The 1,032,427-nt window shown below is 38.2% G+C and overlaps 101 protein-coding genes, 8 long non-coding RNA genes, 4 other non-coding genes and 2 pseudogenes across 219 annotated transcripts; 56 read left to right on the forward strand and 59 right to left on the reverse strand.

The window, feature by feature from the left end:
• Positions 1–6,625: 6,625 nt before the first annotated feature.
• On the reverse strand, positions 6,626–9,398 carry LOC147643384 (uncharacterized). Its single transcript, XR_015272200.1, has 2 exons — positions 9,240–9,398; positions 6,626–7,271 (listed from the first exon to the last, which is right to left on the reverse strand). It is a non-coding gene; the product is annotated as an uncharacterized LOC147643384 (long non-coding RNA).
• Positions 9,399–23,743: 14,345 nt separating this feature from the next.
• LOC110187270 (putative multidrug resistance-associated protein lethal(2)03659) lies at positions 23,744–28,516 on the forward strand. The gene is given in 8 exon segments (XM_020956657.2): positions 23,744–23,969; positions 24,212–24,460; positions 24,553–24,706; positions 24,769–26,439; positions 26,441–26,517; positions 26,578–27,787; positions 27,843–28,259; positions 28,323–28,516. Coding segments are annotated over 8 exon segments (3,882 nt in total). The 5' UTR covers positions 23,744–23,901; the 3' UTR covers positions 28,359–28,516.
• Positions 28,517–28,640: 124 nt separating this feature from the next.
• Nthl1 (Nth-like DNA glycosylase 1) lies at positions 28,641–30,229 on the forward strand. The gene is made up of 3 exons (XM_020956658.2): positions 28,641–28,846; positions 28,904–29,395; positions 29,462–30,229. Exons 1-3 carry the CDS (start codon positions 28,736–28,738, stop codon positions 30,044–30,046), a joined length of 1,188 nt encoding a protein of 395 aa, XP_020812317.2. The 5' UTR covers positions 28,641–28,735; the 3' UTR covers positions 30,047–30,229.
• A 214-nt stretch (positions 30,230–30,443) lies between these two features.
• On the forward strand, positions 30,444–31,566 carry RPA2 (Replication protein A2). Its single transcript, XM_020956666.2, has 4 exons — positions 30,444–30,585; positions 30,646–30,707; positions 30,768–31,348; positions 31,417–31,566. The coding sequence occupies exons 1-4, from the start codon at positions 30,573–30,575 to the stop codon at positions 31,493–31,495; spliced, it is 735 nt and encodes a 244-aa protein (XP_020812325.2). The 5' UTR covers positions 30,444–30,572; the 3' UTR covers positions 31,496–31,566.
• Positions 31,567–32,494: 928 nt separating this feature from the next.
• Positions 32,495–36,576, forward strand: Mtp (microsomal triacylglycerol transfer protein). The gene is made up of 6 exons (XM_020956651.2): positions 32,495–32,776; positions 33,589–34,388; positions 34,446–35,379; positions 35,440–35,980; positions 36,048–36,215; positions 36,287–36,576. The coding sequence occupies exons 1-6, from the start codon at positions 32,704–32,706 to the stop codon at positions 36,438–36,440; spliced, it is 2,670 nt and encodes an 889-aa protein (XP_020812310.2). The 5' UTR covers positions 32,495–32,703; the 3' UTR covers positions 36,441–36,576.
• A 1,502-nt stretch (positions 36,577–38,078) lies between these two features.
• On the forward strand, positions 38,079–87,403 carry sky (GTPase-activating protein skywalker). 37 transcript variants are annotated; one of them, XM_086834948.1, is made up of 12 exons: positions 38,079–38,279; positions 40,170–40,414; positions 57,136–57,688; positions 74,601–74,803; positions 74,864–75,068; positions 81,030–81,154; positions 81,229–81,557; positions 81,627–81,798; positions 82,129–82,158; positions 84,389–84,547; positions 84,609–84,829; positions 84,900–87,403. In XM_086834948.1, exons 3-12 carry the CDS (start codon positions 57,538–57,540, stop codon positions 85,039–85,041), a joined length of 1,737 nt encoding a protein of 578 aa, XP_086691074.1. In that variant the 5' UTR covers positions 38,079–38,279; positions 40,170–40,414; positions 57,136–57,537; the 3' UTR covers positions 85,042–87,403. The 37 variants fall into 37 exon arrangements, with proteins under 37 accessions (XP_086691074.1, XP_086691057.1, XP_086691069.1 ...); XM_086834931.1 differs by lacking the exon at positions 82,129–82,158 and adding an exon at positions 83,138–83,224; XM_086834943.1 differs by lacking the exon at positions 82,129–82,158 and adding an exon at positions 83,641–83,697.
• A 5-nt stretch (positions 87,404–87,408) lies between these two features.
• LOC110187266 (UPAR/Ly6 domain-containing protein bero) lies at positions 87,409–89,246 on the reverse strand. Its single transcript, XM_020956654.2, has 3 exons — positions 88,797–89,246; positions 88,103–88,261; positions 87,409–88,039 (listed from the first exon to the last, which is right to left on the reverse strand). The coding sequence occupies exons 1-3, from the start codon at positions 88,873–88,875 to the stop codon at positions 87,810–87,812; spliced, it is 468 nt and encodes a 155-aa protein (XP_020812313.2). The 5' UTR covers positions 88,876–89,246; the 3' UTR covers positions 87,409–87,809.
• Positions 89,247–89,468: 222 nt separating this feature from the next.
• Positions 89,469–92,824, reverse strand: LOC110187274 (UPAR/Ly6 domain-containing protein bero). The gene is made up of 3 exons (XM_020956662.2): positions 91,911–92,824; positions 91,568–91,741; positions 89,469–89,989 (listed from the first exon to the last, which is right to left on the reverse strand). The coding sequence occupies exons 1-3, from the start codon at positions 91,960–91,962 to the stop codon at positions 89,778–89,780; spliced, it is 438 nt and encodes a 145-aa protein (XP_020812321.2). The 5' UTR covers positions 91,963–92,824; the 3' UTR covers positions 89,469–89,777.
• A 173-nt stretch (positions 92,825–92,997) lies between these two features.
• On the reverse strand, positions 92,998–96,520 carry LOC110187273 (UPAR/Ly6 domain-containing protein bero-like). The gene is made up of 3 exons (XM_020956661.2): positions 95,722–96,520; positions 95,486–95,662; positions 92,998–93,375 (listed from the first exon to the last, which is right to left on the reverse strand). Exons 1-3 carry the CDS (start codon positions 95,780–95,782, stop codon positions 93,167–93,169), a joined length of 447 nt encoding a protein of 148 aa, XP_020812320.2. The 5' UTR covers positions 95,783–96,520; the 3' UTR covers positions 92,998–93,166.
• Positions 96,521–98,130: 1,610 nt separating this feature from the next.
• Positions 98,131–100,407, reverse strand: LOC110187269 (UPAR/Ly6 domain-containing protein bero). Its single transcript, XM_020956656.2, has 3 exons — positions 100,240–100,407; positions 99,416–99,592; positions 98,131–98,499 (listed from the first exon to the last, which is right to left on the reverse strand). The coding sequence occupies exons 1-3, from the start codon at positions 100,298–100,300 to the stop codon at positions 98,291–98,293; spliced, it is 447 nt and encodes a 148-aa protein (XP_020812315.2). The 5' UTR covers positions 100,301–100,407; the 3' UTR covers positions 98,131–98,290.
• Positions 100,408–102,981: 2,574 nt separating this feature from the next.
• On the forward strand, positions 102,982–103,888 carry LOC110187267 (uncharacterized). The gene has a single exon (XM_020956655.2). It carries the CDS (start codon positions 102,982–102,984, stop codon positions 103,720–103,722), a length of 741 nt encoding a protein of 246 aa, XP_020812314.2. The 3' UTR covers positions 103,723–103,888.
• twit (target of wit) lies at positions 103,743–110,256 on the reverse strand. The gene is made up of 3 exons (XM_086834964.1): positions 109,609–110,256; positions 104,544–104,759; positions 103,743–104,424 (listed from the first exon to the last, which is right to left on the reverse strand). The coding sequence occupies exons 1-3, from the start codon at positions 109,676–109,678 to the stop codon at positions 104,207–104,209; spliced, it is 504 nt and encodes a 167-aa protein (XP_086691090.1). The 5' UTR covers positions 109,679–110,256; the 3' UTR covers positions 103,743–104,206.
• A 2,484-nt stretch (positions 110,257–112,740) lies between these two features.
• Positions 112,741–113,816, reverse strand: LOC110187279 (uncharacterized). The gene has a single exon (XM_020956667.2). It carries the CDS (start codon positions 113,722–113,724, stop codon positions 112,900–112,902), a length of 825 nt encoding a protein of 274 aa, XP_020812326.2. The 5' UTR covers positions 113,725–113,816; the 3' UTR covers positions 112,741–112,899.
• Positions 113,817–113,932: 116 nt separating this feature from the next.
• LOC110187276 (UPAR/Ly6 domain-containing protein twit) lies at positions 113,933–125,211 on the reverse strand. The gene is made up of 3 exons (XM_020956665.2): positions 124,585–125,211; positions 119,005–119,190; positions 113,933–114,559 (listed from the first exon to the last, which is right to left on the reverse strand). Exons 1-3 carry the CDS (start codon positions 124,652–124,654, stop codon positions 114,339–114,341), a joined length of 477 nt encoding a protein of 158 aa, XP_020812324.1. The 5' UTR covers positions 124,655–125,211; the 3' UTR covers positions 113,933–114,338.
• A 2,842-nt stretch (positions 125,212–128,053) lies between these two features.
• Oseg5 (intraflagellar transport protein Oseg5) lies at positions 128,054–130,877 on the forward strand. Its single transcript, XM_020956672.2, has 6 exons — positions 128,054–128,270; positions 128,344–128,800; positions 128,876–129,103; positions 129,168–129,547; positions 129,611–130,138; positions 130,195–130,877. The coding sequence occupies exons 1-6, from the start codon at positions 128,134–128,136 to the stop codon at positions 130,793–130,795; spliced, it is 2,331 nt and encodes a 776-aa protein (XP_020812331.2). The 5' UTR covers positions 128,054–128,133; the 3' UTR covers positions 130,796–130,877.
• On the reverse strand, positions 130,805–132,494 carry LOC110187275 (glyoxylate reductase/hydroxypyruvate reductase). Of its 2 annotated transcripts, none has more exons than XM_020956663.2 (5): positions 132,370–132,494; positions 131,811–132,232; positions 131,416–131,753; positions 131,232–131,357; positions 130,805–131,008 (listed from the first exon to the last, which is right to left on the reverse strand). In XM_020956663.2, the coding sequence occupies exons 2-5, from the start codon at positions 132,209–132,211 to the stop codon at positions 130,890–130,892; spliced, it is 984 nt and encodes a 327-aa protein (XP_020812322.2). In that variant the 5' UTR covers positions 132,212–132,232; positions 132,370–132,494; the 3' UTR covers positions 130,805–130,889. The 2 variants fall into 2 exon arrangements, with proteins under 2 accessions (XP_020812322.2, XP_020812323.2); XM_020956664.2 differs by having other exon boundaries at positions 131,811–132,245; positions 132,370–132,422.
• A 175-nt stretch (positions 132,495–132,669) lies between these two features.
• Positions 132,670–153,278, reverse strand: LOC110187272 (glyoxylate reductase/hydroxypyruvate reductase). The gene is made up of 4 exons (XM_020956660.2): positions 152,772–153,278; positions 133,185–133,516; positions 133,001–133,126; positions 132,670–132,936 (listed from the first exon to the last, which is right to left on the reverse strand). The coding sequence occupies exons 1-4, from the start codon at positions 153,176–153,178 to the stop codon at positions 132,818–132,820; spliced, it is 984 nt and encodes a 327-aa protein (XP_020812319.2). The 5' UTR covers positions 153,179–153,278; the 3' UTR covers positions 132,670–132,817.
• A 431-nt stretch (positions 153,279–153,709) lies between these two features.
• On the reverse strand, positions 153,710–158,053 carry LOC110187265 (glyoxylate reductase/hydroxypyruvate reductase). Of its 7 annotated transcripts, none has more exons than XM_086834985.1 (6): positions 157,398–158,053; positions 156,649–156,773; positions 154,824–155,252; positions 154,420–154,757; positions 154,222–154,347; positions 153,710–153,943 (listed from the first exon to the last, which is right to left on the reverse strand). In XM_086834985.1, the coding sequence occupies exons 3-6, from the start codon at positions 155,219–155,221 to the stop codon at positions 153,825–153,827; spliced, it is 981 nt and encodes a 326-aa protein (XP_086691111.1). In that variant the 5' UTR covers positions 155,222–155,252; positions 156,649–156,773; positions 157,398–158,053; the 3' UTR covers positions 153,710–153,824. The 7 variants fall into 7 exon arrangements, with proteins under 7 accessions (XP_086691111.1, XP_086691110.1, XP_086691109.1 ...); XM_086834984.1 differs by lacking the exons at positions 156,649–156,773; positions 157,398–158,053 and adding exons at positions 155,410–155,520; positions 156,415–156,560 and having other exon boundaries at positions 154,824–155,243; XM_086834983.1 differs by lacking the exons at positions 156,649–156,773; positions 157,398–158,053 and adding exons at positions 155,410–155,520; positions 156,509–156,559 and having other exon boundaries at positions 154,824–155,243.
• On the forward strand, positions 153,806–154,418 carry LOC147643385 (uncharacterized). The gene is made up of 2 exons (XR_015272174.1): positions 153,806–154,038; positions 154,103–154,418. It is a non-coding gene; the product is annotated as an uncharacterized LOC147643385 (long non-coding RNA).
• Positions 158,054–161,073: 3,020 nt separating the features above from the next.
• LOC110187280 (uncharacterized) lies at positions 161,074–164,025 on the forward strand. Its single transcript, XM_086834982.1, has 6 exons — positions 161,074–161,614; positions 161,666–162,927; positions 162,987–163,156; positions 163,217–163,305; positions 163,372–163,683; positions 163,750–164,025. Exons 2-6 carry the CDS (start codon positions 162,206–162,208, stop codon positions 163,921–163,923), a joined length of 1,467 nt encoding a protein of 488 aa, XP_086691108.1. The 5' UTR covers positions 161,074–161,614; positions 161,666–162,205; the 3' UTR covers positions 163,924–164,025.
• On the reverse strand, positions 163,994–187,178 carry LOC110187281 (protein FAM107B). 4 transcript variants are annotated; one of them, XM_020956669.2, is made up of 4 exons: positions 171,689–171,856; positions 171,087–171,198; positions 165,046–165,250; positions 163,994–164,982 (listed from the first exon to the last, which is right to left on the reverse strand). In XM_020956669.2, exons 2-4 carry the CDS (start codon positions 171,145–171,147, stop codon positions 164,703–164,705), a joined length of 546 nt encoding a protein of 181 aa, XP_020812328.2. In that variant the 5' UTR covers positions 171,148–171,198; positions 171,689–171,856; the 3' UTR covers positions 163,994–164,702. The 4 variants fall into 4 exon arrangements, with proteins under 4 accessions (XP_020812328.2, XP_086691117.1, XP_020812329.2 ...); XM_086834991.1 differs by having other exon boundaries at positions 171,087–171,343; positions 171,689–171,829; XM_020956670.2 differs by lacking the exons at positions 171,087–171,198; positions 171,689–171,856 and adding an exon at positions 185,640–187,178.
• LOC147643386 (uncharacterized) lies at positions 167,492–168,616 on the reverse strand. Its single transcript, XR_015272173.1, has 2 exons — positions 168,350–168,616; positions 167,492–168,271 (listed from the first exon to the last, which is right to left on the reverse strand). It is a non-coding gene; the product is annotated as an uncharacterized LOC147643386 (long non-coding RNA).
• On the forward strand, positions 187,130–197,567 carry vari (MAGUK p55 subfamily member vari). 18 transcript variants are annotated; one of them, XM_086834965.1, is made up of 10 exons: positions 187,130–187,624; positions 188,579–188,676; positions 193,335–193,487; positions 194,388–194,822; positions 195,421–195,519; positions 195,583–195,744; positions 195,807–196,017; positions 196,159–196,490; positions 196,559–196,633; positions 196,802–197,567. In XM_086834965.1, exons 1-10 carry the CDS (start codon positions 187,519–187,521, stop codon positions 196,976–196,978), a joined length of 1,848 nt encoding a protein of 615 aa, XP_086691091.1. In that variant the 5' UTR covers positions 187,130–187,518; the 3' UTR covers positions 196,979–197,567. The 18 variants fall into 18 exon arrangements, with proteins under 18 accessions (XP_086691091.1, XP_020809285.1, XP_086691092.1 ...); XM_020953626.2 differs by having other exon boundaries at positions 187,133–187,624; positions 194,388–194,885; XM_086834966.1 differs by lacking the exon at positions 196,559–196,633 and having other exon boundaries at positions 187,169–187,624; positions 194,388–194,885.
• A 1,278-nt stretch (positions 197,568–198,845) lies between these two features.
• Pomp (proteasome maturation protein) lies at positions 198,846–199,719 on the reverse strand. The gene is made up of 3 exons (XM_020953624.2): positions 199,673–199,719; positions 199,344–199,612; positions 198,846–199,119 (listed from the first exon to the last, which is right to left on the reverse strand). The coding sequence occupies exons 1-3, from the start codon at positions 199,673–199,675 to the stop codon at positions 198,981–198,983; spliced, it is 411 nt and encodes a 136-aa protein (XP_020809283.1). The 5' UTR covers positions 199,676–199,719; the 3' UTR covers positions 198,846–198,980.
• A 7,490-nt stretch (positions 199,720–207,209) lies between these two features.
• Positions 207,210–222,936, reverse strand: cad (caudal type homeobox). Its single transcript, XM_020953589.2, has 2 exons — positions 221,748–222,936; positions 207,210–208,443 (listed from the first exon to the last, which is right to left on the reverse strand). Exons 1-2 carry the CDS (start codon positions 222,529–222,531, stop codon positions 207,962–207,964), a joined length of 1,266 nt encoding a protein of 421 aa, XP_020809248.2. The 5' UTR covers positions 222,532–222,936; the 3' UTR covers positions 207,210–207,961.
• A 3,729-nt stretch (positions 222,937–226,665) lies between these two features.
• dia (diaphanous related formin 1) lies at positions 226,666–237,084 on the reverse strand. 4 transcript variants are annotated; one of them, XM_086834992.1, is made up of 6 exons: positions 236,518–237,084; positions 235,245–236,409; positions 234,343–234,659; positions 228,738–230,696; positions 228,148–228,678; positions 226,666–228,071 (listed from the first exon to the last, which is right to left on the reverse strand). In XM_086834992.1, the coding sequence occupies exons 2-6, from the start codon at positions 235,343–235,345 to the stop codon at positions 227,599–227,601; spliced, it is 3,381 nt and encodes a 1,126-aa protein (XP_086691118.1). In that variant the 5' UTR covers positions 235,346–236,409; positions 236,518–237,084; the 3' UTR covers positions 226,666–227,598. The 4 variants fall into 4 exon arrangements, with proteins under 4 accessions (XP_086691118.1, XP_086691119.1, XP_020809316.1 ...); XM_086834993.1 differs by lacking the exon at positions 235,245–236,409 and having other exon boundaries at positions 236,858–236,999; XM_020953657.2 differs by lacking the exon at positions 235,245–236,409 and having other exon boundaries at positions 236,518–236,824.
• On the forward strand, positions 236,785–240,598 carry Rhau (ATP-dependent RNA helicase Rhau). 3 transcript variants are annotated; one of them, XM_086834995.1, is made up of 7 exons: positions 236,785–236,801; positions 237,325–239,239; positions 239,298–239,690; positions 239,746–239,859; positions 239,912–240,184; positions 240,239–240,367; positions 240,426–240,598. In XM_086834995.1, exons 2-7 carry the CDS (start codon positions 237,414–237,416, stop codon positions 240,502–240,504), a joined length of 2,814 nt encoding a protein of 937 aa, XP_086691121.1. In that variant the 5' UTR covers positions 236,785–236,801; positions 237,325–237,413; the 3' UTR covers positions 240,505–240,598. The 3 variants fall into 3 exon arrangements, 2 of the variants coding, with proteins under 2 accessions (XP_086691121.1, XP_020809318.2); XR_015272175.1 differs by lacking the exon at positions 236,785–236,801 and having other exon boundaries at positions 237,104–239,239; positions 239,925–240,184; XM_020953659.2 differs by lacking the exon at positions 236,785–236,801 and having other exon boundaries at positions 237,104–239,239.
• On the reverse strand, positions 240,507–242,738 carry Ns4 (Nucleostemin 4). Of its 2 annotated transcripts, XM_086834997.1 has the most exons (5): positions 242,518–242,737; positions 242,092–242,420; positions 240,801–241,992; positions 240,610–240,742; positions 240,507–240,550 (listed from the first exon to the last, which is right to left on the reverse strand). In XM_086834997.1, the coding sequence occupies exons 1-4, from the start codon at positions 242,594–242,596 to the stop codon at positions 240,615–240,617; spliced, it is 1,728 nt and encodes a 575-aa protein (XP_086691123.1). In that variant the 5' UTR covers positions 242,597–242,737; the 3' UTR covers positions 240,507–240,550; positions 240,610–240,614. The 2 variants fall into 2 exon arrangements, with proteins under 2 accessions (XP_086691123.1, XP_020809321.2); XM_020953662.2 differs by having other exon boundaries at positions 240,507–240,742; positions 242,518–242,738.
• Positions 242,739–243,698: 960 nt separating this feature from the next.
• Amacr (Alpha-methylacyl-CoA racemase) lies at positions 243,699–245,272 on the forward strand. Its single transcript, XM_020953642.2, has 2 exons — positions 243,699–243,938; positions 244,060–245,272. The coding sequence occupies exons 1-2, from the start codon at positions 243,831–243,833 to the stop codon at positions 245,068–245,070; spliced, it is 1,119 nt and encodes a 372-aa protein (XP_020809301.2). The 5' UTR covers positions 243,699–243,830; the 3' UTR covers positions 245,071–245,272.
• Fs(2)Ket (Importin subunit beta Fs(2)Ket) lies at positions 245,254–253,559 on the reverse strand. Of its 2 annotated transcripts, none has more exons than XM_086834996.1 (7): positions 253,307–253,559; positions 252,954–253,155; positions 251,988–252,229; positions 250,883–251,911; positions 249,402–250,808; positions 246,815–246,961; positions 245,254–246,677 (listed from the first exon to the last, which is right to left on the reverse strand). In XM_086834996.1, the coding sequence occupies exons 2-5, from the start codon at positions 253,009–253,011 to the stop codon at positions 249,483–249,485; spliced, it is 2,655 nt and encodes an 884-aa protein (XP_086691122.1). In that variant the 5' UTR covers positions 253,012–253,155; positions 253,307–253,559; the 3' UTR covers positions 245,254–246,677; positions 246,815–246,961; positions 249,402–249,482. The 2 variants fall into 2 exon arrangements, with proteins under 2 accessions (XP_086691122.1, XP_020809300.1); XM_020953641.2 differs by having other exon boundaries at positions 246,815–249,132.
• Positions 253,560–253,739: 180 nt separating this feature from the next.
• Positions 253,740–257,847, forward strand: TM9SF2 (transmembrane 9 superfamily protein member 2). The gene is made up of 5 exons (XM_020953618.2): positions 253,740–254,184; positions 255,075–255,269; positions 255,433–256,415; positions 256,491–256,650; positions 256,714–257,847. The coding sequence occupies exons 1-5, from the start codon at positions 254,050–254,052 to the stop codon at positions 257,215–257,217; spliced, it is 1,977 nt and encodes a 658-aa protein (XP_020809277.2). The 5' UTR covers positions 253,740–254,049; the 3' UTR covers positions 257,218–257,847.
• CarT (Carcinine transporter) lies at positions 257,524–261,134 on the forward strand. The gene is made up of 7 exons (XM_020953611.2): positions 257,524–258,112; positions 258,170–258,394; positions 258,628–258,813; positions 258,967–259,225; positions 259,274–259,865; positions 259,923–260,321; positions 260,382–261,134. Exons 1-7 carry the CDS (start codon positions 258,020–258,022, stop codon positions 260,653–260,655), a joined length of 2,028 nt encoding a protein of 675 aa, XP_020809270.2. The 5' UTR covers positions 257,524–258,019; the 3' UTR covers positions 260,656–261,134.
• A 305-nt stretch (positions 261,135–261,439) lies between these two features.
• On the forward strand, positions 261,440–263,426 carry LOC110184972 (uncharacterized). Its single transcript, XM_020953623.2, is given in 4 exon segments — positions 261,440–262,024; positions 262,026–262,086; positions 262,144–262,844; positions 262,900–263,426. Coding segments are annotated over 4 exon segments (1,326 nt in total). The 5' UTR covers positions 261,440–261,517; the 3' UTR covers positions 262,957–263,426.
• Positions 263,427–277,053: 13,627 nt separating this feature from the next.
• On the forward strand, positions 277,054–315,703 carry Hr38 (Hormone receptor-like in 38). 2 transcript variants are annotated; one of them, XM_086835002.1, is made up of 5 exons: positions 277,054–278,091; positions 308,535–308,875; positions 309,531–310,691; positions 310,812–311,892; positions 312,004–315,703. In XM_086835002.1, the coding sequence occupies exons 2-5, from the start codon at positions 308,855–308,857 to the stop codon at positions 312,258–312,260; spliced, it is 2,520 nt and encodes an 839-aa protein (XP_086691128.1). In that variant the 5' UTR covers positions 277,054–278,091; positions 308,535–308,854; the 3' UTR covers positions 312,261–315,703. The 2 variants fall into 2 exon arrangements, with proteins under 2 accessions (XP_086691128.1, XP_086691127.1); XM_086835001.1 differs by having other exon boundaries at positions 277,101–278,682.
• LOC110184949 (uncharacterized) lies at positions 315,634–317,035 on the reverse strand. The gene has a single exon (XM_020953597.2). The coding sequence runs from the start codon at positions 316,791–316,793 to the stop codon at positions 315,969–315,971; it is 825 nt and encodes a 274-aa protein (XP_020809256.1). The 5' UTR covers positions 316,794–317,035; the 3' UTR covers positions 315,634–315,968.
• On the reverse strand, positions 316,982–319,644 carry IKKepsilon (I-kappaB kinase epsilon). Its single transcript, XM_020953604.2, has 5 exons — positions 319,434–319,644; positions 318,062–319,368; positions 317,925–318,000; positions 317,741–317,865; positions 316,982–317,681 (listed from the first exon to the last, which is right to left on the reverse strand). Exons 1-5 carry the CDS (start codon positions 319,515–319,517, stop codon positions 317,099–317,101), a joined length of 2,175 nt encoding a protein of 724 aa, XP_020809263.2. The 5' UTR covers positions 319,518–319,644; the 3' UTR covers positions 316,982–317,098.
• A 122-nt stretch (positions 319,645–319,766) lies between these two features.
• Positions 319,767–340,260, forward strand: LOC110184992 (uncharacterized). 3 transcript variants are annotated; one of them, XM_020953643.2, is made up of 6 exons: positions 319,767–319,899; positions 319,954–320,198; positions 320,290–320,922; positions 335,018–335,214; positions 335,279–337,263; positions 338,318–340,260. In XM_020953643.2, exons 2-6 carry the CDS (start codon positions 320,146–320,148, stop codon positions 339,770–339,772), a joined length of 4,323 nt encoding a protein of 1,440 aa, XP_020809302.2. In that variant the 5' UTR covers positions 319,767–319,899; positions 319,954–320,145; the 3' UTR covers positions 339,773–340,260. The 3 variants fall into 3 exon arrangements, with proteins under 3 accessions (XP_020809302.2, XP_086691125.1, XP_086691126.1); XM_086834999.1 differs by lacking the exons at positions 319,767–319,899; positions 319,954–320,198; positions 320,290–320,922 and adding exons at positions 329,955–330,240; positions 334,772–334,938; XM_086835000.1 differs by lacking the exons at positions 319,767–319,899; positions 319,954–320,198; positions 320,290–320,922 and adding an exon at positions 333,136–334,938.
• Positions 340,206–372,864, reverse strand: LOC110184993 (eEF1A lysine and N-terminal methyltransferase homolog). Its single transcript, XM_020953644.2, has 8 exons — positions 372,685–372,864; positions 372,467–372,589; positions 372,033–372,269; positions 371,765–371,972; positions 371,093–371,711; positions 370,847–371,039; positions 370,643–370,782; positions 340,206–340,714 (listed from the first exon to the last, which is right to left on the reverse strand). The coding sequence occupies exons 1-8, from the start codon at positions 372,774–372,776 to the stop codon at positions 340,305–340,307; spliced, it is 2,022 nt and encodes a 673-aa protein (XP_020809303.1). The 5' UTR covers positions 372,777–372,864; the 3' UTR covers positions 340,206–340,304.
• A 10-nt stretch (positions 372,865–372,874) lies between these two features.
• LOC110184994 (putative ribosome production factor 1) lies at positions 372,875–374,526 on the forward strand. Its single transcript, XM_020953645.2, has one exon. The coding sequence runs from the start codon at positions 372,968–372,970 to the stop codon at positions 374,159–374,161; it is 1,194 nt and encodes a 397-aa protein (XP_020809304.1). The 5' UTR covers positions 372,875–372,967; the 3' UTR covers positions 374,162–374,526.
• Positions 374,220–375,677, reverse strand: Pex19 (peroxisomal biogenesis factor 19). Its single transcript, XM_020953647.2, has 5 exons — positions 375,520–375,677; positions 375,303–375,420; positions 374,914–375,217; positions 374,686–374,849; positions 374,220–374,624 (listed from the first exon to the last, which is right to left on the reverse strand). The coding sequence occupies exons 1-5, from the start codon at positions 375,566–375,568 to the stop codon at positions 374,378–374,380; spliced, it is 882 nt and encodes a 293-aa protein (XP_020809306.1). The 5' UTR covers positions 375,569–375,677; the 3' UTR covers positions 374,220–374,377.
• A 7,820-nt stretch (positions 375,678–383,497) lies between these two features.
• On the forward strand, positions 383,498–387,015 carry prd (paired). Its single transcript, XM_086834894.1, has 3 exons — positions 383,498–383,669; positions 383,807–384,360; positions 384,914–387,015. Exons 2-3 carry the CDS (start codon positions 384,294–384,296, stop codon positions 386,707–386,709), a joined length of 1,863 nt encoding a protein of 620 aa, XP_086691020.1. The 5' UTR covers positions 383,498–383,669; positions 383,807–384,293; the 3' UTR covers positions 386,710–387,015.
• Positions 387,016–392,658: 5,643 nt separating this feature from the next.
• LOC110185001 (uncharacterized) lies at positions 392,659–393,656 on the reverse strand. The gene has a single exon (XM_020953654.2). The coding sequence runs from the start codon at positions 393,634–393,636 to the stop codon at positions 392,782–392,784; it is 855 nt and encodes a 284-aa protein (XP_020809313.2). The 5' UTR covers positions 393,637–393,656; the 3' UTR covers positions 392,659–392,781.
• Positions 393,657–396,746: 3,090 nt separating this feature from the next.
• On the forward strand, positions 396,747–400,488 carry firl (firelighter). The gene is made up of 6 exons (XM_020953619.2): positions 396,747–397,067; positions 398,516–398,619; positions 399,257–399,410; positions 399,477–399,631; positions 399,688–400,048; positions 400,107–400,488. The coding sequence occupies exons 2-6, from the start codon at positions 398,597–398,599 to the stop codon at positions 400,368–400,370; spliced, it is 957 nt and encodes a 318-aa protein (XP_020809278.2). The 5' UTR covers positions 396,747–397,067; positions 398,516–398,596; the 3' UTR covers positions 400,371–400,488.
• Positions 400,489–402,075: 1,587 nt separating this feature from the next.
• Positions 402,076–407,256, forward strand: Rab3-GAP (Rab3 GTPase activating protein). Its single transcript, XM_020953648.2, has 8 exons — positions 402,076–402,174; positions 402,239–402,554; positions 402,614–404,398; positions 404,459–404,675; positions 404,729–404,856; positions 404,912–406,037; positions 406,199–406,396; positions 406,455–407,256. The coding sequence occupies exons 1-8, from the start codon at positions 402,099–402,101 to the stop codon at positions 406,629–406,631; spliced, it is 4,023 nt and encodes a 1,340-aa protein (XP_020809307.2). The 5' UTR covers positions 402,076–402,098; the 3' UTR covers positions 406,632–407,256.
• Positions 407,146–407,635, reverse strand: LOC110184999 (WD repeat-containing protein on Y chromosome). Its single transcript, XM_020953653.2, has one exon. The coding sequence runs from the start codon at positions 407,633–407,635 to the stop codon at positions 407,345–407,347; it is 291 nt and encodes a 96-aa protein (XP_020809312.2). The 3' UTR covers positions 407,146–407,344.
• Positions 407,636–408,134: 499 nt separating this feature from the next.
• On the reverse strand, positions 408,135–409,881 carry RpL7-like (Ribosomal protein L7-like). Its single transcript, XM_020953652.2, has 3 exons — positions 409,109–409,881; positions 408,396–409,044; positions 408,135–408,333 (listed from the first exon to the last, which is right to left on the reverse strand). Exons 1-3 carry the CDS (start codon positions 409,117–409,119, stop codon positions 408,220–408,222), a joined length of 774 nt encoding a protein of 257 aa, XP_020809311.2. The 5' UTR covers positions 409,120–409,881; the 3' UTR covers positions 408,135–408,219.
• JhI-21 (Juvenile hormone Inducible-21) lies at positions 409,406–414,192 on the forward strand. Of its 3 annotated transcripts, none has more exons than XM_020953651.2 (8): positions 409,406–409,542; positions 410,323–410,584; positions 411,296–411,491; positions 411,719–411,821; positions 411,890–412,157; positions 412,630–412,954; positions 413,031–413,155; positions 413,242–414,192. In XM_020953651.2, the coding sequence occupies exons 2-8, from the start codon at positions 410,379–410,381 to the stop codon at positions 413,513–413,515; spliced, it is 1,497 nt and encodes a 498-aa protein (XP_020809310.1). In that variant the 5' UTR covers positions 409,406–409,542; positions 410,323–410,378; the 3' UTR covers positions 413,516–414,192. The 3 variants fall into 3 exon arrangements, with proteins under 3 accessions (XP_020809310.1, XP_020809308.1, XP_020809309.1); XM_020953649.2 differs by lacking the exon at positions 409,406–409,542 and adding an exon at positions 409,614–409,798; XM_020953650.2 differs by lacking the exon at positions 409,406–409,542 and adding an exon at positions 409,948–410,181.
• On the reverse strand, positions 413,739–430,159 carry PLCXD (Phosphatidylinositol-specific phospholipase C X domain containing). Of its 3 annotated transcripts, XM_086835004.1 has the most exons (6): positions 429,402–430,159; positions 428,931–429,322; positions 427,654–428,016; positions 415,004–416,156; positions 414,672–414,945; positions 413,739–414,611 (listed from the first exon to the last, which is right to left on the reverse strand). In XM_086835004.1, the coding sequence occupies exons 4-6, from the start codon at positions 415,905–415,907 to the stop codon at positions 414,362–414,364; spliced, it is 1,428 nt and encodes a 475-aa protein (XP_086691130.1). In that variant the 5' UTR covers positions 415,908–416,156; positions 427,654–428,016; positions 428,931–429,322; positions 429,402–430,159; the 3' UTR covers positions 413,739–414,361. The 3 variants fall into 3 exon arrangements, with proteins under 3 accessions (XP_086691130.1, XP_086691129.1, XP_086691131.1); XM_086835003.1 differs by lacking the exon at positions 429,402–430,159 and having other exon boundaries at positions 415,004–416,096; positions 428,931–429,235; XM_086835005.1 differs by lacking the exon at positions 429,402–430,159 and having other exon boundaries at positions 415,004–415,697; positions 428,931–429,107.
• LOC147643387 (uncharacterized) lies at positions 415,989–416,503 on the forward strand. 2 transcript variants are annotated; one of them, XR_015272176.1, is made up of 2 exons: positions 415,989–416,174; positions 416,250–416,503. It is a non-coding gene; the product is annotated as an uncharacterized LOC147643387 (long non-coding RNA). The 2 variants fall into 2 exon arrangements; XR_015272177.1 differs by having other exon boundaries at positions 416,114–416,174; positions 416,230–416,503.
• Positions 418,462–422,608, forward strand: Plzf (Promyelocytic leukemia zinc finger). Its single transcript, XM_020953601.2, has 2 exons — positions 418,462–419,593; positions 419,659–422,608. The coding sequence occupies exons 1-2, from the start codon at positions 419,078–419,080 to the stop codon at positions 420,571–420,573; spliced, it is 1,431 nt and encodes a 476-aa protein (XP_020809260.2). The 5' UTR covers positions 418,462–419,077; the 3' UTR covers positions 420,574–422,608.
• On the forward strand, positions 421,829–422,608 carry LOC110180503 (uncharacterized). The gene has a single exon (XM_020948180.2). It carries the CDS (start codon positions 421,966–421,968, stop codon positions 422,170–422,172), a length of 207 nt encoding a protein of 68 aa, XP_020803839.2. The 5' UTR covers positions 421,829–421,965; the 3' UTR covers positions 422,173–422,608.
• Positions 425,471–428,068, forward strand: LOC110184969 (uncharacterized). The gene is made up of 3 exons (XM_020953617.2): positions 425,471–426,150; positions 426,906–427,611; positions 427,679–428,068. The coding sequence occupies exons 1-3, from the start codon at positions 425,498–425,500 to the stop codon at positions 428,009–428,011; spliced, it is 1,692 nt and encodes a 563-aa protein (XP_020809276.2). The 5' UTR covers positions 425,471–425,497; the 3' UTR covers positions 428,012–428,068.
• LOC110184950 (endoplasmic reticulum lectin 1) lies at positions 429,614–431,781 on the forward strand. The gene is made up of 4 exons (XM_020953598.2): positions 429,614–429,922; positions 429,978–430,092; positions 430,156–430,982; positions 431,037–431,781. Exons 1-4 carry the CDS (start codon positions 429,779–429,781, stop codon positions 431,532–431,534), a joined length of 1,584 nt encoding a protein of 527 aa, XP_020809257.2. The 5' UTR covers positions 429,614–429,778; the 3' UTR covers positions 431,535–431,781.
• A 136-nt stretch (positions 431,782–431,917) lies between these two features.
• On the forward strand, positions 431,918–434,498 carry Tom70 (translocase of outer membrane 70). Its single transcript, XM_020953637.2, has 3 exons — positions 431,918–432,078; positions 432,287–433,323; positions 433,417–434,498. The coding sequence occupies exons 2-3, from the start codon at positions 432,327–432,329 to the stop codon at positions 434,208–434,210; spliced, it is 1,791 nt and encodes a 596-aa protein (XP_020809296.1). The 5' UTR covers positions 431,918–432,078; positions 432,287–432,326; the 3' UTR covers positions 434,211–434,498.
• Positions 433,529–436,533, reverse strand: LOC110184986 (dietary and metabolic glutamate transporter). The gene is made up of 3 exons (XM_020953638.2): positions 436,224–436,533; positions 435,363–436,162; positions 433,529–435,311 (listed from the first exon to the last, which is right to left on the reverse strand). Exons 1-3 carry the CDS (start codon positions 436,264–436,266, stop codon positions 434,496–434,498), a joined length of 1,659 nt encoding a protein of 552 aa, XP_020809297.2. The 5' UTR covers positions 436,267–436,533; the 3' UTR covers positions 433,529–434,495.
• Positions 436,534–436,696: 163 nt separating this feature from the next.
• Positions 436,697–443,564, reverse strand: dmGlut (Dietary and metabolic glutamate transporter). Its single transcript, XM_020953639.2, has 5 exons — positions 443,047–443,564; positions 438,690–438,868; positions 438,180–438,626; positions 437,491–438,114; positions 436,697–437,430 (listed from the first exon to the last, which is right to left on the reverse strand). The coding sequence occupies exons 1-5, from the start codon at positions 443,084–443,086 to the stop codon at positions 437,227–437,229; spliced, it is 1,494 nt and encodes a 497-aa protein (XP_020809298.1). The 5' UTR covers positions 443,087–443,564; the 3' UTR covers positions 436,697–437,226.
• A 7,477-nt stretch (positions 443,565–451,041) lies between these two features.
• Positions 451,042–457,815, forward strand: Wdr81 (WD repeat domain 81). Its single transcript, XM_020953609.2, is given in 4 exon segments — positions 451,042–453,865; positions 453,867–455,340; positions 455,397–456,987; positions 457,045–457,815. Coding segments are annotated over 4 exon segments (5,910 nt in total). The 5' UTR covers positions 451,042–451,255; the 3' UTR covers positions 457,280–457,815.
• On the reverse strand, positions 457,705–459,820 carry LOC110184968 (uncharacterized). The gene is made up of 2 exons (XR_015272178.1): positions 459,620–459,820; positions 457,705–458,991 (listed from the first exon to the last, which is right to left on the reverse strand). It is a non-coding gene; the product is annotated as an uncharacterized LOC110184968 (long non-coding RNA).
• A 5,015-nt stretch (positions 459,821–464,835) lies between these two features.
• On the reverse strand, positions 464,836–466,309 carry Rh5 (Rhodopsin 5). The gene is made up of 3 exons (XM_020953663.2): positions 465,988–466,309; positions 465,585–465,931; positions 464,836–465,523 (listed from the first exon to the last, which is right to left on the reverse strand). Exons 1-3 carry the CDS (start codon positions 466,224–466,226, stop codon positions 464,958–464,960), a joined length of 1,152 nt encoding a protein of 383 aa, XP_020809322.2. The 5' UTR covers positions 466,227–466,309; the 3' UTR covers positions 464,836–464,957.
• A 178-nt stretch (positions 466,310–466,487) lies between these two features.
• Positions 466,488–468,100, forward strand: LOC110184967 (uncharacterized). Its single transcript, XM_086835007.1, has one exon. It carries the CDS (start codon positions 466,682–466,684, stop codon positions 467,843–467,845), a length of 1,164 nt encoding a protein of 387 aa, XP_086691133.1. The 5' UTR covers positions 466,488–466,681; the 3' UTR covers positions 467,846–468,100.
• A 3,563-nt stretch (positions 468,101–471,663) lies between these two features.
• Positions 471,664–474,579, forward strand: Hacd1 (3-hydroxyacyl-CoA dehydratase 1). Its single transcript, XM_020953591.2, has one exon. It carries the CDS (start codon positions 473,655–473,657, stop codon positions 474,387–474,389), a length of 735 nt encoding a protein of 244 aa, XP_020809250.1. The 5' UTR covers positions 471,664–473,654; the 3' UTR covers positions 474,390–474,579.
• On the reverse strand, positions 474,569–476,180 carry Nfs1 (Nfs1 cysteine desulfurase). The gene is made up of 2 exons (XM_020953590.2): positions 475,993–476,180; positions 474,569–475,927 (listed from the first exon to the last, which is right to left on the reverse strand). Exons 1-2 carry the CDS (start codon positions 476,114–476,116, stop codon positions 474,669–474,671), a joined length of 1,383 nt encoding a protein of 460 aa, XP_020809249.1. The 5' UTR covers positions 476,117–476,180; the 3' UTR covers positions 474,569–474,668.
• Positions 476,181–476,885: 705 nt separating this feature from the next.
• LOC110184981 (FHIP family protein GE18198) lies at positions 476,886–483,009 on the reverse strand. 4 transcript variants are annotated; one of them, XM_020953632.2, is made up of 7 exons: positions 482,738–483,009; positions 481,666–482,571; positions 481,209–481,605; positions 479,440–480,451; positions 478,804–479,379; positions 478,175–478,213; positions 476,886–477,883 (listed from the first exon to the last, which is right to left on the reverse strand). In XM_020953632.2, the coding sequence occupies exons 2-7, from the start codon at positions 482,346–482,348 to the stop codon at positions 477,417–477,419; spliced, it is 3,174 nt and encodes a 1,057-aa protein (XP_020809291.2). In that variant the 5' UTR covers positions 482,349–482,571; positions 482,738–483,009; the 3' UTR covers positions 476,886–477,416. The 4 variants fall into 4 exon arrangements, with proteins under 4 accessions (XP_020809291.2, XP_020809290.2, XP_086691134.1 ...); XM_020953631.2 differs by having other exon boundaries at positions 479,440–480,475; positions 482,738–482,987; XM_086835008.1 differs by lacking the exon at positions 478,175–478,213 and having other exon boundaries at positions 482,738–482,987.
• Positions 483,010–483,425: 416 nt separating this feature from the next.
• Positions 483,426–510,310, reverse strand: PAPLA1 (Phosphatidic Acid Phospholipase A1). 2 transcript variants are annotated; one of them, XM_086835009.1, is made up of 9 exons: positions 509,915–510,310; positions 486,150–489,895; positions 485,971–486,085; positions 485,432–485,911; positions 484,949–485,367; positions 484,352–484,885; positions 484,042–484,286; positions 483,826–483,963; positions 483,426–483,709 (listed from the first exon to the last, which is right to left on the reverse strand). In XM_086835009.1, exons 1-9 carry the CDS (start codon positions 510,135–510,137, stop codon positions 483,619–483,621), a joined length of 5,991 nt encoding a protein of 1,996 aa, XP_086691135.1. In that variant the 5' UTR covers positions 510,138–510,310; the 3' UTR covers positions 483,426–483,618. The 2 variants fall into 2 exon arrangements, with proteins under 2 accessions (XP_086691135.1, XP_020809295.2); XM_020953636.2 differs by having other exon boundaries at positions 483,674–483,963.
• LOC110184982 (uncharacterized) lies at positions 495,209–509,687 on the forward strand. 2 transcript variants are annotated; one of them, XM_086835011.1, is made up of 9 exons: positions 495,209–495,341; positions 503,308–504,456; positions 504,523–504,740; positions 504,832–504,984; positions 505,762–505,891; positions 507,966–508,163; positions 508,458–508,872; positions 508,931–509,093; positions 509,151–509,687. In XM_086835011.1, the coding sequence occupies exons 2-9, from the start codon at positions 503,361–503,363 to the stop codon at positions 509,616–509,618; spliced, it is 2,841 nt and encodes a 946-aa protein (XP_086691137.1). In that variant the 5' UTR covers positions 495,209–495,341; positions 503,308–503,360; the 3' UTR covers positions 509,619–509,687. The 2 variants fall into 2 exon arrangements, with proteins under 2 accessions (XP_086691137.1, XP_086691136.1); XM_086835010.1 differs by lacking the exon at positions 495,209–495,341 and adding an exon at positions 498,596–499,106.
• On the forward strand, positions 510,066–512,323 carry Rbsn-5 (Rabenosyn-5). The gene is made up of 4 exons (XM_086835012.1): positions 510,066–510,388; positions 510,456–511,281; positions 511,338–511,945; positions 512,007–512,323. Exons 2-4 carry the CDS (start codon positions 510,615–510,617, stop codon positions 512,262–512,264), a joined length of 1,533 nt encoding a protein of 510 aa, XP_086691138.1. The 5' UTR covers positions 510,066–510,388; positions 510,456–510,614; the 3' UTR covers positions 512,265–512,323.
• Acbp1 (Acyl-CoA binding protein 1) lies at positions 512,314–512,890 on the reverse strand. Its single transcript, XM_020953600.2, has 3 exons — positions 512,817–512,890; positions 512,635–512,749; positions 512,314–512,573 (listed from the first exon to the last, which is right to left on the reverse strand). Exons 1-3 carry the CDS (start codon positions 512,829–512,831, stop codon positions 512,431–512,433), a joined length of 273 nt encoding a protein of 90 aa, XP_020809259.1. The 5' UTR covers positions 512,832–512,890; the 3' UTR covers positions 512,314–512,430.
• A 685-nt stretch (positions 512,891–513,575) lies between these two features.
• Piezo (piezo type mechanosensitive ion channel component) lies at positions 513,576–546,496 on the forward strand. 10 transcript variants are annotated; one of them, XM_086835013.1, is made up of 30 exons: positions 513,576–514,227; positions 528,231–528,460; positions 528,655–528,919; positions 528,989–529,287; positions 529,367–529,493; positions 529,585–529,704; positions 529,809–529,971; positions 531,147–531,374; positions 532,253–532,309; positions 532,870–533,103; positions 533,164–533,361; positions 533,425–534,603; positions 534,660–535,152; positions 535,221–536,025; positions 536,085–536,242; positions 538,074–538,139; positions 538,409–538,554; positions 539,289–539,681; positions 539,749–539,825; positions 540,254–540,511; positions 541,121–541,156; positions 541,444–541,611; positions 542,287–542,425; positions 542,485–542,846; positions 542,907–543,056; positions 543,124–543,268; positions 543,336–544,269; positions 544,332–544,860; positions 544,921–545,062; positions 545,121–546,496. In XM_086835013.1, the coding sequence occupies exons 2-30, from the start codon at positions 528,397–528,399 to the stop codon at positions 545,307–545,309; spliced, it is 8,124 nt and encodes a 2,707-aa protein (XP_086691139.1). In that variant the 5' UTR covers positions 513,576–514,227; positions 528,231–528,396; the 3' UTR covers positions 545,310–546,496. The 10 variants fall into 10 exon arrangements, with proteins under 10 accessions (XP_086691139.1, XP_086691140.1, XP_086691142.1 ...); XM_086835014.1 differs by lacking the exon at positions 541,444–541,611; XM_086835016.1 differs by lacking the exon at positions 540,254–540,511.
• On the forward strand, positions 536,423–537,709 carry LOC147643388 (uncharacterized; annotated as a pseudogene). Its single transcript, XR_015272159.1, has 2 exons — positions 536,423–537,108; positions 537,167–537,709. The product of XR_015272159.1 is annotated as an uncharacterized LOC147643388 (transcript).
• LOC147643389 (uncharacterized) lies at positions 538,677–539,274 on the forward strand. The gene has a single exon (XM_086835024.1). The coding sequence runs from the start codon at positions 538,782–538,784 to the stop codon at positions 539,202–539,204; it is 423 nt and encodes a 140-aa protein (XP_086691150.1). The 5' UTR covers positions 538,677–538,781; the 3' UTR covers positions 539,205–539,274.
• Positions 546,480–546,969, reverse strand: LOC110184980 (uncharacterized). The gene has a single exon (XM_020953630.2). It carries the CDS (start codon positions 546,967–546,969, stop codon positions 546,592–546,594), a length of 378 nt encoding a protein of 125 aa, XP_020809289.2. The 3' UTR covers positions 546,480–546,591.
• LOC110184979 (putative phosphorylase b kinase regulatory subunit beta) lies at positions 546,480–553,481 on the reverse strand. Its single transcript, XM_086835023.1, is given in 12 exon segments — positions 546,480–547,682; positions 547,744–548,016; positions 548,077–548,693; positions 548,755–548,982; positions 548,984–549,328; positions 549,384–549,488; positions 550,931–550,957; positions 551,514–552,062; positions 552,130–552,477; positions 552,540–552,892; positions 553,124–553,275; positions 553,341–553,481. Coding segments are annotated over 12 exon segments (3,309 nt in total). The 5' UTR covers positions 553,361–553,481; the 3' UTR covers positions 546,480–547,390.
• Positions 553,482–553,731: 250 nt separating this feature from the next.
• On the forward strand, positions 553,732–555,767 carry Eogt (EGF-domain O-GlcNAc transferase). Its single transcript, XM_020953610.2, has 3 exons — positions 553,732–554,976; positions 555,031–555,242; positions 555,297–555,767. Exons 1-3 carry the CDS (start codon positions 553,990–553,992, stop codon positions 555,685–555,687), a joined length of 1,590 nt encoding a protein of 529 aa, XP_020809269.2. The 5' UTR covers positions 553,732–553,989; the 3' UTR covers positions 555,688–555,767.
• Positions 555,768–555,952: 185 nt separating this feature from the next.
• Positions 555,953–557,721, forward strand: PIG-Wa (Phosphatidylinositol glycan anchor biosynthesis class W a). The gene is made up of 3 exons (XM_020948176.2): positions 555,953–556,087; positions 556,148–556,914; positions 556,967–557,721. The coding sequence occupies exons 2-3, from the start codon at positions 556,158–556,160 to the stop codon at positions 557,590–557,592; spliced, it is 1,383 nt and encodes a 460-aa protein (XP_020803835.2). The 5' UTR covers positions 555,953–556,087; positions 556,148–556,157; the 3' UTR covers positions 557,593–557,721.
• LOC110180497 (uncharacterized) lies at positions 557,686–558,808 on the reverse strand. Its single transcript, XM_020948177.2, has 2 exons — positions 558,471–558,808; positions 557,686–558,376 (listed from the first exon to the last, which is right to left on the reverse strand). Exons 1-2 carry the CDS (start codon positions 558,664–558,666, stop codon positions 557,751–557,753), a joined length of 822 nt encoding a protein of 273 aa, XP_020803836.2. The 5' UTR covers positions 558,667–558,808; the 3' UTR covers positions 557,686–557,750.
• Positions 558,809–563,462: 4,654 nt separating this feature from the next.
• On the forward strand, positions 563,463–566,217 carry LOC147643390 (uncharacterized). Its single transcript, XM_086835026.1, has one exon. The coding sequence runs from the start codon at positions 565,676–565,678 to the stop codon at positions 565,994–565,996; it is 321 nt and encodes a 106-aa protein (XP_086691152.1). The 5' UTR covers positions 563,463–565,675; the 3' UTR covers positions 565,997–566,217.
• Positions 566,218–577,970: 11,753 nt separating this feature from the next.
• Positions 577,971–590,584, forward strand: VGlut (Vesicular glutamate transporter). 4 transcript variants are annotated; one of them, XM_086835028.1, is made up of 9 exons: positions 577,971–578,084; positions 578,828–579,054; positions 580,005–580,404; positions 583,181–583,511; positions 584,639–584,875; positions 585,417–586,067; positions 586,135–586,320; positions 586,409–586,624; positions 586,733–590,584. In XM_086835028.1, the coding sequence occupies exons 3-9, from the start codon at positions 580,355–580,357 to the stop codon at positions 586,970–586,972; spliced, it is 1,911 nt and encodes a 636-aa protein (XP_086691154.1). In that variant the 5' UTR covers positions 577,971–578,084; positions 578,828–579,054; positions 580,005–580,354; the 3' UTR covers positions 586,973–590,584. The 4 variants fall into 4 exon arrangements, with proteins under 4 accessions (XP_086691154.1, XP_086691156.1, XP_086691157.1 ...); XM_086835030.1 differs by having other exon boundaries at positions 578,023–578,215; XM_086835031.1 differs by having other exon boundaries at positions 578,030–578,191.
• On the reverse strand, positions 590,575–595,934 carry LOC110184988 (phospholipase A1 member A). 2 transcript variants are annotated; one of them, XM_020953640.2, is made up of 4 exons: positions 595,397–595,934; positions 591,332–592,072; positions 591,104–591,272; positions 590,575–591,035 (listed from the first exon to the last, which is right to left on the reverse strand). In XM_020953640.2, exons 1-4 carry the CDS (start codon positions 595,488–595,490, stop codon positions 590,930–590,932), a joined length of 1,110 nt encoding a protein of 369 aa, XP_020809299.2. In that variant the 5' UTR covers positions 595,491–595,934; the 3' UTR covers positions 590,575–590,929. The 2 variants fall into 2 exon arrangements, with proteins under 2 accessions (XP_020809299.2, XP_086691158.1); XM_086835032.1 differs by lacking the exon at positions 595,397–595,934 and adding an exon at positions 592,414–592,638.
• A 1,266-nt stretch (positions 595,935–597,200) lies between these two features.
• Positions 597,201–598,769, reverse strand: LOC110184966 (inactive pancreatic lipase-related protein 1). The gene is made up of 3 exons (XM_020953613.2): positions 598,523–598,769; positions 597,703–598,464; positions 597,201–597,634 (listed from the first exon to the last, which is right to left on the reverse strand). Exons 1-3 carry the CDS (start codon positions 598,762–598,764, stop codon positions 597,514–597,516), a joined length of 1,125 nt encoding a protein of 374 aa, XP_020809272.2. The 5' UTR covers positions 598,765–598,769; the 3' UTR covers positions 597,201–597,513.
• A 431-nt stretch (positions 598,770–599,200) lies between these two features.
• Positions 599,201–601,763, reverse strand: LOC110184964 (pancreatic triacylglycerol lipase). Its single transcript, XM_020953612.2, has 3 exons — positions 600,619–601,763; positions 600,437–600,548; positions 599,201–600,358 (listed from the first exon to the last, which is right to left on the reverse strand). Exons 1-3 carry the CDS (start codon positions 600,647–600,649, stop codon positions 599,329–599,331), a joined length of 1,173 nt encoding a protein of 390 aa, XP_020809271.2. The 5' UTR covers positions 600,650–601,763; the 3' UTR covers positions 599,201–599,328.
• A 599-nt stretch (positions 601,764–602,362) lies between these two features.
• On the forward strand, positions 602,363–604,558 carry LOC110184958 (glycerate kinase). The gene is made up of 2 exons (XM_020953606.2): positions 602,363–603,583; positions 603,644–604,558. The coding sequence occupies exons 1-2, from the start codon at positions 602,447–602,449 to the stop codon at positions 603,971–603,973; spliced, it is 1,467 nt and encodes a 488-aa protein (XP_020809265.2). The 5' UTR covers positions 602,363–602,446; the 3' UTR covers positions 603,974–604,558.
• A 723-nt stretch (positions 604,559–605,281) lies between these two features.
• Positions 605,282–647,910, forward strand: dpp (decapentaplegic morphogen). Of its 3 annotated transcripts, none has more exons than XM_086835034.1 (3): positions 605,282–611,554; positions 642,103–643,002; positions 645,043–647,910. In XM_086835034.1, the coding sequence occupies exons 2-3, from the start codon at positions 642,117–642,119 to the stop codon at positions 645,963–645,965; spliced, it is 1,809 nt and encodes a 602-aa protein (XP_086691160.1). In that variant the 5' UTR covers positions 605,282–611,554; positions 642,103–642,116; the 3' UTR covers positions 645,966–647,910. The 3 variants fall into 3 exon arrangements, with proteins under 3 accessions (XP_086691160.1, XP_086691159.1, XP_086691161.1); XM_086835033.1 differs by lacking the exon at positions 605,282–611,554 and adding an exon at positions 611,690–639,105; XM_086835035.1 differs by lacking the exon at positions 605,282–611,554 and adding an exon at positions 641,374–641,926.
• Positions 647,505–647,602, reverse strand: TRNAY-GUA (transfer RNA tyrosine (anticodon GUA)). Its single transcript has 2 exons — positions 647,566–647,602; positions 647,505–647,540 (listed from the first exon to the last, which is right to left on the reverse strand). It is a non-coding gene; the product is annotated as a tRNA-Tyr (tRNA).
• Positions 647,724–647,821, reverse strand: TRNAY-GUA (transfer RNA tyrosine (anticodon GUA)). The gene is made up of 2 exons: positions 647,785–647,821; positions 647,724–647,759 (listed from the first exon to the last, which is right to left on the reverse strand). It is a non-coding gene; the product is annotated as a tRNA-Tyr (tRNA).
• Positions 647,911–647,923: 13 nt separating the features above from the next.
• TRNAY-GUA (transfer RNA tyrosine (anticodon GUA)) lies at positions 647,924–648,045 on the reverse strand. The gene is made up of 2 exons: positions 648,009–648,045; positions 647,924–647,959 (listed from the first exon to the last, which is right to left on the reverse strand). It is a non-coding gene; the product is annotated as a tRNA-Tyr (tRNA).
• A 3,233-nt stretch (positions 648,046–651,278) lies between these two features.
• On the forward strand, positions 651,279–651,373 carry TRNAY-GUA (transfer RNA tyrosine (anticodon GUA)). The gene is made up of 2 exons: positions 651,279–651,315; positions 651,338–651,373. It is a non-coding gene; the product is annotated as a tRNA-Tyr (tRNA).
• A 53,290-nt stretch (positions 651,374–704,663) lies between these two features.
• On the reverse strand, positions 704,664–707,506 carry Slh (sec1 family domain containing Slh). Its single transcript, XM_020949040.2, has 5 exons — positions 706,980–707,506; positions 706,744–706,903; positions 705,993–706,681; positions 705,224–705,933; positions 704,664–705,164 (listed from the first exon to the last, which is right to left on the reverse strand). Exons 1-5 carry the CDS (start codon positions 707,005–707,007, stop codon positions 704,826–704,828), a joined length of 1,926 nt encoding a protein of 641 aa, XP_020804699.2. The 5' UTR covers positions 707,008–707,506; the 3' UTR covers positions 704,664–704,825.
• Positions 707,297–713,839, forward strand: oaf (BRICHOS-like domain-containing protein out at first). 2 transcript variants are annotated; one of them, XM_086835038.1, is made up of 4 exons: positions 707,297–707,431; positions 709,903–710,016; positions 710,099–710,417; positions 711,248–713,839. In XM_086835038.1, exons 1-4 carry the CDS (start codon positions 707,399–707,401, stop codon positions 711,541–711,543), a joined length of 762 nt encoding a protein of 253 aa, XP_086691164.1. In that variant the 5' UTR covers positions 707,297–707,398; the 3' UTR covers positions 711,544–713,839. The 2 variants fall into 2 exon arrangements, with proteins under 2 accessions (XP_086691164.1, XP_086691163.1); XM_086835037.1 differs by lacking the exon at positions 707,297–707,431 and adding an exon at positions 707,519–707,954.
• Positions 713,840–777,942: 64,103 nt separating this feature from the next.
• Positions 777,943–779,536, reverse strand: LOC110184923 (WD repeat-containing protein 82). The gene is made up of 2 exons (XM_020953569.2): positions 779,240–779,536; positions 777,943–778,988 (listed from the first exon to the last, which is right to left on the reverse strand). Exons 1-2 carry the CDS (start codon positions 779,492–779,494, stop codon positions 778,041–778,043), a joined length of 1,203 nt encoding a protein of 400 aa, XP_020809228.2. The 5' UTR covers positions 779,495–779,536; the 3' UTR covers positions 777,943–778,040.
• Positions 779,537–793,030: 13,494 nt separating this feature from the next.
• On the reverse strand, positions 793,031–795,230 carry Cyp309a1 (Cytochrome P450 309a1). Its single transcript, XM_020953548.2, has 6 exons — positions 794,746–795,230; positions 794,337–794,688; positions 793,856–794,275; positions 793,674–793,797; positions 793,325–793,588; positions 793,031–793,193 (listed from the first exon to the last, which is right to left on the reverse strand). The coding sequence occupies exons 1-6, from the start codon at positions 794,943–794,945 to the stop codon at positions 793,033–793,035; spliced, it is 1,521 nt and encodes a 506-aa protein (XP_020809207.2). The 5' UTR covers positions 794,946–795,230; the 3' UTR covers positions 793,031–793,032.
• A 212-nt stretch (positions 795,231–795,442) lies between these two features.
• Cyp309a2 (Cytochrome P450 309a2) lies at positions 795,443–798,420 on the reverse strand. The gene is made up of 5 exons (XM_086835040.1): positions 797,159–798,420; positions 796,755–797,106; positions 796,097–796,703; positions 795,742–796,005; positions 795,443–795,667 (listed from the first exon to the last, which is right to left on the reverse strand). Exons 1-5 carry the CDS (start codon positions 797,338–797,340, stop codon positions 795,504–795,506), a joined length of 1,569 nt encoding a protein of 522 aa, XP_086691166.1. The 5' UTR covers positions 797,341–798,420; the 3' UTR covers positions 795,443–795,503.
• Rad1 (Radiation insensitive 1) lies at positions 797,695–798,667 on the reverse strand. The gene is made up of 2 exons (XM_020953552.2): positions 798,533–798,667; positions 797,695–798,463 (listed from the first exon to the last, which is right to left on the reverse strand). Exons 1-2 carry the CDS (start codon positions 798,629–798,631, stop codon positions 797,744–797,746), a joined length of 819 nt encoding a protein of 272 aa, XP_020809211.2. The 5' UTR covers positions 798,632–798,667; the 3' UTR covers positions 797,695–797,743.
• Positions 798,633–799,336, reverse strand: Sws1 (SWIM domain containing Srs2 interacting protein 1). Its single transcript, XM_020953553.2, has 2 exons — positions 799,119–799,336; positions 798,633–799,057 (listed from the first exon to the last, which is right to left on the reverse strand). Exons 1-2 carry the CDS (start codon positions 799,219–799,221, stop codon positions 798,633–798,635), a joined length of 528 nt encoding a protein of 175 aa, XP_020809212.1. The 5' UTR covers positions 799,222–799,336.
• Positions 799,337–802,261: 2,925 nt separating this feature from the next.
• On the reverse strand, positions 802,262–804,195 carry insv (insensitive). The gene is made up of 2 exons (XM_020953535.2): positions 803,657–804,195; positions 802,262–803,591 (listed from the first exon to the last, which is right to left on the reverse strand). The coding sequence occupies exons 1-2, from the start codon at positions 803,663–803,665 to the stop codon at positions 802,446–802,448; spliced, it is 1,155 nt and encodes a 384-aa protein (XP_020809194.2). The 5' UTR covers positions 803,666–804,195; the 3' UTR covers positions 802,262–802,445.
• Positions 804,196–805,203: 1,008 nt separating this feature from the next.
• Elba2 (Early boundary activity 2) lies at positions 805,204–806,921 on the forward strand. Its single transcript, XM_020953501.2, has one exon. The coding sequence runs from the start codon at positions 805,573–805,575 to the stop codon at positions 806,719–806,721; it is 1,149 nt and encodes a 382-aa protein (XP_020809160.1). The 5' UTR covers positions 805,204–805,572; the 3' UTR covers positions 806,722–806,921.
• Positions 806,922–807,053: 132 nt separating this feature from the next.
• ND-B17.2 (NADH dehydrogenase (ubiquinone) B17.2 subunit) lies at positions 807,054–807,945 on the reverse strand. Its single transcript, XM_020953503.2, has 5 exons — positions 807,839–807,945; positions 807,682–807,777; positions 807,445–807,622; positions 807,293–807,377; positions 807,054–807,236 (listed from the first exon to the last, which is right to left on the reverse strand). Exons 2-5 carry the CDS (start codon positions 807,774–807,776, stop codon positions 807,166–807,168), a joined length of 429 nt encoding a protein of 142 aa, XP_020809162.1. The 5' UTR covers position 807,777; positions 807,839–807,945; the 3' UTR covers positions 807,054–807,165.
• Positions 807,946–808,586: 641 nt separating this feature from the next.
• On the forward strand, positions 808,587–809,478 carry Arpc5 (Actin-related protein 2/3 complex, subunit 5). Its single transcript, XM_020953558.2, has 2 exons — positions 808,587–808,930; positions 808,994–809,478. Exons 1-2 carry the CDS (start codon positions 808,718–808,720, stop codon positions 809,234–809,236), a joined length of 456 nt encoding a protein of 151 aa, XP_020809217.1. The 5' UTR covers positions 808,587–808,717; the 3' UTR covers positions 809,237–809,478.
• Positions 809,479–809,754: 276 nt separating this feature from the next.
• Drp1 (dynamin related protein 1) lies at positions 809,755–813,885 on the reverse strand. Its single transcript, XM_020953557.2, has 8 exons — positions 813,617–813,885; positions 812,482–812,626; positions 811,761–812,425; positions 811,183–811,634; positions 810,802–811,123; positions 810,517–810,739; positions 810,241–810,452; positions 809,755–810,169 (listed from the first exon to the last, which is right to left on the reverse strand). Exons 1-8 carry the CDS (start codon positions 813,716–813,718, stop codon positions 810,113–810,115), a joined length of 2,178 nt encoding a protein of 725 aa, XP_020809216.2. The 5' UTR covers positions 813,719–813,885; the 3' UTR covers positions 809,755–810,112.
• Positions 813,886–822,460: 8,575 nt separating this feature from the next.
• LOC147643391 (uncharacterized) lies at positions 822,461–823,559 on the forward strand. Its single transcript, XM_086835041.1, has 2 exons — positions 822,461–822,560; positions 822,621–823,559. The coding sequence occupies exons 1-2, from the start codon at positions 822,491–822,493 to the stop codon at positions 823,076–823,078; spliced, it is 528 nt and encodes a 175-aa protein (XP_086691167.1). The 5' UTR covers positions 822,461–822,490; the 3' UTR covers positions 823,079–823,559.
• A 4,460-nt stretch (positions 823,560–828,019) lies between these two features.
• LOC147643392 (uncharacterized) lies at positions 828,020–830,564 on the reverse strand. Its single transcript, XR_015272179.1, has 2 exons — positions 830,361–830,564; positions 828,020–828,438 (listed from the first exon to the last, which is right to left on the reverse strand). It is a non-coding gene; the product is annotated as an uncharacterized LOC147643392 (long non-coding RNA).
• Positions 830,565–832,636: 2,072 nt separating this feature from the next.
• On the reverse strand, positions 832,637–833,901 carry LOC110184909 (microfibril-associated glycoprotein 4-like). Its single transcript, XM_020953555.2, has 3 exons — positions 833,738–833,901; positions 833,060–833,674; positions 832,637–832,991 (listed from the first exon to the last, which is right to left on the reverse strand). Exons 1-3 carry the CDS (start codon positions 833,866–833,868, stop codon positions 832,865–832,867), a joined length of 873 nt encoding a protein of 290 aa, XP_020809214.2. The 5' UTR covers positions 833,869–833,901; the 3' UTR covers positions 832,637–832,864.
• Positions 833,902–845,730: 11,829 nt separating this feature from the next.
• LOC110184925 (uncharacterized) lies at positions 845,731–847,098 on the forward strand. 2 transcript variants are annotated; one of them, XM_020953572.2, is made up of 3 exons: positions 845,897–846,355; positions 846,456–846,698; positions 846,837–847,098. In XM_020953572.2, the coding sequence occupies exons 1-3, from the start codon at positions 846,203–846,205 to the stop codon at positions 846,957–846,959; spliced, it is 519 nt and encodes a 172-aa protein (XP_020809231.2). In that variant the 5' UTR covers positions 845,897–846,202; the 3' UTR covers positions 846,960–847,098. The 2 variants fall into 2 exon arrangements, with proteins under 2 accessions (XP_020809230.2, XP_020809231.2); XM_020953571.2 differs by having other exon boundaries at positions 845,731–846,355; positions 846,456–847,098.
• A 32,618-nt stretch (positions 847,099–879,716) lies between these two features.
• LOC147643393 (uncharacterized) lies at positions 879,717–880,636 on the reverse strand. The gene is made up of 3 exons (XR_015272180.1): positions 880,508–880,636; positions 880,386–880,442; positions 879,717–880,277 (listed from the first exon to the last, which is right to left on the reverse strand). It is a non-coding gene; the product is annotated as an uncharacterized LOC147643393 (long non-coding RNA).
• A 1,178-nt stretch (positions 880,637–881,814) lies between these two features.
• Positions 881,815–900,717, forward strand: Or23a (Odorant receptor 23a). Of its 2 annotated transcripts, XM_086835042.1 has the most exons (4): positions 898,567–898,680; positions 898,750–899,081; positions 899,296–900,108; positions 900,161–900,717. In XM_086835042.1, exons 3-4 carry the CDS (start codon positions 899,390–899,392, stop codon positions 900,597–900,599), a joined length of 1,158 nt encoding a protein of 385 aa, XP_086691168.1. In that variant the 5' UTR covers positions 898,567–898,680; positions 898,750–899,081; positions 899,296–899,389; the 3' UTR covers positions 900,600–900,717. The 2 variants fall into 2 exon arrangements, with proteins under 2 accessions (XP_020809189.1, XP_086691168.1); XM_020953530.2 differs by lacking the exons at positions 898,567–898,680; positions 898,750–899,081 and adding an exon at positions 881,815–882,296.
• Positions 892,577–893,539, reverse strand: LOC110184888 (casein kinase I). The gene has a single exon (XM_020953534.2). It carries the CDS (start codon positions 893,537–893,539, stop codon positions 892,577–892,579), a length of 963 nt encoding a protein of 320 aa, XP_020809193.2.
• On the reverse strand, positions 894,017–898,486 carry LOC110184920 (uncharacterized). Its single transcript, XM_020953565.2, has 4 exons — positions 898,187–898,486; positions 894,276–898,124; positions 894,172–894,217; positions 894,017–894,113 (listed from the first exon to the last, which is right to left on the reverse strand). Exons 1-2 carry the CDS (start codon positions 898,347–898,349, stop codon positions 894,277–894,279), a joined length of 4,011 nt encoding a protein of 1,336 aa, XP_020809224.2. The 5' UTR covers positions 898,350–898,486; the 3' UTR covers positions 894,017–894,113; positions 894,172–894,217; position 894,276.
• Positions 900,161–901,447, forward strand: LOC110184910 (putative proteasome subunit beta type-2). The gene is made up of 2 exons (XM_020953556.2): positions 900,161–900,815; positions 900,878–901,447. The coding sequence occupies exons 1-2, from the start codon at positions 900,719–900,721 to the stop codon at positions 901,420–901,422; spliced, it is 642 nt and encodes a 213-aa protein (XP_020809215.1). The 5' UTR covers positions 900,161–900,718; the 3' UTR covers positions 901,423–901,447.
• A 3,391-nt stretch (positions 901,448–904,838) lies between these two features.
• LOC110184929 (proteasome subunit beta type-6 pseudogene) lies at positions 904,839–905,764 on the forward strand (annotated as a pseudogene).
• A 4,382-nt stretch (positions 905,765–910,146) lies between these two features.
• On the forward strand, positions 910,147–911,365 carry Trf4 (TBP-related factor 4). 2 transcript variants are annotated; one of them, XM_086835043.1, is made up of 2 exons: positions 910,147–910,312; positions 910,358–911,350. In XM_086835043.1, the coding sequence occupies exons 1-2, from the start codon at positions 910,266–910,268 to the stop codon at positions 911,319–911,321; spliced, it is 1,011 nt and encodes a 336-aa protein (XP_086691169.1). In that variant the 5' UTR covers positions 910,147–910,265; the 3' UTR covers positions 911,322–911,350. The 2 variants fall into 2 exon arrangements, with proteins under 2 accessions (XP_086691169.1, XP_086691170.1); XM_086835044.1 differs by having other exon boundaries at positions 910,151–910,312; positions 910,367–911,365.
• Positions 911,366–914,592: 3,227 nt separating this feature from the next.
• Positions 914,593–915,750, forward strand: LOC110184883 (gustatory receptor-like 43a). The gene is made up of 2 exons (XM_086834891.1): positions 914,593–915,513; positions 915,571–915,750. Exons 1-2 carry the CDS (start codon positions 914,593–914,595, stop codon positions 915,748–915,750), a joined length of 1,101 nt encoding a protein of 366 aa, XP_086691017.1.
• Positions 915,751–916,183: 433 nt separating this feature from the next.
• Positions 916,184–918,465, forward strand: Gr23a (Gustatory receptor 23a). Its single transcript, XM_020953577.2, has 3 exons — positions 916,184–917,059; positions 918,167–918,325; positions 918,382–918,465. The coding sequence occupies exons 1-3, from the start codon at positions 916,184–916,186 to the stop codon at positions 918,463–918,465; spliced, it is 1,119 nt and encodes a 372-aa protein (XP_020809236.2).
• A 38,288-nt stretch (positions 918,466–956,753) lies between these two features.
• Positions 956,754–997,804, forward strand: Tmtc1 (Transmembrane O-mannosyltransferase targeting cadherins 1). Its single transcript, XM_086835048.1, has 8 exons — positions 956,754–957,014; positions 980,718–980,843; positions 987,342–987,879; positions 987,930–988,779; positions 989,492–989,606; positions 996,647–997,127; positions 997,187–997,271; positions 997,343–997,804. The coding sequence occupies exons 1-8, from the start codon at positions 956,986–956,988 to the stop codon at positions 997,681–997,683; spliced, it is 2,565 nt and encodes an 854-aa protein (XP_086691174.1). The 5' UTR covers positions 956,754–956,985; the 3' UTR covers positions 997,684–997,804.
• Trf5 (TBP-related factor 5) lies at positions 969,228–974,780 on the reverse strand. 4 transcript variants are annotated; one of them, XM_086835045.1, is made up of 4 exons: positions 970,459–974,780; positions 970,111–970,397; positions 969,402–970,050; positions 969,228–969,326 (listed from the first exon to the last, which is right to left on the reverse strand). In XM_086835045.1, exons 1-3 carry the CDS (start codon positions 970,543–970,545, stop codon positions 969,411–969,413), a joined length of 1,014 nt encoding a protein of 337 aa, XP_086691171.1. In that variant the 5' UTR covers positions 970,546–974,780; the 3' UTR covers positions 969,228–969,326; positions 969,402–969,410. The 4 variants fall into 4 exon arrangements, with proteins under 4 accessions (XP_086691171.1, XP_086691172.1, XP_020809229.2 ...); XM_086835046.1 differs by lacking the exon at positions 969,228–969,326 and having other exon boundaries at positions 969,328–970,050; positions 970,111–970,388; XM_020953570.2 differs by lacking the exon at positions 969,228–969,326 and having other exon boundaries at positions 969,328–970,050.
• An 11,728-nt stretch (positions 997,805–1,009,532) lies between the features above and the next one.
• LOC147643394 (uncharacterized) lies at positions 1,009,533–1,010,863 on the reverse strand. Its single transcript, XR_015272160.1, has 2 exons — positions 1,010,624–1,010,863; positions 1,009,533–1,009,769 (listed from the first exon to the last, which is right to left on the reverse strand). It is a non-coding gene; the product is annotated as an uncharacterized LOC147643394 (long non-coding RNA).
• A 2,751-nt stretch (positions 1,010,864–1,013,614) lies between these two features.
• LOC110184916 (ATP-binding cassette sub-family G member 1) lies at positions 1,013,615–1,026,001 on the forward strand. The gene is given in 12 exon segments (XM_020953561.2): positions 1,013,615–1,013,892; positions 1,021,634–1,021,888; positions 1,022,987–1,023,183; positions 1,023,185–1,023,277; positions 1,023,339–1,023,484; positions 1,023,585–1,023,823; positions 1,024,257–1,024,564; positions 1,024,639–1,024,807; positions 1,024,866–1,024,966; positions 1,025,029–1,025,184; positions 1,025,249–1,025,457; positions 1,025,527–1,026,001. Coding segments are annotated over 11 exon segments (1,845 nt in total). The 5' UTR covers positions 1,013,615–1,013,892; positions 1,021,634–1,021,800; the 3' UTR covers positions 1,025,666–1,026,001.
• The last annotated feature ends 6,426 nt before the right edge of the window (positions 1,026,002–1,032,427 follow it).

Here is a 1,032,427-nt window from a genome sequence, read left to right on the forward strand (position 1 = left end):
GAGGGAAACTTATTACAACTTGAGTGTCTGGCAGCTGGAGGGAGGGGGAAAGACTTGTGTCCTTCCGACTTTTTGGGCTGAGGAAGCAGCTAGCTTCTCTTTGATTTCCACCCAGCATCAAGCTTTAATTTTAGGCAAGAGGCTAATTCTCGGAAAATTGGATTTGGCCAGTAGCAGAGTGGCAGGGAAATCGATTCAGCCTCCCCAACGAAATTGAAAATGAAAGAGCAAATTTTTAACAAGCGCCCATTCTGAATTCCCTTTAAAGCGCCGCAACGAAAACTTCCATAAATTACAAATTTCCAGCGATCCTGAAAGTTGGTCACAAGGTGCACAAAATCATTTTTACCATACAATTTTTTGCCTTTCGGGTCTGCGTTCTTTTTTCCCTCAAATATTTGTCACACACTTGACTCGGCCCCTCCTTTGCCCTGGCGTAGTCCCGAAAGAGGACCGAGAGAAAAAAGTGTTTTATAAACCTTCAATTACTGTCAATTTATTGACAACATGTCGCCGCAACTTCCTCTCCACTCAAAACCTTCAGGCGGAAAACCAGAAAGAAAGGACACGCCGGAGCAGGAGGAGCAAGAAGACAAAAGGGCTATGACCGAAATTTGTTTGCCAGCCTTGGGCAGAAAATATGACGAAGACGATTTTGGCCCGCCTTTATACTTTATTTTATTTTTCTGCTGCCATAGCTGCTGCTCATGCTGCTCCTCCTGTTATCCTTGTTTTTTGTTTGAGTCCGTGTGAGAAATGTGAACAATTTACAATAGAAATTGCTGTGTGTGCATTTGGCTGACTCGTCGTATACGCAATCAGCGCGCGATTGCTAAAAGCATTGAAGGCAACAACATCGCCGCGCGGAATCTTTTGCCGCCAGGTGATATGGAGATATAGCACAGACGTTGCTTTGTGCCAATAAAATATAGATATATAACGAACAAGGTGTACTCTAAGATATATTTAACAAAAGAAACAATTTATGAGACATTGTAGATACTTTAATACAAAATATTTTCACAATCAATCGGTTTTTAGCCATATTTATTACCCTAAATTGTTGAAACCAAGTATAAGCATTAAATAAAATTGTATGTTTACAAATGAAACTTTCTGAAATTAAACATAAGTTTAAAATATATCTTGTTTATACAATATCTGCTACAGAGTGGGCTCTCTTTCTTTTAAATTTCCTAAAAAGTTGCATCAATCCGATATCATTTAATTATAAACCTCATATTAATACCCATATACCCTGCTATTCTTAGAGCACTTGGGTAAAAGTAAAACAAATGTTATATTTTACATTTCAATTGTTTTTTATGATTGCGCCCAAAGTGCACACGTACATCGCTTGACAATTCTCGATGGTTGTCTCCGATGTTTGCCGCTGATGCTGATGCTCCTCCTTCTCCTCCTTCTGCTGCTGCTCATGTTGTCGGCTGTCAATTTGGCTGCCGTGCGTGTAAATTGCACAGCAGCTGCTCGATTGACAATCTCTGTCCAAGTGTGTGTGTTCCATCAGCGTTCCGCTTGATTTTATGGGGCATTGCGTCGAAATTGAAAGTGAAAAATGCCTTTCAGGTGCTTAAGTGATGAAGTGCCAATTGCCTTTGCCTTTACCCCTGATTGCGAGTTTGAGTATTTTTCGCCTGTTTCCATATTGATTTCCTGTAAATTATTATTTTTTTCTACTACCCCACCTTTTCCTCCCCACCTCTCCCTCTTCGTCGGTTTTGGTTTCCTGTTTGTTTCGCTGTCGAAAAATTTGCGTGCATGTTGCCCAAAAAAGTAGGCAACAAAATTTTATGGTACCGAGGATATGTGGGTTAGGCATGAAATGGTACGGTAAATATTTATCAGGATATATTTAAATGCTTAAAGATAGAAATAGAACTAAAGAGGTATTTATTAAGTATGTTCAGAGTTTAATAGGTATCGATTAATATTAGTTATGTATGTATATTTTTATGCAACTTGCTTTATGTTACGTTTATAGCAAAGAGCAAAGTTCGTGTGTACTGAGAAAAACTAGAATTTAATATTTTATTGTAATGATTTGTAAATTTTTATAATGAAATACTATTATAATTTCACATATGTACTTATTTTAAGTCAAGATAACATTCTTTGAAGTTTAAAAAATTATTTCCCCACGGTAATTTGTCAGCCCGTTAAACCAACACTTTCATTATGAGCATAACTCACTTATGCCACTCAAATCAGCGGCATAAAAATGCAAATTAAATTCCTAAAGGTTGGGCTAACGCTCGAAGAAGCGTTGGTGAAATGTAAACATTATCCTGCCGGCAATCATAAGATATTGCAACGGGAGAATAGCAGCCCAACTCCCTAATGTACAGTTACGTCTTCAGAGCCAACTACTAAATTAAGGACGCAAGGCCATAAAGCAGCGGCCCACAAAAGATGAAGAAGCTGGCGAGTAGGAAAGGAAAAACAGCACTGGCAACAAACAATTTTACAACTTTAGGCTCGCGCTTACATAAAAATAAATTTCTTATTTACATAAAGAAACTTTTAGGTTGCCAAACAACAAAATAATAAAAAAAAAAATATACAAGGAAGAGAAACAGAAAAAACTGAAATCAAAATAAAAACCGCAAGGAAAATTCCTTTCGTCTCTTCTCTGGGCTCTGAGGTGGCAACAAACATTAAGAGCATCAACATTTGCATATTCCGTATATTTGGCTTTTGCCTTAATTTGTTTGCACATATAAGCAAACACACGCTCGCAATTTTCACAAAGTGACTTTGCATGTTTAACAGCTCAGCGGGATAAGGATCTGTTGAAAACTTTCGCTGAATTTTAGTTTAGATCAAACAATAAATTGAAGGCAAATATTTGTAAATGTTTAAAATTTGACCTTAATGATTTCATTATCTTCAAGAGTTTAGAGTACATTTAATGAATGGTAGGAGTTTGAGAATTTACGAGTTCTTTTATTTATTAAATCTTCAGAAAATTCTACATATTAAATCATCAGATAATACTATTTCGTAGAATATTAATTCTATATTTATTGATTATATTTATTTTAGGGAATTTTTTAATTATATAGATTATAGTAAAGAAATTACAATGAGCTGAAAATCTTACCCCCATTTACCAGAAAGTGCCTTTCAATATAAAAATATTATTATATTCCACTATATATTGCACTTTCTGACTTCTGACACTATTATTTCTTCAAATAAATAACTTAGAATACATAAATAAATTAGGCCATTAGTCACAAGTTATCAAGTTATAAAAAGGTATTAACTTATTTGTTTAATATAACAAAGACGACTGCCAAAAATTAAGAAATACCTTTAATTTAAAGCTTTAAAATAGGTAAACTAGAACTAAATGGAAAACTTTTATTTGACACTCATGGAATATGTGTCATTTTGATTTAACATTTCTTATATAATTCTTTATAAAATAACCCTAAATAAAATAACTAATTTAACACCTTTTAACATAGTAAGCAAAAAACACATAGATATATATTCTATTCTATTATCATTCACCATAATTAATCAATTAATAATACATCTCTTATCGTGAGTAAAAATTTCAGCCACAAAACTGTCATGTTTTCGAAAACAATTACTCGAATTTAGAGCTTTCAGCAGCACAATTTATCTATCCCCTGATAGTTCCGCTCTAAATAAATATAAAAACACCAAAATTTTTAGTAAATTTATGAGAAATGAAATCGCTGGTAGATTGGGACTAACCAAGCATTAGCGTTAACGATGCATTCCCAGACTGAATATATATATACATATATATCTGTGTGTGGTCCTGCGTGGGTGTAAAGTGGAGTGTGTGTGTTAGCCAATGCCAAATCCCAGTGCAGCATTTGGCCCAGAGCTGGTTTTGTTGATTTGCTTACGCTGCCAGACGCAGACAAAAGTAAATTTAGACAGGCCGCCGGGTCTAGGGGGAGACGCTCTTTTTTCACAGTCATTTGGGCACATAACAATCTTCCTTTTTTGGGTATTTTTTTGCAGGGCCTAACGTAGTGCCCATAAATATTCTGGCATTGTTTTGCTTTATTATTTTTATTGTTATTGTTTCCCCTTCCAGGCTGCTGCTGCTGGTGGTGCTACTGCCTCTTCACAATTTATGTTGATTATTTTTATGGCGCGGTCGCTTGGTGGCCAGTATTTCAGTATTCAGTCGTATCAAAAACAGGAAACTAAAGCCCGGCAATATGTCAATATATATGGCAGCATAGAGACTCCTGGCCTTTGTTTGGTTTGTGTTTAACGTTTAACATGACAAATGGCCACGTCGCCGCTCCCCCCTTCCTGGCTTAACGCTTGTGTTGTCAATGAATACGGCAATTTATGCCCATACATATTTAAAAAGGACAAACAATACAAAGCACATAGAGAGTGCGATAAAAACATAGCCGGAAAAAGGTTTTTTTGCCAAAAATGTTTAGAAAGAGAGTCAGACACCAGATGGGACGAAAAGTTCAATAAAACCATATGTTGGATTTTATGGATTTTTCTAATAACCAAAAGAAGAACAAACTACCATTTCATTTTACCTTCAAAATAACTTCTCTCTCAGCAAATTTAACAAAGAATCTCCAGCTTGAACTAGAACTCTTTCTACGAAATATTCCTTTCCTTTGCTTCATCTTAATTTAATTAACAAAAGTTATAATCAATTCTCACTCGTCTCTGAAACTAATGAATTCCTTGACTGTCAGTGACATAAATTCTGCGTTACATTTCTCTATATATAGACTATATAAAAAGGCACAGACATTCGCGACATCCGGCAAGATGACACATTAACAGGCATCCGCACACAATTTTGAGGCTCAACTCGGTCCCACAAACACGAGGAGTGGGAATGGGCAAAGCAACTAGGAATGTGGGTGATGGCAACACGGTTGGCTGCATACCAACTTTTCCGTCTAAGCCAGAACCTGCAAAGTGGCTTTAAGCCACCAGTCAAGCTCAAAAACCCAACCCTCCTCATCGTGAGACCTCAAAACTCGTTGGTTCTTTTGGCCTCGATGCTGATTCTTTGTGTCTTGTGTTTGGATTTTTGCCTTTTGCTATTTTAGTAGCTGGCTATTAATATTTCACTTCATCCTGCACGTCCCGTATCCCCAGACAGACAGAGAGAGTCCTTGATATTTGTTTGTTTGGTTGTTAGCTCCTCGGTTCCTTGCCTGGGTGACGCCCTTTTTATTGTTGTCGTCATCGTTGTCGTCGTCGTCGTCGTCGTCCTCGGTGCCATTAATACGCTTAACATGGGTAACATGATAAGCTAACAAGTGTGTTTGTCTAGGTTTTGACTTGACTTGATTTTGATGTGGTTTTGCTTTCACCCCGTAAAGCCTTATTGGCCTTGACTTGGTTTCCTTTCAAGCGGTTTCTTTAGGATTACCTTGATCTGGATTCGCACTCATCTGGTGTTATAGAAAGAAATTAGAAAGTGGAAATTATATGAAAAATAAGATTAATATTTTTAAGCATAAAGTTCTAAATTTAAACATACGCAAATGACATTAGCAAGTATTTTCTAACATACACCCGCCACTTTTGGGAAATTTATTGTGTAATACAATCCACACTAAATTCCATTCAATTTATTCCTTTATTTGTTGTGTGTGGTTTTTTTTTCAATCGCAGTGTCCTAAATTAATTGCAGTTCATTATAACGATTGCAAGCCCAAACCAGACCAGACCGCACATGGAAAATCAATTAAAAGCGGCGTTATATAACAAAACATTTGCACAGCCACCGCAAATCGCAGCCGCAGAAATTTAACACAAAAGCGTTTTTGGAAATTTGTCCACCAAACACCAAATCGGCAGACAAAACAAACCAACGCGCAAATCCAACGCGAATCGTGTCAATATTGGCCATTTTTGTGGGTCTATCAAGTGCTACTCAGGTATTATAATTTATTAAATCAGAAAATTAAATCTAGACCTGCCAATGTTGCTAATAAAATACAATTTTGTATGTTTACAGAAGGATTTGCACTTGTTTGTCTTGAGGTAATATGCATATTATAAATATCTACAAGTATATATTGGAATAATCCTTTCTTGTGCAGGTACAAAAGTGGAATAAGGATTATCCCCAGACGCAGACACATGGCAAACAAATGCAAGGACAAAACCGAGCAAACAAAATGAACAAAAAGTGCAAACAATGAAAGTAAGGGACAAATTTGCATTTGATGCGCGTTTTACACAGGATTTTCAGGACCTTGGCATGAAAGAAAAAAATAACAAAAATATAAAAATAAAATAAAAACACCCAACGATATACATAAAATATATTGAATGCAGGGACTACACATGCATCTGGAGCTCATAAAAATTTCATTCAATATAAATGTTTATGGATGACAGCAAGGCGATTGTTTATAAACCTTTAAAAGTCACTATGGGTTTTTAAATAAAAATGTTTTTTTCTATTTTAAAAAAATATTTTGAGAAGGGAACTCTTTAATGAAATACAAAAGCCTCAAAGGTTGAATAAAAGTAAAAGTTTATAAATAAAAGTATATAAAATCAAAGGAGCTATCAACTAATAAATAAAAAAATCAATAGGAAAAACCGAATAACTATACAACTATTAACATTGTGACATTCAATTTATTTACTTCTTATATACATTTTATTCTTTACACACTTTTCTTTAAGCACCAACTAATTTCCAAAACTTTAACTTGAAAATTCAGTTTAACTTTTGCTCTTTCTCCTGCAGAGAATCGCTTAGTTGCAGTCCAATTTAGTACCCCTCGGAAAATACTTTGGCAAACATTCGTCTCATCAGGGGGAAAAGGAATGATTTCCGCAGCTGTGGCTCATCCCACTGATGCTGGCGGCATTCGTCAGCAGATGCAAGGACACCTGAGACTGACACACTTTCACTTTAAGCCAGTTGTAAAAGCGAGAAATTCACAGGATTAAGAGCCGTAATCCAACGCCTACCGGGGGCCAACCTCCCCCTCTGTTTTGCACCCCAAAACGGCTTCTCCTCTTGCTGCGATCCTGTTCCTGTTCCTGCTGGATCCTTGCAACCATAACCACCAACCCAACAGTCCACTTGTGCATCGGAGCGTTTTGCCAGCGACTTAACAACATTTTGCATTCTGCCCACTGTCATCAGCCGTTGTTCACTTGCCCCCGCCGCTTTTCACCGCCTCTGAATTTTCTCACACTCGGAAAAATGGTGTGTCCTTTAACTAAAAAATATATATTTTGAAAATAAATAAGTTCTGTAAATAATGGTAATGGTAATGGGTTAGTAATTTAAGTATCTAAAGGCAAGCTGTCATTTGAAATATTGTTAGTTCAATGTTTGATATGAAAGTACTTTAAATAAATTAAATAAATATATTACATAAAATTTAATTATGTTATTATATATGAATAAACAAAATCAAGTCCTTAGTGTTATTCTCTAACTGATATGCCTATATTTATAATTTCCAATTTCCAATTTCCATTTTTCGTTAAGAGCAATAATTTTGTTTGATACAAAATTCCTTTCCTAAAAATAAGTGATTTTTGATGCCTTAAATATTATATTTTTCTTGTTGTAAATTATTTTACACGCTATAAATTTTAATAGAATAAAATAATATGTAACCATTAATAATATTTTTATTCTCAAAGTGCATTCGAGGCTTTCCCGCTGCAACTACGAGTGCACAACGGCTGTCGTTGTTTCCGTTTCCATCGCCAGGGAGAGGCACATTTTGCGTAATCTTGTTAGATAATTACCGTGTAGGGACTCTGCGGTTTTCCCATCGGTGTGAGCCATCCTCTCTGCTTCGTGTGCGAGTGTGTGTGTGTGTGAGTGTGTCTCGGCCAGGTTGGTAGGCCATTTCAATTGCCACCCCGAAAACCCTCCCCCTTCGTTGCTGCCAATCGGTTTCAGATACTTGGACAATCCGACCCAGTTTTCCGGGTACCATTTTGAGTGTCTCTGGCAGGGAGGGAAATTGGAAAAGACAATCGAAGATTTTCTCGGACAATCAGGTTTTGGGGTTTAGGATTCATGAAATTATGGTTGTCCTTAATAAGGAGAGTATACAATGTAACGCAACAATTTGTTTGCAACTCAAACTTTAAAAGAGTACCATGTCAAATTTAATAAAAATAATAATAATGTAATACATTTAAGTATTAAAATGTAATAACTTTTATATAATAAAAAGAATCACAATTACAAAATTGTGTAATTTAAAAACCAGGAAATTATCTTTTACCAGTAATTTTTTATTTGTATAAAATATGCTTATATTTTAAACTGAATTTCAATTTAAAAGTTCAAATTGATTTTCCATTATTAAACTAACAAAAAATACCATAAGCAGGCTTCATAATTTATTTAAAAGCGACAACACTAAAAATCAATTTAATACCTTAAATTCCGGATATTATTTTCTAGCCGGATATCCTCGTACAATAAAACTCACCATCAATTTAAGAGCTCTTACGCATACTTAATAGGCTTTCTAATTTAAAACCACAATTTTTGTTGCTTTTTAACATTCAATTTAAATTCAAATTTTGTGAAATCACTAAAACCAATTATGAGCGCAGTGTCCAAAGCCAATAATCACCGATTTATTGCAACAATTCGACTAACAACTAATTTATTTATTAAGCCAAATAGATGGGCCTATTTTCCGAAAGGTAAAAGTGAACAGGTGAAGCGGTAAAAAAATGAGTTTTGCATTAATTTATGCATGCTCAGTGAGCAAAAGAAATGACAAAGTTGGGTAGGAGAGAAGGAAATTGGACGATTTTATGATTGAATTTCATTTCTGCTCTATCGATTGGAAATCAATTATCACAATTGTGTTGCACAAAAAAATAAACGCACTGAAATGCAAATTGAAAAAAGAAACATTCAGTGGGGGGTCACGCACTTAATTTGTTCATTGTTTTTCCTCAGGCAAACGTTTTCCTCCTCTCCTTCCTTTTTTTTGCTGATCAGCCTTTGGTTCATTGACCAGTTTTACTTTTCGTATTTGCAATTTACATAATACAAATTGCAATTATCTTTAATGCGCTTAAGTTGGGACTTTTGCCTGTGGCCAATTTTAAATGTTCTAATTGATTTTTTGGCTTATGTTGCAAGGCCTGTTTGGGTTGGTTTATTTTTTAAATTTTTCAATTTTTAATTTAGTTTATATACATTTAATTAGATTTTGAATATATTTTCAATAGCTTACCTTATTTTGAAATCAACGGTCCCAGTTTTGTGCCTCAATTATAAAAATAACAACAGCCAGGCCAAAGTACAAATGAAAACAAAAAAATATAAGCATTTTAATGGACTCTAATTTTGATGATTTCTATAGAGCTGCCTACTTTAATACTTAAAATATATATTAAGTACTTATGTAATTAAATTGAAATACTAAATAAAACCTAATAGCTTAGTTTTTTTTATTTTGATTTAAGTAAAACAAGGTTCTCTAGTTTAAATATCAAATTAATTTGCAGCAGCTAAGCTTGTGTTCTTCTTAGGCATTTATTTATTTTCAATTAACCTAACTTTATTTCATTTAAAACTTCAACAAGTCATTTGAAATTTTCCAAATTTGCTTACATTTACAATTTTAATAGTTTTTCAATTTTTCATTGAATTTGTATGACTTGTAGCAGTCGCCTCCCCTCCATTTTCTAGTCCAACTTTTACTGACGAACAACTCTCGCAGGAAGTGCTGGCAGGACGATGGATGCGAGCTGTTGGATGACGCCATTCTGGGCGCATAAATATTTTAGATTTTCCACGTCAGACTTTGTTGCTGTCACAGAAACTATGAAGGCAGTTAGGGAGGGGGATAGGGGGAGCAGCTGCATTTTCCGAGAGCCTATCCCGGCAAGCTGTTCGTCCAACTGGCGCTGGATTGTTAGCAGTTCCCCAGCCTCATAGCTCAGTGTGTGTGTGTGTGTGTGTGTGCGGTGAGTATCTGTGTCCTTTCTGCCTAGTTGGCCAACTTGGCAGCAGGCAACTGCAATGTTGACGCTGCTGTTGCAACGGCAATGCGGTGCTTGAGAGAAAAAATATGCAAACTGCGGGCTGATGTACTGGAGAAAAATAATTATGAATCACCTAAGAATAACTCATTAAATGCAAATTGAATATAAATTACTTACCAAACTAATTTATTTCAATATTACATATAGTAAAGCTTCAAAAATCTTTATATTTTCCTCTCTCTACTCCACTGTTCCCCCTTAACTTTATTTCATAAATGGTTATTGTTGCTACACGATCCTTCGAGCCTCCTGCAATATGCTGAAAGGGGGGTTCCCTGGTATTAATTTGTTGCCTGCACCAAAAGTGCTTAATAAATATTTTAATTACGAAGAAGCTGGCTCGGGTCAAAGCCGGATGTCCTGATAGCCTGACATGCATGCCCCGATGCGGTAGATCAGATGCCAGTGCCAGTGCAGGTCTTGAGGTCCTGTGGGGGGGGGCCAAAGGAGATTGAGAGGACATATTGCAGCCTCTCAGACTAATGATACATACGTGGCACGCACTCACAAGGGCCACAATATGGCTTTGATATATGTATAAATAATATAAGGTGAAGATGAAAGTCGAGAGGATAATTTAAAAGAAAATTAAAAGAAATTGTACTTTATGTTTTAAAGGATTGATAAATATAAGAAATTGTTTAAAGAGTTGAAATAAATGTTCTTTAGTTCCTTTAGTTATTCTACACACTTCTGCTATTTCTTATTATTGTTATTAATATTAAATACCCTGCATAAATCGTATATTAATAATGTGTTTTGATTAAAATATATACTTTGAAAACATTATTCTCTTTTTATTGTATTCCCCAAAATGTTTATATTATTTATATTTTGAAATAAAATTATTGGAGGGGTATTTTATTAGACTTTCTTTTGTATTTAAAGAATTTATTTCTTAATAAAGCAATAATAAAAACCAAAGACAGACCGACAAAGTTGTTATATCCTTTTAGTTTACTAATGAAGATCGAATGAGGATCGAATCTAAAATCGATCATAGCCAAAGCTTAAAATATTTGCATTCTTTGAATTTATATTTATAGATATTTATACCCTTGCAGGGTATTATAATTTCAGTCAGAAGTTTGCAACGCAGTGAAGGAGGCACCTCCGACTATATAAAGTATATATATTCTTGATCAGGATCAACAGCCGAGTCGATCTAGCCATGTCCGTCTGTCCGTCTGTCCGTCTGTCCGTCTGTCCGTCTGTCCGTCTGTCCTTCTGTCCGTCTGTCCGTCTGTCCGTCTGTCCGTCTGTCCGTTTCTACGCAAACTAGTCTCTCAGTTTTGAAGCTATCTGAATGAAACTTTGTAGTTAGCCTTCTATATACTCTCACTCGTATATATGTCGGAACGGGCCGGATCGGACGACTATATCATATAGCTGCCATAGGAATGATCGTAAAATTTTTACAAAACAATTTTTAACTTTTTAGTTTTCAATAGAATTGGATCAAATTAGTAAAGCCATTTTACTATATCTACAATTTTGTTAAATTTTATGAAATCGGACCAATATATCATATAGCTCCCATAGAACGATGAAAAAAAATACAATTAAATTTACAACTTTTTTAGTTTTCAGCTGATTTTCATCAAATTTGAGGTATAGCCATTTTATATTAGTCTTAAATTTTTTGTCAAATTTTATGAAAATCGAACGACTATATCTTATAGGTGCCATACAAACGATTTGTTTGCTGTAGAGGAAAAATGCAAATCTGTGAATGTAAAACTGCAAATATAATATGTATAGGTGAATGAAATGAAAGCAGGTATTATTATTCATTGTTTTTTAACACAAATATATATAATTTATATTGTATGGATTCCTATTCATAGAATTCGATCTTGCAAGCGTAATAAAATTCTGCGTTCTTTGAAGTTATATTTATATTATGTTTTATACCACAAATATAATTTTTAAAAATCTCATAACTAAGGCAAAAAAGGCATTAATTTTGATTCGGAAAGCTTTCCGATGTTAGTTTTTATTAGGTTAATAAATCTGCATACTCCTAATAAAGATTAAAAAAAATTAAATTTTTTTACAACTTTTTTAGCCAATTTTAAAAGTAAAATCTCTTAAAAATTTAGAAAAAAATTTTAAAATTTTATTTTTCCCCCAGACATGGCAAGATCGATATAGCTTTCAATGCTGATCAAGAATATATATGATTTATGGGGTCGGAAATGATTCCTTTACCAAGTTTTGAGCTTCTGACTGAAATCAAAATATCCTGCAGGGTTGAAAATATACATCTTCATTCTTATTTTAATCATATAATTTGCAAAACCCAAACTTTCAACAGATTAAGCAAAATTCCGCGATAATTCTTGGCCAAACGATTAAATCTAAAACTAAAGCTGAAAGCTTGTAGCCAGGTGGCAAAATTGAGCAAAGTTCAAGTTGAGTCGAAAATTGCATAAACTCATTTGTATAATGCACACGCTTCGCCATCCGAAAAACCAACTGAACCCCCTCACTCGCCACCGGGCTCAGCCCCCAGATTTCCTCAGTTTTCCCCCGCTTTTCCTCGGTCTTTATGTGTGACCCGCTCATCTGCATACATATATGCAACGATGCAGGGGGGAGGGGGAGGCGATGAAAACTATGACTCGAAAATGTGACCTGCTGGATGCGTAGCTGGGAAAATGTCTGGGAAAATGGGAAAATCTGAGGGAAAAACGGGCTGGTGCGGGGCGGCACTTGGGGGCATGGCCTTGGGCGACATTTAGCACTCGCCACGTAGCGCGGCCACGCCCACCCACTTTGGCCAGCCCTGGAAAAACTTAGCTTGGAACATGGCGGAGCTTAACTGTGACACATTTTACACATAATTTTCAACACCTAAATCCGCAAGTTAGTGCCAACCATCAGATTTTGCACACGTTAACGCAAACATAAAGCGCCGGATTTTGGATTTTCAACTGTGCCGTGCCAGCAAAAGAGGTGCAGCAGCAAGGATTCTCTGCCGGACCAAGGTGTGTTTCCCCTTTTTAAAGCCACCAGCCCACAGCCACGAATAAAAAATGGGCCATGAAATGCACAACTTTTGTGCATGCGAAAACAAAGGAAAAGTGGGGAAAATGTTCTACGTGAAAGTGGCCTGGTCTTAGCTGAAAAATTCAGACTTCATGTTCAAAAACTTTGACCAGACAGGAGTGTGCTAGTCCTTTGAAAAGGTCAAAGGAGCTCATGAAAGCACTTAGACTGGACACATTTAAGGGGAGTGCATTTTTAAATAAAGTTTGAAAAATTATTGTAATACAAAAAATAATTATCCTAGGGGATCCTTAAAATAAATTTAGATATTAGGTATGAATTGCAATCATTTTAAACCATTTTTTAACAAACTATAGTTAAATATTCCAACAAATAAGAAAGCAACAGTTGAGAAAGATAGTCTATGTGATAAAGGATAGGATAGGGTATAGGATATTGTAAAATAATGATATAGCGTTACTGTTTTTTATGGAATTTAAGAAATATTTAAAATCTTAAATAACTTACATTATCATTTCGACTGAAATTTAGATAAGAACCTAATTTTAGTAAGGTAGTGTTGCTTAAATATACTTAAGGTTTAACTTCGTTCTACGCTTCTTAATACCCTAACGACCCCGAAGGCCTTAATTTATTTACATTATAAATAATCTGAACACAAAAAGCAAAACCACATTCCACCGGTAAAATGTAGAATAATGCTACATAAATCTAAAAAAATTTTATGCTGCACATAATACATTTACACATTACACCATCATACCGACAGAACCCAATCCCTTTCGTCCCCTTCTTGCTCATATTATGATTTATCAACATGGAAACAGAGGGCTTTTGTAAATGCTGAACACATCTGGCTATATGATTTACATATCAAGCCGACCGTCAACTCGATTGTTGGTTCTCTTGAAGTTGTTGACCGTCCATCACGTGACGTGGCCTGTTTGTTTTAAGCAAAAGTTTACATTTACAATGCCTTACATTGGCGCTGGCAAGGAGCGAAAGATAAACTGCCAGATGAGTCCTGCGCCCGGCGACGGAGGAAATGAATGAAACCTCCTGTAACTTGAAGCGGAAATTAATAAAAACACAAAAAAATGTTGCCCAGCAAGCTGGGCAAAATAACATTTCAGAAAACAAAACAAAACAGAACATAAAAAAAAAAGACAAAGGAGAATTAATATGCAACATTTTAAGGTGGCATATGTTGCATGTAAATGCAAATTTGTTTGAGGAGTGCAAAAAATAAATATCTAATGTAGGGATGCCTTTAAAATTAAGCCTTTGCTTCTTACTTTGTATTTTTGTTAAATTTAATAAGAAAGAAAGTTTATTTCGAAAAGCCAATGTACATATATACCCTAGAAGTTACTCGATCATAACTAAGGCAAATATGTGTCGTTTTCAATTAATTATTTAATGGGGTCCATGGCTATAAGGGATTTAATTGAAAAGTAAATACATTGCATTGGTCGGATTATATTTTTAGGGTGGAAGGGAAATCACTATCACTACCACTATCACTAGAGATGTAAACACTGGGAAGGCCACGGACTGAATGAGGCCGGTGCGACGGGAGTGCCTGTATTTATAGTCGCGAGCAAAGAGAACAGAGAAAGTGAGAGCGGGAGAGAAAGAGAGAGAGCTCCAGAGAAAGGCAGAGAAAGTGCTATCTCTTGGGATACACAGAGAGAGAAAGATATACCGAAAATAGGTAGAGAGGGAGAAAGAAAGACCCAGAGAAATTATTAGAAAGAGAATGCTGCTTTAAATCAAGATGGCTTTACGTTTAAAAACAAACAATAATGCTAATGCTTATGCTTTTAATAATTCAAAAACTATACTATTTATTCTACAATCCCAATGTATTCTTTACATATATCCTTTAGAATAATTTATATAAAGTAACTTAAGCTAATCAAGGCATGTTCGTGATTTGGCATAAATAAACGATGCAAAACCATTCCCAACCGCAATATTTTGCCAATCAATTGCCGCCCCCAGAAGGCCGGAAAAACCCAGCAAAGCACTTTTCCCAACCCAACTACAAGCTGTTTATACATATTTACAAAAATAACTGGAAACTTGAGCTCGCAGCCTTCCTAACCCGAACTCTGACCTCCGAGAAAAACGGGTCGAGTTGGCGGCTTTGGTTGGCATAAAGATAAAATGCCCCCAAGGAATCGGGCAACAGTTTGTAAAAGTTTTCAATAAGCTTCGGTATATCGACGGCAGTTTGTAGATGCGCAGCGGAAATGCATAAACATTTATAAGAATTTCCTTTGAAAACATGTTAAACATAATTTCATGGCCCAGGGAGACGTTAGCCCAAGGATGAGTAGAGCTGTGACGGGGGAAGGAAAATGTAACAAGTGAAATCAATTGAAGTTACTTGTAAATGAATTTCAAGTTTTCCGGATACAAGTTTACTTAATTTGTATAATGCAGTAATTCTGAGGAAAAGTTGATCAACGGCTGGCAAAAATGTCAAATTGAAATATGGAAAGGAAGGCACAATATTGATTTGCTGAAAAGTATTTAAGTTTTCACAAGTTTATTGTTAGAGGAAAAGTTGTATGTTGATTATTGGGAAAATTTCAAGGTAAATTGTAATAACCAAAGGTATTTACAAGCAAGTATTTCTGATTAAGTCTGGCTCTTCTGTAAGTATTTGACTAATTATAAAAAGGCCAGCTCATGCTCATAATTAGGACTCTTCTGCATTTTTCCAATCATTAAAAATGTACATATAAATTCTCCACCATTTAAAGTTAATTCGTTTGTATTTATTCAACCATCAAGTGGTGTATTCTCCGTGGCCCGGAAAATCCTGCAAACGAATGCTCATCCCCTAGAGGATTTCCCATGCCTAATGTCGCCATAACTCAATGGGAACCTATTGAATCACAGCAAATTAACATGCATATATTGGAGGGAGGCAATGGAAGGATGAGAGGATGCTCGTGTCGAGCCCACAAGGACACATGTCGCCCCATGGCATTCCGCTGGACCCCCTCGAAATCCCATTCCATCCCAGCGTCAAATGAAACAGAACAGAACAGGACGAGATGGGATGGGACTCTTGCGCCGCTCGGCATACAAAATAAGCACAAACAAATTCGATAACAAATGGTTCGGAATCGAAACAACAACAAAGGATATATATAATATATTTATAAAGAAGGAGGAAGGACAGCGAACAAAAAAAAATAAAGACGAGCGAAGGACGCTGGCGCATTTAGGAACAAATGACATATTGTCAGGGACAGCATACAGAGAGCACAACATATGGTTTAGTCCCGATGTGACTTTCTGTTTCTTCTGCTGTTTGTTTTTGCTTAACGTAAATATAAAATTTATTATCCAGCGAAGCGCATAAATTAGCCAAACAAGAAATCAGTAGCAGACGCAAATTGAGACCAAAAACCCCAACTTCTCCCACTCAATATTTCCAACACAGATCAACTTGATGATGATAACAAATGAAATCAAATGAGTGGAATGCTGGATATGCCATACTCATACCCAATGGAAGACAGCAAAAGACAAGCACAAGCATCATCAATTGTGGAGAGTTCAATTTGTGACTTCACAATTAAATTAATGAACTAGTGCACATGTGAAACTTAATTTCGAAAAATATAAAACAATTCAAATGGAATTTTGGTAAAGCTTTAAAGAAGGAAAATAAAATATGGGTAGTGTTAAGCTTTTATAACAATACAAATAATCAAAGACTTAAACTCTTTAAAATTCGATTCTTTTTAATGAAAAAAAATTAAAGGCTCCTTTGGAATTTCTTTGAAAGCAAAAATTGTGCATAATTTAATTTTTTGACAGAAACAAATTATTAGTAGAGAATAAAACCTTTAAAAATTGCTTATGAAACTTAAACTTTTATTTTGACAAGCAAAGATTAATTACCTCTTCTAAATATTCTATTTTTTTAAAACAAATTTTGTAAAAGAACATCAATTCATTTAACAATAAACATTTGAACTAAAATATAAATTTTTGAAATATAAACATTTATTAAAACAAACAACACTTTTTTACCCTCCCAAAAAATTATTTTGGAATACAAAATTCATTAATACTAAAGAGAATATATATTTATAAAATTTTACATTATTTTCTATCCAATATAAAATAAATATTTTCCTAAAGTCCCAATGACCCATTATGCATTGCATTTAAATGTATTTACTGTACCAACTCCTTCTTAAACAATAAACCCATTTGGTTAACGCCATAATAATATTCACTGTGATGATTTCTGCCCAAAGCAGGTTTTAATCATAGCCTTAAATAAATATTAAATATCCAAACCAAATGGGCCTTTGAGGCATTATATTATATTAGGTTCACACTTAACCATAAACAGGCTAATTAGTTGTCTTGCGCTTGACACACACAAGTGTTAATTTTCCCAAAAACAAAGCACATACACACTACACACTTATACACTACTCTCACTCACTCACATTCAGCTAATTAACACATTTTCGCAGTTTTCACAGTTTTCGCAGCCACTCACCCAGGCAGTTTTCTGTTTCGCAGCAAGACCGCAACCTGGAAGCTTCATGGCTTTCGATGTGTTCTAGCCATAACTTCTGCGGCCCAAAGTCGCTATGAAGGCTAAGGGCTCCGACTCGTGCTATATGCAAAAGTCCTTTCAAAGAAAAGGGGGAAAAAAAATATGGGATGCAGATTTTACAGCAAAATCCATGGCAACATGACCAGCAGGCAGCAGCGGTAACGAAAAGTTTTTGGCAAAACCAAGCCGAAACTTTCAAGATTCACAACTGCAACACTTGCAGTGTGTTGATAGAGCTGGCAGTTACACTGGAAGAAAATATAATTAACACAGGGATTTTATTAAAAACTAGAAGAGTGTATTTAGTTGAAAAATTTATGGATTAATTGATTATAGAAGAGTAGAGAAGAGTATCTTTATTAGGATATATACATTAATTTAGCTATCTGATAATTGAATATACTTATATAATTAATTTTCTTAGGCTTTAAATGACATTTTTTCCTGTGCTTTTAACTAATCTCCCATACACACACACTCTGCATACACACGCTTACCCAGGCCATTGTGCATATCCTGCATATCCTGCCTGTTTACCAAATGAGTTTTGTCCTAGTTTGTTTAATGCCTTGGGTCGCAAAATTTATGACGACAGTCGAGGGCGAGGGCGGTATCTCGTATCTATCCGGAGAGTTTCTTGGTGTAATGGACAGATAACTGTTGCCTAATTGTTCTGACATTCATATGAGTCCAATGAGGTTGCTCGGGGGATAGTTTCAAAAGTAACTTGCCATTTAATTCCTTCTCGATTCGTGTCATTTAATTTTATTGTTATTATTTTAAGGGTTCTGTATAAATTTTATTTTAAATAAATTTAATTTAGGTTATTTTGTCTAAATGCAATGTAGTTTAGAATGATTTATGATCTTGAAGAATTATAAAGAATTTTATCAACTTGATAAACTTATTAATATTATCCAGGTAATGCTCTATTTTTACCAACATATCACCAAGGACTTCTTCTTCTCAATCTAAATTCCTAATACATATATTCTAAAAACTATACATGTTTTCTTAACATAAAAAACCATATATTCCCCCATATATATTTTTGGGACTTCAATAACAATTAATTGACTGACAGACATGCCGCTGAGCTCGCATTTAATTTGGATTGATAATTTAAATGAGTGCACCTGTTGCCCGGCCAACGGGACCATACACACATACATACATCAAAATGATGTCGGCGAAAATATTTCAGGCCATACGTAGCATAAATTCCGTTTCATTTAGCTCTTAATTTAATTTATTTGTCACATTCTGCATGCACCATGGGTGCCGCAAAACAAGCGCGGGAGGTAATTGAAGGTGGCACAATTATTGAAAGCCGCACGTAAATTAACCCCAAAACGTTGTCGTGCATGAAATGCCAAAAATTTAACTAAAATTATGCACCTTTGTGCATGGCAGAGCCGGAAAAATGGTAGACAAGCTGGGGGGAAAAATAAAACCCAACGAAATGAGCGGCCTTTGAATTGGGGGGGACTCCCCAACTCCCCATCCAAACCTCTCTTTTTTTAACATAAAACGCTGATTGCAGCAACATCCTTCCCTCGTTTTTCCCCCAGCGAGAACGTGACTGAGTTTACACGCAAATAAATACAAATCGCAGTAAGAGCAACTGCAGCAGCAAGGAAAATATATGAATTCTCGGCTCTATGGGGTTAAGCAGCTGAACAAAAGTTAACACAAAAAACCCAAAGGAGTAAAAGTGCTGGGAAATACAAATATGAAATGTGGCCACCGAAACAAAAATGCAATTTATTTGCCAGCCCACACAAAAATATTCGTTAAAAATAAATAAAGTTCAAGGTAGTAAAACATTACGACTATTAGGTACCCAGGTTTAAGATCTTTCTAAAATTGTGGTTAGGAATTAATAGAGAAATTATTACCATTACTTGTTATATAGTAAATAAGGATTCATAAAATAATAAGGAATATAAAATATTATATACCCCTTGTACCCTTCAATTACCTGGCATAAAATTTAATAAAATAGAAAAAAATATAAAACAAAAAAATACAAACTTTATCGCAACATCAGTGGCCGCCAGGTGGCGCTACTTGGCGAGCTGCAAAACGGAACCGGAAACGCTGCTGACAGCAAAGCCTGTTTGGTATGAAGGGTAGACACAGCTGCCATTGCGTTATCTGCATTTTGTTGATTCCACTTTCCCGTCCTCATCCGCATCCTGTTCCTCTCTATCTCCGCATTATGCATGAAAAATTCTCTCCATATATTTTGTCATGTTTTGTCTTGAGGGCGCAAGGTGCAATAAGTCGGTATTACTCAAAGAAAAAATATATTACAGGCTAAAAAATTGCAGAAGAGGCTGTAGATTAAATCAAATGATTCTAAGAAAGGAAATCTTCTCTATGGAAAACTGACTTAATATCAGGAAAGTAAATCAATATTTCATATTTAAATGTAAAGAAGTTTTGTAATAAACGGATAAATAACAGATTTTTAATCAAACAATTTGATTAACAAATAATAGAGCTTATATTTATTTTATGAATTTATATTTAATCTTGTTTCTATAGCAAAATCATTTTTGAAAGAATGTATCTGTTAAAAGTTTTGTAATAAACGGATAAATAACAGATTTTTAATCAAACAATTTGATTAACAAATAATAGAGCTTATATTTATTTTATGAATTTATATTTAATCTTGTTTCTATAGCAAAATCATTTTTGAAAGAATGTATCTGTTAAAAGAAAGAAAAAACCAATAATAACTTTAGATATATAGCAAATAAACTGTTTCTTTTTATGTACTTGTAATTAATATCTTGAGTACTAAACCCTTAACCCCAACTGAAGTAGATATATCCCTTAAAGGGTTCCTAACTAAATGGAATGAATAGCCATTTACATTTATTGGCGTGAATGTCCAAACCCTTTGCGCTGGGATCATGGGTCATTAGGTGCCGCCAATGGAGAGCACTCAAAGGCAAAATCACAGAAAAGCTAATGCTAAGGCCAAAGCCATTCCAAGGTCAAAAGTCCAGCATTAGTGAAAGCTAATTAATCACAGTCGATGGGCTTACATTTATGGCAGACATGCCAGGGGACCCACACACATATGCAAATGTCACATTAGCCTTATACTTTAATTAATTTCTAATCCCCGCTCATCGAATTGCGACTGCAATTAATGCTTGTATAGGACTGCCAAGGATTACCAAGATATAGCCATTTGCTCCTCACATTTATCAAACATTGCACACACACACACAACTGACTGAAGGATATCAATTTGTACATGTGAGCGTTAAGTGCGGAATTGGCCCAGCCATCAACTATGAATTAGACATATGAAATTTAATCGTCAAGATGTTGATATGGGTTGGGGGAAAGGGTTTGATAATTAAGCCCAAAGCTCAGCAGTGAGGGAGGGATTATCCCATGTATATCCCTAATAAACAAACCACAGGATTTGAACATTTTGTGTAATGAACTATTTGGAAATATTTGTAATTCAAGTTTGCGGTAAGGCAAAGCGTTTAAGGGTCTAATAATTGTGGGTTTCGGTTTGAGGCTATTACAGGAAATTGAGCATAAAACTATTAATAGATGTGTAAGAAATTAATTACTATATTTTATTTCTACATCCATGTCTTATTCACAATAAAAATTTATTGTATTTAAAGTCTCTAATCTGTATTTAAATTCAGTCCATCAAACCTGTGGCTTTGTATACAATTTCTAACTCAACTTATGTTCAACTTGTATGTCCTTGAGCCATCTCTAACTCCTCCTTTTGTTTAACTCCCTAATTTGTGTTTAAGAAATTGTCAGGATTTCAAGCATAATAAATTATTTATTGCCTGGAGGCCAAGATAGATCCTGTATAGATAAATGTGCAAAATGTGTTAACAAACTGCCACGCCCACCGATTCCAAGCACTTTGATTTGTGCGTAGACCAATTTATCTGCCACAGAAGTTGAGTGCCACGCCCCCCAAAAAGCCACCAACGTCGTCTTCGTCGTAGTCATCGTAAAGCATGCCAAAGCAAGGCAAGGCACTTTACACTCAAATTGTGTTAATTTGCATATTGGAAACTTTTGCCTAATTGAACATAATGCCACTTAATTAAAGTTAAGACAAGTTTTTGACGGTAAAATGGTTTTTGCCTCAAGGGGGAGAGGAAGGTTTGCATCTTAGCAACTAAAAGTATGCCCAACATTTATGGCAGTTTGTTGTTCAAATTTACGGCAATTAGTTTAATATGAGCAGATTATGAGGGACGCACACAGGACGTAATGAAATCCGTTTTCGGTTCTGGGAAATTAATTTTTGCGGGTATCCAGGCCAGGCCCCCACCCCCATATAAACACGAACACTCAGATATATGGAAATCAATTAGCACTTTGAATGTCCTGGCCTTAAAATGCTTAATTGCCCCGTTAGCTAAGTGTACATTTGTTAAATATTTATTAACATAAATATTTGGAAATAAAATAGGATTTCCCTCGAAGGCAATTAAATTGAACCAAGGAATAGGATTAATGTCTGTTTGAGATTCGGAATTAAATGTATAAGGAATTCATATTAAATAAATAATTATAGGAATAGTTAATTTGAAGGGTTTTGTATACATTATATTATTCCATTATTTTAATTAAAAATATATTAAAATATATTTTACAAAAATATAAGAAGTAGTTAAAATGTTAAATAAAGAAGAAGGAGAAGAGCAAAGATAGCTGTGATCTATTTTTAACCCTTGCAGGGTATTTAAATTTTATTTAAAAATGTATATATCAGTATAATATATATATATATTCTTGATCCGCATCAATAGCCGTGTCGATCGAGCCATGTTTATATGTCCGTCTGTCGATTTTATGCAAACTGGCCTCTGATACTCCCTCTCTCTCGCGCACTCTCTCCCTCTCTCTCTTAAACTCAATATTTTTCAGTGCGTGTATCTCCCCCTCTGTTATTCTCTAGAGATAGCTTTTACTCTCTCGCTCTCACTTTCTCTGTTCTCTTGACTCGGGGACTATAAATAGAGGGCACAAGCGGCGCGCTGGCCTTAGTCTGTCCGTGGCCCCCCACCTGTTAACATCTCTAGTGAAAGTGATTGTGATTACCCTTCGATCCCAAAAACATGACGTGGCCAATGCAATACATCTGGATAACCAGGAGGATGATCACATCGATGATACCGTGAAAAGCCTAATTGAGGTCAGCTCTACACTGAAGGAAGATAAGCAAAGACGTGTCTCCTCCACTGCGGTAAGTCTTAATCATGATAATTATATCATGTACATATAATTGCTAGGAGGTATTAGGCCTAGGTCTCAAATGAGCTGAGCCAGCTTTTCATTCCTTTTCCAATTAATTCCCTTATTGCCATGGTTCACTTAATTTTAATTTAAAGTGATACAGTATATTGTTTTGAGGATGTCCAAAAATGTATACTCAAAATTAAATTAATTATATATAATTCACGAAGGTTAATTACCTACTCTTACGATACTTTCTGAACCTTACTTTGGTGCAACTTTTGCTACATTATTATACATTTATAGGGTTTTTTAAATAAAATAAGTTAAATTTACAATAACCTAAATCGAACTTAGAATTCATGAAATAATTACCTTTTCTTTCATCTATTTTATAAAATCTTTCATAATTCCGCATAACCGCTTGTCGTTTCAAAAAGAAAATATTGACATTAATCTAATTTTAGATTTTCCGTAGTATTATCTTTATTTATTTCTTATCTATCCATAATAAAAGTAATTACAAACTCTTGTGAAATAAGGAACATTTAAAAAATAATATATTATAATAACAATTAATGTTATATTATATATATTATAATAATATTATTTTCATATAAAACGTTTGCTTTACTTAACCGTTGACCCTGACAGATAATAGTATTATAATTAATCTCGAAATAACAGGTTTCCCTTTGCTGGCAACATAAACTAATAAGATTATCTTTAAGATAAGCTACGTCATTCGGGTGAGAAAAGTTCCGCGACTTTTATCACTTAAGGTGAGGCACTTAAAATTGGATCAGATCAAGTTGAAAAGCGGAACCCAACGGATGCTTTTATCCGTTATCAAATATAAGTTTTTTTCTATTTAATTAAGTGATTAAGTGAAATTCATTAAGGCTAAATAATTTCATAAAAGTGCCATTTATGCAGGAAAACGCTTCTATACTCATTGTAATAATTAATGATACAAATTAAATAATAATTAAATCATGCAGGCTAATAAATTGCCACAAAATCCTCGCGAATCGGCGGGAATATTTTCCTCCCTGATGTTTTGGTAAGTTTCGAATAAATTAAACATTTTTCTAATAAATGAATGTTTTCTTCTTATTTGAAAACATTACATGGTAGTTATCCAAAAAAAATGAAACTGTTATCAGTAGATAGGTGAAGCTGAAAGATCACGTCTGTCACTTATCTTTATCATGTTTGGAGAAACAATTACAGTACAGAACGTTGATGCTCAGCTTTTATCAAAATGTTTATATTTATTTAAATTCTCTATAATTTTCTTCACAGCTTTGCCCTGCCCATTCTCTTTAAGGGCAGAAAGAAAACCCTGGAGCCCACGGATCTCTATCAGGCTCTGAAAGGACACAAAGCTGATAGTTTGGGTGATAAGTTTTTCGAAACCTGGCAGGCTGAAGTCAAGTCCTGTCATAATAATCCCAAAAAGGAACCAAGCATTATAAAGGTTATCCTTAGAGTATTTGGTTGGCAATTATTGATATCAGGCTTGGTTATTGCTATACTGGAATTGGGAACGAGGTGAGTTAAAAAATTTAATATATATAATATTTGCATGATTTTTGCATGCCTTAGAATAATATATGTAAATGAATACATTTATTTTTTAATAGAGGTACCTTTCCCCTTCTGTTGGGTGCTTTAATAGCCGAGTTCACAGCTAATGGCAATGGCGATGGAGTCAAGGCTCAAATCTATGGGATAACCTTGATCTTGACTACTTTAGCAGGAGTTGTTTTACTCCATCCTTTTATGATGGGAATGATGGTGAGTTTAATTATTAATATTGTATTTAAAAAAAAACCTAACTAATGTATTGTAACTCATAGCACCTGGCCATGAAAATGAGAGTGGCTGTAAGTACAGCGATTTATAGAAAAGCTCTCCGGTTGAGTCGCACTGCTCTGGGAGATACAACCACGGGTCAGGTGGTTAATCTTTTGTCCAACGATTTAGGACGCTTTGATCGTGCCTTAATTCACTTCCACTTCCTGTGGCTGGGACCTCTGGAACTGCTCATATCCGCATATTTCCTCTACCAACACATTGGAGTAGCATCGCTTTATGGCATTGGAATTTTACTACTCTATCTGCCAGTTCAAACCTATCTAAGTCGACTCACTTCCAAACTAAGATTGCAAACGGCACTGAGAACTGATCAACGTGTAAGAATGATGAATGAGATTATATCTGGCATACAGGTGATAAAAATGTACACCTGGGAGAAGCCATTCGGAAGGCTGATTGGACAGCTTCGCCGTAGTGAAATGAGCTCCATTCGCAAGGTGAACTATATCAGGGGAACGCTTCTCTCCTTTGAAATTACTCTGGGAAGAATTGCGATATTTGTGAGCCTCCTGGGATTCGTCCTAATGGGTGGAGAATTGACAGCGGAAAGAGCCTTCTCGGTGACAGCTTTCTACAATATCCTGCGGCGTACGGTGAGCAAATTCTTTCCCAGTGGCATGTCACAATTCGCAGAGATGCTTGTTACCTTGAGGAGAATTAAGGCATTTATGATGCGAGATGAAGCTGGTATTCCTTCTCTTGAGGGTGCCAAGAAAACCAAACTTCTCAATAAAGATATTGAACCTCTAGTGGAATTGGAATCCTTTCAAGCACGTTGGAATCGAGAGCACACGGAACCCATATTGGATAATGTAAATCTCCGTCTGAAGCCTCCGCAATTGGTGGCAGTCATAGGACCCGTGGGCTCTGGTAAATCCAGCCTTATACAGGCCATTCTGGGAGAACTTCCTGCAGAATCTGGAAAGCTGAATGTGAGAGGAATACTATCCTATGCCTCCCAGGAACCCTGGCTCTTCAATGCCTCCGTTCGTGATAACATTCTCTTTGGCTTGCCCATGGATAAGCATCGCTATCATAATGTTATACGAAAATGTGCCCTGGAACGAGACTTTGAACTGCTTCAAGGAGATCGCACTTTGGTGGGCGAACGAGGTGCCTCTCTCTCTGGAGGTCAAAGAGCTAGAATCAGTCTGGCTAGAGCCGTATATCGCCAGGCGGATATATATTTACTCGATGATCCCCTGAGTGCCGTGGATACCCATGTCGGTCGTCATCTATTCGAGGAATGTATGCGAGGTTTCCTTCGAGATAAACTAGTGATCTTGGTCACCCACCAACTACAATTCTTGGAACATGCCGATCTCATAGTGATTATGGATAAGGGAAAAGTCACAGCTGTTGGGACCTATGAGGAGATGCTCAAAAGTGGTCAGAACTTTGCCCAATTGCTGGCTCACCAAACCCATGAGGAAAACGAAGATTTTGTACAGGAACAGGATGAAAGTAAAGGAGATAAATCCAATTACTCACGACAAAGCAGCCGGCAGAGCCGAGTTAGTGTGGACTCTATGGATTCTGGCAAGGATTCTATTATCGAGGATGAGAGAAAACCAGTGCAGGAGGCTCGTTCCACGGGGAAAATTGGCCTAAGCATGTATGGAAAATATTTCTCGGCAGGGTCTGGTTGGTTCTCTAGTGATCTTGGTGGCATTCTTTTGCCTGGGCACTCAACTTTTGGCCTCTGGTGGAGATTACTTCTTGTCCTACTGGTAGGTACGACATTTTTCTAGTTTATTTCTAATTAAATTTTAAGTATATTATTGTTTCAGGGTAAAGAACAATAACTCATCTTCATCGTTGGACATTTATATCTTCAGTGGCATCAATATAGCCCTGGTGATCTTTGCTCTTCTGCGAACCCTTTTATTCTTCAGCATGGCCATGCATTCCTCAACTCAGTTGCATAATTCAATGTTCCATGGCATTTCCCGAACGGCCCTCTATTTCTTTCATTCGAATCCTTCGGGAAGGATACTAAATCGTTTTGCCATGGACCTGGGACAAGTGGATGAAGTCCTGCCCGCTGTAATGCTAGATTGCATTCAAATATTCTTAACAATCAGTGGCGTTATATGTGTACTTTGCATCACAAATCCTTGGTATTTGATCAACACAACGACAATGTTTGTGGCATTTCATTTCCTGCGGAAATTCTATCTGAGCACCTCGAGGGATGTGAAGAGATTGGAGGCGGTGGCCAGATCCCCGATGTACTCTCACTTCAGCGCCACTTTGAATGGATTACCCACAATCAGAGCCTTGGGTGCTCAGGAGCTGCTTACCAAGGAATATGATAATTACCAGGATCTGCATAGCTCTGGATATTACACCTTTCTCTCCACAAGTCGAGCTTTCGGTTACTATTTGGATCTATTCTGCGTGGCCTATGTGATATCAGTGACTCTGACAAGTTATTTTAACCCACCGCTGGATAATCCTGGACAAATTGGATTGGCCATCACTCAGGCCATGTCCATGACTGGCACTGTACAGTGGGGAATGCGTCAATCGGCGGAATTGGAAAACTCCATGACATCTGTGGAAAGAGTCCTGGAATATAAGGATCTTGAGTCAGAGGGAGAATTTGAATCTCCAGCGGATAAAAAACCACCGAAAGAGTGGCCTCAAAAGGGAGAAATTAAAGCGGATGAACTCAGCTTGAGATATAATCCAGATCCCAAAACGGATAATGTGCTGAGATCCCTTAAGTTTGTGATCCAACCTTGTGAGAAAGTGGGAATTGTGGGTAGAACGGGAGCAGGCAAATCCTCTCTTATAAATGCCCTATTTAGACTCTCCTATAATGATGGATCCATGGTGATAGATAATAAAGATATAGCTGCAATCAGTCTGCATGATCTGCGAAGCAAGATTTCCATTATACCCCAGGAACCAGTACTGTTTTCTGGTACTATGCGCTATAATCTCGATCCCTTTGAACAGTATTCCGATGACAAGTTGTGGGAGGCCCTTGAGGAGGTAAGCATTGCATAATTATTATATTTAAAATTTAACTAAAATTAACTTCCTTCAGGTTCACCTCAAAGAGGAAGTCTCCGAGCTGCCCACAGGTCTTCAGAGCATGATTTCCGAAGGTGGGGCTAACTATAGTGTTGGTCAGAGGCAGTTGGTCTGCCTGGCCCGTGCCATTCTTAGAGAGAACCGCATACTAGTGATGGATGAAGCCACGGCAAATGTGGATCCCCAAACGGATGCCTTGATACAGTCCACCATTCGAAGGAAGTTCAGGGATTGCACTGTTCTGACCATTGCCCATAGGTTAAATACGATTATAGATTCGGATAAGGTAATGGTTCTAGATGCGGGAAATCTGGTGGAGTTTGGCACTCCCTATGAACTCCTCACGCAGTCCAAGCGACAGATCTTTTATGGAATGGTAATGGAGACGGGACGAGCCAGTTTTGAGCATCTCTTGAAGATAGCTCAACAGGTGGGTCTATTAAAGTTATTTAATTTTTTATATAATAATCTTTATATATTTATTATTTTACAGGTAAACGAGACTAAGTCGCGCAACAAATCGGAGTAATCAAAAAAAGACTTTGAAACGTTATGCCAGAAACATTGAACTACTTTATTTTAATTTCTATATGAAAGACCATATTAATGAAACCAATTTAAATATGCAAATGTATATCAACAAATATTATTAAGTTTTAAAGAATAATAAAAAGGTTTTAACAAGTACATTCATTTTATTAAATTTCCATATATGAATGAACAAATACTGGCCACATTTGATTTTCGCGCTTGAAAAATACAAACATGTCCGCCGATTAAGGATACCACATATCGATAGCCGTAAACATATGGTCATCGTTATTGCGTTATCGATTGTCCACACTGTTTGTAAACAAATTTCTAAATGCGCATGCAAATTGTTAAAGTCACAGAAAATAAGTAAATATGGCCAGAAATGTTAAGAAATTAAGCTTGGCCAACAAATTGGCTAAACGGGGCGATGTCATAAAGCCCACAGAAATAATTGGTAGGCAGAATCGAGCTGATAATGTGCGGGTAAGTTGTAAAATATTCACACAATTGCTTCTAGTTAACACTTTTATAACTTTTAAGGATATTGAAGATCTAGTGGGGACTTCGGGTTCCAGTAATTCGATTTACTTCTCACCCCTACAAACCCGTAAACAGCGGGAAACCGTAAAGAATATTAATATTAAATCGGAACCCTTAATCCCAACACGAGTTCTGCCCAAAAGGATTAAAAATGAGGAACAGGATCAGTTGCAGTCCAAAATATTAATAGGTTCCGCCATGGTAGTTAAGTGCAAGGTGGTGCCGGATGCTTTGAACTCCCCCATAAGGATTGATCGGATCAAAAAGGAATTACAAACAGAATTCAAAGAGGAGCCTAGGCAAGAGATTTTAGAAAATATCAAAAAAGAAGTTGATCACCAAGAGCAGCCACATATGTTCCTTGGAGTGGAGGGTCCTCATCCCCTGTGGCTTATCCACCTGGAAAATATTCGCATTATGCGAAATCGTTTGCCAGCACCTGTGGACACCATGGGTTGCCATCGCTGTGCGGATCCCAAGGCAGACGCAAAGGTATACTGTCTATCCTTGAAATATAATCAAATTCAGACTCATCCATAAAGTTTTTTTGTTTTGCAGACCCAACGCTTCCAGAACTTGGTGGCCCTAATGCTGTCCAGTCAAACCAAGGATCAAACCACTTTCGAAGCCATGAATCGCCTCAAGGAACGAACTCTCACCACTTTCAGTATAAAGGAAATGCCAGTGACGGAACTGGAAAGTCTCTTGCATCCTGTATCCTTTTACAAGAACAAAGCCAAGTACCTCAAACAAACCGTAGAGATTCTCATAGATAAATACGATTCCGACATACCAGACAATCCCAAGGAGCTCATAGCTCTTCCAGGAGTTGGACCGAAAATGGCTCACATCTGCATGGCGGTCGCTTGGAATAAAGTCACGGGCATCGGAGTGGATGTCCATGTTCACCGCCTCACGAACCGTTTGGGTTGGGTCCCAGAACCAACCAAGGAGCCGGAACAAACCAGGATCGGGTTGGAGAACTGGCTGCCCCACAGCCTCTGGGCGGAGGTGAATCATCTATTTGTGGGATTTGGTCAAACCATTTGCACTCCCCTGAAACCCAACTGTGGCGAATGCTTAAACAAGGATATCTGTCCATCGGCCTTTAAGGAAACTAAAGCCAAGAAAAGCAAAGAGTGATCAATGGAAGGGATAAATTAAAGAACTATATTTTGAATACAAGAAAAAGCTGGAAACTGTCCTAATATTTAAACAATACGATAAAACTCAGGAGTAAAATATTTCAAAAGAGGCTAGAAGCCAAAATTTAATTTAAGAAATAATTTTTAAGACCGAAAAATACAAATACAAGAATGGAACAAATGTAGTTTTGTTTACAAAAACAAATATTCCAATGGGAAATAATGCAAACATAAAAACCCAAGGTTTAACAAGCTGAACTATGGAAACTACTAATATCTTAATCTTAAATATCTAATTAATATATTAATATTAACTTTTAATTTAATAATTTTTATAAAATGTTCAATTGTTAAAAATATGGTATATATTAAAATACCAAAAAACATAAAAGTAGCTTGGTACTTATCTCCATTCAGAATACGGTCATACCAGCAATAAATATTTGGCGCGTTTTGTTGTTTATTCGCAGCATCTTGTGAAATTAACTTTTTATTCCATTCCTAAATAACAAACAGCTTGCAAAATGAATGATTCATGTAAGTAATTAGTATATATATTGCCGAATCATGAAACCCACAATTAATATTTATTTTTAGTTGGAGATTTCAATGCCACACAAACGGCGCCGGCTGGGGCCGCCAGCAACCAAAAAGGAGAGGTGCGTAAATAAACAAATAAGCTAAATAAACCCACAACTAACAATGTTTATCATGATTAGGGTATTGTGCCGCTATTGATTAAGCAGATTGTAGATGCCCCCGAGGGCAATATCGAAATGTTCGGCATGCACTACGCCATGGCCTTTGTGGTCGCCATTGTGCGTAATGTGGAGACTTCGTCGACAAAGATTACATACACCCTGGAGGATCACAGCGGCCGGATCGATGCCCACTACTGGCTGGAGGAAGGCGACGCCATCAATGCACCCGAGGTGATGGTCAATAACTATGTGAAGGTGTACGGCACCACAAGGTCACAGGCGGGCCAGAAAACGCTAATGGTGTTCAAATTGCTCCCCGTGCTGGATCCCAACGAGGTAACCACTCACCTGCTGGAGACTCTGAATGCCCGTTACAAGGCGGAGGATTACCAGAGCAAGGGTGGCGCTGCTGGAGCAGCTTCCTCGGGCTCTGGCTCCATGGCCGACTTCACCGCATCGCAAAGCAATGCCATTGTCAGTGGGCTGGATCCCAAGCAACAGGCCGTCTTCCAGGCCATCAAGAGCAACGTGTCCGAGGAAGGAATCGGTCGCAAGGAGCTCAAGGCCAAGTTTTCGCACATCAGTGATTCCGAGTTAACGTAAGTCGCATATTTAAACGAAATTATCCGATTTTATATAATATAAACTAATTCTTTATTCCTTTTAGAAACATTCTGGATTTCATGATTTCCGAGGGACACATTTACTCCAGCATTGATGCAGACCACTTTATTTGCACCATGTAAATCGAATATTACGCCCAAAACAAATGTAATTCTTAAATGCTTATTAAATTTATTAGATTTATAAACAAGTACAAGTACTTCAAGACCATTTATTTTTGGTTTAATTAACCAAATTATTACAAAAGTGGGAACTTTGTAAGATATTATTTTAATACCCTTGCAGGGTATTAGAATTTTAGTCTGAAGCTTGTAACACTGTGAAGGAATCATTTCCGACCCTATAAATCATATATATATCCTGATCAGCATCAACAGCCGAGTCGATCTAGCTATGTCTGACTAAAATTAAATTTTTTCCAAAATTTTATAAAGGGTTACGTCGTTCAAATTGGAACCTCTAAAATTGGCAAAAATTTTAATTTCTTTAAATTATAAATTGAGTATGCAGATTTATTAACCTAATAAAAATTAACATAGGAAAGGTTTCGAAATTAAAATTAATGAATTTTTGGCGTAGTTATGGGTTAATTTTAACTTAGATATTTTTGGAAAAATGTTCAATTCTTTCAAAGATTTAGAAGCTATCTGAATGAAAATTTGCAGTTAGTCTTTTATTAGCACTCACTATTATATATGAAGTTCCGAACCGGATCGAATGACTATATCATATAGCTGCCATAGAAATGATCGGAAAATTTGTATAAAAAAATGTATAACTTTTCCAGTTTTCAACATATTTTCATAAAATTTGAGATATAGTCAATTTTTATCATTTCTGATTAAATTTTACCAAAATCGGACCTCTATATATCTATATATTATAAAACTATAACCAAATTTCTCAAAAAAATGCAAAATGCGTCCATGTCAACATAGATGAAAATTTGCTGAAAACGGCGTTCAAAATTTTTGTTGTATGAACTTCCCAAGCTTTTCAATAGCACCTATATGATATAGTAGTCTAAAGATAGCGTCAATTACTTTTTAAACTTAAGTTTCATATGTTTTTAACCCAATTTTAATTTATTTAATATCTAGTATTTTTGTTCTCCAGCACGCGTTAGTACCTTTTTGTACTCTTCCCTCGCTTTCTCTCTATTGTGCCCACAGTTTCGTTTCTCATTTCGCGGCATTTCTGTTTTACTCCTCCGCCTGAAATATCAATCTGAAGCCGGCTTAACAACAGTCTTATCAATGAATTAATTTAAGTTCCTCGTCTAAGTTGAGATTAATCATATCGAACAAAAGCAGTAGCAACAACAACAACAATGGCTAACAAACATAGAAACAACAAAGAAATGCACTCTCTGCTTCTTCTCGCCGTCTTATTGGGATTTTTGGGTGAGTTTTAGTAATAGTAATATCTAATGTTTAATTGAATAAATGCGGCATTTGGCACATTCAAGGCACGTAGAAAGTAAGTAAAGTAACTGAAGTTGAATGAACTATTTGTTGCTGTGTTTATACACACACGTACACGATAAACAACAACATTGGCATTGCCGCTCCCACACATACACATAGACACGACACAAAACAAATCAGAAGAACTTAACTGACACACTTTCCCATTGGACCAGCTGATTTCGAACAGTGGGGTAGATAGTTAAAACAATGTGCTAATCATTTGAAGGTCAAGGTTAATTTCTTATATTTTTCAGGGTCTTGTAAAAAACAATTTAATAACTTTAAATAAACGTAATTCTAAAATTTAAATATTTAAATTAAATAATAGCAAAAAATGATTAAATTTTAAATACACAATATATACACAATATCAATATAGATAGATTTATTTTCTAATTTCCTAAATATTCCCAAGTCACAAATTTATTTTATCAGTAATAACAAATAGAAAATATCCCAAATACTTAGAACTATTTACCTAAATCATCCCATGCTGCGTGCATCTTATCTGCACCACAGCTGCTTGAACATTTAATATTTGATGATTTTCTTTCAAATCCGGCGATAACGCCACCCACTGTGCAGGGCCACTCGGTAGATAACCTCGATCCCAGGCCAGGCTAAAAATTGTGGAATGAAATGAGCAACGTGCTGCGTCTTCTGCTTCTTTCCGGGTGAAAGTTATAGCAATTCGATTTACTAACGACGTGTCCCATTCTTTCTTCTTGTCCCAATCTTTTTATCAGCGGATGGAAGTGCTCTATTGGTTCCCCCAAAAAGTCAACAGTTCTTTAAGCTGCAAAGTGAAGTTAGTCTGGAGGAACTGGGACAGAGATCGAGTTCATCTAAAACTACTTACAAATTCGAGACGGATCTTGAGATCAATTCTGTTTGGAGTCGGGACAATGATCAATTACTGGAGATTTTCATCAGCGAGAGTCGCGTGGCTGCCGCAGGGAAGGATCGTTCCATCAGCAAAATCCCCGACAGACCCTTCTACATTAGTCTGGTTGAAGGGCAGCCTCATAAAGTCATTGCTCATACATCAAAGGATCAATCTCTGCTTAATTTGGAGCGTGGTATCGCTTCCCTTCTTCAGTTAAATTTGGATGCTTCCCAAGAAGAGGAGCTGGATGTCTCTGGACTGTGTCGTGTTTCCTACAATGTAAAATCCTCAACGAGAGTGGAAAAGACCAAGAGAGATTGTGCTTTGTGGGATCTCAGGGTCACCTATCATCCAGAAGAAGCTTTCGGTGTCAGTCAGCAGTCTCAGGAGCAAGTCTCCTATCAACTCTCCTCAGAGGGATCACTTCTTAAAGCGGAATCTGTGGAAACCCATCGTCTTAGCTTGGCCGCTAAGCCGGATGTGGGAAGCGTGGTCAAGAGTGTTCTCATCCTACAACAGAGCGGCCTGGGATCTAGCGATGTCAAGCAGCTGGAACAGGACAGTTTAGAGTCGGCCATCGAGAGTCTGCTGGAATGGTATCGTGTATTTGAGCTAGAATCTGATGTAGATGGCATTATAAGCGAGTTGAAGGAGCAAACTGTAAGCAAGATTCGTCTTTTCTTGACAAGATTTACAACTTTTCTTAATTTTCTGCAGCTTGAGGATCAACTGAAGGCTTCTCTGGATGAACTGCAGTCTGAGGACGTTGGAAAATCATCGCTAGCCTTGGCTTTTGTCAAACTCATACCATTGGCTCGGATTACCAGTCAGGAACGTTTCGCTGCTTTGCTTAAAGAGCACACCAAGCTCCTACCCCAATTGGTGGATCTTTTGGGAGCTGTTCAGACCTTTGATGCCCACAACGCTACCTTCGGGTTCCTGTACAAGGAGGGGGATACATCCAACGAACAATTGGAGCTGTTGGAAAAGTATCTACAATCCCTAGCTGTGGCCACGCACCCAGAGAGGAAAATCATTGAACATTTATATGGATTACTCCAACTGGAAGCTGTTAATAAGAAGCAAGCTAAACTGAGGGATAGCATTGTACAGACTATAGCCACATTGACACGCCAAAGTGGCTTCGATACGAATGATCTATTGCTGCAGCAAGTGAGGGAATATCTCCTGCAAGGCGTCACCTCCAAGGAGCCCACATTGTATATTAGGGCTCTGCAAAATCTCCAGGATCCCACCACCATTGAATCCCTGCTGGAACAGGCCCAGAGTCGTGATGAACCCAGCATATCGGTGGCTGCCTTGCAGGCACTCAAATCCTTCCCCGTTGGCAACTTGAATTCCTCGCATCGTCAGCAGTTTGAGGGAATTTTCTATCAGCGAAAACGGCGATTCGATAGCTCTGCTCGTACCTTGGCCTTGGATGTTATCCTATCGCTGAGGCCCAGTAAGGAGCAGCTGGGCCATCTCCTCGATTATTTGGCCTCCAATGATCGTCAGTTTGAGATCAAAACCTATGTCCTGCAGAAGTTAAGAATGCTAGCCGAGAAGTGTCTCAGGTTTAGGGCGTTATTCGAAACGGAACTGGCCAAGAGGAGTCGTGTGAACAACTACAATGTGCTGGGACAGAAGGGTAAGTTATGAAGAATGTTTGCTTTTCTAAAATGTAATTTTCCTGATAAACATTTCCTAGGTCTCACCACCGTGCTCACCCGTCAGCTTTCCCTAGCGCCCGCCTTTAACGAATCTCTGTTGAGTACCCAGGAGGTTTACCAGGGTATTCTTAAGCGTGGTTCTGTGGAGTTCCTGCTCCATGCGGGACGTTCACAGGCTAGCACCTTTAAATTGGGCATTTATACCGCCGGCTTGGGTTCACTGGTGGGCGATGGCGATGCTGACGATGGCAATGATGCAATCCCAGCGGATGATGAGCTGGGCGGCGAGGAAACCATTACTGCTGGCATGGAAATCAGTGTGCAGGGCTCTCAGCTGCGGCCTTTGATCTTCTTTAATGGCCAAACGGAGCTCATGGGTCATGTGTGGGGAGGAACCGCTTCCGATACGACTCCTGCCTATCAGGCCACCACTTTGGCGCAGGATCACGAGCGATACATCATTCTGGCATCGGGAGCCACGCTTCACTGGCGAGTCCTGGGAGCCAGGAGTGTGGATCTCAATGGCAAAGTGGGTTTCAGCTTGTGGAATCGGAATGCCCAGACGGAGATTCAGCAAAAGTGAGTTCCGGAGTCTTCAATTTAACATTATTTATATTTTATTTATATATTTCTTGTTATTTCTCAGCACGGGCAGCGCTTTGTTGGGTCATGTGGCCGTTGGCTTCACCTATGCCAAGTTGGTCCAGGACTTTAGCCTTATCCATGAACCAAAATTAAGTCTGCAGGCAGATTTGGACTTTTATAGTGGCATTAAGCTCTGCATGCAGTTGCAGCGACCCGAGCAGCTTCTAGAGTGAGTTTTTTTTTTTTTTTTGAATATATATCTCTTACATCTTAATCAATAATACTTATATCTCCTCACAGACAAACCAGCATTCGATCCGTTTTCCTACAGTCTGTGGATCGACCTTATGCCAAACATGTGAGCTCCAAGCTCTCGCACAAAACTCCGGGCTGCACTTTTGCCCTTAATCAGAAAAACAACGAAATGTGCAACATTATTTTTAATGACAATTAAGAGATTCCGAGATTTGCAAAAACGCTTCCTTGATACTAAACCTTTAAACGAAATGTAAACTCAGAGATTAAGACTCAATCTAGATGTTAAACTTAAACGAACAAAAAACAATCTAATTTTGTAATATAAATTAAAATCTTTTGATTTATCATTGGGAAAGGGGATATCAAAAATTAGATATCTAAATCTGGCGGAAATTCGTAAAAATTTTAATTTAAAATCGAACAAAGCTCACTTCCGTTTTTATGGAAGCTATATTTTATAGTCAAGCGATTTTTACATAATTTAATCCGAAATAAATTTGAAAGAAGGCTTCATTTCTTATCAGATGAAATTTTTTTAAAAACCTCGAAGCTATCATTTTTGTTGTAGTAATATCATGTACGTAAGATTTTCGTCTAATTAAAACCAAAATTCTGAAATAATACAAAATGGTTACATACGAATTAAATTTAAATATGTTGAAAATTGAAAAAGTTTTGATTGTGTTAACTAATTGGTCGTTGTATTAATTTTTTGAAAGTTCTCATGACTTATAAGTATATAATATAATCTTCCGATTTTCATAAAATTAAAACCGAAATTCTAGAAAAATACAAAATGGCTATATATCAAATTATGTGAAAATCTGTTAAAAATGAGAAAGTGTATAATAACGATCTAGAAATTAGTACAATTAAGTTCTATATATAGTAGTCCAATTTAAAAACAAATTAATAAGAAATTCCAGAAAAAATACAAAATGTGTATATATCAAATTTTGTATAAGTCTGATGAAATTTGAAAATGGTTATATTAACGATCGAGAAATTAATACAATTATTAATTTCTATAGCAGTTTTATGATATAGAAGTCCGATTTTTTAAAAATCTAAAACGAAATTCCAGAAAAAATACAAAATGTGTATATATCAAATTATGTAAAATTCTGATGAAATTTGAAAAAGTTATATTAACAATATAGAAATTAATGCAATTATTAATTTCTATAGTGTTTTATGATATAGAAGTCCGATTTTTTTAAAATTTAAAACGAAATTCAAGAAAAAATACAAAATGTGTATATATAAAATTATGTAAAAATCTGTTGAAAATGGAAAAAGTTATACTATTCTAATTTTTCGATCGTCTCTATGGCACAAATATGCTATAGTTCTTCGATCCGGCCCGTTTCGACTTTTATAATATCTAGAAATCTGAGAAAAATTATATTAAAATAATACAAAATTACATAGCATCTGGGCACTCAGTCTGGCAACCTTCTATATTGGTATATTTGTATATATTCACGATTTGGTATTAGTAGTATTTCCTTAAAATGGTCTCACTCTCCGTTAAGCGGTCTGTTGATGCTTTTTACTTCCTACATGATGTATCTGTAAAGGAGTAAAATGTTATCTAGACGTGTAACATGTTAAATAACAGCTTCGTGGCTTAGAGTGCCCAGAAAGAAAATATAAAAAATAATATATAAAATATGATATATTTTCAACAACCAACACCGACCCGACACCGGACTGTTAACGAGAGAGTGCTCTGTTAACTAAAATCCACCCGTCAGCCAACGAGAGAGAATTCTGTTAACGACAGCAGGTCTGTTAATTAATTTTACTTCCTATACATGTAAGCGTGTAAAATGTTATATAGATGTGTAAAATGTTCAATAACATCTTCTGAATTCAGAGTGACCAAAAATAAATTTAAATTAAATCTGGCAAGAAACATATTAATATTTTGATATTCAAAAACTGTCACTCTAAAATTGGAAGTAAATAACAAAATAAAACAAAGTAATAAATTGCAATAAAGTGTCAATTGGAATGTAAAGTGAAAAAATACGTATACGAAAAACATTAAAGCAGAAAGTTTAAAACAAAAACTACCGAAAACAATAATTAGGCCACCAAATGCTGCTCATTTTTGCTTGGTGTTTAGAAAAGAAGGCCCGTCTCACACACACACCATCGAAGTCGCCCAAAATAGATACTCTAATTTATCTAATTTAAAGCAAGTGCTAAAATGCGACTATTAAACTGTTTACATGCGAGTAAATCAATATTTGTGTCAACAATTGAGTGTTAAATCAATGTGCTAAGCGAATAACTAAAGAAATTTAAGCATTTTGTTGTTGTACACAACATTTTTCTACACACACACACAGGCAAACAATTGGAGTGCGAGTGAGAGAGAAAGAGAGCGGGAGAGTGTTGTTTGTTGTTGCGCTATGCGACGTGTTCCGCTTATTTTCTAAATTTGTACGTGTATGTGTTGGTGTGTGCGGGAATTTCTGTTGCGTGAAGTTGCAATAAAAGAAACCACGTGTAAAAGAGTTTTGAAATTTAACAAAATAATTACAAGTACGGATAAGAATAAAACTCCGTAAAACCCCTATGTTTCTTAAGTTATTGCCCGGTAATTCGATTGAAAAATAAACCCAACAGTAGCTGTCAAAGTGCGCTTAAATTCGGTTTCTGTTTTGCCAACAAATTTAAAGTCATTACCCGAGTATTTTAACATAAATTAACCGGCAAAATTAGCATTTGTATTTATCATTATCGCACCCATACATTGACATTTAAGAAAGAGCGATAAAAGAAAGGGTGAAAAGAGAGACCTACGATCATAGCCCAAAATATGTGGCTCTCTTTTAATTTCAGAGAGGTCTCTTTGAATTACGACATGATTAATAATGGTTAAATATAGGGAAAAAATTAATTAAAATACTTCACTAAAACGATATTTAAAAACATTATTTAAATAATACAAATGGAACCATTTTTCATATATTCCTTATTGACTAGGTTTAGGCCAAATAATTATTTTTGTTAACTGGACTGTGAGAGGGTCTCTTTTTTCCCACACACACTTGCGCACTTGCTGCTCTCTCCCAGTTTCCTCCCATCTCACACTTCAAATAACGGTAATACGCGTCATAGCTTATATTTTATTATTAGAATTTGCCAAGTTTACAGCTTCAACTTTTCTTAAAAATATCTTGAATATTTAATAATTTTACTATTAAATGAAGACTTGTTCGATCTGTCGTCTCAGTCCGCAACGAACCTTAAGTTCTCCCTGGTTTGACATCGAACATCGAACTCAAGACTTTGTACAATGGGCAAGCAATCATATAAACTGGCCAAAATTCATTTCAATTGTTTAAAATGGCTTTTTCTATTTAAAAGGTTTAAATTTACATTTTTAACAGAAACATATCCAAATTAGGAGATGGGGTAGCGGTATTTAAAATACAAAGTTCTTTAAGCTACTAATTAATATCACAAAAAGTGACTGCTGGCTCCCATAGTTCGAACCTTCAAACAAGTTCGTCGAACAAATTCTCTCTTGGCTTTTGAGAGCTTTTGTGGCTTGAAGAAACCTATAAATACGAGTGCAGGTGCTCATTCGAAAAAAATATTGTCTCCAAAAGTTTGTGGCACACTCCGCGCTTCTCGTGTCTTCGGTTCCCTAAAAAAAACAATAAATAAGTAACCAAAAATATGGATAAAATTAAAATTACTTGCAAAATATTTAATTAAATTTGGATAACTTAAATAACTAGAAACTTTGCTGTTTCGCTCGCGCTCTGTGCTTGCGTGTGCGTGCGTGTGTGTGCCTGTGTGTGTAAAGGCCAAAAAGCCCCCTCCTTGCCCCGCGCCACGCCCCCTGTGGCGGGCAGCAGAATAAATTGGTTGCAAACACAACAACAACAAAGTATCCTCCTTTTAGAATTTACCTGTGAAAGTGAAAACGTGACAACACGATAAAAACGAACGAGCCAAGCAAAACAAAAAACGAGTGCATAAAAAAAACACACACACACAACGAAGCAAACGAATACGAAGAGGAGCAGGAGCAGAAGGCAAGGAAGAAGAACAAGTGCAGCGACAAAATAAAGAAGAAAAAAAAAACAAATAATCAACGAAGGAAGTGCTTGAAAAACAAGAACAAAACAACAGAAACTAAATTGACAGGTAAGAAAAAAGAAAACCCAACCTTCCCTCTTTCCCTGTTTATCTCTTTCCCTTTGATTGCACTTTTTCGTGTGTTATCTTTTGCCTCATGTTTTCAATGATTCACTCTTTATTTTTTCTATTGATAACTTTTCGCAATTCACGACGACTAAAGGTTCGATCGACTGATGAAAAATTACCATGATTCATTCTGACCATAAATTGTATTTAAATTCTGTGAGACTTGCTTTTGGTTTCATAAAATCCAGTTGGATTTTATAAGCCCTAAAATGTCTCTATTTTTTCCTTTTGTTGGTTTCATGTGCCTTTTTATACGTAACTGATAAGATAGACGACCATTCTAACCTTGCACAATTTATGACGGTAGCAAACCATGTTTTTTTCGGGTTGATAATGGTCTGAAAAAGATTTTTAAAATGTTAAAACCCTATTTTTTATATGGGGCTCTAAATTAATGCTGAGAATGAAGAGCAGAGACCTTTATTCATTTGTGATATTTGCAAAGGGATTATGTCTTACACATTTATTTGTGTTCTAAATTCGTATTTTACTTTGTTTGAATGGGGTTTAAATATAATTTATTTTGTTTTCTGAGTGAGAATTTAGTTTAACTTATTTAGTATAGTACTCTATAGTTTCTCGATTATAAAGTACAAGGGAATCTTTCTACAAATTGTGATTTTTTTCCCATAATTCCCCGAATCCAAATTTAGATAAATGTTTTATGTCTTTGTGTGACTCACTGATAGGTAAAACCCAACTTTTCATGGGTTTGTCAAGATACAATTTTGAAATTGGGTTACTTCATCGCTACACATTTATTAATTATGAGTTCAAACATTTGTTTTGGCGATAAATATAACGATTAAGAACCCTATAAATTACCTAATCTATAGCTTTGAAGCCTTGCTAGCGCTGAACTTGGACAAAAAAGACCAGCAAACATTTGCGAAAAAAATGTGAACCTCTGAGCGGACTCCTTATCTTATCTCTGGAAAAGATTGCCCTAGAAATAACTCACTTGAAGCAGAATATAGAAAATATATATATTTATGTTACCTTTAACAAAGTTGAGTATTTATCTAAATACATTTGACTGGCAACGGACAAATTGTATTTGGGTAAACTGTCTGTCAGCCGGCAAAGTCCAATCGCTCGCTCACGTGAGTTTGACCGATACAAAACGACTTTTCAAATTTGCCTCACAAAATCATAAGAGCAAAAAAAAAGACAGTCGTGCAATTTACAGATCCGGCAGGCTAGAGTAAAATAAAAAAAAATACAAAAAACCAAAGCCGACAGACTCGGATTGAGACTCCGACTGGAATCGGAATCAATCGATGTCAATAAGTCAACGTCGCTTTGCATTCGGTCTCACATCCATTTCAACCGTCCATCTATCCATTTGTCCATATATCGCATATTCAGAGATTTGTGTACGTGCCTGGGCGACGACAACGTGATTTGCCCGGTGATTCACATCGATTATTATTATTATTACCCCACTGCAACTGTCCAGTTCTCTGTCTCTCTATAAGTCTACCAGTCTCGAGTTGAGTCTGTGTCAGTCAGTCGGTCATTCAGTTCAATGAACTCTGAACGGAAGGGCCTGAACTTTATCCAAGAGTAAACCAGCGAACTAACCCATTTTTTAAGGTGACTATAGAAAAATCAATACTTTTTCGTATTAACCCAAAACCCGCCCTGGAAAATCGCTTTGTTGCTGCTGCTACTGCCGTTGTTTTGTATTTATTTTTGAGACCACGAGAATGTTGCACAAGTTGCTCGTTGGTCATAAATCTGGTTGGGGTTTTTGTCATGGGACCTGGTTTTATGTTAAATTACCAGAAAAATTAATTGTTGTCCTCTTTTGGGGGTGATTGTGTTAAGCTAGGTTATATTAAATTGTTACTAAAGGCCATCTGTCAAGGTGGGATTTCATAGAGGCAAATGAGAAGGTGCTGATATAATAATAATAAATAAATACTAAATAAGAACATGATCCTTTTTAAACTGACTCACATTCCAGTCTAATTTTGGCACATATTCGCTTTCTATCCATGTGATATCTTTAATGGTACATGATCACCTGATGGCTGAATATATCTGCGTGAAAATTTCACACATCGGTCTGTTCCAGTTTTATTACGAGACCCTCGCGAAATGCAGGAAACCCACACGCTCGTAAATCCTAATCAAATTTATTAAATCAAGTACTGGCCGCGCGATGTGTTAATGATAGAGGACAGAGAAGCGAAACAAATATACGCCCACCAGATGGATTTCCTACACTACAAACAAACAAGCAAACTGGCGAGCATAAAAAATGAGAGACTAAAATAACATTAAATATAAAACTTGGGGGAGCACATGAAAGCAATTTAAGCGATATGAACGAGAGCTCCATATATAATATATATAAATCCTATATAGAAAGCAGGCATATATATATATATACATATGTCCGAGATAGCGAACAATCAATTTGTGCCCGACTTTGGGATATAACTTTGTCGCTTGCTGGCTCATTCGGCAATTGTGCGGCATTAATTTGTGCAAGTAATTTCATTGAGCTATTGCAGCGCCAAAAGCGAAATATTTAACAGATTTATCTGTATCTGTATCTGAAAGTCGACTCGAGTTGGACTAAACATTTTCCTACATTTTCCCCTCCATTGATTAAATAACCTTGATTTCAACTGACATCGTGTTGCCGTGCTGTTAACGTTATCCGTGCTTTGATATGTTGTCTGGATAAGCTGTAAATCAATATATAACCAGATCTGGTCTATAACGTTATCAAACGTTAACGTTGTATCAGGTAGGAAGTGTTGGTAGTATAAGCTTATTTAATTGAATGGTTTGATAGTTAATTGTGGGACAAGGTATATGTTTATTAAACGAAAATAAGTTGCGATTTTTTGCTTTTATTTATTCTTGATCGTGCATTTAGATAAAGTTAGAGATCTTTTTGAAAATGCATATAATATTCTGCATTTTCTAGTTCATGGTTCCCAATTGAGTGGGCTTAATGTGCAAGCTGTTCATGAATCCCTAGTGAATTTGATTTATATTTATGTAAACATTATTTTTAATTGTGCTTATCCGCTGCTTTTTCAGTGGGTGGTCACTTTACCAGGCTGATAACAAACCCTAGTTAGTCTCTAGAGGCAGAATGCATTTGTGGCAATTTATCCGTTGCGACAATAATTTCCATACTTGAGCCTCAATGATGATCATGCCCCCAAAGAGACGTTCTCATTGTCACTCTTCATTGAGATAAAGTTCAATTCGTACAAAAGCTATATAGTTAAGGGGTCTCTTTGCTCGAAAACATCCGGCTTCAGTCTTTTGTATCTGAATCTGCGGCAAAAACCAGTAAGGGAACACAGGAAAAAAGAACTAAATACAAATCAGGATCAATTTAAAGTGGTTTTAGATGAAAGAAAATTAATACCTAGATTATAAGTGGGTAAATATATCTATGGTTTGTAAAATTATTATGATCATTGATGTACTTTCTAAGTTTCGTAAGTTTTATAAACTATTATCAGCAGAATGAGAATAATTCATTAATTAATTATTCATTTTTGATATCACCATTATAAGATCATATCTTATTCCTAATTCCTGATTAAAAGGACTTTGATCTTGAATTTCTTTCTGTGCAAAAGAACAACTCGACTTGACAATGGGCCGCTTAGTTTTCTTTCTTATTTTGTTTTCGCCCATTGTGCCTTGTGCATATCATATAGGCGTTTATTTTATTATACACATTTGAATAAAGTGAATTACGGTTGAGACCAGAAGAGCAGAAAACAACAACGACAGAAAAGAATAAAAGTAAAGAACAGAAAAAGGTCCCAGACGCCAGGTTCAGCAATGTGTGCTGAACTCCGGCCGCCCGCCGACGCTTAATTGAATTGAAAACTGAAAAATGAAAATACAAAATGTGAAAAGTGAACTCAAACCGGACTGAACCGAAAACAAAAACAGCGGAATTCAAGTAGTGCGATTTGCGAAAAGAATTTCTTGAGCTCTGCTTTTTGTTTATTTATTTATTATTTTTTTAGCCTCCCAGAGTTGCTTTCTGTTTTGCTTGCATATTTTATATGCCTGTTGTTTATTATTTTTCCCTGGCTAATTTCGAAGCTTTCGATTATTGTTGAGTGATTCAATTATTTGGTTCTGCTCTTGTTGTGATAATTCAATTTATATCTGCGTGGGTCGAGATTTTATTTAATTAATAATTTGTATTTCGTTTGCTGTGATGTGCATGCAAATTGTGATGCTTTTACCGGAAGTGTCTGTCATGGTCACTAATTATTCAGCATTTGCTTTGCTTTCCTTTTGCTAAATGAAGCTTAATTAAATTCCCACAGTAGTTAGGTACAACAATTTTATATGTGCTATTTATGGAACAGAGAAAACAACAGTTAATTGGGCTTACTTTTTTTATGTTTAAAGATATGAGCATATGGTTATAATTATATGACACAAGTTAAATAATTTATATAGGGATTTGAGGGGAGTTTTGGCAGGAAAAGGTTGTATAGTTCTTATAACCATAGTTTAAAGATTCAAAAGAAAGCCAATTTCTCTGTCTGACACCCGTTTTTTAAAGCCATGACTAAGAACCACTTTATATTTAATGAATTCCTAGTAAACCATTTTAAAGCAAATGCCCTTATAATGATCTTAACATTGTTGTGTGAAAAAATATAATAATTCCAACATCAAATTAACATAGAATTATAATGGAAACTCGATCCATGGTTAAGAACCATCGACTTGATTCCACCAAAGTTCATTGGAAACTTTGCGAATTAAACAAAAATATTCCATTACACAGTTGCAATTGACGTAAATATCTTGCAGCACCAAAAGCCAAGCTTTTGTTCATTTTGCGTGTCTGTGAAATTAACAAGTCTTTGTCTGCCTACGCATATATATAGTATATCGTATATAGTATAGTATATAGCATATTTTCTATATTTCGAACATTTTTGGCGAACGTGATCGCACAATAAGAAGGCGGTATTAGGCGGTTAAGAAAGTTAGCGAATCACGAAACACGCCCACCCAGCTGCAAAAGTCAAAGACTTTGCCGAATTGTTAACTCGTGCCTAACCTAAAATGGTATTGTATAATAAGCGATACCGAATTACACAAAATATACAGAGGCAACAGACATGGGCACTGGCACGCAAAAATAACGAACACGCTATAAATATTTAGAAACAAGCCTCCCATTGTTTACAAAAGGCGAGTAACGAAAACAAAAACCAAAGCTAAAGCAAAAAAAGCGAATCGCTGCGAAAAGCACGTGATGTTTTTTTTTTTGGTATCGAAACGAATCGAATTGAATCGAATTAAAACGAAAAGGCTAACTGAAACTGAAACTGAAACTCGGCTCTCGAATATCATATGAAGTTCGCTGGAATGCCGAGAGAGAGACGCTGTACTGACTCACACATCGCGGGCTCTTTACACATTTTGGCAGAGTTTTGCAAAAATATGCCATATGTAGGTACTCCTCTATATATGTACATATGTATATATGAGTAAAAAATACATTATGATGCCATGATGATGGCATCGAACCGGTTCCCCCGCAAGCCGGCCAGCGAAATATTCATTATCGATGAATGCACATCGCTGATGAATATACAGTAGATATCGGTTTAAATGTTTCAGTTTAGTAACAGTATTATAATTAACAAGAAAGGAACTTAAATTCGGGTTTTTGAAATTAATTTTATTCTTGTAGAGAAAATCTGTCAAAACTAGGTCAAAAATGCATTAATTTGCAATCGGAAAGCTGTTCTGTGCTAGTTATTAATAGGTTAATTAAACTGCATACCCTAATTACATTTTTACAATATTACAATTTTTGTCAATTTTTCAAAGTGTCAACAATGTAAAAATCTGTTACAAAAATTTGAAAAAATTTCCAAAAATTTTTTTTCTTTTCCTAGATAGGTCAAAAGGTTCTCCTGTTGATGCTGATCAAGAATATATATGACTTATAGGGTCGGAAATGACTCCTTCATAGCGTTTTATGCTTCTGACTGAAATTATAATACCCTGAAAGGGTATAAATATTTCGTATCTATGATCTATGATGATCCGATTCTTTTTCTTCTTTTAAAAGAAACGAGGAAAGAAAATAACTTAGGAAAGCCGAAGCTAATGTACCCTTGCAGTTTGCAAATGAATTATAGGATCGTATCGAAAATTTATCATACATAAACTCAACATATTCGTATTCTTTGAAGCTATATTTATTGATATTTTTTTATGACCATTTTTCTTTAAAATAGAGTTAAAAAAGTTCATAACTTAGTCAAAAGAGCAAAGAATTTAAATCGGAAAGCTGTTTTAAGCTAGTTTTGATTAGGTTAATAAATCTGCATACTCCATTAAAAATTAAAAAAATAAAAATTATTGTAATGTTTTTGACAGTTTTTCACTCCTATAAAATTTCTAAAATTTTGAAAAAATTTAATTTAAGCCAAACATAGCCAGATCGATTCGGTTTTTGATGCTGATCAAGAATATATATGATTTATGGGGTCGGAAATGACTCCTTTACAACGTTACAAGCTTCTGACTAACCTTATAATACCCTAAAAGGGCACACATTTATTTTAAAAATTATATATGAGTTAAAGTTTAGTCTTAAATAATTTCTACTGTAAGCTAAAAAAAGGCGATTGGCTAGCCTAGTGGGAGGAGTATGATCTGGTCACACGCTCTGAGGTTGGTTAGATTTACAATCCAACCAATGTCAGCGACTTTAACTACATATTTACTATTTTTAGTCAGCAGTCTCGACTTCGCCGCGACTGACACAGTCCCCAGTTCGAATTGTTATCAGTAATACTCCGAAACAAAATGCTCTTTCTCGCAAAAAGAAGAAAAATCAAAATAAAATACTACGCTGCCGCTTATCATCGGGTTTTTTGGTACAAGCCAACTGATTTTTTAATGCTTCTCACATTGCCCGTATCTTATCGGACAGAAAATATAAATATTGTGCGTATTATGCATAATTTTATGCCGTCAACGCGTGTTCTAAGTCACAATTTATGTCGCACGCCCAAAACATTTGACATAATGGATTTGCTTTTGGTATTTCTCATGCCACTGATTTGTATGATAAAATAGGTAATAATTAATATATAATGTATGTATATTTTAAAGTATTTTTAGGATTTATTGGTCATTTTAAAAATGTAGAAAAGATTTATCTCATTCCCTTTTAATTGGTGGGAATTTTTTGGTTTAGTAATTACAACTAAGCCACAACTCTGCTATTATTTTTCTAATAGCAGTTATTAATATGTCACCTTATCAAGTCCACGTTTTCAAGGATTTTATAGATTGCTTAATCTAATAGCGTATACAAAATAATCTAATTCCCACGAATAGGCTAAAGAGACTTCTAAAATTAGCAAGAATATAAGTCAAATATTTCAATTATAGTTTTGCAAAATTTATGAGGCATGGAACATATTGTTTATTTAAACAACTTGAAGTTTCCTCTTTGGCTGTGTTGCAATTCGCCAAGTGTAAACAAAATCCACCGCCTGCTGTGTTCCATGTTTTATTATTATTATTATTTCTTTTTTTTCTTGGCCCAAGGGATGTGGGACAGGGCGTAAGAATTTACATTACTTTGTTATATAACAAAACAGCAGTATTCCTCCAGCGATTTGGCATCGTTTTAGGGACCATTAGGAGGCGACATATGGAGAGGGATGTTCATATACATTAAATTGTCCATGTAATTAGCCATAATTCCGAGTGCAACGACTACTGAGAGGCTGTGTGTGATGTCTTCATAAAAGTTTCATTGACCAGACACCCGAAATGCGAACATTACCTAATGATGGCCATATAGAAAGCAGTTTACATGCATATTAAGTGTCGAATAGTGGCAAATTAGCCACAAAAAGCCTTAGCTTTAGCGATATATATATCTATATAATTTAACGAAATAATGCCATATGGTGGGGATCGAATGCTCTGAGTGTTGTGTAATTATTTTGGGTTTTATGGATATTTGAGCGGGCCAACGTGTCGTATGAGTAATATCTCAACATCATACGCCGTGTTGTCCAAACATTAGAATGGAAAAAAATGGTAGAGTCAAAGCCAAGTATGGCAATCATATGGCACCACCTATAATGTAAACACTTGTGGTAGTTCTCCGTATGATTCACGTGGCTCCATTTCACCAGGCCATAACATTCTCGACATATTGGGGGGGAGGAAAAAAATACTGCTTTGCCTACATTTTTCCTTTTGCCCATTTTCCTGCTGCATGCTCGCTTTTCTGGGCTGCATTGTGAACTTATTTTCTTTTTCTTTTTCTTTTTCCCTTTTTTTTTTGTGCCAGCCAAGCAAAAGAAAACTGGCCAAGCAAATATGTTGGAAATGCGCTCTTACATAACACACATTCGCTGTAAGTTTTTTTTGTGGCCCCTTTGGGGAGTTGCTTTTTGCGGTAGTATTGGGTGGCCAAAAAAAAAGAAGGAGGAACCAAGAGCCAAAGCTTTTGGTGCCTCCAAGTGGCTCCCAGTTACGATTCAGCCTTTGTTTGGCGACTCCAGGGACGATGCTGGGTTATGTGCGAGGTTTGCCTCAGTTGTAGTTGAAATTTCAAGTGATTTGGCAATATTTAATTGATTTAATAAAGATTTTTTGTAAAGCGACTTTCAGATTTATTTAGAAACTTCCTTAAACAGTCTTTTACATATGGATAATATTGTTAAAAATGTATAATTTCCATTAAAATTGTTGACACATACTTTTTAAAAGGTTCTTATATCATATTAACCCTAATAATTAAATTAACTAAAATAAAATAAAGATTTTTTATTAAGTGACTTTTAGATTTATTTAGAAAATTTCTTAATATTGTTAAAAGTATATAATTTCCACTGAAATTGCTGATCCATACCTTTGAAAAGGTTCTTATATCATATCAACACTAATAATAAATCAAGTCTTTAGTACAATGACATTTTTAAAGTGTTTTATGAAGGCTCCTTCCAACTATTTAATATTTAAAGCCTTGTATCTTTAAGGCTATTAATTTCAACTTTATTTGCTTTCATGTCTATATATGTTTCTATCTTATCTCAATCATCTTTCAACTCATCTCTTACCCTATATAATATATATATATCCCCCATTCCGTGTGACTTTTCAAGTAACTCTCGGACACTCGCCACAAAAGCTGATGTCGTATCTCTTAGATTTTTTTTTGTGTTTTCCTGGCATTTGTCGGCAGTGGCTTTTCCTTGTGTCTAGGCCAAGTCAAGTTGGTTTTGTTTTTTTTTTGCAGTTCAGGCTCATATTCAGTTTCAGATTCAGATCCAGAGGCCTGGCCAAATGCCCATATATATACATATATATAAGTAACATAGCCCAGGGCCCGTTTCACGTGATTTTTCTTACACATATCTCTGGCGTTTTGTGCTCATGTGCAATGATTATGAAATAAAATGCAGCCACAGCCACAGCTACCGTTGCAGTTGCAGTTGCTGCTGGTGCAGCACTTTTTTTTATCTCGGGTTCAGTGACCCTCCAGTGAGCTCGATTGTTGTGCTTGTTTGTGGCAAGTGCACTGTACAGGTTTTCCTTTGTTGCCAAAATAATACAAAAAAAAAAACAAAAACTAGAGAGATAAAGCGAAAAAATCAGCAAAGAGAGAGAGAGACCCATAAAACCTTGCGTGTATGGCATTTTCCAGCCGTCACGATGTCTGCCGCCAAAAAAGGGGGGAACCAAAAAATACAAAAAATAAGAAAAAATAATAATAATAAAAATATATGTACAGAAAGGCATTCAAGAGGCGGCAAGGAGAGATACTGAAATCAGGTCAACAGCTCGGGGCCCCGTTTTAATTGTTCGTGCTGTCTGACAAATTTCAGTTTCAGTTTCAGTGGCTGTCCTTGCGGCAAGTTGAAGTTGATTTCCTTGCCAATCCATCCGCTCTTGGCCTGGGTTGGCCTCCTCCTTCTCCTCCTCGTCTGTCCTCCATGTCCTTTGCTTGCCCTCTGCTCTTCTCCGACCCCTAAATAAGCTTAAATTGATTCGATTACACTGGGGAAAATAAAGGGGTAGCAAAGTAACATCTAAAATATGTTTTTAAAACTTAGTTTTATAGATAATTATGTATCATAATCTTATAAAATGTAATTGTTTTTAAGTTGTATTATAGTTTACTTAGAAATTTTTCCAGAAAATATTATATTTTCACAAAATCCCTTGCTTCAATTCTGATATTAAATAATACATATTTTCTTTAGATATATTTTGATGCCTTTTGGCTTGTCACAGCTTTGGAAATTGCTCAATTTTGCATCGCAGATGAAACGACTTTTTAATTGGTTTACTTTTTCGATTACTTTAGTTTATTGAATTTATTGTTGCTTAAAATTGGTTTTACAAGTTTAAAATATTTTAATATTTCTATAAGGATTAGATTAAAAGTCTGTTATAACTAAATTGAAGAGTCCTGGTTTCTCTATTGTCCTGGTTGCCTGCCTTCCTTACCGTTTGCTCATGCGTGCGTTTCATTCATTCATTCATTGATTTCCAGCTCTAGGACCTCCTCTCTCTCTCTCCTTGCTGGGGCTTTTCCCCAGGACTCCAGGACTCTATTTAGCTCTCTCTCCCACTCTCTCCTCTCTCTCTTTGTGCTCCCAATCCTGTTCCGTTTGCTCATTCCCTGGGTTTTGGGTACACACCCTGTTTGAGTCGGCACTACGCAATTTTATCCTTGTTGTTATTTTTTGGTCTGCTGCTGACGCAAAGTGTCCTGTCACACCCACACACACACACAAAAAAAAGCTAAATAAATACACCAATACGTAGATAGATTTACATGTACAACACACACCCCCACAATGAGCTTTGTGTTGTCCTACATTTTCTGTACTTTAAGGACTTGTTTGAACCAAGCATAATTTCAATTCCCTTTCTAGACTCTTCTCTTTTTTGTTCTTTAAGTATTAAGGGTATTACGATTTATTGATGTAATAGAAGTTTTGAACATATATAATAAATATGTTTATTTATTAATTTAAAACATTTTTAAAGGAAAGAAAGAAAATAATATTAATTCTTATAATATTATAATTAAAACCAAGAGAATCCCAAATTCGACTGAGTTATCTAGCTTTTCAGCTAAAATTGACACAGTTTTCATTGGTAGGAAATGGGTTTTGAAAGGACTTTTGGGGTGGCGCAAGGCGAAAAGTAGGATCTGGCCTAAGTCAATGCACTTTCAAGGCACTTTCCGAGGATTTTTCATGTGGAATGCTGACAGCTGCTTGGCCTAGTTAGAAAGCGTTTTCGCATGGCTTCGAAGGGTTCCTCAGGTATGGCTTAAATGTCGTCCTGTGCCAAAACCACCTCTCTCTCATATCGTATGCAAATTCCTTTCAAGTGGGTGAGGTCCCTTGGCGGGTTTTCCTTCCCTCTCGCATATTTTTGGGCCCCCCAAACACAGTCGACCTAGTTATTTTCAAAGCTGTCATTTATTTAGACGCTAATTAATTTGAGAATAAATGGAACTTTGATAACTATTTCTAGTTAGGCAGGGGAAAATAATTAAGGCTTACCTTGGAGAGTATAATAGAAATGTTAAATGTTGGAACTAATTGGAGAAAATAGTATAAAATAGTACAAAGTATTACAGAAATGTTAAAAAGTTGACATGAAACTTGATATTAGAAATTTTATATTCGGTTCTATGAAAATGATTATTAATCTCCCAATTTTGATATTATAAATATCTTATTTTATTGTACATACCTTTAATTATATAAAAAGTTAGTGAGACATTTAGTCAAACCTTTTTGCAAGCCAGTAAATATTTTCTATTTTTGTTATGATTTCAATGTCAAATATATCATAATATTTTTCTGTATAACATTTAATCTCCCTCTAATTAAGCCGTAGAAGTGTGAAAAAGGACTTAAATCCACTTATGGTTTAATTAACTTAATTATTTTCATTATCTTTTCCGCCTCCTCTTTCAAGGAGTTTCTATTGTTAACCACTTTATTTTCTAACAATCTAACAAGGTTTCTCGGTCGCTTATCAAGCAGGGATTAACTTTTGTTTTCCTCTTTCTTGTCAGAATGAACAGAAAACACGAACTAAAACATTTACACAGCTAGCTTGAAGCTAATAACTTTTGGTGAACTTTGGCGTAGTGGAAAATTACTTGGAAACCTCAAAAGTTTTTCCCTCTTCGCTAACTGACGCAAATTGCACCGAGAATAAACGTGTCGAGAGTCGGATTGAATTGGATCGAATTGAGTCCCGATTTGACCCCTACAATAGTTGCACTTGCGTCACCAAATAACCCATCACCCACGTAATAGTTTCGGCATTACATAGGGTCTCTCTTAACCCATGGTCCCCAGTGATTAGCACTTAAAAAGCTAACCAACTGACTTAAGTAAATTCTTGGGTAATTTTGGGTATTTTTCTTGACTATTTTTGGACTCTAATTGAGTTGTTTTGGTTTCACTTTTTTGGCTGACAATTGCCAGCGGCTAATGTCGTGTTTAATTTGGGAAATTAGTTAATGGAATGAGGAATATAATAGAGTGCAATGTATTACAAGATTTTAACTATCTAATTTATGAGTTAAAAAATCGTTTCTTACTTGATCATTATTGAGGAAAGAAGTTCGATTTTTCGATTTGAAAATGTTTTAGTACCTTTTTAAGTATTTAATGTTTTCATTTAACTTATGCCACACACTGTAGCTATAAAAACTTGTTAATTTTTCGGCTTATTTTGACCTCCGGCCTGTCAATATTTTTTTTTTGTGCAATTTTCCTTCGATTTTTCCAGCCAGCTTCTTTTGGGTTGACATTTCGCGACACTGGACATGACATCTTGTTGGCTCATTAGCATAAACGTTTTAATTAGCTGTTTGTTTGGTCCCCGAGAACGTTAATCGATTCGATGCTGTGCTAAAACATTATGTTTTCTTTGGGCCTAAGCCAAGTTTAGTTGTAGTCATTGTAAACTGTCCAATTGAATTCAATTGAGTGGCGTTCTGTTTGATTTCATTAGCGCAAATTGGATGCATTAGAACATTTAGATAACGTTCTCTCAAGTCCGGAGGCAGTGAAACTTGCAAAAAAACAAACAAGTAAGCAAACGAACAACTCGAATGCAGTGTAAACGATTGTTAATAACTTTATATACATGTCTGAACGATACCTCCTCCTCTGCTGACGACGTAACCTGAGGCACCTTGAAATAAACTAGACGTAGCATAATATTGACATACATATGAAAATTGCACATTACCAATATTGCAACGAAACGCAGTGAATCGCCACAACCTGAGCCGAGTTGAGTTGAAATGAGTTAAGTAAAGTAAAGTTGACTTGACTGGAGTGAAGTGAAGTGATATGAAATGGAATTGTTTGGCCAATTAACTTGGCTTTAAGTGCGACCGATATTTGTTCTGAGGGGGGAAAGGGGTGGTGCTGAAAGAGGCTATTCAAGTAGGTGGAAATTATTCAAGGAAAAAGTGCTTTTCAATAAATAATAATGTGGATTAATTTGAGGAACATTGATTGGTCTGCTTTGACCTGAAATGGTATGGGTTAATGGGGGTGTTTCTATGGGGTTTTGAGTTAGAAGATTATTTTTTATATGCAGTAATATAATTATAACAAGAATGGAAGCTAACTTTGGCATGCCGAAGTTTGTCTACCCTTGCAAATTGAAATTCGATTACTTGGAATTAGTACAATATAAATTATATATATTTATGTTAAAAAACAATAAAGTAATGCCTGCTTTCATTTCATTCACCTATTCAATTTATATTTACAGCTTTACATTCTCCGTTTTTTCATTTTCCTCTGTTTTTAACGAATATTTCCATGACAGCTATATGATATAGTAGTCCGATTTCCATAAAATTTTACATAAAAATCTAGATTAATATGTAATGGCTATAGATCAAATTTGATGAAAATCTGTTATAAACTGGGAAAGTTGTTGTTCTTTTTCTTAAAATTTTCCGATCGTTCCTATGGCAGCTATATATATGTATATATATAGTCAACCGATTCGCCATGCTCCGACTTATGTACTTGTAAAATTATAGAGAAGAATAACTCCATAGTTTCATTGAAATAGCTTAAATTTTTTTCAATACAAATTTGTCACATTTGTGCATATGATTCCCAACTTGTTCTAACATCCCCGGAACGAAGTGACTGCTGCCGACCAAGTCTCAGAAATGTGTTGTGTTACAAAAGTTGCAAGTCATTCTTTATTAGTGTTCATAGTTAGTAACTGATCATACATACTTACTGGTCATAAATACTTAGTGATCATAGTTACTTAATTTTCATTGATAATAAATGATCATAGTTACTTACTGGTCATAGATACTTACTGTTCAGAGTTAATTACTGATCATAGTTAATTACTGGTCATCGATACTTACTGTTCAGAGTTACTTAATGATCATAGATACTTGCTGTTCATAGTTAATCATCAGTACATATGATTCCCAACTTGTTCTAACATCCCCGGAACGAAGTGACTGCTGCCGACCAAGTCTCAGAAATGTGTTGTGTTACAAAAGTTGCAAGTCATTTTTTATTAGTGTTCATAGTTAGTAACTGATCATACATACTTACTGGTCATAAATACTTACTGATCATAGTTACTTAATTTTCATTGATAATAAATGATCATAGTGACTTACTGGTCATAGATACTTACTGTTCAGAGTTAATTACTGATCATAGTTAATTACTGGTCATCGATACTTACTGTTCATAGTTAATCATCATAACATATGATTCTCAACTGGTTTTAACATCCCCGGAACGAAGTGACTTCTGCCGGCCAAGTCCCAGACATGTGTTGTGTTACAAAAGTTGCAAGTCATTGTTTATTAGTGTTCATAGTTAGTAACTGATCATACATACTTACTTATCATAGTTGCTCACTGCTCATAGTTACTTACTGATCATAGTAACTTACGGTTAAAAGATACTTGCTGATCCTCTACATTTAACAACCGTTTCTCTGACAAATGTAAAGTATTTCTATTTTACGCTTACACTTAATACATAAGTTGATAGTGCCTTCTTTTGATCCCGAATTTCCTTAATTTTATTTTTATTTATTCTCATCTTTCTGTTTTCAGTTAATAACCACACATTCCTTTATTAATTATAAATCACTTTAGTCAAAAACTTGTCTTATCTAGTGTTGGCCAAACACAGTTTGCTTTGAAAGTGCCATAGATACAACTTGTCTGGGCCACAAATCCGATTGACGGCACCTGTTCTCCTCCTCCCCCTTCTCCTCCTCCTCATCTCACTCTCTCTGTATCTTTGGCCAGGTAAAAAGTCCGACACCTTCTATCGGACAGCCAATCAAGCAAACGCAGCGATCTATCAGACCTGTCCGTCTCTCATTCCGACCCTCCTCTTTAAGGCCCCCTTTAAAGCCTCCTGAAATGTGGTTCTAGCTGCAGTTGACAGGCTGAAATCATTAAGATTGTCAAAAGGAAAATGTGAAATAAAAACACAAGTAAAAATAATAGAAGTGTCTGCCGGTTGTTTCTGCTTTGTTTGGGTTTACGATGCGTGCCCGGAATATATTTTGGAAAATTTGCAATTCAATTTAGTTTATTTTTTTTTATTTAGTAGTCTCTCTGTTTCTTCTGTCAACTTTGAAGCTCCATTTGGCATGCGAATTGTGACGAAAACAGAACAAAATATGTGAGTAATTCTTGTTGGAAGGGGAAAATGTAGGAAAGAAAAACCACTTTAGATAAATAGCAGGTTTGTCAGAAAGCGTGAATAAGGGAGTGTTTGGTGTAGAGCGAGGAATAAAGAATTTGAATATTAAGTATACGCCGCGTGTGGCTAAGCTTGATTAGGCTAAATGAGTTACTTGGCTTAAGGTGATTATAAAGAATGGAAGAATGGTCTTTTAAGGTAGAAGGAATTAATTAATTTGTCTTGCTAGTTTCTACATTTTACTTTTTTTTAAGGGCTTATACACTTCATTAAAATTACATTCTAACCACTCAAACCCCCTTTCTTTAAGAAATCAACTCTGGTTTGGCATTTAAATGATTGTTAAATATTTCTATTTGATTTATTTCAACGAAAAAACTTTTTATGAACTTTTAAATAAATTGTTTATCCACTTTTTTGTATATTATAAGTGCGATTGTTTATGGCCGAGTGAAATATTTGCGCCGGTTTATTATTTTTCGATTTCTGTTTGGTTTAATTAGAAATCAAACCGGCTGCTGTTGTTGGTAATCACAAATACCCTCAAAAATACGTTGCCAAATCACAGACCTATATATGCGTGCGATTTTATATATATACAAATATATATATTATAAATCTGTCCAGGTTTTTATAGCTGGGCCGCAATTTAATGAACGAACCAAGTATTTTTTTTATGGGGCAATGGCGCCTTTGGCATTATCTACAAAACAATTTTGAATGGGTCATGTCATTGAACTGATTTGGATACGGATTCAAAGGATTGCTTTCCATATGCCTAATGCTTTAGCTGCTATCTTGATTGATTGACTCGCTGCCGAGTTGTTTGTTTGTTCCTGTTGAAAACAATTCAAAATAATAATAAACAAACTTACTTACCCTCCGGTTTTTATCTCATTGCAGACTTGAAAGAGCCGCCATATTCCTCGATTTGATTTGATCACACAGCTATGCCCTTGCAGTGTTCGTGCTAAATCGTTTACTATAATGAATTCCGCGCGGCATCATCGTATTGGAGTGTTTCTGTCTCCATAAGTTGGCCAACCAGCCACGAGGTCACACTAAATCTAAACAATAAGATAACCAAGAAAACGCAATTTGAACAAGGCTCGCAAATTGAATCCCACACAACGGAAACGGAAGGCAACGCTCTGCAAAATAAAAGTCATCTAGTCAAACGGAAACATCGAAGGAAACGCATCATCATCAACACAACAGCTGCCCCAAAATCCGAACCTAAACCCAGATCAAAACTTGACAACCGGAAAGGGATCCCAAGGAGTGACCGCAAAGCTGGCTAAGAAGATGCCATACCATCGTGGAGGAGATGCCTCCTCGCAGGCCGACAAGTTGAGCGGCATCGTGGAGGAGAGTGACCTCTATGAGGGATTTGCTCCACACGTGGAGACATCGGGAATCAAGACCCTTGACTTTTACAATCTACCAAAGCCCACTGGTGAGCGCATAATTTATTTATACTATTAGATTTATGGGAGGTAAAATAATGTTAAATATTTAAGGAGTTTAATATTAGCTATTAAGACAGGTGTGTTAAGGTTATTTTTTAAGGAAAATGAGTAAGCTGAATGAATGGTTTATTATGAGGAATGGTTAGTTTAAGTTCTGTTAAATAGTTTTATTGATTTGTGAGTCATTTATTTGTTAGAAAAAGTCATTCCTGATTATAGGTCAAGTCTACTGATTTAATCCTCATAAAACAAGATGTGATTATTATGCCAAAACAAACTTATGAGTATATATTTTAATATTCCGTAGTTGGGAATTTTATATGCAACCTCAGAATCTTATAACGGATTAATATATATTCATTCTGTATTATTCTCTACATAATATTTAAACTCTATAAACCCGTTGAAAAGGTGTTTAAAATTCCTTATTATCCTCTCCAAGTTCTTTTCTTATTCTGTTTATAATTTTTCTGTGAAATATATAAATCAGAATTGAAACAAATAAACAAAATAAATTTCAACAAGTAGAGAATCTCATAAATATACTGTAAAAAAGCAAATACCTGCAAACAAGAGTAATTAAAATGAAATGATCAGCAGGAGTAAGTTGGATCGAAAAATAAAAAAGTGAAATCTCTTTTGCGTTAATGAGTTTTCACGTGAAAGATCAGATGATCATAGCAAATGCTTCATTCATTGTGTGGGAAATTTTAATTTATGCATTATTTGTTTGCTTTTTATTTTTGTATGTATTTCGTTTCGTACAAAATACATTAATCAATGGAACAGTCCGAAAAACGGTCGAGTACCAAAAGTAAACACTAAAATAAATTAATTATAGGTATTTTGAAAATAATCAAGGCGTTACGCCTTGCCATTCTGACCCCCGTCTGTGCAAAAACAAGCTTCTAGTATATTTCTCACTGGATATATTGTTCTGTGACTGCTGTATATATAATATATATACATTTTGTTGGGCTATTACTGCACGCAACCGTGAAATGAAATAAAATAAAAATATTTGTATTTATTTAAGAAAAACCCCGACAGCAACTGCCTGTCAAATTAATGCAACGGCAAAGTGTAAACATTGCCACAGCAGCAAAATTTTTCGTATTTAAATTCGATTTGGACACGCAAATGCAATGGTTAAAAAAAGCTGATATTGATTTTCTGTTGTTATCACACATTTTTTTATGCTAAAAAATATATATGTGTGTTTTACTTGATTTTACACCCGTTTAATGCTGTAATATGTGATTTTATCGAGTGTGCCACTTCTCTTTATGTATTGTTTGTATATTTTTTCGGTTCATTCGAAAATGGAACTCTTTATTATTTTGTTTATTTACATTAAAAGTGCAAATTGCAATTTACATACGAGTTTTACAACGTATTTTCCATTAATTTTCGGTGAGCATTTACAGAATTTCCATTTCGGGGAACTTAAATTGCGCCTTAGTAAAGGAGTACATATAATGAAAATTAGAGAAAAACCAGAAAAATATACCCTTGTAGCTTGAAATTCAATTAAAGGAATGAATCGGAAATTTATCATAGCTAACCTTAAAATATTGGGATTTGAATTTATATTTATAGATATATTTATATTTACATGACAATTTATATGACAATTTGTTTCACAAATCACAGGTTTAAAAAATGCATAACTAAGCCAAAAAAGCTTTAATTTTAATTGAGAAAACTTTCCCATTTTAGTTTTTAGTAGGTTTATAAATCTGCATACAAGAAATACAAAACTTAAGAAATGCATTTTTTGTCAATTTTTTGACAACTTTTTACGATGTGACCCCTTATAAAATATTGAAAAAAATTTCGAGTAATTGTTTTCAATCCGACACGTCTAGATCAACGCAGTTTTTAATGCTGATCAAGAATACAAATGATTTATAGGGTCGAAAATTACTCCTTCGCTGGGTTTTAAGCTTCTAAATGAAATTATGATACCCTGCAAAAGTATATAAATATAGAAGCAAATCTAATCCAGATTTCTTGGCTAAAAAAACCTCTGCCAATTTTAAATTGCGTCTTATGATTGGAATAAATTGGCTGTGCAAATGGCCAAATGGCAAATTCGATTTATTTCAATGTGGCATTAAAAGCAATTGCATTCTATAGCATTTCATTATTGATTTGGAGCCGCCAGAGGTACGGTATAATTTTTCCCAAATCGATTATACAAAGTGTGATAATTTTAATGCATTTTTACTTTGATATATCCAACTTTACTAGCCGCTCTCGCTGTCTGTCAGAATGCCAAAAGCCGAAAGCCACTAAATGTTATTTCGATTCCAAAAGGCAATCGGGGAAATGCAATTCAATCGAAACATTAGTGCATCAACACCCACACACTGATGACATTGGCCTTGATTTTGATTTACAAAATAATGAGTCTTGTGGGGGAAAATCCATTAAATGCATTTGGATAAAACCCATGTCTATATATAGGAGTCATCTCTTGAATCTTTTCGGGTTTTCCCCTCGCAAAAAAATATATAGTTTCAATATTATACTATATTCCATTTATAAGTACTGAATATTCCTTTAACATTATGAATTTAGAGTATAAAATTCTTCTGGTGTTGTGGAAACACACAAACAAATAAAAACATTCACGTTTTTATGGCACTTGGCTAGCGGCCAATTAAATTGTTTAAAAATAAATGCAATTTTTTCATCACTCTCTCGTGCTTGTGGCTATTTCGCCATGATTTTATTTTATATATTTTTTTCGTGTGTAATATTTTGCGTTTTGATAAAAGTTATTTGATTTGAATCAGCTGCTGATCATGTGATTAAATTTTATGAAAATTTATGATGAACATTTTCGATGTTTCTTAAATTTTTATGGTGGAATTTAACATTATGTTTTCAACTCTAGAACGTATCATTTAAGGGGAATAATAAACCAAATTCTATATAAATACTACAAGTCAGTAAATAATGTACTATGTATTATTTGTCACAGGCAAAACCAGATTTCGGTAAACAAAAATAAAGATTAAATTGTCTTAATCAAAGCCTGCCTCAGATATTAATTAACCTAATCATTTTGAACCCCTAATAATAATAATTTAATATTTAAGTATACATTTTTGGGGAATTTTCTGTGTCATAGAACTGGCCACGTGCCATCCTAAAAACAGATATTATATATTCGAATATTAAAATAGCAAGCAAAAATTCGAATCTTTATGGTTTAAAATCGAGAATTTATTTGTTGTTAGCAATAACAACATTTTTGCTTACGCAAGCAAATGGAAACAGAATATTTTCCCCTCATTTTCTTTTTTTGTTATTTTTTCCGTTGACGTGCAGCGAACCCAAATGAGAGAAAAACAATAATTTTGTTTTGCTATTTAATGCCAAATTATGTATTGGCAAAAAATAAAACTGAACAAGAAATACATTCAAGAAAAAATAATGAAGGGGGAATAAATTTTCATTCAAGAGAATTTTTTTATGATCCACTTGTACGATTGGAAAAAAGTGTTTTCTTTAAAAAAAAATCAAAAGAATTTTATTTATTTCGAATACAAAATTTTCCACTGATCAGTCGATCTTTAGCTATAAATATATGTATGATTTCTACCGATACCCCCAATATTGGATGCTTTAATTTGGTGGGGCACACGACCCTCACCCGCATTTCTTTTCTGACTTTTCCTCACGTGCCTCGGAAAGTGTGCGAAAAGTGTGCCCCCGAATGAATCTCTAAAATGCTGTAACTGACTTAAACTGGTTTTTGCTTTATTTTATTTTCTGATTTATTTATGTTTGGCATTTTGCTTTGGTTTTCTGTTTTGGCTTCTGCCTTTATTTTTAGTTAATTTCTATTTAATTTGTTTTCAAGAGGGTTGGGTTATTTGATGGGATTGCAATTTGCAAAATCTATTATATAAGTCACGAATTTGCATATTTTATAGTCTGTGAATTTTTTAATTCTGTTCTTTATAAATATATATTTTTGATATATAAATCATTGGGTTTTTTTTCTGTTGTATTTTTTGTATTTTCATTTCCTTTGACCGCTTTGACCGCTGTCTCAAGAATGAAAGTAAAATTTATAAATACATTTTATAAGAAAAATCCCCTCTGAAAGTTTTCTGGGAGTTAAAATGCCTCTGGATCAAGGTTTCTTAATAAAAGTTTATTCGTGTTTAATTAGATTAACACTATTATGAATTATTAAAATATTTTTAAAAGCTTTTTGTGGCATCATAGTTTTCGCTTTTATATATTTATTGTAGTGTGAAAATTAGGTCAGAAATATTTGACATATGGCTTCCTTTGCATAATATTTTATATTTTACATGTATTTATATATTTTCCTGAAATATTTAAAATTTAATTCAGTGCTTAAAGGGTATTCTGATCCCTTTTTTTTAATTTATTATGTGAGTTCAGGAGATCAAATCCAAAAAAACCACACACAACACGCCCACTTGTCGTTAGTCTTTTGATCTTTGAGGGCATAAAACAATCAACAGCTTTGGCCTGTTGAATATCTCAGAGATTTGGATGATGAACGAGGAGAAGCTGAGTGAAAGGGCGGTGGATTTATTTATAATTGGCACTGTTTGTTTGTCCGCCAGTATATATCTTTATCACGATACTTTGCGTGTCGACTGATCGTGTATATATCTCTCTTTCACTGAGTTCTTGATTCCAATTAGGAGCGGAAGGTCTTTCAGCGAACATGGAATATAATTATGAAAAAATACCAAACCGTAAATCAAAGGAAATATGTTTAAAATTAATTTCAGGGATGAAAATGTAGCAAAAAGCAAAGTGATTTTTTTTAGTAAACAAAATGCTAACAGGAATATATGTAATGTATATTGTTTCTATTACTATAGGTTGATTTCTGAAAGTATTTTGTAAATTATTGTACTGATATATAACTTACATCTGATAAATATAATTTCCTTGTGCATTTTAGTCACTGAATTTACTTGCTTATCATTTCTATATATTTATATATAAATTCTGTAATTGCATTATAAATTACAAGGAATCTTACTTGTGTTCAAGTTGAACGTAATGTTTAATTATATAAAAAATCCATCAAACTTATGAATGACTTTGATTCATTTAGCTTTAAGTGTAACCATCAATCGATAAATTGAGCTGAAAGGAAATATTTAACTTGATTTAATTTCTAATTGAATTTCCTGTAACCTATTCTCATTTGTTTTGTTGCTTTTGCTCTTTTGGCCTCTCTGTCAACAGCGGCGCCTACAATAAGACTTATAAATATATATATCGTATAATGTGTGCAGATATATAGTTTTATGTACATACACATATCTTTCTAGGTGCGTTTGTGTTTGAGGTCACTGAGCATTAGAAGAAGCTTTTCTTTGGCAATATTTGCGTTAATGTTTTGTTTACATGCTCTTTGATTTTTTCAAATGCCTAAACATGATAAAGTTTAAAAATATCAAATACAAAGAAACCAGATGCTTAGATCATATCGATTTTTATATACACTTGTGAAGAATTGTTCTTCTTAAATTTTTTAATATATCAATTAACAATATTTATATAATGCAATATTTATATTTACAATATAAATAAATGTTACCATCGTCTTGCAAAAAGTACTATACCCTCTGTTAGAGTATGCCGCTAAAATAAACAAAAAAAAAAATGAGAGAAAATTCTTAAAATAAAGTCACACAAAAAAGCTAAAGATATATGCCGGCCGAAAAAGCTTCCTCTCTCATTTTGTTGCTCTCAGTTTTTCTCTGCCGGCGATAACAATGTTTGCATTTCTCACTGTTTTAGATAACAGAGCGAATTGTTGGGGCATCACCCAGCCATTATTATATTTTCCTCCTCTCCGTTTTTTTACATGCTTTTGCTTTTTCCTTTTGGCCATAAAACTTTATTTATTCCCCTTTCCTTGTTTTTTTTTTTCTTTTAGCTGTAAATTACAACTTAGGTGCTGTGCACTCATTGTTCGTTTTATATATATATATCATTTTTAACACATATTAGACAGCTTTTAAAATTACAACGGCCAAAAAGATAAATGAAACTGGTGATAAACGGTTTCACAGTTAAAAATTAATATGCATTTCGAATTTATGCTTTAAGTATTGTTAGGTTTACTTAATAGTATTTTTTGTTAGCTGTTAATTATTTTTCTAAAATATATTTATTTGTACTTGTACTTCATAATATATAAGATGATCTTTAAGATATTAACAACCAGCGTTTGCTTAGATTTTTTTTTAGGATGGTTTAATTAGGTTTTAACTATAATTCGATGACTAACTCTGGCATAGATATTTTACCTAAAAATTTTCTGGAATTAGGATATTATATTCTTAATATTATTTTTAATCATAACTGATTTTGATTAAGAATATATCCACTATTCTATTTATATAGACTTATTTAAACTTCCTTTTCTCTTATGGCTTCCACACATTTTGAGCTGCCAGAAAGTATGCTCTAAAAATTTCAATGAACTGGCCACTACTGTTGACGGTACAGGGCATTGCTTATGAATGGCTGCGACTGTGGCACAGTAGTGGTGCTTTAATGTTTGGAAAGGTTATGCCTAGAATTTGATTCTTAAATTAATGATAACGTTCAGCACAAAGTGGGAATTAAGATGATGTGACTTTAAACCATACATTAATGGAAAATTTTGTATTGAAAATAATTACCTTCTTGAAGTATAATTCATATTTTAAAGTTGAACTTTAGAAAGTTTTTTTAGTTTCAAATTTCCTAGGATTTCCCTAGGCCCTTCTAATACATTTACCCTTGCAATCGCAGGTGTCATGGTCCATTTTCTTCGCTTCCAGTTCACTTGTCTTCTTCAAATGCGACACTTTTGATTCACACATTGATGATCGGTGTTGTTTAGCCGATCGACGATTTAATAACCACAAATCCGTGATCACATGATGACGACAATGGCAATGGAAATGAAAACAACAAAGTTGCCCTGCACTAAACACTTGATGGCTCATTTCAATATCGATTAAAATCGCGTCAGATGGATGATTTCACTGCAAATCGGTTGTTGTTATAACTATTTTCATTTAAATGTGCAATTAATGGCTGACTGAGTAGGGTGTTAATAGTTTTCAAGAATATTTTCCAACTGAAAATATATATATATATATTTATATTTTTGTTGGAGACGCGCCCCCTTAAAAATATTTCCTGAAGTTGAACGAACTTTTGAGAGCTGAAATAACAATACAAATCAGCAAAAACCTTTATTCGATATTATGCGAAGAGCTTTTAATTAGATAGCTTTTTGTTTCATTTTCGATTAAACAAAAGAGCTTTTATAGAAAATTGTTGTGTCCCCAATTGTAGCCTGTGTTCACCTGTCTTTTCCCCGGTTTCTCACTCTCACCATTTTCTCATTTTCTCCGGAGAGAGATAGCGAGAGTCACAGAGCGAGAGAGAGATAAACTGCTTGGATCGCTGGCGACTTCTCAACTTTAATCTCAGTATAATTCCAACCCTCGGGCCCGGTGGTTGTCGCCTGTCTCTCGCCCGATCCGTCCCAGTTTTAGTATATATATATATATATTTATTTATATATGCCCAAAAGTTGTCAACTGTCAAATCACGAAAAGAAATAAAGAGGAGAAGGCGAAAAACATACACAAGCCCCAAAAAACGCAAAAGAAAATCGAGAAAACAAACGAGCGGTGATCAATTGGAATATACTTTTCGAAACAAGTCGCGTGTCAATGTAATTACTTTAAATGTTTGCAAAGTGCGTGTATATATACCGATATAGGAGCAAACAGGCACAGAAAAAATACAAGATTGTTTTTAAACCAAGATCAATAATAAATATTTAAATGGTTTAATTGTTTAATATGTTTAAATATTGATTTGGTTCATTGAGTATTTAATGTCAAAGTTCACGTATTCAGAACTGACTTGAAAGATAATTATTTAATTTTTCTAATAATATTTATTTGATCTTGTTATCACATACTTTTTGTTTCTGTGTTGATGTTTGGCAGCCTCCAAAAAAAATGCATTCAAACTGCACATTAAAAGCAAAATCGACATTTTAAATCACGGCTCGTTAATTATCACGCCTAGCTGCCAAACTTAAAAATAAACAACAAAAAATCTAGCCATGTTTTGTAGTTGAGAAAATACAACAAATGCAACAAAAATGAAACGATTATAATATATAAATATTGTGTGTGTGTGTGTGTGTGTGTGTACATAGTCTCGTGCGTTGCGTTCAATGGTCAGTCACTCGATCAGTCAGTTAGTCAATGCTATATAGCTTATGACTGTGCGTTGCGTATACGCCATGTAGGCGAAAAAGAAAAATCATTAAAAATGCCTTGTAGTAATGGAAACTGATGGAAATAAAAAAATATGTAGAATGAACTGCGAATTATTCATATAAACAATACGTTTTGTTTACATTGATTTTTCTAGAGCAGCAACAATCAAAACTGAATGAATTGTGAAGGTTTTTTTCCTCACCATCTTAATTAAATGCAAAATTATGCCCATAATAAAAGAAACGTGCAGTATTTAATAAAACACACAGTACAAAACAACAAAAAAAAGGAGGAGAAATAATGACACTCAATTGAATAAATAATTAATTTCGAAATCAATACACTTAAGTGCAAATATGCGAAACCAGTTTCTGGTTCATCTTTCAACAACAAAATCTGGGGGTGAAATAATTTTGTTCTGTGCCAGGCTCAAAGAGGTGCAAATAGCAGCTACTATCATCGGTTTGCAGTTAACATGGCTATAACTTAATTAATTTCCCCAATATTGACACGGTGCAGGCTCGTGGTTCGAAACGAATCACAGTGAATCCGATATTCAGAGCCCTCCCACTTATGCCGGTTATTATACGATCCCCTGCGAATGCCAATTAATAACCATTTGCGAATCCCTCCCCCTGAGGAAGCGAGAATGATGCGGAGTTCGCGCCCAAAGGTCGCCCGTCATGTGCCTCGTCCCTCGAAACGAAATTCGGTTCAAAAATATATGACAGAGGCGGCAGAATGCGATGCTAATTGACAAATATCAAGCTCACGATCGATCGATCGATCGATCGATATATTTATAGCTCGTGCTAAACAATCTGAACAATCTGAATGCAGCAGCGCCTCGTTGACTCGTGCCTTTGCCATCTCTTCAAACTTAATTGATATGAATAATTTGCTTGGGGGAAGAAGGCGTCTAATTTGGTCATATATATCTTACTCATATGCTCTGATCATTGATCACTTATTTGCTAATATTATTTGTTATAATTCTGATTTCATCAAACTCAATAAATGCAAATTAATTCGAGGTACTTTGAGTAATAAAATTTATTCAAATTATTAACTGAAAGGTTGAAATGTAATTTGCAAGTCTCAATGTAATTTGCATTTTAATTTCCAGGAATATAAAAAAATATATAAATATATTTATTTATGCGTAATAATCATTCTCATTTCTTACTAATTCATATATTATATTAAATTTTGAACTGTAGGTTTTTATATAAATTGTTTTGATACTTTATTGTTAACTATATTTTGATAAATATAATATCTCCTTTGGGTTGTATATAGCATATGCTTTAAACTGCTCAAAATATAGTTTAGGGCCTTTAAAATGTTTTATAGAATTCCCTAAATGACTCACTCATTTATGACTCACTTAATTTCAATTAAAATTCAAAGTACAGCTCTTTGAATTATCAGTCTCGAATTCATGTCGCCGCCTTTCACTTTGAGCAACATTTTTTGCAGACACTTTTCCGCCATTTTCATAGACCTTGGTCTCAGGTGGCTTCCTATTCCCATTCTGGCCCAAATCTTATTTCACCCAATGACGCCTTTTCTGCCCCAAATGCAATTAAGCCTAAAAATGCTGACAATTTGGAAGCAAATGAACAAGAAAATAAAATGAAAAAAACCGACACAAGGAGGGCACTCGTCGGCAATAAAAAAATTAATCTGCAGTTTGCCAAAATGAAGAACAACAACAAAGTCTGACACAAAAAAAAGGTTGTCAAATTAAATTTAGCTGCAGCCGGCAATTGTTTTTCCTACATCCCCAACCAACGGGGCTGCCTCGGTTGGCAAGCAAAAGCGGTGACAATGTCGTCAGAGGGGAAAATGTAATAAATTGCATTTGCAATTTACAATTTGCATTTGTTGCTGTTGCTGTTCGCTGCAGCTAACCTTTCGCTCTAACCCCTTCGGCAGATATTTCTTCGTGATTCCGACTAATTGTATTCTTTCCGCCAGCTATAAATTGCACATTAGATCATGTCACAATTATTTCAGTCTGCAAAATAAACAAGGTGTGGTTCGCTCACTGATATTAAACTAAAGATATCTTGTAGGATTAGGAAGAAGCTTTTCACTCTCCCATCTTGGATCGCATAATAATTTGATCAATTCTTAAGAATTAATAATTCATGAGAAGCGTGTCTATATGTGAGGTGGTTGGGGTGGCCAGTGTCAGAAATTCGTGTTAATTGTATAAGTGAAAACTCACGAGTTCTCTTATAAACTACGTCAATTACTGTTTGAAATTAATCAAAATAGTTAATTGACAAGTCCTGTGTGTGTGTGTGTGTGTACGGGTGTATAAATATTATTATTATAATAGCTACACCCTGATCGTAAAGATATCGGTGCAAAGTTTATCTGTAATTACTTTATAGCCTCTTGAGTGTTACCAATTAACTGCCAATTTTGGAAGACTGGTTTATGAAACTCTTGATTTCCAAAGACTTTTATATATATAGAGATGAATAATGTGAATAATAAGGTGAATGAGACTCATATTATGACTGTTCCCTTGGCAGTATCTATATCTTTATATCTGTTTCCTAAGGTGTTATGGGGCAACACTTAAGTGTCGCCATGAATTTTGGGTTCTGTCCCATAAATATACCACAAAACAACATTTTCTATAAAATCCGATACAGCCAAGTCAAAGATAATTGCTATTTTGGTTTATTTTGTTTTTGGGTTTTCCTTAGATTTTTGAACATTTCGGTTAATTAATCATTGGCTCGGTGACTCGACATGTGTGAGTTTCGTCGCGAAAAGCGTTTTTCCCAATGGCCAACAGCCACGCGTTGTTTATTTTGACTATTTTTATATATACCTAAATATATATATATATATATATATTTCTGGTATAAACAAATGGCTGACTTAACTTGATTTTATTTCGCCTGACGAAACATGTGAGAAAAATCAATTTGTGAAGACGCTAAAAAAAGATCAAACCCACGAAAAGTGTGTTGAAATTGCGTCGAAATGTGTGTGGGGAGGAAGGAAGCATCACGTGAGGTGTTTGATGTATGTACTATATTGAATTTTCAATTTTCTTGTTTGAGAAATCGGGTCTCTGGGTCGTTTGATGTATGTAAATGATCGTAATTGAAGGGGTGAACTTGTTAAGGGGGTACAAAAATTAGCAGCTTATTGTTAGTTGATTTTCTAAGAATATTTTCGATCTTAAAATAAATAAATATTTTATATAGGGGTAATACCCATGGAAGGTATTCACATTTTAGTCAGAAGCTTGTAACTATGTGAAGGAATTATTTACGACCCTATAAATCAGATATATTCTTGATCAGCATCAATAACCGAGTTGATCTAGCTATGCTAGACTTAAATTTTTAAACTGAGTATGCAGATTTATTACCCTAATAAAAACTAACATAGTAACGCTTTCCGCATTAAAATTAATGTTTTTTTTTTGCTTAGTTATGAGTTTTTAAACTTTGATTTGTCGAAAAAATTGTCATTAAAATATCTTTTAAAAGAATATAAATTTTTAAGCTTTATTATATTCGATCAACAATGCGATCCTATAATTTCATTGAAAACTGCTTCGACTTCCCAAATTGTTTTTAAATACCACAACTATGAGGTATTAATGAAATATTTTACTACGCTTTTGGTAGTACTTAAATTCTGTGGAAAATGTTTATTTTATTTATTTTGCTTGCCCACAAAAGTGCTTTCGCAATTTTTCCGCTCTCGTTTACCTGTTCAAAATGTAAAAGAAATTCCACATACTGAGATTTTCCCCCATAAATTTGATTTTGTGTTACCGCAAGGCAGAAAATTTTCCCAACCGAATTTTTACTCGGGAAAATGCTCATAAATTAAATAAGTTACGTATACGCAGCGTTGCCAAAGAGAATTCTTTAAGCAAACGGCAGAAATTCTTGCCTGGGATTTTCCAAGCATATTTTCGCCATCGCTTACGAAATTTTCCCCACAAAAGGCTATTTATAAAAGCATTTACACTGCATTTGGCGCTTTTCTTTACCCATTTTCTTTCTCCCCCCTCAGCGAAAGAGAGATAGATAGAGAGAGAAAGAGGGAACAACAGAAAACAGCTGTTTGCTCTGTGGCGCCGATAGGAGAATGCACAAACAAACAAAAATCACAAAAGAAAGGGAAATAAAGAAAACAGAAATAAATCACAAAATATAATAGAGAAGAGCAGAGACCCCGTAAAAAAAAGCTCTAGAAAATAAAGCTTGCACGCGCCAGGTTTCGATCGCTCTCTTTCTCTGTGTGTATTTGTTTTATTTTTATTTTTCATTTACGGATAGAAGCTTTCATTGAGAAGGCAGGGAATGAAACCGGCCTGTCCGCCGGAAAATATCTGAGAACCCCGAACGCATCCGAACGCTCCGCACGTAGGCCTGTCTCTGAAAAGTATCTGGTAGTATTACGATCTTAGGGCACACTTCCCGAGATATATATACATATGTGCATATGCTCTTAATGATTCCTTTCAACCCTCGTTGAAAGTATTGAAATTAATTTCGAAACATCCCGCAGAGAGTGAGAGTCAGTCGTCGCAAATATATCGAAAAATGTGAACAGAAAATTTAAATGTGCTGCAAATTAAATTCAAGTGCTGTCGGCATCGCTGCTCGGGCGACAGCGAATTGCAGATCGCAATAAATTAAAACAATAAAAGGCAGCACCCAGTATATACATACATATAAAAAAAACACAAAAATTAAGAAAGCAAACGGCGAAAAACGAAACAATAAAAAATAAAATAAAAAGAGAGACTGAAATCTACATAAATGATGTCGTTGTTGCTGCGGCTGTTGACAAACAGCGCGAAAAGTTCTTGGTGCCAAAAAAGCAAGTGAACAACAAACAAGAAACAAATTGAAACAAGGTGATAATAATAATAAAATTAAATAAATAAATAAATACAATAAGTAGTGATCAACTTTAACAAAACAAAACAAAACTAAACTGTGAAAAATGGTTGGCAAAGTCTTGGGCATTAAAGACTTGGAGCAGTTCAGCAGCCGGCGGAGCAGTGTCTACGTCGATCCCGAGTGTGACAAGTTCTTTGAGCTGCCGCTCTTCATTGCGGCCAGCTCCAACGACATCACCACCAAGTGCCAGTGTTTCCAGTTCAGTCCAGGTAATAACACACATTCGATGCCAAAGTCCACATGGTAAAAGTCACAGATACAAATAAAAACAGCGATAAAAATAACACAAACCCAAAAAAATCTAATGTTAATAGTTCAAAACCAGTGGGCAAAATTGTAGAGAAATTGTATATTAGCTTACTAAAAAGTCAGTTAAGTGATTTAAGCAAATAAATAAGGGTTAAGGCTGATCTATATATGTTTTTCAGATCATTTTGTATAGAAACTAGGTATAGAAAATGTTCTCTATATGAAAATATATTAATTCCTGACCATTATTTTTTAAGTGAAGCCACAGATTTTATACTTGTAAACCTTAAATTTTCTGTGGAATATACATATATTACACTCATATGTCTTTGAAACTCATATAAATAAAGTCAGCAAAAGTTTTATGAAACCATTACAATTATTATTTCCCTCAAAATTTGATAATTAACCTAGACCTAGATTCTGAAATGTTTATGTTTTCCTATATTTATAATTCAAATACATTTCTGTTTATTGAAATGGTTTGTTCTCTGGTAACAACCTTGTATAAAAATATTCTTTTGCCTTGGGATTTCCTTGTTTACCCAAAATTCACTTAAACTGCTTAACACATTTAGCACTAATTAAAATGCAGAGCCATAAACTGTGTGTGAGAAAACAGTAAAAATAAAATCAATCAGTTGCGGGAATAAAAGCATTTTGATATTTTCCCAAAAATATTCCCAAGTGAAGTTTGGAAAACAATGAATGATATCTTTCTGGGTGGTGTGAGTGTGTATTATCGTGTGTTAAGGCGATAAAAGTTTCCGCTCCAAGATAAACTCAAATCAGATTTCGCTCTCTATACAAATAATTGCTAATTTAATGGCATTACGTTTTGTGCTCCTAATCGGATTGCACAATTTTAATGGTGCCTAAGCGCATTTTAAAATATGCGACTAAATCACCAATTAAAATGAGTGCTGCTTTGTTGAGTACTTGTTACAGGACTTGGATTATGTCATAATAACCCAATTATGAAGCACTTTCTGTGTGTGTGAGTGCGGTATATGGTTTTGTAAAAAAAAAACAAATGAAATTGATTGCTTCGAGAGGAAAATTACTGCATCGGTTGCAAATGGAATGTTTAGTATATCGATGACGATCTTATTTCCATGTTGGTCATTGGAAAAATGCAAAAATAAAACCAAGGGGGATGCTGTGTATGAGAGATGGGAATGTAAATGGGGATTAATTACCTCCCCAGGCCACAGAGCTTTACTACAATTATTCCAGTTTTTTATTATTATTGCATTTGCTGCAATGAAACTCTATAGTTCGCCATATCTTATCGCTCTCGCTGCGATTTGATAGTTTGCATTACCCACAGTTTATGGTACTAAATGCCATTTGGCTAAACGATTCTCGTTTTGTGACATCCTAAACATTTTTTAAGTCATATTAAAGCGAGTGTGCAAATAAATCAAAAGGCTCTACAACTTAGTATTTGTGATTTGCTTGGTCGATATTTGATAATGGCGCTCCATGATTTCCCAACTTATCAGTCACAGGCGATGATAAGGATAGGGAGGGGGGCAATGCAAAAAAAAAAAAAAAAATCGATCAGCTGTCGCTGCCTGTAATGAGACATGTCCGCACTGCAATCAATTACCCCCACGCCGATAGAGCTAATCAATAATGGCAGCCCCCGATGGGGTTCAATGTGGCATTGGGAATGGGAATTGGGTGTGGAAATGGGATTGGGATTCGGACTGGGCAAGGGGTTTGTCCTACATACGCAATTGACCAGCTGACCGGGTGAGAGATAGGGAATCTACGGTTGTCACCTAATTGACACATCTACTACAAAATAATGTCCAGGGGGTACTACTGATCTTAAGTATGTATATCTCGTAGTGTTTTAGTTGGAAATAAATCAGTTCAATACAGTAGGTGCTTTCAGGAATATTAATTATTTACTAGAATAGAATAGCTAGTTTAAAATTTAATAAAGTTCTGAAAAGTAATTTCACAGTTAATTACATTTTAAGCAACATACTCTTAATAACTTATTTATCAATACAATTTAGTATATGTACTCAAGACTTAATAAACTAATTTATGGCCTCGAATAGCTAACTTTTCAGACTACTTAAATTGTTAATTACAAAAAAATGTAATATCAGCACTTAAGTGATAGATAATTTCACCTCCACTTTATATACTTTTATTCCAAATCAGCTATCAAATACATATAGAGATAACATGTATATAACCTTTTTTGGTATAATAATATTCAGCATTTTCCTATGAATTCATAAAGCTTTTCATTGATAAACGAAGTTTTGGCTTTTCTGATATGGCTATTGCTTTCCAAGGAAATTTAACTATGGAATATATTATTTCAAGTTAATTTATAAAACAAAAATACTGTCAATGGTTTAATGTTTCATTTTAATAAAGTTTCAAGCGTTAGCAGAGGTTAGAATAAATATTTCCTTCGCTTTCGTCACAAACTAAATATAAATTGTTGTATTTTATCAATACTTTACTTATCAGATGCACTTTCTCAAGTATTTTATTTTGACCACTTGTCGTATGAGTAATTCCGCTGCCTTACACATGAAATTTAACTACTTATCGGTGGTGCACACAAGTATTTTTTGTTATATCTTGAGCTGTTGGGCTAGCCCCACCTGCCAAAGCGACTTTGATGATAGTGGAGAAGGCTCCTTTGCACTCCCATTTGAATGGGTCTAGAGCGGCGACGGTAGTGGTGATGATAACCTCAAGAACCCCCTCCATTATTATTATTATTATTAGCCGTAACAATAACAATCGTGTCATATGATTGCCACAGCTGAAGTGCCCCTGAATTCCAACAAAAAATAAACGGCAGCCTCGAGTACTCGAAAAAGCGGCTACTGACTTTGTTTTTGGTCTCTTTGGATTTTCATTTAACGATGATCCAGGTTTTGTTATTGACCTAACCTAAGTGGGATTAGCTTGCAGTCTAATCGAATGGGAAAAATAAATAACTTTAGCCGTGCAATTAGGTAGGTTTATCAACTGTTTAGGGTTAAAAATGATAGCTAGGGTTCTAAATTTAATTTTAAACGCTAAAAAGAATAATTACCTGAGCTCAAATTACTTTAAATTAAATGATTAGAGTAATTACAGAACAATAAGTTGATTAATTCATTGCATTATCTATACAAAATTAACACCACAATAAAAAAAATATTTGTATTTAATGATTAAACATTTAAAATCAAACAAACAAAACCATTAGTATTAATTTAAGCAATAAAAATATTAATAAATATACATTGTTTTTCGAGTATTAGTCATCTTTTATGACAAAGTTTCACTTTTATCTCTCTGGGGAATCCTTCCCTTTAATCATAACTATTAACTAATCGATCAACTATCTTTATTTGTGTTTGTAGGCAAAGAGCCGGCACTGCGCTCCTATACCGAAATCCAACAGCTGCTGCAGCAGGGCAAGAAACGTGACGTTAAGAATATACTCAGGGAGAACTCGTGGCCAATAAACTCCCCAATCCGATCCCAGCTATGGCCAATGCTATGTGGCCAACACCAGACCAAGGAGCACATGCTCGATGGCTTCTACTGGGAGATGGTTCATCAGGTAAGTAGCGATTTATTATATATTTTATTTGAAATTAATAAAATATTTCTTCATTTTAAGGTCTTTGGCACCACGGAGTTGTCGGAGAAGCCCATTATGCTGCCCGCCTTTGTGGATGCCACACATTGTTTGCCGTATCACCTGACCAGCACCGGCAGAGCCGTGGCCGATCGCATCGTGAATGTCCTGGGCTACGATTGCCCCGATATTACCTACAGTCCAGTATTGTATCCCATTACATCGATACTATTGCATTTCATGTCGGGTAAGTTGAATACACCATATACCATATACCGTATACCACTCCAACTTGCACACGTGAATGTCAATATTTGATCAAGTCATTTTTTATCGCCTCAACAAAGCACACAATATAAGTGGCACAATTTGTAAGGTAGTCGATCGGTCGGTCCTCCCTCTCGTTTCTATATACGATTCGTATATATATAAACGTAGATTCTCGACGCGTATCGCAGTTGGTTGCAAATTGATGTATCGTGATTTTCTGGCTAATTGATTTGGCCAACATGCAATGAGCCACAAAATAATTTAAAATGTAAATCTTGTTACTCCCTTGTACGGTGGGTACAGTAAGGAACGTTATTGAAGGGCAGTCAAGAAGTTTGGGAATATTTCGTAAAGTATTAAATGAGTGTGGAAAAAGGGAGATATCTAAAAATTATAATTTCTATTTTAGAACTTTATTATATCAGCAAAATATAATCTATAATGCTTATAATTTTATTTTCCACTAAAATATATATATTTTTATCTAAAATATTACAAGATTATCTGGAAATCGGAATATAAATTAACTTAAATCTATTTTAAATGAATTTCTTTTGCTAGCATAAAATATTTTCTCTTAATCTTGCTTTATTATAAGCACTTTATTAGTAATTTTAAGAATTAGTAACAACAAACGGAAATGTATTTTAGGGCTATACTTTTCTCCTTGTTTGTTATGACTGGCACTGTATCGCAATGTACTTGACCATAGTCAAATGATCAACGTCTAACTGTCTGCTTTAGTTCCGCATTTGTTGTTGTTTTCGAAACACTTTTTTCTCGTACTACTTTATTATCAGCTAATCATTATTTTATTATTGCTGTTGTTGTTGTTGTTGTTGCGGGCGGCGACATAATAACACAAACTCAAATATTAAACCTATATAATATAGATTATTTACTTGGAATTTGGTTTCATCTAGTCAGGTGTGGATTCAGTAAAGATCCCCCCTCGTTTCCGTCGCCTTTATCAATGATTGAGAAGGGAGGGAAAATTTCTGAATACGAAATGAGCAAAATTCGAAATGAAAATATTGATGTGTATATAAACAAAAATAAAAAAAAAACCTTCACAACAGATCCATTTCGGAAGTTCATCATGGGAATCGTCTCAGGCTTAACCTCAGATTAAATTGACAGCTGGTCATGTGCCCGACCCCCGTAGATAACCCCATCCTGTCATTGTCTGATAATTATTATCTTTTGTAATCTAATCAATCGCAGATGCGGAACACCAGACTACAGAATTCATTTATAGATCTATCGATCTGGTTTTAAGACTATTTCTCAAAAGAATATTATCTCATGTTTATTATCTCGATTTTGTTTGCAATTGGAATATTTATATTTATAGCGCTAATGCGCCTTATTAGTGGGAGCTAGCTGATAAGTCGGATTTTTTTTTTTTTATATTTTGATGAGGAGGTCAGACAGACAGAGAGCAGTCATTCCGAAGGTTTGTTTACACTGTGCGAAAACGGTTGTCCTCCATATGCCAGCGTCGTCTGTGTCTAGCAGATAGGGAAAATGTAATACCGGGCAAGTTCTCAACGAAATTTCGTTTGATTTTACAGATCTTCATGAATTAAAATTAATATAGGATCTTACTTTAATTGGAAAAGGGCTTCGTTTCTGTAATTGTTTATTCTTAATCCAAACAAATATATTTATTTATTGGGTTTACTTTTTCTGTTGTAAATAAAATTTAAACGCTTCGGTGGAAACACTCAAAAATAACCATACATCTGAAGATTGATGGGCACTCGAAATAAAACAATGTGAAAACAAAAAAGGAAGCTAACGTTTGTATGGCAGCTATGTATATGATATAGTCGTCCGATTTTCATAAAATTGTCCATAAAATTCTAGATTAATATAAAATAGATGTATATTAAATTTTACGAAAATCTGTTCAAAACTGGACAAGTTATAATATATATATTTTTTTTAATATTTTCCGATCGTTTCTATGGCAGCTATATATATGTATATATACATAGTCCACCGATTCGGCATGCTCCGATTTATATACGAAGTAAAATTATATTCAAGAATATCTCCATAGTTTCAATCAAATAGCTTGCATGCTCTTAAATTTTTTTCTAAAACAAATCTCTTTATTCTGCGCATATAATTCCCAACTGGTTCTAACATCCCCGGAACGAAGTAACTTCTGCCGGCCAAGTCCCAGACATGTGTTGTTGTACAAAAGTTGCAAGTCATTGTTTATTAGTGTTCAAAGTTAGTAAGTGATCATACATACTTACTGGTCATAGGTACTTACTGATCATAGTTACTTAATGTTCCTAAATACTTGCTGTGCATAGTTAATCATCATAACATATGATTCCCAACTAGTTTTAACATCCACGGAACGAAGTGACTTCTGCCGGCCAAGTTTCAGACATGTGTTGTTGTACAAAAGTTGCAAGTCATTGTTTATTAGTGTTCAAAGTTAGTTAGTGATTAAACATACTTACTTATCATAGTTACTTACTTGTCATAGATACTTTCTGCTCATAGTTACTTAATGTTCACTGATAATTACTGATCATATTTACTTACTGGTTTTAGATACTTACTGATCTTCTACATTTAACAACCGTTTCTATGGAAGTTATATTATATAGAATTCCGATTTTCTTAAAACTAAAAACAAATTTCTATAATAATAGAAGATAGCTTTTAGATAAAAATATGCTTAAAATATGTTATAATACCCTCAAGGGTATAAAATGAGTGACCGCCTTTCAATCAACGCATTTCAATATTAATAATATTTACGCTGATTTTCGTACTGTTGCATTTTCAAGTTCAAGAGACGAGTCGCTCATAATAAACAAATGTTTAAAGTGATATAGATAGCACCATATGCATATGTCTTTCTGTCTGACTGTCGGCACTTTGCTGTTGACGTCATTGCGATTCGATTCGATTTTGATTCGTCTTCTTTTTTGCAATTTGCAAATTTTGCCTTTACCCACTTAAAGTAAACAGAAGAAAAGACAACGAACAGAAAAAATAAGGAGAAGATTTCAAGGCTTCTCCCTTCTTTGCATTCATTTGGATTCTAAGTTTACTACTGACACACTTTTCTTTTAAACAGATCTATAATCTTGTAACAGAAACAGTAGAAACAATAAATTAAAAATGATGTATTAGGCAAAGGTATTGATTTATTTAGACCAATAAAATTAGGATCTCGGAATATGAGAATTGTATTGTAAATCATATTACATATCATTCTAACCTTCATATAATTGTATTTTGGTCTTATAATTCCATTTGTTTATATTTTTTTGTGGAATTTTGAAATGTTTGGCTTTGATTTCGCTTTCTGGTCGGTTAATAATAGCAACACGTGAGCATAAAATTCACATAAAACTTAGACAGAAGACAAAGCAAATGCGCACATATGTGTACTCTACATTTATGGCTTTGTTTGCCAATTCTATTCAGCTGAGTTCTCAGTCTGTTCTGGGTTCTAGATTCTCCATTCTTTTATTGTTTGTGTTCTTTAGAGCCCTGCCCAAAACATTGTCTCATATATAGTACATAGCATTGTGCATATTTGTTTTGCACGATTGTTTTATATGTTATATATGGAGTGGCTGGATCTCCGGGTATCATCATCATCATCATATCAAATACGAGTAGTATGTCGTAGTTGTTGGTAATTCTGGGCACGCACGATTCGGATTAAAGTATATGGAATATTTGCCAGTACTTGGCTTTAATGGCCCCGTTGGCTCTGACGTCAGTCTTGAGTCAGGTAGGGAGTGAATGAAATTTGTGAATATATACATATATCCCCAGTCAATTTGCATTCCTCGGTGCCCTTTTACATTTATATTCATGAACCAAGTAAACAAACGAAAGGAGAGGGAGCGAAAGGTTTCAAGGTTTTCTCTGGGTATTTAGGGAACTTTGCTTTACTTACAAAAAGTTTCTGTTTTAGCACAGAGAGAAAACAGGGTTACAAAATAAATATTAATCTGCATTACAAAGTCCTGTCAATTTTCAATTGAGCAATTTTCTCTGTTATCAAAATTTGTCAAGTGTTTTTGTATATTTTTACCACTTTTGCTTTGGCTCTGAGAAATATTTGCATTGTTTATGTTTGAGTTTGTTGAGCTAATTAAAGCAGAGCAGCAAATGAATTCCAGTTCAGCATCTCTTCTATCTGGTCTGGAGGTGTGTTTAGATTATCTTTTTCGCTATTTTTGGATGGTTTATATCTCATAAATAACTCGACACGTGCTTGCTGACGTCGTACTTGACTTAAAAAGTGCGCCGTCTCATTAGCAAATCAACCTATCCTCAATTTAAATATAGAGCAACCTTATCGCTCGATTTCAGCCAAGTAGTTGTAGTAGTTTCTCTTGCCAGCTCGCCAGCACTTTAATTGCCTAATTAGTGGCACTGCAGTTGTGTTCTTTGATTAATTTCAATTGGAAATTGTTTACTTCTGCCCGCCGACTGATAATGATGATGATGATGGGTCATTAAAATTTGAGCTGAATGTGTGCAGATTATTGCAATTGCAATGGCAAATTTCCATATATTAACGTCATGTGTTTATAAATAGCGCCGTAAGCTAGCTAGCTTAAGGAGGCCCTTAAATATTTAATAAACTTATCAAATGTTTGCCAGCCAGGCGTCGTTCCGCAACAGATAAAAATAAAGTTCAACCCACTATATAGAATGCATGTACTCCAGACTCTGCTCCGATCCCTTGATAATCGAGAGCAGGCCCGGGAGAAGCTAAGTGGAACCGCCTTTGGCCGGAGTAATCCACTGATAAGCCGGCAAAATCCGCTGATAACGCTCTTTTGTTTATTCCTCGGCATTTGAAAGTAATTAAACTTTGTAATGCAGCGAATCAATTGAGGGGATTTAAGGCGGGAAGAAAGGGAGTTCACATCGGTTCAGTATCTAAATTAAATTTTGAGACCCCCGCTAATCCTGGGACTTGACTGATTGCTAATTGATCGATAAGTTACAATTACATTTTAAATGCCTGACAAATTTTTACCACTTTTTCGGTTGATTTTTAATCAGACTTTGCGAGTTGTGCTAATGAATCGCTCACGACAGTCAAGAAAATAACTCGAGCACAACGCTGGGAGAATATTTTTAGAGCAGCTTGATACACTCGGAGAGAATAGAGGTTTAAAATGAGAATATTTATTAATATTATGTTCTATACAAGCAAAAATAATTGTGATTACTGTAGGTAGGCTCCTTAATTATATGATTTCTTATCTATATTTAACTAGAATATATATCTTCTACATTTTTCCTTTGAGTGTATCTACGACATTGCATAATTTGATCTAATTTCAAAATCAAATAATCAAAACGAACGCACATCTCGCAAGCTCGTTGATAAAATTGTGCCAGCTAATTATGGAAAATTGAAGAGGGATGTGGCAGGGGCTGGGGGGAAATGGCATGTGGAAAATGGCAAAGGCGATGACGCTGGTCAAAGTGCATTATAAAACCAACGACCGACTGATTCTCAACGCATTCTAGATTCAATTTGCGCTGCGTCATTGCGGTAATGCCACTACTTGCTTCCACCACAAATGCCATCGAGATGCTAGTGCTAGTTGCTAATTCAGTTCCATAGTTCCATAGTTCTAAATTTAAATTAGTAGCGGATATGGGTTTGCGGGGGACTGCATAAATTGTGGCTAAGGTTAGGCCTGTTATTAAATAGATAATTGTTGGAAAAACTGACTGCCATACGATCTTACACTTACAACAACTGGCCAACGGGGCGTATTAAATATCAAATATTACGTATACGACGTGTGGGATATTTGATTATATCTAATGAGCAGTAAATAAACAAAAGAAGGGGATTAAGAACATTTAAATATTTATCAGTCAGTTTTGGAAACTAATATTTAATTTACTCTTTTAACTTTTGCAGAGGAGGAGGCGTATGTGTGCCTGGCCGGTCTGGTGGGCAGCAAGGAGAAGGTATTCATCAATCAAACCAAACTACAGCACGAGGTCACCTGGAAGACGGTGATGCAGATAGCCAAAAAGCACACGGTGAGTAGTCTATCATGCCCCATCAATCATTTCATTTATTAATTAACAAAATGAAATGTTTCTTTTCCCTGCAGAAAAGTGCAACTTCGTATTTCCAACGTATTTGCCCGGGCCTGAAGCTGGAGCGTGTCTTCATGGACTGGTGCTGGTGGATTCTAGCCGGTCTTCCCTTCCAGCATCTGGTGCGGATCATGGACTGCTATTTCCACGAGGGCATCAAGGTCCTGTATCGCGTGGCCCTCGTCATACTCAATCTGTTTCACAAGGAGTGTCAGTCGAACAACGAATGGAGTCCGGATAATATTAAAAATGACATTGGCAATGCGTTGATTAAGTTCTGCAAGAAGATACCAGTGTCGCCGGCGAAGTTGCTCCATGCCGCCTTTAGTATTAGGGGACTGAGGTGAGCTATTCATTCAGCTAAGAGTCGAGGAAATGTAACTAATTCTGATTTTATATTTGCTTTCCACAGTACCCAGTATATTTCTAGAATATTTATCAAGACTGAAATGCTACTAAAAAGCCGTTCCGTGCTCACCAGCGGTTCGAAGCAATTAATCAAATCGCGTTCAAGTGATAATCTGCCCACTAGTCAGTCGCAGGTCAACATTCAGATGATGTCGCACACCCTGACCATCCGAGAGGTATGCAAACCCCCATTTTTCGACACACACCCTAAACCCCAACACCACCATCACACTGAATAAACATAATACATAATACAGAGATTTTAGAAATATACAAAAAAGACAAACAGAAACCGAGCTAGGCATATTCCGTTCGTTCAATTTACACAGCACAGCACAGCACTTAAAACAAACAATGAAACACCTCGTCTAATGGTAATCTCTGATTTATTTTTTATTCGTTTTCTGTTTATGTTCCTCTCTCACAACAACTTCTCTTCGACAACTTTTGAAACAACAAAACAACGCACCCAAATAAAAAACAAATATCAAAACCAAAAAAACCAGAAGCTGCACTCCGAGAGCTGTCGCAATTTGGTATGAGGCTAGAAAAAGAATTATACAATCAAAAATTATTATCCTAAAGACAATACTGTGATAATGCTGCTGATGTTCGATTGATTCTGCTTGTTATGTTCTTGGTTTTCCTTTTGAAATTTATTAACTTTCTCCCTCGAGTCGATTGAGAGTTTGTTTTGCGGGCAAGAAAAGAGCGCTTGAATGAATGTATCGCATGATAAATTAGGGAAATTATTAATTATAATTCAAAAACACATGATTGTGTGTGTATATAGCTTTGGAAATAACTGAAATAAAGTTCAATAATTCGAGAAATTCAGTTAATTCCCAAATATTCCCCTGATTCGACTCGATTTTGTGTTCGTTCGTTCTGCTGCCACTTGACTTTTGCGTTGTGTTTATGTTTTTTCTTTTGTTTCGCTGAATGATCTAACTTCTTGCTGAATTTCTTATTCGTTCCTCGTTACTTGTCAATCAAAGCGAAAGCACAGCCTCAACACAATAACCACATTTATAAAATATAACCACACAATATAATACAGCTTCTTTTAATATTCATTTCTTTTGCTTTTCCGTTGTAATAAAAGGCCAAATATATACTCACATACAAAAAATACTTACATAAACAAAACAGAAACCAAACCAAAAATTAATCCTGAAATGTGCAATTATTGCTCCTCTTATATGAAAAATCAACATATATCTATAAATAAAATGTTATTTTCTATTTTTCTTGTACCTTTTTTTGCTGCCTTGGCAACGAATGAATGAATATTAACAATAAACCATACCAAATAATAAATAATTGCAAAACGAACAAAATCAATATAAATTTGCGTACGCTTGATCAATGTAAACATATATTTTCGATACATCGATGAAAAATGCATATCCGCGGGTTCATATTGGGTGCCATAACTGTTAAATATTCCATCCATCAACATCATGATTATATGTATAAATCATAAATATATATATTATAAATATATATATATAGGGCGAAAAGTCGCCCGGTCATAGAGCCATCGCGATGGGCGTTTATCCCATACACAATCTGAAAAGTCAAGCTTGTAAGAACGAAGATGTAAGTGAAAAGTCAAAGTCAAAATCAAAAAACAAACTCCACTTCAATATTCGACACCAACTGAGAACACACTTTAAAATCGTATTATAAATATATACATACATTCTATATCCCAAATATTTATCAATGCTTTTGGCTCACATTCCATTCAAGCCACAAAAACTGCATGAATTGCTAGAAATTCAAACAGAATTGATTTCGATTCTTAGTTTCTAATTGATTTTTACCTTTTATGAGTTGCCAGTCAGTTTATTTTATATTCATCGTATATATATTGTTTCTTTAAAATAGGTCAAGAGGAGGGCATAAGAATATATATAGGAGATCGTTCTCATTTGTGTCCCCCTCAACTCTCATCCGCCATTATTGCATATAATTTGTTTTGCTATATATCACATCTATATATCTTTTCATAGCATTTTGGTTTGCCGGGCACAAAGAATTTCATAAAAACCTGGACGGATAGACAATTTGTAAGCATTGCATTGCATATTGACAAACCCTCCAAAAACAACCTGTTTTTTAATCCCATAAATATTCCATTTGTCATTATATATCCCATCCATCCATTACATTTGTTTCATAGAAGAAAGCGAATGAAATTCCTTTTCCCTCATTCAAAATTTCAATCTGTTTTTCCATTCCGTATGCCATTGTAGGCAAAGTCCTCCTGTGTCTCCCGTCCTGCAGTTGTCATTTAATGTTAGTTATTTTCCCGATAGTTCATCTGTGAAGAATTCATTTGGCAGAGAATCAAAAAATTCATAAAAAACCAGCTTACAGTTTGACAGCCAGTTTAACAAGCATTGCTGCTGTCGCGCCTGCGCCGCTGCTACTGCTGCTGCCTACAGTTCGACCTGAACTGTGCCGTAGTTTACTTTTGTTTTTTTGTTGTAGTTTTTTAGTCATCATCGAGCGTTGTGTTGTATTTGTTTATTAACCCTGGCTTTTAGTTGTTTACCTTTTTGACTTGTTGACCCTTTTAGCTCATGTTCTTTTCACTCTACTCTCTACCCAATGCCAACTTATGTATTTTGTTCTGTCATTTGGCTAATTGCTACCCCTTTTTTCAAATACGTTACTCGTAGTTGTAGCCAAGTTAATGCCTCTAATATTGTTTAATATCAGTTGTTAATAATGCTTCTTGTACGCTCTTTCCATTAGCTATTCACGCTGTGGTCCTGGCTGCCCGTGAGGATAACAATGTACCAACCGGTGCTGCTGTATACCACGGAGGAGCATGGCTGCTCCCTGACCACCTTCTACGTCCGGGTGGAGCAGCATGAGCCCACGCTGCTCATGATCAAGACGTGCAATAATGAGGTGAGTGTAATGAGAACCATGTCCCATATCCAATTAATTAATATTTATCTTCATTTTTTAGGTATTTGGCGCCTATTGCTCCTCGCGCTGGTTTGAAAGGAATGTCAAAGATGACAAGGGCCAGCGACAGGCCTACTTTGGCACCGGCGAAACATTTTTGTTCTCTTTGTATCCGGAGCGAGCCAAATATCCCTGGGTGGGCATTGAGGGCGACAAGGATCTGGGCCACAGTTCCGAGCTGTTTATGGCGGCCGACTCCAAGATGATCACCATTGGTGGCGGGTATGTTTAAAAGATTGTACCCTATATAACGTACTTATTGGTTTAATTGTTTATCAATTATTATTTTTAGCGAGGGTCAGGCCATCTGGATGGATGAGAATATAAGATTTGGCAAGACGGACAGCTGCAAGACCTTCAATAATCCGCCCCTGTGTCCGTCGGGAGATTTCGAGATCCGTGTACTGGAGGTCTATGGCTTTGTGGGCATCTAAAACTCCTTTTTCAGTCTGACCGAGATATTGCCCGCCGATGATCAAGTGCTCGCTCAGCCAAGCGCCAAATTGTTCGACCTTCCCCCCCGCGTTTCCTATATATATACCCAACTCAAGAACCTGCAGATTGCTTTCGTTTCCGCCTCAATGGGCGGATGCCGAGGATGATATAAACCGAGATGAGAAAATGTGTAAACATTTATAAAAGCTTATTTATAAATATATGTATCGAAAGTGTGGCCAAGCAGCAAGCTTGTTAAGTGTTAAATGTTAATGAAAAAAAAAAAAACAGAAAACAAAACAAAAATGGAAAACAAAAATTATATATTATATAATGGAAATACTCTGTGAGTTCATATGTTTCAAAACGCAAAGCTTTGAAATTACAATACACTAGTTGTTATATAACCCCTTTACATATACTATATATATATATACTATACAAGCATATATGCATAATGAATTATATTATAAAAGTGTATATCTAAATGTAAATCATGTATTTCTAAAGCAGCAAAGAAAAACAAAATATTCCTTAAAGAAAAAAACGAAAGCAGAAAACACAACAAACACCAGAAAACTTTTGGGCTGCAAAATTCATTATTATTATTATTATTATTGTTTATTAGCGTTGTAATATTTCATTTAGTTTAAAACTATATGTATGTATTTTTTCTTTCTGTAAACCAAATTTACTGACTTGACTGAATTCGTTATTAATGTTATTAATATTATTATTATTGCTATGTGTATAGAAGAAAGTGTAACTTGTGTAAATTGGATTGAAAACAAAACAAAACAAAAACTGGAATGTTTCAAAAAGTTGTCTCCCAATCAGTTGGTCGCAAAACAAAATATATATAGAGATAAAGCAAAAAACCAAACATCTTTCGATTAGTTTAGCGCTGTTGCCGACCATGATATATGCTCAGAAGATACTACAGATATATGTACTATATAGTTTATAGCCCACAAAATGATACAAAACAATAACTATCCGAGTTTGTAGTCACTTTGCAAAGTGCCGAGTTAGGAAATGTGGGGAAAGTGGGAAATGAGCGCCCCTCACCCCCCATGTGCAATTGATCTCAAAACGAAAAACGAATGATGAAATGTATTACAAGTTGAAGGCTACATAAACAACAAACAAAAACGGGAGAACAATCAATATAAATATCTTAAGATTCCATTCCAACGAAATTTTCTTTTTTGCTCACTCACACCTCCACAACAAAAAAATTTTTGCACCTCTTTTCTAGTCAATTTTTATGTTTAAATGAAAAAGCAAGAACATGGCGTGTTTCCGTTCATTCCGCTTCATCTCCACCACATCCCCACTTGGCCTTTGAGTGACTGCAGATTCGGATAGTTTATTGAGATCGTTGCACTACTCAAGCGAATTGTTAATGGAATTCAAAGAACGACAACGAAAATTTTAGGAGAAGGAGCCGCCGGCACAGATTGCAGGAAAGAGCACTCCACAACATAATTGCGGAGCTGGTACTCCACAAAATCCCGCACCCGAAGATCAAACAAATCCCTGAAATTATTATAAATGTTACACCTGCAATCTGTGGCCGTGAGAGCAGCAGTGGAACGGCAAACTAAATATGATAAATAATAGCCTTTAGGTTTTAAACAAAACTCTCTGTGTTGTTGTTACTATGATTCAATGTATATGTGCAGCATTATATATATATAAATATATAGTATATGGCATACGAAATAATCGAACCCCAATTAACAAAAGTTGATCCATATAAAAAAAGCCAAGGCAAAGCGAAAATAATTGAGTAAAAGCAAATCTGTTTGTTATTTGTTTCAGAGTGTGTGATTTATGATGAATCGTAAGAGAATAATAAGTTTTACTGTATTTTTGGTTGACTAATTCGTACACGCTGATTGAATTGATAATATGAATAATTGTTGATAGAGCTTAAGTTGTCGGAAAGTGCTGCTGGGAGAGAGACAGGATTGTGTTTTTGAGGAGAGACTCCCTCGGGGCACTGGCCAACATAGACAGTATTTGGTAAAGCAAAAAACAAACAAAACAAAAAAAAAACTGTTGAGAAAAAGTAATATCTTTTGTACATAAATTGTTTTCTATCTGAATTGTTCTCAATGTGTAGTTTAAACACCGATATCTTGATACAAAATATCCATATATATTTATATTTGAATGTTATTTATGTGTAGCCCAGCAAGTGACATGAATATAATCCGCAGCTAAGATGATATATCCCCACATACAATAATTTACACAAGCAACTGGAAATATATGCAAAAATCGAAATGTGTTTCTGAAGATCAACAACAACAAGTATATATATTGAGTATGATTAACTGCTAAGTGAAACAGCAACAGTGTGTGTTATTTTTATTTTTATTTAATTTATGCATATTTTGTAATTCATAAATTCTAATTACAATACACACACACACCGACATAGACACACAGGCAGATAAATAATAGGAGACGAGAAAATTTATTCAGTAAATAAATTATATTAAAATCAAACAAGAATAATTATATTATTATTATAAAGATATATGTATGTTAAATCATTTTAGTGGATGTATAAAAAAACCAACGGAAACAAAATCAAATAAAATGAAAATTAAAAAAAATATATAAATAACGTCTCTAACAAGTCCTTAAAGTGGTTAGTTTTGTATATAGGATTCATGAGTTTTCTGTTTTTCAATACTTTAAAGTTTATATCGGGTAATAGGATACATCGAAATGAAGTGAGAGTATTCTTTGTTCGTTAGTTGACAAGTAATTCAAGCAAACCAAATGTGGCAAGAGCTGCATATAAGGACAGAGGAACAGAGATGCCCCTTGGTGCTGCATTGCACAGATCTGTGTTGCATAGTGTACATCCCAGGAAGGTCAGGAACGGCACCACGGGATCCGGCTGTTCGTCACAATTCATCCCAGCCGGCGAGGAGTCACCATAGTAGCAGGAACGACGCACGAAACGTGATTCTCCAGGACCTACACAAGGATATAGAGGAATTGTGTGAGTTTTATAGCATATTTTATGGTTTATATACTCACCCCCCTCATGGTACTTGGTGAGGCAGGTGGGCTCCGTTCCTGGGGACCGCAAGTCCGCCACCACTTCGCAGTCCGTTGTGGCTATGTCATCGCTAGCGAATTGCTCCCCACACCCGGGATTATTGACGGAATCGCATTCGTAGCAGGTAATGGCCCGCGCTGGGTGATGACGACATGCGTAAATATGTGTGTCAACCAGAGAGCACAGAAAAAAATAAATGATAATAAACAATGGTTTATATACATATTTTATTCATGAGTTAATTTTTGTTATAATGTCTGATGAAAAATACACATATTTTTAGAGGTTTAAATCAAAATTAACAAATAAGCAAAATGTATGTTGCAAGCAATTTGATTAATTCATTTCGTTCGTTATTAAGTTTATATTTTCAAGAATTTAATTTTCTAAATGTATGCCGCTTAGAAAGTCTAAATCATAAGTATATACAACTTTTAGCCGATTTCAAGCAAAACAAAAGAATATATTTAACCATTTGGACTTATTGCAAAGCCATGCGGAAACAAGTTTAGTTAAAAGACCAGTTTTTAGTCAACTGATAAGAATACAAACTAAGAAGCTGTAGTTTGTTAGTAGCTTTAAAAAAGAATACCTTTAATAATCATAAAAAAACGTTCTTTATTTTTTGTGCGAATGAGAGATGAGTTCGTGGAGGCGAATGTGGAATCTCACCTGAGCTGGCCAGCGTGACGAGCAAATAGAGACAGACAAGAGCACGTAGGGGCAGCATCGCAATCACCATAGTCGCCATCGCACGCCCCCGAAAACAGTTGATCCCACTGTCCGATGGGGTATACTGATGCTGAGTCAATCGCTATAGAGATACGTCTACGGGAGCACACAGATGTTGTCTTCGCACAGCTAACGAACCGATTGTAATCACATGATCGAGATATAGAGAGGGGCCAGAGCTATATAGCCACGATCCGACCACCGACTCGAAGCGTTGCACACACGCGACTGAACCGAAACTGAACAGAACTGAGACTGAAGCGAAACTAAACTGAACTGAACTGAACTGTGCGAACGAACAATCACATTCAGAATGTGAATTTGATTTTCAAAACAACGCAAAGATTTTCCATGTCTCCTTCGTGAGCGTTCGTCTTGGTTCGCATTGGCATTTTCCTGACTAAACTACCTACCCTGTGTGTTGACATTGTGGTAAGCAAGGAGGAGGTGTAGGTGTTTCCAAGATATATAGACAGGCTTGCCCTTCCCTATATCCATATATCCATAGCCATAGCCACAGCCATAGTTGGGAGCCATTTATTTCAAATGATGTCAGCAGGCATTCAGGCAAAAGTTCATTAGTGGCATTTCGTACAAATAAACAATTTGGCATTCTGTGTAAAATTAGTTTTTATTAGTTTTCTATTCGGATCGCGTTTGTGTTTTGTTTGCCAGCTTTTCGGCTCATGTCCGCTAATATTGCTCATACGCCCTGTTTGCCCCCTGATTGACCATTAGCACACAGTGGAGCAGATTCGCGTCTAATTAGTCCTAAATGGCTGGGTGGTGCTACTACATGTGATACATTTGCTTGGGAAATTCTAGAAAATCTATCTAAATTGAACTAAGCTTTGGGTGTGTGTGTGTGTGTGTGTCTGGTGTGGTTTGCCTTTTATTTTGCATTTTCTTTGATCCATCTCATCAGAGGAGTTGTGTAGCCAAGAGAAACAATAGAATACTGGAGAAGATTTTCCGATGTAGTGCATCCGCTGCATTGCAATAGTTCTCATTGTCGCACACATGACAGGTGGCATTCTGGACGGCGATCAGTGTGGGATCCATCCGGCATCCTACATCGGTGGCATTTGTCTCACCGAAATAGCATCCTCTGACGATCTTCCGTACGCCATTTTCTACGGAAAATAAATATTGTGTTAGTCTACTTTCGGGCAGTTGTAATATAAATAAACCTATATTTTATACGCTCGAATTTAATGGTTTTATATGTATCTGAAAGAATGATATCAACGACAATCTACGGAATATTTGAATATTTTTGAAATAAGGCCACAGCTGTTTTGTATACGCAGGAATATAATGCATAGTTTGTTTTGCTAATTATTAAATTTATTTTTTTATGATGTGCGTCACAAATCATTTGGGATTAAGTAGCTACGGATTGCTAAGAAAGATGTCTCCCCAAGGATGTAAAAGTTGTCTGAAGAATTCATGTTTTCAGGGTCTTAAAATTTTAGTGAGAAGTGTGAAAGGCAGTTAAGAACTCATTTCCGGTCCCATATTTCATATATATCGTTGATCTAGGGGTTACATCGTTAAAATTGTCAAAAGATAATAAAAAATTACATTTTTATAGTGTTAAAACTGAGTAATAAGGTTTGTTAGCTTTAGCAAAACTAACACAGAAAAGTTTTCAGAATTAAATTAATGAATTTTTTGGTTAGTTATGATAGTTAATTACATCTTCGAAATTGTCAAAAATTGCTAACATATTTAATTATTTACATATTAAATATTTAAATACTGGTCTCTTAATTAAAGGTAACACAAACATTAATTGTTTGATTGTTATGATCGATTGCACGTCGCTCCCTCTCTATCTCTAAGCCTCTGAATTTCTATTCCCCTGGGTCTCTCCCTCTCACTCTCTTTGTGTATCTCTAGGGGAACCACTTTCCCTCTATCTGTCTATGCTCCTCTCTAGAGATAACTCTTACTCTCTCGCTCTCACTTTCTCTGCTCTCGCTACCCGGCGACTATAAATACAGGTACTCCCGTCGGACCGGCCTCATTCTGTCCGTGGGGAAGCTGCTGTTAACATCTCAAGTGATAGTGAAGGTGATAGTGGAAGTGACAGTGGAAGTGATAGTAATGTTGATAGTGATTTGGCTTCGACGTGACCAATGCAAAATATCTGTATAACCAGGAAGAAGCTGATGATACCAGCTAAAGCCCACGTCATCAAAAATGTAACTCTGGACTGGAAGGAACCATTGCCCTCTACTCTGGTAAGTTCAGTCATGATAATTATACTATTTATATACATACATACATACATACATACACAGATTGTATATTGTTTTCCAAATTGCCATGGACCCCATTAATTACGTTTTAATTTATAGTCATACTTAAAACGTATAACAGTTAACAGCCTAACTTAAATATAAATTCTCTTACTTTGAAAACTGACCCTGACTTTTCCGTCAGCTTTCCCACATTGAAAGTGTCATTTCCGACCCTATAAGCCATATATATTCTTAATCAGCATCGAAAGCTGAGTCGAATTAGACATGTTTGGAGGAATACAACAATTGATACAAGTTTAATTTTATGATGAGTATGCAGACTATTAAAATCAAATACAGCTTAATTTTTAGTCCTATTGAAAGTTTAATAATAGTAAATTTCATCTTATTATTCGGATATAGTTTTTGTTGTAAATAGTAATTAAAGTCCCTGCATAAACTCACCCTTGAAGACCCGCTTTAAACAGGCCGTGGCATTCGGACTACTCAGATCGTTCTCCAGAAACCGCGGTGGGGCTATGAAGGCACAGTCGTATTTGAAATGATTCTCCACTTCGAAGTCCTCGCCACAACTTGCCTCGTAGACGGATTCGCAGGCGTAGCACTTGATGCCGTAAGCTAATGGCATTGGGGAGATGAAAAGATCAGAGATGCCTCTTATTTATGGCAGAAATGAGATCAGACAGGGGACAGCAGACAGCAGAAAATGTTCAAAAAAACACAAAAAAAAAAAACAAAACACAAAACAAAATACCAAAATCCAAATACAAACAGAACAAAAACAAACCTGAGGCCAGCAGCGAGATGAGCGCGCCAAACAAAAGGAAATACTGCCGCATTGTTTTGAAAATTGTGAAATTTTGTTTTTCCAGCTACCAAAGTTTATGCGGATTTTGGGATTTTCTTAATTTGATGGTTTTATTAAAAATAATTAAAGCCAAGAGGTTCTATATAACCCTGCTCATTCGTCGTCACTCGGCACGTCAATTGAAGCGATCTACACGCTATTTAAATATAAAACACACGCTCGCATACGTATGTATATCCGAAAATTCAAATGTATATCTTCAAAATAAATAAATATATATTTTATTTCCTTTCAAATGGCTTTTACATATTTTGTTTGGCCCAAGCACGTAGGGAAATTAAATGTAAACACGCGTCTTTTCGATTCACACAGTTTTGCGGTTAAAATTTTCCCCGAGTTATTTTCAGTTTTTCTTTTTCGGTTTCTAAATTGTTTGTGGCGGTTTTTCCGGCTATAGTGTTGGAGCCGTCAGTCAGTCGACGGCCGCAAACGAAATCGAACTAAAAGAATGCCAAAAGCATTTTCCAAATTCAACTCCTTGGCACTTTTCTCTTTTTCCGTTCGGCTCTCTTTTATATTTTTTTTTTTGTTGTGCGATGCGGTGAGGGAAAACTTTATGGCCATTTCGCCTGGCGTCATCGCTCAGCGTTTTAATTTGTCTAATTTTAATGAACATTTTGTGTTTTCCTTTTTTTTTTCTTCTTTGGTTTTTTCCCATTACCCCGGAACAGGAGTGCTTCTAAAGGGGGTCTCGTGGGAGGTGGAAAACTAGGAGTGTGCGAGGAAAATCACAGAGAGAACTCTTCAGGTTTTTCTGCCAGTTCTATTATCGTCAGGCCAAGAGAGTTCCAAAAGTTAAGCAACGAAAAAGAGAACCTCGCCGCAGATTGAGCATTGGAAAATAGATTTCTTGTGGGTGAGGAAAATTCGATAAGTGTGGCCAGGCACGCACAGGTTTTTCACTTTCCGCTGACAATGATATGGGAGCGTCGCAAAGAAACCAACAGTTAATTAAATGAACACTCATAAAATCCCCCTCTTAAGTGGTCGATCAAGGAAATGGCTATTTCAAATAAATAAAATGATTTTATTGCGAAAAAAAGACACGACAGGTGGTGTACAACAATTAACAGAGATTCAAAAGTGACTAAAGCAGATAGATCCTTTAAAGCAGAAAGCTCATAACAACTACGATGTTGACGAAGGTTTACAATGTCATATCAGGAATTAATCCCTTAGGCCAACAGACGGGCAACGCCGAAGAAAAGCAGGATGGCTCCTGCCACGGGGGCCAAGGAGGTGGATCCGTTGCACTCGTCCTTGGTGCAGACATCGCAGCCCAGCTGCTTGGCAAAGGACAGCGAGGGATCGTCCTGGCAACCGACCTGGGTGTTGCTAACATCTCCAAAGTAGCAGCTTCTAATGATCTGAGGATGCTTGGGCACTGGAAGGATAGGAAAAAACCATTAAAACTTATATTTAATAAGTTAAATTAAGTATTATAGGTATATTATTTTATAAGCCTTCGAATTGCTTTTAAATTGTATACAACTGTGTTGCAGCTATAAAATATTAATCACTTATTACATACAAAGTCAAAAGGTAAACTATCAAATTGCAGTTACAACCTTATACTAATCCAAAGCTTATTATAAATTTAAACTTTAAACTTGTTTTCTTTATTTAACTTTTAAAAATAACATTTTAATTTTATAAATATTTTCCACTGTTCGTTTTTCTATACAACTCAATTTTACATTCTATTGTAATATGTACATATATGTGTTTTTCCCTTTAATTATTGCCAAATGACCTTGATCATTGATTAGGCAATTAAATGAAAGCCTAATTATCTGTTCTAGCAATGGCAGAAAACGATTTAACTGTAATTAGTCAGGCTTTAAACAAGTAATAATAATCGGTAAGGAAAATTCAAATAGCTAGCTCTTCAATAGTGAAATCATACTGAAATCATAGTTCTATTTTTATAGACTTGCATACAACAATGAAAAATAATATATTTCTATTGATCAAACTCAATTAATTGAGCTTCTCAGAAAAACTCAATAAAACTATATACCAGTACTACTAAATTATTATTTTTAATAAAAGTCACAAAAATTTTCGCTTGTTAAGACCCATTTCTTTTCAAATTTGTTCCACCCACACTTCCATAATTAATAATTATTCATGCCCATATAGAGCACTTTTTCTCGGCTTCCTCATATAATTAATATCTGGAACATCGTTCAAGTACAGGTCAAAATAGCTGTGACTAATTTGTGGGATGACTATTTGTCAGTGAGTTAATTACAGCTGCCACTCCTTTGGTCGCCCCTGTCTGAGTTCTGAGTTTTTCGCAATGAGAAGCGAGGCGTATCTCGAATGTTAATGCAATTAAGAAACAATTGTCGGTGGCGATGTTTTGCGGTCACCGAGCATAAATACTCCTCCGATCCCCCAGAGAAATCCATGAGAAACTGCTGGCATTAATTATTCAGAAAACAATCGAGAACTATAGTACACCCAGAGAATATTTATGCACGACACTCGCTGGGCAATCAAACAAATTGCCTGAAAATGTTAAACAAATAACTCAAATACTTCTGATATTCATATCCATTGTCCCCGATGAATTTATAATGGAGCGAACGGATTGCTTAAGGGACAGGGCTTAATCTCCCCTGGGTTGCCTCCGTTCATATACTATATTTATCATGAATTTATTGTAAACGAAAAAGGGAGAGTGGTACTTGGACAGAGAGATTGCGATTGTAATAAAAGACTGACACGGACTTTGAAGACATGGTAAACACACAGATTAACCTTATCTCTGACTTTACAAAACAATTCACTTCCTTTATAGATCAGGCACATGTGATGCCTATAATCTGTAGGTAATACATATAATATATATCAAACTGGAAGGCATCCAATATTTCTCATGGATTTTGAGCATTTCTAAATATACTTCACGGTAATGTGCTATGCTTTGATGTTCTCCTTGATATTTGGTTTGTTTTTAAAACATTAATATTTTTGTTTAATTTTACAAAGAAATTTAAAAAAGCTAATGAAGTATTTAATGTATTGTAATATTTTTAAATGTAATTCATTTTTATATATTAATATTCTATTGATTTGTTGCCTGTTTAAAAATTTATTAACTAGAAAAATATATAAATGTTGTAAAAACTGCTTTATATATTAACTTAAAATTATCTTCAATAACATTTGAGTACTTTTTTCTTAAAATTTTCTTTAAAACTTCACTTGGGGTTTATAAACAGACTACCTTTTTCTTTCATCTTATAAAAACCTTTTCTTCAACTTCAAAAGTGAAAATGTAAGCCGGAAAGACTTAGTGAAAGTTATTTTTGGAAAACTGTTGAACCCTTTGCTTGCCCTAAAATCATACTATTATTATGATTTCAAGCCTCCGTCTTGTGTCTGATTAAAATTAATCAAGCTAATTGGTCAACTGAGCATTCTTTTGGATATGCGTGGGCAATCGATTTATGGCGATGAGATCACGATCTTGATCTCGGACTTACCCGTGTCCAAGACCTTCTTCAGGCAACCGGTGGCATTGCGAACGGGGAAGAAGTTCTGCAGGAATCGTGGTGGGGCAATCTTGGAGCAATCCAGCAGATAGCTACTATCCTTCTCGAACTTCTCGCCGCACTTCGGGTTCGTGATCGAATCACATTGATAGCACTTGATGGCATACCCTAAAAAAGCGAGGATCTGTTGACTCTGGAAATTAGGGGATTTCCGGGAAAATGCATACCCGTGCAGGCCAGAGTGGCCAGGACGGTGAGGCCCAGGAAAAGCTTCACATTCGACACCATTTTCACTTGTGTTGTGTTTGAGAAATTTTTCGAGAATACTATTTCGGGTAGACCTTGATGGCACGGCGACTGGCGAGCGTTTGTGGGCAGCCGGCTCTGAAAAAATGCCAGAAAGCGTCCAGCCCATTGTCCACAGTATCTCACTCGGATTTTCCACTCGAAATTGCACTCAGAGTAAAGCTCAAGCTCATTTGTGACAGCTCACTTGGAGCGGTTTCTCGTATGTACGTTGCGTGTTTGAATTCTGTTTTTATTCGAATTTGTATAGAAGCTGGCGCAATGTTTTGGTTTTTATTTACTTATTTTTGCTCCCATCGTTTGACACACATAAACACACAACACGTATTTTTGTACATAAATATCAAGAATTTTTGCCGACTTGTTTGGGGTGATGTCAGCCGTTTTTGGCTCGTTATTCATTTTCATTTCGCTCTCGGCACTCCGAAGAAGACAATTCCGTCGCACCCAAAGAAATACGTTGCTTTATTTTAATAATAATTTGCTTTTTTGGAGAATTATGTAAGCCCTTTTTTTAATGCTTGAGTATTTTTTGGTATGTGAAATTGCCGACGACGTCATCGTTTTTGGTTTGGCGTTCTGAGTGTCTCTTGAAACCAGTTGGCAATTGTGTTTCGCCTTTTTGCCTTTGGCGATTCTAATGCGCAGTTTGAAAACAAACTCGTATATATTTATTTCTCCACTCTCATTGTTGTGCAAATCACAACAATTAACAACACCTGGCTGCTGTCACCCTACGATGATCGTTCGACAAAATGGGGGCCCTTTGAAGGGTCCCCTATCTACTATGTTAAGCAAAGATGCTTAGTTCCTACTATTATTTCATTGGTATTTAATATCTATAGATTAAGGTACTGAAAACATGCTTTAGTATAATAAAATATATAGGAGTCAACAAAAATAAATAAGAACCGAGTTAAGCTCATTAACTTTTTAAGATTCTGTATTATACTATAGTATAAAATTATACTACAATTTATAGGAGCCTTAAAATTATATAAAGCTAAAATAAGATAAGTATTAAATGTAGCTTAAATTCATATAACTAAATTAAACTTAAGCTAATCCTATAGACGCAACCCATTGATTATGAAGAAGACCCAAGTTGGGCTCATTAACATTTTCAAATTCTATATTTCTTAATGATTTCTTAATTATTTCCCCCTTGAATTTGTACATTCAATTAGCTCCCCCATATATGGTCAGCATGCATTTCAACGCCCAGTTTGAATTGTTTTATTTATTGAAGCCTGAGAGTATTGGCTTTCCTAATCTCGCCAGCACATGGACGGACACTCGGTTAAGTGGCTTTCCCACAAATTTCTATTTTCTTCAATTAAGTAATTTTTCAAATTATGCTAAATGAGTTTGGGTTAATTGAGCCGGCGCAGACGGACAGGGAAGCGGGGGCGTGGTATTCCCCCCGGATGCTATATACCATCCCAAGTTTCCTCAGATCGGATCTGGGGACCCCGAGTTTCTTGAACCCTGATGAACTGCATTTAACACTTTGTAAACTCGAATCCGAAGGGTTGAAGAAATGCTGGAACTGGAACTTGACTTGCAGATGAAATTGAACTCAATTATATGTGATTAAGCAGGCAGACAGAAACATAAATCCCACTTCCCGCCTCGGAAGAGGGGCATTCGAGGAGACCTTTTGTCTGAACATACACAATTTTCGGTTGACCATGTGGGTGCACATACTAATTAGTTCCCAGGTGTTTCACACTTTACACTCACCAGGTAAATCATTTCTGTCTCTGAGTCATTGAACCTGCGTTTGAAATTTTATTATTATTTTAGAACTTCAAGTGAGCTGTTTTCTCTAAATATTTTTCAAGGGCTGTCATGAATTTCTAGATTAAGAAATATTACTGGAAACATTACTCACAGCGGTATTGATGACTTACAAAGGGTTGGGAGGAAATTACAAATAACGTAAATAAATAATTTACGGAAAGTTACTTATTTTTTACAAGGAAATCAATAGAGAACTAATTGCAAATAACCAGGAAAAATGTGTTAGAAATATTTAAACAAAATAGTTTTATTTTAAAGTTATAACCCAAATGATTCATATTGAAAAATATATATTTTAAATACTAAAACGAACTAAAACTAAAACTATTAAGGTAAATTGTCTCTAACAAATAAGTTTAAAAAGCAAAATTTAATCTCTGTCTCCATAAAAATCAAAATTCTCAAAGCTAACATATAACTATTAAAGGACTAATTTTTCACAATATTCTATCCCTCATAATATAATTCAGAATTGCTATATAATTATTATAATAATTAAAATCCCTTTTTACAAATAAAAACCACAATTTCTTTTTGGCATGTTGCTTGGGATGAACTTGTATCCTTCTTTTTATTACAAATTTAAATGTAAACAGAATTTAACCAACTAATTATCCTTGAGCGTCGTAAATGGAAATGGAAAATGCTACAAGAAGTATAGGGTATTACGAGCTAATTAGTTAAGATCTATGCCAGCAGGCGGGCGACGCCGAAGAAGAGCAGGATGGCTCCTGCCACGGGGGCCAAGGATGACGATCCATTGCACTCGTCCTTGGTGCACACATCGCAGCCCAGCTGCTTGACGAAGGGCAGCGAGGGATCCGACTGGCAGCCACTCTGGACGTTGTTAATGTCGCCAAAGTAGCAGGTCCTCACGATCTGCGGGTGTCCAGCCACTGTTAAAATTAGAAAATATATAAATTAGTATTAATATTAAATAAAGAAAACGGAGATGAGCAACTGGGCAAACAGCTTTCGCTGGCGGCAATATCTAAATGAACCGATTGTTCCCCTAAAGCCGGGCACTTGTTAATTGTTTACTTTATTTATTTTTTTATTTATTTTTTATGACTCCACTGTACCCAATTGCTCTGGTAAACAGTGGATAACAATTGGATCCACCCAGCGGTTAAAAAGCAAAAACCCGAAAGGCGGCAAATTACAGCTGTCTGTATTTAGTGATCTCATCTTTGAAATTGAAATTCATTTTCACAACAAATCCGTCAATTGATCTGTTGCCATAAATTAATTTCAAAACTGTGAAGCTTAATTTAATGATCATAATATTTATAAGAAATTAATCAAGACACAACGTCTTGGAAATTTAAATAAATATGTAAATTTTGTGTGCGAGTGAAAAGATTAGATTGTGGGATTCAAACTCACTTTCGTCACCGCTATTATTATTTTCTAACCAACCGGAATTAAGCTGCTACTTTGATGTAATTACGCGAAAATAAGTCGCAAAGAAACGTGATGAGAAATATTCACGCATGACATCAGAGTTTGAATACATAACCCATTTCCTGCGATGATCTCAGGGGTCGTCTGGTTTTTTGCAGGGTCTGAATTTTGACATATACATATGTATAGGGATAAAAGGGTAACCAAAGTCGAATTTTTTATAGTCTTAGTGTCATATTGTTTGTAAAATAATTGCTAACGAAAATGTCATTATCCAAGGTCTAAATATTTCAGCTTTTCAAGTTTCTATGTAATTCAATAGAAAAAAGGATTGTTATCGGAATTTTGTTTTGTTATCCCACTTTCTGTATATTTTTTTTAAAGGTGTACTAGGTTCTAAGGTCTTACCACTCTCAAGGGTCTTCTTCATACATCCAGTGGCGTTCCGTAGGGGGAAGAAGTTCTGCAGGTAGCGAGGGGGTCCAATTCGGGAACAATCGATCAGCAGATTGTCATCAGCCTCGAATTTCAGACCGCATTTTGGGGATGTGAGAGATTCGCATTGATAGCACTTGATGGCATAAGCTGTGGGGAAAAAACGGTATTATTGATTTTAAAAAATATTTAAAAATATAAAAACACATATACTTTTAAGTTTTCTTTTTCGTAAAGAAACAAACGTATAACTTAAAAGTTGTGATTATCGTTAGTTGAGTATATTTTTAATCCCTGCTCAAAGAATCAGAATATTATTTAATATATTATATGAGTATTTAAATTATTCTAAAGTAAATTATCGATTTGTTTTGTATAGTTTGTGAGTGAATTTTGAGTTTTAAATATACTTTTTTTTTTAATATAAGGTACACTTTAATCCTTTTGCTTTAAAATTTAAAATTAAATAAGCAAAAATAGAATAGTAATTAAAAAAACATCCATATTTTGTATTATATGTAAGGATCAACTAGACTGTAGAAAAAGACTGAAGGTCATTTAGAAAATTAAGTATCAGAAACTTTATTCACTTTGTTTAAAAATGTCCTTAAAATCTAACCGATCTAAAAGTATCGTGAAAATTTGTATTTCAAAATCAAGAAGGTCCTTTATCCCTATATTTAAGGGGGTATAATCACATTGAAAAATTAAAAATAATGATCTCAAATGTCTTTATCCTTGAACTCCTTAAAATACAACGTTTTGCCATTCGGAAAACACTTTCTAATGCAACGCACCCGAACAGGCCAGACTGATCATAACGGCCACGGCCAAACTGCATTTTAGAGCGGACACCATCTTGATTAGCACTTGGTTTTTTACAGATTAACTTTTCGAATATTAAAGATTGCTTAAGTTCAGAGGCACGAATATGAACCGCCGTCAACGAAGTCTGGTGCACGTCTGAATGCCTCGAGCACTGCGAGTTGAGGCAACAGCCGCCGCAGTGCCTCCATTTCCGAAAAAACATAAAAAACAAACTCAAAATGTTTCAGACTCAAAATCTGCTGCCCGTCTTGGTTGGTTTTGAGTGAAAATTGTGGCTCGATGTAGATGCAGGCTTAGGTTATCGGTTTATATATAAATTGTTGTATTTATTGTTGTGTTTTTGGGGTTAGAAAACCGGTTCTAACAGAGTGGGCTTGTCTATTTTGAAGTGTTGTTCGGACTGCGGTTCAAGTTGATCATTTAATGGGGCTTTTCATATGCATGCAGTTTGTATTTGTGGGATACACAAAATAGTTGTGTTTTTTAAATACCCTTGTAGGGTATTATAATTTCATTTCGAAGCTTGCAATACAGTGAAGGTGTTATTTCCGATCCTATAAATAATATATGATCAAGAAAGATCATCATTTACATCTGCTAGCCTTGCTTGAAGATATCAAAATTAACAGGAAAGATTTTTAAAATGGGATCAATGTATATTTGGCTTTGTTATGATCGATTGCACTTCTCTCTATCTCTATGTCTCTAGGTCTCACTCTCCCTCTCCCTCTCTGTTTCTCAAGAGATAGCTCTTTCTTTCATTTCTCTAGAGCTCTCTCTTTCTCTCCCGCTCTCACTTTCTCTGTTCTCTTTGCTCTGAGACTATAAATACAGGCACATCCAAAGCGCTGACCTCATTCTGTTTGCAGCATCCCCAACGTTAACATCGTTAGTGATAGTGGTGTGATAGTGATTAACAATGCAATACATCTTGATAATCAGAAGATCACCTCTACTGCGGTAAGTCTTAACCATAATATTTATACCTTGTATATTGATTATAAGGGATCAGGCCTATGTGAGGTATCAGGCCTATGTCCTGAACATCTATGTTTGCTATGCGTTAATTTTCCAATTAATTCATTTCTGGCCATGGACCTCAATACTTAATTTTAATTTAAAGTGAAACTTTAAACAAATACGCAAAGTATATAAAAGCCTAACTTAATTATAAACTATTCATGATAAAAAGTAAAAACTAGCACAGAACAGCTTTCCGAATTAAAATAATTGCTTTTTTGGCTTAGCCAAAAAATTAGCATATAAAAATATCGACTAATGTCCTTAGAATACATAAATTTAGGTCAAACCCATGATTCTATGGCAAAGTACCAGGGTATACACAATTCGCCTTCCCGATGTTAGCTCCCTTTCATGTTTTTTTCATTAGATAGATAGTTAGTATTTGTTAGATAAAAAACTACAATTGTAGAATAACGTTTTAAATTGATGAATGATTATTTTTATTTTACAAGTTCTCTGACAAATGTTTTAGCTGTTATTTCAAAACTTAAAGCATACTTGACAGTATATAAATATTTTGCCTATTCAATTTTAAAATTATTCAATGTTTTTCATTCTTTGATTATTTATAAATAATCAAAATACTTTTTATTAGTACACATTTCTCCGCAATAGAAAATACCTGGAAGTTACTCAAACAGAGGAATATCACTTTGAAGTGAAGATGTCATCTGTGAGTCAGTAACAGATATATTAACACTGAGACTCTAAAGTGTTGTTTACAATGTCAACAAAAATCATTTCTAAGTGACAGAATTTACTTGCTAAAAAGCGTTTGAAGGCAGTATATGTTCCCCCCTGGAAATGCACTCAAATTGAGTGCCTTTTTTCCATCTATTACTCAAGTTCTGGCAGCCCAAAAGTATGTCATCGAATTTAGAACGAATTTACGAGGATGTGAGACCGACAAATTTGATTCGATTTTGTCTTATCTCATTGAGCACGATCGAAACTTAATGAGGCAGAGGGATGTGAGACACTAATCAACAAGGACGTCAAATAATTTGCATAAATTTAATTAGAAGGGGCCAGCTGCTCGGTGGCCGTCCGTCAGAGATGTCTAAAGATGGGGCCAGCAAGGAGCAAGGCAATGGCAACGACAACGACAGGATATCCTATCGTGAGGGTTGCATTGTCACGCATGTAGGTCGCCTAATTGGATTCAACTTCTATGGCTATCCGAGTGTCGGTCCGGATTAGTGTGACAAGTGGCTAAGCACACACTCGGAGAGGGGATGGACACACCCTAAAAGAGCCTTCATTTCCATGTCGATTTGGTGGCTTACTACTTGTGGGGTTTGATGGATTATTGTGATTCACGAGGCAATATAAATTCCGCACTCAAAAGAAACTATAATATCTAATCTATTTTAGAAAAGGAATTAAAAGGATGGCAACCGTAAATTATAATGGTTATGGTTATCAAACATCCCCCCAGTCCAAGACGTATATACCCTTAACTTTTGTCCAATTGCTGATAAGGTCAAAATTATTTTAAATAAAAATAAATATCAATATAAAAATTTCAATGATGACGTACAGATGTACACTGTGCATTGCCTATAGCTTTTTCTCTACAATTTTCATGAGAGTGCTTTGTGGTACAGACGTTGCTGATAAGCTTAGATTGCTGATAATTCAACTGCTGGAATAATAATCCATAATTCAGTGCCATTTCAACCCGCGAGATGCTAAGTAAAATTGTTACAATTTCGCTGCTGTTCTTACCGGCAATTGTCGCCCTGGGAACTCAGGTGGTCAGCTACGACAATAGGCGAATGTTGGATCTGATCGAGAATCTCAATGGCAGCGTCTCCGAGCAGATGTCTCTGGTGGCAGCCACTTGGGGAAAACTGAAAGTCGACTATCCGAGGGATGTGGGCAAAATCGAAGCCTTGCAGGAGACACTACAACATGTGATTTGTAAGCCGGCGAGGAATGTGACTTTGCAACACAACCTGCAGGCTCATCTCATCAGGGAAAATATACGGGAACATTTGGAGGTTTTAAATACCACGGCACTATTCCAGGAGGCCTTGGAGGCCGAGGAACATGACCAAGGCAAATGGCAGATGGCGATTGGGAGGCATTCGCAGAGACTGCATTGCCTTTACAAGCCAGTACAACTGGAAAGGATCCTGCAGAAGGTCCTGCGTAAGATCTATAATTTACAGAGCGTCAGCAAATTGGCTGCCCTGTTTTTCCAGCTATATATTTCGGGTAATCGGGAGTCGTATCTGACAATGATACACGCCGAATTAATGCTCTATGAACGCTACAAAATCATTGGCAAACAGAGTGTGGAGTTTAACGGCTATATGGCCAAGCTTTGGCAGAGTTTCCAGTTAGATGACTTTTATTCCGGGCTGGATCAAGACACCAATCAACGCCTCGTGAATGCCATAATTGAGCTGCTAAAATACCTTTAATTCAATAGAAATTATAAGCCTTAATCAGTTGTGTAATCTTTATTCGGTGCATCTGTTCGAGTGCCTTTAAGTACCTTGATTTGAGTTTGTCCAGCAACTGTATTCATTTTACATATAGGTGAATGTGTGTGTTCTTTACATAAAAATATTATGTTGTACATATAGACTATTAGTGAGTATTTACTGTGCTTTGGGCTGAGTTAATGCCCTACTGGTATTTTTTCTTAATTGGAATTTAGGGGATTACTTTTTAGGGGCTTTGAGCTTTAGGGCAAATCGGAAACCAACTTATAAGTCTGAATTTAAGCTTAATGAGTGTGGGGGCACTAGTGGCCGGGAACTAAACCTAAGTTAAACCGAGGACTAAACATAAATCGTTAATCAGCAACAGCTCAGTCCCCTTTCTCAGGGGACCGGGCAAAATATCACGTTCCAACAAAAATACAATTCAGAGATGCGTCCAAGTGGTAGGCTCTAATGCCACTTAGTTGGCCAACTGTTGGACTAAGGCCAACATGGGCAGGAGCAGGGCGAACTCCATAAGTGAGGCACCCATATAAGCTCCGTTGCAGCGATCGGTGAGGCAATCCTCGCAGAATATCCGCCGCACATTCTTCTCCGGACTGGTGATGTTGCACAGCTCCACGGGATCTGATTTGTTGGTATAGTAGCAGAAGCGCTTCGTAATTAGCTTGCCCTTATCTGAAAATTAAATAAATATATTACTTGGGAGTTTTACATAAACATATATCTATCTATCTTGAAGATTGAGTCTTTTAATTTATAAAATCTAGTTTTTTTAAGAAAGGTTTGGAACTCACACTCTTCCACAGTTTTGCGGCACACAGGCCGCTCGTGATCGGAGTGAATGGTGCTGTTGCAGCTCCTCAGTAGATTGATGTTCCTCTCCTTGATCAAATCCGTAGGAATGTTGTCCTCCTGGAAAGTCACATCGCAGAAGTCCTCCGATCCAATGGTGTCCGAGCTGCAATGCCAGCATTCCAAATGCTGCCGCTGATGATGCTGCTCATTTACAGCTGCGAAAAAAAGACATACATTTATATAAGATATATTTATAGGTAAAAAATAATGCCATCAGTAGAGCAAACTTTGACCTCTCATGGGGTCACCGGTCAAATATTTGGCAGGCAAGCAAAAAAAAAACAAACTTTGTTTGCCGACCAAAAATAACTGGGGGATGACACAGTTTTCATTCGACATTTCGGGCTCTCTCCCCCAAGCCAAGGTTTTCCTAGCCCAGGGGTTGACATCATCAGAGTTTTCATGTGCCGCCCACAGAGAAAATGTGAAAATGCGAGAATGGAGAATGCGTGGCCAGTCGATGTGGCGCCACAGTCGAATTTTATTACGTATACGCCACCAAGACCGTACTCTTAAAATTCTGGGTAATTTGTTGCAAACATTTGGATGGGAGGTCCATTAACGTTTCAAACGAAAAAGGTTTGCATTAAAATCACATCACCAACACTTAATGGGGCTATTAAAATTATAATCTGCATGACATTTTTAATTATCTTAGATTTTAATCTTAATGAGAGGGAAATATATTGTAAATTAAACTTAATGTTAATTAATTACTAACTGAGAAGTAATTAAAGTAGTATAGGTAAAAGTAAAAGTAAGTTAGAAATGTTTTTAAACTGAAATTCATTTTAAAAGATTTTTTTTCCCAGTATTCAATTGAAATAGCTATGATATGTTTCGGATTTTGGCAAATCTTTTACGTAAACATATTTCCTCTCGATTAAATGGCATAGTTAATGTCTCGCTGTCTGATTGATCTTTTGCAATAAATTTCCCATTTTTAGTATCACTTAAAGCTATGTTTACTTCCACTTTTCTTCGTTTTGGATTCATTTAGTTAATTAGTATTGAGTTTACTTATAAATTCAACTTATTCATAACTTTATATTTATAGCGTTAAACTCTTTCCAATCGTTGTTTATTTTTCTATCGAATTTTAATTTGTTATTCTTGTGCTCACCGCAATCGTTTCACACTTCTAATTTAATTTTCGCACCCCAAGCATAAGAATTGTAAACTATTTATAGAATCGAACAAATGATTTAATTAGTGCGAGAGCTAGTTGATTGTAAGTTGAATGTGATGGGGAATTCTATGGCCGCGAAGCTTTCCTAATTGGGTTGATGGTGATAAGGTTGCGTGATTTGGCCTGACAGTGAATCAAGATCGCCGGCTGTGTCCTTGGCGCAATTTTGCATGTCCTGGCAGTGGAAACGTGCCAAAGGATGGCCGTTGGGACTCGCCTTGTTTGCCTTCTGCCACAGGAAAAGGTAAACATTCCACAAGACCCCCCGTTCCACATTGAAGACAAACAATCCTGGAAAGGGGTTCCGTTCCATTCCGAAACGAGGAGTGGTGGCTGTCAAATATTGACTGTAACACACTTTATACTTCTTTTCCGCGAAGCTTCTCTGCTAAATTATATTATTACGCCAGAGCTGGCGATATTACGTATACGTTTTAAAGCCTCCCAATGCCGTGGCCTTGGCATGTCAACGGCTTGGAGTCCTCCTAAGGATGGCTTGTGGGTTGGCTCACATGGACTGGACATATATGCAAAAAACCCACCTTAGACCGTTTGTTTATTCATTTTCCCATCTTTGTTGGGTCCTTTATTCTGGCATTTCAAGAACAATTTCAGGTAATTGACGAAGACGCGAATACTTGCTTTTTATAGTGTGAGTAATTGATTGTTTTCCTTTTTTTATTTTCGGTTCTAACACTTAAAAGATATGTGTGTTTATCATTTTAAAAATACTTTCCTTTTTATGAGTGAAAAAAAAGGTATTCTTTAATAATTCAAAAGAATTAAAAATTCAAACAGAAAGTTATTAAAAATCTCATTCCAGAAATGAAATGGGTATATAGATTCAATAGCCAGTTTGGAAAATTTAAAGGATTTAGGCTTTCTATTGGTTGTAAGTTTAAAGTTTATTATAATTGATTAATGCACAAGCTTGTATTTAAATCAAGTCATTCATCATTTAACTGTGTTTTTTGTTTATTCCAATTAATTATTTGCATAATATTGTTTGATTTTATTTACCAGTTGTTTGGCATACATTAAAGCATACATTGAAAATATTTGTATTTTCGAATCAAATGAATTTTTCAAAGCTGTAAATAATGTAATAATGTAATAAAAGTATTTAATTAGTTTTCTTTCTTTGGTTACCTTTTTTTGATCATCGCTTTAAAGTTCTGTGCAATTTTTACAAGTGTAATTTATGGACACACCAAGGTCGTGGCCGGAGGGTTTTATAACGCCCGCGCTTGGCATTCCGGAGGAGCTATTCGCTGAGGTCACGCACATGGTGAGACTTGGTATGGCTTCCCTCTAGAGGGTCTGGCTACAAATTGAAAGCTGAGACTTACTTGGAGGAAGTTGCACTCCACTTGCTTCTTGTTACTTGTTTTTGTTTCTGTTGTTTATTTGAAACTTGCAACCCCTGTGTAAAAAGCAGCCCCCTCGGTTAAGAATGTATGAATAACAAATATAATACGATACGGATCGGATGTGTGTCAGGGCAATCTCCGCTTCCTGAATGGAAGAGCGACCCCAAACCCTATTTATACTCATTATCAGTTTGTGGAAATTACGCAATTGATGCCATTGAACAGGAGCGGCAGGAGCGGATGAGAACTAACCCCCGAAGAGGGCAAACCAGACTCTGACATAGTTTCCATACATCCAAAACCAGGGGTTGTCACATCCAGGACCATGGGGAGAGTGCTGGGATGCGGGTATCAGATGCCGAAGACAGCGGGAAACTGGAGCAGACGACATCCTGGCGCCACTCTGACATGCGCAGTCTCCGCCAGGATACGGCGTAAATCCAGATTGATGCCCAAAGCAAAAACAAAGCAATTAGATAATTGCAGGATACCCAAGCGGGCTAATTGAGAGCAACAGGGAAGCTCTATATAGAATGACCCAATCACAGTCCTCCATCCAACTGCATCATCATCATCATCATATAATCATCATTAAAAGCGTTTCAGAAATATTCAGCAGAGCGGACTGCATTTTACATTCTGTTTGGGAAATCGTGTGAACCGCACCGGAATGGTTGTGGAAACAAATATTGAAATGTCTGGCAGTCGGTCGAATATTTGTATTTATAAGGCGTGCAGGTTGCCAATCAGGGAAAAGCGTGAAAATCACCGAAATGCGAATGCATGTGTATAAATATAGGTGAATTTCGCGATGTTCATCAAAGAAGCAATGACCCACGAATTTTCTTTACACAAACAGAAAAATATATATAATAAGGAAGAATGTCGAAAGACATCGTAAATAGGGAATAAATGGTAATAATTAAGAAAAGGTTTTATGTTAATATTTTGTAGTCAGCCTAATATATATCTTAATTTATCAATTCTGCAACTAGTTCATTACAATAGGAAGGAAAAATAAATGCATTTTTGAATGGTTAATATATCTTCATATCTCTTAAAGCAAATACAATTGACAGACATTCTTCAATAACTCAATTCTCTACAATGTAAGTAATATTTAAAATAGATTTCTTAACATTCTAATTATAAAGTACTTCCACCAATGCCCAATACTTTTTTACTTCTTAATTAAAATCCATTTCCAAATTATAACAAAAGAAAATACCAAAAGTTACTGAATTAACCGTAATCATATGAATAAAAACCATCATATTTTTAAATTTTTTAGCAACATCTTCAATAATAAATCATAATTCTCTGATAAACAACATTCAATTGTCTTTACTCTATCCACACGTGTTTCCCCTACAAAATAAACAAATGAGCACTTTCTATATTTAAGCCTCACATCGGCCCCATTAATGTTTCATTATATTCCGGCCCCCTCATTCGATATTAATTTGTTTACGACAAATAAAACCAACATTCACCTTCATCATTTTGAGTGCTGAACAAAGTGTCGTCCATAAATCCTAAATTTTGACTCACTAATAACATAGGAATTATGTGCCAAGAACATTTAATGTTTTCCACCTGAAACTCTTTTTAGTTGTAAGGCATTTCCCGGCTAATATAAGAATAATTTTGAGAATATTTCTATTTTTTTCATAAACACCGCAAGGGAAACTCGTAAAATCTCTAGCGGGAACTACATAAACAAAATGTTCAGCAAAACGGGGAAACAGATTTCATTCATGGACTTTGAGTAGAAAAACCATCACACCTCAAAAACTTAATGCGGATCAGTGACCTTGAGGGGGTGGATGGAATTACAGGTGCACAGAAAGAAATTAGAGTCATTGATCATTTGATATTTACAGGGAAAATGTTTTAATTATTATTATTATTAGTACTGTATTTTATAAGAGGGAGAGCCTTAGAAATCGCTATTTATGAAAGCAAAGTTGTAAGTGTTAATAAGACTGATATTTCTTATTTATTTTTGAAGATTTTATTATTTGAAAACTATTAAAAATCTCTAATTATTTAATTTAATGTCACCTTATATTGAAAGTGAATTAAATATAGCTGCTGCCTTAAGCAGTTCTTATTCCTTTAACGTTATATCTTTAATACAAAGACACATGTTTTAAAATCTTTTTAGAAATCATAGGTCATATGTTTAGAGCACTTTCTAGGAAGTAAATATTGTTCAGAGGGTACCTTAATTTTTATTCACCAATGTTAAGAAATATCTATAGATATTAAAATCAACACACGAGGAACATTGTTAATAGTTCATAAAATCTGATATATTTTTCGGTGTATTTTTTTGCATAAACTATGCGAAAAATATGCCTCGCTCGTTGGGCTTTATGTTTACCAACTTATTGGGGAGCGTGTTGCCGATCGCCTTAGAGCTACCTGATAAATCCAGCTCACCTGTGATGTGCCAGGCATTGGCCAGCAGGAATACACCGGCTAGGAGGGCCTTCATCGGAATGGCTGACATGGCTGCCTTGGAATGTTTTATTTTTCGCTCGGAATCCTTGTGCGAGATGCGGACTGCGACTGAGTGGCGCCTGGCTGGTGGTAGTGGTGATTGCGCTGTATCCTTCGGAGGAGGCCAAAAGGGTTCGTTGTGGGATTCGGAATCGAAAATCGCTTCGAGAGCTGCGCGCGATGCAAACGGTTGCTCGGCCGAGGAACGACTGTGCCTGTGGCCAGTGCCGACCGAGGCTTCTTCGCCAGAGTGCCAATGTTCTGGAAAAAAAATAGTACTGAAAAATTCTCAACTGAACGCCAGGGCAGCGACGCCGCGCAGATGCTGCTGCCTCTGTCGGCAGAGCAGTTGCTTCCTGGGGAAGCCCCTGCCTTTTCCCTTTTTAGTTTTATATTTTTGTTTTCCTTTGCGAATCCTTCGAAGAGCCGGCAGACAGGCAGCCAGACGACACACGCATTCGGTGTGCTCTTGTTTTTAGTAGCAGCTTACCCTTTTTTTTCCTGATTTCTTTGAGGGCGCGACCGCCTGAGCACAATGCAGTTTAATTGATGACGTTGCCTTTTGGCAGAGACTGTGTGTTGTCATAACTAGGAAAACAGATATCCCATAAAGATAAATGGGAAAGGATGTCAATTATATTTGGGGAAGCAATTGAAAGATTACTGAAACTGAAGGAAGGTGGAATGAGGTTTACTATATAAATTACTCTTGCCTTGAGCCTTATAAGAAATGATATAATTTTTATCCTATAATTAAAACAATTGTCAAGCCTAAGAAAATAATAAATTAAATACCTATAAACCCTCAAGCTCCCCCTTATTCATTGCAGATGACAAATATGTGATTACAATATATTAAATTTCATGCCTTAAAACCACTTTTTCCACCCCCAACTTGGCTTAAAAACTGGTTTAGGACTTAGAGCGATATTTAACACCCTCTGCAAACTGAACCATAAAGTGTATATTTGTTTGATAAGCAATATATATATATATAATAAGATATTTCTATATATAAGTCTCAATGTTGACATGCCCTGAATTCGATATTCCCATTAAAGCTTTAGTAAACCTTTAAGCTTTTAAAATATAATAATAACAGTATAAATGTGCACTTTATACTTGATATATTATATGACAGAGAGCTGGTTTCAGTATGTATTTAAATAATAAAATAACATTAAAACAATTGCAGTAAAAGTTTATAATTATTAATAAAATAACTTTGAAGACCTTTAAGATATTTTATTTCCAACGTTTACGATGTAGTTACGGTGTTCGAGTTTAGTAACTTTAAGGGTGGGGGATTAGCTTCTGTAAATATTCAAATATTTAAAATATATTTTTATATATATATTTATATATTATTTAAACATTTTTTTTTGTTATTTCCTAGCCTACAGATACGTTTTAATTCCAAAGTTAAATTCAATTAATTTAAGCATGGTCACCCCAAAAGCAAGTGGTTGCAAACTTGGATAAGTCATGGCATTCGCTGCTCAAAAAAAAAGCTTTCTTGCAACACATCTTTTCAACTTTACAGGGAATGCTAAAAGAATCCCAATAACCAGTATAAATATATAGAAAATGTGAGATACTTCACAGCTTCGAGCAGCTAACAACACTCTTAAGGCGATATAAATCAGCTAAAGAGACCTTTAACCACTTCCCAGCCATTAGGCAACGACGTATCTATATCTGGGATCTGCGACTACTAAACGCATTCAAAGTGATTCACATCACCACCGTGCGGTGTCACAGAAAATGATTCATGAGCTCCATGGAATTGGCCAAATTTGGCAACACTCTTACCAAATTGGCGACACACGCACCTGGCAGACATACGATTTCATATGCAAATCTTGACACTAATCTGCCGCATTAGTGGCTCCTCCCAGTAGCCAAAATAAATTCGACAAAGCGTGAAATATCGATTGGCAGATCGGGCCGAGAATAGCCGGGGTTATAGCCATACTGACTTCGATGTTTGCGCATGCGCAGCCAACAGCTGCCCTCCGGGGCGTATGCGTAATATTCGATTGTCGATTCTCGGCTCAGTTTTTTTTTTTTCCCCGGCCTGCCTCATGATAAATGGCCAGTTTTATTGGAAACTCTGTACGACATTTTCGCTGGCCAACAACTACTACGACTTAACAAAAAAAAAAATTAAATAAAAATCAACTAAAAACCAAAACGAATAAAAGCCGTGCGACAAGTTTAAATGGCCAAAACGTTTTATTCGCATTACTTGCGGGCTTAGTTGCCACCCATTTTTTTTTTTTGGTTATTTTACCATATATTTTCATTTCTTTTGCTTGATTTTTTTATTTGGTTTGGATTTTCGCAAGTGTTTTCCTTTTTTATGACAGCCTTCGCTTTTCGTGCCATGTGACAAATTTTATTTATACACACCGTCGATTTTATGCGATTTTAATTAAAGCATAATGGAATTATCACGCTACCAGGCGGCACCCAAACTAAACCAATTTATCAATCCCAGTCTTCCTCCTCCTACGCTCAATTAACAACAAAGGGGTCAGAAGTCATCCGGAGTTGGATTTAAAGAATATTCTCTGGAGATTCCAAATTTGCGTGGTTGGCAATTAGCAGAATTTCGCCAATTGAATGAGGGACTGAACTCATTTCCGCTTCGAGGCGGTGACTGACTGAATCTTGTAGATATATGTACATATATAATAATATTTTATAATAGTAAGGAAACCAAATGCATCACAGTCGGCGGCAATGTCAAGCGCAGTGATGTGAGACAATTACTTTTGATTTGCTTGGCAGAAATGTGTTTTTAATGTGGGCCTCATCGGGTAGGAGGAGAGCTCCAGGGGGTTGCCTATTTTAGTGGATTTTTTTTTTGTAAGATAATAAAAGTGGCATTAAAGTGCATGATTCTTCATAGATTAGATCATCCTTTGGAATATGTAATGGCTTTATTTAGCTATTCTGGTTGTAAGTATATGATCCAAATAAGTTAATAGCTTTCGGAACTTAATTTCCTTTCCTGTCTTATTATAAATTTATGGTTTTCGTTGTGTTCTCTTCACAAAGATTTAGGGATTCATTTATTAGAAAAACTTTATTTTGGATTTCTGTTTAAATGGAGAGTCGAAATGCTGTCTGGATCAGAAGATATAAAATTTTCGAAAAATTCTCCTCCCTAGGCTCCGCAAACTGATTAATTTTTAGTATAATATCCGCTCCTAAATAAGTATGTATCTACATGTAGGCGGCCATGGGGACACAGTGTACCTTGTGTATCTTGAAGGGCACATTGTGATGGCGCTCGTCTAGAGTGATCAGGATGCAGTTGAGAAGCTGCTTCAGCTTGCGCATCCTCAGGACATACGGAGCTGTCTCGCAGTCGTTGAACACGGGCTTTCCCTGCGCCTGACAGTGGAACATGAAAAAGGCACCCCCGGAGGCGTATTCCGGGATATAGCCAAAGGCCAATGCCTGATCCCTGAGCTGTAGGATTCCGGTCTGCAGATGATGGGCAAAGAAGACACTGAGGGCGGAGCCGAGGCTCTTGGTTTTGTTGTACAGCTTGCCGCAACTGAACTTCTCGATGTCCAGCCAAAAGGGCTGGCCATCCAAAGAGCAGGAGGTGCCGAGATTCTCCAGCGTCAACTCACCGCCCGATCCCAAATCCTTGCGCTGTCTGCCAGCTAAGCTGACATCATGGTAGTCCTGTCCATTCACCATGATCCTGTCCAGCAGCTGCGTGTCCCAGCAGTCCAACGAATGAAAGCTGCCGGCACAACAAGCCATCACGCAGCAGGCCAATGTCCTGCCAGGAGCCGAACACAGGGGATTTTGATCCTTTTTCACCGAATCCACCTGCCGTACATTGCCAAAGAGTGACCACAGCCGGTTGGGTATCTCCACCTGGTAACGCTCGTTCCTCTTTTTTTGCCGCCCCTCGTCATTGTGGTCCAACAGACGACTCCACTGCGGCACAGGATCGAGGCGATGACGCCGGCTCGAGGAGGTGGTGGCCACTCCAGGATCGGGATTGGACTTCTTCTTGGGGGCCATTAACATTTTTTTTTAAGATTTGGGAAAGGGAGTGGGAGTGTCAGGTGTTTCAACGCCAAGGTGATATGAAGGGATATCAAATTTGACTTTGACTTTGTTGATTTTAAAAATACTATTAAATATCTAGTTACAACACTAATACAAACATTCCGTGAACCAAAATTATTTATCCCTTACCACATACCTATTTTAATTCCAATAAAAACACAACCCATTTACCATCTAATTACGATTTATTTATTTATGTAAGAGGCAGCGGCCAAAAGCCGTGCCATTTCAATTACAAATACATAATAAAGATATTACAAAGATGTAAAATTACAACAAAGTTAAGTGTGTGATTGAGTGTTGAATGATGGGTGTGTGTGGAGTTGTGACTACAAATAACTGATTGTTTTCTTGTTTCTTGTGAGGGAGACCATTCTGTTGGGTCCTGGATGATGGCGATGGAACTCCGATCCCTTCGCTTGTGATTTGTGCTTGTTCATTCGTGGGGGCAAAGTGACTAAAAACTCGTTGAAGAAATCCAGTTAAGTCCGGGGAGGGCTAAGCACTGAGAGGTGCTTTAACTTCAGCTAGCAGTCCCGTAATTAAGTCCGGGCCGGTTCCGGATCCGTGGCTCATTTGCATGTCTGCTGCCGGAATGCTGCCACCAGAAGGGGCAGGAGTAGCAGCACGGCCCAAGGAGTGGCTCCTCCGGCTCCATTGCATCCATCCGTGGTGCAGGTGCGGCAGTAGACGGTCTTGATGTAGGACGAGGTCTGGTCATTGGCACACTTATCCGCCGGATCGTCCATGTCCTCGTAAAAGCAGGAGCGCGAAATTACTCGCTTGCCGTAAACTGTAAGTACAAAGCAGTTTAATATATTTAAATTTAACCATTTTAATTAAGGTCTACTCTGTGTTGTGTGAGCGCGCATTAAATTTAATTTATGTGTACGTGCCGGCGTGGGCATTGCTTGCTTGTCTCTTGGAAGCCATGAAAATATCTCAGAAATGACATTTGCAATGTCTGCAAGGCATAGAAATAAAGCCAACCATGTGGTCATGATCTGGGGGTATAAGCCCGGACTGATGGATAGCTCTCTGGTGCTGAGTTAATTTAATGTGAGTTGCCTTAAGAGTATAATGTTGGTTTACTCCCATGCATTTTAGTTTTTAATATTCTTTAAACTTGTAGATCCTTTTAAATTATATACAAAAATAATACCAAGATATACCCATAAAGTCCCTACAACCTTTAGACAAATCCTTTTTAAAGTTCTATGTTAATTTCAGCCAAAAAAAACCAATCCTAATCGCACCCACGGATCTATGTGAACGAAAGAAAGTAATTTGAGTAGGACTCGGTCTGACCTCTCCACCAACGAACAACGGGTTCAAGGCGGGCTATATCTATATAGACCCGGCTATATGCCACAAAATGAGGCCTGTGAAACGCACACGATTTGCCGAAAACGAACGAGCTCGAAACTCGGCGAAACGAGAGACAATTTGCAATCGGACAGCAAATGAAAACCAGAAAGAGCAAATCGCACAACAAAAAAATACTAATAAAAAATAAATAAATAAATAAGTAAACACACACACAACAAATTGCGTGAATAGCCGCTCAGAGGTTGAGTGTGCGTATTGGCAAATAGAACAAAAAACTGACAAACTGGTAAAAACATTTCCAATGGAATACACGGCAAAATTCGAACTTTAAGAGCCAGCTCGAAATGGTCAACGCTAACCATATTCGTGATTGGCTTCGATTGGCTCAGACGGTGGACAGTGGGCCTAATAAAATTGTTGACAATTGTCGCCTTATCACGGCCGTCGCATCAAACAAGGCTCAGAATGCAGCAACCACTCGGAATGTGTGTGTGTGTGTGTTGTGTGTGTGTCTCCCATTGCCACATTGCGCATACGCCGCGTGCTCCGCTCGCAAAAGTTGGTTGAGTGCCACGAAAACGCAACGAAAAATGCCGTTCGGACATTGTCTACCGCACACACAGTGTAATAAATTTAAATTTTAATTAATTTAATTATTTATGGCTCGTTATGTATGTTTAAAACGACAAAAAAATGCTGAAACAAACATGGCAAATCAAAACAAAATAGAAAAGAGAGTTGGAGAGGTTGCCTAGAGTCGAAGTTATTATACTCTGGGAAATTTGTTATATGTACTATATACCATTTGGGATTCAATTAAAAATAATACTGTTGATATATGAAGGAACAGAAAATGGAACATACTCATTAATTAATTTATTTTTAGCTAAAGAGATCTCTGCGGATTTATTTTCATTCAAAACAAGGCAGAGACCTCTAGATTTTTTTAGATTTTGTATTTATTTCATATTCAAATTTACATATTGATATGAAATATAACTTATTCTGAATAAATCTTGTTAATAAATAATAAAGTTCTTTAAACACTTTCAGTAAGTATTTATTTATTTAAACTCTACCAATCATAATTATCTTATTCATTGGTAGTCTAACTTCATGTTTTTATTACTTAAAATATATAGCTTGTTATTATTTACTCTTTAGTATTTTATTTATAAGGAGCTCAATTAAATTTAATTTCCAGTGACTTGTTGAGCAAAACATATAAATCAAACATTGACGATATAAACTCTCCCTTTTGGCTCGACACGTCCCGAGAGAAAATATTGGATTGGAATAAGCTGTTAGCAGTCGACCAAAATGGTCTTAGGCCGGCTTTCAGCTTTTTGGGGCTTGAACATTGGTTGCGAAAATATTTGTTGCCAAAGTCACTAGTAAAAACCAACAGCCTGCGGCTAATTGCTTGGCTTCACATTTGGGCTCCGGAGTGCCCCCGGTCTCGTCCGGTGGCAGAATTATGGAATACATTTTTAATTTGACATTTTGCCAAAAAGTCAGCCACTCGTCTAAGCCCAGCTGAGCTTCATAGGCAATTAATTTAACGGCATATAAATTGATCGGTGCACTCGCACATGGCAACAACAAGTTGCATCGCCTAGTTGCATTTTTCTCAGACACATTCTGCTGCCGCGTTTTCCGCCGATTTTCCTCGCGACCCCTAATTGAGCGCTTCACGCTGTGCAACAACTTAATTAATTTATATGTATTTTGTGTATATTTTTTCCATAGCCGCTCGATCTCGTATATTATGTATTTTGCGCATTACAAGCGCTGCTCATGTAGCTGGGCTTAGGCCCCAAACATTCGCAGATACGCAGAGATATGGAGACCCAGAGACGACAGAGCCTCGGATTTCATTTGAGAGTCTGCAATTGCAATTTTAATTGCCAACTGCCAAGGCGCAAGTCTTGCAAATATTCGCCAAGCCAATTTGTAGACGCATGATTGCAAAAATTTAATGGTGTTCATTAATTGGTCATAAAAAAGAAAAAAATACTTAAATGCGGATCGGAAATCCCTGCCCGCCGTATGCCTAGCAGAATCGGAGGCAACTTAAAGCTTACAAAAAATAATAATAAGTTAAATTAGAGCAAGAAAAGATTAATTTATAATTATCGAAATGATTTATTAAACGAAAAACGTATTTAAAATAAGGCTGTTATTAATTTAACTTAAAAAAAACCAAAGAAATATATAAAAAAAGTATTAGTACTTATTAAAATTAATGCATTTTTGGCTTAGTTATTTTGACTTTTAATTAAATAAATATCGATCAACTATTACGAATATTTTAAGCGTAGTTGTGATCGATTTTCGATTCGATCCTATAAGTCAATTTTAAGCTGTATGAGTATATAAACTTTGGCTTCATAGCTAGTTTCCTTTCTTGTTTTTATTTAAGAGATATTCATTTAAATCAAACTTTGAATTACATTTTATATTTAATAGCTTATGCTTCAAAATGACTCCCTTGTGTTATTAACCATAAATTAACAATATGTCACAAATTGCACTTAAAATAATAGCAACCTACCATTTTATGGCTTTGTGCCCTTATTCAGCTCGCAATAAAGCCTTTGCTGGTAGAATTACATAATTTAAAGTCAACAACAACTATTTTCAATGCATTGTTTAGCCATCAATGGCCTACATAATGAGGCCCAAAGCCGTAGTCGAGTCGTCTGCCGGCTGATTGGCATAAATTTATGCGCGGCTGTCGTGCAAAGTGAATTTAGATCGAAATGTGGCGACACGGAACGCTTGGCAAATTGGCCAAAAAAAACATATACAAAAAAAAAGGCGTAAAGTTTGATTTTCTTTTGTTTGTGATTGAATGCAAATGCACAAATCGCCACAACAATAAAACCGGCCATAAACCAGACAGGCGACAAGTTAAATCGGACTTGAGATCGTCGAATAAAAAAGTAAAACAACCTATATCACTCATACGCCCCGTTTGCCAGCTCTCTCTCTTCATAAATTTGCTGTAAATTAGCGGCACATGCAACTCGGCTCAGCGGGCCAAAATGTCGCCACTTGTTGTTGCTGTTGTTGTTGCCCCGCCTTACACCCCACCAGCCACGCCCCTTTTGCCGCCCAGCAGCTGCACTTTTTGTTTGCTGTGTTTGGTTGTGTTTGCTGCACTTGTTTGGACTTTGTCAGGGCAATAAATTTCAATCTCGTTTGACTTAAAGCCACAGCCGGGTGTGAGTCTTGTCGATCGTCTGATCTGATCTCTTGGCTTTTTAAGCTACATAGTGTGGATGTACACTTGAAGAAAATTAAGGATAATTTAAAGAAAATAATGTTAAGTAATAAATAAATATATTTCTTGAGTGTTTTCATACAAATACGTGAACTGCAAAGATTATTTCATACTTTTTTTAATAGGATAAGCGTATAAGGCAATCCAAATTTTACAACATTAATATAATTATTGAATACCAGAAATAGAATTAAAAATAAAGCATTTATAAAAGCTGTTTTCTTGTATTTTTAAAATATTTTTGTTCTGCTTCTTAAATTATTCTAAGCTCCAAATAATATCTGAAACACAGCATATTTTAAATTAATTAGATTCAAACATCTACTATGTTTCAGAAGACTTTTTCTGGGACTTTAACAACAAAAATTTAGCATATTCATATTTTTAAATATTTTGTAAAATTTACTTCCAATTTTATTTCTATTTTTCCCCAGTGTAACCTATCCAAAGACCTCACAAGCACTACATAACAATGCAACTGCAACGGGTGCACAATTATTCATGTGTGGCATTATTTTGACTTTTTTGTTTGAAGTGCACTGCCACTGCCACTGCTGGGTGATGTGTATGTGTGTGGGGTTTTGGCTACATGGCTTAAAGATATGTATGGTCTTTGATCTCACCTTCCTGCACCAGTTTCTTGCAGACTGGCCGAGCATTCACCGATTTCACGCCCACCGAATAGGTGCAGTTCACGTAGCTCCAGTAGCGCTGTTGCTCCGAAATGCCATCCGGCTGGAAGGGATCGTTGCAGAATTCGCCATTGGATACATCCGTGGAGCAGCGCCAGCAACGCAGCACAGCAGAAGCTAAAAAATATGGTAATTAGGTGTTATTAATTAAGGATTATTAAATAAATAAAACGGGAACAATTGGAGAAATGTAAATGTGGCTTTTCCCCATTCTAAACCTATTCTGTTGCTCTCAAAAAAACTTCCCGTTTTCCTGGGAACCGAAGCTGGTCAAGAGCATAATAAAGTAACTAAGTAATTATTGCTTTTCAAATCCATAACTGATCCGCTAATGAATCGAAGCTCAACCGAAATGGCCATCATTTCCTGCTATGTGTGTGCATTGCCTTTTGGCGGATATCTTTGAAATACTGCTCAGAGCCGCCACTAATTTGAGTCCAGAAGCTGAGTCTCGGCCGGACCAGAGTTATTTATGGGACAGCCTATGGGGCAACTGCCTTATAAAAGTGTCAAAAAGTTCGGCTAAGGCTGGTTTATGCGTGCGATTAGCCAGGCCCGGACTTGTGTGTAAATAATTATTTGATTAAACGGAGCCAGCAATTGTGACAGCACAGAAAAAAAAGAATGGGATCTTAATACAATAATGATAATGAAAATATTTTTTAAATATATATATGGTTCTTTGAAATACCCAATAATATTCGTTGTGTCTTTTACACCTATTTAGAAATAGTTTTTAGATAGAGACTCTTTAAGGGATAAAAACTCTTTGCTTTTTCTATATAAATATGCCATTAAGATGCCTCAAAAAACATTTTATTTTTATTGCTATTTTTAAATTCATTTGACAACATTTACTTCCTTCTAGAAGTGAAACATTCCCAATTAATATTCTTCGGTGTGTGACTACGGGAACACTTGAGTGATGATGATGACCACGGCCAAGATGATGGCGACCATAAAACAAGTTTTCGGCTGGCCAATTTAAACGTCAAACGCTAACGTTCGGGTTAAATGCACTTAGCCAACACGTTGAGGTGCGTTTAAACGAAAGCCTAGATAAGTGGCGGGAAAAAGGCGGGAGAAGTGTGCCAGCCAAACGCATTGGTAGAAGCCGAAAACTGAAGCTGGAGCTGAAACCAAAACTTAAACCGCAAACGTGTTTTCGGCCAAGCGACCGCATTTGGCCATAAACAAGCGGCATAAACATTGCAATTTGCGTTCGATTCGCATTCGCATTCGTTTTTCGCATTGGCAGCAAACGTTGCCAAACGTTTGGCAATTGAGAGCCGAAAAAGTGCCGCGAAAAGCGTATGCGAAACTGAGATGGAAATTATAATCATTTACAATATATTGAAATTAATTGACAGTTGAATTGTCAGATCGTTTGCTGAATTGTTTATTTGCGCGTCCGCTCGCCGTCGGTGGCAGTTTACTAATGGTAATGACTGTAATTCCGCTGCAACTCGTGGAAAATTGATATTGTGCCTTGCATTATGCCAACTGTTGTGGCAGCCGCAACTGCCTCCCAAACATGGCCAAAACGCATTCGAGTTCGAGTACGATTCCGATTCCCATTCTGAATCGGTTTTTTTTTTTTATTTTGGCTTCAGATTCGGTTTCGGATTTGGGGTCTGCTAAGTGCGTAAGTATTTGTTGGACGAGATGTTTTCGCCAATAGTTTTGGTCATTGGAATTTCGGCTTTAATCATCGCGAGGAACGGGGGTCCCGGGAAACAACAAGAAAATATAATCTGGCTTGAAAAATAGATCTTAAGTTTCCAGACAGGCAAACTGTTTTTTATGCCAATATAAATTGCATAATAGTAATAATATTAAAACTTTAAATCAATGAGAGTCATTTAATTTATAGAAAATATTTGTCAATGTGTAAAATATATATAAATCTTTAATTTATAATATATTTGTATGTAAATTTTACAACTTTAGAACCTTATAATCTGTCTAATTAAACAATTTATATTTAAAATCTTCAATTTCTTGCATAGGAAATTTTTCCCTTATGTTATTGGCTCTTATTTAAATGCTAAAATCTTGTATATTATTTATTGCAGCATTAAGAAATTATAATGTAATTGAATGTATTTCTAAAAATATCACACTTTTATCTATCTTATATGAGACTCCTTCTATTATTTAAATTATTTAAAGAATATATTCTGGTTAAGCCTAACACCATAAAAAATATTTCTACAGCCGTTCTGTATATTTATATATTTTCTTTATTTACAATTTTATTTCCTTGGTATTTTTTTTTTCATTTCCATTCTGCATATTCCCTAGAAAACTCAACCCTTAAATGCATATTCAAATACAGCATACACGGCCCACAGGCCCACAACTAATGTCAGTAAACTTGTGAAAATGACAGCTAGGCCTATAAAGTCGCTGGAGTTTATTGCCCTCGGCATTTGTAACTGCAGTACATATACCATATATGTACATATATTCAACTGAAAGTCAGAGTCCCCAACAATGGGGCACAGAGTTTCCCATACATTCACACACACCCATCGGGGTTCACATGCAATTTTTCCATTAAGCCGCAAAACTTGAGGCAGGCCGCAAGTTGGACTTGCAACATATTTCGATCTCACCCCCTGGAAATTCATAACCCTACGACTTTGCCCCATAAGAAACGTGTTGATTACCAGCCCCAACTTTCTTCTTTACTGTTTTTCCCCCTCTGAAAACTCTCATAAAATGGGGCTCCATATCAGTAACTCCCCATTAAGCTCCTTGCAAAAAACTTACGAGTGTGTGAGGAGTTTCTGTGAAACGGGGGGCTAAGTTTTGTGACCCGAAAAAAAAACACAAATGCATTGAAGGTTCAATGGAAAGTTTGACTGACATGCCATCAAAGTTCATTCAACTGAGCGAAAATGCCAAATGCTAAATTGAGCTCCTCGAACGTTTATCAAAATTGCAGCGCAATTGGCCCGAATGCCTAGGTAATTAGGTATATTGAAATGCATCGAGAAATCGCTGGAATGTAAAGGGAAGGGCTACAGGGAGTGTCTCCGATAGATTGCGCCTTTATTGTACATATTTGTGCATTATTCAATGTGTGTTTTTCTATAACAAATGACCTTAAATAGAGATTTCATCAATATGAAACATGATTTACGTGATTTTGAAATAGTTTATTGCTTCACTTATTCTTATACAGTTTTTTATATATATTCTTAATAAACATATCAACAAAAAAAGGAAGCTATCTTCGGGATCGAAATTTCTATGCCCTTTCAGAGAAAAATTTATCATAGTTCAGTCAAAAATGTATAAAGTTAAATTTGGTAACCATTCCTAGTTTTTATTAGGTTAATAAATTTAGAATTTTAGAAAATTAAAATTTTTAACAATTTTAACGATGTTTTATGTTTTATTGCAAAAATTTTGGGAAAATATTTTTCAACTGGAAAACAACTCGGCTGTTAATGCTGATCAAGAATATATATGATTTATAGGGTTAGAAATTATTCTTTCACTGCGTTACATGCTTCTGCCTAAACTTATAATACCCTTAAAAAGTAGAAAAATATTCAAAAATACTATACATGTCCATAAACTGTAAATGTGACTATAAATAACAACACATTGGGTAATAAAAGAGCACGAAACCCCTTCAGGAATTCTATATAATTTTATACATTATGCCTGGCGTTATTTCCGTCCACCCACAAATAATTTTAGATAAGTTTTTAGTTTAGAAAATATAGAAAAAATTCATAGCCTGTTTTTCGTTTAGATATAGATTATTATACAATACAAAATTGGTTAAAATCTCTGCTTATGAACCTTGAAATCAATAATTTCCTTGGCACTATATATGATTTTCTATACAAACGTTTACATTAATCGGATTTTGCATTGTCATGGGGGTGGGTGTGTTCTCTCAGGGATTTCGAATCCAGTCTAGTTTCCATATTCAAGATGACTGCATTTTATGCCCCAGTAAATTGCAGTGAATTAGTAAGAAGCTGAATGATTTAATTAGGCTTGGCCCAGTGGCAGAATTATTAATTAAGACGATCTCCGCAACTGACAATTAAGATAAGTGGAAGGTTAAGGCTGGATATGCCTCATCGGGGAACTGACAATCAGATGAGCTGTTTTGCGAATACCAGAAATAATAATGTTAAACCTAAGATTTAAATGACTAGGGTTTATTACAAGCTGAGTCACTTTTTATGGGGACTGTCGTGGTCAGTTGGTGGCATTAAGTTTATGCCACTCAAAGCTGTCATTTGTTGCGACTACTCCTGGCCACGCCCACGTAGCATAAACACAAATAAACTTTTAGTTGATGACAAGACCAGATATGTGGCACGCTTTTCCAAGGAAAATTTGAAAAGTGCTTGAGTAATGACTTGAACAAAATATATATAATCGGGTTTATAACCACTCTTACATAATGAAGACATTCCCAACAATAAAATGATAAAATAGTTGCATGTTTTTGCAAATCTCACGAATATGTCACACCCTTTTTTAATGTTCCAAATATAATCTAATTAGTGCCAAGCATTTTTCATTTTTCGTCATTTTCTCCGTAATTTTAAGGTTGTGAAAATATTTTTGTTCTCATTGTATTCGAACGTCAGGCGATTGAAGTAAAAATAAACACAAACGAGCTGGGGCACAACCAAAAAAAAAAATATATATATCGGGCAAGTGCATAAATATCAATAAATCATGGAAAATGAAGCTGTTGGCGAACGCTTGCCAGATTTTTCATTTTTCTTCTCTCCTGAATTTCAGGTATTTCAAGTGGATTTCAGATGTCAAGCGAATTGCTCTGATAATGCAAAAAAAATTGTAAAGAAAATGTTAACGAAGTGCAGACAGATGGCCATGCAACTCAAGAGGCTTATCAATGAGGTCAATTGATTGTGGTCTGTAATTACAAGTAATTATTGCAATCCATGGAAGCAAAAAACAGGCGGAATTTAAGGCAACAAAATTATAATTAAGTTTTAATTTATGGACCATTAAATTTGTCTTAGTTAAATGTTAGCATTCAAACTTAAAGCAATACAAATTTTAGTTTTCTTTCTTTCTTTTTTTAAGGTAAGTTTTATACTTCAATTAGTTTATTTAGAGAACTTTTATTAATACATTTGTCAGCTTTTAGACACTTTTTTATTTTAAATTACTTTATTATTTTTAAAATATTTTACCCACTATATATTATTCGTCACGTTTTCCTTTAAATTTTCTTAGTTTTTCTTAAACGTTTTTTGCACTCTTGCAACAGCTGTCAATTACTTTAATCTGACTGAGTTTTCCCCCTTATTTTCCGCTTACATGAACCCTTTTGACTTGGTTCACTGAACCCTTGGCTTGGCATTTTGTTGCACATTTAAATGGAAAATCACGCACCCACGCACTTGAGCAAAGTCCGTGCGCTCCCTTCACTTAATTAGCTGCGATTTCATGGGGTGCTCAGGTGCACAAAAGGTGGAAAAGTACTCGGAGCCAGAGACCCACCTGTATTAAGCAGCATCAGCAGGGAGAATAAGCCCAGCAAAAGGCAGCCTGTTGAACCGTAGGACCTCATGGCTTTAAATATTATTATTTTTTTCTTAAAATATTTATAAATTTATTTATTTATAAATTTCACTGCACACTGCACTGCACTTTAAAGTAGGGATATTGGTATTTCACGTTGCCTTGTGAAATATTACCAAAAAATATACAGATAAATACACTCGATTTTCCGAACACGCATGCGACCCGTTGACAAACTGACAGCGAACTGAAACAGAAACAGAAACTGAATTGCCGCGAACTGAAGCTGAGAACTGAACACTGAACACTGAACACTGAGCAATGAGTACTGAAAACTACGCGACAGTTGAACCAATAACAAAACGAACCCAACCCCATGGCATTCGTGTGAGATCGTTGAAAGCCAAAACGATTGAAAGAGGGCTTTCAACGGAAAGAATAATACCGCCATTGGCGGGGGCTATTTTAGCTTTTCGGTTTTCGGATTCGGATTGGGTTGGAGTGGATTTGTGGCGGAACGAAGTTCGGGTTGAGTTTGGCGTTTACGTTTACATTTACGAGCTCCGCAGCTCCACAGCTCCGCGATGTGGCTGCACTTTTAATGGTGGCCGCAAAACACTTGCAGTTTCAATGGCAGCACAGTGGCACACGGAATAATATAGGTTTAAAGATATTAGGTACTTTCTGTATATTAAATGCTATATTATAAATTAATCTTAATAACTTTAAGCAAAGTTATACGAAACAAGAAGGGAAACTAACCTTCGAGATGCCAAAGTAATTATGGCCTTACAGTTTGGAATTGTAAGTAAGTTTTAAAAATTCGCATTTTTAATTGGATATTTATGGATATTTTTGTATGACAAAGGTTTCGATAAATCAAAGTTTTATAAGCTCATAACTAAGACAAAAATGCATTAATTTTAATTCGGAAAACGTTCCTATGCTAGTTTTTATTAGGTTAATAAATCTCAATTTTAACTTATAGAAATTTCCAAAATTTGTCGATTTTTGAAAATTTTAATGATGTAACCCCTTATCGTTTTTTGAAAAAATATATATGATTTATAGGGTCGAAAATGACTCCTTCACTGTGTTACCAGCTTCATAAAATAATAATACCCAGCAAGGGAATAAAATAAATAAAACAAAATTATTTAAAAGAGAAGTTGTTAAAGGTAATTTTAAGACATTAATAAATACCCATAATTATACAAAAAATTAAGTATGGCATTCAATATAAAATATTTAGATATTAAGCTCCCAGGACCCACTGTCCCACATCGATTTGTTCTTTATTTTTCGCACCATTTGACGCTTAATGGGAGAGCCACCGCCACCGTCAGAGTTGGTTGCAGTCGTCAAAAGCATCGCCGTCACTCAGACAGTTTCAATTGGATATTGACTTCGATTTGGCCATCAGAGTGTCGCCAGTCTAATCAAGTGCAATGCTCTGATAAGGAAATGCAATGCTGCAATGCTGAGGGGCGAAAATGTGCCACACAAAAATGTTGCAAATCCATAATTGTGAGCTGGATTTATGTGTGTTTTATGACAGCGAGCAGGGAGTGCGTTTAAATTTAATAAAGTTTGTTTTGCATTCGGTTTCAGACGTTAAAAACATAAAGTTTTTATGACAGACTGTGGTAAGTTTTTTCGATTTTACTACAGTAGAAGATAAAAGATGTTCCCTAAAGTTTGTTCATCAAGGAAAGATACTAATTGAAAGTATATATGTATAATAAATAAAGTTAAACTTATTTAACGCTTAGAATATCTATATATTTTTTTTTTATTTATTGCAATATTTATAGCTCTTGACATTTATAGAAATTGTCTGAAACTTTTATTCTACTTTTCTAAGCATTGATTTGATCAAAAGCACCAATTATATTCGTAGTCCCAGTTCAATGGCCAGACGAATAATCGGCCAATCACTTTGGTATGAAATTATCTTCCCCAAACTCCTAACTATTCCACGATTGTCCCAAAAGAAAAACCTTTTACTCGTACACAAATAAGGAAAATCCAAAAAGCCAATGTACTTGGAAACATGAGAAATGAGTTGGGCTAGTTCGTGGAACATTGAAATGTGTCACTTCTGTCAAGAAAATCCAATAAACTACGCCTCCAAGACAATAAACCAAACAAGACAATTGTGGGGGATGATAAGACAGAACCACGTAGATTTCCACTATATAGATTGATTGTTCTATTGGGTATGGAAAGCCAAGGAAAATCGGACAGCCATTGACGTGTGAGTTTCCCTGCGGGGTGCCATGATTAGTACAATTTTTACCGATTTATTGATGAAATACCTTCTCTGGGTGCAAACAAATTAGAAAATAATTGAAGCCTGTTTCAGAAATCGATTAGTTTGTTGAGGAACTTATGTTGGTCATTATGCTGAAAGCCATTTAGTAGAGTGGAGCTGCAATTAAATGGAAACGGAAGTAATTAATACAGAGGGAAGTTTAATAATTAAGTGGAATTGTGGGTAATTGTCAGAAAGTTTTTATATTAATCAGCGTAAGATTTGCCCTTCATGTTCGAATCTGATCTCGTCACGTTTAAGCCTTTCCGTCGGCCAAAAAAATCTTGTTTGTCTAAACAATTCGCATCTGCGTCTCAGTCGCTGACAATGATTACGGCAAATTGCTGGTGAAAACGGTTTCGCTTGCTTGACTAAATAATAAACCTTAATTATAGGCTAGCCTACTAACTTAACTCAATGCGACTCCCAAAAAAATAGAGTGCCTTTGATCTCAGACAATTTGCTTATAGAGTTGATTACAACAGCGGAAACGAAGTTAGGCAATTAAGAAATTAAAAACTTGTAATAAGATCGCACAAAGTAAGGGAAGATATAAGGTTAAGCAGAAAAAATATTTGAAGTGTTTTATTAAAGAGTATAATTATAAAAAAGAATACATTTATAATATACTTAATTTGGGTTTTAAAGAAACTGTTTTTGTATAATAAAAATCTTCTGAATGCCGAAATTTTATAGTAAAAAAGTCAATATCAAAACCAACGATATAAAGATGTTTTTGCTTAGCAAAAATATCAGATCCTAGTATTATATTATATTATATATTATGCATGGTTTTAAAATATGATAAAATCGTGTGTATTTTTTTACAAAACGAATAAATCAATCAGAGCTCAATAATATTTGAGATACGACACACAATATTCGTTTCATCCTTTACCACAACCGCGAATACCAATCCCGCCACTTACGATATTAAGATCAGTGTGGTAAGATTACTTTTTATAGCAACTATAAAAAGACTCTGGAGAAATTGTATACAATTGCTAAGATCTAGCGAATATTTCCACCGAACTTGAATATCGTAACACAATGTGTACTCCCTATATCACAACCACTTGTTACGATAAAAAACCCCTTCAAAACCATGGCAACTTGCATAAATTTAAACCAAAATAAAACTAGGTCCCCTTGACAACCAATTGCTTGGCCAAAACAAAGGAAATATTTTTGTTTTCATAAAAATTATAGTCGCCATGAAGCTACGAACGCGGCTCTGCAAAAAGAGTTCCCTAAAAGCCAGCGAGACGGGAGATGAAGGTAGCCAAAGAAGTTCAAATTATCCACTGAGTTGCGTGGATTGGAGCAGCAATGAGGAGATATATTTTGTGAGGTATCACCATCCATTATTAATAATTTACCTTTAATATTAATTGTGTTTTTAATATATTCATACCTCCCTGCAGTGATGATCATCAGATTTTCAAGTGGAGCGATGTAACCCGTGACTCGGTGGAGGTAGCCAAGTTGCCGGATGACTTTGTGCCCACGGACCTCCACTGGCTCCTGCTCGGTGGACGGAGCAGTGGCGGTGGCAAAGGAAGCGATACCTTGCTAGTGTGCAGTAATGATGGTCGTTTCGTGATTCTCAATAAGAGTGCCCGCGTGGAGCGAAGTATCTCGGCCCATGGGGCAGCTATTAGTTCGGGACGATGGAGTCCTGATGGTGCCGGCTTACTAACTGCCGGCGAGGATGGCGTGATCAAGATCTGGTCAAGATCCGGTATGCTACGCTCCACGGTGGTGCAAAACGAGGAGGCCATACGCTGCGCTCGTTGGGCCCCGAACTCTACCTCGATTGTGTTCTGCCAGGGAGGACATGTGTCCATCAAACCTTTGGCGGCTAATAGTAAGCTTATTAGGGTGAGATATATTTACAGATTTTCATTATTTAATTAGGAATTCATTTATTTAATTACTTTATTTCATATCCAATAGTGGCGTGCGCATGACGGGCTGGTCCTCTCACTTAGTTGGTCTGCCCAGTCCAATGTGATAGCCTCCGGTGGTGAGGACTTTCGCTTCAAGATCTGGGATGCCCAGGGTGCCAATCTTTTTACCAGTGCCGCCGAGGAGTTTGCCATCACAAGTGTGGCCTTTAATCCCGAGAAGGATTACCTGCTGGTGGGCACTTTTAATCTGCTGAAGCTGTGTCACAGCTCTGGAGTGAGTCCTAGTCCTACTTCCTTCCTCATGTATAATTAAAGTAATTATTTAATTACAATTTCAGTGGTCCTACAACAGTGCCCGCTTTACAGCCCCCAGTGTGGGCTCGTTTTTCAGCTTGTCCTGGTCAGCGGACGGCACTCAGGTGGCTTGTGGCACCTCCACAGGTCAGCTTATAGTGGCCTATGCCATCGAGCAGCAGTTGATCTCCAGGAATTTAAAGGCAACTAGCAATAGTAGGAAATCAATTGCCCTGAAGGACATTGCCAATGGTACCCAGGATGTCCTGGATTTTCCACAGCGCGTAATTAATTTCGGTCTAGGCTATGGACACCTGGTAGTGGCCACCACCCATCAAATACACATCTACAATGAGAAGTATATCAATACACCGATTATAGTCGATGGAAGGAATGATACCAGGGTTATTGAGGTGGGCAAGAAGTGAGTATAAGCTTATATTTTATCTAAAAGATACTCCCTCTTGAACATTATGCTTACTTACAGATACTTTATGATATTGGATGCCTCATCTATATGGGTGTATACCTACACGGGTCGCCTTCATTTAAATCCTCGTTATCCTGGCTCCCAGGCGCAGATTCCCTTGCTCACCTGGCGCTCCCTTTCCCTGGGTCTCGATGTCCTTGCCATTCGTGACAATTCGGATCCCACTCTGTTGCATTTATTCGATCTTATACCAGGAGCTTCGCGGCAGTATGATCCGCATTCGCTGAGAGCCAAGCAGCCGCTGGCAGAGATTGCAGCCTGTCGAGCAGGCACACCGGATGATCAGTTTGTGGCTTTTATAGATTCCAATAGGGAACTATTCGTTAGTGAGTCCCGCAATCTTACCGGGGAGCGAACCGACGAGATATACAAGATTGGAACACAGCTCACAGCAATTAAATGGGCCAGTGAGACGAATATTCTGGTGGGAGTGCACGATTCCTGCTACAGCATTTGGTATTGTCCCGGAGAAGGAGCCTCCGATCCCACAATCATTGCCCTCACCACAATTACCTTGGACACGGCGTAAGTTTCTTATAATTTATATGAACTCATCCCTAAACTCTTCCTATTTTTTGTAGGGAGTTCGGTAAACAGATTGCCATCGAGAGCTTCGAGGATGCAGTGATCACATTTCGCTGTGCTGGTGCCCTGCTACCCGTCAATGTGAACATCCATTGCGAGGTCCTGCATCGCGCTCTCCTCGAGGGCCAGTGGCCACAGGCGCTGAAGATCTGCCGGCTGGCACAGCATGCCAGCTTGTGGGCCACCTTGGCAGCGGTGGCCACCAGGAAGCACCAGCTGCAGATTAGCGAGGAGGCCTATGCTGCCGCCCTGCAAATCGACAAGGTGAGCTACCTGCAGCACCTGAAGACACTGACGCCCTCGAGTGCCGAGCAGATGGCAGAGAATTCGCTGATGCTGGGAAGGATGCTGGAGGCGGAGACAATCCTACTGCATGGCCGAAAGATTCAGCAGGCTGTGGGTCTCTCCCTCAGGATGCACAACTGGCGGAGAGCTCTGGAGATTGCTCAGAAACATCGAGTGGAGGAACCGGATCTAATGCAGCGAGTGCTCCAAGAGAGGATCAAGTATCTGAAGGCGTTGCAAAGGGAGGAATGGGATCCAGTATACTTACCGCATGTGGTAAAAGAAGATACAAATAGTAGTCCCAGTGAATAGAAACGAGTATTTGTATGGGTCTTAATAGAATTTTATTTAAATTTGAAATCGGTATCAACATAATACTATACATTTTCCTTAATTTTGCTTGCAATTAATAAGCGGGTGACAACATGGGTTCTCCAGCCAATCCTCGGAGGACGTTATGGGCAGCCAAGGAAGCAGCATCGATGCGAGTTCTCTTCGTAGCATAGCCCACATGAGGAGTGACCACTGTTGGGGCATAGAACATGAGAAATTATTCAAACACTTTAAGATAATGGGACTTAAAAGATAACAGGCAAAGGTGTCGTCTGGTTGTCAAGAAAGTCAACGAGAGATTGCAGCTGTTATACTTATTGCCCTTCAAAAAATATTTCATTAAGAAAGAATTTAAAAACTGCTCACAAAAAATACAAAGCTTCTAAAGATTAAATTAAGATTTAAGGTAACTCACCAACATTATCCAAAGCCAATAGCTTGTCTGTCGACCTCAACGGTTCTGGATCCATTACATCCAAGCCTGCGGCAAAGATTCGGTTTGATTTCAAAGCCTCATAAAGATCATCCTGGTTGACAATTTCTATGGAACAATCATAACAAATTAAATATATAATAAATTCGAATAATTAACAACTTACTTCCTCTAGCAATATTGACCAGCACAGCAGTTTCCTTCATTTTATTAAAGGCTTTGGCATCAAACAAGCCCTGCGTTTCCTGGGTTAGAGGAGATGCAATGACCAGGAAGTCACTTTCCTTCAGCAAAGTATCGAAATCCACCTTCTTGGCATTGAATTTTTCTTCTATATCCAGACTAACACGATTTCTAGTGGTATATAGAACACGATCGATATCGAATCCAGACAAACGCTTGGCGATAGTCTGACCAATGCCTCCGAAGCCATAGAAACCCACGGTGGAGTCTCGAATATCTTGTCCCAAAAGCCAATTAAGGTGATAGTTCTCCCAGGTGTCACTAAAAATTTCGAGTTGTATAAATAAAGAAATTAAATATTATACGATTCCCACTTACCTGTCGATCTTCCTTCGCCCCTCCTGGAATCTCCGGGAGGCAGCAATGAGTAAACCCACTGCCAGATCAGCCACCGCCACAGTTAGCATGGCGGGAGTACTCCCAAGGGGTATTCCCCGCTTTTTCAGCTCCGGCACATCCACATTATTGATCCCAGAGGACATCGTAGATACGGCTTTAAATTGTGGACCAGCAGCATCCAAAACCTCGGCATTTAGAAGATCTCGACCTCCCCAAACAGCGGCATGACAGCCCCTGATCTTCTCCAGAACTTCGATACGGTTATTGGGCGGTTCACTTGTCACCTGTAGGATTTCGCACTTGTCCCTCAGGATATCGATTCCCTCCGGCGGAACATCGGTGTGTGCGATGAGTACCTTATAGGGCTTAATTGTCGACATTTTCCAAGGGCTTTATGTGAACTGAAGAGAAAACCTATTTGATAATTGAATAATGACTACAAGTGTTCCGCAGCTTTTCTCTTTAGTTGTCAAAATGTATTAAAGAGCGTGGTATGAAAGCTTTTTAGCTCTTAAAAAAGATACGAAATATATATTACCCTCAGTATTCCACAGACTTTTCAGCTCCGCGTTTCTGTAACGACTGAAAAACTTTTAGCATTGGTAACTCGCATTTATAGAGTGCCAGATATCTCTCACACTTATCACCTGGAAAAAGCTGACTACAGATTACCTTTCAGAGAGCCTTCATAAACAAAACTGTGTGAATAAATACATATAATAAAATTAGGGAAAGGGTAAACAAAATGTAACTACACATTAATCATTTTTTAAGATTTAAAAATGAGTATGCAGAATTATTAACCTAATAAAAACTAATAAATGATTTTTTGGCCGAGTTTTTAGATTTTTAAAACTGTGATTTATTGATGAAATTGTCTTATGTGCATATATTTTTAATTTTAAAATTTTTTTATACAATCCATTTGTAAAAATTTTATTTCATAATAGTTTTAAAAAATATGTATGCTTTCTTTTGAAATAAAATCAGAAGGCAGGCTTTATCATGGGCTTTCCCTCCATGGCATTAAGAATGTTGTTGGCAGCCAAGAGACTCATCTCAATGGTGGTCTTCATGGTCTGCGTACCCATATGGGGTAGGACAACTAAGAGATAAATAAGGTATATATTAAACTATATAAAAAATATAAAATGAAGATCATAACTCACCGCAATTAGGCAGTTTAAGGAGTGGGTTGTCCGCTGGCAGTGGTTCAGGAGTGGTAACATCCAAGCCGGCAGCAAATATCTTTCCACTGGTCAGGGCCTCATGCAGATCCGGTTGATTAACGAGTCCTTTAAAATTATAAATAAAATATTTCTTAAATTCTATTAAGTTACCATTAATACCCACCGCCCCTTGCTACATTGACAAACACGGAGGACTTCTTCATCTGGGAAAAGGCCTGAGCATTAAACTTTTCCCTTGTTTCGTTGGTGAGTGGAGCAGCCACCACCAGGAAATCGCTTTCCTTTAGCAGGGTTTCAAAGGACACGTGCTGTGCCTTGAAGTCTCCATCGTTTTCCTTTCGGGTTCTGGTATGGTAAAGGATCTTGGATACATCCCAGCACTGCAAGCGCTTGGCAATTGCCTGACTAATACCTCCAAAACCAAAGAAACCTATCACAGAGTCTCGGATCTCCTGACCCATCATCCAGTTAATCTGCTCTGTTCTCCATTGGGATCTGTAAGTGCCATAGGAATAATTATACATGTTACATTTTAATTACTTTTGATTAAATTACAAACAGAAGAAAGATTTTCATTTCAAATTTTCGAAAATTCATCACACCGATATTGACTTATTTATAGGACAAATAATTCGAAAAATCAAAGTTTAAAACATGCATAACTCTGTCAAAAATGCATTAAATTCTTTTTATGCATTAATTTCTTTCCTATGCTAGTTTTTTGAAAAAATCGAAAGAATTTTTTTTCAACCAGACATAGCTAGATCGATTCAGCTGTTGATTCTGATCATTAATATATATCATTTATGGGGTCGGAAATGACTCCTTCACAGTTTTGCAGGCTTCTGACTAATCTTATAGTACCATTTATTGACTCTTTACTTATGTATATTTTATATGAAAATTTGAATAGAAATCAAATTTCAAAATCTCATACCTAAGCCAAAAAAGTGTTAATTTCAATTCGGATAGCTTCCCTAGGCTGTGATCTTTTATGGTAATAAATCTGCATACTCAGTTATTCAATTTAAAATGTATATAATAAATAAAAATAATAACGCCCTTCTTTGAGTCTTCATTAAGTATTTTTTATAAGGTATTTTTTAATAGAAATCTAATTTTAAAAATCTCATAACTAAGCCAAAAATGCTTTAATTTCAATTCGAAAAGCTGCGCCATGTTGGGATTTATTATGGTAATAAATATGCATACTCAGTTATTCAATTTAAAATGTATATAATAAATAAAAAATAATAACACCCTTCTTTGGGTCTTTATTAAGTATTTTTTATAAGGTATTTTTTAATAGAAATCTAATTTTAAAAATCTCATAACTAAGCCAAAAATGCTTTAATTTCAATTCGGAAACCTCTCCTATGCTAGGTTTTACTAGGGCAACAAAACTGCATACTCAATTTAAAATGTTAGAAAAACAAAACAATTATCGTCAATTTTTGACAAAATCGGAAAAATTGGCAAAATTTTTTTTCAACCAGACATAGCTAGATCGATTCAGCTGTTGATTCTGATCAAGAATATATATCATATTTGGGGTCGGAAATGACTCCTTCACAGTTTTACAGGCTTCTGACTAATCTTATAGTACCATTTATTGAGTTTTTATTTATGTATCTATATATATAAAAATGCTCTGTTCGTGTCTACATCCTTCATAGACTTGAAATGTTCTGAACCGTTTAAGCCCAAATTTTTACACAACATGCGTTGAGGTTCCAGCTCTGTTATTGTCTACTTTTGATCTTTATAGCTTATCTGCGGTTGCGAATATATCAATTTTATTAGCGTTTCCCCGTGCCCCTACTGCTGCGCCCTCTACAGGCAGCCAGCTGAATCAAAGCATTTCCTGTCAAACATTCAAAACATATTGAAAGAAGAAACTTGAAAAGTTCTGAACCGTTTAAGCCCAAATTTTTAGAGAACATGCGTTGAGGTTCCAGCTCGGTTATTGTCTACTTTTGATTTTGATAGCTTATCTGCATTTGCGAATATATCACTTTTTTTTCGCGTTTCCCCGTGCCCCTACTGTTGCGCCCTCTACATGCAGCCATCTGAATCAAAGCATTTCCTGTCAAACATTCAAAACATATTGAAAGAAGAAATTGGAGATACAAATTTTATTTTTTTGTTCAGGTTCAGTAAGAAACGAAGTCATGCCACCAAAGAAGTCGAGATTGGGTCGTCGTATTCGCAATACAGAGGCAAAAAGACGTAAGATTACGAATATGACTGACGAAGAACGGGCCTCCATCCGAGAGACGCGGCTGCGCGATGAACTTTTACTCATACAGGTTAATGGTTCGGAGGACCGATTGCAATCATATATTGAAATGTCGTCAGTTGTTTCATCAGTACATTGTCGATATGTATGCAAAAATTGAAACAACGTTTGCTGTTCCTCCGATTGAATCAGAAGAAACTTCGGTCCGAGGAAAATATCCATTTGCGGGATGCTGTGATGAATGACCGTAATACAACCAACGTTGGAAAGCTCACGATTTTGCCATCCTCATACATAGGTAGTCCACGCCAAATGCATGAATATGCTCAAGATGCCATGGCATATGTTCGTTGCTACGGCCGTCCAGACTTATTTATCACCTTCAAATGCAATCCAGCTTGGGACGAGATAGTACAGCTGTTATTTCCTGGACAATCGTATAGGGATAGGCATGACATCACAGCCCGTGTTTTCAGACAAAAGCTCAAGTCACTGATGGATTTTATTGTGAAACATGGAGTTTTTGGATCTGTGCGGTGCTGGATGTATTCAGTAGAATGGCAGAAGAGAGGATTGCCGCATGCGCACATACTGATTTGGCTGTATGATAAAATTACTCCAGACGAAATCGACGATGTTATATGCGCTGAGATTCCACGGGCCGAGGTTGATACGGATTTCCATGAAGTTGTCATCAAGAACATGATCCATGGCCCATGTGGTACCCTCAACCCATGTTCACCATGCATGGTAGACGGGAAGCGATATCCTCGAGCATTTACAGCCAACACCGTAACAGGGGACGAAGGATATCCTCTGTATAGGAGACGTTCAACTGAAGATTGGGGGACTTCGGCAAATTTAAACATGAGAATTGGTGATATTGAGGTAGACAATCGTTGGGTTGTTCCATACTCACCACTATTGTCAAAATCATACAAAGCGCACATCAACGTAGAATATTGCAATTCCGTGAAATCGATTAAATATATCTGCAAGTACGTGAATAAAGGCAGCGATATGGCAGTTTTTGGTGTTCAGGCAGAAAATGGTGACAGCAATGCAGTACGAGTTGTCGATGAAATATTTCAATACCAGGCTGGAAGATACATAAGCAGCAACGAGGCTGCATGGAGAATTTTTTCGTTCCACATTCATGAACGCTATCCAGCTTTAGTTCACTTGGCAGTCCATTTGGAGAATGGTCAACGTGTCTATTTCACAGAAAGAAATGTACAAGAAAGAGTCCTGAATCCGCCAGCGACAACTCTGACTGCCTTCTTCACCTTATGCCAGGAAGATGATTTTGCCAGAACCTTGATGTATTCAGAAGGGCACTCTTAACCACAATATGCCACAGAGAAACGTGGCAGGGTACAGCTAGTAATAAATAAAAATAATAACACCCTTCTTTGAGTCTTTATTAAGTATTTTTTATAAGGTATTTTTTAATAGAAATCTAATTTTAAAAATCTCATAACTAAGCCAAAAATGCTTTAATTTCAATTCGAAAAGCTGCCCCATGTTGGGATTTATTATGGTAATAAATCCGCATACTCAGTTATTTAATTTAAAATGTATATAATAAATAAAAATAATAACACCCTTCTTTGAGTCTTTATTAAGTATTTTTTATAAGGAATTTTTTAATAGAAATCTAATTTTAAAAATCTCATAACTAAGCCAAAAATGCTTTAATTTCAATTCGAAAAGCTGCCCCATGTTGGGATTTATTATGGTAATAAATCTGCATACTCAGTTATTCAATTTAAAATGTATATAATAAATAAAAATAATAACACCTTTCTTTGAGTCTTTATTAAGTATTTTTTATAAGGAATTTTTTAATAGAAATCTAATTTTAAAAATCTCATAACTAAGCCAAAAATGCTTTAATTTCAATTCGAAAAGCTGCCCCATGTTGGGATTTATTATGGTAATAAATCTGCATACTCAGTTATTCAATTTAAAATGTATATAATAAATAAAAATAATAACACCCTTCTTTGAGTCTTTATTAAGTATTTTTTATAAGGAATTTTTTAATAGAAATCTAATTTTAAAAATCTCATAACTAAGCCAAAAATGCTTTAATTTCAATTCGGAAACCTTTCCTATGCTAGTTTTTATTAGGGCAACAAAACTGCATACTCAATTTAAAATGTTAGAAAATCACAATTTTTGTCAATTTTTGACAATTTTAATGATGTAACCCCTTATCGTTTTTTGCAAAAATCGGAAAAATTGGCAAAATTTTTTTTTCAACCAGACATAGCTAGATCGATTCAGCTGTTGATTCTGATCAAGAATATATATCATTTATGGGGTCGGAAATGACTCCTTCACAGTTTTACAGGCTTCTGACTAATCTTATAGTACCATTTATTGACTCTTTACTTATGTATATTTTATATGAAAATTTGAATAGAAATCAAATTTCAAAATCTCATAGCTAAGCCAAAAAAGTGTTAATTTCAATTCGGATAGCTTCCCTAGGTTGTGATCTTTTATGGTAATAAATCTGCATACTCAGTTATTCAATTTAAAATGTATATAATAAATAAAAAATAATAACACCCTTCTTTGGGTCTTTATTAAGTATTTTTTATAAGGTATTTTTTAATAGAAATCTAATTTTAAAAATCTCATAACTAAGCCAAAAATGCTTTAATTTCAATTCGAAAACCTTTCCTATGCTAGTTTTTATTAGGGCAACAAAACTGCATACTCAATTTAAAATATTAGTAAATCACAATTTTTGTCAATTTTTGACAATTTTAATGATGATTAATGATTTTTTGCAAAAATCGGAAAAATTGGCAAAATTTTTTTTTCAACCAGACATAGCTAGAAATATTCAGCTGTCGATTCTGATCAAGAATATATATCATTTATGGGGTCGGAAATGACTCCTTCATAGTTTTACAGGCTTCTGACTAATTTTATAGTACCATTTATTGAGTCTTTATTTATGTATATTTTATATGAAAATTTGAATAGAAATCAAATTTCAAAATCTCGTAGCTAAGCCAAAAAAGTGTTAATTTCAATTCGGATAGCTTCCCTAGGTTGTGGTCTATTATGGTAATAAATCTGCATACTCGGTTATTCAATTTAAAATGTATATAATAAATAAAAAATAATAACACCCTTCTTAGAGTCTTTATTAAGTATTTTTTATAAGGAATTTTTTAATAGAAATCTAATTTTAAAAATCTCATAACTAAGCCAAAAATGCTTTAATTTCAATTCGAAAAGCTGCCCCATGTTGGGATTTATTATGGTAATAAATCTGCATACTCAGTTATTGAATTTAAAATGTATATAATAAATAAAAATAATAACACCCTTCTTTGAGTCTTTATTAAGTATTTTTTATAAGGTATTTTTTAATAGAAATCTAATTTTAAAAATCTCATAACTAAGCCAAAAATGCTTTAATTTCAATTCGAAAAGCTGCCCCATGTTGGGATTTATTATGGTAATAAATCTGCATACTCAGTTATTCAATTTAAAATGTATATAATAAATAAAAATAATAACACCTTTCTTTGAGTCTTTATTAAGTATTTTTTATAAGGAATTTTTTAATAGAAATCTAATTTTAAAAATCTCATAACTAAGCCAAAAATGCTTTAATTTCAATTCGAAAAGCTGCCCCATGTTGGGATTTATTATGGTAATAAATCTGCATACTCAGTTATTCAATTTAAAATGAATATAATAAATAAAAATAATAACACCCTTCTTAGAGTCTTTATTAAGTATTTTTTATAAGGTATTTTTTAATAGAAATCTAATTTTAAAAATCTCATAACTAAGCCAAAAATGCTTTAATTTCAATTCGAAAACCTTCCCTATGCTAGTTTTTATTAGGGCAACAAAACTGCATACTCAATTTAAAATGTTAGAAAATCACAATTTTTGTCAATTTTTGACAATTTTAATGATGTAACCCCTTATCGTTTTTTGCAAAAATCGGAAAAATTGGCAAAATTTTTTTTTCAACCAGACATAGCTAGATCGATTCAGCTGTTGATTCTGATCAAGAATATATATCATTTATGGGGTCGGAAATGACTCCTTCACAGTTTTACAGGCTTCTGACTAATCTTATAGTACCATTTATTGACTCTTTACTTATGTATATTTTATATGAAAATTTGAATAGAAATCAAATTTCAAAATCTCATAGCTAAGCCAAAAAAGTGTTAATTTCAATTCGGATAGCTTCCCTAGGTTGTGATCTTTTATGGTAATAAATCTGCATACTCAGTTATTCAATTTAAAATGTATATAATAAATAAAAATAATAACACCCTTCTTTGGGTCTTTATGAAGTATTTTTTATAAGGAATTTTTTAATAGAAATCTAATTTTAAAAATCTCATAACTAAGCCAAAAATGCTTTAATTTCAATTCGAAAACCTTCCCTATGCTAGTTTTTATTAGGGCAACAAAACTGCATACTCAATTTAAAATGTTAGTAAATCACAATTTTTGTCAATTTTTGACAATTTTAATGATGTAACCCCTTATCGTTTTTTGCAAAAATCGGAAAAATTGGCAAAATTTTTTTTTCAACCAGACATAGCTAGAAATATTCAGCTGTCGATTCTGATCAAGAATATATATCATTTATGGGGTCGGAAATGACTCCTTCACAGTTTTACAGGCTTCTGACTAATCTTATAGTACCATTTATTGACTCTTTACTTATGTATATTTTATATGAAAATTTGAATAGAAATCAAATTTCAAAATCTCATAGCTAAGCCAAAAAAGTGTTAATTTCAATTCGGATAGCTTCCCTAGGTTGTGGTCTATTATGGTAATAAATCTGCATACTCGGTTATTCAATTTAAAATGTATATAATAAATAAAAAATAATAACACCCTTCTTAGAGTCTTTATTAAGTATTTTTTATAAGGAATTTTTTAATAGAAATCTAATTTTAAAAATCTCATAACTAAGCCAAAAATGCTTTAATTTCAATTCGAAAAGCTGCCCCATGTTGGGATTTATTATGGTAATAAATCTGCATACTCAGTTATTGAATTTAAAATATATATAATAAATAAAAATAATAACATCCTTCTTTCAGTCTTTATTAAGTATTTTTTATAAGGTATTTTTTAATAGAAATCTAATTTTAAAAATCTCATAACTAAGCCAAAAATGCTTTAATTTCAATTCGAAAAGCTGCCCCATGTTGGGATTTATTATGGTAATAAATCTGCATACTCAGTTATTCAATTTAAAATGTATATAATAAATAAAAATAATAACACCTTTCTTTGAGTCTTTATTAAGTATTTTTTATAAGGAATTTTTTAATAGAAATCTAATTTTAAAAATCTCATAACTAAGCCAAAAATGCTTTAATTTCAATTCGAAAAGCTGCCCCATGTTGGGATTTATTATGGTAATAAATCTGCATACTCAGTTATTCAATTTAAAATGTATATAATAAATAAAAATAATAACACCCTTCTTTGAGTCTTTATTAAGTATTTTTTATAAGGAATTTTTTAATAGAAATCTAATTTTAAAAATCTCATAACTAAGCCAAAAATGCTTTAATTTCAATTCGAAAAGCTGCCCCATGTTGGGATTTATTATGGTAATAAATCTGCATACTCAGTTATTCAATTTAAAATGTATATAATAAATAAAAAATAATAACACCCTTCTTTGAGTCTTTATTAAGTATTTTTTATAAGGAATTTTTTAATAGAAATCTAATTTTAAAAATCTCATAACTAAGCCAAAAATGCTTTAATTTCAATTCGAAAAGCTGCCCCATGTTGGGATTTATTATGGTAATAAATCTGCATACTCAGTTATTCAATTTAAAATGTATATAATAAATAAAAAATAATAACACCCTTCCTTGGGTCTTTATTAAGTATTTTTTATAAGGAATTTTTTAATAGAAATCTAATTTTAAAAATCTCATAACTAAGCCAAAAATGCTTTAATTTCAATTCGAAAAGCTGCCCCATGTTGGGATTTATTATGGTAATAAATCTGCATACTCAGTTATTCAATTTAAAATGTATATAATAAATAAAAAATAATAACACCCTTCCTTGAGTCTTTATTAAGCATTTTTTATAAGGAATTTTTTATTAGAAATCTAATTTTAAAAATCTCATAACTAAGCCAAAAATGCTTTAATTTCAATTCGAAAACCTTTCCTATGCTAGTTTTTATTAGGGCAACAAAACTGCATACTCAATTTAAAATGTTAGAAAATCACAATTTTTGTCAATTTTTGACAATTTTAATGATGTAACCCCTTATCGTTTTTTGCAAAAATCGGAAAAATTGGCAAAATTTTTTTTTCAACCAGACATAGCTAGATCGATTCAGCTGTTGATTCTGATCAAGAATATATATCATTTATGGGGTCGGAAATGACTCCTTCACAGTTTTACAGGCTTCTGACTAATCTTATACTACCATTTATTGACTCTTTACTTATGTATATTTTATATGAAAATTTGAATAGAAATCAAATTTCAAAATCTCATAGCTAAGCCAAAAAAGTGTTAATTTCAATTCGGATAGCTTCCCTAGGTTGTGATCTTTTATGGTAATAAATCTGCATACTCAGTTATTCAATTTAAAATGTATATAATAAATAAAAATAATAACACCTTTCTTTGGGTCTTTATTAAGTATTTTTTATAAGGTATTTTTTAATAGAAATCTAATTTTAAAAATCTCATAACTAAGCCAAAAATGCTTTAATTTCAATTCGAAAAGCTGCCCCATGTTGGGATTTATTATGGTAATAAATCTGCATACTCAGTTATTCAATTTAAAATGTATATAATAAATAAAAAATAATAACACCCTTCTTTGGGTCTTTATGAAGTATTTTTTATAAGGAATTTTTTAATAGAAATCTAATTTTAAAAATCTCATAACTAAGCCAAAAATGCTTTAATTTCAATTCGAAAAGCTGCCCCATGTTGGGATTTATTATGGTAATAAATCTGCATACTCAGTTATTCAATTTAAAATGTATATAATAAATAAAAATAATAACACCCTTCTTTGAGTCTTTATTAAGTATTTTTTATAAGGAATTTTTTAATAGAAATCTAATTTTAAAAATCTCATAACTAAGCCAAAAATGCTTTAATTTCAATTGGAAAACCTTTCCTATGCTAGTTTTTATTAGGGCAACAAAACTGCATACTCAATTTAAAATGTTAGAAAATCACAATTTTTGTCAATTTTTGACAATTTTAATGATGTAACCCCTTATCGTTTTTTGCAAAAATCGGAAAAATTGGCAAAATTTTTTTTTCAACCAGACATAGCTAGATCGATTCAGCTGTTGATTCTGATCAAGAATATATATCATTTATGGGGTCGGAAATGACTCCTTCACAGTTTTACAGGCTTCTGACTAATCTTATACTACCATTTATTGACTCTTTATTTATGTATATTTTATATGAAAATTTGAATAGAAATCAAATTTCAAAATCTCATAGCTAAGCCAAAAAAGTGTTAATTTCAATTCGGATAGCTTCCCTAGGTTGTGATCTTTTATGGTAATAAATCTGCATACTCAGTTATTCAATTTAAAATGTATATAATAAATAAAAATAATAACACCCTTCTTTGGGTCTTTATTAAGTATTTTTTATAAGGAATTTTTTAATAGAAATCTAATTTTAAAAATCTCATAACTAAGCCAAAAATGCTTTAATTTCAATTCGAAAACCTTTCCTATGCTAGTTTTTATTAGGGCAACAAAACTGCATACTCAATTTAAAATGTTAGAAAATCACAATTTTTGTCAATTTTTGACAATTTTAATGATGTAACCCCTTATCGTTTTTTGCAAAAATCGGAAAAATTGGCAAAATTTTTTTTTCAACCAGACATAGCTAGAAATATTCAGCTGTCGATTCTGATCAAGAATATATATCATTTATGGGGTCGGAAATGACTCCTTCACAGTTTTACAGGCTTCTGACTAATCTTATAGTACCATTTATTGACTCTTTATTTATGTATATTTTATATGAAAATTTGAATAGAAATCAAATTTCAAAATCTCATAGCTAAGCCAAAAAAGTGTTAATTTCAATTCGGATAGCTTCCCTAGGTTGTGATCTTTTATGGTAATAAATCTGCATACTCAGTTATTCAATTTAAAATGTATATAATAAATAAAAAATAATAACACCCTTCTTTGAGTCTTTATTAAGTATTTTTTATAAGGTATTTTTTAATAGAAATCTAATTTTAAAAATCTCATAACTAAGCCAAAAATGCTTTAATTTCAATTCGAAAAGCTGCCCCATGTTGGGATTTATTATGGTAATAAATCTGCATACTCAGTTATTCAATTTAAAATGTATATAATAAATAAAAATAATAACACCCTTCTTTGAGTCTTTATTAAGTATTTTTTATAAGGTATTTTTTAATAGAAATCTAATTTTAAAAATCTCATAACTAAGCCAAAAATGCTTTAATTTCAATTCGAAAAGCTGCCCCATGTTGGGATTTATTATGGTAATAAATCTGCATACTCAGTTATTCAATTTAAAATGTATATAATAAATAAAAATAATAACACCCTTCTTTGAGTCTTTATTAAGTATTTTTTATAAGGAATTTTTTAATAGAAATCTAATTTTAAAAATCTCATAACTAAGCCAAAAATGCTTTAATTTCAATTCGGAAACCTTTCCTATGCTAGTTTTTATTAGGGCAACAAAACTGCATACTCAATTTAAAATGTTAGAAAATCACAATTTTTGTCAATTTTTGACAATTTTAATGATGTAACCCCTTATCGTTTTTTGCAAAAATCGGAAAAATTGGCAAAATTTTTTTTTCAACCAGACATAGCTAGATCGATTCAGCTGTTGATTCTGATCAAGAATATATATCATTTATGGGGTCGGAAATGACTCCTTCACAGTTTTACAGGCTTCTGACTAATCTTATAGTACCATTTATTGACTCTTTACTTATGTATATTTTATATGAAAATTTGAATAGAAATCAAATTTCAAAATCTCATAGCTAAGCCAAAAAAGTGTTAATTTCAATTCGGATAGCTTCCCTAGGTTGTGATCTTTTATGGTAATAAATCTGCATACTCAGTTATTCAATTTAAAATGTATATAATAAATAAAAATAATAACACCCTTCTTTGGGTCTTTATTAAGTATTTTTTATAAGGTATTTTTTAATAGAAATCTAATTTTAAAAATCTCATAACTAAGCCAAAAATGCTTTAATTTCAATTCGAAAAGCTGCCCCATGTTGGGATTTATTATGGTAATAAATCTGCATACTCAGTTATTCAATTTAAAATGTATATAATAAATAAAAATAATAACACCCTTCTTTGAGTCTTTATTAAGTATTTTTTATAAGGAATTTTTTAATAGAAATCTAATTTTAAAAATCTCATAACTAAGCCAAAAATGCTTTAATTTCAATTCGGAAACCTTTCCTATGCTAGTTTTTATTAGGGCAACAAAACTGCATACTCAATTTAAAATGTTAGAAAATCACAATTTTTGTCAATTTTTGACAATTTTAATGATGTAACCCCTTATCGTTTTTTGCAAAAATCGGAAAAATTGGCAAAATTTTTTTTTCAACCAGACATAGCTAGATCGATTCAGCTGTTGATTCTGATCAAGAATATATATCATTTATGGGGTCGGAAATGACTCCTTCACAGTTTTACAGGCTTCTGACTAATCTTATACTACCATTTATTGACTCTTTATTTATGTATATTTTATATGAAAATTTGAATAGAAATCAAATTTCAAAATCTCATAGCTAAGCCAAAAAAGTGTTCATTTCAATTCGGATAGCTTCCCTAGGTTGTGATCTTTTATGGTAATAAATCTGCATACTCAGTTATTCAATTTAAAATGTATATAATAAATAAAAATAATAACACCCTTCTTTGGGTCTTTATTAAGTATTTTTTATAAGGTATTTTTTAATAGAAATCTAATTTTAAAAATCTCATAACTAAGCCAAAAATGCTTTAATTTCAATTCGAAAAGCTGCCCCATGTTGGGATTTATTATGGTAATAAATCTGCATACTCAGTTATTCAATTTAAAATGTATATAATAAATAAAAATAATAACACCCTTCTTTGAGTCTTTATTAAGTATTTTTTATAAGGTATTTTTTAATAGAAATCTAATTTTAAAAATCTCATAACTAAGCCAAAAATGCTTTAATTTCAATTCGAAAAGCTGCCCCATGTTGGGATTTATTATGGTAATAAATCTGCATACTCAGTTATTCAATTTAAAATGTATATAATAAATAAAAATAATAACACCCTTCTTTGAGTCTTTATTAAGTATTTTTTATAAGGTATTTTTTAATAGAAATCTAATTTTAAAAATCTCATAACTAAGCCAAAAATGCTTTAATTTCAATTCGAAAAGCTGCCCCATGTTGGGATTTATTATGGTAATAAATCTGCATACTCAGTTATTCAATTTAAAATGTATATAATAAATAAAAATAATAACACCCTTCTTTGAGTCTTTATTAAGTATTTTTTATAAGGAATTTTTTAATAGAAATCTAATTTTAAAAATCTCATAACTAAGCCAAAAATGCTTTAATTTCAATTCGGAAACCTTTCCTATGCTAGTTTTTATTAGGGCAACAAAACTGCATACTCAATTTAAAATGTTAGAAAATCACAATTTTTGTCAATTTTTGACAATTTTAATGATGTAACCCCTTATCGTTTTTTGCAAAAATCGGAAAAATTGGCAAAATTTTTTTTCAACCAGACATAGCTAGATCGATTCAGCTGTTGATTCTGATCAAGAATATATATCATTTATGGGGTCGGAAATGACTCCTTCACAGTTTTACAGGCTTCTGACTAATCTAATAGTACCATTTATTGACTCTTTATTTATGTATATTTTATATGAAAATTTGAATAGAAATCAAATTTCAAAATCTCATAGCTAAGCCAAAAAAGTGTTAATTTCAATTCGGATAGCTTCCCTAGGTTGTGATCTTTTATGGTAATAAATCTGCATACTCAGTTATTCAATTTAAAATGTATATAATAAATAAAAATAATAACACCCTTCTTTGGGTCTTTATTAAGTATTTTTTATAAGGAATTTTTTAATAGAAATCTAATTTTAAAAATCTCATAACTAAGCCAAAAATGCTTTAATTTCAATTCGGAAACCTTTCCTATGCTAGTTTTTATTAGGGCAACAAAACTGCATACTCAATTTAAAATGTTAGAAAATCACAATTTTTGTCAATTTTTGACAATTTTAATGATGTAACCCCTTATCGTTTTTTGCAAAAATCGGAAAAATTGGCAAAATTTTTTTTTCAACCAGACATAGCTAGATCGATTCAGCTGTTGATTCTGATCAAGAATATATATCATTTATGGGGTCGGAAATGACTCCTTCACAGTTTTACAGGCTTCTGACTAATCTTATACTACCATTTATTGACTCTTTATTTATGTATATTTTATATGAAAATTTGAATAGAAATCAAATTTCAAAATCTCATAGCTAAGCCAAAAAAGTGTTAATTTCAATTCGGATAGCTTCCCTAGGTTGTGATCTTTTATGGTAATAAATCTGCATACTCAGTTATTCAATTTAAAATGTATATAATAAATAAAAAATAATAACACCCTTCTTTGAGTCTTTATTAAGTATTTTTTATAAGGAATTTTTTAATAGAAATCTAATTTTAAAAATCTCATAACTAAGCCAAAAATGCTTTAATTTCAATTCGAAAAGCTGCCCCATGTTGGGATTTATTATGGTAATAAATCTGCATACTCAGTTATTCAATTTAAAATGTATATAATAAATAAAAATAATAACACCCTTCTTTGAGTCTTTATTAAGTATTTTTTATAAGGTATTTTTTAATAGAAATCTAATTTTAAAAATCTCATAACTAAGCCAAAAATGCTTTAATTTCAATTCGAAAAGCTGCCCCATGTTGGGATTTATTATGGTAATAAATCTGCATACTCAGTTATTCAATTTAAAATGTATATAATAAATAAAAATAATAACACCTTTCTTTGAGTCTTTATTAAGTATTTTTTATAAGGAATTTTTTAATAGAAATCTAATTTTAAAAATCTCATAACTAAGCCAAAAATGCTTTAATTTCAATTCGAAAAGCTGCCCCATGTTGGGATTTATTATGGTAATAAATCTGCATACTCAGTTATTCAATTTAAAATGTATATAATAAATAAAAATAATAACACCCTTCTTTGAGTCTTTATTAAGTATTTTTTATAAGGAATTTTTTAATAGAAATCTAATTTTAAAAATCTCATAACTAAGCCAAAAATGCTTTAATTTCAATTCGAAAAGCTGCCCCATGTTGGGATTTATTATGGTAATAAATCTGCATACTCAGTTATTCAATTTAAAATGTATATAATAAATAAAAAATAATAACACCCTTCCTTGGGTCTTTATTAAGTATTTTTTATAAGGAATTTTTTAATAGAAATGTAATTTTAAAAATCTCATAACTAAGCCAAAAATGCTTTAATTTCAATTCGAAAAGCTGCCCCATGTTGGGATTTATTATGGTAATAAATCTGCATACTCAGTTATTCAATTTAAAATGTATATAATAAATAAAAATAATAACACCCTTCTTTGGGTCTTTATTAAGTATTTTTTATAAGGAATTTTTTAATAGAAATCTAATTTTAAAAATCTCATAACTAAGCCAAAAATGCTTTAATTTCAATTCGAAAAGCTGCCCCATGTTGGGATTTATTATGGTAATAAATCTGCATACTCAGTTATTCAATTTAAAATGTATATAATAAATAAAAATAATAACACCCTTCTTTGAGTCTTTATTAAGTATTTTTTATAAGGAATTTTTTAATAGAAATCTAATTTTAAAAATCTCATAACTAAGCCAAAAATGCTTTAATTTCAATTCGGAAACCTTTCCTATGCTAGTTTTTATTAGGGCAACAAAACTGCATACTCAATTTAAAATGTTAAAAAATCACAATTTTTGTCAATTTTTTACAATTTTAATGATGTAACCCCTTATCGTTTTTTGCAAAAATCGGAAAAATTGGCAAAATTTTTTTTTCAACCAGACATAGCTAGATCGATTCAGCTGTTGATTCTGATCAAGAATATATATCATTTATGGGGTCGGAAATGACTCCTTCACAGTTTTACAGGCTTCTGACTAATCTTATACTACCATTTATTGACTCTTTACTTATGTATATTTTATATGAAAATTTGAATAGAAATCAAATTTCAAAATCTCATAGCTAAGCCAAAAAAGTGTTAATTTCAATTCGGATAGCTTCCCTAGGTTGTGATCTTTTATGGTAATAAATCTGCATACTCAGTTATTCAATTTAAAATGTATATAATAAATAAAAATAATAACACCCTTCTTTGGGTCTTTATTAAGTATTTTTTATAAGGTATTTTTTAATAGAAATCTAATTTTAAAAATCTCATAACTAAGCCAAAAATGCTTTAATTTCAATTCGAAAAGCTGCCCCATGTTGGGATTTATTATGGTAATAAATCTGCATACTCAGTTATTCAATTTAAAATGTATATAATAAATAAAAATAATAACACCCTTCTTTGAGTCTTTATTAAGTATTTTTTATAAGGAATTTTTTAATAGAAATCTAATTTTAAAAATCTCATAACTAAGCCAAAAATGCTTTAATTTCAATTCGGAAACCTTTCCTATGCTAGTTTTTATTAGGGCAACAAAACTGCATACTCAATTTAAAATGTTAGAAAATCACAATTTTTGTCAATTTTTGACAATTTTAATGATGTAACCCCTTATCGTTTTTTGCAAAAATCGGAAAAATTGGCAAAATTTTTTTTTCAACCAGACATAGCTAGATCGATTCAGCTGTTGATTCTGATCAAGAATATATATCATTTATGGGGTCGGAAATGACTCCTTCACAGTTTTACAGGCTTCTGACTAATCTTATAGTACCATTTATTGACTCTTTATTTATGTATATTTTATATGAAAATTTGAATAGAAATCAAATTTCAAAATCTCATAGCTAAGCCAAAAAAGTGTTAATTTCAATTCGGATAGCTTCCCTAGGTTGTGATCTTTTATGGTAATAAATCTGCATACTCAGTTATTCAATTTAAAATGTATATAATAAATAAAAAATAATAACACCCTTCTTTGGGTCTTTATTAAGTATTTTTTATAAGGTATTTTTTAATAGAAATCTAATTTTAAAAATCTCATAACTAAGCCAAAAATGCTTTAATTTCAATTCGAAAAGCTGCCCCATGTTGGGATTTATTATGGTAATAAATCTGCATACTCAGTTATTCAATTTAAAATGTATATAATAAATAAAAATAATAACACCCTTCTTTGAGTCTTTATTAAGTATTTTTTATAAGGAATTTTTTAATAGAAATCTAATTTTAAAAATCTCATAACTAAGCCAAAAATGCTTTAATTTCAATTCGAAAAGCTTGCCCCATGTTGGGATTTATTATGGTAATAAATCTGCATACTCAGTTATTCAATTTAAAATGTATATAATAAATAAAAATAATAACACCTTTCTTTGAGTCTTTATTAAGTATTTTTTATAAGGAATTTTTTAATAGAAATCTAATTTTAAAAATCTCATAACTAAGCCAAAAATGCTTTAATTTCAATTCGAAAAGCTGCCCCATGTTGGGATTTATTATGGTAATAAATCTGCATACTCAGTTATTCAATTTAAAATGTATATAATAAATAAAAATAATAACACCCTTCTTAGAGTCTTTATTAAGTATTTTTTATAAGGAATTTTTTAATAGAAATCTAATTTAAAAAATCTCATAACTAAGCCAAAAATGCTTTAATTTCAATTCGAAAAGCTGCCCCATGTTGGGATTTATTATGGTAATAAATCTGCATACTCAGTTATTCAATTTAAAATGTATATAATAAATAAAAAATAATAACACCCTTCTTTGGGTCTTTATTAAGTATTTTTTATAAGGAATTTTTTAATAGAAATCTAATTTTAAAAATCTCATAACTAAGCCAAAAATGCTTTAATTTCAATTCGAAAAGCTGCCCCATGTTAGGATTTATTATGGTAATAAATCTGCATACTCAGTTATTCAATTTAAAATGTATATAATAAATAAAAATAATAACACCCTTCTTTGGGTCTTTATTAAGTATTTTTTATAAGGAATTTTTTAATAGAAATCTAATTTTAAAAATCTCATAACTAAGCCAAAAATGCTTTAATTTCAATTCGAAAAGCTGCCCCATGTTGGGATTTATTATGGTAATAAATCTGCATACTCAGTTATTCAATTTAAAATGTATATAATAAATAAAAAATAATAACACCCTTCTTTGAGTCTTTATTAAGTATTTTTTATAAGGAATTTTTTAATAGAAATCTAATTTTAAAAATCTCATAACTAAGCCAAAAATGCTTTAATTTCAATTCGGAAACCTTTCCTATGCTAGTTTTTATTAGGGCAACAAAACTGCATACTCAATTTAAAATGTTAGAAAATCACAATTTTTGTCAATTTTTGACAATTTTAATGATGTAACCCCTTATCGTTTTTTGCAAAAATCGGAAAAATTGGCAAAATTTTTTTTTCAACCAGACATAGCTAGATCGATTCAGCTGTTGATTCTGATCAAGAATATATATCATTTATGGGGTCGGAAATGACTCCTTCACAGTTTTACAGGCTTCTGACTAATCTTATAGTACCATTTATTGACTCTTTACTTATGTATATTTTATATGAAAATTTGAATAGAAATCAAATTTCAAAATCTCATAGCTAAGCCAAAAAAGTGTTAATTTCAATTCGGATAGCTTCCCTAGGTTGTGATCTTTTATGGTAATAAATCTGCATACTCAGTTATTCAATTTAAAATGTATATAATAAATAAAAAATAATAACACCCTTCCTTGGGTCTTTATTAAGTATTTTTTATAAGGTATTTTTTAATAGAAATCTAATTTTAAAAATCTCATAACTAAGCCAAAAATGCTTTAATTTCAATTCGAAAAGCTGCCCCATGTTGGGATTTATTATGGTAATAAATCTGCATACTCAGTTATTCAATTTAAAATGTATATAATAAATAAAAATAATAACACCCTTCTTTGAGTCTTTATTAAGTATTTTTTATAAGGAATTTTTTAATAGAAATCTAATTTTAAAAATCTCATAACTAAGCCAAAAATGCTTTAATTTCAATTCGGAAACCTTTCCTATGCTAGTTTTTATTAGGGCAACAAAACTGCATACTCAATTTAAAATGTTAGAAAATCACAATTTTTGTCAATTTTTGACAATTTTAATGATATAACCCCTTATCGTTTTTTGCAAAAATCGGAAAAATTGGCTAATTTTTTTTTTCAACCAGACATAGCTAGATCGATTCAGCTGTTGATTCTGATCAAGAATATATATCATTTATGGGGTCGGAAATGACTCCTTCACAGTTTTACAGGCTTCTGACTAATCTTATAGTACCATTTATTGGCTCTTTACTTATGTATATTTTATATGAAAATTTGAATAGAAATCAAATTTCAAAATCTCTTAGCTAAGCCAAAAAAGTGTTAATTTCAATTCGGATAGCTTCCCTAGGTTGTGATCTATTATGGTAATAAATCTGCATACTCAGTTATTCAATTTAAAATGTATATAATTAATAAAAATAATAACACCCTTCTTTGCGTCTTTATTAAGTATTTTTTATAAGGAATTTTTTATTAGAAATCTAATTTTAAAAATCTCATAAGTAAGCCAAAAATGCTTTAATTTCAATTCGGAAACCTCTCCTATGCTAGGTTTTATTAGGGCAACAAAACTGCATACTCAATTTAAAATGTTAAAAAATCACAATTTTTGTCAATTTTTGACAATTTTGTAACCCCTTATTGTTTTTTGCAAAAATCGGAAAAATGGGCAAAATTTTTTTTAGATCGATTCAGCTGTTGATTCTGATCAAGAATATATATCCTTTATGGGGTAGGAAATGACTCCTTCACAGTTTTACAGGCTTCTGACTAATCTTATAGTACCATTTATTGACTCTTTACTTATGTATATTTCATATAAGCCAAAAAAGTGTTAATTTCAATTCGAAAAGCTGCCCCATGTTGAGATTTATTATAGTAATAAATCTCTTTATTCAGTATTAAATTTAAAAAAAAAAAGAAAATTTGTGTAAATTTTTTACAAAAATCGAACAGATTTTATTTAAATGCTTTCAACCATACAATTCTAGATCGACGATAGATGAGTTATTGACTAAAATTTTTGTACCCGCAAAGGTACACTAAAAGGGTATTCAAATGTCTGGCTCACAGACATCTTCCGCGTTAAAAAAGCTTTCTATATAAAAAGCTTATTTCCAGCTGTTAGCCATACTCAGCTGTTGGTTCTTACCTCTCGATTTCGGTACGCCCAGCATGGAAATGACGTCCGGCTGCAATCATCAAACCAATGGCCAGATCAGCCACGGAATTCTTCACCACACCCGGAGTGTGTCCCAAGGGGATTTGTCGTTGTTTAAACTCCGGCACATCCACATAATCAATGCCCGATGACATGGTGCTAACGCATCTCAACTGGGGTCCAGCTGCATCCAGAATGCCGGCATTCAGGGGCTGATAGTGAGCCCAAAAGATGGCATCGACACCGGGTACCTTCTTCAGGATCTCCTCCCGCGACGGCGGCACACTCTGGCACACAATGGTCTCCGCTCCGCGGGATCTGAGGAGCTCCAGTGCGGGTGTGGGAACATTTGGATGCGAGACGAGCACCTTGAAGGCAGTGGATGCAACGCGGGACATGATAACAAAAAAAACACAATGAACTATCAGCCGTCGGTTATAGCGCCAAACTGTGGAAATTTCCCAGCCCCACAAAAAATTCTCAAGCTTTCGTTGGGGGTTGCTCTTATTCTCAGTCTCTTAGATTCCCATTTTACTCTTAAGCTTTCCGATTTCGTTCTCAATTTGGCATACGAAATTGTAGCAGCAAGCTTTAATTATTTCCTAGTTTTGTTGTTATCATACACTTTAGTGGGGTATTTCGATTTTTTAAACAGGGTTTGTTTCAATAATAAATAACATAGGGAATAATATTTGCACAGTCATCAGTCCAATTCAATAGCACTTACAGACAGTGTTTCAAGAAGATCTCAACTTAATATAATTATAATTTAATTAAAAAGTATATATTCAGATTGCCTGTAACTGCTTAATAATAATTAATAATGCTATAATGCATACCAGTTAGTATAAGAACTTAAATTCCATTCCCTTGAAATAACCTTTTTCTTATTTAAATAAAGCAATTTGTGCCAGCTTTTGAAAGTGTTAGTTTATAATTATTATTTTTATTTTCACATCTACAACAATGCCAAGGCCACTTGGAATGCATTTCACACTTCACTGGCTGGCCCTGGATTTCCATTTAAGTCTGATTTAAATTTTCTTAGTAGGCGGGCGACAACATGGGCTCACCGACCAAACCACGGAGCACATTGTGGGCAGCAATGGTGGCCATTTCGGCACGGGTTCGCTTTGTGGCAGACCCAATATGTGGCAGGACAACTATAAAAAATCAAAGATATATCACAGGGTTAATGGTGGTTAACTAAACTTAACAAAACACAAGATAAAACTTAAAAATTCAACCTTTAAAAGTGGTAAATAACAATGCTTTGTAACCTTCAAAAAACCTTAGTTAAATCTCACCGAAAATACTTTTAGACAATGTCAACCTACTCCAAGCAGATAAGAGGGAATCACAAAACTGATAACAAGGCCAGAAATACAAGCATTTCCTCGACTGATATCAATAAACCCAATTTTGTTTTGATTCTGCTTACCAACATTGTCCAGTGTCAGCAGCTTGTCCTTGGGCGACAAAGGCTCCGGATCCACAACATCCAGGCCGGCGGAGAAGATACGGTTTGATTTCAGAGCCTCATAAAGGTCATCCTGGTTGATAATTTCTACGAAAGAAAGAAAATAATAAATATTTTATAAATATTTTATATGGCTTAATAAAGCAAAAGATAACTTACTGCCCCTGCCAATGTTGACCAGCACAGCAGTCTGCTTCATCTTGTTGAAGGCGGTGGCATTGAACACACCCTGAGTGTCCTTGGTCAGGGGAGAGGCAATCACAATGAAGTCACTTTCCGCCAGCAGAGTATCAAAGTCCACCTTCTTGGCATTGAACTCCTCCTCGATTTCTTTGTGAACCCTTCGGCGGGTGGTGTACAGGACACGATCAATATCAAAGCCGGACAGGCGCTTGGCAATAGCCTGACCAATGCCTCCGAAGCCATAGAAACCCACAGTGGAGTCACGAATATCCTGGCCCAAAAGCCAATTCAAATGGTAGTTCTCCCACTGATCACTGGAAAAAAGAATGAAATTATTATTATAGAAAAAACTTCTTGATAGGAATCTTTAAAGCACTCACTTGTCGATCTTCTTGCGTCCCTCGTGGAAGCGACGACCGGCGGCAATGAGGAGACCCACGGCCAGATCAGCCACCGCTGTGTTCAGTACAGTGGGAGTGTGTCCCAGCGGAATCTTGCGCTTCTTCAGCTCAGGGACATCCACAAAATCAATGCCCGCCGACATGGTGGAGATGGATTTCAACTGGGGACCGGCAGCATCCAAAGCCTCGGCATTGAGGCGTTCATGACCGCCCCAGAAAACACCATCGACTCCCTGGATTTTACGCAAAAGCTCAGCCCTGTCGATGGGTAGGCTCTGCACTTGAATGATCTCACAGTTCTCCTTCAGGATATCGATGCCCTCCTGGGGAACCTCGGGATGGGTAACCAGGACCTTGAAAGCCTTGCCACTGGACATGGTGCGATTCTGCTTCTGATTCCTGCTGGCCCTGCCAAAGACGTCAGCATTACTACCAGCTATGAGCAAGGCCACGATCAGTGGGAACAAAAGCCGAGAAATCGATCCCATATCTCGAGAACTATATATTTTGGTTGCGATCGAAGTCGAGTTTGGCGAGCGACTGAGCTTAGAAGCGGCATACGCACCCGGCTTTTAAGAGCGACGAAGAAGAGGACAGAAAGCCGCTGCGACTGCTGCGACCCACGACTGTGGCAGATAAACCAATGAACCTGTTTAGTAGCATCTCTATCTCTTTTCTGTACAATAAAAATATATATAGAAATATTTCCCAAGCCTTTGATCTGCTGAGTTCTCTTCTACTTCACGTCGTATAAGACTCTTAACTCGTTTTGAGAACTTTGTGAAGTTGCGCGACATAAAGGAGTAAGCCAAGTTATTTTTGTTACTTATATTAACCAATCTGTCACTAAAAATAACATTTAAAAATAAAGGCAATTTAAAATAAGAAATGGTAATTAAGTTCAGGAAGGCAACGTTTTTAAACCCTTGCAGTTTGCAATCGAATTATTGGATCGTATAGAATATCGATCATAATTTAGCTTAAAATTATAGTTACCATTTAATATAAATTATTTAAATTAAAAACAGAAAATATGTTTATTTGATCAGTTTACAAAATTAATAATAATATACATAAACTTTGTTTAAAAATTAAAAATTCATATGACAATATTTGCAGAGCAAATACGATATTTATATAGACAAATATTTAATATAAAAAAATATTATTGCAGACAAAATCTTTAAAAAATCATTGCTTAAAGAAATATGTTTTATTTTCTGACAAACCAAAATGTTTGGCGATTGAATATTATTTTTTAGAACAACAAAACAGTAATGGTTATCTGACCAACATTGTCCCATTAGTCGCCCAAAGTCAAAAGGGTTATATATGGTCACTATCTCAGCACTTGAGTCCACCCCACAAGATTTATGGCGAAATTCCGATAAGCAAACCTTCTAGATATGTTCACATCTAATCATTTGTCCACGACTCTCGCTGCTCATTCAACATTTTTGACAATTTGATGCTTTTTTGCATTGTTTATTGGAGGGGAATGGAAAAAACCCACACTCGAATTTCGCTGCTAATTACAAATTGTTCTCAATGTCATATAAAAACAACTAACACTCTTCGGAACTCTCTTCAAAAGTTGTAGTTTACAACTGTCTCTAACAAAAGAGAATCTATTAGTTTTTTTAAATAATATTTATACGATTTACACTATAAAATTTGTACTCTGCCACCAAACTCGCACAGCGAAGGGAACGAACTGAAATGTTTTTCCGGGGGGTAAGCTTTTTCAAGTACTCGGGATCGATTCTCTTAATATATTTTCTCTTTTATTTTTTTTCACTCTTACCGTGAGATCTAGAAAATAGAATACTTTTCTGCTCTGTGCTTGCCGCACGACTGAATAAACGGAGCCCAAAGCCTAAACCTTTATATAGAGTCACCGTCATATCGGCCAATAAAATTATCAGTTTACTAAAAAAAAAAGAGTTAATTGAGCGATAATTTTTAATGAAACACTTTTTAGAGGTATTTGGAAAGTCATTAAAAAGTAGTAGATTTTTATGTCAAATTATTTAAAAACCTTCCAATTGTTGTACTAAATATTATTTTCATAAAGTAATTATTATGTTTACATTTCTTTAAATGATGAAACTGTTTTAGAGATTCATCTGGAAAATTATCATCGACATCGGCTTATCAATAAATCAAAGGGCAATTTATAGTTATGAATAATAATACAATATAAATGTGCGTATACTTAATATTTTGAAATTAAATTAGAATATTACTTATAATAATACCTATGTGTTTATACTTCATTTTATTATAATAATTATTATATTATTAAACGGCATAAATAATTTTAGGTATCTCTTTAACAAATAATGCAATATATATTTATTTGTATGATAAATATTAATTAAGGTTTTATTAACCGAATTTAAAAGATATAAAAGTCTTAAAGAATATTAGTGCTTTAATTTATATACATATGTATTATATTTTACACCAAATAAAAATTCACTATAAATAAACGGTAAGTAATCCTTATTATAAAGCGAATTATTGTTAAATTGTTTATATTTTAATACTAACCGGAATACCAGTGCTATCACCTCTATTTATCGCGATCAATGGTTCTCTGTCTGATTAGACATTGCGCCCCTCACTTGCGGGCTTCTTCCATCAACACAGAGCTCTCTTTCTTCGTCTCTCTATCACTGTCGTTCTGGCTCCAGTTCCCCAATCGTGCTCTCTCACTCTCTAGCTGCTTATCTCGCCGCATTGTGTCATTGCTTCTTATCGGAGCGAGCGAAACAGAATCGGAACTCTTCGCTGGGAGTGAGCAGTTGGGAACTATGTGCGCCTGCTCGAAATACCAGTTGGGGACTTTTCCCATGCGAGTGGTGTGCGATTTCCAATTGGAATGGGCACCATTTGGTTAGCCGGAGGCAGTGGAGCCGTGGAGCCCTGGAATCGTGGAGCCATTGGAGCCATTGGAGCCACTGGAGACAGTGCCCGGGACAGCACAGCACTATTTTGTAGTTTTCGTACATAATGCCGTTTTTTGTGAGCGGATCTGCTCAAATTTTGTCCGCAAAGCAGCAGGAGCTCAGCACTGGCCAACGCACACTCACCCGTCCCCCATTCGGAGTGTGTTTTCTTATTTTTGTTGCTGTGTGAAAGCAACGGCAAGAACCGTTCGCGTTGGCGTTAGCGTCGAAGGCAGTGGTGCCCGCTTGGAGTTTATACTGCCAACTCAATGTAATAAATAAAATATAAATTAATTAAATATATACTCATGTATATGTACATATTGGTTTCCCTTGCTAGGAAAGCAGAGTATTAGGAAAATAAATAAATATATTGGCACATATTGCGTATACGTAATTTTTTAAAACCAATTAGCCAAATCAAGCTTAGTAAATAAATGTAATAAATGTTTGAACTGAAAATAGGTAATTAAATCCCAATTCACTTTTAAAAATAGCATCTTGGCAAATAAATAAATATATGGCACACATTGCGTATACGTCATTTTTTTTAAATCAATCAGGTTAATAAACAAGCTTTGTAAATAAATGTAATTTTAAACTAAGAAATAATTAAAATTAATATTTAGTTAAATATCTAGTCAATTTGGAAAACAGAGTCTTGAAAAATAAATAAATATATGGCACATATTGCGTATACGTAATTTTTTTAAATCAACCAGATAAATCAACAAGATTATTAAATAAATGTTATTTTGAACTAAAAAATACGTAATTAAATTTGTTGTCAATTTGCAAGACAGAGTCTTGATAACAGAGAAATATATTGCACAAATTGCGTATACGTAATTTTTTTAATTAATATAAATTAGGGTAATTAATGTAATTCTGATATGAAAAAAAGGTAATCTTATTAGCTATTTTCTTTACTATCAACACTAACATTCACTGCTGTTGATGTTGTTCCCTATAATTCAGCAGCTGTTCCATGAGGCTGTTGCTGCTGGATGTTGCTGCATTTAGTGTTTTGTTGTTTAGGGCGTCAAAAAGTGCTTGCTTTGCACCATGCCCCCCGATGCTCCACCTCGCTCCCACCCTCTATGCGGTAGAATTTGGCTAGACAGTGCACTTTGCCTAATTGAAAAATGGGAAGCGAAGGATGGAAATAAAACCAACAACGTATTGTGGCGCTCCGCGTGATGCGAGGGTGGATTTTTTCGTTGTCGTGACGCCGACTGCGCGCTGCCTCGCTGCGTCGTGTGTGTGTGTTTTTTCTTCTTTTTTCTTTGGCTTTGTTCTGTTGCCTTGTGGTGATTTTCTTGCAAGCTCCAGCGACGTCAAAGGGGGGCGTCTGTGTATTGTCTGTTTTCAATTCATGCTTTCCTGTTACGAAAACACGATGCGTCATTTTGACTGACGTAACCGGGAGACAGCTGTCTATCAGTTGGGTCCGCCACGATGTTATCGTTATCGTTGTCGTGGTGTCGGCCGCTGGTCGTTGGGGCCTCGTCATTTACCGTTACGTCCGCGGCCGCCGGCATTGCCAGCGCTAAACTGCGGTTTGGCGAACAAGCAATCAGCAATTGATGATAGCAGACAGCAGCTAAAATACATCCAGAGAGCCACACAATACGGAAGTGGAGGCAGGAGAGACACCGAGAGAAAGATAGGCGGACGGCGAGTAACGGTGCCCATGTAACTGCGATGAAAGCAGCTGGAGCTCCGTCAAGTGGCCACAGCCGCCCCCCGATCTCGACGGGACTGCAGCATGCTATTTAACCCTATAAAGTAACATAGAATTTAAGTATTATTAATATTTATTTGTTTTGGTTTGGTTTTTCTTTACTAAGATAAAGTACCAATCTCTTGTACACTTTTAAACCAAATCTTAATTAATTTAAATTTCCAAAGCATTTTGATAATCAAAAATACATAGAAAAATATAACGCACTTAATGACATCGACACCTAAAACTAAACCTATTTCTTCCCCTAACAAATCTAAGCGGGTTAAAGTCGAATGTCAAGGTCAAGTCGCTGGCCTCATCTAAGCAGCAGCATCCGACTCCAAGAGCAACAGTAAGCAGCAGAAAGCTGAAAATAAAACATATCTTTTCTCCATCCTGCTTGCGGCGCATTCTGCTTGCTTCATATTCGGCGACAGAGCAGCGGGAATAGCAAATGGCGGCCGAGCGAGCGACAAAGCTGCAAAGCGATGTGAAGAAAATCCCACGGCACTCCGCGCAGGCGCCTTCAGACACCACCCAACTCCACCGCAAAAGACGGGAAGTAGGGGACGAGAGCCATAGACGGAGAGGGCACAAAAAAAAAGGTGGACGAGCGTCACCGATTTTTATGGTGTAGGCTCCCTAAAATCGACGCGCAACATTGAGGCAGGTCCCTCTACGCGATACATTGGAACAGGCGGCCAGAGTTGGCCAGCAAGAAGCGGGCCAGCGAAAGCAGACGGTGCCTACAACACATAACCGACAGAGCCGGAGAGCGGGAGAGGGAGCTTCCAGTGAGCTTCAGTGGGGGCGAGAGGCAGCTCCAGTGGCGCGAGAGCCCCAGTAAGCTCCAGTGTGTGAGAGAGCCTCTGCAAGCCCCCACTGGTGTGAGTGAAAGAGTATGACTGTGGGAGCTCCACCACATGAGCGGTGGAGTGAACTACAGTGCGAGAGCGTGGGAGTTGATGGTGCATACATATACACACATATGCATTAATACATACATATATTTCCACTAGTCGTCTCGTGGCTTGCACACCCTTTAATTAAGATATAGTAGAGTAGACCCGTTTTATGTTTGTTTACACTTGCAAAGAAACAATAATAACAAAGCTATACAGAAAGAAATCGTTGATAAATGATTTCGATTTTCTACATACGAATAAAAACTGTTAAATATTTTTTTAATATTTCGAAATTCACAAATTGAATAAAGGCCAAAGCTAATAATAATTTATAAACGTAATAATTTGTATTGAAAAATAACGTACCAAACATATCTCTCTTAGAATTATAATTATTTAGACACAGCTATTAAATAATTAGTAACGGTGTTATTTAAAGTCGATTTGGGTTAATATAAACACCAATCTTCTCGCAGCCCTCTTACAGTAAGGCCGATATTTCTACCGAAAATTAAATATGAAGATGGTTATTCAGTTTTTGACGTTCCTTCTAGTAGTGTATACTACGGTGGGATTAAAAGATCGTAAGTAGGAAATATTCTAGATACCATTCATTAGTAAAATATTTATATCTATTATTGTTTTAGCCGTTTGTGGATTTCCACCCTATGAAAACGGGCATTGTTATGCTTTAATACCTAGTTATTCTTATATTGAAAGTATCAACAAATGTAGCCCTTGGACTTATTATGGCTGTGGTAACGCCATTAATATTTTTATCAGCAAAGAAGATTGCGAGGAAAAGTGCGTGGAGTAATTTTTGTCTTCTAACTTGTTTCAAATATTTTACAACTAAAGACTTTGCATCAATTTAAAGAATTGTTTTCATTTGAATAAACGACAATTTATATACACTACAATTACTAAAATATCATCTTTCAGGTGGAACCTTATTCGAATGTCCATATTAACAGCTAATAGAAAAAATTAATTATTTAGACACAGTTAAAAAAATATTAGCTATGGTATTATTTAAAATGGACTTGGATTAATAGAAATAACAATCGCTGGAAAGCACCTGTAAGCTAAGGTCGACATCTCTTTCCAAAAATACTGTCAATATGAAGACATTTAACAAATTTTGGGCGCTTCTTCTACTAGTGTGTACTGCAGTGGGGTTAAAAGATCGTAAGTGGGATATATTTTGGAAAATAAAAGATATATTTTTGTACTTTTTAGCCATTTGTGGACTTCAACCTTATCAGCAGGGGATTGGATTATTTCAAAATAATTATGTTCGATTTTCTTATAATGCAATCACCAAGGAATGCAATGATTGGATTTATGGAGGATACAGGGCCAACGCTAATATCTTTCACACCAAAGAAGAGTGCAAGGCCAAGTGTTATGAGTAATTTAATTTCTTTGCGTAAAATGATTTGTGGTTTCCTTCTAATATATTACAACATAAGAAAGTATATTCCGGTATAAAATAATAGCCTAACCCTATGTAAATACCAAATATTTCATTTTTCCGAATTTAAATTAATGCTTTATTGACTAATTTATTAGATTTTTAAACTTTAATTTGCAGAAAAAAATTGTAACATCAAAATCTCTATAAATATCGATTTAAAGTATACGAATACGAATCGATTTCATTTATATTTCTTTATGGTTTTCTAGTCAGAACAATAGCAACTATACACATTAGTGTCAGTACTCCCAACTCATTAATTTAACTTGGTCGAAATTAGTAACAGAAAAAACACTATCAACATGAAATCATCCGTGGAATCTTCACGTTCGAAGATAAATCTATTGGAACCAAAGACTTATACCATGACTGAGTATCTGGAGAAGATCAACGCCCTGTTCCCGCTGCCGACGAAGCCGGATCATATGTGCCACGATGAGTTCATTAAGCAACTGCTCGCTCCCTACGTCCTCGAGAAGAAGAAGGAGGAGCAGGGCGCAATGTTTGTGGAAGAGTCGAGTACCTCCGAGGTGGATTCGGAGACAGCATTCCGGGCCAAGATGTACAAAACCAATGTGGCACCGCGTGCCAGAGGTACGACGCTTAGCACCATTCAGCAATCGATTCTCAGCGAGGAGCAGCGCAACTCTGCCGTCTTAACGCAACAGAAGTTCCAAGTGCGATTCGCCAACCTGATCTCCGACTTCCGCAATGTTTGCATCATCTATCAGCTGCTGCAGCTCCAAGAGATCCTGAATGTTATGAGAGAGTACCCACCGGCTGGCACAAATCCCAATGACACCATCTTTGTGTGGTCCTATCAGAACACCTTGAAGCGCTTCGAACAGCAAACGACCACCGTTTATGTGGACATTCTGGAGAAGAATAGAACAGAAGCTACACTCGATGACCTCAAGTTCTATGTAGATTTGGGTGAACTTATCAATCTGATACAGGCCCTGTTGAATGATATCATTGCGGATAGAAATCTGTGCGAGGAAAATGCATTCATGGATCTTCTTATGTGAGTTTTTATTGCCAAAGATTTTTAATTACTTGAGAGTTTCTTCCAAATTTCTTTAGGGACACCCAAGTGGACATTGATAATGTAATTGCCGTTCCCTATGAAACCATTATGGCCGAACATGACTCCTTGAAGGAGGAGAATGCTAAGAAGAAAATTATTGGCATCCAAAATCCTCGATTAGTGGCCAAAGAGCGTGCACTTAAAAAGGAGCGACATCAGATCGATTGTAAGTGCTTTGATTATTTACATATACTAATAATACTATATAATTTTTGTATTAAAATAGATTTGAGCCCCATAGAGACTCGCTATAAGGTTAATTGGACCTATGATACTGTAGAGCAGGGACAATATAAAGATTTTCTGCGCTGTAAGGTTTGTATTTATACAAAGATAACCAGTTACTCCCAACTCCAAGTTCTCTATCTTATTTATTTAAAGGTACTCACCGATGAGCTGGATAAAATTGCCGAGCAGACAGCCAAGGACTCGGCGGTGTGGAAGAGCTGTCAAACGAAGTATGTGAATATGATCGAACAATACAAGAGCCGCATCAATGCAGTGCAGGAGGCCTTCGACGAGGATATGGAAACTGCCGAGAATATGCTACAGGCCACCGTCAATAAAGTGACCAAGTGCAAGGAGGATCTCAAGGCGCAAATGGATCAGGTCGAGATATTCCGCATGAAAATCAAAGAGGTTCGCGATAAGATTGCCATGGAGGCGGAGAAGGAACGTGCCCGTTTGTCAGCCGTGAGTTGCATTTAGAAAAATTCTATTAAATGAGTTGCTTTCTAAGAACCAATTTGACAATTGCAGGCCCGACCCTCGAAGAGAGCATCCCAAATATTGGCCAAACAGAAACTACTCGCTAAGGAGGCCAAATTGCAGGCAAAGCGGGACCTTCTTAAGGCCAAAAAGGAGGCTAAGGCACTGGCCAAACAGGAGAGGGCCTTGGAAAAGGCCAGAGAAGAAGCCAAGGATGAAGATTGATTCCTCAACACTTTGCACATTGAATACGTTTACGTAACTCTGTAGTTATATATACATATATAAAATGAAGTAAAGTAAAAAGTATTTATTCGGTTTCGATAACTCTTTGCCTACAATAAAATTTATTAATTCCAGAAACTAAATTTGTATATAGATATATGTTGTATATAGTTCTGTAATCTGTTCAAATTTCTTTGCTTTGACATAAAATAGTTGTTTTCAATATATATATATATAGATCCAATATCTTTCTTCCATGTTCTGTCTGTCTGTCTCTCTGTCTTACTCTCTAACACATTGCCCTGTTTACAGCATTATATCTCGGTCACTCTATTTTAGGGATATACATATAGATAACTACACTAGATTCATAATATTCCTTAATGTTTCGTTTCTCTTTGTTTTGTTTGTGGAAGAACGGGGGTCCGCCGTTTAGAAATTAAAACTTTATACACATGGTTTGTTTTTTGCTTTTTTACACAACAGAAAAATTAATTAAACTGTAACTTAGATTAGTAACTAGAACTAACGAACTAAACAGGTAAAATGGCTTAGTCTAGAAGTTAAACGTTAAACTATAATAACCAACTAGTTTTGCATAATATCAAAATGAAAACCGCTCACGAGTTATTAACACATAAAACACATATAGCTCCACCTCCACGCACACATAATTTGGTTTTAGGTCTTCTTAATAAAATTAAACATTTAACATTAATCAAGCTGAGGGACTGGGGCATCATCCATCCAGGTATCCGAGGAGCTATAGCTATAGCTTCCTAATTATTGGCATGCGCCGTGCGCAGCTTGGCTCGTACATTCAGATACTCGGGATTCACATACTGCCGCTCCTCGGCATCCTCCTGATCCTGCTTCTGGGCCGCCGCCTCATGCTTTTGCGCCCGCTCCATAATCACACGACCCAGCTCTCCTTTCAGGCCCGGAATGCCGCCAACTATTTCCGTATCCGGTGAGTGCTGCTCGGCGGCCGCATGTCGCTCCTTTTGCTTGTCGTAGGCCCGTTGCAGTTCCGACTTTTGGTTAAGCACGCTTTTCCCACTAAAATAAAGGTAGAGGATATTAGATTATTTTATCCTTAAGGAATATTAGTATAAGACTCACATTCTGGCATTAAACTTGAGCTCTCGATGCAACTCCTTGCGATCGGTATTTTCCATGCAGGGATTAATGAGCTTCTTGGGCAAGATGAGGCCATCTTGGTCCGTCTGAACACCGGTGGGCGTGGCCGGTGCGGAGCTGGTCATGGACATCATGGTCGTTCCAGTTGCGTTCTCAACCTCTGCCGGACTCTGCCTGAATGCCGTATCTGAAAGATAGATGCGAAGAGTTCAGCGATAAGTGAATGGATTTCGCATTCTATGGCATAACACTGTTACAAAATTGACGATTAACTAATTCCACTAATTTAATTTCAGGAAAAAAGAAAACGTGATTAACATTATGTTTGAGTAAAACCTTTAACAGGTGTTTTAAAGTGTCTAATTTGATGTGATTTTAATGAGATTAATCTTCTTGGATTTACTTCATTCAAATCATATTCTTTTCAGTGCATCTCTACTGGGATGTCCCCTTCGGTCGACTGTGCCAAAGTTTAATTGGCACTTGGCCTTCCCCTCACAAATCAGTTCGGGCCTTAAACACCCAACAATGCACACAACAACGTCGACCGACGACCAAAAGCACCAAGAAAATCCAACAAAAGACGTCTAAAGCTTCGCGTCGCGTTGTTCTCTTGGTCGTTTATTAAGGTTAAATATTTCTTCTCATTCATGTCATTGTCAATTTGTTATTACAAAAAAAAAAAATAAAATAAGAAGAAACAACAGCTGTAAAACCGTAAAAAAAAACTTTATGAGAGGCAGAAAAGAACTCGATTCAAGTCAGCGGTAAAGTTTTTTTTCTTTTTCTTGTTCTGGTTTCTTCGGGGCTCTGCTGTTCTTTTTGTAAATTTTTTACTGAACCGTCACCGGCGAACTTCTTTTGTTCACCCATCATATTAACCCACATCTTGCAGCGGACTAGTTAGTCGCTCGAAGCCCAAAACCTAAACTAGATTAATAGGCGATGATAAGGGACAGAGCAGAAATAAATACAAAAAAAAGAGAAATAGCGCTGAAAGGGCAATGACATGGCTGAAATGGCTACAAAGAGTTCAGAGGATAGAATTTGTGGCAGAAATTACAAACTGGCAGTGGAGGCGATGCATTAGGGAACATTGCCAACATTTAAATTACATCTGAAAATTGAGGAAAATTTGAATACTTAAAAGCATTTTTTAGAAAATGTAACTAGATTTTAAAGTTAAGTTTAAACCAAAGTTAATTTGCTTAGTTGTAATAATTTTTATGCAAAAGTTAATCCTAATTAAACGCTTTCAGTTCAAGAACCTTAAACCAATTGAAGAAAAAAGTAGGACATTGATTTTTCAGAGACTGAAAACGAATTAAAAACTTGAGTAGGCAGAATAAATACACTTATACCTCGAAAAGTGGAGCAGTTAAGGTAATAAACGTTAAGTAAATTCAAACAATGAGTCAGAAATTTAAGTAGAAAGTGGAACAGAATTATATTATTTATTTTAAAAGGTTTTTTTTTTAAATACACAGACATTAAAATAATAATAATAATTGTAAGCAAAGAAAATCATTGACAAAAAACTAGTTCACACGAGTCTGCATATTTCATCTTCTTCAAGAGGGTTAAACAACCTTAATTGCCAACTCCACTCAGAGTTCGCGGTCGACAATCAATCAATCAATTTCATCAGAGTCATTTCAGACAATTCCAGCAAATTATGGTCTGTTGATTCAATGGAAAAAGGCATCCAAACATCCAAGAAATCTCTGGTTTGGCCGACTCTAATGGCCATGAAAAGCATTGGAAACCTTTAACAAACATTTTGTTGTAGGCCCCCGGGCAAAATAGTGACGAAACCAGTTTTATTATCAGCCACTAGCTGCATTATGCTAATCATCAGATATGCCATGTTTGATGTCCCATGTCCCATATGTGGCACAATCGGAAATCGCATGCAAATCCGTATTGATTGATTTAAACTTCTTCGATTTCAAATGAAAATTTGCATTCGCCGCTGCAAACGCTGGCTGCCTGCACTCGTAATTTGCATTTACATTTTCAGCGATGTCTGGTCTCGGGTGATTTTTCAAAAAAAGTTTTGCTTGGATTGACCCAATGCAACCATGAAGGGTAATGGAGGAAATCCTAGGGGCAAAACTGATTGAAATGGAAGTTTAAAATACCCTGGGGTACTTAAAATTTTATATTATACTAGCTGTACCCTGCCACGTTTCTCTGTGGCATATTATGGTTAAGAGGGCACTTCTGAATACATCAAGGTTCTGGCAAAATCATCTTCCTGGCATAAGGTGAAGAAGGCAGTCAGAGTTGTCGCTGGCCGATTCAGGACTCTTTCTTGCACATTTTTTTCTGTGAAATAGACACGTTGACCATTCTCCAAATGGACTGCCACGTTTCTCTGTGGCATATTGTGGTTGAACGCATAAGAAATAAGTCAAACAAAAAATAATCATTTTCAAATTAATTTAATTCTGTAATACTTGTTGGTATACAATATTCTTTGTTTCTCCATTCTCCGCGTAAATATAAAGACTTTTTGGTTTTCCGACTCGTGAACACGCAACATATAATTGTCCGTGTGAAAAACAATCTTCATCCAAATCCAGACCACACAACTCCAGAGATTGACCTTGAGCTTTATTTATGGTCATTGCAAACGCCAAACGAATGGGAAACTGCAATCTCTTGAACTGCAACGGTGTATCTGTCGGGATCATAGGAATCCTAGGAATGAGGACATCTTCACCTTTGAAAGGACCAGTTATGATCGTTGCTTCTACTATGTTGTTCATCAATTTCTTGACTGCGAGTCGCGTACCGTTGCAGAGTTTCGGCTGATTTATATTCCGGAGCATGTAATCGGCACACCTATTTTTAATTTCAATATGTGTGGTGGCATTCCAGGCAGATCAAGTGAGTTTAGAAATTCGGTAGGGTAATTAACTGCTTCCTCTGCTTCCACAACGGTATCTATCGACTTATATGTAATTTCGTCAGTTTCTATGCTTTTTTGGATTACATGATTGAGCTGGTAGACATCTTTGTTCTTGGCAGCGAGAATCGCTCGTCCACTGAGCCAATCGTGATTCCTATAATTTATTCGGATATTGGGGAACACTTTTTGGATAAGTTCTTCCTTCGATGTAACTAAATTACAGAAATTCCCGGGCAATACTATTTTTCTCGACGTCTCATTGACTGGCAGCTTTCCGTTCCCAATGTCCAGTAGCTGTCGTGAGAATACGTCGGCTGAGTCATTGTTCTGTAACTGGACACGCATATTCGTCTTCAACTGTAATGTACGTACATGTTTCCACAATATAGAATATTTCAGGCAAGCATTTATCTCGTCAGCTGGTGTCGATCGGGAAATCACAGGCAACGTTTGTCTGAAATCCCCTGCGAGCAATATTAACGCGTTCCCATGCATTGCTCTCAGCCGCTCAGTCTCTCGGAAGGAGGCCCGTTCTTCGTCAGTCATATTCGTAATCTTACGTCTTTTTGCTTCTGTATTGCGAATACAACGACCCAATCTCGACTTTTTTGGTGGCATGACTTCGTTTCTTACTGAACCTGAACAAAAAATAAAATTTTTATCTTTAATTTCTTCTTTCAATATGTTTTTAATGTTTGACAGGAAATGCTTTGATTTGCCTGTAGAGGGCGCAGTAGTAGGGGCACGGGGAAACGCTAAAAAAATAGATATATTCGCAACCGCAGATAAGCTATCAACATCAAAAGTAGTCAATAACCGAGGTGGAACCTCAACGCATGTTCTCTAAAAATTTGGGCTTAAACGGTTCAGAACTTTTCAACTTTCTTCTTTCAATATGTTTTGAATGTTTGACAGGAAATGCTTTGATTCAGCTGGCTGCCTGTAGATGGCGCAGCAGTAGGGGCACTTGGAAACGCTAAAAAAATAGATATATTCGCAACCGCAGATAAGCTATCAACATCAAAAGTAGTCAATAACCGAGCTGGAACCTCAACGCATGTTGTGTAAAAATTTGGGCTTAAACGGTTCAGAACTTTTCGAGTCTATGAAGGATGTAGACACGAACAGAGCATTTTTATATATATAGAAGATAAACTAGATAAATGTCGTAAATTTACTCATTTTTTATATTTTTGCAGGATATTATACTCTTATTCAGAAGCTTCTAAATATGTGAAGTAGTCATTTCCGACCCTATAAATCATATACATTCTTGATCAGCATCAAAAACTGAATCGATCTAGCCATGACCGGCTTACATTTAATTTTTTCAAATTGTTTAGATTTTTACAAAAATCGATAAAATTTTCTAAAATTGGTAAAAATTTCAAATTTCTATAATTGTAAATGGAGTATTCAGATTTATTATCATAGTAAAAACTAGCATAGGAACGATTTCCGATTTGAAATTAATGCGTATTTGGTTTAGTTACAAGTTTTTAAAACTTTTATTTGTCGAAAAATGGTCATATAAAAATATAAATAAATATTGATTCTAAGAATGCAAAAATTTATAGCTTAGCTATGATCGATATTCGATTCGAAGCTGTGTTTTCACAAACTGCAAGGTATAATATCTATACAATTTAGGATATAGTAAGATCTTTCTATTTAATATATATTTTTATTATATTAACTCCCAGCACATGGGTAATATTCCCTGTCTCATTGGTAATATTTATTTAATTAATTAACCAAAGGAAAGTCTAAATTGTTAGTTTCCATTTCTTCTTCTTTAAGTAAGTAGAGAATACCCAGGGTATTTCCCATCCATTCCAGACAAGGCTTCACCTCACTTATGGTGTGGTGGTGTCCAACAAGTTTTCACTTGCGCAATCGAGTGGTTCGACTGGCCAGACCCCCGCCTTAACACCCTTTTGCCAGTCTCTGGACAGGCCATGTGGGTTAATGAGCACTGCACATGTGTTTTAAAGAGAGGGGGAGGAGGGAGGATTCGGGTGTGAAATTAACTCAAATGAAATAAATGGTGGCGACTCCATAAGGGAGCCCAAACCCACTCCAAGCGGACTAATTATATGCAATTTGTTTTCACTCCGAATGACCGGAGGCGACCCAGTCTAAGGCCCGTAAATCAAGACAAACATTGGAGTGCATTGTGTGTACACACAATTTATGATATGTAGTAGAAGAGCTCTGAATTATTATTAACAAGTACTTGTCTCGTTTGGGGGGCTCTGCGGTCGCCAGAAAGAAAGTTTTCCAAGTCCATCCTATGCAACCGGGTTAAGGGACCAACAAGCCATGACAGAGCACCAGTTAAATGCAAACCATTGTCATGGCGGGGTTAACTAGCTCAAAAGACAACAATATTTATTCACAATAAGCAGCGGAAAATTTTCTGACTGTCTTGCCTTTGGAATGGGAAAGAGTTCATGATTATACCAATTTTATTAAAAAGCAAATTAAGCAAATTAATAGGGCTCCAAATTTAATTTCTCTCTCTAAGTCAAAGACAGGTTTATTTAATTAAGAGTTTTTAGTAAAAGACAACTTCAATTAACAAAATGTTTTACTCCATGGCTTAATGGTTAAATCTCTTGAATTTGATTAATTTGATTTGATTAATTAAGATATAAATACAAATAAATAAATAAAGAGATGTAACACAGTAAATTACAATCACTTTAATCACATTTGAGACATTTTCACAGTTTATAGATTTTATTTTGTTAGGTTTAAGTTTCTCTAACGAATCTCTTCACGTAAATTCATCCCAATCAACATTAAAACCCTCAAACAAACCTTCGAGTCTTTTCAACCTTATCAACCTTATATGTGATGGCATTTGATATGTGACTTGGTTGAATTTTCTACACTTTTACCCGTACTTAATCATTTTATACCATCGCTGAAAGCCATCTATGTGGAAAGCCGAAAAAAACAAAAAGAAATAACCACGATTTCACTAACTTTTGTCTGCCTACAAACAACAAGAAGGCTGTATGAATAGAGCGATGAATAAGTGAACGAATGTGTGAATGAGTGAATAACTAAGCAAATGAATTATTCACTAGACTTCTTGACTCACTTTCAAAGACGGACATGCGGTTCATGATGCTGCTGGAGATATTCGACGAGGGACGCTGCATTTTGGCTATATTTCCACCTCTTTTATGGTCAACTTGCACTTTTTGTATACACTTCAAAATTTTAATTTAAAAGTTAGGGATTTTTGGGGAAATTAAGGAATTTTGGAAGATTTTTATATAAGTTGTTAGGTAGCGAAAAACAAACGATTGTCGCTGGGTTTTCAATATTTCTTTCGGGTTAAATTCGATGTAATTCCTGTTTACAGTTCAGATGAAATTTTGCACATGGAATAATTTTGGTTTTATGTGTTTTTTGGTAGGCAAATAATAGTTTATAGATTTTTTAAGTGAAAGTCAAACTAAATGCATCCGTCCTGATAGTAAGCACCATAATACTCCTGCCCGAAAAATCGGGCAACCATATAAATTCGATTCCATTTGGCTTGCTTCCATGCATATAATATTTGTTAATATTCGTATGCTTGTTCCTTTTCCGATGGGGTCTGAATACGAATTGAAATCCCATGTCTTTACTTTTCAACTATACTGTAAAGAGGTCTTTGAAATTTTGTTTGGAGAAACAATCAATTGTTTTAATTACTGTTTAAAATAAATGATTATTATTGAAATGAGTTCTCTCAATCAGCTGTTTTTTGCTGCTGGTTTATGGGTGCTATTTCTGTTAGTGGGACTTTCGCTTTCCACGACGTTCTTATCAACGCGACAAACGGCTCAAAACTGTGAGCTGAGAAGGAAAATGTTGGTAACCAGACCCCTCAATCGATTGCTGCTGCTGCTGCTGCTGCTGCTGCAAGTTTGTGCAGTGCAACGCCAACACGTAACGCGTTTGGCTTGCTGCTATTTTAGGCTTCCTCATTTGCAGCAGCTAACCAAAACGGGGTATGGGACTTTTCCATTGAGGGGGTTGTGGGTTGGGGGATGCAGTTTTCCCTGCCGCCGGACGGGCTTATGCAAGCCGAGCAAACGACCAAACAAACAACTGACCCAGATACGTACTTTAGCCACGAACAGAACGAAACTGCTTAGAACGAGAAGAAAAACAAAGGTATAGCCAGAGGCAAACTAAAGCCAAAATGGATTAAATCCTTCAGAAAGTGAAAGCTCTTTGTTCTCAATCAAAATCAGGACCTAACCCTTAGGAGTCACATTCAACAGAATATTTTGTGGATGAAAACTAAGGTAATCGAAGCTGACATATTAGTTTTGGGTTTTATTTTTACTATTGTAGATCAAAATAAATTTACAAAAGGAGACTTTAAACACTTGAATAGAATTGCTGCAAATTTTATATATCTTTGCAGGGTATTATATTTTGAGTCACAAGCTTAAAAAGTAGTAAAGAACTCATTTCCGACCCTATAAATCATATATCTGGCTATGTTTGGATAAAACTTAATTTTTTCAAAATTTTCCCCAAGTTAGTTTTCCTCTCTTGTTGAAAGTTTAATTGATATAAATGTAAAGTTTTTCATATATCAAACAGAATAGTATATACACCTGCGATACCCTTTTCTGGTGGCGCATTATGAGTCAAGCCAGGACAAGGATGTTGCATGTTGCGCGTGGCAGCTGGCAGCTGGCTGACATCAGTAGGTGGTAGCCTTGACCCGACGCTCCTGCCTGTCTGCAGAAAATAAAGGACATCCCACACGTGTGCAGAATGACAAAGCAGGTAGGGAGGTAGGTGCCACAGCATCCTGCTCCTGCAAGAGGAGCTTTTCCGGAAGCTCCGAACTGGGAGCTCTCTCCGCTCGCCTCTCTTTCTTTCCTTTTTCTCGTTGGGAGAATTTCGGAGGAGCATCGGCACAGCCTCCTCCTGGGGAAGAAATCGGAAAATCGACAGGACTAGCTTGGGGTTTGCCCCTCAGCTTCCTTTTCCTGACCGCCTGGTGCTAATTGGCTCCATGGAGAAAATGGCCGCTCCACACATAACACAAACATAGCGGGGAAGCCATTGCAGCATTTTCCCGCATTTTCCGGCCGCCCCCCTTTTTGTAAGACGCCAGCCCAAGACATGGACCAACTTCTTAGCCGGCAAAGCAAAGTACAAAAATGGGAAAGACCACCGAAAAAAAAACAAGAAATCCACGAAGAACAACAGGGGAAGTTTCAGCCACTCCAGTATTTCTCCAGCCGACGAAAAAGGGGCGGTTTCCCGGTGGGTGTGGTTAGCAGGGGAGTGGTTACCAGTGGGTTGGCTCTTCCCACACAAAGGGCCACAAAGGGGCGGAACAGGGAGCCCGCCATTGAGCAACTCTAACTCAAATACTCCGCCTCAAATCAACCGGCGAGCAGGAAAAGACGATGGCTGCCACTCTAGACAGGAGCAACAGGAGTCACCAAAACAGGAGCTATGACGACAACAGGCAACAGGATTAGACAGAGACAGGAGGCGTAGAGGGAGAGGGGGTTCAGTGGAGGCGATGACAGCAGGACAATATAAATGCGCGCGGGTACACATTGGGTGAGAAAGCTATCAAGATACACAAAGAATAATTAAATACAATTAAGGGAACAAAAAATATTAATTTTTATATTTATTTATATTCATTTTTCATTATTTGAATAAATAAAATTATACAAATAATTTATTATATATTTATTAAAAGCAGTTTACACACAAATTTGACTTGCGAGTAACAAATTTCTCTGCCTGGCCTTTGCTCACACAAATAGATAGTGTAAATGTTCTTGTGGCGTTCAAGGACCCTCGGCATATCATCTGGGCACCAAGGATTTAAATTTATTATAACAGCCCTCTTTTTTTAACCAATTATGCAAATTATTTCTTTACTCTAAAAAAAATTCCTCTAATTTATTTTCAAAGATCTCAGAATTAATGTTTTATTGACTAAAAATAATTTGCATAAAAATATATATATTACAACAAAATGTATTCATTTTTTCTAAGTGCATTTCAGCTTTCCTTTGTGCCTTGAAAGCTTTTTTACAAAACCCAGCAGCAAGCTCTGCAATTTCACCTATCTCTGTCTCGCCGATACCCGCCTCTTTCTGTGACGTCAGAATTGAACCCCTGGGGAACCCTCGTGCCCTCTCTGTCACACGCGCAGTGGGTTTTTGTGCGAAAAACATCAATAAATAGATTTCCCTGATTTTTCAACAGGATAGCAGCAAAAAGCAGCAGCAGCAGCAGAAGTCACGACAGAACAACAATTGCTATTCTTTTAACAACAGCAACATAAACCTAAAAACCTCCCCCTAATTCACCCGCCCCCCCACCACACCTAAGCACTCTGTCATAAAAGCTTCTGTCAGTGTATATTTCTAGTGGATGGGGGAAGGGAAAGGGGGGTTGGCCCGCTCGTCAGGTGTTTTTCTCTGAGTGCTTTTATGGCTAGTTATGGGTTAATTTACAGGCGACGAAATCAGCTGTGCGTGTAGTCAGGGGTTAAGAGGTTGTTTTGCTAATTTCTAGCTTACCAAAAAAAAAAATATATATATATATAAATGTATATATTTAGAAAAGAAAAAGGAAATATATAGAACACCGTGGGGTTGGTTTCGTTTTCTATCTATTTGTTTACCACAAAAGTGAGTGTGCCTATGTCTGGTGTAAATATTTACTTAACAAGGCCAAAAATAACAGAAATAGAAACGAGCAAAGGAAGACACAGTTCAAAAAATAAACCAGCAATCGAATCTCGTGTTATGGCTAAAAGCAAAATAGTGTCTTTTGCCTTTTAAGCAAAAAGTTCCTTACATTTTGATTCAAATTTAAATGTGTCGATAAAAAATATTTCAACTCTTTTTTTTTTGGGGCATCAAATGTTTGGACACTTTTCCATTGGGCTAACTGTGACAAGTTTTTCCTACTACTTGGCAGTTTTCCTTTTGTGTGAAAACTTTGGTGGTCAAAACTTGTGTGGACCAAGTTTTTATGGTAATGAAATAGGGGGAAAAAATAAAAATAATGCTTCTTTGGATTTGAAAGATATTAAAGCTGTGGTTATTTAAAAAAAAAAAAAATTAAGAATTAATTTAATCATAACTAAAGATAAAAAATATATATGATATATAGGGTCGTAAATGACTCCTTAACATTGTTACAAGCTTCTGAGTGAAATGAATATAACCTGCAAGGGTATAAAAACATTTACTTTCTAATACATTCAAACTAAATATGTCTATAAGAACGTTTTCTATTAATTTTTCTTAAATTTTAAATAATCTTTCCTAAGTAATTAGATTGCCAGCTGTACGTGTTCAATAGCTTTTCATTTTCCTGCTAACAATTATGTCACGGAGAGCCTAATTACCAATTGTCTTTTGGTTCCAGCTAAATAAACCCACCCAAAAGCAGCCCCACTTATTGTCTATTCCTGCCCCTTGTTGTAGGCGCGTGTTAGTCATAGAAATTTTATATTTACTATTTATTTGTGTTTGCCACATTGAGCTGTGTTTGCCGGCAACAAGCCACACGCAAGGCTATCCCTATTAGCTACACTGGTAAAAGTGTTCCTTAAATTTTGATTAATGGGCTATTACTTCATTATATTTCAACAATAATGGGTTTAAATAAATGTAAGCTGATGTAATTATAAAATTTATATGTTGTTTAACAAATACAACTTGTAATTTTTACCTGTGCAGCTTTTTTTCTTTGAAATAGTTTTCTTTCAACATTTGCCTCTATCAAAGTTGTAGTTTTTTCCTTTTGCCTCTTTTAATTTTAATGGCGTGTCAGAATTTATTGGCCACGTTTAGTCGGCCGTTTGTGCCCCACGCCCATCGCTAATTATCCGGCAGGTGAGTCATGGAATTAGCTAATCTGCCACGCCTCCTCCCCGACTTTACATTACATATATATAAATATATATGTTTAGTTTTTGTGGTCAATCAACCCAGCGGGAGATGCAACCACAGGAAGTCGTCCAAGTGGTCAAGTCAAAAGCATTCGGCAATGTAAGTCAGTCATTTTCATTCCCCACCTGCAAAGTGGCTTACCGGCTTTCACTCAATCCCTCCACCTCCTCCCTCCACCTCCTCCTCCTCCTCAGTAGCACCGCCAACTGTCCGCTTCAGTCACTCATTCAGTCATTCATTCATTCGCAAGTCGCAGCCACTAATTTTCCGCGTCGACATCGTTCGTCGTCTCTTGTACGCGCTTTTAATAACAATTTTCAGTTTAATTTGTGGCATTTTTTTCACTTTTTTTTAATGTTTTTTTATATATATATTTTGGCTAAGCGGCTTGACAAGCAAAAAACCGGTCAAAAGTCCAGTCAAAGTCCACTAAATAGAGTCCGAAAACAGTTTGCATTGCGCAATGGTTGAGCCTCTGTAAATAAAACCTGGGAACGGGACACTAAATGTTTACTGGGAATTAGCGTGGGGAAACTGACGGAGAAAAACTCCATGAAAAAAACCTCCCTGAAAACTGACCTTTCCCGGGAACTAGCTCCCAGAAAACACTTTAGCCCCAAACAGAGAGTGAGTGAACGATTCCTAGAAGTTGGAACCCAGGCAGAAAATGCATTTCTAAAACTGAACAAAAATTTGTTTTATAAACAAAACTAAAAACTCAGCATTCACACATGTGGCATTCCGAATTCAACATTCCGCATAAACAATAACACAAACAATTTGCTCCACACCACAGAACTGAATTTTTGTACAATAAACAGAAAAATTTTGTTTTTGCCTCGGAGTCAGAAACGTTTTATAGTTCAAAAAAGAAATAAATATAAATGAGGGTTCGACTGCAAGATACCTTATATAATTTTGTAAAGTTATTCTTGACAATTGTTATTTTCCAATAAGCTAAAATATATTGATTATTTTTGGATCTGAGGTATTTTTAAAAACTAAACAAATAATAAACTAACTTTGAAGACTATAAACCTTTAATTTCCATTATTTATTATTATTAATCTTATATTTCTGGTCTTCCCAAAACAACATCACATATTATTCTATATAATATAACACTCTTATATTTCATTTCTGGTTTAATTCCAAATAAAACAATACTGCATAAGTAAAATTAATCCAAATTGAACCCATAATATCTACACTCTCCCAAATGCAATACACACACTTTGACCCCAAGATCATAGGGTATAAATATATAAAAAAGAGGGGCACTGAGCTGAGTGAGTCCATTAAAAGAATTTCGTAATCGAAATCCCGCATCGAGCTAATCAAGCCAAAAAAAACAACAAATTCTGAAGCATAGCCATGCGGGTGCAAAACGCTTATCAGTCGGAATAATAATAATAATAATAATAATAGCTGGGACACTCGGCAACAACAAAACACAGATGAAATAAATTTAATAAACATTTTTATGATTGCTATTTGCTTTCAGTTGTTTGTTGGTTTTATGGAAATTTGTTACTTTTTGATGTGGTTAAGTAATCTCAAGTTATTTTAAGGAGATAAACGCGCTTAAATTTGGGCAAATATTTGACCATGAATGAAAAAGCAGACGTCAGTGCCTTGATAAAAGCTTCTTAGCTTATCTGTAGAATTAAAAAAAAAAAGAAATCATAAACGATAATATCCATTTCTATTCCACTTGTTTTGGAAACTATAAAAAACAATTGTAATGTGGCCAAGAGTTTAAAACTTTGCCTGTACTTTGTTTATAGAAATCATTACATTTTATGCAGTCATTTAAGTTCGAATAACGCAACTTTATATGGTGTATTTTATTGATACTAAATAGGGGCCTCATAAAAATGTATAGTTTATGAGGCCTTAAGAAATTTGTATATAGTAGAACAAGGCGTGTGTGTTTTTTAAGGGAAATGTTTTTAATAGCTTTTATTTCAGATATTTACTCAGCTGTTTATGTATTATATATAAGCTAATCCCATTTCTTTAAAAGAAAAATGCTTATTTATTTGATTTAACTTTGCTTTTAAGAATGAACAGAAATTTATATTCCTCCCCTTTTAAAACTATAAATAATTCTATAACTCAATCACTGAATAAGCATCTTTAAATAGCCCAAGTATCTCACTCTGCTGGCTGATTTCATTCTTCAAGTATTTTTTTTCCAACCAAAAATCAAATCCCAAAACGAATACAATTATGGCTGCATTTATGACATAATTTGAGGGCCATTAAATACGAATGCCACCGGCTGCCGTTTTATCAAAATAGGTCATAAATGCGATTAGTTAATATTCAAAAGAGACAATGCAACCCCACCTTCTTTGAATATATTCATATAAATATATTCCAGCGGCGACTTAACAAGAAATTGACTTTAAATCATAATGCGTGTAAGTGAGCCTTACAACAAAATGGACTTGACGAATCAAACAAAAAAAAAACCACTAACAACAAACATCAAATTAGCCAATCAAAGAGAAAAAAAAACGCATTTCACGCGCTCGCAGACAGTAATAATCATTTCGAAAAGGTAAGAAAACAAAGTTTAAACAATTTTATGTAAGCCGCGAGACGCTGAAGAAATTGCAGCACTTAACAAATAAAACACAGATTGCAGCCGGCTTGAAATAAAAAACAATTAAAAGCTCTAAACACGCATTTGAACCTTTCACTCTTTTATTTTCACATCGCTTATCTTCCATGACGGAGCGAAAAATATATTTGCCTAGCTTCAGAGCTCGCAAAAACTTAAATTGAAACTTATATTGTTTGATAAATCCATGAAGACATCAACAAAAACAAATCAATCAGTTGCGGAAACGGAACCAAATGTGAGAAGCAAATGAAATCAAATGGAACCAATCAAAGGAAAGTAAAGCTAATTTGGCATAAGCAAATTTAATCAAAAAATATTTATAGGGGGGAGGAAGCAGTGTTTTAAATGGTAAGGTAAGTTATAAGATAATATAAATTTATAAAATGTAAATTAAGTATATAATAAATAAAACTCTTTATATTTTACGATTTATTTTATATAGGTTTGAGTGTGTCACGAAAGAAAATAATAAAATAATCTTAGTAATTAATACTCCAAAATTAACGTAATACAAATTACCCTATAAAAATCATTTGTCATCGGAAATAGTAATATTTTATTGACCACAATTTAATATTTTTCCCATGAATCATTAAATTTCCCTTTGGAATTTAACCTCATAAACAGTGACGTCATCCAGACAGGAATTACAAAGAAATGGGGTTTATTTATTGTTCATATTTCTCATTTCTTACATTTTACTCTTTTCCCAAACATTAGTTATTTATTTTTATTTATTGCTTGTGACTGTTGCTTCTCTTTTCTTTTTTTTTGTAACAATTTTCTCGCTCTTAAGCAACTTTTTAGGTCTCGCATGCAACAAGTTCCTCACATTGAAATATCAAAAACGTTCACAGGAAACCATCAAAATGTGCAGCGCGAAGTCGAAAGTCTATATCTTTTGTGTCGCTCTCAATTTTCTCAGTATCTTATTCTCTTTTACTTTTTTATTTCTGAGGGGGGTTGTGTTTTGTTATTACCCTCTAGTGCTCTCTGCTCTGTGCTCTCTGCTCTTTTCCCAGCTCTTTTCAATGTTTCCCCAACATAGAGAGACCTCGCGTCATTGCACTTCGTATGGGGAACATGGGGGAGGTAACACTCCCCAATGGGTGGTGGTGGTTTCAAGGGGTGCAAAATAGACATAAAAAACATTTAAATGTGTGAGGGGGTAGAAATAAACGAAATCCAGAAAATTATTGATGGTGGCTGGGGAGCATGGAAATTATTTGCAGCTGTTAATGCAATTATCACCCCATCCAAGGTTGACTCTCTGTGATGAATTGCAGTCAACTGCGTCAATTACGTTCTGTTAGATAATTGCATTTTCCCCATCAATGAACAAGTGTTAATATAAATGCACTTCAAATACAGATAGTCGATTTTAAAAATATAAACAATTTTTAAAGCAAGGAAAGTAACTTCGGGATGCAATTGAATTATAGAAACAAATCGGAAATCAATCATAACTAAGCTTAAAATATTATAATCTTAAAATTAAAATTAATGGATTATATATATATGACAATTTTTTAACAAATTAAAGTTTCAAAAACTATATTCAAAAATTATTTTAATGTAACCCCTTATCAAGAATATAAATGATATATGAGCTCCTTTACATTATTAGAAGTATCTGACTAAAATTATAATAAAATTATAATAGAATTAAAGGACTAATTTCTTCATAATACCTCAAATAACCTCTAGGCACCTGTTCACTTGTTTTTTAAGGCGACTTTAGCATTAAACTTGTAACTTGAAACAACGTTAATTGGCTAACCCAGAAAATCAGCAATGGGTGACCATAGAGATCCGACCTTGAAGATAGCCCCTCCAGTACATCATCAAAGCCAACTTGTGGTGTAACCAATTTCCATAATTTTTTAATGCGATTGAGCACAGTGTGATTGTGACTGTGACTGTGACTATGACTGCTACCGGTGACTTCGAACAATGATGAGGAAAAATACGAGGAAGATGGAGAAAAACAAGACCATTCGACGACGGGCTGCGCGGTTGAAAAGTCAAAGTCAAATGCAACACATAATACAATAAAACAATAAAGCTACAAGAAAATAACAACAACAGCAAACGACGATGACGGACGAACAATAATCGCAGAAAGGAAAACAAGTTTTCACTTTTATATATATATATAATTTTGTTTTTGTTTTTGTTTATAGTTACTCAGGTTTCCAAACGCGATTCAATTGCACTATGTTGTTGTGTTGCTTGTTGCTTTTGTTGGTTGTCGCTTGGGCAAATTGTGGCCATAATGATGAATTGCATAAGCCGGAATTGTAGTTGCAATCAGTGACTACAACCGCCACAGTTGCTCATCCGCTTTTGGTCAATACAGTCCAACTTGGCAAAGACCAATCAGTTTGAAGATCGTATATTTGATCAACAATACTTTCTAAGAATATATTTAAATAAAATAATAATTATGTTTCATAACTAAGCCCAATATACTTTGGAAACTAACTTTCAAAGCTCTTTAAAATATAAGAGATAAGGTTTCCTAACCCTATATAATTTTCTTAATACCTTTTAGGATCTAAACTTTAAAGATTCCTATAATATCTTTAATATGATTCAATTTAGACTAATGGTGGCTCCAATAAGCCAAGTTAGCCTGTGATTGACACTCTTATTGATCGGGCCAAAAACCTGTTCCCCACTCTCCATATCTTTCTCTGCAGATCTGATCAGGAGTTGGGATATCTTTTGGAGGAGCTGGAGCCTGCTTATCGAACTCGCGAATTTCGCGCATTTGAAAATCTCCACACAAAATAAGCATGGCCATATAAGGAGTCGCCTGGCAACCCAAAACAAACCAACAAAACATTCAAACAAATGACTATTTTCAGCAACAAAAAGTGCGATGATTACGTATCAAGCACATGGCCTCCGCCGCCCCTCCTTATTTGCACCCTGCTCATTGTACAATTATATATGGCCCCTCCCCTGATAGTCAAAAAAAAAAGAAAACAACAACTTTTTCATTCATTCACCCAGCGCCTACATTATTACCTATACAAAGATGGATCCATGCACTGATCCATTACGTTGGTTTTGTTCAAGACTTGCACCCTAGGAAAGTAAACATTGGTCACCTTAAGTAAATAGTTATAAGAATGTTCATATATGAACACTAATTAACGATGAAGTACGTAAACTGGAAGGTAAGCTTAGGGTTTACCTTTAAATGGGTTATCATCTATAGTGAAATAATACATATATGTATATATCACATTATTATCTTGAAACTTTATTAGATATTTATGTTTACTTGTAGTCTATAAAATATATTATGATGTTATCCATTTTGACAGGGATATATGTATGTACATTTTATGTCACATCTTTATTTCTAGATATATATTTTACTTCAATGACTGAAGTTGCTTTTATACGACTTCTTTTATTCTAGGTACATATATGTTTTTAACTCATGAATTGTACAAACAATAATAGTTTATTCTCAATATAGTAAAATACTTGAAATATTTTATGTAGAGTATAGTATGATCGGCTTTAACCCATTTCCTTTCTATTCTTTTTCACTTTGATTGCTCGGCTATGTGGCCTTGCTGCCTATTTTTTGTATCGTTTTTTTTTTTTTTGTAAATCTAATCCGAATGGGAAGCGTTTACCAGAAATGGAAGTGTTTTTTTCAATTGGCATTTACATATGCTATGTAGTTGACCTAATCGTAATTTCAGCAAACAAATGTAAGGCGCAATTTGGAGCACAAGCACAAATAAAATAAAAACAATTAAAACAATTAAGCTTATACAAAGGCGATAAATTAGAAGCTCTTATGTTTTTTGCAGAGATTGTGCATGGCAATGAATTAAATGTATTTTTATTGTGTAGTACACCCGTTTTGATTGCCATATCAGTGAGATGTTTTTTTTGCGCTGAAATTTAAAATTCTTTCGGCAGACATCTGTGCAAATTTTAAATATTAAACATCTGCTTCATTTTTAGGATTTACTGAACATGCAAAAATGCTCACATTTTGAGTGGTCCATCAATCAAGCTAAGATTAATAGTATGCAATCGCGGTTAATATTTTTTTCGGGGTTTATTTTTTTTTTTGTGTCTGAGCTCATCAGTGACAATTTATCAATCATTAACCCAACCCAAATGGGCAGCCATGTGACGAGGATGGAGGGTTAATAACTCGAAGAGGACAAAAAATAACCACTAATTAGAAATTTATAGATAAAAATCAAGTGAAATATGAAACATGTGGAAATACAAGTGCACAGAAAACAATTTAAGGGGGATTGGAATTTGAATTTAGTATAATTTATAAAGAGTTTTAAGAGTATATTTTGAAAATATGTGGAATTTGTTTTATTTGCATAATATTTAATGGGAATATCGTTATAATTTGTACAATGCTTGAGAGAAAGTTTTAATAATACTTTAATTTATTTTATAATTCTATTATTATTTGAAGGTTTAAACTTGTTATTCTTTCTGTGTATTCTCCACTTAAACATATGAGTGAAGCAAACCCGAAAAACATGCCAGGGTGTGAGGGAGAAAGAGAGTAACGGAGGCCCGAAAAAGGGCTCTGGATCCCCAGCTCCATCCCCATTCCCCACCACTTTCGAAGAGAGTGAGAGAGAGAGAGCCAGTGGGCATGCTAATCACGCACACAGCGATACGAACAAAACAAAAACAAAGGCAAACAGAACGGGAAACACACACACAACAGGCAGCGAAACAAAAACCCCAATTCGAATTCGGCCTGCTGAAGTTTCCTCGGCGCCTGTTCAAATAAGTTTCAAATTTTGACAAATAAAACCATGGTTTTGTAATTTACGATTTACGAGCGTACGCTATTTTCATAATGATTGAGCTGGAGTCGTTCAGTTGAGTGGAGTGTTTGCAGTTAGGTCTCGTTTCCCACAGGGGAACGAACATGGGAAAAGGACCTCTATACATATTCGGTTCTCCTTTCCATATTTGTTCTTCTTCTCTGTCTGTCCCACAGCTTCCAGAGGTCGTGCAATAAAACGGGATTATGTACGAGTGTTTTTGGTGTCTACTGTTTTGTTTGTGTATACACCGATACAGTGGAGACTCCACCAGAAAGAAAGCTTGTTATAATCTGCAGGAATCTAGATCGGCATTAACAGCTGAGTCGATCTAGGTATGTCTGGTTGATAAACACTTTTTCGAAATTTGTTCAATTTAAAAAAAAGAAACAAAATTAGGGGTTACATCATTAGAATTGTCAAAAATTGGTAAATTAAAAATTTTCTAAAATTTAAAATGGATTATAGATTTATTTACCTAATAAAAACTAGCATAGGAAAGCTTTGCGAATTAGTTATGTGTTTTTTAAACTTTGTTTTGCTGAATACAAATTAACAAAATTGCTCAATACCTTATCATATTGCAAGGCTCCCCAAATCTTCAAATTAATAATAAAAACCCCAATTTTGATCGACCGAGATTACACTGTAGTTAGGGGACCCTTTTTTAACCAGTTGCTAAGGGGCCAAGGGGTTGGTTACTTTGGGTGCAAGCTTGTTGCAGGGGATGGAGACATGGCAGCATTTTGTTGGCTGTTGGTTGGGGCCTAAAGAAGCTGCAACGACGGACGGAATGTGTCTAGACGTTTGATTACCGGGCAGACGCAAACGCAAACGCAGACGCAGATGCCGCGAGGTCGCGGCACAGTGGACTTGAGGCGACATTTAAGCGTGGCTCTCTAATCGTAATTGCCCTCGATTCTTTATGCCTCTTTATTGGTTTTTTGGGCTTGGCTTCACTAAAGCTGACATAAAGTGTTTGCTTATCAGCGCCTGCTTCGGTTTCAGACGGTCATGTCTTCGTCATCTTGTCATCGATGACATAGTGGTGTGAAGCAGATAATGGGATAAGTGCGAAAATGGCTGGGTAATTAGGCTGGGAATTTATGGCCACGGGTTCGATAGAGATTAGGAAATACCAAGAGCCCAATTATTACGTCCTGGGAGTGGTGGCAGTTCGGTCTATATATTTATAATTAATTGTTAATAAAAATCACTAGTACAAAGTCTTCTTAAGTCTTAAGAAAAGTTCTTAAACTGCAACTAAGAACCCCTTTAGAAGTAAATATCTGGCTACTAATCATTTAATATCCTATATCCGGTTTATGTCTAGTAGAAATGGAATTACCACAAAAGAAGGATCGATTGTCTGTAGCGAATCCGGTTTTACGGATCACGTCATCAATCCGGTTATGAAACCAGGTTCTTCTGGCTTGAATGCCTAATTCGCATTCCTGAATTCGCCACATGCCATTTGAGTTTTAGGTTCTCGATTCTCAAGGTAACCCGATGCAACCCCCGATTCCCGTGGCAGGAAAGAAGGCACGTAATCTTGTTCAGGGTTGTTGGCAATCGGAATCTGGCCCTTTTTCTACCTGACTTACTTTCGACATTAGCGCTTATTATTGAAATCGTTTTATATATTTTTTTTCCTCTTTTCGTCACAGTGCATTAATCAGCATTGTGTTACTTACTACCCCTTTGTTTTAATAACGCGCATTTCAAATAGTATATTTCACCATGGATTATATTATATATAAATTTCTCAATTTATCATATGTACATTTGCACTTACGCTTTTTTCACGCTTTAATGTCTTAAGTTGATTATACTATCAGATAATATACTTTTTTCTAAAGTTCCTTAAATCATTTAAATTAAAGTATTGATAAGGCCTGAAATTAATTTATTAAAAACCATTGTGCACTATTGCCTATTAAGAATATTAAAGGATTTTACGCAATATATCCTGTGACAACCACTGTTCCCCCGTAAAAATCAAGGACTCCTCGGGCTGTCTGAGTGAACTGTCGATGGCTCTGAGTTTTTTCAACTAAATTTTTACGGGTTACTTTTTTTGCCAAAGGTCAAATCAAAGCGAATGAGCCTTTGAAACGGGGGCCTTGACTTTTGCACTTTTGCCAAATGTTTGCAGGAGGACATTGAGCAAAAAAAAAAAGCAAACGAAGGACACATGCCAGAGGAGAGGCAGTAAATAATGTTCAAAATCGGAAACTCACCACGAATGCCTCAAGTGTCGTCCTGCTCGGATGGCCTGTGCGGCAGGGGTGGGGGTAGATAAACTGGAATTTCTGCCTCTCGGTGTTTTGATTTTTTCTTGTCTCTCTGTATTCCTCTCTCTCTCTCTCTCGCTCAGCTGCTTCTGCTTCTATGTTGTTGTTGCTTTGTTTTTGTTTATATGTGTAATCCTTTTGTTTCTATGCCTTTTGGCGCGCAATTTTCTTGTTGTTATTGTTGTTTCGCTAGTTTGCAATGCAATTTTTTAACACACACGCGAGACCGTTTTGTTATTGTTGCGTTGTGATTGCGGTTATGTTGTTATTTCTTTTGCAATTTTGTATTTTCCAATTTGCATTTCACGTTTTTGTTTTGTTTTTGTTGGTTTCGCAGCAGCTTCGACGACTTTGACTTTGTTGCCACACTCACGCCACACACACAGACACGCAATCGCCAAGGCACACACACGGACACGAGGAAACCCGAAAACAACAACAAAACAATTGCGAGGAAGCTGCTGGCGTCTTTTCTTTACTTTGTTGTTGTTTATTTTTGCGATTTTCTCAAGACTGCAATGCCGATTTTACTGTCTAGATTTATGGCCTTTTTACAGTCTTAATTGCAATTTCTTTTTGCATTCGAACGGAAGCTGTGATTGTCCTAAGAGGAAATCATAACAGTTTGTTTACAAAATCAATCGTCCAGCATTTCGGGTTATTTTCCGCGCCGAATTCCCGTTTATTTTCGTTTTTGATTTGATTTGCTTAAAGAAACTTAACTTCTTTTAATTATAATACTTTTTGGAATAACATTACACTTTTCAAAAGTTATTAATCAACGAGCGGTTTGCAACGCGAGCGGCGTTCGGACCGGAGTTTTCAGAGATTTGTTGTTTCTTTTCGACTGAGCTCTTGCACTCGTATTTATAGGTTTCTTCAGCTGCCGATAAGCCAAAATATCAATATATCGATAGGTATTTTGGTATTTTTTATATTTATCTTTTGGTCACTCTACTTCCGACTGGTCACACAAACTTAAGAGAGTTAACAGAATTTTGCGGGAGAATTTAAAAAAATGAGAAGTTACAGAATTTCGCGGGTGAAATGTAAAAGAGAGTTCAGAAAATGAACTGGAGCACTGAAGGTTACTATGAATATATAATGTAAATTCAAAACTTGATTTCAATGAGTGTTTTTAATAAAACATTAAGTATAGGAATGTAATAAGTTCGTTGTATTTACTATAGTTTCTACATTACGTTGGCCTAATTAATTGTCTGTCGGATGCAAGGCTGCACACATTTCCGGCAAATTAATCTTATTAAAAAATTTTAAAGTTACTTGATTTTGTGTCTGTTGATGCTTTTAGTGTGACCGCCACACGAGCAATTTAAAAATATTGTGCTAGTGGCGCCACGATAACCGATAGAAAATATATAAAAATCGATACACGCTCATTTAAAATTACACCTGCTAAAAGCTTTTTCGAAATTGGAGACTGAGCTTTGATTTTGGCAGCATGCAACAAAAGCGGGTTTTCAGTTAGAGACTCTCCCATAAACAAGACGGTTTCTTGTTTTCTCCATCGCTGACGCTTTTTTCTCCCCCACATTTGTTTTTGTTGTTTGCGTGGCTTTATCGTGTGTTTATAATAATAATAACAACAAGTGATTATTAGAATTACGGAGAGCATAACATAAACATATGCTTGGAAGCAAAGTGATTTTCAGTTTCTGCGAATAAAAGCAGTTCCTTGTTTTCGATTTATCTGAGTTTGGGGTTAATATTTTTTGGCCACCTCCCAGTTCCCAGTGTTTGTTACATATACCCCGCCCCCCCGTTCGGCTATCCCCACTGTCCTCCTTTTATCCTTGGCGCCACAATGGTGCGGTGGAGCGCTCGGTCGCGACGTCAAGCGCGCCAGGATAAAGTGGAGCTATTGGCCAGCAACAACAAAGTGAGCGGCGAGGACGATACATCCGATAATGGTGAGTGGCAGGGGAGTTTGCAAAAAACAAAAGTGGGGTATTATAAAGTAGAGCAGTGATGTGCGGAGTATATGTACATATTTAAATATATAAATATATATAAAACACAGAACTAGATGGATAATGCCACAATTCAAATAAGTTGTAGTTTTGACTTCTTTATTTTGATACTCTTTCACGGTATTATAATGTCAGTCAGAAGCTTGCTACAATATGAAAAAGTCTTTTTCTAATTATTTTAATTTTTTTTTTTCAAAAATCGTTAAAATTTTTTTTAAATATTTAGTTTTTTATTTCTAAATTGAGTATGCAGATTTATTACCCTAATAAAAATTAACATAAAATTGGTTTCCGAAATCAAATTAATGAATTTTTGGCTTAGTTATGAGACTTTTAAACTTTAAAAATTAAAATAATTGTGCCATTAAAATATACATAAATATAACTTAAAATAATAGAAATATTTTAAGTTAGTTAATTTTGTTATCCTATTTTATTCCGTAATTCATTTGCAAACTATAAGAGTATATAAACTTCTGTGTCTTTCTTGTTTTAATAATCGGCTTAGTGACCAAAAGCAAAGAGAGCTCAAACAATAAAATTGTTATTTAAATTTTTTGCTGCGTTTGGTAAAACCTGTTTGCATTAAATATAGTCTCTTCGTTTCAAATGTGCTGGCAAAAATCACCTCAAACTTGTTTTAAACTTAACTGTGAGATAAATAAAAACTATTGCACAAATCAAGAAACGTCAAATAGACAATTTAGATAAGTATTTAGAAGTTCTGATGGACTTTATATATTTAACGACTTAATTGATTTAGTTTGGTAAAACTTATATATCTAAAAGGCAGAGCTCACAATTAAGCTGTTAAAACGATTGTCATTTTGTCTATTTGCGGATTACTTTTTTACGAGTGTCCTTATCTTAAACACAATTTCCACCTTTTTCCAGCCGCTTTCCGGAACTCAACGGACCTGACCGACCATGATGAAATTTTCTTGAAGGGATTACTGCGGAGCAATCCCAATACGCCGCACAAGGAACTGATGGTAAGTAGACCAGAACACATGAACGTAAAAGTCGTGGCGAAAAAAATAATATAGAAGCTGGCTGCTACAATTTCTGACCCACTTATGCCTCCCTCGAGCATCTGTTCAATACGAGAAAATTGCGCATATGTACGATTTTCCACATTTCCACGTTTTCCATTCGCACTCGCACACACTAAGGCGCAATCTGTGTTTACTTTATTGATGGCATTGCATGCTGATTTTCGTTCTAGATAGAATTTTCCGGGCGTGTGCTTTCCTTATTACATCATTTTCCTTGGCCCCCTCACAAAGTAATCACTTACCAGTCGAACTCAAACCCTTCTTGGTGGCTAAAAATAATCTAATTCAAGCCACAAATCCGTTCTAAGAGACTCTCTAGGTTAAAGCCTCAATTGTTTTTCCTCTCTTTTGTCTTTTTTAATGGCTATTATTATGGCTAATGTTTTTTGCTTTCACACTTGTGTATTTTTCGCACTAAACTTGACCTCCTTTGGTCTTGGCAGATGAGTTTGGATTTTATGCAGATGGTGAGGAGGAGATTATTTATTAGATCATCGTGATATAATCGCTTGACCTGCAAAAGATTTTCTTTTCTTTGACGCCTCTTTCGAGTTTTCTTACATGAAAGTTTTGTGGCTTAAGCAAATAGTAAATAATTGTGTGTTGTTTATGCGGCAAACACGCAAAGAGACTATAAAAACAATGAGAAATGGTTTTCTTACTTTCAAGACGAATTTTATATTCTCTTTAATAATTAAGCCCACTAAAGGATCAATCAGTTTTAATAGTTAAAATCAAATGCTGATGGAGAATAAATTTCCTTGATATAATATATCAAATTTCTATTATGTTTAAAGTTTGGTATTATTTTATACATTTTTACATTTACATTTATTTGATGTAATTCAAAAACCTCTTTTATTTATAAGCTCAAAACTGGCATACAACTTACTCAACTTCACATTATTACCACCATTATAGCCTTAAGTAAAGTTTGCTAAAACAAAACAACAATCCAAGACCGCAAATATAATGGAAAGCGACATCGCGTGACGCGGATAATTAGAATCCAACATTTTCCGAGGAATTTTCCTGGGCAGGTTGGATTCGATTGTTGGTTTTTATGCTGCGGTCGGTCGTCACGACGCCAGTTGAGAAAGGCAGTGAAAGTAATTAAAACCACGAGTCACGAGATAAGAAAATATGAAATGTCACTTACCATTTTCATTTCAAATTACAATTCCTCCTCTGACACTCCCCCAATTTATATGTAGATTACATAAAATAGGTCTCAACTCTTTGACATCAACGCCCCGGAGAAGAAGTCGCGTTTTGCCTTTCTGTGTGTGAACAAGAAAACCGGTTTTGAAAACATTTTTCAACATAAAATACAAATAACACATGCCAGTCCCAACGACGCTTTTAATGTTACCTGAGTTCAGTTTGAAAACGATGCAACAAAAAGCGCTTAACTTGTTGGCCTACTAATGCAGGTAAGAGAGCCGCAAGCTAAGAGCTTTGCTGGGAGCAAGAAAATGTTTGAGTTGGCTTTGAGATGCTGTTAAGATCAGCATAGTTGTTGGTAGGAATGTACAGAAATGTTACATAAAGATCTTAACAATTGGTAATTATAGTTATCTGCAAACATGATATAAAACCTAAAGAATATAAATAATATAGAAGCTTTAAATGAACAATGTAATTAATAAATTATTATAATTACAGATTGTAAACTAAAAATTTTTATATTGGCTTTAAAAACTGTTAAGAACATCAAATATGTGCAGAAATTTTATAAACAATTGGTATTTATATTTTTGAATATATATGCTGTAAAATCTAAGGAAGATAAATAATATACAAGCTGTAAATTAGGAAACATAATTTTTGACTGGCAATTAAATTATTTTTACAGAAATTTCTTCATGTTATTGTCACCTTATTTTAATTTTCTTTTACTTAAAATGCTCACTGCACAACCTCTGAATATTATTGCAGAAATACTGCATTTATTCCTTATTAATAAAGAACTCTAAATAAGTACAAATAAAATAATGGTTTTTATCATTAAGGTTTTTCTTTCTCTGTAAATAAATAACATTTCTTTTACAGTGTTGACCCCTGTTAGCTCAAGTTTGCATTTAAGCCACTGTTATAAGTCACTTAACAGTGCTGCGTACAGTTGTAACATGCCCCGCTCTGAGCTTTTTACACATACACATACACACACACCCCAAGCAACTCGTTCAAACACACGGCAAGCTAGCAAGCGAGAGAGACAGAGCGATGGCTAGCCCTCGATTCGAGAGCTTGTGAGTCAGATTCAGTTTTTAGTTTTCGTTTCACTTACTTTCGAGCAGTGTTAAGGTGAGGTTGGTTGGGTCTGAAAATTCCGGTTTCAAGCGCGCGTTACGGTCTATTGTGGCTCATTTGAATGAGTGAGCATTGAATTGCTGCTGTATTAGTGCTAGTGAGCTTGTGTGTGCGTGAGCAAGAGCGTGGCTTAAACGGGGCGGCATATGCAACAGTTAGTTCTCTCTGACTCTGGGCTCTCCCTATTTTCCGCTCTCGGTAAACATTTATTAAATTAAATGCAACAAATTTCATATAAAAACGTGAAAAGCAGGTGCTAAAACTGCAGATCAATAAACGCAAGTGAAAAACGGCTAAAATTGGAGCAGTTATTATTGTGTTATGTGTGTGTTACTGCCTTGGTTACCTCTATTCCGGGAGCTTTGCCGAGCTTAAACTGATGACGTAGTTGCCAAGAATTGTTTTACCTCGCCGCTCCCTCACCCCACATTGTGTAACCTGGCCAACAACAGACTTGGCCATGTTTTGGCATTTCCAAAAGAAAAACCCAAAACTCCACACTATTCAAAAAAAAAAAAAAACGCTCTAAAGAAACACTAATACTAATCAGCCAAGAGAGAGACTCTCCCGAACTCACACACACAGACACACAGCTAGCCGCTCTTTTGGCTTTAACTGTTCACTCGCTTTTTGGGAGTGGCTCCCCAAAAAAAAAAATTTTTTTTAAATAATATATAAACATATAAAAAGGCATAATAGCAACTGTAAATCCAATTAAATAAAGACACAATTGCTTGCAGACAGCCATAAAAACAAATTAAGTGAGCAGTTTTCAAATAAAAACACATGTTACTTAATATTAAATGTGAAATAATAAAAAAAAAGTTTAAATACCTCAAAAAACAAGAAAAACTGAATAAATATAATAGATAACAAAAGAAAAAATAAGCTTAAAAAACTTCAAATTGGGCATTAAATATATTAAATTCACAACCAATTTGTTAATATTCACGTATTTAAGGTTGAATTTCCCCAAAAACTTGTATCAACCTTCACAAAATATAAAAAATAACAAGTAATACAACGCATTCCGTTGTTGTTTACCTGTTTCTCTTATTTTGTGTGTGAGTGCGTCTAATTAACAGTTTGCCTAATTAGTAAGCACCTGCTGCTACATTATTTTTTAAAAATTATACTTGACATGACGAAAACAATTTTGTCGAGTGGAGGTGAAAGCCCTTAGCTGTCGCCAAGCCATCGAGAAAAAAAGTATCAATTCCAATTGTGGGTGTGTGCAAAAAGCTAAAGGAAAAATAAATAAATAAAAAAAAGGGTGGAGATAATCGCCTCGCGTGGGGCTTCTTCGCTCTTTTTTTCACACGGAAGAATTGCTATGATATGCTAAGAACTGAACGGAAATGCGATGCTTTTGCAGAATAAAAAATAAATATCAATAAATACACAAGTCAGCAAATGTCTCGATTACACAGGATTACTCATTAAGAAAATGGGGAGTCGTTGAAATAATAAAGATATTGCAATAAAGGGAATAAATATTAAAAAAAAAGGTTGAGAGGAAGTGAGCAATAGAAATATTAATCTAACAAGAAAACAAGAAGCTAAATATAGTGAGAAACTTATCAGTAACTTGAAACTTTTTGTGCTATCTTCATGGTTAAACATAAAATTCCCAACATTCCATTACGTTTTCAGCAAGATAAACTTCTAGAAATCTTTCCCAGACTATAGTTCTTATAAGAAGATACTCTTTTCTGAACTTATCAAATGCTCTGGAGATAGTGGTTTCCCATCAATTTGCAGAGAGCGAAAGAGAAATGCCATTCCGTCCCACGTGAATGCACATAAATATTGCATGAGGTTGACTCACAGATGAGTTTTCCATTGTCGTGGGTGGAAAGAATACACTTTATAAACTTAAGAAAAGAAAAAATCATAATACACAGACAATAAAGAATGCCGGAAGATGAAATTATGTGCAATTAAAGCAGAAAATTCACTTTCCATGCGACCCAAATTCAAATGGCAAAGCGACCCAATTTTTGACCTAAGACTCCAAATATTTCCTTGTCTTTTTTTTGGTTTGAGCAACAGTCCCAGAGGTCAAGAGGGGGTTAAGTGGTAGTGAGAGGTTGGAGGCTGCCCGAAAAAGCCCGAACCAATTAACGCACTCACTCAATTAAGACCGGGAGGCATCATAACTTGACCTAGGGCAGGCACGCCCCAGACAAAGACCAGCATTTAATTAGCCGCACATGACACACTCACTCTTCATTCGTGGTTTAATTTCTTCTTATTTTTGTTATTATTTTTGTTTTTTGCAGCTTAACCCCACGGAGCCACAGCCAGTGCCCCTCTTCCTGCCCGCTCATCTGAACAATAAGCCGATCTGCGACGACATCATCCGCAAGTTCTCACCATCGAGGCGTCTGGAGTCCCGAGAGCTTGCCAAGCTTCTCGCCCAGCCACATTTTCGTGTAAGTAATCAAAGGAATATAAACTTAATTAAATTAAATCAAAAATATATGTATGCAAGTTCAGAAGAAACCATAAAATCAATATGTACAACATGTTTCTGCAGATTGCAAAATGTGTTATCAACAATGCGTAAGGAAAGGAAAGCTTCACTTTGTTTTCCCATTGAGATACTGAATATAATTCCAAAGAAATAATAATATAAATTAATCCAAAAATAAATAAATAACAATTATACATAAATCTCAAAGTTAAAAAAAAAAACACCAACATCTACGAAGCTACCTAAAAAGGTTTTAAGTCATATTTCTTATTTTTCATTATTCATTTTATAAAAATCGGACCACTTTATTATATAGTTGGTATAGAAAATATCGTTATATGAAGAGGAAAATCCAAAATATCAGAAACATCTATAAAGCTATCAAAGAAGATCCCATCAAGTCAGCTCATTTTCCAAATTATAATATTATTTAAATATTGAAACTAAGTGCTAAATAAATTTATCAAACTTTATTCATTTTTTAAGAACACACATTTATTTATCACAATTACTTTAAAATTGTTAATTTGCTGATGGAGAATTTTGAATCAAAAGCTTTTAAAGATGTTTACCATTTCCTGGCAACCTCCATTTATCGTCTCTTTGAAACCATAAAGATCTTAAAAAAGCAAACGTAACTAAACTTTAGGCTGATTATGTAGACACATTTGAATAAACAGGAAGTGATACCTTCCATATTATTGTATAAATAGAATAAATAAATGCTTTCCTATAAGCTCACTATGATATATCCATTTCATATATACATACAAATACAGTTGACCTAATATATATATCTTCATATTTCCATTAATTTTTTGTATACAAATTTATTAAAAAATAACTATTTAATTTTCAGGCCCTTTTGCGTGCCCATGATGAGATAGGACAGCTTTACGAGCAACGTCTGAAAGCTGCCGGCGGCTCCACCACCCAACTAGAGATCGCCAGTCAACGACAATCCGGTGGCTATCTATATACCGAGGACATTCTCAGCACCAAGATGCCAGTGGAGACCATCAAGATGGTGGGCCTGCGTCGGGATCCCAGCAAACCGCTGGGACTGACCGTCGAGCTGGATGAGTACAAGCAACTGGTGGTGGCCCGAATCCTCGCCGGCGGTGTTATTGATAAGCAGAGCATGCTGCATGTTGGTGATGTCATCCTGGAGGTGAATGGCACTCCCGTGCGGAGTCCCGATGAGCTGCAAGTGGAGGTGTCGCGGGCCAAGGAGAATCTCACCTTGAAGATTGGACCCAATGTCGATGAGGAGATCAAGAGCGGTCGCTATACTGTGAGTGGGGGTCAGGTAAAACAGAATGGCATCGCGGGTCTCGAGACGGGCAAGAAACTAACGGTAAGTTTGATGTTTGTTTATGTTTTTTTATGGGAAGAATTGGGACAAATTCTTCCGGGAAAGATTTGCTGCTTGCTTGCATGATTACTGATTACTGATTATAATTATAATTTACTAGTTTTATGTTTGTAGATGAGCTTCATGAAAATTCAAATAATGAAATTATTGTTTATTAAAATATAGCTAAAACTAATCTAGACAAGTTTCTTTATCTATATGCTTGTTATGCCAAAGTTTTTATTATGAGTACCTTTTTATCTCATTTTCTTTTGAAAAATTTATTTACATTTAAATATGAAACAATTAGCAAGTTAAATTTATATATTTTATTATGTATCTTCATTTATTTGAGAGGCTTATACATCCTCCAACTACCTCAAAACATTTAATAATATTGAATAATAGTTGATCTCAGACCAAATTACCGTCAAAATTCTCAAATCACTTGCAACTAAGTAAGTAAATCTTGGTTTTGGCAATCATAATTATCTTTAAACTATTAATTAATTTAATAATTAACTTTATTTGTTAACAGTGTTATATGCGTGCCCTGTTCACATACAATCCCTCGGAGGATACCTTACTGCCCTGCAGGGACATTGGCTTGCCCTTCAAATCAGGCGACATTTTGCAAGTGAGTTTAATAAAATATTTTAACACATTAATTCTACAAATAATTATTTATTTTTTAATACAGATCATCAATGTCAAAGATCCCAATTGGTGGCAGGCCAAGAATATAACCGCAGAGTCTGATAAAATCGGTCTAATTCCATCCCAAGAGCTCGAGGAGCGACGCAAAGCCTTTGTGGCCCCGGAGGCGGATTATGTGCACAAAATTGGCATTTGTGGCACAAGGGTGAGTTCATTTTTTATTCCTTTAAATATTTTTAAATTTATTATTTATTCCTTTCGAAATAGATCTCGAAAAGGAAGCGGAAGACCATGTACAGATCGGTTGCAAATTGCGAATTCGACAAGGCGGAACTGTTGCTCTACGAGGAGGTCACCCGGATGCCGCCATTCCGCAGGAAAACCCTGGTTCTCATTGGAGTTTCCGGTGTTGGCCGGCGAACGCTCAAAAATCGACTTATCAATAGCGATGTGGACAAGTTCGGAGCTGTTATTCCTCGTAAGTTGTTCAAAAGAATGAAACTAACTTTGGGCAGCCAAAGTTTGTATAACTTTTCATTTTACAATTGAATTATAGGATTGTTTCGAATATCCTTATAAATTATATCACATATTTATGATTTTACTTCAACTACTCTAGATACCAGTCGTCCTAAACGAGCCTTGGAGGAAAATGGCGTAAGCTATTGGTTCATGGACCGCGAAGAGATGGAGGAGGCGGTTAAACAGAATGAGTTCTTGGAGTATGGCGAGCACAATGGCAACCTTTATGGCACCCACTTGCAGTCCATCAAGGATGTTATCAATAGCGGAAGGATGTGTATTCTGGACTGTGCACCGAATGCCTTGAAGATCCTGCACAACAGCCAGGAACTGATGCCATTTGTCATATTCGTTGCAGCACCGGGAATGGAGCAGCTCAAGACTATCTATGCGGATCGAAGGGCCACCGGCTCCAATAGGAATTTATCAGTATGTTTTTGTTTTAGCTAGATCCCCTAGAAGGCACTCCTCTAATCCAAGCACATGTATATCCACAGTTTGATCGCCAGAGTTCCATAAGATTCAGCTCCAGACGTGCCCGTACGCTCGAGTCCCTAGCATCGCTCTATGAGGTAAAGTTTTCTGGAGACCCTTTCTAAAATGTAAAATTTACATTGAAAATGTGATGATCTCACTCATCCGCTTGCTGCACTTAGGCAACCCTTGTAGCCCTTGTAGATATCTGCCTGAATACCCAAACATTGCTTAACACATTCGATTTGTATGATTCGTTTCAACAGGATGATGACCTGGTGGCCACCGTCGAGGAGAGCAGCTTTGTTCAGCGCAAATACGAGAAGTACTTTGACATGGTCATCGTCAACGAGGACTTTGATGAAACGTTCCGTCAGGTGGTGGAAACCCTCGACCAGATGAGCCACGAGGAGCAGTGGGTGCCCGTCAATTGGATCTACTAGAAAATCAAGAGAGAATACACTGCTGCAAAATCTACGAATAAGCTTTCACAATTTCGCCTTTTTGCATATAGACAAAGAATATATACATGGAAAATCTATCAAATAATCAAAGGAATATCTCAGTAATCGAAGCTACAGAATCCCAGCACTATGCAGAAGAAATACAAGAAGCACTACCAGAATCAGTATATTGTTAATAACAAATGCTGACATTTTCCCTCTTGAAATGTAATCAATTTATGTAATGTATATATGCAATTTTTGTTGTATAATTTAAAATGTGTGCCCTCCGTTTGCGATTATTCAGTTTTTCCCCCTTAAGTCTAAGCCTATTTTTACGAAACGAATTCGTCCATTTGGCAATCTCTTATTGTTTATTTATATACAAAAACAATCTACGTTTATGTGTCGATGCATATCTATTTTCAGTTTTATAATCTTAACGAATCTCCTCAGTACAACAATCCTTTCTGCCAATAAATATTTCATATAGTTTTTAGATTTGTTTACCGAACCTAGTTAAAATATTGACGTGTATTAAAAAAATGAAGATATAAATAAAAGTATGAATAAATTTGGCTCAAAGAAATTACATTTATTTTATGAATATGTGTGTTTAATGCCAAATTTCGATTTAATTGTTGTAGGGTTTAAATCAGAATATATATCTATCAAAAAAATGAAGTTATTAATATATTGAGCCTATAGAAGCTATAAAATAAAATACACAAGAATGGAGACTAACTTCGGAAAACCCCAGATATCAGATATCAGTCATAACTTATTTTAAAATATTCGCATTTTTTAAATCATTATGTATCGAGATTTAAATATGACATTCTTTTCGACAAATCAAAGTTTAAACAAATCTTAACATAGTCAAAAAGGCATCAGGACTTTTTTTAAATAAGTAAGGTAAATTTACCTAAAAAAGTAAAAGTACCTATGACCAGTAAGTAAGTATGATCAGTAAGTATCTATAACCAGTAAGTATGTATGATCACTTGCTAACTTTGAACACTTATAAACAATGACTTGCAACTTTTGTAACACAACACATGCCTGAGACTTGGCCGGCAGAAGGTACTTCGTTCCGGGGACGTTTGAACTAGTTGGGAATCATAAGTTCACGTGCGCGAGATTTGTTTTGAAACAACAGTAAGCTTTTTTAAAAGAATAACTATGGAGTTATTCTTTTCTATAATTTTACTACTATGTAAGTCGAAGCATGGCGAATCGGTGGACTAAATATATATATATATATATATCTGACATAGGAACGATCGGACGATTTATAGAACTATGATCAGTAATTAACTATGGTCAGTTATTAACTATTATCAGTATCAATAAACATTAAGTAAATATGACCAGTAAGTACCTATGACCAGTAAGTATGTATGATCAGTTTCTAATTTTAAATAGTTTAAAAAAATCATAACTTACCCAAAAAGGCATTAATTTTAAGTCTATGCTAGTTTTTATCAGGGTAATAAATCTGCTTTTAAAGTTTAAAACAAATTTGGCAATTTTTGACAATTTTGAAAAAAAAATAAAAAATTGCCAAAAAATGTTTTTCAACCGGACATGGCTAGATCGACTCGTTTTTTAGATGATGATTAAGAATATAGATTTATTTATAGATTTATAGGGTCGGAAATGACCCCTTCACATAATTACAAGCTTCTGACTGAAATTAAAATACCCAACAAGGGTATACAAATCTAATTTCTAGAATCATGAAAAATGGCAATGATAAGAGTATATGAACCTATCTTGAAAAATATACAAAAAGTCTATATTTATGAATCTTCCCCAGTACAACAAACTATCACAATGGAATTTTAAAATATTAAATATTAATGTGTATTGGTTCAATGTTAAGCTGTTTTATTATTTGTTTAGCCAGGCCCCGAAATACAATTTATTTACTGAATGTGAGTTTGTATAATGCCAAGCATTTTTAATCAAAATATGTGTAATAGGGAGCAGATGCACTAAATTAGGACGTATAAATGCCAAGGGACTTCTCAACCACGGCATGTGGCTGGCGCATTTGCTCATTGTATTCGGGAAGATTCATAAAGTCCTCAAAGCCGATGGTGTCGCAGCGTCCAGTCAAAACATCGTCCATTAGATTGCTAAGGTGTAGAAGATCACAACAAAGTAGTTGGTTAAAAGGGTTATCAAGAAAGCAGGCCAAACGCCACAAGCTTCCACTGAGAAAGACTGTTGGATGTTGGTATCGGAAAATGTAATAATACGACTACAATGTGTTACTGAATTAATGATCATTTAAAGAATTGATTGAAAATACCCATTCCTGCCCGAGTACCGCACACAAAGTTTCTAGATCACCACTTACCTCGAGGTAAGGAAGGGCAGACGACCAATTTGACGGGCGGCGAAGCGTTCCATGCCCATCTTCAGGGGAACTCCCAGGCCCTCACGGTTACGCAGCATCTGCATGTCCAGATTGTATTGATGTTCGTTGTAGGTCAGCTCCGAGTCGCGCAGACGATGAACATGAGCCAGTTGGTTAAAACAATTGGCCTCCGTGGGCATGCCCACTCTGCCGGCAGCACTCAGCACGGCCACCTCCACGGGCTTCACTTTCAGCGATGATTGCTCGTTCTGTGTTGAATAAGGAACTTTTTTATCATCTCGCCTAACTGCTTTACACGTTTAACTTACCATTTTTTTGATAATTTCAAAGATTTGTGAATATTTAACAGAATATCGAATGATTTACAAAATTTCTTGTTGAATGACAAACAAATTTCAGCAACAGTGTGACCAGCCGTCAAATTGTTTTGGACTTAAGCGCTAGTACGAAGAACTGTTATAAGAGTCAAAATTTGGTTGTAGAAATGGGTGCAGCTGTTATAAGCTATTGTCAAATGGGGTAAGTGTCTATGATAAAGGAAGGTATGGAACTAAATAAAAACGTTTTATTTAATTTCTTAGTGCATATTTATTACTCTTAGTTAAATTTAGTGATTAGCCCAATATGAAAATAGGATTTTCAGTAAAATTAAGAGCTAGCATAAATATGATCGGAAATTAATTTTGACCAGTAAGTATCTATGACCAGTAAAAAACTATGATCAGTAAGTAACTATGATAAGTAAGTAACAATGATCAGTATATAACTCTGAACAGAAAGTATCTATGACAAGTAACTATCTATGACCAGCAAGTATGAATGATCAGTTACTAACTTTGAACACTAATAAACAATGACTTGCAACTTTTGTAACACACCACTTTTCTGAGACCTGGCCGGCAGAAGTCACTTCGTTCCGGGGATGTTAGAACCATTTGAGAATCATATGATATGATGATTAACTATGAACAGTAAGTACCTATGACCAGTAATTAACTATGACCAGTACGTAACTCTAAAACCTAAGTATCTATGACCAGTAATTAACTCTGATCAGTAAGTATCAATGAACAATAAGTAACTTTGACCAGGAAGTATCTATGAGCACTATGTATCAATGACCAGTAAGTATCTATGAACACTAATGAACAATGACTTGCAACTTTTGTAACACAACACATTCCTAAGACTTGGCCGGCAGAAGGTACTTCGTTCCGGGGACGTTAGAACAAGTTGAGAATCATATGTTATGATGAATAACTATGCACAGCAAGTATTTATGAACATTAAGTAACTCTGAACAGTAAGTATCTATAACCAGTTAGTAAATATGATCAGTAATTATCAGTGAACATTAAGTAACTCTGAGCAGTAAGTATCTATGATAAGTAAGTAACTTTGAACACTAATAAACAATGACTTCCAACTTTTGTAACACAACACTTTTCTGAGACCTGGTTGGCAGCAGTCACTTCGTTCCGGGGATGTTAGAACTAGTTGGGAATCATAAGTTCGCGTGCGCGAGATTAGTTTTGGAACAAGAGCAAAGCTATTTCAATGAAACTATGGAGTTATTCTTTTATATAATTTTACTAGTATATAAGTCGAAACATAGCGAATCGGTGGACTATATATATACATATATATAGCTGACATAGGAAGGATCGGAACATTTTAAGAAAAAAAAAACATAACTATTACAGTTTTCAACTGATTTGTATCAAATTTGATATATAGTCATTATATATTAATCTTAATTTGTGTTAAATTTTATGAAAATCGGACTACTATATCATATAGGTGCCATACAAACGATTGTTAAAAATATAGGAAAACGCAAAAGCAGGCATTACTTTAATGTTTTTCAACATAATAATAGATATAATATACATTGTACTAATTCCTAGTGATCGAATTTCAATCTGCAAGGGTATACAAACTTCCTTTCTTGTTAAAATTATAAAAATATGTTTGGTAAAAAATTAATAAAACAGTAATACAGAGAAAAATTGTTTGTTACTTATAATTTTCAGAAGTGTTCGTTTAAAAATTTTTTAATTTCATTTTCTGATTTGTTTACTATTATAAAACAAACACGTAAGACTTTACGAATTTAAATTAAGTATTTTATGGCTTAGTTTATGATACATTTTAAATTTCAAATGCAAAGTGCAAATTTTAATTGAATTTTTAAAATGGGCTTCCTTTCTTGTTTCTTTCTAATTTAGTAAATACAAAACACATATGTAAAGGCATATTGTATTAAGAAATTAAAATAAATGCTTTACATATAAAACATTAAAAAGAAGTTTCTTTTCTTGGGCGTCACTTTCGAAGGGGGAAAACCTTGTGTCTGCCTGGCTTTTGGGTCGACGTAAATTTGTTTTATTAACGCGTTTAGCACATTTGGTCAAGTGACGAACCTGAGTGCTGTGATTAATTACACCCTCGCCTGGCCAGCAACGGATGGAGTAGATGTATCTCAAGTCCGAGCTCTAATCAATTCGATCAACAAATCGAACCGAAGAAAAAAGAAAAAAAAACAACAGGCTCCAAGCGTTGTTTTCCCCTTTTTTGCGCCCACACCTTTTAGCGGCTTTTATGATCTTGTGCTCCACAGAGCAGCGATTCATTTGCATCCAGTGACAAAACACACGACAGAGTTTAATTAGTGCATGGTCACTAATAAACATTTGGGTGCTTCAGTGTGTTAATCAAACGCCCGCAACAATAGACGCAAACTGTCTACGGTCCGATCCGATTTGAACTTGAAACCGAAAGGCAGACAAATATTAAACAAAAGTAAATAAATAAAAAATAAAATAATAAATAAAAAAAACAAAAAAGCCGGATGGAAATATAGCTTTGCAGCTATATGATTTAATTATTTACAATTTCAGTAAATATTTATGTTGGGCTTTATAAATTATCAAATCAAAAGAATAATTATACATTTTAATTTATGATATGCAGTCAGTCTTCTGCTTTATGCTGTGCAAATTCCAATGTCTTAAAAATTACAATTTAGATATGTACATATTTATAATGATTAGGCTTCAATATATCTTATGGATTCAATTATTGGTAATAAATGTGTAATTATTATTCATAAAATAAATGCCTTTTTCATTATCATAAATTATTATGGACTTTAAAGCATATAACATTAGTTTCAATTTTATTTTAAATGAATGAACACTATTATTAGAAATCGCAATTAGATAATGGAAATTAAATTTATAGAGAGTCTAATAATTTTAGTCATATTTACAGCGTCTAGTTGATAGAAGAAAATGTTTCGATTATAGGATTTGATTTAGTAAATTGAGATGAGTGAGTCATTAAAACTTTAGAAACATATTTTTTAATATTTACTGTGGCCACTCCCTTTCTCCTTTTTTGTCTTCAAAAATCTTTCATCGATTGATTTATGGCATCTATACTTTCCGTTTAACAACCGCCGACCAATTAATACATAGTAGACGAGTCTGTGGCGAATCAACCCATTTACCAAGTCGAATATAAATGTGTATATATATGGGTATATGAATGCCCAATCGAAAGAGTCAACTATGTATGGTCGGATGGAGATCTCAGGGCGAGAAGTTCGAAATGTAAAAGTCAAATAAAAATATAACGTCCAAGAATTAACATTTTTTCACAGCAATAAATGCATAAAAGTCAAAGATGTGTACACAAAAAAAAGTAAGGAGGGAACACATAGGCGTTACTGGAGGGGTCTTATGAGATCAGGGTATTCTTTTTTTTAAGGCAGCTTGATTGGTCGACTATTCTCCATGGCTTTTTACACAAATAAACACTTTAAACAATAATCGTTTAGTAGATAACTTTAGAAATATATGTTAAATTTAGAGATCCCTTTGAAAGAAACCTCTTATATTAACTTCTAGATTTTTTAATATATTTTAAAATAATTGTAATATGGTTTTTGATTGATTCTTGATAAAAGTAAGACAAATAACTTTTTCCTTATATTATTGTATCTTTACCTTATAGTATTTAAAGATAGCTTTCCTATGCGTGTATGTTTTAATCTCTCAGTGTACAAGTACACTCTTTTATGTATGACATATATAGTATAAAATTTATAATCTTTTCCAGCCCATCTCCGCTGGATGCTGCACATCGTCTTTGGCCATTGTCATCGCTAATAGAGACATACGGCATCCACTGGGAATTGGAATTGATCTCGGATCGAGATCGCTGGCAGAATCAGGCTTCGTTAACATCAGAGAAACGGAAAAAGTTTCGTTACTTTTCTTGGCAGCCATAAACTTTTATGGCATCCAGTCGGAGCGGAAGACTAGGACAATGGATCTGGTATGGGGGGGATCAGGGATCAGGGATCAGGGTTCTGGGATCTGGGAGCAGCTGTAAGCAGCAGTCGAGTCGAGATGATTGGGCATTATGCCGGACCAGAGTCCGGGTTATTCGGTATCTTCCTTTCTTTCTCTCTCTTTTTTTTAATACATATCTATAGGGGTCGATCCACTGCTGCTCTTTGACGATCCGATCCTCTTGCTCCCATGGGTGCCAATTAAGATACAAGGAAGAGGGTTGGCGCTGCCAATGGAGGAGGGGCAATTGCTGCTCTGGACCCTATTAGCAGCCATATTGCTGGCACACACTCAGAAAAAAGATAAATCAGAATTACAATAGGAATGTTGAAGTTTTTTTAGACAACTTAATTCTTAAAAGATTTTATTTTAGTCTTGAAAATCAGTAAATATGTATTTTTAGTAATTCATTTAAAGTCTATCCTCAGAAATTGAATTCTCATTTTCTTTTAAGAGTTAACATTGCCTTCAAACATTTATTTCACTAAGATTTTCTCAAGCATGACACTTCTTTATTATTCTTGAAATATAAAACAAATCCATTATCCATTTAAAACATTTAATTTTTTCGTTAATTTTATACCCTTGCAGGGCATTCTAATTTAAGTCGAATTTTAAAACAGTGAAGGAGTCATTTCCGACCCTATAAATCTTATATGTTCTTGATCAGCAATTTTGTCGATTTTTTTTTAACGATAAGGGGTTACATCGTGAAAATTTTCAAAAATTGGAAAAATTTCAATTTTCTAAAATTTAAAATTGAGTATGCATAACATAAAAACGATTTCCGAATTAAAATTAGGTAATTTTTAGCGTAGTTATGATCAATTTAATCTTTATACCTTATATATAATATCCTGTCTAATTTATTGTTATCTTGTGTACAATGATATATCTTATATACCCTCTCAGCATCCTTTATAATTATATATTTAGAATACATATTTTTCCCTCCGTGTATCTATGTATCTACGGCTGCCATAAAAGTTATATCCCGTTCGTGAGTGATCTGAGTGAGATCGCTCCGTATACGCTTTATGGCCCCCATTTGCTGGGTATGTAGGATCCCTCCCTTCCCTCCATTGGCCAACTGCTTAGCCTTTTCCAGAGAGATACATTGGCCATAAATCAGCCGGCTGAGTGAGAGATGCATCCGTGATGCATTTTATCCATTTTTGAGAATGTCTGTTATAAGTCGGGGAGAGGAAATGGCGGACACAAAAACATAAGCTGTGAATTCGGCGTAATTTTGGCAGAGGCCTGTTGTGTAATGCAGTAGCCGGAAAATAAGACAAAAAAAAAACCGAGAAGTCGTCGGCAAAAGTCAAAAAAACAATTTCGTTACGCCAAGATGACCAAAGGCCAGCGACCATCAACCGGCGTCCAGAGTGCAGCAAGAAAAACGGGTTGAGGGGCGAGGGAATTCCACCAAATCGAGCAATATATATATATATATATATATATATGCCATATATCTCTGCCGATCTTTCGAGTTGTGCATGAAACCGAAACAGAAACAAAAAAACAAATGCAAACACACACTGCAGTCCGCTCCCAATTTGGTGTATCTTTTTTAGCGTATAGGTGCGAAAACCTCGTCCAACTTCCTTTATCGGGTTTATCCGAGGCAATGCATGTGTCTCTCACTGGCTATTTTGCATCTTTGCTCACATAAAAGTCAAAATATTTTCGGTTTCTTTTCAGAAACAAAACGTTGCTTTAATCTCAAAACGTTTTGCCCAGTTCGGTCACGGTTCTCCTCGGTTGGAAACTCAGGGTGTATCAAAATCAGGGACAGGTTGTATATTTCTTTGTTGCTTTGGCTTTGACATTTCCGATTCTGCTAATCGCCCGGCCCAATAAATCAACCCCTCAAGAGTCTTGTTCCAGCCGGGGTACAGCACTAGACTATACTTCTTATACTTGAACTCATACTATATGCTATAGGTTCCTATCGTCTGGCACTTCAGATCGACTTCAGTTTGTTGTGACGGCCGGGCGCCAAGTGAATGGGCTTGTTCCTTTGCACTGCATATACTATAACTGGGATTTCATTTAAATTCCTAATTTATTGGGGAATAAAAACCCACTTTGTATTACCATGGATCACCGAACAATAATCTGAATAACTTATTATAATAAACTTGTTAAAAGAAATCGAAACTAGAAATTATTTTATGTAAGAAAAAAATACTTTAATATAAAATACTTAAATAAATAATGACTTCTATATCATCTACATTGTAAATGATTTATAAGTATCAGCCTTTTATATAAGAGGAAAATGTTTTATATAATACACTTTGATTATATAGTGATTCCTATATCACCTGCATTGTAAATGTTTTAAGCTTTGACACCCCTGTTTGTCAGAAAAGGGTATATTCAGTTTAATTTTGGTTGGAATTAATTAATTTCTTTTATATAATATTTAAAAAAAAATATGTTTAAATAATTCAAAACTGTGTGAATACTCTAAAATCTTAAAGTTCCACAGGAAAACCCTTTCTTTTTTATTATTATTACTCTGTTCTTCAGAAAATATCACATTCTGAAAAAAAAATGGCAATAATCTTATTTTTTTAAAATTTTTAATGGAGTATGCAGATTTACTACCCTTGTAAAAACTAACATAATAATTCTTTCCGAATTGAAATTAATGCATTTTTGGCATAGTTTTGAACTTTTTAAACTTTTATTTTCCGAAAATATTGTCTAAATAAATATTGATTAAAAAAATGGAATATGGAGAATGGAAATATTTAAAACTTAGTTTTGATGGATTTACGGTTCAATCCTATAGTTCAACTGCAAACTTCAATATTATATATAATTGAGATAAAAAGAATAATTCCAAACGCCGTGTAATAATTTATTTTTACAGAAAATACATTTTAAGAACATTTATAAAAATATTTAAAAATGTTGAAAAACAATATTGAACTGTTTTACTTAATGATTTCACCATGTACTTATTTAAATAGGTTTCGAATTTTGTACCCTAACATAAAACTCAAAAAAAATATTACGAAAAACGGTGAAATGAACCTTAAACATTTTTTTTTTAAATAAATGTACATAAATTCACACCAAATCAATTAAATTTAATTAACCCCGCTAATGGCGAACAAAATGCATCCGTCAGATACAACATGACAGCTGATTCAATGGTCAGGCACGAGTGGAAGCGAGCCAACAATAGTACCATTGACTGTAATGGCCGAGCCGGAAATGAAGGTGGGGGAAGTTTAACGCCTTATGTTGGTGTTGTTGATTTTGATAGGTGGAGCGTAACTGTTAATTATTAACCCCTCTTAACCCCAACGCTAAATTAGAAGAGCGCCAATTGCTGGTACATTTTTTTGTTTGTTTTTAATAGTTTATTTAAATAGCTAAGCACATATACACACACTTACAAACGTACACAAGTTATAAATTAATTGCCGCCATAATTGAACTAAAGAAATCATTTGAACACGCTAAAAACTGTGGGCGAGAACGTTAAAAATATTTATTTATATGGTAATTTTGCTTTTGTGCTCGATAATGATGCATTTTACATTTAGTACAACTAGATTAGAGACTAAGGCTAATTGTTATTACGATGTATAAAAGTAATAAACGTTAAAACACTTTTATGTGGATATTTACACGGGGTGAAGAATCAATTTGCTCTTTAAAATTAATTTGCTTTCACTAAAATTATTTGTTAAGCTTCTTGTAATTTATTAATTTCTGTAAACGGCTGGGACGGCTGTTGTGAATCGTTTCGTTTTGTTTTTTTGTTTTTCTTGGGCACCTTAAAGTCTAAAACTTACACGCTAAACATTTACTGTATATTTAAATTACTTTGAACAAAAACAAACAAAATACATACAAGAAGGGTGTTTTGAAACGGACTTGGTGACAGGACGGAGTCAGAGTTAGCGTGCGAACACCGGGAATATACAATCACAAAAATTAACAACGTGCAATATTCCAAGTGCAACGTTAACTGCGCTCCTCACTTAAGTATATTTTAATCTAAAACCCGCATGGGGATCGAAACAGTCTGACTGTGCGACCCAAGGGTTAAGCCAAGTCCAAGGCGAGAGAGGGACCACTGTACGCTGAGCCCCTCTCGGTGTCCCCCATCAGGGAATGCTGGGGATGCGGCTCCATGTAGCTGTTCTCACTGCCACCGCCATTGTTGCCACTATGCACTATGCCGTTGTTCCCATTCCCATAGCAGGGATCGTGTCACATCGAGAGCGTTCCCACTGCCGCTGCCGCGGACATCTGTGCACTGTGCTGCTGCTGCAGCTGGTGTGAATGCGCCGCCGCCGCCGCCAGCGAGTGGCTATGGGCGGCCAGATGGGGATGCAGGCGCATGGCGGGTATATTCATGGCGGCCATCGGATTCATCGGATGGGTGAGGGCATGGGGCAAATGCAGGCCCGGCTCCAGCTTTGCCTTGGCATCCAGCAGCTGGCTGTAGTCCGTGTGCTGCACACCCACACCCATCACATTGGGATCGCTGCCCTTCTTGTTCTGCTTGCGCTCCTTGGCCCGCCGATTCTGGAACCAGATCTTCACCTGGCGCTCTGATAGCGATAGCGTCTGAGCCAGCTCGCTCTTGCGTCGAATGGTGATGTAACGGGATGTGCAGTACTCCTTCTCCAGTTCCAGACGCTGGAAATCCGTGTACACCACGCGGTATTTGTCCTTAGTGCGGGTTTTTCCTACAGGAAGAAATAAAAGAATGCATTAATTAGTTGGGTTGTTAAATTTAAGGAAAGTTAATATAGAAAATCATGCTAGAACTTGGTTATTTCCTTTTAAATGTGGTAGCAATAATTGAACAAATCTTAACAACATGCCAAAACGAATTTTAAAAGCGTTTAAGCCTTACATTCTTGAGATAAAACCAAATTTTTATAAAACTAAATAGATGTTTCCATTCGAGTCAATCCAATCAAAAGCAATACATTTATAGAAAAAGAAACCTAAGCATTTTGAAGATCTTTCAAGGTCATGTGTGAGATTGTCGTCAGAGGGCCATGACTCTTGCCCAAGTTAACGAGTTACCAAGTTGCCAAGTCGCCTTGTTCCCTGTTTAAAATGGGTGTCAATCCAATGGAGTGACTGGCGTCAGGTGGACAAACATGTTTCTTACCGGCTCATCTCATTAAAATAGATGACAATATTTAAATTATGATAGCCATAGAAAGCTGTCACATGCCATCATATGGCAAAGATTGGAGCCACCACCCAAAGTCGAAGCGGTGAACATGAAAAGCCGACATCGCTCTGTCATCGCAATTCTTTGTAGAATTGTGAGAGAAGAAAGGTCTCTGATCTACCTACCTACCTGGCGCTGAGCTGCGCAATTAGTCAATCAAAATTCAAACAAATGACAGAAACTGAAAAAACCACAAACACCAAAAGAAAAAACTAAGAACACTGAAGATTTGGATGAGCTGCAGCAAAAGGCATGAAAAAGGCCACGGGATCGTGGCACACAGTCTGCTTACGTGATAAACACACACCCACACCCAGCTAGAGTATATTTCTAAGCAAACAGCATTTCGGGTTGGGGATTTTGCTCTAATTTTTTTTTGTTATGTATGTATAGCCCCTAGATATACCGTATACGTTAGTGTTCTCACAATTAAAATCGAGCAAACAAACAAATATTTTCACAGATGATAAAGTTCACCAGCAACAGAAAAAAGATATATAGGGTGAGGAGAAAGAAAGAGAGAGAGGACGAGGGGATAGGTAATAACAAAGTGCAAAGACTAGGTGTTAAAGACCTCAAGATGCCCTGCAAAACTAATATGATAAATGATATATGAGTTCTAATAATGATATAATAATAGATATATAAACCTAAACATAGGTGAAAATAATTAAGAAGATTAAGCTTAAACCTTTTTAACAACTTGTTAAAATATAAATTGGTAATAAATGAGCTAGAAAACCGCCTTGCTCATAATTAAATAAATAATTACATGCATTTTAAACTCAATTCCTATCATTTGACTAAAGAAACAGAACATTTAAATGTTCTATTAATCTTGAAACAGAAATATCTTGTTAATAATTTTCAAAAATATATATCTCTCTTTTAAAAACCCCAAAACCAAAAACTCCATTAAACCGTTGCTTCTGCTCGCTTATCTCTCTCACTCTTTTATTTGTTCTTTACACTTTGTTTAGACGTGAATTTATTGCTGTCGCTCTTTGCTTAGTCTAATGTGGCAATCGTATAAAGAATAACTCGAGAAGAAGAATAATGTTAAAACCCTGTTAAGTACACACTCTCATAATCTAGTTTTTTTTTTTTGCTTCACTTAATAAATCTAAAATTTTCAGTCTACATTGCCATTTTTGTACCCTTTAGTGAGGGAAAATCTTCTTGCGCGTGTTCTTGGGCCTCCAATCTAAGCACTGATAAAGAGCAAATCCAACACAGAGAACAAAAAAAAATAGAAATAACTTGTTTAGACAGACTTGACGGATTTGAGGAAGTGCACAAATAAAGAAAAATTAAAACAACAATATTATCAGCTTTTGAGGATTTACCAAGTAAATTGTAGAAAATAAAACATATTTTCGAATGATTTCGCAATCTGAGGTAAGCTATGAGTAAGATGAGACTAGAACTATTCTCGTAGGTGTTAGGAAAGTTTCGTAAAAAAGCTCAAGAACTTATTTTCCTAAACATAAAAACATAGCACAAGTTGATAAGAGGAAAGAAATTTTACTACTAATTAGTAGACGACTCTGTGTTTTTTATAGTTTAACTGGTTTTCTATATGTGCGAAAAAAAACATAACACTTAATACATAAATATTCAAAGCTATATAATATGATTTCAGGAAAGCTTGGGTGTTTTCTGCATTTGATATATAATTTTAGGTTTGGTTTTAAGACATTTCACCATTTGAAAAACTCATAACTCAGCCAAAAAACCATAAATTTTAATTCGGAAAGCTGTCCTATGTTAGCTTTAATAAGGTTAATAAATCTACTCAATTAAATTTTTTAAATATGATTTATAGGTTCGGAAATGACTTCTTCACATAATTACAAGGTTCTGATTTAAATTATAAAACCCTAGCAACATCATACTATTTCAGAACCCATATTCCACCAAATTAATCATTCTAGATCACAGTTTTTCATGCATCTTGACCTCATTTCGACCATCTGTGGATCAAAAAGCCACAGTACACCGCACAGCATCACATTGGGGTTATCTTTAGCTAAGACTCAGAAAAGAACACACACTGAGGTAAAGGCTTTATCTGGTTACCACTTTGGAGGCTCCAATTTCTCACACCTTAAGCGGAGCACAAACATGGGAAAATCCGTGCGGAATTAGAGGCAAACTGGAGCGCTCTTTTGGTGGTTCACGGGTTGCCTGGCACCACTGACCTTCACGGCCATAATCTAATAAATCGTACACGTATTATGTGCACAACTATAAAGTCACTATCCCTAGCCCAGCCCAGTCGCACTGAGTGTTTTATTGAGTACCCATAAACCGGCCAAGACAAAACCCCATGAATGTGGATCAACTTGAGCTAATGCTAATGCTATATATTGTCTGAACCACTAAGATCCTAGATCCAGATTCTACCCTTACTCCAACCGACAGATAAGATTATGAATGAATGGCGAAAAAAACAAAGGGGGATTTCTGAATCTTCAAAATAAAACCCAAAGTCACTTGGGCAAATAATTGTGCTCGAAAATCTTTCTGATATATATATCCAAAAAGAGATTTATACATAATATATATATTAACCGGTGTGGGGGCTTTAGCATACAAATATATAGCGCATTTTATTAGCAATTAAATAAAAAAAAATTGTGCGTCAAGGTGTGACATTTTTTTATGACTTTGTCACTAAGGGGGCCCTAACCACCACCATAATTTATATCGAACGCGAGGTTCTTCACTCCCCGATATATATATATTTCTATATATCCACGTGTAAGTACCTTTGCCTAATTGAAAGTTTGATTTTCAACTGGTAATGCCTATTGACTGCCATTTGTTTGCCATCGAATATCATCAATCCCCCTCTCCTCCATAATGATAGATTAGTTAGTTGGCTTAGGCCCGTCGGCAAAAGTTCTAAAGGGAGTATATATATATATACAATATAGTCCAACTTGGGTGGAGGAACACATACACGCTCTCTCTCCTAATCCCAGTTGAGGTCTGTATCAATATCGATGGAGTTACAGAACTGGAAAATCGTTCAGCATTTGTCCAGATAAGCTTTAATGGTTGTTCTTCACTCGTTGGAGTGTGTTGTCTAGCAGGGTTTATGGTCTGATTGGTTTCTATATTGATTCCTGCTGAAGAAGTTGACACTGTGCGAAATAGATAACTTTATTTAATTATTTAAAATACTATAACTTATGAAGTCACCTTTAAATTACCTAATAAATATTAATTTTTAACTCTAACTATATATTTTTTAAATATTTTTAATAGATTTCATGCTTTAGGTTTAAAAACAAAACCCTCTGAGATCTTTCAGTGTCTTTATTAATTCCTGGCTAAACATTAGCAAAACCTACTGTAGACTCAATTGCAACAAATGTGCAAACATTAAATGCCGACAAAGAAAATGGTGTTTAAACAGTGAAAAATCCATTGTGGCAAATGTGCTTCTCTAATATCAAATACAACAAGAAATAGAGCATGAGTAAAGATCATTTGGGCCATAAATTATATCAGGTTGAGGTCTACTCCGAAGTCTTTTCCCCTTCCTATTAGAACAGCTGTTGATTGCTGGCCAATTATGTGGTCCGGCCCCCGGGGAAAAATCAGTGGCCAAGGACAAGGACAGTTTGTACTTGAAGTTTGTAACAGATACAGATACATTTGGTTAGTTACGGTCAAATATAATGGCTTGTAACCACAAAAGTGGTGGTTCATCCACCCCGTCGAGCCTTAATTTGTCACTGAGTGTGTGTGTTGAGCGTGTTAACACCCCCTGTGACATCTTTCTGTCCTTTCGGTTTGTCTCTTTTGGAACTCGGGAAAATTCTATTGGGAGACATTTATTACCTGACTTCCATAAGTTAACTTTTGCTTGAATTTAAACGTTTTTGTGGTTCAAAGATTAAAGCTCAAAGCAAAAGTTTTCTGACAGTAGAAGAGGAAATCCCCGAAAGCGAGCGGCAAGAGCAATTTCATCAATGGCACCCCAGAGATTTGGGACTGGCAAAGCCACAAAAACACTTGACTTTTTAACACCCTCTTTGCTTCACACCAACTTAAAGTGTTTTGGCGAAATATTTTTGGGGTTTTTCTTTGCTACTTGTATTTTTCCTTCTTATATTTGTTTTTTTTTTTTGCACTGTTTTTGGCAGAGTGGCTGGGTTTTCCAGCATCATAAATGGGGGCGGAGTTCCGGCTGGCTATATGTTTGTTTTGTCTCTCACCACCCAAGCGACAATATAACAATAACATTTATTTGGCATTTTGCTGCTGTTTTAGCTGCTCTTATATCGTAAATATTAGCTCAAATTACATCATAAAATCATTTGATTCGATTTGACGTTTATTTCTCTGCCGTTTTCCTTATTTCCTGGCTTAGAGCCTACAGGAACTGTTTCCGGTCCTTGAGGGGTTTTGGTGTAAGACGGCAAAAGGGGTTACAGAAGGAAGGATTTGTTGTTCTTTGAGGCTTGTAAATTAAGTCTGAGTCTGATTCTTTTGGGGTTTGAGTAAGGGGGGATTTTCTAAGAGAGAAAATTTATGAGTCTTATATAAGCTAAGGTAAACTTAGAGCTCTTCGTACATAGACAGTCATTGTAAATTCCCAAACTATGTTTAATTATCACACATATAATACAAAATTTAATCATTTCCATGTTGTATTTAATGCAAAAATCCTGTAAGTTATAAAAGTAAATGATATGCAAAGTTGTTTGTTATAATTGAAGCCTTAAAGCCTTAGAAATGATAACTTTATTTGATACTATAATTTACTAAATTGCTTCAAATTGCAGGCCAAAACGAATTTAACATGGCTTATGGCTTAGACCGGATTATAAATAACCAAGTCACATGTAAAATTGAACCCGGACAAAAAAGGAAAATTCAAAATGGCCACCATTAAACATGAAACATGCGACATGCAAACACACTTTATACATATATGGCATGCAGATGTATGTACATATGTATATTTATGCAAATGTACATTCTTATTCCTGGCCAGAAACCACTCCCAGACCAGGAACAGCTCTCCCCCTCCATCGATCGCCGGATGCGCGGAGACCGCGCCCATGACACGCAGCCTTATAAAATATAAGGAAAATATACATATATATGTGTATACATAAAAGCGAGTCGGAGTGGAAATAATAATAAGAATAATATTATCAGATCGCGTGCAACAAACGAATGCCGCTCGTACGTGCTCAACTATATGGTAGATGTGGCACGCAAACCTGGAAAAGTTTGGACAAGGGGTTAGGGTTACCAATGGCGGCGATGGATCCAAACTCAGACCCACGCTCCATCTCCAATTTTAATTCCAAGTCTGACTCAGAAAGCTCGTTTTATTTATTATGGCTTCAGGTCCATCCTCAAATAGGTGGAGCAAGCGAGATGCCAGCAACAGCGAAAGAGAGGCAACACTATGGCCAGGAAAAAAAATGGCAGCCAACAAAAAAAATATGTAGGCTGCTTATGGCCCGAATGAGTCGCCATTAAAGCCATAAATACTCCAAGTCAGGCAATAGAAAAATGCAGGGAAAAATACAGAGAAAAGGAAGAGGGGAAAAATAACACAAGACAAGAGAGATGGAGAGACGACGTACGTTTCTTTAGGCCACAAAAAATTGTTTCCAAATGTACGTTAATTATTTGCCACGACGATGTCGACGATGCATGCAATAAAATTTATGGCTATATGATATAGAGGAATATGAGAAGGTACAGGCCTCTCTTTTATGATTAGCTCAAAGGAATTGCATGCCATTCAAAAAAACGCAAAACACAAAAATCGCATTAGAGCCAAAAACAGAAAACCAAAGAAAAAAAGTTAACAAGTAGAGAAAATTGGGTATCCATTGGTAAGGATCCGCCTCCTACCGCTTGCATCCAGCAATTCACTCAGATCCTCTAAGTTTGGAGAGCTGCAAAGGTCTGCGATTTGGTGGGTATTTTTAAAAGAATTATGTAACGGATTAGAGTTTGTGAATAAATATCGTTAGAACAGTAATTTGGTTTAAATTTATGATAGATATCATTCATCAATAATTTAATAGAACTTTTGTAATAGGTACATTTAGGAATATTGCGATTTATTCGCTTAATTGAATATATATCGAAAATATCATTGGGTTTCTTATATAGAAACATATTTTAAGGTTAATTTATTTGTTTATTTAATTTATAGATCTATTTTGAAGCTATCTTTAAAACCAATTATTGTATTGGTAATTGATTTCTTTTTTCAAAAATGATAGTTTAAAGGAATATTTTTTCAATAATGATTCATAAAACTATTATTTTTCTAATTCCAATCGATTTATAGCTCATATATCACAGCATCTATATATCAATATTTTATACCATTCCTAGTAAGATTTAGTGTCTTTAAATCCTGTAATTGGAAAATCAAATAATTCTAAAAAAATTTATGCAGCTTTGAAACTTTAGAACATGTTTAAGAATTATGTTAAATCAAATTACATTAAAAAGACTTTCATTATCCTTGAATTGATGTCTAAATAGAATTTTTTAAATACCAGTGTTTAGGAAAAGTACTCAGGAAATCCAACTCCTATTCCATATATCTAATCGTATTGAATTCCTATAAAATGGCGCCTGACCATAACCATTGACCGCATAACTCAATAAACTCACATTATTGAAAGTAAATTTGCGCTTCATAAAACTATTAAAGCAAAATATTATATGCAATAAACTCGCAGTAGAGCCCAGGTCTCTGGCCGAAGAAGCAAACTATAAATTTTCTAGGGTTCCCGTTCCGATTCTCCCTTATCTGGCAGGGTTATACAAGGCAAACTCCTCGGGTCAGTGTGCAACAATATTTGTATAAACTGTGAGGTGAAAACTGAGCAAACTGTTGCAAAAGCAAACACAATCAGGAAAATATATATACTCCAGCAGGAGAATCCCATACCACATTATGACGTCGTCCTAGGCAATAGTAATCCAAAGCTCATCAGGCGTATAATCATCCTAATCAAAGTCGGGCATAAAAATCACAAATATGGCGCAATCATATATATTCTCATTCGCCGGCTCATTCATGGTTATGGGTCATTATACGATGGCGGGGCATTTAATTTAGTTTTTTATAATTATTGCTACTTTATTGTATTGTTAAGCGATTAACGTTATGAGTATATGGGGAATTGCAAATCTTTCTTTCCGTTTTTTTCTTTTTATTTTTGCTACCGTATCGTAAATGTTGTCACCTCATAAAAGGAATCGCCAAACAACTCGAAATGAAATCAGAATTTGTTTGGTTTCCACCAGTCAGGCAGTCAGTCTGCCGATCACTCAATCAATCGGTGGGTTGACTTAGGCCTGAGACTTAAGCAGGTGTCATCCGAACCATCATCATCATCATCATCGCACACTCTTTTTGTTGTCATAATTTAACCAGTGGGCCAATGTTGATTGACAATCGGATTTCGGTGTCGCTTGGCCAAGTTTGGATCCCAAACAAAAGGCTTTCGCCCCTTCGGGTTCCCCTAGATATGAACTATATCGCGTACTGCTCTCAACCTGGCACTTCTCGTCCATTATGATATTATGGTTTATGACTGAACAGGAAACGTAAGCTATAATTTACAATTTCTAGTTGCTCCAGCACTCTTTGCTATTTACTTTCATTGATAAAATAACTTGAGGCAGGACTGGTTAAATGATAATTGGGAAAAGTGGAGGGGAAAAAATAAACCTAATTGATATCAAGTATAAAAATATTATTACGGAGGGATATACAAATAAATTAATAAAAGAATGTAGCAATAGGAAATTTAAATAAATATTCATAAGAATCTATAAAGATCTTGCTGCTGAATCTAAAAAAATAGTATATATTTTTGAAAAGTATTATAATTTCATTTAGAAGCTTGAAGGAGTTATTTCCGACCCTATAAATCATATATGATCAGCATTAAAACCCGAGTCGATCTATCCATATACGGTAATAATTAATTTTTTCAATTTGTTAAATTTTTACAAAAAAAAAGATAAGGGGTTACATCGTTAAAATTTTCAAAAACTGACAAAAATTTCAATTTTCTAAAAATGTAAATCGAGTATGCAGATTTTTTAACCTTATAAAAACTAGCAATGTAAAGCTTTCCGAATTAAAATGTTTGAGTTTTTAGCTTAGTTAATAATTTCTGAAACTTTGATATGTTTAAACAAATTGTCATTTAAAAATGTGTATAAAGATATAATCAAATTCTATTTAATCTATTCCGATTCGATCCTATAATTTAATAAACTGTAGCTCCCCAAAGTTCTATTGTATGAAAATCTATATATTCCCTTGTTAACTATATTTTCCTTGCTCATTTTGAACAGTTTTCATTTTAATTTATCACCTTGCTGCGTAAGCTTGCCGTAAACCCAAATTAAGCTCTTAAAATCCCGGGCGCCTCAAATATAAACTCGATACACCTCGAATGGTATATCAAAATATATTGAACAACATATACAAATATAAAGACAGATATATATATTTGTATATTTATATATATTTTAGAGAGAGAGAGACATAACATATGTCTGTGTGTCCGAGGGCTTTGGAAGCGACAAGACTCAAATTTCTGGTTATTACCAATATCAGAGCCAATACAAATAGCAAAGAGAGAGAAAATACACCCAAACATGATTTTACTCTGTATTTGGACAACTAAGCCCAAAGTAAATGACACAATGGTAACAAGTCCGTGACAAACAGAGGGAGAACCGCTGGTTTCTATGCTAATCCCATGATGTCAATCAAACCCAGCGAACCGAACGAAACACTCTCTCATTATTTCTACTATATAGATCAGTCCCGACCAAAATTCGACTTCATTTTCGACACATGGCAGAGGGAAGAGAGGTATAGAATTTGTGGAAGGGTAAATGTCAACGGCAAACATTGATAGTGCTGATAAGGAGGTACAAAAAAACAAAAACGAACCATAGTTCGACACTGCAGCTAGTGGCCATTTTTAATGGCTTATCTTTGGGGCCGCCTGCCCATGGAACCAGCCCCAAAATCAGCCCAGAAATATATCCAACAATAATTTCAAATGTGGTATTCAATACAATATAAATCCATGCCTTGCCATATATATTTCTATCTTGCTTTTTTTTGTTTTTTTTTTTTATATTCTCTTTCTCTGCCATACAATTATTTATGTGACTAGATATAAATTTTCTGTGCATATTGACACATTAAATCTCAATGTGTCAGGTGGCATTAGTTTTTTATGTCCCAACACGGGCAATGCTGAAAATCTACAGACAATCCCAATAAGAGCCTGCTTTGGCTGATTAATAATTAAATAAATATTTCCTTGGAGAAATTATAACGATAATAAATTATGGGGTGTTTGAAAATTAAGATATAAGTAGTTAATAATCACGAAATGTTTGCAAATTAATTTAGATCTGGGTTACGGGTTTTAAAATAACCGTAAGATATGGTAGTATTTAGTGTTTAACTTTAAACTATAGTTACCTAAGTTAATGAGGCTTTATTTTATAATAAAAATTAAGTTAAAAGGTAAAGAAATAATAAAGTATGGGAAATACTTTTTAGATTCTTCTTTGAAATTCTTTTTTTCACGTGTTGTAAATAAGAAATAAAACCGAAATGGTAACTAAAATTTCTTGCCATTTAATAATGATTGCATAGATTTGATCGTAAATGTCGCTATTTAGTTTTTATTGGAAGTAATACTAATTTTTATTGGTTTATGGCCCTATATTGTTTTAATCAATATGCCCGTCGCGAACGCAACGGAATCGCTTATCAACAATGCTTTTGACGTTTTTACAGATAACACAAAAAAACTCTTTCCTTTTTTTTTGTGGCCACGTTTCCATATCAATCCGGTGTTGGTGGTACATTATTGAAGCAACAGAAAATAGAACTCGTAACCACCATATAGAGGAGTATAGTATAGTTGGAGGGTGAGAAGAACCCAGGACTTATTGACAGGGCGGGCGTTTATTTGATTTCCCACTCGCTAATCTAATCGCAAAACCTGCCAGAACCACCAGAGCCAAGTCAGCCAGCCAACCATTGAAACAAAAATATAACAAGGCATCTGGATCCACCGACAATCGTGGAAATTGTCGCTTTTTTATTGCCACACCCCAAAATTGAAGTGGGGCCCCGCTCTAACGTGCCCTGCAACATGCCCCACAAAAAGTAAAAAACGAGTTGGGGGAACTTTTATAATTCCATTAAAAATCACGATATGTGTTAGTCATTGAAATAATAACGATCGGTTGGGAAATTAAAGTCATTGCTAATGATATTGTATTGTATGGGAAACTATCTAATTGTTAGAAGGGTTTGATTAAATACCTTAATCTCTTAAGAAGAAAATATTGCTATATGCGAAATTTAAGTACTCTTCTTCTATAATCGGATAGTGAAAGTTAGCTAATTGAACATATTACTTAATATAATTTCACCTATATATCCTATAAATCAATCACTATACCCCAAAGACAACAAAAATGCATAAATAATAATACTCAAACAAGAGAGGTGAACGTTTTTTGTTTTTTTTTTGTATAATAAATAAAGCAAACTTAAGTTGCCTTGTCGGCTTGACCGGCTGGATTAAGCCACAACAACAGCAACCAACGGACGGGCCATAAACGTTAATTGCATACCAACAGATTTTATGGGCTTAATGGATATCGGCGATATTGTCGATATCGCCGTCTTACCCCGTCTGCTCCTCCTTCTTCATACATATATTCCTCTTGACATGCGCCCAGGGGTCATAAATCGTGAGTGTTTATTCGCCTTTCGAGTTTTTGTGTGTCTGTGAGTACTGCATTGACATTTGCATTGCTGTTGCTTATTTTTATTTACTTATTCTTTTTTTCTTAGATATGTGAGAAAAATGTAAACAAAATGGAAGGAAATTGCACGAAAAATTGGTATATCAATTAAACTTTGCAGTAAGTCTTCTATATACACAAAACAGATTATAACTTTTACAGTTTTCCACATATTTACAGAAAGTTACTATAAACAGTAAGTAACTATGATCAGTAAGTAACTATGATCAGTAAGTAACTATGATCAGTAATTAACTAACTCTGATTAAGTAACTCTGAACAGTAAGTATCTATGAACATTAAGTAACTATGACCAGTAAGTATCTTTGACCAGTAAGTAACTATGATCAGTAATTAACTTTGATCAGTAAGTATCAATGAACATTAAGTAACTATGACTAGTAAGTATGTATGATCAGTTACTAACTTTGAACACTAATAAACAATGACTTGCAACTTTTGTAACACAACACTTTTCTGAGACCTGGTTGGCAGCAGTCACTTCGTTCCGGGGATGTTAGAACTAGTTGGGAATCATAAGTTCGCGTGCGCGAGATTTGTTTTGGAATAAACTCATGCTATTTGAGCGAAACTATGGAGTTATTCTTTTATATAATTTTACTACTATATAAGTCGAAGCATGGCGAATCGGTGGACTATATATATAAATATATATAGCTGTCATAGGAACGATCGGAAAATATTAAGAAAAAAATTATAACTTTTAAAGTTTTCAACATATTTTCATCAAATTTGATATATAGCCATTATATATTAATCTAGAATTTTGTGTGTTTATAATTTATAGGTAGAGTTATATTGTGCATAAATAAAGAAGTTTATACAAATACAAATAGTGTGAAGGGACAATAAAAACAGAAAACAAAAGTATTAACTGCAGTATTAATTAAATAATAAAGGAAACTTTAAAGCTAAGTTATTTGGCTTTAAATAAGTTTCTACCCTTTCTCCTAGAACAAGTTCTTGCAACATTTGTGGTGATACTTATACTCCAATTAATCACATAAAGAAAATCTTTATATTTAAACAATAAGAAACCCCTGCATTTACATACTTATACAATACTAATTAATGTGAGATCTTGTTAAATCTTTTCAATATCCCTGCACTTCATTCATTCTTTTTCTCATCCACACTTTGTTTAGACTTTTTATTAAATAGTGTAAGGTATTTTTTGAAAAAGTTGATCAAACCATTTAGGAATTTTTATACTTAAATTGATTTACGATACAAAATTAGTCAATAGAGACGAAAATGGAGAGAGAGAGAAAGAGATGGGGACAAGCAAACAAACACTCATACACATTACCGTGTAAAAGGGCATAAGCCCATAAATCAAGCCGTCGAATCTGGGATCTGTCGACCTCAACTGAATATCATAAAAATGGAGCTTGGCCAGAATTTGATTTTTATGAGCTAATTGGCCATTGGACTTGGATCCAAGGCAGGTAAACGATTTCTTATAAAATCCTACATTTATACAGGTAGACATCCAGAGGGAGAAGCGCGAACAGCACGAGCTTTGACGAAGAGACAATGCACTGCACTGTGACGCCAAAATATATGAAATTTACGAAATTCGAGGCGGATGCGGGAGAAACCCAAATAAGTCAGGGAAGGAGGAATCGAAGGTCAGGCCACTATATACCCAAATTCATCGGAGTGACTAAGAGGTTGAATTGGGAAAAAGTCAAAACCTTCAACGTTATTTACAAACTGGTAGGACTAAACAGATTGTCCCTGGATTAAATTATCTTTTATCTTTCTTTTGGTCAAAGCATTCGAGACGTCTTTGTCTAAAAAATAGCGTACTAATTAAACTGTTTTGACATCAAAATAGTTTGTGTTCCTTATAATCCCCAAGTCTCTTAAAAAGAACTACATCCTCTTTTATTTTCTTCTATTTCATTTTGAAACACTCACCTGGCTGTGGTTGCGCGGGATAGGCGGGCTTCTTCATCCATTCGTAGTACTGTGGCTTCGATGGCGATGTCCTGTTGTTATTGTTATTCACACTGTTGTTGTTGTTATTATTGTTGTTGTGGGTAGATGGACTATTGTTATTGTTGTTATTAGCATTAGCAGCGCTCAGATGATGGGCCAAATGATGATGCGGCGACGAGGCAGACGTTGGTGCACCCGGACTGGAGATCTCCGACCCCGAAACAGTAATCGGTGGCGATGGCAAGCCTTCGGCGATATGTTGCTGCTGGTGACTGGACGGAGCCGAGGGATTACCTCCATCTGAGCTGGGGCCACCGCCTCCTCCTCCAATGCTGCTGTTGGTCTCATTTAGTTGGGTGGCCGGATTGCCGGTGCTGCTGTTGCTTCCAGAACTCGCCGAGCTGCTGGACGCGGCATGGGCATGGTGATGGTGGTGCTGCTGCTGCATTAGCTGGTGCGCCGACGTGGGCACGTTCTGGACAAAGTTATCCGCCGTGCTGGAGGCCGGCGAGTGCCAGTCACCGGCGCTGGCCGCCGCCGCCGAATGGAACATGTGATGGGAGTTGTAGTACATCTGATGGGCGGCAGCCGCATGATGGGCGGCATGCGAGGAGTCCACATCGCCGAGGAACTGATGGTTCGGCGGCGTGTGATGGTAATTGGGCGTCCAGTTCCAGGGCTGACCCGTCGCCGAGGCGTAGGCCAGGTTGGCGGCGCTGTGCTTTTGCGTGTAGGGCAGTGTATTGTAGTAATGCGACACCATGTTTGAGGTTATATCTGCTCCGTTGCTTTGATGTTCCAGCTATACGTTTAATCCCGTTTCCTTATCCCTTCGCTGGTTAATCCCTTGCTCGTTGTCTTGGTATCTCCTCTTCTGGTTTTAAGACAATCTTTAATTGCACATTTTATGCGTTTAACTTGCTAGTTGTGTTATTTTTTCTCTCTTTGCCTTCTTTGTCAATTTTTACAGTTAGCACTTTTCTAGTGATGTGTAGTTCAAAGCTGCACACACACATGCATATGCACAAACGATTAATCGATTTCACTGTGATTTCTCGGCACTCACTTACGCGGTTTAATTAAATTTTTTGAAGAACCTTTTCTGTTTTTTAATGAATATTCCGTTGCGTTAGCGACTACTACGTCAAGACAGTACGCAAGTCGAACACGTACTGAAGTGACTGATAAAAAACCCACCGAAAGCAACAGAAGCAGATAAACCGGGCGCGGAGCGGCTCAGGCAGAAACAACCACCGAAGGCCCGCGCGCACACACTAGTTGTCTCTTTCTGGCACACGCAAGCAGCCGTAAAGTGGTCTTTTTTAACCCTCATTTCCGTTGCACGTTCAAAATTCAAGATGGCTTGCGTTCGTTCAAACTGCCCGCCGTCTCTTTCTGGCAGCGCGCTGCGATGGCTGGCGGTTAGTTAGCCATGTTAGCCACGCCCCTTTCAGCCAGGTAAGCAATTAGCGGTAGTAGTTTCTCGGCCAAGAAAAACCCCTTTTCCTTTATGGGCCGCTTTCGATTTGTACGTACTTTAATTGCAATTGCCGTTGGCTAATTAAGTAATTGCACATATGCGTTCATTACGCAATTAGTGGCTATAAAATTATGTTTCCACGGCCATAACAACGGATCCTAGACTCCAACTTCAAGTGCCCCACCAATCCATGTTTTACCGTCCTGATTTGAGGGTTTTATTCTCCATACACACACAAACCATATAGTTTTGTTCAAATACGATGTGCTCTATTGTCCAGATATTTGTTTGCCAAGCAATTGTCGTTTTATATGGGCGCCTCGATATAGTCTATATGTTCATATATCGCCACAGTTAAAAATATAAAGTTGTAAAGCTATATCTCTAATTGCCATGTAAACGTTGAAAGGCGAAGAGGAACTGATATTAATAGTAAGGTGATTGAAAAAAATTTGATGAAAAGTAACAGAAAATTGATTTAGGGGAGTTACGTTACGTTACAATTTATTCAGTTTATATAATCCATAAAAAAGTTGGAGAATTTTATACCCTTGCAGGGTATTATAATTTTAGTCATCAGCTTATTTTATTTATTCTTGATCAGCATCAACAGCCTAGTCGTTCTTGCAATATCCGGATAAAAATAATTTTTTCGAAAAAGATAAGAGGTTACATCATTAAAATGGTCAAACATTTAAAACATTTTTAAAACTGAGTATGCAGATTTATTAACCTAATAAAAACTAGCATAGGTAAGCTTTTCGGATCAACATTGATTTGTTGGTGGAGTTATTACATTTTTAAGCTTTAATCTTCCCAAAAATTATTATATAAAATAATAATTAAATATTTAAATTGCAATCACCCATTATCATTTTAGTCAGAAGCTTGTAAAGCAGTAAAGGAGTCATTACTGACCCTATAAATCATGTATATTATTGATCAGCATTAATAGCCGAGTCGTTCTAGCCATATCCAGTGAAAATTTATTTTTTAGACATTTTTTAGATTTTTTTTAAAGATTTTACATCGTTAAAATTTTCAAAAATTTCAAGTATAATTAAGAATGCTGATTTGTTACCTTCATAAAAACTAGCACAGGACAGCTTTCAGAATTGAAATTAATGAATTGACCTAGTTATGCATTTTTTAAATTTTGATTTTCCGAAAAACTATAAACTATATAAAAATATCAATAATATTTATTATTAAGATGTGTTATTATTATTAAGTTCTCTACCAATTATCAGTAAAACATAAATATATTCATATAGATACACTCTTGTTATCCTTTATTCTCTTTTTTCCATTCTTAAAAATTCCGTTTCCGCAGAAATAGTTTCTCCCTTGCTAATCCCAATTGTAATCCTAAACAAGACGCGCTAAGCTCGTGCCGATTGAGTAATCCTAGTAATTCCTCGTATTACCAAGGATCTATAAAAAATGCATTCATTGATCGCAAATATGATCTTCAGTAGAGTGATCATAAAACGCAAATGTCGCGTCAAATAATTAGAAGTGAATGCAGCTGACACAATGGCGGATAACCATGAGATAGATCCCTGAAAAAAGGTCAAAGGGAACAGAAGCATTTGGCCTCGCGAGGGCGGTACTTAAAACTCACTTATTAACGCTGGAACTACCAAAAACTGGTTCGGGGTTGGGTTTTGGGATCGATCGTTTCTAAACAAAAAACCCCTTAATGTCCTTAAGACAAAACATATTGTAAAACAATCGAAAGGGATCGCGGACAAAGGTGATTTTATGATTGCGCGAAGACAGACGACCTTTGAGTCCCGAGACCGAACGTAACGGTCGCTCGGGGACACCAAACAAGGCTTATAAGGTGGTGGTACTGGTGGGCTAGTGGGCTGGTCCTACCCATCGATCGAGGTCCATAAAGTTCACACAACAATTAGGCAGCCACAGCCCCGATTTTTGTTTACCCGTAGCACTTTTTTCCTCTTTTTCGCAAATCGTCAACAATTCGGGGGAATTTACTGCGTGGGCTGGGCCTGCGCGGTAAGGGTAGGTCCTCTGGGCTCTATAAGGTTCGGTCTTGGCCCTCTATCAGGCACGGGCACGGGCCCAGGCACGGGCAAGTCATGTAACAGGGTAAAAGATAGATTTTTACCTGGAAGTCATTAGGGGCACAAAAAGCCTAATCCCTATATAAGGTATGTAAACATTGCCATATGTTATGATCTCCATTCTAAACGTATTCAAGATCAATCAAGAATTACACCGAATATTAAACATTAAGCATATAAATATTATAATAATAAATAAATAAATAAATCTAAAATAGGGTCTCCGTTAGAAGATACAAAAAACTATACCCTTCTTCGGATATGTGATCATTGATAAATAAACAAAAATAGATATAGTTTTTTAACAAGTTTAACAATGTATTTTTTTAATGCATTTCCAAAGAAAGGATTCTTGATTTTATCGAAACAATTTATTTAGAAACAATGTTTCTAAGATTACATAAGATGTTGTTAAAAAATTACTCACATCTTTATATTTCCTTCTAACAATTGACATTGTTTTTAATTTCCAAATCATGGAAACCCTTCTAAATATAGTTTTTTATCAATGAAAGATTTATTTGAATCTCTAAAACACTCTAATGCATCTCTATCTATATATCATAAATTAGAATCAGTCCCCTCCATTGACATTAACAACCTGTAAAGAACTCGAGATGGTATTTATAATTCTACTTCAATTATGTTAATAAATCCATAAAGAAAGCAAAGCCAAGCGCCATTGGCCCATAAAGCAGACTCCAAAAATATAAAACTTGAGAGGCAATCAGACCATTTGGAGATATGTGTGTCCCCGCCCCGGACTTAACCAGATATACTCGTGATAACTCTTATATCTGTACGGTTTTTTTCGTATATAATATATAATGTGTTCGACGTCGCCAGACGGATGTGAATATGGATGTGGATGTGTCTTTGTCGTACGCGGCATTTGCCGTTTGTCGGTTCGTTTAACGTTTTGGAGAGTTTTATGGCCATTGGCCCCGGGCCCGAGCCAAACCCCACCACTCGCTCCACTCCAGCAAGTGCATTTTGCGTTGTACGAGCCATCGACTCTCCTCCTCCTCGAGCAGCACAATCAAACACCTTTATGGGTGCCGCGACATTAGCGATAAAATATCTTTGTTAATAAAACAAATTAACGTGGAGAAGGACGACAACGGAAAGCGGCAAGTCACCTTTATTTTGGATGGAAAGCCCGAATTTATTTTTGGAATTGGCAGCCAAACCTTTTGCCGGAATTTCCCAAGATTATTGGTTCAATTTTGAAAAAGAAACTTAATTATTGCAGAACTTCATTGTCCACAAGCATATTAAAATAGTTATTTAAATCATCGTATCAATGTTTCACCAAACACATCTTCAATCACATTATGTTATTTTGTTAAGTTTATTTCATTATACGATCGTTGTCCAAAAAATAGACATTATGTAACAATGTTAAGTATAAAGCGTGAATTTCGGGAATTAAAATAAACAATTTAAAAAGAGAGTTTCACTTAAAAAGAAATTAAATACAAAAGGAATTTCATTTCGATTACAATATATCTCGCCCTATAGTGAGTGCCTCGAAAACGAAGTGCACAGCAACATTAGATTTGGAACATGCCACAATAGAATAGGAATACAGAGTTATAGAGAACCACAATATAAAGTTTGTCGATACATCTTTCGACTCAGTTTTTCTCATAAGTATTTAGAATCAGTTGTTTTTCAGTTTCAGAAGTAAAAGCGTATAAAAAATATATATGTGTTTGCTTGGGGAAGCTAAAGTTGGCATAGTCTCTGTTTTTTTTTTAGCATTACTGAGTTCTTAGTTTGGTGAAAAGTCGACAAAATTAAAAGGTTTAACAATAATGTTTGATTGAACTCCTTCCGTTGCTTAAGTCTTATTAAATTAGGTGTAGGTATACCTTTTCCATATACTTTAAATCAAATCAAAACAAATTCAAATGTATAAATTAAACAAGAACTGTAAAAAATCAAAACACATTTTGAAAATATACAAAATTACATGAATTTGGTCCAAATATTCTTTCAGCAATGCTTCTTAAATCTAATACCAACCAATACTTCCCCATTTATATTTAGTTTAATGTTTTTGCGGCTGTTTTAAAAGTCTTCCCTGTCGGCTATCCAAACTCCTCGAAAAAAATATGTTTGAGTTGATATGTAAACCAGGCTACAGATGTACACAGCTAATGTCCTTAGGCTCCTTAGATCGCTACAGATGTGTCTATTTATATATGTACAGAGGGGAATTGCTTGAACGCTTCTACTCTATTCTGAACGAACAAAACTACGCGGAGCCTAGAACCTCATTGAGGATCATCTCGCGGGTCATCAGTTGACCATTGTTCACCCGCGTCCGTGACCGACTCCGACTGAGTTGGGCCCTTCGTTCCGCACCCGCTGGACGCTGTCTTCGAGCCTGACGATTACGCTGGCCAAAGGCCGAGCCCGTTTGCAGGGCCTCGAGGAGACTGTCCATGACACCTTCCTGCGTCTGTGCCGCATCCATGTCCACCACCGCCATCTTACGCTGCTGGCGCTCCTGTTGCTCTCGGACGGATTGCTCACGAGCCTCCTGCAGTCTTCGCTTCTTCTCCAGCTCCTCGCGCACCCGGACATTTTCGTTGTGCGCGTTTTGGAAGGCATCCTTGAAGGTCTTAATATCCGCAAAGAACTCCTCCATAGTGTACTTGCTGGGATCGAAGGCATAGTACTCGCTGAGGTCTTTGTACAGTTTTTCCATTTGCAGCTGCATTTTGCCTAGAATAAAAGCAAATTATTATATGGGTAATCCCATTAAATTAAACTACGTAACAACTCCCTTAGTTACACTTACCCAGCACATCCACTTGTTGCCTGCACTCTTCGGCAAACTTGCCCATAACCTCACTGAACTTATCATCATCGCACTGCGGCACCTTATTATTCTGCAGATCCGTTTCCAGATTCTTCACCGCCGAATTCATTTGCCGCATCGCTTTCTGTATGGCATCCATATTCACACGCGACGCCTTATTCACATGCGACAGATCGTCGTAGAAGGTCAAGGCATCGGGGAATTTCTTCTCTACAAGATCAGCTAGATAATGCAGCAATGTCTGCTTATTATCCGCATCCTTGGTATTGGTTAGCTTGGTGAGATAGCTGATTTCGAAGCCAAATGCGGCTTCGTTCTTGGAGCCTGTGTTCATATAGTTGCCGAGCAGAAGGATGAGCTCCAAGATCTTGGAGAACTTTTTGCTGTTCCGCACCTCTTCGCAGGCAGCTGTGGCTGCTACAATATCGGGTTTGATATCCTGCACCATGTCAGCATAGGTTAACTTGAAGTTCAGATTGTGGAGGCGAGGAGACAGACGCTTGATTTCACCTGAAAAAGGAAGAACGATTAGTATGGTTTCATATTTAAGATAGCTCAACCCCTCTCACCTATCGTGGCCGCAAACTGTTCAATCGGCGGTAAAGGTTCTCCCTTGGTCTTGATCTCCTGCAGGCGCTTTAACTGCTCTGGCGGTGGTAAGTACTGGATAAGGTTCTGCAGGATGTTGGAGGACAGAATGGCGGTGTCACAGCGCAGCAGACATATCTTAATCTGTTCGTATGACAGATGCTTCAGCGATCCACCCAGCAAAATGGCCAGATTCTGGGCAGACTTGCCATCTAGCACGCGCAGGTCAACGTTCTTCTTTGTCAACGTCGTTGGCTTGTCCACTGCATCCTTTTGCTCCTTCTTCACCGGTTTCGAGGAGAATTTGACGGCCAGTTCGGCAAGAAAATCGTCCTGTGCCAACTTATCCTCTTGACACTTGACCCAGAATGCCTTCTCGGACATTTTGGCCGGAACAATAGCCTTCCAGTTCGCCCTCTTCATAGGATTCTTCACTTCCCACTTCTTTTTAGGTTTCAGGCCATGAGGAAGTACCGGAACCATGGGTCCCATCATCATCGGTGGTGGTGGCGGCCCACCGGGACGTATCATACCGGGCATAGGTGGCGGTGGAGGTCCTCCTCTACCCATTCCGGGCATGGGAGGCGGTGGTGGCGGTCCACCGCCCATACCAGGCATGGGAGGAGGTGGTGGAGGCGGCGGTCCGCCTCTACCCATTCCGGGCATTGGCGGCGGTGGTGGTGGCGGTGGTCCTCCTCCTCCTGGCGGTGGCGGTGGCATGGGTATATTTACTTTGGGCAACTTGTTGGGCGACGGTGCCGCCACACCATTCGCCTCCATCAGCTTGACTTTCTCCTCGAGATGGGCAGCCTTCGCCTCGGCCTCCTGCTTGGCGCTTTCCAGCTGCTCGATCTTCTTCTCATACTCCTCCGATCGCTTGGACTCCTTGGCTTTAGCCTTCTCCACAATGTCGTCGAGTAACAGGGAGGTGTCTATGTTGAAATTCCTGTTCTCAAAGTTCGGATCACAATAGCCCTTATGGAAGACTATTTGCGAGATGCACTCCTCAATTAGTTGATAGTAGGCGGGCCGGAAGTAGAAGTCATCCCTGATATACAGCAGATGCTGCAGGATAGAGAGGAAGTAAGGTTCCGAAGTGGTGTCTATCACCATGTTCTTCAGCACCTCAAAGCACTCGGTGGCATCATCCATATTGAAGGTGACATTATCGAAGCGTTGTACGAACTCCTCAAAGTCATCCTCCCGGATCTCGTTGAAAATCTTAAAGTGCTGCTGCAGCGCCTCATTATTGCTCGTTTCCACAATTTTCTTGAACTCGTCCAGGCGATCGTACAGACCCATCCGCATGATCTCACAGCGTAGATGCAGCCGGAAATTCAGGTCCGTGGGCGTGTTTGTGAGAGTATTGATGAAAATTAGACTGTGACAGGCCAGTTCCCGCTTGGGATCCTGCTTATCCGATGCAAACAGAGCATCCACTATAGGTCGGAAGCGTTCGCTGGCCTTGTACGATGTGGCCGCTATTGTGGTAATGGCGCGAAGCACCTTCTCATAGCCATTGCGCTCGTACACGATGCAAAAGGATGCCAGTAGCTTGAGAGCCTCGCACATAGTCTGTGGCTTTCGTGGATCCAGAGATTGCGCCAGCAGCAGGACCACACTGTGCTGATCCGGATTGAGGACCACATTCAGACCCCATGTATTATTCATGATGGCCTTGAGACATCGAATTGCCTCAAATTCAATCCTGTCATAGGTGCGATCCTTCTTGGCCCGCGTAAGCAGCTTCTCGATCTGACCAATGCCCGCCACCCCGAACTCCTTGATCCATGAGATCGGATTGCTGGTGAGGGCCACTCGCAAAGATTCCACGCACTGGTACACCTTGTGCTCGCTATGCTCTCCATTCTGCAGATACTCCACGTAGTCGATGGGCCTCTCAAACCGGGAGTTGGTGTTGCGCTCTAGTGAATTCTTACCTGCAAGAGATTAAAGAATGGAAATTGAATTAGTAAAGGTATTCGATTACGCACTACTTGGAAAGTATCAAAAGTAAGACGGGTGGGATTAAAGATGCGTATTCAGGGCCTTCATAAAGATTGCACTAGGGCAACCGAATTAAATATAACATATAAATAAATAAATCCCAACTAATTTGCTACTTAAATAAAATAATGTCTAACCTTACTGTTTGCAATTAAATTAAAAGATCGAATCAGATATCGATCATAACTAAGCTAAAAATGTTTGTATTCTTTGAAGCGATATTTAGAATTTTTTCTAATAATCAAAGATTAAAAAATTCGTACATATGCCCAAAAAGCTTTTATTTTAATTCGGAAAGCGTTCCTATGCTAGTTTTTATGCGGTTACAAAATCTACATACTCAATTTAAAATTAAAAAAAAATTCAAAGTTTTCCGAATTTTTGAAAATTTAAACTATGTAACCCCTTATCATTTTTTTGAGAAAAAAAATAATACGATTCTGCTTTTGATACTGATCAAGAATATAAATGGTTTATAGGGTCGGAAATGACACCTTCATCGCGTTACAAGCTTCTTCCTTATATTATAATACTCTGCAATGCTATAATAACAAACATTTTCAGTTGTAATATTTTGAAAGTTATATTTTAGAGCGTCAGTATGTTTGAAAATAAAGCAATTAAAGTGCCCTTAAATATACAACCCCATTAAATTTAAGCAAAACAAAGGTTAACGAAAAGTAAATTAGTCATTCAGCTCACGTTTCGTTTAATGTTTAGATTAAATATCTACGTCAAGGTTTTGCTTATAAAAGTTGTATTTAGAACTGGGTTGACCCTCTTTCGACAACACCCTACTATGACTATTTCTATATGGGTAAAATCATATCAACGTTGATGATTCATTCCACAATATCTTTTGCACATTCTTTCTAAGAGGTAAAGTGCGACTTTGAGATAGGGAAATCGGTTAATTAATTAATTATCATTATTATATTATTAGTTTAGTGCCATAAACATTGGTTTTAAAGTATAATTAATTAATTTATATTATTAAATTACAGTTTATACTCAACAATCATAGATTATTTACTATATAACAAAAAAGAGAACAAACTCATTTCTAACAACTTTACCTTCAAAATAACAGATAAGGATAGGTAAAAGGCAATATAAAACAAATAAAAAGGCAGCCTTGGGAGGAACCTTTCTGACAGCACCTATCCCATTATTTGATTACTTGCACACCACTGACATCACTCAAATTGGCCTAAACCCAGCCCACACATTATTCATTTATCCATCAAAGCCCAACTACGCTAACTGTTTTATTAATTAACTCAAAACGGCAACCGAAGCGTGTTAATGAACAGCTCTTTTTTTTCTTTTTTTTTTTTTTGATGCGAGTACGTCCATTGTTTATGTTTTAAATTTAATTTCGCAACAAGTGGTTTTCTGGGGTGGGAGGGAAGTAGGGGCTCCGTTCTGCCACAATAAACACAACGACCCACAAAGGAATAAATTTATCTGTTTTCTTTTTTGTTGTTTCATTTCTTGAGTTTATCATTATCAACCTGTAAGAGTCGGACGATGTTTATTTACCTCAAGTTTATTGACAGCATCAGAATTTATTTTAAGCTTGATATTGTCATAATGTGTTTAACGTTTTTCGCATATTTGCATTTTATGGCCGGTTCCAAAGTGTAAGAAAAATTGCTCAATAGAGCAAAGGCACAAATAAACACTCTCTGTCGCTATCATCTACTACACCGAAGTCGATTTGTGGGAATAATAATATATATATTTGTGAGTAAAATAATAAATAAATAACTCTCTCATCGAAGTTACTATCTTACGACATTCTTGGCAAATAAAATTAGGTATAAATCAATATAGAAATTCAATACTATTTTCACTGCCAAGTATATATAAACTTCCCAAAATCCTTTACAAATTTTTTATTAATACGAATTAATAAATAGATTGTTTTTTGAAATTTTTTCCTGTGCACTTTTGCCTTGTACTAGTCTCGCGCTCTCTCTCTCTCCCTCGCTTCTTATTTTTCTCCACCGATTCGCAATGCACTTGCTTATACAACAAAAATGATACGAACGAGCGTTAAATACTTAAAAACGAACAAAAATATTTTCTCACTGCCACTTGACGTAATTTAAATTGTATAATATGCATGGTAAAAGTAAATTTCAATGTCTTTGCATTCTCGCTTTTTGCTGCTCGACTTTAGTCACGCATTTGTCGTATATTGCTACGTATTATATTTGATAAAAAAGAGGGAGGCAAAGAGAGGGCAAAGATCGCCCAAGGTTATTTCGCAATTACCCGTTACAAAACGATAAGAAGCCCTGCTTCTAGGCATATTTCCAAGTCTGATAATGGACCACAATGGATCAGTGGGAAAAATAACTGGAGCGAGACTTCAAGACTGAAGCCAAAAGCACCGAGTTAACATTGAAATATGCTCGAGATTTAGATAGCGATGGAGGGGGGCATGGTTACCATGGAAGAACGCAATTACAGATGGAAAATACATATAATTAAATATTGTTTTATTTCTGAGATGTTCTTTCGACAAATCAAACTTTAAAAATCTCATAACTTAGCCAAAAAAGCATTAATTCTAATTCGAAAGGCTTTCCTATGTTAGTTTTGATTGGATTGATAAATCTGCCTACTCTAAATAAAATTTAAAATTTGTTGTAATTTTTTGACAATTTTAACGAAGTAACCCCTTAAAAAATGTTAAAATTTTTGAAAAAATTAAATTTTAGCCAGACATGGCTAGATCGGCTCGGCTGTTGATGCTGATCAAGAATATATATGATTTATAGGGTCGGAAATGACTCCTTCATATAAATACAAACTTCTGACTAAAATTAAAATACTCTGCAATGGTATAAAATAGTAAAGATTATGTTACATTTATGATATTTTAAGATATCACAAAATAGTAATAATTGATATTTTATTGATATCAGTGAGATCGTTGACATCATGGCTATCAATACCAATAATTGTCAACAATAATTAAAAGAGACAAACTCGTGAATAACGGTTTTGCGATATAAATACAAATAGAACCGAAGACGGATGGTACAGCAAAAGCAAAAAGGTGTGCAAACAGAAAGCGCAAATTTGCAGACACGCAAACACCGATAAAGGTGAGGCACACACAGAGACACACGTACACGTTTACCTGCTAATCTTATCACGAAATGGAATGCAATATTCCGGGGAAATACAACAAAAGCAAAGAAAGGGCAGAGAGTCATCAAACTTGGTTGCACGACAAATCGATTTTTTTAAAGAGCGCAGAGCGCCTAAAATTTTGTCTTGAGTCTATAAAGTGTGAAATTATAGAATTGCAACATACTTGAAATATAATCAAGCTTAAAATGTAATCAAATTATAAGAGACCTATGTATATTCTCACAAAACTTTAAGCAACTGGATATTCTAAGTTCTTTGCAACCCAAATCTTCCATCTGATAAAAAGATATATGCCTAACTATATCAAGTTCTAAAATGTAAAGGAATACATCCTTAAGGATTTTAAGAAATTAAATAGAAATGTTATACGCTTAGGTGTTTTAGTAGAAAAGTCAAGTCCATATCCCTCACCTTTTAAATGCCACAGAATCATCTTCTGACGCTCCTCCTTCGATTTGGCCAACAAGGGCTCCCGCTTATCCTTGGGTATATTCATATCCTCGATTATTTCCAGAAATTGGGCATCCACCTGCGCCTCGCTCAGCTCCTGGATATGCCGCTCCCAATCTTCCACGCCCTGGACAGCGTCATTGTCCGATGACACCGGTCGTCCGCCATGAGTTAGGGTTCCACTGTTGACGCTTCCTCCTTTTGATTTCGAGGGTCTGCCGAACAGGCTTTCCAGGATCCCACCGCCTGTTGACTTTACTTTTTCCTGACGAGACATTCTGCAAATTAATAAAATTGTATAGCTTTGTAAAAGACAAAAATCTTGAGCGCACCCCAGTTTCTTGAGACGCATTTTGGATAAGAACTAAACGAAAGCTAAACCAAAACAACTTGGCATTTTCCTGACATGCGCAGAATATATGGGAAGATTCAATAGGAAAACTTTTACAGCTGTTCTTTGTTTACATTTAACGGGCGAGAGGTGAAGCGGCTATGATTTCTGATTGCTGATGAGTTTCCAATGAATATGCAATCGATGCATGGACAATGGGAGGGGGTGGTTGTGGATCATTATCAGATCGGTTTATTTACAATTAATTCTGGGATGCCTCAGGGTGTGGATTTTTCAATTAGCTTTTACATAGCCAGAGGGAGGAGAGGTTTTCAATGTGTGAATCTTTTTTAAAAGGGAATCTTTTAGGTATTCAAATTCAGTTGTATTAATTACCACGTGAACATTTAATATTTTATTTTTTTTAGAAAACGAATGCAAATATAATTTACTAAATCATAAAATGAGGATTAAATTCCTATAATAATAATCTCTAATTATACAAAAATATAAAGTGGAACGATGTACCCACTGTGCTAGTAAAAAAAACCATTGGAAGCGTGAAAACTGCTGATTATAATCGTAAATAACAAAAAATCTCACGAATAAACGAAGCAAATTGGACAAATTCATTAATAATACCGCGCACTAAATTTACAAAATGATGCGATAATCACCGCAGACCAAAATAGGAAATAGCACGAAATGCGGAGAGCTAAAATAGAGAATAGAGAGTGAAGAGTGAAGAGCGATTAGAATTTATGGCTTATTGTGTGTGATTCATATTCGGCTAGGCCAAAATGCAAGCCGTTAGCATTTGAATTGGCTTATATGTGTACATATATATTTATGTGTGTATTAAATATTGAAGGATGCGGTGGGAACGCTTCGGCTTTGGCTTTAAACAACACATCTAATGAATCACTAATGGCCAGCAGCAGCTGGAGAGGGGTAAAAAAAAGGCAAACGAGCAACAGGTTTTGCGGATTGTTCTTGCTCGTTACACTGAAAAAATAGCCTTTATACCTTGTTTCGTCACAAGGGAATCTTTTCAACGATATTTTATTAAAAATTAATTTAACAAGAACGGAGACTAACTTCGGAAATCCTTGCAAGGCTATAAATATTTATAGTGTGCCTAATATAGTTTCATTATTTTAATACAACAATATTCGTAAAAATTATAAATGGCAACAGAAAGTCAGGTTAAAGTTACAATTTTTTCTAGCAGTGTTTGGCGAATGGGCGTGCCAACACTCCGAAAATCATTCACAATTGTCAGGCGGCGGAGAAATCAAATTTAATATTTATTGTGACTCCGCAAAAGGCCAATTGTGAATGAGGCTCAAGTGTGTGTTTTTTGTAGAGTGGAGTATGTGTGTGTGGGAAGAAGCAAAAGTAGTTGAGGAGGAGGAGGAGGAAAAGGAGGCAGCAGACTGGAGCGACAAGTTCAAGCAGGGCAACAATTTCTTTTCAGGTCGCTACGCCGAGCAAAGCCAAGCTAAGCAGCACAAGCATTTGCAGAGGAAATGCTTTCAACAAGATTTCTTTTGCCAAAGAATTTACAGCAATTGCCTCTTTCTCTATTTTGTTTACATGCCGTACAAGGCACTGCACCGCATCTTTCTTTCTCTGCCCCTCTCTTTCTAACTCCAAACGCGTGTGTGTGTGTGTGAATAGTTCAGAGGCCGCTGCAACTGCGAAAATGTAAACAAGCCCAAAAAGAAAAGGAATAAGACTTTTAATAACCGCTGGAATTCCAAGAAATGAGCCAGTTTTTGGAGAGACACAAAAAATGCGCTCACCTTCGCTTTGATATCTGTGTCGTCTGTGCTCACTTTTGATTTTTTTCGGTGGTTTACGTCATAAGACCAGAAAAAATAATGGCTTGGCACTCACATACACACAAACATATACACACACGCTCGCGATCAAACGGCTTTGCCTGTCAGTAGTTGTTTTTGTTGTCGTTTTTGGGTTTCTAACTTTTTGTTTGTTTTATTGCGCGACGCTGGCACAAAAAGCTGCGCGCACCGCTTCCAAAGTGTGCTGGCTGTTGCTGCTGCGTGGTTTTTAAATCCAAATACCAGTCAGCAGCCTTTATTCGGAGGAAGCCTAGCCACCGTGAAGTTGTTTTTATCTTACTTTTTTTAGTCGCTTTTTCCTTTTTGCCACCACTTGTTGCTAGGCCGCCGCGGATGACACATGAAATACACTCAGTTCTTCGACTGTTTCGCACTCCAAAAACTTGGCCGGTTCGCTGTAGGTCACTTGTCACCTAAATCGGTCTTCGCGTCCCGTAAATCGCAAAAAATTAAAATTAAAAACAGCAGCGTTTTGCTCAGCGCGTTGATCGGTTATTGTGTGACCGTGGCGAGATAGTCGACAAATACCGGCGGCTTTCATTTGAAAAGTGTAGTGTGGCCAAATGCTTATCCGCTCGAAGAGAGGAAAAACGCCATTTTCCCCTTGCAGAACTACTTTTGCAGGAGGAAAATTTATATTTTCTAGAGGAAAAGCAACGTGAAAATAAATAAACTCTTATGAACCGTGCTTAATTTATGCTCATGATCGGAAATGGTGTTACCGTGTTTTACAAATATCGATTTCAGACCGGGCGATAACTCGATAACTTTTTGTGGATATTTTGATTTTGCTGAAATTTTTATTTTATTCTGGAAATGAGCAAATTTTAACTAGAATGCAGCGAGATAAGGACTCATCCGGCTCTTATGCCCGCAAGGGCAACCGTCCGCCTGGTCTCAGGGGCAAGGAAATCGGAATGTACTACCGCAATCTCACACGGCAGCGTAAAAACGAGCGTGGCGAGGAAGGAAAACCATTGGAACCCAAAATCCAGCTGTCAGTCAGCGTGCCCGGTGGGGTTCTCGAGCGCGTTAAAGAGTGTATGGAGGAATATAACCAAACACCGGCCAAAGAAAACTCAGATGTGGATGCACAGTTCAAGCGGCAGTTCCGCCATCTACTGAGCGTCAAGTTCGAAGAATTCGTGGCGGAGACCAAGGAGAGGAACGCGGACGTTAGATACACGAATCCCAAACTGGACGAGAAGCTGCGGCAGGAGCTGGAACAGCGCCTGCAGGATGACGTGGCCAGGAAGAGGCTTCAAGCTCGCCAAAAACTGCCAACGATGAGATACGCCAATGACATCGTTCAGGCCGTAAAAAATAACCAAGTTTTTCTTATTGTAGGAAGCACTGGCTGTGGCAAAACTACACAAGTACCTCAGATCCTTCTCGATGACGCTATATCTCGGGGCAGTGGATCAGAATGCCGGATAATTTGCACCCAACCGCGCAGGATTTCAGCCATAACCATTGCCGAGCGGGTCAGCTACGAGCGCTGCGAGAGCCTCGGTTCCTCTGTAGGCTATCAGATTCGCCTGGAGAGCAGAAAGCCGCGCGATAGGGCCTCCATTACCTACTGCACCACCGGAGTGCTTCTGCAGCAGCTCCAATCGGATCCACTGATGCACAATCTGAGTGTCCTTATCCTGGACGAGATACACGAACGCAGCGTTGAAACGGATTTGCTCATGGGCTTGCTGAAGGTAATCCTACCGCACCGGCCCGATCTGAAGGTGATCCTTATGAGCGCCACTGTGCGGGAGCATGATTTTTGCGATTACTTTGGCAATTGTCCAATGTTCCGCATTGAGGGCGTGATGTTTCCCGTGCAGATGCTATACCTGGAGGATGTTCTGGCCATGACGAACTACTGCTTTGGCAAGTCTCGAGAACGTCGTCCGAAGCGCAATCGTCCCGACCAAAAGATGCAGCATGAGGCGATGATAGAACCTTATTTAAGACGGATCAGGAACACATACGACAGTCGGGTCCTGGAGAAGCTACGCCTGCCAGAGTCGGAAGGCTGCGAGGAAATGGATTTTATTGCCGATCTGGTGTACTACATTTGTGAAAACGAGCCGGAGGGTGCTATCTTGGTGTTCCTGCCGGGCTACGATAAAATCTCACAGCTGTACAATCTGCTGGAGAGGCCGAAGTCTCCCAAAGGCCAGAGGTGGCGCGACAATCTGGTGGTCTTTCCGCTACATTCCCTCATGCAGTCGGCGGAGCAGCAGGCCGTGTTCCGGCATCCGCCGTCAGGCAAGCGAAAGGTCATCATATCCACAATCATCGCAGAGACTTCAGTGACTATTGACGATGTGGTTTATGTTATCAACTCTGGACGGACAAAGTCTACCAACTACGATATAGAGACCAACATACAGACCCTGGAGGAGGTGTGGGTGACCAAGGCAAATACGCAGCAGCGAAAGGGAAGAGCCGGTCGTGTGAGACCAGGGATCTGTTACAATCTGTTTAGCCGCGCCAGGGAAGATCGAATGGAGGAGATTCCAACGCCGGAGATTCTGCGGTCAAAGCTGGAATCAATCATTTTGAGTTTGAAGCTGCTGCACATCGATGATCCATATCGCTTTCTGCAAACCCTGATTAATGCCCCTAATCCTGAGGCAATTAGGATTGGAGTGACTTTATTGATGCGGTAAGTTCAGAAGTTGTATTTACTTTGAAAACCAATTGAAAAGTTCGATTTTTCTTAGGATTGAGGCTCTGGACAGTTCAGGCACCCTAACCCCACTGGGCATGCACTTGGCCAAGCTGCCCATTGAACCGCAGATGGGTAAAATGATCCTAATGTCGGCTCTCTTCTGTTGCTTGGATCCAGTTACCTCAGCGGCGGCTGCTTTGTCTTTTAAATCACCCTTCTATGCTCCCTTGGGAAAGGAGAGCCAGGTCGATGAGATCAAGCGAAAAATGGCTCGCAATATGCGAAGTGACCACCTCTTGGTGCACAACACCATCCAGGCCTACCGAGAGAGTCGTCAGGTGCATGCGGAACGCGACTTCTGCTACAAGAACTTCCTCAGCTCAATGACGCTGCAGCAGCTGGAACGGATGAAGAATCAGTTCAGTGAGCTGCTCTACAACTACAAGTGAGGGATACTTCCCAGTAAGTTCCATGAAATCATCATTGTCCCATTTCTGCAGGTTTCTCACTTCCTCCGATTGCAAAGACAGCATATCCAACATAAATTCGAGCAAGATCCCTTTGCTGAGAGCCATTATCGGAGCGGGTCTCTACCCCAACATGGCGCATTTGCGGTAGGTTTTATATGGAGTATTGTAGTTCATGTTTAATGGATTATATTTACAGAAAATCTCGTCAGATCCGGAATAGAGTACGGGCGATTCATTCAATGGCCACAGATGATGGCCGCCGTGTCAATTTCCATCCTTCGTCCGTGAACAGCGGTGAGAGTGGCTTCGATTCGGGATACTTCGTATACTACCAACGGCAGAAGTCCACCGATCTATATTTGCTTGACTCCACAATGGTATTTCCCATGGCCCTAATCATCTTTGGCGATGGAGTGGAGGCCGGCGTGACACAAAATACGGCATATCTTTGCGTGGCCAAAACATATTAGTAAGCGGATGGACACATACGTATTAAGCTACATCTAATGTGTAACTCTTGCAGCTTTAAATGCAATCAGGAGACGGCCGACGTTGTTTTGGAACTGCGTAGTCATCTGGAAAAGCTGTTGCTTAAGAAAGCCTTGTATCCGGCTCCCATCGAAGAAAACGGCAATGAAAGGCAGTTGATCAAGTGAGTTATTTCCAGAGAGCTGTGGTTTCCAAACTCTGATTTTCCCCTTCCTTCGCAGAGCCATTGAACTGCTGCTCTCGCTGGATGAAAGACTCGGCGAGGATTGCATTTCGTCCGATGAAATAGATAACATCTAAACTGCCTGGTTTACATAGTTTATTGTATAGCTCTCGGTAAAATCCACTTTGTGGATATTTAGTAATAAATTATAGGCGAAAACTAGTCATGCAATAACGGCTTACATATTTTAATCATCCTCTAGGAGGGCAAACACATTGCGTGACCTAGGCAGATCTTCTTCAATGGCGCCCTCGTCTTCGTCTGCGTTCGTCTCATCGTTGGAGCTGTCCTCATCATCGTCTTCACTGTCGGCAGCTGGAAAATGTTATTTTAATGTAGTCAAAGAATTTCTGACATCGCTTGAAGTACTCACTGTCCGAACACACAGAGGAGGTGTCGCCGTTGGTCTCGCTCTCCGGCTCCTCCAGCTCAACTTGCTGATACTTCTTGACCTCCGCGAGGTCGGGATGCTGAAACCAATGATCTCGTCGCTCCTCATATCCGGGTGGATAGAATTGGAGCACCAACTGCTGCTGCCCGGCCAGGCACATCCTCAGGATGTGATTGGCGGCCCGATATCGATCGGGCCTGGCCGCCTTGGCCGTTAGGAAGCCTCTCTTGTAGGCCCAGGCATCTGAAATGGCCACCGCCGACCACTCGTCATAGTCCTCCGGCAGATGAAGCCTTAAAAGCTGCGGCAGGTTTACATGCTCGCCGAGGAACTTTAGCGAGCGGTACGGAACGGCCAGTTGGGAGATCGGGAAGCTTCCCAGTAGCACTTGCAGGCTCTTGGGCGTCGACGAGGGAAAGACTAGACCGGGACAATCACAGAGGCGGACGAGGGGTGTTAGGAAAATGGTCTGAAAGTGCTTCGTGTGGCCGGGAGTTCGGCTAACGCTAACCACTTTCCGTCCCTTTAAGGCATTAATCAGCGATGACTTGCCAACGTTGGGGAATCCGATACAGCCGATGGTCAGGACTCCGTTGTGATATCTTACATGCTCATGGGGTGTGGTATCAATGCTGCTGCTGATCTTAAGCTCACCCTCCACGGCCGATGTGACCTCGTCCAAGATATCCAGCTGATCGGTTCGCATATCATCGCGTATCTTCTGCTCCCAGGCTGTTAGATCCACTTCGCCCTGGACATAGCGCTGGCACTCCTTGTAGATATTATACACACCCTCCATGCTTCGTCGATGAGCCTGCGGTCCACGCTGGCTTCCCTTGCGGGAACGTGGCAGAAAGGATGCGAACAGCACGACCGGCAACTGGGGATAGCGATTGCGGAAGTACTCCCGCCACGCCACCACCACCTGGGGCTCCACGAGATCCACCTTGTTGAACACCACGATGGCGTGCTTCTTAAGCGTGCCAATGATGTAGTCGTAGAGGGAGGGTGGGAACATCAACGTGGCATAACGCACGTCTACAATGATGAGCAGAATGTCCGAGAACTCGAGGACACGCCACAGTTGGCGCCACGTCTCCAGGTTGAGTTCGAACAGGGAAAGCTCCTTTGAATCGCCTGCGCGTTGTTTCTTCTGCAGCTCATCCACATACTCCTAAAAGGGCGAAGATATACATAATTGATTACTAACTAATTAAGTAGTAAACATTACAATTACTTCTCACGTAATTGGGAAACGGGAAACCCGACCTACCTTAAAGTACCGATTCTCACTGCGATCGAGTTGCTCTTTGGAGTTAGCCGATGTCCATGGCGGCCGCACTGGGAAATCGCAGCCAGCGAAGTAGTGCTCGTCCACCTCACGCTCCTTGGGACTAATCGCGTCCAGTGGCTTGAAGCCCTCCTGCTTCATCTGCTCCAGTTCCTTCTTCCCCTCCTGATAAAACTGTAGATTATAGCGATTTACGTTCTTGTTCCGATTGCCACCACGGGCAAAGGGCTGCTCCATAAGTTTCCTGGTGGTCTCGGGCACATCGCTGTCCTCGTACGACTCCTGGGCACTCCTAAGGTATTTGGGCGGAACTGCCGGCGATGGCCATTGTTAGTCATACCAAACAACTGGTCTCTGTTTTCTTTTTTCCCATTCACCGTTCGTTGCAGGTGGGCAATGTTTTCTTACCTTTCGCTGAGCGTTTTTGCAGCATCTGGTCCTTCTTCTTTTTGCCGCTGAAGGCCACCTTGCGCCGTTGCTGGGGCATTGTTTTTGGGTCAGGTCCTGGTATCACTTCCACTTAATTTTGCTTTATAAAGTGCTCTCGCCGTTTGTTAATTGTTATTGAATGTGGTTGCCGCTTGTCATTTGCGAATTAAACTTTTCCATCGAGTTGGCAGTTCCAAAACGGAAAAGAGGGCTGTCGAGCTTTGCAAAGGTTGCTATTCGGAATCATAACAAGTTAATATATAGTTTTTTGGATTAAAATCTAGTGGAAGTGTATATATTATTTAATTTTCAGCAGTAAACAAATCTCTTCTGACCTGTACAAGGATTACAAATTACAGTTATGAAAAAAAAATAATAATTACTGCCATACAATTGAGCTGGGCAAATGGAGGAGATGTACAATACTTTTTTGGGGGCTTTGCAGAAACAAGTTAAACTTGTTTAATAATTTTTTATTTTTTTATTGGTTTTTAATACTCATAATTCAATTTTAATTAAATAATTGAATAATCATTATTTTTCAAGTTTAACATTCAAGTTGAGTAATATCTGTTATTTTCTTTTTCTTTAATTCCAATTGGAAATAAAAATGGTTCTCTAATTTTTGTTTAAAAAATTTTTTAAGTAATATTACTTGTCAATTATTATTTAAAAAATAATTCAAATTTAATTGTAACACCTTTACGGTATATTTATATTTATATATACATCAAACACATTAAAACACAGATTAATTATAAGTGGCAATCTTTAAAAAATACCACTCCGTTCAAAAAAATTTTAATTGTTAAAATTTTATTAATTCAATTCTTTTTTTAAATAACATAATTATCATTGAAATTTTTTTGTTATTTAAGCATTGGAGAATAATTTGCATTTGCAATTATAATTTTATGAGTTGAAAATAACAGTTATTTTTTGACTTGCGTTTAAAAATTTAACATTAATAATTATTTCACAACTTTTTATTAAAAGTTATAGGTATAAATTTGAATTTTATTGTATATAAAAGGAAAATAACTCTAATTTTTTGTTTTAAATTGTACAAGTTATAACAGTTATGATCTCTGAACTCGGATTTTGCTTTAATTTATCTATAAGATTAAGAACGTAATACCATTTTTTTTTCGTGACACGAAGAAATTGCATAATAAATTTGCAAAGTTCTTGTGGGCCGTACTTTTGAGACAAGTTGACAACCCTACTGTCATGGCGTCCAAAGTGCAAATTATATTTTTATTAGTTAATTTGGCTTATAAACGCCAGAGAAAATGCCGTTGAAGGGCATAAAAGTTTTGGAGTTCGTAGGACTTGCCCCGGGACCATTATGTGGAAAGATCCTGACCGATTTCGGGGCTACAGTCACCCGAATCGACAAGGTAAACAAAAGCATCATGGCCGACTGGTATCATTTTTTTTTTAAATTACAATTTTTCATACATATACATTATGTTTTTTTACTCCTCACACTAACGATTGATAAAATGTTATTTGTCGCAGGTCCTTGAGAATCCCATGGATGTTCTGCAGCAGGGAAAGCGCACAATAAGCCTGGATTTGAAGAACCCAAGGGGTCAGCAGTTGGCCCGTCGGCTGGCTAACAAATGTGATGTCCTCATCGAAGGCTTCAGGCCCGGAGTGATGGAGAAACTCAATTTGGGACCCGATGAGCTGTGCAAGGAGAATCCCCGCCTGGTTTACGCCCGTCTCACGGGATTCGGACAGCATGGCCGATTAGCGCCGCGGGCCGGTCATGATATCAACTATGCTGCCATATCGGGTGTGCTGTCCATGTTGGGAAGGAGTCACGAGAAGCCAACTGCACCCATAAATCTGCTCACGGATTTCGCTGGAGGCAGTGTGATGTGTGCACTGGGCATTTGTGTGGCTCTCTTGGAACGCCATAAGTCTGGAAAAGGTCAAATTGTGGATGCCTCCATGGTGGAGGGAGCTGCCTATGTTGCCAGCTGGCTGTTTACGTCCCGGAGTATGCCCATTTGGGGACAGGAGAGAGGCCGCAACCTCATCGATGGTGGAGCATATTTCTACGACACTTACGAAACCAAAGACGGTCTCTACATGTCCGTGGGCGCCTTAGAGCCACAGTTCTTTGAGGTGCTCAAACAACGTTTAGAACTACCAGAAGATCTCAGCCAGTTCGGAGAGAAGCATCAGGAGCGAGGGAAAAGGCTACTAACGGAGGCCTTTCTGTCCAAGACCCAAGCTGAATGGTCACAGATCTTCGAGGATGTGGATGCCTGCGTTTACCCCGTGCTGGATTACCGGGAGGTGCATAAGCACGATCACAACAAAGAGCGGAAATCATTTGGAATAATCGAAGACATGCCAGCTCCATGTCCAGCGCCGCGTCTAAGTCGAACTCCAGGAAAGTTGCCGGAGAAACCTGTTAATCAGTTGGCATTTGTCGATGAACTGGAACTTAGTCCCCAAGAGATGAAGGAGCTGTTGGAGTCAGGAGTACTTCAGCTTCCAGAGAAGTCCAAGTTGTAAAAGATTAATGCTAAGCCAGTGCTTTTAGAAATTCAATTTAAATTGTGATTTGTATGTTATTTTAAATTTTGTCATTTAACAGTTGTGTTCTTCTTAATATTCCAAACTACTTCTGAGCTTTATCAAATGAAGTTATTGCCAGCATGTTACACTAAAGATATTAACATATTTAAATAAAACACATTTCTTGTTGTTTCTTGCATTCAACGTACTTTTATTCTCGCACACAGACACATTTTACATTTTCTAAAATTTCGCGTACAAGCTATCAGTCATACAAATTTCTTACGAACAGTTTTAGGCCTCGCATTGATAATTAGAGGATGGAGTGGTACTGAGGAGGAGAGGGTTGAGTCAATAATACGGCATATAACATAACATAATCGATTCTCTCCTCTACAGATCTCAATCGCAATCGCGGGTCAACGTTCGATCTCTTGCTCTCGTTTATACTCTCTCGCGCTCTTCCTACTTACTGACTAAATTAGGATTAACTAGCATACCGAGTAGCACATGTCCTTAAAGCTAATTGGGCTAAAGCACCGCGCGTCAGCGTCTCCAATTGTCCGTGTATATTTAAGATAATTCATTATAATGCTCATATGTATTTAGGTAATGCATATAGTAGGTTGTAATTGTAATTGTAATGTTGGTGTAAATTTCACTAGTTGGCGTTTGGTGTAAGTATGTATGTGGTATAGAGTACGTGGTCGTTGTGTAGAGTCCCGCGTAAAGTAATCCTCGTGAGTCCTTGGGTAAGTTGTAGGTTGTGTAGTTGTTGTATATGTATATAGTAAGTCTCAGTTCTCAGTATAAAATCAGTACCATATGTTACGTTTCAATTTGTTTTCCTTCCACACTTGTGTGCGTGTGAGTGTATTTATTTGCATATCTCTTTAAATGTTTACAAAAAAATATCATTTCTCTGCTGCGCGTGGTGCTTTTGTTCTCACATCTTAGCATACATATATCCTATCATATCGCTCTCACACATGCAGACAACATGAAGGATCAAATCACAGGCAAAGTTACACAGTTGCGTTTTAATTTTATTTATCGATTGTTAAGCTTAGAGCAGACGACGACGACCACTTGCACACAAAAGGTAAAGGTTAAAAGGCAAGCCCGACATTAAAAACATTGTTGCTTGTTGGTGTACCCAAAAAGTGGGCACCCCACCACTGGCGTAGGCTTGCTTTTTCACCAATTAACCTTGACTTAATCTAATGACATGAAATCATCTCTTAATAACTAGATGTAACAAACAGAAATGTCGTTCTCGATTTAAATGATTCTCGATATTTGTTTTTGGAATGATAACATACAGATTTATACTCAGTCACAAATACAAGCACGCTCTTACAGATCATAAATGTAAGGAATATGTTAGCATGTATGTATAAAGGGTAGAAATTTGTGCTAGGTGATCTTGTTGGTGATTTCTTCTAGATACAGATACAGTACTCTTCTCACATCAGCCACTCAATTTTTCTTTCTTTTAACAACCATCAATGTCAATCATCACATATTCCATCATCATCATCATTCAACGCACAAGCATCATTATCATAATCATCAGCACCAAGCTTTATATTCAATCAACACACCTGCGGAGAATGTGCAAAAAGAAAAGAAGATTTAGAATTGTGATTATTATTAGTTAATAGATGTGTGCATTATTTTGTATCTAATTAGTTAAATTATTTAGTTAGTTAGCGTTTTAAAAATTCTAGTAATCACTTACGTTTCGCATACCACAGCCATAAACGTTCAAGCTCCTTCTTCGGCGTTTCTCAGCTTTCGATCTTCCACAGATTCAAAGAGTCACCAATCATTCAAGCGGCAGGTAGACACAAAGTTCTTCATCATCCGCATCCAATCATTCATAGCTCTAATATTTATTTAATTCTATATTATTTTGGCAATACAAGATGATTTCATTAAAGTTGCCATTTCAAAACCCAAATTTTTTGATATGTTGAAATCTGTTGAATCAATTTAACATTTATTTTTCATTCGTTTGGACGGCTGTGCGATATTTCGTTTATTACGAAACGAAAAACATTATTACCAATTAGTAGATTTCTTTTGAAATGACAACTTGTTGGGCTACTAGAATTCATTAAACAAAGGTTGAACATTCGGATCAAGCTTTGTTTAACGAGTTCTTGATTGTTTTTTGTTTATATTATATTTTTTAATATAGGAGATGCGCTTAAATCTAAAGCAGTTCACACTGGTTTCGCTTGCTCTTAATGTAAATGAAATGTTTTGAAAAGATTTTAAACGGTTAGTTTTCGACTTGATTTTGTATATTTTATTTTCTCATTTCGTTCACAGTCGCGTCTTTTTTGTAAGGTAGTTTCTGGTTATGTTATGAGGCAAAGAAGTACAAAATAAGAGTGTGCGTCGTCTTTGAAATAAGTGTCCAAGTGTCCTTTGTCATTGTCTTTATGCGCGTTCTACATTCCTATGGAAAATAAAAATAAAGCATGCATTTGTTTTGTTGTATACCCTGGTCCGTTGTGTTTTAGCTTTAGTATCTTTCGTTTACCTAATATTTATATATATATTAATTACACATGTTTTTTTGTGTGCTGCAGGTAGTTGCTTGGTTGTTGTTTTTTCTTTTTGTTATTATTTCTCGTTGTTCCATTAATATTACAAAAATAACATAAAATGAGAAGCAAAAATTAAGCGTCATTGGTTGGAATTAATGAGAGAGCACACTTAATTGTTGTAAAAAAATAAAATAATTAGAGTTACTCTTATATTTTTTTGTGGTGTTGCTTGTGGGCAAGATCGTGGAAGTTGCAAGAAATTTATATATATTATAATTGGTTTTATCTTTTCTTTTGTTTTCGTTTTATTTGAAGCTATCAGCGGATTTAAATACAATGAAAAATGTGTCAAAATGTATGAAATAAGTTCCATTTTTGACAGAAGCGCATACTTTTGGTTACAAATTTAATTGAATTCAAATCCATAGCGATTTCTGTGACAACATTCCACGCCCTTGCCTTTGTACGTCCTAAAGTCATTTCGTAATTCGTTTTTTTAGTTGCTAAGATTTCTTTTCTTTTGTTTTGTTTTGTTTTCAGTCGTCATTGAGTGAGTTACATTTAGTTTCGTTTCGTTTCTTTGTGTAAATTTAAATTGAAATCCGTTTAAAATCTTTTTGATTTGCTTACGTTTCTAGAACCATTCGTTTCTTAGACTTAATTCATAATATCACACAACACACGCCAACACACGCGCGCCAAAGGAAAAGGAAGTCATATTCATCTATTTTCATACATCATCATTTTCGTGGGTTTATTTTTCTCAATCACAAGACCTTTTACAGTTTCTCGCAAGCATCCATCACAGATTCACACTATAAATATATAGGCATTAGGTGTCGGACAACAGTTATTCCTCAGACTTAAAGATAATAGTACATACTCGCTCTCAGCTCATCACATTCAGTTCACAAATCGCACACAGGTCATTCATGCTGTTTTTTTTTTTAGTTTTTTTTTCTCCTTTTTTTGGGTAGTTAGGATAGTGGGATTTACATGAAATTTTTCTTAAAAATTAAAGTATTGTGCAGTTAGCTGCTACAAGTTAATGTTTCCATAGAGTTGCATTGCAGCATATTTAATCATGTTGGTTTTTTTTTCTACCGATTTTTTACAAAATTTTATAACAACTTTCAACTAAATATATTTTTTTTTGGTAATCTCTAAAATCGGAGCTAAAAATCGCCAGAAACAAGAGCGATTTCAAAAGACACAATACTGCCCCCTCAAGGCGTTCTTAAATAATTGTCATAATTTGCTGTTGTGGCGAGGAAAGTAATTTGTGTTTTAGTCAGTGGGCACAGCCTGCTTTTGGAATCGCTATATGGGTCAACGGGGCTTAATTAAATCTTAATGGGGATTCAGGATACAGCTTACAACTAGTTTGGGGTTTTATAAACAATGTGTCTTAGCGTTTAAACGTTGCACAGCAACAATATAGATCGGACAAACAAACTTAGTAAATAGATTCATAGTTTCTTATTAGAGAATTCGGACTGGACTGCAAAAATAAGAGAATGGTGAAAAAATCAAAATCTTAATCATGTTTAAGCTTATAGAATGTGTCGACTCTTAAGTGGAACATGAACTTTACTTTGCTAAAGTTTGTATAAATTCTAATATAGAGTTATAAAGTTAAATCAAATCGCTGTACATTTATGTAGCATCCTCGAAAAGCAAGTTTTCTTTCTACTATAAAATCGACACATTCTAATTCACTATTCATTTGCCGATGAACTACAGAAAAATATCATAAATATTAATACTTACCAGTTTGGCTGCAAAACATACAATTATTTCAGGTGGTATGAGGCGGTTAGGGAGGAAACATTAACCTCTAGAGCATGGGATTTACTGCGTAATGACCTGGTTGTTGATCTTTTTGATCTCCTTAACGGCCCAGGTGCACAGCATTTTGGTGCGCTGTCCCTTGGACCGCTTGCCCTCGACCAAGAAGTGGGTGATGATCGCATCGTCCAACAGAGGACAGAGACGTGATCCAAACGACGTGCACAAATCTCCAATAAAGCCGGCGGCGCTGGCCATCATCGAATCAGAGACGTCGCCATCTTGAGCGATGCGCTTAATGAAGCTGATGATATGACCAAGATGGGGTTCCATGTGCATTACGTCAGGATGTGCAGTCTGGTCCATGCCCTTCAAGCCTTGGATGATGCCCGTGTAGGCCTCCAGAACACTTTCCCGCAGCTCGTTGATGTATTCATTCATGTCATAGTTGTTGGCATCGATTTGCAGATTGGAGGCTACGCGTAGCATTTCCAGCACCACGTTAATATACTTGATAAAGTGGCTGCCGATGCTTAAAGCGATATCGCCAAAGGTGGACAGGATCTGCGGCTTGACGCTGCGATGCAAAGTTGGCTCCGCCAAGTTGGTCAGCATCACTGACATAATCTCATCGCAGTAGGGCACCATCAAATCCTTAACCGCACGGAAGATATCACCGGTAACGCCGACAGAGGCACAGCATACCTGATATTCCTGGTGATTTTTTAGGCCCATGATCAAAAAGTCCTTGAAAGCCGGCATGTACTTGGCAAACTGAACGCCCAAGAGCTCCACCAGAGTAGAAACGGCCAGGAATGCATCCTCCTGTACGCCACCAGCCTTTCCAGTGCTCGAATTGAACATGGTGAGCAAGGCGGTCATAATAGCATCGGAAATCTGAGGGGCATCCTGTTCATGGACCTTTCTCAACACACTCTGCAGTGTGGCGCAGAGCAGCGATTGCAGATCGTTGAACTGATGACGATCACTGTGGTTATTGATCTGTGTCTCCATCTGCATCACCTGGTTCAAACGCTCCAATATGACAAGTGTTGTGCGCTGCACCACCAAGTAGCAATCCAAGGGGGAATTCTTGATCATGTCCATAAGTGCCTCGTAGGCGGCGCCCCTCAAATTGGCCTGAGCTCCGTCCGAGCGATCGGTGGTCACCAGCAGCTGAGTTATAATGTACTCAAAGAACGGTGACAGAGCGTATGTCTCCGGAGTTTCGCCCTCGGTGGTCACGGCTGCCTCATAGGCGGCGTCCGAAAGACCAATGAAGGCCCAGCAGACATTGGCGGCCACACGTGGTTCCGACTTCAAACTCTTCACAAAGCACTCCAACAGTGTTTGTAAATATGTCTTGTTGATGGCCGCCTCGGGAATGGTCTGAGATGGGAAAAAATTTGCAGATTAAAAAAAATATCCAGAGCGACCACAATGTTTAGTTTAGTTTTACTCACGTCGCAGATACGGCCAAAGGTCCAGGCGGTAGTGTCACGCACATTGACGCTGCTGTCGTACATTAAGCCGATAAGCGTCGGCATGGCCTGCTCCACCAGCGGCTTTAGGGTGTTTGTCTCTAGTCCGGTCAACACAGATCCGAAGGTCATGACCGCTGCGTCGCGGTAGCGCCAGTTGGGCGACTCGATGTTCTCCTTAATGAAGGGCAAGACATGCGGAACAATTTCGTCCTCGCAACAAGTGGCGAGTACCATTAGGCAGACGGAGGCGGCCTTTGACGGGCTCCACGAGTCCTCATCATCGCACTCGTCCTGCTTGGTCAGCTTCTCGACAAGGACGGGCGTTAGGTACTGAAGAGCGCCGCGAGCATAGTGCTTCGATACCCGCTGCGGTGCCCTGCCCTGATCCGTGGCCTCCTGGCTCTCGATGGCGAGATCGGTCTCCTCGTCGCACACGTTCGACCAGAACTCGATGCCCTGCAGAGCCACCGCATCGTTGTCAGATTTCATCGCCGCCAAAGTGATCGGGAACAGAGCCTGTGCCATGTAGGGCTCCATGAATTGATAGTACAGGGTTAGAATCTTGACCAAACACTGCAACGCCGCCACACAAATCTGCGTGTCCTGGCACTGTGTGGCCTCGCACACCACCTCCATAATGAAGTTGCGTTCGATGTCCTTCTCAAAGTTTGACTTGGTAAACTCCAGCGAGTTGAGCAGCGCTGTGGTGGCCGCCAATCGGACATGGTTGCTTGGTTCCACCTTGCGCATGCCATGGATAATGGCGGTGAGAACATCGTTGGCCTGGTTTTCCATCACCCCGTGCCGAATATCCTGACAAATGTAGCCGATGGCCTCCAGGGCCGCTTCGCGATGCATTTCGGTGGATCCCTCGCTAACCACCTTGTTGACCAACGTCTGGATGAGCAGATTCCAACGATTGATGGGCAGCTCAATAACGGCCACGTATGCCACGCACTGGGCGGCGCAAGAGGGTCGCGTGTTCTCGGTACCCAAAGCAGCCAGGATCTATAAGATATAGGTACATGGCAAGGCATTAAATATGTTAGTATGAACATTTTTAGTTTGTTTTTAGCAAACTTACGTTATTTTTGATGAGCTCTCGAATCTCGGTGGGGAACTGGTGCCAGCGCTCCTCATATTGTTGACTGATCTTCTCGTCCTTGCTGGTCAAGTGGTTCTTCAGTTGGAGACCGGCTGCCATTCGAGCAACAGCGCTATTTGTCGTGTTCACCAGGATCTCCGACAGCGCCTTGAGAAACTCGGGCAAATTGCTGGCTGCCGCCTGCTCCAGGAAGTTCTTTGCCGAAAGCAATTCATTTTTATCTGAAATATGTGGATTGTTTTAATATCTCAAGAGTTTGCTTAATATAATTGCTATTTAATGAAATCTTTAGAATATGTATATATTTACATTTTATAATTAAGATGAAGATGTTATATTAATTAAAACTAAAAAGTACAATTTATATTTTTAATGAAATATTTGATAATAACTAAACGAAAAATATTTTTATGAAGAATTTAATGTGTTATTGTTCATGCCTTTAAACTTAGCCTATTTATTTTTAGTGTAGGTGGAAACTGTTATCTTGGGGGCTCCCGAAAAAAAAAATATGTACATATATAATGAGGAGCCTATAATAATGGCCTGTGCGGATATCGCCGGAAGAACCAGTCGCATATTTTGCATTAAAATAAGGTTAAGAAAATTCCACGATTGACAAGCCTTGAACGTTTATTCCTGCCGCTTTGAGGTTATGTCGGGGACCGCCGCAGTTTATAAATCCTTAATTGTAGGAGCGCGTTAATGTGCCGGAATACATACGCACATATGTATGTAAGCGCGCGGTCCGCGCGACAAGGGAATCTGCTTATGTGTGTGTGTTCCCCTAGCAACGAAACATATGCGAGTGCCTATTGCAACCCTGCGCAACATACAACGCGCGCGTCCCTCCCGAGAAAAAAAAAACGAATTCAATGAAGAAACGAGAATAGCCCTGGGCGAAACTTAACAATATCCTAGGCGTAGACATGCAAGGCAACTCACCTGGCGACACCGTCTTCTCCAAAATGACAATCAGTTGCATGGCTATGTCGGAAGTCATTTTTGCGCTCTTTTTCTCCTCTTTTTACTTTACTTTCCGTTTCTTTCTGCACGTCGTTGCGTTCGAGGGAGGGGGGTTGGTGGCGTGTGTCTATATGTGTGAGTGGCGGAATTTTTGCGTAATTACTAGACAATTGTCAAGCGGCTGCAGATGAAATTGATACAGAACGTAAATTAATACATTTTAACCTTACAGCGACTACTTTGAGCAGGTTGCAACGTCTTGAACGTCACGAAATTGATTTTTTCGTGTGCACACACACATCCAAGCTGATTGCGAATCACAGTTAACTCACCTATTGGCTGTTGCTTAGTCAAAGGTTCCACCTGCCAAAAAGCGCTGGATGTTGATCGGAAATTCCTTTAGTTATATTTGTCGTTGAAGTTCACAAAATCGTTGCTTTTATCGCGGGGGCACTAGATTTTAGTTGCTGCCTTAAAAATGAGTTGAATGGAACAGCGTGACCGCGCGCGAACTATACTATCCGGCGTTGCAAACGATATGAAATAGGCTAAAATATACCAAAAGCTCAAGGCTCGGTGGCAACACTTACGCTTCTCTGGCAACTGTCAGTTGAATTTGAATTGTTTGGGATAAACAAAAATAACTAGTTCGGAATCTAGCAACAATAAAAACTGGAAGCACCATATTATTTTGGTATTTCAAAGAGAGTTAAAACTTTTAAACTGAATTAAAATTGGTTTGCTTAGCGTGCGGATTTCGTAGCCCTGTTTGGGACTGCCACTCCACACACACAAGTTGGCAGCCCGGTCAGCTGGACTAGGTGACAACACTGTCACAGGCAGTGCTGACGTTCGGCCAAAAAATAGGAGAAACGTAGTAAAAACATTCGAAAAACAGAATAATTTGAGTAAATAACTCCGGGATCTCTTTGCAAGCGGTTCGCCATCCGACTGTTCTTCGGGAGAATTAGTGGGACAGCTAGGGACAGCTGGCGCAACCCACGTTCCAGTTACAGCCGCTGAAAGGGCGACAGACATATCGAAGCAATTTGGGAATCTTTGCCACAATTTCAAGATGTTCGTGCTCTTCGGCTTCATCACGCTGATGCAGGTCCTCCTGCCTCTGCTGGGCCCGGCGGAGGCCTTTTACCTGCCCGGATTGGCGCCGGTGAACTTCTGCAAAAAGGGCGAGGGCTCCTCCACATGCAAGGTAAGTGTATGTGAGTGCGGCGGTGGCGGCGGGTGTGTGTTTGTTTTACGGCCGAAACAATTAGCAATATCAGTGGAAATAGCAAGCAAAGTAGGGTAGTGGCAATGTTCTGATGATGAATTCCTCTAATGGCGGTCAGGAACGGAAGCGCTGATAAGGCAGGCAGGCGCAGAGCAACAGCCACCGCCGGCAGTTAATATCTTTTCCCTGCCAGTTCTACATCTCCGCTGCTGACGTCGACGCCGTCGTTGTTAGTTTGCGTTTTTCGACACGCTTCCAAACGAGAAGTAAGTGTTCCGATTCCTAAGTTAACGCGGGTCTGTTGTTTCAGCTGGTTCTTTTGTGGGTGCGTCTGTTATGCGGATAAGTGGCCTTCAGTTAGATAAGGTCCTAAATGAAATTCATGTGTTTAGGTAGATCAGTAAAATGTACAGGCATTTGAAATCTATTCACTATCGCACATGATGTTACATATTTTTTTCTTCCTATTTCACTGGGCTTAGCATAGGTTTCAAAATACCTCAACTTATTTAGATTTAGACTCTGTCAGATCGGAGAGCAATCAATATGCGGCACCCAATTAATTTAGGAATGATAGTTATTATCACTAAATTAGACGCTGAATTATAAAATGTATATTTACAATAGGGCTTTCAATAATAATGTTACTTTTCTTAACTCCCAGATAAGACAACTTTTACAGCAATCCCAATAACTCGGTCATATGAAATCATTACAAATATACATAGTTTTCATAGTTTTATAATCTTCTGAAGCACCGATAAACGTGACATGTGCACTGCCAGATAAGATTAAAGAGAAACCTATAAAGGCCAAGAATCGACTAAACATATTGATTGATCTTTTTATTTATTTATTATCTTCTCTAGTCGGATGTTGTGCTGTACGTTAACCGGCTAAACACGGAGGAATCGATCATACCCTATGAGTACCATCACTTCGACTTCTGTTTGGGCAAGGAGGAAAATTCTCCGGTGGAGAATCTGGGCCAGGTTGTGTTTGGCGAGCGTATTCGTCCGGGACCCTACAATATCCATTTCCTGGAGAATCAGCCATGTGCTGTGGTAAGTTAATTAGTTAAACTAGGGGGCAAACACCAATTGTATAATCTGTGATTCACTTGACAATATTTGGACGGTATTATCGCTGTCTCCATTGGCTTTGAACATGCCTTTTCCACGATCGAATCGAATCGGACCTATTATATCTGTTATCTTTCATTAACAGGCGTGTACCAAGGAGTACAAGGGTGGCGATGCTATTTCCAACCGCCTGATGATGGTATTGAAGAAAGGCATTAGCTTGAACTATCAGCATCATTGGATTGTGGACAATATGCCTGTGACCTGGTGCTATCCTCTGGAAAATGGCAAACAATATTGCGGTACTGGCTTCCCGATGGGTTGCCTCGTCCGACCCGATGGCGATGGATGCCCAATAAACTCGATTTACAACCAGCCCATGCATTACTATCCCTTCAATCATGTGGATCTTGAGATGACCTACCACAGTGGACAGTCGGAGGATTGGGGAATTGGATTCGGCAACAGTGGACGAATTATCTCAGTAAAGGTTACTCCCAAATCGATTAAACATACGGATCCCAAGAATCCCAACTGCTTGAGCACTGAGCCGCTGGCCATTAGCGAGAACTCCCTGAAGCCTGGAGAGCAGCTAAGCATTATATACACGTACAGTGTGAAGTTCGTTAAGAACGACTCAATCAAATGGTCCTCCCGTTGGGATTACATCTTGGAATCGATGCCGCATACGAATATTCAATGGTTCTCCATTCTCAACTCGCTGGTGATTGTACTCTTCTTGAGCGGCATGGTGGCAATGATAATGCTTCGCACTTTGCACAAGGACATTGCCCGCTATAATCAGATGGATAGCGGCGAGGATGCCCAGGAGGAGTTTGGCTGGAAGCTGGTCCATGGCGATGTCTTCCGACCACCCCGCAAGGGCATGCTGTTGTCTATTTTCCTGGGATCCGGTGTCCAGGTGTTGGTGATGGCCATGGTCACCTTGGCCTTTGCCTGCTTGGGTTTCCTATCGCCAGCAAATCGCGGTGCTTTAATGACCTGCTCTATGGTCTTGTTTGTCTCATTGGGAACACCGGCTGGCTACGTATCAGCGCGTGTCTACAAGAGTTTCGGTGGACTGAAGTGGAAGAGTAATGTTATCCTTACTTCGATCGTTTGCCCAGGGTAAGTTTGCTCTCGATTTTGTTAATCAAACTTACACTTCAACTTACCTAACTACCTTTTCTTTCTTTTTTTTAGAGTGGTCTTCTCGCTGTTCTTTGTGATGAATCTGGTGCTCTGGGGCGAGAATAGTTCGGGAGCTGTGCCATTCAGCACATTGATCGCTTTGCTGGCCCTGTGGTTTGGTGTCTCGGTACCGCTGACCTTCGTTGGTGCCTACTTTGGATTCCGCAAACGCGTAAGTGCATATAATAGTGCTCACATTGATATAGACGTAATGTAAGATGATATCGACTTGCAGGCTCTGGAGCATCCGGTGCGCACTAATCAGATTCCACGACAGATTCCCGACCAATCGATTTACACACAACCTATTCCCGGCATCGTCATGGGCGGTGTTCTGCCCTTCGGCTGCATTTTCATTCAGCTATTCTTTATCCTAAGCTCGCTGTGGTCAAATCAGATGTATTACATGTTCGGCTTCTTGTTCCTGGTCTTTCTCATCCTGATCATCACGTGCTCGGAGACAACGATCCTGCTGTGCTACTTCCACCTATGTGCGGAGGACTATCACTGGTGGTGGCGCTCCTTCCTAACGTCCGGCTTCACCGCTGTCTACTTGTTCATCTACTGTTGCCATTACTTTGTGACAAAGCTCTCGATCAAGGACAGCGCCTCGACGTTCCTGTACTTTGGCTACACCGCCATTATGGTGTTCCTCTTCTTCTTGCTGACCGGCACCATCGGATTCTTTGCGTGCTTCTGGTTCATTCGCAAGATCTACAGCGTGGTCAAGGTGGACTAAACGATAAAAAAAGAGGCAACAAGATGTAGAAGCAGGAGAACGAGCTCTGTGCGAATGTATTTTTGTATGTGTAGCCACAAATTTACACTTAAGCCTAATGTGTGTGTGTGATTTCTGCGCTGTGCGCCTTCAGGCACAGTCAGTTTTCTGTTTAATATAATTACGAATTGATATATGTGTACAATAACATATACTTTGTATCAGGCATAAAAACCGTGGATGAAATGTAATGAAGCGCGCAATAATCTTTAAGCAGTAAGCAGCAGATGGCTGAGTTGAAGTCCAAGATATATATCTTTTGTATAGTTCACAGCGTTCTGTTAATCTTTAGGCATAAAGTTTAGCAATGTCCATTTCCCCTCACTTCTATAAACGATTCCAAAAAAAAAAAAAAAAAAATACAAAAAATATAATAAAAAACAAGAAAAGAAAAAGTACTGAGCCCAAGTAAAACCGAAGTACTTTAAACACCGTTCTCTATTTGTAATAATCAAAGCCTAACAACTGTAATTAGTGGCTCGAGCAGGATTGATGAATTCTATTGTAATATTTTAAATACTTTAGTTTAAACTATTTAAATCTAATAACTTGCGACTAAAGAATAAACAAAAAACAATACAAATTATAAAACGTTAGCTCGCTTTTCGGGGAACAGAACTAGCTCTTTTCTTCAACCCTTGACCAACTGACAGTTGTCGTTGTCAGTTGTGACTTTAGTACGGCTTCCGTGGCCACAGATTGCAAAAAACGGGGGCAGTGCGAATAAACACTTCCAGCTCAGAGCTTGGCTAGCGGCTCATCCATGTCAGAGATTGTGGACAGCGATGTGGACGAGTACGATGAGCTGTCGGAGTTGCGACAACATCAGAAACCCGAGTCCCAGACCTCGGTTGATGTAGGTATCCCATCTAATAAGTTCCACGGCTCATATATATTCCTTTTTTGTTACCAGGAGGCCTTCGATTTGGACGACCTGCTGCCCACTATTGGCGAGTTTGGCAAGTATCAGAAGCTGCTGGTTTTTGGCATTTGCCTCCCTGCCTGCATTCCGTGCGGCTTTTGTGCCTTTAATCAATTATTTATGGCTGATACTCCGGATGACTATTGGTGTCGCATCCCGGAGCTTCTTGATATGCCTCTGGAGCAGCGCAAATCGCTGGCCATACCCAAGGAAATGGTGAGTAATAGTGCCCATTGGCAGCCATATGAGTGCTCAGGTAATCAAGTCAGCCCATTGATTGTGCGTTTGTCGTGAGTCAGAGGTCGATATAAGGGGTGGTTCGTCGAGTAATCGCGGAGGCCAATGATGAAATGACAGGGGACAAAAAAAGAAGAAAATAAATAAATATTTAAAGATTGAAACTTGAAGATTGCTAATCGAAACATTTTATACCCATTTTCCCTTTCCAGGACAATGACGAACTCGTCTATAGCAAATGTTTCACTTACGGCGTCAATTGGACACAACTACTGGAGTCTGAAGGAGTGGAGGATATCTTGACCTCCATGGAATCGAACATCAGTTGGCCATTGGTTAAGTGCAGCCAGGGCTGGGAGTACAATACCAGCAGTGTCTGGTCCTCGATAGTGATAGATGTGCGGCCTACCCAGAACATTGTTCCTACATCTCCCACATCACCGAAATCCTTCGTGTAGGAGAAGCTGGCTTGCATCATCATTTCCCAAGCATCTTATGTGACATTTATCCCAATCCAAGAATAGTAATACATCTATTTAAACCATTCCCAGTTTGATTTAGTGTGCGATCAGGATATCTATCCCACAATTGGACTGGCTGCTCTCAATACTGGCGGACCCGTTGGAGTCTATCTCTTTGGATTGCTTAATGATCGCGCCGGAAGGAGGCTCTCCTACTTCACCTGCTTGGCCACATTGCTGGCGGGCAGCCTGTTGACTTCGCTGAGTACGGACTTTTGGACATGGGCTGGCAGTCGTGTCATCGTGGGACTCACCATTCCGGCCGTCTATCAGATACCCTTCATTATATGTGAGTGAGAATTGTAAAATATAATTTATTTCTTCTTAAACTTTATAGCTCTCGAGTTGGTGGGGGAGAACTATCGCTCCTTTGTGACAGTGATGACGTGCACCTTTTACACTTCGGGCATTATGCTGCTTTCTGTGGTCACATATCTGGAACGGGATTGGGTGCGCCTCTCCTACATCACCTCGCTGCCCTTCTATGCCTATTTTCTGTACATGTTCGTGATGCCAGAGTCACCACGTTGGCTCCTCATGCGTGGTCGTTTGGAGGAAGCTCTTAAGATTCTGGAGAGTATGGCCAAGGTTAATGGCAGGCAATTCCCGGAGGCAGTACACCTTAAGCTGGAGGCCCAAATCCGGCGGGATAAGCTCAAGAAGCAGAAGAAAAAGGTGGCCAATGTGGGGCTAATGGATCTTTGCCGCACTCCCAATATGCGCCTGAAGACCATCCTGATTACGCTGAGTTGGTTTGCCAACGAGACTGTCTACCTGGGTCTCAGTTACTATGGACCTTCGCTGGGCACCAATCAGTATGTGAGCTTCTTCCTGTCGGCGGTCGTGGAGCTTCCGAGTTATCTGTGCTGCTGGTACTTTATGGATACCTGGGGTCGAAGGTGGCCCCTGAGTTTATCCATGATATTAGGGTAGGGATGGAGAATGTGCTTTATTTTCCGATTATAAACTCCAATCTTTATTTCCAGTGGTGTGGCATGTGTGATAACAGTGATGCTGCCCGATGATGCCGTGGATGAAACCCTTGTGCTTTATTTAATATCCAAAGCTTTGCTCTCCGCCTCCTTCCTAATCATATATCCCTTCGCCGGGGAACTATATCCAACTCAAGTGCGTGGCATTGGCATTGGAGCTTCCAGTTATATTGGAGGATTGGGTCTCATTGTCATACCCTTTGTGACTTATTTGGGAAAGGAGAACCTGAAGTTACCTTTGGTCATCATGGGCTTTGTTTCAATGCTGGGTGGAATGACTGGATTGAGATTGCCGGAGACACTACATCATCGATTACCACAGACAATTGAGGAGGGCGAGGAGTTTGGCAAAAACTGGCAACTCAAAGATTGCTGCAGTTGTGCTCAAAAGCCGTGGGTTTATTATCTAAGAATATATCTTATTTATTTATTTAATTTCCTGTGCAACTCCAGCGATGTTTTATCCCAACCGCCTTCATATGAAAATCTAGATGTCTTGGCTGGTTCATCCAACAATGCCTCTGAAGTGGAGCTTGAGATGAGGGACAGCAGAAGGGTGCGGGAGCCGGCTCCACGGATTGATGAGCGCACGCCCTTGGATATGACGGCTACCGGAAGTGCTCGTCTCATTCACCGGCCATCGATGAAGCGCTTAGTGCGCCAGATGAGCGTCATGGATACCCAAAGGACACACGATGGAACCATGCAGTTGACGCATTGGATTTAGCTTGGACACATTTCAAGATATTCATTATTATTTTAAATTGCTTTTTTTTTAAACAATGCTTTGGTCGATTTGCATTAGCAAAATAATTATTATTAAAACTTAGTTTAGTTTATATTAATATTTCAAAACAATCGTGTAACACTATAAATATCATTAGTTAAGAGGCGCAATCAAGCACAATGTAAGCAATTGCAATTGAATGTGTATAAAATATAAATCAATAAAGGGTTTCAAATAATTTGATAAACTATAAAAAAGCCTCAAATACTTAAATACAGAAAATAACGTTTACAAAATGTTGCCTTTATATATCATTTCATTATTTACAAATATATCATTTAACTTTTCCTGAACCCATAATTTCGCAAACGATTTCCCCATTCAAAGATCAAATATTGATTTAATTGTAGGGCATTGCTATTAAGTATTGTTTACGCACTTACAATTATAAACAATAAAGCGCATAGAACAAGTTGCAACCGAAAATGAATTCTTCAAACATATCCGGTAAAAATAAATAAATAAATAAGTATATACCATTTGGCGACTTCTCAATCATAGCAAATTGATTTATGCAATTTTATGCGGGCAATTATGCAATTAATTGTTGTCAAACAAAAAGAAAAACTTGTTTACTGCGAACAATGGAGGAATGTGAGAAATTGCCCGCAGCTGTCGACGGATGACGATTTGCTGGCGGTCAGTGTCAGCCATAGGAAGTGCCTGGTCAACCCATGGGAATCACTGAATATGTTGGAATAATATCTTTTCCAATCTTAATATTTTTTAAACTCATCGTAGCCCTATATTTCATATATCGGGTAATTGTCAAAATGTAACATACGAAATTTATAGTTCCAACATGTCAAAAACGAAAAAGCAATTGAACCTAAAGAAATCCCATGCTCCTCTGCCACCACCAACGTCGCCGCCTCAGCCTCCGGCAAGCAAGATGAGTGTCCTGGAACTGCCGGAGGATGTGGTGCGTCGCATTTTTGAATTCCTGCCCCATCTGGTGGATAGTGTACGGTTGGCCAGTGCAGCTGGCAAATTCCGCATGGCCTTTGAGTCCTGGGCTCGGGCTAAGCGACATGTTCTGGATATAGAGCAATTGGAGACAATGCGATTGCCGGATTTAATTGTCTTTTTCAGGCTGGCGGGTCCCTTTATCCGAGTCCTCCAGGTGGACTGCGCCTCCTTCCAGAAGGAGTCCCTGCTCTCGGAGTTCATATCGGAGTATTGCCCGAATCTAGAGGAGATCAATTACTCCAATGTCAATGATGAGTTCCACTATCGCACCATTATGTCGCGGATGACGCACTTGAAGAGGATCCGCATTGAATGCATGGACACCGAGGATGTGTTGCACTTTCGATCTAGAGGCCAACCAGGATCTGGAGTCCTTCGAACTGGTCAATGGTTGTTACACAGGTAGGAAAGGTATTCGTTTTAATTATTTAAATGAATTTAAGTATTTATATTGTTTAGGAAAACACCTTTGTGGTTTTCCCAAGCTCACGAAGCTGGTCCTGCGCGATTGCCTGCTTTGGAACTCGGGGGAATTTGGAATACCCCTCAAGTCATTGCGCATCCTGGACCTCGACGACTGCTGCTTCGAAGTGATGAGCCAGAGCCTCTACCAAAAGATAGCCGAGTCCTGCACTAACCTGGAGGAGCTCATATTTTCCGGCGGCGACGCCAACTTTGAGGTGGTAGCTCAGCTACCCAACCTGCAGCGTTGCACTCTCAAGACCTGGATAACCTCCAATGAGCTGAACATTGGATTCCTCACGGTGCTGGCGGAGAATCATGGTAACAAGCTGACCCATCTGCATTTGTCCGGACAGTTTTTGATCACCAATGAGCACGCCCGCTGTTTGGGTCAGCTGAGCTCCCTTCAGGAATTAAGGTTTACTAACAACGATATCCTGGATGATGATCACTTCAAGTTCTTCAACGATCTCAGCCAGTTGGAACGATTCGGAATGACATGGTGTGCATTGGCAGGGGGCACGGGTATGATGCGACTGGTGCGAAAGTGCCCCAAGTTGAAGATCCTGGACTTTCAGGACTGCGAACTGATCACCGAGGAGTTCGTACTCAATGCCATTGGCTGCTGCTCCAAGGCACCGGGACGGAATCTGGTGATTAATCTGAAGCGCATCAAGATCTCACAGAATATTTTAACGGTGAGATTGAGGAGATATTCTTTTTTATAGATTTTAAATATGAAATTTCTTGTAGCATCCTGATTACCTGTCTCCCTTAAACCATGTCAAGGTTAATTTTCTAAGAGAGTGATTCTGGATTCTGAAAACTATAAGGAGTTTGCTAAGGAGTGGTTATATTATTTTAAGTTTACTAACTCAAAACAAAAAAATCTTTCCATAACTGGCAATATTTGTAACATTCAATGGCCTCGAATTCCTGATATTTCGCAGCCAATGGGATTCTCTCTCTCTATGGCCTGAGTCATGGTTTGGTCGTCTGCCTGCCATAAGGAAGTGGCCACCAGCGACCACCGAAGTGATCAATATTTATGATCAGGCTCACAATGCTCCATTACAGCCGCGATAATTGCGGACAAGCGTGTGTGCTTTAAAGTACTTGGGATTTTGTTTTTTTTTTTTTTGTTTTTGCAAGCAAAACAACAAACAAAAAAATCGAAATCAAAACAATACGATATTCGATATAGTTCAGAATCCGCAATTCAATTCGATTCAAACGATCGCCGGCAATAAATTTCGCATTCAATTGTTGCTCGATTGGAAGTGAACTTTGTGTTTGCTTTTCCAGTGGCCAATGATGTCTGTGTTAGCAGCAGGAAGCTGCTGTGGACCAGTCCAGATCATAGACCAGTTGGCTTACACTCGGGGAAAATGGAATTTTATGGGGAATATGAGACCTCTACTTAACTTAATACTGGCTTAAAAGATTTAGGAGATGGGGGTGTAAGGGATAACTTGCTAAAAACTGCTGTTAAAAAACTTCCAAGAATACCTTAGACCTTATAGGATGCATAATAAAAACTAATTACATATTTCAAGAGCTATTTTCAAAAGATTTTATTTCAAAGAATTTTCCCCTTTTAATTTTACATTTTTCCTGTAATATTTTTGTGCCAGTGCTTTGAGATCAAACTCACCTGTGGCCAGTCTATATTGGTTAGTCATAGCGATACGTTAGCGTTTTGTGTTTCAGCCTGACCTCGAGCGGCTCCTTAAATGGCTGTCGGCAGCAATCGCTTTGAGTCTCCTCCGATCTGTGGATCTGGAGGGGATTAGGGGGCACTCAGACAAATGCCTTGACATGTTTAGGTGTCTGCCATGCTCTCTCAGCCTGGCCTGACTGTCTGACTAATTAGCGTACTTTAACTAGACCAGCAGTTTGCGGTGACATTTGGAGACACCGAAAGACCAAAACAGGAGGAGAGACATCTTCCGAATGGCATCCATCGATCCTCAGAGGAGAGTTTGCATGAGTAGAGCAAATTAAGCAGAGGCAGAGATCCCCCGACCATTTATCCAATTTTTTTTTCCATAGAGACTATATACTCGAAGCGTGGCCAATCACGCCTGTGAATTATTTAAAAATCTCCGCTTGGGCCGTCGTCTTATTTCATAAGAGAGAGACAAGCCTTAAAATTGTTACCCTGATGCCATAGAAATTCGTGTTGTCGTTGTTCAAAGCCGTTACTGTTCGTAGCGTTCGGGGGCCTTGCGATTATGGGAAATGGCTTTTGCTTTGGCTTTGGCTTTAACTCTGCTATCTGCCTTGGCACACACCTCTCGATGCGATGGATGAACTTTTAGTGTCGCTTAACGCCTGGGAAGAACCTCAAAAAGGGGCGGAATCTAGGGGGATTTTCATCTTAATGGAATGGATAATGGGAGTGAGTGGAAGTAAAAGGCAGACGATCAAGGGATTCAAGTTGATTTTTCTGGGAAAAAGTGTGGCAAATATGTAATGTTATAATGCTGACTTATATTGTCATCAAATAAGATTGTTTCTTTCCAAGGAAGAGTAAGGTAAGGTCAACCAAAATATTATTAAATCGAACTCCTGATAAAACATCTATATTATATCTATCTTCCGTACAAATATCAAGACAGTATTGATATTATATTAGTATTAACAAGTTCTCTCACATTTACCTTTATTATTATTTTAACCCAAACAAAGTGCGCTGCATGATCTTTTCTTTTATTTAAAAACCAATAATTGTCATGATATTTGCCCCCCCTCTTTGAGACATTTGAACCAATCTTAACACGTTAACAAATCTCTTAATTTCATTGGCTTTTGTTGAAAAAAAAAAAACATTTATATCCCCTTGCGGATACGAAATACATTTTTATGAGACACCCACGGACGGGGCATGCGGTGAACGACCCACTTTGTTTTGAATTCGCAAATTATTTTGTGGCACGCCACATGCTGCAATAACAACACTAACGCGACTTGCCAACATTAATTTAATATTAAAATTACAATATTTTCGTTTCTCTTTCCGTTTTTGTATTTTATTTTGCTTCTTGGGGCAGATCCGAATGTGCCTCCATTTGATTCTCTGGGGATGTTTTCATGCACGATGTTCCTCCAATGAGGATGATGATGCAAAAGTTAATTTGCAATGCACACTCCTTGTTCTCCGGTGAACTTTTCGGGGGAGAAGCGATTGATTGGCACATTAGCAACAAATTGTTAGTACATCTTATTTAAGCCGTTTAATTAATTCCGCACATTCTGACTAGTCGAATAATTTGGCAAGAAGAAATACAATACAATAAAGTACAAAAAATATGCAGACTTGTTAATGAATTGAACTTGGAAATACTCTTAAGTACTCTCAAGTTCCTATGAGTATTTTGTGTGTAGGAGTATTTGGGAATGATTACTTAATTAGTTCGTATAGAAATATATATATATTAAAACCACGAAATATTATTTAAATATTCGTAGAACTTGTGAAGGATTTCATTGATTAAAATTTTTAAGCTATTCAATTCACACTTAAGGGACTTCCTCTTTTTTAAATATTTATGAAAACTTGTTAATATTTAGCTTTGATTTAAAATATAAAGAATTGAAGACAAGTTCTTGAAAATGTAATTTTATAATCAAATAAAATCTAATTGAATATGCATTTATTATAAACTAAATAACAATACATCCTTGTTCAATTGATTTATAAAAAATGTATCACATCATATGTAATAACTTAAACCCTTTCTGTGAGAGTATAAGCCGAATTAAGAATCCAAGAAATATAAACCCAAAATGCGAGGAAAACAATCATCGGAGGCACACGAATTGAGCTGGGCTTCCAGCTTCATCATCGTCATCATCATCATCATCATCATCATCATTATCATCTGTGGGCCAGCATCTTTGGCCAATTGCCGGTGGAAGACGTGCCTGGGCTTGTCAAGGTGCCCCGACTTGACTGGATCCATATATATATATACTATGTTGGGGGCAAACATAGAAGCTACCTTCAATTTGACAAAACGCGATTGCATGTTGCCTTTCCATTGCCGCTGACCAAGTTCTGTTCGTTGCTATCAATTGATACAAATCTATGCAGTTTTAGAATATATAGACATAAAACATGGCCAAGAGAACCAACTGTTGCCACACTGAATGCCAATAAATAATACAGTGGAGCCCCTCAAATATATATATATGTACATATATTCACTGTAGTATCTCTGCTCACCGGCACAGAACATATCGGTCCTAGACAGGTCGAGGTCACCTTTTGAGCGCCGCAGGTGAGAAAATGGCCAACAGAGTTAGACAGAGAGAGAGAGAGGCCCAAAGATGCCACTTTGCTTCTTCTGAACATGCAACTGGCAACTGGCTGCCACTGCCGGTGACTTGGATAACTTGGACATTGGGACAGAAGAAGCATTGAATTGGTTAAGAAATCCATACAAAAAATAAGGATTGATTGTTAACCTAACTAAGTTTTGTAACTATATAATTGATCTTTATTTATTTTAATTAAATCAGGCTATTAATCAAGATGTTTTTAATTACAACGCGTTGCCACTTCATTAATTACAGCATTAAAAATAGAAAAAAATTATTTTATAACACAATAATAAAGTAATAAAATATGTTTCCTTGTCATGTAAACTTCAGTTAGAAGTAAATATTGGTTGATAAAATACTATTTAATGAATAAATGAATAATATAATATAATACATACATTATTAAATATTATTTTAAGTTTTGTTGTATCTTTTATATATTGTTGTTATTTTGGTTTATTATTATTAATTATTTTAGTTCAGTGTAGCATCGTCTTCTGTATACTTTATATTAGACAATTAGTGTATGTCTGCGGTTGCTATTCAGGATACACAGGGATTATTTTTGGGTTATTGATAAAATGAAAAAAAAGTTTATAAATAAAATTTGATATACATTTTTTTGGCTGATATTAAACAAGTCTAGATTTTATAATTGATTTGTAGAGTTGACTTAATTTAAAATTGTTATTCACATAAAATATTAAAGTCGAAGATCTGTTTCAATAGGTTATGCTAAGGCTTGTTGTTATCTCTTCTTTAAATAATATACATTTATATATATTTTCCTTTAGTATAGTATATTTTTTTTGCAGTGTCGCGACATCTTCTTCCATCTTGGGAGCCGGCAATTGGAGCTGCCTGCTGCGGTTCTGTCTAGAACATCGTGTGCTCTTTATCACTGACAGATTGTGCTGGCCATTTAATTTATGGCGATTCCCACATGCAGCACCCAGTGGAAAATTGTTGTTAGGAGAAGAGTAGAGATCTTGGTAACTGTGACACACAGCATCGAATTGCCGCCGGCTCAAGTAATTCGATTCGAGTTATTTTACCTAGACAGCAATGGCAACCTTTAGAACACCATCATCCATCTGCATAAATCAATTGTTGACTGCGACGACTTACAAATGAGGCGGATATCTTCTGTTATTTCTTTTTTTATCTGTACAGCCAAGGCACTTCCCTAATGCCGATTGCATGTGAACTGTCTCAATGTCAGGTAAATAAAGATGGGGAACTCTCGGATACCTCATTAATCAGTTTCAATTGCACGGATGTCAGTCTGTGTTAGAGCTAAATTTTGCTTGATTATCTTGAGAACTTAGATAGCATTTAAACATAAAGTTTTGGAATAGATACTAAACTAAAATTATTTGATATAGATTTGGTTTAAATTGATAATGTACGTAATACATTTTTCAAACCTTGTAATTATTATACTTTTGTGGGGCATTATTATTTCAGTCAGAAGCTTGTAAAACTGTGAAGAAATCATTTCCGACCCCATAAATCATATATATTCTTAATCAGCATCAACAGCAGAATCGATGTAGCCATGTCTGGTAGAAAATTTTTTTTTTAATTTTTAAGGTTTTGTTACATCATTAAAATGTTCAAAAATTTAAAAAATGTTGATTTTTCTAAGTTTGTAAAATAAGTATGCAGATTTAATAAACTAATAAAACCTAAGACAGAACAGTTTTCCGAATTGAAATTAATGCATTTTTGGCTTATTTATGATCAATTAAAATGTACACTAGTGCGTATACGTAATTTTTTTTATTGGAACTGCAGGGTTGGAACGCAGTGAAGGAATCATTTCCGACCCTATAAATTATATATATTCTTGATCAGCATGAACAGCTGAATCGATATAGTCAAAAACAAAATTTTTAAATTAAAAAAAAAATAAGAGGTTACATCGTAAAATTTGTCAAAATTTTAAAAAATTTTAAGATTTAAAATTAAGTATGCAGATTTTTTAACTTAATTAAAAATAACACAGAACAGTTTTCAAAATTGATTAATGAATTGTTGGCTTAGTTATAATCAAATAATATATACACCAGTGCGTATACGTAATTTTTTTTGTTAGGACTGCAGGGTATTATAATTTCATTTATGAGCTTATAACTCAGTGAAAGAGCCATATAAATTATATACATTCTTGATCAGCATGAACAGCTGAATCGATCTAGTCATGTCTGGGTGAACAATTTTTTTTCGAAATTTATTCGATTAAAAAAAATATATATATATTACATCTTAAAGATGGTCAAAAATTGATAAAAATTGTAATTTGGAATTTAGTAAGCAGCTTTGTTAACCTAACAAAAACTAACACAGAACAGTTTTCCGAATTAAAACTAATCCATTTTTGTCTAAGTTATGAACGATTTTACATTCGAATCTATGATTCTATGGCTAACTGCAAGGGTAAACTAAATTTAGCTTTACTTCTTGTTCTTTAAAAGAAACTCGTTTAAAATAATAATATTAATTGTTAATTACCTTAATTGTATTCCTTGAAGACATTCCAAATTCAATAAGCAAACGTCATTACTATTTTTATAAGCCATAAATACATTGAGAAACTTAAATTTGCTTTAATTTATTCTTCCGCTTACTGGTTTACCATTTTTAAAAATATCCCCATGCTATTTTTTCGCTCCACTCGACTTACCTTTGGCAATTAATGTCACGCTTACTTTTTATGGTCACTGCAAACTATTTTTGCTCAGAGAAAATATATACAAACATATACAAAAGGGAAAGCCTAGTGGCACGAGTCGTTATCCTATGGCTATTTCCGTGCACTTCGGCTTGCAATGGAGCGTACAGGACACAGTAATGACGTCATGAGTGGGTGCTGTACCCAACCGCAACGAGTGACGTCAGACGAGAGCGAGACGACTAGTGTGTGACAACAGCGACGTCATCAAGTGAAAAGTGGTGGCTAAACTAAGCCGCCGGCCGGTGTTTTTCCTCAGCCGCCGCTCTGGTCTGGCAATTTTCACCTGCTCGCTGTTCGTTTTACACCTGTGTACACACACAGGCGCACACACTCTACAATTTCATTCATTCATTCATGCCCGCCGTCTGCCGTCTCGCTTTGCTCGATTGCGCATGTCCTGCGCACAAAATTGATGACGTCTTTGTTTTCGCCAATCGATTTTCTGCTGCTGCTGCTGCTGCTGCCTCGGCTGTTTTTCCCCTGTGACGTCATTAGATGCGTGCCACCAGAAAAGGCAGCCAGCTATAAATAATGAACGCCAATTAACGCTGGAAATTGATCATTGGCAAAAAAAAGTTAATTTGATGAGCGATGGACCGCAAGCCGAAACCGGAACCGCCTGCGAAGGATAATAAGATGCGGCGCCAATAAGATACAATTCTCTTAATAAATAAGAGTGTTTGTCCGTTTTCTCCTTGGGGGAAAGACTTTTTGTCTAGAAAATTCAGAATTGACCTTCATTTATCAAAAATTGTTACTAAAATTAATACTTAATGAATATACGTACTTTATGCATCTTTAAGCACACATTTATCTTTTAACAGTCCATAAAATCTTTTAAGAAAGGATGTGGGATAAAACTTAAAGTATTTAACCTGAATTATTTTCCAAGAATCTTTTTTAAATGCCATTAATTTGGTATTTTTTATAGTTTAATGGTTTTAAGTATTATTTATATTCAACATAAATTTGAGCTTGAATATGAATTAATTGTAATACAAAAAACTTTATATTTAAGGTTCTCCCTTATATGTTATTTTCATGTAGACTTTTTTGTCTTTTAAACTATGGATTGGATAACAATATATCTTAAAAGGAAACATTTATATTACACAGTTTAACCGATTTAAACCAAAATTGTACTAATTTTCTGGACACCTTGCTAAAACCTCTCTCAGCAATTTGTATATAACTTTTACATAATATTACACTTTCCTGTTACCAAATATTTTTGACCAACCAAGTAAACTTTCTAAACGTCATTAATTATTCCCTATCCCCTATGAACTTAAACGATAGTAAGGGTACTAGGAACCAACCGCAGCACAAATCACTGTCATCATTCATAATTTAGAGCCAAATGGTTAGGCAAAGTAATTACAGGACCGGCACACACAACCCAATCATTACGAGGCCCGTGTTTCATACTCCTTTGCCCATTTCCCAGATCCTCTTATTGATTTTACACGCATTATCCACTCAAACCAACCAGATGTGTGGTATATATTCACATGTGATATATATATGTGACGGTCATATCTATAATTTTGGGCTTGTCCGTTGAGGTCAAAGACACACACGGCAAAAATCCGGTCTCTCTGTGGGTTTTGTGTGTGACCGAGGTTGAGCCGACGTCATATCGAGTCCCAGTTACATTTATATATATATATATATACTTATATCCAAAAGAGGGGGCTGGAGCTGCGTCAGTTAATTCAATTTCATTGATAACACACAGCCGGCCAGAGATACCGGCGGAACATAGTTAATGGCACCCAAATCAAAATTCACACGGTAGAAAAATACAAGGATAAAGGAAGTATATTAATAAATTCATATTTGGATTGTGTTTTCTGGATTTAATAAAAAATTTTAGCACTTTCAAAGGATAAATATGATAATATATATATATATATATTAGTATTTAATATTTTTATTATTTTACTTAATAGGATTGCATTTGCTCACTTTATTTAATTCTTTTCAGTGCAATAGACCCCATGAAAAAAACACGATACAAACAAAACGCCAAAAGTGTTGCCTACTTAGGGGCGTGCGTGACGAAAATGTAAGGCAGCCATGCCGGGAAATTGCAGCAATGGGGGGGGGGGGGTTAAGGGGGGTCCTGTTCCAACCATGGCAACTTGTAGACGTGACGCGGTCAAGACGCAACGGAAGCAGACCATAAAATCAATGCCGCACTTCCGTTCGCCGCTCCTATCTCCTTCCGTTGCCACCGGATAGCGGGATTGCGTGTCGATTGTTGCGTAGGGAACTCAATTCCAAGACACTGGCAAGACCAGCGGGGGGGAATTGGTGAAAGGAGGGAGGGGGTAGCAAGTAAGGGATGAAGGCGAAAATGTGGGTGGCAATGTATTGTCAAGGTCGTCGCTGTCAGGAATAAATGGGATAAGTTGTGCGGTTGCTTGGGGAAATGAGTTACGCTCGAGGAATTGTAAAGTCGAACAGGAATTTAAAGAGGAACTATAAAAATGAGTTTAAAATATATAAAAATAAAGTTTGGAAAATTTACAAATTAATTTAAATGATTTGAAACGCGTTGAGAAATTTAATTAAATGAATTACTTTTCATTTGGTGAATATGCCAGTAAATAATTTAAAGTTGTAATATAGCATATTTGAAATCTCACAAAGGACTTGTATACTAATTTTAAATAGTTTCCTTTAAATTTAAACTCAAGTATTTCGCTAATCCTGTGCTCAGTATTAAGTCATATTTCAACATACATTTAATAATCAGGAAATTCACCTGTCTTTCCCGAATGCCTCTTTGAAATCTATCCATAATATTTTACCTGTGAGTTCGTAAATCATCTCCCTAACCATCGACTTAGCCCACTTAAAAAACCGCAAATGTGCATTGCTCCGTTGGGTTTGTCGATGTTTTCATTGTTTTTTTTTTTTGCTTTTTTCCTTTTTCTTGATGTTAGTGAGAGCGACTCATGCCAATGGGGCGTATACTTGATGATATTATGACATGTTGCCCCCACTGCACTAAAAATGTTATTTAGGCAGAAAATAGCACAAAATTGCACCAGCAAAAGGAATATACCTCTATATATTTATGTAAAGTTACAAATATTAATAGCTAAACGAAGTCAGAAACGGAGCCCCCCCAAAAAAAATAATGGTAATAATGACAATAATTCGCTGCAAAATGCACCTGCAGGCTAAGCAGTCAGCGAAGTTTTCGTTTTCGGTTTCGTTTTCCTTTAAGTTTTCCTCTTTTTTTTTTGTTTAGTTGTTGTTTTGTGATTATTATTGTTGTTGTTGTTAGTTAGCCCAGAGGAAGTCACCATTTTGTGGGCAAGGCGCACATCGAAAGTGCATTGGGCACAAAAAGGGTTGGCGAATCCCCAAATGCAATTTATGCAAATGAGCCAAGAGGCGCCGTTGCAAATGCAAAGTGCCGCATGCTAATTGAAATTTACAGGGAGTTTGCGAGGGGGAACGGGGGAGGTGGGGTTAGCAAAGGCGGCCCAAGAAAATCAAAGCCTAAATAGCAATCAAAAAGAGCAAAAATTCCTTAAATTAAACTCACGAACTGGCGGCATCGGCGCGCAACGATGCGAAAATGATACATGCATTAAGGCCCAGTCGGTCGGCTTGACTTGTCTTGTGTCTTGGACTTGGCCAAAACGAAGCAAATTTGGCTCGGCACATTTAGAATATCATCGCAGTGCAACTACAAGTACAATAGCAACAATAAATAATAGACAAAAGGCATAGTGAGAGAGAGAGACAAAAGCAAGGAGTGCCAAAAGTTGCCTTCGACTTCGACTTTGGCTTGGCATGTCATGCTTAATACAGCCAATAAAACCGCCAACAACAACAACAACAACAATACCCATCCAGACAACAACAACTGCAACAAGCCGAAGCAACAACATCAGCGATAGCAGCAGCAGCAGCAACAGTCGCAGCAGCAGCAGCAGCAACAACAAACAGCAGAGTGCAACTCCAACGCTAAGCTGTTTGCATGCACTTTTTGGGGCCACCAGCGGGTCAGCGAACAGCAGCAGCGGCACCACTAGCACCACTAGGTCCACTAATACCACCAGAAATGAACCACCTCCAACTCCATTGGGCCGCCAAAAAGGAACAGCAGCAAGAAGCAACCGCCTCACTGCAGTGGTTCGCTTTCAATATTATTATTACAATATTGATTAAGGGAAAGCTATTTATTTTCATGGAAGTTGGGATAATAATAATGGGTTTGCAAATAAAATACATCTTCTTCAGATAATAAATCGGAAAAGATGTGAAATTTATGACATGATAAATTTGTTAGAAAATAATGTAATGCTATAGTTTGCTTTTAAATTGATATAGTTGAGTTCAGGTTAATATTAGGATGGTGATATATATCTTAATCTTAATTAAAAAGAGGAAATATTTTAGTTTTTTCATATTATAAATATTATTCATATGCACCTGAGATATAAAACATATTAATTGAGTACATGTATTTATATTATTTTTTGCTTTTGTCATCGCTTTATTATTATTTTTTAAGTTAAATGAATTGAATATTATTGCTATTTGGAGAGTAGATCCATATTTTCAACATTCCCTTTCCGATATTATTATTTAGAAATTTAAAAAATACCCCAAAACCCCGTTCTTTTAATCTAATCCCTTATAGACCCTAAGGCCTCATCATTTCTTCAATTATTCCCGTGACTTCAAACCACTGTGCATTGGCGGCTGAACATGCATGGATTTGGTGCCTGCCACAGACCAGTTCCACTTGCGTCGCTCCCCAAAATCCAACTAATATATATGTACATGGGAAGCCACACCACAGCACACTGCACCACTCACCACATTACACACACACACCGATCCCCCGGAGCCATGGCTAAATCGAGCCCCAAAGTCGGACTCGATGCCGGAGCCGGAGCCGGACCCAGAGACCCGAGCCAAAAGCATTATGGGAAAAAATCTAGCCAAAACGAAAGGAAGAGCCACTGCGCCCAAAAAACTAAAGTCGGTGCCACTGCCTTTGCCTCAGTCGCTGCCTTACACAGACAGAAAATTAGTCGAATAATTGAGAAGAAAATTTGCTGGAGAAATATTAAAAGGTGGCCACAAAAGATGATACATTTATTTAGCTAGATATTAATACTTGGGGTTGAAAGGTAATCACTATCACTACCACTTTCACCACAGGTCTGAACACAAGGGATGCCGCCGACAGAATGAGGTCCCGAGCGAAGGCAGCGCCTGTATTTATACTCTCCAAGCAAAGAGAACAGAGAAAGTGGGAGCTGCAGAGAAAGTGGGAGCGAGAGAGAAAGAGAGAGCTCTAGAGAGAAGGAGCTATCACTAGAGATACACACAGAGCGATAGGCATACTGAAAAGTTTGAGAGAATGAGAGAAACAGGGAGCGAGAGAGAGAGAGCTAGAGGGGGAAAGAATTTATCTAAGCAACTACCAAATTTAAGCTTACTCAGACATAAGTCTGTTTATCTCTAAATATTCTTCGGGATGAAGTAATAATATAAATGGGATAGTTTTGCATGTTTCTATAGAGAACTTCATTAGAAAGTCCCAAATGCTTTTCAATTATAAACAACAAAAAATGTTTATAAAATTTGTAAACAACAAATATTTCTTTCTGTGCTGTTGCCGTCGCAGTCGGCGCAGCAGTCGGGGCGATCCAACAATCTCACGTTTTGTCTGAGGCTTCCAGCTCGAGAGCTTGAGAGCTCGGCCAGCTCCAGACTTCGCGATCTCGGCTCGTACGCTAACAACAGTTAGAAAACGTGGCTTTGGAACCTGTCTAAAAATAGCCACAACGAATGCAACCGAACACACGAACCTGTGACGATCGAGCCCCAAGAAGAGCCGAATGAAATCGAATCTTGTGTGCCGGCCTCACCTACTAAGACGCCGCCTCCAAAGACGAGTCTCCGAAGAGTCTCGGAAGACCCGAAGAATCGGCTTCGTTTCGGGTTTCGGGTTTGTTCCGAGGCTCGACTCTCACTCTCGCAGGCAGCGCAGCCTGCGTCAATTCTTCGGGTTTATAATATACATATATATTTTTTTTTTATTTGGCCGATCTTGGGAGAGAAGATCTGAACGGGCTTTTGGCATTATTTTCCTTGTTGTTGTTGTTTACGAGCTGCAAACGCCGGTGTCAATGGTAAAGTGCATTAATATCCCCACTTTTCTGGCGGGAGAGAGCGGGTTTGGGGGCGGGAAAATTTGGATCGTGTTATTGGTATATTGCTTAAATGATTTGTGGTGCAACTCACTTACATAATTTTCCACTTGATTTTATTTATCTGTTCAGAGATTGAGGAAAGCGAGTGATCTTGTTTATGAAGTGCCGGGAAGTTGGCAGGATGATGGGAAAAAAGGGCCAACGAATTGGAAATTGGTTTGCAATGTTGCGTGAAATGGATTTGTCTTGGAGCGAGCTACAATTTATATTTGAGAAGGGGGGGAAGAAATTATAAACCTTGACTAAATCAAGAGACTTTGTATTTATAGATAGTTTTTCATTATTTAGAGAAAGCTAAACGTATGAAAGTGAAAAAGAATGAAATATATAATAAGCATATCACAAAATTTTAAGCCTGTAAGATATTTTTATTGTAATTTAAAATACTTTATAAATAAAATTCTATTAAAATAGTTTATATAAACTATATACAGTTTAATTGCAAGGGTAAATCTCTTTAAAATAGAAAGGTTTTTAAGTTTGGTTAAAACTCAAAGGAAGTCTTTAGTATTTCCTATTTTAATACTTTATATATTTGCCTCTAATACATAAAAAGAATGCGGTATCTATAAAAAGTTCTTAATTCCCAATTATACAATTGTTTTATTATTAATCTAATTATCTCTGCAAAACCAGATATAAGATCACTCTCAAGAGAGAAATTTAGACATCTAATCACTTTTCATTCAGAACCCAAATATTAATGATTAAAAATATTCAAAATTTATACAGCAAAGTTCTCTGAAATATAAACCCAATGTTTCTGCAGTTTATTGCTCTTAAAGTTACTTAATTGCATCCTTACACTAACTAACCATAAATAGTCCTTCGTAAAACCAAATCCTTTTCATTAGAACAATTCTATTTTGTTGTCTCTTATTATCCTGAAGATTCCTGAACGCCTTTGCAACATAGACAAGTTTTATGCCAGCCCACTCCCACACGTGGGTTCTTTAGCCAAATAAACATATTCCCCGGAAATCTGATGTATATTTCCACGAATATCACCCACACACAATGGACCAAGTCCTGCGTCCTCTGTGAAATGATATGCAAAGGGATGCCCACACACACACACAGCGCAGCACAGACTGGACTGGGAAATTATGTGGGAAAAGTGGGTGGAAATGGTGAAAATTCTGAGCAGGTGAAACGAGAACAAACATCAATCTGGGCAGAGCGACAAAGCGAGATGGCCAATGTCTGCTTTATGACGCACATAATTTCCGTTTTCGCTTTTCCTTCTGCTTCGCGTGAGAACTGTCCCACTGCACTGCTTTTCCGAGACAGTGCGAACGGGGGGGCGAGGATTTTCCGGCGCAGGCGCTTTGCCAGCGACGTCATCGATTTTCCTCGCACGAGCTGCGCTTAGTTTTTTTTGTTGTTGTTCCTGCTGCTGCTGGCGCTGCTGCTGCTGCGCTGTTACCATGGCTGCAATGACGTAATAGCCAGGCCGCAAAGGTAGGTCGTGTCACTCTCACTCGCTCCCACTTGCTCTCTCTCTGGCAAACACAAACAAAACACAGAAATTAAAATACGAAAAGCGAAAAGCGAGAGCGCAGCAGCTGCGACGCAGACTGAGGCGAAGGCAGCGCTGCTTTGGCGTTGAATATAGTCGCGTGTAACCGTAAAGATAAGTTCAGTCGCGTCACAGACGCCGCATTGTTAACAACTTTTAGCCACACAGCCACGGCTCAGCCTGAGAAATAAAACCAGAAATCGGAAAATCCAGAGAATCTATTCTGCGGAAGTTCATAAAATTAAGAACTTTTGCGAATTTCCCAACACAGCAACAAAACTAACAAACATCTTATAAACCTACAGAAAACCCCTCACACAAAAAATCGGTCGCGTTCAGTATTAAACAAGAAAAGAAAAAACCCCTTCGATTGACACTCGAAAGTTAAACAATTTGCAACAAGTTGTTGTTCTATGCGGAAACGGAAGCCGGTCGACAACGCGGCGTATGTGTAATAATTGAACACCACTGCGTATACTTTATATTTTAGTTTAAAGTGCGCGCCTACCAGAACCGTTACCTTTTGAATTTATAATTAAAACCATTCGGGTAGAGAGAGTTATTTTTTGCTAACATAAAACATTTTGGAAGGATTTTATTGTTAAAAGCAAAGTGTAACTTAGAGGAAAAGATTTTCATTTAGCACGTGCAACTGAAGAATTTTGATTCGTGATTCTGTGTGTGTGTATGTGCGCGTAAGTGTAAGCAACGTCCTTGTGCCTCTACTACTACTACTACTACATATACATATAAATACATGTCTACATATAACCGAGCTATATACTATATCGTGCGTAAGTCATTACGTCGCCAGTTTGGCTTACGTCGTCACTGGCTCACTGCGCAAACGCCGAAAAAGTAATCACAAAGAAAAAGAAAAAGGAAAGCAAAGGAAACAGACTTTCAGCAAGTTCAAGTCTAAGGACAAACAACAACAACAACAACAACAACAGCTGTGGCAAGGACAAGGCGCAATGAAGCCCGACTATAACTATAACGATTGCCACCAAGGGAAAGCCAAGAACTTGAAGAACCATCAGCATTAAGAAGGGAAAGTCGGAAAACTCTGACCGCCGTGCTGGATCACAAGCGCCGCTCAGGGCGCCGAACAGGTGTGCCTCACTAGATACTATATATATATTCCGTTTATTCCGTGATATTTGTGTTGTACTTGTGCCTTTCTGTGTGATTTCGTGTGTCATTTTTGGGCATTTTGGGCAGATTATAGTAGTATATAATGCGCGATCGGCTTGCCTCGCTGATTGTGGTGAAGCAAGAAGGCGGCAGCAATCGTATCGGCAGCCATCATCAGCCGGCCATTAAGTGCGAGGCCTCACTGTACGAGGGTGGCCTGTATCACGAGATCAACAATAACTCCTGCTACCGGCAGAATCTGAATAACAACACTCTGCAACAGCAGCAGCACGAGCAGCAGCAACAGTCGCAGCATCAACATCATCTTCAGCAGCAGCAGCAACACCTATTGCCACCACCCTTGCCACCTCTGATATATCCCTGCCGCAATCTCTTTCCCGAAGGCTGCGATATCACTCACTTGGCCTGCTGCAGTTCATCCTCCAGCTCATCCTTCTCCTCCACCTGCTCCACCACCACCAACTCCTCCCCATCATCCACCTCCTGCTGCACCACCAACACCACCAACACCTGCAACAACAGCCACTTTTTTGCCAATGGAAACACGTGTATGTACCTATATTATGTATTTCTGCCTGTGGTGATGGGTTTTCCTTAGCGTTTCTTTCTAACTCGCTAATCGCATACGCCGCGTATACGCAATATGAGGCGCCCATTGCCAAATCGCTCAAGAAGCGCCGGCATTCCGCTAACTGTTTGCTCAATCCGCCTGAGGGCAGGCCAAAACAAAAAGACAGAGAAATATGCAAAGAAAAAAAAAAAACAAAATAGCCGAAAACAAGATAAACATAAAAAGGGGGCGTGGCTGCGGGGGTTAGACAACGCACAATGACGACATAAATTTGCATGAAAAGTGCTCAAAGTGCATCATAAAAATGGTGAAAATATTGAACAAATAGTAAAAAAATACGAGTGCACCAGCAGATACATAGTTGTGGAAAAAATAATAGTGGTTGATTTTTTGTTTAATATTTAAATTAAAATTTAGAAAGTGTTGAATGTTTTACTAAAGACAAGAGAAGTTCTAGGAACATTTTTAAGATGTTGCTTAAATGTTGTAAATTGCTTAGCAAAATATTTAAAATAGATTGTAAATCATACAAAGTTGTCATTTAATGAATTATTTATAGAATATAATGTTTATATACAAACATATAATATTAAATTTACATTCAAATACAAGTTTTCAGGCCACTTCAAAGATGGAATAATAAAAAATTATTATAATTAACACAATATAAAAAAAGAATTGAAAGTTTTACAAAATATAACTACATTAATTAAACAATTAAAACGTTAATATTTAAATACATTGACTAATTTTAAATTTTTTTAGTGCTGAGATAAAACTTTTTGAATAGCTATAGCTAAACCCTGAAATCGACCTTTATTCACCATAATTATCTTCCTTTAATGGATATATCTGTTATTTTGACACAATATGTATGTGTTTTTGGTGCCTTTGGGCATGTGTGTGTCAGTGTGTGCGTGTGTATAGATTTTCCTCTTCAGCTCATCCCATTTTCCTATGGTGTGGTTGTGTTATACACATGTTTACCAGCGTCAGCAAAGCGTCGCAGTGGCAGCAGACGGCAGCGGACGCAGCCTGACGCAAAATGATTTATAAGCTGCACAATAAACACACAGCAAACACCCATACACCCAAGGACAAGGGGGGCGGGGGTACGCACACACACACACACACACACACACACACACAAACAGATACACACAACTAGGCGAGGGATAGCCAGCAAATGCATTTTTATTAATAACCAGAGAAGAACCAAATAAAAACAATATCGAATGCACAAAGCGAAAGGGGGAAATAAGTTATTGATTAAATTAAATAGGAAAAAATAATAAAATAATTATAGATAGGTTCCAGAGATTTTTTTGAATCCAAAAAATATGTCTTTAAACTCCTTGAAATATACAGTTTATATGTCAAAACAGAAGAAGTTCTTCTATTTTCCCTAATTTCTTTAACATATCATTTTGAAAACATTAAGCTAACTTCGGCACGCCGAAGTTTGTATACCCTTGCAGATTTGAAATTGAAAAATCATTAGGCTATATAATAAATTTGATGAAAATCTGTTAAAAACTTTAAAAGTTATAGTTTTTTTCTTAAAATTATCCGATCGTTCCTATGGCAGCTATCTATATGTATATATATAGTCCACCGATTCGCCATGCTCCGATTTATATACTAGTAAAATTATATAAAAGAATAACTCCATAGTTTCATTGAAATAGCTTGGTCTTGTTCCGAAACAAATCTCGCGCACGTGAACTTATGATTCCCAACTAGTTTTAACATCCCCGGAACGAAGTGACTGCTGCCGAGCAAGTCTCAGAAATGTGTTGTGTTACAAAAGTTGCAAGTCATTGTTTATTAGTGTTCAAAGTGAGTGACTAATCATACCTACTTACTGGTCATGGATAATTACTGATCATAGTTAATTAATGTTCATTGATACTTACTGATCAATGTTAATTACTGATCATAGTTACTTACAGGTCATAGATACTTAATGTTCAGAGTTACTTACTGGTCATAGTTACTTAATGTTCATTGATACTTACCAGTTACTTACTGGTCATAGATACTTACTCATTATAGTTCTATAAATCGTCCGATTGTTCCTATAAAAGCTATATATATATATATATATACCGATTCGCCATGCTTTGACTTATATAGTAGTAAAATTATATAAAAGAATAACTCCATAGTTTCGCTCAAATAGCTTGCGTTTATTCCAAAACAAATCTCGCGCACTTGAACTTATGATTCCCAACTAGTTCTAACATCCCCGGAACGAAGTGACTGCTGCCGTCCAAGTCTCAGAAATGCGTTGTTACAAAAGTTGCAAGTCATTGTTTATTAGTGTTCAAAGTGAGTGACTAATCATACCTACTTATTGGTCATAGATGCTTAGTTATTATAGTTACTTAATGTTCAGAGTTAATTACTGCCCATAGTTGCTTACTGATCACAGTTACTTACTGGTCATAGATACTTACTGTTCGGAGGTACTTAAAGTTCCTTGATACTTACTGATCATACTTACTTACTGAACATAGTTAATTACTGATTTTTTCTGTTAATATATTAAAAACTTTAAGACCTGTAATTGTTTTTCGAAAAATATTCCGTTTGTTCCTATGGCAGCTATGTGATGTTGTCGTATTATTATACCCTGAAAGGGTATACAAATTTTATAAAAAGTTATCTTAAACCGAAAGTAACAATAGAATTATTTGAAAATAGATGTTCTCTGTGTAAAGTGCAAACATTTGGAGGAAGATCGATGGCAGCAGTGACATAGCCGCTAGCTTTCTGTGTACTTTTGTACAGGTGAGTGGGCGTTTGTTAGCGGTTTCATCTGGAGGGAGGGGGGAGGGGTGAACAGGTGCACGGGTGCAGTGGCAAGCGAAGGGAGAGGTGAGCTGCATTGCAGTATCCGTTTTATTGAGCCCACTTAATCGCCGGTGGTGTGGCGTTGCAACGGCTTGAAATGCTTTGCCAATTCATTTGCTTTGGCCAAAATCGGTTACCCACTGCTGTTAGCCGCTTCTTTAGGCGTCTAGCCGGCTAGGTATTAGCGGCGCTTATTATTTAATCTAGTGCGGTTATTTGAAGTTGGATATTGGATATATGAGGTTTTTTTTTTAAATAATCAAATAACGAAAAGCCCCGTGTTTCTGATCAAAATTATACCAAAGGTTCAAATTAATGTTTAATTATTAAAACCACCCTTTAATGTGCATAAATGTAATTCATAAACAACAAAACAAAACCCTCTCATTGATCACAACTAATTAAAATTGAAATTAATTCTCTGTGCATAACCCAAGACTATTAGCTGTGAGATCTCTATTTATAAGCACACCATATATCGTGATAATGGCCAAAGGCGCCAAAAAGTGTCCGACATCGAATGACAGAGCAGAGCAAAAACAAATATTGGCGAAGAACCGCTGACCAGGTGAGAGGTGTCCCAATGGTTGATATATATGCAGATGCAGATGCAGATGCAAAGATGGAAGGTACGGGGAATGGGGAAAAAGGGTCGCATAGACCCAATTTTATGACGCCAGCGGGGCCATGAAATCGGCCAGTTTAACGGATTATACGCGGCACACAATTTGCACAGTATTTTCCGAGGCACGAGTGCAGGAAACGTCATCGAAAATGAAAATTGTAAACTGCCAGTGCGATGACGAAATAGTCTTTTGGGGATGGCGCTCACTCTTTGCGTCAGCTGCATCTCTATATTTCTTCTACTATATATAAATATATATAGGATATATTTGTATATCATAATTGGATGGGAATAAGTTCTATGGCAATAGTTGTTGTTGTTTTGTTGTTGGCCTGGCCACGTGCTGATGACGTCGTTTGGATGCTGCGGATGAGTTGGCTAAATGTGTGTTTTTCGAAAACAATTACGAGTCATCAGCCATTTGCAGTTTTTGGTTTTTTGTTTTGTTTTCTGCTTTTACGAGTTGTTTTTATTTTTTTGTTTTTATTTATATTTTTATATATTCACTGCAGGGCGTGTGAAAATATAGTTTCTTTTCTCTCACAAATTGCTTTGATTACCCATACGCCCCGTTCAACATGGCAACATCTCCTGGGCGTAGCCAATTGCATTTCAACATGGCCCAAAACCGAATATAAAACATTTGCCTTGGCAACACAGTAAAAAAAATGTTTGATATGGGGATTCAGTTGATTAATCATTCTATAAGTTTTACTTACACAATTTAAACTTAAAGCATTATTATTTCCACTGTGGTAATCTAGCTCTCAACTTATATTTCTACTTTGATTCTTGAAAGGATTTGAGGATTTCTAGGAATAATATATAATATCATATATAACCCATCTTCAATATCTTTCAGTGCCCTTATATAGTTGTTCAATGCAAGTGTGTTTTTTTTTATTTTGATAAACTACCCTGGACAAAGATCTCCATGAACTTCGCTTCCCTCTCTGATTAACCCCAACCCAAATGAGCTTGATAAATGATGCAAAAATATATGGTATTCGAAAAATACACCTCACATATCTATGACACCCGAAAAACTAAGAAAAGAAAAAAGCTACTACTTCATTGTATAGTTATTCACGATCCGTCGTGCGTTGTGAGTTATCTTTGCGGCAGCTGTCGGGATGGCCATTGTTGATTGTTGCCTCTGTTGGCCATTGCTCATTCAGATACCCCCAAAAGAAACCCAAACCTGCGAGGCAACTCCATTGCGAAGAGAGAGACCAAGACCAAGACCAGTAGTCGCCTTGCCTAGAGTTGCGTTTTTTTAAAGCATTTTTTACATATATATTTTCGGGTATTTACCATTAAGTTTTGTGCCCGAGGCACAGGTGTATCGCAAGGCGTTAGCTTTTGTAGCCTACTAACATGGTTAGAGGAGGATTTTCGGCATTTTTGCATGCCAGTAAAGTTCTACGAGCTGCGGAGGTAAATTTAATGCCCAATTTGATGGACATTTAGTTCCGCTAATTATGGGCTTGAACTACCAGAAAAATCATATTATAAGAACCAAAAGTTAGGCATTTGAGTTGTGTAAAAGTAAGAGTGTTCGTTGTCTATTAATATATTAAACACTGATTTTAGAGTCAGCCTAATCTTTAATTTTGAAAGTCTTATAGGGATGACTCTTAAAAACTCTTATTAGTTCCTTAGCCTAAGCACTTAATTAAACCCATTAAGCTGTCATAAATCCCGGATAAAACCTTTCCAAGTACTTCTTTGCTCTCTCTGCGAGATAATCCCAATATTTAAGGCAACTCCAACCTATCTCAACTATTTTGTCTGGCACTTTTGGCTGTCCATTTTCGCACTATGCGAATGAGTAAAAACCACAAGAGTGAATTTGTTAATTTGTGTGTTTCGAGGTGGTTTTTTTTGTTTTGTTTTGGGATCTCTACATTTTTTTATATACCTATTTGCCAGTTGGGATGAGGTGGAGGGGCTGGCCCGCTTGAGATGGACAGATGGATAGGAAACTCTCGATATTAGCCGCTCATGGGGACTGTGCTCTGCGACTGCTTAATTATTTGCGTTGATTTATGCGAATTTTATAACGAAATGCAGGGGCGCCCGGTGGCAGGGGTGTATCCATTATTGTCTTGATCGCTGATCGATTGCCGATGGCCAATGGCCAATGGCCGGAGACATCAACGTAGAGCGTAGACCCATAGACTATAGACCAGCATTAGTTCCAGTTCCCCCTCGTTTTGGGTTTATCAAGAAATCAAAAGAAACACAAATCTGGCGGATAATAAAAGCGCTGCAAATGGGCAACCCACCTCAATTACGTAATAATTATAGTTTGTCTGGATTAATTGTATTTATTATATTGATTGTGTGAGAGAGTGCGAGCGTGTTTCGTTATTAATTGCCGTCTGGCCGTCTTCGAATCGTTCAATGTGCTCTTCAATTGGTTCACACGATGCCAAGCGAAAAAAATTAAGCCCAAAATAAATACGGAAAGCGTAAATTCCTACCGATCGTCCCCACCTCTTCTCTCACTGTTGCATTGCTAAAATAATTTCTAAATTCGTCTGTTTTATTTTAAATTTAAACAATTGCCGCGTAATTAGCCAGCATCGATTTATATCCCAGCCGCAAGGCTCCTTCTTCTCCTCGATCCCGTGCGAAGTGTTCAATATCCAAACGGGAATAGAACTTGTCCCCGGGTCGTTGAAATTATTTCAAATGGTTTTTAATTCCGCATAGTTGGCTCTTAGTTTTGGGTATTTAATGGGTAGAAAAATATATATGCAAGCGACGAGGAAGCCATTCCAGTTTGATCCAAGTAAAACTCGATTTCATTTAGTTTCATTTAAATTAACTTTGAATAGTCTCAAGTGGTGATATATTTATTGCATTTTGTTAATTTGATTCCAGTAAATCATTTATGATTTGTTAGAGAGGTCTGTTTTTTTTTATAAGGATTTAAATTATTTGCTGTCTTGAGATGAGAGACTAAAAGAGGAAGTTATAATGCAGTCTTAGAATAGTTATAGATTACTTAAAAAGATTATGATATAATAACTATAAAAGGTATAGGGAAAGGAATTAAACGATATAATTTTCTTGTTCTTAATAACAAATATACTTGTAATTGGTATTATAGAGTATATCTAATTCGTTTCCCTTGCATATCTTTCAACATTCCTTCACCACGTTTGTTTTGATTTCGATTTCGATGCAATTCCTTTCCCTTCGAGTGCAATGTCCACTAATCACGAGGCGTTTGTGGATGCGGATGTCACACCGGTGGCATGCAAAAAGAACGTGAAGCCAAGTTGGTGTCATCAGCACCACCGAGTGGCACCACTCCGCCGCACCACCGTCATCATTATCATCTGCTGATCGGCGGCGGCGGCGGCGGCATGGGAATGCAAAGGCGTTGCCAGAGTTCATCCAACATCGGACAGTTGGACAGGTTTTCCTTTAGATATTTTCCCCATGTTTTTCCCTGCCCCTGTATTTTTCGGTTACTTTGTTGGTTGTTGGTTGTTGGTCAATTTCGGACTAGCTGCTGCTGGCGGCGACGGTGGCTCTCGCATATGTAAACCTTAATTTGAAACTGATTGGATTGCCTGGCCGTTGGCCTCTTGTTTTTCTTATTTTTCCACATATTTATACATAGTTTTTTTTGTGTTGATTGTGAATTTTTGGTTATTTCTTAATTTTGCCATGCACTTGATGAGCTCGATGGCTTTGATTTGATTTTTGAGGTTTTTGGCAGTGGGATTGCCTTGAGGAGTCTCTTTAGTTTCATGAGAATGTGATTTCAGAGTTTCAAAGACATCTCTTTTTAATTTTCTTGTTTTCCAAATTAATATTGTAAGCTGAAACCCATAAATATAGCTATAAAATGTTGTATTCCGCCTGCCACCTTTGGCTTCCTTTTTCCCAATTCAAATTATAAATGCTGTAATTAAATGCAACAAATGCATTGCACAACACACTCTTAACAAATTTTCTGCAAGGACAGGCCGGGCAATAAATTCCAATCAAAACAAGAAAATACCAAAAAACACGTTAAGAATTATAACCAAAAGGAAAATCAGGCATCATCACAGCGAAATCAAAAAGAAGACAGACTCAACAAATAAAAATAAACAAACATCAAGCATTTAATGTGTCGTATGTGAAACCAAGAAAATTTATTGTCCATAATGTTTGCTTGGTTAATTTTATTATTTTAATTATTTGCCTCTTGGATTTCCTTTGCTCGGCCGGTGCCACCTTGACGAATGTGTTCGCACTGCAAATGTTGTGAAAAGAGTCGTAAAAAAAAGATGCTGCAGTTAACAAGTTTTTCCAAAAAATACTTCCCTCAATTGTGCGTGTATCTTTGGTTTTGTAATCGAATAAAAATTGTTTGCTAATAGTTAGGCGGTCTGCTGTCTAGTTGCCAAGCTAGAAGATTCGTCTTTATGCCCGGCCAGTTCTTGTCTTAAAGGAAAATCCGCCAACGGCAAACAGTTTGCTTCAATAAAAAAAAAACACACACACACAACAAACTCATACAAAAATTGAGAAAAATAACGACTTTACAACAACGTGATGTACAAATTGTTGTTGCCGTCTGGCTAAGTAAGGCTTTAATTTGAAAGATTTTTGTGTTTTACTCTGCAATTTACATTGGGTTTCAACGAATTGGGAAACTGTTTTTATGGGAATAATTTAGGATAATTATAAGTAGTAAAATCTTCAAGGATATTACTTTAAAATTGCAAGATTTTTATTTTAATTATGGTGGATAACGGTCTTATCTTAAATAAAGTATAAATGAGATTTAGTTTAGCACTTAATTAAGTAATAGTAATGTAAACTTATACTTTACTCAAATATTTTTATGATTTGGTTTATTTTCATTGATTTTTAAAAGGGTATACTCATGATTCGACCATTTCCCTTCTCAATTTTCCATGTTTTCTTTGGGTTACATTGTCAATTGGCTTGTTTATTTCATGTTTTGGCGCGTAACTTGTTTGCTTTCGTGTTGTTGTCGTTTTGTCGCACTTGAAGTCTGGAGCTTGAAGTTTGAAGATGCGTTGAGAAGAAGCCGAGATTGCAGCGATTTCGTTGATTGGCAGACAGACAGACAGGCCCACAGCAAGTCAGACCAGACTGAGAAGTCTGTCGAGGTGTTCAAGCAAAACCAAATTAAATCATGCCTCAACTTAGCTTTCTTATATCCAGAAAGAAAACCGCATTGAAATTAAATATCTTTAAGTTAAAGATAAATTATAATACTCCTTTGCTGGAATCATCCTAAAATTTGAGCAGAATCGAACTTTTTACTGCGTAAACTCTAAAGCACAGTACATTAAATCTGCAAAACTCTACCATCACAATTAGAAAGGTCGAAAAATACCCTTGCACCCTTGGCGGGCATCAAAAATTAATGTTCATTGCTAAAGTTGAGCCCCAAAAACAAAAAAAAAAATAAAGAACAACAGAAAACTAAACAAAAACTTTTCGTTGTGGCAAAAAAAACAACGCCCGTTTGTTCGTAACTATTTATAAACTGCCTCCTTTTTGCGCTCACTGCAGGGACAAAAGCAGAAGAAGCAGAGCTCACGTGCAAAAATAAAACCGAGCTGGGAAAAATCGAAGAAAAACCCCCGTCTAAGCCCCACACACAAACACAGCTTTTCACGACCCACTCTTGATGGCGTAATCATTACGAACACACAGATAGGGGAGTGTGCACAACACATAAACAATTGAGTATACACAGTCGGGGGATACACCCCCTGAAAGTCCACTGTGACGTCATTGTAGAAAAAGCGCTAGGTCGGGGTCGTCACTATCTCTGATTTCTTTGCTCTCTCACTCTCTCTTTGCGTCTCTTGGGTTTTCCATCAGCTGGCCTCCCACTGTGTCACCACCCCCCAGTTCGCCCGGAGAGTGCCTCACGACTCTCACGTGGCTCTCAAGGTCGTTTGGTTGTTTGCTCTCTTTCACTTTGCTTTTCCTTTTTCGGGGAGGTTCTTTTTTTGATGATTTCACACTTGTAGATACCGCCAGGATTCGCTTACATTTACACACAACACGCCTCCTTTTAGCTCACAACTTTGGACTTGTTTTTGCTATTTTTATGGTTGGCACTGTAAGCAGCAAGGACCTTGAGGGTTTGTGTTCGGAATTTAAAGGCGGACAATTTAGGAAACTAGGGAAAATTGAAGATGAAACTGAAAAGAACTGAAATCTTAAAGCAAAAGTCTTACTTTAGAAGAAGCTAAAGATATTTTAAACATAATACCAGTTTATTATTAATACATAACAAGTGATTAATAAATAATAAATATCAAATCAAGCACTAAGCACTTTGCAAACACTCTTTTTCCCATGACAAAACCAAAGCAATAAATACTTTATGAGAGCCCAGCCTAGGTCCAAGCCCATAGCTCATAAATTAATCCAAGAAAAGCGAACCTCTATTAAGGGTAAATGCGTCAAAGAACCGGCTGCCCAACTCAAACCATTGCCCTTTCTTGTGGCATGCAACATAAGCAATAAGTGAACACAAAACAGACATGCAATTAAAGAAACCAATCGCAAAAAAAATAACAACAAATACAAACCAGCTCCGAACTTGGGGGGCTCGTGCCAGAGTCATATAATTAAAGGCCTCGAAACACACACTCTGGACGCCGGAGTTAACACAAATCACAGCCAGATATATAGTATTTGTGGCATATATACCACATATATATATGTATATAGACACATATGTGTGGCACGCACTTGAAACTGATGACGTCCTTGGCTTTGGACTGCTGCACTCCACGACTTGGGGTTCACAGCGGATCGATAAAGCCACGCAGGACTATTCGTGGTGGAAAACGGCTGTTGCCAAGCCCCAAATAGAACTGGTGACGTCAAGACGGAAGCGAGACGGATGCATGCATCAGTTACTCAGTTGTCCCACTCTGCGTATGCGTAATATTAAGTATACCACATGTGGGACCAAATCTTACGGGGATACATGTATGTAGCTAATGACCCAAGTTGCAGTACAGCAATTAAAGGAGCAATTAAACTAAGCCAAGTTAATTGGGATTGGTAAAAAGAAAAATACATTAAATTGCAAGCTGAAATTTAAGCTAATAATGCTTAAAAATATTAAAATAATTAATAAACCATTCTTATTTATTATTCAATCATAAAAAATGTTTAGCTACGATATTTGGTATTAAATACTCGAAAGTTTGAGTAAAATATTCTCACTTATGGCTCAACGCTGCGTATACGCAATATTAAGTATACGCCATGTTGAAGCACATTTGAGGGAATAAATGTAGCTAATGACCCAATTTGCAGTCCAGCAATTAAAAGAGCAATTAAACTAAGCCAAGTTAATTGGGCTTGGTAAAAAAGAAAAAAAAACATTAAATTTCAAGCTAGAATATATATATAATAATATATATATTTAATAAAACATTTTTTTAAATTAATTAATACATAAAATATATATAGCTACGATATTTGGTACTAAATAAGCGAACTTTTGAGCGAAATATACTCACTTAAGGCTCCACTCTGCGTATACGTAATATTAAGTATACGCCATGTGGGGGCCAATCTTAGGGAATACATGTAGCTAATTAGCAAAATTTAGACCAGCTATAAATGAAGCAGCTTAAATAAGCCAAGATAGTTTAGATTAGTTAAAAAATACTTAAAATTGCATCATAAAATAAAAGACATCAGTCTTAAAAATGTAAAAATAATTAAAGACCCTTCTTTAGGTAAATTAAAACATAAATTGGAAAGTCCAAAAAATATATCTATGATGCTACGATATTTGGTATTAACATACGCGGAAATTAGGGTAAAATATTTTCTTGTAAGGCTCCACTCTGCGTATACGTGATATTAAGTATACGCCATGTGGGTACAACAAACTTTTGTCCAACAATTAAATGGCCAATTAAACGGACCATGAAGATCTATTCGATGTCAGTATACAGTAGCCCAAGTGCCTGGCAATTAGAAGTCACAAATAAATAAATAAAATAAAATAAAATAAATAAGAAACTCTCCGGTGAGCTGCAAGCTCAAAGATGCCATCACAATCAGCCGCATCAAGATTGGCTTAATTGAAGCAGCGACAGCAACAGCGAGCGTGTCTCATTACCAAGTCAAACACAGACTGAGTTTTGGCCAAGAGACGGAGATGGAGACAGAGACGAAGTTTCGGCCTTAAAGAGAGAGGGAGCGATGTGACAAGATTGTCAAATAGCCGGCAGCAGTGACATCAAGCAAAAAACATCGATGCAAAACGCGTTCCTCAATCATTTGTATCACAAGCACAGCACACAGACGGTGTATATTTGGGCTATAAAATACTTCTTTAAATTTCCATAATTTTGCCTTAGCCGGTTTTGCATTTTTTTCAGACTTCAGACTTTTTGTATTTTTGGCCGAGCGTGCCATAAATTCGCTGCTCAAATTCAGAACATTGCAATTAAAATAACGGATCAGCGGCCAAAGAGAGTTGGCTAACAAACAAAAATATTTGTATATTTTTTGTATTCAAACTAATCTGCATTCTTCCCTCCCACTTGGCAGCTTCATAATTTCTAAATTATAATCAGAAAAATATGAAAAAAAAGAGCCAGTAAACTTGTATCTTTGGCTTTGACTTCATAAATTTCTGTGCGCATTTCCTGACCAAGCTAAAAAAAATACAGACAGATGCTGATTCAAGCTCTGACCTTGAGAAATTATTAGCTGCTCCGTTTATAAAATTAGAATACGAAAAGAGAATTTGGTTTTACTTTCAGCTAATTTCAGCTTTTGCATTTTGGGCTTTTGCTATTGTGATTGAAATTAGTTGATTCCCTGAGATCAGATATGTTTCCACTGAGACATGCAACCTGCAGCTGGAATATAACAAGTTTTTTATAATATTAAATTGTTAAATATGATCAGAGAATTCTTTTATGATGGCTAGTGGCTGGTTTTTTCTCTTTTTGGCCATGTCAGGGGCATAACGAATGAGAAATTTGTGATAAATGCAATTATAAATGAATCGATTAGCAGAGAACATGTCGACGGGGGGTATATTCTAAAATATTGCCAAGTGATTAGAACTGAATGGAGAATCTTGCATATAAATTAAACATATTTAAATGTAGAAGAAAGAGCTGCTTTTAAATAAAAGAAATGTAATATATATAATATCACATAAAATAACTGCAGCTTAACAAATGCAAATTCCTTTGGCTTAAAGGCAATTACAACTAATTAAAGTCTAGTTAAATTCTTTAAATATATGTAGACATAAATTAATACCTGACAAACCTCGAAAGATTTGCATTTTTTAAACATTATAAACATTACAATCTGATCTTCGCACCTTAGCCAGAACAGGATCTAAATATTGTGCGATTGTTTTTTATATATATATTTTTTTTTATTTTGCGTAATCTCTACCGCCACCATTAAGTGGTTAATTTATGCGATACTAAGAGAATACATTAAGTCATTCTTCCCGATGACTCTCTACGATCTGTATTTGTATCTTCGGTTTTATGATCCTCCCTGCCCATTCGGTGTCTGGACTAACTGTTTGGTGCATCATAAAAATGTTTAATTAATTTTTGTTATATTCATCATAATAACTGCTTTAATGAGTTGCTTTTAGCAGCAAATTAGCACTGTGCGGCGAGCAAAACCTTTACTTTATTTTATTGTTTTTGAAGTACAACGCTTTGGGTTTGGTTTTAATTCTAATGCAATTTAGGCGAAAAGTATTTAAAAGGGGGGTTTGTATTTTAGGATATTTACAAGGTATTTGTGGGATACATACTTAATTTGTTTTTGAAACCAAGGAGGAATATTTGAATATTTAAATTTTGTAGGAAATTCTTTGTAAATTCTTAGAATTTTATCTTAAACTTCTCAAATTCAACTGCATAAAAGTAACTAAAGATTTGTTATGCTATTGTTCAGCCTGCCAGGCTCTTCCATCTCAGCATATTTCAATGCCTTTCCCTCCCTTTTAAATAAAATCTCCTCTTAACTCTGAGCTCCTGACCAGGTCTTTAATCTGAATGCCCGCATTGTGTTCCAGTTACCTGATGCGGCGCTCACCATCATCTCCATCTCCGTCTCCATTTAAGCTCCAGCTCTGGGAGACCCCGACGAGTGCTGTCTTGGTTGCGAAACTAAGCCGTAAGCCGGGGCCAAACCAAGCTCCAAGCGGACTCTGGCCTTGAAAATCTAATATTCTCATTCTCATATACTCAATTAAAGCCGCTGCCAGTTTTTAAAAAGAAGTAGAAATAAAAAAAAAAACGGCGCTTAGTAGTTACATTTTGCAGATGCTTAAAAGCCGTCAACGAACTCGATTGCGATGTGCCAGACAGCAAAATAAAATTTAGCCATACTCAAACATATATATCCAGTATACATATATATATAAATCTATAAATATATATCTGTGCATCTGTGAGCGACTTGAAAGTTCTCAGACTTTAACTGACCATGTGTGAAATCTGCAGACGCGGATTTGACTGCATCTTGTTTTTTATTTTCATTTGTTTTTATGAAGAAGCCTTCACTTTTGTGGTCAGCTTCTGGCCAGGCTACTCTGGTATTCCCCCGGGGTTTTGTATTCTCTGTTCATCTTCGCCAGCTGGGGACATATTTTGTTCAATTAACACATTTATTTTGCAATCGATTTAATTAACTCTCTTCAGTGTCCATTTGGGGCCTAAATACAGGTTCTTGTGGATAAGTTATGGCACTATTAAATTCCAACTTGTGACAAATCAGCGCATTCAGAATGCAGAGCAAATCCCATTAATCGATAAGCGATATGACAGTTATGTATTAGAAGCTGATAAAACGGAATTAATTAATATGTTTCATATTTAAAACCAAATTTAATATTTTTGTATTAATTAATATGGTATGGTTTCAGTATTATTTGATTTCAACTCACAAGAACTCCAACTTTAAGCCATGTTATAATAATAGTTAATCGAATGATGCTTCTTTCCAAAATATCTTAAGTACTTTAAATTAGCTAATTTGGTTAAATTTGTACCTAATGGCCGCTCCCTGGCTTAACCCACTAAAGACACAACACTTCCACATCCTTTGAGCCACTGTCAATCTGAAGCCTTGAACCACAAAAAACAGCTCAGAAATTGGTAACAAGCAAAGCCAAACCATGTTAACCAGACGCTGGGGGGGGGAGATGCAATGCAAATAAAAAGACAAAAGGCTAAGCCAAATAGCAGATCCGAAACGCGCCCAGTTTCGGCTTTTCGATATTCAATTTGTTTGGACCTCTTGGCTTTTAGGGGGCTCTCGGGGCGCTCTGACTTGCCCAGTTAACTGTTAACGGTCTAAACGGCCTGGCTCGATCGCAATTGGATAATGAATGATGCTTTGAACTGTGGCAAATTCTTTTGTCTGTCTTTTAACATTGAACTTTTCGCCATTTCCAGTCCAGAAAGTCACCGGCTCAGATACAGATACCGCGATACACTTCGATTCCCACAGCTCTGAATGATTTATGGCTAAAAAAAAATACACAGAGATATATACAAACGTATATGTAAAGAGTGAAAAAGATACTATGATTTCGATTGCGGATCTAACGGATGAAACAAGAACCTTGTTATGCATTTAACACGCCACGGAAAGAGGAAAAATATATATATAGATATATTCCCAACAATGTATATAAAAAGAGTCACCGTCTAAGTACAATAACGATAAAATGCGATGAATTATGGGGCAAGTTTTTTTTGTGTTGTATTTTTGCAAGTATGAGTTGCCAATCAGCATAATCGCTCGATCGGTGAATCGTTGCACGGGAAAAAATGGTTATTAATAAGATGATATATCTAATATGATATGGGATTTATAATTGTTAGTCAGTGAAGGAGTCGGCAGTCTTGATCAGCAAAAACATCCCAAATCACAAATTTGCGTTATTATTATTATTATTCTAGAGGATATATCTAAAAATTATATTCTATATAGAATAAATAATATAGCTATTAAATTAATAAAAGTAAAATAAGAAAGTATTATTGATTACTTTCAAGGGTGAAGCTAACATCCCCTCTCTCCCACTTTCTCTTTTTTCACCCCCTCTGGATCTCTTAGCCTCTGAGTATCTCAAGAGATAGCTCTTACTCTCTATCTCTCTCTGCCAACCTCTAGGGATCGCTCTCTCTCTCGCTCTTCCTTTCTCTGTTCTCTTTGCTTGGAGAGTATAAATAGAGGCGCTAACGGACCTCATTCTGTCGGCGGCATCCCTTGTGTTCAGACCTGTGGTGAAAGTAGTAGTGATAGTGATTACCTTTCAACCCCAAGTAAATCGTATGATCAATGCAATATGTTACATCTAGTAACTAGGAAGAAGTTTACCTTGATATTTTAAACGTATACTTAAAGTAAATAGCATTACTTAATTATAATTTATTCACTAATATTTATTTTTTATCTTTATCATGATTTGGGCACCAACTTTTGCTTCATTATTGTTCCCTTGCTGGGTATTATAATTTCAGTCAGGAGCTTGTAACGCAGTGAGGCAGTCGTTTCCGACCCTACAAACTATATATATTCTTCATCAGCATAAACTGCTGAATCGATCTAGTCATGTCTGGTTGAAAACAAAAATTCTAAAATATTTGCTATTTATTAAAAATTTTAAAAGGGGTTACATCGTTAAAATTGTCAAAAATTAACTAAAAATTTTATTTTAAATTGAGTATGCAAATGTATTAACCTAACAAAAACGTACATAGGAAAACTTTCCGAATTCAAAGAATACATTAAATTGCAAGATGAAATTAAAGCTCGTAATTCTTAAAAATTTTAAAATAATTAATGGTTAAACCATTCTTAAAATAAGTAACAACCTAAAAAATATATAGCTACGATATTTGGTATTAAATACGCGAAAGTTTGAGTAAAATATTCTTACTTAAGGCTCAACGCTGCGTATACGCAATATTAAGTATACGCCATGTGGAGGCAAATCTTACGGAATTCAAAATTCTGCGTTCCGAATTCAAATTAATGCTTTATTGTTTGTGCTATGAAGTTTTAAAACTTTGATTAACAAAAAAAAATTTCATGTAGGAATCTCGATAACTAACGATTCAAAGAATCTGATTCGATCCTATAATTCAATTGCGAACTGCAAGAGTATATAAAATTCGTTTTATTGTTCAGAGTCTTCTATAGTTTATTTTATAAAAACAGGATAATAAAACCTCTCACTAATTCTGATAAAGAATATATAGATATTGCTTTACTCTGCAAGAAGATCTATGCAAACATTTTTTAGGGGTTTCCAACTAAGTATTTGTGTGTATTTTTTTCTGTGTGCCCTAGTGGATCATTGGATCGTTAGATCGGTGATCGTCAGATCATTGGAATCGTCACAGCAGCCATCACTTGCCGGCAATTGTGCATCGATCAAGAGACACCGATTCCGACCTTGTGCATCAATCCCAAGTCGCAGCGAAAGAAATGCGTGCAAAAAACTGCTTCGGTTTTTGCCTCGATTTTTCATTTTCAGTTTCAGTTTGGATTTTTTTCGGTTACAGGCACTCTGCGAAGGTCTAACAAATTTCGGCTTCCAATTAAGTGGAGTCGAAATTAAAAGCAATACAAAAATAAAAAATAAAAATAAAGCAAAAAAAATAAATGTAAAATTGCCGATGGTTTCGGAATCGGATTTGACTGCGCTTCTCGCGTGCTGTCGCCCAATTGACGTTGCCAACTTGGAACAATTAGCATAAATTAAAATTGGTTTACGGCGCACCAAAGCACACACATTCACGTCTTAGTCAGTAGAGACAGAGAGGGCCTTAGTTTAGAGGAAAGAGATAGCTTGAGAACTCATGATGCGACCAACAAACCGCTAACGATGAGAGTAAAAGTGATCCAACCGGTCGTCCGGTTCTGTGCACAGTGCGATGCGGCTTCTATAGTTAGTCTTAAAATTTATGACCCGAGCACCCAGTCCCCTCATACACCCCACACTCCATCATCCGCTGACCACTGCCCACTAACCAAAATCCAAAATCCGAGATCCGATTCGATGCGATCTTAGAACTAAAACGCAGCGATTCGATTGCGGCATAAAAAACGATAAACAAAGGCAAAGTCACACAAAAGAAAGATATAATATTGGGAAATACTCATTGATGGATACTCTTAGTTAACAATTAAGTAAATATATTAATATATAGAATAAAATAGCTTAGTTTGAATAGGAAAATAAGGTTACAACAGAACAATAAGCACTCGGGACTACAAAAATTTACAATTCTTACAAATGCTCTGAAAAAAGTCTGTAAAACATATTTAAAATTATTATAAATTAAATAATTTGAGCAAATTTTTTCAAATTTTAATTAGTCCCTAGAAAAGGGTAGAAAAACAACACTATAGAAAGCAAGAAAAAACAAGCTAGCGCAACAAGAACACGCTGCGCATGCGCCGCATCATCTGCGCTGAGTTGGCGCTGTTCCTTTGCACTTTATTTTGCCATTTTTTTGCGACTTCATAACTGTGACTTGTGTTTTAGCCGTGATTTATATTCGTGTTGGCTCCGCTCGTGCGCTTAACTTGGCTTTTGCCAATGCTTTTGCTTTCGTTTGACTGCCTGGCCGCTGACCGGTCGCCGCTAAATGCGCTAAAAAGCGAAGATTTAGAGACATTCTTCCACAAAAGCGTTGATTTGACTAAATTAAGAATCGGCGCAGCAACAGCAACAGCAGCGGCAGCAGTCGCATCAGCATTAAATTGTAATCAATTTTTCTGCCTTATTTTTTTTGCTTCCCATGGAATCAGCACAGATTCACCGATCATCGCAGAAGCAGACTGGTTTATCCAAAAATATATAAAAACGGTATACATTCTGAGCCATGTTCTTACAGCTTCATTTTGCGTGTCGCTGCTCAGTGAGCTGTCATCGGTTAGATTATCATTATTTTTCTTTCAGTTTTTTGTGGAGCATAGTTTTGGAGCTTTTTTTTTATGGAGTTTCCTTTTGTTTTGGTGTCAGGTTACTTATTTAGATTGCACTAATCAAAGCGAACAATTAACAGATCTAAAAGTGTTTGTTATAAATAAACCCAAGCAAAAGGAGTTTATTAGCATTTGTTCGATTTTTGTGTTGAATAACATGTTAATTCGCGGCACCTGGTGTAAATTAAGAGTTTTCTATGAAACAAATTTAATTGAGCTTTATTTTTTTTACTACAATAAGTCTCTTGCTTTATAGTGATATAAACACTCTTTTTCTTAAGATTAACAATATTTCCCACACATTTGTTTGATTTTTTCGAATGACATTGTCTTGAACATAATTTTTGTGCCATTGAAGTGCGTTTATGACAATATTTAAGCTATAAATTAGGAAAAATGTGTAGATTAGCAGACCCAAAATGTTGGTTATTAGTACTACAAATTTTGTTTCCAATGCGGGCTCTTTTTTAAGTTACCATCAGAATTTAGTTAAACTCAAGTGAAACTGAAAAACATTTACTTTGCATGCCTTGGCAAATTAATTGTGTAATTAAGATTCCCCACAATACAATTTGGGCAGAAAAAAAATAGAAGAAATAAAAAATAAAGAGAGATACGCATATATGGAGATGGCTTCCTCGTCCTCGTCTTGGTCCTGCAGCAAAAGTCGTGACTCTTCTGCCAGGGAAATCAGTGTGCGATCTTTTCCCGCCAATAATGCATATTAAAATGCCACGCTAATTGTTATTATAGGCCCTCCTCCCGCACTTTAGATACCTTGTAGCTCCTTCTCGATTTCTTTCCCTCTTCCTCGGACTGCCTGGCAATTAAGTAATAGACAAACAAACTTTTGCTGAGGTTTGCGTGTTGGTAGCAACATCTGCTGCAGCAGCAACACCAATTGCTGCAACAACAAGACAGCCACTGGAATGGACAAATTTTTATGCACAAGTGGAGAGCCTGAAGTTGTGGGTTGTTGGCCAAGGCGTCTTTGACTATTAATTACCTCCGAAAAAAATGTAAAAAAAAAACTAAAAAGAAAATCGATGCTAGAGCTAACACGGTGTGGGTGAGTGGGAAAAAAGATGCAGCATCGGCAGTTACAGCCAAAGAAAATACAGTTCAACTTCGATAAAGGGAACTTTAAATTTTGTAAGATATCAATTTCTAGTATTTTATAATGTTTTTCAGATACATTTATAATATGAAGAATCTTCAGAAATGCATTTCTTATCTATCTCTTTGCAATTGTTGTTTGTTTTTTAACCTTTTTAAGTACTACTTTTTTGGTACATATTAAACCAAGAAAGAACCCTTTGTTTTTGTCTTGCAAATTTAATATTAACTTCTCAAGCATTTGTGATTTCCCCTTAGGAAAAGTAATGAAGAAATATTCCTCAATCCGTTCCAATTAGCGAAATTCAACTGTAACTGAACAAGTTGAAATGCAATTGAATTTAATGTTTTCGGTCGACATCAGAAGACGACTTTCCGCGACGACTGTGAGAACCCACTCGAAAAAAGGCGATAAAAAAAATGCCGAAAAATAAGACAAGATCCCCGGCTGTTTTATATCGCCAAGCTTTCGTTATGGGGGAGCGTTGTCACGATGCCGGCCCCTTTGGTTTAGTTTTCGCCTTATATTTCTTCTTATTATTTCTAAACTGAAAGCGAGACAGCCGCAATGAGAATGACTTAGGCGCCCCCCTCCCAAAAAAAAAATAAATAAAAAAACAAAGCCAAGACCCACACGACCATAATAAAACAATTATGACGAAAAAAAAACAAAAAAAAAAAAAAAAACCGAAAACAAAACCGTAGCCAAGACTGTAGGGCGACCTATCGATGGCAAACATTTATCACACCTTAGTTAACCCCAACACCTTGCCGAGCCTGAAACAGAGACAAACGTGGCTGGAATGCGCCGGGTTCGAGTTAAGATCGACCAAAAGCAAAACAAAAATTTAAGGAAAATATGGCAAACGTCTCGACTTTGACTTACACTGACTGCAATAAGTTAATAGTTCGAATTCGGATTCGATTTCTTTCGGGGAGAAGCGTACGCCAATTCCTCTAGCAAGGAAAACAAAGCTTGTCTAAAGCCCCCCCAAAAAAAATGGTTAGGAAAATCCAAAGAAAGAAAAACAAAAATAACGAAAACGGAGTTTGGCTTTTGGGTGCGTTCCGTGAACTCCACGATGTTTTTTGTGTGTCAGCCGGCGTGCCAGAGAAGCAACACCAAAGGCAATGGCAGCAGCAACACCGGCACACCAGCAACATCAGCAACACTAGCAACTTGGCAACAGCAACAACTAGTGCTAATGATGTAGCCGGATCATCATCATGATGATGAGGCTTCGGGGCGCTTCGTGTGCTTCATTATTGATTTAATAACAGACTTGAAGACACGCTTTAACTGCAGCAAGTTGACTTCGGCTCAGAGTCAAGTTGTTGCCGATGATGCCACGAATTCCACACCAAGCCACACCATCAAACCAGAGTTTAAATGGAAATAGAAAAAAAAAAAACAGCAAAAATGAGACAAAATTTAAACCAAGCCAAACGACAACGTCATGTCAATTTTGGGGATATGTCTGCACACAGAAAAAATAAGTGTTTTAAATGATTTAACAAGAACTGCTGTGCATTCTGCAATTTAATGATAGTTTTTTATACTTAGGAAGCTGAAAAGATTCCTAATATATTTCTAAAACTTTACAATATTAATAGTTCAGAAAATATGTCTCATTTTTCCCCTGTGCATTTGAATATTTGGGATGTGCCTTAAAGATGGGGTTGCCAATATAGTTGCCGATCATGTCGAGCACATTGTGATGATGATGTTGAATGTTATGTTTGACGATCATGTTTGGTGCTTTATAGTTCGCAACACACATCAAGCCAAGTCGAAATGGGGCTTTTCCCTTCTTCTGGTGTGGGCGGTTTCCAAATGGGGGGATGGTATATAAGGATGGGAATGGGATGTGAAAGTGAAAGAGTCGCGGTTTTATTGCCTATTAAAATATAATAAGGAAGCCGAGGCCAGGATAAGTTCGTTTAGGGGGCGTGCGCCTAACTCGATTTGTTTTACGGATTTCGGGAATGGCGTTATGTGAAGGGTGAATACGAAATGTAACCCCAATTAGGCACACTTATGAGATCACAAAAGCCTTAGAGGTGGAGAAGAAGTCTCTAGGATTGTAAATTATTCATTGACATAGGACTGTAGGTAAATGATTTTGGAAATATTTAGAAAACAGGGTCGGAAACGATTCCTTCACTGCTGTTACAAGCTTTTGACTAAAATTATAATGAGTCTGCAAGGTTATAAACAACATTGCATAATTTGACTGCAAATACTTATTTCTTTTTACTATTTTTTTAAAATTAAAATCTTTATGTTTCCAATACAAATAATACACATTCAGTAGTGCTTTTAATTACGTGTTAAGTACATGTTTCAAACCCTCTTCAACATTTCAAACTACATAACTCGTCCTGTTAAACATTTTCCCAAGAATCTTCAAATTTTTATTAGCCGGCCATAAAGCCGTTTGGGCCGCTTTTGTGCATGTGCCAAAAACAGGCAAAAGGTAAGCAAATTCCCAAATAGATAAATCTATTGTATCTGCCAGATACAAAACTCAAATTTAGATATGCAAACGAAACGAACAATTTTCCCGTACTCACACTAAATCAAATCTTCACGAGACCGGAGCTTGAGCTTGAGCCTGGGCCAGAGTTGGAGTTGGAGTTGGAGTTGGAGCCTCGACAAATATATGGGTTAGGCTCAATTTGCGATCTCTTGGTCGAGTTGGGAGTGCAGTGGGAGGAGTGGTGCATCTTGCAGATACGAAGGCAAGACAAAAGGCAATATTGGCGTTTTAATGCATGTTTTGCCTTTGGTGTTTGTTGTGCCTGTGTTGCTGCTGCTGCTGCTGTTGCTTTTGCTGCTGCTGCAACCTGCTGGGAAAAACACGGAGCTGCTCGCTTTGTTTACGACACTTTCGGGGGGCTAGTCGGTTTTCCGGGGGGTTTGGTGGGTTAATCGATTTGGGAACCACGATCCCCTTTCCCCCCACTCAACTTCCCCCACCGTTAACCCACTGTTTGCCCAAGCAAACGAAAGCGAAAATCAAAAAGCCGAAAAAAACCCAAAATCCAAAAACCCAAAACGTGCAACAATGGGCATCAGCAAAAAAAAAAAGGGTAGAGAAGCCAGCTCGAAATTAACACTAATACGATTCCCAAAAAGCGCAGGAGTAGCAGTCGATACTCGTACTATGCCAAGACGTCGCGTGTTTTGATAGCTGCTGATATTTCACTGACTTGGAGTGAAAAAAACTTGCGAAAAAAACACTCAACAATGCAACTGGCAATAAGAAGCCAATAAGCAGTAAAAAAAAATGTTGATCTTTTCTAATGATGGATTGTGCAGTTAAAACAAAAAGTAGTACATTCGGAGATAGTTTTGTAGTAAATATTCCATAAATTTAAAGGATTTAGTTATCATATTATCACGCTATTAGAATTGTATCATCCCTTTTCTGACCCCTTAGGGTGCCTTAATGTTTCACAAATCTAATTTAATACCATAATATTTAGAACTCATTTCTTGTTTATTTCCGTGCCAAATATTTCAATTTTTCTTTATCGTCCCAGCTTCCCACCTCAATCCCCAGCTGCGCCTTCTTTAGTGTCTCCAATTCGCAAAACTGAGATGCGCCTGGCAACCGATTGGCAACCAAAAAAATCTTTGCCAGAAAGCGAACGAAAATCCATTCCATGCCCGTAATTATGTAAGCGGCGTTCCAAAACTGGCAGCTTATTTATCTTTGTCTCAGCCATGTCAATCAGTCGGAGGCACTGGCACAGGCATAGGCACCACCAGCTCCACTGGATGCACTGCAGCATCACGTGCACCTTTGACCCGCATCGGTTGAGCCGGGTTTTTTTTTTTTTTTTTTAGTTTTTGGTGGGGCGCCGCTCAACATGCAAATTAGGCGGCTTCAATCTGTATAATAAATGTGGGGAGAAAAAAGACAGAGGCTGGGTAATTCGCATCGGTATTGGAAGTGGGATTGGATAGGAGCTGGAAATGCGACTAGAAGTGATACTGGGAGTGGAGAATCAATCGAGGGTGAGGGAGGGTCTTCCAAATGGGCAAATCATCAGGTGATGTTCGAAGTATATAGTGTCAAAATAAGGAATTATGATTGAAATAATCCAGGGAAATTTTGACTGGACAACAAAAAGGATTCACTCTCTTTGTCGGTTTTATTAACTCTTGATTTCGAATATAAAGGATTACCTCATGATCGTATTAAGTACTTAAGGTGACCTAACAAATAATTTACTTCTATTCAAAGAATTCTCTGAACAGAACACAACCCATTATTATTCTTTCCTTTAAATAAAATTAGATCCATCTTGTATTCCATCTAAATTAAGCCACTTTTTGAATATTTTCAAATACTTTTTCCGCAGGCTAGTCATTGAAATTAAGTCAGGCCATCTTAAGTTATTCAGAAACACTTATATTTAGATTCATCCGACGACTTTGACTCATGTTGGAGATGAAGAGAACTCATGCTGATGAAGCTGATGAAGCTGATGATATAACAATTCAATTAAACCAGTTTACACAATGCGAACGAGCAGAGCGATCTCGGTGGCATCTGCAACTGTTCCCGGCTAAAACACCTTTGCGACCACGTTCTTTTATGAGAATTTCATGCAAATGTCGTCGCAGCGCTTCTAACCAGCTCAGGTTGCAATGGATTTTATTCCTTTTTAGCTTGTCTTATTTTTTATTATCATTTTTTATATTCATTTTTTTTATTAACGAATTCGCTTTTGCATAATGGTCGAGTGGACACTGGTCAGCGAAGAGTTGACCCATTGCCACGATCCCAAAGCATCTGCAGTTGGTGACAAGTGCCAAAGCCACAAAGTGTTGGCCAATACACTGGCTTACACCCAGAAAAATGGGTAATAATATTGGGTTAACATCTATTTTATTCTTCAAATAATAAATTAAATAAATATTCCTTCTTAATTCCCCTTAAAATAATCCATCCAAGCTTCTACGACTCAGCATTAAATATTCCCTTAGTTTCCTCTATTTGTAATTTATTGAATAAAAGTGAAACTGATTTCTTTACGGTGCAATCACATGTAGAAGCAGATACAGATACAGATTGAGATACTTGTGTGCAGATACCAGATACACTCACACCGATTGGGGGGCAACTGGTTGAGGTTGAGATGCGCTCAAAAATGACTTCAATCCGTTCGGATTTCGCTTATAAATTGGAGGGGAATGGAACCCGCAGAGATACGGGTACGGGTGCTATGAAATGTCCAAGATGGCCTTCGATGAATTTTTGCAGCGATTAAAAAGCGATGACGATGATGTCGCCGTCCGCTTGCTGGTTTACTTGGCATTCAAAGTGGCGCAAAGAGATTTATACGAATTATTGCGACAATTTCAGAGTTTTTGCCCTGCTCTTGACTCATTCAATTGAAATTCTTGAACAATGTTGTTATTGTTATTGCCATTTAATGATGCTGTTGCCGGAATGCCTGTGCTATGTTCATCTCAGCCGTTGTAAGATGGCCAACACTTTCAATGTCCAACGCGAGCTGACCTTTTGCCACGGATAGTTCTATATTGTCAGCATCGGTATCTGTCGCTGCATCTGCATCTAAGTATCTGTTAACGTATCTGTAATTGTGTACATGGCTGACACAGTTTCAAGTTGCATTTAATTGTGCGGGGTTATGGGTTCTTAATAGATACATCTATCGCCACCACATGCTTCTTGGGTGCCAGCTAGATTTATGCTCGCAATGATTTATGCTTCGAAACTTTGGATATTCCCATAAAATTAATAAAAAACAAACAACACTTAACTGGACTTACCATTAATGTTATATTCAAAGAAGCATATTTCTTGGTAGATCTGAAGGTTAATTTGAAAAAAGACTCTGCGAAGGTTCTGTTTCAATTTTATAGCGAAACCGACATTGAACTGATTTTAACAGCTTTAGTGATATAACTTCTTCAAATTGTTAAGCTATTGTATATTTTTAAAATTTTTATTGTATTGTATTGCATTTAAACCCCAATTGAAGACTTCTTAATACTGCTTATTAGATAAAAATAGAAGACGGCATAATTGTAAAATTTATATCAAAAGATAAACTCTAATTAAAATGACAATTTTATGTTATTTTTAGAAAATTAACAATGTACTTAAACTATCAACTACAAAGTTATTTGAAAAACTCAAAACTTTCATTTTGAATCACCCATAGTTAATCCTTTTATGTACAATTATTTATTCATTAAAATATTTAAACATTATTAAAATCTTTCTGATATCAGTTTGTTATTCATCTATTGGATTCGATTGTAATTATGCCATTTCCAAGAAGTGTTGTTAGTCAATTAAGCCAACATTTCAGAGCAGATATTATCTCTTGATTCCAAGAAATAATCTTAAACTCGAATGAGAAGTCAATATCTATTCGTATCCCTTGCCATGTCAAAAGTCACGTTCCTTGTGCAAGATGTTGGACTCCCACACTTATAATATTCGCTATTTTCTATATATATATATTCGAATTATTAATAATAAATAAACACACCTATTTTGTGAGGCAGCCAGAAACAATGACGCCGCCCAGAAGGCTCGACTGGGTTCCCAGATCAATATGAAATATCATTCCAAATATGGCCTTGGGTCATTTAGAAAGCAATTCATCGAAGATGTGGCTGAGGCTGAACTCTTCGATCTGCGGACAAAGAAAATAAAGAAAAAAAATAGAAATAAAGGAAAAGATGCTGAATAAAAAACTACCGTGGGCTACTGCCAAAAATGCTACCGGGAAGAGTGAGCGCGATAAACATTCAAGATTAACCATTTTAACCATTGTCTTTGATGGCCTCAAACCAAATAAATCGGTGAACCAAAGCACCGAAAAGGCACATTAAGAAATTTGTAATTTTTGGGTTTGGTTTGGAGCTGCATCTTCCCCGTAAAAATTGCAGTTTTCTAATTGTTTTTCTTTTCCAACGATAGAGAGACTTTCTGGCCGGGGCTAGTTAACAAATTTATTACAATAAACTAGGCAACAAGAAAGGGGGGAAGAGACGAGGAGACTTGCCTGCACTCGTGCTTCTTCTTGGCCATTGCATAAGTTTGCTAATTTTTTTCGTTCGTTTTTCTTCTTCTTTTTATATAATATCGTTAATACATATTATTTGGCAAGCTTTGTTGGGTCTCCCCATACTCTGCAGTCTGCAGTCTGTAGCCTGTACTTTGAACTGCGAACTCCCCATGGAGGAGGCAGCAACTCGTCTCGGGTTTCTTTTGGGTTGCCTTGCCTGATCAATGGATGGACCTGGACCTGGTCCCTGGACATGTAGACATCAGCCGAAATTGACGGACCAAACGCAGGGGAATCGCTGTGCAGTGACCCAAAGAAATGGTAATGCGAGTCTCGAAGACGACTTCGCTCTTCGCCTGGGTCAAAATGGCCCCGGCCCGGCCACTCAGTCATTGAGTCAGTGGGTGCAACAGTCGCCGTTGCCGTGTGAAGATCTGTGAGAAGTATACAAATGGGTCTCGGGTTCAGTTCACTCAGTTACATGGAGAAAAAATGCAGAGTTTCTGGAATATTTGAGGATTTTTTAGACAAATTTAAACTCTATCAGTTGAAGTTTATATATGTTGGGATACTTAGAAACGAAGCGGAATTCTTTACTCTCTACTCTATTTAAGTTTTAATTTTAAATTATTATTATTTATTATATTCTGCCGTATTTCTTTACTGTGCAGCCAAAGGAGTTTACTCATTTTGGTGCAGGTTTTTCTTGGCTGCAACTTGGCGGCTTCGATGGTATCGCCTTTGAAATCCACGACAGCGACAAAGCCCAGACTCCATGGCCTAATAGACATGGAGGAGTCCCCAGACTGGAGTCTTCAGACTCCCCCAAGTTTTCGGTCTTTGGTCCCCAGACCCCGTGAACCAGCCAACTTCCTGCAGTTCCCGAGTACCTTTGATGATGATGATGATTCGTCTGGGCCTTAGACTTTCACTATTAATTGTCGATTTTCATCAATTGTTGTTCATTGTTGTACTAACCATCTTTGTTGTTGTTATTGTTGTTGCTTAATGGGTAATGGGGTTGGTATTTAAAGTTTTTTTTTCCTTTTTTTTCTTTTTGCAAAAAAAAAAATAGCGAAGAAGAGAAGAAAACCCAATTTCTGTTTCATATCGAAATTGGATCTATTACTCAATGGAGATGCGACCAAGTGAGAGACAATTTGATTGATTTATGCAATAGCCAGTCAGTCTTTTGGACCTTTCCTCCATTGTCAGTCAGTTAATTGCTCAATGCAATAGAAGATACAGTTGTTATATCATCGGAGCAATTTAGGGTTTACTTCAGGCATTTCTCATTTGCATTTGACACGGTTTTTTCTTCCATCAAGATGGCATTCTAGGCAAAAAGCGCAATTGACGAAGCCGACAGACAGAGTTTTGAATATTTGTCACTGCCAAGAAAATAAAAAAATAAAAACCAAAATGGGGAGCGTCAATAGAACTTATAGTTATGTGCATATGGTTCTCAGTCGGAGTTTTTTTTTAGTTTAGCCAAAAAAGTGCAACGCTTAATCATCCAAGTGGCAAGCTATGCATTTAGTTGTTTTTTCAAAATATCTTGATTTTTTTGGGGGAAAACTTGAAATTCTAGTCAAATGGGAAAATCGATTCTTAGATATTAAAAATCTTCAAATGATTTATGGGTGTTTTATGAGGGAAATATAATTGGTCACAGCCACTACAAGAATCTTTACTTTATGTTTATAACTTAAAGTGCAAAAGCATCTTTAATTTCCACTTAGATTTCAAAGCTTGTTTAATATTTTTTTGTGCAATAATTTAATGTTTCTAATTCGCCTATCATGAATATTTATACATGGTATATATTTATATGTGTATTTATCTATCCATCTTTTTTTCATTATTTTTTTATGACTGCCCTCTATGAACTATGTCCACGTTTTTCTGTTTTGTTTTTGGCTTGGTCCAAGACAACTGACACGACAGCCCCCTCAGACGCCGCCATAATAACAACAACTTCCAGCCAAATCATTTATTAATTTGTCAAATTCAAGCCAAGACACCACCACGTTAGGAAATACAAAAAATAAAAAATCCAGCAAAAATATATATAAAATCTAGTGGGCTATGATTATTATTTTCGTGTTGCCGCTTTTTAACTAATTCTCGCAGATAAAAAGTGTCAAAAGAGTCAGGCGGCCAGAAGTCAACTGAAGTTGCTGAAAAATCGCTGGAAAAAGATTAGCCACCAAATATATAGACTCATACGGCTGATTAGCGAAATATGAGCATGTGTGAATAATAGTTTTGTTGAAATTTGACTCATTTAATTAATGGTTAATGAAAACTGCTGACAGTTCATGAGATTTCTTAAAATTATGGGTGCCATAAGGGCGATTCGGATATTTATTTTAATTTTATATCAAATTTTTTACTTTTGTTTTGGGTCATAGCTTAAAAGAGCCTGTTTAGATATATAGTATGCAAAGAATGCCAACTCCAATTTCCATTCAAAGACAATGCTTAAATTATGCAAATTATGAAAAATGATTTCGCATCGCCTCAACGAACTTTAGGCAGGCATTTTGCAATGCGAATGGCGGCGAATCCGCCAAAAATATTTATTATAATCAAAAGCCGAACACCCGCAACGTGGCCAAGGAAGCAGCCACAGGAACGTGCAACATCGGACAACACAATTTATTACATTTTATGTGCCGCATTAACCGAACGATGGAGATGTGATCCTCGTTTAGGTTTTATTTCTTGTTTTCTTCTTTTTTTTGGTGGCTACATCTTGGTTGCAACGTGAGCTCACCTCTTGGCCAACCCCGCCGCCAAACACAATGAGGAGGTGTCTCTCGGATTATCCACAATATCCACAAATATATCCATATATTTATTTATGTGGACAGCGGGCATGGGACTGAAGCTGAGCATTTCTAATTAAGACATTCGATACGGGGCTTGCGTGTGGAACGCGAGACAATTGGGCAACATTAGCACACGGCAGCGGCAGCATTATGAATCTGCTCATATCTATGGCGGATTTTGGCATTTCACCAACCATTTAGCATTAAGCTCACCCTGGAGACTCGCCTTCATTTTTGGCATTCATGCCCGCTTGACTTTATGCATATGCTAAATCGCTAAGAGACCCTCTCTTACTGTCTTCCCTTGAAATATCCTTGCAGGTGCAGCAGCAATAACAGCAGCAGCAGCAGCAGCAACATCAGTCAACGAGCCGAGGAAAATTAAACTGCTTGGGAAATTGAAAGGCGAGAAAACTGACAGCAACGACAACGACAGCGCGGCAACAGCAACAGTAGCTGCCACCACCGCGGCAACCTCTACGACAGCAGCAACAGAAATTGCTGTAACATCAGCAGCAACAGCAGCAGGAACAGGAGGAGCTGCGACAGCAACATCAACTGCAACTGCAACAACAGCAGCAGCAGCAATCCAAACAACCAAAATCAGCCAAGTGAGGCTTAATAACCCAGCGACAACAAGCATGTTACTTTTGCAACCCAATGTAAGTTTACTTTGGCTTAATATAGTGTTTATATATAAAGGATAGATCGGGATCATTTAGATATATATTAGATAAGAAAACAATATATAGAAAGTGTAAAGTATTTATGAAAAGTTCTATAGATGCTGAACTTTTTGATATTTTATTTATATCCCTAACAATTTCTGGCATCCTTAAAAAAGCATATTAATTTGTTTATTTAAATCTCCAACCTCCCACTGAGGTGTAGAAAAATCATAAACAAAAGTAAGCAACAAAATCTATGCAAATTTTCCAAACCAAAAACATGAATGGCAGTGCTAATTGGCAGCTGCGAAGTGTTGACTCCTCCTGAGTGGAGTCAAGGTGTTGCGGTGAGGATATCAATTGCACCAGCAATTAGATAGCTATTGTTGGATGAGTGTAAATGTTTGGAAAACATTTTGGCATAACCATAACCAATTAGGAAATCAGCAAAGAACAGTTTTCGCTGCCTTAAGGGTTGCTTTTCACACAAGAGCCAATGGGCGTTGTGGTGGGGAGTGCGCATGTCGCCTCGGAAGGGACTAGACTCCACCCTCAGGGCTAGGATATGCAAGGATGGCTAAGCAGGGCTAGCTAGGATATCTGTGCGTGAAATGTAACTCATTCGTCTGCGGACCGTCTATCGTTGCAGAGCTCCTTTAGTTCGCTGTCGCCCTTCGATAACTTCTCCACGCAAACCGCTACGACGACCACGACAACGTCGGCAGCCGCAGCTGGACACCACCACCACCATCATCTCCTCCATCAGCATCATCAGCAACAGCAGAATCAACTGCAGCAGCAGCAGCAGCAACACCAACAGCAACAGCAGCAGCAGCAGCAACTGGAACTGCAGCAACAATTGCAACACCAACAGCAGCAGCAACTTGTGAGCCCGCAACAGCATTTGCTAAAGACGGAGTCGCTGCTCTCCCATGAGGAGGATCAGTTGATCAGCAACCTGACCGACTCGGCTGTGGCCCACAGTGAACTCTTCTCGGATCTCTTCTTCCCCTCGGACTCCAACAACTCCCTGCTCTCGCCGACCACCAGTGGCTATCCGGACAATCCCGCCGAGGACCTAACCAGCTCCATTGAGAACCTCACCAAATTGACTTGTCTGCGCGACAAGCGTCTGTCCTCGATCCCGGAGCAACAGCTGAGCTCGGAACAGGAGCAGCAGCTCTGTCTGCTAAGTCTGCGTTCCAGCAGCGATCCGGCAATTGCCCTGCACGCCCAGCAGCAGCAGCAGCATCAACAACAACAGCAGCAGCAGCAACAGCAACAGCACCCGGAGCAGCAGCAGCAACTCCAGCTGATCTCGCCCATTGGTGGGCCCTTGTCCTGCGGCAGTAGCCTGCCCAGCTTCCAGGAGACCTACTCGCTGAAGTACAACAGCAGCAGCGGAAGCAGCCCCCAGCAGGCCTCCGCCTCCGGCTCCACTAGTGCCCCCTCCTCCACGGCAGCTCCCACACCCACGGACCAGGTGCTGACCCTCAAGATGGATGAGGACTGCTTCCCGCCGCTATCCGGTGGCTGGAGCGCCAGTCCGCCCGCACCCTCACAGCTCCAGCAGCTCCACACCCTGCAGACCCAGTCGCAGTCCCAATCCCAGATGTCGCATCCCAATGGCAACAGCAGCAATAACAACAGCGGTGCCTACAACTACCATGGCCACTTCAATGCCATCAATGCCAGCGCCAATCTCTCGCCCAGCTCCTCGGCCAGCTCCTTGTATGAGTACAATGGAGTCGGCGCCGCCGATACCTTCTACGGACAGCAGCAGCAGCAGCAACAGAGCTACCAGCAACATGTAAGTAGAGCCTAATTCCACCTGAATCATTCTATAAAAACATTAAACACTCCCTTCAAATATAAACCAGAAGAAGGAATTATTTAAATTCTTATGCTTTATTTTTTAAACCTTTTTTAGAACTACACCTCTCACAATGGCGAGCGCTATTCGCTGCCCACTTTCCCCACGATTTCCGAACTGGCGGCGGCCACAGCGGCCGTGGAAGCAGCAGCAGCTGCTACCATATCCTCGCCTTCGCTGGGTGGTCCTCCGCCTGGTCGCCGGGCATCGCTGCCCGTCCAGCGAACCGTCTCGCCCGCCGGCTCCTCTGCGCAGAGTCCCAAGCTGGCCAAGATCACGCTCGGCCAGAGGCACACCCACGCCCACCCGCTCCAGCTAAGCTCGGCCCCAAATTCAGCGGCCAGTTCGCCGGCCAGTGCGGATCTCCAGGCAGGACGGCTCCTTCAGGCTCCATCACAATTGTGTGCAGTTTGTGGGGACACGGCCGCCTGTCAGCATTACGGAGTTCGAACCTGCGAGGGTTGCAAGGGATTCTTTAAGAGGACAGTGCAGAAGGGCTCCAAGTACGTTTGCCTGGCGGACAAGAACTGTCCGGTGGATAAGAGGCGGCGCAACCGCTGTCAGTTCTGTCGGTTCCAGAAGTGTTTGGTCGTCGGCATGGTCAAGGAAGTGGTGCGAACTGATTCGCTAAAGGGACGAAGGGGACGACTGCCCTCGAAGCCAAAGTCTCCTCAGGAGTCTCCTCCATCGCCACCGATCTCACTGATTACGGCTTTGGTGCGTAGCCATGTGGACACCACGCCTGATCCCTCCTGCCTGGATTACAGCCATTACGAGGAGCACACGATGAGCGAGGCGGACAAGGTGCAGCAGTTCTATCACCTGCTGACCAGCTCTGTGGACGTGATCAAGCAATTTGCCGAGAAGATACCCGGCTACTTGGATCTCCTACCCGAGGATCAGGAGTTGCTGTTCCAGAGCGCCTCCCTGGAGCTGTTCGTTCTCCGCCTGTCGTATCGCTCCAGGAGCGACGACACCAAGATGATCTTCTGCAATGGCACAGTGCTCCATCGCAGCCAGTGCCAGCGATCCTTCGGGGAATGGCTCAACGACATCATGGAGTTCAGTCACAGTCTACACAACCTGGAGATCGACATCTCCGCCTTCGCCTGCCTCTGCGCCCTCACCCTGATCACAGGTGGGTAATCTCACTATTTATCATACCTTGAATCATGACTGCTAATCCATGAATACTCCTTTAATTATCATCATTATTTCTTGACTAATTCAATTGTAATTTAATCTGCAGAACGTCATGGCTTAAGGGAGCCAAAGAAGGTGGAACAGCTCCAGATGAAGATCATTGGCAGTCTCCGTGATCATGTCACCTACAATGCCGAGGCCCAAAAGAAGCAGCACTACTTCAGCCGGCTCTTGGGAAAGCTGCCTGAGCTGCGCTCCCTCAGTGTCCAGGGACTTCAGCGCATCTTCTATCTGAAGCTGGAGGATCTGGTACCAGCCCCGGCCCTCATCGAGAATATGTTCGTCACCACATTGCCCTTCTAGGCGATCGAACATCATCCAGCGTATCATCACAACCTTGCTTCCTTAAACTAGCCCTAAGTTATGCCCCTTAAGATATAGTATATAGTATATATTACAGGTATCCCCGAACTAGCTTTAGTAGAGCCCGAATTATATGAAATCTCACTGAAACAAGAAACCCGAAATAAAACGCAGACCCAGGCCATATCTTTAGACATAGAGTAGGGCTAGATAGACAAGACAACACACAAACCCCTCGAATAATTACGGACATGAATATTTGAGAAAGGGGGTTTCCGCTGCAAAATCAGCTCCTGCGTGACTCGTCAAGGCTGGAAATTACAACTTGTTGACGTTAATTGTTAAATTGTTTCATTTCAACTGTCGAAATCAATGCGCACGCAATGGACACGGCGTTTTATACAATATTCCTCGAAAGCCCGAACACTCAAAGCTTGCTCAAAACCGACGGACAAGGACGGACAAGACGCTCTCTTGCCTTTTTGCTAACTTCTAGTCAATTGTTTTAAAGCAAACAAAAGGAATAAATAAAGACAAGCATGCAGCCAGTAGAGTTATATTATTTATACCTTAGAATAAACCAGACAGTTCTCTTAAATAATAAACCAACACAGTTTCCACAAATCGGAAGAGGATTCTCTAACAAATAAATTTTGAACTTTCCTTAATCTCAGACTTTCCAAAGTAAAGTATATATTTTCGAAATTATCTTTAGATTCCAATTCCAATTTGTGGAGCTCAACTATCATATCAAATAGCAATGCCATGCTTGCCGTTAGCCAATATTAATAGGCCCCTGCATATAGTTGATATCCCCGAACCCAAGTATTTCTGTTAATTCATAGACTAAGGCTCCTAATAGTTTAATCTCTGAATATAGACTAAGGACTATTATTTTCGATTTACGATTATGCACCTACTAGTGCACACTGAGAGTTTAAGTACCTTTTTGTGATGATTGTGTCTGACACAGAGAGAGTTGCACACAAACACACAAGCTAGCAAGTAAGATATGATATAAGGATATAAAATATATATATTAAAATATTCTGTAGATTAAGCCCCAGTATTCGGTAATCCTATAATACGTCTGTAAATCCATAGTTAGTACGTTCCAAACGAGAAAACCCTTTATTTAATCTGAAAGAAACCAAGTTCTCAAAGAAACGCTAGATGATAGATAGACGGATCTATATATCTCTCTCTATATGTGTGTGTTATTTCGATAGAAAACCCCTCTATGTGATTTTGTGATAGATTGGCATTGAACTCTATATATATATATATACATATATATATGTATATCTATAATACGTATACACGCATAAATATATATTTTTATGTCCAACTTTTGTATGGTTTATTTTATATGTACAACTTTTCTTTGATAACATAAAATGACGAGGAAATAAATCGATCGTTAGATAGCAAATATTTCAAATGTATGCATGTTATGAGGAAATTTCAAAAGTACCAGCCTTTAGCAACTTTCCAATTAACGTTTGTATTAACGCAAGACATTTTCTAAGTGTAAAATTCAAGACTTCTATAACTAAATGTTTACAAAAAACACAAGAAAAACCAATGTGAATAACATATCTCTTCTAGCTTTCGAATGCACGTAGAACAGAAACCCAAGTGTTACTAAATCTATTTTAAAAATATATATATTGGTATGCCTGGGCAGACAAGAGTTGTTTAATACATTTTTCATTAACTATACAACTTAGATAGATCATTATTAAATTATTGTACATGTAGCACATCTAATGTTTGACAACTAGATTTTGTACCGTCTTAAAGAAGAACCTAGGCCAAGCTAAAATATATATATAAGAATATATAAACCTTGATCTGCATGCGGCTAAGCTGAAGCTAAACAAAAAACCAATACGGGTCGAATTAATAAAATGAGAGTCGATTTGAAAGGATTTCTCAAGATCTTCGATTTATTATGGTGGCAAATCACCGGAATTCCCAAATTCCAATTCCTTAAATAATATTTTAACATTGTTAGTTCAAAAGAATCTTTTCAAATTTACCTATCATCGGTTAATGCGATCTGATCAAATATAAATCCTAAGCGAAACCATATAGAGCAATAATTCATAAGGACATGAAGCACCTTGAATAAACTATTAATACTATAAACTAAACCTAAACTTGTAACGGTTAGGAGCGGGAATAAAACAGGAAAAAAATAGGAACAGTTAGGTGACCAAAACAATTTGAAACGGGACGAGACGTAAGATAGGTTCGGGTTCGAAACCCTCAAAGCGATGCCATTTTTTAGCCGTTACAAACAATGAATACATTGAATATCAATCATGCACATGAATATATATATTTAATATTATGAATATACTATATATATCTAGCTATAGGAACCTACTTTGTACCTACACAGCATGGAAACATTAGACCTACATACATACATATTTACACCATATATACATATATATATATTTTGAATAGAGCGGCAACTTTTACAAGTTACGAGTACTTACTTCTGGCGCTAAGCTATATATGTAGCTGGATATGGCCATACCGGAGCGAGCATATACATATACATATATTTTGGTTTAATGTTCTTTTGTAATTTTATAAATGCATACATAATAGATACTACTTACGTGAATGTCAAGTGTGTGGATTCATATTTTTGAGATACAGAAATATAACAGATAAAGTGTGAAATTTTTCGATGAAACGATTTTAAAACGAGAGAACTTTTTAATATTGCTATGAAAATGATATATACACATTAATATACATATATATTTTACTATGTAACAGTTAGTTTTAAGCTAGAAGCAGCGCATAATGCTTTATACGACAGAAAGCAGAACAGATTCAAGAAATTGGCACAAATTAAATTAGCATAGCATAAATTAGATGTTTTTCGAAACAAAATGTTATAAATTCGTAAAGGTGCATCCGATGTTATATCTTCAACACACACAGCAGACCTAGTAACTTAAACTATATCCCAGACCCCCTTATGCGCCTACTACTAGCAATGAGAGCAGAAGAAAGCTGAGAAAGAGGTGAAACCTAAAGACGCTATATGTATACACTAACATATATCTATCTTATAGATGAGTACCGATTATAGCTACTACATAGCCCGTTGTGTAATTTAACTCCAATTTGATCGTTTCATTCAACAGTTAAGTAAACAAGCGGTAAGCATACGAGTATATCCTGCAATTCAATTAACTATGCAATACACAATACCAAGCAAAGCAAATCATTTCATTTCGATTTTAATATAAATTTAATAAAGTTGTATAAGCCCAAACAAAACAACCAAACTACGTTTTTTCTATATCTGTCTTTTGAGCAAATTAGTTATACGAAAAACCAAACCGTATTTACATAAATGTAAACAAAACAAAACGTATATTTTCATTGGTTTGAAATAAAATACAGAAAATAATTTAGTTGTACGATCTTTGTTATTTCTGTGGCGACGTTTATCGATTCTTGAAGATTATGTTGTCATGGGTTGAAATTAATGATTCACCTGTTGATCATAGTCCGGCTTCTGGTGGTTTATTTTAGATCAATAGTTAGTTCTCTTTGGCCTTATTCCATAAATTTATTATATATTGCCCGTAAGATTGAGTTTTTTGTGTTGTTTATGTTACCTTACTTTCTAATTTCCAATTGACAGTCTTTCGTTCTATGTACAAAAGATAGTAGTCCTCACACGTAGACCGAGAGATATTGGACGGCGTCGTTGCGACAGACAGGACAGCGGTTCTCGTAGCGGAGCATCAGTTGATCGCAGCACTCGCAGCACAGGCAGAGGTGCCGGCAGGGCATGATAACGATGGTCCTGATGCGCTCCAGGCAAATCACACATCCTCCTCCTTGGGGTGGAGAGGCGTTCACCGGCTCCTTGCGCATATTTTCCTTGAAGCGCGTCAACTGCTGATCGGTCCACAGATAGACGCTCTGCGTCTTCGTTGTGATCTCCAAGCGAGCGCGGTGAAGCAGGTAGATGAGCAGCAGGTATACGTAGCGTCGGAACATATAAAGGACCAGGAGCAGTGTTAAACCTATAGAGAGCCGGAATACACTGTTCAGCAGGCTCAGGCCGCGCGCCACAATCGAGTGCATCACGAACTCCACGACGCAATCGAAGATGAACATTAAGAACCTCGGCAGCAGCATCAGCACCCAGAGCACGAAATTCCCGAGCTCGATGAGAAGATTGCATAGGAACAGACCCACGGACTGACATAGATCCCGGACATTGCGCAGGCCGTGGGTTGTGCCGCGGTAAAAGTACTCCGTTACACCCTGCGTGGTGTAATACAGATCCGAGTAATGGCGATGTATCCCGCTAGCGGCGAACCTCAAAAATTTCCATACTTGTGTGCTCCCCTCCACCAGGCAGTAGCCGATAAAGTAACTGACCCACAGGAAGTAGTAGACACCGGCGATCACCGCATCGATCACGGTGGTTAGTGGTCGCAGCAGGTGCCCATCCAGGAAGTCCACTAAAACGTCTAGAATGTAAAGCATGGCGGGGGATGCATCTTTTTGAAAAAAAAAAAAACAAAAGCTGAAGATACTACGAAAACAAAACAAATGCCGGTTGCGCCAGTGTGACCATGGGAGGCCTGCTACCTATCGAACAATCGAACTCTCGGTTCCGCAATCGACCTATCGACTATTTAAATTCAAAAATAGATTGTTTAAAATAATCCAATTTTTGGAGACTACCAATGGTCTCCCACAAATACTTATAAAATGTATTTTTAAAAAAGATATATTACTGACGTACAGACCAATACTTAATAGCTATGCTTTGAATCTCAAAGCGTTTCTTAACTACTCTCAAGGCCTCCGTTTCCGATCCCCTTTCCAATCCCCAGTTTGCTTAGCAAACTTATTATCTCACTGTTGGTTCTCATAACAGCCATTACCTCCTGTTGTTGCTGCTGCATCACCCTCAGACGATTTCTCTCCTCGATCTTGGCCAGCTGATTGTTGTTGTTTATTGTTTTGGTGTCCACGTCCAGTTTTAGCTCCGATTTGATGTGATATAGTTCATCGCGAATGCCATTTAACTTTCGTTCGCAATCTCGCACATCTTTCTCTAGAATTTGTGTCTTAAGATAGACGGTCTGGGCCAATTTATACCAATCCGCTAGGCATTCGGCGATTTGAGCCACAGCGGGGTTAACATTGTCCAAAAGTAACGCCTTGATGCGCTTGCCATTGTGATCCACCTTGATCTTCTCCAGTGCATGAAACTGTTCATCGTTGTAAGTCAGGGTCCGTGTGGCGCGATCCCGGAGTAGGTGCTGCCAGGAATCCCTCAGCCGCTCGACAAGATACTTGGCCTGGGCGCTAGCTCTGGTGCGACAGGGACACTTCTTGCCGTGCATAGAAGATGACCATTGATCGCTAAGGAAAACAAATGTATTGTGGTTAAAGATCGAATTCCGAGTCTGTGTTAAACTCACTTCAGTTCATCATCTGTCACAAAATGCTTGTGTAGTTGCGAGATCACATCAGCCGCTCCATCAAAATCGCTCTTCACGTTCTCCAAAGCACTCAGCAGGGCCTTTAGCTCCTGATCTCCTTTGGTCTATAAAAAAAGTTAGTACTCATTAGACTTGTCTCCAAATTAATAATAAGACCACTCACCACTCTGGCCATGCTCTGAACCACATCTGCATAATCAATCACTGTGGAAAGCAGGTTTTCAAAGCTCTCAGTTTTCCTTAATAAATAGAAAAATATTACATGAAATTAACGCAAGACAGAAAGGTATTTAAGCTCACTTTAACAAAAGAGTAAGTGTGGTAATTAGCATCTCTATAAAGTGTTCCACACCCTTTTTGATGAGTATATCCATTGAAGTGAAAATGTCCACTCGTCTTTTGCATTCGTGGCCCACACTGCATGCTGCCTTAGCCAAGCTAGCATCATTTTCCACGGAAACATTTGGTGGAAATACTGGAAACTTTGGAAGATCCAATTGCTGCGGTAGCTGGACATTGTTGTCATCGTTGCTGTATAGGAAAATTGGCTGCTCCGTGGTGGTGGCAGGGAATGCTTTTGCTATGGTTCGTGGTGTAACCTTCTTCTCCAGATGCTCGTTGTTAAACAGCAGGATTTGCTTTTCCAACGGCACCTCTGTCTGCAGGAAGATGCGCTCACGGAAGTTGTCAATCTGCTCGTCGGGTTCAAGAAACACTTCCACGGAGCTTGTGCGATTGGTGTAGAACACATGGATGACGCGCTTGCGCAGGATGAGAGTCACCTCCTGGAAGAACCGATCAAAAGACCAAGTCTTCTCTCTGTTCTCCTCCAACAGTCCGGCTAGGAGAGGTGTCACCAGCGTTTTTAAACCCTGCGACAGATGAGCATGAGGTGGCAGGGTGGTAGACCACTCAATGGGCCCATTCTCGGACAGCTGGGTTCCGGAAATCACGCCGGAAGCCTTCTTAGTGGTGATCTGGTGCATGGTTTCGCGGTTCTTTCGTCCCCCGAAGGGTCTAAAAGGCAGATTCCCGGTGGCAACGTGGTATAGAGTAACTCCAATTGACCACAGGTCTACGTTGGCAGTAAAAGAACGCTGTATGGACTTCCTAAGCACTGCTCGCTCGTAGAGATCAGGATGGAGGTACTCCTCAGTGCCATAAAGCGAAGCAAAAGGCTGATTATCCTCCAGTTCACGGGCAGCTCCAAAGTCTGTTAACTTATAGATAGTCTGCCCGTCCTCCGAGATGAACTTCATAATATTTCCGGGCTTGAGATCGCGATGCACCAGCTTGTTGTCTCGCAGATGCTTCATCCCGGCACACAGGTGCTCCAGCACCAGCAGAAACTCGTGCTCCGGCAGCCCGTAAGAGTTCTCCGGGTCGTCGAGGATGTTGAAGAGACTGCCTCCGGTGCAAAGCTCCATTACGATCACCTTACCCCGTCCCTCCTGGTCCTCCTCGATGGCCAGCAACTTCACTATGTTCTCGTGGTTCACCTTCTTGAGGGCCTCGAACTCCCGCATCTGCACATCCGCCGGACGCATGTGACTATACGGGTTGAAGGTCTTAACCGCCACCGATTCGCCTGTGATTTTGTTAACCCCCTAAGATCGGTGGAAATGGAAAAGTGAGTCAGGTGAAAAAAGCTGCCACAGCACTTTAGCCTTACCTGGAAAACGGAGCCGGTGGCCCCTTTTCCGAGCACGCTGGTTGTGCACCACACATAGCTCACAGAGCCGCGCAGGAAAGACATTTTCGCCTTTCTATTGTGCACTTAAATTAACTATTTCTGTTTTATTTTGATTTTTGCGAATCATTAGCGTCGAAAGTCTCAAAACAATAACAATTGCATTGCAGACATATCGATAACACTCGACTACAAATAAATAGTTTATTTTCCTATCGGTAAGCAAAATGTAACTAAGTATATTAAAAAAAACTTTATTTTTAATGAAGGTGGCATTTCTTATTGCACTTATCATTTTTTTTTATTGAAATAGGTATTTTTATGTCAGTCGCATGAAATTAACATCGAACACAAAACAGAGTTATCGATAGCAAGACGTGAGCGAAACCCATTTATTCGATACCCGTCTATCGGAAAGTCTCCCATCTCTAGTTTTTTGTTGTTTTAGGTGAGCGTTGACATTTTTGCAGCGCTTTTTAGTTTATTTATTATTTTTAACTAGAAAATTATGAAGTGCAATCCGGATTCGTGCTAACCGTAATGAAATGCCCTCTGGCTTTCCGAAGAATCCAATGACAGCCGCGAAGGTAGATCAATACATTCTGCAAGCATTGCGGACGTGCCTCGGCGGTGTGCGAAAAATAGTAATTAGGGATTAAGGCCGCGATTAAGTCTAGCGAAACAAACTGAAAAGATGCACATACGACTGCATTTAGTGCGCTTTATGTACATAAATCTTCTGCTCAGGTGAGTGGCCCAGATCTCGCACCAGCGGACGGTGATCCGCTTAGGAGAGTTTCTCTAAAAGGGGTTTTTCCGCATTTTTTTCTTCTTGCAGCTGCTGTTTCTGGCTCTATGACAATGTGGCGGCAGCAGATGCGCAGGGAAGAGTCCAGGGAGACGCAGCTGGCGGCAGTGATAGTCCTGTTGTTGTAAATGGCGGCGGCTCGCACGGAAGTCCGGATGCAGCTGAAAATACACACACAAATCCCCGAAGGACGGAGGCGCCACCAAAACCAGAACCCCCGCCCGCGCCCCCCGAGGAAAAAGTGCCGAAAAGTGCAACGGAAGACAGTGGAGAACCCATTGCCTCCATTGCGGAGTCCGAAACTGGCAGCCCGCCAAGAACAGGGGACACGTCAGTGCCTGTAAATACACCGCTGCCCGTGGAGAAACCATCGCCTCCACATCGTGTAAATAGCCATAGTGAATATGTTAGTGAATTCGATTTAGCGGCTAATGAAATGCTGCCGCCGCTTGACGAGGCAACAAACGCCGCCTCCCCATCCCATAGCTCCACCGCCCAAGTGCCAAATAATCAATTAAATCATAATAATAATAAAGGGAATAATGCCGGAGAAGTGCATAGTGTTAGTGAATTAGAGGAACCAAAGCAGCAGCAGCAGCGGGCGCTGGAGGAGCAGACCCAACCATCGGAGCCACCACAGGGTCAACAGCAGGCAGAGGAAAGGTGAGTCTTTTTTATTGATCCACATTCGCGGTCACTTACTTAAGTTTTTTTTATAATGCCAAATGGCTGAAGTCTAATAATATTTAAATATATTCATGTCGGGTTTATTTAAAAAGTTCACTTCCTATTTAATTATTTATATTTAATTTTAAGTACAAAGGTACTTAATAGGTCTTTAAATAGGACAACATTGGAATAGAAGAAATAATGTTATAATTTCTTTAGTTAATGATTCGTTGCCATAATAATACCCTCTGCTGTTTGAGTATATTGAAGTGCACTTGACATTCGGTGCGCCAGGGGTTTTAACTGATAAGTTCCCCTGACCCACTGACGTGCCTTTTTATTTGTGTTTCCATGTGAAATATTTCCTCCTGCTGGCGTAATTCAAGTAATCAGTATGAAAGAATTTCCCAATTAACGTGACATATTACTTGAAACATTAACTTATTATGGGGCTTACTAAAAGAGGTAATTTGTAATTATATTTCAGTATAGGAAAAACTTAAAAATGTAAGATAAAGTTGTTGGTCTCTGAGGTAGATAAAATATATAACGTACCTTTGTTTTGATATAAAATATTTACCACTTTGTTGCCGTTGCTTATATATCCTTCCCGCTTGCAATTGAAATATAGGATCGAATCAGAAATCGATCATAACTAAGCGTAAAATATTCATATTAATTGAATCTATATTTTTATATGACAATTTTTTTTAAACAATTTGTAAAACTCATCGGAAACAACAAAATCTTAACAAAATCTGCATTGTCGTTTTCAAGCATAATTCAATAAGTAACATATCCCATGACGATGAAATGGGTTAGTCGTTTAGGTTCCAAGCATTCCATTGGCCTTCATCTACAACTTGAGCTCTTATCAGCAGCTATTCGGTTATTGCTTATATAGGGGTTCTTATTTCTCCGACAAACCCTTATCAGCAGAAACCGGACCAGTTGCTTTTGTCACGTATTGGGGATGTGGGCACGACCCAAGTTCGTTCACATGCTGTAGCCCATGAAAATCTGGACGAGATCAAAGATGCCTTTCACTCATTGAAGCGCTAGCAAGGTCACAGCTAAATGTTTTGCTGGGGGTTTGCTTTTGTTAGCTAAAAATAGACCTGTCCAATTTAGTGATTATCGATGGAAACATATGATACAGCCCAACCACCGGCTACGTGGCAGACGATTCATTTTAGATTTCTCACAATTCTGAGGCATTTCCCAGCGCGTTGTGTTTACTCATTTGCACGCGACATCGAGAGCTCGCTGTTAATCTTTGCCTCTGAAAAATGCATTTCCAATTGTTGATAATTGTTTTGCCTGGCAGTCGCATGGCGTATATAGTATACGAGTACGTTATATATATAGTAAAATATATATATATAAACAAGCGCATGCATTTGTTTACGTTTCATTGATAGAGTTGTGTGGCCCCCTGCCACTTGATATTGATTAACTGCAATGCAATTATTTGCTGACTACGTAACTGCGGTTTATTTTTAGGCATTTGAAGGCGCCAAGCACTTAAATCGTAAATTATATATTATCGTAAATTAAATATTCATCAGCTGGGGTTTATTTAATGTGCAGCATCATGGTTTATTTAGTAATTATTTTAACTTGTCATTGGAAGGTGTTAACTGATTGTTGTTATTTGCCTAACTAATTACTTTCGGGTGATAACTAACTTGTTTTTATTGTCACAAAGAATTTCTAGAACTTTTAAGGCTTTCTGGAAAGTATTTTATAGATACTTAAATAGTTTTGTAGTAAATATATCAAGAATACAACCTAGAAACTTAAATATTTAGGCAGTGGGGTACTGAAAATGTTTACAAAACTACCTTAAATCAAATAAAATATATACCTTGGTAAATATTTAATAGTAAAACAATCTTCTTAAAAAGATTACTCTGGTAACACTATATATAAAATGATCGAGTTAAATTAGATTATTTCCACATTTAATTAAAATCAATTAATATGTTCAATTTATAATTGATTTTACTTTTATAATCCAAAAATCTCTCGAAACTCCTTTTTGATTGCAGTTTTTGGTGCATTAATGGCCCGGGGCTTATTAGGTTTTAGCAGTTAAACCGACATGTGGTAAAATATTTTAAATAATAACTCATTCGGGAGCATTTCATAACCGGCGGCTAAACTATATGTGAATTATATACAAAACTGTCTCTGTCCAGACATGATCGCCCAGCACCCATACCCGTATCCATACCCCTTTCCACACCGATTCCAATCCGCAGTTGGAGCGACGACGATCACCCACGCGTTGTCTTGTCACAATGCCTTTTGCCGGTAATTTGCTTTACAGTTTTTCAATTTATTTTCCCCCTCCGCTCGGCGTGAGTGTACTTTCTAAATGCCTCCTCCGTCAGTCAGTCTGGCTGGGCCTATCTGTTGGCCCGGTCCGCTGGCCGGCCGGTCATTTCATTCATCCCAAAAAAAAGAGCTTGCTTCGGTTTACGATTCGCAGGCTCTGTGGGTGCCACAAGTGGCACAGGAAAAACGTATAAAAATAATGCAAGCTGATTAGTTTGTTGTTAGACTTAACTATGCCTGTTTTAAAGAGTACCACTTAGTAAAACCATATTATTATATATAGTTCATAAAAAAATGGATGTGTTCTAAAGCAGGCCTTCTATAAGTCTCGTTAAATAATCGTAATTAATTTATAGTAAATCCAACCGGTGTGTATACAAGATATACCCCATTTTAAATCCTCTAAAACGGGGTATCAAATCGCCAGACCGAACTTTTATTGGCAGATCCTTTAAAGGCTTCGTTGAGCATATTTCCATATCGGCAAGCAGCTCGATTTTATTGCACCGACTGGCTATATCGAGGGTGGTAAAAGTGTTAAATGGGCTCGAATCAAACCTGGCTTCGATTTGATGTCATGTTTGTGTCTGGCTTGCCCCGTAAATGGCTTTATCAGTACGAAATTTACTTTCATTTTTTGCATTTTCCTTGAACAATTTTCGCCAGCGCCTCCTGACAGACATAAATAAATTTTTCCAGCCGCTTCGTCGGTAGCGTTGGGTAGCACGCAGCCAACAGAATCAAAATCCATTTGGCCTTCCAGACATTTCACACATTCGCCAAGTGTATCTGTATCTGGCAGGTGATCGGCAAGCGAATCTTTCGCCGGTCGGGGAATTACTTTCACTTTCGATGCAAAGGACTCTCCACCGCCGAGACTTTACAATTTGGGCTTTCAAATGCATCATGATCTTGTTTAGCGTAATCAAACTTGGCAAAAAGCCATTATCATGTGTGGAACACATATAGTAAAGCGCAGATGCACAGGGAAAAATTATAAAAAATTCATTTCATATTCGGGAAATTGGTATTGCAAAGGACAAGGGCTGAATCATGAATCATTTTGAAGAAAGTATTTAAAGTTTGGTGGTATAAGTACCTCCTAAATCTATTTTACCTTCTATTTATCACCACTAAAATTCGCGTATTATATTATTTTAAGGAAATGGAAAAGAGATTAAGCAAAACTTGATTTATAACCATCGATTAAAACTTGCTTAACAGGCATCCTTTATTGTTTCCAGTGACTGTAGACCGTGCCCATAAAATTCACAGATCGTCAACGGCGATCAGCCAATTGTGGCACTTATGCAAAATGTCTCGGACATTTAGATACATATAGCGGAGGATTACATTATGCATGTGCAGTACCAAAGCCACAACAATCTGCTGTCAATGATCGCTCAACGATCTGCGATCCGATCCTCTCCCACGATGGAATGGATTGTTCGTCGATTTTATCGCCTCGCCTCAAAGTCCGAATATTTAATTGATTTTGAGCGTGCGCCCATTGACTTTCGTCAATCAATTTCGATGGGTGATCGTTGATCGTTGATCGCTGATGGCTGCCTGATCGGCAGGCTATCGTCGATTACTGATCTCGTTCAACTGCATTGATTAAGCCAATGTCGTACGCCTTCACCTGTCTCTTTTGCCGGCATTCCTATCGCATTTCTTTCGCTCTTTTTGTTGTTTTTCATTCATTTATTTAGGCGCCTCTCTAATGAAAATCGGAAAACAAACAAAAAAAAACCCCTCTCCCGATTGAGAGAGTCTGACGTGAAAAGCCGGTTATTGCCGGCATTTTTCTCTCATGTCTTGTTGCTCTTGCATTTGTTATTTGTTACTGATTATCTGGCGAAAATGCCGGGGAGATGTGGCGGCCCAAGGGGGAGACCGGGGCCCAGACATAGACGTAGACGTGTAGACGTTTTGGCATCGTGCGGAGTGAAAAATGTTTGAGACGCGTAGGTGTCCAACCTGGGGGAAGGGGATTGGGACCAGGCAGGAGCAGCTGCTGCTGCGACTTTGAGTTATTATACGATTTTTGTTGTTAAACAAATTAATTTCAAATTCTTTAGTGAAAACCGAACAAACACTGCACTTTTGGCTTGGGAGGCTTGGGGAATTATTACACTTTTTGTGCTCGTAATCGAAAAATGTTGACGAAATAACTCCAGCAGATGGAATTTTATAAGTAAACCATTAATAAGTTGTAGTCAAGATTTGTTGGGATTATCATATAATTGATTGGTTTCATTGCACACCTATACATTCTATATTTACAGTTTCAAATTCACCGATTTGTAATTTCCTTTAATTTTAACGATCGTTTGCATGGAAGCTATATGATATAGTAGTCCGATTTGCATAAAAATTTTACACAAAATTCCAGTTTAATATATAGTTATTATATATCAAATTTGATGAAAATCTGTTGAAAAATGGAAGCGTTATGCATTGTTTTCTTTAAAATTTTCCGATCGTTTCTATGGCAGCTATATATACATATATTATATAGTCCACCGATTCGCCATGGTCCTACTTATATACTAATAAAATTATATAAAAGAATAACTCGATAGTTTCATTGAAATAGCTTGCTCTTGTTCCAAAACAAATCTCGAGCACGTAAACTTATGATTCCCAACTAGTTCTAACATCCTCGGAACGAAGTGACTGCTGCCGGCCAAGTCTCAGGCATGTGTTGTGTTACAAAAGTTGCAAGTCATTGTTTATTAGTGTTCATAGATAATTACTAGTCATTGATACTTACTGCTCATAGATACTTCCAGGTCTAAGTTACTTACTGTTTATTGATACTTATTGATCAGACTTAATTACAGTTCAGAGTTAGTTATTTTTCATAGCTACTTACTGGACATTGTTACTTAATGTTTATTGATACTTACTAATAATAGTTAATAACTGACCATAGTTAATTACTGATCATAGTTCAATAAATCGTCTGAATTTTCCTATGTCAGGTAGTCCACCAATTTGCCATGCTCCGACTTATATAGAAGTAAAATTATATAGAAGATTAACTCCATAGTTTCATTCAAATAGCTTGCTCTTAAATTTGTTCCAAAACAAATCTCGCACATCTGTGCATATGATTCTCAACTGGTTCTAACATCCCCGGAACGAAGTGATTGCTGCCGACCGAGTCTCAGAAAAGTTTTGTTACAAAAGTTGCAAGTCATTGTTTATTAGTGTTCATAGATAATTACTAGTCATTGATATTTACTGCTCATAGATACTTCCTGGTCTAAGTTACTTACTGTTCATTGATACTTACTGATCATATTTAATTACTGATCATAGTTACATAATGTTCATAGATACTTACTGATCCTCAACATTTAACAACCGCTTTTCAGTCCGAACAAAATTCTATATAGTTAAAGATAGCTTTGAATCAAATTATATAAAAATATGTTAAAAAGTGCAAAAGTTATAATCTTCTTCTAAAAATTTTCCGATCGTTCCTATGGCAGCTCTATGATATAGTCGTCTGATCTGGCCCTTTCCGACACATATACGATTGGGAGTATATGGAAGACTAACTGCAAAGTTTCATTGAGATACCTCCAAAACGGAAGAACTAGTTTACATAGAAACGAACAAACGGACGGACATTGCTAGATTGCCTCGGCTGTGAATGCTGATCAAGAATATATAAACTTTATATGGTCGGAGATGACTTTTTCACTGCGTTATCATACCCTGCAAGGGTATAATAAATATGTTAGATAACTGAGCAAGAAAAAAAAGCAATATCTTAACTTCCGATCGAGGATCTTGGCAGCACAAAGTTCAATGGCTTTGCTGTGACCTAAACTCTGAACTGGAATCCACCCTCTGAGGCTTCCAGAAAAAAAATCCCACAAAATTCCCCACCTGCAATTGCAACTTTCTTTCGCAGCATAAAGTACTCCTACTCCCCACCTACCCTCCCGATTTATCCTCATGCCGCCCACTCGCGAAACTGAAGGCTCTGCCAATACTTTAACCACTTAGCAACTTGTGTGTGAGCTTAGCTTGGGACATACACTGTTAAAAGTTCATTTAAATTTGAGTAAATAAAGTAAAGCAAAATTATTATAAAATAGACAATGAATAGTAAACAAAACTAACAATTAAATATTATATTTAATTATATAAGTTAGCCTACGATTTGAATCAAAGTAATCTTGTTGTGTAGGATGCTGATGTTGTTTGTTGCTGCTGCTGTTGTTAGTATTGATGTTGCTGCTGCCACGGCTCATTGTGTAAGCGCTTTGGGTTCGAAAACACTTTCGCATTACAAGTGTTTATCTTTCAATGGCGTTTGGTGTGCAGCAAGTGCAACAGCAACAGCAACAGCAACAGCAACAGCAACAGCAACATCGATTGCAAGTGCAACTGCAACTGCAACTGATGCTGGCTCCGTTCAATTCAATTGACACTCTTGGCCCGCTGTAACCTTTTTGCCGTCTGCCGTTGCACAAAAGGAGTCAAAACAATTTGCTAAACACACACGCATCAAAGACAATTGGCGGCACTGTCACTGCGCCTATCTCTTTCGTGTTATTTTTTTGTTTGGGGCAAATTTGATTTTTATAGACCTTATTTGTTTACTGTCTGAGCTGAGCCAGAGCCTGTGACTGTGCCTATGCCTTCGCCTGGGCCCACGTTGCAGAAATTTACGATTAACAATTTCACTTTTCACTGCACTCGCAATTATGCTCGGCTTAATATTTGCACATATTTATTGGCCCGATGGCTTCGGCTGTTGGCCATCGATCGCTATCGCCGCCCGTAAACCATACGGGCGCAATAAACATTTTATATTCAAATATATATAGTATATAAATATCGTTAGATTTGCCAGAGTCAGCCTACCATTTCCTTCATTCCGATGCATTTCTGGGCCCCGGTCCCACGCCGCATGCTAATGCTCCTGGCTGGCCAACAGAGATTTAGACATAAACCTGTCACAAGACCGCAGACAAGACCAAACCCCCAGACAGGCGTCGGGGACTGGGAACAACAACGGATTGGATTGGTTTGGATCGGATCGGATCGGATTGGGATCCATTGTGGGGGCTAAAGCCGTTTCCGACACCTTTCCGCCACCCAACTGCAGCTGTGTCCCCGGGCAAGGAACATTGCGCGGCTGTTAAAGCCAACCAAAGGAAACTCTTTTTGGGGAAAAACTGCAATATTATTAAAGAAGAAAACAAATTTATTTTCCCGCCAGCCCAGCCAGAGGTGGGTGCAGAGCCTTGAATGTTATAGCACATAAAATTTAAATGACTTTTTCCTATCCTCTTTAAAGAAACCAAAGTTTTAATATTTACATTCGTTTGTTATTCGATGACTTGCCCATGTAAAGTTATGTTTCGAACAAGCCATGGTCTCCCCTAATTAGTCAATTTCGATTTTCCTCCGGCCTTAACTTTCATTAAATTTAATTTGCTAATTTTTTATGACACAATCCTATTGACTTTTACTAATTTTACGACAAGGGTAATGAAGACATTGCCATCGAAAAATGTGTATAATGTAATGTATTTTATAATATAAAATTTTGTGTATTTGTATTTTTTTTTTTTAATTTATATTTTAAACGAAATATATTTTCTAATATGAATATTCAAAATTCAGTTATCGGATTCATAAATGGAATTTCTGTAAAACCTAACTTATTGGTTCTTCTAAATATATCTTCAAATTGGATATATTTTAAGATTTAAAATTTGAAATTGATTAGTCAGTTTATGTAACCTAATAAAAATTAGCATAGAAAAGCTTTCCGAAATTAATAATTTTATTTATTTTTTATTTTTAATTTTATATGAGATTTTTATGCTTTGATTTGCCAACAAAAATTGTAATATAAAAATATCGATAAATATTGATTCATAAGTTGATTTCCGGTTCGATCCTATATTGTAATTAAAAACTGCAAAGGTATACAAACTTAAGTTTGCCGAATTAGTATACTTTCTTGTTAATTTAGGAATATAAATTCATTAAAAAGGTGTTAAAATTATGCAGTTAAGGCACTGAATTTAATTTAATTTAACATGAAAATTTTGTAAAATAGTTTTTTTGCTAAATTTGGTTAAAGAATTTCAAACCCTAGTAACTTCCAAAAGCCAAAGAATATTCAAAATATATTTTTCAATTAGAATTACCAATTTGCTTATTATTAAATTAGGAAGCAGGGAATTTTTTGGGTGAATGCATGAAATATGCTCTTGTCAGACTTGAGCGCATTTGAAGCATTTCCACTTTACGGGCTTTCCTTTCTGGCCATCAATTCGGCTTTATTTGAGGCGACGCACACAGCCGCCTTAGCTTTTTCAGACATGGCCAACACACACACACTCGCACACACACACGCACACACCCCACCAGGGAAGGCTGTGCGACAAGTTTGCCGGCAAAATGCAGGCTAAGTTTCAGCTGCAAGTGCACACCGCTGATTGCGAGACGATGCCGATGGATGTCGATGTCGATGTCTCGGAGTGCTGAGGTAATGCTCTCCCATTCCATCGCACCGCATCTCATCTCATCTCATCTCTCCGGAGACTGCCTCTCGCTCTTTCTCCACATCTCTCTCTATCTCTCTCGTGTGTGTGTGTGTGTGTGTCGCGGGAGCTCGTTTTCTCGGTGATATGGCGGCAAATATATCTGCACACTTGGACCACAATTACCTAGAGCCGACTCTGTAATACGTTCAGTTCCCATTTCGATTTCCAGTGGTGCGATCGTGCGCTCCGCTACCTCGCGCCGGTGGTGCCACCTCGTCCGCATCCTTGCTCCCTGTTAGTGGGTGTCTTTGGGGATTGCGAATCGGAGTGCCACATTATCGAATATCCCGTAGTTATCCTTAAAGGATCCGCGCTCGTGTGTGTGTGAATGTGCCTGCAGTGCACTTTGCCGCAAAACACTTGAATTTATTTGGAATTATAATATCAAGTAACCGCCGTGTACAACAAGAAATAATATAATAATGTCAGCAGAGAAATGGGAAATACATTTGTATAATAGTTAATTCGATTTGTAATTTAATGTTTAATTTAAATACTATTTTGAAATTCTTTTAAACTTTGTAGAAATTTTATTAAACTGAATCTACATTGAATTGGAATTTTGTAGTAAAATAAAAAAGGCTTTTTAATATCCTTTTTGCCTTGGAAATAATTTAATACAGAAAAAGGCTTTAAAAAATAGTAAATCAAATAAATTATAGCTTTGAGAAAGTCAATTTAAGGGTTAAATTAAAGTCCTTTTAAAAATCCTTTACTTTTCCTAAAAAAAAAACACTTTTCTTTAATAAGTATCCCAACTTTCTGAGTTATGTTCCTATATTTATTTTCTTCATGTCGAAAAAAAGAACCCTAAATAAAAAAACAGCTGTGACCACGCTTAAAACAATATCCCCCCATCTTACAGTAACAATTCAAAGCCTAAAATTGATTTCGCATATCGATCGAGTAAATATGAATAATAGCTCTTAATTGCAATTATTTCCGCCAACACCTTCTGTTTGCCAAGTGGGAATATTGATTGTGGCTTTGGCTTTTGCCACAGACACTGGCTCAGGCTGTATTTGATCTGCCAACCGGATGCCCATTAAGCGAAACTGCCACCAAATGTTTATAGTTTGATTTTTTCATTGATTCAATAAGTGAGCCAAAATCACTATTTGTAGTCACCTCTGAGTTGTATGCAAATTTCGGTGTAGAGTCAACAGAAATCGTACGATTTGAGGGGAACAAACATAAAGATAGTTGCTCCTCTAATAATTACACCCACATTAGAATGTTTTCCTAAGCATCCAAAAGTGCCAGTGTTTATGCAATTGTGATTTAGTGCGATATTTTGTATGCATAAAACATTTCAATGCTGACCGAGACATAACAAAATATAGTTTTGGCAACAGTCCAGACATCTAAAGATCTTTATATTTGAGAATTGCAATCATATTTTTGTTTAGTTTTTCATTTTAATAATTTTGTTTTGGTCTAACTTCATTTAGTTTCTGGGTTAACAGTAGTTTATACACGTGCTTATAATTACCATAATTATTAATTAGCTGGAATGAGCTATTAACTCACTAAAAGAGTAAAATAGAGTTTAGCTAATTGAAAGCGAAACATGTTAACTAAAGAAAAAATTTAAATTTATGTAACGGCTTATTTATATTTTAAGAATTATAATATATTAAGAATATTTCATATATATCGATAATTCCCATCCTTTTGGAATCTATTTAAGCTAGACTTCTTTCGCTGTCATTATTAAATTGAGGCCTTTATAATAATATTTTCACTTTTCGCATGCAGAAAAAATCAAATTAAAGCAATTTTCACATCGTTGCTGGAATATTTTGTGCTGCATATATATTAATTTATTCAAAATGCAGCCGAAAAGAAAAGCCAGAAATTCCTGACAAACTTGTAGACAAGTCAACGCTAAAAAAACAAGATGTAAAACGCAACTGCCGGAACGGCCAGGTTAACCCAAAATGCCTTACATGGCTTGACTTACTGCCCAGGCAGACAGTTTGAATACTTTACTCTTGGCGTTGTGGTTGAGGCAGACAAGTCATAAATATATATACATATATATATATTCAAATATATATGCATACAGCCAGCTGGAGAGTTTTCCTTCTTCAGAGCCGGGAGTTACAGGATTGTGGGCGTTTTTGACACGACTCGTGGAGCAGGCCGATAATTATTATAGAATACTTTGGTATAATAAATGAATTTACATACGTTGGGGCGACACAAATGGGTGGCTTCTCGCCCCTTCACACAACAATTCGAGTTGGAGGTTTGGAGGCAAGGTACTGTTTATTTAAAAAAGTGCTACAAATATTGTAGGTAATTCGAAATAGTTCACTTGATAAATTTAGGACGTTTTAGGGATTATATAGTAGGTAAAAAATTAAGGTAAACTTCCCCATTGTTTTAGTTTCATGTTTCTTATGTATGCTTTCTCGAAACCCTTTTAAAGAGCAGAAAAGTCCCATTTCCTATTTTGGGGTAGCAACCTTTTTGATACACTTTTACCATCCGAAGGCGAAAGAGGAACTAAACGCGATCACTTACGGTTGCAAATTTCGGTTAATTAGCTTGGGACCTTTAAACGAAAGAAAGGAAACGACCTGGGGAAGAAAAGCTGGAGCCAAGATAGACACTCTCTTGTTTATTATGTAATAAAAATGCATACAAATGTGCGCTAATTGTTGCATGTCGGCCCTCGAAAGCATTTTTTCTCACTTCGTTCGAACCATTTTTCGCCGCCTCGTGACGCTTTGAGAGGTTTGAGGTGGGCCAAGTCCACTCAAAGGTTTAATTTTTTCTTGTGTCCCTGCTGTCATCTCAAGTTTCCGGTTTGTGGCACTGAAGATGCAATGGAGACGGCAGTAGACAGAGGCGTCAGATGGGTGTCTGGGTTGTTAGGTAAAAGTTAGTTTGTTTGTAATAAGAATAAACCGATTGAATATAGTTTATATTTGTGGTTAACTAAAGAAGCTTATAGTCTAAGCTGTGTGAATTGCTCAGCTTTTAACAATATGTTTATAAGGGAATATTTATTATATTATTATCATTATCTGAATGAGGGTATAAAGTATTCGAATCTCTTTGAAAACTTTATTTGCTTAGGTCAGTTACTTCAATTTCAATTGCATTTTTATCTGTCTTTGCTGCGTCGCATGTTGAATTTCATACATCTCAAAAAGGCATTGTTGTTGAAATACTTTTTTGTTTACTCGATTTCGAATTTATTTGGACAAATACAAACAGCAATTGATGCTTGTTTTTATTTACGATAAATAAGGATTATTTATTATAAATAACTGGGTAAATTGATACAATTACGCCAAAAAGTGCTAAGGAAATATGTCTCTATAAAAACGGCTTCACCTAAGCAGTCATTCGCAATTTAAGCCTTTTAAAACGTAAAGTCAATAATCTCCTAAAAATAATTATTAAAATTTAGCACACTTAAGTTCTATATAGACAGCAATAGAGAACAATCTGTACTAGATAAAACAGACTTTGCCAGCATCCCATACCTTATATTTGCATATTTACTTATTTTTGTGTTAAAAGCCTTAATCCACATAAAGTTTGTGTGACGGAAATGGGAAAACCCATTGCGACTTAATCTCCAGAATAAAGAAGCAGGAAATTCACACATTTTCAGGCGCTCTTGCGGGCAACAATAGAGCCGCAGCCATGACATAATATATGAACGTATTTCGTGCTATATGCACTCGAGAATATGCATTTTAAAGAATTTACTCAGCCCACCCCGTAAAAGTCGCAATTAATTGCGAGAATTGTTGAAAGCGGTCAGTGACCAATATGTTTTCAAAAACACACGAAAGAAAATTACCTTCTGGAAGCCAAAGATTATATACCCTTGTCTGGGAAGTCGTTCCTAAATTCGCATTCTTTGTGATTATTAGGCTAATAAATCTGCATACTCAGGTTTAAATCTTAAAAAATTACAATTTTTGTCAATTTAAACAATGTAATCTATTCTATCCATTTTTGAAAAAAAAAATCGATCAAAATTAAAAAAAATGGTTTCAACCGGATATGTCTAGAACGACTCGGCTGTTAATGCTGATCAAGAATACTTTGTTTCAAGCTTTTGACTGAAATTGTAATACCCTGCCAAAGGGTTTATAACATTGACATAATTATATCAACGTGCATAATTTATTTATAAACTGTCAACGCCCCCGAAAATATGTACAATTATTATTTACCTTACGCACTCTTCACACTCTCGAGACACATTTCCTTGGATGGCATAAATAATGTATAGAGAAGCTGTCTGCTTAATTAGTTTGATGGCTTTTACATTTGCCCTGTCAGATTTTGAGACCATATTTACAACAAAAATTCTTCAAATTTGCAAAAATATCATTTTGCAAGCACCAAAAATGACAAATATTGAGAAATTGTTTTTCTATTTATAATGTATTTCTTGGTGGGGTTTTCTAAATAAGATTGTTTTGTTTTGAGTGAGATTCTCAGATTGGCAAGCGCTTTAAACTGTGAATTACCCGAAGGAAAATATTTATAAATTATAAAATTCCCACTAACTGAAACTCGGCTGATAAGATCGTTCAAAATGCATATATTTTTCTGAGTTCGCTGAGCAAAATACAAAACGCTCTCTCACCTTTCCAACTGCTGTTGCTGTTCGTGTTGCTCGTTAAAACAATAAAAACAAAACGTTCTCATTGTCAGTTGTGGAGTTATTTGTTTCTATATTTACACACTTTCCACCTCCGTCAGTAGTCAGTCGAGTACTATGGCTTGCTCTAGATATTTACCCCTCGGTTGCAATCAGCTGGATAAGACTCCAACGTGGCTATTTATGAGTTCTTACTTGCTTTGCGGATATTAAAGACATTCTAAAGCATGGTCACAGCTGTTTGGTGTTTGATTTACCAAATTTTACGTTTAACCGCAATTAGAGCCCCAAAAAATATATAGCGAATGTAAGAAAAATGCTGCTACAATTCGTTATGAAGTTCATTTGTTGTGAGTTGAAAAAGCTGAAAACCAATCTGACCATGTTTCTAATATTCTTCTGGATTATATGGTTCTCGCAAATAATAGCCATATCAACGGTCTTCATGAGGTGGGATATTGATTGCCTTTCAACTGATTTCATAATGTTTTTACCACTATTAATTTTGCAAATATAATTATTATAACAGCTTTCCGGAGATCATTACGGAGCTGCCAACTGTCACAGTGACGGAGCTACCTCTGGATCGAATCAAGAACCGCCTGGATTCGGTTATTCTGGATGATGTCCAGGGTCCTGCGAGCAACAAAAGCGACGAAGAGCAGCCGCCTCCACAGGATCAGCCTCTGAAATTGCATGACGCTGATAAGGAAGTGCCTCAGCAGGGTAAGAAAGTTCGAGAAATATAAATACTGCTCCTGAAAATATATTTAAATCGATCCAATTCCAGATGAGCAAATGCCGAAGATAAACGACCCTGGAGGAGGCCCCGAAACGGATGGATTAGCCACACCAGAAGCTTCCACGTCCTCTACCGATGGCAATAACACCAGCGAAGAGCAAGCCGCCGGAGTCCCCTCTAATGGGACAGAGGCCAATGCAAATCTGACAAATGCCAACGAGGAGGTGCCCATGCCCGTGTTCTCCGAGTGGACGCAGAAGCAAATGGAGGCAGAGGCTAGCCGGGAGCAGGCTATTGAGCTGGAGCAACAGGTGGTGAATAATTCTGCCCAGCGCAAGAACAAAACGGGCTCACCGAGCCGGAAGCCACCAACGCTCAAGCTGCGCTCCAAGAACTACGCCTCACCGGATTGCGGAGCCAAGATCATTGCCCACAATTCGGAATCCAAGCACACGGACTACGTGCTCACCCAGTCCACCGATGAGTACATGCTGAGCCCTTGCGACAACCGGATTTGGTTCGTGGTGGAGCTATGCGAGGCCATTCAGGCCCAGAAGGTGGACGTGGCCAACTTTGAGCTCTTCAGCTCATCGCCCAAAAACTTTACGGTGGCCGTATCGAAGCGCTTTCCCACCAGGGAATGGAGTAATGTCGGTCGCTTTGCCGGCGAGGATAAGCGTACACTTCAGACTTTCGACCTGCATCCGCATCTCTTCGGGAAATTCGTGCGAGTGGACATCACCTCGCACTACGCCGCGGAGCATTACTGCCCTCTTACGCTCTTTAGAGTATTCGGTACCTCCGAGTACGAGGCATTCGAGACGGAAATTCGGCCGGGCGATGATCTGGATGACTTCTACGATGACTTTGGAGCTCAAGAGGGTCAAAAGGCAAGCGTCGTGGGCACCGGCGGCATCTTCCAGAGCGCCTCTGATGCGGTGATGCAGATAGTCAAGAAGGCCGCAGAGGTGCTGGTTAAGCCGACAAAGGCTGTGAAATGGCCACAGGAATCACTGCTCTGTCGCACCCCCGCCTTTGGAGCATACAGCTGCAGCAACTGCAATAGCACCCTAGTGGAGAAGATCAACAGCCTGATATCCTGCCAGTTCCAGCAGCTGCAGGTGCTTCTAAGTCTCAGTCGCTTGAAGACCGATCTACTGCAGAGTCGCGTGTGCCATGAAGATTTCGGCATTAGCCTAATGTTGGATACGCATTCATCGAGCAAAATGGGCAAGCAACAAAGCTATTTCCTTAGCATGCTGCCCGCTGAGCACCTTGGAGCCATGTGCAAGATCATTCAAATGGAACAGAATGTTTCCGATCATCACCAGCAGACAGAGACGCCGGCTATAAAGGATCAAGTCAGTCCGCCCGAGCAGCTGCAGGATAATGCCACATCATCTGGCGTTCGTCAGGATTGTGAGGGAAACGAAGGAGGCAGCCTGGAAAATAAGACCCCGCCAAAGGAACCAACGCCAACGCCAAGTCCGGAGTTTGTGGTGCCTGAGACTAGCCAAGAGATGCCTTCGATGGAGATTCAGACAACTGCATCCAGCGAAACTGTTTCTACTACTACCAATTCCACGCCAGCCGATGTCAATATATTCAATGTGCCAGCCGATGCCGAAGAAGTGGAGGTCAAGGAGCAACTACCAGTTCCCCCAGAGCCAGCTATTCCGACCACTCTGGAGCCCAGTGATGTGGAGACCTCAACCAGTGCACCGCCAATTAGTGCAGGAGCTCAAACCTCCAGCGAAGCGCCAGTCAATGGTGATATTGTCATCGAGGATGGAAATCCTACCAATTGGGAGAGCATTGACAATCTATTGACCACCACCACGGTGGCATCGATAACCGCTGGCGGTGGAGCCGCCGCCGCAGCGGCTGCAGTTGTTAGTGGAAACGGCAATCTGGGTGTGGCGGGAGCTGGAGCTGGAGGCGCATCAGCTGGATCTGGAGTAAATCTGCAGCAGAAACTGACAAATGGCGCACAGTCTGAGAGTGTGTTCATCAGGCTCTCGAATCGCATCAAGGTGAGTGTTTTCCGCCACTGTCATCCCCATTTTCTTCATATTCTGTGCGTCATCAGTTGGCGTGGTGAGGAAAATAGAAATAAACAAAAAAATCGAACTAGCAACCAGCCCAGGCAACCGCCCACGCAGACTGTGTGGAGTGTAGAGCCGCAGAAACCTTCACAGGAAGACAGAGGCAAAATTATACGCTTACCAAGAGTCCTATAACTATGGTAACCTGAATAAACAAATTCCTTATCATTCAAGAAAATGCCGCCTCTCATTTTGCGAGGGCTTGACCCAATCGTTCTCTATACGTTACCATGAAAAACAATCGTGAAGGGTTTCTTTGTTTTAAATTTTATATTTATCATTGCTCTTAAAGTAATTAAATCTCTATAATTTTTTCTAACGACAAAGACTAAAAACCATGTTAAAGAGTATACTCCACGTCGACTTCGCGTTGTCCTTGTGACTTGTTCATAGTCTACTTGCGTGCTGGCTGCTCATTACCAGCGCCAGGCAGCCACTTCCCGTTTTGGACTCCGCCCAATGGGCTCCATCCTTGTAACAGTTCTGCCAGTTCAGTCCGTTTGCTACCTTGCCGGTCGACGTCATCAATATACATACGCGAACCCATTCAAATACCTGCAATTAAAGATACACAAGTGAAAAATCATACTTGTTTTAAACAATAATATTACAAATTCAAAATAATACCTATGAGCTAAAATATACTCGAGGGTTTTCCTTAATATTTGTGCAAATATTTGCATTAATTCTCATATAAAGTTATGAGTCCTTAAAACTTTGATTTGTCGAAAAAATTGCATCCATAAACATATCAATAATGATAGATTTCCAATTCTATAGTTAACTGCAAGGCCATCCCGAAGCTAGTTTAATTTTGCGTATATATTTCATATAAATAACATAAAAACCCAGCAAATGTGAATTTTCCAAAATATAAAATATATGTAAAATATAATTTAGACACAATTTTTTTTCGAGTGTATCTTACCATCATAACATTCGCTAACCGCTGGCTTTGGACAACGCTTTTTGTCTTCCACAGGCGCTCGAACGGAACATGTCGCTGTCGGGACAGTACCTGGAGGAGCTCTCGCGTCGCTACAAGAAGCAGGTGGAGGAGCTGCAGCAAACGCTGACGCAACAGACGCTTACGGTGCGCCAGCTGGAGGACCAGAGTCGACGCTACGTGGAACAGGAGCATCTCTTCCAGCGGCAAAAGGCCGAGCTGGCCGGCGAGGTGCGGGCACTGAGCTACCAAGTGCAGGCCTGCATCCTCGTCATCATCATCGTGGGCACCTGCATTTTTCTTATGCTCGTCCTGGGCACCGTCTATTATCGCAAACTCCGCCGTCAGCAGCAGCACTTTAAAAAGGAGCAAGGCGACCCACCTGTGGCTCCCATTAAGCCTAAGCTGGATCGCCGCAAGTCCTATGAGCAAATGCTGACTCTCTCCACGCCCAAGCAGCGGCGTCCCAGCGAGGAGGCCATGCTAATTCTAAAGGAATGCGGCGACATCAACGTCCAGGAGCAAGGACGGCAGCAGGAGGATTCTTCGAACAGGCAACGCAAAATTTCCGTGTGCTATGGCAGTAACAACAACATAACCGCCAATATGCTCAGTGCTGGTGTCCGGAGCTCCCTGCACAGGCGCAAAGGGGCCAAGCACTCCTGGCACAACAGTCTAGACACCAGTGAAACACCATGCAGCGAGCAGGTAGACAAGTTCTTTGACGTGGACACCCTTAAGAGCCAAAAGCAGAGCTCCGGGAAGACGGCGAAGAAGAAATCACAGCAACAACAACTGGCTCTCAAGCGACAGGAGTCCGCGCCGGCGGCCTTCACGCAGACTCAGTTGGCCGAGGAACCTACCATGCAGAGCGACTTCGACGAGAGTCTAATATTAGACGACGACGACCTGGCAAACTTTTTGCCAAACAGCGATTTAGCGTACAATGAGTTCATGCCCGAGGGTCCATCGGGATACCAGATACTGGACACGGTGGATGCAGGCGGCAAGCCAGGAAGCAAGGAGCAGCAGGGCACCAAGAAATCACGGCGACTGTCGTCACCAGCGTTTTTTAAGTCGCCATTTAGCAAGAGCAAGAACAAGGGCTATGCCTTTAATAATGGCATCAAGAACAGCCACTCGGTGCACGAGTCCACCTCCTGGGAGTGGTACCGCTTAAGGAGGAGCGAGAAGCAGCAGCAGGCTAAGCTGGCCAGCAAGAGCCTGCCCAGCGCCAGTTTAGACAGCTCCTCGCTGTCAGAGGTCAATTTTCCACTCAATACCAATGCAACCACCACGCAAAACTCTTTCCGGATACTCGGCGAGGCGATTCTTTCCTCTGGCGAAGGCAGGGTCACGCCAAATGGCAATGGAGTTGGGCTAGCCAGCAGCAGTAGCGGGAGCGGCAGCGGTGGCAGCACCACCTCATCAACCACCAAGAAGAAGCAGCGCGCCTTTAACAACCTATTTCGCAAAGCCTTTGATTTTTAGCTCAGATCCAGTGATTTTTATTTGATAAATTTGTATTTTTGCCAGTACGATGTGTGGTGAACCTCTTGGTGTTGCAAAATTAATTATAAATGTTTTGTACAAATGAATTGTTATTATATTTTGAAGAAGATTTTGATAGAGTGGCACGAGAAGCTCGAGACGGAATGATTAGAGTTCCTTTTTTGTGTTGCAGTAAAATGCAATTGACTGTTAAGCGAAAAACAAAAAATTTAAGTATAGTACTTATGCATATTTTGTAGTCCGCTTGCTTGGCGTAGCTTAGACCCACCTATTATATATTTTAGGCCTCTATATTCTTGCTAAATGTTCGCCTAAACCCACGATTATGTATGTACTTTAAGTGAACAAACATCTGCAAATTATTGCCACATATTTAGTTTGTTATTACTAGCAATTTATACATATATAAAAGTAATTAGTTTAGTCTTTATTTATAAATAAATATATAATTAACATTTATTTAAAAACACGGCCTGTCTCTTCACTAATATGATTCTTCTATGTACAATTATTATACTTTCAACTCGCCCAGAAACTCGGCCACCTCGAGCGCATCCTCACTGGCCAGTTTGGTTTCCCTGACGGCACTATTTAGAGCCCTGCCAGCGGTGCCCAGGCTTTTCTTCCAATGTTCCACAGTTTTGTACTTGACGTCGTTGGCGCAGTAGACAATCTCATTAATATCTTCGTCTAATTTGTAGGTACAAACGGCTGGGAAAGCTTTATGCAAATTGTCAATGGCTTCGCTTCGCAGGGATTCGTCGCGACACACAAGATTGAGCATAAATAAACCCTTCGGACCGATGATCTCTCTGATGTGCTGTAGGATTTCATTGGCCAGGAAGCTTGGGGGTGGGCAACTCATGCCCAAGCTCAGATCCTTGCTGTCCACATCAAATAGAACGGCATCGAAATGAATATCTGGAAATAATAATACAAATAATTTCACATAAATTCTTAAATTATCTGAAAAATTAAGACATTCGTTTCATGAATAAGGATGCTAAGAAATATTTTGTTACGAGTTACCCTAATAAAAACTAGCATTGGAAGGGTTTCCGAATTAAAATTAATGCAATTTTGACTTAGTTACGAATTTTTTAAAATTTGATTTATTGACAAAATTGTGCTATAAAATAAATATCGACTGAAAGAATGGTATTTTAAGTTTAGTCAGAAGCTTATAAAACTGTGAAGGAGTCATTTCTGACCCCATAAATCATATATATTCTTGATCAGCATCAACAGCTGAATCGATCTAACTATGTTCGGTTGAAAATTTTATTTTGAAAATTTGTTCGATTTTTGCAAAAAACGATAAGGGGTTACATCATTAAAATTGTCAAAAATCGTCAAAAATTTTCATTTTCAATTGAGTATGCAGTTTTATTGCCCCAATAAAAACTAGCATAGGTTTCCGAATTGAAATTAATGCATATTTGGCTTAGTTATGAATTTTTTAAAATTTGATTTATTGACAAAATTGTGCTATAAAATAAATATCGACTGAAAGAATGGTATTTTAAGTTTAGTCAGAAGCTTATAAAACTGTGAAGGAGTCATTTCTGACCCCATTAATCATATATATTCTTGATCAGCATCAACAGCTGAATCGATCTAACTATGTTCGGTTGAAAATTTTTTTTTGAAAATTTGTTCGATTTTTGCAAAAAACGATAAGGGGTTACATCATTAAAATTGTCAAAAATCGACAAAAATTTTCATTTTCAATTGAGTATGCAGTTTTATTGCCCCAATAAAAACTAGCATAGGAAAGGTTTCCGAATTGAAATTAATGCATTTTTGGCTTAGTTACGCGTTTTTTTAAATTTGATTTATTGACGAAATTGTCATATAAAATTTAGATAAATATCGACTCAAAGAATGGTTTTATAAGTTCAGTCAGAAGAGTGTAGAACTGCGAAGGACTGATTTCCTACTAAATTGAGTATGCAGATTTGTTACCCTCATAAAAACTAGCATTGGACGGGTTTCCGAATTAAAGTTAATGCATTTTTGGCTTAGTTATGATTTTTTTAAAATTTGATTTATTGACAAAATTGTGCTATAAAATAAATATCGACTGAAAGAATGGTATTTTAAGTTTAGTCAGAAGCTTATAAAACTGTGAAGGAGTATATAAAATATAGATAAATATCGACTCAAAGAATGGTTTTATAAGTTCAGTCAGAAGAGTGTAGAACTGCGAAGGACTGATTTCCTACTAAATTGAGTATGCAGATTTGTTACCCTAATAAAAACTAGCATTGGAAGGGTTTCCGAATTAAAGTTAATGCATTTTTGGCTTAGTTATGAATTTTTTAAAATTTGATTTATTGACAAAATTGTGCTATAAAATAAATATCGACTGAAAGAATGGTATTTTAAGTTTAGTCAGAAGCTTATAAAACTGTGAAGGAGTCATTTCTGACCCCATTAATCATATATATTCTTGATCAGCATCAACAGCTGAATCGATCTAACTATGTTCGGTTGAAAATTTTTTTTTGAAAATTTGTTCGATTTTTGCAAAAAACGATAAGGGGTTACATCATTAAAATTGTCAAAAATCGACAAAAATTTTCATTTTCAATTGAGTATGCAGTTTTATTGCCCCAATAAAAACTATCATAGGAAAGGTTTCCGAATTGAAATTAATGCATTTTTGTCTTAGTTACGCGTTTTTTTAAATTTGATTTATTGACAAAATTGTCCTATAAAATATAGATAAATATTGACTCAAAGAATGGTTTTATAAGTTCAGTCAGAAGAGTGTAGAACTGCGAAGGACTGATTTCCTACTGAATTGAGTATGCAGATTTGTTACCCTAATAAAAACTAGCATTGGACGGGTTTCCGAATTAAAATTAATGCATTTTTGGCTTAGTTATGAACTTTTTAAAATTTGATTTATTGACAAAATTGTGCTATAAAATAAATATCGACTGAAAGAATGGTATTTTAAGTTTAGTCAGAAGCTTATAAAACTGTGAAGGAGTCATTTCTGACCCCATAAATCATATATATTCTTGATCAGCATCAACAGCTGAATCGATCTAACTATTTTCGGTTGAAATTTTTTTTTTGAAAATTTGTTCGATTTTTGCAAAAAACGATAAGGGGTTACATCATTAAAATTGTCAAAAATCGACAAAAATTTTCATTTTCAATTGAGTATGCAGTTTTATTGCCCCAATAAAAACTAGCATAGGAAAGGTTTCCGAATTGAAATTAATGCATTTTTGTCTTAGTTACGCGTTTTTTTAAATTTGATTTATTGACAAAATTGTCCTATAAAATATAGATAAATATCGACTCAAAGAATGGTTTTATAAGTTCAGTCAGAAGAGTGTAGAACTGCGAAGGACTGATTTCCTACTGAATTGAGTATGCAGATTTGTTACCCTAATAAAAACTAGCATTGGACGGGTTTCCGAATTAAAATTAATGCATTTTTGGCTTAGTTATGAACTTTTTAAAATTTGATTTATTGACAAAATTGTGCTATAAAATAAATATCGACTGAAAGAATGGTATTTTAAGTTTAGTCAGAAGCTTATAAAACTGTGAAGGAGTCATTTCTGACCCCATAAATTATATATATTCTTGATCAGCATCAACAGCTGAATCGATCTAACTATGTTCGGTTGAAAATTTTTTTTTGAAAATTTGTTCGATTTTTGCAAAAAACGATAAGGGGTTACATCATTAAAATTATCAAAAATCGACAAAAATTTTCATTTTCAATTGAGTATGCAGTTTTGTTGCCCCAATAAAAACTAGCATAGGAAAGGTTTCCGAATTGAAATTAATGCATTTTTGGCTTAGTTACGCGTTTTTTTAAATTTGATTTATTGACAAAATTGTCCTATAAAATATAGATAAATATCGACTCAAAGAATGGTTTTATAAGTTCAGTCAGAAGAGTGTAGAACTGCGAAGGACTGATTTCCTACTAAATTGAGTATGCAGATTTGTTACCCTAATAAAAACTAGCATTGGACGGGTTTCCGAATTAAAGTTAATGCATTTTTGGCTTAGTTATGATTTTTTTAAAATTTGATTTATTTACAAATTTGTGCTCAAAAATCGACAAAAAATTTTCATTTTCAATTGAGTATGCAGTTTTATTGCCCCAATAAAAACTAGCATAGGAAAGGTTTCCGAATTGAAATTAATGCATTTTTGGCTTCGTTACGCGTTTTTTAAAATTTGATTTATTGGCAAAATTGTCCTATAAAATATAGATAAATATCGACTCAAAGAATTCATTAAAATTGTCAAAAATCGACAAAAATTTTCATTTTCAATTGAGTATGCAGTTTTATTGCCCCAATAAAAACTATCATAGGAAAGGTTTCCGAATTGAAATTAATGCATTTTTGTCTTAGTTACGCGTTTTTTTAAATTTGATTTATTGACAAAATTGTCCTATAAAATATAGATAAATATCGACTCAAAGAATGGTTTTATAAGTTCAGTCAGAAGAGTGTAGAACTGCGAAGGACTGATTTCCTACTGAATTGAGTATGCAGATTTGTTACCCTAATAAAAACTAGCATTGGACGGGTTTCCGAATTAAAATTAATGCATTTTTGGCTTAGTTATGAACTTTTTAAAATTTGATTTATTGACAAAATTGTGCTATAAAATAAATATCGACTGAAAGAATGGTATTTTAAGTTTAGTCAGAAGCTTATAAAACTGTGAAGGAGTCATTTCTGACCCCATAAATCATATATATTCTTGATCAGCATCAACAGCTGAATCGAACTAACTATTTTCGGTTGAAATTTTTTTTTTGAAAATTTGTTCGATTTTTGCAAAAAACGATAAGGGGTTACATCATTAAAATTGTCAAAAATCGACAAAAATTTTCATTTTCAATTGAGTATGCAGTTTTATTGCCCCAATAAAAACTAGCATAGGAAAGGTTTCCGAATTGAAATTAATGCATTTTTGGCTTAGTTACGCGTTTTTTTAAATTTGATTTATTGACAAAATTGTCCTATAAAATATAGATAAATATCGACTCAAAGAATGGTTTTATAAGTTCAGTCAGAAGAGTGTAGAACTGCGAAGGACTGATTTCCTACTAAATTGAGTATGCAGTTTTGTTGCCCCAATAAAAACTAGCATAGGAAAGGTTTCCGAATTGAAATTAATGCATTTTTGGCTTAGTTACGCGTTTTTTTAAATTTGATTTATTGACAAAATTGTCCTATAAAATATAGATAAATATCGACTCAAAGAATGGTTTTATAAGTTCAGTCAGAAGAGTGTAGAACTGCGAAGGACTGATTTCCTACTAAATTGAGTATGCAGATTTGTTACCCTAATAAAAACTAGCATTGGACGGGTTTCCGAATTAAAGTTAATGCATTTTTGGCTTAGTTATGATTTTTTTAAAATTTGATTTATTTACAAATTTGTGCTCAAAAATCGACAAAAAATTTTCATTTTCAATTGAGTATGCAGTTTTATTGCCCCAATAAAAACTAGCATAGGAAAGGTTTCCGAATTGAAATTAATGCATTTTTGGCTTCGTTACGCGTTTTTTAAAATTTGATTTATTGGCAAAATTGTCCTATAAAATATAGATAAATATCGACTCAAAGAATGGTTTTATAAGTTCAGTCAGAAGAGTGTAGAACTGCGAAGGACTGATTTCCTACTAAATTGAGTATGCAGATTTGTTACCCTAATAAAAACTAGCATTGGACGGGTTTCCGAATTAAAATTAATGCATTTTTGGCTTAGTTATGAATTTTTTAAAATTTGATTTATTGACAAAATTGTGCTATAAAATAAATAAAACTGTGAAGGAGTCATTTCTGACCCCATAAATCATATATATTCTTGATCAGCATCAACAGCTGAATCGAACTAACTATGTTCGGTTGAAATTTTTTTTTTGAAAATTTGTTCGATTTTTGCAAAAAACGATAAGGGGTTACATCATTAAAATTGTCAAAAATCGACAAAAATTTTCATTTTCAATTGAGTATGCAGTTTTATTGAAAAATAAAAACTAGCATAGGAAAGGTTTCCGAATTGAAATTAATGCATTTTTGTCTTAGTTACGCGTTTTTTTAAATTTGATTTATTGACAAAATTGTCCTATAAAATATAGATAAATATCGACTCAAAGAATGGTTTTATAAGTTCAGTCAGAAGAGTGTAGAACTGCGAAGGACTGATTTCCTACTAAATTGAGTATGCAGATTTGTTACCCTAATAAAAACTAGCATTGGACGGGTTTCCGAATTAAAGTTAATGCATTTTTGGCTTAGTTATGATTTTTTTAAAATTTGATTTATTTACAAATTTGTGCTCAAAAATCGACAAAAAATTTTCATTTTCAATTGAGTATGCAGTTTTATTGCCCCAATAAAAACTAGCATAGGAAAGGTTTCCGAATTGAAATTAATGCATTTTTGGCTTCGTTACGCGTTTTTTAAAATTTGATTTATTGGCAAAATTGTCCTATAAAATATAGATAAATATCGACTCAAAGAATGGTTTTATAAGTTCAGTCAGAAGAGTGTAGAACTGCGAAGGACTGATTTCCTACTAAAATGAGTATGCAGATTTGTTACCCTAATAAAAACTAGCATTGGTTTCCGAATTAAAATTAATGAATTTTTGGCTTAGTTATGAATTTTTTAAAATTTGATTTATTGACAAAATTGTGCTATAAAATAAATAAAACTGTGAAGGAGTCATTTCTGACCCCATAAATCATATATATTCTTGATCAGCATCAACAGCTGAATCGATCTAACTATTTTCGGTTGAAATTTTTTTTTTGAAAATTAGTTCGATTTTTGCAAAAAACGATAAGGGGTTACATCATTAAAATTGTCAAAAATCGACAAAAATTTTCATTTTCAATTGAGTATGCAGTTTTATTGCCCCAATAAAAACTATCATAGGAAAGGTTTCCGAATTGAAATTAATGCATTTTTGTCTTAGTTACGCGTTTTTTTAAATTTGATTTATTGACAAAATTGTCCTATAAAATATAGATAAATATCGACTCAAAGAATGGTTTTATAAGTTCAGTCAGAAGAGTGTAGAACTGCGATGTACTGATTTCCTACTAAATTGAGTATGCAGATTTGTTACCCTAATAAAAACTAGCATTGGACGGGTTTCCGAATTAAAATTAATGAATTTTTGGCTTAGTTATGAATTTTTTAAAATTTGATTTATTGACAAAATTGTGCTATAAAATAAATATCGACTGAAAGAATGGTATTTTAAGTTTAGTCAGAAGCTTATAAAACTGTGAAGGAGTCATTTCTGACCCCATAAATCATATATATTCTTGATCAGCATCAACAGCTGAATCGATCTAACTATGTTCGGTTGAAAATTTTTTTTTGAAAATTTGTTCGATTTTTGCAAAAAACGATAAGGGGTTACATCATTAAAATTGTCAAAAATCGACAAAAATTTTCATTTTCAATTGAGTATGCAGTTTTATTGCCCCAATAAAAACTATCATAGGAAAGGTTTCCGAATTGAAATTAATGCATTTTTGTCTTAGTTACGCGTTTTTTTAAATTTGATTTATTGACAAAATTGTCCTATAAAATATAGATAAATATCGACTCAAAGAATGGTTTTATAAGTTCAGTCAGAAGAGTGTAGAACTGCGAAGTACTGATTTCCTACTAAATTGAGTATGCAGATTTGTTACCCTAATAAAAACTAGCATTGGACGGGTTTCCGAATTAAAATTAATGAATTTTTGGCTTAGTTATGAATTTTTTAAAATTTGATTTATTGACAAAATTGTGCTATAAAATAAATATCGACTGAAAGAATGGTATTTTAAGTTTAGTCAGAAGCTTATAAAACTGTGAAGGAGTCATTTCTGACCCCATAAATCATATATATTCTTGATCAGCATCAACAGCTGAATCGATCTAACTATTTTCGGTTAAAAATTTTTTTTTTGAAAATTTGTTCGATTTTTGCAAAAAACGATAAGGGGTTACATCATTAAAATTGTCAAAAATCGACAAAAATTTTCATTTTCAATTGAGTATGCAGTTTTATTGCCCCAATAAAAACTAGCATAGGAAAGGTTTCCGAATTGAAATTAATGCATTTTTGGCTTAGTTACGCGTTTTTTTAAATTTGATTTATTGACAAAATTGTCCTATAAAATATAGATAAATATCGACTCAAAGAATGGTTTTATAAGTTCAGTCAGAAGAGTGTAGAACTGCGAAGGACTGATTTCCTACTAAATTGAGTATGCAGATTTGTTACCCTAATAAAAACTAGCATTGGAAGGGTTTCCGAATTAAAATTAATGCATTTTTGGCTTAGTTATGAATTTTTAAAATTTGATTTATTGACAAAATTGTGCTATAAAATAAATATCGACTGAAAGAATGGTATTTTAAGTTTAGTCAGAAGCTTATAAAACTGTGAAGGAGTCATTTCTGACCCCATAAATCATATATATTCTTGATCAGCATCAACAGCTGAATCGATCTAACTATTTTCGGTTGAAAAATTTTTTTTGGAAATTTGTTCGATTTTTGCAAAAAACGATAAGGGGTTACATCATTAAAATTGTCAAAAATCGTCAAAAATTTTCATTTTCAATTGAGTATGCAGTTTTATTGCCCCAATAAAAACTAGCATAGGAAAGGTTTCCGAATTGAAATTAATGCATTTTTGGCTTCGTTACGCGTTTTTTAAAATTTGATTTATTGGCAAAATTGTCCTATAAAATATAGATAAATATCGACTCAAAGAATGGTTTTATAAGTTCAGTCAGAAGAGTGTAGAACTGCGAAGGACTGATTTCCTACTAAATTGAGTATGCAGATTTGTTACCCTAATAAAAACTAGCATTGGACGGGTTTCCGAATTAAAATTAATGCATTTTTGGCTTAGTTATGAATTTTTTAAAATTTGATTTATTGACAAAATTGTGCTATAAAATAAATAAAAAAAAAAAACTGTGAAGGAGTCATTTCTGACCCCATAAATCATATATATTCTTGATCAGCATCAACAGCTGAATCGAACTAACTATGTTCGGTTGAAATTTTTTTTTTGAAAATTTGTTCGATTTTTGCAAAAAACGATAAGGGGTTACATCATTAAAATTGTCAAAAATCGACAAAAATTTTCATTTTCAATTGAGTATGCAGTTTTATTGAAAAATAAAAACTAGCATAGGAAAGGTTTCCGAATTGAAATTAATGCATTTTTGTCTTAGTTACGCGTTTTTTTAAATTTGATTTATTGACAAAATTGTCCTATAAAATATAGATAAATATCGACTCAAAGAATGGTTTTATAAGTTCAGTCAGAAGAGTGTAGAACTGCGAAGGACTGATTTCCTACTAAATTGAGTATGCAGATTTGTTACCCTAATAAAAACTAGCATTGGACGGGTTTCCGAATTAAAGTTAATGCATTTTTGGCTTAGTTATGATTTTTTTAAAATTTGATTTATTTACAAATTTGTGCTCAAAAATCGACAAAAAATTTTCATTTTCAATTGAGTATGCAGTTTTATTGCCCCAATAAAAACTAGCATAGGAAAGGTTTCCGAATTGAAATTAATGCATTTTTGGCTTCGTTACGCGTTTTTTAAAATTTGATTTATTGGCAAAATTGTCCTATAAAATATAGATAAATATCGACTCAAAGAATGGTTTTATAAGTTCAGTCAGAAGAGTGTAGAACTGCGAAGGACTGATTTCCTACTAAAATGAGTATGCAGATTTGTTACCCTAATAAAAACTAGCATTGGTTTCCGAATTAAAATTAATGAATTTTTGGCTTAGTTATGAATTTTTTAAAATTTGATTTATTGACAAAATTGTGCTATAAAATAAATAAAACTGTGAAGGAGTCATTTCTGACCCCATAAATCATATATATTCTTGATCAGCATCAACAGCTGAATCGATCTAACTATTTTCGGTTGAAATTTTTTTTTTGAAAATTAGTTCGATTTTTGCAAAAAACGATAAGGGGTTACATCATTAAAATTGTCAAAAATCGACAAAAATTTTCATTTTCAATTGAGTATGCAGTTTTATTGCCCCAATAAAAACTATCATAGGAAAGGTTTCCGAATTGAAATTAATGCATTTTTGTCTTAGTTACGCGTTTTTTTAAATTTGATTTATTGACAAAATTGTCCTATAAAATATAGATAAATATCGACTCAAAGAATGGTTTTATAAGTTCAGTCAGAAGAGTGTAGAACTGCGAAGTACTGATTTCCTACTAAATTGAGTATGCAGATTTGTTACCCTAATAAAAACTAGCATTGGTTTCCGAATTAAAATTAATGAATTTTTGGCTTAGTTATGAATTTTTTTAAATTTGATTTATTGACAAAATTGTGCTATAAAATAAATATCGACTGAAAGAATGGTATTTTAAGTTTAGTCAGAAGCTTATAAAACTGTGAAGGAGTCATTTCTGACCCCATAAATCATATATATTCTTGATCAGCATCAACAGCTGAATCGATCTAACTATGTTCGGTTGAAAATTTTTTTTTGAAAATTTGTTCGATTTTTGCAAAAAACGATAAGGGGTTACATCATTAAAATTGTCAAAAATCGACAAAAATTTTCATTTTCAATTGAGTATGCAGTTTTATTGCCCCAATAAAAACTATCATAGGAAAGGTTTCCGAATTGAAATTAATGCATTTTTGTCTTAGTTACGCGTTTTTTTAAATTTGATTTATTGACAAAATTGTCCTATAAAATATAGATAAATATCGACTCAAAGAATGGTTTTATAAGTTCAGTCAGAAGAGTGTAGAACTGCGAAGTACTGATTTCCTACTAAATTGAGTATGCAGATTTGTTACCCTAATAAAAACTAGCATTGGTTTCCGAATTAAAATTAATGAATTTTTGGCTTAGTTATGAATTTTTAAAATTTGATTTATTGACAAAATTGTGCTATAAAATAAATATCGACTGAAAGAATGGTATTTTAAGTTTAGTCAGAAGCTTATAAAACTGTGAAGGAGTCATTTCTGACCCCATAAATCATATATATTCTTGATCAGCATCAACAGCTGAATCGATCTAACTATTTTCGGTTAAAAATTTTTTTTTTGAAAATTTGTTCGATTTTTGCAAAAAACGATAAGGGGTTACATCATTAAAATTGTCAAAAATCGACAAAAATTTTCATTTTCAATTGAGTATGCAGTTTTATTGCCCCAATAAAAACTAGCATAGGAAAGGTTTCCGAATTGAAATTAATGCATTTTTGGCTTAGTTACGCGTTTTTTTAAATTTGATTTATTGACAAAATTGTCCTATAAAATATAGATAAATATCGACTCAAAGAATGGTTTTATAAGTTCAGTCAGAAGAGTGTAGAACTGCGAAGGACTGATTTCCTACTAAATTGAGTATGCAGATTTGTTACCCTAATAAAAACTAGCATTGGACGGGTTTCCGAATTAAAATTAATGCATTTTTGGCTTAGTTATGAATTTTTAAAATTTGATTTATTGACAAAATTGTGCTATAAAATAAATATCGACTGAAAGAATGGTATTTTAAGTTTAGTCAGAAGCTTATAAAACTGTGAAGGAGTCATTTCTGACCCCATAAATCATATATATTCTTGATCAGCATCAACAGCTGAATCGATCTAACTATTTTCGGTTGAAAAATTTTTTTTGGAAATTTGTTCGATTTTTGCAAAAAACGATAAGGGGTTACATCATTAAAATTGTCAAAAATCGTCAAAAATTTTCATTTTCAATTGAGTATGGAGTTTTATTGCTCCAATAAAAACTAGCATAGGAAAGGTTTCCGAATTGAAATTAATGCATTTTTGGCTTAGTTACGCGTTTTTTTAAATTTGATTTATTGACAAAATTGTCCTATAAAATATAGATAAATATCGACTCAAAGAATGGTTTTATAAGTTCAGTCAGAAGAGTGTAGAACTGCGAAGGACTGATTTCCTACTAAATTGAGTATGCAGATTTGTTACCCTAATAAAAACTAGCATTGGAAGGGTTTCCGAATTAAAATTAATGCATTTTTGGCTTAGTTATGAATTTTTTAAAATTTGATTTATTGACAAAATTGTGCTATAAAATAAATATCGACTGAAAGAATGGTATTTTAAGTTTAGTCAGAAGCTTATAAAACTGTGAAGGAGTCATTTCTGACCCCATAAATCATATATATTCTTGATCAGCATCAACAGCTGAATCGAACTAACTATTTTCGGTTGAAAATTTTTTTTTGAAAATTTGTTCGATTTTTGCAAAAAACGATAAGGGGTTACATCATTAAAATTGTCAAAAATCGACAAAAATTTTCATTTTCAATTGAGTATGCAGTTTTATTGCCCCAATAAAAACTAGCATAGGAAAGGTTTCCGAATTGAAATTAATGCATTTTTGGCTTAGTTACGCGTTTTTAAAAATTTGATTTATTGACAAAAATGTGCTATAAAATAAATATCGACTGAAAGAATGGTATTTTAAGTTTAGTCAGAAGCTTATAAAACTGTGAAGGAGTCATTTCTGACCCCATAAATCATATATATTCTTGATCAGCATCAACAGCTGAATCGATCTAACTATTTTCGGTTGAAAAATTTTTTTTGGAAATTTGTTCGATTTTTGCAAAAAACGATAAGGGGTTAATCATTAAAATTGTCAAAAATCGTCAAAAATTTTCATTTTCAATTGAGTATGCAGTTTTATTGCTCCAATAAAAACTAGCATAGGAAAGGTTTCCGAATTGAAATTAATGCATTTTTGGCTTAGTTACGCGTTTTTTTAAATTTGATTTATTGACAAAATTGTCCTATAAAATATAGATAAATATCGACTCAAAGAATGGTTTTATAAGTTCAGTCAGAAGAGTGTAGAACTGCGAAGGACTGATTTCCTACTAAATTGAGTATGCAGATTTGTTACTCTAATAAAAACTAGCATTGGAAGGGTTTCCGAATTAAAATTAATGCATTTTTGGCTTAGTTATGAATTTTTTAAAATTTGATTTATTGACAAAATTGTGCTATAAAATAAATATCGACTGAAAGAATGGTATTTTAAGTTTAGTCAGAAGCTTATAAAACTGTGAAGGAGTCATTTCTGACCCCATAAATCATATATATTCTTGATCAGCATCAACAGCTGAATCGAACTAACTATTTTCGGTTGAAAATTTTTTTTTGAAAATTTGTTCGATTTTTGCAAAAAACGATAAGGGGTTACATCATTAAAATTGTCAAAAATCGACAAAAATTTTCATTTTCAATTGAGTATGCAGTTTTATTGCCCCAATTAAAACTAGCATAGGAAAGGTTTCCGAATTGAAATTAATGCATTTTTGGCTTAGTTACGCGTTTTTTTAAATTTGATTTATTGACAAAATTGTCCTATAAAATATAGATAAATATCGACTCAAAGAATGGTTTTATAAGTTCAGTCAGAAGAGTGTAGAACTGCGAAGTACTGATTTCCTACTAAATTGAGTATGCAGATTTGTTACCCTAATAAAAACTAGCATTGGTTTCCGAATTAAAATTAATGAATTTTTGGCTTAGTTATGAATTTTTTTAAATTTGATTTATTGACAAAATTGTGCTATAAAATAAATATCGACTGAAAGAATGGTATTTTAAGTTTAGTCAGAAGCTTATAAAACTGTGAAGGAGTCATTTCTGACCCCATAAATCATATATATTCTTGATCAGCATCAACAGCTGAATCGATCTAACTATTTTCGGTAAAAATTTTTTTTTTGAAAATTTGTTCGATTTTTGCAAAAAACGATAAGGGGTTACATCATTAAAATTGTCAAAAATCGACAAAAATTTTCATTTTCAATTGAGTATGCAGTTTTATTGCCCCAATAAAAACTAGCATAGGAAAGGTTTCCGAATTGAAATTAATGCATTTTTGGCTTAGTTACGCGTTTTTTTAAATTTGATTTATTGACAAAATTGTCCTATAAAATATAGATAAATATCGACTCAAAGAATGGTTTTATAAGTTCAGTCAGAAGAGTGTAGAACTGCGAAGGACTGATTTCCTACTAAATTGAGTATGCAGATTTGTTACCCTAATAAAAACTAGCATTGGAAGGGTTTCCGAATTAAAATTAATGCATTTTTGGCTTAGTTATGAATTTTTAAAATTTGATTTATTGACAAAATTGTGCTATAAAATAAATATCGACTGAAAGAATGGTATTTTAAGTTTAGTCAGAAGCTTATAAAACTGTGAAGGAGTCATTTCTGACCCCATAAATCATATATATTCTTGATCAGCATCAACAGCTGAATCGAACTAACTATTTTCGGTTGAAATTTTTTTTTTGAAAATTTGTTCGATTTTTGCAAAAAACGATAAGGGGTTACATCATTAAAATTGTCAAAAATCGACAAAAATTTTCATTTTCAATTGAGTATGCAGTTTTATTGCCCCAATAAAAACTAGCATAGGAAAGGTTTCCGAATTGAAATTAATGCATTTTTGGCTTAGTTACGCGTTTTTAAAAATTTGATTTATTGACAAAAATGTGCTATAAAATAAATATCGACTGAAAGAATGGTATTTTAAGTTTAGTCAGAAGCTTATAGAACTGTGAAGGAGTCATTTCTGACCCCATAAATCATATATATTCTTGATCAGCATCAACAGCTGAATCGATCTAACTATTTTCGGTTGAAATTTTTTTTTTGAAAATTTGTTCGATTTTTGCAAAAAACGATAAGGGGTTACATCATTAAAATTGTCAAAAATCGACAAAAATTTTCATTTTCAATTGAGTATGCAGTTTTATTGCCCCAATAAAAACTAGCATAGGAAAGGTTTCCGAATTGAAATTAATGCATTTTTGGCTTAGTTACGCGTTTTTAAAAATTTGATTTATTGACAAAAATGTGCTATAAAATAAATATCGACTGAAAGAATGGTATTTTAAGTTTAGTCAGAAGCTTATAAAACTGTGAAGGAGTCATTTCTGACCCCATAAATCATATATATTCTTGATCAGCATCAACAGCTGAATCGATCTAACTATTTTCGGTTGAAAAATTTTTTTTTGAAAATTTGTTCGATTTTTGCAAAAAACGATAAGGGGTTACATCATTAAAATTGTCAAAAATCGTCAAAAATTTTCATTTTCAATTGAGTATGCAGTTTTATTGCCCCAATAAAAACTAGCATAGGAAAGGTTTCCGAATTGAAATTAATGCATTTTTGGCTTAGTTACGCGTTTTTTTTAATTTGATTTATTGACAAAATTGTCCTATAAAATATAGATAAATATCGACTCAAAGAATGGTTTTATAAGTTCAGTCAGAAGAGTGTAGAACTGCGAAGGACTGATTTCCTACTAAATTGAGTATGCAGATTTGTTACCCTAATAAAAACTAGCATTGGAAGGGTTTCCGAATTAAAATTAATGCATTTTTGGCTTAGTTATGAATTTTTTAAAATTTGATTTATTGACAAAATTGTGCTATAAAATAAATATCGACTGAAAGAATGGTATTTTAAGTTTAGTCAGAAGCTTATAAAACTGTGAAGGAGTCATTTCTGACCCCATAAATCATATATATTCTTGATCAGCATCAACAGCTGAATCGATCTAACTATTTTCGGTTGAAAAATTTTTTTTGGAAATTTGTTCGATTTTTGCAAAAAACGATAAGGGGTTACATCATTAAAATTGTCAAAAATCGTCAAAAATTTTCATTTTCAATTGAGTATGCAGTTTTATTGCTCCAATAAAAACTAGCATAGGAAAGGTTTCCGAATTGAAATTAATGCATTTTTGGCTTAGTTACGCGTTTTTTTAAATTTGATTTATTGACAAAATTGTCCTATAAAATATAGATAAATATCGACTCAAAGAATGGTTTTATAAGTTCAGTCAGAAGAGTGTAGAACTGCGAAGGACTGATTTCCTACTAAATTGAGTATGCAGATTTGTTACCCTAATAAAAACTAGCATTGGACGGGTTTCCGAATTAAAATTAATGCATTTTTGGCTTAGTTATGAATTTTTAAAATTTGATTTATTGACAAAATTGTGCTATAAAATAAATATCGACTGAAAGAATGGTATTTTAAGTTTAGTCAGAAGCTTATAAAACTGTGAAGGAGTCATTTCTGACCCCATAAATCATATATATTCTTGATCAGCATCAACAGCTGAATCGATCTAACTATTTTCGGTTGAAAAATTTTTTTTGGAAATTTGTTCGATTTTTGCAAAAAACGATAAGGGGTTACATCATTAAAATTGTCAAAAATCGACAAAAATTTTCATTTTCAATTGAGTATGCAGTTTTATTGCCCCAATAAAAACTAGCATAGGAAAGGTTTCCGAATTGAAATTAATGCATTTTTGGCTTAGTTACGCGTTTTTTTAAATTTGATTTATTGACAAAATTGTCCTATAAAATATAGATAAATATCGACTCAAAGAATGGTTTTATAAGTTCAGTCAGAAGAGTGTAGAACTGCGAAGGACTGATTTCCTACTAAATTGAGTATGCAGATTTGTTACCCTAATAAAAACTAGCATTGGACGGGTTTCCGAATTAAAATTAATGCATTTTTGGCTTAGTTATGAATTTTTTAAAATTTGATTTATTGACAAAATTGTGCTATAAAATAAATATCGACTGAAAGAATGGTATTTTAAGTTTAGTCAGAAGCTTATAAAACTGTGAAGGAGTCATTTCTGACCCCATAAATCATATATATTCTTGATCAGCATCAACAGCTGAATCGAACTAACTATTTTCGGTTGAAATTTTTTTTTTGAAAATTTGTTCGATTTTTGCAAAAAACGATAAGGGGTTACATCATTAAAATTGTCAAAAATCGACAAAAATTTTCATTTTCAATTGAGTATGCAGTTTTATTGCCCCAATAAAAACTAGCATAGGAAAGGTTTCCGAATTGAAATTAATGCATTTTTGGCTTAGTTACGCGTTTTTAAAAATTTGATTTATTGACAAAAATGTGCTATAAAATAAATATCGACTGAAAGAATGGTATTTTAAGTTTAGTCAGAAGCTTATAAAACTGTGAAGGAGTCATTTCTGACCCCATAAATCATATATATTCTTGATCAGCATCAACAGCTGAATCGATCTAACTATTTTAGGTTGAAAAATTTTTTTTGGAAATTTGTTCGATTTTTGCAAAAAACGATAAGGGGTTACATCATTAAAATTGTCAAAAATCGTCAAAAATTTTCATTTTCAATTGAGTATGCAGTTTTATTGCTCCAATAAAAACTAGCATAGGAAAGGTTTCCGAATTGAAATTAATGCATTTTTGGCTTAGTTACGCGTTTTTTTAAATTTGATTTATTGACAAAATTGTCCTATAAAATATAGATAAATATCGACTCAAAGAATGGTTTTATAAGTTCAGTCAGAAGAGTGTAGAACTGCGAAGGACTGATTTCCTACTAAATTGAGTATGCAGATTTGTTACCCTAATAAAAACTAGCATTGGACGGGTTTCCGAATTAAAATTAATGCATTTTTGGCTTAGTTATGAATTTTTTAAAATTTGATTTATTGACAAAATTGTGCTATAAAATAAATATCGACTGAAAGAATGGTATTTTAAGTTTAGTCAGAAGCTTATAAAACTGTGAAGGAGTCATTTCTGACCCCATAAATCATATATATTCTTGATCAGCATCAACAGCTGAATCGAACTAACTATTTTCGGTTGAAATTTTTTTTTTGAAAATTTGTTCGATTTTTGCAAAAAACGATAAGGGGTTACATCATTAAAATTGTCAAAAATCGACAAAAATTTTCATTTTCAATTGAGTATGCAGTTTTATTGCCCCAATAAAAACTAGCATAGGAAAGGTTTCCGAATTGAAATTAATGCATTTTTGGCTTAGTTACGCGTTTTTAAAAATTTGATTTATTGACAAAAATGTGCTATAAAATAAATATCGACTGAAAGAATGGTATTTTAAGTTTAGTCAGAAGCTTATAAAACTGTGAAGGAGTCATTTCTGACCCCATAAATCATATATATTCTTGATCAGCATCAACAGCTGAATCGATCTAACTATTTTAGGTTGAAATTTTTTTTTTGAAAATTTGTTCGATTTTTGCAAAAAACGATAAGGGGTTACATCATTAAAATTGTCAAAAATCGACAAAAATTTTCATTTTCAATTGAGTATGCAGTTTTATTGCCCCAATAAAAACTAGCATAGGAAAGGTTTCCGAATTGAAATTAATGCATTTTTGGCTTAGTTACGCGTTTTTTAAAAATTTGATTTATTGACAAAATTGTGCTATAAAATAAATATCGACTGAAAGAATGGTATTTTAAGTTTAGTCAGAAGCTTATAAAACTGTGAAGGAGTCATTTCTGACCCCATAAATCATATATATTCTTGATCAGCATCAACAGCTAAATCGATCTAACTATTTTCGGTTGAAAAATTTTTTTTTGAAAATTTGTTAGATTTTTGCAGAAAACGATTGTCAAAAATCGACAAAAATTTTCATTTTCAATTGAGTATGCAGTTTTATTGCCCCAATAAAAACTAGCATAGGAAAGGTTTCCGAATTGAAATTAATGCATTTTTGGCTTAGTTACGCGTTTTTTTAAATTTGATTTATTGACAAAATTGTCCTATAAAATATAGATAAATATCGACTCAAAGAATGGTTTTATAAGTTCATAAGAAGAGTGTAGAACTGCGAAGGACTGATTTCCTACTAAATTGAGTATGCAGATTTGTTACCCTAATAAAAACTAGCATTGGACGGGTTTCCGAATTAAAATTAATGCATTTTTGGCTTAGTTATGAATTTTTTAAAATTTGATTTATTGACAAAATTGTGCTATAAAATAAATATCGACTGAAAGAATGGTATTTTAAGTTTAGTCAGAAGCTTATAAAACTGTGAAGGAGTCATTTCTGACCCCATAAATCATATATATTCTTGATCAGCATCAACAGCTGAATCGATCTAACTATTTTCGGTTGAAAAATTTTTTTTGAAAATTTGTTCGATTTTTGCAAAAAACGATAAGGGGTTACATCATTAAAATTGTCAAAAATCGACAAAAATTTTCATTTTCAATTGAGTATGCAGTTTTATTGCCCCAATAAAAACTGGCATAGGAAAGGTTTCCGAATTGAAATTAATGCATTTTTGGCTTAGTTACGCGTTTTTTTAAATTTGATTTATTGACAAAATTGTCCTATAAAATATAGATAAATATCGACTCAAAGAATGGTTTTATAAGTTCAGTCAGAAGAGTGTAGAACTGCGAAGGACTGATTTCCTACTAAATTGAGTATGCAGATTTGTTACCCTAATAAAAACTAGCATTGGACGGGTTTCCGAATTAAAATTAATGCATTTTTGGCTTAGTTATGAATTTTTTAAAATTTGATTTATTGACAAAATTGTGCTATAAAATAAATATCGACTGAAAGAATGGTATTTTAAGTTTAGTCAGAAGCTTATAAAACTGTGAAGGAGTCATTTCTGACCCCATAAATCATATATATTCTTGATCAGCATCAACAGCTAAATCGATCTAACTATTTTCGGTTGAAAAATTTTTTTTGAAAATTTGTTCGATTTTTGCAAAAAACGATAAGGGGTTACATCATTAAAATTGTCAAAAATCGACAAAAATTTTCATTTTCAATTGAGTATGCAGTTTTATTGCCCCAATAAAAACTAGCATAGGAAAGGTTTCCGAATTGAAATTAATGCATTTTTGGCTTAGTTACGCGTTTTTTTAAATTTGATTTATTGACAAAATTGTCCTATAAAATATAGATAAATATCGACTCAAAGAATGGTTTTATAAGTTCAGTCAGAAGAGTGTAGAACTGCGAAGGACTGATTTCCTACTAAATTGAGTATGCAGATTTGTTACCCTAATAAAAACTAGCATTGGACGGGTTTCCGAATTAAAATTAATGCATTTTTGGCTTAGTTATGAATTTTTTAAAATTTGATTTATTGACAAAATTGTGCTATAAAATAAATATCGACTGAAAGAATGGTATTTTAAGTTTAGTCAGAAGCTTATAAAACTGTGAAGGAGTCATTTCTGACCCCATAAATCATATATATTCTTGATCAGCATCAACAGCTAAATCGATCTAACTATTTTAGGTTGAAAAATTTTTTTTGGAAATTTGTTCGATTTTTGCAAAAAACGATAAGGGGTTACATCATTAAAATTGTCAAAAATCGACAAAAATTTTCATTTTCAATTGAGTATGCAGTTTTATTGCCCCAATAAAAACTGGCATAGGAAAGGTTTCCGAATTGAAATTAATGCATTTTTGGCTTAGTTACGCGTTTTTTTAAATTTGATTTATTGACAAAATTGTCCTATAAAATATAGATAAATATCGACTCAAAGAATGGTTTTATAAGTTCAGTCAGAAGAGTGTAGAACTGCGAAGGACTGATTTCCTACTAAATTGAGTATGCAGATTTGTTACCCTAATAAAAACTAGCATTGGACGGGTTTCCGAATTAAAATTAATGCATTTTTGGCTTAGTTATGAATTTTTTAAAATTTGATTTATTGACAAAATTGTGCTATAAAATAAATATCGACTGAAAGAATGGTATTTTAAGTTTAGTCAGAAGCTTATAAAACTGTGAAGGAGTCATTTCTGACCCCATAAATCATATATATTCTTGATCAGCATCAACAGCTAAATCGATCTAACTATTTTCGGTTGAAAATTTTTTTTTGAAAATTTGTTCGATTTTTGCAAAAAACGATAAGGGGTTACATCATTAAAATTGTCAAAAATCGACAAAAATTTTCATTTTCAATTGAGTATGCAGTTTTATTGCCCCAATAAAAACTAGCATAGGAAAGGTTTCCGAATTGAAATTAATGCATTTTTGGCTTAGTTACGCGTTTTTTAAAAATTTGATTTATTGACAAAATTGTGCTATAAAATAAATATCGACTGAAAGAATGGTATTTTAAGTTTAGTCAGAAGCTTATAAAACTGTGAAGGAGTCATTTCTGACCCCATAAATCATATATATTCTTGATCAGCATCAACAGCTGAATCGATCTAACTATTTTCGGTTGAAATTTTTTTTTTGAAAATTTGTTCGATTTTTGCAAAAAACGATAAGGGGTTACATCATTAAAATTGTCAAAAATCGACAAAAATTTTCATTTTCAATTGAGTATGCAGTTTTATTGCCCCAATAAAAACTAGCATAGGAAAGGTTTCCGAATTGAAATTAATGCATTTTTGGCTTAGTTACGCGTTTTTAAAAATTTGATTTATTGACAAAAATGTGCTATAAAATAAATATCGACTGAAAGAATGGTATTTTAAGTTTAGTCAGAAGCTTATAAAACTGTGAAGGAGTCATTTCTGACCCCATAAATCATATATATTCTTGATCAGCATCAACAGCTGAATCGATCTAACTATTTTCGGTTGAAAAATTTTTTTTTGAAAATTTGTTCGATTTTTGCAAAAAACGATAAGGGGTTACATCATTAAAATTGTCAAAAATCGTCAAAAATTTTCATTTTCAATTGAGTATGCAGTTTTATTGCCCCAATAAAAACTAGCATAGGAAAGGTTTCCGAATTGAAATTAATGCATTTTTGGCTTAGTTACGCGTTTTTTTTAATTTGATTTATTGACAAAATTGTCCTATAAAATATAGATAAATATCGACTCAAAGAATGGTTTTATAAGTTCAGTCAGAAGAGTGTAGAACTGCGAAGGACTGATTTCCTACTAAATTGAGTATGCAGATTTGTTACCCTAATAAAAACTAGCATTGGACGGGTTTCCGAATTAAAATTAATGCATTTTTGGCTTAGTTATGAATTTTTAAAATTTGATTTATTGACAAAATTGTGCTATAAAATAAATATCGACTGAAAGAATGGTATTTTAAGTTTAGTCAGAAGCTTATAAAACTGTGAAGGAGTCATTTCTGACCCCATAAATCATATATATTCTTGATCAGCATCAACAGCTGAATCGATCTAACTATTTTCGGTTGAAAATTTTTTTTTGAAAATTTGTTCGATTTTTGCAAAAAACGATAAGGGGTTACATCATTAAAATTGTCAAAAATCGACAAAAATTTTCATTTTCAATTGAGTATGCAGTTTTATTGCCCCAATAAAAACTAGCATAGGAAAGGTTTCCGAATTGAAATTAATGCATTTTTGGCTTAGTTACGCGTTTTTTTAAATTTGATTTATTGACAAAATTGTCCTATAAAATATAGATAAATATCGACTCAAAGAATGGTTTTATAAGTTCAGTCAGAAGAGTGTAGAACTGCGAAGGACTGATTTCCTACTAAATTGAGTATGCAGATTTGTTACCCTAATAAAAACTAGCATTGGACGGGTTTCCGAATTAAAATTAATGCATTTTTGGCTTAGTTATGAATTTTTTAAAATTTGATTTATTGACAAAATTGTGCTATAAAATAAATATCGACTGAAAGAATGGTATTTTAAGTTTAGTCAGAAGCTTATAAAACTGTGAAGGAGTCATTTCTGACCCCATAAATCATATATATTCTTGATCAGCATCAACAGCTAAATCGATCTAACTATTTTAGGTTGAAAATTTTTTTTTGAAAATTTGTTCGATTTTTGCAAAAAACGATAAGGGGTTACATCATTAAAATTGTCAAAAATCGACAAAAATTTTCATTTTCAATTGAGTATGCAGTTTTATTGCCCCAATAAAAACTGGCATAGGAAAGGTTTCCGAATTGAAATTAATGCATTTTTGGCTTAGTTACGCGTTTTTTTAAAATTTGATTTATTGACGAAATTGTGCTATAAAATAAATATCGACTGAAAGAATGGTATTTTAAGTTTAGTCAGAAGCTTATAAAACTGTGAAGGAGTCATTTCTGACCCCATAAATCATATATATTCTTGATCAGCATCAACAGCTAAATCGATCTAACTATTTTCGGTTGAAAAATTTTTTTTGAAAATTTGTTCGATTTTTGCAAAAAACGATAAGGGGTTACATCATTAAAATTGTCAAAAATCGACAAAAATTTTCATTTTCAATTGAGTATGCAGTTTTATTGAAAAATAAAAACTAGCATAGGAAAGGTTTCCGAATTGAAATTAATGCATTTTTGTCTTAGTTACGCGTTTTTTTAAATTTGATTTATTGACAAAATTGTCCTATAAAATATAGATAAATATCGACTCAAAGAATGGTTTTATAAGTTCAGTCAGAAGAGTGTAGAACTGCGAAGGACTGATTTCCTACTAAATTGAGTATGCAGATTTGTTACCCTAATAAAAACTAGCATTGGACGGGTTTCCGAATTAAAATTAATGCATTTTTGGCTTAGTTATGAATTTTTTAAAATTTGATTTATTGACAAAATTGTGCTATAAAATAAATATCGACTGAAAGAATGGTATTTTAAGTTTAGTCAGAAGCTTATAAAACTGTGAAGGAGTCATTTCTGACCCCATAAATCATATATATTCTTGATCAGCATCAACAGCTAAATCGATCTAACTATTTTAGGTTGAAAAATTTTTTTTTGAAAATTTGTTCGATTTTTGCAAAAAACGATAAGGGGTTACATCATTAAAATTGTCAAAAATCGACAAAAATTTTCATTTTCAATTGAGTATGCAGTTTTATTGCCCCAATAAAAACTGGCATAGGAAAGGTTTCCGAATTGAAATTAATGCATTTTTGGCTTAGTTACGCGTTTTTTTAAATTTGATTTATTGACAAAATTGTCCTATAAAATATAGATAAATATCGACTCAAAGAATGGTTTTATAAGTTCAGTCAGAAGAGTGTAGAACTGCGAAGGACTGATTTCCTACTAAATTGAGTATGCAGATTTGTTACCCTAATAAAAACTAGCATTGGACGGGTTTCCGAATTAAAATTAATGCATTTTTGGCTTAGTTATGAATTTTTTAAAATTTGATTTATTGACAAAATTGTGCTATAAAATAAATATCGACTGAAAGAATGGTATTTTAAGTTTAGTCAGAAGCTTATAAAACTGTGAAGGAGTCATTTCTGACCCCATAAATCATATATATTCTTGATCAGCATCAACAGCTAAATCGATCTAACTATTTTCGGTTGAAAAATTTTTTTTGAAAATTTGTTCGATTTTTGCAAAAAACGATAAGGGGTTACATCATTAAAATTGTCAAAAATCGACAAAAATTTTCATTTTCAATTGAGTATGCAGTTTTATTGCCCCAATAAAAACTAGCATAGGAAAGGTTTCCGAATTGAAATTAATGCATTTTTGGCTTAGTTACGCGTTTTTTTAAATTTGATTTATTGACAAAATTGTCCTATAAAATATAGATAAATATCGACTCAAAGAATGGTTTTATAAGTTCAGTCAGAAGAGTGTAGAACTGCGAAGGACTGATTTCCTACTAAATTGAGTATGCAGATTTGTTACCCTAATAAAAACTAGCATTGGACGGGTTTCCGAATTAAAATTAATGCATTTTTGGCTTAGTTATGAATTTTTTAAAATTTGATTTATTGACAAAATTGTGCTATAAAATAAATATCGACTGAAAGAATGGTATTTTAAGTTTAGTCAGAAGCTTATAAAACTGTGAAGGAGTCATTTCTGACCCCATAAATCATATATATTCTTGATCAGCATCAACAGCTGAATCGATCTAACTATGTTCGGTTGAAAAATTTTTTTTGAAAATTTGTTCGATTTTTGCAAAAAACGATAAGGGGTTACATCATTAAAATTGTCAAAAATCGACAAAAATTTTCATTTTCAATTGAGTATGCAGTTTTATTGCCCCAATAAAAACTGGCATAGGAAAGGTTTCCGAATTGAAATTAATGCATTTTTGGCTTAGTTACGCGTTTTTTTAAATTTGATTTATTGACAAAATTGTCCTATAAAATATAGATAAATATCGACTCAAAGAATGGTTTTATAAGTTCAGTCAGAAGAGTGTAGAACTGCGAAGGACTGATTTCCTACTAAATTGAGTATGCAGATTTGTTACCCTAATAAAAACTAGCATTGGACGGGTTTCCGAATTAAAATTAATGCATTTTTGGCTTAGTTATGAATTTTTTAAAATTTGATTTATTTACAAAATTGTGCTATAAAATAAATATCGACTGAAAGAATGTTCATTTTCAAGTTGAGTATGAAGCTTTATTGCCCCAATAAAAACTAGTGATAGGAGACATTTCTGAATCTGAAATTATATATATTTTTGTGCTTCGTTACAGCGTAAATCGATCTAAACTTTGATTTAGGTTGAAAAAATTTTCCTTTAAAATTTATTAGATTTTTGCAAAAATCGACTCAAAGAATTACATCATTAAAATTGTCAAAAATCGACAAAAATTTTCATTTTCAATTGAGTATGCAGTTTTATTGCCCCAATAAAAACTAGCATAGGAAAGGTTTCCGAATTGAAATTAATGCATTTTTGTCTTAGTTACGCGTTTTTATAAATTTGATTTATTGACAAAATTGTCCTATAAAATATAGATAAATATCGACTCAAAGAATGGTTTTATAAGTTCAGTCAGAAGAGTGTAGAACTGCGAAGGACTGATTTCCTACTAAATTGAGTATGCAGATTTGTTACCCTAATAAAAACTAGCATTGGACGGGTTTCCGAATTAAAATTAATGCATTTTTGGCTTAGTTATGAATTTTTTAAAATTTGATTTATTGACAAAATTGTGCTATAAAATAAATATCGACTGAAAGAATGGTATTTTAAGTTTAGTCAGAAGCTTATAAAACTGTGAAGGAGTCATTTCTGACCCCATAAATCATATATATTCTTGATCAGCATCAACAGCTAAATCGATCTAACTATTTTAGGTTGAAAAATTTTTTTTGAAAATTTGTTCGATTTTTGCAAAAAACGATAAGGGGTTACATCATTAAAATTGTCAAAAATCGACAAAAATTTTCATTTTCAATTGAGTATGCAGTTTTATTGCCCCAATAAAAACTGGCATAGGAAAGGTTTCCGAATTGAAATTAATGCATTTTTGGCTTAGTTACGCGTTTTTTTAAAATTTGATTTATTGACAAAATTGTCCTATAAAATATAGATAAATATCGACTGAAAGAATGGTTTTATAAGTTCAGTCAGAAGAGTGTAGAACTGCGAAGGACTGATTTCTCACTAAATTGAGTATGCAGATTTGTTACCCTAATAAAAACTAGCATTGGACGGGTTTCCGAATTAAAATTAATGCATTTTTGGCTTAGTTATGAATTTTTTAAAATTTGATTTATTTACAAATTTGTGCTCAAAAATCGACAAAGAATTTTCATTTTCAATTGAGTATGCAGTTTTATGCCCAATAAAAACTAGCATAGGAAAGGTTTCCGAATTGAAATTAATGCATTTTTGGCTTCGTTACGCGTTTTTTAAAATTTGATTTATTGGCAAAATTGTCCTATAAAATATAGATAAATATCGACTCAAAGAATTCATTAAAATTATCAAAAATCGACAAAAATTTTCATTTTCAATTGAGTATGCAGTTTTATTGCCCCAATAAAAACTGGCATAGGAAAGGTTTCCGAATTGAAATTAATGCATTTTTGGCTTAGTTACGCGTTTTTTTAAATTTGATTTATTGACAAAATTGTCCTATAAAATATAGATAAATATCGACTCAAAGAATGGTTTTATAAGTTCAGTCAGAAGAGTGTAGAACTGCGAAGTACTGATTTCCTACTAAATTGAGTATGCAGATTTGTTACCCTAATAAAAACTAGCATTGGTTTCCGAATTAAAATTAATGAATTTTTGGCTTAGTTATGAATTTTTAAAATTTGATTTATTGACAAAATTGTGCTATAAAATAAATATCGACTGAAAGAATGGTATTTTAAGTTCCACGGGACATTGGGCGATCGGTTCGCACGCAATGAAGCTGGGACTGCCATACAACGCAATCTGTAGAAGCTGTAAGCAACCTACAGAGCAAGAGACACCGGAACATCTGCTATGCTTCTGCCCAGCGCTAAACCACATCAGATTTCGCCACTTCGGTGCCTACCAGATGGAGTCACTGAGAAACATAGGAAAGCTGAAAGTTTCGGCAATCCTAGGTTTCCTTGCTGACTCTGGATGGTACTGATAGTGTATTACAACAAAAAAGAAACAGAGGGTGTGGATCAAAAAGGAGCTAAGCTCTAATTGGAGGCCCCAGCCTTGGGCCTCACCACTGCAACCTACCTAGTCAGAAGCTTATAAAACTGTGAAGGAGTCATTTCTGACCCCATAAATCATATATATTCTTGATCAGCATCAACAGCTAAATCGATCTAACTATTTTAGGTTGAAAATTTTTTTTTGAAAATTTGTTCGATTTTTGCAAAAAACGATAAGGGGTTACAACATTAAAATTGTCAAAAATCGACAAAAATTTTCATTTTCAATTGAGTATGCAGTTTTATTGCCCCAATAAAAACTGGCATAGGAAAGGTTTCCGAATTGAAATTAATGCATTTTTGGCTTAGTTACGCGTTTTTTTAAATTTGATTTATTGACAAAATTGTCCTATAAAATATAGATAAATATCGACTCAAAGAATGGTTTTATAAGTTCAGTCAGAAGAGTGTAGAACTGCGAAGGACTGATTTCCTACTAAATTGAGTATGCAGATTTGTTACCCTAATAAAAACTAGCATTGGACGGGTTTCCGAATTAAAATTAATGCATTTTTGGCTTAGTTATGAATTTTTTAAAATTTGATTTATTGACAAAATTGTGCTATAAAATAAATATCGACTGAAAGAATGGTATTTTAAGTTTAGTCAGAAGCTTATAAAACTGTGAAGGAGTCATTTCTGACCCCATAAATCATATATATTCTTGATCAGCATCAACAGCTAAATCGATCTAACTATTTTAGGTTGAAAATTTTTTTTTGAAAATTTGTTCGATTTTTGCAAAAAACGATAAGGGGTTACATCATTAAAATTGTCAAAAATCGACAAAAATTTTCATTTTCAATTGAGTATGCAGTTTTATTGCCCCAATAAAAACTGGCATAGGAAAGGTTTCCGAATTGAAATTAATGCATTTTTGGCTTAGTTACGCGTTTTTTTTAAAATTTGATTTATTGACAAAATTGTGCTATAAAATAAATATCGACTGAAAGAATGGTATTTTAAGTTTAGTCAGAAGCTTATAAAACTGTGAAGGAGTCATTTCTGACCCCATAAATCATATATATTCTTGATCAGCATCAACAGCTGAATCGATCTAACTATGTTCGGTTGAAAAATTTTTTTTGAAAATTTGTTCGATTTTTGCAAAAAACGATAAGGGGTTACATCATTAAAATTATCAAAAATCGACAAAAATTTTCATTTTCAATTGAGTATGCAGTTTTATTGCCCCAATAAAAACTGGCATAGGAAAGGTTTCCGAATTGAAATTAATGCATTTTTGGCTTAGTTACGCGTTTTTTTAAATTTGATTTATTGACAAAATTGTCCTATAAAATATAGATAAATATCGACTCAAAGAATGGTTTTATAAGTTCAGTCAGAAGAGTGTAGAACTGCGAAGGACTGATTTCCTACTAAATTGAGTATGCAGATTTGTTACCCTAATAAAAACTAGCATTGGACGGGTTTCCGAATTAAAATTAATGCATTTTTGGCTTAGTTATGAATTTTTTAAAATTTGATTTATTGACAAAATTGTGCTATAAAATAAATATCGACTGAAAGAATGGTATTTTAAGTTTAGTCAGAAGCTTATAAAACTGTGAAGGAGTCATTTCTGACCCCATAAATCATATATATTCTTGATCAGCATCAACAGCTAAATCGATCTAACTATTTTAGGTTGAAAAATTTTTTTTTGAAAATTTGTTCGATTTTTGCAAAAAACGATAAGGGGTTACATCATTAAAATTGTCAAAAATCGACAAAAATTTTCATTTTCAATTGAGTATGCAGTTTTATTGCCCCAATAAAAACTGGCATAGGAAAGGTTTCCGAATTGAAATTAATGCATTTTTGGCTTAGTTACGCGTTTTTTTAAATTTGATTTATTGACAAAATTGTCCTATAAAATATAGATAAATATCGACTCAAAGAATGGTTTTATAAGTTCAGTCAGAAGAGTGTAGAACTGCGAAGGACTGATTTCCTACTAAATTGAGTATGCAGATTTGTTACCCTAATAAAAACTAGCATTGGACGGGTTTCCGAATTAAAATTAATGCATTTTTGGCTTAGTTATGAATTTTTTAAAATTTGATTTATTGACAAAATTGTGCTATAAAATAAATATCGACTGAAAGAATGGTATTTTAAGTTTAGTCAGAAGCTTATAAAACTGTGAAGGAGTCATTTCTGACCCCATAAATCATATATATTCTTGATCAGCATCAACAGCTAAATCGATCTAACTATTTTAGGTTGAAAATTTTTTTTTGAAAATTTGTTCGATTTTTGCAAAAAACGATAAGGGGTTACATCATTAAAATTGTCAAAAATCGACAAAAATTTTCATTTTCAATTGAGTATGCAGTTTTATTGCCCCAATAAAAACTGGCATAGGAAAGGTTTCCGAATTGAAATTAATGCATTTTTGGCTTAGTTACGCGTTTTTTTAAATTTGATTTATTGACAAAATTGTCCTATAAAATATAGATAAATATCGACTCAAAGAATGGTTTTATAAGTTCAGTCAGAAGAGTGTAGAACTGCGAAGGACTGATTTCCTACTAAATTGAGTATGCAGATTTGTTACCCTAATAAGAACTAGCATTGGAAGGGTTTCCGAATTAAAATTAATGCATTTTTGGCTTAGTTATGAATTTTTAAAATTTGATTTATTGACAAAATTGTGCTATAAAATAAATATCGACTGAAAGAATGGTATTTTAAGTTTAGTCAGAAGCTTATAAAACTGTGAAGGAGTCATTTCTGACCCCATAAATCATATATATTCTTGATCAGCATCAACAGCTAAATCGATCTAACTATTTTAGGTTGAAAATTTTTTTTTGAAAATTTGTTCGATTTTTGCAAAAAACGATAAGGGGTTACATCATTAAAATTGTCAAAAATCGACAAAAATTTTCATTTTCAATTGAGTATGCAGTTTTATTGCCCCAATAAAAACTGGCATAGGAAAGGTTTCCGAATTGAAATTAATGCATTTTTGGCTTAGTTACGCGTTTTTTTAAATTTGATTTATTGACAAAATTGTCCTATAAAATATAGATAAATATCGACTCAAAGAATGGTTTTATAAGTTCAGTCAGAAGAGTGTAGAACTGCAAAGGACTGATTTCCTACTAAATTGAGTATGCAGATTTGTTACCCTAATAAAAACTAGCATTGGACGGGTTTCCGAATTAAAATTAATGCATTTTTGGCTTAGTTATGAATTTTTTAAAATTTGATTTATTGACAAAATTGTTCTATAAAATAAATATCGACTGAAAGAATGGTATTTTAAGTTTAGTCAGAAGCTTATAAAACTGTGAAGGAGTCATTTCCGACCCTATAAATCATATTGAACAACGGCTGTTAATTTCTGATCAATAATATATTTATTTATAGGGTGGGAAATGTCTCCTTTATTACATTACAAGCTTCTGACTGGAACTAAAATGCTCTTAAATGGGTCTTGCAATTTGAAACGGTTCGGAAATGACTGCATAGGGTCAAAAGGACTCTTAACATTTATTTCTAATTTTGTGATATTTTTTCTTTTAAATCGATATTTTTAAATAAGGCAATTGAAATATTATAAACTACAATACCTACCTTCATTGCGACACCGCTCCACAAATGCCAGGCCATCATCAATAACCACATGGAAGCGTTTATCTTGTTTTAGCTCGAAATACTGCTCGGCCACCTCCAACATGATGGGATCAATTTCCACAGCCGTAATTCTTGTGTGACTGCAAGGGAAACGTGTTTAATTAAGAGAGAAAACAATTAATGTTAAGTTGATTATAAACGCACGGTAAAGCAGCATGAAGAAAACTGCACAGGCCGCCGCCTCCCAGGCCAATGACAAGTACATCTTTTTCAACATCTTTCTTGGTATTCTGCAGCGTCGTGGCCAGTTGTACACCCACGGACATGTAGAGATGGTGTTGGCAGGCCAAGTAGCCAAAGTCTATCTTCTTTCGTTCCTTTTTGCCCTTTATTTTTACTTCAAGGGAATTGCATTATTAAAGTGTTCAAGTTTAAGCCTATAATACATACTTGACTTAACCAAGGCCTCCGACTGCACCACAAACTGATTGCTGAGGAATATAAGTCGTCGAAGGATTTTATCGTTGGCCTCCACTTCTTCGATGCGAAAATCTCCTGATATTTTGGAGAATCCACAAATCAGAGTTTCCCGTTTTCCCACGTCGGAGCCCAGCGAGAGGTATGGAATCTGCTCGCTGAGACCAGCCGGGGACAGGTTCTTTATGCTATCGGCCAGTTCAGATTTCACTTCATCCAGGGTACTGTAAATTTGGTCGCGATGCAGGGTAACCACAGCCAGTCGCTGGAATTTGGCCGAGTCCTGAAGCTTTCTCCTACCCGCAGGCGTGGCAAATAACCACTCCACTTCTCTTCCCTGGGGAACAATGAACGCCGCATATTTGCCGAGGCCTCGGGCTGGCGGTTGGTCCAGAATGTGGATGGTATAGCGAGGGGTTTGTTCCGAGGGCTGATGAAGATCCATTGTCACCTCATTGTGCCCAGCAATGTTGGACCTGGCCAATCCGTTGCACACTAAAGCAGCCTTTTGCACTGAGGAAACGGCGTTGATGAGCTCCGTGGCTGTGCCAAATCTCTGCATCTTGTCGCTACCGAAGCCGAACTCAAGAAGCTAAAAAATATATCTACTTAGTACATTTATTGTAATTAAAACATATGACTTACAGGCATGGGAAGGTTTTTGAACTTGGTAGCTATCACCACAAATACGGGCATTGCCAAGGCATCATCAGAGCTTTTCTCCTTGTTGGCCTGCTCCACTCCCAGGCAGTGAACGATTCGCAACATGCAGTTATTTCTGGGCATAAACTCTAGCAGAAACTTGAGGATGTGCTCTTGCAGCAGGGAAATACACACATAGCGACCTCCATTGCTAAAATCAAGAATATTTGTTAATTATAAAATAATTTAAATTAATTATATGCAAACGAACCGCATGGTCCTTAGGATCTCCTTGAAATAGTTCTCCACCACTTGTTTGGTCTCCTGGGCATCGTCCACAAACAAGGCGTCCAGGGTACCCTTATCCAAGGCCACAGAGAAACTTTCGTCAGCGAATGTCATCGCTGTGGCATCCATCTGCAGGAATTTCATATCTGGACGGGATTTGGCATTCAGTTCCAACATTTTCTTTACAGCTACTGGTGAGATATCGATGTTTGTAATGTCCCTGTGATAAAATAAATAAAAAATAAAAATATTAAGATGGAACTTAATTGAAAAGGGGATAGCAATATGCAAATTTAGTTCCTCATCTGGGAGAGGCGCATTTCTGCCTTGGTGTACATAGTGTCCCCCCTCCCATCAACCTAATAGTTTTTCGCGACAATTTGGTGGGGGTTGCCTCCCCTCACAGCACATCCTTACCGAAATCCCGTGTCGTACATATCCATGCTCAGCTTGGAGTTGCCGCATCCCAGCATCAGGATCTTGTCCGCCGGCTTTATGTACTTGTGTATCTGGTCGCATAGCTCCAGGTATTCGCCATACCTTTAAAATAATTATTTTAAAAAACCTCGGCAAAAAAACACATGTTGCTCTCAAGCTGTGGAGAGTCCCTTTCACATAATTGCTAAAATACTTACCACTCGAAGGCCTTCTCTCCCCGCTTCTTGAAAAACTCGTTCCAATAGTCCGTCTGCGCGAATTCCTCACGAGTTTTCGGCAATAAATTCATTGTTTAATAACAAAAAATAAACAATAAAGCGGCAAATGTGCTCGGAAAGAGCAGTATGACCGTCTGCTCACAAAATAAGTACCAAATTTGACCAGAGATGTCCACGGTTTCGTGCGAATGGCAAACCCAGCGGAAGAAGAAGAACATCAACACGTGCCGCTTACATTTGTTTTCTCGAATTGTTAAAAAAAATGGTTAAAACTAAGCGCAAGGCAGCACCTCCGCCGGTGGAACAGGACTCAGACAGCGATTCCAGCTTTGCCGAGTTGCAGCCCGAGGACGTGGAGTTCCACGACGACGAACCAGACAGTGACAGCAGCGACGATGCAGGCCAATCCACCAGTAAAAAACAGCCAAAAGCAGATCAGAATGGAGATGACGATGAAAAAGAAGGCGAGAATGAAGACGATGACGAGAATGGAGATGATGATGATGAGGATGAGGAGGACGACGATGAAGGGGACGACAAAACGCCCCGCCTGCCAGTCCTTAATCCTCTCAGCTTGATGAGAAACAAGGAACAACGAATGGCGCTCTTCAAAAAGATGAAGAAGGAAAAGCATAAGAAGAAAATGCAGGAGCGCCGCGCCAGACGCAAGGCCGGACTTCCTGCCAATCCGGGCCACACGATCGAAAGCCTGCGCGAGAAGGATCAGACAGAGGTGGCCAATCTCAATGACTCGGACAACGAAGAGTTGCAAAAGGAGCTGGAGCTGGACGATTTTAGTTCCTACTTCGAGCGCTCGTACGAGCCCAAAGTGCTGATCACCTTCGCCGACAATCCCGTGACCAAGACGCGCAAGTTCGGCCTGGAACTGTCGCGTATTTTTCCCAACGCGCTGGTCAAGATCAGGAACAAGTCTTCGGTAAAGAAGATCTGCAAAAGCGCTGAGCGCGAGGAGTTCACCGATGTGGTCATTGTTAACGAGGATCGGAGAAAGCCCAATGGCCTGCTGGTCATCCACTTGCCCAACGGTCCCACCGCCCACTTCAAGCTGTCCAATGTGAAGCTGACATCGGACATAAAGCGCGACCACAAGGAGATCACAAAACACCGGCCGGAGGTGATTCTGACCAATTTTACGACTCGTTTGGGACTGACAGTGGGCCGCATGCTGGGTGCCCTCTTCCATCACGATCCAGAATTTCGTGGCCGACGCGCCGTGACGTTCCACAACCAGCGCGATTACATTTTCTTCCGCCACCACCGCTACGAGTTCACCAAGGAGGGCAAGCGCGTAAAGCTGCGCGAACTGGGACCTCGATTCACGCTCAAACTTCGCTCCCTGCAGGAGGGAACTTTCGACAGCAAAACGGGAGACTATGCCTGGATCATCAGCAACAAGCGGCATGCCATGGAGTCGCGTAGACGTTTCTTCCTTTAGCTGGATTTCCATGCTTTGTATTTAGTTATAATGATAACGTAAATAAACCAAAAGATAATACAATTGACGAGTTTTCTTGAAGAGAGTAATAACCAAAAGCGACCGCCACATTGTTTTGTCGGGAGTTAAATAAAATACAAATTGCTTAGCCTAAATGTGCAACACTCAACAGTTAACCAATTGGCACACCACGAGACGAATGGTCTCCGCCACCGACTACATGGTGGGGCACTGTGGATTGGGACCGCCGACACCGGCAACAGCGGCTGTGGGATCGGCGAAGGGCAGATCACCGCCCGTCTCGGCCAGAATCTCTGGTGGCGGCTGTCCATAGTCCTGCAGCTTCCGCATATCGTCTAGCACCACACGGAACTTTTCTCTCTTCACGGTGGCCGAATCTTCAGGCTTCTCACTCTGTAAATGCCCCTCGATCACCTTGTACAGCTCCATTTGCTTCTGGTATCTGCAAAGATCAGGTTTCACGGTCAATGTTTATTCGTGGAATAACGCGTTACTGAGCTTACCTTTCCTTGTCCTCGGCCGACAGCTTGGCGTCGTTCTCCTCGAGGTACTTCGGGTATTTCTCCAGCAGCTCCCGGATGCTTGGCAGTAGGATCTCTGCAGAGAGTAGGCTCTGCATCATGCCCTCCATGAAGGGCAGGAACATGTTGCCATCGGCCTCGCCGGTCTGTTAAGAACAAAGTCAATGATTACTTGGCTTTACAGGAGAAGCATAAGAGAATTTAACATACTCCGTCGAGGTTCAGGGAGCCAAACATGCTGGCAATGTCGTTCTCGGATGCAGGCGCGGTCAGGTTCTCTGATCCCTCCTGCAAACCCTTCAGGGCCTGTGAAATGCTGTCGGAATACTTCGAAACGTCCTCGTCGGTGGCCGAGTTTTCGCCACTCAATGTGAGGGCCGCTGCCTCGGCCATCTTCTTGAACCCGGCCATGATCTGGTCGGGATCTTGCGGAAGAGGCGGAATATCACCGGTGGGAGTGTTAGGGCCCCCGAAAAGCGTGTTCATGCGATCGGCCAACACCTTGGCCTGCTCACTGTCAGGGGGCGAAAGGTAAGAATACAAAGTTCAATTGATGGCACACATTAGCACTCGAGATGAGGCAATCTGTCGTGACTCACATGAAAAACGCATCAGGGTCGTCAGAGCCCGCGGCTCCCTCGGTGGCTGCTCCATCCGCTGCCTTGGCCTTCTCCTCCTTGTCGCCACTGCCGCTTTTGTCGAAATCCTGCAGAGCACCTGTAAAGATTCACAATCGAAAGGTGTGCAAGACACAGGAGGCATTATATAATTGGTTTCGCTAGATTACGGTCGATTAGGCGCGTGGCAGGTACTCACTGTCCAGCAGGTCGTTTAATTCATCGCCGTTTTTCTTTTCCTCGGACATTGTGTAATTTTAATTAAAATTACGGCAGGTTGGTTATTTCAGGTGGAGGCTAGGGATGTGTAAGAACCGAAGTTTCTATCGATATATTCGATGTATTTATTCGATTACTTTTTATGCGGCAGCTGGTTTGATCGATTTTTTTCAAAAAAAGATAAGGGGACACATTTTAAGATTTAAAACTGAGTATGCAGATTTATTAACCTAATAAAAACTAGCATAGCAAAGCTTTCCGAATCAAAATGAATGATTTTATGGCCGAGTTATGGTATTTGAAAATTTGGATTTTCCCAAAACTTATCTCAATAAAAACAAATACAGAAAAGTTTTAAAAACTGCAAACATAGGTTTACACAATCAAACATCAGTTGCCAATGCAACTTTTGGCAACTTTCCGAATATTTATTAAACATTTTTTCTTATAATGCTAGAACAATATCCGATAAATTTAGTTAAACTTTGAATTAACAATTTATTTTGTTCATTTTATTTTTAAAACCGAAAACCTGGAAATGCCAAATTAAAACTTAGCAACATCCGCTCATGCATGCCTCTTTTCGCAAACAAAATGAGACAATCCAAGGACATTAGTCGAAGATTATCTAAAATAATCACCCAAAATATTTACGGTTGTTCTGCGAAACACCACACACAACACACAGAAACTCCCCGGGTCATGCCATGCCATGCACCTTGCTGTGCGTGAACGAAGATCGGCGACCGAGCTGCGACCAGAACCCAAACCGCACATAGCGGAGTGCTGAGTGCTCAGTGGTGAGCGTTGAGGGGTTGCAAATCCGCCAAGGTCAATTCCTTAATGGCGACTCTGATGCGCGACCAATTCCGAAACCAGGACGTCACACCCATAGTGGGCAGGGACATATGGATTTTGCAGTAGGGAGTCCACTCCCGCCCGAAGGTCATTGGGAAAAAGAGGAACCCCGCTTGCTTTTTCGATTCCTCTCATATGGTCAATTGGCTGGTCTGGCTGTTTTTCAACTTTAACCGCACGGTTTACCAGAAGAGCAAGACGAATCTGCGATTTGGTACGCCCACGCAGGGCATTGCAGTATTGTGGTAACTTTGTGCTTCTCCCTCCACTTGGGGCGGAGTTTTCCTCGGATTCGGATACCCGGGAATGTGTACACAGCGTGGGCGGAGCTTCGTCTGAAATAATGCATAATTTGGTGTATTATTTGTGGCTTAGGGAGGGTCAACCCGCATGAAAATGGGAATTTCACTTTTTTATGACTTGCCCTCATTTTCTTTATATTTGCATTCTATGACCCTAATATATTCTTTCAGTTTTTAGTTTGTAACCCAGAAAATCTCCCTTTTTTCAGGCAAACATATTTTTTTTCTTCTAGCAGAAGAAGTAACCTACAATCCTAACCCGAATACAATTGAAAATATCGCTCAACTTCGACTTTCTTAGAATCGAAACGGTTCGAAAAGTCAAGACAACCGTCAAGAAGTCAAAACAAAAGTCGAAAACGTAAAAACCCCTTTCGCTGGCTAAAACAATTGACACTCACACCCGATCCCAATAAAACAAAACTCGCTCTTTTTTGACATAATTTTTAGCTAAACAAACAAATCGCCATAAAAGTTGTTTATTCGTATATAATCGGTATGGGTCTTACCTGAAACTCCAGAACACGAACGCTATGGTTCCGCCGAAGAGTCCAAGGAACGGAACCCCAGACTCGAACCGTCATAAAGTAGACATCAGGATCCGGATCCTGTCTCTCATTTTACTTCCTCCCCTGCGCACACGGACATTTTTTTTTTGGAACTTTGCGAGGATATACAACCTTTCCATATATATTGTACATACATTTATTGGCTGCGATTTCACGGTCGCTGATCGCAGCGTTTTTATTTTTTCTACTCTTCAGCATCCTTCCAGCGAAAGAGGCGCAATTTTATGATCCACTGATCAGGGCATAATGGATTCCGCGATTGTTCAGTAATGGCAATAATTGCGGTTTTATATGAGCTTGTCATTTAGGTAACAGGTTTTGGCGTGTGACTGCAAAGGCAATATATTTTATTAGGTTTTAATTAATGGAAAATATGAAAAACATAAATAAGAAAAGCCCTTTTTTTGTATTATTTAATTATTTAATTTTGTATTTTTATCAAAACTTTATTGCCGTCGACATGATTACCGCTTTCGTTTGATATTTGGGCCATGTTAATTGCAATTACAAGGCTGGTAGTTTTTCCTGGAAAACTCTCAGTTTTCCTTTGAACGAAGACAACTGCAAGCAGCTTTCCAAGACACCCACTTCCATCAACCATTGAGCAATGGGGCGAACTCTTCACGCTCTGACACCCATCGCTCTCCATCAAAGTGCCCATGCAAATGAGCCCTTGCGTCTGTCGTACGTTTCCTCCAAGGGATGGCTCCCAGGAGGGGAAAGGAGAACTAGGGTCGTCTGCTGCTCCAGATGATGTGGGTAGATGCGACTGCCCCTGGTCTCTGTTCTGTTTGATTAAGCGGAAATTAAGTGTGCGTTTCGGTTGCAGCCTCCCCAATTCGCCATGCTTGCCTTTTTATCGGCAGTCGCTGCACATAAATGTATATTTTTTATGTTCTCCGTTCATGTTTTGGAAGAGTTGCTATTCAAGTGGTTGAAGAATTGCATCTAATTAAAAACCTAAAGGGCGGTCATTTTTAACCAGGGTTAAAAGAAGTTTTGATGTATTTTGGGTGAGAGTATTTATCAAAGCGTTTAAATCGGAAGTCATAAATATAACTACAAATAGTAAGCTATAATTCACAAGATTTTAAGTAAGATGGATCCTCAGATACCTTTCCGTACCACCTTTCTCATTTCTACATATCTCAAATTTTTCTTTAAGTAAGCAGTTCACTCTCAGCTTTAAATTAATAAATATATCTTGTGTTTAGAGCTTTAAGAACTTCTATTCAATTTTTTATCGCTTTCCCTTCCCCTCCTAAAACTAATGTATAAATAATCACAGGCTCTGGAAATCATTTTCCATTTGCAATGCATTTTTTGTAACTTTGGGAAAACGCAGGACGGAGCCAGTGATTAATGAAACAATTGAATAATTTTATTTAAATTCGCATACATCCGATGCGAAGCGTGGCTAATGGACAAACGCCGCCGATGATGCCCCCAAACACAGAATCCAATCCCGCGAGATGTGAGAAAAACACCACCTACTTTATGGCCCATACTCCATTGGTAACTAATGATGCCATATAGGGTTTCGATCCCGAACGATCCCTGGATCGATGCTACAAAGCAGAGCAATTACAGATCGAAGAACCGGACAACAGGTTGTTGTTTGTGATGGGAAATGTGGCTGTGGAGTTGGAGTTGGAGATGGAGATGGAACCACTCCACTCTGGCCCGGCCGGAAAACAAATTAATCTTGTTGACGTCGCGGCCTCGTCACTTTCTTCGGCAGGTTGAGGCCCAGGTCCAGATATAGAGGCCCAGGTGTTTGATCTCGACCTGATGCTGATCTTCTGTTGGACAACGATGGGTTGCGCCTACCTTTGCGCCTTCTGTTTAATGATCAATTTGTTGGCCACCGCCTCAGATGTGTGCCGCCAGCGTTTAGCAGTCGATTGGCTTGGATTGTTGTGTTTTGTGTGTTTGTGTGCTGGAAGCGCTTTGTTGTGCCTCAGGCTAATGAGTTTCTCGAAAGTGGGTGTATGTGGCAGGGGCTCCCCTTTCGGCCCTGGGCTATGTTTCCTTTTGCCCTCCAGATATTTAGTTTCTTAAATGACCTGCGAAATATCTGCCAGACGTAGCGACGTCAAAGTTACACAGGGAACCAGTTGTAGTTTTCAATATTATGGGTCTTTGTTTGTATATCTGAGGATTATTTAAGATTCTACTTAATTTGCATACTCTTTTCTTTTTTGTTTAAAAATTTAAGCATTCAAATGAGGAAATCCTACTCTGACTTTTCCACATGAAGTGCCCATTCCCACAGCGCATGGCGAATGCATAGGTGCGGTCGGGGTGCCAAAACCAACGGATTGTGGACAGGGGCGAGGTCAGAGGTCGCCTCCGATCCGATCGAGCCACATGAGAGTTGCTAATTTGCAGACAAAGCAGTTCCGCGGAAGCCACCTCGCGACCCACAAACAACTAATGCCTTCAATTAGCCCGGCTAAACTGCTACCAAGAGCAAGGGTTAATCGCATTCGCCGTGCTGCTGATCGCGTCGGGAAATCGGAAAATCGGAAAATCGGAGAGTTCGGGGCAATGGGAAAGGCCCTAGGCTTCCCGCCCTTCGATCGGGCGTGGGCGTGGGCTGCGTTAAGCCGCAGTATTTTTGACATTCCGAATCCTTTCCTTACCTGGGATTCCTCGGTCCGGCGACGGCTTTAACGCGTTTCACCCAGAATCGGCCATGGCCAATCGTTTACAAATGTTGATCAATAAAACGTCGGACTGTAATGCGATTATCCGCTATAATCGTGCGATCAACACTCGAGAACTTTTCCAAAATATTTGAAAAAGTCAACTGGCGATCAGCAGGATCTACGGGATCCAGGCTCGCATCCTGGGCCTAAGCTGGTGCGACATTCCCTCTAATCTTGCACTTTGTCGCTATTTGTTTGCATGCTTTAGCGGGGATTTCATTTTACGATCACTCCGAAGAAATATCTTCTCTGCAGACTCGGCGATTTGAAGGGATGGCCAGTCAGGGCAGCCCCCTTACTGGGACTACTTGTATTTACTAAAACTTACTACGGATTAAGCGAAAAGTCAATCCTCGATGGCAGTATATTGGGTGGAGTGGAAATATTTGAGGATCAGCGCAGAATGCTCGTGGATCAAGAGTGTCTTTTGGTCCATGAGCTAGAAAATAGAGGGTTGATCTAAGTATCCATAAGATACAGATTTAAAGCAAGCTAGTACATCAATTCTTTTAAGAAATATAGCTTGAAGTTATTTAACTCAAGGATTAACTATTAAACACTATACAATTGCAAATTGTTTAAATATAAAATATTTATACATGTGTTTTTAAACTTCAAACTATGAGGATCCATTCTATTTGAATATAGAAAAAAATAGAACTAAGGATAATATATAACACTATTGGACATGGTACGTTAAGATATTTCAGTCCGAATTCCATAATTTCTAGAAATCATGGCTCTAAATAGTACATTATCTAAGCATCCCGCGGAGAGTGCTGTGGGAAGGAGAGCCTTCCGTGGTCTCTGAGCATGGAAATTGGTTGCACAGCATCCAACTCGAGGAAAAGGAAGGCAGGCCTGATAAAGACATTAGGCGCAGGGAACGTGAAACAATCAAGGCCGTTCCAATGTGTGACAACAGACCGCATTACGTCCGGCCAAAGCGAATCGATTGCCAAACACACAACAGCAGCGGAAATCGAGAGGAGAAAAGTTGTGAAAATAGTAGCATTGAAATTGAGAAGGCAAGAATGATCGACTTGGGTATACTCAGTAGTTAGAAACAGGTAGCTCTGTACTATAACAATATTATATATGTTCATGCAGACCTTAATTTGTAGTCATATGAGTCTTAAAGAAGCGCTTGAACTATAGGAAGCTAACTATAGTTAGGAATGAATTATAGGGCGAACGGAAATTGGTTTTACATGACAATTAGTTCGAAAATTCGATGTTTAAAAAACTAATAACTAAGATAAAAAGGCATTTATTTTAATTCGGAAAGCATTATTATGATAGTTTTTACTAGGGCAATAAAACTGCATACTCAATTTAAAATGCAAATTTTTGTCGTTTTTTGACAATTTTAATGATGTAACCCCTTATCAATTTTTGCAAAAAATTAAAAATTTTGAAAAATTTATTTTTCTTCCGAAAATAGCTAGAACAACTCGGCTTTTAATGCTGATCAAGAATATATATGATTTATAGGGTCGGAAATTACTTCTTCACTGCTTTTCAAGCTTCCGACTGAAATTATAATACCAGGCAAAAGGATATAGCAATAAAAGGATATTCATTCGGGAAACTAAAATATACGTTTTAGTTTGCATAACTAAGCCAAATAACTTTAAAATACAAAATTTTGAGTATAATATATAATCTTTATTTAAGTGGGATTTGTTTTGAAAAGAAAGTTTAAAGCAAAACTAATGTCAAAGTGTTGCACAACAAGAGCGAATTGATTATATAGTTTAAATTTTATACACACTATATGGTAAACTTCACAAACAATTCCTGAATTCTGTAATATTCCTCAGAACACATTTAAAAAACAACTAAGTTTACGATTTCTTTAAATAAATAGTAATTATCTTTATATCAGCAACCAAGGCATTAAATTGTATATCAAGCAAAACTTGGAATGGAAATAAATATGTTAAAATTTCATAACGATTTTTCCAAATTTTGGTATTTGGGGTTCGCTAAACAGTCCCATTTAGACAATGCTTCCATAGATTATGGGATTATTTGTTGGTCTGAAGCGATCGCACGAGCCTTTAAAGCCGGTCCTCCACATCATGGATGAGGATCCCAATTTTAAGATTTTCTTACTCGCGCAGGTACGAAGGATCCGCTGGCGAAAGTTGAAGATCACGAGGATAATTTTCATTCATAGCACCCTGGGTGGCATCATAAAAAGTCTCTTAGCATCCTTATTCATGGCATAGATATGTCTTCATTTTCCCGCTGGCCAATTCGTGGAAATGCGATCGAAGTTGGCTCGGAGCGTTTATGGTTCCGCTGCCTCCTACTGTTTCCTGCATCTTTTAGCCAGGTCCCTTCGCCTTTCCAAGTCCCGATCCTGTTGCAGGACATTTGCAGGCGTTGATAGCGCGAAATTAGCGTTATATGAGTTGCCTTTTCAGCGTTCATTGTTTCCCTAAATTGTGAAATCAACGAGGATCACATCGAATCGCGAATCGAGCGGGGATTCCGGCGCCTCCTCTGTTAAGACTTCCCCAATTGAAATATCTTTGAATATATTGCTGTTCCAATCAAGGTCAGCAGCGGCTCAAGGTCGCCAGAGATTTTGCTATCCTGCTAGGCGCAAAATGGACTTGGGACTCCTCACTGGGTACTCGGATCTCCTCCCGTTGGGTTTGCTTAACCAAATTCCCAACAGGCTGCCGCACCGACCAGTAGACACCCAAACCTTTGTTGACTTGCGGCCTCCGTTGTCCTTGATCAGGAACTGGACATCGATCTAAGCCTGGCTGCATTCGTCACGTAGCTCCCTGGACCGATTTCCTCGCTGGCGTTTCCATCGGGTTTCATCATTAATTCTCCTCCCAACACTTGGCGCTCTCCATTGTTTCCAGGTTTCGGAGTTCTCCCGCTCAACGCTTTCTTTTCCAGCGGTTTTACTTAACTTCTTTTTGAGGGTCTCTGTTGCGTGAAATTTCACAATTAATCAAACTCACGCGGAGTCCACAGAATAGGTAACAACGGCAACGATGCCATCACCCTGAGCACCGCAGCATAATGGTTTCAAAAGCGTGACAAGGATATGGTTACGGCCAGGACATAGTTCTAGCCCTAAAAGTTTGGGAAATAGCACAGCGATATGGATCATTATCAGATATGCAGCGTTGAGTTCTTAAATTTTCCTATTGTTTTTTGTATATTGATATTGATCTCCCGTTTTGTCCTTCAGACATCGTATTTTATTATATCCGTAATGATCCAAACGTTCTGGTAATTTATTCAATTATTAAAATCGGAAGATATCCTGTAAGTTCTTTAGCTCCATTGAACACTTCTGTTTACAACCTTCAAACTGCCAGAAAATTGACTGCACTCATGTCTTTATAAGTACATTAAAATCTATAATGAGGTATCAATAAAGGATATATTACGCTTGTAAAGAGTGTTAAATGCATACTCGATTGCATTATGAGTTCCAGTGAATATCGAATTTGATTTCTGGAAGCAAGTGGAACCCTGAGGAATATCTAGTTGTCCCAATATATCAGTGTATTTTTTTTAAACAGGAATCGATACTTCGATAAAAAATCCCTAATGTGCCATCAATAAAGGATATATTACACTTGTAAAATATAAAATCACCCCTTAATGTGACTACGATCTACCGGAAGCAAGTGGAGCTTCCATTACATTAACATGGTAAGTGCTGAAAGTAAGCCCAGAATGGGACACCAACTTCCAAGGAGCCCGTTTCCTTCGAGTTCCCTGGCTCTCAGTTGCTCTGCTTTCCATATACTCCATCCAAAGTTTTCCCTCTTTCCACATCGCTTTTCGAGCTGAGACGCCCCCCGGTGCTGAGTGAGACGGTTGCTATATAGCCCAAGAGATCTCGAAGCAAGTGCGAGTGAGATATATTTACAGAGGGCTCTGCGATTGGTCCGCGTGGTGGTTACCTGCCAAGTGGCAGTGGGATATGGCCGATGTCTGGGTAGCGGCTTCACAGAAAGGCAACGATCTTGGACGACGTTCGGTGAGAGAAGTCAGTCAGGCACAGACTGTGCAACGAGAAACACCGCATCTTGTCCTCGTCCTTGCCTTTGCTTAACTATACCAACATCGATCCATAGAGATTTAGACAAAAACTGTTTGCAAATCGGTTAATTAAAGACTTCGCTAGAGTGTCGCCACGAAACTATCTTATTTTAAAGTGATTCCAAGTGACAAGATACCAAAAAAAATATAGTAATTACGAAAACGCATAGATTGTGTCGCCGCCGGTTTTGAGCCGGGACAACTTTTGTGGACCTTGGAGCTCCAGAAACTATGACCGTAACCGCCTTTGCTGCCGCCATGCACAGACCCTTCTTCAATGGATATTCTACCATGCAAGGTAAGTTCTTTAGCTGTAGATACTCAGATCCTTGGAAGAGTCCTTCTGAACCTTCTTAAACTACGGGAGTCTCCTTAAAGCTCCAAATCGTTTGGCAAATATTATTTGCAACCAAGTTTTTTAAGTAAATCAGAATTAAACTTTAAACTATAAACGCCCTTTTCAATTTAAATAAACTCTCTGCAATGTCAATACTCCTATTAAACTAGTAAAGTATCTTTCCGGGAACAGATTTCCCTTAGTTCTCCACTCTGTCGAAAACCTTAGACCTCTCTCTCGCTCTGAACAAAATCACAGATTTCGATCCCTCTGAAAGATCTCAACTATGTCCAAGGCCGTCGACGACTCTCTAATGGCCATTAGCTGCTCGGCGGGAGAGTCGCGCGCCTCTGACCTTCGACCTTAGCTCGGAGCTGTTGCCCTCTTCCCGGGAAGTCAACTCCGGACGAAGGTGTCGTAAATCAAGTGACACGCGCTCCGCGCTACCTAGCAAATTGGAAAAGCCTCTTTCACATTCACACTACAATTTCCTCCTCTCTATCTCCTTTTGCAGACATAAATAGCGGCCAGGGTCGTGTAAATCAACTAGGTGGAGTCTTCATCAACGGCCGTCCTTTGCCCAACAACATCCGCCTGAAGATAGTCGAGATGGCTGCCGATGGCATTCGACCATGTGTGATCTCCCGCCAGCTGCGCGTCTCCCACGGCTGCGTCTCCAAAATCCTAAATCGCTATCAGGAAACCGGCTCCATCAGGCCGGGAGTTATTGGTGGCTCCAAACCAAGAATTGCCACGCCCGAGATCGAGAACCGGATCGAGGACTATAAACGCAGCAATCCGGGCATGTTTTCCTGGGAGATCCGGGAGAAGCTCATCCGTGAGGGTGTCTGTGACAGAAGCACCGCCCCCTCAGTGTCTGCTATTTCGCGCCTGGTGCGTGGCCGTGATGCTCCCCTAGAGAACGAGCTGTCCTCCGCGTCGGGTTCGCCCAGCGGTGGCGGGGCCAAGGCCTCTACTAGCTCCTGCGGCTCAGACGTGTCCGGTGGCCATCACAACAACAGCAAGCCCTCCGACGAGGACATCTCCGACTGCGAGAGTGAGCCAGGCATTGCCCTTAAGCGCAAGCAACGCCGCTGCCGCACCACCTTCTCTGCCTCGCAGCTGGACGAGCTGGAGCGCGCCTTTGAGCGGACCCAGTACCCGGACATCTATACCAGGGAGGAGCTGGCACAGCGCACCAATCTCACGGAGGCCCGCATCCAGGTGTGGTTCAGCAACCGGCGGGCTCGTCTTCGCAAACAGCATACCTCCGTGTCGGCCGTACCTTCTGGCGTGGTCTCCTCCGTCAGTCATGTGCCCACGGCTTCCTCTTTGCCGAGCGTGGTCTCCAGTGTGTCCAGCATGCCACCGCTGGCCATGATGCCAGGATCCCTGGACGCCGCCACCGTCTACCAGCAACAGTACGATTTCTATAACGGCGCCGCCAACGTGACCATTTCCGCAGCCGCCGCAGCTCCAGCGGCTAGTAGCAATCTCTCGCCAGGACTCACCTCCACACCGCCGCACCACCATCAGTTCTACAATCCCAATGGCGCCGGCAACACTGCCAGCTACATAATGCCGGACGGAACTGGCCATACCACGCCCACGGAGAACATCATTGTGTCCAGCTATGAGACCCAGTTGGGATCCGTCTATGGCCAGGAAACCGAGACCCACCAGACCCACATGCCGCGTAACGAGAGCCCCAACGAGTCGGTGTCCTCCGGCTTTGGCCATCTGCCGCCCACACCCAACAGCCTCTCGGCTGTGGGTGGTGGCGCGGGAGTGGCCTCCAGTGGAGGCAGTTCCGGAGCCGATCCCTCGCAGTCGCTGGCCAATGCCAGTGCTGGAAGCGAGGAGTTGTCGGCCGCTCTGAAGGTGGAGACCGCTGATCTTGTGGCGGCAGCCAGTCAATCTCAGCTATATGGCGGTTGGAGCTCCATGCAGACGCTGCGCCCCAATGCACCGCTCTCTCCGGAGGACTCGCTGAACTCCACCAGCTCGACAAGCCAGGCTTTGGAGGTGGCCGGCCACCAGATGTTCCATCCGTACCAGCACACGCCGCAGTATGCCGCCTATCCCTCGACGCCCAGCCATGCCCACTCGCACCCACATCACGGGCATCCCCATCACGGACACCCCCATGCCCATCCGCATCCACATGCGCAGTATGCCGGCGGACATCCCCATTATCCGCCGCAGAACTTTATGCCGCAAAACTTCAATGCCGCCGCCTTCTCGTCGCCCTCGAAGGTCAACTACACAGCAATGCCGCCACAGCCGTTCTATCATCACTCCTGGTACTGAGAGGGGATCCTTCCATCTCCGTCTCCGCCTCCACCTACTCCGCCAGGAGCAGGAATAGGAGCAGGTGCCAGGTGCCGGGTGCCAGACAAGCCGCCAAAGATGTAAATAGCAGGGAAGGGAGACAGCAGGGCAGTAAAGACGTTTTCCATATGGGAAAATGTCTACCATACTCGCCCCCCGAAATAGTTCCAATTTGTAGACCTAAGTCTAGCTAATATCTAGTACTAAGCAGTAGAAAACCTAAGATGCATAGCCTAAGTAGCAAGTGCCTTGAAAATAAATATATACATGCTAATTTATCCCGTATTCGAAGATCTCTTACTCGCACAGTCCTGGCCATTCAGAGCAGCCTTGACACGCTTCTGTTCGCAGCGGGAAAAATGGGAAATCCTCGGGGCCATTAGAGCCTTTAAGTAGCCGCGCTTTCCACTAACCCGGCTGGAGATCAGTCAACAGTCACCACAGGGGACAGTTGCGAGGCGACTCCTCTCGGAACTCCTGCTCAAGCTGTGACGACGGATGGACGGTTCGCAAGAGCAGTTTCCGGAAAAAGAGAAAACTCCCAAGTACTACGGAAAAAACTGACCTATCAGATCCTTCAATATAAAGATACACGGCTCCAACCAAGGTGTTAATTGCCTTCTTTCGATTCCATCGAAGGAGTAATTGCCCTCGTTCGCATTTACCTCAAATTCACACCTCTCTCATCATCTCCAGGGATCGGTCCAGCCTACGTGTCCGAGCCAGAGCAATTAATGAAGTCATTACCCATTAACCATTACACGAAAAAATGGTATCCTTGAATCCGCAGACAGCTCAGACAGCCTTAGGCACACCCTGGCTCTATTATTTTAATCTAGAAAATAACTCAAAATCGTTGTTTGTTTTCCACCAGCCACAGTGAAGAAAAGTAAATATTGACTTTACAATCGACTTAGGATTGTCCAAGGAATTTTCCAGGTAGAGCCAGAGATTAGCAAGGAAAATTGCACAAAATCCATTTAGATCTAGCTGATTTCGATCGGAGAGACATTCAAGGGATTAAAGATAGACTCATCTTTTGGCCAATTAGAGTTAGGGAACTTAATGATTTTATTATCTTAGTTTAAAAATTTTAGATCTGATTCTTCTTCACCAAGCGGACAATGCTGATCTTGAACTACATCATTCCGAAGCCGTTGCAATTGCAGATCCTGGAGACCGAAGTCAGAGGATCCCATCGCATCCATTGTGAGCACAGAAGCCTCCTTAACGCACTTATCTTATCCATGGTATCTTATTATCTCCAACACCTCTGGCTCTATCCAGCAGAACTCTAATGCCAATTTAATAGCACCCCAGACATGGCCAACTGGGTTAATAAACCAATTACAATTTTAATTCGCTTCCCACTGGGCGGCTGTGGGGAGGGAAAATTCTGAGGCACAGTAGCTGAGAAGAAAGCTAAGATCGGGAAATGATTAAATCCAAAATATTACGCATTAATTTTCGGTAGCGATCAGAAATTACCCAGCAAAGCTGAGCGAGAGGAGGAAAAGCTCGCCAATGTAACCTCCAAGACTTGGAGGCTGCTGGGCGATAATGGAAGTTGGAAGTTGGAGCTGTCCAGAGATCACGGACGGACCGGCATTCTGCTTCTGCGGCTGCTGCCCTCCCCTAAAGCCGTGATTAATGAGCTGACAAAGTGTTGAACATCAAAGGCAGGGAAAACAGTAATTTACAACGATGCCGCGACTCGAGATGAAACTTAATTTAATTTTTTATTAATTGATGCTGGATGATGTCGGTACGATCTGGGGCAGATCCCGATCCGGTGGACCTGTATGTACCTGCTGATCCGATGATGAACCAATAAAGCCAGGCGTTCCTGGCACATAAGCAGCGCAAAACCTCAAAATATTTACTCGACAGCAAGGTGGACTAACCCGCCAGTCAGCCAGCCAGGCAGCCAGACAGTCAGGGGATTTGCGAGTTTGCGAATCAAAATTTCCCAGTTCCAGGAGACGGCCTAAGGTTGCGAAAGGATTTGTAGCGTCACCGTCCCGCTCTCACTGCGCGAGGATTAGGTTTCGTTTCCGAAATAATCCTTTGCTGCCAGGAAGAATGCAGTAAACGGCGCACAGTCCTCCTCAGCCTTTCTCCTTCCAGGTCAACTCGTTTTCGGCCCATTTACGACGGTGCCATAAACTTTTATTTGCTGCCATTCTTCGTCCTCGTGCGCAGTGCCCATCACTCAGCCAGGACACGAACCCCTTTCGACGTCCTTTCGCTGGCAAGAGTTAAGCCAGGAGAACGAGAAAGGCTTAGCTTTCAGTCACTCGGTCACTCAGTCAGTCAGTTGGGCAAAGTCACAGCCAGGTAGAGGCTCTGGGAAGTGTTGGGTAGGTAGGTAGAAGTCGGTGCTGCAGCAATAATCCTTGCTAATGAGAAGTCCTGGGCAAAGCAGATCGCAGATATGCGAAGTGGATGAAAGTCCCTAAGTCAAGGATAATAGGTGAATAAGGCGGATTACAGGGAATGAGCCGAAATGAGGAGCCATCCAAATGAATGAAGGAATTATTTTCTTGACATTGATTTGATTGAGAAAATTATTCATCTGACAAAAAAGGAAACTATCTTCGGTAAGCCAAAGTTTATATATCCATGCAGCTAGCAGTTGTATTATAGAGTTGAATCAGAAATATAGTTTATAACAAAGAATTCTTCGAATCGATATTTAACCATATTTTTATATGACAATTTCTTGGCAAATCAAAGTTTAAAAAACTCATAACTAAGCAAAAAAAGGATTAATTGCAAATCGGAAACCATTTTAATGCTTGTTTTGAAAAGGTTAATAAATCTGCATACTCAATTAAAAATTTTAGGAATTTCAATTTTTTGCCAATTTTTGACAATTTTAATGATGTAACCCCTTATCTTTTTTTCAAAAAATTTAAAAATTCCGAAAATTGTATTTTTCTTCCAGGTATAGCTAGAACAACTCGGCTGTTAATTCTGATCAAGAATATAAATAATTCTTTTACTGCGTTACAAGCTTCTGACTGAAATTAGAATACCCTGCAAAGGTACACAAATATCCTACTTTACAAGTAAGTAATCTGAACATAGTTTTAAATATTCTCTATAATTATGTATCCCTTTAATTATGTATCTTTACTTCTTTTAATTAGTAATGAAACATCATGAGAATTATGGTTTTAGCATATTTAAAAAACATGTTTTAATAGTTAATAAAGAATACACCGATTAAGATTCTATGACCTTGTTTTTGCATCCCACCACGATCCATCCAAACAGATTGCAACCGTATTGGCAAACATTTCGGTTTGGTCTGTCGACTCAACTACTCGTACTGTGATCCCTGTCATCGGGCCTGTGTGTGGAAGGAGAGGGAGGAAAACGAGATGTTCCTTGTGCGCAGGATGTGTGTCCTCGGCTTCGTCCTCGAGTTATCCCACTGACTCGCAACGATGCTGGAGTCGAGAGCGCATGCTGTTAGCGCACAAATTGATTTGTCAAATCGAGGCGCACAAGGACATTGCCATCATTAACGATGATTGCCCTAGGACCAGGACCAGGACCCGTATCCGGCCGAAGGTCGTTGCGCAGTCGGTGCCAACGACTTGGACCTAGTGGACCTAGTCTAGGCGAGGCATTGTCAACACTTTGCGTACCACCAACTGTTTCTGTTGTCGTCGTTGTCCTCCGTCTCTTTCAGCTGACATCCAGCCATCTCTCTTTCTCGGGGATGGAATATTCACTTGGAGTTTTATTAATAAACACCTTGCTAGAGCGAAAGAGGGAGAGATAGTCCTAGTCGTAATCGATTTGGAATGCCCGGCGGGATCTCCTCTGCTCCTTTTATGGCCTGGCCAAGTCTGCAACTTGTCAGCTTCCTTTTGGCATCTGCGCCCAGCAAGTGCCCTCTGTCTCCGTCGGCTGCCGAGCGGTTCCATCGCCACGGAGATTCCTCGCGGAATCTGGAAACATATCCGGAACGGTTACGCTACTTTCCATCAATTAAGCTGAGCTGCAAGTCGAATTCATAGGCTAATTTAAGTTGTATTGCGAGTTTTAGCCATGCAAAATACGCTCTCAGCCGGGGGCTTAACAAGGTGTAAGATTTGGGGTGTAATGGTAAGCCATTCTTTAAGCACTTTCATTTGTTTGCTTATTAATCTTATCTTATGTTTAATTAGAAGGAAAATCACAAAGCCGGAGAAAAAATATTATAAACAAGTAAGGCTTTGTTGATTTCCAAGCGACATAGTTTATAATATAAAGTAATCCGCTTTAAATTGGCTTCAACTTCACCTATAATTTTCGTGCTTAATGTATAGTACTCAAATGATAGTATATCTACCATATTAGATACTTTATCTACGAGATACTATCTACAAGCTCCCCACCCAGCTTGTTGCATTCACCGACAGGCGTCCTTCACCTTACCCCAAACGCTGCCGCACACTCACAATAACTCCTAGCCAATTTTATGTACTACACAAAGCAGTCTAAGCCATCCAATTGACCATTTTGGCCAAATGGTAATGCGCGCACCTCCATGCCGACATTATAATTAATGATAAGCACAAATCCACCATTCAAAAGGGGCAACGGCGGCGGGGAAAACAATAGAACACTATTTTGTACACTGCCCGGATATTATAAAGTTATAACACTTAATATTAATAATATAAAATCAAAAATACATTTTTAAATTAAAAGCAACTAGATAATGAAAAGCCTTACTATGTTTCATTATGTCAAGATCAAATGATAGTCATAAAATAAACCCTAAAATTATATTTTAAGAGCTTGCTTAGACATAATGTTCTAAAGAATTTCTTTACCTTTACCAAATATGTGTAATCTAACCAAATTATCATAGTTATATTTTTCCAATAATATTAAAGACTACATTCGACTTTTTCCAAGTGTTGGGTTCTTTGAGTTCAATTTCGATTTTCAATGCAGGAAAAAGCGCGCGGCTCTTATCGCCGGGGTTTTCAGGGGGGGAAACTGGCATATTAATGGTTCATTACGGTGACCCGCTGGCCCGATCCGGCCTGGACACGGAGGTGGACACGGAGTGCAGCCCCAGCTTCAGTGGCAGCTCCTTTTTGGACGCGTTTCGGTTCAAGGCTCGATGGCTTTGTTCGGTTGCCACAATTGTTGCTGGGCCCCGCCGGCATGGACTTGGGTTTCCACTGACGCCTGGCGTGACGGTTTTAATTTTATTTTATTATTATGTACGAGTTCGAGTGGCGCAGGGTGCCTGCAGTGTGTGTGCAGAGTCAAGTCTATGGCTGTGGTGGGGCATTTTATCATGAACTTGTTTTTATGGCGGGCTGCCTTCGTAATTAGTTGCGGGGCTCCTGCGCGCAGCGCCACCTACCGGCCGTGGCGGGAGTAACGAACGACATTGCCCGACATTTCCAAAACCAAACCCAAATGAAGCTAATGAAGCAACCTCCTTGGCTCGGAGGAGCAGGCAGGTCCCTTCAGTAGCTCCTTTCGGGCTTCACGGACGCGTGCAAATTCCATTGAAAAGGGAGTTAAACTCCGTTTTTTTCTTCCTTAGCGGCCTTTATCTGCATTGGCCCCGCAATTTACGTGGCTTGCATTTTGTTTTCCTTTTGCTTCTTTGTATTATTTTGCCGTTTCGTGGAGTTATAGCTATAGTTGGGACTCCGTCCACATACTTTGTGGCAAACTGAAGTTGCCGGCGCGGCAGGCACTAATTTTGCATGCGGAAATTGGAGTTTGACATGTGCCCATGAGAAAGGAGGAGGACTTAGAGTTCAGCTTAAGATACTCGTACATTTCAGGGACTGAATGAATATTTAAGGAAATAAATTGTTTTAAAAAAGTTTAGTTCTTAAAGTTGTCCTTAAACGTATCCGCAAAGATGTTGGTATTTAAAAATAGGTTTAAAAGGAAATCGAATTCTGAAATGAATTCATTATTTTAACACTTTTATTGAAACCCCTTTGATCTACTCAAGTAATGGACCCCAAACTACTTATAATAAGCATAGAAAATATATGCAAAATATAATCAGCCGATAATTCAGAAAACCGCAGAACGACATCGTCTCAGACCCGACTTCTTCTCCTCAGTTGCCGTTTGAACTCCGAATCCGTTCCAGAGTGTGTCCGGTGGCTTGCTCCAGCGCACAAAATATGTCTTGTGAACGGCAGCCAGCTTGGACTTGGAGTTGACCCTAGAGTCCTGTCGCCGCCGGAAGGGCCAAAGGAACCAGTGTAAGGGTCCTAGGCTGGTAGGACGCAGTTGCAGTTTTCCAGGAGCCAGAGATTGGATCGCCTCCAGCTGCAGGGTCGGATGTGGTTGCTCTACTATCACAGCAGCGAGAGTAGCATCCTTTTTACTGGGAGTATCCGTCAACCGAGTGGTAGAATTAAAGGGTTTGGCTTCGTCCTGGTAGCTGGATGACCAGGGCTGTAGGCAGCCCGATTGCTTCGACGAAGACTTCTCATCCTCCGATTCCTCCCGTATGGGTGAGACCTTGCTGCCACGATTACACCTGAAACACCGCGGAATCCTTGACTTTGATGGCGGCGGCAGTGCATCCGGCGGCGGCATCTTGACTAGCATAAAGTGATCGTTCAGCAGGCAGACATCCGATACCTTCTCGTACTTGGGCTCCTCGCCGAAAAAGGCATCCAAGTCAACGTTCTGCTGATAGATGCGATAGTCCTCGCCAAAAGGACTCGCCGGCTCCAGAGGCTGGGACCCAAATAGGCTTGCACTTCGGCATTTCTCATTATCCTGGTTCGGCTGGTATTGCCTCCAGACCTTTGGTGAGCTCCTGAGCACCGGCTGGCTCATAAGGCTGCGATGCAGCGATAAGATCCTAGTGAAGATGGGTCCATGGAGACGATGATATCGAAGGTACAGAAGCATTCTGACGAAGTTTATGAAAACCAGACCTGTGAAACGTAGTGATTTGAACGATGTGTAGCATACTTTCAGGGTTTTAAATTATATTTACATTAAATTAAGGAAAACAAATCAAATCAAATAAATATAAGATATTCTTAATGGTTTCCTTAAAAAAAATAATAGAAAGGCCCCGAAAATTTGGTAATTACTAACATATAGCAATATCTTGAAGAAGCTTAAAGCAACAGTAAACAAGCCCCCCAAAGGTGTCGACGGGAATGCTTTTTCTTTTTTCAATATCCATTTCCGTTGCCGATCTCTCACCTAGACTAACAAGCGACTAAGTTTAAGTTTGGATATAAGTTGCTATAGATTTTGTTTCCATTTTTCTTTTCGGACAGGCACATTATCCTTCGTTTGACTTTTGACACTGCACTTGGCAAAGGACGGGTTGCGAAGGGAAAGTAATAGAACAGAGTCCTTCGCCGGCTTGTTTCTCGGTTCCGCTACCAATGCCAACAGCAACAACCTCATGTATTTTATGCCCCACGAAAACAAAAGTTATATTTATTATTTTGACAGGTAAACAAATCACGAGCTCACCGCACTCACACACACACAGGCACACACAAACAATATGCAGGCTAGGAGACAGGGGACACACTCACATTTTCACGCTCCCCATTCGCGGTCTTCTTCAACTTCTTCTGGCCTCTTCCGCTTGGGCAGTTTCCGCTTTCCGCCCTCAGCTTTCAGCCCTTTCAGACTTCCGCTTTCCGCCGGGCGTTGTTTGCCGCTCCGCTCGCCAACGGCAACTGAAGCCGCCTTTCAGGCCGAAGACTGCAGCACAGCCACATGCGTGGCCAATTAAATACCCTTTCCAAACAAAGGAGCCACTGTCAGAATGATAGACATTTTGTAACATATCCTGTAACATTCCAAGTGGTCAGACTTTTAGAAAGCAGACGTAGTAAGCTCGGCTGTTAATGAATATGAATATAACTCCTTCAGTTTAAATTTCTTATATAAAAGTCAAAAGAAACATAGTCTTTCAAAATATTCTTAAATTGAATATAATTAAAAAGAACCAAGTGTATTATCTTGTGTTTTCTATAGCAACAATGGTGTTATGTTTATGGTTAGGGTATTCCAATGTCGAATTCCTAGTTATTCTAACTTTCACTTTTTTGTTTTGCATGTTAATAGAAGGACGTACAGACGATTTGATGGTTGACAATTAGCAAAACATACCAAGTGCAATGTTTATAAATATTCCAACAAAGTACTAGTTACGTTAATGGAACACACATATGCACATTTAAATTGAGTGCTAACCAATGTCAAGGCAGCTAGAAGAAGTTCCTCTATTGTTTTTGTATCTAAGCAATCAGAATTAATAGTTTGATTTATGGTGTCAAGACATGAAGGCTCAATAAAATAATTAAATTAATAGAAAATCCATTAAACGAAAATGATGTATTTAAAGGAAAAATTACCTGAAAGTTGTAAATGTTGGCTAAAAATAAAATTGTCTAATCATGCTTATAGTTAACCAACAACTCTTATAATTATTGTTTAATTAAGATATATTTTTTTCATAGGCATAATATTCTGCTGTACAACTGAATTAACCTATTGGGCACATAGCGAATTAGTGACTATTTTTGACATGATCGGATCAGATATATGTTCATATACCTGGTACATTCCATATATTTGCCACCCTTAAGACCTCCCGGATTGCCAAGTTATTCCAAACTGTTTCACGTGCCTGACATGTCATATTGATTGTTAATGCACGCCACATCGATAAGTCAAATGAAAGCGAATTATTCGAATACATTGAAGGGTGGCAGGGAGAGACCAAACATTAAGCAACAAGCTGGCAGTCGCCTAATAACCCAACCCATTAACCATTAACCGCAGAACGCGTTGGGGAAAAGGGGGAAGTACATAGAACCCATGGGCTAAAATTTGTTTACTTTGATTTGTGTCCGAACTGATGATTGTTTAAGTGGCATGCCGGGCGTTAAAGCTCCGATTCGTTTCGGTTTAACTTGAAGACTACATTTTTACTGTTTCAGAAAAATATCATTATAGATCTCTAAGTAGAGATGTATTTTATATATATATATATTTTTTTTCATTATTTTTAAAAGTGTAGTTCTCTCTTTTGGTCTGCAAAGTGCAATTGTTGCTATTGTTTCTTTCTCTTTATAAATGTTGCGGGAATGTTGTTGTTGTTATTGACGCTGCTATTACTATATTGTTATTGTTGTTATTGCCGCACTTGAAATTGACTCCAATTATGTCTGTGAAAGGGTCGTCGATCACTCAGAATTGAACGGCAAACGCGCGACAGCCCTTCGTTGACCTTCTCGAAAGCAGATGAAAATAATATACAAAAAACAAAAATGGAAATTTTGGGAATCCGAAGCTTATATACCCTTGCAGTTGCAATTGAATTATAGCATGGAATCGGAGATCTATCATAACTAAGCTTAAATTATTCGCAAAGTTTGAATCAATATTTATCGTTATTTTTATATAACTATTATAAAGACAAGTCAAATTTTGAAAAGAAGCGTTAGGGCCGGAAATGATTCTTTCACAGTGTTACAAGCTTTTGACCAAAATTATAATACCCTTGCAAGGGTATAAAAGCGACGAAATAAAGTAAAATTAAAAAAAAATATATGTACACTATTTATAGCCGACAATAGAATACCTTGTACTGCCGTAGAATAATATTATGTATGAGTAAAAAAATAATAAAATAATGCATAAAATTCAAAATATATCAAAGTTCACACTATAAAATTTTTATTTATAAATAATCCTCTCTTGGAGGCTGCTCTTGCAGAAAGAAGATATGATGCAAATTCGAGAAAAAGTAATATTTAATGGCAGAAAAATATACTGGTTATCAGCCAAGGACAAAACTGGATAAGAGCCTTATCCGGATTATTCCCTCTTCCTCTCTCTTTTAAGCGCTCCGATTCCCGGCTATAATCGCTGAACTTGAACTTGGCGACGAACTTTAGCTTACTCATCACGTAGCCGCAAACAACGTGGAGCGGCGTAAAAACGGTAAATCATGCTTAACCAACTTTGTTTAAAGGCAAGTTTCTGCTTCCCGGTCTTTTGTTTTCTGTCGTCTGGACCCTGTTGAAGGTCACCTGCGGCTGTGGCTTGTTGTGGTTTCTTCAACGAAGTTTAATCAAAGCGCCACGATCATTTTTCAGGATCGCTTTTCGCACTCTTTGGCACTCTCTTAAACACTCTCTTGAAGCTCGGGTCTGTCGCGCAAAACTTGAGTGCAGGCTCCAAACACTTTGGAGCCCCCAAAGCTGGAATCATTTGGCGGCGAGCAACCAGACTTATCGGTCGTTCCAGTCTCCACTTGGCTTCGGATCGGTCTCCACACGCGAGCGATCCACTGGGAATATTGTGTAATTATTGCATAAAATCCTTGTTTTAATCGAAACTCCGTATCGTGTTTCGAGTTTTTGCCATAGGACAAAAGTGTAAAATTGTGAAAGTGAAATGTAATAGTTACGAATAGAGTAACTAAAATGTAAAGACTCAAAAAAAGTGCCAAACTTGTTGCCTAATCACAGAAATTACATGGCAATCAAATCGATCAACTTGCCATTAAAGTAATGGAAGCACCTGACAACTAAAAACAATACCAAAGCAATTTAAGATTTATTAAGAATAATGACTTTACAAATTTTGTTTGATTAATTAAATTCATGTAATTAAGTCATATTTTTGACAAACAAATAATTAACCTTGTGTATATTAATGTACTCAATGTTAATTAACTTATTAATTACAGAGTTCTTGCTTTTTAGTTTAAGAATTGCTTAAGAACAAAGTGAACTATGAATTATAAAGTCATAACAATTAACATATCGTTCAATAACTAACAAACTGGACTCGTCAAGAAAAACAGAACAAGTATTAAAGCCGCCCTCGTTGCTATTAATGGTTATGGCTTTTGGTTGTTGCAACAAACATTTTGGCTTCCCCATTGCAATTGGCCATGTAAGTTAGCTGCCTTCTTGCCTCTTGGTAGCAAACAAAAGAGCCAAGACCTGCAACTGGCCAAAGAGAGAAAAAAGAGAACAGTAAAGAGTGCAAAAGGCTCTTTTGGCACCGCATAATCGAATTGCATGCAACACAACGTGGCGTATACGTAATTTTTTCTAAAGGGGTTTCTATAATTTATAGGTCAATAAATTGAAATTGATCTCTTAGTTAATTTATTTATTCTGAGCAAACGAATTGCTTTGCAACTGATAATCTTTGGATCGTATAATCACAATATATATATGTACAATATATCGATGATGTTAATCCAGTCGCATTTCAAGTTTATCGAAACCATTATTTTTGCTAATTTAAGACGATTGATGGACTTTACCGAGGTTTAGACAACTTTCTAGAAAAACATTTGCATTAAATTAATCAATTAAAATTGTGAAACAGTAACAATCCAGTTATGTATGAAACGAGTTTTAATTGTTCTCCGTCAGAAGATAATCCCCTCAAAGTTCCCCCTGCTGGCGCCACTGCATCGCTCGTTGTGCTTTTGTCTCTCTGCTGTGTGTGCCCCATTGGTGTGCACGTAATTTTCCATTTTAGTTGCGACCGAAAGGAAAACGAAAGTGGAAATGTTGCGTCGCCGGTTGCTGTTCCATCTCCTCGCTCGCCCACGCCGCTCGCTCTTGGCCAGCCGGTTGTAAAGTCGGGTGAAAATGATACAAAACACAGGCAAAAACAATTCGACTCCTCGTCAAGCTCAAAAGCCAAAAGTTGTGAAAAGGAAATCGGAAAATACGGAAGAGTCAGAGTCAAACTAGCCGTGACTCAAAGTCATTACTTTTCATTACAGACACTGAGTCCCCCGAATCGCCATTGGTTCTGCTCGAAGGTTGCTGGAATCCAAAACTAAGGGACAATATCTGCGGACGCCATGATAGAACGCGAAATTATTCAGTAAGTAAAGTGCTAATGATTTCCACAAAGTATTCCCTATAAATAAATATGAGCCCGAGAGCCCCCAAAACAAAGTAAGAGCTCCCTTTGACCACTCTTAATATGTTATTTGAGTTTTGCCTTTTAATTAAATTTAATCTTTCGAAATGTATTAAAAAACCATATTCACCATATAATATTCAAATGAGATATTTTCCTAGCTTTCAATATATATCAAATATAGTATATGTGGTTTGTTAATTAAAACAAAAACCTATCGTAGACCCTTCCTTCACTTCCATCCCAGGGAGCTTTTACTGTAGTCATTGGCTGAGCTCCCTCGAGTACCCGAAAAGGGGGCCAAGACCCAGTGTCAATATACTCGAGGCAGTGTCTGTCCCACTCCCATTCTCCATTATCTTATGTTGTACTATATTATGGGACGATGGCAAAGTCCGGCGACCGCCAATGCTGTCTGAACTGGCGTTTGAACATTGCACATGCAGCGGGCGCATACAAATAGATAAATTAAATCATTTCGGTGCTGGCCGAGACTCAGATTTCAGCAAATATTGGCCAACTGGCTGGAGTGTCCACTAATTGTTTGGTAATTGTCGTTTCGATAAATGCCCAAATGGACTTTTGTTCTTCATTTCAGTACTACGCCCGCATCGAAGCGCATTTTTGATGTCCTTCAGGATATTGTGCAGTTCGTGGTGGTCTTTGTGCGCATCATTCTAGAGTTATTTGTTTCGCTGGTGCAGACGTTCTTGCCCAAACATCAGAAGGATGTCAGTGGGGAGATAGTCCTGGTAAGAAAGTGAGGTTTTAAGAGTATTATTTTCGACTATTAAAATTCACTTGGTTTATGCTTAAAGATTACTGGAACTGGCCATGGAATCGGTCGGGAACTCGCCCTTCACTACGCCTCTCTGGGCAGCACAGTCATTTGTGTGGACATCGATGAGAAGAACAATCAGCAGACAGTCCAGAAAGCCAAGCGATTGAATCTCGGAAATGTACATGGCTTCAGGTATGAACTTTGGTTTTGAGAAATTTGAACTAACAATCATCGTTGGACTCCGGCAGCTGCGACGTGTCCAAGCGGGATGAGGTCATGGCGCTGGCGGATCGGGTTAAAGCGGAAGTTGGACCCATTTCGGTGCTGGTGAATAATGTGGGAATAATGCCCACCCATCCGATCCTGCAACAGTCGGCCGAGGAGATCCAGCGAGTGTTCGATGTCAATGTCTTCTCGCAGTTCTGGACAATTCAGGCCTTTCTGGGTCACATGCAGGAGAAGAACCGTGGCCACATCATCTCGCTCTCCTCGATAGCTGGTCTAGTGGGAATTGCCAACTTGGTTCCCTACTGTGCCACAAAGTTTGCGGTACGCGGGCTGATGGAGTCCCTACATGCGGAGATACGAGAAGGACCCCACAAGAATCTAGTAAGTTAGGCGAATACCCTCTTTAAGAGTTCCAAATTAATGAGTTGATAATGAACAGATCAAGACTACCACCATCTTCCCCTATATGACCAACACTGGCCTGTGCAAGCATCCCAAAGTGAAGTTTCCCTCAATCCTGGGCCTGCTGGATCCCAAGCAGGTGGCACGGCGCATAGTGGAGGCGCACCGCTCCGATGTCATGGAGGTCACCATTCCCAGTTGTCTGCTCTACATCAATAACTGGACGAGACTCTTGCCAGATCATTGTGGCCTGATGCTCAAGGATTACATCGACAGTGGCGTAGAGTCGGACTTAATTTAGTTTAACCTTAGCATAGAACGTAGAACAAGTTCAATGAAATTATTGGAGAATGATATTCGAAATATATTCATTATGTGTATACCGAACAAATAAATTCCGGGGAAAACAACAAGTTTAACAATAAGGTTTTTTTTTTGGTACAAATCGAGGAGTAAAACAACAATAATTAAGCCAAAACAGAATTAAATTCAATTCGGAAAGCTTTCTTATGTTAGTTTTAATTAGGAAAACAAATCTGCATATCCAATTTTAAATTTAAAAAATTGAAATTTTTGACAATATTAAAGATGTAACCCCTTATCTTTTTTTTTAATTTTTTAAAAATTAATTTTCTTTCGGACGTAGTCAGAACGACTCGGCTGTTAATGCTGATCAAGAATATATATGATTTATAGGGTCGGAAATGACTCCTTCACTGCGTTACAAGCTAATTATTGAAATTATAATACTCTGCAAGGGTATAAAAACTACAGAGTAAAATATACGTCTTAAGCTAGAAACACACGATGCAAACAATTTGCAGCAAGTTGATTGCTGCAAACAAATTTGCACGTTTAAACACGAGTGAAAACATTTTGCTGCAAACAAAAAACTTGCAAAGTTGTTTTGCAGCAATATTTGTTGCTTGTCGTCTGTATACATTTTTTGACAGCTATCTTGGTTGCGTCAACTGTTTGCTTGTTTGCATGTGCTGTTTGCTTTCAGTCGTAGTATTGCAGCAAACAAAGCACAATGTGGTTGTTCCAAGACCATTTTGTCGTGTTCAGTGAAGCAAAAAGTCTTTTGCATATGTATTGGTATACACTCACACGCATAGGCAAGCGTCTGTATTGCAGACGAAATATACATATATATATATAAAAAAAAAATTAAAAAATATATATATATATATATATATACATATATATATGGGCAATTCTCTGGAGAACGCAACCGTGGCCATAAAATTAAAAGTCAGTAAATGTCTGTTTTTCTTACATATGTTTATAGCGAATATATTGAATTTAACGAAAATAAGCTTATTTTACATTTATTCATAAAATATTTCGAAATATTTCAATGCAAAGTCGAAGGCGGGGAAATTTCTGTTTCGAACATTTCTACCGCACGTTTTGTTTTGATTATGTCTTTTAATGGAGAGTCACTATGTATTGATATTCCCACTTTTAAATCTTTGTTTACATTCAAAGAATATAAAGGAAAGGTAAAAGAAACGATGCGATACCCAAATACGGTAAATTTTCAACAGAAAACATAAAAGAATACAGCAAGAGTCTCTTGCTCAGAGCGAGAGCGAGAGAGTATGAACTGTTTCGGTTGTGCTCGCAACGAGAGCGCAAGAAAAAAATAGTTCGACAGTTATTTGCTCTGCTTGCAAGCAGTGTCAATAAAAAATAAAAACACGTGTAGACAGTAACGCAATATATTGCACGAAATAGCCATGCAAAAGTTTGCGTGCAAAACAAAAATTTATTGGAGCAAGAAATTTTCTTGCAATATTTGCATAGGTGTAAACATTTGTGCAAACTTTTGCTGCAAATTATTTTCAACTTGCTGCAAATTGTTTGCATCGTGTGTTTCTAGCTTTATACAATAAGTTGCTATAAAAAACTAGTTATAGCAACGCCAAAATAATATAAGTGAGGCCAGTGCTATAAAACATAAAACAGCTGTTTAGTGTGGCCAGTCTGCGGGACGGGACAAAGAAAGACACACAAAAACAAAACAATGACTTGTGAAGTAAAACATTGCGGAGAAATTCGCGATTTTAAAAAAGTTCAGGAATATTTTGGCCTCGGACATGGTGAGAAAGTGAACCTTAGCAAACGCCCCTCAGACGGTAATCCCCATTTATTCGCTCCAAACAGATGACAACTGGTTAAATGCAATTAACTACGCCATATCCCCCACTGGTGAATTGATTGCCTTGGCTCAGGGAGAAAAGTTGGCATTTCTTTCCACCTGCTGGAACAGCCATGGAAATGCTAACAACACCTACGCCCTGGGATGGTGTGGCGAGCTGGAGGACTCGAATCAGATCGTGACCAGCCTCACCTGTCTGCCGATGACTCAGAGCCGACGGGGCACCGACGGAGCAGTCGAATGGACCTGCGTGGCAGTGGGCCTGGTCTCGGGTATGGTCGTTTTCTACACAGACTCGGGCGTAAAGTTGTTTTCGCAGTGGTAAGTCATATAAAAATCTCACATTGCATAAAGATTATAAACACAAATGGATTTTGCAGCTGCCAGGAGGATCCGGTGATAGGAGTCAAGCTTCAGTCGCCGCCCCGGCACTCTGAGGGCGATTTCCTACTGTACATTGTTTACCCGCGCTGTCTATGCTTCATCCAAGGCCAGGACATCTTGCCCACTCTCAACAACTGTCGGCACAACGTACAGCGCGGCGCCCTGGAGCGTGGCTCATATCCCACAGCCGATGTGGTGCCCTTCCAGAAGTACAAGTTCAAGCAGGAAAAACATGCCGTAATCAACGATGCCGCCATTTCAAGCACCCAGCGACCACCAACATATGATCACATCGTACAGCAAAGCATCGGACACGGCTACTTCGCCAAAGTACACGCCACACCTCCAAGAAGCGCCCAGGTGCTGGCTGCCGGAGCGGAACCCTACTTGGGCTTCTTTGACGCCGAAGAGGGCTACAAAACCATATCACTGGGCGAGGTGGCCAAGGATGTGATTGGCATAGCGTACAAGAACCTGCTGGGCAGCATTTTTCGACGAGCTCCCGAACCATTGCCATCGCCCGAAGAGTCACCACTGCCCGTGCCCACAAAAGAGGCGCCGATGAGGATCCGTTGTCGCTTGTACGACGGCAAACGAGATGGCTTGACATTGGCAGTTGCACCGGGAGGAAGACTGGCAGTCGTCACGGACAATCTGGATCGAGTGATGTTGTTGGACACGCAGCAGGCTATCATTCTACGCGTGTGGAAGGGCTATCGAGATGCCCAGTGTGCCTTCGTTCCCGTCAAAGAGCGATCTGTGCGCGGAATCAAAACTCATAAGCGAAAGGCTTTGTTTCTGGTCATCTACGCTCCCCGTTTGGGCTGCCTGGATATCTGGGCGCTACAGAATGGACCCAAGGTAGCTGCGTTTAATGTCTCAAAGAGCGGACAGTTGGTTTACAATAATCACGGTGCTTTGGGCTCCGTCAGCGCTGGTGGATCCTCAGCCGGCAGCAGTCAATCCCGCAAGACTCTACCCATCAACCACTGTCTATTTCTGGATCCCACCGATGGAAGCCTAAAGGAGGTGCTTATTCCGTTTCATTATGCTCTAAGCGAAACCAGTTCACAAACTTCCCGGGATATCCACATGCTGAGGCGTCTTAGGAACCAGCTGAGGACTGCAAACCATGGCGATGCCAAGTTGGAAGAAATTGCCGAGCTGGCCAGTGAATTGCAGACCCTAGAGGTGCGCCAGCAGTGCCTGGAGATGCTGCTCAAGAGCAAGAAGCTTCAGCCACGTGTGTTTCAGTGCATCATAAACTCTTTTATCGAGGAACCCCTTCCCGACGCGACCATATCCCAAGAGTTTCTGCACCAAATCCAGAACTACAAGCGACTGACCGATTTATACTTGACTCTGAGCGAGGCCAATCAGCGGGGTGACAACGAGCCACCGATAGATCATCTGGAGCTCTCCGATGCGGATCTGGTGACAATTAACAAACTTGTTTTGCTTCTGGACGATGGTAAAGATGAGGCTAAGCCCGCTACCGCTCGCGAGGTTAGCTTTAAGCTGCAGGAAGAACATAAAACCGAGGAGTTTGTGGATTACCTGAGCATCTTTAACATAGACAGTCCGGATGGCATCAGCTTGTTGGCGGACAAGGCCGACAAGTTTGGTAGCGTTAGCATCGATCTCTTTAGCCAGTTCTTCGCCCAGGGCTTGTGCTTTGGCCAGTTCAAGGAGTGGATCCATCAGTCCTGCCTGCCCAGCATGGATCTTCTTACACTGGTCATTTGGTTCTGGCTGGAGAAGCCTTTCAAATACAATAACTGGTATGAGAAACTTGTAATTTAAATAATTGTCTCATTCTAAACGTACCATTTATGTTTCAGTGATGAAGTCATTGAGGACATGTCAAGGATTGCTGCCATGGTGCAGACCATTTGTGATTTGGCTGGTGAGCATATTCACGATTATGCCTACAATGCCATCTCTCCGTGGTGGCAGGCGGTGCGCGAGTTGCTCTTGGAAAGCAAACAGTTCTCCGGTCTCCTCGTGGCCATTGTCTGCAAAACGGTGGCCAGTAATTTGTGGCGCAGTCGTAAGGAGGTGAGCGTAAATAAAAATTAATCAACCCAATTAGTAAAAACATTTCTGAGCAGGGATCTTGTGACGAATCTTCGCAAAACGATGAGGAAGAGCGCTGGGAACGAATTTCGCACGACGAGGCCCAGTGGGGACTACTCACCGGCAAGCTGGAGGATGTGGCCGTTTTAGGAGCTATTCTTGGGTATAAATGGATATAATAAGCTCATGATATTTACTAATAGATTCTATCGTTACAGCAAGCCACTCACCTGCAGGGATCCTGTGGGTCCGGAAATGTCCTACGAGCCGCCCGACTGTAGCCTCAAGAGCATTGTGAGCAACGGAAAAGGAATCGTCACAGAACTCACTGCCAAGTGGCTAATCAGTGCGCAACTGCATCCGAGTAAAGTTCTGGAGATTTCGGCGCCGGAAAATGATACTGATGAGGAGACAAAGACAAAAACCAAACCAGCGTCCAAGGAAGATCTCTCTAAGGCGGATACCGACTCTGAAGAAGACTTGGAAATGGCCACGGAAGTGCAGGATCCAAACAGAGAGGCCTCCGAGCCTATACTCGAGCGTTTGGCTCTGCTGCGAGCCCACTTTCCCTTCAGCCTTGAGTCGGGCGTTCTTCTGAGCCTCATGTCGTGGCAATACATGGTGCAGTGGAGCAAGCAGCTTTCATCGCTGGATCATTTCAGGGCAGCCCTTCTCTGTCTGACCCAGTTCCGAACTCCAGACTGGGCTTTGAAGCACGGTATCTGCTGCATGCTGTGGAATGCCACGCTAAAGTTTCCTCTCCAGGCCGCGGCCAAGCTGATGCAGAAGGTGGGTCGTCTACCTGTGGACAAGATGTGCCAGCAGGATTTGGAGATGTCGGCGGGGAAGGTGCCCGAGTTTCTCGAGCTCAGTCTGGAGTTTCTGGACCACTTCTCCACCTCGATGGAACACGACAAACGGGAACTGCAGTTCGAGCAGTCCCTCAGCGAAGGAGCTCTCCCACTACAGTTCTTGGCCCTCCAGCAACACCACGCCATGCCGCAGCTGCTCCAACTGCAAACCGAGCTGTGTAGCGTCCTCCATTTCGTGGCCTTCTTCCAGCTGCGCATTCCCAAGCCCCTGACCACGCTCTTCGACTCAATGGGCAACAAGGCTTTGCTCGCTGATATCAATAAGGAGCTGCCTTATGTCTTGCCCCCACCAGATCTCGTCCTGCAGCAGGTGCGGACGGACTTTCTGTGTCGCGTTGTCTCCGCCACCATGGACCTGATCAGGGAGGATCTGGAGCAGTTGTATATCCTGGACCATGTCTTCTACATGTCGAAGATCTGTGCACTGGCCGACAGCTGGGAAGTGGACAAACTGCCTATCTTGAGGCGACAGGTAAGTAACCTTTTTATAATTTAAAACTGGCTTTGTAGCAAGCCATGAAATTTACTTAAGGAACAGTTCACAACGTGAACTTCACTTTTGGTTCAGTTGTTCAAACGGAAACACACAAAACACTGGAGAAAAAAAAATAATATTTTTCCCCTCTCCCCCAGGTAGTGGAGCTGTACGCTTTTGGCTACGATGCCGAAGCCCAGATGTTGCTCCAACATATCGCTGAGGATGAGGAGCTGGGCCGGCTGCTGTTGGAGATAGCCGGCAGAAGGCTCAATCTGTACGCGGAGAGCTCACAGTCCACGTTCCTGAAAATTGCTTCTGTAGGTCATCAGTTACTGGCCTACCTGGACAACCTGGTAAGTGCGGCCAGCGTTTATTACCCGCAGTATTGACCCTCACGACTCGTCCTCGCAGAAGGAGCCGCTGACGGAGCAGAACGTGCAGATAGCGGCTACCAAGGCGGACGAGATCGATGTGGCTGCCCTCGACCGCCTGCTGTCCCATGCGTACAAATGTCTTTGCAGGCGTGAGTCCAAGCAGCTGCCCATCATCGCCCAAATGTACAACGCCGTGCGTATCCTGCAGAACTGAGAGGGAGAGCGAGGATAACACAAGACACTAGTAGTTCCGTTTTTAGTTTATATAATTGCCAATTGTCATACAAAAACATTAGGATTGTTAAAAATGGATGCAAACAAAAAAATGAATTTAGGATGCACACTTGATGCACACCTGTTTACGAAATAAGTTGAGGATGCAACTTGAACAACACATTAACGGATGGATGTGAACTATCCGAAGTATTTGAGGATGCACACTTGATGCACACCTGTTTACGAAATAAGTTGAGGATGTAACTTGAACAACACATTACGGATGGATGTGAACTATCCGAAGTATTTGAGGATGCACACTTGATGCACACCTGTTTACGAAATAAGTTGAGGATGCAACTTGAACAACACATTAACGGATGGATGTGAATTATACGAAGTATTTGAGGATGCATACTTGAAGCACACCTGTTTACTAATGGATGCAAGGAAGATGAAATAAGTTGAGGATGCAATTTGAACCACACATTACCGGATCGAACTATCCGAAGTATTTGAGGATGCGTAATTGAAGCACACATCAATGGGGATACTTTATTGATGTCATGTTATATTTTGCTTAACACTGATTATATTCAATGATTAAAGCAATACAAAATGTATTTCATCGTTTTCTTTGTGGCAATTTACATATCGTAGCTAACCATTTAATTAACAAATTTTAATTACACCGTAATTGGCTTACAAAAATCAAAATCTATGAACGTGGTAAGTATTTTTCGGAGCTCGAGACTTGGGCTTTCCCTCTGCGGTGGATCGACCAAGGGGCTCCGGCGTAGGCAATCTATCCGGCATTTTTGCGGCGTGGACCTTAAGGTGAGTGTACACGGCAATGTAGCTCTGACTGGTGTCTAGTTCAATGGTCTGCTTTTGACAGGCCCGTCCAGGCAGAGAAAAGTGCTTCCCCAGAATGGGCTCCTTAAGGGATTTGGACAGAACCTGGCTCAGATCATTGGACCGATCCTTCTCCCATTTATCCATCTTAGAGTTTCGGTACACTCAGAATTTAATATTTTGTTAACAAAAGTTATTCTTTCATAATGTCCATAGAAAAGAGATCTAAGTTTTTATGTCTACGATTCGAAGGATACCACGACCGAAGTTGTACTAGGTTAGTGGTACTGACTCGGACTAATACGAACACAACTTTCCCTCCTTCGTGGCAACAAGTAGCTCATTTTTTTGGCATACCATTCTCTTTCACCCTTCACCCCTGCCCGGTTATGAGTTATTTATTTATTATTCGTAGCAGAAAAGTTGATTCTTTGGTTTGTTCAATTTGGGAACTTGGCAGAGACACGCAAGGCCAACCAGAAGGCAGGAATTTGTTTTGTGGTTGGGGCTTAACATGCTGATAAACGTATAGGATAATGAGGAACGTCGTTAGAGACCGTTTCATGTGGTTGCTTAATGTTCTGAGGATTGCTTTTATGGGCGACTTACAGTGAACTAACGTTCTAAAGGAACGAAAAAAGAAATATTATTAAGGCATGTTTCTGTTTTAATGTGTAAATACGGCTTATTTAGATTGAACAATCACTAAAGAGTCTACTAGCTTAAGGTCTCTACAGGCAGCGGGCAACCAGTTCGTTGATGGCATTGCCACGGTCGCCATATTCGCCACCGCGTTTATACGAGACGGAGACCTTCTTCTGCCACCCATTGCTAGGACTCGATAACTGCAAAAAGAATAAATTTGCATTTATACTTAAATATATACCGAAATGTAAAGAAAACATACCATAAAGGCGCACAGAAACTCGTTGACGGCCGCGAAATTCGGTCCCACAGTGCAGATCTCGTGTATGATATCCTCCAAGCAGATAACACCCTTCTCCCCCAGCTGCTCCTCCACCATTGTGTTGGACTGAATGGCCGTTTTCTTTCCATTGATGCGGGCGAAACCCTTCTTAAAGACCAACTCACGAATGGTGCTCAGCGAGGGATTTCCATAGACCACAAAGGGTTCGATCACACGCAGCAGCAGCTGATTTTCCTTGGTGTTCTCCAGGAAGACTGCGTTATGACGCTGGGGCATGCGCAGTGTTTTAAAGATTTCAGCTGTGGTTTTGTCGAAGATTTTCTTGCCTGCATGTCGCATCACAAACAGCAGCTTCGGGTTGGAATCCTGGGCAGCTTCGGCACTCTGCTCTGTGACGTTGGTACGCAATATCGTTCGCTTGATTCGCTTGGCCGTGCGCTCGGCCTTCAGGTAACCCATCACGAACGATTCGGCACGCCGGAACTTGTGGTGATTGTGGAGAGCATTGCGGCGCTTGATGCGATCACTTATCCTCTGCTCGACGACCGACTGATCCTGCCGAATTCGCCTCTTGCGATGCCTCAGCACAGAGACTGTTTTGCCGGGCAATTTGTTGGGTACTGCGTATCTGGGAACGGAAACGAGTTTATTAAGTAACGTTTAGCTCTATTGCGCAGTTTTAAAACACTTACTTGTCCGACATTGCTGGTTTTTAAATCTCTTTGAAATGAAACACGTGCAATTACCAAAACAAAAACTTAAAAGAAATACTGGCCAGTGTGGCCGTATATGCGATGAATCGACGGCCCAACCAAATGACTACGTTTCGCTGTGACTGACAGCTATCGATTATTCAAAATCAAAACAGGTACAAGATGAATAATACAAACAAAATTAATACAAATCTTTTAGATCGAGAATGCTCCGCACAAATTTAGTTTTCTTTCTTTCTTACACACGTCTTCTGAATGGAAAATAAAACGTAGTAGTCGGTCACTCAATGATTATTTCGACTATCGATAATTCCATTCACGATTTATTTAATCATCTGCATTCAAATCTTAAGCGGGATGTTTTGCTCTATTTTTATCTGTCATATGCGAAAAACCTGCACCTGTTTTCAAAGGTACAAATATTAACATATCGATTTCAATGCCAATGACACATTTGCATTTGTAAACAATCAATTCAACTCTCAATTTCAATTTCCGGTTTTGAGAGTTGTTTCTCTCTTTTACAATTTGTTACGACGCACACGCGCGAAACGCGTCACACTCAGTCGTTTTGGGGTTGAAATAAGCTTTAGTATGAAAATGCCGGTCTCGATGCCAACGCACAGTCGCTGCTCGCAGTTGAAGCCGTTCCGTTGTGTCGCGCTTGAGGTAATAAATCGTGATTTACAGCAAAACAAGATAGGCCGAAGAAGTAATCAACGAAAACTGCATTCCGAAACGTTGCAAAAAGGAAAACAGAAACGCGATAAAAACTACAGCAGCTACAGCTGCAAATTTTTCAGTGCCACGCGTCGCAGTTTGCCTCGCGATGACGAAACCGTGAAAATTAGCACGCGGCGCCGGAGGCACACGCACATTCATACCTCTCACCCCCCTCCCCCGATGCTCATGCCGCACTTTAAAGCTTCGTTCTGTTTGCGAATGAAGGAGATAGTGTCGAAAAAACATAATTAAAGTTTATGTCTGTGACAGCGGGAGATTAGTTTGCGGTGCCAGCGCAACAGCGAACAAGTCAAGGCTGCAATTGACAAGTATTAAGACAATAAAGAAAGTCAACAGGTTTATTGCACGTGCTGGAATATCTCTCGTTTGCAGTGATAACGCGCGGCTTACCTCCCATAAAATGGCATTTATTTTAGTTTTAGACTTAGTCTTCCCCTTTCACTTTCCAGTGGCAATGCCAGCTATTCTCTGCTAGAGGAGAACCACACTTCAGCCCCCAAGCAACATGACGGACAGATATGCCAATGGAGTGACCACCAGTCTGGTGGAGCCAAACGGACGCAGTTCAGCTGCTCCAGCAGGTGATGATGCGGAGGAGAAAATTGTCCTGAAACGGAAGCTGACCCTCATCAATGGTGTGGCCATAATAGTGGGTACAATTATCGGATCGGGCATCTTCATAGCCCCCACTGGAGTCTTCCGCTACACTGAGTAAGTGTCTATGAGATATGTATATAGTATCATCCTTAATTCAATTTATTCACAAAAAAAGGTCAATTTAACTGTTAATTAATGTTTTTATTGTCGCACCAATTAAGAGAAATTTATTAGTTGTCGATTTTGTTCCCTTGACAAAGTGCTCACTCGCAATTTTGCTTAAATATTGCGTCAGCTTTAAAGTTTAATAAGCGTTACAAGAAGGCGTGTCAAGTTCCAAATTATTGATAAACAAAAAGGTTGGGCGAAAATTCCATACGAATGTCGGAAGCTCCCACTTACGGAAATAATTTATTAAACACATTTGTTAGTCAATTTATGGGAGTTTCTTTAAGGAAAAAAAGTTAATTGATAAATATACATAAATTATTCAAGTGCAGACACTTACTTTAACTAATTTAATAATGCATGGATTTATTGATTAACATTAATATGTCTTACTTAATTCAATAGCTTAAAGTTAGCACTTCTTCGTTAATTGAAATTGTAAACTTGACAAGAGTTCTCTATTTTTATTCTAAGCCCTAATTGTTATTTACTATTTCAAAACACTTTTACTTTTAATTTGAAAGCTAGTTTCTTGGTTATTTATTTACATTTTACTGTGCACGCTTGGAGAGCTCAAGTTTTATTTAAAAGTAGATTTATTATTTTATCACCCTTCCAAGATTGTTTATTTATTTACTCTGTGTATATATTTTCTAGATCTGTGGGAAGCTCTCTGTTGATTTGGTCCGCATGTGGGATTCTGTCCACCATTGGAGCTCTTTGCTATGCCGAGCTGGGCACGAGCATCACGAGATCTGGCGGAGATTATGCCTATCTGCTGGTGTCCTTCGGTCCACTCGTGGGCTTCCTGCGGCTGTGGATAGCTCTGCTCATCATCCGGCCAACCACGCAGGTCAGTGTGCTGTCCATCAATTGAATTACGGAATATTTATTTGTTTTGATTGATTGGTTGTTGAGGCAAATAAATAAAACTTTATTAAGTGACGACGACGGACTACCTTCGAACAGAATTGAATTCAATTACGGAATAAAACTTTTGACAACAACTTTCACTGACTTAGAATTTACGATTTAATTCTGTTACAATTTAATTTGTGATCAATTAAATATTTCTTACAGACCATTGTGGCTCTAACCTTCGCCCATTATGCCGCCAAGCCGTTTTTCCAGGACTGTGATCCACCTGAGGGTGCCGTGAAGCTACTCGCAGCTATTTGTTTAAGTAAGTGCGTCCAGGGAAAGCTCCCTCCCATCTGTGCAACATTAATTATTCCTCCCCTATTCCCCTAGCTCTGCTCACGGCCATCAACTGTCTGTCCGTTAAGGTCTCGATGAAGGTGCAGGATGTGTTCACGGTGGGCAAGCTGCTGGCCCTCATCATGATTATTCTGGCCGGACTCTACTACATGGCCACGGGTCAGCTGGAGAACTTTAACAATCCGTGGGAGGGTACCTACACCGCTCGCAACATTGGCTATGCCTTCTACAATGGTCTGTTTGCCTTTGGCGGTTGGAACTACTTGAACTTTGTTACCGAGGAGCTGCAGGATCCATACAAGTGAGTGAGGGGGCCGGTTCTGATTCTCTTTCCAAACATGACAAATGGTTTGGCAAGGATTCTTTATCCTAGTCATGCCGTTTGCGTCATGCGCAGGCAGCAACAAGTTGAAACTTGTTGAGCGTCCTTGATGTCATGCGGCTGAGTGGGAGGGAGGGATGTATGTAGGATGCTGCCTTCAGCTTTTCCTTTTTTCCTTTAACGAATTCAATTTGCTCTCGAGAAACGCAGCAATCAATTTAAGTGCTCCACCCCCAACAAGAGCCAAAGCTAAGAATGGAAACAGCACGTTCCTTTTCGCACAGAAAATAAATATTCTCCTTTTTATATACATATGTACATATGTATATCCCAATTTGACGCAACTTTTTAACGAATTTAAAATTTTCCATTGTTAAAGAAAATAATGTTTCTAGAAATACCCAAAGTCTGTCATAATTATCCGTTAAACTACAATAATTTTTCGTTTTAGAAACCTGCCGCGTGCCATTTGGATAGCCATGCCCCTGGTCACGGGCATCTATGTTCTGGTTAATTTGGCCTATTTTGCCGTGGTCAGCAAGCCGGAGATGCTCAGTTCATTGGCCGTTGCTGTGACCTTTGGTAATAGCGTCTTCGGACCCTTGGCCTTTATGGTTCCCATTTTCGTGGCATTGAGCACCTTTGGCGGAGTGAACGGAGTCCTATTCACATCGGCGCGACTATTTGCTACTGGTGCTCAGGAGGGACATCTGCCCAAGTTTTTCCAGCTGTTCCACGTTAAGCAGCAGACTCCCATTCCTTCCTTGATTTTCACCGTAAGTTTGGCTTGGCATTTTGCATATTTCTCGGGAACTATAAACTAATCAATATCCATATATATATTACTCCAAGTGTTTGATGTCATTACTTATGCTGCTGACGGATAATGTATACCAGTTGATCAACTACTTCAGCTCGGTCTTATGGCTTTCAGTGGTGGCCAGTATTGCCGGAATGTTGTGGCTAAGGCACAAGAGGTTGGTAGTTTTATACAGTAAAAGATATCTTCATTCTTGATCAACATCTTAAACAATAAATAATAAATGTATTTATACTTTTCCAGGCCCGACCTGCCGCGTCCCATTAAAGTAAATCTCGCGCTGCCCATAATATTTATGGTAAGCTGCGTGGCTCTGGTACTCCTTCCGAATCTGGATGAACCTGGAAATCTACTCGTTGGCATCGGCATCACCCTGGCTGGCATTCCCTTCTACTACATCTTCATCGCCTGGCAGAAGAAGCCCAAGTGCTACGGACGGCTGTCCAACTCTGTAGTAGAGATTTGCCGGGCCATCTTCAATACCACCGTCATTGAATCTAACGAGGCTCTAAAGTAGAATATGCAGAACTCACACACGAAGAACTTGGCGCATTTAGTTCATACACTCGTATTTGATATTCAAAAATACTAAATGAAGACAAATTATGAAACTCAAATCTATTAAATTTGAGATTTAAATCAGTTTTAAGTTTTAAGAGGATAAACCCTACCGCCATTTGTATGATATTTTTTGTGTTAGGCCATTTTGGCATTCCTCAAAACAAAATCGGCGTCATCGATTGGTGTTTGTAATAGTTTAATCATATTTATTTGAGCAACCGAGCTCCTTAGTTAACAGGTTTTACACGAAAATAGAAGGCATTTTCGGCTTACTTCCCACTAAAAGTTTACTTTATAGTTTACGGCTAGGTGCTTCATCCTGATTCCTTTTTTAGCATAAACAGGAAATACGCTTTAATGGGAACAATCTATCAAATGTGACGTGTTTAGGGAAGCAACAACACAGCAGTACAATAATAAACATATGTTATACTGATGTTTTTTAACTTAATCGCTTAGCAAATTAAATGTATAATTGCAAACAATTCGGAAGTGCATTTCAATTATTTCTTTTTGGTGTTTTCCTTTTATAAAAATAGTAAATATCGATAAAAAAAAATATATATATAAAATTAAAACTTTATCTGAATTTACAAAAAAAAAAAAGGGGCCACAGGGAATGTCCCAGAAATAGCTCTTAAATTAAAATGATTTTAAAATTGTATCTAAATGAATGCAACCAAATTTCACAAAGAAATTAAGGCCTCTTTTTCTAGTGGTTTGCCTTCAGTGTGTTCACCTTACGACCATGTTTTTAAAATCTGTTGATTTTTTAGGTGTAAACCTAACCTTACCCACTCTCCTACGTTGAAGCATCTTCGTATATCTTACGAAGATTGAAATCCATAGCCGTTTCCACTAGGGTTGTGCCGCGTATAAAGTCCGCTGCCACAATATTTGCATGAGTCCCCAACTCATCTCGGTAGAGAAGTGAAATCCGCCAGTTCACATTGTCAGCCATTTTGCGTAGGCCGCCATGCTTATCCAGGATGACGTCCCAGGTCTCTGGGGTCAACTCCGCCATATCGGCTATCGGACGACTGTATAATCGTCTGCGGGAAAACAAAGGAAAAAGATAAATGGGAATCTAATCTAATCGAGACAAAACTCACGCTACATCGAACTCATTGATGTTGCGCAAATATCTCTCCAAACGCGGCCAAGTCTGTACATTGCCCCAGCGCTGGTCCACGGGACCAAACAAGGTCTCTGGGAACTCATCCAGCATGGCCTGTTTTTCGTAGGCCAGGAACACGTTCTGCTTGCGGGCCCAAATATCACGAAGCGATGCACTCCAGTTCAGCGAAGGATGGACTATGAGGTCCTGGAACTGGTCCCGCAGATAGGAAACCAGCAGGCGATGCACTCCCAATCCCTTGCCAAAACCTGTAACATATTAACAACATTGTATTATATGAATAAGTTCACATATTTTTTCTCTCACCAATTGGAAACTCCTTAAGTCCAAATATGATTATTTCGTTGGTCTCGTGGACAAAGTCCCGCACCTGGTTGATGACCTCCTGCAGCGGCCGTTGCTTTGTGATCCCATGATATATGAAAAACTGTTCCGGGGAATTGCGATAGTAACCGACTCGAATGTCCAGATAGCGCACTCCATGCATCAGCTGGCCCCGAATGTCATCGTCTTGTGTAAGGGCATACTTGGTCACCAGGTTTTCGCGGAGCAGCGGATCAAAATTTGGCCGATACGAGCCGGAGTCGTGGGTCCCGGGAATGAAAAGATCCCGCAGGCGGAGTTCGCCTATTTTGGACTTAAGGTCGTTCATCCAACGGGGATAAGCCTTGAGGCAGGTTGTCGCCAGGATGTCCCCCTCTTCGTTAATGTAACTGGCCCAAAAGCCATAGCAGTGGGTCTGCGCCGTCACATTCTTGGACAGTTCGTAGTCGAAGGGCACTCCGGTGGTGAACCACTGCGTGGATAGACCCACATTCGGTTGAAGCCCAGCCAGGACGGCCAGCTCTCCGCCGTTGGCAACCCAGAACTCTTGGTTAACTGATTGGTTTGGATCCGTGTAGCCATTAATGGGCACATAATTCCCTGATCCCTCTTCCGAGCCACTACCCTCTTCACGGGGAAAGGCTGCCAAGGGTGTGCCAACGGAACGGAGGCGTTTCTGAAAGACATGGGCCTCCTGAGTGGTGATAAGAACACGGTCGCCTTTCCTCGCGGGTGCATTGCGCCAGGAGACCTCCAGGAATCGTTTGCGCGCACTAATGCTTAACCAAAGCTTAAGGCTTTTCGGATCCTCGAAGCGATACGTCTGTGCCTCCGACCAGGAGACGAGCAGCGCCGTCAACGTCAGCAGGAACGCTTTTCCCACCATATTTCACGTCCTCTGATTGAATTAATACTGATTCAGACTGATTGCAACTGGCATTAATCAGCGGATCGGAATCAGAGCAATAAAGTAATCACGACACCCCGAGAGAGATCACAACCGTTTGCGTCGAGAGTTCCGTGCTTAATGGACCGAGACCCCAAGCTCCAGGTGGATCTTATCTGTAAGTGGTTCCTATGGGCGACCAGTACGAACAATTGGAACTTGACACCGAGAGAGCTTGGCGAGAAAAGTCTGTGTTGAAATTGTAATGTAAATATAGAGACTTCCTCGAAAATATATCGGTTTGTATACTTTTCAAATGAAGTCTCTCTGTCTCTCCCTTAGGTTCCCCTGTAATTAATCCATAGATTTGAGTTTGATTTGGCCTACAAACTGCATCTAACATGTTCAATGACTGCGTAACTAGAACAATTGTGACCCCAAACAATGGGCGCGGGAAAATTCTCAGGAATGTATAAATTATCAGATCTTATTTATTCGCACTCGGTCTTAATTGGCAGTGAAACGTTCGTTTTAAGAACACAAAGAGATTCCGGAGGTTTTGTAAATATATGTACTTCCTGTAGGAAGCAACTGAACAATAGCCTGTTTTACTATTATTTATGCTCAACTCCGGAACGCGTAAACATATAAATTTATAATTTTAAGCGACCGACCGACTTAGTTTAGGTCGTTTCGATCCCAGCTTCGCCTCTCAACTGAAGCTCAAATAAAAAAAAACCTGATCCACGGAGAGATTGGGCGAGATGGGTTCAATTGTGGCTTTAACACGGCAGCTTTCAGTTTGAGTGTCGAGTATAAAACAAATATACATTATTTTCTCTAAATATTTTTCAATGACCATATATTTTACGGTTGTTAAATGTAGAGGATCAGTACATGTCTTTCATAAGTATTACCTATAAGCACTAAGTAACAATGAGCAGTAAGTAGCTATACCATTAAGTATCTATGACCAGTAACTAACTATGATCAGCAAGCAACTCTAAACAGTAAGTATATATGACCAGAAACTAACTCTGAACAGTAAGTATCAATGACCAGTAATTATCTATGAACACTAATAAACAATGACTTGCAACTTTTGTAAAAACACTTTTCTGAGACTTGCTCGGCAGCAGTCACTTCGTTTCGGGAATGTTAGAACCATTTGAGAATCATATGCACAGATGTGCGTGAATTGTTTGAACAAGTTTAAGAGCAAACTATTTGATTGAAACTATGGAGTTAATCTTCTATATAATTTTACTTCTATATAAGTCGGAGAATGGCGAATCGGTGGACTATATATATACCTGACATAGAGAAAATCGGACGATTTATAGAACTATGATTAGTAATTAACTATGGTCAGTTATTAAATATGATCAGTAAGTATCAATAAACATTAAGTAACTATGACCAGTAAGTAGCTATGACCAGTAAGTAACTCTGATCAGTAATTAAGTCTGATCAATAAGTATCAACGAACAGTCAGTAACTTAGACCAGGAAGTATCTATGAGCAGTAAGTATCAATGACCAGTAATTATCTATGAACACTAATAAACAATGACTTGCAACTTTTGTAACACAACACTTTTCTGAGACTTGCTCAGCAGCAGTCACTTCGTTCCGGGGATGATAGAACTCGTTGAGAATCATATGCACAGATGTGCGTGATTTGTTTTGGAACAAATTTAAGAGCAAGCTATTTGAATGAAACTATCGAGTTAATCTTCTATATAATTTTACTTCTATATAAGTCGGAGAATGGCGAATCGGTGGACTATATATATACATATATATACCTGACATAGGAAAAATCGGACGATTTATAGAACAATGATCAGTAATTAACTATGGTTAGTTATTAACTATTATCAGTAAGTATCAATAAACATTAAGTAAGTATGACAAGTGAGTAGCTATGACCAGTAAGTAACTCTGATCAGTAATTATGTCTGATCAATAAGTATCAATGAACAGTGAGTAACTTAGACCAGGAAGTATCTATGAGCAGTAAGTATCAAAGACCAGTAATTATCCATGAACACTAATAAACAATGACTTGCAACTTTTGTAACACAACACATTTCTGAGACTTGCTCAGCAGCAGTTACTTCGTTCCGGGGATGATAGAACTCGTTGAGAATCATATGCACAGATGTGCGTGATTTGTTTTGGAACAAATTTAAGAGCAAGCTATTTGAATGAAACTATCGAGTTAATCTTCTATATAATTTTACTTCTATATAAGTCGGAGAATGGCGAATCGGTGGACTATATATATACATATATATACCTGACATAGGAAAAATCGGACGATTTATAGAACAATGATCAGTAATTAACTATGGTTAGTTATTAACTATTATCAGTAGGTATCAATAAACATTAAGTAAGTATGACCAGTGAGTAGCTATTACCAGTAAGGAACTCTGATCAGTAATTATGTCTGATCAATAAGTATCAATGAACAGTGAGTAACTTAGACCAGGAAGTATCTATGAGCAGTAAGTATCAAAGACCAGTAATTATCCATGAACACTAATAAACAATGACTTGCAACTTTTGTAACACAACACATTTCTGAGACTTGCTCGGCAGCAGTCACTTCGTTCCGGGGATGATAGAACCAGTTGAGAATCATATGCACAGATGTGCGTGAATTGTTTGAACAAGTTTAAGAGCAAACTATTTGATTGAAACTATGGAGTTAATCTTCTATATAATTTTACTAGTATATAAGTCGGAGAATGGCGAATCGGTGGATTGTATATATCTATACATATATGTACATATACATACATATATCTTCTATAGGAACAATCGGAAAATTTTGTTTAAATTAGTTAATATTTATTCAATGATGGCAGATAAAACAAAAATCATTATTATTGGGATCGTTGAAATAAAATAATTTACATTTTAATTGTCTTTATTTATTTGATTTTAGAATCTCAATAATACAAATTAAAATGTGTATATAAAAATTTGAAAAGCAAGCTCTCAACAGATAACAGTCTGAAAATACTATTCAGTATTTTAAAACAGTATTTTGAAAAATACGTGACTTGACCACACCATTTAACAGCTGATTCGGCGTCTTGAAACCCTAACATTTAGTTATTTTGTTTTGTTTGTTGTTTACATTATAAATCATTAAAAGACATGTTGCACTCTCAAGCAATACATTCCCTGCCAACACTGCATCAACCTCTGCACTCCAAGGTATCAAATTATCTAAACAACCAGCGGAGAACGGGACAATTCTGTGATCTGCTCCTCGAGCTGGATTCCGACGATGCCCTGAGTTTAAGGGTCCACTTTTGCGTCTTAGCCGCCCAGAGTCAGTTGATAAACACCAACCAGAAGCAACAACAGTTTTCCATTCACAACCCTCTGAAGATCACCATCCGCAATTTTAGCTGCACTCAATGCCTGCATACGATTGTCGATTTCTTCTACGAGGACATTGTTTCCGTATCCAAAGAGCACGAGCCACACTTCCGGGAACTGGCACAAATACTTGCAGTCACCGAGCTGCTGAACCTCTACCAGATGCAGCCTTTGGGAGAAGTGAACGAAGCTTCAGAGATTATAGTTCCCGGAGACAATGAACTAAGCTTGGAGAATCCGGTGAAGAAATCCGAGGACGTGTTTGAGAATCAGCAGAGCTACTTTAAGGTGCGGTAGGACATGCACATAACCCATTTTCCTGTCTTTATTAATGACACCATGTCCATTTTCAGTTAAAGAACCCCAGAGCTGTGAAATCTAGCAGTAAGGTGAACTATTGCATTGGCTGCGACTTCAAGTGCTACCCGGTACAGAAGATGATCGAGCATATGGGAAGTTGTGAGCCCTCGCACCTTACTTGCTCCCTATGCGAGGTGGGATTCCTTCACTGGCGAGAATACGACCGACATCTTCGCAGGCATTCCGGAGATTTGCGCAAGCCCTTCTTCTGCCTGCAGTGCGGGATTCGGTTCACAACGCGGGCAGCGCTACTCGTCCATCAGCCCAAGCACTCTACGGAAACGCCACACATCTGTCCACACTGCGGAAAGGGCTTTAAGTGGAAGCAAGGCCTCAGCAATCACATACTGGTGCATAATCCAGAGAAGCAAATGCTTTGCGACGTCTGTGGCTACAGCACTACCCACATGAAGGCCCTCAAATCCCACAAACTGCTCCACACAGGTGAGTTTTTCGCTTGCACTGTTCCAGGATGTAAGCATCGCGCCAATCGCAAAGAGAACCTCAAGCTGCACATCGAGACGCACAAGCAGGGCCGGGATTTTATCTGCGAAATCTGTGGTTGCAAGTTCAGCCAGAGTAAGAATCTCAAGCGCCATGCCTTAAAGCATACGGAGAATGGTCCGAATCGTTACAAGTGTCAGCTATGTGGATTCAGTAGTCATCGTTCCGATAAAATGAAGGAGCACGTTCAACGTGTGCACACGGAAAAGGCGGTGCAACTAGAACTTTCTGAGACGGTGGACAGCTCATTTCCCGACGATTTCGACCTGCCCATTATCGAGACTGTGCCATCACCCAAGAAGAAACAGTCCAAGGAAGTCGTCAAGTCGAAGCTTAAAAAGGAAACAAACCCCGAGAGGCGTTTGAAAATATTACTGCCAAAGGAGACTGTCGAAAAGGTGTAATCAAAGCAGGAGGCTAATGATTAGCTTCATTATTATCTGATTACAGAAGGAATTTATGAAAATATTGATAATATGATACACAAATATTAAATGATCTCTGATGCATCATCAATTTAATAGGGAAAAAATTATACCTTTTGGTAGCAGGATGCAACGAAGCAAAATGATTTGATTATAAATATTTTTGAGTTATTAAGGTGTTTATATTAAGAATGATTAACGCACCATTTGTATACTGTAAATATTTGTAGGAGCTACTAAAATCTAGTTTATGTTTTGAAACATTTAAGAAGTAATTAAATGGCTGCCAATGTATTGTAAACAACATTGTCATAAATTGTGGAAGGTTATTTCTAGATTCTACAATGTTGGGGGCAGTAGTTCTATTTTATCTTATCTAATCAGAGTAAGTGATTAGAACCTATTGCGTTGTTTCTAGAACCAATGACTAACCCGAGCGAGAGTTCCGACCTTATCAGCACCTGAGCGCTACGTAACTGATGTGTTTCTATAATAACAATTAGACCAAAACAAACGGAAAGCTCTGTGGTGCGATAGTAATTCTGAAATAAACAGAAGCTATACGGGAACTGAGAGGGAGGAACTGGGTCAGCCGATCGATCAGGTTCTAACGCACCTCCAAGCGCGGCGATGTGCCGCCCCTCACGTTGCCCCGGCCGCCTATGAAGAAGATATTTCTGGGTAAATGCACTTCTCGGGGTCTTTTGCTTGGGGGCTAATATGTGTGTGGTGTTATATAACAACACTTTCCACTCGCTGCAGAAACGTGTGTATTATGAAAATATTCGAAAATAATTAAAATAAATGGGCAAGGCAAAGAATATGTTTGGCGGTGTATGTTTTTTGTTTTTTTTTTTTTTTTTTGTTTACCGCGCAGTTTGTAAACAACAAAAAATTAAATTGCGCAGCAAAAATTGACAAGCTGATTGGTCTCTCTCAGCGGAAGAGAGCATTTCAAGGGTTGTCAGAGTGTTGGCCAATTATTTAGATGGCTTAAAAAGCAGTAAACTGCAAATTTAGCTTAGATTTTATGTTGATTTTGGTAAAAGTGTTTTAAACATTGCATACGATAAGCAAATTATATCAATTATTGGATTTAAATCAACAATAATGTTTCTCGCTACTCCAGTCTGGCAGCTCTGTCGGAGAGAGCTTTCCACTGCGCCCAAAAAAGCTCGCCAGGGTATAAAAAGACGCAGCTCGGCCGAAAAAACTTCAATTCCGTTCGCTCGGCGAAAAGTGAAAAATAATCAGCGACTCACCTGGAAAATCTTGTTAAGTCTGCAACTTTGCAACTAAGAAGAAGAAGCAGAAGAAAGGAAAAAAGAACGCAGTTAATTTTGCAAGAAACTAGAAACGAAATCAACAACCATGTCCGAGGCACACTTTGATGAGTACGAGCACTACAATTTCGACCATGACAAGCACATCTTCTCTGGCCACAGCGGCAAGCAGCGCTCCAAGAAGGAGGCCACCGAGCACACCAATCATTTTGATCCCTCTGGACACTCCCGCAAAATCCTCACAAAGCTTATGAACACCAACAACAACAAGAAGGCGGCCGCCTGCAAGAACTGATGCAGGGCATCGGAGGAGCGGGAACGGCAACGGGAACGCAAAGTGAGCGGCGGAGAACGCAGCGCGTGGGAAGGTGCGAGAGAAAAGAAATCTTCGAATTTAAACGAGAAAAAAGGTTGAAAAATCACAGCAGTCGCTAAAAGGAGAAGGAAAAGGAAAGAGAGAAGAGAGAGAACAACAAAAGCCACCTGGGAATACATATTGCATTAGGAATTGCATTGTGTTTTCATGCGGCGCAAAACTTTGTGAACTTTATAATAATTTTAGTTTGCTTATAATTTCACAAACTCAAAAAAAGGCAGATCTACTCTTAGCTTCTAAATATTCCTAAACTAATTCAGACTTACACGTTTTAGTTGCTAAGCATTAGTGCGTTTCAAATTATGAAGTTTGATTTAGGTATTACTTATAAAATAAAGAGAAAACCAAAACTGAATGATGTGTGTATTTTTAAAGTGCAATTCTTTTTTTTTATACTTTTACAGCAAGGTATTTGTATGCACTATACGTGTGAGAGTGCTTTCCAATGCTGACAGTGTATTGGTGCGCCTCAAGCTCACGTATAAACATATTTATAGCCTTTTAGTTGAACTCATTTGCACCCAACTCCTCGATTATCGCTACTGCAATTGCACCAGAGTTTTTGTTTTTCTTTGTTTAGTGTCATCGATTCCACTGCAATATCGTACACATATATACTTATGTATATTTGTATATATGTATGATGCACTTGCGATTCACATTTAGAAATACGGTGTGTATTTTAGAAACGGAAATGTTTCCGCGACCTTCCATTGAAAGTTCACAATTTACACACGCTTAATTAACTTACATGCATACATTGTCATGCTCAATACACCTTCCGGTTTTAGTTAGCTTGTGTAAATGAGAAAGTGAAGTGCATTTATGCATATTGATCAAAATTTATAGTCTTTCCACTATACTTAAAATGTATTTTTACATTTTATGTGGAAACTTACAACATCGTTGTTTTTTTCCATTAACACGCATCCACAAATAAACAAACATAAACATATACAAACATATATGAATGTAATACATAAATAGATTGATGAAACTTTTCTAGAAAGGTCCACTCTAATGCCACTCTCCCTCTCTTGGGCTACTCTCTTTGAGGCATTTGCCGGCTTTTTAAATTGCGTTGTTGATATTTGGTAAACAATAAAACAGACTCTCGATCAGGTGGTTTTCCTATATGCTATACATATGCTTCTGCCGAATGTTAATCATCCCCAACAAATGACAAATATTTACCAACCGAAATTCACGATGTGTTTTATCTGTGTCAAAATTGCATTTTTATTACTCATTAAATTGTTTCTGGAAGTTTGCTATCAGTTTCCGAAGTTTCTGGAAATTGCCTCATCTTTCAAATGGAATCTTTCCGAAAATCTATGAATCTATTCAAAAATATCAAAATTCTTATACATAACTGATTTTATAGAAATTATATTGTTATTTATTTAATAAAATCTATTAGAATTTAACCATTGTATTTTAATGAAACTAGAATATCACTGAATTATGATTTGGACATTGACACGCTATCAACAACTCGAAGGTTTCAAACAAAACAACAAACACAAATAACAAAAAGTTTACGACCAGAGCTTTTTTAGAGGAGAACAAGTGATAAATTCACTAAACAAAATCGTGTAAACAATTTTGAGGGTAACGAAACTAGTTTGGCTCGGTGCGTTTTGCCGGTAAATAAATGACGCATTAGAAATTCAGGTAAGATCTAGAAGTCAGTGGAAGTTGCCAACCATAAGTAAATGTTTTTTTATTACTCTTTGGTAATACAAATTGATTCATTTTCTCTTTAGTAATCATTTTAGGCATTCAAAATTAAAATCAAGCTAAAAGAAAACATAAATTTATGGTAGATGTTTCTTTTAAATTCCTATGACAGTTCTTGTGGAAGTACAAGAATTATTAATTGTGCAATTTGTTTTAAAATCGAAGCAAATTACCCTAAATTATAATAAAATATATGTATCTACATTTTATCATATCTATATCTTTAGATTCTACAGCCCAAATGAAGAATTAAAGCATTTTTAAAATCTACCATATGTTTTAAGCCCTTTTATTTTATATTTATATATTTTAGGTAGGAAAAATGTTATGTTCAGACATTTGTTATTAAAGTTCTATAAGTAAGAGTTATTAATATTAAACAACAGCTAAATGAAATACCCTTAAATCTTAATTATACCCTTGCAGGGTATTATATTTTAGTCAGAACCTTGTAACGCTGTGAAGGAATCATTTCCGACCCTATAAATAATATATATTCTTGATCAGTAACAACAGCTGAATCAATCTAGCCATGCCCGGTTAAAATAAATTGTTTTCAAAATTTTGAAAATTTTGTTATGTTTTTGGAAAAAATTTCAATTTTTTTAATTTTAAACTGAGTATGTAGATTTTTGAACCTGATAAAAACTAATATTGTAAAGCTTTCCGAATTAAAATTAATGAATTTTTGGCTAAGTTATGATAGATTAAAAATTCAGCAAAGGCTGCACAAACTTTGTTTTCCCAAAGTTAACTTTCTTTCTTGTTTTTTTGTCGTCTAGGATAAAACCTGCTACTTAGTGCTTATTTGTTGTTTACCAGAAGATAACTTAATTGTAGAAATGGATTGCTTTCTCGGTCCATAATGAAAGACACACGCTGCCCCCTGTGAAGCTGTGAAGATGTGTATTGTAGTCGTAAATATGTAAGCCCCCCAAAGATCGTGATTACGCGTGCCACACGACAGACGATGAACCACGATGGCTCCATGGGTCCACAGAACCGTACTATCCAATTACGAGCTCCTAAATTCCTAGACTCGGGTTCCCCCTTCACCCATCTTCCTAGAAGAGAACCATATTGCACACTTTCACCGCGAAAAAAACGAATTTGTGGTCTGAGATTATGCATAAATGAATGGAGCAGAAGATCGAATCGGATCGGTTTGTGGAGAGTACTGGATATGGTGCTAATTGGAGTGGCACTCGGAGTCGGATGAACCGTTAAATCGAAACTGGAGCAGTGGCCCAATAACGATGATGCACGCGGCCTATGGATTAGCACCTTTCAAAGAGTGAGCTCTACTACTACGGCGATGTTCTAGATATGCCCATGTCCACCATTAGCACCATCCGCAAAGGTGGAGTTTTTCTGGAGCAGTATTTGGGACTGTCCGTTTAGTTGACGATTAAACTCCGAGCCGACTGGCCGTGCCGTGTCTCCTAGTGATAGAAGAAAAGGATTCGCTCCGGATAAGAAAGAAAACAATAGTGTAAAACGAATAATGTCAGCCTACGAAGAGATGTCAGCGAAGACGCCGCGGCGTCTGTCGCCAGTTTGGTTTCTAGTGATCACTTTGCTCCTATTTGTGACTACCCTTACAGCGGTGGCTGTCATCGAAGCTGGACGCGCACAGAACACTGCTGCCGGTCAGAGTGATCTCCTGATCCTCACGCGCATGTGGAATCATTTCAAGGCAGGTGCGGAGAACGATACGGAAGTCGCAACCGTGGAGCGAATTGCTCGGGAAGTTGGCAATGGCACGGAATCTCCGCCTATGGCGCATGGACAGAGCAGAAACTTCTATGAGGAGCAGCAGGCAGTGGTAGTTAATGCGGAGAGCATGGATCCCGTGATGGGACAGCGTCAAGATGCCTACGGGCCGCCTCAGAGTAGAGACGACTCCTACGAACAGGATCCCTACTACGATGTGGCGGACGACTATGGACCAGGACGATATCCCTATCCAGAGTCTAGAGAGCAGCCAGCTGAAGAGGATATCTCATCATCGCAAGAGACGGAAGAGGGCAGGGCGTCTCAGGCTCGTCCCTATGATTCCTTCTACGCTCCCTGGGCATACTCAAAGAAACCAGCACCAGTGGCCACTCATCCTGCGGCTGAGGGGAATAACAGGAAGCTGCAGGCTACACCCAACAGGTAAGTTATCTACACCTAAAACTATACAAGAAATAGGAACCAAACAATACCCAGTTTTAATATAATATGGATTTTAAAGATACTGATGGCAGATATAGCCCAACTATGACTATCTTTGACTTTAAGTCAGAAGCTTAAAACTTAATGAAGGAGTCATTTCCGACCCTATAAATCATATATTATATCTGAATTAAATTTAATTTTTTTTTAATTTGAAAATTTTAAATTAATGATTGAATATGCAGATTTATTAACCTAATAAAAAACCAGCATAGGAAAAGTTTCCGAATAAAAATTAATGCATTTTTGGCTTTGTTATGATAGATTTCCTGAAGGGGTATGCAATTTCGAGTTTTTGAAGTTATCTTTATTATTTGTTTTGCATAAAATCGCTTTGAATTAAAATCTTCTAGTAGGTTTTTCTATTTTCATTCGGTATTCGGTTTATAAAAGTTAAAAGTAAAAAATAAAATTAAAAGAAATAACAAAAAACCCGCAATATTTAATCAAAATGAGAATGAAAACACTCTGCAAATTCCATATCAGTCGAGTGCATATTATAAATTAATAACAAATGAGACGCAGTTCGAAGATTCACAAATGGTACATATACATAAATATATATTATTTATGTTTATTTGTCCATTATTATGACACAATTTCACAATATTATACGTAATTTACCAATAGCCAATTTTTTTTAAATAGAACATTTGATTTATTTAATAAATACTGGTTTGCTTTTCAACTATTAGATCCCCCTATCCTGCCTACGATGAGGTCTACGACTATCCCATGGGATTCCAGCCGCCTCCACACCCGGAAACACAGATGGCCAAACAAGCTCAGCCTGCTCCCGAGACAGCGGTAGCCCCCCAAGTTCAGAGCGAGTCCACACTGGTCACCGTACTAAAGAGTCTTAAGCAGATCTGGGATCTATATCAGGCTCTGATGAGCGCCTGGAACGCTGTTAGCGAGCGCCATCAGCAGAGCACCGAGAAGTATCGCAAGGAACAGGCACAGAAGCAGGCGGAGAAGGATCGACTACGTCAGCAGCAGCAGCAGAAAACGAGGATAAACTCCAAGAAACCACAGCGAGTGGAAGGAGACAAGAAGAACCAGGGCAAGAGGCCCAGCACAACAACCACAAAATCTACCAGCACGACCACTTCCACCACGACTTCTGCACCAGATAGCTCCGAGGAGGAGGAGGAGCAGCAGCCGGAGAAGGTGGAGAAAGTTGAGATGGTAACACCATCGTCAGCTAAAGTGGAATCACGCAAGGGTGAGAAGGCCAGCTTGAGATCGGTGCGAGGTTTGCGACAGAGACGTGAAGCCGAGACGGAGGACAAGGCGGACACGGATGTGGGCGAAGGGCGTTACATCAAGGGCGATCCCCTCAAAGGCTACTATGACTTCGTTATCACAGAGGGCTCATACAAATTCTGGGCTGTCTTTCAGGTAATTTCAGCTAATTTACTTTAATAAAAACGTTGGACTTACCTTATTCCGCATCCTTAATCCAAAGGTGGGCACAGCACTGCTGATCATCTACTCGACATTTGCTGCCATTTACTACTCCAAGGTGAATCCGTTGACCAGTGACTACGATTATACGGATTATCTGGGCGGCGTTCGCTCTCTGTCTGGCGGCGATGCCGATTTCGTGGACGACGGTGATGCGACGACCACACCGCCCGTCTCGACCGCCTCCCGCATCATGGAGTGGATTCCACGGACGGCGCACTCCGTCAAATTTATTCTGGATGCCATCGACAAGATGCCTCTGGATCATGACAAGACCAAGGAGCCTGGCTGGTCTACAGGCCAAACGACAGACACGACGACGGGCATGAGATAGGGAATCTGTAATCATACGCGATAATTGTTAATGAAAATATAATAATGTTGAAGATAACTTTTAAATTGTGTTTAATATTTAGTCTTTGAATAATATGGGAAAAAGGGAATGGAAGTTAAATAAACCAAATATTAAAGAAACTTGAAAATATGTATGGTTTTAGTTTGTTTTTTATTTTATAATACATATATAATGACAGTAATTAACAAGAAAGGAAACTAACTTCGGAAAGCCAAGGCCTATATACCTTGCAGTTTGTAATTGCATTATAGGCACGTATCGTAAATCGATCATAAGCTAAATATATGCGCATTCCTTAAATTAATATTAATCAATATGACAATTTTTTCGTAAAAATCAAAGTTTAAAAAATGCATAACTCAGGCAATAAAGCATTTATTTTAATTCGGGATCCTTTCCTATATTATAAATTTTTGACAATTTAACGAAGTAACACCCCTTATCTCTTTTTTATAAAATCTAACAAATTTCGAAAAAATGTTTTTCAACCGGATATGGCTAAAACGACTCGGCTGTTAATGCTGATTAAGAATATATATGTTTTAAAGGGTCGGAAATGACTCCTTCACTGCGTTACAAGCTTCTGACTCAAATTATAATACCCTACAAGTGTATCATAATGTAGCAAAAGTTGGGGCCAAAGAAAATTATCGTAAGGGTAAAAATCAATATTCATGAATAATTTATAATTAAGTTGGGCTGTTAACATTTAGTATACGTTTGCCCTTAAGCAAAATTGATGTATCACTTTAAATTAAAATTAAGTATTGGGGTCCATGGCAATAGGTGAACTAATTGGAAAATAAATGCATAGCTTGCTCAGATGATTATTGACCTAGGACTGATACCCTCCTATAACATCTATATGCATGAAATAATAGTCATGGTTAAGACTTACCACAGTGGAAGACACATAGTTATCCTTTTTCGTCATTGCTAAATTCCTTCCAGTGGTGACTTCAATTAAGTATCAGCTTCCTCCTGGTTATCCAGATGTATTGCATTGGCCAGGTGATATTTTCGGGTCGAAGGGCAATCACTACCACCATCACTTTATATGTAAATACTGGGGAGGCTGCGGACAGAATGAGGCCAGTGCGACTTCACTCTATCTAGAGATAGAGGACACGTCATTGCTTTACTTCTTCCAGAGCTTCTTCCTGGTTATCCACATGTAATCCATTGGCAGGGTAATATTTTTCGAGTCGAAGGGAAAAGCACTACCACCATCACTTTAGATGTTAACACTGGGGAGGCGCGAACAGAATGAGGCCAGCTCGGCAGCAGCGCCTGTATTTATAGTCCCCGAGCAAAGAGAACAGAGAAAGTGAGAGAGAGCATAAGAGTGTAAGGGATAGCTTTCTCTTACTCTCGTGCGCTCTCGCTATCACTCAATCTCTAGGGATACAAAGAGGCTGTTGATGAGGAACAAGAATCATTATTAAATGGAAGTAAATATAACTAACGAATCGTATTTTTAATATATTGCAAATCTCAACAATTTTTAAGAAAATAACGGTCACATTTTGAATATTTAAATTTTTAAAAAATAAGCATTCACACAAACAAAGTATGTGACTTCTTCTTCTCCCGATGCGCATTCACAGTGCAACGGCTACAGGGAGCTACAGCTGTTCACTATTTTTGGAAGAAAACAACACGTAGCTCTTCTATTAACAAATATTTTTTGTTTGCAATAAAATAAACCGATGTAGAATCGTTTGAAGTGTTAAAAATTCAGCAACAATGAATAGCGTCCAAAGAAGATTAATAAAACTAACCCTGGTTTTGGCCCTGTTCACTGCAGCGGCAGCCCACGAAGCCAAAGATTTTGACGATTCAATTTTGTACAAAATTGACTTTGAAGTTCCGGATTTGATTGGACAACCAGTGAGTAGGACAAACGTTATCAAATTTATAGAATTCAATATTTAATACCGCCTAGGACTTGGGCAATCAGCTGCGGACGTTCTACACACCAGACAAGGAGAAGTACGAGTGTCTGATTCCCACATTTGAACGCCAGAAGGAGGAGGAGAAGTCCGACAAGCCGGAGTTGTGTAAGTTTCGTGTGTTTTTCTTGAGAATTCCTTTGCAACTCTCTTCCTTCCTTTTTTCGCCAGCTCCTATTAGCCTGTTGCAGCCAATCTTCTCTGCTCTGACTTGTTCGTACCGCATCGAGGCCTATTGGTCGTATGAAATCTGCCACGGACATCATGTCCGTCAGTATCATGAAGAGCGTGAGGGAAAAAACATCAAGTTCCAAGAATACTACCTGGGCAAGTGGGGTGACGACAAGACAGAGATGCTGAGCAAGGCCTGGGCGGCTGAACTGAAGAATGGCGGCAAGCCCAAGTACAAGACCCTCAAGATCGACAACACCCGATATCCCTACTTCGAGATGGAGTTCAACGACGGCACCATGTGCGACATTATCGATGCTCCCCGAACTACAATGGTGCGCTATGTATGCTACCCGCATGGCAAGGACGATATTTACTCATTCAAGGAGACCTCCTCGTGTAATTACGAAGCCATTATCCTCACCTCCGCGCTGTGCGTCATCCCTGCCTTCCATGCCGAGGAGACGAAGGAGCTGTCTATCAAGTGCTTCAACTCTGAAACTGAGCCCCACAGACCACTGAGTATGCTTCGTTTGGAGCTAAGTGAGTGGGCTGAATCTGAGGCCGATTTACTCCTCTCCAAAGAAAAGGAAAGCAAGCCACCTGCTAAGCTTTGGCCCAAGGCTGATGGCGACATGGTGACCTTCAAGTACAGCGGAGATGTGGATAAAATCATTCTGGAAATGATGAGCAATGGAGACCTCGAGGTCGACGGCGACTACCAAAAGCTTCTGCTAAGCCGAACTGCCGGCGGCTCTGTTCCCACTCCCGTCACCGATCTGACGCCTATCAAGGAGTTCGTTTCGGGCAAGAATTGCTTAGTTGGGGTAAGAAGATCCCCAAATTATCTGTGATTATAGTTAATATTACCTTATCTGCAGGGCAACGGCTGGTGGAAGTATGAATTCTGCTACGGACGTCATGTACGTCAGTTCCACAAGGACAAGAACAGCGAGGTGGAGCTGTTTCTGGGTTATTTCTCCGAGGAAGCTCATCGCCAGTGGGCCAATTCCAATCCGGATAAGGGCGCCCGGCGTGCCGGCTTTACATCCTCCATCTGGCATCATTACGGCAAGGGTACCCACTGCGACCGTACTGGCTTGCCCCGAGAAGTGGACGTCAAGCTTACCTGCACACCGGTTACCACCAGCGGTACTGCCGTGTCCATGTATCTGCTGGAGCCGAAGACGTGCCAGTACATCCTGGTCGTCGAGTCGCCCACAATATGTGATCTCATGCACTACACGGACGCTCATGGCCTGGTGAAGCCGGAGAATCTGCAGAAAGTCCTGACTGCCGACGGCGAGACGCCCGCCACCACAGTTCCAGCACCTGTCACGGGTCATACGGCCAGCGAGGAGGAGGAGATTCGCTCTTAGATTAACTGTATTCCAGCTCTAGTGAATTACTTGTAAAAACATTGATTGTACTCTTAAAAGACTATTTATTTTGGTCTGCACGCGGTTTTGTGTGACTGGCAAGCAACATCTGAACAACAGCAACGGATAATTATTTAGTTCGGTTTTCGGTAGAATGTTTCGTTTTAACCATTAAAATCAGGGATTTAACCGAAACATTAAGTATCTTTAATGAAAGGATCCAAATAAATGGAATGAACTAAAAATATATATAAATTACTGAATTTCTTGGAATTTAAATTGCTTGTAAACATTTCACTGCTGGGGACCGAAACATTTTCCAATTGGAGTGGGACCGTACTGCAAATGCATTAAATTCCATTCACACGACGAATTGGAAAACTTGTCATTCCCAACGAAAAAATCGGGGCTACTTAGTCACACTGTTCCTTCGTGTGCTCGGAAGAGTTACAATAAATCCAAGTTTCTAAAGTTTTAACTGAAAATAGTTCAAAACCCGTTCTTTATTTGCTAAATTCACAGCAGTTTTAAGTTTAGACAAAGTGTGAGTAGCGTCCGTGCATGGGTTGTGTCACCGACCCCGCAGTTTTGAGGGTGTGAAAAATCAATGGGGTTGGGGGTTAGGCGAAAGAAGAAACGTGCCCCCCGCCCGGCATTTAGCGGGCTCAAAGGCGACGAGCGATAAGCCAGCCGGTGTATTACACAATTACCAACGATCCGACGCTGACAAAACCAATCTCTTCTCCTTGCAGTCCGTGCACGCATACACACAACTGAGAAGCTTCCGGCACGATGGCGATGTCCCTCAGTATTGGGTCGATGAAGCTGAACAAATGGCAGGTGGCTCTACTCCTCGGCGCTCCCCTGGCCATTGGGTTGGGCACATATGCGGTTAAGCGCTGGACCGCTGCGCCCGACGGAAGGGCCAAGGATGTGGACGTGGAAGAGAAAAAGCGCGCCAAGGGCAAAATCGAGCAGCAGGGCATCTCCCTCGACGGGACAGCTCCGGACAAGGAGCTGGAACGAAAGAAAAAGTCCGCCGAGCTCGGAGAGGAGCTGTCGCCGCTGAAGGAAGCCACCAACTACAAGAACGAGGGCAACATCTGTTACCGGAACGGCAAATATGACGAGGCCATCAACTTTTACGACAAGGCAATCGACAAATGTCCCAAGGAGCACCGTACCGACATGGCCATATTCTACCAGAACCGTGCCGCCTCCTATGAAATGCTCAAGAAGTGGTCCAAGGTGAAGGAGGACTGCACCGCTTCCCTAGAGTTTAATCCGCGCTATGCCAAGGCCTACTATCGTCGTGCCCGTGCCTACGAGGCCACTAAAGACATGATGGAGTGCCTGGACGATGTCACCGCCACCTGCATTCTCGAGATGTTCCAGAACAACCAGACCATCATGTTCGCGGACCGCGTCCTTAAGGAGACTGGCCGTGTGGATGCCGAGAAGGGAATGCTCACCAGGATACCCGTTGTGCCCTCGACCTCTTTCGTCAATACCTATATGCGCTCCTTTATTGCGGATCCGCTGCAGACCATGGAACTCCCGCCAGCCCAGGACACAGAACTGGCACCGGCTAAGGGATTCCTGAGAGCAAGACAAGCTTACCTAAAGGAGAAGTACGACGACATCATACCCGCCTGCACCGAGGAGATCGAGTCGTCGGAAGCGGAAGCACAGTACAAGGTCGAGGCGCTGCTCATGCGCGGTACCTTCCACCTTCTGTGCGGATCATACACAGAGAGCGAGCAGGACTTCAATGCCATCCTTCAAAATGGTAAGAATATCCATATCCGCAGATGTATTTGTTTAAAAACGCTCTGTAAATGTTTTGTCCACTGATTTCTAACTAATGATACCATTTTTACAGCCGATGCTGATCCCACATTGCGAGCCTACGCCTACCTTAAGCGAGCCGCTCTCTATATTCAGCTGGACCAGCGCGAGAAGGGTCTGGCCGACTTTGAAGAGGCGGAGAAGCTGAAGCCGGAAAACCCAGATGTGTATCATCAGCGTGCCCAAATTCTGCTGCTGCTGGAGCAGATCGAGCCCGCGTTGGTTGAATTCGACAAGGCTGTGCGCCTTGCGCCTAATCACCCCATTGCCTTCGTCCAGAAGTGCTACGCCGAGTACCGTTTGTCCCTGCTGGCCGGAGACCAAAGGCGTTTGGAAGGCGTGATGCGCAGCTTTGAACAGGCAATTGAGCGTTTCCCCAGCTGCGTCGAATGTTACAGCCTGATGGCCCAGGTGCTGTCTGACCAGCAGCAGTTCAATCAGGCACAGGAATACTACGAGAAGGCCATTCGACTGGCGCCAACAAATCCGACGTTGATCGTGCATCAGGCCATCATGGTGCTGCAGTGGCGCGGCGACGTCGAGACAGCCGTTAAACTGCTTAATAAGGCCATCGAGGTGGATCCAAAGTGTGAGCTGGCTTACGAGACCCTAGGAACTGTGGAGGTGCAGCGGGCGCAGCTTAAAAACGCCGTCGATCTCTTTGAGAAGGCCCTGCTGTACGCCAAGAGCCAGGCGGAGTTAATACATGTCTACTCTCTGCGGAATGCGGCGATGGCCCAGATTAATGTCACCAAGAAGCTCGGTATCGACATGAACACAGTTTCGGCTATGGCTCAGACAGGAATGATGCCGCAAGAAATCGTGTAGAGTGGAGCAGCGAGTAGGGAGCGGAGCATTTAGCCACAGACGCACCACCAGGAGCAAGCCTACTCCAACTAAGTTAATATCGACCATCATTTACCTGTTATTTATATATATATATAAAGCTTGTTTACGTTTATGCTGCTCTAGCTATAGCTATATATAGCATATAGAAATCGTCATGTATTATGGTACATAATTATGTAATCTAGAACCTGTTGCCTAAGGAACCCACTAAGACAAGAAATCACTAGCTTATGTTTAAGCGTAAGATTAATAACAAATAACAAGCTAGTTGTCCTCTATTTGCGGCTCGAATTCCGGTTGGTTAAATGCCTGCACATCGCCGGAGATGTAGCTGGCAGCAATTATCCAGAGCGCAGCTCTGACGCTACCCACCACGGCATAATCCGTTTCCAGCTGCTCTAGATACGGCGTAAGGAGGCTCGGCAGGGTGCCCAGTCCACCCGAAATGCCCGTCAAAGTGGCAGCATAGTTCGGGCTCATGTCCAGTGGCAGAGGTTTGACGCTTGCATAGTAAGCACCCTTGGCCAAAATGTGCCAGATCTGTGATCCCTGCACCTTCAACTGCACCATGTACATGGATCCGCATATAAGGACCAGCCAGGACATCAGACGGCGAGTCTGCGTGCGGGTGAGGATCTGCTGGGCAATCAGAAAATCACTCAGCTGACCTGTGGTCAGCGAAGCCAACCAATTCCCAACGTGCGGAGCTGTCACCGTGAGTATGGCGACGAATTCTTCCCACAGACCATTTGATCGTACCTTTTCCAACACCATTTGCAGCTCCTTGGGCAGATCCTGTTTGCTCCAATCATGCTGCATTGTGGCAGTAACGAGAGCCCACAGCGGTTTGCTGGTGAGCATGCTCTTCCATGGTATCGCCGGTGGGTTGATTATTATGGTGTCTTCGCGCTGTAATCCCTCTCTGGCAGGTTCCTCCTCCCCTGAATCTGTGGCCATTCTGACAACCCTTCCTCGACTGGTGATCATGAGCAGCGAACCGCTTGTGTTGCTCTTGATGTAGTCACGCTCCTCGCTCTGGATGAAGGGGCAGTGATCTGGCGTGCTATAGCACAAGAGGCTCTACAAAAGAGTGGAGAAAATAGATGCTGATATGTTACTTGATAAACTTACGAAACCCAGGAACCAGAGTATAGCACCACTGCCAACCAGATAGAAGCCCAGAGGCCAGTCCTGCTCGGCCATCACCAATCCGCTAACCAGTTGGACCATTGTGATGCCGATCTCGCCGCCACTGAGGACACAGCTGGCCAGCAATCCGCGCTCTTGCTCGGGCACCCACTGGGCCAAGAGGGCACAGACAGCCGGAAAGCAAGGACCTTCGCACAGACCCACCATAAGACGGATACCAATCAGGACATAGGGACCTCCGCTACGCACTGCAACCGGGGTGAGGAGAGTAAACACCGCCGACGTAAGGATGGATACACTAAGGACCCATTTGCCGCCGTATTGCTCCGCTAAAAGTCCGCCGGGAACATGGGTGATCATGTAGCCCGCATAGAAGGCCACGACTACCAAAGATTGTGTTTGTCGGGACCATAGTTCCGAGCAGCTAATCCGTTCACCGGAACCGAAGATAGGGGTTATTGTGGAACTCTCCCGTCTGCTCTTCCGTCGATCCCTTTGCCTCTTTCTGGACACCTTAGGTTGACCCTGATCCCTTCCTGCTTTTAACCTATTTATTAAAAGGTTCTTCGTCTCGTTCAGGTTTATGGCCATTTCCAGTCTCCAGTTGGGCAGACCCTTTGGATTAAGCAGTGCTTCGCCGGAACTGTGGCTACCCTTGACCCCGTCGCACTCGGAGACAATGCGGGTCAGCGAAAAGTCCAGACACAGTCGCATGGTGTAGGCATTGATAATGGCTAAAAGCGTGAAGCAACATAGCACTACGCGCTGCCTGACATCAAGATCTGTGTGGATAGTGGCGACATTGGCTTCTTATAGAGATACTTAAAGGATTCTTCTACTCACATATAAACACTTGGCTTAGCTTTTGTTCAACAGCGGGCAGCATTATAATAACTTGTTTTTAACACAAAACTGAGAATTAAAGGAGAGAGCCTACTGCTTATATAATTATATTTATCTGATTTGTCAGAAAATGTACTTATTATATACTTGTTAAAGATAAAGTAACTATTTAGAAGGTAGTACAATTATTTTTATCAAAGTAATTGACAAAGCCCAAAAGCGTGCTTCAGAAGTTTAAAAAATGTCGCATAAAAAAACGTAGAATTCAGAGAATTTGTTTTATGTAGAGGTTTTTTAAATAACCTTAAAATTAGAGCTCCAAAAATAGGCTTAAGCTTTCAGGGTTTTGAGTTTCTAATGGTTCCAGCATTTTGAAAACGTTTAGTAATTCGAAAACCCAACTCAGCGAGCTTGCTCTGGTTAAATTATTTATATAATTTATAAAAAAAAAAAAACAAAATAAGAAACCATAATTATGGATTACAATTTGCTTTATACACTTTATTTGACTAACGTCATAAAAACAAATAATTCCTTAAACGGGACAGTTAAAACACGTTTCACTTTACACATTGATCAACAATCTAAAATGTACAAATTATTTCATTACTGGATTCTTTACAATACGGCAATACAACGACGAGCTCTGTGCGAGTACACACCTAAGTCTTAAACGTGAAAAGCGATTTTTACATTTAAATACTAAATAATAATTAAGAGAGTACGTTGCGTGCGCCATGTGAAGGATGGGTCGATATGGATCGATCCTGGCTACAACAGCAATAGGTAAAAAGTACACGGCGCACGTTCGGGGGGGAGTGTAAGTAAATTCGCTTAAATTAAATCATTTGGCGCCTTCTGCCTTCATCTGCCGGGGCTCCATCGGCCAGATCGGGAATACTATAAAACTAGCAATCTGAACAACAGCCAGAGCTGCGCCCCCGCTGGCAGCATTTGAACTAGAGTACAGCAGTACATATGGCACATTCTTTGGCGATCCCCTCTAGGAGCTATGCTCCAGAGCAGCCCTTGCCTTTCCGGATTCCGGCTTGCGTTCCTGCGCCTCAAAGTCCACCGTTCGTGGCTGGATGGGAGCATTATTGAACGGTTGCACCTCACCGGATGCCCAGATGCAGTATACAACGGCCGTGACAAAGAGCACCCCGAAGGCCACCCAGAACACCAGTCGCCATTCCAGCAGCGAGGCCTGCAAAAGGATTTCCAAATTAGTTGATAACTTTTAGAGAAAGCACCCGGGTTAACTTACATTTGGTGTCATCACTCCCACCAGATATGGCGTAATCACACCCGTAATGGCTCCAATACCATTGGTGATGGCCATCAGGGTGCCAGCGTAGTTGGGACTCATGTCCAGGGGACTCAGCTTCATGCCTGCATAGTATGCACCCATCAGACCCATGCAGATGGTGAAGAGGACCACGACAAGGACACGATCACAACCGGCATAGGAGGCGCCCACCATGAAGATGGCCGGACCGAAGGCAGCCAATCCTGTCATCATCTTGCGCGTATTCGTTGTGTTCATAATGCCACGACGGATCATCCAATCGGCCACGAAACCACTGCCCACGGACACAATCCACATCATCACGTACGGCAGCGAGGAGTACAGACCGTTGGCCTTGATGGAGAACTGCAGGACATCGGCCATATACTTGGGCAGATCCGTCACCATAATGTAGAAGCCCCAATCGTGACCGATCTGGGCAGCAACCAGGGCGAACATGGGCAGATTGGTAAGAATGGCCTTCCATGGAGTCGGAGGCAAGTCCTCGTTGCGGCTAATGGTTCCAATCTCCTTTTGCAGATACTCGCGCTCGCTGGGCTTGATAAACGGATGCGAGACGGGATCGCTGTAGCACAGGAAGACCTACGGAAGGGCATAATGTTAGTTAATATTAGTTAAAGTCCCCAGATATCTCAGGAGCTACTTACAAAGATCACAAACCAGATGACACCAAGGCCGCCAAAGAAGTAGAATACAAATGGCCAGTCGTAGGCATCGAGGAACACTCCGGACAGCAGGTTACCCATAATGGTGCCCACCTGACCTCCGCCCAGCACCAAAGCACCGAGTTTACCGCGCTCATTTGCCGGTACCCAAGCCGCAAGGAGTACACTCAACGCCGGGAAGGTGGTACCCTCTCCGAGACCCATTAGAACACGAGTGACAATCAGCCAGTCAGAGCCACCAAGATCAATGGCCAGAGGGGTGAGCATGGTGAAAACGGCAGTGGACAGGATGCCAATACCCAATGTCCATTTGCCGCCAAATTTCTCGGCCAGCAGACCACCGGGAATGTGGGTGACAATGTAACCAATGTAGAACGAGGACAGAATCAAGCCCTGCAGCTCCTCAGACCATTCGTAGTCGCCGCCAGTCTGTAATTATGATAAGGTAATGAGTTTATGCCAATCTCAATAAATCCCCATTAAGGAACTCACGCTTGTGCCCTCGTCCAGATCGTCGGGTTCGCAGATAGCCTCAGAGTCATCATCCGTGGAGTTCTTCTTAACAACCAGCACCGTAATGGCCTGCGAGAGGCAGACACGCATCGTGTAGGCATTAAGGATGGCCAGGAAGCCCATTATGGCCAGGATCACTCGCTGCGGGAGTATAAAATCTGCAAATCGAAAAGAGATCCGTGAATAAATTAATTAATTAACTTGCTGGTGAAACAATTTTGTCAAACAATCGCTTGCGTCATCCGGAATGGATTTACGTCGTCAGAAAATTACTCATTTAATTCGGTTAGCGTGCGAATAAATAGTTGCTGGAGGAGGGTGGCTCTTCAAAGCCTGCCAATTGGATACAAATCAATTTGTGGTGATAAACTTCAAATTGCAGTTGATTGCCATATCACAATATATATCAATTAGAGGGAGCTACTAAAGAATTACCCTCAAAAAGCAAAAAAAAAGCGATGGGTAAAGTATTATTTATTTATTTACCTATTACTTAATTTTCTATTTGGAGTTGTACAAAAACGTTTGGTAAATTAAGTAATTAAATGTTTCAATTTAGCATTGAAACTACATTAACAAAGACCTCACTCAAGCCTTCTGCATTAATTTGTAAATTGTAGGTATAATTACTTAAATAACTTTAAGTAAACAACGTTAACTCGAGTGAATAATGTAAGGTTATAAACCCTTTTAATGCATTTTCATCTAATAAATTAAAATATTTTTGTTGACTATAAAATAAATATTTAAAATAGGCCGATGACGATATAGAATATTTAAAGGGATGATTGTCTTACAATTTAGTTCGAAACTTGTTTTCCTCTAATTTTAAATATAAATTAATGAGTTTATTTAATATATTCCAAACCAAAACTTTGAAATTGTGAAGCTATTACCAATCCACCAATAAATAAAAATACACTCTAGTAAAATAATCATAATATGCCAATCTAATTCTTAAACATCAATAAATAACTATTTCTATATTGATTAAATATTCTTTAAACAATCTTTTGATATATGATCCATTGCAATCGTCTGTATTAAATTTATTTGCTCTCATTCACGTTCTGTTATTAATAAATTGTATTATAGTTTATGGAGTTGCTCTTCGATGGCATTTAAAGAATTCTTGAAAAAATATGATCCCGCACTTGCACCTTGTATATGTATATACTTCCTGTCTCGTGAGGTTTTATGGCCCACTATTAGGTGTTTAGTGGTAACATATATAGCCAACCGATTATGGGGCCATATTAACGGCGCTATGTACTTGTTTCCCTATCAATCACCAGGCACCGCGGGCGTACTTTATATGATCGCCATATCGCAATCAAATTGTTAAGCGGAATTACGCCCAGATAAGGCTAAGAGTGTAGTAGATCTGCGATATAAAACGCTTCGAGTGCAGATCGCGCAATCTCGTAATCTCTCAAGTGTATCGCATAAGGGGGAATGCGGAGCAATGACCATAAACCAATGGCGGGTGGCAGTGCCAATTAGGGACTGTTTTTCGTATCAATATATATGGGGAAAAGATATAATTCCCCTAGACGAAGGCTAAATTGATCACATTAGATTAACATTGACCCATTTTATCCAAAAAACATCTAAAAAGAACCACAAGCAAGCCGCATTCCAAATGAGCAAACAGCGCGAGTTCCCAAAGTAAACACAATCAGAACCCAATTCATGACAATAATATTATTAGATCACCCGCAAAGCCATGTGTTGACATTTACCCACGACTCCACCTACGTCAGATTCCGACTCGGATTCAGATCCGTATAAACTAAGCGCCTAAGAAAAAAAATAACAAAAATAATAATAATAACAAAACAAACATCAGTTTTGTTTGACTTTTTAATGGATCGCAAAACTCCAGAAAAGTTTATAATCCACGCTTTCGAAACGCCAATCTACGTCACTCAGACTGACAAGTTTATTTTGCCTAAAAATTAACATTAATAAATATTATTCGGCAGCCAAATTAACAATGTGCCAATATTTGACAAGTTACTTAACGAAATTTATTCGCCACGAGTGTAGCCTAATATGATTACCATCATCAATCGAGTCGAGTGATAAGTTGATAAGGCCATATAAGCCCGACCGCGGTGGCTCTTCTATATGTAAATGGGTGCTAATCATAAAATGTATAAGAATGGCTATATTTCACTCGACCAATCACGCTTAGTGGCGTTAATATATGACCGCACTCAGGCCTTTGCCCATCACCCAAAACCCTCGATAAGCTATTTAAGATTTAATCAGAATTTTAGTTACTCAGTCCCCTTATCTCTAGAATAAGTAAGTGAAAAATGAAAGCAAAGTAATGGAGAGAAAGGGGAAGTTCACTTTTCACAGGGGATCTAATCAGAACCAGGAACACCTATTTTTTAGAATAAAGCATTAGCTATAAAAGTCATAATATAAACTCTATAACATTTAGTATATAGATTATTTTATGGGCCAGGGAAACTTTCCAATTAGTGAAAGGAAAACAATTGAACTTAATGACATTGTGGGATTCTCCCAAACTACAATCTAAACAATTTACATAGAACTTTAAATGTTTCAGTAGTTTTTTGAAATATCTGTTAATATATCAAGAACTTTTTAATTTGTAAGATAAGTAATACTGAGTCACAGGGACCTTGCTCTCTAGAAAGAAAAAAAAACGAAAGTTATTTTTGATTAAGGCGCAGTGCAAAAAAATACGATTAAAAATGCACCGATTAAAGGCAATAATTCACTCATATCCGTTGCAGTAATGAGAAAATGAAAACAATTTCTTCTCCAAGTCTGTCTATCTGTCTGGGCATGGGACATTTCTGGGTCTACTGTGTCTCTCTTTGTCCAAGTGGAGTTCAGTTCAGTGATCGGTGATAGCACGGCACGAATAAACACCATTTCTTTCTTGCCTTGCATTTCCGCGCTCTTGCGAAAATTATGTCAATGGGCCCAGTAATGTGCGATTGCTGCATACGGAATGAAGGAGAATTTACAGACTATCATCGGAATACCAGATAGGCCTATGCTCGGAGACCCTTTCCATATGATAATGAGGAGGGCGCAGCCAGGGGGCAATAGAACAAGGCGATTAGAGGAGGGTTCCGGTGATCGCAATAACTCAAAACTAATGCGTAATGCTGACTGACGGAGCCAATCGGTTGATTTATGGCCAACTGCTAAACTTTTTTAGCTCATTAAGCTGGCGATAAAAAACACAAAAATTCCAGTAATTAGAGAACCCTTTGACTAATAAAACTTGCAGTTAAGTTAACTATATATTCATAAATTTAATGAGCTAGGCAATATCTTCATTGGAAGAAAATAGCAATTAAGTTAAGTTTCCTGAAACAGATTTTACTCTATGATTTATGTGTCTGTTTTTTTGATATTTCATTTAAATAGGATTGTACAAATAATTTTAAAAAAAAAAAAACAGGAATAATCATTTCTTAAATTTCCCGAACTCTACATATACAATTCCAGCAAAAACAAATTGTGAAAATAACACTAAATCAAAACAATGTGCATAATTAACGTTTTTTGGGGCCAAAGTTGAGGGGATTTAAGATTAGAAATCTCGCAAACCTTACGAAGGGCGTTCCCCTTAGATAATAGCATTTCCTCTGTTTTGTTTTCATGTTTTTTTCGCGTCTTCTTGGTCTTCTATTTGATATATTTTAATAATTTTGTCAGACTTTATTTTGGGTAAAGCTCTTACAAAAGAAATGGTTGCCCAATAAACATGGAAGCAATGAAAGAGAACCACTGGACGGAAGAATTCTTTTTTTATTGCATTGACCTTGCCCAAAAAAAGAACCGAGCGAGATGGGGCGAGGAAATGGGCAGGGCCATAAACGATTGCCGCCCGAACGACCATAATATATAACTGTTAACGTTTTTAATGGTTCTGAGAATACCCTACTACCAACATTGACCGGCATAGGCGACTAGGAATCGATTCACATGCAAATCGTATGCAAAATATTTGACAATTATGTGGAAGCATGCCGGGAATATTAAGAGATCATCACACACAATCACAAAACGTTAAACCAAAAGCCCAAACAAACGTGAAATGCGAGACACGGCGACGAAACAATAATCGAATCGGAAGTGGCAAAGGCGTTTTGTCATTGTTTTCATTTATGCACATAACATACGTTATAAGCATTTAGGATTTTTATATAGCTGTCGGTCAATGTCGGTTAACCACTGAGACATTTTGCCCCCAAGAATTTTTACTGCTTTAGTTCAACGATCGCAGGGCATTCCAAATTCCGGAGGAGCTTCCTTATGAGATTAAATATTATTCAACACTTACACCTGGATAGGTTTATGCCCCATTGTGGCTGTTGTGTCATCTCGGGATTATTATTTGGTATATTTAGCAAACTGGCTAGTTCCTTCGCCACGGTTACGGGTTAAAGGACAACGGCGGATCCTTATCGCGCACTTAACGCTGCGTTTTAAACTTGATATTCGATTTCTATACCGATTTCGATGTCGATTTCTTTTGCTTTTGCTATTGCTATTGCTTTCTTCCTTGCACTTTGCGCACGCGCAATTTACGAAAACGGAGTTGGAGACGATGAGAGAGCACTTGGCGAGAGCGAAACAACAAGTGGCACCCACGCACTTTAATTTTTTGTGGTTCTATCTCTTTTTAGCAGCCGGTGTGGGAGTTATTCGAAAAGCGGCCGCAACAAAACTGTAAAGCAAATAACGTTGATCTGACGATCCGATCCCGATCGATGGTTTCGCTTATATCGTCGCTATAGCGCCTCTGTGTTCTGCTCCGATCCGCGCACGCCGTCTGCCAAATTACAAATGAGAAATTATTCCCGCCGACTTTAGTTTATATGAGAGCAGATAAGCGCCGCTCTGCTGACGATGTCTCTGCTGCTGCTGCTGGAGTTTTTTGTTTTTATTTTTTTATTATTATTTTTATTCGGTTGGTCAACGATCGTGTATCGCTATATTGACAAGGAGTTGACTCGTTACACTTGTTTGTACATACTGCCACACTTGTGCACTGGCAAAAAATGCGAAGACCGCTGTTAATCAATAAAAGAATGGCGCAAATAAAATAATAACAGTTTCTCAATCAATGTTTATTTTCAAAGTCAATAAACAACTATTTTTGTCAACATTATTGGTCGCAATCGTCTATCAATTGAGCCCTAAAAATTGTTGAATTTTATTTGCTTTCAATTATGATATTTGTATATAAATCAAGTTTGTTGCTAATGGAATAGAATTGTATCAGAATCTTATAAGAGCTATTTTAACGCTTTCTTGTTTATATATTTAATTATACCCCTGCAGGGTAATATAATTTCAGTCAGAAGTGTGCAACTCAGTGAAGGAGTCATTTTGGACCCTATAAATGATATATATTCTTGATCAGCATCAACAGCCGAGTCGATCTAGCCATGTCTGGCTAAAATTTAATTTAAAAAAATTTTTGAAAACTTTTTTATATAAGGGGTTACACCGTTAAAATTGTGAAAAATTAGTAAATTTAATTTAATTTTAAATTGAGTATGCCGATTTATTAAACTTTTTAAAACTAGCATAGGAAAGGAGTCCGAATTTAAATTGGTAATTTTTTGGCTTAGATATGAGTTTTTTAAATTTGAATATGACGAAAAAAATTGCATATAAAAATCTCGATAAATATCGATCCAAAGAATACGAGTATTTTAAGCTTTTGTTCTCAGTGCACGCACGGATGTGTGTTTGTGGCACCTCATAAAAACTCTCGCTATCTTGGCCGATCGGCCATCGGGCCTCCGCATGTGTGGAGCATTCATTCCAACAAATGCAACAACTAGTTCAACTTTCAGCTGCGCCGCCGCCAAGGAACTTTGTGTTTTATTTTATTTGCCCATTTCAAGCCCCGATTTCGATTTCAGTTGATATCAACGAACAATCGATTCTGCGCTGAATACTTAACGGTTTTCCGCAGTCGCAGTCGCCGCCGACGTCGCTGTCACAGTCTCAGTCGCACTTGCACGCGCTCACTATATGTTGGAGCTATAAACTATAAGCTATAAACTATGGAGCTATAGAGCGAAAAAAAATACCCAGCTATGTGCCAAATTGTGCACCCTGCTCCAATTTAGAACTAGAGGAACCGGAATGTCCCAATCTTGCAGGCACTCTACGATAAATAATTGGTGCAACAAGCAGTCACATAGAGTTCTATCACAAAATAGGTAGATACTATAAAGTCTTGTTGCTTAGTACTGACTATATAAATTAACAAATGAAAATAACATAGGTAAAACAATTCTTTCAGCATATTTTAACAAAATTTCTAAGATAAACTAATTCAATTTGGAATAATATACGACCCTGATTATAGTAAAAAAAAAAACAATAGGTAACGTGCCGCAAATAAACTTTTTATAAATATGTGACTAGGCAGACATATTTTTATAAATACAAATTTCAAGAACTTTTACATTTTTTTAGACACGCGAAAAAGTATTTTGTCTGGATATAAAAACTATGTATATTTATACTTTTAATACACATAAGTTTTGCGAGATTATACTGAGGAACAGCACATATCTTTCTTTGTTTACCGAGCCGTCCAATATACATATATTTTATACATATATTAATATATATAAAATGAACTTTGATGGCTACAAGACGAAAGATAATACGAGACTGTTGACACTGTATACCAACTTAAGATATGGAATATCTGAAAAATGCATGTATAAATGAAAAAATTCAGGATAGTACTTATAAATAATATTTTAAATATATTTAATATAATAAAATAATTTCCGAAGATACAATATTACTTGATTGTGAGATACCTTCCACTATAAACAGTAGGGTGTCTAGTGGAGAGCGACAACTAGTTGGAGCTTGGATAGAATCAGTTGTTGCAGTAGTTTTTGTTCAATTCAGTTTAGTTAGTCAGTCACATTTACCGGTTAGAGGCGGGTTTCGATCAGCTTTATGCAATGCAATTAATTGGCAATACAGAAGGCGAGAAATTAGGGGGGAAATAGTATATTGAGGAGGCTGGTATTGCACGAGGAGAATAGGGAGTGCTCTTATCGCTTTTGGCCGGGTTAACCACCTCAAACCGCCCTGACTGACACTTCTATTGTGTTTCATTATCCGTATTCATTTCAGGCATAGCGCGAATGTCATTTCAGACTCGAAATCAGTTTCGATTTCAGTTTTTTTTTCGTACGTACTATACGAAATTAATGTCTGAATTAACCAGTTACAGATGCGGTTCAATGCAGCTAAGTTGCGGTTTTAATAATATATATATATATTTATATTTATAACAGTCTATATACTATATATATTTTTTACGAGGTGACTACTTAAACAGAGCACTTAATGACTGAACAGATCGCGTTTCAAGGGAACACTTGTAAAGGGATTTCTCACGTCCGTTGCTAAGTTAGCAAGTGTCCAAGATTAGTTACTCATTGCAATTATCTATATACTTGCAATCAAATTATTATCGCAGAAAATCTATAGAACTCTCTTCATCGATAATCCAATCAATCTTATCGTTGGCACACTTTGTCCAGTTTCGAGATCAGCTAGGTGATAGGTAACAACTAGATAATGATCGGAACGAGTACTCCATGCATATGTAGACATGGAATATTCCATATCTTGGTTAATGAAAAGTGACAAACTTCAATTAATGGATCGACCCATCAATTAGTAGCACGCACACATGATCCCATCCCATCCCATACCATTCCATTTCGGACGATCCATGCAATTCGATAGGATCGAGCGATTCGAGATGATCTTCAAACTCGTTTTTCTGCGTTGTCATTTTGCGTGGACTTTACCAAGTCAGCGAACCATGGTGCAATTGAAATGTTTGCTCAAATAACCGCCTGTAAGTTCCGAATATATTAACCGAAATGTAAATATATACCCGGCTATCTAGCTAGAACTGGCTTTCCGGCGTCCATGACCGAAAATAGTACCAGTTTGAACCGGTGAAGCGGAGGGACAGTCCCCCAACTGGACGGACAGCAGCCAGACTTCGCGTCAGACAGGCAGAGAGAGGCATCATAGCACTCAATATTTAACTCGCATACCAAAATATTTTGCGTTATATACTATATACGATACGGCAAATTAATTGAAGCGGCCCGAAAGTCTTTTGTTTTTGATGTCCATTAATGGGATGTGGCGGGCGCCAAAAATATTTATATCGGCAGCACAACATAATACTCTGGCAGGGAGCATATCTGAAAAGATCCATATCGGATTTTATGGAATATAAGAAATAATGTTTCAAGGTTTCATAATTAACTATTTTCCAATTAATGGAGAATGTTAAGATGATACTATAAGAAATCTAACAACCTTATGTCTTATATTAACTCATGGTTGGGCACCAAATTTCAAACTTTGAGCCTGAAACAGAATATACATTTTAGTCAAGGGTATTTCAGTCTTCGTCTTGCTGAAAAAAATAGAATTTTCCTGTCAAACAAACTGCGAAGACCTTTAATTCCATGGGCGCACACAGCATCATGTTTTATCAAAATAAAAGAACCCAAGAAGAACCGGCATGTCTCGGCCAATTAAAGCCACAAAGTCAACTGGCAATTTCATCTCGGGATTGTAAGAAAAAAGTCTCCATAGAAGGACATAAGTCAGGGCACTCAATCATAGAGATACATACACATATGTATATCAATTATTTAAAAATAGTTCTTTATATCTTTATTTTTCATTCTTGAAAGAAAAGGCAATTAAAACTGGTTAGGAGTGAAATAAAGTCAAGTTTTAAGTTAAGATTTCCTATCTTTCTTGTCATATGCTATCTTTATGAAAGGGATCTAAACTATACTAAAAATATTTTGAAGTATACTGACAAGATAAGATAATATGTCATGAGATACATTAAAATCAAGATGATCTAAAAATTCCATAGATGAGTAATGGCTTAGTTTTTGACGTAAATACTTTTTAAAATAAAATTTCGCTAGAGTCTCAGTATAAAGTCAGAGTTTCCTGAACATTTTTAGAGACATGTGTCTCTAACGAGTTTGTTTTGTGTGTCCAATTTTAGTAACCACAATAAATCATTCAAGCGAAATCTTTCCAAGTGATCGACATCATCAGTTTAAGGCGAGAATAGTTCAAGTAAAATGCAGTAAATAAACACTTAAACAATTAAATTTAAGTAGAGTAAAGCGAATTGAGGCAAGGAAATTGCCACAGCAATTGACATTTCGAGGGTCATTCGCAACGCTGACAGGAAAATACTCGAAATTAAAACCCGGCAGACCGCAAATCGTCACGAGACTCGAATAACTTGGCCAAATTGAAGTGGTTTGGACTGGCTTCGGCTTTAAGTGATTGGTGGGTTTAAGTGATCGAAGGCTGATCGGCCAATGGGTCATGGGGTTATGTCAGTTCTGGGTTTTTTTTCTTCCTTTCCAGCCGTTGTTCTGTTCTCTGTTATGGCCATAATAAACTGCGGAATGGAGCGGGCAAAAGTTGGCTATCTTAAATATGCCTTTTACAATATGGTGTGGTACTAACCCATAATATCGGTCCTAATCTTTATAGCCACCAGAGACTATATAATGTGACTTTTGTACCAAGGCTCTGGGACTGAATTAGATAAGATTGTCCCTCTGAAGGAGGAAGGAGGACAGAAGGGAATCTCCCCGCTCCAACTATGAAGCAGAATCTCATAGGCATAAAGCTCAGCATGTGATTTGCCTGTTAAGTTACGGGGTATATGGGGAACAGAGGCTAGTCCCATTGATACTGATACTGATTTATGGCCTGGAGAGGGCGACCAACTGGGGCTGCGTCATCCCTCCAACCACAAGGTGTTTAATAACTTAATTGGCCAAATTCTCTGACTGTAATGATCACAGGTCGTGTGCGCCGCTTTATGACTACAATGATTGTGCTGCACTGCGGCAAGGAAAGTGCCAATTTTCGGTGTATTTTTAAAAAATTCCACAACTCCTCCCCAGTCGTCCGTCCGGGGGCTGGCGTTCATATACATTCTACTGCCATTATATACGGAGTATAAATTCGATACAGTACAAAAAAAATATGTAAGCGATTTAATTGTTTGCTCAACTCATTTGAAGTGTGAAAAGTGGTAAGAACTTTTAGCGGACAAATGCCTCAGAGAGCGATCTCAACTCAACTCATTTAATTGTGGCACTTTGCAAATATTGACTTCAAGTGAATTTCCTAACAACAGCTGGCCAGGTGAACCTCTGGCCAGTCGATCCGGCGACAAGCCTTTAACACGTGATTCTGTTATTTATACACAATATATTTAAGTTCGCTAATTTGTGCGAAAACGGAAGTGAGACCGTGCATCGAATTGGGGAAAGGTTCGTCGCCAGTTTGTCGTTTTGGGCCACCGAAACCAGTTGAATTTTTGTATTAACAAATTATTGCTACTGTATTCAAACCGAGCGAGTCAACAGCGTAATCTAATAAATTATCAGCTGCAAATGTGAGAAAATTCTTAAGTTAAAATGAAGACAAGAAGAAGGAAAAAGGCAGCCAAAAAGCCGAAGTTTGTATACACTCGCATGAAAATCATCATGACTAAGTCAAAAATGCATTAATTTTTAATTGGAAAGCTGTTCTATGCTAGTTTTTAGTAGGTTAAAAAACCTACATATTAAGTTTTCAAATTAAGAAATGTAACCCCTTATAAAATGTTCAAAAGCTAGATCGACTCGGCTTTCGATGCTGATCAAGAATAAGATGGGGTCAGATATGACTCCTTCACTGTGTTACATACTTATGACTGAAATTATAATACCCTCCAAAGGTACATATAACAAAATAATGGTCAAACAACAAGTGTTTCCCCTTGGATGCTGTTTCGGGGCTTCATTCATATGCCGACCGCCAAAAAAAGTGAAAATATATATACTATCTCGGAAGGCGGCAACATTACAAACCTGAATGGCCCATTGATAAGATTAGGATTTTGGATGAGAATGGAAATGGAAATGGGGAATGCGGAGGGCAAAGGAGCGTGGGAATTTCCATTAGCGTAGCAAACATTAGAAGATGCGAAGATCTCGGGACAAGAAACCATAAATTTAAATAAACATTTTGTTTAGTTAGAATTTTGCAATTAAATTTAGTTTTAATGGGACTGAACTCTGACCGATCTCGTCAATTAATTTTAACCACAATCATGACTCAATATTTATAAATACTTTTAAATAAATATGTATTGAATCACTTTTAAATTAAATATTATTTGTATATAGTATTTTCTCAAGCTTAATAAGTATTTCCAATTCCTACTTTTAATCTTTTCAAAACTTTGAACCGAAGCTTAACTAGGTTTCCGGGGTTTATTACTGCTAAAACAAATATATTGGCACATGTAGGAAGATTTGTTTTTGAAATTCCAAAACTTTATGGCTTATAGCCCGCCCTTTGATTACAATGGCGATTATCGGTCAAGTGTATCTCACATGCTTCGCTTTATAGCTGCCATGCAGGAAGCTATAGCTTTATTAACGTGTTGACATCGGTTGAAAATGAAACTGTTTGCCCAGCAGCGGCAAAATCACAATTACCTCATTATATGATATTTAACAAACTGAATTAAGCACCAGTGTTTTCTTAATTCGTTAATATTTTAATGAGCCTTGGGATAATTTTATTAGAGAAGCTAAGATAAATAAGAAAATAATTAATTAATTAATTAATACATTAATTGTACAATTAATTTCTTAATTAGGTAAATCAAAATGTACTTAGTTTCTTGTATACATATAGTTATAATAATAATTTTTTAATATTGGAAATATTTTAATGTAATTATGATTAATTGTGTATTGATTACATTGCATCATTTATTTCATTATTATTAAGAAATTACTAAAAAAAAAAAAAGAAAACAAATTCCTTAAAGGATTAAAATCCTTTTTTACATGTTTTGACATGTCTCAAAATATTCAACATGTAGAAAAAAATACATTTTACATTGCCCTCATAGGTGGCGCTATAAACAATTAGTTTCTGTAGTGTTGACCCAGCTATACATATACGCTAGATTAATAAATTTAAATAATATTTTTAATACAAAATAAGAAAGTAAACAATAATTCTTTCCTTTTTCCTTTGAAAGAAGAGTAATTACATCGCTAGATAAAAAAAAAAAACGAATCAAAATCATTTAATAAGGCCCAAAAAATGTTCTTAAAATCTTTATTCGAAATAGCTAAATTATGAATAAGCTAATACGACATCACTGCTTTTGGCTATCGATAAAAACAGCTGATTGCTGCCCTGTGTAATGTTCGCGAAAAAAAAACACGCAAAAGAAGCGTTTCTTTGATAAGATAAGAGAAAATCCTTAAAATACTCAACAAAGCGTAGAGGTAAGACCACTAAAACCCATGGTGGAAGCAAACCGAATCCCGCCCAGTCGGAAAATGTGAGCGGACCACGGCGGCAGTCCGCAGGCAGCAGAGGAGCATCATTTCACCAAGTTTTCGCAGTTGAAAAACTCCATGGAAATAATGGGCGACAGCGAGCAAATTTGGCCAGAGATCGGTGTGGATCCGCAGCATGTGTGCGAGGCCGTCGTCGGCGAGGGGAGATTCCAGCTGATCTGCGACAAAGCCTGGCTGCAGGCTCTAGAACGCCACCGACGGCTGACTAACTTTCCCAGCTGGCCGCTATTGGACAGACGAGCTCATCCTACGGGCCAGCTGGAGCATCCATGGACACGGATAGTGGTGCAGACGTATCGCAAGCAGCCCCAGCGAAGGGTCTATCCCCTGCCTAGGATCCCTGGTGAAGGTTCCAGTCAGGATTTACCCCTTTCCTACTCGCAAGCCGTGTCCTTTGTGGCGCACAACAACTTTAGGCAGCTGTGGGAGGAGGCCTACAAACGATACAATGGAGCCCATGTCAAACTCTGCAGACCCGCAGCATCAGCGCCACAAGCAAAGCCACATCCCGGTCAGGGGCAGCTGCAACCACATGATGTCGTCCTCAAGGAGCTCATTCTGCGCGTCTACCACTGTCCCGTGCTGCACTGTCAGGCAGATCGTGGTGACTCTCCCACTGGCATTCCCCAGGCATCTGAACTACCGGGCACCTGTCACGCCAACATCTTGCCCGCCCTGGTGGCCATCGAGACATCCACACACTTCAGCGTATTCTTCTATCCGCCGGCGTTGGAGTGCAGCCTCTACGACTGCATAACGTTCAGTCCAGCGCTGCTTGGAAGGGGCTACAACAAGACACTGTTCGTGATCTATCAGATCCTGCAGCTGGCGAAGCACCTCCAGGCACAGGGCCTCTTTCTGGGTGACCTACGGCTGCAGCACATTGTGATGCGTGAGAATCTCTGGCTGCAGATCCTACCGCGACTGCAGTGCAATCTCTTGGAGGAGGATCCAGCAGCGGCTGGCGGCGGTGACATATCGCCACTGACTCCACTTGCCAGCGAGGAAATTACGGGGGATTTAGCCGTGGATCCGCGACAGCAGCGCCTGCCCTCCAGCAGCACCATGTTTGACCTACGCCTCGCCTACGATCCAGCCCACTTCAACCTGCGCGAATACGCGGAAATGTGGTGCAGTGGCCAGCTGTCCAACTTCGACTACTTGACCATCCTGAACAATGCATGCGGAAGGAGTCTAACGAATGCCGCCCATCACCACATCATGCCTTGGGTGACCGACTTCAGTGGACGCGGCGGAGCCAATTGGCGAGACTTGACCAAGAGCAAGTATCGTTTAAACAAAGGAGACGTCCATCTCGATCTCATGTACTCCCATGCCAGTCAGCATAGCACTGGAGACGGCAGCTACCAACCCATGGGAGATCAGGCGCCTCACCACGTCTCTGACTTCCTCTCCGAAATCACCTACTTCGTGTATATGGCAAGAAGAACGCCCCAGAGCATTCTCTGCGCCCATGTGCGTCCCATTTGGGTGCCGGCTGAATACCCAGTGTCCATTCAGCGTCTGCAGGAATGGACGCCGGACGAGTGCATACCTGAGTTCTACTCGGATCCCATGATCTTCAAGAGCATTCACGAGGATTTGCCGGATTTGGAGCTGCCCGCCTGGGCCACCTGTCCGGAGGACTTTATCTGCAAGCACCGCGAGGCGCTTGAGTCACAGTATGTCAGCGAGCGACTGCATCACTGGATAGATCTCAACTTTGGCTACAAATTGAGTGGCAAGGCGGCGGTGAAGTCTAAGAACGTCTGTTTAACCCTGGTTGATCAGCACCGGAATCTCAGCCAGCGCGGTATTGTCCAGTTGTTTGCACAGGCCCATCCGCCACGTCGCTATGCCACTCCATGGTTCAATAAGACCGCTCCCAGACTGAGCCAACTGTACGCCAGTCCCTTGAAACGTTTGGCCAAAAGTACGGAAAATCTGCACACCGAGATGGGCCCGGGATCATCGTCACATCTTTCTGTCCGACTCGGTGAGGATAAAGGATCAAACGGATCGGTGCATAGCAGTTCAGCCAACTTTTATCCGGTGACCAACTTCATTGAGCTGCCAGAGAACTATAATCCGACGCTGTTGTTGCAAAATCTGGAGGCCCTGGAGGCCTTCTATGCCCGTACATTTCCACAACAGCGGGCAACTGCTAATCCCGAAGAGAAGATGATCAGCAGCGATCTCTTGTTCGAGCAGAACTCGGCAGATCATTCGTTCACCAATCAGCTATTCGCCGCCAGCGGAGAGGAGATTCCCACCAAGTCGAAGAATTTGTTGCGGGAGGAGAAGAGGAGCTGCCTGCAACACTTGTTGAATGCTAGACGAGAGCGTGATCTGCAAGTCCTGGGCTGTCTCATCGTGGAGCTCTTTGCCATGCAGCGTTTGCGTCCCCTTCTAATGGGCAATGGACTGAGTGCCACCTTTGAGGCTCGACTGTCCGCATGTCGCACGGTGGCCCAGATGCATCGCCAGGAGCTGCCAAAACCAGTGCGTCGCGTGGTTCGTCTACTGCTGCAACTGGAGGAGCCCGGCGAAGGTGACCAGGGTCTGCCGCAACCTCCGAATCCCGCACAACTGGTGGAACCCATGTTTGCCAATCTACTGCTCCCCTTTCCAAGCCACTATATAGCTGTCTATGCTTTGGTTCGATCATCTGCATGCCTTCGAAGCGAACGCGGTGCTCCTGGAACTGCAAACCCACTTTAGTTGCAAGGGCGGAAGAGAGTGTGCCCGGTACACAGAGATGGACCGACAACGTGTAGTGTTCGAACGAAAGATAGCCGAGTGCAAGGTCATGTCCTGCTGCGCCCACCTACGGCGACTCCTCGAACCCGTGGCCTTTGCCTATGAGCAGTTTACACCGGTGGAGTTGCTCCTGCCACACATCATCGATCTGCTGCGTGATGAACGAACCTCTATTTTGACCGCATGGAACTTGTTCGATCCCATAGCGCAGGCCTTGGGCGTGGCCCAGACCCAACAGCATCTGCTCCAACCGCTGCTCAAGCTCTACGACGTTGAGGGAGTCGGCAGCTCAGCGGAGGATGGCGGCATCAATAACAGCGGCGGTCATTTAAGATTCTCGGCCAGCAGTTCGTTCAAGTCGCGGAAATCGGTGAAGCTGTATCACCACAGTTTCCTGCTTCGCCTGATTGTGCGATTTGGCCTCCGCTGCTTCCTGCAGCACTTCATTGCCCCACTCATTGAGGCTGTTGGTGGCTACAAGGAGCCGGAGCAGGGCAATGGCTATCACTATCACAGTGGCGGCAGCAGAAGGACAAGCAAGAATCTCAACTATGCCGCCGCAGAGGAGGAACTGGACGACCAACCACCACCATCAAAACCGGACATCGAGGAGCTGTTTACATTCGAAGAGGATCAGGACCGTCTGTCCAGTCATGAGAGCAAATCTATCGACTCCTTCGACATGCGGCCGAGCAACACCAGTGCAGCCAGTGCGGAGGAGGCGCGGGAATCGGACGGCTCGCCGGATAAACTGGTGATTAATGAACTCATTTACGGCGCCAGAATATCTCCCGATAAGCTATCGCTGCGCGAGGGACAAACACCGCCCGCTCTGGTACCGCCTCCGCTTGGGCCACGCTCCCCCACTATCGAGATTCCATTCTGTCCTACTGCGACCGGTGGCATTCGTCGCAGCTTCCAGCTAAGCGCCATTGACTGCGACATTGGCTCACGAAAGAGTGTGGACAGCTTCGAGCTAATCAGTCAGGCGGTAGAGGAGCAACTACCTCCTTCAACGACGACGGCGGCATTGGAGACCGAAGCAGAGTCCACCGACTCCCTGCAGGCATCGGTCATCTCTCGTCTATCGGAAGCAAAGGCCGTCCAGAACAACCGCATTAGCGAAATGAGCGCCGAGAGTTTGGTGTGGCTTTCGCATCGTCTGGGTCCGGTGCTCACCTCTCGTTACATCACTCGAAATCTGCTGAAGCTGCTCTCGTTATGCTATGTGGGCCAGGAGAACCTCTTGCCTGAGGTAGACGATGGCAACTTCAGCTCCTCACCGGAGGCGGCCAATCTCAACTACTTTAGTATAGCAAACGCAAGGGTAGCGGGCGATCGAGGTGCGGCTCGAGTCCTGGAATGTCTCATGTCCATAGCGGGTGAGTAAAGTGTCTTCATCTTTAAGTTTATCCTTATAAAACCTATTCCTCTCCAGCTCTCTATGGCGAAAGCTTCCTTTTGCTGCAGTACTTCCCTCACATCAGCGAGCTAATTGGACTTTGCTCAAAACGGATCACTGGCAGCCTGGAGGGTGCCATCATCAGTTCACTGCAGCTGCTCAAGTACATGGTGCCGTGTCTGACCGATGCCAGCATCATGGAGCATCTGCAGCACATCCTGCTGGATGCCATTCTGCTGCCAATTCTCCGTCTGCTTAGCTCAACGAATCTCCAAATGCCAAGTGGCTATCTGGGAAGGTCGCTGCTGGCGCGAAAGTTCCTGGACGCCATCTATGCTCTGAGTGTTCGCCTAGGATCGGATATGACGCGGGAACATCTGTGCCAGTCTCTGCTGTGTCCGTTCTTTCTGATCTTCAACAAGGCCTTTGGACTGCCCAATGATTTTGCTGCCGATCTGGCCAATCTTTCACTGACTGGAGGAGGAGGAGCTTCGCAGCCGGAACGTGCTATGGAGGAATTGAGAGATGTCTTTGGGCCCGAGTTGGCTCACACCGCCTATCTGACCTTCTTGCGCTTCCTGGGCGAGGCCAACATGAAGCGTTCACTGACAAATCTGGAACTCGTGCTGACCCTGTGCCACGAACACGAACAACCCAGTGGAAATGGACAAAGCAAAACCCAATTATCCACCAGTGTGAGTTCCGGACAGGATGTGGACACGGTAGACGCCACCTGCGAGCTGGCTGCCAATAGTTTTGGCACTCAGATCGTGGGTAATCGTCTGCAGGTTCAGGCCAGGAGCAACGTGGAGCTGCTTGACATGGTGGCCTACAAGCTGGACCAGATGCCCAGCACCCGACACTTGAAGGGCAACTGGTTGGCATATTGGCGCAATGAGACCACGCGCAGCGAAAAGGATAACCAGGCTCTCAATCTCAAGCAGATACGACTGCAGTCCTTTGTTGGCCACACCAACTCCGTGAGAGCCATTTACGCCCTGGACAATGAGAACAGCTTCGTTTCCGCCTCCAAGGATAAAACCGTGAAGCTGTGGTCACTACGCAGCGAGGGAGATGGCAGGAAGACCAGCGCCTGCCAGTTCACATATACAGCGCACAAAAAGTCCATCAATTCACTCAGCTTCCTGGAATCCCTGCGCTATGTGGTGTCCTGCGATTCGGGAGTACATCTGTGGGATCCGTTTATCGGGCGACCTCTGGGTATACTGGATGCTCCGCGACACAGTGCTGTAACCGTGGTCAAATGCCTTCCGTCGCATTCCCCGCTGGTTGTGGCCGGCACCGCAGAGTCTACGGTGAAGATGATCGATGCCAGGAGCATGGAGTATGTCAACGAGTGGCGGGTGTGCAATGCTACTCTGCCCAATGCGACTGTACGTTGTCTGGCAGTAGCTCCCTCTGGCAATTGGCTGGCGGCTGGACTCTCCTCCGGCTGCATAGTCCAGCTCGATACGCGTACCGGCATGGTGATCAACTCATGGAGGCCAATGGAGTGCGATTTGCTACAGCTAACGGCGCCGAGTGATCAGTTCCTGGTGAGCTCCGCATTAGATCATTCCCTGGCCGTTTGGCATGCCCTGGATGGCATTATGCACTATCAGCTCAAGTAAGTTATATTGAAGTAATCATGTAGATGAGCTATAAGCTTTACTTTTTCACTTAGACCTCCACCGGAACCAGCCCATTTCCTGCAGAGCGTTGGTTCTTCCTTGGTCTACGCCACCACGGGCAACCGCGTGGGCGTTTATGCGGATGTGGCACATTCCCATGCCTTCAACACGATTACCAAGCTGCGATCCGAAACCTTCCGTGGGGTGCTTACCTCGCTGGCCGTCCTACCCCTGAATCGAGCCTTCCTTGCCGGCAATGAAAGCGGTCACATTGCCCTGCTTTGTTAGAAGCTATAAAGGTGTGTGTAATCACCATGATATTATCAGGGGTGCCTGGGAAATCACTGCTGTTTTGAATCCTTTAGAAAATGTGCCCAAAAATATGTAGTACAAAATATTTTAGGTTTCAGATCCACAGCGATTTCTGTGGTACCTCTGTACACTATTTAACAATTTATTTAGTTTATTTTGTATATCCAAATGGCACCAAATATTATTTTAAAATGCAATACTGACACAGGTTGAACGTCGCTATGAGAGTAAAATAAATCAACGAATGACGGACTCTATGAATTTATTAAGAAAAGTGCTTAATAAGTTTTAAGATCAGTCGTTGATAGTTTAAAAGCGACGTTCTTCAATCTTATAGAAATTATTCATTATACTCGAAAACATTATTAATCCCATTAAGCATTCCAGATAAACAATTTATGTATAGATCTAGCAAATAGGTACAACAAAGCAAAGTGTATTTACAATTAGAATTGCTTAAGCTGGAAAGAGGTACATTATTTCTTAAGAAATATACAAATAAAATAAACAAATATTTGTGTTTTCGTAATTTGTCATGAATATCATATATTATTTAAACAATTGAGAAATGATTTCGAATTAGTATTGCTTCTATTTAATATTTTTAAAGAGGAATGCCAATGAAATCAATGTATATTTTAAATCAAACTTAATCATACAAGCTTTAATTAATTTAAAATTTCCTTTGCTTTTGATAAGAACCATCTCGATAATAGGTATCCGAGACGTATATCAGCTTCCCAAGTGCCTTATATACATGATTCATTCTCACTTCCTGATTAATAAGACCTGCGATCGCAGTCGGGAACCAGTTTGCTGGACACAATCAGAATGCGTTGCTGTGTGTGCTCTTTCTTGATTTCCTTTTGCTCATCGCCTTGAGCTGGGACAATGAACTTGCTGGGAGCATCAGCAAAAACTGCACAGCAGCTGGAGCTGGAGAAACAGCACAGGCAGAACCGACGTTGCATCCCACCAGCGCGGAGAAGGAGATCGCCAGGGTGCGAGAGAGATGCAAGGGTATATGGGAGATTGGCCATTCGGAGGCGTTGCATTTATTTTTGGGCGATGCCAGGCGATGTGGAGATGGGTATGGGGATGGGGATGGGGACGTTGTCGTCTTTTTATGGCAACTTTTTTTGCATTGGCATTTTTGTTGTGCTGTCGCTGCTGCTTCAGCTGCTGCTGCTGCTGCTGCACTCTTCGAAGTCTGGAGTCAGGTCGACGACGTATGCGTAAGACAATGATTCTGGGCGCTTGTTACAATGAGGATTTGCAGAGGACAATAGTGCGTCTAACTCCAGCGGCATCGCCACCTGAATCTCCAGGCCACCACACCCACCCACTGGGAGGTGGCGGTGGGTGCCCAGCCAAGTGCCTGCACTCTGGAGCAGGTACTATAGTATCCACTTTGATGGAGGAACACAGCGCAACCATGTCACCTTGAATTTAAGGAGTCTCCTTGGTAGTGCGTAAACTGTGCAGGGTATAATGAGGTGATGTGGGCGGGCAGGGCACTTCTCACTGCCCCATCACCACCCTTTCCCTTTCCCAAAGATCGACTGAAACAAAACTAGTTGGTTGGACTGCCTGCAGACTCATGGGTATTGGATCGTCATCGCTTCTTGTCCAGGCAGCGATTGTGAACAGGAAGATATTGAAAATGCCCTAATGTGATGGATCATTACCTTCAATAATTAATAAATAATGTTATTAAATTAGCAAGATGTTTAATATTGTATTGAATATTTCAGAGCAATTTGTTTAAATGTGAAATCGATCATAAATAAGCCAAAAATGCCTTAAATTAAATTCTGAAAGCTTTCCTATGCTCGTTTTTTATTAGGTTAGTAATTCTGCAAAATAAATTTATAATTAAAAGAAATAATTAAATTAATTAAAATTGTTGTAAATTTTGTAAAAAATAAATTTTAGACGGACATAGTTTGAAAGACTCGGTTTTTGATGCTGATCAAGAATATATTTGATTTATAGGGTCGGAAATTACTCCTTCACTGTGTTTCAAGCTTCTGACTAAAATTAAAATACCCTGTAACGCAAAAGAAATCAATATTTGTCAAAAATGTATAATTAAGTTAGGTTTTATATTTTAGTTTACGTTTTTAAAAATCCTTAATACAAATTGCAGTATCACTTTGAATTATAATTAAATAATGGGGTCCATGGCAATAGGTGAATTAATTAATTAATTAATAAGAAAATAAGTGCATAGCTAGCTCAGCTGATTCTTGACGTAGGCCTGATCCCTCCTATAGCATCTATATGAATGATATAATTGTCATGGCTAAGACTTACCGCAGTGGAGGACACATGGATATCCTGTATAGTCATTGCTTGCTGCTCTTCTTCTTCCCTGCAGACATCGATTAGGTATGTATCATCCAATTGGAGTTCTTCCTGGTTATCCAGATATCCAGGTGACACTTCTGGGGTCGAAGGGTAATCATCATCACTTTACTATAGATGTAAACACTCCAAAGGCCGGGAACAGAATGAGGCCGGCAGGCCTGCAGCGACTGTATTTATAGTCTCAGAGAAAACAAGAGAACAGAGAAAGTAAGAGCGTGAGAGCGAAAGAGGGGTCTCGAGCGATAGGCAGGGAAAAATAGGAGAAAGAGCTATCTCCAGAGATACACAGAGAGAGACATACAGAACAATATAGTGAGAGAGAGAGAGGGAGGGGAAGGGGCAGATAGAGATAGAGAAAAGGCTCACTGCTGTTACAATATAATATTGTTGAGAGAATGGAAGCTAAATTCGGCAAGCGGAAGCTTGCCATTGCAAATAGCAATTCGATTTTTAATAATTAATACAATATTAAATTATTTATACTTATTTAAAAAAAAAACAACAAAGTAATACTTTATTTTATTATATTAACCGACTCATTTTAAATTTATAGTTGTACACACGCCGTTTAAATTTTACTCTACTTATCTAATCGAATCCCTTTGATTTTAATTCGAAAACACCCTTATTTTTATCCAAGAGGCAATATCAAATTGCCGCCTCCATCTGCCAGGCTAATGATAACATTTATAGTACGTAAGTAACCACGTTCGTGAACCCCCCCACCCCAAGGTCAACACCAACCACCCACCCACCCACCTCACATCCCAATGATAATGTGGGGGACTGCCAGAGAGTCAAGTCGCCTAACAACGTCACAGTCACGCGCAGTGAGAAAATATACACGACAATAACAATAACACGAACAAAGGCCGGCGGCACGACAGACATGAAAATATGTGGGGAATTCGAAATTTGTGAGAATCGCGCTGCATGAAATTTCACTCAGCTGCCCGAACAGGCAAGCAGACCTGAAAGCAGACGGCTTCGTTATGCGCGGAATGCGGCACAGTGGCCGTGGAACGCAACGCTCGTACAGGGTTGCCGTGCAGCACTCAGCGCGACCGGCCACCTGTAGCGCCTCGATCCAGTCGGGTGGTCTGACAACCCTAACGTGGAATGCTGCCGTTTTGAGATTCCGAAATATGCGGTCGGGAATGCCGCCCCAAAATTCCAACATGCCGGCGGATGTGAGCGAGATGGCGCGACAGGCGTTGCCAGAGCTGCTGTCGGTGTGCACGAGCATTTTGAGACGGCAAAATGTTACCAACATACAACCGAAAATTCGCACCAGGCCAGCAGCATTAACAGTGGGCGGCAGCGTACAAAATCCACTGTCCCCCAAAGCAATCGACGCGGCAGCGGCAGCGCAGTCTGTGGCGCATTGAATGGGCCTCAAAATGTTACCATACACTCGAAAAATGGCAACAGGCGCTGAGCAAATGCACAAGCAGTGTGCGGGTGCGCTGTTTATAAATTCGAGACGTTTATGCCATCAATTTTATAACTCACACCCCCGAGCCGGGGGCGACGAGCCAATAAATTCTCGCCGGCCGCGATTCGGGCATACGTATTTTATAGTCGCACATTGCAGATCTGACATAATAACTAAGAGGAGCGCAGAATGTGTAGCAGCTCGGCTGTTAGCGCCGCCCCGCTCGCTGTTACCGCCTGTTTGTCTCTGTGTTGGTGGGCACTCGTAATTAGCTCTTTTTCGGCGCGCGTCGTTGTCGTCGTCATCCCTCTCGCTCTCTGGGCGTTGCTGGAATTCTATAAAATCGAATTTTTAACGTTCAAATGTTAACAGAGCCGCAGGAGCGGCCGAAACCTGGCCTTGCGCGAGTGGGTGCTGCTCTTATCGATTTCCGTCATGTTAATGCTGTAAGCCTGCTGCTAGTTAACAGGCGCCCACCCCATGAATTGGCATTATTAGGATTGCCAAAATCATAGAAAGACGATTAATGCCGGGAGACAGCAGTCTCTCAGCTGCCCATCTGTTGGCCATGAGAGTAAGAGGGACGGCAGTTTTCGTCTACGGGCAATGTGGGTACCCAGTGGGAAATTTGACACCACTGTGGAAGAAATAATTTTCCAAATTAGCAAATTTACATTTTTTTATAAGGTCAAGGATATGTGGATTAAAGTCCTCCCACAGTTAATCCTTTAATCACAAGCAAAACTTAAAAACATTAAACATAGTATTATTATAATTTTATCTCAACCGAGAACGATTCATAGAGAAAATTCGCAACAGGGGTTCAAATGGCGTTTGCACGAAAGAGGGAGCGAGATGGCTTTCATCTATAAACAGTGGGTGGCCTGTAGGAAATGTGATAGAACTCAGAGAGCAATTCTTAATTTTTAAATAAACAATAAATTTATATATATTTATTATATTTATGTAAATAACGCCAGCTACAATACTTTTGCGCATAGCAAGGCTAACTAACCTTAGGAAAACGAAGTTTGTCTTCACTTGCATTATTTAAACTAAGCAAAACTATAATTATTTCAATTCTGAAACCTTTTTTATGCGACTTTTTATTAATTTAACAAATATGCATATATTTTTATCATTTAAAATTTTTTTTAAATTTTTAAAAATTTTTAATAATTTTCACATGTAACCCCTCATGAAATTTTTGAAAAATGTATAAAAATTATTTTGTGTCAGATATGGCTAAATCGACTCGGCTATAGATGCTGATCAATAATATATATGCTTTATAGGGTCGGAAATGACTCGTTCACTGCTTCTTACGTTCCTGATATTAATACCTTATACCCCTAGACCAATAACGAATCTGAGCAGCAAGTTCGCAACGGGGATTCAAATGGTGTTTAAACATGAGCGGGAGCGAGACACCCTACGTCTACAGGCAGTAGGTGCCCTGTAGGAAATGTGATGCATGTGTCAGAGCAGTTAATAATTTTAAATATGCAATAAATTTATATACATATTTTTATTTTTCTATTAATAAGGTCAAAGAATGATGGTTTTACCATGTAAAATAATGCTGTAATTTCAAATTCATTTTACAAAAACAATTATTTTTTCTTATTTGTTAAATGTTTATGCAACAAACAAAAAACAAATAACAAATTAACTTTACTGAAAGCTTATTTTTTATAATATTAACAAATCTGAATACTAAATTTATAATTTAAAAAAGTATAAAAATGTTTGTCAATTTTTGACTATTTTCACCATGTAGCCTCTGTGAAATTTTTGAAAAATTGGAAAAAATTATTTTTGTTTCGAACATGGCTAAATCGACTCGTCTGTTATTGCTGATCAATAATATATATGGAATATAGGGTCGGAAACGACTCCTGCGCTTTAAGCTCCTGACTGAATTTATAATACCATGCAAGTATATATATTCTAAGTAGCAAATTCGCAACAGGGATTCAAATGGCGTCTACACGAATGAGAGAGCGAGACAGTGTTCTTCTACGGGCTGTTGTTGCTCTGTAGGAAATGGAATAGAACTGTGAAACCAATTTTTTTATTTTCAAATATGTATTTATTATTCTTATTCGTATATTAATAATGTCAATAGCTTCTCACCATGTAATGCTATATTTTTGCCATATCAAATTCTCATAAATAATTGTGGTGTTTTATTATTAAATTTTTATCAAACAAAAATATATAAATTTAATTTACAAAAACGAAATATTATTTTCAATGTTATTTTACTTTTTAAAAGTCAAGGATTGTATTTAAGTTGAGATGATTTTAAAATAAAACGAAATATCACCATTCCCAGAACAATTCTAAGCAGCAAATTCGCCACCGGGATTCAATTGGTTATCATACGAGTGAGGGAGCGAGACGACCGTATATGGCACAGCCCATTCTGTGGGCAATTTAAACTCGTATGGATTTCACTACGAGAAAGTCAACGGCCATAATGGCCGACACAGCTTCTTCGTGCCGCTGAGCGCCTGTTCGCAAACGATTAAATTCAGTTTAATCATCCACTAAACAGCTACGAGATACCGTTTCGTTCGTTATTATTATTATTACATGCAACAAGTCGGCGGCGGGCATACAATAAGAGGAATGTCGAAAACGACACACACAGCATACAGCCCCCGGTCGCAAACAAACGAATCGAATTGCGGCGCAAATTGGATTATCCGGAGTGAGCATCACCGAACGAAAGGGAAGCTGAGTGCAGCAGGCACATCTCTCTATCTCTCTAATCCCTCTCTACTCTCTACGCTCGTCTCACTCGCACCTGTGGCGACGGCTTCTAACGGCGTTTCTATTGAGTTTCCCTTGAAAATCTAATCGCTCGCTCGCCGCCCGGTGCGCTGCTAAATCTCCTGGAGACCTAGTATAAATGTTTGTTGTTTCTTAAAGAGCAAGAAGAAGCCCCATTTCAGCCGCTGCCGCGCCAGACTCACTCCACACGACCGCGTCGTGGTCTATTCGTCGTCATGGTGTGTCGTGTTGTGTGTCTGCACGTACGTGTGTGGGAAACACACAACTGCAACATTGTTGCTATGCTCCTCTCGCTCTGGATTCGCCGCCCGTCGCCCTCTTGCTGGGCTAGCCAATCATCGCTTTCAACGACCGCGTAGAAATGTTGTAAACCGCTTCTAACAATTCTGGTGGCCTGGTTGCGTGTGGAACATTCGCTGAATTGAAACGCGCTCTCGGTATCGCGGATTGGTTGGACTCGGGCAAGCAACAAAGAAGCACAACTTCTTCAACCTCGCCGGTGGTTGGACTGGGACTTGAATTTGTACTGGCGGCTGGATTGCGATTGCCACCACCTCTGGGAAATGGCGCGAGTGTGCGCGGAGGGTGGCAGTTGTCGTTTCGATTTGCCTTCATCAATTGTTCGTATCTATAGATACGGATACAGATACGGAATGAATAAATTGTCACTGGGGAAAATGCAGCTAAACATTTGAGAAATTTGTTGCCATGAAAGTTTATCTTTGAAATTGAGCTTGTTTTGCTCATAAATTAAGAAAGAATGGAATTAAGAAAATGTATTTCAATGCTTAAATAATTGTTTTCTTTAAAAAATTGATTCATTTATATAACTCGCTGATGATTTATCGATATGAAAATATTAAATTTATATCTTGCTTGTGCCTCGGCAATAAATTTACAAGATCTGCTATTTAAAAAAATCAAACTGTTTTTAAATGCCAGCTTTTTTTGGTTTGTATTTTTGGAACTCTTGCAGTTCATTGCATCTTAGAACTAATCAACTCATATTTTAATGTTCATTTCCATTTCACTGATCCATCACTATACCCTTCAATTTTGGACACTGAGAGCCAACGTATCGCCACTTACACTGGCCACACTCTCCTGACCGCCAGATGAACCAGATAGATTCTGCTTCTCCCGAATGCCCAACCAGGGAAGTCGGCGTTCCAACTCCAGGCGGTATTTGGGGTGACTGGTGGCATAAACCCAAGGATCCAGGCAGGATACCGATTTGCAGGCCAGGCAGGGAAGCATGGACACGAAAGGCGTAATGAGGTGTTGCTCTCCGAAGCATCCAATTAGGGCCACCACGGAGTACGGAGTCCAGGCAAAAACGAACAGCATGTAGATTATCAAAGCCGCCTTGGCTATCCGCAGCTCCACGCTCATGTTATCAGCATTGGCATTGGCCGACAGCGACTTGACATTCATCTTCTTGGCTTGCTCCGCCAGCATCTTCTCGTGGGTGCGCACATGGGTGAAGAGCTTGTAGTAGGAGACCAGGATAATGGTCATGGGAATCACGTAGGACCACACGAATATCGTACGCACAAACAGCCGGTTGTCATCCGTGTTGGTCAGATAATCGAAGGAGCAGGTGGTCAGGAAGCCCTCTTAAAAAGTATTTCAAATAAATCGTTGTATAATCTATGATCTATATTTAATCACACTCACCTGGCCGATAGCGTCCCCAGATCTGAAACAAGGGCAAAATCGAAAAAGGCGTGGCCCACAGCCAGGTGAAGATAATGCATAGGATTATTTGTCCATAACTCAATCGTCCATCAATGGGATTCGATATGGTCTTGTACCTATCAAAAGCAATGAAGGCATTCGTTATGGATGCACCCATTCCAGAAATACCTCCATTCAGAGCATATATATCGCAGCCAAGATCTCCGCCCACAATATAGCCAACGGTAGCGTTGAGGAGATAATGTGGCATATTGGAGCACATGAACAGATCGAAAATGGCCAGGTTCAGAATAAGTAAATTGGAAGGAGTTCGCAATGATTTAGACCTATAAATTACAAAAGCTATTTAATGTTAAATTTCCCAAGAACACCATTATCTTACGTGGAAAATATCCAGATGACCATTCCATTACCGAAAATATTTGATAGCATAAGGACGATAAATGCGATATAGAAGCCGGCGTGATAGTAGATAGGTGCTTCCCGGAATCCTCGCCAGTGGGCATGCACCAGGTGCTGGTACTCCGCCGGATAATCATGTCCCATGGGAAAGACGCTTCCATCTCCGCCGGAACTGTCATTCATTAGGGCCAGCGGCCCGCTCGGCTCGTTGAGATGCATTTTCAGCTTGATCCGCCTCCAATATTCAGTGTCCTCTGGAGTCCGACATGTCGGACCGTGACTTGTCTCACCTTTGCCTGCCCTGCGGCAAGTGCCATCAAAATGCTTTTATAGCCAGGCCCAAGAATCTAATTAAGATGGATTAAGAGGTGCCAATGTCATTGGGGTGTGCGTGGGCATACCTTAGAAGGATAATCCCAACGTCTAAGCCACAGCTTAAGACATTCTTACGCCGCTCAAGTTACGAATGTCAATGCGTCAGCGAAAGACGGTCAAAAAAGTGAAGTCGATGGCTGAATATCTTTTTAAATAAAAATTGTTAAAATATAACACGTTTCTATATCATTTACCTTAGTTGGCCACAGATTACTTATCAAAGCATTGTTTTCTTCCAACTGGAAAGTCATCAGAAAATCATTCCAACCTGAAGCTGGAAAAGATAAGCATCTCAAACCATGTGGGCAAATATATTGATCGTCTTAATTTTACCTCTGCTTCCAGCAGCATCATCGTTCGGCGTTAAGGTTACCTTCTTGCGACCCAATGAGCCACACGTCCAGGATGTCCAAGCGATGCTCCCCATGCTAAACGTTCGCCATGGGATGTATGTTTTTTGTAAGGAAGCCACAGAGCCGTCTTTGGGGAACTTATTCCAGACCAGTCGCCTGCGCCTGGAGATTACCTCTGACGGAGACTACAAGCAGTATAAGGGGTACTCACTTAAAGAAGTTTACAAGGCGCACTATAAAGTAATGGAGGACTTTGAGGGGAAACCGCTGGGCATGGAGACAAATAAGCATCGGCTAATCTTACTGAATGTCTATAAGGAGACCTACTATGGCATCTACACGAACAGGAAGTTTGTGGTCACCCTGGAGGAAACCTCCTGCGATTTTGAGCGGGTAGCCCAGTTCATATTCGGGCTTCTTCTATGGGCTAGTTGCCCCTTCCTGGTGAAATCGCGGCTCTGGGTTTACTGCTCAGCAGCGGCATTGGGCGCCCATCTAGCTGGCGTGTTTGCGGTTTTCCTAACTGTGGTCGCAGCAGGTGGAGAACCTAGCTTTGCTCGTCTCTGTCCGCTCAAGGCAAACTTCAAGCAGGTGTACGAGGAGCGACCCGTTCTGGTGATCCTGATGCTGTTCGCTGGTGCCTGGATCTTCCAAGCTGGAGCTAAGAAGGTTCGCTTTCTGTGGAGATATCGGAGCATTCGCTTCATTTACTGTCGCCTGATAAGGGGCGTCGCCTACTTACTAATTCTACATGCCTCCGATCTGGACACCTTTGGAACGTTTTGCGTGATCGTGTTGTTCCCATTGCCAGAACTTTGGCATCTTTTCAAATTCCTCAAAAGACAGGCGATCCGGCGTCTCTCCAAGTGGTTTCTGCGTTCTGGGAGAGAGTTAAACGAGGACAACAGGTCGAGGCGGGTGGACACTTCAAGGCTTTTCGCCAGCTGCCCCAGAGAAGATAATGCCGTGGAAATTGAAACAAATGATCCGAATTCTCAATATCCGTTTGCAGCTTATGATAGCAGCAGCTTTAACAACATACACTTGCAAAGCGATCAGGACCAGTTGGATCGACAAGGTTGGATGTTCGAGGCTCAGCAGGACAACTAAAACTGCAGTTCTTCTATGATCCACCTGAAACACGATATTTCTATACCATATTCCGAACCTGATTAATTATAAATATCAAAATTAAATTAAATTAAAATGTTCATCATCCAAAAATAATTATATTTAACTATTCCTATAATTCTTTATAAGCTAATAATCACCCTAAGGAATAATTAAAAATGTACTCTTTTGAATTTAATATAATTTAACTATTAAAGATTTCATGGACAAAAATCTTGATCCTTATTATACAAAGCTAATAAGTTTCATTTTGACCCACTTTTTCGGTGTCACAGAATTTCTTAACGGTTTCGGAGTGAAGTTTAGGTGAACTGCTTTAAGTGTGTAGGACCCCAATTTTTCCTGGGGAAACCCGTTATTCATTCTCATTTGCCATTCCATGCCTGACTTTAAAAAAACATAAAAATAATATGTATAAACACACACTTGCCGGTAAAATGTGTATTTTGTTCCCCAATTTGACATGTAATTATACTATTACATCCGTTTACTGTATTACCACTGAGAACGGCAAGTAAAATTCGAATTTTAACGTCGCTTTTTGGGCCGCTTGCAGCGACAAATGCGGTGCGAGCGAACACTTGCACGACATTTTCCGACATCTAGGCACGGGCTCGCAGGCTGCAGTAGCAAGCGGATTCTGGCATTCGCCACGAGCAACATCCATGGCATTCACATTAATCTCGTTTTCGCGGGTTTAGCCGCCTTCGACCTGTTTCTTTCAGACGCAAAAATGCGCACCGGCGCCCAGCAAGCGAGAGCGGTTGCTGCTAGACAGAGATGACACTATACTGTAAACACCACCAGATAACAGTCAGCACAGCCTTTGTCTCACTCTGGCGCAGGCAGTTGGCGGTTGGAGATGTATGCGCCCCTGGTTGGTTCGGCGCTGTCATTTCACAATGACCCACCTTCACGACTGACAGCGACGGCAGAAATCGCGTCGCGTCGACATCGCCTTCGAGTCGCGCGATTCCCGGCCGCTTGTCTCTGATTGTTGTTCTTGCGGCTTGTCGTTTGGCTTTGTTTGTACAACAAACAGTGCGGAGGCGGCGACGGTGTTTTATTATATCAACAACAAAAAACAAAAACAGCAACATTTTCATTAGGCGGCCAGAAAATAACGTACACATGACGACAAGAACACAGGCCGAACAGGCCAAACTCAAATATACATGGGGTAAACAAGTAACAAAAACAAAAATAAAGAACAACAAAGAAGCGCAACAACAAAAACAAGGCCCGCAGTTGATTCGCTCCGCCTTTGTTGCGAGGCGGAATTCGTGCCATGTATCGAGAATTTGAACAGGGGTTGTTGGCACTCTGTGCACCCTACGCATTAACGGAATGGCTCATTATTCTGTATAAATAATTATTTGCAAGTTGAATTAATTTGTTTATATTAAACATTAAAATTATTTATTATTTCAAATAATAATAATGTTAAATTCTTCATGGCTTATACAAAATTTAAATCGGCCTGCCACATTTAGTTGTGACAATTATATTATTGTTAATAATCAAGTTCTAAATCGTTTATTTTGTATTACTTCAGAATAGTTTAGAGCCGTTTATTTATTGAAATTCTCTATTTCTCTCCCTTGTGCTTAACACTTTAACCAATATGCCCGACCATTTGTAGAGCTCTGCCAGAATGAGACCTCTGCTGACACGCAACGTCTCTCGATCTCATTCTCGCTGCCGTTCTCGTTAGCCTCGCCCGTTGCCAACCTTCGGCTCTCGCCTTGACCGTAATTTGGGGGCCGTTCCCATTGCCATGTGAAGGACGCACCTTGAAACTCAAGGATTTTGCGAATTTTGCGAAATTTCGCAAACTTTTTCGGCAATCAGTAGGTCAAAGCGAATTTTGGCAAACTTGTGCAGCTGTTTGATGGGCGGGAACTATCGGTGGAAGGGGGAAGTGTGCGATGATGGGGTTTCTGGTCGACTGTCGATGACATAAGCAACTCGACGTCGTTTTCAAGTGGCATTGAGATGCGCCGAAACAAGTTCCCCTTCGTTTTTTTGGGTACTTGTGGTGGAGAGGGGGAGGCGTTGTATTCACTCGATGCGTGGCGGGTTAAATGAACTCTCCCCGGCGCGTTTTCCTCGCCTTGGAGCTGTATTTCGGGTGGCGCGGTGGCCACCAACTAGGCATCTTTGGGCGCCTCATAGCACAGGTTGTGATTTGAGCTTTTTTGGAAGCTAAGGTTAAGGTTATTCGCTAATTGCGGCGGTAACTAACCACAGTCAACCCGAGTGGGAGTGGCTGTCGCGTTGATCCGTTGGTGGTGCACTGGGGCGATGGTTTGTCCACGGTTCGATGGTTGATTGGTACACGGGCGGTGTCAACGCCTCGCTTGTCCGTCCCGTGCTCGATAGTGCGGTCAGTCAGGCCCCAAAATCCAGTTTCGTGAACAGGCGCGCACGACCGAGCAACAAGTGGACGCCGCCCCGGCATTGGCGTCATCGTCATCGTCGGCAGCGGGGCAAATCAGCTCCAAGCACTTTGTTTGTGCTTGGTCAGGGCGTGGTCTGCCAGTCGACTGGCCAGTGGCTCCACGGGGGAATGGAAATGGGACTGGGACCGGGAATGGGGCTGGATATGGATGAGGGGAAGGAGCGAGCAGTGGAGCAGCTCGACTTAACTTGGCACTGTTCCAAAAAGGCCAGGCATGGAGTAAATTAGAGCGTTGCCAGCCTCAGGGTCACTCCAGTTTTCCCTTTGTTTGGAGCATATTTAGTTCAAGGCTATCCCCGTTCACATAGTGGGTCACAGCCATGAGGCTGGTGAAGTTCAAGGTGATATTCATGTCGTACAGGGAATTCTTAACGGCTTCTAATAATATTCGGAAAATATTAACAACTTAATTTTATTGTTTATTGAAACCTTTACTTAATTTAAAGACAAATATAGAGATGAATTCTTTATACATTGTAGCCCTTTTGAATGTTTATATATTTTATTTAAATGTGACAATAAATTTAAAACTCGTTACCAAAACTTTCGTATTTATAATTAAGAAACTAACTAATATTGAATAAATACACGACATTTGAAAACTTTAAATAATCACCTATGCAAATAATCAAAATTATTTTTAAAATTCAAATTCAACTCAAGCCCGCCAAATTGAATGGCATATCTCTTGCTCCCTCATTTTTTATCCACTTAATTTGGCGCCTGTTAAGCAGCTCCCCCGTTTTGGAGCAGTAGGGTTACTCGCAGCAGAAAAAAAAGGCGAGGCAAACATCAAAAGCTGACCACCACACGCTGACCACCAGCGCCTCGCCAGCGGAGTGAGAAGGAGCATGAGCATGGACGGAATCTCGAAACTTGGAGCATTGCCAGCTCACACACACGCACTCAAACAGGTTTCCCCCAGCTGCCTCTTCTCTTTTTTTCTTGGGGCAACATACACATACATACACACACACTTAGACACGAGGCGACGAAACTATAGTTGGCTCTTTTTCACTCACGTCCGCCCAACGCTGGTCGCCTGTTACGATGCATGAGGGAAAACGTTGAACGCCCACAATGGACGGCTCTTAGTTCGTTTCTTTGCCGTTAGTTAATCGGCCGGCGGCATTAGGCGATAGTTTTGCCCAGATTTAGCTGTTTGCAGTAGTTTCTGTGGTTTGCTGCTGGCCCAGCATAAATTTGTGCAATAAGCAAAATGACGGGCACAAAACAAAATGTCCGGCCGGAGTGGGCCGCCGCCGACTTCCGCCGACGGCTCTGTGGAGCTCTCTCTCTACATGATCCGCGTCGCGCCGCCATGCAATTTAGTTTCTAGGCGGAGGCAGCACACACTCGCCATCTTATCACACGGGGTAATGGTTATAGTCGTAGAACCTCGGTCGCGTTGAGCGTTTGGGGGCAATTTTCCGTTTTCTGTTGGCCTGTGATGTGAGCAAACAAAATGACTGCTCAAAATTGAGCAAAATGTTCGAGCGATTCCAAAGGGGGCGAGTGTAGTGTGTGTTGTTTGCATTAGAAATTGCCGTTCAAACAAACAATGTTGTTGTTTTTTCTCCGTTTTCTCCGCTTTGTGTTGCACAGTGGGAAAGAGAAAGCGAGACAGCAGACAGGCAGAGGTGCGCACAGCAGGGCTCGCATTTGTGGGCGTGTAGCATTGGGTTTTTTGTTGCCTTTTTTCCCGCAGGTTTTTATTGCCCCCACTTAGAGGTGGCGCCATCTGTCAGCCAGTCGTTGAACCAGGCACTTTGATTCGATTTTGCCCTTACTACCGCCAATACTAATGCCCGGCAGAGCGAGTGAGAGAGCAAGTGCTGCGCTGGCAGAGTTTGTTCGCTTTAAAGACTTTTAATAATCACACTAGTTATGGCCTTAAACTGCCGCAATTTGTCAGCCTTGCGAATTTCTTTGCCTGCCCACACAGACGCAAGCCGCCGACTACACACACACGCACACCGGCACGACCAGTCACATTGAAAACCCCTGCCATTGTGTCACTATCGTTGTCCCGCTCGCACCCAAGCAACTAGAGAACTGCACAAACGCCGCACGAATTCGCTGCCATTTCGCCGTGCTACGATTTCTGGTTGCCTGGTGAAAAAGAGGGAATTCACTTTTGGCGGGGTCTCGTTTGGATTTTTTGTCCAATCGGCCTTTGTGGGCGCTGCTGTCTGAATTTGCCGCTCCGCCCGTCCGACGACGAGTCCGAGCAGCGATACCTGATAAGGCGGTCGCAGCTGATAAGGCCCTGCCGCCGCCCCCGCCCTCTATTTGACTGGCTGGGATTACGTTCCTCCCCGTCGGCTTTTAAGGGGAGTAGTTAGTAATTGGCGTTAAATGGGCAGCAGCAAATTAATTCGCATGGTAGGCGTGGTTGCAGGCCTCCGCCCACATGGTCCGCCACTCCGGGAGTAAGGAGTCGGCAGTCCGGAACACGTGCCATGCGGCTCGGAACAGAAGTTCCAATTCCAATTCCGACGACTGCCGTCAAAGCTACAATGAAATTCGACAACGGCGACAATCGTTGGCTGAGCGAACCACATACCGGATTCGCTCCATAGCTGGGGAACGATTTTTGCCCCACCACACACGCGCCCTGGCAGGTGGAGACGTGCACCGCTCGTGGTGATGGCGGACTTTTTCAGACACGTTCGGTTTTCGGTTCGGTTTCTACCAGGCGATCAGGAATCATAGCGGACATTCTGGCTCATCGCGCAAACCAGCAACCGCTCGGCTGGGAAACAACAACTGCCGGTGCACAGTGGGACTGAAAGAGTGAGAATGTATACAAATTCGAATTGTGCTAGGAGGTATATAATATATGGCTTAACTTTATCCAAATCGGTGATTAATTTTTATTAATTATACGAATTCAGTGGAAAGAATTTTTACTACTGAAAATTAAAAGAATTTTGTACTCTTGATTGGGTTTACAGTTTTTTCTAATCTCTGCCTATGAGGATAATTGTGTTTTTTTAGACTTTGTATTCCACGATTATATCTAAGAAAACGTTGAATTAAAAAATGACCTTTATGACCCGGTCACCACCCACAATCCCCACATTAACCATATAATTTTCCACTGTGGAAAAAACCAGTAACTTGAAGTTCACACACAGTGTGCCCAAAGCCCTGGAGTTTTCCCGTGGCGCATTCCATTTCTTGGGATTCATTCGGAGTTCGCCATGCGACCCCACTGAAAATAATCAGGTGAAAGCGACTTCGGAATCGTTCGACAGCGATAAGTTTACGACTGTGATTAGTTAACCAGCAGCGACGACGGAGGTGAAAGTTCAAGCAGCCAACATGTCAGCAAAGGCGGTCAAGTCAAGCAAGCCCAGCGCCTCCAAGGAGCCGTCTGCGGTCACGAAGCTCTACCTGTTCGCGTACAACGCCGGACAGGTGGCCGGTTGGAGCTACATCCTGTGGCAGCTGGTCAACTACTACCTGTTGCAGGGTCCCGAGTTCCGGGCGCAGCAGACCCTGTGGGATTACACGCGGCTGGCCGTGATCATCTTCCAAAACGCCGCCTTCGTGGAGATCCTGAACGCGTCCTTTGGCCTGGTCAAGTCCAACCCTGTGGTCACTGGGTTCCAAGTGTTCAGCCGTATGATGGTTGTTGTTGGCGTTGTGATGGCCACGCCCACGGGCAAGGTGTCGCCCGGTCTGCCGATTGCCCTGTTCGCCTGGGCCATCACCGAGATCATTCGATACGGATACTACGCTCTTAACATTGTCAAGGTTGTGCCTCACTTTGTGGTCTTCCTGCGCTACACTACCTTCATTGCCCTGTATCCCATCGGAGTGACCGGTGAGCTGCTGTGCTTCTGGTGGGCCCAGAGTTATGCCCGCGAGAACAGTGTGTGGAGCGTGGTGATGCCCAACAAGTGGAATGCCACCTTCTCGTACTTTGGATTCCTGTGGATCGTGATGTTGGGCTACATCCCCATCTTCCCGCAGCTCTACCTGCACATGTTCGCCCAGCGTCGCAAGATTTTGGGGGGAGCACCCAGTGGAGCACCCAAAAAGAAGGCCAACTGAACCCTGACCAGCGACGAATGCAAATTATTGCATCATTTGCATATCTTTGGCCCGCGCACTTTGGAGCCGCGTTCACTGAATTGGGGTCTCTCTTGCCTCACCTCTTACACAAGCACATTCGCTCGGACTAAGCTTAGGTATAAGTGGTTTTGTGTGTACAAATATATATAAACCTTAGATACTCTTCCAACTAATTTATATTTGCTTCGGGGCTCGATCTCAGATCTCCCGAGTCTTGGGGGTAACAGTAACTGACTAACTGGCTAACGTCTACGATTATTAGTGCTGCGACCATTGGATGGTCTTCAGGTCGATGCCCTCCTGGACCATCTCCCACAGTGGCGACATTTCGCGCAGCCTTTCCACATGCTTTATGCACTTGTCCGCGGTATAATCCACCTCCTCGACGGTGGTGAAGCGGCCAATACCGAATCGTATGGAGCTATGCGCCAGATCCTCATCAGTGCCAATGGCACGCAGCACATAGGAGGGCTCCAGGGAGGCAGACGTGCACGCGGAACCGCTGCTTAGGGCCACATCCTTGAGGGCCATCAGCAGGGACTCACCCTCGACGTAGGCAAAGGACAAGTTTAGGCATCCGTTGTAGGTGGCATGGGGATCACCGTTGCGAATCACATGCGGCAAGGCACTCGAAATTCTGTCCAGCAGGCGATTGGATAGAAAGTCTACCCACTTCTTGTCGTAGTCCATCTCTTGGAGGGCCAGTTCTGCAGCTGCTCCTAGTCCCACGGCCAAGGGAGCCGGAACGGTACCGCTACGCAATCCGCGCTCCTGTCCGCCACCACTTTGAATGGGCTCCAAGCGTACCCTTGGTCGGCGACGCACATAGAGGGCACCCACACCCTTAGGACCATAGAGCTTGTGGCCAGATATCGACATCAAGTCAATGTTCATAGCGTTCACGTCTAGCGGAATCTTGCCCACTGCCTGGGCGGCGTCCGTGTGGAAAAATACGCGACGGGAGCGGCAGAGCTTTCCAATCTCGTCGATGGGCTGCTTGACGCCAATCTCGTTGTTCACCGTCATAATGGACACCAGCGATGTCTCCGGCGTAATCGTCTCCTCCAGCTGCTTGAGGTCAATGATTCCATTGGCCAGTACCGGTAAGTAGGTGACTTTAAAGCCCTCGTTCTCCAACGCACGACATGAGTCCAGGACGCACTTGTGCTCCGTCTGAGTGGTGATCACGTGCCGCTTCTTGGTACCATAAAATCGCGCCACTCCCTTCACGGATATGTTGTTGGACTCTGTGGCGCCGGATGTGAAGATAATCTCCTTGGGATCGGCCCCAATTAACTGGGCCACTTGCTCGCGTGCCTTCTCCACCGCCTGCTCCGTCTCCCAGCCGTAGGCATGGGTGCGAGAGTGTGGATTACCGTAGTAGTTCGTCAGATAAGGCAGCATGGCGTCCAGCACACGCGGGTCCATTGGTGTGGTAGCCTGGGCGTCCAGGTACAGGGGTCGGCCCTGCGTCTGTTCGTTCTTGATGTTAAAGCGAACCTGTCGCTCCCGGAATTCTACGGATATTCGAGATTTATTTATTGATTATCTCATATCGAAGGGACAGGAGCCTTGCGATTACCTTTGGATGTGGCCGCCGGTTTCGACTTGGCGGATGTGGCCTCATGCCTGACCCTGGTGGCCAGGGCATTGGTGGCCCGGGAGCGCAGGATTTGCGCTTGGATTCGACCTAGCACTTGCTGCATTATTACGGAATCCTATATTTCGTGTATTTTTCGTTATTATCAAAGCGGATTTCACAATTAATGTGGCTAAAGTTCTATAAAATACCTCTTGGCAATCAGTGTGACCGATTAGAAATTGTAAACAATTCCACAAAGGGCTTTGAATAATAAGCCGCGGAAAATTCAAAGTTTTGATTGCATGAAATTACGTTATATATTTAATAAAAATAATAATAATAACAAAAACAAGATAACAACAAAAATAAGATCATTAACTTTAGATATCCGAAGTTGGATTCGAATTTTAGGATCGAATCCGAAATCAATAAGCTAGCTTCAAATATTTATTTATATTATTTTGACCATTTCTTCGACAAATCAAGATTTAAAAAATGCATAACTAAGCTAAACGAGCATTAATTTAAATTCCGAAAACTGATATATGTTAGTTTTTCAAATGTTAATAAAACTGCATATTCAATCTAAAATTTTAAAACTATTAAAAATTTTTGGCTAATTTTTGGAATTTTCAAAATTTTGAAAAAATTAAATTTTGTCCAGACATAGGTATATCGATTCGGCTGTTGATGCTGATCAAGAATATATATGATTTATATAGTCGGAAATGACTTCTTCATGGAGTTTCAAGCTTTTGACTGAGAATAAAATACCCTGCAATGGTATACAAATTGATAAAACATCGTTAAAAAGTCAAATTGTAAACAAATTATGATAATTAATAATAGATAATGATAGACATCCCCAAAGTAAATAAATAAATTCAACTCTGTGCATTTTCTTGGACCAATTTAATACTTTAAAGTTCGGTTTTACAACTCTTGTGTAATTTGATCTCGCATATGTACATAAAAGCATAAAATATATATTGCAAAAATACATTTATGTATTGTATATGTGTGGTATGTGTGTGTGAGTTATATAATTCTCTCTATAAAGGTCGTAAATCTTGCATATTGCTGTTAATTAGAATAATTGTTTACATCTGAACACTTAAAAACCACCGTCCTATCTCATTTACGACTTTAATCCTAAATTCTAGTTTGGTTAACACGTGAGTTGGGGTTTCTGTGCACATTAATGTGTGTAAATCTGTTCAAAACTGCGGCATTGTTCGGTAAAAACGACATTGTTTAAAATATAAATATCGATAATTTAACAGGTAAAAAGAATTAATTTCATTAGAGTAAATGGTGGTTAAAACATAAGCCAACAAATCCGTAAAATAATGTATACACAAGTCATCATCATCTGCATTCGTTTCTGTTCTCATTTGCGATCATAAAATCCGCCGTCTGCTATGTCAAAGCGACTGCTCCGTGACCAGCACAACGCTCTGCTCCTGCGCAATGGCTGCCAGTTCCTTTAGCCATTCGTCCAGCAATACAGCGCACAGGGCCAAGTCCCGCGATCGCTCTGTGCCACTCGTGCTGGCAATTATACCCATGGAGGCCACCGAATCGAGGGAGACTGGCTCGGAATTGAAGCCACCGCCCGTCGATGGACCACCATCCATGCCGTGCAACGTGCTCGACGAATGGGTCGTAATGTTGTAGTGGGCGGAGAGCGTCTGTGTAGATCCACCGATGCTGCTGTTACTACTGCTCCCAGAGGCCGCCGACGGTGTCGTCGTCGTCGTTGTGGATCCTGTGCGTGAGGCTGGTACCGATTGCGGTTGTGTACTTAAGCTGGTCTCGCATGTCCCGGAGGATGGTTGGGCAGGCCTTCCGTCTGCACTAGAGCTATTGCCAACCAGGTTCGATGCAGCTCCTAGAAATGTCGAGTGGGATTAGCACATATTTTGGCATTTTATAGATCCTTTCGGGGTTAATTGTAACAGCAACAATAACAGTAACATATAAATGGAATAACACAAATGTTTTACAACTAGTTTTTAAATTTAGTGGGTTTAGTGGAATACGAATAGCATTATGTACAAAGCTCTACGGGATCAAGGAGACTGCAAACTATGTATTTTTTTTAGCTAAGACTATGCCACTTTTTGGTTAGATTTTTTGCTTATTATTTTATAAATACTTTTATCAAGCGTGAAATATTTACCGGTGAAGAATGCGTAAATTTGTGATAAGCCAGATGAAGCTAAGATTTGTTTTTTTGTTTTTTTTTTTAGATTTCATTTAAAAAAATAAATAAAAAGAAAATAATTAATTAGAAACAACGACGCCAGCAGCGGGCATTTTACAGATACATATTTGTGTGTTTGTGATAGCCAGATATTGAACCCTGAATGAGTTTAAGATATTTTTTAAGGATATGGATATTTTAACGTTATATCCATTATTTTTCGATATTTAAGAATTCTATATCATAAAGATTACAATGAAAGTGAAAACAATAAAATAATATGCTCAGCGTAAGGCTGTTATTATCCCTAATTAATACGAATGAATTAATGCTTATTTATAATTTAATTTTAATGACAATTTATATCCTCACAGGCACTCATGCAGGGCTCATATGTGTATGTTTTCTGTGTGTATTTTTGTGAGTGACATTGTGAAATTATTTCGACCCAAAACCAACTTTCTTTCCAACATCCAACGCTGCAGATTTCTAAACGGTTGGTATTTTCTAAATTGTTTGCTTGGTTCTTCTTATTTTTTGTTTGTAGAAAGATAAAAAATGTGCAAGAGTGTGCGATAGGGAAGATTTTGCAGGGTGCAACTTACCGGGCGAAGAGCCATTGGGTGGTGGCGCTGCTGCTGCGGGTGAGGCACTCGATTTCCTGCTGAACATGCTGGTAATGGACTTGCTAATGCTCCGACGTTTGTTGTCAGCTCGTTTGAACGGATCGTAGGCACTTGTGGGCGTCGCCTGTACGGGCGTGGCAGCTGACAGAGTTGCGTACGCTGATCGCAGTAGTCCCTGTGACTGCCCGGGATTCGTAGCAGACTGTAGTTGCTGTTGATTGTGTTGATGCATTGGTGAACCCTCGTTACCCTTGCGGGCGTTCGCCAAACGAAATTCGCGATCAATGAGCGACGAACGCGCCACATCTATGATCTCCAGCGAATCCTCCGTCACAGGTAGCTCAGCGTCGATTTGTTGCTTCAGAATGCGTAGCACTTGGTGGAAAGAGGGTGTATCCGAGGTGATTGCAATGTCGGAGCGAAGCAGCAGCGAGTGGATCAGCGGCAGGGGATACCAGGCCAGACGTGTGATTAGTCCGGTTAAGTGCAGATTGACATACAGCGAGTTGCTCGTAAAGGTTTGCAGTTTGCCCCAGATGGCATTGAGAAAGGGACCTTAAAAGCCAGATATTAACATTTTGATTTTCTTCAATATATTATGGAGATTCTACTCACCTAAGCTCACGGTGCCCTGCGCAAACAAATCCTCCGAGAAGTCCAGATCCGTCAACAGCAACTCGTTGCGATTGTTGTGCGATATGCGCCAGGCTTCGCGTCTGCCATTGGACCCGCCAAGCACGCTACTCAGGCTGCTAATGTTGTGCTCCAGATCTGCATCGCTGGCTGTGGTGGCCAATGTGGTGTCCGTGGCCTCGCTTTCTTCGTCTGCCGGTCGCCACTTGAAGGATTCGTAGCCGCTGGACTCACCGATCGACTGCAGGCTATCCAGCTGCTTCTCCCCCGAATCACTGGCAATAGCAATGGGTCCTCCGCCTCCAAATTCGCTGAAAAACTGCTTGGCCAAATCCAAGGCATGGGCATGAACACGACCCTGTCCCGGGCGCGGCCACTTTTGGTAGCGATAGCTATTGGCCCACTTCAGGCAATCCCTCTGGCACTGGGCAATCCTCCAGTGGGCCTCGAACAGATACGCTTGGATGTTCGCATACAGGCTATCGCCCGTGTGCACCCCATAATAGTTCCAGTTGGCACCGATTGTCTTGCTCATCACCGGCGAGGGTAGACTGGGCAGTGGTGTCTGTTCTCCGGCAGCTGGAGGCTCGTGGATACTCTTGGGCCTGGCCAGGTCCCGGGCCCGCTTCATCACGTCTGGCGTGAGGTCCAGGAAGAATTCACTGCTACTTAGATACGGATCGATCTTGTTAATCTTGTGCCTATGGGAGATGGGCACATGTTTGCCCGGCAGCATGAACTTGAGCAGAAGCTCCAGCATCAGGTCCTCGCAGTGCAGTCCCAGCAATGTATCAAACAAAGCCATCGTCACCATGCATAGATTGGGATCAGGCGAGTTCAAGCGCTCGACCAGAGCGTCCAATATCCTCTCTCCATCGAACTTCTCCGTGTCGAGCAGGAACCGAACGAAGGCCCTCAGCAGTCCGGGTTCGGTGATGGAGCGCAGGATCAAATCCAGATACGACATGGCCGAGATTTGCGAATCGACGTTCGTCTGAAAATGTTTGCCCTTCAGTGTCTGCGAAAATGGAGCGCAAAAAGTTGTTTCGAGATTTCGAGGTGTGTGTGTTTGGTTAGCTACGGGGCAGGAAGATACTTAAGAAACACACAAAAGAAACAGAAAGCTCAAGGCGGTGCAGATCCCTAAGGAGAGACGGCAATTCCTCCAAATAAAACAAATAATTGCATATGTCTTGGGATATGATACTTGGATTAATAGTTTTGACGTAAAATCAATTATTTCAAATCGGAAAGCTGTCCTACGTTAGTTTTTATTAGGTTAATAAATCAAATTTCTCAATTTTAAATTTTAAAAAATTAAACATTTTGCCAACTTTTTTTTTTATAAAAATTTCAAAATATATAATTTTCAAATTTTTGAAAAAATTACATTTTAACCGGACATAGCTAAATCAATTCAGCTTTTGATGCTGATCAACGATTTATATGATTTATATGGTCGGAAATGACTCCTTCACATCATTAGAAGCTTCTGACTAAAATTATAATACCCTACAACCTTTCAGTATAGAAGCCTAATCTTTAACTAAACCAATATTTATCGCAATTCCTCATTTAATCCCAAGACATAAGCATATATAAAAATAATAAAAAAATAAATAAAGAATAGACAAAGGAACAGGAGCAATCATGAGTCGCTTGCAACCAACACCACAGAAATGCATCGAAGACAAATTTTCACGTGAAGAGACCGAGACGGAGACGAGACAAAAGCGTATCGATAGACTAACCTGTAGGATCGCCGGTCCCAGCACGGGCACAATGAATCCCTGATACATAAAGTCCAGCAGCTGTTGTTTGATCATCTCGTGGGCCACCTGCACCACCGCATTGCAGAACTCCAAGGCGTTCATGAAGAGCGTCAGCTCTGGTATCTCCGTCACATCATCCGGCGTTATCCGATGCCAGTCGATGGAGCTGATCTCGATGCTGTTGGGCAGGCGCGAGTAAAGGCCACCCAGGCCGGTCACAAGCAGAGGGCAAATCGAAGAGTACTGGGCTATGTACGTTCCAATGTTGGAGTTCTTCTGTGATAGGGCCATGCACAGGAGCAGGGCATCGCGGGCCTGATGACCCAGACTGCCTTCCCGATGCACATAGGGAATGAGCAGCGAGAAGATGATAAAACTGCAGGGATTAAACCAATAATTAATTGAAAATGCGTCATCTTGATCTCGAGATACTCACTTGGTTGTGGTTCCACTCTTGGGTTGCGGCACGTTGCCGTTCTGTATCTGCTCCTGGACTTGCGTCTGGGCGGAGAAGAAGAACAGGTCCAACAGGTGAACGTTCTGCATGAGGACCACGCACAGCTGGTTCAGCAGTATGACCAGTCGCTTCTCCAGGTCAGGAGGAAAGATTTCACCCTGGCTGGAGGCCAGTATCTTTAGTAAGGGCCGCAGAAAGGGCTCGTGGCAGAGCAACTGGTGGCGCGAATGGCTGACAAGCAGCTCGTACAGCTTCAACTGTTCCAATCGCACAGCGTTGGCATAGCGGCCCGTGGTGCAGGCCCATTCGTACAGTTTGTCCAGCAGATTCTCGCTCAGCAGGTACTCCAGGCAGGGCGCAGCAGGCGGACCGCTGGTCTCCATCGCCGGCAGGGAGACTTTGTTGCAGTGATGCAGCTCTACCAGTAGCAGCGTGACCATGTAATCCAAGTGCGAAACCACACCCAGCACATCGTCGTGCGAGGGCGGAGAGCTGTGCTGGATGATCTCGTGGGCTTGTTGCCAGTGCTTGCAGAAGCTATCGTAGCAGGCGCGCGGATCACAATCGGTGGCGGCATCAATGGGCCGCTGACGTAGGCTGCCGGAATGCCCGGACCCAGCGGAGGCGACGCCCCCGGTGGTGCTCTGACGCAGCCAACTCATGGTTCTAGTTCCTCTAGCTATGTGTGTGCGGTTTGGAGCCAAGAAACCACTGATAACTGCTGCTGCTCCGTGGTGCTGCTCCGTGTGTGCGTTCAGTTTGGCATATGTATTAATGTATAGGTTTGTATGTGTATGTTGGTTATCGCAGCTTTGTGCTTTCGTCCGAATTTGGCCAGAGCGAGTGAGTATATTCCAGTGTTGTTGTTTCGTTAATATTTAGAGGCTAAAAAAAGAAAAGTTACAAACATATCCGTATCACTAAAAGAAAAATGAAAAACGCAAGAACAACAAGTGCACGCCGTGACACACTTACACGCACACACACATATATGTACATGTATAAGTATGTAATTTAGGCAGTTTTCGTAGTTGCGCTGCTGCTCACTCACCTTGCAAGCTCATAAAAATTTGTTGTTGCTCATCGTCACCATCGTCTCTGTTCTTCATGCTTTTTGATCATCGTTCGTTGCCGCATCTTTTGCTCCTCATTTTGCAGTTTTTTCGGAAGTTTTTCCGTGCTATTTGGCGTAAATATTTACAATTATTTCTGCACGGAATAGAAAGTAATAGATAGAGATGTGAAAAGTATATAAAAACACAAAGTATATCGATGTTTTTGCAAAACACATAGCACATATCGATATCTATACATTTTTCGAATGCAATAAATATCGATAAGAGAAACTTCTGTAACTGATTTCGATAACATTTCCTGTACAATTCACCAGCACTCTTCTGTTAACGCTCTCGTTTCTTTAAATTCACCAACACTTTTCTGTAAACGCTCTCATTTTTTTTAATTTACCAACACTCTTCTGTTAATGCTCCCATTTTTTAAATTTACCAACACTTTTCCTTCATGGATGTCATTCTTTTAACATTTACCATTACTTTTATGTTAACATATTTCGTGATTTATAATAGCGTATATCGATAAGTTTTTGGTACACGACATATCGTGAGCAATGCATCTTAACATTTATCTATCGATATTAGGGCATCATTGAAATCGATTAGAGAAACTTCTACAGCAACGTTCTATAATTTTACCCGCAAAATTTAAATGACTTGGCAATATGTATTATATGTTGTTATTTATTTTTCTTTTTAGACAATACACTTTCAGGAGCATAAATTTTACAATGTCAATTACACAGGCAATATATATTATAAAAATAACAAATAGAACGCCATGGCGCCCAGCAGGTAAATATATATAGATAGGTAAATTTTTGTAGAGCTCAAGAAACTTGAATTTGCTTCCGATTAGTTAGTCACTTGAACGATGAAGACTTCTTACTTTGATAATACCATTAACCAAGTTAGTGTTGCACGTATGGAAAATTCTTTGTATGATTTGGCTAACAAATAACGTATCTAAATCAATTGTCGCTAAAAATATGCATAGTTTTGTGTCGGTGCGTGTGGTGGTCGATCCGACAGAGCGCTCTAGTGTCAACTGTTCTCAGAGACTCACATCGGTAGGAGCGACTGGCTCTGGTGCGGGGATGGTCGTTCGATGGTCATCGAGGCTTGCGGCACTTGGCTGTCTGTGCTGATGCCAAGGCTGGCGTAGATCTCTTTCATCACGAACAGGATGGTGTCCTCAGATCCCCTGTTGGTATGATTTATCAATTAATAAATATATCTTCAAACCTTAACAAAATATAGACAAGAGACCCCGAGCACTCACCAGTAGCAGACATGGCTGCTTAGGGCGAAAATGTATTCGTTGATGAACTCCAGAGGGGCTTCCTGCAGAACATAGTCCACTCGCTTCGAGTCGTTCAGCTTGCCCAGCGGAAAGTCGAGCTCTATAAACTCTGGATCGGAGGCTGTGGTGGAGTTGGAATCGGTGCGATTGCGCAGTTTACAGGATGAGCTGGCAACCGAGCTCTCTTCCTGATCTTCCTGTTGTTTCTGCAAAGCCTGCGAAGTCTAAAAAACACAATTCCAACTTGGATTATCTAGTGCTCAGGTTAATCCGGAACGGAAAAACTCACCTGACTTGTCTCCTTTTCCAGCGATTCCTCGGCTTCCTTTTTCACCTTGGTCACAGTGGCCAAAAAGTTGACACTATCCAGCGTGGTCTTGAATGTGTCCATAAACCTCTGCTTGATGTCCGCACCCACCCGCGTCATCGTCTCCCTTAGCTCCAAGTGCATCCGCTTGCGTCCCTTGTGATGTGGTATCAATACCGGCCGTATGCCATTCATATCCGGGTTGACCAGAGCCTCAATACGGTATGCCACCGGATCGAAGGGATGGAATATGTTGTAGAAGCCGGGACACGTGGGCAAGTGGAAGTCCAGGCCCAGTTTATCGATACCGCGGATGGTCACAAACATACCGATGGGTGAACCCAGGGCGAAGAACTTCTTCGGATGGAATATGAGCTGCGTATAATTGATGACGGGCTGACCCGTTCCCGATGGACCACCCATCGCGTAGCTGACTTGCTTGGGTTGCTGTAGGTCGCTGCTAGGCAGCAGAACCTTTTGAAGGAGCTTCTGGGGCAGCTGATCGTCAGGATTCTCCTGGAAGGGAAATTGAACGCTTTAGAAGGTATATTACAATTTAATTTAATTTCAGTTACAGACCTTATTCTCCTCTTCGCTCTCCTTGAGTGGTTCCTGATGGCATAGCAGATCGAATAGGATCAGGGAGCCAAGACTGTGTCCCGCCAGAGAGACGCCGCCATTGAACTCCGGATGCCGCATTCTGTACTTCAGATAGACATCATTGAGGGCATCGGCCACCGTGTTCATGATCTTCTGACAGTACTTGGGACTCGTGTAGAAGAGCACGTCCAACAGTGTGTCATTGGTGAAGTTGCGCAGGCGCGGAATTGACTCCAAGGTGATGGACTTGAGTTTCTCATCGATGCCGAGCTCCTCGGAATGCAGATGACCGTGCCAAGAAATGGGCAGAACTTCGACACGACCCACCAGACCCATGTCTGTGGAGTTTTTGTAATGTGACGAAACCAGTTGCTGAGCAATTACACGGAAATCGTCCACTGCAGGGGAATAAAGTTGTAAAATATCCATTTATTACATCCATATCGTGTCCTAGCTACGTACCAACTTCCTCCACTGATCGCATTTTCAAATCGCAAGCAGATCCAATGCCATGAACCATGAACAGCAAGTGATCCACACGCTGTGATTCACCCTGTTCGATGGTGAAGTCATCCAAATCCCTCTTGACCACCCGTGGTCGCATGGAGCCTTGCGTACTGCCACCCCAGGCACTCTCTGCATTCTGTTGGGGCAGGAAGTGCACTATGACGGTGGGTCCGTGGAAGACCACCTGCTCGCCTCCCTCCAGGAGGATCTTCTGATGCCACTCGCCCGTCTCCGCTGACCGCTTATATTCTGATTCTAGAACTGCGGCTGTATCCTCAGTGTAGGGCACATATTTAGAGTCCACTCCCTTGTAGAACCACGAGCAGCGACGCACCTCGATGGCTTTGCCCTCCCAGTAAACGGGAGTCTTGGTGCGCTCCTTGATATTCACATCGTACCGGCCACCCTCGACGGGTACTATTAATCCGGAGTCGTCTGAAAGAGGATTGGGTTATTAGTTATTTGATTCAGTAACTTTAAACTGGTAATCTTACCCTGGTTAAGGCTAGTTTCGAGCAGAGCCGAGTCATAGTGACTAAAGGGAGTCCAGATGGATTTGGTGTCCACGCTCCGCTTGTAGAACCAATGGGCAACCACTGGTGAGTAAGTCTGGCAAGTAATGCATTAAATAATTATTTAATTCATTGAAAGTATTAATATTTTGGGTTCTTACTATAATCACCGGTGGAGTGGCCGGCTGTCCCTTGTCGGTGCTGTTGCTGTTTGCATTTGCCATTCTGATTTCTCTGAGAATCTCCTCGGGTAACTCTCCCAGGTGCTGTTGAATCAGATCCTCCCCTGATTGCTGGCGATCAGGGGATGTGTTGGAAGTTGGTGCAAGTGTCGAGAACTCGGAGCAGGCAGATGATGGCGGCTCCACAAGATTAGAGACGGGTGTCTGGGATCGTTCTGGCTTCTGCTTTACAGCCAATCCGCTGTGGACGATGTCGTACTTAAGTTCACCAGGTGCGGCCGGCTGATCCTGCAGCGGTGGATTGTTGAAGAAGTTCTGGATAAGTTGATCCTCGTTGGCCTGCTGGCTGCTCTGCAACTGTGGCTGTGGCACCTGATCGAAGAAGTTGACCGGATCGCAGTGAGCTGCAGAAAGTGCAGGAACTGCAGCGGGCTCCGGGGCACCGGCACCACCAAAAAAGCCGGCGAAAGAGTTGCTACTTGAATTTGGATATAAATTTTCGTTTGAACTTGGAAGTGGTGTTTGTTGTGTCGCTTGCTGGGATGGGTTTAGTAGCTGATCGAATCCGAGCGGAGCCGGAGCTCTAGCTTCGTGATCAACAGGTGGCTCTTGTGCCAAGGCTGGCGGTGCAATAACTCCCTGTTGAACGGGCAACTCCGGAAAGATGCTGCTGGGAGCAGGACTCGCAAAGAAGTTAAAGTCTGTGGACTGCTGTGTACCTGCTGCCGGGGCAAAGAAGTTCTGCAGCGGCGAGGGAGCCGGTGGTGGCTGGGCAAGAGGTTCGACCTCACCTGGCGGTGCCACAAATCCTATTGGTGGTGGCACAAAATCCTGTCCACTCTCCTGTACCTGCGGTGTGGTTACAGTTTGTGCAAATGGACTGAAAACGGTTTGAGTCTCAGAACTGCTTCGGTATAGGTTCGGTGTAGCAGCGGCTTCTGGAGATCCTAAGAAGGCCGCAGGAGCATCCACTGCCTCAGTTGACGGAGCACTCGAAGCTGGTTCAGCTGGTGTGAATATAGCTACTGGAGGAGCAGTGGAATCCCCTTGAGCTGAAGTCAAGAAAGGAGCAGCTAAAGTTGCAGGATCTGGGATGAACGTTGGGAAAGTTGAAACTGCTGGAGGCGGACCAAAGAGAGCACTGGATGTAGTGGATCCAGTGGCTGTTGGTGCTGGAGGTGGTGCAAAGAGAGCACTGGATGTAGTGGATCCAGTGGCTGGTGGTGGATACAAAGGCACAGCTTGGCTTTGATCCGCTGCGGCTGGCACAGGCACGAATAAAGGTGTCTCTTCTCCGACTTCCAGTGGCGCCGATGGAGCCTGATCTTGTTCTACCACAGGTTCAATTACTCCAGGAGCAAACAATGGAACCTGCTCAGCTGCAAACAGGGAGTTTTTGGTCTCTGTTGGAGGAGCAACAAACAAGGGAACACTTTGTAATGGCTCCTGGGGTGACTGCGTTTCTGTGTTTGTTCCAAAGAAGGATCCTCCTTCTCCTAGATTCTCCGACTGCTTGGGTTCCTCTTCTACAGATGCTTTCTCCGATGTTGCTGGTGGTGCGAAGAAGGGAATTCCTTGGCTTGATCCCTGAGGAGGGCCACTGGCAAATGGAACAGTTCCAACTTCTTGGGGATTAAAGAATGGAATACCCGTTGATGCTGGCGTAAAGAATGGAATTCCTGGATTAGTTACGGGTTCCTGGATCTGTGATTCCTTTTGGATCAATGCAGTTGGTACTTCTTCTTTAGTTTCTGAAGGAATAAAGAATGGAATGGCCGCCGATGTTGGTGGTGCAGCAAAAAGTGGGACACTTGCAACTCCAGCTGCCTGAGAAGGATTAGCAATGGATGCTGCTGCTGTAGGTGGTGCTAGTGTAGGAGGAGCTGTTGTTGGAGGTGGAGCAGCTGCTGCAGGTGAACCTGCTGTTGGAGGTGGAGTTCCTGCTATTGGTGGTGCAGCAGCTACTGTAGGTGGAACTGCTGTTGGAGGTGGAGCAGCACTTGTCAAGAAAGTTGAAGCTGGAGCCGGCTGTGGTGCAATCTGCTCCACACTTGGTACAAATAGTGGAACCTCCTGCTGTCCCAATGGATTAAATACGGCCGGAGCAGTAGTACTTGCCGCAAAGGGGTTAAAGATGGCAGCCGGAGCAGCTGTGGGCGCCAAGGGAGCGGCGTAACCAGATGAAGCAGCGGTTTCCTGGGCCGTCAACGGGCTCTTGTACAGACGCGTTCCCTTTTGAAGGCGATATGAAGCCTGGCCAGCGGCTGGTGGAGGTACAGCTGCCACGGGTGGTGCAGCTGGTAAAGGATTCGGATTGGATGGCAAGAATCCAGTGGCTGGCGGAGGTGTAGCTGTCGGTGGAGCAGCTCCAGGTGTGAAGAATCCTCCTCCTTCTGTTGACGATGTGGGTGGAAGATTTGGTGCTGTTGTGGCGGCTACCGGTAGAGTGGGAACAGCTTGTGATGTGACTGGCACTATTCCTGGGTTAAAGAAGTTCGCTGCAGATGCTGGTGGTGCCGCTGGGTTAAGCAAGGGCACAGGTGCTGCAGGTTGCTCTCCTGGGGGATTAAAGAAGCCTCCAACCGTTGGGGTAGGAGCTACCGGGTTGAATATGGCTTGTGGAGCTGATGATGCTGCTACTGTTGAGGCAAAGAAACCTCCTGCAGGTGTCGGAGTCGATGTTGGTGCTGCTGCCTCGGTTGGAGCCTGAGGTGGAGCGGCTCCAGGCACGAAATAGTTACCGCCTTGAGGTGCTGCCGGAGGTGGACCCCCAAAGAAGTTTGTCGATGGAGCGGCTGGCTCTGGACCCGTTGAAATGTCAAAGTAACCTCCTGTTGAAGGCGGAGGATTGCTGGGATAGCTACTAACTGGTTCGCTGCTTCGTCCAGTGGCAGATTGCACAAGCCCGGAGATGTTTTGGAGCACGCCCGATGGCACGAGACTAGTCAGTGAGAAGAGCCCTCCGCCGGATTTCCTTTCCTCTACGGGTTGCGGAGCGGGCGGAGCAGGCTGAGCTGATATGTCAAAAGGTGCAGCAAAGCTGGAAGCTGCTGCCGGCGTTGGCTGTAGTGGATACGGCGGTGTCTGGAAGGGTAGAGTTGGCGCCGCTTGAATAGTCTGCTGTTGCGGCTGCTGATGTCCAGGTTGACCGGTTGGATCTGAGAATCCCGGAATGGGAGCGTAGAGCTTCTTCTTGGCTGTGAATCGATAGGTATTGGCGTTTCCTGCTGTTGGAGGTGGTGCAGTAACTCCTCCTGCGTTTGGTGCCGGGATCTCAGTGGGAGCGTAGAGTTTGGGCGGCTCGGGGGCAGCGATAACTTCATTCGCCGCTGGCGGTGGAGCGGCATAAAAGGGAGCAGGCACCGGAGCTACTGGAGCGTAGTTAGCCTGCTGAATGTACGTTGGCTGGATATCCAGTCGTGGCTCCTCCGATTGCTCCCTGCTGCCGGCGGCGTAGATGCGCTTCGAGAAGGAGGAGAATACGTTCGATGCCACCGAGGGCAAGGCGGTGAAGGAGGAAGCCGCCTGGCTGAGCAGCGAATCGTTACCAGCTCCCGGTGGTGGTTCCAGCAGAGGATTGGCGTTGGGATCACTCGCTCCGTGATAGGGGCTCGATCCTGCCGCTCCAGCCGAGTCCTCGCTGCTGGTGTTCAAGTTAATCTCGTCAAGAGCTTCGCTGTCGTCAATGCTCGAAGGCTGACCCACAGTAACCAATGTTTTGGGTTCTAAAAATGAAAGGAAAATTTAAAAATAAATGAGTGGTTCTATTTTTTTAATTCATTGGGCAGTCCTAATAATTGTCCGGATACGGAATATATTTAAACAGACTCGGAAGTGCCTGCCTGAATGGGTGTGGTCCACTCCTCACTCTGATTCTCGATCTTCGCTTAATCGAAGCACAAATTAAAAAAACAACAAAAGTTATTGGATGGATAATGAATGCAAATTGAAATCGACCAGCGGACAAACACAATTAGCAACGGAACCGCTTGGAACAGGTTTACGGATTTGGATCTGGAAGTGGAGGCGGAATTGGAGGAATAAGTATTGGAGGTGGAGACGGACTTGGACTAGGCCAGACAAGATGCTGATCAGTACCTTTAGTCTTGGACTCTCACTATTTATATGTCAGTTTTTATTATCGAGTATTATTATTAATTGCAATAAGAAAATTTATAATTTAAAATCTTGTAATAATAATATTGTAATATTGTAATGACAGTAAATAGCTTTCTCTCTCTCTCTCTCTCTTTCTCTATCTCTATATCTCTCTCTATCTCTACCTCTCTCTATCTCTGTATCTCTGCCTCTCTGCCTCTCTCTCTTCTCTCTCCTTCTCCTTCTCTCTAGCTCCCTATCTCTGATTGTCCCTTGAGGTACCCCAATCGCTCTATCTCTCCCTGTGGATACCTCTAGGGGTATGCCTTTCTCTCGCGCTCTCACTTTCTCTGTTCTCTTTGCTCGGGGACTATAAATACAGGCGCTGCTGCCGTGCTGGCCTCATTCTGTCCGTGGCCTACCCAGTGTTTACATCGAAAGTGATATTGATAGTGATAGCGATTACCCTTCGACCCCAAGAATATCACCACCTAATCAATGCAATACATCCGGATAACCAGGAAGAAGCTGATACCTAATTGAAGTCACCAAGAACATGACTCTAAATTGGAAGGAATAAAGCATGACGAGAAGGGATAACCATGTGTCCTCCACTGCAGTAAGTCTTAACCATGATAATAATATCATTTATATAGATGCTATAGCAGGGATAAGGCCTAGATCTAGAATCAATTGTTCAAGCTTTGCATTTATTTTCCAATTCATTTCCTTATTGCCATGGAGCTAATTTAATATTTATTTAATATAATAATAGTGATACTCTAAATGTAAACTTAAAGTTAATAGCCTAACTTAATTATAAATTATTCACAAATATTGATTTCTTAGTCTGAGTTTCAAAACTAACCATGACTTTGGCTTCAACTATTGCTACATTATTATACCATTATAATTATTATTATATTGGTAAAATTTCACTCCGAAGCTTAATACGCAATGAAGGAGTCATTTCCGACCCTATAAATCATATATATTCTTGATCAGCATCAACTGGCGAGTCGATCTAGCCATGTCTGACATAAAAATAAAATTTTCGAAATTTTGTTAAAATTTTGCAGGGATTTCATTAAAATTTACCAAAAAAATTGGCAAAAAATTAATGTTATTAAATTTTGAAACTCAGTATGTAGATTTGTAAACCCTTTTAAAACTAGCACAGAAAAGCTTCCCAAATTGAAATTAATGTATTTTTGGATTAGTTATGATATTTAAATAACCTTTATTTACCCAAAAATAAGCTTATAAAATATTGATTTAGATTCCTTTCTTGTTCTAATATAACTTTTTAAAAAATACTAGTACTATTTCGTAACAATATATCTATCAAACTATAATTTAAAATCCAATAATAGTGTATTTCCTTCAACCGATTCACTCACAAAATGGATTCCACCTTCAATTCGACTTCGATATTGTTTTTATGGTTCAACAATTTGATTAACCCATAATTAAGTGCAAAAACAAACGGGTCAGCTAGCATTTTAGAGCGGGTTTTCCTCCCCTCTTGTGCCTTGCCTTGTGAATTAAATGGAGGCGAGGGCGTCATAAAAAGCCAAATCTTGGCATTAGGCTTCAGTTGAAGAGACAAATGTCATGGCATTTCGGAGGAGAAGAAGACAGTGAAGCTCTCCGGAGTTTGCCAATGAATGTGGAATGGAAAGCATGGCAAACGTGCCATTTGTCCAGCGAATACGTCAAAGAATTCACCTCGATCTTGAAACGTGATTGGATCCGAGAGTTGCAGACCTGCAGCTTTGAGTTCTTTGAGCTTGTTTTCATTTTTTTTTTGCCGGCCAAAAGGTTTTCACACCTCCAACCGCGACTATTTTAAGAACCACATTTTTCACATATTTAAGCGCAAGTTTCAAATTGTTCACCTAGACGACCAGCTGCATAACCAGATTCCAAGCAGAAATACCAATGATTTAGGAATACGAATGGGGCTTATTACTATATAAAACCTAGACATGAGATATGATTTATGCAGATGGAGCAGATGCGTCCGGAATAATCACAATCATTTGCATATTAGTATTCCCTTCTTGCCAGAACAATTACCATTTAGTTATATGTGCAATCAGTTACATTAATAACCTGTATCAGTTTGCAATTAATACCTTTTATTCTTAGCCATAAATATGATAATTACAAGAATAATGTAGGTATTCAAAGGAAATGCAATGAAAGTTAAATGAATTAACATAATAAATTGCTGTATTATTCTTTAATTATAACGTATAGGCTAAAAAGTACTCATGACTGAGTCACTCTAATGGGTTTATTTAAAACTTTCCCTTTTAGGCTTATCGGTAAGTCGGACCAAAATATTATCTTAACCTTGACGTATAAAACCATTAATTAGTCATTGTTTTGGGGGGAGTTTAAAAACAGTTGAAAATGAATTTAAAACTAGGAAAACAGCTGTTTCCATTAGAGTAAAAAGTGTTCTTCATTTACTTAATTTTTCTTTTGAAACTTACAAGGAAATCAAGAGATTTGAAATATTAAAACTCCCCAAATCAGCTTAAAAAAAGTTCACAAGTATAAATGCTGAAATCTGACATTGCCTAACTATTTTTTGCTTAACTTTTTTTTTTAGTTTTAGCCACATTCAAGCACTTGACATTGCCGACTTGTGTGTTATTTTGTCACTTTTAAGATCGTCATTTGTAACGACTAAGCAAAGATTAGTTATGGCAACTGCTTGAGGTGAGGCATGGGGCTTAAAGCATTTTCCAGTTTTTTTTTCGGCTCGAGGGGGAACTTTTTGTTTTCATTATTTTTATTTACAAATGCCCGCCATTGACAATGACGCATTACGACAAATGTGTTAAAATAAATAAAAGAGAGACGATCGTCGAACCGCAAATGTGCTTAAAAGTAGAACAGCATAATTCATCCCCCATAAAACAAAAGCCCAAAGCCACATAAAAAAGGTGGAAGAATTTTCGGCTATAATTTGGGCATGACATCATAAACACTCGATCTTTAGCTGGATCGAGAGACAACGACGAGAAGTCTTCACCAAACTCCAATTCCAACTCCAACTCCAACTCCGTGTCCCAAGTGGCCTGCACATAATGGCACTCAAATAAAACAATTAAGGCCCACATAAGCACGTCAAGCACGATGAAATCATTTGCAGGATACACAAGCCGGTCACAAACAATGCCTCTATAAAGCACTGCCCCGAAAAAGATAAAAAACAGACAGAAAATTCAACAGATTGCCATCAATTTTGGAATTTAAACGCTGGCCGAAAAGGCTCGTGCAGGTCGCATGCCAAAAACCCGGTCTAAAAAGCAGACCAAACAATAATAAAAATATAAAAAAATATATAAAAAACACAGAAGAAGGCAAAAATGTTTGGCATTGAACCCTCGGGCGAAACAAAAACAGAAAAAAAGAGACCAAAATTAAATCAAAATAAATCTCAATAAATGCGTGCTTTTTGGAAATTGCGCGACTCGCAAAGAAGATGATGATGATGATGATACTGAAGAAGCTGCTTGAGACGACGGCCTGTCTGCCTGTGCCAGCGGCAACAAAATATAAATAAACTGGCCACGACAGTCTATACCCTTTCTCTAAGACCTCTCAAGTGCATAACTATTTAGACCACAGTCTGTTTAATACAAATCTTCAGTATTTATTTATAGGTTTCACCAAATAAAACAAAAAATCATACCCAACAATACTGAAATTAGATATTTCTACAATAATACAAATTAATTGCATACATTTTTTATCCACATTTATTGAAACAGAATATTTGTGAATTTATTTTCAATATTGTCAAAAAAGTTGAAAGCTCTTTGACCAAGTAGGGTAAGATTAGATAGTACATTCGTTAAGACATTCCGCTTTGTATTATCTCTATTTATTAAACCCAGTTGATCCATGAAATTAACTACAAACTGTCTTTTGTCTGAATAAGAGGTATGTCCTTCGGCTGTTTTAAGAGTCTCTTCTAAATGTGTCACCATATTGTCACAATTGTCCCGACTGGAAGCACGTTTAATGGCATTTTGCAGAGATATTTTAATATTCTGGACAACATTTTCCACAGAATCATTGTCCTCAACGGGTTCTAGGACATTGCAATCATGTTTCTGTTCCACGGGTAAGCCACTGATGAATTTCTAAATATTAAGAAGACTTGAAGAATGTGACTAGAAAATAACTTTGTCAGAGTTCTTACCAGCAGCATCAGTGAAATAATTAAGAGACAGTAACGCATGTTGCGAGTGCTTTCAAGAAACTAATAGCTCATCAAGGATATCTTTACCTATTTATACCCATGGAAACTCTACACTAAGATCACCAAATATGGATTATGACAAAAACTACCTGTAACACATGATCTTATTCTTATACAGCGACATCTATCCCTTACCCATGTCATTATACCCTGTCCAGAAGACAGGGCAATCCATTCCAGGACAGCCGAAACAAAAGACTTAGGCAACAAACTCAGGTAGCCAGTTCAGGCGAAATAATAATGGTGACGCAGGGATTCGCATATTTTCAAAGGTATTTCGTTCGGGGTAAAACCCTTCGGTGTATGCTAATTATGTCAACCACCCACTGCCACACCCACTGACCTGTCCCGCCCTAAATGTGACGCATCTGCGGCAATCTCGCTTCCTCCGGGGCAATTCCAACGGCTTGGATTCCTATGACTCTATCTTATCGAGACACAAGGTGTGGCTTTACTTTTTTATCTACATCCATTTGCAACCAATTGTTCAATATTTAAACAATTTATGGGCCACAAAAAGGCACACACAACTCCGACCGCAACGCAACGCGGGTGACACAAACAGTACAAAAAGGTCAGTAATTAGTGGAGTTGTTTTAGTTGATCGACTGCCGCGGAACGACTCAAAGCCTCTCCATTAAATTTAAGACCAGTGCAAGTGAAACAAGCCATACAGGACTAAGGATAACAGTGAACTAAAGTGACAAAAATTTAAACAAATCTAAAGCCTGACACCGAGTCGCACCAGTTCTTCGTTCTTCAGGCTCGTTTGGTTGTCATCGCTAAAACAAGTTGGTAATTTTTAATTAACACCCCTTGGGACTATGCGTAAACGCGTTTGTATATTAATCATTAAATTAAACCAGCCTCGGCAAAGGCAGAAGCAAATCAAATCACTATCAGAGCAAAGTCGATGAAACGATAATCAAAAAAACCGACAATGAAACGATATTGCCAAATTTTTAATTTGTTTTATTGAAAAGGTTTTCCTTTTGCCCAAAAGTTGTTAATTGAGAGTGAGAGAGATACCCCGAAACAAGCTACAGCAAAGAAAAGGCGACCAACGAAAATGATTGCATAATTATTAACAAAAGCATAAATAAAAGCCAAGCAAAAATAAATGCAAAAAAAATTGTAAGGTAAAACCTGCGTGAGCTGCATAAATTCTCATTGCAATAAATTTGTTTTCGAAAAGGGGCTAGCTCCTTGGATCGGTCTTTCGACCAGGCTTTATCCTCTAAAAATAATACTAACAATTTTTATCAAAAAGGATCTATAAAAGAATTGAGTAAATAATTATTAGGAAGATTTGTTTTAATCATTTTCAAATTCAAGACCTTTAAAGGTACATTTATTTATTAATGAAAATAAACTTCTTGAAGATCTTGTATCATTGTATATTAGGTCTTAAGTAATTGTAAGACTCTTAACTCCAGTTCTTAGACAACAAACCTTATTTCTTTTGATTTATCACAACTGGATGTGATATTATATCTTGGAAAACAAATTTTTAAAGCTTACCCGATGAGAACTTTGGACAGGTGCTCATGTCACAGGCAGTGAAACCACAAAACTAATACTTAATAGCTCAACGTAGTGCAACAATTCAAAGTCGAATACAGAGTGGTTCAATGGTTTCTTAAAAGCACCACAGTTTTTTAGGAAGTTTTCGACAGACGCACGTAGGTCAAGATGGGCACGATTTTCTGAGCGGGGGAAATACAAGTCAAGTTAACCTAAACACGCTTCACAATTTGTCATAAATGTTAAACAAAAGAAACACCAAAAACTATTGTAAGCTGAAAGTCTATGGGAATCACAAGAACATGTTAAATGTGTTTTAGAAACAAAAATAAACAGTTTTGTTAGATATTTTTTTTCTGTTACCGCAAGCAAACTACTAATTTCTAAGGAATTTTTAGAGCTTCAGGTAGGGGAAAGCAACCCTTCATTACTCAAAGAAAGAAGGGAAGAAACCTCTATACATTTCCGCATACAATACTTAAATAAACAAGCATTCGTATATATGTTACGACCATATATGTACGCGGCTATATTTATTATGATTTTATTGATGCTATCAGCGGCTGTGTTGTCATATTAAATTCATTTCACGCTCCATTTTAATGCGCCGGCCAGTCGGGTAGTCGAACTTCCTACACAAGTTCACAGACGCTCGGTTTTGCATGAATTTATTTTCGACAATTCCCCAAACTGTTTAAATATTCAGCTTGCATGCCGCCAATGCGGTTATATTTTTGCCATAACTCAGACATTCCCTCGGCAAAAAGGTCAGAATGTTAAGAACTTTGCACAAATTTAATAGCTTTGAACTTGAAAAAAAAAATAGGGGAAATAAGTGTATTAACCCGATTAAAAATGTATACAATTTAAAAAACACAATAAATGTATAACAAACAACCAGGGTGCTTTAAATATTATTCCTTTTCTTAGTATAAACTCGAGTTCAGATGGTGAGACTGATAAGAGAAATATATAGAACATATTGATAAGACTTCCTCTAACGGGTATAAAAGCCGCACAGAGACTTAAATCTGTCGCAGTAAATAAATCATAAATGCGAAATGAGATTGTTACTCATAATTACTAGTCTTTCTTTTCTGGCAAGTACAAATATCAAAAAGAACAAGTTCTATAAATAAATAATCTGTATTAACTTCTCAGATTCTTGTCCAAAGCAACCATTTGGAAAGAAAAAGTGTAGTAATTTGTGAATTCTTTAAAAAAATTGAAGAGTTAAACAACGAACAATGGGAGGATTCGGTTAATCTCTTCAAGACGCTCTTGAGACAAACCATAAATGCTATTTCGGTCTATCCGGAATTAAAGGACTACGGAGCATTCATGCAGGATTATCTTGATCGGGGAAAGTCCATTGATCAGTCAACTAGTGTTCAGAAAAAGATAGAGTATTTCCAAGGATTCCCTAAATACGAAAATAAGCCAATGTTGGATATGACTACCGAGAAAGGACAAGAGTTAGACAGGCCCGTGGTTAATTTTAGATCGAACGTGATGAGTGTCCTATCAAAATTCTACAATAATTATATAAAAGCAAAGCAAGAAATGCGTGAGACATTGGGCACATTGAATTTAACATTATCAGATGATCTCTTCACACTCCTCCAAAAATATCCACCAGAGTATATGGGACCGGGGGTCGAAACTCTTGGATCTCGTATTCTTGAATTTAAGAATACATATCAGTGTGTCTAAAAAACATAACAATTAATTAATAAATACAACCTTTTTGATCATATTTACAGAGATGAAGATTTGAGAAGATCATTATCAGCTTTAAAGAGCAGTCTTTCTAGTTTACAATATCAACTAAAGGTTTAAACCCTTATTGTTAAAACTATAAAATAGTTTATTTTGAAGATTCATATGATATGGTTAAGAAATATAATAGAAATTCTTAAATAAACTTTATAAACCACCTATTATAGTTTGTTATTCATGATACCATGATACTTTTAAACCATGATTTGTGAATTAAAAGCTCTCTTATCTAATAAATCAACTCTGTTAATTGAATTAAGAATGTGACTATTACTAATCACATTAACTAAGATGAAGTCTTGACTCCAGCTGTGTTCAGCTGCGACGATATCAGTACATGTGTGTGGCACAGGTAACACTCGGTTGCATAACAGGTTGATACTACCACATATTATATGGGAATAGCCAGTTAACCGAAGATATTTCCATGGCGCTGGCGGCGCACAGCAAACCCAGAGCCAGTAAACAATCGTGTCATGAACATATCCAATTGTGGCATCAGCTCAGCTGCTCTCCAGCACGTTGTTTCGCTTTATATTTACTTATTTTTGTTGTATTTTTTATCAGTGGCACGCTCTTCTAGATTCCAGCAGCAGCTATATAGCTATATGGCCATATACCTGTCCCGATCTGCTCTGCTGCGAAAAGAGAGACCAACCGAGTAGCTCCCGAAGCGATACGAACCGATTCAATCCACAACAAGCTGTGCTCCGAAAGCAGCCGCTTGTGTGTTTTTGCTTTCAGTTTCATTTGAGACGTTGACGCGATCGCCAGCAAAGTCGGCTTAAATCAGCTTTAAACGCGGCCAATATCGCACAAACCACAACTGGCTGAAGTACATTTAAACGGGTTAATCCAATATACAAGACCGAAAAAACGTTGTATATTTTTTTGGTGTTTATTCGGTCGCCCGCTCTGCAAGTGAATTCCAAATTCAGTTTTATTTGGTGATTTTTTGCATAATAATAATCATAATCATAATATTTTGCAAGTTAATAAACAATGCAAAGAAGTGGGCAAAACTCATAAATAAAGTGCACCCGCCTAAAAGTGTAATTAAGATCCATTGAGATTTTTTGTTTCTTTTTGCGCGCACACACAGCAAGGAGAAAACAAGTTTGTTGCCTAAGTTATTTGTTTTGAAATTTCAAAAATTCCAAAAAACATTTAATAACAAGTATTAAAAAGAAGAAAAAAATAAGAGATATATATATCTCTGGGGGGCCACGTCGACAAGAAGAGTTCCATAAAAGGCAAGTGAAAGAATAAATTAAACCTGCTTTAATTAAAAATATAAATACAGAAAATAGAATAATAAATTAGTATTTAGTGAGTAAAGAGCGGAGAGGAAAGCCACAAACAAAATCTGTTCCCGGTATATAAATCAAGTTCATAGCAGTGGAATTTAAGAATTAAAATGTGAAAGTCAAAGTTTAAAACAAAGTGGTTACAACACCGTTTTGTTCCCATTAGTTTGTAGAAATTGCTATGATAATAAGCCCATAGTAGCTGCTTATAAAATCCCTTTGAAAGGTTTCCGACCAATCAACAATACCAATTGTGTGTGTTTGTTTGAGTGGTGTGTTTTTCTGTTCAATGCCAAGAAAATAAACAATAACAAGAAAGAAAGCTAACTTCGGCACGCCGAAGTTTATATACCCTTGCAGATAGAACTTCTATGAATAGGAATCCATACAATATAAATTATATATATTTGTGTTAAAAAACAATGAATAATAATACCTGCTTTCATTTCATTCACCTATACATATTATATTTGCAGTTTTACATTCACAGATTTGCATTTTTCCTCTACATCAAACGATCGTTTGTATGGCACCTATAAGATATAGTCGTTCGATTTTCATAAAATTTGACAAAAAATTTAAGACTAATATAAAATAGCTATACCTTAAATTTGATGAAAATCAGCTGAAAACTAAAAAAGTTATAAATTTAATTGTATTAATTTCTCGATCGTTCCTATGGGAGCTATATGATATATTGGTCCGATTTTCATAAAATTTTACACAAAATTGTAGAGTAAAGTAAAATGGCTATATCTTAAATTTGATCCAATTCTATTGAAAACTGAAAAAGTTAAAAATTTTTTTGTTAAAATTTTACGATCATTCCTATTGCAGCTATATGATATAGTCGTCCGATCCGGCCCGTTCCGACATATATACGAGTGAGAGTATATAGAAGGCTAACTACAAAGTTTCATTCAGATAGCTTCAAAACTGAGAGACTAGTTTGCGTAGAAACGGACAGACGGACAGACGGACAGACGGACAGACGGACAGAAGGACAGACGGACAGACGGACAGACGGACAGACGGACAGACGGACATGGCTAGATCGACTCGGCTGTTGATCCTGATCAAGAATATATATACTTTATATAGTCGGAGGTGCCTCCTTCACTGCGTTGCAAACTTCTGACTGAAATTATAATACCCTGCAAGGGTATAAAAATGCGCGTGGGTTCTCCAAGGGTTCCAGTCCAATCCGCACGATATTCATACCAGATGATGATGATGATGATCGCCTCTAAATGAAGCTGCCACAATTAGAGTGCATTTCAAGTGGATTCAGTTAACGAACGGGCAAAACGAGGGATGCCAAGCAAACGCAATTTGAATTTATAATTTTCGCAATTATTTTTCATTAATTTAAGAGGAGGGGGGGGGGGGATGGCCATAAAAAACGGCAAATAACGTCCGAGTGATATAAAAATCATAGCGAAAATAAATGCTTACGCGTCTGTTAATCACATTTGAGCTTCCCAAAGCACTCGACGACTCTGGCTAATTGCAACAGCAACAAAAATTTAAAAGCGAAAAGGAAATATGTAAATAATAATAATAAAAAAAACCGACAATACAACGTGCTCCGTCGCCTCTCTAATTTGTTTATAGAACCTGTGCGCTTTTTTATGAAGCAAAGCGAATCAGCAGCTGATTGATGAACTGCCACAGCGTGTTAGCATTTTTTTGTTGTGTTTTTATCTCCGCACTTTTCTTTAATTACAAAAAACAAAATTGCCTTTAAATAACGAAGAACCTCATTCGGGAACTCTAAGCACGCCAGAGTTATACCCTAGTTTACATAAACACATAAATCAAATTAAGGGGATTTTATTAACCAATAAATATTTAAATCTTAGGCATCAATTTCCTGGCTTCAAAACCAAATAAGATTAGCATCTTTTGTTTCGATTGTTTTGTTTCTTTCACATTGAAATTGTTTTAAATATTTGATTTATGAACCAAAAATGTTTTTTTATGGCTTGTCTAGGCCTTAGTCTAGATTTTTCTAACTGTCTTTTATAATCTTATCAAGCATTTACTGCGTCACCCTAAGGTTTAAATAGCCTTCATATCTTATCGATTTCTGTCACTTATTTAATTTTAATTGCAATTAAAAATAACCTTACTTCAAACTTTAATTGCTTTCAATTTATTTCCTTCACCGAAAATACTTTCTATTCACCCAAAAAAAAACTTTCCAAAATTTTCGGAACTGAGACAAGTCTTTTTGCAATCTTCTGTAGAATTACGTGACCGCCAGCTAAAGAAAATCTAAGAAAACTAAAAGCTGTGAGAGATGAATTATGAATGATGGAATTGTACAATGGAAGTTAACCATTAACTTCGATAAAGACCAACAGACGAACGTGTCTCTCTCATTTATTTATCAAGAGACCTCCAAGGGAGGCCCGAAAAACTTTGGCTATCAAATTGCATTCGCTTCTCACCTCAGATTGACCTTGCAACGCACAAAAATGTACAAATCAATATCGAATTGATTCAGGCAGCTGCTGCCAAACGAGAAAAAACGAAGACAGAATATTTTAACTTAATTTATTCCCATTTTTACGCATCGATGCGATATACATTTTGAATTTCAACCTGACTGTATACTTGTTTCTTACGTTTTTGTTGTGTTTTTATACCATTTTTTTTTGTTTTTTGCGGCTTTGCATATTGTTAATTAATGGCAGCTGCTCCTCGTTTTGTTGGCGGCAAAAACGGCCCTCTCTTCACGCTGCACAATCACATCGCAATCACGAGTTAACAAAAAAAAAAAAAAAGCTGAGAGCCAAGAAATCAATCATTCAAATTGATTTGTTGGTAATTTGTTATTCAAACAACCCCGGCCAGTAAAATGCAACAAAAAAATATATACACAAACGAAATATATAGTAGGGGAAAATAACATATCATAAAAGCGTTTGTGCATGACGCCTTAACCAAAGTGTTAATTGCATTTTTGCCTAATTAAATATTAAAAAAAATTGAGCAAATTGAAGCTAAGAGTTAGCGTGTTCCCTGCGGCTTTAATCAAGTCTAAACATTTTTTTCTTTACATTTTTATTCATTAACAAATGTTGTTCACATGTGTGATTTTTTATATAAAATACCTTTTATTTTTATTGTCAACGTCGCGACAACGTCTTCGTTTTCTGTGTTTCTCTATTTTCCTCACCTGCAGCAGGTTTGAACAAAACCTTGACCATATAGTATCTCTGTCTATATATATAAATATATAATTTTTAATACCCTAACCAAGTTGATCTTTGCACGTACACCGGCCTCTTTCTCTGTGTTTATTTCTGCTTACATTGAGTAATTTGGATGAGTCGAGTTCTTCAAGGCGCACAAATTGCTACATGCCCGTGAACATGACTTTTGTTAAATAGTTTTGGCTTTTCATAAATTTTAACTGGTTGTTTTAATATTAATTGTCTTGAGTACATGTGTAACCTAGGTATTTTTATCTCTCAATACCAAAGGTAATCTAAATCTTTTAATTAAAGATTAAGCTATTAAGTTGAGCATAGTTTTCTAACAAGGTAATCATCCCATAAGATTAAATCTGCTTGTAATATCTTATATATACTAAATAAAACCATATCAAAATTATAACTAAATTCCTGACAGTTCAATAACTTTGATTTCTTAATCTCATTTAACTGACAACTCTCTAACTTCCGTTTAAAAATAAAATGAAATTCTAATGAAATTTCATGGCTAAATGGAAAATTCCTCAAATCTAATTTCTCTGGCATTTGTTTTCTCGTTTTCTGGCAATTTGCCGTAAATGTTCAATTTGTCAGCTGATAATTATAATTACTTAAAATGATTTTAATAACAAACACGGTGATTATCACAACGAGCAGTCAAAACATTTCACTTTTTTAAGCTTTGCGAAAGTGTTGAAAAGAAGACAGACCGACAAAAAAAATAAAATAAAAACTACAAAATGTGTAGAAAAAACTAAAAATAACGGTTTGACAAAAGTGAACTCGATATAATAATGAATAATTGCGTCAATTAAGTAAGCGAAATAAGTCAAACAAGCAATCAATCAATCAATCATTGAACTCTCAATAGCTTTCCAAAAAGTCATATTTTTTGACAGTTTTCGCTGTGTTTGCTCTTTTTGCAGACTTGGATGGTGACAAGTGCGGATAGCTAAAGGAATCCATAAATCCCACAGAGATGATTTTGAGAACACAGTTTTGGCTGTGCCTCCTCTTCCTGGGGCTGCTCCTCGCCACCAGTGTTTCTGGCGAGGATGAAGACTATGGCGGAGATATGGGCGGTGGGTCCAACAATGACGAAATCTTTGATACTGCCCAACTGGAAGCGGAAGTTGAATCAGAGATGCAGCAGCATCGCAACAGTCTGGAGGAGGATCACACCCTGCCCATGGAACAGGAGATGAGCACCATGAGGCCAATGGAGAGCAGAATGAATACCATGGCCCCGTACTCCGAAGAGAATACTGCTGCCGAGACAATGGAGGAGATGCCAGCCCAAAAGCGGGTAATTAAAGAGGAAGATGAGAAAACCTCCAAGGACTACTATTACGAGGATGCGCCCGAAGAAGAGACGGTGGTCAGCACCACAGCAAGGGTAGCCACCACAATGATTCCCGAATATGTGCGTCAGGCGAAGGCAGAGAGATTCCCCCAACGAGATCAGGAACATGACGTCTCCGACTATGTCGTGGAGGAGGAGGCCACAAAATCGGTGGAAGAGCAACTTCCAGCCGACGTATCATACCAAGTGGAGCATCTGGAACCCATTCCTCAGGCTCAAGTCCAACAATTGCCCAGTAAAGATAAACCCAATCCATTCAAATACTCCACTGAAGATGAGTACTACGATGACCAGACAGAGGTGAAGCCTCACACAACAACTACAACCACACAAGCACCACTGCCCATAGTGAGAGCTCGTTTTGGTACCTTTCCCTGGGCCACCACTCTGTCACCCAATCCTCCAGCTGCCAGTACAACATCTACCTCGACGACCACTACTTCGACTACGACAACGACCACCACATCAACGACAACGCCCAGTCCAAGGAAACAGGCCAAGCACATCCATGTATCCGGTGGAGTTAAGCCGGAACTATTGCCCGCCGATCAGCTGAGGAACTACATCAAGGATGTATACATTCGCATGCCTCTGGCCGTGATTGTGGATCCCTCATCCGCATCTTTGGAGCAGGCGAAGCGTCTTTACATTGATGCTTTGCAGGACAAGAATATAGACATTAAGATTGTCCTGGTGACGCTCAATGGAGATGGTAAGTTAGGCAGGGGTTTACTTTCTAAATTTACTAAAATTAATATGTTTAAATTCTCTCTTTCAGGAGCTCCCTCAGCTTTTAGTTTTAACAATACCCGAGAGTTCATTGCTGGCCTAAATAGCACCAAGGAGCACGAGGGCGGCAACTCATTTGTGGGCGTGCTCCATGCAGCCGAACTGGTGCCCTACGACAGTGCCGTGTTTATATCAACAGCTTCAATTCCACCACACACGGAACTGGTCCAGGATGCGGCTATTACTCTGCTTAAGAAGAGGATCAGGGTGAGTAGGAGGAAGAGAAGGAAAAGGCAATCATATTCTCATAATCTCATAATCATATTCTTATATCATCGAAACCCCTGTCTTCTTTCAGCTCTTCCTTCTCTGGTACGGTGAGCGTTCGGGCAGTGAGAACGAAACGGAGGACGCTGTGGGCGGAATCCTGGGCGAGGTGGCCATCCGATCTGGCGGAGAGATCATCCACATTGTGAGCACCGAGCATGGGCAGCACATAGCGGGCAACACGGTAAGCAAACCTGACCAGCAATTGGGGTAATTAAAAATTAAAAGTGTGTGCAAAAAGCAAACGCAAAAGCCAAAGCCAGACTCCGAGTCGTTAGTCGGATGCCGAGGGGGAAGGCCCAAAGTGTTGAAAACCGAAAGTGGCAACAGCAAATGGCAACAAGATCCAGAGCCGAGTGTTGCCCAAGCAGCCAACTGAGACGAAGCCACTTGGATTACCTCTCGGCCGGGCCAGGCCAGGCCAAGCCAGACTACACCAGATGGGCAGGTGGTGCTCGAGAGCTAGCGACTTGCCGCCAATGATGGTGCATCTTTTGTTGTTGCTGTTGTTGTGCGGAGGCTACTGCAAAACTGGGTTATGGAAAGAAAAGTGAAGGGCAAGATAGATAGAAAGGAAGCCTAGACGCGAGTATGCCAAAAATAAACCCATCACAGCGAAAACAGGAAATCAAGTATTTTGTACTCGAATTCTGCAACTCAAAACAAGAAATCTGTATAATTGGAATTGATCGAGTTCCGGCTTTTTTGAATTAAATTAAAGGCAATTTTTATGGCCTAAACTATAACACCTTAAAGATTATCAGAAAATAAAGAATGTGGTTGGGAAATACAACATACCAACAATGAATTGATCATTCAATAATCTAAAATGGCAATTAGTTTTCAATATTAATGACTAATTACCAGTTAAAGAGAGCATCTAACTTCTTAACAACAAAACAAACTTAATATCTGGACTATATACTCATTTGCTAACCCATTATCTCTTCCTATTTTTCAGCTCACCCTGGTTGCGGACGCCTATCAGGGCTCGCAGGAGCTGGAACTGCCAGTGGACACAACGTTGTCCAGCCTCCATGTGCGCATTGATGCGAACATGAGGCGGGCCTCGATGGAGACGCCGAATGGTGGTTAGTCTCTCACCTCTCTCTCCATCCAAAAACCACAACCGAGTTACCCCAAGCACCGACTCCGTTGCTCTATCGCACTTACTAACTAAACGCAGGGTTGTATTTTAGTGTTTAGAGTCTGTGCCAAGCCTAATTAGACCTAAGTCCACTCCCTCCACATATGGCACATGCTCCTTAAGGGCGAGAGAATATATCGATCTCTCGTCATAACATTCCAGACAAAGAGAGAACGACGACAACTGTGTACTCTATTCGTATTCGTGTAATTTATGTCCTTAGCTTGTAAGAGATCCTTGACTAACCCAAAAACCCCGTGAAATCTCTGCTACCTAATCTCTTATAATCCCAAGTCAGCTCTGCCTGACATCTGTATATATAGCCGAAGCCCCCAAAACCAATGCTTTCCTTAACCAAAACGCTAGAATAATAATAATGCTCAAAAACAAATGAACACGTAACCCTTAACTGTAGTACAAAGAAATTTTCAATATATGTAACATGTATGTTTACTGTTTTACCGATAAAGTAATAAATGTTTTAGCTTTCTAAGGGTCCACAAAAAATAATAAAACCGAAAACAAAGAAAAACCAAACCTGATTTAACCATTAACCATCCACACTTTTCATTAATTGATTATTAATTCATGGTAACAGTTGTATGTTGGATATGAATTAGTAAACAAGATATACACGTTCTTAAAAATACGAAAAAATATATAATAATAATAGATATCCAATATAGCAATTTTTTGTATTTTTGAAACTTCACCTTGCACTTTTTCTCAGCACTTTTTTGTCCCTTGTCCTTTTTGTTTTCGTCCTTAAGGGTAAGTACTTTTTAATAAAACGTTTATGTTCTATATTCTTGTGTTTATGTTCTAATTCTTGAGCACTTTTTCAACTGTCCGGGACAAAATGTTATTGTTGACTGACTAACAAAACGCAAAACGTAGAATGGGTAAATGAGAATGGATCAGCTTCAAAAGTAACCAGCTAGCGATTCCACCAGATTAATCATACGCCACGTTGAACGGGACGGACAAAGTCCGAATATATAAATGGCCAATAAAGCGAAGATTGCGCTTTGGCGGGTCAGCAGACAGCAAAATAATTGTGACTCAAAACTGATGGAAGGCTCGAGCTCTTACTTATCGCTCGCGAAAACTCAAATATAAAAATAAGAAATAATAAACAAAAGTATTGTTGCCCGGTTGCAATCTTTAAATAACTTTTCGCGCAAGTTTCGCTAATAAACAAACGAATGTTTAATCTTCCGGAAGTTACACTAACACCGGCTCACAGCCACCCCACACAGACACGGACGCACGCACACTCCACACGCACCCTGAAGAAATCAATTCAGAGGGGCGGCGTTTTTTTTTCTCTGCCTGCCTCAACTTCAATTGAATTGAGGAGTTTTTACGTTTGCAGTCATATATGTTGATATTTGGCAATATGGATAATGCAAAAATATTCACAAAACAGCATAAACACACACATATACATACGTTTTTATTAACAACAAATTAGGCACACTGCCATGGTCAAGTTCGTCAAAGTGGCCTGATTTGACAGCGAATTTCGTTGGATTTTTACACTTTTCGGCTATGTGGCCTGCACCGATTTAAGTCAGCCGGTAAAACAGCCCTTGGTCAACACTTTAGCGGCAGTTAATTGTTCATAATTCGTTGATTTCACAAGGAAAAACAATTGTTTTGTCTCGCGTTTTTGTTTTTTGTAGACGTGTTTTCTTCTTTCACAACAATAACTAATACGGCGCAGCTGCCAGGGCAGGTCAGGGTTGCCAAGGTTTTGGCAGGTGTTGAAAAAATTACGTTATTCACTTAGTTTATGTTTGTTAATTAATAATTAGCAAAGCGGCTATAATATTACGGTTTTGTGTCTCACAAATTTTATGTTTATTGCACAATTTGACTGATTTTACTGAGAGTCAAATGAGTGGCAACGCCGTCACGAACACCTGTAACTGCTGTCTGCGTTGCACTGCGATTGGCAAAACAGCTGTTTGATTTTTCACTTTTTATTTATTTGTTTTGATTGCTTTGCTTTTTAGAGATAAACTTGAAGAAATTGGGTAAATTTGCCGGAGTTAATGCCACGGCGACATTAAAACCCCACGAACTGGATGCCTTCGTGCCGCTGAACAAGTTGCGACGAACTGCTATCTACAAGCTGAAGCTCCAACCGGAATCGGTCGAGGAAAAGTACAATGTTTTTGTGCGCGCCGAACGAAAGGCTGATGTGTTTTTGGGTGAGTTATTGAGTTAATAAGCGCCCGTAGTTCGAACCTGGTGGTATCGATTGCCGCACAGAACTGCGCTAATAGGCTGGGCTCTGTTTTTGCCTCTGGAGATAACGAGGCTCGCGACCGGGAATCTGTTTGCCCGAATGACTGCTGCCGCTTCTGCTGATAACCGCGCCTCAACCTTGGATGGGAACGTCAGCGTTGACGCCATCATCAGCATCGTCGTCGTCTCTGTAACACGTGTGCACATCTGGTTTCCTAATGCTTATTTCCCCAATTCTTCCCCATGTTCCGCGGCAGGCGACATCATCAAACGCATCGATAGCTATTACAAAAGCGGACAGACAAAGGCTAAATCGGCTCGCATCCAATTTCCCGACAAGGAGAAGGACACCGAGAAGCTAGAGGAAGATGTGGATTCCCCGAAAAGTGAGATTGAAACCTTCTCAGACAAGGAAATCCAGATTGCTCCGAGCTTGAATCAGACGCTGCTGGCTGCTTCCACCACAGGACAGCCGAGGAGCACCCTTAATGCCATGCTTCTGCAGCGATGTGGCACCAAAATCGAGTTGAGCACACAGTCCCAGATCCTGGTTACGGCAGGTCAAATGGCCACGCTTCTCTTTGAGGTCACAAATATGCGTTCGGAGGCAGTTTACTCCACTATACAGGTCACTGACGAACGTCGTTTCCTGGTGCAGCTAAATCCTACAAGGTTGGTTTTAGATTCTTACTTTAACCGATCACGTTTAAATCATGTTTTTATATTGCAGATTGAATTTGCGTGCTCTGGAGACGGGAACCGTGCGGTTGACTGTTTTGGTGCCTTCGGGAACGGCACAAGGCACCACTGATCGTATCACATTTACGAATTATGGTCGCGAAACAGCCACCTTGGCGGTTAATCTTAAGGTGGTAAACACCGTTGATGCTCAGGTGGGTATTATTTTGTTTTAAATAAAGCTACTTCATATTAAACAAAGATCTTTTCAGGACACAACTGGCCCCACGTTGTCTTGGGAGTTTGGCAGTCGCTGTGATTATCTAACGCCCGAATCCCTGAACTGCGGTGAACGCTTCTGGACGCTGGACGTGACTGCCCAGGATTGGCAGTCGGGAATGATGCGGTTGCAGGCCACACCTCCCGAGGGACTCTTCTACCGGAACTACTACACAGCTGGAAGCAACGAGCCACTGAAGGCCACCTACATGGCATCCTGTTGCGAACCTAAAGTATCACTTGTCGCCTATGACGCAGCCGGTAATCAGCGAAGCCTCACTATCGATGTGAGGGATGTGTATTTCAGTGAAGCCGCCATTGCAGCAATTTGTCTGGGTGTAATTCTATTGCTCCTTCTGATTGTTGCAATCATCTGGAGCATAGTATGCTGCTACAGGCGGCGAAAGGTGTCGCTTGAACTGCCTACCTATAGATCCCACTCCACCAGGAGCATGGAGTAGGTACTTGTTTTGTTATTATTGTGCCAAAAAAAAAACAAATCGAAGAAATATAATGCCATTAAACGACAATTTTCTTTAAAGAACAACTAACTTGCACTTAGCAAGAGAGTGGGTTTCATTGTATGTATATGTTTTAAGAAGTAAACTGAAGGCAAAAAAGCCCCCGTCAAAATTAGAGTAACTTTCAAGTGGTTTGGCTTATCAGCTTATCATTTTGGACTCGCCCGAGCAACAGGTCAGCAGTCCCCATCCCGCTGTTTTGTTTCCCCCGGTCAATTAAACCGTGACCCACTTACCGCGGTTCAAGATGCCAGCGATTAGGACGGGCGCCGGCGCTGGGGGCGGGGCATGGACCACTGGCGGAGCGGCGGGCAGGAGCTGGGGCTTATTGGGGAAGTCATCGAAGCTCAACCCGGTCACGGAGGCGCTCAGGAGCGGGTTTTTCACAACACGCGTCGAGTTGCTTGAGTTTGCGTTGTTGTTTATGCGAGACACGTCACCTTTCGATCTTTCCGACATGTTAACTCACGATTCCGAACTCAAAACGATTTTACTTTAATGCGAACGTCAGCTAAATGTACTTAGCTAGTCAATATGCCCTTTTTCGCGAAGGATTTTCACGCCCACGGACGATTTTAAGCGGAAAACCGAGAAAACTTCCAGGCAGGCAACTGCTGCTTCTTTTCGCGACTGACATTCGCCGCGATCGAGCTTTGACCATTCACCGTGGTTACGTTTCGCCGCGAATGGCCATGTGACGAAGAAGCATTGTAAGCAGATTTTAATTGATTGCTAAAGTATTTACTAAAAATTCTTAATTAAACTGGGTTTAAACAGAGTTTTAAACATAGATGTTGAATGCCAAGCGTGCATACTGTGCCATGTCCTTATTTTAAAGGGGAAAGCAAGGCGCAAACAGCTGTTTTCGGCGAGGAGGCGGATGCAAACACACCCACAAAAAAAAAAACAGCAACCCCGTGATTACTCATCACAAGAATGTCCGGAAATCCTTTTGACAGTGACGACGAGGAGAACTCCGGCAGTGGAGAGATTCTCGAAGGTTTCCTGTGTCCCATTTGCCGGGCGGACCTTAAATCCATCGATGTGCTTACGGACCATTTTGCCCGCCAGCACGCCGAAGAGGAGGCGGCTCTGAAATCCCTGAAGGATATCTTTACCAAGGCCAAACAGAAAATATTAAACAACTTTGACGATGAGCGGGGACCGACTGCTTCGTCGCCCGGAGCTGCATCCGCTTCAGTGGCTTCAAAGAGTCTGAATGGCAACGGAGATCGCAATGGGCCGAGCAATGCTCGGTCCCGGATGAACGTTTTCAACCATATGGGTCGGCAGCAAGCCGGCGCCGAGTGCTCGCATTTTGAGTATTTCCAGTCCGTACGCAACCCGCGTTTGGAGCGCTATGCCAGTGAGACGAACAAGTTGATTATCAGGTTGCACCGCCTCCTAAAAGATCTGCCCACGGATTCAGTCCAGCGGAGGCAACACGAACAGCAAACGGTTACGTGGTTGGACGGCAGCTCCGTGAAGTTGTGTCCCAGTTGCGCCAAGAGTTTTCACATTGCACGGCGACAGCACCATTGTCGCCTGTGTGGCGGCATTATGTGCAACGACTGTTCCAAGTTCCTGCCCCTCGAGAATGCCCGTAAGTTGGCCTGAAATGAGCTCTTAACAGCCATTAATCGATTTCCCATTTTGCAGTGCAACTTGCCAGTCTCTCCACCACTCGCAGTGAGCCACTGCAGCAGCTACACCAACACGAAAATGCTATTCGGCTCTGTGAGCACTGCCTCTGGCTGCTGGACACTCGTACGGACATGCACGAGAGTCGCACTTGTCGTCCCCTGCTGGTGCAGGTCTACGAGCAGATCAGGCAGCTGCAGAAGGAAGTAACCCCCGATCTGGACATGTATCTAAAGATAATCAACAGCCTTAACGAAGGGGATACCATCTTCACGCTAGCTGATGCTGGAGCCCTGCGCGGCAAGATCGGACAAGTGGCCGAGACCATGGATGCAAGAAGCAAGCGTATCTTGGCCATATTTTGTGAACCCGGCAGTCGTGAGGAGGCCTTGAAGAAAGCCATACGCTTGGGCTGCATTCAGGCCATCAAGGACCGGATGCTGTCGCTGCCACCACTGCCAGAGGAGGCGCACATCCTCCAGATGCAAGAGCGACGACGCATGGAGACGCAACAGCGCATCCTGACCGAGCAGCGCATGGCCATGGAAGCCTACGAACGCAATAACCTGGCAAATCAATCGTTTGTGGTAGTTTCGAACCCAGAAAGTGGTTCGTTCGCTCAAGGGGTAAGTTTGTGCTTTCTATTTAATTGAAAACATTAGTTTACAACGCTTTTGTGCTCTCCAGTCGGATCTGCAATCCCTTACCAACTGGTCGGCACCGCAGGCGGCCAGCAAGTCGACCCTGGACGATCCGCTGATCGAACAAATCAACATTATCAAGGGCTACATCAAGCAAGCGCGCCAAGACATGAACTTCGAGGTTGTGGAGACGTTGGAGCTTAATCTGCGGGAGCTCCAGCGCGAGGTATTCGAACGACAACGTCACTCCCAGGGCAGCACCCCAGCCTCGCCCACAGATGGGACTAGGCAACATCCTATGTAGTTGTACAGATATAACCATTCCCAGCTTTCGACAAAATTAAACCAACTCGTTACACGATAGTGAGTGTATTTTTTGTGCGAAAAGCTCGAAAATCAAAGTGTATGTGCGTTTAACGACCACTGAGATTCTAAAATGCAGCCATCCATATCATTGTTATAGATTATATCTAGGATTTAAGGCCCACTGAGGCAATCAGGGACTTGACCTTTGCTACATAGGCCGTTTGGGCGTCGGCATTGCTCAGCCCCTTGCGGTTATTCCAAGCCTCCCACTTGGCCTTGCCCTTGAAGTCCAGGAAACCGGGCTTATCTGTACGGAATAGGAATACATATAAGCGTTATATAGACAATGTGGTTAGCGTAATTAGAACCTGTATTGCAATCGCCAACGGTGGCCTGTTTGTACAGGCTGTAAAGCTCCAGCAGGTCATTGTCCCCGGGCGTGGTGTTTAGATTCTTTACATCCTCCGCCGCCTGATTAAATTCCTGTGAATTTTTTCAATAATTTTTGTATTTATAGATATTAATTGTCCGTCTATGCTATTTATTTTACCTGCAATTCAGACATTTTTATTTGTAATAGATCTATCTAGCGGAAATGGGTCTTTGGAAAATCGCAATTAAAAATTCTATTAAATGATGTGACCAAGTGGCTTTTGCGAAAAATACCATACGGCTGTTGGCGATATATTATCGTTGGCACCATATAGCCAGAGACCGTAATTTGGCTATAAAATTTAAATTAAGCAGCCCTGGTGGTTTTTTTTGTTTTCCATATTTAGTGTATTTGCTGAACAGCGGAAAATTGCTGCGACGACTAATGCATTAAAACCTAAGGTATATAAATATTCCGTGGGGTTTTTTAATTTTTATTTGATTCAATAAAGGACTATACAATCCTCATTAGTCACAACATTAAAGAAGTAGTAGAAGTAGTAATATAGTTCAAATCTTACATTGAGTTATAACAGCGGCTCAAACAATAACATAAAACTGTTGCTGTTAACAGTACTCTTAACAGCACTCAAATGTTGTACCACTGTGAACAGAAACAGTGCTGTCAGCTTAACGTATTTTAGACATATTTATTAAGAAGCTAAAGGGTAACCTCAGCCGATGCTAATTAAAACCCACGCAATACTAAAAAACACTAAAATAAAGATATATTTGCATGAAATTCAGACTGCATATTTATTTGCCATATTTATTATAATAAAAAACCAATAAATCGAATAATATATGTATACATTTTTAAATATGCTAGGTCTTGTCTGAAACAAGTTAAACTGCCAACACTGCTGCAGGGGTTGTTTGGGGCATAGTCGTCTGGTGGAACTGGCTGATAAATTCAGTAAGAAATAAAGCTCGTGGCGTGAAAGTCAATTACCAAGAGCGAAGTTTAAATTTCGAAAAAAAGAATGCTTGTGTGAATTTCGCAAAGTTTTGACGGTGGCTCTTTGAATTTCAGATATAAACCAGATATAGCCACAAGTAAGCTAAGCCGGCAACACTGCTCAAAACATTCGAAATGGTGGCAAGACGCGGTTCGTGTTGTTGGGTGCTCCGCTGAAAATTAACGAAAAATACATAAACCGCCGGGAATAAATATTAAAATTAATGTTCCAGTGAAGTAATCCGGTGTCGCGATTTATTTTCCGCAGTTCTAATCGTCGAATCAAGCGCTTTCCCAGACTGCTTAAGCGCCGCCTGTAAAAATCGAAGCCGCAGCGAAACAATAACAAATGCGCCAAGTGCTTACCAAATAGTAGAAAAAAAACACCGAATGAAGCGGTGAAAAGGGCAAAGAAGTGATCGAAATAAAGCTCAGAAATAAAAGTAAAAGAAAGTGCCCCCGCGTGTGTGTGTGTTTGTGTGTAAGCCGTTATTCTTGTTGCTGATAAATCGCTTAAAATAGTTTCATTTGTTTTTGTTGTGGTTTTCTTCGCGGAGCTTATGCAAATGTGGTGAGCATATTTTTTTGCGTGTGTTTTGCTTTCCTTCTTTCAACTGCCTAGCAACTCCAAAAAAGGGCGCTAAAACGGGAAGGTTTCTTTGGTTAACATCGAGAGATTTACAAAAGCAGGTGCGAAGAGCAAACAACAGTGGCAAACAACAACAAAGCCACGACGGAATGCCAACATTTGATTTTCCATTCTGATTTCCCATGTTCCAGTTCTTTGTGTTTTTCTTTCCCTCTCCCTTGCGCCGCTGTGTCGCTCTCCCCTCATTTGCTTTGGCTTAACTTTCTGGCTACTTTTAATCGCGCCCTCTCTCGCTCTCGCTCACGCAGTGTTGTGTATTTTCAGCTGTTGATCTATTTTTAATTTCATTAACGTACTGCAAGTTCTCTAGATCCATTTCTCTCCGTTTATCTGTGTCAATTAGTCGCGGGAATTAGCGCAAAAATAGGGACACAAAACAAAAAGCGTCAAATCAGCGCAAATAACTTTCATTTATTTACATAGCACCGTGGAGGCAGATAAGCGCGTCAGCAGTAGTTGCACTAGAAGCCCCTTCATTGATTAATCACCCGGCTTTTAAGTACTCCGCTTGAGATAAGAGCCCCCAGAAGTTGACCCAGTGGCTTTCATTGTCAGATTAAGAAATGCACACGTGGTCAAAATATCAGGGAAATTTCTTCTTAAAAAATGTATTTAAAAAATGGTTACCTTAGTTTGGGATTTGTCTATTATTTATTTTCATATTTTATGCAGTTTTACAATACATTTTAGCAATTATTTTGACTCACTTCGAGCCAATTTATTGTATTTCTAATTTACAGAAAATAAATTTTAATGTATTTTAATTTATTTATAAAAAACTTTGGATATAAATAATCCTATTTATTATTTTAAATTATTAACTATATTTTCCAATCAACAAATCTTGTTCAGATTTTAATATTTTCTATTAAATAAGAATGTATCTGCAAGATAAAAAATTGAAGTTTCATAGTTTTTCCATAATTTTTTTTTTTTTTTTTTAATTTATTCATATAGAACATTTTCAGTTTCTAATAAGACTAGATTCCTAGCAACTTGACTGCATTTGTATCTATCTTATCGGCCCCTATTTGAACTTGCATTTGCACTCTGCTAACATATGGCAACGGGCTCACGGCTTATAGGCCCGATATTTGTTGTTGGAGGGGAATGCAACGCTTGGCATTTGTTTATTATTTACCCGCTTGACATTAAGACCGTTGTTGGTCAGGTGACATCTGCACAAACCACAAATTATAATCGAGAGAAGAACGCTTAAAGCGAAAAGCGCGCTATGAAATTTAAATATACGATGCTAACGAAAACGTAAAAAGCTTTATTTTTATAGTTATTGGAAACTGAAATATTGGTTTCAATGTTTTAAGAACTTCTTACACACTTTTAGACTTTAAAATCCCTAAAACTATATCCTTAAGTGTGAAGATTAGATATTACGATTCTTTAAATTTATACAATTGTTTTTATATAAAATGCAACCCCTTCTCTTTGGCTTACAAAAAAACCTAACTCTTGTGCTATATTGCATCCGATTTGGCTTTAGCTGTTGGCTTTGTTGTCGTTGCCTTGCTACTTTCCCCTATATTTGCAATCAATAAATGACGCATTTTAATCGGTGAGACCCACGACCATCGACAGTCTAGACCCGTGGCACTATCGCAGCTTAAAAACATACACATATACTTATGTTATACTTATATATTTATTGTCCCGATGAAACACAAATGCCAGATGCTTTCGATGACTTCATGAATATTTTAAAAAGTGAGTTGTTTGCTTGCGATCAGATCTTTGGGTTAATTTAATTTTATTGAATTCGTTTATTGATCTGATCAAAGTATTTGAACTTTCCTATTGGTGTTTATTCATCAGTTAGGTTTAAATTAAAATTTAAAGGTAGTTTAAACAAACATTTGTTTTGATCTGCGGCTATTCGCCTTTGAGTTGGTTTTTTTCGGTATATATCATAAAGATTTTAATGATGGACGCTCAGAGATATAAACAAATGAAGCTTTTCCACTTGACTGCAATGAACAAGCAAGATCCACAGTGATTAATTAGCAGGAAAATGAGGAAAAGCTCTCCCGGTTCTTTGTATCATTTGTTCTCATTTCATTTATCAAAGTATCTTTTTTGATTACTTCTTGGCCAGCACAACGGGCGGAAATGTTGTTGCAATTAGTTTATGTTGCCTTGTGCAACCTCGAAAAACTTCTGCACAAACTGTTGGTCTGCCAATGTTGGCCGAAAAGTCGTTACCACCGACGAACTCAACCCAAGTCCAACCATCCCAACACCCACGTTCTCCATCAGCAGAATTTGGCACGAGAAAATTTCACTTTTATTGTGGAGGAGAGCAGCAGGCCAACCGAGCGACAAGATCTACCCGCTTCTATACGCTATATGATGTGTACTATATGCACGTAAAGGATAGAAGGTATACGTGGGTTTTTCGGGTGGATGACGGCCGTGCAGAAGCTTTTTGGGGAACCACATTTATAAAACTGCAACAGCTGCAGTTATTTTTCAGCTTGTTTTGTTTGTCGCTCGACGATGCCACTGCAATTTTTCTTTTGTGTCCCCTCATAGACCCACTCTCTCCACTTCGGTTAACATATTTGATTTTTGATTTTTGCATGGAAGTTAGCCCCCAAGAGAATCCACGTGGAATATATTGAAATGTCATATGGAATAAATGAATTCACATTCGAGTTGATAGCTGAAAAATGTGGTCCACTTCGAATAGGAACTATTTTTCATTAGGATTTATAGATAAACGAAGCACTTTGACAGCCAAAAAAAGTATATATACGATGGGTGATTTTTAGTTTATAGAATAATTTTTATTTAGAAAATTTTTTTTTAGAAAACAACAAAAATTTAGCTGAATTTGCTTTAACTTTATTCTTTAAATATTAAAGCAAGTCTTTTAACAGATGATTAACTAGCTAAGAGAAGAAGGCATTCCATATTAACATAATTAATAAGTCTTATTTAGGAATATTATATGAATACTGTGATTCTTTTTTAACTTAAATTCCAGATCGGGCTATAATTCATCAGTCTTATTAATATTATTCTCCATTTCCTAGACCCTAACTTTTATTTTTGTTGAATTAACCAGAAAAGTCTTCCTATAATTCCAATTACGTTTAATGACCAATTTAAATAGCTTAATTTATGGGTTTTAAATAGACTACTTTTAAAGAAACATGAATGGATTTTTAATAAACTATTTTTAAATAGACATTGGGAAATTGACTCGTTCCAAGTTTAGTACAGAATTTCTATTCTATTTATATAAATAAAGAAAGCTTGCTCTGTACATTTCACATACCAAAACTTCCCTCTCACGTGCCATGCCAAGGGCACATCTTTGAACTGACTTGGGCTATTTTCTACGTTATCCAGTGAACAGGCTCTCTAGTTTTTCCGGCCAGCAGCACCTGCAGGTAAAAAGGATGCATTTTAAGAGGGTTATAGCCGACAGCTGTTATTGTTTCCTCTTCGTTCTGTTACCTGCTCTGGTCTTGGCCTTTGCCTTGTCGTGGCCTTTTTTGAACTAAAATATTTCAACCAAATGCTGCTGCCAGAGGCAAGCGAGAAAAAATAATATAAAACAAACGAATTCCTCAACATTTTGTGCGTTGTTGCGTCATCGCACACGGAAAGTAGCTCTGAATATATATATAAAAGTATATAGTATAGTAAGCCCCAGCACACATAGTCATACTACATATACTCACATATCTAGAAACAATAAAACAAAACTCTGACACTGTCTGAGTCTGGTTTTTGAATTTAGTCATTTGCCGGTCTCAGGCGTAGAACTTGTTTCCGTTTTATTTGAACGCTCTTAGCACATACCAACAACATAGTTTACAATTTTATTTATGTATAAAAATTCTCACTCTCTCGTATTAGCTGTCACTGCCTCTAAATGCTTTAATTAAATTTTAGTTTTATCACCTACAGTTTTATTTCTATCAGAGACGAAATTAATTTCGCCTCACAATTCATCCACTGCTTATCGTCGCATTCTGGGTGTGGGTTTTGCAATCAGAAATAAAATAAATATTCGTTTGTATTTTCAGATATATAGATATATAGCTGTCTAGTTCTGGGTGTATCGTATATGCGGATGATTCTAGCTGGTTGACTTCTCATGCGTGAATATTTGTTTTTATTTTTTTCGCAAACTTTTGACGGCCGTGAGAACCAGACTGAGTCTGGGCTTAGTATTTTCATTGAGTTTTCTTCTCAGTTATGGCCTATACTATATAGTATAGTGTGTCTTCTGCCCCGATATTGAACGCCGCCTAACAAAGTGTTCAATGACGCGTTTGGCTGGCTGTGGGCACGCTTCGCTGCCATTCAGGAATTTATTTATAACAAAAACACTTTTATGCATGTTCGGCATCAAGTTCTTAGATAAGCAAAGGGGGTCCAAATATTTAAAAACAATATCAGCTCAAGGGCCTTCTGGCAACTTAATATTTAAAAGGAATTCCAAAGAATTTAATTAAAATTAAAATAGATTGACAAGAGTAAAAAATGTTTAACTATGTTTTACTATATAACTGAAGTAATCTTTTCCCACAGTTTACAATTTGATACCTTAAAAATATAAATCGAAATACTGGAATTTTATTTTAAAATGTTCTTTTACTTTACCATTTATTCTGTGTTAAAATACAATAATACAACAATTGCATATGTTCAATAAACAACCATAAATAAACAAGCATTTATTGCAAATCCCTTTGAATTAAAAGTTATTTCAACACAAGAATCTTTCACCAATTAACTAACCCTATATGAATGTCAAAAGTTTCTGGCTTATTAGTTAAACTTTTCACTTTCACAAATCAAATTAAAAAAAGATAAATAAATTTGTAACTTGCAAAAGTTTGAAACGAGATTGTTAGGTAACTTTCCATGTAAGACGACATGTCCCCGACTTCAACCCAAAGGTAATTTTCCCCCCATTTGCAAGGCCGTAACCTGTTGACTCAATGGTATCCATCAAGGCAAGTTGAGTCAACTATTTGGGGGCATGTTAATGTCAGGTCATAATCCTAAGGACCGCCTGTTAGGACGACACTCATTTGACAGCCCGACCCTTATTCCCAGTCCGAGTTCCGAAGAAATGTGTCTGGAAAAAACTGTTGCGTGTCTTTTTGGAGGCATTAAGGTATGGGAAAGGAGTTTCGGACAAACTATTCCGTTGATGTATGATGATGAATGAAAGGAATATGACATTCAGTTGGGTTTAATGGAGCTTTCAGCAAAAAGAATTCTTACGTGGGAGTTGGTAATGAAATTAGCAAGTGGACCAAAAGGAAAGGCAACTGCCATAAACCAAATAAAAAAGAGCAAATGAAATGGAAAGTGAAATGGATGGTTCTGAAGGATAAAGTCGTGACCAGACCATTACCATTTTGTGACATTTGTCACTATTAATGTCGCGTTTGCTGGCCCCGCGACAATTTTCTGGGCGGAGTAATCGCACACATGTCTGCGATGAGTCCCTCGAACGTGTGCCTTTCAAGTAAATTAAAAATAATAAAATAAGAAAGGAAGCTAGCTTTGTCACGCCGAAGTTCATATACCCTTGCAGATTTGAAATTGAAAAATCACTTGGAACTAATACTAGATTAGATTAATATATCAGATTTAATGAAAATCTTTGAAAACTGAAAAAGTTTTAATTTTTTTTCTTAATATTCTCCGATCGTTCCAATAGAAGCTATGTATATATATAGTCCACCGATTCGCCATGCTCCGACTTATATACAAGTCAAATTATATAGAAGATTACCTCCATAGTTTCATTCAAATAGATAGCTCTTAAATTTGTTCCAAAAACAAGCCTCGCACATCTGTGCATATGATTCCCAACTAGTTCTTACATCCCCGGAACGAAGTGACTGCTGCCGAGCAAGTCTCAGGAAAGTGTTGTGTTGCAAAAGTTGCAAGTCATTCTTTATTAATGTTCATAGATACTTTATGGTCATTGATACTTACTGCTCATAGATACTTCCTGGTCTTAGTTACTCACTGTTCTTTGATACTTATTGATCAGATTTAATTACTGATCAGATTTGAATATTGATCAGATTTAATTACTGATCAGAGTTACTTACTGGTCATAGCTACTCACAGGTCATAGTTACTTAATGTTTATTGATACTTATGGATCATACTTAATAACTGACCATAGTTAATTACTGATCATAGTTCTATAAATCGTCCTATTTTTTCTATGTCAGGTATATATATGTATATATATAGTCCACCGATTCGAAATGATCCGACTTATATACAAGTAAAATTATATAACAGATTAACTCCATAGTTTTATTCAAATAGCTTGGTCTTAAATTTGTTCCAAAACAAATCACGCACATCTGTGCATATGATTCTCAATTGGTTCTAACATCCCCGGAACGAAGTGACTGCTGCCGAGCAAGTCTCAGAAATGTGTTGTGTTACAAAAGTTGCAAGTCATTGTTTACTAGTGTTTATAGATACTTACTGGTCATTGATACTTACTGCTCATAGATACTTCCTGGTCTTAGTTACTCACTGTTCATTATTGATCAGATTTAATTGTTGATCAGATTTAATTACTGATCAGAGTTACTTACTGGTCATAGCTACTCACAGGTCATAGTTACTTAATGTTTATTGATACTTATGGATCACACTTAATAACTGACCATAGTTAATTACTGATCATAGTTCTATAAATCGTCCGATTTTTCCTATGTCAGGTATATATATGTATATATATAGTCCACCGATTGGCCATTCTCCGACTTATATATAAAATGATATAGAAGATTAACTCCATAGTTTCATTAAAATAGCTTGCTCTTAAACTTGTTCCAAAACAAATCTCGCACATCTGTGCATATGATTCCCAACTGGTTCTAACATCCCCGGAACGAAGTGACTGCTGCCGAGCAAGTCTCAGAAATGTGTTGTGTTACAAAAGTTGCAAGTCATTGTTTACTAGTGTTTATAGATACTTACTGGTCATTGATACTTACTGCTCATAGATACTTCCTGGTCTTAGTTACTGACTGTTCATTATTGATCAGATTTAATTGTTGATCAGATTTAATTACTGATCAGAGTTACTTACTGGTCATAGCTACTCACAGGTCATAGTTACTTAATGTTTATTGATACTTATGGATCATACTTAATAACTGACCATAGTTAATTACTGATCATAGTTCTATAAATCGTCCGATTTTTCCTATGTCAGGTATATATATGTATATATATAGTCCACCGATTCGAAATGATCCGACTTATATACAAGTAAAATTATATAACAGATTAACTCCATAGTTTTATTCAAATAGCTTGGTCTTAAATTTGTTCCAAAACAAATCACGCACATCTGTGCATATGATTCTCAATTGGTTCTAACATCCCCGGATCGAAGTGACTGCTGCCGAGCAAGTCTCAGAAATGTGTTGTTACAAAAGTTGCAAGTCATTGTTTATTAGTGTTCAAAGTTAGTATCTGATTATACATATTTACTGGTCATAGGTACTTACTTATCATAGTTAATTACTGATAATAATTATTTACTGATCATATTTACTTAGTGTTCATTGATACTTACTGTTCATATTAACTTACTGTTGAAAGATACTGACTAAAAATATACTTTATATGGTCGGAGATGACTCTTTCACTGCATTGCAAACTTCTAACTGAAATTATAATACCCTGCAAGAGTGTAAAAATGGAAACTGTATAAAAAGGCGAACGTGAAATAAACCATGGGTACTAGCTGTTTCTCTTCTTTTGCCTAAATGCATTGGCCAAATTGTTTGTTAATGGACAACATAACAGCAGCAGCAATGGCAGCTCCCCATCGTTTTAGGCAGCCGGCACACATGGCGGATGTGTAATATGCTCTGACAGGTCAAACAGAGAAGCGCGCACTGCACATTTTATGATATTTACTCACCGTGGAGAATCCCCAACACTCCCCTGACCTCCTCTCTGTGTCTGCCTCCTTGTTGTGCACAGCTGGTGCAGTTTACAGTGGGTGAAAATTAACAAACTGGCAATAGAATTATTAACTTAAAAAAGACAAAGCTAGTTTATGTGTTTTGTACATTTAAAAAAAAAAGTAAATGCTAGTAGGTAACCTGTTTCATTTTCTCTTAAATGTTAGTTTCTCTGTTTCACTCTTTTTACTCTTTTTATCATAAAATATTTCATAGAAATAATTATACATCTTTTATTTCTACATTGTTGAAAGCAAATGAAGCTAAGCAAAGCAAGGTGACAACTTAATGGTTCTTTTTATATCTGTGTAATTATTTCAATTATATTTTCACAAGTCTGATGAGTAACAAGAACAAGGATAATTTTTAATTATATCTATTTATAAAACCTGTATTTATAGTCACTTGGCGTATTAAATCCACGGTATATCTCTGCGGGAGCATTTTTGGGGGCTCGGTCGCCAAGATAAATGTAGGCCAAGACCAGATACAAATATGCATTTTGGTTTTTCCCGCCTTCTTCTCTGCAAAGCTCCTGGCCTGTCTGCCCTCTTTCTGGCCCTCGTGTTGGTCCTCTTGTTACCCTCTTCCCTTGACCATCTCCTGTCACTTTGAGTGAAACGAAGGCGTTGGCCACAGCTTGCTGGCCCATTATACTCACTCTTTCCCTCTCGCGTGTGTGCGACTGTGTGTGTTGTGTGGCGGGGCCGCAACCACTTTGAAATTAATTTCCCCTGTGAAATTTACGTATACGTAATTGTAAGAATCGCCCTGCATATAAAAAGCGCACAGAGCGAGCACTGCAAGTGACCCAAATCTTGTCCAGATGGTGCTGAAACGGCAACCGTCTCCCGTTGCATATAATATTAACGATTCCATTTGGATTTATTGCACATTAAACACAAAATTGTGTGATTCAATTAACCCTTAAAGATTAATGCGGGCGGGAATTATACAAGAAATATAATTTATACCCTTGTCATTGGGTTTAATTGAATAATTTGTGACCTTTTAATTGGTTAGAAAATCATGAACTTAAGAGATGTTCTTTCGAAGATTGGAAAAGACTTCTTATGTGTTTAGCTTAAATTTGAAATGAGATAATTATTGATATTAATATTTGAATTGTTGTAGTATTTTTTAATGACTAAGTTTCTTAAAATGACTCTTTGTTGGCTTCTTTGTTTTGTTAAGGAAGTGAGTCATGTAAATATGAAATAAGAAAGCAAAGAGATTTTGACTCATTGCAGCTAAAAACATTCCTTTAAATTTATACTTAACCAAACTAGACTGTTTTTCCAGTCTAAACGATCTAAATATTATATTAATGTTCTTCTGAAGTAACCAAAAATATATATTGTATGTTTTTTAGTTTATTTTCACCTTAATTTTGTGGCAACTTTATTGCATGTGAATTTTTCCGCTTCTTAAGCTTTTGTTAGCCAACGAGCTTACTTGTCAAACGCACACCAAGAATGTCAAATGAAATTTCATTATTTTTGCTACTCCCTCTTTAATTTCTTTTAAGAACCGACTATTGCGTGTTTTCGAGTAATTATGCTCTGATTCTCGAATAGCTTTCGTTTTAAAGCCTCAACTACAGCGACAGTTCCCTAGTTCTTTCGCCTGGCAACAAGGGGTTAACAATTGCCCAAGTATATTGACATTGACAGTCGTCAAACAAAGTGACGTCATTATTGGCAAAGTAGACTCAGAAGCCAAGCGTGTGACATGCACCCAATATATATATATGTTTCATAGGAATAATTGCAGCAAAAAAATGTATAGAAAGTAGGGAGAGGTCCTAGAGCTACACCACAACAATTCGCAGATTACGAGGTCCTAAAAAAGAAGTGGACACTAAAAATAGAGAGCAAGAAAAGCTCGAGCCACTCGCTGGACATTTGTAATTAATGTTGAATTAATGGCCCACAGACACGCGGCTCAAGGGAGGAGGAAAAAGTCCAACTAACTGGACAGAGATTAGTTGACTTTTTCAACGCTTTTCCGACTCTCCACATCTCCATTCCCCTGCACTTGCACCAAATAAAATTGCAAATATTATTTCAAGAGATGCCAACGCCCAGACAAAGTTCAAGTGACCGGCAGACATGGCAATGAAGCTGCACTAATGAATGTCGGAGGGGGGAGAGCGGTTACCCAGATGAGGATGAAGGTCGGAAGTACGACCAAGATGATAGCAGACTTGCAATTGAGTTCTCCTCCTCTCCGTGCAGCTTAATTTTGTTATTCATGTAAGGCGCTTAAGATAAAACACTTCATCTTAGTTATTCAGAAACTTTAAGAAAAGTTAAAGAGCGGATTTAGACGGGGATTAAGTTTACAGTTTTGATTGCGGAATTAAAACAGACCATTGGGTCTAACATAAGTTGGCTTTGAAAGACATTATAGTAATTAATTAGAAACTAATTTAAATTCATAAATATTGTGGTTTAGGTGATATAATGAGTTAAAGAATTGTATAAACCCTTAAATACGAATTAAAATTCATATGAGTTGGACGTAATACTACGATTTGTAGGTTTTTTATTACAATATTAACTAAAATAGGTTTATTTTGTATATACAGAATTTTAAACAATTTAGTGACTCTTTTCACAATCATTGTAGACATAATGAAACACCTAAAATTGTAGAATTGTATATAAATTTACGACAATATAACGTATACGTATTTTCAATATTACGTATACGTATTTTCAATATTACGTATACGTATTTTCAATATTTCGTATACGTATTTTCAATATTACGTATACGTATTTTCAATATTACGTATACGTATTTTCAATATTACGTATACGCCACATGTACCGCACGGTGAGACATTTTGCCATCAGCTGTCTGCGTTCCATCCAAACAAATGTTAATATTTGTTTTCAAGTGCCAGAGCATGCATTTCATCTGCATTACACCCAAAGCAATTGCAAGCAATGGGCAACATTGAGATTCTCCCATACCGACAACGACATTGAAGTGTCTATGGGGAATATGTGTGCCAAGTTAACCCAATAAAAGCACATGCAAATGCTACTTATGCTCAATGTTCCAATACTGACAGAGCAAATGGAAAGACAATAAACATTTGGAGCTGAATGGAAATAAGAATCTGAATCAAAATCAAAATTGAAATAGAAATGGAAATGGAATGTGTAGAAATGTGGCTGCAACAGGCCGAAAAGAAAACTCCCCCGTCATTGCTGATAGACAGCAGCTGCTGGTCTCTCTCAGTGGGAATATATAATTTTGCTGATATCTATGTATCCATTCATATATAATATAATGCTTATATTATATGTAATACCCAACAGCAGCAGCAGTAGCTCAGCAATCAGCGATGCGTGTATGGCAAATGAATTAGTAGCGAATAACACGCGGGTTAGACCTTCTGCCTCTGGCATTTCATATTCATTGTTCGAGAGTGTGGAGAAGGGTGTTCTGGGAGGGTGGAGAAGGAGGAGGAGCCTATGCCCATAACCAAGCCCCAAAAAGCATAGCAGCAACACGTGTCACATTGGTTTTTTGATGGAACGATGCGACGTGCCGCTCTTTGGTCCCAAACAACTTAGATTTTGGACTCACTCGGATGTTGGGAATGGGTAACAGTGGGTGAGAAAAGTTTTAAACAAATAGAGTAATAAATAACTGAAAAATTCACAATGATAACCTTAACAATAAAAGATACTTTTACATCATTTTATTTAAATTTGAGTATGTATATATTATTATTTGATAACTTATTACAGAGAAGTAAGCATAGTAAAGATAGAAAGTTTTATCAACTTGTTTAACATTCAAGCTGAAAGAACAAAGTCCACACCGCATCTATATTTATTTTTAGCTATATCAATGCCATCTCTGCCTGTATGAAACTTTTTTGCTGTAATTGTGCATTAAATTCCCATATAGACAGACGCATTGCCATCAGCATTATTGTGCCATTAGACATCTGCTCAGACAGAGATTTCCCGGCATCATCATCATCCTCCCTCATTTCCCTCTGTGTGGGCGTGGTGGGGGCCAAACTCATCAACCGGCATTTATTTTGCTAAAACAGTAGAGTGCTATTTTTTGTTTTTGATGGGCCTACTACTACTTTTTATCGCCATTAGGGGGCTCTCCCAGCTGGTTGCTTTGCTCCTATCTTTTGGTACCCCGTACTCTGGGAGTGTTTTCTAGGGGTATATTGTGTTAATGCAAAAGTGTGAAATAAATACATTATCAAATTTATTAAAAGGGTGATTAAAACTTGGTTTAACAATAAATTTGTCAGAATTACTCCAAAATTGTAAATAAATTGATGATATGCCTTAAAAGCATTCTGTAAATTTTCAAATTGTGATATTTACTTGGTTTTTGTTTAATTTTAAATAAATTAATTTGAATCCAAAGAAAGTTCTGTGACGCCAAAAGGTATGCTATGTTTTATAGTGTCAAAGTGCTGAGTATTCTAATGTCGTTAGACTATGACCTATATAGTTATTTATTTTTTTGTTCTGTTTTTCCTGTCTAGCTGAATCTGTTTGTTTGTCCAAAGGGCGGTGGGTGTGGGTGGTGTTTGGCGGGTTGTCAGAGTGGGTGTGAGGAGGGAGGGGGTTGGGTTAGGTGTGGCACCACTTGAGGTTTGTCGGCTCGGCGGCTCAGCTGTCAGACCCGCGCTTTCCCGAGTGCTCCGTCTCTTTTATTAGCCAACATTATGTCGGATATATTTGCGTTGGAGGCGTTGGCGGATTGCTTTCTCCCTTGCTGCCGGCTCTCTTTGTTTGTCCCCTTGTTGTTCTTGTTAACCCAGCAAAATACAGCAAAAAAAGCAGAACAAAAAAATAAAGAATTAAAAACTTTTGTACATGCCAAATTACGTCATGGCTGTTGATCTTTTTTCGCCATTTTCCGTTTGTGTGCGAAATTAGCAGTTTTGTTGATGTTCTTTTGCTCGCTTTTTGTGTATTTTTTTGTTGTATTTTGCATTGTGAACACAATACTATTGAATAAGTGTGGCATCAGGTCAGAATTTAAGCAAGTTTTTAGACATTATACAATCGATTTGAAATTTAAAATAATCTCTCAATGAATTTTTTAACAAATTCATTAAAATGCTAATCAGAATTTCGCAAGTTTTCGATTACACGGAATTATGAATCACTCAATCTTGAGTGAGGCATTAAATCAGCATATTAATAAGATGTCTTATGTGTTTTACTGAGGAACAAAAATAGTTTAAGCAAGACAACAAATTCTGTGGAATTCAGCAAAGAGTTTTGCTCCTAAAATGTGTCATCTAAGATTAAATTGTTTCAAATATAACTTGCCACAATTATTATTAATCAAACAATTGTTACCCTGAAATCCTTTGTCATGCTAGCAAGCCATTATCCTTAACATTCCGAATGGCCTCTATCTATCCATTGTGCCAATAGTTTCTGCACCATTAGTTTAAAGCGAATTCAAATAAATGCCACATTATGAGCCATTGAATGTCAATTACACATCCATTATCCATAAGCCAGCTAGCCCCGCATCCTTGGCTTCCTCTAATCGCCGCTGCGTGGCCACTCCTCCTGGAAAATGCGGAAAGCGGAAGAGGAAAATTGAAACTAACCCAACCCAAGGCAGGATAGCGTGCGACTACCGACAACCACGCCCACTTCACAGCCGGAGCTTGATTTTATTTCGTTTTTCTTGCTTTTTTCTTGTGTTGTTGTAAGACTTTTGCCAGTGTTAATTAAAAGTGTGTCAATGTTTATATCCGTAAATTAGTTGGGTTCTTTTGCTTTTGGTGGGTTTGCTTAATTAAGAACCCTGAGAAAGGACTTAAGGTCTTAAAGTGGCTGGAGCAACAGGAGCTGTGGGGAGCTATTTCCAAGTACTTCAAGTATAATTTTCAATTGGTTTTCCTCCTCTCTCTTACAGCTGCTCTGCGCCATTTGTGGCAACAAATTGCAGTCGAAGCTGAGGCTTTCATGAATGCTTCTTCGTGGGTGTCAGAGACGGGGTCTGAGTCCGGAGACGCAGCTGGTGGAGGAGCAACGTGAGTTCCGGAAACGCAGACGAAGGCGGCAGCAACGCGTCCATCAAAATGGTCTTCAGCTATGCGTGCCTGGTGCTGCAGCGCATCGTGGTGCCGGCGGTGCTCGTCCTGGGTGAGTATAAAAAACTGGCATGCTATTATTGATATTACTACTACGTCTCCTTCTCATACCAACATATCAATCCATATCCTGTGTTTAAATCAAAGATTCAATAAATTTCCTATAAATTTAGGCACATTAAATATATTTTATTGATTTGTCCAACAAATTTAATTTACTTTGAAATGTATTTTTCTTAAATTTAGCTGCTCTGATGCGACCAGTGGGCATATCCTTTGTGTACATGCTGATGTTCTTCATGTCACCCTTTGTCCCGCTGGCCACGCGTCGTAACTTCAAGGGTTCCGTCACCGCCTTCTTTATCATCCTGCTGGCCTTGAGCACCTTGGTCCTGCTGGGACACATAACGCTCCAGATCCTAGCGGTCAGCGTCACCCTGCCAATTTACAATTGCTCGTTCAGTGAACGCCTGCTGCGTCACATTGGTTTCGTGAGCTTCGTCGATCTGAAGTGAGTTATTGTTGAGACAGTTTTGCAAAACTACAATTTAATTAATTGTTAACTATATTTACTAATCAGAGCATTTGCCATAATTGAGTGGCTGCTGCCGGAGGTGCTTGTGTTCGCCACCTCCTTGGGATCGTATCTTACGGTGAAGCGAGTGGCCTCTCAAACCGTCGGCGCCGAGCAATTGGAGAACGGTGAAGTGGTTGAGGGTCAGGCGGCGGAGGCTAGCCAAGTCCCAACTACAGATGCCAATGGAGGAGATGTGCAGCAGGCAACGGCCACAACGCCACTGCAGCAGCAACAGCAGCAGCTAAGGAAGCGGGTGTCCATGATTAGCCAGCACATACACTTCGAGGGATTGATTAAGATATGTGAGTTTATGATATATATCAGCAAATTGGGTATATTTTCAATTAAAACGAATGAATTGTTTTCCCCCTCTCGTAACAGCTCCGCTCTTCTGCCTCGCCACACTGTTCTTTGCGGCCGTGCTGCGTCCCTCGGTGCCAGGCGGCTTCTACTTTCTCATCTTCCTGCTGGCCGGAACTTACTGGGCAACCTGCCAAACGCTGCAACGGTGCGTGTCCCCATCAGTGCCCCCCATTGCATCCATTCCGGACACTTTACTGACTTCCCTTTTGTATTGTCGCACCTTTTTTTGTGTTCAGGGGCTTTGCATTGTTGCTGCGCTGCGTAATGGTTGTCCTCGTGCTGCACTCCCTGTCTATTGTCTCCTACCAGACGCCATGGATGCAGGGCCACCTCAATCACACCAGACTGACAGCTCGGTAAGTAAAATGAGAGATGGAGCAGGAGGCGGAGGACTGTCCTCCACTGTGGCTTACATCCTGTGACGGGATTTCTCTGTATCTGTATCTCTGCCCCCCATCAGCTTGATTGGACTGGAGCCGCTCATTGAATCGTACTGTGCGTCGGATATACGGGTCCTCTTCTACAATAATGAACTGTCACTGGACTCGTACCTCAATCCATTTGCGTTGTTTTTCGCTTACTTCGCCCTGGCCCTGACCACCAAGCATCTGATTAAGCCACGGGTAAGTCAGTAATTAAGTCATTTTGGATTGAATGGCTTTAAGCTCGTTCTGCTCCCTCTCTGGCTTAGAGAAACTAACACGGTTTTCTTCATCGGTGTCACCAGCAAAATATAATTGAGACTGAAACATTATAGAAATTTATTAAACTAAGGTTGAAAAGAACTTTATGAGAATAATACCAAAAGAAGTAGAACTTAACAATTTTCAAAACAATCAAATGTAGTATTTTATTGGCCAGAAAATTTGTAGTTTATTATAATATTTTAATTATAGAAATATCTTACAAATTTTCGCTAACATAAATAAAAAGTTAGGATAAAGTTCGGAAAGCCGAATATATATACTCTTGCATTTGGTAATCGTATTAATAGAGTCCAATCAAAAATAGATTATAGCAAAGCCTAAAATATTCGCATTCTTTGAGTCAATATTTTATAAAGGCAATTTTTTCAGTAAATCAAAGTTTAAAAATATCATAACTAAGCCAAAAATGCATTAATTTTAATTCGGAAAGCTTTCCCAAGTTGGTTTTTATAAGGTTAATAAATCTCCGTTCAAAATTTATAATTTTAAGAAAGTTACATTTTTGCCAATTTTTGAGATCAAAATTTTAACGAATTAAGCCCTCCAAATTTTTTTCAATATTTTCGAAAGATAAATTTTAACCGGAAATAGCTAGATCGATTCGGCTTTTGATACTGATTAAAAATATATACGATTTATAGGGTCGGAAATGATGCCTTCAATGGGTTAGAAGCTTCTGACTGAAATTATAGTATCCTCAAATGGGTATAAAAGATGCCAAAGAAATCGCTTTGAAACCACTTAAAATTAGATCTAAAGGTTCTTTTAATCAAATGATAAATTTAAAATTATTCTTAAGAAACAGATTTTTCAGTCTTAGGGCCACAAATCACGTGACATTGTTTTAAATCTACTTTCAATTTCTGCTCTTCTTCTGCTGCCACTTGCATTCGGATAAAACACTTAATTTTCAATATACTCTGCACGCCGACAAAAATAAACCAACATAAACTAAACACTCCTAACACCTAACTACAAACTGTCACTAACACACCACACACACACGCACACTCCTTGGACACTCCTGAACACCTGAACACCTGAACACCACCGAAATGCTGATCCACTTGAACCACCATCGCCCCGAGCAGCTGGAATCGAAGCCCGCCACTGCCTTTGGCCAGCAGCTAGATTGCAACAGCAGCAGCATCAACAACACCGGCAACAACAAGGTCAACCGCCAGCTGTCGCTGCTCACGTCGCAAACATCGCGGGGTCGCCGGGATGGGTCAAATTCGGGCGGAGGTGGCACCACCACTATCACCACCACCGCCACCGCCACCACTGCCACGACCACAATCCGCAATCAGCGCTTGAGTGTAAGCGAGCGAGTGTGGATTGAGATTCGGGGTTTATGTTTCGATTTTGGGTGCGGTGTGTGAATGTGGAATATATATAATATTATTTGAGGGATTTTCGGTTGGACAAAATATATAGAGAATGGGTAATAGGGAAAAGGTAGAAAATGCCCAATAAGCCAGCTTAGCTTCATGATAAGGAAAACTAAAAAACCATTACCAATAACTCAATGGAAAAATTTGCTTAGCTCTTTCTTCCCTATGCTTAGATTCATCATTTTTATTAGCTTACCTTTTCAACAATTTAATTTTGTTGGATTAAGTTTGTACAAAAAGTTAAAACTTGATTTATTATATTTTTCATTGAATTGTTTATATTATGGGTATTATATGGGTTCAGAAAACTGTAGCTTTTAATATAGCTTCAAATGCAATTATGCTTTACAGAACTATAAAAATTCCATGAAAAATTACAAATAATATAAAAGAAATCGTTCTGGTTCCAAACACGTTTAAAAACGAATAAACTCAAAATTCTACATACTTTTCTTATAAATTTCAAAACAATATTGATTTTAAAAGTCCACCGAATCAGGTTATATGTTTAAATTGGTGTGAAAAATATTGTATATTTCGATTAGGACATGAATTATTCTGCAAACACTATACACAATTAGTGAGCTCAACTAAAACCTAACTAAATGTTTGTCTTTGCCTAAACCTTTAACCTCGAAAACTTTGATCAACAAATTTGAGACAATTTGTGTGTGCCTTTCTGCTGAAACTTGACAAGACTTGTATTCTGCGCTTTTTCCTGCCATTTTTCTTTACGTATTTTTTTTGTTTCGTTTCCGTTTTGATTTTTGTTTACGCTCTCTCTTTTATTACTTCCGCTTTAGGTTTCTTTACGCCGTGATCAGCGTGCAACGTTGAATGAACCGACTGAGACGACGCCTGTACGTAAACTAACTCCACTCTAAGCGCCCAAACTCTATATCATCCTCTCCTACCAGCCTAACCCCAAGATCATTAGACTAGAGCTAGCCTATGTATCTCTATCTGTCCTACCTATCTATCTATCTATCCTATATATCATATGGTTTCGAGCCTCTAACTGTCTGCCATTTGTCAATGTTAAATTTTGTACTCGTCCTAACATCTATATAGCAATCTATAGTACTAATCCCCTAGTAATCTCCTTCAAGTCATGAGAGATCCTAACTAATGTAAAGTAACCATGATACTAACCGCGTAAGTGTGACTGTATACTTGTATGATGTATGATGTATGATGTATGATTTATGGGCCATGATGACACTGTAACAGCGATCTAAAATAGTTTGCACCCGGCTAGTAACCTATCGATGACATTAACACCCGTAGTTGTCCTAGAACTTTAGACCTCTCCGTATGTACATACGTATCACAATTAGTAAGCTTAACTATCTCCTACATGTCAGCAAAGAATAAATGCACTTAACTCAAAACTAACAATTGTATAACTTTCCCTGCACAGTTGGTGCGTCAAAGCACTCGAAAGGCTCGCACACCCCAGCCGTTGGAAAGCGGATCCTCGGTGGCGCCCAGTGGAACGCAGCGCGGCAACGACATTCAGCTGGATTCGATGGAACAGCGATCGGAGCAGGAGAACACAACCACCTCCATATTGGATCAGATATCCTATGGCTTTGTCAGCGTTGGAGGTTTCATCTATCAGAATAGTTATATATTCACCAATATTCTAATGATGGTGAGTTGTATTACACTGCAAGTGGATTTGTAATGTTATCAGTCCCCCCTTCTTTCTTAGGCCTGGTCAATAGTCTACCACAGTTGGCTGACCTTTGTCCTGCTCCTGTGGGCCAACGTCCTGTGGATGATACCCAACCAGCGAAAGGCCATGATGCGTTCCAGTCCATTTATCGTGCTCTACGCCGAGGTGCTGCTGGTGGCACAGTATATATACGGCATGGATCTGACAAATAGCGAGCTCCCCACGAAGGTTTCCGTAAGTTTAAGAACGTCTATTGCGCTGCAAATTTAATTTAATTAACTGCAATATGTTCTACAGACGGCGGGCATTAACCTGCAGCAGATTGGCTTCGAGCGTCCCATCGAGAATCAAATGCGTCCGTGTGTGCCACTGATCGTGAAGACCGCCTTCGTGCTGATGTTCTGGGTGACTTCGCGGCAGTTCTTCAAAGAGAAACGCGATCGCCGAAGAGACAGCACTCTGGCGGATATCATTGCTCCGTTACAGATCACCGTTGGATCAGCTGGGTCAAGTTACCTTATCAACGACGGCAAGAAGACATCAAAGTTCCTAAAGAAGGCCGGTGATGTGATCAAAAATCTGCTGGTTCGCCTATGGATCTGGCTGCTGGTGCTGGTGATCTTCCTGTGCGCCATCACTGGCGAGAATATGACAGGCTTCCGCATCTGCTACATGGCGCTGTTCCTATTCTTCTTGCTGGTCTTTCAATCTTCGTCCAAGGCCTGGGTTAAGATCATGTACGGCTTCTGGCTGTTCCTGATCTTCTACGCCATGTCCATACTCATACTGATCTATACATATCAATTCGATAAGTTCGATACGTACTGGAACGACTATCTCAATGTGTCCAAGACGCTGCAAAACGACATTGGTCTGAAGCGGTATCAAACCAAGGATCTGTTCCTTCACTTGGTCTCGCCCACGATTATTGTGATCCTGACCGTGATCCAAGTGCATTATTTCCACAAACGCTTCATCGCGTCCCTGCAACAGCAACCTGGTTCGGCACAGCAGAAGCCCACGGAGACAACGGCATTGGAACCGTCGGCTGCAGCATCCAAGCGTCGTGGCAGTGCCGGCTCCCTTCGTCGTTCCCAAGGACCATCGGCGGAGGCAGCGCCCGGTGCAGCCACCACGGATTTTGAAACCTCCGTGCGAGATTTGGTGCGCATTTCGTTCCGCAAGATCAAGAATAAGTCTGAGTACATATTCAAGAACTTCAAAGACGTGTTCTGGCGTTTCCTCGAGCTGCATATTATGAAGGCAGTCTACCTGGCGGCCTTCATCTGCAGTGTCAGCGAGGTCTGCGTCTTGCACATTATCTTTGTGGGCTTCTGCGTGCTGGGCGCCACCTCGCGTAAGGCCATCCAGGTGGTGATCAGTCGTCTGATCTCCTTCATTGTCACCATCATAGTTCTGTCCAAGATGATCTACCAGATCGAGTATCTGGATCACACTCAATACAACGTAACTTGCGTAAGTTAAACATCTTCTAGTAATTAACATGTCAGATAAACTAACCTCTCTTTCAGTCGGACAACCGGACGGCCAACAATGCCGAATGGCTGGGTCTTAGCAAGGCAAACAAGCTGGAGGGCGGTCTAATGGGTCTGCTGCGCACTTACATCATCTACATGGTCATTGTTACCATGCACGCTGTGATCACACTCCGTCAGCTCCAAATGCGCGTGAAGATTGGTGCCTTGAATGCTCCGCCCACCAAACTACTGTTCCCCAACATTGTTCGTGCGGATGCCGAGAAGGATCTGGTGGGATTGATCAAGTACCTCCTCAATTTTGGATTCTACAAATTCGGCATTGAGATATCGTTAATTGCCCTTGTCTCGACGATAACCTATCGCCAGGATATTGTAGCCGTGGCCTATGTTTTTTGGCTAGTAATCCTGCTATTACTGAGACGGTCACAATGCGCCAAGATCTGGGGCGTATTCCAGGCGTTCTTTGCCATCTCCATATTAACACAATACATTGTGTTGGTTGGATTGCCGCCGAGCTCATGTCTGGGTAAGAATTTATCGGCTTAAACATTTAAAATATGGATTTACTATATGATTCATGTTATTTTATTGCAGTTTATCCATGGGATAAGGGACTCTTTGGCGAGGGCATTCAACGTTGGACCATGCTGCCTGGAGCTCTGCACTTTAACCATGTGCCCAAGTTGATCTTCGACTTTATCGTGCTTATAATACTGAACCGTCAGAAGAGCATCTTTTGCATTGAGCAGCGATATGCTAGCAACGATGACTATCCGGGCGGCAGCAACCGCAGTGTGATTAAGGACATCGCCCAGCTTGGTCGCGTGCCCTTCGACAATCCCACCCACGACTTTTGCTCGTACATACGCAACTACTCGGATATTCTGAAGAACGGAGTACTGTGTGGCTTCTATTGGTTCACCCTGGCGGTGGTCTTTCTCGCCGGCACCAATATCGCTGATCTGCTAGCTCTGGGATATCTGATTGGGGCCTTCATCTTTCTGTGGCAGGGATCTGACTTCTATCTGCGACCCATCCACACCATCATCTGTCGCTGGAAGTGGCTGCTGGCCTTTAACGTGGCAAATATCCTCATCAAGACCAGTTTCCAGATGGCCGGTTGCCTGTTCATGACGCAACTGACCACCGATTGTTGCTGGTTGGTGCACATGTTGGGTATCACCTGCACGAGCAATGTACCCAAGGAGCAGATAGTGCTGCCTGAGGACACTGTAGTCCTGCTTGCTCCCGGCGAGTGTCCCAAGATCACGCACCAGGTGGTGTTGCTCTGGGATACGATCTGCTTTGCCTTTATCCTCTTCCAGCTGCGCATCTTCAAGTCGCATTACTTCTGCCACATTATCACGGACACGAAGGCGAACAATATACTGGCTTCTAGGTGGGTTCATCACTATTTTCCTTTGCAAATTCCAAACTGATGAGCATTTTCTCTTGCAGGGGAGCGGATATTATTGAGAGCCTGCGACAGAAGCAAATTGCTCATCGACACGACCACGAGAAGCAGGTGCTGCACAAAATCAAGCGGAAGATGGAACGCATCCGGGCCACGCAGCAGAAGATGCTCCGGCCGCTGGACAAGCAGACACATTTCGATGGTAAGTTACCCGGCGAAAAATTTGAGGGGCTTTTGCCCTTCCTCCGTTTTGGTTTCTAGATTTTTGCGTTCGCGTCGCGTTTTTTTGCAATTTCCCTTTTTTGAATTTTGATCTCGTTGGAAATTGTCGCGTGTGTGTGTTCTAAAATTAATTTTGGATTGGATTTATCAAGGGCAACGTACGCCCTCAGAGCAGGCTCTATCAGAGGTGGCGCCTTTGGCCCACAACAGCAGCTTCACCTCGTGCCAGGGATCTGGGTATTTAACGCCAGATGGGCAAAGTTCCAACACTTCAGCCACTTCATCGCCAGCCAGAGCCTCAATCCTGTCCAGCAGCAGTGGTGGCAGTAGCGTGGAGAGCGAGGATAGTGCGGATGCAGCAGTGATCATCGAACCAGAGATTAATGTAATGCCCTGCGATGAGTTCACGGACTATGTGGATGTGCAATCACTTAGCGAGGAGGAGGCAGTGACAGTGGCACTGCCTAGGAAACGATTGGAAACCATGACGAAGGCAGTAAGATCTGGACAGGATGCTGCATTTAAGAGTTTGGACTCTTCGAAGCCAACAACGCCAAGTACGGAGGCCTTATCCGCTCTGCTCACCGAGGGTTTCTTGGAGCCAAAGCGAATCTCCCTGGGATTGGCCCCATCGGATGTAAGTGCTTCGGGTAACATGCAAACACTGGCGCCTCCCCTGGCTGCCTATGCTGCAGTAATGGCTTCTAGTGCCCCAGCTCGGTGCTATCATCCAATCTGACTCCGAATCTACGCCGAGAACATCGTCGCCAGTCGTCAACAAATGCAGCTGTTTCCTGGAATGAGACCGTGTCCATCAAGCGATCCCCCATAAAGAAAAAGCAAATGGTAAAGTGGTGATTCTGTCTGACCGTAAATCTCAATCTCACGCATACACTCCAAACAGTCGGCAGATAGGGACGAGGAGGAGGTGACCATGCGCCACAAGTTGCTGCATCGCCGGCACCAGAGCATGGGAAATGCCAGTTACTCGCTGGAGGAGTCGCAGTCCCATCGCAAGCGTATGTCCAGGGATGAGACCGCCCTGCGATTCGCACAAAGACCACATAGCTGGGGACCCGTGGGTACGGTCAGCTATATGGAGTCGCTGATGTGCGCCTTCTATGAGCCCGCTCTGCTGCATGGACCATGTATTGGATGAATCTTTTCTCTCGAATAAGAATTATTAAATAACTTTGCTCTTAAACGAAACTCTGTACAAAAAATACAAAATGTTTTATGATGTGCGTGCTCTCTTTAAGATAATAATAAAAGCAATTGGGGTCCTGTGTGTAGCACAGATCCCAAGTCAACCACTGCCTCTCCGAGTCTGACCTGTAAATATCACTAATTTAGATGAACTTTGCTACCAATTAATTACTTCTTAATCGGTTAATCTCAGAGTACCTGAGCGTTATTACAAGTGTAAAATAAATCTCTTTAACGATCTCAGTGTTGGGTTGCTATAATTCCGGGGAGTTCGATCTGCATGACAAATACGATGACTTTTCAATTTCAAATCTTTTCTAAATTTCTCCTTAAAGCTTTTTTGATAAATCTTATTTATGGAAAGTGATATGGAATCTAGAGATTATATTATTTTATTTAATTTTCGCCAAAGATCTCTTTTGATATAAGCATATTAAATGCCTGTGGGGATCGATTCAGAAATCTTGGTACAATTTTCAACATACCACAACTTCGGCCAGCCGTTGAGTGTCTTGATTTCGATTAAAGAAATTGTATTTGATCTTCGTTTATTACGATTTTTTATTTAACTTTTCGTTTCATTATTGTTTTTGATTATTTTTTAGAACATGGTTATCCACTTCCTGCACCAACAGTACGCAGAAGGAAGGAAATTAAATTACATCCACATGGTAAAGAAGTTTTCGTTTGTTGTGCCTTATTTGTTTGATATATATATTCTATATTAACTGCCCTTACCATGTAAATAAATTCCGCCCAATGATTAACTGCATGATCCTGTGTGCTGCTATGTAAATTGAATGCGAAATGAAAAGCCAAGCTATCTTAATTATATATATTCCTACATCTGAATGTTGTTGAAAATACGCCAACTATAATTGCTGTTTTATGTGTCTTGAGATCTTTCTGCTCATAATGTTTCTTTGATGTTCCCCTTAAGCTACTCGTGCCGGCGACTACTACATGTTCGAGGAGATGGATGACAAGTTCGAACTGGATCTGATACATGACGAAATCGACTTTCTGGAGGAGGAGAACATCACCGAGAGTGAGATGAAGATGCAGCGTCGCAAGACCCTATACGATGTGAGTTCTTAGATGTTTTTAATTCGGGTTTAATTTGAGAAATAGGAACCAGTTGCATGTGATCTGGAACCCATCTTTCCGGCATGACTATTTGAACTATATTTAAATTCTTGTAAATTCCCCAAAAACAAAACACAAAACCCCATATCAAAATCAAAAATTGCCCCGATTTGTGATCAAAGGTGTGGAAGGATCTCAATGATGCCGAATATCGTCGTCACTTTTATATGCGCGAACGTTCGTATGCCTCAGAGCCGGGCTCTCGCATTGCCCTGAAGTTGGATGAGGAGATGGAGAAGAAGGTCAGCGATAACGACGATGACGACGAGGATGATGATACAATTGAGTGCGATCTGGGCATGCGCACCTCGACGCTGTCCGAGCCGTTAGACTTTGGGCGTCGCAGCCAGTCGCTGCTCGAGGTTGTGAGTCTGAATTGTGTGCTGATTGTGAGCAAGCAGAATTATATTCTCTTTAATTGGCGCACCCCTCTCGCATTTCACCTTATTTGCTCACGAGTCCTGCTCCAGGCTCAACCTGCCGACCAGCAGCAGCAGCAGCAGGGCGCGCACTTACCACAAAATACTGTAAAAAATTACAACAAGCGAGATTTATTCAATATGCATTTACTGTATAAGCTTGGTTTTTAATTTCGTTATAAATGGTGTAAATGTTTACGTGACTTTTACCTTCACAATCCTAACTTATTTATTGCTCGACTTGTTCCCCCACAGAAATCCAAGGATGCTCCACCTGGCGATTTCCCATCTACTAGCAAGGGTATTTCCAAGGAACGCGACGCGGCCACGGGTACGGTATCCAGCTCAGCCAGTCCCGCTCCAACTAGAGATGTGTCCGATCTGCCAGTGATCCCGCCACCGGTGCCTTCAACTAGCTTAGGGGGACGCGAGGCCCCTACCTCCAAGGAGACTTCGGATAGCAAGTCCAAGATGGAAATTGATAGCGGCGAGGTGACGGCCAAGGATTCCGACGAGGACTTTGATACCAATCCCATTATTAGACTGCTGGAGGGCTTCTTGGTCACGTTGACCATAAGACTGAATCGCTTTTCGCGCAACTATCGCTTTGTCAACCGCATCCTGGCCGGCGAGAAGAAGACCCTCAAGGTGGGTTTGGTTATTATAAAAGAGATATTTAAATTCTAATTGTAATTATCCTTTATTATTTTTTCAGGAATCCAGCTCGTTGAATCGTTTGGGACTGTCCAGTGCCGCTGCCATGTTCCACTTCCTCAAGTCCAATCTCGAGAGGTATTTAGAAAGCGAGGCTGGAGCTTGGGGTCCAGTGTGCGCCGCTTGCGTTAAATTTGAATTAAGTTTTGTTATTTTTTTTATTTGGAAACTGGAAACCCGAGAGCGTCCCTAGAGTAGCGTGTTCTGGTCGCGTTACGAAGCATTTATTATTTATTTTTGTATTTTCTGTCCGTTGAGAGTTGTGTTCGTTCGATTTCAATTCAATATTTATTTATTTTTGGTACTCTTTTTTCTCTTTTTTTTATTTGCATATCCGTTTACCTTTTGTGTTTCGTGTTCCTGTGCTTCCACAACAACATTATTTCTACTACTACTCTCGAATTCAACAATACACCTACAACTCACCTCCATCATTTGTGCCACACACCACCGTTGTTGTTGTTGTTGATGTTGTGATCATGATGTTGATGTTGCTGTTGTTGAAGCGATGAAAGTGCCGCGCCCGTCTCCGCATCCACACCGCGGCGGGTGGTGGTCACTGCGCCACCGAATGCCATCGAAAACCCAGACACCAGCACTCCACTGAACACGAACACAACCACCACACCGCTATCACCACCCGAACCACTGCCACCACCAACAACAACCAGTACACCACAGCAGCAGCAGCAGCATCAGCACAATCGTCCCGTCGACGAAATCATCGATCTGCCAGTAGACACTGTCGATGCAGCCACCTCTAGGTAATCGAAACTCAACCGATAACATTTGATTTCCGGATGCGGAAATTCGCCATATTCCATTTCTTTTTTTCTCTGCACATTTTCACGGATTATTAAATCACTCTTGTACACTTTTTTACACATTTAAATATCAGTTCAATTAGCTTGGCAAGTTCTTCTGAAGAACTGCATTGGTATAATTATATGAAAGTATATTTAAATTTTAAAGGACCACAATAAAATTTTGAGGTACATTTAAAGTTAATCAACAATTTGTCTAGGCATAATTATTTTAATGCATTATAAAAGAAAATGTCTGCTATTTGTTCCCATTTTGTACTCAGACAACAGCAAATCCATCTTTTCAATGTAATGTCTGGCCAAAGAATACTTTTTGTCATTTCCTATACACCTCTTATTGATTTATTATTTATTTTAAAAAGGTAACATTCTGACATACCATTTGGCTAGCCAAATCCGATCTATTTATGTGTATGAAAAAAATATCAAACCAACCCAAAAAAACTATAAACAAAAAAACAGATCCTTACTAATTTCTTTTTCTTACATTCCACATTCTTCTGCGCGCGCATTTTGATCCATCCGAATATATATTTTTGGTTTCGTTAGAAAACAATCAATCAATTCATCGCCGCCAACCAAGGGGTAAGTAGATCGAATACACATACTATACAAAAATCTAAAACTAAAACCGAGATCAGTAAAAGCCACTAACACGCGAGGCATCTCTTCTTGGTGTCGGCTCTCTAAGACATCTATACTACGATCTCCTTAATACCTGAGCAAAATATTTCTCTCTATATATGTAAACTGTAAACCACATCTACTATATTCTGCATTGTGACACCTACTTTCCATTTCACGACATTCCATTCTCCTCTCGTCACCCCATCCCTGCGCTGCGGCATTATAATTGCAACACGTACCTATAGCACGATGATGCTCAGTCGAAAATCGGACTGTGGCCTGCCCGAGATCCGCATCAAGGCGCCCTCGATTGAGCGGGGCAGCGCACATTATTACCACCATAATCATCACGGTGCCGGCGGCGGGGGCTCGGGATCGTTGAGCAAGCACTGGTCCTACGAGCAGGTGGACAGGTACTGGTCCCGCCCCCCACTAACTAAGCGTAGTGCTACCACTCACTATCCCCCTAACCAATTGATGTGCCTAAATTAATGTCTGTTGGTGTCTTCTTCGGTTTGTGTTTGTAAAGCGCCTCTCTAACTATCTGTATTTAGGAGGGTCGATTTAATGGGAATAATATTTTGAAGGAATTCAAATCGAAAGTATCATACAGTTCCTCCCTTTAAATCGACCCTTCTTAACCTGTATTTTATGTATATATCTTTCAAGCTCATTGCCATTGCCATCCTCATGATCATGGTCATGGTCAAGCTCAGAACACTCTAACATCTCCCAACCATGAACCTCTGTCTGTCTCTACCTTCTGTTTATTTTGGTAACTGTAACTCTGCATCTATGTATTTCTGTATTTCTGCCTCCTCCAATAAGTTGTATTCGCTGCTATGATTTAAACCTATCTCTATGCGTTCTTTGCTAGTATGTATCCGTTGTGTGGCTTCGATTAATCCTAGTTTAAAGCTAGTTCCACACTGATGCACTCGCGCATGTAGACTGTGGAGCATGCAGCGCACACGTATTCCTAAGAACACAGAGCACCGAGCATGTCCAGTTGATATAGATTCCATGAATCTACACAGAAAGAAAGAGAGAACTTTGTGAACTGATATTTCTTTTGGGGACCATTTTAGTGCCGGGGAATTCAACCTGGAGGAGGAGAACTTTGCCCAGCGGGATCACCACATTATCGTCGAGGTGCTGATCTCTTCATGGTATGCCTTGCTGGCCAACACGGACCTCATCTGCTACATTGTGGTGTTTATCAATCAGGTAAGAGCATAATTAAGTTATCTTGCAGAGTATACTATATCTTTTAATTTGTTTTCCAGGTGGTTAATGCCAGTCTTATTTCGCTGCCCCTGCCTATTATGGTCTTTTTGTGGGGCACCTTGTCATTGCCACGTCCCACGAAGACTTTCTGGGTCACCTTGATTGCCTATACCCAGGCCATTGTGCTGATTAAGTGCATTTTCCAGTTCAAGCTGATCTGGGCCAATTATCACAATCTGCCCAATCAGCCTCTGACACCTGCCAAGATCTTTGGCGTGGAGATGAAGACCCACTATGCGATTTATGATTTGATTCTGTTGCTAGTACTCTTCCTGCATCGATATCTGCTTAAATCGCAAGGCTTGTGGAAATCGGGATATAAGGATACGGATAACCAGTTTACTAGACCCACCGCTAGCATGTACGTGTGTAGAGTTATTGAAATATAAATATTTTCTTTGACAAGTTCTTATTTTCTTAGTGATGATCGTGATGATAGCGACAATCTATCGCAGCCCGACTCGCGCCAGCTAAACGATGAGGCTGCTGCCCAGAAGATGAGCCTGCAAGTGAGTCAGGCTTCCTTGCCAGGATCGCCAGAGTATAGCAAATCTGGAATCAATCAGCTAGAGTAAGTATCCGTCTGCACAGTGACTTTTTCAGTTATATCATACTTATATTAAAATGCTTCATTACAGACGAACCAAGTACACCTCTTCGCTGCACAAGTTCTTCTTCAGTCTGGTGCACAAATCCCGCCTTGCCACAGATGTATATGCTCTGATGTTCCTTTGCGATTTCGTCAACTTCTTTGTGCTGCTCTTTGGCTTCACGGCATTTGGTGTAAGTAGAAAGTTAAAGCCTCTAATTCATAGAGACAATGTTAGTTATATACTTTTCTATACAACAGACCCAACAAACGGAAAGTGATGAGGGCGTTCAGACCTATTTGGCGGAGAACAAAGTGCCCATACCCTTCCTCATCATGTTGTTGGTTCAGTTCCTGCTCATTGTCATAGATCGAGCTCTGTATTTGCGAAAGGCTTTGGTGAACAAGATAATATTCCACTTCTTCTCGGTGATTGGCATACACATCTGGATGTTCTTCGTGGTACCGGCTGTCACGGAGCGAACATTCAACTCCCTGGCACCGCCCATCATTTTCTACGTGATCAAGTGCTTCTACATGCTGCTGAGCTCCTACCAAATTAAATCGGGATACCCCAAGCGAATTTTGGGCAACTTCTTCACGAAGGGCTTCTCCATGGTCAACATGATTGCCTTCAAAGTGTACATGCAGATCCCGTTCCTGTACGAGCTGCGTACTATTTTGGACTGGGTTTGCATCGATAGCACTATGACCATCTTCGACTGGCTGAAAATGGAGGATATCTTTTCTAACATTTATCTGATACGCTGCACTAGGCAGTCGGAAACCGACTTTCCGGCCATGAGGGCTCAAAAGAAGGCCTCGCTATCCAAGCTCCTGATGGGCGGCACCATCGTCCTGCTAATTGTGATCTGTATTTGGGGACCCCTGTGCCTCTTTGCCCTGGGCAATGCTGTGGGCACCTCGAATGTGCCCTTCCAGGTGTCACTATCCATTCGAATTGGACCCTACGATCCTATCTACACCACGAATAACTACGATAGCATTTTCGAGATCAACCCTGAGATGTACTCGCAGATGACAAACGCATACATTAAGGACAAACAGGCTCTGACCTTTATCACTGGCTACGATGCAACGGATGTGGCGGCGGTTAAGCTGGCCGGCAACTCGCCATCACTTTGGAATATAGCACCGCCGGATAGGCAGCGGTTACTCAATGATTTACGGAATAGTAAGTTTTTATAAATTATTAAATTCCAGCTGGCAATTTGAACTAAATCCCTTGCATTTCAGATCATACTTTAAAGGCCCGCTTTTCCTATTCCCTGACGCGTAAGGCTCCAGCTAAGGGACTGAAAGAGAATGTGGGTGATGAGCATGCTATTTCACTGGACGAATCCTTTGAGGGTCGCGCAGCTCTGATTCATATGCTCAGCGAGAATCACGACCAGGATCCAGTGATCAGTGTCAGTAATAGCAACCTCACAGACAATACCACCATTGTGCCCACTCCCGTTCCCGAGGAAGTTGTTGTGCTGCCCGCCATGATACCTAAGTTTATAAAGGTTCTCAATTCGGGCGATGCTGCTGTGGTCAGTGTGCTGAGTGAAAAACATCAGGATTACCGACCACTGGTCATCAAAATGCATCGGGACAACGAGACCAATGGCTTGTGGTGGGAGATCCGCGACTTTTGCAACGACACCTTCTACAACGAAACGCTGTCCAAGTTTGCCTACAGCAACTGCACATCGGGAATAGTGATGTACACGTTCAACGACAAGAAGTTCCCATCGACGTTTAGCTTCCTTACAGCGGGAGGGTAAGTTGTTGTTGTTTATATTCTTATATTTATAATTATATTAAATATTTATCCCTACAGCATCATTGGTCTGTACACCACCTTCGTGTTATTGGCCTCGCGCTTCATGAAGTCCTTTATTGGCGGCCAGAATCGAAAGATTATGTTCGAGGATCTGCCCTACGTGGATCGAGTTCTGCAACTGTGCCTGGATATCTATTTGGTGAGATATTATTGAATATTAAAATCAACATAAATTTGACTATTTCCTTTAATTTTAGGTACGCGAGGCCCTGGAATTTGCACTGGAGGAAGATCTGTTTGCCAAATTACTCTTCCTGTATCGATCGCCTGAGACTCTGATTAAGTGGACCCGTCCCAAGGAGGAGTATGTGGACGATGACGGTGATACCGACTCAATACCCAGCCGAATGAGTGTGCGCCGGCCCGAGCAGCTGCAGCCACAATAACATAGGGCTAACCTTAATACTTAGGAAATGTAGAATTTGTTTACGTATTTAGTACGTATTGCGTTGTCGTAGGTTTCATAGTCTTTTTTTAACATTTTTATATGTATGTCGGAGAAGAGAACACAACAAATCAAACACACAAAGCAAACACATCACCCATATTTATACAGTTTACACAGTTCGTTCGATTTTTTGTCAAAAGTACTGCCCGGTGTGTGATGATGAGACCGCAAGAGTCAGATAATACTGTACACCAACTATTTTGCATACATTTATTATGTACGTACGTGTACCTAGTCTGTAAGCAGCAAAGTAATTAAGTAATTTAGTCCTGAGTAAGCGAAAAGTGTTGCTGTTTGTTAGTTTAAACAAATGAAAATACTAGTGAATTGTACATGTAATTAATTGCCTAACGAAAGCAAATAATATATTTAAGCTATTATTTAAGATGGAAAAACTAATAATAATAATAATAATGATGATGAAAACTCATATTCAGGGAAATTAGCATTTTACAAAAACCTTATATATATAACTAACCTAAATTGAAGCATCCAGAGCTAATAGGTAATTACTAAATAACACCTTAGGTAATCAATGTTTTATATTTATACGAACGAATAATATCATGTAATAATATTAATCAAAACTGCTTCGAATCGTGCATACATTTCTATATTTGCCTGTGTGTGCCCTTTACAAAACGGATTAAGGATATTATTGTATATGTTAAATTGTTTGTTATAAAACTCTAGATCGTGCGTATATATAGAGCGTTGACTTTAGTTATAGGCATATCATCACGTGACATATTTTTGTATTGAATGCAAATATCATTTGCTTAAGCGAACATTATCTAGGCGAATTCATATCAAAATTAAAAATGTTAATGCTTCTCTGAGCGTAGGCTTTGTACACAAATATCTCCCATAGGCAATCTCGTAAACTTACTAATACACGCCAACTAAATCTGTATGTGCTATTTTATATATGTATATCGAAACGAAAAATCAAATTATAAACAAATGAATTTTTATACCAAGAAACGAACAACCTAAAACGTATATATACATATATATCTATAGATTGTACCTATTTTTTAGCGTTTAATTTTCCAAAATAAGCTTAACTACGTGGAACTTACATACGAACTAAAATAAAGAATCGAAATTTATTGTAATAAATAAGTTGAAGACTTTTAATCTTGGTTTATTAGTTACTTAACACAGAAATTTACAAATATTGCAAAATATATAATTTATTCCAATATGTATATAATTAATCACGGAATCCTCGTGGCACAATTCCGATAGTGTGTGAACTGGAATTCACTATCCCGACTGCTGGCACTATCGCTGCTCTGTTGACGACTAACATTTACGACAGGATACACCTCCTCCCATTGCGATTCGTTGCGGCTAAGGACACCCCGCCGCCGGTGTGGCGTTGTGAAGGAGCTCTCCAGCTGTTGCGTCCTTACGGTGGTAGCGTTGGCCGCGTTAGTTGGAGCCACTGGCATTGGATTGTTCAGCATCTGCATAACGCTCTTGGACAGCCGAATCGATTGGATGCGATTGTAGCCACTGCCCGCTGGCTTGTAACGTTCCAATCGGGAGGTAAGGCGCGCCATCTCATTGGTCATCCACTCAGGAGCCCGCATGTTGTACAAGTCCGACGACGACTGTTCGTCAAGTAAACCGAGTGGAGAAACGGCCAAGAGCTTTTATAGCCAACGAGGGCAAGGGTGACATAAGCCGGGGTGCAATCAATACGGCTTGCATTAGGCAAGGTTAGGGCTCACTTATTTGCTTTGGTTTCCATCCCCCGAAATGCTATTGACCTATTAACTAATCAAACACTCGGCACATGTAACACCTTCGATTATTGCAACAAAAATATACATAACATTTAATTAAGAACTAAGCGAGCGAAGGACACAGAGAGAGAGACGAATTAAATAAGAATAACAGAATAAAATAGCCACAAAATTCGAGCTAGTGGTTGTGGTGGGGTCAGTGTCACGAAGATATGCCAAACTGTGCTATATACATAAGCTAATGTCGCGTACCACCCTCTTGTGCTTAGGACACCTTGCAGTTGTCGTCGTGCAAATGATCGCCGTCGAGCTGGACATCCTCCTCGGAGGTGGAGAAAATGCCGCCCTGCAGAACCTTGTTGACGGCGGCGCGTGCCAAATACCCAGTGGTCTCAGAATAGGGCAGTGAGTAGAATGCCTTGAGATCCTCATTCTTGGTCTGCTGCGGCTGGGGCTGAGGTGGGTGCTGTATATTGTTATCCTTGCAGTACATGGCAAAGGCCTCTGCCAAAATGCCGTCCAAGTCAAGGGCTTGCTTGAAGTGCAGCTCAGGATTGCTGTAAATAATTAAATATAAAGTCTAGTATATTTATATATATTCATATACTAATCTCTTACCGATTTAGAATGGTGGCCACTATACAGAGCAGCTCCACGGTTATCTGACGCCTTTCCGGACGGTCAATGCAAATCAGCGTCTCCTCGACGAGCAGGTTAAAGGTCAACTCGCCACGGCTCATATTGGTCAATGTGGGCGTAGCAGGCAGGTGATGGCCCTGGGTCAAAATGCCCTGAGGAGTACGCTGGAGGATCTCCCAGATCTTGTTATAGAAGTGTTTAGGCACACGACACAGGCAGCCCTCCAGTTGGCGGCGTTGCAGGGTGGTAAGTCTATTATGAAAGAATTATATTATATAGAATCTTAAAATAATACATTAATTTTGTAATTACTTCTCTTCTGTCGCCCACTCGCTGACGGTAAGAACTTTCTGCAGAAGAATGCGGACCTGGAAGGGCGAGAGATTATCCACGTCGATGCTTTGCTGTCCTGAAATCTGCAGATAGATCCTCATGGCCTCCAGGACCCAGCCAATGCGAATTTTCAGTATGCCGCGGAACATGGATGGATTGGTGGCTATTAAGCGACCACAATATAGAACCACTTCCTGCTGTAGTACTGCCTGGATAACATCGTAGGGCTGCACACTCGTGTACATCACGTTCTGGATCTCAGCTGGCGTCATGGGCTTGTCAAAGACCGTCTCCTTCTGACCAATGATGCCCACGGTGAGTTCCTTGCCATTTACCAGCACCGTGGTAATAAATGGACTGATTGAGTCCACAATGTGATGGAGGAGCGAGGAGCAGTACCGGACGGCACGCCAGTAGCGCAGGGAGCCAGCACGATGGTAGAGTTGCGTCAAAGCCGTGTTTACATTCAGCCCATTCACCTCGAAATGGGGACCTTCTCGATTGAGGAGAATGCCCCACAGCTGGCACAGGCAGTAGATGGAATCGGTGTTCCGCAAAGCAGTTATGATATCCGGCGTGGGTTGTTTATCGAAGTGCTGAAATACAAAACAGGTATTCAAGGAAAATCTCCTTTTTTGGTAAAATGAACATACTAACCGCCACAGAAACTTTCTCCTCTACATAGGTCAATGCTTTGGGCACATCCGTCAGTGATTGGTATCCGATATACTCATGATTTATCTGCGAGAATGCGTTCTCGTTGTCGGTCAGATCGCTCTGGTTCATGAAATCCAGATGCTCAATGCAGGAGCTGCTAATCAGATTCTGCAGGCGACCGATGCGCACCTTCATGCCATCACAGTAGCCCTTCTTAAGCATGGCCAAGCAGATCGAGCATCTCCTTGAACTGCGGATCCCGCATGTGCTCCTCCCGGATGAGCAGACATACTGTGGGCCTGCCCGACAAGCGCCAGTACTTGCCTACGAACTGCAGCTCCGTCTTGATATCATCGATCAGTAAAGCCATGTCCCGGTAGAGGTAAAAGTCTGAGACCTCAAAGATAAGTGGGTAGCAAAGGACGGTCATGCCGCAGATGCGATACACCTTGCTGGTGCCCAGCGATCCCACAGGTCTCGAAGGACGACCGGAGAGGCCAACCTTGTTATTGACTCCCAAATGTTGATAGACTTTAATGAGCTCCGTGGAGCTCCAGATTTGCACAGGCTCCACCTGGGAAAAACAAAGGTTTATTACAATGTTTCTTACATTAGAGAATACAACTTACCTCATGTGGTGTCTGGGTTTGAATGCCATAGGTGGCCATCATAGCCTGCAGTCGCATGGACTCGGCAATCAGAACGATCTGTACCACAAGATCTGTGGCAGTGCCCTGTAAGGATTAGGAAAGCTTGATTACCAATAGAACAACTTCCTACGGATGGATTAAACATGTTAGGATGCATGAGGCCAATTCAAGTTTCTTGGATTTAATCACATAACAAGAAAATTTTCACTAGCCAAATGCCAAAATGCAAAAACACACAAAAGTGGAATTATTATAAGGGATGTGGGAAGCGGATTGGAAAGGGGATACTAGCATATAAGTTCAGATAAAGTGGAATCTTAGAGGAATATATAAAGGGAAAAACTCAAGAATATTATAAATATTAACATGCCAAACATGGGTTATTTAAGACAAACACAGAGATCTGACTATGCATCAAGTCAAACTAGAATTTTGAAATAGGTTACAACAGAATTTGGAAAAGATTTAGCTATAAATTTAGAATAGGAGTCTTAATGTACATCCCTAGGATAGATTTACCATTAGATTAAGTGCATTATTGTTTGTTTTGTAGCATGGAATTCTTTTGGTTTACTCTGATCTTGCCAATTCTTGACTCTAAATGAAGTTTAAAACCCAGCCCAGACCACAAATTACCTTCTTCTTGTTATCCAATATAAGAGGAATGCGTGGTTTCTTTTTTTATGGACAATGTTGATTATTTAGCAGAGGAAAATATGTATATTAAGCAATGGCATTTGATTATTTAGTAGTTCTGTTAGGGCTCAAGCAAAGCTGCTGTCTTTCGGCATTTATCAATTTAAAGCAAACACTTCTAGTAAAGGATGTTTGTTGCACTGAAGGAGGTGTGATCGTTATTGGGGATATTTCTAGGCCAATTCGAACTTCAACATTCCCAGTGTTAACACCTTTGTAAGGACAACATTTGAAGCCAAATCAAGCTTGATCGTTCTATGGCCTTTTGGTTACGTACATTAATAGTTAGAAACTGAGAACTACATACACGTAAAGAAACCCAAATTACTTACAGTGCCCGGTTTAGCCTATATAGAGCGTGTAGGTTTATGTTGATTTTTTTAAACAAAATATGCAGTATATTGATAGGTGTATATAGAGAAAAGAAAGAAAACCGAAAAGAGTAAAGAGAAAACTTTTGATTTAGATACCAAAAAGGAATTTGCTCGCTATATACATACAAATAACATAGGGGAGGAAAACAGAAATAATAATATCACTAAGAATATAAGCAAATAATCATTTCTATATAATGTTGGTGTGTGTGTGTGTTTACTGATCATCAAGAGTGTGTGTCATAGTTACATCTCTTCGATCAGTGGTGTTGTGTCTTGCCAAGCCACAAAAAGTTAACTAAGTAAGTGATCTTTTTTGGTGCGCAGTGTCTGTGTCTAAAAAGCATAATTTAATTTATATACACATGGGAGTGGGTTTAATTTCGAGTTTCTATATAATTTTGAATTTAGATATATCGATAATAATTTTGTTGGTAAAGCAGAACATCTACTTACTTTGTGTTTTTCATCAATAGCTTTGCCCTGTTATGTTACGAAACCAATTAATATGTAAACGATTTGGGGTTTTGTTTTGTCATTTTGGGTAGATAGATGGATGTAGCAGTAGAATGTGGTAGTGGTTGGTAGTAGAGAATGAACAGAATGTAGATAGAATTAAATATCAAGAGCCAATTATTCACTTAACCCATACGGACAGAGTACTACGGCTACAGAATACTTATGTGTAAGGGATACCAATTGGAAGCGAACGCAGACACACATGGCAGACACACAAGACTCATCATCATCAGCGGCAGAAGCGTCATCAGCAGCGGAGACCCCCAATTAGGCAAGTTGGAAACCCTTTCATAACCCCGACGCTATGAAATGAGTTACTATTTAATTTTTGCAAACTTCTTAGATTTGGGAAAAGTTGGAACTGATCTCGTACGCAAATAGTTGACTGTTTTAGCCAAAATGCTCTCAGTATGACTAAAATTACTTCAAACTTTAGAGCTTTTCCTTCGAATTTCAGTTTAAATAACATTTTTCATTTCATAGCGCCTAAACCCCCTTAGATCTCTAGAAACCAACTCACCTGGAAAGCCGAATAGCGACCCGCCCTCCTGGGACGATTATAACTTGGCAGGTAACGACGAATCGGATCCAATTCGTTGATGTGCAGCAGCCCGGCGGTAAGCAGCTGGGCAATGATGAAGAAAGATTGCCCCCAGAGGAACAGCGATTGCGAAGGGGCGCGCATGTAGGAACCTTCGCCGTCTGGTGCATAGTACATGGTCACCACCGGGTCTCCATTGGCATCAGTGCGTAAACAGCGGCGAAGATCGTTCTGAAACTCCTCGATCTGTTCGTTGTTGTTCTTGAAGACGCCATCGATGATCATGGCTATGAAGAAGAGCGGCCATTCGCATTCTAGGCCCTCGAATTCCTTTAGCTCCCCAGAGTGATAGTAGCGACGGGTTTTGTCCTCATTTTTGCTAAGGAAACCGTCGCGGGTGAAGCGTTTGAAGCCCATTTTGCTACGCAAACGATTCACAACGTTTTGTTTGGTCTGCTCCACCAACCGATCCTCGTGCGAGGCAAACGCCGGAAAGGAGAGCGTAAGCAGCAGTGAGGCATCTACGCCCTGAAGATAAGAGGTCACCGTATTTAAGTTAATCTTAATTTCAAAGGGAAACCGTCAGTTAACTCACCTTTGAGCTCGATTCTCTGGGCAGCATGGTTTCGAAAATACTACGATTGCGGTTGTGGGCATCAATATCTACATAAACAACGCTCCACGAGGCTCCCTTCTCGCCGAACAAGTTGCAGCCGTTGATGGCCTCCAAGGCGGACTTGGCCATGCCAATGGAGGAGGCGTGGATCTCGGGGGTGCCATTGTTGTACTTGGATCCACGCTCCCACATACCAAAGTCGGGCGTTCGATACGCACGCTCCACGTAGTAGACCAGATTCTGGACAAAGGCTACCTCGTCGTGGGTGTAGATAATCTGCAGGCCAGAGGTTATCATCTGGACAAGGAACAACAGATAGAGAGATACCTGAGGGAAGGAAATATATGAAAATCTTGACTCAATCAATGCAATAATCAGCTTCAACTCACGCAGTCGATCTGCAAATGGTTGTAAAACTCATCCGGATAGATCTTCTCCCCGGTGTGCAACTGGAACTTGCTGTGGAGGGCGTGCTGGTTGGACTGGCGCTGTTTGAAGAGCTCCACGCGCGACGCCTGCTTCACCCAGCACTCAAGGATGCCGCGCATACACTTCACCGTGCTCTGACCCAGCTCATAGGACTTGCCGCGGTCGTCGTCGATGCGTCTGTAGGCCTGGTACAAGCTCCACACTGCGGAAGCACAGTAGACACTGTCTCGCACCGATCCTACTACCTGGTCGGTGCTCATCACCGGGAACAATCCAGTTATGGGGCTCTGGTAGCGCAACAACTGTCGCTTGACTGTGTGGGATTGGGGGAAAGTGTTAGAATTGCCGGTTATCGCATAATGGCAAAAATGTGTCGATGGGCAATGCAAATAAACAAACGAATCTGTTTACAATCAAGCGCAAGCGTCAGGCGTCGACATTTCGCGATGATTATTAATAGACAGACGCCACAGCGATTAATTGGTGCTCAATTGGCTGCCCAAGGTTATATAAAGCCCTCAAAACGATCCTCCCCCATCCTCACCGATGCCATAGTAGATGTCCAACTGCTTCACTGTGTCCTCGTAGTTGGACGTCTTCAGGAACTGGTCCAGATTGATATCCTCCAAGCTGTTGTGGCGACCGCTGTCCGGGGCCCCAGAACTGCCGCCTGGTGTTGTGACCGAGAGACCGAGTCTGCCAATGGGACAATTGATTATTCCCGCAAGTCTGTGTGCTGTTTTCAATAATTCTCCACTTACGATTTCGGCACATTCCGCATTCTTAACTTTTTCTGCGCTTTAGTTTTGCGCCCAACGAAAAATGTACCAAAGTCAAAAAAAAGTCAAATGCTTCTAACAGCTGTTTTCTGCAGCGAAGTGTGACCAGAGAGGAAGACCTAAATGGCAGGATTTTTTACAAAGCTCTAGTAAATGCGCGCGCAGTTCAAATCGAATTTGAATTAAAATTAAATAGAAGAAAATAAACGTAATGCAAAAGGCACAATGTTAGCTTTTAATTATAGATAAGATAATACTTGGAAAATTATTTGAAAGTCATTCTCAATGTCTACATTTTCGATAAACAAAATTGTTCACTCATTAGAGAGAGCACAGTACGTCTGTTTGGAAAATGTCGCACCAACTAGTGTGTGGGATCTTAATGCGACAGGTGGATTTGGTCACACTGCCGGAGACAGGTTTTCCGGCGTTCTTCGCAAACAATTAAGATGGACAATTACCATTAACTCCGCTCATAATCATCTTTCAGCCGCTTAAGGCAAGGTGAGATCATCATCGCTGGCCGTGAAATGCACCTGAAGATGCTGCGCTCGCTGCGGCTGTGAAAGCGTGAGAAATCGCCGGGAAAATCGCGTATTGCAACGAAGTACTTAAACACAACTCGACTGAAATGCTGCCAATCCTTCTAATACTCACGGGGATTTTGCTCTCCCTGTTCCCGAGCCAAGCTCACCGTCCGGAAGATGCCAAGCACCTGGGAGGCGAGTTGACCTTGCCCAACCTGCCGTCCGAGCACCTTATCCGCTACCTTAACACGTTTCCCAAGCTGAAGCAGCAGCTGCCATCGAATCTCACTGGCAAGGCCACCATCTCATCGGCCTGCTGGGGCCACGAACGAGATTGCACGTCGGATGGCCGCTTTCAGACGCCACAGTGCCCTGGAGATCACACTGGCTGGGCCAGGAGCAAGGAGGCCCAGGTGAAGACCTTCTACCAGCAGGCGGACTTCGGCTACATACAGGAGCAGTTGTCTGAGCTGGCACCGCAGTGTGTGCCCACCTATCTGGGCGACTCATCGCTTGAGTGCACCCACTACCTGCGCTTCTGTCGCGGCAGGCACCTGCTCTTCGACTTCAGGGACTTGGCGCAGCGGGAAGAGCGCATCCGTTACCACATGGATGTTCTAAAACCGGGTCAACTGCTGGCCCACTGCGAATTGAATCGCACCAGGCTCACCGGTGAAATGGATCACATTGGATCAGCACTGCAATCCTGGGGTCCAGAGCTGCGCAACTTAGACGTCTTACCTCATCAAATACTAGAGAGCGGGCTCTGTGATCTCGTTGTGAATACGCCCACTTTCATTATGAAAATCGATGCCACGTACAACATGTACCATCACTTCTGCGACTTTTTCAACCTGTATGCCTCGCTCTTTGTGAATCAATCGCATCCAGCGGCCTTCAACACCGACGTGCAGATCCTTATTTGGGAAACCTATCCGTATGATTCGCCGTTTAAGGACACGTTTAAGGCCTTCTCGCAGAGACCGGTATGGACACTGAGCGATGTGGAAGGCAAGAGGGTGTGCTTCAAGAATGTGGTCCTTCCGCTGTTGCCCAGGATGATCTTTGGATTGTTTTACAATACGCCTATCGTAAGTAAGGGATGATGAGCTTTAAATCTTTATCTGACTAGTAATTCATTGTAGATCCAAGGCTGTTCAAACAGTGGACTGTTCCGAGCTTTTTCGGAGTTCATCTTACACCGTCTTCAGATTCCGTACCAGCCGCCTCAGCGTAAAGTCCGTATTACTTATCTATCGCGTCGGACCAAGTACAGGCAAGTGCTCAACGAAGAGGAGCTGCTGGGTCGTCTGGAGGATAACGAAGACTATTCCGTGCAGCGCGTTTCCTACGAGAGGTAATTCAATACTTGTATTTTTCACCTTTTACTACAAAATGTATTTCCTTGCAGGCTCTCTTTCACAGATCAGTTGTCTATAACCCGGAACACAGACATACTCATAGGCATGCATGGCGCTGGCCTGACCCACTTGCTCTTCCTGCCCAACTGGGCCTGCATCTTTGAGCTGTACAATTGTGAGGATCCGAACTGCTACAAGGATTTAGCTAGGCTGCGAGGCGTTCGGTACCGCACATGGGAGCAGCGGGATCTAGTCCTTCCGCAGGATGAGGGACATCATCCCGAGGGCGGGGCACACGCCAAGTTCACAAACTATAGCTTCGATGTGGATGAATTCGTACATCTCGTCGCTGAGGCAGCCAAGGAAGTTAGATCCCACAATGAATTCCCTCAGGAAAAGCCCCAAAATCCATCCATAACACCGCAGCACAACGAACTGTAGTAGCTTGCCCTAATTGTGATTTAATGCATTTATTTTGCTTTTTTGCCAGATCCAAAATAAATCGGTATTATTAAAAGTAATTGGTAAGATTCCTGTAGAATATGTTTTTAATTTATTATTGAAAATTCACAGCTAACAAATAGATATTGAAATTAAATTGGAATATTAAAATTTAACGAGTTTAAAGCTCTACAATTTCTTTATTTACGAAAGCAAATAACGTACTTTGCGCAGTGTGACCGTGTGATACATTAGATTATGACACATGGTATATTTATAAACTATCCGGCCACGGTCGTACCTTTAATATTGTTTACTTTTTTGTTTGCCGGCAGAATTAATTTAACATTGTATCCGTCAAGTACGGGAAGGCAAAATAAAACTTCCACCTCCGTGGGCAGTAAGTAACTTTATACTCGAAACCAGTGTTATTTTTGCTCTAAACATAACCCATTGACAGATCCAAAAAAATGGAAGTGGAGATCCCTAATCCCCTTATTACTAGTGACTCCGACGAATCCAGCGTGGACCTGAAATCCTGGTGGTCCGTCACAAATAGTGTCTATAGTTTCTTGGCAATATGGCCCTCATTTTTGGGTTTCATCCTCTCGCGACTACTTTGCGGCCACCTGCCACAGCATTCCGCGCGAAGATTCCTGCTGGAGTTCATCTTTATTGGCATACCCACTGTGGTTCTGATCACCGTCGGCAGTGACTATAACACCACCTATTCCCTGGTGGTCTTCATAGTTATTTTGGTTTATCTTTACGCAAATGCAGACGGCGATTCTTCTCTGAAGGCCAAATACGAGGTCGGTAAACGGCCTATTGTGTTTACTCTGCTGAGAGCCACCGCTTATAATGGAACCTGTGCCGCCATTCTTGCCGTGGATTTCTATTCTTGTCCCCTTGAATACCGCAAGAGCAGGAAGTTTGGAGCCAGTGCAATGGACATGGGCATCGGTATGTTCGTGGTTACCATGGGTTTGGTTTCAAATCGTGCCAAGGGTCTTGCTGATCTAAGAAAACTACCCAGATCGGTGGTTCCATTGCTGGTCTTAGGCCTAGCCCGGACCATTGTCATCACAGCGATTGACTATCATCAGGATAAGACAGAATATGGCAAGCATTTGAATGCTTTCTTTATCTTGGGCCTCACCAAATTGATAGGCAGCTTCTACACTCTGTTGGTGAAGTCGGATAAACATCTCCTGCCTCTAGCTTTGGGTAAGTACTTAATTAATTGTTTGAGGAAATTTAATAACTTGTCTATTTTTAGGCTTGCTTTTCCTGCACGAACTTGTGCTGCAGCTGGGCCTTTCCGAGTTTGTGATGTCGTCTGCCCCACATGATGGTTACTTTAGTGCCAATCGAGAAGGTTTAAGCTCCCTACACGGCTGCGTGGCTCTCTATTTGCTTAGTATTTACCTATCCAAGTGGTACACAGCCCAGGATCATCTTAGTTACCAAGAGTTGGCCAGCAAGTTGAAAAAACTCCTAGTTGCGGCAGTTTTCTGTTGGATACTAGCTTTTAGTAGCGCCTTCTTAACAGGGATTGCTCGTGTAACCTTCAGCTTTGGCTATGTGATCTGGATATTCGGCATCTGTTTGAGCTTGATTGTTATATATGCATTTTTCTTTGAACTTAAACAAGTTGGTAACCAGAAATTGATTGGAGATGGCGACAAGGTAACCAGCCAATCCCTACCCACCTTTGTTGAAAGCCTCAACATGAATGGTCTGACGCACTTTATGCTGTCCAACTTCCTCACTGGGCTGGTTAATTTGGTTTTGAATCCAGGAAACCGGAATGATATCGAGTGTGTGGTTATACTATCCGCATATATGTTTGTAAGTGCCGGAATTGTCTTTATTATGCTTAAAAAGCGTATACGAGTAGCCTAATTTTTTGATATTAGCCAAAAACTTGTGATATTTATTGCTAATATCGTAATTCCATTTCAATTTAAAAATGTGTTGTTTAAATCATGAAAAAGCTTCCGAGTTGATTAAATATATTAAGAGACGATACAATTTTTATAATTTTATCAATATTATCGACTTTATACTGTTTTAATCGACTCAAAGGGCATGATATGCCCATTTCGCAAGACCAAAAAGACCATGGCCGGAGTCTTAGAGCCGATTTTGGATGGCGAGCAATTGGCATTCGAGTCCTTGTATACTTCATACACCTGACAGCCGTTCTTGGTGCGTATCAGTTTGGTCCAGAGCCATTTTTGACCTTTGCACTCACTTCTTGGACTCTTCTTGGGCTTAAGGCGAGTTTTTAAAGCGTCACAGGCGGCGGAACAGACAATTTCAGCCTGCATCAATCGCTCCTTCATCGATGGACCACCGGCACTCTGTTGCTTGCGAATATCATCTGCCGGATGTGTAAAGTCCACACGAGCAGAAAGCTGCCGAGGACAATTTGCGGCGGCACTTATACGATTCGAACCTTTAAAGCACACCGACTTTGGACTGCTGGTCACCGTTGAATCCCTTTCTTTACAGTCATTCGGCTTGCTGGGAGACGACGAACAACATATAGTGTGAAAGGAGCTGACCCGACCCAAGGAGCAGGTTGAGCAGCTATACGTTGGAGTGCAAGACGGTAGAGGAGGGCAAGACGATTGAGGAGAGGAAGAATGTGGAGGAAGGCAGGATTTTTCCTTGGTAACAGGTTCTACAAAATTTAAATAGAGATTTTATTAATCTATCCTATTATATTGATTATAATTGTAAATCTATTTGATTTTGAAATAATGGAATACACTTACCCGAGTTCTGCACATTACCCATGTTCTTTATTTTGATGGCACCCCATAAAAGTATGATGCCATCCAAAATATTCATGAATACCTCATCGGGAAACGGACCCACAACCATGTGAAGTAGTGAACCCTTCTTCTGGTCTTCATCGGACTGGCACTGGTTACACTCCTCCGTTTGAGTACAGCAGCAGTTGTTGTTCATGGTGTTTGTAAATATAATCTATTTTTGTCTTATTACCTTTATAGTATACAATTCTACGGAAATACTAATTTTCCTAAAAAGCTGACAAAAAGTGTTCTGTGACTGTTTGGCACCGAGTTGCTCTACCAGGCGTTCACACGACAGATGTCAAAGGTGCGATATCCGGCTTAGGCACACGAAGGCGAAGGCGTCACAAAAGATAAGATTTCTATTAAGGAAATGACTGAAATTGTCGGCATTGTCGTCTTTGGGCAGCCGAGATGAGCAAACTCAGTCAGAGGTCGAGCGACAGGGCGAGGATATTTAATTTAATGGCGCAAACAAAGACCGAATCAAAGCTGAGCCTTTGGGGTCAAAGGAGAGCGCAAATGACCAGCAATGAGCTCTTTATTGGATGAGAGGATATAGTGTAGCTTAGGGTAGTTTTCGTTTAGGGATTTGAATAATATTTTATACTATTTTTATAAATACTAAATACATAAACTTATTCATAACTCACTATTGCATAAGTTGCTACACTACAAAAAAAAATGGATAAAAAAAAAAAAAAAAAAAAAAAACAACTCAATTTTAGATTTATTTTATTCATTACAAAAAGACTGTAAAAACACCTTTGAGATTTGTCTTCTGACAAAATGATATGTGTGTAATCAAGTCTATATTCGACTCTCGATTTGAGTATATAAAAGCACGTTATTATTAATATTTATGAATTATTTTATCCTATAATGGTAAACATAGAGTAACAGTAATTCGTATTTATTCAATATCCATTTCAATCTTTTTTTCCTTCCCGCTTCGAATGTAATTACGGCAACAGTTTCCGCTGCTGATGCCTAGCTCTGTTCTCCTTCCGTCTGTGATGCGCTTTTAATGTCATATCCTGGTGAAAGAAGAGACCGTTGTCGTCGGTGAATCTTATCTGATTTCGGACGGCAATGCAATTTCCGTCCGGCAGTCGCCTGCCGACCTTTCGACCTTCCTGCCCTTCAACCCTTCCACCCCCCAAAGGTACACCCACAATTTATGCTAAGTTAATAGTTGGCAGCCCAATGTAATCATATATATACATCGGGGGGGCGTGGCCAGGATACGGGAGCACCTGTTCGCTTACAATGGGGTGGCTTTTTGCCTTTGATGACAGATTATTTTCATTAGCACAGCGAACGCTTGCTGTCCATTTTTTGGAAGGCGAAAATTATGTCCCTTAATTATTATTTCCATGTTTTCCGCTGGTTATTTTTTGCTAGCATGTAAAACATGACAAGGGGCGGTTGGCTGGCTGGTCGGCTGTGATTGATGTGGCCAACAATCAGGTTGAGAATTGGATCTCCTGCTTCCCGTACTTCTTTTCATTATTTTTTTGGTTGAGCTGCCAATTTGCTGACGAGTATTCTCGTCAAATCGGATTCCATTCAAAAGAGCTTTCATGAAAAAAAATAAAATGCGAAAAACTCGAAATATATCTGTGCATATGCATGAGTGTCTCGATGTGTGTTTATATATATACATATATATCTGCGGAAGAGGCTTAGTGCGGCCCTGGGGAAATCGCTTAAGCCGTTCATAATGAATATCATGTGTATTTGCCGATGTGAGGGAGTGTTGACAGGGGAAGGAGAGGTGACTAAGCCGATGAACATTCAAGCAAACGGCAGAGGAAGTTTACTTCGCACAAATTATAGCATACTTATGAGTGCACCTAAGGCGTAGGAGATGCTTGGGGTTTAAAGTAAATCGGGTTTGAAATAAATTATCTTTGCAGTTGGAATTACAAAAAATTATTAATGTACTATAATTCCTATATTTTAAATATATAAATAATTTCCAAGTTAGCAAATGTCAACGCTGCGTATGATTGATTTCTTCTCCTCCCAGGCTTTCCTTACAATGGCAAACAATTCCAAGAAACTTTACCAAGTTCCACATTAAATAGTGATTCGTTATGGCTTCCTCAAACGACTCGTGTCCCCAGAATAACCACAAGAGTTCATGACTTGGGTCTGGAGGCACAGACTCCATAACAACTCCCATCGCATTGCAAACAAAATGCTTATCGAACAACAGTTTTTATCGAAGCTTATGCGTCATGGCAGCGGGCACACAAGAAGCCACTCCTGCTCCTGCTCCTTGTCCTGCTCAGGATCCTTCTCCTGCTCCTGCTCCTCCCCGTTACATTGAGCAGTATTGTGCTGTATTTTTGAAATGCTTTTAGTGAACGAAATTGCGCAATTGTGGAGCAATCAATGCGAGGCCAAAAAAGTGTTGAGCAAAATAAAATGAAGTTCGGGGCACAGGAAATAAAAATGTTTATAAAAAATAATATAATATTAAAGATAGAAAGGTTTTAACATTATTTCAAAATCTATTATGTTTTTTAATTAATTGTTACTATAATAAAAGTGTATAAAAGTATTTGGGTAAGTTCTTTTAAGAACCTTTATAGATTTGCCTGTTTTTGTCTAGTTACTTATAATAAATATATATATCTGATATAATTTGAATTTAATTTTGTATCTTGTATCCTAAAATTGTACCTAAAAATATTGTTTAGTGTAAAAATCAAGCGTTAGATGGAAATGCAAGAGCAGACAATCGGTTGCGTTGCCAACGGTCTGGAATTGGTCTGAGTCTCGTCCGAATTGCGTTGCTGTTAAATCGTGCGGAACCTGATGCGATTATGAGACCATCTAGTGCACTTTAGGCACCATGGGATACCCAGTGGAAAGGTGCATCTGCATCTCTAACGAGTTCCAGCAATTAGCAAAAATATTTTACAGAATTTTCCCCCCAAAACTCTTCACTTTGGCAATCGCATTAAGTGATTCCCTGCGTCTAAGCATCCTACTTAGTGCCCATGGTTACAAGTCACAAACATTAAGAAGATTAATTCGCAAAGTCGATTGTTGTTATTGTTGTTTTTTCCTTTTTTTTCTTTCAGCCGGCAAATCTCAGATAACGTTATGCATCATTGTGTCAAAGATTTGACAAATCTTCGGAAGGGCAAAAATAAGGAAACTGGAACAATTTCACATTTCTCAAGTTGAAATGCGAAACCAGCTCGCTTTCCCCCCATCGATTCAGCTTTCTCTCTGTGAAAGCAATCATTAAATAAGAAAAAGTTTGCTTGGGGAAGCGAGATGGCCCTGTTTGGCCGGGAAAACAAATGTAAGGAGTTTGATAAACTCACACACAAGGACCCCTCTAAACATTTGCGAAAAAATCACAATAAAAAGCCAGGACAGGACACAGGCAGGACGTTGCCCCCGCTCAGTTCCCATTTAATAAAGTCTCACAAATGGAATGACTTGCCTCAGTTCTCTCTTCTATTTCACGATTTTTTTTCTTTGCCTCTTTTTTTATTTTTTCCTATTTTTTTTGTGCCACACAGCAAAGTCAGGAGCGTAACCGCAACACGTTAACGGTTTCGGTTTCACTTTGTGATTTACAACAACTGAAATTGGGGGAGGCTGAGGCTGATCCTTTGGGTTCTATATCCTCCTCCACAGAAACGTCTGCTATTTTTATACCCTTTCCAGGGTATTATAACTTTAGTCAGAGGGTTAAAACGTAGTGAAGGAATCATTTCCGAGCCTATAAATCATATATATTCTTGATCAGCATCAAACGCCAAATCTAGCTATGTTCGGTTAAAATTTATTTTTTTTAAATTTTGATAATTTTTTAAGGGGTAAAATCGTTAAAATAGGAATCTCAGAAATTGGAAAAAATTTTAATATCTTAAAATTATAAATTGAGTATGTAGATTTATTAATCTAATAAAAACTAACATAGAACAGCTTTCCGAATTAAAATTAATGTTTATTTTGGCTTAGTTATGGGATTTCTAAACGAAAATATTGTCATATAAATTTTTCCCATATATATAGATTAAAAAAATGGGAATGTATTAAGCTTTCTTATTATAGATTTCTGATTCGATAAACTGTAAGGGTATATAAGCATCGTCATCTCAAAGTTAGTTTCCTGTTTTCCCTTTTTTTTGTAATGTCCTGAGCCCGGCGCGCTCATGTGTGAAAAGGTACTTTGGGAGTTCCCTCAGACTCCTGCAATTGTTTTCCTCAGATTCCAGATCTCCTGCTTGCCGGGCTGTTGCATTTTTGCCGGGGATAAGATATTCCCTGGCAAAAGATATTAAATACCCTTCCGTTTTTTGCACTGGGAGTACGACAAACAGCAGTATACAAATTACCTTCCCAGGGGAAGCCATTGATTTTAGCCGATTATTTTGATGTGTTTCGGATTTCATGTTGATTTGATTGTATGGGAAAACTGAAGATATTTTAGTTATAATTTAGATGACATAAATATAAAGGATGGACACCAGTTATAATTTCTCGAATTTAATAAATTATTTACTTAAATATTATCAAAAAAGGTAGAAACCTATTTCTTTGTAAATCTGTTTTAAACCCATGATTATGAATATCTTAGTACCTGTTTTATTTCTATTATATCAAATTGTTTTAATGTAATGATTTCGTGACTTGCTGCACGCTTCAAAGGACGTTCCCTGGTATTAAAATTCAAAATCAGTCGGTGGCCATTTCCAAGTCATTAAATTCATTTTCAGCCGAATGCCAAAGTTAAACGAACGGAACTTTTCCACGTGCCGTCCTTAGATAAGGATAGATAGCAACAAACGGGGGCGGCACCGTTGTCCCAACAACCTGTAAGGACCGCCACACACCAACTACCACCCACATCTACACCCACACATCCCCATCCCCTGGACCCTCTTCATCCCCTGGCAGTGCCAAACTTCGAGTGTTATCAAGCGGACAGCATCATGCATATATTAAGCGTAAATTGCCTTGGTATTCATTCCACAGAGCTAATAGAAATGTCTGCTAGTTAATTTAGCGTCATGAAGTTGTCCGAAAATTTCTCAGGATGTTTGGCAGGCAGGCATTTCTCCCTTCCGGTTGCTTGGCAATGATCAGACGAAAAAAGGGATTTTCCTGGAAAAATATTCATTTACATATATCATTCTTCTGCTGGAAAAGCTTTTTAGCACCTGTCTTAGATGTATGCATGATTTTTTAAATTTGGAAATTAACAATAACGATAAGCGAACAATATATCCTGATACAATAGCTTTCAAAAATGTTCATGATATTCTCTTAATTTTTAGTGTTCTTCTGAGCTTTCATGTTCTTCACTTAAATGGTCAACAATATTCACTTTGGATGGCAATGCCATTTCTTTTTCTTCAGTTTTATTTTTTGATGTTTCCAAGGATGTTCCCTTTTCCTCCTCATCGTGCAGCTCTTGAATATTTTGTAGTTTTTCTTGACCATCTTTTACGTTACTTGAATGTTCAGTCAATGAGATTTGCGATAATCTTGGCATTCCTTGAAAACTCTTTAGGAAATGCCTCCTAAACTTTTCCTCCACATCTGCGGTATTCATATGCCTCTTCATTTTAGACTTTAAGTAATCTTTTTCATCGTCTAGAAGGTCCTCACTTGAATCGGAACTATCACTTGAATCTGTAGGAATAGATTCCAAAGAGCTATCTAAGCTCGATCCAATATGGGTAAGACCTTTGGTTTCTTTGAATTTAAATTTCTCTTCATTGCCATTGTCAAAATTGTGACCTTCCTCAGGTAAAGTTATGGATCCTTGTTTCTCAGCTTCTCCACTGTCTCTTATTGAATCAGGTAAATTGTACGTTTGTTTATTCACTAACTCCTCTTTTTTAGATTTAAGTAATCTTAGGTTTTCTTCGGCGGTTACCTTACTCACATTGCTAACTTTTGGTGCTTCTTCAACGGAGTTTTCTTCTCCTTTTATATCATTTTGTGGAGGCTTATTCTTTTTGATGATCTTCTTGTACGGATTGTTTATTCCTTTCATTGTGATTTACAAAAAATTTGTATTTCACTGATGATTTTGTATATTTTTCAAAGCCATCTTTACTTAACAAGTAAGTATATGTAAGCATTACTTATTATTTTGCTTTCTTTTAGAATTTATTTTGAAAGAATTTGTGCAATTATCTTGGGGGATTATTGTGAACTTTATTAACTTATTTATGCATGTATTTTAATAATAAATAAATACATAATTTAATATTAAAATATCCATTTACTATCTAACATTTAAAAATATTTTATTATAAATTGTCTAAGTTTATGTCCTTCAATAAAAATTCATTATTTATTTTTCATAGGTTTTAGTGACTCTGGAAACATTTGCTCATTTCCGTCTATGACATTTTGTACATTTTTCTGCACAGAAATGCGATATTCTAAAAATAGTTTATCATTTGTACGTCGCAAAAAAGAAGAAATGGCTTAAAGCTCATAAAACGAACGTCCTTGACGGGGCAAACTATTTCTGGCTGGAAAAATAGAGACTATTGACGTCAGTAGACTGTGTGCACTGTTAAAAAAAGAAGCAAATGAATTGAAATAAAAACTCTGTCAGTCAGCCACCCCTTTTGGGGTGTCAGCGACTTCTCCCGCTCCCATCAGAGCAACCCCTTTATTTTTTTGGGCGACACTCCATTAATTGAAGCCCCTGGATTACGGAAACGGCATTGTCTTGCCGACACCCGTGGCGAAGTCCTGTTTCCGCATCTCGATGCGGACAAATCTGTATAATCCCGATAATTTCGTTAATGGCTTTAATCACTTACTCGCAGGCTCGAAAGGATTATTTTGCAGAAGGAGTGGGCATAATTTAAATTTCATTTAATTTTATGCGAAGCTCAGCAAAATTTACCCAAATGGCGGCCATTGCTATGTCGAGTACTGGCTCCTCCTTTTCCGCCGGTGTCCTTGTGTGCATAAGGTCACAAACACATACAGGCTACAGGATTTTGTATATATACAAGTACATGGACATGGTGTTTACCTAAGCGCCACAGTAACATGTATCTATATACACCCAATTAGGCCGCTACAATTGTTGCCACTCGCTTGCGGGGGAAACTCAACACTCTGGCGCTGGGAAACTCAACTCGAAAGTTTTCCCTCATCCGATGGGGGTGAGTTTCCCGGAAAGCTTCGTCCGTGTGGCGGCAGCTATAAATACCAATTCTCCGTCACCGGCGCCAAACACAAACCACAATCGCCGCCCAGGAATCGGACGTGAGGAGGTGGAAAGTCCTGGAAAAGTAGCAGCAACAGCAGTAGCAAAAGCATCACAAAGGGGAATCCCCACAAAGCGAACAGAGATGCCCTGGCCTGGAGCACGTTCACTGTGGCAACACTGCCGTCGGAGCTTGCGGAGATGTGGCCCCAGCAACAGGAGTGGCATCCAGTTATCGGTGGCCTGGACACGATATCAAAGAATTCCGTAATTCTGGTATCCGCCAACGCTTGGGAGGAGGCTTCAATGCCTCTCCCTTGCTATTATATCTCTCAATGAACCTAAAGAATATCATAGCAACATCATATCAATCCATATCGATCTAGACCCTATGATTAGCCAATTTTTTTTATTGTGGTATTGTTTTGAATTTAATTGGAAAACAAATGTGATTTTGATAAGAAAATAAATAACTTATTATATTATAACTCATTTAAATGTATTATTCATTAGTTATTGAAAGGATGGTGGGATATTTAAGGACCTTTTCTTAATGGAAATTATTAGTTACGATATTTGAACGGTTTAGAAGATTTTTAAAAGTGTTATTTTCTGTTATAAAAATAAGGAAAAGTAAATTAAAGTAAACACAAAGTAAGCTATTTGTTTAAATGATAACTAATGTTCAGTTTATATATTGTGTAAAATATTTAAAATTATGCTAGGCAAATGTTGATGTTAATTTCAGAAAAGTTAACTACGGAAAACCAAATTTGAACACCTTAGCAGTTTCGATCAATCATAACTAAGCCAAAAATGCATTAATTTCCAATCGGAAGGCTTTTCTATGCAAGTTTTTATAAAGTTAACAAATCTGCAAGCTCAGTTTATAATTTAATTAATGACAATTTTAACGATGTAACCCCTTATAAAGTACAAAAAAAAAAATGGAAAAATTTTTAAAAATTTTATTTTTCCCCGGAGATGGCTATATCGATTCGGCTTTTAATGCTGATCAATAATATATATACTTTATAGAGTCAGAAATTACTACTTCAATACCTTTTAAGCTTCTGACTAAAAGAATAATACCTTGCAAGTCTATAAATATATAAATAAATTTATATATACCTTTTTTTAATCTTATTTATTATTATTATTATTTTTTTTTTGGTTTATTGTTAGATATGGTTTAAGTGTATTATATAAATTTCTATTTGAAGTTATAAGAATGTATTTATAAATTGAACTATTTTAACGCTTAAATCGAGTTTTTCAAGTTCTTAAAGTTTTATTTATTTTCCATTTCAACTAAAAGGTAATAAAACCAGCAAGGAGCAAACAATCGATGGATTGAACCATGTACAAGAACCGCCATCATGTTGGCAAATAACCTGGAATATACCCGCCTTCCCTTCGTATGCTCGAAAGTAATCAAAAAACTTTGGTGAATTGTGGTGGGCGGTGATAAATTTGCATATGTCAACACGAAAGAGCAGCAACAATTGCCCCGAAAGACAATTTATTTATTTATCTCGTTGGTCCCGGAGTCTGCGGACAACGGAGGATGGTAGATGATAGGCATTGGAGCGCAAGAGATACATTTTCTCGATGAGCAGGATTGAAATGTTAATTACACAAGTTCCAGGGGTTGATTCCCACCGATGCAGATATACACATGGCAAACAGTTTAAAAAACAGTCGAGAGCGGTGTTTAGACACTGGCTAAGCAAACAATCCGGCTCGGCTGGTTCCTGATTTGTTTGCTCAGCTCTTAATCAGGCCGAGTTCTGAGCACTTTCCACCAAAAGCCGCCGGCAGTGAAAGTTTAATATACCATCGATAGCCTCTGGCAGCAATATCGACTGGGCTAAACGCTGGCAAACATTTCAAGTCAAGGGATGTTCCTTCGCCAGAGCCACCCCAACCCATGCCATTCCGTATCCTGCATCCTGTAGCCTGACATTGATGAGGTGTGAATGCCACCGCAGGAGCGTCTGCCTTTGTTTTATGCCTTCATCATTGCGAATGCTCTGCCGTTGTGGCATCCACTTGAGGTTAATTGAATTTCAAAGCGTCCTTGCTAAATTGAAAGCGTTTTTTCCCCATTTAAGCTGGTTACGCGACCGGATGGCTAAATGTAGTTAGTGCGATGCTGTATTATTAATTGAATCTGATGGTAATTGAAAAGTTTTCTGGCCACGTAATTTGATCTGCCGACAGAGAGGTTTACTGGAGTTTTAGAATTTTGCCTAATTGTTTATTATGATTTTCTTGAAAATCATAGGTGAATAATTGAATTAAATAGAATTTAATTTATTGTATGTTTATGGGAAATAAACAAATAAATTTATATAGTATATATATATAAATTTATATAATATATATATAGTAAATTTATATTTTACATTTTCCTATATTTGTGTTAACCTTTAGTTTTTTTTTTTCAAATATACAATCCCTTCTTATTCGATTTTCCCAAAAGCCCTTTAAAAATCCATAAACAGCAAATTTTCCTTTATTGTTTGACAACTTCCCATATCGAGTTTCCCAACTTTGGCGACACATTAAAAGGATTTGGTTTGGCACGTGCCTCTGCCCACTTAAGATGCGTGAAGGGAAATAAAAAAGAAAGTGGCTCTCCACATTTCTTAGTGGAAACTTGAGAAAAAGCGCGAAATTAGCATTTATTTTCAAAGACCCTGTTTATTGAGCTATTTATTTAATTTTAATTTCCATTTTTTTCCAGCATTCGTAGCCTAGAACAATCAGTCACGGAGGCAGAAGGAAATAGATGCGATTACATTTAATTGAATTTTTTCCGCGCTCTGTTTGTTGAAGGAAAGCCAAAAACAGAATTGAATGTATTGTATTACCAATAAAGAGGAAAAATAATAAAAAATGCGGAAAATGCGCGCAATTGGCACAAACAAAAGAGGAAAGGGAAACGAGAAGAAAAGTCGGAAAACGTGATGCCGCCAAGTATTCAAATTTCAGTACATTTTTTTCCATGGGGGAAAATCGAGCTGGGCTCGTTAGGTTAAAGTTGGCGCTCATGCATTATTTATACGAACTAACAAGCCGCAAGTTGTCATAAAAATCCGACACAGAAATTACCTGTTGATGAGCCACAAAGCGCTAGTTTAACCCTCAATTACGAGGCCTCTGGGGGGTTGAAATTGAACCACATGAGCACGAGGGTAAGGTTTCTGCTTCTGTTTCTGCTCCCCTGAGGGAGGCATTAAAATTTTATCAACTTGCCGGGCTTGGTTGTTGAATTAAGAAGCACTTGGCACGTTAAATCAATTTGCCATTTTATAAATCTTCATTTCGCACCTGAGACGTGATGGCAGCGACGGCATCCCATCGAGCAGAAGAGCCACAGGTGGTCCTGCCGTGCAAGGAATAAGGAGCTTTGGGCTAAGCCCCATCGGCTGAAAACGTGACTCCCCGGAGCTGCCAAGGATTTGCACACTTTTATTTCTATTTATTTTTTGGCAAGCATTTCAGTTACTTCTGCGAGTAAACTCGTATTTGCATTGCGAACTCATTTCAATTAGCTAAAATGTCCCATTTACACCATTTGCCTGATTGTTTTCGTTTGCTGGCCTCTGTTACTGACCAAATGTGTTCTTTTCGGTTGAGTTCATTGCCCATTTGGGGTCATTTTTAATTTCTGTAATGCCTTTTGTGATCTCTGAATGGCCGTAAGTGCACTCGAGAATATGTAGTATTGCGTAGTATTGTTACGTTTATTGTCGGCGACAGTGAGCTTTTAAGAAAATTATACAATTGCATTATGACGCCGGACTGACCACTTCGGAGGCTGTAAGATGGCTCTCGATTTTCTCCCTTTAAAGTTGCTGCACAGGAAATATTCCTATACGGAATATATAAAAGGATTTTTCATTTACAGAATTAAAATATAATAACAAGATAGGCAACAAGGATCAAGTGCTTGCAATATTATTAAACCTATTCTTGCACTGGCCCCATTGAAGCCGAGAAACTTATCTAAGATTTATATTTCAGTAAGTTACCTCATCTTGCTAAACAACTTTAAACTAATACAATAGATTATGCTCAACTTTCTGGTAAATTTCAACCTCTATTTTCTCTGTGTATCTCCATCGTTGAAATTTAAACTTTCGCTCGTATATCAATCGCATCGAAAGGGAGGCGGTCCTTTGGGCCATGCCACAGGCGCAAAAAGCGCAATCCCTGGAAAGGGAACTTTGTATTACAAATCGCTCAACGGGCGGCCCACGAAGGACGACTGTCAATGCCTGTTTTTTGTGCAGTTTTGCTGGGTGGCATAAATTATGACCGCCCGGCGTTCGTTTCCCGCTCCCAGCTTAGCTTGGTCGCCCCCTCAACTGAGGTTATTAAAATGCTCAATGCTCTTACCCATGCCACCAATCTGTGGGGATCCGTACTCCACTTTTCCGCCCACGACTCCATTTCGAGTTGCCATTGTCGTTGTCGTCAGACAACTGGAAAAAAGTGTAGCACACTTGTCGGCGCCGACTAATGGCAACTGAAGTACGAAATACAGTGGACTTTAACTATTTTATTTGGTTTCGAAATATATTATATTAGAGAACAGAATTAGTTTTAAACTTAAATAATAATAATAAATACAAGTATTATATATTTATATTATATTTTTAGTATTTATACTTATCTGATTATATTCAACTCGATCTAATAAATGCTATAGAAAATATTCATGCCTCTACCAATAAATACTTAAATTCATGAAAGTAAGTATACTTTTTTTTTAAACTACAACCCCAAATTGGATATCCCTAAACCACTGTCCTCTGTGTTGTTTAAGCTTCCTTTTCGCCTGATAATCAATAAAATGTTTTGGCATTTACTTTCATTGTTTGCTGATGCTGCTCCTGTTGCAACGCCCCTGCAGCCACGCCCACGCACAAGGACTATATTTGCATATTTCGAGTGGCAACTGGCAAGGCATATTGCGGGTTTTTATGTTATATCCTGCCGTTCGCCGTTTGCCATTCGCCGTGCTCAAGTCCTTTGCACCGGGCGTGCCTCATGAATTGTTTCACTGTCGTCGTTCATTTGGGTTGATGTCCCAAAGACTGAGGACACAACATGAAAGTCGCTTAATCCACTTAAATGTCTTTGAGTTTCGAAATCTCCCTTTTCTTTTACGAAGGATCTTACACAGAAATAAAGTAATGAGTTCTATCAGCAATTTTAAATATAAAATAACATATTTTTCATAGGTTTTAAAAACTATTAATGATTAATTTTAAAACTATATATTGAGGAATTAAGACAGCATTATCTTTTCCTTATAATTTTTATATTAATTACCATTATTTTTCTCCGTGCATACTAGTCTTGCAAATTGAGACAACAACCGCCTTTAAGATCCCCCTTTTAAGACGGCGTTATTAACATGGATTTATGGCATATCGGTTGACGACTTAGGGACGCTATTAGCACACAAAGCTGTAAACAAGTTGAAACCAGAAAGGGAAAAACTTTCACAGCAGCAGGACTCGTCTTTGGCTCACATGTCAATCAGAGTCTGCCAAAGGTAACAAGGCAGAAAAACGCAAATTTAAGCTGGAAACTTAGGGTAGGATGAGGGAAGAGAAGCGGCAAAAGGTACCATCGGATAATTTCAATTAAAAATGCCTTTGAAAAGGCATTCGGTAGCTGACTCCTGGGCAACCAGGACAAAAGGCTCCTCATTGATGTCCTTGTCGCCGTATCAGCAGTTTTAAATCAGGGGGTTGGCTATGCGGGGATGGATGGTGAGTGCAGCTTAATTGAGTTTCGCTTTGACGGCAAACCGCATAAAAGGCGCAACAACTTTTAAGTATTCGCATTCACAGCAATTAAAGGACTCTGTGCGAAGGGCCGGAAATTTAATATTTTTCTAATGAAGTCAAAACACATTTTGCGGTTTATTCACACAGCTGACCAAGGGGGACAAAAGGAACTTTAAGTATAGAAGGAAGCTGAATTAAAGGTAAGGGATTTATCTTTAATATATTTCTTAAAGATTTGAATAAAATCTGAGCTAGAGCTTAAATTCCCTGTAAAATATTTTCTAGATTTTCTATAGTTTTCTAATAATATTTCCACTGCTTCACTGACTCTTTTTATGTTATAAACTTTTTTAATATTACCACCCCGGTTATGCTGAGATTTGCACATTTTCCATGGCCAGTTTTGGGGTTGCATAAATATATACATAAATACATATGTATGTATGTATTTTTCCCTTTTCAGCATCATAAAGTTATCAACTTGACGAGCTTGTTGTTGCGATGACGCTGCAAACAAATTTCCACTGTTAACAATGGGCACGACGTCGTTTCATCGCATTTTTGGGAAGCACCATGAAGCCACGTCCACGCCTGTCACTCCGCCGGAGTGAGTGGAATCCGGCGCAAAGTCATTTTGTCAGACCGTTCACAGGATGAGCCCCTTCTCTCCACCTCCTCCTCCTCCTCCTGAAGCTTGATGGCAGCATAATTGATGCACTCGAGCGTAAGTGATTAGATTCATTATGATGCCTGGCAGGCAATGGCAACGTCTGGAGTTAAATAGGGGAAGAACACAAGAGTATCAGGTGTCCACTGGCGAAATGAAATGTTTTAAAATTTATAATAATTTTTGTAATACTTATTTAAAGCTTCGAAATTTCTGACTTGGACTGCCCGCTGTTGCTAAATGATGTGTGACAACATTTTTATTGCCCATTCTTTGGTCACCCTTGTTGTGCCGGCTTGGTAGGGGTAAAAGCCAACGTACGCCAACATTAATCAAGACATTCTCGTGCCTCAGAGTCACATTTATATATTTTATGCATTTTAAGGGTAAAACACAAAAAACGAAAGCGCCAACAATGAGCGGCACACTCCAGGCGACAAAAGCATTTGTTTCCGGTATACCGCCTGTCCCACGGCGTCCTTACACTGATAGAAAAAATAAGTCTAAAAAGTTACTATATTTCTAGTTATTATTTAAAAAAAAAAAAGTTTGAACCCTTGAGGTAGCTCTGTAATAGTTTTTAGTTAGTATTTCTTTGTTAAATGCTTAAATTACCAAATGAAACAGATTATTTGAAGTACATTATTAAGGTCATCTTAAGAATTCTACATTAAACTTCTGCAAAAGTAGTTGTTTTTAGCCATTTTTTTTGAGTGCATTTAGGAAAAAAGGAAGTTTCCGAGAGCCTTGCGTGAGTGGGTCCTGTGCATTCTAGCCTGAAATAAAGTTGCACTGACTGACGCGCTTCGCCTTTTGTGTTTTGCTCTCATTGTTGTGTGGCAAGCGAAGGAAAAATGGGTTTCAAATGAATAAATATTCTGTCTATGACCCTAATGGATTTCATTGTTACCATAGAGCAGACAAAGAGTTAAGCCCTAAGTGAAGGCATATGCTAATTATGAACCGGAAAGCTATTCTTAAAAACTATTTGTATACCAAAATTTTGGTTTGAAAAATATTTGTATTAGATGTGACTTAGAAACATAAAAATACACATAGTAATATTGAGTAATTCATGAAAATTCTACAGATTAAAGTAAAATTAATTGATCAGAGTTCCTCAGTTACTTTTATTTCCCCATTTTCTGTCCGAGGATTTCTTTCATATCTGTGTTGCTTCCAGCTATTTGCACACAAACAAAAATAAATATTAAATCTCAGGAATCGCTTTGAGCCAGAGACACCCTCAACTGGCAGCACCCCCGACCTTTGACCTCCTCCCTGGCATTCGGTTTATTACTCTTACTCTGTGGCTATGTGGCACGCTTATCGACGAGCACAGCGTTTAGTTTTGTGATTGAGTGGGAGGACATGTGGATTGACAGCATGAGTCTGCTGGATCAACAGAAGCTCATCAATTTCCCGCCCTCAATCGTCCTGGGAAAATCCTTATTTTCCTACTTTTTACGGATTCCGAGTTGAATTTTATTCGCTTTTAAAGTCGTCACATTTTCTAGCTGGTAATTAAAACCACTGGGAAACCCTTCGCTGACAGTTATCCTTAGCTACTCCTTCCACAATTCACTCGTAAATCATCCAACGAAAAGCCATACATCATAGACACCACGGGGAATCCCCCGAAAAAAGTAGCACAAAGATGACACAGCCAGGGCAAAATGCTGTAAAAGTTATTTTGTAATTAGTGCAAAAGGCAAGGACAACGGGATACGGCTTGAGGGACGATACAACAGGCCCAACAGGATAATGATGATTACGCTGGCGCAATGAAATTGAAGACGACTTTCGGCCGAAGCTGCACTAATTACCGCTGACGTGCGATGGGGAGTGAAAGCCAGGACATTTATTCTCGAAATCCAGGATCAGGCAGGGACTCTGACTTCAGCCGGGGAGGCGACTGTCAACTTAAGTTTGACACTTTTTCGCTGACGATTTATGAGTGCGAGCGAAATGCTGCGTCCACTGATTTTGACACAGTGGGTGCTACGGGAAAATAAAGAAAATGTATTAGTAAAAAACAAAATTTATACCATTAGGAGCAAGGATGTTCTATGCATTTTATATTTCTTAATGATACAATATACAAATTTCTTTCAGTTACATTTTTTGTAGAGTTTTCTCCAATGTTATATTCATTATTGTTTTAGTATTTGATTGAAAATCGAAATATACATCCAAAAAGATTTAAAATATTATTATTTTAGGTATATTAAATCGATATTTGAATATGATCATTTTTATGATAAATCAAAGTTTTTAAAATATCATAACTAAGCCAAAAATGCATTATTTTCAATTCGGAAAGCTTTCCTAAGCTAGTTATTTATAGGTTAATAAATCTGCATATTTAGCTTACCAAGTTACAAAATTTCAATTTTTTGACAAAATTTTTGGCAATTTTAACGATGTAACACCCCTTATAAATTTTTAAAATTATGAAAAAAAATAAATTATAGCCGGACATAGCTAGATCGATTTAGATTTTGATGCTGATCAAGAATATATATGACTTATAGGGTAGACAATGAGTTCTTCACTGCATTTTAAGCTTATAACTAATATGATACCCTGCAAGGGAATAAAAATCATCTCAGCTAAAATCCCTGTAGAGAACATCATATAGTCCCACTGTGCACTGTGGTGCTCTGCTTGACACTCGACACTCTTGCCGCCTGACAACGCCGCCACTTAGTTTAGAGTTTTATGGGCGCAATTCGATTATTCTTCATTTACGTCAATCAATGCGGAGGCTGCTTTTAGACACTGTCCGTGCATCCCCTTAATCGCTTTGTTTAAATAGTAAAACGCTATGTGGATCGGCACATTTTTGCGAAATTTAATATCGTTCTCTTGAGTGTGTTGTGGTGGCTGCTGTTGGTTTTGTTGTGCCGCCGTCTTGTCTGCGAAAATGTCTGCCCCAATGTCTGCCTGTATCCTGTGTATCCTTTCAGAATGCGAAAATCCTTTGCGGCCGTTTGGATGCTTTTCATTTCATTTCCCAGCTTGGGTTTTTTTGTGTTCTGTTCGTCCTGTGCTTCTTGTTTATTTTGCTTTGCTGTTTACTTCCGCAACTTTATTATAGCTTTTGGCTGAGTTGCAATGGTTTGGCTGTTTGCTTTATGCTTATGAGGGTTAGACCAACGCGTCGTATTAGCAACGTCGCTGTGCCATCTGAGGGGAAGTCCCATAATGGTGGGTTGCTTGGACCGGAAGCTGGGATCATGGGAGCCATGGGTTTCTTTTTTTTCAGTATTATGAATTGGCTGAGAATCGAGGCAGTTTCTCACACTGTTGACCAAGATTATTGGCTACTTTAAGTGGACAGTTTGGAAGGGAAATTAAGAGAAAGAGGTGTAAATACATATTTGACAAATAGTAACTTAATATTGTTGTAAGTTTCAAGGACACTTTTTGGGGGTTTATAATATTAGTCAATTAGTTTAAGAAAATGTACTTCCTAATAATATTTGTTTGAAAAGTTCTTCAAAATATTCTTTGTTTTGAAATAATATTGAAAACGAAGGGGTCAGATTAGACGAAGGAAAGATTAGACAAAAGAAATATTAAATATATTAAAATATATTTAATTAAAGGCAACTAATCTAAAACAAAGAAAAAATGAGTGGAGAACTATATTACAAATATATTTATACCCTTGCAGGGTATTATAATTTCAGTCAGAAGTTTGCAACGCAGTGAAGGAGGCACCTCCGACCATATAAAGTATATATATTCTTGATCAGGATCAACAGCCGAGTCGATCTAGCCATGTCCGTCTGTCCGTCTGTCCGTCTGTCCGTCTGTCCTTCTGTCCGTCTGTCCGTCTGTCCGTCTGTCCGTCTGTCCGTCTGTCCGTCTGTCCGTCTGTCCGTTTCTACGCAAACTAGTCTCTCAGTTTTGAAGCTATCTGAATGAAACTTTGTAGTTAGCCTTCTATATACTCTCACTCGTATATATGTCGGAACGGGCCGGATCGGATGACTATATCATATAGCTGCCATAGGAATGATCGGAAAATTTTTACAAAAAAAGTTTTAACATTTTCAGTTTTCAATAGAATTGGATTAAATTTAAGATATAGCCATTTTACTATACTCTACAATTTAGTATAAAATTTTATGAAAATCGGACTACTATATCATATAGCTCCCATAGGAACGATCGAGAAATTAATACAATTAAAAATTATAACTTTTTCAGTTTTCAACAGATTTTCATCAAATTTGAGATATGGCCGTTTCATATTATTCTACAATTTTGTGTAAAATTTTATGAAAATCGGACGACTATATCATATAGGTGCCATACAAACTATTGTTTGATGTAGAAGAAAAATGGAAATCTGTGAACGAAAAGCTGCAAATATAATATGTATAGGTGAATGAAATGAAAGCAGGTATTACTTCATTGTTTTTTAACACAAATATATATAATTTATATGGTATGGATTCCTAGTCATAGAATTTCTATCTGCAAGGGTATATAAAATTCGGCGTGCCGAAGTTAGCTTCCTTTCTTGTTTTATATAAATTTAGATATGAGCATATAGAGATGAGCATTAAATTTGATATAATAATTCTATTTATAAATTCACAAAAAATATTGCATAAAGAATTATATTTTTTCGAAAAAACTACAGTATATTAAATTGTTATAAAGTATTATTATAAAGAAGCAATACAATATTTATATATAATATTTTTTTTAGATTTTGTGTATGTGAAAAATTGGCATTGGCTTACGTATATGATTTATAACATTTTCTATTAACTTATTATATATTATTTTAAAGAAATCATTTTAATAATGAATTATTTAGATAAGATATGTATAAGTAAAAAAATGCATTGGCCAAATTAAACATTTGTCAACGAAGTTATTTTGTCTAACAAAAATATATGCAAAGTATATATGAGATAAAATATTAACCCTAGTAAGTATATATTTATATTTCCATTAACTAATAATAATCCTCAGGTGTATAGCTTGGTCATCTATTATATATATTTATTTCAACAAATTATTATTACTGAAATTAATGGAGGTACAGAAGCTGCAGACTAAAATCTATTAGTTCAAGTGACTAACATTTTTTGTAAAATACAATTTTATAAATAAATGAGAATCCATTAGATTGGAATTATATTAACTTCACGAAATTTTGGCAAACTTAAAAAAACGTGCACGTAAAATTCGCATCGATCAAAATAGCCTAATTTATGGGAATAAAACAAGTATATTGTAGATGTTCATTCCTAAATGGTGGCATTTTCCAAACTTTTAAGCTTGTAGCTATTTTCGAGCCTCCCACACACACACGGCAGACAGAGAATATTTTCCAAAATGGCTGACATTTCTATATATACGGGAAAATGTCTCTGAGTCTGTGGAAAAACAATAGAAAATGGCCTGGCAACGTTTTAATAGCATTTCACGCACGACTGAGATTCGCATGCCAACCCAGGGAGTCCATGGGGCCCACCTATGTGCATGGGAGGCAGGAGGAATCCGAGTCCTGGCCTCTGATTGGTCCAACCCGGCCAGGTGGCTCTGAAGCCCCAACTCCGGCCCCCAAGATGCCGCTTGCTACTGTTGCCATCCACCCTCGACCAATGTGACCGACGAGGACATTCCGGCACAGCCCGTCCGGATTCTCGGGCCTGCGCAGGATGCTATCCTTCGTCCGCAGAGCTTTTCACCACAATGCGAGTGCGAGTGGGATCGATGCTTCGATTATGCTGCGGAGGAGCATAATCCGGCGGCAGGACATCTATCTGGGCAGACAAGAAAGGCGAATGCCAGCCCCGTTAGTTTCACTTCGTGCGTTGTCTTGCTGAGGCCAAATCGCGAGCCTGGAGCTGCGGGTATAAACCTTTTCGAGAATATATATAGAAAAAAAACATCAATTAATACTGGAATATAGTTGATAATATCTGAATAATATTGTGCTAAACGAGAGCGTTTCAAAAAAGTGTTTAATTCCATTGGAATATTAGTAAAATATCACTTTTTGTCTCGATTTTGTCGCGTAATACCCTTGAAAAGAAAAAATTCCAGTCTATATACCACGCTCCTCCCACTTCCCCAAAGAACCATACCCACTCCCAAGCCTTATATATATATGTATATATACCAGATAGTCCTCGACTGAGATGGCTGCTTATGTATCCATTGGCGTCGCCTTCCAACCATCTCGCCACCTGTCCTCCAACGATCCTCGGCTGGGGTCCACATCGCGACTGGATGCCACCTAGCTGGCACACAGTCTTCAGACAGAGTTGGATTCGGATCGCCATCCAAGTCGTCGTCGTCGTCGTCCTGCCGCCGGTCTCGTGGTCAAACTCTGTCTGAATGTTGTCGTCCCACATTTTAAGTTTTTAATTGGTTTACCCAAAGTTTTTCACTTCCGTTTTTATATATTTTGCGGGGCGTGTGTTGTTCAGAAAATGTGAGATGGATCTTCCACAAGTCAATAAATTTAAATAAATATTAAAACTATATAATCAACGACTATAGAAATTTCTAGTGACTAATTTAAAATTACTAGATATTTCTATGACCCCCTTTGATTATTAATTCCAATATATTTCTGTTTCCCTACTTCCAGCGTATCGCGTAGTGTTTAATCAATCTATATAATCTGTTATCTGTGTACCTTATTTGTGATATCCTAACCAACAACAACAAAATTGTTCATAATAACGAATTTTGTTGCCTAACGAAACATAATTTAAGCCCAAAAATTAACGGAAACTCTGCTCAGTTTCAATTGAATCAACGATTACATAATCGCGCACATCGGAAAATATGGATTACGTAACTTTAGTGTGGCATGTAAGTAGGCGTAACGACCAAAGGTCAAAAGTACAACCCACGCTGAACTTTTTGGGAGGAAAAATGTCTAAATGGAAAATTCTTGGAATATGGAAATGTGTGGGAAGATTTTTTATGAAGAAAATTTCCACAGGGGATTTAAACTAATGCGAAAGAAACGACTAGAATTTTTAACAAAAAATGTATATTTATAACTATGAAACAACTTAAGCCAGTATTTAAAAAGTGATCTCCGTATTATGACAGAAACTTTTGGAATTATAAACTTCTAATGTCGAGTAAAGTTTTGTATAATTTAATAATTTTTTTATTTTTAATATGTTAACAGATTTGTGGTAAGGATTCCGCATTTATAATGGTTTCATGGGTTTAAAAGTATTAATTGATTACATTTTCCGTAAACAATATTATTGAAATTATTTAAATATATCCCAGGCAAACTTTTCACAAAAATGTAGAACGATTTTTTCCCATCAAAATTCCGTTTTAAGTACTTCAATTGAGTAAAATTAATAGCCTTTTTCATCTTAGAATTGAATGGTAAAAACATTTAACAAAGAACTTTACATATATTGCATTTTGTTCCAATTAAAATACAAGTTTTCATAAGAACCCCAACTTATTTTCCACCCACTCTTCGTTAACCCTTCAGATTAGGTCTTCGTTCCGACCAAAATAAGACTCAAATGTCATACACACACTAAATGAAGCATAAAAGGCAATCAAAATAGCCAACAAAGCCAGAAATATTTACAAAATGCTTTTCCCGACCCACAAAATCTCCCCCCGGACCCATCCCACCGCAGTCGTCATCCCCTCGAGGAAATTTATGAACATAAGCCGCTTACAAGAAATGTGCAAAATGATGAAATTGTACGGGGCTTTTGCTTATCAGCGACAGAACACAAATCGGTGGACACATTAATAACCCGTACAAATCTCTTTTGCAGGCACTGTAACTGGAAATGCAACAACTTCCCGGCCCAAAACCTAAATTATATGGCGGCCAAGTGAAAAGCCCCCGTTGAGTCGAAAATAGAGTCATCAAATTTTGTGCCGGCTTCACGGAAATTAAACGCCGACGCCGATTCGCCACGCTTATATACACGGCAATCCGCCGTGAAGTAGGCAACACAACACATTTATGCGCACAAGTGATAACAGCGGAACGAACAGGACAGCGAAGCAAAACACCACAGACGCTGACTCAGGCGGAGGATTCAGCGATCCGGAGACAGGAGCAGGGAGGAGTCAGGAGTAAGGACACAGGAGTAAGGGACAACAGCACCACAGCATCGCCATGAAGGGCTTGACGGCGTTTAAGGAGAAGGCGACGGGCGTGTTTGGCGGGTGAGTGTGCCAGGATAATCGAATCGAAGAGAGGATGATACTAATATTCATACACCAAGCGATAAAATGCGAGGCAGCAGGGTATAAGTTCCTAAAAACTTAACATTTTATATACAAAAGGAGATTTTTTGTCTTGGGTTATAAGGTTCTTATTATAAAATATCTTCCCTCAATACCAATTTATAATTGCATATATATAATATTGAAAATTAGATGATCCCAAAAAATTAGGATATAGAAATCATAAAACCTTTAATAACCTATGCCTAGACCAGGACTATGTTGTCAAAACTCATCACTTTTGCTGGCAAGTGTAGCGTGATGACGATGAGCATTAAACCCAGTATGAAATATGATTGCAATCAAATGGACTTTAGAGAGACAACGGATGGGGAAAAAAACGGGGAGAATTTAATTTAACGCAAGGCTGGTCGTTGTTCGTGGTTGGATGAACTTGACCATGCCGACCAGGATAATGCAGTAAATATGTATATTGATACGCACTTGCGACTAGCCGGCGTCGGGAAACTTCGGCACGTGTCGATCCCGGGGAAGTTGTGAAATTATTGGCATGCTTAACAAGTCATTAAAGGTGGGCCAGGACGAGGTCCTCCCAGAGCAGAGCCGGGCAGTTGCTGACTCCTGGTAACAATGGACGCGCTGGCATGCCGACGTAGCTCACCGATGTCTCTGGAATTCCAGGCACGTTGACAGCACGTGTCCTGGAGACTTCGACTCTGGCTTCCGGCACCTTATGCCGCCCTCGAGATCAATAAAGTTGTACTCGTAGTAAAGCATATTGGGCAAACACTCAATGAATGTGTGTGTACGCGTGGAAGCGGTATGCAATTTCATGGGGCACGCCACAGAGAGATCCCATCCACACACACACACACACACACACACACACACACCGATTTCTCAAGGACCTTGGGCGCAAATTAGAAATTGGAACAATAGGTGGCACATCGCTTTCATTAAGGAATGTGTTGCATGCCAACGGGAAAGAAGGGCTGCTGCAGTGGCACACGCAAATGAAATTGATTTTTACGAGCGGTTGCCAGGACCTGCGGCTGAAGTTCTCGAGTGGCACTTGGGCGCGAAGAAATTGAAATGCCTCCTCTTCGGGGGCGAAGCAGCTGAAGCAGTTCCTTTATCCTTGCCAGTGAAAATGAAATTAGAATTGTCATTGAAGACGCGGTCGTGTTGCTGACAAGGCGCTCCATTACCATTCCAACCCGCCTCAAGTGCCGCAGCATCTCAGTTGTTGGGGCAAATAAACTAATACATATAGTATTTGCCCCATTTACATTTTTATTTTTCTTTTTTTTTGGGGGCTATGTTAAAGTCAAAAGCGAATCCTGGGCATCCTTCGGCTTGTGGCGCCAGTTAGCCGTAATCTATGTGGCGACAACAAGTCTGCAACATTTTTACTGACAATCAAACCAAAAACTTTAGCGCCAAAGATAGTTGGCGAGACGTCAAAAAAAGAACTGGCTCTGTTCGAGGACCTTCCCTTCCTTAAACAGAGATTTTTTTGTTCCTTAGTAATAGGTGACTAGGAGATACTCTAAGAAAGGATATTAAATAGGTGTCTAAGAGTAGGCTGAAAAATATATACCTTTACTAATCAAATTCAAGTCTTAAATGCTAACTTATTAATTATTATTAGGCATCATAGATTTCTTCTATAACAGTCCTTAGATTTTCCACAAAATACCTTAAATGTCAAGGCCTTAAAATATTTCTTAGAAATGGTAATCGAAATGTCTTTTGGCTCATAGCAAACCTAATGACGGACATTACGCAAACCTCTGCCCTTCGAAGGGCAAATAAAAATTGCCGCATAAAATTGGCGTCAGCCTTAAAGTCGGTCAAGGCAGGAGACGATGTGCGAAGGACGCAAGGAGATCCTTATACCAGAGTTCTTCTCCTTCGCCGTTATTGTTCCAGGGGCTCCTGCGTGACCAGACAAGGGTAGCTTTGGCGGCAGACAGTTGAGTTATGTGACAGGCGGCGACTTTGACTTCGACGACAAAGTTATCCACTGTAGTGGCTTGTTTTCGGCTGGTGGCTGCTCCTTATTAGTTTGTATTGCATACTTAGGGGGACTTTTGTCTGGATATTTATGAAGAAAAATGCCAACGAAGAGATGTGTCACTTATCCCGGGTTAATGGATAGCCCAGGAGTGGGAAGGGGTCACCATCCCCCTCCCGATATCAGCCAGAGCACACATCCATCAATCAGTCGACGACAAGGTCTTTTAACTGTGTTTAAACTGGGCGGCGGCACCTGTTTGCCTCGGAAATCAAATCTGGAAATGCGATTTAAGATTCTTACCTGCTCCAATCAACTCTAAATACCCCTGGCAATGCTATCAGCACTTAATAAAATTGAATTTTATATTCCCAGCCACAGGGACAGGCAAGTTCTGTGGCATTTCCTACCCTCAGCAGTACCGCAATTCCTTGGGGACCTTGGCTGGGAAAAACAACAACCACCTTGCATTCGTTTTTGGGGTGGTGGACTGGCAGCTGTTGCTGCTAACAAGCCGAAAATATTTGTGTTTTCACGCCCTCTCGTTGACCTGTTGATTTGACCTGCCACCGCTCTAATTGGCAGGAGTTATGTCCTTAGAGGCAATTGTTTTTGTATAAGAAATACTCAAGAAAATATAAGCTTTAACAAGGCAATCCCAAGGAATTCTATAAATAACAAGGAACTATATATCCAATGACATTATAGTAATATTTATTATATATTCTTCTCCTTCAGCCTGAAGCCCAACATGGAGAAGTTCGAGATATCGGAGAGATATCACGGCGGTCATGGCGGCTACGAGGAAATGGAGGGTGGCCAACGTGAAGGTCGCGGTCCGGGCGGTGGCCATGCCTATGACGACGACGACGACCGGCCGGACTCGCCCGCCTCCTTTGAGGAGATCGAGCGTCCACCGCTGCGCAAGATCGACAAGTACTGCAAGGCGGAGTGTCCTTGCATGCCGGCCCGCTACACCATTGCCACCATGGCCTGCGTGGGCTTCATGATCGCCTTTGGAATGCGTTGCAACATGTCCGCTGCCAAGCTCAAGGGGGAGCATAACGGGGTAAGTGGTTAATATAATAGTATATCTATAAAATTATAGACCCTCCCAGGGTCTCAGAAGCATGTAAGGCAGTGAAGAAGTCATTTCCGACCTTATAAAGCATTGATCAACATCAACAGGCAAATCTTACCAGCTATAACCGAAATGTGCAGTTACAAATATAGTTGATATGGATTGAAAAATAGTATAGCACTTTCAGTCAGAAGTTTAAAAGAAAGTGAAGGACTCATTTCCGAGCCTACAAATCATTATATGTATTTTTGATCAGCATCGATAGTCGAGTCGACTATCTATATTTTAAGGAAAATATATATTTTCCAATTTGTTCAATATTTTATTAGGCGTTACATCGTTAAAATTTTCAAAAAATGAACAAAAAATGTAATTTTTAAAGATTTAAAACTGAGTATACAGATTTATTAACCTAAGAAAAACAGAGGTGGGAAAGCTTTCCGAATTAAAATTAATGGTTTTTTGGCTTAGCTATCAGATTTTTAAATTTTGATTTGTTAAAAAAACGGCCATATTAATTAATATGATTTTATTCATTGTTCGAAAATTTTATGGGCTTTCTTGGTAGCGTATAAATTAAAGAAAATATCTTTACGAAAATAATTATATGGGCTTAAAGCTGGAAATATAGTTAGAGCTTTGTATATACTATGTGATATTTATTCTTCGATTGTCTTAAATGAAACTTAAAAGCAATACAACATCCTTATCTGTACATATTGCAATTTAATTTCATAGCAATTTAATTTAAATATAACTATAACTTGTTCCTTTAAATCCTCTGCACGTCTGTTAAGACCACTTTTTAAATTGATCAAATTGAGGACAATAAATGAGCAGAAATTCACATTATAGCACGGGGGGCCATCAAATTCGCCTCGTTTGGCGTGAAGCCAGCTCTCTTGTCAATTAGGGCGCGTGTGTGTGTGGGCATCACTCAAAAGTCACACAAGGACCACGCCCCCGCAGCACATAAAATAGAAAACCATTTGAAACTGAGAGCATTGTGTGTGTCATCCGCCTTGACGCTCGTTAATAAAGGCCTGCGGCACTGTTTAATGATTTGCTGAGCTCAACACTCACCCCTCTAATGACGTTTCCGGTTATATTTTCAGACGGTATTCATGAACTGGACTGTTGCCGTGGAGAGCCATGTGGACTCGTCCTTCTTCTGGGGCTACCTGGTGACGCAGATTCCCGGCGGCTTCATTGCCTCCAAGTTCCCGGCCAACAAGATCTTTGGCCTGTCCATCGTCAGCTCCGCCACGCTGCATCTCTTCGTTCCCTTCGCCATGACCCTGATGCACGGACATGTGGTGATTTGCGTTCGCGTCCTGCAAGGACTCTTCGAGGTATGTAACCAGAACGAACCAAACAAACCAAATTCGATTTTGCCACAGATCAAAGCCGAGGGATTACGGCTGCGTGATGTTGCAAAAAGAAAGGGAGGGTTAGTCTAGATTTTACTTTATGATAAAGCAAATATGTGAAATGGAAACATGTCCTAAGCCCTCAAAGGGTGGGGTTCTACAGAAGGCAAAGCAAAAAAATAACAAAAGCATTTATTTTAATGCGATTTCTTTGTGTTGTTTGGACTGGGAAGTTTGTCATTTTTCTTGGGGAAAACATGTATCGTAGCTGGAGGTTTCGTAGAGTGTCTTTTTTGAGCAAATATTAGAAAACACTTGAAATTTGAAAAGATTTTCGGAGTGATGAATAAGCTAGATAAATTCACATATGTTTTGTTTATAAAAAGTGTATGAGGAGATCAATTCCTATTTAAAGGTACACAGAAAAGAAGCTTCTTCTCTTATATTAATTTTATAAAAATTACAATTAATCGTTTACCCATATTGTTTATTAACCCATTTAAAACCTCCTCTATTTTCACAGGGCGTTACTTATCCTGCCTGTCACGGTATCTGGCGCTTCTGGGCTCCGCCAATGGAGCGCTCTCGCCTGGCCACCTTGGCCTTTTCCGGTTCCTACGCCGGCGTGGTGGTGGGTCTTCCGCTCTCCGGCCTCCTAGCGGATGCTGTGGGCTACCAGGCTCCCTTCTACGCGTACGGTGTGTTTGGCATTATATGGTACATGTTCTGGATATGGTTGTGCTTCGAGAATCCGCGCAAACATCCTGCGATCAGTATACCCGAGCTTAAGTATATCGAAAAGTCGCTGGGAGAGTCGGCTCATCCATCGATGCCGTCGCTATCGACAACTCCTTGGCGGGAGATGATGCGTTCGATGCCGGTCTATGCCATCATCGTGGCCAACTTCTGCCGTTCCTGGAACTTTTATCTCCTGGTGCTGTTCCAGTCCTCGTTCCTTAAGCACAAGTTCGGCTTCAAGGTGGAGGAGGCGGGCTTTGTGGGTTCGCTTCCACATTTGATCATGACCACGATAGTTCCCTTCGGTGGCATGCTGGCGGATCATCTGCGGAAGAACGGCATCCTGTCCACCACGAATGTGAGGAAGCTCTTCAATTGCGGCGGCTTTGGCATGGAGGGTCTGTTTTTCCTATTCGTGGCCCATTCCTCAACGGCGGTGAGTGTTTGGAGTTTGATCTCTGGGAAAGTTACTTAGGATTTTTGTGGGCTTCTATCTTTTACAGACGGGTGCCATGTTTGCCTTGACTTGTGGTGTGGCCTTCAGCGGCTTTGCCATTTCCGGTTATAATGTCAATCACTTGGACATTGCTCCTCGCTATGCCAGTATTTTGATGGGTCTGTCGAATGGCATTGGCACGCTGGCTGGTATCATAGTGCCCTATGCCCTTGATGGTCTCATTCAGGCTAATGTAAGTGGATAAAAATGTTACTTTTATATGTTTTAAATATAGTTTAAGATATAAAGAAATTCATAGTTAATCTAATATTTTCTTGTAGCCTACTGGCTGCTGGACCACAGTTTTCACCCTGGCCGCCTGTGTTCATCTCATTGGCTGCACTTTCTATGGTATCTTTGCCTCTGGCGAACTACAGCCTTGGGCAGAGCCACCGCCTGAAGAGCAGCAGGTGTGGGCGCCACCGGCTGGAGCTATCACCAACACGGATCCTAGTCAAGCGGGCATGTTGGGCAACTACATGAAGGAGACATCATTTGTAAGTGAAATAAGCTTTAAGTTACTTCTTAGAACATTATAAAATTATGATTTTATAATATATAAATGTTGAAATTTCTTAAATACCAATAATAATTCCAAAACGTAGGGTGCCCCCGAGTACACTGAACAAAGCCAGATGCAGCAATCGAATGCCATTAGCTACGGTGCCACTGGACATGTGGCCAATAATCCGTTTGCCATGGCTGGAGCCACTGCACCCATTGCCGAGGAGGATGCTCCGCCATCGTATGGGGATGTGTCCAATACGTATGGGTACACGCAGGATGTTACCTCGGGGGGCCAAATGCCGTCCTACGATCCGCAGGGATACCAGCAACAGCAGTAAAGGCATCACTCTGGTCACCCCTATATATAAATATCATAGCTTTTAGTTCTGGCTGGAAGTCGTTACAAGTTTATTGTTTTTTTCTTGGTGTGCTGTTAAAGTTTATTACCAATTCACTCTCTCTCCTTAATGAGTTTAATTCTGCAAGAGAAATCTTTGCAGAAAAGATTTAACTAAAGATATAGATATAAATGAAATAGATAGAGATTGTTGGCCCTGAGGTCTTGGTCTGAAAATGTGTTAGTTACCATTGAGAAACTCTTTACCGTTGCTAAATATATGTTTATATTAAAATTTATATTCAAATTAAAAGGAATCAAGACCTCAAGTCCGGCAATTACTCAGTCGGGGATGCCAAGACGTGGATCTTTAGAGTTCTCTAAAGCTTCTCGGCCTGGGAATTCCTGTCAATAGCCGACTAAATATTATAAATAAATGAATAATGAGTTTTCAGCGAAAGAAGTATGAGTTCCACATGCCACACTAACACAATGAAACTATGTACCTAACAGAGAAACTACATATGCAGAGACAGCAATACCGTTAGCCAATACCATTACCAAACAACCACAATGCCCACACAGACGCACTAAAGAGTAGCATAGTTTAGGGCGTCGCTTCCGCGAATTTCTATTTACAAGCTCCACAAATCAAAAACAAAAGAAATACAAGAAACCAAAATGCATAGCAATGGGTAAACACAAGAAAGGGAAATTACTGGAATATATATATTCGACATATTCAACACATGTGTATATCAAAAACCACACATAATCCAGACACGCACCACGTCTCAAAGAAAGTAATACTTATATTTAACTCAATATATATTAAAGGGTGTATGCAGAATTATATATAAAATATATATATAGCCAAAGATTGTTGTTAACTCTGCAGTTAGCCAGTGCCAGCTGCAAGTTTTATTACCGTTGATGATATTATCTTCTGTGTAAAGAATTATTGCATATAAGCACCAGAACATTTTAATCAAACCTAAGCAATTGTTGATGTTCGCCACGAATGATAACCATAAAAAAACAAGTACTAGCTAATCGAATATACATAATACCCAATTCCCGTTGATTATATATGTTAATAAAATATGTTTTGTTTGTCTCACCCAACTTCTCGAAAGCACCCCATTGTATATGGTAAGCTCTTGTGTTGGAAGGACATGAGCAAGGCATGATGTAGGTACTAAAAATCATAACACTTAAGTAGATAGTGGTAGGCGCATATAACCTCAAACTTGGTCTTCATATGCTCACTACTTAATAGGCAGTAAATAATACTTATAAATTATACAAAGTGGTTTCAGTTTTTTTGGGATTTTAAAGTCAGGAACTTTTGCATGTATTCTGGATAAATTCCTTTTTGTTCTTTCTGATAACTTCTACTGGCTTTAATTTTGAAAATTACTTCATAACCATGTATAATAATAAATATTAGGCTTTAGTTTGAGTTTCATTTCAATAAAAGGTTATACTTATTTTAAACTTTTAAAACCTTTCAATGTTATTTAATTTGTTCCTTTCGTGAAACTCAAATAAAAGCTATATAATTTAATATATTATATATTATATTAGCACTCTTTAAATCTCTCTAAATGATTAAATTTATAAACAGTATTCAGTAGATTGTAAATAAATTCAGTAACCATTATTTTACATTTAAAACTATATAATTTAATTAGTTTTTTATGTATGTTTTGAATATTGCACCAAACCTTGATTCGAGCGCACCAATTTAACATTTAAATGCACAATTAGCACTTATTTAATTACTTTAATTATTGCACAATTATATTATTTATTTTAATTTTTTATATTATTATTTTAAACAAATTCAATTACTGTCACTAAACACGCACTTAGACGCACTTACTTTCATTACTTCTAATCGTGTGTATATTATCGCAAGGTATTAAACTATATTAACGTATATAATTATAGATAACTATTTAATGGTAATATAAATTATTCACAAATAAATCACTATGTATTAAAAGTGTGAAAATTTTCTAACTAAAAGAGTCAATTCTTATACCGTAATTTGTACAGCGCAGCGAATAAATACTTACGCATATAATCTACTAGCTACTTTAAATAAATAAATGAATAGCAAATAATTATTACAATTTTAAATGTTATTTTCTGCGGGAATGCATATTCCAAGCAGACTTAACAATTAACACTGCTTGTGAAAGCGACAATACTTAGATGGAATAAGCTTCTGAAAAGTTAATTAAAATGGTCTCGTACCTATTAGTTACATTTCTGTTTTATCAGTTTGATTTTAGGCGAAAGTTTTGAGCGAATAATGCCTTTTGCAGGCAATTCAAACAAAATGTTGGCCACTGGGGCGTATGTGTAATATTAGCATAGTAAAGAAAATACATTCTGTACATAAAATCATATTAGATACTGTTAAGCCATATTCGAAAAAGGAGTATGGTCTCTTTTTAACTCGAGATTCTTACAGGAGAGACGAACATCTACGAGACTCTCACCTGCCACGAACTCACCTTAATTAATTTTATTTTCTTTATTTGTTTTTTTGAGAGATACTCAAGCTCTCGGGGCTGTGTGGACAATAATGACATAGATATACATATGTTAACCAGAAAGCCACGGTTAAGTCTTTTGCTTGCTATTTACGCGACGCACTGTAAATAAGTACTTTTATGTATTTAGTAGCTGAATGCCATCATTAAATGCTTTTGTGAGTAATTTAAGTGTACATAATGCCAAATTTAACCAACTGCATAGCTAAAAACTATACACAAGCGCACCCATAATAATGTTAAACCATGAAAACGGGTTATATCTAGGGTATTTTAACGATTAGCCAAACATTAATGTTATGAGTGAACAAAAAAACCCTGAAATCCGATAGGCACTTTCATCCGGAAATATAGGCGCACAAGGTCATTATGCCGTAAACAGTATAAATCGCTAATAATATAACTCAAATAAATACTCAATCCGTAAGATAAAACCATTCTTCGACGAGCCGCAGAGATTGAACTGTATCCAATGGTTAAGTAAATCGAATTAGTAATTGTAACCAACAATCGAGTACTTGAACTGTGTATATATCTAGTGACAAAAATATTCTTTGTGTTTACTGAGAGTTCTGTATACAAAATATTAAACATTAAATCAAAATTAAATTAAATTAAATTAACTAACATAAAAACACACACGAATCGAGGTCCCTTTTTCTGGCAACACCCGCCCATGTTGTATTATTTGTATGGTAGTTAAACCAAATTAATTAAAATATACTTGTGTATGTCAGTGTATGCTCATTAAAGAAAAACCAAACAAATGTAACAATAAATATTCCAAAAAGTTTAACAAAAACCATTAAGGATCGGGCTACAGAAAATAACTATTCATTTTAACATACAGCTTGATAATATACATATATAATTGGCCACACATGTAATTTCCATTTGGTTAACCGATAATATGGAACTGAAACCCATTCACGAGGTCTGAAATATACGAAATACCATAATTACAGATCATAATTAAACAGAACAAAATTATACCTAAAGAAATGTATTTGGAATTCAATAAAACGAACATGTTAAAAAATATGCCAAAATATCGAATGCGTTTCGTTTTTTATTTCATACAATTTTCAGCCTACAACTTAATGATTAGATCTTTTTTTACGAGTAATTTGTACAAGTCCCGGAACTACAATGGCGGCAGTTAGAACTAGCAACAAAAAATATGAAATAAATAGGTATCAAATAATCGGTTTACACAATTAGGAAACAAAGCTAAAATCACATGAGTGCTACGGTGTAAAAGATGCAGAAATGCAGGCGGTCAACCAAAGTGATTCAAAATAAATTGAAATTAAATCAGAGAAGTAGTCTGAACCTTTGGGAAACCCACCTGCACTAATGAACAGAAGCGATCTAATGGTTTATAGAGCTCGACATTATCTCCGCACTCCCTGGTACTCCCCATTGGAGCGCCCCTTGCCCGGAAAGCCACGAGCAAAGGGCGCCTTGGCATTGGTGGTCACATAGTAGTTCCCTCGAGCTCTGTCAGTGAAGTAAAAAAAAATTAATATAAGAAATCTTAATTTTTTTATAATTCGACCCCTACTTACTTGTGGGAACAGTGCTCCCCCATTAGCACATACTCCGAGTCCTTGGGCTCACACCATCCTATCAGATAGGTAAACAAGTTGGGGCAAGGACCCGCATAGAAGCCCCGTGTCGTGGTTATGGACTCAATAAAGTAAGGTGTGACCTTTGTGTGATCACAGGCCAAAGTCTCTGGGGGTTAATACTTATTTAATTTCATGTTTTCCAAGAAAATCTCCTCTAAAACTCACGAAATAAGGTCGCTGATCCCACACAGGCGGGCTGTCTGGTGCCACCGTTGACATAGAAATCCGCATGTCCACTGGAGTGCCACTGCCCCAAGATCCCGGCACCGGTATGCATCACGTCCACAAAGTGGGCATCGGTGGTATCCAAATCCCGAGAGTTATTTGCTCCCGCATAGAAGAATATCGTTGGATCCAATGCTGTGATCCTGCCCAGCTTACCCTCCTCAGGCTTCAGATAGTTGGCCACCAATCCGGCAATATGGGCACCCACACTGTAGCCAATAAAATGCAGATCATCCGGTTGGACGCCACGAGGATGCCTGGCTAGATACTTCACCAACTGAGAGATGCACAAACTACCGAACCTTGGAGCCCAGTCCATCTGGCTAAGACACGGCTCCTTAACCGCATCGGCATAGTCCACAATAATAATGTTGTACTCTCCGACACTAAAATAAGCCTCTCTTAGATCCGGGCTGGGACTCAGAGTTCTGCCGCCACCAAAGCCATGGATTATGATCTTGGTGGGATGCCGCGGATTAAAGTGCGTATAGTACAGAGCATTAGCATCCAGGACATCTATGAATTCCGGTTGTTCCTGGGTGCGCCGGGTGTACAGGTAGAACTGGATCTTCGGGTGCGGACACCGGTACGGTTTCTGCAGACAAGATTCCGTCACATAGACTTGTGTCTGGTTTTGGCCAGCCGCCACCGCTGCGGCCACAACTCCCGCATTTTGGCCAGCTGTGAGAAGGTGCACAAGAAAAAATGTTGTAAGGTAAATATTATACACAATAAATTAGAAATATAATTACATTTCAAATTCAAATTATTATATGTATATTATATCTCATAACTTCGTAGTTTGTCATTATTAAAGACCAACATAATACTTTTTACCATGGTTAATGAATAAAATACTGATATGAGTCTATCTCTGAAGTTTGATCTTAACAAATAAAGAATTAGTTTAAAGATCTTATTAAGCCTTGCTTAATTTTTTTGTGTAGGAGATTCGGATATGAGATTCGGTGTTTAAGACATGCCACTCGAGTTGACAAACTAGTTTCGCTCTCTGATATTACATTTAATTGCATAAGCCGTTGGCAGCGACATTGAATGCCTGCAATTTGGCATGCTGCATATGTCATGCGATTGCTGTTGCTGTTGCAGTTGCAGTTGCAAGATGTGTGGCTGCGGTTGTTGCAGCACCAACATTTGCCCCTGCAGAAAGTAAAAGTAGCGCCAAAAACGGAAGTGACGCTCTTTGTTTGTTGCTTGCTGGCTTTTTTATATACTCTTTTTTTTATCTTTTTGACAAAACGTGCTGCTCATGATATAACTGGAGCTGGCAACTGGATGCGGAATGAGTATGCGTAATTTATTCGCTGATTCACGAGGAAAACCCATTTGAGATCGGCTTATCCGACACTTGAAGCTCGTTGGCTGGGAACAGATGTGCATCGAGTGGTTCGCATTTGTGAGGAGCTTGTTTTTCATAGGCGGTTCTGCCGGTTAAGATATTTGTTTTGTTATTTTTTAAATTATAATGCAAGTTAGTACAAAAATTTGAAAAATGAGAGTCATTATTTATATAGTCTTCTTAAATCTTCTTTAAATAATGTACATTTAGTATACTCAATGATCTTGTATCATAATGTAATCTTTGTTTATTACTTCAGATAAATAAGATTTTACCGGTTTACTTATAGATTTCTTAAATATTGGTTACAGATTCTCCTTATTTGTTTTTTAAATCGTTTAATTCAAACATTACTTTAAATAACTTGATGTAACAAGCAAACAAAAAACATCGTATTTTTTAATAGAATTAAATATTTTTATACAAACTTCTAATTGAATTTTCATGACTTCAAGCCAAGTTTACTAACTAGTTCCAATTATTAAGTTACTATTTTGTCACTGGCAGCAACGTTAGCTCACCGCATGCGTAAGAAGCCCCACGGAATGCGCTTTGCATCCAAATTGGCAAATTAAAAATCTAACCAAAAGCCAAGAGAATCGGCCTTCAGCCTGGCTCAGCTGGTGGCGCCAAATGCCAACTACCAACGTACTACCAATTACCAACCACAAAGTGGCCCACTTGCCATCGCACTCGAACTCGTACTCGAACTTTGGGCGATAACCGCAATGCCGGAGTCATGCAACCGGTATGGGAAAACTGTTGCAGATGCAGACTCTTGTCGGTTGGTTGGTCACGGGAAATATTCGCAGATACGGGTAGCTCTTGCCTTATAGGGCATACATATCTTCCATACTGACATACTACGATTACAGGCTGAGCTATGTTGTCATTCAGAAAATCGGTAGACCCAGCAGCAGCTGGATGAATTAATCATGCAACGGGCGTATTTTTACATCAGACAGCAAAGGCAGCAGGCCAACATAATGTACACTCCCCCACAAAATCAACGTTTAGTAACCGCTAACCACTCTTCAATTAGCAATGGTCATGCCTCAATTGTTTTGGGGTTTTTCTGTTTTCATTGGTTTTTCACAATCGCTTTATTTCTGTGTTATGTAAGCCGAAAAAAAGGTGAACTAAACCCCCTCCCTGCTCATTTTCTTTCGGGCATTACGCATGCCAATTAAATGCCTTTTCTCCGGTTTGTTTATACTTTTGTTTTTTTGGCGGGAAAATGGCATGGGGGAAATTGCATTTGCGGGGGAAAACTCTGTCCAACTAACACAAATCAGGCCCGAAACGGAAGCCGTCGAATGCGGAAGGAGAGAAACGAAATTAGACGTTGGCCACGACAAAGTAAAACCAAAATAAATACAAGATACTCATCGCCTGCTAAGTGAAAGATGATTTTGGGTTGGTTCGCTTTTTCTTCGCTTTTTGTTTTGGGTTTGTTTTCAGCTTGTTTATGGGTTTTTGTGTTTTTTGTTTATAGCCCCGAATTGTTTGTCATGAGTCATAGACATTGTTGTCTCTGGCTTATACACAGAGATTATTGGCCAATTGACTTCGAATCCAAATCGAAGTTGAGATTTGTGTCTTGATTTCAAGGCTTTTTCTTGTGTTTCAAACATGTTTAAAAAATTCTTATTAAATTGCTTAATATGTGCTTATTATATGATATGTTTTGGCCTCAAGTTCGTTTGGTTGTTGACCCAGTTTTGCGGCCATAATTGCAAAGGTTTCGCTGGGATCATTAACCTGCAAGCGTGATTAATTATAGCCCTCGCTTGAACCCTTAATTCTATATTCCAAAAGCCTTAAGCTGCGACCATGAACCTGTCCCTGGCCCTCCGAAACCGGGTGGGTCCGTGACACGCACACCGGCATCGCGCATACGCCCCATTAGCCGGCCCCAAAACGATGACACCTTCATCGGAAGCAGTAGTAACAATAATACAATGTCTGGTCGTAAATATCGCAAGAGCTGCGAAACAAACACACACCTGCGAAGAGTGTCAAGGTGCAGGGGCACATCCATAAATATGAGTATTAAAATAAGACCCGAATTATGAGCGATTCCAGAGTGCAGACAAAAAACCGAAACAAAATCAACTCAATTAATTAACGAGCCGCGAGAGATTACAAAAGTAGCGCCGTGACAAAGCAGTATATCTCTTTAGGTGTGTGTGGGATGGATGAGCCACTACTAACAATGAAGTCTTGTGTGTACTTGTAGGTGCAACACTCGACGAGAGATGCTCCCGGTTATATCTATTTATACGAGCATTATTGTTGACCAATAATATGAGGCAAGGTCACAATTGGATGACTGCGCGGAAGGGAAAAAGGCAAGCTGCTCGCTGGCTAAATTTATTGTGCAACTAGTTAAAACTGAAATTTATGCCGACGTCAATTTGAAATGTCAACAGAAACAGAAACATAAACAGCAACGACAACAACTGGCGCAACAATGACAGGGCCAAAAGAAAGGCAAGGCGGCTTTTGGCCAAAAAAAAATAAAATAAAGGTGCCAAACGGCAACCGCAGGGCGAAAGTAAAAGTTTAACTTAAATTTATCTCGCTTTAACATTGGACATTCCTTTTGCCCGCAGAGTTTCTTTTAGCACACGACATATACGAACCGGCAAATTCCAGGTTGGTCAGGGCAAGACTCCAGCAGAGCAGCTGCAGCCAAAAAGATGCACAACGCGGTCTCTTCACACACTCGAGCCACATATTATTACTATTTTTTAATCTTTTTGGTGGTTTTGCGAATACACGGTATTTTAAGTTTTAATTGAAATCGAAAGTGGTGTTATATAACCGGGCTATAACTCTTCTGTGCTGGCTAGGCTTTGGCTTTGGGTCAAGGCCTGCTCGTTGACCGGCGACGGTTTGTGGCTTAAAGTGCAAAACTCTTATTTTAAGCACCAGCTCGAGAGCTGGTCATTGGACTCGATTTCGATTTCAGTGCACAGCAAGACGACGACAAAGCTGGCGAGGCATAATTCCGGCTGCCTCAAATTGATTCGGTTTTATATATTTTACCACACTTCTTTTATATATCTTTTTTTTGCGGGACCGCGCGCGGTCTCTTGAGGAGATTCGATTTGGGCGGCTTTCTCCACCACGAACTCTGTGGACACGTGCGCTTGGATGGCGCTCTGGCGAGCAACTGGCGGCCGAGTTCGTTTCCGAAGTCTTTCGTTTTTTCGTACTCACCCAAAGCTTGTGCTTAGAGTAATTTCTGTTGAGAGTTGAAAGCTTTCTGTTTGTTTTGGTATTTTAATACCAAAATTGGATGAATAATAAAATTAATTTAGTAATTAGATAAACGAATTTATTTTATTTATTGTATGCTAATTTTTATTAGGGTAAATCAAAGTTTTTCTAATATCATAACTTAGCCAAAAATCCATTAATTTCAAGCTTATCTGTGCTAGTTTTTATTAGGCTTACAAATCTGCAAAGCTAAATTTTAAAATTAAAAATATTTATTAAAATATAATATAATATATAATATATAATATAATAATATAATATTATATTAATATATATATTATATTAAATTTATATTTTTATATCACTATTTGTTCAACAAATTAAAGTTAAAAAATCTTAATCGATTCAGCTGTTAGTTCTGATCAAGAATATATGTATATGGTTTATGGGGCCGGAAATGACTTCTTTCACAGTTAAGTTAAAATAATAATCTGCAAGGGTATATAAATTAAGCACTCAAAAATTCTTCTTCTAGCCATTTTTACTATTTTATAAATGCGGCTTAAATTTTATTAAAACCTTACGACAATATTATATAGGCGCAATTGAAACTGAAAACTGTGCGTGTGAATGTGTAAATATAATATGTATCGGAGAATGCAATGAAATTAATTAGTTAATGATAATGATCATAATGATCGAATTGCAATGATCGAATTTTCAATAGTAAACAAACTTAGGCATTCTCCCGCTCTCTAGTAATATATAGAATATTGTAATGGCAGTGAGTAGCCTCCTCCCTCCCTCCCTATCTCTGGCGCTCCCTCGCTCTCGCTCTCACCCTCTCCCTCTACCTGCGCTTATCTCTGGAGTCAGCACATTCCCTTCGCTCGCACTAGCGCTCTCGCTCACCCGCTCTCTGCTCTCTTCTTTGCTCAGGAACTATAAATACAGCCGCAGCAGCAGCTCTGGCCTCAGTCTGTCCGCGGAATTCGCAGTGTTAACATCGAAAGTGAAAGTGGTAGTGATTGTGATTACACTTCGACCGGAAAGAAGTTCACTTCGATGATAACTATGGAAAGCCGCCAGGAATATAAATCTACACCAGAAGGAAGTAAGCGATGACGTGGCCTCTACTGGGGTAAGTCTTAATCATTTAAATTATAATTAAAATTAGCTGATTAGCTATTCATTTATTAATTCCCCTATTGCCATGGAACCCCACTTCTTTATTTTAACTTATAGTGATTCAGCAATTTTTATTAACTCTAAGTTATCTGCCTAACTTAATTATAAAGTAACTCAATTATAAAGCATTTCTTAGCCTTAGCATTTTAAACACAGACTTTGGCGCCAACTTTTGCTGCATTATTATAAACTTCCGGTTATTATAATTTCAGTGCAGAAACTTGCAACTCAGTGATCATATATATTCTGGATCAGCATCAACTGGCGAATCGATTTATGTCCGAAAGAAAACAATATTTACAGATTTGATAATCCTACGTAACATTAATAAATATAACAAAAATAAATCTCAATTAATAGCCAAATTTGATAAATTGCGAAATTCAGCTATATCCATTTCGATATCAATGAGTGGTCCCTTGGCAAAAGGCGAAACATCGTGAGTACTCAGGAAGTACGATCCCGTGGCACTGAAATATATATAAAATAAGATATTAATAATATGGTAAGGATAAGCATACGCATAAGCAATTCATACTCTTCTGAGACAAAGTAACCCATCTGTGAGTTGGGCATATTCGAATAATGACTGCAACGCTGGGTGAAGAAATCGAACCAACCGCCACACTGCTGAGCCCAAAATCCTCTTCTGGAGATTATAGATTCTCCATAGTACACCGCCGCCCTATAATGATTACAATTGAAGAACCTCCAGTTACTAATATAGCTGCATCCTCGTTGGTTGAGTTGGTCTAGATTTGGATAGAAATCGGCGTGACCCATTGGTGGCAGCATGGAGAAGAAGAAAGGATCCGTGTGGATGACATCCACGAAATCTGCATCACTGGCATCTAGCTTATGTTGCAGCGAGAACTGAGTCATAAATCCAGGACCCGCGGGATCCAGACCCGTAATTCTGGCCAATGGTTGACTCACATAATTGGCCACCATGCCAGCCACTTGGGCGCCCAAACTGAAGCCTATTAGATGAATTTCCTCTCGTCTGTAGATTCCAGAGGAAAGCAGATTGTTTATCATCTGGGCCAGGCACTCGGATACTATGGGGGCATTATTTACGGCCCAGGGAAAGTAGCAGGGCCACCGAACCAATGTCTCATAATCCACAGAGATCACATTTACAGGCTGGTTCATGAGGAGCACATCCCTTACTTCCAGATTTGGAGTCAGACTCCTATTTCCGATGAAGCCATGTATAAGTATCTTTAGGGGCAGTCGTGGCTCAAAGAGTTCCGGTCGAGGATTGAGTGGATCCAATTGCACAGGATCATTGCGGGTTTGACTAGAAGATCAAAAATATTATCTTTTTACACTATATATCCTGATTTAACAGCACTCACTTGGTATAAAGCCAGAAGGTAACCCGCGAATTGGGACATTCCCTTTCGGCAAAAACACAAAACTCGGGCAGCCAACCGCGCAGCTGCCTCTCTCCTTTGCAAAAACCGGAGATTATTACGAGGAGGAGGAAAAGGAGGATCACTGTGTGATATTCGCTCATGACTAAGGCTAAAACTGCTCTAAACTCGTGTTCTAATGCCGATTCTATTAAATTTGCACGGTCCAACATTAAAAATGGCATGCAAAATGAGGGCCCATATAAAAAACATACTCTGGCTGGTGATAAAAGAGTCAAGGTTGCGAGCGGGGGAGGCAGTGGGTCAAGGTCGCTGCGGGTGGGCTTAGACTCTAGAAACTGGCAATGAAAATATTTACGTTAGACCGCAATAGAATGAAGAAAAATTAGCATATGGAAGAGGAAGGTTACTCGAAAAGGCCACCAATATTAATAATGAAAAAATAATAGTTTAAATGCAGGGTACAAAAATGTCACTCTGTGATAACATTACTCATTTATTTTTAACACGGAAGTTTTATATGACTTTGTTTGTAAACTTTTATTTTTGTAATAATAGGAAATTTTTTTATTTTTGCAAATGTTTTCGTATTATTTGAAACATTTATTGATTTTAAAGGAATTAAATTCTCTTGAACATCAAATAGCTAAATAAAAATCATTTATTTTCATAGTATCAATTCGCTAAAATAGTGTGCAATTTATTTTTCATTTACAATATCTTTAAAAGTATTTAAATTACTGAAATCCATTTGATATATATATATATATTTTTTTTAATAAATATAACTATACCCCTGATCTTTTTACAACTCTGCTCAAGGGTTGATCCTCCTCCCGTTCGATCCAGTTTAATGGCTTGTCCAGTTCATCCGTTCTTTCGGTGGCTTCCACATCGTTAAGTTCGAGGAAGGCTTCCAGCAGCTGCGGCTCATAGTCAGGCGGAATCTCGTTGAGCTCTTCACTTAGCCTGAATTGGGCCAGGGACTGGCTATTGTCCACATCCTTCTGTTTGCCCAAGGCAAAGGGGCGGGAGCTCGCCGTCTCGAGGAAGTACGAACCCTTTGCCTCCACCGAAACGTGGTAGCCCATCAGTTCCTGATTTCCTGTTGTGGGACAGAGACCCACAAGATACGCCAACCAGCTGGAGCACTGACGACCCCAGAATCCGGTGGTGGAATTTATGGACTCCGCATAGAACTGAGGGGCGCGATCATGACTGCAGCTGCCGGGGCTTTTGGGATTCTGATCCATGCATCCCGGCTGTACCACGCGCTCGAAGTTAGGATAGAAATCCACATGTCCCATGCGACTCAACATTCCCCTGCCAAACACATTGGTATGAATGACGTCCACAAATTCCGCATCTCCCGGATCCAATCGCTTTGTGTTTCCAGCCAGGATGAAAAAAGGCTTGGCCGGATCCAGTCCAGTGATCCTTTTCAGTTTCCTCTTCAGATAGTTGGCCGTTTGACCCGCCACCTGACCCCCCAAACTGAAGCCAATGATGTGGATATTCTCATTTTGAACTATGTTCGCATCCACCAGGTTATTGATCAACTGGGCCAGACACTTGCTGACCAGCGGGAGATTCTGCACTGATGACATATAGCAGGGTTCAGGTACCAAGGACTTGTAGTCAATGGAGATTACGTATACGTCCTCGTGATCCAGCAGCACGGGTCGAATATAAGAGTTGGGCGAATAATCACGATGTCCAGTGTAGCCGTGGAGAAGTATCTTTAGGGGGCGTGGCGGCATAAAGTCCCAGGGATTGAGATTAAGGGGATCTAGCAAGATGGGATTATCTCGGGTGGCTCTATAGAAAAAGAGATACAATTTGGGGAATTGGAAGTTTATATTGGTTTAATTTATTTGAATCACATTCACCACTTACTTGGAGTACAGCCAGAAGGTAACATTTTCATGGGGGCACTCGCCATGCACAACTTTGCAGTTGGGATTTAACCATCCCAGTAACTGAATTGCGTCCACACTCCATACCAGAGCTGTCCATCCAAGAATATCCCATATATTAGAAATAGTTTTCAAACATTTCCATTTCTTTTATGCACTCACCCAGCAGAGAGAGCCAAGCCACCGACTTCATGTTCCACAAACTTCTAAGCCTTTGCTGAAACTGAACTTTGGCCACCGGGAGCGGCGGCTTTTTAAAGTGGAGCGTGGAGCGGCTATCGGGGACTGCGATCGGTCTGGCGAAGATTGGGTGGTGGTGGCATACATAAGCACCCACACAGGTGCGAATGGTGGTGTCACTTTCGACCGGTGCCAACTGAGAACGAAAGTAGTTGAAGTTCGCGTGGTTGTCGCGGCGGTTGTATCAGAAATGAACATAAATCTCTAAAGCCAAGTTTTAGACAGGTTTTTTACGAGTTAAAGGGGTTGAAAAATTCACATTAAAGCGAATATTGTAATTCAAGTGTTAGGTGGCATGAAATTGACATTTCATATTTCCATTTTGGATTAAGTTACATGTGCGATTTTTCAGTTCTCTTCTAAATTAGCAAACCAAACAAACTTTTACAAAATTCAAAACAAGCGAAAGTCGTTACACCGAAGGGATTTACTATAAATATAGATGGATCTTGAACTTAATTGAAGTTCAAACTAGAACCATTTAAAAATAAACTGAGATAGTGTTTTTTATACAAAAAGATCGTAAAAGTAAAATAATATTATTAAAAGCAAAATAATATTACGTTTTTATTTAACTTTACTACACAGATGAGTTGTAAACATGACTAAGATTCGAACTGAAGAATGACAACTCTAATTAGGAAATATCTCTCCAAAAATTATAAAACAATAAACCTAGTTAAACCCAATAACAATTATTTATTTTTAAACATTTATTTTTCCTTCTCCAGTTTAGCGAAAGTTTTCTATTAAATAATCCATTGAAAGTCAAATCAATTCATCGTTTTATCAGCTAATTATTTATGTCAATTGCTAAGTTAAAGAGTTAATAAATTGTTTGATGTATTCAACAAATTGCAACTAAAGTGTTTATATTAACAACTTTTTATTTTGTTTTCGCTGCCAAGCACCTGTTACCACGAACTGCAAACTAAATGTAATAGAAACGGAATAGAAACGTTTTAAAGTAAAATTTTGAAGGTTCTTTAATGCAGTTATATTAGAAACAAGCTTTTAAAGTAATTATAGCTTAAACAGACAAACTTCTGATTGAGACTAGAATACTCTTAGGGTACAAAATAATTAAAAAAAAAATATTTTGGATTCATCAATATTTAAAAACTTTAAAAAGTATCTGGTACCCGATATTAAAAATTATATTTTGTTAATTATTAAAGGCAATTTATTTTTTTAACTAGAAAATAATTAGCAGTCGATTCATGTCTAGAATAAATAGGATTTTATACATTGTGACATCGACTAGAAACAATCTTTTACACATCTATACATGAGGAAAATCACTAAAATGTACATGCATTTTACAGATACAATGTAAAATAACTTTACACCTGCGTGTTATAGCAGACAAATGCTGAAACTGAACAATAGCTTATATTATATACGTTCATTCTTTCGATTTATGTCAATGTGATGCCGTATCAATGGAAATATGTGTTTTTATTAGAGTTTATCCACAATTTTAGTGAATGTTTTTTAAGTGTTAAAATTATTTTAAAAATATTTTCATAAACTTATTATCACATAACTAGTTGTATCTCTCATATATTTGAGTTGTTTGTGAAATATTTAACCTTTCTATCGGTTTTCGCATCCCAGTATATCGTTGCTGATACCACCCCTAGTTTACATACTATATCTTTCAGCTGTTTTGAAAAATGATAAGTAAACCTGGAATATTAACATCAACGCTGATTAGGATCGGCCGTGATCGACAGCTACATCTTACATAATGGCCAAGCGACAGACCTGGGATCAAGTTCGTCAGATCTTTGTCCAGGCGGTGAACGCCGTGCATCCGGAGAAGATATTCGCAGAATCCCAGCGTTTCGATCTGCGTCCACAGCCGGGTGAGAATCCCAGCGAGATCTGTGTAAAACTAAATGGCGAAGGACAGGATATCACTGGAAAGACCTGCCACATCGTGGGATTTGGCAAGGCTGTCCTGGGAATGGCCAGCAAGGTGCACCAGGACCTGGGCCACCACTCGGCAGGCGGGGTCTTGAGTGTTCCAATAAATACCCTCAAGCAGTTCCATCAACCCATCGCATCTGGCTTGAGTATTTACGAGGGAGCACCCAACAATTTGCCCGATGAAAGTGCACTTAAGGCAGCCCAGGCTATCAAAGAGTTGGCCAAGAAGATGACTTCCCAGGACGTGCTCCTCGTTTTCATTTCAGGCGGTGGTTCTGCACTGCTGCCCCTGCCCAGGGCTCCCTTAACGCTGGAGGATAAGCGTTCCATTGCGGACAAATTGATGAAGCGAGGTGCCAGCATCCAGGAGCTCAATGCCGTAAGGATAGCCTGTTCGGACATCAAGGGTGGCCGGTTGGCCACCTTCGCAGGCCAAGCAGGTCTCCTCGTGACCTTTGTTCTCAGCGATATCATCGGAGATCCCCTGGAACTGATAGCCTGTGGTCCCACAATTCAGCCTGTAATCGGCTCAGAAACGGCTGCAGAAATTCTCAAGAAGCACCAGGTGTGGCAGGAGCTCTCGCCGGAGATTCAGAAAGTGTTCGAATCATCGGAGCAGCAGATAAACTCTTCCCTGCCACCTCACAAGGTCTTCATCGTGGGCAGTAATGTGATAGCCACTACAAAGGCTGCAGAGGAGGCAGAGAAACTTGGCTACATTCCCTGTGTGCTCAGCTGCTCCGTTCAAGGTGATGTGGCCCAAGTGGCTGCTGACTATCAACGCCTGCTGCAGGGCATCCAGGAGGCAAAGCATAATGGCATACATGACCAACAGCTCAGGGAGAAGTATGCCTTTGGAGAAGAGAGGTTTCCGGGTTTCAGACGAGCTCTAGAAGATCACTTGGCCAGCAAGAGGCCACTGTTTCTCATATGCGGTGGAGAGCCAGTTATTAAAGTGGGTAGAAGTTTGTAATAAAAATTGAATAGAAGTAATTATCTGTTAATATTTTACCAGGTCACAGGCCAGGGATTGGGCGGACGAAGTCAACACTTGGCCCTGCTGATGTCGCAGGCCCTGCATCGTGATGAGGCCATGAGGGATTGCACCTTTTTCAGTGCCGGAACCGATGGCATTGATGGACCCACAGATGCAGCCGGAGCCATCGGGCACAGCAGTGTGATTGAGTCTTATTTGGGTGATCACACGCTCGATGAACTGGCCGAGACGCTGCGGAACTGCGATAGCTACAACTTCTACAAGAATCTCGTCGGGGGAGACTACCACGTGCTCACCGGACACACGGGTACCAATGTGATGGATCTGCATTTTCTAGTTGTGCCTTAGACCGACGCCCGGGCACATATGTGGGGCAGCTCGTCGTTAATGGAGCTGCTCTTGAACCGCCACGACGGGCAATAGTCGTTTAAATTTGTTTTTACGATTTTCCTCTTTAATTTTGCTCTATGAAATTTTTACGACTTTTTTCATTAACATTTTTAATATCCATTCAAATTCAAATATTTTGTAATCTTTATGCTCTGCGACGCTCTCAAGTGACAGCATAAAATGGCAATTAGCTTTCTCGCCTCGCGGTGCCATCATTTCCTAGTTACGAAATCGGCAGCCCAGGCGTTAAATGATGCATTTCTTGGTCTGGGGAATATTGTCGCGATCGTAATTATGTGGCAGAAAGCTATGCGATAAATCAATTTGTGTATGTGATCAGCGCAGAAAGCATAAATATATCTGAGTAATTTCCATTTAATTTCCATTTCTTTTGTACTGCGTCTCATAAAAATGCGCTGCTAATAAATCATCTTAATTGTTTGAAACGCCAAAGGCAAACAGTAGCAGCCAGGCAGGCGAGCTAGTGGCGGCGGGCAACTACAACAATAGCCAGCGATAATTGCAATTAAAAATGTAAATTTATTTGTTTCGCTTTATTTTTAGCAGCTGGAAAACTAAAACGCGACGCGCGCCCAGTTGCAATTTAGCAATTTTTACTAACTAACTAACACTTTGACTGCATATTTTTCTAATTGTGATTGTGTTTGATTTCCCCCGCTCCCCGCTATCAAAGCTACTTATTGTTTACTCCTAGTAAGCGTTGCCTAGTATAATTATATTGCCGCGCATTTGCCACAATTATTAAATAATCACATTCGCCAGTCACTCTCTTGTGCTATTTTTGCTCGATTAGGTTTGTTATTAACTATAGTCGGCTCCCCCCCACACATTAAGTGCCTGCAGAGAGATGACTAAGTTCTGATTCCTTTGAAACTATACTCTATGACTGATCTGAGATATCTAAGTAGCTGCTGCGCCACAAAAGTCATTTGTCTCAATGATGAATTGTCCGCAGATATCAATGTCATGCGCTGGAGAAGTGAACGATAGATAAAGTCAAGCATCCATTAATGTGAAGAATTTGAAACCATATATTTTATAAAGTAACCAAGGTAAGGATGGAATGCTCAAGCCTCACGAATCATTGATTTAAGCAAGAACAGAAGCTCTTGGATATCCTTTAAACTCCGTTTGAAATCCTGTAAAATATGAAGCAATATTTAAATGAGATTTGCATTTTCTAAACTTTTCTTATATACATATATAATATGACATCTATAAATAAAAATTACACACTCAAAAGTGTATTAAATGCTGAGCTGCTTTCCCTTTAAAAATCTAACAACACTTTAACAAATATGTCTCCCCTAGAAAATAGTTTGAAAAACCACTTTAAGGGTCTGTAATTGAATTGAAATAAGGTCGGCAGAGAGAATTGATAATCTCTTAAGAGATTACAAGGAAGTGCTAGCTTATATTACATGCCTCGTAACTATTTCAATTGACGGCTGACTTCAATTAAACGCTGCCCACTGACAGATGGGATCAGTAGGGCTTCACTCCGAGATCTGTCGCAGGCGATTAGAAACATTTCCGTTTCCGTTTCTGCGGCACAGCAGATGTCATCATCATCATTGTCATTATCATCATCATAATAATCGTCAGTGGGGCTATATTTAACATTTTTATTAGCCAGTGACCAAGTGGACCACCAGTAGCAACTCCCCTCCCACATGACCAGCCTGGATGGAATGTCGCGTCAATTTGTCTGCCCGTGCATACGGCATGGCAACAATCTCGGCAAGCATCTCATCCTCTCCGAAACCATCGTCATCTCCATCTCCATCACAATCGGCTCAGCATCGCAGCAGATACGGCCATGGAGTGCAAGTGTCGCGTTGATTTATTAATTAAGCATTGGAGCGCGGCAGCTGCGCAGCTGAGCAGCGCGTGGCAGCCGGAGCTGGCTGATGATGCTAATGAAGTACTCGCTGGAAATTTTAATTAACGATCCCCGATCCGATCTATAGCATAGATTCCTCTTCTTGGCAGATGTGTGTGTTGACTTATGACATCACACCCGAGCACCGAATGCCGAGCGCCGAACACCGAACACCACCAGCTGCCACCGATCTGCGCCAGACAAGCCGACGACGCTTATCACACGCGAAACGCATCGAACATTGCGCATACGCCGCGTGGCCCCAAAGGCAACAATTAAACACTGTGTTCAACGCCTCCGGCGACATACATAAATTTCGTTCGCTCGCTCGTTGGTTGCTCTGTTCGTTTGTCTGCTCTTAATTTGTCTAGACAATGGCAAAGTTCACTCCGAACAAATATAATATAGGCAAAGTTCAATTAACGCTCTTGTCACATGCCTTAGTTGGGGGGCAACAAGATATACAAATTTCAAAAAAGTAAATACAAGCATATTTGCATATTGCTGGGAAATTGACTCGACTAATGCCAGTGACTCAGTTCCTTAAGTCTTCGTTTGGAATCTCTTAATTTAAAGCAGATGTGTGTGCGGGGCAGATTCATTGCAGTACAGTGAACTTTTCTGGCAATGAACTGGTCCACGGTTTGCACTTCACTTTGGGGGAGATAGTTAAATTTCTTACGAAATTCTGTTGAAATTTCACAAGGAACAAGTAAGAATCGTATTTTAATATCAAACATTAATTTAGTCACATTACTTCATTTATTTGTGTTTTTTTCGAATGCATCAATCAATTTCATAAAGTTTCCATTGGTGCTTTTAGTTTTCTGTCAATATTTTTCGATCTTGCAACATCTCAATATTGATGTTCATTGAAACAATTATGCCTAAGCGATGTTGGCATTAATAATTTCGGCCTGAAACTTGCCATTTATCAAAAGCACTGATCTCTCCATATGCCGAATGGGCAGCTTAATGTCAATCGGCTCTTGGCTGGGATCTTGGATCTTGCCTCTTGCCTCTCGGCTATTAATGCATTACAAATAGGTGCGGCAGACCGCAACAGCAGCAACTGCAGCCGCAGCAATGGTACATTTAAAGAAAAGCCTAGAAAGAGTTGTGAAATATTAAAGTACAAAAAATACCTTAAATACTTATAAAAAATTTTTTAAACAAGATGAAGCCAGAAATGATCTCTTGTGACCAAAAAATGAATTTCATTAATGATTCAAGTCAACTTTCGATACGATTTTAAAACTGATTTAAATCAGACAATTTCTAAGCTAAAAGCTCCGTAGAAGAAATGGTTTCTCGACCTCCGAGTAATTTTAAATTACTTCGTTTTTGTGCAAATCCCTAAATGTTTTTAATTTTCATAAGATCGGTAATTTCTTTGGGTGTAAGGGACTTGGCCACAGACGCCGCGGTGCCGTTGACCAACGTGACTGAGATTGAGATTGTGGGCTGCATCTCGCTCTGGCTACCTGAAACTGCCTGAAATAAAAAAATACTTAGCAGCAGACGACCTTAAGTGTAAGGCAGCGCAATCGAGTTGCTGCTACGCTTCGCCACAACATCAGCAGCAGCAGCAGCAGCAGCAACTGCGACAGCAGCAGCAACATGCAACATCTACAGTCCAGAAGCAGTTCAAGTTTGTGCCAAGGAATTCCTTGCCGCTGAAATAATTAAGCATTGCAACATTGTTTATTGTTGCTGCCGTTGCTGATGCTGCTGCTGCTGCTGTTGCTGCTGTTGCTGTTGCTGGTTGTGGTGATGTTGCTGCTGGGGTGTTGCAGGCTCGTTTAACAAGGCAGCCAAGTTCTCAACAAGTGCCTCCTCCTGTTCTACAAGTTTTTGCCTCGCATTTTTTTTTGCAGGCAGCCGGTGCCTAGTGCCAGTGCCACTCTAAGGAATTTCCATTTTATTTACATTTAGAATGTGCCGAACGGACTCGTCGCATGTAAAGCGGGCCAAATCGAAAGCTATTAGACCTATTAGCATATCGGCCTGGAACATGGAAAATTTAGTGGCAACATTGTTGCAGTCGCGATAAACGCACAAAAACCACAACAAATTCGTATAGGCCAAGTTTATTACCGCATCGAAAGGCCATATTGTCAGTTAAAAAAAAAGTAAATAAAGAATAGGAAGTGAGGCCAAGACGATCGTTAAATATATACATATATCCAGATAAAATAAATGTAAAAAATGCCAATCGATTTACGTTCAATTTACAGCGTTTACCTGATTGTTGTGGCCAGCCCACAGTTAACTTAATTGCCACTTCCCCACAGCTTTATTTACGGAAATGCAGGCTGTCAAGCGACAATTTCCACACAAAAAAAAATCTGTATCACACGGTTTATATATACACTGATCAAATATTTGCGGCATTTCTGATCTAGGAAATATGTGAACAAGTTTAGATTCAAATATCTCTTAGCCATTAATATTAGTTCTATTATCTTTAATCTTTTTCAAAGGATACCATAATATAGCCTTTCGAAAATTAAGAATTTCATCTCATTATATCAATATAAACAAATAGATTTTAGGGGTATTCCTAATTTATTCTTAACAAGTTCTCAATTGATCTTAACTTAGAAACTCTGCATTTTTTCTATGTGCATCATCGATGACTGTGTGAAAGTGTTGTCAATGCTGCCGCTTGGCCATAGCCTACAATCGCGATCTGGTGATCAAGTTGGAAAGGAAAATAGCAAGAAAATAATCACAACGACTAGGCAAAAACTGAAATTTTCCATAACCTCAAAAAAAAAAATATATATATGTATGTGCGGCGGCTATTTTTAAAATGCGCAATCTCTGCGAGATGCGTGCGGCTATCTGTCGGTCTGCCCCTCTGTCTGTCGATGCCGCCAGCTGTGTGCCATAAGCGCCCCTTGGCCACCAGCGCCTCCTCCACTCTGGCTCCCCTTTGGCCGCCCTCCTCCTGGCACTGTGTGTTGTCTGCGTTTATTGATTTATTAGAAAATTCCAATGAACAAGTTTTAATACACGACACAGGCGAACGATGAAGTCGATGTTGTCAGCATGCTTGTTGTGCTTTTCCTACTCCTTTTTACTCGGCTCTGTTGTTGTTGTTTTTGGTCCCCTTTGCTATCACAATATATGTATGGAGACATGAGAAAGACTAAGATGAGAGCGAGAGAGAGGCAGACAACTGGAAAAGTAACAAGTGCAATATTTTAATTACGCTGCAACAACAACATCCATGAGGGCACAAGATCAGCATGAATTAAGAGTGTGTTTGCTTGGATTTGGGCAGCCAGAGTTGCCAGACTGAAAAGGGAAATTCAATGGTAATACGCGGCGTATACGTAATATTGTTGAAATCCTTTGCAGTGCAAGCTTAGAACTGAAAATGAACTATAATTCTGTCTTTGGTTTTTAGATTTTAAGATTTTTTAATGCAGCATTTATTTAAAACATGATTTAGATGAAGATTTAATGTCTTATAAAGTACAGAAATGCCTAATTTGTAATATTCAGAGATCAAATATAACTTTTTGAAATAAAATGTTGATAAAAACCTGTTAACTCCGGACTTTAAATATTGATTTCTTGTAGTTTACTAAGTTATGTGAAATATCTTTTAATAAAACTCTCACTTTAAACTAACCAAAACATTATTAAAACATTAAAGACTTTAACTATCCCGAGCAGTACGGCAACTCCAAAGCGAGCTCTGCTCCAAAAGATTGTCTACTCATAAGCCAGTAAGCATTTTGCAATCAATTTAGATTTGCATTAGCCACGCTGCAGTCTTAGAGCCAAAAATAAACCGAACAAGTTGGGGCACCACCGAAAAGTCAAATGTGTAACAGTCTTTGCCGTTTGCTGGAGAGCCCCGAAGAAAGTCACAAGCTCTGGGCTGTGGAGAGTGAAGACCGAAGACCGAAGATCGGAGACCGGAGACTGAGAGAGTTGAAATATTGTAATTGTCTTCAGCTGCCCGAGTGACTCTCGACTTGTTTGTTTGTTATTGTTGCCTTAGCGTTGCTTGTGTTTTTTTTTTTTTTGGCTTGATTAATAATTAATCGCACTCACACAGCCGAGCGTTTCACGAATACATGCAAATGTGCCGCTTGTTTTAATTACTCAACTTAAATGGCGCTTTGAGCGACTTAAGCAACCTGATGCTGGGCTGCGCACGCTGGTGTGCGAGCGTGTGTACGAGTGTGTGTGTGTGGCGATCGACTCTCACTAACACTGGTTCGAAACTAACTAACTAGCTCGCCACGGTTGTTACACTGGAAATAAATACCTTAAATGTTGACAGTGCTTTATTTTCAGTACTTAAAAGAATTGTTTTTTTTTTAAGAAGTATTCTTGGATAGTTTTTGAATATTTAAATTCATTAAATGAATTTTAATTTAGGTTTTTAATGCTTTTCTTCAAAATCACTTTATTAAACTAAAATTTAAATATAAAATCAATAATTTCCAGAGTTTTTATTACAGTGAACCAAAGAAAAATATGCATTAGATGGGGAACAATTTGAGTTTCTTTAAAAATAAGTAATACCTAGTTTCTTGTATTATAATATTAATTTGTTTAAACTGAAAAGTATCAATTAATTTAAATAATCAGTAACTAATATATTTTTGTTATTATATTGACTTTTAAATGCATAAAACCATTCTTAAATAATTTTTTTCCCTAATAACAGCTTTATCCTTATGAAGTCTTTTGTGAAATTGAAAGTAATAAATCATGAAAAATATTATATGCTTCTAGTACATATTTCTTAGAGTGTATAGCTGCTGTGGTTGTTGCTGAGCTCCACAGATGCTGCTGCTGCTGCTGTTGCTGTTGCTGCTGTTGTTGCTGGTCGGCTCTGCCGGATCGCTTTTGCCTGCCTGTTTGCCTTGCCTCGGCGGCTTTGGACGCTCATTCAGTTTCTTGCGCTCAACGCTCGTTGTACGGAACCGAAAAAAGCGTGTTCGTCGCTTCAGAGTGTCGCCAAATCGGAATCAGAAATTCGCTTATTACAAGCGATTGTGTTATATATTCTCTAATCACTTTTTTCTGCTGTAATCGTTCGCGGTTTCTGCGGCTGCGAGACGACAACAATAAACGAAACGAAATAAAGTCGCGTAAAATAAGAGTTACGGCGGCAGCAGCTACATCGACATCGACATCGACATCATATCGCCTGAAGAACAAAAACAGAAACAGAAACAGAAAATACAGCTCGCAAAGTTCTCTCGTTTCCGCGATTGCTCGTCAGCGATTCAATACCGATTCCGATGCGAATGAAATAAAATTCCATCGCATATCCATATCCATGGGTGGTGTGCGTGGTGTTCGCGGTGTGCGTGTCCATGTGTGTGATGTGGTGTTGTATCTGAAAGTGGTGCAGATAGATCCAAAGTCTCTTGGCTTGGCGACCAATATGTGAAGTGCCAGTGATTTCCATAGGCCAAATTGTTACCAAAATCGGCATAAAGAAATCTTGTGAATAAATATATAACGAGAGAGAGAGAGTATCCCGAATATCGAATAATGTATGCAGCGTTCGTGAATTGCCAGAATTGGTTGTTGTTGCAGTTGCAGCCAAAGGATTTGTGGATTTTGGAGCGTAACTGAGCGACGTGCAGCAGGTGCACCAGGTGAGTCCATCAAAACCCGATACAGAAATGGAAATGTAATACGAAATATCGCTCATACGCCATGGTGGCTGCGTGTCCAATGCGAGATCGATCGTCAATTAAACGACAATCTGGCAGCACGGGCCAAAAGCGAATCGCACAGCTGACCGCCCCAAGAAAACTGGAACTTGTCGTGAACTGGGGGAGAGATATTATACATATATATTATGAATCATGTACAAATGGGGCCTAAGGCGAACTGATAAATTAAATAAGGCTGCACGTTATTTGTGCAGAGTTCAGCAAGATGCAAAAGAAATCAGTGAGTTATAGGAAATATAAATGATGTAAAGGGAAACATTGTTTACGAGTTTTGTCACTCTAAGCAAAGGGGTTATGATTCTAATCAGTATTTGAAGGATTTATTATAACAGTGGCATTTTTATCACAACTTCTTTGGAATTAAATTAAGTGTACAATTTGTTGCTCGAAAATTCTCAACGGAAGAGACTTCTATAAAAGTGAATTCGTTTTATATCTTTTTTAAAGAAAGATTAATTCTTTTGTTTTAAGAAACTATATATTCTTTATGTAATGCAAAGCAAATATGACCTTTATATTAAGAACCATAACCAAAGCAGCTTAGCCATAGGAAATTGTTTTAAAAACAGTTTCGATATATATTTTGCTTTGTCACTGGATCGATCATAAGCAACAATTCTATCTCTAGTCCTATACTTTATCATTGGCGACAAGTGAATATCGAGTGTCAAACTGAATATTCATGGGGAGGCCAATAGAAATGGATGAACTAAATCTACGGCATTCCACACAAATCACAATTAGCGGCTGACACTGACATTGGCCGTGGTAAAAACCCTTTGACCATTGCCATAGAGTTGTTAATTTATGACGCCATTTGGCTAATTGAATAATTATATGTGACTGTGACTGGCTGGGCGTGGTTATACTTTGTCATGGATTTGACATCGATCACGATTGCATAAGCCGGCAAGATCGAGATCGAGATCGAGATCGAGATGGGGTTGGTGATGGTGATGGAAATCGAGATCCCACACACGACTGAATATCGGAATCGGTATCAGAATCGAAATCGGAATCAGTATTCGTTGATTTGCCTTGCTAATCAATTGCCATTTTATTGGCTCTAAATCAGTGTTAAAGTTCACCCCACTAAGCTCAATTAGTTTATTAATTGCGCTGTTTATTTGCATATGTGAAGCGCAGAGTCGCAGATTGCACGAGAAACCCGTTGTCTGGGTGTGAAATTGATAGCATCGAAATGGGCAAAGAGTGCAAAAATAAAATCGGATAACAAAACTAAGCAACCGCAGCAGCAGTAGTAGCACTAGCACTAGCACAATATCGACAGCAATATCAACAACTACAACTCGGCAACAGCTGACGAAGAGACCATGAAGGTCTACCACTTTCAGAAATTCGACAAAAAAAAAAATGAAATAAAAATCGTGAGCACGCAATGAAGCAGCCAGCTTCATGCTGCCTTCCATCTACATCTCCACAGCATCTCCATCTCCATCACCATCTCCATCTTGGCCTGGCAAATCACGTTGCTGATAACAACAACTAAGCAATGCGGCAATAATTTGCTGACCAGCCAAGTTAAGTGGCTACTGGTCATCAGCAGCAGCACAGGCAGCAGCAGCAGCAGCAACAAGTAACTGGCTTAGGCCAACATTTTTATCAAAAGTGGTGGCATTAGCCACCCCACACACCCCTCCTCTCCTCCCTCCTCTCTCGCATGCAAACGAAACTGGTCAGGAGCGCTTCGAGTAGCAGCGTCTCCCAATAGTTTCACTTATTTTACACGCATTTCTTAACGATAAATAAATTCCACAAGCAGATGCGGCCAGCAGCATCAGCATCAGCAACAACTTGGCCCGGTCAGCAACAACTTTTGCTATCACGTTTCCATGCAAACACAACACAGCCACAAAAATATTTTCATCGCCATTCGCTTGTACTTGAATTGCTTCAATAGGCTGCTGCCTGGCGTGCTGCTGCTGCTGCTGCTGCAGCGACAGGTGGCAACGCAACTGCAACTGCCACAGCAACCAACTAATGCCGCAGACTCGATTCAGGTGTTTGGCTTGGACTTTGGCCCCTGTCTGCCTTTTGGCCAAGTCCGATGCTCGGTTCTCCACTCGCTAGCAAGCGCTAGATTTCCGCCTGATGTGGCGCCCCAAGGCAGTCGAGAATGATATCCGATAGTGTTCGATGGGTTTATGGGCTAAACAGAGTTACGCCTTGACTTAAACCACGGGCGTTGCATAAGAAGTCGCTGGGTGTAATTTACAGAATTATATTAATTGGTAAAATCATTGGTTACCACTGGATATGTGAAAAAAAAACCCATAAATATTAAATTGATCTTTAACAGAGAAGCATGTAAAGGCCAAAACTTGGTCAGAGACCAAGATGTCAGTCAATTTATCAGGCTTTGAATAATAGCAGACGTTCAACTAAGGTATCCACGATATTCATTCGTACTTCTTCTATTCAAAGTCACCTGCTTAAAACTTCTATGCTAAACGAAGATGAATGAACTCGAATTCAAGGTGGCCCCACAAAAAGCGATTTGGCAAAGTCTTCTTCTGTCTGTCAAATCGAGAACTGATCAATTTTGCTTTTTATATAAATTTTATTCTCTCTCGAAAAATATATTGTATAAGGTCATCTTCTTTGGAACCCGGCCATACAGGTTTCGCCCAGAAGATGCTAAACGCTGTAGTTTCTCCGGATCCGACGAATGCCTGCCTTTTCTCTTGATTTCTAAGCAAAAACAGAGTAACGCAGGGCTAACGGGGCGTATACGTAATATGCGATGCGAACTTGAGTTTATTTTCCAATACACTTTTCCCGCACGGCCTTTCTTCCCCCAATACTAAACACTACATATCATATCAATTTCGCAGATATATTCATTATATAAATATGATTTATCACGTCTGACACTTGGGCCAAACCACTTGTCAAATGGGAAATAACACAGCGACAACGACACCACGCTGTGATTTTAGATAAATTCATAACTCAAGCCCGACTTGTCTTGCCTTCAAAGTTCAAATCACTTGGCACTCATACTCAAACGACTCGCTCACAAACTCACACTCATACTCATACTCGAACAGGCTGGGATCTCTGTATTTTATGCTAATTATTTATTTATTATTTATGCGTTATTTCAGCGCACGTTTGATTCGATAAGCCTCAAATGGAGAGACACCATTTACATTTACAGTTATGTCGGAGGCTGTTACTGTTTGTTTTCATTCTATATTTAATTTTTTATTTGCGCTCTTGGCATTTTGGATTAAATCAGCTGTTGCCGCTGGCGCATTTTTCGATCTAACGAACTTGAAAACGATAACAACCGCCGGCCGACAAATGTTTATTATTATTATTTTCGGTATCCCCAGCCTTCTCTTGGTTGTATTTCGTAGTATATTTGAGAATAATCAGCGGGTTTTTGGAGTAGAATTTAGCATTAAGAACCCGGGGACCTTAAAGGAATTTCGTAGTTAAGCTGAACATATGTTTCGGTTGCCGATAACTGGGACAGCAGAAAATTCCCCAGAACTCTGAATGGGGCATGTTGTTTACTTAGTTCGCAAGGGGAATCCACAATTTTTCCACTTAAAATATAAATAATGGATAAGAACTAAATAAAAGTTGAGCAAGTTTCCTATCCAGCGGGGCTAATTCATTATTTAAAAGATGGTTGTTGGTATACTTTTATTAATAAACTCTTAGCAGTATTAAACAGTGCAACTTTAATGGATTTCTCAATTGTTCTTGAACAAGTTTCAGTGTTTTTAGTTTTAATGAAGACATGTTCTAAGCAATTATCACCATTTATATGGCCAAGGAAATGAAGCCTTGGTCTAATCATTGGCCTCAAGTTGCTTATTTGATTACAGAACTTGTTCTCAATATCGGTCCACTATTATTTTCGTTCACTATTGTGTATGTTTTGTTTGTTTGACAACATCATGATCATCATGATTGGTGGTGAGAGAGATAGTTATTATGGATGGCGGCTTCACAGTTAGTTGGATACGTCAGTTGAAACCACTTTCAATTGGATTCGAAAAGCTTAAACTAGATTCGAAATCCAGATCTTTGCAACCATTCAATAACAAGATTTATATATCTTATTTACCAACCACAAAAAATCATGGAAGCCTCAGCAGCAAACAAACCATTAAAATCAAATGATAATGCTTTAAAATATCTTTATTTTCATATTGATAAAGGAAAAGTGATATTTTTTATGTGTGTCCCCAATGGATTTCCACCATTTTGTTACTATAATTATTAAAATGGGAAGATTTGCACTAAAGTCAACATCCTCCGGTGCATTCACACTCTTTACGGGCAGCCTTTGCCCAGCGACTCCGGCTCTAAAATGCTCCATTTTAACTGATGCAAATCGCTTATCAAGACAAGAAAGTGCCTGCCATACGCATACTTTTGTAAATTGATTTTTTACAGGGTGTTGAGGGAAATGAGTAAGAAAATTAATAGCAGATAAATTTAAATGTATATGCGTTACTATATCCAAAGCTATATCCTATACCTAATATTATATTTAAAGAAACTTTTTGAAGAAACTTCCATATCATTAGGGATTTAGTGGCTGTTTGATTTTCAGAATAATTAAAGAACTTTTGCATTTGCAAATATATATATTTTATTATTATGTAACAACAGAAGTTGTAATATTATAAATTCAAAAGTATATAATTACTTTATGGTGCCACAATTGAACCCTTTCTTTGGTCACCCTGTTTGGCATCGTCTGAGTGGGACACGGGCGTCCCGGCGTCCAGGCATCCATTCCTGCTCCGCTCTGCTTCTGCGGCTATCACTTCACTTGACTTCACTTTTGAGCCGGCGGTAGCCTCGCCGTCTCCGCCGGTCCGCCCCCTCCTCACCTCTTTGCCTCTGATAAGAGCTCCCCTTCACTCTCTCCTCATCCCTATTGCACCGCAAAAGGTCTTCTTTGTTGTGCGTTGGAAAAGAAGCAGAAAAAATCATAACAACAACGGCGAGGAGGGGAAGATTGGGGCGGGAGGAGAGGCAGATGAAAAACAGCACGAGGTTTGCTGAGGCGGCAACGGCGCTTGGTTGTAGCAATTTACAATAACAGCAGCCAAGACTACAGTGAAGAAAAATACTAGGGTAATATAAAACAAAAGTAAATAAATAATAATAAAAACAAAAATTATAATATATGTATAGGTAAAAAGCTTAAAAAGTTGCCAAAGAACCACAAATATTTATATCCTAGAAATTTACATTTCATTAAGGGGACCTATTTTGTAACCGATCATAACTTGGGCAAAAATTCATCAATTTCAATTCGGAAAGCTGTCCTTTGTTAGTTCTTATTTGGTAACAAAATCTGCATACTTTATTTAATAATTAAATTTTTTCCCAATTTTTTACTATTTTAACGATGTTACCTCTTATAAAATTTTCAAAAAATGAAAACAATTTCGAAAATTTGTTTTTTCCACCAGAATTTGCTATATAGACTCTCCTGATGATGCAGATCAGGAATATAAATGACTTATAGGGTCGGAAATGACTTCTTAACTACTTTTTAAGCTTCTGAATATAGTAATAATACCCTTCAAGGGTATAAAAGTTAAAGGATAATTAAAAAAACCTTAAACTTTTGTATTTAACTTTAAAAAATGTCCTTCACCCAATCCTAGCCTTGCTCTATAACTCCCAACAGGATCTGACTGACAAAGTATACACCTGTCTTAGATCATAGACCATCGAATTGATCCCCATATTTTTCCAGTGTACACACACTATGCATATCGTAAAAGCAACAAAAACAATAGCAAAACAGCGGCTAAAACAACAGGCCAGGCAACAACAACAATCAAAGTAGCAACAAAAAGAAAAACAAGAAGAAAAACAAAAGCAACGAGCGTCATCGACGACAACAACGGCTCCGACGACTACGACGACGACGACGACGACGACTACTCCAGCAACTGGCAGTGAGACGTTGATTGCCACGGAATGCCGTCAAACAGGTTAAAAATGTAGGTAGAAATTCAATTAAAAATTGGTTATTTATTTATTTTAGCATGCACAGAGATCGACTCCACATACGTAAATATCAGCCAGATATAGCCATAGCCATAGACACCCTTCCAGCCTCCAGCCTCCCAGCCTGCCAGAGCCTCCCCACTTTTCTCAATTTTTCCACCGAGCAGCAAATAGTAATTCGAATGAAGTAATTTAATTAAGCCTCATTCGTTTTATTTTGTGCGGCCTGTCGCCATGCCAGGAGAACTCAAACTCCCGACTGTCAATCAAGCGGCGTCAAGCGTGCTGCTCGATTTGAAAGTGAAAACCCCGAAAAGCCCAGCATGTGGCAAGCAGGTGATCGCAGGGGGGAGCAGTTAGGAGCAACTGCAGCTCAGGTGCAACTCGTTCCAAAGAAATTTGCAATAAAAACAAATGTGCCCGAGAATTTGCATGCGAATCAATCACATAGGAAATCAGGCGGATCGTAAAGTCAACGTGGGGATACTCTGCCTAAACTAATACAAATTAAATAAATTAATACAATAGTTTTTTGCAAGTACAATATATTAGCTTTTCTTGATCCTTATTTCTTTATTATAATTAATACAGCTATATCTTAAGACTTTTCCCTTACTCTTATATATTAAGATTCGCAATGAAACCAAGAAGTTCTCATAATTCTTATCTAACTTAAAACTATCGCATCTTAATCCAAATCAATCCAAAAAGGCTTAAACTTAGTCTGATCTGGTTGCTAATGTAACCCACATCCAGTTAAAACCGATCGCGTTTGCTTTTATTAATGCCAACCGCAGAAAGTTAATTTTAGCTGTGCTATTTATAAATTAGCAACCCACTAACAACCGATCGAGTCATGTGCGATCTGCCCATATATGATATACGTAAGTGCAGATATAGTTACGAGTCCAGAGCCCGTAACTGGTTGCAGATATTACGAATGTGATCGGATCAGGCGGGGAAACAGAATCAGAATCTGAAATAAAATAAAATAAATGCGAGATGCGAGAATCATCTCAAATTTGCCTGATGGATCGCCTCGATTTGTGACTGTGACAGGCATGATTAAGATACTAATGCGTTCGATTTGCGGATCGCTTCTGCCGCAGCTGGAAGCTGCCTTCACCGATCTTTGCAAAAAAAAAAAAAAAAAATCCCTTAAAAATTCACACTCAAATTCACTCGAATTGTTTTTAGTGTCTTGAGAGAACTTTTTGCTTCCAGGAAGTGGCCACCACCAGGTGATCCCTGATCGCGATCGCACTCCTCTCCGTTTGATATATGATGGAAATGTTTCGCCTACGACCCAGCATGGAAAATCTGCGGTTTCCCAAGTGGAAGCTTTTTTCACAGCTAAAAATATTTGCTCTTGGGGGATTTCCAGATTTCCAGAGTTTCAATGGCCTAATGAAAATTTTCCCCAAATATATGAAATAGAATAGAAATTCAATGAACTAGCATGACATGCAAATTCGGTAGCAAAAAATCTTCCCACAGGCTGGTAAAAATTGTGAAATGATGGTGCCCCTCAGCTGGAATCCTGAGAATCATAGTTTCGCTGAAATATTGTGTTTTGTGTGCCAACAGATTGAGGCAATTGTTTGGAAAACCTTTAGACAAATAAATACTAGAGAAAATTTCGTATAGTAAGGGGAATGTTATTTAATAAATCAGGGATGTTATTAAGAAGAACCACATTCTAATATAACTTAGTTACGAACTCATTATTGATTTGCACCCACTCATACCCATGTTTATCCCTGTTATAATGCCTAAAAATAAATGTAGTTTTAATGTTTCTTCTGAATGGATGTTTAAATATAGAAACAATGTTTGCCCAAATAATAAATTACCAACAAGTTATAGATCCTTCGCCAGACTTTCATCAAATTCATTTGTGGCTTTGATCCCTCCACACCCTTTCAATCTGTTTTATGGACCACCAACTATATATTGCTATCAACAAATATGCGCAATATTTGGCCCGATCCAAGGCTCCTCCACGCGGGTAAATGAACTGTGGCACCTGTGTTGCCATGACCACCAACTTAGGCCTACCAAGCGATTCGCCATGGAAATTTTCATGCAACTTTCGGCGTGTAAATAATTAAACCATAAAAGTCAATTGAAATTGAGAATGTTCCGATGGCAAAACCGCTTTGAGGGAGCCGGGTGAAACACAACAAAAAAAAAAGGAAAAAATCGCACTTATTTATGGCATTTATGTATGTAGGGGGGGCCTGGTGGGGGAGGTGGCCATAAAAACTTATGGATAGCCAAATTCGCGGATAAATTAAAATAATTGAAATACTTTGAAAAGTTAATTGCGCCAGGCGAGGCGAGCTTGTTGATGCTAATGACCAAACATAAATTTCAGTGGGCCAAGAGCAGGGCAATGGAGGAGCAGCTAGATACATAGATACAGATACATCTTGTGGATGCTATTTCACCGGCCGGCATGCCAGAGCGCGCATATGTATGCAATATGTTTTTTCTCTCTCACTCGATTTTTAGCCTTTACTTTACTTTTTTTTTTTTTTTTTTTTCGCCTGGCCTCGAAATCACTCGCCTCATTTCCATGAACGCATTTTCATTGCGCGGCCACAAATCATAAATGTTTCGCGCTCCCGGCCACAAAATATTTAGACAGATTTTGTTGCCAAAAGCCGTTTACAGGTGGTGGTAGCCACCGGTAGCCAGGGTCGGGAGGTGTGTTGCCAAGGGGCTCTCAGGCACTCTGGGCGAGAATCAACTTTGCAGCATCATCATCCCAGCTGGGCGGCGTGGTCAAGGTTAAGCGGCTGCTCCAACTATGCACATCTGTATCTCCTTCTGTATCTCTATCTGTATCTGTATCTGAAAGTGTGGTATCTGTGTTTGTATCTGTAGCTGTGGGGATTTAGCATACACTGAGACAAGAAATATTAGGTAGATTATTCACAAAACTATTACATCTATGTTATCATTCCTCATTAAGTTGGTTGAACTAGAAGAGGATAGAATAGGTATTTACATATATCATGAATCACATATTTTATATATTATATTTTATGTTCTATTTTGTTACTGTGCATCCGTATCTACTATGTTTTGTATCTGTATCTGTTGGCTGGCACTGCAGGAATCATCATCATCGGCAGGCGTGCGCTTCTTTTAACGATTTCAACAAAAATATTTCGCTTTCTGCTCTGCTCATTAATTCGTTTCGATTAAAAATTACTTTTTTTCTCCTCCGCTCTCTCCTGTGTTGTTCTTTTTTTTTATTTTGCTGCTCATCTGCAGCTTGTTGTGCATAAAAATCACAGCAAGAGATCGCTCGAGGCGTCCCAGCATCCCAGCCCCTTGGCGAATGTATCTCACAGTCACATCAGTATCTGAATATTGTACGGGGATTTGGATATGGATTTGGATTTGGATTTGGATTTGGCATTTTGTCTAGCGGTGGAAAAACAAGTTGCCGTTGATGCGAGTGCCTCTGAAACTTTTATGGGCCGCTCTTCTAATTTTTGTTTTTGGATTTCTTTTGGATTTTTTTGTTTGGCTCTTTCGGTTTTATTCTTGGGAGGCTTTTGTTTTGGTTTGTTTATGTTTAAAACGTACGCTATGTGCAATTGCTCTGGCAGCCCATTTGTTTATTATAAGGTCTCCGGCAGACTTCCCATGCGTGCCACTTGTTCTCACTTTGTGGCCTTTTGTTTAGTTTGGCTTTGGCTTTGGCAACTTAATATACAGAAATATACAGATTCGTGTGCGAGTGTATAATTCGCTTATGGCTGCACTCGCCTTATTTATTTGCCTTTGGCATATTTTTTATGCGGCCCTGTTTTTGCGGTCTCGCTCTCACGTAATCATTGCAAATATTTCGCACTGATTTGGGATCGGGATTCCGAAATTTGTTTCTATTTTCCGACTCTTGTTGTGGCGGTTATTGCCTGTAGCTTCTGCTTTTGTTTATTTCCCAGACGTTGCCATCGTGTGTGTGTGTGTGTGTTAGCGGGAAATAATAATTGAAAGTGTATTTCTGGGAATAGAATTTCAACAATTTGTAAGTGTTTTAGCCAATTTTTAGCGAATGCAAAAATCAGGAAGAAATATCGCATGATGTTTTGCTTAGGAATTTGATTTCGGTTTCGATAGAAGCTTGTTCGAGAAATTAATGGTTTGTTTTCGATTACGAGTTGCATTGATGAATGTGTGTGGCGGCAAGGTTCCCAAGAAATTGGATCAGTCAACGGAAAACTGTGGGCTGAAATTGAACTTAGACAACTTAAAAATTAATAGAGCAAATATACTCACAGGTTTCTGGTGGGCCGATCAAGGTGATGACCGACCTTTGAGGCGGCTATAAGGAAATTGAATTTATTTACAAGACTTTCGTCTGGGTGTCTGCCAATTCAGTAGTAATTCGCTTTTCACTGTAAAGATACCTAAATTAATGTATTTATAATATAATATATAATATGCCCTACATATTGACTTTCTTGTATAGCTCTTTTCCCATTAACTTACCTTATGTGTGAGATATTGATATCTTCACTTTCATTATTCGATTGAATGGTGTTCTCCACCCCAAAAGCAAATAGTGAAGCCCTAAAATGTACACCGTTAATCTCAATGAACTCACACCCGTCAAAAGAAAGCCAAATCCGAGCTTAGCCAAACAAACTCGAACGCGGCCAAATGACTCGACAAATATCACGCATACGCCGCCGAGATCAATGGGCCTGCAATGCATTGCATTGCTTTCCACAAACACGCCCAGTCCGGGGAAATATTAAAATCTCATTACCAATGCTAATTAAAGGAGGGAGTTGTTGCCGGAGTCGAAGTCGGGAGCCGTCAAGTTCAAAATCACAATTTTTCTCAACGCTTTTCCACCCAGAGAGACAGCAGAGAGCGGATTGGCTCGGTGGATGCACGGGACGAGCAATGTTTGTTATTTTCCAAGTGCCCACACGCTCTTACATAAATTATTAACAGCCGCGGGCAAATAAATAAACAAACATTGGACCAGCTACTGCGGCAATCGGTGCTCTTCTTCGGATATTCAGCTGCAACTCTGGATCGTCGATCATCGCCAACGCCAAAGCTGTCATCATTCGTACCTGATGCTGCTCATTGATCGAGCAAAGTTCGAGTTTAAATCTGAATCAGAATAAGGGTTCATATCTCTGGGCAGTATTCGCAGAAAACACTCTTTGATTGGTTTAGATTGTTATCGTTTCTTAAGTAAATTTGATAGATTAACCAATTTCCAGGCTTTGTTTATAGAACAAGTATTATACGTGTTTAATTTCTTTGCTAAGACTTTAAAGTATATTTAGAATTAAGGTAGCGAAACTTTTCTTGTTTCTATTTTTATAATTATATTACTATTAAGTATTTAAAAATTTGTCTAATTAGTATAATCCTTTATTATATATCATCCCTAAATCCTAGTCTCGATTTTGTCCATCCCTTCGAATATTTTTCTCTGTGCACTCATCGCTTCCTTCTCCTTCTTTTATTTTTGACTGCTCGTGTGCATTACCGACTACTTAACAGCAAATCACTAAACATGTTTAAATATTTTAACTTGTTCGGTAGCCTGTTTGTCATTTGCCAGCAGCCACATTTGCCGAGCGGCAATATCTAAAAAAAATAAATTCGTCTCCCGGCGTCCCAGAGGCCTTGACAAAAGAAATGAACTGTTTAAGAGTGCTGCAGGCCGATGGCTTCTCTGGACAAGATCATCCCAGCGGAAAACTACAAAACCCAAATTGAAAAATCATCAACCTCGTCAGCTCTGAATCTTCTTACTTTGCTTGGCCCTGGTCAATATTTGACTAAGAAATTTTTCACATTACCAGCGATCGGGCGAGGGAATAGCAGACTGATCTCTTTGCTGTTTAGTTTACATTTTCTGGGTGTATTTGTTAGGAAAATTAAATTACAATCCACTATTAAAAGAAGATGATAAATATAGTGTTAAAATGAATTTGAAATATTAAAGGTTTTGGTAAATAATTAATTTACTTAGCCTATAAAAAAGTTGTATCTGATTGAGTATCCTTTTAGGCTTGTAAATGTGTTGCAAACTTTATTTTTGTTGATTTTAATTAAGTAAAAATGTAGTTGTTACACCAAGGGTATTTCCTAGTCGAATCCTTTTTCTTCTCCTCCTCCTTGGACTGCAGCATGTTGAGTGAAATGTTAGCATCGCTCGCACAGATACAGGGGCAACTGGCATGTGGTGGTGGCCTAGGAATTGTTTGCATAGCAGTGAAGCCCAGCCTCGAGATCTTAGCCAGCCCAGTCGCAGTCTCAGAGCCAGAGCTAGAGCCCAGTACCCGATCCCGATCCCGATCCCGATCCCGTTCCCTGTTGTTTGATGTCGGCCTCGTTAAGAGCCAACGAAGCCAACGAGTTGCAGAGTTTCCAGGCAGCATGTACCGCGTTGTTTGCTCATGAACAGTTGAGCGTTGTCGTTGCCGGCCGCTTACTTTGCATTAAGTTATTTTCATTTTCAATAGGCCGTGGCTAGGCTTCACCTGGAGTTGGAGTCGGAGTCGGAGATGGAGATGGAGATGGAGTAGGAGATGAAGATGGGCCCGAGTCCAAGTCCGAGTTCGGTTCCTGGCCATGGAATGGAATGGTATGGAGTGGAGTGTGCGTGGAGTGTTTTCCCTTCGACGGCGCACTCGAGTGCTCTCCAAACTGTTGAACTTCACTTGTTTTCCCCAAGCTATTAAGCCACTTGATCGGGCATATAGTATTTCCAGCCTTTACCTCCTCCTCCTCCTCCTCATCTGCCTTGCTCATTTTTGGCCTTCCAGGAATTATGCAAATCCAGTGTCGAACATTGCGCTCCTCCGTCCCAACTGAGTAGCGTGTGATTTATGCCCCTAAATCGCTCTAGCCGCTACTTCTGATTGCATAATTAATGAAGTTCAGCCCGGATGACAAGTAACAATTTTTTGTGGTGGGAAAATTTTCAGCGTGTGAGCTCCAATTTATCCAGCATCCATCCTCCGTTTAATTTCCAGCTACAAGATATAGATCTCACATTCGTCTTTAGAAAACCCTTGTTTATTTTTGTTCCCCAAGATCGGCGGCGCCTCCCCCTCTTCTCTGTCGGCACAAAGTTGCAAAAATTGATTTGCCAAAAGTTTCCCGTCAGCTATAACAATTATCGAGAATGCCCCAAACTGGCCTCGGCTACCTGTACACTTACCTGGACCCCCTCGTCCGCCATCATGGGGGCCATAAATTAACAATTAAATGAGCTAGTGCGAAGAAAACACATTTTCAAACTAAATATTGAAACGCAATAAGTTCTGAAAATCTCTTGGGGGGAAATAAGAAGTGTGGAGACAGTGGTTCCGCAAATGTCTTTTTGTTCGATTTTCCCGGAATACCCTCTGAAATAATAATGCCAACATATTGATTTTGAAAAATGTACTGCTTTGCTTGTTAAATCAATATTAGTTCAAATGTTTGTCACAAGTTCAGACTTAAGAATTTGTAATTAAAACTTTAATTTCAATAGGGTAAAATGTAACTAGAATGAGTCATAATAAATATACAACTTCCTTATTTAAAAACCCTTCGCAATGAATAATAATTTTAGTTAGGAGCTAAAAACTAGCGCAGAAAATCACTCCGAAATGGAATTAATGAGTTTTTGGTTTAGGTATGATATCTTTAAGTAAGTATCTTTTACTTTTAAATTAACTTAAATTGGAATTTAAAGTAGTTCTATTCCACTGTTTTGGACTTTCCTTGCCTTCATCTAATATAGCTCGATACCTATATAAAATTAAGCTAAAAACTTGGCCCTCTCTTGCTGGGAATCTCTCGATCTCCCTGGTCTGCCCTGTGGCAGTGTTTGGTGGGGATTTGGATTTGGATTTGGATTGGTATTGTGATACGACGACGGCGAGGCCTTTACGGTGAATTGCGCTGCTCGTTTTTGGCGCGTTTGCGCTTTGCGATTAATGCGCTTGTGTAAATAAACAATAAATATTAAGTGCGCTACACGCCGTGGGCAAAAACTACGACGAAGTAGAAGAAGAACAGTCTGTGCCTCTTGGTGGCAAAGGGGATTTGGCGCACAATTAAATGTAGCACTTTATGCTGGGCACGATCCAAACTCAGGGGGAAGGTCTCCCGTTTCGGAACACTTTCCACCTGGTGGGGAAATCCACATCTCTGGAGTCCCCTTAAACAAGAAATACAATTTAAAGAGTCATTTTACTAAGGAAAAGGAACTAAAATTTATCAGAAAGCTTAAAAAGTATATATATTTTCAACTATATTTGACTAGTTATGCTAGAATTTTAGATGTAGCTTCGCAAATGAATTGCTATAAACAAGTTCAATGATTTCTATTCGTTCTTTTGAAAATTGTAAAGGGATTCCTATGATTTTACTTGAAATTGTATGAATTCCTAATGAATTCCTAATGAATTTTCCTTGATTGATAATCATTGAACCCATGATTGGAAAATATCAAATTGATTTTCTGCTCTATCCGCACGAGCTGCATTTGGCCAATACGTTCACTTGGCCATTACAAAAACATACAAATATACATATATTCCCTCTCTACGATCTGTCGTCGCATCCAGGCGTAACGCACAAATTGTATTGATTATGCGGCTGCCATGCACTTTCCTTGTATCTTGTATCTTGTATCTGGTCGCTCCGTAAATGCTCGTTTGATTTGCGAAGCAATCTGTTTGTTGTGTAATAAATTAATGCACTTGATTTCAACGCTTGGCCAATGTCTGCGAGTGGGAGGTGTGTATGAGTGTGTCTGAGGTACTCCCTGGAAGTGTGTGGGAAGTTCATCAGAGGGATGCACCCAAGCGACCCGCCAAAGCAGCTGTTGAACTATGACCAGTCATCCATGCAAGTGTGATCCTTAAAGGGCAAAGGGCACAGGCTCTTATGGTTATTAATAAATTAATTATAAAAACAGCGAATATAATACAAGTAACCTAACTGGAACCTAACACTCTCCTGCAGCTCTTATTATTAGACAAAATTGATCTTAAAGATATAAGGAGCTTCTACGCATTTAATAGGCCCCAAAAATATATAATTTCTTATTAACTCGACTGACCTTGACTTAGTCTTTCGCCGGAGGCGGCCATAACTCACTCACTCTCGGATGGATGGCTACACGCTCATATATATTGGCAGACGTTGTTTACATGTTCATTTAGTTTAAATGCAATTCGGACCATAAATTTCGCGCTCTACCTGGAATCAACCATTAGATAATAGTTTTATTTTGCTTATATAATGCTTATATAAGCAGAAGTACCACGAAGACCGATCAAAGGTCAGGCAACAAATTTACAGACGCATTTCGCTGGAAGACGCCAACAACGCAGAAAAGCGTGGCGGCAACTTGTTCCTGTACTCACACTCGTACTCACACTCACAATCATACTCATACTCATTGTACTCATTGTATCTTGCTAGTGGCTCGTGTGTTTCTGTATCTAAATCTGTGCTCCCAGGCCGTATCTCTTTGGTGCTAGTAGCAGGCTAGGGGGAATTCTGGGGCTAGCGCTTTGCTTTTGATGTTGATTAATTGCAAAAGCTGCTGATTGATTTTTATTGCAAATATTGATAAAAAAGTTTTGTATTAATTAACGTGAAAAACACGCGTTTCGTGTTAATTGGAAAACGGTTATTGAAACTAAACAGAACCCGGAGCAGAGCCAAGTGAGCGTACGAGTTAAGCAAACAAACAACAATAACAGAAACAACAACGGCAGCAAACAAACAAACAGTCCGTGAGATACAAGATACAAGTTGCATTTTTGTAGAACGTACAAATTAACGCAGCCAAAAAAATCCCAAATAGATGCGAATAAGGAGTCTATTAGACGAATGTTATGACCATTAGATACCCTGTTAGTTAGAGTCCTTTTTTTGAAAGAAGAGAAAATTTGTATGTATTGCACAGCGATTAAGGGGATAATTCGCAGAAGCTTAGTATACCCTTGGATTAATCGGACATAAAAATATAAAAAAAGTTCTAAATTACATCTTTAACCAAGTTGTCCTTATTAAAATCTTGCTTCAAATACGCTCCATATCTTTGAGATACTTAAGCGTTAGTCCTTCAGATATGCGAACTCTGCTCACCATCGAACCCAATGACTTAATAAATTCACATTACAGGGTATACATTGGCACAAATATTAAATATATACCCTTGTAATACCCAAGTACCTGGCATAAAAATGAAAAGTTTCGACACAAGAACAACGCAGCCAACTACTGAACGCTGAGGTATCTCTCAGTATCTGTTTCTGCATCTGTATCTGTATCGGTGGGATATGTAGCAGCTAACATTTGATTTATGCTCAACTTTGATATTTACCGCCTAATAAACAAAAAATTAACGCAAACGCAGCTAGGCCGCATTATAGATGTATCTATGTATCTGAACCGGCGTCCGCCGCGTATCTGTATCTATTTGTGATTTTCGCTTTGATTTGTACTTGACATGCGTGCGTCTGTCAGAGAGGCAATTAAACAACATCAACATTGAAATCAACATCGGCGAGTGCCTTGTGCCTTGTACCTCCTTATGCCTGATCGGATGATCGGCCAGACGCCGGGGATCATCGGTAGCCCTCTCGATTCGAATACCTACATATACCCGGACTCCGATACCGATCCCTATCCCTATCCGCGTTGAAAGGGCAAGCGCTAATATTTGGTATTTGTTTGGGAAAACGGCAGCCAAGACCCAAAGTCGACAAGTTAGCGCCAGGCCACCAACGTGGATGGGAACCTGTGAAAACCGCCGATCTGTGAATGATGTCCGCAGAGAGAACTCTTTACAGTTGAGTTCGGTTGATGTCAAAGGGACATCACATCGCATAGAGAATCCTCGTATTCAGATTTTGCTCCAGTAATCGTTTTGGTAATTAGTCAACTGAAGTGGCCAAAGGGCTCATCACTCGGCACTGGCATGCGGTGCGCCTTGAAGTTGATTTTGTGGCTACACTTTTCTGAAAATTACCATAAATGTAGACATGCAATCAAGGAAGAATATTTTATGAATTAGTAACAGAAAGTTTAAGGAAGTTTAAGGACATTCTGTAAATATTTAGAGTTTGTTTTTTGTGTAGCCTTGCTATATCAGGATCTAGGAAGAGGCCACAAAAAGACGCCTGACAGTCTCTACCCTCTCTCAGAGGAGCAGTCATAAATCAATGGAGCAACAACATTAAACATTACTGCATCCCATCACATAGCATCGCATTGCTCCTGGCCAGACAATTGGCATGGCTAATGCGGACGGCAACTCATAAATTTATTAATTTTTAATTAAACTTACAACGATTTGTAATTCCAACATGGTAGCTCCATTTATGGCCTCGACTGCTGATGGTCTCGCCAGCCAACCAACGAACCAACCAACCAGTTGGCCAACTGAATGAATCCCTACTGAAGCTGGAGCTCATTCCGCCGATGTCAGCCCGGAAACAACTCATTATCCTAATTAAAACGTGCGCCATGCGCGCCCGTTGCCATATATGAGCAATGCACGCGATCTGGCAATCGAGGCGAGTCCGAGTCTGCGGCTGCATGCGAAATTAGAAGATTGCTGCAAACCAAGATTCGAGATTCCAGATTCGAGATGGGACCTCCGATACGATCTCCCATCAGATGGGAGCCTTGATTTATCGCTTTTCCCTCATAGCAAGTGCAAATATTTGATGGCATCTAGGGGGTTTTTAGGAAAACAATTGGACATTTATAACATTTATCTTATCTGGGAATCATATTAGGAAATTAGATTAGAATTGGATTAGAAATATTATCATGTAAAAGAGTATTGCAGATGGGATATTGGTTCATAGATACTCTCATCATTCGTTAGACAATATCATTGTGAATAAATAAACATTTATGGAGGAAACACTTAAGAGCTTGCCTAGGTATTCGGAACTTGACTCACCTGAAAGGGAATCCAATACATCAAATCCTTTTATTATTTAAATATTTAAGTAAATCTTACTCAAACTCTGAAATCTTAAGAATAGTAAGACATTATGTAGTATGTTTTAATGGAAATCCCTCACGATGCCACCACTAAACCCAGAGCTGATGACGAGCGCCTGTCTCCATTCATACGCACTGTGGACCGTCGGTCAGTCAGTCAGCCAGTGAGCCAGATGTGGCGGGGAACCATTCACCAGGCCCAAGACTAGAACACATCGGAGGAGCATGGCTTGTCCTGCCCAAAACGGGATGATAGACCGGTGGCCAGAGGAGGATCCGGATGGGGTTACGTTCATTGTCATGCGTTGCATTTACAAGATGCCAGCTGGCAATGGCAACATTTCGCTGCAATTGGTTGGAATTGTTGCGGCAACATTGCGGCTGCTCAACATGTTGCTGCCCCATGTTGCATACTGATCAATTGCGGCTTCTTTGGCCGATTCCTGACATGAATGGCTTTAACCATTTTTGGGCCTACAGTTAAATGCTGCGGAGCAACATCTGCGCCGCGTCCAATTGCATTGATAATGAGTAAATCGAGCCGCGGCTTCCCTATGAATGAATCTCCTCGTAAATTGCCCGGGCTTGGGCTCGGGCACGCAGTTTATAAATTGTGCAGACATCGGACGGCAGACAAGCAGAGTTTATAAATTATTTTCAATGTCAAACATAAGCCTTATAAATAAACAAGTTATCGATTGCTGTCCGCGTAAAAATAGATCAATATCGATGGCGATCGAGGCTGATTCGCATCCCTCTCTTTGGGTCACGAATGCATACATATATGTATTTGTATCTGCAACAGCTGCGCGAACAAACAAACAGAAGTGCATTTTGCGAAATTAAATTTTCATTTTGCGGTTGCACTTAATTTGGCAATCGTTGCAAAAATTTTGTTTACAATTTACGATACTACGAGTATGTAAACTTTAATGCCTTCCCAGACTTTTCTTCAAGTCTTTGCTACACCGAAACCGAAATGCGACAACTTTTGATTGTAGATTAAGAATAATTAAGCTTCTTTTTAGGGGGTTTAAGTTTAACTTTATACTAAGTTTAAGGGTATTCTAATTTTAGTCAGAAGATTATTTCGATGTGAAGGAATCATTTCCCACCCTATAAATCATATTTATTCCTGATCAGCATCAACAGCTAAATCGATTTGAAATTGATGCATTTTTGGCTTAGTTAGGCATTTTTCAAACTTTGATTTGTCGAAGAAATATGTCATGGAAAATGTGAAATTTTTTTGTTTCTGTGTATGGTTGGATGCTGCTGTTGTTATGTTCCCATCAGCACCTTGTGCTCCGTTTGTTTTGTGGTTTTTTGCTGCATCCGAGCTGCGAATTTATGGCGACAAGGTGACAGATTCTCAAACGATTTTATCATCTTGGCAACAAAGTTTTCGCTCAACCTGGATATATCGTATCGAGTTTAGCGCCCGATATTGTTTGGATAGGAGTGATGCCTACTACTTCCCCTATTTTATGGTGTTTCTTTTCGAGGAAGATCTGCTGCAGGAGGAGAGCATGGAATATGTAACATAACTTTATGGGTTTGTCCGCCGGTGTTTACTTTCGCCGGATTGGGGTCTCCGATTCCGATAGAAGCACTCATCAATCCAATTAAAAAGGATGCAAGAAGGAAGTGAATATAGCGTGAAACCTATCATTCCTGGTCCTAAGCACAGGTGCTTAATATTCCTGAATATTCTACATTCTTAAGATCAGGAAATAATCCACGCTGTAGCCCAATTATGATCCAAGGTATTACAGCACTGTAAAGTTTAATTAAATTAATATCCCACTCAAATCGAACGGGCAACAGAACAAAACTAACATGTCGATACATAAAAATCAACAATAAATATTAAGCAACATTTATGTAAGTGGCGATTATTGCGCCATTACGACTAGTTTATGTAGTTGATGTGGTACGAGGAGCAACTATATGGCGAGGCCTCTGGAAATAACGATAACAACGAGGGCCTTAGCAACAGCAAATGGAATGAGTGTTTACAGCCCGAAGACAAAGTAAATTAATGTGTTCTGTTGCGGGATGGGATCCGAAATAGTTTGTTTAGACAAGGAGATACTCTCTCTATATATATGTATATATCTAGAGGGAGGCACTGGCCTGAACCTGAACTTCGGCGGCAGATTGACTTGAGTTGAGGCTGTGGGTTAAATATTTATGAAATCATAAAATTTGATGTCTCCCTTCCGTCGGGGGCACTTGACAGTAATGCGACCATTACGGGAATGTGTCGAGCCCGGGTGCTAATGATGATTTTGATGTGCAGCGAACGGATTGGCTGCAGGCCTAGTCCCAATCCGAGGCCAGAACCCGGGGCATGGCCATTGCCACAGCGATTACGTGAAGTACTCTCCCATTTAGACTCCCATTTCAGCGATTTCCCCATGCCGAGCGATGTTTGTTTTATGCACGATCTGTTGTTTTACAATCGCCTGTAAATAAATAGAGGCCGCAGATCAAAGGCCTATCAATTAGCACCAATTTCGATTATGCTGCATGCTGCTGCCTGCATGTTGCACTTGCAACGTGTTTCCCCCAACGACTTTGATGCAATTCACACCCAATTAGTAATAAATTTGAATGCGCTATGCAATTGGCCGCCATTCTCCTCAACAGTTATGGTGGCCATTAAGTTTTTTCGATGGCGCTTGCCAGATCTGGGATCTGGTGCCAATTTGATTTGTGGCCCACTCGAGAGGGCTCGGAGCCCATCCAGGCATCCACCTTTGATATTCTCACACATTCCCCCACCAAAAACTAGAGATACATACGTGTGGATGCTTAACCGAACTTAATTGCAATTGACTTTTAATGCCTATACGGGCTGCCTGCTGTGTTAATTCGAATTCAAACTGTTTCCATGAAGTGGGAGCCATGTGGCTCCCTCCCCCATTTCCCATATGGATTGCCACACGACGATGACGAGTGACTGTAGGCTTCATTGCAATCAAGAAAGGATCTTCCAAGCAGTCCTTGTAATCCTTGAGATGCAAAAGGTTTCGTATTGTTTATTAGATAGATCTCAAATAGTCTAATAAAATGAGAACTCTCTGACTTATTCCGCCTATCAATCAGTCCATAGTCATAACAAACTCAAACTCTCAACTCAATTTATTCACCAATCAAATAAACTTTTGATGACTCCTTTAAGTGTACTCAATTTTAGCTGACCCCCTGGAACTTTCCCATGGAAATTATTAACTGGCGCTAATAAAACGCTTCCCTTATAGATCCCCTTTAATATTGGGTTACAATCAAAAATGCATAAATCAAGCGTTGTTTCGGGACTGATCCTGATGCCGGCTAATGGCCGGCCAAGGAGGCTTTGTTACCAATTTATAAACAAACAAAACGATTGCGATGGCAACAAAAGGAAGGGACTTCGGCGGCAGCATCAAATTACCACAAGATCAGACCAAAACCGAGACCAGGGGACCCAAAGCGAAGCCCGCTTCTTACAAAACGCTCAGGATCAGCTTTCACGAGATGCAACTTAGACTCGGAGTCCCCAGTTTGCAGTTTACAGCCAGTTTGTCATTCATCACAAAACAAAGCACACAATAATAACGTTTTAATTGAACAAAAGACACGGCCAACAAGAATCCAGAAGAGAGCCAGTCGAGCAACAATTGACAATGTCCGTCGTAGGAATCGGAATCCGATTGTATCTACTAAAAGATATGCTATAGGATCGCATCGGATCGCATCGGGGCTCCTTCTGTCTGCAGTTTTGCGGCTGCGCCTCTCGGTCTTGGTCGAGTTTTTGTCTCTGTGGCCGCCGTCTGGTTTTTCTGTTTTTCTGAAGTGACTGCGACTGTCACCTTTCCATCAACTCGACGGCAGGTTTGCCGCAGTGAAAGGCTCTCGATGGCCACCGTCCACGTGCCAAGCGGCATTGTTTGGCGACTTTTGTTTGGCAGGAAGGGGGAAGCCTTCTCGAGGTAATTGATTAGCTGGCTGGAACAGCGAAACAAAGCGCATCGATGGCCACATTATAAAGGACCCCTAATGAGGTTCATTTGTTCTACTGATGAACTGTGTGCAAACAGCTGAAATCCAAGAGTTCATGGTAATGGATGTATTAGGTTTCCTAATTGGGGAAGGAGTGTCTACGAAATATATATTTATATCTTTATTAGCTCACTATAGACTTTATCAGATTGGTAGGAAAGAAATATTAGGTGGCAATATATCATAGTTTTGATAGTGCATTTCTTCCTTGTTCTTGATAATTAAAGTTCATTAAAGCACATGAATATAGTTTTGAAATGTAGCCTCACTCATAAGTAAATAATTCTCAAGAATTTAAATTTGTAACTAGTTTCATACTCTTGTCCGATAAAATATCCTTTTGCTGTCACTCTTGAGTAAAATATCCTGGCTATCGAGCCCTCATCTTTGATGATCCGCTTCGAGGACAATTAGGACTCACGCCCCCGTTGCGTAGCAGGGAAAACAGAATGCAAAAAGGGATCATGATGATCCTGCTGTGACCGAGAACGAGTCCGAGACCAAAGATGTGGACGAAGGCAGAGAGCTGGCATGTGGTCAGGGGACGCCTCAGGATCCCCTCCCTTCCTGTGCCAAGGAGTTTTTGCGCTGCGAGAATTTTTGTTATTTTTTTTTTGCCAGACACTTGCCGCTGCGGGCCGAGTCGTTTATAAATGACACACGAGCAGGTTGATAAATGAACTGCAGCTGATAATGGATTGGTCCAGTGAAAGTAGCGCCAGGGATGGCAAAAACAAAGAAATACCTACGATAAGGCACTCAAGGACCCGAATTCTGGAGGTCCACCGGCCACCGAGATACGGCGATAAGCCGTGGCTGTGCAAAAGGTAATTAAATGCCATTAAAGTTGAGTTGTGGAGAGCCAAGCATTCCTCCAGAAGGCAAATGTATCTGTATCTGTTTATCTGCCGGATGCCCGGACCGAGAACGGGCGAGAGAAAGAGAGAGCGAGAGCGGCGAAAAGAAGGAGGAGCACAGAACGACGACACCAACACAACCAGAATGGAACATAGCACACAGAGCGCCAGGCGGAGATACAAACGTTCAGAGATACAAAGATACAAAGATACAAAAAGATGGGACAGACGATTAACATACAAAAGGATCTCCACGAACTTTGGAGCCCGCCTTCTTCCCACTGCCTCAGTGATCGTGTGGCCCTGCTTTTGTATCTGTGTGTGAGCATATGTCTTTGTATTCCGTATCTGTATCTGTGCTGGTGAAGTGGCGCGGAGTTCTGTGTGCGCCAATGGGCATGAATCACTGTGTGCGGAGAGGTGGGGCATCGTGGAGCTAAGCAGACACAGAGTCGGATACATATCCAGAATTAAGTGAATCGGAATTAAGGCCTTGGAAGAGAGAAGAGTAACTAGGCTTAATAATAAGAACTTGATCTGCAGCTTGTATTAACACATAATAAGTTATTCTATTTAAGTATCAGACATTTAAATACTATTAAATATTCCTGGCAAATATTAAAAGATCTTACAGGGAATACAACAATAGATGTAGCCATAGATATGCTAAGATATTCCTGATTATTTAAAGGAAGCACGAGTGACATCACTAAATATCTTATATACAATGCGGTTTCTTTTCGTGTGCATCATGTTCCGGTTCTAGGGAACCGGAGAAATTGTCGGGAAATTCGATGCTCGCCGCTCAGATCCCAGTAAGTAGGGAAGCACAAGTGCCGGTCAGACGGCGACAAGTGAAGAAAACAGGAACAGAACAAAGGCTACTCTTAAGCAGCCTTGGCGCCAGCTTGCCATGTGTGGCTCTTGTCCGAGAGCCCGACGAAAGCCAGAATGTCTGGCAACGCTCCATTTGGTCAGTCTCTCGTCCAGACGTCGCGACCAGGAGACGACGCCATCGGACCTGAATGAATGCTACATAGATGCTGAGGAGATCTCTCGGAAGGAAATGATCTAGCTAAGCTTCTTCTTCAGAGATCCCTTTCAGATACTTTCTAGAAAGAAGTATAAATAATTTCATAGGGATAGTACTGTATCTTCTCCTGCAAGTTATTTCTCTTTCAAGTCATGGTCTTTTCCCAACCCAGTCAGCCCTTTGAGAACAACTCTGGGACTGGTTGAGTTGGCTTAAACCTTCTGTAGTTCTTGGCCCAGCTCCACCTACCAGGCTTAGGTCGTCTTCTTGGCTGGCCAGCAGCACCTGCTTGGCTGGTAACAACTGCCACAATCTTCTCTTTTTTCTTTCTTTCTTTTTTGTGGCAGAGTCATGTTGGCTGCGCATGCGCGGGTGTGTCGAAGTCCAAGTAGAAGCTGCAGAGAGTCCGGAATCCAGTTGAGGGCCAGGCATAGTACGTACACCTTGCTACAGAGTCATCTCCACAAACAAGCAAACAAACAAATAAACAAGAACGAAAAGGCAGTTAAGAGATGCATTTAGCTCCAGGTGCACTGGTATTGGTGTCTAAAGTATCTGTGTGTCTGCGTGCGAGAGAGAAGGAGCTCCGAGCAGTGTCATTCCTATGGCTGCCGCCGTTGCTGCCCTTTTTTTTACCTCTTGCCTTCCGACCAATAAAATTATACTAATTCCTGACTTTTTGATTCCGTTCTCTGTGTGTTTGTGTGTTTTGCTGCCAAGGATTTCGTTACCTAAGCGAGCACACACACAGACAGAGAGGGCGGCAGAGAGGAGCTCTCGCTTGCACCTATGTATGTATAGAAGCTATCCAAGGGAGATGAGAATGGCATGATGACCATCATCCTCATCATCATCTCCACCTCCACCTCCATCGCCATCTCTGCTGGCTGCCTGGCTGGCTGGCAGTTCCAAGATCCAAGATCCCAGACTGCGGAGCAGCTCAAGGAATGCGCAGACAGTTTGGTTTCGTACTCGGCTCACTGCGCTCGTGCGGCACACGAATTTCTCGAGATCTTGTAAACGGACTGCAAAGAGCCCTCAATGCTCCACTCTATTCGGATCTCTATTGAATACTAATATAGAAATGTAAGTTTAAAAAACAGTAGAAAGTAATTAAAACTTATACCATTTAATTAGATACGAAAGCTTGATGGGTGGAAAACTTTTTGGATACGATTTGTGAATAATTTGAATGACTTTAAATACTACATTTGTCTTGATTAAATTTAAATCTATTCTGCAATTTTTGTGTAGCATTTAAGGCTTAGATTTTATTTAAATTTTGAATGAGAGGTATTTTAAGGAATAGAATAGAATAGAATAAATAGAATAGAATACTTACTTACTTGAAATTTCATAGAACAAATGGAATTCATTTAGGTTTTCTGAGCTTAAGTTCTGCATTTATCTTTACGACTTTATCTATATCATAAATATTCATTGTTGGATGCTCAATTTCATCTCTTAAAATGGTTTTCATATTATTTATATTTATTCAAGAATACTTTATTTTGAATTTGTTTAGTTTTCTTCAACATCTTATGAAGAAGATTATTTTAAATCAGATTTAATCATCTAAATATTCGCCTTAAAACCGATTTAACAAACTTCCAGTTGCAGATCTCAAGTAAAAATCTTTTCTAAAGAAACAAACTATTTAAAAATTGTAGTTTCAACCATTTTCAACCTTATAAAGATACTTTTTCCTAGTACTTTCCTTAAATTTTTGCAACATTTCACCACTGCCTGAAAAACCCTTTCCTTGTGGCAAAAGAAATCCCCTGGCGAAAGCTCAGAACTCAGAGCTTCGAGTGAGAATCTTCAAGAGAAACCCACTCAAGATTGAGTATCTTTTACGTGTATCTGTGTGTGTGAGTGAAGAATCGACTCGGGAGCGAGTCTGAAAACGAGGAAGATTTTGTCGTCGTCGCGCTGGCTGGCCGAGAAACTGGCGCTAGACTAGGTGCGTGATCATGATCGGGGCGGCGATAATGATGATCGTGGAGATGAGGCGAAAGCCCAAAACTTTTTGTCGTTTCCCTGAGAACTCTCAAATCCGCTCTCTTCCAGTCCGATCTTCTCGAGCCCCCAGTCTCTCTCTTACTCACTCTCTACAAAAGACGAAGACGAAGACGAGAAACGAGCGTTCGACGATCCACGAACGAGCGGCGACGAGGCTCGTACTGTATCTGTGAGTGTGGCCGAGCGTATCTGTATCCGAGCCGAGTATCTGAGTATCTGGGTATCGGAATCAGGTAGAGGTAGACAGAAAGGCGTTAGTCGTTCAACAGCGCTGATCGAGTTTAAATCTATAGCGAAATGAGCGGCAAAGTGCAGCACTTGGCGTAACCCAGAGCCAGAGCTTTCGAGGGAAATTCTTTCGGCCATCTAACAGATTCGCGGCGCGTGAAAAATCAAAATCAAAGTAATCAGAAAAAAGAAACCAATTGAAAAATTCCTAAAACCCATTATTCCAAACCGGGTGAAGAAGTCGGTGCGGCGGAAACAAAGAAATCGATGCCTAGCTGGCCCCGCTCGCGATTGTGTGTGTGCTCGGTGTGTGTGCTCGGTGTGTGTTGCTGAGTGTGCTGGGTGTGTGTGGAATGTCAACTGACGGGTTGTAAAGGGAAACCCTGAAATTCGAACAGCCAGCCGCCAAAGCAAATAAAGCTGTGAATACGAATCAAATCCATCGAAACACCAGATACAGATACAAGATACACAGATACTGGATGGTTTTTTTGTGAATTCAAAAAGATACGAAATCGGAAAAACAAGTGCGTGTGTGTGTGTGTGTTGTGCAGGGGAAAAATTATGCGGATTACTCTCCTCGCACTGTCAGCGGAAAGGAAAATCCCACAGATACGAGTTCGCTGCCGCTGCGGAACGTCCAGGAAGTGACGGGATGAGCAGAGTGCCCGACTGTCCAGCTGCAGATACCCGGGAAAGCTGGGAGTGTCATGTGCCGCGGCATTCCTCACCGACGCCTCGAATGCTGCAACATTATTTTCACAAAGAACTCGCCATACTTCGCCCACAATTATTACCGCAGGCGGAAAAGCAAACGAAGGAGAACCACAGCCACAGTAGCGGGGAAAATCGTTGCTATCACATATTTACATTCACATTTACATTTACACAAGCGTGATTTATTTGAAAAGCGAAACGCCATAAACATCTGTAAATTGTAAATTGTGCAAATACATACGTATATCCCAAGTGTAAGCGAAAGCCGAAACGATAACGGATCCCATTCCGAATCCGAATCCGAAATCCAAATCCGAGTCGGATTGCGATCCCCCAGACGTCATAAATTCAGTGGAACGACGAGACAGTTGGTCGCTCCTATTTTGCTTGCTTTTCGGGCGATCCATCAAACGGCTTTCCAATTAATAACCACCGAACACATGTCGTATCAATACTCGACTTAGATACGGGGCCCCCGGAGATCCAATATCAAGCGATACCACACACTACTCGACCATAGGAAACTTTATAAGACTGAGGTGAGTGTCGTCTTCGTCGTCGGTGTGCTGTCTTTCGTCTGTCTTAGCCGATTTTCTTGATATTTCGATCTACCCAAATTTATTTTTCGGCTGCCGCTAAGCTTATGTAAATGTGTCAGAAAAAATTTGAACTTGCTGCGAGCTGTGAGAACTGCACACAAAAAATAAACTGAACTGAAATGAACCATTATACAATGGATACCATTCGATACCAAAGTTCATTTGATATTGAAAAATACTTGGAATGCTCGCTCCGGGTTTGTTGTTCGCCATGTTCGATGGCATGTGGCATTTTCGCCAAACGGGATATTTGAGAAATTTCAAAGTTATTCTTTTGGGCGAAACCGAGCAGAAGTTGGCTATAAGAATTGGTAATGGGATATATGCCAGATATGCCTTGTGGGGGTATTCTTTTACTCAGGGTCGTTTATGTGAGAATGAACTTTAGCTTGGAAGCTAATGCAAAGTCGGGCATTTTTTGGAAGAATATTATATAACTTTTGAGATGTATAATGTTCAATAATAATAGAACGTTACTTTTATCATTTCTAAAGTTCTTTATATATTTCTAATTTTACTTTTATGGCCCACTTAAAACTTAGATAATTAACTATCTAAACAAAATCTATTCCATTTTAAATTTCCCCTTCTTAAATTTCCTTATAAAATATAAACCAATTGGTTAGATTTCGATATCCTCCGAAACGGGGCGTGATTCTCCCTTCACCTGTTTCTAATTTAATCTTTCGCTGCGCCTAATCAAAATATTTCCCCACGTATATATCATAATTGTATTGTGCTTCATTTTCCGGGAAAACCATAACTCCCGCGACCTTTGTTGGTCGGCACAATAAAGTACCGTTCTGATACACAACTAATATCATAGTTGGAGGAGAGAGGAGTCCCAGAGACCCTCTCGAGAAGTGGGAACCAATCTTAAAAACAATCTTAAAAACAAAAAATAAAGAGGGAACATAAAAAGCAGTGGCGGCAGCACACAAAGACCAAAATGTCAATATCCTGGAACATAAATAACCGAAAAGAATATAGACTTCCATTGTTTAATCTGCTGGGTGCGTGAGCATCCAAGGGTTTTCTGGGTCTCCGCTAGAGTTTGCGTTTATTATTAACCAATCTAATTGCTGACGTTGTGCGGCACAGATTACTATACCCTATATACACTATATACTGTATATATATATATGAGAGTTTTTGTGTTCGGGTATTGGGTAACCGGAATCAAAACGTTAATAAAAATGTGTCAATTTGCGAAACATTTCGGGCGCTGCGACAAAAAGCTGAAATTTGAACTTTAGCAGGGGCTTGCGACATTTCACAGCTCGAATTGAGCTGAGTTTTGAGTTTATATACGCAGTCGTACTATAACATTATAATATATGTTAGTATCTGGTTGCGTTGAATGGACGGAGAGCTTGGAAAACCCTGGGATAGTCCGAACATTCATGGCCCAGGGGAAACCCCCGTTTTGTCCAGATCACACGTCGCAGGTCAGGTAGAGGAGGAAATCATTAGACTCGACTAAGAGAATCAGAACCTGGAACCTAGACTGAAACTGAAACCACACACGCAACCCACGGATTTCTGGGAACATATTAAAAACAAACAACAAATTATGAACAAATCATAAACATATTTATGAAATTCAATTTCATTCACCCTTTCCCTTCCCGGATCTCTCTCCCTCTGTCCTTAGTTTCTAGTTCTTTTCTTATCGGGGCCCCGAGATCTTTTCTGCACCCCCCAGCGTGTGCCATCTTCCCCCGATCCCGATTCCAATCCCTATTCCAATTCCAATCTCTAGTCCAATCCCGATTCCAATTTAACCATTTTCGACAAGAAAGAACACAAAATTTCCTTTGCGTCTAAGCGCCCTGTCATATAACAAATTTTTTTAGTACAAGATAAGATGCTAATCTTTATGTGAAAAACAACATGTAATTTGTTCTAGGTGTTCGTGTGTGTGTGTGCAGCACCTTTTTCTTTTTCGTCGGGGCTCATCTTGAGATAAAATCTGGGAAATTTATAGCCTATAACCAAAATATATAGAATACTTCTAATAATTTTCATAAATTTTCCAGATATGTGAGTTAGAGGGGGGACTGGTTGTTTTTTTGTGCATTTGCCGCCTGTTTGTAAATCAAAGCGCGGCGATAAAGCGGAAAATATGACGATCGAAGCTACTCTAATAACTGAGGAATAACTGAAGAATTGGGGGGATGGGGTGGTCTCCCCAAACCGGGCGGGAGAGGGGTTAATAAGGGCTTCACTGGATTGAATTTCTATTCGTAGACATAAAACGATGCACTTGGCATGCCGAAATGGCCCAAAAGATCGTCTTGCAGTGCAAAAAAAAAGGTGCAATGTCCGCCAGCAATTGCAACACTTGCCAAGGGGAGTGCGAGAGCGACAGAGAGGGGGTTGGCCAAGGTGAGCGAAAGAGCGCCCAAGTGTGTGTGTGTGAGTGCTTGTGAGAGAGCGACCATTTTTTAGTTCCACCTTTCACCCCGATGGGCTCTCTCTCGCTCAAATGGGCCAAGAAAGAAAGAGGAAAAAAAAGGAAACGATGCCTGCAGGTCGCAGTTGCTGCCTCTGTCGCAGTCGCTGCCTCTGCTGCAGTCGCTGGCTCTGCCAGCATTGCTGCCTCTTACCTGACGAAGAGGAAGAGCCCAGCGTTCAGTCGAGCGGCGCACGTCGTCCAACGCACACACACAAACACAAGACAACGAGCCAAAGAGTTGGATTCTCTCTTGGACGTAACCTATAGTCATCCCGCTTGCGCCCATGGCCAGTGAGCTAGAGTGTGAGTGTTCTTCACTCGCTCCATTTGAGTGAAATCCAGATAACCGAAGGCAAAAGCCGAAGAAGACGAACCATATAACCCTTGCCCGAGCCGAGGAGCATCGCATCGCCTCGCATCGCCATTGCCATCGCCATCGCATCCGATTAACCCATGTCTTTGCCTTTGTATCGTTTCAGAGTTGCAAGCGACCATGCGCGCATGGCTTCTACTCCTCGCAGTGCTGGCGACTTTTCAAACGATCGTTCGAGTTGCTAGCACCGAGGACATATCCCTGAGATTCATCGCAGCCATTGCGCCCCAGCGGCCCATCGAGAGCACCGCCTTGGCGAGAGCATTTAACCTTCAACCCTTCAACGAGCCGCCCTTCTACAGAGGCAGTGATATCAGTGATAACAGCAAAAGCAAACCTAGCAAAAGCACAAGCAAAAGCAAAAGCAAAAGCATAAGCAAAAGTGACGCGAACCGACAGTTCAACGAAGTGCATAAACCAAGAACAGACCAATTAGAAAATTCCAAAAATAAGTCTAAACAATTAGTTAATAAAGCAAATAACAACAAAATGGCTGTCAAGGAGCAGAAGCGCAAGCAGAAGGAGCAGCATCCTCACAGGCCAGACTCCATCAGTGAGTCGCAGCAGCCAAGGATCGAGTCCATCTTTGCGGTGGAAGAGGAGAAGCAGCAGGAGCAGCAGGAGCAGCATCAACAGGAGGAGCACCAGGAGAAGCTGGAGCTGGAGCCAACGCTGATCCTGGACAAGGAGATGGCCACCATTAGCGTGCCGGCCAACGCGCAGGCTATTATTGTCGAACAGGAGCCATCGACCTACAGCAAGAAGGGATTGAGCAAGGAGAAGCTCAAGCCAGATCCCTCCACTCTAGTCGAGATCGAGAACAGCCTCCTCTCGCTGTTCAACATGAAGCGGCCGCCAAAGATCGACCGCTCCAAGATCATCATCCCGGAGCCAATGAAGAAGCTCTACGCCGAGATAATGGGCCACGAGCTGGGCTCGGTCAACATACCCAAGCCGGGACTGCTGACCAAGTCGGCCAATACAGTACGAAGTTTTACACACAAAGGTGAGTTCCATAATTTCCTCTTTATTTTCTACTAATTAAAGCAAAGGATATAGCTCCCAAATTAGCGGAATTATTATTACTGTTTGATTAGATTTTTAATATATACCGCAAGGAGTTTGCATTTCAGTTTTGAATTTAATAACTCACTCTGAAAGTAATGAAGAAATTGGTTTATAAATTACAATTGCATGGAGACTCAGTTTATCTTTGTGGATACCGCCTTTAATTGCCACCTTTAATTACTAAAATATACAGTTTTATGCTTTATTTAATAATTTTAAATAGCCTCAAGAGGAGATATTAAGAGGCATAAATCTGGCCAAGGAAATGAGCTATAATCCAAAATTGTTGGCTACATTATTTGCTTTATTATAATTGCAACTATTAAGTTTATTATTTGTTAGCAAATTGGTATTAAATTTATAGTTGGTTATTGCTAATAACCGTTGCAAGACTTTATTACTTTTTGAACAATTTTATAAGCTATTTAAGTAATAAGAGATAATATATATATATATATCTTAGAAAGACACTTCCAATTATTCTTCAGATATATGTTTTTAATTTAATGTAAGAGTTCGTCTTTTAAATTAAATTTGTCGAGCACTCAACGCGCATTAAATTAAGTAACTAAAGTAGTTTATTAGAAAAGAATTTCCTTATACTAGAAATGAATTTAAATTGATACCATTAAATAGTAGGATCACTTTGCCATCACGTTGCTTACCTGATATTTCCACCTGCTCGGAAAAGGCTTCGATCTGCATTCCCCTAAATGTATAGATATATCTAGATTCCCACTCATTGCAACGCGTACTTTCCGCTACCAAAATGCGAATGAAGAGAGCTTCGGATTTTCCCTGAAATTCCGTTTCATCGATTTAAGCGATTTGCATACCTGCTCCTGCAGGATCCTTCGATCCTTACCTGTATCATTCACGCAAGCGCTGTGAAATCACGCGGAAATTCCGCGGCTTTCCAAAATGAAACACCAAAAATGAAGGCGACGGCAGGATGCGTGGGCCAAAAGGGACACGACACGAGTGTCCTTTTTGCCTGTCCTGCACCGGCAATGTTGTCCCGAAAGTGACCTTGAAAATATTCCCGAGAATTACACCAGGATCGCTTAGCGCATGCGCTAAATGGCTTTTATATTGTATTTGTAAAAATAACAATTATTATTAAAGCGTATTTCGCATTATTTTCCGCAGGATTAGAGGGTCGAACAATAAAGCAGTTTAGAGAGCAGGTAACCGAAGCCCAAGTGTCTAAAGCCAAGTGTCTAAGCCGCGTTTGTAGAGTCGAGTCGAGTTTTTGCCACTTTTCGGTACGCATCTGTGCCGGTCTTTTGGGATCGAATCCATAGGCATAGGCACTGGGACTCTTTTGCTTCCCAAAAAAGAATTTACGACTCGTCGCTTCCCTTTGTGAGGCACTTGAGACCGTCAGCGTTGGTGGCGGCGGCTGCGATTCAAATTAAGATTTTTCGGCAAGCGTGCAGAGTTTGCACCTTGCCGCATAGGATAGGATAGGATATGGTATGGTATGGCCTAGGCACTGAGAACAGATATAGACAGATCAGAACCGAAAAGGTAGGCCGGGGTGGGCCAGGTCTTTAGCGCAGGCGCCAGTCGTAAAAAGGCGGCTGGCTGGACAACTGGAACGTGCGATTTCGACCTTCTTTTGTCCCGGATTGTATTGCACGCTCGAGTGTACTTAAGCAGGAGGAAGGTACTTATGTTACCACTGTCAGGTAGACAACGCCCTGCTCATCTGCTCATCCCATAACCCCACCGATCGAGCAAAGGCTCATGCACTTGATCTGTCGGATAGTCCGGCTTAATTTGCCGGATCCCAATCGCAGAGCCATAAAATAGACATCTGGAAGCAGGGTCTGCACAAAAAACTCAATTCGTTTTTTAGGTTCTCACACACAGAGATTATTTATTTAAGCAATATAGCGACTTATTATTAATTTATATAATATCCTTATAGCAAAACTCATGTCCCAACTTTGCATTTCCTTATCTTTCCTTGCAGATAGTAAAATCGACGATCGGTTTCCGCACCATCATCGGTTTCGCCTCCACTTCGACGTGAAGAGCATTCCCGCCGAGGAGAAACTGAAGGCGGCGGAACTGCAGCTAACCCGCGATGCACTCAGTCCGCAGGTGGTGGCCAGGACGGCATCGTCGGCGGCGGCGGTGAATAGGACGCGCTACCAGGTGCTCGTCTATGACATCACGCAGGTGGGGCTCCGGGGACAGCGGGAGCCGGGCTACCTGCTGTTGGACACCAAGACGGTCCGGCTGAACAGTACGGACACGGTGAGCCTAGATGTCCAGCCGGCCGTGGATCGGTGGCTGGCGGAGCCAAAGCGCAACTATGGGCTCCTGGTGGAGGTTCGCACTGTGCGTTCCCTGAAGCCGGCGCCGCACCATCATGTCCGGCTGCGACGGAGTGCGGACGAGGCGCACGAACGCTGGCAGCACAAGCAGCCGCTCCTGTTCACCTACACGGATGATGGGCGGCACAAGGCGCGCTCCATACGGGATGTGTCCGAGCGAGGTGGTGGCGAGGGTGGTGGCTCTGGCAAGGGCGGCGGCGGTAGGAATAGGAGACACCAGCGGAGACGCAAGAACCACGATGACACGTGCCGGCGGCATTCGCTGTACGTGGACTTCTCGGACGTGGGCTGGGATGATTGGATTGTGGCGCCGCTGGGCTACGATGCGTTCTACTGCCACGGCAAGTGCCCGTTCCCGCTGGCCGATCATTTGAACTCCACGAACCATGCCGTGGTCCAGACGCTGGTCAATAATCTGAATCCCGGCAAGGTGCCGAAGGCCTGCTGCGTGCCCACGCAACTGGACAGCGTGGCCATGCTCTATCTCAATGACCAAAGTACGGTGGTGCTGAAGAACTACCAGGAGATGACCGTGGTGGGCTGTGGCTGTCGATAGATTCGAGATTCTATAGCCCGGAGTGCAGATGGAGATTGGAGATTGGAGATCGGAGATCGCAGATCGAGAAGCGAGCGAGAGAGCATCAAATGCTGTTTGGTTCCAAGCCGTCAATGCTTTAAACACAACGCAAACAAAATGGACTGAATATTTGAATTTTAAGTGTAAATCGTTAGACTTTAATCGTATGTATCCGGCTGCAGCCACGCCCACAAACTACAAACCACGCCCACAAAACCACCACCACCACCCATCACCCTCGTCCGTCAAACCTTGGGAGCCTCTGTCCGCCTTCCCCAGCCAGGCTGGGGAATCCCCCGGAGCAGAGTGAGCGCAGAGTCCACTGTAAATAGCCGCCATGCCATGTCCTCCTCCAAAACCGGACCACCTCGTGTCCCGCTCCCGTGAGCTGCTGGAGAAGAAGCGAAGATTTCGGATTAGAGAGAGAGGAGACCAATTGAACAAATTGTATAGAAATGCTAATATATATAAAATCTACTATATCTACGCGAATACTTTGGTATTTATGCAAGTCAGAGCTGCTAGCAGAGGGTCCTGAAGGATCGCAGGACTCCAAGTGAGCAGCTCTGGTCTACGTATGAATATATATGGAAAGGAGAACTCTTCGACTAGACGTTTTTTTGTTAATAATTTTATAAAGCAATCCATTGTAAATTAGTTAGTTAACGAGTATAAAATCGATGAATGAATGAATAATGACTTGAAATTATCTAGGAACTATCAGTTATGGCATATGTAACTCTTGTATATGTACTAAATACACTCACACACACACACACACTTTCACACACACACTCATCCATAAGCACACAAAACGAAATGGTATTTAAACATCGTTCCGAATTCAACTAAACGTAACTATAACTGTATAAACAAATAGAAAGAACGATAACTTTCTGCACTAAAAAAAAGTATGCTCTATAAATATATGAATAACTATTTACATCGTTATGCGTTCTAAGCTAAGCTCGAATAAATCCGTAAACGTTAATTAATCTAGCCACATAAGTCCTAACCGTTAAGCTCAGCATGTTGGATATATTAATAGTGACGAAAAAGAAAAACTGAAGGAAAGAAAAAACCACATAAAAAAAGAAAACTCGAGGAAATGAGAAATATCGATTCGTGCCTGATGTTGCAGAGCACGATTTGTATATGCAACTTTTCATATAAATTTTATTATTTTATTTATTTAAAACAAAGCATATTTTTGATGATGATGATGATGAAGATGATGCGAGAGCGTTGAGGAAAAAGAAAGATGGAAAATATAAAAGAAAAACAATTTATTAAAAAAAATATATTCACTTTTAGTTTATTTACTTAAATGAGGAGGTAAGTTGGTGGTGCAACTGAATCGTTAAATATCCAAGTATGAATTCTACCACACACTTGGGCTTTGATCAGTCTGCAAAATAAGAACTAAAGAGGTTTCTTTATTGGAAATTGTATTTGCCAAATTCTTGTATGTCTATAAATAAACAAAAATTTGAAATAGAAAATAGAAATACTAAAAAATCCTTCGAGCCGGATTTGAACCAGCGACCTATGGATTCCTGCTTTTGAAATCTGAATGCCTCTACAGTCCACCGCTCTACCAACTGAGCTATCGAAGGTGTTATCAGTGCAGGTGTTCATTTTAAACTAGGTTTAATTAGAAACAGAGCTTTAAAAATATGCAAAATATTTGTCAATTAGATTTGATTTCTTTTGTGGCTTTAAAATGTATAAAAAAAATCCTTCGAGCCGGATTTGAACCAGCGACCTATGGATTTCTGCTTTTCCATTCTGAATACCTCTACAGTCCACCGCTCTACCAACTGAGCTATCGAAGGTGTTATCAGTTCATATGTTAATTTTAATGTAGATTCAATTAAAGACATAGATTTTTAAATATAAAACTCTATTTAAAATGGTCTAAAAATTATTTAAAAAAATCCTTCGAGCCGGATTTGAACCAGCGACCTATGGATGCCTGCTTTAAGAATCCACTTCAGTGGAATAATGCATTTTTGAATACCTCTACAGTCCACCGCTCTACCAACTGAGCTATCGAAGGCGTTGTCTGCTCAGGTGTTTATACCAAATTTCGCTCGCTTATCAAATTTAACTCAAGAAGTAACTAAATCGAGCGAAACAATACAAAGCGCTTATCACAGCATTAAACACAACAAAAAATCAGTGCCACAGGTACGTGTTGAGCGTTGGTCGAAGATAAGAAGCGTGTGCAAAAAGTGCTTTATACTAAGTATTTAGATTAGAGCATAAGGAAAGCGAAGCATTTATTGAATGTAAATAAATCAGAAAACCAGCTATTAAACTTGCGGCACAACGGGTAATTTGTTGTGGGACTTGATGCAAGTGACACTAAATAAGTCAGATCTAAGCGTTTGATAACGATCAGCCTGCATATCAACTTTCTTGGAAACTGTCCAGCTGAGCTTTACAAATTGCTGGCAAATGAGATGACGGGAATCTGGAAAAAAAACTATTCAAACAGCTGAATGAACTTTGATGCTGATAAGGTTGGGTAATAAATTTAAATTATACATACTGTAGTAGTATGGCCAACAACAAAAATTCAGTCGCATTCCATTGATTCTTTAAATCAATGTCAAGTAAATGGAATTACGCCACAGCGTTTAATGATTTCAGGAATTGAAATGATCTGACTTGTAGTTTTAAATTAATTTAATCAATATTATATCGAATTTTGTGAAAAACGGGAGGTAGAAAAACATTCGTTATAGAGAGAAATATATAAGTATTACTCATATATTTTAATTTATAATCTTTTTCAACGAATCTTGAGCTTGTAATTTTAGTCTGAAGCTAAAAACTCTTTGAATGAATCATTTCTAACCTTATAAATCATACATATTCTTGTTCAATTTAAAAAAAAAGATAAGGGGTTATATCGTTAAAATTGTCAAAAATAAGGAATTTTTAAAGATTTTAAACTGAGTATGCAGATTGGTTAGCCTCTTAAAAACTTGCATAGAAATGCTTTCCGATTGGAAATTAATGTAATTTTGAGTAAGTTGTGAGATTTTTAAACTTTGATTTTTTATCAAAATTGTCATATAAAAAATCGGTTGCAATTTATTAAAATAATGCGAATATTTTAAGCTTAATTATGCTAGATTTCTGATTCGATCCTATATTTTTTAATTTATTGTTATTTATTTACTAAGAAATACTTAGCGAATGTTTGTAAATAAAAGTATAGGTGAACTAGGCTAAACCGCACTATAGATTGCTCCCTTGATAGATGTGGGGATTGCCCTAGAGTCTGCTGTAGTTGAGAACCTAGATTCGACCTTTGTGTATTTATAGAACTGCTGATAGGAAGCTATTACAAAACCGAATGAAATGAAAATCAATCTCAAGATGCAATACCCTTTTCGTGTGAGCTCCCAACAAGACAACACGGGTTGGATGAGTCATGAGGGGATTTCGACTGGGTTTATCGGGAGAGTAAATTAATTTACCCATTCCATGTCCAAGACCGGACACAGTGCGTTTTTTTCGGCTCAATTAAATGACTCATCAGGAGGCAAAGACGAAACTAAGAGCCATTGACTTGCCACACACAAAGCCGGACGAGACGATAGAGTCCTCTCGGGGGTCCTTTTGATTTGGCAAGGACTACTCTCCGATTGGTTTTCTAGGAACTTGGCAATTTTTTAGATCTATCCGGGAGATAGGACAACGCCCACATATCGAGGCAGGGGGCGGCTGTTGGGAAAATTCATTCAATCATAGCGGGAAATTGATACCCAGATCAAGGGGCTTCACCGACCGACCGACCGAACTGATCGAAGACCGTTGATAAGCAAAAACTGGCTGGAAATTCTAAAAGGGAGAAACTTAGTCCATCCGAAATTCCAATTCCGAGTCATTCTTAAAAATTATGAACATTTGTTGTAACATACCTGGGCAAATTACCAATAGCTCATGGAACCCTCACCGCGGGAATCATTTTTCCTTATCTAACAAGACGTTCCTGGGCAATCGATCCGCACACACAGACACTCTTAGAGTTGGCCCTAACTCCTGGGCCTTGCTCAATGGATCACACACAAATCGCCGCTCATGGCGCTTAGCTCTTCTCCCCCTCTTCACCTGCCCTCTCACCTCTCCACTCTCACCTGTCCCTCATCTCCTCGGGCGGCTAAGACTGCATCTGTGTGTGTGTTTTGTCGGTAATTATCCGTAAGCTGTCAGTTTTTTCGCTCCGCTTCCTCCAATGCACTTCTTGGCTAACCTTTTCTGACCAGCATTAGGGATGGAAGTCCTCAGTGGAAGGTCGTGATAATACCGTCGATATTTTGGGAAGTACATACAGAAAACTATTAGTTATGGGCTGATTTTCTCCAGAAGTAACTCGAGAGCTAGTCGGTTGTGTAAACAATTAGGCCACCTTTATAAACGGTCTGTACTTCAAGCTGAGACTGCTATTTGTGTTATATTTAATCATGAAACTCCTGTTTTCCATTTTGATTAATAACAACACACTAACCTTGTTAAATAAAATGTTTTAAATTAATTCCCCTTCTCTTATTTTTGTCACGCTGCCATCTCTAAGTTATATACACATATAGATCAACTGATATTGGTACGCTGGACGTTTTCGTTATTCGATTTTTATGACTTGCCGCATTTTTGGCATCCTAATTGGTTTGTTAAGTATTTCCCCCTGCGTCTTTACCTTTCGGGCCGTCAAAAATTGCCCCTTTGGCTTATCGGGAACACACTTTGTCCGAGAGCGGCTGCTGTGGCCTTCGTGACATGGCCGGGAAACGACTCCTAGGCCTCCAGGAGAGTTCTCTGGACTCTGGACCCTTTGGACTGATAAGACGGATCGTGTCTTCTGCGCGCCTGCGGCATGATTCACTTCACTTCAGGCCACAGGCGATGCTGCGTAGATGTTTTGTTGCGTATCACAAATAAATGTATGTATGTAGCATCCCGGGGAGATGACTCACGGCCGGCGTTTACTAGGTGGGCACGTTAATTGTCACCCTCAGATACGCACTGGCTTTGTTTACACCCGGCGCGAAGTCGTTTCATCTCCCCGAAAACGAGAAATCCAAAACAATCGCCACTCACATTCGATATTCATTTGCTGCTGGCTCTGCATAAAGCCAAGCTCATTTCCCCTCCGGTCTCCAGCGAGTTCCCTTCACCACGACCACGAGGCACTGCAGCCACTTAAATTTGGCTTTTGCTGATAAGTTGTCTTTCATTCGGTTCGTTTATGAACTCGTTTCGCGTCGAACCATATATAGACCTTCGATAGCTCAGTTGGTAGAGCGGTGGACTGTAGCTGGAGATTTCACAAAGTAGACATCCATAGGTCGCTGGTTCAAATCCGGCTCGAAGGATCGACGTTATTTTTTCCTTAACTTATTTTTATTATTTTTTTGAATAATATTTTACATATTTACAAGTTGAATTAGTAAGTTACAAGAATAAATCGAAATAATATATGTTGCATTAAGTATTTAATAAGCATCTGCCTAACATATGGATTTTAAGAAATACTTTTTATTGACAAAGTCTATATCTGGAAATGAATGATTTTAAATGAATTTTTAATTGAAAGAAACACGATTTAAATTATATTTTGAATAGGAGGTTACTTTGTTGTATCACAACCTCAAGAAAAAAAGACAAGCCATAAATTAAAAAGAAAGTAAACTAATTTCGGGAAGCCGAAGATTATATATTCTTAAATGACAATTTTCTCAATTAATCAAAGTTTTAAACTCTCATAACTTGGCCAAAAATGTGTGATTCGGAGAACGTTTCTATGCTAGTTTTTAGTAGGTTAACAAATCTGCATACTCTGTTTTAAATCTTAAAAAAATCACATTTTTGACAATTTTAGTCAATGAAACCTGATAAATTTTTCGAAAAATTGATATATTTGTCCGGACATAGCAAGATCGATTAAGCTATCGATTCTGATCAAGAATATATATGATTTATAGGGACGCAAATGATTCCTTCACTGAGTGACAAGCGTCTGAATAAAATGATACCCTGCAAAGGGTATAAAAGGAGCTAAAAGCTAAGGAGGGACTTCTGATAAATCTGAAGCAGATCATAAAAGAGAAAACAAATTGTAACAGAAATTACAGCCCTCAATTTGCATTTGTCCTATCACAAAAGAGGAGGCAACAAAGCCTGAAGAGCCGGAATAATAACAACTGGCAGCCTAAAAAGGCAACAAAGGCCTCTGGCTCGGCATCGGCATAAAAGTCCAGACTTTTTGACTCACAGCCCCTGAATCGAATTGCTGCAGACGTCCTGCCGCTTTGGCTGCCGTTTCACTCCGGCACCGGATCCTGCTCCTGCTCCTGCTCCGGCTCCTCCTCCCGAAACAGATGCTATCAATACATCATTTGCCTTTGTGCGGCTGTCACAAATTCATTCACCTGTTCTCGGGCCACGACTTCATCATCAGAAGCCGGAGCAGCGGCAGCTCAACCTGGCCAGACAATTATACTGCGTTGATCTCCAATTAGGCTGTCGAAACTCCATTTACACGGCCAACGGGCGTCCCATAAAAAGTATATACTCACTCGCAGCAAGACTGCGCCTTTCATATCATCATATCGAGTGGAAATATGAAGGCAGAAAGGCAGAAAAGAGCCACAGATTCAGGTCTTGTTAAGGTGCAAGTCATCATCAACGCATCTCCTCCTCGGGAACCATCATCATCCTCCTCATCGGCAAAGTTAAGTAAATACAAATATGAATGAATTGCTCACTGGCTCCTTGGGTAGATCTGGATCTGTATCTGGATCTTGGCAGATCATCATCATCCGGCATTGTCTCAGCCGTCATCCTCCCCGATCCCAGATCAGGGGGATGCCCCTACCCCTGCTACTTCCACTTCCAAGTCGAGTGTTCAGGCGTACAACTCAAGAGTGTTTGCCCTTTCAGCGATCTCGATCTCCATCTCGAACCCGATCTCTTGGCCATATAACAGTTGCACTTTTGCCTGGCTGAAGTTCGAAATTCGTGTAATTTCTTAATGGCTCCGATCCGGCCGAGAGTGCATGATGTATTTTTGCCGCGAAGCCTTATATAGGTCTGGTGTGCTCGACCTTAATTAGTTCAACACTCGTTAGATATTCCACAAGCCACAGGCATCCGACGGGTGCCCATTTGCATGCCGCCGATCATGTCGATGGCATGCCGTCGAAGAACATAATACTCACGTTGGGGAACAGTTCTTTTTTTCCTCATTACTGAAATTCCATTAGATCGGAAGAGGCACAGATGCCGCCTGAGCGTAATGAGAACTTAACATACACTAACAATTATCTTGACATTATTAGCCAAGAATTTTAAACAATTGAATATGCTTTTACAAATTACATCTATTTCCCTGCTATAGCATGTCCATTTGTACTATCTTTTTTTGTAAAGAAAAATTACAGGCATAGTTTATAAATAACTCTAAAAGCTTATAGGCTCATTGATTAACTGACAAAGTAAACAAAGGAAATGGAATGAAGAAACGTGACTTTTTTTAGGAGTTCTAATTTTTTTTGGCTTAAGAAGGACCTTGCTCCTTGCCATTTCAAGGCATAGTTTTCTTTAGCTTTTATTACCATTAAACACTGTAATCAGCATCCTTCACCTACTTCTTTTAACATAACTTCTCCTTTTGGCCTGACTACCCTGCTATAAGGCAGTTAATACCATGAATAAGGCAAAAGTCTTGGTATTTTAATAACCACACACACACTCGGGTGTTAAAATGGGGCGCCACAGCCATGGAAAGCCCAGCCAGCCGCCTGTGGTTTGCGGTGGATGCAGCGCGTCGCTTTGTCTGCAGCTTCGGTTGCCGCAGCAAAAAAAAGTAAAGAATAAAAAAATATATATAAAAAAGAACAAGGCGAGCAATGAATACTTTCCAGCTTTCCCCGGCAGACCGAGAAGAACGTACTGGCCGGGAGCAAGAAATCTTATTAAAGCGTAACTAAATGCCACGGATTAATGTCTAACAGGCGGTGGCACCCAACAGGTGCTGCGCATAAATGCCAGTTTAGTGGCCGGTCTGACAGCAGGACACGTTGGCTGCAAGTGGACCCCACATGCGCCATTAGCATATAAGCTCCAGTCAACTAATGAAGGCAACTAGCTGCAAGGCTGAAGGCTGCCACTGCCACTGCCACTGCCACTGCCACTGCCACTGCCGCAATGGCAAGTTCGTTGCCTAAGTCATTCGTTAGGAGCAGACAAGTTCGCCAGGAGGATCTACGACTACGGTGGCATATTCGAGTGTAATCAAAACAAAAAGAAATCAATTAATCAGCAGAAATGTGGAAATGGCAATGACTTGCCTGCGAATCGAATATATTTATTTGTATTTAATATCCAATTAGCATTTCCGAACGTGTGCCCTGCTATTCAAATGAGGCGAGAAGTTAATTGAATGTGAATTCATTGCAGCCTGCTCGAGCCGTGTGAACTCAGCTGGAGTTGTGTCTCCTACTCTGCTCAAGCGATTGGAAATTTGTTTGTTACTCGACTTGATAACTCGCGGCACTCGCTGTGACATTTATGGGCTTGTTCAACAAGCCCTAATGACTCAACCGAACTGGACCATTAAGTGCCAATTTTATTTCCTGCTTCAGCCCCTATCGACCGTCGCTAGAATCCAGTTGAAAGTTATCTTTACAGTTATGCATAAATTACATTTTAATTTTCCCTTTATTTGCAAAATATCCAATAAAACGGTGGCCTTTGCAACAAAGCTGAAATGTCATTAATTCTGCAAATACAGTGACTACAGAATTGTTTCTTAGTTTCATAATTAATTGGTATATTTTATTGCAGGAATATGAATAAATGCAAACAAGATTGAACAAATAATGCATTGTAAATAAGATGTAATTTATTTTAATTGGTCTTACACTATATTTTATATTTCTATATTAAAAACTTTACAAAGATTCAGATTCCTTATAAGCTCAAGTCTACATTTATGAGTAATTGTTTTTGAGGAATTTCTGAAACATCAATAATATTTGCAAATACTTAAGTATTGTTTATCGTTTCATCATCCCCATACATACTTCAAACCGATTTGCCCTGTAATCCCGTAGTCAGGCCATTACAAGTTCTCCCTTCGAGTACGCCGTCACTAATTGCATTAAATAAACAAAATAGTTGCTTATATGCGTAATTATGAATCGCATCAGCCTGAGCAATTTTCCAAGCTCCCCCATCCAGACCATCGGTTCGAGCAATTAATAAACTAAAGACTGCATTTGAATTTTCAATTTGACATCAGCTCCCCGCGTCTCCGCGTCCCCGCATCCCAGCGGCCGTTGAGTGTTAGTTTGATTTATCATTTGCTAATTGAAAAATTATACTGTTTTGTATTTGTCAGGCAGTTAGTTAAAATGTTGTCATGTGGGGGTGAAAATCGGAGGGGGAAAAGCGACTGGCGACTGACAGTGCCAATTTACTGAATGATCCGATCGGACTCGGAATCGAGCACGCTGCCCAGGCGCAGGTTGTAAATGATACGACTGAGGAATTTTTCCTCGGAATTTTGATTGAGTTGAATAAGCAATCGAATGTCTGAATTTCGTATTTAATATGTAAATGAATTGTGTAAGTGCGGGCTAAAAATAGCCAATCGTCAAATAGGCGCGCTGCAATTCCGAAGCAATCGAAAGACTCTGGAAACGAACTTGATCCCGAACACTCAGCGACCAGGATCTCATTGTTATCCTTTGGCGGCGGGGGCAGGGGGGAAATGCGAAAATTTATAAGCTACCCGGCGAATTAATGCACATAAATAAACAAAATGTGACGTTGAGCGAAAGACAAGCACTTGAAGTATTTTAATTGTCTAAATGCCAGCGCTGATGATCAGCTCCCAAAGCCGGACAACAGCAAACCGAACCGAAAGCAACCAGCAACAATTGCTCGACTCTTTGAAGCTACACTGGGCTACAGGAATGGGGTTTTCATATCCTTGCAGGGTAATATAATTTTAGCCAGAAACTCAGAATTGATAGCCGAATCGAAACGACAGAAGATATCTTCGGAAGCCCCATACCTCTGTACCTTAGATACCTATATAAAATGTATAGGATCGGAAATGATTCCTTCACTGTTTGGCAAGCTTGTGACTAAAATTATCATACCCTGCAACAGTATAAAAGGAAATATGTTAGCTTTAATAATTGTTTAACTTTCTATAAACTGACTATCTGTGAATTCGGTTGACAAACTCCGAATGCATTACCCTTCTGATGAGTGTACTCGAAACTCACCTCCCAGATGAGACTTGGGAAACTGTGGTAGCTGTGTGGCAGGCAGAAGCCTTTTGGCCGCTTGCGCCTACGACAATTTATGTGTTGGCTTGAAATTTCTCACAGAAAACAAAGGAAATTCCAGTTGGTCCGCAGGAATGTTTGCGGCGAGTGAGTGGCGAGCGGAGCTGCGATTGGGCCGCCGCCGCCGCTGACATTTTGCATTTCGTGCAACGCATTCCTCGGGACGCTGCCGGGCGCATGCGTACCACACACCAAGGAGGACACGCCAGAGATCCATGGAACCCATCCACCATGAATCCCTGCTTCGATGGACCCTGGACCATCGTTCGTTTGGCCGGCATTGACACTGATGAGTGCGGCGCAGCAGCCTCGAATGTCGTTGCCAGAGGCAAGAGTCCAAGACCAAGTCCAACTCGGAGTCAAAGCAAGAGCAAGAGCATCGCATCTGGCCGCCAAGGTGGTCACCCCAAATGCAACACGCAACAACAACTGCGGCGTGATTGTTATGGCTCTGGTTGCCTTTGCCTCTGTCTCTGTCCCTGTCTCTGTTTGCTGGCTCTCCCTGCCTTGTTGTTGTTGCTTCCCCACAGTTGCATTGTAAATTCGTAAAACAATAAAGAAATAAATTACTTTCGGCCCCAAGTCCAAGCCAAGTCCAAGCTCAAGAACTCTTGTAGCAGACTCTGGCTCAGACAGGCGCACAAAGAACACGACGAAGCGTTGAAATCGTCGTGGCTTTTGTCCGAACAGGAACTGTTCAGCTCAACTTGGCTCAGTTCAGTTCAGTTCTGTTCAGTTCAGCTAAACAAACAAACAAACACAACATATTGAGGGAAAATGGCCGTTCCCTCGAATCCAGCCAGCCAGTGTGGCCCCGAACTCGGTCTCTGTCCTCCATCCTCCCACAATTCCCTCGGCGGAGCAAACATAATGTCTGACATGAACTTTGCGCGCTGCTGAAATTGCAATTTTAATGCAATTCGTGAGCCAGCCAATCGTTCAAGTCCAAGTACAATTGGACCACCCCGGTGCAGACCGATGCAACTTGTATTTGGACTTGGACTTGGTCTTAAGCTGACTGCCCTGGGATTGTGGAATGGCGATGGAGAAGTCTTGGGGTTGGAGGTATATATGGGCAGGTCAAGTTCTTCCAAACGAGAGAGGAAGGTGGGGAAGGAACACCCAACACCCGCACCAAGCAAGCCAAAATGATGATGAGGCTGTGCCACACGAACATATGCCGTCTATTCGCGAGGGTCGGTTGAGTGTTTTAGTGGCTAAGAAACTGTATACAATTGTGTATAAATACAAGATTAACTATCAGTCTTGTATATCTTATAGATGTGTGATATTTCTTATAATTTATTGATTTAATTCCCCATAATATAAAAGCCACCCTCGATACTTATGAGCTTCCGCCCCGCGGGCATAACGAAACACAAAGCATTTGGCGTTGCCAAGAAGTCTGCCATGACAAAAGCTGGGCTCCATCTCGAGTGGATGTGGATGTGGATGGTGGATTGGTGCGGAGTGATCGGCAGAGATCTGGGAGACGGGATCTGAAAACAACTGAATACTGAATACTGAGCGGGGTGTCTTGAAATGCCAAAATGTCTAGCTGCGAACGACCGAAAAGTAAGAGATTCAACATCAGCAAGACACACAAAGATTTCAATAATCAACGGCGAGGGACCCGTTGTTTCTGGTTGTTGATTTTCGGCTTTTGATTTTATGTGTTTTTTTGCCCCGAGGGCTTAATCTAGATATATGCACACAAAGAAACAGCGAAGAAAATCATCGACAATCAGCCCCGAAAAGTGCTTCAAAAAAAAGAAATAAAGGTAAGTCGAGGTTTCCCCTCCTTTGTTGTTTCTCATAATTTTGTTTCTTTTTTTTGTTGTCTTGTTTTGAAGGGGCCCGGGCCCGGCCACGCCCCCCCTACAGCCCCCCGACGAACAACTGCTCAATACATTTTGCGTCTTTAATGGAATTCTTATCGTGCAGCAAATTATTGTTATTAATTATTTTCAATTCAATGGAGCAGGTAAGGCAGCCACATCAATTGCTCAGCCCGATGTGCTCAAGGGTTGGGAGCGACACGCTGTCTGTGACTGTAACTGCCGGAGACCGTAGCTCTCGGGCGAAATATAAATATGAAAAATTTCATTAAAAATGTATTAGTATTTAGCCCCGGCTGGTGTTTGCGCTCGTGTGGAATTGAGTGGATCCAAGTGGAGTGGCGAGGCACACCTTGTGGTGCAAATTAGAAATCGCGCTGATTGCGGATTAGCCTCCAGTTAAATGATGTTTGACTGATGCGAATGGGGATGTTGTTGAATCCGGGCACCATGGAAACCAATAGAGAGGTGCGTCTTGGGCTCATATTTCAACAGCATTTACAATTTAATAAATATTATAATTGATGGGGTGGGAATACAAAGTATATACGCGGGTGGATAGAAAACTAATTGGTAGTGACTACAACTTTTTGTTTAAAACACGTTGTAGGAAATGTTGTTATTGAAAGCAATGGTGGGGGATATTCAGGTTATTTGGTTACTATAAGTTATAGTACTCTTTTCATGGGAAATATCAGTCTAATTTTTAAGCAATTAAATCCTTTTAATAAGGTTATGATATAAGCTCCAAGATAAGCAAAATCTTCAAACAAGATGAAGCTAAAACTTGTCTAATACTAATACTAACTTTCCCAAGTATTTTTCTTTCTAATCCCTCTACTTTAGCCACACCATTTAGTACTTTTTGCCTCTACTGTAATATGAAAACAATGTTCACTATTCATTGGCGGCATCAAAGCCTTTGGCTGTATTTAGCATTTATTTTATTTTTGTATTTTTTTGCACCCCATGGAGCGCCAAAAAGTAGCCAAGCGTGTGTCGATCGCTGATCTTTCGGCTTACAAATTAGAAAAACCAACAGCAGCTCACAGGATGGAGATGAAGATGAAGCTCTCACAGCGGGCCGATCATGATGATCGTTCATCATTACCATTTATCATGTTCAATATTCAATGCGTTTTGCGTGCACAGCAAACAACAAATAAAAATGTCTGTTTGCTGGCCTTATGACAGGCAGAAATGCCATAAATGTGTTATACGAGCGAATGAGCAGCGAACATTTAACATTATTTTAATGATTTGTAATGGTTGTCAGAATTTTGGAGGCTGTGCTTTATGGGAGTGTTTTTCGCTTTTGAACTTTAAACGATCATGTATTGATGGGAATTCCATGGCATGTGGATAAAATACAAGCAGCTTAATCCAGAAATCAATTGCCAAAAATTGCCATAAAAAGTATTGTTAAAATATAGATGTTTGGCCATAAACTTTGAGCTTGTGGAGTGTTTAATCTTACTTAATTTCTTTAAGGTTTTATAAAATATATTTCTGTATACCAATTAATTTAATTGGTAATACATTCGTGTTCAAGTTTAACACCCATTTATATACATTTTTAATTCTGTTAGATGTCTTCCTTTTGTTGCTAAAATGAAGCCATTCATTTTATTGCCAAATTTTGCGGTCAAACCGATTACCAACTTCCTTTTCAGCACCCACTCAATTAATTTGTTGCTATTTTTTTGGGGGATACTTCTGTGTGGTCGCAGTCATATCCCGACCGCAAATTACTAATCAGCCCCGGTCCGAATCCGACTCACACGATGAGGCTCAGACCGAAATTTATGCGGCTGATTAGCGCGGCTCAAACATTTTTTAGCAGCCAAACAAATTAGCCCCACTTAAGACCCCTGGCGGATCGGGTATTATTCGGTCAACAGCAGAGGCTTCCCGAAAAAAGCGAAAACTTGGCCAACACCCGAAGTGTCTATGCGGACACCTTGACTACATCCTATGCCCAGCTCCGATCCGCAGTCGAAACAGAGATATAAAATAAAAACAAAAATCATATAAAAAATCGTTAATAAATTTCACAGACGGACTTGGACTGGGACTCTCGGACTCTCGGACTCGGACTGGATCTGGGGGATATTAGGTGGATGGGGATCCGATCCGATCCGATCCGATCCGAATCCCGATCGGGCAGCAGCTGCAGAGTGAAGTGGAGTGGGTAGAGCTACCCTTTTATGCGGCCAGCTTTGGGCCCGAGGCCAGATAATCTAAAGTAAAACCCGTGGAGCATAAATAAAAAAGAAATTACTTAATTTCTTAATAATGTTGAGGCTGCCTGGCTGTTGTTGCCAATGGCTTGTTTCGACAACTTTTTTATAATCCTTTTAGGGGGCTCTCCCAGAGCGGCTGGCAGCTGCACTGTGAGAAATGCCTGTGCGGGCTTCGATTTCTGTTTATTTTTTGTATTAATTTTAACTGCTTTTTGTTTTACATTCTGTTGAAATGAAATCTTTATTTCCTTTCGTGACTATAATTAATAATTTTCGGCTGGGAGAGAGGGGAGCAGGAGGAGAAGCAGCATCTGACCACCGATCACACCACACACGCAGATCATCATTATCTCCACAATGATGATCGAGTCGAGGCCAGAGCCAGCCTCTATACATATCTCTCTGTTTCTGAGTCTCTCGGCCTGTGTGGGGCGAACAGAAATTGTTTTATGTCTGAAAATTGTTGGTTTGCCACAGCCCTTGATTTTGTTTCTGGCCTTAATGGTTCCCTGGCGGCCAGCCTGTCTCCTGCGGTTTGACTTTGTGTCTTCTTCTCCAGCATTTTGGGTGGTTCCCCATATGCCATCTGTTTGTGTGTGTGTGTGTATTTGTATTGGCAAACTGCGTAGTAAATCATTTGCTAATTAGCAGCTAGGAGTTGAGGAGCAAAGGGATCTCAGGATAGCGTGTAGGCAGGCAGCGTTAATTTGAATATAGTTGTGAAGAATCAAAGTCACTGGAATGAACAAAGGATATGCTACGTATAGCTAAATAAATTAGTAATACCATACAAAATAACTCTCACTAAGTATTCGAAGCTATTAATTTCACATACCATTTAAATAATCTTTAAATTTCTATGTTAATTCCCAGTGATGGAAATTAATTGATCGATTAATTCTCTGTGTTCCAGCATTCAACGAAATTCCTTCATAAAACCATATGGGAATTCCCAAATACAAAGCTCCCAAAATCACTCTCCCAGCGCTGGCAAGTTCGTTGTCTAAGTCTTTTGTTGCTGCCACCAAGCTTCACTTTCAATGGCCAAGCCAGAGATCGGCATTCCTTTCGATTTGTGGCTGTTGTGGCTGCTCAGCCGAGAATTAATGTCTTGCGATAGCAAATTTAATTTATTGCGATAATTTTTCATTTTTATTTTTGTCAACAACAGCCAGAAGGGGGAACAGGCCAGAGAGGCAAAAAGCGAACACCGGAGCTGAAATTTGAGAGGGGTCCAGCCAGAAATAACACTGTGTGCGAGAGTTGCAGTGACCTGCGATAAGCGGTACTAATAATGGCTAATAAGGCCATTATAAGGGTATAAATTGTTTTGTTACCACTCTCAATAAATTTTGAACGAAACTGTGTGTGTGTTTTTCACCCCACTATGTAGCAGCTGGCAGCGGAAGGGAATTGGATCTCCTTAATTTATGTTAATGGAGACTCAGCTACAAATTGCAATGTCTCTGTTTGCCCTTTGTCTTCCTCCATTCTCGGCAGCTTGGTTTTTTATTATTTGCATATCATTGCCGCCAGATTTTTAATAAATTTCCATGTTCGCTGACTCTTTCCTTTTTTTTGTTTTGCTTTTCCACTTGCTGTGACCGCCGTGTGGTTGTTGTGATTGTTTTTAGTGGCTTTAACGTTTATCGCGGCATCTGTCCCCCCGATGTCCCAGAGTTACCAACATTTTGTCGGCACTTTTGGTCTTTGTTCTGCGCTGCTGCTGCATTTTTGCTTGATTTTTTCTTCTTATTTTGTATTTAATCGATTGTTCATTGTTTTGTTCAGCGATGGTGGTGGTGCTGCGGCTGCTGGGGGTCTTAATGTGGCAGCCGCATTTATTATTTCGACATTCTTAACGAACCCCAAATTTATGAGTTAATACAAAAATAAGCATAGGGATGCGAAACGAATCTGCGGCCAGGTCTCAATTTGTAACCGGTCTCCCCGTCGAGAGAGATCATCCCCAGCTGGTGAAATTTTGCTTCATAAATTACTCACTTAATTGCCAATTTGCACTTAATTTTTCGTTCTCCTTCATCGCTGTCGCCGCTGCAGTTAATTAAGCCGCATTTCAGTCCGCATTGCGCATACGCAGCGTGTGCCGGCGAAACTGGACGAGGCGGGAGAGCGGCGAAAAGGCATTTCGCTTCGCTCTTCTGACCTTGTCCAATGTCTCACACATCGATACGGTTATTATTTATGCTTAAATCGCGAAGATGCGTGAATAATTAGAAGCATATTTACATAAATTCCCTTTGCTGATGCAAACGGATTGCTGAGTTAAAAATATTACTTTTGCTTAGGTTTAATCCATCTAGTTTTATAAATCTGCAGTCTCCTTTTCTGTGTTGCACACACCAGACTGAAATTATGACACCCCCAAATGAGTATTTACATTTAAAAATTAACTACAATTTTCCTCACAGTTTTTACGACAAGTCAAAGGGTAAAAATCTCATAACTAAGCCAAAAATGCATTAAATTCAATTCGGAAAGCTTTCCTATGTTAGTTTTTATTGGGCTAATCAATCTGTATACTCAATTTGATATTTTAAATTTTTGAAATTTTGGCCAATTTTTGCCAATTTTAATGATGTAACCCCTTATCTTTTTTTGCAAAAATCGAACAGATTTTCAAAATTTTAATTTCAACCAAACATGGCTTGATCGATTCAGCTTTTAATGCTGATCAAGAATATATATGATTTATGGGGTCGGAAATGCCTCCTTCATATCGTTTTAAGCTTCCGACTGAAATTATAATACCCTCAAATCGGTATTTAAATTGAAATATTTTCAACAATTTTATATGACAAATCATAGACTAAAAATTGCATAGCTACGCTAAAAATGCAATAATTTTAATTCGGAAAACTTTTATATGTTACTTATTAAAAGATTTATAAATCTTCATACTCCTTTTCTGTGTTGCACACTCCAGCCTGAAATTATGACACCCCCAAATGAGTATTTACATTTAAAAATTAACTACAATTTTCTTCACAGTTTTTACGACAAGTCAAAGGGAAAAAATCTCATAACTAAGCCAAAAATGCAATAAATTCAATTCGGAAAACTTTCTTAACTTACTTATTATTGGGTTTATAAATCTGCATACTCAGTTTCTGCGTTGCATACTTCAGACTGAAATTATGACACTCCCAAATGGGTATATACATTTAAATATTTACTAAAATTTTGCATGAAAATTTTTGCGACAAGTCAAAGGGTAAAAATCTCGTAACTAAGCCAAAAATGCATTAAATTCAATTCGGAAAGCTTTCCTATGTTAGTTTTTATTGGGCTAATCAATCTGTATACTCAATTTTATATATTAAATTTTTGAAATTTTGGCCAATTTTAATGATGTAACCCCTTATCTTTTTTTGCAAAAATCGAACAGATTTTCAAAATTTCAATTTCAACCAAACATGGCTAGATCGATTCAGCTGTTAATGCTGATCAAGAATATATATGATTTATGGGGTCGGAAATGACTCCTTCATATCGTTTTAAGCTTCCGACTGAAATTATAATACCCTCAAATCGGTATTTAAATTGAAATATTTTCAACAATTTTATATGACAAATCATAGACTAAAAATTGCATAGCTACGCTAAAAATGCATTAATTTTAATTCGGAAAACTTACATATGTTACTAATTATTAGATTTATAAATCAGCATACTCCTTTTCTGTGTTGCACACTCCAGACTGAAATTATGACACCCCCAAATGAGTATTTACATTTAAAAATTAACTACAATTTTCCTCACAGTTTTTACGACAAGTCAAAGGGTAAAAATCTCATAGCTAAGCCAAAAATGCAATAAATTCAATTCGGAAAACTTTGTTAAATTACTTATTATTGGGTTTATAAATCTGCATACTCAGTTTCTGCGTTGCGTACTTCAGACTGAAATTATGACACCCCCAAATGAGTATTTACATTTAAAAATTAACTACAATTTTCCTCACAGTTTTTACGACAAGTCAAAAGGTAAAAATCTCATAGCTTAGCCAAAAATGCAATAAATTCAATTCGGAAAACTTTCTTAAATTACTTATTATTGGGTTTATAAATCTGCATACTCAGTTTCTGCGTTGCATACTTCAGACTGAAATTATGACACTCCCAAATGGGTATATACATTTAAATATTTACTAAAATCTTGCATGAAAATTTTTGCGACAAGTCAAAGGGTAAAAATCTCATAACTAAGCCAAAAATGCATTAAATTCAATTCGGAAAGCTTTCCTATGTTAGTTTTTATTGGGCTAATCAATCTGTATACTCAATTTTATATATTAAATTTTTGAAATTTTGGCCAATTTTAATGATGTAACCCCTTATCTTTTTTTGCAAAAATCGAACAGATTTTCAAAATTTCAATTTCAACCAAACATGGCTAGATCGATTCAGCTGTTAATGCTGATCAAGAATATATATGATTTATGGGGTCGGAAATGACTCCTTCATATCGTTTTAAGCTTCCGACTGAAATTATAATACCCTCAAATCGGTATTTAAATTGAAATATTTTCAACAATTTTATATGACAAATCATAGACTAAAAATTGCATAGCTACGCTAAAAATGCATTAATTTTAATTCGGAAAACTTACATATGTTTCTAATTATTAGATTTATAAATCTGCATACTCCTTTTCTGTGTTGCACACTTCAGGCTGAAATTATGACACCCCCAAATGAGTATTTACATTTAAAAATTAACTACAATTTTCTTCACAGTTTTTACGACAAGTCAAAAGGTAAAAATCTCGTAACTAAGACAAAAATGCAATAAATTCAATTCGGAAAACTTTGTTAAATTACTTATTATTGGGTTTATAAATCTGCATACTCAGTTTCTGCGTTGCATACTTCAGACTGAAATTATGACACTCCCAAATGGGTATATACATTTAAATATTTACTAACATTTTGCATGAAAATTTTTGCGACAAGTCAAAGGGTAAAAATCTCATAACTAAGCCAAAAATGCAATAAATTCAATTCGGAAAGCTTTCCTATGTTAGTTTTTATTGGGCTAATCAATCTGTATACTCAATTTGATATTTTAAATTTTTGAAATTTTGGCCAATTTTTGCCAATTTTAATGATTTAACCCCTCTTTTTTTGCAAAAATCGAACAGATTTTCAAAATTTTAATTTCAACCAAACATGGCTTGATCGATTCAGCTTTTAATGCTGATCAAGAATATATATGATTTATGGGGTCGGAAATGACTCCTTCATATCGTTTTAAGCTTCCGACTGAAATTATAATACCCTCAAATCGGTATTTAAATTGAAATATTTTCAACAATTTTATATGACAAATCATAGACTAAAAATTGCATAGCTACGCTAAAAATGCAACAATTTTAATTCGGAAAGCTTTTATATAATTCTAATTATTAGATTTATAAATCTGCATACTCCTTTTCTGTGTTGCACACTTCAGACTGAAATTATGACACCCCCAAATGAGTATTTACATTTAAAAATTAACTACAATTTTCTTCACAGTTTTTACGACAAGTCAAAGGGTAAAAATCTCATAACTAAGCCAAAAATGCAATAAATTCAATTCGGAAAGCTTTCCTATGTTAGTTTTTATTGGGCTAATCAATCTGTATACTCAATTTGATATTTTAAATTTTTGAAATTTTGGCCAATTTTTGCCAATTTTAATGATGTAACCCCTTTTCTTTTTTTGCAAAAATCGAACAGATTTTCAAAATTTTAATTTCAACCAAACATGGCTAGATCGATTCAGCTGTTAATGCTGATCAAGAATATATATGATTTATGGGGTCGGAAATGACTCCTTCATATCGTTTTAAGCTTCCGACTGAAATTATAATACCCTCAAATCGGTATTTAAATTGAAATATTTTCAACAATTTTATATGACAAATCATAGACTAAAAATTGCATAGCTACGCTAAAAATGCAACAATTTTAATTCGGAAAACTTACATATGTTACTAATTATTAGATTTATAAATCTGCATACTCCTTTTCTGTGTTGCACACTTCAGACTGAAATTATGACACCCCCAAATGAGTAATTACATTTAAAAATTAACTACAATTTTCTTCACAGTTTTTACGACAAGTCAAAGGGTAAAAATCTCATAACTAAGCCAAAAATTCATTAAATTCGATTCGGAAAGCTTTCCTATGTTAGTTTTTATGGGGCTAATCAATCTGTATACTCAATTTGATATTTTAAATTTTTGAAATTTTGGCCAATTTTTGCCAATTTTAATGATGTAACCCCTTATCTTTTTTTGCAAAAATCGAACAGATTTTCAAAATTTTAATTTCAACCAAACATGGCTAGATCGATTCAGCTGTTAATGCTGATCAAGAATATATATGATTTATGGGGTCGGAAATGACTCCTTCATATCGTTTTAAGCTTCCGACTGAAATTATAATACCCTCAAATCGGTATTTAAATTGAAATATTTTCAACAATTTTATATGACAAATCATAGACCAAAAATTGCATAGCTACGCTAAAAATGCAACAATTTTAATTCGGAAAGCTTTTATATAATTCTAATTATTAGATTTATAAATCTGCATACTCCTTTTCTGTGTTGCACACTTAAGACTGAAATTATGACACCCCCAAATGAGTATTTACATTTAAAAATTAACTACAATTTTCTTCACAGTTTTTACGACAAGTCAAAGGGTAAAAATCTCATAACTAAGCCAAAAGTGCAATAAATTCAATTCGGAAAGCTTTCCTATGTTAGTTTTTATTGGGCTAATCAATCTGTATACTCAATTTGATATTTTAAATTTTTGAAATTTTGTTTCAGCTGTTAATGCTGATCAAGAATATATATGATTTATGGGGTCGGAAATGACTCCTTCATATCGTTTTAAGCTTCCGACTGAAATTATAATACCCTCAAATCGGTATTTAAATTGAAATATTTTCAACAATTTTATATGACAAATCATAGACTAAAAATTGCATAGCTACGCTAAAAAGGCAACAATTTTAATTCGGAAAACTTACATATGTTACTAATTATTAGATTTATAAATCTGCATACTCCTTTTCTGTGTTGCACACTTCAGACTGAAATTATGACACCCCCAAATGAGTATTTACATTTAAAAATTAACTACAATTTTCTTCACAGTTTTTACGACAAGTCAAAGGGTAAAAATCTCATAACTAATCCAAAAATGCAATAAATTCAATTCGGAAAACTTTGTTAAATTACTTATTATTGGGTTTATAAATTTGCATACTCAGTTTCTGCGTTGCATACTTCAGACTGAAATTATGACACTCCCAAATGGGTATATACATTTAAATATTTACTAACATTTTGCATGAAAATTTTTGCGACAAGTCAAAGGGTAAAAATCTCATAACTAAGCCAAAAATGCATTAAATTCAATTCGGAAAGCTTTCCTATGTTAGTTTTTATTGGGCTAATCAATCTGTATACTCAATTTGATATTTTAAATTTTTGAAATTTTGTCCAATTTTTGCCAATTTTAATGATGTAACATCTTTTTTTGCAAAAATCGAACAGATTTTCAAAATTTTAATTTCAACCAAACATGGCTAGATCGATTCAGCTGTTAATGCTGATCAAGAATATATATGATTTATGGGGTCGGAAATGACTCCTTCATATCGTTTTAAGCTTCCGACTGAAATTATAATACCCTCAAATCGGTATTTAAATTGAAATATTTTCAACAATTTTATATGACAAATCATAGACCAAAAATTGCATAGCTACGCTAAAAATGCAACAATTTTATTTCGGAAAGCTTTTATATAATTCTAATTATTAGATTTATAAATCTGCATACTCCTTTTCTGTGTTGCACACTTCAGACTGAAATTATGACACCCCCAAATGAGTATTTACATTTAAAAATTAACTACAATTTTCTTCACAGTTTTTACGACAAGTCAAAGGGTAAAAATCTCATAACTAAGCCAAAAATGCAATAAATTCAATTCGGAAAGCTTTCCTATGTTAGTTTTTATTGGGCTAATCAATCTGTATACTCAATTTGATATTTTAAATTTTTGAAATTTTGGCCAATTTTTGCCAATTTTAATGATGTAACCCCTTATCTTTTTTTGCAAAAATCGAACAGATTTTCAAAATTTTAATTTCAACCAAACATGGCTAGATCGATTCAGCTGTTAATGCTGATCAAGAATATATATGATTTATGGGGTCGGAAATGACTCCTTCATATCGTTTTAAGCTGCCGACTGAAATTATAATACCCTCAAATCGGTATTTAAATTGAAATATTTTCAACAATTTTATATGACAAATCATAGACTAAAAATTGCATAGCTACGCTAAAAATGCATTAATTTTAATTCGGAAAACTTACATATGTTACTAATTATTAGATTTATAAATCAGCATACTCCTTTTCTGTGTTGCACACTCCAGACTGAAATTATGACACCCCCAAATGAGTATTTACATTTAAAAATTAACTACAATTTTCCTCACAGTTTTTACGACAAGTCAAAAGGTAAAAATCTCATAACTTAGCCAAAAATGCAATAAATTCAATTCGGAAAACTTTCTTAAATTACTTATTATTGGGTTTATAAATCTGCATACTCAGTTTCTGCGTTGCATACTTCAGACTAAAAATATGACACTCCCAAATGGGTATAATGTACATTTAAATATTTACTAAAATTTTGCATGAAAATTTTTGCGACAAGTCAAAGGGTAAAAATCTCATAACTAAGCCAAAAATGCATTAAATTCAATTCGGAAAGCTTTCCTATGTTAGTTTTTATTGGGCTAATCAATCTGTATACTCAATTTGATAATTTAAATTTTTGAAATTTTGGCCAGTTTTTGCCAATTTTAATGATGTAACCCCTTATCTTTTTTTGCAAAAATCGAACAGATTTTCAAAATTTCAATTTCAACCAAACATGGCTTGATCGATTCAGCTGTTAATGCTGATCAAGAATATATATGATTTATGGGGTCGGAAATGACTCCTTCATATCGTTTTAAGCTTCCGACTGAAATTATAATACCCTCAAATCGGTATTTAAATTGAAATATTTTCAACAATTTTATATGACAAATCATAGACTAAAAATTGCATAGCTACGCTAAAAATGCAATAATTTTAATTCGGAAAACTTACATATGTTTCTAATTATTAGATTTATAAATCTGCATACTCCTTTTCTGTGTTGCACACTTCAGACTGAAATTATGACACCCCCAAATGAGTATTTACATTTAAAAATTAACTACAATTTTCCTCACAGTTTTTACGACAAGTCAAAAGGTAAAAATCTCATAACTTAGCCAAAAATGCAATAAATTCAATTCGGAAAACTTTCTTAAATTACTTATTATTGGGTTTATAAATCTGCATACTCAGTTTCTGCGTTGCATACTTCAGACTGAAATTATGACACTCCCAAATGGGTATATACATTTAAATATTTACTAACATTTTGCATGAAAATTTTTGCGACAAGTCAAAGGGTAAAAATCTCATAACTAAGCCAAAAATGCATTAAATTCAATTCGGAAAGCTTTCCTATGTTAGTTTTTATTGGGCTAATCAATCTGTATACTCAATTTGATAATTTAAATTTTTGAAATTTTGGCCAGTTTTTGCCAATTTTAATGATGTAACCCCTTATCTTTTTTTGCAAAAATCGAACAGATTTTCAAAATTTCAATTTCAACCAAACATGGCTTGATCGATTCAGCTGTTAATGCTGATCAAGAATATATATGATTTATGGGGTCGGAAATGACTCCTTCATATCGTTTTAAGCTTCCGACTGAAATTATAATACCCTCAAATCGGTATTTAAATTGAAATATTTTCAACAATTTTATATGACAAATCATAGACTAAAAATTGCATAGCTACGCTAAAAATGCAACAATTTTAATTCGGAAAGCTTTTATATAATTCTAATTATTAGATTTATAAATCTGCATACTCCTTTTCTGTGTTGCACACTTCAGACTGAAATTATGACACCCCCAAATGAGTATTTACATTTAAAAATTAACTACAATTTTCCTCACAGTTTTTACGACAAGTCAAAAGGTAAAAATCTCATAACTTAGCCAAAAATGCAATAAATTCAATTCGGAAAACTTTCTTAAATTACTTATTATTGGGTTTATAAATCTGCATACTCAGTTTCTGCGTTGCATACTTCAGACTGAAATTATGACACTCCCAAATGGGTATATACATTTAAATATTTACTAAAATCTTGCATGAAAATTTTTGCGACAAGTCAAAGGGTAAAAATCTCATAACTAAGCCAAAAATGCATTAAATTCAATTCGGAAAGCTTTCCTATGTTAGTTTTTATTGGGCTAATCAATCTGTATACTCAATTTGATAATTTAAATTTTTGAAATTTTGGCCAGTTTTTGCCAATTTTAATGATGTAACCCCTTATCTTTTTTTGCAAAAATCGAACAGATTTTCAAAATTTCAATTTCAACCAAACATGGCTTGATCGATTCAGCTGTTAATGCTGATCAAGAATATATATGATTTATGGGGTCGGAAATGACTCCTTCATATCGTTTTAAGCTTCCGACTGAAATTATAATACCCTCAAATCGGTATTTAAATTGAAATATTTTCAACAATTTTATATGACAAATCATAGACTAAAAATTGCATAGCTACGCTAAAAATGCAATAATTTTAATTCGGAAAACTTTTATATGTTACTAATTATTAGATTTATAAATCTGCATACTCCTTTTCTGTGTTGCACACTTCAGACTGAAATTATGACACCCCCAAATGAGTATTTACATTTAAAAATTAACTACAATTTTCCTCACAGTTTTTACGACAAGTCAAAGGGTAAAAATCTCATAACTAAGCCAAAAATGCAATAATTTCAATTCGGAAAACTTTCTTAAATTACTTATTATTGGGTTTATAAATCTGCATACTCAGTTTCTGCGTTGCATACTTCAGACTGAAAATATGACACTCCCAAATGGGTATATATTACATTTAAATATTTACTAAAATTTTGCATGAAAATTTTTGCGACAAGTCAAAGGGTAAAAATCTCATAACTAAGCCAAAAATGCATTAAATTCAATTCGGAAAGCTTTCCTATGTTAGTTTTTATTGGGCTAATCAATCTGTATACTCAATTTGATAATTTAAATTTTTGAAATTTTGGCCAGTTTTTGCCAATTTTAATGATGTAACCCCTTATCTTTTTTTGCAAAAATCGAACAGATTTTCAAAATTTCAATTTCAACCAAACATGGCTTGATCGATTCAGCTGTTAATGCTGATCAAGAATATATATGATTTATGGGGTCGGAAATGACTCCTTCATATCGTTTTAAGCTTCCGACTGAAATTATAATACCCTCAAATCGGTATTTAAATTGAAATATTTTCAACAATTTTATATGACAAATCATAGACTAAAAATTGCATAGCTACGCTAAAAATGCAATAATTTTAATTCGGAAAACTTGTATATGTTACATATTAAAAGATTTATAAATCGGTATTTAAATTGAAATATTTTCAACAATTTTATATGACAAATCATAGACTAAAAATTGCATAGCTACGCTAAAAATGCAATAATTTTAATTCGGAAAACTTTTATATGTTACTTATTAAAAGATTTATAAATCTGCATACTCAGTTTCTGCGTTGCATACTTCAGACTGAAATTATGACACCCCCAAATGAGTATTTACATTTAAAAATTAACTAAAATTTTCCTTACAGTTTTTACGACAAGTCAAAGGGTAAAAATCTCATAACTAAGCCAAAAATGCAATAATTTCAATTCGGAAAACTTTCTTAAATTACTTATTATTGGGTTTATAAATCTGCATACTCAGTTTCTGCGTTGCATACTTCAGACTAAAAATATGACACTCCCAAATGGGTATATATGTACATTTAAATATTTACTAAAATTTTGCATGAAAATTTTTGCGACAAGTCAAAGGGTAAAAATCTCATAACTAAGCCAAAAATGCATTAAATTCAATTCGGAAAGCTTTCCTATGTTAGTTTTTATTGGGCTAATCAATCTGTATACTCAATTTGATAATTTAAATTTTTGAAATTTTGGCCAGTTTTTGCCAATTTTAATGATGTAACCCCTTATCTTTTTTTGCAAAAATCGAACAGATTTTCAAAATTTCAATTTCAACCAAACATGGCTTGATCGATTCAGCTGTTAATGCTGATCAAGAATATATATGATTTATGGGGTCGGAAATGACTCCTTCATATCGTTTTAAGCTTCCGACTGAAATTATAATACCCTCAAATCGGTATTTAAATTGAAATATTTTCAACAATTTTATATGACAAATCATAGACTAAAAATTGCATAGCTACGCTAAAAATGCAATAATTTTAATTCGGAAAACTTTTATATGTTACTTATTAAAAGATTTATAAATCTGCATACTCAGTTTCTGTGTTGCATACTCCAGACTGAAATTATGACACCCCCAAATGAGTATTTACATTTAAAAATTAACTAAAATTTTCCTTACAGTTTTTACGACAAGTCAAAGGGTAAAAATCTCATAACTAAGCCAAAAATGCATTAAATTCAATTCGGAAAACTTTCTTAAATTACTTATTATTGGGTTTATAAATCTGCATACTCAGTTTCTGAGTTGCATACTTCAGACTAAAAATATGACACTCCCAAATGGGTATATATGTACATTTAAATATTTACTAAAATTTTGCATGAAAATTTTTGCGACAAGTCAAAGGGTAAAAATCTCATAACTAAGCCAAAAATGCATTAAATTCAATTCGGAAAGCTTTCCTATGTTAGTTTTTATTGGGCTAATCAATCTGTATACTCAATTTGATAATTTAAATTTTTGAAATTTTGGCCAGTTTTTGCCAATTTTAATGATGTAACCCCTTATCTTTTTTTGCAAAAATCGAACAGATTTTCAAAATTTCAATTTCAACCAAACATGGCTTGATCGATTCAGCTGTTAATGCTGATCAAGAATATATATGATTTATGGGGTCGGAAATGACTCCTTCATATCGTTTTAAGCTTCCGACTGAAATTATAATACCCTCAAATCGGTATTTAAATTGAAATATTTTCAACAATTTTATATGACAAATCATAGACTAAAAATTGCATAGCTACGCTAAAAATGCAATAATTTTAATTCGGAAAACTTGTATATGTTACATATTAAAAGATTTATAAATCGGTATTTAAATTGAAATATTTTCAACAATTTTATATGACAAATCATAGACTAAAAATTGCATAGCTACGCTAAAAATGCAATAATTTTAATTCGGAAAACTTTTATATGTTACTTATTAAAAGATTTATAAATCTGCATACTCAGTTTCTGCGTTGCATACTTCAGACTGAAATTATGACACCCCCAAATGAGTATTTACATTTAAAAATTAACTAAAATTTTCCTTACAGTTTTTACGACAAGTCAAAGGGTAAAAATCTCATAACTAAGCCAAAAATGCATTAAATTCAATTCGGAAAACTTTCTTAAATTACTTATTATTGGGTTTATAAATCTGCATACTCAGTTTCTGAGTTGCATACTTCAGACTAAAAATATGACACTCCCAAATGGGTATATATGTACATTTAAATATTTACTAAAATTTTGCATGAAAATTTTTGCGACAAGTCAAAGGGTAAAAATCTCATAACTAAGCCAAAAATGCATTAAATTCAATTCGGAAAGCTTTCCTATGTTAGTTTTTATTGGGCTAATCAATCTGTATACTCAATTTGATAATTTAAATTTTTGAAATTTTGGCCAGTTTTTGCCAATTTTAATGATGTAACCCCTTATCTTTTTTTGCAAAAATCGAACAGATTTTCAAAATTTCAATTTCAACCAAACATGGCTTGATCGATTCAGCTGTTAATGCTGATCAAGAATATATATGATTTATGGGGTCGGAAATGACTCCTTCATATCGTTTTAAGCTTCCGACTGAAATTATAATACCCTCAAATCGGTATTTAAATTGAAATATTTTCAACAATTTTATATGACAAATCATAGACTAAAAATTGCTTAGCTACGCTAAAAATGCAATAATTTTAATTCGGAAAACTTGTATATGTTACTTATTAAAAGATTTATAAATCGGTATTTAAATTGAAATATTTTCAACAATTTTATATGACAAATCATAGACTAAAAATTGCATAGCTACGCTAAAAATGCAATAATTTTAATTCGGAAAACTTTTATATGTTACTTATTAAAAGATTTATAAATCTGCATACTCAGTTTCTGCGTTGCATACTTCAGACTGAAATTATGACACCCCCAAATGAGTATTTACATTTAAAAATTAACTAAAATTTTCCTTACAGTTTTTACGACAAGTCAAAGGGTAAAAATCTCATAACTAAGCCAAAAATGCATTAAATTCAATTCGGAAAACTTTCTTAAATTACTTATTATTGGGTTTATAAATCTGCATACTCGTTTTCTGTGTTGCACACTTCAGACTGAAATTATGACACCCCCAAATGAGTATTTACATTTAAAAATTAACTAAAATTTTCCTTACAGTTTTTACGACAAGTCAAAGGGTAAAAATCTCATAACTAAGCCAAAAATGCATTAAATTCAATTCGGAAAACTTTCTTAAATTACTTATTATTGGGTTTATAAATCTGCATACTCAGTTTCTGAGTTGCATACTTCAGACTAAAAATATGACACTCCCAAATGGGTATATATGTACATTTAAATATTTACTAAAATTTTGCATGAAAATTTTTGCGACAAGTCAAAGGGTAAAAATCTCATAACTAAGCCAAAAATGCATTAAATTCAATTCGGAAAGCTTTCCTATGTTAGTTTTTATTGGGCTAATCAATCTGTATACTCAATTTGATAATTTAAATTTTTGAAATTTTGGCCAGTTTTTGCCAATTTTAATGATGTAACCCCTTATCTTTTTTTGCAAAAATCGAACAGATTTTCAAAATTTCAATTTCAACCAAACATGGCTTGATCGATTCAGCTGTTAATGCTGATCAAGAATATATATGATTTATGGGGTCGGAAATGACTCCTTCATATCGTTTTAAGCTTCCGACTGAAATTATAATACCCTCAAATCGGTATTTAAATTGAAATATTTTCAACAATTTTATATGACAAATCATAGACTAAAAATTGCATAGCTACGCTAAAAATGCAATAATTTTAATTCGGAAAACTTTTATATGTTACTTATTAAAAGATTTATAAATCTGCATACTCAGTTTCTGCGTTGCATACTTCAGACTGAAATTATGACACCCCCAAATGAGTATTTACATTTAAAAATTAACTAAAATTTTCCTTACAGTTTTTACGACAAGTCAAAGGGTAAAAATCTCATAACTAAGCCAAAAATGCAATAAATTCAATTCGGAAAACTTTCTTAAATTACTTATTATTGGGTTTATAAATCTGCATACTCAGTTTCTGCGTTGCATACTTCAGACTAAAAATATGACACTCCCAAATGGGTATATATGTACATTTAAATATTTACTAAAATTTTGCATGAAAATTTTTGCGACAAGTCAAAGGGTAAAAATCTCGTAACTAAGCCAAAAATGCATTAAATTCAATTCGGAAAGCTTTCCTATGTTAGTTTTTATTGGGCTAATCAATCTGTATACTCAATTTGATATTTTAAATTTTTGAAATTTTGTCCAATTTTTGCCAATTTTAATGATGTAACCCCTTATCTTTTTTTGCAAAAATCGAACAGATTTTCAAAATTTCAATTTCAACCAAACATGGCTATGATCGATTCAGCTGTTAATGCTGATCAAGAATATATATGATTTATGGGGTCGGAAATGACTCCTTCATATCGTTTTAAGCTTCCGACTGAAATTATAATACCCTCAAATCGGTATTTAAATTGAAATATTTTCAACAATTTTATATGACAAATCATAGACTAAAAATTGCATAGCTACGCTAAAAATGCATTGATTTTAATTCGGAAAACTTACATATGTTACTAATTATTAGATTTATAAATCTGCATACTCCTTTTCTGTGTTGCACACTTCAGACTGAAATTATGACACCCCCAAATGAGTATTTACATTTAAAAATTAACTACAATTTTCCTCACAGTTTTTACGACAAGTCAAAGGGTAAAAATCTCATAGCTAAGCCAAAAATGCAATAAATTCAATTCGGAAAACTTTCTTAAATTACTTATTATTGGGTTTATAAATCTGCATACTCAGTTTCTGCGTTGCATACTTCAGACTGAAATTATGACACTCCCAAATGGGTATATACATTTAAATATTTACTAAAATTTTGCATGAAAATTTTTGCGACAAGTCAAAGGGTAAAAATCTCGTAACTAAGCCAAAAATGCATTAAATTCAATTCGGAAAGCTTTCCTATGTTAGTTTTTATTGGGCTAATCAATCTGTATACTCAATTTGATATTTTAAATTTTCGAAATTTGGCCAATTTTTTCCAATTTTAATGATGTAACCCCTTATCTTTTTTTGCAAAAATCGAACAGATTTTCAAAATTTCAATTTCAACCAAACATGGCTTGATCGATTCAGCTGTTAATGCTGATCAAGAATATATATGATTTATGGGGTCGGAAATGACTCCTTCATATCGTTTTAAGCTTCCGACTGAAATTATAATACCCTCAAATCGGTATTTAAATTGAAATATTTTCAACAATTTTATATGACAAATCATAGACTAAAAATTGCATAGCTACGCTAAAAATGCATTAATTTTAATTCGGAAAACTTACATATGTTACTAATTATTAGATTTATAAATCAGCATACTCCTTTTCTGTGTTGCACACTCCAGACTGAATTATGACACCCCCAAATGAGTATTTACATTTAAAAATTAACTACAATTTTCCTCACAGTTTTTACGACAAGTCAAAGGGTAAAAATCTCATAACTAAGCCAAAAATGCAATAAATTCAATTCGGAAAACTTTCTTAAATTACTTATTATTGGGTTTATAAATCTGCATACTCAGTTTCTGCGTTGCATACTTCAGACTGAAATTATGACACTCCCAAATGGGTATATACATTTAAATATTTACTAAAATTTTGCATGAAAATTTTTGCGACAAGTCAAAGGGTAAAAATCTCGTAACTAAGCCAAAAATGCATTAAATTCAATTCGGAAAGCTTTCCTATGTTAGTTTTTATTGGGCTAATCAATCTGTATACTCAATTTGATATTTTAAATTTTTGAAATTTGGCCAATTTTTGCCAATTTTAATGATGTAACCCCTTATCTTTTTTTGCAAAAATCGAACAGATTTTCAAAATTTCAATTTCAACCAAACATGGCTTGATCGATTCAGCTGTTAATGCTGATCAAGAATATATATGATTTATGGGGTCGGAAATGACTCCTTCATATCGTTTTAAGCTTCCGACTGAAATTATAATACCCTCAAATCGGTATTTAAATTGAAATATTTTCAACAATTTTATATGACAAATCATAGACTAAAAATTGCATAGCTACGCTAAAAATGCATTAATTTTAATTCGGAAAACTTACATATGTTACTAATTATTAGATTTATAAATCAGCATACTCCTTTTCTGTGTTGCACACTCCAGACTGAAATTATGACACCCCCAAATGAGTATTTACATTTAAAAATTAACTACAATTTTCCTCACAGTTTTTACGACAAGTCAAAGGGTAAAAATCTCATAGCTAAGCCAAAAATGCAATAAATTCAATTCGGAAAACTTTCTTAAATTACTTATTATTGGGTTTATAAATCTGCATACTCAGTTTCTGCGTTGCGTACTTCAGACTGAAATTATGACACCCCCAAATGAGTATTTACATTTAAAAATTAACTACAATTTTCCTCACAGTTTTTACGACAAGTCAAAGGGTAAAAATCTCATAGCTAAGCCAAAAATGCAATAAATTCAATTCGGAAAACTTTCTTAAATTACTTATTATTGGGTTTATAAATCTGCATACTCAGTTTCTGCGTTGCATACTTCAGACTGAAATTATGACACTCCCAAATGGGTATATACATTTAAATATTTACTAAAATTTTGCATGAAAATTTTTGCGACAAGTCAAAGGGTAAAAATCTCGTAACTAAGCCAAAAATGCATTAAATTCAATTCGGAAAGCTTTCCTATGTTAGTTTTTATTGGGCTGATCAATCTGTATACTCAATTTAATATTTTAAATTTTTGAAATTTGGCCAATTTTTGCCAATTTTAATGATGTAACCCCTTATCTTTTTTTGCAAAAATCGAACAGATTTTCAAAATTTCAATTTCAACCAAACATGGCTAGATCGATTCAGCTGTTAATGCTGATCAAGAATATATATGATTTATGGGGTCGGAAATGACTCCTTCATATCGTTTTAAGCTTCCGACTGAAATTATAATACCCTCAAATCGGTATTTAAATTGAAATATTTTCAACAATTTCATATGACAAATCATAGACTAAAAATTGCATAGCTACGCTAAAAATGCAATAATTTTAATTCGGAAAACTTTTATATGTTACTTATTAAAAGATTTATAAATCTGCATACTCAGTTTCTGCGTTGCATACTTCAGACTGAAATTATGACACCCCCAAATGAGTATTTACATTTAAAAATTAACTAAAATTTTCCTTACAGTTTTTACGACAAGTCAAAGGGTAAAAATCTCATAACTAAGCCAAAAATGCATTAAATTCAATTCGGAAAACTTTCTTAAATTACTTATTATTGGGTTTATAAATCTGCATACTCAGTTTCTGCGTTGCATACTTCAGACTGAAATTATGACACCCCCAAATGAGTATTTACATTTAAAAATTAACTACAATTTTCCTCACAGTTTTTACGACAAGTCAAAGGGTAAAAATCTCATAACTAAGCCAAAAATGCAATAATTTCAATTCGGAAAACTTTCTTAAATTACTTATTATTGGGTTTATAAATCTGCATACTCAGTTTCTGCGTTGCATACTTCAGACTAAAAATATGACACTCCCAAATGGGTATATATGTACATTTAAATATTTACTAAAATTTTGCATGAAAATTTTTGCGACAAGTCAAAGGGTAAAAATCTCGTAACTAAGCCAAAAATGCATTAAATTCAATTCGGAAAGCTTTCCTATGTTAGTTTTTATTGGGCTAATCAATATGTATACTCAATTTGATATTTTAAATTTTTGAAATTTGGCCAATTTTTGCCAATTTTAATGATGTAACCCCTTATCTTTTTTTGCAAAAATCGAACAGATTTTCAAAATTTCAATTTCAACCAAACATGGCTTGATCGATTCAGCTGTTAATGCTGATCAAGAATATATATGATTTATGGGGTCGGAAATGACTCCTTCATATCGTTTTAAGCTTCCGACTGAAATTATAATACCCTCAAATCGGTATTTAAATTGAAATATTTTCAACAATTTTATATGACATATCATAGACTTAAAATTGCATAGCTACGCTAAAAATGCAACAATTTTAATTCGGATAACTTTCATATGATTCTTATTATTAGATTTATAAATCTGCATACTCCTTTTCTGCGTTGCACACTTCAGACTGAAATTATGACACCCCCAAATGAGTATTTACATTTAAAAATTAACTAAAATTTTCCTTACAGTTTTTACGACACTTCAGACTGAAATTATGACACCCCCAAATGAGTATTTACATTTAAAAATTAACTAAAATTTTCCTCACAGTTTTTACGACAAGTCAAAGGGTAAAAATCTCATAACTAAGCCAAAAATGCAATAATTTCAATTCGGAAAACTTTCTTAAATTACTTATTATTGGGTTTATAAATCTGCATACTCAGTTTCTGCGTTGCATACTTCAGACTAAAAATATGACACTCCCAAATGGGTATATATGTACATTTAAATATTTACTAAAATTTTGCATGAAAATTTTTGCGACAAGTCAAAGGGTAAAAATCTCATAACTAAGCCAAAAATGCATTAAATTCAATTCGGAAAGCTTTCCTATGTTAGTTTTTATTGGGCTAATCAATCTGTATACTCAATTTGATATTTTAAATCTTTGAAATTTTGGCCAATTTTTGCCAATTTTAATGATGTAACCCCTTATCTTTTTTTGCAAAAATCGAACAGATTTTCAAAATTTCAATTTCAATCAAACATGGCTTGATCGATTCAGCTTTTAATGCTGATCAAGAATATATATGATTTATGGGGTCGGAAATGACTCCTTCATATCGTTTTAAGCTTCCGACTGAAATTATAATACCCTCAAATCGGTATTTAAATTGAAATATTTTCAACAATTTTATATGACAAATTATAGACTAAAATTGCATAGCTACGCTAAAAATGCATTAATTTTAATTCGGAAAACTTACATATGTTACTAAATATTAGAATTATAAATCTGCATACTCCTTTTCTGTGTTGCACACTTCAGACTGAAATTATGACACCCCCAAATGAGTATTTACATTTAAAAATTAACTAAAATTTTCCTCACAGTTTTTACGACAAGTCAAAGGGTAAAAATCTCATAGCTAAGCCAAAAATGCAATAAATTCAATTCGGAAAACTTTCTTAAATTACTTATTATTGGGTTTATAAATCTGCATACTCAGTTTCTGCGTTGCATACTTCAGACTGAAATTATGACACCCCCAAATGAGTATTTACATTTAAAAATTAACTACAATTTTCCTCACAGTTTTTACGACAAGTCAAAGGGTAAAAATCTCATAGCTAAGCCAAAAATGCAATAAATTCAATTCGGAAAACTTTCTTAAATTACTTATTATTGGGTTTATAAATCTGCATACTCAGTTTCTGCGTTGCATACTTCAGACTGAAATTATGACACTCCCAAATGGGTATATACATTTAAATATTTACTAAAATTTTGCATGAAAATTTTTGCGACAAGTCAAAGGGTAAAAATCTCATAACTAAGCCAAAAATGCATTAAATTCAATTCGGAAAGCTTTCCTATGTTAGTTTTTATTGGGCTAATCAATCTGTATACTCAATTTGATATTTTAAATTTTTGAAATTTTGGCCAATTTTTGCCAATTTTAATGATGTAACCCCTTATCTTTTTTTGCAAAAATCGAACAGATTTTCAAAATTTCAATTTCAACCAAACATGGCTTGATCGATTCAGCTTTTAATGCTGATCAAGAATATATATGATTTATGGGGTCGGAAATGACTCCTTCATATCGTTTTAAGCTTCCGACTGAAATTATAATACCCTCAAATCGGTATTTAAATTGAAATATTTTCAACAATTTTATATGACATATCATAGACTTAAAATTGCATAGCTACGCTAAAAATGCAACAATTTTAATTCGGATACCTTTCATATAATTCTTATTATTAGATTTATAAATCTGCATACTCCTTTTCTGTGTTGCACACTTCAGACTGAAATTATGACACCCCCAAATGAGTATTTACATTTAAAAATTAACTACAATTTTCCTCACAGTTTTTACGACAAGTCAAAGGGTAAAAATCTCATAGCTAAGCCAAAAATGCAATAAATTCAATTCGGAAAACTTTCTTAAATTACTTATTATTGGGTTTATAAATCTGCATACTCAGTTTCTGCGTTGCATACTTCAGACTGAAATTATGACACTCCCAAATGGGTATATACATTTAAATATTTACTAAAATTTTGCATGAAAATTTTTGCGACAAGTCAAAGGGTAAAAATCTCATAACTAAGCCAAAAATGCATTAAATTCAATTCGGAAAGCTTTCCTATGTTAGTTTTTATTGGGCTAATCAATCTGTATACTCAATTTGATAATTTAAATTTTTGAAATTTTGGCCAGTTTTTGCCAATTTTAATGATGTAACCCCTTATCTTTTTTTGCAAAAATCGAACAGATTTTCAAAATTTCAATTTCAATCAAACATGGCTTGATCGATTCAGCTTTTAATGCTGATCAAGAATATATATGATTTATGGGGTCGGAAATGACTCCTTCATATCTTTTTAAGCTTCCGACTGAAATTATAATACCCTCAAATCGGTATTTAAATTGAAATATTTTCAACAATTTTATATGACAAATCATAGACTAAAAATTGCATATCTACGCTAAAAATGCATTAATTTTAATTCGGAAAACTTTCTTAAATTACTTATTAGTGAATTTATAAATCTGCATACTCCTTTCCTGTGTTGCACACTTCAGACTGAAATTATGACACCCCCAAATGAGTTAGGGAATAAACATAAATGTGAGCTCAAACGAGCTAGAAATGCTCTACAAATTTCATATTTAATGAAGCTGGCTTCAACTGGAGACGTGTTGTCTGGCAGCCGAAAGTCTACGCCAAAACTAGGCAAACCCAAGCCGATCGGCGAGACCAGCATCAACAAATAGATAGTGAAGTGGTTGCGTGGGGCAAGGGGGGGCGGAACTCATTTCTTTGCCTGAAACTGAAACCTGTATTGTGGTTTTTTTGTTTTTGACAAATGCTCAACATGCGACAGCTGTTTACCCAATAAATCCATTAGCTGTACAAACACCAACAACAAAGACAATAAATTTAGCAATTGACAAACAAAAGCGCTGCCTGGGTGTGATCAATAATCGATAATTGTACACTAATTTATCATTAATAAATAAGAGAACGCTGTCTGAACGAAACTGAAACTGCAATAATGTTATAAATATATTTATTTTGAATAAAATGAGTATGTTAAAAAGTTTCCTATAAATAATACATACGATATTGAATTTATATTCGTTTCTTTTGACACTGCTAACCAGATGTGACGACTGTCCAAGCCTCATGAATTTCTAAGCATAATTTTAAAAGCAAATTTATCTGAATTTTTAAACCAATTTCATAAACAGATGTGACTTGACTGACTTTTGAATGTTTTAGCTAATTTTATGGACTGGTTTTGATGTGGCAGATAAAGTGCGTTCGACTATAACCATCGATTTTATAAGCTTATTATGATTTCCCTATAGTCCTAAGCTAGGTGATGCATCCAAGCTGTGTAATTAGCGAATTCAAGGCATAAATCTAGAAAAATAGTAGTTGCTATTTGCCGCTTATCTACACATTATGGCTGTGGCGACTGGCGTAGACATCACAGCGCCAGCGGTGAACGATGTGCAGTGCGTTGGCAACAGCGCAAAACAAAAGACTCAGGCAACAAACTTGAAACTGCTGTGGCACATTTCTTTGCTTATCAAGTCGCTGGTGAGTGTAGATGTATGTGCCTGTGTGTAGCGAAGCGTAGCTGTATCTTATCTGGCCAATCAATCTTTGTTGTTTGTTTTAAACACGTTTCATAAAAATTAATTTTTTTATTTATTGGGCAAAGGCATTTGATGGCGTGCTGTGAATGATCCACTGCGAGAGATACGTCCAGACAGTCGTGTGCTACACAAAACCCACCACCAGAGATGGAAAGAGTGAGTTGGGAGAGGAGAAACACCTGCTGGGCAGGCAACCCTGCCTCTGTACCGGCTCGAACCCGGCCCTCTCTGGTTTTGTTGTTGCGTTATTATCATATGATATCATCACCCGAAATTCCTCGCTCGCAAATAAATCCTACATCTAAATAAATTTCAAATTCTTGGCTCACCACCACACACTCACACACACGTATCTCCCGCTGCTTTGTTTGCATAGCATCGGCAGCGCTGCTCAACATCATAAAATATTAATTAATTAGTCAAGGAAAGAAAAAATAAAAAGGTCTGTCTCTCGGTTAGAAAGCGTGCTCCACTCCATGTGTGCGATAGTAAAACTCCTGAGATAAGCTTAATCATTAATTTCTTTTGTATTTGCTCAGCCCAGAAAACACACAAAAACTTAAACAAGTTCAAGTTTATGGCCCGCTATCTGTCCTCGCTTTTTACCACTCCGATGCTGCTACACTTGCTTTTGAAGAAGTTGTTAAAGTTCTGTTTATTGACTCGAAAACGATGAGAAAATCGGCCAAATATTGTTCGTCTCTCCGCTCGCTGAGCTGATTTTTGTCGATAAGCAATTTTATTTTTATGCCGTGATTAAATGATTCTTTATGTGATTCAGCGAGAGGAGTTGAGAACTCAAAACTTGTTTTCAAAATAGTATTAACCCATTAACGGATTTTTCTTCGGGCCCATAAAGCTTAAGCATTTTTTCAATTCATTTTATGGAGGCAGTAATTGCTGTTTAAACATTGTTATGGGAACTATTTTATTGTACTTTTAATTGTTAATGAAGAAAATCATTTATTACATTTAAAATATATAACATTTTTAATATTCAGTTGGTACAAATTTGTAATATTTTGTACCCTATCTTGTAAACATCAGCGGGTTAACACCAATAAGGTCTCACAGGGCGTATGCGCAATAAGGAAATGCCAACCAACTTAAATGGCTTTCAACATCAGCCTACGCCCCAGTGCACCAGTGAAGTTCAAGTGCCAGGCATCGGAAAATAAAAAGAGTCGTAAAAAGAACAAAAAGTTATAATAAAATATACTTATTTAATAGAGTAGAGTATGCCACGAGCTGTGGGAGCTGACAAAAACGGGCAGACACTAAATCAACCTGCAACAATTAATGTTAATGCTTCATAAAATGTTGAATATATTGCCTATCGCTCGCTTATTGTTCCTATTTGTATCTCCACACTGCTATATAGCGATTCATGGCGCGCACGTTTTTGTAATATGTCACATCAAACTATGCGCAGCCCGTTGCATTGGCAATTAGTTAACCACTACTTAAACGGCAGGCAACAACAAGTGGGAACAACAAAACGCCAATGCAACCGCAAATTAAATTGCTAACAAATTACAAAACAATTTAGAAGGCATTCCGAAAATGGCAACCCACGATCCGAGACCGTTGGATGCGCCAAGCATTTTAACTAAACAATTTAAATCAAAAGGTGACGAGCGGTATACACTTTACAATTGGAATTGGAAATTAAAAGTATATATAAATGAAGAACAATTAAAATATAAAAGGTAGACAGAAATCATTTAAATAAATCAATACAATAGAAATATTTAAATATCAAATATAACATATATATCTAAATGTAATCACAAATTCCAAGCCAAATAATACATGCCTTGAGTAAGTTTCTAACTTGTATTAACATTATACAAAACTATTTGAGGCATTTGTCGACAAGATTTCCATTTTGTAAGAAAATATTTCATTTGACAGCCGCAATTTAAATGGCCAACAACATGTGCATTAAGACAGCTGGAATTTTCAAATATTTTTGTTGATGGCTTCACCAAAATTGGCCTCCAAATATCCACAACACAGAAAAAAAAAACAACACTATTTAATTCTCAAACAGTTCTAACAAGTTCCCCTCGCCGTCTTCCTTGGTCACGTTGGTGGTCCGTCGGGCAATTGCCGGCTCACGTTTTCCAACTCATGGTGGCGGCTTTTCGGTGTACGAAAATCACTTGAGCCGCCGTTGGGGCAGCAGCTGCGTGGAAATATTTTAAATAGTTTTCTAATAGCAGCGGCGAATAAAACTGCTGCCCTCTATGGCCGGCAATTGGGTTTTCTACTCAAAATACAAAAAAGAAAATGCAAAGCTCATAACCATACGGATTTAAGTAGCCATCACACCAAGCCAAAAGCGGTTGACTTGAGAGGATAGTTCTAGGAAATTACAGTGATTATCAGCAGGGGAAAATGTTTAAAACTACTTGGGAGATTCACTGCAGGGCAGACTTTGTTGCTTCGTTCTGTTCTACACAGATATATAAATAAATAATTTATTGAAGATGTATAGCCTTAACCTAATTATACATGCCTTAACTTCAACTAGAAATAAATTCAAAATCAAAGTGTAAGTAATATCTGCTGAAGAACTGACAAACCTAATACTTTATTAAACTTAAGAGGAACAGAATATATATTTCTATGCCTCATCAGATTCCCAGAGCACAGCGATTTATTTTTGGAACGTTTCCAATTCGCTTTTCAAGGCCGACAAATTCTTTGATCGCTTGCCGAATCGTCTGCGATGCGTAAACAAGCGTCTCCAATTGCCCCATAAAAACACAATTGCAGACAATTTGTCGCCAAAAAACGGACCCAAAAAAAATCGAAGAGCCGCCGTTTATTTGTGCTCAACAACAACAAGTTTTGCGATGTGCGTTTCAGCGGAGGGTGACGAGTATCGATTACAATTGCACTTAAATGTTTACGCTTTTCGATTCGGGAAACTTTCGAGCTGCGAGGCCCCACAAAGTCTAGCATAATAAAGCCCCAAAAAACAACAAACAAAACAAAACGAGCTGGATAAATACGGTTGGTTCGTCGATCGAAAGGGGTGCCGGAGCTGTCTTAATAATTCTTTTTATTATTAATAAATAAGGCTTAGTGGGGCCGCGTGTTGTTGTTACTGTTCTGACTGCCGCTGCCATTCGGTCTGCTTATACTTTATTTTATGGCTGCTTAAATAAACAAAAGGCGTGTGGCTTTGGCTTTGGTTTGGCCAAGGCTTCTCATTCGCCATCGACAGCGACTTTGAAAAGCGTTTAAGCGGCTTTGAGCCCGAAGATCTGTCAGAGATCTGAGATCTTTCGTCTTTTCGGCTGCTGTCATCGCTGAAAAATTTCGCCAGCCCCTGCCGTTGTTGTTTGTTATTATTATTATTATTATTATGTTTTGTATTATTATTTCTTTTTTTTAAGGTGCTGCTGGGTGTGACAAATTAACGTCGTGGTGCCCGAGCAGCTACAAAAAAAATCCTCAACAAAAACCGCGCGACGTCAAAACGACGTGCAAAACTTGTGGAGCCAAATTGTCTGGTTGGTTGTTTGTTTAAGCTGATTTGTTGTTGATTCCGCTGTTGTTTGTGTGTGTGCGAATGTTGTGAGTGTGTGTACATATGGTTAGAAAGTTAGAGCTTAACATTATTTATTCGTTCATATTTCAAGTGGAATTATTTTGTTCAAGTCTATATTTATACTTCTAAGGGGTCGAAAGAAGGCAGTACTTTTTATTATTACAATCAAATGCAATACACAATTGAAATATATTTAATAATAAAACCGATTTCTTGAATGCCATTGAATAAGGAACTATGTGTTATCTTTTTATTACTAAACTATATTCTTGATAAGCATTGACCGCCGATTCGATCTAGCAATGTCTGGACAATAAATAATATATTGCAATTGCAAACTGAAGAGTATATTATTTATATTTATTATATTTATTTAGCTTTTAGTTTAAACATTTTGAATCTCTGAATAGCTTTCAATTTTTTTTAGTTTGTGCTAACATGGTGTGATTTTGTTATATGCCAAGTTAATATTGAAATGCCGTCTAAAACAAGTCAAAGTCAAGTTTTTACGAGTCGTTCAAGCCATAAATTACCATCCACTTATGGTTTTTGATTATTTTTTAATGTTCCACGGTTTTTTGGTAATTTATGGAATTTTTATTTATGAAATGCGCAATTTAGAAATAAATATGCGAGTGGTTTTTGGCCACCCTGTCAAAATGGGTCACTAAGCCTGACAGTTATAGGCCAATATACAAGCAAGTCGTCTCTCGCTGAGCGACTTGGCCAGAACAAAAGACTTAGGCAGCGAACGTGATGTGGGTGCTGCTCGGATCCATTCACAATTAGGCATGCAAATCAACGCTGTCAGCGTAATTAAATCGTAATGACCGACACTCCAACTAACGGTCCCAGAGGCCATAAACTACATCCATTCTGCTGGCCAGGGGGGTTACCGGAGTGGCAACTGGGTTTGTCGCACTAAAAGTAAACAATATCTTAATGGCAAATTAAAGCCGCAAACCAGCAGCAGCAGCAGCTTCACCACACCCCCCGGCGACTGTTTATTTTATTGCATTTAAGTCTTATTGTATCTCTATTATTTCAGGAAAAATAAAAATCCAAGTCTATTTCCACGATTGCGGTTTTGTGGCTAACACTTTGCTCATGCGCTATTATTTATTCCCCAGTTGGGGTGTGTTTCACCCTGCTCAAAAGCGTGGGCGGGTTCTGGTGCTCAACCTGGCAACTCTTTCAAAGGTGTTGGTGCTTGAAAACCGAGCACAAGTCCCCAAGAAATTAATGCGGATCAAAAGTGATAGTGGGCAGGCATTGAATGAGCCGAGTAATAATGGAAGATATAATGCTGTCGGTGTAAAAGTGGGAAATATAGTATAGTAGTAGAAGTATCAAATCCATAATGATAAAGGGAACTTTATTTTTATTTTTAGTTCAATAAAAATAGATTGCATAAATTAAAGTGGGACCATATAATGTCAGAAATGAGAAAGGATTATTCTTATACCCTTGCTGGGTTTAATAATATAAAACGCACTGAAAGAGTCATTTCCGACCCTTTAAAGTATATATATTCTTGATCAGAAATAACAGCTGAATCGATCTAGCCATGTCTGGTGCAAATTTATATTTTTCAATTTTTGCAAAACAATATAAGGGGTTACATCATTAAAATTGTCAAAAATATGAATTCTTTAAGATTTTAAACTGAGTATGCAGATTTGTTAGCCAATTAAAAACTAGCATAGAAATGCTTTCCGATTAAATGAATAATGAATTTTTGGACTAGTTAACGACTAGTTTTTAAATTATCGATTTCCACACTGATTCTACTCTAAGCTTCTTTGAAAAATATCTTTCCTTGGTCTTTAGATATTTATACCAAAAATCTTTCCTGGCTCGTTATCTAATCATTAGCTCTCAGACATATTTATAGCACAGTTGAACTCAAAGTCCAACATTTTAAATTCAAATAACAGGATTAACTCTGGCGACAAGTTGGCTCCTTAACGCGTTCTGCCTGGCTCCGATTGTTGTTGCTTTGGCATTATTCATTAGCGTATTGGCCACGTCAATTTTTCATGATTAAAAGCGAAATGTGTTGGCATTAAGTAGGGGGAGGGGGACTCGCTCGATATGCAGGGGGAGTGTAGCCGTGAGACTCGACTTCAAACGAAACCTATTACTCATACGCAACGTTGCACCTGCAGCTAGCCACAAAACTTAATTACTAAGCAGGAAATATTAGCGCACATAGTTAAAGCAAATAAAACTAATGAACAAGAAATATTAATTTGGCCAAAATCAGAAACACGCGAGGCAGCAGCAACAGCAGCCACGACGACAGCAGCGTCGACTTTCGAGTGCCGCAAGAGCTGGATTTGCTTGGATTTTGTGTCGGAACCAAACCCAGAGCAACACTTTGCCACGAAAAACCTGAACATGCATTTTAATTGCAATGGCCCAGGCTTAGGAGCTCCGACTCCGCAAAGGCAAACAAAATGCTCTGCCACAATTTGTTTCAAGTTGCGGCAGCAGTGTGAAAAGGAAAGTACTAAGAGTTTCTGAAGCGAAGAGCTAAGTTACTCTTTGAGGTAAAATATTAGTTCTAGTCTAAGAATTTAATAATAATTATAAGCTAAACCTTATACAGACTCATCTGTAATATTTTTCTATAATTTAAGTTGTGGGAAACGCTTTAAAAGGTTCTTAAATATCATTTTAAGAATCCTTAAGCTCTTGGTTTAATTATCGCTCAACCCAGATGCCTAGCTCAGCCGCAATAACTCAGTTTTACAGGGTATTCCGGCGAGTGGCTCAAACAATTGTCTGCCGCTTGTCTAGTCGTCATCGTCATCGTCTCTGCTCTGGTTGTTTCTGTTGCTGGGGACTTCACTTATTGCACGAAGCTCCAACGGCAACAGCCTTATACTAACGATGCTTGGGCCCAGACTCAAGACTCCAGCTCCAGCCTGTGGCAGCAACAACAAAAGTTGAGCAATCAAATAAAATAGTAAAAAATAGAGGAAAAGATAGGAGAGAAAAAAAAACATTGTCACGTCAAATTCATGTCATTTAATTAATTTTGTTTACTTGCCGCAACATTAATTTGTTTTTGCTGCTGTTGCAGTGGCGACTTGTTGTCTTTGAAAAAATTTTCCATCGTCGCTGGTGGAAACTGCCGTCGCCGCTTAATATACATTCATACAAAGTTATTATATATATGTATATATATGTAAACGTTGGCAACTTGAATAGCATGCCGAAAAATATTTTCCCACATGACTGCACTTTATGCAAATAAAACAAGACAAGACAAGAAATTCGCCTGAAATCAAAGTTCTCTCGTTCGGGGCAATTCGCATGGGTTTTCTTGTCTTGTTCAAAGATTTGCCGACAGACTCTTGACGGCCTGTCAAATAAATGTCGCTTTATTCAAATTTCGCATTCGCACTAATTGTCTTCGGGGTCTCGAAAGACAAAAGGAGCTGCTAACGAGCCCGGTCTTTGCCAAATTTAAGTGCAGATTAGCCGCCGGCTTGGGTAGACTTTGTGTCGCAGGCTCCTGGCTCCTCATCTCCAACTCCATCGTCCTCTCATCGGATCTCCTCAATCAACTTTCGATCAAAACGCGCCGCAGTTTCGTTTCGCTTTTGTTTCACACACAAAAAAGGGTTTCGAATGGAACCCTTTTTTGGCGGCATTTTGCATGGCTCATTTGATTTTTGTTTTAGATGCGTTCTGATAGATCTCTAAAAAAATGCTCAAGAACAGGCACACTGGTTGGGAAAATTAAAATGTATTGATAAAACCATGCAATCCAAATAGCCAAGGTTTAAAGAAATATAAGCTTAGGATTATCATGAATATCAAGGTTATATATGAAGTAAATTTATTGTATGCCACTTTTCAAAAGCTTTGCCTCACTGTATTTAGGATCCTGTCAAGACGCTTATTCATATTGAAAAACGGAAATTATCAAACGAATCGAAAGAGATACGAGTACGAGGGCCAAGGAACATACGACACCGGATGTCTGGAAAGGCCATGTTCGGGCATTTGAGGAGCAAAATGCCAAAAGGATATGGCCAAGGCGACTAACTGCCTACAAAATGCCTGCTTAGCCTGTGGATGAGTTAATTAAATCTGTCAATACCGGGGCCCCGAAATGCAGCAGGACGCTGGCAGGGGGAAACTGACCATCAAGCCATGTCCATGTCCCTGTCCATGTCGTCGTCCATTCAAGCGACCCATCATCATCATCAGCAGCAACAGCAGCAGCAGCAACATCAGCAGCAGCAGCAGCAACAGCAGCAACAGCGGCATTGGCAATAAAAAATGTATCGCGCCATGTGCGGGCCAAAAAGGAGCCGGGATCGAGAGCCAAGGATCGAGGATCGAAGCTTGAAATCGGCAACTAAAACCCGGCTACTTGCCTGGAATGTAACTCGATTCCTATTAACTCATCATCTCGGCCGCTGGGGCGTTGGTTCGATTCTCCCTCCAATATATCTATATGCCTTCCATTCTTTCTGCCTCTGGTGGCGGCCTGGCGGATTGAGAAATGAGGCAAAAATTAAATCAGTTTCGGTTAAGCAAAAGGGGAATGGGTCCAAAACGGCCACGGCTTAGGGCAATTTGTAGCCCTGTGCGGTCCTTTTTCGCCATCATCCGCAGGTGAGACTGTGTGCGATGTGTGTGTCAATGTGTGTCCGCACTGCGCAGGCCCTATAAAGGCAAATATGTTCACACACTCTACTAATAGCTTCATAAATAATAACCAAGGAGGTCAAAATGTTGACCAAATCACACTGACAAAAATATACATACATATATAAAAATAATTAAGGAGGCTAAATTCGAGAAGTCGATATTTGCATATCCTTGCAGTTAGCCATGTGATCATAACTAAACCAAAAATGCATTTATATCATTTAGGAATGCTTTCCTTTTGTGGCTTTTATTAGCATACCAGCATCATTGGCTTCTTGGCCTTCGTATACCACCAAGAAAACATCCAATATGCACATGGTAGTTTTTTGAGTAAATCAAAGTTTTTTAAATCTCATAATCAAGCCAAAAATGCATTTATTAAAATTCGGAAAGTTTTTCTATGCTAGTTTAATTATATAATTATATATAATAGTTTAATTGGTTAACAAATCAGCTTACACAGTTTAAAATCTTCAAAAATTAAAATTTTTCACAATTTTAACGATGTAACCCCTTATCTTTATCTTTAGTTTTTGTTCGGACATAGCTAGATTGAATCGGCGGTCGATTCTGATCAAGAATATATATGATTTATAGTGTCGGAAATGATTCCTTCACTGCTTTGACTGAAATATACATACCCTTAAACGGATTTTATATAGTTTTCGGAACTTAGATTAATATTTAAATTGTATATTTAATATATAATTGTGTTTAAATTTAATATATTAAACAATCAACAATCATTGTTTAATTTTAAACAATGGGTGTACGATTCTTCTCTAAAATCTTTCTAATCGAAAGCCTCTTCTATAAATCCCTGATAAGTATGCAACACTTTTGTAAAAGTAAAACCAGCCTCAGTTTGGTGTGTCGGAAACATGTCCCAAATATGTAGTTATTAAAGTTAAATAATTCAATATAATAAATCTCTTATAACAAATAAATATTGTTTCACTGTAGGTAACAGTCTGGAGAGAAAAAGAAGGAGAGAGCTAAAGAGATTCCAGCCGCCTTGTCAGCCAGTCAGTCGCACATCCAGTTCCTTGGACACCGCCCCTTTCCTTTTCTTCCTTGGCTTTCCGTTTGTGCCCCACACGGCGTAAGTTCTGTCCTACACTGAGAAATTATATATAAGTGATATATTTTATAATAACTTAAAAATAATATTGGATAAAATATTAATTACCATTTGCATTCTTTTACTTTTCTGCAATATATTCAAGAACATTTTTGGACGAAATTGGTAGCTTTAATAAAAACTTAAAAAGAATTGTAACAGTCTTTAAAATTCCCCCAAGTGTAGTTGCAGCTGTGTGTGCTTGTGGTGGATTGTACGTCTCAAGTTTTCAACAACAAGATATAAGCCAATAAAGAAGGAACGTCGGCGAAAAGGATGAGCGGCCAGCGAACAAAAAGAAAGCGCAGGCAGGGAGAATACCTTAATTACGGTTAATGGAGCGTTCAAAAAAAAAAAATACAAAATAAACAACAAGAACAAAACAGTATATATGTATTAATATATACAAGCATATATACGTGAGCGTGTATCATATGTTGGATCTCCGACCGAGTGCCACGGCGAAATAACTTAATCACATTTCCAGAAGACATGGCGCGGTACGACCGCAAAAATCTGCGAGCCATGTTCGTAATTTTGTATATAAATGAGATGCGGCCACCTAATGAGCCTGATTAACCAACCCGGTCTCAGAGATCCTCCAATCCTCACGGGCGGTCCAGCGTATACCCTTACCCTCCTCTCTGACTATTTGGGATGGGAGAAGTACACAGCACAGAAATATTATATATTTTAAATCTATCTTAAAACTTTTAATACAACATTTTATAATCTGAGATGCTCAAGACCATAATTCAATTAAAATTAAAATATGTTTAAATATATTTTTACCAAGCAATAGAATTACATTTTTTAAGAATGTTCAACAAAAACTTGTTGCAGTTTTAGTCCTACAGCTCAGACATTCAGAGTCCTTGATTTATATGTTTATTTAATAATTTTTTACTTCGAAGATAAATTTGTGTTTATGTTTTTATTAAATTTCCCTTTTATTTTTCCCTGTGTATAAGCTGCGGTGTTTCATTTAACTGCTTTCATGCCACAGATCGCGTCGAATGGGACGCGTCCTTTTGACCTCGAGCTGGGGTTCAGGATCTGCGATCTGGCATTTGCAAATCTCTGGATCTGTGGATCTGTCGATCTTGGCTCTGGGATCCGTGGCTCTCGACTCTCGACTCTCGACTCTCGGGCTCTTGGCTATGGAATCTGGAGCTGCGATTTTATGATCTGGCCTCTGAGACGCTCTTAATTTGCATACGATGTGTCAATGATGTGGACTTCGACGACGACGTCGTCGCGTGTGGTTTTCCTGCTGTCGCTGTGGTAATAAAAATCGGTTTTGCCTTAAATGCCATAAACAAAACGCCTGAACATTTTTGCTGACAGATGTCTTCATTGAAAATTATACATAGCCCTGGTTGTTGAGCGTTGGGGACAAGGGGTTTCCCCTTCTCTTTTTTTTTCTCCTTTTTTTTGTTGTGTTAAAAGATCGGGGTTTTGGGGCTTAGTCCCAGGCGTCAGGTGGCTTAAGCGTGAGAAAGTTTTGCTGAGAATTGCCAGAGTATTTATTAAAAGGTACTTGTTGTTGTTGGTGTTGATCCTTGCCAGGGGATTGGCATATTGGAACAATAACTATGGTATTTAAAAGGAATCCCAGCTTTGGATTTGGGATAGAGAAAGATATTTAGTTATTTAAAGATGAGTATTGTTTAAAAATTGTGTCATCGTAATATATGTTTCAATGGTTATATCATATATAATCCTAATATCTATAGTTTAGGCACACTTTACTAAATATCTAATCCTAATATCTATAGTTTAGCCACACTTTACTAAATATTTAGATAACTCCCAATCTTCTTGTTGCATTAGCACATAAGCTATTTAATAATAATTCACATGTTAAAATGAGGCAACCAAGGGAAAGTCAATTAACGTAATTAACCCTCAGCTAAAGAACTTTAAGGACCCCCTTAAGTGCACCTAAAAAGGATAATATAATTTTAGGGTATGTCAGCTGTCTTTGCCTTAAAATCCCGCTTTTTCGGCTGCTCTTAGTCATGTTTTGGCTATTTGAAGTTAACTGCCTTGACTCATGGCGGCTGGGACTCGATCCCGCGATAGACCCGCAAACATAACTTAATCATAACTTTTTGGGTGGCCCGCAGTGCCCAAAACAATGCTGAATTGTTCTCCCCGGCAAAAAAAAACACACAAGAACAGGGAAAAAGAACGATGGGGATTCAGGGCATCCAGGGAGGAGATACACTTTGATTTCAATCTGATGCTGGGGCAGCATAATAATATTGTATCATTGTATCGCAAGGAGCCGCCGCAGACGAGGACGCATCGTCGTGATCGTGGGGGTTTTGTGTGATTGTGTAGCCACGGGCTCTGGCCCATCATCATCTCCATCATCAATGGCAGCTCTGGGCCTACCGTACAAAAGGCTGGCTCTGTGTCTTGCCAACCATTCCGGGCTCCCTTTCTGGCCTGGCTTTTGGTTTTTGGGCTTTGGCACGCTGAAAATTTTATGACTTCATTTGCTGACCACCAAGCGAGCGGAGCAGAAGCTTCCCAAAAAAAAACAAGACAAAAAAGAAGGCCAAACAAACAAGCAAACGCAGCCCAAGATCGCCTCATAATAGGTCGCTGTTTTTTGCTTTTTGATGGCCAGTTTAGAGCTGGTTCTTTTTCGGTGATTCTGCGGATGCAATACCCGGAATTTCGTGCAGCGGCAAACACAATAGCCCAAAGGATTCTACGAAATTCGATCAGCTTTCCGATTGGGTGGCAGCCACTCAGCACCGCTGGAATTAACTAGCTCAAACGAATTACCCGATTAGCCAGGATTAGGCAAAAAAATAATGGATATCGCCTAGAGGAGAGGTTCTTTCTATTATTCATCTTTACATACCTTTTTATAAAGTAGTTATTAAGTAACAGATGAGATTTGATTAGTTTCAAATGATCAAAATACTTCTACAGAGATACATTTAACATGATATTAGTTTGAATGATGTTCTCTTTAAAATAAGTTACAATCAAAACACCTCCCATTACCAAGTATGTGAGTAAGTCCTCCCATTACTTCACCAGATTTTCCCTTGCCACCAACACAAGTTGCACAATAAAAAAGGACAAGGAAGCCACGTATCGTTATCTGTAATTTATGCACTTGTACTTTGAATCACTTAGTTGCTCTTGCCCTGGCTCCCTGCTGGCTCACTCCCTCAATCCTCATACCCTTTCTGGTCCCCTGTCAGTGGCTCATTGTTGTTGCTGTTGTCACACACACACAACACACTGGAGAGCGATTAAGGCGATTCGATTGTGATCTTATCAACAATGCGCAACGATCAGCGGCGGGCAGAGCAACAACATTAAGGACAGGACACACAAGGAGTTGTCAGGAAGGGGGACAAGGAGAAGGAGCAGGGAAGGGGAAAGGGATGTGTGTTCAGGATGTGCAGGAGTTAAACGCAAACAAGTCACAATTCTCGGGGTGCGTGCGTAGAACAGCTTTATAAATGTAAATTAGATCTCGTTTAGCATCCACTATGGGCCTCGTAAATAAATGCCAAATGACATCATTATCATCAAGGCTTTGTTCGCTGCACACACACAGTGGGTGCTCCTGGGCCACAGTGGTTTAGAGGAATATATATTTTTAGCCAAAAATTATATTGAATATATTTATAATTAAATTCTAAATCAAAGGGTTTACTACAGAACAAATCTTACTAAAGACTCTAAAATGTGCATTTACCTATCAATTTGATATACTTTTTGTTACCTATCTTGATCTTGATTGAGCTTATAAAGTATTTTAGCTTTAATACCTTAAAATCCATATATCGTATAGTCATTTTACTGTGCTGAACTAGTATAAATCGTTTAAATATTTTATTAATAAAAATATTTATACATAAGTCAGGAGATTTAACCAATGTACCTGGGCATCCTTTCCTTTTCCTACCGATACCAATCCAATCTCAATCCCATTCCCTATACCGATCCAATCCGATCAGATCCCCTGTGTTCCAGTTGCTCCCGTTTTAAATGTCTCTGTTGGTCGTTATCTCGTTTGTTGTTGCAGCCTTTGATGTTGTCGATGGCAGCGCGATGATAAAAGGAAATTATGGTTGGGGAAGGATACAAGGGAGTAGAAGGTAGGAGGCAGGATAGCCTGGATAACCATAGGTACCCGCTGGACCCTTATCAGTGCCTGACGATCGGTTCTTGGCCGGTGATAATGACTTGTAAGTACAAAATGGCTTGTCAGGATTGCGGCTGATGTTGCTGCTGTTGCTGTTGCTGCTGTTGCTGCTGCTGCTGCCTGTTGCCTGTTTGCGGATGCTGCAATTCTTTCGGTAATCTTCTGCTTTTCGCTGCACATTTACAATTTTGCCTGCACATCACTTCAATTAATTTCGCTGCCTTAATTTGCGTTCTGTTCGCAGAGTTTGCGAGTTGCAAACTCCAGCTGCTGTTGTCGCCGGAGCCTTACAAGCAAATCGTGCTCGACGGCGTCCGTTCGTCTATGCCAGCTTCATTATTTTTTCTCAATTTTTCTTATATTTTTTTCTTGCTTTTTTACTTGCCTTTTTCCCCTTGTAAGCGGCAGCAACATCATGAAAAATGCATTTCCAATGAGGAGGATCTGCGCGGCCACAGCCCATTGCAGACTGTCTGTCGCTCCAGCCTTAACTCACTTAAAATTCTTGGGCCATGTACTCCAACTGGCGACCGGAGAATGGGCATTGAGGATTGGGATATTGGGGATTGGGGATTGGGGATTTTGGGGGAGCGAGGAGGAGTTACAGCCGACAACTGCGAAACTTTTGTCAAGCACTGTGAAATTGCTTTGGCCAGGCGGCGCTTAAGTCTTAAAAACAAAAGACGCTGATGGCAATGAGTGTGTGTCCAGGATGCGAGAATGCTTGAACAGAATCGACACTATCCTACAAAAACTGTGGAAAAGATTTGTATTTGAATAGTATTTGAATTTACAATTAATAGTTAAATAATACATTTCATTAAAATCAATACTTGATCTTTGTTTTGGAAGTGAGGTAAAGTTGAGTTAACAAAAAGCATAAGACATTAGCCAAAAGGCTATAGAAATGCTATACTATTTAATGCGCTAAAAGTTAATCTCTAACTAAGTTCTCCCCCCTTAAACTTATTGTATCTATAATAATCATTATCTCTCTTAACTTTACTGGACAGTGTGAATCAATGCTCAAGTTAATGACTCTCTATGCTGAACATGGTCAAGAGTCAGTTGCCAGTTGCGTAGTTTTTTCCTGGAAAAACCCTCGCCCACATAATTTTCCATTCTTTTTAGCTTAGTGACTTTTGGTTCTGAATGCCTTAGCCACCGGATGTAGGCGATTGCCGCGGCGGCTTCTAATTGCCGGAGAAAGGAGATGGAGATGGAGATGGAAACGGTGATGGGAAATGGAGATGGAGGCGAGGGTCAGAGGGCACTCGACATCTGCTGGCCGGGCCAACAAATTTTCAGGCAATTAGTGAAAATGTTTCAATTTACAAAATACAAAACAACCAAATGATAAGCGGGAAATTAGTAAATAAAGACATCAAAGCGCAGGGGTGGACTTCAGCAACAACCAAAGGAAAAGATATGAGAAATGGGAAAAAGAAGCCGGCGCTAATGGCGCTAGAGAAAAGCAGAGAGAGGAGACAGGTGAGCCGAGGGGAATGGAATGGAACCACAGATGCATACAACAGGTGATTAATTATAAACACTGACAAAACATAAAAATAAAAAATTAACCACGCACACAAAACAAAGACCCCGAGAACCCATAGAGATGTAAGTTACGAGTGTAGGCAGTTGGAACATTTTTATAACCCCCATTCGATGGACATGTGTGCGCCCATTAATCGCCAGTTAATTGCCTACAAAGCGGCAGCTAATTGCCCAAAATTCTTTAAGAACTCACAGATGTAGGGAAAATGATAAAGGGATCTTAAGTTCTGAGCCAGTTGCGGGTTGGGTACAAGATGCATACCTTTATTTTCCAATTTGGAAAGTATAAAATTGTCATAAACTAGCATACATATTAGTCATTATCTTAATATTACCAAGGATATCTATCCAGTAATACTTATTTAAATCTTTATTGAATGTACCACTTGTTAATTGATTTTGTATAAGAAAGTCTATAATTTGAGCTGGGATCTGCCCCACACCCACTAATAACCAGAGAACCATTCCGTTCTGTTATTTTTCTTCTGTAACCGCATGTTAGTCCAACTTTATTATGCACGAGTCTAAAACAAACCGCACGCAGAAATAAAACCGGCACAGACGAAGAGCAGCAAAAACTACTTATGCCCAATGAGGCTGGGAGGTTGAACATGGTCTCAATATAGAAGGAGTTGGGGAAGTTGGGCTTGGGTCTGGCTCCTCTTCGGTTCCCAAGGCAGCAGACGCGGCCCAAAGGAGCATCTTTCTCCGGCAGACAAAGCGGTGCGTGTGCAATTGCCACAGTCCCAGCCAGAGCAGCGTCAGCATATGGCCACCACCACAAGAACTGGCCAGAATGCGATGGGTTAAGGGAGCAGTTAGGGGGTTATATGTATCTTACCACGGGCAGGGCGACTTCAACTGAGGCTGTGCGGCATAAATTGCGCATAAAACATGGAAAATGAAGCGATAAACTTGAGATACGCGATCGTAAAGCAAAGGCAACGTCGTCGTCTTCGTTGGCTTACCTCTCTGGCCTGACCTGCAGATTCTGTGAGCACTGAAAATAAAGTAGAGGAAATTAAAATGCTAACAAATTATACTTATAAATAAATTTAAAGAAATAAAGCTGTGTAGTTTCCTAATATTAAAAGTAAAAGTTATCCAGCTCTAGGACTAACCTTCTTCCTGTCCTATTGTCTCACTGAAATCTCTTTCGAAACTTCCCCAAGTCTCCCCTTTTTGCGCAGTGTATGTGAGTAGTCTCCCTTTTGCAGAGCAGCATGTGGGGTAAAATCTGACCATGTCCAGTGTATTTGTTTATGTTTGATGAAGCTGTTGGCTGCTGTTTGTTGGTGGCCATTAGGAGCGGTCCGGTCCGAACAAAAAACCGCCCGAGGCCAGGATAATGAAGACCCAGAAAAGTAGGGTTCCTTCACCATTCCACCAGTCCCCCATCAGTCCCCCTCTGGCCGCTCCTCAACTGGTTACAATTTCCTTGCATTTATTTCGATTTTGTTTTCGTTTTGTTTTAATGACCTGGCTGGGCAGGGTTTTGGGGCGAGTGGAGGGGCGTGGCCGGGCCATGGGATGTGCGTCACGCAATAAGATTTTTGTTTAAATCAATTTCTTGTTGCACATTCTGTGATGGCTCCAGGAAATGGCCAAAAGCCATGCGGCATCCTCATCTTTTATTATTATTTTATTTCACTTTTTTTTTCTCTCGGTTCCCTCTTTATTTTTTGTTGTGTTTGTTTTATTTAGCATGTTTTTGGTAGCCCGGCTAACAAGCCGCTAACAAGCCAGCTCCCACTCCTACTCCTCCTCCTCCTCCTCCTCCATCATGTGCTTCCCAGGATGATCCATCCCGGCCTGCTCTTTTATTGCCAGCAAATATTTGGAACCCCTCCGCCTCCGACTTCGTTTCGGCTCGTTTCTTCATCTTGGAGGGTGCTGTATTATTATTTGGCTGATTAATTAACATGCCGCTCCCGATCGCCGAGTGGAATGGACCACCGAAGGTGGTGGCTCTCAGAAATGTTGGTGGTAGTAGCAACAACTCGAACAACAAGATCAATAGACACGCCAAACAAAATGCTGACAAGGATAAAATACGGAAGGAGTCCAGCGAAGATCAAACAAATTTAAAATGTAAATGCTCGATTGAAGATTGAAGTGCTACAGGGTTTTGGAAAACATTATGGGTTAAGTGGATATATTTAAAAGTATTTTTATTCAGGTTTAAGAAGATGAAACTTTGTACTTTCTAAAAATTTAGATTTTTATCAACTTCAAGAATTGATCATATTAAGGAATCATATCTAGATTATATTAAAGTATATTTTGGTACAGACAAAAAACTGGGGAAGTATAAAATATTTATTAAAAAGAAAGCAAACTAAGACTTCGCAATCGAATCAAAGGATTGGAACGGAAATGATTATTTATTGATATTTTTAAATGACAATTTATTTGGAAAAATCAAAGTTTAAGAGATTCATATCTGAGCCAAAAAAGCATTAATTTTAATTTGGAAAACTTTCTTATGTTAGTTTTTAAGAGGTTAACAAATCTGCATACTCAATTTAAAATTCAAATTTTTTGCCAATTTTTGACAATTTTAATGATGTAACCCCTTTTCTTTAAAAAAAAATTGAAGATTTAAAAAAAAAAAATTGTATTTTATCCGGACATAGCTAGATTGTTTCGGCTGTCGATTCTGATCAAGAATATATATGATTTATAGGGTCGGAAATGATTCCTTTACTGGTTTGCAAGCTTTGGACTACAATGCAAGGGTATAATATTTAAGATAATTTATGGTCTGAAAAAAGAGACCAATTTAATAAGGCTTTGAAAAGTTTGCTTATCAGCATTGTCGATAAGCATATACAACATAAATACTTTTTTATAGAATTAATATAATGTCATACCTACAAATTTAGACAGAGTTACCTTAAGGTGATAAAAGTAAATAAAACCAATATCGATCGTGATTTTAGAAAGCAAGAGAATTCCAGGCTTTTTCTTTGTATTTTTTATAATTTGTTAAAGATACTTTTAATTTATTTAATCTTACAATCCAAAATAGTTAGTTATCTTAACCCTTTAAAAATCCCTTAACAATATACCAAGTTGTCCAACTGTCCATCCCGGATCTTTGGTTCTACCTTTCCAGACTCTCCATGGTAAGTAAGCCACCATTCATGGGTCTGGTAAAAGAGCTTAAGCTAAAGCTAAACCTTAAGCTGAAGATGAAGATGAAAATGAAGCTAAAGATTCGAGCAGCAAGAGTTCGCCTTCTCTGTCTGGCCTGGCACTTCATTTTGTGGGATCGTCCGACCGCCTGACTGGCTGTTTGTGCCCGGCTCCTCGAATTTTGGAATTCGTTCTGCCTTGTTAAGAGTTGTTAAGATTATGATATATGTATGCTGGGATCTTGGGGCAGAGAGCCGCGTGTGTATCTGTGCGAGAGGTGCTCCAGCATTCGGGCAGCCGGAGGAGCTGGCCAGAACCAAGACGACGACAGCGGCAGCCATTATGATTCACAGCAGGAATGTGGGAAACGGCTGCCTGACCATCTTTATTTTTTTGTTGTATTTTTATTTTTTGGTTTCTTTGGTTTTATTTGGGAGGCTCCTCTGGGCTCGAGCTCCGAAGCTCCGGAGTCCACACAGATACTCACGCACACGGCGGCAGTTGCATTCACCACATAATCGATTCATGCATGTGGCAAGTTAAGAATTTCTTTCATGTTGCGTTTCGTTGTTAGTTTCTGTTGGTCGTTTTTCCCTCTCATTTTTGTTCCTTTATGATTTGTTTGAGCCGCATCTTTTTCGGACCACCCGTGAAATCACTTTGGGTTACCAGTTGCCAGTTGCCAGTTGGCAGTTACCACCAGTTACCAGTTTTGTGTTCGGTTCCCTCTGTATTTTTTGGCCTTTTTTTGGGTCTCGGACTGGGCTTTTGTTAAATTGCTCTTGTTTATGTTAACATTTAAATTGTGGCCACGGGTAGTCTGGATAGTAACCCAACCCAGGTTCCCCCTTTTTTTTGGCCCAACCAAAACCAATATTTAAACTCAACGCTCCATGAATAATCATCGTCATCGTCTCAGCGTCATCATCTCATCTGTGGCCTTTCAGCAGGGCCATCAATTCTGATTTACCAAAAGTGTTAATTAGCCTACGTATCGCTTTTTTCCTCTCCATATTTTTCCCTTCATCTTTTTTTTTGGTATTTGTGTTTGCCAGCTTATCTCGGAAAACTGTCTACAGTGGGCACTCTGGATGTGCTTAGGAATAGTTTCACTCAGAGTGGAATCTGGTGTACACTTTGAGGGGGATTTATGGCGTTCGATTTGTGAAGATCGATGGGCAATGCATCCCCTAGATTTGTAGATTTATTACCATTAACTTATTATTAGTTTTTGTGAGGGGAAGCTAAAGATATATGATAAATAAATATGTATATTAAAATTATAATAAGTTTTAGCTTATAATATTAAGTGTGGAGATTTTTTTTATTTCTGCTTATATTCCTAGTTAACCACTACAATTTTAAAAGTAATTCCAAAATTTTTAAACTATAATTTAATAATTAATAACAAAACAAAAAGGGAAGCTTACTTCGAGAACCCGAAGTGTGTATTCCCTTGAAGTTAGTCATAGGATCATGACTTCAAATTTGCAATTTTTGGGGTAAATTAAAGTTTTTCAAATGTCATAACTAAGCCAAAAATTCATTAATTTTAAATCCGAAAACATTTATGTACTATTTTTATTGTGTTAACAAATCTGCATACTCAATTTTAAATTTAAAAATAAATAAATAAAATAAAATAAAACCCTAAAGGCTAAATTGATGAGCCTCCTTCGAATATTTTAATTTTTCTTAAATTCAAAATGTAATATTTGGCAAAACACCTTCTACCAATTATAATCTAAAGTTGGTTTTAAAAAAAAAAATTAAAAACTATTAAGGTTTCGGGATAAACCAGAGCATTATTATGTATATTTAACACTAAATAGAATGCAAAACAACTTTATATTCTAGGTTTCCTTCTTTCTTCTGTAACGAGAATAGAGCCAGGAAGCTTTATATTACACTTAGATACTGCAAAAGAAAACTTATAAAAGCAATATCCTTGCCCATAGGCTAGGAATGTGATGAAGCAAAAAAAAATACATAAGTAAAAAAGCGCTACTAACACTTTGGGTTCCGGGGATAATTTAACGCTCTTCTGTGATTGACTTGCCTGCCTGCCCGTCTCCCAAAGAGGCGACATTCAATCAGTGCAGCAGCCAAGCTTGGCCTGGAAGTGCTTCGACAAAAAAAATATATATCCGTTGAGTGCTCCAGAGCTGCGAACCCATCGACTGTCGTCCATTCATAGAGTTGGCCAGGGATAGTGCTAATTGCTAGGCTCTGCCCTGCCAGCTTCTGCCGCTGTCCCCAAGTGCCGCGCATAGTTGTCGCCCCATAATTGTGGCATAGCCGCCGAAGGCATCAGGCATCAGGCATCGGGAATCGGGCTGGGGCCATCATCGCCTCAGCCGTTGACTGGTTGTCTGTCAGCTGTCCATCAAAGCGTTGCCAAGTTGGTGTTAATGGGTGCCTAGAATGCGAGCTCCCCTTGCCCATGCCGCCGGGAGCTCTCATTCCAGGTCCAGCTCCCTGGACTTGTTGTACACGAGGCTACGCATGTTTTTGCTTGTTGTCCTTCGGGGATTAAGCGTCAGGTTGGAGTAATTGCCGAGTGCTGAAGTTCTCCCTCTGTGTTCGCTTGTTTCTTATTTTTTTCTTTTGCCTGGCATTTAATTTATTTTTGGATATGCTTAAAGTAAACGAAAGAAGCCACACAGACACACACATGCGCACCCAGCCCAGTCCAATACAATACAATCCCTGTCCACTCCGCTCAGCAGCAATGGAATCGGAGCAGTCGCTCCTAACTCGCTGACGACGTCGATGGCGACTGGATCTCACTGCCCAGAGCGGAGAGCTCCTTGAGGAACTGCCGCGCATTGGTCAGCGTGGATGCGCCATAGATGATGCGTCGCTGAACGTTAGATGTCTGCTTCTGCTTAATGAAATCCACCAGGTTCTGGTACTCGATATAGTTTCCTCCGCCTACCATAAAGACAACAGCATCCTGGAATGGAGCCCTATTCTTGGGCAATACATCGCCACCCTTGAGAAGCTTGGGGTCCAGATACAAGTAGTCATCCGTCTCCGCATTGCTGCGACACTCCATCACCTGTTCGGTGATCTTGGTCACTGGAAGATTCTGGAAAGGATCTCAGTAAATGAATTGGTAAATTTACAGTCAAAAGAGAGAGTTCTCACATGCCGCTTAACCACCAAATTCTTGACGCCCTCCATCACAAAAGAGCTGCCCTGCGAAACAAGCTTGGTGAACATGGATACGGTTTTGGTGCCGCCGCCCTCGTACTGAGTAGCCTGGCTGATTCCCGGCGACCGGTTCATTATCGCTTTCCAGCGCTGTACATATGCTAAGGCGGTCAGATCACAGCCAGCCGCCTGGAGCGCCTCCTTGAGCCGCTCTTGCTCCGCGTCGGGCAATTGCTGGGCGCAAATAAAGTAGATGATGTACAAACGCAGCTTATCCTCCGCCTGGCCGAATTCCCCGTCCCGTAGCAGGTCCAACAATGGTCTGTCCAACGTCTGCTTTGACATCACCTTCTCCTCGATCTCAAAGTACGAGTCTAGCCGTCGTGCCTTGATGTAGTTCAGGATGGCAGTGGCTATCTTGGTGTGCATATCGATCAGACGTTTCTTCTCCATCAGCTGCGGCAGTGAATTGACGGCATTGGTCAGTCGGGCGGTTGTGTCGTTGACCAGGGAAAAGGCTATGTCCGACTCGCCCTCGATGCCCATCGAGGTCTTCAGTCGCTTGATTTCCTCCTCGGAGTTGCGATACGACTCCAGTTCCTCTTGGATGGCCTCTGCCACAGTGGGGAACGGACTGCCCTTGTGCGTCATCCAGAAGCGGTCATTGCGGTCCAAATCGCAGGCTTTGGGCTTCTTACGGGCTCCTGAAATGCATAAATCATGATTCATTCTGCCATTTCTGAACTATGACGCATTTACTTGCCTGCACTTGCTGTTTCATCCTCCACATAGACCAAATTTAGTCCCAAGTCAAGGACATCGTGCACCAGCGCCTGGTACGACCATGTGTGATGCAGTGGCGTGGCCAGATCCATATTTCTGTCCAGCAACAGGAGCACAGGTCGCTGGAAGCTGAATACACCGCCGCCCGCCTGCGTTGCATCCATGTGGAACAGATTGGCACGCGCATCCCAGAGGTTTTCGCGTAGCTTCTTCTCCAGCTTGCGGGCAACCATCTCAGCGGCACTGTTCCGTGGACACCGGATGATTGGAACGTTGCCTAGGGTCACAAACAGGGCGAAGAGAGAGTCCACAATGGAGTCCATCAGAGCTTCCATCTCCTCGTCGCGGGTATTGGCTCGATTGATGGCGTAGTAAGATAGTTGCTCACTCTGCTGGTGCTTCAGCACAAAGAAGTCATCCTCCAGGCTGATGAAGTTCACGTACTGGTCATAGACACGATGAATGTTGGCCACGCAGCCAGCATGCAGGGCGGCAGCCGCCAGGTTCTCGATCTTGCTACGTGTTATTGGTGCCAGGAAGTTCAGGTGATAGACATCGTACAGGCCGTTCGAGAAGTCCTGCTGGATCCTGTCGAGATTCTCGTCGGTGGGCAGGCAGAAGTAGATGGCCGGCACGTCCGGGATTGAGTCGCGATCTGAATGGAGTTGTCTGCGGATAAGAGATAATAAGTACGCCAGGATTTTTTAAAGAAATAACTTCCAGGCACTCACACATGCAGGGTCACGCCCAATTCGCGCAGCTCCTTGATGGAAATAATCGGGGATATAATGTCCTGACCGACGCGATCATAGATTAAAATCTTCCACACGGGCTCTGCAGCAAGTGCCTTTGGCTGCTGCGAGTTTAGATTAAGCATCTGCTTAATGGCATCTGTAATAAAAGTCGGAAAAGCCATTAATTAAAACTTTTCCTTCCGGTACGGCACATTGCTTGGTCGATTTCTTACTGATTTGGCGTTCCCGCAGGGTCAGCATTGTGTTCTGTGTGTGGTGGCCGGCGAATTTGATGGATTTCGGTTAATCTTTAGCAAACTTTTCCCGGTTTAAAAGGTAAAAAACATAGTTTACAAAAAAACAACACGTCACAAGCGACTACGGGGCAACGCGTTTGGGCAATTTTAGTAAATAGAGAAGAAAACAGCTGGAAGCCAGTGTGTCCACATACTGAAAATTTCAGAAGAGTACCCCTTACAACTGAAAATATCGGGAACTGATAACAGCTGTTGCCACTTAAACTCTTATACTCTTATACAATATTTTTAACTGAACATTTCGACCGAATTACTGAAAAGCCAGTGTAGCTTTCCTGTTTTTGCTAAGTTTGGCACAGTTACAAATCAAATTCAAAATTCTGATTATTAACGGTATGATAAATAATACCTACCTAATACAATTGCTGGTAAGTCGTATAGGGAATCCCCTGACTATTATACACAAAGTAAAGTTAGCCAAGTTGGCAGAACCGGTTGACGGTACTTTTGGCATTTCATTACGGTCACACCGCCCAGCTGATTTGGAAAACTGTAAGACCATTCGCGTCAATCGTTTCATTCTTTCATTCATTTTTTTTCTTCAAAGCAAGTGGTTCGTTCGTGCGGCGGTTTTTTACTTTATCGTGTGTGTTGCATCGCAAACGTCGTGCAATGATTCTGGATCCAGAATATGCGATTGATAAAACCGTGATGGCGTACGCCGCGGCCCGCGAGTCCCACATCCGCTGGCGGACTACAAATTTCCACGACCTGAAGGAGCCGACGCAACAAAATCGCGTTGTTGCTGTTAAGCGTCACTGCAGCAGTCGCGTCGTTAGTCGCAATCACTTCTTCAAGCACAGTCGCGCCTTTTTGTGGCTTTTGGTCTGCAATATGCTGGCCACGGGGAATGTGGTGAAGTCTCAACTGCTCATCAATGTCCAGAATCAGGTACGAGTCCACAAAAAAACAACAACAAAAACCCGAAAATCAAGGCAACTTTTAGACGCAGCGTCGCCAGCAGTGTTGCCCACTTGAATTTCGAAAATATGCACACCAAAACAAAACAGCCAAAATAATGAAGAGAAAAAGGGAAACAGCGAGAGAAAGATAGAAAACAAACGATTATTTAAACAAAAAACTGCTAGTTGGCCTTAAAGAAAAGTCAAAAAGGTTTCCTCATCTTTAGTAGTTTTTGACCGGAAACAGAAGTCTCGAAAAGTCTAAAAACAACACTAACATGTTGACATGTGACATTTTGTATGTCTGAGTTAGCAACAACGGAAAAGCTGGACGCGTCCATGCATGTCTGTTGCCTTAGCCGGCATTTCGATTTCCCTAAAAAGGTTAATACGATAATCATTACGATAATTAATACGCTAATCAAGACGTAGATTGAAATATGAAAGAAAAGAACAATTAATTAATTCCAATAAATAATCTAAATAAATATATAGAGTGCTTATGGCACTAAAAGCAGTGCAGTTCAATGTCATTCCTAGAATTTCACTTTCCTGACATTTCACTTTTGCGCTTCAATATTAGTTGACTTTGTTGTTCCGACTGTCACAATATTGACACTTTGCTTTTGGCTTTTCCATAAATTTTAGATTAGTTGGCCAAAAACAGCGCAGGGCTTATAATGAAAGTTGACATCAGCCGAAACAGGCGCTCTCCCTCCACTTCTTTTCCTTTTCTCTCTTCCACACAGTGGCAGCATATTTGTTTACATGTGACATCCTTCATTGTTCTGCACTTTGTCCCTGGCCCCAAAATGTCCTCCTGATGGCTCTCTTCCTTCTCTCTGCCCCTGCTCTCTTTTCCGTTCTCCATTCTGCTTTTTCCTCTGCCCTTCTCGCTTCTCCCTGTCATTCTTTGTTTACATGTGCCTTTGTGCAAACACGGAGCAAAGCCAGCAGCAGCAGCAGCAGCAACAAGAACCAAAACAACATCAGAGAAAATAAAGGATATGGTATTTTTGGAGCAGGCAAATGCTAAATACCCTTGTAGGTCAATCACTTAAATAGTTACTGGATAAGTAGTGTACTAAAATAGAAGTTATATTACAAAACTGCTAACCTTGTTATGCAGTGAAGGAATCATTTCCAACCTCAAAGAGCATATATATTATTGATCACCGTCGATAGCCGAACCGATCTAGCTATGTACAGAAGAAAAATTAATTTTTCAATTCAAAAAAAAAAAAAAAAAAAAGATAGAGGTTACATCGTTAAATTTTTAAGATTTTAAACTGAGTATTTAGATTTATTTTAAAACTAAGAAATAACTGCCTTTCGAAGTGAAATTTATGAATTTTTGGGTTAGTTATGGTGAATTTTAAATTATAGAAGAGTATCCAATATAAAACTAAAATAAGCTTTTATTTCATGTAAATTTAAATACATTTAGCATACTCTTCAGAGCAGCAGCAGACACAATTCATATAAAAATTATATTACCCATGGAGAGAGTATCTCCACAATAAAACCCACTGTCAACATATTTGGTAGTGTACACGTGTAAAGGGCAAATTTTGCTGTTGTTGAACTACATTTCGAGATGTTGTGGTGGGGTGATGAGGCTGAGTTCCTCTCATCCTGCTCCTTGCCCAAGCTCATCTCCCTTCGTTTCGTTTCGTTTTCGTTCTTCGTCCCCTACTCGTGTGTTTTTTCCTTTTTTCTATTTTTCAACTCTCTTGACTCTAATTTGGTTCATGGCCGCCCAGCTTCAGGACCTGTCATAGTTAATTCAAGTCCTGACAACACAGGGATACCATACCCCCAAGCTGGTGACTGCCTTGGCGCTTTATTAATATTTCAGATGGTAGAGGGGGAAAAATGCTGAAAAAGTAATTTAACATCCTCTAACACTTGTTGCTCGTTAATCCGATTGCTTGCAGGGCGGCGAGGTGATCCAGGAGAGTATTACATCCAACCTTGCCGAGGACCTGATAACGCTGGAATTCCAGAAGACTGACGGCACGCTCATCACCCAGGTCATTGACTTTCGCAATGTGAGTAGCAGAAACTGAATCCGCAGGAAAGGAATTTAAAATAAAAACGTGAATATTTCCCCATTACCCCCCCCCCCATCAGGAGGTTCAAATCCTCAAGGCCTTGGTGCTAGGCGAGGAGGAGCGCGGTCAGAGCCAGTACCAGGTTATGTGCTTCGCCACCAAGTTCAACAAGGGCGACTTCATATCCTCGGCGGCGATGGCCAAGCTGCGCCAGAAGAATCCGCACACCATTCGCACTCCCGAGGAGGACAAGGGCCGCGAGACCTACACGATGAGCAGCTGGGTGCAGTTGAACCGATCCCTGCCCATCACGCGTCACTTGCAGGGCCTGTGCTCGGAGGCAATGGATGCCACCTATGTGAGGGACGTGGATCTCAAGTCGTGGGCAGATCTGTCAGGTGAGTTGCGCGTTTTTACGTGCCATAGGGGTTTAAAAACTAAGCTGGATTATTATTTATAAATAGTAATTGATTTAGCGGGCTTAAAGTATGTATATAGTTGGAATTTTGTAACTAAAAATGAATTTCAACAGAAGAATTGAATCGTGTAGGTCTAAATCCTGGACCTAATGGTCCTCTTATTCTTGGAAATAGAAACATAGAAATCGCGTTACTCATTATACGAATGTAATTCAGTTTTAATAGCGTACTTGCAAAACTCTATGGCTATTTAAAACCAACTTATCAGATTATATTTGCGTGTATGGCAAAAATTAGGTCAAGTTGTATGCAAACACGATGTATATGTTATACGAAAAATAGAGAAAAATGTGGGGTAACATGCTACAGGTACATGAAATATAGAGAACTGCAAAATAATTAAACAAACAAGGCAACACTTATTAAATACAAACAAATTTGATAAAATATAAAAGTAAAGAGTTCTCTGTGGGAGTCTGCAAAGACTTTTCTTGTATACACAATCAATTTAATTTAGTTTCCTAAAAGTATAAATCAAATAGGCTTTTAGAGAAAAATTCTTATATTCATAGCCTTTTTCCTTAAAAACTGTGTTTAGAGTTTCGCTTGTTTGCCTGTAATCTTGGTAAAGATAATAAAACAAGGCAAAACTTTTTGGGGTTGATGTATGTCTGTATATATATAGTCAAGTATAGTATTCCTCCAGCTTTGTGAGGGTATTTTCCGCTTTCAAACTTTTCTGTTTACATTATTGTTTCGCTTCCCCACGTTCTCCTTCTTGGCCGTATCTTGTTTGGCGGCGACCACAGGCTCATCGATTTCCAGCCTTGAGGCCGCCACCGAGAAATTCCCGGACACGCTCTCGACGCGCTGCAACGAGGTGAGCAGCCTGTGGGCCCCCTGTCTCTGCACCCTGGAGACTTGCATCGGTTGGTATCCCTGCGGGCTCAAGTACTGCAAAGGCAAGGGGGCCGCTGGAGCGGACTCCTCCGGGGCCCAACAGCAGCAGCAGACGAATTATCGCTGCGGCATCAAGACCTGCCGCAAGTGCACACAGTTCACCTATTATGTGCGGCAGAAACAACAGTGCCTCTGGGATGAATGACGACGCGGAGAGCTGCAGCTGGCGCAGATGCAGATGCGCTGCGCCGCCAGGCGGCGGAATGGGAGCGAGGATGCCATCTGCCCGGGTATGGGCATGGGAATTGCAGGTGAAACAAGAGCAGCAACAGCGATGGCGACAATAACTGGAGCAGGAACAGCGGTCGCTGCGAAAGATACAACGAAGGCAGCAACAACGACGACCAACAAATTACGCCAACTGCTTTTGTTGGTCCAGCAGCAGATGCCTTTTGCTCTGTGGAGTTTTCCGGTCCATCACATTTCCCAGCCTCAATCCCATACCCACACCCAATCCCATTTCCATTCCCATTCCCAATCCCGTTTTCAGGAGCAACATCAACAGCCACCACATCCACCCCACCAGCAGGAGCATCATCATCATCATCACCATTTCCAAGTTGCCCCCATCTTGCGTCACCCGTCATCCCCATCATCGTCCACTACATCCACAATGGCCGCCATCGTTGCGTGATAATGAACACTCGGAATATCCAACAAGCTCACCCCATCTCCCTGCCCATTCCGCGTCCAAAAAAAATGAGTGTTGACACTTTTTCCGCTCACGATTCAAGATTCTGGACACCGCCGTCATTTGAATACAAGCCACCGGGAGAGGGGTCAGAAATTCGCAGAAAAAAAGGAGTTGAGGAAAATATATATGTAAAAAAAATGCTCTGTATACTATGTATATATATCTATGTAAACTTAACGATGATTAGCTTTTAGCCAGCTCATGTTTTGCGCTTATGCCGGACTTGGTACAGCCCTAGGTTAATTGTCCTAATTCAATTTGACCCCAAATGAGCTCGCTGAAATTAAAAACTAAGCACGTTACTATTTCTTGTTTTTTTACATTTTCCTCGTGTATCCTACTAGTTTTTCCATATTAAAATATTAACCTTATGAAACACAATTACTTAGCATTATGTTTTACTTTATTTAGATATATTACTGATATATTTTCCACCTAACTAATACTCTTCGTGACTTGTCTCACTATTCGCCAAAGTATTTAGGAATTGCCGACAATTTTTCCTGTTGAGCTTTTCCCCTCCGCTTTTATTTACCTTTCGTATTTCAATTTCAATTTGTTTACTTTGCCTTTCACACTTTTTTCCATTCACATTGTCTGTAGCAATTTCATTTCAATTACCCTTTTACATCGTCTTATATATCCTTTGATACCTTACTTTACCGTAACTAAAGCCTGATTAGATGTACTAAACCAATTTCCACGTTCCACGCTTCCCTTCCACTCATATTCCGTTGAGCTCAAGAATATTAAATAGGTATAGAAATATAAATAAATTAAATGTGGCCTTAGCATATTTTATGAGCGCTAGAAAAACGAAATTAATTGAATAAGCAAGCAGGAATTTGTCAGGCCGAAGCAGACACAGACACAGAAGTCGGTAATTAATTGTGCTCATAATAGTTGTAACAGAGAAACCCCCAAAAAATATAATATATTGCCATATATAGAGGATAGTGAATGTGGGGAACTCAACTAACCAAAACGACTGCCGCAATAAAAACAAAAGCTTTTCTATCTTTTCCAATCTCCACAAAAATGGCTGTTTGAGATACCGAAATTGGTGAACGAAACCCTTGCGACCCCATTATTCCTCTTCACTCTTATCCCTCTACTATTTCTCTCGATTCTACTATATTCTATAATAAACAAAGCCTGCCTCTGCCTTCTAGCCTTTTTGACTTGTAATCTTTTTCACTTTTTATTCGAAACCAATGAAATACCTTACAATGGGAAAACCTTAAGCAAACAATTTATTGATACCAATAATAAACAATACCAAGAACAATAATCTATTGTATAAATTTCAAGAACCTAGTCTACTTAGGGTGTTAGAAAGGCATATTTTCCTAAAAAGCATACTACAAAATGAGAAATTGATTAAAAGAAAATAATATCTTAAAACAAATTTCGACGACAAAGAAAAAACCAACGGTGATAATAATTTTTTCTACAATATAGAATGGCAACTCCTTGACTCACTGTATAAAACTGTAATGGAAATGATATCGATCAAATGTAAAAATTGATTAGTATTACTAAGCATTTAAGAGTTCATCGCTGGAGAGCGAAACTAAACGATCTGAAATGTGTAAAGCATTAGCCAATAATAAACTATTAATCGCTAGTCCTAACAAATAATTGAAATTAATAATTAGACCTAATGAAAAAAAGCTGACAAATTCTACATTTTATAAAGAAAACAAAAAAAAAACAAAATAAGAAAGAAAGAATGAACAAAAGAAAACTATAATCAGTTGTTTTACTAAGGCTCGCACATTTTCCTTTCAGGACATTAATGCATTTTTCCTAATCATTGAAGAGCCATCGGAATGGCCAACCTCTCAATGCATTAAAATGCTGGGCGTGCTGTGAGCTGTTTGCCCAACCCTCTAGCGGATCCAGGACCTGATCCCTTTCGCATCCTGCGGACGAACAGTCGGCAGTGCAAACTGCAGGAAAGGAAGCTGCTGCTCGTCCTTGCCGCTGTCTTGAGCCAGTGGCAAATCCTTTATGCGATTTGTAATTCATGAGCAGAGCGCACAGATTCTTATCATTTATTTTACTGCGCAATCGGCATCGAGTGGGGGGTCCTGGCAGACATCTAGACAAACACTTGCAGCCAATAACTATATTCATGGCGTCGACTGTAGCCGACGATAGCTTAAGACGTGCGGAAACCAAATCGGCGTCGTAGAAAATTGAATTTGTTACGATTTGGTAAAGGAGGAGAGAGCGCGGCAGCTTGAATGCGAATCCCAATCCAAAAACCCAACGGGAGCAAACGTATGTGCATGCCTAATGAGCCATGAAATGCCAGAGCCTGGATCCAGGATCCTGGATCCTTTTTCCTCCGCACAGCAGGTTTTTTTTTTTCTTTTTTCGGCGGGTCATTTCCTGGTGGGCAATCAGCGACAGCTGGCCACTCGGTGGGGGAGGGGCCCTGACCCAGCTCGACCCACCGAACCGAGGAGCGACCCCCACGTCTATATAATTAAAGCATGCAGCTGCTGGCGTGTAAATCAAACAAAATCAACTCTCCTTGCTGGCTCTTAATTAAGTTTACACTCTCGGAATTCGATTTCTCCACCCATAATTCCCGATTCGATTTTTGTTTTTCCGTCGGTCAGCGGTGCACCCAGCAAATGTGGCGGCATTGACAAGAAGGTCAGTGGAAATTTTTAAATTTTAAATAAATATAGGATTAATATTTGTATAATACTTTAAAAGACATTTACCAAAAATGTAAGTAGGTAATAAAAATGGTCTAAGGTTTATTTCTTTTCCATTAATCAGTTTGCATGTATTTTATTTAATTTGAGTGTTTCATAGAGGTATTCATAATAATCAATTGATATATATTTAAGCAACCTTGAAGTAAATAAAATATTTAAGCCTTTCGTTGACCCAATTTATGTTTCGTGTTTGCTTAAGTTGAAGAGGTTTCTGGTAGTTTTGTTTTCTGGCCAAACTTTTGCATTGGAATCCTTCAAAAAATCTCCGCTCTTGACATTTGCAAGCGCCTCGGTGTCGGTTATCAGGCCAGCGAAAGCAGCTTTCTCCATCGACTTTCCCTCCCCCCCAGGAGAAAAGTTCACCAGTACATACATGTACTTACACACACACACACCCAATGAGGGTTGGAATTTTCCGAATGCGCCTGTGTGAGTAGTGGCCGTGCTCATTGCTGCGGCCGTGTGAGTTTTTCCTATTGACTTTTCAGGTCAAAAGGCGGCTGTGCGCTTAATATTTGCATAACTACTTAAAGCAGCCATGGCACGGCACGAACACGGCATGTTCTGGTACTTACAAGGGCTTGGAATCGGGTATATGGGCATTCGTGTGTTTATCTCTGCGTTAAATTAAAATCACTCATACGCCGTGTAATCATCGCAAATAGGCTCTCGAGTGCCTCGCTTCTGCCGCAAAGTTCAAGGCGCACTTAAAGCGTATGTCGAAGGACGTCCAATCCACCCTATATCCTGTCCTCTCCCCCCCTGTTCTCTGGCCTCTACTAATTTTTGGCTGAGTCACGTAGGACAGTGAAACAAAAGCAGCTGCAAAGCCAACGATTTGCCAACTACTTTTGAAATGTAATTTGCACTTTTCCCCAAACTCGACAAACTGACGCACTGACTGACATCATGGCAGGCATTGTCATGCGGAGAGTTGGCCCCCTTTCCTGGGGGTAATTGAAACTTTTAACAATTAGCAGGGGCACAAAGTTTATGGCCAAGTGACTAGGCCTAATGGCATCAGGCATCAGTTTTGTTTGTCTGACCCTTGAATTGAACTCAAATTTAATGAAAATGGCTACATTAGCGTGAAGAGCTTGCGGGTTTTAAATTATAAAAAATAAGGAGAAGGATCCCCAAAAAAGGATTGTATATATTTGTTGTGTGTGTGTTGAGTTTCATTAATAATTATAATTTGCAATTTGAAATCTTCTTGATAGAAATTTATATTGCTTTTTATAGTGTTATAGTTGAAATCTTAAATTCAAATTTAACCATTAAGTTAACTCGGAAAGCCGAAGTTTGTATATCCTTGCAGTATGAAATTGGATTAGAGCCGGGTTTGAAATTCACCATAACTAACCCAAAAATTCATATATTACATTAAATCATTATCATTATCATTATTTTAAATTAAAATTATAATACCCTGCAAGGCTATAGAAAGAAAGGGGATATCATGGTAAGTTTTTCCATTAATAATAAGAAGTCTTATTAAACAACAAATAGGCACTGAATACATTTGTTTCCTTTCAATTTTTTAATTCAACTTAAATGTTTCCCTTTCCCCCAATTACGATAATGTATAATTTTTTTTTTCAAATCAAATCGTTTTTCTCTGTGAATTTATTTTCCAGAACACCTGCTGCCCAGAGAGTCGTCTTCATTTGTAATTGTCATTTGATGACAGTTAATTGAATTGCTACAATTTTATGCCCGAGCGCTGGGAGATAGCCTAGGCTGCTCCTGGAACTTTTTTAGGGACCGTTTCCTTCGTCTTCCGCCTGTCATCATTATCGCTGCCATTATGCGTGTGGACACAGGATGGACAGGAGGGTCCGAGTCCTAGGTTGTGCCTCCAACTGCAGTGCACATAAATCAATGACAATCAAAATTCATTTCGTTTTACGTTGATTTATTGCTTTTGTTTGATTATGTGGGAGGGGACAAGGAAAGAGGGGGCTGAATTCCAAAAATAGGGCGCCTTATCAGCATTGCATATTAATGTGAGTTATGTGTGGGCCATAAAGAAGGCAAAACAAAACTAAGCCGAGAGCTCCTCCCAGGAATTTCGGTTTATTTTTCCCTTTTTCCCCATACAAATATTAAAGATACACAGAGGCAGGAACGGCATGTGCACGCCCATTCAACTGAGTAGCAACCTTTTCTACGTTTTTATTCCGGATCTTCCTGTATTTTTGTATTTTTTTGTGTTCCTGGGTTCTGTTCGGTTTATACCAACGCCCCCACGCTGCTGCCAAATCATCAATCAAACGCGTGTGATTTGCTACAGTTCAAATTTCGCTCTCAGTTCAATCGTTCAGGCATTCAAGCTGAAATACAAATATTTGCTTTTTTCCAAAGTACAAAAGCAGCCCTCAGAGCGGTGTGGAGTTAAACACTTGGAATAAAAAATATATTTCAAAAGAAATCATAGTCATAAATATATCAAAAAATATGCTGTGCAACCTAGTTTCAGTAAGAAGAGTTTACTTGTTTTGTGTATTGTATATTATTATATTATAATTTAATACATGCCTTAATATTTCCCACAGTGCCCTTAGTAAGAGTTGGGGAAAGCCAGCTGGCAGGGCCTGCCAAGGGCTTAGTTCTGTCCTTCCTGCCTGGCTGACATGGCTTAAAAATCGAGGCCTCTCCTCCAGCTTTTCCCGTCAAGAGGCAGCAAAGAAAAAAAAAGGGTAAGCCACTCTTCGCTCACAGGTAGCAGCTGTTACTCCTCCTTGTACCAATGTACCCAGTCCACCTTCCGGTCTCTCCAACTGCCTAATCTCCTGTGTGGTGGGCTGGCAACCTGTTACATGAATACCCTCCCAATGGTGGCCCCAAGGAGCCGAGGCCAACAAATGGCCTCCGTAATAAGGCGCTGTGAAATTATTTAGAAAATTTAGCTGGCCAAGGGCATCACCTTTCGGAGCTTTGGGAGAAACCACCTCTCCTCGGTTTGGATTGAATTGGTAAGTGGGGGAAGGGGCTGGGCGTAAAGTAAAATGGAATTTGTTTTCATCTCATAGAAAAAGTTTTGTGGCTGAAAATGGGAAGAGAAAAGGAAAGATTAAAAGGTTTAGCTGCTTATTATAATCTCCCAAATCATTTTCGGTTTAACCATTGAGCGATTATTTACCGGATGGGTCAAAATGGGATACCAAAGTTCAGAAAAGTATTCAAATAATTTTGATTATATTAAATTAGAATGAAAAATGAAAATCTGTAATTATACAACTTATTCTTTGTAAAGTAAGAAATTGATTTTAGCTTTTGGCTATTTATTTCATAATTTATATATAGATAAGGTTAGCTGAAACTTATCTCTATCCATAAAAACAAAGAAGTACAAATAAATTTATATTTATCTTTGGAAAAAAATTAAACTTATTGTTTCAAATTAAGAAGCCCATTTAGATTTTTAAAAAGGCAATACACAAAACCTTTCAAATGTCCTTCTTACATTGAAAATGAGTCTAGCAAATCCTTAAGCATGTTTTGGCGAGTCCTAGACATAACCACCCATTGTGCGGCCCCCCGATTAGCCTTAGCTTCGCCGTAAGGAGAGCCGAAAGCCCCGGCACTTGAGCAGCTTTCGGCAGATGCTCTAAGGAGCCCGTCCTGGACTGGCAGGGCTTTTGAATTGTTGCCAAAAACAATTTATGGCAGAGCATTGTGTCGTTCTGAATTTTGCGCACAATTGAGAATTGTGCAATTGCATTCGGCCGCCGCCCGGGGGAAGGGAAGACTTGGATGAGCTCAAAAGGGCAAATGACGGTCCCAGCTGCTGCTTAAGTTTTGCATATTTATTCAATAACGAAATAAGCGGCAGTTAAATTGTAAATAAGCTCTGTGGCAGCTGGCGTTGCCGCCTGCCACAATAATTAAAAACAATGCTCGCCTCGGCCAGAGTTGGCTAGGAAATTGTGCTTAAAAGTTTAATGTGCAACGCGGCCGAGGACAAAAAGGAGCGCGGAAGGAAGCGGCCGAAGACTAGACAACCAGACGCATAAATCTTTCAAGTACTCACTTGGCTCCAATGCAACTTCCTCTGTTTTCTCTTTGACGGCACACAGAACAAAAAAGTGTAAATATAAATAAATAGGTATATTTTTAAGACAAAACTGTAAATCAAATAAGTTTCTTAAGCTTCAAAATCGGTTAAAACTTATTTTATGATTTCCCAAACTTAACAAGTGCATATATCAATTTGTTAACTTAGCTTACTTATGATCAATTTCCGTTCGATCCTATAATTAAATTAAAATCTGCAGTTGTATATAAATTAAGCCTTCCCAAAGTTAAATTCCTTTCATGTTCTTATATTTAAATTTCAATAATTCTCAACAATTTCTTTCAAGTGCATCTACTTTCTCTGGCGGAGTCTCGAGTGCATTTGCTAATGACAAAGTCAAACAGGCGACAATGGGTAGCAAACAGTCAGTGTCTCGTTTATTGTCCTGCGTCCCAACTTCCATGTTCTGCGTCCTGCGTCCTTGAGTGCCCACAAGCAGCCGCTGGCGATTGTCGTGCAATGCGGCGGCAAGTGTTGAAAGCATGTTAATTGCTAACCATAACACCAGCAACAATAACTATGCTCCAAACTACAACTACAACTACAACTCCGGCGTCAGCTTGACAAACAAAGGGCGAGGGGAAAAAATCCAGCTGGGGAGGGGCTTAGGCCTTTTGCTCCACTTTTCGCCAAAGTAGCAACATTTACATGTGCCAAGCGGAAGTAGCCACCATCTGCCCGCCCTCCTCACATTTTCCCCAGCCTATTTTTCTTGGTTCCTATTTTCCACAGCCTATATTTTCCCACCCCCATTTGCTCCGCCCCATACACTTGTCCCCCCTCCTAACTAGGCCTTCAAAGCTCTCGGCGCGGAAGTATTTGTCGTGATATTTATCGCATAAGCCATTTCTCTTCGGGCCCTCAGCGGAAAATTGTGAAAATTTAATTGAAAATATAGCCGGGCCTTTAGAGTGGCCTACACGTACTCCAGGGCTTGTGTAGCTCATCAAATATTAAAGCTTTTCTTTCCTCTCTTGGTTTTTTTCTTTGCATAATTTTATTGATTGCGATTTTTTGGCAACAGCTGGCACACAGCGTTTGCAATAAGAGAAGCGGGAAGCGTATTAAACAAATACACATGCAATATTAAAAATCGGTTCATGACGACCTTTTTTGTATACATTTTTCTATGGGTAATTTCAATGATATAATAAATACAGTTCTTTCAATAGTAAATGTTTTTCAAATATTTACGAAAGTATTAAAAAGGTGCTTTTTAGTTTTTTGTTAAAAAATTTTTCCCAGGTTAAAATTTCTTTTTTTACTTTTACTGCCTTTGGTTTACTGTTGCATGTTTATTTCATTTGCACCTTTTTATTTGATACTTTAGCACTCTTTTCTTTAGGTATAAATTTTTTATAGCCCAACTGGCGTTTCATTTAAAAATCACAGCTAAAGGGCTGCATTAAATGATGTATTCCCGGTGGAAATAAAAATCTAGCGGACTGCAGAAAAAGTCTAGTTAGAGCCATTTAATTTCAGATTTAATGCACATAACTTTTTTAATTAAAAAAGAAAAGAGAGCCCCGAAATCAGAGCAGCGAGCATCATAAAAATCTCAAGTACATAATCCCTTTTAAACGGCAGCAGCAAAGGAAACAACAAAAAATCACGTACAATTTTGCATCCGCTTAGTAATTTGTTTATTTAGGCGGGTAATCTCTTTTGTTTATAAAAAAAATATGCTTACATTTTAAAACTCTAAGGTTTTTTTTTAATAAAAAACAAAGACAACAAAGAATGCTAACATCGAGAAGCTTTGATCCCTCCTAAAGCACCGATATATATAATATAATTGTCATGGTTAAGACTTACCCCTCATGGTTATTATTTTTCATCATGGCTTAATTCCTTGCAATGTAGATTTATATTCGTGGTGGCTGTTATCGTCGAAGTAAGCTTCTTCGTGGTAGTCCATATGCGTTGCCTTGATCAGATGATCAAAGTAATCAAGGTAATCACTATCACTAGCACTAGAGATGTAAACAGCTGGGAGGCCACGGACAGACTGAGATCACTGCAACAGCAGTGGCTCAATTCCTGTAGTTATATACTTGCTGACTCATCGAAGTGATCCTTCTGTTTATCCAAATGCATTGCCTTCCTTCCAGTGCAGTTATATACTTGCTGACGCATTGAAGTGATCCTCCTGGTTATCCAAATATATTGCCATGCTCAGATGATATTTATAGGATTGATCACTACCACTACACTATCACATTCGATGTTAACAGCACGGGGATCACGGACAGACTGAGGCCAGAGCTGCAGCTGCGCCTCTATTTATAGTCCCCGAGCAAAGGGGAGAGCAGAGAAAGTGAGAGAGAGAGAGGGAGAGTAAGAGGCACATATAGAGAGGGAGAGCTACAGATCGAGCGAAGGCTATTCACTGTCATTACAATGTTATATTATTACGAGAGCGGAAGCTAAATTCGGTAATTCGATCATTAATAATTATATATTATATTATATCATAAATAGTATTTTAAACCTTTGTTAATATAAAAAATATATATTTATTTTTAATTTTACTTTAGCTGGAATATTGAAGCCAATATATTAAAAGGTGTTGAGTGATAATAAAATAAATTTCTGTAAAGTCGAAATACTAAATATTTCCAATTTAAATATTTTTCTACTATCAAAATTGTGTTTCAAATATATTGTGACAATGCTTTTTTTAACAGAATTTAACAAATCAAATGATTTCCATGTATTACTCGAATATATTTAGTTTAAATGAATTCAAAGCTCAAATTGCAAAAGGAAAATAACACACCATTTATTTAGCATACTTTTTAGGGACACCGGAGGTTGCCTGGCATTTAATGCTGAGGCTAAGCATAAAACCATTTACAAGCACTTAGTTTGCATACAACCTCAACACAAATAGACGAAAGGGATGTAATGTCCAGGGTAGGTGGAGCAGGAGGGGCTCGGGGATGATTCTGCAGACGCATTTGCATGTGAAATATGCATGAGTTGCCATCTCCTGTCTGTCTGTCCGTCGGTGTGCGCAAATAAACATAAATGTTGCGAGTGAGAGAGAAAAAAATAAAACGCTGAAATTGCAAATGACAAGTTTTGCACTAAGCAGCAGCGCAAATATACAGCGGACACTGAAAGCAGAGCGGGGAAGAAGGGAAGAAATGTTTTAAATGGAAGGGAAAAGTGAAAATTGTAGAAAAGCAAGAGGGAAACTGCTGGAGAGGCGGCAGCGGCGGCTTGTTACATTGACACACTTACTGCATGATGAAGCAAAATGAGTGACAAACTGACTGCGCGACGCTGTAAGCTGCTTATTAAGCGGAGCGAGAAGGGAATTGCACTTCGGTGCGACCCACAAAACAAAAACAAAAAAAACAGCGGGCCAAGAAATATAAGCGAACGCAGCAAAAGCGGCCAACTTTAAGTAAATAAATGGGTTACTTTCACTGGGACCCCTCGTTCGAGACCCAAATCAATGTCAACGAGTTCTCGCCCTTTGGGATCAAGCTTCTATACAGACCAAAAAATAAATAAAACGAACACAAGCAAGCCAACAAGATTAAAATTAAAAATGTTTTCTAAATGGTTTTATATAATGCATAGGCAAATAATTTAAAAAATAATTAGAAAACCTTAACTAAAATAACATTTTTTGTAACAAGTACCTTTCATTTTGCTCTGTGTTCAGTGTCACCATCACGTGCTTTTCCCTTGATGAAGTTGCCAGAGTTGTGAGCCAAAAAGTTATGGAGAAAGGAGGGGAGTGGGCCTCAGAGACTGAGTTAAAAGCCGAAAAACTTGGCACACGCAAAAAGGTTTAGACGCACCGCCGAGATTTCTTTTGGCCAGGGAATACAAAACTTTTTCCATTGCTTCAATAAATAACAAAATGACAGGCTAAACAAAACATTAAAGGAAATAACGATGCGTTAAGTGGGGAAGTAGAAATGCTCTTTCCAAGACAATTAAAATGGCAAGGAAAACAATTAAATCAAACAACAAAACGTTTAAATATTTAAAGTTTTTTATAATACATAAATTGTTAACACGAAAATAAATTCGATAACAAAATATTTGTATTATTAGTTATCCTAAGAAACAATTAATAACTATTGAATCAATAAGTCTTTTAGATTGCTGACAAACTTCTCTAGACTTTGCCTTAAGCTCCTTTAACTAGAGCATTAAAAAAAATGTTAAAAAGCTCTCTTGCTTTGCTCGCTGACATGAAAATGTGAGCGTTGTGCTCTCATTAATTTGCCAGCAACAATAACAGGAAAAATAACAACAAGCCCAAGTCCTGTATGGGGTTAAAGGAATAGAACTGAATGCTTTTTCATGGCTGCCTGGAGCTATTCTTGTTGGTATTGTTTATTTTTTTTATTTTTTTGCTTTTAACGAGCATAGTTTTTTTTCTTACAAATCTGAATTATTGCTCATACGCCATGTTGGCGGCATAGGGTTTTCTTGCATTCACTTTTTATGCCATAAATTGTGCCAATCATTGAATCAAAGTTCGTTATTACATTATGAAATATCTTTAAAGCATTTAAAAATTATTATTATATTAATATTTAATTAACATCTATTGCTAATATATAAGATTACACCATTTTTCCCTTAGTGTAGCAAATACTAGTTACTTGGTTACTTGCACACCTGAGTACTTAACGTCTTCTCTGCAAAAAGGGAAAAGTGCATTTTGACGTTTTCATACGCTTGGTTGATCTACAGCTGGAAAAAGTTAATGGAAAACAACTCGCACTATGAGAGATGAAAGTGCTGTGTGTGTAGAGGGACTTGTGGCTCTATTTTTCCAGGACGCTGTCAGTTGAACAAAAGGCTTCGGCTTTTGGCTTCAAGTGTTCGATTGCTTTTGTGCGGCTGAGTATTCTGAATAAATGGGAAATAGCACACGTTCGGTTTACTTTTGCCGCGCCGTTGTTCCTCGACTTGTAGGCCCGGCTAATTGAACCTACACTCTGATATCGATTTTGTGAATTTTTATTTCTCCAATGGCCTTTGTAATATCTGCAGATGCTGCATCTGGCAAATATTTATGCCAGAGACCATAATGCCCCATCCCGGACTTGGTTTCGGTTTGCATTTTGAATTTGTGTGTGTGTGTGTTTTTTCTTTTTGCAGCCTTTGACCACATGTGTTCCCATGCACGGCCTCAACTTTAATTAAATTTTTGGTTTATGCCTCTGCAAAACGAGAGCTTTATCGAAATTATTTGTTGAAGGGCAGCCTAGTTGTGATGAAATCGGGGTGTAAATCTGGATGCTGCAATCAAATAAATCGTTAAAATGTAAAAATACAAGTCGAGAGCTATTGATTGGAAATGTTTTGATTCAAATATGGTGAGACAAATATTTTATTGGCAAAAGCTAAAGCTAAGCTAAATGAAAGTCCTAAGCAAATTCAAAACTTGTGAATGATTTTATTTCTTTAATCAAGTTCAGTTTGTCTATGTTCATTTCCAAAGCTTTGAGATATTCGAGGTCACTCCTGGCACTTATATTAAGCCTTTAATTTCTAATTTGGAATGCGAACAGGTGGAACTCAGGTGTAATTTTCTTGTCTACGGTACACTTTCGTGCTTCAGGTGGCCATTCATTTCATTTTGTAAAATCTCTTTCACATTTAACCCCTTCTTTCTCCGGGAAATGGCACGCCTCTTTCGCTGAGAAAATGTAACACATTAAAACCTTTTTGTTGTGCTTCAAAAGTCGTAAAACCGAGTTTTATGAATGCGATTAAGCGCGTGAACTGCAGAAGAGCATATTTCTTCTTCACCAGAACGGATTCCTCCTCGATTCTGTATCCTTTTCATGGGGTTTTTGCTCGTCCTACATTGCCACTCTGCCGGAATTTGTCATTTTTAATGACTGTGAAAAGAATGCGTTCGTAATTACATGGCAGAAACGAAAAACTTTCTGCGATATATCTTTCCCCTGGAATTTCACTGTATCATAAATTATTTTACTTATTATACTCTTTCTGGTTATGAAACGGGTTAATGCGGTACGAGGAAAGGGATAAGTAAAAGGATCCCACAAAGAAATGTATTTTATGGTGCGGTTATGCATACTTTTTTAAGAGAATTTATATACGAAATGAGTTCTTTGGATAAATTTTCTGGTTTATGGATTCAGAAATATGTGACTTTTGGGATTTTTTAGAACTTTTTTAAGATAAATATGGTTAGGTTTCATTTAAAGAGTTCCAAAGTATTTAAACAGTCTGCTTACAGCACTATTTAGAACCTAAATATATGTAATAAACTTATTAAAAATAAGTTATTGAGGCTGTTATCAAGAAAATATACTTAGTTTAACCCAGATAAAAATAAAGATATATAAATAAAGAGGATTCCTAATGACAGGGCACCTGGTTTTCGACCGGCTATCGCATCATCTTGAATTCAGGCCGTCTTGGTTCCGCCCTTTCTGGGGCATAACTAAGTAGCATGAACCAACTTGAGATGGGCCATTTTCTCCTGCCACCAGTCCCAGCCATTGTTCCCCCCACTTAAATCCGTTTCCAGCTTTGTCGCTGTCTTTCGGCTTCCTGCCCTCCATCCGCATCCTTGTAGGTGGCGATGTCTTTGCCTTTCTTTCCTGTCTCTCTTTTCTTTTTTTATTTTATTCTGGCATCGCTTTCTTTTTAGTTGTCGTTGCATTCGCACTTAAGTGATTTTGACACTTGTCCTACTTTCCATGCGTTGATTTTTTATGTCAGCAGACCGACCACCAACCGGCGAACCCCTCGAATCTCCATAGAGAGAGAGCATGGCATACCTTCCTGACGAAGTTGTTCACCTTTCAATAATGCCGTGACAGACGGCGACGGAAGTGCCATTGAGGAGTGTCTGGAGCGGAGTTGGAGTGTACCAACTTTTTCCTACAACTCATTCCCACAGTTTTCCCCTTTTTTCTTTTTTAATACACTGAGATAGGATGATAATCCGCTTCAGGATTCTGTTGTCTTGTAGAGATTTTGGAGAACAATGAAACTTAGATAGAGGGGAGGTCTTTGAATTTTGCTGATATTTCTCTACGAATAATTTTTTAACTGATATGAGGCTCAGGGAAATAAATTGAAGCTCTTAGGAAATTTTATATTTTACGATTTTATATATTCAAAATGATTTGCAGTGTTGCTTCGTTGCCTTTGTCTCTTTTATTTCTGTTCGTTAGCCATAGTTGTAGTTGAAGTTGCAGCTGCAGTTGCTGTGGTTCCAGTTGTCATCATTCCGTTCATAATACTCAACGTCATCAGCGTCTTTTGGCTTTGGCCCTCCGCTGATGGGCGTCAGGCGGCTGAAGTGCACTTTTGCGGATTCGCCTGATGATTTGTCGCTGTGTGTGTTGCCCAGCTCCCTTTCCTTTGCCCTGGCTCTGAGCTCCTCCAACTGGCTCCCTGACTGCCTGTCATCCAGCGCACTCTCCTGTCCCCTGTATCCTGCCACCAGTCTCCTCTCTCGTCTCTTTTGCCTGTTTGTCTTAGCCCACTTCACAGGCGCATCGTTGGTTGGCAAGCAGACATTTCGCTTTTTGGCTTTAACTTGACTTCAGGAAAGGAGTCTCAGGTGTAGTGACCATACTATATATCCGATTTAAAGCTTATCTCATGAAGAGTGGTACAAAGTGCTTGTTTTAAGTAAAAATATTGCCTTGAAAAATACAGTCATTAAATGTATTGTATATGCACCTGTTCAAAATGACTTTTAATCGATATCTGCCACAAATCTAAACTTTTCAACTTCCTTTTCCTTGCAAAATAATGATATCTTTTAAACTTATTAGCAAAGCAATGTCTTCTACACTTTCGCAAAATAAAGTAATAGCCAAACTTGGGCAGATTAAATCATTTCCTGTCCCAGCCCAACCCACAAGATACACATGCACGCGATAGCTAAAACTTTTCATCGCCCAAAGTTTTGACAAGAATTTTGTCTCCCTTTTCTTTTTTGGGCTCTATGTTTTTTTTCTTCTTCTGGTTTGCTGTCAAAGTATATTTTACAGCTCTCTAAGCCACACGCACACTGAGGCAGGATCACACACCCACACACACAGAGACAAAGTCACTTTGGCATTAAAAACTAATTTTATTTCTAATTAATTTTGACGTCTCGTCGTTTGCGGTTAAATATTCGAGCACGCGAGCAAAGACTTTCTACCATTGTGGTGCGGGCTTCGAGGCGAAGTCATTAAAAAAGTTGCCAAAAGACTGGCTGAGCACAACTTTCGGCACGTTCAAAGGAGAGTCCTGGGGAGGAGAGTCTTGGTAGAAGAGTCCCCGGCCTCTTGTGGGCGGCTCCTTGTGTATTTAGTTGTCAGCTTCAGCTTTGGCGGCGGTGCACATTTTAAATGCCTCAAATGAAATTAACAAAGAAAGAGCCGTAAAATGTCACCGCAGCAGGTGTACAGCACACACAAACACACACACATCGTATATTCGTATCTGCCACTCACACAGACACATATCAGCCGCAGACAGGATAATACATATATGTATATATACGAGCGCCTGGCAACGGCCTTAGCCCAAAGCTCTAAGGCTTTTGGTTAAATTTAAAATGAAGTTGGCTTTTTCAAGATGCGGTATAAAGTTAGCTGCGGTGGCGGACACATACCTAAATAGATGCTTAAATTTGGACAAGTTTAAAGCAAAGTTTTGGTGGGGTTTAAAACAGAGGTAGGAAGCTAAGATATATAAAATAATTCACATGGAAAGCTAAAAAGTAAATTTTAATAAGGTATTTAGATCATATTTCTGGTATCCAGCATTATATGTCTAACTAAGTTGTTTTATTAATTAAAAATAAAAGTCTTAGCTTTACTAAATACCTTAAATAACAAAATAAAGTAATTTTGGACAACCAATTTCCTTTAAAAACCCATTGAAACACTAAGCTTTGACAGCACAGCTTACTGCTTTTTCACCCTTAAAACTCTCATCCTTTGAATGGGTTTATTATAGCGGATTTCGTCTCCATTCCAACGAAAGCCATCTCGTTCACAGAGGCTGAGAGAGTGGGTTCTCTGCGTAACCGATCATTGTTCTGTCCATTGTGCACACTGCGGCGTATACGCAATATATTTCTGGGGTTTTATTTGGCGCTGGTCATATACAACAATGTATGCAAATAGTGTTGGTATATGGCTATGCCGCGCCCTCAGCCCACCATCTCCCATACCCATACCCATACCCATAGAATTGTAAACAATATTGTCAACAAAATGCCCGCTAAAACACACACAGATACACACCATAGACACACACACACACACACGATAGGCGAGCAAACAAAAGTTGCACTGGCGCGCGTTTTATTTAGGTTTGCCCAAAGGTTTAGCAGTGGCAATGGCATTTTTGATATGAGCCTCCAAAAAATACGTAAAATGTGACAAGCTTTGATGGGGAATAGACTTAAGAGATACTCCGTAATGGATATTTTAAGGATACCTTCGTGTTGAACTCAACGAAATTGTTATACATTTAATAAGAAGAACAACTTATTTCCTGTATCAATATCCATATCTGCAATCTAGAGGTTTCCTTATAAGATTCTAATTAAAGAATCACCAATTCATTTTAAACTCTTAATAAATTCTATATATTAATATACAGAGTTTTTCTGGCATTCAACACCTTCATTTTTATTATTATGGTTAATATTCCCGCATTAGTCACTTTAATTTGGAATATTAATTTAATGCCTTCACTAAACTTTATTGCTGTTCACTTTACTGCATGTTTAATACAAAAAAACAAAAAACCGATGGTATCTTGATCAGATTGTACACTTTTTATGATACCTGTGAGTAGACTTTTGACCCCAGTGCGTATAAAGGGTGTCACAAGAGAGCGTCAGAGGCAATAATAAAACCCTAGGTCATTTGCTAAAGCGCTTAGTGTCCGAGTTTATTTGTTCAACGCCTGTCCCGTCCTGTGCGTTTGTGTTGGCCCTTTTATGGCTTTATTAAAACTAATAAACAATGGCAGCAGCAGAGCCAGGCAGCCAAACACCCACCCACCACTGTTGCTTCATCGATTTCTGGCGTTGGAAAAGCGGCTTTCACTTTTGGTTTTTTCCCTCACAGCCGAGTTAATGTCTCCGCAGTGGCCGCCTCTTTGTGCAATTAACGCGGGTAATCCCCTGAATGCGGCGACTCGCCGGCTCGATTTAAATGCATTTATTTACTTAAACCGTGTAAACAATTGATCAATGCTCTGCCGTTGCATTCTATAAGTAAATAAACAGACGCGGCCGCCTGAAATATTCAATTAAAAGTTGTTAAATGAAACATTTACAAAGCGAGCAACAAAAGCGCCGGCACATCTCCGCATATTCGCTATGAATGGAGTAATGTCAACAGTGGTGCGGATGAAGCACTTCCATTCAGTTGCCTCACAGCGGGATTTCTGTCACCATAAGCTCAATGGATGAGTGCATCTGCAATACACTGAACCGAATATCTATGGGTTTTCATAATTCCAAATCCGAAATAATAATAAATTTGTTAAGAGCTTTATGGAAATAGTTAGGACTATACTGCAGACAATCTTGGCTGTATTATTTTTTTACCAATATTATTCTGAACCCTAGAAAATATCATCTTAACTTGTATAGATAATAATCATATTTAACTTGAAATTGAAATCATTTTATGCATATTATATATAACCAAATTTCCTATTATTGGGGCCCACTGTCTTGCCGCTGTCCACTGAGGTGTGATGCCCTTAATTGTGCCACAAAGTGAGTTATTCGTGAAAATCGATGGAAATTTGCAGCCTCTGATTCGGTTCTTGTACATGCAGATGTTGCTTTTATTGTTGGTCCTGCGGTCGGTTTGCCAGATCGGAAGTTGGCTTTAATTCGATTGTCTGGGCGGAAACAAAAGCACTGTTGCGATAGAATCTCAAAAATGTAAAAATTAATTCACTCCCCGAGGAATGCATTCACATGGAAGTGTATAAAATTAACAATAAAATACTGATACAATTTGCCCCGGGGAGTTGAGCTCCAAAGATCCGACTAAATGAAGTTTGAAAAGTTGAAAGCCATCTCGAAAATGCAGCAAAAATGAAGGGCTATATTCGGATGGCAGGGCCATACTTTGGTTGGGCTTTTCAGCCTTTTTGCCAGCTTCATTAGCCATTCCAAAGTTGGCTGTATATCAGGCAGCAGATTCATCTTAATATCCGCCGTCGTCCTTGCGCCTTTTTCGGAGTCTTTTCGGGTCCTTTTCCAGCCGGCATGCACTTGAGGCCATAATGTTTGCTCCTGCCGCCCACAAGCTCGGCGTCTTTTCGGGGCACAAACTTATGCCGCACATTATGAAAATGCCGTTGAGCGAACGTCGTCGCCGGCACATAAATTAATGAGAATTTATTTATGCCCCGAGAAGTATAGAGCAAACAATGGCGCCAACTTCTCCGGCCTGAGTGTGTGGGGAGGGTGGGGTCTAAGAACGGTTTCCAGTGCATTAAGCAATGAATTTGCCGCCACCAAAGGTTGCATATATCACTCCAGAAAAGGAGAATGTGCACCGGCTCTATGAGCAAATGTCATGCAACACACAGCAGAGACAGGAAAAAAAAAATCAATTTGTTAAGCTTGAAAGGGGAATTTCCTTTTCTTTTTTCGGGGACCCCCCACGTCGCTTAGATAATATGCTTTTGTGTCGGGGTGGAAATATTTGCCAGGATAACAAGCAAGGTGTCTCGTGTCCTGGCTGAACAAAATGACTTTTCGTGCTGCTTGCCAAATGGTCAACATTACATTTCCTATCTCCTCACCGCCATTTTCCCTTTTTTGCATGCAGTTTCCGTTTCCGTTTGGCTTAGTTGGCTCTGTCTCTTCTTCACTTTTGTCGCTGCCTTTTGGTCCGTCGTTTCTCCGGCACTTTGCATGTCGTCACGCGCTTCGTGTCCTGCACTCGAAATGCACTTATCATGCAGAAGGTCCTGGACAATGTTCACTTGGCTGCGGCATTTTGTAGATGTTTTGTCGAAAATGTCAACAAAATCCAGGGCATTAATACCGTATTTAGACGGAAGTTTGTCCGTATACTGTTTTCCTTTTTATGTCCTCTCTGCCACATCATCAATTACACATTTTACAACCTCTGAGTCGGAGACCTCTGTGTCCCTCCCAGGCCCAGTCCCAATGGAAAGAGAGAGTGTGTGCCACGTTCGAGTCACTGGCAAAACAGACATAAATCAAACATTTCCCACGTTGCGAAACAATTTCCGACTCAAGACTCCCTCCGTTCATGTGCTTCCAGTGTCTATCTTTTAGATGAGTTTTATTTATGGCATCCGCCAAAACACAAACTCACAAAACTCACACACGGAATGGCAGACAGACATTTGATAAATGTATAGACAATATGACTTCAGTTAGAAAATTTACAATTGCTTTTAACTTGATACGTAATTGTTGTTGTTGCTACTGTTGCCTGGGTGCTTTTGTATTGCATTTTGATTTGTGGTTTATAAGCCTTTGTGTGGGCCATAAATTTGGCTTATTTCGCATGCCATTCTCGCTGTTGTTGAAGTTTCGGCAATTGAATCAGAACTTTAATGGCATTTACACAAAATTTTTCGTGCTGGCTTACATGGCGTATTGCAAAACATTCTACTCTACTCTTATTGACCGAGAGAGCTTTCAATTAATTTTATAACGATGCTTGTGGGTTTGCATTTTGCTTTTAAAAACATAAATGGTTTACCAAAGTGAGCAGCCAAAAATTAAATTGTCGAGTGCTAACCATAAATAAACAAAACTAGTTACGAAAAATAATACTAAATGTAAAAGTAATTACTTCTCCACTTTTACTTAAATGCAATCATTTATCTAATTATATCACTCAATTTCCCACAAGTTCTTCGACTTTAATTCATCCTAAGTTTGTGCCACTTTTTTCGCAGAAACTTTGTGCTTTCTTCATTACGTCAAAAGCATCTGGTAACTGGCAACAGACAAAAAAGGAGACCAAGAATTTAATTTGCTGCGCAACATTTCATTTAATTCATTCCTTCATTATTTCCATTATTGGTCACATTTTATGATTGTTATTTTGGGCTGTGGAAAGGGAGGGACCTTTGGCATTTGTGGCATGCAGCTTAATTTAATACGCCCTTCACTCAGCCCTCAGTTCACTTCTGCCAGGACTCGTCCCTGATGATGTTTTCTTTATGACGGCGTTTTATGTATTTATTTTCATGGGCCAACACGGAAAGGGTTTTTGGGCAGACAGACAGACTCTCTCACGGCACGTAACTCCAGCAGATGTCCAATCTCGAGTGCTTAAATTATTTATTAGGCATCTTTTGCGACAGCTTACGACCTTATGAAATATTATTTTCTTTGTGCCAAGACGGCAATAACAAATGAAACATATGGCCCGGCAGGCGGTTCGTCTGGGTGGGTCAGCTCATAAATTATTAGCCGGCTCATGTGACCCACGGGTCAGGCATAAATCCAATCAAATTGACAGCAAGTCATCGTCTACAGGATCTGCATATTCATTAGGCATTCTGAAATACGGCCTTGCCATGGAAATGTATTAAATTGCTTTGGGAATAAATACTTTGAATACATTTGGTACCGCAAAAAGTTTCACATATCACTTTAATTAGTCTGGTTAAGCCTCAAATATTCATTGTCAAAATGAATATATAAAAGTATGTAAAGCCAGCATTAATTATTTTTAATAATAAGGTAAAAGTACATGTATCAAACAGATAATATATTATATTCAAAATTTAAAAGGAATATGTATTGTAATTCTGTTATTAAAGAATTTATATCCTCTTTTTAAACATAACTTTCTCTGCTAACTGAACAATATTAAAGCCTATGAAAGGTAGAGACTTTATATAATTTATATTTAAACAGCTCAAAGGAACACGAAATTCAGCAGAAACTCATAATGAAAATTCAGCCTTGTTTTCCTTGGAGATCTCAGGGCTATTTGCTACTCCACACTTAAATTTACATAACCATGAGCTGTTCGAAATTTGTTTCATTACCATTTTAATAATTCATTTGACTTATTGTTTGCACATTTGACCAATTAAATTGGCCACCAAGGGCAGCAGCAGCAACAGCCTGAGTATTTATTCATAATTCATTTGTTGGATTCGACAATATCCAATGTGAAACACTTGTCAAACCACATTATTTACGGCTGATTGGCAGTGCACAGAGCCTTTCGTCAATCGAATTGGTCGGAAAATTATTATTATAATAACAAGACAGTAAATTAGTTTTTGTTTTTCGATCTGCAAAACTTGTTTTCCTCAATTCGTTAATCAAAATATGTATACAGGCTGAATGGATAAAGGGAGAGTTTGCAAACACTGTAAGGAAATAAATTGAATCTTGAAAAAAAATATTGATCAATGTTACATTTATTAAATTCATAAATATTATTTTTGGCAGATAAATGCGGCAAATGAAATTAATTCTATTGGTTCAGAGGCAGGAATAATTTACATTAAGTGTTATAATAGCTTTCTGTTTTCTCTGTTATTTAAATGTGTGTAAACTTGTAACCAATTTACTCAACCAAGTACTTTATTGTTTTTTAATTGAATAACATTTATTTAAAGAATTTTAAATAGGACCCAAAAAACTTAATTGTAGTGTAATGGAAACTGTTGTGCAAGGAGATGAAGCCAACTGTATTAGTCTTGAAAACGCAGTCTGGCAGTAAATTGTAAGTTTATTTCGTATAAAATTTATTTAGCCTGTAAAGTGTAATCTCAATGCTGCTCCCAGCCGTTGTTTGTGTTTTCGGAGGCCACAAATTTGCCATATCTTAATGCGGAGCAAAGACACATAGACTCTACTAGCAGTGAGTGGCTCTGTCCCCATTTCCAGACTGGGCAAAAGCAAGCAAATATTTATTTGAACTCCAGTGCCAGAGGACGGAGCAGTAGTTATCCTCCAGGACATTCCATTTGCACCTGATCCAGTTGCAGAAGCAGCTACTGTTGCTCCTTTTAATTGAATTGTTTCTGGGTGGGCTAAGTTAAGTTAAGGTCCGCAGAGTAACTCTGCAGGTTATAAATTACCAGCTAATTGTGTATGCAAATTAAATTGTATGTGCCACTGCAGATGGCATTTAAATCATAATTTGACTATGTTCATTATTTATTTAGTTTTGCTCTCGAAATTGCCAAGATTAATAATGCAGTGACTTACCCGGGAGCTTTTAGAAAATCAGGTTAATAGTGGGCAGCCGGTATTTATGTTATGCATTTGTATGAATGTCCGTATAGATGTATTTAATATTTATCAGTTGTCAAAGTTTGGGCTAATTGAAGAGAATTTATTTAGGCATAAAATAAATATTTAAAAAATAAAGTAAACTTTTCAGAAATTGCTCACAGAATATACTAATTGGAATGGGTATAATGATTAAAATAAACATCAACTCAGGAATTATCTAGGCGCCATAAACTGATTGACCGGGAGACCAATACAAAACACTTGGCAAACAGCGGGCAATGTGCAAACAATAACATATTGGCATCAACAATCGAGACATTTTATAGATTTATGCAATTCTGGCATAAATCTGGTTTAATATCCGCTCTCTGGTATATTCGATGCTAGCCGGAGGGAGAACTGGGAATGTCCATCAAAAACATCACCAACAATAATTGTGGGGATGCCAGTTTGCAGAGGGAAAAATACTAAGAATCGATAAATAAAATGTTATAATTCATTAATATTACAAATTTTTAAATATGATATTTATAAAAATTACTTTTAAGTTAAGTACTTCTTGTCGTGGATGTTAATATATTTTTATTTTAATAGTAACATATTACTTATTATTTTGAAAATTAAATATTTCTTAATGAGAATTATTCATATTTTTTCTCAGTCTACAGCCCATAAGAGGAAAAGCAATTTGCGTAAACTGCCAGTTACAAATTCGCCCTCGAGGCCTACAGCCGTCTGATACATTCAATTTTTTATGTATCGACGATTATGCATAACTGACGTTTTAATGCCAAGGCTAATTAATGCACCTGATTATGCGGTCAAGGAATGTGAAATATCCATAAGTCCGTGAACTGAACATCCTGTAAAACGACCTTCTGCGCGTAATTGCACACACAGGTGACATTCTCGCAGATCACCATGTGGTCGCCATTGTGCTCTAGGGGCTTGCTGTGTGCACCCTGTTTTAATAACCGGAAGTAGTCACTGTTGCCGTAGAGACCCCGGTTCCGGTTTGATTTAAAGTAGCTGAGGTGATGCTTCTCTGAAATTTGACAATTTATTCTAAAATTTAAAGTTTAAGAACCCCATATCTTGATCAAAAATGCATTCATTTTCAATCGGAAAAAAATTCTTTTAACTTTAATTATAATACCCCGAAAGTGAGGTGAAAAATACTTGACTGACAACTGTCAACTTTGGCACAAAAGGCAAAACTTCTTCCGCTCTTTAATAAACAAAGTTTTTTCCGTATACAATTTCGACAGAAAAGTGCCATAACAAAATTAAATAATAATAATTATACAAATAAACCAGCATCAAACTAGAGAAAACCTACATTTCTTTCATTTTAATTAAAAAACTTGTGGCATATCTATAGTTGAGCTGATAACCAGAATGGGCTCCAGTAATTTGTAGAAATTTTCCTTTCATGTGCTGCACAAATAATTAAACATTACCCACATAGGCGAGTGCTCTTGCAAGAATTCGCAGCGCTGTTCGTGCCGCAAATTTAATAAATGGAAAAAGTTTCACAATGCCCAGGGCCCCCCGACTTTTGCCCTTGTACCTCTTTGCCCAGAGTTCGGAATATTTTCAATTACAGTTCTCTCTATGTGGCACGCCCTCTCACACACTCTGCCACACACGCAGTCAGGGGCATTTCGCATATTAAACTAATTACTTCATCAACATTTTAAACTGCGCTCCCAAAAAAGGGAAATTTCAGCCTGTGCGTATGCAGTGCTCTTTTGTCCTTTTCCGCTTGATATCCTGTTGAGCGCACACTGTCGCGGATTAGCAGGCTACCAAATGACAGTGACACCTACTGCTCGGAAAAACACTCTACAAATAGGAGAGAGGTAGGAGCTAAGAGGACTATGGATTGGGATTGTTATAGTAAAAAAATAATTGAAATGATTATTAAAAGTATATAAAAAGATTTCATTAATATGAAAGTCTAGGTCATTTTTATTGTAAAGACTGGAAAATCAAGTAGACTGACTTCTATATAATAATTAATACCTTATTAAAAAGAATCTCTTAACACTCTTAACACAAAAGGCATATAAAAACCATAATAAAGTGATAATTTCAATTACAAATCCAACTGATAAGGCTAATCAGAAATGTAGTTAGCATGTAGAGTGTGGAAAACGTCTGGCGTTTCCTGGCAGTTATCCAAGTCGCTTTTCAATTTCCACACAATACGCAGAAAGATTTTTGTCCGCCTGTCGGTGTGTGTGTGCCTGTGTCTATGTCTGTGTGAATTTACGCTATTTAGACACGCTTTCCCACTGTTTGCAGTTGTTGCTGCCGTAGCTGCAGCAATTAACATGCAGCCGCTGCCGACACTTGCAGCTCAGTGCTGCGCTTTCCCTCTCAGGATTTTCTGTACCCCCCAGCCGCAGTTTTCCGACTGGATTTTCCCCAACCCCTTCTGCAAGCCAGCTGCTGTTCCGTTTTGCGTGCTTTGTCGCCGTCTTGAGCGCGTAAATTGCTACTTCGTGGGCCGAGTCCCTTGGTCGCCCCGCTGCTACTTCCACTTTACTTCAGTTTACTGCCAGGACCTCCTCCACGACTGCTGCGACTACAAGGACTCCCATTCCCCGTTGCTCCCGCGGCGTCTTGGCCGTTGCCATTGTTTGACTTGGTCATTAGTAAATGTACTTTGTCGCAGCATAAAAAGGAGTTAAGTGCGCACTCTAAGGATTTATGTGCATTACCCAGGAATGAGGCAGCAATGCTCGATGCTGCCTTACCCATGTGTTAAGTGCACATTTTTTGATGAATGAGTCCGGGAGCTGAGCGGCTAAGATCCTCTAACTGCTTTGCAATTGCAAAGAGCTCAGAAAGGATTGTTGGGTCTGGCATTTATAGTTGAGCGCTTACTCTCATTATAGCATGGGCCATGCCAATCATTAACCTTAAGAGCTGCACAGGGAAAAATTATTCTTTATTTTTGAGATTAATAAAACTAAACTTCTTGGCTCTCGAATACATCATAACCAAGTAACTCATAACTAAAAATTACTAATTTTCAATCGATACTAGTTTTTATTGGGTTAATAAATCAGCATACTAAATTTAAAATTTAAAAAAATTAACCTTCTTCCCTATTTATGACAAGTTTTTAACCCCTTATAAAATTTCTATACTACTTTAAATTAAAATGAGGTAAAAGGGTTTCATGGTAATAAGGGAATTAATTGAAATATAAATACGTAGCTAGCACAGCTGATCCCTAGAGCTAGGCCTGATCACTCCTATAGCATCTAAAAACATAATATAATTGTCATGGTTGGTACTTACCGCATTTTTTGTTATCGTCATTGTTCACTTGTTATATACTTGCTGACTCATCGAAGTGATCCTCCTGTTTATCCAGATGCATTGCCTTCCTTCCAGTGTAGTTATATACTTGCTGACTCATTAAAATGATCCTCCGGGTTATCCGGATGTATTGCCATGTTCAGGTGATATTTATGGCATCGAAGCGTAATCACTATCACTATCACTAAACTATCACATTCGATGTTAACAGCACGGGGATCACGGACAGACTGAGGCCCGAGCTGCAGCTGCGCCTCTATTTATAGTGCCCGAGCAAAGAGGAGAGCAGAGAAAGTGAGAGCGAGAGCGAGAGCGAGGCAGAGAAAGCGATGCCTCCAGAGGTAGGCAAAGAGAGATAGAGAAGGGGCAAATAGTGTTTTGCATTTTTTCTCTCCATTTCACGATCGTTCCTATGGCGGCTATATGGTATATATAGTCGTTCGATCCAGCCGATCCGGCTTATATAATAATGATAGTATATGTATATAAAATTACCTGCATAGATCCATTTACATAGCTTCAAAAATATATATAAATAAAATTCGTAGAAACTGAAAGACGGTCATGACTCGATGCTGATCAAGAATATATATACTTTATACAGTCGCATATGGCTCCTAAACCACGGTGATTAAAATTATAAAACCCTGCTAGAGTATAAAACCATTATAAACAAATAAATCAAAGAAATACATAATTAATTTTAGTTCATATTAATATAAAGCAATAATTTTTAGAATAAGTACTAAAATATTCAGTTAACATAAATAAATAACATCGAGTAAATAAATCAAGACTTCTTATGTTTAATAATCTAATAAATAAATCAAGACCTTTTAAATTTATTAATCTAATAACTGCCTATCTTTGTGTTCATATCTACAATTAAAATATGCATAAATAACTGGAAGAAAAGGATTAATCATTTATTTATTCTAAAACAAAACAGAAACCTGAAAATCTAAAATAAACTAAAACTAAACTAATCAAGGCTTATAAATAGAAATTCATCTCTTACAATGATTTTCATTTAAAAATCCAAAAGATATGTAAAATCTTAAATTGAAATTACATTTTTCTTTTGTAAAAACTTTTATTCTTTATGGTCTGCCCACTGGCAAATCCGATTTATGTCTGCATTTCAACATATCCCCAGCATCAAACTTGAATGCAATTTCCCTATTCTAATGCCATTTGGCAATGCCACATGTCCTGCAAAGTAATTGCATACAGGACAACTCCTTTTGAAACGTTGGCAAAAGCCAACACAAATTATCAAGTTACCATAAATTGGTTTCGCCGGGCCCGTACATCTTGCCAATGAAATCAAAGCCACATAAATTGTGCAAATAATTCTGCCAGCTTCCATCGCCCTACTTTCTCAACTTTCTTTGCCTTTCCCTGCTCTCTGCGATTTCCTCTGGAGATTTTGCAGGGGATATGGCATCGAATGAGTGCAGCAGCAAAAGACAAAGGATGGGACCAAAAGAATCATCACTTACAACTGACCACAAAGCTCCGTAGCCACATCCACTGCCCCGTCCACACATCCCTTGCGAACGGGCCCGCACTCGATCAAAGGGAATTATGTCTCAACACAATTGTAAATAAATCTTTGCGGCCATGTGGACATCATGTGCATGCCGAGGTCCAGGCCCAAGGACTTAGCCAGAGCGGGGCGAAAGACTGGGGGACTGCGATGTCCTGAAATCCAGCACATCACTGAGGAGTATATGAAGATTGAGTGGTAATGTGTGCAAATCTAAAGCTTTCACTCCCCCCGAAGTTGTGGCTCTGGATTCCTCGCTTGCCGCTGACATGTTGGTAAATTGGTCCTTAGCTGATTGCATCGATTGCCAAGGCCGGCCGGTTGGCCAATGGCCACTCCATTCGGTCTTAGCCAGAAACTGGGGGAATTACGGCTAAATCCCGGAAATTAATCTGCTCAAAAGGGCTCACAATACGCCCCCATCCAAATGCAATATTATTCAAAGTGATTTCACAAGTGTCGTTGGCATTAGGAAATCGCCTGAAGGTCCAGCTGCCGGTTCCTTTTCAGCCCCCCAAAAAAAAAAGAACGAAATTTATAATGCGCATCGATAATGATTTGTAATTTAAAGCTCAAACAAATTTCCGGCCATTTTTGTGGCAGACACGCGCCAAACATTTTCACTTGGCCCCGCGTCGTCATCTTGTTTACTTTTCATCCGCCAAGAAAAACAACTCGGAGCTGCGGAAGAAAAACGAAGGGAGTGTAGAGTGAAAAAAAAAGTAAAAGCAAAGTTATCGGTGTAATCATTGAGCCAAGGAAAGAAACATCAGCGTGGCCATTAATTTGTTTCTTGTAAACTGCCTTGCCGAGGGCTTTGTGCAATCAACATGAACGTGAGCATCCTCGTTTCGGATTGGATTGTTTTCGATTGGTTTGGGGTGACTTCCCCACAGGAAATTCGATGGCAGGAAATGTGAAATGGCCGTTAATGGAGAACACAGTGCGTATGTGTAATGTGTCAGAGATCAGAGAGACTCTCGGAATAACTAGCATTGCATATTTGATTTCAATCTATTAATTGTGTATTCCATCATCATAAGAAGTAACTAGAAAGCCTATACATATTTCATAAATAATATTAATTATAATAATAAATAATCAAAGTAACATAAGTAATATCAATGAATTCAAATTATACAAATTTATAAATTGTGGCAGTGCAAAGAAATTATATTATAATTAAACTAGTTGTCAACTATTCTTTATTTCTTCCGTTTTGTTGATTCAAAGAGTCGTTAAAATTATTTGCATTGAAGTACTAGGCAAGAGAATTGTTTTATAATAAAAATGTTTATATTCAACCCTTTGTAATTGATTCCAAATGAGCAGAAAATATTACAATACTTATCCTGTCGATTTAATTTATGAAAATAACTAGATGTACCATGAATGACAAATGGTTTTATAAATAATTAATGGTTAAAGATGTAGCTTAAAATAATTGTTATAAATACATGAAGAAGCTATAAATAATTTATATATTATATAACTTTATGTATGGTTCCCAAATTATGAGCCTTTTAATTTCAAGCTCTAATTATCAAGCAAAATAACGACGGAAACATACTGTTTGAGACATTTCCCAACTTTTCTTGAAACATAAACAGGCCTGTAAGCGATTACCGGTAATAAGAGCACATGTTGATGGAACATTAGAACATTATGATATGAGATGGGAAAGGCAAAATGGGAGTGGCACTTGAGCTCACATCTGCCGCTTCCCGAGTCGCTTGTCATGTCTATTGTTGCTGCTGCTGCTGCCGGTTGCTGTCCTCGTCATGTCGGCCATTAAAATCGTGTACGCCATATGCCAGCCATATTAATTTTTTTTCTTTTTCCAACCGGAAGTAGGGCCCGAAGCCGAGGCTCGATTGATAGGCAGTTGGTGCCGATTACGTGGCGGCTGTTGTTGCCTGCGACACGTGAGCAGTGGATTCGGTTACGTGGTTATGGTTATCACCCTTACGCAATTTCCTTGGCTCATAATGCGCCCTGTTGTCCAACAGGCAATTAAATCAAATGGAAGCAATGCTGGGGGCAATTGCTTGCCTGCCAGAAAGGGATTACGGCCAATTGACTGGCAAGTAATCTGCTTAAATTGTAGTTACTCTGCAGTGGCATTAAAGAATGAAATGCCATTCGGGAATGGTATTATTATACAGAAAATGGGGGAAAATTAAATATTTAATAAATACAATACATATATTTTTCCTCCATTTTACCCAGAAGACAGCCCTGCCACATCATTAAAATATGTTCTGGTTTCTTGAAAAGTTTCCGGCCCACAAGTTTGCTGCTTCCTAATTCTTCAGTAATGACCGACCGACATCAACTCTTTGCCGGGGAAATCCTTGCAGTTAACCGCACACAATTTTGTTATTTCTGCGGCGGAGGAGCAATGTATCTAACTTGAGGGCAAAATCCGCATAAGGGTATGAGTTTTTCCCCTTCAGCTGTCAGTGGCTCATTTGGCTGCTGAAGAGGCAAAAGTCCGGACAAAAGTTGGACATACGAACCAACAAGGACTAAGGGATCACATACATACATATCCCTTGGCCGCAGTTTATTTTTGGGGGAATTTTGTGGGGGAGAAAACAAAAAGTGAATAAGTTGTCGCTTGTGTTTGCTTGAGACTGCAAAATGGGCTGCAACCGCCCCCAGAGATATGTGTTGGTTGAAAACAATATGGGAAGGACATAGTGAACCCTACTGGGTTATGTCTAATCTCGGCTTAGGAGCTAAGCTTATCCTATCAGTGGCAGATACATATATAAGACCTTTGGGGCATAACTCAATTTTCGTTATTGTTTGGCCCAAGGATAAGTCTCGATCACTGCTCTTTCTACTCTCAGGAGGATTTCCCCTTTATTTTTTTCTTGGGACAAATAAATAGGATTTTAATCATATTCCTTTGCCATCCCGTTGCCTTGTCTTCCTGCTCCTTGCATGCCTGCCACACTGAGCCTTAATAATACCCAAAAGCATTTTACCAAAATTGAAAACTCGTGCAAATAATTTGCATAATGTACGAGAGATACACTCGCACATACAAACACACACAAAGCTGGGAAAAGCGAGAAAAATGAGAGTGAAATAAACAAGAATGTCGACTTGTTCTTTTTTCCTGTCAACATACACACAGTCGCAGCTCGGGTCATATTTATATTTTGTATTTATTATGCATACGTATGTATATAATAATATGCTTTCTATGCCACAGTGGTCAGATTTTAAATATCAGAAAATAAAAATAAAATTTGTGAGTTCTTTCTTTACAATTCTCATAGAATTGTTATACTATAAATACATATGTGCCTTAAAGTAGATATTAAACTGGTAATCAGTTAATTGATATATTTATTTAATACAATTCAATTTAATTTTAAAAATGTCTCAATAACTCTACCAAACATTAACATTGGTTCATAAGTTATCCCCATTTTAACCCCTTAACATTTAATTTATATAATTTATAATTTATAAATCAAATTTTCCCCTTTTTGACCCACTGTTTCAGCTTATTTAATATGCAAGGCGCTGGCATATATTTTACTGGGAAAACGAAATTAGCCTTAAATTGTTGGCCACACCAAGGGGTTGATTATTAAGCACTTGACACACATTCCCCCTGGCCACAAAAAGGGATCACTTACTTGGAAGAGGAACCCATATATGTATAATTATGGGACATTTTGTCACAAAATAGGTTATAGATACTTCTATCTAACTGCTTTTTATGCCGGTAAATGTGCATTCCCTCTCCCTCAAGTGCAAATTTTCCCATGTCCTCCCAATGGCTACAGTTGCAATTTATTTATATTGTCCGGAGCTGTCTACCTAGCCATTCCGCTACCACTTCACCACCACCTCGATTCCCCTCCGGATGACCTGACTCTTGCCATTGGCAAAGCTTCAATAATTGCTGCCAAATTGCAGGCGAAGAAGTCAGCTCTGCGGCAAATGGCCGTTCGAGGGAAAACTTAATTGAAGTGTAAGCTGTTGAAGATGGAAGCTGCATAGCATCCGCATTCTCTGCACATCGCCTGCAGAATATTTTACACCAAAAATAAAGAATATAATATATTTTTTTATTATGAAGAAACATTAACAATTAATTTTTAAAAGATGAATTTAGATTTGTTAAGACAAAACAGTTTTGGAAACTATTGGTATATAAAACCATGTATACTTTACAGAAAGAAACCTATTAAAGAATTCCCCAATGAACATGAAATTTTTCCCAGTGCCAAAGGCTAGGTCACGTCAAGCTGAAAAGAAAAATAAGAATTAAAAAGTAAAAGAAAAATCTGTGGGAGAAAAAAATTTTTTATATATATATATAGGAAAATGGCTGCAGAAAACCGAAGCCAACGCTCTAATGGATTAATTTACTTTGTCGCAGTGCCAAAGCAGCTGCCAAAGCACTTGAAATTGGAAGGCATCAGGGCGTGTAAAAGGTTTTTGCGGCCTGCCATGCCCCCTTTCCCGGTCTTTTGCCTTAAAATTCTCGCTTAAATGGCGTCTGTCGTTTTCCAACCTAATTGAAATGCTGATGAAAAGAAAATTGTTGTTGAAAAACAATAATCAAAAGTGGAAAACAGTAAAACTATTTCCACATTCGTACACCTTTGTGTGGATACAAAAAAAAAAAAGAAAGGGAAGCCCAAAATAAACAAAAGCCGAAAACAACAACAGAAAGGCGGAAACAATGTTGCTAGCCATGTTTTTTTCCCGTATCCGGACTAACTAGTTAGCTGAAAGGACGACGAAAACGACAAGCAGGTTTCATTTTTCACTAGGGTCTCACTTTTCCTTAGTTATTTATAGAATACAAAAATAAACTTTGGGCTTTGTAGGAATCTGCTTTGATTTATTCTGGATGTGACAATGAAAGGAAAAGGTATGTATACTTTAGTACTCCTGCAAAATGAACTGAAAATATTGAATGTTTTAAATAAAGGGGAGTAGCAAGTTAATTATATTCAATTAAAATTCGAATAATGCAATAGTTATTTGGTAACTTACCCTTGCTTAAACTATATTTGCATTTCATTAAGTTTATGAATGCATAAGGTCATAGACATTTACTTAACAGTTTTTTAACTTATCGTAAGTACCCTGTTTTCTACCAATATTTGCACATGCTGGGCTCACTTCCTCCGTTTGCTGGCTGCCATATGTTGGTCAAAAATAAATTGAAGTGGTTTCCTCGCCTCTGAATGTGTGCGACAGGATCTCTTTCTCTTTCTCTGGGTGAAAAGGATACCTCGCTTTTGTGTCTGGCGTGGAAGCCGCAAGTATTTAGCAAGCGGCACCTTAACGTTGGCAATGCTATTCCAAAGACAGAGCAGATAAAGAGCGGGGAAGAGATGGCAATTTCAGCATTAAATTAGGTGAATCCCGCCCCCCTGCTTTGGCCAGGTGGGACAGCTTAGCCTTTGCGACAACGTGTACCCGCATGTAAAGTAGTTTTTATGTGGCCAGCCCAACCCAACCCCCTCCCTGTGGCCTTGCCGTGCCGTGATGTTGTGAGTGCATCATTAATTTTAATTTGTACTGGCCAAGCCGGCAACACGGCCAACTGGCTGCCACGGCAGGGGAGGCAAGGATGGCCAGGACAACCAGGACACCCAACCCAGGACATCCAACATTTATAACCCTTCCTCGGGTCGTTTCCCTGCCGGCAACCGCAATCCGACAACGTCACTTGCATGGCTGTTTAGTTTCACTTAAAGTGCCTCTTTGTTGTCTCCCTCGACATCCTTGCTGTCCCTTCAGTTGTCCTTTTTACCATACATACACAGAACCTCCCCCAGCAGAAAACCATGAATTAGGCTACAGCCTGGGAATTATGAAATGTGATGGGAAAATATTATGCACCTTGGGTAGTTGGTAAAATATTTCTAGTCCGTTTTTATATAGCATTTATGGTGCACACAAAACCACAAACTATTTCCTCGACTTAGTTCCATTTTTACCACACTCAATGGCCTTCGAAAAACATATATCTTGACTTTTATTAGAATAATCAATTGAATCAAAAATTCAGTTGCAACAGATTTTTGCCAAAATGAATTTTTGTGGTCAAATTTGATATTGCTGTGCGAATATTGCAAATATAAATTGGAAAGAAAAATGAAATATTCTGGATCAATTAAAATGGATTTCAGCTCTCTGGAAAACATAGAAATAATTTAATAAATGACTAGAAAAGTTTGCACAAAAATACACAAAATTAAAGAGTGGAAAAAACTAAAACAGGGAACTTTAAGTCCTTCTTTCCCTTAATTTAGAACTTTGCTAAAGACTTTTTTGCGCATACAAAGGGCTTCAATGTAATTAGCAGCTTCTTGTCTGGTCATATCAATAAAGTACAATGGCTAATGTCTCCATTTTGGCCGTTGCAATTTGGTAACTTTCAGCAGGTAAACTAATCTACCGTTGTCCCCATGGAATCACTAAATATTTAGCACCGATTTCACCGCATGGAACTCCATAATTAGTTGAAGCTTTTCCGGCCCAACTAATATTCATTAGGCCTCAGTTGAGTGAAGGAGGATGTGTGCGTGGAGGATAGAACGATATGCCAAGTTTTAGTGTTAAATGCTGAAGGAAAAACTTTTCCATATAAAAAGGGTAACTTTTGGGGGAATAATTTAATGAAAATTGTGTGAGCTTGCTTTGCAAACAAATCAATCATAAGCTAAATTAAGTAATTAATTAATACAAAGCTATGAGAGGGTGTATTTGATAAAGCAAACGATATGTACACTATCGCTGATATACATTTTTTATATAATACAATTGGGTTTCTATATTTTAGTAATAATCTCTGCATGGTTTTTTTTTATGGTGATATATCTTTATTTGCCATAGTCATAGGAACTTGTCGGCGAACTTATCCAACAGGAACTGCCCTCATATAAGCTCGCAATCAGCGGTTATGTAGAGCGAGGAAACCCCGCCCAGCGCAACAACATAATTACACTTGTCAGTTCATTGTACCACAAATGCTCTACGCACACATGGCTATAGCCACACTCACCACCATCCTGGTACACAGGAAAAAATATGCAGCTGAATATATAATTAACAATATTTTATATAAACATAATAAGTGACTATACATAGTAACTTTGTATACCTTAGATGTATTATAAATGCATTCAGAAGCTTGTTACGCAGAGAAGGAATCATTTCCGACCATATAAATCATATGCATTCTTGATCAGCATCTACAGCCGAATCTATCCAGCTATGTTTGGGGAAAAAATACATTTTTCAATATTTTGTAATTTAAAAAAAAAATTGTTAAAATTCGTAAAAATTGTCAAAAATTTGAATTTTTGTAAATTCTAAATTGAGTATGCAGATTTATTAGCCTAATAAAAACTAGAAGAGAAATGCTTTCCGATTGGAAATTTATGGATTCTTAGCTTAGTTATGGATTTTTTAAACTTTCTTATAATCGATTTCCGGTTTGATCCTATAATTAAATTTAAAACTGCTAGTGTACAGAGACTTTCTTTCTTTGAAACATATTTCCAGATATAGCTTATGGGTTTGTAAATTGGGGAATGGAAAGACTAAATACAAACAAATTCTTTACACTCATTAAATATAAAGAGATACACTTTATATATACTTTTATAAAGTTAAATTAAATTAATTGGGCTATTTTCACAGTGCACTTACTGGTGGATGGGTGGAGGTCAGTGGACGGACTTTCCCTGTAACCAAAGTCGCATGTTTCACGTGCCACCAGCAAGAACTCGGCTTCATGATGGCGATGCCCGTGGTCGATGGGAAAATTGAGATGACGATGACGATGACGATGACGACGATGATGATGATGATGATGTTGAGGATGATGTCGCTGATGATGGTAATTTGTTGTGGCTAATTGCGTTAAAACCGCATGGGCAGGCATTGAAACGTGACACATTTTTGCGCCATTTTTGGGTCACGCCAACAGGCAACTGCTAACTGCCAACTGCCAACTGCCAAACAGCTATGGCAACCGGAATAGTAGTTGCTAAAATATATATGTATATAAAATATGCACACACACACAAGTATAGGGCCTGCCACAACATTATGACTAGAACATCCTTTTATTCGTCGCATGCAAACCGTTGGCAGGACGACAGGCATTGAAACAAAGTCAGGCAAATGTTTTCAGCCTCTGGCAGCAAAATGTCAGCTTCAATCAGCCGCTTACTCGGGATTGCTCATCCGCCACGTTGTCCCTGTCTCAACGCTCGTCCATCCGCCTTGCCTTGCCATCGTGTCCGGGCAATAAATTTGTCAATTTTTATTTATTATCTATCTCTTTTGTAGTTCCTGGATAGGGATGGGGTTGTTTTTAGGAGCTGTGTTTTTCTGGCTGGCAGGAATACCAAAAATTTGAAGCTTTGGTTTGGTTTAAGAACTAAAAGGGGTTATATCAAGTATATCAGTTATTATTTTATATTATAAATAACGTAACCAAGATTGTTTCTATTAAAAATACCACAGATATTTATGTATTATTTCGCATATAAAAAACTTAATCAGAATGCCTCAAGAAAAAACTTCAAACCAAATTTACCGCTGAGAAAAGGGGCCTGAAAAATTCCTATAACCGATGATAAGGATTCTGCGTTGATAGACACAAAACTTTATACACTGGCGTTGTGTGCCTGCTTTGAGGTATGCTACCAGTTTTTCTTTATTTATTTTCACGCTCCCCCAACGTCCTGTGTGTTCGCATTTTCTTTTTTTGTGTGTGTGTTAGTTTCCAGCCATAAATAAAATTTAAGCTACACCAGAACGACGACAGCTTGTGCCTGTGTGTGCCTGAGACGTGTGTGTGTTGTTGTGTGAGCTGTGTGTGTATATATGTATGTGGGCACTCAAGCAACAAAAGGTAGAACGGCGCAATGGCATTTGATTTATGATTGCTCACCCAGTGAGGTTAAGACTTTGAAAATATTTTCACAGACACACACATACACAAAGCAGGCGAACTGAAGAGGACATTCCTTGGACTAGGCACTAGGAGAAGAGGAAAGTGGCAGAGTAACATAGGCCCAAGTTCAATGGCCCTGGTTGTGCCACATCAGCTGCCGTTTGCCTGCTGTTTCGTGAGGCTTTGTCATAAGGCCTTTATTAGTTGCTGCTGCAGCCATAGTGCACAATACACAGACACAGGTTCACACAAGGACCAGACACTCAGACACACACACACACACACACGCAGCTCACACACTTCCTCACTCGTCCTGACTGCTGATCCTGCTGTTCAATCTAATGGGCGCACATGTCTAAAACTGTGAAACATTTGCCTAAGAATCTCGCACGTTTCCTGAGCCTGGGAAAAAGGCACTGACAAAAATAAATGAGTGGTAATATGATAGAAATATATAAAAAGTATTTAAACTTATATAAGCCATAAAATGTTGTTGAATAACTTTTTTAAGTACTAGAAATATTTTGCCAATGAGTAGACAAAACTATAAATTAGACTTTAGTTAATCCAATGATTGTCGATCAAGCTAAGGATTCTTGGAATACATAAATACAGTTTTTGAAAACATCTTCAAATTCAATTTTCATATTTTAAAGGCTCAGCTACAACAACTGGGTAATTTCTCACAGTGTCAATATTTAAGAAAGAATGAGTAACGAGCTGCCTCACACTGCACGTGCTCGTTCGCTTTATCAGGCCAATAACGTGTGCGAGAACAAGTTGCAGCATAAGTCTGGACGGGTTGCATTCAACTTTCATTGTTGCTGCTGTTTGTGCCGGGTTTTCCACATTATGGAAAATAAACTTGCATATCTTATGCGGACTCGAGTCTCAGTCTTTGGTTGCCCAACTTTTCAGTTCGTTTTAAACGGTCCAACCCATTCCCCAAACAAAAAAAAAACTGAATCATTTGCAAAACAATTAAAGTTCTATTAGGCGGCAAATGCAAATTCAGCTCGTTTTGGGTGCTTTCCCTCTCAGCACTTGGCTGGGATTTTTCCATTCTGTCGCATAAATGTGTTTGCCAGTTTAGTGCATAAGCCGTTTTAATTGTTTCGTTAAATGAGCCAACAGCAGAAGCAGCAGCAGTAGAAGGCTTAACCATAAAAAGTTTCTAGCCAAAAAAAAATATACAAAAAAGAAATGAAAAGGGGAAAACGAGAAAAATGCTTTGCATGTTCATTTATGATATGCAGATTGCTAGAATTTTTTAAATGAAATAATTGTAGGAAAGACCATTTAACTCTGCCAGCCAGATTATTGTTTAATGGAGCACAAAAATTGTTAATTTAATGTGTTTTGCTAAAAACAGAATTGAAATTATTTTCCCTATCAACTAAATAACTTTAATAAAATGGAAAAATATTTACTTTTTCTTCCTTTCTTTTCCTTTTTTCAATTTAAGTTATTCTTTTGGATTTTTAAATATCCAAACTTAATTAGGTGTGAGCTTTGCATAATCCTCAAATTCCTCAGATGCTTATTTATTTATTCCCAGAAATTAAATAATTTTAATTGGGAATAGTTCGGTTTCCTCATTTACAAAATACATCCTTATATTTAGTAGTAGCTTTAGTGAATTTATCCGGTTTCAGTCGCTATATAAAAAATGTCCTTCCCCGAACAGAAGTATGCTTTATCACTTCCCTTACAATTTGTCCTGCAATATTTTTGCAACAATGTCTGGACCACTGTCAACACTTTTTACCTCTGGCTTTGTGTTGTTGCATTGCTGGTGAAAAATGTATTTTATTTGTGTAATTTATTTTTTTTTTGCCGAGACAGCTCCACAATTTGTTTAGAGGTTCGATTCGGCAAATGTTTGTCAATATGTTTTTATCAAATAGCAACAATATTTACACATGCATAAATTTGTCTATCCGTATGAGGCGACCCATCCCCCAACCCCGTTCTCCATGCCAATGAAGCGAACCCTTCGCACGTGTGTGCAAGAGAGACACGTCCATTGGGGAGTTTTATGTTTGTGTCAATAAAGTTTTATTTTATTATTTCGATTCTGTGGGCAAGAGGAGGGGATGTGTGTAGTGTGCGTATGTATGTATGTGTCTGTTGCCAGCGGGGTTTCGTATGTTTGCTCTATTGAATTTATACGCGTCACACTCTCGCACACCTCTCTATAGTCCTTTTTATACAAGGTATATATCGATTAAATTGGGTATGCTCTGTCTTAAAAATTATAACAGACTAATTATTTAATTCAAAGCTATCTTTTATTATTATAGAATTTCTTTTTTAGTTTTATGAAAATCGAAAAACTATATACAATAAATGCCAGAGAAACGGTTGTTAAATTTAGAGGATCAGAAAGTATATTTCAACAGAAAGTTACTTTGAACAGCAAAAAACTATGGTCAGTAATTAACTATCATCAGTAAGTATCTATGACCAGTAACTATGTAACTATGATCAGTAAGAATCAATGAACATTAGGTAAATATAATCAGTAATTAACTATGAGCAGTAATTAGCTACAATCAGTAAGTATCTATGACCAGTAAGTAACTATGATAAGTAACTAACTATGGTCAGTAAGTAACTCTGAATAGTAAGTATCTATGATCAGTAAGTATCTATAATCAGTAAGAATGTATGATCAGTTACTAACTTTGAACACTAATAAACAATGACTTGCAACTTTTGAAACACAACACATTTCTGAGACTTGGTCGGTAGCAGTCACTTCGTTCCGGGGATGTTAGAACCAGTTGAGAATCATATGCACAGATGTGCGTTATTTGTTTTGGAATAAATTTAAGAGCAAGCCATTTAAATGAAACTATCCAGTTGATCTTCCATATAGTTTTACAAGTTTATAAATCGGAGCATGCCAAATCGGTGGACTATATATTTGCATATGTATATATAGCTGACATAGGAACAATCGGACGATTTATAGAACTATGATCAGTAATTAACTATGAACAGCAAATAACTATGAGCTGTGAGTAACTCTGAACTATAAGTATCTATGACCAGTAAATAACTTTGAGCAGCTAGTAGCTATGAGCAGTAAGTATCTATGAGCAGTAAGTATGTATGACCAGTTACTCACTTTAAACACCAATAAACAATGACTTGCAACTTTTGTAACAACACAATTCTGAGACTTGGTCGGCAGCAGTCACTTCGTTCCGGGGATGTTAGAACTAGTTGGGAATCATATGCTCAGATGTGCGAGATTTGTTTTGGTACAAATTTAAGAGCAAGCTATTTGAACATGGAATTATTCTTCTATATACTTTTACTAGTATAAAAATCGGAGCATGTCGAATCGGTGGACAATATACATATATACTTATATATAGCTGCCATAGGAACAATAGGAAAATTTGTACAAGAAATATTATAACTTTTTCAGATTTTAACAGATTTTTATCAAATTTGCTCTGTTGCCACTATATGTTAATCTAGAATTTTGTGTAAAATTTATTAAAAATCGGACAACTATATCATATAGCTGCCATACAGACGATCACTAAACAGTGCACTTACATTTTTTTATATCATATCAATTACTTATTATTTTAAATTTGTTTATTAAATTTTAGTAACCTCCTCTCCGGTATCCCATAGTCGTTACACCCGAAAATACCTCGCCTTCATGTTATTTATTTTCCTCAGTTTTGTTGCAATACGCACGTGGCTGGACGAAAATAAAACATGTTGAACGAACTCAAAGTTATCGAATTTATGTTTGACTGTGTATTGAATTTTAATGTTCTTTGGCATTTTCCAACGAACCAAACGCACAAAATGCTTGAGGGAATTCGCAGTAAAACTACTTAAAATAAACTCATCGCTGGAGCTCTTAAATTGGATTTTGAGCAAAGGAAAACGAAGAAGGAAGGAAATGCAAACTTGAATTGGAATCTGTATGGGCGTTTGGGGAGTAAATAAATTTTGTAAAAAATATGTTTACCGAATAAAAAATTTCTGCAATTGCAACCGCAATCAGGGGCTGTTCTGTTCGGCTGCCTTACCCTGTCGGTTGACATTTACATGGAAGGGGAAGCATCAAAGGCAGCACGGAGGAGATACACTCCGCCCCCTTGCCATTAATATTAGAATTTATGGATGCCAACTAACAACGGCAGCAGAGGAGAAAGCAGCAGCAGAAGAACAGCAGCAGCAGCAGAAGCGACAGCAGCAACAGGGACTACAATGGCAACAACTTTGACAACTGCAGCGACAACGACAACAACACTGCACAATGTTAACGCCATCGTGCATTGTTAGCAAATTCAAGTGTCTGGTGAAGTACACTCGACAAAATAGGGATGTTAAGCTAGCTTAAAATAAGCTTTAAATCAAGAAAAATGATTCTTTCAGCTGATTTGCTTAAGAGCACAACGTTTACCATTTTTAAATTGGGAATTAAGAAAATTTAATTAACGGTATAAATCTCATACCTACAATAAAAAATTGATCATGTATTGTTTCAATTTAAATTAGTTTAATTTAATTTACATATTTATACGATGTCCCAATAAATTCACAATATTTAAGATCCCAAGAACGCATTACTTCTTTTAAAAAAAATGTTAATATATTATATCAAACACTTAAACTCCACAACTATTTAAGAGTCTCTTTTGTATTAATTTTTACTCATGTTTACTATAAGTTCGTGGGAGTATATAACTATCTCATGGTATTTCTCCAAGTGTAACAGCAACATACTGATGCGCAGTGCAACAGCAGCAACATTTCCAACAGCAGCAGCAGCAGCAGCAACTGCAATGCCAGGCGGAAGCAGCAACAACAGTTGCTGATAACCATAACATTGAGTGATATACGAGAGCAAAGAGGGTTGAGTGCTTCAGTATGTGTTTCTCTGTGTGCTTGTGTGTATGAGAGAGAGAGAGAGTCCTTCGAATGCAGCAGTGAGTGTGTTTGCGTGCGATGGTATCTGTGTGTGAGTGCGCTGCTTCATTGCTTAACGCAGCATAAGCAGCAGCAGAGAGGCAGTCAGCCAGACACCAACCCGAAGCGGCGAAGAAGGGGCTTTCGATGGCCCCACTAATTTCTGCTGCACATGCAATTTTTTCCATACTCAACACACAGGCGCTTATCCTTTACCCCTTTTTATCTTTCTTTATCCCCGGCCGTCCCACTTGTGACAGTTTTTAATACGCTTTCCGTTCGAGAGCTCTGCGAATGCAAATGCAAGGGGTTAGCAAATCATCCGAGCAGAGCTGAGAGTGACAAGCTGCTTAGCCATACAGGAGGGAATTTTATATGCAAAAACTATGCAAATCAATGCGATTTTTAACGTTTTTTATAGGAATATTTGTAGTTGTTGAATATTGAATGTGTACGCATTAAATAAAGCTGGGAAATTGATTTTAATTTATTCTAGATTAAAGCTTTTAACTTGTTATAAGTAAAGTAAAGTATGAATGAGAACTTTTAAGTAACTATTTAATAAAAATGATTATCTTTCACTTTAAGCTTGGTTTCTCCTTGGGAGAGTATATCCTTATGAGTCCTTGTCTGATATTTTATTGCTCTTTTGCTTATTCGCTTTTGTCAGACCGATTCAGGCAGTCAAATGCAGTGAGCGAGAGCGTGCAACGGAACTGCATTAAGCGCGCCCGATTGTGTGTGCTTTAAAAATTATGACTAGCCCGATATTTTGTTTGGAGGTCAGCCATATTGCAAATGGACTGCCTTGGAGCTCAATCAAAATGTGTGGGGAAAGCACCAGGAGTCACGGAAAAAAAAGCACCCACTTGAGGGCAAAACATGTTTGTTGCCAAGAAGTTGGCGGGCAAAGTCGATAGGGGATATAAGAAAATATATTGTATGAGTTTTTGGAGTCGACATATAGATTGTTCGTTCATATAGTACACACACTCACAATCGCCCCGTTTGTTATTGTGTTCTATTTTATTTTTTCCCCAATTTTTTTGTCGTCGTATATATATATTTATTTTTTGGGGCTTTTGCAGCCTTGTGGCTTTTATTCGAGCTTCGTGCTGCTCTCAACTTGCGACGACTGCAGCTGCCAAATGTCTGCCAAAATATATAGAAGTCTATTAAGTTAATGTCGCGTAATTTAGCAAACTGTCAAAATCGCTGGCAAGTGAACAGGAACTAAATTCGGTACCATTCAATAAGTTTACTCGACATTTTCAATGCTTTGGCAGAAGCCAAGTTGCCAAGTTATTTGTGTGTGTGTGGAAATTTTCAGAAAATTGGCTAGGTCTTGGTTGGAATTTTAAAGTTCAGTGAATTCTTAAGGATCAATTTCCAATTTAATATAAAATATATTGATATTTTTGTAATATTTATTTTAATAGATGCTCAGCTACATGCCGAAAAAAATTCATTTGGTTTTATTTTTAGCTTTAAATTACTTTAAGTCCCATTGAGCATCATAATCATTATGTGCTCATAATTTAACAGTAAAGATATTAGAATGATAATTTAAAATAAACAGCCATTTAATAACTACATCATCAACATTAAATCAAGATACCTACCTGACCATTGGCGTTTAGCGTTTTGTAATTTAGCCTGTCATAATAAAAAGCAGGCGAAACAAACAACAAAACAAATGCCCAGACAGGCAGCGCTCTGCTCTGAAAAGTACGCAAAACATTTGAATTATTTACCATAAACTTTTTCCTCCAAACTCGCATTCGCATACAAAAAGTACGGACAATTCCTTTGTATAAAATGGCAGATACTCGTACATTTCCCTCCCAATCGCCGTCGTTGATGCGTGGCTCTGGCCATACAAATTTTATAGCATACTTTTACGGGCATTTCCGTTTTGTAAACATGAGCATGCGGAAAAGGAAGTGGAAAACGAGAAGTGAGAAGGAGAGGCAAAAGTGAAGTGAAGGAAAAGCTGAAGCTAAAGAACACAACTTTATATGATTTTTATTTGAAAAATACCGAAATTGATTTGATGCTCTCTTCGTGCCGAGCAAAAAAAGAACATATTGACAGTCGGAAAAAAAGAAACAAAAGTGGCCAAATATAAGTATAGGTAGCCTGTCTCATTCAGCACATGCAAAATGATAAAACATATCTGCAAGTATTTCACCTGAAACGTCTCCACTTTTCTCTGATTCCGCTTCTAAGCCGGACTTTGTTGCATTGTTTAAGAGTAACAAGTCGTTGGGGAAAAGACATTGCATTCGTAATGCATTTGCCATTGTTTGTTATTACAAATATTTCTCTGCCATTGACTGTCAGCACAATTGATTGCATAATAAATCGACACTTTTCACCACTATTGCTGGATATTAATTGGAAAAGTGTCTGCGGTTCGAATATGTTGCAAAATCGCCTCAATTACCATGAATTGTATCACAAATGCAGAACGGGCTTCAATTGTTTGGCATTATTGTTCAATTGCAATTTGGCAAACGGGTTGTCAATAATCCATTTAATTATGAAACAAACTTGCCACTTAACTGGCCTTTCTGATTTAACGATAGTGTTATGTCGCCACAAACAAAGAGTTGTTTTTATTGTTCACCAATACAATACATTCTAAAATTGTGCTGGGATGCAAATATATCACATTGGTCGGAAACATTTTTTATTGTATATAAAGGAAAATCAATATTTCCATAAATATTATGATTTAATTGTGACAGCACTTAAAGCTGTTCTTGGTATTGTATATAATTAAATATGTCTAAAAGCGTCACCAGAAATATATTTATTAATAATGAAAATACTCTCCATCTGTATATCTTTATTATTCGTCTACTTCTTATTAAATTTCCAATTTTATTAAGAGAGTATTTATCTTTGTCTAAAGCTAGTTTCAATTAAATTTTGGCCTTTAAGAACTTACCCAATTAGTTGCTTGGCCATGCTCCCCTGCCTTTTGATCCGATGCGTGTGCATTGCGGCTTATAGTTGAGCTTTCCGGCAGCTGAAACCAAAGACGCAGCTGCTCTTGGTTCCTGGTTCCCGGTTCCCGGTTCCCGCACCTGTATCCATGGGTTCCCTTTTCGGAGCTTAAGACGCTGCTAAAATCCCCGGCACTTTGACTATGCAATGCTAATTAGCTGGAAGTGGGTAAGGCCCTTTGTTAATCAAGCCGAACTCCAGCCTTAGACAGCCTTAAGCCTCAAGCCATGCGCAAGGGACTGCCTGCCATCCGTCCGTAACCATGGTCCAGCCCCTCTTTTGTGGTCCACCCCGGCGAAGTCAATAGATTTTGCGGCGGCATGTGAATTGAACTAATTAAATATTTACAAAAGGCAGCCGAAGTCCATCAAACAGCCATTGAACCCCTTTTGACTTCATTAGCTGCGAATACTGCGGTCATTCATCTCTCCAAAGTCAAATTTAAAGGCAGTTAAGAAGTATTTAAAGTTAAAATTACACAAAGTTGTTAAGGATATAATAGAAAATACTCCTCTTAAATTTGTAATTCGTGTTCTCAACAGATTTTAGTTACTTTTACCAAGTAAATCTCTAGTTCTTTTCTTTTCTGTCTTGCTCAAATGAAAGTCAGGTAAAGTTATAATAAATGGCAAGGAGACCGAGACGGCAACAAATCATGAAAAAATAACTAACGAAAGTTTAATTTGAATTTCAAGTTTGCGTGAAAACTTTCTGTCGCTGTTTCAGCTAGTCTCCTTTTCCTGCTCCTTTTTGGCCTCCTCTTACCTTTTTCCTTTGGCATTCACTACTCTATTATAAACTTCCGTTCTGTTTGCGGACAAATGCTTGGCAATTACTTTTAAGGTTCCCCGAAACAAATTGATTGCCGTCGTAGAGTCCTGTGACGGTAACAAAAAGGGAGGGGGCACGGAACGGAGCGGCGGTGAAGTGAAATCAACGTTAAAATAATTCACATCGATAATGGCGCTTTAATCGCATGAAACTTCCGGCAATTTGCCGAAGAGTGTTGAGTGCTTGAGTTGAGTTCTGTCTTCCTGTTTCTTCAATGATTTGCCTCGGGTAAATTTTAGACAGTCTTAGTGTATATTTTTGTAAGTGTGAATGTGCACTAAAACAAATACGTTTTAATCTTTAATTATTAAAATAATACGGCTTTTAGGTAGGTTTCTAAGGTTAAAAAGGCAATGATACGATTATTTATATTGAAATTTAAAAATAAACTTATTAAATTAAAAATCATTTATTTTATTAAAATGAATATAAATAAATTTTAAATACATTTTTTTTTATTTTAAAATATATTTCTTGGTACAAAATCAATTCAAAAATATTTTTTTGTAAGTGTAAGCCTTTGGAAGCCTCAGCTTTGGTTGAATGCCTTGCTGCGCTAATTTTGTTAATGTATCCTTTATACATATACTGAACACCGAGGCACACACAGATACAAACACACACAGATACACACGCACACATTCGCCACTCTCCTCCATTCTCCATTCTTAATTTCGTGTTTTGCTTAACTTTTCCTGTTCTGCCAGGAGGCCAAAGGTGAGTCTCCCCTCCAAATCGTTGACTGTGCAGTCGTCTACAAATCCGCCGGCTTTGTGCAATCAGCGTTAACTTGTTTTCCCTATTTCACATTTATACATTTTTTTTCGTTGTTCTTTCCTTCCGCTCTTCACTTTCCTTGGGTTTCACTTTGCCCTTTGTTCCAGAGAGCGGATAAAATACACGGCAAAGATATGAAAATGTTTATTTAAAAATTTCGTCTTCTGCTTATTTTCGTTAACTCACACACCCAACGGACACGCGGCGTATGCGTAATGGGAGTTACATGCCAGTTCACATTACGTATACGCAGTGGTGGTGGTGGTGTGGTTGTATTTGTATTTAAGTGTGCGTTTTTGCGTGGGAAACATGGCGTATGTGTATTCTTAATTTCCTTAAACACTTCATTAGCGCAAATGTTGTGGCATCTTAGGGCGTAGGGCCTTGGGGAAATCAATTGAGAGAGAGAGGTATTAACTTTGAGAAGAATTTTAATTTATCTTTCGTTTCCACTGAATCCACAGTACCTGAGTGAAATTGATCTTACTGGTGATTACTTTGTTCTATTTTTATCAAAGTTCAAAGTCAATATTGGTTATACTTGTTCCCATAAATCAACATGGATATCTGACTCAAAGATTTTCTTAAACCTGTGCGAATCGCATTCACTTTAAAAGGCACTCTCCTGCTCGCAGACCTTTGCATTCCACTTCAGTTTCGTTCTATACTGATAGATTTTTCTCATACAGTGTTAAAAAATATGGTTAAAAATAAAATATTATGCTCAAAGTAAAAAAAGAAAAAAAGATTAAAGGAAATTTAAATGAAATTCATTAAACTTCTTTTAATGTTTAGAGGCTTTTAAGTATTTTGTTATTGCCAAAAATATTTTTCATCTTTACCTTAGAAATATTTACTAAAGTTACTCCAATTTCGAAAAATTCTTAAAGTGTTTTTCGATGCAACTTCTTCAAGTGCAATTACTTCAAGCTCCACTTTCCCTGTGATTAGTTTGCCCAAGTGAACGCATTATATTTGCTCAACTAAAAAAATTAACGCATGACTTGCTGGCATATGACAAAAGCCAAAACTACTTTAAGCGGGCGAACAATAAGTGGAAACGAACTTGCATTCGGACAGTTTGAATGGGGTATTTCTGCATTTCAACTGTCACTAATCGATTCGAGGAGTGCGGAAGGATTCGAGCAAGGATTCGCAGGATCAGATTTCTAGGGGAGAGAAGCTAAATGGGAAAAGAACCAGCCATTCAACAGTCACTTAGCCGAGTCCACGAATGCACTGCTCTGTGCATCCTTAATTAAGCGCAGAAAGGAATTGTTTAATCTGCTCAAGAGTGTCCTCGTCCTTTTGGGGCCGCCGTGCAATTAAGTAATTGATAGAGAAAGCCAGGGCGGGGAAATCAATTTGGGCGAAAATCAAAATCAATATTTTACTTGCCAAAAGCGCCGGGCGTAATGCAAATTTTCATAATTGAAAACTAAGTGCTGAGCAAAAAGTTTTACCCTGGCCATTTACAGGCCGTGACTTTATGTTTTTATGCCATAATCATGGCCTCCCCCCTCTCGCCCAGTCTGGGATTATAATTTAAACGGGTTTTCGGTGTGAAAAACGAAAACACGCGGCCAACTTTTGGCATTGTATGGCGCCCAGTAATTCAGCCACACGCACACAGCTTGACTTTGAAAAGTGGAGAGGAGAAAACTAAGGGCTCACAAGAGGGGTGTCCTCAGTTTAAAGTCTTTGCCCGGCCATTCAATTAAACTGAGTGTAGTTTTCAATAAACTCTGCGAAAGTTCCATTTGAAAAATGGCAAATAAATGCGCGTCCGCACCCCGCGAATTCAATGAAGTAGCTAAGGGTTTCTGCAATTCCAGGAGAAAGAAAAAAAGGAGGGAGAAAGGTCTGCTGGCCATATCGACGGTCGCCAAATGCAATTTGTGCTCGAGTTCCAGTTACAGTTAAGCGGATTGCCCCGGACATGTATATAGAATATTTATATACTCATGGCTTAAGCAGGGAAAACACACAGAAGTGGAAAAACGTTGGAAAATCAGCACTTGTATGAGGGTAGTTGAAAGCGGTTGCAACGGACAAACTGTTGCGTTTGTTTTGTAGTTTTCCTTCGACTGTTTAGGGGATTTACCTAATGGTCAATACACTGGACTTACTCAGACACAGTAAGCTAAGTAATAAAAAATAAAGGAAATAAATTCTACAGGTTAGTTTTATGCCAGATACTTGGCTTAGGTTACTCTGCAACAATATTAGTTATTTAAGCCAATATTTGGCCCTGCGTTGGGCAAACACTCCCACTATTTTTATCTGAGCTTTATTTCTCCCTTCTCTCATTTCTTCTAGGATTCCCCATCTATTCCTGTAACATGTACTTTATCCGCTTTTCATCGTTGTCCCTTTTAGGGCTTAAGCTCGATTTTCAACTGCTTCGAGGGACAAGTGCGTGTGTTTCCCATTTTCCAGCGATCGGAAAAACTTAACTGTCAGTCGGAAAAGTTTATTGTCAAGCAGCTGAAACAGCAGCGGATTGTGATAAGCAACAGCCTGCAGCGTGGCAGCTGAAAAAGCCGGAAAAACTTGCGAAAACTTTCCGTTCTCCATTTCCCCCGGGGGGGGGGGGTGAGGAGAGGAGAAAAAACTGAAACTAATTGTTTGGCAAAGTTAGTTAGGGGACGTGACTAAAATATCAGCCGAAGCGTATCAATTACCGGGGCAATGAGCCGATAAAAAGAGCCATCGAACCGCACTTCTAACAAAGTGCAGTGAAATGTTAGGACCAAAAGATCCGACAATTGGCAACTGCGTCGCACATCATCAATAAAACATTTGGTTTTGCCGAATACGGCCCAAAAACCAGAAATTGTGGCCAAAGAGTTACAGCAACAGGCAGGCGAGCATAAATCAATCACTTCCTGCCGCTCCAGCAATTGGGCTCCCCTCCTCACATCAAATTGGTTTTGCATGGTAACATTTTATTTATGGCTTCATATCACACTTAGGGAAAAAGAGGTAAAGATTAGTTTAAATTACTAGAGGACAAAAAGTAGAAAGCAAGTGCCTTAAATGCAGGTATACTTATCTTGTTGGATTTTAAAATAGAAAATATAGTTGCATTTACTCAAAGGATTATTTAACTAAATGTATTATTCAAAGGTTTGTTATATTCTTTTGAATATTGTTGTCAAGAATTTGTTGTAATTGAAATGTATTAAGAATAAATAATAAAGTAAAGTTATACAAAATTAATTTATTAATTTCTTTTCCCATTCAATATATTCAATATTCAATATTTCCCCACAGTGCAGCAGTCCTTCTTTTGTTCTCGTTACGAGTATTTTCCGTATTTTTGGATCCTCAAATTGTTATTTGTGCGTTTTTGATTTGTGGCACATAATCGACACGATGATGCCGACAGCATTTGCTCTAATAAATATGATTTATGCGTTGGTCGAAGCAGCAGCAGCAGCCGCAGCCGAAATAGGAAACGGAAGTCGTAACAACTCACTCTAATGAGACATTGGTCTCAGAGACTCAGCAGAGCCTTTACCACCACAAAAAAATGTTGTGTCCCCGGGACTTGGCAGAAGTTTACAATTTTTTGATTGACTTTCGCCTGATTGATGCATGAGTGGCGGGATTCGATTGACATTGATTTATGGCCAAGCATCGGCTGGCATATTGCCCAGACATTGGTGACAATTGCTGTTCGGTTCTCTGTTTCGCGTTTTGCAATTGTTTTCAAAAGTTTTGTGCGACTTTCCGGGCCTGGCAGAGCATCAATCAATTTGTTTTTGGACGAATACTCCATTCAACATTCTCCATCTACACTACATATGTGCAAATATTCAACTAGAAATATTTGCTGTTGTTGAAATAGGCTTAAAAATCCATCCATTAATTTTGTGATGCAATGATGAAAAACTTTTATCAGTATCAGTTGTTTAACAAAACGCTTTTAGTATTGTTATAATATTAATAAAAAGATATTAAAGAAATTATTGATATCTATCCATTTCTTTTCCTTTCTGCCCTTTAAGTTTTGAAATATTTTTTTAAATCTATTAGAACAAATTACAAAAAACTCTTACACAAACAGCAGACATCTTTAAAGCCACACCATTGTTTGCCGTGGCCACAGGTGGACTATTATAGGTCCTTTTGGGATCTCTCTTTGACATTTAAAGACCATTTTAAATATGTTTTGTTCCGACAACCTTTTGGTGTATATATTCCTGGATCTCACCCCACATTTTCCCCGCCCAGCGCTTACTACATTATGCACTCACAACACTCGGCAGCTCATTCATTTTATTTATTCTGCACTTCAAAGCTGTGTGTTCTCTGCTAAGCCCCCCCTCTGCCTGCCACGCCCCCTCCATTGGGGGCCACTGCCAGCTCACCTGTCCAAACAGCAAACTCGGTTGAGCTGAGGTGAGCGAAAAGAATTTGCATAAAACACAAGGCTGGCAAAAACTCGACACTATTTCATTTCAGCTCCTGATGTCGTCTGTGCCCCTCTCCCCCTGTGTTACTCTCCCCTTGGTCATGTGTTTGTTTTGACATCAGTTTTTCATTACGATTGTCACGCTCCCGCGACTTTTTTGAGGGGAAGAAGCGAAAGAACCGCAGAAGTTGAAACAAAAATAAAAAAAAATGCCATCTCCACAAATGCATTTTAGCTCTCACTGATTAAATATGAATTCGGTGGCTATTTGGCACCTTTAATCTTTAATAAACCCCCAGAAATCTTAATGGTTTTACATTGACTTCAATTAACAATTTTTGTGGAATATTCTTCTTTTAGTTTTATAAAGGAAATTCGATTGGGGAATATATACCATCCCTAATCTACCTAAATATATTTAGTTTATAAATCCATTATTGAAATTTAATGTAAAAATTATAAATACAAAAAAATATTTAATATGTTTTGAATTACATAATATTATGACATTTTTACTTTAAAAAAAAACAGGAAATGTATTTCCAGAGCGCCAATATTCAGCCTAGACACTCAAGATATCAAATGCTGTCTCCATAACAGCCAGGGCCTGAAATGGGTTAAACGGAAATTTAATTTAATTTCACTTTGCCCCACTAGCAGTCCTTCGAATTGGAATTCAACTGAGCGGTCTGCCTTCTGTGGCTCTCGAATGGCCAACTATTTTTCGATTCACCACAAAAGTCGTTCTCGTAACGGCGACGGCGGCTGCTTTTCGGCTACATTTCTAGTTCATTTCCGGCTAAAAATGAGCTGCTGCTCTGGGTATCCGCCACGAGGATTTCAGGGGGGAATCACATGTGTCTGGCCTCAGCTGGATGGCAGGTTACACGACTCCAAACACACCCGGATTCGGCACGCCTTTGTGCATAATTTTCCAATTACCATCAATAAAATTGGCCGCTTCTGGCCATGGGGTTGGCCAAAAAATTAATTGAGAAATTATTGCGCCGCAGCAAACTCGTTTAGTTTGCACTTTAATTACCGTTTAGCATTTGCATTACGGACAATTTTTCGCTATTAGAAACGGCAGCTGGTGATGTAGCTCTTCTACTCGAACATCGAACTGCAAATCTCAATGCTGCAATTCGTGTTCGGCAAGCAAACATTGCATAAATTGCATGGCAATGGCCACTAAAATGCCACACGGAATGGCAGCACGACTTTTGCCACAGTCTCTCTCTCTCTCTCTCTCTCTCTCTCTCTCTCTTTCTCTCTCTTCCAGATCTCCCCGATTTCCCATGGTTTTTCCCAGCCTGGCCATAAGCCAGAGCCAGAGAGTATGGCAATTTGTAGAGCGCAAAGTTTCCCCGTTTCTGGCACAGTTGATTTTGTGGAAATTGCGACAGAGTCTGCGGAACGAGTGCGAATGTCGCAGATAAAGATGCAATATTCAAATGTATGAATCATTATATGTATATGCTGGGATAAAGTTTGAATTGAGCTCTAATCGAAAAAGAAAGCTAGACAATCTGTAAGGAAAGATGATGAGGATTTGTACAGTCATTTGACTGGATTAATATTAAGGAGAACCCTAGTAAGCTTCCTAAGGAAATCTTATCTAAAATTAAATTCTACCCTTTAAACTGAAACCTTTCTTTAGACCATATTTAGAATGATTTTTCCTGCCTTGTTCTATATTTAGCATAGCCTTCCGTAGCTGGTTTTGACTTCTTTTGACTTTTTCATGCATTTCTATGAGCTCTGCTGCCTGACATGAATATATACACATATATATGCCAGCTTGATGGTCCATAATCATTGGGGAAATCACAAATTCCTCCTTTTTCTCCCCTCCTTGGCATTCTTCTCTTTGGATCGTGTGCCTGCAATGAATTCGCAATGAGTTGCACATTCGCCAAAGCGATGCCACCTGTTGCACGCTACCCACTAATTGCCCCCAAAAACTAGGCAACACAAATTGTTTTGCACAAAGCGAAAAGTCAATAGGAAAATGGGAAAAGCGAAGAAGAAAAAAAGAGGATAGAGGAAAGCCCGCACAACTTGAAACTTAAATACAAGAAGCGTGAAAGCAATTTGAGGAGCAAATTTGTAGCCACCTCTCGCGCTGTCTCCCAACTTTCGTCGAAGTTGGACTTTGCCAGGGAAAAGTTTTTCGCTCGCCTTTTGTCCTGTCTTCCGTTTTCCATTTCTCTCTGTTGTTGTTTTTCTTTCTTTCATTTTTTTTTTTTTGCTGTTTCTGTTTGAAGCATAACAATCGCATTTGCCAACTTCATTTATTGTTTTGTTAAGCTGCTAACTTTAGTTTATTGCCATCCAGCAGCATCAACTGGAAAAGTTACCCAGCAGCAGCATCCCTCCTCCAGCCCTCAGACCTCAGCACATAATTTGTCATATTTTTTAATGACTTTCCAAGTGAGCTTCCTGTGCGGAGCTGTAATCGCAAATGAAACAAAGTCAACACAGCGGCAAAAGTAGCAAAAGCAGCAACATGAATTGTCATTTTGTGTGTTGGCTAATCTGCTGTGTGCTCTCTCTGTGTTAGTTTGTGTCCCTTTTCAGTCGCACGTGTCGTATACGTAATTTGCGGTTACCTGATCCAGTTTATTTTAGCTGGATGTTGACGCCCTACCCCTCTCCGCTCTCCCTTTTTTGTAATTTATTTCATGGCGACTTGCCATTTATTATGCAAACGGCCGCTGGAGTGTGGCCAACAGTTCTGGGCCATAAACGCAGGACAAACACCAAATCTGGCACACAAATCATTTTCATCATGTCATCATTTTCATTCAGACTCTGGAGGGCACAACCCTCAATTTTAGTGAAAAATTTCACCGCAATAGCGTAAAAATAATTGAAATAATAATAACGAATCGCATTGAAATCAACATTTTTCACTTTCGACAAACACAATTTTATGTTTATTGATTTCTAGAGAGCTAGAGCCAAATGCAAAATTATCACAAATTAAACAGTGGAAATCGAAAAGCAGCAAATGAATTTATTCATAATATAAATGCGCATTCTTGCAACAAATGGCATGGAAATTGTGTAATTAAATTATATTCTATGTGGGAATTAGAGCAGCTTGCATTGCCCCGGGTTACATTTAAATATTTATGACTAAGCACTTGAAATTTTAAATGCCCTGGTTTGACCCTAAATAGCATATTTTCATTTAAATTTAATGGGGTCAATTTGTCTAGCTAAATGGGTTTTATTTTTAGAATAAAATGTAATAGAATCAAACTGGTTTAATAATATATTAAAGCATCGGTTTTATGATTAATAATTTGTAGTGAATAATATTCCCGAATTATTAAATTTTTAATTAAGATTCAACTTGCCCAAAGAGTTGTTTATTATTAATGTTAAAAACTAAAATCTAACTACACCCTTATTATTTTTAAATGGAAATCAGATTAAGCAAATGCTCAACAAGTTATGAATGCAAAAGTTGTTATCCTTTTGCGCTTTCCCTCTTGCATTCTAAATCAGATCCTGGGCCACAGACCAATTGCCTTCCGCATTAATGCAGCTGCGTGTAAACACAGACAGACAGAAGGGGAATGAATCGCCTGGCCTCGTTGGCTAAACATTTATTTGTTTATTTACCGCTCGCAGCTCGGTGCTGGGAAACTCCAGAGGCACGTCAGCAATGTCAAAGGCAGCAAACCGCATAGACAACGGCGAAGGACATTGTCGGCGCTGGCGTTGGCATTGGCGTTGGCGCTGGGGTTAGCGATGTCAGACCGCAAAGCATGTCCTGCTGGCGCCGCAAGGTATGCCACAGCGTGGCAGCGGGCAAAAAAGTGGCACACCGAAAATGGAAAGCCAAGACGGAAATTTCGTTATATCCCAGCTAATGCTTTTCAATATCAGACGGAAACGTGCCTTAAGCTGAGCATGAAATATTGCTGTTGGGAAATTAAATTTAACAACAGATTGCTACTTTTTTTCGAAAAACATAATTTAATAGGTATTAAAATACTAGTTGTAAAGCAATTTTTGAGACTCTCTAAAGACTTTAATCTCATAAGTGCTTGTCCAAAATATTAGTTTTCAACCTCCAAAAGCTTGCAACTTTAAATTTTAGCTTGGTTCCTTTATCGTAAAGAACGCTCCACAGCATATTTTATCCCTACTCCCCTTTTGCCGCAATTCAATTAAAATTTGCTGGAAAACTCATTAGGGGAGTCAAGCGACCATAAAGTTGTCAACTATTCCCGTAACCGCAGGAGGGGCGCACACGGCGTATACGTAATAATATTCTGAAATTGCACTCAATTGGTTCGTTATGAGGCCTGAGGTGTCAGACGGAACTCTTGCTCCGCCCCAGTACGTCCTTTCCACCTTGTTCCTTCTATTCATCAGCCTCCGCCGCCCATCACTTCCGTTTCCTGTTCCACACGCCATGCTCCATGCGCCACTAAAGGATGGATATTGTCGCTTGGCAATTTGAAAAACCTGCCGCTAACAAGAAAATCGAACACCTTCTGGCAATTGTAGGCTTTCTATGTGTGTGTGGGAGTGTGTGTGGGTGGGAGTGTGTGTGGGAGTGTGTTTAAGTATGAGCCTGCGTATGTGTATGCGTGTGAGGCCATCAACCCTTGACAACTTTGCCTTCCCAGACAATTTTGTAAAGTTCGGTCTTTTATGCTTCCTTTCTTCCATTCCAGCGCCCATAAAATATCTACACTCGGAGAAATTAAAAACACTGAGAGTGCTATAATAGCATAAATATTTAATAAAGAATTTAAGAAGCTAGAAGTTAAATTCTCAAAGGATTTAAAAACATTTTAATTCTAAAGAGTCCATTAGAATTATTGTTTTCTCTTGAACAATTCCCTGGTTATTTTATGAAATATATACATTTTAGATCATAAATATTCTCTGAGTGTACAATCTGAACAGTTTTGCCATTCGAATTTATCGGAAAGAGTTTCCCGAACACGAAGGCGAAGGCGAACTAGCGTGTCGAGGCAGTCTTGTAACGACAGCGCTTTGATAACTATATTAGTATGCGTTAGTACGTCATGAGTTTGAGGGTCTTCTCTTATCGACAAGCTCACACATTGAGTTCGCCTTTTATTTATACTTATTTTTTATTTTCACCGATAATTACTAAACGTTTTTATTGTGGCGACAACTTGATAAAAAGGCCCACAAACATCGACCCAGAATTTATGCTAATGGGGTTCCCTTGGCTTTCCTAAACCTTTTTTTTTTCATTCCTTTGCTCTTTAGGGGACGTAATTTATTTTTTCTCCTTTTGCCGGCAAGGCCTTCTCGAATATGCACGATAATAATTTTATAGTGTTAAATGGGGCACAACAGCAGCCCTGAGAAACCCTTTCGGAGTCGTTACAGAACATTAACTTTTGTGCCAACGGACGCAATTTAGTCCCGACAAAACGCTAAGCATATTTTCTTATCACACAATTTCCACACACCCGGCACACACTCACTCCCCACACACACACACACACTCTTGGGTCAAAGCATATTTCATGGAGGCCAACTCACATAAATCATCAGAAATGCTAATTAACCGCCCAGGTCTCACGAGAAAGGACCTCGCTTGAAGCTCCAATCAGATTGAGATTTTCTTTCCACGCTTTTCTCCTAACGCAGCCGTGGAAATTATTCCGTTCCCATTCCGCTGGGAAATAGAAGAAGGCAGCTCGAATTTCAAACCCCTTCTGGCAATGCCGTATGGAAAATGATTTTCACTTTATTGGCCAATTGTTTTGTCGGTCGCCGTCCTCTTTGACTTGTCGATGTAATTTAATTTGACAGCTCAAAATTCGAAATTTGCATTGGAATTGCCAACGGCCAATTGGCAGCAATGGCACAAAGTTGAAAGTAAATCCGCGGAATGGTTTTTACATACAAATAATGAAAATGACATCAGCAGAGCTTCGGGTTTCAAAAGGGAGAAGGGCAGGGGAGTGATGGGAAAAATGGAAAGTTGAGTGCTAAAATTACGCGACCCGTGCGTGACGGAAAAATATTGAAAATTGAGTCAGAAGAGCGACAGCAGCAAGTTTGGCACTATGGGAAGTAGAATTTATAATAAATACTACAAAATATTTATAAATATTCATATACAAAAATATTTTGTATTATGAAAATATACTTTTAACTTTTTCGGCAAATGTCAGATTATTTTTAAATCCTTCATAAGAAACTATAATAGTATTTATGTTATAACTTAGTTATCCCTAAATTAATCATTCTCAATTCGACAACGATTATTAAATTCTAAACTTTTCGTATTCTTACTTTCTATAGCCACTGTGCAGACAATTGGCATTAGAGGCAGCTGTTTGCAGTGGCTCACTGCTGACCCTTTCAAGTCGCGAGTTCGGGCTCATTAAGAAGCCATCAGGCTTCCGATTGCAAAACCCTTGCCAAGTCCTTCCTCCTGCCTTCCCCTTTTGGTGGATGCACCACAGGGTTCCCGCAGTAATAGGAGAACATGAAATGGCGGACGACAGGACTCGAAGTCGAACCCAGACAAGGACTCAATGAGTGAAGTGCAGGCGAGGCAGAAACGCCGTCCAACTGACGATGGTCATGTGTTTTATGCAAATTCAATTGTTTCCTGTTGCATTGCAAATTGTTTGCCACTGGCAATCGGAATCGATGCCCAGCCCCGCTGACAGTGGATATGCATTTGTTGCGTGTATCCAGCGACAGTGAGTGAACGTGAAGTGGAACTCGGCCTGGTTGGGGTGGAGGGTTGGAGGGTTGGGAGCAACACGCCGGCTGCCCGGAGCTGCCACTCAAGAGATGCGCCTGCATTAATGAAGTCACCAGTGCCGGCAAAAGGCATTTCCAATAGAGGGAATTTAAGGCAGAGTACACTTAACAAATTTTCAAATATATTAAAAAAAAATATATATATTAAGTTAAGAATATATCAATAGGTGTTATAAATTAAGTAAAAAGTAAAAAGTAAGACTTAAGTTATTATACTCTAAAAGTATTGAATATTCTTCAATACTTCAATACTACTATGTGAAGTTGACATTTTCAACCCTATAAATCATATATATTCTTGATCAGCATCGAGAACAGAATTGATCTAGCTATGTCCAGTAGAATACAATTTTTTTTAATTTTTTTTCCATTTTTTGAACATTTTATTTATTGTTAAAATTACCAAAATTTGAAAAATGTTTAATTCTTATAATTTGTAAACTGAGTATGCAGTCTTATTAAACTAATAAAACCCTTCACAGAACAGTGTTCAGAATTGAAATTCAGGGCTTTTTGGCTTAGTTATGATCAATAACTATTTACACCAGTGCGTATACGTAATTGTCTACTTCAGAAGCTTGTTACTCAGTGAATAAATCATTTCCGCCTATATAAATCATATATTTTCTTGATCAGCATCGAGAGCCGAATCGATCCAGCTATGTTCGAAAAAAAAATTCAAAAATTTCTTCTTTTTTTTAAATTTTATTTATCTTTAAAATTGCCAAAAATGTCCAAAATTTTTTAAAATTTGTTAACTAAGTTTGCACATTTATTAACCTAATAAAATCCTTTACAGAACAGTGTTTAAATTATAAATTCATGTCTTTTTTGGCTTTGTTATGATCAAATACTATTTACACCAGTGCGTATACGTAATTTTCTACTTCAGAAGTTTGTTAAAAAAAAATGACAAAAAAAATTAAATTTTTTTAATTTTAAATTGAGTACGCAGGTTTGTAAACATAATAAAAATTAACATATGAAAGTATTCCGATTGAATATCAATCCATTTTTGGCTTAGTTATGAAGATTTAAAAACTTTAATTTGTTGAATAAACTGTCATATAAATATATCAATAAATATTGATTCAAAAAATGGGAATGTTTAAAGCTTAGTTCTAAACGATTTCCAAATCAATTGTAAACCCTAAAAGTATATAAACTTCGGCTTTCCAAACTTACTTTCCTTTCTTGTTTTAAATTTATTTTACCATAAAAAAAATCGACATCAATTTAAAGTTTTATATCATAACAATGTCTGTGTTCATAAAATCGTGCCTGCATGTTCCTCGTTGGTTATTTATTTTTTTGGTGGCACCCCTTTCCAGCTGCAAGATGAAATAATAAAGTTTTTATTTGAGGGAAAGCACTCGTTCCCCCTAACACACAGCCACGAAATCTGTGTACCAACAGCAACGCCGAACGACAAACAAAACCGAGCAAACAAATTAGGCGGCAATGACATGCAACTTTAGACGCGCCCACAAAACACACACATCACACTCTCGACTCGCACTCCCCTCACCCCCCGAGGAGCTTATATATATTTAACCCAAACACAGACACATACACTCGTATATAGCACTGATGCCACAATTTATAAATGCCATAAGCCCCGCATGCGATTCCTTGCGCTCCCACCACTTGCGTGTGCTTGACAATTTGCATACAAATGTGTACACAGAATAATACCTGCCAATAAAAATAATTGACAACTGACAGTAAAAATAAACAAACCCACACACTTATATGCGTGCGTTTTGGGGGAGAGAGCGGAAGCAAAGCAAACATTAAATAAAATATGTGTATTCACAAGAGTCCCCGGGAAACTTTAAGCAGCTGTCAGATTGATTGGGCGGCAATTTCAAAAAGCGTGGACGAGGCAGGCGTAAGCCTCACATGGCTTACTGGCTAATAAAGTTGCCATCGTCACCTTGATTGAGGGAATATGGAACGTGATTTTCATTTTAAATGGATTAACTAAAGCTCGTTTGTGGGAATATATGTCGGTAGCTTAAAATATAAAAGCTCAAACACATATTTACAAATATATTTACAGGATACAAAAAATAGATACAAGGAAACTGTATTATGGTCTTAAAATATATAAAACAAGAAAGGAAGCTAACTTCGGCACGCCGAAGTTTATATACCCTTGCAGATAGAACTTCTATGAATAGGAATCCACACAATATAAATTAGATATATTTGTGTTAAAAAACAATGAAGTAATACCTGCTTTCATTTCATTCACCTATACATATTATATTTGCAGTTTTACATTCACAGATTTGCATTTTTTTATTTAATTGTATTAATTTCTCGATCGTTCCTATGGGAGCTATATGATATAGTAATCCGATTTTCATAAAATTTTACACAAAATTTTAGAATAATATGAAATGGCTATATTTCAAATTTGATTAAATTCTGTTGAAAACTAAAAAATCGCCACCGCGATTGTCAGTCTTCCGACAACAGCCACCGCCATTCTCATTCCTCTCAAATTTCTCGATCGTTCCTATGGGAGCTATATGATATATTAGTCCGATTTTCATAAAATTTTACACAAAATTGTAGAATAATATGAAATGGCTATATCTCAAATTTGATCAAATTCTGTTGAAAACTAAAAATTTTATAATTTTTTTTGTAAAACTTTTCCGATCATTCCTATGACAGCTATATGATATAGTCGTCCGATCCGGCCCGTTCCGACATATATACGAGTGCGAGTATATAGAAGACTAACTGCAAAGTTTCATTCAGATAGCTTCAAAACTGAGAGACTAGTTTGCGTAGAAACGGACAGACGGACAGACGGACAGACGGACATGGCTAGATCGACTCGGCTGTTGATCCTGATCAAGAATATATATACTTTATATAGTCGGAGGTGCCTCCTTCACTGCGTTGCAAACTTCTGACTGAAATTATAATACCCTGCAAGGGTATAATAAATACCATCGAATAAGCTCTTAAATTTTCATAAATATAAAATTATTGGTGATTTTTCAAGTTGCTGGTACTATAAGTATAAGTCCCGCGCATTAATATCTTCATTAGGCAAATCTCTCTGTGGCAGGTCTAATTGAATATCGCATGTGGGGCGGATCTGGCCAAGTTTTTTATACTTTATACTTCTTGTGTCAGAGCGCCACACCCACACTGAACGCCCTGGAAAACCCTTTTTCTTTCTATTCCTAGCCATATATAATCCACGCCCCCTAACCGCCAAGCGGCCGGCAATTATGCTGCCTTTGCCTTTTGTGAGCCGAGCAGGCCAAGCGCACTTCATTTGCTGCGCACAACAAACAACAAACTACAAACAGGCGTACACAGAGAATAAATTTAGAATATTGAGGACACAGGAAAAAAAAAACAAAAATATTTATAGATATATCTCTCATTTCTTAAGAGTTTCTTAAAGGTAACCCCTAACTAAACTTCCAACTATAAATACTTATTGTAATGCTTCTACTTAAACTTTGCTCTAATACTTCATAATATCTAGATTTTCTTGCTGTGTACACATCACCCACACTCATACCCAGGTCCGCCCCATAACCACGCCCACACACTGATATTATTTCAGTACACCAGCCAGCCGGGCTGCGAGCATTAAAGTTAACAACAAATAAGGCTTAAAAACTTGCTGCGTGTGCGTCCTGTCACGCCTTCGCACTTCCTCCCTCGTGATTGGAGTTCATGGATCGCTTTAATTAGTTTTGCCCAGGCTGTAATTAAAATATTTTAAATCTCCTCTGCAAGTATTGGGTAGAAAAAACAAAGACAAATTCCTCTTAATTAATTATATTATCTTAGGTTCCTCTTCTTTTTATCTAACCAATATTAATGACATTTTCGGTGCCTAATTAATTAGAGTGTATCAGATGAATTTCTCTGCCACCAAAAACTGACACATGTCAGTCAGTCTCGTAATTGACAAGCCATTATATTAATTAAAATAACATACGCAGCGTTGTCACTGTCAGAAACCAAATTGCCGCGGGGCAAAAGTACATATCTGGTTCAAAAATAAATCATACTGTTCTAGCCGGGTGTCACATGGAACTTTGGATTTATTTCTACACAAAACAATACAAAACAAATCCTATGCACCTTCTGCTGCCTGCTGCCCTTCGTTGGCATTTTGCGGCGTGTTTTGATTTTTGCGGTCAAAATAATTGTCGCTTAGGTAATAAAATTTGATTTATTCACTGTAACACTCGCACTGTCTGATTTTAATGGCAGGCGCGAACTCTGACCGCTGTGGTAAAAACAAATGGCAAAGTAATTTAAATCCAAAGCGCCCGACAAATGCTCCCCAGTGGGCCATAATATTTGGTGGCAAAAGGCGTCAAATAAAATAAACAACCAGGCTTAAGTGTCAGATGTGGCGAGTGGGGACTTTCAGAAGCTCTTAATTGGTTCAGAAAATCAAAGTTACCTCCGTTTCGAACTTACTTTAATTTTTGAACACTTTATTAATACTTTTAAATTATTTTCCAAATTAATTACTAGTATCTACCAATGCAGCATTAATAATTAATGATACAAATTATGGTGGCCAGCCATGTAATGTCCCAAACATCGTCAATATAAATAACTTTTCCGTCTGATAAATAAACTAAAAGCAGCAAGAAGCGAAAAAAGAATTCAATTAAAAAATACTTTCTGGCATTATTTAATGCGGCAACATTTGTTAGCCACCGAAGCCGGGAAAAATCACTGCAACATCACCCCACAGTCCCACCCCCTTGAGAGAAAAAATCGCATTAAAAGCCTGCGAAAAGAAAACAAAAGCAGAAATCCCTCCGCTTTTCCGCAATTCTTTCTTTATTTCATTTTTTTTCTTTTATTTTTCTGTTGTTGTGTTTTGTTACCCAAAGCGCATTTTTCACTTAGCTGGCAGTTTTGCTGGCTCGTCTCTCCGGCGGGCTTTGTTTGCCTCTGTTTTCCACGCTGGCCAATCACGCATTCGGCCACGGCCCAGTCCGGCCAAAACCGGCGGATAAGGCTCAAACACAAAAACTGGAGAGTGGAAAGTGGAAAGCGGAGGAAAACACAGGGCAGTACCAAGAGTAACGGCAAAATCGAATGCAATTTATTTTCTAGTTACTGTTAAGCTGATTGCAACGGCGATGCAGGCGATACCGATGTTCGCTGTGTCTCTCTAACGCTTCGAGCTAGCAGCGAACACTTAAAAAAATAAGGGGTACGTTTTAGTGCTTGTAAACTCGATGAGTTAAAAAATAAATATATTTTCTAAATTTCGAAAAATGGGAGTTTGTTCGGTTTCATTCTAAACTGTTTCCTTTTTAAATATTTAAAAAAAACTCCTATATCTTATTTAATATAAAGGAATCTCATTATATTTCCAAATATTTCTTCTACTATATGCAATGGGAAATATTATTATTTTATTGTGTATACTCCAGCTCTGCTAAATCCTTTGAGCTGTAAAAGGGACCTCAACCCCTACAATTCCTTTCCTTTTTTTGGACCATCATCATGCAGCAGTGAACGCACAAAAAAACAAACCTTTGGTAGCCGCGAGTTTTGGCTGTTAAAGGCCAAAAGCGTCACTTAAAAGCGAATCAACAGCGCACAGTTGTGCCTTTTGGCATTGGAGTTGCTCATGTTCGCTCATGAACTTGTTAGCATTTTGCAAGGATACTTCAAACAAGAGCTGGTTCCTTTTTAAACCATAAAAATGAAATTTAAAATGGAATTAAACAATAAAATTATAAATAAATATATCTATTAGTTCAAATAAAATATTTATGAATAAAAAGCACTCCTATTCATAATTTTATTATATTCTTTTGTTCGGAAAAATACCAAGATGTACATATACTGATGCTGCCTTTTTAAAGTACTCCTATTATTTTTTAAATATATATTTTTAAAAAAGCTCTATTTTCACCTTCAGTTAACCCACCCTGAAACCAGTTCCATTTGACAAACATCTCCGACTGTCCTGCATTTCGCAGGATTGGTGATGGCAAAATGTACAAAGCTGAAAGCAAAAATTCCAATTTAAGCGGCGTGTCAAAATTGCAAATCAAAGTTTCGGGTTCTCGGGTTCGTAACTTTGCCCAGAGTTTGTATGAAAATTGCTTGATTGAATGCCCGATTGAGTGACTGACAACTGCCTGACAGCAATAGAGGCCCACACACATACACAAGGAGAGCGTCCTTCCTGGCCAGAAAGGACAATTGCCAAATCGTCGCAATTGTCCCCGCAGACACCCACACACTCTCTTAGCGAGAAGGGTAAAGCAAAATGGTCGGTTAATTTGAGGCAATCACAAGGCAAATTGAACCCACAGCCATCAGAAAAACTGTTGCCGAGTCGTCACTTACATGTCACAATCTCAGTGCGTTCTGGGGCAGTATTATAGTTTCAGAAAGGATCAACCAATGATGCGTATTGGCCAGACTCTGAATTTGGTTTTGAGTTCTCTCTCTTTTCCAATCGCCCAAAGCATTCAAATGGGTCTCTGAATGTTCACAGTTTATGTAAATATATTTGGGGATTGATTGGCAAGACAAACGGAGTAACTGGCAAGGAAAATACACACACACAACAGGAGCTCAGGAGCTGAGTATGGACATGATATGGACCCCGAAGCTTTTCCATCTGAGCATTGTAAATTCTAAACTAATATACATTCATGGATGATTCATGAATGAAGTTAACAATGATTAATCTCATTTGACTTTTACATCGATAAGTTTCCTCAATTGCCTTTTAGGCACTAAGCAAACATCTGCTCAGATCATTATTAATGTCCAGCGTTTTTTGGGGAGACCGAAATTCCCCCGATATCCTGTGATGCCATAGCATAGGGCTTCCTGGAAACCGCCACAAAAGGAAGCTCCATTAGCACGTGCTGTTCATGCCAATGGTTAAGTCCACTCCTGACAAGAGTCAAACGGTTTCCAGGGGGAACACAACGTGCATGTAATTGTGTCGCCTGGGACAGGCGGCCTAATCCGTAGCCCGTGGCCACTTTTGCTGCTGCCACTTAAAAATCCACTTAATCCTCCCGTCTTATAGAAATAACAAAAACAACAAGAAAAGGAAGGAAAAAGAGAAAAGCAGGAAAGGAAAAATCTCGGAGAAGCGAGGAGGGAAAAGCGCTCGTTCGCTCTGACGTATTCAAACTGCAAGTCGATTGTTATTTTTACGCCAGCGGCGGAAATAGACATCCTGCCTCGCGTCCTTCGTGAAAAAAAAAGAAAACTTTAACACAACTTTCGTGGAAAGCGCGGACGGGAAAATAGGGAAATGGCCAAGGCAAAGGCGGGGAAGTCAATGTCGAGCGAATTGAAGGAGTAAATTTTGTGCGGCAGTTGTTGGCCAAAGTTTTTCCTCTGACTGGGCATGTTAGGACCTTGTCAAGGGGCTTGCCCGTGGAATCAGGTCCGCCATTATTGAAAGTGCCCGTTGAGTAATTTAAAAGTTTGCCCCAAGTCCCAACTTGTAGTCACCCATTCAACGAAAGCGAGGTATTGAGGTCAAATTGATTCTTTATAATAACAAGAAATCGGTCTTAAATCATGGGGCTTTAGCAGAGCTGACAAACGATAGTTATTGAATCTCACTACATGCAATATTGGTTCTAAAATATTTTAAATAAATAATTTATGTATTATAAATAATATTATTATATATTGAAATATTTAATATATTATCAAAAACTCCCATCTCTAGTCTTTTGAGTAAGTTTGTGAACAAGTCACTCTTGTTGTTGCTTTCTGCCGGCCGATGCATGCAACCGATTGCCTCTGGAGTACATAAAATTCCTCAATAATTCCGACTTGAGCTGCAAAACAGCCAAAGTTTCCTTCAGGCTTTGTAGTTCATAAAAGACCGAAATAGAACCTCCGACAAAATTTGATTGCCCCAAAATAAGATTAGTGTTTTGGGGGCCAGCGAAATCCGCTTTTATTACCAAACGCATTAAATATTCCTGCGTCATTGGTCAGGACGTTTGGCGCATGGGAAAAGGAATTTGTGGTGCGTGGAAATGGAAATGGAAATGGAAAAAGGCAATCTGAGGAGGAGTTGAGAAAAGGACCTATGTAGACTGGGATTTGTTTTACAATTCAGTCACGCGCCATGCTCGTTTCTTTTTTTTTAGATTTCGTGCCCACCTTTTTAATTAATTTCTCCTTTCGCCGCTTTGGCGAGATGAGAAGGCCATTTATGCGCTCCAAAGGATGCTCGTTAGGAGCTCTTTTTGCCGCGCTAATGGTGATGTCCATGCAAATCAAAATGGCGACACGCCGACTTCCGTTTCCGGCGCACGCTTTGTGCTCTCTGCTGTTCTCTGCCTCTGTCTCTCTCTCTCTTTCTTTCTCTCGTTGCTTCATACGCCCCCCAAGTTAATCCTTCGTCCTGCACATTTGTCGCATGCGTTAATTTATGTTTGCCTAGTTTCAGTTTTCAACTTTTGTACTTAATTAGCATACTGAGAAGTTCTCGGCAGTGGCAGTGTTATTGTTCTTGTTTTCCTCCCCCCAGCAACACCCGAAACTACTTCAGCAGGAGTGTATTTAGTTAGTTTGTTGACTTTTCGAGTGTCTGGCAGTTGCACACTTACAGGCGCAAACTTTGATCAAACATTGAAGACTTTGGCATTTAAAGTGTACTTTAAGACGCCATGAAACCCACGGAGATTACCTGTTGAGAACTCGTTAAATACTTTTCATTTTATAATTAATATTTACTCAAATTAAGAGAAAAATAATAGGCTACTCTTCAATATTTTTTTATAGCTAGACTTTTAGCTTTTGTCAACCACAAAGGACATTTGAGATTCTTAACAGTTGCAGTTGCCTCTGGTTTTGACGAGGCATTCAAAACTTCAAGCCCATGGAAAGTTTTCCTGGGGGGCAGCCACTGAGCGAGCACCCATTCACATATTCAATTAGAGTTACAACTTCAGAAAGTTCAACGGCAATTTGTGTGCTCTATTTTGGGTGCTTTTCGGCAAAAGATTTCATTAATATTAAAAGAGAGGGAATTCTTTCTATGGCCACAGAAACTACTATAAATGAAACGCTTGTCAGTGCTTCAAGCGCACATAACATACAGAGAGGAGAGAACTTGGCCAAAGGGCAAACTTTTGCAAGTCGGTGGGTAGCCAGCTGTGCAATTTGCTGGCAGAACTTAACAATTTGTGTCTGAAAAGCATAAGGACGATTGGTCGGAAGTCGTTTCCCCCGCTGGCATAAAGGGAGTTGGCCACCTCACCGGGCTTTTTGCGGTTTCTTAATCTGATATTTCCCCCTCTTCCATCGAACTCTCACTATCCTGGAAGTTGGTGAGAGCAGCCAAGGTTTCTTCGGATCGGAGTCTCTTGGGTTTTTTAATCCAACCACTGGAGCAGAGCGCCTTTCGGAACTGCTTCACATCCACCATCGGCTTGGGCATACTCTTTGGTTGAGGCACTTTTACGGAGTAAGAATAGTCTTCGGTCTTCCAAATAGGAGTTTCCCCCGGCTGGGGCGGATCCACCCATTCGTAATTCCCTTGGGCCGAGGGCATCCAGAAGACAATTAACTGATCGCTGCTTACAAACATGGTTAGCTGGGGATTAAAACGCAGGCATCGAACCGCTCCCACATTGTTGCCCTTGAGCACGGCCACCGGGTTGCCACTGTCCGCTCGCCAGATGTGAATCCTACCCGCATCTGCGCCGGAGAGCACGAACTGCGAGTCTGGTGAGTAGGTGGCCTCCAGTAACTCCCTCTTATCGTTCGCGTAACCCGTATAGGACTGCAGGTACTTCCCATCGAAGGCATTGACACTGAAGCACCAGGATTGATCGGTACTTAGGAGCAGGCTCTTCCCATCCGGAGCGAATTGCAATTGTGTCCACTTGGCATCGCCACTGAACTGGTAGTCAAACTTCTGGCACGGCTCTACGCCCAGCATCCGCACATCATAGATCTCGATTCGCTCCGTCCCCGTACTCGTGGCGAACACCAATCCGGCGGGATCAAAGGCACACAGCGGTCTTTGAAGATCCTTAAGATGATGGGTATACGTGGTGGAACGGAAGTCCCACACATAGACCTGATCATCACGTCCGGCGCTAATGAAGACATTCTGGCTTCCTGGCTGAGAGAGCAGTAAATGAGCGAACCTAGAATGGCCACTAAAGAGGCGGACACAATGGCGGGTCTCCAGATCCAGGCATCGGATGGCGCAGTCATACTAGATGGTAAAAGGGGATAAGAAAAATTGAATATAATAATTATACTTATTAATAAAATAACTAATAAAAAAAACCTTAAATAGTTATAAATCTCAAGCACGAAACCTGTTCTTGGCTTACTTCCTTCAAAATATGTATAGAATTTCCAGAACTTTGTTACAGAAAAAAAGTTATTTTAAAAGAAGTTAAATTCCGGGAAATTCTTCAAGTCAAATTCCTCGTTTATTTGTATCCCTTTGAGAACTCTTACCTTTGAGGCAGAGTGCAGGACACGGGTGTCCTGCTGGGCGAAGCAGGCAACCTTCGGCCAGTAGTGCTGAAGGTTCACCTGACAGAGAGCCGCTTGGCGGCCACAGTCGTAAATGGTAATCTTGGAAGGATTACAGGTGAGCAAACGTCTTCCGTCGCGGGAAAAGTCCAGGGAGACGGTTAGCTCGTCAACCTCCTGGAAAACCTTTGCAACGCGAAACTGGCGCATGGCATTATCAGTTAGTTTGATAGACATCTTTATCGCTTGTGAAAATGTTCACCAAGTTAAATGTGACAATAAAAGCATTCCTTACTACCAATACTTACTAGCTTCAAATTAAGATCTTGAGAATTCAATTTCAATCTCTTAACCTTCTTGCAGTCATATCCTTGCCTCTCTGAATCACAGTTTGCTTCACATCAACTTAATTAAATCAAGGAGTAAACCGGCTGGCACGCCCATGGCCACAGCTGGAGGATGCAGTCTAATTTCCATTTCACGACCAAGTCACTGATAGTCCCTGGTTCCTCCTCATTGCGTCTCATTAGGGCCTGACTGACTGGCTGGCTGACTGGTGGGAATCGAAGGATAAAACAGTCTGCTGAGTTGGCAACGCAGCCAGCTCCGCGAGGGCCATCTCATTCCACTTGTTGACCGAATGCCAGCCACTCGTTATTTAGGCCGATTTGCGTCATTAGTGCAGCGGAAAACCCGAGAAAAGCCCACCATCCACGTTCATTTCGAATTGCAAACAAATGTTGCTTTGGCCGGAAAACCTAAAAGATGCGTCTGGGCAGCATCTGTGCAAGCAGTTTTGGCAGCAATATTCAAAGAGAATGTTAATTTTCAAGAGGGGAAAAATTAAGTTGACTTGATTATTTAAGAATATGATTTTATAGCTATGTTAAGATTAAGTGAAGTTGGCACTAGGAACTAATATTTAAAACTCTACTATGATACGCTTACCTCTTCGGAGATGAATTCACCATCAAAATGCAGATTTGTGCAGCGTCCTCGGACTTAGCACCTGGCCCGGAGATTGTGGTCCATCCATTGGTGACCCTGGAAACGCCGGTCCGGATGCGACTTGGCAGCCAGATGGCCCCAAAGGCGAATGTAATTGTAATGTAAGCGGAAATAAGCGCCGCGAGGACACGCAGTGCTCGGTGCTTGATGATGATGCGCGTTGCCCTCCCCTATCTGGCGGAGCATTTTAATTAAAATTTATAAGCCTCGGTCGGGGATTTGGCACTGAACCACAGGATGCGGATGGCTGGCAGGACCCTAGGCGGCAGCAGGAGCGCCATTCGAAGCCGTGGCGTTTTAAGCTTTTAAGTTGCGGCGGATTTGCGAGGCTACGAATCGGATTTTATGTGAAAATCAACTGAGGTGCGCATAAATTAAAAATCAGGCCGAGACCGCGGCTACAAATAAGGAAAAAAAAATACGGATGGGTTGGGATCGGAAGGCTCATTTGTAATTAATTTGCCGTATTAGCTGGCTGGCTCTCATAGCCACAGGTATTTGCATTGATCCCAGGTGAAAAACAAAAACAATAAAGGAGTACATAAAAATTACCTTGCAATTTGCGCATTTGCGGCTTTGCTTGTCGAATTAAATTAATTTTATTTAAACAGAAAACAATTTCGAATTATTATTATTATTATTAGCCATTTCAATGGCTTTTGCCATAATTGGTTTCGATCAAATGTTATTAATAATATCAATTTCTGTTTATTGATGCTGCAAAAAAATATGGCCAACAATAAATAAATGACAGCGAACCTATCCATAGCCATGGAGGCTTTAAATGCATTTACAAACAAAAAAACAATTACTATTTTAACATTTGAAAAAAGAAACAAAAAATAGCTCTGATTTCAATTTGATTAGCAAAAAAACACAAAGGTTTCATGTACAGATTTTATAGAATTATATTAACAGCTAATTATTTACAAACAAACTAGGCTTTCAATATTTTAAAAAGTATTTTTCTACTGGTAGCTATAATATTATTGAGTAAACAGTATATATTGACATTTTAAATTTGATAATATAATCATAATAACATTTTAATCCTAATGTATTCGAGCATTAACTAAACTTGAAACATATTTTAAAGTTTAGCTTATATTATATTTGTATTTCAAGTCTGTTTGTTTCATTTTAAACAACATTTTAACATTTTCATTAGCCTAATTCGAGTTTTATTTCCCCCTCGATTCCCTATTTAAAACCGAACAAACACAAATGTGTTATTAACTAAACCATTTGCATTGAATTCGACCACCTCACCGGACAATCGTCACCCATTACGGTTGCCAGGGATTAGTGTCCGGGGTGTCCTTATCAGTGGCCAGCACACACACACACAATCGGGCCAGGAGCAATGGGATGGAGCTGCAAACTCTGGTGGCTATTAATTGCCGCCTTTCGATTATCCTCGGATGCTCTCAGCTCTCTGTGTGCGACAAATATCCATTTGGCTGCCGGCCAGATATCCCTGGTCATCCAGTTAGGATTTCTGTCTGTGTTTGCAAAGCACTGTTTATTGATATTTTATGCGCCGTTCGGTGCTGCAATTGCTCTAATTGCAATTTTAGGCACGTTCCCGGGCCATTTGCATAACACGAATTCGCCATTTAATTGTTCAAAGCCTGGGTGGCAAAAAATAGATTCAAATTTTCGGCACATGTCATCGAACGTGAGCTGCTGGCAGAGAGATGGCACAACCAAAAAAATTCGAATTATAAATCTTTTGTGGATTGCATCATGTAGGGCTAAAATTGAGGGCCACGCCAATGGATTTTTGCTGTTATGCCAAAGTGCAATTTGCTGTCATGTTTTGTATGAATTCCTTAAAAGAGCATAAATTTCACATGCCCATGGAATGTTGGCAGAGTCGGCGGGGTCAAAGTGACAAGTTTATTAAGGATCCAAGAGCGTCGTCTCACTCGACTTGGTCCAGGATTAAGTGTCAAAATGGCAGTACCATAGCTAAAAATTTGGGCAAATTTTTCAATCACATTGGGTGTGGGTGTCAGTAAATCCTGGGAACTGTGCGTTTGTCAAGCAGACAGCTCCTCTGGAGCAGGATCACGGACAACAACAATTGCAGTTCACAAGCCAGGAGGCGAAGTGAGTCGAAACCAAAGCCAAAGTTCAAACACAATTTCTCAAATATGCACAGGCATGTGCCGAAATGTATGTGTATTTGATGGTGTTTTTAGAAGTGCACTGGAAATAATGTTGATATAACTTCAATATATTTAAAATTGCGATTTATGAAAGCTAAATTTCAAGCTTACAGATTTTAAATTGCTTAAATTAAAATATTGTAAAACAAGAAAGGAAACTTAACATAACTAACTTAACTTATCTAACTTATGATAGTCGCATAATTTAAATTTATCGATGTATTTAATTAGGAAAACTGTCATATATTAGTTTTTACAAAATTAATTAAATTGCACACTCAATTTAAATTTAAAAAAAATTAAATTTTTTGTCCATTTTTTTTCAAGATTTAACGATGTAACCTTATCAAAAAACGGGAAATTTGTGAAAAATTTATTTTTTCTTTAGAAAATAGCTAGAATGAATCGTCTATCGATGCTGATCAAGAATATATATGATTTATAGGGTCGATAATGACTTCTTCACTTTCTTTTAAGCTTCTGACTGAAGTTGCAAAACAATTTTTTATTGGTATTAACTATATTTTTATATGACATTTTTTCGACAAATCAAAATTTAAAAAACTTATAACTAAGCCAAAAAAGCATCAATTTCAATTCGGAAAGCGTTGGTATGTTAATTTTTAGCAGGCCAATAAAACTGCATACTCCATTTAAAAAGTGCATTTTTGGAAATTTTAACAATGTTACCTCTTTCCTTTTTTTCAAAAAATGGGACATTTTTGAAAAAAAAAAAATTTTGTCCAGATATTGCTGGGAAGTTTCGCCTGTTGATGCTGATCAAGAATAGATATGATTTATATGGTCGAAAATGACTCCTTCACTGCATTACCTATGACTATAATTTTAATACCCTATAAGGTATAAAAACGATCTAAAAACATCATTAGGTTTACCAAGAAAACTCTTTTTAGATTTGTTTTAATTAAGTGATTAAATAATTTATGAATTAATCAAATGAATCAAGTAACACATAAGTATAATGAATACTTTTTTAAATGTGTTCTCTTATCTTTTCTTAAAAACCCTGTAAAAACCACCCAATTTCTCCCACTGTAATCCCCATTCCTTGCTCTACTTTGCATGCATTTGTGCCCGTCCGAGTGCGTTCCTCATGCGTGGCTCAGCAGCTGCCTTGCACCTCTGGAATTGAATGGTCCACGGCCACGCCCTTGCAAGCCGTAAAAGAAGATAAATGGCAGAAGTGAGCCATATCAGGCACAGTCAGCAGCCAGCAGGCCAGCAGCAGCAGCAGAAGCTCTAACTGCTTTGCATTTGGCCTGCAGGCCACCGGGTAATACATAGAGCAACCGGCACAATTTGCCATCTTGAGGCTGCAGACGTCAGCCATCGTCAAAGGGAAGCCTCTCTCAGTGGCAGCTTCAGTCCGACCTCTCCGATTCCCTGGTCAGCTCTGCATTTGATTAAAAGCGGATAGCCGCCTCTGATGAATTGCACATGTGACAGTGGCTCTTTTCCGCACATGCAAAGTCAAGGCAGACGCTGCGTATACGTAATACGTATGCGTGCTTTCCAATTTTCACGACACACACACACACACACACTCCACACCATCTCACCTTCGTCTTTCACAATCTCAATGGGCATGAAGAGATGGGAGATGAAAAAAATTTAATTTAATATTCATATGACTGTAAAATGCTACAAAAGTCGCAAAAAATGAAATGGACAGAAAATGCTCGTTAAAAAAAGGTACAAAAAAATAACAGGAGCATATAACTGCGAATGTATGAAATAAAATGGAAAGTAAAGTTGGGACACGCTTGTCTCAGAGCGAAAAGAAAATACGCTTGTGGTTTTATTTTTTATATATAGAAGGGAAAAGTAAGTGCAGCAAATAAATAAGTCAATTTAAGAATTTTTGTAAGTTTTGTGTAACTTTTTATTAGGCTAATTTTTGTTATACCAATTTTTTAACTTCTCTTAACAAAACAGTATTAAAATGACTTCAAAATGGTCTTCTTAATATATAAAGAAAATATATATTGTAATACTATTACGGAATTGCAAAGGAAATCTCTCTCCAGGACATAGTTTTTTCCATTTTATAGAGTAATACACTACACCGTTGGGCAGTTAAAATACTTGCCGTAAGATCTGTCCTCCAGAAATATGACACTGAGCTCCGTGGCCGGTGGCCTTTTTGGGTGAGGGGGCTGGCAACCGGATTCCGCCACCAGAGCGTCATACAAAGTAAACACCGAACTGGGCTCTGACAGTGGGCATGAAAATTTATTACCTTCACCCTGGAATTCCGTACACCCGGGATCCCAGACTCCGGCAGTACTGCCAGGCGTTGGAGTTCCGAATCCGTGGCGCATTAAATTTCGGTGGCACGGCGATGTCTGCCATGCAACTTGGCGTTTCGTGGCCCTGACAAAAGTTGGAAATGTTGGCCATGGCCAGCTCTACATGCGGGTAAAGAATTGCGGACGCAAATGAAAATACTATACAGGGGAATAAATTGCAAAACAAGGAAGAGCTGTGAAGGACCGCCTTGCTATATATGTGTCCAGTTGTTCGAAAGATATATATATTTTAATATGCATAAATTGTGCACTTATTTTATTGAATTTTATTTTTTTTTTAAACCCCACTAGCCACTAAGGCAGTATTTCAGTTCAGTTTCAAAGACACCGGTGAATACACTTTACTACTAATATAAACCTATTATTCAATTTTTTAACAAATACTTTAAAGTTATAAGATATAAACCGCTATTAAAAAATGAATTATTATTACCCCACCTCTGCAGAAATTTATAATCTTAAATGACATTAAAGATGACATTAAGATTTATTCAATTCTTTTACTTATACAAACTTTTTTTATTTATATGGCTTAGAATACCTTTAAGAATTGCCAGTTCTTTTGTATTCATATAAATCGAATATAACCCTGCTGTATACATTTTATATGGTAACACCGGCTACATATTTATGATTTTATTTCGCGAAAAGCTGGAAATGAAAAAACCGGAGCTCAAAAAAAGTTAAGAAGTAAAGCGGCTTGTGCCTTCAGTGCAGACAACGAATTTAATTCTGGCCCAGAGTTGTTATTTGTTATTTTTGTTGTCAGGATATCCTGACAGTTGCCACACCAACTCACCAACTGTGTGTGTATGTGTGTGCGTTTAAGGGTGTGAGTATGACAGCTTCCTCCGCGAAGCCGTTGACAGTTGTCAATGTTATTAGCGATATTAAGGAAGCACCAGAATGTGCATGTGACAAGCAGCAACTCACGCACAAAGTTGTATGTCACTGACATCAAGGATTTTTAATTTCCTTGGTCAATTTAATATGTGGTAAGAAAGGAGAAGGATTTAAATATTAATTCTTCAAGGATTTATTATTATATAAATACCAATTCAGGTTTACATCCCTGTCTAGAATGATTAACCTTACAATTTATAAGAGCAAACAGTTAATCAAGACATTGGAAGATTCCTATCCCCCCATAATCCACTCTAATTGAGTTCCTTAGGTTGTCCAGTGGCATGTATTTTTTGTTTTATTTAAGCAATATCTGGTATCTTGATTCTCTAAAAGTCAAACAGCATTTCCGTTATCTACGACTTCCCAAGGACCACAAAACTTCATCTATGCTCCCTAAGCAGGATATATCCCACGCCATTGACTGCACACGTATTTGCTGATTGCGAAACAAATATTGACAAGGCCGTAGAGGGCAAGGGACATTCTCAGCCTTTTTTCTTAGCTTCTCTCACTTTCATTGTTGGCCATTTAGCTATAGAACATACATATATAACAGTGGCTATAAAAATAATTAACGTTATTTGTTAATATGTTAAATGATTTAATAATATCCCAAGTCTCAAAAATAGATACTTTAATACTTTACACCTTGCAATCTCACTTACAATTTTTAATATGGAAAAACTTTTATAAATTTAATGTTAATTTTACTAGTATTCAGAAAAAATCTAGTTAGTTTTAAAGTAAACAACGATGACTTGCACATTTGAACATATGGAGGAGTTGGCCGGTTATCGGGGCTTCATTCCAGAGATGTTAGAACCAGTTGGGAATTATATGTGCAAGTGTGCGAGATTTTTTGGCACACTTTTAAGAACTATTTAGCCATGGTTTTACGTGGGGATTTTTATGGTTTTTATTAAAAAAACAAGATTTAAATTAAGTAAATCATGTAAAAACATCCTCAATTTGAGGAAAATAGAAAACAATATCCCTTAAAAATTAATTTATTCATGGAATCATATTCTAAATTCTATAACTATTTTTTAGGTTAAGGAATGTTTTTTTTAAATATAGAAAAATGTATTTTTGATTGAATTTATATATATCATTTTAATGATTTTAAAGAATTTTCCTTAGTGAATTGGCAGCACTGCTGACCGTCCACAGGGAGCTTCTCTTCTCTTATATTTTTTCTCCTCTTTTGGTCTGCCATATCATGTTCCATGTTGACGCACTAGCACAAAAGCTGAAATTATATTTAAAAGTTCTCCTTCTCTCTTCTCTTTCGACTGTCTCTCTATGGCTATTTTTTTTTCGGACTTTCTTGGCTTGCGGATGGCATGTTATTTACTTTTGTGGTCATTGTGCGCTCGCCTCCTAGGAGCCCCCAAAAGCCCCAAAGTTATAATTCTTTAAGTTTTTATCTGCCACACACATACACACACAGGGACACACACACCCGGATACAGATGGGGAAAAGCGGAACAGAGGGTCATCTGCCTGTCTGGCTGGCTGACTGCTCAACTGGGCGTATACGTAATATTCTGACTATAGGAACTTAATGGGGGTGCCGCCACTTTATCCGTAATTTTTGCATATTAATGATTTATGATGTCGAGGGGGAGAAAGCTAACGAATTATCAAAAACAGCAGAAGGAAGGCGGGGTGGTACGACCCGAAAGTCGCTGTCTATTTTCATTTAGAATTCGCTTAATTTTCATTTGCCTTCCTAATGAAAATGTTGGACAGCACAGCACAGCACAGTCGCCACGGGAAAAGTGAAAATTCAGCTGAACCAAAGCCGCTTGACTCTTTGGGCCACTTTCAATTTTAATTAAGAGCCAAGGCAAGTCGTGCCCTGCCCTGGCGAGCCTTTAACTTCGTGGCCATTCGCTACGGTTTTGTTCTGGCTGGCTGGTTGCTTACTTTTAGGCGATTTATGGGCAAACAGCAAATTTGTTAGGCTAATGATGCTATTTTTCCTGTCCAAATTACCTGACCAGGCCCAAAGGGGCGGCAACGGATGATCCGCCCTCAGTGCTCTCCCCCAGAAATACACAAATAAAATCGGCACAAAACAAGGAGAAGGCAAAATTTACCATCGATGCCTAAAGTCATGTGTGTAATTTATAAGGACAAATTGACCAGAGATGCTGTAATTGAACTAGTTCGTTGATAAATAAGTTAAGTATTAGTTTAAAAACATTATAATATTCCTTGTAAATATTTTGATATTTTCTAAAACAATTAATAAATAAATAAGATAAACACATGCTAACAACCTAAGATAACTGAACTATTCTTAGACCTGATTTTATTTAATAAAAGCCTGGAAAATGTTTCCCATCCGAACCCAGCTAACATTATATCCCCTATCTATAATTGAACAAATTTTCCTCTGCTTTCTTCAGGTTTTCTTTTTGTAGATACCATCTCTAACATCAACTATTGACATTATGGCCCACCGCTTGTCCAGCAAGTTGTGCCAACTCAGCAGAAATATTTACTGTGGCTTACCGAGAAATAAGTACCTGCCATAAAGCCAAAAGATACTTAACCTGAGCTGTTCTTTATCCACAATTTCGCAGCAAAACAGGAAACAGCAAAAGCTGACTAGTAAAGCTACTCTTTGATGGCCCAGAACTTGGCCGAATTTCCATTTAATTAGCGTTCACGTTTGTCAGGATAAATCAGGGTAAGGCAAACCGATGGAGATGCTGTGAGAGCAAACCGAAGTCTATTAAGCAGGGCAAAGCCAAAATGGCAACAGAGCGCTGCGATTTAATGCCAATAAACCGCGTAAGGCACATCCCAAGTACTTCTGTAACAGAGCTAACCAGCCTGAACCCGGAACCCAAACCCGGAACCGGACCCCATTTATCCCCAGTCTCAATCTGAAAGCCCCAGGACTTTCAACAATGCCCCAAGGGGCCAGGGGACACGTGGGGAGAAGAAACGAGTAATCTACCAACTGAATGTGCAACATGCCAATGCACATGATGTGTTTAATGGTTAAATTGTTGCTAATTCCATTAGCCGTTTGCTGGCCTGCATTTTACCCCTCCTCTGTGGGAATGCACAGGGAGAAAATAATTAACTCTTTGGCTCAAAAGTAATTAAATTCAAATTAAAATTAATTACCAAGAAAAACACTTTCCAAGAAATGTTAAAGAAAATTCTCCTATACAACTTATAAATTCTTCTCTATACTTTCGATCGATGTGCGCTTTTCTCTCTGTGTATTGTGTGTATGTGTGTGAGGATCTGTTTGCAACGTTGTGTGGGTGTCCATGTAGGTGTGTTTGTTGTTGTATTTGTGGCCAAAGTGTTGCAATGCCGGCAGCATCCAACGAACCAAAGAGAAGGCCAGACCAGATTCGAAAGACGACCCGCTGGCAAATGGAACGTGCACAAATTAATGTTAGGTTGACGCAATGTTGGCAAGGCTCGAGTACCGTGACCTGTCCCCTTCCCCCACCTCTTCCCCCTGTGGAAGCTTCCCCCAGCTTTCCCTGCTTATCCACACCATCATCCCATATACAGTACAACCTCTCTCACTCCCGCTTCAAATTTGGCACATTGTTTGCCACCAGAGTGTGCAGATTTGTCAAACGTGTTTCGGGGGGTGTTGTGTGTGCTGGGCACCAGAGCTGATTGGAAATGCCATAGATTTCGAGCCACTCACACAACGACCAGAGGCAAGCCTTTTACCACGGGACACACCATTTACGGCCGGAAGAAATTAGCCTACTAAAGTTTCCATCAAACATCCCCAAAGTTGCAATTCAATGGGTGAAGCCTAAGAGCAAGGCATTTCTGGGTTCTTTGCTCATTAAGAGGATTTTAAAGTCACAAAGTTCGGGAAATGTAGAAAATTTGATAATATTATTGTTGAATTTTTTACATATTTTATATTTTATTAATGAGCATTTTTATTGGCGAATAAATATAATATATCTTTTGAAAATGTTTCCCATTTTGGCCTCCATATTTTACCAGGATTATGGGAACTTAAGGAACTTAGTTTATATGATAATTTCTAATCCAAATCTAATGTTATAACTTGGCCAAAAAATCACTGATTTCAGATCGGATAGATTTTCTATGCTTGTTTTTGTTCTGTTAAAAAATCTGCATATTGAGCTTACAAATTTTAAAAATTTACATTTTTTTTGTAAAAATTTTCGAAAATTTTGAAAAATTTTTTTCAATTTTTTTTCCTTTGGACTAAGCTAGAACGGCTCAGCTGTTGATGCTGATCAGGAATATATATGCTTTATAGGGTCGGAAATAGCTCCTTCAGCATGTTACAAGCTTCTAACTAAAATTATGCAACTTTTTCAAGGGTATAGAGAGCTGGTTTCACTTTCTATCATAAAATAAAGAATACCCTACACTTATGGAAAAATTTAAACAAGGCCTTGAGCTATAAAACAAAACTCGAAGTTTTCCAATCGCTTCATGCAATATTTTAAGCTCAAATGAGAAATTTAATCAAATAATTTATAGCAGTTAAAAAATAAGATATTACGTATACGCACTGGTGTAAATAGTATTTGATCATAACTCAGCCAAAAAAGCAGTAATTTCAGTTCGGAAAACAGTTCTGTGTTAGTTTTTATTGGGTTAATAAATCGGCATACTCAATTCAAAATGTAAAAAAAATAAATTTTTTCCCCCAAGTTTTTACAATTTTACCAATGTAATCGCTTATAAAATTTTTTAAATTTTGAAAAAATTAAATTTTATCCGGGCATAGTTAGATCGATTCGGCTGATGCTGATCAAGAATATATATGCTTTATAGGGTCGGAAATAAGTCCTTCAATGCGTTTTAAGTTTCTGACTGAAAGTTTATACAAATACAACAAATAGGTTTACTTAATAGGATACTAAATACTTAACTGAAATCATTATCCTTAATTAAGGACAAAGCCCTGCCAAAGCAAAACTCTTTTACCCTTCCATAATAACCACTCAAAATTGTTGATTATTCACACTAAACCTCGACAGTGGTGGAGGCAACCTATAAAATCCGTTTGATGGATTTAAAATTTCTGCATCAAAGATTTTTCGCACTTGGCCCCCTCCGCCACAACGTTGCCCTCTTTCCAACGAAATTAAATGTTTTGCTGGCGAATGAGTTAACCCCAAAAAGCAAAACCCCTAAAACGGCGAGCACATTAAATTTGTTTAGTATGTGCACTAAAGTAAACGCGACAGGGCATCAAGCCGCACAAATGGTTATGGTATCCCAAGTTGGGGATTCCACCTGCCACTCCCAACCAGTTCCCAGTCCGTGGATGTGGCTGCGTCTCTATGCCCTCCGCTTCATTCAGTTAACGCGTCGCAGTGGCGTAGTTGGCACTTTTCTATTTATTTGCCCATTAACGCTCATTTGCGGTTATCAGGTAAATTGGATAAAAGCCAACGTAGCATGAAGCCGGGCAAGCGCCAAGCTCTGCCTGTGCCGGTGCCTGTGCCTCTGCCACTGCCTGTGCCTGCTCCAGTGGAAATCCTGTGGAAAGTCCTATTTTCCCCCAGCCAGCCTGCCCCTGGGCTCACACCCATTTTTACCATTCCGCTTGCTTATCTTCGAGCGTTGTTGCAACATGAAATGAAAGCTTTGCCTTTGGCTTTGACTTTGCCCCAGGCCACACTGTGGAAAAATTGAAAAGGACATACATTTTTTTCCAGGGATTTATTACCAGAGGCAAAGTAAAAAGAAAATGGTGGAAATATTGAACTGTAAATGGAAAAATTAAATTGTACCTTGGAAATTTACAGAAAATGCATTGTCATTATGTTTTCATTGTATTCTGATCACTCAAAATGTATATATTTTATTGTAATTATTATTAGAAGAAATATTTTTACTTTCCTGTAGATACTATAAATATAATTTTAGAGCCTCTCGGATAATAATCTTTTAATGTTTTAATATTTTTATACAGAAAATATCTTATCAAGCAAGGTAGAGATCATTTTCTTTCAGTGCAAAAAAAAAAGGAAATGAAAATCTTATAAGTGTCCTCCATCTTACCTTTTCCATTTACTTCGCTTTCGCGCTAACTGCGCCAGTCATTAACATTTTACGACTGTTTGATCCTGGTTTCCCAAATCCACACGCAAATATATCGAAATTCAAATTGAATCCAAATATTTGCGGTGTCAGGAAGCAACCGTAATTTTCGCATGCAATCCGCAATTTGTTTAGACTTACACATAAAACCTTCAGTGGCAGCTTATGGGGCCCGTATTAAATTTCATATCCACAAAGGGAATATTCTTCATCATTTCCCCTTCGACAGCAACAGAAAAATGGGGAAACTTTATGCATTCGCTGCGAGGCGGGAAAAGAGCGCGCAAAATTTAAATGCGCCATATTGCAAGCTCAAATGAAATTTTGTGGCTTGTTGCTAAAACAAAAAACAGGCCAAATAAAAAGGATGTAAATAAAGGCAAAAAAAAATAAAATAAAATATAAAAAAAAATTGAAAGCTATGACCAGCGCCTGCAACACAATACTCATGCACACGCGGTGGCATTGTGGCTGGGGATCGGTGTCGTCCTTTGTCCTTCGTCCTCGTCGTCGTCCACAGTTTACGCGGTCGCTCAATATGAAAGTGCATAGAGTAAAGGCTCAGTCATGCACTCAGAAAAATTTGACAAAAGTTAACTGGTAACAATTGAAAAAGAGTCTTAATCGGGGTAAGTTATTTAAGATAAAACGAATTAAAAAGGAGTCAATATGTTTCAATTTACCCACGAAATCTTAAATATTAGCTATTTAAAGTTTGATTTACTTTATATAATTTAATTTATAAATTAATAAAATGACAATTTAAAATGGGTAATTTAAATGATTGCAAAAGGATATTTCCTTAGCTACGGATCGTGTTTAAAATCAAAACAAACTCATAAGAAAGAGTAGTTTTCTTACTCAGAGTATAATTTTTTAAACTAAAATCCTGCTTATGTTAACTTCCCAAATTTATTTTCTGTCTAAAATTTTGGCTATATATATTTTATTTTTGAGCTAAAAAGTACCGAAAAAGGGGGAGACGGCTGAAAGGGGGAGTTTCAGTTGGTCTGCGGTCGGTTTGCGCTAAATTAAATTTTGCCGCGGTTGCCCCCAAAAGTCCAACACACTTGCACTATCAAGCTCCACACCAACGCATATTCACACACACACAGACACACACACACATATACAAATTACTATTGCGCCAAAATATAAAAAGGGAAAACCCAACAGCAATCCTTACACAAAAGCAACATCTGCACTCCTGCACTTAGGCAACACAACCAACAAGAATGAGATAGAAAAAAAAATAAAAAAAAGAAACCACCGCGTTTTATTTTCGCAATTTTGTAAATTTCAGTTCGACATCTCCATTGAGGAATATTCCCATGCCCGTGTCGGCACCCATGGGCACTTTTTTCGTCTGCTCCACCTGGTAATTCGAAAGGATATGCAGAATGGCGGTCTTAACACTTAACTGTCCAACACGCATACCTGGCAGAGAAGGATATTACAGGAAATATACATTATATTCTAATAGCTAACTATGATACTTAAAAATTACATTTTTAAATGACGCAATAGAAGCTGAGTATCTCTAGTTAAAATTAAAAAATAAAACTTACCTAAACAAATGCGAGGACCATCACCGAATGGCAGGAAGCATCCGCGCTTATTAAAGGCACTTGCAGCTCCGTTCTCAAAACGATCTGGTTTAAATTCACTGGCCTCTGGATAGTAATTCTCATCATGGTGGTACTGAAAAGCGGGCACCATTACCGTAGTTCCTGGCTCCAAGTCCACATGTTTGCCCTTGCCCAAATCAAGCTGAATGGGCTTGGTGCAGATACGTATAAAGAAACCAATTGGCGTAGTTAAACGCAGTGATTCTGAAAGAATACAAGAATATTTAATGAAATATACTATCTAAATATTAGTGCAATAAATTTTTAAACTAGACCCATAAACACTTACCATTAACGCACTGATCCAGATAGGGCAGGGCATTAATTTGCTCGTAGCTGATATTCGCATTGTTTGCCAAGGCATCTAAAATTTCCGATCGCAACTTTTCCTGCTCTTCGGGGTGTTCGCTCAGCTGATATAAATTATTTGTGTTCAATTTATTATTTTGAACAATTGTGAAATTATCTTACCGTATAGAGCATGTGGTAGAGCACAGCGCCAGAGGTCTCATATCCATCCAAATGGACGGTAAGAGCATGACCCACAGAGTCCTGAATGGTATTTCCGCGCTCCTGCAGCTGCAGCAGGTGGGACAGGTAGTCCGTGCGACCCTCTCCAGTGCCGCCCTGCCGGAGTTTAATGGCATCCTGGGTCAATTGCCGAAAGAACTCATCCGTTGCCTTGGGAAAGAAGCGCATCTTGAATAGCTTCCTCACAAATGTGGCCACCATGGTCTTATTGAAACGGATCATCGAGCTAAAAGCAAAGACAGTCCAATCCGTGGAGGTCTTCTGGAAAGTCCCAATCTTTCCGACGTCACCGCTGAGCGAGCCCGCATCGATGCCCCATATAAAGTCAGCCATGACGTCGGCCGTGAAGCGATAAGAAAGCTAGAACCGAAATTAATTAGTTTTACCTTAGAAGTATTTAATTTATTATTGTTATACTCACATCCCTGGTCTCGATGACATCGCCCTTCTGCCGCCTTGCACGCTCTATATACTCCACTAGCTTCCGACCGCTCTGCTCCCAGATGGTGAAAGCCAATTTTAGCCGGTTGGGTGTGAGTCCACCGACATTCTCAGTGCGCCTTCGCTTCCAATCCTCGCCAGCACTGAAAAACGGCGATCCTGTCACATACTTATCATCTGCGTTGTGACCCACAAAGCTGCTGGTTATAGTATCCCTGAAGTTACTGAATTTGTCCACCAAAATCTCATGGGCCAGAGCGGGATCGAGGATAAGAAGCTGGGGCTGTCGGGTGATGAATGTGCCCACTGCTCGATGTTTATCCTTGTATTTACTAGGAATCAAAATAAGTTACACTATGTTTCATATTTATTATATATTTAAGACTTACTCGTAGACCTCCTGAACGTCAAGTATGAGACTGCGGCTCTTGTTCACCAGGATGCCCGGATAGGTGCCCAAAAGGGTCAGCGGCTTGGCGGTGAACACTCCCCGCTTGTCCCAGTATCTATGGTACCAGGTCAGATAGAGAAAAACCAAAGCAAAGGCGATGTGAACGAAGCCCAAGACCAAAGCAACTGTAGTCAGCATGGTGGCTACTCCTAAAAGCGATCAGATCTTTACGGTGTCCGAATGGAAACTGCCGGCCAATTTAGCTGATAATTTCCATTGAAGCATAGGAATCAAAATACTATATAGGAACATATATACATCGAAGCACTTCACTGACAAGACCCCTCACAATTTAATCTTTATTTTACACCGGCAGAACCGGTTTTATAAGCTTTTAATTTGTATTCAACACACGATATTGATAACACAATCACCCAAACACTTTGCTGATAACTGATTGTTGGAGAGGTAAGTTAGGTTCTCGGAGAACAACAGGCTCATCTCTGCCTTAACAAGCTTAACATGAAAAATAAAAAATATATAAAAAAAAAAAAATTATATATACAATATAAATAGAAAATTAAACATTATATATGATTTCACAAGTTAATGAAATTATTCAAATAACAAACAAAGTGTGCCTTATCAAAAGACTATCAATTAATTGAGAGTCTTTAAGGTAGCCACAATATAGGTAATATAGGTACTTTTCGTATTTATTATATAAACAACAGTTTAAGAGAGATTGTTAAAAGTCTATCTCTGAAGTCGGCGATATTCCAGATTAACATTTCCCTGCAGCACGATCCCGAAGCCAGCGTCTTCATTGGGAACCAACCGTTCTTTGCCCCTGACCACCTCAAACTCGCTGACAATATTAGCGAGGGCAGATTTTAAAGTCAACAAAGCCAAGCGCATGCCTGAACAAATATACAAATATTTTTCAAACAAATTAGTCCAAATTATTACTAGATATTATTACTAGAAGACTCACCCATGCAAACGCGAGGACCATCACTAAATGGAAGAAAGATACCCTTCCTCATTAACTCCTGATAGGCGCCATTGTCAAACCGTTCGGGTCTGAACACCTCGGGTTCGGGGAAGTATTGTTTGTCGTGATGGAACTGATAGTTGGGTATCATGATCGTCACACCCTCCTCCACATCCAACCTTTTGCCTTCACTTAATTGAATTGTCGTGCGTTGTGTACAGACCTTCGTGTATTGAGGTATCAAACTGCTTAGCCTAAGGGATTCTTTAATGAGATGTGTGTTATTAAAACTGATCACAGTTTTCTATAAGGTAAATAAAAATATATTTACAACAAATAATTTTTAATTACTAACCATAAACCACTTGCTCCAAATATGGCAACGAGCACAACTTCTCAAAGTCAAGACTCTTGTCGGTTCCCAAGCCAGCCAGGATTTCCATTCGCAGCTTTTGCTGAGCTCCTGGATCTTCAGACAACTGGCAATGAAAAAGAATATTATAATATATCCAAAGGTTAGCACAATAATCCCTCACATAGTAGAGAGCGTGTAGTAGAGCTGCCCCACTGGTATCATATCCATCTAGCAGCACAGTAAGGGCATGACCCACCAGTTCGTCGTGAGTGGCCTGCTTTTGATCACGAAGTTGCAACAAATGTGAGAGGTAATCTGTTCGAGTTGCATCCCTACCCCCCTTCAGACGCATCTCAATGGACTCCCTGGTCAGGTTTGAGAAGAACTCGTCCGTTTCCTTCGGATAGAACCGGAAGCGCAACAGGCGGCGAAAGCAAGGCGCCACTATGGAGGCCATGAAAATGGAGATCATGTAGAAGGCGAAACTGGTCCATCGGCTGGCTATCTGCTGCAACTTGTTGGGTTGCTCAGTGAGTCGCGTAAGGGTTCCGGCATCAATGCCCCATATAAAGTCCGCCATTACATGGGCCGTGTAACGAAAGCAGAGCTGCACAGATAATACATTTATTCACATTTAACATTAAAATCATAAACTCACATCTCTGGTTTCCAGGATTTGGCCATGGTCCGTCATTTGGCTGTTCATATAGTCAGTTAACATCTTTCCTCCCTGCTCCCAGATGGCATAGCCCTGCTTCAACCGATGCCCGGATATGCCCGCTTGGGCATCCGTTCGGAGTCGCCGCCAAGACTCCCCAGCTGCCCAGAAGGGATTGAGAGGGGTATACTTATCCCATTTGGCATCCTTAATGTAAGAGCTAGTTAAGGAATCCTTGAAGCAGCGAAAATTTCCGACCAACACTTCGTGCGCCAACTCAGGATCGAGAACCAGGATTTGCGGCTGACGGGTTACGAAGACACCCACAGCTCGATGCGTATCCTTATATTTACTGTGAAGGTAAATATTATTATAAGTTAATTTGATAATGAAAGCAAACTCACTCGTAAATCTTCTGCACATCGGTGACCAGGTTGCTCTTCCGGGTCAGCAGGCCGGGATAGGTGCCTAGCACGCTAAGCGGACGAGCTGTGATAAGGCCGCGCCTGCGCCAGTAGTTGTGATGCCAGGTGAGGTACAGGTAGATGCCCAGCGGGATCGAAAGCAGTGTCACCAGAATTAACATTTTCTTGCTCTCCGTGCGTTGACTGTGGACTCCTCTAGCTCTCGGCCAATACTAATCGAAAGTAGGAAAGATGCTGGGGCATCAACGCTTTCACCGCTGATAACGGCAGTTTGCTATTTTTGTTTACCAAAGTCAATATAATATTTTATAAATACACCAGACAGCTAAGCGAACAAATAAATCAGTAATTTCTGGATTCACTTATGCTTGAGGTTATCTATTGGCCTTTCAAGTTCAACTGATAACTTTATGACCTTGCAATCTCTAGAATTTATAAAACAAATATGATTTTAACAATATCAGTGAATAAACCTTCCGCAAACTAAGCGAAAATCAACAAAACACACTTTTCGATTGTAGTAAAAAAAATTCTTTAACCTATATTTTGGTCTTAATATTAAACTTACTCGGCATTGAGCAAGGGTATAATGTAAAACTGTACAAAGATCTCCTCCTGGCCCTCGCCCTGCATCACCAGGTGCAGCTCCAACAAGCCAATCGAGTTCGTCTTGATGGCCACTTTGGTGGCCGCCTGCATTGCTTTGTTGGTTAGGCGTATCTGCTGGCTTTTGTAGCGGGCGACCACCGTCTGCTTGCAGTTAAACATCATCATCATGGGACTAGTCTTGGCCACTTCCACACTGAACACGGCCTGCATGATCCCCACGGTGGTGATCTTAAAGTGCGGCTTATCCGGCGAAGTGACAAACTCGAATTCCTCCGCAGACTTCTCCAGTTCGTGGAATACCTTCGAGAGATTCGGACCACGCACAAAAATAACATTTAGATCTGAACCCTTTAGGTTCATGTCGTAGTCAATGGGCTCCTCGCAGTCCATCGTTTTTATGGCGCACTCGGTGCTCACATCCTCATCGTCGTATGGGTATAGAATAATCTTAAGCGGATCGCCCTGATCCCGGTACATCATCCTCAGACTGCAGTCTGCGGGTCCAAATAGATTCAGGCACTCGGAGAGCACGTTCATCTTTAGGCCGAAGCTCTGGAAGTCCTGGACATAGAACTCCTTGAAGGCACCAGGCGGCATGAAGAGCGTAGCCTGGATAGACTTGCCCTGCTCCACGGTGATGCGGAGTCCATCCTCCGATACTTGCAGCATGCCATACTGGGGAATATAGAAAATAATTTGATGAGGATTCCCTTATCATTAAGCATCGGATTTCCTTGTTCTTACATCATTGAAGCATATAGACTTGATGGCCTGGTTGAAGGTCTTGACGTGGTCCAACCTTCCCACGAACTTGTGGTCACCGTAGGGCGATGCCTCCTCCATGTTAATCTCGGAAAATATCGCCACACAGCTGCCTAAACTGTTCCGGCTTAATGTGCTGTTCCGTTCTGGGCTTTAGCAACTGGTGGAACCGCAGGGCCAGAACGTGCGGACAGGTGTAGGACGACCAGCTCTCTTCGCTCCAACCGGCTAGATGCCGCTCCTGGGAACTGGGAATATCGTGGTAGAGGATGCCTCTGGGCAGCTGCAGCACATGGCTCTGGAAGAAGTCGCACTTGCAGTAGTTGATGTCAGGCAGCAGCCGGAAAACCTCTGTTCCCTTGCACAGCTCCACCACGCACCGCTGACGGTTTCCTCCAGTACGGTAGTAAACGAAGGTGTAGCTGTCTAAGAGATGCAGTGCTCGTTCCACCAGCTCTTCACCCAGAAGCCGCGAGAGGTCGTAAAACAACTGTCCCTGTTCTTCCTCTGCATTCAGTTAATTTTACAATTAAACCGGTAATTTGGCGAATAGGAGTATAGAACTCACCTAATGGTTGGCTCCCAGAGAGGCCAAAACGGTGATTTTCAAAGATTTTATCGACCAGTTGTGGAAGAAAGCACTGCGTGATGTTTTCTGACCCTTTGTCCATTCAAACGTGTCGTTTTACTCCATTCGATAAACAAATTTAAGTCAATAACACAAAAACCATAATTCGTGCCGCCAAAACACAGCTGTTCAATTTCCAAAAACAACTTTTATAATACGTTTTAAAAAAGGTGGCATCGCCAATTTCTCGAGTCTGAAGCCACTTAAGTGTGACCATTTGCTAAGAAATTCAAAATCCTTCTTTTTCATAAGGATATAATCACAACTATTATATTATTATATTATTTTAATTAATTTTACTTGATTGTATTGCCTAAATATAATTTTAAAGAAGGATGCTAAGTTTGGCATGCCAAAATTTGTATCTTCTTGGACTTTGCAATTAAAAAGTAATCTATTTTAGTCACAAGCCAAAAAACGAACTTGATGTCTATGTAACATTTTGCGTTTTATTTGCTCGATTTTAATCATTTTTAAAACTTTTGTAAATTTTGTAAAATAACTGATTCTCGGGGTTGATATATTTAATAAAATATAAATTTTTAATATATATACTGAAAAACCACGAGGTAATGCCAATTTTCATTACTTTTACCTGTATTTGTACCAATATTTTATTTACAACTTTATAGTTACAGTATAAAAACTCTTAATACTGATTGTTCCTATAACGCTATATGATATAAACAGATTTGCAATATAATTAAAACCAAAACTCGAATATATATTTAAACATGGACATATCTGTATATGCAAATATGCTGAAAAACAGAAGTTTTTTTCTAATAATTTCCCAATTCTTTCTATGGAAGCTATTTATAGCATATATAGATTATATTATTATATTAAATCTGAAATTCTATAATAAAAAATGTCAATTTCTGGAAGTATATAAAATTATTTTTTAAAAACCCCTCGGTTCTAAGGGAGGTATATAAGATAGTCGTCCGATCTGAAGCTTTCAGACTTATATAGTTATTAGATTTTAAAAAAGATCCGATTTAAATTATAATCTATATATATAAAAATGCTCTGTTCGTGTCTACATCCTTCATAGACTCGAAAAGTTCTGAACCGTTTAAGCCCAAATTTTTACACAACATGCGTTGAGGTTCCAGCTCGGTTATTGACTACTTTTGATGTTGATAGCTTATCTGCGGTTGCGAATATATCTATTTTTTTAGCGTTTCCAAGTGCCCCTACTGCTGCGCCATCTACAGGCAGCCAGCTGAATCAAAGCATTTCCTGTCAAACATTCAAAACATATTGAAAGAAGAAACTTGAAAAGTTCTCAACCGTTTATGCCCAAATTTTTACACAACATGCGTTGAGGTTCCAGCTCGGTTAATGACTACTTTTGATGTTGATAGCTTATCTGCGGTTGCGAATATATCTATTTTTTAGCGTTTCCCCGTGCCCCTACTACTGCGCCCTCTACAAGCAAATCAAAGCATTTCCTGTCAAACATTAAAAACATATTGAAAGAAGAAATTGGAGATACAAATTTTATTTTTTGTTCAGGTTCAGTAAGAAACGAAGTCATGCCACCAAAGAAGTCGAGATTGGGTCGTCGTATTCGCAATACAGAAGCAAAAAGACGTAAGATTACGAATATGACTGACGAAGAACGGGCCTCCATCCGAGAGACGCGGCTGCGCGATGAACTTTTACTCATACAGGTTAATGGTTCGGAGGACCGATTGCAATCATATATTGAAATGTCGTCAGTTGTTTCATCAGTACATTGTCGATATGTATGCAAAAATTGAAACAACGTTTGCTGTTCCTCCGATTGAATCAGAACAAACTTCGGTCCGAGGAATATATCCATTTGAGGGATGCTGTGATGAATGACCGTAATACAACCAACGTTGGAAAGCTCACGATTTTGCCATCCTCATACATAGGTAGTCCGAGCCACATGCATGAATATGCTCAAGATGCCCAGGCATATGTTCGTTGCTACGGCCGTCCAGACTTATTTATCACCTTCACATGCAATCCAGCTTGGGACGAGATAGTTCAGCTGTTATTTCCTGGACAATCGTATAGGGATAGGCATGACATCACAGCCCGTGTTTTCAGACAAAAGCTCAAGTCACTGATGGATTTCATTGTGAAACATGGAGTTTTTGGATCTGTGCGGTGCTGGATGTATTCAGTAGAATGGCAGAAGAGAGGATTGCCGCATGCGCACATACTGATTTGGCTGCATGATAAAATTACTCCAGACGAAATTGACAATGTGATATGCGCTGAGATTCCACGGGCAGAGGTTGATACAGATTTGCATGCAGTTATCATCAAGAACATGATCAATGGCCCATGTGGTACCCTCAACCGAAGTTCACCATGCATGGTAGACGGGAAGTGTTCCAAGCGATATCCTCGAGCATTTACAGAAAACACCGTAACAGGGGACGATGGATATCCTCTGTATAGGAGACGGTCAACTGAAGATGGAGGGACTTCGGCAACTTTAAACATGAGAATTGGTGATATTGAGGTAGACAATCGTTGGGTGGTTCCATACTCAACACTATTGTCAAAATCATACAAAGCGCACATCAACGTAGAATATTGCAATTCCGTGAAATCGATTAAATATATCTGCAAGTACGTGAATAAAGGCAGCGATATGGCAGTTTTTGGTGTTCAGGCAGAAAATGGGGACAGCAATGCAGTACGAGTTGTCGATGAAATATCTCAATACCAGGCTGGAAGATACAAAAGCAGCAACGAGGTTGCATGGAGAATTTGTTCGTTCCCCATTCATGAACGCTATCCAGCTTTAGTTCACTTGGCAGTCCATTTGGAGAATGGTCAACGTATCTATTTCACAGAAAGAAATGTGGAAGAAAGAGTCCTGAATCCGCCAGCGACAACTCTGACTGCCTTCTTCACATTATGCCAGGAAGATGATTTTGCCGGAACATTGATGTATTCAGAAGTGCCCTCTTAACCACAATATGCCACAGAGAAACGTGGCAGGGTACAGCTAGTATATTATATAAAAGTAAATCGACCTACTGAAACCCGCTTAAACCCAATTAGAAGCGAACAAAACCACAAAACATGTGCGATTTGGTTATGGATTGGTATAGACATCTTCGAGATCTTCAAGAATATGTATTTTACATAATACAGTTGCGATGTAGCGTTAGGTTCCTATATCTATTGGCTATAATCTTCATGAGTTGTTTCGTCTTTGATCTCCGCTACTTTTTGGTGAATCTTAAAAATAAAATTTAATCCTGTTGCTTAGTTTTAGAACATGTTCTCCTTTTCGTGTTTGCGACCGGTACTCCGTCGCTTGCCGTTCTGGATCTTCATCATCTTGTTTTCATCGGCACACTTGGTGGTGATGGCGTTCCGCACCTCTTTTTCGGTGGCATTGCACTTGTGCGTCACAGCAAAGATAATATCCTGGATCTTAAGGGGATCGAGCATCTGTTTGAGCGGCTTCTGCTGGTCCTTGAAGGCGGGCGACGGCTTGCCCGTCATCGAGTGTGTGCCCAGGGTCTCCCGGTCGAAAATAGAGACCAGCAACTTTCTGGTGGCCAGCGATGAGACTCCCCAGTTGATGTTCTCGAAGATACTGGCTGGTACACAGGTATTGTTTGGGCCAATAGACACCATAACGTTGTCCTTGGGCTGCCCGCCTTTGCTGAGATCGTTGAGGCTGCCGTGCCGGACCTTAGCATGGCCCGGTGATTTAGAGGGCATCTTGTTGCCGCCGTTCTGGCGCAAGACGCTTTCCTCGTGCGGCTCGGACATCTGAATCTCCTGCAGCTTTCGTCGCTTGATGAACTGCAGGGGCTGGTTCGGAGAGTCCTCCTCTTCCCTCTTGATCCCCTTGCCTATCATGTACTGATGGGAAGCTGGCTGCTGCTGATGATGGTGCTGCTCCTCGCCCAGACATATCTCCAGGCGGTCGGAGTCTGCGGAGGTGCTCAAACTGTTCAAACTCTCTGCTGCCAGTCGAATCTCTATGGCGTCTGCGTCGTCAGAGGCCGATATGATTTTGTAGTCTAGGATCTCGGCCCTTGGCTGCTGTGTATTCTGGACGGGCGCACATATAACCGAGTTGGGAGGGGTCAGAATATGGTGACTCTGGACTGTGGGCGGGGTCGGTGGAACGGATTCTCCCCGCAAGGAGTATGCCTGCTGCATCCTGGCTGATGTTGCGTGTATCTGTGACAAGAGATCCGTGTGTTCCTGCAGCTTGGCCTCCAAATAGCGCACCTTATCACGCAGAGCTCGGTTTTCGGCCTCCACAGTTGGATCCGCGACCAAAGAGCGCACCAATTCAAAGTCCTCGCTGGAGGTCTGAGACCAGGCATTCAGGTACATCGGCCTGGCGCGCCATTTGGACTCCTCGCGAGAATTGGCCTCCAGAATGCGTGGATATTGCTGTAGAGACAAGGGAATTAATTTAGATTGTGGCTTTTGCAGTCAACTCTGCGCCGCTAACTTACATTGTCCATGTCGTTTGCGCGATGGATCGGCGTCAACTGAGCTCAGGGCTGGTGGAAATTGGCGGCAGAATGCGAAAAGCGGCCTGCATGCGATCGCAGTAGGGGTGGTTTTCCTACGATCCGATCCGATCCGATCCCTATATTTCCTTGCGAAAGGGAGACAACAAGGGATTCCAGCCACACGGACGCTCCTTGCACGCACACACCGGCGGTCAAAATGCTTGCATGTGCAAGGGACGCAGTGTGTGTGTTTGGGTTCTGCTCTGCTCTCTCTATTGTTTTCCAGGTAAGCGATATCCTGCAATCCTGTTTCGGAGCAAGAACTAGGTATATTTTCCAACTAGCCCAGCTGTCCGACCCTCCGCTTTATTCCATTTCTATTTCCACCTTTTCGCACGGGTTTCGCGCGGGAACCAGAATATTGTGTTTGTGTGTGTGTGGCTGATGCTAGGCGCAGGGTAGTCGAGTGGCGCGAGGAATCATGAACTATCGGCAGCTGGCTCGTTTTTCGAAATAATTATTTTTAATAACATTTATTGCTAGAATGGTAAAAGAAATAAGTTAGGACAAGTATTCCGACTTGTAGAAACAATATATACTGAGTCCTTTTATTTTAGTGCAGTACGTAATGCGAAAACTCTGCGGTGGGGTGAACTATCGGTTGATGGCTGAAAATGGTTATTACCGCTTATACCAATGACTAGCTTTGTGAAGGTAAAATTTATTGGTAAATCTTTTTAAATTATTAGTTATCTTAAAAAGCACGATTCTTTTAGACTTTTTCAGAAAAATAAATTAAATATAGGATATGCTCATTTATTTGGCACACTAAATATTTTCCGATAAACTTTCCTAATAGTGTAATATGTATCTTAAGACAAAATAAGTGAAAACAAGATTTTTACAAGCACTAAAAGATACAATATTTTAAAAATTAGTCCCAACTATTATACTATAATATCAAATCTAGTACTTTGTTCTGTTTATTATTTATAATTTTAAAAAATTGTATAAATAATTATATTTTACTGTTAATTAAGGTTAATGTAGCACCCTAATATATATGTATATATATATTTACATATTTATATAGCAAGCCAAAATATTAATCCAGTGGGTAACTGTGCTTATTTATATAATATGCATATTTTTAAGAATCCGATATTTTAACATTTACGGGACAATTTGTCATGTTTTTATTGTTTATTTTTTTAAATCAGAACTTTATCCGATATCATTAATATTGAAAATTCGATGTTATACTGAAAATACAGCTGTATGTATTTTTAAATCACTTTCCTAATTCCAAGAACCCAAATAGACAATGGTTGTTTTTTTTTAAATAACCGGTTTTCAGGACTCAAGGTAGTCCATTGGAATTTCATTATATTGGAATAGGTACAAATCCTTTTGGAATACACATATATATGCACTCTCTGATCGGAAAGACACCCTTAAATTCGAACGAGAATTTAATAATACAAGTCAGGTAAAAAATTTTGTAAAGTTGAGGAGGATTTTTTTTTTTTAATTTCTAATGTCAATATAAATATTTATTATAATACAAATTTCCTCAGAAAACTTGCCCTTATTGATTTTAGAGTTATACAAATATAAGAATTTAGGTAATCTGAGTTTAATAATTGCATAGTTTTTGTTTAAATAAGCCGTTATAACTTTCCACTGAGCCATGACAGTACAGTATTGCTTTGGCGACCTTGGCAACTCTAAATGAAGTACAGGTAGGATTGCCATCTGGTGCAGGGAATAACCGTTAATCCGAGGCCGTAAAAACATAATTCAGAAAAAATTTCAGCGAACAAATTATTCGCAAGATTACACTAGAAGTCCGTTGCAGCTGCACTTTTGAGCAGACGTAAACCTTTTCGTTACCTGGTGCTAAATCCGCAAAGACAATGGCCGCCGGATTCCGCCCGTTCCTTCGGGACTCTAACCTTACAAATAGCGAGGCACCGGGAATTAGCATGTCAGTCATCCACAGCTCGGAGCACCACACACACTCACCGCCAGCCTTATACTTTCATCCACAAACAGCCGTTGTGCCGTCCGTTCAGTTCTCGCATCCGTATCACCAGTATCTAAGCCAATTTGCTCCGAACTTTGTGCCGTACTATTACCGCCTGCTCTCGCGTCCTATTATGAAGCAGGAGGAGATGGATATCGAGAACTACATTAATCACGAAGTGGCCAACCAGCAGGCCACATTGCGACAGAGGAGCTCGAGGCCATTGGGACAGTTACAAGCACTGATGCAGCCTCCTCCAGTGCAACAGGTCCCTATGAAAGTTGCCCGAAGAGAAGCTCGCCGGAGTTCCCCTCCCAAACGCCGCATCATTAACGCCCAATTGGTGGCCATAGCAACACCATCTGGGGAGATTAAGAACATAGAACCGCAGATAGAACCTCTTCCGCCCGTTGATGATGCCTTCAAGCAGAAGGTGGCGAAAATTCAAAAGAGCCAGCATCACTATGAACAGCTCTTTGGACGACTCACCTCGATGTTGAAGACCCTCAACCAGCGCTACGATAATGATTACGAGGAGGTGCCTGCACCGCCGTCTAAGAGGCCCCGCAATATGTCCACTAGCTCCGCGGAGTCGCATCTCCCCGACAACGCCTCCGAAAACGAACGGGAGAATCTGGTCCAGTATCCACAGCGAGTACGAAAGGAGGATGGCAGTACTGTGTATATACTAGGACCGAATGGCACCGAAATTACCGCCCACCAGTATGGAGAGGTGTTCTTCACAAATGCTCCGGTGGCCACCAGATGTCTACTGTGCGTTGTCTTTAGCAGCGACGAGTTAGCCACGCACACTCTCACGGGAAAGCCATCGCCGGCATTCTACGGCCGGGAGAGACCTGCCAAGCTTCAATTGGACCAGCGCAAAGTGGACGACATTGTGGTCTGTGTTATGAACCGAACCGGAGGCAAGGAGCGTGTAATCAGAGCCACCATCACCACAAAGTGCGCGGATACGGCAAAGAAGTACAAGCGAAGGGCCAAAAAAGCACAGAAAATGGCAATAAAGGAGGAATGTTAGCGGAAAAAAGATATGATTCCAGTGCTTAACAATTAATTGGCTAGATTAAATCCAGCTTGTAACTTCATAAGGAATTCTTACTTAACGTCGTGCCAAGAAGGCGCCAAGGGCGATTGTAAATAACAATACATTATGTTTATAACAAGTAACTGTCGGCTAGTAATTATATAGCTTTGATTAAATAAATAACTGACAAACTACTGCGAGCTTGATTTTAATAATTCGTTTAAATTTCTACTGTATGGTAGTAGGGATGCATATCAAAAGGAAATGTAGGACATGATAAAATCAATAACGAACTAAGCATCGATAAGACATATCCTCTTTGTAACTGTTTTTAAAGTCAAATTAAAGAAATTTGATTTATTAGCACGTTAAAGAGCTCTCCTTTTTCGTAACCATTTGCCTTTCGAATTTAAAAAATAACTATTTGCTATCCCAACTCTACTGTTTCTTCGCCTTGGGGTCCCAGGCCTCCACTTTGTTAGGTGTTGTTGAATATGGGTAGTAGGCCTCTGTAAAAGAGAATGTTTGTACTTTTAGGATTCGATTAAGACTGGATTACGATTACCCTTAGTGCCGGATAGATTTTCGCTGTGATCCGCGATCCACTTGTGCTTGGGACGGCAACCATCGCGGATGGGAGGCAGATCGGTCTATACGAAAATAATAATAATAACGTTCGTTTCACTTGGTAAGGCTTTAGCTAATAGGGAACCGAACCTTGTAGTGCATCCAGCCGTACCACTCAGCGGGGATCTGGGACCCATCGTAGTCCATATTGACATGGGGGGTGAACTCGACCCAGCGATTGCGGCCGTAGAAGTAGTACGGATTCTCGAAGTACTTGTTGCCATACTTGTCGATGCCCACCAGGGTTCCGATCTTCAGATCATCGTTCCTGCGAAATAATGTTAATTTGCGGTTTGAGGCAGTCTTATATAAGATTCCGGGGCTTACCTATAGAGCTTCAGGTACGCCGCCTTCAGGCCTCCGGACTCGCGGATGATCTGGAACAGCTTGCTCACACGGTTGAGTCCCAGAAACTTTGCCATGCTGTCGAGGGAACAAAATGGTTTAACCAAATTTAAATGATTTTCGATATTCCTGGACTCACTTGAAACAAAAACAAAGTCAATCTGCAGTGTGACCGTTGATGGGGAAAATTACCATAGTATGATATTATAGAATTAAAATACCAACAAATAAGAAAATTAACTTTGGCACACCAAAGTTTGTATACCCTTGCAGTTTGCTCTTGTATTTTATGATCGAATTGTAAATCATAACTAAGCTTCAAATATTTGCATTATTTAAATTGATATATATTGAAATTTTTATATGGCAATTTTTCGACATGTTAATGTTAAAAAAAATCATAACTACGCCAAAAAGGCACTTATTTTAATTCGGAAAGCTTACTTATGATATTTGTAATCATGTTAAGAAATCTGAAAAACTAAATTTAAATATTTTAAAAATTTTAAAAAATTTTCAAATTTTTGACAAATTTGCCCATGTAACCTCTTATCAAATTTTCCAAATTTTTGAAAACTTTAATTTTATCCGGACATAGCTAGATCGAATCGGCTGTTGATGCTGATCAAGAATATATATGAGTTATAGGGTCGGAAATGGCTAATTCACAGCGTAGCAAACTTTTAATTAAAATATAGTACCCTGCAAGTGTATAAAAATGACACTGTGAATATATTCGAGGTGTATGCATATTTATGTAGAATTTCGTAATATATCAGGTGAATAGCTAAAAACTTAATGCATTTATTAGTTTAATTATCAGCAATTCATTTGAAGGGGGCATAACTTAAATAAATATATCTATAATAGTTATTTATTTATTTTAGTATTTTTAATGGATTGAGGGTATTTTTTGTCGCCCGGTCACACTGTTGGACATCTGTTTGCCGGATTCATTCTTCTTCGTGATTCATATTTTTTTGGAAACAAGAAAAAGGCTTGAAAGGCGATCAAAAACATGGCCAAAAACACGTCAAGCAGCGCGTTCCGCAAGATCGATGTGGACCAGTACAACGAGGACAACTTCCGGGAGGATGACGGCGTAGATAGCGCCGCCGCGGGACCGGACGAGAGCGAGATTACGACGCTGCTGACGCAGGGAAAATCCGTGGAGGCGTTGCTCAGTGCCCTGCAGAATGCTCCACTGCGTTGCAAGAACCAGAATGTGAAGGTAGAGCACTGCATCCGAGCGGTTGATGTGCCATATTTGTAATAACTCTCCTGTCTTTTTTAGGACAACGCCCTGAACATAACCCTGCGGGTATTGCTGTCCATTAAATCGACACAGATCGACCAGGCCATTGATACCGTGGACCAGAACGACCTTATCGACGTGCTAATGAAGTACATATACCGAGGATTCGAAATCCCTTCGGAGGGTTCCAGCGGCCACCTGCTGCAGTGGCACGAGAAGGCGTTCGCCAAGGGAGGAGTGGGATGCATCGTACGAGTCCTGTCGGATACGAACCGTGCCTAGACGGGATAACCATTTACCAAAGGCTGTCATTGAGTCGTCGTCATCACCCCTACTCCCTTCCAACTGATTCACTTGCATCGCGGAGCATTTAACCAACTCTGGGCATAAAGCTTATCCCCTAGGAGGTGACTTGCGCCCTAAGCTGAGCCCCTCTGTTCTGTTCTTTTGCTGCAATACAAATGACAACGTTTTCCAAATTAGATTTTAACTGGTATCCAAGTATTAAAGTTTTTATTACAAAATATGAGAGGCGTAAATTAATGGGTTTTATATTGGACAAATACTGTGAAGTGATCAAGGCTGGAGGTGGTAAATAAACATTTCTATACCTTATCGATATTTGACGAGAAAGTCGAAATACAAATCAATATAGTTTGGTTAGAAAAATATACAAGTTAAAAACATTTTCTGAATCTGAAAATTTCGATAAGATATTCAGGAATTTATACCATGTCAGGAATTTGCTTTATACCAACCAAGCTTCATTGATCTAATCACATAAAAACAAGTAAACAATATTTGAATCAACCTTTTCTGCTTTTATTTGACTATTCAATGTGTAATAAGTGCGTTGGATAACTTAAAAGGAAACCAGTCACGGTTTTCATTACACCATCCTAAAACTTTATAAAGCGATGATGACAAATGCTAGGCGAATCGAAATGCTGCAGTAGGAATACGCTAAAATGGTAGACCCCGAAATAAAGGGTCGCATGCAATTTGATGATGATATTTCAGTGCTTAGGAGGGGAAACATTTAACAAAGTAGGAGTTGAGTTCTCTTCAAACGCGTCTTCAATAAATAGTTGGTGTGTTTTCATGTTGCTTATATGTGGGGATTATTAAGTCGATACAGGCTGCTCCAAATCGCCAGATCTACCACATGTGAGTTTCACGGATCTCGCTAATAATGTGATTCGCCCGCGTCAGTGCCTAAAATAAATAAAATAAATAATTATAATTGTTAAAAGATAAAATTAAGAAATATATTTAACAAAATGTACCTTCAACATATCGGCCGCCTCTTTCCGGCGCACTGCAATGTGTTCGGACTCGTTGAGGAGCGTTTCGGCCCTATCCGACTTGTAGAGATGGGTAACCAGTTCACTCTGCAGGTTATCATTAACGTAGTTAACCAAGAAATGCATAATGGCCTTTGGTACCGAGTCTTGTATGGATTTGCGCACAATGTAGAAATACGATTTGATAAGGCGTTCTGAAAAATAGATTCAGTAATTGAATTATTAATTAAGAATTAAAATCCTACTAGTAAAACCCACCGATGACATCGCAATCCTTTTGCTCCTTATCGGTCAGCCTGCGTGGATTGTGATTAGCCGGCACATCGGGCAGCAAATTTACTGGCTTTACAGGACTAACAAGATTATTGTGAATCGGCGTGTTGCTGGCCGAGTTCTCAATGCTGTCCGGACGCGTCGGGGCCGGCGGTAAGATGTTTGATAGCCAGGTGCTGGCCATAGATGACGTCTCGCCAATGTGGTTCTATATCAGAAATGGGTCAAATTAGATGACTTGATAAATTTAAAATAGACTACCACTATCACCTGCTCATGGGCATCATTTTGTGGCTGCTGCTGTTGTGGCTGTTGCTGCTGGGAGGCTGTACTTTGCGACGAAACCTGTGGCGACATGTGGTTGCGCGGGGTGTTGCCGCGCCTCTGCAGATTCACCTGGGAGTAGGGATCGTTATCTGTCTTCAGCAGACTGGGCACCAGAGCCGCGTCCTTGTGGAAATCGGGATGCTTGGTGTTGATGTAGGCCAGCTCAATGGCCAGAATGTTCTCTACCATAACATTGGTATCCGGCAGACGACGGCGCAGCAACTGCGTGACAACATCTACAATCTTCTCATGAAGTTTGGGGAAACTGTAGGGAAATGTACTTCTTTAGAATACTTGTTGCTCTTTTAAGGTAGATCCACTTACCGCAACATCTCCTGCTGCACCTCATTGCCACAGTGCTGAACAATGCGCTGCATCTCCTCGTGTATTAGCTCAACGCAGCGCAGAGAGGGTTCCTCTAGCCGACGAATCTGGCGCTTCACAAGCAACTCAAACGAGACCTCTGGAACGAACAGTGCTGGTCGCGGACCCGTTGCATTCCGTATGGCCGTGAGTATGTCCATTTTGCTCAGCCCCGCCAGCGGGTGTATGGAGTCTAGGGTGCGGCCGAAGATCTCGTGGAAAATGTAGCATATGCGAGCGCCACCGCACAGCTCAGTGGTCTCAATATTCCGGGCTGTGCCCTCGATGGTCGAGCAGTAGGCACTGGCAAATTTCGTGATGATCTGCAGCAATGTTTGGCTTTTGTCGGAAACGTCCTCCCCGTAGGAGTTAAGCAACGATTGGAATTGCGTCGTCATGATATTGACGCGAGTCTGTAAACAGGAGAGAAACATATTTGCATATATAATCTTGCTTTGGTTCTTCGTAAAGAAATATAAAGTTTGAGCTTTTGACGCAAATTTCTAAACAAATTGATTGTATTTTCGACATAAACTCACCTTTAAATCAGGCAGACAGTCGCGAATGTGGTGCATCAGCAGACGATTAAGTGTCTTGGCCAGGTAGGGCGTGCCGTTGCGAGTCGCCAGCGTTGGGTACTTCCGCTGCAGGAAAGCTGCCTCGTCCTTCATCTGATCTTCGATGTGCTTCTGATCCATAATGTCCTTTTGGGAGCGATTCATAACACCGATAATGCCCAGTTTGACGGGAATGACCCGACCGCATAGAATATCGATAGCATCAGTGCCCGCGTCCATGAGATCTAGCTTGGTGACCACGGCCAAGGTGCGACGGCCATCGGGATCCACGTCCTTGGCCAGCTTTAGCGCCTCACTGGTGGCCATGTCCGTATTGGCGGCCGTCACAGCCAAAATGATCGAGTTGGGGTTCTCAATATACTTGAGTACCAAGTCTTTGATTTGCGCCTCAATGTCCTCCGGCTGATCGCCAACGGGCACCTTGGTGATACCCGGCAAATCCACCAACGTCAAGTTGACAACGTGTGTGGAGAATATCTTCAGGTTAATGGGTTCCGGGCAGATGCCCTTGTTGTTGCCGGCAGCACGCTCTGTTTCGTTCTCGATCTCGTTACGGATATCATCGAAGTCCGTAAAACACTTCTTGGAGTGCAGGAAGCGGCCCCACTCCTCAGCACTGGAAGTACCTAAAAAAAATATGATTTACCCACAGACTTTTTTGCTTATATTTGTTATTGCTTACCATTTTCCGAGGAACGATGCTCGCGATCATCGAGCGGGCAGTAAATCAGCTGGAGAACCAATGGACGACGGGTAACAATGCCAGTTCCACGGGGCAGGAAGGAGCGTCCCACCACGCTTTCGATCACGGAACTCTTGCCAGAGCTCTGAAAGAATATTTTTGGTGGGAGAAAAACAGCATTAAATGGAGTTAGAACAGAGACTGATAAACGTCGATGACCCGATAAGGAGAGCTCCCAGAACGTGTGCAACAAGGAAGCACTTGGAATAACACAGATTAGCTATTGTTATCTGATACAGTTAAACATTCTTTAAGTGGAATATTATTATTTTTTTTTTTTAATTTTAAATTGAGCTTGCAGATTTATACCCCTTATAAACACGAACTTAGGAAAGCTTGCCAAATTAAAATTAATGATGTGTTGGCTTAGTTACAAGTTTATTAAACTTTTTATTGTCCAATAAAAATATCGATTTGTTTAGATGTGGTTTTATAAGAATTAGTTTAAGGTTAATAGTTTAAGCTTTATTATAAAACAAATTCCCAGCAATAACAAGTATTATTTAACCCTTTAACATAAAGTTTAAGTTATAGAGGATCTTCTGTACTTGGTATCGCCGACTTTACTAACTTCACAATTCCGTCATATGGAATTTAATTCACAATCATGAATCAAAGTGCAATTAAAGCCGCGATCAAGGCACACACACATGTACACATACACTCGCAAGTTTTTGTTTGGCCCGTGCGCGCGCGTGTGTGTGTGTGTGTGTGTACAGGAATGTGTCACAGCAGCTGTTCTTTTCGTCACTTTTTTTGTATAATACTTCCTAATATTGATTTTCCAATGCAGCGGGCGGCCAACATTTGCCGAATATAATTATATAAACAAAAGGCGTGGGCTATTGCAAGGATTGTCACTGTAATAAATCGATTTCGGAAGAAAACATAACTAAAATGCCGGCAAGCGCGCATCCCCATTATATAATTTTGCACTCCCCTGAAATTCCTCTAGAGTGTGAATTCGCAGATAAAGTTAATTATACTTGCATGTATGCAGGTTTTAAAACTCTCCTTTTGGTAATTCAAATAGATTTCGTTTTGGGTGCGAAGGGAATTTCGCAAATTCGCTTACCTGGCTGCCGAGAACAACGATTTGTGGCAATTGTATGGAATCAGAGCCCACGGTGTTAAAGACGTCCTGTAACTTGTTAACAACTGGGATTAGGGCCTCCATGGTGCGTGCGGTGTGCTAGAGGTACTTCAGATCGCGTTTTACTCGATTTATTGTTTATTCCCTGCACATTGGCGAATTTTTATTTTATTGCTGTTTTTTTTTTTGTTGGCCGACTAGGGCTGGCAAAAACATCGGAGCACTAGGTTTTAAAAAAACTTATGTTATTTAACATTTTACATCACCATGCGTAGATAACAATTTTACACATTTACAGATACGTTGAGTAAAATTCTCGCACTTGGGGTAGAATTCTCATATGGGAAAAATAATTTTCATGTATAAAGTAACATTTCCGCTCTCATTCACAGAGGAGAGCGTAAGTTAAAAGAATTTTCTCTTGTTGGCTGCTGGAGTCAGCATAACTTAACAGAATTCTCTCGCGTGGGAGAGAGACGGAAAGTAAAACATCAGAGCACTATCGATACAATCGAACTTTAAAAAATATTTCTGTTACTTAACTTTACATCATACATTGTTCATATTCTTATGTAGGAAGTAAAATGCATAAACAGATCTGCTCTCATTCATTGAGGACGGTGTAAATTAACAGAATCGTGAGCGAACAGGAGAGACATCACTATCGACATTTAAGAAATTCTGATTTTAATTAGTCCTAGGCTTAAAAAAACGAATGTTTTCGTTAATTTAATTTCGTTTGGCATTTTGCTAGGTGACAAGTGCTGCACACCGAATTTAATCTCCCAAGCAGGGCTACCACATCTTTGGAATGGGGCAGCGGTAAGTGGCATATACATTATAGTTTTTTGTCATCACTAGATTTAAAGCAGTTGGGCAGCTCTAGCAAAAAGCTTTCAACAACGACAAAATTTGTATATTTCTTACATATGTATATTTTAGAGAAAACCCTCAAAGTATTTTATTATACTTCCTTTTACTTGCTTTTGTAGTTTTATTTGCTCCCACATACCCAATTATTTTGAAATATGTACCATAAAGTTTTAGCCCTATCAGAGCCAGTGCTGCCATATTCTGTGGTAAAGTGGCCCAGCGCGCCAAAGTTTAAATTTAAAAAAAGTATCAGGCAATTGGTGTTTTTGTGTAATTGATTTAAAAAAATTAAAAAATTGGAAAAAATATTTTAAACAATATTTATTTTTTTATTACTCTTAAAATATGCATTATTTAACTAAGTACTGGGATGTATCATATATATATTTCCGTTCTAAAAAATAGTAATTGGAATATTATTTTATGCTTAGCATGAAGGAATGAAAAACTTAACAATTTAAAAGGCAACAATAGATTGCTCTCTTCCACTCATCTCAATAGTTAGCCTTTCTCCCTTTTATGGATTTTATTTTTTGACTTTAACTAAAGACAAGCAAAATGTGCATATATAAATACATATATGTACATATGTATAAAGAGCAGAAAATGTCTAGATGGGCAGGAAGGGATAAGGGATGCTGTGCCCATTGTGCAAACTTAATGATATGGGCCAAACTGTAGCCCCCAAAACTCGTATTGGCAGTCCACACACCACAAGGCATTGTCGGGAGCATCTCAATATATCCGTCCATGGTAATAGATAACAAGAATTCAGACTGGGCAAAGGATACCGAAGTTTACTATACTCTTAGATTTTATAATTAATTAAATTTAATTTAATAAATTCACCAAACAATAACTATATTTAAAACATATATAAGTTATATTACAGAAATTCAAACAAAAGCATAAGGAACTAAGTTAAGCTGACTTGGATGCTCAGCAATCTGTGCTATCATTATATTATATTAAATAATCTAAAATTAAGAAAGTTTATGGAAACTGAACGACATAACATAAATATTCAGTAACTGGAAAACTTGCTATAAGGGTATAAAACCCAAAAAGCAACCAAGTGGTTGGACTTGAAGCACAAACAAAATGCAAAGAATATAAGCGACTGGCCTCAAGTGCTCGGGATTTGCATGTGGCCTGGGGAACTCCTCCGGTTGCTACATGGATTGGATGGTCACATGTCCAGTCCCATTCCCAAGATTACCATACTCCATGCTTTGTGTGTGTGTGAGTGTGCGGATGCCGGGACTCATCTGTCGTTTTTATCGGTTTATATCAATGCTCGAGGATGCTCGGCGCCCGGTACACCGAGCATTCACAATTCGATAGTGGCCCAAATGGACCAGAATATTAGATGTATGGCACTCGCCCCACCCCTCTCCCCTTTCACTCATGTCTGCATCATTTGGCCCACTCGATGGCCATTCGCATTGTGGCCGGCATTCTTCGCCACATTGTTGGTAATTGAATAGAAAATCACAATGCAAATTGAAACGAATTATTTGATATCATTTTTAATTGCTCGCTTTACGATTTAATGGATTATGCTGGATTTGAATATCGATTGAACTGATGTCTTGTCTTCTTAAATTTATAATTCAATTCGAAGACTAAATGCAAGTTTTCGAATTGAATAAGAGTTTAAATTTCAATGTTTACCTTATAAATAAATATAGTTTCCCTTATATTTACTGAAATAAATTTCCAAATAAAGCAGTTAAAATTTATATATAATTTTAACATCTTTGGTACATCTTTTGATCCCTTCAAATTTAGACTTAGAAATATCAATTTATTCTTTCTCATAGAAAACTTTGCTTAAATAGTTTAAAAAACCACTCAAACGAGTCTACTCTTATTTTTTCTAATACTTAAATAAAAGTTAAATTATTCAGCTGTGAATGGCGAGTAATCTAATTTTTTGTGCTTCATTATTATACATTTTGACTGGTGGCAAGTGGCAAGTTCTTTTGCATTTTCATAGATAAACTTTTGGCTTCCAATTAACGAATTTGGCCAGAAAGTTTCCGGGAACACCTCTGTTGCTGTATGTATAAATATATTTCGAAATTTTCCTCATCAAATTGGCATTGTTGGACCGAGGAACTTTCGTATCTGTCCTGACGACAACTTGCCAAAATGTGCGCCATACAAAACTTCTTGGCCTGACAGTTATTGCGACAAAGGGGGGGTTGGGGGCGTTTTCTTGGCCCTCCCGGGGGGCGGAATATTAATTTGATAATTTTACGGTTGAATGCAAATTCGGTGTCAGAGTCCTTTGCTCTCTAATTGACTGACGCGAATATTTAAAATATGAATTTCAAATGAGGTTCAACAATTGTCTGCCACCGCTTATACATATATATTTTTTTTCGCTCCTTTTGCTGGCTTCTGTTGGATTAATTATGAAACGATGACGACGGGGATGATGATGATGTTGATGATGATGATGATGAAGATGGAGCTGGAGTTGGAACAGCTTTGCCCCGGTGGAGCATTAATCATGTGAAAGTAATTTTGCGCATTTGCATGCGTTGCAGAAAGCGATAATTTTCATCCATCATTTTCAAGTGTTTCCGCAGGATTATAGTGCAAGGAGCAGTCTGCATCAACTTGACGATGCATTGCCTTGTCATATTCCACTCAGTGCACTGAGAAAAATCACCACAGAGTTAATAACAAAATATATTTTCAAAGGATTTTATATTCCTAGTGTAAGAACTACTTAAAGAACTACCCTATAACATCGTAACAATTTTAAAAAATAACTACTCAACTATATATTGCTTTTTAATATTTTTCTATAATAAAAATATGTTTATTTTTTTAAGTAGTATTGTTTAAAATATTCAAACTTTGGTATTTTCTAACTTACATATTTGCAAAGCCCTTTTAAAAGTATTTTCATTTATTATAGTGTTTATTATATTTGCGTTTAGTGTTTATTATTATGTTTAGATACAAATAGATAAATATTGAATATTTAGATTACCTTTCCTCATGGTAATTTATTATTTTATTTGCTCTTTAGCAATATCAATTGTTTTTTTTTCCTCCCAGTGCATGTGTGTGGGGAATCCCCTCATTATCCAGCGTCGTGTCGTCGTCAATTATTCCTGTTCTACAGGCTGCCTGGTAGAAGAACTTTGCATTTAGTTGATGAGCTCCTCCAGACCCATCCATTCCCCCCATTTTTGAGGCACTCCTTCTTGGTCCTTTTGTGCCTGGATGCTTTCAGCTTTCATCTTTCAGCTGGCTGCCAGTTGATCAATGGCTCTGCCAGTTTTCCATGGTGTTTCTTGCAATTACGTATTTATATTGCGTATACGCCATGTGGGGAAGACATTCTGTGCAGGAAGCCACCCGAATGTTCTTGGCACCACGATAGCAATAATGAACTTTGATTTTTCCCCTTCGCAGCCTTTCCGGATGGGGAAAATGTAAAGGGATGAAGCATTTTCGACATAATTGCTGATTGGGGAATGTCAGTACAAAAAGTTATTTAAGTTGGCATATTGATTGTCTCAAGTAAAATGTATAAAATTTAAATTGGTGGATTTTTTTGTAGCATTAACCCATTAGAAAGTCATAAAATATCTCTACTTTGTGGCCATTAGGGGGTCTATCAAAGGGGCTAAATTATGAAGGCCATGTGTTCACCAAGGATCTTGGTGAGAAGATGTGGAACCATTTAGCAGATGTTTCCGCTTTTGGCACACAACTCTGTGGCCATTAATCTGCCTGAGAATTCCGCAGCCAGATGCCAGCGAAAAGTGCGAAAGTATTGCAACACATGTTTCCTTTAATTTTATGTTTTATTTCTTGGCAAAGCCCTTTGCATGTTTAATTGGATTTTCATATAAGCGGAATTAGAAGGATCCGGGTGAGAATTAGAGAGTTATATTTACATATTCGAGTTGTGGCATCTTTGTAGTAAAGACTTTGGGCTAACACTGCGACAAAAAATGTTTTATAAAAGAAATACTAGATAGAAGAAATAAAAGATTAAAAAGAAATAATGTGTAATGTATTTGGAACTCAGTTTTTCTTTGTTCAAAAATATTTTAATGAATTTTAGTAAATATATTTTAAATAAAACATTCTTTATAACAAAGAAAAGTTTATTTTCTTAGTAAAATAAAGTTCTTAAAATAGATTTTTCCTTTTTCCTATTTTTCCTATCTTTCCAATATTTAGGATGATTTTTAAAACCTTATTCGTGAGTAATTTCTTCAAGTGCCGCTGCCTGGCGACAACAAGCAAGTGTAAATTTCACTTGAACTGATAATTTCACTCAATTTGTGTGCGCTGATGAGCAAAGTTTTCCCATTTGCATAAGACTACGTGTGCCCGCCCCTCCCAGCCCGCGGCTTTTCCAACACCCCCAAAGAAGGACTCTCTCCTTAGTCCTGTGTGCAAGTTTTCATCTGAAGATGCCGCTTCTAGTGATTTCTTTTCCTCGAAGGTGCCAATTAGGGATTTCCGCCTCAATTACTTTTGCGAGCACACGAAAACCAAGTTTGTATGATTTTCGCATGACAAACTTAGGGCTTTCCTTTCGTGACGTTTCCTTAAGGAAGGGAAGGAGCACTCACGTTTCTCCCCCTCGAAATGTAATTGCACAGAGTGCGTCCCCAAAAATGTTGGGTGTGGGTGTGTGTGATCCAAAAAAAATAAAATCAAAAATACGTTTGCATTTTACATGTTTCATTTGCAGGTGTCGAAAGCTAAAATAGTTCTTGTGGCTCTTCTGAAAGGGAATTGGTAATTTCCATTTCAACCGAATACGTTTTCAGTTCACTGATTGCTTTTTTCTAAAGATTCCAAATGATTTCCAATGTGCGGGAAGATGATGTTAAAGAAAGCAATATTTAAGGTGAAAGGAAAATATATATTGGGTTTTGAATAACTATATTTTTATATCCTTAAATGTTAAGAATGTAATTATAAATAATATTATGTATAATTATTTTTACTTTCATATCTCTACAAACTACAACTGACTCATTAGGCAATCCAATATTAGCCACATAATTCATATAGCCAATGTCAAGTTAATTGCAATTCTTTGTTCATCAGTTAATGGTTCATTTTCATTTCAGCATTTACCTGTATCGACCAATTCGAGAAATCGAGATCGTTTGGCAATCCCAATAAAATTGTCCAAGAGCCAACGCACTAACCAGGGACCTTAAGTTTCAGGAATATATATACATATAGAGATAGAGAGAGGCTTTCAAATCAAAATCAATATGGGACTAACGACAAAGGCAAACGTTTCCAGGACCTTTTGTCAAGTCACGGAAAGGCCTGCAAAGTGGAGCAGAGCTAAGCACTTAGCAATATTGCATTGCAACCGGCCTCAAATCAAAGTGGTTAGAATTATTTCTGGGCCAACGGAGGGAAGGGAGTGTTATGTGTGGAGAAGGACGAGATTTCCCTCAACCTGATCCTTTACCCATTCCGCCTGCTTAAGTGTAATTAAATTCACTCTGCTCCTTCTTCATCCCGTGACCGATTCTCATCAAATGGATTGATTTATGATGATGCTCTTTGCTCTTCATCCTCCTGACTGACGAGGCATGACATAATAAATCGGTATGTCCTGGCAGGGTCCTTGCACAGCCACAGAGAGACACGAACACATATGACTCCGGCAGAGATTTGAAAATTAATTTGGAAAAAGTTTTGCCTGCTCAAATCTCGCGCTATATTTATATTTATTATTTAATTTTGCCCGCTTCTATGTACTTTGGCGCATTTTCATGCTCGACTGAGACTGCTGCTGCTGCCTCGTTCTTTTCTTGTGTTGACGGCAAAGTTTAATTTTTATTGTTGTTTGACTTTGTTAAATGATTTTTATTGCCTTTCTTGTGCACTGCGGGGGAGTTAGGCGAAGCCTTTGTAGGAATTTAATAAAACTGCTGTGACCATATTGCCGAGCAAACACAGTGCACAATGCTCCAATTTTCCATCAGCAGGCAGGCATCGAGTTAACCAATCCTTCGTCCTTTTTGGCCGCTCCTTCCCCGCCATCCATCCATCCATCTGTGTCCTTTACGGCCCAGAATTTATTGACGCTCCCTGCTGAGTTTGACGGTTCGACTTGAGATATATGAGAGCCATTTGATTGTTTTGTACATACTTACGAGTGGCTGGCAAATTGTAAAATATTTTACCCACCGGCAAACAAGAAATTTTCCAGCATAACTTATAAGCATCTTTCCGTTTGACTATGCGAAAAATCAAAGTGAAAACCGCGAAGGAGAAGTATAAATATAAATAAGAGTCTTGGTGGAAAACCGCAACAAACAGAGCCGGGAAAAAACGCAAGGAATATTACCAACTTGGTTAAATTAGGATCTTTTTATATTTATTTTTTAAGTATGGTTGAGGGAAATATTTTTATTCTTCATATATCATTAAATAAGATGACTAAATACCCCTAAAGTACCAAGAAAAAATTTGAATATTTGTTTTGAAGTCTGAAATGAAGGTGAAAGTAACATTTGTGATTAAATTAAATTTAAATTTATTTGTACTTATATTCCCAGTTAATTTTTAAAATTTTATTTCTTAGTACTAATATTATGTTCTCAACTGTATCTATTTACTGAACATTTTCAGCGTAACCACAATAAAGGAGCTTCATCATAAAGGAACGTTCAAACAAGTTTTTGGCTGATTAAATAAAAGAGTTCAGGGTAGCAAATTTAATTACAACTGCCAAGGTACTTGACTTTGATCATTTTAATTGACAACTGAATTTATTAAAGAATATTTTCCTTGAATAATTTAAGCAAAACCTAAGGTCCTAATATTTTTTCCATGAATTTTCGAATAAAAGGATAATGATAGTTGAATCGTTGAAGAAATGCTTTTTAATTTCTGGTGTTGAACATTATATTTCATTTGCAAGTTTCACCTCAAATAACTGCCAGTTAAAGTTAACTTTTAATAAGGGTAAAAATAAAAGCCAGGCATTTTCCATTTGTGCCTCGACAGGTTCTGAGATAATGATTAATTGCAGTTTTGCGAGTCCACGTCAACTGAATTGCATAATCGCCTGTCAATTACAGGACTGTCAGATCTCTGTCAGTTTTCGTGGAGGATGAGGAGGAAGAGCGTTCCCAATGCAGAATTAAACAAATTGCGCTGCAAACTATGTATGTAGTATTGGGAATGAAATTTCTGAATGGTTGCCAAGCGAACAAAGGCCTGGGAGAGAGGGGCTTGCATTTGTGTCAACTGGATTGTTATGGATGTTTGCACTGCCGAGCGGTATATATCTTTTACAATGCCCCCCAACCCCATACCCCTCATACGGCCTTTCCCCGGCAATTGTCCTGTGAAGGACAATGTACGCATTGCGTCAGTGCAAGAGATACGCCCATTGTTCGGACTGAAACAAAGCCAGAACCTCGGCGATGCGACATTGTGCCCCTTTTTGCTTTTGCCTAGCTTTAGTCGTAGTTTTAATCTCACTAATGGCAGCCACAGTAGAAAGCCAGGGGAAAGGGCTTCAAGTCGATGGCTACAATAGACTCATGTCACAAAAGGTCGTTGCCTGCACACGACAATTTCAGCATTGTATCTTGAAATAAAATCCAAAAAAGCCACATCAGGTTGCAAATGTTGTTAGTTTTATTTATATGTAAAGGTTTGGCTTTAAACTTAAGTCATCAATCTAAATTAAATACAAAATGTAGCACTTTATACATCAATTAGTGATTAGCTTTCTCTAAAAATGTAGAATGATGTGATAGTAAAATGAGTAATTTGTACTTAAGGGAAGTCGCACCTATAAGTAAGAGAATATACAGAGAGTTTTTTCTCAGAGTTTATATACTAAACAGAGAGCGTTCAAGAGATTGAATGCATTTGAAATAAATAAAAGAGAATTGAATTGTGAAATACTGTAAATCAGTATAGATTAGTATCTCTGATCGTAAACAGGTTACTGCCGCAATGCTTGAGCTACGATTATGTGGAATATTTTCAATTGCCATTTACATTATTCTGGGCAATACAACCGCTTGTAAGATTTCAATATAAAATTAAATATTAAACATATCAATAAATAAATAACTTTACTTAGATCCCAAGTATGTGAATGACTTTGTGTTTCCCTCGGATGATGAGAACGAGAATCAAAAACTTCCACTTTGGGAACAGATAACATACACCGAAAAATCCGAACCTGAATCGAATATATACCATTTAAATCATGGCCAATGGGTGGAGAGTGATGTAAAAGACCTGGATAAGTGCCGAAACTTTAATATTGTTACATCTTCTGGACATGTTCGCTTGATCTATATAAGTTTTAAAAATGTAGCCAATCCCTTGGAGAGTTTAAAAGAAGTCTTAGCTCATGATCTTGAAATTCCGGAAGTTTGTAATACTTTACAAATTATTAAACGAGGAAGACATAGGCTTGTTTTTGAAGTGCCAAATGCAATATACGCTCTACTTACTTTGCAAAAATACTGTCAACTTTATAGTGAAAGTGGAAATCTTAATTATGAAATTCTAGCTACTGAAGAAGATTATTAGAGAATATATAAAATATATATTAGTATCCTATAAATAGAAGTAGAATATAAATGATAAAAATGAATGATTAAGGTCAAGGTGTATTTAACTAATATATACATAATTAATAATACCCTGATCTGGGCTTTCCACTTCACCTATTGAGAGCAAATTTCCCCAATCAATTCACCAGCTTTAGATTTATTACTAAATTGCATATGAAAGTTATTATAATTGGGATAAAAAAATCAGTTTATTAAAAGCTTGTTTGGTATTAGAGATGACTTTTGTGTAAACATTATATTCCCCCTAAAACCAATTATTATAATAACAGATAAAGGAAATCAGTTAACTAATAGCTTGATCAATGGAAAACTATTTTTAGATTTTAGTTTATAATTATTTTAAGCACTGAAAAAACTAATATGTAAAATGCACAAATATTTATTATATGAATCACAGAACCCCTCTCAAACTATATAAATAACAAGTTAGAATTTTATCAATCTGCTTAGCCGGGTAATCCCCAAATGGCAATTATTATTCCAGTGAGCCAGCACTAAAACTGACCACCGCTGTAATCTATTGATTCGTTTTTGGCCAAATCAAACAATTGAAAGCCATAAATACGTGGAAGTGATTTAGATGCGAATGTGAATGCATTTAGGATACCAGTGGCCCAGGTGAATGTTGGTGAGCTACATACACGAAGGCAATTAAGTTCGTTTGGCGTCATAACGCATTTTGTGGGTGGGGGCGCGGGCATGTTTATTGACGTTGCTGTTTCTGTGCTAACTGGGCCGGAACCCCAACCCCAATGCTTTCCCTTCCCCTCTGCCCCCCATAACCAAATGGGCTGATTTTAGCCAGCACAGGTTACTTTGGCCCCGCTTGTTGTCGCGCTGGTCGCCTTTGCTGTTGAACATGGCCACAATGGAATACCATAGTTGGCCATGAAGGGAGAACGCAGGGTAACAGGGTAACAGGGATTGGGGAAGGTGGGCCAGCGGAGCTTTACAATTTACACATTAATTATGAGCAGACATGTGTTGTAGGCGTTTTGGCCAGGATCCCGGCGTTTGGCTCGAGTCGTGCGGCGCGGTAACAGGTGCCTCCTGTTACTTCATATCCTCCGAGTGCACTTAGAGAAACTGTCACCAAGATTCTAAGAAACAGTTTATGTTTTGATAATAAATATTATATTTGATCAAAGGATTTAAAAAGTGGTAAGCTACGTTCATTTCTTTTAAAGACAATTTATAAAACTATGATCAGTGATGAACTTTGACCAGTAATTAACTATGATCCGTAAGTTTCTCTGAACATTTAGTTACTCAGGGCAGTAAGTAACTATGATCATTAAGTATCTATAGCCAATAAGTATCTATGATCAGTTATTAACTATGAACACTAATAAACAATGACTTGCAACTTTTATAACACAACACATTTCTGAAACTCGGCTGGCAGAAGTCACTTCGTTCAGGGGATGTTAGAACCAGTTGGGAATCATATGCATACAAGTGCGAGATTTGTTTTGGAACAAATTTAAAAGCAAGCTATATGAATGAAACTATGGAGTTATTCTTCTATATATTTTTAAAAGTTTATTACTTACAATCACTTTACCCGCACCTATAATAATCTCTATGAATTCTTACACAATTATAATTCAACATATATATTTATTTATTATAATTTCTTTAAAAGTTAATTTATAAGAAACTCTATTGATTTGTGCTTTTTTAACTCATATAACATCTTTGCATTTACCTTAAGCTCTTTTATATGCAATTTAACATATAAAGCCTTTGAAATACATTTAATTACAAGTTTTAAAGTGCACTGTTTTTAGCTATATGTATTTCTCTAAGTGCATAAAGTATGCAAATTTCAGGCTAGGCAAAATATGCCCCTGGCCGGGTTTTATGGCAGCGAATTAATGAACGCAGGCAACGAGCCGGGCAACAAGGACGCCAGGAAGGGTCATTATTTTGCCCATGTCCCTGCAGATCCCAGCTCCTGCTGCAATGCAATGTGGTCTGGCCAGCCTGTGGCTGCTCCATGGAACACCCCTCTGCTGATGCCGTGTGCAATAATAGCAATAATTTATCACCCCGGACCCAAATTATGCATGAACTCAATTGTGCGTGAAATTAAATTTTAAGCGCAAACAAGGCGACTTGTCGGCTCGGCCCCTGTTTACTTCAATAATTTGGCTAATTTCACTTGTGAGCAGAAGCAGCAGCATATATGTAGGTTCTGACCGAAATTTAATTGAAAATATTTCGAATTTCTCAAATGCAGCCGCAAATGACAGGCATTGGTTTTCAACTAATTGAGAGTTTCTTGTGCTTGAATGATTCAAATGCTTAATAAAAAATTAATATGCTCTTGAACAGGAAGGTTATTTAATTGCTTCTTAAGTGGTTAAAATGATTTATTTGTATAAGAAATAAGTTGAAAGTTAAGTGCATAAAGGAGATTGAGGCATTGTCATTTAACAATTATTTTTAAGTACTTTTCTAATCCATATCTAAGGCAAAATAAAGCAATAATTACTCAATTCAGGTAGTTATAAATTACTTAAACAACTTCTGCTCACTTTTCACTTTGATTAACTTCATTTCCTGCAAAAAATTCAAAGATTTTCAAGTCAGTTAAAGTACATTTGTACTTCCCCCATCCTACTATGTCGGCGCAGAATTTCCAAGAGACATAAAATACCAAAAGTTTTCGATTGCATTTTTGTCGCAGAAGTAGCTCTGATTGCTTTAAAAATAATTTATTGAGTCAATTGACTTTTGCAGCGGAGTCTCCGCAAATAGACGCACTGCAATCCGAACTTGCAACCACCGGGGAGCTGCACACAGATACGCACACACACCGCTGCAGAATCTCCCTCTCCCACACACAGATACACTTGATTTGATTGTGTTGACTCTGCAGAGGGCGAAATAAACTTAAGTGCAGCCTGGGTTTCGATTCGCATCCATTCGAAAATTTATTGCGGCCAAAGTCCGTTCACATGGCAGAAGTTAAAGCCTCGAGTTACATGACTCATTCAAAGCATTCCGGCATTTGCTCATTTGGGGCCGGGGCCAAGGAGGGGTGTAAAAGTCCAGACACACATTCTAAAATGCGACTCCAGTGCCTGCAAAGCCGAGTCACACACATGTCAATTCAATTTGATCGGAGGACCGTGACGGATGAAGGACGAAAGACACTGAAGGAGGCCTAACCAGAGAGAGACACATAGAGGTCCTGGAGGACCACATAACTCCATTCGATACTGGAGTCTGGAGGGGGGATGAGAGGTTTAAGGGTGGGGCTGCATGGAATTGGCCAAATAAAAATGTCTGCATTGATTGACAGACAGTAGATATGCCTGTGGCTTGTCATTCGAATATCATTTATAATTGGAACGCATTTCCCAATTCAGCAAATCAAACTCTTTTTTTTCTGAAAATTTAGAATGAGAAAGGGTGAAGTCTAAGCTAGGAAAAAGAATAATAAGAGATGCTTGATTCTTGATTTCAGTAGTTTAAAAAAAAAATGGAAAAGAAATAAGAATTCGGTATAATTGAAAAACCTTCCTATTATTATAATTTCAAGGAAAGTTACAGCAAGTTTCAACATTCTATTTTAAAAGCTGATTTTTCATTTAAAGTTTAAATGAAACACGGAATATGTTGTCATAAAAATGGCTACTTTAAATTTGAATTTCTTTAAAAATGTATATTTAAGGTATGCTAAATTAGGTTAATTTTTTGAAAACTACGTACTATTTTACTAAATACCTGAATACATTTTGTTATTGTAAAGTAAAGACATAGTATTTTGAAATTCAAACTATAATTTAAAAAGATTTGATGAGATTATAAATTAAGTTTAGACTTTATAAACCAATATTTAAACTTAACTTGCAAACTTACAGTCTCTGTTATCTAACAGAGTCTATTTTCAGAGTCTCCACTTGAATTCAGCAACAAAACGCGAAACCCACCACCATACAAAGCAACAAACACAGCAGAACTTCAGTTCTTGAGCAACAAAGGAGGCAAAGATACAGAAATTTGTCGCTTTGTGGTCGTGTGGATCGTAATTTTGTATACAATGTTTTTAGGAACTTGGGAGTATAAGACTTAAACGATGAAATTAGTTAATTTAGGAGCTGGAAATATACAAATATTTTAGTAAGCATTTCTTATAAATTAATACTAATATTTAATAAATACTTAAGTGGGTATTAAGACCTCTTTATTTTGAAGAGGTTTACCTCTCTACATTTTTATGAAAAGTTAAGTTCTTTGATTTTAATTATAATAATAAATTATCTATAACCCCCTCCCCCCCAAAAAAAAGTATGAAGAAGGATAGATTATTTTACACAGTCTTTATTTCCAAAAAATTAACAATTAAAGATTTAATTCAAATAATATCTAAAAAGGAGAATTTTCGTTAAAAACAAGTATATTATGCTTTCTAGGAAAACGTAGTTTTCATTAAAACATTCAAGATGTAATACAAATAATAAATATAAACCAGAAAAACCTAAATCACCAATAAAATTAATGGCCCCCAAAAATATATGAATATGCATTCCCCTTCTTAAAATCAAACTTTTTAAGTAATTGAATTCATGCAAGAGTTCAACGAAGCATTTCAAAGCTGCATAACATAAAAATCCCATAAGAATTTGTTTTCAAATTGTATTTATTGCTTTTGGGAGTGCGAAAAGATGAAAAATGTGTATCAATTCTTTGGCAGAGGATGCAGCCCAGCCACATGCAGAGTGCGAATATTTTATGATTTCGTTTTGCCGCATTTTGTAGTTACTCGACACTTTTCCAAGTATTGCTGTAAATATTGTTACCAGAAATACAAAAAATGTACGCAATAAATAATGCGAAATTGAATATCGAATATAACAAATATTTCAATTTTTGCCGCTTGGCAAAGTTTTGGTGAAAAACAAATGCAAATTGTATTTTGTTACAAGCTTAGTTTGGTTTTTATGTGTACATATATTCAAGAAAGTAATTTGTAGTCTTGGTTATCCTTAAATAATGTTCAGTTCTTTGGCCTTTGGAGTGGTATAGTAATTTTCACAATTTGTTCATTGAATTTCCCACTCGAGAGAGATATTTTTAACACTCTTATTATGTATCGACTGTTTTCATTTCTTTTGTTTTCCTGTTGCCTTAATTAACTTATTTAATTGCATACGGTTTTGCATTCACTTTGCCAAGTTGGTAATGCCGTCATTATGTGTTTTTGTTTCTGTGGCAATGAATAACAAACTGAATGAAAACATCAGCAAATTATGCATCGAGGTCTGCCTGTATTTTTATTTCATTTGCTCTTGTTTCATTGACGGCCTGAAAATGAATGGAAAAATCAATTAGGCAATGTAATTGTGTGGAAATAATCATAAATTGAGTTGAAATTAATCGCAAGAGTTTTTAAAGCTTAGTCCAAATAATGTGATTGAATATAATGAATTAAAATCCACCGACTAAAAGGTTTTTAAGCATGGCCTAAAATGAAATTGCATGGAAGACCATTTAAAATTTTAATTACGATAATTAAGCAAAGGCCAGTAGTGAAACCCTTTTACCCAGAAGATCTGAAAGAGTTCAAAAGGGTTTCGCAAAAGTCGTAAAATACCAAACATTAACTTGAACCCTAAAAGCTTGAACTTGAAGAAAAATCTCTTCCTCACTCCTAAAAAAAAGCCCAAAGAGATTACGTATACGCCAGGTGGGCCCCAAGCAGACATTTAAAAAATGGAAATCTAATTTTATTATCTTTATTATTTATTTTGTACTCTGGTATTAGTTGCATAAATCGAAAACCGGTTTCTTTACGTATTTGTAATTTATACAAATTTATATTTGTGGTTATGGTTTATGGCAATTAGTTTAATTAAGCTTTTAATTAGAAAGCCTTTGCCCAATAACCGCAGTTTTGATTTTTATATTCCATCTAATCGAAATGGTCTGTTTGCATGAAATAAGCAATGATGTCATAGATATATATTCTGCGACCACTGAAAATATATAAATATTTCAAAGGGTAAAGTGCATCCTTCAGACTGAAAGTAAAGAAGCTTATGTATTTGCACAGCTAGAGCCAATTTCATATGATTTGGTCATGTAATTTTAAGAGCTAAAATCCCTGCATCTCTGATTTGCATTGGAATCCAAATAAAGAATGGCTATAGGAGAAGGGCTGGGTATACATATTCAAAAAGATTTCGCATGCGGCGCACATTTTTGAATACATTTGACAATTTTCGTAAGAGAAATGAGAAATATTTGCATTTACTTGAGTAGCAGCAGCGACAACGACGAAAGCAACTACGACGACGACAACGACGACAACGGCGGCGGCACTGCAAAAATGTAATTTCCATGAAAGCAGTCAGCTCTGGAGTCCGGGAGTGAGAATCTGGGATACGGGTTATGGGTTACGGGTTACGGGTTAGGGGAACCGGGAAATGGGGAACGGGCAACGGGATCCGGGGAATACGGAATACAGAGTCATGAGCCAAGCAGGAGTCATCCGAAGTGGCTGCAAGTGCGGAGGCATGCGGGCCATCCCACGCCTTCTTTATTGTATTTTACTGGGCTACACTTAGAGAATAAAATCTTACTTATATTAAGAAAAAATGCTATATACAAATACTAATGGAATCGGAATTTGAATTCAAGAAAGTTTCTTTAAGCAACTATTTTCGACAAATCAAAATTTACAAAACTCATAACTTAGCCAAAAACGCAATTATTTTAATTCGGTAAGCAGTCCTAGGTTAGTTTTAATAAAACCATTAAAAATTGTTCTCAATTGTTGTTCTCAACGATTTAATAAAATATTGAAAATATTGAAAAAAATAAATTGTCATCGGTCAAAGAAAGATCGATTTGGCTGTTGATGCTGACCAAGAATATATATGGAAATGACTGCTCCATATCGTTTTAAGCTTCTGACTGAAATGATAATACCTTGCAAGGGTATAATAATGTAGGAAAAGTTATCACCAAAGTCAGGGTAAGAATCAATATTTATGAATAATTCCTAATGAAGTTAGTTAGTTAACTTTAAATATACGTTTGAAGATCTCTTTTACTTCAAATTGCTATATCACTTTACATAAACATTAAGTAATGGTGTCCATGGCAATATGGGAGTTGATTTAAAAGTAAATCAATAGCTAGCACAGCTAATGCTAAACATAGGCTTGATCACTCCTATAGCATCTACATATATAAATGATATAATTATCATGATTGGTACTTACCGCATTATTTGTTATCGTCATTGTTTACTTTCCTCCAGTGTAGTTATATACTTGCTGACTCATCGAAGTGATCCTCCTGTTTATCCAAATATATTGCCATGATCAGGTGATATTTCTGGGATCAAAGCGTAATCACTATCACTACCACTATCACTATCACATTCGATGTTAACAGCACGGGGATCACGGACAGACTGAGGCCAGAGCGGCAGCAGCGCCTCTATTTATAGTCCCCGAGCAGAGAGGAGAGCAGAGAATGTAAGAGCGGGAGTGCGAGAGTAAAAGAGTTACCTCCAGAGAAAGGCAGAGAAAGGTGGGAGAAAGAGGCAGCTTCCAAACTGAGAATGTAGTTTCCATAGGAACAGACAGACGAACGTGGCTGCTAGATCGACTCGATCTGATGCTGATCAGGAATATATGCTCGAATATGACTCCTTCATAAATTAAAATACACTGCAAGGGAATAAATAATTACAAAACTCAACAATTATTCAAAGCCCGTTCCTCAATAAACTAAAAAGGTTTTTCTAAAGAATTTTTCTCAGTATTAAAAAAATTTGCAGGGAAGACGAGGCGTTGACGGCGTTGGCGGTGTCTATTGTGCGGGTTAGCGGCGGCTGCATTTGCATCCCGACAGCAGATGCTCCACAGACACACACACACACACACTCTGCACACCCCAGAAATATACACACACACACCCACACCTACCTCCCAGAGGAGGACCGAGAGAGATTTTCCAGAGCCTGTCCGGCTCTGGCATGAAATATTTGACTTTTGATTAAAGCACCGACTCAAGTGCTCTGCGAGACTGCCTGGCGCTCCGGCGGCTGCCCCTCCTGCCCGCCTGCCCGCCTGCCTGCCACTTGACAAGATTCACTTGTCTTTCAAATGCATTTCATATTGTGTTGCATAATTTTCTGCGGCTTCCCCGGGCCTAATGTGAAATGTGCCCTGGAAAAATTCCGAAAAATGCCCCACAACGCTCGGTGTTGGGTGATGGGTGGCATTGTGAAAAGTTTCCCCAAGATCCTGCTGGGTTCCTGGCTGTTGTCCTGGCTGTTGTTGCCATTGTGGTGTTGCGAAATATGCATTGTTTGTTGTGGCGAAAATAAGCGATTCTATCTGTTGGCCGAGCTGCTGCACTTGCTGCAGTTGTGCCAAAACTAAACAGACCGAGAAGTTTTATGGAATTACAAGAAGTTTTGGGTGCAGAAATACTCCATGAGATGGTATATGATGGAGAAGAAGTACTTTCTGGTGCCTGAACTTGGATTCAAAGAAAGTTGTTACAGTACAGGTTATAAAAACAAAGAATCTTAGTATAGAAATAGGTTCCTACCTTTAGAAATTATTACAATTAAATGATGTCAAAAAAGTATAAAGTTAAGGTAACTTTGTAAAGTATTCCCAATAGAGTTTAATTGGCATGCGAATGGTGAGCCACTTAAGCCCAGCAAACACCAAAAAATCTTCGAGGCAACACTTTTGTTCAGACCCGGGACAAAAAATTAATCATACGCTCCGGTTGCCAGCACAGTCAAGGGGAATTTTCACGGATAAAAGGGGAATATTATTGCGGTACAAAAGCGAATTAATTTTTCATAAAAGGCGAACCACACGGTGGTTCATGGCCTGGTCCTGCTCCTGCGGTTTGTTGCTCACGCACGTACCTGGAAATCCATACACCACCAAGGGGTTTGTATATACTTGCAGGCACTTGAAGAAAAGTTTGCCACAATAGCAGCTATAAGAATTATTACTAAAGTTAAAAAGGTAAGTAAAATTTGTTTGCTTAAAAAAACTAAATAATTTTCATTGTTGAATTATTTTTTGGCTTACAAATTTGTTAAATATTTATTGTTTATATTTGTAGTATATATTTTCTTTCGCTGCACCGGCTGGGCGCAATTAATTTTCAATGTGCGCTTTATGCAGCTCCTTGCCGGATCCGGATTTTGCTCTTTCTCTCTCTGCGGCGGGAATGCGGCTGCCAAGGATCCCCAGTTGCGATGCGATGGCGAGTGCGGCGGGGCGTACTAATTGCCAAACAAAAAAAAAACTCAAAAAGGCGGCTAAAGAAATGCAGCAGCAGCCCTTCGAGTCCTGTGAGTCCTCGAACCGCCTCTTGATCGCATCGCTGGCTAATGTGATGTGTGCTTAATTTCCGCATTTCAGCTAATTGGCCTCCTTCGCCTGGATTTCGCTAATTACTTAATCATCAGCCTCAGTGACAGCCCCCAGGCTTATAAATAAGTGAAAAACACTCGAGTTGCTATAGTTTAAGATGCTTTTTAAAGTAAAAAATATGATGTGAACAGTAGTTTCAAATTTGGCAATGAAATAGTTTAAACAAATCTCAACAAACTGAAGAAAAAGCATAATAATATATGACATTATTGTGTTCTTGTTTCAAAAACCTAGCAAATTATAATGTTTTACAATGATTTATGTACTATTGTTTCAATAATCTAGCAAATGATAATGTTTTATAATGATTTATTTCAATGGCACTGCCTTTTAGGCCTTATCATCATTTGTGCACGTTTCAGAGAGTAGGTGTGCCCCTTGAATTGATACCAGTTTATGCCCTTTCCATGAGTGTTATCACCATACTTGCCCGCCAAGTTGCTAAAATTATATAAAATATAATTTATAAATTACGTGAATGAATATATATTAAAAATTCAGATACTAACCTGTGATGACAGGCATTATACCACCAGGCACTGCTGTAGTTAATGGCACAATTGGCCGTAGCATGTTTGTCATTATCCCGATCCTTGGTGGTGAACTTTTGACCCAAATGGGTGGCCAAGGCATCGCCGGCATTGCCCGAGTTATTGCCCAAGGACTCCAAAGCAAAACCATTCTCCTCCGATCCAATCCTGAAGTTGTCATACAGTTGATATCGTCTATCGCCATCATTATCCTCGAGAAGAACAAGCAGCTCTTGTTGCTCTGCTGTAGTTATGGCGTGCAGCTTATCCAGGCCCAAGAAGAACTCATTCTCCAGTTTGCCGAAGCCATTTTTGTAATCATTCCAATCCCGGAAAAAGTCCTCACTGCCATCAGTACGACGCAGGAATAAAGTCCAGCCGCCACCATGACTCAGTTGATCGCAGGCCACCACAAAGGGGTGTTTACTGTACTCGGGCACCACAATCACATTGATTTCACTGTGCTGTGTGAGAACCGAAGGTTCGGCGCAACTTTTGCCATACAGTTTTGTCTCCACGCCAGTTTTGCTCAAGCAACTATCCAGTTTCTCGGTCAAGTCATCCAATAGCTCACCATGTCGTTCCTGTTCGACACTGAAAATAAATATTTATTATTATTTTTTAAGTAAAGTAAACATAGTAATATTAAATCCCTACCGCACTGCAATCATCTGAGATCTTATTGATGCCGCATTACCGCATATTGTTGATATTTCACACACTTTTTCCGCATATATACATGCTAGAAAATTGATGACTAAGATTGAGAAAAAATTAAAGCCCGACATGACTAGTGAACAGATTGATTGCTCAGTTAAGACTAAGTTGAGATGCTTTTATACATCTCAATATACAACGAAACATCGGGAATTCCTTATCTCTCGCCAGTGAATTGTCGAGTGAATAGCATTTAAGCGATTATTTCAGTGATTCCCCTACAGAATGTTTACACTTGAATTTTGCCAGTAAAAACCCAAATAAGTACCTCACTTTATTATATATAGATTTTTGTATATGTCTTGAAGTGCTTTACCAATATGTTAATATGTAAAATTAACTTAAGAGGATGCAAAGTCAGTAATAATTGTTAAAACAAGAGCAACAATAATTAAGCTATAGCTTAAATCATATTAAATCAAAGTTATTATTAAAACAAACAATCTATGAATAAGATATTTTCTTCTGGGTTTTTCCTAGCTTTTTCCAAACATATTATTATCTAGTTTCCTCTGATTGTGGGACAAGTATTATTGTGGATTGCATTTGCATCCATCAAACTCGTTCGACTGTCAGTATTTCCTGGACATTGAGGCCTGTCCTGGTCTTGGTTCTGTTCTCCTGGTCCTGGTCCTGGGCTGGTTTTCTCGGTTGCAAAACTTAGTTACGAGCTCATCCGCAATCATCCAAGCCACTGCTGTCTGTCAAATTGAGCGCAAAAGCCTTGGCAGCCAGCTCAGGTGACATCAGTTCCGACTCGTTACAGTTTGAAGTTTACCGTGTGTGACAGGCCCGGGGTTTTGGTTTCATTCGGTTTGGTTTGGTTTCGTGGGCGGGACACCACAAAAAAAAGGAGGTTCACTCGAAAAGTTTTCTCTGAGGAGACAAGCAAAAACAAAAGAATTCATTGTACACGCGGCAAAAAAGATCTTTTCGAATTTTAAAATCTTCTACTTCTAAAGCTTTCTAAGATATAAGAAAATTTTATCTAAATCCAAATGTATACATTTTCTATAATATTTTTCCTTCTAAACATATTCCTTTTTTGACCAATTCGAGTGGGGATAAACAGAAATGGGTTGGGGCATAAATCGAAATATTATCAAGATGCCAGCTTGTCGCGTCGCAACTAAATTGTTTGCAAATTTCCCTCCGCAACTCCTTCGTTTCGACCCGGCGGCGCCTGATGGCCAAGAACAACGAAATAAGACGAGTGGCAGAAAATTGTGTAAACAAGTTTTACCTACCTTTTGGCCAAAATGTGTATCTCTGGGCCTAAACATTTTGCGAGATATGTACGGGTTGTATTTCATTTTACTTCAACACTTTCGGCACACACAAACACATAGTCTGAGAGTCGAGTGCCTTTGGGGTCCAACTTTGGGCATAATAAATAACATAAAAATGAAGCGAATTCAACCTCAAAGTTCAATTCAAATAACCACTCAATAGATCTGGAGGCTACTGCTCCTGGGAACTCCTGGGACTCGCCTTCCATGTGCATACGAAATGGCCGCCGGCTGGCTGGAATAGACGATGAATTTAAATATGGCCAAATTGAGTATTGGGCACGTAATAAAAAAAAGAAAAAAAGGGCCAAGAAAGGCGGTCGGACAGCCGGGACGACCGTTATGTATGGCATCGTAAATAAACCCTTTTTTACTTAATCCAAATTCGTCCCCGGGGAACAATTTGTTACACAATTTAAAAGAAACAAAGGACGAGAAAAGGCGAAGCACTGCTGGCTCTGGCTCCGAGCAGGCATTTAGATTTTTGGTCCAAGTCCAAGCTGTGTCCTTTGCCAGGACCCGGGTCAGTTGTGCATACATTGTCCCTGTCCGAGCTGCAATATTTTCGCTATAAAATATTTATATTTCCCTCGCTCCGTAATAGGGTTTTAAACTTCCATATTTCGAATGCATATTTGATGTTTGTTTAGACACGGCGAATATGCAGGGCAATAAAAGAATCCAACGGAAGATATGAGAATGAAACGAACAAGATTTTGAATTGCTTTACTAGCCGCGGGGTTTCTAGTACATATCCAGTTGCTGATTTTAGTTTTTAACAGAATGTTTTAAGCTCATAGTATATGAGAAGGTATCTTTAAACCAAAGTGAAGAAAGTAAAGAAATTGTAAATGATTTTTTTGAGACTTAATACTTATAAAGAAAGATAAGCTTGTACTTAAATCAATCAAATTATTTTGTTAAACTATTTATCATTTATTTTTAAAATAAATATTAATTGATTTTAATATTGAAAACTGCTAATATAGATGCATAGAAAGTTAATAAAGAAATAACAATGATTGGAATACGAATAGAGGTAAACTCAAGCTCAAATTTTGTACATATTCCACCGATTACCAATTTTCCCTTCAATTTCCCCCTAAGCCGAACTTTATCATCGAAATGAGCTTTGAACCCAATCAACTGGGCCGTAGATCCTTTGTATCCTGCCCAAGTCAAAACAATAACAAACTCAAAGGGCAGCTGCAGAAAGGCCAAAAAGCGGCGCCAAGTTTACCCCAAAAATTAGCGGAAACGGAAGCCAATCAGCTGGCAGCGGAAACCGCATTGTGCCGCAGCACTTCAATTCCGTGGCTTCGATTATGATGAGGCTCTGGCCACCATCCTTAGCGGGATCTGGCTGGTACTCTGCGGTCAGAGCCGAAAATAATGGCCAAGAGCCAAATTACGTTTCCGCCATTTGGTGCCGGGGCAGCTCTCGCTTGACCGGAAATTGTGAAAAATCAACTCGGTTGAAGGGCAGCCGCACAGTGGGAAAACCCCATATCCTGCAAGTCGGGATTTTGTGTGTGTACGGCGAACTGACTTCACAAGTAGAATTACCGCGTAACGAGGAAATTTCAATATAAGTAAGAGAATAGAATGCTGAACATTGAATGCGAAGACAGAATACTCTGCTTTTAGACATATAGATATTCTACTACATGCAATCGGGAAACACCCCTTGGCTGAGTATTATAAAACTTAAAGAAAATATATTTTAAACAAATTTGTTCCCAATGAAAGCCCTCAAGGAGTTGATGGTTGTTTCCCCCCCGAAAAATAGAGGCAGTCGGCGGAAATGTAAAACGCCCGGCATCTGGCAAATGTCTGCGAATTTTATAATGAAATTCCACAGCGTTTAATTATGCCCCGAGCAGTTAGTTGCTGCCTCTCTTATCTGACAATGGAATTTGAACTCTACTTTTGCCCGAAGTGTTCAGCTTTCCATGAAATGTATAAAATTATTACAACAAAATGCCAGAAGACGCACTAAATCGAATTTGAAAAATCCATTCACAAACCATGTGGATGGGGCAATCTGGCTAGCAGGCATTTTTCCAGCAAATTCAATTATGTAAATGTTGTAATAAACATTAAATAATTTAATAGCATTTCCGTAATGTGATGAAATTCATTAAACCCTGTAGGTTTTAAAACAAATTAATTTCAGTTTAAGCGGCTTAAGTGATAGAAATTCAGTTGAAAAAAGCTGAAGTAAATGATAGCTCAGTTATTAATTAATTTCAAGTTTGAAGTATTATAAATATTTGTCTAAAAAGTATGTAACATAAATTGAAGATATTTTATCTATAACTCAACCATTAAGATAATACTATATTATGGTTCATATTTTGAGACTGTTCTCATTCCATTTTAAATCAGAAAATGTATTTGGATGAATATATATGTATATCATACCTTATCTGTTTTATCAATCGACCCTTTTGAGGGGCAAATAACATACAAGTTGCCTTAAATTCCACCGTTTAAGGCTAACTCAAATATCCCTTGTTAACATGTTCGGCCTGGCCTCCCCACTCGATATCCATCCAGCATACTACATAGTTTTTACCCTTATCTTTACCGTTACGTGAGCGCACGTATGCGCATTCGTTAGCCTTAACTAAGGCCGCGTGCAAATCCCTCGCAGACCATAAATTATACACGGAAAATTTGGGGAAAAATCTGAAAAGCCCGCATCGCCTGAGGGTCGCAATGAACGTGAGGGTTTCGAGCAAAAGTGTCGCACTAAAAAGCGGCAACTGTTGCTGATGCATTCGATAATTAAATACGGCAAAACAAGATGTCGACAATTTTGGGGATTTGAATAAACACGCTAAAGCTATTTAACTTTGTTTTCCGAGTCCCGCCTGACCCACATCGGTCGCCGGTTTTCCGCTTTTCCATCATCCGCCTCCATTTGCTTAGCTTTACACGCAGGGAAATTTCCTAATCCAGGAATCCCAGGAATTAATCCTAAATTTTAGAGCTTTATTGAACATATTTTCTAATTGACTAATGAATACATATTCTCTTATTTTTAATATATTTTTTTTTTAACTAAAATGTATTTTCAATAACAACTAACTTAGTTTGCTTTATTTTGAACATTAACTGTTGGGAATTGTTCTATAAATTTTAATCTTTTTACTTTAGAAATATATATATTTAAAATTCCTTGAAAATATGACAACTTTTATATGGAATGTCTGAATTTCGGGTTTGATTTTCCTTCAAGTGCAAATTTTCCGCGCACGCAAAACTCAAAGCAAGCAAAGCAGCATTAACTGTTGGGAATTATTCTAAAAAAATTGAATCTTTTTATTAAACTTATTAATTAATAAATCTATATTAATAATTCTCTGAAAATACAACAACTTGTATATGGAATGTCTTAATTTCGGGTTTGATTTTCTTTCAAGTGCACATTTTCCGCGCACGCAAAACTCAAAGCAAGCAAAGTTGAGGCGCCGCGGCGGAGACTCTGTGAAATTAAATAAGTTGGGGCAACCGCTAACGAGAAAGGTGTCTGGCACTAGGAATTAATGCGGCGGTTATGCGAAGCCCCCGGGCCAGGATGCCTGACTGCCTCGCCTGCCTGGGCTGCCAGGATGCGGAGGTGGGCTTTTGTGGCGGTTCGGTGGTTCCATGGCTCGGCGGTTGGGTGGCAACGCGTAAAATTGCAGAGCACATGTGTCGGGGGCTTAATCTGTTTAGGCAACACGAGAAGCGCCTGCCGACAACTTGGTCTAAAACTTCAGGTAGCACTAACTTCACCTGGCAGTCCGCAAAGAGAGGAGTCACAGGATATAATGCACTTTAACGTTGGAGCTGAGGAAGAACCAAAACCGAACAGCTGGCAACGCAGGACTCGCTTCCTGCCGACACTTCTTCTTCCTCTGCGAGTCCTGTGAGTCGTTAAAAATATTTAGTTGCAGTCTTTTGTTTATTGCAGCTGCTTCTGTTGCTGGCAGGAAATTTATTTTCGATGTCAATTTGTGCAATTTGTGGTGCAAATTTAATTGCAATTCTTGGCCCAGGCATCAAATTTCAAAACAAGTAGCCAAAAACATTTTACAAACTATAGACCATTGTAGCTTCCAGCAAGACCACAAGGCAATTGCAGAGGCCTTAATTAATACGCAATATTGGAAATTACCATTTCATTCAAAAGCAAAAAAAAAACATTTTTCTGGCTAACCACAAATAGTTGGATGTGTGCGAAATTGCCAACACTTTCATTTGTGGTTTCAAATATGAGACAAAAAATAGAAATTTCCTCTTTATCATTTGCCACAATTTAGCTATTGAATGAGACATAAATTTGAAAGGGAAAAGAAACTTAATACGGCTATAATAATATTCCCATTGGAGATACAGAGTTTTTCTTAAATATTCCCATTGGAGATACAGAGTTTTTCTTAAATACCTCTCTACATATTAAATTCTATAAAGGACCAGAGCTCTCAAAACGATTGTGGAAAATATTTGTTTTCCATTAGCCATTGTGACATCTTTTGATTTAATTACCGCCCCGGACTTAAGTCACTGGAATTGATTCTGAATTTATTACTGAACCTGAAACCTGGTCTGGTGAGAATTATGGGGGCAGGACATAATAAGTTTGCCGGCAGCAGTTTTCATTTCGCATTCTTGCTTACCTCTCTCCCTATCTGGTCAGGTGCAAAATTAATATTCGTTATCAGAACGTAAGCCTGGTGCATGTGACAAATAATGCCGACTGATTTACTACACAAAACACCGTCGAAATGGCCAAAGGGCAGGCTTAGCAGGGAGCAAACTGCCAGGTGCAGTGCAGCTGCAGTGGCCAGGGATGGCCAGGACATGGACACGACGCCGCCATCGCAGCAGGACATTCACAGCCAAATGCGATTACCGGAAGGAGCAAATTTCAATTTATGTGAGCGACCTGACGCAAAAGTAAGCCGGCGCAAAATGTCCAGCATTTTCGCCAGCATGATTAGTTAATTAAAACGTCAGCTTTCAGGTTGAAATGAACTGTGTTTGTTTTGCCTTTTGGGCTTTTGGTCCTGACATTTATTAATTTCGAATAACATTTGATAATGACAACGACACTTTTGTCCCATCCAGGTGACTTCGATAAGTCTGTGACACCGAATTTAATTGCTTAATTGAAGATGTCCGCAAGGGTAGAATCTTCGTTTTCATATCATTTCGTTCGCTTTCACAATTTTCGATTTACATAATAAGTCTCTAATCTAAATTAAAATCAACGAGTGGCCGCCATTTGCATTAATTAAGTGACTGCTGGCCAGGAGCCAGGAGTATTGATTGGGATCGTTTCTTTTTCTCCGCTTTTGCGAGCATCAACGCTGTCATCATCATTCCGGATCCAGAATATTCCCTTACGACAAGTCCATTTCGTGTTTCGCTTCGAGCATTGTCAGCGCCCTTTAATGGTTCAGGTAATAAACATAAAAACTAATTTCCCCCAAAAAAAGCCAAGAATGTTAATCAAAAGATTGTCCTGGTAGATTGCGGCGAAATAACAACAAAACAGCCAGGCCAGGACACTGCACCCCAAAGGATGTCCATGTTCATGTGCTACCAGAAAGTGGTTTCGGTTTCGGTTTTTGGTTCGGGCCTGGCTCTGGTCCTGGTACTGGAGCTCTGCGGTTTCTATTTTGTGGTAATTTCCGTTTATGTTTTTGAATTTTTTACCCACGACTGCGCAAACACAACCGACTGCTGATGATGGTCGCTTTTTGAGCTCGTTCTTCGTTGGATGTTTGTTCCGAGGCTCGCAATGTTTTTACGGTTGTCTCCAATGCTCCTCCTCGTATTTGTTTTTATGGAATTAAAAAATTCCTGTCCGGAAAGGGACCTTAATTAAGCGGGGTCACCGAGGTGAACGTAGAAGTCATTCTAGCTAAATGATTATTTTGCAAATGGAAATGGGTTTTTTAAAGTCGCGTTAAAGTGTAAGTTTGGTGATCGGAGTATCAATATTATTTTATTTTATTTTGCATTTATTTTTCAGTTAGTAATACAGTGGAGATTCACCAAGCTTTGGTTAAACTAAAATTAAATTAATGAAAATATTTACAAAAGTCAAAGCAGCCTTTTTATATTATATGTACAATTATAGAAAGAAGGGTACTGTAAAGATTTTATACTGAACTTTAATTTATCACTCTAAATATAATATAATTCTTGTTAGTTCAACTGATTTTCCTATCTAGAAATTAAGCCCTTTAAAATCACTTTTTGTATTTAAAAAAGCTCTTTATTTATTTTAACCTGTAACATTTTTTTTAACTACATGCCTCTGACAATTGTTTTATTGTTTCCATCGATTGAAGTTGTTTAAAATGTAAATGGTAAAAGCATTGCTCTGATAAGCACCACATTTGGCACCTGGGGAGAGGGGCAAAAAAATAGCCAATATTAAAAGTATTATTCTTTCGCCGTCGCTGTGCATATTGTGCAATAATAATACAAAAAAAAGAAGGCAAGCCGGAGAACAAAGCGGCAATGCTTTCAACTGTAATGATAAATGAACGCAAACTCCGGACATAAATCAACAGATGGGGGCGCCTCCGTGTGGCCGGCGAGTGTGGCACCTCCGATGCCGTTGATGGGATAAGCCCAACTTCGGCCGCGAACTAACTACAGCCATAGTCCCCCCTCCCCCCTCCCCCCTCCCCCCTGAGCACAGTACAGGGAGCACCCCTTTTGGATGATTTAAGCCCGAATGCCTCCGCGACCCCAAAATGTGTTGTGGGAAATATGCATAAAAGGAACACGGCAAAGCACAGAGGAGCACACAGCGCGTTCCGTTGTTGTCTGCGGTATACGCGTACAATATTTTTAATTTTTCACATTTTTTTCAACAAATGAAAAAAGGAGAAACCGGAGCCAAAGGTGCAACCCAGCCCCAGCCCCAGCCCCAGTCTCAGTCCCAATCCCAATCCAGATCCCGATTCCGCAGAGAGACACCTATGGAGCGCGAAAGACCGCCCGGAGGCAAATGGCGCAGCCACAGCAATGGCACCCATGTGGGTCACACACACACTCATACACACACAAACACACTTGGCCACAACACAACACCCATAACACCACCCAGGACGAACACCCAAACGCAACCCAACCCCACCGCCACCACATCCATATGCATTCGCATTCAGACCTTGCCGCTTCGAGTTGAAACATTTTTTATAAAATTTACCCAGCGTCTCTTGGGTATGATGGGATTTATATTAACGAGAGTAGAGGGAGAGAAAGAGAGAGGGAGAGAAAGAGAGAGGGAGAGACAGAGAGGGAGAATGCGAGAGGGAAAAGAAAAGAAAGCAAGAGATGGGGAGAGATTGGGAGAAAGCGAGAGGGAAAAGAAAAGAAAGCAAGAGGTGGGGAGAGATGGGAAAAAATTGGGAGAGAGAGAGAGAGAGAGAGAGAGGAAGAGAGGGAGAATAAAGAAAGCAAGAGATGGGGAGAGATTTGGAGAAAGAGAAAGAAATGAATAGTCATAGAAATATGTTAGGTAAAAGTTTAATTGAAATCTAGTGAAATTATGATTATAAGGATATACAAATTATTTTCTTTTATAGCTTTGTTTAAATTCCTGATTATACTTTTCAAACAATCTTAAACTATTTGTTTTAATTTTTATAAATATTATTTAAAATATTATATTAATAATTATAAGAAGTAAACATAGTTCAAAGCTCTTAACTGTTTCGAATAATACCCTTAATGCTTATATGAAGTACATAATTGTTCCTAAAAACATATCTGAACGAATCCCAGAGTACCCATTCGTCGAATCATTTTCAGTTTAAACATTTCACTTGTTTCGAAATTGCATTGTGAATAATGTAGTGTTAATTCTCGAGAGTGCCATGTTCCCTGTTTTATGGGTTTAATGCTTTTGTTTATTGGTCTGCTGTTGCGTCAAGTAAGGTTTCGGCTTCGGCTCCGACTCTGGCTCTGGCTCAGGCTTCAACTGGACTTCGCTGCTGGGCAGGATGTGGCAGGATATGGCAGGACATGTGGGACACAGAGAGAAAGGGATTCGGATTCGCCGTTGCTGCTGCTGACATGCGATAAGAAAGCGCGCATTGTTTGGCCCGCTGGCTTTGTGCCCGGTAAGTTGTCCTGGCCCTTTGGCTGCTTGGACAGCTGACACGGTTAACAAATTAAATTTGCATTCCACTGGCCAACGCCCCAGACCAGAATGGGAATGACTATTTATTGCCATAAATAATCCCAGCTAGGCGGTATCATAAATATCCAAAATAGATATTGTCTCTAATGTCAACACCTCACGAATTCCCGAGAGTTCTATTTTGCGGGTGTGCCTCGTGGCTCATCAGTATATATTTTCTATTTCTGATGGAATTGAATTGATGTCGCCAACAAACATTTTAATCGATTCTTTATCGCCTTTCAGCACGAACACTTTCGGTTCGGTATGCATAAATTAAGGTCGTAATGGACAATCAATAATTATGATTGACAATATGGTCGCCATCGCAATTTCATTAATTGATGGCCTGACACATACATTTCATCTCATCGGAGTTTCAAGTCTGGCAATTGGAATGCGTTTATTTGATTTTGCTGGCATCATGACGATAAATACAATTTTAATTCATTTTTTCGCGTTACCCTGCAGTTGTCATTCTGTGAAAATGGTTTGGAAAAGATTTGTGGTCCAAATGATTGGAAAAATGAATAAAGAGTTGTGTTAAATATTTGGTTTTAAAGAAAAAACAGTTTCTTTATGATTTATTATTATGATTTTTATTAAATCATATTTTATTTGACTTAAAGTTCATAGACTTAAGCAGTAAAGAATTTAATTCCTACTGGCTTAAAATTCATACATTTGCCATTATATAAAACGATTATTATTATTTTTAGGACGGTAAACAGTCATTTGATGTTCCCATTTAATTTCAAGTTGCCTTTCAGTATAGTTAACTGCTCGATAATAATGGGCAGAGTTGGGCACACACATACCGTTTTCCGTATAAACAATTTTAATAATTTCGTTTTATGAAAATTGTGCTCGGGTTAAATGATTCGCGACGAATGTGTGTGTGTGTGAGGAAAAAGGAAAAGTCGTAGCGTTTAATGTTTTTCACGGCGAACCTGTTCGCATGATTGCCTGCCACCTATCCCGGCATTGTGCGTCTTTGTTGGACGTGTCCTTTAACCTCTGCCAGCTCGGATTTCAATCATTTTGAGGGGCGGATACCAGGCGCTGCCCTTTGACCCACGCCCTGAAACTGGACGCAATCCAATCAGCAAAAGTCGCTGCTGCAAATCTCTTTTAAATGAGCCACTAATTGCAAACTGAAAGATAATACACAAAGAACCAGCACCATCCCCATAGCCAGTTGCAAACTAATCAAGGGCCCCCCACTCACAGAAAAAAAAAGAAAAGAGCCATAGTTAAAGGAGCAATTATCGCAGAGATAGGAAGAACGAGTTTTTTGTTTTGCGGCAAGTTTCGGGGATAACTTTGGCTGCTGACTGTGTTTTGTGAGGCACGTTTATCAGTCGGTAAGTTTTCCTCGACTGCCTTTCCTTCGCCTTTGTTAACTTTCCGCCTTACTAATGTCCATCAGAGATATAGGGCCCCAAAACTTTTATTTTGTAAGCAACGTTCTGGAATCTAGCTTAGCTTTTAAAAAGTTACCAGCACATGTGCCCGACATGTGTATTTACATAGTTCTAATCAGGATGGGGATCCCAGCTCCACTGGATTTCGAGTGCACATGTCTGGCCAGAAACTTCTCTTCCAACAACTTGTTTTGGTTAATCAAAAAAATATGCTAGATTAACAAACTTTGGCAGCTTACAGGGGAGTGGCAATGGGGGAGAGAGAGTGTGAAAATGTAATGATAAATAAGGAAAAAGTAGTCCTAATGGCATCATTAAAGGAGACACTTGCCAAGGATTTCTCAGAGGGGAGCTTCAACAGCTTGGAAGTGTTAAGCGTTCTTTGAGTACAAAGTTTTATGATATATATTATGTTTGAGCTAAGGATAATTAAATTTATTTTAGTATTTGTTCAGTAGAGCTTCTTCAGAAGAAAGAAGCCCAATATTTCATATTAATTAGTATTAGGAAAAGAGCATCATCTCCTCTTTATTTAACTATTATTATTTTAAGTAAACATTGCATATATTTTTATATTTATGTAATTTAATGAGGTATTTGCATATTGACTTTATAACTTATTGCTTTCATTTTGTTTCTTTTCAAAAAATGTCACTTCATCTCCCTCCATTTTTCCCCCAATTAATGAAATATTTTTGTTTGTGATACAAATGTTGAAGTTTTCCATGGCCACATTAATTAATTAACTATTTCACTGTTTGCTTAAATAGTTGGGTCGTCGTGGTTATCGCTCGAATTCCGCCAATCATTAGCTCTGTGCTGTATAAAAACCTATTGGTAAACGCATTTCGCACTTTTATATGCCAGCTCTTAATAAATTTAATTAAAGCGAGATCCCTTTTAATAAAATTCAACGAAATCAGTTCCTGAAAATTAAATTTAAGCCACACACACACACACACAGAGTAAAAGAAGAAAAAAAATATAAAATGATAAAATGTTAAATTTAATTTGATTTATTTGCAGAGCTCGCTTTGAAGTCGTATTCGAAAATGAAAGGGGCTCGAGGGGTGCACCAGATTGTGTATGATGAGATTATTTGAATTACCTTTGCAATCAAATTGACACCACATAGACGTCCTGGACTGACGGGGACAGACAGTTGGACAGGAAACTGACAGCGTCAACCGAAGGGGTGCTTACATACCATTCCATTCCTCGTCCTGCATCAGGATTGGATGGCGGAAGTTACAGGCATCCCTTCCAGAGAGACCCAGTGTCCTGACCAAGTGTCACTCGGAATGCTTTGCATTATTCAGTCGAGAGCACGTTCAAATTAAATTTTCACTAATGTTAGAGCAGGCTTCCCTGAGCAGGCTGGTAATTGAATGTAATAGAAATTCAAGGCACTTGACATTAGCAAATGTCACGAGAGCACATCTGCACATCACCGGAAATAGTTACAATATAATAATATTTAGGAAATAGTCTATGGAAAATGGAGAACAACCTGGAGGGTGGCTCGGATTTGTTCAGTTTGAAGGAGAACATCAAACAGGATGCCAAGCCCAAGAAGCTTCCAAATGTCCTGGCTGAAAATGTGTTTAAAATCGAAAAGATTAGCCTGATGCCTCAGTTTTTTCCACCACAGGTAGGAGTTTCGATCCAATTGCACCCATAACTTTTTATCTTTGAATATTTATAAGAGTACAATTTAAAGACATATTTCTCTGTATTATTCCTATCGCCAGGCCTATCGCTACAAGGACATCTACTCAAACCGCAAGGATCAATTAATCCAAAGATGTATTGAGCAGGAGCGCAAGCAGCGCGAATTTCACAGCCGTCCTATGCCCAATTTCCGGCAGGTACACGAGCGCCAGGCCATGCGGATTGTGGAGCATCGCATTACCATGCCAGTGACCCCCAATGTGCTCCGGAATTCCCAGGAGATGGAGCTCAAGCGACGCCAAAAGGAGGCCCAACCCATTTCGGTTAGTAGTCGTCAGCCTTTAAGGCTTGCAAATCGTCAGGCGGCAAGCTCCAAGGTGAAGGTGGAACCATTCAACCTTGTTGTCGAGCAGCGTGTCCAGCAGCGACGAGTCTTTAATATCCAAAACTCCCATATGCAGGAGATGAAGCGTCGGGAGCTGGAGGAGCAGCGCCGGCAGGTGGAACGGGAGGCTTACCAAAGGCAGCGCCAGTTCACCACATTTCGGGCGCGACCCAATCCATTTGCAGGCACCGCACGTTGACCGGCGGAGGAGATGCCCTTCCTTCTTCCTTAATATCTTTCTTTTCGTTTCTTTATTTGGATTTTTCCTCGCAAATTTGTTTTATTTTGTTGGCGGTTTTTTTTTTCGAAGAAATTAAATTGCTATAATCACCAGCAAACAGCCACAAACACAAGCTCACAAAGGAGGTTACAATTGGGGTTGATTTAATAGCAGTACTTAAGTAATTTTGTAAATATTAAAAGAAAGGATACAAAATATAGAAAATATTGGAAATTAATTTATAATAGAAACTAAAATTAAAGTTAAGGGGTCTTTAAACATTTATGCAAGTGTAACTGGTTTAAATATATGTTTAAAGAACATTGATTGAACAGAGATGATGATCAACTGTTAATATAAATCGATTTGAAATTGAATTTAACATGAAATTCAGAAACATCAGTTTCCCGCTTTTCTTAAAATTTTCTTTTAAACTTATAGATTAAATTAAGATTGCATTGCTAAATCCATCACCACAGGTGTAGGTGTAGCTTCCGCACATTCAATTTGTTCATTTAAAATGGCTTAGGTCGGCGGCTCCATCAATCAAGTGGCCCTGCCCCAGTCCACCTATGAGGATGTGGAGGTATGTAGGTAGAATACATATCCATATATAGATATACATATATGGGGATCGGATCCAATTCAATCTGCAGCGGAGGGCAACGCCCACGTGCTCCTCAACAAACAATTTGTTGTAAGTGTATCAATTGGTGAGCCTGCAGGGGAATGTGGATGGTGTGTGTGAGTGTGTGCGTGGGTACAGCACATAATCAAAAGCACAAATACTAAAACAAGCACTCAAACTGTCAAAGCGATGATTGATAGTGTTGACATTCGCTTTTTGGCTCCAGCCATCAGCCATCAGCCGTGGGATCGGACTTTTTGTGCATTGAGCTCCTGTTAATGGGACGTTTTTGGCGGTGGCGGCCTCGTCCTTTCAAAAAGGATTCCTTTTCACAGTACCCCCCTATCCCCATAATATTCACCATCAGATCATCTATCCTTGTGTGTGTGCCTGCCTCACTCTCTCTATATGTGTGAATGATGAATTGCATTGCACATGTTTATCGAGGAGCTATACCTGAAGGAGGTATTTATTGCAGGGCTGCCGAGCAGGTTTAAAGGTTAGCATCCATCACCTGAACTCGGTTCGAGTTGCAAATTAAATGCAATTAAACTGTTACAAGTTACAAGCTGCCGGCAGAAGGCTCTGATTGAGGGCAATGCTAGTCTCGGTTACTTGGATCCAGTGATATGATATTAATGCTACTCACTTTATAGAGCATTTTAGAAAATTATAGTGTCTTGGTCTATCGGTTTTAAATAAGCATAGGTATCTTAAATCATATATATATTTGTATATATTTACGAAGCAAGCTTACATAATTATTTCTAAATGTTATAGTTAAATTTTCTTGATATTAGGTTCCAGCAAATACACTCTTTTTTATACTTATACTCTTTTATACTTAATATTCTAAACATTGAAGAATTCTTTTTAATAAATTAATAGTAAATTAAATCTGAAAACTTGAATTCTATATAGAAAAAATCTTAAATATTAAATAATTATATATATTATATTTACGCTTTTTATGAGTTAACAACTTGCCACTGTTTATTTACATCTCTTTTAAGATTGACTGTTTTACATTTGTCTGTTGTGTCGTTAACACAACCACCCCAGTTTTAGCAGTCTGTAAAGTAAGGTCAAGGGGCAAACTGTTCTAACGGTTAACAGCGCCAAAATGGGGTGCAAACAGACATTGCTGTAGACAACATGGTTGTGTCGCTGTTACAGTAGCTTTAGCATAATGTTTTGAAATAACGGTCGACTAAATGTTCCAAGGGATTTACAGAAAATGTTGACTAGTTACAGAATATGTTACAAAATGTAAGCACTGCAAAGCGATACAGTAATAATAAAATATAAAAAATATGGTAATAATAAGAATAGCACAATAATTCTTTGTTCAAAAATAAAACTAGTATTTAATGCATATATGCGTATTGAATGTTTACTTTTTTAGACATATTAGTTATATGAGAAAAGAAGTAAACAAGAAAAATTCTTATATTTTACTCCTATATTTAAGTAATTAAGACTCCAAGCTTACTTTTACAACTTTTTTCAATAGGGTTTCATATTCTTTGCTTCACAGTAAAGAAGAGTCCAAAGATTAGATGGTAAACTTCTTAAGAAAGCTCCCAAAGCCATACCCGAAAAGTGCTTCTGATACTAAAAATCTTACCCTTTTCCGGTTTAATGACGGCAACTTCGCTAAGCTTTTCTCTGCCGGGATTAGTCGCTAAGCAGCCGCTACTTGTGTACCTTTTAAGTTAGTACTTATATTTGCCCGTCAAGTTAGTGGCTATATTTGTGTTAAGCATAAGGTGACAAGCACCGTCGGAGCACATAAAATGTGTGTCTTGCATTTTGGATTTTCGTCGACGGATGTCGCCTGTCGCCCGTCGGATTTTTGATGCAAAAAGTCCATGAAGTGGCGAACTTTATATGAGCCAGCAGGAGCAGCAGAGCGAACAGAAGCTATTGCTATTCAACGCGGAACAATGTGCCGAATTTGATGGGCGCCGTATATATATGTATATGACTTGTGCCTTGTCTTCTTTAATATTTTTTATTTTGTTTGGCTTTTGCTGAGGCAGAGCTCCTTGCGGTTAAATGAGACGCCCGGAGAAAAAGTATCCGGATGCTCGCATCTTGCGGAGCGCGGAATTTAATAACGTGCTGATGCATGCAAAATAACGCATAAAAACGTAAAACTGCACGCGAAAGAAAAACGTAAACAAAACACGCATACCGTATATTGCGTATACGTAATACGTATACGTACCCGCAAAAGTGAAGAACGCAAAAAAAAGTGAGGAGCGTGAGGTGCGCGCGGTAGTTGAGCTGCAAGCGCCTCGGTAAAAAACAATTTTCGCAGTCAATTTTCTTTTATGAGCAGAAAATATTTCACAGTGAAAATATTATATGAATATTGGCAACCGACAGCCGACGGCGGTTTCGGCCTCTGACTTCTCAAGGGCTCAGATTGGGGGCGTGGCATGATTCGGTAACAAAAATATATATATATAATATTGTGCGGCCCCCCAAACACTTTAATTGTAATGGAAAACAGGTTGAGGGGTTTCTCTTTCCTTTGTTGAATTTGTTCCTTTTTATATGTAACAAAAAGTTGGATTAATATTTCAGTTCATTAAAAAGAGCATAGTTTTGCACATTTTAAGCACAGTGTAATATTTTAAATATTTTATTTTATGCTCATATTTTAATTAAATATATGTTTTCCCAACAGCTTTACATTTTATACTTTTTATAAAGGTCTGATACTTTTTTTGAGCTTCATAGAACTAAAAATATTATCACTTTTTGTGCAGCTTTTAAATTGAAAGAAAACATGTTTTTTTTTTATCAAATTTAATAAATAACAAACTTTATTTTCTAGCTTATGATATTTAGTAGTGATACGATTTATTAAGTTTTTCTGAAATGGTTAGTGGATAATCTATATTTATTTTTTCGAAATTTATCCTATATATATCTTGATGGATTTGATTGCAAAAAATATGATTGAATCACAACACGAAAAAAGGATCAGGAAATTAAACAGGGGGAATAATAAAAGTGAAGTATTAAATCTGGACGTCTTCAATGAGGCTCATAAAAAGAAACAAAGGCGACTTGTACTGAAAGGAATAAGAATACCAGACGCACACCAATTGCTGCAGAAAGTCAAAGTCATTAAAAAGTAATGTCATCGTCAACGTTCCTTGGTTCCAGGACCCTCAAATTCCCATTCCCCTGCGCATTTTACGCAGAAACCCGTGACGCTTAGTCGTCGTTTCAACTCCTTCGGAGGTCCATTAATGATGGATGACGACTCGGCTTGCCTAGAACCCGGAGGAGCCCCAAGCTCACCCCGAAAATGATTTGATGAAAACATTTGAAATTTTTATCGGGTGCAAATTTATGCAGAACTGTTGATGTCATCGCCGTTGCGTTGGCCGCAGAAAAATGATGACGATGCCGTTGTGACGTTGAAAGATGAAGGCGCATTACCTTCTGCTCATTGCTGATGTGCCCCTGGCTTTCCATTTTCCTCCACCCACAATTTTTCCACCCTTCGAAGTGAGGGCGACAAGGCGCTTCTTGTTTTTCACAGTGTGTGCTCTTGGCAAGGGGCCGATAAGAAGTTTGTGTCCTTGTTCTTTTTATGGGATTTAATTTTGATTAACATTCGTGCACTTAAAATTTGTAACAAATGACTTTGAAATTGATTGGAAGCTGGCATTCTTTATTTTTATATGCACCATAAACCGTTTCACAGATGAATAAACTGAAGAACGGCATTGTCCTGGCGTATGTGAAGAGAGAGAGCCTTTAAAGTTGGTTCATTGCCATGTAAAATGTTATTTACCAGGCTATAGGTGTTAAAAACGTTAAAAATTAAAGTACCAATTCATTTAATTACTTGTAAAAGTAACTCTACATGTTGTTCTGTAGGCAATATTCAACTAAAGTGTTTCACTGTTGCATATTTCACAAATTTACTGCAACTGCAAATATGTACCATTTAAAAACGCAAAATAAGCCATACAAAAAGTATGTTTCATATTTTGAATAATGGAATAAATTGTATGAACAGTTGCATAACAAGGATGCAGTTCGACTTAAAAATGTATTTCTGGGGTAAAACTGGCAAAGAATATTTTTAGAAAACTATTTGGACAGGTATTAAATGGATATTTTGGTTTTAAATTTCTTTAAAACTATTACAAGGATGGAATGTTGTGTTCTATTATATCTCCGGAGATAGCTTGTGTTTTTTATTGTATAAAAAGATAGTATACCTTTCCGCATTTAACGATTGTATATTTTTCTCAAATTTGTATATATTTTCTTCATTTTATCCATATACTTTTTTTGTGGATTTTATATTTCTGCTCAAAGTTAGTGCTTCGTTTGCGACTCCTGGTTTATTATTGTCCATACACCTTGGCGAACTTTTTATTGTGTCGCATCTATTGCATAAACTTTAAGCAAATTGCAAATGAAAGTTCTGGGATTTTACATGACAGTTTATGGGTTTGAAATGCCAATGTATACCGGGGCATAAGTACTGCGTTGTATAAGGTACAGAATGGTATATATATGTACATACATATATATGCTTATATGGTCATGTGGCGGTAATATGAAAGTTTTTGCTTTTTTATGCGTCTGCTTTTCCCGTGGGAGGAAGTAGCTGCCGCTGCCTCTGCCACTGTCGATGTGGCATCAAGTTTTATTGCCGGCGGAAAGGGGGACAAGGGGATGCGACTGCCGCGGTGGTTACAGGGTGGCTGCCACATTAGAGCACTGACTCTGGTGGCACGGTGGCACGGTGGCACGTGCACTCCCACAGGTGACGATGGCCTCGTTTATGAACAAACAGCAAAATGTTGTCAACATTTCAAATTTATTTGTTCAATATACAAAACGCACACAGATGCCACCGACATGTGTATGTGGAGGATTCCTACATATGTCCTTGTTGTCACTGTTCCGCCTGTGCGTGGGTGTGTGTGTGTGTGTGAGTGTGTGCGTGTTATTAAATTAAACACAGAGCTACCATCAGTGGGCCAAAAGCATTCATTAGCCACGTTTACTGCACCCGTGGCGACCTCCATTCGGTCTGATGAGTTTTTTCCTTTTTCTGTGTTGTTTTGTTTTTATTTCAGCAAGGGAAACTTTCTGTGTTTGCTTTTTCTATGTACCCAGGTTTTTCGGGGAGGTCCTGTGGCATCTATTTTGAGTCCTTAATATTTTTGGAGTTGTTTGAAATTCATGTTAGGTATTACAATTATTGTAGTTTGGGTTTCAGAATCCTGACAAACGGTGAAATAAGGTATTAATTTTTATAAAATATTCTGAAGCTGTCTTAAAACATAAAATTTGTATAATCATTTAAGTTTTCAAACAGAATTTTGAATATATTGTTCATTTCTGTATTTATCAGGGAGGTAATTTAAATTATTTATGGATTTAATTTAATTGGTGATCCAAAAGATTCTTTAGTAAACCATATACAATTATTTAAAAGACCCATTAACTTTTGACCTTCCAAAAGATTAAATATTTCTTCTAGTCAACCTATTTCCTTTTTAATTTTAAAACTTTATTAAACGCTTAAATCTAGTTTTGAATATTTTATATAATTAAAGATTAAACATTAACTTATTAACTTTTACATTAATAAATGGATTTTATATATTATAAGCGTGTATAACATATATTTATATTTATTTCCTTTACATTGTTTTTTAAAGAGATTTAATATGGCTTTGACTCACACTTTCCATTATATTTGTACCATAAATAAATAATAAATACCCAAATAAAATTAATACATTTCTCCTCTTAAGGGTATCCAAGATACGACTTTTCTCGACTTCTCTTGGACTTTGTGAATTTTTTTGTATATTACTTTGTCTATTTGCTTAGCATTGTTGTTCCTACTTTCTACTCCTGCGCCTGGTCTCATTTTTGTTGGCGTTGCTCTTGGTGTTATTATTGCTGCTGTTGTGGCTGCTGGTGTCGCTGACGCTTCGTGACTTTGTGAATGTTAGATTTTAATATTTCGTCCTTGCGTCCTGCGCCCATTTTTGGTCCTCTAAAGCGTCACGATGACGGCTACGTGCGCCTGTTCGCACACTGAAATGATTATTGCACACCATTTTGGGAAAATGGTGGAGGACCCGGAGGTCCTCCACATGGCAAAACGTAGAGCAGCACCAGAGAACCCATTGGCATTTAAATGTAAACATATAACATAGAGAAAAAGCAACTACTACAACGGCTGCAGTTAAATGAGATTCGGGGCCAGGCAAACGCATTAATTCTAATTAACTTTCTGCGGTCGTCTGCGTCTAAAACCCAAAGAGGTCCCTGTTACCGCACTCGCTTTATGAGCACTTTTTGGGATCCATACCGCCCCGGGTCCGAATTGCGTAGCAAATGAAGTGCAGGCAATAAAAAGGCGACAAAGGCAAATGGCTAACCGGCGAACTGCCGTCGCTCCTCGGCCTCCTTACTGCGTTCCGTGCGTTGAGCCATGAAAATGGAAATGAAAATTTATACGCTCCTGCGGCGAGGGAAAACGGGGGCAGGCGGGACTTTGGCTACCCAGCTTGCCCGTGATTAAAACACCTGCGCCGACAGCTGTCGGGGCTGTAGAGAGCACACACACGTTCAAGAAAATAGTACTAAATACATACATAATTTAAATTCAAAACATATGGTAAAAAAACTGTGGTAGTTAAGTATTGAAAATATCAGTTTTAAAACACAAATTAAATGTAAAAACATTTTGGGTCGTCAGCTCTTTTGATAAATAATAAAACCGAGTTAAAAATTAGCTTCTTTCTTAAAAAAAAATACTAAAATCAATATACTCATATTAGTTTTAGATTAATTTAACAAATTTCTATAATGATTACCCCGTCTGTATATATGTATATAGTCACTTGGCCCGCAGCATTGGTAACTGAAGTTGGCCAGAATAACTCCCTTGATTGTCTCTGGCAGCTGGATGGGCGATCATAGCTTTTCATTTCTCTTGGCTAATGAAACGTCATGTTATTTATGGCCAGGATGCGCTCTAATGCAAAAGCATTTCTTCTCATTTAGGCCTTGGCCAGATGACCAACGAGGGACAGATTTTCCGGCAAACAGGACCAAGTGCTCTCATGTGCTCTATTTAGGGATTTTGTGTTTATTGTAGTGATAATGTTAGAGTTAATGTTGAAAAAATATGAAAATAGATAAACTATGATAAATAATAATATAATTATAATAATATTAAAATCCAAATACCGAAAAATAATAATAGTCCCACATGTCGTATACTTAATAATTTCAATACACAGAAAAAGCTATATTTCGCTTTTAAAAATATTATAAACAAGAAAGAAAGCTAACTTCGGCACGCCGAAGTTTATATACCCTTGCAGATAGAACTTCTATGAATAAAAAACCATACAATACAAATTATATATCTTTGTGTTAAAAAACAATGAAGTAATACCTGCTTTCATTTCATTCACCTATACATATTATATTTACAGTTTTACATTTACTGATTTGCATTTTTCCTCCACATCAAACGATCGTTTGTATGGCACCTATATGATATAGTCGTCCGATTTTCATGAAATTTACCACAAAATTTAAGACTTAAATTAAATGCCTATACCTAAAATTTGATGAAAATCAGTTGAAAACTGAAAAGGTTATAAATTTAATTGTATTAATTTCTCGATCGTTCCTATGGGAGCTATATGATATAGTAGTCCGATTTTCATAAAATTTTACACAAAATTGTAGAATAATATGAAATTTGATCAAATTCTATTGAAAACTGAAAAAGTTAAAAATTTTTTTGTACAAATTTTCCGATCATTCCTATGGCAGCTATATGATATAGTCGTCCGATCCGGCCCGTTCCGACATATATACGAGTGAGAGTATATAGAAGGCTAACTACAAAGTTTCATTCAGATAGCTTCAAAACTGAGAGACTAGTTTGCGTAGAAACGGACAGACGGACAGACGGACATGGCTAGATCGACTCGGCTGTTGATCCTGATCAAGAATATATATACTTTATATAGTCGGAGGTGCCTCCTTCACTGCGTTGCAAACTTCTGACTGAAATTATAATACCCTGCAAGGGTATAAAAATATGATAATATACTTTGAGTTATGAAATTGAACAATATACAAATAATACTTAAAATAGTATTAAAAATTATTAAACAAAACAACATAATCGTTCAACAGGTCGTATACTTAATATAGAGTTATTCCAAGGAAAATGTTATATTTGTCAGTTTGAATATTTAAATGAAATATAACATAATAATAAAATTAACGTAAACTATCATAACTTCCCCTCCAACCCAAAAAAGCCTTCTCTTAAACCAATATATAGATAAAAATGAAAATAGTAACGACCCGCAATGAACTATAAATTTCTTAAGCACATAATTCATTCAACTATCCCAGAAAGCTAAACAAGCAAAAACGCTGAACTAGAACTGAGCCATTTGACACGCTGTTCAATTTGTCTTAAAAATCAGTGCTCAGGACCCTAAATTTCCCCTATAGAAAACCGACAAGAAGCGATCCAGACATATTGCTCACTTGTCACTTCAGTGAATGCGCCTCAGCTTGGGATTGGGGTCGGAGATTGGGGCTTAGAATCCTTGGGTTTGCACAGAGTTCGGGGTCCAGGGACCTCTGGCAAACCCAAACGTGTGCGGCATTGATAAATTTCTGGGCGTGATGGCAAAGGACCTTCGAGGCGAGCCAAATGACTTCCAGCGGTCACGCCATTAAGAATGCTAATGTGTCTATTCAATGCGAATTTTATGCAAATGGCAAGGTTAAAAGCAAAATAAGAGCCGCGCTCTGGTAATGCGATAAAAAATTTGACACATCATCACTTTTCAATAAAATCAACAAATTTTATTTAAGTCACCCCCAGAGGATGCGCCTCGCTGGCTCCTCCTTGCCCCTCGCCCTCGAAACTTTTTCGCCCTCGTCCTTTTCTTTGCATTTCCCACAAGTTCTTTTTTTTTGATTCACAAAAGCGAAAGCCAGGAAGGATGTGGATTGCCGGGGGGAAGAGCGTAGGGAGTGGGGCGAAAATGCCATTTTCTTTGGAATGGGAATGAGTGCTGGAAGTGGCATTGTAAGCTTATCCATTTTGGCCATACGGTTTTTGCCATGTTTCCCTGACTGTGCGCCTTGGCCCTCACTCCTCACTGCCCACTCTGCCTTTGTTGGCTTTGGCCTTTTCTTTTGGCTTTTTGCTTTTGTCCAACTGCCGGCCATTGTCCTGGCCACGGAAGTAGCCAGTGGCCGGTAGGCATTGGGTCTTTCAGACTCTGCATCGGCATTGGGATCAGCAGCATCTCAGCATTTTAGCTGGAATTTGAAAATACTTTGCATTTGGAAAATTCGAAATCCGGTTATGTTGCTAATTTCTCTCTGGCCCTCTTTCGGCTTTGCTCTGGTTAACTGGTCTCGATTACAAGTTGGTTAGGGGAAAAGGAGGAGGAGGAAGCTCTCAGCTAGCTTAGCCCCGACTGTCAATCAAGTGATTGATGGCACTGACGATTGAGCCGCCAGCAAAACGGATTGGATTCAGTTGGTATATGCATTTGTGGGCGAACAGTCTCACCACATTTCCTCTTCATTTTCCGCAGCCTGTCAGCTGCTGCTGCGTTTTCTGCAGTTGGAAAAGTGCGGCAGCTCAATTACACAATTCCAGGCAATTTGCAAAAAATAATTTATGCTCTAGAAAATTCATTAGAAAATCGTTTTAAAAGTGTAATAATTTCTTATTTGGAAATAATATAACAATACAAATCCGTACCATTTTCCATTAAGTTTATTGTGCAATAATATTTTTAAACTTTAGTTTTGTGTGTTTATTGGCTGCTGCTGCTCACTCGACATTTGAATAGCCTAATCTAAGATATTTACTTTATGAGCAATTTAGGGGCGTTATATTAAAAGCTGTGTAAATACTATTAACGCCTCATTCACGAACGGGTGCCAAAAACATTTACGTTTATGTTCATTGCTAAATTGCCCTTGTTTTAATTGCCCGCGATGGCCTGCCCTTGTCCTTGCAGCCCCTTTTTGCAGAAATTTGTTTCACCTTTCGTGTAAACATCGCGTGCAATTATTTACCCTTCGCCCGCCCTGCCAATGTCCCGAAAAAATTCCATTCAATTGAACAAAACGAAGCGCTTATCAAAAACATTAAGTTTCCCGGGCAGAAGCCGCGACAGCAGCGAAAACAACAAAACAATTAAGATGGGGACCCAGATTCTACAAGGGTTGACGCTAGAGGGGCTCTTCGGGTTAGTTTTTCACGGGTAATTCGGAAAATTCCCCCCGAAATTAAAAAGAGAAATGGAGTATAAAATCAAAGAAGAGGTACGGAATCTAAAAAATATACACGGTCTTAAAGTCTTAAGAATTTTACTAAGTTTTCAGTATGTGTTTTTAGGGCGGAAATAAATTTTTAAAAAATCGTAAGCTAAAATAGTAAAGAATATTTGTTCGGAGCAGACCGCTAGTGCATAATTATGAGCGCATAGGTGTATGGCTACACCTGCTGGGCTTTTAGCTCTTCTCTTTTCTTATCTATTTCTCACTCTCTTCTTCTTCAGTCGCCTTATCTTTTAAGCTACGCTACATTGTAATTATATGTATTGAAGCCAAGCGTTCGATATGTTGTTGCAGCTCCGACTAGAGAACAAAAAACAAGAAAATAAATTCGGAATATAATCAACCTATTCGTGCGTTAGTTATTATTGCTCAAGGGTGGCAATGTATTAATTTTAGTTAGAAGCTATTTAAGGAAGGAGTCATTTAAGACCCTATAAATCATATATATTCTTGATCAGCATTAAAAACCAAGTCGATCTAGCTATGTCTGGGTAAAATTAAATTTTTAAAAAATTGTTGAAGTTTTATAGGGTTAAAATCGTTATAATTAAAAAAAAAAATTGAAAAAAATTTTAATTTTTATAAAGAATAAATTGAGTATCCAGATTTATTAAACTAGTAACAACATATATAGAAAAGCTTTCCGAATTGAAATTAATGCTTTTTTGGCTTAGTTATGAGTTTGTTTTAACTTTGCTTTGTAAATGTAAAAATATCAATAAATATCGCTTCCAATAAAGTCATAATCGATCTTCAATTTGATCCTAAAACTCAATTGCAACTGTAACGGTATATTTAATAATATAAAAGTAATATTTTCTTTCTTGTTCTAAATTTAATTGCTTTTGTTTAAGCATTCAAGCCTTGAAAACATAATTCCAGAGTGGCTTCCTGTCATATAAAAGCATTCATTCATTTGTGTTTCATTCTCATACAAAATGTCATGTAGATTAATATATGAATTCTCCATCACCCTCATGTCTAAATTTTTTGTTTGAAATATCCTCGACTAGAATAAATATTAAATTCCTTTAGCAATCCTTTTCCACACCATATCAGGCATCAACGTCGGCTTCATTAAAAGAAAGGATCTCTCTCTCTGTGCCAAACAAAAAATGAACAAAAAAAAGGGGAAAATGTGACGGCAATTTAATTAAAAACTTATGAATGAGTGAACAAAAAAGTTTGCTCATCCTTAGACCTCAAGATGTTTTTATCGTTGTTGTTTCCGCAAATGGAGTGCCTCACACACCCATATATACACTCACTGACTCCCAACCATTTCCACTGAAAGTTTGTGAGTAGTGTTTGGGTGCTGGCTTTGGCCAGATGCAGATCAGCATACGAAGTTGAGTTTTCATAGCGTAAAAATATAATTGGAGGAATTTAAAAAGTTTTTGTTTTAGTTTCGGGCTCTGCTCGTCAAAGGACCCTCTTTTTTCTGAAGCCTGAAGTGCTGCCTGCCAGCTGGATAGAGGGAGACCTTCTTTTATAATCTGCGGGAAATCCAATTGCCAAATCGATTTCGAAGTTTTCGTATTTGGCCAGCGCTCAAGAATGTATTGTAAATGTATTTACACAATTTTGTCTCTTGGTCGCAATTTCACTTGGCACATTCGCAGGCATTTCTCATCGTTTTACCCCAAGCCAGAGACCAACAATCCTAAAATCCAACAAGACCCGAATCCCTGGGCCAATCCTTTGGTTTAGTTTAGTTTTAGTGCCATGCGGCTTGGTTTGGCTGCCCATTTCATTGTGTGCACTTGGGAAAAAGTGAATAAGAAAATTTGTTTGCCAACTTTCGGTGTAATTTGTAAACATCAAAGAGAATGGCAAAGAAAACATGTCGCCGGTTGAGTCAAAGGGATCAAGAGTTGCTTTGCGAATTCGTGCGGAAATCTTCTACGTGTGCGGCATGCCAAGCTATGGAACATGTGCACAGCGTAGCGCCGGAGCGGTGTGCCCCCAGGGCCGGTATTTTCCCTAGCCAACTCCTGGTCCTCCTCCTTCTCAAGCTGCTTCTCCAGCTACTTGGCATCCTTTCTGGCCCAAAGCCCCTGCCCGCGCTGACAATCCGCTTCGTAACTGATCCAAGATGGGGGGCGGACTCAAGGTGAACGGCGTTGGGTTGTTGGGAAATCATCGTTTATGTAGGTTACTCCAGCCGGCGGAAGGATAATACACTTGGAATAAATGGTCTTGAGATATAAAGAGTCAAGGAAAGTTCTAAATCTTATAAATCTCAAGATATAAATTTCATGCCAGAAATAACTTTTCACAGATTGCTAAAGTACAATTTACAAGCAATTTTGATTGCTAAAAAACATTTGATTGTTCATAAACTCTATATAAAGAATATTTAATAAAATGCTTTAACTTAAGAGTTTAAATTTCTTGCTTAAATACAAATATTTATGTAATAAGGGGCTTTTAAATACTAAACTCTTGGAAAAATCTAAGTTTACCGATGTCTTTGAATTGCCGTGCTAATGAAGCTTGTGTCTGGAAGTCCAACGTTTCGCCAAAGTTATAATAACAAAGAACTAATTAAGAAACATGACGTCCTTATGACAGCCTCGGCCTCCGCAGGACTATGCTTTTAGCTTTTCCACCAACTCCCAGCCGCATCTCGGCGGCGCTGATGGTCTGATGTACTAATTAAGTTTCGAACGTGACGAGAAATTGCAAGTGGCAATTTCGTTGTTTGATTTTTCGCTGGCCTCGATTTTTTCCCTTCGCCCGAGTTATTCCATCTGAATAATTAGCTGCAAAGTGGGCAGCAGCGTCTCTGGAGTCGAAGGATTCCTGATGAGCTCCACGTCCGGTTGTGGGTGGGCGGTCATTCAAGGGTGGAGCTGCAAATTAGAATTAATTTTCATGTGATGCCTTGACAGAGTTTAAGAGTAAACCTGGAGAAGCTAGAAAAAATAAAATAAATAAATTATAAAGAATATACATATATATTCATGATCAGCATCAGATCGAGTCGATCTAGCAGCCGCGTCTATCTCCCCGCTCGTCTGTCCGCTTCTATGGAAACTACACTCTCAGTTTGGCAGCTGCCTCTTTCTCCCACCTCTCTCTGCCTTTCTCTGGAGTTACCTCTTTCACTCTCGCGCTCTCGCTCTTACATTCTCTGCTCTCTTCTCTGATCATGGACTATAAATAGAGGCGCTGCTGCCGCACTGATCTCAGTCTATCCGTGGTCGCCGTGCTGTTAACATCGAATGTGAAGGTGTGAGTGATAGTGAATACCCATCAACATCAAAAATATCACCTGATCATGGCAATATATTCGGATAAACAGGAGGATCATTTCGCATTCATTCATTCATTGAGTCAGCAAGTATATAACTACACTGGAAGGAAGTAAACAATGACGATAACAAATAATGCGGTAAGTACCAACGAAAATAATTATATCATTTATATATGTAGATGCTATAGGAGTAATCAGGCCTAGATCTTAAATCAGTTGTGCTAGCTGAGTATTTATTTTACAATTATTTACAACTTATTAACAATTAATTCCTTTATTGCCATGGACGAATATTAATTTCTTACAGTTATAATATTCTCAAAACAGACTTTAATTTGTATTATAATTTCATTATAATACCACGACTTAAAATGAAGGAATTTTGATCTCATGCTATTTACCCCATTGCGTACGTAATTTTTATTGGGACTTCTATAAATGCTATAATTAAAATAAATCAAAGTTAGCTTTCTTTCTTCTTATCTATATCACATTTCAATCCATTTCTGTTGCACTTCATTCAGAAACTCTTTTGTTCATAAGCTGACGACGTTCCTGTGCATAATATTTTCATTGCTTTGCTATTCCTGCGGATTTTTTCCGCTTTTCCCCCTGAGTTAAGATTGGCTTTCCTCGCTTTTTGTTGAGGTTTCATTTCGTTTCAGAATTATAATTACTATGGAAGCCCTTCGTTCCGTTGTCTCCTGGCAGCGTGTTTTCCTTTTGGCATCCTTTAATATGCATTTTTCACGTTTTTCGCCTTTGTCTCCGTCGCTTTTGAGTGTGGAAAAAGGGAAATGGCGCGGTAAGGGGGAGTTATAAAAATTACCGTGGCGGGGATTAAGAAGTTTCGCTATTATCATTCAAATTATAATTACTCGCAATTGTTTTTATAATGTTCATTAACATTTAGCGCCTTCTGAAGCTGCCTGCGAGCAGTTTTCCAGCACCAGACATTTCCATAATTATTTTTTAAATTGCAATTTTCCTCTGTTCTTTGCTGCTGCTACCGCTGCCTTGGAGCGGCGGGAATTTGTGGGAAATTCGAGATAGCATGTGTTAATTGGGTTTGGTATCCTCCGAGACCGTTGTAATTTTTCCTAATTTTCCCAATGATATTCGACCTAGCGACTCCAAAAACTGTGCAGAAGTTTCATGTGACTTTGGTAAGTGTTAAATTTCTGCCACTTTCTTTGTTTTGCCAACAACAAATTGGCCCCAGACACGCAAATGTCTGCCTCTTCCCTTTGTTGGTGGCAAATAAATACGGCAAATTTAATTTTTCATAGACACGAAGCTCTCTCTTTGGTCAGTCAGTCAGTCACTGAGAGGTGGTCGAGTTGTCTGTTTCAATTTATCTGATGATTGTTTAATTAAATAATTTCCACTCATCGTCAGTTGCACAAAAGCTAAAGCTAAAGTTCAGTATATGACAATGCAAATGTAAACACAATATATAACCCTCAACTGTTTTTTATCGCAAATCTTTATCGTTTTGGTCTCTGGCAAATTTATGATTTATTTCGGTTTTTTTTTTGCAGTTCAACGCCCACAATTAGTTCCACTCAAATAAATCAAAAGAACATTTTTGTAAATATTTACGCAGCATGCAAATATTGCACTTGCATTTACGATTGTATATATATATTTTTATGGCCACGAAACCTAACATTAAGCCGCAATGCCTTCTCTGCTCTCTGTGCTTTCGCCGTAATGTAATATTTATTTGATTTTGGACACATACACAGAATTGCTCACTAGCACGAGAGCACAAATTACCAATTCGGTTTCAACGACTTTCTTTGGTTTATATAGAATTTTAGAGGTTTTTATGATTTAGTATCAAGGTTCTTGGCTTAAATCTTGTTTAAAATAAATTTAAATTGAATGAATGTAATTTAAAAACAGGCAATAACTATCAGGAAACTGTGTTGCTGTGATCTGGCATAAAATCCTTCTTATAAATATAATATATATTAATTTTATTAAATATATTCAATATCTAAAATTCAATTCATCTTCAATAAATAACCTTAATGATTGGATTGAATCTCAAAGTCCCTTGTAAACTCCCTCTCTCTTTGTCTCTGAAGCATATTAGATCGGCCCTAAGCAAATGACATCTCAACGTAATTAAGTCTTAGCCTTGTTTAAATACAAGTGCTCATTGTCGTCCTGCACAAATGTAACTGCACACATTTGTGCAACTGTGTGTTTAATTACGTCAAGTATGCGCCAGCCAGTGCCATTAATTTCAGTTTACAAAAGCCTATTTGTGATTTGTCAAAATTGAATTTGCTCCTTATCGAGATTTGATTGATGACCAAGGTTTATTTCCCTGGCCCCAATTTGCGTCCATCGAAGGCTCTTCGGTTCTACCATACATGGAGGAGTGCTGAAGCTCCTAGTTCCTAGCTTTCAGATCCCAGAACGCCGTCTAGTACTTGGGAGTGCCGAACAACTTTTCCCAACAGCACAGCACTTTGTTCCAGACATTTGATTGAGAGCTCTGCGAAATGCAAATGCAATACGGATGTCATTCAAAGGGTCGACAGTGGGGGTGGAGAGAGAACTTCGAGGGAACAAGTCACTCAATGCCATCGCAGATGCAGTTCGTCTCCCACCCACAGCACTCCACACATCAGCACATCAGATTGCATTCGATTGCAAGTTGATTGCGGCACTACATGGAGATACGGATGCGGATGTGGATGTGAGTGCTGGAGGTAGTATCTAACGATTTTTTGGGTGCTTTAAAAGTGCATCGGCCATTACTCTGCCGGATCTAAAATGTTGCAAACATAAAATAAATTTCAGGGTTTTGTATGTGCCACATTGAGAGGTGTCTAATTTTTACAGAGAGGTATATGAACTTAATATGAACTTGAATAATTTGGGAAAATTACAATTCCTTTCTTTCTCTAATCTTCAAAAATAACAGGAAGTTAAGCTACTTTAAAATACATTCGTATATTTTCTAATAAAGTATACTTTTCTCGAGTGAATAAGATTTAATATTCAATACATCTTTCAAAGAGGTAAATTGGTAAATAAATACCCTTTTGGGTATCAAAAAGTTGATCATTTCAAGCATTCACTTCACTGCATTTGTTGTCCTTGTCGCGCAAATCTCAAATGGAGTCACATTTTCAATGGCTGCTGCAAAACTTTTGTCAACTTGTGGGCGGCGTCGGAAAAAAGGGGTACGGGCGGACGGGCGTGGCCGGAAAAAATGGCAGCCGGAAGTTGAAGTGCTGTTGGGAATTGCAAAAATTTGTTGCCTGCCATTGTCATTTTTGTTTTGCACGCTGCACCGGCTCGGTTCGCATAGGCCACGTTGGCGGCGCATTCGTGCGTTTTATTTCCCGCCCAAAGCCCCGTGAATTCAAAGCCAACGGCGCAAAATCGAACATCCAGACCCAATCCAATAACAACAGCGGCGATCCGACTGGGGACCGTCTTTTTCAGCCATTGAAATTTCGCGTTTCGCTATTGTCAGATTTTGGTGTTGCGTGTCATGCAAATCCCCGGCACAACGTGAGCAGCCCGTCAAAATTATGTTTGCTTTGAACTCTGAAACGAGAAAAAATCGCTGACCAAAGAAAAACCTGCTGTGCATTTAAGTATTTAAACGATTTCATCAGAAAAAGAGGGGATAACTTGGATATACTACATATTGATTTCATCGATTGTTTGTTGAAGTTTATTAATGCTCGGTAAGATCATTTGTGAATTAATAAATTGCACTCCTAATGGATTGAAGTATCTTTCTATCTTAAGAATTAAAGTGGCAAAGTTGCCAATAAGTCGTTGTGTTCGATTCGCAAACAATGTGGAGCAAATGTGCTTAAAACTTGCACAATGTCCACTTAATGCCATTAATGGACTTTTAAGTGCCGGCCAACGTTGTTCTCGGACTTTGCTGCTGAAATGTTCCTTTGATTTTGCCGTGCATTTGGCCGGAATTTCACTCTCCCCACTAGCCACGCCTCTTTTGCCTACCCCTTCCCATCGTCCATCGATGTGGTCCGGGATGCTGATCCCAATGATGCGAATGCTGCTGCGACATTTAGCCCATAATCCTTTGGCTCGATGCTCCAACACGTGCGAACTTTTGAACGGCGAAACTACCAAAGTTTTTGGGCAGCAAATGCAAAAATAACAGGTTTATATTGAAAGATTGTTTAAGAGTTTATTGTTTTATTGATTGCAGAATGAAAGTAGTTTTAATTAAATCAGATACTTATGTCATTCGCTAAGATTAAGTAGTCATAAATAATTTCTCATTGAACTTTCAATAAATTAAAAGTACAAAGGCTTAAAGTATAGTTTAAGGTTTCACAAACACTAAACTATTTAATATTTTAATGGTAACTAATGGTAACATATAAATGTAGCTTTGTTAAGTTTCGTTTTCCTGCATTTTATGCAATATCATACTATAATTCAGAGTAATATTAACACTGTAAATATTAATCGTAAAGCCATTGAAAGTTTTAATATTGAGTTTATTTTTCTCGAAACAGTAAGCATTCAGAAGGACATATTGCTGGCAGATGTATAAATACATAATACATAATATGTTTATTTACATCCATTCCAGTAAGTGCTGGATTTATGCATTTAATTCATCCATATTCGCTGCAATTAATTTCCGATGCGCATAAAGCAAATATTAAATATAATTAAAACAGTCTTGTAAAGTTTCATTAATTGGGATAAATCGATACTTAAATCGTGTACTATATGTATTCAGCTCAGCTTCCTATTCTGTTGCCTAATTCCCTGGACACAATGACTCGATGTCCGGATTAGACGCATCCAATGGAGCGTAACAAGTGGTTGCTCACTTGAGGCTTTTGCATTTCAATATGCTTAACATTAATGGACCCGAAGTTCAGCAACCGCATAAAATACGGTGACTAGAGCTCCTCAGAATCCGTCTCTCCTTGGGATTTCCACTCTGTCCCGGTCAGGCATAATTTGTTGGACGTATTTTATTTATGATGCTGGTCCTGGTCCTGGGTTCGGGTCCGGGTCCGGACTTGGAGTTGGAGTCGAAGAGCCCAAGTCTGTGGCCATATCCGTTGGCTGTGCCTGTGCCAGAAGATATTTAAAATCAAATTTGTTTAATTTACATGCATAAACGCGTCAAATTTGCTTTAGAATTGTGTAACAGGCCGGACAAGAGCACTTGGATGTGGGATTTTCTGGCGGAGGGGGCTCTTTTGGGGTTTTTCGGTTGGGTGTGTTTTTTGGCCGGGAACATGTGTGTGTGTGTGTGCTCAAACGCAACAACTGTTTCCGTTAATATAAAATGCAAATTTTGAACAATTTTTAGCAGCGCCCCGCATCTACACCCACATCCTGGCCGTTCCATTCGCCTGCGGTCACTTTGGTTAGAAGCCGCACAAGATATGAGTTTGTAATAACCAAATCGGTCGGCCGGGACGGGACGGGAAAGGGGGTGGGATTGGGATTTCTGGCTGGTTTCCCCTGTTTGGTCAAATGCAATGAGTAGTAAAATGTTGTTAGAAATTATGGCCCGAATTCGCCGGATGTTGTTCATATCCCCTCCGTAAATGTACGGAAATATATGAAGCTGGCAAAAATGGAAATTTCTCTCTCCCCCGAAAACAGAAATGATGTTGGAAAAACAATTTCATGATGTTTTGATTTCGGCCACCATATGTGCGTAAACACGAACAGAGAGAACGATAGCAGATAGCAGATAGCAGATCCTCCCAGTCATGTTATCCTTCCTCGACTCGATTGACAGTTGTAATTTAAGGCAGGCCGTGAACAATTTACAGGGATGACTGGAAGGGACTGCCATTTAATTTCCATATGAATCGCCCAACGGCGCTTGACTTCGATTTTTGCCATATTTTTGCAGTCATTTATTTACATTTTCTCACCCACTGACAGCAAGGGGGGACTTATTTATTTAGTGCTTATCTTCGAGGCGCATAAATGAATATCGAATTGGGGCGCATCGCATCGAATTTATTCCCCTTCGGTGACGAGCCGCCACAAAACATCCTCGGATGGCTCCGGATAGCTGTCCATTTCAATGCGGTTGTTGCTTGTTTACCCAGAACCCCGAGGCTCAGTGGTGGCCATTTGGTTGCTTTCTGGGCAGATCTGTCACTCTGGGTTTTCGGGTATTGAATCATGGAGGTGTAAAAGCAATATCTTAACTTGTTTTCAACATTACAAAATGTACAGAAAAAGGAATGTTTAGGAACGAAATAGAAGAAAAAGAAACGTTCTGATATTAATTATTTTAATATATAGTGTTCTTTGATATATTTCAACCTAAGTAAATCTTTAGATTATAAGATTATAACTTAGAGGCAAAGCTTTTTAATCTATTTATATTGCGTCTTTACTTAGTTCTTCCCAATGATATGCGCTTATATATCTTAGAAATTTCCTTAGCATCACTGCCTTGTTGTGTTATCTGGACCCTTCGCCTTCGTGTGTTCAAGTTGTCAGGACAGTTGGCCTGGCCAAGAACCCACTCTTAGCCCGCTCTGACTTTTCTTTGCACTCGTTCAAGGAGAAAGCGATACAACCTGCTTCTCATTTTCAAATCCGATTAGCATCATTTAGTTGGGCCAGTGTATTGTCGCCATCGAAGGGGTCTATTATTTCCATTAGATTGATTTCGCCTGAAGAGGTCCCATTAGAGTGTCCCAAACGGTTAGCATCCCAGATCGGACGAAAGGTAAACTGACATTCAACTGGAATGGAAAACCATTCCTTAATATTTTATTCAATTTCTTTGTATCCACCTGGCACTTGTGGCTTTCATTTATCTCAAATACGAAGCAGGACTTTCAACAGGACTCTCCAAGGAATATTATTATCTATTAATACATAATCCTAGATAAAATCAACTTTTATCGGTGATTTTAAAGTATTCCCCGTGACAGATTTTGCGAGTAAGAAAGGTACTTCATATTTTTATCAATTCCTATTATATTTAAGTAAATTTTACTGGCATTAAGAACGCACTAGTGTAATGGATAAATGCGACCTGGAAAAGCAAAGGCACCACCTCCTCGAGTGAGTGACTTCAATTACCCTACACACTTATTTCGATGGCAGATGGCAAAGTGTTTCACTCGCCAAACAAGTTCCAGATTGCATCTTTATCTCGGCCCGTACATATTCTTGCAGGCAATAAAAGTTTCTGGGCAATAAATCTGCAAGTTTCTGGAGCGAGACCTCGAACCGAGGAGAGGAAAAACATCTGCAGTCGGCGATGCACACAAATTGCCAAAGAGTTGGCCATGGAACAGGTGGCCCAGGAGCAGGATGAGAACCGGGGACTTTATGTCTTGCAGGTCACTGAATCACTTGGCCTCCATTCGGCTTAGCTTACCGTTGGGAATGCCATCCGAAAGTGGGATGCCTGAGGGTTTGCATGGCCTTATCAATAGGTCCTTGATATCCTTGCGTTGATAAAAATGAACCCAGAAAAAAAAGGTAGGAAGTAGCGCCATCGGCTGACGAAAGTGTTGACGCATACAAATTGTGCATTAGCGAAAAACTCGCAGCTTTCGGCGCATTAAGTTGCAAATGCATTTGGGGGAAAACTCTGAGCCCGGGCAGAAACCGGGCCGCTTTTCCCCGAGAACTAACGCGACAGCCAGTGGCGAAAATCTGCGAGCATCCGCATTTGCATAAATGCAATTTAAAATCTGAATTATTCATGAGCCCCGCCATTTGGCCATTTGTCTGAATGACCACTTGTGGCTTGCTTTTGCCAGTGCATTCCCGATCCGATCCGATCCGATTCCCATTCCCATTCCCATTCCCCTACCAATTCCGACTTTTAGCCCGGCAACCCGGCGTATACGTATTTATTTTTTTTATGGCACTGCATGTGACAACTTAATGGTTTCCGTTATTCGTTATTCGTTATACGAAAGCAAAAGCAAAACTGCTGATGTCAAATTGTCGATAAGGATTAACTCTTCCGTTTGTGTACATTTCATATTAGCAGCTGCACATTTGATTTCTCCACTCAATCGGTCCGCCTCCCCCAATTGGGTGTTTATTTTGGATTTAGAAATTACTGCGTATGTTTATACGAATGGATTTGCAGAGTGTTCAATTTATTGAGCAAACACACTCGCCTCGGTCAATGTCCACTACACACTGAGGCGGCTCGAATCAATCTATTTGCCAAAGTTTTGGTTAATGACTCCACTTTGATGTGGTAAATGCACTTAAGGTGCACTCCCTGTTCATTTGTTGTACAATTTTGACTCGAAATCGTTGCAATTACTTGAATACATTTTCACATCAGCCACAAAAGCTTTAGGGATCAAGGTATCTATGTTTGGGGATGTATAGTTTTCAGTTTGTATCTTAAAAAAATCAAGTTCTAAAGATTGAATAAATCAAGCAAGTTTCTATACAATTTTGTGTTACAATTTGTTCCTTTCTTCTCCTTAAAAATGATTTCATTTATACTTGGTGCAAAATGGTAAAGTTTTCCCTTTGATCTCAACTAGGCTTTGTCAAAAACTTAAACCCACTTTGCAAATTGCCCCCCAATAATGAAAAAAATAAATATCACGAATAAGAGGCGGGAAACCTTATATAACACGATATACCGGAAAAGCAGAAACAAAACGCAAAAACTTTTCCACTCTCCGCCCTTGGCTTATTTATTTTGTTTCTCTTTTTTTTTTTGTTCATGTTAACAATATTATAAAACTTTTGGCGATTTCCTTGGGCCTCCTCTCACTTCACAGGTGTAACTTAACTTGTTGGCCGAACTTTGCCGCCAGGCATGGGGGATTGTGTTTCATTTTTCAATTACGGAATGCGACCCGACCCGATCCGACCCGACCCTTATTGGCCTCGATAAGCCCGGAATTAGTTAGGACTGCAGCTGCAATATCCACGGCCTACAGCTACAGATGTCGCAGGGTTGGAAGCCGGATTGGAATCACAACAGAGTGAAATTGTTTTGGATGCCGGCCAAACCCGTCTCTGCTGTGAGATAATTTCCTGTCATTATTTTGTGGTCTTCCGCAGTCGAACGTAAAAATTGCGACTCAAAGGTTTATATCCAGCACGGCGGACAAACAAGCGAGCAGGACGGATTGGGACTCCGGCTCTGGTTCCCTCTCCTGGCAAGGACAGTAGTTCGTAGTCCTGGACGGAGTCTATAGTCTGTTGCCTGCCGTCTGGCGGCAGTAGGAAAAATTGACTGCATTGCCCACGGGTCAACAAATAAATTGGTTGGCCGGTGCCTGGCGGTGGACTTCGGCTGCCATGTTGATTTTGAGGTCATCGCTGATATTGCGGATACGAATCGCTTTTGATTGCATTGGCCGGCTCGAATGGCAGTCCTGAGATGATGATGCAGTAACCGCACTGCCATGTCCACTGTCCGTGCGGATTCTGGGACAGATGGAGTTGGACGTTATCGAAGCTGGTTCGACTCTACGGTGTATTAATTGTGGTTGCCACTGGTGAGAATTTCCATTTGCCATTTTAAGTGCGGCTTGACGTTGTTTTCATTCCGCCCGTTAAGGTCATAAAAAGTCTGTGCATCAAATATTTATTACAAACGGGCAAAATTCGCCCACACTCAGACACACTGACTCACTTAGCCATTCAGTCTGCGGCTGAAAGACGGATTTTTTTAAACAATTCACTTGCAGACTGCTGAATAAATCAATGCAACAGTTTTATTTTACTAGACTTGAGAGTACTCTGTGAATTGTATTATAGTTTGCAGTAATTAAATTCACAATTGGTTTACATTTAAATATATAACATAATATATATGTTTTCATATTTTTCAAGAGTTACTAAATTTATTTATATAGTAGCAATACAGGTTACCTCTCTTACTTTAAATATTTTTATATTTTTATCCTGAAGTTAAATCAATTTATTGATGAGCTTCCTTTAATAAGAAGTCCAAATATAGCCATCATACCCTAACATCCATACAGTTGCACATTAAGAGCTTCGTATATTCCTCTTTTTTCCTTTTTTTGGCTAACTCACACCCACAAATGGACACATATCCCACTTTTGAGTGCGGGCTGGGTGAATATTTCACGAATTGAGCTGTCATGCAAATGTGGCATTTCTGTTTTTGAAGTTGACAGGCCTCGAAAATTGCAGCGAACATCTAGATTGAGGCATTGACATGGCCACGGAGGTGAGGGCGTGCGAGTGTCAGTCGACTTATTGTTGCACGGATGCCGTTGCCAATGTCGATGCCGCCGCAATTGTCAGTTCCATCAATCAAGGACGACTGACAGCCGCTTGAACGGAGAGTATAGTCGCCGCATTGCCCAGGGATAGAAGAGTCGAGGTATTCCACATTCCACAGGAAACTGTTTTATTTTTATAACATTTTTAACTTAAGCGGAATTTATTTTAAAATTGTATTTTTAGGTCTCTATTGTTTCTATTCATATTATTTTTAAATACATATTACTACTAGTATTGATAACTCCTATAATTTGTTTAATTAATATATTATTTTCTTTTACTAAACTCCAAGCAACTTATTAAACCTTGTAATATTTTCAGTTCAAACTTTTCTAAAAACTTTGTTTTGAATAATATTAAACACAAAATTATCTTTACTGAAAAGGATACAAATAAATACTCCAGTTTATAAACACAAACTAAAATAACTTTAGAATTTATTTGCTGTGTGTTTAGAGAAAATAATTTCAGTCTATGAATGTCACCACGGCGAGCACACAAATTTCGCACTTAATGTGCTAATAACTCAGCTAGCCTGGCAAAAAAAATAAATAAATGACGAAAGCGCGGAGCCCAAGAAAATGGAAAAAGTTTTATTGAAAGCGCTACACAATTTGTTTGTATATTTAAATTATCATACAATTTCCCAAAGTTTCGCCGAAAATGAGCGCTGGCTGCTGACCTGACCCCTCCAGGCCCTCGGCTGACCCCTCTCGCCCAGTCATTATGGCCCACTTTCTGGCCAGGACTCGTTTCTGGGTCCTTTTTGGGCGCCTTGCCATTTTGACTTGCGCCATTTGCGCGGGGGATGAATGGTCCTGGGTCCTTCGACTGGGCGGTTGGGGCGCAGTCTCGTGGCATTTGAATTACATTTGTGTAATTTTGCGGAAAAACTTTTTTATTTGCTAATTTCGTTAAATTAGAAGCGAAAATGAAAGAGAATTGCAAATGGCATTATAATATGCGCCACGAACCATTTTTGACAGGCACGTCGCTAGCGGCCAAAATAATTACACATGTAATTTGAAATTCTTTTTGCCAGTCTCTGCCAGCGGGGAAAACTTAACCGAACTTCATTCCTCTCCCAAAGTGAAGCTGCAGAGGAAAATGCACTTCCTTAGGCATTCCTTTTTTTTATTTCTATTAGGGCAAGAATAACAAATATTGAACTCATTCATTGAACTTTCTGTATTGAATTAGAATTAATGAACAATGTGATTAAACTATAAAGAATACTGGAAATGGATTCTGTTTAAATTTAGACTGATACATATTTATATTTCCCATCTTAATGGTGTGATTGAAACGTATTTAATTTGATTATTTAGTGGAGAATCCCGAGCAATTATTTTTTCATAGTCTGCTTGCCAAGAGTGTTTAATTTAAATAAATGTGTCTGAATAAATAAAGAGTGTGAATGTCGGGCAAGAGTTTCGTGGCAGTTGACGTGCGGCTTTTATTCTCGTGAAAGGTGTTAATTGAGTGGCTTCATTTGTACGGCGGAAATGGCCATCAATTAAGGTAATCACGCAACAAAGTCACAAAATGCCACGCCCCCCCATTTCCCACAATGCCCGCCTTTTGGAGAAGAGACTGTCTCCGGATTTGGCTCTGGCTTTTAGACCCAGACAACGTTGGCCATGTCTGTGTGGGTACCGTGCTGGGACCGTCTAAAAAACTGCGTGACTGACATGCCACGCCACCAAGTCGACGTCCGCATCCGCATCCGCATCCAATGTCCACTGGCCCGTATCCGGGGGCTTGGCCAAGGCCTTTGTGTCCGGTTTTGTTTGCCGGCACAAAAGGCAGAAAGCGCTCTTAATTGGGCGGCTAACTGAAAGTGGCTGGGTCTTTTCCTATTCACATGTCAATCAAGGCGGGAACACACCACACACACACACACTGTACACACGCCAGAACCCGGCCTGCCATTAGGGGTATCAATTTCAAAAAGAAACGACTCCCGGACCAGGGTTTCCATGGCCTCCTGCTGGCACAATCAATTTATTACACACCGCTGCTGACAAGTTCTAGCAATTCCAGGAACAGAATGAAAACTGTATGGAAGGGATCCCCTAGAATTTACATCTACGATGCTAGGACACACTCCCGTGCACTTGGAAAAAATATTATCATAATTTTAAGGCAACATTTGTTATTGGTAGAATGATAAAGTTCGCCTAAAACCTTCACTGCATTCGATGAAGTCTAATTCTTTGATTTAATTTTATTTAATTTAAATAGTATTCCAACTATAAATAATATTCTCCCAGTGTGCGATGCAAATATTGTAGAGCATAAAATGGGCATTGACGAACGTGCTGCAACATCAAATGATGAGATTATCGTAAACTCGAGCAGCACCATAAAGCAGGCCTAGAGAGCCAGGACAAGATGAGACGGTGCAGGACCTCTTGTGGCCGTAAAAGCGCTTAATAGTCCATTAAAGGGATTAAGAGGGGCAGCCCGGCGAGAGAGACCGTCGGAGGCCAAGGAACAAATTTCCGAACATGTCCATGTCAATAGATGGCCGGGCGTTAAAAATCAAACAGACGGACGACGGGTCGTATGCGAATTATTGAAAACTTCCAGCCAAAGGACGAGACGATGGCATCGGGAAGTGGGGGCCAATTCTTTATTGCAGGCCATTTGGCCGGGCTTAATATGAGCAAATTAAACTAAGCCCGGCAAATTGCGTTTCGGTCACGTTCCGAGTCGAGCGGGAAAATGGCTCCATTTCCATTTTCTCTAGCACATTCCGTTCCAGAATAAACACATGCATAGAACGGCGGCGGCTCCCGCTAAAAATAATGCAATAAAAGCGGCATAAAAATAAAAACCAAAAAACAAAGCAAAACAATTCGAATACGAATACGAAACGGAAGGCAAACAGTATCATGTATATATTGTGCAATTGTATGGAGTATAAGAGCATTGTATCGACCACAGAATACCCGATGCTTTGTTCATCGAAAAAATATAGCATACTTTGTAGCTTCCAAAAGATTCTTATGAACCTCATTTTGTTATTGTCTCAGCTAAAATTTTATTCTAAATATTTACCAATTTATTTGTATATAAGGAAATTAAAGTACAGAAATTACTTCAGATGTCTTCCTACTTGTCATACCCTAGCGCAATCCAATAGCAAGTGGTACGAAAATCTTGGCGGGGAAATGGAAAAGCTGCGCAAGAAATCATAAATGTAATTGAGAATTTTATGGAGGGTGCCAGTGTGCCACCCGCCCCCCCCCCCTGCATGTTGTGCAAATAAAAGTTGAAATTGTCGCGTAGAAATTTCTAAGAATAAAACGCGGAATTTTCCACAAAGCCCAAAACGGAAAAGGGCGATCCACCAATTTCCCCACATCTCTCTCTCTCTCTCACACACAAACACATTCCGCGTGTCCCCATGCATGACGTTGACGCTTTCCATTTAAACTTCTTCTGGGGGAAAACGCGTCATCCCACACACACACTCTCACACACAATGGGCGCCTGTTCGGTTTATTGCCAGCAATCAATTAAAACGGCAAAGTCATTTGTGACAAAAACATTCACAGAAAAAATTTGACTTTTTGGTTGCTCTTTTTCTTTTCTTTTTTTTTGTGCAAGAGCAAATTCTGCCTATGGCGTAGAAAAATCGATACTCACACACATGCATACATGTTATTGTAATATTTCAATGTCACCGGATGTGAAAAGGGGGAGCAGGGGCAGGGGGCAGTTGTCGGTGTCGGAAAATTGAGTAAGTCGTTCCATGCACTCGCCAAAATGAATGGTAGTAGCCAAGAAACACAAGGGGTGATTTTTCCTTTCCAGGAAAATTGCATGAAAAGTGAGTAACGGCTGGGGAACATTTATGGGACCAGCAGTGGTTTCTAGAGTTTGTTAAAACTTGGCACAGAATATCTGCTGCGTTATTTTTTCTTCAATTCTGGCAAGTTATTGATAATATACTGTATTTTAATTATATTAGTATTAATACACATTGAAAAGCTACGAAGCTTGTATTTATATTTCTGAATTTGATAAATAGGTTTAACGAATATAAGACAAAAAAAATTAGATTAATTTGTCGAATAACTGAATACTTAAAAAAATTAAATTTTAAAATATTTGAATATTAATTGCAATAAATCTGATATATTTCCAATTAATTTAAAACAAAAAAACCTTGAAATATAAATGACATTCTTTGAATAATGAGTTTATTATTATGAATATTGCAATATAAATAAACTCGCCTCCGCATTAATTAAAAAAACTTAGTTTCACAATAACTATAAAAAGTATAAACAGCGTTTAGTATGCACCCTAATGCGGCAGCTTTACTAATTAACTTTAACCATATAAAATCTGGATTAACTAGACTTCAAAATGATTAGTGTGATGAAATTAATGTGCGGAAACTGAAACATATTCTGTTATTTTAATGCAAACACAAAATTCACTTGAATTCCGTTTCTCCCCCCGCAAATATTCGTTTTATCCGCTTAACATTTTACCATAATCAGATTTCGGAGCTTATGTGAAAACAATTACAATCCGCTTTTCACGGGAAAGAAAAGTGTTCTCGACACGACTCGCTTTTCCGCCCACCGACGGGACTGCCTTAGTTCGATTGCAATTAACTAAATACATGGAAAACCGAAGCGATTTTGGCACAGCCTAATGAATATGCATTCCATTCATTAAATCAACATTAATTTATTTAATGTATTGTTTCGGGGTATCATTGTTGTGGGCTCCGCGGTGTTTTTTTTTCTTTCTGTTTTTCCTTCCTGTTGCCTTCTTGTGCGTAAATTGTAATGAACAACTAATACATGCGTGTGTGTACTCGGCGGAGGTGTGGGGAAGTGGTAGCTCAAATAATTGATATTGATGGTTGTAATCTTATTTAATCCCTAATTACAAACAAACGCATGGAACCGAGCTCAGGCCACACAATGCGCAAAACAAACATCATACATAAATTATTTTTACACATTCAATACTCACCCGATGGGAGGAACGCCTCTAGTTCTATATATATTTTGGGGTAGAGATATGGTTTCAATTAATTAAATATATCGAACGAATTTTAGTTTAATGTTGAATATATCGATTTATGATAATTTAATTTAAGTTTTTGTAAATATAAATTATATTTTCTTAATCAGAAGTTTGGCAAAAGCGAAGAAACCTATCGAAGCTTATAACTGAAACTATAATCCCATGAAAGGATATAAAAATCAAAATGCTTTGCCATCTCTAATTCGTACATGTTAAATACATGCAAATTCTTTTGCACATACGCATCTCTCCCCGCTTGAATGGAAACAATTTCCTAATTAGTTTGATTAGGCAAAATACTCGCGAAAATGCCTATATCCCTGCCGACTTGCCACACTCTTTGGATCCATTAATTAGCACCGCCCACTCCGCAATAGAGTGGTGGTTTAATTAGACAAACACCGCCGGGAAAATGGCAAATTAAAGCCACACCACCGCAAACAGAGAAAAACAGAGCTGAGCTTCGACCAAATAATAATTTGCCTAATTAAGAATCAATCATAACTCGATTGCAAAACATGAAAGTATATATTTAATATATATAAATGTGTTTTACACGAATGCCTCCAATCATGGCTAATTGATATCTATTCTCTGAGTTGTCATCGAGTCTGACTTTTTAATTATTTATGCTTTTGATTAAATTATTCATTACATAGCGGGAAAAAGTCTAATCACCACAGTTTTTGATTAATTACATTTCAGGTAGATTTTAGATAATTATACTGCTTTTAATCATAAATAGTTAAGTTACCTTTTAATGTTTAATGTATAAGGAATTATAAGGATTGATTATTAAAAATACTATACAAACTTCAATGTAGATTAAAACTTCCCTGAAATAATAAATATTGCATTTACTTACCTCTCCGTTTAATAAAACCCAAAGAAACTCAAGTGAAAGTAACCATCTGCTGTAAAATGAAAAAGGCTTTGAAGTAAAAATAAAATTGTTTGCATATCGAAAGAAAATTCCTCTCTCATGGACTTCTAATCTACACAAGCAAACAAATTTTAATATGGATAAAGTTTCTTCTTTTTAGAATTTCCCTAGCTATTTGCTTAAGTGCCGGGCCATAAGGATTTCCGCTTGTCAGCAGGAAATCAAGAGAAATAAAGGGCCCTGTACCATATCCACCCCAACTATTCCCCTCCCGTCTGTTCTGTTCATGCTCCCTATTCCCCAATCAGTTTCAAAACCTGTGCGGCACACTGATTCCGCCTGAACTGTCTGGTAAATGCACACAAATGCAACAAATCCACGGAATAATATGGATGTGGCAGCCACGGGGCTTTTATGGTCCGGCCAACGGGGATTACGGGTCTCCCATTGTCACATGAGCGGCCAGTGGCGATGTCAGTTGTTGATTAAATAAAAGAGTCTCGCTGTAGAAAAAAAATATATAGAATATATATATAGATAGAGAGCAGGACCAACAACAAATTCGTAATAAAAACTAAACTGAAAAAGTTTACATTTCACATCGATTCTACCGGCAGACAGAACACTGAAAGGAAATTGTAAAACTTAAATAGAAAACTTATTGAACTATAAATGAATATTTTGAAAAGGAATATTTTTTAAATGGTATACGAAATACTAAAAAGCTCCTATGGTATTAGGAATTCCTATTCTGTGTTTTCGTTTCTAATATCTTAAACTTCTACAATCGATATTATTTTTATTTTCCTGTGCATACAAAAAAAAGTTGAGAGCGCTTAAAAAAATAGAGGGCAGCCAGGGAAAATGTGGAAAGTGCAACGAATAAATAATTCAGGCCGAAATGTCAAACAGCGTTGTGTCAGAATGATTTCTGCGGAAGTCCTTGCCGTCTATGTCTCTGCGCTGAACTTTGCAGCATGAATAAGTCAGATCAGCCATTGTCTGGCTGCAGGTACCACTCGTCCTCGTCGTCCTCCTGTGAACCCAAAGGCCCCACCTGTAATATCCCCTGTTCCCGGCAGCGTCTTTGGAACTCATCGCCTTTGTTAAAAAGTTGTTGACGCTGATGCTCTCTACGTGTAAAAAGGTGAACAAAATTTGTAGACGACTCCAACTCCGACACCGACTCCTGACAATTGAAGTGGCATTTCGCACTTCGCACTCCGGCGTCATCTGTCTGCCAAGTGCCTTTCGGAGTTTGCTCACGTCACAATTATTTGCAGCAACTTGAAATTTATACCAACCCCTCGGAATTAATACATCAAACAGTCATCTGAACCCCCCTGCTGGCCACAACAAAGCCAAACAAGTAATTTCCATCAGACAGAGCGGGGGAGGTTGGAAAATTGCAAAGGCGTTTTTCGGGGTAAGGGAAGAAAATGAGCTGGACATGCCCTTTCGGAGGGGGTGAAATCTCCCCCCATTGTGTTTTTCATTACTTGATGGCAGTTTATTAAAAAATTTGTGAACTTAATGTGCAAGTCCAGTCGGAGTGGGGATGCTACGCTGCTGGAATTTAATAAAAACGTCAGCACTGAGGCCCTCAGGCCAGAAATCACAACCCTCGAAACTTGAAACTAGAGATGGCACTGGACCATAAAATATCTCACAGATTATCTGACATTTTCAGCAATATATTTATATTTTCCTGCCTTTTCCCTCTTTTTATGATTTATGTATATTTGTAAAAGCGGTTAAAAGCTAAAAAAAAGGTATGTTTAAATTGGAATAATTCATGCTGTCTTTTGTTTAAACTCTAAAAAAAAAAATGCTCAATGAGAATTTAACATAAAAAATATACCATAACATAGAAAAACAATAAACCATAATAAAACAATTAAATTGTTTGGTGTATACAACAAACATATTTCATTTAGAAATCTATGTATGAGTTTATGCTTAACTCGAACTATATATTTTAAAAGTGTCATATTTATTTAATTATACTAAATAGAAGAATTTTAGGAAAGGGGAAGAAAAGTAGATAGAAAAAATAGTAGATACAATGATTTAAATTTACCTTAATCATTTAAGATTTATTAATAAATTAAATAGAATTTAATGAGGTGTGCAGTTAGATCTAAATATATATTTTTCTTGGATCTAAATCTAAAGGTTTGTCATCTCTATTTATTATTTCTTGTCCACCCCTTTTTGTGGTGGTTTTGACCAAAGTCTTGAGGGAGGGTTTTCTTCTCCAGTTTTTTTTCTGCTCATACTTTAACCACACCTCACTCTTGAAATGTTCCCTCTTACTTGGGGGTTGTGCAACCCAGGGGGTGGCTTCCGTTTCCCGTTTCCATTTCCCAGTTACTTCTCCCCCTTTTGCACCGACTGTGCAACTGTTGCTTCTGGTGCTTTTTTGCCTGTTTTCTGTTTTCTGTGGCAATGGCCTTTTGTTTTTTCCAATGTGTCGCATCATTAATTTCGTACAGATATTTGCCTGCATCGGATCGGTTCCCTCTGCCATTGAAGCCATCGAACCCATCGACTCACGCCTTTGTATCTGACGCCGTCGCCATAAATTTCGATAATGTGTCAATTTATGAATGGGCGACCCCCCCGGCGAAAGTTATCCATTGAATGGGGCGGCAGGATTTGCAGCTGTCAGCGTCTATTGATTGTTTTATTGATGGGCCCAGATTGACTTGGCCAGCGCGTTCTTTATGGCCCGACAAGTGAATAGCCAGACAGACGGGCAAAGATAAACAGTCCTCAATATATGCGTGAATAAGTTGTTTGGCCCACAGACAGCTGACAAGTGAAAGATGTTATCCTCAAATCACACAAGAAATAAATAAGATAAATATATATGATATTTTTAAAAGGAGGAAGTGCTTGCTCAAAGTTATATTAACTTACTAAGATTAAAATAGTTCCCTTTTTGGTATTTAAGTCATTTATATTGCCCTTAGAAACCTTTAAACAAGCATATACCATTAGAGAGTTGTTTAATTTTATTAAATAAATGTATTCACACTTACTCAAATACTAATTATTGTTTGCTTTTGTCAAGTGCAATTCAGAAAGTCACAAACTTTGGCCCACAATTAGTTTCCATCACCAACTAGTTAACACAGTTAGAGACTTTTTCCCCTTTCTTTCTTTTTTTTTATTTTTGCAACTCACCAATCCGAGATACAGGTTGAAGTTGTACGGGGCACAAGTAACTACATAGTCATCGCTTCCTGTGCTAACCTGAAGTGACTTTGGCCAGCATAATTAGTTGGCAAAATACTACCAGAGCACTAGGAAATGTACGTAAATTGTTTAATTGTTGCGCCAAAGGAACTGAATAATTTGCTCAATTTTCATTCATTACTCCGACGGGTCTTGTCTTTCACTTTTTGCTCTGCTCTGTCCTGTTGCCAGTTGCTAACCAATTCCAATCGCAATCCATCCTTTGCCCAGATGCGGTCTCTGTCTTTGCCTGGCATTTCTCATCATCATCAGCAGCAAGCTCCTCATCCTTATTCTCATCGCCATCCACATGCTCATCCGCATCTCATCTCTCGGCGTCATAAAAGGCACTTCATTTGCATAAATGAATTCTGTAAATTTTGAGTAGCACTTGGCGATGCCAAAGAGATCACGGCTGAGGAGGCAGCGGCATATTGCTAGGAATTCCCATCTGCGATGGCTTATCCACAAACCGCAATTCAATGCGTAGGCCAAACAAATTGATATGAATGGCCTCGTTTCGACTCTGGCTGGCAGGACGAAAAGCCAGGGTCCTTGACTCGAGTTGACTCGACTTTCGAGTGCAATGCATCGAGGTCTCGTCGGGCTTTCTATTTAATTAACATGTGAACTCCTCGAGCGAATGCGTATTCAATGTTGCCATTCAAGAGCTCACTTCATATGCTTCTTCATCGCATTTTTATGTGCCTTTCCCAGCCCTCCAAGGGAAAGGGTTGGAGATCCATGCTACTTATAGTTCTGTGACTCTTGAAAAAAAGATCTCAACCCAATAAGTTAATTAAAAATTATCAAGAGAGGCTAACTTAAGTAGGTAGGCCAAAATTCGTATACACTTTTAGTCCCAGGCTCCATTTCCGGTTGTGAATGTGCGCTCATTTCCGGGGGGAGCTGCAAATTATTATTATTTTTAATGTTACTTTCATACCCTTGCTGGGTATTATAATTTAAGTCTTAAATTCCCAATACAGTAAGGAGCCATTTTCGAGCTTATAAACTATATATATTCTTGATCAGCATCAGATCGAGTCGATCACATGCCATTATACTCTTTGCAGGGTATTATAATTTTAATCAGATGTTTGCACTGCAGTCAAGGAGTCATATCTGATCATATAAAGTATATATACATATATATTCTTGATCAACATCAGATCGAGGCGATCTAGCAGCCACGTTCGTCTGTCTGTTCCTATGGAAACTACATTCTCAGTTTGGAAGCTGCCCCTTTCTCCCACATTTCTCTGCCTTTCTCTGGAGTTAACTCTTTTACTCTCGCGCTCCCGCTCTTACATTCTCTGCTCTCCTCTCTGCTCGGGGACAATAAATAGAGGCGCCGCTGCAGCTCTGGCCTCAGTCTGTCCGTGATCCCCGTGCTGTTAACGTCGAATGTGATAGTGTAGCGATAGTGATTACTCTTCGATATCACCTGAGCATGGCAATACATTACATCGATACGTCTATATCCCCAGACCATGGTAATGCATGTGGATAGCCAGGAGGATCACTTCGATGAGTCAGCAAGTATAAAACTACACTAGAAGGAAGTAAACAATGACGATGATAAATAATGCGGTAAGTACCAACCATGACAATTATATCATGTACATTTATACATACATACATAGATGCTATAGGAGTGATCAGGCCTATGTAGGTTTAGAATCAGCTGTACTAGCTATGCATTTATTTTCTAATTAGTTTGCTTATCGCTATGGACCCCATTATTAAATAACTCAAAGTTAACAGCCTGAATTATAATTTATTTATGAATAGTAAGTACTTACCCTTACGACTTTACAACAACTTTTAGCTTAGTTATGATCAAATACTATTTTCACCGTTGCGTATACATAATTTTCTTTTGTGACTGCTATATATGCTATATTAAATGTTTTCATTTAAGATTTAAATATAGTTTTCAGCTTTAAATATAGGTGTACAAGTTAATCTTGTAAATTGAGGCCTAGTTTAATTTGAGCTGCAGATGTAGTGTATTCTTAATTTTATTATAGAAAGTAATACCATCTGTTCATACCCTTGCAAGAATATTTGAAGTTTAGTCAGAAGCTTGTAACACCCTGAAGGAGTCATTTTCGACCCCATAAATCATATATATTCTGCTCAGCATCGAAAACCGAGTCGATCAGGCCATGTCCTGTTGAAAACAGTTTTTTCGAATTATATTTTTCAATTTTTTTGAAAAAAAGATAAGAGTTACATCGTTAAAATTGTCAAAAATTTTAATTGTTTTAAACTGAAAATTCAGTATGCAGGTTTATTAACCTAATCAAATCTAACACAGAAAAATATTCCGATTGGAAATTAATACATTTTTGGCTTAGTTATGATATTTGAAAAACTTTGATTTACCCAAAAAATTAGCATATAAATATATCGATTGAATCACTTAGAATACACATATTTTACATATTCTTTTGGCAATACGAGGCCTAAAAGTACTTTCTTTCGATCCTATAGGTAAATGCAAGTGTATACACGCATCGGCTTCTCAAAGTTTCTTGTTGAAATATTCATTAAATTAAAAACAATTTCTTTTTCCTTCTAATTACACTACCATCAATTGGTGCATTAGTTCTGCTGCTACAATCAATTGCAAAGAGTGCTCGGTAATTAACTAATTAATTATTATGTATTCCGCACCGATGTAGGCGATATGCATGGGTATATATAGCTTCAGGGACATTCAACTTTTATCATTATGATGCGCAAACGGTCGCAACTTTTTCCAACGATTTTAGCCCGCAAAGTAAATTAGTTACAGTTCGCGCTGCTAAGCGATTTAGTTTGTTGATTAAACTTTTCGCATAAACGCCAGGACCTCGCCTGAGGATAACAAGCCCAGCTAAAAATACATATACACAACCCAGCTCATGAATTGATGTAGCAATTTGGGAAATATTTTGCAATATAACGCATACGACGTGTGAAACGAGCTTTAAAAGAGACCAAAACCGATTAACGATAGGGCTTATAGTTGAAGTTTTTTTTAATTATTATTAATATGATTATTATCCATAAAGGGTACTTTATTATTTAAGGGATAATTTGATAAATCTTCCAACTACATCTAATATTTTTGTATTATGATATAAATTCATTTTTATTAACATCGTTTGGGAGATACATCTATCAAGCTAAAGAACATATAGCATATGTAAATGCTGTTTGTAAATAAAACAAAACGTGTACGACCGCACATTCACCTGCAGGAAAACTTTACTTTGGCCCATTTCCATTTCTCAGCCTCCGCCACAATTTGAAAAGTGCAATTTGAAAATTACATTTAAATAATTGAAACAACAAATGTTTGGCAGTAGAAATTTTGACATTTTAGAGACTAACGAGGTCGCTCAATTTGATGAGACAAAGCCGGATGAATAATTCATGCAAAAAATAAACTAACTGAGCACCAAAACACTCAGACGCATGTAAGAGTACTTGCCTTTCGTCCTCCTATGTATATGTCCTGAGACATATGTACGTTTAATATAGCACCCAGGAGCACAGGACGGCACAGGACAGGACGTACACAAAATGCCAGGCATTTTGCTCGCCAGCTGTGGGTAATTTGTAAACGTCAAAAGGCAAACATTGAGTCCTGCCTGCTATTTCGAGCTCCTCGAGCTTCTCCAGCTCCTGCTCCCGGCCTGCCATGTCAAAGATCATAGCTAGAGCTCCACGTCCTGAATGAATTCGCACGTGTCCGGAATGGAAGATGCCGTCCGACTGTTTCATTTTAAATACAATTTATTGTGCATGTTAGCTGGCTGAAACTAAACCGAGCCACAGCCTGGCATAATCCGCATTTGTTTCCATGCCATTTAATATTTAATGTGGACCCGTCGAGCACCGGCCCGAAATGTGGCAAAAATGTGATTAATAAAATAAGCCAGAAAACATGTGTCATCCTCGTGCATGTCGGCTGCGTGCCAGTCCCAAACCGTCAAACCGTTGAAAACTATTTCAATTCCCATCTCGATATTCCCGACAGCTGTACTATAGGCTGCTCCTGTTTTCCCAGCACTCACGTCCTGGTACGTGTTTGATTCCAATATGGCCCAGCGTTTTCCATATTTACCCGGCATAAATTCTTAATAATCTGCCCGAAAAGCTGACACAATTGATAAGTGAAAAGCCAGAGAGCCAAATACAACTGGCATCTAAGTAAAATGGGTTCAAGAGTTCATTGAAAGCTCCATAGCATTTGTCTTTATATATTTGTTAAACACTCTAGAGATTTAGTAAGGAGGAAACATTTCTTATACATTTTATTAGTAAATGAATAGTTTTTTTTAGGTGATACTTACCTCTTCTTTTCTCGATAAAGCAAGCTCATTCCTTGGCTCATTTAATTTCAGAAAATACTCTCGGTAAAAATTCTTTCCTCTTAAATTTATAATTGCTTCAAGATGAGAGAAGCGTTCTTCGTCCATTTGGACCGAAGCTCATTTCACGTTTGAAATATTTTATTTATTTTAATTGCAAGTCAACTCTTTTGATTCCTTTAGCCGAATGCCATTATGAGGCAGTTGTTATTTTCGCATTTATGCTCCTCGTGGAGCGTTTCTCGAGGAGCCACGACAAGTGGCGAGGCAATTATGTGCTCACCCAGGCACCGAGTGGGCCACTCAAATTGCCGGCAAGACGAGGCCAAAATGCATTTAATTTCTTAAAGGGGCGCGTAATTAGTTTGCCTTGGTGACGGTGGCTCGGTGGTCCTTGCGCAATATACATTAAAATATATACATATATATACATGTATGCGGGAAAGCTTCTTTGAAAGACTTTCAAAAGTGCCCACTAATGTGTTCCTTTGAGGCTGTAATTATTTACCAGTTCAGGGAACCTGTAACGACTTGGCACTTGAGCTTGCATTAAAAATTATAAACCAAAAGCAGCATTTAGGGTTTTTTTATATAGAGTCTTTCTCAAGTATATACCTTACTGTTCTTAATCGATGGTTACAAATTCCATTTCCGTATGCTATTTGCTAGTGAATCTAGTTGAGATTAACACATTAAGCACTTGCACTCCACATGTGAGCTATAGTCCAAAGGCAGAGCTCATTTCCAAGATACAGCCCGAGTGCCGAGCATACAAATCAAGGCATGAGCCAAGTGCACCTCCCCCTTCCCAGTGGGAGAAACATGGTGGTGGTGGTGGTGGTGCTGGGAACACATTTGGCCATTGTTTGCCCGAGGTGCAGCATTCGGTTGCCGGTGCCAGTGTCGGTGCCCCATGCCACTTGGCACGTTCACCTTTGTGCGGATGGTTGCTGTTTGGCAACATCCCGTCGAGGACGCACTTGAAGACAACTTTGTCGCCCCGCCAACTCTCCATTTTGTGGGCCTCAGGCGCTGCCTGGGATTCCCATCTCTTGATTCATTCACTCCACATCCCTGCTGGCAGAAAACACTGCAATGCACTCGGGGGGGAAGTGGGCATTACAAAGGCCTGGCCACTTGAACTGCGTAATCGCGCCGTTGAAGGGTCCTTCGGCATTCTCGAATATTTGCATTTTTAATAAAGTGACAATGCAAATGTTAAACAACCTTTGAGTCAGACAGGGTGCATATGAAATTCAGGGCCTAAGCCATTAAAGTTGGAAAGCCTGGGAGGTCACATCTATCTGGGGTTAATTTAAGGTACAGGTATTATATTATAAGAAAGGAAATAATGCATAAGCAAGGATTCTTTGCTTTACTTTCCCGATATTAATAAGGAAAATTAGAAGGTACATTTTACGAACGAATGTCTTTGACTGAAATTTATATATGAACTCAAAGCATAATACATTTTCTCGTATAAAAATAAATAAACAGGTTTTCTCACCATTATTAAACCATGAAACGCAAATAAAGGTGGGACGCCCCAGGAAGCGAGTATCCTTTGGGGACAACGGCCACGCCTTTGGCTGCAATCAAGGTCAAAGGCCGCCGCCCAGGCATTTGACCCCCGATCCCTGGTTCCTGAGTGACAACTTAATTGCGGTTCACGGGCAAACAAGCTCTACTTTTCGGTAAAGTTCGCGCCCAACTTTCATCGCTCCCGATCCCAATGACAACGGCATTAATAATTCAATTTCGTGTCTGAAACAGGAACCGGAAGAGAAAACTGGGCACGTGCCGCAACCCACCTCCGGTTGTGTTGTCCCAATATTTGGCAATTACTTTCGAGCCAAAGTCAAAGCCAAAGCCAAGCCATCTCTCACCTGGCTTCTAGCTGGGAGCAGGTGCATAACCCCCGCCGCCACTTGGCTGAAAGCGATATCCCTAATCTATTTAACCTCCATGTCAACTGGGTCTGTTATGACCCGTTGTTGGGCTGCTTGGGACGGCAGACGCAATCTAAATTACCTCTGCTTGTGCGCCCTAGGATGTGTCGTCACATCCTGTCACAGGGCTAAAGTGTCCTTTTAATAAGCGTTTCGCAGAATCACCTTTGTGTGCGGGGGTTATGGCCTTGTTTTCATTTTTGCTAATGGCCCACAAGTCGGCCATTGTAAAGCCGACCTAAGACTTACGGCTTCCCATCTCATGTGACGATGTCCTCAGCCATTTTACCTAGGAGATTAACCCTGTATGTAGAGCAGCAGGACCAGGAGGAGGACTAGAAACTGCTCCTTTGAGCAAGTCTTTCTAATGCATTCCGGCAAATGGAGTTATTAGGCTGAGGCTGAAAGAGCCCGGACGTTGAAGGTGTTTATTCCGTTCACTTGAACACTTGCTTTTCACAAAATCGATCACAGGAGCAGGGTATATCTTATAGGTTTCACTTAAAAAAATAAACTGAAAATATGTTAACACATAATATATAATAATAATGATATTTATGCCTAATAAACTTTAATTTAATAGGTAGTAAATATGTATTTAAAATTTTTTAGTTTTTTAAGGGGCTTCATTTTATATATTTATTTTTAATTTTATTTGTGCATTTCTATCATCAAGCATCACACTTTGCCACTTACATCAACTCGATCAATTTCCCCAAAATATTTCCTGCTAATGCCTTGCTAAGTGACTGACAATTCTTTCCTCATATTGCTGCCGCATCCTGCATCCTGACAGGCTAGTAACATCAGATTTTAAGAGCATTAGAAGGCCGAAGAAGCTTAGATATGAGTCTCGAGTGTTCCGCATACAGCTCAATTTTCAAATCCAATTCCCGGGGGTGAATAAATGCGTTGGGCAATTTGTAAATGTAACTAACATATACAAATCTGCCGAGAATGCGTGGCCTGAACAGAAGAAAGCGGACTGAAGCCCAGGCACATAATCAAAATTAAAATAAGAATCTCATCGCTCAGCCGCAGACACACGGAGGCACTGTGACCCCGGGTAGAGATACATTCTGGCAGATATGACACTGGGAACAAACGACCCAAACAAATTACACTTTTTCCCCCGCTTTATTGTTCGCAATTTATTTGCAGCTAAATTGAAATACACACCATTTACCTGCAGACAACAAACGCACAGCCGCTGACTCCTGTGACATTGACAAACGGACGAGGGGCCAAGTGGGTTGGGTTGGACTTGGATGGCCTCCAGGTCTGGAATCCAGATCGTGACATCATCTCCTCAGGGCCGGGGACAGGAGTTGGTTGGGTACTGCTTTTTTTTTGTTTCTTTGAAGTCAGCTACCAATTCCATTAAAAATATCAGATTCGATCATGGTGTTAATTAAACCAGGTCGAAATAAAAACGGGGTTTCACCAAAAAGGGTTCTAACTAAAGCTGGTTTTCGTGATACCCTTTTTGATATATTGAGAAATTTATGTTTCTTCTGAATTCTTATATTAAGTTCTAAAAGATTTAAATACTTTTAGAAAATGGTTAACCCATATTTTAAAATTAGTCATCAAAGCAAACATTTCAGTAATAAATAAAAATTAAAGGCTACCTAAAACCTACGTCGCAAGGACCCCAGTAGATTTGGAAAATAAAAAAAGGACCACATATCCCTACTTCCTGTGTATATACCCCAAACTGAGCTACCAAGTCCGAGGCTCAATTGGCGTGCGGAATGAATGGGGCGGGCAGCAGGCAGAGTTTTTGATTTTAATTTAGATAAAGTGCGCTATGGAAATCAGTTTCGCTGTAACTTTCCCGGCTTATCCGCGCTCCAATCGGCCCCAGACAACTAAACACTCCATAAATAGAACTCCGGGAGTGAGCGGAAATCGGAGGCGAGCTTAAGGTGAGCTGTAAATTGCACGCTTTCATGTAGATAATTAATCAACGCGAGCATTCGGGCTCCGAGGTACGCTCCTTGTTGTGCAGAGTTCCACTTTTGCGTTGAAGATTTCGGTTTTGTGGCGAATGTAAATGCAGTTTTATGCAAATTTATTTCTGATCTTATCCGTATAATTTTAAGTTCACAAAGCTAACGCTGAAGCATTTGTGCTGCGGCACTGAGATTTATTGCTGGCGCCATTTTCGGAGGCGTTCGCGGAAGTCAAATCAATTATACGCCCTGTTGGTCATTCGATGCACGAAAGGAAATTGAAATTATTTCGATATAAATTAATGCAATTAAACATTCGGCCAAGCTTGTTGAGGGATTAGGCTGGAAATCGGAGGCAACACAGTTCAAGTGGAAAATCAAATATAATATTTACGAATTTCACATTTAATTTTATTGCAATAATGTGGTGTTCAGCACACATAATCCTTCCTCTGCCCTCTGAAGCCCTATTTTTTGCCAACACAACAACAGCAAATATAGATATTTTGAACTACAATATTGTTATAACAAAAATATTTTTGCTTTTTAATTTGCCAAAAATCATCGAAAAAAATGTACAGCTAAGGTATAAAATACATCTAAATGCTTTTAATTTTGCTGAAATGCTTTGATACTCAACGATTCAATTACAAACAGTGAGTGCCTGGGATTCAGCTTTCCTTCTTGTTTAAAATATAAAGTTGAAAAATACAATTTTTAATTTCAACTGTTTTTTACAATTTTACATTTTTACCAAAGCTGTGTTTGCAAAACTCGAATTTCCTTTTTTTTTACAACATCAAATGCGTTTCCCCTTGAGTTGCAATAAAATATTTCTCTCAAGTTACCTAAATATATTTATAAAGTATATATTTTCTTCACATATTTGTTTGTTTGGTTCTATCTATTTCTTACTTGTTCTGCCAAATAGTAATAATCAAGCATGGAAACTAACTTCGGGAAGTTAAAGTTTGTATACCCTTTCAGTTTGGAATTGTAAATTGGGATCAAGTTAAAATTTGATCATAATTAAGCTCTAATAAATAATAGATCAATTTATACAAAACTTGAAATGTTCATAACTATGCTAAAAACGAATTTATTTTAATTTGGAAAGCTTTTCTATGTTTCTATGTTCTCTATTTAAAATTTAGAAATTCGAAATTTTTTTACCGGGCATAGCTAGAACGATTAAGGGGTTTGTGCTGATTAATAATAAATATAATTTATAGGAATCGAAAACCATATAAACTTCACAACGTTACAAGCTTCTAACTAAAATTATTATACCCCGCAAGTGTATTTAAAACAATCAACTTTAACTACGATGAAAGCACTCGAAATTCAATCGCCAGAACAGCTGGGGCCTGGACAGGGTAACTTTGGACCTCCTCCACGTGCATATCCGAGAGCGTTTGCCATTGCAAATGGGAAAATATTTAAATGTAACTCAATTTCGAACGCAATATGCGCTCGGAACCACTTCGGAGAGCGTAGAGCGTGTCCTTCTGCCGTAATACAAGATATTTTGATTTGATTTATTTATAAGTTCAATTTGTTCACATTATTTTTCCAATATTAAGCTTTGATGCGGATGCAGTCGAGTCGAGTGCCGTCCACAGGGGAATGCAAACGAAATCAAATCAATTTGCCAGTTGAAAAGTGCAAACCGAATGCCAAATGAAGATGACTAATATTTGTAGCAACGGTTCCGAGTATTCCCCAGCGTTTGGGGAATGTGTCGAAGGAGAAGGACACCCAAGAGCAGGTCTCTTCTTCCACACATCGCAAAAAGTTGTGTCCTTTGCATTAACAACCTCAAGTTTTCCTTGTCGAGCTAAAAAACTTGCTGGAAAAGTGCAAGCAGAGGCACAGCACACAGCACACAATTGCCGGCGAAAATAAAAGAGATGGGAATTTTTTGTGTGCTGTTTCTTCAGTTGGTGCACATAATTACATGAAAAGAAAATTAGTGTCGAGATTCGCTTTGAGCGCCTCTCCAGGTGAAAACTTTTAATGAGCAATTTTCTTACAAATTCCCAAGTGTTGCCGCATTTAATTTTTTAATGAAAGAATTTCTTTCAACTTTCACTGCCAGCCGACACAGCCTGGCAGCCTGCCGCCTGCCAGGTGAGTGAGAAAATCTGACAGGTGAGATTTCAATTTCGATTTACACCGCCTCTTTACTCAGTTCTTCAATCAGCTTCGGCATCATTTAGGACGACTTGGGGCTGTTTAAGGCTGCCTTCTAGGTGTTTGTTTTTATTTATCGACGGCAACATGGGGGGGGGAGATACAGGGGGGACTGTTCGGACCCATGTTAATGGCCGATTGACACGCCACTTGGCCCTGATGGGGCTTTTAGCCTGGCTCGCACTTGACGCTGCTCCCCGAAAACAGACGAAATGCTCGGCTGCTCCACAGGATTAATGGCTGGGGGAAAAAGTGTTCGGTTGGCGATTCCCACACTTGCCGAACGAGGTGCTAACTGAGCGTGCTGATTGCTGCCATTTTTGATAAGGAGTCAGCATTAATATTTCTCTTGCGTTGCTTGGCACAATTTTGTCCAGTCCTCTGATATTCACCTGCTCAAATGGCTCATTAACACCACTGACTTCTACTTACAAACATACATAGTAGTGCTAGAAATAATATAAGAAAAAAGATTGTTTTAAATATTTAAAAGACGGTTCTATTTTGCAAAAAAAGAGATTTGTAAGCCTTGACTATTTCTTGAAAACTGTTGTGTGAAACACTTGTTCGACTGTGGATGGGCACCATTAGCCAATACCAGAGGGATCTAGGTATGTATGTATCACACGGAATACATTATTTAGTGTGCCTGAAATTAACTGTCCAATTCTCCTTTCAAAATTTTCAGCCAAAGAAATTCGAAATTATTTTGTAAAAAGATAAAAACAAACTGAAGTTTCTCCTTCAACTAATCTGGAACATTTCTCCTTTCCAAAAACAATCTAATCCAAAGATGGCAGACTCCACAAATCTCTTCAGATGCCGCAAGGTTGTGATAATAGTATCGGAGGGACCCACACTATTCTTATAGAACTATTCCATCTGGTCAAGTCTTCTGCCCCTTGGGCAGACAAATAAAGGACAAATTTTCGTACATTTCCATATTCATAAATCTGCTGGGAAACAACTTTGAATGGCCATGTCCATAAATCGACATCTCACAGAAACGGACGGAATGTGGGTGGTCGTGAGCTGGTCCAGAGGTGGCTACCTTCCGACTAAATCAAGTGTCTGTTCGGTGTCAGTTTAATTGCAAACGTAAATTGGATGCTGTCATTTGCTACGTTTTCATTTGTTCGAAAGTTTCCCAGGCCCGTTTGCTTCTGCTGCTCCCTGAATTCATGAAGCACCCCTGGCAATTTCCATTGACTTTTGCTGCCATTTGTACTGACGGACATTTCTGGCAGCTGCTCCGGCTGCAGGAACTGCAACTGAAATCTGGCCAGAGAATGCAAACGTTGCACAAATCCAAATCCCAGTTTTCTTAATTGGACTCATTTTGGTTTGCTGGCAGCTTGTGTATTTTAAAATGACATTTCTAAAAGTCCCTGGAAAAGTGAAGACTTCATTTATTGTACGATAACAACGGTTTCTTCGTCCTCGATACAAATCTCATCTACCCGATCCATCCAGTCGAAGATCCCATCGTTGTTGTACCCGTAGCGTTTCATCAAATCGAGGAATGATTGTCGTATAAGCGAATAATGCGGCTCCTCCTCGAATCCCAGAGTGCGGCAGTAGCTCATATAGGCTCCAAATTCGTCTGGACAGCCGCGGCACAGATCCTTCAAACGGGTGGACTGCTTAACCTCTGCAATCCTCTCGTTGCTCTGTTTCGAGTTCCCGTACTTGATACCCTGCCAGGGCAGCTTGCCCCTAACCAAGTAGATCAACATATAGCCCAGAGCCTCCATGTCGTCGCGGCGTGACTGCTCGCCGCCTGTCATTGCATTGATAGAGGCATAGCGGGCGGTGCCCACCAGACAAGAGCCGGACCCCGGCTGGATGTGCCTGTCGGTCTCCTCGTTCCAGTACTCTTTGGCCAATCCGAAGTCGATGATGTACAGCTGATTATCGAGGTCTCCCATGCCCATTAGAAAGTTCTCTGGCTTGATGTCACGGTGCACGATGTTATGGGAGTGGACATACTGTAGGCGCTCGATCATTTGGTCTGCCAGCATGGCCACAGTTTTTACCGAAAAGCGGTGATTGCAGAAATCGAACAAATCGTTTAGCGATGGGCCCAGCAGCTCCATCACCAGCACGTTCACATCCTCCTCTATGAAGCAGTCCAAGACCCGCGGGATGCCCACACCATTTCCCACGGTTTTATACATCTTGTACTCGTCCAAGATTAGAGGCCTGGGGGCTTTAGTACTCTCCAACTTGACGGCCACGCGGTCGCCAGTTTCCCTGCACTTCGCCTTGTAGATGTCGCCGAACGAGCCGCTGCCGAGCTCGGCGTAAACTCTATACTTCTGGGCCAAGATCGTCTGGCTGCTGTTTATATACTCCTCCACGTCATTCGACATGATGCTCCAAATTCAAATCAAAATTCAACTTAAAACTTGCAACTTTTTGTGGCTCACAAACAAGATGTTAAATAGTAATGGCGTCTGTTATCGATCAATTTGGTTTCGATTGTCTGCGTGAGCAAATATACCAAACGGAAATACTCATATTAGAATACCCTAAACTTCCAGATTTCGAAGAAGATAAAAGTAAACAGATTCCGTTTTAATTAAAAAAAATAAACAAATTATTTCCAGGATTTTATATTTCAAAATTAATTCTGTTGTCATGTTATAATTTTTACAACAGTGTGATCGACTCAAAATGTATTTTTTCATTTCAAAATACCGTGTTGCCATCACAAAAAAAGTGGAGAAACTTTGATGTGGCGGAAATTTTTTAAAGCTTTCTCACTAATACCCAGATTTTCTGTTAAATTTGTTAAACTTCTGGTTCTTAATTAGCACAAAAAAGAAATAAATAACAAGCATAAGAAATTTGCTGGTATACAAAATAATTTGCAACCGTTTATTTAATGTGTTGTTTAGGCTTTAACTCATATCCGTAAATTTTATATATATTCGGCCTAGAGTCCTGGAAAGGAGCATAAACGTAAATCTAAGAAAATGAATACTATATATTCAAAACTTACTGTAAATATGCTGAAGATTGACCCCAAGACACGGACCAGTTTGAAGCTAAAAAAAAATAACGTAAAAAGAACTGTATACTTTAAATAAAATTAAAATACCATACCTCAAAAAGGATTCGGTGGCTTAGGGCAAGCTGCCCAGCAGACTACAGAATTAGGACCATAGAATCGATCAGCGGTAATAATCGGAGAAGTCTGGCAGGGAATGATCATAAAGTGTGGAGTTTGCCGAAGGCAAGTGCATGGGGATCCGATATGACGATTCTTCCTGAAACTATTCAGAAGTTCCCGTTTTAGTTCTTCCACAAGATTATTGCCGTTTCTTGACATCATGTCTCTTCTAGGGATTGCTTCTGGGCTGCCATCGCATGTAGTAGTGCTTTCACAATTTGGAACAGCTAAGCACGAGGGACGTGTGGAATTTGCTAAGCAAACTAGTTGCATGTTCTCCGGACTACATTGGGTATTACTTGCGGTCGCGTCGGGCCATTTATGTGGGAATTCGGGTCCGCAATTTGATCCATTAGGTTGTGATAGACAACTACAAGGGCTTTCCCCCTGCCAACTGCAAGATTTTGGTATCAGGTCACTTTTTGATTCTTCGGCAATCATACATTGGCACACGGGCTTTTCCATATTATCAATTTCAATTTTTGGGGTGCAGCAAGGACATGTTTCGTCAGCATTTGAGGTTTTCGCAGAGCTGCATGAACTATTAACATTAATTTTAATGCTTCTTGCAGAATTACAATATTTTGGCTTAAATTTATTTTTCCGTTCTGCGCCCAAGTTGTCGTATTTACATTGGGATTTTTTGCACTTTGGTTTTTCAATATTTTCACTTTCTTTACTTGCACTGCAGCAAAGACATGTTTCAGGCATATTTGAGCTTTTTGCAGAACTGCCAGCACATTCATCATTAATTTTGATGCTTTTCTCAGAGGTGCAAAATCTGGACATCGATTCAATTGGTCGTTCTTCGGTCAAGTTGTCGGTGTTACATTGGCACATAGGTTTTTCCACAATTTCAATATCTCTTTTTGAACTGCAGCAAGGTGTCTTATCAGTAATTCCCAAGCTTTCTCTGGAAAATGAATGACTTTTATCACTATTTGTGATGCTCTTTTCAGAACGGCAATGGCTATAATCGCTGTTTATGGAACACTTTTCAGAACTTATCTTAGATAGACAGCTGCTAGAGCTATTAATATTCAAGGAAACCTTTTTGTTTGATGTCGTCCCTTCTAGCTTGTTATTTGATGTTTTCAGGCTAGATTTCATATTTAATATGCGTTGGAGAACAGGAGGCCTTGAGCTCATTTCAATATTATTTGGTAAGCATAAGCCAGGACGCGAGGGTCTGCAGCTGTTGCACTCAAGGCAATGATGATTCGATTGATGGGAAGGACAAGACTTCCGGGTGAGGCTCCAATTGGCGCAGATACGACGGCGGGGGGCAGTACATCCCATCTCCGAGGATGTACTTTTAGAAATTGTTGGAGTGTTTGCACCCGTCTCAATGACTTGACGATCGATTTCAGTTGCCTTTGAAAGTATGATTCCTCGGATGCTGGAATTTTCCGAACTGCTCGACGTTGTAGAACAACTCTTGTAGGAGGGCGTTGGAGAAAACCTCACATTTCTAAATTGATTTTCTACGAGGCTAGCGTCTAATGATACTGAAACATTGCTTGATACCGATCCGGCTTCACTCGAGTCGTTATCACTCCCATGGTTGCTAATCGTCTTGGATGGTATGATCTGAAGACTCCCTCTCATGCTGGCAGTCTCTTGACTGTTGAGACAGAGATTTTTTTCACTCTGATTGACGGGTTCATTTTTCTTACCATCATTGTTTAGACTGCAATTTCCGCTTGATATCCGATTGTATAACTTTTGTTCGCAGTGATCACACTTGGAGCAGCGGTTTGAGCAAAAAATGTTGCACGTGGACTCTTCATTTTCATCGTTAATATTTTTGCACTTTCCCCTAAAAACTGTCGGATAGTGACTATTTGTTCCTATCTTGCTAATACATCTTTTAGTTTTATTACACACTGATGCTTGGGCTGAAATGCTTTCTTTCTGCCCGGAGGTGCAACTAATCTTACTTCTCTGTGCAGCACAGGGGTCATTCGTTTTAAGAGCAGATCGGGGCTTTCCATTATCTTTGCCATCTTTGCATTTATTCTTAATTTTTTTCAATTTGTCTTTGAAGGTACACGATCGTTTGTTGCCTTTTTTCGACATTTTAAGAAAACCTGATATTTTTTGCTTTATTGATTTCGGCGGACGATTATTCTTAACCTCGTATAGTGATACTCGGGGCTTAAAAGTTGTCTTCTTTTTAACCTTGGAAGCAGAGCTTGAATGTGGATCGACAGTGTCACAACCACAGCACGAATCCGAGTCTGAATCATTGAGATAAAGCAACTTTGCTCGTGACTTCTTCTTTCTGAAGGGTATATCAAATGTGAATGGCATTGGAGAAGGGGTTGTGCTCTTCCAAAGTCTATATGGTATTTCCGAACCAAAATCGAATAATTTCTTTTTATCAGAAGGGATTTTTTGATTACTACTTCGCTCGTCGGGTTCATACAATTTCGAAGATGAGATGTTACCGAAGCTTACGGAAGGTTCTTTTAATAAATTTCTCTTCCTACGGGGTATTTCATCATTGAAGCTAAGGTGGAAATTACTGGGAGGTACCTCCTTTCTTATGTATTTCTTGAAAGGCTGTGGAATTTCTTCTACCTCAAAATTTAGTTTTCTTTTCTCAGGAGGTCTTCGAGGCACTGTTACGTGGGCCTTTGGCATATTCTGATGCATTTTCGGGGAACCGAGACTTAAAGTTTGCCGGGAGATTCTATTATTATGTGCTGACGCTTCTCTAGACTTTTTGTAGGGAGTAAAATAGGGTGTATTTTTTTCCAGGTAGGAATGTCGCCTGGAGCGATTTCGATGGCAACTTCCGGATTCCCTAGAGCGATTTCTATGACGATTTCCTCGTACATGAGAGTGGTGGCTTACCATATCCGGCAAATCAGTCTTATAATGTTTGGATTGGTTAATTGCGTAGCCTTTATCCTTGTATGGCTTATAATCGCTTCGAAACTTGGCTCTTGGTTTCGGAGAAGGTAAAGGCGGCGGCCTGTGTCTCTTCTCCCCATAGTCATCATAACCGAAACGTTTTTGTGGCGAATATCGAACTTTGGTGGCTTCCGAGTCTTCATAACGATCTTCGAAATCGCTATCATTAGGTGACACATACCGCTCTTTATGATATTTATCATTATAATTAATGGCATACTCGGGTATCATTGATCCCGAGGTTTGTCTTTGCTTCCCTCTTCTAAAAATGTTTAGCTGGGATAGAGATTCCCTACCGTTCATATTGAAATCATCATGTTCATCTGGATAATAGGGACTGCAGTTTCTATAAGGTGGTGGTTCGTATGATCTCTGATAAGTTCCACGTTTAAGCCTTTCATTATCGTAATAATCACGAGGACTTTCATATGAGGAATCGGTGTACGAATCGGTACCATAGCAATCTCGTGAATCTCGTGCTGTCTCAGGATATATCAAGTCCCTGGAATTTTGATTAGGCAGTTCAAATTCGTCACTCTGATACGGGTTGTGGGCACAGTGATTGTTGTACCCATTATCAGTGTCATAGTCTGGGGTGACATAGGGATGATTAGAGTTCTGGGCGGGGAAATGGGAAAACGGGGCTATATCAGGATTATTCCACCTTGGTTTCGTCGGCCGATAACGCATGCGACTTCCGCAAGAAAGTCTTCGCCTTCTTCGGCCAACAAGAGAGCGTCGCCTTGATCTGAGTGCCCGAGGGCCGAAATCATCCCGGCTCTGGGCATAGAATTCATTTTGCTTCCCAAATGGCATCGCACACTCTCTAATTGGATTGCTCAATCCTCCGCCTGGGTTTCGCCCTGGAAATGTGTTTTCGAATTCGAGTCAGTGGACGCTTCGCAAATCTCGTTAATCAACTCACGCTCTCCATTACGGTCCTGGGTAATCTCGTTTCGGTGGTCGCAGTGCACTCCCCCAGATATATCGACATTGAAAAACATTAATGTCCGCTGCCATTCGTCCCGAAGTCTGGAGCTGCTGCTCTCAAATCGGATTACGCTCTGGCTGGTTAGAGTAAATGACATTTTCACCAGCCCTGGCGACTCATGCTTCCTCCCACATCGAACGTCAGTTTAACTAGGAATTTAGTTCATATTGATTATTTGCCTGACTGTTGGTTGATATTTTCCCCCGAATATGTAAGGTTAAATCAATTGTCACTACGTTTCGAATAATATTTTTGAATCTGGAAGGAATTGGGGTGGATAAAAAAGTAACCTGTTTACCAATTAAAGTCTTACCCTACCGCTCTCACTGTTACCAGATCTCCCATTTAATTGCAGGATAATCGCCTGAAATTGCAAACACAAAGGATGAACGAGAACGGAAATGGGGAATCAGAATGAGAATGGAATGGTAGTCATTACTTCAAGGGTGCTAGAAAATATGTTTTTAATTGCGGAAATATTTCCATTTCACAAATAGATGTGATAATTATTCAGAATGGCGCGAATTTCCATCACATTAAAATTGCAGACAATGGGGGATAGTAAAATGGAGCTAGCAGGATAATGAAAATCGTGTTCAAGTGCGGAAATGCTGAAAATTATTTCAATGAAACACAACTAAGTGCTTTTTAAGTGCCCCCAACGGTGGCACAAACCAAACGGAAATGGACGCTCAGACAAGCTGGGTTGAGTGGGTGGTAAGGTGGTTATCCGAAGGAGACGGGACAGCGCACCACCATTATGAATTTGCCATGTGAAGCGACAGATACTTGGTGTCATATTGACAATTGACAATTCACTAATATATTGGTAAGATTTTTGTTTGTGTAGATTCAGCAAATATCCTAAAGTAAACCAAAATAAAATTGTAAAAAGTTCCTTGAAAATATTTATAAATAAACCCACGCATATTTTTTTTCTCAAAGAAAAGAGGTTTTCTTTTAGTGTTACCTGTAGCTTAGTGTAAGGAATAAAATTAAATTTGACCTTCCATCGCCTTAATAATTTAATTTGTCTTTAATAGCAAGCGGCTAATTGTGGGAATTGCACGAAAGGTGCTATAAAACGGCCTCTCACCTGTCCGGGGACCATCAGTGAAAGGGAAATTGGCAAGAGAAATGTCGTCAGGTAACGAGAAGTTTAAAATAGACTACTTCTCTATTCAGGTTGGCGCCTGGCGTATCCTTGGAGCCTTGGACTTGAGCAATGGCAAATATCTGGGTTGGGCAATGTTCCTCAACGTTTTTGTCTCAATGCTGGTGCCGATGTTGCTGCTATCGTTGTTTAGCTTCGAAACGCCGCTGGAGAATATAACGAACGTTAGCCTGACCATCACCTCGCTATCCACAATCCTGAAATTCGGCATGTATGTCCGTAAGCTTCACAAGCTGGTCGAGATGAAGGAGGTTATAGCCCAGTTGGATAGCCGGGCTAAGGGGAAGGAGCAGATCCGCTATCACCGACATATGGCCAAGTACCTGCAGCGCCTATCGAGAGTATTTTTGGCAACATTCTTGACCGTGATGGTTAACACGGCGATCTCCTTTCTATTCCGGAGCGAAAGAAGCCTACCTTTTCCTCTATGGATTCCCTTCGATTGGAAGCACTCGATGGTGGCCTATGTAGCTGTTCTGCTCTTTCAGGAGGTTGGCATTTTCTGCCAAGTCCTTCAGAACTTTGCGGACGACTCGTTTCCACCTCTGGCACTGTACCTTATTTCCGAACAGTGCCATCTCCTGATCCTGCGCATATCCAGTATCGGCTATGGATCGGCAAGTCAACGAGACAATGAGAAGGATCTTGTCAACTGCATCAAGGACCAGAATGATCTATATAGGTAACAATTACATATATATTCTGTAATATATTTTTAATATTTTATAATCTAGATTGCTGGAACTTACGCGCAGCCTCATAACCGGTCCCATGTTGATCCAGTTTATTGTAATAGCCGCCAATATTGCTTTGATCATGTTCGGTCTGGTCTTCTACGTAGAGAGAGTACAGGATCGCGTTTTCTACATGACTTTCCTTTGGGGCGTTACATTACAAACATATCCCCTGTGCTACTATGGCACCATGATGGCGGATAGCTTCTCGAGCCTCCACTATGCAATCTTTTGCAGCAACTGGATTGACCAGAGCAGCAGGTATCGCAGTAACATGCTAATCCTGGCGGAGCGGACCAAGCAGCAGCAGCTCCTACTTGCCGGTGATATCCTACCCATTCATTTAAGCACCTTTGCGGCCATTTGCAAGGGGGCCTACTCCTTCTTCACCCTGATGTACGACAGTGTTGATAAGATTCAGAACCTCAACAAGCCGTGATGGTGACAGGCATACATTACTCAAAATTTAATAATTGAAGTAGAATCACACAAACTACACTGTAGAAATTAAAATATTCAATACTCACACACCAGCATTAAATTTAACGTAGCGCAAATATGGCGATGGAAACCATTTTGGGGATCAAGGGACCGGACTTTGTAATGCTCGCTTCGGATACAATGCAGGCCAAGTCGCTAATCTTTATGAAGGATGGTAGGTTTTTCTATTGCAAAGATATTTGAAATGTTACCTAAACTAATCCCTCATTCCCTCAGATCAGTCTAAAGTCCATCGCCTTTCCGACTTCAACATGATGGCCGCCGTGGGCGATGGCGGCGATACTCTTCAATTTACGGATTATATATCGAAGAACTTGCATCTGTACAAGATTGCCAACGGATATCACCTGAGTGCCCGGGCTGCGGCTCATTTTACCCGCCGGCATTTGGCGGATTACATTAGGACCAACACTAGATACCAGGTGGCTATGCTTCTGGCTGGGTATGATGCAACCGATGGTCCTGACCTGCACTACATCGACTCCTTGGGAGCAGCACAGTCCATTAACCATGCGGGCCACGGTTGGGGCAGTATGTTTTGCGGCAGCATTCTACAGAGATTCTGGAACGCAAATCTCACTCAGCCGGAGGCATTTTGCATCTTAAGGAAATGTGTGGTGGAAATTCAGAAGCGTTTGATCATCAACCAGCGGAATTTCGAGGTCTATGTGGTGGACAGCAAAGGAATGCGCAAGATGGAGGCCATCAATCCCGGATCGCTGAGCAATGAGGCCCTCAACCTGAGTTGGCAATGCACTTAAAATTAAAATAATATACTTTAATGCCTTAAAGTGTGTACTGTGTTTTTGGGCAAAACTTTCACTGCGTTGCCGCATAACAATTCCCCAGGGATTAGTTGACGTCACTGGGCGGATGGGGAATGCCGATGCGGCTGCTACATGCCATGGATGACTGCCTCCGTGTATTAGCATATGTGGCCTGTTCTCGTTCTCCATGTGAGCCATCTGTCGGAATATGTGTGTTTGCGCAACAGTGACGCAAGTGGGACACTCGAAAAAATATAACTATAAACTAAGAGAAAGAAATTGGAATGTATTTATAACTGAAAGTACCTTTTAATTTTGACCATTTTGTTATATTCTCTCAGTGCATCCTTCATATACATGGACTCTGTTGGCTACTGCTACATGAAAAGTCAACTGTTGCAAATCGGAAGCAGAAAAGCCAACATGTCTCTATTTCCCATTTGAACAATAGTGGGTCCGTCAGGATGTCATTGGCTGGATGGCGATGGTGGTGGTGAGTCCTCGGCAAAACTCATAAAAATGAGCACAGATTGATGCAGAAATGCACTAACATAGCTCGTTGCTTGGCCGTGGTCTCAGTGAAGAGTTTTCCTAGCCTGCATTCCATGCACTTCTACCGTCAGCGGGATTTGTTTGCTGCCATCCGTGGCAGCTTCCATTGCTAATTGGCCGCACATGACAAAGTATCGCCAATTGAGCTGCTCTTCCACTTGCAGTGATCGAAACCGTGAAATGTCAACAATGACAAAGGAAAAAAGGATGCTGGCTGGCTGGTGGCTACCTGATGATATGAGGAGAACTAGAACTATACATTAGGAGTGGTCTTTAAAGGTGTTCATTTGAATTTATAGCAGAGACAGACCAATTCCGTAATTATTTGTAGTTTTATTTTGCAATGACAATTTAGAAAAATATTGAAAATGCTTCACATACCGTATAATATGCAAATGCAAATATTAGTTTTTATTGTTCATTTTAGAAATTAATTAGCAATTTAATAAAATTGTCGAAAAACATGGCTGCAAAATAAGCATGAACCTCACCATGCATTGCACTGATTGAAATTTAATTGATTTATGCAAAAACTAATCAAATATTAAATTTAACAAAAAAAGAAAAGAGGAAGAAAGAAAGAACATATTAACAGTTTTTCACATGCATGTCTTTTTTTTAAGTTTTTCAGTCGCTCTGCAAAGTTTTTCCCCCCCAAAAAGTCGGAGGGAAAACTTTTGACATGCGAGCGTCTCAAATGAACGCGCCTGTCTCAGGACACCTGTCTCCTTTCCACCCATTCCGCACCTGAAGCTGTGAAATATATTCACAGCCATGTAGAGGGGGGAAAAACTTGCTGTCTTCAGGATAATGTGCATGTAACCCCACCGAGTTGCCTCCGCTCCTGTGTGGTCCTGCCACCCGGCAATTTGTGACGTTTAAGGGCGCAACGAGGCAGCGACTTCCTGACAGGACATTAACTTTCTCACATCTTCGGAGTCGCTCCATCCGACTGTCTCGCTGTTTGCTGTTTGCGTGACGACTCTGATGATGATTCATGATGATGATCCTTGCAGTTTCCATCCCTCCCCCCCCAATACTCATCTCTCGCCACACCCATCCTCGTTGTCATTTTTCATGGGCGTGGCATGGCATGGCGTGGGTTAGTTGCCTTTTTCGACAGCCTATTAGTTTTTATTATTTGCTGCAATTAGTTTTTCGGCCTCGACTGCTCCGACTCTGGTCTCTTATGACACTTTTCTGAACATTTTTCAACGGAATGAGCGTCATCTGTTGCCGCCAGCAATGTTGTACTGTTGGATACACAAGGAGAAAAATTGAGATTGAGATAAAGCGTGGAAGCAGTTTCGACTTTCATAAACACTTTAAGATGGAGAAAAATTTGAAGGAAATAAGAGTATTCATGATATTTCTGTGTTTGCAGTGAATTGTATTAGTTTTCCCCAAGTGTAGCTGCTTTATCTGCTGTTTTTCTCGCCGGCATTGACAAGAGCCAAACAATGGCCTGCTGCCGGCTGGTATCTATGATAAATTATGGCCAAAAGTCAAAGTCATCAATCAGAGGGCCATGTTTTATTTGCCGCCCGTGGCCATTTGCCATTTGTTTCGGGCCAAAGCCACTGGCATATGCAGCGGAGGGGCCAGGATACAGTGACAAAGATACAAGAACGTGGGGACACAAGGACAGAGACGGTGGCCAGAAAAGGATTAAATATAAATCGCAGGTGCGTAGACGGTGGACCAGGCGCAGACCAGGTGTCGGTGGCCGGGCGACAAGCATTTCGATTTAATTTTCATTAAAATTCAGGCATTAAATATGCAAAGGGTAAACACCGGCTCTCTGCCTCGACCAAAGCCCATTAAAATTCCTTAAAGACTCCCGGCAACGGCACAACGACTCCGTCACTGGCTGGGGCCAGGTGACTCCTTTTCATTCTCGAGTGCTTATTAAAATTGCAAAGGTCCAAGGATTTGCGGACATTATGATGCGGTGGCTGCGAATTTATGCCGGCCCTGTCGACATCAGCTGCGCTTTCGTTCCCCGGCTGTTTAATTATGCATTTTTATCTGGAAGTCGTTCGGGCAAAGGCTGAGCCATTTTGGCATTCCGGCTGCCGCCACAGATGAGGGTAAGCCGCCATCACCACCATCCGCCCCTTGTGTCACTACTTGTGGCATGAAAACTGCAAATCCATGGCCTGAGTCCACTATAACCGAACGGAGCCGGAATAAGCCTTCGTTTCCTCGGTGAGCAAAGTGACAGATCCGTCCCACGGTGCGTATACGCGATTGAGAGCATATCAAGGCAGGGCACACATCCCCCACGAGTCCGTGTATCGATTTACTGTATTGAGATGTCACCACCAGTTATAGTAGGGGCTACAGCATCATCGAGCTACCACAATTGACAACTAAAGTTGCAATTACGAGTTGGTGGCAATCCTTTTCATCCATAGATACACGCTTTTCCACCCAACCAGTACCACGGCGCGGGGGGATTACCCGAAGTAAAGGAAAACTTTTCACGAAAAACACCTACACGCAGCCCAGCGGTTTGGGGGAGGGTTTTAGTTATGCACGGAAAATGCCTTGGGGAAATTAACGAAAAAGGGAAAATGTTTCAGGCAAAATCCTCGTTCAATAGCTTTGTTTTTCGGGACGCAGTTTACGGCACCCAGTTACCCCATTTAAAAGGTCATTTAAAAAATTTGACTGAATTACACAACGGGTTTGCGTTTTTTCTTTGCATAGTGGAATATATATATTTAAAACCTGGAAGGGAAAACTAAAAATGATAATGAGGAAGGGGGCTGATACGCAATTTTTTAAAGTTGGGAATATTCTAACTTGGATTAAATGTTTCAGCTATTAAGAGTGTATATATATAGTACTCAAACATATTCCGAAAACTAAATCAATCTATCATTGAAAAACCTTACTCTATTATTCTCTCGATTTTGAGGAAGAATTTTGTAAAACGCATAAGATAAGTTTTGGAATTTTAAAAGGAGCAAAAGAATGCTTTCCCATCAAGTTCTCTTTGCCACTGGCACCACGATTATGGCCGTAGCCTTCGACGGCGGAGCCGTGATCGGGGCGGATTCGCGCACCAGTGCCGGAGGCTCTGTGATCAACCGCATCGCCGATAAGCTCACCCAAATCACGGACAACATTTGTTGCTGCCGCAGTGGAGCTGCTGCCGACACCCAAGCTATTGCCAATCTTGTGTCCAACAAACTGAAGTACCACGGATGCACCGGCAACTCAGTGGATGTCTTTAGGGCCGCCAGTGAGTTCCGCAACTGTTGTTATATGAACCGTACGAGCATGCTGGCAGGGATCATTGTGGCTGGCTGGGATGAGAAGTGCGGTGGCCAGGTATACAGTATTCTACTCGGCGGGATGTTAGTCCACTTGCCCTTCGCCATTGCCGGCTCCGGGGCGCCCTATATCAAGGGATATGTGAATAATCATTACAAACCCGGCATGAACAAGGAGGAGTGCATCGAGTTGGTCAAGAGCTCTATCCAGGCGGGTATACGATTTGATACCAGTTCAGGGGGAGTAATACGCATTGGAGTCATCGATAAGGATGGCATCAAGCGACATGTATTTTACAACACTCCTTTTGAGGAATCCGAGGCTTCAAGCTGTCAGAGTTTTTCCTCGTTTATTTCTTGTAAAACCGAAGAGTCAAGCTCATAGAGCATATTATTAGAATTTTCCTTACTTTTTTTTGTATTTATGTACCTTTATTGTGTAATGTTTTTATATCCAAAACTGCTGCTGCTGCTTATAAATTTGTTAGTTAATTTTAGATCAATTTAACAATCTAAAACGATCTTCATGCTGTTGAAAAATATATTCAAACAGAATGAAAACAAACTTCGGAAAGTTATAGTAGAATACCCTGGAATGGTATTATAAGTATATCTATTGTCATGTTTGTCCTTTTGGTTGATTGTGTACAAATATCAAACAATGTGTATAATGTATCTATAGGATAAGGTTTCGGCCAAAATTACAGCTTGCGTTACAGATGAGTTCGGCCGAGGATAAACGGCCTATAAATCAGACACTTGGCCGACGATCGCGTCAATATTCGCTTTTCATGCAACCAATTTTATATCGATGCGCTCGACGGGCATAAATCACGGCTCCTGATGGCCAAAAACGGGATGAAATGGACCGAGGATGGAGGATGTTGTTTCTGCAACAAAATCGCCCAGCATTAAACACCAGCGATGGCATAATTTATGGCAATGCCAGGATTCCGGGCCCGCGATGCCCGGAGACAGATGTGACATCGGCAGTGCCCATCGTGACATTAATGCTGCCCTTCAGGCGTGAGCTTTCAGATGCTAATGGATGACCATCGTGAAATTAAGGAGAGTCTTAAAATATCCATAATATATGGGTATCTAAGATTTAAATAATGGTAAATTATGGTAATCGATGCATTTGAGAACAAATCGTTCAATATTAAGGCTATAGAATTCATTTATTTATTTACTAATATTTCTGACAGATTTAGGGTTAGGTTTAACTCTAGTTTGTTGAGATGTTATATGAAAAAGTTTTAATAACTCACTCGGAGTGCATTCTAAAATATTTTCGCACCTCATTCCGCCGACATTTTCGCTCGACCATTATTCGGCGGAAAAGTTTATATGTGTCCATGTGGGATGGAGTCGGAGTCCCATTCCTGCAGCAATCCCAAGTACATCCATGTTGATAATCCCACTTCACATACTTTTACCCATCCGCTTCACGCACTGCATGTGGATACATATATGTGTGCGAATCGAGCAAAAAAATAAAGGGAGGACGACGGGGTATAAAAAGTTGCAGTTAAACTTTTCAGCATTTGTCAGAGAGTCAGAGGATTTGTTTGCCTTTGGGGCTGGCCAAAGCCAACATCCTGCCAGCTCCGGAGCTGGGACTTGGCCTCCATCAGTCCCGTCCGTCCGTCCTTTCGTCCTTCCGTCCATCCGTCTGTTTGTTTGTTTATTTTGCCCGTACGTCCCACTATTTGTTTTCTTTCCAATTTTGTAATTTCAAACTTTTTCTATTGATTTCTTGGCACGCATGAACACCTTGGGCAGCAACGACAGCCGGCAAAGTTGCCAAGTTCCTTGGAGAATGGGTGGAGGATTCTGGGAGGATTCAATTTAAGTTGAGGGGATTCCCCCGCGATGACCATGCGTGGAAGCAATGCACACAGGAAAAAGAAGAGTCCATTAAAAGAAAGCTGAGGAAAATGCGAAGGAGTGAGAAAAGTTTCCAATGCACTTAACACTCTGTTCGGCAGGAAGAGGATGGCAAAATAGGAAAAACTGTCAATGGCATTGGCAACACATTTATTAATGTGTCAATCGGATTGAAGACTTGGCAGAGCCAAAAGCGAACGATAAAGTTTTCATCCGGAAAAGGATCTGCGGCTAGGATTAGAGTTTTCTTTTTTTCCAATTAAATTCAAGGATATTTTTATATGAAAAACTATCTATCCAGTCTTGATAAAATATTAAATATTATATTGAAATTTACCCCAAAATGAAACCAATTCAAATTACTTTTCCATGTAAAAGCAAAGTGAGATTTACGATAAGAAAAAAAAGGGAGAGAATGAGAGGTATTTCTATCTGATCCTTGGCCCATGTTAATCAATTTTCCACAAAAAGAAAACAAATGGAAGCATTAGGTAGCCACAAAACGATTACATGACCCGACCGACCACTCACTCTCCCCTCCAATTCCCAGTCGCTGAGGAATTGTAATTATTCGAATTGTTACTCGTCGCTTGCCTAATGACTATTAGCTAAATGAAAACATTGCGTGCCGGCGACATTTTATTCGAGTGCACCACCCGCTCCACCCGGTGGAGAGGGGAATCACCGGGGACTGGAGCTTTATTTGCTATATTTCATGCCTGCCTGCACTTATCTCCGATTGTCCATCGGCCGGAGCGACGCGAAAACCGCCGACTGACTCCCGGCCAATGTAATTTGGCTCGGTCGGGAGCTTCGATTCCACTTTATGTTCTAATTACTTGCACAACACAAAAACGCCACTTCAATTTGAATTAGAGTGAGTGTTGGCCGCCTCCTGTTCCCGGTTAAGCCCTTATCCTGGCCACAGTTGGCGCCACAACTTTTAATTACAGCAACACAAAATTGCAGATGCAGTGCCGCGGTGCCCTCTGGTCGCATATCCTCTCCGGTAGCCACTTTCAATTCCATTCCTATTCGTATTCCAATTCGAAATCCCTGGGAATGGCCATGCCAATGGCGTATCCAAAAAGCATATTAATTGCGCGCTGCGTAGGCGTCGCCTGTAATGGTCTATAATCGATTTAAGCACTGGCATTATGTGGCCGAGGGTCTAAATTGCAATTTCGTGTATGACAAATGGGTTTTCGGGTTTTCTGGATATTACACTCGGAGCTATAAACAGAAAATTGTTGGAAAATCATCAGTAAAAGCTTTGAATACTCTTCCTAAGAGTTTATTATAGTCAGCGAAGAAGAAATTCACTTTGAGAACAAGTTAGAAATTAAATTATAGTCTGAGACAGACAACTAATTTTGCCAAGTGCATTTAACTGATATTTGTATTTAGGCAAGTCCTGTATATTGAAATTTCCCCTTTAAATAGAGTTTGCTTTGGAAGCCATTTTTTCAATGGGAAAATCCAATCGATATTCGCATTCATTCAAAGTATCTGGCCACTATATCTTTGCGTTCTGCCCCCAAGTTCACTTCCAATTAGAAGCTGTTGCGTGTAGCAATTGACCATCAAAATCAGTCCAAAGGAGACAAACTCCCTCAATCTGCATGGCCACAAGTGTGTGGATGTGGGGTGACTATGTGGCTTAATATATATACATATATGTATATTCAGACATATAGTACATATAGTGAGCCACCCAGGGCTCGTTATTGTTGCCGCTGGCTTCGCCGTCAACTGCAGCTGGTGGTGGCTGCACCACAAAATTCAACGCAATTTGTAAAATGAAATCGATTCAATTGATTGTTGACTTCGACAAACACACACGCATCCGCTCCCCCACACTCGCTCACTGACATGCATTGTGTAACACACACAAAGGCACTGCGAGAAAATGTTTTTCAATTGAAAAATTTTAAAAATATATTTGGCAAAAGAAAAATAATTAAGAATTTGTTGATGTGTGCATCTTCTTAAGATGTTTATTTTATTTAATTATTATATGTTTACTGATACGTTTACTATTTTTTTAGAAACTATTCCAATGCGATAGATAGCTCTAATCATAAATTCATTACTAGTTAATAGTATTTAAATATAATTCCTATAATTAATGAAGAGTTTTAAGGCGAGCCATTACCATAAAGCGATTGCAGCTACCTACCTTTACTTTGTTCTTTCTATTACTTTTACAAGTCTAAACTTTAAGTTTCCAAATCTTAGTAATATAATTAAATTTCTCTCTGTGCAGGACCATCATCCTGCAAGGGGATGAGTGGGAAACGAGCGGGCAAGGAGTAACGCCGGGCGACGTCGGTGACAGGTGTCTGAGGGTGGACGTGTTCATATCGTTGTCGTCCTGCGTCCTGCGTCCTGTGTTCTGTCTCTCTGTGTGTGCACTGCACTTTGCTTGATTAAATTTCAATATTTACTAAAATGTCGCCGAACTCTTTCTGACAGCTCTGTAAATTTCATAACCGGAATCGACATAAAATATGGTCAACTGTGTGTAAATATAAGCTTGACAAGCGCATAAGTTGACTCAAATGGCCCGCGTTTCATTTTTTGTTTTTTTTTTGTTTTTATCCATCGCCTTTGGTCGCTTGTAATTTGTTATAGTTTGTCAAGTGCTTACAGCAACAAATAGGGTATAACCCTCTAGATTTAATGGATAACTGATGTTTGGATCTGTTGAAAGCATCAGATGGCTAAAGCAATTACTCAGCGGAATGGAGGACACGATTAATGCTTTGCTTTTGCCAATCAGAGTGATTCATTTGCAATCATAATTTTGAATTACACAAATATATGAGCTCACAAACAGAAGGGGGAATATTTTTTATGGTATTATTTATGGTTTTCGCTGATTGATAAATAGGAGATCATTAAAAACCTTTGAAAATCTGATTTTGTAAATGGTGACAAAGTTATCGAAATATTTTTTTACAGGAACTTGCAATGAGATAAAAATAAAAGTCAAATAAAAGAATGTCAATTTCAAATATTTTAAATCACATTGGCTTTTCTTTTTACGACATATCCTAACATTTTTGGTATAAAAGGAATCGTTTTGAACCGGGTCTACTTTTATTAAGAAAAATGGATTCTGTCATTAAAAACGAAGAAAAAGGTTGCCAAAGCGATGAGTGAGTTCTCCGCGTTTCTTGTGCTTCTTCCCCTTATTAGTGAAGTTATTGCAGGGAAGAGTTCAAGGTGAAGGACCTCCTGTCGGAGGATGATAAGCCTGTGGAGAAAATATCCTACCTGGACAAGCTGTTTGATAAACTTGTTTTGGGTGAATGCGAATCCAATTCTGGGGACTCGGGCATTGACCAAACTAAAACGGATACCATTGCACCTGAGAAGAATTATATTCAGAAATTCTTCTGCAAGCCCACCGATATCTGCTGGGGAGAGGCCTCGAAGAAGGGCGATCCGGTGGGACCTGATTCAGAATTCAACTTTAATGCCATCTTTGACGATTTGAGCAAGCTGGCAGAGGTGGAAAAGAAAATCCAGTTGCTCTACAGACCCTTCATATGCATCATGGACTTTAGTTGCCGTTTCAACTTATACGAATTGGGCATCCTGATGCCCGATACTCGCTTTGAGCCGGCCTGCCATCCCTCCGTGACCGTGAGGCTGCACAATAACTTTGCCCAGGTGAAGATTTATGCCGGTGGCAAGATGGTGGCCACCGCCCTTACGGCTGACGCGGCCCGCAGTGCCATTTTCAGGGTGATCCGTATGGTGCAGGAGATGGACTACAAGCCAGACATCAAGAACTTTAGCAAGAACGTCGTACATGCCTCCTTCTGTATGCCGTTCAAGCTCGATCTAAAGCTGATGGCGAAAAATCATTCGGAGCAGGTGACTAGTAATCCGGAGAAGCGACCGTTCATCACCTACACCACCGAGAATGCGGGAGTAAGATTTGCCATATTCCCCACTGGCTACGTCTTGGTCCTTCACTCCAGCTGTCACACCGAAACCCGGGAGGCCATTGTTGCCCTATTGCCAATCTTGGCCAAGGTACAAAATGGATATCCAACGGCAGGGGAACTTCAGGGATCGGAGGCGAGTGATATGACCTATAAGTTGCTATGGGAAAAGAAATTGGAAGATGACAAGGAGGGTCTGTTGCTCTATTCGTGACTTCGAGGCAACATAGATTATTTTATTTAATTATAAATATAATTTCAATATAAAATTATAAATAATACTTAGGAGAAACTCTAGTTTTAATCGCAATATTATGACATTCCGAGTTTCCGGTTTCCGGTTTTCGTTACGTTCTGCTCTGCGAAATCCTGCAAACATTTGTCATAAAGCAAAGTTCTGCACGTGTCCTGTTTACACTTTGCCGGCAAGCTGGGCAACTTGTTTAAATACGTGATTTATTCGGCCGCCAGCTGGTGAGCAACCACCAATCAACCAATGACACTCCACTACAGCTAACCACGGGCATTGTAGGGATGGTATAGGACTGGTATAGGGCCTAGGCCCGGGGCCAAAGTTACTCCTCTGGCAAAAACTGAAAAACAAGAAACAAATGGCCAAAGAAGTTGCAACTGAAGCTGCAACAGGCGCATACATAAATAACGAAATATTTTCGCACACTTGCCGGAACTTTTCCAGAGAAAATGTCACATTATGCGGAACAAGTTGCCGCCTTAAACACGTTTCCGACGTGCTGCAGCACCTTTCCAAGTGCTCTAGAGTTTTCCGGGAACTTTTGGTTAAAAATATTACGGGAAGTCATATATTAAGAAACTTAGGTATTTTCAAGATTTCGGAATAGGTATCAATTAAATATTAAGTAATGAGTTTAGGGAGGTTTACTTTCCAATTATTGCTCATCAAGTTTTTATAAACCATTCAAGAATTTCATTATTTTAGATCGGTATTTGTTCTCTCATTTAAAAGTCCACAAAGAAAACTTTGTTCATTAAGTGTGCACACATCTTCCATGGCATTATCGGTGGCTTGTAATCTCTCGAATTTCATTGCTTCCACACAACAAATTGAACAAAGAAACTCCATCACATGTACCAAGCACAAGAGTGCCAGGGGATATCCGATTGGGACAAAAAGAAATTACGATGGAAGAGCAAAATAATACGCAATTTATCTGTTTTTGAGGTAGGCAAACTTCGATGGCCCTAAGCGCTTTTTGGCCAAAAATTTTGTGGAGAAAAACCACCAGAAAGCGAAGCAGGAAAACTACCGATACGATGGCGATGGGGATGTGCTGATGTGGTAGTAGAAATCGGGCAAGGGAATCCGGGGAATCCGATTAAAAAGTTGAACCATCAAAGTTTAAGAAAAGGAGGCGGGCGATGGGGTGGCGAGAGATAGAGGGGATTTGCGTTTTATGAATTATGCATTCTTGCCCAAGGACTTTTTGCTTCAAAGCTAAAAATTATCCACTCGCCTGGCTAACGAAAAGGGTTGCGGTTGCCTTTGAAGATTAGACAACTTGGCCAGAGTAACTGTTTTCGCATTTATAAGAGCCCATAAACTGCATAAGCAAAGAAACCGTATTGAATTTGAAATGTTCTCGGTCCAGGAGTTGTTTTCCCTCTCTCATAAGGATTTAATAGCAGTGCGAAATGTCACCAGATAGTTGCCATTTTCCGTTCGCTTCCGTCTGCGGTCAACCGCAAAGATTTTACACTCGAAAAGGTGTGGCAAGTGGACCTTTGCAATTTTAATAACTACTCAAAAGTGGCAAGCTCGTTCGTTAACCAGCAGTAAAGGACTGAACAGGACAGGACACAGTCTCTCAGGGCTGCAGCAAGAGCTGCACTAAAGGACTTTTTGCATATTTAACAAACTGGAATTTAAATGAAAATTAATCCCAGTCCAGAGGTTGTGGTTGCCCCCGTACCCGCAAATGTGTTTGCTTTGAAAAATGAAACTGCAAACGTATAATTGCTTGTGGAATTTCTCACGTAAATGATGCGTTTACCTTGCCAATCGGAAAAGCATACACAACTTTTCAATTATGCCGAGCTCAGGAGGTTCTCTGGGGGAGGAAACTGTACAGAAAAAAAAAATAATAATGCCAATACTTTCAAAAATATCCCTTATCATTCCACTTGTCCTCTGTCAATAAAATGCGTATTTCTCTTGGATTTTTGGTGGTGGGTGGAAATACATAAATCTAAAATTCCAAGCGTCAATAAATTTTCATTTTGATAAACCCCCATAAGCCTTTTCATGGCCGAAAACAAACTTCTGTGATTTATGAAGTTCTCGGCTACTGCTCGACTCCTTGGGCAATAAAACACAGAGTCCCATCACTGCCATCTATGGACACGATACAAAACTTTTGGTTTATGCCGATGTCCTCCCGCTCCTTTCGCTCATTTTTGAGCTCATAAGTATACCGATTTTAAAGACTCAATTCTCACGACCGAAAAACAAATAAGAATCGCTAATCTTTATGAGCTGAACGAGTGTTTTTCTGGTCATAAAAACCTAAAAGTTTTCTCGCAAATAAACCGAAGCGTCGATGCGTGCGTTTTATTTTTAGTGTTTCTCTACAAAAAAATCAAAACAAAAGAAACTTCAATAAAAACTGTTCATCTGTTAATAGAATTTTCATAAAAATCATCCATTTAAATTACAATAAAATTGGGTTTTTTCGCAGTTTGGTCACAGCTTGTCCTGATGTAAATCCATAAACAAAATGAGACATGTTCGCCCTCTAATGTTGCTGATTTTCGCATGCTGCGAGGGTTAGATTTCTATAACGATGGGGGACATGTCATCATGCCTGACATTTGCGTCAGCTGGCGATCAAAGTCAAATTAAATTGAAACAACTTTTCGACGTGGGTCCTTTTGCCGCACATATTGTGCATGGAATATGATACTCGCTGTGTACAAAGGGAATTGTTTAATGCCAATTATGGATTTCGGTTTTTTGTCGGTTTGCCCAGAACGTGACCAAATAAATTGAGCAAAAAAGCCAAAAAGCTGAAGCTAAACAAGTACCACTGGTTTTTGCCATAATTTTGTTAATGGCATCCATGCAGAATACATGTGATTCCTAATCCCATGATTATTCGGGAATTTATTCACAATCGTATTTATCTAATTTGCATTTACATTAATCGATTGACTTTAGGCTCCATCCATTCATTTATTAATGTGTTAATTAGCGCAATTACTGCACCGGCCAACACTGCGTATGCGCGATGCCCCCAAGGGTCGCGAGGTAGTATCCTAATTCAGTTTCCTAGATAATGTCAGCCACTCGATACAACCTGCGAAGGAAGGCCAATAGGTGGTTTATTCATTGTGCTTCGCTCGGTATTTACTTCTCTTGTTGTTTTCTCGATTTGGGCTCATTCCGGTATGTTGGAATAAATGAAAGGCTGCGGAAACATAGCACATTCTGGCAGTGGACCGCCGTGGCAATGTGCATCAAACTAGGACTGCTCTGGCTGGAATTTCCATATGTTTTGGTATGCATTGGTTTTGTGTACTTGTTGATATTCGGAGATTCAAGTCAGTTTACTGAAAACAATGCCTACTACTGGATGCACTTGATTGCCATAGTCGTAATGTTCAGTATATCTACCCTGCAACTGCTGTGGCTCGGTCATAGCTCAGCCTACAGTTCCCTTATGATATCTATAGTGAATCGAGTGCTTCATATAAATCGCGTTGTGCGGAGAAACTTTGGAGATGATCAATTCTACTCTGACGACTCGCTGGTTCTGCTCTTCCTGCTGAAGGTAGTCCTGACGCTACATCACATTCTGGCTCAGTATAGGCCACACGAAAATAATATAATAGGTGTTCGATTTCACACCGTGAATGTGATCCTTTTCGAGATATTTTATGGCTCCTACTTGCTGTATCAGTTGCTCTTTCTGGGCTGGCAGCGGACCTTACTGACCTTCCTGGAGTCCTACATCGCCCTCGTAGAAGATGGAGGCTCTCCAACTTCGGATTACTACCGCAAGGTAATAGACGTATTCGATATCTATACCCAAATGAGTGGCATCCACTTCCGGGTGACCAATGCTTGGCTAAAGGTCTCCTCTATGATGTTCATCAGCGTTTATTACACGGCACACGAGGCAACCTATACCTTCTACTGCTTGTTCGCCTTGTCCGAGATACCCTTATTCACACGAGCCTTTCTGGTGATCATGAATAAAGTCGGCACTTGTCTATATCCCCTAGTTGCCATCCTGCTAATGGGTATGGCCAGCGATCGAATGAAGCACTTTGAGGCTCAGCTCTGTGAGAGGATCTTTCTTATTGAGTTGCTGCACTCTGAGGACAACATTTTAATTCTCCAACAGTTCGCCAGACTCATCAGCTGCAAGGTAAGTTTGTTATTATAAATTATTTTAAATTGAATAAATTGAAATTATGCCTTTCAGCACCAGAGCTTCCTGCTGCAGCAATACTCTTTTCCCATTCGTAACTTTATTTGGAACCGGGGCTCTATCTGCGATCGAGATCTGGTCTTTGACATCTTTGTTTATCTCATCATCAATGCCACAACGTATCTCCAGTTTTTGATTGGTGATAATACAAGCATATGTAAAGAGGGCCTGTAAATTAAAAATATTTGTAATATATTAATATATTAGATACTAAAAATGGAAGGAAACTAAGAAAATCAATCATAATTAAGTTTGAAATATTCGCAAGCTTTGAATCGATATAACATATGTATGTATGTATATTGATGTTTATATATGGCAAATTTTTTTAACAAATCAAAAATTTAAAAGCAATAATTAATAATTCGGAAAGCAGTAGTTTTCTCATTTTTATTAGGGTAATAAATAAATAAATAAATCTGCATACTCAATTTAATATTTATTCAAGGGCAAAGTACGTCTTGTACTTCTTTCTCCTTAATTCAATATTAAACTCGAAATTGTCAAGTCAACTAGCTGAGTCATAAGATTGATCATTTAACAGAATATACCAACTGATGGATGGTTAAATAGAGTATCCCTAAACGTAGCCCCGTTCAGTTGCAACATGAAGTCCTTGGAGTGTCTAACTCGTCGATTCCTGGCTGTAGCATTCTGGGTAATGGGCTTGGTACCGCTGCCACCGATTTCCCAACTATATTGGCTGATTCTATCACTCGGAACCCGCTGCTGTTGGATAGCCTATATATCCTATTTGCTGAGCGTTGGCTTCAGCTTCAAATCAATAGCCATCGCAAGTGTGGGCAATGTGGTGGGCACCGCATTGTTCATGGGCAACTCCGTTCTAGGTCTGCTGCTCCTGCTGGAGAGTGTGCTGAAGCAGAAGACGCACACTCAACTGGAGGATTTCCGCTTTCAATCGGAGTTACAGCTCCAGCGGCTTGGTATGTTTGGAAGACGTCGCCAGGCGGGATACCTGTTGGCCTTGATGGGTATCCAGCTCATTTGCGATCTTGTGAGGGTGGCCATCAATGTTTCGGGTATGGTATCGCCCGTATTCTTCATCTCCCTTCCATTGTCATGGCTGCTTCGCTTCCGCTACGTCCAGCTGGTGCAGCACGTCATGGATCTGAACCAGCGATCCCTTCAGCTAAGACGCTCCCTGCTATCCCTGGCCGCCGGCAACGATCTCTGGCAGCCGTACGGAGTCCTGGAGTGCCGCCAACTCCAGACGCTGCGCACCACCTACGAGCGAATCTTCGAGTGCTACGAGGCGCTCAGTGACTGCTACGGATGGGGAATGCTGGGTCTCCATCTGGTGGCCAGCTTCGAGTTTGTGACCAACTCCTACTGGATGCTCTCGGGCCTGTACGAGAGCCAGAACCAGAACCTGCAAAGCCTGATCTTCAATGGAGCCACTGCCATCGAGTTTGGAACTCCGATTGCCACTCTATTTTGGCACGGCGATGCGGGTGCTGAAAATGTAAGTTAAAGTGTTGTTTAAGAGGTGCTTAGTTCTGAGACCTAAGTGGACAATCAATCAGCGCCAGCCCCTTAGCCCCGATACATGAGTCTGCCGAATCAGTGCCTAATTAACAGTGACAATGATGAATTGGCAGTAAGCTAAGTACTTCTAGGGTCATTTGCCCATCAGTAGTCATGTTTCCACTGACCAGATTACAAGTCACCTCGCGTGCTGTCCTCAAATTGCTTCACCTGGTCCTCAAGGTATTCTCCCTGAGTTCCAGTCGAGTGCCACGTTCGATTCTGTGGATTCGATTGATTGGTTGGATAGCCTGGTACGTTTTCATCTGCATTCGGAGCCTTGCTGTTGCTCAAACCATGGACTGCAATCTGGACTGCATGCTCCGACATATGCTGACGGTGTGCCAGACGGCATCGCACTCTTTCCTAGTGGTCAGCAGATTCATTCAGGGTCTTCGCGTCAGTCAGAAGCAGCCGGATGAATTGACCATTATATTTGAGGCCTCAGATCCTTGGGTTGTCTTCACGGTGATGGGTATGCTCATGCCATGGTGTGCTCCAATGTGCCTGACTACGAACGTCGCGTTTGGCTTTATCACCTGAAAACGCTGCCCAGTTTCCTGGCACTGCAGCTACAGATAATATCCTTTATATCAGAGGTAATGGAGGTGAACATACGAGTTCGTTTGGCCAAGCTTCAGCTGGTGATCCTGGCCAGGGAATTGTCCAGCCGTTGGCCTCTGTGTAAATATAAACCAGATAGCTTGGATCAGCAGAGCTATCGAATTGAAGCTTTAAAGCGACGTTATAACGAACTCCATCTTCTGTTCGATCGGATTAATTCTAATTTCGGTGGCAGTCTACTCATCATCATCATTGTTTTCTTTGCTGACTTTGTGTGCAATTCTTATTGGCTCTTCGTGGATGTTCGAACCACTCCGAAGCGTCGATTCAATGCCATTCTCGTCAAAATGGGATTTATTTTCAATGTAGCCCTGCAAACGTCGGCTGCTTGCTGGCATTGTCAGCAAAGCTACAATCTTGTGAGGCAATATTCTATTGCACTTCTTCTTGATAACATTTAAAGTAATTCATTTTCTTCCAGGGTCGCCAGATCGGTTGTCTTATTTCAAAATTGGTGAAACCCCAGGGTAGCAAGCGATACAATGAGCTGGTAAGCGAGTTCTCCCTGCAAACGCTTCATCAACGCTTTGTGGTCACCGCCAAGGATTTCTTTAGCCTCAATTTGCACCTTCTCAGCAGCGTAAGTTTATGTTTATATAATCGATTTTAATATTACTAATGAAAGATTCTATACAGATGTTTGCAGCTGTGGTCACATACCTGGTCATTCTTATACAGTTTATGTTTGCTGAGAGGAGCGCAAGAGGTAATTCGGGATAAGAAGTCGTAGTTTTAAAACAAATTTTAAAATATATATTATCTTAAAGATTATGCACAGTGTTTCTATAAAATAAGTATAGCATCTTTTAGTTGTAGTTATTAAAAGTGTAAAACAATGTCCTGCAATTAAAGCTTGTTATAAATAAATATTTTATGGTTATAATATTATAAAACGTCTTTATTGTCTATAAAATACAATTAGCACATCCCCATCAACCGAAAGACCTTGTGAGGGTAAGTTTGCAACCCCTAATAGAACTATCTAAATGTTCGATGATTTAATTATGAGGCAAACACACACACACAAACTAAGAACTGTCTATCTTTGTCACAGCTTCCCAACATAAGTCTGTGTAGCTGGAGAACATAACCCTAATTATTTATGCCGCCCACGACTTGGAAATGGGTCTGGGGGGTCGAGCTAAAAGTTAGATTGCGCAAAGTTTTATCTTCGCTTTCTTAAGCGCATTTTACAAGGCAAAAAAGGATGGGGTGAAAGGATGTATGGGGGCGGCGTTTGGCAAAACTACTTCACGCATATTAAACTGACATTTCACAAGCAGAAAACTTTTTCTAATATGCAAATTCATGCCAAATACCAGGGAGCAGGATAAAACAGCCGCACATCCTTGAATTAACACGTGCGAGTTCGCATTAATTTGTGTAAACTGGTGTTGGAACTGCTCCGGGGTTAGGCAAAGGATATATATGTATATACTTTATAGTAAGATCCGCAGATGGCGGAGAGCCGTTTTTGTCGTTAAATATGCAAATGCCGAGCCATGTAAATAATATTTACCACACTGGCAGATGCTCAAGATGTAACTGTGCCGCCACTTCTGGCCTCGAATTAGCATATAACAACTGCAACAGTCGCTTATAAATATTTATGAGCCGACCGGATTAGCACTACGGCAATGTACCTAATTTTTATTCACTTTTAGTTCTTTTTTCCCTGCTTAAGTCACTTGGCTTAGGTATGACGAAAAAGTAATTAGGGAAGACTTACCCCACACTTACTAGTGATCGGTAGCGGCCTTATATGTAGCTTTATACAAGAGAACGTAACGAACGAATCATGTCTCTATTTTGATTTGCATATTGGACTATGATTGTTTTGTACTCATCTCCTAAATATAGATTTTAAATAAATAATTTAAAAATAAATTTAATTTCAGATATAAAAATGTGCTGGTCCGAAATAGAAATTATTTTAAGGTTTTCTATTAATCTTCTAGCTTTCTTTTTATATGTATTCCCTACATCACTGCCACGGTGCGGCAAAGGCCAAGGCTTTGGATGCTTATTAATAAATTAATTCTAAGTTAATAGCAATGTCAATCTAAAATTTAAATCTTTCATACGGAAGTAAAATTATTTTTCACTAATTTTTCCTACATGCCTAGAAAGATTCTCCTCTTGATGCTAATAAAAAATATATATGATTTATGGGGTCGGAAATGCCTCCTTCACTGTTTTACAAGCTTCTGACTTAACTTATAATACCATTTTTCAGTCTTTATTTAGGTACATTTTATATGAAAATTTGTAATTGAAATCAAATTTTAAAATCTCATAACTAAGCCAAAAATGTACTAATTCTAATTTGGAAAGCTGTCTTATGTTAGTCTTTGTTATGGCAATAAAACTGCATACTCAGTTATTCAATTTAAAATGTAAATAATAAATAAATAATAATAATACGCTACTGTGAGTCTTTATTTAGGTTTATTTTAAATACAAATTTTTAATAGTAATCAAATTTTAAAATCTCATAACTAAGTCAAAAAAGTATTCATTTTAATTTGGAAAGCTGTCCTGTGTTGGGTTTTATTATGGTAACAAATCTGCATACTCAGTTATTCAATTTTAAATGTACATAATAAATAAATAACAATAATATCCTTCTTTGGGTCTTTATTTATGTATATTTTATATGCACATTTTTTATAGAAATCTTATTTTAAAATACTCATAACTAAGCCAAAAATGCATTAATTTCAATTCGGAAACCTTTCCTATGCTAGTTTTCATTAGGTCAACAAAACTGCATACTCAGTTAAAAATGGTAAAACATCAAAATTTTTGTCGATTTTTGACAATTTTAATGATGTAACCCCTTATCATTTTTTGCAAAAATCGACAAAAATTTCAAAAAATTTTTGTCAACCACACAAAGCTAAATCGATTCAGCTGTTGATGCTGATCAAGAATATATATGATTTATGGGGTCGGAAATGCCGCCTTCACTGTTTTACAAGCTTCTGACTTAACTTATAATACCATTTTTCAGTCTTTATTTAGGTATATTTTATATGAAAATTTGTAATTGAAATCTAATTTTAAAATCTCATAACTAAGCCAAAAAAGTATTAATTCTAACTAGGAAAGCTGTCTTATGTTAGGCTTTGTTATGGCAACAAAACTGCATACACAGTTTTTCAATTTAAAATGTAAATAATAAATAAATAAAAATAATACGCTACTGTGAGTCTTTATTTAGGTTTATTTTAAATACAAATTTTTAATAGTAATCAAATTTTAAAATCTCATAACTAAGTCAAAAAAGTATTCATTTTAATTTGGAAAGCTGTCCTGTGTTGGGTTTTATTATGGTAACAAATCTGCATACTCAGTTATTCAATTTTAAATGTACATAATAAATAAATAACAATAATATCCTTCTTTGGGTCTTTATTTATGTATATTTTATATGCACATTTTTTATAGAAATCTTATTTTAAAATACTCATAACTAAGCCAAAAATGCATTAATTTCAATTCGGAAACCTTTCCTAAGCTAGTTTTTATTAGGGCAACAAAACTGCATACTCAGTTTAAAATGGTAAAACATCAAAAATTTTGTCGATTTTTGACAATTTTAATGATGTAACCCCTTATCATTTTTTGCAAAAATCGACAAAAATTTCAAAAACTGTTTTTCAACCACACAAAGCTAAATCGATTCAGCTGTTGATGCTGATCAAGAATATATATAATTTATGGGGTCGGAAATGCCTCCTTCACTGTTTTACAAGCTTCTGACTTAACTTATAATACCATTTTTCAGTCTTTATTTAGGTATATTTTATATGAAAATTTGTAATTGAAATCTAATTTTAAAGTAAAGTAAAGTATTAATTCTAATTTGGAAAGCTGTCCTGTGTTGGGTTTTATTATGGTAACAAAACTGCATTCACAGTTTTTCAATTTAAAATGTAAATAATAAATAAATAATAATAAGACGCTACTGTGAGTCTTTATTTAGGTTTATTTTAAATACAAATTTTTAATAGTAATCAAATTTTAAAATCTCATAACTAAGTCAAAATAGTATTCATTTTAATTTGGAAAGCTGTCCTGTGTTGGGTTTTATTATGGTAACAAATCTGCATACTCAGTTATTCAATTTTAAATGTACATAATAAATAAATAACAATAATATCCTTCTTTGGGTCTTTATTTATGTATATTTTATATGCACATTTTTTATGGAAATCTTATTTTAAAATACTCATAACTAAGCCAAAAATGCATTAATTTCAATTCGGAAACCTTTCCTATGCTAGTTTTCATTAGGTCAACAAAACTGCATACTCAGTTAAAAATGGTAAAACATCAAAATTTTTGTCGATTTTTGACAATTTTAATGATGATCATTTTTTGCAAAAATCGACAAAAATTTCAAAAATTGTTTTTCAACCACACAAAGCTAAATCGATTCAGCTGTTGATGCTGATCAAGAATATATATGATTTATGGGGTCGGAAATGCCTCCTTCACTGTTTTACAAGCTTCTGACTTAACTTATAATACCATTTTTCAGTCTTTATTTAGGTATATTTTATATGAAAATTTGTAATTGAAATCAAATTTTAAAATCTCATAACTAAGCCAAAAAAGTATTAATTCTAATTTGGGAAGCTGTCCTGTGTTGGGTTTTATTATGGTAACAAAACTGCATACATAGTTTTTCAATTTAAAATGTAAATAATAAATAAATAATAATAATACGCTACTGTGAGTCTTTATTTAGGTTTATTTTAAATACAAATTTTTAATAGTAATCAAATTTTAAAATCTCATAACTAAGTCAAAATAGTATTCATTTTAATTTGGAAAGCTGTCCTGTGTTGGGTTTTATTATGGTAACAAATCTGCAAACTCAGTTCTTCAATTTTTAATGTACATAATAAATAAATAACAATAATATCCTTCTTTGGGTCTTTATTTATGTATATTTAATATGCACATTTTTAATAGAAATCTTATTTTAAAATACTCATAACTAAGCCAAAAATGCATAAATTTCAATTCGGAAACCTTCCTTATGCTAGTTTTTATTAGGGCAACAAAACTACATACTCAGTTTAAAATGGTAAAACATCAAAAATTTTGTCGATTGTTGACAATTTTAATGATGTAACCCCTTATTATTTTGCAAAAATCGACAAAAATTTCAAAAAATTTTTGTCAACCACACAAAGCTAAATCGATTCAGCTGTTGATGCTGATCAAGAATATATATGATTTATGGGGTCGGAAATGCCTCCTTCACTGTTTTACAAGCTTCTGACTTAACTTATAATACCATTTTTCAGTCTTTATTTAGGTATATTTTATATGAAAATTTGTAATTGAAATCTAATTTTAAAATCTCATAACTAAGCCAAAAAAGTATTAATTCTAACTTGGAAAGCTGTCTTATGTTAGGCTTTGTTATGGCAACAAAACTGCATACACAGTTTTTCAATTTAAAATGTAAATAATAAATAAATAATAATAATACGCTACTGTGAGTCTTTATTTAGGTTTATTTTAAATACAAATTTTTAATAGTAATCAAATTTTAAAATCTCATAACTAAGTCAAAAAAGTATTCATTTTAATTTGGAAAGCTGTCCTGTGTTGGGTTTTATTATGGTAACAAATCTACAAACTCAGTTATTCAATTTTTAATGTACATAATAAATAAATAACAATAATATCCTTCTTTGGGTCTTTATTTATGTATATTTAATATGCACATTTTTAATAGAAATCTTATTTTAAAATACTCATAACTAAGCCAAAAATGCATTAATTTCAATTCGGAAACCTTTCCTAAGCTAGTTTTTATTAGGGCAACAAAACTGCATACTCAGTTTAAAATGGTAAAACATCAAAAATTTTGTCGATTTTTGACAATTTTAATGATGTAACCCCTTATCATTTTTTGCAAAAATCGACAAAAATTTCAAAAACTGTTTTTCAACCACACAAAGCTAAATCGATTCAGCTGTTGATGCTGATCAAGAATATATATGATTTATGGGGTCGGAAATGCCTCCTTCACTGTTTTACAAGCTTCTGACTTAACTTATAATACCATTTTTCAGTCTTTATTTAGGTATATTTTATATGAAAATTTGTAATTGAAATCTAATTTTAAAATCTCATAACTAAGCCAAAAAAGTATTAATTCTAACTTGGAAAGCTGTCTTATGTTAGGCTTTGTTATGGCAACAAAACTGCATACACAGTTTTTCAATTTAAAATGTAAATAATAAATAAATAAAAATAATACGCTACTGTGAGTCTTTATTTAGGTTTATTTTAAATACAAATTTTTAATAGTAATCAAATTTTAAAATCTCATAACTAAGTCAAAATAGTATTCAATTTAATTTGGAAAGCTGTCCTGTGTTGGGTTTTATTATGGTAACAAATCTGCATACTCAGTTATTCAATTTTAAATGTACATAATAAATAAATAACAATAATATCCTTCTTTGGGTCTTTATTTATGTATATTTTATATGCAAATTTTTAAAAGAAATCTTATTTTAAAATACTCATAACTAAGCCAAAAATGCATTAATTTCAATTCGGAAACCTTTCCTAAGCTAGTTTTTATTAGGGCAACAAAACTGCATACTCAGTTTAAAATGGTAAAACATCAAAATTTTTGTCGATTTTTGACAATTTTAATGATGTAACCCCTTATCATTTTTTGCAAAAATCGACAAAAATTTCAAAAACTGTTTTTCAACCACACAAAGCTAAATCGATTCAGCTGTTGATGCTGATCAAGAATATATATGATTTATGGGGTCGGAAATGCCTCCTTCACTGTTTTACAAGCTTCTGACTTAACTTATAATACCATTTTTCAGTCTTTATTTAGGTATATTTTATATGAAAATTTGTAATTGAAATCTAATTTTAAAATCTCATAACTAAGCCAAAAAAGTATTAATTCTAACTTGGAAAGCTGTCTTATGTTAGGCTTTGTTATGGCAACAAAACTGCATACACAGTTTTTCAATTTAAAATGTAAATAATAAATAAATAATAATACGCTACTGTGAGTCTTTATTTAGGTTTATTTTAAATACAAATTTTTAATAGTAATCAAATTTTAAAATCTCATAACTAAGTCAAAATAGTATTCATTTTAATTTGGAAAGCTGTCCTGTGTTGGGTTTTATTATGGTAACAAATCTGCATACTCAGTTATTCAATTTTAAATGTACATAATAAATAAATAACAATAATATCCTTCTTTGGGTCTTTATTTATGTATATTTTATATGCACATTTTTTATAGAAATCTTATTTTAAAATACTCATAACTAAGCCAAAAATGCATTAATTTCAATTCGGAAACCTTTCCTATGCTAGTTTTCATTAGGTCAACAAAACTGCATACTCAGTAAAAAATGGTAAAACATCAAAATTTTTGTCGATTTTTGACAATTTTAATGATGATCATTTTTTGCAAAAATCGACAAAAATTTCAAAAATTGTTTTTCAACCACACAAAGCTAAATCGATTCAGCTGTTGATGCTGATCAAGAATATATATGATTTATGGGGTCGGAAATGCCTCCTTCACTGTTTTACAAGCTTCTGACTTAACTTATAATACCATTTTTCAGTCTTTATTTAGGTATATTTTATATGATAATTTGTAATTGAAATCAAATTTTAAAATCTCATAACTAAGCCAAAAAAGTATTAATTCTAATTTGGAAAGCTGTCCTGTGTTGGGTTTTATTATGGTAACAAAACTGCATACACAGTTTTTCAATTTAAAATGTAAATAATAAATAAATAATAATAATACGCTACTGTGAGTCTTTATTTAGGTTTATTTTAAATACAAATTTTTAATAGTAATCAAATTTTAAAATCTCATAACTAAGTCAAAATAGTATTCATTTTAATTTGGAAAGCTGTCCTGTGTTGGGTTTTATTATGGTAACAAATCTGCAAACTCAGTTCTTCAATTTTTAATGTACATAATAAATAAATAACAATAATATCCCTCTTTGGGTCTTTATTTATGTATATTTTATATGCACATTTTTAATAGAAATCTTATTTTAAAATACTCATAACTAAGCCAAAAATGCATAAATTTCAATTCGGAAACCTTCCTTATGCTAGTTTTTATTAGGGCAACAAAACTACATACTCAGTTTAAAATGGTAAAACATCCAAAATTTTGTCGATTTTTGACAATTTTAATGATGTAACCCCTTATCATTTTTTGCAAAAATCGACAAAAATTTCAAAAACTGTTTTTCAACCACACAAAGCTAAGTCGATTCAGCTGTTGATGCTGATCAAGAATATATATGATTTATGGGGTCGGAAATGCCTCCTTCACTGTTTTACAAGCTTCTGACTTAACTTATAATACCATTTTTCAGTCTTTATTTAGGTATATTTTATATGAAAATTTGTAATTGAAATCAAATTTTAAAATCTCATAACTAAGCCAAAAAAGTATTAATTCTAATTTGGAAAGCTGTCCTGTGTTGGGTTTTATTATGGTAACAAAACTGCATACATAGTTTTTCAATTTAAAATGTAAATAATAAATAAATAATAATAAGACGCTACTGTGAGTCTTTATTTAGGTTTATTTTAAATACAAATTTTTAATAGTAATCAAATTTTAAAATCTCATAACTAAGTCAAAATAGTATTCATTTTAATTTGGAAAGCTGTCCTGTGTTGGGTTTTATTATGGTAACAAATCTGCATACTCAGTTATTCAATTTTAAATGTACATAATAAATAAATAACAATAATATCCTTCCTTGGGTCTTTATTTATGTATATTTTATATGCACATTTTTTATAGAAATCTTATTTTAAAATACTCATAACTAAGCCAAAAATGCATTAATTTCCATTCGGAAACCTTTCCTATGCTAGTTTTCATTAGGTCAACAAAACTGCATACTCAGTTTAAAATGGTAAAACATCAAAAATTTTGTCGATTTTTGACAATTTTAATGATGTAACCCCTTATCATTTTTTGCAAAAATCGACAAAAATTTCAAAAACTGTTTTTCAACCACACAAAGCTAAATCGATTCAGCTGTTGATGCTGATCAAGAATATATATGATTTATGGGGTCGGAAATGCCTCCTTCACTGTTTTACAAGCTTCTGACTTAACTTATAATACCATTTTTCAGTCTTTATTTAGGTATATTTTATATGAAAATTTGTAATTGAAATCTAATTTTAAAATCTCATAACTAAGCCAAAAAAGTATTAATTCTAACTTGGAAAGCTGTCTTATGTTAGGCTTTGTTATGGCAACAAAACTGCATACACAGTTTTTCAATTTAAAATGTAAATAATAAATAAATAATAATACGTTACTGTGAGTCTTTATTTAGGTTTATTTTAAATACAAATTTTTAATAGTAATCAAATTTTAAAATCTCATAACTAAGTCAAAATAGTATTCATTTTAATTTGGAAAGCTGTCCTGTGTTGGGTTTTATTATGGTAACAAATCTACATACTCAGTTATTCAATTTTAAATGTACATAATAAATAAATAACAATAATATCCTTCTTTGGGTCTTTATTTATGTATATTTTATATGCACATTTTTTATAGAAATCTTATTTTAAAATACTCATAACTAAGCCAAAAATGCATTAATTTCCATTCGGAAACCTTTCCTATGCTAGTTTTCATTAGGTCAACAAAACTGCATACTCAGTAAAAAATGGTAAAACATCAAAATTTTTGTCGATTTTTGACAATTTTAATGATGATCATTTTTTGCAAAAATCGACAAAAATTTCAAAAATTGTTTTTCAACCACACAAAGCTAAATCGATTCAGCTGTTGATGCTGATCAAGAATATATATGATTTATGGGGTCGGAAATGCCTCCTTCACTGTTTTACAAGCTTCTGACTTAACTTATAATACCATTTTTCAGTCTTTATTTAGGTATATTTTATATGAAAATTTGTAATTGAAATCTAATTTTAAAATCTCATAACTAAGCCAAAAAAGTATTAATTCTAACTTGGAAAGCTGTCTTATGTTAGGCTTTGTTATGGCAACAAAACTGCATACACAGTTTTTCAATTTAAAATGTAAATAATAAATAAATAATAATACGCTACTGTGAGTCTTTATTTAGGTTTATTTTAAATACAAATTTTTAATAGTAATCAAATTTTAAAATCTCATAACTAAGTCAAAATAGTATTCATTTTAATTTGGAAAGCTGTCCTGTGTTGGGTTTTATTATGGTAACAAATCTGCAAACTCAGTTCTTCAATTTTTAATGTACATAATAAATAAATAACAATAATATCCCTCTTTGGGTCTTTATTTATGTATATTTTATATGCACATTTTTAATAGAAATCTTATTTTAAAATACTCATAACTAAGCCAAAAATGCATAAATTTCAATTCGGAAACCTTCCTTATGCTAGTTTTTATTAGGGCAACAAAACTACATACTCAGTTTAAAATGGTAAAACATCCAAAATTTTGTCGATTTTTGACAATTTCAAAAACTGTTTTTCAACCACACAAAGCTAAGTCGATTCAGCTGTTGATGCTGATCAAGAATATATATGATTTATGGGGTCGGAAATGCCTCCTTCACTGTTTTACAAGCTTCTGACTTAACTTATAATACCATTTTTCAGTCTTTATTTAGGTATATTTTATATGAAAATTTGTAATTGAAATCAAATTTTAAAATCTCATAACTAAGCCAAAAAAGTATTAATTCTAATTTGGAAAGCTGTCCTGTGTTGGGTTTTATTATGGTAACAAAACTGCATACATAGTTTTTCAATTTAAAATGTAAATAATAAATAAATAATAATAAGACGCTACTGTGAGTCTTTATTTAGGTTTATTTTAAATACAAATTTTTAATAGTAATCAAATTTTAAAATCTCATAACTAAGTCAAAATAGTATTCATTTTAATTTGGAAAGCTGTCCTGTGTTGGGTTTTATTATGGTAACAAATCTGCATACTCAGTTATTCAATTTTAAATGTACATAATAAATAAATAACAATAATATCCTTCTTTGGGTCTTTATTTATGTATATTTTATATGCACATTTTTTATAGAAATCTTATTTTAAAATACTCATAACTAAGCCAAAAATGCATTAATTTCAATTCGGAAACCTTTCCTATGCTAGTTTTCATTAGGTCAACAAAACTGCATACTCAGTTAAAAATGGTAAAACATCAAAATTTTTGTCGATTTTTGACAATTTTAATGATGTAACCCCTTATCATTTTTTGCAAAAATCGACAAAAATTTCAAAAACTGTTTTTTAACCACACAAAGCTAAATCGATTCAGCTGTTGATGCTGATCAAGAATATATATGATTTATGGGGTCGGAAATGCCTCCTTCACTGTTTTACAAGCTTCTGACTTAACTTATAATACCATTTTTCAGTCTTTATTTAGGTATATTTTATATGAAAATTTGTAATTGAAATCTAATTTTAAAATTTCATAACTAAGCCAAAAAAGTATTAATTCTAACTTGGAAAGCTGTCTTATGTTAGGCTTTGTTATGGCAACAAAACTGCATACACAGTTTTTCAATTTAAAATGTAAATAATAAATAAATAATAATAATACGCTACTGTGAGTCTTTATTTAGGTTTATTTTAAATACAAATTTTTAATAGTAATCAAATTTTAAAATCTCATAACTAAGTCAAAATAGTATTCATTTTAATTTGGAAAGCTGTCCTGTGTTGGGTTTTATTATGGTAACAAATCTGCATACTCAGTTATTCAATTTTAAATGTACATAATAAATAAATAACAATAATATCCTTCTTTGGGTCTTTATTTATGTATATTTTATATGCACATTTTTTATAGAAATCTTATTTTAAAATACTCATAACTAAGCCAAAAATGCATTAATTTCAATTCGGAAACCTTTCCTATGCTAGTTTTCATTAGGTCAACAAAACTGCATACTCAGTTAAAAATGGTAAAACATCAAAATTTTTGTCGATTTTTGACAATTTTAATGATGTAACCCCTTATCATTTTTTGCAAAAATCGACAAAAATTTCAAAAAATTTTTGTCAACCACACAAAGCTAAATCGATTCAGCTGTTGATGCTGATCAAGAATATATATGATTTATGGGGTCGGAAATGCCTCCTTCACTGTTTTACAAGCTTCTGACTTAACTTATAATACCATTTTTCAGTCTTTATTTAGGTATATTTTATATGAAAATTTGTAATTGAAATCAAATTTTAAAATCTCATAACTAAGCCAAAAAAGTATTAATTCTAATTTGGAAAGCTGTCCTGTGTTGGGTTTTATTATGGTAACAAAACTGCATACATAGTTTTTCAATTTAAAATGTAAATAATAAATAAATAATAATAAGACGCTACTGTGAGTCTTTATTTAGGTTTATTTTAAATACAAATTTTTAATAGTAATCAAATTTTAAAATCTCATAACTAAGTCAAAATAGTATTTATTTTAATTTGGAAAGCTGTTCTGTGTTGGGTTTTATTATGGTAACAAATCTGCATACTCAGTTATTCAATTTTAAATGTACATAATAAATAAATAACAATAATATCCTTCTTTGGGTCTTTATTTATGTATATTTTATATGCACATTTTTTATAGAAATCTTATTTTAAAATACTCATAACTAAGCCAAAAATGCATTAATTTCAATTCGGAAACCTTTCCTATGCTAGTTTTTATTAGGGCAACAAAACTATATACTCAGTTAAAAATGGTAAAACATCAAAATTTTTGTCGATTTTTGACAATTTTAGTGATGTAACCCCTTATCATTTTTTGCAAAAATCGACAAAAATTTCAAAAATTGTTTTTCAACCACACAAAGCTAAATCGATTCAGCTGTTGATGCTGATCAAGAATATATATGATTTATGGGGTCGGAAATGCCTCCTTCACTGTTTTACAAGCTTCTGACTTAACTTATAATACCATTTTTATACCCTTGCAGGGTATTATAATTTCAGTCAGAAGTTTGCAACGCAGTGAGGAGGCACCTCCGACTATATAAAGTATATATATTCTTGATCAGGATCAACAGCCGAGTCGATCTAGCCATGTCCGTCTGTCCGTCTGTCCGTCTGTCCTTCTGTTCGTCTGTCCGTCTGTCCGTTTCTACGCAAACTAGTCTCTCAGTTTTGAAGCTATCTGAATGAAACTTTGTAGTTAGCCTTCTATATACTCTCACTCGTATATATGTCGGAACGGGCCGGATCAGACGACTATATCATATAGCTGCCATAGGAATGATCGGAAAATTTTTACAAAAAAATTGTTAACTTTTTCAGTTTTCAATAGAATTGGATCAAATTTGAGATATAGCCATTTTACTATACTCTACAATTTTGCATAAAATTTTATGAAAATCGGACTAATATATCATATAGCTCCCATAGAAACCATCGAGAAATTAATTCAATTAAATTTATAACCTTTTCAGGTTTCATCTGATATTTATCAAATTTTAGGTATAGGCATTTTATATTAGTCGTAAATTTTGTGTCAAATTTCATGAAAATCGGACGGCTATATCATATAGGTGCCATACAAACGATCGTTTGATGTAGAGGAAAAATGAAAATCTGCGAATGTAAAACTGCAAATATAATATGTATAGGTGAATGAAATGAAAGCAGGTATTACTTCATTGTTTTTTAACACAAATATATATAATTTATATTGTATGGATTCCTATTCATAGAAGTTCTATCTGCAAGGGTATATAAACTTCGGCGTGCCGAAGTTAGCTTCCTTTCTTGTTCAGTCTTTATTTAGGTATATTTTATATGAAAATTTGTAATTGAACTCAAATTTTAAAATCTCATAACTAAGCCAAAAAAGTATTAATTCTAATTTGGAAAGCTGTCCTGTGTTGTGTTTTATTATGGTAACAAAACTGCATACACAGTTTTTCAATTTAAAATGTAAATAATAAATAAATAATAATAATACGCTACTGTGAGTCTTTATTTAGGTTTATTTTAAATACAAATTTTTAATAGTAATCAAATTTTAAAATCTCATAACTAAGTCAAAATAGTATTCATTTTAATTTGGAAAGCTGTCCTGTGTTGGGTTTTATTATGGTAACAAATCTGCATACTCAGTTATTCAATTTTAAATGTACATAATAAATAAATAACAATAATATCCTTCTTTGGGTCTTTATTTATGTATATTTTATATGCACATTTTTTATAGAAATCTTATTTTAAAATACTCATAACTAAGCCAAAAATGCATTAATTTCAATTCGGAAACCTTTCCTATGCTAGTTTTTATTAGGGCAACAAAACTATATACTCAGTTAAAAATGGTAAAACATCAAAATTTTTGTCGATTTTTGACAATTTTAGTGATGTAACCCCTTATCATTTTTTGCAAAAATCGACAAAAATTTCAAAAATTGTTTTTTAACCACACAAAGCTAAATCGATTCAGCTGTTGATGCTGATCAAGAATATATATGATTTATGGGGTCGGAAATGCCTCCTTCACTGTTTTACAAGCTTCTGACTTAACTTATAATACCATTTTTATACCCTTGCAGGGTATTATAATTTCAGTCAGAAGTTTGCAACGCAGTGAGGAGGCACCTCCGACTATATAAAGTATATATATTCTTGATCAGGATCAACAGCCGAGTCGATCTAGCCATGTCCGTCTGTCCGTCTGTCCGTCTGTCCTTCTGTTCGTCTGTCCGTCTGTCCGTTTCTACGCAAACTAGTCTCTCAGTTTTGAAGCTATCTGAATGAAACTTTGTAGTTAGCCTTCTATATACTCTCACTCGTATATATGTCGGAACGGGCCGGATCAGACGACTATATCATATAGCTGCCATAGGAATGATCGGAAAATTTTTACAAAAAAATTGTTAACTTTTTCAGTTTTCAATAGAATTGGATCAAATTTGAGATATAGCCATTTTACTATACTCTACAATTTTGCATAAAATTTTATGAAAATCGGACTAATATATCATATAGCTCCCATAGAAACCATCGAGAAATTAATTCAATTAAATTTATAACCTTTTCAGGTTTCATCTGATATTTATCAAATTTTAGGTATAGGCATTTTATATTAGTCGTAAATTTTGTGTCAAATTTCATGAAAATCGGACGGCTATATCATATAGGTGCCATACAAACGATCGTTTGATGTAGAGGAAAAATGAAAATCTGCGAATGTAAAACTGCAAATATAATATGTATAGGTGAATGAAATGAAAGCAGGTATTACTTCATTGTTTTTTAACACAAATATATATAATTTATATTGTATGGATTCCTATTCATAGAAGTTCTATCTGCAAGGGTATATAAACTTCGGCGTGCCGCAGTTAGCTTCCTTTCTTGTTCAGTCTTTATTTAGGTATATTTTATATGAAAATTTGTAATTGAACTCAAATTTTAAAATCTCATAACTAAGCCAAAAAAGTATTAATTCTAATTTGGAAAGCTGTCCTGTGTTGTGTTTTATTATGGTAACAAAACTGCATACACAGTTTTTCAATTTAAAATGTAAATAATAAATAAATAATAATAATACGCTACTGTGAGTCTTTATTTAGGTTTATTTTAAATACAAATTTTTAATAGTAATCAAATTTTAAAATCTCATAACTAAGTCAAAATAGTATTCATTTTAATTTGGAAAGCTGTCCTGTGTTGGGTTTTATTATGGTAACAAATCTGCATACTCAGTTATTCAATTTTAAATGTACATAATAAATAAATAACAATAATATCCTTCTTTGGGTCTTTATTTATGTATATTTTATATGCACATTTTTTATAGAAATCTTATTTTAAAATACTCATAACTAAGCCAAAAATGCATTAATTTCAATTCGGAAACCTTTCCTATGCTAGTTTTCATTAGGTCAACAAAACTGCATACTCAGTTAAAAATGGTAAAACATCAAAATTTTTGTCGATTTTTGACAATTTTAATGATGTAACCCCTTATCATTTTTTGCAAAAATCGACAAAAATTTCAAAAAATTTTTGTCAACCACACAAAGCTAAATCGATTCAGCTGTTGATGCTGATCAAGAATATATATGATTTATGGGGTCGGAAATGCCGCCTTCACTGTTTTACAAGCTTCTGACTTAACTTATAATACCATTTTTCAGTCTTTATTTAGGTATATTTTATATGAAAATTTGTAATTGAAATCTAATTTTAAAATCTCATAACTAAGCCAAAAAAGTATTAATTCTAATTTGGAAAGCTGTCCTGTGTTGGGTTTTATTATGGTAACAAAACTGCATTCACAGTTTTTCAATTTAAAATGTAAATAATAAATAAATAATAATAAGACGCTACTGTGAGTCTTTATTTAGGTTTATTTTAAATACAAATTTTTAATAGTAATCAAATTTTAAAATCTCATAACTAAGTCAAAATAGTATTCATTTTAATTTGGAAAGCTGTCCTGTGTTGGGTTTTATTATGGTAACAAATCTGCATACTCAGTTATTCAATTTTAAATGTACATAATAAATAAATAACAATAATATCCTTCTTTGGGTCTTTATTTATGTATATTTTATATGCACATTTTTTATAGAAATCTTATTTTAAAATACTCATAACTAAGCCAAAACTGCATTAATTTCAATTCGGAAACCTTTCCTATGCTAGTTTTCATTAGGTCAACAAAACTGCATACTCAGTTAAAAATGGTAAAACATCAAAATTTTTGTCGATTTTTGACAATTTTAATGATTATCATTTTTTGCAAAAATCGACAAAAATTTCAAAAATTGTTTTTCAACCACACAAAGCTAAATCGATTCAGCTGTTGATGCTGATCAAGAATATATATGATTTATGGGGTCGGAAATGCCTCCTTCACTGTTTTACAAGCTTCTGACTTAACTTATAATACCATTTTTCAGTCTTTATTTAGGTATATTTTATATGAAAATTTGTAATTGAAATCTAATTTTAAAATCTCATAACTAAGCCAAAAAAGTATTAATTCTAACTTGGAAAGCTGTCTTATGTTAGGCTTTGTTATGGCAACAAAACTGCATACTCAGTTAAAAATGGTAAAACATCAAAATTTTTGTCGATTTTTGACAATTTTAATGATGTAACCCCTTATCATTTTTTGCAAAAATCGACAAAAATTTCAAAAAATTTTTGTCAACCACACAAAGCTAAATCGATTCAGCTGTTGATGCTGATCAAGAATATATATGATTTATGGGGTCGGAAATGCCGCCTTCACTGTTTTACAAGCTTCTGACTTAACTTATAATACCATTTTTCAGTCTTTATTTAGGTATATTTTATATGAAAATTTGTAATTGAAATCTAATTTTAAAATCTCATAACTAAGCCAAAAAAGTATTAATTCTAATTTGGAAAGCTGTCCTGTGTTGGGTTTTATTATGGTAACAAAACTGCATTCACAGTTTTTCAATTTAAAATGTAAATAATAAATAAATAATAATAAGACGCTACTGTGAGTCTTTATTTAGGTTTATTTTAAATACAAATTTTTAATAGTAATCAAATTTTAAAATCTCATAACTAAGTCAAAATAGTATTCATTTTAATTTGGAAAGCTGTCCTGTGTTATTCAATTTTAAATGTACATAATAAATAAATAACAATAATATCCTTCTTTGGGTCTTTATTTATGTATATTTTATATGCACATTTTTTATAGAAATCTTATTTTAAAATACTCATAACTAAGCCAAAAATGCATTAATTTCAATTCGGAAACCTTTCCTATGCTAGTTTTCATTAGGTCAACAAAACTGCATACTCAGTTAAAAATGGTAAAACATCAAAATTTTTGTCGATTTTTGACAATTTTAATGATTATCATTTTTTGCAAAAATCGACAAAAATTTCAAAAATTGTTTTTCAACCACACAAAGCTAAATCGATTCAGCTGTTGATGCTGATCAAGAATATATATGATTTATGGGGTCGGAAATGCCTCCTTCACTGTTTTACAAGCTTCTGACTTAACTTATAATACCATTTTTCAGTCTTTATTTAGGTATATTTTATATGAAAATTTGTAATTGAAATCTAATTTTAAAATCTCATAACTAAGCCAAAAAAGTATTAATTCTAACTTGGAAAGCTGTCTTATGTTAGGCTTTGTTATGGCAACAAAACTGCATACTCAGTTAAAAATGGTAAAACATCAAAATTTTTGTCGTTTTTTGACAATTTTAATGATGTAACCCCTTATCATTTTTTGCAAAAATCGACAAAAATTTCAAAAAATTTTTGTCAACCACACAAAGCTAAATCGATTCAGCTGTTGATGCTGATCAAGAATATATATGATTTATGGGGTCGGAAATGCCGCCTTCACTGTTTTACAAGCTTCTGACTTAACTTATAATACCATTTTTCAGTCTTTATTTAGGTATATTTTATATGAAAATTTGTAATTGAAATCTAATTTTAAAGTAAAGTAAAGTATTAATTCTAATTTGGAAAGCTGTCCTGTGTTGGGTTTTATTATGGTAACAAAACTGCATTCACAGTTTTTCAATTTAAAATGTAAATAATAAATAAATAATAATAAGACGCTACTGTGAGTCTTTATTTAGGTTTATTTTAAATACAAATTTTTAATAGTAATCAAATTTTAAAATCTCATAACTAAGTCAAAATAGTATTCATTTTAATTTGGAAAGCTGTCCTGTGTTGGGTTTTATTATGGTAACAAATCTGCATACTCAGTTATTCAATTTTAAATGTACATAATAAATAAATAACAATAATATCCTTCTTTGGGTCTTTATTTATGTATATTTTATATGCACATTTTTTATAGAAATCTTATTTTAAAATACTCATAACTAAGCCAAAAATGCATTAATTTCAATTCGGAAACCTTTCCTATGCTAGTTTTCATTAGGTCAACAAAACTGCATACTCAGTTAAAAATGGTAAAACATCAAAATTTTTGTCGATTTTTGACAATTTTAATGATGTAACCCCTTATCATTTTTTGCAAAAATCGACAAAAATTTCAAAAAATTTTTGTCAACCACACAAAGCTAAATCGATTCAGCTGTTGATGCTGATCAAGAATATATATGATTTATGGGGTCGGAAATGCCTCCTTCACTGTTTTACAAGCTTCTGACTTAACTTATAATACCATTTTTCAGTCTTTATTTAGGTATATTTTATATGAAAATTTGTAATTGAAATCTAATTTTAAAATTTCATAACTAAGCCAAAAAAGTATTAATTCTAACTTGGAAAGCTGTCTTATGTTAGGCTTTGTTATGGCAACAAAACTGCATACACAGTTTTTCAATTTAAAATGTAAATAATAAATAAATTATAATAATACGCTACTGTGAGTCTTTATTTAGGTTTATTTTAAATACAAATTTTTAATATTAATCAAATTTTAAAATCTCATAACTAAGTCAAAATAGTATTCATTTTAATTTGGAAAGCTGTCCTGTGTTGGGTTTTATTATGGTAACAAATCTGCAAACTCAGTTCTTCAATTTTTAATGTACATAATAAATAAATAACAATAATATCCTTCTTTGGGTCTTTATTTATGTATATTTTATATGCACATGTTTAATAGAAATCTTATTTTAAAATACTCATAACTAAGCCAAAAATGCATAAATTTCAATTCGGAAACCTTCCTTATGTTAGTTTTTATTAGGGCAACAAAACTGCATACTCAGTTAAAAATGGTAAAACATCAAAATTTTTGTCGATTTTTGACAATTTTAATGATGTAACCCCTTATCATTTTTTGCAAAAATCGACAAAAATTTCAAAAACTGTTTTTCAACCACACAAAGCTAAATCGATTCAGCTGTTGATGCTGATCAAGAATATATATGATTTATGGGGTCGGAAATGCCTCCTTCACTGTTTTACAAGCTTCTGACTTAACTTATAATACCATTTTTCAGTCTTTATTTAGGTATATTTTATATGAAAATTTGTAATTGAAATCTAATTTTAAAATTTCATAACTAAGCCAAAAAAGTATTAATTCTAATTTGGAAAGCTGTCTTATGTTAGGCTTTGTTATGGCAACAAAACTGCATACACAGTTTTTCAATTTAAAATGTAAATAATAAATAAATAATAATAATACGCTACTGTGAGTCTTTATTTAGGTTTATTTTAAATACAAATTTTTAATATTAATCAAATTTTAAAATCTCATAACTAAGTCAAAATAGTATTCATTTTAATTTGGAAAGCTGTCCTGTGTTGGGTTTTATTATGGTAACAAATCTGCATACTCAGTTATTCAATTTTAAATGTACATAATAAATAAATAACAATAATATCCTTCTTTGGGTCTTTATTTATGTATATTTTATATGCACATTTTTAATAGAAATCTTATTTTAAAATACTCATAACTAAGCCAAAAATGCATAAATTTCAATTCGGAAACCTTTCCTATGCTAGTTTTCATTAGGTCAACAAAACTGCATACTCAGTTAAAAATGGTAAAACATCAAAATTTTTGTCGATTTTTGACAATTTTAATGATGTAACCCCTTATCATTTTTTGCAAAAATCGACAAAAATTTCAAAAACTGTTTTTCAACCACACAAAGCTAAATCGATTCAGCTGTTGATGCTGATCAAGAATATATATGATTTATGGGGTCGGAAATGCCTCCTTCACTGTTTTACAAGCTTCTGACTTAACTTATAATACCATTTTTCAGTCTTTATTTAGGTATATTTTATATGAAAATTTGTAATTGAAATCAAATTTTAAAATCTCATAACTAAGCCAAAAAAGTATTAATTCTAATTTGGAAAGCTGTCCTGTGTTGTATTTTATTATTGTAACAAAACTGCATACACAGTTTTTCAATTTAAAATGTAAATAATAAATAAATAATAATAATACGCTACTGTGAGTCTTTATTTAGGTTTATTTTAAATACAAATTTTTAATAGTAATCAAATTTTAAAATCTCATAACTAAGTCAAAATAGTATTCATTTTAATTTGGAAAGCTGTCCTGTGTTGGGTTTTATTATGGTAACAAATCTGCATACTCAGTTATTCAATTTTAAATGTACATAATAAATAAATAACAATAATATCCTTCTTTGGGTCTTTATTTATGTATATTTTATATGCACATTTTTTATAGAAATCTTATTTTAAAATACTCATAACTAAGCCAAAAATGCATTAATTTCAATTCGGAAACCTTTCCTATGCTAGTTTTCATTAGGTCAACAAAACTGCATACTCAGTTAAAAATGGTAAAACATCAAAATTTTTGTCGATTTTTGACAATTTTAATGATGTAACCCCTTATCATTTTTTGCAAAAATCGACAAAAATTTCAAAAAATTTTTGTCAACCACACAAAGCTAAATCGATTCAGATGTTGATGCTGATCAAGAATATATATGATTTATGGGGTCGGAAATGCCTCCTTCACTGTTTTACAAGCTTCTGACTTAACTTATAATACCATTTTTCAGTCTTTATTTAGGTATATTTTATATGAAAATTTGTAATTGAAATCTAATTTTAAAATCTCATAACTAAGCCAAAAAAGTATTAATTCTAACTTGGAAAGCTGTCTTATGTTAGGCTTTGTTATGGCAACAAAACTGCATACTCAGTTAAAAATGGTAAAACATCAAAATTTTTGTCGTTTTTTGACAATTTTAATGATGTAACCCCTTATCATTTTTTGCAAAAATCGACAAAAATTTCAAAAAATTTTTGTCAACCACACAAAGCTAAATCGATTCAGCTGTTGATGCTGATCAAGAATATATATGATTTATGGGGTCGGAAATGCCGCCTTCACTGTTTTACAAGCTTCTGACTTAACTTATAATACCATTTTTCAGTCTTTATTTAGGTATATTTTATATGAAAATTTGTAATTGAAATCTAATTTTAAAGTAAAGTAAAGTATTAATTCTAATTTGGAAAGCTGTCCTGTGTTGGGTTTTATTATGGTAACAAAACTGCATTCACAGTTTTTCAATTTAAAATGTAAATAATAAATAAATAATAATAAGACGCTACTGTGAGTCTTTATTTAGGTTTATTTTAAATACAAATTTTTAATAGTAATCAAATTTTAAAATCTCATAACTAAGTCAAAATAGTATTCATTTTAATTTGGAAAGCTGTCCTGTGTTGGGTTTTATTATGGTAACAAATCTGCATACTCAGTTATTCAATTTTAAATGTACATAATAAATAAATAACAATAATATCCTTCTTTGGGTCTTTATTTATGTATATTTTATATGCACATTTTTTATAGAAATCTTATTTTAAAATACTCATAACTAAGCCAAAAATGCATTAATTTCAATTCGGAAACCTTTCCTATGCTAGTTTTCATTAGGTCAACAAAACTGCATACTCAGTTAAAAATGGTAAAACATCAAAATTTTTGTCGATTTTTGACAATTTTAATGATGTAACCCCTTATCATTTTTTGCAAAAATCGACAAAAATTTCAAAAAATTTTTGTCAACCACACAAAGCTAAATCGATTCAGCTGTTGATGCTGATCAAGAATATATATGATTTATGGGGTCGGAAATGCCTCCTTCACTGTTTTACAAGCTTCTGACTTAACTTATAATACCATTTTTCAGTCTTTATTTAGGTATATTTTATATGAAAATTTGTAATTGAAATCTAATTTTAAAATTTCATAACTAAGCCAAAAAAGTATTAATTCTAACTTGGAAAGCTGTCTTATGTTAGGCTTTGTTATGGCAACAAAACTGCATACACAATTTTTCAATTTAAAATGTAAATAATAAATAAATTATAATAATACGCTACTGTGAGTCTTTATTTAGGTTTATTTTAAATACAAATTTTTAATATTAATCAAATTTTAAAATCTCATAACTAAGTCAAAATAGTATTCATTTTAATTTGGAAAGCTGTCCTGTGTTGGGTTTTATTATGGTAACAAATCTGCAAACTCAGTTCTTCAATTTTTAATGTACATAATAAATAAATAACAATAATATCCTTCTTTGGGTCTTTATTTATGTATATTTTATATGCACATGTTTAATAGAAATCTTATTTTAAAATACTCATAACTAAGCCAAAAATGCATAAATTTCAATTCGGAAACCTTCCTTATGTTAGTTTTTATTAGGGCAACAAAACTGCATACTCAGTTAAAAATGGTAAAACATCAAAATTTTTGTCGATTTTTGACAATTTTAATGATGTAACCCCTTATCATTTTTTGCAAAAATCGACAAAAATTTCAAAAACTGTTTTTCAACCACACAAAGCTAAATCGATTCAGCTGTTGATGCTGATCAAGAATATATATGATTTATGGGGTCGGAAATGCCTCCTTCACTGTTTTACAAGCTTCTGACTTAACTTATAATACCATTTTTCAGTCTTTATTTAGGTATATTTTATATGAAAATTTGTAATTGAAATCTAATTTTAAAATTTCATAACTAAGCCAAAAAAGTATTAATTCTAATTTGGAAAGCTGTCTTATGTTAGGCTTTATTATGGCAACAAAACTGCATACACAGTTTTTCAATTTAAAATGTAAATAATAAATAAATAATAATAATACGCTACTGTGAGTCTTTATTTAGGTTTATTTTAAATACAAATTTTTAATATTAATTAAATTTTAAAATCTCATAACTAAGTCAAAATAGTATTCATTTTAATTTGGAAAGCTGTCCTGTGTTGGGTTTTATTATGGTAACAAATCTGCATACTCAGTTATTCAATTTTAAATGTACATAATAAATAAATAACAATAATATCCTTCTTTGGGTCTTTATTTATGTATATTTTATATGCACATTTTTAATAGAAATCTTATTTTAAAATACTCATAACTAAGCCAAAAATGCATAAATTTCAATTCGGAAACCTTTCCTATGCTAGTTTTCATTAGGTCAACAAAACTGCATACTCAGTTAAAAATGGTAAAACATCAAAATTTTTGTCGATTTTTGACAATTTTAATGATGTAACCCCTTATCATTTTTTGCAAAAATCGACAAAAATTTCAAAAACTGTTTTTCAACCACACAAAGCTAAATCGATTCAGCTGTTGATGCTGATCAAGAATATATATGATTTATGGGGTCGGAAATGCCTCCTTCACTGTTTTACAAGCTTCTGACTTAACTTATAATACCATTTTTCAGTCTTTATTTAGGTATATTTTATATGAAAATTTGTAATTGAAATCAAATTTTAAAATCTCATAACTAAGCCAAAAAAGTATTAATTCTAATTTGGAAAGCTGTCCTGTGTTGGATTTTATTATTGTAACAAAACTGCATACACAGTTTTTCAATTTAAAATGTAAATAATAAATAAATAATAATAATACGCTACTGTGAGTCTTTATTTAGGTTTATTTTAAATACAAATTTTTAATAGTAATCAAATTTTAAAATCTCATAACTAAGTCAAAATAGTATTCATTTTAATTTGGAAAGCTGTCCTGTGTTGGGTTTTATTATGGTAACAAATCTGCATACTCAGTTATTCAATTTTAAATGTACATAATAAATAAATAACAATAATATCCTTCTTTGGGTCTTTATTTATGTATATTTTATATGCACATTTTTTATAGAAATCTTATTTTAAAATACTTATAACTAAGCCAAAAATGCATTAATTTCAATTCGGAAACCTTTCCTAAGCTAGTTTTTATTAGGGCAACAAAACTGCATACTCAGTTTAAAATGGTAAAACATGAAAATTTTTGTCGATTTTTGACAATTTTAATGATGTAACCCCTTATCATTTTTTGCAAAATCGACGAAAATTTCAAAAAAAATTTTTCAACCACACAAAGCTAAATCGATTCAGCTGTTGATGCTGATCAAGAATACATATGATTTATGGGGTCGGAAATGCCTCCTTCACTGCTTTACAAGCTTCTGACTTAACTTATAATACCATTTTTCAGTCTTTATTTAGGTATATTTTATATGAAAGTTTGTAATTGAAATCAAATTTTAAAATCTCATAACTAAGCCAAAAAAGTATTAATTCTAATTTGGAAAGCTGTCTTATGTTAGGCTTTGTTATGCTAACAAAACTGCATACACAGTTTTTCAATTTAAAATGTAAATAATAAATAAATAATAATAATACGCTACTGTGAGTCTTTATTTAGGTTTATTTTAAATACAAATTTTTAATAGTAATCAAATTTTAAAATCTCATAACTAAGTCAAAAAAGTATTCATTTTAATTTGGAAAGCTGTCCTGTGTTGGGTTTTATTATGGTAACAAATCTGCATAGCTCAGTTATTCAATTTATCCATTTTTTATTTGATTTGAACTATATTTTTATATGAAATTTTACGACCAATCAAACTGTAAAAAAAACTCATAGCTAAGCCAAAACAGCATTAATTTAAATTCGGAAAACTGTTCTTTGTTAGGTTTTAGAATGTTAAAAAAATGCATTCTCAGTTTAATATGTAAAAAAAGTTAAAACTTTTGCCAATTTTTGACAATTAAAGATTTTGAAAATTAAAAATGTAACTTGTCTATTTTTGCAAAAACTGAAAATGTTTGAAAAATGTATTTTTCTTTTGGATCGATTCGGCTATCGATGTAGATCAATAATAAATATGATTAATAGGGTGGGAAACAACTCTTTACAGCGTTACATGCTTTAAAATATATTAAAATATAGCTGTAATACCGAATTTCTTTGTACATAATTAGTTGAGTACCTTCAATCCCGATCCATCCAAGAAGACAGCAAACACCATTTAAGTTTTCTGCTTCGTGATGAGTGGGATCTAATTGCCTTTTAGTGAATTATTAGCCAATCCAACTTTTTGGACTAATAGAAACTTGCATGCATGAATATTTTATCCACTTTACAAACTGTTCAACTTTTTTGATGAATTTTCAATTTGAAGGCGGCTTTGTCTTCACACACACAGCCAAAGGCAGCGAATCATTTTTCGGTCATAGTAATGGGGATTTTTGGGCAAGTTTTTAAATATTCATAAAATTTGAACAGACAGGGGGTACGGGGAACTTTCGAAATTAAATTAGTCAAATAAAAAGTTCATTTACACTCCGAATACGAGGCTCGGTTGTCCATACTTACAGAATCCATTGTGTGTGCGGCAAATCCAAGCCACAAAAGTTGGAATAAATTACTAATTAATGCAGGAGAGTATCCTGTGTGTGTGTGTGTGTGTGTGTGTGTGATGCCGCCCCCTGTCGCATAATTCAGTCCCCTGTTTTATAGTTGGCAATCTATTGCGATTTGTTGGTTCGTTGGAAAATATGGTTTTCCTTCCCCCATTTTGTCATGCCCTTTTTGCATTGGTCGCAGTGTGCGAAAGCGAAATTGAAGTTTTATGCTAATTTCAGCACTCCATCCTGGTTTCTCTCTCTACGTCTCTTTCAGTGTCCTGTCGCTCTCACTCTCTCATTTGGTTGAGCCCAGGACCTTATCTAGTTGTCGAGTCCTGTCAACACAAGGCATTACAAGGCAATTACGAATTTGTTTATGGCTCGAAATCTCCTCGTCGACTTGCCACTTGTCCACAATACTCGTAGATCTATCTGGCACAGCAGCAACAAACCAGAAAAAGAAGCATTTTCCATAGATAAAACCTAAAAACCTAGAATAATAATTGCAGATTTCGATTCACTTTGAACATGAATTTACATATGTGGGATGCATTCGCCTTTGGGTGTCAATCAAGGTAACTTTGCAAACCAAAAAAGTTTATAAAAACTTTACCAATTTTGAACACAAATAAAATATGATATAGGATCGTTTACTGAGTTTTTAAATACAAAATTAATGATCTAACTTTATACACCTGCTTGGCATCTCTCAGGAAATTCGGAACCCAATCCCATATGCAATAACTTCACAGCTTTATGTTCTTGTCCACCTTCAACTCCATCTACACGTCCATCTCCCAGATGAAGAATTTAATCAAGAACCACTCGAATTTGTTGGAGACACATGTACTATAAGTGTACACATGGCCCATAAGTCAAGCCTAATAAAATTCCACTCTGCCAAATTCGGACGACAAAAGTAATCTCCCAACTCTCCCAGGCAGGAGCCGCCTGCTGGGGTGAAAAAGTGCGTCACTTAAAACTTTTACACTCACTTGACCAGAAACTTTTATTTTCTGTTAGCAAATTTCCCACGGGTAAACCGAAGAAGTAACAAAATGTATATGTATGTATGTCTTGGCGAGCGAAACTTTTTCCGTGACCACAAATTGAAAATATTTCCCAGTCATATTTAATTTTGGCAGCTCCCTTGCCCCCAGGCTCCGAATGTAATCTCAGAGGTAATCAAATATGGTTAGTATGGTTCGGATATACGCATTTAATTACTAAGGATGGGATGCTCCGGAAGCTGGGGGACCGGAAACCGATCTGGATAGAATTTCAGGCTTGTTGACTCGTCGTCACCTTCAAGGCAGGGCAATAAAAATGAAAAAGTCTACGACGACAAAGGAAAATAATGAGGGCAGGGAAAAGGGCAGGCGGAACACAAAAAAAAAAGAGGAAAACTATATAAATAATTCAGTATAAAATGTCAGGAGCACTGGGAGAGCGTTGGCCGGGACAACGAAGATGTCTCGGCAAGTCTTCGTCTCTGAGATGCAGTCAAGGAAGCAATTGTACTGTCTGACTGCTGTTTTCCACTTTAGTTTGCCACGCCCTCGCCACACCACACTCTACTCTTCCGTGTCCTTTGCCCACCGCCATCACCCTCAATCCTGGGTCCTCCGTCCGCTGGTAACTTGTTGACGTTGATAGTCGTACGTGCCGAAGGTGAATGGCATCTGTGGACGCGAAATTGAATTCGTGCCTGGCAGTTCCCGTTCCCGCACAACTGAATTGAGTCGCACTGGGATCCGGAGCAAGGAACAAGATCGGGAATGGGTCTGGAGCTGGTGCTGACGCTGGTACTGGTGCTGGCCAGGATGTGTCAGGTGGCTTTACCTGCTGACTTCAATATTTTGTCGCATTACGTTGACAATTTAGATGTTTGTCTCGCGCATTCTCGCAGGATTCAATTTGGACCGAATGCAGCCCGTCAGCCAGGCCAGCCGGGGAAATCTGTAAAGTTAACTGTAAGCCGGTAAGGGAAAAACAGATCTCGGAAAACGAGCGCTCCTCCAAGGGATTGGGATTGGAATTGGGATTGAGATTCTGTTGGTTGGGGCTGTTCTTGGTCCTCTACAAATGTGAATGCGAATGCTTACATAAAAATCAGTCGGCTATGGCCTGGCCCAGTCATTCATTAGAGTTGTAATGTCCCTTCTAGCCCTAGCAAATATTCTCCGCAAAAATGGGACTTTATAGTTGAGGATATACAGTGGTAACTTTCAGATGCTCTATATTGAATTTCTGTTATTTTTATACCCTTGCAGAGTGTTATTATTTCAGTCAGAAGCATGATGTGATATAAAAGAGTCATTTCCAGCCCTATAAATCATATATATAATCACTTTTGGCTTAGTTATGATATTTTTAAATTTTTGAATTAAAAAAACAATTGTCATAAAAAAATCGGGATAAATATTAATTCAAAGAATGCGATTCTGATATGATCCTATAAATAGATTACAAACTTTAAGGGTATATACATATGAAAACTTCGGATACCCAAAGTAAGTTTATTTATTTTGCTTTTGAAATTATACTTACAAAATAAATGTTTCTAACATATTTTTGCCAAATGATTTATATGCATATAGACAATTTTATTAAATAAACCCATGTTTAACATTTTACATTAGAAGCACTTTACAAATTAATAGGAAATTATAAATAGAAAGGGGTTCCTGATCTATTAATAGTTACAGTGACAAGAACTGTTTTTAAATTTAAGGAAATATATATATGCTATATTTATTTTCTGAATATGCCGTATGACATATGATATGCAGAGTGCCTGATCTGGGTCGCAAACCAGCATGAGCACTCACTTGGTTGGTTGCCTTCAATTTGTGTCCGCAGCTTCGAAATACTCTTTCCGCCTCTGCCACCCCGGCCCCCTCTAGTATAAAAATTGCAACAATTCTTTTTTTGTTTTTGCTCTAAAAATGTCACATTTGGCGGGGAGGTGGATGGGGAAAGGGACCTTCCGCCTTCCATCCCCCTCCTGAGATTGTAATGTGAATGTCGCTGGCAGCTAAACCACCGCCCAACTCACCCCTGAGTTGGCATTTCATTGTTGTGCTTTTCCATTCCCATTTTATTTATATAATGTGTCTCAAATGTGTGTGTGTGTGTGTGTGTGTCTGCGTGAGGAGGGGGTGGATGGGTGTGCGGCTGTGCGAGAGTTTTTCTATCAAAGCGCAGGAAACACGTGCGGGTAAAACATTTTTCAAGCTTTTAGCGCTGCATACAAATCAACCCCAAAAACCGAAAAAAATAAAAAAACAAAACAAAAAATATATATATCCCCATTCACAATAATTTGTTGAACTTCATAAGAGCCAGTGCTTTGGGTTAGTCGAAGCGCAGCTGATGGCAGTTGATGGTGAGGTCCTTGGTCCTTAGTCCTGCCAGCTGTTGCATTATGTAAAACCGCCGGCGTAATAGATCCGAGAATGTGGGAAAATTGTAGATGCCGGTAACAGGAGAACAGAAGTCAGTAACTGCCAGCATCTGAAATGGAATTGTTATTCTCTATACTCTTGCTAAGAGTACTCTGAATTTGCTATACAATTAAAAATACTTCTTCAAATCCCTGAAAAAAATTATAGGATATAAGTAACTTTTCCATATAGCTTATTTATATACACTCAAAGAGTATACACTTTTCGAATTGACAGTTAAAATTTCTTTTCTCTGAGCCTAATTGGGTTTTATATTATTTAAAGCACTTACTTATCAAACTTCATTTCCGTCTTCTTGACGCAGTGAGTTGCATATGCGAATGTGCCCATTAAAATGCCACAAATGCAAATTAATTTAATTGAATCCAATTTGGCATTCATATTATCTTCTCCATTGTTCCCTTAATTTAACAATTGCCAGAATGAGGGAGACATTGAGGAAAGTGAGGAGGGCAAAGTAGGCGAATTAAGTTCGCTGGAGCGGTGGAAAATAGGAGGGTGGGATTAACCACATAGTGGAAACTATTCCGTAATCCAGATTTATTTTCTGTAATCCAAATTTTCAGTCTCTAAACGGAAAAAAGTTTCACAGCGACTTCAAAGCTTATTATCAAAGAATTATTTAACTTTAATGCAATGATTCTTGATGTTCTAAGCATCATGTCTGAAGAGAGTTTAAGTGCGAAATAAAGCAATTAAATTGTGCATTTATTACTTTTAAATGCAGGCCACTTATTGTTTCTTACATAAATTCCTTTCTAATAAAGACATGGTTATTGTTCTAATAAATGCATTGACTTTTAATGTCTAACAATTTGTGCTTTTATTGTTTCTAAATGGTAGACCACAATTCTGACAATAGAACTGAATTAGTTAGAAAATTTATACTATCCATTTTAAAAACAAGAAAGGAGACTAGTTTCGGGAAGCCAAAATTTATATACCCTTGTAGTTTGCATATGAATTATAGTATCGAATCGGAAATCATTCACAACTAAGATTAAAATATTCTTATTCTTTGAATCGGTATTTATTGATATTTTTATATTTATATTTTATATTATTTTTAATATTTATATTTTTTTCTGAATCGATTTTTGATGCTGATTAAGAATATATATGATTTATAGAGTAGGAAGTCAATTCTTTCAGCGTTACAAGCTTCGAACTAAAACTACATTACCCTGCAAGGGTAAAAACCAATAATTAACCTTAATTTAAATGTTACTTACTTTTCGTAATTATGTATAATTAATATAAGCTCCAGAAATAATACTAATAGATATGGCTTATTTGCCATCTAAAGAGTTAAGAGTATCTATATTAACTTTCTTGATGTAAAGTTAAAGAATGTTAACAACAGATTTATAGCAAGAGGGGTGAGTAAGTACTGCTAAATTAACAGCGGATAAAAAATGTTATGCACAAAAAAGGCAAACACAATAGTTTATTTCTGTTGTTAATAAGAAAATGAAATCATTTGGTAAATTGGACAAATTAAGCAATAATAATTACTGCATATACAATGTATTGCATAAATATATAAATTATACTGTATAAAAAATGATAAATATTTCAAAATAATGCCAAACTGTTGCTTCTTTTAACAGAACTGGAGCTTGGAACTTCGAAACTCACCATTCTAGAGTTAACAGAGACGTAACAGTGAAAGAGCAGGCGCCTGCGCAATCACCGCCTGAGTCACGAGTGGCATACGGGGATTCCCGAGTGCCACTCAGCTGCTCTCCGGTTCCAGCGAGTACCGCTATCATTGGCGGCGGAAACTGCGACCGCTCGGCTCACTCGCCGCTGTCAATGGGACCGCCTCTGCCACCGCTGCTGCCGGCGCTGCAGCAACACTCAGTCTGCCCTCGAGTCGCGTGGCGATAGCTCGTCCATGCCGTCGTTGTCGTCCTCGTCGTCGTTCGGTTCTCGGATTTCACCGGCTCCCAAAGTCACGAGTTTACGAGTTTAGTGGGCGGTGAATCCCCTTGCCGACACCGGGACCCCTATGCAAATACGTGTGTGCGTGTGCATATAGACTGCAACATAAATTAAATCGAATTAAATCCGCAAAAGACTCAAACTAAAGTCGAAATATTACAATAATTGCCCAGTTACTGTTGCGTGCGAGTGTGTGTGTGTGCTTTGGGGCGACATCTGTTGTTCAATTTCCGCCTTTCCCCGATTTTCCCGGCTTTTCTTCGTACCGAATTTTAATTGCGTAGCTTTGCTAAGTAGTATCTTGGCTTTAATATGAAAATAAATTAGTTAAAGGTAAGGCCAGAGATAAATTCAATACTTGTACTTGAAATTAAACAAATATATAAATTAATATATTAAACATAAACAAATATAAGTTCATTTAAAAACATTAAAGACTTGATTACTTAATAACAAATAGTTTTTTAATAACAAGCCAAAAACGCGTTTCCCTAAACTCCAAAATTTCTTTAATACTTCCCAGAAACCTGCCATACTTCTCTTCTAATAAAAATAAATATAATTAAATTATATCAATTAAGTTCATAAATATAAGAATTTATTGCCTGTTATCCAGGGAAGTTGACAATATTTCATGCAACCCATAAGACACATTTAATGTTAAAGATGTGCGACTTTCACTCGGCACATCCTGTGCAATTTAAAGTCGAAAACAATTTTAAATTTATTACACATATACACAGGGATGGATGGAATTCTATTGGATATGCGCATCATAAACAACGTCCAGCACCAGAACAGACAGCATATTAAAAATGTGACTATAACCTTGGCTTCCACGGTGCCCAGTTCGCCTTCAGCCCTTCGGTGGCTCCCACGTCCTAGTAACCGCACCAAGGCCACAGGCTGCCACAGGCAATGCAATAACGCCAGACAGTGTTGCCCGCCTGCCTGCTATTGATGCCAAAAAATATAGGAGTTGGGTAGTTGAACATTCAATCAGAACTGTGAATAATATTTTATTATTCTCATAAAGTATTAAGAAACTGTAGTGTATTTAAATTAGTTGTATATCTAATTCTTAGACATTCATAGTAGACATCAGTTTAAAGTCCTTAAAGGTAATGCCATATAAATCCGAAAATGTAGACTTATTCCCTCTTCAAGACCAATTTCGACATGCAACCAGCCGAGATTGCAGCACTGACAGCAAACTTTGGTGGGAAGCTGTCCGTCTTTTGCGGATTGTTGTGCACTGCAGCCTCGTTGTTTGTTATTTGTAATTCTTACTGTACACATGACAATAACGCCGGCGGCGGATGGGTGGGAATAGCTGCATCCCCCAAACCTCGTATCCATGGCCGTCTCCAGCTACCCCCAAAGAAGGCGTGATGGCATGCAATGCATCCTCCGAGGATGGGAGGATGCGACCACCCAGAACCCACTGTGACGACTGAATCCTTCCCCGGCTCGGCCAGCTTGGTGCTTGTGCAATAGTTTCAAGTGGCCGGGCAACTTTTTCCATTATGAATGGTGCGGTTGCGCTTTTTTCCATCCATTATTTACGAGTTTTGAGTGCAAACTTGTTTCGCCAGCAAACAAGTGGCGGCCAGAGGATTAGAACACTCTGGGATTGGGTATCCCGGGGATCGGGGCTTTAGTGGAGACCTGGAACTAAGTGCTAAAGTTTCTGCCATAAGCCAAAGACAAAGCCAGTCTCATTCGGCAGGAAATGGTTCAAATTGTAGAAAGAATTTGATACCATTCAATTACTCGATTGTCCAAGAAAACTTCCTAAAATATTTATAGAGTAGTTTTGGAAGAATATCGCCAACGGATATTCATTAAGCAATTTGATTTAGCAACAGGGTTGTAAGGTAATAACTCTTTAATTGGAAATAATAGTCCTTAGTTAAAGGAGAATCTTTTTCCATATTTGATTAATTAAAGAACAAATTGATTTGATTCGAAATATTCAAATGGACTGGAAGGATATTTAAATAGAAGTCGGAGCCAATGTTATGGTAGGAGGAGGTCTTTTTCTAAAAATCCAAATATCAAAAGGAACTGATACTTTTTCTCCTTTTCTTGCCATAAAGAATGCCAAAGTTTTTTTGCTACCAATATATACATACATATATGAGTGTGAGATCAAGTTTTATGCTCTTGTTCACCAGCTTTTGTGTACTGCAATTTTGATAAAAAGTTTTTGGCCATGTCTGGCGATGGGTCGATGCATTTATGCGTGTGCATAATTTTCAAAATCACTTGAGTATTTTGCGAAACAAAGTCTGAAGTTTCGCCAACTTGTTTCACGCACTTTCAGACTCCGGGTGCTGCATGCACCCCCCGGAAAAGCCACCCATCCAAGGCAACCACCCCTCCTATCAAACGTTAGGCCTTCACAATCTGCCGCCATACACAAGTTCTCTCGTGCGGAGAGAGAATGTTCTGCATTCTCTGACATTGATAAATGATTTTCCCCCCGAAAGTTTAGCAGAAGAAAACCCAAAACAAGTGGGCCAGCGGACGGGCGGTTGTTGGGGGTGGTGCTCTGGGTGGAAAATGCATTCATGGCAAGAAAATTGTTGTTGCTCACTAAACCGTGAACCGAGAATGGAAACACTTTGCACCGGGAAAAAAATAGAAGCTTAGCATTAGATTAGAAATCAAGTCACTCAGTTGAAAATCAGCAGCGGCAACTTTAAATTTAATTTTCTTGAAACTAATTATAGTTATTTCTAACCAGATTTGATTATATTTATACCAGTCAGGAGCTTGTAATTCCAGAAGGATTCATTTCAATTTAAAATTTTAAATTGAGTAAGCAGATTAGTTAGCCTATTAAAAATTATCATAAAAATGCTTTCCGATTGGAAATTAATGAATTTTTGGCTTAGTTATGAGATTGTTAAAATTCGAATTAATAGAAATTATTACCAAATATTAATTCTTGTTTTCTGTGTGAAAAATTGTCTGGCAAAACTATCGCAGCTCTGCATACTGGCTCCTCCAGTGACAAGCGCAAAAGGACAGTGAGAGGAGGAGGAGTCGGGGGGGAAATCATAAATAAAATATAGAAGTGCATGGGGATATACCCGAGTATATATGTATATATAGAGGCTGGTTCGGGTACTTGTGCCCAATTTAATTATCCTCGCCAGTCGAAAGAAGTGGCCAGGCCAAGAAATTTCATTCACTTAAAACTCTGGAGCGAAGTTCTTCCAAGCGAATGCAAATGAAAAACCACAACGCATGCTCAAGCCGAGTTTTCAGTTTGAGTTTTCCGCAATTTCCCAGGCTCCAGTCCCCAGTCCCCAGTACTCAGTCCCCAGACCCCTGAGTCTACCCACGCCCAGTTCAACATGTAATTAGACTGCGAGGAATGCGCGCGGTTGCCAAAAATGTTGTGGCCGTGGGTGCTTTGATGTACATATAGGAATATACTTACATATATATGAATGTAAGAGCCTTTGCCGAGCCGTAGCAAGATGTAAATGTAAGTATTTTGGGGCTACAGGAGAGCACATCTGGCTGGCCGCAAAAGTTCAAGTTTGCTGCTTGTCTGCCGCCGCCGGAGTCCTGCCTCGAGTGGGGCATTGCCGGGGCGGCCACTTGCGCAACTTGTGTGTAAATTGGACGAATGTCCTTACGTCCTCGTGTCGATGTGTTGACATCCAAAAGTGCACAAAAACCGTCGGGAAAAAAGTAACAAAAAAACTGCACAAACTTTATATCAAGTTGGAGCACAAGAGCAGATGCGGTCAAAACAGACAAAGTTATTCAGTTGCATCTGTCTTTTTAAATTCCCTTCCATTTTGAGTGCGTAGAAGCTTAAGCTTTAAATATAACATGGGAATCACTATGCATTTGCAGTTTATTATTAGTATGCAGTTCTTTGGCATCATTTAAGTATTTAATTAACACCGACATATTGAATTGACAAGTCACAAATCCAATCGCCGAACCTGGTAAAGCTCATCCATCAAAGACCGCTCGAACTGTGATTCTTTTCAGTTATTTAAAAACGAACACGAAACTCATCATTAATTTCCTGCACATCGGCCATAAATGTTGGCTAGTTTATGTCCATATTGTATCGGGTAGACTGTGCGGAATAAATTGCTTTTGAAATTTCTGCTCTTTGTCCATAAAAGAAAAGGGGGAAAAGCTGAAACGCATTCCGCTCGTTCGCATTATTAACGCACATAAAACTCGCATATAAAGTGATTTAAATTTATTAAATATAAAACGCCAACCACAACGCCCCCGAACCCCGTTCGGTCCAAAGATGTGAGCGCATAACAATTGCAATAAAATTAAACGTGCATCGATAAAAAGAATATCAAACCCAATAAAAACAACAACAACAAAGCGGCAACGATCCGCTTCGGAGAAGAGAACTTCATTACTTGTTTGAATGAATGGAAAAGTTAAAAATAAAAAAAAAATATATATATATATATATATATATAAAATACAAAAAGTGGGGGAAAACAAAAGGAGCGCATGTGATGGAAAAATAACCCCACAATGGGCCTCAACATGGCTCCCAGGATGCAAACGGGGTCCTGCTGAATGGGGCTGTCGGGCTTTATGCATTCAACAAATGAAGCGAATGAGTCGGAGGCATCAACAAAGGCGAACGTTAAATGTTTTATATTTAAGAGCTCGCCAAATAACCGATATATGTTGAGCGACTGACTATAACCATTTTTCTACTCGGCTCGGTTGGCCTCGTCATGAATAATTATGATTTTCAATTTAAAGAACATTTTCACACGCACACATCCAGTTTAATGGCTTTTTCCTCTTTTTTTACGAAACTTTAATCGATACGAAATTGACTTCTTGCCGGACCGAAAAATTGGATTTAGACTTTCGAGCAAATTTAAGGAATTGCTTCAAGGAATTCCATAAAACAGGAAAAAATTCTCAATTCAGAGGAGAAAATAAATCGAATAAAATCTCTCTGTTGATTTGTGAGAACAAAAAAGAATAAAAACTGGGATAAGGAAATAAAAACTCTGTATTTCACAATCATCCTTATTTTTGCCATTCAATGCATAATTTATGCGACAGGCGGTAATGTTATTATACCAAATCAGGCAAAAATATTATTGCATTTCCGATATACATACACACCAGTGTATATGAATATAATTTTAATGCAGCACTGCATGCAAATGGATCGAATGAAAACGTGGCTAATTTCCCTTTTCGCCTCTAAACGAAATCAATGGCAGCTGTCAACACGCCAAGCGCCCGGCTCCATTATTCCAGTATTCGGGTTCGAGTTGGAGCTCAATAAAAATAATAAATAATAGAAAAATGCGCATAGAATTGCCATCGAGGGTGGCAGCGGAAAATGTGCGTGACACTTGCTCAACTCGTGGGCTTTTGTGGGTTCCCAAAATAAGAAAAAATACGGAAATGGAATAGACTTCAATCCATTGGGGAACAAGTAAATAAATATTAAGACAAGTATGAACAAATATAGAAATAATATATGGGGATTAAGGCTTTAAGGATCTATATCTGTCTTGGTCAATAAAAGGATATCATCTAATAAATATCAGAATAATGGTTTTGGTATTTAATTCATTCAAAAGATAATTATTTGTGAATTGAACGAGTAAAAGCTGAGTCAAACAGGGTATTCTCTAGCCCTATAAGTCTCTGTGAGTTGTTCCTTTTCCTCATATATAGATTTTAAAATGTGCTCTACGAGGTCCTTTTGTATTATTGACTACGACATTTATATGCCACCCAGTCAGCCATATGCGCATTTTCACATAATAGACCCTCGCACCGAGAAACAGATGTGTGCGTGGAAATGAGGAAAAAGCCTGACAGGAGCGGGAATTTCGGCGGTTGACATCCTGACAAAATTGACAGGAGCAATGGATTCCAATACTAGGGGATGGCAGGCTGGCAGTGAAAACAACCGAGCCTGAAAGCCTTTCACTAATTAGGCAGCACATTTTCAATTAGGCGATGCAAACACACACACACACAAAACTAAACAACGTTGTACAAAATAACCAGCAAAAGTTTCTGAGGGGAGAACAAACTAGAAACGCATTTTATATTAATGAATCGAAAATAATTGTCTCACATCAAACAACAAACAACAACAGCAACAGCAACGCTACGTCAGAGATATTTAATAGCCAGCCACAAAATAATTACCCCGAAATAATTTACTGCGAATTAGAAACAACGACAAACAAAACAAAAGCGGGTAACTTGCGCAATATAAATTGGAATTTTTTGTTTAATTGGAAATTTGATGCCAAATTTTTTTGTTTCTTACCCCACCGCCCCGCACAGCTTAGCCGGCGAGCAAAGTGAGCTTTTCTCGAAATATTAAATTTCATCAATACGTACCCATTACGCTCAGCATGACCATCATTATTTCTGAAAATGAAATGTTGCCCCAACGCCAGCTCCCAAGGATTCATTTCACCGCATAGAAGCTCTATGGCTGGGACTTGAACGTGGCTTTCGGTGAGGGGTCCGTGTCCGTCTGTCAGGTATTTTCCATCAATTAGTTTTCATGGAAGCTGCTGCAATTGAAAACTTGGAATGTACACATTTTATGTCATGAAATATAATACAAAAGCCAAAGTGGATGAATTGTAAATTTAATAGAAAATTAAAGCAATTATTGGCTTTATAAAAGTAAGGATATGGTTTAGACTAGATGTTCTACATTTAATTAAAAAATACTATACATAAGTAAATAAAACAAATTCAACTTTCTTAGGTATTTTTATACCCTAGCCAGACATTATAGTTTTATTCAGAAGCTTATAAAGATTTGAAGGAGTAATTTCCGACCGTATAAATCATATATATTCTTGATCAGAGTCGAAAGCCAATTCAATATAGCTATGTCTGAAAGAAAAATACATTTTTCAAAATTTTTCAATTTTTGCAAATAAAAATATAAGGGGTTACATCGTTAATATTTTTAAAAATTGGCAACAATTTTAATTTTTTTAATATTTAAATTGGGTATGCAGATTTGTAAGCCAAATAAAAACTAACACAAGAACGGTTTCTGAATTTAAATTAATGCATTTTTGGCTCAGTTATAAGGTTTTTTAATTTTGATTTTTCGAAAAAATAGACATTAAAATATCCATAAATCTCATAATTTAATTGCAAACTCCAAAAGCACATTTTTATTTCAACAAAAACTAAAATTCGCTTGTTGAATTTTACATAGTCTTACTATGATAATTTATAAAATCTGTTCGTTTTCATTTAAGCTTTCCTAAAACCACAAATCATAGACACAAAAAATAACATGCACATAATATTTAATATATAAATATTTCACATTTTCCTTGCAGAGAAAAAAACATATCCAACGGTTCTGGAAAGGATAAACAGAAATTTAATTAAACCACAAAGAATTCCACTTGATTGCCGAACATAAATATACTGAAAAAACATAAACGTTGCCGATAAAATTCCTTACTTGCATAAAATATGAAATGCATCAAATTTTAATATTGCCATTTGCGTTAATTAAACCATGAGCAATTCCAGTTGCCGGAGCCAGACAAAGCCACTAGCTTAAAAATGCATATTCCCAAGTCTCGACGTCCAAGGTAAGTTCCAAATATAAACACAAAGTAAATATGAGACTCTTATAAAAGACCAGGGACCAGTAAATACAATATTTTCATACAATTATGTGCGCGGGCGGAGAGCTGGGGGAAATTTAATAAGAGCCAAGAGCTTTCCTATACATTCAAAATATTTTGACAAGTTTTTCAATAATGCAATAAAGTTGCCAACGCGCCCCCTGGCGCTGGCAGTCCAGCCTCGCGTCCAAGGACACTCTTGATGAAATGAAAATATTGCCCACAATTTGTTAGGTCCTGGCCGAGAACGTGGACTCGGGTCTTGACTTGGCCATTTGCGGCTACTTGTTTATCTTCCTGCATTACTTTTGCCGCTGCCTCATCTCTTCTTTTCGCCTTGGCCGGAAGAGAGATTTTTCAATAGACCAGAACGGCGGGCAGCTGGAGATCTGGAGAGCCGGACGGGCAACGCATAAACAAATAATAAAAAAAATAAATAAAACAACGCAGGCCACTGGGAATCGCGACCCTGACAACGACCTTTGGGCCACTCATTTGTCAAGGGGACGGGTATAGCATGGAGAAGTCCCGGAAAGGAAGCCAAACACCCGCGGCCCGGGGCATTCATCTTGGTTCCATGGCAACCAAGACATATGGCTCCGCTCCGCACACTCTGCCGGTGACCAAAACAAATTAAAGTCCCACTTTAAGACACAACCAACAAATCAAGTCGGCCAAACCGAGCACAAAGTGAAAAGGCAGGACTTCCTTCAGCCACCCTGCCATCCTGCCTGCGAAGAGAGGAGACAATTTTTACAAGATTTACCTGACCGGCATAAGTAATCAGGCTGTGTGTCCATTCTGGGCCAATCGAATTCTAAACTGTCGTCCGAAAACGATTTGGACACAATACTCAAATTGGGCACCAGAGGGCAAGGACAAGAGACTATCAATCTGCTGGCAGCAGACTTGGGGGAGTCCAGTTCCTGAAAACGATTTCACTGGAACAAGTTCGATATGGGGAATTTACTGAGAAAGAGTTCAGGGAAAGTATGAAAAAACCTTTAAATTATTTTATTGATTTTCTTGGATAAATAAATAAATAGAGTCATAATATTATACCACAATAAATCTAACTAATTACTTTACTCATTGTCCATTAAATTGATAATTAAGGTCATCCTATATCCTTTTTAATGTCATATTTCCTGCAACACACGCTCATTCAAAGTCCATAAAATGCCCCAAAAGGTAGGCTATAAATTCTGTGCACAAATTAAAGTTTAAGAGTGTTAAGGAACTTGAGCAATTTCCTGACCTGAAACCTCGGCTAGCCGACAATGAAATCGATTAAGCTGCCCATGTTGATGTACCATACACACATTCACATCCAGGTCCACATCCTCGTCCATGTCGATGTCCTCGAACAGTTTGCAGCAGCAACTCATTAAAAAGCATTAAACGCCAGGAACGGAAGTCATTGGGGCTATCAGTCGGAGACACGCTTCCGTTTCTCTCCTTGAGCGGTGCCTTCTTCTTTGTCGGTGGCTCTCCGGCACAGATTTACGGGGGCCAAAAGTGCGTAAAGGAAAGAAAAAAATAAAGAAACGGGCGGAAGGAGGCCTTCGTCCTCCGTCCGGACAGAGATTGTCACCGGGCCAATTGTTCCAGGGCAAGGGAACTTCAAATGATTTATCGCCCGATAGTTGAGTTCAAAAGCGAAACGCAAAGAGGCAGACGGCCAGGCAAGCGAGGAGGACTGTCGCCCGCACAAATATTTATTTATAAAATTGTTATCCCAACCAAGCAGGCAGAGAGTCAGTCTCCGCTCTGTTTCGAGGGCGAGTCCTTCGATCCATGCTCATTGCCAGGCATTCGCTCATTTTCAAATCGGATTTTATCAACTGAATGCCATTCTTGTGCAAATATCTTATCTCGCTGCCGCACAGGATAATGGCGACTTTTTCTCGGTACATCTCTGCTCCTTTTTGGCTTTAGCCGGAGCTCAGCCCTGGCTTTGGATGCCGCCTTTGTATGGCTTTGGAATTATTTCGAAAGCGGAAATTGATTTTCCCTTCTTATTGTGCACAGTTCTCTTTTTTTTATTCGTGTTTCTGTTGCTCTTCGTTGACGTGCTTTGCTGATTTCCCCAGACTCTGTCTTGCTTTACATACAAATAATTTCGACTGAACGCGAAGGGAGACACAGCATTTGTTTAGCCATAAATGGAAACTCACTTTTCCCCCCGGTTTCCCTGCACAGTGCCTCATTTAGCGCTATTGCGATGATAATACGGCGATGATTAGAAGCCCCCGAAAAAGCTGAGTTCGGAAAGTGCTTCAGGGAAAGTGGATTTTCGCCGGGAAAAGTTTAACCCTTTTCTGTTGTGGGATATTCTTAAGGAAAATTTGATTTTATGGGGAGTAATCCCGAGCTTAAGTATAGATAAACTTATTACCTTGCCATATGGCCTTACTTAACAAATATATAATATATAAAATACTTATTAACCATTTTACTTGCCATGCTTTGGAAGTTTCTCAAAACCACTCTTTAAAGTAAACCTAAAAAAAATTGTATAAAAAATTACTCATACGCCACGTTGGCACAAAAATGAAAAGTATATCTCATACGCAACGTTGGCTGCTAAAGGGTTAACCGAATTTGGGGCGAATACGAGTGGCTGAGCGTTTCTGGGCCAGGCTATCAGTGGTCCTGCCCTGACCTGGGCCATTCATTCTCGATGGTGTCGAGCCTAGTCCGAGGTCCTGGAACCGCAGCGCAGAGCGGCGAGCATCCTTTGGCGTCGCGTCTTTGACATTATGAATGATCAGCATAAATTTCCCTGAGCCCTCGACGCTCCAAGGCCCAGCTGCAGCAAGGAAGAAAAAAAAAACAGGAGCGGAAGAGCGAAGCGAAGGCAGATAACTAGCGGACAAAGTGAAGGACGGCTCAGAAATTCATTTCATTTCATTTCCTTTGTACGTGAGCAACATTTTTTATGCAATTCCATGTAATAATTCTCTTGGTTGTCGCCTTTTCACGCATGAATATTCAACCGAGAGCGACTCCCAAGCCAGAGTGCCTGAGAGAAAGCCTGGGGCTAATGAGACTTTCAATGGAATTTGAACATTTCTTAAACCGAAATCGTGTCCGGATTAGTTTATTCACACAGGGCAAACAGAACGAATTCCTTGCCACTCGAATGCCCCAGAAATGTTTGGCCAACAAACTTGCACAATGAGACCCAAAATAAGAGAGCGAGAGCAAATAATGTCACAAACGAAAAACCCGAGATGATGCTCGGTCCCTGGGAAACGAAAAACTAAATTCAGTTTACATAATATAGCTCATAAAATATTTTTCGCACATTCATTGCCCCTTGGCCCAAAACTAGGCCACACTCCAGTGCCCCTCGAACACAATTCGGGCATAAACAATAAAGTAAAACGACAATGGAGACGGCGACGACGACAACGACGACGAACTTGAAGGGAAAATAACTTGAAACTTGAATATTTACATATGAAACGAAAGCCACCCACGCGACACGAACCGAACAGACACACACAGGGAAAAATGTGGATGGAGGATATGGATCAGTTCTGTCCCGGAGCTGGGTTCGAGCCCCCAGTTCGAGGTTCGAGACTAAACAGCACTAAATTAATTCTGCACAATTTGCATTAAAATATGCAAATAAAAAAGTGAAAGAGGCATGGGGCGAGTGGCAATCGTTTAGGGTTTCGCTCCTCCAACTATAAAGGGATACATCCAAACCGGCAATATACCATATATATATATATATATATATATGCCAAGAGTCCCACCACTGAAGAGCGTTAAGCATATGTGTGCTCAAGTGGCTGTAGACAATGAAAGTCGCAGGGAAGTCTGCTGGGGAAGTTGGCCTTTTAAATTTCAAATACTATGTTATGGCTTTAATGGGGGGAGCCCACCAGCCCCAAGGAGGATTTTTTCGGCATTTCGAGTGCTTCGATTATGAGAGTGCCACCCCCGCCGCATTACATTATTGCATGTGGTGCAGCTGAATCGGGGATTGGGATCCAGAGGTGGTTGAGGATGAGGCGGGGACCACATGTCTGTCTGTCTGCCTGTGTGACTGGCTGGCCGGAATATTACACCCGGAGAAGCTCGCTGCAAATTTGATTGTTCTTGGAGAGCGCGTGCCTCGACGTGGCCGCCAAGAAAACGGGCTCCAAGGACCCCGGGAAAATGGGAAATGGAAAATGGGTAACGGGCCCTGGCGTCGGCATCCAATGAAGCATGAAACTTTAGCACACTTGCAACAGTTTCCCATTTTTTCCAAGCTCTTTTTTTCACCAGCATTTCCTATCCGCTTTTCTTTTCCCCGTTTTTCTTTCTTTATATATTTTTTTTTGAAAAATATGTTAGCTGCGACTTTGGTAATCTGCAGCGGGTGTATATGGGTGTACATCCGCACAACCAAGTATATACACACACACATCCCATGGAGAGTTCGAGGGAGAGAGCAACTGGATAATGGTCGGGATATGCGTGCAGAGTGAAGTGGCGATATGCTGAAGCAACAACAAAGTGTATAAATCCGGTCGATACTACTCCGATATATACCTACTGCAAGAGTGACTTTAAGATATGGTTATGTTGGATACAAAAGAATTGCAAGTAGTAATAGTTCAAGGCAACATGGAAGACAGTTTTGCTTTTATTTGAAAATGTTTTAATTAACAGGCTTGTTAAATCTTGAATTACTCAAACTTTATCTAAATAGACTCAATAATTTCAAAGTCAAACAATATTCAGGCTCAAATAATACAATGAAATACAGTTACATTACAGATTAACCTAAACATCTGGTCAAAAGGCTAAGGCAATTAATAAATGCAGTCAGTATAAGTAATAATCAGACTTGGTAATTCATTATACCTTACACTCGACATAATAAACAATTGATGGCAAGTCACCATTAATATTTGGCTAAATACAATTGATTGTCGAGAGTTCATTTCGAAGCAAGTTGTGTATGGGTTGTGGTTCGTGTACCAAATACCTTTGATGCTGCCAGCTTTCTACAACTTTAATTACAATTCCGATTTGACAAACAAACATTCGTAGTAGTATATCTAGTTATTTCATATTCACGGTGTACATATATGGCATCCGCTGGAGACTCCATGATTAATTTGAGAGAACAACCATGTCAATACACACAGAAATGCGGGCATGGTATTACCTTGCTACTGCTCTTACCAATCGCTGGGCACAGCATCCGATCCCACACACATATAGAGCAAATATCGGATATACATATGTGAGTTGCAAAGCCACAAGCCAAACGAGTATTATTGCTAAGCCCGATGTACAGCGTGGATAGCTTCAGCTTCAAGTGCATGTATTTTTCTATTCCAGATCGAGTTTTTGTGTGTGGATGTGGGTGGAGTGTGTTGCAATCGATTTTTAATAAAAACTGCAAACGAAATCTGTAAGCATATTGTTTGGCTATAAAATTAAAAACCAACAAGCGCTTCTGTGTATGTGTGTGTTTATAGAATTGGGAGTTTCGCGAAAGTTGGTTAAAACGAAAAGGAAAACACTGTGGCGAAAAATTGAGATAAGAAAAATATAGTGAATTATTTGCAATAAATAATATGTATTTTGATATAAAAAGCTAATATGTGGGAATGCTAAAAAATAGTATAGAATTTTGAAATTGAATTTAAAGGTGTGCAATAATATGATTAAGTTGATTCAATGGGTAATTAGGGAAAAAAATATGCACACTAATTTTAATTTTGCACCGGAAATGGCAATATCGATTCGGTTCTTGATTCTGATCAAGAATATATATTATTTATATGGTCTATAAAATTAAAATCAATTTAAAAATGTAATACTAGTATTTAAAAACATAGTTTTTACTTAAAGATGAAACAAACCCCGTTTAGCGAAAATCTCCCAATATTTTCCCCCAGTGCCATCGATGCCGGAAAATCAGTTGTATTAGTAGCCATTTACAGTTACAATTCCCAGCAGTGGATTTTTAGATTTCCATTTGCGATTTCGCTGCTCATTCCCCCGTCTCTCTGTTATTCTTCCGGAGCTAAACAATTTTCGCAAATGAACGGATTTTCCCATTGTTCTTAGCTCCCGTTGTCTGGCAAATAAAAGCACGATTTTAGTTAATTACCGTTGAGCAGAAGCGACGATGATGGAAAAGGACATCGTCTGCTCTGCATTTTTTTGCTCCTTTTCATGATACCATTTCAAGCTTAAAATAAAAGAACTCCGGCAGTAAAAAACGCGCACACAAAAAAAACAAGGAAAAAAAAGGAAAACTCAAAGACGAAGCCAAACAATAATAACAACAATGCAGTCAATTGGCTCAAAATGAGTTTTTATGGGATTTGCATAGTCTGAATGGAGGAAAAATAAATGTAAACAAGGCCAAAAACAGCGTCGAAGAGCACAAAACACAAAATGTACAAAAATTGCCTGCAGTTTTGCCGCATTGCCCTCGAAAAAAAAGAAACCAAAGAAACAAAAAAAAAAGAAAATCCCACTCGTTTTTATACGCTGTTGCTTCAAAATTTGCATTTGCATAATTTTAATTTTTATGATACGCGCCTGTTTTTCTTAATTGTTTCTCGTTAAGAGAGTGAAGCAGCTACCGCAGCCGCAGTTAATAAAAACAGAACATATTTAATGCGCACAATTACTTTGCATACGTTACGGCCGCGCCAGGATACAAAGGATAAGGAGTGGGCAACAGCAGCAGTAGGAGACGGACCCGGAGCCAGACCCAGAGCTGTGCTCGCGCCTAAAACACTCCACGCAGATTTGTGGAGTTCAAGTGTGCGTCGGCTCTTTTACGGCCGACGGGGCGGCTTGTCCAGTTCTTTACATAATAAAAGCGTAAACACGTTTTCACCATCGCCCAGCCGGACTTCAGACCAAGGACTAAGGACTAAGGACTCTCTCTCTCTCTCAACTACAGCCGTAGTCCCATTACAATGGCGCCACGGCAGCAAAGAAAGGCAAAGTCGCCACTTACGCGTGCCTTGGGCGAATAAAATTGGCTTTTTGTTTGGGCAGTTTTATGAATTGCTTCAATGCTCATTTACCGGTCGGCCTAATGGGTGCATTGCCGTATTTGCCGCAACACAAACCGCCCACTAAATACAACCACTCCCCCCCGTCCACCACAAGGTCGTAATGCTAGTAAGAGATCTATAAAGTGCACAAGTTTCGTTGCTTTTATGGCCAGCAGTCGGTGTCAGACTTCAACTAGAGTGTGTGAGGCAAGAAAATGACTAAGCTAGGTGTATATATGTATTATATAAGGTCCTGCAGTACACATCCATATTCCCTATTTACATTTCACTATTATAATAATTATTATTTCGTATATGAGTATATAAATAAATAAATTTTCAAATAGTTATTGTAAAATTTAAACAAATATAATTTTAACAGGGTACCCACTTGCAAAGTTCTATTCGTTAAAATATCTCTAATGTTTGATCGAAAGCCCCAGTTTATTCCATTAAAGGAACTCTTATTATTCCTTTTCGCTTTCTAAGAACTCACAACAATTTAAAAACTTTGCCAAACCGTCACTCATTAACGCCTCAGAGTGCCGCTCCACTCTGAAATCAATTATCTGATGTGCCACAAAAAACGTTGAGGAAGTATCAAAAACTGCTTGATTTACTTGTTCAACAACATCGGGATACGCTGAAGTCGTACAAACAGGCTTTTCGCACTTGCTGCAAACCCCCTGGAAAAAGAGAGTTCGAGTGCACATATCAAAGGAAGCCCAAACAATAAACTGGGTTAGGAATGCCAGACTCAACCGACACGATTTCAATTTGCTTAGTTGATAAATGCCAAAAATTAATTCAGGCAGCACAAAAAAATTCTTCATTTTTCCTATATAGTGGATACAGAGTGCTTAGGGTATATTAAACGTACGCTTTATATATAAATGTATATAAACCTTAGTAAAAGACAGCACAACGTCTCACATACATGGACCCCTTTCACAGAATGCCCTTAAAAAATGTAGTGCTTGATTTTAAATCTTTTAATTTAAAAATATATTTAGGAAATGGGACGAAATAAAATATATTTCCTTTGCTTTCATTGCTTTATAAAAGGATTTGAATCATTAAAATCATTTTCTACACTTATTTCTTTATATATTGAATGCAATCCAAATGTGCCCCAATAAGTATGCTATATTTTTTCAGCAGGTATCTTCTAGTCGGGTCTCTCGACAATATTTTTTTATTTGGATATCTATAAGAGTGTTTGTGTGGTTCTGGTTTACAAGCACGTATATAAATATGCATGTGAGTAACTAGAAAATATTTTCACTTTTTGCCGTGATTCGTTTGGGTTTCCCACTTACACACACACAGCCCGCACACACACCGCACACACACCGAGTATTTATGTAGAAAGAAAGTTGGCTTTCTTCTGGCTGTGTCAGGCACAAAGTTGCACCGGCCGGAGCTGCACTCACCCTCACCTCAACTCAACTCATCTGCTACCCCAGGCCGCTCGTAAATGTACTAAATAGTTTCTCACGTGACTTTTGCCCATAAAAAATGGCTTTATTGCTGCACACGTATTCATTAATGGCAGCAATGAACTCACATGTGAACTTCGAGTCGGTGTGGGTTTTTGCTTGAGGAAAGAAATGCTCCAAACTCCCTTTACCCCCCCCCCCCCCAAAAAAAAAAAAGAGTCCTTCTTCCTTTCTACTTGTTGTTGTTACGGGTTGCATTCAAAACTGCCTGCAAGTCGTCTCCACAGGAAGTGCATATTAATTGTGAAAATTTGTACGAATATTTCTTCGAAAAATAGCTGCCCTCCTTTCTTGGTGCCTTTTTAGTCTCGGCTAAATCCATGCCGTACTCCGAAAAATATGGCTTTAGTTGGAATTCCTTGAAACTTGCATAAGGAGTGAGCTTGGTAAATGCACAAAAGGGCAAATGGGAATGGATAAAGTTCTTGAAGGCTTTCGATAAGTGTTGCCAACATAATATCAGTTGCTTATGGCACGAGAACAGGGAATGGCTTTGAGCTTAAGCTTTGACGATTTCTTATAAAAGGTTATATCCTATTTGCATTTAAAACAATAAAGAAATTGGATATTCAGCAAGGAAAGAATCTCAGTTTCCTTAGAACAAACCTTGGATTTAATGACTTATTCCTTTAATCAAAACTGGATAAATGTGACATATATTTTATTAACATTATTAACTCATCAGAGTCAAGTTGTGTACATTTTTAATCATTTAAATTGATAAATAATCCGTTGAATCTGCATTTATTTGGCGTAAGCTGAACCATTTCTTTCTCATTTGGTTTCATTTTTGCTCAATTTTTTATTCAAAACGTTGGTCGGGTAATAAATAAATTTTCATAATGAGCAAAAAACGTCTGAATGGAAATGTAAATCACTGAATTTTTCATTGATTTCAGATGATTCGAGTGTCCAGCTCACCCATTCCTTTGATTCGGTTCGGTTTATTCCATCGCTTATATATATTTTTTTTTCTTTTCAATTATTGGCAAATTTCGAATAATTCAGCAGAGGACCGCCTTCGTCCCTGTCATCCGGTTGTAATTTCGTAATAAGGCAGTGAATGTTTTAAAGCCGCTTACCGTTAACAATCATTCTGGGGAATAAGCAAGGAGCAGCAGCAGGAGGCGGAGAAAGTCCTGTCTGGGTTAAAATAACATGTTATTGCACTTTTCTTTTAAATGAATGCAGTAAGCTCACCCGCGCACATGACAATTGCAAGGCGCTGATAAAAGTCGGGGCGTCTGCGGTTGCTCTTTTTCCCTGCATCCTTTCGCCCGCATGTCCTTTCGCCTTGACAGGCAGAGGGGGGGCACTGTCAGGAATGCATTTTCAAACCGCAAAAATAATTAAAAACTTTACGCCCCGCCTCGGGGCTGCGCTCGCATTTAATCCTGTCAGACAGGACACTCTCGTGTCGAGGTCAACCGATAAAAATCAAAGGGGACGAAGTCTTGGCCTTTAAACAGCGCAGCGGTTAATGAAATTGTCTCGCCGCCTCCACTGCCGGTCGATGGAGAGTCCTGACGGCTGGAAACACTTCCTTTATCAGCCGCATCCTTTCGAGGCCTTCACTTTTTTTTTGCTCCACTCGGATTTCTCATTTATCAGAGGATCTTAAGACCTTATTTTGTGCCTTTGATACTGTGTTTAAGGAACACGTTCTACTACAACAGATAGAGTAGAAATTAGTATATGTATTCCTTTCGTTTAAAATCATTAAGCATTGTGTACATAAATTTATGTATACATCTTAATGATAGCTTCTCTGTGCACAAAATATCCTTGCTATCTATGTATTCAGTTAAAATTTTTCGTTTTATTTAGAATGCCTGAGAAAGGGGACTAAGATCCGCCCAGCTTAATTACTTCCAAATTGGCGCAGATGGAAAGTTTTCATTTCCTTGCTGCCGAAAACAGAATCTGGCAATGCCACAAAATGGGTTAAGGACCAAGGCCAGACCACAGCCGTCTTTAACGAAGGCGGTCTTGGGCGATTTTGGAGGCTGGACGGAGGCGAAAGTTTCGCCTCTTAGGCCCGTAAAAAACATTTGCGCAATGTCAACAAATTTGCGCGCTTATTAGATTTTCGTGGTTGCACACAATTTCGCCAACTAAGACCGCCGCAGTGAGATAAAGTGCAGCCTGCGAAAATATGAATAAAATAACGAGAACTTTTCGCAAACGGAAGTGCACGCTGGGTTCTTTTTTTTTGTGGTTGTCGTTCGACTTTTCTCCAGTTCTTTAGCTTTCCCGGGCTGCGGTTGACCAGCGGACCACGCCCATTTGGGAATGGGATATGAACGAGGACGAGGTTCACGCCCATTTTGCGCGACGGTCACGGTCGCCGGGTCTGCTAATGAGTTTTGTTGTCAGTTCTTGCTGGCCAAGCACAAATCGGCGGGACGGGGATCATTTGGCTGCTCCTGGTGGTGGTGCTGGTCCTGGTCCGGCTGCTTGCCTTGGATTTATGCGCCAGGAGTCGTGTGTGTGCGGTAAGTTAATATTTGCTGCATAAATTCCAGTGCGTCGGAATTTACTGCGCTTCGTTTCGCTCCCTTCGGGACTTCCCCGACGCTTTGTTCGCCGCTGTTTTGCTGAAATTATGAAAATGCAGTCCAAACCCATCCCCTCCACTGGCTGACCACCATATACAGCAGTCCTGCGGGATCAGAATGCAAAGCTTGGACCATGGACACACGAACGCCAGGATATTAATTACTTTTTGCATTTTTAGCTCTGCGCCTGGAATTAAAATGAGCAGAATTTTAGTTAATTTGTTTTCCTGCAAAAATATACGTATATTTTTTAACGGAATTTAAGCTCTGTACTTGCAGTCAAGTTGGTTTTCATTTTGGTTATTAAGAGCTCTAATCCGGTAAATCCACCAAAAACTGTGTGCTTACTTATGGGATGAGCCATGAACACAATGGAGAAGGAATACCTAAATAGTTACAAATATATTTGAAGTGCGAGTACGTTTTAGGTTCGGAAAATATCCTATTCGAATAATTTATATAAAAACCCTCTATAAAAGATGCCTTGTATTTGTTTTGGGAACTGTCAGGTAATAAAACCCAAGCCTCTTTTATAGTCTCTATTAAAATTAATATTTTTAAATTCAGAATGATTTGGATAGGGTATCAAAGGTAAATGATGTTGAAGTCAAAGCAAATCGCTACAAATTAAAATCGTAAAATTATATTTAACCCCTGCAGGCCGCAGGACAAGGCCAGCAGCATCATTGTCCAATATGGGAATACAAATATAGGAGTGACTCGGCTGTGTGCATGTCATGCGGTTGGAATGACAAACGGAAAACGCCCCAAATTATCGGCACGTAACAGCACAAATTGCGAATACCAGAAGGACCGCCCGATTCCGTTGCTGAGCTGTTGCGTTTACAAAACAAACACACAAAAAGGCGAAAAGCACACAAATATGACTGAATTGTTTTTCATGGCACAAATCGATGCCACCTGGACGGACAAGGGCACTGATGGAGCCAACGGTTTCAAATTCCATTTGACACATTTTCACTGCCGATTCGATTTTGCCGCTCGGTTTTCGTCATGCTCGCTGTCGTTTTTATTATGTTAGTGGATGTCCGTCCCACTGTCATACCACAACAACCACTCCGGTTTCCAGGTGAGGCCTGCAGTTGGAAATCTACATTGTAAATTCGCGAGTGATTCCTTACTTGGTTTTTCATAGACCCCGTTTGCCTTGTGACTTGTAAACGTATGCTTGATTTTAGAAGATGTTATGAAAACGTACAGTTAATGAATGAATTAAAGTTTTACAAGTTTTTAAAGTCTTACAGGTAAAACTTAATCGGCTGTTGCATGCCATTGAGTGGCGAAGTGTTGATCCTTCTGAAATTCCGTCTCCCAGAGTAACTTGAAGTTGATATCGCCTTGTGTGAGCTCCAGATCGGTTTGATTCTGCTGAGTGGGGGCCCGGCAAGAGTAAAGGATGGGCAGAACATGGGCTATGGCCACCCTGATCTCATCCATGCCGGTGCAGAGCATCACGTATACATAGCCCATGGGGAAAATTATGTACTTGATCAAGGTACGCGGCTCGATATAGGTCAGAAACGGATGCTCCGTGGGAGTGTAGGTGGCGTTGGGCCCAATACGCTTTTTGAGAGCCTGCAGGTCCAGAGGGAACGGCATGCAGAAGGTGGCGTTGACCAGGTTGAACTTCGGTTTAATCAGTGATGGGGTGCAATCGTTCAATTCGGCCAGAGCCTCCGAAAAGTTAACCAGAACCTTATAGGAATCATACTGGTTAAGGGCCTGGCATAACATGTTACCATTGGCATAGATCTTGATGACGCCGCAAGGCCTACGGTAAGTTGTCACCAGGGCCATATGTCTATCCGGGTCATAGGTGCTGTCGGGCAGACAGTGTCTCAGCTTCCTCAGATTATATTGGCACTTGGTGTTCAGGAAACAGACGAAGGGTCTACAAGGAGGCGGTGATACTTAGCAGCTCACATTAACTACAAAATCAATTGCAACTCACCTGAATAGCAGCTTAAGATAGCGCTCTATATCCGCCACCTTGGAGCAGTCATTATAGATATTGAGCACATCCGCTTCCGTTGGAGTCTTTGGAGGTGGATTCGCTTCCACGGTTTTACTCTGGGTTGTTTTCGGTCCCTGGTTAAAGATATCGAAAATCTCCGCCTCAGACATACCAAGCATGTGCACATTACCGAATAGAATTTCTTCGAAGCTTAGCTCTTCGAGCTCTTTGAGTTCTTCGAATCTTCGCTTCATCGCAGTGGGTTTTCTATTGCTCTGGGGGCACTTTTCTATTAATTAAAACGAGTTTGTTAATATTTATCAATGAGAATTGCTCTTTCCGTACCCGGATGTTGTTGAAAAAGAAATGAACACGCGGTAGAAGAGCTTCCGTTTGGTGTTGCCTGATCGATGTCAAATCAGTGTTAAACATCGACGAATTGGGAAAGTAATAACCGTTTCCAACTAGTTTTTTGTATTCTGCATTTTTAATTTATTATAAAACTTCCGTAAAAGTCACAGCGGATACTTTTCCTTTTATAATTATTATAATTGAAATCAACCTGGGCATCAAATTCAAATGTAGTCAGTATTTTATTGCATTCAAACACATTTTTTAAATACTAGAATATACAGTGTTTCCACCAAATGATTTAAACTATGTATAAAGAGTGATGTAAACAATTATCGATAAATTTCTTTGGAAAAAATACAATTCAAAAATTTAATTTATAAGTTTGACTTTCAAAACGTTTTAATATATATCAAAAATTCGGTTATATTCGTCATAATAAAAGAATTTCAATATTTATTCAAATTTAACTCCATTAAATTTATCTTATTTAAAATTAAGAGTTGTACAAATATGAGTTAATAAATTCTTTGATATCAGGCAGTTTATACATTTTGCAATATGATTTGTTCGGCAATTAATTGACGCTTGAGTTAACCCCGTGGCAAAAAGCCATTAGTGGCTCTGATTAAATTTAACAATGCATTTCAGAGCACCAAACTGCAGGAATTGTTGGACAAAATGCAAGCAAACAATCAAAATATCATTCAATTTCAAATCGCAGAAATCGCATAATTGAAACCCCATTGAAGTCCATTAATAACTTCATGGCAGCAGTCCAATTCAAACACACGGATTCGGGAAAATCAAACACCAGCACATGCTCATATATCTCAGCCGGAAAATGGGCATGGGAATGGGCATGGCCATGGGCTTGGGGGCGGTGGACTTGACGTTAGCTCATCAAACCCGAAAAACCACTTTGCTCAACTCTTTCAAAGTGCATACATCATCAACGCTAAGCCAAAACAAAAAAGCAATGCAAAGGGAGCGAAATGAACGATGGCGACGGGCAAGCAGAAGTAGTCGTTGGGTGATGGTGATAGCGAGTCTGGGCGGCGGTACGCGGGCGTTGAAAACTTTTGTGCAATGTTGATTTTTCCGCAAGAGTCGTTTTTTTGCCATCACCGGACGGAGACCGTCTACGGGGTCCACGCCAGATGATGATGGTCCACGGCACGGAAACGGGGGAAAAGAGGAACCGCAAGCACTTTATAAAACCCGCAGCTCAGCAAAAGTCTTTCAATAATAATAATATTGGGGCGCAAGAGGGACAACAATGCCCTGAAATGGGTGAAAGTGCTCGGTTTAGAGCCTCATGGAAGCGTCCTAAGGTCATAGGTGAGAAAAAAAAGCTTAATAAGAAAAACCAACTGCATTTTACAGATTTCAAGATTCATTTAATTATGGCAACTAATTTGAAGAGAATAGTGTTGGGTTCTAGGCAGTTGTAAAGTTATATGGTTTTGAAAGCCTTCCTGGGAAACTTAAATTTCAATTCCATACAGTCAATTTAATTAATTTAAAGTGACCCGTACTGCCCTCGGATTTAGTGTCAGATTCTATGACGCCAAGTCCATTAAAAATCAAATGGCAAATCGTGTAAATCACAGCCTTGACTTCGCTTCTTACCCTTGTCCTCTCTGGTGACCCGTGACCCCTTGAAGGGAACGGGAAATTGAAGTGGCAAGAGTTCCTGGATTTCTACGTGGATTGGGAGTGGGATTTTGGGACTGGGATTGGGATTGGGACTGGGTGTGGGTGTAGTTGGGGGTGGACTGATGGCGGAGCTTCTACTGCTGCTGCTGCTGCTGCTGATGATGATGATGACAAACAAAACAATGGAATCAAAGCGGTTAATGGCTTTTGTGTGTAAAATGAATGAATGCGGCAACGTTTCCTGCTTTCATTTGCAGCGTCATTTGCTCTGGTAGCCTCTCTCTTTTACCCCCAGCCCTTCGATTGAGGGTCTGGGGATGAGAGGTCACTGGTTACAGCAGTTTTAGTAACATGTTTGTTTATGTTCACTGTATGTACACTTAAACAATGGAACTTTAAACTATACAAAAATAATTGAAGAGTTTCGAAAGACTACAAATAATTCATTGTTTTCAAATGGTAGCTCATAGAGTGTGGCTTTCCCAGTGTTATATCTTCTATTAAAATTGCTATAACTGAGTCCTTTTTTTCCCAAGTGCATACATACATTCCCAAAGGTAGGGGCCGTTACAAGCGCTAATCGATAAAGGGGCGAGCATTGAGCATTCCTCGTGGACGACGGGTGGGATTGGGTTCCTGCACGGATGCTGACATCGCCGGCAATGCAACTCCACTTTCGTTATTGGTTTTTTGTTACATCCCTGCCAAATGCCACATGCCGCAAGGATGTGCCCTCGAAGCCCGGCAAAGACTTCGCTCGCCCGCCCAGCTCTTTGTGCAAACCGATAATTAAATCGAACAAAGGCTTAGAGATTCAGTCAGATTCAGTCAGTCCCTTGCAGTTCCGGTCGTTTATCAACTGTACGAATAAGCCCGGAGAACTCACATTCGCCATTCACATTCCTGCTGCGAAAACTCTCTTCTCATACAGGAGTATCCAGCGTCTGAAGTGGTTGTTCTTCAAGGCAATTAGCAGACATAAACAAATGGATAATCCGATACTCAGGAAATACATTTATTTATTTTTCTAAAAAATATATGAAGAGGCCTAGAGGAGCTTAAATTTTGAAGTGGCAGCAAGTTAGAGAGATTTGGGATGCAAATTGTAAAAAACAAAATGGCGAATAGCATCTTAAAGTTATTTCTAAGTTGTACACTTTAATGTATAACTTTTATAAGAATCTGTTTTTATGCTTAAGGGTTCCTGAAACAAACCAATTCAATAAACATTTTATACAGTATTTTGAATATTAAAAAAAACTCAACTCTTTAAGGACTACCTCAACTTACCTGAGTAAGCTTTACATGCTTAAATATTTACTCACCGGACACTTGAGCGTATTGAAAGCACCTGAACTGACTGGGAAATATTATTTGCCTTATTTGACGGGTAATTTCAAGGGGCTTTGTTCTGTTTTTTTTTTTCCCCGGCAGACGAGGGAAATCAGGAGGCATCCATTCGGCGGACAGGCAGCTAATTAGGCGATCAAGAACTGCCTGGGGCATGTCAGCCAACGCCCACGGGCAGCAAGTCGCGATAGTCATTAGAACGGGGTCAGGAATGGAGGCTAAGGGGTGAAAAATCAATAGCTCTATTATTTGGCGGAATGTCGACGGCCAAAACGAGGCGACTTGACTCCGTTTGATGTGTTGATTGACAGCCTAATTGAGGTTTCTTGACTCCTTCCATTGGAGTATGCCAATGACCGTTTGCTGCTGCGGCTAATAATAATATTGTTGCTCTATAATATCGCTGGGGGAATAACAGCTTGTTTAGTTAGTCATTAGGCTGGGGAATTTGGGGGTGATTTGGGTGATGGTTAAAACAAAGCTCCCAGCCTCGAGCCCGTTTAACCCTGAATTCCCCCCGAAAGCACATTAAATATTTGCCGAAAGTCGCACTTGATTGCCGTTGTTGTGGTGGGGCTTTCGTTTAAATTTTTTATTGATTCAACTATTTAATGTCCAATTGCTGAGCAAATACCAATCAAACGCTTGGTTTACGCAATTAGGCGGCAAGTGCCGCCCCTTCGATTTCCCAACTCCAGACACAGGCACAGACACTTGCCGCCGTTCTTAATTAGCATTTACATTGCGTGCAACATACTGCAAGACATAAAATTAACGCCGGCCCCGGAAGGTTCTGCCCATTTTACAGGATACAGGACACTGGATACGAGACTGCTGTTGGCTCTGGCCTTTAATTTGAATTTCGGGCAAGGCATTCGAAAGGAAAGTTCTGTCCCGCCGGGATGGTCATTAAAAAGTCTGAGTGGCCAACAGAGCCGAGTTATTCACAACTTTTTGTTACGGCAAACTTTCAAAGGGTTGATTGAACTCTTGAATCAAGCAAAAGTATAAAAAAAAACTGAAATAATAAAGGAACAAACTGAATAGGCAGGCGAACAATAAATACAAAAAACCTGGTGAGAAAAGTTTACAAACATTTATTCGTTGTTTTGGTTCAATGTCCCATGGAAAGGATGGGATTGAGAAACAGCAGCAGCAGTGAGAACTTCCGTTTTGTGAACTCAATTATGTGGCGTATCAATGCGCAAAAAACTTTCTTCTTCTCAAAATTCAAAGCAAAAATTTATAATACTTGTGAGTGTGAGTGTGTGTGCTGAATACCCTAATAAAGTGCGGAACCGCAGACTCTCTTTTGGCCAAGAGAAACTTGCCAGCTAGAAATAATTCTCTTCACCAGAAACAGCTTTCGAGTGTTTTAAAATGATTCCGAGTGCCACTTAAGCGTTCCACCGCACAGCGCGATATCCGTTTGTGCTCATTCAAATCGCATGTAAAAACTATCTAGCATACTTTTTTTGGCACTCACACAAGAGGCAGGCGTCGAGAAGTCAAGGCTTGGAACTGTTCCAGATTTCCCGAAAAAGCCACCTTCTCCTCCTTGCTCCTTATTCTCCGTCTGCTTCGGAAAATGAAATCCAAGCTGAAGCGGAAGCGCATGGCGCTGAAATAAAGTGTTGCATACTGTGCGGGGCAACAATAATAAAATATTGCATATTTTGCGGCTACACAAAATCCAAAGGCAAGCCATCAATTTAATGGTCCTTGGCGCGGGCATATTTACTTTTGTTTTAAGCTTGCCACAATATTATTTATTACAGAGCTCTGGCACTGATTTTATTCGCATTTTTAGGTTCTTATATACGGGATTATTCTTAAGGATTTTGTAATAAAGATTAAGAGGCAGGAGAAGCTTTTTTGAACACTGTTTTTCGATAAGGAAAATAGATCAATCTATATTACGTATACGCACTGCAGTACACTGGTATAAATAGTATTTTATCATAACTAAATCAAAAATGGATTAATTTTAATTCGGAAAACTGTTCTGTGTTGATTTTTTGGAGGTTAATAAATCTGCATACTCAATTTATAATATGAATTTTTGACAATTTTTGAAAATTTTAACGATGTAACCCCTTATAAAAATTGTAAAATTTTTGAAAAAAAAACTAAATAAATTATTGCCGGACATAGCTAGATCGATTCTCCATGTGATGCTGATCAAGAATATATATGATTTATAGAGTCGGAAATGATTCCTTCACTGAGTAACAAGCTTCCCAAGCTACCCTTCCTATTATTATTACAAATTATATTAATAATAATTATTATAAATTAAGGCCTCACTATAAGAGCATCATAGTTCCGTTGCATTGTTACCGGATTTTCCTTCAGTTTTCTTGGCTGCGACCTCGATTTCCCTGGCCGCCCCCTTCGTCTGCCTCCGATTTCAAAGTGAAACTTTAATGGCAACAAATGCTCCCCCGCCAGGACCATCGCCATTTTATATTTGATATTTTATTACATTACATTTCCCTGGCTTATTACATTTTGGCTTTTAAGCTGTTGACACAACTTGATTTCCGTGCGACCCGGGTATCGGGTGGGAGAGTGAAAGAGTGGCCTGGTCAGTGCCGGAATCGCCGTCGAGTTCCTGCCCAAACGCCCACACAGTCCTCGCTCAACTCGTTTTGTTTTTAGCCTCTCTCTCTCTGAGTCAGTTACTTTTTGCTGCCACCCGGGCCTCAGACAATTTTTGGGTTTTTCCTTTCCCAAGTTTCACTTTTGGAAGCCGGGAAGTCTGCTGGCTGACCCAGAAACAAAAGTGTGTCTAATGGCTTTCTGTTATGTTTTTTGACATTTTAGGAATAATGTTTCCGCTTCCGGTTTAAGGTGTGCAGCGCTTGTACTTGTGCCTGTGTATTTGCTGCAATTTCCGTCTCAGTCTGTCGCCAGTTACACAGGACAAAAATGCCCGTCAATGTCACAGTTCTTCTGTTTATTTATTAGCTATAAAAGTTGTCTAAAGCCAAAGATAAGTTTTAAATTTAAATGTTGTACTGTTAAAGAATGAATTGAATATTAAATTTTAGATGAAAAACTGTCAATTTTACTAACTGTGTAACCAGAAATAAGGTCAGCTGGTAAGCTGGTTTCATAACTGGCAAAAAGGCGAGGTAGAAAAGTGAAAAGTCATGGAAATTTCCGCCTTTTGCGAATACGTACTTTGCCCTGCCCGAGATCAACATCAAAGATGTGCCATTCCGATACTGCCAGCTAATTTCAGCGCCGTAAACATGACAACCTAATTATTTTTTTCTGCTTCCACACAGTTGGTACCACATCATCATCATCATCATCATCATCCACTGAAAACAACGGGGAGGCAATGTTCCTTGTGCAACTGTGATTAATGTAGGAAGCACTGCGCGTCTGTGACATTTGCATACGAAATTGAAAATAAATATTTGCACTGATAAATAAAAAAGACAGCTGCCTGCTAATTGCACTTTGACTTTTCGAGCGAGTCCTTCAAAGGAGTGATTCAAGTGTATGTGTGGGGGTGACATAGACAGTGGCGCAGCAAGGACAGATGGCACAGGAAAATTAGCAAAGTAATTCAGGAAGACAGGCGGTGGGGCAGGAGGGACGTCTTTCGTCAGGACCTTGAGGCCTCTTCATGTCGGCAGACAGGACGCGTCTGAAGGGTGTGCAGCTCGATGTCCTCGCTTTTACCCCGCCTTTCCAGCTGTCCTCGTCTTTGGCGCCATTTGATTAATATATATACTTTGACGCTCCCAGTTCTCGCCACCGTCCGCCCGTGATTGTCTCGCTTTATTTTCGACAATCGAAATTAATTGCACTGCTTGAGGAGGTCCTGTCTGCGCTTTGGTACCAACTTTTGCCCAACACCTGGCGGCGTCTGCTCTGTCGGGGTTAAGTTTGTCGTCGAATTTCCCAAAAGAAAAAAACACTGACAACAGCGGCAGAGTAAATGCCTCCAGCTCGCTGTCTGTCTGCAGGCGAAACAAACCGAACCGAAAGCTTAAAATGCAAAAATCAATAAATTTAATTAAAGCGGTTATTTAAAGTATTGAGAGGGAATTACGGGATTTAGGGGATGTCATTAGGGCGCCGTGGAGAGGTGAGCTTATGCCTATGGAGCGGATACATGTTTAAATTGGTTTGAATTATGTTTAAAATGATTTAATTAATTTGTTCTTTTGTGGCTACAGTTTACTTTGGTTGCTGTGACACTCATTAATGTTCCAGGAATGAATCAGAATTATTATAAAATAAATTTGTTCAAGGGATGTAAGTATAAATCGATGCGAAGGATTATGGGATGATTATTTTTGGAGCTGGAGGATATTTTTAAAATAAGATTAAATAATTTATATAGAATGTTTCTTTGAGTCCTTAAAGATTTTAATAAATTTATTTGAATATGCACATAAGATTCTCTCAGTTATTATGCTTTCAAAATAGTGTACTTAAGCTTGAACCCTAAAATAAAATGTGCCGTCATATTGCTATCAAAAAATCATACTGATGAGTTTGTATAGGCAATCATCAGCTGTCGTTAGCATTTCCCTCTTCCTAGAAAATCACTTTGGCATTTTTTGGGGAAATCATTATATTTAAGAGGCATATTCCGGCAAACTATCGCTTTCATCCTCGACAATGCCAATCAGTTGCATCCCCAGGGCCAGGACCCATTATCATGCCCCCCAAATGAGTGCCATTCATTGGACCCACCCGCAGACGTATATATGTATATTTATAAATATATACACATGTATATCGTATATATATAAATATATTCCCTGTGTATTTATATTTACTATTTTCGGGGCCGTCATTATCGTTATTAGAGCTCATTAGCAGCGTCATTGCGAGGCCGAAAGAGGAAGCTATGCTTGGGTATTGGTTACGCCTCGCCTATATGCTGTATGTATGTGTTGGGCCTAAGTGTTGTCCTTCAGAGGACCAAAGGGAAGGATGAGCTGGATGAGATGGGACCTCACAGGACCATTGAATGGGAGCTAATTTGGTTCCAGGGCCTTATGGCTCCTGATTGAACCAAAATTGGTTACTCCTTCTTGGATGCTCCTTGGATATTGCAAGCCTCCATGGAAACTAGAGTATTTGAATTATAGATAGCTTGGTTAAGCTACTTGAGGATCTTACCCAAATTGGACTAATTTAAGTACAGGAAAATTAAAGTAAAAGTCATGATAAAAGGAAATAGAAGATATCTTAAACTAGTAACTATAAAAATAAGAACTTTTTACATTAAATTAATAGGTTAGAGACTATATTTAGGTCTTTGATGAGTTTTTTTAAGCTCCTCTAAAAATCTTCCTTGAAGCCTGGTATCATATGCTTAAGTCTGAATGCCAAGACTTGAATGCACTATACAATTCCTCGAATGCCATTGTAATTTGCAAACGGTGCGAACTTAATTTCTGTTGACCTTCCGCCATCGTCAGGATTCGAATCTGGATTGGAATCGCAGTCGCAGTCGGAGTCGCGTTAGCCTGCCATCTGTGTCCATACGTGGTCCAAATGCCTGCCGGAAATCGTCTGCAATGTGCGAGATAACAATTTTCATGCCATGGCCAAGGCGAGTGGGTATAAACCCAACCCACCCATCCCCAGAAGCCACACTCATTATTCGTAATGGCGCTGATGGTGATGATGACAACAACACCACCTCCGGCGACCACTGCGAAAACAGATGAGGAGCGGGCGGCGGGACTGATGCCCCGATTCCGGAATCCAGCGACATGGGGGGAAAGTAGGAGTATTACAATGGGAATGCCATTGCCGTATTCTGCATTTCAGAGCTTGTATTCCCGTATTGCATGTTCCGTGTTTCGCCGGACAGGACGATCCAGAATGCCGTCGTAACATTTAATTTCCGTCAACTGGTTTTTGGCGAGAAGGGGATGGGCCGCTGGAATCCGGGGATACTGAGGGATCCAGGACGCCAGTACTCTGGCACTCCGGAACTCTGGCACTCCCGGGGGATGAGTGCTCCACGTAGACACAACATGTCTGCGGCTAATATAAAACGAAGAATGCCATGACAAACGGGTTGAGCCACCAGAACAGACACGCTTGACCACCGAAACAACGACAATGGCATTGGGGATGATTCTGATGATGGCACTTTGTCCAGCCGTAGCTATTCCACTCCGTTCCCGGTCATAATCATTAGCTACGTGCGTCGCCATTGGGGCTTGTATGCATTCAACAGTTTTGATTGCTGATTGCGTACGGCAACTGAGATAATTTCGTACATCACATGAGGAGTAGCTGCTCCAGGTGCTCCAAATTATATATGAAATTTGGGAAAAATGAGTTCACGTAGGATAAATGTAAGGTTGTTGAGTAATATAAACCAATTTCTCGAACTAAAACTAAGTAAATCACAAATATTTAAGTTACTAAGAGAGGGCTGACTATAAAAATTGATAAATAAACTCATCTTGCCAATCGTAAATATTCAATTTTAAATTTCAAAGTATTTATATGACTTTAAACTATAAATAAAGTAATAAAAACAATGTTGAATTCAACCCAAAACTACTTTAATTAAAGATCAACGAAATGCATTTAGAGAACTCTTCAACCTAAAATGAATTATTTGCTTTAAACTTCAAGCAGACAGAGGCAATTATAAATTACGAAACTCGACTTAATTAAATAATCCATTTATCAACTAGTTCTTTTTCAAAGGCTCCGATGAATTACTAATTAAATAAATGCATTTAAGACTACAAATAAAAGGGTGTTTAGACATCTAAAAGTATTTTTGAATTAAAATGAAAGACGTTTAATGGGAGGAACAGTAAAATTCTATGAATTCTTGAATAAATAATTGAGCTGCAGAAAATTCCCCCTTTAAATGTATTTATACTTGGAATTTGGAATTTCGCCCACCTTGAATATTCTAACAAATAAAAAAAAAGGAAAAAATTAAGTAATTAAATCGTGCTTAAGGCATCACCAACAGCTACGGCAGCGGCAGAGGATAAAAAAGGCAAATATGTAAATGTTGTCATAACGAAAATGCCGCAGAGAATGGCCCATCTGGACGAGGAAGACGACCTGCCTCAGTCAGGATTAAGTGCTTTGTTCTCCGTTTGTTGCCATTGCCGTTGCTGCAGGAGAAGCCTTCGAGAATGAATTTCAGCATATATTTTATGACACTCGACTTTTATATTTATGTCCCGGCCACTACATTCGTCCGTCGTCTGTCTCGTTTTTTTTTGCAGCACGTCGCCATTGCCATCACCGGCGTCCCTGTCGCCCAAGGACTACGCAGGACTCGCCGGCTGTTCGGCGCTGGCTTTTGTCCTGTACCTAAACACACTTAACGCTGGATTTGTCTACGATGACAGGTGAGAAAAATTTAACCGAATTAAAAATTCCATATGTCAGCACGTTGACGAAGGTAAATGGCTGCGAGTGAAGTCGAAACATTGGTCCTTCGTCCTTTGGTTACTCTGTAGCTCTCTGTTTATATGGCCAAAAGCGATGTTTTGTCGCCGGATCGGTCCCAGAAGAGCGTATAAAAAGGGCAGCGTAAAAATACAAAAGTTTATTATTAATTGTTCGCCAAGTGCCGCCATTTATTTGATAAAATCGCCGTAATAAATTCTGGGCCCCGCCTAATTGTAAAACTTGAAGCGGACCAGTTGCCGGCTTATCGCCTGGGCATTTGTTGATATATATGCGGCGGATCCAACGCCATTGTCAGAGAGTCAGAGTCACAGTCACAGACGGAGCAAATTAAAAAACAAAATGTTGATTTATGCCGCCGCTCCTCACCTGGCCGCATTGAAATGCTGCAAACGCAAACGAAATTACCCATAAATATCAAAAGTCATGTACAATGGACAGGAATTTCCCCAAGGACCACAAGCTCCATATATACAATGGTCTAGCCCTCCGGCCAGGAGTCAGCAGTCAGCAGTGAGCAGTCCAGAAGCTTCTCCTCTGACCATTACTGGCGAACAAGTGACTCCAGTTACTGCCCCGGTTCAACTACAATGCCCGGCGAACAATTGCCAGGATTTGAGGTGGGGACATGGTATTGGACTTGGCTCTGGATCTGGCCAAGTTATGCAGAAAGTGCTCAGCTCGAAGCTTTCGCTGTAGCTCGTTATTTTGTGCTGTCCAGAAAACAAGCGCAAAACTTACCAGGACACACACACAATACACACACCGCGCGCACACGAAAATAATAAACGCAACTTATGTAACTCGGCCGCCCCCTTTTGCCTTTCGAAAAAGTTTGTGTGCGAGTTTATGTTTTTTGCTTGGGCGGAAGCTCCTGCGGTCACTTTCACGCAGTTGCCAACACCAGTTTGGAGCACAGGACCTTCGTCCTACACAGAGGAGAAATGAGAAAACTAAAAAAAATAAACCCATTGCTTTGTTATACTGCATGAAAAAGGCTTCTGCCTAACTGAAAGTTAAATTGAGAAGCCATTGGAAATGGAAATACTAATTGAAAATTAAAAACAAAACTAGAAACCTTGTTTAAAATTTGCTCTAATTTAATGCTAACTAAAACCTATACATTAAATATTTTTTCTTAGTGAATACCTCTGTCCCGCTGCCTACCTATCGGTTGGTCCTTTCGCATGTCCTGCGGTCATCCCACAACATGGCCACTGTGACCACACGAGCACAAGTTATTATTGTCAAGCCAGGCCAGACAAAACATGATTTATTAAATGGCAGAATTCCCTTCAATTTGTTTCCTATCAACTGGAAAAAGAGCAATGGCTTGGCTTCGGCTGGGCACTGGGCATGGGAATGGGTATGGATGGAGCTATCGTTGCCATGTTTCGGCATTAAGGAATCTCTGTTGTTGGCAATTGTTAAGGGGAGATATGAGATTTTAATAAGTTATGCTTGGCAGCTTTTTGATCGAGTGTTTCACCGAACAAGTTTCGCAAATAATTGAACTAATGGGATGTGCTTATATTCGATTAAAGGCTACCATTGAATTATTTCTAGCCATTTAAACTTTTAAGCTTTAATAATTTAAAGGGCATTTTACACCTTTGTTGGTCACCTGATATATTCACACCTTCAACTTGATATATTTCTATTTTACCAAAAGAAAAACCTGAACCGTAACAAAATGTGGCCAAACATCCCCCAATCTGTAGTCTTACAATAATTTATGTGCCGTATTAAAAGGACAGCAACACCGGCAGTAAAGAATCAACAACAACGTTACGTATACGTAATTTTGATGGCACACAACACCATCGGACGATAGGCACACTTCAGAGCGTGTGTGGATGTGGTGTGCGAGGTGTACCCATGTTGTGTGTGTTGTGTTCTTCAGCCAGAGTAACAGAATTTTGTGCTCTTTTTTATTTTTGGTTTTGTTGTGTATATAAAATCGAAAATTTTCACTTTACATAAGAACAACACACATACAAATGGTGTGTGTTGTGGGTAGCCATAAAGGTAGGATGGCAGGATGGCAGGATGGCAGGAATGTGGTGTCCACATTCGGTGCTGATGCTATGATATATTGTCTTCAACAAAAGCCAACCACAGCCCTGTTTGTCTGCTGTTACCCACTGTACTTGTGTGAGCATGTGCGGTGAGGTTAACAGTGGATAGAAAGTTGAAAATATTACTGAGAGTTGCAAGGATTAAAGTATACAACGAGTCATTAAATTTATATAGTTATGGAAAAGTTAAGGATTAAGTTAAAATTCAATTTATGATATATAAGCCTTTGTGTATTTATATAGCAATATTTCAGAATAAATTTCTAGAAACATTTTAATTAATAAACCACTTTATGCACTCTACTACCTTTGTTCCACTGTTTGCCGTGTGTGTTGGGGCTGTCCTTCCCCGATTGCCTGTACTTCCTGCTCCTCCTGCTTTTCCTGCTGCTCTTCCTCCTCCTATTCCTGGTCTTACTCCTACTCCTATTCCTGCTCCTGATCCTGTCTTTGGTCTCCTCTGCTCGAGTTGAGAGTGAAAAGCGAACGATAACGGCAGCAACATGCCGCACTTGTAAGCTGCTTCAAGCCTGGCCATTGTTGTTGCTGCTGCTGCTGCTGCTGCTGCTGCTACCTTCTCTGACCTCTGACATCTTACCGCCCCCTCACTCGCCCCTGTTACTGTTCTCTGCCGCTGACAAAGTGGCGCTGTTGTTGCTGTTGCCAATGGAGGGTGTTGATGTTTTGGTTGTCGGCCTCGCTATTGCTATTCATTCACTAGCTATACGATGATAAAGCACAAAAAGGGAACTGGCGGAAATTCTGCTGATGACGATAATGTTGACGCTTACGCTTATGGCGACAACTTCGACCCTTTTTGCCTCGGTATCAAGCCCATCTGCATAGCACACAGGCGAAGAAGTAGTTCTGTCCTGGCCAAAAATACACGACTTTACGACTTTCTGTGTGTGTGTGCCGTGTGCCTGGAGGTATGGAATGAAATTTCTTTTCAATATTTGCCCGCTACCTTCGGAACGTCTAGCAAATGAGGTGTAGAACAATTTTTGGTTGGTTTTCGGTGCAAAGAAGGATGGATAAATGCTTACCAGCTTCAAATAGAAAAGCTGCATTACGCAGCCCAAAGGCATTAACAGTTATACAGCAATGGTAAAGGTAATAGAATCAGTCAAATATATACTTAATTAAGGTGCTTTTACTCAGGAGTATCTGTAATATCTGTGGGATATTTATAATATTATATTAAAACATAAAATCAACCTGAAGCTAAGCCGCAAGGAAGATATAGTGATTTGGAATAGTATATTAAGGACGTTTAAAGTTGGCACTTCATTTTTTGTCTTAAACTTTCAAGTAGTCACAAAAATGTGGACTTACCCATTATTATTTTGACCACAAGTGTGAATGGCGTTCAAGCTCTTCCCAATTTAGTAGCTCCTTCATCTGCGTTCTCAGGGCTTTTGCTTTGTGCCCTTTCGATAAGAATTTGTTTGCTCGCAACGACATTTTTGTGGCTGCTTTGGCGCAAACTAAAGGGCTCGGCAGCAGAGTGTGGGGATCCTTTGGAATGCCAATTGAAATTGAAGTGTAGATGAGTGTATGCCTCCCCTCCTCCCTCCTCCCGTCTCGCGGAGTGTGCTGCCTTGCCAACCCCACAAACCATTCAGCGATGCTGGGGTCCTTGCCAATAACTTTGCTTTATAGTTGGGCACGTCTCTCTGGCGAATTTGTAAACCCAATTTGTGGCAACACCCAACCTCCACACTTGGCATCCTTTTTATTACCATTTTCTGGCATTGAAAGAGCTACCTGAACACACACACCCACACGTGCAATAAGCCTTGCCACAATTCATATTTCCGGTCACCCATTCCCACATGGCATTCGTCGAATGATAAATAAAATATTAAATTGAAAACCCAATTTTTATTCAAAATGCTTTCTAACTTATGTTTGTTTGCAGATGACTTTTCTTTGGAGTCTAACCGCCCATTCCATTTCATCCTCCTCCTCGAAAAAAAAAACCAGGCATTTGTGACCCGGGGCTTCGGCGGATATGTATTTTCGTTTGCATAACCTTTGAACTTTTGTACACCCCAAAAGACCCTAAAACTACAGCCCGGGGCAGCAAAAAGCTAAAGTAAATATCTGTGCACATAACTTGATTACTTAACAAGCCGACATTTAATTTTCAATTCAGAAATGAAGCCGAACGCATTTAAATATGCCAGAAAATGTTGATTTAAGTGAGCGCAATTAAATAAAGTTCAATACATTCTGCGGATCAATAAATTAAATATATTTCATTGCAATTTAATGTGCTACAAAGGTCTGGGTTGTTAAATGTTCCGAAAGATCTTTGTTTATTTAAACTAAATAGGAGTTATTAGGTTTGAACAATATTTACTTGGTACACAGAAAGCATTAACATAGGGACACATTTTTTACATGATTTTATAGTCATTTGACCTTTAAAAACACACACACATTTTTAAAATTTAATATGAATTAAGACAAAATGTAGTTACTTTCCGGATAAACAATGACTTGCACTTTTCACAATGACTTGCACTTTTGCACATATCGAAAACCTTGCCGGTAGATGTCACTTCGTATCGGGGATGTTAGAACCAGTTGGGAATCATAAGCCGCATGAGCGAGATTTTTCGTTAAATGTTTAATAAACGAAATAAATCAGAAACAAACGACATAAATATAAGGAAATTAATAAAAATTAATTCTTAAAAAAGTATTTATGATTGCTTGCCTTAAAATCAGGGAAACCGTTTCTTAATTCTAATTAAGTATGATAATTTTAAATTGCAGTAATTAATGCTTGAAAAACAAGAAACCTAAGCAATCCGCTTTGATACTACCCTTATTTTCCCCACTCTTGTTATTATTTCTCTATCTAAAGTACCCTTAAAAAAACCCAAACCCCAACCATAACCATACTACCGCCAACCCTCCGTCCTGAAGTTAGAAAGTTAATTAATGACATTTACTGGATACATCTAAAAACTAATTATACATAAAATGGCTGGGGTATTATTGCAAGCCCACCATAAATTTCCGCAAACTGTGCAGCAATCGCACAAACAACGCCGATAACAAACTAGCCCTGATCCTGATTATATGGCGCTGCCTCTCTCACCTGACCCGACCCGGTGCCACCGTGTGCCGTGCCGGGCAAATCGATTAGGACAACAAGGAGCGCTACAACGGCGAGGCAATTACCAAGGACCCCTCGTCCACTACAACACAATGACAATGTTCGTGTTTCTATATGAGTGTGTCTATATGTCTGTGTGTATGTGTGTATTTGTTGTCCTGTGGAACAACAAAAGCACAAAATACGCCAACAAATCGGCAATTAATCAAGCCGCAAGTGCACGGAAGGGGGTGGAGCTGAACGAGGGGGATTGGTCAACTGTCGCTTGGCACTTTAACAATATTTATGCCGAGTGCAAAAACAAAGGGACAATAAAAATACCAGGCTTTGAAATTGTTAACCATATTAAAATTAAAGGCATTTCAATACCCTGCAAAGGGAGTTCTAAACGAAGAAAGTTAATAACTTAACAAAATAAAATGGAACGTCAACTTAATAATAGTATTATTCAGGTAACATTATTTTTCTTGGATTCTTAACACCATAAACTTCCATACAAGATAATGAATCAATTTCATTTTAATCTTGTTAAAATGTATAACATGAAATGATTAGATGAATAATTAAAGAGTATCAAATTTTACAGCACTTGTTTTCTTACAAAAATGATCTTAGGGACCAGACATATAGTCATGTATCTTATGATTCAAATAATACCCATATAATATCTTCCTTTATACAACTACATATGATTTAATAACTAAATAAAACAATATACCCTGTCGTAGAGTGTTTCTCTATCTAAGTAAGAACAAAATAAATAGATCTAGAGGCTTAGGTGTCCCTTAGAATTTGAGGCTCTTGAGTTTCATGTAGCAGGAAAGTCGGGATGAATTCAGTCAAGTTGAGCGGACTTACCCTCCTTGGTGAAAGATAGCAAGAATCTAGGGTGAGGTAAGGTAGACGGCGAGATACTCCGGGCCTTGCAATTAATCATTTTAATTAATTGGACAGGTGTGCCACAGGTTGCTGTCTGCTGCTATCAGTTACTGAAGTAATGTGAACCCTTTCACACCCACAAGGCACACTTGAAGAATATTTGCAGCAACTCTGATTAAATTTAAAATAAAGTTCAACATATTAGAGAAGAATTAAAATAAGTATATGTTTTTGAATTTGAATTAAATATGTTTACAGAGCAACATAATTTTAAAATAATTAATAATATTAACCCCCTAAATTCTTCAACTGTTTCTTCATGACTCCTTTTTCCCATCTCCTTTTTGCAGCCGCGCCATCTTGGCCAACGGAGACGTGACAGCAGCTCGGCCACTGTCTCATCTTCTGCGGAACGACTTCTGGGGCACTCCGCTGGTGGATAGCGGCTCCCACGGCTCCTGGCGTCCGTTGAGTGTGCTCAGCTTCCGAATGAATTTCCTGGTGGGCGGTTTGAACCCCATCGGCTATCACCTGGTCAACGTGCTGCTCCACTGCCTGGCCACCGGACTGGTGGTGCTCGTTGGACATACGCTCTTGCCATTTCGTGTGGGAGCCTTGGTCGCCGGTCTGCTTTTTGCTGCTCATCCGATACACACGGAAGCGGTGTCCGGATTGGTGGGACGAGCAGATGTGGTGGCTTGTGTGTGCTACCTCCTCTCCTACCTTGCCTATCGCCGGCACATGCTCAGCCGGGAATGGGGATCATTGGTTCTTACCATTGTCCTTGCCTTGACCGGATTGCTCTGCAAGGAGACGGCCATTACGGCGCTGCTACTTTGCGGATTGTGTGACGTGATGTCGGCAATTGGAAGGGAAAATTGTGATAAGGTAAGTTTTAAATTGTGCTTAATTACATTACTTAAAACCTCCCCTTTCAGCACCGATTGCGATCTCTTTCCATATTGAGTGTCACCTTGCTGTGTGCCCTGTACTGCCGCCTGAGTGTCCTGCCACTTCCCTCCGCAGCCTTCTCCGTGGCGGACAATCCGACAGCTCATGAGTCCTGCATTTGGACTCGATTCCTGACCTTTATGTACCTGCCAGTGGCCAATTGCCGCCTGCTTTTGTGGCCCCAGGAACTAAGCTTCGATTGGGGTATGGAGGCGGTGCCACGGATCAAAACGCTCTGGGATGCCAGGAATATGCTGAGCATCGGCTTCTACAGTTCCCTGATTGCTGTTCTTTGGCGAAGCTCTGGGATGCGTCGTTCCACCTCCTCGATGGACTTTGCGGAAGTGGCAAGCATATCCCTGCCGCTCCTGCGGCGTTTGGGTGGCAATAGCTGCCACACTTGGCTGCGCCCCACCTGTGATTGCCACCGCCACCACCACCATCATCATCACCAGGTGTCGGAGCACGCGAGATCGGCTCCAAGCTATTATCCTGCCCCCAAGAGCTCTGCCTCCTCCGCCTCGCCAGGCACCTTTGTGAGCGTTGCCTTCCTGGTGCTGCCATTTCTGCCCGCGAGCAACCTGCTCTTCTACGTGGGATTTGTAATGGCCGAAAGGGTACTCTACCTGCCAAGTGTGGGCTACTGCCTGCTCCTTGGCCACGGCTTTGGCAGTCTCTGGCAGAGGGTCCATAGCTCACGGCGATCCCGGATGCTGCTCCTCTGCGGCCTGGCGCTGCTCCTTGGGGTCCATTGCCTTCGCACTGTGAGGCGCAACCTGGATTGGAGGGACGAGGAGCAGCTTTTCCGAAGTGCAATCAGCGTAAATCCCCCGAAGGGTGAGTGTATACATAAGCTTTTATTGTGGATTCTTAGAAGGAAATATTTTAGAACTTTTTTTACGAAACATACTTTTTGGCTTGGGATTACATGGCGTATGAGTAATATATTTAATAAATTTTACAATAAATTAATAATTAATTCTACAATTTTATATTTTTTCATAACTCTTGATAGTTTTAGTTAAATTTTTTATTTAAACTTCAAACTAATTTAAATTTGTTTTATTTACCAGTTCTATCTTCTAGAGGTGGATTACAGGGCGTATGAGTAATTTTATTAAAAGACTTTAACTAAAATTTATTTTTTCCTTGTAATCTTGACAATTTTAGTTCAAATATTTATTTATTCTCTACAAATAAATTTTAACTCATTTAACTTAGTAGTTTCTAGCTTGTAGGCTTGGCTTACAGGGCGTATGAGTAATTTTATTAAAAGACTTGATCTGCAATTTCATTCTCTTGGCAATTTTAGTTCAAATATTTATTTATAATCCTCAAATAACTTAGTATTTATTTAATATTATGGTTTTTAAGATCTCAGGCATACTGCTAAGCTTGGTTTTCATGGCGTATGAGTAATATTCAAACGTTTTTGATTATTTTGTGCTCAAACTCATGCCTTTTTAATATGCTGATGCAATTTTAACTCTAATGTCCACATGTACGCTATAAATATTTAATCTAACTTTCAATTTCTTTTACTTTCCAGCTCTGGGCAACCTGGGCAGCGTTTTGAGCTCCCAAGGAAGATACCAGGAGGCGGAATGGACTCTCACTATGGCCCTTAGACATCGCCCCACTATGGCCGATGCGTACTTTAATCTGTGAGTAAACGTTACCGTTGAGCATGTGGATGATGGTAGCCAGTTGAAAAACGCGAAAACCCTTTTGGAAATCGAGGCGAAATTCGCGCCTTAGCCGCCTTCTTCCACACGAAACCTGAATCCACAAAATGATGTCGGTTTTTGCCGGCAGCCTTTTCAAAATTCAAAAGCTCAAAGTGAATGGCTGTCGCGACCTTGGGGTTGGGTTTGGGTATTGGTCATGGCTTTTCCGTCGGCGGCTAAGGGGGGGGTGGTGGATGCTGCTGCTCTTAATTCCAAACGGCAGATCCATCTCCAGCTGCTCCTCCTGGCGGTGCCTGTTTCTCTTCTGCTCTCCCTTCCGTTTGCCAGCAAAAACGTTCGGACAACATCTGAGAGATAGGGAAAGAAAAAAGGATGAAGGAAATGCTACGAAAAAGATGAGAAGGGTGGGGGTTGGAAAACTGGGTGAAAAACCTGCGGAAGAGGGGTAGGAACGGGGATGACTGCCCAGTTGCATCGCGCATACAAATCAACTCGGTCAGAAACTTTAGCTCCAGCACAGGGGGCACATGTTTTGCATCTTTTGGATGGCAATTTGCATGCACTCGGCAGCCATCAACAGCAAATAGCTGCGAGTTGCACACTTTTTTTCTCCCATCTTTTGCTACCTCACAACGCCCCCAACGAGGTACGCCCATTACATCCTTTCCCCCCAGCCCCGATGTCCTTTTTTTTCTGTTGTCCCGCTTTTGTACCTTTCGGAGCCTTTGAAACAATACGAGTGGAAATGAATGCAAGTGGCACTCCGCCGCAGCCTAATCCCCTGCAGATATGCTGTTAATTAGGCCAAAACTGAATGGGTTTCCGACCAGCGTTCAGATTCTTCGAGATACTTGATATCCGCAGGCAGAGACTAAGTACACATGGAGTTGTAATTTGCATTCGAGGCACATTTCACGTTTCATTTCAAAAGTTAGTTGAGTTAAGCGAGGAAATCTTAAGCTCTCACAGATTTGTTAAAATGCTAGTTTGTGTTTAAAAAAAAGCCTGTAAATCTCTATAAATATCTATCTTGATTGTCCTAATTTATGCCTCAAGTAATCTATCCTATTCTGTCTGCGATCTATTCTCGGCAAGTCGAACACGTACATCAAGCGTACATCAGTGCAATAAAGCAGCAGCTGCGACAATTGCATTCTTCGGCATTCCGAAACCATTTCACTTGTCTAACACAATAAATAAACAAAAGCCCCCCGACATATGTATATATAATGCCCTGTGCAAACTCACAGACACATATATATGTATGTACACACATGGTAACAATAACATATCTGGAATTGTAATGGGAATGGAGAAAATAGTAGTAGCAACAAAAGGAAAAATTGGCATTTCTGCTTACAAGCTGCACTTGATGCAACAATATGAAAAAATAAAACTGCTGACGCATGACGTTGGCATCCTGCTTATCCCCCTAGACTCCCAACACTGAGAGAAATATTAGGTGTTGCAATGTAATATTGGGAAATAACAATAATACATATTCTATAAACAAATGTTATATTGAAAGTCGTATTTGAGGGATTTAAAGGATTATACTTTCCTATTTATTCTTTAATTCTAAACCCTCTTGGCTTAGTGCATTTTTTCTGAATTCGAGGCCAATGACACTTCCACTTTGGACATACATATAGCAGGCACACTCGAGTCCTCGGTACGGGGGAAGCTTTGGATAGTCATAGTGCAATTTACTCGTTGCATCGACGCTAACGGCGACCGCCAACTGAGATCGCTGTGAGCGGAGCTAAAGTTGCTCCTTGCCGCTCCTTTTTCCCCCAGGAGATTTGGGCAGCTTGGCGAGGGAATGGAAGTGCCATGCATTACGAGGGAAGCGCAAACATGCCAACGCTTAACGAATCGCACTCGACACCCCATCGAAGGGTCACCATGGGACCGGAAACGGAAATGCTTGTCACTAGACACGCGGCGGTAATTAAGATTTTTCACTTCGACATCAATAAACCAAGCAAGGACATGTCAATTTGTTATCTAAATATGTACTAATATTTAGAGAGAAGTAAAGTTAATTTTCAAGATAAAATCATTAAGAAAACATTCTTAAAATGTATAGTTAGTACATATCCCTCAAATGTGTGTCCCTCTCGTCCACTGTGGCCTAGGCCGCGTGACTGCTGAACTTCCATTGAATATGCAGGACGTCATTCCCACAGCTGTCCTCGCACTCGCCTTAGTGTCCTTGCCAGCCAAGCAGCCATTGCTCATACGCCCTGTTGCCAGTATTGTTGTTGTCCTGCTCCTGCTGCTGCTCCTGTTGATTATTGTGTTTGACATAATAGGCTTTACGCTCCAAAAAAGGAGAGCAAAAGACGCATGGTATAAATCCTTTCGCCTTGCTTCCTTTGGCAAATTGTAGGTAAAATTCCTTTTTGCCTCCTCCTGCCAAGTCATTTCTCCAGCTTCCCGTTGAAGGGAAACTTTTCTTCCAAGCAAACAAAAAAAAACGTAAGAAAAGAAAAAGGAACCTGAAGGGGGTCCAATACAAATAATTGCTGAGAACTCCCAAGAGCTATGGACAATAGCGGCAGCTGAGGAGCTACCTCATCATCAGCATCATCAACATAATTATGCACATACACATTCCGTCATCCGCCAAAAATGCCTTCGTTTGCGGAAAACTGAATACTAAAACTATGCAAAAATATTCGAGGTAGGGGAGTGCATTAATCGCTTTGTTTCCCTTTGGAAGCTTCACGCTGTAATTCTGTTTTTCCTCATTTAAGTAAATATTTAAATAGAGCGTTTTGTTTTCCGAAAAAGCCTCTTTAAATTGCATATTTTGTATGGTTTCCCATTTGAAGTGTAAATTCAAATATATATATGTATTTGTATATATACACAGGGATTATCGGCTTATGGGCAACTGGCGTAACAATGCTCATATTGAAGATTATTTTGAACAGTATATTGAGCAGCCTATTTTTTATGACTGCACAAAATTCTAACAATAACCGAATTAAGCTTAAAAATATATTTCATTTATTGCTCAATGAAATGTGAAAGAGTAGGAAAAAAGAAAGAAAACAGTTGAATATTTAGCAGATTATAAAAGAAGCTTTACAAAAATACGCCTAAATGATTTAGAGCACCTAATACTATTTGTTTTTCACAATATTTATGGGTGTTTTAGTATGTTTATTATATTTATTTAATAAAATTTAAAGAAAATTGTTTATTATTATTATAATTCATTTCGACCCAAGTTAAATAGCTACAAAACGTGATTTTAATTAACCGCCTTAATGTAGTAACAGGTTCTTGAACACAATTTTTCCGGCACCACAATATCCTGCTCCTAATCCTGCTTGGAAAAGAAAAATATCAAAGCAAAAAGGAAAGTAAAGAAAAGTGGAATACGGAAAGTAAAAAGGAAAAAATATAACTGTTGTCGGCTTAGATACAATTTCAAATAATGTCAATGACATAAAAGCAAAGCGCGAACTTCATAACTGCTAAGGCTTCCCGCCTGCGGGTTATTAACTTGGCTCAAAACGATACACGAGACGTTGGCCTCTGGTGCTGCAGGGAAGCCCACGCTGAGATTTCATTTTAGTGCCGTGAAAGTTTAAAACGCTTTTCTCGCCACCCCGCCCTGCTTTCCCCGGGTTTTTCTTACCCACTTTCCAAGCGCCTTCGCCGAGTTGCCTTTGCAGCTTATCGAAAAGTTGTCTGATTGAATTTTTGCCTTGTCCACTTGCAAAATGCAGCAGGAACAGCAGCGAAGGCAGTGGCAGCCTCTTTTACATGGCCTCTGTCTTAGGTGCACTTAAAAAAATAATTTTCTTGAATATTTTAGTAGAGATTTTATTTAAAAAAATTCTGTAAACCAAAAGTGATTTGACAGAAACCAACTATGTATACGGCTGTAAAGTAATTATTTCACACACAAAGCGAAAACTACATGAAATATTGAGAGTAAGACTTGTAATATTTTACTTCCATAAAATTCAATTCTTTATGCTTTAAAATACTTCAAAATTTTCCATAAGTTTTCCTCTCAGTGCCCAATGGCTAGCTGGCTAATCTGAAAGTCAGAAAAGGCGATTGCAGTATGTACATTATGAAACCTTTAAGAGCTTGCCAAGCTGTGAAATTGTGATGGCTGCTGGCGGGTGTTTGGAGGTGTGGTAGCATTTTCCGTTTTCTAATCGAAAATCAATGCCAGGTGCCCTTCCAGCATCCATCCCCTCAACTTACCCGTGGTGCGTCGCGGATAAGCAGCTGTTTGTACATTATTTACTCGCAAGCCATCAATAGCCGGGATATCTCCGGCCGAGCACCTTGCGCCCTGCGGCTACGGATCTCCGGATTCAGCCACGTGCCACCTCCCGGAACATGAAGCATCCATCCAGCTCCTGTTGCTCCTTTTCCCTCTTCCTTCTCTATTTTATTTTTTTGAGTCTAGCCAGGCGCCAGTCAACTGTCATGGATTTGTTGTGCTCCCATGCTGATGCCGCTCTGATTTTTAGCTGCAAAATGCCACAGCAAAGGATAAGTTGAGTGGTGGATGGTGGATGCCAGGATGCAAGGATGCGGGTAGTGATGCCAGGCGGGAAGTCAAAGTAACAGGCAGGCAAACACAAAAACCAAAAAATCACTGAGCTGTATAATTCGATTTCTCTTTTTCCACACTCCCCCTCCGTTCAGCACTTGTTTTGTGTATGTGGGAGTGTGCCTCTTGCTGATGTTTGCTTACCTGCACAAAAGCAACAAAATCAAAAAAAAAGTAATACCAAAATAAATAGAAATAGAACAACATGGCTGGTGTTTTTTGCTGGAATAGTATAAAATAGAATACTCAATATTCAGTTGAGCAAATCCATCCGTTGTTCGGTTGCAATTCGCATGCATTCACATGGGGATCCCCTTTTTTTCGGCTTGATTTTATTTTATTCACCCCGTTTTTTTTTTTTATGCTGGATTGCAAATGGGGGAAATCGCCCGAATTTGTGGGCAACGAGGGGTTTTCAACATGGCAACTCAAACGAAAATAAAATTTAAACAAATTCAGCTTTCGATGTTGGGGCATATGCGAGTGTTTATTGAAAAGTTTTTACACACACACTCCCCTTTGCACACCTCACCCTTTGGAATGTCTCCAAAGCGAAAAGCTAATCGATGAATTCAAGAAGTACAATACGCAAATTTCTAACATAAAAATGTGGAAATGTGGAAAAAATATACTTTAGGGGACATTTAGAAAGGACCAAACTGATAAAGCTAAAAAATTAAAGTTTAAAATCTCATAACTAAGCCGAATAAGCATTAATTTTAATTCGGTAAGCTGTCCTATATTTGTTTTTATTAGGTTAACAAATTTGCATACTCAATTTATATATTCAACTTTTTGTGCATTTTTGACAATTTTAACGATGTAACCCCTTGTACAATTTTCAAAATTTTGACAAAATTAAATTTCAGCCGGACATAGCTAGATCAACTCCGCTATTCATGCTGATCAAGAATATATATGATTTATAGGGTCGGAAATTATTACTTCACAGCGTAACAATCTTCTGACTAAAAGTGTATAAAAATGTATATACATATTTCTTTTATATTAAAACTTTTCGTGCAATAAATCCCACTACCAAAAATGCTCAAAAACAGCAATCTCTGTATATGAAATCCCAACAAATCTAGATTAAACGAGAATATTTTTATTGCAAAATATTTTCTGTGATTTTGTAATAAGCTGCAAGTCATATTTACATTTTCATGTGCCTCAAATGCACAAAATTCTATGCGTAATAGTTTACCAGCTCAAATGCATGAAAACCATTTTAAACTTTTTTGTTTGACTTGACATGTAGCTAAGATATAAGCTGCTTTTTGTATTCAAATCCAAAGTCTTTACAATCTGCCCTCTTGTTGATTTTATAGCCTTGTCGCTACTCAACATAAAATTCAGAGTACGCCGCAGTTTGTTTGAATAATATTGTTGTGTTGCTGCCACCGTTTGCAACTCGTTTCCTGGTGTGTTGCACTTACTATATTGTGCAATCTGTGCATAGGTTTATTTTGCACTGTTCCAGGACTGCACCAAAATAAAATGCTGTTTATTTTGGAAAGCATTTAACCATACAAATATCATGTAAAAAAAATTCAGAAAACTGCGGAAAAAAGTTAAAGTTGCAAATTCAAAATATTTCTTTATAACTAAAAAATACTTCAAACTGTGAACAGTCTTTTAAAATGTTTTTAGGTTCATTTGTATATATATTTTTGAATGGTTTACTCTATCACCTTTCTCTCTGTGTAAACCCAAAACGATGTGTTTGGCTTTGGTGCTCAGACCTTCGGTCATGTATGAATAACCACCAGACGACACAATGGATATATGCATATGGACGATGTTGGCGATGCTTGTTTGTGAATCAAGCTAAAATATAAGCTAGTGGGAGGTGGGGCTTCTATGGACCACTCAAAGGGCGGTCCCTTAATTAAATGAAGCCGACCAAAATCAACTTGAAGGTCAGCGCTTTCAGCGCTTTCAAGTATTCGCGCTGCCACCGCCGCCTGCAATTAGCCGGTGGAAACCACAGAAAAGCAAACGCAGAGTTAATTTACTCCCAACACTTTCAGAGGCAGAGAGCCGTTCTCGTCCTCGAGTTGAGTAACTTTGCTTTCCACAGCTCTGTTCTTTATGGTTTTGCATTTTCATTTTTTTTTTGTCCTGTTTAATTTTCCAGAACGTAAGAAACTATGTACAAGGAGGGGTTCTTAAAGTAAATTTCTGTGAAGTTTAGTTCATTTGTTGGAATTTAAGAATTTAAGACGCCTCAGAGAGAACACTTTAGTCTAGTTCCTTTGACAGCTGACTATCACGGCGGAAAAAGGATTCTTTGGGAGACTGGCTAGGAAAATAATGTAGTTGCTCTTTAGTAATATAAATAAATAAATAATATATAAGGATTAATAAAAGATATTTAAATTAGTTTCCTTATTGATAATAACCCTATTTTATTACCAATTTTCAGGGGTGTGGTACACCAGAGACAACTCAACTTCAGTTCAGCAATTTCCTGCTATCGCACAGCCATAGGATTGCGTCCTCAGCTGGCGGTGGCCTATTTGAATCTGGGCACATCCCTAATGTCCCTTGGAGACCATCGTCAAGAAGCCATCTCTGTGCTGCGAACAGGAGCTCGTTTGGATGGACATGGAGTTCGGGATCGGGCTGCACATGAAGAGGCTCGTTACACCTGCTACCTGCAACTGAGTGGCCTGCTCCGCTCCGAGGGAAATCTCTCAGAGGCTGCATCAATGCTCAAGGAATCCCTGGAAGTTCTCTCCACACAGCCCCAAAAGCATAGGGCAATGCTGCACCTGCGTCTTGGTGAAATCCATGCCGAGATGCAGCATTGGAATGAGGCGGAATATCAGCAGAGAATGGCCATGGAACTGCAACCGCAACAGGGAGCAGTATATGTCACCTTTGGCCAAACGCTGGCCAGGAATGTAAGTGGCAAGAAGTCAATATTAATAAAATGGTAATAATAAATGTATTTCACTTTTAGGGAAGTCGCCTAGCGGAAGCGGAAATGTGGTTCAAAAGAGCCCTGCAGCTGTCACCCTTGGAGGCCAGTTCGCATCATCATTATGGTAAGTATCTAAATATTATATTTAAATATTCTGATATATTTAATAACTTATAAATTCCCCTTCATTTCCAGCTGACTTCCTGGAACAGCAGGAGCGTCATCAGGAGGCCCTTAGCCTTCGCTTGAGAGCCGCTGCTCTGGCACCCCATGACTATGTTCTGCAATCCTCCGTGGCGGATGCACTGCGTCTGCTTAACCGCCTGGTTGAAGCTGAGCTATGGTACCGAAAGGCAGTCAATATGCAACCCCTGGCGGCCCATGCCCATGCCAACCTGGGGGCCATCCTGCAAATGCGTGGCCTCCGAAAAGAAGCAGCCGAGTGCTATTACAAAGCCTTGGAACTTCAGCCAGGACATGCCATTAGCCTAGCAAATCTGGCCAAGATAAACCAGCATTGGGACACCAAAACGTAGCAGCGATTGTCTACTGGAATATTCTTGTTGATATTGTAGGCTTACAAAAATTGTAGATAGGAGGAAAAGATTATTAAAATTTATATATATTTTTTAAAAATAAAGACTACAATAATACAAATTTAATGCCTTTCATTCTGTACTAATTTTGACTAATTCTATGTTGCTACGTTACCCTTTCAACCGCAATTAGTTGTGCCTGGAATGATGTGAAAATGCCAATCTGTTGCCGACGCGAATTCCCAAAAGCCAAGCCCACGCAGCGGATTATTTCCATATCAAGTTGGTTTTTGGGTTTCATCTTGAACCAGGGACAGACAAAAGGCCCCAAAACCCGAAACCGAATAACTTGGGGAATTCAAAAACAGGAGGCATAGACAAAGGCAGTCCCACAGACAGATAGACAGACAGTCGGCGACGTTATAATATCAAGTGGCTTTGGCAGCAAAGCGACCTAGGAAAACCGCAGCAACCGAGAAAAAGGGGTAGGGAAAGCCCCAGGATGAAAACATGGAGAAAGTACGGACAGACGGACGAAGAACTTCATGCGAGAAATAGTGCTTACTAAGCATTAAATTATAATTAAATTTTAAACAATGAAATTGAGTTAAGGACAAGGACGGGAGCAAAAAGCTCTTAATCACAAACATGCGCAGCCACTTCAAAGGTGAGTCCTCCACCGAAAACTCTGCTCCCATCGTCGCCATATCAATGGGAAGAATGGTGACTGAAGAGCGGAGAGCGGAAAATGGAAAATGGAATTGCCAGACTGGCTCCCCGGCTGGCTGGCTGGCTGCCTGGCTAAGCATATGCGCATATAAATTAACATAGACACCCGAGTATTTAATTAAAATTCCATCAGCAGCACACTCGCACACTAGCAAACACACACAAATATGACAGGCATACCTGGCCCAGGTAGACACACATTTTAGCGCTAAGCCCTGCAGATGCCGATGCCCCTCGAGTAAATCCACCAAAAACCACACTCACACACGTCCAACGAAATCTGGCAAGCGCCTTTGGGCCTCCGTCAGTCAGGAGTGTAAACAAGAGGAGTAGCCCCAAAACACACACACAAGGCAAACCCTGCCTATTCAGTAGCACACAAAATCCTGGCAGGACAGGGAAAAGGACCCCCAGCTGCCTCACTGGACAAGCAGCCTGCACCATGAAAAATATGGCACTCTTTTTATAAATAAATCTTAGAAATTTAAATCCAAATCAAATTCACAATCACAACCAATCTAATTTAACTTTTTTCTAAATTGTATAAATACTTTACAATATCAAGCACACATTTCTCTCAGTGTTGTGGTGGGCAGGAAGACAATCAGTTTGGAAATCATCACGCGCGGACAACTGCCAGTGGCTATGGTGGCTTCATGGGTCAGGTAAAAAGGGGATCCCCCTCGATACTGACTGATGAAGTGGCACTTCTGACACCGTCCAGCCCAACTCCAGGAACTATGATGATTATGATGACTCCCGACTATGATCGGGATGAGCACGGAATCCTAATTAAGTCTAAGCAGTCCAGGTAAATGGTTAACCTATCCGAGAAGTGGGCGAACAGGGTTCACAAATCCATAATTAAATATGGATTCCAAAGATTCGAGTGGGGAAAGCCACCTGAGACCCTTGACATTTAGCAGATTTGTGCGTATTAGAGAGGTGGAAGGTGGAGAATAGTAAAGGTAAGGTACTCAATATTAAGGTAATTATAATATTATTAATATAAAAAGATGACAATATTTCATTAATTAGAGGTATTACAAATAGAAAATAAAATACTGAACTTATTAACTTATAATATGAAATGCCGAATTAGGTATTTAAATATATGCATTGTTTGGGAAATTATTTCCTACAAAGTGGAAAAGAAGTTAAATAGCAAAAAGATAATATAGAATAATTTAAATTTTCTTAGTTTAAGGTTCAGCTTTGAATTAGCAAATTAATCTCTTTATATATTCCTTTTTTCCTATCAAATCAACACCAATTCCGTTGCCATATAAAGCTTATACTTAAATATTGCACAACTCACATACAAATGCAACTCGCGTTTCGTTGACAAAATCCTGGCCTGTTCCATATGTTGTTTCACCACTTTCCCCGTAGTCGTTAGTGGGATTTTGAAACAACCAACTAAACACACATTCCTAAACCGTACCGTACCCCCTTTTTGAAAATCAGGCAACAAGCCACCCAAAAGTGCCCCGGAATCCAAGTCTCGGCAACTTGCCCAATGAGTATTTAATGCGTCAAACTGTTTAAATTTCTATTGGTTTTTTTTGTTTTGGACTTTTTCTTTTGACTTTTGTTTTTGGCCACAAATGTTGCTGTTGTTGCTGCTGTTTCGGATTGTGCAAAAAGTGACGCTCGGCTTTCAACTTTTTGACCAAACACGGCAAAAGGAGACACACACATATGGACGTCACGCAAATGGTCATCCTGCGGAACCATTTATTTTCCACTTTGGCCAAAAGACAAAAACAACAGAATCATAGCCCCACACAGAGATAACCATATACAGATATATAAGCACTGGAAAAGAAAATTGTAATTTTATTATTTTATAAAATTATTTGATATTAACTTGAAGATTTTTAGGAGTTTAAAAGATTTGTCCTTCAAATTAGGATCTTATTAGATCATAGTACAATATTAAAAAGTATATTACTTAATATTTACAAATACTTCAAGTGTTATTTAATATATTAATTCCAAAAAATTCCATTGAAGGCAGTAATATTTATTACACACGAAATGTCTAATCAAAATATCACTTTATATGTATACTCCTTGTTTTAATATAATATTTTCATACACATTACCAATCCTATGATTTCTAAGTAAAGCTTCCAGCTTCTATACATTTCTTTCAGTTCGAATATAAATATTTTTCCCCAGTGCATTTCCCCCACACATAGATACATCTAAGCGGGGGCAGATGGGAAATACAGAGAGAGATTCGGAATAAAAACTAAAGTAAAACGAAAAGTTTTTAGTTAGCTTTTGATGAGGGTCAACTCGAACTCAATGGTTCTGTGGCGCAATTTTCAAGTGCCCCTCCCTCCTGCACCCCGGCACCCAACCTGTGCCCTTTTATCCTGCACCCTCTGCCCAAAAAACAAAAAAAAATAAAAAAAAAAGGATGACATACAATAGTTGGGAACATTGTTTTTGACATGACTTTCTATCAAAAACAAATTTGCCCTTCTTTGTGCTTCCATTATTCTGTATTGTCCATCTCACTTTTTTTTGTCACAAATCGAGAGGCAAATATGTGGGCTGTCAGAGGGGGGGGTAGGGGTGGAAAATGGAAAATGGGAGGAGTGGGGAAAGCAATGAAATTGGGACATTGACAACTCAATTTGTTGAATTTTGTTTACAGCCATAGCAATAAATTAAATATTTCAGCAAAATATTCAACAAAAATAAATTGCTTTTATAGCCGGAATTGTTGTTGTTTTTTCTCACTAATTTAATTTTTGGTGGATCAAAATGAAATTTAAGGGATTAGTGGCATTACATCACATATATTATATCACATATATTGAATCCACACAGATAACAAATTTGGAAGAAAAAAAAACTTTGGCTGGATCTAAATGTATACTTAATTTATGAACACTGTTGTTTAGAATAGTTTTAAAAATAACAAAATTTAATAATGTAAAGCTAAAAAGGGATGTATTTGTCAATATATATTTTAAAGTTTACATTACATGATAATCTGTGTAATGTTTCAATAACATTTCCTTCTTTTTCAGTATTTTAAACTTAAATGCGAAAATATTTTGGGGTTTAATGTATATCATTTTTCAATATACAAATATGGCCCATTAGACATTTTAAATATTTTATAAAAACAGAATGAATCAAAAGAATTTTGATTTAATTGTTCTAATATTAAGTCATGATTTAATCTTTGGCAATATTATCAATTCATCTTGCAAGAATTATCGCAGGAACAATTTGTCAACTGTATCATTAACCAAAATGAAGATATAATTTATTATGAAAATTATGAAGACATGATAATATATGTACATACATAGATATATATCTGCCTGGGACAGCGAAAAACCGCAATCGGATACACAGCAAAATAATTGCAACGGACGCATTATAAACCGCAAATCCAAAGACACAGCGCCGAGCTTTGTTATGACGAGGAAATGTGCAAGCCCACAAAATCAATGCAACACACACACACTGCAGGGTGTCGGAAAATGGTTTGATGGAGTCGGAGGGGGGGGTCGGGAAAATAGGGATACAATGGAGGTGAAAAGCCGCACGCAGTCGCTGTCAAGTGCAGCGATTGTCTGAGGATTCGGAGGACGAACACAGCCAGCTGCCAGGAAAGCCGGGGAAAACCAACTAGCTGGCAGTTGAGTCGCGGCTTCCACGTGCCACACACACACACACACACACACACAGCCAGCTGTCAGAAAAGCTGGGGAAAATCGTGGGGGAACCAGACACTCACTCCTCCCTCAGTCGTAGTTAACTCAACGAAAACAATTAGTTAGAAATTTAATTTTTCTCAATGCCTCCACCGATGCCAGACATTGCATGCAACATGCAACTTAACTTTGACCCCAACTTAATTGCAGGAGAAAGTGAAGACTTCTGGGGGTTAGCCGCCGTGTCAGCATCAGTTTTGCCAACCAAAGTACAGCACAATTGGGGCCAAAAACCCGGGTGCAGGGGTGGGGATGGCGACCATCAATGATGTATTTTTGATTGCAGCTGCTCGAAAACACAACAATCAGCAGAAATTGCGGGGGCGATGCTGGGTGACAAAACGCAGACAAAATGCCAAAGCACAGAGGGCAAAAAACACAGAGCAGCGGCAATCATCATAACCTGTAGCTTCAGGCGAAGCGTAACCATCATCCCCGACAAAGAAATGCTTGAAATTATAATAGTACCGACTATAAGATACTCAGTATTAAATTGTTAAAAGAAATTAGAAAATATAATCGGAAGGGGGGTCATATTTGATGTTTGACATTGCTTCTTTAACATGTTTTCATATCTTAAATAAATTATTATAAATAACAAATACCTAAAAAATTCAACAATACATAAAGAAATAATTCCTATATCTAAGAAAGGACCATATAAATTATCAAGACCTGTATTAATTCAGTTGTTTCAATGAATCAAAGAATATATATCTAAAATATATGAAGATAGACACTATATACCACAGAATACCACAAATACCTCTTATATAAAATGGGGAAAACAACTCGAAAGTTGCTGTGAACCCAAGAGCCAGAGTTCACACCGAAATTGAAACCCAAGGATGGAATCTGTGGCATAATCTGAGGCGCAAAATGGAGATGACAATAAATTCGATTCGATTTCGGTTTTGATTTAGTTTAGTTTAGGGAATATCATCATCCTTGGATTACCACGAACCGAAGAATGCCACCACCCAACCGAGCCGAAAGCCCCCAAAATGTTGATGATGATGATGATGATGATGATGGTGCTTGGGATGGCGATGGAAGCGATTGTCGCCTTATGGCAAAAGGAAAGTAAACACAAATAGATAACAGACAACAAATAAAATCCGGCAAGGCGAAATGAAAATAAGACAAAGCACACAGACGGATGGTTCGCGACTCTTGGTTACCCCAATTCAGGGATCCCAAAGCGCCCAAGGACCTCGGCGGAGAGCCGGAATCGGAGTCAGAGTCAGAGTCAGTGCCATTGGCAAACACATTCGCCAAATCCCGCTCAGCTTAAGTTGGCTTTGAAATTTTGATTGAAAAAATCACAGAACGAGCTGGCGCACGAGGGCGGTATGGGCTAAACTTAGAGACACATCCCTCAGAAATGGGCGACAAATAGCGAAATGTTGCCATAGATTCCGATAATGAGGGAATGGCGGAATGGCGACCAAATCCGCCGGACAATCTTTCCCCAATAATTCATTTTCATTTCCCCACTGTTGCTGCTCCGGCTGCTGGTATTTTGATTTGGCCGAATTCCAATTATGGAACCCAATATGGCTTAGCCTCTTAGTCCAACTTGGCTGCGACTGTTGATTCGCTGAGATAATTCCGGGCAAGAAAACATAATTGGAAATGTAATGCAATGGACTTGGAGAATGAAAATAATAGGGGAAAATCTGTGAGTATACCAAACATTATTTGCCCCGCAAACAAGCATAAGTTTTTTTGGATAGTGGCCTCAAATTACAGGTAATGAAATTGTAATATTATTATTATTAGGACACTATGCACTAGGTAATTTGGATTTGTGTATCTGGATGATTTTAAGGCAGTTTTAATTTTTATTTAAAGTTAACTTTATCTTAAGGAATTTAAAGTTTATGTTCTATGTTTCGATTTGTGCTAGGTATTATATGTATGATATTATAGCAAAGGTTACATTTCCTAAGTAATATTCACTTATTTTATATAGTCAAAAGCTTGCTACATTATAAAAGAGACAGTTCCGAACCTATAAATCATATATATTCTTGATTAGCATTAACAGCAGAATCGACCTACCCATCTCAGGCAAAAAATAAAAATTTTCTAATTTTTCAAAACTTTATAAGGGGTTACATCGTTAAAATTGTCATAAATTGATCAACAGATTAAACATTTTTTTAATTTAATTTAAGTATGCTGATTTCTTAAACTAATAAATACTAACACAAAACAGCTTTCCGAATTGAAATTAATGCATTTTTGGCTTAGTTATGATCAAATACAATTTACACCAGTACGTATACGTAATATTTATTTCTTATCCCATTGATGAGTTTATAGTTTTAGTCAAAAGCTTGTAACGATGTCAAGGAGTCATTTCCGACCCTATAAAGTATATATATTCTTAATCAGCTTCAAAAGCCGAGTCGATCTAGCTATACCCGGACAAAATCTATTTTCTTTTTTTAATTTTCCTTAAATTTTCTAAAATTTATAAAAATAATTTACATTTTATAAAATTCAAAATAAGTATGCATATTTATTAATCTTATAAAAACTAACATAGGACAGCTTTCCGAATTGAAATTAGTGAATTTTTAGCTTAGTTATGATCGATTGCTCAACCAATTACTCCCAAAGTTAATTTTTCTTCTTCATTAAATATTTATTTTCACAATGTTCTGTTATCTATGCTAAATTATTTATTACCTATTATATACTTCCTAATTAACTATCTCCACATAATTACCAGTAGGGATGAACAAAAGAGGAATATATGTATAAAGGTTACTTCTACATCAAAGTTTTTTTATGCTTAAGCATCTAATATTTATTTTTAAAAACTCCTGCCAGATCTATGCTTCTTATTCTATATAATTACATGATCGTGACCAGCTGATATACAAGTAGTTATAACAGGCAATAATCTGCATTATATTCTATATTCTACATATAACATATAACTATCTTTTACATTCAGGTTTTGGCGCCGACTACCCTAGAATGTGGTTGTAAAGTTGAGCTTCAGCGTGGACTTTAACCGTAATTTAGTACAATGTCGAATGAATAAAAATGTATCTGTACATAGAAATGTTGAAATTTTCTACATAGATTGCAGATTTATTTAACAAATATAATAAATTTAATATATTTAGATATGAATACGAGATGGTAAGCGCTTGTTAGTTGTATTTAGTTAGTTTTCAGTTTTTCTGGCATATCGAAGTTTGTGTTTCTTTTAAATATTCTTATTGTGTCTAAATTTATTTTTATTTGATACAATTTTATAGTAGAATTTATAATTCCACTTATTTTTTCATTTATATTAATAGCATAATCATAACATAAAGAAGCCCTATCTATCTATCAAACACTTAGAAATGCCAAAACATTGAGAGGAATAATGCCTTTTTATTATCGCTATTAAACAAATTTGGTTTATGACTAATTTATAAGTACTTGACACTTAATACAAATGTTACATTCATCTTTCGTTGACTAAGCCACAAGTAATCAACCCGCAAAACCACAAATGGATACAAATAGTTTAAAGTTTTTTTATTGGACTCAAATCTGTTGATAATAAAGTGACTCAAAGTGAATTAAAGTTGAAATTAATTCGAGGCAAACACTTGTTGAAATTAAAAGTTTATAATAAGCTGCTTTGTTTTGATTTTAAACTGTTTTTTATGGCCTTACACAAAAGGGTGCTGTAAGTACATTTGACCTGAACTTGCTAATGAATTCAAATGAGTTTTCCGCGTGCAACCAAGTCTATTGGGTTAGATCAAGTTCAGATTAGGCAGACTTTTGCGATCACGTTTCATCAACTTGTCTGTATTTTCCAGAGCCTAAATGAGCGTAAAATTGTATTTTATAAAAACCTGTCTAAAGGGTAAGCACCCTTTTAAGCTTTTAATGCATTCGGATTAATTTGTCAATGTGAAATTCCCATAAATTACATGGAAATATGGAGTTGACATATTAAATTATATAGAAATTTATAAGCCTTCAGAATAGTTTCCGACTATTAATCCGATTAAGTTAATAGTCTTAGATTTCAAATATAAACATTGAAACTAAGGTCGACTTAAGTACGAAACCCTTCACTATATAACTGTATTTTAAACCTAATAAGAGCTATAAAGTATCACCGAGGTTACTCTTAATTACAAAATACTAAAGGTGGCTTTAATTAAGCTTCCGGCCGATAAACAATCTATTAAAGTGTAAATAGAAACCATTTAGATAAATGATGAACAGTTCAAAAGGCTATAAACTTTATTAAATAAACGTCAAATTAAGCTATACGTGCATATGTCATTATCAATGGGGTGCCATTAAAAGTCATATTTTTAGAGCCAATTATATGATCTCGATCGTACTTGAGATGACTGGAGATTGCCTCAAATGTTTGTCGTATTCAAGAACAGCCTGTAATTATATACAATCCCGATGATAACAACTTTTTCCAAACACGGGTTATTTGTGTCAAATTAGTCTCGTGTTAAACATTAAATCGAACGGTAGATGAAATTCGATTTTTTGAAATGGGAAAGATTGAGCTACCTATCTAGATACTATATCTTTTTTAAAATGAGTTGATAAATGATTAGAATCGTAGATTAAACATAAAAAACGAAACTATAATGTATACACTTAACTAATATACAAATAAAATGCATGTTCATAAATAAATAATAAGGGTTTGAAAGTTAAAAATATATATTTGATGTAAGTATTAAATTTCCCATTTGTCCTCTTCATAATTTCAATCACAAGTCACGACTAAACTTTAAACCTGAAATCAATACCTACTATGAGAACAGAATAGATTGTGTGCATCTATCAATTTATTTTTTATATCCGGGTACTTAAGTGCGTCACTATTAATTTACAATTGTTTTTATCATTTTCTGGCAATGACACGTGAACCAAACAAAGTCAGAGAGTCACAGTAGCTCTCCTTAAGATCTGAATTTCAACCAGTTAATTCTAGGCAATAAAGACGGAATTTTAAAAAGTTTATGAACAAGTGTAATTAAAATGTTTACGTGTTCAAATTTTAACTGATTACACACCAAGTTTTTAATTATTTGCCTAAGATTGATAGCATTAGGTTCATAAGCACACACTCATGACTGCATTATAATTCTATATATTTTAAGCGGCTCTGTAATCCGGAACTCGCAATTGAGAAATGGTTAAAGTCCGGTGATTCTGTTGCCAGCAGTAATATTTTTCGAGGATCTTTACACAAAGGTGAGTGCACTTCGATCGGATCCAGAATTCATTCAGAAAATGTCGCTAATAGTTTCACCTGGCTAATTTGCATGTCGCCGTGACTGTCATGCAAATAAAATTCATACTATATCTTAATTGAAAACCATTCACATTACAATTGATACGTCACACGTGTCTAGAACAATTGTCAGTTCTTCGTACCTGACTTAGTCTACAGTGGAATTTAATAAACAATTTATTCACGTGATTGTTTTGATCTCCTTCCAATATCAATTGAATTAATTAGGTGGCTTGACTTAATCACGGGTATATATTTCTAATCACTTTTCAATTAACAAGCGATAACCCGAAATCTTACCTCGTTATCTTATAGTTTTTCCCAGACCGAAAATTCAAGTCTAAAGTCTAAACAAACAATTACGATCCAATAAAATAAACATTAGGAAGAAATTGTTATAAGTGATCAAAAGCATGACCCATAAAATCATTAACACCTCGGAGACACATCGAATGGTATAAAATTTACAAACCGGTTGCCAACAAAGTTGTAGTCCGTGTCCAGTGTATATGTCACATATATTAAATATTTTAAGTTATTGGCTCTTAGACCTTTCTAATTCAATTAAGATCGATAATTATCGAATGGCTTTCCGGGTGTTATGTTTCCTGAACTCTATAACGCAGCCATTTAGTTCCCATGTATCATTGTTGATTTAATTAATAAATTTACCTGATTATTAGAGCCTTCAAAGCTTAAATAAACATTAAATGAATTAGAAATTCGCTTTAATTCTAAGATAATGATAGAAGGTAATTAAAGCAAAGGTGAAGTCCTGACCCACGAATCAGATAATTTCACTGTTCTTGTATATTAAACTAAATTCTAAAACTACAATTACCCATAGGATCATAGGTTTAAATGTGAAATCGATCAATTTTTAACTTCTGACCCAACTTATGATACCCAAAAAACGGAATACAAATCTAGGAAATGTTGTATCTGTAGTGGTCAGGTTATATTTTTGAGGTCGAAGGGCACTATCACGATCACTCCCACTACCATCATAGATGTTAACACTGGAGCAGCCACGAAGAGAATAAGGCCATTGCGGCGCCAGTGCCTGTATTTATAGTCCCCGAGGGAAGAGAACAGAGAAAGTGAAAGCGAGAGAGTAAGAGCTAGCTATAGAGGGAGGCTAAGAGAGGTATAGAGAAAGAGCTACCTTGAGAAAGGTAAAGAGAAGGAGAGCGAGAGAGCGCAAGTCACTGCCATTACAATATTATATTATTATACAAAAAGGAAGTTAATTTCCAATTTAATCATTATTAATTAATATATAATATTAAATATTAATTATATTATATTATTATATTATATTGTCTTATATATAATATATATATAATATTATGCATGTATATTTACGTTAGAAAAGAGCTAAGTCAAGCCTCCTTTCATTTTTAACCTGGAAAAGTTACAATTTTTTTCCTAAAAATGTTCCAATCATTTCCATGGGAACTATAAGATATAGTCGTTCGATTCCGCTCCAACTTACTTCTTCCAACTTATATATAATATTTGTGAAAGTATATACAAGAAAACTAATTGCAAAGTTTCATTCAGATAACTTAAAAACAAAAAGCCTTGTCACGGGTTTCCTGGTCGAAAATTTATAAAACTATCTAACATATCTATCTTTTTAAGTCGGGAAACATATTATTACTTATTTTGTTTACCTAAAATTAAGGTCTGAGCACAACTTTCCATACATTAAATACGATTAAAATATAGTTTAATTTTATAGGATGCAGTTCAATGAGATTGTTTCTAAGGTGCGCGAATCGAGCAGCTCGTTGAGTTCAGTCAACCGTGACTGTGCACACGTTGCTCCTCCACAAACCCCCTTCGAACTTCATACATTATATACCCAAAGCAAAGACCTCCCAAAAACGCGTCATCAAATGACCTATTATAGAGATACACAGAACAAAAATTGGGAATCTATTTAATATTATAGATACTAGATGTATTATCTTTCAGATACAATATGCAAATATAAATAGTTTGGGGCTTTTTATTAAAGTATTTCCAATCCCCAGTGAACATACTAAAGTACACCTAATTATAATAAAACAATGGATAAGAAATTAAGTAAGAAATACATTTTATTTTGCATGTTTTCTTTCTTTTTAAATTTTTTTTCCAAGTTTTTTATTTGAGCACTTGGAATGGGAATCTTGACGGGGTCAGCGGCATTCCCATAGAGCTTTTTTTGGCGGCTAGCTTTTTATGCTTCGATATTTGCTGGTGGATTTTATAGAGGCTTTATTTGTTTTATTCCAATTTTTGTGGGTTAGGAAGGCCAGCCGGTTGTTGGTTGTATGCTTAAAATAAAACAACAAAAATTGTTCCAAAAGTCGTTGGCTTTGCTGTTTCTTATGTAGTTGCTGGTGTAGTTTTTGATGTTGGTGATATTGCTATTTTACACAGAGAAAAAATCTTTATTTAAGTTAAGCAAGAATCAATTTTGTTAGAAATATTGTCTCGTTTTGTTATATATAATTATGGAGTTTGTTTTCTAATCCACTTTTACTTTCAATAAAATTTTATGATATTTTTCATTTTATAAATCTCTCTCTCAAAAATATTTAAATATTTCACAACAATAATTTATTTTTCTTTAAATAATGAAACGGATTCGAAAATGGGAATATTATAACATGAAACCTAGGATACAAGTTCTGATTTATTTAGTTCAAGATTCATTAAATAAATTTTTTATATTTTATTTGAAATTTAAGCAAAAGCAATATTGTGTCTTACATTTCTGCAATTGCTTTGAACTTTAGTTTTGCTGCCTTTGCTCTTGTTTTCTGTTGTAAGCTTTGCCTTTGTTGTCTTGTAAGTTTATGTTGTAACTTGTTGCTTTTTATATCTCTGCTGTTTGCGGCTTTGCGCTATTTCTTGTATTTGTTGTACCTTTGGGGTGTTTGCTACTATTTCCACTACTACTGTTTTTTATTTGTTATTATTTTTTGTATTGTTTTTTGTGTGTGGTTTTTGTTTAACTGCTTTTGCTTTTATTGCTGCTTCTGCTGCCTGTTGTCTTGGTGCTCGTAGCGTGTTTGTATGCGCCTTTTGCTGTCGACCGATGTTCGAATTCAATGTCAATGTCAAAAGCGATCACGATCGCATGTCAGATCGAGGCACGCAGCAAAATTGCGGCTTACAAACTCACCGATTTGTGGTTGCCTCCATTTGATAAGACACACTTCTCTATACAATATAGATTCTATATAGACACAGACACAAAAGCATTGTCTAGACATTAAGCAGACTCTTGATTTTTTACTGTCATCAATTAGCAACAGGTTTTGCATTAAAACATGTGTATATTTTGGCCAATTTGTCGTTGCCATTGATCCGCCAAAAAAGTGTGTAGATCGTAGCTAGTTTTCTAAACTAACTTTTGAGAATCAAAAAACCCGATTCAGACATTAAAAAATATTCAATAATTTGATGCTTTGCTGTCCATCAATCAAAGTACTCCTCTGGACAGCCCATCTATATAATATGTCATATTAATGACAGTAGTTTAATTTTAATTTATTTAAAAGGTTACATGCGCCAATCGATGGAGATTCAAATTAGATTAGGTTTGCGAGCTGTAAATTGTTAATTTTGAATGCAAATAACAAATGTTCTACAAATAACGATATATTATCTTACTTACCTAATGACTTAAGATGATTTATCACTTTAGATCTACTTCTTAAGTGGTTCAATTTGAATGTAATAAAAAAAATTATGTAAGTAATATAAATGAGAAATTTAAATGTGAAGAATGTTAATTTATAGAGCATTACTACCATCAGCATTCAAAATATATAACATATAAAACAACTGTATGAAATGTCTCTATATATTTGTAGCTGCCACTGAGTTATAAAGCCTTTAACCTACGATGCACAAATATTAATTAATACAGGAATTTTCAATATATATTCGCAGTCAATATTATTTTTATTAGCTCAGTCAACAAATTATTTATGATAAGCCTTATCACTTGATGTAGGAAAATGTGCAAGTAGCCTAAACACAAAAAAAAAAAAACTATATAATAAGTGTTTTTCCGACGCCGTCAGTAAATATCTGCCAAACAGTTTTTAAAATAAAAGCAAATAAATTACTAAAACTAAATTTATATTAAGTAACATTCTAATAATTAATTTATGGTTATTTTATGAATGTTTTGTGTTGTATTGGTGAAACACGGTATTGCTTTCAATATACTATTTTTATACTGTAATGTAACTTGCTGATAATCAACAGACAGCACGAGTATCTGTCCCCATTACGTTCCATCATTATTGAAGTGCAAATAACAGTATTCCCCTGGGTGGGCCTAACAAATAGAAGGTCGTATTTCATATGTGCATGATATAGGGTTTTTTTTGTTCAGATAAGACCGACTAATTAAAAGGCCAAACGAAAGGGATCTGAGTCATATGCGAAAGCAGGATACACTCTTCGGAAACAATTTTATTAATTATAGATTATTAATATTTAATATTAATATTAATATTTAATATTAATTGCGTTTTTAATTGCGAATGTACGCAACTGATAGCTTTGAATAAAAACTAAATTAATTAGGCGACAATTTTTAATTTTATAATCGGAAATGCTAATCCGTGCTTTAATTAAAACTGGTAATGGGGATTCAATGCTAAGCCACTTAAGTATAAGTGTTACATTAAACTATTAATTAAGAGGTAAGACTTACACGTGTCAACCGTTTTGTTTAAATTAACTTTGACTTTTGGCTTCAAACAAAGCGAGAACTAAAGTTAATAATTCCGACTAATTAGTTAACCCATCCTCAGCATGCGTAGGCATTTTATTTTCAAGTGAACTTTGTTCTCTTAGTTATATTTTTATATCGTAAGTTTTCTTACTTATACCATACAGGGTTCCACGACGATAGTTGGTATAACAATTGAATAAGATAGGTACTAGAACAAGCAACTATTAATTAGCTAATATCATTCAAGGGAGTTGCACAATCCCCCGTAACAGGAAAATTATAGAGCAAGGTTTTGTGGAAGACAACAAACCAGCAAGTCGATATGCAAAATTAAATTCTAATCTAGATCAGCTGGTTACCGGATATAAGTAGCAAAGACTATATCCTATGATTTGTAGTACCTATAGGTAAAAATTAAAACAGCAGCAAGGCAAATTCTGAATACTCTAGCAAATATAATATAATATAATAAGGTCCTTTATTATACTATTATTTTTTTACAGAATATTTTGAATAAATATTTTGATGATACTAATATATTAACTTTAAATAAGAGGAAATGATACATAATTGATTGTCCCCATTATAGCAATAATATAATATTATTAGATATTTCAGAGTCTTAATACATATGAGAAATTAGCAGATATTCTGGGTTAGATTTCGGAAAAATAAATTTTATATAATTGTTCGCTTAAGTTTTTATTTTACCGGTAAATATAAGAAGTAAGCTGTGCTAGGGTAATAAATTATAAAAGAAAGAAAATTAAAATATGAAATTTTGATATTTTAAATATGAATATAAAAAAATGTTTATAATATACATATTTTATTAATTATTTTGCTCGACATGTTTTCGATATAATACCTTCTTCCTATATTAGGTATATTCCTAATTAGCTTAACAAATCCCCAATTTATTACACCCTTATCATTAAACTTGTAACTATATTTATATATTCATAAATCTAAACCTTACATTTTAAACATGAAAACAACCATCACTTCTAAATTTAATCAGATAATGAATAAATCAACCTTACCTAAGACTAATTTTCCATTTTCATAATACCCTTAAGAATACCAAACCCTCTCTGTAAGGTCATATAAAGATCAAGAAAATGTGATATGCATTTGGCACACTGTCCCAGTACCCTTTGCATACTGAAAATACTGAGAATCGAATTGAATTCTCCATACAAATCACTCGGGATACCATAAACAAATGGATACCCCGGGTGCGAAGACTCTCATTTGCAACGAGAAGCGGAGAGGCCGCTTTTTATTAATAACATTAGATACAGTGGAGCCTACGATGCGGGTATCTGGCCCCTCGGTCGGATTAATCCCATGGATATCTACTGCTGCGCCGGCAAGCGCTTCAGAAAATAAACTATTCGAACGGACGGCGTTGTACTTAGAGGCAGTCGCTGTCTGAAAGTCGCCTCAGTCTCGCGTCGCAATTCGAGCGATTCGGAAGCGTTTTGCCCTCGTCGGAACTGAGAAGCATTATAAACCGATATATATCTTTATATATATATATATATATATATACATATATATATTATTTCTGGTTCTTCAACGCGCGTGTTACAAACGAAAAGTTTTGCATATTCCCAGAAATTATAAAAATAAATCTGGACGCTTTTTTTCGCGCCAATAATTAAATGCCAGTTGTGCGCATTGTGTCTGTGATTCTGGTGTGTGCTTGAAAAAACAAAATAAAATAATAACAAAGCGAAAATCTAGACGATCGCATAAATATATTTCGGTGCAACTTGTGTGAGTCTGCTACAAAAAGAAAAACTAAAGAATTCGGAAAACAGAATCAAAAGGAAAAACTGAAATCCATCAAGAGTCGAAGAAATCGAAATTGAAATCGAAAATGTAGGCGAAATGCAAAATAGAATTGAACTTTGATGGGGCAATGCTTCAATTTCCAGTTGTGTTCGTTCTATATCCAATTCTACATATTTAAATTTTGGCACGTTCTCCTGGTGTATATGCTCCGGTTCTCGGGGCCTTCGCTTTGCTTTCTGGGTCTTATTCTAATTGTAATGAAATCATATAGAAAATAGAGCACAGGCCGCGGCGCGAACACATATGTATGTATGTACATAAACAAATCGTGGCATAACAAATTTATACTCGGCCGATTCTTTATAGATCAAAGTTCACTTAGAGATTATTTCGCTTGATGTATATGCATATAAGCTTTGTGGTTTAAAAATTAACCATTTTTATTGGATATATATCTCACCGCGATTAGCCATCACGCATACGCCCCCCTGGTCGCAATTTGATGACCCGGAATCCTTGGGGCGTCTTGATCAAATACTCCAGTTTATTTGCATTTTATTAGTCAGCGATTATGTGCCCTGCCAAATTGTGATGATGATATCACCCGTCATCAGACGCGGACATGGCCAGAGCCAGAAACGGGAACCAGACCCAGAGCCAGAGCCAATGCCAAGATGGCCCCACCCGCTCATATTGGGTCACCACCACCATCACTGTCATTGTCACCACCGCGGAATGTGGGGCAGAATGCTCCGGCCTGCTCCACCCGGTGGGTTGGTGGGTGGTTTCGGCTGGCTCCAGTTCCCGGCTGGTGTGGAAAAGTACAATTTGTAATGCAATACCCACCGCTTTGCATGGAGCTTCAAGTTCGCGCCCCAATCTAAACACAAGTGCAAACAAAGTCAGTCATTTCAGTTGCAGAGAGAAAAATATCAGGAAAATGTGTCTCACCAGGGCTTTTAAGGAATTTTCTAATTAGTCTGTTCTTTATTTTCCTAAAAACTATCAAGGAAAATAAAGTTAACAATAGTTCAACTTAGTTAATTGATAAATTGAATTTGTTCTTCACATGCTTTAAATGCCGAACTACTTTACAGGGTTCCTTTATACATTAAACAAATTTGATAAACATTAACATTATTGATTAAATGCTTAAATATTTTATTTTGTTGGTAAAGCTCTTGTTTTTTAATTAGCGAATGACTAATTGGAGAAACTTAAGCCATAAAGGTAACACAAATTTAGCAGAATAGAATTGTCTTCTCTTTAATATTTTTTATATACCACAAATACTGCAGTTAAATTAATGAAATATTATTTATGAGGGTTATAAACCAAGAATAAAATATTTAATTCTGTAATATAATATACAAATATATGAATCACTATATTAAGAGTTAATAAACAAAAGGAGATAGGAAAAAAGAATTCATTGCTTAACAAATGAAAAGTTAATTGTAGCTAAAATTGACTAAATAAATTATTTTCGAAAACCTGAAGACACTTAATTTTTTTTTTTAATTTTTAAATTTTCTATTTATACAACCTTTTAGTAAACTTTTTCTGCCAGTGCACATGATACATTTCCCATATATGCCAGTGCGTCAGGGGGCAAAAGGGAGCGGCAATGCGAAAGTCTGACCCTCCTTATCATCTATTAGGGCAAACAAACGACTTATCGGTGGCCGCCGTCCAATTGCAACAAGGAAATGGGAAACCTACTCGAATTTATACATAAATATATAGTAAGAAAATGCCCAACGCCACAAAACGCATCAACAGTTTTAGTTTGCTTGATTCCAAGTCTTGGCTCTCGGCTGAGCGATGCCCTTGAATTCGGATTCCTCTAATCCGTAGAATAGATGATCACGCGAGTTAAAAATATGTAGCCCAAAGCATAATTTGATTTCATTTAACCTTGTCGCCACTTTATTCGTTATATATCTCCGCTCTGTTTTTTGTATAATATAGCCACGGGCTGATATGTATGCCTGGTTGTGCGCCAAGTGGTTTTGGTATCTTCTGGGTGACACAGGAGAATTCTATTTGCGGATTATAAAAGCATGAATGAGCGTCACTTTAGCATCTATTCGACGACAAATTGTGGGTCTGCTATCTCTTCTCGGAAATAAAAGATTGTTTGCATTCTCAAGAAGATCTGTACTTGTCTATCTAAATGGGTTTTGCAAGGGAAATGCTGTCTAGCGTCTGAGAGATACAAACATTTAAAATACGCTGTAATTTTAAGCTAGATTTTATAGTTCTTTAGGGGTTACTGATAGTTAATTTATTGCTTGTTCAGTGGCTATACTGAGAAAGTTACTTCTATATAACTGGTTACCAGGGAATACTGTCAAGAGAACGTGTAATAAGAATAAGTTACAGTACTTGGAAATTATTGCTGACTGCATCACTATGGCGTCGCGGGTTCATCGTCCACAATTCAGAAAGTTTTGCAACCTTTCAAAAGGTATTACTAAATCCGCTGACAGAACCGATGAAAACTTGACACCTTTCCTGAGCTCTTGACAGACGATAATTGCTTAAGTTGTTGTATAGCGCGTCTCTTCGTAGTGTAAACATCGTGCCAAGATCGGTGCATGAATGAGCTACTATATTTGCATTTGGGGTTATGCAAGCGGCTAATTGAATGCAAATCTTTGCCAGTAAATCACAGAAAAAGGGTTCCATCAGGTTATGCGATTATTCAATGTATTGTTATTGTACATTCTTAACTATTATTATTGCACAATTTGCCAATATTGGCACGTGCATTAGGTTCAGACACATTTCCAATCTCACGAACGATCAAAACCGATTGATTTGCCAAGTACTTCTCTTTCAGCACTTGCCGGTTTGTTTATACATTATTTTTGTATTGGATTTTGTTTATGCAAGACCAAGATTAGAAGGCATCTGTTTTTCCTGCCACCCGGAAAACAAACGGGAAATTTATAATTACCAAACGATCGCACTTAGTGGGAGTACTAACGGATGATTCATGCTCGTAAATAGATTAGCAATTCAGCAAAGCTTGCTTATCATTTAAGTCGAAGAATTACGCGAATTGTTTATTGTTTACAACCGACAATGATGTTAACCAGGCGGAGCCTTGGCATTCAATAAGCGTTACCCAATGACATACATTTGAAGTATGGGAAGATTAAAATAGATTAGATCAGTTCTAGTAAAGATTAATTCTCTTGACAGGAACAGCATTTACACAGCTTAATTCTTTTCATTTAAAGGGATTATCCTAGAAACAAAGTTTTATGTTCTTGTATCTGAAAATTATTCCCGATTGAGTTTAAATTTTTAATATATATTTTGTTACTGTTAAGATAGACTTTACACTTTTTACAATCTCTTCAAAAACATTCTAAGGTGCTCGTGAAATCGCATGGCATTTTGATGTATTATTAATCTTAATGTATGCTATACCATTTTTGAGCTACCGAACTCTGTGTAAATCTGTTTTTTACCTATGATAAATTTTGTATACTAATTATTAAATCCTTCTAAGGTTTTTCAAACTCTTGCAGTTTCTAAAGCAACTCTCATGTCAGCTTTATTAATTTCTTAAATTCAAAAAACATTTATCTCGATTTAAACATTATTATCTACTTTAAGAAACATTGACAATTTTAATCAGCTTAATAATAACTTCACTTAAAATTCAATATATTCTTCTCATTTTTATTTTTCCCCCACTTTCTGAACAAATTACCAAAGAACAAGTTATCATCGGGTAATTACTTTAACGCATTTCAAATTCAAATTCAAGTCTGGGTTATTTACAATTTCACACCCTCAGGCCTTGTTCAGCAACTTCTCAAGAATATAATATAACCCACTTGCGAGTGTATTATTCACAATATTTCTTTAACTAAATAACAAATACTCGAAGCATTTTCAGATTCACCAAGAATGACTCAATTCAAATGGGGGAAAAGTCAAAGGCAATATTATTACAATTTATTTTAATTGATAGCAAGTGGCATTCCAGAATTCTGAGCACAAGTGTTTGCCTTCCCAAGATATGTCTATACTTTAACCTAACCGACATTGACGATGACGATGTTGTTGTTGTGTATTATTATTATTATTGTTATTATTATTATTTGTTATTGTCGCCGGTCCCGATAGTCGGCTGCATTTGTAATTTTATCGAACCAGCGCGGGTCAGACCGGTGGCCGCGAAGGTAGAAGGTAGTTGTGTCGCTTTAATTGACATTATTTTCAAAACGAATAGATAACCATGGGAGCTCTGGCCAGCTGCTGACTGTCCGTAAGTGGGTATAGCATAATGATAACCTCAATTTTTCGTATATTAAATATTTATTTACTGGGATCGTACTGAGCTGTCACCAGCCGCCTGCCGCCTGCCGCTCCGCTGCTTCCGTGCGCTTTTGTTTTTTGTCAGCTAATGTTGTTAGTATTTCTCAGCCAACCCAAGGTTGGTTCGGCCAAGTGGCTTACCAAAATCTTGAGCCATTAATTCAACGGTCACGTAATATAATTCTAAAGCCTCAAAACCCAGGCTCCATCTGAGCCTGACTCTGGCCATTCAAAGAAGGAATTCCATTGCGACAGATTTGCGAAGCGTAAAAAAAAGCCACTAACAGAGCCAGTACAGTGGTCGCCAATTTGCAATTAGATGCTCTGGCGTTTATTTTAAATACATACGTTTTTTTAGATTTTTATTTAGAGGTTTTTGCATAAAATAAAAATTTATATTCTGGATGGCCTTAAATCATAGCAATTGCCAAAAAGCGTATAATTAATTTGATTGTAATAAAAGTTATTATAAAAATGTAGAAGCTTGAAACGCAGTGAAGGAATAATTTCCGACCCTATAAATTATATATATTCTTGATCAGCATCGACAGCTGAATCGATCTAGACATCTCTGGGAGAAAAAAAAGATTTACCAATTTTCGAACATTTTTTTGGGGGGTTCAATCTGTCAAAAAATGGACAAAAAATGTGATTTGTTCAATTTTAAATTGAGTATGCAGATTTATTAACATAATAAAAACAAATATAGGACTGCTTTCCGAATTAAAATTAACGCATTTTGGACTTAGTTATGAGATTTTTAATTTGTTGATTTGTCGAAAAAATTGTCATATAAAAATATTAAGAAAAATTTATTCAAAAAATTTAATTATTATAACCTTAATTTCAATTCAATCAATTTCGTACTGCAATGGTATATACATTTTGGAATATATATTTATATATATATTCTACATTTTATTAAAATAATGTAAATTATTAATAATCTCCATACATACATATATCCTATAGGTTTACTTCTTCAAGACCTCACTGTAATTGCCTTGCTCCTTCTGTTTAATACAATTTCAAAACTATTCAGATTCGCTTTTTTTTAGTTAGTTAGTGACGTCGCTGCGCTGCCTCTGCCTCTGCTGCTGCCTCAGTCAACGCAGCGCTTTGACGACAGCAACCGACAGACAATTAAGCGCCGAGCTGCGCTGCTTACGCAGGTGTCAAAGTTGTTGTTGTTGTTGTTTACAGTGTTCACTGACCGCCGCAACGTTCTCTTTTTTTAAAACATAATTAACTGTTTTTTTTCTATATGTATTGCTGCAATTTGGTAATTTTTCTTGTAGTTTTTTGTTGCTTTTATTAGGCGTCGGTGTTGCAATTGCCGAAAGCCAAAGTCAAAGAGCTTTTTTTCCGAACGCTGTGGCCCCGATCTCAAGCAACTGTTTGTTCTGTATACTTATTGCGGTAAACTTGATTACCTTGTAAATATACATATGTATATAAAAATGTGGGCATATTATTTCCATTAAATTCACAGAAGGAAGGAAATATCATAGAGAATGTATCAAAGCTATAAAAAATCAACTTTGGTTACAATAAGTTTGGTGAATGTTTAGCAAGAATTTTTGGAAAAATATTAAAAAGAAAAATTTAAATTTAACTCGGAGATAGGCATTATAGGATATAGAGTATAGGTACTATAGGAAATAAAGCATCAAATATTTATAAAATAACTTTTGTTTTATTAAATCCCATGGAAGAAAAATATATATTTAACGAAAAATGCTCCCTTATAGGATAATGAATATTTAAAAAATATATACATATGAGAGGAAACCCACTGAGTCACTAGGAAAAAGGTTTATTAATATTTCATTGAAGTTCAGAATAATCCCTACTATGTTGAAACTAATTAATTCATACACTTTTTGCATACTGATAGATGTGTGTGACATACCCTAAATTCACACGTAATCGCACCTGCAATCAGCAAATTTCCCGAGATCATTACAAAGGGCCGGGAACTTAGAGTTTAAAGCATCTGTGGTTTTAAAAAAAAAATATAGTAGATATTATTATTATAACAACTGAAATGTCACGTAGAGGGTGTTTTCCCTAAAATTGAACTACGTGTTGCATGACTAATTGAATTATTTGCGGAAGTTCTTTGAAACAAGAAAATAGAGAATACTAAGTCAAATGCGACAAGAAAATGTAAATAAAATCTGGAATTTTCGTTATATGGGGAAATTAATGGGTGGGAAATAAATGCGGATAATTTTACAGAGAAGTATGTAGATCTTAAAACAAAGAATGGCTTATAATGAAAGAAGAAAATAATAAAATTAAATATTTAATAAATTAATTAAACTATTTGAAAATTGAAATGTACAAATAAAGAAAATTAGTTTAAAAATATTAGAGTATCTACAATTCAGTTAAAAATAATGTTCTCGCACATTTTGTTTACTACTTTTTTTTGCTGAATTTAAACAAATCACAAGAATGGTATTTCGCACATAAATTTTTAGTTCATTTTTTTATTGTTTTCTCTTCTATAAACATATGTGAATTTTTAGATGTGTTCTGCTTCTGCTGGGCAAGGTCGTTGTTTATAGCTTTCGCCTTTATAATTGTTTGGATAGGCAGGTGTGAGTGATACGTTATTTCACCTGAGTCATAAATTCGAATACCAATTTGTCTGTTATTCTTTGAGCTCCCCAAAAAAATCGAAATAAAATATTATAAATATAAGCAATAAAAGGCGAGAGGCGGCTTGATTTAAACTTGAATTTTAACGCACCTCTGCCGGCTCGATTGTTGACTTCCAGCGCGTTTTGCATTGCCGAAATGTATTTGATATGCGAATGCCTTATTATAATAAATTTTATATATATATATTTTGTTTTTGTATTTTGTATTTTGTTTTGTGCTGGCAGAGGCAGAGACAGCGGCTGCGACAGAGGCAGCGACTGCAGCAGCGGCAGAGGTTATAGCGCTGTGTCGGCGGCGACTTCTTCCGCAGTTATCAGCAGCCAGCCAACGGGGGCGCATGCGCAAAGCCGGTACTAGTTTTTCTCGGAAAAGGAAAATTAATTAAGCAACAGAAAATCAAGTGAAAACTATATATGCTTCGACGACTCTCGGTTTCAGTTTCGGTTACGACAGGTTCACGAACTTGTGACCTCACTTGAATGCCTCTCTTAAAGACGCGCTCTAATTACCAACGTAAAAGCTTTTACTTGGGCAATTCGCGATGATATAATTTCTGACTCCAGCAGCCACAAATTGCACCTTTGACCCCCAACCAAATTATAATTATAATCCCATCCTCGCCATTGTGTACAGGCTTTTTGGCAAACAATATTCAAAAGTGCTCAGCGAATTTATTTTGATATGAGTAAATAATGTGCACGGCAAGCAAATAAATATCGATAAGCATCCAAGACAGATCACTGCGAGAACGTTTGTAAACACACACCGTACAGTGAATAATATAAATAATAATACACAAAATGGATAGCAGCAAATTGTTAAAGAATGTCTACGGCATCGACATACACTTTGAAGATCTCGTCTACCAGGTTAATGCACCCAAGCAAGGTAAGGAAAGAAAGTAAACAGTATATTTAAAGAAGTTTTACATGTCTAATAAAGATACATATTCGTAAAGTGATAGAGATTAAGAAATTAAAGCACACTAATGAAATCAGTTTTCTTCTATAACGATACAGAATTTGATAATGTAATAATAATAGGAAAAGGTCGTAAATTAATTGTGAGAAATAAGCTATATTGACTTCTATTTTTATATTCTTTAAATGAACATAAAATTCATGTATTTGCAACTTATATTTTAATACTAATCCTCGTAAATATTTTTTTTTAAACCCCAAAATAAGAATTTTACTATTTTTTGTGATAGTATTTTTTCTCTCCGTGTTGCACTACTTTCCAGTGCAAATGCTCTATCTCTTGTCGCACTTAAAGTGTGCCGGAAAAAGATCAAAGATCCCGGATCACAGGTGCTGTGTGCTTTGATAAGCGTAAGTCAAAAGACTATAATGTTATCACAAAATGCCACTTAAATGTTAACAATAAAGCCAAACAATATATGCTCTTAGATTGACCCATTTAACTTTTAATATAATAGTATTTGTACATATTTCTTATGGTGTGTGCAATGAGTGCTTCACTTTATTGCCATTATTTTTCATGGTTCCTGTTAAATTTTTTTACAAGCAGCTTAATTACACTTAACTATAGTTGCTATTATTGCAGAAATCTGACATGGGCGAGGGTTAAGTAATTAGGTTGAGACTTTGCAGATCATAAACGTTAAATGAGAGACATTTAAATGGGATCATATTCAGAACCGGAATGTGTGACATTAATGTACATTAATTAACAGCAAAAAGCCATAATTGTCTGATTTTGATAAAAGCATTTTGATCTAAAATTTTGATTCAGATTTGCCAGATAACTGGTTTTTTATTTAATTTATATTACTTGTTAATATAATTTGATGTTTATTTAGAAATTATTTTGTTTATTGAACTTTAAAGTGTTAGAGTTGAGTTTGAACAGTAATTTATATATTAATTGTAAAGTAACTTGGGTATATCTATGTCTCAAATTAGTTTATTTGAACCTTTTTATAAATAAATATTTAAAACATTTTATTTTTTTACATATTTACAGAAAAGAAATCAGTGCTTAAGGGCATTTCTGGTACCTTTAAGTCCGGCGAATTAACCGCCATTATGGGCCCCTCGGGGGCAGGTAAATCTAGTCTTATGAACATCCTCACGGGTCTGACGAAAACCGGAGTCACTGGCAAGATTGAGATTGGCAAAGCCAGGAAGTTATGCGGTTACATTATGCAGGACGATCACTTCTTTCCCGTACTTTTCTGTGGAGGAAACCATGATGATGGCGGCAACACTAAAAATCTCCAACAAATGTGTCAATCTGAAGGAGAAGCGAGCCCTAGTGAGTTTGCCATTAAATTATGTACAATAAGACCCACCACTAATTGACTTTTGATTTACAGATTGACTACTTGCTGAACTCCCTGAAGCTGACGAAGACGCGACACACGAGATGCTCCAACCTGAGTGGCGGCCAAAAGAAGCGTCTGTCCATTGCCCTGGAGCTGATAGACAATCCAGCGGTGCTATTTTTAGACGAGCCCACAACGTGAGTGAGAGGTGCCCCAAACCCAAACCTCGGTGCATAACCAGTTGACAGAAGCCCAACCTTGAACCTGATCTCTGATCTCCCAATCTTCCTCATTTAGTGGCCTGGACAGCTCCTCCTCCTTCGACACCATTCAGCTGCTACGCAGTCTGGCCAACGAGGGGCGCACCATTGTATGCACGATCCACCAGCCATCGACGAATATCTACAATCTCTTCAACCTGATCTACGTGCTGAGCGGGGGTCAGTGCACCTATCAGGGCACGCCCCAGAATACGGTCATGTTCCTGAGTGGCATCGGCCTGGAGTGCCCCCCATACCACAATCCCGCGGACTTCCGTGAGTAGAGTAGAGCGTTACGACGCCTCCCTTTCCCTTTTTGTAACTGGTGATTATGGAGGCACTGCATCATATCAGATAACTACTTAACTTGAGTTAATTAAGTCATCATATCGCACTTGTTACAATCACTTCTGATCTAACTTTAATGACTTATTTATCAGATTTCCCTATCGTTATGGGTAAATTTTTGGGGATATTATTAGATGTATAATCAATTTTAATGATTTTATAATACACAGCTCCTTAATTCACCTGCAATTTATATTTCTACTTCCATAGAAGGCTTTAAAAAATACTTTTAGTCATTTAAAAACTCGCTTTTAATATCACTTTAAGTCTCATGAGTAAATATCGATTAAGTTACAGTTCTGAGAACTAGCAAAACAAAGGGTTAAGGACTCTTACTGAAAAAAGGTGTTAATTATTTCAGTGCTGGAATGCGTGAATGGTGACTATGATGATCATACAGAGGCCCTGGCCGAGGGCGCCAAGGACACTCGCTGGCGATACGATCAGCAACTGATGCAGGGCGAGACTGCGGAACCGCCCAGTGAAGCTCAGGTGGCAAAGTTCAATGAATCCCAATCACCGGGACAGACACAGGCGCAGGTCCATAAGATCGAAATCCAGCACATGGAATCGTCCAAAGAACTGACGAGACACACATTTCCTCCCACGGAATATATGCGACTCTGGTTGCTTATAGGTCGGTGTCACTTGCAGTTCTTCAGGGATTGGGTGAGTTGTTAACTTTAATAAATAAATACTTAATAGTAAATAAAATGTAATAATGTTTGTACTATATTTTCAAGACGGTCATCTACTTGAAGCTTGGCATTCACATACTCTGCGCTATATTAATCGGTTTATTCTTTGGTGATTCGGGCAGCAATGCCACCAAACAAATATCCAATGTGGGCATGATTATGATACACTGCGTCTATCTGTGGTACACTACCATAATGCCTGGAATTTTGAAATGTAAGTTAAAGAATTTTCCAATTCATATAGATCAGTATATAAGTTGTATATATGGCAGATCCCGCCGAGATAGAAATTATTAAAAAGGAGACATTTAACAATTGGTACAAACTTCGAACGTATTACCTTGCCACCATTATCACCTCTACTCCAGTTCATGTGAGTATAAACTAAAAAGAGTACCTAAAAAATAGAATTAATTATTATTTCCATATTTCCAGATAATCTTCTCTACTGTATACATAACGATAGGATATTTAATGACCGAACAACCCATTGAAATGGATCGATTTGTAAAGTTTTTGCTGAGTGCCGTTGTGGTTACGATCTGTGCAGATGGTTTGGGTGTACTTCTTGGCACTGTAATGAATCCAGTGGTAAGAACCTATTTCCAGAGATTCACCTTTTTTAGATCGAAATATTAACCATTACCTTTTACAGAATGGAACATTTGTGGGTGCTGTGTCGACATGTTTCATGCTAATGTTCTCAGGGTTCCTCATCCTGCTCAATCACATTCCAGCAGCCATGCGGTTTATTGCCTATATATCACCTTTACGTTATGCATTGGAGAATATGGTTATATCCTTATATGGCAATCAGAGGGAACAGTTGATATGTCCACCCACGGAGTTCTACTGCCACTTTAAGTGAGTTTAATATGAAGAAATAATATTTAATAATCTTATTAATCATACATTTTTAAACAAATATATTAGGAACGCTATCACCGTGCTGCGTCAGTTTGGAATGGAGCAGGGCGACTTTGGCTATAACATCATGATGATCCTGGCCCAAATTGCGCTATTCAAGGTGCTGGCCTACTTTATGCTTAAGCGCAAGATCAAAACGAACTGATCGCGGGACGAACTAGTGCGGGTGCTTTTAGTATTTGGGCTTAATTTGAATGAAATGTGATTTTATGTTACTTATATGTATATCGCTTAGTTGCAAGTAAACCCAAAAACCCCCTTTTCTTTAAATCGGCGTGTGATACTTTAACAAATGCAACGGACCAACCTGCTGCTGCAACCTCTAAGCATAGCGAATCATAGTTTTTATACTGTTTATGTATTTGGATATATGCAAACATTTATTTACGCGTAATTTTTGTCTAGTTAACCTAGTTGTAAGAGTTGCCTGTATGAACAAAACGAAATGAAAAATAAACGTAACGATATATTTAACTATTAAGGTGCGCATTTTTTAATAACAAACAACACAAAAGGAAACAATTTAATGGCTTGGAAGTCGGTTTTCCCTTAAAGAAACTTCAATGTGGCAAAATAATAATTTTCTTTAAAGCTGTTTTATATTATTATATAATATTAAAATTTAATTAAGGGTAAACACATTTAAAAAAAACGGCCCAATCGGTGGCTATATCATAGAGCTGCCTTGGGAACAATCAAAACATTTTTGGAAAAAAAATTACAACTTTTGCTGTATATAACATATTTGTATACATTTTTATCTATTTAATGAATAGTAATTAACTATGACCAGTACGTATCTATGACCAGTATGTATGTATGATCAGTTTCTAACTTTGAACACTAATAAACAATGACTTGCAACTTTTGTAACACAACACATTTCTGAGACTTGGCCGGCAGCAATCACTTCGCTCCGGGGATGTTAGAATCAATTGGGAATTATATGCACAGATGTTCAAAATTTGATTTGGAACCAATTTAAGAGCAAGCTATTAAAATGAATCCATCCAGTTGATCTTCTATATACTTTCACAAGTTTATAAATCGGAGCACGCCAAATCAGTGGACTATATATAAACATATATATAGCTGACATAGGAACAATCGGACGATTTATAGAACTACGATCAGTAATTAACTATGAGCAGCAAGTAACTATGAGCATTGAGTAAGTCTGAACAATAAGTATCTATGACCAGTGAGTTACTATGATCATTAATTAACTATGAGCAGCAAGTAACTATGAGCCATGAGTAACTCTGAGGAATAAGTATCTACAACCAGTAAGTAACTATAATCAGTAAGTACCTATGACCAGTAAGTATGTATGACCAGTTACTAACTTTGAACACTAATAAACAATGACTTGCAACTTTTGTAACACAACACATTTCTGAGACTTGGCTGGCAGCAGTCACTTCGTTCCGGGGATGTTAGAACCTGTTGGGAATCATATGCACAGATGTACGAGATTTATTTTGGAACAAATTTAAGAGCAAGTTATTAAAATGAAACCATCCAGTTAATCTTCTATATATTTTTACGAGCTTATAAATCGGAGCATACTAAATCGGTGGACTATGTATAAACATATATATAGCTGACATAGGAACAATCGGACGATTTATAGAACTATGATCAGTAATTAACTATGAGCAGCAAGTAACTATGAGCAGTGAGTAACTCTGAACAATAAGTATCTATGATCAGTGAGTAACTATGATCATTAATTAACTATGAGCAGCATGTAACTATGAGCAGTGAGTAAGTCTGAACAATAAGTATCTCTGACCAGAAGGTAACTATAATCAGTAAGTATCTATGATCAGTAAATGTCTATGACCAGTAAGTATCTATGACCAATAAGAATGTATGATCAGTTAATTACTTTGTACACTAATAAACAATGACTTGCAACTTTTGTAACACAACACTTCTCTGAGACTTGGCCGGCAGCAGTCACTTCGTTCCGGGGATGTTTGAACCAGTTGGGAATCATATGCACAAGTGTGCGAGACTTGTTTTAGAACAAATTTAAGAGCAAGTTATTGGAATGAAACTATCCTTTTACAAGTTTATAAATCGGAGCACGCCAATCGGTGGACTATATATATACATATATATAGCTGAAATAGGAACAATTGGACGATTTATAGAACTATGATCAGTAATTAACTATGAGCAGCAAGTAACTATGAGCAGTGAGTAACTCTGAACAATAAGTATCCATGACCAGTGAGTAACTATGATCATTAATTAACTATGAGCAGCATGTAACTATGAGCAGTGAGTAAGTCTGAACAATAAGTATCTATGACCTGTAAATAACTATGATCAGTAAGTATCTATGATCAGTAAGTGTCTATGACCAGTAAGAATGTATGACCAATTAGTATGTATGACCAGTTATTAACTTCGAACACTAATAAACAATGACTTGCAACTTTTGTAACACAACACTTCTCTGAGACTTGGCTGGCAGCAGTCACTTTGTTCCGGGGATGTTAAAACCTGTTGGGAATCATATGCACAGATGTACGAGTTTTATTTTGGAACAAATTTAAGAGCAAGTTATTAAAATTAAACCATCCAGTTGATCTTCTATATATTTTTACGAGCTTATAAATCGGAGCACGCCAATCGGTGGACTATATATATACATATATATAGCTGACATAGGAACAATCGGACGATTTATAAAACTATGATCAGTAATTTACTATGAGCAGCAAGTAACTATGAGCAGTGAGTAACTTTGAGCAGTAAGTAACTATGAGCACTGAGTAAGTCTGAACAATAAGTATCTATGACCAGTGAGTAACTATGATCATTAATTAACTATGAGCAGCATGTAACTATGAGCAGTGAGTAAGTCTGAACAATAAGTATCTATGACCTGTAAATAACTATGATCAGTAAGTATCTATGATCAGTAAGTGTCTATGACCAGTAAGTATGTATGACCAATTAGTATGTATGACCAGTTACTAACTTCGAACACTAATAAACAATGACTTGCAACTTTTGTAACACAACACTTCTCTGAGACTTGGCTGGCAGCAGTCACTTTGTTCCGGGGATGTTAAAACCTGTTGGGAATCATATGCACAGATGTACGAGTTTTATTTTGGAACAAATTTAAGAGCAAGTTATTGGAATGAAACTATCCAGTTGATCTTCTATATACTTTTACAAGTTTATAAATCGGAGCACGCCAATCGGTGGACTATATATATATGATACATATAAATAGCTGAAATAGGAACAATTGGACGATTTATAGAACTATGATCAGTAATTAACTATGAGCAGCAAGTAACTATGAGCAGTGAGTAACTCTGAACAATAAGTATCCATGACCAGTGAGTAACTATGATCATTAATTAACTATGAGCAGCATGTAACTATGAGCAGTGAGTAAGTCTGAACAATAAGTATCTATGACCAGAAGGTAACTATAATCAGTAAGTCTCTATGATCAGTAAGTGTCAATGACCAGTAAGTAGGTATGACCAATTAGTATGTATGACCAGTTACTAACTTCGAACACTAATAAACAATGACTTGCAACTTTTGTAACACAACACTTCTCTGAGACTTGGCTGGCAGCAGTCACTTTGTTCCGGGGATGTTAAAACCTGTTGGGAATCATATGCACAGATGTACGAGTTTTATTTTGGAACAAATTTAAGAGCAAGTTATTGGAATGAAACTATCCAGTTGATCTTCTATATACTTTTACAAGTTTATAAATCGGAGCACGCCAATCGGTGGACTATATATATACATATAAATAGCTGAAATAGGAACAATTGGACGATTTATAGAACTATGATCAGTAATTAACTATGAGCAGTAAGTAACTATGAGCACTGAGTAAGTCTGAACAATAAGTATCTATGACCAGTGAGTAACTATGATCATTAATTAACTATGAGCAGCATGTAACTATGAGCAGTGAGTAAGTCTGAACAATAAGTATCTATGACCTGTAAATAACTATGATCAGTAAGTATCTATGATCAGTAAGTGTCTATGACCAGTAAGTATGTATGACCAATTAGTATGTATGACCAGTTACTAACTTCGAACACTAATAAACAATGACTTGCAACTTTTGTAACACAACACTTCTCTGAGACTTGGCTGGCAGCAGTCACTTTGTTCCGGGGATGTTAATACCTGTTGGGAATCATATGCACAGATGTACGAGTTTTATTTTGGAACAAATTTAAGAGCAAGTTATTGGAATGAAACTATCCAGTTGATCTTTTATATACTTTTACAAGTTTATAAATCGGAGCACGCCAATCGGTGGACTATATATATACATATAAATAGCTGAAATAGGAACAATTGGACGATTTATAGAACTATGATCAGTAATTAACTATGAGCAGCAAGTAACTATGAGCAGTGAGTAACTCTGAACAATAAGTATCCATGACCAGTGAGTAACTATGATCATTAATTAACTATGAGCAGCATGTAACTATGAGCAGTGAGTAAGTCTGAACAATAAGTATCTATGACCTGTAAATAACTATGATCAGTAAGTATCTATGATCAGTAAGTGTCTATGACCAGTAAGTATGTATGACCAGTTACTAACTTCGAACACTAATAAACAATGACTTGCAACTTTTGTAACACAACACTTCTCTGAGACTTGGCTGGCAGCAGTCACTTTGTTCCGGGGATGTTAAAACCTGTTGGGAATCATATGCACAGATGTACGAGTTTTATTTTGGAACAAATTTAAGAGCAAGTTATTAAAATTAAACCATCCAGTTGATCTTCTATATATTTTTACGAGCTTATAAATCGGAGCACGCCAATCGGTGGACTATATATATACATATATATAGCTGACATAGGAACAATCGGACGATTTATAAAACTATGATCAGTAATTTACTATGAGCAGCAAGTAACTATGAGCAGTGAGTAACTTTGAGCAGTAAGTAACTATGAGCACTGAGTAAGTCTGAACAATAAGTATCTATGACCAGTGAGTAACTATGATCATTAATTAACTATGAGCAGCATGTAACTATGAAAAGTGAGTAAGTCTGAACAATAAGTATCTATGACCTGTAAATAACTATGATCAGTAAGTATCTATGATCAGTAAGTGTCTATGACCAGTAAGTATGTATGACCAATAAGTATGTATGACCAGTTACTAACTTTGAACACTAATAAACAATGACTTGCAACTTTTGTAACACAACACTTCTCTGAGACTTGGCTGGCAGCAGTCACTTTGTTCCGGGGATGTTAAAACCTGTTGGGAATCATATGCACAGATGTACGACATTTATTTTGGAACAAATTTAAGAGCAAGTTATTAAAATTAAACTATCCAGTTGATCTTCTATATACTTTTACAAGTTTATAAATCGGAGCACGCCAATCGGTGGACTATATATATACATATATATAGCTGAAAAAGGAACAATTGGACGATTTATAGAACTATGATCAGTAGTTAACTATGAGCCATGAGTAACTCTGAGGAATAAGTATCTATAACCAGTAAGTAACTATAATCAGTAAGTACCTATGACCAGTAAGTATGTATGACCAGCTACTAACTTTAAACACTAATAAACAATGACTTGCAACTTTTGTAACACAACACTTCTCTGAGACTTGGCTGGCAGTACTCACTTCGTTCCGGGGATGTTTGAACCAGTTGGGAATCATATGCACAAGTGTGCGAGACTTGTTTTGGAACAAATTTAAGAGCAAGTTATTGGAATGAAACTATCCAGTTGATCTTCTATATACTTTTCCAAGTTTATAAATCGGAGCACGCCAATCGGTGGACTATATATATACATATATATAGCTCAAATAGGAACAATTGGACGATTTATAGAACTATGATCAGTAATAAACTATGAGCAGCAAGTAACTATGAGCAGTGAGTAACTCTGAACAATAAGTATCTATGATCAGTGAGTAACTATGATCATTAATTAACTATGAGCAGCATGTAACTATGAGCAGTGAGTAAGTCTGAACAATAAGTATCTATGACCAGAAGGTAACTATAATCAGTAAGTCTCTATGATCAGTAAGTGTCTATGACCAGTAAGTATGTATGACCAATAAGTATGTATGACCAGTTACTAACTTTGAACACTAATAAACAATGACTTGCACTTTTGTAACACAACACTTCTCTGAGACTTGGCCGGCAGCAGTCACTTCGTTCCGGGGATGTTTGAACCAGTTGGGAAGCATATGCACAGATGTACAACATTTATTTTGGAACAAATTTAAGAGAAAGCTATTTAAATAAAACTATGCAGTTGATCTTCAATACAATTTTTCCAAGTATAAATCGGAGAATGCCAAATCGGTGGATTATATATATACTTACATATAGTATATAGCTGACGTGGGAACAATCGGACGATTTATAGAACTATGATAAGTAATTAACTATGATCAGTAAGTTTCTATGAACATTAATTACTCTGAACACTAAATAACTCTGAAAAGTATGTATCAATGACCAGTAATTAGCTTTGACCAGTAAGTTTATATGACCAGTAAGTATGTTTAATCAGTTAACTAACTTTCTTGTTAGATAGAAATAACTTAATATTATATTTGCCTTTGCAACATATTTAAGTTTTATAAGTTTTTCAATCACCAAAATAGAATAGAACCAATTTACTTGTAAGTTTGTTTTAGATGTAAATATTACATTTTATTATTTTCGTCAAAATTCAAATAATATTAAATTCAAACTTTTAAATTCAGGCGCATTTTATAAATTCGCGTTTCCAATTGTTGCGTGATCTGGTAGCACTATTCAACTCAACGTCACGAGAGAGAAAGAGCTAATTTGAGACTGGTGCATATGAGCGCCAAATTCAAAAATACCAGA

The sequence above is a fragment of the Drosophila serrata genome, unplaced genomic scaffold, assembly GCF_035046125.1.
Source record: "Drosophila serrata isolate PLE 108 unplaced genomic scaffold, ASM3504612v1 contig_275, whole genome shotgun sequence".
NCBI lineage: Eukaryota > Metazoa > Arthropoda > Insecta > Diptera > Drosophilidae > Drosophila > Drosophila serrata.

What these genes read in the sequence shown, in the direction of transcription:
- Nthl1 (XM_020956658.2), top strand. Translation starts at nt 28,736, where the DNA reads ATGGCCAGAAATGTTAAGAAATTAAGCTTGGCCAACAAATTGGCTAAA. An exon ending in ATCGAGCTGATAATGTGCGG is followed by an intron (nt 28,847 to 28,903) that starts GTAAGTTGTAAA and finishes ATAACTTTTAAG; the next exon opens with GATATTGAAGATCTAGTGGG. An exon ending in ATCCCAAGGCAGACGCAAAG is followed by an intron (nt 29,396 to 29,461) that starts GTATACTGTCTA and finishes TTTGTTTTGCAG; the next exon opens with ACCCAACGCTTCCAGAACTT.
- RPA2 (XM_020956666.2), top strand. An exon ending in CCAGCAACCAAAAAGGAGAG is followed by an intron (nt 30,708 to 30,767) that starts GTGCGTAAATAA and finishes TATCATGATTAG; the next exon opens with GGTATTGTGCCGCTATTGAT. An exon ending in ATCAGTGATTCCGAGTTAAC is followed by an intron (nt 31,349 to 31,416) that starts GTAAGTCGCATA and finishes TATTCCTTTTAG; the next exon opens with AAACATTCTGGATTTCATGA.
- Mtp (XM_020956651.2), top strand. Translation starts at nt 32,704, where the DNA reads ATGGCTAACAAACATAGAAACAACAAAGAAATGCACTCTCTGCTTCTT. An exon ending in GCGAGTTGAAGGAGCAAACT is followed by an intron (nt 34,389 to 34,445) that starts GTAAGCAAGATT and finishes AATTTTCTGCAG; the next exon opens with CTTGAGGATCAACTGAAGGC. An exon ending in CGACCCGAGCAGCTTCTAGA is followed by an intron (nt 36,216 to 36,286) that starts GTGAGTTTTTTT and finishes ATCTCCTCACAG; the next exon opens with ACAAACCAGCATTCGATCCG.
- sky (XM_086834962.1), top strand. Translation starts at nt 71,006, where the DNA reads ATGGTTGGCAAAGTCTTGGGCATTAAAGACTTGGAGCAGTTCAGCAGC. An exon ending in AGATAGCCAAAAAGCACACG is followed by an intron (nt 81,155 to 81,228) that starts GTGAGTAGTCTA and finishes TTTTCCCTGCAG; the next exon opens with AAAAGTGCAACTTCGTATTT. An exon ending in TTTAGTATTAGGGGACTGAG is followed by an intron (nt 81,558 to 81,626) that starts GTGAGCTATTCA and finishes TGCTTTCCACAG; the next exon opens with TACCCAGTATATTTCTAGAA.
- LOC110187266 (XM_020956654.2), bottom strand. Translation starts at nt 88,875, where the DNA reads ATGGCGACTATGGTGATTGCGATGCTGCCCCTACGTGCTCTTGTCTGT. An exon ending in CGTCACGCTGGCCAGCTCAG is followed by an intron (nt 88,262 to 88,796) that starts GTGAGATTCCAC and finishes GTCATCACCCAG; the next exon opens with CGCGGGCCATTACCTGCTAC. An exon ending in CACCAAGTACCATGAGGGGG is followed by an intron (nt 88,040 to 88,102) that starts GTGAGTATATAA and finishes ATCCTTGTGTAG; the next exon opens with GTCCTGGAGAATCACGTTTC.
- LOC110187274 (XM_020956662.2), bottom strand. Translation starts at nt 91,962, where the DNA reads ATGCGGCAGTATTTCCTTTTGTTTGGCGCGCTCATCTCGCTGCTGGCC. An exon ending in CATCTCGCTGCTGGCCTCAG is followed by an intron (nt 91,742 to 91,910) that starts GTTTGTTTTTGT and finishes CAATGCCATTAG; the next exon opens with CTTACGGCATCAAGTGCTAC. An exon ending in TTTAAAGCGGGTCTTCAAGG is followed by an intron (nt 89,990 to 91,567) that starts GTGAGTTTATGC and finishes TATTTTCCGTAG; the next exon opens with AAAATGGCGTACGGAAGATC.
- LOC110187273 (XM_020956661.2), bottom strand. Translation starts at nt 95,782, where the DNA reads ATGGTGTCGAATGTGAAGCTTTTCCTGGGCCTCACCGTCCTGGCCACT. An exon ending in GGCCACTCTGGCCTGCACGG is followed by an intron (nt 95,663 to 95,721) that starts GTATGCATTTTC and finishes TCGCTTTTTTAG; the next exon opens with GGTATGCCATCAAGTGCTAT. An exon ending in GAAGAAGGTCTTGGACACGG is followed by an intron (nt 93,376 to 95,485) that starts GTAAGTCCGAGA and finishes CTATCCTTCCAG; the next exon opens with TGCCCAAGCATCCTCAGATC.
- LOC110187269 (XM_020956656.2), bottom strand. Translation starts at nt 100,300, where the DNA reads ATGGTGTCCGCTCTAAAATGCAGTTTGGCCGTGGCCGTTATGATCAGT. An exon ending in GATCAGTCTGGCCTGTTCGG is followed by an intron (nt 99,593 to 100,239) that starts GTGCGTTGCATT and finishes TTTTCCCCACAG; the next exon opens with CTTATGCCATCAAGTGCTAT. An exon ending in GAAGAAGACCCTTGAGAGTG is followed by an intron (nt 98,500 to 99,415) that starts GTAAGACCTTAG and finishes TAATTTTAACAG; the next exon opens with TGGCTGGACACCCGCAGATC.
- LOC110187267 (XM_020956655.2), top strand. Translation starts at nt 102,982, where the DNA reads ATGCTAAGTAAAATTGTTACAATTTCGCTGCTGTTCTTACCGGCAATT.
- twit (XM_086834964.1), bottom strand. Translation starts at nt 109,678, where the DNA reads ATGTCAGCCATTCCGATGAAGGCCCTCCTAGCCGGTGTATTCCTGCTG. An exon ending in CAATGCCTGGCACATCACAG is followed by an intron (nt 104,760 to 109,608) that starts GTGAGCTGGATT and finishes TTTTTTTCGCAG; the next exon opens with CTGTAAATGAGCAGCATCAT. An exon ending in CCGCAAAACTGTGGAAGAGT is followed by an intron (nt 104,425 to 104,543) that starts GTGAGTTCCAAA and finishes TTTAATTTTCAG; the next exon opens with ATAAGGGCAAGCTAATTACG.
- LOC110187279 (XM_020956667.2), bottom strand. Translation starts at nt 113,724, where the DNA reads ATGTTAATGGCCCCCAAGAAGAAGTCCAATCCCGATCCTGGAGTGGCC.
- LOC110187276 (XM_020956665.2), bottom strand. Translation starts at nt 124,654, where the DNA reads ATGAGGTCCTACGGTTCAACAGGCTGCCTTTTGCTGGGCTTATTCTCC. An exon ending in GCTGATGCTGCTTAATACAG is followed by an intron (nt 119,191 to 124,584) that starts GTGGGTCTCTGG and finishes CATATTTTTTAG; the next exon opens with CTTCTGCTGTGCTGCGTTGC. An exon ending in CAAGAAACTGGTGCAGGAAG is followed by an intron (nt 114,560 to 119,004) that starts GTGAGATCAAAG and finishes TTGTACTTACAG; the next exon opens with TTTACGGCAAGCGAGTAATT.
- Oseg5 (XM_020956672.2), top strand. Translation starts at nt 128,134, where the DNA reads ATGAAGCTACGAACGCGGCTCTGCAAAAAGAGTTCCCTAAAAGCCAGC. An exon ending in GAGGAGATATATTTTGTGAG is followed by an intron (nt 128,271 to 128,343) that starts GTATCACCATCC and finishes ACCTCCCTGCAG; the next exon opens with TGATGATCATCAGATTTTCA. An exon ending in GTTATTGAGGTGGGCAAGAA is followed by an intron (nt 129,548 to 129,610) that starts GTGAGTATAAGC and finishes GCTTACTTACAG; the next exon opens with ATACTTTATGATATTGGATG.
- LOC110187275 (XM_020956663.2), bottom strand. Translation starts at nt 132,211, where the DNA reads ATGTCGACAATTAAGCCCTATAAGGTACTCATCGCACACACCGATGTT. An exon ending in GGTCAATATTGCTAGAGGAA is followed by an intron (nt 131,358 to 131,415) that starts GTAAGTTGTTAA and finishes ATTGTTCCATAG; the next exon opens with AAATTGTCAACCAGGATGAT. An exon ending in ATTGGCTTTGGATAATGTTG is followed by an intron (nt 131,009 to 131,231) that starts GTGAGTTACCTT and finishes ATGCCCCAACAG; the next exon opens with TGGTCACTCCTCATGTGGGC.
- LOC110187272 (XM_020956660.2), bottom strand. Translation starts at nt 153,178, where the DNA reads ATGTCCCGCGTTGCATCCACTGCCTTCAAGGTGCTCGTCTCGCATCCA. An exon ending in TGTCAATGTAGCAAGGGGCG is followed by an intron (nt 133,127 to 133,184) that starts GTGGGTATTAAT and finishes ATAATTTTAAAG; the next exon opens with GACTCGTTAATCAACCGGAT. An exon ending in CCTTAAACTGCCTAATTGCG is followed by an intron (nt 132,937 to 133,000) that starts GTGAGTTATGAT and finishes TTTATCTCTTAG; the next exon opens with TTGTCCTACCCCATATGGGT.
- LOC110187265 (XM_086834984.1), bottom strand. Translation starts at nt 155,507, where the DNA reads ATGCTACTAAACAGGTTCATTGGTTTATCTGCCACAGTCGTGGGTCGC. An exon ending in GGACGCAAGAAGATCGACAA is followed by an intron (nt 154,758 to 154,823) that starts GTGAGTGCTTTA and finishes TCTTTTTTCCAG; the next exon opens with TGATCAGTGGGAGAACTACC. An exon ending in GGTCAACATTGGCAGGGGCA is followed by an intron (nt 154,348 to 154,419) that starts GTAAGTTATCTT and finishes TTTCTTTCGTAG; the next exon opens with AAATTATCAACCAGGATGAC.
- LOC110187280 (XM_086834982.1), top strand. Translation starts at nt 162,206, where the DNA reads ATGAAATCATCCGTGGAATCTTCACGTTCGAAGATAAATCTATTGGAA. An exon ending in GCATTCATGGATCTTCTTAT is followed by an intron (nt 162,928 to 162,986) that starts GTGAGTTTTTAT and finishes AAATTTCTTTAG; the next exon opens with GGACACCCAAGTGGACATTG. An exon ending in AACGTGCCCGTTTGTCAGCC is followed by an intron (nt 163,684 to 163,749) that starts GTGAGTTGCATT and finishes TGACAATTGCAG; the next exon opens with GCCCGACCCTCGAAGAGAGC.
- LOC110187281 (XM_086834990.1), bottom strand. Translation starts at nt 171,147, where the DNA reads ATGCAGCGTCCCTCGTCGAATATCTCCAGCAGCATCATGAACCGCATG. An exon ending in CCGCATGTCCGTCTTTGAAA is followed by an intron (nt 165,251 to 171,086) that starts GTGAGTCAAGAA and finishes TCTATCTTTCAG; the next exon opens with ATACGGCATTCAGGCAGAGT. An exon ending in CTCAAGTTTAATGCCAGAAT is followed by an intron (nt 164,983 to 165,045) that starts GTGAGTCTTATA and finishes CCTTTATTTTAG; the next exon opens with TGGGAAAAGCGTGCTTAACC.
- vari (XM_020953626.2), top strand. Translation starts at nt 187,519, where the DNA reads ATGGTGCGGTGGAGCGCTCGGTCGCGACGTCAAGCGCGCCAGGATAAA. An exon ending in GGACGATACATCCGATAATG is followed by an intron (nt 187,625 to 188,578) that starts GTGAGTGGCAGG and finishes ACCTTTTTCCAG; the next exon opens with CCGCTTTCCGGAACTCAACG. An exon ending in GTTCGGAGCTGTTATTCCTC is followed by an intron (nt 196,018 to 196,158) that starts GTAAGTTGTTCA and finishes CAACTACTCTAG; the next exon opens with ATACCAGTCGTCCTAAACGA.
- Pomp (XM_020953624.2), bottom strand. An exon ending in CTGCCCTTCCTTACCTCGAG is followed by an intron (nt 199,120 to 199,343) that starts GTAAGTGGTGAT and finishes TCTACACCTTAG; the next exon opens with CAATCTAATGGACGATGTTT.
- cad (XM_020953589.2), bottom strand. Translation starts at nt 222,531, where the DNA reads ATGGTGTCGCATTACTACAATACACTGCCCTACACGCAAAAGCACAGC. An exon ending in TCCCGCGCAACCACAGCCAG is followed by an intron (nt 208,444 to 221,747) that starts GTGAGTGTTTCA and finishes TTCTTCCTGTAG; the next exon opens with GAAAAACCCGCACTAAGGAC.
- dia (XM_086834992.1), bottom strand. Translation starts at nt 235,345, where the DNA reads ATGAATTTGTCCAATTTGCTTCGTTTATTCGTGAGATTTTTTGTTATT. An exon ending in GATTCTGTGGCATTTAAAAG is followed by an intron (nt 230,697 to 234,342) that starts GTGAGGGATATG and finishes AATCTCTTGCAG; the next exon opens with GTAAGAATTCACTAGAGCGC. An exon ending in GCAACAAGTGGATGTGCTGG is followed by an intron (nt 228,072 to 228,147) that starts GTAAGTGTAACT and finishes CTTTTATTCTAG; the next exon opens with GCAAAATGCAGCTGCAAATG.
- Rhau (XM_086834995.1), top strand. Translation starts at nt 237,414, where the DNA reads ATGCAGCGAGATAAGGACTCATCCGGCTCTTATGCCCGCAAGGGCAAC. An exon ending in GAGCTGCTCTACAACTACAA is followed by an intron (nt 239,691 to 239,745) that starts GTGAGGGATACT and finishes CCATTTCTGCAG; the next exon opens with GTTTCTCACTTCCTCCGATT. An exon ending in TGCGTGGCCAAAACATATTA is followed by an intron (nt 240,185 to 240,238) that starts GTAAGCGGATGG and finishes TAACTCTTGCAG; the next exon opens with CTTTAAATGCAATCAGGAGA.
- Ns4 (XM_020953662.2), bottom strand. Translation starts at nt 242,596, where the DNA reads ATGCCCCAGCAACGGCGCAAGGTGGCCTTCAGCGGCAAAAAGAAGAAG. An exon ending in GCAAAAACGCTCAGCGAAAG is followed by an intron (nt 242,421 to 242,517) that starts GTAAGAAAACAT and finishes CATCGCCGGCAG; the next exon opens with TTCCGCCCAAATACCTTAGG. An exon ending in CTCCTCTGTGTGTTCGGACA is followed by an intron (nt 240,743 to 240,800) that starts GTGAGTACTTCA and finishes AACATTTTCCAG; the next exon opens with CTGCCGACAGTGAAGACGAT.
- Amacr (XM_020953642.2), top strand. Translation starts at nt 243,831, where the DNA reads ATGCCGTTGAAGGGCATAAAAGTTTTGGAGTTCGTAGGACTTGCCCCG. An exon ending in CAGTCACCCGAATCGACAAG is followed by an intron (nt 243,939 to 244,059) that starts GTAAACAAAAGC and finishes TATTTGTCGCAG; the next exon opens with GTCCTTGAGAATCCCATGGA.
- TM9SF2 (XM_020953618.2), top strand. Translation starts at nt 254,050, where the DNA reads ATGTTCGTGCTCTTCGGCTTCATCACGCTGATGCAGGTCCTCCTGCCT. An exon ending in AGGGCTCCTCCACATGCAAG is followed by an intron (nt 254,185 to 255,074) that starts GTAAGTGTATGT and finishes TATCTTCTCTAG; the next exon opens with TCGGATGTTGTGCTGTACGT. An exon ending in ACTTTGGATTCCGCAAACGC is followed by an intron (nt 256,651 to 256,713) that starts GTAAGTGCATAT and finishes ATCGACTTGCAG; the next exon opens with GCTCTGGAGCATCCGGTGCG.
- CarT (XM_020953611.2), top strand. Translation starts at nt 258,020, where the DNA reads ATGTCAGAGATTGTGGACAGCGATGTGGACGAGTACGATGAGCTGTCG. An exon ending in TCAGATACCCTTCATTATAT is followed by an intron (nt 259,226 to 259,273) that starts GTGAGTGAGAAT and finishes TAAACTTTATAG; the next exon opens with CTCTCGAGTTGGTGGGGGAG. An exon ending in AGTTTATCCATGATATTAGG is followed by an intron (nt 259,866 to 259,922) that starts GTAGGGATGGAG and finishes CTTTATTTCCAG; the next exon opens with TGGTGTGGCATGTGTGATAA.
- Hr38 (XM_086835001.1), top strand. Translation starts at nt 278,217, where the DNA reads ATGCGCGATCGGCTTGCCTCGCTGATTGTGGTGAAGCAAGAAGGCGGC. An exon ending in TTTTGCCAATGGAAACACGT is followed by an intron (nt 278,683 to 308,534) that starts GTATGTACCTAT and finishes ATATCCTTGCAG; the next exon opens with GTGCAGCAGCAATAACAGCA. An exon ending in AACAGAGCTACCAGCAACAT is followed by an intron (nt 310,692 to 310,811) that starts GTAAGTAGAGCC and finishes AACCTTTTTTAG; the next exon opens with AACTACACCTCTCACAATGG.
- LOC110184949 (XM_020953597.2), bottom strand. Translation starts at nt 316,793, where the DNA reads ATGCTTTACATTCTAGACGTTTTAGTGGACTTCCTGGATGGGCACCTG.
- IKKepsilon (XM_020953604.2), bottom strand. Translation starts at nt 319,517, where the DNA reads ATGTCTTTCCTGCGCGGCTCTGTGAGCTATGTGTGGTGCACAACCAGC. An exon ending in ACACTTACTCTTTTGTTAAA is followed by an intron (nt 318,001 to 318,061) that starts GTGAGCTTAAAT and finishes CTATTTATTAAG; the next exon opens with GAAAACTGAGAGCTTTGAAA. An exon ending in TTCAGAGCATGGCCAGAGTG is followed by an intron (nt 317,866 to 317,924) that starts GTGAGTGGTCTT and finishes CTTTTTTTATAG; the next exon opens with ACCAAAGGAGATCAGGAGCT.
- LOC110184992 (XM_020953643.2), top strand. Translation starts at nt 320,146, where the DNA reads ATGCACATACGACTGCATTTAGTGCGCTTTATGTACATAAATCTTCTG. An exon ending in TAAGGAAGTGCCTCAGCAGG is followed by an intron (nt 335,215 to 335,278) that starts GTAAGAAAGTTC and finishes ATCCAATTCCAG; the next exon opens with ATGAGCAAATGCCGAAGATA. An exon ending in GGCTCTCGAATCGCATCAAG is followed by an intron (nt 337,264 to 338,317) that starts GTGAGTGTTTTC and finishes TGTCTTCCACAG; the next exon opens with GCGCTCGAACGGAACATGTC.
- LOC110184993 (XM_020953644.2), bottom strand. Translation starts at nt 372,776, where the DNA reads ATGAATTTATTGCCGAAAACTCGTGAGGAATTCGCGCAGACGGACTAT. An exon ending in GGAGAGAAGGCCTTCGAGTG is followed by an intron (nt 372,590 to 372,684) that starts GTAAGTATTTTA and finishes ATTATTTTAAAG; the next exon opens with GTATGGCGAATACCTGGAGC. An exon ending in TTTCTTCATGCTGCTTTACC is followed by an intron (nt 370,783 to 370,846) that starts GTGCGTTTATAA and finishes TTTCCCTTGCAG; the next exon opens with TCACACAAGAATTACGGCTG.
- LOC110184994 (XM_020953645.2), top strand. Translation starts at nt 372,968, where the DNA reads ATGGTTAAAACTAAGCGCAAGGCAGCACCTCCGCCGGTGGAACAGGAC.
- Pex19 (XM_020953647.2), bottom strand. Translation starts at nt 375,568, where the DNA reads ATGTCCGAGGAAAAGAAAAACGGCGATGAATTAAACGACCTGCTGGAC. An exon ending in GCTCCCTGAACCTCGACGGA is followed by an intron (nt 374,850 to 374,913) that starts GTATGTTAAATT and finishes TGTTCTTAACAG; the next exon opens with ACCGGCGAGGCCGATGGCAA. An exon ending in TCGGCCGAGGACAAGGAAAG is followed by an intron (nt 374,625 to 374,685) that starts GTAAGCTCAGTA and finishes TGATCTTTGCAG; the next exon opens with ATACCAGAAGCAAATGGAGC.
- prd (XM_086834894.1), top strand. Translation starts at nt 384,294, where the DNA reads ATGACCGTAACCGCCTTTGCTGCCGCCATGCACAGACCCTTCTTCAAT. An exon ending in TGGATATTCTACCATGCAAG is followed by an intron (nt 384,361 to 384,913) that starts GTAAGTTCTTTA and finishes CTCCTTTTGCAG; the next exon opens with ACATAAATAGCGGCCAGGGT.
- LOC110185001 (XM_020953654.2), bottom strand. Translation starts at nt 393,636, where the DNA reads ATGCTTCTGTACCTTCGATATCATCGTCTCCATGGACCCATCTTCACT.
- firl (XM_020953619.2), top strand. Translation starts at nt 398,597, where the DNA reads ATGATAGAACGCGAAATTATTCA. An exon ending in ATAGAACGCGAAATTATTCA is followed by an intron (nt 398,620 to 399,256) that starts GTAAGTAAAGTG and finishes TCTTCATTTCAG; the next exon opens with TACTACGCCCGCATCGAAGC. An exon ending in GGAAATGTACATGGCTTCAG is followed by an intron (nt 399,632 to 399,687) that starts GTATGAACTTTG and finishes GGACTCCGGCAG; the next exon opens with CTGCGACGTGTCCAAGCGGG.
- Rab3-GAP (XM_020953648.2), top strand. Translation starts at nt 402,099, where the DNA reads ATGACTTGTGAAGTAAAACATTGCGGAGAAATTCGCGATTTTAAAAAA. An exon ending in GTAAAGTTGTTTTCGCAGTG is followed by an intron (nt 402,555 to 402,613) that starts GTAAGTCATATA and finishes TGGATTTTGCAG; the next exon opens with CTGCCAGGAGGATCCGGTGA. An exon ending in TGTGGCGCAGTCGTAAGGAG is followed by an intron (nt 404,676 to 404,728) that starts GTGAGCGTAAAT and finishes ATTTCTGAGCAG; the next exon opens with GGATCTTGTGACGAATCTTC.
- LOC110184999 (XM_020953653.2), bottom strand. Translation starts at nt 407,635, where the DNA reads ATGGATAAATGGGAGAAGGATCGGTCCAATGATCTGAGCCAGGTTCTG.
- RpL7-like (XM_020953652.2), bottom strand. An exon ending in AGTTTCTGTGCGCCTTTATG is followed by an intron (nt 408,334 to 408,395) that starts GTATGTTTTCTT and finishes TTCTTTTTGCAG; the next exon opens with TTATCGAGTCCTAGCAATGG.
- JhI-21 (XM_020953651.2), top strand. Translation starts at nt 410,379, where the DNA reads ATGACGGACAGATATGCCAATGGAGTGACCACCAGTCTGGTGGAGCCA. An exon ending in TCATCCGGCCAACCACGCAG is followed by an intron (nt 411,492 to 411,718) that starts GTCAGTGTGCTG and finishes TATTTCTTACAG; the next exon opens with ACCATTGTGGCTCTAACCTT. An exon ending in TTCCTTCCTTGATTTTCACC is followed by an intron (nt 412,955 to 413,030) that starts GTAAGTTTGGCT and finishes TATTACTCCAAG; the next exon opens with TGTTTGATGTCATTACTTAT.
- PLCXD (XM_086835004.1), bottom strand. Translation starts at nt 415,907, where the DNA reads ATGGTGGGAAAAGCGTTCCTGCTGACGTTGACGGCGCTGCTCGTCTCC. An exon ending in ACTTAAGGAGTTTCCAATTG is followed by an intron (nt 414,946 to 415,003) that starts GTGAGAGAAAAA and finishes AATATGTTACAG; the next exon opens with GTTTTGGCAAGGGATTGGGA. An exon ending in ATCAATGAGTTCGATGTAGC is followed by an intron (nt 414,612 to 414,671) that starts GTGAGTTTTGTC and finishes GTTTTCCCGCAG; the next exon opens with ACGATTATACAGTCGTCCGA.
- Plzf (XM_020953601.2), top strand. Translation starts at nt 419,078, where the DNA reads ATGTTGCACTCTCAAGCAATACATTCCCTGCCAACACTGCATCAACCT. An exon ending in ATCAGCAGAGCTACTTTAAG is followed by an intron (nt 419,594 to 419,658) that starts GTGCGGTAGGAC and finishes GTCCATTTTCAG; the next exon opens with TTAAAGAACCCCAGAGCTGT.
- LOC110180503 (XM_020948180.2), top strand. Translation starts at nt 421,966, where the DNA reads ATGTCCGAGGCACACTTTGATGAGTACGAGCACTACAATTTCGACCAT.
- LOC110184969 (XM_020953617.2), top strand. Translation starts at nt 425,498, where the DNA reads ATGTCAGCCTACGAAGAGATGTCAGCGAAGACGCCGCGGCGTCTGTCG. An exon ending in CTGCAGGCTACACCCAACAG is followed by an intron (nt 426,151 to 426,905) that starts GTAAGTTATCTA and finishes TTCAACTATTAG; the next exon opens with ATCCCCCTATCCTGCCTACG. An exon ending in AATTCTGGGCTGTCTTTCAG is followed by an intron (nt 427,612 to 427,678) that starts GTAATTTCAGCT and finishes CTTAATCCAAAG; the next exon opens with GTGGGCACAGCACTGCTGAT.
- LOC110184950 (XM_020953598.2), top strand. Translation starts at nt 429,779, where the DNA reads ATGAATAGCGTCCAAAGAAGATTAATAAAACTAACCCTGGTTTTGGCC. An exon ending in GTCCGACAAGCCGGAGTTGT is followed by an intron (nt 430,093 to 430,155) that starts GTAAGTTTCGTG and finishes TTTTTTCGCCAG; the next exon opens with CTCCTATTAGCCTGTTGCAG. An exon ending in GCAAGAATTGCTTAGTTGGG is followed by an intron (nt 430,983 to 431,036) that starts GTAAGAAGATCC and finishes CCTTATCTGCAG; the next exon opens with GGCAACGGCTGGTGGAAGTA.
- Tom70 (XM_020953637.2), top strand. Translation starts at nt 432,327, where the DNA reads ATGGCGATGTCCCTCAGTATTGGGTCGATGAAGCTGAACAAATGGCAG. An exon ending in CAATGCCATCCTTCAAAATG is followed by an intron (nt 433,324 to 433,416) that starts GTAAGAATATCC and finishes CCATTTTTACAG; the next exon opens with CCGATGCTGATCCCACATTG.
- LOC110184986 (XM_020953638.2), bottom strand. Translation starts at nt 436,266, where the DNA reads ATGCTGCCCGCTGTTGAACAAAAGCTAAGCCAAGTGTTTATAT. An exon ending in GCTAAGCCAAGTGTTTATAT is followed by an intron (nt 436,163 to 436,223) that starts GTGAGTAGAAGA and finishes CTATCCACACAG; the next exon opens with ATCTTGATGTCAGGCAGCGC. An exon ending in TACTCTGGTTCCTGGGTTTC is followed by an intron (nt 435,312 to 435,362) that starts GTAAGTTTATCA and finishes ACTCTTTTGTAG; the next exon opens with AGCCTCTTGTGCTATAGCAC.
- dmGlut (XM_020953639.2), bottom strand. Translation starts at nt 443,086, where the DNA reads ATGACACAACAGCCACAATGGGGCATAAACCTATCCAGGT. An exon ending in GGGCATAAACCTATCCAGGT is followed by an intron (nt 438,869 to 443,046) that starts GTAAGTGTTGAA and finishes TTCGATTTGCAG; the next exon opens with ATTTTATACTCCCGCAGCGA. An exon ending in TCATCTGGTTTGTGATCTTT is followed by an intron (nt 438,115 to 438,179) that starts GTAAGTAGCTCC and finishes GCCCTTCCGTAG; the next exon opens with GTCTTCCTGTGCTACAGCGA.
- Rh5 (XM_020953663.2), bottom strand. Translation starts at nt 466,226, where the DNA reads ATGCATCTCAACGAGCCGAGCGGGCCGCTGGCCCTAATGAATGACAGT. An exon ending in GTCATCTGGATATTTTCCAC is followed by an intron (nt 465,932 to 465,987) that starts GTAAGATAATGG and finishes TGTAATTTATAG; the next exon opens with GTCTAAATCATTGCGAACTC. An exon ending in CTGGGGACGCTATCGGCCAG is followed by an intron (nt 465,524 to 465,584) that starts GTGAGTGTGATT and finishes ATACTTTTTAAG; the next exon opens with AGGGCTTCCTGACCACCTGC.
- LOC110184967 (XM_086835007.1), top strand. Translation starts at nt 466,682, where the DNA reads ATGTGGGCAAATATATTGATCGTCTTAATTTTACCTCTGCTTCCAGCA.
- Hacd1 (XM_020953591.2), top strand. Translation starts at nt 473,655, where the DNA reads ATGTCAGCAAAGGCGGTCAAGTCAAGCAAGCCCAGCGCCTCCAAGGAG.
- Nfs1 (XM_020953590.2), bottom strand. Translation starts at nt 476,116, where the DNA reads ATGCAGCAAGTGCTAGGTCGAATCCAAGCGCAAATCCTGCGCTCCCGG. An exon ending in ACCGGCGGCCACATCCAAAG is followed by an intron (nt 475,928 to 475,992) that starts GTAATCGCAAGG and finishes GAATATCCGTAG; the next exon opens with AATTCCGGGAGCGACAGGTT.
- LOC110184981 (XM_020953631.2), bottom strand. Translation starts at nt 482,348, where the DNA reads ATGAGTTGGCTGCGTCAGAGCACCACCGGGGGCGTCGCCTCCGCTGGG. An exon ending in TGGGACCGGCGATCCTACAG is followed by an intron (nt 480,476 to 481,208) that starts GTTAGTCTATCG and finishes CCATTTTCGCAG; the next exon opens with ACACTGAAGGGCAAACATTT. An exon ending in AATTTACGCATTCTTCACCG is followed by an intron (nt 477,884 to 478,174) that starts GTAAATATTTCA and finishes CGACATTTCTAG; the next exon opens with GAGCTGCATCGAACCTGGTT.
- LOC110184982 (XM_086835011.1), top strand. Translation starts at nt 503,361, where the DNA reads ATGATTTTGAGAACACAGTTTTGGCTGTGCCTCCTCTTCCTGGGGCTG. An exon ending in GATGGAGACGCCGAATGGTG is followed by an intron (nt 505,892 to 507,965) that starts GTTAGTCTCTCA and finishes TTTGCTTTTTAG; the next exon opens with AGATAAACTTGAAGAAATTG. An exon ending in AAAGGCTGATGTGTTTTTGG is followed by an intron (nt 508,164 to 508,457) that starts GTGAGTTATTGA and finishes GTTCCGCGGCAG; the next exon opens with GCGACATCATCAAACGCATC.
- PAPLA1 (XM_086835009.1), bottom strand. Translation starts at nt 510,137, where the DNA reads ATGTCGGAAAGATCGAAAGGTGACGTGTCTCGCATAAACAACAACGCA. An exon ending in CGCTGGCATCTTGAACCGCG is followed by an intron (nt 489,896 to 509,914) that starts GTAAGTGGGTCA and finishes TTTCATTTTTAG; the next exon opens with AACCCAAAACATTGGTTACT. An exon ending in AGCCAGTCGCTCCTACCGAT is followed by an intron (nt 483,710 to 483,825) that starts GTGAGTCTCTGA and finishes GTTATTTGTTAG; the next exon opens with CCAAATCATACAAAGAATTT.
- Rbsn-5 (XM_086835012.1), top strand. Translation starts at nt 510,615, where the DNA reads ATGTCCGGAAATCCTTTTGACAGTGACGACGAGGAGAACTCCGGCAGT. An exon ending in CCTGCCCCTCGAGAATGCCC is followed by an intron (nt 511,282 to 511,337) that starts GTAAGTTGGCCT and finishes CCCATTTTGCAG; the next exon opens with TGCAACTTGCCAGTCTCTCC. An exon ending in GTGGTTCGTTCGCTCAAGGG is followed by an intron (nt 511,946 to 512,006) that starts GTAAGTTTGTGC and finishes TGTGCTCTCCAG; the next exon opens with TCGGATCTGCAATCCCTTAC.
- Acbp1 (XM_020953600.2), bottom strand. An exon ending in CGTTGGCGATTGCAATACAG is followed by an intron (nt 512,574 to 512,634) that starts GTTCTAATTACG and finishes TATTCCGTACAG; the next exon opens with ATAAGCCCGGTTTCCTGGAC.
- Piezo (XM_086835013.1), top strand. Translation starts at nt 528,397, where the DNA reads ATGGTCTTCAGCTATGCGTGCCTGGTGCTGCAGCGCATCGTGGTGCCG. An exon ending in GCCGGCGGTGCTCGTCCTGG is followed by an intron (nt 528,461 to 528,654) that starts GTGAGTATAAAA and finishes TCTTAAATTTAG; the next exon opens with CTGCTCTGATGCGACCAGTG. An exon ending in ACTAGACCCACCGCTAGCAT is followed by an intron (nt 542,847 to 542,906) that starts GTACGTGTGTAG and finishes TTATTTTCTTAG; the next exon opens with TGATGATCGTGATGATAGCG.
- LOC147643389 (XM_086835024.1), top strand. Translation starts at nt 538,782, where the DNA reads ATGCGCGAACGTTCGTATGCCTCAGAGCCGGGCTCTCGCATTGCCCTG.
- LOC110184980 (XM_020953630.2), bottom strand. Translation starts at nt 546,969, where the DNA reads ATGCGGGCTCCTGAGTGGATGACCAATGAGATGGCGCGCCTTACCTCC.
- Eogt (XM_020953610.2), top strand. Translation starts at nt 553,990, where the DNA reads ATGCTGCCAATCCTTCTAATACTCACGGGGATTTTGCTCTCCCTGTTC. An exon ending in TGTTTTACAATACGCCTATC is followed by an intron (nt 554,977 to 555,030) that starts GTAAGTAAGGGA and finishes AATTCATTGTAG; the next exon opens with ATCCAAGGCTGTTCAAACAG. An exon ending in CAGCGCGTTTCCTACGAGAG is followed by an intron (nt 555,243 to 555,296) that starts GTAATTCAATAC and finishes ATTTCCTTGCAG; the next exon opens with GCTCTCTTTCACAGATCAGT.
- PIG-Wa (XM_020948176.2), top strand. Translation starts at nt 556,158, where the DNA reads ATGGAAGTGGAGATCCCTAATCCCCTTATTACTAGTGACTCCGACGAA. An exon ending in TCTCCTGCCTCTAGCTTTGG is followed by an intron (nt 556,915 to 556,966) that starts GTAAGTACTTAA and finishes GTCTATTTTTAG; the next exon opens with GCTTGCTTTTCCTGCACGAA.
- LOC110180497 (XM_020948177.2), bottom strand. Translation starts at nt 558,666, where the DNA reads ATGAACAACAACTGCTGCTGTACTCAAACGGAGGAGTGTAACCAGTGC. An exon ending in GGGTAATGTGCAGAACTCGG is followed by an intron (nt 558,377 to 558,470) that starts GTAAGTGTATTC and finishes TAAATTTTGTAG; the next exon opens with AACCTGTTACCAAGGAAAAA.
- LOC147643390 (XM_086835026.1), top strand. Translation starts at nt 565,676, where the DNA reads ATGGGGGTGAGTTTCCCGGAAAGCTTCGTCCGTGTGGCGGCAGCTATA.
- VGlut (XM_086835028.1), top strand. Translation starts at nt 580,355, where the DNA reads ATGAAGGGCTTGACGGCGTTTAAGGAGAAGGCGACGGGCGTGTTTGGC. An exon ending in GCGACGGGCGTGTTTGGCGG is followed by an intron (nt 580,405 to 583,180) that starts GTGAGTGTGCCA and finishes CTTCTCCTTCAG; the next exon opens with CCTGAAGCCCAACATGGAGA. An exon ending in ACATGAAGGAGACATCATTT is followed by an intron (nt 586,625 to 586,732) that starts GTAAGTGAAATA and finishes TCCAAAACGTAG; the next exon opens with GGTGCCCCCGAGTACACTGA.
- LOC110184988 (XM_086835032.1), bottom strand. Translation starts at nt 592,546, where the DNA reads ATGTTGGTGCTGCAACAACCGCAGCCACACATCTTGCAACTGCAACTG. An exon ending in GGGATCAGCGACCTTATTTC is followed by an intron (nt 591,273 to 591,331) that starts GTGAGTTTTAGA and finishes ATTAACCCCCAG; the next exon opens with AGACTTTGGCCTGTGATCAC. An exon ending in GGGGAGCACTGTTCCCACAA is followed by an intron (nt 591,036 to 591,103) that starts GTAAGTAGGGGT and finishes CTTCACTGACAG; the next exon opens with AGCTCGAGGGAACTACTATG.
- LOC110184966 (XM_020953613.2), bottom strand. Translation starts at nt 598,764, where the DNA reads ATGCCATTTTTAATGTTGGACCGTGCAAATTTAATAGAATCGGCATTA. An exon ending in ACCTTCTGGCTTTATACCAA is followed by an intron (nt 598,465 to 598,522) that starts GTGAGTGCTGTT and finishes TTGATCTTCTAG; the next exon opens with TCAAACCCGCAATGATCCTG. An exon ending in GGTTACTTTGTCTCAGAAGA is followed by an intron (nt 597,635 to 597,702) that starts GTATGAATTGCT and finishes TATATATTTCAG; the next exon opens with TGCCACGGGATCGTACTTCC.
- LOC110184964 (XM_020953612.2), bottom strand. Translation starts at nt 600,649, where the DNA reads ATGAAGTCGGTGGCTTGGCTCTCTCTGCTGG. An exon ending in GGCTTGGCTCTCTCTGCTGG is followed by an intron (nt 600,549 to 600,618) that starts GTGAGTGCATAA and finishes TTGGATGGACAG; the next exon opens with CTCTGGTATGGAGTGTGGAC. An exon ending in ACCTTCTGGCTGTACTCCAA is followed by an intron (nt 600,359 to 600,436) that starts GTAAGTGGTGAA and finishes CTTTTTCTATAG; the next exon opens with AGCCACCCGAGATAATCCCA.
- LOC110184958 (XM_020953606.2), top strand. Translation starts at nt 602,447, where the DNA reads ATGGCCAAGCGACAGACCTGGGATCAAGTTCGTCAGATCTTTGTCCAG. An exon ending in GTGGAGAGCCAGTTATTAAA is followed by an intron (nt 603,584 to 603,643) that starts GTGGGTAGAAGT and finishes ATATTTTACCAG; the next exon opens with GTCACAGGCCAGGGATTGGG.
- dpp (XM_086835034.1), top strand. Translation starts at nt 642,117, where the DNA reads ATGCGCGCATGGCTTCTACTCCTCGCAGTGCTGGCGACTTTTCAAACG. An exon ending in ACGAAGTTTTACACACAAAG is followed by an intron (nt 643,003 to 645,042) that starts GTGAGTTCCATA and finishes CTTTCCTTGCAG; the next exon opens with ATAGTAAAATCGACGATCGG.
- Slh (XM_020949040.2), bottom strand. Translation starts at nt 707,007, where the DNA reads ATGCTGACCCTGCGGGAACGCCAAATCA. An exon ending in GGATGAAACAGCAAGTGCAG is followed by an intron (nt 705,934 to 705,992) that starts GCAAGTAAATGC and finishes TATGCATTTCAG; the next exon opens with GAGCCCGTAAGAAGCCCAAA. An exon ending in ATTTGGTGGTTAAGCGGCAT is followed by an intron (nt 705,165 to 705,223) that starts GTGAGAACTCTC and finishes GATCCTTTCCAG; the next exon opens with AATCTTCCAGTGACCAAGAT.
- oaf (XM_086835037.1), top strand. Translation starts at nt 707,676, where the DNA reads ATGATTCTGGATCCAGAATATGCGATTGATAAAACCGTGATGGCGTAC. An exon ending in TCATCAATGTCCAGAATCAG is followed by an intron (nt 707,955 to 709,902) that starts GTACGAGTCCAC and finishes GATTGCTTGCAG; the next exon opens with GGCGGCGAGGTGATCCAGGA. An exon ending in GTCGTGGGCAGATCTGTCAG is followed by an intron (nt 710,418 to 711,247) that starts GTGAGTTGCGCG and finishes CGGCGACCACAG; the next exon opens with GCTCATCGATTTCCAGCCTT.
- LOC110184923 (XM_020953569.2), bottom strand. Translation starts at nt 779,494, where the DNA reads ATGTCTATCAAACTAACTGATAATGCCATGCGCCAGTTTCGCGTTGCA. An exon ending in TCCTGCACTCTGCCTCAAAG is followed by an intron (nt 778,989 to 779,239) that starts GTAAGAGTTCTC and finishes TTTACCATCTAG; the next exon opens with TATGACTGCGCCATCCGATG.
- Cyp309a1 (XM_020953548.2), bottom strand. Translation starts at nt 794,945, where the DNA reads ATGCTGACTACAGTTGCTTTGGTCTTGGGCTTCGTTCACATCGCCTTT. An exon ending in ATGTCATCGAGACCAGGGAT is followed by an intron (nt 794,276 to 794,336) that starts GTGAGTATAACA and finishes TTTCGGTTCTAG; the next exon opens with CTTTCTTATCGCTTCACGGC. An exon ending in TGGTCCTCGCATTTGTTTAG is followed by an intron (nt 793,194 to 793,324) that starts GTAAGTTTTATT and finishes CTTCTCTGCCAG; the next exon opens with GTATGCGTGTTGGACAGTTA.
- Cyp309a2 (XM_086835040.1), bottom strand. Translation starts at nt 797,340, where the DNA reads ATGTTAATTCTGGTGACACTGCTTTCGATCCCGCTGGGCATCTACCTG. An exon ending in AAATCCTGGAAACCAGAGAT is followed by an intron (nt 796,704 to 796,754) that starts GTGAGTTTATGA and finishes TTATCTGTGCAG; the next exon opens with CTCTGCTTTCGTTACACGGC. An exon ending in TGGTCCTCGCGTTTGCATGG is followed by an intron (nt 795,668 to 795,741) that starts GTGAGTCTTCTA and finishes ATATTTGTTCAG; the next exon opens with GCATGCGCTTGGCTTTGTTG.
- Rad1 (XM_020953552.2), bottom strand. Translation starts at nt 798,631, where the DNA reads ATGGAGGAGGCATCGCCCTACGGTGACCACAAGTTCGTGGGAAGGTTG. An exon ending in AGTCTATATGCTTCAATGAT is followed by an intron (nt 798,464 to 798,532) that starts GTAAGAACAAGG and finishes TATATTCCCCAG; the next exon opens with TATGGCATGCTGCAAGTATC.
- Sws1 (XM_020953553.2), bottom strand. Translation starts at nt 799,221, where the DNA reads ATGGACAAAGGGTCAGAAAACATCACGCAGTGCTTTCTTCCACAACTG. An exon ending in CTCTGGGAGCCAACCATTAG is followed by an intron (nt 799,058 to 799,118) that starts GTGAGTTCTATA and finishes AACTGAATGCAG; the next exon opens with AGGAAGAACAGGGACAGTTG.
- Elba2 (XM_020953501.2), top strand. Translation starts at nt 805,573, where the DNA reads ATGGCCGCCGGATTCCGCCCGTTCCTTCGGGACTCTAACCTTACAAAT.
- ND-B17.2 (XM_020953503.2), bottom strand. Translation starts at nt 807,776, where the DNA reads ATGGCAAAGTTTCTGGGACTCAACCGTGTGAGCAAGCTGTTCCAGATC. An exon ending in GCGTACCTGAAGCTCTATAG is followed by an intron (nt 807,623 to 807,681) that starts GTAAGCCCCGGA and finishes ATTATTTCGCAG; the next exon opens with GAACGATGATCTGAAGATCG. An exon ending in ACGGCTGGATGCACTACAAG is followed by an intron (nt 807,378 to 807,444) that starts GTTCGGTTCCCT and finishes ATTTTCGTATAG; the next exon opens with ACCGATCTGCCTCCCATCCG.
- Arpc5 (XM_020953558.2), top strand. Translation starts at nt 808,718, where the DNA reads ATGGCCAAAAACACGTCAAGCAGCGCGTTCCGCAAGATCGATGTGGAC. An exon ending in GCAAGAACCAGAATGTGAAG is followed by an intron (nt 808,931 to 808,993) that starts GTAGAGCACTGC and finishes TGTCTTTTTTAG; the next exon opens with GACAACGCCCTGAACATAAC.
- Drp1 (XM_020953557.2), bottom strand. Translation starts at nt 813,718, where the DNA reads ATGGAGGCCCTAATCCCAGTTGTTAACAAGTTACAGGACGTCTTTAAC. An exon ending in TCGTTGTTCTCGGCAGCCAG is followed by an intron (nt 812,627 to 813,616) that starts GTAAGCGAATTT and finishes ATATTCTTTCAG; the next exon opens with AGCTCTGGCAAGAGTTCCGT. An exon ending in GCATCGTTCCTCGGAAAATG is followed by an intron (nt 812,426 to 812,481) that starts GTAAGCAATAAC and finishes TATTTTTTTTAG; the next exon opens with GTACTTCCAGTGCTGAGGAG.
- LOC147643391 (XM_086835041.1), top strand. Translation starts at nt 822,491, where the DNA reads ATGCTTGAGCTACGATTATGTGGAATATTTTCAATTGCCATTTACATT. An exon ending in TCTGGGCAATACAACCGCTT is followed by an intron (nt 822,561 to 822,620) that starts GTAAGATTTCAA and finishes AACTTTACTTAG; the next exon opens with ATCCCAAGTATGTGAATGAC.
- LOC110184909 (XM_020953555.2), bottom strand. Translation starts at nt 833,868, where the DNA reads ATGTCGGGCTTTAATTTTTTCTCAATCTTAGTCATCAATTTTCTAGCA. An exon ending in TCTCAGATGATTGCAGTGCG is followed by an intron (nt 833,675 to 833,737) that starts GTAGGGATTTAA and finishes ATTTATTTTCAG; the next exon opens with TGTCGAACAGGAACGACATG. An exon ending in TATAATGCCTGTCATCACAG is followed by an intron (nt 832,992 to 833,059) that starts GTTAGTATCTGA and finishes ATATAATTTTAG; the next exon opens with CAACTTGGCGGGCAAGTATG.
- LOC110184925 (XM_020953571.2), top strand. Translation starts at nt 846,203, where the DNA reads ATGGAGAACAACCTGGAGGGTGGCTCGGATTTGTTCAGTTTGAAGGAG. An exon ending in CTCAGTTTTTTCCACCACAG is followed by an intron (nt 846,356 to 846,455) that starts GTAGGAGTTTCG and finishes TCCTATCGCCAG; the next exon opens with GCCTATCGCTACAAGGACAT.
- LOC110184888 (XM_020953534.2), bottom strand. Translation starts at nt 893,539, where the DNA reads ATGTCGAATGACGTGGAGGAGTATATAAACAGCAGCCAGACGATCTTG.
- LOC110184920 (XM_020953565.2), bottom strand. Translation starts at nt 898,349, where the DNA reads ATGTCATTTACTCTAACCAGCCAGAGCGTAATCCGATTTGAGAGCAGC. An exon ending in CCAGGACCGTAATGGAGAGC is followed by an intron (nt 898,125 to 898,186) that starts GTGAGTTGATTA and finishes ACACATTTCCAG; the next exon opens with GGCGAAACCCAGGCGGAGGA.
- Or23a (XM_020953530.2), top strand. Translation starts at nt 899,390, where the DNA reads ATGTCGTCAGGTAACGAGAAGTTTAAAATAGACTACTTCTCTATTCAG. An exon ending in GACCAGAATGATCTATATAG is followed by an intron (nt 900,109 to 900,160) that starts GTAACAATTACA and finishes TTTATAATCTAG; the next exon opens with ATTGCTGGAACTTACGCGCA.
- LOC110184910 (XM_020953556.2), top strand. Translation starts at nt 900,719, where the DNA reads ATGGCGATGGAAACCATTTTGGGGATCAAGGGACCGGACTTTGTAATG. An exon ending in GCTAATCTTTATGAAGGATG is followed by an intron (nt 900,816 to 900,877) that starts GTAGGTTTTTCT and finishes TCATTCCCTCAG; the next exon opens with ATCAGTCTAAAGTCCATCGC.
- Trf4 (XM_086835043.1), top strand. Translation starts at nt 910,266, where the DNA reads ATGGATTCTGTCATTAAAAACGAAGAAAAAGGTTGCCAAAGCGATGA. An exon ending in AAAGGTTGCCAAAGCGATGA is followed by an intron (nt 910,313 to 910,357) that starts GTGAGTTCTCCG and finishes TTATTAGTGAAG; the next exon opens with TTATTGCAGGGAAGAGTTCA.
- LOC110184883 (XM_086834891.1), top strand. Translation starts at nt 914,593, where the DNA reads ATGTGCATCAAACTAGGACTGCTCTGGCTGGAATTTCCATATGTTTTG. An exon ending in CCAGACTCATCAGCTGCAAG is followed by an intron (nt 915,514 to 915,570) that starts GTAAGTTTGTTA and finishes TATGCCTTTCAG; the next exon opens with CACCAGAGCTTCCTGCTGCA.
- Gr23a (XM_020953577.2), top strand. Translation starts at nt 916,184, where the DNA reads ATGAAGTCCTTGGAGTGTCTAACTCGTCGATTCCTGGCTGTAGCATTC. An exon ending in GCGATGCGGGTGCTGAAAAT is followed by an intron (nt 917,060 to 918,166) that starts GTAAGTTAAAGT and finishes ATTTTCTTCCAG; the next exon opens with GGTCGCCAGATCGGTTGTCT. An exon ending in ATTTGCACCTTCTCAGCAGC is followed by an intron (nt 918,326 to 918,381) that starts GTAAGTTTATGT and finishes GATTCTATACAG; the next exon opens with ATGTTTGCAGCTGTGGTCAC.
- Tmtc1 (XM_086835048.1), top strand. Translation starts at nt 956,986, where the DNA reads ATGCATATTCCCAAGTCTCGACGTCCAAG. An exon ending in CAGCGTAAATCCCCCGAAGG is followed by an intron (nt 988,780 to 989,491) that starts GTGAGTGTATAC and finishes TTTACTTTCCAG; the next exon opens with CTCTGGGCAACCTGGGCAGC. An exon ending in GCCAAACGCTGGCCAGGAAT is followed by an intron (nt 997,128 to 997,186) that starts GTAAGTGGCAAG and finishes TTTCACTTTTAG; the next exon opens with GGAAGTCGCCTAGCGGAAGC.
- Trf5 (XM_086835045.1), bottom strand. Translation starts at nt 970,545, where the DNA reads ATGTTTAACACTGATTTGACATCGATCAGGCAACACCAAACGGAAGCT. An exon ending in TCTTTTTCAACAACATCCGG is followed by an intron (nt 970,398 to 970,458) that starts GTACGGAAAGAG and finishes TTAATAGAAAAG; the next exon opens with TGCCCCCAGAGCAATAGAAA. An exon ending in TATCTTAAGCTGCTATTCAG is followed by an intron (nt 970,051 to 970,110) that starts GTGAGTTGCAAT and finishes GCCTCCTTGTAG; the next exon opens with ACCCTTCGTCTGTTTCCTGA.